Source organism: Schistocerca cancellata, chromosome 11 (genome assembly GCF_023864275.1).
Source record: "Schistocerca cancellata isolate TAMUIC-IGC-003103 chromosome 11, iqSchCanc2.1, whole genome shotgun sequence".
NCBI lineage: Eukaryota > Metazoa > Arthropoda > Insecta > Orthoptera > Acrididae > Schistocerca > Schistocerca cancellata.
The window spans coordinates 114,735,004-115,793,959 of NC_064636.1; the positions used below are offsets into that span (position 1 = coordinate 114,735,004).

At 40.2% G+C, this 1,058,956-nt stretch overlaps 3 protein-coding genes and 1 non-coding gene across 19 annotated transcripts; all 4 read left to right on the top strand.

Annotated features, from left to right (window-relative positions):
- Positions 1–69,046: 69,046 nt before the first annotated feature.
- On the top strand, positions 69,047–570,755 carry LOC126108500 (zinc finger protein 93-like). Of its 12 annotated transcripts, none has more exons than XM_049913762.1 (9): positions 70,155–70,277; positions 391,869–392,061; positions 392,700–392,789; positions 407,250–407,312; positions 440,356–440,448; positions 448,886–448,927; positions 477,744–477,803; positions 533,005–533,042; positions 569,077–570,755. In XM_049913762.1, exons 3-9 carry the CDS (start codon positions 392,718–392,720, stop codon positions 570,500–570,502), a joined length of 1,794 nt encoding a protein of 597 aa, XP_049769719.1. In that variant the 5' UTR covers positions 70,155–70,277; positions 391,869–392,061; positions 392,700–392,717; the 3' UTR covers positions 570,503–570,755. The 12 variants fall into 12 exon arrangements, with proteins under 12 accessions (XP_049769721.1, XP_049769722.1, XP_049769715.1 ...); XM_049913763.1 differs by lacking the exons at positions 70,155–70,277; positions 391,869–392,061 and adding exons at positions 390,616–390,797; positions 390,894–390,972; XM_049913764.1 differs by lacking the exons at positions 70,155–70,277; positions 391,869–392,061 and adding an exon at positions 69,047–69,396.
- Positions 69,404–570,886, top strand: LOC126108499 (zinc finger protein 436-like). Of its 4 annotated transcripts, XR_007523539.1 has the most exons (9): positions 69,713–69,844; positions 71,110–71,199; positions 84,831–84,893; positions 116,863–116,955; positions 133,001–133,042; positions 168,436–168,495; positions 217,972–218,009; positions 259,177–260,843; positions 570,748–570,886. XR_007523539.1 is itself a non-coding variant. In XM_049913755.1 (8 exons), exons 1-8 carry the CDS (start codon positions 69,588–69,590, stop codon positions 260,600–260,602), a joined length of 1,824 nt encoding a protein of 607 aa, XP_049769712.1. In that variant the 5' UTR covers positions 69,404–69,587; the 3' UTR covers positions 260,603–261,041. The 4 variants fall into 4 exon arrangements, 3 of the variants coding, with proteins under 3 accessions (XP_049769712.1, XP_049769711.1, XP_049769713.1); XM_049913755.1 differs by lacking the exons at positions 69,713–69,844; positions 570,748–570,886 and adding an exon at positions 69,404–69,599 and having other exon boundaries at positions 259,177–261,041; XM_049913754.1 differs by lacking the exon at positions 570,748–570,886 and having other exon boundaries at positions 259,177–261,041.
- On the top strand, positions 261,197–261,271 carry Trnal-caa (transfer RNA leucine (anticodon CAA)). The gene has a single exon. It is a non-coding gene; the product is annotated as a tRNA-Leu (tRNA).
- A 235,427-nt stretch (positions 570,887–806,313) lies between the features above and the next one.
- Positions 806,314–980,575, top strand: LOC126108691 (zinc finger protein ZFP2-like). Of its 2 annotated transcripts, XM_049914008.1 has the most exons (7): positions 806,314–806,404; positions 807,864–807,953; positions 859,424–859,465; positions 893,579–893,671; positions 905,382–905,444; positions 942,425–942,462; positions 978,392–980,537. In XM_049914008.1, the coding sequence occupies exons 2-7, from the start codon at positions 807,882–807,884 to the stop codon at positions 979,818–979,820; spliced, it is 1,737 nt and encodes a 578-aa protein (XP_049769965.1). In that variant the 5' UTR covers positions 806,314–806,404; positions 807,864–807,881; the 3' UTR covers positions 979,821–980,537. The 2 variants fall into 2 exon arrangements, with proteins under 2 accessions (XP_049769965.1, XP_049769966.1); XM_049914009.1 differs by lacking the exon at positions 893,579–893,671 and having other exon boundaries at positions 978,392–980,575.
- The last annotated feature ends 78,381 nt before the right edge of the window (positions 980,576–1,058,956 follow it).

Consider the following 1,058,956-nt stretch of genomic DNA (forward strand, 5'->3'; position numbering starts at 1 on the left):
CAGTTAGATTACAAGACGCTCAGAGGAGTGAGGTTCTTCACCTAAGGGTAAACTATTGCAATGCAGTCATGGTCCTGAGAGCATATAGCGTGTCTGGATGACAGCAGCTTCTTGTTTCAATGTAGTGGTCATTGGGCTTGGCCAATATTGAGTTTAGTGTAGTAAGTTTTAAAAGCCTTATTGCTAAAGCTGGTGACCTGTTAGCTTCATTTAGTAATCAAGCATTTAGCCACTATTAAGTTAAAGTTGTAAGAACCTTGTTGCTAAAGCCTGATTCCATTTTGCTTGCCATTTAGTGTTTGATAGTTAAAACCTTACCCTAGTATTGAAATGTTCTACTGCCCTTTTGGAGCTAAGTAGTTGATCTTTGGTCATGGGCTACCCCCATTAGAGCTTAAAAGGTTGATAAAAAACTTAACTATTAATTGGAAAGTTAAGTTGTTGAGCTCACTGCTAAGTTACTTCAAGGATGAAGGCAGTGATTGTGGTCCTAGTTTTAGGGATACTGCTGCAGTGTTTTGCACGTTTGGTGTGTTTTCAAGGCTCACGATGTAATCTTGTGGGAAGTTTTCCTGGCAGGAAGGGGGGGGGGGGGAGGCAGCCAACATCCTGAGCTCCATCAAGATTGAGAAAGTGTTCACTTCCTGTCATACAGTGAGTGATAGGTGTTGAACACCTGGGAGAGCTTGTTTTTCAATTGTTGAAACCCATTTAAAGAAATTAAAAAGACTGATTACATTCTAGACTCAATACTTAACAATCAAGCCCTCCCGTCCTACAATATCACACAAGGGAAGTCATTATTCATTAAGGCAGCTGCAGTTAAAAAAGGTAATTACACAAAAGACTTACAAGTATATTTATACAGATATTTTTTCCCTTGCCTGATGGGAGCGCATTAAACACCATTAATAATTGAGTGAAGGCCCTACTTTTTCTCTCAATGTCAAATCATGTTTCAACCTTGTGACATAGTCTTGAAAGATGCTATTGGCTTTGTACACAGGGAGGTTCTTAATTAAAAGGCACATTAAAGGATAGGCTGTATTGTGAGGTCATTGTAGTAGTGGGGCAACCTGTGTACCACCCCACTTTCTATTGTTGCCAAATTTATTCAAGATGGCGGCGCTAACGTCATCCGATATGGCGGGATGTAGACTTGGCAACAGTACATGACGTCCTCCAAGATGGCGGCTTTTGGCGCGAAAATAGGCCAATTGTGCTACGTCCACTAACCTTACCTCCAGAAATAATGGAGGGAATTTTGAATTTTGGCTGCAAAATAGACCGTTTGGTCTACGTCCACTAACCTAAGTCTCCAGAAAAAATAGGCGCGAAATTCAAATTCAAACAGGATAATGTATGCAAAAACCGTACTTGTCTTTATTATTATTCATTATTATTGATTATCATTTATTAACAGTCGTTATCATTTATTATTATTTAAATAGACAAATTGGGCTATGCACATTAAGCAAACCTCCAGAAAAAATGGCGGGAATTTTGAATTTTGGCGGCAATATAGACCAATTGGGCTACATCCACTAACCTAAGCCTCCAGAAAAAATATGCCCGAAATTCCAATTCCAACAAGATAACACATGCAAACCCATATTTGTCTTTATTATCATTTATTATTATTTATTATTATTGACCTGCCTCCACTAGAAAATTCCCTCCAAATTCAAATTCCCACATGATAATGGCTGCAAAACCTTACTTTAGTTTATTATTATTCATTATTATTCATTATCATTCATTAACATTCATTATCATTCATTGTCATGTTTTGTCATTCATTTATTATTATTATTATTATTTATTATTATAGGCCTACCTCCACTATAAAATTTCGCCAAATTCAATTTACAACACGATAATCTCTCGAAAACTGTACTTCTATTTATTATTATCATTTATTATTTATTCAAGATGAACGATTTTCTCGGTACGAAAGCCATTTTCCTTACATCCATAGCAAAAATCTATCACAAGTTCAAACCCCAACACCTTAATCGATCACACGTACAAACTTTCTCCGTCTCTTATCTTTTTTCACTGGTAACCTATCAAAACAGCGTCAAATAATAAGCTGCACTTATAGTAACCTAAGATACGTTCTTTGATTTTGCAGGGGGGAAGGGACTGAGGACCTTATTTCAAGCAGTATCGTCATCACTTGTTCTCCAAAACAGTCAGCACACATCTTTGATGTCGCAGTGCAGTCGCCATGACATCCGTGCTCCAAATTAGTTCAAAACCTCGCCACCCCCAGGCCAGCGCGTGAAGACAATGCCAACGCCTGTCACGTGAGGCGACCGCTCGCTCTGGACTACCGATATGCTGGGGGCAAGCCCACCGATCGCTCCCACGTCGTAAACATGTTTTCGCTGGACACGCTGGAACTTCCTGAGTTTGACGTCACAATGCTTCCTTGTCTGCTCACCACGTATATTCGTCGCCTCCGCACGTTTCCCGCCAAAATTGTTTGCCTCGGAACTGAATCACGCAACGGTCGGCCGTTCCCTGCTAAACTTTTGGCGCCAAAGTGGTTTTCCTGGGCACGTTCGAACCTGTCGATGCCAACCGCTCACCGTCCAACACGTGTCCTTGTGTGAGCGAGAACGCAGTGCCACACTTTTGGCGGCAAAGTTTGCTCGACAGTGGGATCCGCCATGACCGTATAACAGCGATGTGGGAGTTAGCATATTTACAGAAGACTATGTCTGTTGCGTGTATGGAGGGTGTGTGACATAAGCATGGCGGCGGCGCAGCGAATGTACAGTTATAACGAGCGTGCAAGAGAGTCAATTAGTGAGAGTTCTAGTGCTGACCAAACGTGCTGTTATACACGCAACACTACTCCTGGTCACGATCGTGTCACCTACCATCACCTTCATGAAGCTCCTGTCTCTTTCCTCTCCACTCTAGCCAGGCTCTAAAATGTAGTCCTGTCCACTGGTTACTACCCTGACCTGTGGAAAATCTCCCGTATCCTGATGTTCCTTAAACCTGGTAAACCGCCGTCCGCCGTCTCCTCCTACCATCCCATCAGCCTTACCTCAGTCTTCAGCAAGGTCCTGGAATCTATCCTCACCCGATGCATCCACCAGCATCTCCACCAGCACCGCCTCCTTCCGGTTACCCAGTGTGGCTTTCGGCCATCCTTCTCTTCTGACGACCTTCTCCGTCATCTCACCCATCTCCTTTCCAAACAGCTTAATTCCCGTCGCTCTGCAATCTTCCTCTCCCTGGACCTCAAACGTGCTTATGACCACGTATGGCATTCTGGTCTCCTCTTCAAGCTCCAAACCTTCGCCCTTCCCATTAACTATGTCCGTCTGATCAGCTCCTTTCTCTCCCACCGTCCTTACTAAGTCACCATCCATAACACAGATTCCTACACCTTTTTTCCCTCCGCCGGTGTGCCCCAAGGCTCCGTCCTCTCCCCCCTTCTGTACCTTTTGTATACGGCGGACATGCCGCCGCCGTCACTCCCCGTCCACCTTCTCCAGTTTGCCGATGACACCACCTTCCTTGCCCTTGCCCCAACCTGCGGCGCTCCCAACACCTTCTCAAGTCCCATCTTGACCGGTTCACTGCTTGGTGCAACCAGTGGTTGCTCAAGGTCAATCCCTTCAAAACCCAGGCGATCATTGTAGGCAAAACCACCCCTTCCTTCCGCCTCCTTGATTTATATCTCACCATCTATGGCCGTCCTATCGCCCTCACCCCCACCCTTAAGTACCTTGGCGTCACCCTCGACCGTCGACTCTCCTGGTACCCCCATCTCCGGACAATCCAAGCCAAGGCACGCTCCCGACTCCGTCTCCTCAAGCTCCTTTCCGGCCATACGTGGGGTCTGGATCCCTCCACCATCCTCCACACCTATCAATCAAAAAATGGTTCAAATGGCTCTGAGCACTATGGGACTTAACATCTGTGGTCATCAGTCCCCTAGAACTTAGAACTACTTAAACCTAACTAACCTAAGGACAGCACACACATCCATGCCCGAGGCAGGATTCGAACCTGCGACCGTAGCGGTCATGCGGTTCCAAACTGAAGCACCTAGAACCGCACGGCCACACCGGCCGGCACCTATCAATCCCTCATCTGCCCTATCCTTTGTTACGCCCATCTGGCCTGGATCTCTGCCCTCCCTATCTTTTATAAATTCCTTCAAATCCTTGAACACCATGCTCTGCGCCTCGCCTATCGCATCTGTCTCCCCTCCCCCACGCGGATCCTGTACGATCTCATTCCATTCCCCCACCTCCTCCTTTTCCTTGAAAGGATACGGATCCTGTACACCTCCCGCAAACTCGATCCTCCTCACCCACTTGTCTCGCCCATCCTCTCCCACCCCCACCCACTGCTGTGCCTTGTCTCAATCTCTCCACCCTCCTTACCCTCTCCCAAGGTGGCTTCCGCCAGCTCCCCCTCCCTGATGATATCCTCCTCCTCCTCCATCTACTCCTCCTATCAACTTTGATCCTCCCCCCCCCACTTCCTGTGTCCTTTCCTTTAGGCACCCTCCCTCCCATCCCCTCCCTTCTCTTTCCTTTTCCCCCATCCCTCTTCCCCCGGGATTGCGCTCCCCCTGCCTCCCTTCCCCCTCTCTCCCCTGCCCATGGCATCTATGCTCTCCCCTCTCCCTCTCCCACCCCCCCTCCTCCTCTCTTGGCAGGCCACGGTCTCGTACACGCTCAGTGGACTTTCGCGTGCCGGAGATCATCGCCATTAGTGTCTCGTGTGTGTGCCTTTCTTTTTGTGTTTAGTGTTCTTTCGCCATCACGCCTCCACTGTTCACGTGTGCCATCGCAGTCATCCGTGTTATTTGCACCGTGTCAACAAGTGTTAGCGTTTTTTCTCGTCCAGCGTGAACGGCTTCATGTTTCTTGTTCTTTGTATCTACGTTTTTTGCCCGCCGTTTTTACTGTATTGTCTGTGTCACCTAAGTGTCATACTATTGTACCACTTAAGGCTGAAGAGCAGCGTAATATGCTGCTGACAGCCCGCCTGTATGAGGTGATTAAAATTAAAATAAAGAAAAAAAATATGAATTCCACGGCATGGAGCTAAACATCATGTTCAAATATTTGTAATTTTTGTAGGGCCGACGTGCCCCATAACGCAAAGCGAGTCGAGTATCTATACTATGATTGAAAGTAATAGGGACTCCATACAGTCCTGCTTAGCGTGATGATTGCAAAGAAACTCTTGTAAAATTAAGGGCCGCGGTGAATTTGCGTTTCGTGCCTGTCAGACCATATGTTGCTTCGTGTGATATGTAGAAAACATACTGAATTCTTATTTAAACATGCGTTGATGTGTCTGTAGTCTCGATAAAATGGAATGTATGAAAACCACTCCGTCATGAAAGCAATGTTTCCATATTTGAATCGAGACGCCGCCGACATGGTGTTTACTTATGGAAACGCAAGGCAGCGGGCACTAACGTTGTACCAAGAGATCCCTGCCGACAGCAACCACTGCAATCAATGTTTGCAACAGTGTTTCGCCGTTTGGTGTGAGACAAGGTCGTTTCAAGAAGCAAGAAATCATGGAGCACGTACCCGAAATTTTCGGACACTAGACTTGGAGTAAAATATGATTAACACTATGGAAAGCGACCGCCGTGTCAGTGCCAGACAGTTGGCTTGCCAGTACAGCAATTGCTACTACCCTTATCACTTACATCATGTGCAGGGCTTACTACTGACAGACTTTCCACATCGGGAGCAGTTTTGTCACCGGTTTCTTCACCAGGAAAGCACGATTCCGGGATCTGTTTCATCTATACTATTCACAGATGAGACCACCTTTACACGGAGTGGTATCTTCAACTTTCATAACAGTCATCTGTGGGATAGTATGCACAACCCACAAGGTATGGTGACAGCGAATCATCAGCATCGGTGCAGCCGGGATAGTTAGCGACCGTATTTAGGGACCAGTCTTCCTTCCACGTCACCTAACAGGGCGGAGCTATCGGCATTTCTTGCAGATGACTTTGCCTCCCCTGCTGGAAGAAGTGCCAGTGATGATTTGGAGGGTTATGTGAGTGCTACATGATGTGCTCCAGCCTATTTCGCCATTAACGTCCAGACATATCTCAACCGTGTCTTCCCCGGTCGATGAATCGAATGAGGTGGTCCAGCTACATGGTCTGCTTTTCTCTGGATCTCAAACCGCGCAATTTTTGCTTATGGGGCCATCTCAAAAGTATCGTGTATGCAGAGCCCATTCCAGACATGGAGACACTGGAGCAGAGTATTCAAGCTGCCTGTGACAGTATTAGAATGCAGCTTGTCCGATGTGAATGTATGAGACAGGACATGATACAGCGCGTACACGCATGCGTTGAGGCACATGGAAACCATTTTCAACACATACTGTAACTGTGGATGTGTGGTACAGCACGAACTAGACCGCAGTCTCTGTAAGAATGTGTCATCGAGTAAATGGTCTTTAGCATGGTAAACATGCATTTCCGGACGTAAGTTCATTAGACCTTTCCTGTTCCCTATTCTCTCATCGATCAATCCCTAGAATCTGTACACAGTGGAACATATCACCATGTATATGCCGTCCACCAACGTGCAAAATATGGAGTAATGTGTGTTTCACAATACTACAGCGACTTGCACCGTTCTATGCAAGTGAAGATACGCGAGACTGTAAGTAAGGATACACTCTGTTTTCATAGTTTCAGTGCGTGTCACTTGACAATAGCTGAAAATCGAAATTGCAATGCGAGATTTTATGAATAAAAAATTTAACAGAAATGATTAAAGACAGTCTTTGATATAATAAATAACTAATTTTAACAGTCGAAGGCGAGAAAAAAATTTTAAAAAGTCCCGAGATACATAATATTATGTTGGTTCCTATTAGTACAGTTTCGAGAAGAAGAAAGAATTTTCAAAAAATTACACTTCATCCTAAATTTTCATACAACGTCACATTTTCCCCTACAGTACGTAATTTAAGCTGATGTTTTCATACGCCTTCTGACAATGATTTTCCCACACTCTTATAGATGCCCGTAAAATTTCTTCACTCTGGTGATGCGTCCCATTCTTTGCTTCCAAAATACACCTAAAAATTTTTGCATCACCCCGGTTTCCAGAACTCCTGAAGATAGACGTTGACTGTGGATATTGTATCACAGACACAGTCCCTTTGAGTGATCAGAGAAGCCACTAAACCCGCCCAAAGATGTAAAACAACCCTGCATGAGCAGCGCCTATTAGATGGAACGGGTCCGACTGCCGACCAGTTCCAGTCATTCCACCAGGAAGGAGATACATGGCTCGTGTTGTCTATAGTTCAACCATGCCTAGACAGTCAATAGCGCGGTTCGATCGCGTCCCCATTGTTACTTTGTGCCATGAAGGGCGCTCAACAATGGAAGCGTCCAGGCATCTCGGAGTGAACCAAAGCGATGTTGTTTGGACATGGAGGAGATACAGAGAGACAGGAACTGTCGATGAAATGCCTTTCTTAGGCCGCCCAACGGCTACTACTGCAGTGGATGACCACTACCTATGGATTATGGCTCGGAGGAATCCTGACAGCAACGCCACCATGCTTTTCGTGCAGCCACAGGACGTCATGTTACGAGTCAAACTGTGCACAATAGGCTGCATGATGCGCAACTTCACTCCCGACGTCCATGGCTAAGTCCATTTTTGCAACCACGACACCATGCAGCGCGGTACAGATGGGCCTAACAAACTGCCGAATGGACCTCTCAGGATTGGTATCATGTTCTCTTCAGCGATGAATGTAGCATGTGCCTTCAACCAGACAATCATCAGAGACGTGTTTGGAGGCAACTCGGTCAAGTTGAAAGCCTTAGACACATTGTCCAGCGAGTGATGTTTTGGGGGTGTCATTATGTGGGGCCGACGTACACTGCTCGTGACTATGGAAGGCGTTGTAACGGCAGTACAATACACGAATGCCATTCTCTGACCGATAGTGCAACCATATCGGCAGCATATTAGCGAGGCATTCGTCTTCATGGACGACAATTCGCGCCTCCATCGTGCACATCCTGTGAATGACGTCCATCAGGATAACTACCTCGCTCGACTAGAGTGGCCAACATGTTCTCCAGACATGAACCCTATCAAACATGCCTGGGATAGAGTAAAAAGGGCTTTTTATGGAAGATGTGGCCGCCAAACACTCTGAGGGATTTACGCCAAATCGCGATTGAGATGTGGGACAATCTGGACCAACAGCACCTTGCGGAACTTGTGGATAGTATGCCACTACGAATACAGACATGCATAAATGCAAGATGACGTGCTACTGGTTATTAGAGGTACCGGTGTGGAGATAAATCTGGACCACCACATCTGAAGGTCTCGCTTATCGTAGTACAACATGCAATGTGTGGTTTTCATGAGCAATAAAAAAGGCGAAAATGATGTTTATGTTGATTTCTACTCTAATTTTCTGTACAGGTTCCAGAACTCTCATAACCGAGGTGATGCAAACCTTAATTGGTATATTTAGTACATCAGTGTACGAAACAAATCCCTAAGTTTTGAATCAATCTTTAGGCTGTAACATTCTTTTGTGGGTATTTTGGCATGCAGCGTAGCGTTAATGAGGGAAAGAATAGGCGACAGATTGCTGTTATTGTCGGTCAGAGCAGGTACTGCCTTTTGCTGAAGGAATTACTCCATCAGCAGATAGAGTTCTGTGTGGCAATACAAAAAGCATTTCCATAAAAACAGGGAGGTCAATAGAGAAGGGAACACCATGTCCTGACAAGATAGAACTGACTGCATTCCTATGTTTTTTATGACATCATTAGCTCTGTAGTTATGTTCCACATCAGTTTGTACACTAAAGCGCCAAAGAAACTGGTATACGCATGTGTATTCAAATACAGAGATATATAAACAGGCAGAACACGACGCTGCAGTCGCCAACGCCTGCATAAGACAATAAGTGTCTGGAGCAGTTGTTAGATCGGTTACTGATGTTAAAATGGCAGGTTATCAAAATTGCAGAGAGTTTGAACGTGGTGTTATAGTCGTGGTCAAACTAACCTGTGGCCACTCCTGCTGCCCTTCTCTGTACACGCTCAGTAGCCCCAGCTAGTGCTATTTGGTAGGAGTCTCGCACAAATTCAAGCAATGTGCTAATATGGGTCACACGAGTGATTTGTAAGCATTTTCCTTTAAGATTGAATGCATTTCTCCGAGTATTGCAGCAGTGAAACGAGGTCTGCCAGCTGCTTCGTCTATGGCTGTGCCTGTGTGATCGTTCCGTTTCATCTCTCTACACATTTTTGCACTCAGTTATTTCTATGAGTTAACCAATTGTGTGATGCATTGATAGCGTAGGCCTAGTAAAAGTGTAGGCTATTGTTGGAGTCAACTAATTACTCATCGTGATACTTCAAGCCGAGGGAATACTTGTCATTCAGTCATGAGAGAAATTATTACACTTGTTTCCTTAACCATAACAACCATGATCTTAGCACCACAAACTTGAGGTACATGTACGAGGGTGAGTCAAATGTAAACCTTAAATTCGTAATAACAAATTGAAATTCCGCGGCGTTATCCTATAAGTTGGTAAGCGTGCTACAAACAGCGTGCAGAATGGCCTGTAGGTGGCAGCATAGTGCAGATGCACACATACCGTCGCAGTATCAGTATGAAGATAGCCACCCCACCTGCGACTTGAACCCGATTCCCGCTCACGCTGCGGTGAGTGACGCATAGCTGATTGTCGCTGTTGCTCTTGCTACTCGAGATGTCGGGACGCGGAAGGGGACGCAAAGCTGCTGCCTTGGCGGAGTTGCTGCTCACGATAGCAGGGACTTCCGGCAAGAAGAAGAGGAAGACTGCAGCGCAGTGCTTTCGCTGCCAAAAGCTTGGCCACGTCGCCAAGCACTGCAGCGGCGCAGTTGCGTGCTTGAAGTGTGCGCAAGCACACGACACACGCGACTGCAAAAAGCCGAAGGACACCCCCTGCACCTGCGCCAACTGCGGAGGCGCACATGCGGCCAACGCCCGTTCCTGCGCCTACAGAAGAAACTGGCGTGGGCCGAAGAAGAAAACGCTACGGTCGCAGGATCGAATCCTGCCTCGGGCATGGATGTGTGTGATGTCCTTAGGTTAGTTAGGTTTAAGTAGTTCTAAGTTCTAGGGGACTTATGACCACAGCAGTTGAGTCCCATAGTGCTCAGAGCCATTTTTTTGAAGAAGAAAACGCAGAAGCAAGTGACCGCCACACACGAAGAGGTGGTCACTCGTACAGAAGACGTCGTCACCAGGCGCCTCAACGACGCCGTACAAGAAGCCATGTCCGCCTTCAAATCTGCCATGGCGGAAGAGAGGGCGGCCATGCTGGCGGAACTGGGCGAGGCTCGGCGTCAGATTGCTGTGCTGACGCAGGAGCTTCGCTCAGCCAAAGAAGGACACCGCCACCCAGACGACTCCTCCATGTGAGAAGGAGTTCGCGACGGTGGCCATGCAGACAGACGAGCCTGCCGAAGGAGAGGCGACACAGCACAAGGAGGACACCGAAGCATCAGCACAAGAAGAGGAGTGTGAAGAAGTCCCGTTCCTCCCGCTTCCAGACATGTACAGCACAAGCGCTGTAACGAAGAAGATCGCTGACTCGCTTCGCGATGGCACCTACCCTCACCACGACAACCCCTATCCTTTCGTTCCACCTAACCATTCTAAACCTCCACACCCACATCAACCAATTGAGTATCCAGAAGGCCTTGTTGGTCTTTCTAGGGAGGATTACGATCTGATTAATTCCTTCCCTATCTTCACAGAGTGGCAAATGCGCAACATCATCTTCGCTCTGGTCAACGGAGAGTATGAAAAAGCAGGATACACTATGCCCGGTATCCCAACCGAGGGAGAGCCCTCAGCAGCAAGCAAGAAGAAGAAGAAAAATCGTCATATCGACAAACTCAAGAAATAGGACGTCGGCACTCCTTGCCAGTACAGATCCAACCAACAGTACAGACAGAAGACTCTGCAAGATTCCCAGGGGAGTAAAGGCCAACAGGCCACAAACTTCCACTCGAACCTCCTCACAGTGAGGAAGTCACAAAAGGAGCAGCCAGCCAGCGACTTGAACCAGGGAAGAATAGCGTCCTGTTATTCGGTTTTTGCGTAGTGAAAGAGTGAAACCTACTGAAATTCATCGACGAATGAAGGTTCAGTACGGTGTTGCATGTTTGTCACAGCAGCAAGTCTATGAATGAAGTAGGAAGTTCGCAAATGGTTTGGCTTCAGTGGAAGATGCTCCGCATCCAGGTCAGGCACGACGAGGTGTGATTTCACAGAACATTGCAGCAGTTGAAGCCACAGTGAAGGAAAACCGCCGAGTAACACTGAAATTGCAGCATGTTTACAGATTAGTCATGGGTCAGCACACCACATTGTGCATGATGTGCTCCAGTTTCACAAAGTGTCTGGAAGATAGGTACCATGGCAGCTGACTCCTGAAATGAGAGAACGACGTGTTGATGCTTGTGGAGAACCTCTTTGGCGCTTTGAACGAGAAGGTGATGGCTCCCTTGCAAGAACTGTTACTGGGGACGAAACCCGGGTTCACTTACACCAAGCAGAAACGAAGAGAGCGAGCAAGGAATGGCGCCATTCCTCATCACCAAAACCAAAGAAGTTTATAACAGAACCATCAGCAGGGAAGGTTATGCTGACTCTCTTTTGGGACGAAAAAGGCGTCATTTTGGAGCATTGCATGCCTAGAGGGACCACTGTCACCAGTGCATCATACAAAGATCTCCTAAAAAAATCATCTGCGGCCTGCAATTAAATCAAAACGACGTGGATTGCTGTCAGCAGGTGTCCTTTTGCAACATGACAATGCAAAGCCCCACACTGCCCGTACAACAGTTGCAACAATCACAGACCTGCATTTTGAGTGTCTTTCTCATCCACTGTATTCGCCAGGACCTTGCCCCAAGTGATTTCCGTATGTTTGGACCACTCAAAGACGCAATGGGAGGAAAGAAGTACTGTTCTGATGAAGAGGTACGCCACACGGTGCATGTGTGGTTGCTCGGACTACCAAAAGATTTTTTTTCTAAAGGAATTTATGCACTTTATAAGCTCTGGAGGACTTGCATTGAGCGTGGGGGAGATTATGTTGACAAGTGATACAGCTTTTTACCACTTCTGCACAATAAATAATATTTAAAATAATATATCAGATTTTCATTTGACTCACCCTCGTAGAATTTAAATAAGCTCTCGATAAATCTTAAATATTCATCAGAAAATGTAACTGAGAAATCTTAGAAACATAATATGTCTCATCTTATAGCACACAATGTCCAGTGCTACCTCAAACGACTTCCAAACTCAAAATTTTCAAAGTTCAAAGATTCTGATAATGAAAATCAAATAAGCTGCGACAACAGAAAAAAGTTCTTATTCCAATGTACTCAACATCCTCCAATCATATGAAACCGAATCAAGACTCAGTCTTCCTGCAAATTTAAGCAAAATGACTCCATTCCTTACATTAAACCCAACACCAATGAGCTTCCAAAATCATAGCCAGAATGACTAGGAAAAAAAGGACCTTGATACAAGAAAGTGTCGTGAACTCTTCACAGCACTTCAGATTACGAAAATTTCCCAAGATTAATACTGCACGAAATTAAAAGAAAAGAGTTATGTTCACTGTGTAGTAGCCTGAAACTGTTCTCCCTGTATGAGGAAACATCACACAAACATGTGATTTCACAAAAGGAAAAACAATTTTCACTGTGTCAGAAAAGTATCAACAAAATCTTAACCATGCCCATGTCTTAACCATTTCACTAGCCTATAAATAATGTAAAGCTTCTGCCAACGACATCCCATCATAATACAATCCAACATGCTTCACTGCACTTCCAAATAATACACCAGACGCAACGCTTCCTACAGTCTTCCTTTTATTTCCCTCCATGACACAAAATTCTTAGGTCCTTAGACTACTGCTTTGTGTGAGCGATGACTGTCTTCGGATCTCTAGCACAACTTAGGAAAAAACACATATATAGCTATTGGAATCTCTACATGTTAAAATAATAAAATAGACGAAAATAAAAAGTATTTGTGACATACACGCGGGAAACATGCCCTTTAAATATGACGAGGCATACCTGTTCTACAACATGTCCTACTATATTGCAGGGGGGGGGGGGGGGGGGGGGGGGGGGGGTGGAGGGGGGGGGGAGGCGTGCTGGCAGCAGCACAAAAGGCGTTGAACGCCTCATATAATATCTTGATTTTGTCTTTACCAAGTATAGAATGCATTACATCATATTTACTTGATTTTGTTTCGTGGAGTACATTACTCTGTTGTTTAATTGTCCCTTCTCTGTTTATATATTTATTTCGTTTACTATGTACTATTATTAAGTGATTGGTACAGTCTTCCACCACTCTTTTTTTGGAATGTCGTGTAGCAAGGTACGAGATGCCCTCTGTCGGTTTCCCTCTGACCACTTCTCGCCTATGCGGCATTCTGACGGCCACGCGAACAGAGGGCGACTACAGTCTGTTCCTTCGTCCATTAGGCTTCATTCTCCATTTATTTTATGATTTTCATATCATTCTGTCAGCTCTGTAAGCTTGTTCTTATGTATTCCAATTTCTGTTTATCTACAGTAGCCACAACAGCGTATCATAGTTATTGTCACTCAACCATTCCCTTTTCAACACTCCAAGTTCAACTTTAGCCGTGTTTTTGATCTGCATTGGTAAGCCCACTATAGATACACGACTCAACGCCACCCCCCCCCCCCCTATCAACTCCTCCAGGTACTGGTCCGCCTTCCATTGCCTTACTGGTTCCCATTCTGCACTCCATTACCCCCTTCTCCATAACGACCGCCCCCTTCTCGACAACATCAGTAAGCCAACCACTTCGCTTCTCACTTTCTGAGGTCTTCTCTGTCCCTGATGATCCCCACTTTGATTATTCTCTTTTCCCCACCACCATGGAATGCGCCGATACCTTGGTTGCTCCACTTGCTCCTAGTCTCCAGTACTTGGGGCAGTTGCCTCCCTCCAACAACAACACTCCAATCACACAAGACATTTAACTTACCCTCCGGTCAAAATGTAATGTGGCCTCTGGTGACGACTGTGTCACCTACCACCACCTTAGAGAAATCCCCTTCTCCCTCCTGACTGTCCTTGCCAATCTCTACAATTCATCCTCTCTACCAGCTTCTATCATGACCTGTGGAAGACTTCCTGCATCCTCTTATTCCTCAGACCCTAAAAACCCCCTTCTGTCGCCTCTTCCTATGGTCTCATCTGCCTCACCTCTGTCTTCAGTAAGGTCTTCAAATCCATCCTCTCCTGTCGTATCCATCAGTACCTTAATCACCATGACCTCCTCCGCCTTACCCACTGTGGCTTCTGACCCTCCTTCTCCAATGAAGATCAACTACTTAACCTCGTCCACCTTCTCTGCCTCCAGCTTAACTCCAATCGCTCTGACATTTTTGTTTCCCTCAGCCTCCAAAATGCCTATGACTGCATATGGCATCCCAGTCTCCTCTTTAAACTCCAAACCTACGCCCTGCCTATCAATTTTGTCCATCTTGTCACTTCCTTCCTCTCACGCCATCCTTCCTATGTCACCCTCCACAACACCAATTCCCTTATATTTTATCCCACTGCTGGCATCCCCCACAGCTCTGTCCTCTGCCCTCTCCTCTCTCTCCTGTACTGTGTCGATATGCCCAAGCCACCCTCTCCTGCCCACCTCCTCCAATATGCTGATGACAGTGCCTTCCTGACTCTATCCTACCTTTCAATGATCCCAGCACACCCTCCAAACCCACCTTAACCAGTTTACCACTTGGTGTCACCAGTGGTTCCTTATTATCAACCCCTCCAAAACTCGGGCAATCATCTTAGGCTGCACCACCCTCTCCTTCTGTCTCCACGATTCCAACCTCCCCATTTATGGTAGTCCCATCCAGCCCAACCCCAACCTGAGATACCTTGGCCTCACCCTCAATCGTCACCTCACCTAGGCCCTCATCTCCTGACCATCCAGCAGAAAGCCCATTCCCACCTCTGCCTCCTGAAACTCCTGTCTGGCCGGACATGGGGCTTGCATCCTTCCACCATCCTCCACATCTGCAAATCCCTCATCCATCCTATCCTCTGTCATGCCAGCATTGCCTAAATCTCCGCCCCCTCCCCCCCCCACTTTTACAAGGCCCTCCAAGTCCTCAAATGCCAAGGGCTCCACCTTGCCTTCTGTATCTGCCTTCACCCACATGACTGCTGTATGACCTCATCCTCTGCCCCCACCTCCTCCTTTTCCTCCAGCATCTCCACATTCTTTACACTGTCTGCAGGCTTAATCCCTCCCATCCTTCAGTTTCCTCCTTCCTCTCCACCCCCCACCCTTTGCCGCACCTCTATTGCTGTATCCCTCCCTCTCTCCACCTCCACACCCTCCATCTCCTTCATCAGGGCAATTTCCAGCACCTTCCCCTCCTGGGTGTTGAACTTTGCCATGACATCTGCCCCACCTTCCAACTGTCCTTCCTATTGTCCGCTGTGAGAACGCTTCGCTACCTGGACTAGAATCTTTCGCCGGCCAAGATGTCATCGCTTACAAGACATGGCATTGTGGAGTCGACCCAAAGACTCATAGTAGACCTAGTTTTGTGTATAGTAATATACCTTTTACTCTGTATACCTGCTCCTGTAGAAAAGTTAGTAATGATTTGAAAATACATGTATGAATTAAAGGACTTTGTGTACTTGCTGACCTTGTCCCCCCCCCTCCCCAGGGCCCTCTATTTCCTCTCCTCCTCCCAAGCAGGTTTTCCTCTTCCCTCCTTGAGTCCTAGGCTGTTTTCCTCTCCCATCCCTTCCCTCCCCAGACTTCCTTCAGCGTGCCCCCCACCTTCTCCCCCTTTCTCTCCCCTCCTTCTCACCTCCTTTTCTCTTCTCCCTTGTCCCCCCCCTCCCCAGCAGATCCTCAAAGGTTTTTATTTATTATCAAGTGTGCTGCATTAGTGTTGTGTTCGGTACCATTATATAGTGTCATGTAGGGATGTAGTTTTAATTGTGTGCTCAACCTGTATATAGTCCATTATCGTTTGTGCGCTTTTTATACAGTGGCCACCTCTTACATTGTTTTTGCTTGAAGTGTTTTTCAAGTGCACTTCAAATTGCCCCATGTTCTTTTAACTTGATGTCGACTTTTAATTGTACCCCAGTGCATGTCCCCATATTAAAGTGTATTTTAACTCCCCTCATCTCCATTTCCAATGTATTTTATGTCACCCTTTCTTATCCCCCTTTTTATTTAAGAATTCTCCTTTCTGTATTTTATAAAGCCGTTTGACTGAAGATCGGTGGACTGTCTCACTGCCTGCCCACATGGGCAGGGGAATGAAATTAAAATAAAGGAAAAAAAAACACTACAGACATTACCCCTTGTAATCTTCTTGTTATTTTATACCTCACAATTACATAATCAATGAAAACGTGTAGACCTACAGTAGCGATATCTAAAGAGCCTACACCACAAACTTTTTGTAGCTACTGCACAGCAGTTTGTTATGAACAATAGTGCTGTTAACAAAATGACTCCAACACCACTATAGCCTATTATACACCATATTTTTGGTTGGCTGATTGATTTGCGGGAGGGGACCAAACAGTGAGGTCTTTGGTCCCATCAGATTAGGGAAGGATGGGGAAGGAAATCGGCTATGTGCTTCCAAACCAACCATCCCAGCATTTTCATGAAGCGACTTAGGGAAATCACAGAAAACCTAAATCAGGACGGTTGGATGCAGTTTGGAACTGATGTCCTTAGGATGTGACTCCCAGTGTCCTAATCACTGTGCCACCTCACCCCGTAACACCACACTTTATACATATGTGTGGATACTAAGCTTATTTTGTGTTCATATTTTGATTATTGCACCATGGCTTCATTACAGTAAGACATGTTTTAAAACAGATGTGCCTCGTCATATATATCACACATGCTTCCCATATGTATGTCAAAAATGCTGTTCAGTTATTCCCCTGGCCATATGGTATCAATGTATTGGACCCTTTATCTATATACTTATGTCCCCAGCAAACATCACAGTTCCTGATGAATCCTCCAATGTTCTGAGTACATCATTTATGAAGGTAAAGATTAAGGTCGGACCAAATACAGAACCTTGAAGGAGAAAATATTTTAACATTTTCTCACTCGAAATTTAGTTTTCTTCCTGTGATATGATTATTAGAGTGCAAATCTGCTGTCATTGTCAAGATATCATTCCATCCTAGCATGGCGAATGTCAGAACTTCATACTCTTTTAGATTTCCAAGTACAATTTTAAGATATGTATCATCAGTACCCTCTGCACAAACCATGACTTTCTGCAGAAGAGTAGTGTGCATGCCTCAATAATACAGATAGCAGTGCCATAGCTGCAACCACCTCAGAATAGTATCTGTGGAACAACTGGGCTAACACATGTCTCCTAAACTGGAGTAACAGCCTTTTAAGTAGTTGCAAGTCCACAATGTGGATGGTTGATTTATTTGCACTTGTAACAGTAGCCAACATTACATTGAATGGATGAAAACAAGGATACACTACAGCTGTCTTATTTCCAAAGGACAAGGAGAGCTGCAACAAATGAGTCTTCTGACAGAAAAGAACCAGTAAAACAACAACAAAAACAACAACAAAGACCTTCGCAAGTTCATAGAAAATGCCAACAAGATAATTTTTTTGAAACTTCCTGGCAGATTAAAACTGTGTGCTGGACTGAGACTCGAACTCGGGACCTTTGCCTTTCGTGGGCACTTGCTCTACCAACTGAGCTACCCAAGCACGACTCATGCCCCGTGCTCACAGCTTTACTTCCATCAATACCTCATCTCCTATCTTCCACACTTCACAGAAGTTCTCTTCCTTACATTCAGGAACTAGCTCTTTTGAAAGAAAGGTTATTGCAGAGACATACCAGGAAATTTCAAATCAGCACCCAGTCCACTGCAGCAAGAAACTTCATTGGCTATACCAAGTCTCCTCAGATACCCTTTCTTCCAAGAGTGCTAGTCTCGCAAGGTATGCAGCAGAACTTCTGTGAAGTTCCAGGGGTAGGAGACGAGGAACTGGCGGAAGTAAAGCTGTGAGGGCACTTCATGAGTCAAGCTTGGATAGGTCAGTTGATAGAGCACTTCCTCATAAAATGCAGAGGTCCCAGGGTCGAGTACCAGCCTGGCATACTGTTTTGATCTGCAAGCAAGTTTCAAATCAGGAAACGCCATGCTGCAAGTGAAAATTCGTCCTGGAAATGCTATATGCTGCTAGTATAAATGCATTCAACTGTATGAAATATACACTCCTGGAAATGGAAAAAAGAACACATTGACACCGGTGTGTCAGACCCACCATACTTGCTCTGGACACTGCGAGAGGGCTGTACAAGCAATGATCACACGCACGGCACAGCGGTCACACCAGGAACCGCGGTGTTGGCCGTCGAATGGCGCTAGCTGCGCAGCATTTGTGCACCGCCGCCGTCAGTGTCAGCCAGTTTGCCGTGGCATACGGAGCTCCATCGCAGTCTTTAACACTGGTAGCATGCCGCGACAGCGTGGACGTGAACCGTATGTGCAGTTGACGGACTTTGAGCGAGGGCGTATAGTGGGCATGCGGGAGGCCGGGTGGACGTACCGCCGAATTGCTCAACACGTGGGGCGTGAGGTCTCCACAGTACATCGATGTTGTCGCCAGTGGTCGGCGGAAGGTGCACATGCCCGTCGACCTGGGACCGGACCGCAGCGACGCACGGATGCACGCCAAGACCGTAGGATCCTACGCAGTGCCGTAGGGGACCGCATCGCCACTTCCCAGCAAATTAGGGACACTGTTGCTCCTGGGGTATTGGCGAGGACCATTCGCAACCATCTCCATGAAGCTGGGCTACGGTCCCGCACACCGTTAGGCCGTCTTCCGCTCACGCCCCAACATCGTGCAGCCCGCCTCCAGTGGTGTCGCGACAGGCGTGAATGGAGGGACGAATGGAGATGTGTCGTCTTCAGCGATGAGAGTTGCTTCTGCCTTGGTGCCAATGATGGTCGTATGCGTGTTTGGCGCCGTGCAGGTGAGCGCCACAATCAGGACTGCATACGACCGAGGCACACAGGGCCAACACCCGGCATCATGGTGTGGGGAGCGATCTCCTACACTGGCCGTACACCACTGGTGATCGTCGAGGGGACACTGAATAGTGCACAGTACATCCAAACCGTCATCGAACCCATCGTTCTACCATTCCTAGACCGGCAAGGGAACTTGCTGTTCCAACAGGACAATGCACGTCCGCATGTATCCCGTGCCACCCAACGTGCTCTAGAAGGTGTAAGTCAACTACCCTGGCCAGCAAGATCTCCGGATCTGTCCTCCATTGAGCATGTTTGGGACTGGATGAAGTGTCGTCTCACGCGGTCTGCACGTCCAGCACGAACGCTGGTCCAACTGAGGCGCCAGGTGGAAATGGCATGGCAAGCCGTTCCACAGGAATACATCCAGCATCTCTACGATCGTCTCCATGGGAGAATAGCAGCCTGCATTGCTGCGAAAGGTGGATATACACTGTACTAGTGCCGACATTGTGCATGCTCTGTTGCCTGTGTCTATGTGACTGTGGTTCTGTCAGTGTGATCATGTGATGTATCTGACCCCAGGAATGTGTCAATAAAGTTTCCCCTTCCTGGGACAATGAATTCACGGTGTTCTTATTTCAATTTCCAGGAGTGTATTTCGTGTAGAGACATGGAGCCATTCCAGATATAATGAATCTCACTTGAGCCACTTCCATCCTGATTTTTCTTCATCCACACCTTCCTACATGTTTTCCTACTTTGTGGTAGGTGTTGTCTCACATGTACAGTTAGACGGCAATTTTAGGTTTGTTGCATTGCCAACAAAACCTGCAGCAACATAATCAGGCTTATCTGAAGAGCAGTGGACTGTATGACCTAGTAATCCTTGGCACATATACTTAGGCATTTTATTTCAGAATTCCTATTTTAATATTATGTGCATTTTACGCCTGGTGACACTACTAAACCAGCAGCACTTCTTGTTATTACTTAGTAGTATGATTCTGTCAAGTGTATTAGCAGGGGGACTGAAGCAAAAACTTACTCAATTCTATTCCATAGACAAGGCATGCCACTCACAGCTCACATAACAGACTTTGAAGAATTCAGGTAATCCTAAGAACAAGTTACAGAAAGTAAGAATGGTACTCACTGAACTTTCTGAGATGTTTGCCATGTAGTATGACTCAAGAGGTCCTGTGCAACTAATGAGATTTTTCTGATGAAAAGAGCATTACTTTAAACAAACACATTAAAAATTTATTAACTATACATAGTTGGTAACTCCATGCAACAAAGTTTTATCAAAAATGTGTAAATACTTATATCTAGTATTTCAGTGTTTCTACATTTTGGATAGAATCTGATGAAAAGTAGTTTTTAAAATAATTAGTTCCAGTGATGAGTTTTACACCACCAATATACATATCTGTTTAAGTAGCATAAATACTTCAGAAATGTTTAGCGCAGTGAATTTTGTTAATAATTGTGACTCCTTGAGGACACATTACAGTCACTGCTACATACAATACTACCTCAGTTATGTGCTGAACTGATATGACCAGAATGTTGAATAACATTTTTATTACATTGTTCCATTCTCATCATATGTAATGGTTTTATATATTTTGCCAGTAAAATTCTTTCTATTCTTTTTTGTAGATGAAACCTTTGTAGCATGTAAAATATGGACCTGAATTTCAATTTTCTTTGTGTTACTATTATCAATACAATGGATTCAATAAGAATTAGATGGTTCCATGCAATTTAAATTTCACTGTTGTACAGTGGAACTAGTGCTGGAAGACAATCACTGAAGTAGGGAGCCATCTGAATCAGCTTAATACAATACAGGGCATCCTAATTAGGTTACTTAATTATATTTCTGAGGGGGGAAATTATGTACACTTCTGTGTCTTAAGTGTGTTGCACTCATGTACCTGTTTATAATTTCATTTCAGAAAATCCCGCTGTTGGTCTGTGTCTCCACCTTCACTTTAAACACTTAATTGGTATTATGCTCTCTGGATTCATTTCAGGAACCATCAGGATAATACTTTTCTCATTCTGATAATACATTTGACACATTAATTCATTTATTCAGTTCTGTAGATCACATTATGAGTGAGAACCTTCCAATTTGTAGTAATAATAGTGTATATAAAAACAACAAGAAACTATTAGAAATAAAGCCTGTAAATGGTTACTAACAATGAAGTGTCACTGTAGAGTATTAGTCAGTTTATGCTCATATGCAATACACTTGATGTATTAAAATTGGTTGAAAAGCCACTGTTTGCTGCTACTTCAGTTATTATTTATAAAAGTTACTAAAAGAAAGGAAATTTAAGATTTAACAATCCATTAGCACTGAGGTCACCAGATGTGTAGTAGAAGCTCTGAATATTTCAAGCATCAGAATAGATACTGACCATGTGTATTCAGAGAAATGATCCCAGCATTTGTATGGAGTGATTTCAGAAAAACTGAATCTGGATGGTTGGGCACAGAATTGAACCAACATACTCCCACATGTGTGTCTATCATGCTAACCACTGTGCCACCTTGCTTGGTAAATACCTACTAGACTGTGCCTATATGACCAATTTGATATTCATCATAGAAAATAGTTACCTAAATTTGTAACAACAAATATCAGTTTATAATAATGATCATTCTTTGTCACTGAGCTAACTGTAAGACTGTAATCTCTAATTAATGGCTCTAGATAATCCAATAATTTGTATGAGTAGCCAATACACATTGTTGTTTCTCTTGTTGTTGTTGTTGTTGTTGTTGCCATTGTTGTTTATGGTGGTAGTGGCAAGGGTGGTGGTAGTGCAGTTATTTCCATTTTTTTTTTTTTTGTTAATGTCTGTTGGACATTTGTTGGAGACAACAACACCAAAATACAGAACCCAGCACTGACTCCCAAACAAGGGGGCATAGTTTTATTTATTTTGTTGTGTATATCTGTTCCTGTAAGGTCAAATTAAGGAGCAAATCTGCACTGTCATGGAACAAAACAGTACATTCATAAATGTCAGGAGAGTAATAGAAGGCTAAATAACATGTACTCGGTCCTGCGCAGATGAAAAGCTTTGGGTATATATTTTTGTAATCAACAATATAACATACGAATTAATTTTATTTTTACAGAAACCCCACCACAGCATCGAAGGAGTGAACCATGAGGAAATTATTCTGCTTAGACTTTAAAGTGCAAGGATTACTGCCAAGATTTTCTAACTCTTCTGGTAAGTTAGTGAAAATGGATGCAACAAAATATTTCATGCCTTTCAGCATAAGAGTCAAGGAGATGCTACATGAAATGTAGATTGGATTTCAGCCTAATAGTAAGTAAGTTTTAATCTGCCAGGAAGTTTCATATCAGCGCACACTCCGCTGTGGAGTGACAATTTCATTCTAGATACAGATAAGTACATTGTAAATACTGTTTGTTGGGATTTAAAACACCAAAACGGTCTTGCACAGGATCAAACACGCAATCTATTCTGTAGTTGTACATTTCAGCCCCCGCCCCCCCCCCCCCCAGCTGGTAATACAACCCTCTTTACCTAATGACACTTTATAAAAATCTATAAAGTTGTTTCCGATAACTTTGGGGACATACCTGGACTTCTAAGTGACGTATATAAATTTGTTACTCTACATTTGGAGGTCAGCGACATTAAACAGTCCATTCCAGCCATCTCATCTCTACCCATGAAAAATGACGGTTCCCCGTTATCACTGCTTCCATGTCGATTTTTTTCTTGTATCCCCCTTTCTGTCACAATGTACAATAATTTTTCTGCTCCAAGCAGAAGACATGCAAGTTACGAGATGCATAGAGACAGACCATATAGAGTTTTGTTTGCAGTCCTTAGCATATAGGTTCAATGACTGGCTAGCTCATTGCAAAATAGAGGGCTGAGTGCTAGAGCTTTGAATCTCTGACTTTATCCCACGAATGCGCGAAAATTTTGCGACTCCATCCACATGGGAAGAGATGGCAAATCGTAATAAAATCATGACGAATTTATAAAGTGTTTTGGCTAAGGACCATAGTTTTTGCACCTCCTCTCTGCTGATGACTATTTCCCACACTAAGAAACAATATTCGTGTCATGTGATGTGGGCTTTGTAACAGGTTTCACAGTTTGTGCATATGTATATGACTCTCACAAAGTAATGGAGAGGGTAGTTTAGCAATGATACAGAATTTGAGAACCATGCTGCAATGTTACTGGCTGATATCATCACGAGATCGAGGCGATAAGACATTTTGTGGGCATGGCAACTTGTCGAGAGTGGTGATTTGGACCTCGAGTAATTGAGTAAAATGCACTGAAATTACAGAAAACTGATATTTCTAGCGCCACGGCCGTCAGGAGGAGGTATTTTTGATACTTCACTCAATATCAAATGTCATCAGATTGTGGCTGGATTCGTAATATTTAAAATTAAGTACACTAATAAATATCTGACTCGTTTCCAAGGACGACACTGCCTGACTTGTGGGGCACATGGCAGAACGGATTGACATTTCTGACTTAAGGCTGTCGCGAATGGCAGGTACATAGAAAAGTTTTGGCCATCTAGCTAGCCAGTTCTTTCCCACAGCAGTGGCGACAAGTCCCAGTGGCTGCCCTCGTGGCACTTTCTGAATACCTCAGTAAGTGATGGGCTGCCTCTGCTATCATGTGTGTTGCATGTATTCTCTGTGAGCAATTCAGTATTCATCACTGCCAAGTGTTAGCAATAGACTGTTGATAACATCCGAATTCCTGTGATTCCAATCATCATGACACCCTCCACAGTTGGGCGGCCCTCTCTGGTGGGCCTAGTCCAGCTACTTACCTGGCGCGATACATGAGATGGATGTACATGGAGGCAGCTAGTGCTGCTCTACTCTCTGGCCTGTGGCACTACGTGTGGACGTCGAGACAAGAGCACACGGGATGGCTTCAAATGGCTCTGAGCACTATGGGACTTAACTTCTGAGGTCATCAGTCCCCTAGAACTTAGAACTACTTAAACCTAGCTAACCTAAGGACATTACACACATCCATGCCTGAGGCAGTATTCGAACCTGAGACTGTAGCAGTTGCGCGGTTCCAGACTGTAGCGCCTACAACTGCTCGGCCACACCGGCCGGCCACACGGGATGTTTGAGTGTTTTAGTGTACTCTGACATCTTATTGTGGCAACAACTACTACTATGGAATGGAACATAATTTAAGCTTACTCTATCTCAGTACAGTCCAGTGGACTTTGTCTTTCAGCAGAAAAATGGTAGTGGTGTTCATTGTTTAACTACCTTTCCGATGGTAGACCCTTCCTCCTCCTTCTTCATCCTGGTACAACTGAGAGAACCAACTTAGGGATTATACAGAGCTTTAAAAACCCAGTAGCAACATCAAATTACTGATTGATCAATTTATTGTTTCCAATAGTGTTACTGTGAGTACACACACCAGTCCAACCCCTTCGCAGATTAAGGGCATAGCACATAACTGAACTGAAATTCGAAATTGGCAGCTACCTACAATATAATAGACTTCCTACCAAATGACCTAACTGTGCCATTACCCGCCAACAGGAGACAAGGGGAAAAATCCATTAGGGTTTGGAAACTGGGCAGTTGTGGGATTGAATTCTGACAAATATACCAATCCTAGCATCCACCAATAGGATGCAAGGAAAAAGAGTATCGATTTAACAAAAGTATCAATTGTATTAATTAATCAAGCAAACTTATCAAGTGAGGGAATGCTTCCAAAACATCCACAGCCAGTGTTTACCGGGTATCTACTACTTTGTTCAGGGCAAAGATGGGTTTAGTGTGGCACGTGACAGATGCTATCTACTTCTTCTCGAATTTCTTTGTTCAATATGCTACAGGTTTTCATAGCAGTGGAAGTGTGAGAGCAAAGGTATGTGCTGAATACCAACGCCAGGTCTGTTGAGTGATGAGGGTCGCAGGGGAGGGGGATTGAAGAGAGGAGGGATGCGAAGGACATGTTGGTCTGTGTGTGTTTGCATACATTGGTTCACACAAACAAGAACCACTCACTTGAGTCAGAGAGAGGGAGAGAGAGGCAGGAAGTGAGGCTTGTATCAAATTTCAAAGGTATGCTGCTACCTGATGCTTTGTTTTCGGAGATTTAGGGTGGTGCCACAACGGTGGTAGTCCCTGACAAGTGTGCAATGCCGTACGATAGACTTGGTAGTCAGAATGTGATTGAGACTCATTTTTTCGCCAGATTTGTTTAGGGATGATCTGTGATGGTGTACCTACTTGTGGTGAGTTATCATGATGGTATTCCTTGCGTGATCAGAATAAGAAAGAGCTGCAATTGTTTAAATATTCCATATTAGCTTGTGACTGACAAATTACTTAAATAAACAGCATTCCATACACTGCAGTCAATTTCCTGCCTTTAAATAAATAAAAAACTGTATTCCAAACACTGCCTTGGATCTCATACATTGTTTAAATAAACAATATTCCACATATTGCCTTGCCTGCCAAAAATTGCATAAACAATACTCCACACACCTCAATCAATTTCCCACTAAATACTTTAAATAAATAAATATATTCCACACACCACCTTGTATCCCATAAATTGTTTAAATAAACAATATTCCACACATTGCTATGTCTACTAGAAATTGTTAAAACAGTATTCCATACACTGCAGTCCATTTCCCACCAAATAGCCAATCAATCAATATTTCCAGACGGGGGAAGGCAGTATCCACCAACAAAACCTTTGCACACAAAAGGTTCACAATTTAGGCAGTTAAACAAACTGAGAGATTGGAAGGGGGCTATTTGAATAACTCAGATCTGACCTGAAGCAGCTCGCGTTCAATGGCAGAATAGCAGGAGGGGAAAGGTGGCATAGAACTGAACAATAGGTTAACAGGAGGTGAGAGGGTGGCAATAAGTGCACTCGTAGCAGGAAAGGGGAGGGATGGAGAGGCAGTAGAAGGGAGTGGGGTGGTGATTAAACACACTGAGAGAGTGGAAGGGAGCTATTTGAATAACTCAGGTCTGAACTGAAGAAGCTCATGTTCAATGACAGAATATCGGGAGGGGAAAAGTGGTGTAGAACTGAACAGTAGGTTAAGGGGAGGCAAGAGGGCAGCAAAAAGTGCACTCATATCAGGAAAGAGGAGGGAGGGAGAGGCAGTAGGAGGGACTGGGGTGAGGTGGAGATTGTCCACAGGGAAAGGTGACACGTAATTGCTGGACAGGGTAATAGTTGCACTTTCCACACCAACAGCTCTGCACAGGCAGTGCTTTTCTGCCAGTTTTTTTTTTCTCAGTGGGGAGGGAGAATTGGGAGAGGGGAGGGCTGGAGATTTCCCAGAAGGAGATAATTAATTGATAATTTTAATTAATTAGCCAATTAATTTGATATCAAATGTTTGCTTGCATTGGTGATGGGGAGGGGGGAAGCGTTGGAGATTTCCTAGAGGCATGAGGGAGGAGAACGGTGATGGACGGTGATGGGAGGTGTTTCAAAATGGCTCTGAGCACTATGGGACTTAACATCTATGGTCATCAGTCCCCTAGAACTTAGAACTACTTAAACCTAACTAACCTAAGGACATCACACAACACCCAGTCATCACGATGGGAGGTGGTGGGGTGTCAAAGAAGCACATATTACCCCTCAGCAATAATAAGTTAACCTCCAGGGAGTCATAAATTAGTCAACTTTGACGATGAATGAAAGAATAAATGAATGAATAAATGCATACCCCTAAATGCATGGAAACTGCCCAAACAAAATGTGTAAGAACATAGTTTATCCCACTACTGAGAGGCTGTCTTCTGAAGTACTTATGTCTACCACACTTTCCTGGAATGTTCCTGATGATACTCTTGTCTCTGATGAACACAGACTGTCAAGGAAAGTTAATGGGTTCTATTACTTAAGAATTCTTAAACCACTCACGTATCTGAGAACCTATTCCATGTGCTTGTACCTTTGTTAACAGTCTGCAGTGGGGCACTGCATCAAATGCCATTCAGAAATTTAGGAATATGGAATCTGCCCATGGCCCTGGAACCTGGTTCGAGGCTATCACTTAAGAAAAGGGCTACCTGAGTTTCATGTTTCATGCTAGCAATGCTTTGTAAATCCACACTGATTTGTGGACAAGAGCTTTTTTATCTCAAGGAAAAATATTATATCTGAACTGAGAATATGTTGAAGAATTCTGCAGTAAATGAATGTTAAGGATATTGGACTGTTATTTTGTGGGCCCATTCTTTTACCTTTCTTATATAGACGAGACACCTGCACTTTTTTCAGTCACTTGGTACATTGGGCTGGACAAGACATTCTCAATAAATACAAGCTAAGCAAGGGGTCAGTACTGTAAAGTATGCTTTGTAAAACTGCATTGGGATTCTATCTGGACCTGGTGTCATATATGTTTTCAACTCTTTCAGTATGCCAGGGATGCCTATTACTGTGTTCTTCATATGGGAATCTGTGTAATAGTACAACTTCAGTGTGAAAGATTTTGTAAACCATTTTCTCTAGCTTCTGTTGCCACACCAGACTGGTCAACAAGTGAGTGGACAGAAGCCTTTGATCTGCTTAATGATTTTACATAGGACCGAATCTTCTTGGGTCCTCATCAAGATCTTTTACGAAGGTATGATAGTGATAGCTGTTGTATGCTTCACACACTGATGCTTTCACAGATGCACATATCTCAATTAACTAACTTTTGCCTATCATCATTTCTGTTTTCACTTTTGAAAGTAGAGTGCAACAGTCTTTTGCTTCCTCAGCATTTTATGAATTTTCTTATTAAACCATGGTGGAGCTTTTCCACCCTCAATGCACTTATTTAGCACATACTTCTCCAAGGTGTGATTTACAGTCCGTTTAAACTTTGCCCATAATTCCTCTACATCCATTCTATTAGAGCTAAATGACATCCATTCATTGCCTAATTGGGATGCTAACAGTTACCTGCTCTTTCTAGCAAAAATAGCCTTCCTGCATTCTTGATTCATTTATTATCTTTATTAATCATCATTTCTGTGATAATATCATGATTGCTAATCCCTGTCCCTATACTGACACCATCGAGAAGGTCAAGCCTGTTTGTAGCTATGGTCTAAAATATTTCCATTATCTAACTATCTGTTCACAAGAGTTATCAGAAAACATGTCCAACTGCCTCTCTGTATCCCTGCAATGAGTCTATAGACATCCTAGGTCATACTCAATAGGATGAATCCATATCCAACCAGCATTGCACAATCTGGTATTTCCACACTTGAATGACACTAATACTGCCGTGGTGGAATGGAGTTGCCAGTGAACCCTTCCAACCCTTAGGTTCATCTCAGCTAGACTTGTTATGTGCATACAGATGGGTTCACAGCCACACTCAAATTCAACCTCAGTTGGGGTAATATTTTTGTCAACTGCAATAAACACTTCTCTTCCCCCCCCTCTCCATGGCATCTAATCTGTCTCTTCAATATATCTTCCATCATCCACTAAATATATGAGAGCCTTCTACTTTGCATCTCAGCCAGTTCTCCATCATGAGAATAATTTGAGCACAATAAATTGCCTCAAGGGCACTAAATTCAGGAACCTCATTACGGGTAATTCAATTATTTACTGACAAAATTTTGACAGTCAAAGGGTCTTTACTCTGAACATGGTCTTATTTTGCTATCTGCGTGTCCACTAGATACTGTGCATCAGTGTGCTCTTTACATAATCACTGTGGTACATAAAATACAATTTCCAATATTCTCTCTGTAAGTTTGAGCTTGTTTTTGTTTACAAAACAAAGAGCACCCACTAATCAAAGATATCATTCATTTGCTACCAAAAAAATCTAAAATAGTGAAGAAAATTACATGTAGGCAATATAAAATTAAAAAGCTGTAGGAAGGGATGTGGTCAAGAAATTGATTTGTAGTTAACAAGAAACCCATGGGAATTTGGACAACAGAAACGCCGGCCGGTGTGGCCGAGCAGTTCTAGGTGCTTCAGTCTGGAACCGCACTATTGCTATGGTCGTAGGGTCGAATCCCACCTCAGCCGTGGATGTGTGTGTTCTAGGGGACTGATGACCTCAGATGTTAAGTCCCATAGCTCTCAGAGCCATTTGAACCATTTGAACAACAGAAACCAGACAACAGCCTCCCTTCACATTGGAACTAAAGAAGGAAATAAACCAAAAGTCCATTAAGCCCTAATTACATAAATCTTGAAAAAAAAATTGCTATCAACATCTTCAATTTACCTATGTAGGTGAATTATACTCCACAATACTGACAAATGAGAAAACAGCAACTTCAATGAAAAGCTACCACAACTGCTTTCAAAAAGGTTATTTGACTTGTATTTCTAAAATAAACTACCATGAATAAACAATATAAACTAACTAACCAAATTAAGTACCATAAATTCATGTACAATATTATTAACTTATATTACCCCACATGGTTAAAATAAAATCCGTGATGTTTACTAAAAGCAAGTCTAATCCTTCATTATACAAAATCATAAAATAAATCGATTTCAACAATGTACTTATCAACAAAAAACACTGTTGTCCAAAGAATTTAAACTAACAAAGAAAGAAAAGAAAAGAATAAAATTCAGAAATTTACTCAGTAAGCAAATATACCTGTAAAAAGAGACCAAATAAAATCCCTACTTTCCCACAAAAACCCACCCTCCTTACACCACATGCCACCCACCAACCAACATCTGTTCCCCAACACCAAATACAAACAAAGCAAGAATTAATTCAAATTATTCAGACACTCTTTTCACAATAAACAAACAGAACAAAAACATGAAAATTAGCTCTCATCTTCTCCCATCCAAAAGGGTCCCTTCAAACTCTCTCTGAACAGAAACACACAAAAACTGCACTTATGTCCAAATTGTAAGTAAAACTCACAAACTCAACATGTAGAAACCTCACATTTTCTCTCAACTAATAATCGAATGTGAACAACACAACAGTTTTGAAAACATTTAAATTTAGATATAGAGAGCACCAAAAATTATGTACACCATCCGGACATGATGTCACATGGTATACAACAGCACGTTGTTAGTCAGAGCTCATGCCTGGTATCAAACTCCTTCAGGTGACCTCAGCTTTGAATCTATCCACATCATGTATATGTAATATGGACCCAAATCTGCCAAAATATTATTCACACTATGTTTCATACAAATTCAGACACTCTTTTCACAATAAACAAACAGAACAAAAACATAAAAATTAGCTATCAACTTCTCCCATCCAAAAGGGTCCCTTCCAACCCTCTCTGAACAGAAACACACAAAAACTGCACTTATGTCCAAATTGTAAGTAAAACTCACAAACTCAACATGTAGGAACCCCACATTTTCTCTCAACTAATAATCGAATGTGAACAACACAACAGTTTTGAAAACATTTAAATTTAGATATAGAGAGCACCAAAAATTATGTACACCATCTGGACATGATGTCACATGGTATAACAACAGCATGTTGTTAGTCAGAGCTCATGCCTGGTATCAAACTCCTTCAGGTGACCTGAGCTTTGAATTTATCCACATCATGTATATGTAATATGCACCCAAATCTGCCAAAATATTATTCACACTATGTTTCATACAAATTCCAATGATAATTGTTCATATACTGATTGCAATAGTTTGCTTTTCTTCCAGAAACCATATTAATTAAAAGCAATGTCTAATTTCAAATCTTACCAAAGCATGCTAAAGAGCTTTTGACTGAGGCAATCAGTCATTATAGACACTTTGACACATGCAAAGGAAGATCAGAATCCAGACTTCATAATAACATATTTTCATTTTCCTGAAACTAATTAATTTGAAAATTAATTAGTATTAAAGTTTTCATCCACCAAAAATTACAGTTGCTTCAATGAACTTATACCCATTTAATTACCATGTTTGCCACTATACTTCTGTTTCCTTATGGTTTTTGCACCAAATGGCACTTCATTAATTAATTAAGCCATTAATTGTGACTCTACATTAACTATAGTAATTTGCTATGTTACTAATGTACTTGTAAATTAGTAATTCCCAGTATAGACAAATACAATAGTTCTGTAGCTAATCTTTTGTATTATATTAACTCACTAGATATACTGTAAACTAAATTCTTTTCTAAACATAAAGCTCATATACTCTAGTAAATTTCAGCTTAGTAGTTTTATAAACAAAGATGTAGTTTCTGATATCCAATAGGATCCATATAAAAAGTCCTTAATAATGCACCCCACCCGAAAGTGTACAGTACACAACCTACATTGCCATGAAAGTCTGCTATTGATCATCATCATGCAATAGCTTGTATTACCTTTTATGGCTTCTTTGATTCAAATTGGGAGTAAATTTCATTTTGGATGCCGCTTTGTCAACAACCTGGAATGTTATGCACTTGTGTATTATGTCAAGAAATTTAGAGTCTTCACTGACTCTAAATGGACTTTCTATTTAAAAGTGAAAAATGCACTGTGACTGTCTTGTCCCTGTCATACTTATTAGCAGGAGGTTGAAATTAACTGCATGTGAACAACATTTTATGTGAGGGCTGAAAGTGGTTATTGTGTTACTAAGAGTGGAAATAAAAGTGGAACAATTGAAATCATTTTCAAAAATATGTTGTTTACATCATTGCAGAAGTTAGCATAAAGATGATTTACAGCAATTAATGATCTTCTATTGATGAATCACCAAGTGTAAACTAGAAACCACAGTAAGCTTTCACTGTCTCTTCAAACATATTTTTGAAATTTTTTAAATTACCAACAAACATCATATGTTAATACAGAAACCACAATTTCTATTTCATAGCATATACATATTGTAACAATGCACTACTTGTATCTGCTTCCTTTTTCAAGTTTCATTAGATTCCTAATATTCATTAAAAGTTAGCCTTCATTCTTATACAGCACATTAAAGTTGTCATTGCAAGAAGCGTGACACATCAAAATAAGGCCACATCAATGACAATGGACCAATTTAAAGTGATATAACCCAGTGACAGTTGCCCTAGTATCACAGCTATTTGTGAAAATTTTGCGTAAAAAGGTATGTAATAAAAGAGGTTGACTTCAAAAGATTTTGTAGCTTTGTTTGGTGGCTCTAATTGATGTATATAAAAATGAAACCTCTAAAGCCTGCTCAGAATTGAAAAAGCATCTGGCTCTTTTGTCTCATACAAACATTCTCTTTGTCAACATTCCACATCACTATGATCTGCCCCGCTGGTCTTGTGTGAACAAAGAGTTTAGTGCTGCTAATGAGAGTTTTTCCAGTATATGCAGTCAATTCGAAAATGTTTGTGTTGTTGATATTAGTGGCATTGGTCGGAGATTCCACACTTCTCATGGCCTTCACTTGAATGGCCTAGGGAAGAAAATTGTAGCACAAAAAGTATTGGATGAAATAAAAAGGCACCAGCAAACACCTGCAGCGCCATCAATGACAGTAACAGTAACACCACAAAAATCAATAACAGCAGGTTCATCACAAGCAGCAACAACAACAGAAGCAACAGCAACAACAAAATCATCACCATTAGCAGCAGTAAAATTACCACAAATGGTCAAACCACAATCAGTAACTGCAACTAAACCTTCGGCGGAAACAACAGCAAATCCGACAGATACTACAACAACAGATCCACCATCAACAGAAATAGTGCCAATAAAAGAATCAAAGGCAGCAACAGCATGAAGAATCCTGTCAGCACCACCACCACAACCACTACCACTACCACCACCACCACCACCTCCGGCCACAGAAACAGCAGCAGCAACAACAGCAGCAGCAACTGAACCAACAACAACAGTAGCAGCAGCAACAAAACCATCAACAACAGTTGCAGCAACTCAACACTGTCTAAGGAGGAGTCAAAGACAGGGTACATCTACATCATTAAATAAGGATTTTTTATGGCTTCAGACAAAGAAAAGGAAAAGATTGTGACAAATCAGCAAGAAAATTTGCAGATAAGTCACAACTACTATGGAAAAAGCAGCACATTACCAGGTAATGACAAAAGAAAAAATACTTGCAAAACAGTCAGGATTATGTGTCAGAATATTCAATGCCTCAGAAACAAAGTACTAGATCTAGAAGTAGCTTTAAATAATCTTGCTGATGTCTCTTGTATTTGTTTATCTGAACACTGGTGCAAGGCTAGTGAATTAAGTCTCATAAATATAAGCAAGTTTAATTTAGCATCACATTATTGCCGAAGTGTTTATAAAAATGGTGGGGTATGCATTTACTCTAGAGTAGGACTGCAGTTCAAAGTGAAAACAGAATTGGACCATCTAAAAATAGAAAAACATTTTGAATCATGTGCCATAGAGTTAAAAACTGAGGAGAAGAGTGAAAAACTAGTTGTCATTACAATATATAGATCTCCACTGGGTGACAAAAACATATTCTTCAAAAAAAATAGAAGCAGCACTAAACACTTTTTATAGTAATGAAGTGAAATTATTTTTATGTGGAGATTTTAATATTAACCTGTTAATTGAAAGTGATGAAAAAAGACAGCTTTTGAGTATACTCAGCAGCTTCCACATAAAACCACTCTTTACAGATGCCACCAGAATAACAGAACTGTCATCTTCTCTTTTAGACAATATTTTCACAAATATGGAGAATGGTATCACTGAGCCACCAAACGTAAACTTAGGTCTTTCGGATCAGAATACACTATTAACATACATAAATTACACTATCGCCAAGGCAGTAAAATATGTGGGGATACAAAAGGCACTTCTATACAGAAAAAGTGAATACCTTCATCCAGTTGTTAGCTAATGAAACCTGGGAAGATGTCTTTGCACAAACAACAACCGAGGAATCTTTCAATGCTTTTTATAGTACATTCATGTCCCTATTTGAGATGTGTTTCCCAAAAAAGCTCACAAAGATCAATGTCATGCCTAGGAACATAAGCCAGTGGATAACACCTGCTATTAGAGTATCTAGTCAAACACTAAAACATATCAGTCAACTCAACAAAGATAACAAAGATGAACACTTCACAGATTACGTTAAGACATACAAGAAAATTTACAGGAAGGTGATCAAAAAAGCCAAGACAATGCACAATGACAGGGTAATTGCTGGGTCTGCAAACAAATCGAAAGCTATATGGAATACAGTAAAAAAAGAAATAGGCCCAAGCAAAAATGTTAGAAATCCAGATGACTTTGTTTTAAAAGATGATCAAGGTGTGCTAGTCAGAAATCTTACTTTAGCAAATTACATTAATGACTACTTCATAAATAGTCCAATCAATCTGAGTAAAAATTGTTCTAAGATTAGTAGAACATCAATCCCTGAAGAACAAAGTGTTAATTCATTATTGCTACCTCCCACAAACAAATTGGAAGTTAATCGAATAATAAAAACAATGAAGAATAAAATGTCCTCAGGGATTGATGACATACCTTGCTCAGTCATGTTGAGATGTACTAGTGTCATATCAGACCCACTCTCACACATCATAAACATATCATTTTCAGAAGGTGTCTTTCCACAACGATTAAAAATTGCAAAAGTAAAACCATTGTATAAAAAGGGCAATATACATGAAGTGGGAAACTATAGACCAATAGCTTTATTATTTTCAAAAGTAATAGAGACAGTCATGAAAAACAGAATTACAAATTACCTCGAGAAATTCAATCTATTGTCTGTAAACCAACTCGGTTTTCGCAAAGGAATGAGTACAGAGTCAGCCATCACCCAATTCATTGACAATATTGTAACAGGGCTAGATAAGAACAACAGTACAATAGGAATAAATTTGGACCTCTCCAAGGCATTTGATACTGTCCAACATGATATCCTGCTAGACAAATTAGAATATGTTGGTATACGAGGAGTAGCAAAAAAGTGGTTTCAGTCATATCTCCATAATAGGAAACTGATAGTAGAAATTGCAACAACAAACAGTAAAAACCAAAGTATTGTTTACAGATCGGATATTCAGACTGTGCCAATTGGGGTACCACAGGGGAGTGTTCTAGGACCTCCCCTATTTCTTCTTTACATAAATGATATCAAGATTCCAGTAAATGGTACTCATATAACCCTGTTTGCGGATGACACAAACATTGTAGTAACTGATATAAACCGGGTATTGCCAACATCTGCAACCAGAGTTATAGAATATTTGCAAAATTGGTTTGAAGTGAACAAATTAACCATAAATATCTCTAAAACTAATTATATCCATTACAGGAAAGCAAAGTCACACTCTGATTTAGATTTCAGAATACAAAATAAAGAAATTGTGAGAGTTGCTACCACAAAATTCTTAGGTGTACATATAGACGAAAATTTAGACTGGAAATCCCATATCCTGTATCTCTCACATAAGTTATGCTCTGCTTGCTTTTCTTTACGTGTTATTAGCTTTGTATGTAGTAGGGAATGTAGCAGAGCTGTTTACTTTGCTTATATACATTATGCTATTACCTATGGCCTCACCTTCTGGGGTCATAGTAAGAAAAATCTCAAAACCATCTTCACTCTATAAAAACGAGCTGTTAGAATAATTACCAACAGTTCAAGGCTAATTCCTTCAAAGCAATTATCTAAACAGCTGAATATTCTACCCCTACCATGCCTCTATACACAGAAAAGTGTAATTAATGTAAAAAGAAATATTAACAATTTCCAATTCAACTCGGTTCTACATACTTACAACACAAGAAAGTGCAATGACATTCATATAAAAAGAGTTAACAAGGCTTTGGCGCAGAAACAAACAAACATACAAGGAAGCAGACTGTATAACAAACTACCGGTAAAGATAAAAGAAATAGAGAAATTGTCTTAATTTAAAAAAGCAGTATTCAACTTTTTAATGACCAACTGCTATTATAGTGTAAGAGAATACCTGGAATAGCTCCATACCAAACAATTATATTTATGTACTCTGTGCCAATAGTAATTTTTATCTGACTGTTGCTATGATCTAAATAAATAATATGTACAAAAGTGCAAGAATTGTATTTGTTATATCTAAATATCAACTGTGTATTCCATGTAAAAAGTCTTTCTCATACATCAATGTAAATAATCAAAGTTGTACATGCTATTTCAATGTGGTCTGATGTTATGTAGTCTACTATGCACATCTGTATTTTGTATAGTATTGTTCACCCTATATGTGTGTATATATATACTATGTATTTTTTGATGAAATCCGTGCAATGTCCATTGTCTCCGGATGAATAAACTACTACTACTACTACTACTACTACTAATTTTTCCAGAATTTTTTGATCAGAGATACAGATAAAAAGCCATTTTGACACGTGGATCATTTTCAAAAATTGGCATCAAGAGACAAGGAGACTTGTGTGTTTCTAAGTACTACAGCTTTATTAGTTATGAATAAATTTTATTCAGTTTGGTGTCACTGTAAAATTGCAGAATAAAATATAACATAAAAGTATTAAAATGCTGGAATTAAGCATACAAATCTATAATAAAAGTCATTTGTAAAGACTTATTTTTGCAAATTTCAGGAATATTTTTCATCCATATAACTAGTTTCACCATCTTAATATTCAGTGGGGAGTTAATATACATAAATTTACTAAACATTAATTTTAAACACTTCCTTCCATCACATTTTATGCACAGCGCTGTGAAATGTTATGTATAATAAAAAATCCTCCCCCATGATCCTCACCATGAGTAGGGTGGCCTGCATGCTCCAGCAATAGACAGCCAGACTGTAGGCACAATCGCAATGGGGATGTTTGCTAAGACACCAGACAAACGTCTGGTTCCTGAAGAGGGGCAGCAGCCTTTTCAGTAGTTTCAGCAGCTACAGTCTGATCTGCCCTTGTAACATCTGGAACCGTGCGACCGCTACAGTTGCAGGTTCGAATCCTGCCTCGGGCATGGATGAGTGTGATGTCCTTAGGTTAGTCAGGTTTAAGTAGTTCTAAGTTTTAGGGGACTGATGACCTCAGATGTTAAGTCCCATAGTGCTCAGAGCCATTTGAACCTTGTAACATCAGCCTTGCTGAGCAGGTACTGCGAATAGCTGAAAGCAAGGAGAAACTACAGCTGTAATTTTTCCCAATAGCACACAGCCCTGTCATATGGTTAAATGATGACAGCATCCTCTGGGAAAATATTCCAGAGGTACAATAGTCCCCCATTAGGATCTCCCACTACTCATCGTCATAAGGAAAAAAACTGATATTCTATGGATAGCAGTGCGGAATGTTAGATCATTTAATTGGGCAGATAGGTTAGAAAATTAGAAAAGGGAAATAGATTGGTTGAAGGCAGTGGAAATTAGTGGAATTAGAGGAATTTGGTGGCAGGAGGAACAGGACTTCTGGTCAGGTAAATACAGGGTTGTAAATACAAAATTAAATATGGGTAATGCAGGTCTAGGTTTAATAATGAATAAGAAAATAGGAGTGCAGGTAAGCTAAGATGAACAGCAAAGTGAATGTATCATTGTAGCCAGGATAGACATGAAGCTCATACCCACCACAGTAGTACAAGTTTGTGTGTAGCTACTAGCTCTGTATATGATGAAGAGCTTGAAGAAATGTATGACGAGATAAAAGAAATTTATTCAGTCAGTTAAGGGAGACGAAAATTTAACAGTGATGGAGGACTGAAACTCGACAGTAAGAAAAGGAAGAGAATGAAAAACAGAAGATGAATATGGATTGGGACAAATGAATGAAAGAGGTAGCTGCATGGTAGACTTTTCCACAGAGCATAATTTAATCAACACTGCACTTCATTTAAGAATCATAAAACAAGGTTGTATATGTGGAATAGCTTTAGAAACAGACTGATTATTTAATGACAAAAACAAAAGTTTAGCAACCAGACTTTAAATTGTAAGACATTTTCAGGGGTAGACTCCAACCACACTTTATTAGTTCTGAATGGTAGCTTAAAATTGAAGAAATGGGGAAAGGGTAGGAATTGAGAAGACTGGAGCTGGATAAGATGAAAGAACCAGAGGTTGATGACACTTTCACAGCGTGTATCAGGTAACAGTTGACTAAAACAGGGGAAATGAATACAGTGGAAAACAAATGGGTAGTTTCAAGAGATGAAATAGTGAACGCTGCAAAGGTTCAAATAGGTAAAGAGACAAAGCCTAGTAAAAATCCTTGAATAACACAAGAGACAGAGAATTTAACTGATGAAAGGAGAAAATTTGAAATGCAGCAAATGAAGCAGGGAAAGGGAACACAAATGTTTAAAAAATCGAATTGACAGTTAGTGCTTGTGTCTAAGCAGTAATAGCTAGATTACAAATGTAAGTATGTAGAAGCATATTTCACTAGGGGAAATATAGCTACTACCTACAGGAAAATTAAGGAGGCCTTTGGGGAAAAGAGAAGCAGCTGTATGAATATCAAGAGCTTAAGTGGAAAACCAATCCTAAGTAAAGAAAGGAAAGCCAAAAGCTGGAAGGAGTATATGAAGGTTTATACAAAGGAGGTGTTCTTGAAGGCAATATTATAGAAAGGGAAGTGGACGTAGATGAAGAAGAGATTGGAGATATGGCACTGCAAGGAGAATTTGACAGAGCTCTGAAAGATCTAAGTCAAAACAAGGCCCTGCGAGCAGACAATATTCCATCAGAGCTACTGACAGCTTTGAGTGAGCCACCCATGAAAAAACTCTTCCATCTGGTGTGCAAGATACCCTCAGACTTAAAAAAAATTTAATAATTTCAATTACTAACACAAATTCTTCACAGAAGAATGGAAAAATTGGTAGAAGTCTACCTTGGGGAAGATCAGTTTGGAATCTAGAGAAATGTAGGAACATGCAAGGCAATAAAGACCCTATGACTTATAGAAGATAGGTTAAGACTTAGAGAAAGCTTTAACCATTTTAACTTGAATACTCACTCTTAAATTCTGAAGATAGCAGGGATACAGTACAGGGAGTGAGGGGCTTTGAACAACTAGTACAGAAACCAGATGGTAGTTATAAGAGTAGAGGGGCATGAAAGGGAAGCAGTGGTTGAGGAGGGAGTGCGCCAGGGTTGTAGCCTATCCCCGATGTTATTCAATCTGAACATTGAAAAACAGTAAAGAAAACAAAAGAAAAATTTGGAGTAGGGATTAAAGTTCATAGAAAACAAATAGAAACTTTGACGTTTGCTGATGACATCGTAAATCTGTCAGAAACAGCAAAGAACTTGGAGGAGCAGCTGAATGGAATGGACACTGCCTTGAAAGGAGGATATCAGATTAACATCAACAAAAGTAAACAACGCTGGTGGAATGTAGTAGAATTAATTCAAGTGATGTTAAGGGAATTATATTAGGAAACATAACACTTAAAGTAGCAAATGAACTTTGGTATTTGGGCAACAAAATAACTGAGCATGGCCGAAGTAGAGAGGATAGAAAATGTAGACCAGCAAAGGCAAGAAAAGAATTTCTGAAGAAAAGAAATTTATTAACATCAAATATACACTCCCGGAAATTGAAATAAGAACACCGTGAATTCATTGTCCCAGGAAGGGGAAACTTTATTGACACATTCCTGGGGTCAGATACATCACATGATCACACTGACAGAACCACAGTCACATAGACACAGGCAACAGAGCATGCACAATGTCGGCACTAGTACAGTGTATATCCACCTTTCGCAGCAATGCAGGCTGCTATTCTCCCATGGAGACGATCGTAGAGATGCTTGATGTAGTCCTGTGGAACGGCTTGCCATGCCATTTCCACCTGGCGCCTCAGTTGGACCAGCATTCGTGCTGGACGTGCAGAACGCGTGAGACGACGCTTCATCCAGTCCCAAACATGCTCAATGGGGGACAGATCCGGAGATCTTGCTGGCCAGGGTAGTTGACTTACACCTTCTAGAGCACGTTGGGTGGCACGGGATACATGCGGATGTGCATTGTCCTGTTGGAACAGCAAGTTCCCTTGCCGGTCTACGAATGGTAGAACGATGGGTTCGATGACGGTTTGGATGTACCGTGCACCATTCAGTGTCCCCTCGACGATCACCAGTGGTGTACGGCCAGTGTAGGAGATCGCTCCCCACTCCATGATGCCGGGTGTTGGCCCTGTGTGCCTCGGTCGTATGCAGTCCTGATTGTGGCGCTCACCTGCACGGCGCCAAACACGCATACGACCATCATTGGCACCAAGGCAGAAGCGACTCTCATCGCTGAAGACGGCACGTCTCCATTCGTCCCTCCATTCACGCCTGTCGCGACACCACTGGAGGCGGGCTGCACGATGTTGGGGCGTGAGCGGAAGACGGCCTAACAGTGTGCGGGACCGTAGCCCAGCTTCATGGAGACGGTTGCGAATGATCCTCGCCGATACCCCAGGAGCAACAGTGTCCCTAATTTGCTGGGAAGTGGCGGTGCGGTCCCCTACGGCACTGCGTAGGATCCTACGGTCTTGGCGTGCATCCGTGCGTCGCTGCGGTCCGGTCCCAGGTCGACGGGCACGTGCACCTTCCGCCGACCACTGGCGACAACATCGATGTGCTGTGGAGACCTCACGCCCCCGTGTTGAGCAATTCGGCGGTACGTCCACCCGGCCTCCCGCATGCCCACTATACGCCCTCGCTCAAAGTCCGTCAACTGCACATACGGTTCACGTCCACGCTGTCGCGGCATGCTACCAGTGTTAAAGACTGCGATGGAGATCCGTATGCCACGGCAAACTGGCTGACACTGACGGCGGCGGTGCACAAATGCTGCGCAGCTAGCGCCATTCGACGGCCAACACCGCAGTTCCTGGTGTGTCCGCTGTGCCGTGCGTGTGATCATTGCTTGTACAGCCCTCTCGCAGTGTCCGGAGCAAGTATGGTGGGTCTGACACACCGGTGTCAATGTGTTCTTTTTTCCATTTCCAGGAGTGTAGATTTATGTGTTAGAATCACTTTTCTGAGAGTATATATCTGGAGTGTAGCCAAGCATGGAAGCTGAATGTGGATGAACAGTTTGGACAAGAAGAGAACAGAAGTGTTTGAAATGTGGAGCCACAGAAGAATGTTGATGATTAGATGGGAAGATCACATAACTAATGAAGAGGTATTGAATAGAACAGTAGAGACAAGAATTTTGTGGCGCAACTTGACCAAAATAAGGGATCAGTTGATAGCAGACATTCTGAGATATAAAGGGACCACCAATTTAGTATTGCAGGGATGTGGAGGGAGGAGGATAAATATCTTACAGGAAGACCAAGGGATGAATACATAGAAGAGGTTCAGAAGATATAGGTTGCAGTAGTTATTTTGAGATGGAAAGGCTCACACAGGATAAAATAGCATAGTGAACTGCATCAAACCAGCCTTCAGACTGAAGATCACAACAACCAACAACAAAAATTATCTGGATTTTTATTATATTTCATTATACTTACTTTCAGCCACGTGACTGAACTATGTTTATTTGCTCAGAATACTGCAGACAGAAATTAATGAAACAATGGTAAGAAATACAAGGAAACCATGTACTGTTGAGCCAGACATGGTTGATATATAATTTTTTCCTCTGTTTTTATGCAAATAATGTTTCTGTAGCCCATCACTGTAGTTCTAGGCCTCTGGAAAACAGGGAATCAAATAAAAGCAGTCACTTGGGTTGTAGCATAATGGTGGACACTGTAATCATGAGTGCGTTAGCTCTTAAAATATAAAAGAATACAGTGAAATATATGTTTCGTGTACAGAAATCGCAGTATTTATGTAATCTTAAGTGATCATGCATCACAAAAATAGTGGAAGGAAGGAAAGCTGAAACAGTAAAACATAGTGGAACAAATCAAGATGCCAAGTGGCAACACTTAACATGAAAATGCAGTGGTTGTAGATAAAATTGTGAAAATAGGTGAGAAATATGTACTAATTTCAACAAATCAGTGTGTTAAAATGTGTACTTCTTTCCATTGTAATGACAGAAGAAACAGATACAGATACTAGTGTGACACTGGGAAATTACAATTAAGAGAGAGTGTGTAACGACTACATCGTATTTTGACCAGCCAAAAACATGATCAATAATAAATTTCAGCTGCTGATATTGCAGGAAACAAGTCACAAAAGGTATTATGTGTATAAAATGCGAAGTGGTATAACATTAAGGTTGTGGTGACACTAGCCCAAGCCAAAAGTTCTGGATTTGTAGGAATTGTTATGAAAGAGATTTTAGTCTTGAATCTGAAACAAGTGGACTTTTTTACAGTTACTTAATGAGGTAAAGAACTTAAAAGCAAATATGATATGGTGTGGAAGAATAAGAAATATTGAAATGCAGAATTCAAAAGGCTGAAAGAATCTATGTTCACACAGAAGACAAAAGAGGAAAAAAAAATCAGAGTTAAGCCATGTAAACTTGAAATCTACAGAGATGACAGTATTAAAATACTGACCATTCCCAGATTCCAAAACCAAAATGTACATCTCGATTAGAAGAAAAGAAGTAAAACAAAACTCCAAATGAAAGAATAAATTATTTCTACAAACTTATGGAGTTGTGAAACAAGTAATGTATAAAAAATAACAAGATGATCATAGGCCAAAACATCGAGAAATCATAAAAATTGCAAAAATGTCCTTCTAGGAAACAATACAATATAGTTGTGACACAAAAATATGTGCAGACGGCCACGACAGAAAACTTGCTAAAACTTTATTGTATCAGGAAGATGTAAAGATGAAGTACTAAAGAACTATCCCATGAATGATCTAGGTACACTGTCTATTCTATTAATAGCAGGATCAAATGGAAATGAGTGTATGGCATCATTGGCCAGGAGGCCTCATCTGGGGAAGTTTGGCCGCCAAGTGCAAGTCTTATTCCAGTCGATGCCACATTGGGCGAAAAATCTCCAACACAGCCAGGAATCGAACCCGGGCCCACTTGCATGGGAGGCGAGCATGTTACCACCCAGCTAAGCAGGTGGACAGCAGGATCAAATGACATCTACCACAACGAACTTGACAAAGCCACTCACTGTTTACATGAGACACTGTGTGGCTTAATAAACTTCAAGTAACTGTATGCGCATTCCTAAAACATGTGACACTGTGTGCCTTAATAAACATCAAATGACTGTATGCGCATTCCTAAAACATACAACCTTTATTTTTTGGTTATGAATGAAGAAATGAAGAAAGTAGTTAATTTATACAGAAAAATCTGCTAGAAATTCCCCAACACATAATTCCTCATGATGGATGATATGGACAGAGAACACTATACAAGATATGGCACACACTTAAATGGAAAGCGAAAGTCTTTCATAAGTAAAAAAACTGCATATTTAATAAACAGCTATCATTTTGCGTCCCAGCATACAGATACCAAGACATTACATCAAACTACCAAAAAGGCCTCAAAATGCCAGAAAATACCTACAGCCCTTTATTGACTGTCTCCCTACCTCACACAGAACAGCTAACACACTGTTGATAGATGGCAAATTAAACGCAGAAAATAGGGAATATTTGATTGACCATTGACGTCATTACCCCACCAAAAACTCTATTTTAGCATATCCAACATATCGATCAAACATCAATCATAGCTCCAGCAGAAATACAAATAGCACGCAAACCATTACACTGACCATGTCCAGTAAAATCAGTGGGACAACCATAGGAAAGAAAGCGTTTTGGGTGGGAGAAAACTAAAAATTGAATAATAAAATTAACACCATTCAAGACAAAGAACACTGCAAAAAAACATCAACATTGCTAAAAAATAAAATCCGAGAAAACTATACAAAACACATCATAAGATCACAGTATTTAAATAAAATCATATCTGTATGGTGTCAGTAAAGTCTCTCAAACTGTGTCGTTTCATTTGTATGAGTACCTGCACCTGGGTTTCAGGCTGCATCCCCCATTTATGTTAGATGCTTAGGTGCTATTCCAGAACATGGAGAGCCTTGGCAGTTCTGTTAGTGCGTAAGAGGAATTTAAAATAGACTGGGATGGCAGTGAGAGTCTGGATCGAGGAGGGAGGTATGCCAGGGAAATCCATGTAGTCATGTGAAACACTGTGCCAAGGTGGCTAAGTGACTAATGCACCTCCCCAATAAGAAAGAGACCCGGGTTCGATTCCCAGCCTTGGTAAAAAATTTTCATTCATTGCTTCAGTCTATATACACAAAATCATATCTGTATGAGACCTGTACAGGATGGCAGCCAGTCAAGGAGTCATTAGGGAATTGGTTGTAAAAATTTATTTCAAAGGCCCCAGTCAAATCTTTACAAATCTTCTCCCAGAGCAACTTCTGCTGTGCCTACATGACACAAGTTGCTTGCCTTTCAGAACTATGGCAGTTCTGTCTGGTTGAAGCTGGTGAAAAGAGACATCTTGGGCCCTCTGATGAAACTGCTAGCAAATTCACGTCATCGGTTTTAGTTAGTAACATGTTTGGGATACAGGTCATGTATGTGGACACTGGAAGGTCCTCCAGAGCAGAACACGGTTGCTTCCCCTCTTGTGATCTGGACCTCGACTAGAACAGATGCCTTTCTTGAGAGGCCGATCCACTGTCTCTGCACCACATGGCCAGCCACCAACATAACTTAATATGAACCTTACCATCCTAGGTGCACCCTTTGTATTCCATACACTGAAATATGTTTTCTTTATTTGATCTAATTTCCTGTTTTGCCATTTAACCCTGGATACTCACTCAGAAGTCCTGACCACTCAACCACCTGTTCATTATCGTCATAACACGTATGCAATAACCTTCTCCCTCTCCCTGCAGATGTCAGTATCGGGATTCGTTCTCACTGTTAAGTGCATGAGGCGAACATTTACTTTTGATTCATGTATGATATTGTGTGCTCTGTCAGTATTCACTGCTGTTATTTTGCTGTGAGCTGTGCCTACCAACCTGCCTGTTGCAGCTCGTTGTCTACAATGCTGCACCAAATGCTGCGTTTGCACATACTAGCGCCGGGAGAAATGGGACAAAGTCTATTGTGCCGCCTCACTGCCTCCCACAGCATGCCGCACTAATTAATGTGTACTGAGCGTGCTGAGCCACACACTTGGGTCCTGAATGTGGGATGACCCCATTTGACAGTCGCACACGGCCTAGCTTCTCATTCACTGCCCTTTAACCCTGAGCCTGGCATCGACCCATGGAAAAAAAATGCGAGACGCATTCATACCATTCACCTTGTTCATCAGGGTCACAGGCGCACTACCCAAGTCCAACGCCACTCCTCTGCCATTGTCGCCACCCAGAGGCACCATCCCACGTTCTTTGCCAGTAAGACTACTGCAGCCTTCTCCATTAGTGTCATGGAATCAATGGCCAGGCCACGTACTTCTGCTGACCATGATTCTGCCATGTGGTTTTCATGTGTGTATGGTCTTCAGCCGCCACTGGCATCGCCACCGCATTCTTTGTGTAATGACATGACGAGTGTACCGTAAGCATTGCAGCCATGTCTTCAGAGAAAAGAGTGAATAAGGACTCCCCGATCAGTAAATTATAGTGTAAATTTAGGATCTTATACAAAGCACTATGGGACTTAACCACTGAGGTCATCAGTCCCCTAGAACTTAGAACTACTCAAACCTAACCTAAGGACATCACACACATCCATGCCCGAGGCAGGATTCGAACCTCAGACCATAGCGGTCGCGCGGTTCCAGACTGTAGCGCCTAGAACCGCTCGGCCACTCCTGCCAGCGGATCTTATACAGTTATTGCCTTTTGTCTGGACATGTCTTTACTTACAAGAACGATCTGGACATTAAACTTTTGTGAGTATAGTTATTAGTAGTAGGACGACCTATGTTCTGGCATGTTTTGTTAGTGCAGGCTGCATGCATTCGGGTGCAAAATTGTTTTATTTTTGACCCCTTCCCCTCCCCTTAACCCATTGTTCTGTTAACTGATTTATGACTCCCTGCAGATAATCTGTCCTTCCAAGAACCCCCCCCCCCTCCCCCACACCTCTCCCTCCCCTCAATCTCCCCATTCCCCTCCCCTTGCTGATACAAGTACACTTTCAGACCTCAGTTATTCGAATTGCTCCTTCCACTCTGTCAGTTTGATTGATTAATTAATTAAACTAATTGATAAATTAATTAACCCCTCCCCTCACACCCCCACTCCCCTCTGCTCTCCACCCCCTAGAAATTGCCAGGAAAAACACTCATTTAACTGGCTATTTGATGGGAAATCGACTGCAGTGTATGGAATATTGTTTAAAAAATTTCTGGTAGACAAGCCAATGTGTGGTATATTGTCTATTGAAAGAATTTATGGGGTAGAAAGCAGTTTGTGGAACATAGTTTACATTTAAAGAAATTGTTGGGTAATTGACTGCAATGCATGGAATACATATTTAAATATTTTGAGGTCGATAAGGCAGTATGGGATATTTCAACAATTGCAGAGCATTTTTAGTCTGATTGCACTAGGAATACCATAATGAGATACTCATCATATGTAATTACACTGTTCAAAATCTTCCGATCATGAAGCATGCACTGTTCGCCTTCCACAAGAGAGCACCATGTGCCAGCTGCCTCACATATTCCTGCATGCACAGGCTGGGAGACAGACCTGCACACAGTCAATACTGAAAGTCATGCTAATCTCCAAACAAAGCATCAGGTATTTACATCCAGGTATTTACATCAAGGAATGAGTTGAACTTGACATCCATTCATGGGTTATTTCTCTTTGTGTGCCTACGGACACATTGGCAAAGGCCCCCACAGATTCCTCACTCAAAGAAAAAAGACATGTCAGGATTGGTCAATAATTTCATGCTGCACTTTGTTTTTTTGACCATTGCATCCCAAGACAACCCAGGTTCTGTAATGAAAGATGGGATCCGAGAATATGCGGTCATACACAGCCCAGAAATTTCTCAAAAACGTTTGCAAGCGAGTGCATGTCTATGTCCATGAAAAGCCACGCACACTCCTCTAAAGTGGAGATGTTGAATTCCCTCCAGACATTCACGCAATGCTAATAGTCTGCAACCAATTTGTCATCACCTGTAAGGTTGCTGGAGAATGCAGTTAATTCAGGAATTCTGGATTTGTTGAGTTTTGCCATACTATCCAGATACTCACATGGAAAAACCCTCCTAATAGTCAGAAGATGGGACCTTTTCCTTGTTGGGAAATGCAGCTCAAGTTTATGTACATATCCTCCCGAGGTACAGTTTCATCGAGTTTATGGAGTGGTGTCTGCATAAAATGTAACATGCCAAGGAAGTGGAGCATAACACTTGTTTTGTCATTTGGTAAAAGAAATATATTTTCTGACACTCTCAGGCAGGACACTGACCTGATCTTTCTTCATGCCGAAATCAGTCAAGAGCTCAACAAGAAAGTGAGCATCATACCCGCTTAAATTATGGAAGAAAACGGGTATATGCCTTGGTAACAGGTACTTTAAATTACACGTATTGTGAAATGAGCCATGGGACTTCCCTGTAAGATAACAGTGGTTCCTACGAGGAGTTTCTGCTTTTTTATCTAACAGTAATCCACAAATATGACAGTCAATGGTGTTATTGGTCAAATTTTAATCCTCCTTCAATTTGGTCGTGGGTACATTGTTGTTATAAAGCTTAACGAACTCCCATGAAATTTTTCGACCTCAGTGCTCAGCCAAACTGTAGGATTATCCCCAACATACAATTTGTAGCAGTTAAGACCTGAATCATAGGACGATGCAATTTAGCATGTTGCTGCATATGATATGTGTTTTTCTCTAAAGGCAGTATTTGAGGCTGTAAAGTCACCTTCACAGTTGATCACAGGAATGAGAAGGCATTCAAAGTCAGTGTACACCACAAACTGGCACTGCTGTCATCATACACAAAGACAAGGAACACACGAACATCAAGCTCCCTGCACTTGAGAGACTAGAAGCCACAGTTGTCAGGGTCAAGCTCAATGCAGGCAGCACCACACTGATAATGCTGTACAACCCTCCTAAAATCATAGTAACATACGATACCAGCAGAGTTCTCAACATCGAACATGGGTGGGGGGAGGAGGAGGGAGGGGGGGGGGGTTGGAGGAATCTCTGTTAGAGATCTAAACACAAAATACCCCAACTGGAATTGAGGGGGCGGGGGGGGGGGGGGTTGGAGGAATCTCTGTTAGAGATCTAAACACAAAATACCCCAACTGGAATTGACGGATATGTACCTACAATGGCAAGAAACTATACGAATATGCACTAGGCCAAACCTACATTATACTTGGGCTGGACATTCCCTTGTACATGCAAGCACAAGCCCAACTCAGGCCAGATGTGTTTGATATAGCCCTCATCAAAATTATCACATGCACGCTCAACATTATGGTTGAAAACTATCTGCACTCAGACCACATGCCAGTAATACTACACACAGAAGAAACACTACAGGATACAGAATCATGCAGAATACTGAACTACAAGTACACGAATTGGACCCTGTTCAAGGAAACACTTGATGGTCGTATTCCAGACACTCATGAAATTATCAACACACAACAAATTGATGAGGTGGTGGAGGCTCTTACTACTGCTGTCTAAGACACGATGACTGACGCCATTCCACACACAACACCAAAACAACACTCGACGGTCCTGCCCCAGGAAATCCTTATCTCAATGAGGAACTGCCACATGAGATATTGGCAGTGTACCAGGAGCCCGTTCTATAAACTGCACACCAACAGACTCCAGGGTATAATACAGGAGAAAATACAAACATTTCGAAATGAGCAATGGGGGCAGAAACTCGTAGGGCTACATACCACACATTATGGCTTGTGGAAGCTAGCCTGACACTTCACCAGGAATAAACATTACATTTCTACTCTACAAGGACAAGACAGCCTTCTCCACCAAGGAGAAGGCAGAGCTTATGACTGCTCTGTCAACGTCTTTCACGCCAAATCTAGCTCCTTCAGATCCAGTATTCACACTTGAAATGGACCAGGCAGTTACAAGACTTGTAGCCCAGCCTATGCGCCATGAAATCTGACATACTGGTACAAACGAAATTACTTGGGCTATCAAGCATACCAATGCTAGGAAAGCCCCTATGCCCAATGGGATTCTACACCATGTCCTCCAGGAGTTCATGGATTGAATTGTAGAACACCTTGCACACATAACAAATGCCATCTTAGAACACCAAAACTTCTCTGACTTTTGAAAGGCAGCCAAGGTCCTGATGTTCAGGAAGCCAGGGAAGGACCACTCCCTCCCACAAAATTACTGACACATCAGTCTGCTGTGCTCGCTCAGCACGATTGTTGAGAAGGTATTGCTAAAATGCATCACTAGGCACTGCATCGCCAATGAAATCCTAAGGCTGGAGCAATTCGGGTTTAAGAATCACCACTCAACAACACAACTTCTCTGCATAGTCGAACATATAACACATGGCTATAACACAAACAAAGCAACAGAGGCCATGTTCCTGGACATTGAAGAAGTTTTCGACCATCTCTGGCACAATGGCCTTATATGCAAATTAAGCGATGTTGGTTTCCCTGACGGACTCACACATCTCATACACTCATATCTCATGAACAGCTGTTTTAACACTGACGTACAGAGAAAACAATTGACACAATATGGTATCCAAGCAGGAGTACCCCAGGAAAGCATCCTGGGGTTCATCTTGTTCAATTTCTACATTAATGACCTTCCAGCACAATGTTAGTGATCTACGAAGATGACATGAGCATCCTTGCACAAGATTGGAAACCGTCAAACATAAATTCCTGAATATAGACAGCACTCAGAACTTCTGAGCCTTGGTTGGAATGATGGTGTATTAAAGTAAATGTTGACAAGTGTGAAGCAGTTCTGTTCACACACAAACTAAAGCTACTGCACGAACATCAACACTGTCGACGTGCATGCCCAATAAATTTCTGAGAAAAAGTCAGACATCTTGGTGTCTGGCTGGCCCTTACATGGGGGAACCACAATGAATTCATTAGCAACAGAGCCCACACAAGACTCAAACAACTCTATCCAGTGCTCAACAGGGAAAGTAAACTGAATAGGAGGGTGTTGAGGTCCATATACATGACACTGATTAGACCTCTGATGATGTGCGCAGCTCCCATCTGGGGATATGCAGCTTCTACACACCTACAGATCATACAGAAAAAAGTGCTACATGTCATAGCAATGCTACATACTACAAAGACACTGTGGAGCTTCACAATGAATACCACCTGGAAACCCTCAAGGAAGTATTCAAAAAACACACCACATGACTATACAGGAACTCGAGACACTCGATCAATCCTTTCATCCTTACTCTGGGGAACTATGATCACTACCATAGGTGAAAGCATAAGTGGCGAAAGACTCTACTAGCTAGGGCATAACCACCTATGGTTAGCTAACATACACCCACAAATGATAACATCAGTGAGCCCCTGCATGTCGACAACATTGACTGGATATGATAGCTGCTATTAAAGCCAACCGACAGGCTACAGTATGGAAACCAACAAGCTTGCACACTAATGCACAAACAAACTGCCAACACTACCCTACACTGTGAATCTGATATATGACCTATCAGACACAAAACTATGATGAACCTAACTGTTACAGGTATGCTGATGCTGACAGAGAAACCAACAATGGCACCCAGCAGCAGCCACCAAGTAACACCACAGCACAATGTCAAAGGTTTCTACCTGCATGATACCCACTACTAACAAAGCCTACCCTTGCATGACCTGTCATAGACAGCAAGAAAACCACTAGTGTCTGTACAACCTGACCCAACTATCACAGAGGTTTTTTTCCCTTGGCTCTTGCCCTGGCACATATTTCCCTCTGCCCTTCAAACCGCTACCCTTCATCCAACTATTGACCCAATCTATCTACAAATGAGTGTGACCTCACTTTAGTGAAAACTAACCCTTAAGCAAAGGTGGCACTAGACCTTTTGCATCCCCTGTATCCACAAAGGGCTGTAGTCTGGATTGCTGTAAACCAAGGCTTTTGAAGGGCAATGCAGTAACCATTGCTGAGAGTTGCCTTGCCTAGTCACTGCAAGCATGTACTCCTTGGCATGCGTGGGGAGTTTTCAGCTCAGGCAGCAACAGTGCAAACCTGTGTGGTAAGAAGGCTACTTTGCAGGTACTTGACAACCCACCCGACAATGGGCTGGCTACTGTGCTGGGTTTTGGGTGTATTACTGTATTAAATGCACAGTGCAAAGATGGAGCACACACTGCATTGGGTGACCTTCCCTGCGTGATCCGCACTTATGTAGAATTTTGAAAATTGGTGGCAGGTCAAACCCAACAGTTGGAACCATGTGTTTATTTGATGAAAAGTTGTAGAATATGCTGGAAGTGGAAACTCAAGGCCCAATCATAAACGATGTCCGGGCAGTGTCGGTAGCAAGATAATTGTCTGATAGAGAAGCAGAGGGAGAAAGGGATTGTGGAAATATAAGCATGCAGCATAGAAAGGAAGTAATGCTACAAAGGCCTGTGCCCTGTGGTAGCCACAATGTACTCAAAGAAGAGTTGTGACCCCACTGGGGGGAAGCTGCAAGGAGTAATTTGGCCTGTTGTTGACTAGAAGATAATTTTGTATTCACTATCATTACCCAATCTCCACATGTGTTTGCGTGGTTCAAGGAAGCTAAGGTTTTCGGCACGCCAGATTCGAATCAGCCATGCTACCAAATACCCCTATGAGAGTCGTCCAAGGCCTTAACTACATTTAGCACAGATTGGAACTTATATGAATTTCATTGATTTCCATTCGGCCTTTCAACAGATGCTGCAGTATTGTAACAACTCCTGAACCAAGTCTTCAACGGGATTAAAATTGAATTTCTGTCTCAATACCAAGATAAGATGGTAGAACATCTATGAAAGACCATTTCTGACATATTGAGATAGTTTCCGAGCAGTTACACAAGGCCAGCCTTACAGTCAATCCTGACAAGTTGAGGTTAGCTTGTCCCTCAATACAGTTCCTTGGGCACATGGTATGTGTAGAGGGTCCCACTATAGATAGTGCAAAAGTTAGGGCGATTACGAAATTTCTTATGTCCTGTATGCGAAGCAGGTGGCAAGATTTACAGGCATGGCTAGCTTTTTTACTAAATTCATTCCTAGGTTTGCCCAAAAGGTGGCCTCATTGAATGCTTTGAGGAGAAAAGAAGTGAAATTTCAGTGAGGTGAGGCTCAAGATGCTGATTTCCTTGCTGTCAAAGAGGCCTTGGTGGCATCACCAGTCTTAGCACTGTCAGATTTTGATAAAACATGTATCGTTCAGACTGATGCATCAAGACAGCTATAGTGGCTGTCCTCCTACATGAACATTGTGAAGGGTTTGTTCAGTTACCTTTGCTTCGTGTTCACTTAACCACTTGGAGCAACATTATTCTGCTTATGATCTTGGAGCATTAGCAGTCTTACGTTTGAACTCGAGACTAATAATCAGGACCTTACTGAATGCCAAGGCACCCTAGAAGAACTGAGTGGATAGCTCGATTGCTGACATGAATATCTGCTTTCCAGTTCAGGATAATACTCGTCAAGAGCATGGACAATATGGCCACAGATGCCTTAAGTCGAATGTTTGACAATCAGGACCAGAATGAACAAGTTCCGGAGGGAGATGGGAAGTTGCCTTATGAGATCAATGTAATACTAGCTGAGTATCCCATACTGGTTTACAGAATTGAGAATTATCAAAATCAGGATTCAGAGATAGAGCTGATGATTAACAAGGGCAAGGAGAGCTGCACCTACCTATCGAAGAAAGAACATTTTCATTGTCAAAAGTGGGGTTAAACTCAGGCAAGAGTTGTGGACCCAGCTGCTGCAGCAATTTCTCTTTTACACTACCTTCATGTGTCCCCAATAGGTGGCACCCTGGTCTGTTTAAAATTAGGAAGAAAGTTGAGGAACATTTTGTTTGGGCAGGTGTGGACAAGAACATAAGAAATTTTGTCAGGAAATGTAAAGAGTGTGCTTCTAGTCAGCCTGCACATAATATCTTGTCTAGACATATGGTCTCACATCCTATGGAACAAATATTTGTGCCAGCCAGAGTGGCCAAGTGGTTCTAGGTGCTACAGTCTGGAACCGCGCAACCGCTATGGTCGTAGGTTTGAATCCTGCCTCGGGCATGGATGTGTGTGATGTGCTTAGATTAGTTAGGTTTAAGTAGTTCTAAGTTCTAGGGGACTGATGACATCAGAAGTTAAGTCCCATAGTGCTCAGAGCCATTTGAACCATGTGAATAAAATATTTCTAAATTTTGTGGGTCCATTACCATGTTCTAAGAAAGGAAATTTATCTATATATTTGTCAATATGGACACTGTCTCCAGGTTTACCTGGTTAATAACTAACAGAATGGCTACTGCAATGATGGCAATAGAGGCTCTGAAAGCTATATTCGGGGTGTTTGGTCCTAGTTGAATCGTGGGGTATCTGATAATGCTACAACTTTCACCTCCAAGGAATTTAATAATTTTTTGTTTGCTATGGGGGGGGGGGGGGACATTACCAGACTATGCCATACTATCCCAATCCCTCTCTCTGTCGCTGAAAGGGTCAACAAAAATCTCCGAGCTGCCCATAACACTTACCATCAGGAGATTCAGTCAAAGTGAAATAAAACCTTGAGATGGTTAGCCTATGCCTTTAATACAGCGAGACATGAGAGCCATTTGAATATGCCAGTTTGACTAATATCCACTTATGTCCTGAATTCACCACTGGGCAACTTGTGAAGAACTGAATATTTGTTAGCTGAGACGTTCTCACCTTCCAACATTAAAGAGCAGTCTCATAAGGTCTGGAGAAGCATTCACCAGTCACACTAGAAATCGGTTCAAATGGCTCTGAGCACTATTGGACTTAACATCTGAGGTCATCAGTTCACCAGAACTTAGAACTACTTAAACCTAACTAACCTAAGGACATCACACACGTCCACACCAGAGGCAGGATTCGAATCTGCGACGTAGCAGTCGCGCGGTTCCAGACTGAAGCGCCTAGAACCATTTGGCCACAATGAGTGGCAGCAGAAATGGGAATTCCATTACAATCAGAAGAGACTACCTTGAAATACCATGCAGAGGACAGAGCTTTTTGGAAGAATTTTGCAGCCAACAGCAAGGACAAAAATTCTTCAGAACCTACAGCCCTGATTTAATGGTCCCTTCATCATTCAGAGGGTTTGTTACACTGCTCACAGCTGTTACACTGCTCACCAGAGGGGAGAGGTCCTTTACGCACCCATAAGACAGGTCAGACCATTTGCTTCGTAGGCTTCCTCCACTGGATATGGCTCACTCCCACAGGTAACATAGACTTTTGTGGGGGAAGGTTCCCCAGTTGGCTTCCTCGTCTGGCAAATGTGCATTTTTCAACATTGAGGTTCTACCGCAACTCCTGTGTATACCACGGTGTGTTGGTCCTGCCTAGATGTGTGAGTGATTGGGCAGTGATGTTTCAGTGTCAAAGATGACAGCCTAGGTATTACAAGTGAGGCTGGACACTCAGTTCTGAATGACCATTTACAGCTGCAGCATATGGGCACCACAGCAATGAAGCAGTTCTTGGCCAGGCTTGTGGCTGAAAATATCAAATGTGTCTATTGGAATTAAGCTCTTCAAAAGTGTCGAAATATGTCTTTGATGGTTTAGTCCTATGCTGCTATTCGTCATTTTCATTATTAGTTGGATTAAGTCAGGATACTTTTTGTGGGGTTTTAGGGTGCAAAACATCTAAGGTCATAAGTGTTCAGTATAGAACCATAGAATGCTGGGACTGCAAGGGCAAAAAACCGTTGCGAGATCCAATACAAAAAGGAACAAAAAATAAATCTAAAACATCAAGACTTTATGTAAGAGTATTTAAAAGACGTCGACAAGACACCGGAGCCACCAGGTAGAAATCAAATCTCTTTTGTTATATTACTGCTTTTTAAAAAACTTAAAACGCAAGCCACAGCTCGCACATCATTCGCTAAAATGTCCGGGAAAGTGGGCTGCAGCCTGGCATAAGTGGCTAAAATAGGGACAGAGGATCAGGAAATGTCTGACAGTTAATGTCTGGCTACAGAAAGGACTGCTAGGTGCAGGGTCGCCACTCAACAAGTGGCAGTGACTAAAGCGGCAGTGCCCTATTCGCAATCAAGCTAACATTACTTCCTCATGGCGAAATGGCCCAGACGAAGTCAACTGGGCTGTTGGGAGAGATTTGACTTCTCTGAGTTTGTTCTCATGAAGGGAGCATCAATGGTCATGCTAAAGTGACATGATACGCCGATAGAGAAAAGTAAAAATATCTTGCAAGGGAACAGAGTAAGAGGCGTGCCGACAGAGATGGACTGTGGCCTCGGCAGCAGCATCATTCCCTGGCACACCAACATGGCCAGGAACCCACATGAACATCACTTGGGCTCCCACATCCGGGATCAAATGGAGGCAGTCCTGGAACTGTGGAACAATAGGGTGGACTGGATTGGGATCATCCAGACTCTGAAGGGCACTGAGGGAGTCAGAGCAGATCACACAGTAAGTGAGCTGGTGCCTCCGGACGTAGTGAACAGCTTGATGGAAGGCAAAAAGCTCTCCTGTAAAAATTGTGCACTAGTCGAGAAGTTGATAGTGAAACATATCAGCCCAGACGACAAAAGGACAGTCAACACCATGGGCGGACTTGGGACTATCAGTGTACAAAAATATGCTATCGGCAAGTTGTGAGTGAAGTTTGAGAAATTTGCAGCGATAGGTCAGCTCGGGAGTCGAATCCTTCGGGAATGAGTTGAGGTCAAAACGAGCACAAACTTGTGTCTGAAGCCAATGTGGTGAGGGCTCTCTCCCATACGGAAAGTGGCACAAAGCATGAACTGCAGCTGCTGAAGCAGGCGACGAAAGTGGATGGCGGGAGGCCACAGAGAAGAAACGTACATCTTGTACTGGCAGTCAAGAATATCATCACAAAAAGGGTCAAAGGTTGGGTGGCCTGGCGTGGAAGAAAGCCGACAAGCATACCTACTGAGCAGGATGTTGTGCCGGTACGACAGTGGTAGTTCACCGGCATCTGCATAGAGACTCTCAACAGGGCTAGTACAGAAGGCACCAGTGGTGAGATGGATTCCCAAATGATGTATTGTATTTAGATGGTGTAAGATGGACGGCCATGCAGAGGAGCAGACAATCCATCCATAATCCAACTTGGAGCGGACGAGAGATCGATAGAGGCGGAGGAGGACAGTCAAGTCAGCTCCCCAAGAAGCATCTCTCAATACAGTCAGGATAGTGGAGAGAGTAATTTGTAGCCAAGATTTGTGGTTAAGCTTGGGCAATTGTTCCCATTGTCTTTCTTGGATGCTGCTGGCTGAGTTAGATTAAGCGGTGACACTTACTTTATACCTTAAGAAGACAATGCCAACAGACCACGCTGGTTGACTACGAGATCTAAGACAGCTAAGTTGATTCCTCAGCTTCTTGGTGGTGTTTTTTATCATATTAAAGTGCAGTTAATGACTGCAGATAGCTAACATTATTCTTCAACTGTGTGTGGTATGTTGATTTCCTTGTCTTGTTTAGTGGTGCAGCCATTGTGAGTTACTATAAGGACTGCCCCTGACAACAGCTGTGCTTCATAGCCTTGTTGCTAATAACTACAAAAGCATATCCACTGTAGTAAAACAATGGAAGCAGTGAAGTGCTGCATTATCTCAGTTGGTAAATTTTAAGAAAGAGTGCTGACCACAACTGACAAGCTGGGTATGGTCACATGGGTTTACTTGACATTGTTTTGCACAGCAGCTTAGTGTCCGCACAGTTACAGCCGGTTCGGCTTCACTTGCATAGCTATGCCCCATTAAGGTTAAACTATTGCAATGCAGTTGTGGCTCAGAGTATATAGTATCTCTGAGTGACTTATTTGAATGTAGTGGTCATTGAGCTTGGCCAGTATTAATTTAATGTAGTAAATTTTAAAAAGCCTTGTTGCTAAGTTGTGTTAGCCTATGCTGTTCAAATCAAGTAATCATGTCCTTCACCATTATAAAGTTACTTTAGCACAGTAAGTTGTAAAAGCCTCATTGCTAAAGATGGTGACCTGTTAGTTTCATTTAGTAATCATGTATTTGTCCACTGTTAAGTTTAAGTTGTAAGCACCTTGTTGCTAAAGCCTGATTCCATTTTGCTTGCCATTTATGTGTTTGATGGTTAAAACATTAGTATTGAATGGTCTACTGCCCTTTCTTGTTCTGTGATATTTATACTTACCATGGGGCTAAGTAGTTCACATTTGGTCATGGGCTATCCCCATTAGAGCTTAAAAGGTTGATAAAAAAACTTAACTATTCATTGGAAACTTAAGTTGTTTAGCTCACTGCTATGCTACTTCCAGAATGAAGGTACCATAGTGATTCTGTTCCTAGTTTCACAGCTACTGCTGCAGTAGTTTGCACATTTGGTGTGTGTTCAAGGCTCACCATCTGATCTTGCGAGAAGCTTTCCTGGGAGGAGGGTGGGGTTGTGGGTCAGCCAAGATCCCGAGCTCCATCAGGATTGAGACAGCTTTCATTTCCTGCCATACAGTGGGCGACGGGTGTTGAACATCTGAGAGAGCTTGATTTTTAACTGTTGATACCCATTTAAAGAAATTAGAAAGACCAATTACATTCTAGCTTCAATACTTAATAAACAAGCCCTCCAGTCCTACATTATCACAAACAGCAGTTTCATCAAAAAAGGAAAGTCATTATTCATTAAGGCAGCTGTAGTTAAAGCAGGTAATTACACTAAAGACTTACTACAGTATTTACAGAGCGCATTTGTTCACTGGAAGATACCATAAGTGATGTACATCCTAGAGAAATATCAGACACTGATGACATATACAACTGTAGCAGTAGAACTGAAAACAAAACATATGAAGAAAATACAATACTAAAAATCCCACATTTAAATCATACCATGAAGAAATCTGGGGAAGTATACTACAATCCTTAATACACATGCTGATTGCTGCGTTATAGGAAGGCATATTAGCAGAATCACTAAAAACAAGTAAAGTACAGCCAGTATTTAAGAAAATATAAAGAAGTTAATTTTGAGACTACAGGCCAATATTACTGATCCCCAATTTGGCTAAAATGTGTGAAATGATAATAAAGAATAAAATTTCAAGTAATGTACTCATCACAATATGGTTTCATAGAAGAGTAATCAACAATAACGGAATCAACAGATTTAGAAGACCATATTCGGAGTTCACTTGACAGTGAACTGGAGATCTGTGGAATCTTTGTGGACCTATATAAATTATTTGACTACATAAATAATTCTAGGATAATGGAGAAACTCTATCAGTGTGGGATTCAAGGGAAATGCTATGAGATAGTCAAATTGCATATTATGAATACAAAACAGTAAACAGAAATGAGACATATAAGTGGAGAGAATATAATTAATTACAGATCTGAATTACAAATTATGAGACCTCATATGGCACAAGGTTCAGCACTTGGGTCAATACTGTCTATTCTCAATGTCACAGGTTATCAAAATTTTCCTCTGATGGAACATATTGAAAATCCTGGTCCATTGATGGAACACCTTATTTATTTTGAAGGTCAATAATGGTCAATAATATTTCAAAAAATTAGAGAGATTTATTTTAGTCAGTGATAACTTCAATTTTAAATGATAACACAGAAATCATAATAAAATTTTTAACAAGTGATTAGTATCACCAAAATGTCAATAGAGGGAAGAGAAGGAGGGGGGATGTGGAAAAGGTAGGAGTGGGAAGAGGAAAGGGGAGGGGGGGGGGGAGAGAGAGAGAGAGAGAGAGAGAGAGAGAGAGAGAGAGAGAGAGAGAGAGAGAGAGAGACCATAACACTCCTAGCTTTTCATTGAGTAGTTATTAACATCCCATGGAACACAATTTGGTAAATCCTGCTCAACATAACTGACATCCCAGAATGTATAAAACAGTTACTTACAATGTATGCTGATGATACTACCATTATACGTGCAGATGAGACAAAGGGAGCTTAAAATGGAAGCACTCATACATACTGAAACCGCAAATAAATATCTAGTACAAAACAATATTCTTATAAATCAATCTAAAACATTGTGAAACTTCCTGGCAAATTAAAACTGTGTACTGGACCGAGACTCAAACTCCCGAGTTCAAATCTTGGTCTGGCACACAGCTGTAATCTGCCATGAAGCCTCATATCAGTGCACACATTGCTGCAGAGTGAAAATTTCATTCTTAAAGCAATGTATGTATAATGTAAATATTAAACAGTGAGGCAATTAAAAGGCAAGTGACAAAAAATTTTAGGAACTATAATAGGTGAGCATTTAACATGGGGAGAGCACATAGATGTACTGTGCAAAATGATAAACAAAGATTTTCTTCGTATGGGAAACTGCAAAAGTTGTGGATGATAAAGTTCTCAGAACAATGAACAATATAACTTGTTTCCATATTAATCCTACTCAATTTGTGAATGGGGAAGAGCACAAGATAGCTGCTTAAGAACAATATTTAAAATTCAGAAAAGAGCACTGAGATGAATAGCGAAAAAACCACCCAGACAAATTTGTAGACAAGCTTTTGTACACCAAAAACTTATGAACATGCACTCACTGTATATATATCACAATATGATGGCAATGAGAGTAAATGTTAAACACCTACCAAACATGGAGGTACATTACATTCTAGCTAGAGGGAAGGAAAATAATTACACAACACAGTGGAATCTCAAACTAATAATAACAGACAGATGGTTTTTTAAGAAGTTTCAAAAATCAATTAAGGAACTAAAGAAATTAAATGTATTTTACAATAATTTAAAAGTTTATCTTCCAAGGAAATGTGTATATGGTATGAGTGACGTTAAATATCAAATTAAATATTAACTGTTACATTCAAACAGAAAATATGTAATAACCTCATATGTGCCCATACAATGTCATCCTGCTTTCTTTGCTATACATTTACTGTATACTTAAAATTGCATGATACACCCTATACTCTCAGCTGAAAATTATCATCTAAAGTCCACAGGCAAAGAATAACCAAACGTTACATTTCTATTCTCACTGTGACATACACGGTAAAGGTGGCATTTTTCTGACCACTACACAAGAAATAAATTTCACAGTGGCTGGCGACCACAGAGCATCCATTGACAGGCACTAATTTACAGCTCTCTGTTTCTGAAGAGATACAAAAAACATAGTTCAAATGACAGAAAATAAGAATTATTGTGAGGTTATTGCTAATCTTTTATGCAGTTTAAACATCATAGTTTATGTACATCACAAGGAAGAGTATCGTACATTGAACACTATGGAAGACACACTTTGCTTATCCACATAAAGTATAACTCAAGTGTTATGTATACATTATTCCTCTCAATTTTGGCTTGAAGCAAAACAGTGGTTCAATGTCCCAAAAATAGAAAATAGTCTCTGTTGCAAGTGTTGTATTAATATTGACACATTTTCCATTCTTAGCATACCTTCAGATTACCTTAAACCATCGAGACCACATTAGACATATTTTATTTATCAATTTGTGTTCCATTGATCCAGTATACAAGAGAACTGCATGGATTTGGATCAAGTCATAATTATGTATGAGGACAGTACTTATAGATGCTGATAGATGCAAATTGTAATATGCATACAGGAACAAAATATGCAAATAATTACCAGCTTAGACATTTCCAATAGTGAACAGAGGTATACAACAATCAAATAACACACTAAAATTATTTTAAAAAAATGGTTCAAATGGCTCTGAGCACTATGGGACTTAACGTCTATGGTCATCAGTCCCCTAGAACTTAGAACTACTTAAACCTAACTAACCTAAGGACAGCACACAACACCCAGCCATCACGAGGCAGAGAAAATCCCTGACCCCGCCGGGAATCGAACCCGGGAACCTGGGCGTGGGAAGCGAGAATGCTACCGCACGACCACGAGATGCGGGCCACTAAAATTATTCAACAATACAAATTTGATAGAACTGAAGTTCATCAGCAGCCTGAGAGAAAATTTCTGCGCTAATGTAAGTAACTGTATTCCACTACAAATTGGTAATAGTAAATATTAGAATTACAATGTGTGTCTTATCTAAATTACAATGTAGAAATGTTTATATTAAAGAATTCATGAAGAGGGTAATGGGAGTTTAAACTGTGGCATTATACTGGTATTTTTTTACCCCTTACCTGATGGGACAGCATTAAACACCATTAATAATTGAGTAATGACTCCCTTTTGCTCTAGAAAGTTTTTTCTATCAACCTAAAGTCATGTTTTAACCTTTTGTCATAGTCATGAAACACGCTATTGGCTTTGCACATGGGGAGGTTCTTAATTAAAAGGCGCACAAAGGATAGGATGTATTGTGAGGTCATTGTTAATCTTTTATGCAGTTTACAATATTTCTCCATGAATGACTTCTGTTAACTGACCTTATAATTTGGCTTGCTCTTTTCTGAATGACAAATACTTTATTTTCCATTGGTTGGTCACCCCAAATATTATGCTATTGGACAACAATGGATGAAAATAGCAAAAATAACCAATCTTACCATTGTCAGTATTAGCAGTTGCTGCTATAATATGTAGAGCATAAGTTGCTCAAACAAGTCTTTTTCTGAAGTCCAGAACGTGGCAAGACCAATTTGGTTTATTAGGGATGAGGAGGCTTAAAATTTTTAAGAACAAACTTTCTGTGTATTATGCTCATTACAGCTTAGATTTACGCCCTCCTGAACTTTGAGACCCATCAAAATGAATGTACTTTTATTTACAGCTGGACCACTTATGAAGATCATGGAACACAAAGTTGGCACGTGTTGTAATGTCATCATCTGGTATTTTTTTCAACTAAAAGAGGTGTATCATCTGCAAACAGAGTAAATTTGCTGGTAGCTTTTGTTCAAAGAGAAATGTCATTAATAAAAATAAGAATTTAAAAGCTATCATATCAACGGCTTTTAAATATGACTAATGTGGTCTCTTACAGTAACTGCAAGAAAGAAATCATTACTAATAAAACACTTGCAACAGAGAGAGTTTTCTATTCTTCAAACAATTAAGTATTATGATAAATGAAAAAAATTATAATAATAAAATAAGAAATAAGGAAAGAAAAACAACAATAAATGTATAGTGACTTTGCTGAATAAAACCAGTTGCCTACTGTCAAGCAATTTTACAGATAAAGAAAAAAAAAACGTTGAAATTGAGCTTGAACCTCCTGCAGGCTCACTGCTTTATCTATTTTGGGGACATCTTAATTTATACTATTATCCAAGAGGTTTAAAATCCTGTTCTTATTAATGTAAATAAGAACATTACATGATTTGTACTACATCATTTACGCAGCAGTTGAAATACATTATCTCTAGGCTCATATGTCATTATGAAGATTGTTAACTATGTTATACTATTTAATTTAGTTGACCCACAGAAAATGAATACTAGCAGCTTGTGAAGTTCATTTTTAGTAGACAATTTTCTATTCTTTCTTAACACAGCCATTTTATGGTACTTTCCTTGTACACATTCAAAGTTATATAGCCCTACCCAATTTAGAAAAATCACTGTCGTATTCGAACATCTAACCATTCACTAGATTCAAGCACACATACAGCAATGTAAAACAACCTATTATTGATTAGCAAAAACATTTTATCTGGTTAATTTTCTCTTACTAAACTGATTACTGAAACAGCTTACTGCTGTATGGTCATGGTGAAAGTTCTGATGTCATGCAATGCTCTTTCTCAGTGAAAAATACATTTACCTCTTGGCTCTTCCTGAACCATTTGCATTTACACATTTGCATTTACACATATACATTTACACAGAACTATAGCATTATGCTTGTATTAAACTGCCCTGCAACTTGCACTGTTAACACATTCTTTGCAGACCTATAGCACAGAACGGAGTAATTAAATGAATGCCCAAAGCATTCTGATTGGCATCAATTAATACCTACTACAGCTCATTCTTTCTTTGCATTTCCATATAACTAATACTCGAAATATGACTATAAGCACTTCAATCCAAAATATTCATTATTACACAATAGCTAATGTTATAATCTAGAGAAGCTGCAATCAGATTGCTATTGTCCCTAGTCATCTCTTCACAAATATTATTGCCACACATGAGGGTATGCAACACAATATGAGCACAAAAATACTGTCAATGTGTATCTAATCCGTAACAAAGTATTTTAACAATTACTTTCACATTCACTGGAGATCGCAGCATAAACTACAACAGAAATTACACGCAATAAATCACAGTTAAGTCGTTAGTTTTGTGAAGTTACAGAATATACACGTGCAAATGTTATTGTATGTATCGAGAACAGTGTCTTGACTAGGCACTATACATACAGGACCTTGGGTTTTCCATAAATGTATAGCATACGTATATAATACATACCACAATATTACTGGGTAAATTATCATCCCTCTTTCGGAATTGGAAAACTTACATGCTGTTAGAAAATAAGTCTGATGGCTTTTTTGCATTAACCATAATCTAAAATAATTCCATACTATATTCACGCACTGTACCAAACTACTATCAATTCGCCGGGTCGACCGAAGCGTCCGGTCCCACCCATCGGCTTTGACCCATAACGTAAGGCTGTTGTGGTGTGTGACGTCACGACGGTGCAGAATTTAGTTTGTGAGAGTGGCGTGTTTGTAGGTGTCGTTTTGATGCGATCGGTGGTGCTCTCTGGTGGTGTGTTAGGTGATGTTTTTGGTTTAGTTTTCGAGTGTGGTGTCGTGTGTAAATTTTGGTAAATTGCATTTTTTATGTCTTTGGTAGGTATGGATATGACTGACAGGATCAACAGTTTTCGGTTGTCGGCTATGATGGGGGACAGTGCGTTGTCTCTAAAAAAAATTTCTTCAACTATTCGGATTTTTGGATGAAGTCGTGAAGTGTTCAGTATGTCGTGAAGAAATGAGGCTTACTTAAAGTTCTGGCATCTCGGACCAGGGACGGGTGTATGTGGAGATGTAAGGATAACAGGTCAAGGGAAGTGTTCGATCCCAATGTGTGGGTATTGGGAGATGTTTTTGAGCTATATAGGTCAAGGGAAGTGTTCGATCCCAATTTATGGGATCGGGAACTGCTGTTGAGTTGTATAGGTCAAGGGAAGTGTTCGATCCCTATTTATGAGATCGGGAGCTGCTGTTGAGCTATATAGGTCTAGGGAAGTGTTTGATTCCAGATGATATTGCGTTTAGTGGTATTTGGGGAGTTTTGTGATGCCGGTTTTTTTCGTCGTTTTGCGTGGTTTTGTATGGGTGTGGGTGTCTAAATCTGTTTATATTTAGTTTGTCCCCACCCAAAAACCCCCTATTTTCCGCGCTTGTCCCGTTAGTGTCATTAGGCTTTTTGTGGAACGTGTGTGTGTTTGTTTTTCGATGTATTTTCGTCCTCATAATGTGTAAGTAACGACTTTATATGCGCCATATTGGAATCGCGGATACTGGTCGTTTCCGCCATATTTGTGACGTCATGGGTCAAAGCAAGGTGGAGGATCGGACGCTTCCGTATTTCCCAACTAAAACAACACCAATAATAATAACAAGACTTTCACCAAAAGTTACTATGGCATCATAACATGACATTCTAAACTGCTTCACGAGACGCGAGCAAATGTAACTGTATCAGATTAGGAGTTTACTTTTATTTCAGAATAATTCGTTGTTTTTATTCATTAATATATGCAATATGTTGATTTTGTTTAATATCTGGGATTCTGAGAGACCTTACGTCAACATTTGTTTAAGCCTGGTCCACACGCAACGATCTGTCTGCGCAGACATCGGCGCAGATGTCTGTACATGCAAAAGATCGCTGCAAATGTGGTGTGTTCACACGACACAAACCCCAATCTACTACTTGCCCGCCATCTGCCGGTGTAGAAAAGAAATGTCAGTGGCAAGCGACTACGCTCCCCGTAAACGTCAAAAATTTAATTCAGTTATTTTGAAATATAGAAATGGAGGAAGTTCTGTTGTGGTCTGTGTTCGCAATTTGTGTTGCAAAAAAGATTCAGACCAACCGCAGGAAACAGAGAAAGCGGGCAAAATGGTGTAGACAGTGGCTGCTAAAGCGAAAGCAGTTTTCTCACGTAAATTTACTGCGAGAGTTGCAGGGCGAACCTAACGACTGGCGAAATTATTTGCGGAACGATGTCGAAACTTATAATTATCTCTTAATACTTGTAACCCTTCATATTATGAGAAAAAAATACTTGTATGAGAAGGGCAATTTCCCCTCATGAACGGCTGGCGGTAACATTGACACTCCAATTTCATCGTCAATTGTACTCCTGCTCGGTCTTGGCGTTTCTTGATCACTAAGAAAGCCAAGCAGATCAAACTACCATAACGTTGGCTGGTATACTTGATCTATTCCTACACCAGATCTAGATTTCTGAACTTTGGATAACTCTTTTCGGTAAACAGTTCGCAAGGATTTTTTTTTATTACTGCTTCTCTGTTTGCCGAGGCGTCAACTGCACGCAATTTTTACAATTAGAGCATTGTGTGCTGCTGTCTTTTTGTCTCGGTCACCGGTTACTATATTCTTTACTTTTAATCTTCCACAAACATGGGTGGTTTCTACATATTTCAATGAATTCACTTACAAACTCTCGAGAACACTGACGAGTATCAGCCATTTTAATGCCCTGTGCGCACAAATACAAACACTAGACTGAGAAAATAGCCGTTTCGCGCCAGACTTGCGGCGATCTCCTGTCCACACGCTCCAACTTGTCTGCGCAGATGTGGTTTGAACCCACAGATTTGAGAGGTTTCGCTCAAACCTCGCGGACATTTGCGCAGACAGATCGTTGCGTGTGGACAGAAGATTTGCACCAACCTGAGGTGTGTGCAAACCTGGAAATTGGAGTTGGAGGTTTGAGCGAAATCTCTCAAATCTGCGGGTTCAAACCACATCTGCACAGACAAGTTGGAGCGTGTGTACAGGAGATCGCCGCAAATCTGGCGCGAAACAGCTGTTTACTCAGTCTAGTGTTTGTATTTGTGCGTACAGGGCATTAAAATGGCTGATACTCGTCAGTGTTCTCGAGAGTTTGTAAGTGAATTCATTGAAATATATAGAAACCACCCATGTTTGTGGAAGATTAAAAGTAAAGAATATAGTGACCGAGACAAAAAGACAGCAGCATACAATGCTCTAATTGAAATATTGCAGGCAGTTGACACCTCGGCAAATAATTCGTTAATTCGTTAATTAAAAAAAAAAATCGTTGCGAACTGGCGAAATTATTTGCTGATGGATGTCGAAACTTATAATTATCTCTTAAAGCTTGTAACCCCTCATATTATGAGAAAAAATACACTCCTGGAAATGAAAAAAAGAACACATTGACACCGGTGTGTCAGACCCACCATACTTGCTCCGGACACTGCGAGAGGGCTGTACAAGCAATGATCACACGCACGGCACATCTGACACACCAGGAACCGCGGTGTTGGCCGTCGAATGGCGCTAGCTGTGCAGCATTTGTGCACTGCCGCCGTCAGTGTCAGACAGTTTGCCGTGGCATACGGAGCTCCATTGCAGTCTTTAACACTGGTAGCATGCCGCGACAGCGTGGACGTGAACCGTATGTGCAGTTGACAGACTTTGAGCGAGGGTGTATAGTGGGCATGCGGGAGGCCGGGTGGACGTACCGCCGAATTGCTCAACACGTGGGGCGTGAGGTCTCCACAGTACATCGATGTTGTCGCCAGTGGTCGGCGGAAGGTGCACGTGCCCGTCGAACTGGGACCGGACTGCAGCGACGCACGGATGCACGCCAAGACCGTAGGAGCATACGCAGTGCCGTAGGGGACCGCACCGCCACTTCCCAGCAAATTAGGGACACTGTTGCTCCTGGGGTATTGGCGAGGACCATTCGCAACCATCTCCATGAAGCTGGGCTACGGTCCCGCACACCGTTAGGCCGTCTTCCGCTCACGCCCCAACATCGTGCAGCCCGCCTCCAGTAGTGTCGCGACAGGCGTGAATGGAGGGACGAATGGAGACGTGTCGTCTTCAGCGATGAGAGTCGCTTCTGCCTTGGTGCCAATGATGGTCGTATGCGTGTTTGGCGCTGTGCAGGTGAGCGCCACAATCAGGACTGCATATGACCGAGGCACACAGGGCCAACACCCGGCATCATGGTGTGGGGAGCGATCTCCTACACTGGCCGTACACCACTGGTGATCGTCGAGGGGACACGGAATAGTGCACGGTACATCCAAACCGTCATCGAACCCATCGTTCTACCATTCCTAGACCGGCAAGGGAACTTGCTGTTCCAACAGGACAATGCACGTCCGCATGTATCCCGTGCCACCCAACGTGCTCTAGAAGGTGTAAGTCAACTACCCTGGCCAGCAAGATCTCCGGATCTGTCCCTCATTGAGCATGTTTGGGACTGGATGAAGCGTCGTCTCACGCGGTCTGCACGTCCAGCACGAACGCTGGTCCAGCTGAGGCGCCAGGTGGAAATGGCATGGCAAGCCGTTCCACAGGACTACATCCAGCATCTCTACGATCGTCTCCATGGGAGAATAGCAGCCTGCATTGCTGCGAAAGGTGGATATACACTGTACTAGTGCCGACATTGTGCATGCTCTGTTGCCTGTGTCTATGTGCCTGTGGTTCTGTCAGTGTGATCATGTGATGTATTTGACCCCAGGAATGTGTCAATAAAGTTTCCCCTTCCTGGGACAATGAATGCACGGTGTTCTTATTTCAATTTCCAGGAGTGTACTTGTATGAGAAGGGCAATTTCTCCTCATGAACGGCTGGCGGTAACATTAAGATTCCTAGCAACAGGAAGGAGCTACAAGGATTTGGAATTTTCAACTGCAATATCGAAACAAGCGTCGAGTAAAATAATACCCAACACATTTGAAACTATTTACGCTCTCCTGAAGGATGATTCATGAAGGCAAGTCAAGTAAATTAAGTCTGTCAGCGAACTGTTTACCGAAAAGAGTTATCCAAAGTTCAGAGATCTAGAAGATCTGGTGTAAGAGTAGATCAAGTATACCAGCCAATGTTATGGTATTTTGATCTGCTTGGCTTTCTTAGTGATCAAGAAACGCCAAGACCAAGCAGGAGTACAATTGAAGATGAAATTGGAGTGTCAATGTTCCAGGAAATGGAACACGAAGTAATGTAAAACAAAACAGGTTCGCCCTGCAACTCTCGCACTAAATGTACGTGAGAAAACTGCTTTCGCTTTAGCAGCCACTGTCTACACCATTTTGACCACTTTCTATGTTTCCTGCGGTTGGTCTGAATGTTTTTTGCAACACAAGCTGCGAACACAGACCACAATAGAACTTCCTACATTTCTATATTTCAAAATAACTGAATTACATTTTTGACGTTTACGGTGAGCGTAATCGTTTGCCACTGATATTTCTTTGCTACACCGATAGATGGCAAGCGAGTAGTAGATTGGGGTTTGTGTCGTGTGAACACACCACATTTGCAGCGATCTTTTGCATGTACAGACATCTGCGCCGATGTCTGCGCAGACAGATCGTTGCGTGTGGACCGGGCTTTAGACTCAAGACTCCTACCGATTTACCAACAAGGAAAACGTATTGCGTTCAAAGAAAACGAGATGTGGAAGAGGTGAAGGTGAACCTATCTTGTAGTACCATCCATTGACGTCTGACGATGAATACCTTTGGTTGTATAACAGACAGTTGTGTCATGAGCAAACACAAATTCTTGTTTGTTTAACTTTTAGACGTTTTCGAGTGAAGTTCTACGATCATCAGGGGTTCATTTATTTTATTAGTATTAAATACTGACGTTTATGTGGGTGTCTGACTTATGTAGTATGGCTGATATTTTCCTCTAGTTCGTCATTTTTTGTGATTCCGCTTTTTCATGCCTCTAGAGAGAATGTAAAATATGCTTTGCAATATCCACAGAATCACTGCTTGTCGAACTTGCATCAAAAATGAAAAAATACGAACTACAACCCCAAGATGAAAACATCTTTCCTGTTAGGTACTCATCATTAAGCAGCCATTCTTGATTCTAGCGAAGTGGTCGCGATGTTGTAGCCAGTAGAATAAATAAAAACTGCGTCCTCCGAGCAATAAAAAAGTGAGGAGGATTATATACATGAAAGAACGAAAATTTATTTTCGAACATAAACCCAACTACAATTTCCTTTCTATTATGACTGGGTAGGACCCATGAAGCAACTTGTGAGTATATTTTTACGAAACACTCGTATCTATTTATATCAATGTCGTAACAGTTTAATATGATTTAGCCGACAAACTTCACTGCGATTTTATCGACATCTGAATAACTGTGATTGGGTAACGCTTGGAAAATGTGGCGACGGAGTGTCGAGAGGGACAGCTTGTGCAGGTGTTTTAGGTTATGTTATCTCGATAAAACATTGCTGTTAACTTCCATGAAGTTGCAAGTTATGAAAATATTACATGTACGTAGGCCCATATCGTCTTGTAAAGTGCCCGGTAATTTGTCCACATGACATGAAATCTATGCATATGTTTTCCCGTAGTTTGTAAAAGGCAGTTTCTTTATCTTGCGATCTCAAGTGAAAATCGTCGTTAAATACTTTGTGATGGGCGAGAGACGACGTGTAATGAAATTCGTACAATCACTATACTAGTATGTTTATGTTAACTTGCTTGCCGCCGCTGATGATGTACCTAGTTGTGAAGAGACAAGAAGTGTGTTAGCTGTGTAGCTGCTCCGGATTATTGCGTGTGAAATTGGGTACTAATCTTAGTATTTCAGATTCAAATACCAGTAATTTATACATCTTATCAGATAATGTTTGTATTGGAATGAAAGAAAATGCTGTAGAAGGTATTAGGCCATGTCTGTTGTTTACTGTGGCTGTTCAGAAAGTTTTGAGCACTTCTCTAGTATGAAATTAAGTACGGGAATTATTAAAGATTCCGCCGTGGCAGTAGTTGTTCTACATTTGTATATACAGTTATGATGGGGATGAAATGCATATTAAATTGCCTGATAAAATTACCGTCTGAAGGCTGCTGAATTCAGAAGGGGCAGAATTTCATTTATGCCTGCAACTTAATAAGTGAGTAAACAGTGTATAGAATGACATCTGTGTTCAGAGAGTAAGCTTTTCAGTGTCTTATATGCGATTAAGAAATACAAATTCTCTTTCGTTCTTGGTTATATCAGTAAGAATCGGATTATAATTGTGTTGGATGACAGCATTCATTACCAAACGTCCATAATATATTTAAAAGCATTGAGCTCACAGAAGGCTGCAAGCTTCATTTCAAATTTTCTCATCATATGTTGAATCGAGGTTGGCTGTAGTAAATCGTTTTACTAGGAAAAATCACTTTGCTTGTATGAGTCGCTTTGTATGGCCATATTGCTGAAATTATAATTCATTTGGAATTTTGGAGTTTCATGTCTCATAATGCCTACATTATTATAGTGTACCATTGGCCCCTGTTTCAAAGAAACATCAATAATATTTTTTTCCATTGCATGTGATTTTGATCTGATATTTTCAGGTAATTTGTTTCAGCTCTTCTTAACCAGAGAGCTGTCGATCTGTTACAAATTACAATTTGTTTTCTTTAGGCAGTGTTAAATTTGTTTTGTGTGCACTGGCTCATATGTTGATGCTGTTCATGATTTATCTTATTGTGATAATGAATTTTGAATATGACTGTTTTTATCTGATTACTTGTTTTTCAGGGCCTTCACACTGCAACAATGGATTACAGAAACATTATTTGGATAAAAACAGAGCCAACAGATGAGATATCGGCTGTGCCAGACTCCACTGTAAGTAGTTTTCTTGTATATCTTACCATTGTTTTAATAATTTCTGTATGTAGTGTTCTGAATGAATAAACATAAATCAGTGATATGGTTGGGAGTAAGGAGAATGCAGTGTAATACAGAATCCAGATCTTTTTGTTAAACGTAATGATCCACAACACTGTGAATAAAATGTGTGTTGAACATCAGACAGAGGGAATAGTTTGGATTAAATATTTAGCAGAAGCTAGAGAACTTCTTAAATCACTACTCATTGACATTTATAATACATAAGCATAAACATGGAGCGTATTCTGATCTGCTTCTTTTAAATATCAACTTTAATTTGCAGCTAGAAAGTTAGGTAGACTTATAGTAATTTTTTATTAACATTCGATGTTTGCTGGCACAGAAAATATTTGTTTTGTAAGTAAGGTTGAAGAGATGTTTATTGTGATCACTGGTGTGATAATTAAGCTTCTATATTCTAATATATACATTAGCAGTTCTCTTTGAATATGTAAACAGCATGTCAGTAAATTTCATTTCAGATAAAATTCATTACTGCACCTCAATAAATAGTTGATAGCACTCTTCTTGCACTGTGATAGTTACAATTTCAGTGATATTGTGGGTTGAACCAATCGATACCAGGCCTCGGCTGTAACCCTTGGTGGAATGATTTGGCATATGATGTCATACGTGCACAGGGGTCAACAGAAGCAACCGATTCCACTTGTTGCTTTGACTCATGACATAATGGTGGTGTTGTGATGTTGAGTTGGTTTTACTTGTAGATGTTGAATTGTTTTTGGATGGTGTCCTGTGAGGGTGGAAGTGGACATGCTGAGTTTTAGGTGTGTACCGAGTTCATTTGAGTTTTGGCCTGTATTGTGCTAACGTGGTCTTCAGTTCAAGTAGTTGGTGGGGCAGTGTGGGTTGTGGAAGTGTTTACAGTAGTTATTAAGGTTTTTTGTTTATATGTTTGGCATTTTTGTTATGTCTGATTAGATTGGTGTTGGCTGTGCTTACAGGGGTCTATGATTTTCATTGATTTTTTTGTTGGGTGTGGATATGACAGTGAAATACATGAGTGCATCGTTACATTCTGCGAGGGTGGTGATATGGTGTCTGTCACACAAACGGTTTCTGCAGATGGGCGGTCTTACTGCTGAATGTGTTAGGTGTCACATTTGTGGTGACAATATGAGGTTGACAAGAGTTCCGGTGGCTCAGGCCAGTGACATGTATATGTGATGTCAGTGCCAACATACCTGGCGATCTATGAAATGGGGTACCTGGTTTGAGAATTCTAGATTAGCCCTGTGGGAGATTGTCTTGCTATCTTATTATTTTTGTTGTAAGTCCTTTATAAATATTTCTGCATATGAGACTGCTGTGAGAGAGAGAACTGTTTTGGATTGGATATCTGTTTGTCGAGAGGTTTGTGCGGAGTACATGAAATGTAGCAGGAAGTTGGTTGGGCCAGGTGTGGTTGTTGATGAAATTGATAAATCACAGTATGGTAAGAGGAAGTATGGGAGGGGCAGTTCTGTGGTTGGTTTGTGGGTGTTTGGGGGGGAGGGTGATTGTTACTTCAGGGGATGGGTACGCTGATTGTGTTTTTAGGGTTTTACTGAGCTGCAGTAAGAGGTAATTAGTGGGTCTGATTGAAGAATATATTGAGGGGTTAGCACTATTGTTTCTGATGCATTTTTGTCGTATAGGGTGTTTGGGGAAGAGGGGTTATAATCATTGAGTAGTTAACCACAGTACTGAGTTACAGGGTTGTGACAGTGAGGCTTGTAGTAACATGGTAAAGGGGCTTTGGGGGCAATTAAATCAGTTATAAGGAGGGGAAGCGGCACTCTTACAACCTGCAATCTCATTTGGATTACTATTGCTGACAGAAGATTTTTTATGGAGTATTTGAGTTGTTGGGGTTTTGGTTCCACCTTCGGAGTTGTAGGTGTTTTTTTTTTTTTTTCGACATGAGCTATATAGGGAAATGTCCAATTTCTGAGGTTTTGTTGGTGTAATGCAATGTTGTAATGTAAAGTTTTTTGGATATTATTTGTTTCGGCGTAGTGTAGTTATTGTTGCGTATTTGACTTATCCCCACCTTAAAACCCCAATTTTCTGTGGTTGTCCTGTTAGTTTCAGTTTATTATTTTTGGAGTGAAACATTGTATCATACTTATTTTTCTTTGCGTTTGTTTGCGTGTGTATTTAGTGACATCATTGTAACCATTTTGTATATGCTGGATGTAGCCGCTTCCATCTTATGGTTCAGAGCAAACAGGTTGAATTGAATCCTTCTGTAATGCCATGCAGAGAGATATAGTAGAATACTGATAATGTAACTCTGTTTGTATATTATGTTTTGAGTGGAATGATGACCTTCACCATAGCCCATGCTGCATATTATTTTGTAAGGTGACAGTTGGGTTTTGAGTAGGCATAACCAAGTCCTCTACCCTGAGAATAACTATAATTCTTGTTATTGCATTTATTTTACCCCTTTTCAATATTTGCAAGTGGTGTATGATTACTATTTTAATTGTGATGTCAGTTGAGGTGGTTGAGATTGGCAGGTTCAGATTTTCTAGTAAATACTGTGTTACAATTTGATAAGGGAGATAAACTTCAATTAAAATAAGTCTTATAAGATTAAAGTTGTATTTGATGAATACTAGTTTTGATGATTTGAACACTGCTTAACAATGGATGTCACATGGAAGCTTCTCTCACATATTGAGTGGATGGACTGAACCTCCTTGGACCCTTCAAAAACCATATTTAGTATATCATGTTAATTGAAAGCCACTTACATAGCAAAAATACATAGAACTTCCTACACAGTCTGTATTTTATGTCATAAATAGATGCATTTGACCACTCTTCCCACTTTTCCAGCAGTTGTTTTTATTTGTTTGGCCAGTATCACATTGTAAGTCATTGTACCAAATGCGTGTTTAACAGTTCTGTGTTCAAACTGAATATTGACGTATTTTATCCCTCTGTGAGGATTGTTCGTTGTAAATGTAGTAGCAGAATGTCACTGTGAATTCAGTGTAAATATACTTGATAGGAGAAAAAATGTTTCTCTGCTACAGTTCCTTAATGTTGATAGTGGCATGCTATACTACGGAAACTCATACTGTGACAGAATGTGCTATTACAAAGATGTCACAACCCAGTAAGAAATAACAAATAACATTTATTAAGAGTATTTTACAAAATGGTACTTAACTTTGCTAAACTTTGTTGTATGGCGGATGATGTCATGAACATGATGCAGTGGTATCTAACTAATTTTGCAGTCTCTTGACAGTCTGATATAGTCACTGATAGAAATCTTTGCAAAGACTCTGTAAGTGTTCATGGTTCTCTGTGAACAGCAACTGTAGTGTCAGAAGGTAATCTTCAGAGTATTGTGTGAGAGTTGCCAACACTGAAACTACTGTCTGGCTGCTGGTGCGGAACTGTTCGTTTGTCTGCTTCTGCATCCCATTGTATTTTGAGTCCTTCAGTGGGAATATCCCTGTCTGCCCAGTGGAGGCAAAAGCTGTGTAGTCTGCAGTTGACATTATTTCCTATTGGCTGTCTACACTATGGGTGGACATACATGATGTGCTGAAGGAGGTGGCGCAGAAGCAGGAAGAAGTGTGTGTTAGGGAGCACCATCTGGAGGCTGCTCACGTGGAACTGATAGATGTCAGGCAAGGGTTTGTGCCTGTATGTTGGTGGCGGCCTCATGTGGTATTTGGTGTGTACTTCTTGCCCAGTACACAAATTTCCCCAAAAAGTATGTTGTGAGGTAGCCCTAAGCAGGTGTACAAGGTGGAAGGCAAAAAGTATCTCCATCACTTCTCCTCTGTTTATGCCCATCCCAAAGAATGATATTGAGGCTGGGCTGTTATTACACAATAGGAGAATTAAAATTTTCATTGCCTTTTATCCAGCACGTATTTACATTCCCAATCTACATCTGGAGCAGTCATATTAATTATTTGTGTGTTAATACTCACACAGAACTTAATCATGTGATGTGCTGTTGGTTGTTGATAACAAGCATTATGTATTGTACTTAAATGTCACTGTCAACTTCTGGTGAATTACATGGCTTAAGGTGGGATGTAATGGGAAGTGTAAACATTTATTTAATAAGTCATTAAAGCCATATTTATTAATTTACAAATCCAAAATTTTACATGTGTAAAGCAGCTGAGTTGTGTTTTAATGGAAAAATATAATAAAATATGCAGGATTAATATTTTTCCAGAAATGGTAATTTTGAATTTTTTATTGTCCTTTTATAAAACGCCATAACTCATTCTAATCATGCAGTTAATCTGAAAATTTAATTGTAGGATCCTGATAAGGTTATAAAACCACTGAACTACAGTTATTAATTTATGGTACAAATTGTATCATTAACAGAGTTTTTAATTTTGCATATCCAAAATTAACTTTTTTTTTCTACATACAATCATCTAAAAATCAGAATGTAATTGCAGGATCTCGTAGTTCTAAGTTCTAGAGAGACAGCAACACGTTTGAACAGTTCCTGAAAATTTCATAGGATTAGCACATGTACTTCTTGAGAAAAGGCTTCTAATAATGTAAGCGATGTCAAACAGAGAAAATGAGGTTCAAAGATTTTCTTCTCATACTTATACATGTAATAAGCTTACCTTAATTTTAAAATCCGCCATGTTTCTCTTCCCTCCTTTTCGAATGTGCCCGGCCTGTATTTTCAGGTAAGATACTGATCTATTAGCTTTCTTGACCCTGCTATTGTCGATGGTGTAAAATACTTTTGTTGTAAACACACCAGGATCTATACCAACTCTCTTCAGCACTTCAAATCTGCCATTATATCTGTTATTGTAACATAAAACTGCATCATAGACACTTATTTTAAGTACTTCAAGTCCACAGAATGTTCTTTTTGAGTGTGTAATCCAAATTAAATTACTGAGGCTTTCAGGCTTTCATTTGCATGTTGTGTCTTTCTGTGAAGACACTTCCTTAATAAATCATGAATGTGGGCTTCAATACATTCATAACAGGTTCTGTGGTCCACAACTCTTTTTGTGGATACGTGCGTGGCGTGCACGGGGCCCTGAGCTATTGCAGTTCTTCTTCCTTTCCAGTCTGCCCTATCCCCCTTTCCCATCCCTCCTCGTCCCCAATCCTCCCCCCCCCCCAATACCTCCCCTTCACACTCCCTCTTCTTGGGAATAATGTATCGAGCCTTCGTCTGGAGACAGACATTTGAAAACTCCAGGATTCTGTTTCCTTTGTTTTTTCTCCATCCTCACGCTTTCTTCCTCTATTGGTCTTTCCCTACGTTCACTCTTCTTCGTGCTTTCATATCCTTACTTCTATCTCTGCCTCATTCTCCTTGCCCTATTCTCCTTGTCTTCTTTTCCGTGTCTTGTTCTTCACTTTGGCGTTTGAGATTCTTTCTTCTGTCCCCCTATCCCTTTCTCTCTTTCCTCCCTGTGCGTGTCTGAACGCCGACCCAGGCGTTCACACACGTAGCCGGTGACGTGGTAACACGTAATTCCTCGCCCTGGGTACACAAGTAAGGCACGTATGTACCCCCTGATAAAGGCCAGGCCTAGGAAGTGGTGATTGCCTGAGCTGTTACCTTCCGAGCATGCTGATTGGTCCCTCCGTTCGTTTCTCGGGAGATGTGTCCTGAGGTGTGAACAATCACCTAAGGCGGGAGTGCCCTCTGAGAGGCCCCCCACAAGGAAGGAGCGCACCATCGGAGACACTGGCAATCATGGGGGATTCATCCGTAATAAATTTCTCTTCTTCTTCTTCTTCTTCTTCTTCCATGTCTTCTGCCCAAAAACGAAAGCTAGATGAAACTCCTGTTTCGAAAATTCTACCACCAGCACCAAAGTTTCTTGTTGTCACAATATCTGATGGTCACGATTTCTCAACAGTCAACCCTTTTGTCATTCAGAAGGGTGTAGGTGCGATTGCCGGACCAGTGAAATCTTGTAGTTGGTTGCGCAACAGTACCTTGCTGTTGGAGACAGAGAGCACCTTCCAGGCCCAAAAATTACTTCGAGCCACACTCTTACACACATTTGCTGTACAGGTGGAGGCCCACCACACCTTGAATTCATCGCGTCATGTGGCATGGTGTGTACCAGGTCACTCTACAGACTAACTGATGAGGAGATTCTGTCTTTCCTTTCCGATCGGGTTGTGAAAAGGATCAACAAGGACCTCATACCGACCAGAACTATATTCCTGACATTCGACACTGTGCAGTTGCCTTCACGAATTAAAGCGGGTTATGAGATCATTCCTGTTCGGCCGTATGTACCCAACCCTACAAGGTGTTACCAATGTCAGCAGTTTAATCATACACGGCAGTCTTGTTCAGGTGGGGCTAAATGCATTACCTGTGGCAGGGACGCCCATGAGGGTGAATGTCCACCTCCGTACCCTCATTGCATCAACTGTATGGGCAACCATGCTGCCTCCTCTCGCGACTGCCCCATCTACAAAGATGAGAAAAGTATACAGGAAATTCAAGTGAAAGAGAAGGTGTCGACCTCGGCTGCTCGCAAGTTATTCAATAGCAGAAAGCCCACTGTGCTTCTGGCAGGTAAATACAGTACGGTTCTCGCCTCTCCTTGGCCTACCAGGGAGGTAGCTACACAGACATGTGATCTAACATTTAGTGATTTGGTCGTCAGATTGGCCAGTGCTAAAATCGCCCCATCAATGTCTCTTCTTACTCCCACCGACCCTAAGGCTCAAACATCATCATCTGGTACTGCTAGGACAAGGACCTCTAAATCAGATGTTTGGACCTTCGAAGAAAGAACCAACACGCGAGGATTTCTTGCCTACTCAAACTACATAGCCATCAACTCTTGTTTTGACATAACGTAATTCTTCAAAGAAGGCTCATATAAACAAGACTTCTCCTGCACCACCCAGCGGTTGACATCCCCGGCTATCTTCAGTTTCGCCAGGCCGCCCCGCTGGTAGCCGATCATCTGGCCTTTCACCGGCGGAGGAAGCTGCCCCTCCTGACCAGCTCAGGAAGATGGCAGACACAACTGTTGAGTTGATGGACCATGACTCACCACCTATCAACTGCAGCACCAGCGCTCCCTCGAAGCCAGACCCTCAGTGGCCATCGAGTTGACCTTTTCTTGTTTGTGCTTTTTCTTTTTGTTTTCATAATGGCACTTCTTCAATCGAATATTTGTGCCATTTGGTACAACCGAGAGGAGCTAAAATTGCCCCTTCGAATGCACTGCCCCCTTGTAGGTCTCCAAGAAATGAAGTTACGCCCATGCGATCATATTGACCTGGCACACTATACCTCCATGCGTTTCGACCTACCCCCTGTGGCAGGTATTCCGGCTCATGGAGGGGTCATGTTGCTGGTTCGGGATAATGTCTGCTATGATCCAATCACATTGCACACAGATTTGCAGTTACTTGCCATCCGAATTACTCTCTCCGCTTTCACATTTTCCATTTATACTGTTTACACTCCATCATTGTCTGCCTTTACTACGGCAGACATGATGCAATTGATTGCTCAGCTTCCTACACCATTTTTGTTTATTGGAGACCGTAATGCCCACCGTCTCCTTTGGGGCTCTCCAGCATCCTGCCCGAGAGGCTCCCTCTTGGCAGACCTTTTCAACCACCTCAATCTAGTCTGCCTAAATACCGGTGCACCTACCTTCCTTTCGGACGCAACACATACCTATTCTCACTTGGACCTCTCATTATACACTATCCAACTTGCACGTCGGTTCGAGTGGTATGTTCTGTCTGGCACTTAATCCAGCGACCATTTCCCCTGCGTAATCCATCTCTTGCATCACACCCCTTCTCCACGTTCCACTAGTTGGAACATATCTAAAGCTGACTAAGAGCTTTTCACCTCCCTGGCGACCTTCAATGATCAAAACTTCTCCAGCTGCGATAGTCAGGTTGCATACCTCACAAACGTTATTCTCACTGCTGCCGAATATCCAATCCCTTGTACTTCCTCTTCTCCACGGCGAGTCCCAGTCCCCTGGTGGGCTACAGCATGCAGTGATGCTATTCGTGCTCGGCGACGTGCTTTACACTCCTTCCAACGCCACCGTATGATGGCGAACTGTATCAGTTACAAACGACTCATTGCACAATGTTGTCGTGTTATCAAAGGAAGCAAAAAGGCTTGCTGGGTGGCTTTCACCAGCTCATTCAACAGTTTTACTCCTCGTTCGGTTGTCTGGGGTGGCCTGCACTGGCTATCTGGCACCAAGGTCCACTCCCCGATTTCTGGCGTGACTGTAGCGAATGAAGTCCTTGTGGGTCCTGATGATGTCTCCAATACCTTCGGCCACTTTTTCGCAGAGGTTTTGATCTCTGCCCATTACCACCCTTTCTTCCTCCCCTGAAAACAAGCAGAGGAGGCACGGCCAACTTCTTTCCAGTCTTTGAATTGTGAAAGTTACAATGCTACCTTCACCGTGTGGGAACTCGAAAGTGCACTCACCCGTCCTGATCCTCTGTTCTGGGGCCCGATGGTATCCGTATTCAGATGCTGAAGAACCTTTCTCCTGCAGGTAAAGGCTTTCTTCTTCACGCTTATAATCACATCTGGACTGAAGGTCATGTTCCCACACGCTGGTGTGAAGCAATTGTTGTTCTCATACCCAAACCAGAAAAGGACAAACACCTTCCTTCAAGTTATTGCCCCATCTCCCTTAGCAGCTGCATCTGCAACATGACGGAGAACATGGTAAATTCTCGATTGGTTTGGCTCCTTGAATCTCGACGCCTTCTTACCAATGCCCAATGTGGCTTTCGTAGGCGCCGCTCTGCTGTTGACCACCTTGTGAACTTTCATTATGAGCAACTTTTTGTGTAAGCACCAGACGGTGGCTGTGTTCTTCGATTTGGAGAAGGCTTAAGACACCAGGAGAATGGGGTGCCCCAGGGCTCCGTTTTGAGCGTGGCCCTTTTTGCCATAGCTATCAATCCAATAATGGATTGCCTTCCAGCTGACGTTTCAGGCTCCCTTTTCGTGGACGACTTTACGATTTACTGCAGCGCTCAGAGAACATGTCTCCTGGAGCGCTGTCTTCAGCATTGTCTAGACCGTCTATATTCCTGGAGTGTCGCTAACAGTTTCCATTTTTCTGGTGAGAAAACGGTCTGTATGAACTTCTGGAATTACAAACAGTTTCTTCCCCCAACCTTACATTTCGGTCCTGTTGCTCTCCCATTCGTGGAGACAACAAAAATTTTAGGTCTTACATTTGACAGGAAACTTTGTTGGTCTCCACATGTTTCTTACTTGGCTGCTCATTGTACCCGTTCCCTAAATGTCCTCCGTGTTCTCAGCGGGACGTCATGGGGAGCAGATCGAATGGTCCTGCTTCGCTTATATCGGTCCATTGCCCGATTAAAGCTGGATTATGGGAGCTTTGCCTACCCCTCTGCCCGGCCGTCCATCTTACGCCATCTAAACTCTATCCACCATCAGGGGTTACGTCTGGTGACTGGAGCATTCTACACCCACCCTGTTGAGAGTCTGTGTGCCGATGCTGCCAAATTACCGCTCGACTACTGGCACGATATGTTTCTTTGTCGGTACGCCTGGCGACTGATGTCAATGCCCCACCATCTGTCATATTTCTTCTTCTTTGATGACTCTTTCGCCTGCCAATACAGTCTGTATGTCTCTGTCCTGTTACCTCCTGGAGTTCGCTTTTCGTCGCGTGCTTCAGCAACTTGATTTTACCCTCCCTACGACTTTTCGAGTGGGTGAGAGCCCGACGCCACCTTGGCTCCAGGCTCAGGTTCGCGTTCACCTTGAAGGAGAGGACCCCGGATTCGATATACTGCTCGAGGTTTGTCAAACTTCGTTCGAGGCTTGCTAATAACATTTTTATTTACACAGATGGCTCCAAGACTACTGCTGGTGTCAGATGTGCCTTTGTCGTTGGGGATGATACCTTTCAATAGTGGCTCCTTGATCAGTGTTCAAGCTTTACAGCTGAGCTTTTTGCTCTCTATCAGGCTGTTCAGTATATCTGCCGCCATCGTCATTCTCCCTATGCATCTGCTCTGATTCTTTGAGCGCCATTCAGTGTCTCGGTGACCCATATTCAGACCACCCTCTCGTGCAATGAATTCAACGGTCCCTTCAGTCACTAGCTGATACTGGCACTTGTGTCCTTTTTTTGTGGATTCCTGGCCATGTTGGTGTGCTTTGTGTCTCATCAACTGATGTTAGTGGGGTTAGGGCCATAAAACCGATCCTGATGGCTTGGACGACCTCCTCACACCCTTCCCGGCGAGAGGAGGTCATTTTGGCCAGGTTGCGGATTGGGCATTGACGATTTAGCCACCGCTACCTGTTGTTCGGTGATCCCGCCCCACAGTGCCCCTTTGGTCATCCATTGATGGTGCACCATATTTTATTGTCCTGTCCCCATTTTATTCACTCTCGTGTTGTCCTGTGTCTGCTGTCTACCTTACAGGAACTTTTAGCTGATGACACTCGAGCAGCTGCTCGTATTCTTATTTTTATGACATTGACGGACTTGTTCAAGAAAATCTAACACTTTTATTTTGTTTATCTGCATCTTTGTAAGTACTTCCTGTTTTTGCCCCTTTGCGTTTTTCTATGCTATTAGTTCTCTAACATTTGTGACTAGGCGCTAATGACCTTAGTAGTTGAGTGCCCTAAAAAAAAAGTTCTGGTAATTAGTGTTTATGTGAATACATCCCATTTCTGCATTTCTGTTGTTGAATGTACACCAATTGCCTATCGGACACAGATTGTGCATTGGTGTTTTGTCGGTGGATAGTTTGTGGAAAAAAATTGCCCACGCAACATGCCTGATTACCTCTAAATTGTGTGGGTTTTTCCTGATAGCTCTCCCATAAAATAAATGAAGAGAACCAATTTCTTCCAGAGTAAACCTGCTTTTTCCTCCTAGTGGTTTTCCAGCTTCACGTACTTCACCTTTCTTCTCTTTCAGCAAGCGACGAAGCCTAACACCAAGCCTCTTTTGGATTTGGCAAACACATTCCTACTTTTCTATTGTTGTATTGTACAGATTTTTGTCTGTCACAGCTTTGAACAAAGAGGAGTCCCCATCATAAAGGTATTTAGTATCTCTGACACCATACTGGTCCTCAGATCTGGAAAACATCCTAACAACTGCAGCAGCCTCCATGTCCCCACTTGAGCCACTATAATTATTAGAGCATGCTACTGCATGCCTTTCTTTCCACAGTTTCTCACTGTCTTCATTGTTGGACATTTTCCTTGTTGCACACTGGTGGCAGTATTTAGACATAATTTCTACATCTAAAACTTTACCTGAGTCAGTTCCTATAACAGATGCAACTCCATACAGGGCTGTGTGACCCCTTTTCATCCAGGTCCCAACTGCAGACACACATGGGTCAGTAACATTTGTAGGATATTCACTGTCATGAATACCTACTCTAGGATCTATTTTTTTTCCTTGTTTTGTTTATTTCCACCAATTTCTCAACTGCTTTCTTCATAGAAACTTTGGCAGTATCACATACACATTCAGACATTTCTTTATTTATTTGTTCAAACCTTGCACAAGTTGGAGGCGTGTTCAAGGAACCACACAATAAATTAAATAAATTACCTCCTTCTCTGCTTTGTCCAAAGCATCTCACAGCATATGTTAACATAAATTACTTTCATATGTACCAGTGTCGATTTTTTTGGAGGAGAAAAATGAAAATTCATAGCCACATAAATTACAAATTAATTTAAAATCACAGGCTATTCCCACTCTTCTTTCTTCAACAACAATTGTGCATTCTGTATTTTTACAGCTAACACATGAACATGAAAACTTTATAGGCTGACAGACAAGCTCTAACCTGGCAGACAAGATCTAAATCAGTAAGTCTGAATCCAGTGGTATCCATATCATTATTCACACACCTGTACAATTCTCCTATTCCAAGTTTTGATGTGGAAGCTTAATTTCGAACTATGTCCTCTTTTTTTGTTGGTAAACCGATTTTCATGAAACCTCCATTTCCTAAACACAGTTTTTCTACTACCCATTATGCATAAATCTTGACTTCCATGTGAAGGTTTGCAAATTCAACCTTCCACCCATAATGTGTGTTGGTATTGTCAAAATGTAAATAAACCACATGCAACAATGTTTTCAGGCAAAGGTATAGATGTCAGCCGAAGTTATCAAAAGAAAATAGCCTTCACACTGACAAACTCCGCTGAAGCAAGCAGTTTCCCAAATGTTAGAAAAGGTGGGAGTGGCCGCAAGTGCAGAGCAGTTTAACAATTTAAAGGCATTTCTGAAGCTACTATCATCATAAAATTCACACACAACATAGATTAAACTGTGTAGATCAAGGAAATAATATTTTTGAAAAATATATTTTTTGGACCAAAATCCATTACATCCTCACTTAAAATTAATGCTAAAACGTAGTTCTTGTTCGTTTTCTTTAAAATGTCTCAATATCGTCCAGTTTTAAGGCTGAAATTTAATGGGGAAACTGAAACAAACTTTTCTGTCACTGTGAATTTTGTGTTCCTTCTTTCAGTTCTTTCACGTAGAAGAATTCAGGAGAAGCAACAAAAACACAAATGCAAGAACTCACACAAAATTAGCCCTTAGAATATAATGGAGCAAATTGACTACCTAATCAAGAAAGTCTTCATTGAAACGGGTCAGTCTGTGTAAGCTGAGCCTAGGAGAAAAAGGGTACGGATGAATATCCCCCAACTCTCAGCCCCTGAACTTTGAAAATCTCATTTCTCTACATTTTTGTGATTTCAGTGTAAGAATTGTCATGCCTGTATCCAGGACATTTTGTTACTGAGCGGGTTTGTGTATCATCCATAGGTATAAGAAAATCACCTGTTGAGAAAGTCATTTGTAACAATATTACGAAAAAATAGATGATCACTAACCATACAGAAGAAACATTGAGTAACACAGGGGCAACAGAAAAACTTATTTTGCATTTTAACTTCTGGCCAAAAGGCTTCCTTTCGATGTAGAAAACGCCCATACACATTTTCACAAAAACAATTTGCATACACATACATGTGACCACTGTCTCTGGCCACTGTAGCAGTCTTTTCACTTTGCGTGTCTGAGACTCAGCATCTTCGCTATATGGTGAGTAGTAATGTACCTTCATATTATTGTTTTTATTCAATCCTTGACTTTCCATTACTTGGCAAATGGTTTATGATATATATGACACATCTTTTCTATGTGAATATCGATAACATAAGGGAAAGATGAGACACTAAGTTGCAGGCAGACACAGTGAAAAGACACTTACTGATTACCTTAGTCAGAAAAGGACAAAACTAATGTGTAAGTTTCTTTTCATTGTATTTGTTTGCAGTTTAACATGTCATCTTTACAGTCAGCAGCATTCTATCTTTTGCTGATATTCCAACCTGGAGTTTCCATTGTTCGAGATAATTCCTCTCAGAGAAAAAGAACTAGTAATAAAATTATAATTATTGTTAAACTTAATAGTGTCCTACGTTTTACAGAAAACTATTAAAATTACAACTGCTTAAGCACACTAATTATGTGGTTTTATTATTACCACAGGTCCAGGTTTGCCCATCCACTGCGAACGTGAAAGAAGAATTGCAAGAGTGTGTGAATCAAGAGGTAATTCAAGAATTTATGTAACTATATGAAATTAAGCACATTTGAATTGTGCCACAGTTGTAATCATAATGGGAATGATAAGCAATGCAGCTCCCCATTGACGTTCAGGCTTTCACTGTAGTGCCTGTAATGATTACACTCATTGTAATATTATAGGCCCCTGGCAGAAAACTAGGGAAAGCAGGCAAAATAGAGCATTATAATTTACACTAAATGAACTGAAGTATCAGTAAAAGTTAAATTTGAACCTCCTCCCTTGTATTTTTCAGTATGGCATGGAGATAAAGATGGGGCTTCACTACTAGTCAGCTTATTACCACCACAAGATTTTTCTGCTTTTACATCCATTAGCTTTGCCAACTCTCAGCCAAATTGTCACCTTCAAACATAACCTAGATCTCAGACTTAGCTACAACTCAGACTGTCACCACACCAAAGACTTGGGGGGGGGGGGGGGGGCGTCCTCTCTTAACATTAGCCGAAGTAGTATCAGTGAGCTTGTGCAATAGTTTTAGTGTGTATATTTAAAGAATTAGTTCCTTGCATATGTCACTACAGATAGGAATTATGAGTTATTGTGATAATATACGTACGAATCAAAATATGAAAATTGCTGCCTTGACCGGGATTGGAGCCTAGATTCCACGCCTTAATGACTAGTTGTGTGAATAAGTCGGCCATCTAAGTATGCATTCTGGACCCTGCCAAATTCTCATTGTTGTAGCATGTGATCAAGGCAGGAAAACCGTGTTCAATTTTTCCTTTTGTCAAAAGCAAATTTCTACTTAATACATTCAGTAATTTTTACTTGAAATAAGTTCTTACTTCTCTGTATTGAATCCTTTTTGGAATGTCTGATGAACTGTAAACATCTGGTATTTGAAACAATTATTTGTCCATATAAATTTATACATTTTTCCTTAAATGTGGCAGATCACATAAACACATCTTCTGAATTCACAGTACATGTGTGTGGGGTGGTGAAGAGGAGGGAAGGAAAGCACGAAAATGTTGTAATTTCTGTAGTAAATATGTACATATGATGATGGTGGTAGTAAGTCCCTCAAAGGCTATTCAAAATTAATGTTGTAGTTAGATTTAGCAAATATTTGTATTGCAAATAGTTTAGTATTCTTTGTTGAGTGCTGATTATCACTATGAAAAACATTCATTTTCTTCTCATAAGTTTTTGTCAGTTTGCTTTAACTAGCCATGACTTTATGATTAGCAAAGATGCCATTTGTTATACAATCTTAAAATTGTTGGCATAGCTTGTGTAAATGACATTTTGTTGTAAAATAACCACACAAAGATGCTAAAAGTGTTTTTTCTATTACTCTGTACCTAGTTACAACCTAGTGGTGATTGTCTGCCAGAACTACAATGTAGATTCAAAGCCTCCAAAGTGCACATGATTTCCTGGCACAATAGCCACAGTCATCCTAGTACTTCCTCCAAATACTACATTTACAAATACGGAGAAGTGATATCTTCTCCACACATTAAGCCCTCCTAAAATCTGTTGTGTGTGCATAGCACGCCAGCATCCTCACTAGAGACTACCTACAAGCTCCTGTAAGCAGGATTGTGGTGATGGCGGCATACATAAAACCACCTTGCCCTTTTAGAGGCCTATTACTCAATACACACTGGACAGAAGGGAGGCAGACATTTCAAATGCTCAGGGCCAATTTTATAAAGCAGTTGATCATAGATTTTGGGAAAAAAATTGTCACATTGAACTCTGAAATCTGTATTGTACATACATTACCTGCAAATTAATATACCATGTACTAGCATCACCTTTGACTAGCAGATTCTCAGGGATCGAGTTAATTTCAATTGTAGTCAATAAATGATATAATAAAGACACTCCAAAACAATAGACTTCATATTGTGTGACTAAAAGTTGAAAAATTCTAATGCTGCTTGAAGAATTTTTATTTTTAATGATAGGCTAAGGAGAATATCTGTGATGTAAATAATAGCTGCAGATAATAACAGCCACCCTAAGAATTTCTTGAGAAGACTTCTAATAACATGAAAAATTTACAGGAATTTCATACACACACGTCATTGTAAAAAAGTGAATGTGAAACTATTTGCAATGAATAGCATGTGTATGAATTATTTGGCAGGGAATAATGATCATCCTTTACAGAAATCCACTCTGTGCTTTAATACTGCATGTCAGTAGCCACAGAAGGACAATAATTTAACTACAGAATGCCAATGTCCGTTATCAGTCATATTTATTGGCTAAGGTGAAAACTAAGTTGTTTCAGTGGCTCTGTAATTGTGTAAGAGTATGGATCTAAACAGTTTAGCATTCAACCCTTGTCAGTCCAGTTTCCATTTTCTTGTTTTCCATGCATTTTTCCTCTAATATTTGCAAGATGTGAAGTTGCACCATGGGTTGGAATCCACTTTAAACTGTAGCCACCCATACATCTGGAGAAGTAATTCTGATCAAAGGTCTGAGAAAGGCAAAGGTATACCACCTTTAAAAGGTCTATACCCAATGAATGTTTGTGCTGGCAAAATCAATCATTGGATGGGTGACTGATGGTTAATTAGTTAGTTAGTAAAGTTGGTTTGTAGGTTCTTGGTCTGTGGATCATTTGTACAAGTAATTGTAATGATGTGGAATGAGTTGTCATAACTACACATTTATATGTGAGTATGATTAATGCTGACTATTTACAAGGTTTTTTTTATTTTTAATGCAAATGTGAATTAGAAACTGTTACCCACGATCTTTTTTGTGTAAACAGAAATCTTCCTGTAGAACAGACTAGTAGTGAGACAGAATTTTTCAGTTTTCAGATTTAATTTTTCTGGCTGTCAGAAATTTTATATAATTGGGTAAATTATCAAAAATTTTGGTGGCAACATTATTCATCCCCATTTTGTGCTGAAGACAACCTCAGTGTGGAATAATGAATGTCATTATGTTACTGCACTTATGTTCATCAATGTTCCTTTTGAACTGGACTGGATTATTTACAACCAAGTTCATGAGAGAATAAATGTACTGTGAAGCAGTAGTCAAAATGCCTGACTCCTTCAACAGATGTCTGCAAATGGTGCTGGGTGAGCAGCACATAATATTCTTATAGCAAGTATTTGATCAGTGCAGACTTTGTTTCTTAATGATGAGTTGCCCCTGAACATTACTCCATATGACATTATTAAATGAAAATATGCAAAATGTTAACTTACTGATGTATCTCTTCCCAAGATTTGCCATGATACAAAGTGCAAATTTAGCTGAACTGAGTTGTTTTAGGATTTCAAAAGCGTGCTTTTTCCATTTAAACTCTCATCCATATGGACACACAAAACGTTGTAGTTCCCAGTGTAGTTATTATTTCCCTACTTTGTGTTTATTATTGTTGTGGTGCCTCCTAATGTGTGTGTCAGAACAATAGCAGAAAACCATCCAGTAACACTTGCAAGAACATTGTCTACTTCTCCTTCTGTTGCTGTATATAGATTTTGGATGATAACAACACTAATGTCACCTGGAAAATTACTAATTCTGCTTATTGTATATTGGGCATTTTGTTGTTCGCATGTATGGGGAAACAATAGTGGACCAACCAATGAGCCTTGTGGAACACCATAATTGATTTCTTTCAAATTGGAAGCATCTCCCGTGCTTATATTGGTTGGATTATTATGTACACATTCTGCATCTGTTGATTAGATTAGGCAATATCCATTTGTAGGCTGTCCCATTAATTCCATGAAACGTTAGTTAACTAAGTTGTGATTCACAGAATCAAGTGCACTAGATAGGTCACAGAGAAACTGGTGCTATTTTGTTGTTCAATTCTTGTAACATTTTATGAATGAATGCACAATGACTTTCTCAGTTGAAAGCCAAACTGTATTTTTGATATTAAAGTTGCACAGGAGTAATACTATTCTAGAGTGAATCACCATCTCAGAAACTTGGAAAAATGTCAGTGAAACATCTTGGTAGCTACTTACATCTCTGTTACACTTTGGTGACATAGTGGTTCAACAATGGTGTGTTTCAATATGTCTGGAAAAATACACTGTCTTTGTGATGCATTACATGTTTCAGAAAATACAACACATATCATAACAAGTCTTCACTTTGCTGAAAACACCATCAAGTACAGATGAAGTTTTATTTTTGAGAGAATATGTGATTTTCCTAATTTCAGAATGAGGAGTAGGTGAGACATCCATATGATGGAATATTATATGAGTTGACTTTTGAAAATACCATTTTGATTTTACTCTTGAACTGCTTATCCCTGTGTTACAAAGTTTTGAAACACCCATCCACACTGAATGTTGCATAAGTTCTTGTTTGCATCATGTTCAGCGAACTTCTTAAGCTCTGAGTGACACCACAGTTTGCAGTATGTTCAGTTAAATCAAAGCTCTGCCTAATAGCCAGTGCCAAATAACCATTAATTATCTGCTAAGAAACAATACATTCACTACCATATTGGTTATAAAGATTATTATCTACAATACCCACCAACTTAATATGTCATTTGCTGTTTCCTAGAATTATGAGTACTGCAATGGTGAAAATTCTGTGCTCAAGAGCTATAAATGCTGAGAGCTGTGTATTCATGTTTACTTCAAAGATATCCATATCAATACTCTTCCCCATGGAGAAGTGTCTTGCAGAATTTGAGAAGTTTCTTCCACCTCATGCCCTCCATCGTTGAAACACAAAACCTTAAACAATTTTGTAGTTTATCTGTGATGTACAATTAATGGCTTGTAATCTATCCCTCCCTTCTTTGTCATCACTACTGTCTACGATGATGATGTTTTTTCATGAGATTCAAGATAGATAAGATTTACAACCAACTTTTTTCCTATCTTTTCTTGCACAGTTGACTCCAATCCTTCATACCTCGGGGTCTGAATTTTGAAGCTGAAAATTTCACATTTTAAGTTTTCATTGTCTAATTGATCTAAATAAATTTGAAGAATGTCTGTGCAGAACTTTTGTTTTTTCGATGATTTATTGTCTATTTTACTATACACATGGTCTTTTGAATTTTCACATTAGCAAAGCCAAAATAACATTGTTCATCCCAACTAAAAAAAAGACCTCTGATCACGTCAGAAGCACACTTTTTTCCACTTTGCTCTGTGGTAAGAACATTATTCTAGAGGGTTTACAATTTTTCTTGACAAATGAATTTCTGTCAGTTTAGAATATTATTTTATGATTAATCCAGAAATAAACATAATAAACAGTACTAGTTGTGTAATTAATAATAAAAAATTGAAATGTGCCAAATGTTTCATAATTTCAAATGTTTAAAAAAAATAAAAGTGTACATTTAGAGCTAGTACATATCAAGTGTAATAACGAAAATAAAGTAATTTCTTTTCATAGGTTTTAACTTGAAATATAATGTATTGTGTATAAAGTATTGTGTATAAAGTTACATGAAATTTTTCAGAACGGTTGATATAATACTGACATGTTGAAAATTCAAAAAATATTTCTGGTATTGGCTACTACTGTTGACGAAAAGTAATGTTGCAGGAGGATGTCCCTTTACAAGGTGCAGTCTGATGAACAGTCAGGTCAAATGCTGATTTAGTGCTTTTTCCAACATACCTCACATAAACTAAATTAATACTAAACATTGTTCAGTTAGTGCAAGTTAAGTGTTAGACAACATAGCAAATTTGTGAGCTGGGTTCATTTTACAAGCTAAGATCAAAATTTACCCACATTCAGGGATGTTTAAAAAAATTGATCATTAATGCAATGATTACTGATTCCATTATATCCCTGTATAGATCTGGTAGAAAGAGAACTTGTATTTTTATCTTTTGGTTCTTGTCAGTGCACCTGAAGACAATCTAATAAATGTATTTTTCTCATTTGCACTATCCATATATTCCAAATTGTTTTTATATCAAGGCTAGGTTATTCTCTTCATGTGATTTTTAAGGAAGAGCTTGTATACATAATGGTTGACATTCATTAATTGCATGGATGTGTTATTTTCCACATACTAATATGGTTGGGAAGGGAGTGAGACAGGGTTGTAGCCTCTCCCCGATGTTATTCAATCTGTATATTGAGCAAGCAGTAAAGGAAACAAAAGAAAAATTCAGAGTAGGTATTAAAATCCATGGAGAAGAAACAAAAACTTTGAGGTTCGCCGATGACATTGTGATTCTGACATTGTAATAATGACATTGTAATTCTGTCAGACAGCAAAGGACTTGGAAGAGCAGTTCAACGGAATGGACAGTGTCTTGAAGGGAGAATATAAGAAGAACAACAACAAAACCAAAACGAGGATAATGGAATGTAGTTGAATTAAGTCAGGTGACGCTGAGGGAATTAGATTAGGAAATCAGACACTTAAAGTAGTAAAGGAGTTTTGCTATTTGGGGAGCAAAATAACTGATTGAGGGTCGGAGTAGAGAGGATATAAAATGTAGACTGTCAATGGCAAGGAAAGCGTTTCTGAAAAAGAGAAATTTGTTAACATAGAGTACAGATTTAAGTATCAGGAAGTCATTTCTGAAAGTATTTGTATGGAGTGTAGCCACATATAGTAGTGAAACATGGACGATAAACAGTTTGGACAAGGAGAGAATAGAAGCTTTCAAAATGTGGTGCTACAGAAGAATGCTGAAGATTAGATGGGTAGATGACATAACTAATGAGGAGGTATTGAATAGGATTGGAGAGAAGAGGAGTTTGTGGCACAACTTGACTAGAAGAAGGGATCGGTTGGTAGGGCACGTTCTGAGACATCAAGGGATCACCAATTCAGTATTGGAGGGCAGCGTGGAGGGTAAAAATCGTAGAGGGAGACCAAGAGATGAATACACTAAGCAGATTCAGAAGGATGTAGACTGCAGTAGGTACTGGGAGATGAAGAAGCTTGCACAGGATAGAGTAGCATGGAGAGCTGCATCAAACCAGTCTCAGGACTGAAGATAACAACAACAGTGTGTGTGTGTGTGTGTGTGCGTGTGTAGTATAGCAGTTGTGCCTGATTAGTCAGTTTTAGTTGTCATGTATTTTCTACATTCAGGGGAGAATACGTCAGGGTAACATGTAAACTAGTCACAATTGAAGTGAAAAAAAAGTTTCTAGGTTTAAAATGTAATTGCTGCAGCTCGTGGTCGTGCGGTAGCATTCTCGCTTCCCACGCCCGGGTTCCCGGGTTCGATTCCCGGCGGGGTCAGGGATTTTCTCTGCCTCGTGATGACTGGTTGTTGTGTGCTGTCTTTAGGTTAGTTAGGTTTAAGTAGTTCGAAGTTCTTGGGGACTGATGACCATAGATATTAAGTCCCATAGTGCTCAGAGCCATTTGAACCATTTTTTAAAAATGTAATTGCATTTGACATTACCTTCTGTTAGGTCATTGTCATCTGTCAGACATTCAACATTTTTCCAGTGACTGGGATCCATCCCTGAAGTGAGATGCAGGACAGTCGATACAGCACTAGTTTGTGTCTTCCATGATTCCTTTGTTGTATCCAAAAACATTTTCCAGCAACACACTCATCAGATGGAGGAAAAATTCAAGTTAGGGATGCAAAGTCAAGTGAATTTTCTGGATGTTCTTCAGACCTCTTAATTTCTACATTGCCAAATCACCTTCATGGGCAGAATTATTGTCTGTGCAAATGGCAATGTTTTTTCCCATCCAATTCATCTTAAAAAACTGATGTGTTGTTTGCCTGCTATCAGTTTTCCCATGTGAATCACTTCATTACAAGAATCTGTGTTGCATCTCAGAAAAAATTGTTCACAACTTTTCAAGCACATGAGACTGACTTACTTTTTTTTGGTGTGGGACTCTGTTTGACTGCTGTTGTTTTTTGACTTGAAGCATGAGATACACATCTCATCTCATGATCATCATCATCATCATCACAAATGTTTATTGAAGCTGCTATGGCAATATTTGTTCCAACTACCTACATAGATGTGTTCAGGTGTGATAGCACACAAATTATTGGCACCCATATAACTCTGAATAACAAATATTTACTTACAGATATGTGTTGGTGATAAGCAAGATCTTGAGATTTGTAAATTGCAGTAAATTAACACTAAGCAAGATGTCTACCTACTCAATAAAGGAGTTTCCACTGCCTGCCTAAGGAACCTTCCTGAACAAAACTGTTGATGCTAAATCAAGAGCACCTGTCTTGTGAACTAACTGACAGTTACGAAACACAACAGGTGATGGTCTCATTTGCTACATCAGTCCCTTAAGGATAAGTGGAACATCGTCCAAATATTGTGTCAGAAAATGAACGCAACACCTGGAGTGTATTTTGAATGATAGTACATGTTTTGAAGCTGAGGCTGGCTTTGAGGCACAAATGTATGTCACATTTTTTTTTTTTGGAAATAAGTACTCTGGTTTTACTGTGTTGAGATAGTAGCTGTTTTGTTGTTTTACTGTTTAGTAAAATACAGGGTATTTCAGAATGAATGTATTGGTTTTAGGGCTCTGAAGCATTTATTACCTTCAGCTTACGTTATACATAATCAGGGTGTATACGACCCGGGTAAACCGGGAGATCCGGGAAAGACCTGGGAATTTTTTTCATCCGGGAGAAAATGGGAAAAACCCAGGAATTGATTAGAATTATGGGAATTTTTTGTGTTTTAGTTTTCAGCTAATTTTTTGTGATTTTGATTGGTAAGAACCAATACTCTAACAAAGGATATTACTGTATCCCAATAATGCAGAATAATACTGCAGCAACAAAACATGAATGAGAAAAAACGAAAATAAAACTTTAAGTTGCGAAGGAAATGCGCCACACACAACAACAAAACACAGTGCTTATATAAGTGTCTGCCAACAGCAAAGTTTGTCAAAGGCTTTAGGAAGAATGTGCAATGCTTCATAACAACATATTTCCTCCCATGAGCCTGACGTGACAACTGTTTAAATTAGATTCGTTTGAGCAGTTGCGTCATGTATGAGTAGTACGTTCTCTTGCTTCTGGTTACAGAAGTGTGGCTGGGAGCCACTATCTAATATTGCCCCGGTTCGGAAATACAGTAAACCCGGGACTGATGCATAGAGCAGTCTGAGTTGTGGTGGGGAGGTGTGTCGTCTCGACGTGACCTGTGTATACGTTCAGTGATTTTATTGTTTCCTCTTTGTTTATGGTTCCCACGTTAAATGAAAACAAAACAGATTTTTGTGACTGGGAGCAATCAAATGAATTTAAAAAAAAAAAACTTTTGCATAATTACGGAAGGCTAAATATGTTGTTAGTTTCAGATTTTGTTTCCACCTTTCTGACAGTGAAGCATTAATCGCCTCGCAGAACAATGAAGTTATTTTTGAAGGTTTGCTAAAGAGATTTGGCTTTTATTAATCTTTTCTGCTGAGGCAGTCAATTTATTTGAAACAAAGTATGTAGTTTCACACTTTTGGCCAGTTTCAACTGTTCGCTGTATTTCAAGTACACTTATGGCATTATGCTATACTAAAGAACCGAACATTAGGTAATACTGTACTGGTGCTCCATAAAATTTACATCCGAATTTGGACAAATGAATGTGCACTTTAAGCCAAATTATGCATTTTAGTATGGTGCACGAAATTCCGATGCTTTTGAAGTATCCTCTGATGTCTTGTTTCTTTCATGACATAATGTAAGGTCTTTTAATGTTTTACACGTTAGGAACATCGGGTTTCCTGTGTCATCGTAGCTGCGCAAGTGCGGTGTCGCCTGTTATCTGGCACACTCTGCCAACTGCCGAAACGAACCTATTTCTAACAGGTCGCGGGAAAATATTGCGATTGGTGGTATGAAAAGTGTTAAATTCAGAGCAAATTTCCTTTTACGCAAGATGAGCTACGTGCGGGAATGTACGATGAATTTCTTAAATCACAAAGCATTTGACTCATTTAAAAATCAACTCTTTGAGGAGGACCGTTTAGAAAATTTTCAAGCCCAGAAAATCAGACATTTAGGTTGTTATTAAAAATTTTACTGGCACATTTGCGTGATGTGTCTTAAAGTGTAACACGCGCAAAGATGATCAACATCATATGTGCAAGCTTAGCTTGTCTTCCAGCTTATTAATCTTGGAGACCAATATTATATGTGAGTGCTCTGTATATTAATTTAAACCATTAACTTTTCTTATTTGTGTGTTCGCGCTACTTAAGTGTGATGTTGCTGTTGGCTGACTACATCAAGTGTCGTGTGCTGTCATCAGCTGGTGAGATCACATGACATGACCTATGACTGGCTTACAAAAGTGCAGCGCAATCTCGATTTCAATGCTTCGGAAAGTAAGATGTTTGGTGCAATCCGAATTTATACCTTCGTAACTCGAAACATATGCAGCATTCATGTTGCTGCACATCAAAGGTCTTTCAAAACTTTTTTTTTTTATATTTTCTTCAACCCCCTCCCCCAGTTTCATTTTCTAAAGTGCCAGGAGATTCTCTGTCGGTATATGAAACCATAAACAATCAAAGGACTGATGAGTTTTACAGTGGCAAGGAAGAGTATACTGTCACTTAACACGGAAAAGTGTTTTTTCAACCGGGAAATCCGGGAATTTTTTTTTCCTTGTCCATGTATACACCCTGGTAATAGTAAAATGAAAGAGCAAGTCAAACAGGTTTTTTTTTTTTTTGTGCAAATGTTCAATGTGAGCATCATTTGTCACACCTAAAGTTAATAGATGAGTTCTTCCCAAACCTTGTTCAATGTGCGTGGAGTAATTGTTGCAACAATGCTGTTCATGAAGTCAGGTTTATCAGCTGGTAGGGGAGGCACCGATACATGATCCTTTGTGAACCCCAAAGTTAAAAACTGCATGGCATCAAACTGTGTGTGAACATGGAGCTAATGCAAACCAAGCTCTTGTCACCCAGCTCCTTATGACCAATCCATTGGTCAGAGACAATGTGGTATAATCAATTGCATAATTGCATATTGAGTTAAACCAGTTAGGTGGCACATAATATTGCTGTCAAGTAACCTTCTGTGGTTCAGCTTTTTCCAGTTGAAGGAAGAGCTGCTGTTCTAATACAACAAGATGAGAAGCACGAATTACAGTTGCTTCAGTGAGAAAGCAAGGCCATAAACTTTCTGCTGGGGTATGGAGAAAAAAAATTCAATTGAATGGAGTCTCTTTGCAACTGTCCACATAGGTGTAATGTCGATTCATCACTGAGGACCACATGATTCAGAAAATACGCTCCATACAGAAACTTTTCATCTACAGAATTGGCAAGTAAACCATAGGATGTAGTCTTTAGAGCTTCTTACAACTGCAAACAAACAAACATCACTGGAACAGCTAGTTCACAAATAGCTTTCTTAACTGATTTCATGGGCTACGCGTGAAAGACTCACTAGTTCAGCACATTCATCAGTTACTATTGGTCATTCCATAGTATTCTCTTTGTGCACAGCTACACAGACAAAACTGAGTTGCTCTTTCATTCGCTGAATTATAATTGTAAGGTGCGTGTAATAAAAGCTACATTACTTTAGAAGCTGTATATTCTATTTCAAACACCCTGTATTTATGGTTCATGCTTCTCTTTTGATAACCCAATGTGGGCCCGTGTACAGAGTTTGTGGAGATAGTGACACCATATGTGTACAACATAATGTGTGCATGTGGGCAGGTTGTGATATGCAAAAAGGTAGGTGCCATTAAACATCTTGAGGCTTGATGTGAGCCAATGCATACAGCATGGTTCCTCAGGCAGCAAATGAAGTATGATGGTATAGACCTTGGATTGATGAATCCACTGAGCAGTTGAAATGTTTCACAATATTAGAGCTCTTCTGACAATGAATGTTTTGAAAGGCCAATAAGATCATAGATAACTCAATTCTCCAGCTGGCTGTGCCACACATTTATGCAGCCTTTATAGAATTAAGCCATTGTTTTACCATGATGTAGCTTGTTGGGTGGTAAATGTCCTCTAGTAATGGAGAGCAGGGCAGAATTTTCTTAGCTGGTTAAAGAACTCTGGCCTTACTTTTTGGCCTTGGTCTGTGCTAATATCCAGCAGACAGCTAAAGTGAGAAACCCAATTTGAAATGAAGGCAAAGGCCAGCATCTCCGCCTATATGCAAATTCCCCAGTGGGCACATACACATAACGGGCTATTGTACTGTGCTGACATTTTTGTATAAGCTGAATGGCATTATTACAGAAGTCTTCGGAATACCTGTTCACCACATGAATTTGCATAAAAGTCTTTGCACAGTCCAGTACACTGAACACAGTAGCATCACTGAGAACAATTGTAGTCACATAACCTTTTAACTGCTCCAGATGTGCTCTCCACATTCTCTGGTGAGTGTTGCTTTGTTGTGGCTGTACTGTTCGCATGATGCTATTACCTGTGTGCTGGGAGATGGTGCTCCAGCCACTACGAAATGCTCATCATATGATTTTAAGAAGACTATTAGGTGAAAAAATTTGATTTTGTTTTCAGATCTTACAGTCGGATGTCTTCACTCGATAAAGTGCTGAATTTATTTTTGGTATTCATCATACATCCTGTGTTGAATCAAATTAAGTAAAGCATTGTATGAAATTCTAGTGTTTGTAGAAACATAAACGCATTGTGTAAGCTTTGTGTGCAGTTGATTTTAGCCCATACAATGCTGTATTTGAAATGTAGATAAGTATCGAAATGTAATTTAAAATTTAGAGCATTTTGTTCTTGAGGTATTGGGTTTTATATCCAGCATTGGGAATTTTGGTATTTACAATTGGCATATTTCATAAATTGTTCAAAATTTTTGAAACTATGTGTTCACTGAAATATTGACATAGCTCATCTGTAGCAGTGAGAAGGTTGGTGATATGGGACATGTAAACACATCAATAATGCTTGAGGAAAATCCAGGGGCTGTGTTTAAACACATCTTCAGCACTTGTGGAGCAGTGGAGCATGACACGTCAACTCATCCATAGCAGTCAAAGGGTTGGTAAAGGTACTGGATATGAGTCTGGAATTGTTCTTGCATTCAGGGCACTGTAACTACACTGCAGGTGCCACGCCAAATTTTTTGGTTATAAGGGGATTAACGCTTTCCATGAGCTTTAGGCTAAACTTTGCCTTTGCCTCTGCCGTTGCCTTTGCCTTTGCAAAATGACCAGAATGACTCTCTAAGATGGCGTGAAACTGGCAGTCCATCATTAGTTTAGCCAGGGCATCCAATTTGTCTAAATGGTGATCATAATCTGCCTGTGTTATTGCTGATATTCAGACACCATTGCATGGCACTACAGTGCTGATTGATGGTGGTGCTACTGCATCCTGAGTTTCGTCAGCAAGATCTGCAACAGTGTCCAAGAATGGTTGTGCCTGAGATGCTACTATGGCTTTAACCTGAGCCAGAAAACCGCTGTTCCAAAGCATACAGAGTAATGAGTCGGGTACTATTCCCACGTCAACTTTACTATATATGTGCCTAAGGTATGGTGACAGCTTCCCAACTTCGATGTCTTCTTGCATTAACATTTGACACACATGCTATGTTTTTCTGCAGACACTTTGCAATCTAACCCTGTTGGCCATTTGCTACATGAATTTTGTGCAAGAGCTGATGTGATTACAACCTTAAATTTGGCAACATAGTGATGGTAGAGCTCACTAACCACTAGAGCAGACTTGGTAGAATCTGTGGATATTCCCGAATTATGAAACCCAGCTCCAACCTGCACAAACCATAGTGGCAGATTATCAGGCCAGAATGGTGGTAGTCGCAGGGCATGCCATGACACTGTCATACCTTGAGGACCTGTGGAGTCTTGTATTTTATTAATTTGAAAATTGTGTGGTCAATCCTCTTCTAATATTTGTCGGCTTATCAAGTCAGTGTCGTCAGTGTCAGTGGAGCTGCAACAATATCCTTTCAAACCATTTAAGTTTGTGCGTTTGGATAATCTATCATGATAGCATAGCTGTTGGAGCCACTTGTGTAACTCTGAATAACAAACATATTAAGGATAAGAAATGGGAGGAAGTTAACACCAGGCTAGATGTGTGTATTCAGCAAAGATCACCAAACATGACATCTATCTTGCACGAAGCTTTACAATAATTAACTAATTATTTATGGTACAGTATACTACATCCAATTCAGATTTTCCTACTCATTAAGTGATCCATAAATGTTTAATTGCAGGTCATCCAATACCATATTATCCACTGTCTAGTTGCTGTCTTACAAAATTATACATACGTATAATCTTCACAAGAAATGTGGACATACTTTAATTCAATTACTTCATAGCTCTGAAAATGAAAGAGGAGACTACTTGTGACCTTTCGTGAATTTTGAGTAACTTCACATTGACAATAAACCAACCAAAGCAGAGAATATTTTATGGGACAGCATTCCAATTTATTTATTTGAGTATTATTGTTGTACTTCTCAGTTCAAAGGCTGGTTTAATGCCACACTATTCTAAACTGTACAAGTTTTTTCACCTCAGAATGACTACTACAGCCTTTGTTGACTTTCACCTGTTATCACAAACAGGTATTTGGTTTCCTCTACATTTTCTTATCCCTCCCTCCCTCCCTCCCTTGCCTCTCTTGGCTCTCTTGCCTCATACTGTATCCCATCAATCTTTCCTTGTCCTTTGTCAAGTTTTGCTGTAAATTTCTTGTGTTCCTGATTACATTCAATTCCTCTTTATTATTTATGGAGTATTACCAACTATTCTTCAGCATTCTTCTGTAAATGCACATTTCAATAGATTCTTGTTCTCTATTTTCCTTGGGCTGCTTATCTACCACTTATCAGTTCTGTGCAAGTTTACACTCTAGACAAACGCCTTTAGAAGGGACTTCTTAACACATTAAAGTTATATTTAATGTTAAGAAAATTGTTTTTCAGAAAACTTTTTTGTGCTATAGCCAAATGCCATTTTATATTCTCTGTACTTTGGCCATCATCAGTTACTTCACTAACCAAATGGCAAAACTTATCTACCCCTTTTATTGTCCCATTTTCTAATCTAATTTCCTCACCCTCAGCTTACTTAATTTGACTATCCTTGTTTAACTTTCATGGATATTTTTCATATCACTTTTTTTGTGGCATACTGTTCAGCTGATCTTCCACATTCTTTTCCATCTCTGACAATTATGGTAACATCAGCAAACCTTTAAGGTCCTCCTTGTCTCTTAATTCCCTGTCAAAATTGTTCTTCAGTTTCATTTCTACTACTTCAATTTCCAGAGAGAATAGTATGGGGACAGGCTACAACAATATCTCACATTGTTAACCAACACAGTTTCCCTTTTGGTTCTTCTTCAGCTCTTAGAACTACAGTTAATTTCCGTATAGTTGTAGACACACTTTCACTCCCTTCAGTGTATCTTTGACAATTATAAATATCGAAGACCATGTGCCAGTTCACATTCTCAAAAGCTTTCCATTTATTTTCATGGGCTATAAATATTGGTTGGCTGTTCTTCAATGTGTTTCCTAAAACAAAACCTCAAAATAAATACTGCTTTCTGTATTCCCAATTTTCTGGAAAATCCACCGTGATCTCCCTGCAGACTGATTTCTGTCATTCCATCCTTCTGTAAATAATTTGAGTTTATGTTCCACAACCACAACTCAGTAAACTGATTGTTCAGAAATACTCACACCATTCCGTACCTGAATTCTTTGGAATTTGGATTATTATATTGGCCATGAGGTCTGAGGGTGTATAAGGTGTTATATTTATCCTGGATACCAGTTTCATCAGTTTTATCGTAGTCCTTTCTTGCAAAGAACTTAATACTTATTAAGAAATATCAACCGCTCTAGGTGTCTTGATACATTGATTTTTTGATATGTCCATTGTTATGTGTAGATACCATCAAGGAAGAGAACATTCTAGGAGGTGGAATGAGTTAAGATATGCATTAAAATCACACAGAGATGTCACATGAGCTTAATCTGCATTCTGTTTTGTTATAACCCAAGGAAATAGTACCTTATTGCTCGAACAGTACACACACATGGGAAGACAAGGTACTATAAAATTAGCAGTACACAAGTGGTTGGTGGAGCCTTGCACTACAGCCTATATAGTCATTAGTTCCAAGGGGGGCCGCAGCTGCGAGAATGTGCACACAGTTGCTGTTGTATTAGCATACCAAGTGGCCTCTAGTGGCCAAATCAAGTACAAACTTTATGCGCAAAGTATGAAGTGATGTACATATTAAACTGGTGGTTAAAGCACTCTTCTTCCATTGCATGGAGGAGAGCACTATGCTCATGTCCATTTCTTCTGTGGGCAATGTAGGTTGTTGAGCATGTGATCTATTGCCACCGTGCATAGGGTTGTAAGTGGCAAGAGTGCGGACAGGTGCAGTGCCTGCCCTCTTGTCTAAGGCCGTATGGTAGGACAGGCAGCACTGGCGCAGCATCCATTTCCATGTCTGATTTCAACAATAGGGAAGGAGGTTGTGTTAATAGTGATGGAACATGTGGCACTGGTTGTTATGGAGGTGGCAGCACTGGTGTTGGCTGCAACAGAGTGAGACATGGGCCCCCACCATTGTCCGTGGCAGTTGAAGGGGGCATGCACAGCAGAGGAGATAGTTGTGAAAACATTGGCAGTGGCGACAGAGAAGGTGAGGGTAATGGCCGCGATGTATTAGACGGCTGGGCAAACAGACGACACAGGAGACGGAGGCACAACTAATGTGCAGCCACACCTAGGAGGCCATAGCTGGTCAATGTGTCACATTGCCCTCCCCTCAGCCATGCGGATGTCGCAGAGGCATTGGCCACTGGTACTGCACTGTGCTGGTGGATGGCCCTGTGTCAGGCAGGGCAGATATAGTGAAGTTCAGGGCCGATGTCCATGGAACAAGTCTGCCGGACTCCTATTGCCAACAGGGGTGAACCTATAAGAACTGAAGAACCAGTCAAAAGCTACTTCCGGTTATACAAATGAAACACATTTCTCATCTGAGTCTTTAAATGTTCATGCCAGTCATTCGGCTTCCCTGTTCAACTGAATGTGGAAAGGAGGAGCCATGACATGGTGAACGCCGCTTTCTTTACGAGAATCTTCAAATTCCTAAGATATGAACTGGGAGCTGTTGTCTTTAACTAATGTATACAGAAGACCTTCCAGTGCAAAAAATTCTTCACAAAGCTGAAATAGTAGCCACCACAGAAGTATACAGAAACTTCCAATAAGCATGAATTACAAGAAGCCAAAAGAGATTCAAAACAGGTCCCACGAAATCTACATGAATTTGTTCCCAAGGCTGATGTATCTGACCATGGTGTCAGAGAATCACAGGGAATCACTTACTGGGTGGCTCACTGTTTGCAGTCAGCCAGAACTAGCACTATCAGTGCCTACCCAAAAAATGCATGTATGCTAACGCTTTTGTATGTGACACACCCCAGTGCCAAACATGTAACAAACACGTAACCTTACTCTGAAGGGCAGATAGGACTGCAACCTGGGGAGCAGTGTCCTTTGTAGCTAACATTCCAAGCAGAAAGACTTCATAATGTAAAATAATTTCTCAAAGGATCGGAAGCATGATCCAGATGTTTATCTAGCCAGCTGTGTTGCACAAAAGAAACAATTTTAATTAAAACAGGATCTGCAAATACCTCAACCACAGTTTCAGTGCTAGTGCTAGTAACAGGAAAAGCATCAACATTTTGAGCTTCCGCGTCTAAATGAAAACAGTTCTCCTTTCTCAAACTCTGGATCCTGGCCAGTTGGCAAGTGCGAAAAGACATTTGCATGTTGCATTATAAGCCGAAAATATATCTCATATCATGACAGGAAAAGAGTCCACTGCTGTAAGTGCTGTATGCCCTTGTTCGGCAAGGACACCAAAGTGTTAAAAAGAAAGACCAGTGGTTTGTGGTCTGTGATCAGGTGAAATGTAGACTTGTGTAGAAAAACATAATTTTTTTTATAAAACATATGCAATCACCAAAGCCTTTTACTCTTTCAGAGAATAACACTACTGACGCTACTGCATTGAACTGAAGGATTTAAGAGGTACATGCAATAGGGTGTTCAGATCCATTCCCACACGTATGAGCAAGGACGGCACGAAGACCAAACTCAGATGCGTACATTGCTAACACAGTGTGCTGGTCCAGCTGAAAAGTGACCATACAAAGGGCCAACTGCAGCTTACATTTAAACTACTTTAATGACCGGTTGCAAGCTGAGACCAGTGAAAAGGAACATCCATATGTAACAATGTGTTGAGCACTTGTGGCACAGTAATAGTGTCTGGTGTGAATTAGTGGTAATATGCAATTTTGCCTAAAAATGCTTGTAATTCTGTGATAGATGTGGGGTGCAGTAGTAGGTCAATAGCATCAATATGCTGGTGCAATGGTTTAATGTCAGCATGTGACACTTAAAAACCCAAATAAATAATGGATGGTTGAAAAGCTGTCTTTTCCAAATTGCCCTTTAACCATGCAGACTGTAAAACAGAAAATAGAGTGCAAAGCTTCTGCAAATGTTTCTCTGTGGAGATGCTGGACACTGCAGTGTCATCTAAATATTTGATGCAGCCTCAAACTGTTGCAATAAGTTGCACTAAGGTGTTGAAAAATAGGTGGCGTGCTTGCTACATCAAAAGGCAAATGCTGGTATTGATAAAGCTCAAATGGGTATTGATAACTATAAGGCATTTAGATGCCTCATTGAACAGCAGCAGTAAATATGCCACTCTGAAGCCAGTCTGTGAAAAATATGGCCCCCCAATAATATTGTTGAAAAATATGGCCCCCCAATAATATTGTTAACAGATCACTGGGATGCAGAATAGGATAGGTATTAATGATTGACTGTGGAGTAATAGATTTCCAAAATCACTGCAGAGGTTTTATTTACTGGTAGGTCTTTTGATTATCAACAGTAGTGCTGACCATTCACTAGAAGAAATAGGTCGAATAACATAAAGTGATTGAAGACACATTAATTCTGCTGTTTCTTGATCCTGTGAGTTTACTGGTACCAGGTGGACCCAGAAAAAATGCTGTCAGAGAGACTGTTTCATCAGAATATAAGCCTGACATTCTGTTGCACCACCCAGTCCTGGGAAAAATAGAGAGGAAAATTTGACACAGGGTATCTAACTGTTTATATGGAAGTTTATCATAAACCACATGCGCTTCATCATTGATGGCGAATCAAAACTGTTGAAAAGCACCCAAGCAGAATTTCAGTGTAAACATTCTCCACAACTAGGAATTTTAATGAAAAAACCACAGCCTTGGAAGTCACTGGTGCAGAAAATGTTCAACAATGGGAATGTGTTGTTTTGTATTACTCATCAACCTCTGTGACACTGGTGTCAGAGGGGGAGAATCCAAATCCACATAAGTCTGTGAATTCACCAGTGTTGCTACAGCCCACGCACGCACACACACGTCAGTGTATATCTTGCTTTGGAACACTGTCACTGCTGACATACTGTTCATATCAATGTTCATTTCATCCCCACTCAGATTTGGGAAGGAGTTAGGTACAGAAGCAATGTGTCCTTTGTTATGGCACGTGTTACATGTTTTCCAGCTCTTGGGACACGCAGTCCATTCGTGTTGAATGAAGCAGTGTGGGCATAAAGGCAGTAGAGCATTAGCCTGTCACTGTTGTGATTTGGTCTGTTGTCACAAATGACAATTACCTGTACAACATAAAGACATTTGCTGGACTGCTGCAGTAGAGTGATATGTTCCATTGTGGACTGACTGAAGGCTGGGAAGTGTGAGAGGGACAGATTCCCGATATTTCAGATCAGGGTTCCACCTGAGTGCCTGCAGCCCATGAAACGTCAAATGAATGAGTTGTCTTCATGACTTCCAAAACGGTACAATTTTCACACTGTAGAACTCACTCTTGAACTTTCCTATCAGGAGAAGAATGTATTGCATCATGAACCATTTGATCTCCATAGGATTCCCTATGAAAATTTGTCACAAAATTATGTTGTCTAAGTCAATGTATTTCTGCTGCCCATGCCCTGTATGACTCTTTTGGTTGCTTTTCGCAGTGGTAAAATTCCACATGAGCAGCCATAACGTATGTTTACAGTGGAAGTAGAAAATAACTCACAAGTGATTGAAAGAAAGGTTGGAAAATTCTTGTAATGGGTTGGGCTGACGCAACAACTGATACACGTGAGGTGAAATCCATGACAGAAAAGGGCCTTGCACAAGTATGTGCATGTTACCTTAAATGCTTGGAATGTTGCTACAGGCATTTTTTGTTTATGTCCTGGTTCTCTGCTGCATCATTGTATACAGTGAGTGGCAGCGGGTATGTTGTTGGCGGGGCTCCAGGTTGTGCCAGTGTAATCGTTAAACTGGAAATAGCAGCTGTCAATGCTGTTGCGTGCAAAGAGATTGAAGCACTGCCTCCATGAAAATTAAACTCAAAGGATCAATGACTGATGTGCAACATGTGGAGTCAGGTACTGTACTTGCCACCAAAAAAGTGTTCTAACCCCAGAACACAGTATGTTATTGCTCAAAACAGTACACACACACACACACACACACACACACACACACACACACACACACACACACACAAATGTAAGACAAGAGGTAGAATACAATTAGCAATACACAAATGGTTGGCAGAGCCTTGTGCTCCAGCCTACATTGTCATTAGCTCCATCAAGGGGTGGTTGCACAAGCAACTGCTGTCATATTAGCAAGCCAGGTGACCTCTAGTGGCTGAACCAAGCACAAACTAAATTACCATCTTTTGCTTTATACAGGTTTGTGCCACCAGTAAATTGGTAAGGAAGGTGATATTTTGAAAAAAGATTTGTGTTTCAGTGATCTGTCAAATTTTTCTTGCAATAGCACATTCCTGTTATTATTTAGTTTAAAACCAAAATTTTTACGTCTGAGACATGTTAGAGGCAGGCAGTCCTGAAAACAAGAACAAAATAAGAACAGAAAATATTCAGTAGTTTCCAGAAGGTAAGGTTAGTATACAGGGTGATTCACAAATATTTTAATATGTTATTCTACCAGTAAAACTAAAGGAAAAAGTCATATAAACATAGGTCTGCAAATCTTTGGTTACGGAGTTATGACTATTAAGATTTTGTCTGCAAGTTTATCTACTTCGTTAATACGAAGCTATCGCAGAACTGTACAAGGTTAAAGTAAAGTACAATTTCCATTTATTTAGTTGTTATTGGTCTGTTGAATCTGATAAAACATGTTCCAGATGAGTATCTGCAGTAGTTTTGCAGAATATCCAGAGAAGCAAAGGTTATTGTACAAGTAAATTTGTATACTTTCCATTAAGAATGTAGAAACATTTGTCAATGTTGGCAACCGTTAGTGAGTTGTTTGTCATTTCCTAACCATGAAATGAGTTACTTCTCTGTATTGTTCAGTGAAAGAACATAACAGCAGTGTGTTTAAGTGAAACCACATGGTAAGTGTTCTCGATTGTAGATTATTTATGACCAAGAAATGGTGTTTATTTATGGCAAATGTGATGGTAATGCTATGGCTGCAGTTAACAATTCCGAAAGTATGACCCATTAGTGGAAGATTTCAAAATTTACGGGAGACAAGTTCTCTACCTAGCGTTTATTATCAGTGCGAGCTCTCGATACATGAAGACGAACTGTTACACAAATACATTTTATTTACTGTTGAGTCACACTTTACTCAAGATGGTATAAACAATTTTCATAACAAACGTGTATGATCTGAAGGAAAACCATAAACTACAGAGCAATGCAATTTGCAGCAGCAATTAGCATAAATGTGTGGTAGGGTGTAATCAGCACACACTTTATTGGACCATTCATTTTCCCAGGACATCTAACAGGCGAGACATACTTAAAATTCTTTCAAGAAAAAATGCCCCGCTTCCTCAAAGATGTCCCAATTGCTACGCCATTGCAAGTGTGTTTTCAACATGGTGGTGCAGCTCCAAATTTCACCAATGCTGTTACTACACATTTAAATGAACATTTTCCCCCAGAAATGGATTGGTCTTGGTGCTACATGTATGTGGCCACCAAGATCATCCCATTTGACACCAATGGATTTTTGTGTTTGGGGATGGATGAAAGACAGTTCATGGCATTACTTGCTTGAATTATGAATGCATTAGACAAAATTAAGAACAACCCTGTGAAACTGAAACGAGCAACAAAATCTATTCATACATGTGCAGCTAAATGCATTGAACTTGGAGAAATTTTTGAACATTTATTGTGAAATTGTATGAACACTGTACAACTTCCTTATAATTGAGCTTTGTTTTTTCCGTTTTAACATGAATTCACATGTGCTATGGTATTAATAAAAGCATATTATCTGACACATTCATGCAGTTTCAGTTAACGTTATTACTGCCATTTTTCCAAACTTAAATTCTCTTTAACTTCTGTTGCAAACATTGTGTAATTGTGTGGAATTTAAAAAAAAAAAAAAAAAAAAAAAAGAGGCAAAGTAAATAATAAATTAAAAATTTTATGAAATTACTTCTTTGCTTTTCTGGATGTTTTTAACCTCGTACTGTTTTTCGATGGCTTCATATTAACAAAGTTGCTACATTTCAGGCAAAATCTTTTATTAGCCATAACTCTGTAACTAAACATTTGCAGACCTATGTTTGCATGAATTTGTTTCTTTAGTTTTACTTGTAGAATAACATATTAATATATTTGCATATTTTCATGAATCACCCTGTATTTCATCAGAATGAATGGAACTGAAAAAAAAAAAGATATATTCACAAATTCGATATGATGGAGCAGCTCATATATTAGAGCTATTTTCTGTGCCTATGTAAGCACCATGTAACCACAGGTACAGAAAAGTTAAACGTAAGTGGAAGTCGTATGTACTAAAGAGTTTTGCACTAGTGTTCGTGTGTTTACAGTGGTTCTGCACTTATATGTAATATACCCCATACCTGAGAAAGGTGTGTAAAGAGAGAGTGGTGACACAAAAAAAAAATCACATATTGCAGGATAATTCAAGAAAACCAAACCTTGCAATGTGACTGATATTGTTCTACATAGCAAGTTGAATAATCATGAATTAATAGTGATTTATTTCATCAAAACAGTGTGTCCTCACAAAAATCTGTGAGTCAGTTTATCTGTGGCCCTTGTCCATTTAATTTTACCCTTCCCTCCACAAGCAAAGACTCATCTGAAAGGACATATTTTTGTAAGAGTGATAAGCACATAAAGCTGTCATTTTCTTTACCTTTTGTTACATTTCATCCTGTGTTTGGAGTGGCATTTTCTGCCTTCAGCACATTTGCACAGTTCTTTCATCATGACTAATTCAACCGGTAACATAGGTTCCATCAGGAAGGATAACCTTCTGACATTTGGAATAAGTCAAAGTATTTAAACAAGTATCATAGCTACAAATACTTTCGACTGGGTCACATTTATAAATTTCTGTATCTTCATGCTTGCTAACATGGTCTCCATTTCCGCTGGTTGCAGCTGGATGATATCCTTTCATGGATTTGCAGATGTGTGATGGAATGTCCCCTGCCTCCCCCACTACTGCATGTTGGCTACTGGAAACCAGCCTGCTGAGGGATGTTCTGTATAGTGAGGTTCTATTTGAAGCCAATAGAGTTGGTTGTTCTCCAAGCCACAGTTTTGCAGCATGGGACTTCTTGCAAAATTTCTGAAAACTCGCGTATTTTCTTCTGGTGAAGGACAGTAGTAGAATGACGCCAGAATAAAATTTGCCATTTATTGAATGATTTTATAAAATTCATGACAAGAGCCCAACAAAACATTTATGACATGCCAAATTAGAACCATGTAACAAGTACTATATTAAACTTCTCATAACTGGGATTCACAGCCATGTGAAATTTTTGGAAAGACATCATGTTTACGCCAGTGACGGGTAAACTTTTTGTTTCCACTATTGCAATTTTGGCCTTGCGCCATTATCAAGTGCAGGAGTTTTGGCTTTAAACCAAGTCAACTTTATAGAGGCTGACACATTTATATGTCATTGTTATTTGCTGTTATATACATTCGTAATGCTGCTAAGTAGTGCGAGCACACATGTTGATATATTGTAAAACAGCACAGTCTGTACATACACATGTTCGTTCCCCCATCACTAGCAACTTTTGCACTAAACCACAGTAGTTCGCTGCTGTGGTGTAGTGCAAAAGTTACTAGTGATGGGGGAACGAACATGTGTATGTACAGACTTTGCTGTTTTACAATATATCAACATGTGTGCTCGCACTACTTAGCTGCGTTATAAAAGTATTTAACAGCAAATAAGGAGGCCATATAAATGTGTCAGACTGTATAAAGTTGACATGACTTAAAGCCAAACCATTTGCATTTGATAATGGCCTAAGGCTGACATTGCAATAGTGGAAATAAAAAGTTTAACAACCACTGGCATAAACATGATGTCTTTCCAAAAGACTTTATTAAACCTTCCTTCATCGCAACTCCCTGTAATTACCGTATTTTTCAAGAAATGTGCAACAGCCTTCATTGCATCTTCCTGTTATTATTGTATTTTTCAAGAAATATGTCACAGCACACTAAGGTGTGCTGAAAAGTGATGCCTCCAAATTTTTTATGTGAATACTCTTGAAGCTCTTTAAATAAAAGAAACATTCTACATCTTTGTTCTTAAAGTCTGTATATTTGCAGCTCTCTGCCACTACAGGCTACTGAATCACAGCATGCTGTAATTGAGTTTCAAATTTGAGGAGTTTGTCCACAGATGGAGCATTTTCTCCTTCAGCATTACAATGCCAGACCACACACGAGCACTGCAGCATCTGTAACAATCTAACACCTTGGGTACACTATCATTGATCATCCTCTATACAGTCCCAACTTGGCCCCATCTGATTTCCATCTGTCTCTAAAATGTGAAGGATACCTTTGAACACTTCACTTTGACAGTGATGTGGTACAAGCAGAGGTCAACAAGCAGAGTCAAACAGTGACCGTACCAACAAACTGGTCTCTCACAGGGAGAAATGTCTTCACCGCCAGGGTGACAGTGTTTAGAAATAAATATGTAGACATGGAGGATAAAACTATAGAATCTTAATAACATCTGTTTTATTTAAAAAGCTGTAAGAGTTTTCACATAAAAAATTCAGAGACTTTTTATCTTGCCCTTGTATATTAGGAAAGGCTGCAGTGGCGTGACTCGTTTGTGTATCTGTGTGTACCTGTACTGTTGGCACAAACATGTTGCATGGGTGAGGAAGGTTAACTGTCAAGAGAGCAGACTAAAATATGGTTCCTAAAGTGGGACAGCTGCCTCTCCAGAAGCTGCAGAGGGAACATGCTGAAAGATTCAGTTAGATGGCCTTATTAGTCAACAGGCCTGTGCTGTGTTATTGCTGTGAATGGTTTGAAGGAAAACTACAGCCATTCTATTTCCTGCAGATACACATATCTACTGTATGATTTAATTATGGTAGCATTATCGTTGGTGAACTATTCCATGACTAACTTTCAGATATCTAGAATGGTGATAGGAGGATAGTAAGGACAGTGATGTTGTGATCAGATAAATCAAACATGGCATCCGGCAAGTCAGAAGATGGTACGTCTGATCCCTCCATTGGGTAGTTTGGTAAGTGCACTTACAGGCGGAAGTACATATCTTAAAGTGTGGTAGCAGGAAGAACAAGTTTTATGTTCAGGTGAATAGAGCTTTATGAACAGAAACACAAATACGGTAGATGTAATACTGAATACAAAATATCACATTTGATCTACAGTAAACAGTGTACTGAATTCCATAATGTAATCCAGATAGTCACAAAGCCAAGTCTTACCACAGTAGTGCAAATATATGTGCCTCCTAGATCCACAGATGATAAAGCAATTGAAAAAAATGTATAATGAGATAAAAGAAATTATTCAGATTGTTGAGGGAGATAAAAATTTGAGATAGGGCTGGAATTTGATTTTAGGAACAGGAAAATAGTACAGTAATGGAAATCAGTATAAAGGCATGAATATTTGTTGGAAAAATTGACATTGTTGGCTGGAATAATTGTGTACAGTGTATATGCAATAGTCTGAGATCCAGTATGACAACAAACACAGTCAAATGGTAGTGCAGTTGATGTAATATGGTATATAACAAGACATCAATGTTTCAGGTGGTAGATGGTATAACTCAATATAGAGGAGCAGGCTCTGTCTGGTATTACTGTGTACATATTTACCTTTACAACAAATAAGAAACACACTATTAATGGCAGTGTGAGTTGTGTACATAAACCATGATTGTGACACTGTCATATGGGAAACAGCATGGGATGAAAAAGAAAAAGATCAATGTGTACAAGGTAACGGAATTCTCTGATCATCATATCACTAAGAGGTTGAACCATTCAATTACAGTGATTGATAATTTCGTTAGATTGGGTGCACGATATGGATGAAAGGAAAATATGAGAAAAGTAGAAAATTATCTGAGTCATGGAAAGGTTTCCTTTTGTGCAAAGCAAGGGCTACAAACTGTTATTCTTCTCAACTTGTTCCTGATTTACAGTTGTCAGTAACTGACAGACGTGTACAAGACATTTTGTCAAGTTCCAAACATCTTGCATTCAAGGAATGACTGCAGAAACCTGCTCTAACACTCAAACATAAATAAGCTAGACTGGAGTTGTTTACTGAAGAACATATGTGGACTTCAGATTGGGATACAGAGATTTTCAGTGATGAGAAGAAATTTAATTTAGATTTCCAGGTGGACTTCAGTATTATTGGCGTGATGTGAGGGCTGTGCAGCAAGTAAGATTGAACATAAATTTTGGTGGCAGAAGTGTTGCAGTTTGGGCAGTCTTCAGGACTAAACATAAATCACCCATTGCTTGGCTAAACACAAAAATGGGCTCTTGAGACTTACACTACACTGAGATGCTAGAGCCAGAATTGATTAGAATATATCAGAACCTAGGCAATGAACGTCAACAAGTTAATGCATCTATGCACGTTTCTGCTGCACGCAAAGAGTGGTTTGAAGATACAGATATGGATGTTTTGCTCTGGTATGCGCACAGCCAGGATATGAACCCCATGGAAAACATTTGGGGAATACTTGCAGAGTGTTTTTGCCACAGTTGAAGGCAATTTGAGGTTGTATATGAGCTGAAAAGTGCAATAAAGTTCACTGCAAGAACTACAAATTGCAACAAAATCAATGCTGAAGAGAATTTTGAACAAAGGAACCAACAATCCAATACCACAACAGGACAGTGAGTGCCTTTATACCATCTTCCATCAAGGAAATGCAAATGCCTTATTTTGCTACGTTAAGAAAGAAGCTATGTAATTCCATCATAATAGTGCGTGTATTATATATATTTACTACATTCATAATAAATTTAATACGGTATGCTACAGACATTGCAATATTACTTTCATTGCAACTGCTCCTTTATACTGATTTCCAATACCATAAAAGAAGTGAATGGAGATAGAATAAAAGGGGAAACTGTCTGACAGAATTTTGTATACAGTAGAATTTAATCGTTGCTAATCTTGGTTTAAGAATCCTAAAAGGATTCTTTACATGAAAGGGACCTGGAGACATGAGAATGTATCCGATTGTATAATGCTGAAAAAGAGAGAGAGAGAGAGAGAGAGAGAGAGAGAGAGAGAGAGAGAGTGATTGATTGATTGATTGATTGATTGATTGATTTCGAACCCAGATTTTAAACTACAGAATGTTTCCAAGAGCAGTTGTCTGATTATAATTTATTTTTATGAACTACTTAATAAAATGAAGAAATTTAGGAAATTTGGTACATGCAACTTGGATAAACTGAAAAAATCAAAGGTTGTTCAAATGGGGAATTAGGCAGCTATTGACTGAAATAAGGGAAAGGAATACTGTAGAAAACAAATAGGTAGCACTGAAATTTGCTAATGGCAATGTATTTCTGTCAAAAATGGCAAAATACTTGGGAGATCAACTGAACATAATTCTGTGTATCTTGGAAATGGGTTATGCAGTGAACATCACCAAATGTAAAACAATGTTGCTGGAATGTATTGCAATTTAATTCAAAGATTCCAATGTAATTAGATCTGAAAATAAGACAATATAGTAGTAATAGGAGTAGTAGTAATAGTAGTAGTAGTAGTATGTTTTACTATTTGGGCAGCAAAATAACTGATCGCTGATGTATAGAGGATATGAGACCAGCAATAGCAAGAAAAGCTTTTCATAAAGAGTGTATGTAAATTTCTAATAGAATTTCAAGTGTTATGAAATACCTTCTGAAAGTAACTTTTGTGCTGCAGCCTTGTACAGAAATGAAATGTGGATGTTAAACAGCACAGAAAAGAGGGGAAGACAAGCTTTTGAAATGTTGAGGATAAGGCGGGTAGATCAGGTATCCACTGAAGAGGTACAGAATTGAATTCGAAAGGAAAGAAATGTATGGCATAGCTTATCTACGAGGGCAGTTCAATAAGTAATGCAACACATTTTTTTTCTCGGCCAATTTTGGTTGAAAAAACCGGAAATTTCTTGTGGAATATTTTCAAACATTCCCGCTTAGTCTCGTATAGTTTCATTGACTTCCGACAGGTGGCAGCACTGTACGGAGCTGTTAAAATGGCGTCTGTAACGGATGTGCGTTGCAAACAACGGGCAGTGATCCAGTTTCTTTTGGCGGAAAACCAGGGCATCTCAGATATTCATAGGCGCTTGCAGAATGTCCACGGTGATCTGGCAGTGGACAAAAGCACGGTGAGTCGTTGGGCAAAGTGTGTGTCATCATCGCCGCAAGGTCAAGCAAGACTGTCTGATCTCCCACGTGCGTGCTGGCCGTGCACAGCTGTGACTCCTGCAATGACGGAGCGTGCGAACACACTTGTTCGAGATGATCACCATCAAACAACTCAGTGCTCAACTTGACATCTCTGTTGGTAGTGCTGTCACAATTGTTCACCAGTTGGGATATTCAAAGGTTTGTTCCCACTGGGTCCCTCGTTGTCTAACCGAACACCATAAAGAGCAAAGGAGAACCATCTGTGCGGAATTGCTTGCTCGTCATGTGGCTGAGGGTGACAATTTCTTGTCAAAGATTGTTACAGGCGATGAAACATGGGTTCATCACTTCGAACCTGAAACAAAACGGCAATCAATGGAGTGGCGCCACACCCACTCCCCTACCAAGAAAAAGTTTAAAGCCACACCCTCAGCTGGTAATGTCATGGTTACAGTCCTCTGGGACGCTGAAGTGGTTATTCTGTTCGATGTTCTTCCCCATGGTCAAACGATCAACTCTGAAGTGTATTGTGCTACTCTTCAGAAATTGAAGAAACGACTTCAGCGTGTTCGTAGGCACAAAAATCTGAATGAACTTCTTCTTCATGACAACGCAGGACCTCACACAAGTCTTCGCACCCGAGAGGAGCTCACAAAACTTCAGTGGACTGTTCTTCCTCATGCACCCTACAGCCCTGATCTCGCACTGTCGGATTTCCATATGTTTGGCCCAATGAAGGACGCAATCCGTGGGAGGCACTACGCGGATGATGAAGAAGTTATTGATGCAGTACGACGTTGGCTCCGACATCGACCAGTGGAATGGTACTGTGCAGGCATACAGGCCCTCATTTCAAGGTGGCATAAGGCCGTAGCATTGAATGGAGATTATGTTGAAAAATAGTGTTGTGTAGCTAAAAGATTGGGGAATAACCTGGTGTATTTCAATGCTGAATAAAACAACCCCTGTTTCAGAAAAAAAATGTGTTGCATTATTTATTGAACTGCCCTCGTAAAAGAAAAAGTATGTTGACAGGACACATCTTGTGCCATCAAGGAATAGTCAGTTTGGTAATGAATAGAGGTTTGAGAGTTAAAAATTGTAAATACACAGTAATGCATGATTACAGGAAGCAGTGTCAATTATGGGGGCTTTAATAGTTACAAAAGGATAGAGACTGTCACAGTATAGAGTAGGATGGAGAGCTGCCTCAAACCAGTCTTTGGACTGATGATGATATATAACACATACATAAGTCTAGAATTGTGCAGCATCAATTATTTGTTGTATGTAACCCAGTCTCCCTCTCTCCCTGCAGCTCCTTCTGGTACTGTGGAAATTATTTCGCGGTGTATTAACATGCCCTATCGTTGTGTCCCTTTTTCTTGTCAGTATTTTCCAAATGCTTCTTTCTTTGTCAATTCTGGTGACAGAAACAAAGAAAAAAATCCCTTCGCTCAAGAACTGCTAACAATTGTTGTTCAAGTGCTGTTTTATATGAGAGTGGTAAGCACATTGCACAAAGATGTTCAAATTCTGATAGATTGGAGGCACAGTAATATAACGGATACCAAATTGTTCAAAGTTTGTAGAGAGAGTTTCAAGAGATAATCCAGCAATGCAGTGTTTGAAATAGGTTTAAATATGTTATAAAGACCAAGCAAGAGACCAACAAGGCAAATAGGGAGTTGTGATATTGACAAGTAAACAAATTTTCAAGAAAATACGACACTCAAGAAGTGGTAAGTGATGTAGTTTTGGAACCAGAGTGAAATCACTGGACATTATATGCATTGTCGTTAGAGTGAGAGAAAAAGGGAAACTTCAAGGCAAATAGCATCTTCAGTTACAATGTACAATAAGTGTTACAGTATTTCCTTTATAAAGGGACATTGTTGCTGTGTTACTTCAGAAACTTCTTTTTTGATTATGTTGGCAAATTTGAAGCCATTCACTGACTCAACATCTCATTGTGAGCCCTTCGACTGTGATAGTAGTTGAAGCAGCAGTTTAGTGCAGCATTGCTCTGGTGTGATAGCAGTGTAGCTGTTTATTTGAAAACACTTGTTTCTCATTTTACTTAGAATACTGGGTCCATTTGATTTCAGCACAACTGCTGGTCTATCTCCATTCTTCATTACCTACTCTAAAGCCAACAGGTATGATCTCAGTGTACAATAAATGATTTTGCTGTCAGTTAAATGTCATCGCATTTTATAAAATTTAATTTTACTGACAGATAATGTTTCAGTATATATTCCATTGTTTCTGTCAATTCTATGTTTGCATACTTTGCTATGAGACTGCAGTATTGTGATAGATCACAGTAAATAGTGCAAATACAATAAGTAACTTAACCTAGTTCTCGAAGTGCCAGTCCATAAGCAGGAACATAATTGATGAAATGAGTGGTATTCAACATAGAAAGAGGCCTCACAATGCAAAATACGTGGTACCACACTGCATTTTGCATATAGCAGTGAGTAGATTCAGGATACAAAATAGTTAGATCAGTAAGTTACTTTGGGCGTACCCCAAGGGAGTATTAAAAAGTCCTTACTGTTCATTATATATGTAAATGATAGAGCAGAGGACACGGAAAACCCTGTGAGACTGTTTAGGGAAGCTACTGTTCCATATTGCTGCAACACCATGGATCTGTAGCAACATTTTTCAGGCGTTAGCCACTTTATCACATATAAGTGAACAGTAATAAGTGTAACCCAGCCATAAAAGAAACTGTTTCTGGAACACTTGTTTTGCCAATTTATGAGTATAGAATTGTTACTGGGAAGGTTAGTACAGGAGATACAGAAGATTTAATGAACAGTGATGCAGTTCATCATGAGTGAATTCAGTATGCCAAAGAGCCACGTATTACTTATCCTGTATACTATTATACAGTTAAGTATGCTGCTTGTGAGACAGAACTGTGATTGTCTACAAAGATTATTGAGCAAGGTAGCATAGATATGAAACCATATTGATGTAACTTAGAATAGCTGCTCAGAAAATTAGTTTCATTAAATTTCCTTGTGTGTGAGAGATGAGAATCATTGCAAATGGGATGATATTCATAATAAAATATTGAGAGGCATGTAATATATGCAGAAATGTTTAAGCACTCATAACTCAGATTTTCTTTTCCTTTTCTTTCAGTTTCCTGAACATCCGTTGGTAACACTTGAGTCCACTAATTGTTCCAAGGAGGAAACACAAAAAAAATTGGGACGAGAAGAAACTGAGAACATTGTAAGCATTAATGTCTGTGAGGTATTGCATGTGGAACAAAAAATTCCTTGGCTAATTGCAGAATGTAAAGGTTGTGTTACAAAGAAATAAGTTTTCTGGAACTAAGTGCTGTTTGTAATTTCCCACCATCCTTGTACAGTTCTCCCTGATTCAGGTTTTTTTCTGCCACTTGGTGGAAATTGAGAGGAAATTCTTATTAGTGCTTGGAACAATATGTATAACCATACCTACAGCAACTCTTCTTGAAACCGAACATTTTGTATAATGCATGTGTTGGATGTTTTAAATCCAAATTTAGAGGAGCAGTTAGAGAGAAATAGATAGTTGCAGAATAATAATTTAACATGTTTCTCTTTAAATAATGCCTGACTCTTTCATCTTTCCATGGCATTCGGCTACTTTGTTTTAACAAATCATTTACATTTCTTTTTTTTGTGCCGTGGAGGTTATCAAAGGTAATAAATATAACTATGTGATAGCTGACTCCTAGGTAGGTTGATACAGGATTCCAGTATATATGCAGTGTTGCTAAATTCCATGGTACATTCACAGAAAAACTTTTGAATTTGGCTTTAGCATGCAGTTCTCCACAGAGAACCATTTGTAACATTACAGATTGTCATGGCAGAGCTAAGCAAGAAGAATAATCTTGGTATATTTTGTGAGCTTGCTAAGGCCTTTTGTGGAGTACAAAACAATTCACTATGTGATCAAAAGTATCTGGACACCTGGCTGAAAATGACTTCCAAGTTCCTTGAAAAACACACACACTATAACACCACTGCCTCCGAAGTTTACTGTTGGCACTACACATGCTAGCAGATGACGTTCACCAGGTATTCGCCATACCCACACCCCGGTATCGGATCGCCACGTTGTGTACCACGATTCCTCACTCCACACAATGTATCTCCACAGTTCAGTCATCCAATGTTAGCGCTCCTGTCACCAAGTGAGGCACTGTTCGACATTTACAGTTGTGATGTGTGGCTTATGAGAAGCCTTGCGACCATGATATCCAAAGTTTCTCGCCTCCCGCCAAACTGCCATAGTACTTCCAGTGGATCCTGATGCAGTTAGAAATTCCTGTGTGATGGTCTGGATGCATGTCACCTATTACACATTATGACTCTCTTTAATTGTCTGTGGTCTCTGTCAGCCAACTGACAAGGTTGGCCTATACGCTTTTGTGCTGTACGTTTCCCTTCAAATTTCCACTTCACTATCACATTGGAAACAGTGGATATAGCGGTGTTATGGAGTGTGGAAATCTCGCATACAGACATTTGACACAAGTTAAACCCAATCACCTGACAACGTTCGGAGTGCCCCAGTCTGCTCTCTCACGATATCTAATAAGGACTGAGGTACTGAAATGGAGTACCTTGCAGTAGGTGGCAGCACAATGCACCTAATATGAAAATTTTATGTTTTTGGTGGTGTCCGGATACTTTTGATCACATAGTGTACTTCATAAAGTAGTATGATGTATAATTTGTCATTCGTCTTGTGTGATGGAATGCAGATGGTCACATCAACTGCTTACCTGCTGTGGACTAGTTAATTCATTATGCGCTGTCACTCCCAAGATGCTGAAGATATGTTTAAATTTGCTCCTGAGTTGTACTGATGCACTGTTGACATATTTACGTGTCCCATTCCATTGACCTCTCACAGCTGTGGACGAGTTACTTCCCTATCTTGGTCAAGGCCAAATTTTTGATTATTTATGATACAATACATGTGCCTTATAATACATGTGCCTCTTTCTGTGCTAACATTTGCAAGAAACCTCATTACGATATCTTGAACATTTATGAAATTTGATGACTGTTATGACAACATGACTCACAATGCGCAGGGACGGGAATGGGTGTATCATCAGACCATCTGTCTGATATAAAAATCAATAACTCTAGAACAAAATCAGATATTATTCTACTCTCAATTTTATTTAAATTGTGATATTTTAACTACATTTCATAAGCTGTGATGCATGAGCTAAAATCAACCATACACAAAGTTTGTGCAATTTGTTTTTTTCTCTCCAAACTTTTTAGAGTTCCGCACAATGATTTACTTAAATTGTTGTAGCACAGTAACTGTGATGTATAATGAAAACAAATTCTGTCAGTTATCGAATTAAGATATCAGATTGTTAGGTATGCACAGAACTGAATAACTGAATAACTGTACGAAACAGCATTATCACAACAAATGAGTGCAGGGAGCATGGATGCCAAAGAAGTGTTTATGGTGAAACATCTTCACACAGTGATATTTGCTGAAAGGAAATTATAAACAACATTGTGAGTGCAACACAGTTCAGATATGGAAGTATATAAAAATTTTCCCACTAATTTTTTGCCCATTGGATTATGTAAGGTAATTAGTTTGCGTGTATGTTGCTTAACTGGTTCAGATGGAAGTTTAGCCCAGTGATGATCTTCCAGCGCTTTGTACAAGTGAAAATATAAATTACCTGAAAAGAATGTAACCTGTATCAGTTCCAATGTACTGATAATCAATATCACAAAGAGAATTGCACCTTAGTTCTGGTTTTGAATGTCACCTAGAAAGAAAAAAATAAGACATTTATTGCCCATGTATGTGTAACTGTTATTATGTATGATGAGAGAGAAATAAGATAACTGAAATATTACTCAACGCCCAGGTCATACTAGTTCAATATCTTTATTCAGTTAGTTTTGTAATTTGTCCTTACATTTTTTCTAAAGTGATTCTCACATAAATCGTAAACAATTTTGTAAAGAAAATATATTTTGAATGTAATACCTGCAAGCACTTGAGGGAAAAGATTCAACGGTTGAGGGAATCAAAATCAAAGAGGATATCCTTGTTGGCCTATGAATTTGATAGCTCTTCAGTGTCGTGTTGACTAATTTTACAATGCCAAATAAATCAACCATGTGTATTGTAGCCCCTGCAACAACTGAAATAGATGCTGCCCCTTGTCAGCAACCATATGTTACTCTTCCTCGCCTTTTCAAAAAAACGTCATGTTCACATCTCGAACCTAGCGGTACTGCGCAGTGATAAGTGTAACATATGTTAAGGAAATGACACCTAGGATGGAAACTTCAAAAATTCTAGATCTCTGTGTAGAGAAGAGTTCAAACTAAACAAAAAAAAAAAAAAAAAATTGGAACTCATAGAATGACTTAGTTCATTCATATTTGCACTTCAAATCATTTCAGTTCTTGGGGAGAAACAAATCAGTAAATTAACGTGTCTTGCATTTCTTAATTCAATAATGTCTTGTGGAAAAATCTTCTGAGGTAACTCAGCTTTAAGAATGAAAGTCTTCATTGCACAAGAATATTATGTGGTGCTAACCCATGTTGTTCACAGTATATCTACTCCTTTGTGAAATTTCTTGTGAATAATCCACTACAGTCCAAAAGGAACAATGATGTAAGTACCTACAGTTCCAGAAGAAAAAATGACATAATTTCACGATAAGGGTGAGGCTATCCTTAACACACAGAAGAGTGCACAATGCTGCCACCAGAATCTGATCATCTATCCAGTGACAAAAACTGTCAGTCAGACAGCTAATTTCAATAAAAACTGAAAAATTTAGTTCTTGACAATTTCTTTAGTTTCATGAAAGAATTTATATTTATGTGTTGTGTAAAGAATGGTGGCAAGGACTTAATAATATACATACGCGTACACAATTATTTTTTTTAAAAAAAAGACCATTGTAAATGATCAGTATGTATCCATATTCACTTGTGAATGTGGAATAACTCATGGCACATTATTATTAATCTTAATGGTACAAAGGATCCATGGAACATTGAACAGACTGACTAGCCTCCACAGGTAACCTTCCCATGTGCCCCCCTGCGGGTTCGGGGGTAAGAATAGGCCCGCAGTATTCCTGCCTGTTGTAAGAGGCGACTAAAAGGAGTCTCAACTGTTTCGGCCTTTAATTTGAAGGTCCCCATTGGGGTTTGACCTCCATTTTTCCAAATTCAACAGAAGTACGAGCCTTTTGGGGAAGGACACCTTACGTGGTGCACCATTAGTCCTCTGTGCCCTAAGACCTTGGCACCCTTTATCTTCTTGGCGTCATAACTGCACTCTCCATCCCTCATTTTGGGCATGCACACCTGATGGATTGTGTAAGTTACACCCTTAGTGCGTCACCATCTGCACCTACGATCACTATGGACTACCCATGGCACCCAAAATCCAGCATGGTAGCCAGCCCATTGTGGTGGGGTCGTCATGTACCCTCTAGGTTGTAGCCCCCTGACAACACAGAGATCATACTGCCGATGCCTGAGCTGACACCTCCCCGCGCAAGCCAAGGAGTAGATGCCCGTCTCTCTGGGGCATCGGGACTCCCGGCAATGGCCATCCTGCCAGGTGGCCTTTGCTGTGGCTGGGTGGCGCCCATGGGGAGAGCCCCTGGTCATAGTGGGTGGCATCGGGGCGGATGCCCCACAATGAAGTGGGTGAAATCTCAATCTGGTGGTCGCCTGACCGCCAATATCTCTAAGCATGGTAAGGTGGAATTTAACGCTGTGACATATAACCCCAACTCGTTCCCTTCCCTCGCCACACCATGGGAGGAACGTAGGGCTGCAGACAGACATGAGCCATACTCACCGTGATACCTTGTATGCAGCAGAACTGATGGGGATTCATTTTTGGGGACTAAGCCTCTTTTCTTTGTGCACAATCTCGAAGATAAGTTTGGGGAAGTGGTGTCTCTTTCCAAAATGAGGAGCGGGGCCATTCTGATACAAGCAGCTTCATCTGCGCAGTCCCGGGCATTACTCGGCTGTGAGAAGCTCGGTGACATCCCCGTTACCGTCACTCCCCGTAAGTCCTTAAATTTGGTCCAGGGGATTATTTTTCATAAAATTCTTCTCCTACAGTCTGATGACGAGCTACGGGAGAACTTGGCACGACGAGGTGTCCACTTTGTCCGTCATGTCTTTAGGGGGCCCAAGGATAATTGGGTGCATTCATCCTGGCCTTTGAGGGCGACTGCTTGCCTGAGGTCAAGGTCATGATCTACTCGTCCGATGTCAAGCCCTGTGTCCCGCCCCCTATGCGACGCTTCCAGTGCTGGAAATTCGGACACGTCCTCCAGGTGCACTGCCAGCCCCACGTGTCGTGATTGTGGACGACCTTCGCATCCTAATGCTCCATGTGCTCCGCCTCCCACCTGCGTTAACTGTGGGGAGCATCATTCTCCCTGCTCACCAGACTGTGCAGTCTACCAACGAGAGCGGAAGATAAAAGAAATTAAGACCTTGGACCGTTTAACTTACCAAGAGGCAAAGAAGAAGCTGGAACGACTCAACCCCACACCTATGTTGAGGAGTTATGCTACCGTCACATTGACGCCACCAGTTCCTGCAAAGACTCCCTTCTCTGTTGGCCCACAGAGAAATCAAGTTACACCTACCCCACTGCTGGTACGGGCCACTCTCTCTTCCACTACTCCCAAAACGCCCTGTTTGAGAGCAGTGCGGCCTGAACAACTGGGGACGTCAGTCCCCACCTCTCAGCTGGAGAAGTGACAGCCCTCTCCGGCTACTCTGCCGGAGATGCAACAGCCTCCTCCGGCCTCCTTTCTTCAGAACGGGTCACTTGGGGGAGTCCCTTCCAAGGACTCTACCAATGTCTCACAAGACACTAGCCAGTGGCTGAAGAAGCAACCAGCTGCTGGTCAAAGGGCTTCACGCTCTTCCTCTGTTCCTGATAATGCGTCAGGAAAGCCCTCCCAGCATGCAAACCCTCCTCCCAAGGACAAGAGAGAGAAGAGGAAGCTCTCCAAGAAGCATAAGGACCCAGTGGTTCCCGCACCACCGCTTCCTGTCAGCTCAGCCTCTGAGGATGAGGTCGAGCTCTTGCATCCCCTGATGACCTCGATCTCGCTGTCTCCTCAAAAACGATGGACGTAGCGACGTCAGTCACTCAGTCAGTGGCAGCATGTGACCCTGCAACGTAATTTGACTTTTAAGTGCCTGCACGCCCCTACAGGACACGCTTTGTACAATCCTCCAGTGGAATTGTGGCGGTTATTTTAGCCATCTACCTGAGCTATGTCAGCTTCTAAGCATGACACCTGCTTTATGCATTGCCCTCCAGGAAACCTGGTTCCCGGCAATGCGGACCCCTGTCCTTCGTGGATACAGGGGTTATTACTGCAACCGTAGCACTTACAATAGTGTGTCAGGTAGAGCCTGCGTGTATGTCCGTACCTCTGTATATAGTGCTCCTGTGCCCCTTCAAACATCATTGGAAGCTGTGGCTGTCCGCGTAAGGACTACCCAGGACATACCGTCTGCAGTGTCTATCTCCCTCCAGGTGGTACAGTCTCCCTGACCGAATTGGCTGCACTTGTCACTCAACTTCCCACGTCTTTTCTTCTCCTGGGGGATTTTAACGCCCACAATCCCCTGTGGGGTGGAACGAAGATTACTGGCTGAGGCCGAGATGTCGAGAATCTCCTCTCCCAACACGACCTCTACCTGTTAAACACTGACGCAGCCACACATTTCAGTGTGGCGCATGGCACGTTCTCGGCCATAGATCTGTCGTTGTGCAGCCCAGGGCTTGTACCATCAGTCCACTGGAGAGTCCATGATGACTTGGGTAGTAGTGACCATTTTCCCATCTTCCTTTCACTACCCCAGCGTCGCTCCCATGAACGCTTGCCCCGATGGGCATTTAGCAAGGCAAACTGGGAAACGTTCTCATCTGCTGCCACTGTTGACTCTCTCCCCCACGGTACCATCGATGTGGCGGTTGAGACACTGACTGCAGCGATTGTTTCTGCTGTGGAACTTACCATTCCTCATTCGTTAGGGTGCCCCTGGCGAAAGTCAGTGCCTTGGTGGTCTCTAGAGGTCGCTGAAGCCATTAAACAACGTCGGCAGGCTCTTCAGCGACATAAGTGGCACTCGTCTTTGGAGAACCCCATTTTATTCAAACATCTCTGTGCTCAGGCACGGCGGCTCATCAAAAGGCAGAAACAGGAGTGCTGGGAGAGGTACGTTTCCACCATTGGTTCCCGAACTTCACCCTCCCAGGTGTGGATGAAGATTCAGCGCATCTTTGGATTGCAGCACTCTACAGGTGTCCCAGGGCTTACCATCAATGGGGCGCTATCCACCGATGCCGATGCAATTGCCGAGCATTTTGCACAGCACTATGTTCGGGCCTCTGCGTCGGGGAATTACCCACCCGCGTTTCGCGCGCTAAAACGCCGGGAGGAAGGCAAACGGCTTTCTTTTGCTTCTCGCCACCCTGAGGCGTATAACGCCCCATTTAGTTTGTGGGAACTCCAAAGCGCCCTGGCACAGTGCCCCGATACAGCCTCTGGGCCAGATGGCGTCCACAATCAGATGCTCAAACACCTGTCCCCGGACTGTCAGCGATGTGTTCTTGCCATCTTCAACCGCATATGGGGCGATGGTGTCTTTCCATTGCAGTGGCAAGAAAGTGCCATTATTCTGGTGCTGAAGCCTGGTAAGGACCCGCTTAATGTGGATAGCTATCGGCCCATCAGCTTGACAAATACTCTGTGCAAGCTACTGGAACGTATGGTGAGTCGACGGCTGTGTTGGCTGCTCGAGTCTCGGAGTCTTCTGGCTCCGTGCCAGAGCGGCTTCCGTCAGGGCCGTTCCACCGCCGATACTTTGGTCTTCCTTGAGTCTGCAATCCAGACTGCCTTTACCAGGTGCCAACACCTCGTCTCCGTCTTTTTCGACCTCTCCAGAGCATATGACACGATGTGGCGGCACCATATTCTCGCCATGTTGCACGGGTGGGGTCTCCGGGGCTCTCTCCCCAATTTTATTCAGAATTTTTTATCTATTCGGACATTCCGAATTTTAATTGGCACATCCCATAGTTCACTTCATATCCAGGAGAACGGCATTCCACAGGGCTTTGTATTGAGCGTGCCCCTTTTCCTTGTGGCCATTAATGGCCTTGCAGCAGCAGTAGGGTCGTCTGTCTCACCCACATTATATGCTGACGATTTCTGCATCTTTTTCAGCCCCTCCACCATTAGTGTTGCAGAACATAGGTTGCAGGGAGCCATACGCAAGGCTCAGGCGTGGGCCCTAGCCCATGGGTTTCAATTTTCTCCTGCAAAGACTTGTGTTATGCACTTTTGTCAGCGTCGAACTGCCCATCCCCACCCTGAGCTCTATCTTCAGGATGCCATGCTCAGGGTTGTTGACACTTACCGTTTTCTGGGATTGCTGTTCGATGCCCGGCTTACTTGGCTTCCACATATTCGTCAGCTCAAGCGTCAGTGCTGGCAGCATCTGAATGCCCTCCACTGCCTCAGCAACACAACTTGGGGTGCAGATCATAATACGCTGCTGCAGCTCTACAAAGCCCTCGTGCTGTCCCGACTGGATTATGGGAGTGTGGCGTATGGCACAGCGTCGCCCCCAGCGTTGCAGCTCCTGGACACCATTCACCACTGTGGGATTCGACAGGCGACAGGAGCATTCCACACCAGCCCTGTTAATAGCCTCCTTGCTGAGTCTCGGGTTCCTCCGCTTCGTATTCGGCGTCAACAACTGTTAGCCCATTATGCTGCCCGAGTCTGTTGTTTGCAGTGTCACCCTAACTACCGTCTCCTTTTCGCTAATGCGGCAGTCCATATCCCACACCGGCGGCCGTGATCAGGCCATACAATTGGGATCCGTGATTGGTCGCTCCTTAGTGAAGTCGTGTGTTTGCCTCTTCCATCTGCTTTCCAGGTCCGCCCACATACACCACCTTGGTGCATTCGTCGGCCGCAGCTTCGGCTGGAACTTTCCCAATGGCCAAAAGATTCAGTTCCTCCTGCAGTCTTGCGCCGCCAATTCCTTGTTCTCCTAGGTGCGTAGTATGCCTCAGAGGTTATCTACGCCGATGGCTCAATGGTTGATGGCCGTGTGGGGTACGCTTATGCTCATGCGGACTATGTCGACCAGTGCTCCTTGCTGGAAGGCTGCAGTGTTTCCACTGCAGAACTGGCAGCCATTTTTGCCCTTGAGCGTCTTCGTGCCAGCACTGGAGAGTCCTTTGTCATTTGCAGTGACTCGCTCAGTAGTCTGCAGTCTCTTGACCAGTGCTACCCATGCCATCCCATTGTTGCTGCCATCCAGGGGTGCATTCATACTCTTGAACAGCGTGGTCATTCGGTGGTGTTCATATGGACCCCGGGACACGTTGGGATCGCGGGAAATGAACTCGCCGACAAGTTAGCCAAAGAGGCTACCTGCAAACAGACGCTGGAGATCGGCCTACCTGCAAGTGATCTGCGAAAGGTTTTGCACCGTCGGGTCTTTGGGATGTGGGCAGACGAATGGCGCACTCTGTCTGCACCCAACAAGCTGTGGCAAATAAAGGAGACCACGACTGTGTGGGGTTCCTCTATGCGGGCCTCTCGCGGGGATTCTGTTGTTCTGTGTAGGCTCTGCATTGGTCACTCTTGGCTGACGCCTGGTCATCTGCTGCGTCGAGAGGACCCCCGTCATTGCCACTGTAGTGCAAACATGACGGTGGCCCATATATTGTTGGAATGTCCTCTTTTAACCGCCCTCAGGCGAACTTTTAATCTCCTGGGTGATTTATGATCTCTTTTAGGTGACAATGTCTCTGTGGCAGATCGTGTTTTAAGTTTTATTCGAGTAAGTGGCTTTTATAGGTCCCTCTAATTTTATTGCGTCACCCTCCTTTGTACTGTATATTTTACTTAGTTTTGTGTTGTACTTCGACTCCACCCTAATCTTTTAGGCTGGAGGTTTTAACGTGTTGCAGGGTGGCTGGCTCATCCTATTATTTTCGTGATCAGCCAGCCACAGTCCTCTGCTGTACAGTTTTAATTCCTTCTGCCTTTCTTCTCTGTGTTGTTTTTGTTGCTGTGCTCCGTTTTCCATGTTGTCTTACCATTGACCTTGAGGCTTTTTCTTCCCCCGGAATTTTTACTTCAGTGCTTCGCCTGACTGGCGGATAGTTTCAATGTGCTCTGTGTTTTTATGAAACAAGGGACTGATGACCTTTGCAGTTTGGTCCCTTTAATCCTTAACCCAACCAACCAACCTTCCCATGTGGTTGCATGTACGGTGCTGCTACCTGTATTGTTGAGCCATGGAAGCCACCCCACTGCATCAGTGTCTATGCTCTGTGTGAGGATATAAATTATCTAGATCTTTAAATTATACCAGGGAAACAAAAATGGAATGATGGTAAAGGCATTCCCTCTAGATTTATGAAGTGATGTTGATATTAATAAATAACACTACAGAAATGACATCATGTAGAATTTGATGCCCTAAGGTTTTAGTGTTTGGTCCACTTCTGGTATGATAGCAGTAAACAGATGAAGGGCCCAAACATGTATCACGTTGCCAGGAGGATAATAGGATGCCCTGATAACTGGTTCCCAACAGACAGCTTAACCTAAAGTAAGACGACTCACATTGTGCAGTTGCAAAAAAAGTGAGAATAACTTAAAAAGTTCCAGAAGTAAATATCAGTGGGCACTCATTACATGAAATCTTGGAAGAGCCTCTTCAAGGATCAAGAGTATGAAGTACTTAGTTGCTAATAAATGAACTCCATAATGGAATATGTGGTTAACAATTAATTAAAGTGTATTGTGGTATCACAACCACACTACTTGAAGAAAGAGCGATATCAATATAAAGCATTTATACCTGTGCAAATTTCAGAATAGAGTTCAATATATGCAGTCTGTAATAGGTTTCCAGTGGGCATTAGGCAGAAAATTGAACATCCTCAGCTATTACAAAACCTTTTTATGCAGTCCTTTAACCTATACAAATATTTGGACTGAGGGATACAATGTCTACGTGGTTTTGGCTTTGCCGGTATGTAGCTACCGAACAGTGTTACAGAAATGTTCAGTTGGAGCAATAAATAAAAACACGCTTTAGTAGTGTAAGAGAAGAGCCAGTGTATTTTTTTTTCACAGTAGTCACTGTCCCATTTTTAAAGTAATCCAAAGAAATGTTCATAATTGTTAGTGCGAAAGGATCAACACTAGTCTCAATTATTTATCATTAGTATACTTTACAGAAGATGTCTGCAGTGGCTTCTTTGGGGCTATTAATCTATATTTTGAGGTGTTCTTCATCCCTGAAAGTTTTTATTTCTTTCAGCTAATGTACAAATGAATGAATGCATGAATGACATTAATTAAAATGTGAAACTTCTACAATGAGGAAAGTATGTAATCTTGGAAGCCATGTTTTAACTTGGCATGTGACATTACTTCATTCTTCTCTGCCTGTGATAGGACACATTCTGCTGATACTAAATGTAAGAATTTTCTTGTGTACAGAATCAGTGCATGTAATTGTTTTGAATCATGTTCACACTTTTACTTATAAAATACTTTATTAAAATATACACATGTTAACTTTACAATAGACGCACGAAGACTGTCTATTGCGCCTCATCACTCACACATATATACACAAACATAGCTGTCACCACAATCGATACTTCTCGAACATACTCGATATAACTTATTCTAGAACGATGTTCTGGAACTTTCTCATATCTGATATAAATGTATTACATAATTCCAACACGCCTCCTTACATTTATATCGCGATGTTTAACGTATTCCTAATTTTAATGAATTTTTCTTTACATAACGACTTTGTGAATATATCTGCAACATTTTCATTTGAATCTACTTTAACAATATCTATGAGTCCCTGTAAATAATACTCATTCACAAAATGGTAATGCACTTCTATATATTTTGAATTCTTTGTAAAATTACCAAACTTCGCTATATTTAATGCTCCTGAATTATCTTCATATATGACAATAGGTTTTTCAAATTTAACATTAAAAATGTCTAAAATATCATGTACAAGTTTCACCTCGCTTACAGCTTCAGACAATGCTACATGTTCTGCGAAAGTTGAAGCCTTTGTGACACTCGCTTGTTTTCTTGACTTCCAAAATGCAACGTTACCAAATAATCTAATTACATAACCAGAAGTTGACTTTCTATCCACACTATCACCTGCCCAATCTGAATCCACAAAACAATCTAATATCTCAGCACTTTCATTCCTACAATAGTTTAATTTCAAATCTTTAGTTAAATACAAATATTTCAAAATTCTCAAAGCATATTTAAAATAAGTACTACTGTAACAACTTTGGAATCCGCTCAAGTAATTCACACTATAGCTAATATCTGGTCTAGTACCCGAACTTATGTACAAGAGTGCACCTATCAAATTTCTATATCTAACGTCATTACAATCTTCATACACTGGTTCTAACTTTAAATTTACTTCCATTGGAGTTTTGTACAAGATCGAATCTTCAATTTTATATTTCGCAGCTAACGAATCAATGTATTTTTCTTGACTCAAACTCATAACTCTTGTTTAATAATCATAATTAATATCGATGCCAAGATGTCTTTTTACCTCACCTAAATCTTTCATATTAAATCGCTTTGACAATAAGTTCTTAATCTTAACAATTTTTTCTTTTCTCACACAGCAAATGAGCAAATCGTCGACAAAAATAATCAAATAAATCAAGACATCTCCATCTCGCAATACATAAAGACAATAATCATATTTACTCCTTTTAAAACCTAAACTTCTTAAAAACTCGTTAAGACAATTGTACCAAGCTCGTGAGCTTTCTCACAAACCATACAATGCTTTATACAATTTACAGACTCTATCCATACCATCATCATATCCTCTTGGCTGCTTTACATAAACTTCAGATAAAACTTTACAATTTAGAAACACAGTCTCTACGTCCATTTGTTCTATAACCAAACCTTCTTGACAACAGTATGACAACAAAATCTTTAATGTTTGCATATTGGTTACTGGAGAATAAATATCCTCAACGATTTCTTTTTGTTGAAACCCCCTAACAACTAATCTTGCTTTGTAAACACTTTCTGATTTCTTTGTGAAAACCCACTTTACATCAATGGCTTCTTTATCAACTGGTTTATCTACTAATTCCCATGGTTTGTTTTTGTTCAAACAGTCAATTTCCTTATTCATCGCTTTTTCCCAATAATTTGATTTGGCGCTGTTAATCGCCTCCTCAAAGCTTTCCGGACTATTTGCACTGCAAAAGTTTACATAAATAAAATTGCTGTAAACATAATGATTTAATATTTTTGGTTTTCTTTCTCTAGATGATCACCTCAACTCAAGTACTTTCTCTGATTCATGATTATCAGAAAGCTTTTGATTTTTCTCAATTTCCTTCTGTTTTTCTATTAGTTCAGTTTCATTTTCTATACTTTTGTGTTCAGAATCACTAGAATATTCACTTACTGAATCATAATCTTTAAACCCAATACATTTAACACCACTTTCAACAATGTCCACATGTCGAGCAACAACTATCTTATTATTTATTAGCACTCTGTAGCCTACTTCACAATAACCCATTAAAACCCCCAAATCGGCTTTCCTATCCCATTTCGACTTTCTCAGTTGCTCAGGTACTCTTACAAAAACTCTACTCCCATACAACTTCAAATGATTAACATTAGGTCTGTTCCCCAGTAATATCTCATAAGGAGTTTTCTTTTCAATGGTATTAGCTAAAGTTCTGTTTTTGACGTACGCTGCTGCACAAACCACTTCAGGCCAAAATCTCATGTCTACTCGCGCTTCGGCTAGCAGACACCGTGACATGTCCATGATGGATCTGTTATACCTTTCAGCAGTACCATTAAGCTCATGCACATAAGGTGGACAAACGTTCAATACAATTCCTTTTTGTCTCACAAATTCATAGACATTTTCATTTAAATATTCCTTCCCATTGTCACATCTTATCTTTTTAACAGTTTTCCCAGTAAGATTCTCAACTTCATTAATATACTCTACAAAACATTTGTGTACTTGATCTTTAGATTTTATGGTGTAAACACGAGCTGCCTTACTGTAATCATCAATGAAAGAAAGAAAATATCTTTCCCCATGCATTCCAGTAGTTGAGTGAGGCCCATTTAGATCTGTGTGAACAATTTCTAAGATTTCTTTTGCTTTGGTTCTATTATTTTTAAAAGGAACATTATGCAGTTTGTTTTCGATACAGATTTTACATTTCATAAATTCTGATTCTAGTTCTGAAGGAACCCCATCTAACAATTGATGTTTACATAAAGTATTTAGATAATTGAAATTAACATGTCCCAAAATGCGGTGCCATTTTTCCTTTGCTGTCATATTATTGTCTTTACTCATAACATTAACATTAACTTCTCCTTTATTAATAGTACTACTCATTTTATACAACTGACCCTCTTTCCATGCAATCGCAATCAATCCATTAGCTTTATCAAAAATTTTAGCATTATTCCCTACCGATACAATTTTGTGATTATCTGTAATTTTAGCATAACTGATCAAGTTTTTGTCTATGTCTTTTACAAAGAAAACATTTCGCATATTAATTGGAACCATTTGATCATAGACAGGAAAATTACTAATTACATTACCAACTTTAGTAGCTTGCAAAATTTTTCCATCAGCAATTTTTACATTTATAGGTTGTTTTAAAGTTATACTCTTAGAAAAATATTTCTCATTATTAATAACATGATCAGTACAGCCACTGTCTAATAACCATTTGATTTGAATTTGATTGTTGTTACTTGACTCTACTGTTTTATTTTGACCTATTATAGAATTAACCTCTGTTATAAAACTACTCATACCATGATCACTCTGATGGTAACCTTGCTTGCTGTGATACCGACCGCTGCTAAAACCATGCTGCTCTCCTCGACCACGTTGCCTGCTGCCATAACCTCCACGCTGCATGTTGCCGTAATTTCCACGCTGTACATTGCTATAGCCTCCACGCTGCATATTTCCATTATCTCTGTCGCTGCTTTGAAAATGTACTCCACGATGCCATGTGCCTCTGTTACTTGTTCTTCCCTGGTTACAATCACGTTTGAAGTGACCTGCTTTGCCACATCGATAACATACTTGCTCCTGATTTCTTGAATTCAATTTTCTTTCTGTGTGAAATGCATTTGATTTTACCTCTTCATTTCCAGTTTTTGCATTCAATAATTGAATCTTACTTTTAACGTATTCAACTGTCTGGTCCTCTTCCTTCAAGATGTCCACTAAGTCCCCAATATAGCTCATTGACTCTGGTAACGTTCGAAGCATATAATTTAACTTCTCCTTTTCCGTTACTTTAGCGCCTGCAGATTTCAGCTCATTTACAGTTTTTTCAAATGCACTGAAAAATGTCCCCGTATCACTGTAATCACTTAACCTCAATTTGTCCAACTTGTTTCTGCATAATATTTGAAGGACTGTAGACTCTTTCGAATATAATTCATCAAATTTCTTCATGATCTCGAAAGCACTTTTTCTGTCACTCACGAATTCTAGTTGCTTATTTGTGATTGCACCATAAATATAGTTGATAGCCTTCAAGTCCTCTTCATCCCACGTTTCGTTGTCTGAACTCACTTTTGCCCTCGTAGTCACTGTATGGCATTTCTTCATTTTTAGGTACATGATTATCCACTGCTTCCAGTTCCCATAGTCCTCGCCATCAAATACAGGAATAGTTATATCAGCCATGTCGAACTTTCTGAATAACACGCGACGGCCACAATATAATATTTAACTTCTACTTTTCTTTTCAACAACCACGCTCTGCTACCATGTTTTGAATCATGTTCACACTTTTACTTATAAAATACTTTATTAAAATATACACATGTTAACTTTACAATAGACGCACGAAGACTGTCTATTGCGCCTCATCACTCACATATATATACACAAACATAGCTGTCACCACAATCGATACTTCTCGAACATACTCGATATAACTTATTCTAGAACGATGTTCTGGAACTTTCTCATTCCGATATAAATGTATTACATAATTCCAACAGTAATGCCTTTACAGTGATAGTAATGAAGCTAATCAACTTCATGTCTTCAGAAGTGGTCTTATTTTTCTCTGTTTCTTTTGGTTACAGTTATACATTCCTGGATTTGATCCTCAGGCAATTAAAGAGGAGGTGAGTTACTATCATGCATTAATGTCTAATACTTCTTTCTTTTCCTCATAACTCTCTCTCACTCTCTCTCTCTCTCTCTCTCTCTCTCTCTCTCTCTCTCTCTCTGGTTTAGTTTTTATCTATGTGCATGATTATTGCTTTGAATTTTAGAGGGCAAGGACTAGTACTCTTAGACAGAATTACATTTAACTGCATGTGAAGTTTTTTTATGGAACATAGTGAAGGCGGGATGGAATTCAAAATTGCTGCAGCATATACATTGTAAGAAATGAGATATTGAATATCAGAAATATCACAGATAAATTTCTGTAGTCTGGTTAAAATAAACTGGTAGTTGATTTTGGTCACTTGCTACTACAGCTTTGGTACATTGCTTGCTTAGCTAATGCTCGGTTATAGGTGACACACAAACTTCACCAGTAAAGTCTGTTAAGTGATGTTACGTGCGTGTAACATGGGGCAATGTTGGAAGCAGCTGCTGTGAGGTATGACAGGAATGTGAGATGCTCTGTCAACAACTGATTTTATGTGATCCATGACTGAACTGGGGCAGATAATCTGTTTTCTAGCACTGAATTTGCACTCTTGTCCTTTTCATCACACTTGCTTTGTTCACAGCGATTAAAGCTAACCTCTGTGAGCAAATTCACCACAGAAAAAATTGTTTCAGAACTAAAAGCAAACTACTTTCTCATTTTCACCTGAACCTATCCTCACACTGGTTACATGAGCTGACATGTTACCAACAAATGAACAGTACTGGTTAGTACTCAGTTGCAGGTAATAGGTGTCACAGAAAGCTTCAAAATGAAAAAAGAATCACGGAAAGGAAAAAGTCAAGGCAAATAAAGAAGTCAGTACAGTGATGAAAGTAACACAGCAAAGGATTATAAAGAAGAAATTAGATTTCAGCCAGCTAATTGAATAAAAGTAAAAAAGTTGTTTTCATAAAGATTCAAATATAAACAGTTTTAAAGCACTTGGCAAGATTCACACCCATAACCATCTATTTATGAGGCATGAAACATGAACACTATACAACATCACTGCTTATCAGTACAATGTTATATTTATGACTCTGAAGACCAATAGCAGTGATTTGTTGCCTTCAAGTACTTTGGCTTAATGTAATGTTGTACAAGCCTTATCTAATTCCAGCCGACATCTTTGGTGGTGATAATTGTATATGTGGTTCTGAATTGGATCTTGTGCAAAAGGATCCAGTAGTGCTTGGTTAGTATGAAATGTGCATATTTTGTTACTTCCCCCCCCCCCCCTCTCTCTCCCTCTCTCTCTCTCTCTCTCTCTCTCTCTCTCTCTCTCCCTCTCCCTCTCCGTGTGTGTGTGTGTGTGTGTGTGTGTGTGTGTGTGTGTGTGTGTGTGTGTGTGTGTGTGATAAAATGTAAAATAAAAGGGGCACACCCCAGATACAGGATTGAACCACATCAAGAAAGTAAGTTTCACAACGAGTTGGAATTCAACTGGCTGTTTGTTGTGGCAATTTGGCAGTAATGAACAGTTGAGATGTGACACTGAACACTCTGGTAGGAGGCAACCAGCTCCAGAGTGTGAAGTATCAACCAACAAGTAATTTTAGTCATACAATAGTCTTATTGTTAGTATGGGAATGCTATTCTGCAAAGTGCAGTAACCATGAGTTTAGTGACAGCTTACACATCTATTTCTTCAGAATTATATTTGAGATCCATTAATCCTTAGTTTTTAGAACAATTGAATCCTTATTCAGCACACACGTTTAAGGAAGGAAGATTAGGATTTGACATCCCATCGACAAAAAGGCCATTAGAGGCAGATCACAAGCTCAGATTCTTTAAGGAATGGGAAGGAAATCATCTGTGTCCTTTTGAATGAACCATCCCAACATCAGCCTGGATCAATTCAGGAAAATCACGAAAGATCTTGTCCAGGATGATCAGATGCATATTTGAACCATAGTCTTCATGAAAGTGAATTCTGTGTTCTAATCACTGCACTGCCTTGCTCAGTACTACACATTTTCTCCCCTGACAGTAGCCTTCTACTGTCAATCTGATAACTCCTGAAGGACTTAGAGATGGAAGAATATCTGAACTGCTGTACTCAACTAAGTATACTGGTGTGTGGTGAAGATGATAAATATTGGACCATAAATCCAAAGGTTTAAGGTAATAGCATCAGTGGCTCTGGCAAAGTGTGAGGAATGATGAGTTCCAGCTTTGTTTTGAATCCCCAATAAACACTGATTCCCAGATAACTGGTTGGGTAAGATATTTAAAATGTCAAAGGATGGCAAGGGCCACTTCCAGTAGGAATTTTAAAGGACTGGTGTTTAAAGTTACTTTGTGGTTAAGTTTAACATGGGGCTGCAAATTATAGCATGACCTTAGATGTTTCACATCTGCTGGGGAACTACCAGATGTGAGTTAGTTCCACGTTCCATTGATTGTTCACATGATTTCCATTAAAATAATACACAATATATGTCTGTTGTTGACATTAAAACAGTGTTAAAAACTGTAGGGCTCACTTAATACGCAGTACTGAGAGTGAGAGTATGCAGTACTGAGAGTGGGTGGAAGTAGAATATTGATAGTAGCAAGATGTTTAGAACAGGTTCTATTGTTTACTAAAATGACAGGGTAAATGTGGTGAAATATATTTGTAGCAGTAGGTAACAATCTTAAATCAATGGTATGCAAACAGGTATGAGTGTGATTAACATTCAGAACTGGGATAAAAGTTGTAACTGAATTCTTCTGTCAGTCATCAGTCGGCCACAAAAATAACTTATAGCGTCTAACAAAACCCCTGTTTACTAGAACAAATGTATCCAAGTCATGCCAAAAAAACAGGTAAGGAGCTGTTAATTGTCCCTCTGAGATTCTTGGTATATGGACATTGGGAAGATACTCAACAAACTGTGCGGTAGATACAAAACATAAAATAATTGTTGTTAATCTTGAAAGTCAATGGTTTAGTGAATTGTGGTTGATGAAATCTCAAGCTTTTTGCAGATAATGAAGGTTTCTATAAAAGGGTCTATCTGGTAAAAATTCACTAATAACTGGTCAAATCTTGCCAAAATATAAACCAGATGCAAAGACTGACAACTAGCTCTTCTTAACATAAATTACGCGAAGTTGTGCAATTTATGAAAAGTAAAACTGTGGTATGCTTTGACTACAGGCTCAGTCATACCACACAAATATCTTGGAAATAGGAAATGGAGCAACTACATAGGCTTAATTGTAGGTAAAGCAATTTTTGTTTTACGATACATGATAAGCTAGTGACAAACTGCAGTTTGTAGAAAAAACAAATATGCATGCAAATCACTTGGAAAAACCTCTACTTCTTGATATCAAGTGAGGTAATGCATTGGTTAATGCACTGCATGTAGGTTGTCAGTGATTTTCCTAAATTGCTTAAGTCAAATGTCGATATTATGAGAAGGAAAGTTGCTACTCACCATATAGCGGAGATGGTGAGTCACAGATAGGGACAACAAAGACTTTCACACTTAAAGCTTTCAGCAAATGGCCTTGATCACACACACACACACACACACACACACACACACACACACACACACACACACACACACTCTCTTATACACGAATGTAGTTTCATGCAGCTGGTGTGTGTTGTATCGGGGGGGGGGGGGGGGGGGAGGGTGTATGTGTGTGCATGGGTGTGCCCACATAATTGGGTCTATTGTTGACCGAAAGCTGTTGGTGTGGAAGTCTTCTTGTCATGCCCATCTGTGACGCAGCACCTCCGCTGTATGGTGAGTAGCAACTTTCCTTCTCATAATATTGTTACATTCCATCTTGGATATTCCTAAGTCAAATGTCAGCATGATTGCTTTGAAACAGAATGGCCAATTTCCATCCTTGTTCTTAATTAATTTGAGATGGTATTCCATCTCTAATAACATTGTTATCCAAAGGAAATAAAGCTCCGATCTGCCTTCCTGAATTACTTCCTTTCTTCCTTCCTTCATACTTGAATACTCCTTGAGTGTGTTGGACCCACATCTGGTCAGACTACATAGAGACACTGATCGTGTACAGAGAAGGTTAGTGACAATTGTCAAAGGCTTGTACAACTGACAAAAAGTCTAACATAAATTTTGGTAGATCTTAACTAGTAGACACACAAAGAAAAAATGCCATACAACTTGTGACCATCTAGAAAGAAAAGTTTCACCCATTAATTGAAAAGCTGGAGAGTACTCGGGATGGCTGGCTGCTGTGGCCGAGCTGTTCTAGGCATTTCAGTCTGGAACCGTGCTGCTACTGCGGTCGAAGCTTCGAATCCTGTCTCAGGCATGACTGTGTGTGATGTCCTTAGGTTGGTTAGGTTTAAGACAGGCTGTTCCAACCAAGCTCCAGGGAGCCGGAGCGCTCTGGAGCACTCACTGCGGCAGCTTGGAGCCCGCGTGGAGGGGGAAAGTGAACTCGCTGCCCCCTGGCCGCATGCAGCTGCAACAGAGGCAATAATCTGTGTTCAGTGACAGCTATGACTAGCCGCTGGAGCCCTGTACCCCTATTGGAGGATACCTTTCTATTCATTGAGAGGGATGGTCGTCCGCAGTGTCCTGTATGACATAAAGTATTTTATTCTGTGAAGAGGTACAATATACAACGACATTATACATGTCTTCATGCAGCGCACTACAATCAGGTAGAAGGTGTTGCACGCAGAGAACTGGTAGCCAGGCTTAAGAACGACATACGAGGAGACGTAACTTTAAAAATGGTTTCATAAATCGGATGGTATCAAAACATGCAACATAGTTCATGTTCTATAATGCGTTTATAATTTTCAGGTGAATGAGAGCGGAGAAAACACGAGAGCAGAGAAAACACTACTGAATTTGCAATTCGAGCAAGCTACAGGGTTGCTCACATCATTGCGACGAGTGGCAAGCCGTTTTTGCATGGTAGCAGTTGCAGGATGTTTGTTTCCAAGAGAGGTACAGGCAATTGAAGGGGTTTGCCTGTTGAAGCAAACAATGTCTCATCGAATCCTGGACATGGAAGCAGATTTAGAGACACAGCTCAGGAAAAAGGCGGAGAGCTTTGTTGCATTTTCGCTAGCGCTTGACAAAAGCACCAACATATCGGACTTTGCTCAGCTTGCAGTCTTTATGCATGGTGTCGACATGGAGCTGCAAGTAACTGAAGAACACTTGGATGTTGTACCACTTGATTACACCGCAACAGGACGTGACATTTTTGAAGCTGTTTGTGAATCAGTGGACAATATGAATTTGCCATAGGATAAGATCCATTCTGTAGCGACAGACGGTGCACCACAAATGATTGGGCGTCACCAAGGTTTTGCTTCTGATTTGAAAAATAAACTTGGGGATGAATTCGGGAAAGACATTTTGACTCTTCATTGTTTTATTCACCAAGAGGCACTGTGTGTTGGAACAGTAGAGCTAGGTGATGTAATGAAAGATGTCGTGAAGTGCGCGAATTTTGTGCCATGTCACAGTATGAATCATCGCCAATTCAAAGGATTCCTGAAAGATATGGAAGCGGAGTATGGGGATATACCTTACCACAGTACAGTTCGTTGGCTGAATTGGGGAAAAGTTCTTGATGTTTTCTTTGCCATTTGCGAGGAAATATCCCTTTTCCTCTAAATGAAAGGGGAAGAAATGCATTGTCTGAAAGATTTAAAATGGATATCAGACCTGGCATTCCTAGCTGACATAACTATGCATCTGAATAATTTAAATGTCATTTCAAGGCAAAGGGCACCTAATGGTTGACATGCACAACCAGATCAAAGCATTCATGGAAAAGTTATGTTTATTTGAGAGGCAGATGAGTAATGGACATCTAATGTTCTTCAGTCATCTTGCTTCTTTAAAACTACCTGAAGTACTACTTTCGGCGATTACCAAGCAAAGTTAAAGCAGCTTATCACGTCATTTGAAACACAATTCCGAGACCTCACTAGTTTGGAAATGGAACTTAAGGTGTTCAGCACTCCTTTTTCAGTTTTCCCCGATGACTTGTCATTGTCACTTCAATTGCAGATTATCGATTTGCAAAATTCAACTTTGTTGAAAGAGAGGTACTACAACATGTTGGATTTGTCGCAATGGTATTGTTCATTACAGCAAAAAACATTTCCCAAGCTTCACAACAATGCTGCTCAGATCATGTGCATGTTTGGGTCTATGTATTGTTGTTGGCAGCTTTTCTCAGCAATGAAAAGAGTGAAAAGTAAGGAACGATCGTTTCTTCAGGATGCAACAATGAAGGCCATCCTCCGCATTAACACTGCGAACCCTTTGACGCCTGATATTTCCGATCTTGTAATGAAAAGAAAATGTCAAGCTACAGAGGTCCAATAATTTTAGTATGCAATTTCTTGTAAAATAGTTGTTTCTTATTTATTTCCTGTACATCGTATTTCATGGTGTAGCATGTCACCATGTCGTAGCAGCTAAGAGTATGAGGTTGTTGATCTTGTAAGACGCAGCTGGCACATCAAAAAGGCTTGCCTTGCCACCTGCCTCAGTCAGCCGTGTCACGTGCCGGCGTGGTGGCCCACTTGAATGGTCACAGCGAGCGACAGGGCTCCCCAGAGCAGGGAGCGCTCCACGGCTCACAATGGAGCCAACAAGGTGGAACAGTCTGGTTTAAGTAGTTTTAAGCCTAAGGGACTGATGACCTCAGATGTTAAGTCCCATAGTGCTCAGAGCCATTTTTTAAGCACTCGGGATGTTAATATTTACAACAACTTCAAAACCTGAGAATACTCGTCTGTCGTTACGTTGAGTCATTTACAGATGTGGTCGCAACAGAGCACAAGGATGCTACTTTGATAATATTACAACATCTTGAAACCCCCCGTTGGCCAGCTGCAGTGAAAGTTAGAGCAGGAGAGATTCTAGTTGCCAATTCCTTTTGCTGTGTAGAGATGTTGTTATGTGTTTGGTTTTTCCCTTTGTTTTTTTCCCCCTATTATGGAAAGTGATGAAAAATTTGATATAGAATTTATTGGGTCAGAAAGTGGCTCTTCAGACACTGACAGTGTTAGTGAAGCGATGACAGATCAAGAAAGTGACTCAAGCGATGTTAGTTTTTCCAGCATCAGAAAAAATATGAAATAGAAACGGCTGCGGAATTGCCTCTTGCACATCCAAGATTTTTGTTTACTGGAACATCTTCAGACTTTGTACAGAATGACTCCAGATAAGGTGCAATATGTAAGTAAAATAATGGGCAATGTGTTAGTGAATATAGTAGTTACTGAGAGTAATAGATATACTCGAGATAAGAACATTACTGGCTGGAAGGACACAAACAGTGATGCAGTAAGGATCTTCTTTAGTATACTACTGTTACAAAGTATTACGATCAAACCAAACTACCAAATGTATTGATGTCAACCTTCACTATCTGCAGATCCAGTACGAGGTGCATTGAAGTTCTAAGGCCTCCGATTTTTTTTCTAATTAACTACTCACCCGAAATCGATGAAACTGGTGTTACTTCTCGAAGTAATCGCCCTGCAGACGTACACATTTTTCACAATGCTGACACCATGATTCCATGGCAGCAGCGAAGGCTTCTTTAGGAGTCTGTTTTGACCACTGGAAAATCGCTGAGGCAATAGAGCACTGCTGGTGAATGTGCGGCCACGGAGAGTGTCTTTCATTGTTGGAAAAAGCCAAAAGTCACTAGGAGCCAGGTCAGGTGAGTAGGGAGCATGAGAAATCACTTCAAAGTTGTTATCACGAAGAAACTGTTGCATAACGTTAGCTCGATGTGCGGGTGCATTGTCTTGATAAAACAGCACACGCGCAGCCCTTCCCGGACGTTTTTGTTGCAGTGCAGGAAGGAATTTGTTCTTCAAAACATTTTCGTAGGCTGCACCAATTACTGTAGTGCCCTTTGGAATCCAATGGGTAAGGATTACGCCCTCGCTGTCTCAGAACATGAACACAATCATTTTTTCAGCACTGGCGGGTACCCGAAATTTTTTTGGTGGTGGTGAATCTGTGTGCTTCCATTGAGCTGACTGGCGCTTTGTTTCTGGATTGAAAAATGGCATCCACGTCTCATCCATTGTCACAACCGACGAAAAGAAAGTCCCATTCATGCTGTCATTGCGCGTCAACATTGCTTGGCAACATGCCACACGGGCAGCCATGTGGTCGTCCGTCAGCATTCGTGGCACCCACCTGGATGACACTTTTCACATTTTCAGGTCGCCATGCAGGATTGTGTGCACAGAACCCACAGAAATGCCAACTCTGGAGGCGATCTGTTCAACAGTCATTCGGCGATCCCCCAAAACAATTCTCTCCACTTTCTTAATCATGTCGTCAGACCGGCTTGTGCGAGCCCGAGGTTGTTTCGGTTTGTTGTCACATGATGTTCTGCCTTCATTAAACTGTCGCACCCACGAACGCACTTTCGACACATCCATAACTCCATCACCACATGTCTCCTTCAACTGTCGATGAATTTCAATTGGTTTCACACCACACAAATTCAGAAAACGAATGATTGCACGCTGTTCAAGTAAGGAAAACATCGCCATTTTAAGTATTTAAAACAGTTCTCATTCTCGCTGCTGGCGGTAAAATTCCATCTGCCATACGGTGCTGCCATCTCTGGGACGTATTGACAATGAACGCGGCATCATTTTAAAACAATGCGCATGTTTCTATCTCTTTCCAGTCCGGAGAAAAAAAAATCGGATGCCTTAGAACTTGAATGCACCTCGTATTTATCTGGTTACTTAGCTGCAATTTTTGATACTAAAGAAATGCCTTCATTTTTCAGACAACTCAGGTTATGACCCTGCTAGCTGTACAAACCTAAAGCTAAACAAAATCTTGTCTCTTTTAGAACATATCAATCAGAAATTCAAAATTATTTGTACTCATGAGAGGGATGCCACCATATACGAGTCTTATGTTACATAAAGGGAGATTAGGTAGGTTTCAGTATCCAGCTACCACTAATGAGCGCAAGATATGGAATAGACCTAGATGTTGTGTGGTTTGAAGTCTGACAATGAGTAGTCTGTAATTATATATACAGATAAGAGTACAATATTTGATGGTGAATAGAAGGATGTGCCCAATCATGTCATAAAGTATTGACCCTAATGAAACCACTTCTCAGCAAGAGCTACTGCCTTACAGTTAATAATTTCTGCACCTCTCTGCGACTATAAGATCTCCTTATTGCTAAGAAAACTGATATGTGACCCTGTGCAACCTTCTATAAAACATATGCCACTGAACTTTTGTATTAATAAATGGAACAAGGGAGATATTGTTGCATTTCAGAGGGATAAATTTACAGCAATGAAATGGAAAGACAAGCATGATGTGCATTTTTTGAGCACTATCCGCAATACAAAAATTCAAAATGCAAATATAAGGTGCAAACAATTAATAAAACCAGCAGCAGTCATATCATATAACGAGCTAGTGGGAGGAGTGGGTAAAGTTGCCCAGCATATATCAGACAATCCAGTAACACAAAAAGAGGGAAAAATACCGCAAAAATATTTTTCCATCTACTTAAACTTGCTCTTTGGAATTCAGTCAGGTTGTGCAACAAATCTGGAGGAACAAGGAGTGCTCTTGGCAGTGACTGAGAAGATGACAGTTGAACATCACAGGAAGAAATTATCTTAGAAATAGCTGGTTGTTCATCCATGAGCAGCAGCCCTTTTTGTCCAGCTGACCCATCATTTACCATCGTTCATTCTACAAATGGCAAGGAAGCAGAATCCTACCAGATGATGTGGGATTTACAGCCGAGATCATGATGCAAATGGGAAGAAAAATGAGAGGGACTCGTGATATATGTGTGAAGATAGTGATGTACCTCTATGTATTGTACGATGCTTCAGAGCATTTCACACAGCCACAAACATATGAAGATGATTGTTGTGCAAAAGTGTATTATTGTAATTTTTGTTGTTTAGCAAAAACACTACAGAAAGTTTCGAAAGAGACTTGGCCAAAATACTCTGTCCTAAGACAGAGTTAGTTTTTAAAATAGCAAGTATAGTGGGGGTTTTAATATAGCTACTTTTTAACAGTTTCCAATTACCCTTTAAGTCAATAATTTGCCAAACTACTGTTTGAAATAATCTATAATCATAATAGAGTTGAACATAAGCAGTTAAAAAAAAAATTGCAATTTTTTTTGTCCACTTCTACAGAAAAATTGTTTAGTTAAGGTGTTAAGAGGTCTTTCTGTATAGAAACTATGAATATTCCTCAGTTCCATAAACAACTGTCGTGCAGAGATTGTACAGACAAAATTAATCAAATACCAGCTTGCACAGAGGTGTGTAAGCAGACATTCTTCCTAAAATCCATCTGTGAATGGAACAGGAAGAAAGCGTAATATATGATGTAGTAAAAAGTTTTTTCCTGTCATAAATGTGACAGTGATTTGCAAAGTGTAGGTGCAGGTATACCTGTAGTTATCAGCAGGCCATGAATTTTCTTCTTCTTCTTCTTCTTCTTCTTGGCTATTAAGTCCTCTTGTCCAGTGTCTCTATGGTCAGTGGTTAGTTTCTATTTGTCGCTCCATCTGTTTTTTTGGTCTACCTTTGATCTTTTCCAATTGGTCACAAGTTTATCACCTTGTTTCATTCAGTATTGTGACATGATCTTTCAATTTAGTTCTGTACTGTTCTATCTGTCCAGTTGTATTTTTAAATATTCATCCTTGTGTGATTGTTGTTCTCATCATACCAGGCACTCAAAGCTATCTACATTTCTTAAAAACCTGATTTCTACAGCTTATATGCTTTGTTCATTTTCGGCTATTGTTGTTAAAATCTCACACTATAAAATATTTATTATTAAATATCAAATATGCTAAATACATCCAATTAAATCTGTCATACAGTTATTCATGATTTTTAAAGGTTTCATGTGATTAAACTGCTAAGATTGTAAAAGTGCTAATGAAAAGGAAAGTTGCTTTTGCATTTTGAGTAGTTAGGTCTATATTTTAACTTGGAGATTGAACATAACCTCAACATATATTGTGGATACAATCAAAATTTGTTACAACTCCTTTTATGAGATATGTATAGTGTTTTTCTCACATGAATGATTTCAGTAATCCAGCTTCCAGTAAAGTGACAATTAGAAGTGGAATATTTTCCCATAGAAATCTGAAAGTTAGAACAAGAATGAAAATCCATGATATTATATGGAAATGGTGACAAAGAAAAAACTGCTTGTATTCCGTGTTATCAAGTAATCCAAAGAGAACATTGATAGTTACAAATACATTTTTATTCAACCATCATCATATGAGTCCATACACGTGAACCACTGTGAAGTGCATGGCAGAGGGTACCAAATATTCAGGTTAATTTTAATCCTTTCATGTATGGAACATACAAAAAATGGTTGCATCAATTCATCTGTGCTCACTGTAGTCTAATCTTGTCCTGGCAAACTCAATGGAAGAGATAAGTAGGGGTTGTGGTATATTTGTAGATGCATAATTTAAAGGTGATTCTTAAAACTGTGCAAATAGGCCTTGCTTCTGTCTTTAAGCATCTGACAGTTTGGTTCTTCCAGCATCTCTGTAAAACTCCCATGAAGTCAAACATACATGTAACTATCGGTGTTGTGCTCCTTTGTGTATGTGGCACTGAGGACCACAAGGGCCTAAAGCACATCATCATGGTGACCCATATGTGTGTGGATATCAGAGAAAATAGAGAGATTGCTTTTCGTGAATGTTCACAAAAATCTCAGAATTGAAGGTGGTATGATGTAGGCCCTTACAATTTTCTCTGTCCCAAATGTGTGATATACTCTGTTAGCCCTATTGGGTATAGGTCCGTTACATTTCAGCAATAGTCTACAATCCACACCTCAGATGAGAGCTCCTGCAAAATAATCACAATGCATAGTACTAGTGAGTGAGTGTGTGTGTGTGTGTGTGTGTGTGTGTGTGTGTGTGTGTGTGTGTTTTCTGCCCTTGGAGGACTGTTGTTTCCCTAACAGGTCTGTCACATATCTACCGTTGGGGTTCCCTGTAATGAACAAACCATTCTTCTGTAAAAGTATGAAACATCAGGAAGATTTTCCCCAGTTCCAGCGGATGAAGTGTATTTTACTGGTATGAACATTCTATCAAGATCTCATACCTGTTGTTAAGGTGTATAGGGATTGCATTACAACAGTGTTCAAAGTGACTGATGCTGGGGAGGCACACAGCTGCAAGTGTGTGCTCACACATTGAACAATGTCATGACAAACCCTGCCGGCTGGCCACTTGGAAGATCACAGCAGTGATGACCCAACAGGGCACAGTAAAACATAACAGGCTGTCATTGCTGCAATTGTGCAATGTAACTTCTTACTGTCTCCAATGTTGAGCGAGGTGTGTAACTCTTCTTCTCTGAATTTTCTCGACGTATAATTTCTGGGTGTTCCAATGTATGTGAGGCAATGTGTATGTTGTTAATCACTAAATGACGAAGCCAAAAGAGTGTAATTGCTATAAAAACTTATTCGTTGCTTCACAAACTCTCAAAGACTGATACAATACTGACTTCAAAGTCTGGGTAAATACTGGTTTTCTTATGACTACTGCCGCTGGTCCTCAAATATGTTTTAACAATATGATGTTAGATCATACTTTTAGAGTTCACAGTTAAGTTTTAATTCAGTTAATGAAATTGGTTATAAAATTTGGTTGTACTATGTTACAGTATTTATGAAACAGTTGTTGTTGTTGTTCTGGTCTTCAGTCCAGAGACTGGTTTGAAGCAGCTCTCCATGCTACTCTATCCTGTGCAAGGTTCATTATCTCCCAATACCTACTGCAACCTACATCCTTCTGAATCTCATTCATATCTTGAAATTTCTGTTGTTCAGAAATGCTTTCCTTTCCACTGCCAGGCTACATTTTATATGCTCTCTAATTCGACCCTCGTCAGTTATTTTGCTCCCCAAATAGCAAAACTCATTTACTACTTTAAGTGTCTCATTTCCTAATCTAATTCCCTCAGCATCACCCCACTTAATTCGACTACATTCCATTATCCTAGTTTTGCTTTTGTTGGTGTTCATCTCGTATCCTCCTTTCAAGACATTGTCCATTCCGTTCAACTGCTCTTCCACGTGCTGTGCAGTCTGTGACAGAATCAGTGAACCTCAGAGTTTTGATTTCTTCTCCATGGATTTTAATTCCTACTCCGAATTTTTATTTCGTTTCTTTTACTGCTTGCTCAGTATACAGACGGAATAACATCGGGAACAGGTTACAACCCTGTCTCATTCCCTTCCCAACCACTGCTTCCCTTTCATGCCCCTTGACACTTATAACTGCCGTCTGGTTTCTGTACAAATAGTAAATAGCCTTTCGCTCCCTGTATTTTACCCCTGCCCACTTCAGAATTTGGAAGAGAGTATTCCAGTCAGCATTGTTAAAAACTTCCTCTAAGTCCACAAATGCTAGAAACATAGGTTTGCCATTCCTTAATCTGTCTTCTAAGATAAGTTGTAGGGTCAGTATTCCCTCACATGTTCCAACATTTCTGTGAAATCCAAACTGATCTTCACTGAGGTCGGCTTCTACCAGTTTTTCTATTCGTCTATAAAGAATTCGTGTTAGTATTTTGCAGCCATGACTTATTTAACTGATAGTTAGGTAATTTTCACATCTGTCAACACCTGCATTCTTTGGGATTTGAATTATTATATTCTTCTTGTAGTTTGAAGATATTTTGCCTGTCTCATAAATCTTGCTCACCGGATGATAGAGCTTTGTGAGACCTGGCTCTCCCAAGGCTATCAGTAGTTGTAATGGGATGCTGTCTACTCTCAGGGCCTTGCTTTGACTTAGGTCTTGCAGTGTTCTGTCAAACTCTTCACGCAGTATCATATCTCAAATTTCATCTTCAGCGTCTTCCATTTCCATAATATTGTCCTCAAATACATCACCCTTGTATAGACCCTCTATATACTCCTTCCACCTTTCTGCTTTTCCTTCTTTGCTTAGAACTGGGTTTCCATGTGAGCTCTTGATATTTATACAAGTGGTTCTCTTTTCTCCCAAGGTCTCATTAATTTTCCTGTAGGCAGTATCTATCTTACCCCTAGTGAGATACGCCTATACATCCTTACATTTGCCCTCTAGCCATCCTTGCTTAGCCATTTTGCTCTTCCTGTCGATCTCATTCTTGAGATGTTTGTATTCCTTTTTGTCTGCTTCATTTACTGCATTTTTATATTTTCTCCTTTCATCAATTAAATTCAACATATCTTCTGTTACCCAATGATTTCTACCAGCCCTCGTCTTTTTACCTACTCGATCCTGTGCTGCATTCACTGTTTCATCTCTCAAAGCTATCCATTTTTCTTCTACTGTATTTCTTTCTCCCATTCTTGTCAATCGTTCACTAATGCTCTCCCTGAAAGTGTCTACAACCTCTGGTTCTGTCAGTTTTTCAGGGTCCAATATCTTTAAATTCCCATCCTTTTGCAGTTTCTTCAGTTCTGATCTACAATTCATAACCAATTGATTGTGGTCAGGGTCCACATCTGCCCCGGGAAATGTCTTACAATTTAAAACCTTGTTCCTAAATATCTGCCTTACAATTATCTAATATGTCTGAAACCTTCCAATATCTCCAGGCCTCTATCACGATTCTTGAACCAAGTGTTAGCTATGAATAAGTTGTGCTCTGTGCAAAATTCTGCCAGGGGGCTTCCTCTTTCATTCCTTACCCCCATTCCATATTCAACTACTACACTTCCTTCTCCTTTTCCTACTATTGAATTCCAGTCATCCATGACTTAAATTTTCATCTATGTTCACTATCTGAATAATTTCTTTCATCTCATCATACTTTTCACCAATTTCTTCACCACCTGAGGAACTATTTGGCATATAAACTTGTACTACTGGTGTAGGCATGGGCTTCATGTCTATCTTGACCGCAATAATGTGTTGATTATGCTGCTTGTTGTAGCTTATCCGCACTCCTATTTTTTAATTCGTTATTAAACCTGCTTCTGCATTAACCCAATTTGATTTTGTATTTATAAGACTCCCACTATATCGAACTTTAACCTCTCCATCTCCCTTTTTAAATTTTATAACCTACCTGCCTGATCAAGGGATCTGACATTCCACGCTCCGATCTGTAGAACGCCAGTTATCTTTCTCCTGATAACGATGTCCCCATGAGCAGTCCCTGCCAGGAGATCTGAATGGGGGAGTGTTTTACCTCTGGAATATTTTACTCAAGAGGATGCCATCATCATTTAACCATCTAGTAAAGCTGCATGCCCTCGGGAAAATTACAGCCGTAGTTTCCCTTTGCTTCCAACTGTTCACAGTACCCGCACCACAAGGCTGTTTTGGTTAGTGTTACAAGGCCAGATCAGTCAATCATCCAGACTATTGCCCCTGCAACTACTGAAAAGGCTGCTGCCCCTCTTCAGGAACTACACATTTGTCTGGCCTCTCAACAGATACCCCTCCATTGTGGTTGCACCTGTGGTACGGCTATCTGTATTGCCGAGGCACACAAGCCTCCCCACCAGTGGCAAAGTCCATGGTTCATGGGTGGGGGGGGGGGGGGAGTAGATGAAACCGTTAACATGCCAAAATATATCGTCAAGACCAAATTGCATCAACTATGCATAGACAATAATACTTGAATATATAATTTTGGAAATAGAGATATTTTTTTGTTACTAACATGAATCCTACAGTGATAAAATTGGTGGAATCATAAGTACTATTAGTTTTCTACACATGAATTTTGTAAATAATGACTGAATTTTCTTTGCATTGGTTTTCACATATTTCCCTTAGTGACCAGATATCATGTTAAATTAACTATATTTCATCTTATTTTTAGGCTGAGAATGTCATCAGAGGACTCGATGTAATCATCACAGTAAACCAATAATGTTACAACATATGCTCGTTCATCTATATAACTCTGTGTAAACTAGGTGGTATGGTATCATATTCATCAAAATCGTTGGTATTGCAGTTATCATTTAATGTCATCCAGTTCTGCTATCCGAATGGGTCCAACAGATTCATGTGATAGGCTAGTTGCTCTTGACAGACATACACAAAAAACAACTACCAACCTTCGTGGTGCATCATGACACACGGCAGTCATGCTTTTGGTGGTGATTCAGAAACCTGATGATGCTGTACACCATTGCAGTGGTTCTAAACAGTCAGTCAGTGTTCAATTTGTCACAGATTTATATCCAATTCTGTGGCTGGAGGAGTTGTTAGCAAAGTTGTTAGGGGACCAGTGTTTTTTTCACACATTGACTTGCACAACCCACACCTGCCTTTGCCGTTGAATGCAGCTTCTCAGACTTTCTGATACTTGACATCCCATTTGGGTTTTACCACTGTAGTTGCTGGCCTTTTGGGATCTTCCCTGTGTCAAGAATTTGTCAATAATTTTTGGAGCAGTTGTGTCATGACATTTCCTGATGGTAAACAACCTCAATTACACTGGCTTATGGGCTCTGCACAAGAAGCACGTAACAAAACCTACAGTCAGTTTTCCAATGCCTTCTGAAGAGTGGCCTTTGTTGCAAGCTAGAAAAGTGCAATTTTTTTCTCCCCTAAAGTTTCATTTTTTGGGATGTGTGTTAAGCAAAGATGCCTGCCTCACTACAGATGGACATATCAAAGCCGCCACCAACCTGCCAGGACCAAAGAACCAGAAGGAACTAGAGTATTTTTTGGGCAACATTTTGTATTAGACTAAGTTCATTCCCCAGGCTGTGCACATCTGCCATCCTTGTAACTGGCTTCTCCAGAATGATGGTAAATTTCTCTGGGCTGCAGATTGTGTGCAGGCTCTTCAGTTCCTCAGGCGGTGTTTGTACTCTGCTAGTTGTTTGGCTTCTTTTACATGGCCAGTGAGGTGTCCCAGTAAGACACTGGTGTTGTCCTCGTGCATTGTTAGTGCTCTGCTGCTTGTTTGGCTTCTTTTACGTGGCTAATGATGTGTCCCAGTGTGACATTGGTATGGAATGAGCTTTGTGGTCAGTAACAAAATTTTGTGACAGGCGAAGCAGTGTCAGCCATTTGGTGCGAGTGTCTAGTGTCTCGCCATGAAACTGAGATATGGAGACATTACACTGATCAGTGCTAATATTGTTCATTTTTACCTGTGCTGTTGGTAAAGAAGCCATGGCTCTTAGTGGAGACACATTTAAAGCTGTAGTAATGTACATGAAATCTTGTTATCTTATTGCAGATGGTAGGTAGAAAACCACATCATAATTTTTTAAAATTTGAACTAATGAAACGGCAAGGGCAGCATGTAGATAGCATCTTTTTTAGTGTATACTGAACTGTACCAGTTTCTAGCTAGGTGCAGTCCTCAGAACAACATAAACTGTCTATTATTTAATTTGTCACTAATTCTGTTGAGAAAATTGTATGATAATTCAACTTAATTGTAGTCAAAATTAAAGTTTCAAGGTAATATTGTGGGTCTTCAGTAAATCAAGTAAAATCTCTCTCTCTCTCCCTTTCTCTCTCTCTCTCTCTCTCTCTCTCTCTCTCTCTCTCTCTCTCTCTCTCTCTCTCTCTCTCTAAAACTACAGTGTAGCTGTTATTATCCATTTGATTTAGAAAGACTATGGTACAACTCATTCCAAGAACTGACTACATAAAGCAGTGATTCTCCTCTTTGAAAATTAAACTGTTTATTGATTACTTGCAACATATGAAGCACCAAGATTTTCTATTGAGCATTTGACTTGCTCATTGAAAATTAGTAACCTAGTGCTAGCTGCTCCATAATTACCTCCCCACCCCCCCAAAAAGAATAATAATGATAATAATAAACATCTTGTAGAATATTTTGACACTAATTACAAGTAATATTTTGTATTCTAAAAAAATACCAGTCCAACTAACATACATTCTAATATACAAACATTAATATCTGTGAGCTAAGCATAAATTGACATTTCTCTGGCTATTGTAAGGAGATGGCGTGCTGTCCTTATAAGAAATTATTTAAAGGAAATGACACACTAACAACCTCTGGTCAATTCAAATATAAACATACCTGTTTCTCAGTGCTCTAAATGGGAATCGGGGACAGACTGGATGTGATTGACAATACCATTACAACTAAAACGAAGTAAAGCATACAGAAATCTTTTGTCAGCGGTAATTTTCACTCTGAGTCATTCTGGTGTGTTGTGAGTACCCCTCAGTATTCTGTATACAGCTTAAATTTGCAGTTTCAGCTTGTGTGATCAACCATTGGTGCTGATGTGCACGGAAATTTCAACATTTAACACTGAAAATCTATTAACAGACCTCAGGGGTATACTTACCATGTAAGAATATAAAATGTGTCAAATTGCTGATGCTGCCCAAACATTACCATGCACTTGTTACTTGTATCAACTCCATCAGGATCAAATATTTGTTTGTTAATGGAGTTATCAAATTGTGCACTTAAAAACTGTATGATTCAAAACTGCTACAGCAGTTAATCATACCAAACTTCCATTGGTGCTGAGTAACACTCAGCTGCTGTTAGGGCATAGCGCATTGAGAATACTGTGGCATTCCACTACAGCCAAAGGGTTTGAGAATGATCTGTTGAATTAAGTAATTGTTTAATTTTTGCTAAGATGATCAGCTGAGAACATTGCAAGATACACACTACAGATGTGTTCCTGTATGATCTTTTAAAATTTCTTTTGCAGTTCATCTCGCGTATTTTACCAGAATGCTGTTTTCCACTTAGAATGTTTCTTTTTCTCTTAGTCTGATTTCTGTACATGCAAACATGCCTCACTTTTATACTATGTTCCACAACTGTCCCAACCAACCTCAGTGAGCCATTTTTTCTTGGAGTATTCTCTTTTCCCCAGAGACTGCTTTACATTTGTGAGTGTACATTTTTTTGTGCATGGTAAAACACATTTCATTTCAAGAATCAAATCTTTATAACGCCAGAATTGATGGTACTAATAACAGTTCATATGCTTTCATCAACTTGGCTTACTATATGTCTTTCCTGTGTTACTGTAATATCAAGTCAGTGTTCCCCTTTTACAGGAAATATGAGTGCTGTCATGTACTAATGTATTTTAAGCAACTGGGCTATTGATTTTGTGTCCAAAACTAGAGACGTGCACTGTGCTGGCTTCAGCCCATCTATCCCATGTATCGCTGCCGGCCCGTACGGGCTGTGGGCTTAGTCAGAGCAAAGAAGCTGACAGGTCAGTTCACCAGCCTATTGAGTTACCACCTTACTGCGCTGTGTGCTCATCGTACGGTGCTGCCAAGCCCTCTGCCTGTGTTGCGGTGCACCTTGCATCTCTTTGCAATGTCTGAAGATATACGAGGAGAGAATGACTGATTCACATTTTGTGCTGTGTGATTCCTGCTATGAGTCAAATCATTACTACAATAACTGTGATTATCAGGGACTCCTCCTAATGTGAATACAGTGCCTTTAATGTATGTTTGATTTGTGCTGTTTGAAAATTGAGACTCATAATTAAAAGAATGTATACACAGTAAATATATTCTGCAATTGCTGCTAGTGGCACAAACATTCTTATATATAGCTACTGCAACAGACTGAAATTACAAGGAAATATGCTGTTCCCCATGTTTTCACATTTCTTCAGTCTAGGTTGGCGTTGTAGTCAAAGCTCTTGTGTTCATGATTTTTGCTCATAAAGTGAATACATAAAATGCTATAATCTAAGTTGTCAGTTGATGAAATGGGTCACCAGTGAAAATATTATACTGGTATTCAGTACTGTAATGAGAACTGGAAATGTAGCATCATATTTTGATGTTCAGCTATTCGTATTATTTCTCCTGGTGAAAGGTTACGGTTTAGTGCAGATCTTTAGACAAATAAAACCACAACATTTTGAACTACAGATGTATTGAAACTGAATTGCAGAAAGTAATATGCTGATAAACCAATTTCTGAATAGCAGTTTACTGCACTGTAAAATAAATATCACTATTTGTTGAGTGGATCCACCTGGCTGTTAGAATCATTCTTCTGTCCCTAGAAACTAAGAAACAGAATAAAAGAGTAGGCACCACAGACTTTTGTGCATAAACAAGAACTGCAACATATAAAACAAAATAATCTTCGAAATTACCATTTCTGCAAAATAAACCTTAGCAAATAGAAGTTATGCAGAATCAGCAAGTGACTAACATTTTGTGGACTGATTAGTGATCTTTTCTCATTGATAATCAGCCCTACTCACCTAAAATTTCTTTCCTTAAATGCATTTGCTGCAGGGATTATTAGCATAGATTGAGCTAATCTGAAGTCTTGGAAACTTTTTTTCATGTACACTCCTTTATGCCAGCAGCTCTGCTGGATCTTCATTTTCAGAGTAACTTGCTAAGAAATGTGCAATTTCATGTTTTATATTGCTTGTCCTCTTGCAAGAATCATCTACATGTATGTTATCTACCCCATTGCCACCTCAACTTTTCTTTGGTTCCATAGGGCAAAGACCACCTTCCTTGACTGAAACTGAAACACACACACACACACACACACACACACACACACACACACACACACACACACTATTGTGTTACACTGACAGCACAACTGTGACTTACCACCCTTTAATGTCTTTCTTCTGGCTTTAGATTATTCAGATTTTGAATGTTAGGACAAAATATGCTGTGAAAAGATATTTGTTGCAAATCTTTATTTTCTCCTTAGAAGAGATCTTGTCCTTTGCTTAAGTGCTGTGATTTCTGTCTGCAGTATAATATAAGACCTTAACAGTAGTCTCCTTTGGTGGCAATAAATGCTTGTTAACAAGGAAGTAGAAGGAATCCATACCAGTAACTCTAGTTCCAAGGATGTTGTTGATGTAGTTTCTGGAACAGACAAGTGGAAAATCGTATTGTAGTACATTACCAAAACAAAAGGGAATGTTGGATGCTTATCTGTTTGAAGCTTATGAGTGATGCATTAAAGCTTCGAGAGGAAATGAATCAAAGCCGTAGTAAGCCTTTGTTCCAGCCTTCTAATTGATGCATTTGATTCCATACTGATAATGTGACTATGGACTCCTCCATGACATTTGCCACTGACTCTGTTATATCAACAATAGTATTCAAACTGATATCCATTATGGACTTTAATGTTTTGGTGACAAGTTTTCTTAAACTAGTTTTTTTAAGTAATTCATGATATTCCTTGAAGTTATTAGTGTGTGTGTTTGTGACACAAATTCTTTGATAAATTTCTCTTCAGCTAACATGTATTTTAGCATTGTTGCAATGCAGTGTGGTATACAGAAAAGCCGCTTAAACAGCGGAAGTGCTGACTTGATATTAGCTGTGTGGTCTATTACAAATATTTCGCCTTCTAAATAAGTGCCAGAAATTCCATAACTTTGTAATTCAGAGAAAATTTTTCTTTGAGTATTAACACCAAATTTAGCATGTTCAAAAAGAAATCCCAACCTGCATAAAATATGATTTAATCTGGATTTGAGGAGTTATATAGCGACCAGTAATGGTAACGTATTCAGTTTTAGTGTATTCGTCACCCCATTAATCCATTTCAGAGACACATGCATTGGTTGCCAAGCTACTTTTGGTTTCCTGCTTTGATTTTTTTTTAGTTTCCTCAGAAATATTGTTATGTTGTTGACAGATGAAGAAGGACATTAACATTTATGCAGAGAGATTTTGCATACTTTACACATATACCTGAAAAGTCCTGACATAAGTTCCTGAACCCTTCACCTTTGACAGTATTAGAGGAACATAGGTCCTGGGCATAGAGTCATACGTAGCTAATAATGATATTAGATTTTGTTCTTGAAGATGGCAATGAAGTGTTTCTGTGTCTCAAGAGTTTCTCAGTTTTAATGCATTTGCACTTTTGTGCAGCCTAATTCTTACTTAATAAACAGGTTAGGAAATGAACAACAGACCTTACTGATTCAATGATTCGGTATGATTCCTGACACAGCATCAGTGATGCCAAGGATGGTGAACAGTAACATGTTAAGAGACCATTCGTAATATATCTGGAATGTCTTCATGCTCAAACGCTATTAATCTGAGCTGTCTGATTGATTTGTGTGTCACTTGGCAAAACAATACATCCATAGTGTGGAACAATGTAGTAGTGAAGATGAGACCAACAGATTAAAGATTTTGGCTATGTCCCTTTTACAGAATAGGGACTGAATTGTCTTCCTGGTGATTTTTTACATGTGATTAGCAAGCATCTTACCCTTATAGTTAGTTGCAAAACTTTTTTTTTTAGAGGAAATGTTTATATTGCAACCACACCACTATTGTTAACAAGTAATTAGTAGATTATAATGTAAATAATAAAATTTTAGTAAAATACTACATAAACGGGAATTTGATAGTTTTGTGCCCACATAGTACTTGCACTTTGAAGGAAAAGTGGTCATGAAACAAGAGAAAATATTAGCATTGGAGGGTTCTGTAAAAACAAGTGGGACAGTCCCACTTTTCCCTGTTACAATGTCCCTAGACTGCATCATAGTGTCATGTAACTGAAAGCCAGAAAGTTCATTTCGGTGTTCAGGATTTGATTCTCTACTACTTGAAATAAGTCTTTTGAAGAACGTATGTTATATCTTCTCAAAATAGGCAAATCAAGAAACTCCTTCCAACTCCGTGTTCTGTTACAACAATAAATCTATTGTGCACCATTTAAGCATTTTTATTTGAATTTCAGGTGTAATCTTACATACAACATTCACGCTAACAGCCCATAGTTAATCAAACTAAGAATGTTGTGACACTAAATGTTGATAGTCAGTATATAAGAAGTTGTCCTTTGATTTGGTATTAAGTTTGTTCTTATGTTTGCCAAAATACTACAATGTCCATTACTTAGACTATAAGTAACTTCTGCATAATATCCTGTGTGGAGTTTCAACACATAAAGGCCTCTTTCACTTCATCAAACTACACTGAAGTGCCAAAGAAACTGGTATAGGCATGCATATTCAAATAAAGAGATTTGTAAACAGGCAGAATACAGAGCTGCAGTTGCCAGCACGTATATGAGACATAAAGTGTCTGGTGCAGTTGTGAGTTCAGTTACTGCTGCTACAATGGAAGGCTGTCAAGATATGAGTGAGTTTGAACATTACAGTCAGTGCATGAGCAATGAGACATGGCATCTCGGAGGTAGCAATGAACTTGGGATTTTCCTGTATGACCATTTCACAAGTGTGCTGTGAATATCAGGTATGTGGTAAAAGATCAAATCTCAAATGCCACTGAGGACAGAAAAAGATCCTTCAAGAATGGGACAAACGAAGACTGAAGAGAATCGTTCAGCATGACAGAAGTGCAACCCTTCTGCAAATTGCAGCAGATTTCAGTGCTGGGCCATGAACAAGTGCGAACCATTAAATGAAACATCATTGATATGGGATTTTGGAGCTGAGGGCCCATTTATGTACCCTTGATGACTACACGACATAAAGCTTTACAGCTCGCTTGGGCCTCTCGGCACCAAAATTGGACTGTTGATGAAACATGTTGTCTGGTCAGACGGATCTGTTTCAAATTGTATCCAGCATATGGATGTGTATGGGTATGGAGGCAACCTCATGGATCTATAGACTCTGCATGTCAGCAGGGGACTGTTAAAGCTGGTGGAGGCTCTATAATGGTGTGGGGTGTGTGCAGTTGTAGTGATATGGGATGCCTCGCAGAATGCTGTTCAGAAGAGATCTCCACCTCCTCGTACTCTTATGGATTTATGGATAGCGCTGTAGGATTCATGGTGTGAATTCCCTCCAGCACTACTTCAAACATTGGTCTAGTCCATGCAATGATGTGTTGCAGCATTTCTGCGAGTTCACAGGGGCCCCACACGGTATTTGGCATATGTACCAGTTTCTTTGGCTCTTCAGTGTATCTTAAATGAATTACTGTTAAAATCAGGTATTGTAAACGTATCCCTTGTTGACTGCACCATCTTTATTATCATCATATTGCATTTTAGCAGCATTTTCAGAAGTTCATGAGAGTCACAGTGTACACATTATTACAGATTGTTGATTCAATTGTGACACTCTGACTAGCATGCACAATATATCTCCTAGCTCATGGACGTGGTAGTAGGTGCCTTACTAAGTGGCAAATTGTAGTTACAGCCTGTAAGAGTTGTACGTGTTCTCATACACATTCCCTATAAAAAAAAGTGAAGTATACATTAGGGGAGGATTAAACAAAATGAAACTACTTGGCTTGTGAGGGTATGTGTTGTGTTTAGGTGCTTACAGAATTGAGTCAAATTTACAGACAGGGTGTATATGCTCTGTGGCAACTATGAAATATGGGAAAAACCTGGTAATTTTTTAGAATTCTTGGAATTTTTCATTGTTTTAGTACTCAGTTAAATGTTTGTAATTTTAACTGTGAGAACCAATAAACAGCAAAATGTGTCAAAGGTTTTACGATGAAGACTGTGGAATACTTCATAACAATAAACTGTTGCCATTGAGCGTGACATCACAATTGTTTACATTAATTTCGTTTGAGCAGTTGCCAGGAGGCTCACATGCATTCACAGTTACATTGCTTATGGGCAGTACCTTTTCTCACTTCTGGCTACTTGAAGGGTGGCAGTTCATGTATCATCAGTAGTAACAAGTGGCCAGATGCTACCTAGAAAAATTTTTCTGGCAAGCCCAAGCTGCCAGATTTGTGCATGCGTAGAGTAGTCTGGGTTGTAGTGGGGAGAGGGTTAGTCTCCACATGAGCCGTGTTTACATTTAGTGATTTTGCTGTTTTCTTCTCATTTACAGTTCTCATGTCAAATGAAAATACAATGGGTTTCTTTGATTGGTAACTGGCAAGTGAATTAAAATACATTCACATAATTATGGAAGGCTAAAATAATTTATTAGTTTCAGTTTTTCTGATTTTATTTCCATGGTTTTGGGCAGTCAAGCATTAATCACCTTCCAAGACAATGAAGTTATTTTTATCAGCTTGCTAAATAAATATGGCTTTTACTAATCTTTTCCACAGAGACAGTCAATTTAATGGAAACAAAGTGTTTCATTCCACGCAATTGGTTAGTTTCATCTGTTCACCGACTGATGGCCTTAGATGATAAGGTCCATAGTTCTTAGAGCCATTTGAACTGTTCACTGAATATCAAGTGTACATTTTTATCTTCTGTCATGTATGGCATTATGCCATAATAAAGAACCAAACATGAGATAATGCTGTACTGGTATTCAAAGAACATTTGCATCCTGAAAACCGCAGTGAAAAGCTGAATATCAGGCTAGGCGTCCTATTCCATTTTTAATCTGAATATATGAATGTGCACTTCAAGCAGAATTATGAATTAAGTACGCACACACACACACACACACACACACACACACACACACACACACACACACGAACATGTGAGCTTCCTATGTCATTGTAGTTGCCCATGCACTGTAACGCATGTTTTCTGGTTCTTTCTGGAAACTGCTGCAAAGAACCTATTTCTAATAGTTCACAGGAAAATATTGTGAATGGTACCTTGAAAAGTGTACTTTCAAAGTAAATTTCTTTTTATGCAAGATGAATTGTTACGTGTCAGGATGTGCAATGAATTTCTTAAATCACAGGGTGTTGACTCTCATTTAAAACTTGACGATTGAGGACTAGCCACTTAGAAGAATTTTCAGCTCAGAAGACCAGACATTAATGTCATAATGTAAAATTTTACTTTCACATTTGTTTTATGTATCTTAAAAATGTAACACATGCAAAAAGACCAATATTACATGTGGGAGCTTAGCTTTTCTTGTAGCTACATTACGTACATTAATTTAAACCATTAACTTTTCCTATTTGTGTGTTCATGCTACTTAACCGTGATACTGCTATTGGCTGACTACATCACATGTGGTATGCTCTGAATACCTGCTGTCATTCACTGGTGAGCTATGATTGGCTTAAAAAAAGCACAATTCAATCTTGATTTCAATGCTTCAGAAACTAACGTGCTGTGTTTGGTGAAATTAGAATTTACACTTGCATAATACAAATATGAAAATATGCAGCATAAAATTTGCTTCGCATCAGATATTTCCAAAACCTTTTTTGCGAGTTTTGTTGTTGTCTGAAATGCCACGAAGCTCTGCCTGCTGTATAAGACCTTTTTCATTCAAAGGATTGATATTTTACAGTTCTGAGTGAAAGTATACTGTCACTTATCATGGAAAAAGTGTATTTTTCACCTTGGAAGAAGTGTATTTGAACATAGGAAAAAGTGCTTCTTTAACAGGGAAATCCGGGAAAAATCCAAGAATTTTTTTTTGTTTTGTTTTTTTTTGTTTTTTGTTTTCTTGTCTGCTTATAAACCTTAAAGAACTTGAACATCATAAAGCTGTTGTCTCATCTCCTGAAGCAAGCTGGCCCAAAACAGTTGTAACCTAGTCCTTGGTATACAAGGCCTTGATAGAGTTGACATCTGAGCTGGTCCCCACACATTGTGTTTAGGACAGATCTGAGGATGTTGCTCGACACAGGAGTACTTCAATCTCATGAAGACAGTCCAGAGGCACATTCCATGTATAGACAAACTTTGTACTTTTGTAAAATTGCGCCATCAGACTGTAAGTTGGGTTTTAACACATGACACAGTATTTCTGTGACATACCGTTGTGCTGTCAGAGTTCCCTCAGTCATTACCAGCCATGACTTACATCATACCCATTGGCTCCTTGCTCCCTGACAGCAGGAGTAACACCATTGTGCCTTTCTAAAATATCAGAGGACTGAGACCTTTTCTCAGGTTGCCACCATACTCACCAATGAGAGCCATGCGGGGTAGTGCAGAAATGTAATTCATTGCTTCATACAATGTGACACTGTTCATCATCAGACCATGCTTCCTGGTCACAGCACTCCTCCAAATGCAGCTGTTTGTGTTACGGTGTTACTGGCAGTCTACACATAGAGCAGTAATTCCATAGTTGAATTGCTGCTAGTCTCTGACAAGTGGTGCTAGATGACACAGAATGATGTAGGGAGTCCATTATTTGTTCTTTGATGGCAGATGCTGATGTGAAGCAGCTATGAGTGCTGCTTGTGCAATACAGTGATTCTTCCTTGTGGTGGTTAGACTTTATCGACTGGAACCTTGCAAGTATACCTGCCTCTCATTACCATGCAGTCCAGCATCAGGTAATTATTGCATCTGAATGCAGCACAAATTTTGATATTGCACAGTTCAATAAGCTAACCAAATGGAGGCTCACAAAGGCACCTCATACTCATCACTCAGCATCTTGCAATGTTCTTGCCTGTTATATACCCTACCAGGCCAGTTAACAATCAACACTATTGTACTCCAATGGCTGTTCTTCTTGTCACAGAAAAATAAAAATTAATCATTTACATACCTGCTGGAAGCATGTACTTTTTTCACTTTTCTTCCATTGACTCAAAGTATATGACTCACTCCATTGTTGTGAAACATTACTTCACTAACTCAGACATTAACTGCTCACAAATTGAAGATTTGTTCTCCATGTACACTTTGAACGTATTCCACACATGTATTCAAAACTGTAAAAGCTGGTGACTTTAGATACGTGTGGTGAATTCGTACTGATACAGGGTTTAAACAATAATAGTTTACAATGTACCAGAGCAGTATAGGAGAAGTAATGATAAAACAATTTGAGCTAGGACATTTGTGCTCACTCAGACCTGGCAAAACCTCAATTTATCTCACAAAAACCTCCTAAGCCACAGGGCATGCACACAACATGTGTCTGGAGTATCCTCTGATTTTTGTCTATGTACAGGTCAGATGGCTATTCCATTAACATAGTTAATTTAAAATTCCTGTGAGCATAATGAAAGGAAAAAGGGTTTTGTAAACGTTATGCAAAAACATATTATATTTATAATTAGATGTAAGCTTAACTTGTACTAGCACAACTGTTTCATAGTAAAGCAACCAGAAAACAAAACAATTTTATCATTAATTGTGTGCCATTATTTCATAATATTTTGTGCTAAGAGTTATATGAACATCAGTTTTGCATCTTTAAAGTGCAAGAGCAATGGGTTTTAATATTAAAGGCCGGTTTTAGACAAAATCTCCTGTGGCAGCATATGCGCTGTAGCTGAGTGTGTGTAGGCCAATTTGAGGCTGTTTCTTGTCTTGATAGACCACAAGTGTCTTATTTCAGTGTGTTTGTCTGACTTCCCATACACTATTATGATACAATGTAAACAGTTACTCTTTACGTCCTGTATATTATTGCGTGTTACTTTTAGACCATGGAAATGACCAAAAGTATAATCACTATATGCCGTGTGATTTGTCTTTATGCTGCATCTGTACATGGTATATCATTCTACATCCATCCACATCCACATCCCTACTCTGCAAGCCACCTGATGGTGTGTGGCGGAGGGTACCTACAGTACCTCTATCGGTTCTCCCTTCTATTCCAGTCTCGTATTGATCGTGGAGTGGAGGATTGTTGGTATGCCTCTGTGTGGGCTCTAATCTCTCTGATTTTATCCTCATGGTCTCTTCACGAGATATATGTAGGAGATTCCAGATAATGCATTGCATAGGAGGGAACCAACCACCAGAGCTTCTCCAGCATATAGCATCTACAAAGGCCTAAAAGTGCAGTTAATGCTGAGGTACATGTTGTTGTGCCACATGTAGATAAATGTTACAACTGCTCCTACCAGTAGTTCTGATTTTGATAGACTGGAAGAATGTTAAAAATAAACCAAAGAGACAAATTGTGAATGTAGAAAGTGTGTGTTGTAGAGCAACCCATAACACAGTTTAATATGAAAAAGATAGTGACTTTGAATGCTATCTCCAAAAATCCTACAGCCTAGTCATATTATACAGTTACGGTTTAACTGGCAGTAAATTAAGACAAAAGCAAGAGTGTGCCAAAGGCAGCAAAAGAGAACTGTTACTTTGTCAGTGTAACATCTTGGTGAAGAGCGTTGGTCTTCTCCAAGATAAAGATTGATGTTCATGAAGGAAGAACCAAGGCCCAAAAATTGCAACAACTACCTATCTTTTCTCCAGAAATTGAAGACTAGGAGACTTCAGTGGTCACGTCATATAACTCGCATGCCTGACCATATTTTTAACTAACTGACAGATTTTCCAACTGATCGTTTAAGTAAGTTTTTAAAATGACTGGATAGAACACAGATAACACTGTTCCTGGAGGTCAGAACATAAATTTAAAGGTCTATAAATTCCATGACGTACAATACAAAAGTGAAAGAACTGTCTTAATTCTCAGCAAAGACCGATGTGTGTTGTAGCATTGGGATGACATCATGTCAGTACATGGTAGTAAATGATGCATCAGAAAATTGGCTTAATTACATTTTCCTTTGAACAGAAGATTTTAATCATTTAAAATTATGATGATATTCATAAGAACAAAGGTGTGTAAATGTCAACTGATTTTATCAAGGAGGACAAAAAACTAAATTTGGAACCAGAAGGTGCTGAGAATTCTGCATGCATTCATTTTATATACATACTGCATGTGGAGTAAAGGTATGTCATCTGCTAATTGAGGAAGGTGAATGATGCATTACAGTTAATTAAACATCGATTACCTGGTTGAAATTTTCCAGTAATGTTGTGTTATTGCACTTTTCTTGTCTTTAGTTATTTGCAGGCCGTCAGGAGTAGAATCTGAGCAGTTGTAGCTATATGTATAACAATACTTGCTGTGACTCTTGATATCAATTCTTTTGTGTACTACATGTTTGTCATGGGTGCCTAAAATTCACATTTATTACAAGTGTAAATTCTTTTAGTGTATATAAGTTGACATGGACCCTGCCCTAAAAAGAATACATCCTGCTCTCTTGTATTTCCAGACAGGGACTAGGCGTGCTGCCTTAGGGAAACATTGAATATACAGGATGTTACAAAAAGGTACGGACAAACTTTCATGAAACATTCCTCACACACAAATAAAGAAAAGATGTTATGTGGACATGTGTCCGGAAACGCTTTATTTCCATGTTAGAGCTCATTTTGGTTTCGTCAGTATGTACTGTACTTCCTCGATTCACTGCCAGTTGGCCCAATTGAAGGAAGGTAATGTTGACTTCAGTGCTTGTGTTGACATGCGACTCATTGATCTACAGTACTAGCATCAAAGCACATCAGTACGTAGCGTCAACAGGTTAGTGTTCATCACAAACGTGGTTTTGCAGTCAGTGCAATGTTTACAAATGCGGAGTTGGCAGACGCTCATTTGATGTATGGATTAGCATGGGGCAATAGCCGTGGCACGGTACGTTTGTAGCGAGACAGATTTCCTGAACGAAGGTGTCCCGACAGGAAGACGTTTGAAGCAATTGATTGGTGTCTTAAGGAGCACGTAACATTCCAGCCTATGACTCGCGTCTGGGTAAGACCTAGAACGACGGGACACCTGCAGTGGACGAGGCAATTCTTCGTGCAGTTGACGATACCCCACGTCACTGTATGGAGAGTGCTACGGGAGAACCAAATGTTTCTGTACCATGTACAGTGTGTGCAGGCACTATCAGCAGCTGATTGGCCTCCACAGGTACACTTCTGCGAATGGTTCATACAACAATGTGTAAATCCTCATTTCAGTGCAAATGTTCTCTTTACAGATGAGGCTTTATTCCGACTTGATCAAATTGTAAATTTTCACAATCAACATGTGTGGGCTGACAAGAATCCGCACGCAATTGTGCAATCACGTCATCAACACAGATTTTCTGTGAAAGTTTGGGCAGGCATTGTTGGTGATGTCTTGATTGGGCCCCATGTTCTTCCACCTATGCTCAATGGAGCACATTACCATGATTTCATACGGGATACTCTACCTGTGCTGCTAGAACATATGCCTTTACAAGTACGACACAACATGTGGTTCATGCATGATGGAGATCCTGCACATTTCAGTTGAACTGTTCGTACGCTTCTCAACAACAGATTCGGTGACTGATGGATTGGTAGAGGCGGACCAATTCCATGGCCTCCACGCTCTCCTGATCTCAACCGTCTTGATTTTTATTTATGGGGGCATTTGAAACCTCTTGTCTACGCAACCCCGGAACCAAATGTAGAGACTCTTCGTACTCGTATTGTGGACGGCTGTGATACAATACGCCACTCTCCAGGGCTGCAGCAGTGCATCAGGGATTCCATGCGACGGAGGGTTGGTTCATGTATCCTCACTAACGGAGGACATTTTGAACATTTCCTGTATCAAAGTGTTTGAAGTCATGCTGGTAGGTTCTGTTGCTGTGTGTTTCCATTCCATGATTAACGTGATTTGAAGAGAAGTAATAAAATGAGCTCTAACATGGAAAATAAGCGTTTCCGGGCACATGTCCACATAACATATTTTCTTTCTTTGTGTGTGAGGAATGTTTCCTGAAAGTTTGGCCATACCTTTTTGTAACACCCTGTATTTTGTTTTTAATTATGTAGTTCAGGATCAACTTACACAAATATTATAACCAGCATTGACTTACGATCAAGCAAGTTGACCATACTTTCCCCAGGCCTTGAATTGAATTGACTTAGTTGCTTAAACATAGTCCTACACTTTCATTTGTACTGCACATTTAGGTGCTTCTTGACATATTTCTTGTTATCTAATAATATCCAAATGTGAAAGATGCAATAAAGCCTAAGGACTGACTAGGAGTTTGTAGCACAGCATTTAGTCCCTTAGACAGAAGGGCACACAATACTGTCTTATTATATTAATTTTCACTTGTTATTCATCATGGTCTGCTAGTATGTTAACAATGAGTTTTTTCAGACTGAGCTGTGTCTACGAAAATCTTACGAATTTGGGTGCACACATATTGGAAAATTTAATATTTGAATCAATTTGTAACAGAAGAATTATGTTTCCAATTCATTATTTTCCCAGTTTAACATCACTATCAGAAGACATGATGAAGTCAGAAGAGCTGGCGTGGGTAGTGCTGCAGAGCAGTGCAGAAACGTGCCATGGAGGTCACATGTAGCATGTAGTATGGGTAGATCCACTGCCAGGGGTGTTTACCTGTGGGCATCTGTAAGCTGAATAGGCCAGTGCTTACACTGAGTTCAACTGTTGTTCACATTGCCTTGCACATCATGCTGAGTGTTGTTTAGTGATCAGCTGACAGCCTCCCATGCCAGCTGCATGCTGAGTTATCCTCATGCACATCTCTACGGTGTTTCAGACTTTCCATTTCCTGTAGACTGATTTATGGCAAGTTTTCATTTCCTCACACATGGTATATTCCCCAGTCATTGTTGAGCCCATTTGAGACTGTTAAATGTTCACACCTATAGTGTAATGTAGTAGTGTTGCCACTCCGGTGCAAATACTAAAATGGTGACGAGGAATGTTCTTATGTATTTGATGCCCCTATTTTTTGTTTCCCTTTTCCCCAGGGCTAATTTTGGGCCACCATGGACCCAGAATGTGTGCAATACTGGCAGGAATACAAAAGAAGCAGCAGAGAATGACGACATCACTAATGAACCAGACTGTAGAGTTGCTTCAAGAGCTTGCCCCACCAGCAGCAAACTACACCAATGGTACAGGTTTTTTTCTGTACCCACAAAGCCCATGGCACTGTTTGTTGGTTTTGGTCTTCACCACAAGTTCCCTGGGCAGTAATATGTGGCCTTTATTGCCGATTTTCAAGGTCTATTGTTTAAGTGTAGTTTTGTGTGTCCCAGATGTGCTGTCTCTTATACAGATTTGCTGATTCGAGTTGTGATTGTCTACTTAGTGCATGATTCTGAAATTCAGACTAGGGCATTAACTTTGCCCAAAGTTTCTTTAGACAACATTGTCCAGATAATGGACTCATTTTGGATGACGATGGTGGCGAGGATGTCATTTCTGATAATTGGTTGGAGTGCAGTTAGGTGAGTATGGTAAATGACCCCTGGTGCCCTGCAGGTGTCCTGGCCTGCAGTTAGTAGTGGCATCAAATGTCTCATGTGGACTTGTGGGGCTTGTGCACAGAACCAGGCTGCATCAGCTACTGTGCCACTTTCTTTCTTGTCCAAACCAGAGCACCCTTGGGACAGGGGGCACGTCACTTGTTTGTGTCTGGTTTTGGACAGTAATGTGATTGTTGATGATCATTGCATTGTCCAATTTCCTTCACATAGCCAAGCTGTCCTACACAATTTAGATTGCCACTCTTCAGGCATTATTGATTATTTTTGCCATTGAGAGTTTCCACAGGACCCTAGTATCCAATAATAGTAGGAAATTTGTGTTGCAGGAATTTGAGGTCTTTTGTGTCTGCAGTGGGATTCAGTATCTCACTACCACACCATTTCACCTGACATCTAACTCAGACATGGAGTGCTCTGTGCGTACATTTAAGTTCCACATGAAGCAGTCAGTGTATTTCTCTTTCCACAACAATGCATTGTCAAGCTTTCTGGCTACATACTGGGTGACATCAGTCAACAGACGCAATCTGGCAGAATGTTTGCATGGGCACACGCCATGGGGCTTCTGTAATTGTTGCACCCTGAGTATCATGCTGTGTTTTTTTCTTAGGGCTGCTGTTTGGCTCCAGTTCTTCAGCCAGTGGCAGGGGTGGCTGCTGGGTATTGTGTTGGGGCACAAAATTTGGCAGTTGTTTGTGATGGATGCCAGTTGGGACAGCAGACCTGTCATGCAGTCAGTTGTGCCTGCACCCTGTCGTGACTTCACCACCAGTCTTCTGGTCTTCTAGGTGACAAGATTGGTCATGAGATTGATTGATGTGTGGACTCCTACTGGCAGCAGTGTGCTTTCCCATTGTCCCCCCTCCACACCATCTGCTGTTCTCCCATTGCCTACAGCCTTGGGCCTAGTGAAGTATGCACCTGCATCTTCTAATGTGGAGCCCATGGATTTTGATCCAGTCCTACTCCTCCTCCTCCCCCCCTCCTCCTCCTTCCCCCCCCCCCACTCTGCTTTCACCTGTGCCTCCACTTCACTTATCTTTCCTCCACTGCTGCTGGTGGACCCCTGTTGGCTCCTCAACTCCATACCTTTCTGCTGTAATCAGTGTTGTTTGCATTGCCTGTTTTATGAGCTATGTCCAATGCTGGGTTCTCTCGTTCTGCACTAGACATAGTGGTCAAAGCCTGGCTATTGTCAATCTTACTTGCCTTTCTTGGGAGGAGGGTTTAGTATTCCCACTAGTGGATGTTGTGATAGAGGCAGATGCCCTTGCCTGGGTAACACTTCGTACTAGTGTGGAAGCCACCATGGAGGACACATGCAGTGGAGGGTGTGGGCGGATTCATAGATGGAGATATTAATTTGTGGACAGCTGTAAGCCAAGTGGGGCAGTACTTACACTGAGTTCATCTACCATGGACCTTGCCTTTCACATTATGTTGAATGTTGTTCCTTAGTGCTAAGCCGACAGCCGCCCATGCCAGATGCATGCTTGTCACTGTAATGATTTATTTCTGTTTTCTGTAGATTGACTTGCGTGATGATTTTTTTTTTACTCTCACGGGGTTCTTTTCCCCGGTAATTATGAAGCCATTGTTTGCCCATGTAGTGCCCACACCAATAGTGTATTGTAGCAGTGTTGTAACACCAGTGAAGCTACTAAGCACAATTTGAATGTTTGAAGAAACCTGCTTTGAAATTTTGTGATAGGTTGGTCAACAGTGAATTTAGATTCCTCATTAAGAATTGAAATATCCCAGTTGGGATCCATGGATTTTCAACATTTGTAAAGGAAATACTTTTACATGGGTTTGTGTTATAATCTGTACGAAAAATTGCTTGTTTCAATACTTCACCTCCTGTTTAGCAATACCTGTTTTCATAATGTATGAATAAAGAAATGATTCTAGCTCACAGCTAAGTACAATAAATTGTTATTGTGCCAATAGCATAACCAACTAAAATTTGTCTATGGAATATAATTGAAAAGAATGATGACATTAGCAGGACTTTTTGAGTGGCTGATATTAAGTTACATGATGTGTGTATCTTGTTTGTAGATGTTACTTACTGCTAAACACTTTGCAAAACTATCACAATATGTTCTTGTGGGACCATAATTATATGGGTAGCTTTGTCTCTACAATAATTTGAAATTTGTCTTCAATCATTCGTTAGTGTTAAAACATGTTGATTTCCCATGTATAATGATGACAATACACAACATTTTAAATGAAACCAACAGCGAGATTGCATGTTTTTTTCTTTGACTAAGGATATAGTACCAAAAACTAGGGTTCTAAACACAACAGTGTATTTTAATTTTTGTATTAATGCTCTTCAATTTGTGCAGGGTTTGGAATTTGATGACTGTCTTCATGAATGTGACCCATTGGATATAACAGATGAGGAGGTAAGCCATACTTCCTTAATGTAAAGATGTTATCTTACTTTTATTCTGACTTCAAGCTGCCATATAGTTATTTACTTAGTAAATAAAATTACATTTGAGTGGAAAAATGTGGATGATGTATTGGCTACTATCTAAGATGGTTTGAAAACATGGAAATTTGAAATAGTATTTTTGTTGCATCTGCAGACTCAGCTGATAGAGAACCAAAAAATCAAAGTGTGCTGTGAAATGACATTTATTTATGACTGTAAATAAATAACTATATAAACATTCTTTGAATATGAATCAGAATTTTAATTTATGTTTGCCTTTCCATTGAGTTTATCAAGGTAATTCGAGATGTTGGCTGAGAATGTATATTCATGTGACAGGATTCAGAAGTGGCTGTTTTTAAGCATGATAATGAGATCCAAAGTAATATGTTTACTGAATTGGGAGACTATTTGTGGGGCTGCCTCAGATGTACACATGCATCCACGTGTTTGATAATGTTTTAAAATGTGTGATAATGCTATAACTTCTAAGAACTCTGTTTTGATAAATGATGAGGTCAGCTTCTGTTTTTTTGTTGCCCTCCCCATACGTTACAGCTGAGGGGGACTTGTATATTTTTACAGCCCTGCTATATATTAATTAGAAGGAACATTAAAAGTATTGTGTTATGTATGACATGCTATGAAAATAAAGCTCTTGGACATGTACAGTGCAGAGTACTGACTTTGATCTAAAAACAAAGATCTTAATTCAAACTCTTAAGTAGTAGACAGATAAGAAAATAGGAGTAATTAATACATCAGGTAGTAATGTAATTGAAAGGGGGAAGAGAAATAGGGAGCAAAAAACCACTCTGAGTGCACTGTAGAAAAAAAAAAGTATTTAAAAATATAGGAAAATTGATCCTGCTTCCACAAGGGGAAACCTTGACTGAATGAAACATGCTTTTCAGATACATTTTTGTTGTTTCCTGTGCTGGTTATTTTTATTTCATTACAGAAAAATTGAAGAGACACTGCACTCAATGCAGTTACATTTTTGCTACTTTTTAAATGGGAGTAACAGTTCAACAGCAGAAAATTGTTATTGAAAGATGATACTGACATGCTGTTGTTCACGGAACTTCCACTTGATTTCAGACACTTTATACTCACAATAGTTCAGTTAGGTGTAATAATTGTTAATCCAAATATAAACTAAGGAGTTACTTCAGATATATTTGCCTCCTGGTACAATCATCAGTGATGATTGAGGCAAGGATGTCTCCAAACACAGTATCAGTACATCTCACTGATGGTGATGGAGTATTTGGTTTCATTACTGCAAGTTCCAGCCAGGAGAAAACTCCCTCTTCCACTGCATTGATGATCAGGAGCAGTAGTCATTGAGTGCCAACACTTTAAGGTAAAGCTCACTTGTTCTCTGTGTTGTGTGTGCTATGAGGGTGTAATTATGGGCTTGTCAAGTAAAGAAAACATCCTGTAATTCTGATCACACATTTTGTATGTGTTACAAATATTTTTTGATATTGGTAATGATAATTGCTGACAGTTTTGCTGATATTCTGTGTATTCTTAAATTTGCTAACAGCAGATATTTCTATACAGAAATCTCTATGTGGAACATCTTAGGTTTTGCAACGGACTTAAAAAAACTAAAGCATCTAGGAACCGGTTCTCAGCCTTGCAGTATCCTTAACTTCTTTGCATTTTATGTGATGTAGTGCCAGAAATATCCTATCACATATTTTTCATGGTGGAACCTGAAATTCTGTTATTAAATTTGACTTGTTTTGCCATAGATGTTAATGTTTTCCTTGATAAGCAGCCTATTAGTTCTTACAATCTCAATAATTTTAGTGAATTTTTGTTCTCAATTTAATTTCTTCAAGAACAACATCATGGCAGCTGCGAATGATTCCAAGGTAGCAGGATTTAGCAGAATGCACGTTATCACTTCAAATGAAATTTTGTGCACGTGCATCAGTACACTTAACCAGCATGAAAAATGTACAGAAAATTGAACTCCCATAGGGAACTAAAGTATTATTATTATTATTATTATTATTATTATTATTGGTGGTGTTAAGAGAGAGAGAGAGAGAGAGAGAGAGAGAGAGAGAGAGAGAGAGAGAGAGAGAGAGAGAGAGAGAGAGCATGCCAATTACAGCTATTACATAGTAAGTGACTGTTACTTATCTTAAAATTGCATCTTGGGTTTTTTGTGAAGATTAATGGTCACCATCTATTTTTCTCACAAAGTCAGTTCACACTTTTATAAACAGCCAAGAGCAGCAGCATGTTGACCCAATATGAAACATCAACTCTATGTCTTGCTGAACTGCAAATGCTGGATGGTGAATTCGCTGTTATGAGAGACTAATGTTCTTACCAAAATTTTCAAGGGTCGTAAGATGAAGGGGCGAGAAGTGGTAGTTGAATTTATGAATTGCTGGAGTGAAATTAATAGTGGATGCCCTTAACAAATGCCATAAGAACATTTCTACTCACTGTTGGGAACAGATAAAGGGTGTTGCACAAACTTTTCAAAACACCGTATTTGATTGCTGTAGAAGATATAACAGCAGCTCAGCAAGAGCAATAACATTAGAAGGCAGTCATATTGCTCTTCCGCTTTATCCTTGCATCTTGTTTTCAATTTAGTTATCTAATACCATAAAGACTTTTTTTTTATTCATGAGCAGAATATTTGACTGTTGAAGCAGCTTATGTAAAAACTTTTCTGAACAAATACACTACTGGCCATTAAAATTGCTACACCAAGAAGAAATGCAGATGATAAATGGGTATTCATTGGACAAATATATTATACTAGAACTGTCATGTGATTATATTTTCACGCAATTTCGGTGCATGGGTCCTGAGAAATCAGTACCCAGAACAACCACCTCTGGCCATAATAACGGCCTTGATATGCCTGGGAATTGAGTCAAACAGAGCTTGGATGGCATGTACAGGTACAGCTGCCCATGCAGCTTCAACATGATACCACAGTTCATCAAGAGTAGTGACTGGCATATTGTGATGAGCCAGTTGCTCAGCCACCATTGATCAAACGTTTTCAATTGGTGAGAGATTGGGAGAATGTGCTGGCCAGGGCAGCAGTCTAACATTCTTTGTATCCAGAAAGACCCATACAGGACCTGCAACATGCGGTCGTGCATTATCTTGCTGAAATATAGGGTTTCGCAGGGATCGAATGAAGGGTAGAGCCACGGGTCATACCACATCTGAAATGTAACATCCACTGTTCAAAGTGGCGTCAGTGCGAACAAGAGGTGACCGAGACATGTAACCAGTGGCACCCCATACCATCATGCTGGGTGATACACCAGTATGGCGATGATGAATACACTCTTCCAATGTGTGTTCACCGTGATGTTACCAAACACGAATGCGACTATCATGATGCTGTAAACCTGGATTCATTTGAAAAAATGATGTTTTGCCTTTCATGCACCCAGGTTCTTCGTTGAGTACACCGTCGCAGGCACTCCTGTCTGTGATGCAGCGTCAAGGGTAACCGCAGTCATGGTCCCTGAGCTGATAGTCCATGCTGCTGCAAACATCATCGAACTGTTCGTGCAGATGGTTTTTGTCTTGCAATTGTGCCCATCTGTTGACTCAGGGATCGAGACGTGGCTGCATGATCCATTACAGCCATGCGGATAAGATGCCTGTCATCTAGACTGCTAGTGATACGAGGCCATTGGGATCCACCACAGCATTCCGTATTACCCTCCTGAACCCACCGGTTCCATATTCTGCTAACAGTCTCTGGATCTCGACCAACGAGAGCAGCAATGTCACGATATGATAAATCGCATTCACGATAGGCTACAATCCAACCATTATCAAAGTTGGAAATGTGATGGTAGGCATTTCTCCTCCTTACACGAGGCATCACAACAATGTTTCACCAGGCAACGCCGGTTAACTGCTGTTTGTGTATGCGAAATCGGTTGGAAACTTTCCTCATGTCTGCATGTTGTAGGTGTCGCCACCCACGCCAGCCTTGTGTGAATGCTCTGAAAAGCTAATCATTTGCATATCACAACATTTTCTTCCTGTTGGTTTAATTTCGTGTCTGTAGCACATGATCTTCGTGCTGCAACAATTTTAATGGCCAGTAGTGTATTTATCATATTATTTATGCCAGTGCAGGGTGTTAGTTTGTCCCTATCCATGGTGTCCCTTCCAAACCTCCAAAATTTTAGAAGCTCAAGAAGAACTTCAGTAGATATGATAATGAAATGGTGTCATATGTTGGAGCAACTCAAAGAAGCTTTTTATAATCATCAATACACCTCTACATGTTAACAATTGTTAGCATGAAGAATATGAACTTTGTTTTCAATTTCTTGCCACGTTCTTCGTAACATGTCATGTGTCACTGTTACAATCACATCAGTATCACATCTTAACATACGAATATCATCCTTTTTGGTCACATACATGCGGTCCTTCTCTAATCTAAGCAGGATAATTTTAAGGGAATGTTGGTGGCCAGGCAATGGGTTATCTGCATTCAGTCCAGCAACTGGGGAATTTCATATCCCTGAACTTCCAAACAACTAATGACCAACGTTACAGAGCTCCATCTTGTTGAAAGCTGATTTTGGTTTGCAAGTTTTGTGTATAAACTGCTCAAACATATCCAGATATGCTGACCCATTCACTATGTTTTCTGCCAAGCAGAACAATTCAGAAAACATGTTGTCAGACATCATCAGATCCTCAGTGTAGGGCTGTTGCAAACATGTTCAATAGTAGTGTGCAGAAGTTGCAAGCCCCATATCTGAACATCATGTTGATTAACCATTCCTGCTACATGGAAGATTTCCTTATCTGAGAATAAACATATTTCTAGAAATCTGCCATTCATGTCAATATGCTTCAGCCTATCCATAGGAAATTATTGTCAGCATGGTTTGTGGCTTGGTTACAGAATTTGCACTTTATAGTAATACATATGGTGATGTATGTGTACTGCATGATGCAGTGTTGATCAGGGAACATCAAAATGCCTGTCGAATTTCTCTCTCCTGAGAAGTGCTTGTGTGATATCCTCTGTTGCCTCTTCCAAAACACTATAATGTGCACCACCAGAATTTCCAGAACAGTTCCAGTTGCTAGAAACTTATGATCCCAGTTCTTAACTGTTTCAACACCAGGTGAATCACATCCATACAACCTAGGATAATTTCTTTGTACAATAACTGGATATTTTACTTCTACAAACCACACTACAGCTTGTGCTTGCTACTGTGGAGGCATCATTTTCATTTCATGCAGCCGTGCTGGACTCCAAAGATAATAGTTGGCATATGATGTGGAAAATTCTTTGAGATGCTTTAGCATATAGAGCAGTTTCATCCTCATGTGTACTGTAGTTTATTTCCTTTCCCTTAGCCTTTAAAATCTGGAAGATTCACTCTTGCAGAAATCGTCAACTTCACATGCAACCTTCACAATGTGCCACAGACATTAAGCTATCAACAAAATAAAAATTAAAAAACACTAAAGCACAAAATCTACTACCATAAGAAGAGTATGTGTAGGGTAAGAGGAGGTTATCTAATTTAAGTGAACAGTATTACTGTACTTTCAATGGCAGATTTTGCCTACTTGACTTTGCCATGCTGTTCCATCAATGGGTGGGGTGAACAGAGGTGGCTCATAGTTGAAATTAGTGAGAGTGCTACTTCATAAAATCTTTAGCCTTTATTCTAAAATTGTGTAAAAAGAAACAATCGTTTATAAAAAGAAAATTTGTTCAGAAATTTGATGAAATCATAAAAGAATAAATTCATACAATTTTTACTTTTTAAATGTAAATTGCTACAGGTCAAGCTTGTTCTGTTGATTTAAAAGTGAAAGCCACTCTTCTTGTTTTAAATTGCCCAAACAGATAAGAAAATTTTGTGTTGTTTTCTGGGTGACAATGTATGAGTGGAACTCCCCATCACATCCCCCCTCAGATTTAATGGTAACAGGGCCTGTTAAAAACTGAACATGTATCAAGCATGATAACAGGAAGGGAAAAAAATCAAAATAGAAACAGTGAACAGTTCAAGCTCAAGAAGCAATAAAGAGCAGTGTAAAACAGCCAGGACATTCTGGTTCAGTGATCATGGTGATGGACTGCAATGTTGGCAAGCCATGTGTGTGTGTGTGTGTGTGTGTGTGTGTGTGTGTAGGTTTCCCTTGTGTGGAAACTTTTCTTCATTGAAAGCACTGCCAACACATTTACCCTTTCTGAATTCATAATGCATCTTAGAAACGTTTTTATCCTTTCCATTGTTAAAAGCAGCATTCTGCCTCTTATTTAATCATGGGAACTGCAACAGTCTAGGTAATTGCCTGATATAAGAGGCAGTCAAATGAAAATGAGATACATGGAAGAAAACTAAGTAAACCATTTATTATTTTAAAAGTAACTATTGTAACTACTAATACATTTATCCCACTGTGAGGCAAGACACTCAGTGCCTTCATGGTAAAATGTTCGCAGTTGCTTCTGGAACCATAATTGTACCCAGGTGTGCACCTCTTCATCCGAAGAAGATTGCTTGCCACAAGTGTCATTCTTCAGGGTTTCAAGAATAAGGAAATCACCTTGGGAGGGATTGCAAGTGTGGAGGATGTGTAAGTGAGACCTGTTGAAACTGCAGTGTGCTCAAAACAACAATATGTGGCCAGGCCCGCATGTTATTGAGGTTTTTTCAGCTACACTGCTGAAGTTTCACTGAAAATTCCATACAAATTCTTCATGGGGTCCTAATTTCTCCCCTTGCACTTTCCGTATTTATGAGTATAATCATTGTTCTGTACGCCACAAAAAAAGTTCTTTCTGTGAAGGCATTGACCATCTTGCTTCACAGTAGGAAAAATGTATTAACATTTATGGTAACAACATTTGAAATAATGAACAGCTTACTTCCTTTTTTCTGTCTGTCTCGTTTCTATTTTACTGCCCCTTACAGATTACATGAGCAATATCATAGATATCAGACATATAGCAGATTACTTTTAGTTCAGTTTCAGGCTTTTCTTTGTCAATCATGGTATGTGCTTCACTGGTCAGTACTATCTTCTCTGTAGGATGACCATTCTTAAAACTAGTGAAGCATTTTCTTCGAATAATTTAGTATTAGAATATCTACCAATTATATCAACACACATACAGACCCACACTCCCTTAGCTTCTCCAATGTCTTTGAAGGATTCTCACAGGATTTTGAGTTTTTTTTAATTCTAAAAAAACAGTCTTGAATTTTTTTATGCTCATTAACTTTAAATGTGCTAATATCTTTTGATTATGTTTATTTGTAAATTATGACAACATGAGACATAATATGATGACATTGTTATCATTTCGGTGTTTTAAAATTCATGTTGCTGCTGCAGTGGCTTGATCTGCATTTGATGTCGACTAATTTCAGTAAAGCAGCTTTTTAAGGGTTGTAAGTTTTCATGCATTCTGTTTATGTTTTAGTATAGAAAATTATGTCTTACGATTAGATTATATTAGTTTATATCAGTTTTTGTTCCATAGAACCAAAAAATGAAATGATTCTCATGGATGTGGAACATGACAGAAAGTTGTTGTTGCGGTCTTCAGTCCAGAGACTGGTTTGAAGCAGCTCTCCATGCTACTGTATCCTGTGCAAGCTTCTTCATCTCCCAGTACCTACTGCAACCTACATCCTTCTGAATCGGCTTAGTGTATTCATATCTTGGTCTCCCTCTACGATTTTTACCCTCCACAGTGCCCTCCAATACGAAATTAGTGATCCCGTGATGCCTCAGAACATGTCCTACCAACCAATCCCTTCTTCTAGTCAAGTTGTGCCACAAACTCCTCTTCTCCCCAATCCTATTCAATACCTCCTCATTAGTTATGTGATGTACCCATCTAATCTTCAGCATTCTTCTGTAGCACCACATTTTGAAAGCTTCTATTCTCTTCTTGTCCAAACTATTTATCATCCTTGTTTCACTTCCATACATGGCTACACTCCATACAAATACTTTCAGAAACGACTTCCTGAAACTTAAATCTGTACTTGATGTTAACAAATTTCTCTTCTGAAACGCTTTCCTTGCCATTGCCAGTCTACAGTTTATATCCTCTCTACTTCGTCCCTCATCAGTTATTTTGCTCCCCAAATAGAAAATCTCATTTACTACTTTAAGTGTCTCATTTCCTAATCTAATTCCCTCAGCATCACCCCACTTAATTCAACTACATTCCATTATCCTCGTGTTACTTTTCTTGATGTTCATCTCGTATCCTCCTTTCAAGACTTTGTCCATTCCATTCAACTGCTCTTCCAGGTCCTTTGCAGTCTGTGACAGAATCGGTGAACCTCAGAGTTTTTATTTCTTCTCCATGGATTTTAATTCCTACTCCGAATTTTTATTTTGTTTCTTTTACTGCTTGCTCAATATACAGATTGAATAACATCGGGGAGAGGGCACAACCCTGTCTCACTCCCTTCCCAGGCAATGCTTCTCTTTCATGCCCCTTGACACTTATAACTGCCATCTGAGTTCTGTACAAATAGTAAATAGCCTTTCACTCCCTATATTTTACCCCTGCCACCTTCAGAATTTGGAAGAGAGTATTCCCATCAACATTGTCAAAAGCTTTCTCTAAGTCCACAAATGCTAGAAACATACGTTTGCCTCTCCTTAATCTATCTTCTAAGATAAGTTGTAGGGTCAGTATTGCCTCACGTGTTCCAATATTTCTACGAAATCCAAACTGCTCTTCTCTGAGATCGGCTTCTACCAGCTTTTCCATTCGTCTGTAAAGAATTTGTGTTAGTATTTTGCAGCTGTGACGTATTTAACTGATAGTTCGGTAATTTTCACATCAGTCACCTTCTTTCTTTGGCATTGGAATTACTATATTCTTCTTGAAGTCTGAGGGGTATTTCACCAGTCTTGTGCATCTTGCTCACCAGATCGTAGAGTTTTGTCAGGGCTGGCTCTCCCAAGGCTATCAGTAGTTGTAATGGGATGTTGTCTACTCTTGAGGCCTTGCTTTGACTTAGGTCTTTCAGTGCTCTCTCAAACTCTTCACACAGTATCATATCTCCCATTTCATCTTCATCTACATCCTCTTCCATTTCCATAATATTGTCCTCAAGTACATTGCCCTTGTATAGACCCTCTATATACTCATTCCACCTTTGTTCTTTCCCTTCTTTGCTTACAACTGGGTTTCCATCTGTGCTCTTGATATTCATACAAATGGTTCTCTTTTCTCCCAAGGTCTCATTAATTTTCCTGTAGGCAGTATCTATGTTACCCCTATATGCCTCTACATCCTTACACTTGTCCTCTAGCCATCCCTGCTTAGCCATTTTGCACTTCCTGTAGATCTCATTTTTGAGACGTTTGTATTCCTTTTTGCCTGCTTCATTTACTGCATTTTTATATTTTCTCCTTTCATCAATTAAATTCAATACATCTTCTGTTATGCAAGGTGGTAAAGACAAGCAGTCGTGTGAATTACTCTTGAACACATTATCTGAAAACTGTCTTGAGCAGATAAATCAACAGCCAATGCGTAATGGAAATAGTTTAGATCTGGTAGCCACAAACAGACCAGACCTCATCGACTGTCATTGTTGAGACAGGAATTAGTGATCGTGATGTTGTCATTACGACTATGTTTGCGAAAGTTAAAAAGACTGTCAAGAAGGCTAGGAGAGTATTCTTACTAGAAAGAGCAGATAAGCAGTGGTTAGCATCCCACTTAGTAAATGAATCAACTTCATTTACTTCTGGTACAATGGTCGTGGAAGAATTATGGTCAAATTTTAAACACATTGTAAATTATGCATTGGACAAGTATGTGCCGAAAAAGTGGGTTACGGACAGAAAAGCCCCAGTGTGGCTTAACATCGCAATTTGGAGAATGCTCAGGAAGCAAAGACAGTTGCACTCGCAGTACAAGAAAGATCGGGAGAATGAGGAGAGGCAAAAGTTTTTAGAGATTCATACTGCTGTAAAAAGAGTGATGCATGAAGCATACACCCACTACCACTGTCATACCTTAGCAAAAAATCTTGCTGAAAACCCAAGGAAATTCTGGTCTTACGTAAAATCGGTAAGCGGGTCGAAGGCTTCCATCCAGTCACTCACTGATCAGTCTGGCCTGGCAATGGAAGACTGCAAAACGAAAGCTGAAATTTTAAATTTAGCATTTCAGAAATCTTTCACGCAGGAGGATCGTACAAACATACTGCCATTTGAGTCTTTTACAGATTACCGTATGGAGGACATAGTGATAGACATCACTGGGGTTGTGAAGCAGCTGAATGGGTTAAAAATAAGTAAATCACCAGGCCGTGATAGGATTCCAATTCGGTTTTACAGAAAGTACTCTACTGCATTGGCTCCTTACTTAGCTTGCATTTATCATGAATGTCTTGCCCAACGTAAAGTCCCGAGCAACTGGAAACAAGCGCAGGTGACACCTGTATATAAGAAGGGTAGAAGGATTGATCCTCAATATTACAGATGAATATCCTTAACATCGGTTTGTTGCAGAATTCTCGAACATATTCTCAGTTAGAATATAATGAATTTACTTGAGACAGAGAAGTTGCTGTCCATGCATCAGCACAGCTTTAGAAAGCATCGCTCCTGCAAAACGCAACTCGCCCTTTTTTCACATGATATCTTGCAAACCATGGATGAAGGGTATCAGAGGAATGCCAATTCCTTGACTTCCAGAAAGCGTTAGACTCGGTGCCCCACTGCAGACTCCTAAGTTAGGTATGAGCATAAGGGATTGGTTCCCAAATATGTGAGTGGCCCGAAGACTTCATAAGTAATAGAACCCAGTACGTTTTCCTCGATGGTGAGTGTTCATCAGAGGTGAGGGTACCATCTGGAGTGCCCCAGGGAAGTGTGGTAGGTCTGCTGTTGTTTGCTGTCTACATAAATGATCTTTTGCATAGAGTGGATAGCAATGTGCATCTGTTTGCTGATGATTCTGTGGTGTACGGGAAGGTGTCGTCGGTGCGTGACTGTAGGAGGATACAAGATGACTTGGGCAGGATTTGTGATAGGTGTAAAGAGTGGCAGCTAACTCTAAATATAGATAAATGTAAATTGATGCAGATGAATAGGGAAAAGAATCTCGTAATGTTTGAATACTCCATTAGTAGTATAGTGCTTGACACAGTCACGTCGATTAAATATTTGGGCATAACATTGCAGAGCGATATGAAGTGAAGTGGGGCAAGCATGTAAAGGCAGTTGTGGGGAAGGCAGATACTCGTCTTTGGTTCATTGGTAGAATTTTGGGAACATGTGGTTCATCTGTAAAGGAGACTACTTATAAAACACTAATATCACCTAAACTCGAGTATTGCTCAAGTGTTTGGGATCCCTATCAGGTTGGATTGAGGGCGGACATAGAAGCAATTCAGAGGCGGGCTGCTAGATTTGTTACTGGTAGGTTTGATCAGCACACGAGTGTTACGGAAATGCTTCAGGAACTCGGGTGGGAGTCTCTAGAGGAAAGGAGGCATTCTTTTCGTGAATCGCTACTGAGGAAATTTAGAGAACCAGCGTTTGAGGCTGACTGCAATACAATTTTACTGCCGCCAACTTATATTTTGTGGAAAGACCACAAAGATAAGAGAGATTAGGGCTCGTACAGAGGCATATAGGCGGTCATTTTTGCCTCGTTCTGTTTGGGAGTGGAACAGGGAGAGAAGATGATAGTTGTGGTACGAGGTACCCTCCGCCATGCACCATATGGTGGATTGCGGAGTATGTATGTAGATGTAGCTTTCTACTAGCCCTCGTCTTTTACCTACTTGATCCTCTGCTGCCTTCACTACTTCATCCCTCAAAGCTTCCCATTCTTCTACACTGTTTCTTTCCCCCATTTCTGTCAATCGTTCCCTTATGCTCTCCTTGAAACTCTGTAAACTTTCTGGTTTAGTCGGTTTATCCACGTCCCATCTCCTTAAATTCCCACCTTTTTGCAGTTTCTTCAGTTGTAATCTACAGTCATAACCTATAGATTGCGGTCAGAGTCCACATCTGCCCCTGGAAATATCTTACTATTTAAAACCTGGTTCCTAAATCTCTACCTTACAATTATATAATCTGTCTGAAACATTCCAGTATCTCCAGGCCTCTTCCATGTATTTAACCTTCTTTCATGATTCTTGAACCAAGTGTTAGCTATGAATAAGTTATGCTCCGTGCAAAATTCTACCAGGTGGCTTCATCTTTCATTTCTTACCCCCAATCCATGTTCACCTACTACATTTCCTTCTCTTCCTTTTCCTACTATCATATTCCAGTAACGCATGACTATTAAATTTTTGTCTCCCTTCACTATCCGAATAATTTCTTTTATCTCATCATACCTTTCATCAATCTCTTCGTCATCTGCAGAGCTAGTTGGCATTTAAACTTGTACTACTGTGGTAGGCATGGCCTTCATGTCTATCTTGGCCACAATAATGTGTTCACTATGCTGTTTGTAGTAGCTTGCCTGCACTCCAATTTTTTTATTCATTATTAAACCTACTCCTGCATTACCTCTATTTGATTTTGTATTTATAACCACATTTTCACCTGACCAGACATCTTGTTCCTCCTGCCACCAAACATCACTAATTCCCACTATATCTGACTTTAACCTATCCATTTCCAGTTTTAAATTTTCTAACCTACCTGCCCGGTAAGGGATTTGGCATTCCACACTCCGATCTGTAGAATGCCAGTTTTCTTTCACCTGATAATGACATCCCCTTGAGTAGTCCCCACCCGGAGATCTGAATGGGGCACTATTTTACCTCCGAAATATTTTACCCAATAGGATGTCATCATCATTTAGCCATACAGTAAAGGTGCATGCCCTCGGGAAAAATTACGGTTGTGGTTTCCCCTTACTTTCAGCCGTTCGAAGTACCAGCACAACAAAGTTGTTTTGGTTAGTGTCACAAGGCCAGATCAGTCAATCATCCAGACTGCTGCCCCTGCAACTAGTGAAAAGGCTGCTTGACTCTCATCAGGAACTACACATTTGTCTGGCCTCTCAACAGATACCCCTCCGTTGTGGTGGCACCTACACTGAGGCCTGCAAGCCTCCCCACCAACAGCAAGGTCCACGGTTCATGGGTGGGGGGGGGGGGTCAGAAAGTATAACATAAAAAACATAAATCATGTAAATATAATGCTTGCTACCTTGATCATTTGTCAGGAGATCGTCAAAATAGGCAAATACATTACAGTAAACTGCAACTGTTAATATTTACAGAATTATTACACTATAAGACTGAAAGATTGTTATGTAATCTCAATAAATTTATCATACACAAAATATCTAATCTTGACTTTTGTGACCAAGTGCTGTCAAAACTGAAATTCAACAGACATTTTTACTAAAGCTGGTCTAACAGTCTCTGTTAAGATATTCATCTATAGAATAGAAGGAGTTGCCTCCCAAAAAATCTTTCAAGCTCTGTTTAAACTGTGCTTCACCTGCAACCAAGTTCTAAATGGTTGCTGACAATTTATTGAAAATTTGTGTTCCTGAATATTAGACCCCTTTTTACCAAGGTAAGTGATTTTAGGTCTTTATGTAGCTTGTTCTTAGTTCTAGTGTTGGTACTATCTGTTGAGCTGTTGGTTGGAAATAGAGATGTATTACGTGCAACAAATTTCATTAAGGAATAAATATACTGAAAAGCAGTGGCTAGAATACAAAGTTTCTTGAACAGGTTTCTACATGATGATCTTGAACTTACATCGAAAATGATTCTTATTACATACTTTTGCATGCTAAAAACATTTGCTCGGTTTGATGAGTCACCCCAGAATATGATCTCGTATGACACAAGTATGCAATTTTTTTATATTTATATCTCCTATGTCTGACATCATTCTCATTGCAAATACAGACATTTTTAGGCACCCAAGCAATTCTATGGTATGCCCTTCCCAACAGAGTTTATTATAGAGTTGTAACCTCAGAAATTTAATACTGTCAACCTCTCCAATCTGCATATTTTCATATGTTAAAGACATGCTGCACGGAAATCTCGTACAGGTTCTGAACTGCATATAGTGTGTCTTATCAAAGTTTAAAGACAGTTAATTAGCTTTAAACCATTTATTAATGTCAGTGATAATTTGCTTAGCAACTATTTCTAAATCTGTACTTGACTTGCTACTTATTTCAATGTTTGTATCATCTGCAATCAAAACAAACTTGGCATGTGGCAGTGTACAGATGAGAGATCATTGATGTACACAAGAAAAAGCAATGGACCCAAGGTTGAATCCTAAGGAACACCACATGTGATTAATTAAGAGTCAGATGAAAACTGACTGCTTACTGCAGAGGTATTTTACAATGACACTCTTTTTTTCCTGTTAGTTTCACAGACTCAAACCATTTCGCAGCACTGGCAGTGACACTATATTAGTCTAATTTACTTAAGAGAATGCTGTAGTTCACATGGGCAAAGGTTTTTGAAAAGTCACAGAAAAGCCCAGGAGCCTCTAATTTATTGTCTAATGAATAAAGAACATTCTCACTGTAAGTGTACATAGCTTTCTCTGTATTGGAATTATTAAGAAACCCAAACTGTGACGTGGACAATATATTAGTTGCAGTCAGATGTCTAAGGAGACACTTGAACACAACCTTTTGAAATATTTTTGAGAAAGTTGTCAAAAGTGAAGTTTGGATGGTATCCTTTTATGCCCCTTCTTGTAAAGAGGCTTAACTTTGGCATATTTTAGCCAGTCTGGAATGTTCTGCTGAAAAGAGATTGATTTCACAGATAACTTAAAGATAGAACTCGACTCACATGAGCACTCTTTGATTAACTTTGCTGATATGTTTTCATATCCACTAGAGTACTTACGTTTTAAGTATTTTATGATGGATGCTACATCTTTGGGGGTTTTGAGTGTCATTTCCATTTTACTGAAGTTATTTTTAAAGACTGGTCTCAGATACTCCATTGCACTGCTCACCGAACCTGATAACTCCCAAGCTGTCAGTAACAGAAATGAAGTATCTTCACTATATTTTATACATTTTCATTTTGTTGCCCAATATAATTATGATTTTTTTATAATAAAACTGCTTCAATTTCTGAATTACTTGCTTCAATATTTTACAGTAACTACTAGTCATTTATTCCGTTCAGAAATTTCCATTACTGTTTATGATCCATATTTTGAAGTTCCACCTTGTAGAAGATGGGTGTGGAATGCTTACATTAACTTGCTTTTTGAGAAATATCACTCATTGTATTGGCATTGAGCAGAATGTTGGAACAGGGAAAACATAAAATAAAAATATTTTTATATTTTGTATAATACTTAATGCATTTCTCATTATTAAATTAAGTTGATGTACATAACAGTGAATGAAATGTTGGTTACTATTAACTGCTGTTTTTTTACTTTACCTCCTGCTTTTTTCCTTTCAAGAACTCGGTACTTCAGGATGTTTGAGTTGAGCTATCAGTTTGTCAATTTCGTTGAAGAATTATGCTTAGTTCTGAACTATATTGTGATATGTTTTTGGCATTTTGTTTTGTAAAAAGAATCCCCCCAAAAATCTCAAATTTTTGTGCATTCAATACATACCAAAGAACAAGGACCTTATGAGTGTGTTCCAAAACATTTATCATCATCCGTGACAGCTATGAAGGAGACTTTTCGAATTTCTGCCCATGTCTCCTAATGGGATATGGTATTTCTTGAGGCGATCAGGTTACTCATTCGAAATGGTGTTAAAACAATGTAGAAGACTGCACTGGTCTCTTAGTGTCTTCAAATTTGAATCTAATTTAGATGCAAAATTTACAAATCCTCCAAATACCCCATGTTTACTAAATCATCTTTATCTACATTGATATTCTGCAAGCCACCATGCGGTGCATAGCAGCAGGTACCCTGTACAACTACTAGTCATTCCCTTTCCTGTTCCAATTGCGAATGGAGTGAGGGACAAAGGACTCCCTATATATCTCCATGTGAGCCCCTATTTCTCATACCATATCTCCATGGTCCTTAGGTACAATGTATGTTGGCAGCAGTAGAATCATTCCGCACTCATGTACAAATGCCAGTTCTCTAAATTTTCTCAATAATGTTTCTCAAAAAGAACATCACCCTCCCTCTAGGGATTCCCGTTTGAGTTTCCAAAGCACATCTGTAACACTTTTGCGGTGTTCTAACCTATCAGTAACAAATCTAGAGGCCCACCTCTGAAATGCTTTGATGTCTTCCTTCAATCCGACCTTGCACATATCCCAAGCACTCAAACAGTACTCAAGAATAGGTCACACCAGCATCCTATCTGCAGTTTCCTTTACAGGTGAACCACTCTTTCCTAAAATCTCCTGATAAACAGAAGTTGACCATTCGCCACTTTGCAATGTTGTGCCCAGATATTTAAATGAATTAACTGTGTCAAGCAAGACAATAGTAATGCGGTATCTAAAAATTACAGGTTTTATGCTTCTACCCACCCACATTAACTTAGACTTGTCCACATTTAGGGCTAGCTGTGATTCATCACATGAACTGCAAATTTTTGTGTATATCTTCTTGCACCTCCCTACGGTCGCTCAGCATCTCCCTACGGCCGCTCAGCGTCTCCCTACGGCCGCTCAGCGTCTCCCTACGGCCGCTCAGCGTCTCCCTACGGCCACTCAGCGTCTCCCTACGGTCGCTCAGCTTTAACACTTTACTGTGAGCCATAGCATCATCAGCAAACAACTGTAGACTGCTGTCTACTCTGTCCACCAAATCAGTTATGTATATATCAAACAGCAGTAGTCTTGTCACACTTCCCTTGGACACTCCTGACAATATCCTTGTCTCTGATGAACACTTTCCATCAAGGGCAACATACTGGCTTCTGTTATTTCAGAAGTTTTTGAGTCATTCACATACATGTGAACTCACTCCATATGCCTGTACCTCCATTAACAGCCTGCAGTGGGCACTGCATTAATGCTTTCCAGAAATCTAGAAATATGGAATCTGCCTATTGTGCCTCATCCATTGTTTGCAATATATCATATGGGAAAAGGGCAAGCTGAGTTCCGCATGAGTGAAAACCATTCTGGTTTGTGGAAATAAGCATCTGAGTGTCAAGAAATCTTGTTATATTCGAACTTAGAATATGTTCAAGAATTGTGCAGCAAACCTAAATTAGGGATATTGGTCTGAAATTTTATGGGTCCATTCTTTTACCCTTTGTGTGTACTAGAGTCACATGTGCTTTTTTCCAGTCACTTGGGACTTTGTGCTGGATGACTGGTTCATGATAAGTGCATGCAAGGTAAGGGACCATTGCCATAGAGTAGACTTTGTAAAATCAAACTGGGCTTCCATCTGGACCTTGCGATTTATTTGCTTTTGAATCTTACAGTAGTCCCTCTATGCCATGGAAGTGTATTACTGTGTCATCCATACAGGAGTCTGTCTGATTGTCAAATGATGGTAAGTTTGTATAATTCTCCTGCGTGAACGATTTCTTGAAAGTGAAATTTAAAACTTTGCCTTTCGTTTTGCTATCTCCAACTGCCACATAAGAGTGATCAATAAGGGAATGAATGGAAGCCTTAGACCCACTTAGCAATTGTACACAAGACCAGAATTTTCACAGGTTCTCTGGCAAATATTTTGCTAACATGTGACAATGGTAGTAGTTATACTATGCTATAGATCTTTTCACAGATGCATGAATCTCTACTGACCTTTGCTTGTCATTATTTTTACATTCCCTTTTGAACTGAGAAAGCAGTGTCCTATACTTCCTTAGCATCATCCGAATTTTGTTATTAAACCATGTGGGTCTTTTCCATCCATTATCCAATTACTAGGCACAAAACTGTCCAGGCCATGATTTACAATCTGCGTAAACTTTGTCCATAATTCCTGGACGTCCATATTACAGGAACTAAGTGATGTCAATCACTGCCTAAGTGAGATGTTAACAAGTGCTTTATCTGCTCTATCCAGCAGAAACAGTCTCCTAGCCTCCTTGACTGCTCTATTAACTGTCATAATCATAGTTGCTATAACGACATCACGATCACTAATCACCATTTCTATACTGACTTTGTTGACAAGATCTGGCCTGTTTGTAGCCACATGGTCTAAGATATTTCGACTGCACGCAAGCTGCTGAGCCAGCTGCTCAAGCCATGTAGGGATGTTTCAAAGTTTCTAAAAAAGAACATGCAGTCTATTATTCTGGACAAAATTTCATGATTGTTTTTAACCTATTTGTTATGCTCATTGATTGAATGTCTGTATGCCACACTAATGCTTATGGTTCCTAAAAGTGATGGTGAAATTCCATTGTCTAACACTCTGATACCTCATGCTTTTCAGTTTATTCTTTCATATTGTTTGTTTCTGCCACCATTCTGTCTGCATTATATCACCTCCAAACAGAAGACATTTTAAGCAAAATAATGTATGTTTTACTCCATAGCCACAAAGTCAACTTTTCCGTTAGGACCACTCAGAATTAAAGCTATAAATATGTTTATTGCTGTTACTTGAGCCTGGCTGAATATCAGAACATTATGTGTTGAATGACCTCTTTTTGTAACTGTAGCTTTTTCATGCAGAGACAGCTGTGAACATTTAAAATATTGAAGTTCACTTAGTGTCACAGAATTCATTTCTTGTGAATGAAAGGCCAAGGTTGAAGGTTTCTGTAAAATAAAATAAAAAAAACAAAAACATGAATCAAATAGCTGGAAGAAGGATAACAATGTGTGAGGGTGTCAGATATAAACAGTAATTTTTTTATAGGTTTATGTAAGCTTCAGATAAATTCATATACACATACTAATAGTTCCAAATAATCTCCTGAACAGAAAACCCAATCTTCCCAGAAAGTAGGCACTTTATTGATACCATATTTTGAAATGAACGGCTATGATAGCAGCTAGTTGTGCACGAACACTTCTATGTGCCCATCATCATCAAATATGTCCTCCGACTGCTTCCTTTAAGGGCACAAACAAAGGAAAATTGGAGGGTGATACATCTGCACAGTAGGGAGGAAGTTCTAGTCTGGTCCAGAACAATTTTGGAATTTTTTGTGTACTTTGGGCAGTTGTGTGGGGTCGGTCATTGTTACGAAGCACAATTATGTTCCAGATCAGAACTGCATGCTTGTTGTGACAGTATACACATTTTGTCTGGTTGGAAGATGTCAGTAGTGTGCAGTGTTCGCAGTATGGCATTGATGGAGAAAATCAATGAGAAACACTCCTTTAAAATCGAAAAAGACTTTTAAGAACCTTACCTACAGAGAGACGGTCTTTGGTTTTTGTGGGTGCAGATTTGCCCTTTTTGTGCCATTTTATGTTGCTTTTTTTCTGTTCTGGGGTGTAATGGTACTTCCATGGTCCATAATCTGGTGCAAAAAATTTTCTTCAGTTTGGTCGCACTTCAGTAGCCATTTGCACACCTTGAGATGACGAAATTTGTGCCGTATTGTGAGAAAGTGAGACACCATTCTTGCAGACACTTTTCAAAACGTTGTCACTAATTATCACCTGAGCACTAGTGTAGCCCATGCCAACAACTGGAGCAGTTTCAGAAAGTATTAACAAGTGGTTGTTGTCAATAAGCTGTCTAACCATGGGAATATTCTCCTCAGTCATTCTGGTCCTTGGGTGATGGTGAGTTGCATTGTCAATTGTTTCTCATCCTCATAAAAACTATTTGTGCCATACATACACTTGAATGTGTTCAGGGTGTTGCCACTGAACTGTGAAACAAGTATCTTCAAAATTTTTGATAGTTTTATGTCTTCTGTTGGAAGTCTTGCTTATAATGCATTTCACAACAAGTGACAGTAACTCTTACACAGACATTGCAATTCTGATTAAAGACACAGTACAACAACATTATAGTTGTGAAGAACAGTCAAGGGAAATGAAAGCAACAATGAGCGGATATTGTGACACTCTGTTTTTACAAGAAAACAAGTAAAACAAAACTTCTGTTTTATTTGATGCACCCTCGTAATTCTACATTCGATGATGTGGTATTAGTTTTTAAACACAGCACACAGGGAGTAAAAATCTACCTTCCACCATCTCTCAGCCTTGCGTGCAGCTTCCAGCATGTGTGCATGTGCTCAGCAGCCAAACACCACACCACTGGAACTGTGAAACACACAGTACAGTGCAAAGATGTGTGTGTCTTTTCTGAAAACTGTGGGATGGCAACTGAATTCAAGCTTAATGGTGGTATATTATGCAAATATAAACAAAGAATTAGAGAGTAAAGAATCATCATGTTAGATGTTGTTGATAATATCAAGCTGAAATAGGTGGTGCTGAAGTTCTACATTGCCTCATGTGAGGCATCACTGAATCTGAAATATACTGTAGAATGTTTTAAAATGATGTAACCTCTATTGTGAATGTACTAAATGTGATTGCAATTACCCTAACATAGCACAAGCAAGACATTTACCAAGAATCTTAGAAAAATCTAGGCCTATGTAAAGTTACTAAGCAGGTCAAAGGTTTCTATTCAATCACTCGCAGATCAGTCTGGTGTGCAAATGGGCACAAAAAAAAGGGTGGCAGAAATTTTAAATTTTTTCAGTAAAATCATGCAGGAGGATTGCAAAGATGAGTTGTCATCTGACTGCCACACAAACTCCCATCTGTAGGACATAAGAGTAGGTATTCTTGATGTTGAAATGCAGCTGAATGAGTCAAAAACAAGTTAAGTCATCAGATCCATTTGGAAACGAATTTCAGAGAGTATACTTCAGCATTGGCCACAGGCTTAACTTGCTTGTATTGCAGATCTGTCACCCAGTAGAATGTGTCAAGTGACAGATCTGCAAGAGCACATGTGAGGCAAGTGATAAAAGAACATAGAGAGATTCCTGGAAAGAATTGGTAACTTCCAAAATTCAGTCCGCTTCCACTGCACAAGTTTGGGAATCAATAAGGTGGATCTTGTGCAAGGGCAGTACGTGTTGCCTTATGGTCTTGTTGAGAAATGGGATCTTGCTGGACGTGTGTAAAGACACTGCTCAGGTTTTAGCTGAACACATTTTTACAGTCACTTGGGTCATCCAGACAAGCTTCTGCATGTCAGGGGTTCTGTAGGACTGTGGAGATGAGGAAGCTCCATTTCTTCTTGCGTAATGTAGGAGTAGGAATCAGCTCTGTCCACTGCCAGAGGCATTGCCCCATGACCTAATGATGTTCATTATGGAATGCTCTGTCATCTGCACCAAGGACAGCTCCTCTCGTTTCTGTCGGATCATGTTTGATGAACAGTACCCCATGGCATGGAAAGAGGCAATATTAATTCCATTATGGATACCTAGCGAGGATCGTAGCACCCCTAATGGTTACCAGGGTGTAGCCCATTTCAGTTGTGTGTGTAAGACTCTTGATCATATGGTCAACTGCTGCCTCGTCTGGCTGCTTGAATCCCGAGGTCACCTGAACCACTCCCAGTGTGGTTTCAGGTGCTATTATTTCACCCATGACAACTTGATTCTACTGGACACGGCGATACAGGTGTCCTTACCATTTGGTTTGTGTGCTTTTTACCTCGAAAAAGCATATGACACTACTTTGAGGAACAAAATTCTTTGCCAACTTCATGAATGGGTACTATGTGGCTGTCTGCCACTTACTATCCAATCCCTTTCTCTAGGACTGGTGCTTTTGATATCACGTTGGTGATGCCTTGTCTGCCTGCTATGTTGAAGAGAAATGGATCCCCCAAGCCAGTATACTCAGTGGCACATTTACCATACCTGTCAACGGTATTTCCTCTCTCGTCAGGAGCCCTGTCAAATGCTCTGTGTTTAAGGATGACTTCACAATCTTCTACTTTTCCTCTGATCTTGCAATGATGATGAGGCAGCTACTGTTGATCATCAGGAGGCTGAAACCTGGGTGCAGGCAACTGGTTTTCGGTTTTCACCAGAGAAGACTACATATGTCAATTTCAACGGTGCTTGTCGAAGTTGTAACCGACCGGTGCTTACAGTGGGGGGGGGGGGGGAGGGGGAGGGGGGGGGGGTGCTGCAATATTGTACATTTTCAGGAAACTGTGCACTTTTTGGGTTTATTATTTGACTCGAAATTAACTTGGCTTCCAAACATGGAGGACCTACACACAAAGGACATCCAGTAATTGAATATTGTGAAATGGCTTAGCAGGAAAGCATGGGGAGCTGACAGGTCCCATCTCATGCAGATTTATAGGGCATTTGTTGTGACACGTTTAGATTATGGGAGCATGGTCTACAGGTCAGCCCATCTTTCTTACCTCATGTGTTAGATGCTGTCCACCATCTGGACATTTGTATATGGACTGGAGCCTTTTTGACCAGCCCAGTTCAGTGTGTCTGTCTGCAGAGGCTGGTGAACCACCGCCCTGCATTCAGCGATGTATCGTTTTGACAGGCTCTGAAAATCTCAGCATCACATCAGTCATTGGCATTTACTGCAGTGGTCCAAACCAACCTAAGATGGCTGTTAAGGAATCAGCCCCATGTAAACAAATCATTTGTAATACGTGCCACTAATTATCTTAAGGATCTGGATCTATCAGATCCCCAAGTACATGACGAGGGATGGGATGTATTACTGCCTTGGTGTCCGGTACAAGAAAATTTGTACTCCAGATTACATTTTTACAACTTTGTTTTCTCAATTTTAAGTATGTATCACACTTTTGTCATTGTTCATACAGAAGGATATTAACAAGAGACTATCCTCAGTTGTTTCACTGTTTTCCCCAATAGAGTTTTCAAAGTGCATCTTTCAGAACAATTTACAAATTATGATGCAGAGTTTTATGGCACTGGAGAGGATTCACAGATATCATCATACAAGGTTATTTGCCTGTTCCAACTCACTTACTGAATCTAGTAGACCAGTTGATTCAGCTCATCCATGACTCTTTACAGCAGCACCATGGAAAGACATTTTGGTGGGTATCTGGCCATATCAGGGTACAGGGAAACATGACCAACAAAGCAGCCAAGGGAGCATGTTGGGGTGGTGTTGTCTGTCAATGTCCTATCATGTTGCATGCTGTCACCTCATTTTCTGACAGGTTTACAATGCATCAGTGGGAGACTGAATGTTTGAAGGTTACAGAAGACAAATTGCGGCTACCAAAATTGACCACACAGGCATGGCGGTCTTCATGTTTGCCTCACTGCTGGAAGGAGGTTCTACTTACCAGGCTTTGCATTGGACATAGGCATTTAACATGTGGCTTTCTCCACCAGCTGGAGGATCCACCACCCTGTAAGGTTTGTGGTGTGCCACTTCCAGTTCAGCACATTTTGACAATGTGTATCTTATATACAGATATCAGGGTAGCCCCCAGCCTCGATGGACATCCGCCCACCATCCTCATCGATACTGATTTCAGTGTTACAAGAGTGGTGAAATTTTGTGAACTGTCAGGCCTTATGCATTATAAACTGCTCCACATGTGGGGACAGTCTTCACCCCCACCCATGCTGACTTCTTGTTTGGGTGCTGGTGACCAAAATGTTGAGCGTCCCTTACTTAGAATCATTATTTTTGTCATCATCTGGGAAAAACTACAGGTGACTCCCTTATAGTGTCCCACACGAAATGTTCAATATTCAGGGATATGACAGGAATGATCATTCAGAGCAAAAATGTCTAGTAAACATAGGCTCTGAAATAAATACCTTAAGGGCTGTGAGTACTTGTTCAATAGAAAAGCTGTGTTCCACACTAGTAAAGAAGAACAGGCACTTATAGCTCTACAGGTATGCACTTTAGTGCCCATGTTTACTAGACTTTTTTGTTTCAGATGAGCCGGGTTGCGTGGCCGAGTGGTTCTAGACGCTTCAGTCGGGAACTGCACTGCTGCTGTGGTTCCATGTTCGAATCCTGCCTGGGGCAATGAATATGTATGTGATGTCCTCAGGTTCAGAATTCAAATATGATAAGTATCCTTCAGAGGCAAAAGCTCCTGTCAACAAATCAATAGATTTATAAAGCATCGTATGTGCAAAACTCTGTTGGCCATTTTCTTACACAATATCTGCAAACCATGGAAGATGGGCAACAGGTAGGTTTCATGTTCCTAGATTTCTGGAAAGCGTTTGACACAGTGCCCCACTCGAGACTGTTAACAAGGATCTAGTATTCCAAATAAGTTGTCCAGTATGTGAGTGGCTCAAAAGATTTTTAATAAAACCATGCAAGTCATCCTGCATTGTGAGTGTTCATCGAAGACAAAGGTATCATCAGATTTACCCAAGGCAAGTGTTCTGGATATGCATATGCCATTTGGTGGATAGGATGAGCTGTTTGCTGATGTTGCTGTATGTATAGGGCATTGTGATCTTTAAGTGACTGTAGGAGGATCCAGCATGACTTGAACCGAATTTCTGTATGGTATGTTGAATGACAGCTTGCTCTAAATATAGAAAAATATAAATTAGTTCAGATTAATAGGAAAAACAATCATGTTCAAATATGCAAGTAATGGCACAGCAACATCAATTACATATCTACACTGAAGAGCCAAAGAAACTGATACAGGCATGTGTATTCAAATACAGATATAGGTAAACAGGCAGAATATGGCACTGCGTTTGGCAGTGCCCCTATAAGGCAAGTGTCTGGCACAGTTGTTAGATTAGCTACTGCTGCTACAATGGCAGCTTATCGAGATTTAAGTGAGTTTGAACATGGTGTTCGAGTTGGCGCATGAGCGATGGGACACAGCATCTCCGAGGTAGTGATGAAATGGTGATTTTCCCATATGACCATTTCACGAATATACTGTGAAAATCAGGAATCTGGTAAAACATCATATCTCTGACATCACTGCTGCTGGAAAAAGATCCTGCAAGAAAGGGACCGATGACTGAAGAGAATCACTCAACATGACAAAAGTGAAACCTTCCACAAATTTCTGCAGATCTCAATGCTGGGCCATCAACAAGTGTCAACGTGCGAACCATTGGACGAACCATCACCAATATGTGCTTTCAGGGCAGGAGGTTCTCACGTGTACCATTGATGACTGCATGACACACACTTTGTCTCACCTGGGCGCGTCAACACTGACATTGGACTGTTGACAACTAGACACATGTTGCCTGGTCAAACAAGTCTCGTTTTAAATTGTATTCAGCAGATGGATGTGTACAGTTATCGAGACAACCTCGTGAATCTGTGAACCCTTCATGTCAGGGGGAAAGTGTTAAAGCTGGTGGATGCTCTGTAATGGTGTGGGGCATGTGCAGTTTGAGTAATATGGTTCCCCTGTTATGTCTAGATATGACTCTTACAGGTGACACACATGTGAGCATTCTGTCTGATCACTTTCATCCATTCCTGTCCATTGTGCATTCCTACAGACTTGAGCAGTTCCAGCAGAACAATCTACATCTATGTGGATACTCTACAAATCACATTTAAGTGCCTGGCAGATGGTTCATTGAACCACATTCACAATTCCCTGTTGTTCCAATCTCGTATAGAATGCGGAAAGGACGAACACCTATACCTTTCCAAACGAGCTCTGATTTCCCTTATCTTTTTCGTGGTGATCGTTTCTTCCTGTGTAGGTCAGTATCAACAAAATATTTGCGCATTTGGAGGAGAAAGTTGGTGATTGGAACTTTGTGAGAAGATTCTGTCACAACAAAAAGCGCTTTTCTTTTAATGATGTCCAGCCCAAATTCTGTATCATTTCAGTGACACTCTCTCGCATATTTCGCGATAATACAAAATGTGCTGCCCTTCTTTGAATTTTTTCGATGTTCTCTGTCAATCCTATCTGGTAAGGATCCCACACCACACAGCAGTACTCTAAAAGAGGACAGACAAGTATAGTATAGACGGTCTCCTTAGTAGATCTGTTACATTTTCTAAGAGTCCTGCCAATAAAACGCAGTCTTTGGATAGCCTTCCCCACAACGTTTTCTATGTGTTCCTTCCAATTTAAGTTGTTCATAATTGTAATTTCTAGGTATTTAGTTGAATTTATGGCCTTTAGATTTGACTGATTTATCGTGTAACTGCAGTTCAACCGATTGCTTTTAGCACTCATTTGGACGACCTGACACTTCTCATTATTTATGGTCAAATGTCAATTTTTGCACCATACAGATATCTTTTCTAAATCGTTTTACAATTTGTTTTGATCTTCTGATGTCTTTATTAGTCGATAAATGACAGCGTCATCTGCAAACAACCTAACACAGCTGCTCAGATTGTATCGCAAATCGTTTATATAGATAAGGAACAGCAAAGGGCCTGTAACACCACTTTGGGGAACGCCAGAAATCACTTCTGTTTTACTCGATGACTTTCTGTTAATTACTATGAACTGCGACCTCTCTGACAAGAAATCACGAATCCAGTCACATAACTGAGACGATATTCCATAAGCATGCAATTTCACTATAAGCCACTTATGTGGTTTAGTGTCAAAAGCCTTCTGGAAATCCAGAAATACAGAATCAATCTGAAATCCCTTGTCAATAGCACTCAACACTTCATGCAAATAAAGAGCTAGTTGCTTTTCAGAAGAATGATGTTTTCTAAATCCATGTTGACTGTTTGTCAATAAACTGTTTTCTTTGAGGTAATTCATAATGTTCAAGCACAATGTATGTTCCAAAATCCTGCTCCATATTGATGCTCATGATATGGGCCTGCGATTTAGTGGATTACTCCTACTACTTGAATATTGGTGTGATCTGTGCAACTTTCCAGTCTTTGGGTACGGGTCTTTTGTGGAGCAAACAGTTTCAAGACCCCACATGTGCAGGAACATGTTTCTGAGCCTGAACACTTCTGCTGGCCACCAAACTCCCGTGACATAGTTTATTGAGCACATCGGGGATGCCTTGCAACGTGCTGCCCATAGACATTTCCACCCCCTTCATACTTATAGAGATTTATGGACAGCCCTGCAGGATTTGTGGTGTCAGTTCTCTCCACACTACTTCAGACATTAGTTGAGTCCATGCCACGTTGTGCTGCAGCACTTCTGCCTGTTTGCAAGGGCCCTAAATGATATTAGATAGGTTTACCAGTTTCTTTGGCTCTTCAGTGTAGCTTCATATTGCAATGTGATATGAAACGAAATGAGCCTGTGAGGTCAGTTGTAGGGAAGACAAATGGTCCACTTCAGCTGTTGGAGACTTCTAGGAAGGTGTAGCTCATCTTTAAACAAGAACACGCACAGGACGCTAAGGCAACCCATTTTTGAGCACTGTTTGAGTGTTTGAGATACCCATCAGATCAGATTAAAGGAACACAATGAAGCATTTCCGAGGTGTACTGCTATATTTGTTGTTTGTGAGCAGCAATCAACAAATGAGTAATTCGAAAATTTTACATGATCATAAATGGGAATCCCCAGAGGGAAGATGATATTTTTGTGAAATACTGTTGAGAAAGTTTTTGTCAGTAGGGTCAGCAGCATGAACTAGGTCAAAATATGACATTTTATAAGAAGTCAATTCCAGTAACAGCAACATAATCTTTATTTGCTTGTATTTACAGATTTCTGCACAACAAGCTTGCCTCTTTAAATTTACATTGCCATTTTGAATTGCACCTGTGGTTGTTGTGAATATTCAATTTTCTTTACGTCCCACATATTATCATTGACATTATTTTTATAAATTATATTTTTACTCACATCTAACTGGAGTTGATGATCGTATGGCATCCAGGGTCAACTGTAAGCTGCCCATTATGAAACGACATTTGATTGAAAGACTGTAGCAGAGCATGTGAAAGCAATCAGTCAACTTTCTACCTATATCTTAAACATGAAAACTACAAAGCCAAACACATTGAAAACACTGTACAAAGTTTACACAAAATATCTAATTGACATTCTATCAATATTTTGGAAGAACGAGAGATGTACACATATATGAGAAATTTCCCTAACAACTTGCGCCGGCCTGTGTGGCCGAGCAGTTCTAGGCGCTTCAGTCTGGAACCGCACGACCGCTACGGTTGCAGGTTAGAATCCTGCCTCAGGCATGGATGTGTGTGATGTCCTTAGGTTAGTTAGGTTTAAGTAGTTCTAAGTTCTTGGGGACTGATGACCTGAGATGTTAAGTCCCATAGTGCTCAGAGCAACTTCAGCCCTAACAACTTACTTAACGAATGATTTCACTTTTGTATGGAGCAACAGTCATAAAAAACTGTCTGAAAGATATAACCGCCATTTCACTGCACGAAAGGTTTTATTCCACAACCAAAACATGTTGTACAGACAAATGGCAGTTATATCTTTCAGGAAACCTACTCAGTGATCAAACTGACCTGAAACACAAGCCCTACTTAGATAATTGTATTTAAATTTTTAACAACAAGAAAGAATAATCATATCAAATCACAGACAAAAAATTTAACCAACTAATATCAATGCATTGGAAATACCATCCCTGACTACCAAAGAAGAGAAATATGTTAAGATACAGCATCTAAGGATCTCATCTGTCAAACAGTTGCCACATTAAGTTTCATATTGCAAAAGCTATGTGATTATAATAATATTATTTCATAACAGGCCACGCACAGTTGGCTCTCGGATGCCATACGATCAACAACCTGTCCGCAGCCCGTGGTCGTGTGGTAGCGTTCTTGCGTTCTCGTTTCCCACGCCCAGGTTCCCATGTTCGATTCCCGGCGGGGTCAGCGATTTTCTCTGCCTCGTGATGGCTGGGTGTTGTGTGATGTCCTTAGGTTAGTTAGGTTTAAGTAGTTCTAAGTTCTGGGGGACTGACGTCCATAGACATTAAGTCACATAGTTCTCAGAGCCATTTGAACCATTTGATCAACAACTACATACATACATACATACATTAATCCTTGTTCCATAGATAATGGATGTGACATTTCGTAATGATATGTAATGTGTAATTTTATTTAGTTTTCTGTACATAAAATAATAATTTTTTCTTTTTTCTTTTTATTTATTTTAATACAATTACTACTTTATATCTAAGAATTCATCCATTGAGTAGGAGTAGTTGTCATTCAGAAATTCTTTTAATTTGCTTTTAATTGGTGATTGGCTACCTGTCATACTTTTAATACTATTTGACAAATGACCAAAGATTTTTGTGGCATCATAATTTACCCTTTTCTGTGCCAAAGTGATATTTAATCCAGAGTAGTGAAGATCATCCTTTCTTCTAGTGCTGTAGCTATGCATTTTGCTGTTATTTTTTAACTCGACCTGGATGTAAGTAAAAATATAATTTATAAAAATGATAAATAAAATCATAAATAACATATGTATAAGACTCACTTTTCCAAACCACACAGGCACATTTGAAAATGGCATTGTTTGCTGAACCAAGCGAACTTGTTGAACAGAAATCTCTGTATATGAGGTCTGTTCAAAAAATTCCATAACTTTGTCCACTAGCAGACCTTTCACTTATTGTGCATAGTCTCCTTTGAAATACTCTCCTCCACAATTGATACACTACTTCCGATGCCATTTCCACTTTCAGGACCATGGTTGGTATGCATCTTGCTGGATCGCTTTAAGTTGCATCTGCTGCGAATTTTCTTCAATGTTTCCTATTGTTGCAAATCTTTATCCTCTGTGTGATTTACTATTTTGGAAATTAAAACAAAATCCACAGGAGGCAGGTCTGTAGAGTACAGAGGATGAGGCAGCACAGTGATTTTGCTTTTTTGTGCGATAGTCACAAAACAACAGGGATGAATGTGTGGGTGCGTTATTGTGACGCAAGAGTCATGAATTGTCTGACCACATTTCAGCCGCCCTGGGATTAGAATAGGCCAGAGATATTCCTGCCTGTCATAAGAGGTGACGAAAAGGAGTCTATCACCTTCCGGCCTGTATGCGGTGGTCCCCTGTATGGTTTGACCTCTGCTTTTCAAAATTTTCCTAAAGAGAGAGCCAACTGGGGTAGGGCACCTTACATGGTGCATCGTGTCTATCATGCATTGAGATCTTTAGCCCACTTTCTCGTCGTGGCATTGCAGTCCACTCATCCTCCATCTCTTGGGCAAGGACACCTTCCTGGGTGCATTTTCCTTCACCCACTATGCTGTGTCGTTTTCTTGCCGATGATGACTTTGGAATTCTTGGCACCTCATATACATCACAGTAGCCAGTCTATTTAGGTGGGACCGCCATGTACTCGTTTGGTTGTAGCCCCCTGACTACACAGGGATCCCTCTGCTGATGCCTGCACCTTTAACTGGCCACATATGCCAAGAAGTAGATGCCCATCACTCCCAGCAATGGTCATCCTGCCAGGTGGCTTTTGCTGTGGCTGGGTGGCGCCATGGGGAGGTCCCCTGGTCACAGTGGATGGCATCTGGGCAGATGACGCGCGGTGAAGTGCACCACGTCATCACTTGCTGGTGATCAAATGCCAGCAGTCTCTAAGTGTTCCAAGTCTCAGTACTATGCAAGGAAATATGATTCTAAGTCAGTCCTCTCCCTGGCCACACCAGGGAGGAATGCCAGTACCTCATATGTACAAGAGCTGATGCGGACTCCTTAGTCTTGATGAAGCCTCAGTTTTTTGTAGAGCATTTAGTGGACAAGTTTGGGGAGGTGGAGGGCTTGTCCATACTGTGGTCAGAGTCAGTCTTGATAAAAACAGCATCCTCTGCCCTGTCATGGGCATTACTTGCTTGTGACAAACTGAGGGATGTTTCCGTAACCATTAAGCACCATAAGAGCTGAAATATGGCACTTCTTTTGCTGTCTGACAGCGGGGTGTGCGCCAGCTTAAAGCAACGAGGAGTTCGTTTCATCCAGCGCATCCATTGAGGTCCGAGTGATAATCAGGTTGCCACCAATGCCTTCATCTTGGCCTTCGTGGATGACACCATAACCGAGAAGATCAAGGTGTTGGTCTACTTCTGTGATGTCAAGCCATATATCCCTCCCCCAGTGTGGTTCTTTAAGTGCTGAAAGTTCGGTCGTATGTCTTCCCGCTGTACTTCCAGCATCATCTGTTGAGATTGTGGATGTCCATCCCACCCCAGTACTCCATGTGTCCCGCCTCCCATCAGTGGCAACTGCAGAGAACATCATTCCCCTTGCTCACCAGACTGCAGGATTTTACAGTGAGAAAGGAAAATCAGGGAATAAAAGACCCTGGACTACACTGAGGCTAAGAGGAATTTTGAGCACGTACATCCTGTGGCTAAGGCTTCCTCTATGCCACCACTACGAGAACAGTTGTAGCCCCATCAGTTCTGAGAGTTCCAGTTGCCTCTCAGAGCTGGAAGACATCAGCTGCCCCTTTGATGGTGGGGGGCACTTCCCTCACTGTTGGTCCTGCACCACCTACCTCGGGAGCACTGTCCTCCAACCATCAGGGGCACAAGTCCCCACTTCTCAGCTGTAGAAGCGTAAGTCTCCTTCGGCTCCTCTCGCTACAAAGTTGTCCCTTGGGTCACTCCCTTCCCAGGTTTCTGCTAGTGGGAAAGATGACACCTACCACTGGCTGAAGTTCCCAAAAGTAGATGGTTGTAGGGCTTCATGATAATCCTCCATCCCAGAGACAGAATCAGTGAATCCGCCCCAGCCAGAGAAACCCAAGGACCGGCGAGAGAATTCCAGAAAGAAGACCGCCAAAACCAAGGGAATTGCGGTGGCACCCACACCAACTGCTGCCTACAAGCAATGCATCTGCATCTGAGGATGAGGTAAAGATTCTGGCATTCACTTAGGACCTAGATCTCGCCAGACCCTCAGACACAATGGATATAGCCTATTCAGGAAAAAGTCGGTGGCAGCAGGTGACCCTGAGGCATATACTGCCTCACTGAGTGTTTCATGACTTCCCAGTCTCACGAACACATCATCCTCCAGTGGAATTGCGGCAGTTTTTTCCACCATCTGGCTGAGCTACGGCAACTGTTAAGTTTTACACCTGCTTTGTGCATCGCCTTCCAGGAGACATGGTTCCTGTCAGTGTGGTCCCCTGCCCTTCGTGGCTACAGGGGATATTACAAGAACCGCAGTGAATATAATAGAGTGTCAGGTGGAGTTTGCGTTTATGTCCTGAACTCGGTATGTAGTGAACCTGTGCCCCTTCAAACTCCTCTTGAAGCTGTGGCTGTCAGGATACGGACAACACAGGAAGTAACTATGTGCAACGTCTATCTCCCTCCAGATGGTACAGTACCCCTGAATGTATTGGCTGCACTGATTGATCAACTCCCTAGATATTTCCTATTTATGGGAGATTTTAACGCCCTTAACTCCATGTAGGGTAGCCCCATGTTTACTGGGCGTGGCAGAGATGTCGAATTGTCCCAACTCGACGTCTGTCTCTTAAATACAAGTCGCCCCCACACATTTCAGTGTGGCACATGGCACCTATCCGGCCATTGATCTCTCAGTCTGCAGTCCTGGCCTTCTTCCATCTATCCACTGGAGAGCACATGTTGACCTGTGTGGCAGTGATCACTTCCCCATCTTCCTGTCACTCCCACGGTGTCATGCCCATAAACGCCTACCCAGATGGGCTTCAAACAAGGCAGACTGGGTGGCTTTCACCTCTGCTATCGCTGTTGAATCTCCCTCACATGGTGCCATCGACGTCACTACAACGATCGCTCCTGCGGCGGAAAGCGCGATCCTTCGTTCTCTAAGGTGCCCTGGCGAAAGACAGGCCCTTGGTGGTCGCCAGAAGTCGCTGAGGCAAGAGCGTTGGCAAGCTCTACAGCGACAGAAGTGGCACCTAATAGCCTTTAAGTGGCTCCGTACCTGCATTTGCTTGCTTATAAAACAACGAAAGCAGGAGTGTTGGGAGAGCTATGTGTTGATCATTGGGTGCCAAATGTCACCTTCCCAAGTCTGGATGAAGATCAGACGTCTTTTTGGGCTTTTTGGGTACCAGACCTTAACAGGTGTCCCTGGAATTAACATCAATGGTGTGCTCTCTACCAATGCAGACGTGATTGCCGAGGACTTTGCTCAAGCCTGTGTGTCAGAGAACTACCCCCCACCCTTTCACACCATCAATCAAAGGAAAGTCCTCTCGTTCACTACATGCCACAGTAAAGCCTATAACGCCCCCTATACAGAGTGGGAGCCCCTGAGCCCTTGCACATTGCCTCGACACAGCTGCTGGGATGGATTGGATCGGATCGACAGTCAGATGATTAAACATCTCTCGTCTGACTACAAGCAATATCTCCTCGTCATTTTCAGCCGGTTCTGGTTTGATGGCGTCTTTCCATCGCAATGGCAGGAGAGCACCATCATTCTGGTTCTAAAACCCAGTAAAAATCAGCTTGATGCGGATAGCTATTGGCCCATCAGCCTCACCAATGTTCTCTGTAAGATGCTGGAACGTATGATGTGTCGGCAGTTGGATTGGGTCCTGGAGTCACGTGGCCTACTGGCTCCATGTCAGGGCGGCTTGTGCCAGGCTCATTCTACCACTGATAATCTTGTGTCCCTCGACGCTGCCAACCGAACAGCCTTTTCCAGATGCCAACATGTGGTTGCCATCTTTTTTGACTTACGTAAAGCATGCGACACAACTTGGCAACATCATATCCTTGCCACATTGTGCGAGTGGTATGTCCTGGGCCCGCTTCAGATTTTTATCGAGACCTTCCTGCCATTATGTACTTTCCGTGCCCAAGTTGGTGCCTCCCATAGTCCCCCCTGTATTCAGGAGAATGGAGTTCTGCAGGGCTCCATATTGAGTGTATCTCAGTGGCCATTTACGGCCTAGCTGTAGGGCTGTTGGTGTCCCTTCTCTGTATTCCGATGACTTCTGCGTTTCATATTGTTCCTCCAGTACTGGTGTTGCTGAGCGGCGCCTACAGGGAGCCATTCACAAGATGCAGTCATGGGCTCTAGCCCATGGCTTTCAGTTTTCAGCCACAAAGTCTTGTGTCATGCACTTCTATCAGCGTCATACCATTCATCCAGAACCAGAACTTTACCTTAATGACGATCCACTCACTGTATTTGAGACATATCGGTTCTTAGGACTGGTTTTCTGATTCCCGATTGACTTGTCTACCTCACCTTCGTCAGCTTAAGTGGAAGTGCTGGCAGCACCTGAAGGCCCTCGTTGGCTTGAGCAACACCATCTAGGGTGTAGATCGCTCTATGCTGCTGCATCTACAGAGCCCTTGATCAATCTCGCCTTGACTATGGGAGTCTGATTTACAGTTTGGCAGCGCCCTCAGTGTTGTGTTTACTAGACCCAGTGCATGACTGTGGCATTCGCCTAGTGACAGGAGGTTTTAAAACGAGTCTGGTGATCAGTGTTCTGGTGGACGCCGGAGTCCCTCAATTGCAGCTCTGACGTTCACAACTGCTCGCTAGTTCTGTTGCCCACATTCGTAGTTCTCCTGAGCATCAGAATTACCATCTCCTTTTCCCACCCACGGCAGTTCATCTCCAATATTGGTGGCCCAGATCAGTGCTCACAATTGCGGTTCGCATGCAATCCCTTCTCTCCGAACTGAAGTTCTTCTCTTTAGCACTTCCACTTGAGGTACATTCACGTACACCTCCATGGTGTGCAGCTTGGCCACAGCTTCGTCTGTACCTTCTGCATGACCCAGGACTCTGTTAACCCCACCGCTCTCCTTGTCACTTCCTCTCAATTCTTGACATTTTACTGGAGCTCTGAAGTTATTTACACTGACTGCTCGATGGCTGATGGTAATGTTGGCTTCACCTATATCCACAGAGGCCATATTGAAAAGCATTCCTTGACCGCTGTCTGCCATGCATTCACTGCAGAGCTTGTGACCATATCTCGTGCACTTCAGTACATGTGTTCCTGTTCTGTTGAGTCATTTATTCTCTGTTCTGACTCTCTGAGCAGCTTAGAAGCTACCAACCAGTGCTACCCTCGCCATCTTTGGTTGCAAACGTCCAGGAGCCCATCTCTGTCCTGGAACGGTCCACTCGTTCAGTGGTGTTTGTGTGGACCCCAGGACATGTTGGAACCCCAGGGAACGAACTTGCTCACAGGCTGGCCAAGCAAGCTATGTGGAAACCACTCCTGGAGATGGGCATCTCTGAAACTAACCTGCATTCTGTTTTAAGCCACAAGGTTTTTTGGCTTGGGGAGATGGAGTGGCCTAACAGTATGCAAAACAAACTGTGTGTTATTAAGGGGCTGTGAATGAGTGGAAGCCTTCCCTGTGGGCTTCTCATAGGGAATCAGTTGTCATTTGGCTTCGCATTGGCTGTATGTGACTTGCACATGGTTACCTCCTCCACTGCAAGGACCCACCTCAGTGTTGCTGTGGTTCCCAAATGACAGTCATCCTCCTCTTGCTGGACTGCCCACTTTTAGCCACTCTGCGGCTGACTTTTAACATTCCCAGTACCCTACCTTCGGTGTTGGGCAACACTGCCTCAACAGCAGCTTTAGTCTTCCCTTATTCGTGATGGTGTGTTTTATCATTTGATCTGAGTTTTAGCGTATGTCCTTTGTCCCTCTGTGTCCTCCACCCTAGGACCTTTATGGAGGAGATATTAAGGTGTTGCAGAGTGGCTGGCTTCTCCTTTTTTATTCTCATGGTCCGCCAGCCATTGTAATTTGTTTTCTTGTTTTTAATATCTTCCCCCTGTCTCTTGCGTCTTTCTGGGGTTTTCTTGTCCTGTTTTGTCCTTTGTAGTGTTCGTTGTCCTTCTGTCATCCTTCTGTTTCTTCCTTTCCACTGTTATTGTGCCGTACCTCTTCTTTTTTTCTTCTTTCCTTTGGGTAATTGTTCTACTGGGAACAAGGGACCGATGACCTCTTATTTTGGTCTCTCTTCCCCCCTCCCCCTTTTAAACCAACCAACCACATTCAGGCCATATCCTTCTCACAATTCCCAGCAGGTGTCGCAACACATCCCTACAGTATCATCGATTAACAGTTTGTCCCTGTGCTATGAATTCATGACAATGTTCTTGACATTAGTGTCATCAGTAGTTGTCAAAGGGTGTCCTGAATGAGGGACATCTTTGATTTCCATCTGGCCATTTTTAAACAATGTGAATCATTTGTAAACTGAGTACGCCTTAAGTGCTTATACCGTAGGCTTCCTGCAATATTTAGTGTGTGTCTGTAGAAGTTTTCTCGAGTTTCACACAAAATTTAATGCACACATCTTGGTCCTCTGGCTCTGCCATATCAAAATTTGCAAACTGTGTGACACATTTTAATCAATACATCACTGAACAATAGCTAACAGCCATACAACAATGAAACTTCCGGCAGTTACTCATTAAACACAAACGTGTGCAGGGCTCAAAACTGCATTTCAGTCCAACACACCATTGGCACAAAATTACGAATAGTCTGCAATTTTTGAACAGATTTCGTACAAGTAAATAAGGATTAAATTGCAGCTACAGGATTTGAAAAATAAATAATTCAAGAACAGTCTTAATCGCATTTATTATTGTTATAATAGCACCATCCAGTGTCAACCCGACATAGGGTTCATCTTCTGGCCATTTACACCATTGGTCGACTGCTGGTGGTGTCACTCCTGTCTACATAATGGCAGGAAACTATAGTTCTTATAAAACTAGTAAGAAAGTTTAGAGAAGTGGTGTTTGTCATAGGCTGCAAAATTATCCTACAGCCACCCACGTATGTCTTGCATAAGAACAGTGAAGACAAGATACGAGAAATGAGGTTTCAGAAGGAAACACATAGAGAAACATTTTTTTCCTAGCAGCATTTGTAAGCCAGACAGAAAAGGGAATGACTAGCACTAGTAAAAGCAGTGCTTCCCCATGTACTGTTACAAGATTGGTGTCCAATAGTGTGAAGAGAATTGAAGAGAACCAGTAAATAAGGTCTCCACATCAGTTAAGGAAGTTCTTCTAAACAGTGATTTATGATTCGGAGTGTCAGAACATCGTTAAATTCCACCATAGTAACGATATGCCAGAACTGTCACATGCATTCATTGATTATGTAAATGACATTGACAGGATGATATAAATTAAGTTCTTTCGAAGGCCATCTTTGCTAAACGAGCTCTCCATATTGAAACAGAACCTATGTAAAGAAAGAGAAGAGAGCTTACAGAAAAGTAAAAACATTCTACCAACCTCTGTTAATAATGCTATTTATTATGTACAAATAGTGTCATAAACAGTTAAGAACTGACTGGTTAATCATCAGATTGGTATGCACATTCATAATTAAATTAATTAAAACCACACACACACACACACACACACACACACACACACACACACACACACACACACACACAAAACACACAACACAGAGCCAAAGAAATTGTCTGTTGGAGAAGTTACAACATGTACAGTAATGTTACAGTAGGAGGTTAACAATGCATAAAAGTTTCACTATAAGCAATAAATACTGCATGAAACTTATTTGTAACTAAAATGAATATAAAAAATCGTTATTTATCGTAATGGTATAACGAAATTTTACAACTGTGCATACATAAATATGATGAGAGTTAGACCCAAATTACCATTGTGACAGCTTACTGTCTGTGTGTATTAGGATTATGACAAATAGATTAAACCAATTAAATGTCTGTTTTATTTTAGTGTGGCATTTGATTTTTGGTTAGGCTCTGAATGTTTCAGTTGTAGGAAAGAAAGCAGGTGGATGAAATTTTGCCAGGAGGCAAAATTGACTCAATCAGTGTGTCCACTGACAAGTATGAAGTGGTGGTTTTTTAAAATGATTTTCTTATATGGGATATACACCTATCTGGTCAAGCAGATGTGTAAAGCTATCTTTTTCTGTAGGATGCAATAGTTGAATTGGTGTCCAATATGTTTTACTATGCTCAAACAACCCTGTCTCAACAAATAATCACAATAATAATTAAAGAATATAAATTCAAGTTTTCATGATGTTTGTTTCTGAAGGAATTTGTGCAGTTAGTCGTGGGCACATTGGTTGTAGATTTCTGTGCCTAAGTTGACTTTTGCAATGAAGAGTAGTTATAAAATTATACTCATTTTGAATTCTTGATGTTGTAAATAATGGCTCAGCTTGTTGTTTAATTAGTTTACAGTGTATGTTCTCTCAAGAGGCCAAGGTCTTGACATGTTTAATGAACAGAATTTTTTCTCTGATAGTCTTGATTCTTTGTAATGCATTCATGGAACAGCCGTGTCAATAATCAGATTCTGTTCTCTTGTGTATAATTCAGTTGGATGATATTTTAAATGAAACACTTTTTTAAGAATCAGTTTTATGTATTTCACCATAACAAAAATCAGAACAATCTTGAATATATAAACATGTGCCATTTATCACTGAAACTTTACAAGTTCCTGTTACATAAATACAGTTGAGGAAAGTTCCTGATTTGCTTCTCCCCTGCCTGTTCTCTGTGAATCCATCTCACTGATACTTCCATCCCAACTCTTTCCAGAACTAATAAAGTTTACAAAGATGTTATGGTTCATTAGTACAGAGAGTTTCACAAATGTCAGTGCAGGCAACTGAGATATATTTTCTGTAGATAATATTATTTGATATACAAACATTTTGTGTAAAGAATGAATGATTTCATAACCATAAATATAATTTTTACAGCAGATTTTTAATAATACATGTTTTGCAAGAAGTAGGTTTATTTGCCGATAACTAGTAAAAGTAACAAATCTGATTTCGTGGGATAGTGTTTTCAGGTATAAAGTGAAAATATAAAGAAACTGATTTTTAAAATGTGTTGGAAGAAATATAACATGATAAATGAAATTTAAATTGATGGTCAGCCATACATAACAGCCCTGAAGACTTCCTTTTAGAACACAAGATATGCAAATTTCAAAGAAACACTAGAAAAAGAATTATATTGAAAGATCCATTTATTGACACAACTGTTTTGTCATCTACTACTGAGCAGATGTCACAAAGGTATGGACTTGTTTCAATGCCTGTTACGGGTTGTATGCATTACAAATGTGGCTTCTGATATTTAACTGATGGCATTGGCACATTCCTTGCTTTCAGTCTCAAACCTTCTCCTGGTGTGACCAATGTAGTATATATTAACATTGTATTTTAAATTCTTTTTTATCAATGTTTGGCTGAATATCCTTTTGTTTTGAGTCGTTACAGTTTCTTCTGTTACATAGTCTTAATTGTTCGAATATGAACAATTTGTCATTAATGTAAAAAAGTGATGTGTAATGTATAATATGTAAAGTATAAAGAATTAGTTCATCATTTTCAATGCAACCTTCAGAAAGAGTGAAATATAATAATAAAAGTAAGTTGTTGAAAACACATTTTTCCTGTCTCTATGTATCTGTCTTCTTTTTCTAATGTTGAAAATAATCACTGTCCTCAGCAGTAACCATGTTGAACAAATATTAGCTACTTATAGGGCAAAGAAAAAATCTTAAGAAGTGGCTATAACACAGTTTTCCATTGTGTACAAAATTATGCAACAGAACAAAAAATATGAATTACACTTTGGTAGTCATAGATCTCCAAACAGCATTGAGTTCAGTGGCTACCAAATCTGAAGTACCAACCCTTACAAAACAAAACGCTGATTCAGCCTATGTAAGTGCACTGACGAGTGGTTGTGTCAGCCCTGCAGTTTACCTCACACTGATCATGATAGACAAAACTGGATATTAATAAAACTATTCTCAGTCCTCCCAGAAAAGTTTTTCACATTGCCAAATCGCCAAACAGAGAAAATAAGTACATTAAACCTGTAACTCAGGTGATAATCACGCAGTGTGGTCTCACAGAAGAAGGAATTGTCTTTTGTACACAGAAGTAATCAGTGAACTGATGTACAATGTGAGATTAGACCTGGTAAAGTAAGGTACCTATTTCTAATGTTTCATTTGGATCTGGACACTGGACCAGTATTGGTTAAGTTTTTCTGTTTTTCCATTTTTCAGTGTCAAATTACCTTTTTAAGAACTGTGGGTTAGTGACTATAATCTGTTGAAAATTACTTCAGGGTTAGGAACTTTTTGGAGGTAGTAAGGGGGAGCCCACAAGGAAGGCACAGACTGTATTCCACCAATTCTGCAATACCTGTAACAACAGGAAGCATGCAGAGTTGTCAGACCTTCACCCCAGGACCAAAAAAATTTTCCATTTCCATTGTTTGAATTTCAGGCAGTTTGCTGTTCTATGTGACCATTGCAAACTGTGATTTTGTTTGTTGTGATTTTTACTGTCGCCGGAGTTATTATTGCATTTATTGTTACTTTTATTTGTTGTGTGGTATTGAACAGCGTTTCACAAAGAAAATCATCAAAAGTTGAGTGGAAAAGTTCCACCTCAATCTCTCAGCTAGGGTATTGCCATACAAGGTTAGTCAAGATAAATGGTTTGTGTTCCTTGCCTATTTTGAGACTGAATAACTTAATGGTGGCCTCTGCTATCTGTGAGCAATGTAACTGATAGAAGTGCTGCAGCTCTGAAAATAAACAAGAATGGTAATGAGAAGGTTGGCAAGAAAATGTTAAAGAAAGAAAAGGAAAGTGGAGAAACATCGAAGGTTAAAATTCTTGAGTAAAAAACATGGTATGGATAAGTGGATTATGAATATATTTCCATTTGCTGAGAATGCAATTTGTCTTCAAGCTTATGATTAGTATTGTAGAAAGGAAAATTCAACACTTGGAAGTTATTGGTTACCCTTAAGGAATCAGGTCTTCTTCATGGCTGTCACACACAGTATTACACGACCTAGGATGTTACTATGTACATTTCTGTAGCTGTAAGCTGTTGATGAATAGGGAGGATGTAGCTGCATGGCAATGGCAATTTGTAAGGCAGATCCTTGGCATCAGTATCGATTAAGTGGTGTGGCTTGATGAGATGTGGGTCAGTTATGGTACCTTTATGAAGCAGGTCTGGCCAGTTGACATAAGTAACGGAACATTGGCAATTCCTTCTGACAGTGGGGACTGACTTACTCTTTGTTATTCAGGCACCTCAGAAGATTTTCTCTTGAATGATTATGTGCTTCTAAAGTCGAGCAGACAGGAGATGATCCTGACAAAATAACCTAATTATGTTAATAATGTTGTTCATAGAATCACTAATGCATAGTCTGGGAATACTGTGAACAATTGTTCTAGATAATGCTCCTTACCATTCAGCTGTAGTTTACAATACATCTACCATGACAAAGAGAAAGAAGAGAATGACTAATTGGCTTCATTTTCATAATGTTGATTTAAGTGGCAGACAACCCTACAAAGATGGTGCTTATGGAATGCATACGCCTACAAAAAACACAGTTCCCCATATAGGAGCTGGTGAATACAATCAGTAGCCTACCACTTTGTTGCTACCATTTCAACCCAACAGGGTAAATATGGGCCCAAATTAAGAGGTAAATAACCAGGAGTAATAATAAATTTGTGTCTTCTGCAGTCTGAAAGCTCACAGAAGAAGCAGTTTTAGAATGTCAAGTCTGAAGACTGGAAGAACACCAACATACATACTTACACCTTCAGTGAAGGGGAAGACTTTCATTAAATAACATCAGTACAATACAGTGTTACTTACATCTTTTGTGAGTGACAAGAGTGAATTGAGTGGAATTTTTACCTTATCACAAAAGAAATTAAATATATATAGCATATTCAGAGTGAAATGCACAATTTACAGCAGTAAGTAGCTACATACCAAAATAATTTTGGAGTGAGTTCCCCCCCCCCCCCATGAACCACGGACCTTGGCATTGGTGGGAAGGCTTGCGTGCCTCAACGATACAGATAGCCATACCGTACGTGCAACCACAACGGAGGGGTATCTGTTGAGAGGCCAGACAAACGTGTGGTTCCTGAAGAGGGGCAGCAGCCTTTTCAGTAGTTTCAGGGGCAACAATCTGGATGATTGACTGATCTGGCCATGTAACACTAACCAAAATAGCCTTGCTGTTCTGTTACTGCGAACGGCTGAAAGCAAGGGGAAACTACAGCCGTAATTTTTACCGAGGGCATGCAGCTTTACTGTATGATTAAATGATGATGGTGTCCTCTTGGGTAAAATATTCCAGAGGTAAAATAGTCCCCCATTCGTGTCTATGGGCGGGGACCACTCAGGAGGACATTGATATCAGGAGAAAGAAAACTGGCATTCTACAGATCGGAGCGTGGAATGTCAGATCCCTTAATCGGGCACGTAGGTTAGAAAAAAAGGGAAATGGATAGGTTAAAGTTACATATAGTGGGAATTAGTGAAGTTCGGTGGCAGGAGGAACAAGACTTTTGGTCAGGCGAATACAGGGTTATAAATACAAAATCAAGTAGGGGTAATGCAGGAGTAGGTTTAATAATGAATAAAAAAATAGGAGTATGGGTAAGCTACTACAAACAGCATAGTGAACACATTATTGTGGCCAAGATAGACACGAAGCCCACGCGTACTACAGTAGTACAAGTTTATATGCCAACTAGCTCTGCAGATGACGAAGAAATTGATGAAATGTATGAGAAGATAAAATAAATTATTCAAATAGTGAAGGGAGATGAAAATTTAATAGTCATGGGTGACTGGAATTCAAGCTTAGGAAAAGGGAGAGAAGGAAACATAGTAGGTGAATATGGATTGGGGCTAAGAAATAAAGGAGGAAGCCGTCTGGTAGAATTTTGCACAGAGCATAACTTAATCATAGCTAACAATTGGTTTAAGAATCATGAAAGATGGTTGTATACATGGAAGAACCCTGGAGATATTAAAAGGTATCAGATAGACTATATAGTGGTAAGACAGAGATTTAGGAACCAGGTTTTAAATTGTAAGACATTTCCAGGGGCAGATGTGGACTCTGACCACAATCTATTGGCTATGAACTGTAGATTAAAACTGAAGAAACTGCAAAAAGGTGGAAATTTAAGGAGATGGGACCTGGATAAACTGAAAGAACCAGAGGTTGTACAGAGTTTCAGGGAGAGCATAAGGGAACAACTGACAGGAATGGAGGAAGAAATACAGTAGAAGAAGAATGGGTAACTTTGAGGGATGAAATAGTGAAGGCAGCAGAGAATCAAATTGGTAAAAAGACGAGGGCTAGTAGACCCCCTTGGGTAACAGAAGAAATATTGCATTTAATTGATGAAAGGAGAAAATATAAAGATGCATTAAATGAAGCAGGCAAAAAGAAATACAAACGTCTGAAAAATGAGATCGACACGAAGTGCAAAATGGCTAAGCAGGGATGGCTAGAGGACAAATGTAAGGATGTAGAAGCTTATCTCACTGGGGGTAAGATAGATACTGGGTATTAGAAAATTATAGACACCTTTGGAGAAAGGAGAACCACTTGCATGAATATCAAGAGCTTTGATGAAAACGCAGTTCTAAGCAAAGAAGGGAAAGCAGAAAGGTGGAAGGAGTGTATAGAGGGTCTATACAAGGGCGATGTACATGAGGACAATATTATGGAAATGGAACTGGATATAGATGAAGATCAAATGGGAGATACGATACTGCGTGGAGAGTTTGACAGAGCAAGTTGTATGAGGCAGGCGAAATACCCTCAGACTTCAAGAAGAATGTAATAATTCCAATTCCAAAGAAAGCAGGTCTTGACAGATGTGAAAATTACCGAACCATCAGTTTAATAAGCCACGGCTGCAAAATACTAGCGCGAATTCTTTACACACGAATGGAAAAACTAGTAGAAGCCGACCACGGGAAAGATCAGTTTGGATTCCATAGAAATGTTGGAACATGTGAGGCAATACTGACCCTACGACTTATCTTAGAAGAAAGATTAAGGAAAGGCAAACCTACGTTTCTAGCATTTGTAGCCTTAGAGAAAGCTTTTGACAATGTTGATTGGAATACTCTCTTTCAGATTCTGAAGGTGGCAGGGGTAAAATACAGGGAGTGAAAGGCTATTTACGATTTGTACAGAAAGCAGATGGCAGTTACAGTGTCGAGGGGCATGAAAGGGAAGCAGCTGTTGGGAAGGGAGTGAGACAGGTGTGTACCCTCTCCCCAATGTTATTCAATCTGTATATTGAGCAAGCAGTAAAGGAAACAAAAGAAAAATTTGGAGTAGGTATTAAAATCCATGGAGAAGAAATATAAACTTTGAGGTTTGCCGATGACATTGTAATTCTGTCAGAGACAACAAAGGACTTGGAAGAGTAGTTGAAAGGAATGGACAGTGTCTTGAAAGGAGGATATAAGATGAACATCAACAAAAGCAAAAAGAGGATAATGTAATGTAGTCGAATTAAGTCGGTTGATGCTGTGGGAATTAGATGAGGAAATGAGACACTTAAAGTAGTAAAGGAGTTTCGCTATTAGGGGAACAAAGTAACTGATGATGGTCGAAGTAGATAGGATATAAAATGTAGACTGGCAATGGCAAGGAAAGCATTTCTGAAGAATAGAAATTTGTTAACATTGAGTATAGATTTAAGTGTCAGAAAGTCGATTCTAAAAGTATTTGTATGGAGTGTAGCCATGCATGGAAGTGAAACATAGACGATAAATAGTTTGGGCAAGAAGAGAATAGAAGCTTTCGAAATGTGGTGCTACAGAAGAATGCTGGAGATTAGATGGGTAGATCACATAATTAATGAGGAAGTATTGAATGGAGTTGGGGAGAAGAGGAGCTTGTTTCACAACTTGACCAGAAGAAGGGATTGGTGGGTAGGACATGTTCTGAGACATCGAGGGATCAACCATTTAGTATTGGAGGACAGCGTGGAGGGTAAAAATCGTAGAGGGAGGCCAAGAGATGAATACACTAAGCAGATTCAGAAGGATGTAGGCTGCAGTAGGTACTGGAGATGAAGAAGCTTGCACAGGATAGAGTAGCATGGAGAGCTGCATCAAACCAGTCTCAGGACTGAAGACCACAACAACAACAACAACAACAACAGTGAGTTTTGACGTTTTAATAAGAAGACCTTATCAGCAACAAACTCCAAATGAAGTTCATGTCAGTTATATAGTCTGTATCCCACAAAATAAATATTACCATTTACAGTATAATTGCTGCAATACTGAAGTAATGTTTTTTGTATCACTTTTTTTTTCTTTCTCCAAATACTTGTTGGCCTATTTAAAATATGTTTTCTCACCATGATAGACATGCATACGTATTATATTTTATTATGTTAGACATAAGTAGGTGGATCAGAAAAATTAATAACATATTCATTATAAATGTAGCATTCCGTATCTCATAATGAAACCATACGACTGACCACTTAGTACTTGATGCACAAGGGACCATTGTGCATCATATGTAACTGAAACTGTCTCATGTTAGAAAACTCTGACAGAGTTATGATTTGGAGTTGATGAAAATTTGACATATTTCTAAGATTTCATTCATTTCATCTGTTCACTTAACATCAATAACAAAAAAGTTCCCCACACGTAGAAATATCGATAACTTAATAATTTTCTGTCTCAAATAAAGTGAAAACGTAGCGCAGCCCTTTGAGAACATGTCGAGGTGGGATTCTTATTTATAAAGAGAGTAGTTTGAGAGATTGAGCAAGTTGAATGAAGTTGAAGATTATTTGAGAGTTCAGTGTGGGATGTGGCAACTCCGCTTTGCAACTCCACCATCTTCTGCTCAACTGTCAGTTCTAAAGTGATTTTGAACAGACCATAGTACTTTGTGTATATCTGTATAAATTACCACTTCAGAAACATTAAGAGAGATAATTAAGAGCGTTTGTAATTCTTCCTACAATAGAGTAAATGAGCCAACAGACCATAGTACTTTGTGTATATCTGTATAAATTACCACTTCAGAAACATTAAGAGAGATAATTAAGAGCGTTTGTAATTCTTCCTACAATAGAGTAAATGAGCCATTGCAGTTTCACACTTCTTGTAACAGAGTATTGTATTCCCAGTTTAGACTTATACCAATAAGGCATAAATTTTAATGTGAAAACTTTGCAAATGAGGGGTTTCGCAACAGTCAGTGAAGAGGTGAGTGGCTTTGATTCAGCAGTAGAAGTCAAATGGATGCTGGTGCTGCTGATGGTGGTAGTGAATGTTTATGACCTTCAAATTACTGTGTAGCTGCATCTGTACATAAAATGAGAAATTATTAAGCTGTGGGTCTCTGATATCACATGGAAACTACATAATTTCAGTTTTCCTGAACTTCTAGAGCTTCTGTCTCTACACTCACAATTTTCTGCATCGTTTGAACTACACTCCTGGAAATGGAAAAAAGAACACATTGACACCGGTGTGTCAGACCCACCATACTTGCTCCGGACACTGCGAGAGGGCTGTACAAGCAATGATTACACGCACGGCACAGCGGACACACCAGGAACCGCAGTGTTGGCCGTCGAATGGCGCTAGCTGCGCAGCATTTGTGCACCGCCACCGTCAGTGTCAGCCAGTTTACCGTGGCATACACAGCTCCATTGCAGTCTTTAACACTGGTAGCATGCCGCGACAGCATAGACGTGAACCGTATGTGCAGTTGACGGACTTTGAGCGAGGGCGTATAGTGGGCATGCGGGAGGCCGGGTGGAGGTACCGCCGAATTGCTCAACACGTGGGGCGTGAGGTCTCCACAGTACATCGATGTTGTCGCCAGTGGTCGGCGGAAGGTGCACGTGCCTGTCAACCTGGGACCGGACCGCAGCGACGCACGGATGCACGCCAAGACCGTAGGATCCTACGCAGTGCCGTAGGGGACTGCACCGCCACTTCCCAGCAAATTAGGGACACTGTTGCTCCTGGGGTATTGGCGACGACCATTCGCAACCGTCTCCATGAAGCTGGGCTACGGTCCCGCACACCATTAGGCCGTCTTCCGCTCATGCCCCAACATCGTGCAGCCCACCTCCAGTGGTGTCGTGACAGGCGTGAATGGAGGGACGAATGGAGACGTGTCATCTTCAGCGATGAGAGTCGCTTCTGCCTTGGTGCCAATGGTGGTCGTATGCGTGTTTGGCGCCGTGCAGGTGAGCGCCACAATCAGGACTGCATACGACCGAGGCACACAGGGCCAACACCTGGCATCATGGTGTGGGGAGCGATCTCCTACACTGGCCGTACACCACTGGTGATCGTCGAGGGGACACTGAACAGTGCACGGTACATCCAAACCGTCATCGAACCCATCGTTCTACCATTCCTAGACCGGCAAGGGAACTTGCTGTTCCAACAGGACAATGCACGTCCCCATGTATCCCGTGCCACCCAACGTGCTCTAGAAGGTGTAAGTCAACTACTCTGGCCAGCAAGATCTCCGGATCTGTCCCCCCATTGAGCATGTTTGGGACTGGATGAAGCGTCGTCTCACGCGTTCTGCACGTCCAGCACGAATGCTGGTCCAACTGAGGCGCCAGGTGGAAATGGCATGGCAAGCCGTTCCACAGGACTACATCCAGCATCTCTACGATCATCTCCATGGGAGAATAGCAGCCTGCATTGCTGCGAAAGGTGGATATACACTGTACTAGTGCCGACATTGTGCATGCTCTGTTGCCTGTGTCTATGTGCCTGTGGTTCTGTCAGTGTGATCATGTGATGTATCTGACCCCAGGAATGTGTCAATAAAGTTTCCCCTTCCTGGGACAATGAATTCACGGTGTTCTTATTTCAATTTCCAGGAGTGTATGTGTGTGTCCAGCATTTTATTATTTACTATTCTGACTCGTGCTTCTAAAGTAGCTCATTCACTTGATGAATACTCATTGTTTGTGATGTTTTTTGCATTCTCAGGATAATTATATATATTAAAGGACATGTTATTGATATGTCTACCACAGAAACAGGGACTGTAAGGATGCATCAAGCAACAAAATATGCTAGACTCTCGATGTTCTGGCCATTCCACGCATACATGAGTACTGGATTAGTAGAAGTGCCACATTATTGTGAGTGTCTGTAATTTAGTTTAAACACAAAGGAAGTGTACTTTATTAAGTCCTAAGATACATTAACTTTCATAGAAGACTTACTTTTTGACCGTGTACATATAAAGTAGTGTCACTTACTATGAAACATGTTCCAAATTTTTAGTTGTCACAATAATGATAAACCATGTCAGCACATTGCTGCCTTACAAGCATTACACCAGTACTGCATGTATCTGGTTGTTGCATAATGTTCTTCAGGAAGATGTCTGTAGCTTTGGCACCAGCAGCATGAGAAATCTTCTGCTCTTTCCTCATACGCTCTTTTCTTCTTATTTCATCAAACCTGTTGTACACACTTTTATTTCCTCACCTTGTAACATTTGGTGTATCTCACAGTTTTACTCATTCGGCAACTTAGCAAAATATTCATAAATGTCTCATCCTCTTGGAGCTTATAGAATGTTTAACATTGTACTTGACAAACAACATTGCTGCGTACATTACTTCTCCTTGACCAACTAGAGACCAGTGGTGGGCCATGTTACTGAGAGGCCTGAGTACTGATAGCCACATTAGTGAAAGTTTAGTTTAAGAGTAAAAACGAACACTTCAAATATTCTGCAGTCTGAAAAGCTGACAGCTTACAAATATATGTATGTTGTCTTTCACTGGTTTCACAGTTATACATATTTGAGTATTTGTATAGCATTAGAATGAGATGTACAGAGTAAGAAATTGTCATTCAAAGTTGAACATGTGTTAAGCTGTTCAAGACTACAGTCAGCAAAGTCAGTACCATTTGTTTAAAATTAAAAATTATTCTAATATTTTGGCCATAATTGGGAATGGCTGACACAATTGGGAATGGCTGAATTGTGTGGATTGTAACTTGAATGACAGTATACAGTATGTATAATGCTCATGGCATGGGATAATGTGTAAATCTCCAATTTAAATTAAACTTCATGCTTGCAGGCAATTCATTAGCCTTAAGGTTGAAACTTCCTGTGGGTGATTAAAATTACTTGTTGGACTAAAACTCAAAACTGGAATCTTGCACCTTGTGGCTGGCACCAACACCATGTCAGGAAGTTTCGAAACTGTTCATGCAGTATTTTATTGTGAAAGATTCATTCCAGGAACCATACGATTGTCTGATAGCCTCCACATTTATTTTTGTGATATGAATGTTGGAATTGTTCATTAAGTTAATGATGTGTGTTTCTTAAACTAATTGGTCTGTATTGCTAGCCCTCAGCTGAAATTCATCCCCATGCATATGTGAATGCATTTGCATCTGTCATTCAGCAAGGAAATACTTGTCTTTGTGGATGCACTGAGTCGTTTACTGCTTCTGACTAATTTTTTTGTATGTATCTGTAATGAAATAATTTCTATAAATATTTTGCATGTTTCCCACAGCCTCTTATTATACATTGTAAGTTACTTTTCTGTATATTACCAGTAGGGAGTAATCCAGAAGTAGCAGTTGTCAGAATAGTAGTAGTGTGTCTTAATTTTTTTACTTACTTACCTTTTTGAATTCATTACCTAATAGTGTTACAAAATGTTTCAGGGGATAGCCTCAAAAAGACTTGCACAACACAGTCCAAGGTAAGGTTTTCATTATTCATTGAACTATTCTCTTAGAAGTACAGTTAACAGAGTGTATTAGTGCCCCACTACTGGAATGTGGGGAGGCCAGCCTGACCCAGGTCAAATGTACTTTCCAAATTAAAAAAGAAGGCTGGTAAACAGGCCAGTTTTGATGTGGAGTTTAGGCACTTTTGAACATCCCACTGGGTGAATACCAGGCTGGTATCCATATCCAACTCCAAATACATGCCACATCACTATTTAGAAAGGGATCTTACACACACTCATAGGATTCGGGGGAGGAGGGTGAATAGGTGACTGAGGACTTCAATTGTTTAGTCTCCTAAAGCCCACAATCAACAATAACAGAAGTACTGATTCTCATTAGCTCATGGGGAAAATGTTAGTTGTATATTGAGGAATTTTTCTTTTATTGTTGTATTAATAAGCAGTCATATTACAGTATAAGGGAATATGATCAATAATGCATATGTATTTGGATTTAATGCTGTATGTATGCTAGGTGGGAATGCCATAGTTTTGTGCTATTAACTTTATACACAAGTTAGCAGTAAAATAAAAGTGACTAAGTGACAAAATCTGAAAGCTGTGTCCTTAACTGCATGCTATGAAAGGCTGATTTATGTAGATGGTTTGCTGACGAAATGAAGTGTGTGAAGTTTTCATTGCTCCATTTTTCTGCTTCCAAGTGCTGAGCAGTATTTTTATAGATGGTAGTTACTAAATCTTTTATTGTAACTGGTTTCTTAATCAACAAATCAGCATAATGAAAATAAACTGTAATAATTTTCATGGAAATTCCAGAGTAATTTTTAATTCCCTTCTGGCGTTCAAAGATGTTGAATTGGTAGTAGATGCCTATTTATTTGAAGTTGAATCCACTGTCAACAGATATCGACATCCTTCATATACAACACAAACAATGTGAAATGGAATGTTTTAGTGCAAAGTACCACACCCAAATGATATCCAACATGAAAATGTGTAGGATGGTGCATGAAAAATTGACCCTGAATACTAGAATCCTCATTGTTGCCCACCAATCATCATATATAGTTTCGAAGCTGCTGCAGTTCCATTTTGTGTTAAATACAAAAGTTGTGTCATGGTTAAGACTATAAAGAAATATCTCAGTGAGATACATCTTCTTCAAGAAAGAATTGCAATAGTGGAGGGGTATTTTTGCAAAGAAGTTTCTTGACATTTCCATACAGACAGAGAGCAGTCTAACAGGATTTGGTGACAAAATGGTGTACTACAGAGTCAGTTGTGAACAAGAAAAAGACGCAGGCCCCACGTGTTTGTGCACCTACTGTGATCATGGTGATCAGAGTGCAGTTGATCCAGAATCCAAAGAAATCGACACACAAATTGTCACAAGTGAATGTTTCAATATGTCACACTTCTTGTGAGCCAATCTCATGAATTCATGAGAGATTCAAGAAGAAAAGACTGTCAGTGAAAGATGTGGCTGCTGCTTTCACCTGACGTATCAATGTATGATGTTTAACGAGGGGTGTGGGGGGGGGGGGGGGTGGAGGGTCTAAAGGGAGAAGTGTACACACATAACCCAATAATGTTAGAAGACTTGAAGGACAATACTCCTGTTGAAATTTTGAGAATTGTTGCGACGGAGCTGTTAAAGTATATATTCATGTGTTAGCTTGCACAAAGAAGTGCATTGAATCATGAGGTCTTTTTAGCTTCTGATGTAATGTAGTGTAAAAGGCAAAATCAATTCAGTAAATATAGGCTTTTATATTAGCTTATTTATTATTTATTTATTATCTAATTACTACATGTTCATCTAATTTTTGTTGTATCTTTCATGGTGGACAACAGTTCATGTGTCGTTAGCAAGCAGTCTGCACTCGGGTCCAGTTTTTCAATCTCCATCCTACATAAGGCAATACAATATTGTTTTAAGCAAATTTGTTATGACACATAAGTATCTAATTTTCCTGTATTTGTTGTAAAAGCTTCATATCTATTATTTCATAATGTGACACATAACATGATATTTGTTACACACTACATCCACATTTATGTTTGTATTCTGTAATAGCATATGTTTCTTGTACACCACTGGAAATCAAAAGGTAAAGGTGATGCTTTCATTTATGATAACTTCACAAAACTGAGTACTTCCTGAATCTTCAATACAAAATCTCACAAGAATTTATTTCCATAAGAGTTTTTCTGTTGAATGAAAGTACTTCTTGCCTATTTTTTAGTCCTTTTATTGTGTTCTGATGCAGTATCATCACTTCAGATGATTTACATCATTTACATTCTGCACCATATTTAAATACCATTTGCTGTATACTTGCAACCATGCACAAGTTCTCTTTGTCTACCTGTTCAAAGAGCAGAGTCAAAACATGATATCAAGACACACATAGGAACTCCATCAAAAACCTTATATTACCATCAAAGTTACAAGGTGAGAGTCGTGAGTAACAATGAGATACACCTGTAACATTGACCTTATTAACAGTTTAATTTACAGTATTTGCAGATTCACTATAATTCAGACTGGTTGAAGTCGATTGTAGTTCAGGTCACCTGGTGTCTGATGGTATGTTAGTTACTCACACTCTTGATATTCTGAATTTCTGTAGGTAATTATTTGTGAATATCTTATAGAATTTCGTTGTGGATAAAAGTTTATGGTGCAGTGTTCTTGTGTTGTGGATAAGTTGTGCCGTTTTTTTGTAAATATGGGTTTTTGTTACCCTTCCAGTCTCAGCAAATTGTTATCTGTCGAAAGAATATGTCATAAATTATGCTAAAGAGGTAATGAATTTAGTGGACAATGATATAAGGATGTTGGAAGTGTGATGTATGGAAGTTTGTCTCAGTCTAAGGAGCATGCACCGATAGCCAAAGTGGTGAAGGAGACCACGTAAGATAAGCGGGAAATCCAGGTTTGAATCTCTGTGTCGCACTGTTGAGTTGTAGATTTATAGCAGATGTCAAGAAATGTGCAGTCAGTGAATTAAATTTTGAACTATTTCATACAGGTTTGGATCGTTAACAGTGTCTATGCTTTCAGATGTGTGTGAGAAATTGTACATTCACTTGTAAGTCTTCCCCCTGACTTTAACAGACAAGGCAGTATTGAAAATTTTCTCATCAGAATCAAGCCCTCAAATGAATGAACGCCATTCACTACATTGCCATAAGGTCCTTCCAATAAATTTTAAGCTGTTTACAGCAATTGTTCAGATACTTCTCCCACCAAACAAATTATAGTTGTCTACAGAATTCAGATAATTTTTACCAAACCAAATGTTTCCGTACAACTGATTTAGAATAACTTTTTACTCTCCATGTTGAAAACTTATTTGACACTAGCAGCCTAAATACCACATTTTCAATTTACGCAGACAAGAATTCATCTTACAGAACAAGAAAATAGTTTCTCATCAGTATCATTTGCTTCACTCAGATGAACTAATACATAGATATTCTGTGAATTAACTACATTCTTCTTTTTACTAATTACATCAATCACTTCAAGGTTTTCAACATAATTGATGGCATTAGTTATTCACAAAGCAAATTCCACTTCACGTTCCTTTATTTTTACTACATGTGTGGTTGTAGCAGGAACATGCTCACTGTGAACTTAATTTTTTATCTTTTACTGTCAGTGTTAACTTAATTTTTTTTAAATTCTAGACTGCAAAGTTTCATTTTAAAATTTTCACTCATCCCACTATCATTCACTGTTTTCAAGTTTCATGAATCAGTTTCAAAACTTGTGTCTGATTTTGTTCACTGGTCTTGCATTAATTTCAGGTAATTGTTCAGCTGGGCTTGTTAACTTTTTCATTGTTTTTGACAGTGTTGTTTTCCAACATCGAGTGTGTTTATTAGCTGTCATAGTTGATTCATTTATGGCTGTACTTGGTCAGAATTAGTTCAAACATCTTAAAGATTACTTTGATTGTCTTTTTGATAATTTTCAGCTGATGGAATGTAAGTGAAAATAAATGGAAGAATTGCACTAAGAAAAGTTTTTTAACTTTTAACTTCATGTGTCCCAGTTCATTGTTGCTGGTATTACTGTTAAGTTTCCAGTCTTTCGTAATTACGTATGTTGTTCAATAACAAATTTCATTGAACTCTTTTGCTGCTATTCCTGCTACATTTTCATTCATTCTACCTTGGCTGACTCCTACAAGATGCAATCATACTTTTCTCTTATCAACTCTGTTTTTAACGTTTATTTAAAACAACTAACATCACAAGATTCTTTTTTGTTTGCAATATGAAATGTCATAACTGAACAATAAGAGGAAATGAATAGTAATGTCCATAAATTTTAAACTCACATCATTTAAATGATTATGTTGTACTTAATTCACATTCATCATCCATTCCGTGTTGATATCATTGTTGGCACAATTTTAACCTAAAATCTATTGTATTTATGCATGCAAACTTGTTTGCCAGTTTTACAGCTGTTTATATAAGTCATTACATGTAACTCTGCAATCTTTGTCTTAAACTTCTCACATTTTATTAACATTTTCAATATAGTTGTTCTCACAGTGCAATCAAACATCATGTCGTCACCCTTACAACTTTCACAGGTGTATGCTTGACAATAATACCTTCTAGTGGCAAGAACATGACTTTATAGGTATTACATTATATAGTTACTACTGTGGTTTCAACATCAACATTGTAACAAAGGATTTTAACTTACAACTAATTTTAATTTACCATTTATAATTGATTCAGTAATCAGTATTATTGCTACAATTACTAATAACAATAATTGGTGTTATTGTTGTTACTGTTGCAACCACTTACACAGTCACTAAACATGTGTGGAAATTTTGAATTAACAGTATTTAAGTGTATTTTTCCACCTTTTGGTATTAGTATGTACATAAATCTCATGTAAATAATATCAAAGTTGAAAATATGGTTCGAAATATGTTATTACTTGACAAATTTCTTTTCCATTCAGTTATTGTATGTGTCGCCATGCCTCCTGTCACATGATTGGTTACCTAAAGAATTTAGAACATCATCTACTTCACTTTTCAACCTATATTTGTTCATTAAAGTTACCACATTCCTTTGTTTAGTGCCAATTAACATTTTTTTACCATAAAGAAATTCTCTCTAGATCATTATGTAATTGTAATTGATCGTCTAATGATTTTACTAGACAGTAAATTACAGTGTCATCGGCAAACAATCTGAGGGGGCTGCTCAGATTATCACCTAGATTACTTACATAAATCAGGAACAGCAGAGGGCCTATGACACTACCTTGTGGACGCTATATATCACTTCTGTTCTACTCAATGATTTACCAACTGTCACCTCGAACTGTGGCCTCTGTGAGAGGAAATCACGAATCCAGTCACTCAACTGAGAAGATATGCATGCAACTTGATTCATAGTCGCCTGTGAGGAACGGTGTCAAAAGCCTTCTGGAAATCTAGGAATATGGAATCGATCTGAGATCCCTTGTCAACAGCACTCATTACTTCATGTGTTGCACAAGAACAATATTTTCTGAATCCGTGTTGGTTATGTATCAATAAATCATTTTCTTCAAGACGGTTCATAATGTTTGAGTACAGTATATTCTCCAAAATCCTACTGCAAATTGAGCTCAGTGATATGGGTCTGTAACTCAATGGGTTACTCCCATTCCCTTTTTTGAATATTGGTGTGACCTGTGCTACTTTCCAGTCTTTAAGAACAGCCCTTTCGTCTAGTGAGTGGTTGTATATGATTGCTAAGAAAGGCACTATTGTATCTGCATAGTCTGAAAGGAACCTGACTGGTATGCCATCTGGACCAGAAGGCTTGCCTTTAAGTGATTTGAGTTGTTTCGCAACACCTAAGATACCTTCTTTTGTGTCACTCATGCTAACAGCTGTTCTGGTTACAAATTCCGGAATATTTACTTTGTCTTCTTTTGTGAAGAAATTACGAAAAACTGTATTTAGTAACTCTGCTTTAGTGGCAGCATCATTGGTAACATTTCCATTGCTATTGCACAGTGATGGTATTGACTGCTTTTTTTGCCGCTGGTGTACTTTATGTACAACCAGAATCTCGTTGGGTTTTCTACCATATTTTGAGACAATGTTTCATTGTGGAAACCATTAAAAGCATCTTGCATTGACGTCTGCACTAAATTTTGAGCTTCCGTGAAACTTGGCCAATCTTGGGGATTTTGCATTCTTCTGAATTTGGCATGCTTTTTTCTTTGCTTCTGTTTCAATGTTCTGACATGTTTTGTGTACCATAGTGGATCAGTCCCATCTCTTACTAACTTATGCTGTATGAATCAATCTATTGCTGTTGATACTGTATCTTTGAATTTGAGCCATATCTGGTCTGAACTTACATAATTAGCTTGGAAGGAATGGAGACACTCTCTTAGGAAGGCATCAAGCGAATTTTTATCTGCTGTTTTAAATAGATATATTTTCCATATATTTTTAGTGGTTTTGGTTGATATGGTTTCGAGCCTCCCTACAATGACCTCATGTTCACTGATTCCTGTATCTCTCCTTCCCCTCTCTTGGTGTTCTGATTTATATCGACCTGGCTATCCACCTGGTTTCCTATATTGGTTGCAATTTTGTTCCTTTTGCCTGTTCTTTCATCCTTTTTGGTGTTTCAATCATCACTTGAGGTTTGACCTCAACTTCAAAATTTCTTGTTTTTAGTGTGTGAGCCAGAAACTTCAGAAACGCATCTGAAGAAGAGAAATTTGTTAACATCGAGTATAGATTTACGTGTCAGGAAGTCATTTCTGAAAGTATTTGTATGGAATGTAGCCTTGTATGGAAGTGAAACATGGACGGTAAATAGTTTGGACAAGAAGAGAATAGAAGCTTTCGAAATGTGGTGCTACAGAAGAATGCTGAAGATTAGATGGGTAGATCACATAACTAATGAGGAAGAATTGAATAGGATTGGGGAGAAGAGAAGTTTGTGGCACAACTTGAGCAGAAGAAGGGATCGGTTGGTAGGACATGTTCTGAGGCATCAAGGGATCACCAATTTAGTATTGGAGGGCAGCGTGGAGGGTAAAAATCGTAGGGGGAGACCAAGAGATTAATACACTAAGCAGATTCAGAAGGATGTAGGTTGCAGTAGGTACTGGGAGATGAAGAAGCTTGCACAGGATAGAGTAGCATGGAGAGCTGCATCAAACCAGTCTCAGGACTGAAGACCACAACAACAACAACAGTGTGAGCCATTTGGGGAAGAACTCCCTCCTTAGCATCTACTGTATTGATTCCTCACCCCATTTCCTTCTCCTCTCCCTTTTCTGCTGTAGCCCCCTTCCGCCCTACTACATCACCAGCACATGTAGCCCGTCTGTGTGGTGGCCCTGTTATGTACCCATATGGCTGAGTCCCCTGACAACACAGGGATCACACTACTGATACCTGAGCTCTTTCCTCCCCATGTCTGCCAAGGAATGGTTGCTTATCTTCTTGGAGCATTGGAGCTCATGGCTATGGCTGCCATGTCAGACAGCCCTTGTTATGGCTGGGTAGTGCCCATGGGGAGAGCCACTGGTTGGAGTGGGTGATATCAGGGTGGGTGTTTTGCGCATGAACAATATCAAGCTGGAAAAATCTTCATGTTCTGAAATGGCTGTCTCTTTGAGTGTTGAAGGATCATTGAATGCTGCTTCGTATGACCCGGCTACCTTCCCTGGCTGCGCCATGAGAGGAGGGCTAGGCTCACCTGTGTGTGTCGACAGTGCTGACTGCCACTCCCCTCGTTTGATTGCCCAGCTTAAAAGAGAGTAAAGAAGATCAAAGAATACAAGTCCCTAGATCGCCTGTCGTATGCTGTAGACGCCAAAACTATGAGAGACTCCATCCATTGACACTATCTTCAACTTTTCCCTCTGTAACTTCATTTCCTCCTCCCACCTATTCTTCACACCCACTCCATTCTCCTCTTCCCTCCCCCTCCTGCAGTTCTCATGACCTCCCATCTGGAATCTGCTCCCTCTCCCTGGCCAAAAAAGTGCCCCTCTCCTTTGGCACCTGTTGATGATCAAACTCCCTCCTGGGATTCCTCTCCCCATTGTCTCTCAGTCTAGAAGACTCCTACCAGCACTCAGCCACGAGACTCACCATCTGTGCATCCCAAGGTCACCCACTCTCCTTCAATTCCAGATCTCGCAGATGCCTGTATCCCTCTGTGCCCTGCACTCCTCCACCTCTGAAAGAGAAGAAGAAATATAAATCCCAAGACAAGCCCCCCCCCCCCCCGATGCGCCTGGCAGTGCCCTCTCCCCCCTCGCAACCTGAGTCTGATACCTTATTTATGGATGTCACCATATCCTTGTCAGTGTCGACTACTGACGGAGTGACATAACCTTCTCTTGGCTTCTTTGTGTCTAACCTGGACTCTCGCCACATGATCATCCAGTGGAATTCAAATGGATACGATTGTCACCTACTGGAAAAGCAACATCTTGTCACTTCCTATTCTGCGTTCTGTCTTGTACTTCAAGAAATGCATTTTCATCACGACAATTCTCCAACATTTTTGGTTATCAGGCATTCTGTCAGAACCGTGCAGGCTCCAGTGTAGCTTCTAGTAGGGTCTGCACTTTGGTTCACTCCAATATCATACCCCCTAAATTGCAACATGGAAGCAGTAGTGGTTAGAGTGCAAACGACTCCGGCAATCGCCATTTGCAATGTGTACCTCCCTCCAGGTAGGCCACTTCTTTAAGGTGCACTGTCTACCTTAACCCAGCAACTTCCACCCCAGGTACTTCTCCTTGGGAACTTAAATGCCCACAACCCACTGTGTGGGAGTGTCACTTCAACAGGTAGGAGCTTCCTAATTGAACAACTTCTTATGTACCTTGATTTCTCTCTCCTCAGTAATGGTTCCCCTACCCACTTCAGTGCCACTCGTGAACGTTTTCTGCTATCGGTCTCATCATCTCCTCCCCTGCCCTCGTTGCTTTCCTACATTGGTCATCCCATAATGACCTTTGTGACAGTGACCATTTTCCAGTGATTCTATTGTTCCCCTGCTGCCATCAGGCATACAGGCCTCCATGTTGGGCATTCTACAGTGCCAGTTGGACTTCATATACATCTGCTGTGCACTTTGACACCTCCCTCTCGATTTCCATTGATGTAGTCATGCAAGGTGTGTCTGCCACTACTGATGTTCCCCTATCCACAGGTTCCCCTCATCATCTACCAGTACTGTGGTGAGCCAAGAATGTCACAGTCACTGTCCAGGACCACCAATGGTTGCTGCAGAGATTAAAGTGACTCCCTTCATAGACCAACTTCCTCACTTTTAGGAGTCTCCACACTAAGGCTCCTCACCTTGGGAGCACTATATTTCCTCCCTGGGGATGTATGCCTCTTCATTGCAGGTTTGGTCCAAGATCCCTTGCCTCCTGAGCCACCAGCGGTGGTCACCTGTTCAGAGGCTTAACCTTCAAAGTGCTCGTGCACTGACACATTGGTCCTTGCAGAACACCTCGCGACACATTCTGTGACGGCATCAGTGTCCTCTTCCTGTCATCCTACCTTTCTCCAACAGAAATACAGAGTTGAATAAACCCTCCACTGTTTCATCCCACACCACGCTGAGCCCTGTAATGAACCTTCCATGGTATGGGAATTCTTACAGGCTCTTACCTCTTCATGAGACACAGCCCCTGGCTTGGATTCCATCCACAACCAGATGATCCAACACTTTGACATTCCCCAGAGGCAACATCTCCTCATGGTCTTCACTCACATTTGGCTCATGGGTGCTTTTCCGTCACAATGGCAAGATGATATAGTTATCCCTGTCCTTACGGCCAGGAAGAACTCAACACCTCTAGACAGATACTGCCAAATTAGCCTGACAAATGTACTTTGTAAACTGCTCGAGAGGATGGCCAGCTTCAGATTATGTTGGGTACTCGAATCTCAGGGCCTTTTGTCCCCGATTCAGTGTAGCTTCTAGACAGGACAATATCCAACTGACCATTTACTCGATTGGAAACAGCCATCTGACAGGATTTACCCACCTCTGGCACCTTGTTGCAGTCTTCTTTGACCTACATAAGGCACATGATGTGGCTTGGCGCCATCACATTTTAGTTGCCTTCCATGACTGGGGCTTCTGTGGTTCTCTTCTTGTTTTTATCCATCAGTTTTTATGTCACCAGCCATTCCAGGTTGGAATTTGGCAGTTCACTCAGCACCACTTAGATTCAGGAGAACTGCCTCGTACAGGGTTCTGTGCTCAGCATCATGCTCTTCCTCATTGCCATCAATGGTGTTGTGACGTCTGTGAGGCCTCTGGTTACTCCGGTGTTGTACGTCAACAATTTTTGCATCTGGTGCAGCTCCCACTTGCTAGTATCTGCTGAGTGCTGGCTCCAAGGCACCATCCTATGGGCCTCTGCGTGGGCCATCTCTCATTGTTTCCAGTTTTCTCCTTCCAAAAATGTGGGTTATGTATTTTTGTTGTCAAGCTACAGTACACCCCTATCCAGAACTTTATTTAGGCGACCACCACCTCAGTGTTGTAGCACAACCCCACATTCACCACCCAAAGAATACATGTATGTGAAAGCTTAATTCTCTGTCTCATTGCCCTGACAGTTTGAGATGCAGTCTGTTGCATTCTTCTCCATCTTTACTATGCTCTGGTTCTTGTTCAGACTAGATTATGGCTGTCAGGTTTATGGCTCAGCAGATCCTTCCACTTTGAAACTGCTTGAGCCAGTCCTTCATTGTGGCGTGCATCTGGTTATTGGCGCCTTTCACGCTAGTCGCATTGATGGTCTCCTCACAGAAGTGGAGATTCCCCGTCTACACATAGAACACAGCCAACTCCTTGTTTCTTATGCAATCGCCATTCACCAATTCCTTGACCATCCTGTGTACCCTGTGCTCTTTGCCAGTGAGGGATTCTCCCTCCTAACAGCCACTCACAGATGGGATTGCCAGTTGGGAAGTGTCTCACTTCCCTCTGTTGAGATCTCCATCTCAACTCGTTGGACTGCACCCTGCATCTTTCCTTCCATAACATCCAGCCTCATTGGATGGCACCTAGACCATGGATTAGGACCACTCTATTCCAGAGTCCTAAGATCTCTGTTGATCCTATGGTTTTCCATTGTCTTGTATATGCCATCCTTGCAGTGTTCCAGTGTTCTTTTACATGGATGGTTCTAAGACAGTCGATAAGGTGGAATAAACTTTCACATCTTCTACTGGCTTTGAACACCATTTATTGTTAGGGTCATGTAGTATGTTCACAGCAGAACTTCTAGCCATTTACAAGGCCCTCCTTTTTGTTTTAATTTTTTTCAGATTCAATGAGCAACTTGCAGGCTATCGACTAATGCTGCTCTCATCACCCTTTGCTCTCTGCTATATAACCTTCTCTCTGCCTTTGGGCATGCCACCTGTTCAGTTGTCTCTCTGTGGGTCCCACATCATGTAGCATCCCAGGGAATGAACTGGCTCATCATATGGCTTATTCCCCATTTCCTTTCATGATTCCAGCTGTGGATATGCGGATCTACGTCAAATCTCTCTTTTCCCAAAAGTGAAATGCCATCTGGAGCACCACTGCTCATAGTAATAAACTCTGCACAATCAAGGAGTATACTACAGTTTTGGTGCTCTTCCTCACTCCTCTCGGAAGGAGTCCACTGTATTATTCCATTGACACATTGGCCATACCTGGCTCACCCCCTTTTTTCTCCTACATAACATCCCACTCCTACAACATTGTTGTTGAGCCAGACTGATGGTATCCCACATATTGATGGAATCCCCCTTCTTTCAGCCCTTTGTGCTAAGTATACTCTTCCTGATTCCTTAAACTGGTTGAACTGGTCCTCGTTTCCCTCCATGAAAGTGGTCTTTATTTCCAGATGTAAGGTTCTACTTTAGTCTTGGAGCAGGGTCAGGTTTTTGTGGTTGGGATTTCCTTTCCAGTCTTTCTTTTCTGTGGCCCCATAACCTCCCCCTTTTTTTCCAGTTTTTAGATTTGGTCTCACCTTTCATGCCTTTTTCTGTGTGTGTGTATAATGTTCATTATTTTATAGTTTGACTCCTCTGACTGGATCCCTCCACTTTTAGCAGACCCTGACTAACTTCAGATTCACAGAACTCATGACCTCACCATTTAGTCCCATAACCCTTCTCAGGTAATTAGTCAATTGATCAATCACTGTTTACCTTCAACTTGGTGCTGTGAGACTGCCCGTCACTGGGGTTTAGCACCCCTCAACCCTTTCACTCTATCCAATGCAGTGACAAGTCAACCAGTCAGCCCAGCCTGGCCGATTCCAGTCACACTGTGTGGAGGTTTGTTGAACTAGAATTGGATTTTCATCCCACAGTGGAGTGTGCACTAATATGAAACTTCCTGGCATGTTAAAACTGTGTGTATGACTGTGACTCGAACATGGAACCATGCCTTTTGTGGATAAGCTCTCTACCAACTGAGTTACCTAAGCATAACCTATCACCTGTTCTCACAGCTTCTATTGTGTCAGTACCTTATCTCCTATCTTTCAGTCTTTTCTTCCAAGAGTGCTGCTCTCGCAAGTTCAGCAGGAGACCTTCCATGAAGTTTGAGAGGTAGAAGATGAGGTACTGGCAGAATCAAAGCTGTGTGGATGGGTAATGAGTCAAGCTTGGGTAGCTCAGTCAGTAGAGCAATTGCCAGCAAAAGGCAAAGGTCCTGCGTTTGAGGCTTGGTTTAGCACACAATTTTAATCTGCCAGGAAGTTTCAGGTTTGTTGTTGGGATAGAATGGTTTGCATGCCTGTCACTGCAGCCTGACCATCCTACCCTGGTTTGTTGTTCTGTCGTGATTTTGTACGACAGTGTGGCCAACAAGGACCTGTGATGAGTATTTGGTGTGGTTTGCATTTACATCTGTTTAAATGTATCCCTTCTTTGTTAACACAATGGTATCACAAAGACATGCTTTTTAGGGGAGTTCATGGACTATTTGAATCCATTTATCTTCAACCAAGGATACTAGGGGTTGATGGATTTGTGTATGGTACATTGTTTTGGATATATACATGCAAACACCCATCTATCTGATTGCATTGTGTATGAGTAAGATTGATTGTAGATCATTAGTGTTAGCACAAAATAGTGTAATTTGGACACTAACAAGCAATCATTGGGTGTTGTTATGCAACTGTTGGTTTGGTTAACATAGAGCTAAAGCCTGCAAGGGGAACATTGCAATGCAAGTAGCTGAAGGGTTAGTGGAGACTGGGAGTAGGTGCCTTGGTCATGGGGCAAGGTGACTCTTTGTGTCATTCCTCTGCTCTCTGTCTATCTTTCTGCGGGTGCTGTGGGTTATAGTCAACATAAACTTTCAGTCATAAGCATATAAAGAAGATTTTATTGCCATACTTTGGACCTGCTCAAGTAGAGATCTAGGTCAGGGAGTGTGGTGGAAGTTGAACATAAGAAAGGAAAAGCTCAGATCATTAGTTTTGTTTTAGTGGTGTACTATCTGTGTGAACTGTTGGCCACATGTTACTAAGTTGTTCATGTGTGACCCCTGTGCTACCTTGTGGCTTACTCAAGGATTTGAAATGATGGATTCAGTTTTCATTGTACAGAGAATCAAGAATTTTAGTATGTTGCAGAAAAATTCACAGTTTGGTTCATGCTCTCTAAAACCAACTTTCCACTCAGCAGTATAGGCAAGTAGACCTTGTTCAGCCCTATAAGGGAAAGAAGCATGCTGGGCTGAAGGCTACTTGGAAGGTTATAGTGTCTACATCAAAGCTATTTGCCACAAATAGCCCTGGCTCCAATGCTACTGCATCGAACATAGCCTCAGCAGTACTGCCTACCACATCTGAGTGCACTCAGCTGATCATCAACTCCAACACTGGAAAAGACAATCCTGACAGTGCCTGTGATTCAGCAAGTGCACTGGAAAATAAAATGATCATGATGAAGAAAAATGGTATTTCTAATTAGCTTCCGTGTATTTGTAGTTTGCTACAGCACAGGCAGGGAGTGTGTCATGCTGTTGTGGTGTGTTCCAGTAACCAGGTGGTACCCCAAAGCAGTCGCATCAAGCACTTGCTGCAGGAACTCCTGGATATACCCAACAATACTACAATACTGGATTATATGCAGAGGAATGCCGTGATGAAAGCAGCAGTCTATTTGTATCTGTTGGCTGCTGACATACACCACTCACCTTGAGACTTTGGCAGCTTATTTATATCTTATTAGATGTGTTTCCAAATATAAAACTGCCAGCTTCAAAAGTAAACATTAAAGTAATGCATTGTGTACAGACTGGAGCCGTTTTCACTAAACTACTACAGGAGATTGTTGTGCCTGTGATGTCATAATGATTAAGTTCGATCCATTTGTATGTTTTTGGAATAGTGTGTTGGACCAGGTTTTCAGCAGGTTTCTAACTTCAGTCTTTGTGAGTAAATGTGCTGCAAAACATTTGGTTGGAGTATTTGAGGCAGGTGCATCCCAATGTAAGATAAATATGAAAAGGCAAGTTGTTCAAGTGTTCATGGATGACACTAATGTTAACAAAGTATTCGTAAAAGAGCTGAAAAGCAAGCTCAATGTCGAGGGTAGTCCAGAGGGGTAACTATGACTCTTACGAATTCCAATAGCAACCTTAGGTTTTGGTTTGACCTACTTTTGTTTCTTCATATACCCTTCCTATCTCCTTCACACATGTTTAGGGATCTGTTAAATATTTGCTGATCCCAGACTGACACCATTTTATTTTCCACCCACCAAACATCACGAAACTAATGGGAGAAAACAGTAGTGCTCCTCATATTGTTGTAACTAACAGTGTTGGAGGGGAAAATTTTTAAATAGATTACATGAAGCACTCAGAAACTAAACAAGACTCCAGTCAACCCTAGTGCAGTATGTCTTAAAAGTACCATGCACTGTATGTAAGCAACATGTCCCAAACCCCATGAGCATGGGATCCTCCGGATTACCTTCAACTTTGAGCTTGTTTTTCAGCTCTCCTAGGAATGCCTTGTTTACATTAGGGTCATCCCTGGACATTTGAACAACTTGAATTTTCAGATTCACCTGAAAATGGTATGCACATGCTTCAAATCCTTCAACTAAATCTTTTCCAGCATGTTTTCTCACAAGCACAGTCAAAAAGAGAGAGTAAATAAAATTATGATAATATTAATGACAAGTAAAGATGTGTTGTAGCGAATGTCTGTACCAAAATACACGACTGAACAATAAGCACATAAATAGGTTACCAACAAATAAGAAGGAAAAATATCAACCCATTTTCTTGTAGTTAATCCTATTAAATCAGTGGTATAAGTAAAAAGTACATAACATAGGATCACATCATAAGTAATAGTCATCTCAGGTGAGCAACCCTAGTATACAACATGAGATTTCAGATAGCTATTCATATTGCAGTAGTGTCAGTTGTGGCCTAGATTGATATACCAGGGTGTATGCAACCCAGGACAACCACAAGATCGGGGAAAAACCTGGGAATTTTGTAGAATTCTGGAAATTTTTGTTATTTTGTTATTTTAATCTCCAGTTAACTTTTTGTAATTTTTTCTGGTCACAACCGATACTCTGACAATGGATATTACTGTACGCCGCTACTGCAGAATAATATTGCAGTAATAAAACATGAACGAGACAAAATAAAACTGAAGTTGCAAAGGAAATGCGCCATATACAACAAAACACAGTGCTCATGCAAGCGTCTGCCAACAGCAAAATGTTTCAAAGGCTTTAGGAAGACTATGCAATGCTTCATAACATCAAATTGCCTCCAGTCAGCATGATGTCAGAACCGTTTTCATTAGATTCGTTTTAGCAGTTATGAGTGGGCTCATGTGCATGCACAGTTCAGTCATGTATGAGTAGTACCTTCTCCCGCTTCTGACTACATAAATGTGACTGTTGGCTTTGTAAGCAATCATAGCAAGCAGATACATGCTACAGGGAAAAATTTTTGTGGCATGCCCAAGCTGCCAGATTCACACAAGCGCAGAAGGCCCGGATGTTGTAGCTTGGGGGGGAGGGGGCAGACCGTGGTATCTGACCCAGACAGTGATTTCGGGGAGGTGGGGGTGGCAAATTCATATTCTTGAGGGGGGAAAAAAGCCTTGTTTCACAGAGCTCCTAGCATCCAGCACACATGGGCCTATCGATTATTCATATGATTTTGAAACGCATACCTGTTGATTTCTAACTGAATCATAAGTTTATTTTTGAATTTGTGCATTGTGATGTGTCTGTCAGGGGAATCCTCATCACATCTAGAAATAGACTTTCCTGCAGACAAAAGGGGACAGGGCTATACGAGCTGAGGGGAGTAAAGCTGAATGGATGAATGCCAATCGCTATATGATTATGTGGTTGATTGGGTTTCTGAATGATCATCATTATCATTACTAGCAAAGTCCACAGATTCAAACTACCAGAATGAAAATAAATGACTAACAGGAATAACAGGTAAGAAAGGTTGTGTATTATCTTCTCGCTGTATCCAAGAAAATTAAATTTCCACAGAAAATTTTTGACCAGCTCGGTACACTAGTAAGTCCCCGGTCAGCAGCCGCTTAAGTTCTGTTCTGTAAGTAGCATGGAAAACGTGTTGTATGAACATGTAACAACGCCTAATCAGAAAATAATCACAGGATGACTAAATTGGTGATCGTGGCAGGGTTAGTGAAGTTAACTGGCGAATAAATTTTGACAATGGCAGGCATATTTATATAATTAGTGAAGAAAAGATTGTCTATTAGAATGAGGAAGGAGAAGAAACAGGGATATCACATAATTTGTGGAAGAATATGGCAATTCGAAATTTATATAAAAATTTCATACGACTACTTTCTGATCTCGTGCTTGAGAAACTGTAGCATATGAATGAAATGTGAAACTATTTCCTAGCATAAAGCTTTATGCCTGTAGGCCCAATAGGCATTGATATTGGTACTTTGTGAATTATATTCTATCGTGTTATAAAAATGACAGCTGGTCTGAATGACCCTGTGGTTCTAGGCACTACAGTCTGGAACCGGCCGACTGCTACGGTCGCAGGTTCAAATCCTGCCTTGGGCATGGATGTGTGTCATTTCCTTAGGTTAGTTAGGTTTCATTAGTTCTAAGTTCTAGGCGACTGATTACCTCAGATGGTAAGTCGCATAGTGCTCAGAGCCATTTGAGCCATATAAAAATGACTACTTCGTTTATTTGGAGTGTGTGAAAATTGCTGCAATATTAAAAAAGCTTATTTTGTTTTATCTAGCAGACGGTGATAAATAGACGTAATCAGATTGAGGAACCACTCTAAACTTGTGTACTATTTGTATTAACAGCTTTTTCAGTATTAGACAGGGACATTTCGATTTTTTCATGTAGCAAAACTTTTGATGAACTTCGATGTGGTAACAGATCCTTTGGCAGGAAGGAAAGAAAGCCATGTAAAGCTGTAGCAAGATTAGAGAGAAAAAACGCTAGGAGCTATGGATTGTAGTAATGTGTACTGTCTTTCTTGCTTTACTGCTTTTATATATCCTATATTTAATTTTATGTCACACAAAACAGCAAGTTATTAGCTAATAGGCAATAAAGAGTGCAAATTTTCTGAAGAATTCTTGGTCTCGCGGTTATAAATAATCCCATCTGGTATTAATTGCGAGATATTTAAAAAAAAAAAGAAAAAGAAGAAAAAAGAGAGGCAGGATGTCAAACAGGCTGACTGGGAGCAGGAGAGGCACCACAGGACATTTTAATTTTCACTGTCCTGAACATAATTTGATGGCATCCATTACAAAATATACACGTTTCAATTCCACAGAGCGAAATACAGAGATGTGTGATTGAAGAATGCTGTGTGAAGAGGCATGGCACTGCATTTTGGCACACCTAAGACCAAATAACATGTCTTACAATTCCTCGAACACATATGTTTATGTATCAGACTGTTCAGTAAGATGTGTGCCACAAAATGAACATATTTTTGAAAATTTGAGTTTTTAAATTTTTGACATCTTCCTAAACGCTCAAGGAAAGGGTTGGGGAGAGGGTGCCACTGTCTACTATTGCCCCGGTTCGGAAATATCGTAGATCCGGGGCTGATGCACAGAGCAGTCTGAGTTGTAATGAGGAAGTGGGTAGTCTCCACGTGATCCGTGTATACATTTAGTGATTTTGCTGTTTCCTCGTCATTTACTGCTCTCATGTCAAATAAAAACAAAACAGATTTCTGTGGCAGGAAGCTATCAAGGAAATTAAACAGATTCACATAGTTACTTAATACTAAAATATGTTATTAGTTTCAGATTTTATTTCCACGTTTATCACAGGCAAGCGTAAATCACCTTGTAGAACAGTGAAGTGTTTAATTCTGTACTGTTGGGTAGAGTGCACTCTGTAATCTTCTATTGCGTATGGCATTACGCCATAATAATGAACCAAACATGAGATATTACAGTACTGGTACTCCAAGAAAATTTACATCCCGAAAACCACACCGGAAAGCTTAATATCAGGTTGAGGCCTACTTCATTGGGAATCTGAACATACGAATGTGCCCTTTAAGTATGCATTTTAAATGTGCACATTTTGTATGGTTCACGAAATTCCAATGCTCTTGAAGTATCCTCTGATGTCTTGTTTCTTTTAATATTTTAATCTTTTAATGTTTTACAACTACGAACATAGAGGCTTCCTACGTCATCGTATCTGTGTAAGCATTGTGGCGCATGTCATCTGGCGCTCTGTGGCAACTGCTGAAACGAAACTGCTTCACGGGAAAATATTGCGAGTGGTGGTTTGAAAAGCACTGCTTTCAAATCAAATTTCCTTTTGCGGAAGTTGAACTATGTGCGAGAAAGTAAAATGAATTTCTTAAATCACAGAGCATTTGACTCTCATTTAAAAATCAACTTTTTGATGACGAGCCATTTAGAAGAATTTCAAGTCCAGAAGATCAGACACTTGCGCCATTATTAAAAATTTTACGGGCACATGTGTGATGTATCTTAAAGTGTAACACGCGCAAAACATATTAACATTGTATGTGAAAGCTTAGCTTCTCTTCCAGCTTATTAACCTTAAAGAGCAATATTAAATGTGAAATCTTTGTTTACCATGTAGCAACACTATGTATCTTAGTTTAAACCATTAACTTGAGTTTGCGCTACTGAACAGTTATGTTAGTATTGGCTGACCATATCACGTCTCGTATACTTTGAATATCCGCTGTCATCAGCTGGCGAGATCGCGAGAAATTAGCTGTGACTGGCTTACAAAAGTGCATCGCAATCGCGATTTCAATGATTCGGAAGGTAACATGCGATGTTTGGTGGAATTTGAATTCATACTTTCGTAATACGAAAATATGCAGCATACATGTTGCTGCAAAATAAAGATCTTTACAAAACGTGTTTTTCTTTCCTTGAGTTTCGTTTTCTAATGTGCCGTGAAATTCTATGCTCGTGCAGAAAACCATAACTATTCAAAGGACTGATAAGTTCCAAGGGAAAACAAACTGCCACGTAACAGGGAAAAAGTGTTTTTTCACCTGGGAGAAAATGTATTTTTAACCGGGAAATGTGGGAAAATTCCGGGGATTTTTTTCCTTCTCTGTGTATACACCCTGTACACATAGTGGGCTATTAATGTTACAGTGTGCAATACTACAGTGTAGATAATTATGATATCTTTCTTCATTCTACACATAGACAGCACACTCACTCATAATTCATGCACTGTGCATGTAGATGTACTTTGCATATATTATCAATGAGTGTGCTGTTGTGTAGAATGGGGAAGGTGCACAATCTATAAGAGTTTGACTGAAGGCTGATTGTAATGACCTGGAGGTTTGGCATTAGCATTATGGAAACAGCGTGACATTTTGAGTGTTCAAGGAATGCTGTGGTGGATGTCTTAAGCACATGCCAAAACCAAGGTGAAACCACATCCAGTCGTCATGGGGTTGAGCAGCCACCTCTCATTACAGATGTCAGACTGGTAAAAAAGAACAGCAGTGAACTGTAGCAGAACTAACATCAGACTTTAATGCTGGGCAGAGTACGAGTGAGTCTGAAAACACAGTGCACCGAACACTCCTAACAGTGAGCCTCTGCAGCCAACAATTCGTGCATGTGCCAATGTAACATCACATCAGCAACTATGACTGAAATGGGCATGTGACCATGGGCACTGGACGTTGGTACATTGGCAGAGCATTACATGGTCTGACGAATTCTGATATCTTCATCATCATGCCTATGGGAGGTCACAGATCTGTCATCATCTAGGGAAACAGTCCTTGACACTTATACAGCGGGATGGAGGCAAGCTGGCTGCGAATCCATTGTGGTCTGGGGAACATTGATGTGGGCACACATGGGTCCAGTGGAGCTTGTGTAAGGCACCGTGACAGCCTAGGAGTATCATACACTCATTCCAGACCACGTATACCCCTTTATGCCGATCGTTTCCTGATGGCAGTGGCATTTTTCAACAAGATAGTGCACCATTTCACAATTCTCCGAGTGTGGTGGAGTGGTTAGAAGAACACAGATTCATGTTCCAACTGATGTGCTGACCTTCCATCTTGCCAGGTCTGAACCTGATCAAACATATCTGGGACGTGATAGGACATGGCGTCAGAGCTCAGCGCCCTGCCTTCGTGATTTTACAGGTAATTGTTTGTGCAGGTGTGGTGCCAGTTCTCTTCAGCCACCTACCAAGGCCTCATTACTTCCATGCCATGATGGTTTGCTACTGTTACCCATGTCGAATGAGTACATACCGACTATTAAGTAGGCTGAACAGTATATGTAGAAGGTGTTTTGGCTTATATTACAGATGTTATGCTGTATAGCTCTCGCCTCTTTAGTTTCTTACTTCTTTGTACATCGCTACATCAACTTTTGTTATATTTAGCACACCTCTGTTAGACTTTTATGGAACAAGTTGTGTTCTTTTCTTATATCTATAATGATGTTTGGGATTTTCTATAAGCCATAAAAGAAATGTTGTAGTCACATGATCTGTTTTACATTGTAAGTGTTCATGAGTAGATTATGTTTATGTACCTATTACGAATTTTATATCTTTTTGTGTACATTACTAGCCCCATTTTGTACTTTTATTCCATTTTGTACTTATTCACTCCTGTGAAGATGGTCCACAACCAAAACCAGTAGATATTTAGGTTAAAATAAAAACATCTGAGGGATTTTTTTTAAAGATGTTACACTGTATGTTTTGGGAAGTTTTCCAAACATTTCTTCCAAGTAATTTTCAGACGGATTTTAGAATGAAATTTTTAGGGTCTTGCATCTTATTTTTCACTTATTAAATTGCAGCATTTTGATGTATTGGAGATTGATCAAATTTCCTCACTGTTACTAAGGGGCATGTACACACGTGGGAATGAAGTGACACTTTTCTCTTTTTCTCAGTCATTTATGCAGATGAATCAGGTGATTGCTCAAAGCTTCTGATCTGCAACTTTTAGGCTGCTGTTAATAGTTTAACTTGCCATACCTGTTTCACATACTGGTGAGTTTCTGCCTCAGTCATTTACATTCTTTGTCTACTCTTTGCCACCTTCTAGCTACACTGGTCATTAGTTGACATTTTTAGAGCACCTACTTTTAGTTCTAAACATGCAGGTGTACATCCAAGAAGTCACTACCATAAATACTACAGCATTGTTAAAGTTCCTGATCCAGTTCTTATGGTTGGCATGAGACCAGAGATCTAGTGCCAGTGATACAGCTTCTTTGTTACAAGAAACTCTTTGCTGGCATCAGTAGGTTCCTAAGTTGCTCTGTGCAAGAACATAACGCCTTTCGGAGAACGACTGTACTAGTTCCACTCCCCATTTTGTGTGGTTGATAGGATCTCTCTGGAAAAGGATATACATCTACACCTACATCTACATCTACATCCATACTCCGCAAGCCACCTGACGGTGTGTGGCAGACGGTACCCTGAGTACCTCTATCGGTTCTCCCTTATATTCCAGTCTCGTATTGTTCGTGGAAAGAAGGATTGTCGGTATGCTTCTGTGTGGGCTCTAATCTCTCTGATTTTATCCTCATGGTCTCTTCGCGAGATATACGTAGGAGGGAGCAATATACTGCTTGGCTCTTTGGTGAAGGTATGTTCTCGAAACTTTAACAAAAGCCCGTACCGAGCTACTGAGCGTCTCTCCTGCAGAGTCTTCCACTGGAGTTTATCTATCATCTCCGTAATGCTTTCGCGATTACTAAATGATCCTGTAACGAAGCGTGCTGCTCTCCGTTGGATCTTCTCCATCTCTTCTATCAACCCTATCTGGTACAGATCCCACACTGCTGAGCAGTATTCAAGCAGTGGGCGAACAAGTGTACTGTAACCTACTTCCTTTGTTTTCGGATTGCATTTCCTTAGGATTCTTCCAACGAATCTCAGTCTGGCATCTGCTTTACCAACGATCAACTTTATATGATCATTCCATTTTAAATCACTCCTAATGCGTACTCCCACATAATTTATGAAATTAACTGCTTCCAGTTGCTGACCTGCTATTTTGTAGCTAAATGATAAGGGATCTATCTTTCTATGTATTCTTAGCACATTACACTTGTCTACATTGAGATTCAATTGCCATTCCCTGCACCATGCGTCAATTTGCTGCAGATCCTCCTGCATTTCAGTACAATTTTCCATTGTTACAACCTCTTGATACACCACAGCATCATCTGCAAAAAGCCTCAGTGAACTTCCGATCTCATCCACCAGGTCATTTATGTATATTGTGAATAGCAACGGTCCTATGACACTCCCCTGTGGCACACCTGAAATCACTCATACTTCAGAAGACTTCTCTCCATTGAGAATGACATGCTGCATTCTGTTATCTAGGAACTCCTCAATCCAATCACACAATTGTTCTAATAGTCCATATGCTCTTTGTTTATTAAACGACTGTGGGGAACTGTATCGAACGCCTTGTGGAAGTCAAGAAACACGGCATCTACCTGTGAACCCGTGTCTATGGCCCTCTGAGTCTCATGGATGGATAGCATGAGCTGGGTTTCACACGACCGTCTTTTTCGAAACCCATGCTGATTCCTACAGACTAGATCTCTAGTCTCCAGAAAAGTTATTATACTCGAACGTAATATGTGTTCCAAAATTCTACAACTGATCGACGTTAGAGATAGAGGTCTATTGTTCTGCACATCTGTTCGACGTCCCTTCTTGAAAACGGGGATGACCTGTGCCCTTTTCGAATCCTTTGGAGCGCTTTGCTCTTCTAGAGACCTACGGTACACCGCTGCAAGGAGGGGGGCAAGTTCCTTCACATACTCTGTGTAAAATCGAACTGGTATCCCATCAGGTCCAGCGGCCTTTCCTCTTTTGAGCGATTTTAGTTGTTTCTCTATCCCTCTGTCGTTTATTTCGCTATCTACCATTTTGTCATCTGTGCGACAATCTAGAGAAGAAACTACAGTGCAGTCTTCCTCTGTGAAACAGCTTTGGAAGAAGACATTTAGTATTTCGGCCTTTAGTCTGTCATCCTCTGTTTCAGTACCATTTTGGTCACAGAGTGTCTGGACATTTTGTTTTGATCCACCTACCGCTTTGACATAACACCAAAGTTTCTTAGGATTTTCTGCCAAGTCAGTACATAGAACTTTACTTTCGAATTCATTGAACGCCTCTCGCATAGCCCTCCTCACACTACATTTCGCTTCACGTAATTTTTGTTTGTCTGCAAGGCTTTGGCTATGTTTATGTTTGCTGTGAAGTTCCCTTTGCTTCCGCAGCAGTTTTCTAACTCCGTTGTTGTACCACGGTGGCTCTTTTCCATGCCTTATGATCTTGCTGGGCACATACTCATCTAACGCATATTTTACAATGGTTTTGAACTTTGTCCACTGATCCTCAACACTATCTGTACTTGAGACAAAACTTCTGTGTTGAGCCGCCAGCTACTCTGTAATTTGCTTTTTATCACATTTGCTAAACAAAAATCTTCCTACCTTTTTTAATATTTCTATTTACGGCTGAAATCATCGATGCAGTAACCGCTTTATGATCGCTGATTCCCTGTTCCGCATTAACTGTTTCAAATAGTTCGGGTCTGTTTGTCACCAGAAGGTGTAATATGTTATTGCCATGAGTCGGTTCTCTGTTTAACTGCTCCAGGTAGTTTTCAGATAAAGCATTTAAAAAAATTTCACTGGATTCTTTGTCTCTGCCACCTGTTATGAACGTTTGAGTCTCCCAGTCTATATCTGGCAAATGAAAATCTCCACCCAGAACTATAACATGGTGGGGAAATCTACTCGAAATATTTTCCAAATTATTCTGCAGGTGCTCAGCCACAACAGCTGGTGAGCCCAGGGGCCTATAGAGACATCCAATTACCATGTCTGAGCCTGCTTTAACCGTGACCTTCACCCAAATCATTTCACATTTCGGATCTCCGTCAATTTCCTTCGATACTATTGCACTTCTTATCGCTATAAACACGCCTCCCCCTTCACTGTCCAGCCTGTTTCTGCGGTATATATTCCAATCTGAGTTTAGAATTTCATTACTGTTTGCGTCTGGTTTCAGCCAACTTTCTGTCCCTAGTACTATATGAGCGTTGTGACCGTTTATTAATGAGAGCAGTTCTGGGACCTTTCTATAGACGCTCCTGCAGTTTGCTATTAGCACATTAATATTGTTATTCCCTGTTGCATTTTGCCTACTCCTACCTTGCCGCATCTCAGGAGGCGTCTTGTCGGGCCTAGGGAGGAAATTCTGTAACCTAAAAAACCCCCATGTGCGCTCCACACGTACTCTGCTAACCTTGTAGCCGCTTCCAGCGTGTAGTGCACGCCTGACCTATTCAGGGGGACCCTACATTTCTCCACCCGATAGCGGAGGTAGAGAAATTTGCACCCCAGCTCTCCGCAGAATCGTCTGAGCTCTGGTTTAAGCCTTCCACTCGGCTCCAAACCAGAGGACCGCGATCGGTTCTGGGAACGATACTACAAATAGTTAGCTCTGATTCCACCCCGCAAGCGAGGCTTTCTGCCTTCACCAATTCCGCCAACCGCCTGTACGAACTGAGGATGACCTTTGAACCCAGACAGCAGGAGTCATTGGTGCCGACATGAGCAACAATTTGCAGTCGGGTGCACCCAGTGCTCTCTATCGCCGCCGGTAGGGCCTCCTCCACATCTCGGATAAGACCCCCCAGCAAGCAGACAGAGTGAACACTGGCTTTCTTCCTCGACCTTTCCGCTATTTCCCTAAGGGGCTCCATCACCCGCCTAACGTTGGAGCTCCCAATAACTAATAAACCCCTCCCCCTGTGTGCCTGCTCGGGCCTTGCTGAAGGAGCAGCCACATGTCCACTCACAGGCAGAGCGGGCGCTGCCACACGGCCAGCCTCCACATTGACCCTCTGCCTTGTGTGCAGCAAACGCCACTGATCCCGCCACTCCCCTTGGTGACAGGGTGGCCCAACTGCGCCCGGTACCCACGAAGATGTCTCGACAGCAGGGACAGTGGGTGAAGCATGTAACACCTGGGGGTGTACCTTGCGACACACCGGACTCCCCACTGCCACTACACTCCGAGGCAGCAGCATGAAGACGGCTGACTGCGGCCATCAACACGCTCCGCTGTTCACGAACAGTGGCCAGCTCCTCCTGCGTCTGCACACAGCAGTCACACATCCTATCCATCCTAAGAAATCAATTTACTGAAGAGACTTAATCAACTTTTAACTAGACTGCTAATTCACTAAAGGCGGCTGATCGTTGACTAAACTGTGATTGCTAGCCACTTCTTGTAGAAAACAATGAAAATTGCACTACCTGTCTCTTACCTGTATTGAAAACAAACACTAGCACTACTGGCACTATGGTTGACTAAAGGGACTCTCTCTGACTGTATTCAAAACAAACACGAAATCTATGGAACACTATTAGTAGCACTCGACAATTAAAGCTTCCTAAAAGCAAAAACACATGGAAGAAGAAGTGACAAGTAATAAAAATACAATTAATACTTCAATTAAGGTAGCTCGCTGCACAGCAGACCTGAAGCAGACGGCGGTTAGCTCATTGAAGTGAGCTGCAAGTGGATTACAAGGATGAATATTGAGGCAAAATACTTGTTAAACAAGCATTATTGTTATTGAGCAATATCAGGCATTCTGAGCTCTGAGTGGACTGTTTTCCTTCTTCGACTTGTCGGAACAATGTCGTCCTCAATTCTCCATTTGAAAACACCCCCAGTGGAAGAGATATAAAACTAAAACTTACAATATTAATGAATATTAGCGTAATGTTTAATGTTTCTGACATTATCTGTTCGATAATAATGACTTGATCTTGTTGTTGTTGTTGTTGTTGTTGTTGTTGTTGTTGTTGTGGTTGTCATGGTCCTCAGTTTGAAGGCTAATTTGATACACCCCTCCATGTTAGTCTATTGTTTGTGTCATCATTACTGCACACCTATCACTACCTTCATCCATTTGAACCTGCTTATTGTATTCAAACCTTGGTCTCCTTCATCAATATTTAAGCTCCACACTTTCTTCCATTACCGAATTGACAATTCCTTGATGATGCATCAAATGTGTTCTTTCAACCAGATGTGTTGTGCCATAAATATCTATTTTTCCCAATTTCATTCAGTGCCTCTTTATTTTTGTTCGATCCTGACATCCAGTCATCAGCATTCTCTTGTAGCATCACATTCCAAAAGCTTCTGTTCCATTCTGTTCTGTGTGAATTACCTATCACCCACATTTCACTTTTATACAAGGCTACACTACAGACAAACAGCTTCAGAAAAGATATCCTTAGAGCTAAATTTAAGTTAAATGTTAACAAATTCCATTCCAGTATTTCAGATGTGTTTTCTTGCCATTGCCAGCCTGTGTTTCATCTCTTCCCTACTTTTATGCAAAGGTGTCTTTAATCTTGCTATAAGGAGTATCTATGCTTCTTGTGGTTATGCATGGTATCATCACATTAATGTGACCCCTGCCTATGTTTGTCCACAGCTCATGGACCAGTGGCTAGTGTTGCTGCCTCTGGATCACAGGATCCTGGGTTCTATTCCTGGCCGGGTGGGGATTTTCTGTGCCCAGGGACTATGTATTTGTTTTGTACTTCTCATTTCATCATCATCATCACCATCATTCATGGCAGTGGCTAAATTGGACTGTGTAAAAAATGGGGCTTTCTAGTCGTGCTGATGACTGCGCAGTTAAACATCTGACAAACCAAACATCATCATCACCACCTATGTCACAAAGACAGGTGGCAGAACTGGCAGTAGAGGGTATGTAAAGCACGTTCTGAGGATGCAGGAAACAGTGAAATCGTTTTTGTTATGTGGAAAGAGAGCAGCAGGTGCCTGGTTCATACACCCGTGCCGAGTGCAGTTTATTGGCGACAAAAGCTGGAATTAGCATGCCACCACCGCAACTGGACTTCCACTGGTAAGGAGAAACAGCAAGTGCCATCACCTGACTTCCCATGAACTTTGCTCAGCGAAAGAGGAGTCAAAATAAGCGAACACTTGTCTCAGCTTATCAGTAGATAGTTGATTGTTTCGGGAAAAAAGTCATGTTTTTTAACGTACTTCATGTACCTTTTACCACGGAATATCTTCAGAATATATAGTGGCTCAGTGGTTAAGGACATCGTTCATAATTTTGCACTCTGTATTTGAAAACTAATGATTGTTTTTATTTATTTTATTGTTTTTGTTTATTTTTGTGTTTTTATTTATTTTTATGTTTTTATTTATTTTATAGTTTTCATTTTATTTATCTACCCATGTCCGTAGTAGGTTACTGAAAGCATCTTTCTTATGAAATTAGGAGTATAAAGGCATATTAATTGTAAAATCGCAACTGGATATCACAATACGTCACACACATCTATTACATACCATGTGTGTGGTACGTTGAGGGGCTACAATCTTTTTCAATTTCTTATGTGTTATTCATATTGTTTTTCTTTGGGAGGATTTTGTGCATTTCCATGGATGAGACTAATCACAGAAACATCCAGAACACAGATTTTCTGAATGGCACAAGTGTCACGTGAAGGTTGGTTTACCAAAGTGGCATTTCTATGTATGAATCTCACTCAGGAAAGAAACATCAATAACACTAGTTAAGATTTCGCGTGTTGGCAATAATTTTGCAGCAAACCATGCATTATGGGTTATTTTTCTGAAAACTGGCACTTGCACTTACGAATCAAGATACACTACAGGAATTTCACAAAAATAATTTCAAACAATTTTCTTCTTTTTTAAAATTAATTCACTTGACATACAAATTAGTAGACAAGTAAGAACAATGTTACAGCAGCGTATAATGGAAAATATTCATAGAGTAATGTTCTACAGGCATGGGTATATAAATAAAACCGAAAATAAGTAATAATGGGGTTTCAAACACAGGGTGCAAAATTAAGAAGCCATGATGCTAACCATTGAGCCACCATATCTTCTCAAGATATCACGTGGTAAAAGGTGCATGAAGTACCTCGGAAATACCTTAGTTTGAACCCTCTTCCACTGAGCAAAGTTTCTGAGGAATCCCATATTCTCCCCATGAGTGGCAACATGTAGTCCTTTCAGATGAATTATGTTTTAAGCTCCATCAGATAGGTAGCCAGTGGCATGTATGGCACTGCAACAGTTGTGAGAAGGGTCCACCCAGGAGGAGGGAGGTCTGGAGAATGTTTTTGTGTCATTCCCTGGGTGATCTTGTCATCCTAAAAGACACAGTGGAGCAACACAAGTAGGAATCTATTCTCAGAGACCATGTCCACACCTACACTTATTTATTCCTTGGCATTATGGCACCTACCAACAGGATAGTGCACATGTCACACAGCTCATGTGGTTTGAAGAGCACCAGGATGAGTCTACCATGCTCTCCTGGCCACCAGACAAGCTGGATTTAAAATTGGTAGCAAATCCGTGGGACCACCTCAATTGGTTTATTTTTGCCATGGATCCTCAACTAAAACACCTACTTATCTGGCTGCTGTATTGGAGTTGGCATGGCTCCACATCCCTGTTGGTATCTTTCAGAATTTGAATGATTTTCTTCCTGCTTTTCCGCACTGCAAAAAATGGTCATTGAGGCTTTTTACAGATTTTCGCTTTATGTGACTGGACTGTACAGTTTTACATTTGCCTCCTAGCCATTCCTGCCTGTCATCTTTACACCTTTTGCCAGTCTCATTTTTTAGATGTCGTTATTCCCTTTTGCTTGCTTCATTTGTCACATTTTGATATTTTCTTCTTTTGTAAATTGAATTCAAGATGCCCTGTGTTGTGTTTTGTTTTATGCGTATTTGATCTTCTGCTTCCTGCACTATTTCATGTCTCAAAGCTACCCTTCTTCTTCAACTGTATTCTCTTCCCATGTTCCAGATGAACATTGCCTAATGCTCCTTCTGAAACTCCCAACAGTCTCTGATCCTTTTCAATTTATTCATGTCCCATGTCCATAATTTGCCACATACGTGTCATTCCTCAAGTTTTAATTTGAACTCATAAGCAATAAAATAGGGTCAAACCTCATATCTTGCCATGGAAATGTTTCACAATGTAAAATCAGGTGTCAAAATATCTATCGCACCCTTGCATAATCACTCTGAAACCTTGCCATGTCTCCAAGTCTCTTCCACGCGTAGAGTCATCATTCATGAATCTTATTAAACCAAGAGTTAGCGATGACAGAATTATGCTGTGTGTAAAATCCTACTGGTCTATGACCTCCTCCTATATTTTGTTCTCTTCCTTTCCCTACTACCAAATACATTCACTCAACACAATTAGTTTTTGGTCTCGTTTAAATATCTGTGCAACATTTACGATTCCATCACATTTTCTATCAATCTTACAAACCGCTAGTTGCCATACCCACTGTCGTACAGGGTAGCCGTGTGGCCTCAGGCACCTTGACACAGTGCGCATGGCTTCGCCCGTTGGAGGTTCAAGTCCTCCCTTGGGCGTGTGTGTGTGTGTGTGTGTGTGTGTGTGTGTGTGTGTGTGTGTGTGTGTGTGTTTGTGTGTGTGTGTGTGTTTTTTGTCCATAGCATAAGTTAGTTTAAGTCAGATTAATTAGTGTGCAAGCCTAGGGCTCGATGACCTCAGCAGTTTGGTCCCATGGGGACATACCACGAAGTTCCAAAATTTCCATACACACTTGTACTACCATAGTGGGCATTGCCTTAATGTCTGTAATGGCAACGATTATGTGATCACTAGGCTGATAGAGGCTTACACCCAATCCTGTTTTCTTATTCATTATTATACCTAGTTCTTCGTTACCTCCTATTTGGTTTTTTGTTGATAACTTTACTCGTGTAACAGGAAAGCCTATTGTTCTTGCCACCATGCTTCATTAATTCCCTATATGTGAAATGGGTACCTAACCATTTTCCTTTTCAGATTCTTTAACATGCCTATCTGATTAAGGGATATAACTTCACACACTCCAACCCCTAGAAAGCTCATGTTGTTTTTCTTGATGACAACATCCTGATAAGTAGTCCTGCCTGAAGACTGAAATGAGGGACTATTTTACCTCTGGAATATTTCACCCAAGAGAGTGCCATCACCATTTAGCTATGCAGAGGAGCTGTATGCTCCCCAGAGAAATAATAGCTGTAATTTGCCCATGCTTTCAACTGTTTGCAGTACCAGCGCAGCAAGGGTATGTCGTGTAACATTATGAGATCAGATTAAGCAATCATCCAGATGTTGCCTCCTGGAACTACTGGAAATGCTGCTGGCTGTCCTCAGGAACCACATTTTTATCTGGTTTCTACAGAGATACTTCTCCATTGCAGTTGCAGCTATGGTGTGACTATCTGTATCAATGAGACACTCAGGCCAACCCATTTGAGTTCATGAAGCATATCCATAAGACCTGCGTGTTGATTGACCGTACAGATAACAAATGTAGTGGTCCTGTAGTGAATTGCATCGATTTCTTCCTTTATTCTGACCTTGGGGGGATCCTAGACACTTGAGCAGTACTCATTAATTGTTCACACCAATGTTCTACGTGCAGTCGACCATTCACCTTCCCCACGACCATCCTTACGTGCTCATTCCCTTTACTATCCCTTTTCGATGTTACCCCTGAATATTTAATAAATGTGACTGTCTCAAGCAGTACATTACTAATACCATATTGTAACCTTTGGGATTGCATATCCTAGACATTTGCATTAACTTAAATTTATCCAAATTTGGAGCATTCTTTGCACCAACTAGAAATTTTTTCTAAGTTATCTTATATCCTCATACAGTTACTCAATGGTGACACCTTCCCATACATCTCAACATACATACATCTCAAGATTTCTCCTTGCGATGTCTGTTACATCATTTGCATATGTAGAGAATAAGTGTGGTCCTAACACACTTCCCTGGAGCACACCTGACGATACCCTTGTCTCTGATGAACACTCACCATCAAGGACAGTTACTGGTTTCTGTTACTTAAGAGACTTTGAGCTATTCATATATCCGGCAAGCTGTTGTGCCTACTGGTACCTTCGTTAACAGTCTGCAGTGGGGACTTTATTAAATGCTTTCCAGAAATCTAAGAATAATCTGCTTGTTGTTCTTCATACATGGCTTGCGGGAAATCAGGTGAGGAAAGGAGCATTTGAGTTTTGCATTAATTATTCTTTCATAATCCATGCTTAACTGTAGACAGAAACTCTTCAGCCTCAAAGAAATTTATCATATTTGACTTATGAATATGTGGCAAACAGATGTTAAGGATGTTGGTCTGTAATCTTGTGGGTATGTTCTTTTCCCTTCTTATACACGGGAATCATCTGCACTTTATTGTAGTCACTTGGGGTTTTGTGCTGGGTGAAATGTTGGTGATAAATACAAGCTATGTAAAAGATAGTACCACAGAGCACTCCCTGTATAATCGAATTTTCATTCCATCTGGACCAGGTGATTTACTTTTTTTCCTAACTCTTTTAGTTGCTTCTTTGCATTGAGATGACTATTATTATGTCCTTCATATGGGAATGTGTATGATGGCCAGCTGATGGTATGTTTGTACAATCCTCTGTGGTTCTTAAATCCATCTTTCACAGCAGCATGTGGGTGTGTTTTACTAGGGCATTGAAGGAAGGTGGGAATATATGCCAGCAGTAGGGAAGTGCTACACCTGTAAGGAAATTAAATTAACATATAACTTTGCCGTGAAAAGGGGGCATCATGTTGAATAAAGACATGCAGATAGCCCACCTGTATCAATGTTGGACTCCAATCACTTCTGCAGAGTGTGTCCCACATGTTTATGATGTGATAATTCCTACCTATTTATTTTCTAGTCTTATGGTATCAAATATCTGTGTTGTTCCACAGTATAACCCACACACAATGGTCATGAAAAGGTACACACGTTACCGCACCTCTCACTCAGTTGCAGATACTAACCAGTAACACAGACTCAGTGTCTTACCCTTGCAGCCTGTGCATATTGCGCTGTTGCACTGAACAGCAAGGCAATTAGATTACACTGTGCACATCTGGCACAGAGCCAGAAGTCACCGTCCATACAATCTCCTCACAGCACTCTACATTATTGTCAATTTGCCTCAAGCCACCTCTCCTTATAGTCATGTTTCTTTGTCTTTAGGCTCTGAGGCAGAACCCTCAGAATTATCAGTCAGCAAACCATCACAATATTCAGGGATCAGACCCAGTAAGAGATTTAATCTTATGACTCTACTTCCATTCTGTGAGTTGAAACAGAAAAGAGAAAAATGCTGTTCTGATAGGAAGCAAAATTTGTTTTGTTACCTATTTTTACACCACCTGCAATTTGTAACAAGTGCACAGCATGTGTAACAACTCCCATAGCAAGCAGAAGGCAACACTATGATTAAAAATGTGTAATGTAAGAAACCTGGACATTCATCTAGGAACAGGGAAACTTAATGCTGGCTGAGTGATCTGATTGGTTGCACTTAGCTGATGTCTACAGCATATAGTGCTCTATGGTGGCAAACAGTGAACCCTTAATTGGCCTTTATGGCAAGGAGCTGTTTGACTCAGTCCTCATGATATTCAAAATTGTCTGTTAATTACTGAAATTTTTAATCTCATGTGCATTATTACATCTTAAACTCACAATGTGTCATAGCACCTAGACTGCTTGTGCATTTTTTGGGGTCTTCAGTTGATGGTAATGAGTAACTTTACATAAATTCCCTGAAAACATGGCCAAAACTAAAATTGTAGGTAAGTTCTCCTCAAAGTATGAGTAAGTTTTCAGAGAGAAGTATTCCAATTCTTTTAACCAACTAATACTGTATGATCCTGATTGCCAGGGACTATGGAGATAGATTGGTGTTATGGCAGGACAAACATCGTGACACTGGTTCCCATTATTAGCCTGGAAGTTGATCTTTAAGTAACAACTTTATGTAATTCACTTGAGAATTACATACCCAAGAGCAACAGTTTATAAGTAGCTTTGTATTTTCACGTAACATTCATTTCAGTGGATTAACTCTGCTGATAACGCATAGACTGTTGTATTTATTTTTCTGAATCGATGACCTTTGCAGTCTGATCCCTTCAACCCCACAGACCAATGAACCAATTATTTTTCTCAATATAGAACACTTATTAGTGTACTGCACTGACGTGGAGAATCAGAAACAGCTGACAGGCTTCATGATATAAGCTAGTTTTCTTAATGAGTCTGTTATTAGAGCAAAATCTATACAGTAAGAATGTACGTAGTTTTTGTCAGTGTATGAAATATATCGAAAACTGGGCAAATACCGTTGTCAATAGTCTCAGTAGTTGTAATAGCAAATTTTCTTGCTAAAGATGTTTCAGATGAAAAAATGCAGAAAATTAGAATTCTTCTTTGTTAACACAACTTTAGCCATGTAAAACAGTGTGAGCTTGGAATAAAACTGTTTGTAATTAAAGTTTTTGCTGATAAATAAAAAGCAAATTAAAAGTGTCACTGCTGATGACACTGGTTTCAAAAAGTAAGGCAAATCGTCAAAGCACATTTTTTTATGGTGAGAACTGGAACAAAGTAATTGATGATACAATTCTCTGAAATGATTTCTAAGCTTATTTTTGTTTCAAGAATGAGATATTTAAATTGCACATATAGCAATCAGTTGAAATAAGCACATTTTTTATTTCATCAGTTTTGATTAATTTTGATATGAATTTCAGATATGAGAAGCCTTATATGAACCATGGATCCCTCCCTCCCCCCATGACCCATGGACCTTGCCGTTGGTGGGGAGGCTTGTGTGCCTCAGCGATACAGATGGCCGAACCATAGGTGCAACCACAATGGAAGGGGTATCTGATGAGAGGCCAGACAAACATGTGGTTCCTGAAGAGGGCAGCACCCTTTTCAGTAGTTGCTGGGGCAACAGTCTGGATGATTGACTGATCTGGCCTTGTAACGCTAACCAAAATGGCCTTGTTGTGCTGGTACTGTGAACGGCTGAAAGATAGGGGAAACTACAGCCATAATTCATCTCGAGGGCATGCAGCTTTACTGTATGGTTAAATGATGATGGCGTCCTCTTGGGTAAAATATTCCGAAGGTAAAATAGTCCCCCATTCGGATCTCCAGGCGGGGACTACTCAAGAGGACGTCGTTACCAGGAGAAAGAAAACTGGCGTTCCACAGATCGGAGCATGGATTGTCAGATCCCTTAATCAGGAAGGTAGGTTAGAAAATTTAAAAAGGGAAATGGATAGGTTAAAGTTAGATATAGTGGGAATTAGTGAAGTTCGGTGGCAGGAGGAACAAGACTTTTGGTCAGGTGAATACAGGGTTTTAAAGACAAAATCAAATAGGGGTAATGCAGGAGTAGGTTTAATAATGAATAAAAAATAGGATTGCGGGTAAGCTACTACAAACAGCATAATGAACACATTATAGTGGCTAAGATAGACATGAAGCCCATGCCTACTACAGTAGTACAAGTTCATATGCCAACTAGCTCTGCAGATGATGAAGAAACTGATGAAATCTATGATGAGATAAAAGACATTATTCAGGTAGGGAAGGGAGATGAAAATTCAAGTGTCATGGGTGACTGGAATTCGAGAGTAGGAAAATGGAGAGAATGAAACACAGTAGGTGAATATGGATTGGGGCTAAGAAATGAAAGAGGAAGCCGCCTGGTGGGATTTTGCACAGAGCACAAGTTAATCATAGCTAACACTTCGTTCAAGAATCGTAAAAGAAGGCTGTATACATGGAAGAAGCCTGGAGATACTAAAAGGTATCAGATAGATTATATAATGGTAAGACAGAGATTTAGGAACCAGGTTTTAAATTGTAAGACATTTTCAGGGGCAGATGTGGACTCTGACCACAATCTATTTGTTATGAACTGTAGATTAAAACTGAAGAAACTGCAAAAAGGTGGGAATTTAAGGAGATGGGACCGGGATAAACTGACTAAACCAGAGGCTGTACAGAGTTTCAGGGAGAGCATAAGGGAATAATTGTCGCGAATGGGGGAAAGAAATACAGTAGAAGAAGAATGGGTAACTTTGAGGGATGAAATAGTGAAGGCAGCAAAGGATCAAATACATAAAAAGACGAGGGCTAGTAGAAATCCTAGGGTATGAGAAGAAATACTGAATTTAATTGATGACAGGAAAAAATAAAAATGCGTTAAATGAAGCAGACAAAAAGGAATACAATCATCTCAAAAATGAGATCGACAGGAAGTGCAAAATGGCTAAGCAGAGATAGCTAGAGGACAAATGTAAGGAAGTAGAGGCTTATATCACTACGGGTAAGATAGATAGTGCCTACAGGAAAATTAAAGAGGCCTTTGGAGAAAAGAAAACCACTTTTATGAATATCAAGAGCTCAGATGGAAACCCAGTTCCAAGCAAAGGTGGAAGGAGTATATAGAGGGTCTATACAAGGGCGATGTACTTGAAGACAATATTATGGAAATGGAAGAGGATGTACATGAAAATGAAATGGGAGATACGATACTGCATGAAGAGTTTGACAGAGCACTGAAAGACCTGAGTCGAAACAAGGCCCGGCAGTAGACAACATTCCATTAGAACTACTGACAGCCTTGGAAGAACCAGTCCTGACAAAACTCTACCATCTGGTGAGCAAGATGTATGAGACAGGCGAAATACCCTCAGACTTCAAGAGGAATATAATAATTCCAATCCCAAAGAAAGCAGATGTTGACATGAGAAAATTACCAAACTATCAGTTTAATAAGTCACAGCTGCAAAATACTAACGCGAATTCTTTACAGACGAATGGAAAAACTGGTAGAAGCTGACCTCGGGGAAGATCAGTTTGGATTCTATAGAAATATCAGAACACGTGAGGCAATACTGACTCTACGACTTATCTTAGAAGAAAGATTAAGGAAAGACAAACCTATGTTTCTAGCATTTGTGGACTTGGAGAAAGCTTTTGACAATGTTGACTGGAATACTCTCTTTCAAATTCTAAAGTTGGGGAACAAAAGAAAAGTTTGGAGTAGGTATTAAAATCCATGGAGAAGAAATATAAATTTTGAGGTTCGCCCATGACATTGTAATTCTGTCAGAGACAGCAAAGGACGTGGAAGAGTAGTTGAAAGGAATGGACAGTGTCTTGAAAGGAGGATATAAGATGAACATCAACAAAAGCAAAACGAGGATAATGTAATGTAGTCGAATTAAGTCGGTTGATGCTGCAGGAATTAGATGAGGAAATGAGACACTTAAAGTAGTAAAGGAGTTTTGCTATTTGGGGAGCAAAGTAACTGATAATGGTCGAAGTAGAGAGGATATAAAATGTAGACTAGCAGTGGTATGGAAAGCGTTTCTGAAGATTAGAAATGTGTTAACATTGAGTATAGATTTAAGTGTCAGAAAGTCGTTTCTGAAAGTATTTGTGTGGAGTGTAGCCATGTATGGAAGTGAAGCATGGACGATAAATAGTTTAGGCAAGAAGAGAATAGAAGCTTTCGAAATGTGGTGGTGCAGAAGAATGCTGAAGATTAGATGGGTAGATCACATAACGAATGAGGAAGTATTGAATAAGATTGGGGAAAAGAGGAGTTTGTGGCACAACTTGACTAGAAGAAGGGATCGGTTGTTAGGGCATGTTCTGAGGCATCAAGGGATCACCAATTTAGTATTGGAGGACAGCGTGCAGGATAAAAATCGTAGAGGGAGACCAAGAGATGAATACACTAAGCAGATTCAGAAGGATGTAGGCTGCAGTAAGTACTGGGAGATGAAGAAGCTTGCACAGGATAAAGTAGCATGGTGAGGTGCATCAAACCAGCCTCAGGACTGAAGACCACAACAACAACAATATTTGTTACAATAGTACAAAAATGTTGTGTCAATATCGTCCTTTCCATAATTTTCTGTAAGAGCAAGGTTTGAAACAGTGAAGACTAAAAGTCCGGAAAAATGATGTTGAAATATAATGTGTAGTAAAGATTTGCAGGTTAAATATTAACCTGTTTTCTTAAACTTCTCAGCTGATTTTCAGTCTCCTATATAAAGGAGAAAAGTTATGACTGTCTGTATGTATTATTAATTTTTGCAGAAATTCTGATTATCAGCCTGGTATGTTGGATAATTTGGTGATATAAGCTGTTATAGCTACTACATGATGGCACAAATTGCTATTCCAGTTCTCAAATGAGAGATGCATTAAGCTAAACTAATGCACAGTAATTAGACTGCACAAACAGTACACGGAAGACTGCTGTAAGCATTCACTGTCTGTGATCAGAAGCCACCAGAACTTGTAGAGCCAACTCATGCTGAGTGCACCCAATAGACACCATTATTTGCTGTCCCTAGATATAAGTGAAACTCAGAAGGTGTAGGGCTACATAGAAGAGAAGTAGCGCTACTTTGTGAAGGTACTTTTGTAGTATCCTACCTGTATACATTCAGTATACAGGGGATAAATTGAATGATATGGAAATTCTGCAATTTCAGTACACCCTCAAGGTCACTGCAGCTAATAACAATGCTGCACTGGAGCTATGTGCAATCACTTGACGTGACCATGAAGAAGATTGAGGGCTATCAGACTGGATACCGAAGTAGGGCAGTTCTCCAGATGAAGACACAAGAACTAACAGCCCTCCTACAAGGGCTGCCATGGACATTTGATGATAAGACCGCATCAAGCACTGTTTGACCATGGATTCAATGTGTTACAGAAGCGTCACGATCGAACTGATAAGAAGAGACCTCCACTGTTCATCCTGGCAGTAGATATATCTGAGAACAGTACAGGCTTCAAGAACAGAGAGGATGTCATCTAAATGATCTTCATGTTGGATATGCTAATATGCTTTGACTTTTAAGTTGGAACCTCTCAGAGCTGCATTCAGCACTAAATGTCAATGAATACAGCACATGACACAATAGTGTTAAAATCAGGTGATATGTAATCAGTGTGTTGGCAGCCATGACAGTTGCAGTTGCACCCATAAGAAAGGTGGTCAGTGTCCTCTCTGTGTTGCAGCCTTACAGCATGCAGAAATTCTGGAAATGGGATCCAAGAGGCAATAAATTATGAAGCGAATGTGAAGAAATCAGCAAGAAGAGGCACGGGAAAAGTGGTGGAGAAGTGCGACACCCCCTTCGGTTCGGACCATGAACTCGGCAGTGGCCTCTGCTCCCTTTGCCCAGTTGGAACCAGTGATAGTGGTTGAAGAGCCAGCTCCACAGAGTTGAGCGAAGCCAGTCAGTGTGAGAACACAGACATGTGAAAATCATCAGAGTGGCAGTAGGTGGCAGAAGATAAGAAGACGAGATATAGGGAATTTCCATCTACTTTTGCATGTTATTTTCTTTGGATTATCAGGTTGCACCTGATTCAGTTACGTATACTTCCTGTTCTTTTTTTTCTTTTTTTTTTTTTTTTTTTTTTTTTTTTTTTTTTTTTTTTTTTTTTTTTTTTTTTTTGCCAGTGAATTCTTTAAAGACGCTGCAAAATTTCACGTGCTTTTCTGGATCATAGCATTTTAAAAGTGGACATTGCTTGGACCCCTCACCTGTATCGTTCGGAATAGTCATCTGGATCACTGTGATGAAGGATGGTGTACCATGATTCCAGTCTGACCACACAAAGTTGTCTTCTTTGCACTTGAATATGCATTGATATGGGTGTTAGGGTCAATGCCTACATTTTGCAAAACCAGTTGCTGGAAGTAAGTCATTCAGTCTACTTCACTCTTTAACATTTGGCATTAGTGAACACACCCTGTAACCAGTACCGTATGTGTCCACATACACTGACTTTCCTTGTCTGCTTACTTCTGGTCAGCACCTATATTGTCCGGTACATCTCTAGTTACTTCCTGCATTTTCTTCACATTTTCTCTTTGTAGGCAGTAAGTGGCTCGTCCAAAATTGCAATTGCAGGAAGTGTATTTACAGGATTATTAGCATTTATCCATATGCAACTATGATTTGTAGAAATACTCTCTTCTGCATCCACTGTAGTGTTGTGAATGGCTGTCCCTGTATAATTTTATATGCCGAGTCATTGGCCCCAGCTACAGCAGTCAGTCAGCAGCATATTACTGTCCTGTGTCAAGTGTTATTCTGTATTGATCTCTGGTGATATTTGCAATCTTGTAAATTAATTTTGTGGTTTGTTTGGGCATATTTTGTACATATCCTTTAAAAATGAGATCATTATCAAGATAAAGACCGAGTTAGCAATATGAGGGATGTCTATTAATTGAAGATTGTTTAGTCTGAAAAACAAATACCATGTTGCAGATGGTTTACCTTTTAGCACTATGTAAGTTGTTTAATTTACTACCACCTGCAGCTTATTCTGTAAGCACCAGCTCTGCATCAGGGCATTTCGTTCCCATCTGTGCTCTGCAATCACCTCAATGTGTGACCAGCTAGTCATCTGTATCTTTACCACAAATCCAGTAGCCTTGTGACTAGTAGCTCAAGAAGAGGCTTGCACTGTTCTCAAGTTTGGATTTGTTTTTTTTTAAATTCTGCTGCACTTCACTCAGTGCTTTGATTATGGCTTACTTTAATCTTTTTTTAGCTGATCTATCTTTCGAACTTCCAGGCATTATCTTAATAATCCTAACAGACATGTAATTTCATGCAGGAAGACTTTTGAAGGTCCTTCCATTCCACTGGACTGTCCTGCTGTCAGTGTTTGTGGCTGCTACATCGTATTCAACAGATTACATCTTAAAATGTTGACCTAATATTTAAGCTGTAAAATCATTATTACGAAATTCCCACAATTCACTGTTTCTCATTTAATGTAACCAAGAAAACTAAGGCACCTACAATCAATCGAATGACATCATAGCATCAGTTATTGACCCAGACAGAAACACACACACATGAGGCTGTAACATGACACTTCAGCACCATTGTAAGTCAATGAGTAATGACCAAAAAACAATACGAAAAGGGTAACCTCGCAACTCGCATGTAGTCTATACATGCATTTACTGCCACAGTGTTTTACATAAAGCAACAAATACAGGATGGATAGTGTGCACTCAGTGCAACTAATTACTGCACGACATATAAACATGACTTAACTATAGAATGTATGGAGAACATTAATGTGAACTCGAATACAAACTTTATTTTGGTGTCAATTTTTATAAATTGACTTTCCTATTTTGAGCCAAAAATGTAACTGCAGTTAGCTTAGAAAATATGCAATATATGAGTGGAAAAAATGAAATTTTCCCATATAATCATCTCTTCTGAAAAACAGGCTCCTCAGGCTGTTTAACTCAGTGTACTGCTGGTGTTATCATAAATGTTTGTTGTAATATTATTACCAATACCACTGTAAACTCAATTTGGAACCACACAAGGTTCAAGCTAGTTCTAGTTTATCTTGCTGCTTGTGAAACAGTTTCATCTCATAAGCAGTGAATAAGCAGGAATGTTCTTATGTGTATACTTGAAACTATTTCTCCGTTAGAAATAAGAATTTGTAGACTATTGAAGTAATGTTTGTGGATCTAGAGAATGAGATATTTACTGCCTTTCTGTTCATGCTTCAGGTTGACTAAAATCGCTAATGAGTCTATTAACACTGGATGTGAAGAAACACACCTGCAGGGAGCGACTTGTGAGAAGCTGGACATTGATGCAGAGAAATCGACACATGTTGTTGGTAGTGGATCTCTAAATCAACTGTGTTTCTCTAAGCATGATAATGCCCTATGTGCTAGAAGTAATAACAGCTTCAAGGAAAATGAATTCACATGTAGTTCATGCAAGCAAACCTTTTTGTCAAAGTACAGTCTAATAATGCATGTGTTTACACATATTGATCGTGTACAGCCACCTGTACATATCTGTACCACATGTGGTGAAGTATTTCATACCCATGATGGCTTGAGTAGGCATTCAGTGGTGGAAAAAAGGACTAGCCGAGAAATAAGTGAACAACATAGCACAGTCTCTAATATAAAATCAAACAGATGTGATATTTTTGGGGAATCCTATAGTCAGTCAAGTCCTTCAGTAACAACCAATGATGAGAGACCACTCGTATGTGACGTTTGTGGAAAATCGTTTGATGCGTTGCGCAGTCTTAAGAAACATTCTTTGATACATACTGACAATAGACCACATAAATGCAAAATTTGTGGGGTTGCTTTTACTCGCTATTGTCATCTCAAGCAGCATGCTCTGTCACATACTGGCGAGAGACCGCACAAATGTAACATTTGTGAGAAATCATTTATTCTGCCTAGTCATCTCAAGACGCATTCCATAACACATATCGGTGGGAGACCATACAACTGTGAGGTCTGTGGGAAATCCTTTACGGCATGTGGTAGCCTGAAGAAACACATGCTAATACATACTGGCGACAGACCCCACAAATGCCATGTTTGCGGGAAGGCATATACTCTAGCCGATACTCTGAAGCATCATTTAATAATACATACTGGGGTGAAACCTTACAAATGTGACTTTTGTGGCAAATTGTTTACAAGGTCACATAATCTTAAGGCCCATTTAATACAACATACTGGTGAGGTATCACACAAATGTAATGTTTGTGGTGAATCGTTCAGAAACTCTTGGAATCTACAGGTCCACACATTAATACACAATGGTGAGGAAAGACACAAATGCGATATCTGTGGGAAATTATTTACTAATCGTCGTGGTCTCAAGGCGCACAAATTAAGACATACTGGTGAGAAACCACACGTATGCAATGTATGTGGAAAATCATTTACGGAGCGTGGTGGACTGAGGAAGCATGTTTTGATACATACTGGCGAGAGACCACACAAATGTGTTGTTTGTGGCAAATCATTTACCGAGTCTCGCTGTCTGAAGAAACATTACTTAATACATACTGGCGAGAGACCGTACAAATGTGACATTTGTGGCAAAGCCTTTACTCAGTCTGGTAGTCTGAATGCGCATAGGTTAATACACATTCGCCAGGGTACAAAAATTTTATAACTGTGGAATATTTTAAAGAAATTTCGATAAGCTGGGGAGGTATGTTACTATAGAAGACAGATCTCACAAAAATATGTCACTGATCAGCTGCAAAAACTCCACTAGATTTTTTAAGCAGTATGTGCTGAAGACAGAAAACAGTAGTTGCACAGAGGGAATTGTTCTAGATATTATTATGATTCTATATCAGTGCATTGTGGAGAGCCCATTTTTAAAGTATCTGAGCTCTGATCATTGACAGGTGTGCATAGTCGAAAAATTTTTACAGATTTTTGTGAAAAATCTTACATGTGGAAATGCAGACCAACTTTTTAAAGGTTGTATTTTGAGAGATAATTGTTGCGTGTGTAAACTGGCTAAAAGTAGCCCCTTGTAACCAGCCATGTGTCTGTGTGTGTCTTGAAGGATGTAAATGAAAATTGAGAATTATGTTTAATGTATGTACATGTATGTAATGTATGTACATGTCTCCGCAATATCCTTTCTTTCAGGAGTGCTAGTTCTGCAAGGTTCGCAGGAGAGCTTCTGTAAAGTTTGGAAGGTAGGAGACGAGGTACTGGCAGAAGTAAAGCTGTGAGTACCGGACGTGAGTCGTGCTTCGGTAGCTCAGTTGGTAGAGCAGTTGCCCGCAAAAGGCAAAGGTCCCGAGTTCGAGTCTCGGTCGGGCACACAGTTTTAATCTGCCAGGATGTTTCATCAGTAGAACAGTCTAAACAGCGACTTTAGCGTTGTACATATCGTCGTAGTATAATAAATATATATTTTCTCCTGTTGTAATAACCAGTGCACTTTTGGACACATTATTGAATTACATGTTTATGCATATATCAATATATTATTTAAATTTGATATGCCACAGATAGTTTGAAGAAACTTTCTTTTGAGACTTCATTATTGATGTATGTTTGGGACATTTTAAACTTTTATTAGTTAATAGTTACATAATATTGTTCATTGTATCTACATTTGTGTCTGAAGGTTGCTTGTGTAAGTTTCTATATTTATACATGTATTATAAAGCTTGATTGTTAGTATTATCTGAAGAATCTGATTCCACCTCATATTAATCGATTGTGGTGCTTTTCTATGACACGCCTTTTCAACCAACTAGCTGTGGAATACGTTTCTGTTGAAATAATTGACAGTTCCATCAAAGATAGTTCTTTATTGTTTCTAAAAGAGTGGTATGTTTTGTAAATATAGGATGAAGTACTAAATCTGTCAGTTGCTAGCTGTAAAATGGTATCTTCTGCTGCCTACATATTGCAGCCCATTTTGATTCCTTATGTGGTAAAGGAAACAGAAATGAGTTTGTTCCTGGTTGTCAGCCATTTGTCCTTATTCATTGGTAATACTTAGCCATTTCCCTTCTGGAGACATACGTTGTCAACTAATGTGTGTATCTGCATTAAGTAATGTGCATCTGGGCTTCCTCGGCGAACGGATACTGAAGTATCATGGTGCAATGTGCTGAGTATTTCTGGAGTGCTACCTGTGAAGTCTGGTTACTTTATAAAATTTGTTACCACCAAGAGTACCATTATAGCAGGTGAACAGAAAATAGTTCTTGATTATCAGGATTTTTGGAAATTAAGTCATTACAGATGTAGTGATTTAAAGGTGACTTTTCCGTCAACAGCTTGTTATTTGATTTTAATAAACTATTCTGATAATTACATGTCCTATTCAATGCACATCATGAGTTCAGTGTTCCTACATAATTATTAGTTGATAATACCCTCTGTACTTCATGTGTCCTTCTCCTATTTAGTCTGTTGCATTCTGTTCATACGCCAATTATACTGTCTCATTTTGTGTGAGGCATGAAAGCCATCAACGACAGTTTTTGTTTATTGTGTTTTTGTTGTCAAAAGAATTGTGCTACTTCATATGGAAATGGAGTATGCTGATCATTTCTTTCTTGTTCTCAAATATTGAAGTTTGTTCTGAAACTCTTTAAAATCATGTTAATTATATTCATATGGTGTCAGAAATGGTGTAGCTTCAGGAATGATTTTCTACTAGAGTGAGAACTTAATTCCTGGCAGGTGAGAGGTTACCCATCTAATATTCAAGTAAGTATATAGTATGTAGTACATGTCTTGTAAATTTGATATTTAACACATACAATATGTGTAAAAAGTTAAGTAGAATGCCTACAGAACAGCTCTCATCCATTATTGAAAATTGGTGATGCATTTCTTAAATTTCCAATAACTTCTGCTGTGTTGAAAATGGATGACCTGCTTCGGTCGTATATTTAATCATACTCTGTCTTTACTGTAGCTTTCGAGATCAGACGTACATAATTAGAAACGTTCATACTGAACTGTTGATAGAAAGGAGCATTTCATCCATAGACAGCTACAAAGGCCCTAAACGGTTAATGGGAATGTATAGAAATGTCAATTTTGTGTGTAATTATGACATAAAAAGTTTAAGGGAAATGGAAATTACTTGTATATGTTTTTGGTTATAGATGCATACTTAAATATCATAATTAACTGAACATTAAATGTTTTGTCAATCTGATACGATTTTTGCCCTATTCTTTACTGTACATGTGGAATAAACATCAAGGCATTTCAAAAGCCTTTGTATTTGTCAGTGAAATATCTTGTGTCAAAAATAAAATAAATAGTGAGTCCTTTGTTGATATTTATGTCCCAAGAAACATCGTTAACTGTGTGCTAAAGTTGACTAAAATTGTTTTCTTTCCAATCAAATTTTTCAGTAAATTTGATTTCACTTTATGCTTTTTGCTGTCTCTTTCAGAAATTTCGGATTCAGAGATCCATCTGTTATATCATTTTGTTGAGATATTAGACACTATTCTTACACCTGCTGATGGAGACAACTTCAGATTGTTTCTTTCAGAGTAAGTGCAGGAGTTACTGCATGCAATGACATGGAATAATACACCCTTTGTGTCAGTCTTAGTATCTCAACGATGTGTCCCTTAGAAGAATAGTTGACAATAAAAAATGCTGTGAAGCTAATCCTGACAAGCAGTAAGACATAAAGCAAAGTCGAAATCAGCAAAATGAGATCACAGGAAGACATATCACTGAAACACAACATAGCAGCCAGATATGGGGTAGAAAATATAAATGACAAGGTGGTCCGAGTTAAGTAGTCGCTAGCACTCTAGGTATAAAGGGCGAAAAGTGCGCATTTGAGGGCATTGCTGCAGCATATATGGAACATAGCATGCTCCCAATGTGGGTATATAAACTATGTGGGTATATAAGTATACTAAGGGCGTGATTACGTGCTCTGATATAATGGAGATGGACCCCATGGAGTTGTGTGAAGAGTGGAAGAATGTGGGCATCACAGAGGTGCAGAATTATATGAGGAGAATCAATGGAAAACTGGAAAAATTGGCAACGTATATTCTAACTCTTAGTATTCCCTAATTACTGGAACATATCCTTGTCAGCTATATCTGCCTTAAGGTTTGCCCATTTGTTCCTAACACCATGCGATGCTATAAATGTCAAAGATTTGGCCATACCACTATGAGATGTAACGGGAAGAGTACATGTGGCAATTGTGGAGGCCTCGCTCACGAGTCAGGGACTTTTTGTACACTTCCTCCAAAATGTGTTAACTGCTCTGGGGATCACCCAGTGTGGATCATTAAGTGTGGGGTTTACAATGAGAAAAAGAAAATTCAAGAGTTCACCCTATGGTGAAGTTAAAAAGGCTTTCAAAGCCATGTAACCACCGGTTTTTGCAGTTTCTTTTGCATCAGCCCTTAAAACACTAATAGCTAAGTGTGATGCCTTCATACAAACCCAGACCACAGATTCAAGTACGAGCACATGCACTTGTTACTGTACCTGTGGGGGGGGGGGGGGAAATGCTCCACTTGCAACTGATGTAGCTCAGAAGCCATCAGCAGTAGACATACCTTCTAAGCCATATACCACTCCCCAACTTCAGGAGTCACCTAAGCCATCCAAGCAACCCAGGCAGTCTCCTCCCCCTGTCAGTAAAGAAAAACGTCCTTCTGAAAGTAGTTCTAAGGCAAATAAAGCGGTAGGTAAGCCTTTGGAACGATGAGTGCTCTTCCTATGTGACGGCAACTATGCTCTTGAAGATATTGACCTCCAATCAGAGGAACTAGAGAATGCAGAACCGGCTAACGTTCCCCCTGACCTCCCTGGTAAATCACTGCCTCCAAGGGAGAAAGGAAAGAACCACTATTGCTAACCAATGGCTTCCATAGGGACTTCTGTGTTGCAGTGGAATTTGAATGGATATTGCTTGCATTTGGAAGAATTGCAGCTGCTGGCCCAGGATAAACATTTCTGCATCTGTTTATAAGAAATGCATCTTAAACTCGCAGAGACACCAACATTATGGGGCTACCACATATGCAGACAGGGCTAAAGGTGGAGTGGCTATTTTTCTTGATGACAGATACCACTCCTCTCCTGTTCCTCTCTTACCACGACCATCCAAGCAATTGCTGTGAAAGTTCTCTCACCGTTTACTATCACAATGTGTTCTTTGTACCAGCCCCCCCCCCCCTTTGGGTGCGGACGCACTGACAGAAATCTTCCAGGCACTTCTGCGCCCATTCATTCTTGTGGGTGACTTCAATGCCCACAACGGGCGGTGGGGCTCGGCTACTACTTGTTCCAGGGGTCGGCTGATCGAGTGACTCGTCCATTCTGAGGATATCTGCCTTTTGAGCGTGGGTCAGATGATTCACTTTTCCACAGCTACAGGGTCTTTTTCAGCTATTGATCTTTGCTTTTGTTCCTCAGCTATTGCAGATTCAGTTCACTGGGAAGAGTCTCCAGATTTACATTCTAGTGACCACTTCCCAGTGTGAATTCGTCTGGCGCCTAGGACAGTCGCCAGCAGGAGACCATGCAGGTGGATGATACAAAGGGCAAATTGGTTACAGTACAGTCGACAGGCTATTTTTAAACTAAAGGTTTGTGCACAAGAGGCGGTGGCCCATATCACTCATGAGATCCAAAGGGCTGCTGCAGAGTCCATCCTCAGGTCTAGTAACCACCTCGGACGAAGGCCTGTACCTTGGTTGAATGTCGACTGTCAATTGGCAATCAGGGCCAGATGGACAGCTCTTTGGAACTTCAAATGGTGTCCAACTACAGACAATGTTCATGACCTCAGGTCTGCAAGAGCACATGCAAGGCGAGTGATCAAAGAATGGAAGAGGGCTTCCTGGAGGGAATTCACGACTTCCATTAATTGGTGCACTTCTGCTGCACACGTTTGGGAATCAATAAGACGGATTTCACGCAAGGGTAGTCCCCATCCCCTTACAGCCTTGTCAAATAATGCGGTCTTGTTGGACACACCAGAAGAGATGGCTCACGTTTTAGCTGAACACTTCTTTACTGTTACTAAGTCATCCAGACAAGCTCCTGCTGTTCAGGTATTCTGTCAGACTGCAGAGATGAGGAAGCTCAATTTTTTCTTGCGCAGTGAAGAAGTGTACAACCGTCCATTCTCCATGTGAGAACTGGAATCAGCTTCAGCTGCAACCAGAGACACTGCTCCAGGACCTGATGAGATCCATTATACCATGCTTCGTCATCTGTGCCCTGAAGCGAAAGGTCAGCTCCTCTCTTGTTTCAGTCAGTTTTGGTTTGATAGACAGTACCCCACGACTTGGAAGGAGGCAATCTTAATTCCACTCTGTAAACCAGATAACTACTGTAGCGCCCCTAACAGTTATCGGAGTGTCGCCCTTACTAGTTGTATGGGTAAGACTCCTGAACGTATGGTCAACCACCGACTCGTCTGGTTGCCCAAGTCTCGAGGCTACCTGAGCCACTCCCAGTGTGGTTTCAGGCGCTACCGTTCCATTCTTGACAACTTAATTCTGCTGGAGACGGCGATACAGGAGTCCTCCTTAAACTGAAACCATTTAGTTTGTGTGTTTTTTGATCTTGAAAAAGCATATGACACTACTTGGAGGTACAACATCCTTCGCCAACTTCATGAATGGGAACTATGTGGACGGCTGCCACTTCTGATCCAATCCTCCCTTGAGGACAGGCGTTTTCGTTATCGCATTGGCGATGCCATGTCAGATTGCTATGTTCAGGAGAATGGTGTGCCCCAGGGCAGTGTCACATTGTTTGTCATCGCTATCAATGGCATTTCCTCTGCAATCAGTTCTTTGTTTGTGGAAGACTTTCCAATCTTCTACTCTTCCTCTGATCTTACGACAACGACGAGGCAGCTACAACTGACCATTAGGAGGCTGGAAACCTGGGCCCAGACAACTGGTTTCCAGTTGTCACCTGAGAAGACTGTGTATGTCAATTTTAATTGTGCTCATCAGAGTTTTATCCAGCCAGAGCTTACTATAGGGGACCGTATTTACTTTTTCAAGACACAGTGCGCTTTTTGGGTTTATTATTTGACTCGAAATTAACATGGCTCCCACACCTGAAAGACCTAAGAACAAAGGACTTCCGGTTGTTAAACATTTTGAAATGCCTTGGCGGGAAAACATGGGGAGCTGTCACGTCCCGCCTCCTACAGTGTTATAGGGCATTTGTTCGATCACGCTTAGACTATGGCAGCGTGGTCTATGGATCGGCCCATCCTTCCTACCTCCGGATGTTAGATGCTGTCGACCATGTGGGCATTTGGATATCGACCGGAGCCTTTAAGACTAGCCCAGTTCAGAGTCTGTGTGCAGACGCTGGTGAACCACCACACTGGATTTGGTGACATATCCTTTTGGCTCGACAGGCACTGGAAATCTCGGCGTCACCTCAGTCATTGGCATTTACTTCAGTGGTACAACCCACTTTCAAACGACTGTTCAGGAATCGGGCCCAAGCGATCCAGCCATTTGATATACATGCTATGGCCTGCCTCAAGGATCTGGATCTCTCGGGCATGAAAATACACACCCAGGGATGGAACACACTGCCGCCTTGGTGTCTTCGGAGGCCCAAAGTGATTTTAAGCTAGACGCAGTACCAGAAAAATTGTACTACAGATATGGTTTTTACAACTATGTTTTCGTCTATTTTAAATATGTACCCTTAGTTTATTTATACAGATGGATCCCAGCAGGGAAATGCTCTTGGTTGTTCTGTGGTTTTCCCTGATAGGGGCTTTAAAGTACATCTTCCAGAACAATTTACAAATTATGATGCAGAGTTATATGGCATTCTAATGGCGCTGGAGAGGGTTCACAGACATCACTGTACGAGTTTTCTTGTCTGTTAAGACTCTCTTAGTGCACTGCAAACGCTTCACCAAATGCATCCAGTAGACCCACTCATTCAGCTCACCCATGACTGCTTACAGTGGCTCCAATGCCGTGGCAAGGTGGTTATCTTTTGCTGCGAACCTGGCCACATTGGGATGCAGGGTAACGACATGGCTGATAAAGCTGCCAAGGAAGCATGTTGGGATGGTGTTGTCCACCAATGTCCCATCCCATTGCACGCCATTATCTCATTTTCTTACAGATGCATCATGCGTTTCAGGTGTCGAACAACTAACTGTGGTCGCTCAAACTGACCACAAAAGCTTGGCGGATTTCTTGTCAGCCTCGCTGCTGGAAGGAGGTTTTGCTTACCAGACTGTGCATCAGGTCTAGCCATTTTACACATGGCTTCCTCCTCCAGGGGGAGGATCCACCTTTCTGTGAAGTTTGTGGTGTGCCGCTTTCAGTTCAGCACATTGTGGCTACGTGTGTCTTGGATACTGATATTAGGGCAGCCCTTGGTCTCGCTGGAGATCTGCCCACCTTCCTCAGATACTGATACCAGTGTTAACAGAGTGGTGAAATTTTGTGAACTAACAGGCCTCATTCCTAAAGTGATGGGGAAGAGCGGCAGAGTTTAGTACATTATAACCTGCTCTGCATGTGAGGACAGCCTTCGTTACCACCCATGAGGTTTCATGTTCACTTTTCGTCAGGGCACTGATGACCAAGATGTCGAGCGCCCCCACAACCTAACTCATCATCATCATCATCATCACCACCACCACCACCACCACCACCACCATCATCATCATCATCATCATCATCATCTGTTCCCCTATTACTAAATCCACTTCTGCCTCCTCCCAACCCCTGATCACCTTCCCTCCTCCATTGCTGCACACTTTTGCTCCTTCCACCATTTTCCCCAGCTCTTCCTCCACCACTATTCTGTTCAGCTCTTCCTCCTCTCACTATTCTACTCAGATCTTTCTCCCCCCACTATTCTGCTCAGATCTTCCTCCCCCACTATTCTGCTCAGATCTTCCTCCTCCCACTATACTGCTCAGATCTTCCTCCCCCCCACTATACTGCTCAGATCTACCTCCCCCCACTATTCTGCCCACCTCCCTCACTGTCATTCTACCCAGGTCTTCCTCCCTCCATTGTTTTGACCAGATATTCCTCCATCATACTGCCCAGCTCTTCTTCCCCCCATAGTTCCCCTCCTTCATTCTAGCCAGCTCTTCCTCTGTCATAGCGCTGCACAACTTTTCCTCCGCCATTCCTCTGTCCAGATCTTTCTGTTCTGGTTCAACCACAAGTGCTGACATGGTGATCAAGAATGGAAGATCAGAGAGGGCTGTGAGGCAACGTCAGCCAGTAGTATGCTGATGAACCCCTCTCTAGAGCGACACCAAGACAGGAGTAGCCTCTATACGAAGAGAATATACGCACTGGGCCACCTAGTCCCAGCCGGAGTGGAAGATGAGCTGTCATACAAACACTATAGGGGTGACTTATGACCTGTATTGTTTTGGTTCCGTTAGAATTGTATATATCGAAGGACATTGAGTATTTACATGCCGCCATTTGCTTGCGACGCACCTTTGTGAATATGCAAAGTTATATATTGCCAATTGAACTTACTGTAGAAACTCCATTAATACGATTTGCATAAATTGTTGTCTGGCGATCTGAGAAAACAGCTACAGCCTCCTAAGCACCCTATATTAGATGAGTGGGCAGACACAAAAATTGACAATGAGTATTGAAAAAAGAAAACCGTGCCTCATGGCCATGGAAATTTTTTTCTTTTGCTGATGCCATAATTCTGTCTTGTCTTTCCTTAGCAGGGGTGTTTACTTGCTTTAACAGTCGTGTTTTTGCTATGCAGTGCTTTCAGGTGGCCATTTCAGAAATTTTCTTTGCTTTTGTATTTACTTTTCTTGTTTGTCTTGTCTTTTGTTTTTAATTTGTCCCCTCCAACATGCCTAGCCCACCTATCCCACCTACTGCTCAGACGCAACAGCTGCCAGCATTAGATGCAATGCAGCTAATGCAGATGTTTCAGTTTCAGAGCCAGCAAATATTTTCTCTGCTAAACATGATACAGCAGATCATGGTGAGCCAAACTACTAACGCAGCACAAGCAACACCTACAGCAGTTCCAAGTGGTGTACTTCCTTTTCGCTAGTTTCATGAACAAGAAGAGGAGTGGTTCGAGTGGTTGCAACAATTTGAAGACCACGTAACTCGTCACAACGTACCAAGTTCTGTTAAACTTTCCTACCTATGGTCCACAGAAGGCAGTACAGTGTTTAGACTCATCCAAAAACTGTTCCCTAACGTCACTCAGAGTGAATTTTCGTATGATCAGATTTTAGATTCGCTAACTAACTATTATGTCCAATAAGTGAATATGGTAGCACTAGGTATCAATTCTTTAATTGTAAAAACAGATTTGTAGGTTATGCCGAGAAAATGCAAATTCAAATGTGTTTGTTGTGCTTTATATTGTGTGATGCAGTCATGTACAATGTAACTGACGTGAAACTCAGAGAACAGGTTTTGAAAGGGTCTGATCCAACATTTCAGCAAGCAGTGCAAATACTCGATCAGTGCGATTCAGGTGTCCTGTCAGCTGAACAATTTGTCAGGTTGAGTCCCTATTAGGGTGACCAACTTTTCTAAACAAAAATAAGAGAGATTCTTATATACTTGACAAAAAAATAAGGGAGATAAATAGCACGGCAAAATTTCGCAAAAAATCAAAGCAGTGTTTGTAAAAGTAGACTGTTTATTTACACATCACAATTACTTACACAGATTTTGCCTCAGTCACTAGTTTTACATCACTTTTTAGCAAATTCAAAGAATTCACTACACAAATAAGGAAAATTCATGGCAACTTGTAGTTCAGATTTGATTAAGTTTGTGCTACTTCTGTTCCTTACAACAGTCCACTTATTATTCCTAAGAGAAAGTACTCTCTCAGTGTGAGCATTACTCCCTGGTATACTCATAACAAAACAAACCAGCTTACACAAGTTTTCAAAAATTAACATTATTTGATTTCAAAGTTGTAAAAACCTGTATCCATTTCTGGCTAACATTACCATCTAAAGAGACAGCACATTTAATTGCATCACTAGAACTACCAAACTCTCCATGCTGCGTAAGGAGCTCGCAACATGGGCACTTACACAGACGAACAGAATTAAGCCATGCCCTCAGTGTTATTCACAGCACAAACACCAAGACTACCCTCTTGACAGGCACAGTGTTACGCTTATGGCAAGAAAGGACATGTTCAATCCATATGTTTGCAACGGAACAAACATAAGAATTCGGTCCACACTAAAAGATCTAGTCATAAGGTGCATGCAATTAATGCAGTATATTCAAAATCTGCAACAAGCATTAGCAAAAGTAGCAAGCGAGCAGTTTCTTCAGTGTGATACCAGTCCAACAAACTTTCTGTTCGTATCCTTCTTTATGGGAAATTTCAGTTGGATACAGGTACCTCTGTTACATTGTGGAATCGTCACACATATGAAATGTTAGGTTACCCATACTTGTCTAAAACGAGCACGCACCTGACGCCTTCCAATTGTTGGAAAATGTACTTTGCCTGCCATGTATCGCTCGTATACACGAACAGTGACATTTATGGTGCTACAATCCCGCAATTGTGAGAACATATTTGGTCTCGATTCGTTTGATTTGTTTGGCTTTAACAATGTATTATCTGTTTGCATTCCACGCGAAAGACAGTGTAACTAGCTTGCTGAGAGAATTCTCGGAACTCTCAATACCGCTCAATGAAGAATCTCTAAAAGTGTGTGTAGTGAATACTCATTTGGGCTTACTTAAATACTTGCGTTTGCCTTTTGGCAGCGCTTCTGCATCTGCCATTTGCCAATGGTATTTGGAAAAGCTGACTGCTCAAGCACCAAACTGTTCAAACTATTTGGACGATATTGTTGTAACAGGTCATACACAAGAAGTCATACTGCAAATTTGCGTGCTTCTTTTTGTGTGTTATGCAGGATTAAAGTGTAGACTGTACAAGTGTGACTTGTTCAAACCTGAGTTGCAGTATGTTGGTCATGTCATAAACAGTCAAGGTGGACATCCTCTTCAATCGAATTTGTTAGCCATACAAGATTTGCCAGTTCCTCGCAACGTCACGGAACTGCAGTCAGCCTTAGGGGAATTGAACTACTATATTCAGTTCATACCAAATGCTGCACAGATCGCAGCTCCATTGCATCGCTTGCGTCGTAAGAATGTCCCCTTTGTTAGGACAGAAGCGTGACAATTGGATTTGAAAATTTACAGATGCATTGCTCAGTGATCGATGCTTAGTTCACTTTGATCCTGACAAATCAGCTGTACTGCAAGCTGACGCTTTCTCTTACGGAACCGGTGCAGTGCTTTAGCACAGAAATGGTGATAAAGAAAGGCCTGTCGCTTTCACATGAAAAGTATTGTCCTAAGCTCAGTGTCACTATTCACAAATTGAGAAAGAGGCTTTAGCTAAAGCGTATGGTGTCACTAAATTCCACCACTATTTTTATTGCAGAAAATTCTACTTAGTAACAAATCACAAGCCATTGCAGCCCTTGTTTCATCCGACGAAACCGGTTCCTGTGCGGACTGCCCAAAAATTGCAAAGATGGGCTTTGTTGTTTTCTTAATACCAGTACGAGATTGTGTATCGTCCGACAGCTAAACATGGTAATGTGGACGCACTTTCGCCTCTTCTGATTGGCCCTGATAGAGATTTTAACGCTTCTGCTGTATCTGTCACATCGATGCTCAGGATTCTGAATTACTTAAATCTTTACAGCCAAAATATAGGAAAATTGCACAGGCCACGGCAGCTGATTCAGATTTGAACATTTTCCTTACATACATTCGCACATCTTGGTCTCATTCCTTGCATAGCATAAAGAACTCTTTGTGCACCGACACTTTGTAAATCGACATAGCCTCGCCTCGCTATAGAGAAAGGTGTGATTCTTGTTCAGAATGACGAGAAGAAGCGTTGCTGTTTCTTCACCAACGACACTGGGGGATTTTTTGTACGAAACAGTTTGCATGGCGATATTGTAATTAGCAGGGTATGGACTCCCAAACAGATGACATTACAGTGTCACGCATGTGCGGAAAATCAGTCTGCTGCGTCACAAAAATTCTCTTCTTGGCCTAAGCCGCAAGTAACATGGCAACGTGTGCACATGGACTTCACGGGACCTTTTTGCAACGCTCGTTGGTTGATTGTGGTTGACTTGTATAGCAAGTTTTCTTTTTATGTGCAAATGAACTCGATAACGTCACGTAGCACAGTTCAGGTGTTGTCCTCTATTTTTTGCCTCAAAGGTTTATGTGAAGTCATCATGTCAGACAACGGCCCTCAGTTCACGTAAAATGAATTTGAAACATTCTGTGAATGCAATTACATACAACATTCGACTAGTGTACTGTTCCATCCACAGTCAAACGTCGAAGTGGAACGTTTTGTCAGAACTTTCAAGCACCAGATGGCCAAAATTCGCTCCACACGCACGGGGATTTAGCATTCCAACTGTTTCTCGCCTCCCATCATTCACACTCTCAAGATGGACCATCGCCAGTGGAATTGCTTCACAGTCATCATCGGACAGTGTTCCACCTGTTCCACTATCCTCAGCACCGGCGCTGAAGGAAGGCTGCAAGTGTTGCTTCGTGATGCATGATATTGTGTTTCACAGGGTATTTAGTGGCAGCAGACGGTGGGCGCGAGGTGAAATCATCCGTCGACTTGGCGCTTGCATGTATCTCATTTCAGGTCCAGACGGAGTGCAGCGCCTACATCACAATCAACTTCGCCACTGTCATGTGCACAGTGATCCTTCTGTGCCTCTTCCCCCAGATTCACGGATCCTAAGGACACTGCAGCCACTGCATTCGCCAGAAGGTGTCATCACAACACTGCGGGACGGCCTCATGGAGATGGAGTCTTCACCTCCTCTGCCTCCTCTTGTCCTATCGATGGAGCTGGACTCGCCCACAAGGCATTAGCCGATGCCTTCTATATGTGGTTATTGGCCTCCAGAGGTGGACATGTATCCTTCTGGTCGTTTTCCAGGGGATGTTTCCTCCAGGGTGAAGGCTGGGTGGCGGGGTACGACCGGAAGTTTGTTTTCCCCTCAGCCACCGTTTCCAGTCTAGCGTAGCGTCCACACACCTGCCTCTCCCGCCGTTGTCGCGCTCCTTACACGACGATGGTCCGTCGTTTTGTGGGTGGTTGGGGGGGTGGGGATTTTCCGGCTTAACTCCAAGCGCTGGCACGACGATCAAGAATGGAAGAGCAGAGTGGGCTGTGAGACGATGTCAGCCAATAGTACCCTGACAAACCCCTCCCTAGGGCGACACCAAGACAGGAGCGGCCTCTGTACAAAGAGAATACAAGTGCCACCCCACCTAGCTGTAGCAGAGTGTAAGACAAGCCGCCAATTAAACGCTACAGCAGTGACATGTATTGTTTAGCTTGCACTGAAACTGTATATACCAAACGACATTGATTATTTGCATGTCGCTATTTGCTTGTCACAACCTTTGCGAATACGCAAAGCTAAGTACTGTCAATGTAACTTACTGTGATAAACTCAATTAATACGATTTGGTTGAATTGTTGTCTAACGATCTGAGAAAACAGCTCCCTAGGCACCCTATATTAGATGAGTGGGTAGAGACAAAATTTCCTCCCCCCACTATTCTGCCAGCTCTTCCTCCCCCAACTATTCTTCCAGCTCTTCCTCGCGCCCCATTATTCTGCTGTGTTCTCTCCCTCCCTCACTTTTCTGCTTCTGTCTTCATCCCCCAATCGTTCTACCCAGCTCTTCCACCCTCCTATTGTTCCACCCATGTCCTCCTCCCCCCATTTTTCTACCTAGCTTACCCTCTTTCATCGTAATGCCCAGGCTTTCATCGTGCCATCATTCTGCCCAGCTGTTTCTCCTGCCAACACTCTTCTTTCTCTCCAACCCCCTATCCTCCCCTGCCTGTCCATTGCATCCTCGTCCCTTCTGTCTGTCAACTGCCCCATCAACCCCTTCTTTCTCTCTGCTCCTCTGCTGTCTTCCATCCCCTCATCGCCCCTTTTCACAGTCTGCCCCTGCTCGCCCCTTCTCTCTATCCTTCAGTTCCTCCCAGCCCGTTCTCACTGTCCCATGCTCCTTCTCACTGTCTGCAGCCCCTTTGCTCCCCTTTTCTGTCCTCAACCACCTCCTCAACCCTTTTCTCTGTCCTCCACCCTCTCTTCGCTTCTTCTCTCTGTCCTCCACCCCCTCTGTCCTTCACTCCCTACTCGCTCCTTATCTTGATCCTCCACCCTGTCCTCCCTGCTTCTATCTGTCCTCTATCCCCACCTCGCCTTTTATCTCTGTCCTCCACCACTACCTCACTCCTCCTCTCTATCCTCCACGCCCTCCTCACTCCTTCTCTCTGCCCTCCACCCCCTTCTCATCTCTTCTGTCTGTCTGCTACATGCTCGCCTCGCCTCCCTGTCTGCCTCTGCTTGCTCCTTGCACCTGTCTTCCCCTGTTTGCCCCCTCTACCTATCTTCCCCCTGCTTGCTCCTCCACCTGTCTATCCCCTACTTGCCTCCTCTCTGGTCTCTTGTCACCTCGTCTGTCTACTCCCTCCTCGCTGTTTCTCTGTGTCCATCTGTACCTCCTCCACTCCTATCTCTGCCCATCTGGACATACTCCACTCCTCTCCCTGCGTGTCCACACCTACAACCTCCTGTGCTCCTCTCTCTCTCTCTCTCTCTCTCTCTCTCTCCCTCTCTCTCTCCCTCTCTCTCTCTCTCTCTCTCTCTCTCTCTCTCTCTCTCTCTCTTTCACTCCTTCCTTTCTCTCTTGTTCTGTCTCCTCTACTCCTCTCATTCTGTCTGTCTTCACACTTTCTCCATTCTATCTCATCTTCCCTCCTCTATTTTTTTGTCTCGTCCTTCATGCTCTTTCTCTTTCTGTCTCATCCTTCCCACTCTCATCCTTCCTGCTCTCTCTCGCTCTCTTTATGTCTCATCCTCTCCACTCTCATCTCTCATCCTTCCTGCTCTCTCTCGCTCTCTTTATGTCTCATCCTCTCCGCTCTTTCTTTACATATTATCCTCCCCATCTCTCTTTCGATCTCATCCACCCTGTCTCTATCTCAGCTTTCACCACTCCCTCTTCCCCTTGTTTCTCTTTCCATCATTTCTTCCCACTCCTTTCTCTGTCTGTCTTGGTCCTTCTTTCTCTGTACACCTCATCATCTCCCTCTCTCACTATCCATCTACTCCTCCTTTTCTCTTTCCAGCCATGTCCATGTACATCTATAGCACCTGAGCACCTTAAGACTTGCAATACACCACACAAACACATCACCTCCCCCCCTCTCTCTGTATCTCCTCCTACCACTCCCCTGTCCATCTTGTAATCTCCCTCTTTGAGCATCTCCTTCTTAACCCTTGCTCTGTCCATCTTACCTTCCTCCTCCTCCTCCTCCTCTCTCTCTCTCTCTCTCTCTCTCTCTCTCTCTCTCTCTCTCTCTCTCTCTCTCTCTCTCTCTGTCCCCCCTGTCTGTTCAGCCATGCCCATCTACACATGCAACCCCTGCAAAGCATGCTAATACCATTCACAAACCACATTATTTGTGCTGGGCAGCCTGGAAGAAATGGACTGAAAAGGCTTTTTGCCCATATCTCCGGTCCTTTGGGAGCTAGGAGGTTCTAACATCTGCATTGCTGTTTCCCAGGTAGCAGGTAGTACAGTTATATTTTAACGTCAAATGGCTTGTTGATGCAATCACTCTCTTCTGTCATTGGCTGTTTGTATAAGGTCCATGTAATTCTCACATCCTATCCACTTTTCTATGGTTCCAAATACTTCATCATATGTCATTTTCTTCCTTTCTTTCTCAGCACGTTTACTCCCCTTGGCCTTCTAGATCGTTTTTTCTTTCTGCCACAGCTTGTTCCTATAACTTTGCACCATAGCCACATATCACCAACTTCAAGTCGATTGCTTTCCAATTTACTTATGTCCAACTGTCACTTCCATAGAACAGTGTATTCCATACACAAGAATTTGCAAAGTATTTTCTGCCGTATACTCATATGTTTGCTGATTGAAATGTTTTTTATTCATAAATGCCTTCACTTCCATTAAGCATCTATTGTCCCCTTTGACTGTACTATCAAGATGACAAAATTGATTTACCTGCTCAATTATGATATCATCAATTGTTATTTGCTATTAATTGCTCCCATATTTTTCGATAGTACCATTACATCTTTTTTCAGTTTGTTCTCTTTCAGTTTCCATAGTTTATAAGTGTCTGAAAGGACTTGCAGCATTGTGTTCATTTCCTTTTCAGAGTCTGCGATTATCACAATGACACCTGTAAATCTGATAGTACTATACATTGTTTCACCATGGGCTTTTATTTCCTTCATTTTCTTTTTCATGACCTGAATTGCATTGTCAATCAACTTATTAGATAAAAATGGAGATAAGGGATATCTTTGCATAACTTCTTTTCTTGCTGCTTTGGGGTTCTGATAAAGTTTAGTAGTTAGTGTTGTATCCTTCTAGCCAAGACCCACTCTTTTATAGTTGTGACAAAAAGCTCCTTATTCACACTGTCAAAAGGTTTTTCTACCTAAATGAAGGTGAAATAAATTGTTACATTCATATACATTCTTCTCTCCTGCAGTATGTGCAAGGCAGAAATTGCTTCTCTTGTTCCTCTATCTTCTCTAGATTCAAACTGGTCTTGTGTACCATACTTACCCAACGGCCTTGCCGCAATGCCACCACCGATTCCTGTCAGATCACTGAAGTTAAGCGATGTCAGGCTGAGTTAGCATTTGGATGGATGACCATCCGGCCTGCCGAGCACTGTTGGCAAGTGGGGTGCACTCAGCCCTTCTGAGGTAAACTGAGGAGCTACTTGACTGAGAAGTCTAGTCAATTGACATACGACTGGGGAGCAGTGTGCTGACCATATGCCCCTCCAGTGACACCTGTAGGCTGAGAATGACACAGCGGCCAGTTGGTACTGTTGGGCCTTCTGAGGGCTGATCGGACTGAGTTTACTTTAGTTTTGGGTCCATACTTACACACTTACCTTTTTATCCTGCTTTTAACTGTATTCATGTGTAATTTTGGAGTGTGATAATATTGATAGTGTTCCATGATTGGTGCAGTTAAATGTCTGTTCTGTTTCTGGTGTGATAATGGTTCTGCATTTTGTCTGCTGGCATTATTTCTCTTTCATGGGAGTCATTTATTACTCTAAATAATTGATATTTCACGTTGTTGCGTAAAATTTTGAGCAAGTTAGCTGTGACTCCATCAACACCAGTTTTTTTTCCTTCTCTGAGTCTCTGAAGGTTAAGTTCATGTTCACGTTCTCATGACTAAAGGGCTTTACATTTCTCTTTCGCATTCATTGGTGCCTTCACTTCGGTTATTTTCATTCTTGAAGTCTTTACCACTGTACAGTTCTTCTATATCCTGTTTCAAACGAGTGAGTATTAAATCATTGTGTATCACTGATATTCCCTCTTTATTTCTAGCTGCTACAGATTTAGTTCTAGGTTCATACTGAAGGGCTTTGATTTTCTTACAAATTTGGTCCTGTTTTCCCTTTCTCTGATCTTCTTATACCTCTTGAGTAATGGTTTTAGTCCTTTTTTCTCTTTATTCTCTGCATTTAGTTCTGGTGTAATTTTAAATTCTTTTGTAGTTAACTACTTTATTTTCTTCTCTGAGCTTGTTCCTTTCATGAATTAAGTTTACTATTTCTCCTATCATCTAATATTTCATGGTTCCACTTTTCTTTTTCGTAAATTCTTGTTTGTTGCTTGTTATCCCCAGCTTGATATTATTCAACAGCACTGGCTCATCACTTCCATTAGCTATTTTACTAATTCGTTCTTCAAAGCCGTTGTAGTTAATTTTTCTCCAGTATGCAAATTGTGGGTCTGCCTTTATGCAAAACACCTTGTTATTTGTTTACTTATTTATTCGCTAAACAAGTTTTGGCGCCAAATAAACCATCAGTGGGTTCTTTAAATATATAACATGCAGAAAATAGCATAGTCATACAAACACAGTAACACATTACTACATTTTCACTGTTCGTTTCTTAGAATATAGTTTTCTGTGGATACTTTCATCCACACGTAGTTGCAGTTTCAGTTCAGATATTTAACTCATCCATTTGTGCATGAGGAATTGAAGTAGGTGTGATGCAGTACAATTGCTAGGTAACAATTCGAAAAGAAGAATAACAAACATCTATTTATCACTTAAGCCCATTTGTTTGTATTAAATATTTTGTTATTCTGAAAAAAGAACCAAGCCTGCTGTACACACTGAACATAATATTTAACTTACGTACTCACACCCCTCTACAAGTCCTAGAAGTTTGTAACAGAAATTTCCGATCACACTGTTTACACACCTGCCATTTCACTGTGGGTTCACCCACGTATGTATAAAGTACATATGTCAGCCTACCACACCATTCTGACTACCTTGTCTTCATATTATTTCTCTGAAGGTGAATTGTAATTGGTAATATCGCCACGTGTCCTGGGTTGTAGTGTCATATGGAGAAAACATCAGTTCAGTGGAATGTAGCAGTTAAACAAGTTTTACTTGTCGATCCGTATGGCAGAGGTCAGATCTTGGCCTTACAATGAACACACAGTGCATCCAGCTCTCCATTGGTAATAGATTCATGCAGTGATGTAAACTTTTGTTCATCCGGCTGTCATTCTTTACTTGAAGTCGCCCCTCACACTGTTACGCAGTCTCTGAGCTCTGGAGGCAGCTAGAGTTGCCTCATGCAGTGTAACCAGGGGTCACACTGTGCGACTGTCTTAGATGCTTTGCTTGTGGAAGCTGTGGTGCACAGCCTAGCTTGTTGTGTGGCTGTGTCCTGTGTACATTCCTGTGTATGGTTGAGCTTACATTTCTTGGCACTTGGGCCCATTTGGCAGCCAACTGCCAATTGATTCCTTTTTGGCTCTTTGCTAGTCACACATAGTGTAATGTCCAGAAGGATGTGTGTGGCAGTACCTTATGAGTATGTCTGCAGGGGCAACAACATGTTGAGATGCTGCACAGGAGTCGTGGCCATGCCTCCTGTATGTACATGATGGGATGTGCACTGTGCATATCCCAGAGGCTTAATACAACAGCATGGGAAGTATCACACTGCAGTGAAGACAAATAGTGTAAAACATATGTTGATTATTACCATATGTGTAGTCATGTTCTTGTGGAGGTGCAAGATGAGTGGAAGCTGATGGAGCTTGCAGTATGGTGCAACCTTTCATGTGAGACACTTAGTGTCAGCTGTGATGGAGTTATAGACATCTATGGAAATGCCTCAGTGCTGATGGGCCACAAAGCAGGCTACATTAAAAAACCATCATGCAGGGCAGTCTGCACTGCATGGGCTGGAAACACCACTCCCTCTCCTACCTTACAGTTCAGGGCAGAAGGGCATGTCTACACAACAGAGCATTACTATTCCTATTTAACATTCCTAATATGTAAGGTGTCCATCTGCAAGTGTAGTTGCTGTGAAGAAGGTTGGTATATCAGCTCACTAGTACCCCTCTACACCTTCCTGTTGCCTTCCACATCTGATCTGCCCCTACTCTCTTTCCATATTCTTCAGTCCTCTCTGAATTATCTCCTCCTTATATCCCTGTCCATATCCCTCTGGCCACCACCTCATTCCACCTCTTCTTCTCTCTGGCTCTCTTTCCTCCAAAACTGGTCCCTGACCCTTCTCCCATCCCTCCACCTATACAGTTTACCTTGTCCATTCTGGCATTCCCCTTACAACCGATGCCCCTCTCCTGCCCATCCATATCTCAGCTCAGCCATATCTATGAGCAAGTGTAGCCTCGACAAAGCATGCTGATACTACCTGCATAACATACTTGCCATTTGGAGATCCACACACGGTAGGTGCTGAGAAAACACATTTCTTACCTGGATCTTCGCTCATGTGGGAGCTAGGACATTCTAATGCTGGCAGTGCTGTTACTTTTTTTTAGCAGTATGTGCACCAAGTTTGGTTGCAATCCATCCAGTGGTTTAGAAGGAGATGTTGGTAATCAGGGTGTAGGGATTTTATTTCTTTTGTTATTCGCTCTGTCACAGTAATTGGGACCAAGCGGGCAACCTTAGTCCTAGTAGTCCCCCACAACTTTAAATTATTATTTTAACAGTGTAGAAATTGTCAAACACACACAAATCGTGCAGCATACATTAAGTATTCCCCAAAGCAGATTTGTTTATCCCCTCATTTAGGCCACCCACATTCTACAAACTGAATATAATACTACTAATTTCATTGTTTTACAAAATAATCATCATTGTGACAAAAACAAATGTACTTGAAATGTCAATTTAAAACAGGGATACATGATATTTACTAACAAAATTTACTTTCAATGTTTAGACCATGAGAAAATAATTTTACCCTGTATAAATGCTATTCGCTAGATCTTGTATCAATGTTGCGTTTTTATGCCCACACTAGTGCACTGATGGTAAGAAACAATAACACTAAAAAATAGTTAATATCGTGTAATAACATTTTGGGAATACGTTTGTACCGATAACATTAGTATGTAATTAACATTGCATGTTCACAGGTTTATAGCCATTGCAAATGTGAAATGTTGGTACACTAATAACCGGTATAACCACCAGAACATTGATTGGAAACACGAATGCATTTTCTTGTACAGGTGCTGGATGTCAGTTTGGGGGATGGAGTTCCATGCCTATTGCACTTAGTTGGTCAGTACAAGGACAGTTAAAGCTGGTTGCGGATGACACTGGAGTTGTTTGATGATGGCCCATGTGTACTCGACCAGAGAGAGATCTGGTGATCAAACAGGGCAAGGCAACATGTTGACACGCTCTAGAGTACGTTGGGTTACAACAGTGGCATGTGGTCGAGCTTTGTCCAGTTGAAAAACACTTCCAGATCGAATCACCAGACTTGCATGCAAATTTGCAGTGAGAGCGCGTGAAATAACCACGAGAGTGCTCCTGCTGTCATATGAAATGACAGATGATAGCTCCAGATGTAGATACAGTGTGTTAACAAGCAGACCCTCAACTGGCGTCATTATTAACAACACATAGCCATCACTGCCTTCCAGTGAGCTCTCGCTTGATACCAATGAAGCTGCAAAGCTGCAAATCATGGTAATTTGGGATTGATGGAATGCACACTACAGGGTGTCTGGCTCTGAGCTGTCCTTGAATTTGTAACAGTTCATTGTGTTTCTGTGGTGCCAACTGCTGCTGCAGATTAAGTACAATGTGACAGTGCCATATGCCATACATGATGGTCTTCTCTCTCAGTAATGTTACATGGCCATGCAAAGCCTAGTCTTCTTGTGGCTTTTCATCCTTATGACCCCCACAGCCAGCAGTTGCATACAGTGGCTACATTCCTGCCAAGTCTTTGTGCAGCGTCACAGAAGGAACATTCAGCTCCTTGTGGACCTATTACCTGACCTCATTCAAATCCAGTGAGGTACTGATAATGGGGTCTTAATCACCTTAAAGACATGCCTGACTAACATCAACTCACCACATCTAATCTCAAAGGTAACTAAAGCTCATGATCGTTACAGTGTGTATTTAAAGTAAACCTGATTTAGATCCTCATAGTGATGCTCCTAGCGCCTCTGTTATGGGACTGTGTGAAACCTGAATAGACATTATATTTTAGATATAGAATCATGCCTACCAACGTTTGTATATGTTGCATGACTCCTTGTCGGTGCTGAGATTTTTTGCTGTCATTGTGTGTAAGTTCAGCATCGAACAAATTATGATCAGTTAAAGGCGTTGGTACGTTAATCAGGTACGTTATGTTTACATAATTTCAAGTAAAATACAAAAATCTGTCCACAAATTGGAATTTTTTCACGTATCTTGTCTTTTCTTTACATTTATTTAGCCCCACCACATGATAATATCTTATTACATAAGCAAGTAAGAAATATGATATTTATCGAATTTTTTAAAAATGTACAGAGGCCCCATGGCCTCATCCAAGGGTGCAGGCACTGCCCCAAGGCCAGCTGGTGTGTCGCTTCCAGAAAACAGCTGACTCCACATAGAAACTGGCCTTATGATGGTAAGTACAGCGAAAGTATCCAACCTAAAATTTAACTCCCAAGCGGCCGCCATTGGGGGTTGGAGTGACCCCCACATAACTCTGCTGATCCGTACACAGCTGAAGTGCTTGGTGGCAACCTCTGCTGTTGTTCCCTCAGAGATTGGTGCCACTTCCCCATCGTAATGCCCCTGAACATACAGAAAAATTATTAGTCTACATGCAAGAAAGATATATTTACACAGAATATTCAAACAAGTCTTCCTCACACCCTAAATAAATTACAAAGTTTCTTTCCACAAATCTGAGGGCCCTCTCAGCTCTCTCTCTCGATATCGGAGACCCACTTTTGTTTTATTAATTCTTTCACAATTGAAAGTTTACATGATATTCCTATAATCTATTTTAAATGGATCATCAATTTCAGTTCTCAAGATGGTGAGGCCCCACTTACCACAGTAGATGGGTCACTGCAGGTTGTAGAAACCAACACAATCAGCCCACAAACATGCATTTTGTCATAACTCAAAGTCGCAAAAAGGACAGTAAAATTACCTATGGACTCTACCATCGCATTATGCTTGACATCCAAGGATAAAGAAGTGGAACATATTTTCCTTCTAATCTAGACGCACAGACAACACTACCAACTGCATGAGATGTGTGAGAAAACTAATGAGACTATCAACACTACGTGATTTGGCAACACTGTGTTGTGCTATGGAAACTGCTGTGTTCATCACTTCCAGATTGTCCTTGGGACTTTTTCCTTTTCCTAAAACTGAGAAATGTCTTAAAAGATCGTCATTTTGCGACTCTGCAGAACATTGAAAAGAAGGTGACTGACATGTTAAAGGACCTAACTCTCAGCGCTGCTTCCAAAACTAGGAACAACCACTCTACTGGTCAACAGCTGCCGAAGGACACTACTTTGAAAGGGGGTTTCAACTATGACAGGTTGTTTGAAAAAAAGTAAAACTTTGGTAGATAAAAAAACCACTCTCACTACTTTTCTCACACATCGCTTACATGGCCATTGCTTCTGTTCTTCATTTGTTACCCTCTACCAGTTGTACAACAACAACAACTACTACTACTACTACTACTACCACCACCAACACCACCACCACCACCACCACCACCGCCACCACCTCTACAGATACTATTATTATTATCAGACTTCCACAACTTTACACATAGCGACTCATAATCTGCGACTCATAATCTCGGATCTGTCAACACTCAGAACAAACTGCTTATATGGCCACACACAAAATAAAATCAAATTATGCAGCAAATTCCAAAAAATTGTCGAAGTTACAATATTAATTCCTTCTATTACCTAATGATTACTTTCTAGCCTAAGCTCATTGTCAGATCATCTACTAATCTAATGTTATTATATAGTTACGACAGCCACACCACAATTCTTTCCAGTTAAATATATCTTGTAAATTAGTGGTGCTTGAACTTTATTCACAGATCTGGTGAATGAAGCGAAGCACTGCACTAATTTATATGTTTAACTCAAATGAGTGATCATATGGCTCTCATATTGGACATTATTACGTAGTTTGGTGGATGATTTGATAATGACCTTTGACTTGAAACTAATCGTGAAGTAATAAAGAAAATTAATATCGCAACTTCCATGGTCCAGTTTGTTGTGTAATTTGGTAAATCATACATTTGCCATGATCATGCCTTCCAGTATCCTCGAAATCAGTAAACAAAATAGAACGACAAACTCAGTGAATGAAAGTACAAACTGAGATAACTATAATAACATATATCAAGCCATATATGGTTGAAATACTTTTCTTTTCTTTCTTGTAAAATCTGCTCTTTCTGTTGTATCCTCTTTCCCTTATTGATACCTTCTCGGCAGATGTGAGTGGGTTCGGCTTCAGAGTCCAACGGTCGCCTGGTACAACCTGCAAAGCAGCTAATTACATATTTAGCGTTAGTGTGTATTATTTGTAGTATCTTTCTTAAATTCCATGTATGTTTTTCTATTTAAGTGGTGTAATCTCATGTTTTGCAACTTTAAATGCAAATTCAGACAAACTGTAGCACTGCCATTTTTCATATGTTAGTTTTAAAGAGGCAGCAGCCATTCGTTTCCGCTTAAGCAGTCAGTCATTCAGTCAGTGAGAGTCGAATAGTCAGTCGTCTGTTAAACACCAGCAGAACAGCAAGCTATGTATTTAGTTCTTTTTCTGTTTTTTAGTAGTATATTTTGCAGAGTCCGTTCATGTTTTTGTATTTAAAACGTTTGATCTCTTTTTTTGTAACCACTGAGTCGGGCAGAAAGTAGCACAGTTGTCATTTCTTCTGAACAGTCGGCTACATGGCACATTAACACATTAGCCTCGACAGGTGACATTTCAGTAGGATAACAAGTTGATTATCTAGGTTTACGTCTACGCTTTTGCGGTGTACGTGTTCAGTTAGTCGTACTAGGATGGATAGCATGTATTCATGCTGTGTGCTGACACAAGAGGAGCTGGCCACAGTTCACAAACAGCTGAATTCACTTTTGGCTACAGTCAGGCATCTTCAGGGTGCTGCCTCACTGTCTACTGGTGGCAGAGAATCTGGCGCACTGCATGGAACACCTCAGGTATCCCTTGAGTAGTAAGTGGGCAGGTTGGTTGCACTAGGAGATAATTTACTGACCAACCAAAAAGAAAAAAGTAAATAAATTAAAACAATAAAAATTTATTCAAACAATGAATTTCAAATCATGAAATTCATTATCATTACTTTTAGTTCTCTTCATTCCTTTATACTGCAGCATAATATTTCAATCTTCAAGAAATTGAAAGTCTCAGTTAGTTATTATTATATTAAATGTGACTGGCGAAATAATTTTAAATTTAGTATCAAGCTCGACAACTTTTCTCTCCATATCTAGTCATTAAATATTCACATCCCGTAATGTAATACAATTCATTTACTTGTAGTGCACTAATCATTTTAAATGAATTAGTATTGCTTGTTTTATCAAGCTTTTTCAGTGGAGTATACATTTATTTGAAATAAACTTTTTATGGGACTATAAATTCTTAGTATTATAAATATAACTAATGTGTGGGATGAATTTAAATTTGGTATTTTTATTGACAAAAAAATGAACTGACAGAGAAGCAACTTCAGTATAATATTTCCAAAGAATATTTTAAATCATCTTTAATTATAGAGCATTTGAGAATTGAGGAACATACTGGAAGTTTTAATATATGAAAACAAATTTATGAAGAATACAAAATGAGATTTAATAGTTACGATGGAACTGATATAGAAATATGGGAAGAAATTGAAACATTAGAATAGAAGCATTAGTTTCTTTATCAAATGCATCTACTTTTGCACCAGCTATTTTTACTTTACCACCATTCAGAGCATGCAAAATATTATTATTGTTTAAACTGTTTAACCAAGCTGTGGATTCTTTATTATAATTATCCTTCTATTCTTTATCCAATTCAGCAATTGTATTTTCAGTTACATATTTAGATTTGTATGTAGCCATACAAAATCCAGCGATTGTCAAATGACAAAATGGATCAATATTAGCTTTCTCTAGAAATTGTTTTCTTAGTTCTAAACAACCTTTTCTTAAAATATCTACATCAGAATTACAGTATTCAACAGTTTCTTTTTTCATATTGAACATACAATTTTCTTTAAATCTGGATCTGTGCCATTTGAGACATGCTTCTCTATCTTTCAGCTTCATAGTGTCAACACAATAATATCTGGAATTGGTCCTAAGTAATTTTCATTTCCTTGTGTATTGAACAAATGTGGGAAGTATCCCTTCTTCCATTCTTTGAAGTCAAATGTTTTTGGAAAACTACTGAGACACCCTTGTACAAAATTACTACTACCTGTAATTTTCAGTTCTAAATGCCTTATCCTTTGTGTACATGTATGAATAAAAGTTATCAATTTACTTCTTTTCTTCGAATTTTTTACTCTTCTTCATTAGATTAATAAAAATCAGTCCTTAATAAATGAATTCTCTTTCCTGTCGTTGTGGCATAGATACTTGTATAGATAAAGCATTTACACTTTTAATTTTTTTACTGTCGCTAGCATTTTTACTGTGTATTTTTTCATTTTTGAATTTGCAATACAATACAAATTTCATGAAAAAGAAATTGTGATCTATAATGACACACTACTGAAACCTGGAATAAATATTTTTATGTAATATATTTTTATTCAATGTAAATGGCGTCAATTCTGAGCACATCTAATGCAGTTATCACTAGTTCAGAAACACATATGAAGAATGTATTCGAATGTATCAATCAAAAAAGTTATGAATTGAATTTAGGTATTTGGTTTAAGGATATTTGGGTTCCATTATTCTATGAGAAGCATGTGTAGATTACGAATTATATTTTAACTTTTCTATGTGGAATTCCAGACCTGAAATATTTCCCATCTAGATAATTGACACAATATAAAAGAGATTATGTTACATTTCTTAATGGTAACAAAACACCATACAAAGAAATACAACACAATAATCCACTTTATTTACACTAAGAATATATTCGAAATGAAATGAAACCTGAATAATCTTCTCCAAAAGAAATTTTAAAAATTCAATATTGACATTTGATACAAAACAACGTAAACAAGAAAGAAAATATTACATTGTTTTAGAAAAAGAACTACTCGATTATCTGAAGTATACAGAAATTGTTGAAAAAGATAAATCTCAAAAAAACTACTGAACAATATGTGACAGAAATACAAGGAAAAAAACAAGAATGTCTCCAACCAATAAATATATTTCTTACACCGTAGAAATGAAGAAACAATAAATTATTTACATAGCTACATCTAAGCAATATGCTATAAACAATTATTTTAAGGGTGGTGGTGTCTTGTCCATCAAATCATCTTTCAGAAGGATTATCTAATTATAATAGTGGAAGACCCAAACAACACAAAAAATTTTATGGCATAAAATATGAATGTACAGATGATAAATTAGTACAACATATGCAAATATTTATTTTGGTGTACACAGAGTAAATAATAGTAAAGAAATGTACAATATTCCTTTTAACAGACTATCTTATTTTGTTGATAAATTATGTGATCAGTCCAATGATACTGTTGACAAATTAAATGAGGAGAGAAAAAATATTTATGACGTAGTTTTGAATGCGCCTGCTATAGAACTTTATTTTATCTAATATATTTTTATTTATGTATAAATGGAGTCAGTCATAGAGCCTGTTAATAACAAGCTTGCATATAATGGTAAGCATGCATCTGTGGCTATTGATGAAAATAATAATCCATTGTTTAAAGCAAAAGATTTTGCTGAAATATTGGCATATAAAGACACTGACTATGCAATTAAAAAACATATTCATAAAGATGATAAAAAGTGTTTGGAAATTTTAACCCAGAGGGCACCTCAGGATTACGAGGTAATGAAAAATCATCGATATTTATCAAAGAACTTGGGTTATATTGTTTAACTTTTGGATCGTAAAAGCAATAAGCAAAAGCATCTATAATATGGGTTATACATGAAGTGTTATCAGCAATTCATGAATGGGGTGAATACAAGACTAGAAAAGAATTGATAAATTCCACAGAAATCAAATAGAATATAAAAATTATTGTATAAAATGAGTAGAGAATATAAATCAATTGGCTGCAAAAGAATAGAAAATTTGAGATAAACTGTTGATACGCCTTTTGATGTAGTAAACGGAAGAAATGAAGAAATAAATACATTATTACTTAATGTTGTTCCTCAACTAAATAATGAAAATTTAAGACCAACTTCTGTTATTCTAAACTATGGTTTTAATTATGAATATTTTCTTATTCAAGCATAGTTTAAACATGATGTCTAAATTGTGAAGAATTTTTAAGAATTAATTATCTACCATATCCGATAAATTTAAATCATCGAATGAAAGAAACATTAAGAATTATTTGTCATCAAAATTATTTCAGTACTTTCGATAATTATTCATGAGAAGTTTTAAATCTGGCTTTTTATCTTAATTCAACTTAAAGAAAGTCAGCTGTCAGAAAAAATGGCCACTAAGAAAAACCATAGAAAAATAAAAAATCATGTAAAAATTATTTGATATCAATGGCGACAGTCTCAAAAACATGTATGTCGAATTTATTGGAATCTGTTCAGAATAACAACATGATTGTTTATAATAATACAGAAGCTTTTGTGATAATTGGTAAAGAGAATAATCCATGGCTTAAAGGCAATTGTATTGCAGAACTTTTAGAATATCAATTATCGAGAGATGCTATCAGGATAAATGTTGATGAAGTTGACAAAATATGCATATTAGACTTAGCGAATTTAAATCACTATTTAAATTCATTATCTAGAAATATACATCCTAATACTACGTTTATTAATGGATCAGGACTTTATTCTCTTATTGTATCATCAAACCTCCCAGCTGCAAACGAATTTTAAAAATGGGTAACACAAGTTTTACACCGATTAGAAAACATGGTGAACATAAATTACAATCAATAATTGACAAATCACAAGAAACTGAAGATTTGAAAATTGATAAATAATGGCTATGTGTGTTCTGAAGAAAAGGAGAGAAGACATTCAGAACTTAAGAGAACGAATTAATGAGAAAGATGAAATAATTAGAGAAATACAACCACACGTAGTTACACCAACTCAAGATACTAATTTGAGACATATGTTTATTCTTAAGAGTTATTTCATGATGAATGTGAATATACTTATTATGTCATTAGAGCACAACAAAGAAATTTACTAAAACAGTTAGATGAAATTATAGATAGACATTCAAACTGTGAAGAAATGTTGAGACTGGAATACGATCATTAACTCAATAAATTTATACCAAGAAATGAAAGAAAATTTGCGGATTTTTTGTAGACAGAATTATTGTTATATCTTGGATGACTATTCACAACAAGAATTGATTTATGATATAATGAATCTTCATCAGACTGAATTAATATAAGTTTGTTTTTTAAAGTACTTGTGAAAAATAACACCTTTCGTCTCCTTTGAAACTGAACAAGTAATTCACATATTCATCAGTTTATTGATTTATGAATGTAGAGGTTTTCATTCAAATAACATACAGCTAGAAAGAATAGAAGTTCAATTTCTTTCATTCTTAGTGTAGCCATTTATATAGAATAACTTTTATAAACAATGTATAAAATTACTTTTGTTTTATTAACCAAATTATTATGTGAATTACCAAAACCTAACCATTTAACATAAACCTTATTACCTTTCTTATTTAAAAGTTTTGCAACAAGATATACATCAGAACATTTTGTTTTTGGTAATTCTTGTTCATAGAAATATCCTTTGATATCTTTCAATTTGTATGTGATTGGATTAGAATAAATAAGATCTTCAGTTTCAAAAAGTTCACTAATTTTAACTTTATCTCCTTTTTCAAATCTCGATTTTTCATTAGACACAACACTAGTGGACTTACAGCTTTTTAATTAGCTTCTGTTGGTTTCATTTTTATAGCTGAATGTTTTGTGTTATTATATTCGTCAAATAATTTCGAAACTAGTAAACCAATAATAATTTCCTTGAAGAGAAAATTTTTTCACATCATTTCTTTAAGAGTTTTTAAATCATTCAACAACAATTGCGTTAACTTCACTAAAAGCTGAAAGACGATTAATATTATATTTTTTCATTAATTCTTTAAAATCTGTATTATAAAAATCTTTTCTGTTAGCTGTTTGTAAATTTTTTATATTGTAGGTTTCCCTATATATTTTTTCAAAAGCGTCAACTACATTCTTACCAGTTTTATTTTAAACCTGAATATCTCAAGCAAATTTTGAAAAAAAAAAAACATACGGAGCAGTTAATAAATATTTAAATCCTTTATTGGTTTTCAGAATTTCTTTAAATTTTCTAGAGTCCATTTTGACTAAATCAGCTTGCCATAAATCATCTTTAGCAAGTGAAACAACATTTCTTCTTTTAAAATTTTTGCTCATAATTTATGTAGTTCATCACTAATTTCTTGACGAATATTTAGCCCTTTGCCTACAAAATTTTTTAAACACATTCACTCTATTTTCTTTTACATAATGTTCAAAGACCTTCATTTGTTTATCTTACATTTTCAGATTTTAATCTGTGGGGATTATGTGTTTCAGCAAATTTTTTACCCTTCAAACTGTAGTTATGATTATGATTATCCATTTCTGTAGAATAAAAATTTATTAAATTTTAAATTTTATTCTAAAGAGTCCTTACTTCTAGATATTTAGCAACTTTCTCATCTAAATTATTATATTTCAAATGTAATGACGTAAGTATTCTTTCTAGCATTTCTACGTTAGTTAATTTTTCACAAAGACTTGTTATTATGTCGATTAAATTTTTATTATGATGCTCCATGATACCATCACAAATACCATTACTCTGCCTTAAATCTGTGAGCATTTTGTTATATTCATTCTTTGTAACAAAGTTTTTTAATTCTTCTTTAATAAAATAATTATTCAACTGAGTTAAACTTCTTCTGTTTTTAGGATTTATAACAAGATTTGACAATTCATTCTGTAAGTAATGTTTGGTAACTACATGTTTTGCATCTATTGGATCATTTACATTCGCAATTCTTTTACCTTTAAAACCAATGTTACCTCTAGTTACTTTAAAAAGTCCTAAAATTCTTTTTGAAATTGTTTAATTATATTAATTATTTTTGAGTCTACTGATTATTGAATACTTTTGACTTTTGAAATTAATTCATTGTTAATTTTTGGATGTAATGATTGAAATCTAAATCGTTTGTGAGTTTATTTTCAAAAATTTCCATATATTAAAATCAAAATATTATTAAACTTTTAATTATCTGACAGCAATTTTAGCACAAATAGTCACAAATGACAATATATTACTTCATTAACCCTTATTTCATTAACCCTGCTTAGCTGGGTGGTAATGTGCTTGCCTCCTATACAAGCAGCCCTTGGTTCGATTCCTATCAGGTTGTAGATTTTCTCTGCTCATTGACTGGGTATTATGTTGTCCTCAGCATCATTTCATCCTCATTGATAGCACACAAGTCGCCCAATGTGGGATTGACTGAAATAAGAGTTGCACTTGCCAGCTGAACTTTCCCAGATGGGACCTCCCGGCCAGGAATGCCACATGCTCATTTCCATTTTTTACTTCATTAAAATATGAGTTCTCTCAGCAATGAAGTATACATCACTTCTTCCTACATAATTTACTAACTGTTTCGGTACATTGCTGCCAAATGAATCGAAAACAAATTTTACATCTTCAGTCTTATAATTACAAATCCAATGAGTATCAACATGATTAGATCTATCTAAATTAACTATTCCAGTGTCATATGTTCTAGGATGACTTGAATCAAGAAAACGCCACGAATATATTTAATATTTAATTGTTTAATTAATTTTTCTATACCAAAATTACTTAATGCATTAGGATAAAAATCCATAATTTTTTGAGGTTTTTTTCTATTGTTTGATTATGTTCTTCCAATTATGGATAACTTTTTTCCTTGTTTATTATTGCAGCTGTGATTGTTGCAGAACCACCAGCAATTGAACCAATAATTAGTAGATATGGTAATACAGCTAATAGTAATGAAAGAAGTCCTCATCCATGTTTATTTATATATTCAATAATATGCTTCACAGCAGGAACACCTAATATAATAAGTAAATTATCATTATTGTTTATATCTCTTTCTTTTTTGTGCATAAATTAAAAATGGTTCAATACTATGTAACTGTTCATTGTTTGCTTTAATTTTAATTGATTTTGGTTTAGTCTTGCCACTGGGTAGCAAAGTATCTTCAACTGAAAAGTTTTCATTTATACTAATTAAAAATTTGTAAGAATTAATAAGAATGATGCTGGAATTAAAATAAATGGTTCAAATGGCTCTGAACACCATGGGACTTAACTCCATAGGTCATCAGTCCCCTAGAACTTAGAACTACTTAAACCTAACTAACCTAAGGGCAGCACACACATCCATGCCTGAGGCAGGATTCGAACCTGCGACCGTGGCGGGAATTGAAATAAAAGATACACTTCCATAACAAGGTAAAATTCGTGTTCCTGTTGTAATATATGAACCAGAATATTCACTAGAGTTAGAAGAAGAAGAAAGGCTAAAACATCAAAAAATTCCAATTTCTTTCTTTGAATCAGAAACTGTTGAAATAGACAGATTAGAAGGAAATTGAAATTTTGCAGTAGATATTAGTGATTAGGAAGGCATCCACACGGTGGGTGGCGGAAAGGGAACGAATGTTATTGAACAAGTTACGGCGCTGTCGCGCCATGACAGGGATTTAGACGAGGGTGTCGATACGGGAGGAGGTAAAATGGGCCTGATTATAGGAGTAGGTGGCATAGGTGTTGAGGTGGAAGACGGATCAGTCGGCAAAGGATATCTACTGGAGGGTGTGGGGGCGCTGGAATGGGTGGACATTCTGGAGGATGATGCTTTTTTATTCCAGTCTCTGATCACAAATGAATTCTTTAGATGATGACCAGTTTCTGTCTGTAATGACCATCCTTTGATCTAAAATACATAAATATATGTATCTAGTAAGCAGTGTGTCTTTAAACATAAAACAGCAATGTTGTTGTTGTCGTCGTCTTCAGTCCTGAGACTGGTTTCATGCAGCTCTCCATGATATACAGTAAAGCTGCATGCCCTCGGCAAAAATTACGGCTGTAGTTTCCCCTCGCTTTCAGCCATTTGCAGTGCCAGCACAGCAAGGCCGTTTCGGTTAGTGTTGCAAGGCCAGATCAGGCAATCATCCAGATTGTTGCCCCTGCAACTACTGAAAAGGCTGCTGCCCCTCTTCAGGAACCACACGTTTGTCTCGCCTTTCATCAGATACCCCTCCATTGTAGTTGCACCTACGGTACGGTCATCTGTACGCTGAGGTACGCAAGCCTCCCCACCAACGGCAAGGTCCATGGAAAACAGCAATATGTATCACAATATACTCTCATAGGACCAGGGAAATGTACAGGTAAAATACGGTATAACGTACCTTTTTACACTATGTCCTAAAGTGATACGGCCATAATTGCATCGTCAAAATATATAAATATAATCAGCATAGCATCGTCACATAGATTTAAAATATAGTGTAGAATAGGCCACATCGTCCATATAGTGATTATTGCCAACTAGCTACTGAAGTACAGTAGCATCCAGAAACCTGTTTGCTACATCCTCCCAAGATGTCGCTACTGTGGGCTTGCTTATATGTAGTCATCATTTACGCAAAAACATGATCTGATGAAAGCACATTGTAGCAGACTTATTAAAATTTATGACTATCATAGAAACCAACTGTGATACATTCAAAGATGAATGCAGTTACCCGTGTAAAGTTATTAAAAGGAAATATATGAAGAGTATAGGTCCGACCCTTTTTGTGGTGAATTTACGGTCAACAATTAATATAGCGTAATACAGTGCCTGTGGCAACCTATAAATTGCTTATGAAAGATAAAATGTCTATATGATAGCTGAAAAAGAGACAGATCAGTGAACAGCACCCTCTGTTGGGTCGGCCGCTAGGATCTTATGTAAGCGCGCACCGATCGTAAGAACTTAACCAATAGATGGCTTTACATACATCGTGACATGTCTCCCACAGAAAACGTTTAAACAACATATAAGCATTCAATAATTAAAATTATATAGTTTGGCTATACATTCTATGAGTAGGTAGGAGATAATCAGTTACAGGATTAGAGCGACTACTATGTGGAAGTAAGGGAATGCCTTCTGTTCTCAACATAACTCATCAAGTAAGGCTAGGTATAAACACGTGAGGCATTCTTTGGTTATCGTAGAATGTTATCAAATGAAGCAAAGTAGGCGTTGGGCATCCTAGTGGGCTCATGCGTTTTGGCCTTGTAAATTTCCAACTCCTCCAACAAGTCGAGAGCGCGACCCTTCTCTGCCCTGTGTAAAATACGCAAACAACTCTCGATATTGTCTACAGTATGGCCGGTTTCTGCTAAATGCATTCCTAATGCAGTTTTGTTATGTGCTTGCAAATGCTCCATGAATCTAATTTAAAAGAGCGGCCAGTTTGACCGATGTAAAATTTGTCATAACTACTACAAATGATTTTGTAAACCCCAGAACCGTCAAATTTATCAGAGTCTTTACTCAAACTGTGTTTTAAACGGAGTTTCAGAGTTTTGTTAACATGAAAACGACATCTAACATTAGATTTATTCAAACACTTTTCTATTTGTTAGGACATTTTTTCCGTAAAATTTCGTTGGAATAGTTTTCAGGTTTTCTTTATTTTTTCTTTTTTCTAGATGATTGTGGATCGGCCTATTATTTACTTACTGTTTTTTATCCTATTGTATGGGCGCATAACATCTTTAGCTGAAAAACCATTGGCTACTGCAATTTGCTTTAATATACTAATTTCTTGGCGTATTTCACTGTCGGCCAATGGTAATCTAAAAAGTCGGTGGAACATAGAGGTGAAAAAGGCTCTTTTATATCGAGGCAGATGGCATGAACTGGCTCCAATAATAGTATCTGCACATGTAGGCTTTCTGAAAATCGAAAATTTATGTCTGTTATCAACCTTCTTAACGGTAAGGTATAAACAGTTAATTGAGCCCGCGTCTTTTATTTCTGTAGTACACGCTGTTTTTTGGTGCATGTTGCCTATGGCTTGAGCAAATGCGGTAACCTCATTCTCGTCCCCCTCTAACAGTAACAAGATGTCATCGACATAACGTTTATAATATATGGTCTTGTCTTTCAGTCGTGGAAACTTAGTAAAGAACTTACATTCTAAGTCGTTCACGAAAATGTCTGCTAACGTACCAGCCAGACTGTTACCCATCCCAAGGCCATCTTTTTGTTGATATATTTTGTCATTGACTGTAAAATAGTTATAAGTTAACGCAAATTCTAAAAGTTCCATTAATTCTGTGTATTCTGCAGTACTAATCTTGTTATGAGTTAGCAGATTACGTTTAATAATTTGAAGAGTTTCCTTTTGGGGACACTACTGTAGAGGTTTTTTGCATCTAGGGAAGCTAGTGTCGCATTATTTGGAATGTGTATATCCTTAATCGCATTTGCAAGGTCAGAATTGTTTTTCACCCCGAAATTGGTAGAGAAAGTGTACACCGCTTTAAGTTTGTTGCTAAGAAACTTATTTAGTTTACAACATGGCGATGACAAATTGTTAACAATTGGACAGACTGGGTTTCCTTTCTCATGTATCTTAATCTGCGATCTCAGTTGGGGGAGCTTAGGATTTATCATTTTTAGCGATTTCTTTTCGAAATCTTTAAGCAGAAATTGGGAGCTGTCTATCTTTTTCCGTAAATCTATTTGGAACTTCTGTGTTGGGTATTTGTGAACTTCTATTATCTCATTTTCAGAGAAGAATTCCTCCGTTTTCTTACTATAGTCCTCTTTATATATAAGGACCCTTATCTGCGCGAATGACCATTGCCTTCTTTTTTTTAAACTTTGTATTAAGATTTTTTAAAATGCGACTCTCATGAATGACGGCATTAGAAGATTTACACTGACTAGATAAAGCTTAATTAACTTTAACGGCTGTGTCCACAGCTTCTAGTTTCGTCATCTTAGCTGCTTCACACGCCATTTTAGTTTCAGCTATGACTCTTATAATGGTTCGATTATTAGGATTAGGAGTGATATTGTGTTGTAAACCTTTATTCAGCAGAATATTTTCATCCTCACTCAATTCGATATTTGTCAAGTTAGCCACTCTATCATAAAAGCGATGTTGTCCCACGCCATCCTTACTTTTTACAACATTAGTCTTCTGACGCTTTAGCAATACGCCAAACTTTTTGTTATGCCTCTTTTCTATTCTTTCAACATTAATCCTTACTCTGTTAGAGCTTTCTTGCCAAACAAACTGAAACTGCATATGAACCTGATGATGTCCTCAGAGGTGGGGGGGGGGGGGTCGAAGGAAATTGCCAGGAGGGGGGGGGCATCCAGAGGGCAGACAGGGACAGTGAGTTCAGGAGTGATGTGGGGTGGTCGGGCCTTGCATTTCTAGGATTAAGTGGGATGTGGGAGGTTGCAGGTGTTGCAGGAAGGAGGGGACTGTAGGTTGGGGCACTGCCGGAGGAAGTGCGCCTGTTTACAGTGTGGGTAGACAGGGGCCTTGCGGCACTCATATTAGGGTGTGCATTGTAGCATAGACACCTCTGGCAACGGAGGGATTGAGGAGGGGAACGGTAGGGGTCGACCTTGTACCGTTGATGGAAAAGGAGGGCACCCTCCTTCAGGAGATGGTCGATGGATGGGGCATGTTCTGAGAACACCAACATATGGGACCGACAGGGTTGAATGTCCGGTGTACTGCCCGTATTTCTAAGGATGGGTGTGTCTTAAGCTCCTCCAACACCTCCTCCTCCGTGATCGTCGGACTAAGCCAAGTGATCACATCAGTGAGGGTCGGTGGGTGATGTGGGGGTTGGGGTTGGCGGGAGGAGGACGGGGAAGGTGCAGGGGTGAGGGAGGCATTTGGGCCAAATCGGGTAATGGGGATTCGGAAGAGGATGTCTGTGTGAAGGGTGGGGCTGTGGGAGGTGATGAGAACGGCGTCTTGGTGGGGAGTGAGGAGGGAGATGTGGGCTCCGGGAAAGTGATGGTGGAGGAGTAATATGAGGTTCTGGGCCTCAAGGAGAGAGGGATCAAAACAGGAGACGAGGCATTTGTAGGAGGAGGGGGAGGAGCAGGAGGAGAAGGAGGAGGAGGAGGATCGGGACGAGGAGGAAGTAGCAGGGATAGGTGGGGTGACATCCATGGCATCCTGGGGGGGAAGGAGGATGGAGCTGGGACGTTTTGGGAGCAGAGGAGGCATGGGTGCCACTGGGGCACTTTACGGCGACTGAAGGGTGAGAGGAGGCATGTGGGACAGGAGCAACTGGGAGATGGCAGGAAGTGGCAGATCCCAGCGTGGATGCTGGAGCTGGCGCCGGAGACAGGGATGGTGACGGTGAAGGCGATGGCGATGGTGAAGACGATGATGAAGGTGAAGGCGATGGCGAGAGCGGGGCATGGGCCATGGCCCTCCGGGCCACCACCCTGGTGGGGGCTGCAGAGACGGAGGGAACAGAGTGAGGGAGAGGAGGGAAGGGATGAGAGGAGGAGTCGCAGGAGGAAGGAGCCGCAGCTGTGGCGACAAAGAGCAAAGGAGAAGTGAGGGTGAGAAGTGGGGGTGTCAGAGGTGTATACAACAGCGGTAGTGGAACCAGTGGTAGTGCTGGTGGGGGTTGTCATGATTACAAGGAGGAAAGGAACAGGACAGGACAAAAACTACAGAAGAAAACAAGGGACTCACGAAGACAGACGAAGACGGTTGAAACGCTGACTGGGGCCGAGTGCCCCACTTCGCTGCCGCTGGCGGGAGGCGACTGCAGAGGCTGGAACACTGGCGGGAACTGGGAACGCTGGCTGGCTGGCAGGAACACTGGCTGGCTGGCAGGAACGCTGGCTGGCTGGCAGGCAGGAATGCTGGCTGGCTGGCTGGCTGGCTGGCTGGACCACTGCTGCTGGCTGGACCGCTGCTGCTGGCTGGACCACTGCTGCTGGCTGGACCGCTGCTGCTGGCTGGACCACTGCTGCTGCTGGCTCGCTGGCTGGCTGGCTGGCTGGCTGGTTGGCTGGCCCTGGAAAACCTTTGCCCTTCGATTAGAGGCAATGCTGCTATCCGAGGGCGGTACTCTTGCGAGTTACCGCCGGAGATGCTGGAGGTGAGAGGGACGGTTTTTTTCCTATATTGTCATTTTGCACATCATACAAGGTGGGCTGGCAGCGGAAAATCTTACTCCACTCTTCAGCCACAACCAGTACAATACAAGAGAAAATCTATGAAGACAGAAAAGTAACATACAGTAATTAAAAACATGAAGCCATTCACACTCGACAGAAAACAAGAAAACTGGCGGCACTGCGTACAAACACTGATGATTTAGATGACACACGTGAACGAAGGAGCGTGGGCAGTTAAAAACACTGAATCACAAACACGACAGCACACACACTAAATCAATGGCGATGATCTACAGCACGGGAATGTCCACTTAATGTGTGCAAGTTTGGGGACTTGCTAAAAGGGGAAGAAGGTGGTGGGGGAGGGAGAGGGGAGAGCAGAGATGCCAATGGCAGAGGAGATGGGGGAGGAATGAAGGTATGGGGGGTAGGGGAAGCCTGGGGGAGGAGGGGAGAGGAAGGGAATAGGGAAGGAAGGGAGAGAGGGTGCCCTGAAAACGAAACTCAGGAAGTGGGAGGGGAGGATCAATGTTGATAGGAGGGGTAGATGGAGGGGAGGAGGGCGTCATCAGGGAGGGGGAGCTGGTGGAAGCCACCTTGGGAGAGGGTAAGGAAGGTGGAGAGATGGAGAGCGGCAGTGGATGGGGTGGGGGAGTATGTGAGAGATAAGGGGGTGAGGGGGATGTAGTTTATGGGAGGTGTAGAGGATCCATATCCATTCGAGGAAAAGGAGGAGGTTTGGGAACGGAATAAGGTCATACAGGAGCCGCTTGGGGAGGGGAGACAGATGCAATAGGCGAGGCAGAGAGCATGGCGTTCGAGGAGTTGAAGGGATTTGTAAAAGGTTGGAGGGGCAGAGATCCAGGCAAGGTGGGCGTAGCAGAGGATAGGGCGGATGAGGGACTTATAGGTGTAGAGGATGGTGGAGGGGTCCAGACCCCATGTACGGCCAGCAAGGAGCTTGAGGAGATGGAGTCAGGAGCATGCCTTGGCTTGGATTCGATTGTCCAGAGATGGGGGATCGAGGAGAGGCGATGGTCAAGGGTGCCGCCAAGATACGCAAGGGAGGGGGTGAGGGCGATAGGATGACCGTAGATGGTGACATAGAAGTCGAGGAGGCGGAAGGAAGGGGTGGTTTTGCCTACAATGATCTCCTGCGTTTTGGAGAGATTGACCTTGAGCAACCACTGGTTGCACCAAGCAGTGAACCGGTCAAGATGGGATTGGAGAAGGTGTTGGGAGCGCTGTAGGGTGGGGGCGAGGGCAAGGAAGGTGGTGTCATCGGCGTACTGGAGAAGGTGGATGGGGGGGTGAAGGTGGCGGCATGTCCGCTGTATACAAAAGGTACAGAAGAGGGGAGAGGACAGAACCTTGGGGCACACCGGCAGAGGGGAAAAAGGTGTAGGAATCCGCATTATGGATGGTAACATAGGAAGGACGTTGGGAAAGAAAGGAGCCGATCAGACGGACGTAGTTAATAGGAAGGGCGAAGGTTTGGAGCTTGAAGAGGAGACCAGAATGCCACACACGGTCATAGGCGCGTTCGAGGTCGAGGGAGAGGAAGATAGCAGAGCGATGGGAATTGAGCTGTTTGGAGACGAGATGAGTGAGGTGAAGGAGGTCATCGGTAGAGATGGAAGGCCGAAAGCCACACTGGGTAACGGGAAGGAGGCAGTGCTGGTGGAGATGCTGGTGGATGCGCCGGGTAAGGATGGATTCCAGGACCTTGCTGAAGACCGAGGTAAGGCTGATAGGACCTTAGGAGGAGACAGCGGATGGCAGTTTGTCGGTTTAAAGTAACATCAGGATGTGGGATGTTTTCCACAGGTCGGGGTAGTAGATAGTGGACAGGACTACATTATAGAATCTGGCCAGGGTGGAGCGGGAGGGGGCAGGAGCTTCACAATGGTGGCAATAGGTGACACGATCATGATCAGGAGCGGTATTGCGTTTCATGCGATGTGTAGCGATGATATCCTGAGTAGTGATGGGGCATTGAGTTCAGTGTGTGCAATATTGCCCAAGTACTGGAAACCAGGAACGAGGAGAGGGACTGAGGTGACAGTTCGATCGCGGACCTCCGGGAAGAGGGAATAATCGAACTGGGGATCGTCTGGGATGGTAAAGATATCGGAGAGGTAGGAAGCTAAGTGATTGGCCTTACTAAGGTTGTCAGGGAAGGGTTGATTATCATGAAGGAAAGGGTAGTAGGTGGGGGGGGGGGTTTAGATCCGGTAAGGCAGCGGAAGACTGACCATTACTTGGACGAGTTGATAGGATATTTAGCATTAAGACGGGTGCATGTCTGTCGCCAGTCCTGGTGTTTCTTAGCCGCGAGCAAGTTTCTGATGTGTCGTAGTTGCCGGTGGGGTTGTAGTGTGTCTGGGTCATGCGCGAAAAGGAAGGCAGTGTAGAGACAGCACGATTCACGAAGAAGGAGGACGGCCTGTGGAGGTAAAGTAGGACAGTGGGGGTGGATAGCGACAGAAGGGACATGGGCCTCCATGGCCTCAGACAAGGTCTGCTGGAGAAAGGAAGCGGCATGGGTAATATCATCAGGGTGGTGGTAGGTGAAGGGGTGGCTATCGACCTGGGTAGAGAGGATATCCCGGTAGGAATTCCAGTCGGCATGGGAATAATCATGGACGTATTTCGGGGGAGGGTAATTACGAGGGTCGGGATGGGGGGCGACGACCGTCTGAAATGGTCAGAGAGATGGTCACTTCCTATGGGGTCCAGGAAATCCACCGCTATGCAACCAAGGAGGTTAGGGGAGGAGAGGATGACATCGGGAGTGGAGCTGGATTCAGGGCGGGTATGCTGGGGAATGGGAACGAGATCGCCTTGGATGGAGCAGAGGAACCGATGCCACCACGAGGGGGACTGGTGCGTGAGGGAGTTTTATAAATGAGAATAATTATAGTAGGCAGAGATGTTTCTTCGATGCACATGCTTATCGAATGTGTTTCTTCTCAGATACTGCTATGTTTGCAGGCAAGGCAACGTTGACATTTGCATTGCCAGAATGTCAGACCACAGCTCCGTCTGTAAGTAGGAAAGAAACAGGCAACCATCCGCCCTGTCCTCAGAACTGCACTCCCGACCCGGCACTGTGGTCTGACGCCGAAATAACTCCCATTCCCGCCGCTGAGCGGCGCTACTGATAAGTCAGTATTGGAACTCGTCACTTTGGTGTGACACCAAAATAAATCCCTTTCCCAGCGCTGAGCCGTGCCACTGGTTGCTCAGTGTTACAACGCCGTATAGAATTTAAAAAAGGAGAAATTGCAAATAATTGCTGAATTAAAGACAGGAAACTGTAATTTATATATGTTTTGTTAATTGAATTTACTATTATGGATACATATACCGTGGCTGAAGAACCAGAAACATCTCTACCCATCTCTACCCATTCAAATCACAAACTCCTTGTTCTATATCAGTCTGTCTGTAGAAGAGCAGCGCATCTCCGGCGGTAATCCGAAAGGATACCGCCCTTCGATTGTGCCTTTCCACCTCTAATCGAAGCTACAGGTATTTGCAGGTGCCAGCCACCCTGCAGGGGTCCATCCAGCAGCCAGCAGCGAGCAGCAGTCCCAGCCAGCAGCCAGCAGCGGTTCCAGCCAGCATCAGTTCCAGCCAGCAGCCAGCAGCGGTCCCAGCCAGCCACCAGCAGCAGCAGCAGCAGCAGCGGCGTCCCCACCGCCCAGCCAGCTGGGTTGCCCCCCCGCCTCCCCCCCCCCATCAGCAGCAGCAGAGTGGGGCTTCGGCCCCAGACTCCTTCATCGTTCTCCATCCCTTTTACTCCGTGTTTCTCGTCACTTTGCCTGTCCCTCATTTGATTCTTTGTCCTGTCCTGTGTTTTTCCCCTTATCACCATGTCAACCCCCACCACCATTACTGCAGCCACTACCACTGCCATCATATACACATCTCCCTCCGCTGACGCCACCACTATCATGTGGTGTGCCCAATCATCCCCCCTCAGTCCATCCACCCACTCCTCACTCTCCCATCTCCCTCACTATTTGTTGCCCCATCCCCAGCTCCTCCCTGCCGCGCCTCCTCTGATCCCTCCCTCTGCTCCTTCCATTTCCGCGGCCCCTGCTAGGGTGGTGGCCCGGAGGGCCACGGCCCACGCTCAACTTTCCCCTTCGCCCTCTTCATCGTCTTCATCATCGCAGTCACCATCGCCTTCGCCCTCACCATCTCTGGCGCCGACTCCAGCACTGGGACCTGCCACTCCACGCCATCTTCCAGTTTCTCCCGTCCCCCACACCTCCTCTGCCGCCGTCAAACGCCCCAGTGCCACCCCTGCCTCCTCTGCATCTAAAAAGGTTCAGCCTCGTCCCCCTTCCCCTGCCCAGGATGCCATGGATGGCTCCCCACCTGTCCCTACCCCCTCCTCCTCCTCCTCCTCCTCCCCCACCTCCTACCACTACCACCTCTCCCGTCCTGATTCCTCCCTCCTTCAGGCCCAGAACCTCACCCTCTTCCTTCGCCAGCATTTTCCCGGTGCCCCCATCTCCCTCCTCACTCCTCGCCATAATTCTTTCCTCATCTCCTCCACCAGCCCTACCCTTCACACAGATCTTTCCCGCATCCCTGTCATTGGCTTTGGCCCTAATGCTTCCCTCACCCCTGTTCCTTCCCTGCCTTCCTCCCGCCATCCCCAAGCCCTGCATCACCCGCCGACCCTCACCGTCGTGATCACTTGGCTTAGTCCGACAATCATGGAGGAGGAGGTGTTGGTGGAGCTCAAGGCGCATCCCCATCTGGAGGTGCGTGCGGTTTACCACATCCACAACTCAGCCGGCCCCACCCGCCTTATGCGGGTCTTTTCCGAACACACCCCCTCCATAGACCATCTCCTTCTCTTTCACCAATGCTACCAAGTTGACCCATCCCGTTCCCCTCCTCAATCCCTCCACTGCCAGAGGTGCTTGCGGTATTATGCACACCCGACATCTGAGTGCCGCGAGGCCCCCACCTGCCCGCACTGTAAGCAAGCCCACTTCTTACAGCCGTGCCCCAATCTCCAGTCCCCCCCCCTCCTGTAATACCTGTAACCTCCTTCATCCTACTTACTCCCAGAAATGTAAGGCCCGACCCCCTCCTACCACTCCTGAACTCACCATTCCTGTCTGCCCTCTGGACGCCCCCACCCCTCCCAGCAATTTCCTTCGCCCACCACCTACCGCTGAGGACATCATCAGACTCCTCACCATCGTCCTCCAGAATGTTCACCCATTCCAGCGCCCCCACACCCTCCAACAGATATCCCTCGCTGCCCATTCCGTTTTCCACCTAAAAATGTATGCCACCTACTCCAACAACCAGGCCCATTTCATCTTCTCTCACCACCGCCAGATCACAGTTCGGCTCCAACCTCTTCTTCCCAACCTCTTCTTCCCAACCTCACCAAACACCTGATCCTTAGTCTCTTCTTCCCCGGCCTTACAGTCACCTGCGCCACCATCTATGTCCGCCCTAACACCCCTATTCCCTTCGACTTCCTCTCCCACATTGACCATACCTTCTCCTCCTATGTGATTGCCGCCGACTTCAACATCCATAGTCGTTCTGATGCCCCGTTACGGCGGTGGCATCAGTTCCTTTCCTCTCTTCAAGGTGACCTCATCCCCATTCCACAGCACACCCGTCCCAAATCCAACTCCACTCCCGATGTTATCCTTTCCTCCCCTAACCTCCTTGGCCACATAACGGTGGATGTCCTGGAGCCTATTGGTAGTGACCATCTCCCTGTCCTCCTCACCATTTCAGACAGTCGTCGCCCCCACGCCGACCCGCGTAATGACCCTCCCCCAAAGTACGTCCATCACTATTCCTGTGCCAACTGGAATGCCTACCAGGATACTCTCTCCACCCAGGTCGATAGCAAACCATTCACCTACCACCACCCTGACGATGTTACCAGTGCCGCCTCCTTTCTCCAGCAGACCTTGTCTGAGGCCGTGGAGGCCTATGTCCCTACTGTCGCCATCCACCCCCACCATCCTATCTTACCCCCACAGGCCGTTCTCCTCCTCTGTGAATCCCTCCGTCTCTACTGTGCCTTCCTCCACATGCGTGACCCGGACACACTACGACCCCACCGGCAACTCCAGCAACACATTCGAAATTTGCTCGCGGCTAAGAAACGCTAGGACTGGCGACAGACATGCACTCGTTTAAATGATACCCCACCTATAAACTCGTCCAAGTTCTGGTCAACCTTCCGACGCCTTACCGGAACTAAACCCTCCCCATACTATCCTCTTCTCCATGATGATCACCCCTTCCCTGATACCCTCAGTAAGGCCAATCACTTTGCCTCGTACCTCTCCAATACCTTTTCCATCCCCGATGATCCCCAGTTCGATTTCTCCCTCTTCCCGGATGTCCACGATTGAACTGACACCTCTGTCCCTCCCCTCGCATCTGGTTTCCAGTACTTGGACAATATTGCACACACAGAACTCAATGCCCCTATCACTACACAGGATCTCATTGCTACACTCCGCACAAAACGCAACACCTCTCCTGGTCACGATTGTGTCCCCTACCGCCACCTTTGTGAAGCTCCGGTCTCTTTCCTCTCCACCCTGGCAAGGCTCTACGATGTAGTCCTGTCCACCGGCTACTACCCTGACCTGTGGAAAACCTCCCATATCCTGATGTTCCTTAAACCTGGCAAACCGCCGTCCGCTGTCTCCTCCTACTGTCCCATCAGCCTTACCTCGGTCTTCAGCAAGGTCCTGGAATCTATTCCAACCTGATACATCCACCAGCATCTCCGCCAGCACCGCCTCCTTCCCATTACCAAGGGAGGCTTTCGGCTGTCCTTCTCTTCCAATGACCTTCTCCACCTCACTCATCTCCTTTCCGAGCAACTTAATCCCCATCGCTTCGCAATCTTCCTATCCCTGGACCTTGAACGTGTCTATGACCACGTATGGCATTCCGGTCTCCTCTACAAACTCCAAACCTTCGCCCTTCCCATTAACTACGTCCGTCTGATAGGCTCCTTTCCCTCCTACCGTCCTTCCTACGTCACCATCCATACCACGGATTCCTACACCTTTTTCCCCTCCGCTGGTGTGCCCCAAGGCTCCGTCCTCTCCCCCCTTCTGTACCTTTTGTATACGGTGGACATGCCACTGCCGTCACCCCCCGTCCACCTTCTCCAGTTTGCCAATGACACCGCCTTCCTCTCCCTTGCCCCCACCCTGCAGCGCTCCCAACACCTTCTCCAATCCCATCTTGACCGGTTCACTGCTTGGTGCTAGCAGTGGTTGCTCAAGATCAATCCCTCCAAAACCCAGGCAATCATTGTAGGCAAAACCACCCCTTCCTTCCGCCTCCTTGATTTCTATCTAACCATCTATGGCCGTCCTATTGCCCTCACCCCCACCCTTAAGTACCTTGGCGTCACCCTCGACTGTTGCCTCTCCTGGACCCACCATCTCCGGACAATCCAGGCCAAGGCACACTCCCGACTCCGTCTCCTCAAGCTCCTTTCTGGCCGTATGTGGGGTCTGGACCCCTCCACCATAGTCCACACCTATAAATCCCTCATCCGCCCTATCCTTTGTTATGCCCATCCTGCCTGGATCTCCGCCCCCCCTACCTTTTATAAATCCCTTCAGATCCTTGAACGCCATGCTCTCCGCCTCGCCTACCGCATCAGTCTCCCCTCCCCCATGCGGATCCTGTACGACCTCATACCTTTCCCTGACCCACTCCTTTTCCTTGAAAGGATACGGATCCTGTACACTTCCTGTAAACTCGATCCTCCTCACCCGCTTGTCTCACCCATCCTCTCTCCCTGATGATGTCCTCCTCCCCTCCATCTACCCCTCCTATAACTTTGATCCTCCCCTCCCACTTCCTGTGTCTTTTTCTTTGGGCATCCTTCTCTTTCCTTCCCCCCCTTCCTCCACCCCTCTTACCCTGGGCTTCCCCTCCCCTTCCTACCTCCCCCTATCACCCCTGCCCATGGCATCTCTGCTCTCCCCACTCCCTCTCCCACCCCTCTCCTCCTCTCTTGGCAGGTCCCCAGACTCGTACATGCTAGTGAACATTCGCGCGCCGGAGATCAACGCCTCATGTTTCTGTGTGTGCCGTCGTTTGTGCTCAAGTGGTTCAGTGTTATTCGTTTTGTGCTCCTACGTTCATGTGTGATAATGTTCGTCTCTGAGTGTGTCCAAGTGTCTGAACAATTTTTATCTTAGACTCTACGCCCGTGCACGGTGCCATGTTTTTTAAAAGTGTATGTCTCCGTTTCTATGTCCACCATATTTTTTCTTTAATTGTCTTCATATCTCTCTTTTGTGTTCTCTGTGGCCAAAGAACGGCGTATTATGCCGTTGATGGCCTGCCTGTCACAGGTTTAAAAATAAGAAAAAAAAAATCTGCGTAAAATTGCTGCTGCCAGCCCACCCGTATAAGGTGCAATATTACAATAAAGGAAAAAAAAATAATTGCCTAGGCAATTTATAGCTCTGCTTGGCGTGATGATTGCGAAGAATCTCTTAGTTTGTAGCGTGAGATTCATGCATAATCATATAATTTATCAACTTTGTTAGAAACTACGGGGATTTCGTTAGCGCTCGGAGATGATGTCAATTGTGATGCTTCAATATTAGGGAAATTACAGCAAACTGAGCAAAGAATTCTTAGTTTTTAGTGAAAAATAAGGGCCGCGGTGAATTTGCGTTTTGTGCATTTTTGATTATATGTTGCTTCGTATGATATGTAGAAAACAAACTGAATTATTCTTTGAACATGCGGTGATGTGTCTGTAGTCTCGATAAAATGGAATGTATGAAAACCACTCCATCCTGAAAGCACGTGCCAGCGAAAGAACCGGGAAGAAATAGTCATAAATCGCTCGTATCTCATAAACTGTTCACGCTGTCGGAACAAGATTTTTGACAAATGATAACACACAAAAAACAGAGTATTTTGCCATGATTATTATGTGGAACTGCGATAATCAAGGAACTACTGATTTTTTTCAATACAATAATGTAATTCTTAAGGACCATCCATATCCGGTGAAAATAGAACTGCTGTGTGTTTTGTGACAGTATATGTGAAGAAGTTAGGCGTCTATTTTATTCTGAGACTGGATTGTTTCATAAACTGTTGACCTGGTTTGCCCCCAGTTACTAGTTTAATAACACACTATATCATAATTCTGTCGCTATTTCAGCTGCATTAGAATGTTAGCGAGATCAATATTTGTAAACTGTGCTGTGTTTAGACAAAAGAAGCAGATTTTAACATGGCAACAAGACAAGTTACGTATTACTCAAATCTCGTCATAGTCCTTTGTGAATCCATCTCTCCTCAACTACCTACTTGGTATGGCTGACAACTCGAGACCTGTCCTGTGGTGTAACATTTCCAATGGCTTCTTCTTCCAGCATTTTCGCCTCATTGAGCGTATTCTCAGTCGCGCTTAAAGTAGCGTGATATGGGTGAAGGACGATTAAACCATGTCGTTTGGCGTCAGCCAGATTGTCGACCTGGTACTGCGAGGCTTTTAGCTCATACAGCATTTCAAGCTTCATTAACTTCACCTTATACATGCTATATTCAACTTTATCCAGTGGAACATTTCTTTGTGCGTGGAACCAAATATCCGGTTTCATCCACTACGTTGTTGTAGCTTTATCCTTGGCAACAGAGTGGTATGGCGCAATGTCCATTATTATTGTTGAATTTGGATACATATTTGGCAGCAGAACAGTATCTTCACAGCCAGTGAATGTGTTCCTGAATCTCCATTTTTATTGTGAATGTTGTCTTTTCAGAAGTACTGCACTGTTATCATTAACAAAGCACCAACACGAAACACTCTTTCATAATACCTGAGGCTAAAGAACACTTCAACGCAAGAATATATCAGTTTAGAACGAGAGCTAATGAACATTGGTGCCTCTGCGCGACGCCACGTCGTACTGTTTGCCCTCAGCGTGGCTTTACCAACCGAACTGCCGGTGGCGTCGTAGGGAAAGCCGGCTCGCCGTTGCTGTTACCCGGCCAACGCAGTCTCGTCCCCGCCGCTGAGCCAAACGTCAAAAGTCTCAACTAATTTCAAACGCACTGTAGTCTCACCTCTTATGATGATTACTTGCATCTTCTATTTACGTGGGCAGTAAAACGTTGCGCACACGTGAACGGCGCAGGTGCCCTATCGATTATTAAAGTAATCTCCACCCATCCAAACCATGCCCGAGCAAAGCCCAGTACTGTACCATTATTTGTAAAAGCATAGAAGTCAACAAACGTCACAGCAATTGCCCTATCATTCGTGTAACGAAACTCCACACGTCCAAACTAATGAGCAGTGGCTAGGGTTGCACGAGCGTTCATAAAATCACCGATGCTAACAAACATAGTTGATTTTACGAGTCCTACAGCCGCTTGTGAAATATCAGAAAAAGCACGCCGAAATGTTTTTATTTTTGAGTATCTCAGTAGAAGAGCGTAAGTTATGTGTGGTCAGAGATAAACACCAACAACCGGAAAAAGTTACCTATCTCTTCACAAATCTACCCAACTTTCTAACGTTAAGTTACTCTTGGCGCAGTGATACCTACCGATGTGATGATCAACTACCTTTACATACATCAGATAACGAAACTAAATAAAATGAATCTTATTGTCATCAAAGCTATTTCTTTGTATTTACCTATTGTAGTACAGAATTTAGAAAAAGAAGCTTGGATAATCTAATCCCTAGAAGTCTGTTTCTCCTCTAATCTCCGACAACAAACAGCACATCTGTGAAGGAGACCACGTATAAGATGCTGCGACCTATTCTTGAATCACGATCGAGTGTTCGGGATGTGCAACAGGTCGGATTAAAGGAAGACATCGACACAATTAAGAGCTGGGCTGTTAGGTTTGATACGGGTAAATTCGAGCAAAACGTAAGTATTACGGAGATGCTCCGGGAACTCAAATGGGAATACCTGGAGGGAAATACTATTGGAAAAATTTAGAGAACTTGGTTTTGGAGTTGGCTGCCGACATACATTCTAGGGATTCTAAGGGGAGGGGGGGGAGGGAGGGAGGCACGAAAATGGGACAGGAGAAATTAGCGCTCATACTGGGGCATGTAGCCAGTAGTTTTTCCCCTCTCTGTTTGCGATTGGAGCAGGAAAGGAAATGACTAGCAGTGGTATAGGGTACCCTTCGCTAATCGCCCTTAGTGGCTTGCAGAGAATCTATATCTACGTAATTACTCTGCTATTCACAATAAAGTGCTTGGCAGAGGGTTCAATGAACCACCTTCAAGTTGTGTCTCTACCGTTCCACTCTCCAACGGCGCGCAGGGAAAACGACCACTTAAATTTTCTCTGCCAGGATGGTTTCTCTCATTTTATCTTGATGATCACTTCTCCCTATGTACGTGGGTGCCACCAGAATGTTTCCACGATCGGAGTAGAAAACTGGTGACTGAAATTTCACAAGAAGATCCCGTCACAACGAAAACCGCCTTTGTTTTAATGTCACTCCAATTCACGTATAATGTCTGTGGCACTATCTCTCCTACTTCGCGATAATACAAAATGAGCTGCCCTTCTTCGAACTTTTTCGATGTCGTCCGTCTCTCCCACCTGATGCGGATCCCACACCGCATAGAAATACTCCAGAATAGGGCGGACAGGCGTGGTGTAAGCAGTCTCTTTATTAGGCCTGTTGCTCCTTCTAAGTACATTCGGGAGGACGACGGTTCAATCCCACGTCCAGCCATCCTGATTCCGGTTTTCTGTGATTACCCTAAATCGTTCCAGGCGAATGCCGGGATGGTTCCTTTGAAAGGGCACGGCCGACTTCCTTCCCCATCTTTCTATAATCCGATGAGACTGATAACCTCGCTGTTTGGTCTCTTCCCACAAACAATCCAAAAATCTTTCTAAGTGTTCTGCTAATGAATCGCCGTCTTCGGTTTGCTCTACACACAACATTATCTCTGAGATCGTTCCAATTTAGGTTATTTGTAATTTTAATCCCTAAGTGTTTAGTTGAATTATTCAGATTTTTCTGACTTATCGCCCAATAGAAATTTAGCCGATATCTTCTATTACTCATGTAAATAACATCACACTTTTCTTTATTCAGGGTCAACTGCCACTTTTCGCAGCACACAGGTATCTTATCTGAATCATTTTGCAATTCGTTTTAGTCCCCTGAAGACTTTACAAGACAGCGTCACCTGCAAGCAGTCTAAGAAGTCTGCTCATATTGTCTCCTATGTCGTTAAGATAGATCTGGAATAACAGAGAGCCTACAACACTTCCTTGGGGAACGCCAGGTAATTAGCTCTGTTTTACTCGATGACTTTCCGTCTGTTACTATGAACTTTGACCTTTCTGACAGGAAATCAAGAATCCAGTCGCACAACTGAGGCAGGCAGTTTGGTTAGAAGGCGCTTGTAAGGAACGGTGCATAAAGCCTTCTGGAAATCTACAAATATGGACTCAATTTGACGTCCCCCGTCGATAACACTCATTACTTCGTGAGTATAAGGAGCTATCTGTGTCTCACAAGAACGACATTTTCTGAATCCATGCTGACTATGTCTCAATAAATCGTTTTCTCCGAGGTAGCTGATTACGTTCGAAAACAGTATATGTTCCAAACCGCTACTGAAACTAGACTTTAGTGATATGGGCCTTTAGTTCTAAAGATTAATCCTATTTCCCTTTTTGGGCATTGGTGTGACTTGAGCAATTTTCCAGTCTTTAGGTACGAATCTTTCTATCAGCAAGCGGTTGTATATAAATGCTAAATATGGAGCTATTGTATCAGCATACTCTGAGAGGAACCAGACTGGAATACAACCTGGATCGGAGACTTTGGCTTTATTAAGTGATATAAGCTGCTTTGCTACGTGGAGGATATCTAATCGTATGTTTCTCATCTTGGCAGTTGTTCTTGATTGGAATTAAGGAATATTTACTTCGTCTTCTTTGGTGAAGGAGTTTCGGAAAACCGTGTTTAATAACTCTGCTTTAGTGGCGCTGTCATCAGTGACATCGCGCAGTTAAAGTATTGATTGCGTCTTGTCTCTGGTGTGCTTTATGTATGACCAGAATCTTCTTGGGTTTTCTGCAAGATTCCGAAACAGAATTTCGTTGTGGAAGTTATTAAAACCATCTCGCATTAAAGCACGCGCTATGTTTCTAACATTTCCAAAACTTTGCACAATCTTCGGGGATCTTGAGTTCTTTTAAATTTGGTGTGCTTTTTTCGTTGCTTTTGCAGCAGTGATACGACCCGTTTTGTGTACCATGGGGGATCAGTGCCAGTACTTATTACTTTATGTGGTATATATCTCTCAATTTCCGTCGATATTATTCCTTTGAAAGCATTCCACATATTTTCTACGCTTACATGATCAGATCGGAAGGAGTGGAGACTGTCTCTTAAAAAAAAAAAAAAAAAAAAAAAAAAAAAAAAAAAAAAAAACAGATGTAGGTTACCTGTTTTTCGCCATAAACGTCCTGAGGGAACTTCGTGATAGTGCTGTCAAACCTTCAATTGAAATATTCAACATCGATAAAATATGTCTGTCTTTCTTTATGTATGTTTTAAAAGTGTCACTCATTCTCTCATATTTACAATACTAGTTCCCATTGTTTCTCGACTTGGCAGTTTGCACAATGGGCACTGGGACAATGAGAATGACTTATATTTGACCCACTGATTGGAACATATAGTTCAGTGACGAACATTTGTAGTAAACGAATATTTTTCAAACTCCATATTCTCGCTTACTACTTCAAAAGAACAAAAATCACAGGTTCAGCAGTAAATGTAGCACTGTACAAGTTATGAGACTTGACGCGTCATGGCTGAGTATCCACGAACGGAATGAATGATCCACTGTTGAACGATATCGATGTTTTTGGCCTTTGTCATCGATGCGTTGCCATTCAAAACAGCGATGTTAACCTCGACATCTTTAGTCGAAATGTCGAGGTTTTAAAACGTCGTTGCATCGTTTTCGTCCCTAGCATTGGCACCAACCGATCACCGTGTCATCCACAGTTCATGGCCATCACTGGATACCGCCATACACATACTGAGGCCTTGTTGTCAGCACAGTGCTCCATCGGCAGTCGTCAGCTTTCCTGAACGGAACTTCACAAAGAGGTATCTTGATGAACAGTCGCAAATCTCATCCTCATATGCACTCAACGAGCTACATTTGCGCCAGCATGCGATACTTGGGTCCTGAAATAAGTTTTTCATTACTTTGTTGACACTGACTGAGAAACTACGAGACCATAGCTTCGTCCTTGTTTAACGAGGGCGCTTTCTTTCAGTGGGGTACTCGCCCAGTGTAAATGCATCCATGGTGACGGTGGCGTGTATTAATATATAGGGTGATTTTTTCCACCGTGTAGAAATTCTAGGGACTGATCGATGAGAGGATACGGAACAAAAAAGTCCTAATGAACTTATGCCCGGAAACACTTGGTTGGACCATATATTCAGTGATGCTTTATCATAGTGAGTGCGATCTAATATGTGCTGTACCATGCAGCCACAGTTACAGTATGCGTCATTTAGTCCTACAGCGTGATACTGTTCCTCCTACGTCATGCCCTATCGCCCTCTCCTGCCATAATAACTGGTAATGTTGTGTCCGATTCACTTCTCTTGCTGCCCCACCTCGTAGTGGACGTGGCACAGCGTTGTACACAATGGTTCCGTATTTGAACCGAGACCTCGCCGACATGGTGTTTACTTACGGAAAGGCAAGGCAGCAGGCAGTAACGTTGTATCAGGAGATCCCCGCCGACAGCAACCACAGCATTCAGTGTTTGCAACAGTGTTTTGCCGTTTGGTCTGAGACAAGGTCGTTTCAAGAAGCAAGAAATCATGGAGCATGTACCCGAAATTTTCGGATACCAGACTTGGAGAAAAATATGATTAACACTATGGAAAGCGACCGCCACGTCAGTGCCAGGCAGTTGGCCTGCCAGTACAGCAATTGCTACTACTCTTATCACCTACATCGTATGCAGGGCTAACTACCGACGGACTTTCCACATCGGGAGCAGTTTTGTCACTGGTTTCTTCAACAGGCAATCACGATTCCGGGATTTGTTTCATCCATCCTATTCACAGATGAGACCATCTTTATGCCGAGTGGTATCTTCAACTTTCATAACAGTCATCTGTGGGATAGTATGCAGAGGCCCCAAGGAATGGTGACAGCGAATCATCAGTATCGGTGCAGCTGGGATAGTTAGCGACCAGTCTTCCTTTCACGTCACCTAACAGGACGGAACTATCGGCGTTTCTTGCTTGTGACTTTGCCTTCCCTGCTGCAAGAAGTGCCATTGATGATTCGAAAGGTTATGTGGGTGCTACATGATGGTGCTCCAGCCTATTTCGCCATTAACGTCCGGATGTATCTCAACCGTGTCTTCCCTGGTCGATGAATCGGACGAGGAGGTCCAGCTACATGGCCTGCTTTTCTCTGGATCTCCAATAGCGCAATTTCTGGTTATGGGGCCATCTCAAAAGTATCGTGTATGCAGAGACCATGCCAGATGTGGAGACACTGGAGCAGAGTATTCATCACAGACAAAGTCCCTAGACTGTTCAGAGATGCCACTAAACCCCTGCCAAAGATGTAAACAACCATACATGAGCAGCGTATATTAGACGGAGAGGGTCCGACTACCGATCAATTTCAGTCATTCCTCCAGGATGGAGGTACATGGCTCGTTTTGCCTGTGGTTCAACCACGCCTAGACGGTCAATACCGCGGTTAGATCGCGTCCGCATTGTTGCTTTATGCCAGGAAGTGTCCAGGCATCTCGGAGTGAACCAAAGCGATGTTGTTCGGACATGGAGAAGATAGAGAGAGACAGGAACTGTCGATGAAATGCCTTTCTTAGGCCACCCAACGGCTGCTAATGCAGTGGATGACCGCTACCTATGGATCATGGCTCGGAGGAATCCTGACAGCAACGCCACCATGTTGATTAATGCTTTTCGTGCAGCCACAGGACGTCGTGTTACGAGCCAAACTGTGTGCAAGAGGCTGCATGATGCGCAACTTCACTCCCTACTTCCATGGGGAAGTCCATCTTTGCGACCACGACACCATGCAGCGCGGTACAGGTGGACCTAACAACCTGCTGAATGGATCGCTCAGGATTGTGTAAGGGGTCCGTAGGCCCTTACTATAAGTTTGCACTCGGCACAGGTCGATAGGGCAAATAATCGATTGTGTCGTGTGTGAGAGCGAGTGTGAGTTGAGTCAGTCCCATGTTGCAGGCCGAGCTGTGTGGAGGCCTGTTGCTATAATGCAAGGTTTTACCGACAAAGGGAGTGGCCATCGCCGCGGTTTAACCCCTTTGTGCTAGAATAATACGGTGAAAGTGAGGAAGTATAATTACGAGAGTGGTCAGTGATATTTCAGTGCCAATATTTTGGTTTCGCGTCTACCGCGCCGGCATAATTTTGGATTGCAGTGTTGGATTACAGTGATTGGATTAACGTGTGACGATAATGAAATAATGAAGAAGCCTGTGCTGAGATTAGCCGTAATTAGATGTGTATGACGAAGGCAGTGGCTGTCTCCTTGTTTTTGTGCCTTTGAGACGAATATAGATTCTTGATTAGTGAAACTGTGTTGGTGTTCTTCTTGTTACCAGACATTTCATTATTACAGCATTTGAGAAGGACAAACTGGAAAGTAACAACTCCATAGCAGTCAATTCCGATTGCCAGCCCCATTAGGTACACGGTCACATTAATTAATGATTATTGGGCTGCTATTCGGTCAGATCAGACCAGATCGGGTCGAAATAAAAAAAATTGGAGGTGTTACACCTTGGCTTACCGTGAAAGGACAAGTGCAATTTTCGGACGAATCGTAAAGAACAATAGGCAATTTTACCTTGCTTAACACGAGAAAATATTTTTCAATTTCGGATCGAGACAGAGCATAAACTTTAAAATCGCGACAAGGAACAGTGCATTATTGAACAATACGAAGTAATAGCATCTTACGATTGTGAATAAACTGTTTTTTCTTGCCATATTAGATAAGATTAGTAGTGTCGATAAACTGTGTTATAATGTGCAAATGCGTAAATCCGCGCGAAAAACTGTGAAAAGTGAACACCAAAGAGAGACACGTGTGAACATTACAACAGCAAAACGAACTAAGAATTCGTCACGAAAGCTTTTACAGAAGTGTTTAATAGTAATATTATGACTGAAATTGCTTTTTGAATAGTGAAAATCGGACAGCTTCATGTGGACCCAGAAACTGTTATGCAGGCGACAATTTATTGTGGCGACGCAATTGTTGAGTGGCGTCACACAGACCCGTGTAGCAGCTGCGCCAAAGAGCTTCGATCCGCGAGGTGATTTCACACGTCATCCCAACTGCCTGTCCAAGGAGGAGGTTAGACGTACACGTACTACACTGGGCAGCAGTCAGCGCGACTTCGAGACACCGAGCGCCAACCCGGCATCTAGCGGCCGAACTACAAACTACGCCCGCCTGCAGCGCCACGGAACGGCCGCCTGAGAACTACGACGACACGCCACGGAGCGGCCGCCTGAGAACTACGACGACTCGCCACGGAGCGGCTGGCTGAGAACTACGACGACTCGCCGCAGATCTTCAGCGCGACTTCACACGGCTCCAGCGGCAGTACACGCCCACTTCAAACGTCAAAACATCGCGACTCGTGGTAACGTCACTTGGTGAGTGAAGATGACTGGTTGGCATAACATTAAATTGCAGTGTGCAGTCTTCGCAGTAAATAAACAATTCTAAACCGATTTCACATTAGGAAAAGTGCCCAATTACAGTAATTTTCGAAAAGTTTGCGAAACATACTCTGAAATATAGCATACTTACTGATGCATACTGCGCAGTCTAAATGGTGATTATACAGATATGCTCATTGTTTTTGGGGATTTTACATTTATAGATTTAATGAATGGTGTGATTTATCTTATTTAAAACATTTTACATAAACTGTGTATGTGAAAGTTGCTATTTGAAATTACTGGGTTTTGAGAGTCGTTATGTTCAGTATTCATACGTGTTGTATCAATTTTGGGATTAACTGAAAATACTGCAGGTACTGTTTGATTAGTTTCGTGGTAATTAGGAGTGTTTTGGGTTACTAGAGGTTATTTTATATTACTTGCCTGTGTATTAAAAAATAAACCAAACATGTCTACTGAAGATAAACAGGTTTGTGAGGCAGTAGTTGAAAGGAAAGGGTTAGGACAGGAAGACCGAGATGATTCAGGGATCAGTGATTGTGGATTATCATTAGATAGCCCATTAGCACATTCAACTAGTTACCCCGAGACACCAGGACAAACGACGAGAAATAAGCCAGTGTCAGAGGACGCAGAGATACGTTCGATGTTAGCAGAGTTGTTAAAGGAGGTTAAGGCAACTAGAGAAAGGGGAGAAATATTCCACAAATCATTAAAGGAAGAGTTACAAGAAACTAGAGAAAGGGGAGAAATGTACCACGCATCATTAGAGAAAAGTTTCCGTGACTCGTTAGAGAAAGGTTTACAGGAAACTAGCAAATCATTAAAGGAAGATTTACAAGAGAGCAAAACATCGCAAATGAAGATGGAAGACGATATTGAAGAAACTAAAGCGGAATTGGGAGAAAGGATCAATGAAGTGGAAACAAATTGCAATCATCGAATCACCAAGGTGACGCAGATGCAGAAACAATGCAATGATGCGGTTAAGGGGATAGGAGATAGGCAAAACCAACTGGGTGTCAATCTGAGAAATGCTATAGCCGTGCAACGAGAAGAGGATGACCAGAGGGTTGCAATAGAAGGTGAGGCCTTCACTTGGGGAGTCAGGAAGAAGAAAGGGACTACTAGTTATGATCAGTTTGAAGGAGAATTCTTGAAAAAATACTGGTCCAAAAGTCATCAGCGTGCAGCACTTGATGACCTATTACACCGCAAGTCAATTAATACATGGAGAGGAAAGTTGAGAGAGTCTGCCGAACATTTGTGGGAATTGAACGAGACCTTGGAACAACCCCTGAGTGATGACATAAAGATATCTGCGATAAAAAGAAGACTGAGCCGGAAAATGCAAGAAACTGTATCCGGAAGCCTAATTAAAGATAGGGAGGCCTTAATGGAGATACTGGAACAGTTGGAATCTGTTCGATCACAGGAACACAAGCAAGCTAATGATCAAAACCGAGAGGGAAGTAATGACCAAAGGAATCATTTTAATAATTCGTCTGAGTATAGTGGAAGAGGTGGAGGGACCGGAAAACTGAATGACACTCCAGGTGAGGTCCGGTCAAGAGTGAGAGCTACCAGGACCCGAATAAACCTACTAAGACATGTTTAGAATATTTGGTTGTTAAATGGACATTTGAAAAAGGGCGGTGTTTATTTGCATTGTATTTTCTGATGTGTTGTAACTAGAACTTCATATTTCATATTGACGATTACCTGAGAATGGGTGTAAAAACCTGTAACAATTAATTTATAATACAATAATTCATATGTCATGTGTTCACGTTATAATTTTTGATTGTATGTTGTGTGTTACATTCAATATGGACCATAGAGGATTATTGCTGTTTGATAAAAAATTGTAGTTTGAACAATGCCATGTTTATGAGATGTAATAACCTTTTGTAGAATATTATTGTGGAGGCAGTCCACTACCGGAGTCGAGGGATTAATTGTTGAATTGTAATTTCATTAATTATTTACACTATGTGTTTTGTTCAGATGTAGTAATGTCAAATTCCCTTGCCGATTCTTTTACGCCGGAGGCTCCAAAGAAGTTTTCGAGGGCGGGGATGTAAGGGGTCTGTAGGCCCTTACTATAAGTTTGCACTCGGCACAGGTCGATAGGGCAAATAATCGATTGTGTCGTGTGTGAGAGCGAGTGTGAGTTGAGTCAGTCCCATGTTGCAGGCCGAGCTGTGTGGAGGCCTGTTGCTATAATGCAAGGTTTTACCGACAAAGGGAGTGGCCATCGCCGCGGTTTAACCCCTTTGTGCTACAATAATACGGTGAAAGTGAGGAAGTATAATTACGAGAGTGGTCAGTGATATTTCAGTGCCAATATTTTGGTTTCGCGTCTACCGCGCCGGCATAATTTTGGATTGCAGTGTTGGATTGCAGTGATTGGATTAACGTGTGACGATAATGAAATAATGAAGAAGCCTGTGCTGAGATTAGCCATAATTAGATGTGTATGACGAAGGCAGTGGCTGTCTCCTTGTTTTTGTGCCTTTGAGACGAATATAGATTCTTGATTAGTGAAACTGTGTTGGTGTTCTTCTTGTTACCAGATATTTCATTATTACAGCATTTGAGAAGGACAAACTGGAAAGTAACAACTCCGTAGCAGTCAATTCCGGTTGCCAGCCCCATTAGGTACACGGTCACATTAATTAATGATTATTAGGCTGCTATTCGGTCAGATCAGACCAGATCGGCTAAAAAATATAAATCGGAGGTGTTACAATTGGCATCACGTTCTCTTCAGCGATGCATGTAGCATGTGCTTTCAACCAGACAATCGTCGGAGACGTGTTTGGAGGCAACCCGGTCAGGCTGGATGCCTTAGACACACTGTCCAGAGAGTGAAGCAAGGTAGAGGTTTTCTGATGTTTTGAGGGGGGGCCTTATTTTGGGCCAACATACACTACTGGTGGCTACGGAAGGCGCCGTAACGGCAGTACGATACATGAATGCCATTCTCCGACCAATAGTGCAACCACATCGGCAGCCTATTGGCGAGGCATTCGTCTTCATGGACGACAATTTGAGCCTCAATCGTGCACATCTTTTGAATGACTTCCATCAGGATAACGACATCGATCGACTAGAGTGGCCAACATGTTCTCCAGACATGAACCCTATCGAACATGCCTGGGATAGATTGAAAAGGGATTTTTATGGAATTCATGACCACCAACCACTCTGAGGGATCTACACCAAATCGCCATTGAGAAGTGGGACAACCTAGACCAACAGCACCTTGCGGAACTTGTGCCTAGTATGCTACTATGAATACAGACATGTATCAATGCAAGAGGACGTGCTACTGGTTGTTAGAGGTACTGGTGTATAGAGAAATCTGGACCACAACCTCTGAAGGTCTCGCTTATGGTGGTACAACACGCAATGTGTGGTTTTCATGAGCAATAAAAAGGGTGGAAATTATGTTTATGTTAAACTTCCTGGCAGATTAAAACTGTGTGCTGGATGGAGAGTCGAACTCAGGACCTTTGAAAGGCAAAGGTCCCGAGTTTGAGTCTCGGTCCAGCACACAGTTTTAATCTGCCAGGAAGTTTCATATCAGCTCACACTCAGCTGCAGAGTGAAAATCTCATTCTGGATGTTTATGTTGATTTCTACTCTAATTTTCTGTACAGGTTCTGGAACTTTCATAACCGAGATGATGCAAATCTTGTTTTGATGTGTATAGTACATCAGTGTACGAAACAAATCCCTAAGTTTTGAATCAGTCTTTAGGCTGTAACATTCTTTTTTGGGTATTTTGGCATGCAGCGTAGCGTTAATGATGGAAAGAATAGGCGACAGATTGTTGTTATTGTCGGTCAGTACAGGTACTGCCCTTTGCTGAAGGAATCACTCCATCAGCAGATAGAGTTCTGTGTGGCAATACAAAAAGCATTTCCATAAAAACAGGGAGGTCAATAGAGAAGGAAACACCATGTCCTGACATGATAGAACTGACTGCATTCCTATGTTTTTTATGACATCATTAGCTCTGTAGTTATGTTCCACATCAGTTTGTACACGAAAGCGCCAAAGGAACTGGTATACGCATGTGTATTGAAATACAGAAATACGAGGGCCGTTCAGAAAGTAACCTCCGGTTGATTTAAAAAAATACACCAAGTTAAATAAAAATATTTTAATATATACATCTTACAACTACATCTTTGCACTATTTTTCTACATAGTCTCCATAGCGATTGAGGCACTTATCGTATCTCTTCACAAGCTTTGAAATTCCTTCTGCATAAAAATCACCCGCTTGTGCCTGGAGCCAGCCTGTGACCGCATCTTTGAGCTCTTCGTCGTCATTAAACCGCTGTGACCCGAGCCATTTCTTCAAATGCATGAAGAGGTGATAATCACTTGGCGCCAGGTCTGGGCTGTAAGGTGGATGGTTGATAACGTCCCACTTGAAGGACTCAAGAAGGGCCGTTGTTCTGCGAGCAGAGTGAGGACGGGCGTTATCGTGCAAAAAAACGATACCGGAAGTCAGCATACCACGGCGTTTGTTCTGTATAGCCCGTCGTAACTTTTTTATTGTTTCACAGTACACGTCTTGATTAATGGTCGTACCACGTTCCATGAATTCTACCAACAACACGCCTTTGGCATCCCAAAACACCGTTGCCATCAGTTTTCTGGCAGAAAAATCTTGCGAGGCTTTTCTTGGTTTGGTAGGCGAATTTGAATGTGCCCACATCTTTGATTGTTCTTTTGTCTCAGGGTTCACGTACTTAATCCAGGTTTCGTCACCGGTCATGATTCTGTTTAACAATGGTTCTCCTTCGTCCTCATAACGTGACAGAAAGTCTAATGCAGAGGCCATTCTTTGAGTATTGTGGTGGTCGGTAAGAATTTTGGGCACCCATCGTGCACAGAACTTACGGTAACCCAATCTTGCTGTCACTATCTCGTACAAGAGAGTCTTAGAAATCTGTGGAAAACCAGTAGACAACTCCGACATTGAGAAACGTCGATTTTCACGAACTTTTGCATCAACTGTCTGAACGAGTTCGTCAGTCACCAATGATGGTCTACCACTCCTCTCTTCATGATGAACGTTTTCTCGTCCACTTTTAAATAAACGTACCCATTCACGGACAACTCCTTCACTCATAACTCTTGGTCCGTACACGGCACAAAGCTCACGATGAATAGCTGCTGCAGAATATCCTTTGGCTATAAAAAACCTTATGACAGCACGCACTTCACATTTGTCGGGGTTTTCTATTGCAGCACACATTTCAAACTGCCACAAAAACTAAACTAGCGCAGGTACGACGTTCACTCGACCACAGCTTGATGCCGACTGACCTGTTGAGTGCGTGAACGCACAGATGGCGTCGCTACTCTCCCCACAACCCGCACTGTGACCGATCGGAGGTTACTTTCTGAACCGCCCTCGTATATAAACAGGCAGAACACGGCGCTGCCGTCGGTAACGCCTGCATAAGACAATTAGTGTCTGGAGTAGTTGTTAGATCGGTTACTGATGTTGAAATTGCAGGTTATCAAAATTTCAGAGAGTTTGAATGTGGTGTTATAGTCGGCGCACGAGCGATGGGACACAGCATTTCCGAGACATCGACGAGGTAGGGATTTTCCCATACGACCATTTCATGAGTGTACCATGAATATCAGGAATCCGGTAAAACATCAGATCTCCTATCGCTGCGACCGGAAAAATATCCTGCAAGAATGGGACCAACGACCACTGAAGAGAATCGTCATCGTGACAGAAGTTCAAACTACTGCAGATTGCAATGCCGTACCATTAATATGTGTCAGCATGCGTACCATTCAACGAAACATCGTCGATATGGGCTTTTGGAGCAGACACAAAGCTTTGCGCCTAACGTTGGCCCGTCAACACCGAAATTGGACTGTAGATGACTGGAAACATGTTGCCTGGTTGGACGCGTCTCGTGGTGGGTGGGTTGTGAGGGGGGAGGAGGGGCCCGGGGGGCAGGCGGGCTGCCAGCAGCACAAAAGGCATTGAACGCCTCATATAAGATCTTGGTTTTGTCTTTACCAAGTATAAAATGCATTGCATATTTACTTGATTTTGTTTTGTGGAGCGTATTACTCTGGTGTTTAATTGTCCCTTCTCTGTTTATATAATTTGTTTCATTTACTATGTACTATTATTAAGTGATTGGTACAGTCTTCCACCAGTCTTTTTTTGGAATGGCGTTTAGCAAGGTACATGAAGCCCTCTGTCAGTTTCCCTCTGACCACTTTCTCGCCTATGCGGCATTCTGAAGGCCACGCGAACACAGGGCGACTACAGTCTGTTCCTTTGTCCATTAGGCTTCGTTCTCCATTTATTTTATCATTTTATATTATTCTGTCAGCTCTGTAAGCTTGTTGTTATGTATTTCAATTTATGTTTATCTAAAGTAGCCACAACAGCGTATCAGAGTTATTGTCACTCAACCATTCCCATTTCGACACTCCAAGTTCAACTTTAGTCGTGTTTTTGATCCGCATTGGTAAGCCCACTAAAGATACACGACTCAAAGCCACCCTCCATATCAACTCCTCCGAGTACTGGTCCGCCTTCCATCGCCTTACTGGTTCCCATTCTGCACTCCATTACCCCCTTCTCCATAACGACCGCTCCTTCCCGACAACGTCAGTAAGCCAACCACTTCACTTCCCACCTTTCTGAGGTCTTCTCTGTCCCTGATGATTCCCACTTTCATTATTCTCTTTTCCCCACCTTCATGGAACACGCCGATACCTCTGTCCCTCCACTTGCTCCTAGTCTCCAGTACTTGGGGCAGTTGCCCCTCTCCAACAACAACACTCCAATCACACCAAAAGACATTAAACTTGCCCTCTGGTCAAATCGCAACATGGCCTCTGGTCATGACTGTGTGACTTACCACCACCTTAGAGAAATCCCCTTCTCCTTCCTCTGTCCTTGCCAATCTCTACAATGTCATCCTCTCTACCAGCTTCTATCACAACCTGTGGAAGACTTTCCACATCCTCTTATTCCTCAAACCCTAAAAACCCTCTTCTGTCAGTTCTTCCCGTGGTCCCATCTTCAGTAAGGTCTTCGAATCCATCCTCTCCCGTCATAACGATCAGCACCTTAATCAACACTACCTCCTCCCTCTTACCCAGTGTGGCTTCCGACCCTCCTTCTCTGCTGAAGACCAACTTCTTAACCTCGTCCACCTTCTCTCCCTCCAGGTTAACTCCCGTCGCTCCGACATTTTTGTTTCCCTCAACCTCCAAAATGCCTACAACTGCATATGGCATCCCAGTCTCCTCTTTAAACTCCAAACCTATACCCTACCTATCAATTTTGTCCATCTGGTCACCCCCTTCCTCCCACGCCGTCCATCCTATGTCACCCTCCACAACACCATTTCCTGTATCTTTTATCCCACTGCTGGCATCCCCCACAGTTCTGACCTCTCCCCTCTCCTCTATCTACTGAACTCTACCGATATGGCCAAGCCGCACTCTCCTGTCCACCTCCTCCAATATGCTGATGACAATGCCTTTCTGGCTCTCTATCCTACCTTTGAACAGTTCCAATGCACCCTCAACACCCACCTTGACTAGTTCACCACTTGGTGTAACCAGTGATTCCTTCGTATCAATCCCTCCAAAACCTAGGCAACCATCATAGGCTGCACCACTCTCTCCTTCCATCTCCACAATTTCTACCTACCCATTTATGGTCGTCCCATCCAGTTCACCCCCATCTTGAGATACCTTGGCCTCACCCTTGATTGTCACCTCACCTGGACCCCTCATCTTCTGATCATCCAGCAGAAAGCTCATTCCAGCCTCTGCCTCCTGAAACTCCTGTCTGGCCAGACATGGGGCTCGCATCCTTCCACCAACCTCCACACTTACAAATCCCTCATCCATCCTATCCTCTGTTATGCCAGCATTGCCTGGATCTCCACTCCCCCCTCCCACTTTTACAAGGCACTCCAAATCCTTGAATGCCACATGCTCCACCTTGCCTTCTGTATCTGCCTCCCTTCCCCCACATGACTCCTGTATGACTTCATCTGTTTCCCCCACCTCCTCCTTTTCCTCCAACATCTTTGCATCCTTTACACTGTCTGCAGGCTTCATCCGCCAATCCCCTGGTTTCCTCCTTCCTCTCCACCCCCAGCCCCCCACCTATCGCTGTATACCTCCCTCTCTCTCCACCTCCACACCCTCCATCTGCTTCATCAGGGCAATTTCCAGCACCTTCCCCTCCAAGATGTTGAACTTTGCCATGACATAAACCCTTCCTTCCTACTGTAACATGGCCTTGTTGCCCCCCACCCTCCTCAGGACCCCCTATTTCCTCTCCCCTCCTTCTGCCAGAGCAGATTTTCCTCCTACCCTCCCTGAGTCCCTGCACACCCTCCTCTGCTGTTTTTGTCTCTCATCCCTTCCCTTGCTGGCTGGTGTGGCCGTGCAGTTCTAGGCACTTCAGTCAGAAACCGCATGACCGCTACGGTTGCAGGTTCGAATCCTGCCTCGGGCAAGGATGTGTGTGATGTCCTTAGGTTAGTTAGGTTTAAGTAGTTCTATGTTGTGGGGGACTGATGACCACAGATGATAAATCCCATAGTCCTCAGAGCCATTTGAACCATCCCTTCCATTCCCACACCCCCCACCTCTTGCCCCTTTCTCTCCCCTCCTTCTCGCCTCCTTTTCTCTTCTCCCTTGCCCCCCTCCCCAGCAGATCCTCCTAGGTTTTTATTAATTATCAAGTGTGCTGCATTAGAGTTGTGTTCGGTGCCATTATACAGTGGCATCTAGTGATGTGGTTTTAATTGTGTGTTCAATTTGTATATAGTCCATGATTTTTCATGTGCATTTTATACTGTGGCCGCCTTTTACATTATTTTTGCCTCAAGTGTTCTTTATATGCACTTCAAATTGTCCCATATTCTTTTAAATTTATGTCGACTTTTACTGTCCCCCAGTGCATGCCCCCATATTAGTGTGTATTTTAACTCCCCTCATCTCCATTTCCAGTGTTTTTTATGTCATCCTTTTTTATCTCCCTTTTTATGGAAGAATGCCCCTTTCTGTATTTTATGAAGCTGTTTGGCTGAAGAGCTGTGGACTGTGCCACTGGCTGCCCACATGGGCAGGAAAACGAAATTAAAATAAGGGAAAAAAGACCCACTATAGACATTACCCCTTATAATCTTCTTGTTATTTTATACCTCACAATTACATAATCGATGAAAATGTGTAGACCTACAGTAGCGACATGTAATGAGCTTACAACACAAATGTTTTGTAGCTACTGCACAGCAGTCTATTATGAACAATAGTGCTGTTAACAAAATGACTCCGACAACACTATGGCCTAGTATACACCATATTTTAGGTTGGTTGTTTGATTTGTGGGAGGGGACCAAACAGTGAGATCGTTGGTCCCATCAGTTTAGGGATGGATGGGGAATGAAATCGGCTGTGTCCTTTCAAATCAACCAACCTGGCATTTGTATGAAGCGACTTAGGGAAATCACAGAAAACCTAAATCAGGATGGTCGGATGCAGTTTTGAACCAGCGTCCTTCAAATGTGATTCCAGTGTACTAATCACTGCGCCACCTTGCTCGGTCACACCATAGTTTAAATATATGTGTTGATGCTAAGCTTATTTTGTGTTCATCTTTTGATGATGCCACCATGGCTTCATTACAGTAAGACATGTTTTAAAACAGATGTGCCTCATCATGTATATAGCGTATGTTTCCTATATGTATGTCAGAAATGTTGTTCAATTATTCCCCTGGCCATGTGGTATCAATTTATTGGGTCTTCTATCAATATACTTATGTCCCCAGCTAACATCACAGTTCCTGATGAATCCTCCAATGTCCAGGGTAAATCATTTATGAAGGTAAAGATTAAGGTTGGACCATTACAGGACCTTGAAGGACAGAATATTTTAACATTTTATCACTCAAAATTTAGTTTTCTTCCCGTGATATGATTATTACAGTGCAAATCTGCTGTCTATTGTGAAGATATCATTCCATCCATGCATGGGGAATGTCTGAACATCATATTGCTTTAGATGTCCAAGTACAATTTTAAGGTATGTATCATCAATACCCTCTGCACAAACCATGAATTTCTGCAGAAGAGTATTGTGATTGCCTCAATAATACAGATAGCAGTGCCATAGCTGCAACCAACTCAGAATGGTATCTGTGGAGACACTGGGCTAACACATGGCTCCTAAACTGGAGCAACAGCCTTTCCAGTAGTTGCAAGGCCACAGTGTGAAAGGTTGATTTATTTGCACATGTAACAGAAACCAACGTCACTATGAATGGATGAAAGCAAGGATATACTACAGCTGTCTTATTTCCAAAGGACAAGGAGAGCTGCATCAAACCAGTCTTCTGACAGAAAACAACCAGTACAACAACAACAACAACAACAAAGACCTTCGCAAGTTCACAGAAAATGCCAACAAAATAATTTTTTTGTTTGGTTCTACCAGAACATACTTGTGTGCCTGTACATGGCTTTCTTTGTAAAGACATGTTTAAAGAAGCCAAACTGACATTTTATTGCAAGAATTTTTGTATATCCTGGATAGTTTTTGTCTTTTTTGTGGTACAGTTAAGTACTTTTAATAGCGATAATTTTAAACTGGAGCAACAGCAGCTTAAACAGCTATACATGATTGATTGACAATTCATACAGTACAACAAGTGCTTAAATACAGTTGTTAAAACTATTCAAATATAAAAATTAATGGAAAGCCCAACGGTCTGCTGTAGCTGCATTTATTTAAGTCGATTAGATACCCACACAACTTTTAAATTGCATTTTATCTGTCATAAGCGTGTAAGCTTCCATATTTAATACTTTTCTGGATAAAATCCATGAGGGGAACTATCTGTTGCTTCACATAGGCTGACAGGAACATATTTTAATCAATAACGTGATGACAGTGAGTGCTTTTAACACAGACATAACATTCGTCATTGATGATCGTTTTTATTAGTTAAAGAGAGCTGAGAACTTTGACTAGTGCTGCCAGCTGTTACTCTGCGGGGTTATGTAATTACTCCCTGTATCACACGACCCGAGCGAGGTGTCACAATGTTTAGCACACTGAACTCGCATTCGGGAGGACGACGATTCATTCCCACGTCCGGCCATCCTGATTTAGGTTTTCCGTGATTTCTCTAAATCGCTCCAGACAAATGCCAGGATTGTTCCGTTGAAACGACACAGCCAAATTCCTTCCCCATCCTTCCTTAATACAATGAGACTGATGACCTCGCTGTCTGGTCTCCTCCTCCAAACAACCACACAACACAGTACTAATATACACCAGAAGATGCAACTTAAAAGATGTAAAACCGGTTGTCTGGGTCTCTAATCGCCTTAGATAAATACAGCTACAGTGAACTACTGGACTTTGAATTCAGTTTTATATTTTAATCGTATTAACACCCATATTTAAACACCTGTAGTACTATATGGATTGACAATCAATCATGTACTTTTAATACTACATTTGATGAACCTTTATGTATTTGTGTAGAGCTATCCTCTGCTTTATACAAATTTCTCTCTTCCTGGTACAATACAGTTTAATCTCACATGTTAGCCATGATTTATCTCAACTCGCACAGTGAGAATAGAGTTGCAGTCACAGCAGCATACATTGTCAATGTTCTATCAGCACTTCTTTGTTCAGACATCTTGGATGTAGAAGCTTTGTGATCCAGCTGGATTATGACATCATACAGATGCACATTTAAGAGAAGTACAATAATCACATGATTCATATTCACCTTTGTAGCAACTGTGTTTTGTAGGGCAGTAAGAGGAGAGGTTATAAGTGGTTAGGATCAATTACCAAGACAACCACTTCTGTCATTGGCACTTGCTCAAAGACACTACAAAAGTTCCATCAGTACCTCATCCCCTATCTTCCATATTCAGGAACTAGCTCTTTTGAAAGAAGGGATATTGCAGAGACATACCAGGAAATTTCAAGTCATCACCCAGTCCACTGCAGCATGAAACTTCATTGTGGTATCTATCCCAAAGAATGTGGCTATACCAAGCCTCCTCAGATATCCTTCCTTCCAAGAGTGCCAGTTTCACAAGGTACGCAGCAGAACTTCTGTGAAGTTCCAGGGGGTAGGAGACGAGGTACTGGTGGAAGTAAAGCTGTGAGTGTGCTCCATGAGTCAAGCTTGGATAGATCAGTCGATAGAGCACTTCCTCATAAAATGCAGTGTTTCCAGGGTCGAGTGCCAGCCTGGCATACTGTTTTGATCTGCAAGCAAGTTTCAGATCAGCAAACGCCATGCTGCAGAGTGAAAATTCGTCATGGAAATGCTATATGCTGTTACTATAAATGCATTTAACTGTTTGAAATATATTTTATGTAGAAACATGGAGCCATTTTAGATATAATGAGTCTCACTAGAGCCACTTGGGTCCTGATGTTTCTTCATCCATACCTTCCTACAAATTCTCTTACTTTGTGGTAGATGTTGTCTCACATGTGCAGTTAGATGGCAATTTTAGGTTTGTTGCATAGCCCACAAAACCTGCAGCAACATAATCAGGGTTATCTAAAGAGCAGTGGACTGTATGACCTAGTAATACTAGGCACATATACTTAGGCATTTTTGCTTTTATTTCAGAATTCCTATTTTAATACTGTGTAGATTTTACACCTGGTGACACCTGGTTCATTCTTGTCTGACTACTGGACCAGCAACACTTCCTGTTATTATTTAGTAATATGATTCTGTCAAGTGTGTTACCAGGGGGACTGAAGCAAAAACTTACTCAATACTATTCCATAGACAATGCATGCCACTGGCAGCTGACATAAAAGACTTTGAAGGATTCAGGTAATTCTAAGAACAAGTTACAGAAAGTAAGAATGGTACTCACTGAACTTTCTGAGATGTTTGCCATGTAGTATGACTCAAGAGATCCTGTGCAACTAATGAGATTTTTCTGATGAAAAGAGCATTACTACAAACAAACACATTAAATATTTATTAACTATACATGCTGTTGGTAACTCTATGCAACGAAGTATTATCAAAAATGTGTAAATTACTTATATCTAGTATTTCAGTGCTTCTCCATTTTGGATATAATATGACAAAAGTAACTTTTAAAATAAATAATTATTTCCAGTGGTGTATTTTACACCACCAATATACATATCTGTTTAAGTAGCATAAATACTCCAGAAATGTTTAGCACAGTGAATTTTGTTAATGATTGTGACTCCTTGAGGACACATTACAGTCACTGCTACATACAATACTACCTCAGTTATGTGCTGAACTGATATGACCAGAATGTTGAATAACATGTTTATTATATTGTTCCATTTTCATCATATGCAATGGTTTTATGTATTTTGCCAGTAAAATTATTTCTATTCTTTTTTTGTAAATGAAACCTTTGTAGCATGTAAAACATGGATGTGAATTTCAATTCTCTTTGCGTTACTATTATCAGTACAATGGATTGAATAAGAATTAGATAGTTTCATGCAATTGAAATTTCACTGGTGTACAGTGTAACTAGTGCTGGAAGACAATCAGTGAAGTAGGGACCCATCTGAATCAGCTTAACACAATACAGAGCATCCTTATTAGGCTACTTAATCATATTTCTGAGGGGGGAAATTATGTACACTTCTGTGTCTGAAGTGTGTTGCGCTCATTTAGCTGTATATAATTTCATTTCAGAAAATTCCACTGTTGGTCTGTGTCTCCACCTTCACTTTAAACACTTAATTAGTATTATGCTCTCTGGATTCATTTCAGGAAACATCATGATAATACTTTTCTCATTCTGATAATACGTTTGACACATTAATTCATTTATTCAGTTCTGTAGATCACATTATGAGTGAGAACCTTCCAATTTGTAATAATAATAGTGTATATAAAAACAATAAGAAACTATTAGAAATAAAGTCTGTAAATGGTTACTAACAATGAACTGTCACTGTACAGTATTAGTCAGTTTACGCTCATATGCAATACACTTGATGTATTAAAATTGGTTGAAAAGCCACTGTTTGCTGCTACTTCAGGTATTATTTGTAAAAGCTACTAAAAGGAAGGAAGTTTAAGATTTAACAATCCATCAGCACTGAGGTCATCAGATGTGTAGTAGAAGCTCTGAATATTTCAAGCATCGGAATAGATACTGAACATGTATTTTCAGAGGAACGAACCCAGCATTTGTATGGAGTGATTTCAGAAAACCTGAATTTGGATGGTTGGGCACAGATTTGAACCAACATACTCCCAGACATGTGACTACCATGTTAACCACTGTGCCACCTTGCTTGGTAAATACCTACTAGCCTGTGCCTATATGACCAATTTGATATTCATCAAATTTGTAACAACAAATATCAGTTTATAAAAATGATCATTCTTTGTCACTGAGCTAACTGTAACACTTTAATCTCCAACTCATGGATCTAGATAATCCAATAATTTGTAGGAGTAGCCAATACACGTTGTTGTTTCTCTTCTTGTTGTTGTTCCCATTGTTGTTTATGATGGTGGTGGTGAGGGGGATGGTAGTGTAGTTATTTCCATTTTTTTGGTTAATGTCTGTTGGACATTTGTTGGAGACAACAACACCAGAATACAGAACCCATCACTAACTCCCAAACAACGGGGCAAAGATTTATTTATTTAGCTGTGTGTGTCTGTTTCTGTAAGGTCAAATTAAGGAGCAAATCTGCATGGCCATGGAACAAAACAGTACATCCATAAATGTCAGGAGAGTAATAGAAGGCTAAATAACATGTACTCAGTCCTGTGCAGATGACAAGCTTTGGGTATATATTTGTGTAATCAACAATATAACATACAAATTAATTTAATTTTTCCAGAAACCCCACCACAGCATCGAAGGAGAGAGCCATGAGGAAATTCTCCTGCTTAGACTTTAAAGTGCAAGGATTACTGCCAAGATTTTCTAATTCTTCTGGTAAGTTAGCGAAAATGGACGCAACAAAATACTTCATGCCTTTCAGCATAAGAATCAAGGAGATGCCACATGAAATGTAGATTGGATTTAAGCCCAATAGTGAGCAAGTGAAAACTGTTAATTCTTGAGAATAAACTTGTATTGTTAACAACAAATAACATTAAAGACAATAAGTATTGAGAGGCCATATTCAGAATTCTCAGACTCCTGAACAGAGGTCAACAACACGTTCATGAAGTTACACCACACATGCTGAAGTAGTCCAATTTTAATATCTGACTGTTACTTATTGCAGATACCATTCTAGCGATAAATATTGGAGCATTCAGTTTGTGAACAAGATCCTGAATGTGGACCTTCCATGACAGTTTACTATGTATCCCAATACCTAGAAATCCGAATCACTTCGACTCAGTAATAATACACCCCATCTGTGCAATCAAAATGTTAATTGTAGTTAATTTTTATGTTAAAAATTGTAAAAACTGAGTCCTATTGTGATTTATCATTAATTTTTTCTTCTACAAGCAACGAATTTAGGTCTTGAAATGCACTCTTTGTTGCTTACAGCATCCTTCACTATTAAGCTAGTGTTATCAGCAAACAGAAATATTTTTATCCCCTGGCATATATACTATGATCCCTGAGGCAACCTCTACTTAATCATACAGCAATGAGGTACCACTTAAAAGCCATTCATATTACTGTGGAGAATGACCTTTTTACTACTGTTCTTAAAAAATGAGACGAACCAACTGGAGCTACTACTCTTATTCCATAAAGGCGCAACTTCTGCAGTAGTATTTCGTGAGCAACACAATCACACACCTCAGTTAAATCAAAGAAGATGCATAGTGCTCACAGCCTCTTATCTGGTCCATCCAGTGCCTTACCAAGAAAAGAGAATGTAGCATTTTCAGTCCTTAAATATCTACTGAGACCAAACTTTAGATTGCACAGCAAATTATGTGAACTTAAATGATCAATTATCATTACATCCACAGCCTTTTCAATAACTTTTTCAGATATCAATGGCATAGAAATAATTCAGACATTGTCTGAATTATCCCTTTCTCCTTTATTTTAAATCAGTTTCGCTGCTGAGTACTTTAATATTTCAGGAAACTGACCATGTCTAAATGAAAAATCTCAAAGGCGGCTAAGAACTGGGCAAACATTTGCAGCATAGTGCTTAGGTATCCAGCTACTTACCCAATCATATCCATGAGAGTCCATACTCTTCATAAATTTAATTATTGATTCAGTATTACAGATGTGTACTTCAGGCAGCAGTCTTTAAAAGGCATTTTCTAAGAGAGTTACGTGATTCCCTGTAGAAAATACGTTTTACTTAATTTACCTACTATATTCATAAAGTAATTGTTAAATACTGTACAAATATCTAGCTTATGAGTAATTAAACCTTTTCATCACATGTTGTTGTTTTGGTCTTCAGTCTGAAGACTAGTTTGATGTTAGCCTCTTCATATCCGAGTAACTACTGCAGCCTAAATCCTTCTCAATCTCCTTACTGTATTGATTCCTTGGTCTCCCTCTACGATTTTTACCCTCCAAGCTTACCTCCGGTACAAAATTGGTGATCTCCTGATGTCTCAGAATGTGTCCTACCAGCCGATGCCTTCTTCTAGTCAGGTTGTGCATTAAATTTCTTTTCTCCCCAAATTCTATTCAGAACCTCCTAATTAGTCATGAGATCTACCCATCTAATCTTTAGCATTCTTCTGCCCACAACATTTCAAAATCTTCTATTCTCTTCTTGTCTTCAATGTTTATTGTCTATGTTTCCCTTTTATACATGGCTGCACTCCCAACAAATATATTCAGTAAAGACTTCCTGACACTTAAATCTATACTCAGCGTTAACAAATTTCTCTTATTCAGAAATGCTTTCCTTGCCAGTCTACATTTTATATCCTCTGTACTTCAGCCATCGTCAGTTACTTTGCTGCCCAAATGGCAAAACCCATCTACTGCTTTAAGTGTCTTGTTTCCTAATCTAATTCCCTTGGTCTCACCCAATTTAATTCAACTATATTCCATTATTCTCGTTCTGCCTTTGTTGATGTTCATCTTATATGGTCCTTTCAAGACACTCTCCATTTCGTTAAACTGCTCTTTCAAATCCTTTGCTGTCTCTGATAGAATTACAATGTAATCGACAAATCTCAAAGTTTTTATTTCTTCTCCCTGGACCTTATTTTGTACGCCAAATTTTTCTTTTGTTTCCTTTACTGGTTACTCAGTGTACAGATTGAATAACACTGGGGATAAGCTACAACCCAGTCTTACTACTTCTCGGTCACTGCTTCCAGTGTCTGTACTATTAAAATGCGGTCCAACAGATTGTCATCTCAGTCGTGTGACTGGATTCGTAATTTCCTACCAGAAAGGTCACAATTCAAAATAACTGATGGAAAGTCATCAAGTAAAACAGAAGTAATATCTCTTGTTCCCTGAGGAAGTGTTATAGGCATTCTGTCGTTCCTCATCTACATAAACTATTTAGGAGACAATCTAAGCAGTCCTCTTAGAATGTGTGCAGATGATGCTGTTATTTGGCATCAAATAGTATCACCAGATGATCAAAACGAATTGTAAAATGATTTAGAAAAGATATCTGTGTGATGCAAAAAGTGTCAGTTGACTCTAAATCGTGAAGAGTGTGACGTCAGCCACATGAGCACTAAAAACAATCCGCTGAATTCAGTTACAAAATAAATCACACAAATCTAAAGGCTGTAAACTCAGTTAAATACGTAGGGATTAAATTAATAAAGACTTATACTGAAATGCTCACATAGATAAAATTGAGGGGAAAGCAAACCAAAGACTGGGATTTATTGGCAGAGCAATTACAAAATTTAACAGATTGACTAAAGAGACTGCTGTCTGGACACCTGTCCGTCCTCTTCTTAAGTGCTGCTGTGCAGTGTAGGATCCGCATCAGACAAGACTGATGGAAGACATCAAAAAAGTTCAAAGAAAGGCAGCTAGTTTTGTATTATTGCAAAACAGGGGAGAGAGTGCCAAGGATAATCGAATTGGGGTGGCAAATTCAATCACCAACTTTCTCCTCAGAGACCGAAAATATTTTGTTGGCGCCCATCTACATAGGGAGAAAATGATTATCATAATAAAGTAAGAGAAATCAGAGCTCACACGGAAAGGCTTAAGTGTTCGTTTTTCCCGCGCAGTGTTCGAGTGTGAAACTGTAGAGAAGTTGGCTTAAAGGTGATTCAATGAACCCTCTGCCATGCACTTAATTGTGAATTGCGGAGTAATCATGAAGATGTAGATGTAGACTCTAGTATAACGTGTTCAGGCATAGAACTGTAAAATGGCAGTGGAAGCTGCTTTTTCATTCGCTCCTGCTTGGAGTATCGAATTACACAGTTCACTTCAGATCAAGAAAATGGCAACAACTGATTTCCTTACCAATCTTGTTATACAGATGGCTCAAGATCATATCCAACAGTTCAAAATAATCAAAACAGACCTGTAGGCAGACTGACAGAGGCATTTCCTGCAACATTTACCATCCACAAGCAAAAAATATGCCTCCCGTGTATGTCATATTTGTTCCTCAAAATCAAAGAAAGAAAGCGAGAAAGCATCTCGTACGCTGTCAGTGCGAACAGTCCTGTGTGGGGTTATGTATGGAACCCTGTTTTAAAATATTCCATACCAAAAAGCAATATGACTGCATGTAGAGAGTGCTATTGTATTTAAATACGGTATTCAGAGCTGATTATTATGCATTTGAACTCATTTACTCTCCTTATATAAATATATGACTTTTTTAATTTTACAAAAACAATGTCACGAATAATAATAAAATTTGTCCACATAATACCGGACTGGATTTTGTTCATAGTTGCATATTAATGAAGTCAAAATAGGCATAAAATCGTGTTAATTTTGCATTTTTATGTTCAGTATTTTCCAAGATATGAAGTTTGTACATAGATAAAATTGCCTGCATTCTGCAGGAATGGACGAGTATAGGACCGGTACTTAGAGTTTTAAGTAATGGGCTTTGGCACGAAGTCATTTAAGTGTAATAAGGACGACGGAGAACAGGTGTTGCATGAGCATTGCAAAGCTCAATGTCGATCATGGATGGTGATGGCAATGGATGTACTCCACCATGAGACTGGCTGGTATTGAAAGAGGTCCATCAATTCTAGGACAGCAATGCCGGCGGCGTGAGTAATAGTGTAGGACATGTCATGGACGACTTCATTAATACAATCTGACAAAGAGGGGGTAAACAAGACCTGAGAGGTACATAGAAGCCAATCAGCGTGATGGAAAGCCCAGAAAATAAGGAAGCAGGAAGGAGTGGCTTGTCAGAAGGGAGAAAGAGATTCCAAACGGTGACTACAGGGTCCAAGTGGGCCTGGAAAGTAACAGCTTCCAATGTAGCATGAAGGGGGACCATGCACTAACATCTGCATGGACCAGTGTGCAAACGCCACCAGAAGCCCTCTATGGTCCAACCGATTCTGACAGAAAGCACAGAACCCACAAATGATGAGTGAGCATCAGTAAAATGAGGTTCCTGGAGAACAATACAAGCTGTGTGGTAGATGGAAATAAGGACTTGCAACACCAGAAGGTGACAGTACTATGTGTTAAAAGTCCACTGAATAAGTACAGAATGGGGATCCAAATGGAGATTAACTGGCCATACCTGATCACACCACCAGGTCATCACACATCGCCAACAAGGATGAGATGACATCCATAAAGAAGAGGTCAGAATCAGGTTGCAAGAAGGGACTCGGCACCCCCATGTGCACCGAAAGGGCCTCGTCCTGGGACTTACGTTTTTTCTTCTTCTTCTCCTTCATAGGACAAGGAGAGCTGGGCCCAATGAGAGGGAGTGAGAGAGGGAGAGAGATTGAGAGAGAGAGAGAGAGAGAGAGAGAGAGAGAGAGAGAGAGAGAGAGAGAGAGAGAGAAAGAAACAGTAGGCTTCAGTAAGACCTGTATCTGAGAGAGAGTGGGAGATTTTGGGATGCATGGACTGCATGTGCTGTGGCCACCATGTGGCAGCAAGCCTACCATCTGGGAGGTGCCATGGGGAGAGGACCTGGTAGGAGGCCCTTTCACTGGCAGGCGCTGAAGAAGAGGGACACTTCTCTGGCCAGGTAGAGGGCACCCAGAGGGGTGGGTGACAGAATTGCAAGAGAAGCAGAGAGAAGGAGAGTGTGGGATTGGCATATGGAAGAGAGAAAGAGAGCGGGGGAGGACTTAAAAGGGGCAAAGTTAGAGGTCATAAATACAGGGTTAAGATGGTCATATTTCTGATGAGCCTCAGTGTAGACTAATCGATCAAGGGAATAGTACTCCTGTATCTGTTTTTCCTTCTAATAAACGAGAAATCCAGCAAGCACAGAGAATGATGGTCATGACTATTAATGTACATGGTCGGTAAAACACAGGGGCTTCCCTCACAGTGTGAGTATCCACATTAACCACATAGAGTGTCTGCTATACAGCTGGAAAGCATGTGCCTGAAATGCATACACCAAAACACATGGGTGTCAGAATGTAAGGCTTCATGTCATACTGATAAATCATAACCTCAACTTTCTGTGGGAGGGCATCCCCCTCCAATAACAAAGGAAAGGCACCAGTAGCGATGCACTGACCTTTCAGCCTTTCTGAACATGTCAAACAAAATGGATGTCTCACTATTCCAGACTGGTTGGGATACCTCATTGGTTTGAAAGATGAGGTCGTTATCAAAAATGACTTCCTGAACCATAGTCAAAGTCTGGTTAGGAATAATTCACACCATGATGCCGTCAAGATGGTCACAGGCATGAAGGGCTGCAGACTGGGTGGCAGAACAAATTTTGATCAACAGTGATCTCTACTGCATCTTTCTCAGAGAGTTCAATTTGCTAAACTAGTCTTCTGTAATTTCCATGAAAAATAATGTCTTAGTGGCAATGAAAGTGTCCCCATCAAGTGTCAGGACCGCCTGGTGCAGGTAGTGGGGTAAGGGTTTCACTCCAAGCTGGGAGCCTGGCCCTTCTATCAGGGGATAGCCAGGTAAAGGTAGGCTGCAGGGTCATAAGAAGTAGCATTAACAGATACATTCCCGACGAAAGAGATGGTCACATGAGAATAGCCAGTTTTTTGGAGCTTAATGGATTTTATGCACAAAGCTTCCACCATGATACTGACTACTCTGATTAGGGGCTCTCCATGAGTGCCACCTAGTCACAGCAAAGGCCATCTGGCATAATGCCATGCCGGGAATTCTGATACTTAAGGATGACAGGCAATCACTTATAACCATATATGGGGAGGTGGAGCTCAGGTATCAGAAGTGAAATCCCTGTGTTGGCAGGAGGCTTACCCAAAAAGGTATGCAACGACCTCATCATAATGACTGGCTACCATGATAATATACATGTTGAAGCACGTATAACTTGCACCATAAATATTGCAGAAATGGAAAGTGGTAGTCATTTGCAGTTTTCACAAAATGGACTGGTTGTCAGGTGCTTTTATTGTTACCCAATAAACAGATTATAGAAAGTATATTTTTGTGTGAAAATACTCTTTTATAAATGGAACAGTGCCTACTGACATTAACAAACTAAAATTAGGGTAAATTAGAATTTCAGGAGTGTCTGTTGCAGGATTCTAGTGCAAGTCATTTACGAAAGATTGTATTTTGAAAATTTTCCACGCTAATACTTGTTTGTGGCATTCAACCTGCATAGTTGCTTGGCACGATGTTATGTTTGTGTGCATTGTGTCTGTGTGTTCCTTGAGTGCACTGAGACCTGCTAGCCAGTTAGTGTGTGACAGGCTGAGCAAAAATGTTCAAATGTGTGTGAAACCTTATGGGACTTAACTGCTAAGGTCATCAGTCCTAAGCTTACACACTACTTAACCTAAATTATCCTAAGGACTAACACACACACCCATGCCCCAAGGAGGACTTGAACCTCCACTGGGACCAGCCGCACAGTCCATGACTGCAGCACCTTAGACCACTTGGCTAATCCCGTGTGGCACAGGCTAAGCAGTAGGTCGTGAGTGGATGAAGGGACTTTACCAATGCAGGAAAAAGCCAGCATGCTCATGATGTACATAGAGTGTATAAAGAATGCAGTTCATTCTTGTACGACGTATGTGGCAAAATATACTAATAGATGTCAACCATCTTGGCAATTATTTATCAACCTCTTCTACTTGTTACATGGACGTGATACTTTAGCAACTAGACAACCTAGCAGAAGGAAACATGTGATGACAGAAGTGTATAAAATTAGTGTTCTTGCTGCTGTTGCAGTTGCTCCAAATGTTATCTCCCACACAATCTCACAAGGAAGTGGCATGAGTCAGAAAGTGTCTTACACATTCTCCATCAACAAAGGTACCATCCCCATCACCCCTTTCTCCATCAAGAGCTGCATGGAAACGAGTATGCGAATTGTCTTAACTTCTGTACATGGGCATTAAGACAGGATAATCCAGATCTATCATGTTATTTGTTTAGTGATGAAGTCACTTTTACCGAACATGGCCTGGTAAACCGCTGAAACATGCACTGTTGGTCTGTTGAGAATCCCCATTGGCTTCATCAGGCAGAATATCAACATTCATGGAACTGTAAATGTGTGGTGTGGGATAGTGACCATACTAGGCCTGTTTCTCATAGATCAAACACTGAACTTGCCAAAGTATTGTAGCCTCCTAATAGACCATCTTCTATGGATATTAGAAGACTTTCCTCTGCAGAGTAGGAGGAACCTGTGGTACCAACATGGTGGGTATCCAGCCCATAGTGCATTAAGTGCTACAGCATGTCTTCACAAATTGCTTCCAAATAGTCGGATTAGACACAGAGGACCCCTATCTTGGCTGGCCTGTTCCCTGGATTTCGAGCCTGCAGTCGTTTTTCTGTGGGGAACTTTGAAGATAGTGTCTACAAGGACATCCTAACTACATCCAATGATATGCAGTAGTGTATTACTACAGTCTGCTCAGGTATCTCCACTGAGATGCTAGCATGTGTGCAGCAGTCATTCCACATCAGACTGGAAGCGTGTATTGCCGCTACCAGTGGTCATTTTTAACAACCACTGATGGTCAGCTGTCTCATCATCGGTCAAAATCCATGTAACTTGTGCATGCACTTGTGTTATTCTTCAGTGTGTGCTGTCACAGGTATTGCACAATTGTTGATGTGTGAGCTTTTCAAAACACGATATCTCATGAATGACTCACACTACAGTTCTGCAACAAACACCACTGACATTCTAATTTATCCCACTTTCAGTTTATTAATTTCAATAGGCACTGTTACATTTTATAAAGTACTCTTTCTAAGTATTATTAAAATCTGCTAATCAGTTAACAATATGGACCCCTGACTACCCATCCATTCTGTGGAAAACCGAACATCAATAGCACTTTCCATTTCCACAATATTTGTGGCGCAAGTTTTAGGTGATTCACCCTGTACTGAATATTAAAGGACAAAGGCTTGGAAGAAATGATGGAAGAGGCGGTAATTTCACAGGCTGAAGTTCCTAAGTAAGTTGTTCTTCCCACGTTGGCTCACACTATGGAGACAAAATTTAGGAAAAAAGAGGAACAAGATCCTAACAGAGAGCAGAAGCAAGGCAGATAGCCAGGCTAGTGTAAGCGTGGACACCAAGAGGGGAAAGAGGGGGTCAGAGGGGAAGAAAAGGAAAGAGGGGAAGGAGAGGCAGAGGGGAAGGAGGGAGGGGCAGAGAGTAAGGGAATGCAGCATGGCATGGAAAGAAAGGCTGCAACAGCTTGGGGCCCACACACAAACTCATGAAAGAGTGATGAGCCCCTTGGGTGGGGGGCGGCTGGTGGGGGCGGGGGAGATGAACAACTTCAGGTACACTGAAACATTGAATACAATGCTTCAAATTAGACCCATGACGTTTTCAGACTGGTGGGCACAAGCATCTCATCTACACACAACATACTGAGCGAGGTGGTGCAGTGGTTAGCACACTGGACTCGCATTCGGGAGGACGACGGTTCAATCCTGTCTCCAGCCATCCTGATTTAGGTTTTCCGTGGTTTCCCTAAATCGTTTCAGCCAAATGCTGGGCTGGTTCCTTTGAAAGGGCACGGCCAATTTCCTTCCCCATCCTTCCCTAACCCGAGTTTGCGCTCCGTCTCTAATGACCTCGTTTTTGACGGGACGTTAAACACTAACCACCACCACCACTACACACAACATAGCAATCATTTTGTGATTCGTTCAACTGTGGCAGATTTCTTAATAGAAAATGTATTCAAAACAATTTGAAAATTTTTGATTAATGCAACCTGCTACAAATACTTTTAAAATGCTATATTTCAGAGTCATAACTAGTTTCAGGCATTCATGCCCACCTTCAGACAGCTAACATTTCCAATTACTTTAATGTTTCCATCAACGTGTCATCTCCATCACTGCACAAGAATATTTCAGTAGATGTTACGATAGCAACAATTGCTAATGTGCCTGCATTTATTTAGATATATGGTGAAAAAGATGCATATGTTATTTTATCCATGTTTGATCTTGTAAACATCGTGGCCATTAATGATAGTTGATGAATGATGCAACCAGCCACATATATTTTTGAATGATTTATTTTTATTCACTTATATACATTCCAGTAGCTGGCAGTTCGTTTTGCTGTAGCCCATGTGGTTTCTTATCTCGATTTATATGTTCTTAAATTCCACCACAACACACATATTGTAAAAAAGCTACTGTGGCAAACTTCATAATGTTGTTCAAATGCGTGTTGAGCATCGCACATTGTTTCACAAAAAAGTGGTTCAAATGGCTCTAAGCACTATGGGACTTAACATCTATGGTCATCAATCCCCTAACTAACCTAAGGACATCAAACAACACCCAGTCATCACGAGGCAGAGAAAATCCCTGACCCCGCCGGGAATCGAACCTGGGAACCCAGGCGCGGGGAGCGAGAACGCTACCGCACGACCACGAGCTGCAAACTCATTGTTACACATTTGATGTTTTCCTTTACATTGCAAAGATTACAATTAAGCAAAGATACAAAGATGTCATTCATTAAATATCGACGAAGGATGTAAACACAGCAGAGATGATGCTGGATGTGCAAAATGTAACACGTTAATGAAGGAAAAATATTTGCACTTTAAGTGTAAACTTTTTATTGAATGAAACAACTAGTTTATTGTTACCATTCACTGTTTAATTATCTCCACGACGCGTTACAAACGCCTAAAGCTCCATCATCAGGTGGATTTACATTTGTTAGCATGACAATTCTGTGTTTTTGTGTTATGAGTTTTTGGAGGAACTTTTGGTACTGTCTCCAGTGGTCACAGGATCCTTTCACAGTCGTAACACATCAGATGTATATTCTCATCTTTTGTTTACAAGCCGGCCACGGTGGCCGAGCGGTTCTAGGCGATTCAGTCCGGAACCGCGCAACTGGTACGGTCGCAGGTTCGAATCCTGCATGTGTGTGGTGTCCTTAGGTTAGTTAGGTTTAAGTAGTTCTAAGTTCTAGGGGACTGATGACCTCAGATTTTAACTCCCATAGTTCTCAGAGCTATTATTATTTTGTTTACAAAATATTACAGACTACACATGATGTGTTACGACTGTGTGACAATGAGTGAAGTATCGAAAATACCTCTTCCTGACAGCTGTGGCTCTGAAAATATCAACTGCCATGTAAATCTATAACCTTTTTACAACTGGACATAACTTTCCACGTAGAATCTTTCATCCGCCTTACAGCCATAGATGCGCTGAAATCACAATTTTCCACATCAAACCCATACCTCCCTTACTGCTGGACATAGTCATTTTCTTTGCCAAATCAGAACACTGACCACAGTAACCTTACACCCCAATACATAGTTTATAAGCCTGCTGATCTCAGCCAATCTATCATACATCCCCTCCTAAGTATAATGATTGGCCAGTAACTGAATGCTGATGCCACCAAACAATATTGAGCGAAAATTTCCGTATGGCTGAACATGATCCATTGTTTCTCTTGAGTGTGGAACCAGTGTGACTTAGGAAGAGAGATGTAATCATCCTATAAGCGACCAGCTATTAAAAACACTATCGCAACGACTATGTTACTGGCACTGTGCATAAAAATCTAACTTGGTTCTATAGGCACACACAAGTATATCCACGTTAAAAACTGTACATGCTTTATAAATCAAGGCATGGTATTGCTTCTGAATCAAGTGGTCTTCCGCACAATTACCATGACACTGAATATAGATGGTGACCATTAGGGTGTGTATTGCCAGACCGAAAGTGAGGGTTCACGACGCCAGTGGTGTCAGCTCACAATAAAATCACCTTGCCGATCGAATTGGAAAGTGATTCGACTAAGGAACGTGGTATTCAAATGGTTCAAATGGCTCTGAGCACTACGGAACTTAACTTCTGAGGTCATCAGTCGCCTAGAGCTTAGAACTACTTAAACCTAACTAATCTAAGGACATCACACACATCCATGCCCCGAGGCAGGATTCGAACCTGTGACCGTAGACGTCGCGCAGTTCCAGACTGTAGCGCCTAGAACCGCTCGGCCACTCCGACAACTCTCTCATGCCGCTGCTGGATATTTCTCACGCCAAGAAACAAAATTTGTAACACATTCTCTCTCGATGCCATATAGAAAGTGTAACAGAGCTTATTCAGTGTATCTACAGGATTATAGGCGAGGGAGAATGATGGTTGATTGAAAATTATCATATACGGTACATGCTGTGTTATGTGAGGAATTACTTCAAAAAATGCAATGCTAGATTGATGTCACAAGACATGTGCAAACTCCTATGATGGCTTTTCAGATCTATAGTGTTACGCTTTCTGGCAGAAATTCTGTCTGCAGTTTTAAATCAAGTCTCTGCATTCAGCCAAACATGTGGTTTGGATATTATGGAGACGTCTTTTAATGACTACAGCCACTGGTGAATCATATTCGTGCCACTGTCATGCCTCAAAAAGAGTCACCTTTTTCGAACCTATCTGTCAAGGATCCCATCTAGTAAAACTCCAATGTGGTTTTAGGCAGTCCCTCTGCAACTTGTAACTGTTCCCCAATCTCTGCCCCACCCTCTTTGCAGCTTTGTTCATATGATCGTACCAATTTAAGTCAGAACTTAGCTGAGGTGAAGAGCACTATATCTACCATCCTTTGAAGAAATAGGGTGAGTTAATGCAGCAGGACCATGTTTTCACTGCTTGATGGAACTGGGAACATATCGCCCTGGCTCCACCAACAATGTACAATGTATAAGGTCAGCACCAAACGAAACTTTCTACGTCAATATGAGCTAGTATAAAAGACAGTATAAGCAGTTACGAGGGTGTTTCTTATTGAGAAAGTTAGGAAGACTTCACATAATATGGAAATTGGAAGAAGGACGAGGGCTTTACTGTTGCATTGCAGTGTGTTTCCAGACTACATACAGCTACTGTAGTCCAAAGGAGATATGCATCTCTCAGCGTGCATTCATGTCTGTCACACAAACATTCTCTCTCTCCTCGTTATTTTTTACCATTCAACAGAAGAAAAACTTCATTAATGGTACCTGTTAGAGAACTCAATAAAATGCTGCCATTCCCTCTCTTCTGATATACTGAAGACAAATACTGTGTGCACGCTGACATCGAGCATAAGTTGCAATCCCGTTAAATATACAGGTAATGGTCCACTGGACCAGATGACAAGTGATCGAAGTCGTTTACAAAGACCAGTGTAAAGGTTCGTCACCTGCACTGTAGGAGGACCCTATCTCACAGGTTGTCAATCACAAGAGAGGCTTCTCATTTTGTTCTTTTACAAGCAGTTTGATAAAATGTTTTCCTGCTATAATGCATGCAAGCACTGTATGACTACAGTTTTGTGCCCATCATACAGTTTGTTTTTCCACCACAACTTTGAAGTCTGTGACAAGTGCTAAACTGACAAATACAATTGCATAGGCTTCCGTGGCCAGGGTCAGCCCGAGTTTTCTGGGTATGGTACATCACCATAATGCAAAAAAATACTGCTGCTGGAGAAAAACCAACATTTCGGCCACAGTTGCAGCGGCCTTCTTCTGAGTCTAGCGGTGCGTTCTAGCTATGCAGTGTCAATTATATTCTGTTGTTACTGTTCATTGCATATGCCATTGCATCATAATTTTAAATAGATAGTTCGTTTCGTTGGTCACTTAATAAAGAAGGAGAGGGAACTTTATTTTAATACGTTATTGCGGTGGAGGGAGAATGTAACCTCTGTTGTCTATTGGCTCTTGTGTTATGTGCCATGATTGGTGATCAAAATCGAATGAGAAGTTGGCTGCTGTTTACCAAATGCTGGATGTCAACTGCACGGTGGCAGTTATAGAGTGTTTAAGTATTTCGATGGCCTTTCTGATTTTGTGTTCCTTCATAACTGGCTGCTTGGCCAACACACACGCTTCGCTGAATTTTATTTCTTTTCCGCAGACTTGCTGATGTTCTGCAACTGCAGATTTATTGTGTTGCCATAGACGAATATAGTGCTCGTTTCCCTGAATGCTCATTGCTATTGGCCTGTCAGTCTCGACAATGTATGCCTCTCCACATTTGCATTCCACTTTATACACGCCTGCAGTGTGTAATGCGTCCACCTTGTCCTTAGTGGTGCCTAGCACGTCCTGGATCCTGCGACCACAATAGAAGACAGGCTGTACCCCAACCTGGCGAAGCTGTTTCCCTATTTGGTCAGTAATATTTTTCACATAACGTAAGCGCACTGTTGGCTGCAGTTTGTCCATTTCTTGCTTATCTTTCTTACTTTGTTCATTGACGAGGCTGTGTGGATAGACTTATGGCTGTAGCCATTGGCTAGAAACGTTGTGCTTAGCCTTTTAAGCTCCAGTGTTACGTTTTGAGCATCACTTAGGCATTCTGCACAGATTGCCAAAGACCGGATAACCGAGTTCTTCAGCGCGTGAACTATATCTTCCCGTGCATGTTGTTCAAATATTCGTGAAACCTGTGTAGTTCCATTTCACCATGAGGTCATTAACGAACATGTCGTCCACGTGTCTGAACCAGTGACGTGCACATAAAGGTCCGTTGTTTCAAAGGCTCCCATGAATATGTCGGCTGCCAGCAGAGATAGCGGAGGCCCCATTGCTACCCCATCTGTCTGCTCGTAGTATTTACCTTGCCATTTGAAGTACACTGAAGTCAGGCACAATTCAACCACGTCGCATACGTCTGGCGGACATGCTCCTGAAGGATGCTGACAGTTTCATCTACTGGCACATTTGTAAATAGTGACTTCAAGTGAAAGCTCACCATGATGTCTGGAGTTGAAATTGTTTCTTCCTTAGGCGTTCTATAAAGTGCATCGAGTTCTCCACATAAGAGTCCGTCTTGGAAACTAGATGTCTTAATTTGCAGGTTAGATACTTTGCTAAACTGTAAGTAGACGAAGTGATTCCATTCACTATTGGCCTCAAAGGATAGCTTTTCTTATGTATCTTTGGAACACCGTAAATTTTAGGAAAGACTAATGCTCTGGGAATGCGACCCTTGGCTGTGTCAACGTCAATTTTTGAGTCCCTAATCGAGGCCTGCGTCTTCCGAATTATCTTCGCCGTAGGATCCGCCCTTAGTTCTTTGTACATGGGGTCATTTAATAATTCTTTCATCTTGTCTTCGTACTGCATGGTGTCTAAGATGACAGTAGCTTTGCCCTTGTCTGCTGTTAATATCACAATTTCGTCGTTGTTCTTCTGTTCCGTGATAACTGTCCTTTCCTCTCGGCTAAGGTTGTGTTTTGGTGGCCCGGCATGTAGTAGAACTCTAACGGCTTCCTGCCAAATTTTCTCAGCTTCTATCGCAGATGTGTGCCAGAGTGCTGTTTCCCCGGATTCGATAATTTCTTCTGTGGGAATCCGCTCAGGAGTGACGGCAAAGCTTAGTCCTTTATCTAGTGCTTCTGTGGCTGCGTTGCTGATGGGGTGAGATGAAAGGTTCACCACTGTTTGAGATGTATCCAGTCGAGACGAAGTGTTCTGTGTCGTCTTTGCTAGCTACTCAAATTTCTTCTTCTGGCGAATGGCGATGGTTTCACTAGTTGCATACGCTTGTAGGTGAGTGATTCTGTCGCCGTTATTCCAGTCGGTAGCCGATAACGTAGATGATGGCAGAAGATGTAGTTGCAACAATATTTGTTGTGGAAGTCAAGTTCTCTTCGCAGCTGATGAATATGCTTCTTTAGAAGAGATTTACTAGCTCGCCTGAAGATGCTTCTTGCTTTGTGAGTGTCGAAGTTAAATTTAAACTGAACCTCTTCAAGTAGATAAGGTATTACTGACCGAATAGGCAAACACCTTCGCCGCGTTGGGGCACAGCCTGTCTTCCATAGTGGTCGCAGGATCCAGGATGTGACAGGTTCCACTAAGGACATTACACGCTGCAAGCGTGTACGAGGTGGAATGCAAATGAGGAGAGGCATACATCGGCGAGATTGGCAGGCCAACAGCAACGTGCATCCAGGGACACGAGCGCTATATTCATCTAGGGCAACACAACAAATCTGCAGTGTCAGATGTAGATGAGGACATCAGCAAGACTGCGAAAAAGAAATAAAATTCAGCGAAGCCTGCATGTTGGCCAAGCAGCCGGTTATGACGAAACGCAAAATCATAGGGGTCATCGAAATACTTAAAACACCCTAATAACATGAATAGAGAGGATGGACTCAGGCGTGCCCCATCTTGGCAGCCAGCAATCAGAGCCCAACACACTGCACTGTCAACACGAAGCACGAGCACTACCGGCGAGTAACTGCCGCCACGTGGCCGACATCCAGCAGCCAACTTCTCATTCGACAGTGACCACCAATCATGGCACATAACACAAGAGCCAACAGACAACAGAGGTTACGTTCTCCCTCCACTGCAATAACCTATTAAAATAAAGTTCCCTCTCCTTTCTTAAGTGACCAATGAACTATCTTTTTATAATTATGACGTAATGGAATGCGCAGTGAACAGTAACAACAAGATATAATTCACACTGCAATAATGAATAAAACAATAGGAATGCGGGTAAGCTACTACAAACAGCACAGTGAACGCATTGTTGTGGCCAAGATGGACACGAAGCCCACGCCTACGACAGTAGTACAAGTCTATATGCCAACTAGCTCAGCAGATGACGAAGAAATTGAAGAAATGTATGATGAGATAAAAGAAATTATTCAGATAGTGAAGGGAGAGGAAAATTTAATAGTCATGGGTGACTGGAATTCGACTGTAAGAAAAGGAAGAGAAGGAAACGTAGTAGGTGAATATGGATTGGGGTTAAGAAATGAAAGAGGAAGCTGCCTGGTGGAATTTTGCACAGAGCACAATAATTCATAGCTAATAATTGGTTCAAGAATCATAAAAGAAGGTTGTATACATGTAAGAAACCTGGAGATACTAATAGGTTTCAGATAGATTATATAATGGTAAGACAGAGATTTAGGAACCAAGTTTTAAATTGTAAGACATTTCCAGGGGCAGATGTGCACTCTTACCACAATCTATTGGTTATGAACTGTAAATTAAAACTGAAGAAACTGCAAAAAGGTGGGAATTTCAGGAGATGGGACCTGGATAAACTGACTAAACCAGTGGTTGTACAGAGTTTCAGTGGTAGCATAAGGGAACAATTGACAAGAATGGGGGAAAGAAATACAGTACAAGAAGAATGGGTAGCTTTGAGGGATGAAGTAGTGAAGGCAGCAGAGGATCAAGTAGGTAAAAAGACGAGGGCTAGTAGAAATCCTTGGGTGACAGAAGAAATATTGAATTTAATTGACGAAAGGAGAAAATATAAAAATGCAGTAAATGAAGCAGGCAAAAAGGAATACAAACGTCTAAAAAATGAGATCGACAGGAAGTGCAAAATGGCTAAGCAGGCATGGCTAGGGGACAAATGTAAGAATGTAGAGACTTATCTCACTAGGGGTAACATAGATACTGCCTACAGGAAAATTAAAGAGACCTTTGGAGAAAAGAGAACCGCTTGTATGAATATCAAGAGCTCAGATGGAAACCCAGATCTAAGAAAAGAAGGGAAAGCAGAAAGGTGGAAGGAGTATATAGAGGGTCTATACAAGGGCGTTGTATTGAGGGCAATGTTATGGAAATGGAAGAGGATGTAGATGAAGATGAAATGGGAGATATGATACTACGTGAAGAGCTTGACAGAGCACTGAAAGACCTGAGTCAAAACAAGACCCCGGGAGTAGACAACATTCCATTAGAACTACTGACAGCCTTGAGAAAGCCAGTCCTGATAAAACTCTACCGTACCATCTGGTGAGCAAAATGTATGAGACAGGCGAAATACCCTCAGACTTCAAGAAGAATATGATAATTCCAATCCCAAAGAAAGCAGGCGTTGACAGATGTGAAAATTACTGAACTATCAGTTTAATAAGTCGTGGCTCCAAAATACTATCACGAATTCTTTACAGACGAATGGAAAAACTGATAGAAGCCAACCTCGGGGATTCCGTAGAAATGTTGGAACACTTGAGGCAATACTGACCCTATGACTTATTTTAGAAGCTAGATTAAGAAAAGGCAAACCTATGTTTCTAGCATTTGTAGACTTAGAGAAAGCTTTTGACAATGTTGACTGGAATACTCTCTTTCAAATTCTGAAGGTGGCAGGGGTAAAATACAGGAAGCGAAAGACTATTTACAATTTGTACAGAAACCAGATGGCAGTTATACGAGTCGAGGGACATGAAAGGGAAGCACTGGTTGGGAAGGGAGTGAGACGGGGTTGTAGTCTCTCCCTGATGTTCAATCTCTATATTGAGCAAGCAGTAAAGGAAACAAAAGAAAAATTCGGAGTAGGTATTAAAATCCATGGAGAAGAAATAAAAACTTTGAGGTTCGCCGATGACATTGTAATTCTGTCAGAGACAGCAAAGGACTTGGAAGAGCAGTTGAACGGAATGGACAGAGTCTTGAAAGGAGGATATAAGATGAACATCAACAAGAGCAAAACGAGGATAATGGAATGTAGTCGAATTAAGTTGGATGATGCTGAGGGAATTAGATTAGGAAATGAAACACCTAAAGGAGTAAAGGAGTTTTGCTACTTGGGGAGAAAAATAACTGATGATGGTCGAGGTAGAGAGGATATAAAATGTAGACTGGCAATGGCAAGGAAAGCGTTTCTGAATAAGGGAAATTTGTTAACATCGAATATAGATTTAAGTGTCAGGAAGTCATTTCTGAAAGTATTTGTATGGAGTGTAGCCATGTATGGAAGTGAAACATGGACGGTAAATAGTTTGGACAAGAAGAGAATAGAAGCTTTCGAAATGTGGTGCTACAGAAGAATGCTGAAGATTAGATGGGTAGATCACATAACTAATGAGGAGGTACTGAATAGGATTGGGGAGAAAAGGAGTTTGTGGCACAACTTGACTAGAAGAAGGGATGTGTTGGTAGGACACGTTCTGAGGCATCAAGGGATCACCAATTTAGTATTGGAGGGCAGCGTGTGGGGTAAAAATTGTAGAGGGAGACCAAGAGATGAATACACTAAGCAGATCCAGAAGGATGTAGGCTGCAGTAGGTACTGGGAGATGTAGAAGCTTGCACAGGATAGAGTAGCATGGAGAGCAGAATCAAACCAGTCTCAGGAGTGAAGATCACAACAACAACAACAGCTAGAATGCACCACTAGAATCAGAGGAAGGCCGCTGCAGCTGTGGCCGCAACGTTGGTTTTTCTCCAGCAGCAGTAGTTTTATACATTATGACGCGGTACCACACCCAAAAAACTTTTATGTCGACCGACATAAATACGTTTCAATGCAGTGGCTCTCACATAAAGCTGAACATTGCATGGTGTAAACTGTGCTGCTCCAAAAACACACAGGATGTTTGAAATGAAAGTCAGGGGCAGTGTTTCTTATTGTCACAAATGTGGAGAACATTGTAACATGAGGGAGGAGAAGGGCGATGGGAGGTGGTTCAAAATGGCTCTGAGCACTATGGGACTTAACATCTATGGTCATCAGTCCCCTAGAACTTAGAACTACTTAAACCTAACTAACCTAAGGACATCACACAACACCCAGTCATCACGATGGGAGGTGGTGGGGGTGTCAAAGAAGCACATATTACCTCTCAGCAATAATAAATTAACCCCCAGGGAGTCATAAATCAGTCAACTTTGCCAATGAATGAAAGAATGAATGAATGAATGAATGCATACCCCCAAATGCATGGAAACTGCCCAAACAAAATGTGTAAGAACATAGTTTATCCCACTACTGACAGGCTGTCTTCTGAAGTACTTATGTCTACCACACTTTCCTGGAATGTTCCTGGTGATACTCTTGTCTCTGCTGAACACAGACTGTCAAGGATAGTTAATGGGTTCTATTACTTAAGAAGTGTTTGAGCCACTCACGTATCTGAGAACCTATTCCATGTGCTTGTACCTTTGTTAACAGTCTGCAGTGGGGCACTGCATCAAATGCCATTCAGAAATTTAGGAATATGGAATCTGCCCATGGCCCTGGAACCTGGTTCGAGGCTATCACTTAAGAAACGAGTTACCTGTGTTTCATGTTTCATGCTAGCAATTCTCTGTAAATCCACACTGATTTGTGGACAAGAGCTTTTTTATCTCAAGGAAAAATATTATATTTGAACTGAGAATATGTTGAAGAATTCTGCAGTAAACGAATGTTAAGGATATTGGACTGTTATTTTGTGGGTCCATTCTTTTACCTTTCTTATATAGAGGAGACACCTGCACTTTTTTCAGTCACTTGGTGCATTGGGCTGGACAAGACAGTCTCAATAAATACAAGCTAAGCAAGGGGTCAGTTCTGTAAAGTATGCTTTGTAAAACTGCATTGGGATTCTATCTGGACCTGGTGTCATATATGTTTTCAACTCTTTCAGATGCCAGGGATGCCTATTACTGCGTTCTTCATATGGTAATCTGTGTAATAGTACAACTTCAGTGTGAAAGATCCATTTTTGCTAGCTTCTGTTGCCACACCAGACTGGTCAACAAGTGAGTGGACAGAAGCCTTTGATCTGCTTAATGATTTTACATAGGACCGAATCTTCTTGGGTCCTCATCAAGATCTTTTACGAAGGTATGATAGTGATATCTGTTGTATGCTTCACACACTGATGCTTTCACAGATGCACATATCTCAATTAACTAACTTTTGCCTATCATCATTTCTGTTTTCACTTTTGAAAGTAGAGTGCAACAGTCTTTTGCTTCCTCAGCATTTTATAAATTTTCTTATTAAACCATGGTGGAGCTTTTCCACCCTCAATGCACTTATTTAGCACATACTTCTCCAAAGTGTGATTTACAGTCCGTTTAAACTTTGCCCATAATTCCTCTACATCCATTCTATTAGAGCTAAATGACGTCCATTCATTGCCTAATTGGGATGCTAACAGTTACCTGCTCTTTCTAGCAAAAATAGTCTTCCTGTATTCTTGATTCATTTATTATCTTTATTAATCATCATTTCTGTGATAATATCATGATCACTAATCCCTGTCTCTATACTGACACCATCGAGAAGGTCAAGCCTGTTTGTAGCTAAGGTCTAAAATATTTCCATTATCTAACTATCTGTTCACAAGAGTTATCAGAAAACATGTCCAACTGCCTCTCTGTATCCCGGCAATGAGTCTATAGACATCCCAGGTCATACTCAATTTGATGAATCCATCTCCAACCAGCATTGCACAATATGGTATTTCCACACTTGAATGACACTAATACTGCCGTGGTGGAATGGAGTTGCCAGTGAACCCTTCCAACCATTAGGTTCATCTCAGCTAGACTTGTTATGTGCATACAGATGGGTTGACAGCCACACTCAAATTCGACCTCAGTTGGGGTAATATTTTTGTCAACTGCAATGAACACTTCTCTTCCCCCCTCTCCATGGCATCTAATCTATCTCTTCAATATATCTTCCATCATCCACTAAATATATGAGAGCCTTCTACTTTGTATCTCAGCCAGTTCTCCATCATGAGAATAATTTGAGCACAATAAATTGCCTCAAGGGCACTAAATTCAGGAACCTCATTACGGGTAATTCAATTATTTACTGACAAAATTTTGACAGTCAAAGGGTCTTTACTCTGAACATGGTCTTATTTTGCTATCTGCATGTCCACTAGATACTGTGCATCAGTGTTCTCTTTACATAATCACTATGGTACATAAAATACAATTTCCAATATTCTCTCTGTAAGTTTGAGCTCGTTTTCATTTACAAAACAAAGAGCACCCACTAATCAAAGATATCATTCATTTGCTACCAAAAAAATCTAAAATAGTGAAGAAAATTACATGTAGGCAATATAAAATTAAAAAGCTGTAGGAAGGGATGTGGTCAAGAAATTGATTTGTAGTTAACAGAAAACCCATGGGAATTTGGACAGAAATGCCGGCCAGTGTGGCCGAGCAGTTCTAGGCGCTTCAGTCTGGAACCGCACTATCGCTACGGTCGTAGGGTCGAATCCTGCCTCGGCCATGGATGTGTGTGATGTCCTTAGGTTAGTTATATTTAAGTAGTTCTAAGTTCTAGGGGACTGATGACCTCAGATGTTAAGTCCCATAGCGCTCAGAGCCATTTGAACCATTTGAACAACAGAAACCAAACAACAGCCTCCCTTCAAATTGGAACTAAAGAAGAAAATAAACCAAATGTCCATTAAGCCCTAATTACATAAATCTTGAAAAAAAAATTGCTATCAACATCTTCAATTTACCTATGTAGGTGAATTATACTCCACAATACTGACAAATGAGAAAACAGCAACTTCAATGAAAAGCTACCACAACTGCTTTCAAAAAGCTTATTTGACTTATATAGCTAAAATAAACTACCATGAATAAACAATATAAACTAACTAACCAAATTAAGTACCATAAATTCATGTACAATATTATTAACTTATATTACCCCACATGGTTAAAATAAAATCCATGATGTTTACTAAAAGCAAGTCTAATCTTTCATTATAAAAAATCATAAAATAAATCGATTTCAACAATGTACTTATCAACAAAAAACACTGTTGTCCAAAGAATTTAAACTAATAAAGAGAGAAAAGAAAAGAATAAAATTCAGAAATTTACTCAGTAAGCAAATATACCTGTAAAAAGAGACCAAATAAAATGCCTACTTTCCCACAAAAACCCACCCTCCTTACACCACATGCCACCCACCAACCAACATCTGTTCCCCAACACCAAATACAAACAAAGCAAGAATTAATTCAAATTATTCAGACACTCTTTTCACAATAAACAAACAGAACAAAAACATAAAAATTAGCTCTCATCTTCTCCCATCCAAAAGGGTCCCTTCCAACTCTCTCTGAACAGAAACACACAAAAACTGCATTTATGTCCAAATTGTAAGTAAAACTCACAAACTCAACATGTATAAACCTCACATTTTCTCTCAACTAATAATCGAATGTGAACAACACAACAGTTTTGAAAACATTTAAATTTAGATATAGAGCACCAAAAATTATGTACACCATCCGGACATGATGTCACATGGTATAACAACAGCATGTTGTTAGTCAGAGCTCATGCCTGGTATCAAACTCCTTCAGGTGACTTCAGCTTTGAATCTATCCACATCATGTATATGTAATATGCACCCAAATCTGCCAAAATATTATTCACACTATGTTTCATAAAAATTCCTATGATAATTTTTCATATACTGATTACAACAGTTCGCTTTTCTTCCAGAAACTATATTAATTAAAAGCAATGTCTAATTTAAAATCTTACCAAAGCACACTAAAGAGCTTTTGACTGAGGCAATCAGTCATTATAGACACTTTGACAAATGCAAAGAAAGATCAGAATCCAGACTTCATAATAACATATTTTCATTTTCCTGAAAATAATTAATTTGAAAGTTAATTAGTATTAAAGTTTTCATCCACCAAAAATTACAGTTGCCTTCAGTGAACTTATACCCATTTAATTACCAAGTTTGCCACTATACTTCTGTTTCCTTATGGTTTTTGCACCAAATGGCACTTCATTAATTAATTAAGCCATTAATTATGACTCTACATTAACTATAGTAATATGGTATGTTACAAATGTACTTGTAAATTAGTAATTCCCAGTATAGACAAATACAATAGTTCTGTAGGTAATCTTTTGTATCATATTAACTCACTATCTATACTGTAAACTAAATTCTTTTCTAAACATAAAGCTCATATACTATAGTAAATTTCAGCTTAGTAGTTTTATAAACAAATATGTAGTTTCTGATATCCAATAGGATCCATATAAAAAGTCCTTAATAATGCACCCCACCCGAAAGTGTACAGTACACAACCTACATTGCCATGAAAGTCTGCTATTGATCATCATCATGCAATAGCTTGTATTACCTTTTATGGCTTTGATTCAAACTGGGAGTAAATTTCATTTTGGATGCCGCTTTGTCAACAACCTGGAATTTTATGCACTTGTGTATTATGTCAAGAAATGTAGGGTGTTCACTGACTCTAAATGGACTTTCTATTTAAAAGTGCAAAATGCACTGTGACTGTCTTGCCCCTGTCATACTTATTAGCAGGAGGTTGAAATTAACTGCATGTGAACAACATTTTATGTGAGGGCTGAAAGTGGTTATTGTGTTACTAAGAGTGGAAATAAAAGTGGAACAATTGAAATCATTTTCAAAAATATGTTGTTTACATCATTGCAGAAGTTAGCATAAAGATGATTTACAGCAATTAATGATCTTCTATTGATGAATCACCAAGTGTAAACTAGAAACCACAGTAAGCTTTCACTGTCTCTTCAAACATATTTTTGAAATTTTTTAAATTACCAACAAACATCATATGTTAATACAGAAACCACAATTTCTATTTCATAGCATATACATATTGTAACAATGCACTACTTGCATCTGTTTCCTTTTTCAAGTTTCATTAGATTCCTAATATTCATTAAAAGTTAGCCTTCATTCTTATACAGCACATTAAAGTTGTCATTGAAAGAAGCATGACACATCAGAATAAAGCCACATCAATACCAATGGACCAATTTAAAGTGATATAACCCAGTGACAGTTGCCCTAATATCACAGCTATTTGTGAAAATTTTGCTTAAAAAAGTATGTAATAAAAAAGGTTAAAATAATTTTTCCAGAATTTTTTGATCAGAAATACAGATAAAAAGCCATTTTGCCACGTGGATCATTTTCAAAAATTGGCATCAAGAGACAAGGAGACTTGTGTGTTTCTAAGTACTACAGCTTTCTTAGTTATGAATAAATTTTATTCAGTTTGGTGTCACTGTAAAAATTGAAGAATAAAATATAACATAAAAGTATTAAAATGCTGGAATTATGCATACAAATCTATAATAAAAGTCGTTTGTAAAGACTTATTTTTGCAAATTTCAGGAATATTTTTCATCCATATAACTAGTTTCACCATCTTAATATTCAGTGGGGAGTTAATATACATAAATTTACTAAACATTAATTTTGAACACTTCCCTCCATCACATTTTATGCACAGCGCTGTGAAATGTTATGTATAACAAAAAATCCTCCCCCATGATCCTCACCATGAGTAGGGTGGCCTGCATGCTCCAGCAATAGACAGCCAGACTGTAGGCACAATCGCAATGGGGATGTTTGCTAAGACACCAGACAAACGTCTGGTTCCTGAAGAGGGGCAGCAGCCTTTTCAGTAGTTTCAGCAGCTACAGTCTGATCTGCCCTTGTAACATCTGGAACCGTGCGACCGCTACAGTCGCAGGTTCGAATCCTGCCTCAGGCATGGATGAGTGTGATGTCCTTAGGTTAGTCAGGTTTAAGTAGTTCTAAGTTTTAGGGGACTGATGACCTCAGATGTTAAGTCCCATAGTGCTCAGAGCCATTTGAACCTTGTAACATCAACCAAAACAGCCTTGCTGAGCAGGTACTGCAAATAGCTGAAAGCAAGGAGAAACTACAGCTGTAATTTTTCCCAATAGCACACAGCCCTGTCATATGGTTAAATAATGACAGCATCCTCTGGGAAAATATTCCAGAGGTACAATAGTCCCCCATTTGGATCTCTCACTACTCATCATCAAAAGGAAAAAAAAAAACTTATATTCTATGGATAGCAGTGCAGAATGTTACATCATTTAATTGGGCAGATAGGTTAGAAAATTAGAAAAGAGAAATAGATTGGTTGAAGGCAGTGGAAATTAGTGAAATTAGAGGAATTTGGTGGCAGGAGGAACAGGACTTCTGGTCAGGTAAATACAGGGTTGTAAATACAAAATTAAATATGGGTAATGCATGTCTAGGTTTAATAATGAATAAGAAAATAGGAGTGCAGGTAAGCTAAGATGAACAGCAAAGTGAATGTATTATTGTAGCCAGGATAGACATGAAGCTCATACCCACCACAGTAGTACAAGTTTGTGTGTAGCTACTAGCTCTGTATATGATGAAGAGCTTGGTGAAATGTATGACGAGATAAAAGAAATTTATTCAGACAGTTAAGGGAGACGAAAATTTAACAGTGATTGAGGACTGAAATTCGACAGTAAGAAAAGGAAGAGAATGAAAAACAGAAGATGAATATGGATTGGGACAATTGAATGAAAGAGGTAGCTGCCTGGTAGACTTTTCCACAGAGCATAATTTAATCAACACTGCACTTCATTTAAGAATCATAAAACAAGGTTGTATAGTAGTAGTAGTAGTAGTAGTAGTAGTTTATTCATCCAGAGACAATTTACATTGCATGGATTTCGTCAAAAAAATACATAGTATATATATACACACATATAGGGTGAACAATACTATACAAAATACAGATGAGCATAGTAGACTACGTAACATCAGACCACATTGAAATAGCATGTACAACTTTGATTATTTACATTGATGTATGAGAAAGACTTTTCACATGGAATACACAGTTGATATTTAGATATAACACATACAATTCTAGCACTTTTGTATATATTATTTATTTAGAACATAGCAACAGTCAGATAAAAATTACTATTGGCACAGAGTACATAAATATGATTGTTTAGTATGGAGCTATTCCAGTTATTCTTTTACACTATAATAGCAGTTGGTCATTAAAAATTTGAATACTGCTTCTTTAAATGAAGACAATTTTTTTATTTCTTTTATCTTTACCGGTAGTTTGTTATACAATCTACTTCCTTGTATGTTTGTTTGTTTCTGCGCCAAAGCCTTGTTAACTCTTTTTATATGAATGTCATTGCACTTTCTTGTGTTGTAAGTATGTAGATCCGAGTTGGATTGGAAATTGTTAATATTTTGTTTTATATTAATTACGCTTTTTTGTATATAGAGGCACGGTAGGGGTAGAATATTCAGCTGTTTAAATAATTGCTTTGAAGGAGTTAGCCTTGAACTGTTGGTAATTATTCTAACAGCTCGTTTTTGTAGAGTGAAGATGGTTGTGAGATTTTTCTTACTATGACCCCAGAAGATGAGGCCATAGGTAATAACAGAATGTATATAAGCAAAGTAAACAGCTCTGCTACATTCCCTACTACATACAAAGCTAATAACGTGTAAAGCAAAGCAAGCAGAACTTAACTTATGTGAGAGATACAGGATATGGGATTTCCAGTCTAAATTTTCATCTAAATGTACACCTAAGAATTTTGTGGTAGCAACTCTCACAATTTCTTTATTTTGTATTCTGAGATCTAGATCAGAGTGTGACTTTGCTTTCCTGTAATGGATATAATTAGTTTTAGAGATATTTATGGTTAATTTGTTCACTTCAAACCAATTTTGCAAATATTCTATAACTCTGGTTGCAGATGTTGGCAATACCTGGTTTATGTCAGTTACTACAATGTTTGTGTCATCCGCAAACAGGGTTATATGAGTACCATTTACTGGAATCTTGATATCATTTATGTAAAGAAGAAATAGGAGAGGTCCTAGAACACTCCCCTGTGGTACCCCTGTTGGCACAGTCTGAATATCCGATCTGTAAACAATACTTTGGTTTTTACTGTTTGTTGTTGCAATTTCTACTACCTGTTTCCTATTATGGAGATATGACTGAAACCACTTTTTAGCTACTCCTCGTATACCGACATATTCTAATTTGTCTAGCAGGATATCATGTTGGACAGTATCGAATGCCTTTGAGAGGTCCAAATTTATTCCTATTGTACTGTTGTTCTTATCTAGCCCCGTTACAATATTTTCAATGAATTGGGTGATAGCTGACTCTGTACTCATTCCTTTGCAGATGCCGTGTTGGTTTACAGACAATAGATTGAATTTCTCGAGGTAATTTGTATTTCTGTTTTTCATGACTGTCTCTATTACTTTTGAAAATACCGATAATAAAGCTATTGGTCTATAGTTTCCCACTTCATGTATATTGCCCTTTTTATACAATGGTTTTACTTTTGCAATTTTTAATCGTTGTGGAAAGACGCCTTCCGAAAATGATATGTTTATGATGTGTGAGAGTGGGTCTGATATGACACTAGCACATCTCATCATGACTGAGCAAGGTATCTCGTCAATCCCTGAGGACATTTTATTCTTCATTGTTTTTATTATTTGATTAACTTCCAATTTGTTTGTGGGAGGTAGCAACAATGAATTCACACTTTGTTCTTCTGGGATTGAGGTTCTACTAATCTTAGGACAATTTTTATGCAGATTGATTGGACTATTTATGAAGTAGTCATTAACATAATTTGCTAAAGTACGATTTCTGACTAGCACACCTTGATCATCTTTTAAAACAAAGTCATCTGGATTTCTAACATTTTTGCTTGGGCCTATTTCTTTTTTTACTACATTCCATATAGCTTTTGATTTGTTTGCTGACCCAGCAATTACACTGTCATTGTGCATTGTCTTGGCTTTTTTGATCACCTTCCTGGAATAGCCTTAGAAACAGACTGATTATTTAATGACAAAAACAAAAGTTTAGCAACCAGACTTCAAATTGTAAGACATTTTCAGGGGTAGGCACCAACCACACTTTATTAGTTCTGAATGGTAGCTTAAAATTGACGAATTGGGGATAGGGTAGGAATTGAGGAGACTGGAGCTGGATAAGATGAAAGAACCAGAGGTTGATGACACTTTCACAGCGTGTATCAGGTAACAGTTGACTAAAACAGGGGAAATGAATACAGTGGAAAACGAATGGGTAGTTTCAAGAGATGAAATAGTGAACACTGCAAAGGTAAAGAGACAAAGCCTAGTAAAAATACTTGAATAACACAAGAGACAGAGAATTTAACTGATGAAAGGAGGTAATTTGAAATGCAGCAAATGAAACAGGGAAAGGGAACACAAACATTTAAAAAATCGAATTGACAGTAAGTGCTTGTGACTAATCAGGAATAGCTAGATTACAAATGTAAGTATGTAGAAGCATGTTTCACTAGGGGAAATATAGATACTACCTACAGGAAAATTAAGGAGGCCTTTGAAGAAAAGAGAAGAAGCTGTATGAATATCAAGAGCTTAAGTGGAAAACCAATCCTAAGCAAAGAAAGGAAAGCCAAAAGGTGGAAGGAGTATATGAAGGTTTATACAAAGGAGGTGTTCTTGAAGGCAATATTATAGAAAGAGAAGTGGACGTAGATGAAGAAGAGATTGTAGATATGGCACTGCAAGGAGAATTTGACAGAGCTCTGAAAGATCTAAGTCAAAACAAGGCCCTGCGAGTAGACAATATTCCATCAGAGCTACTGACAGCTTTGAGTGAGCCACCCATGACAAAACTCTTCCATCTGGTGTGCAAGATAACCTCAGACTTCAAAAAGAATGTAATAATTCCAATTACTAACACAAATTCTTCACAGAAGAATGGAAAAATTGGTAGAAGCCTACCTTGGGGAAGATCAGTTTGGAATCCAGAGAAATGTAGGAACATGCAAGGCAATATAGACGCTATGACTTATAGAAGATAGGTTAAGACATAGAGAAAGCTTTAACCATTTAACTGGAACACTCACTCTTAAATTCTGAAGATAGCAGGGATACATTACAGGGAGTGAGGGGCTTTGAACAACTAGTACAGAAACCAGATGGTAGTTATAAGAGTAGAGGGGCATGAAAGGGAAGCAGTGGTTGAGGAGGGAGTGAGACAGGGTTGTAGCCTATCCCGGATGTTATTCAATCTGAACATTGAAAAACAGTAAAGGAAACAAAAGAAAAATTTGGTGTAGGGATTGAAGTTCATAGAAAACAAATAAAAACTTTGAGGTGTGCCGATGACATCGTAGCTCTATCAGAAACAGCAAAGAACTTGGAGGAGCAGCTGAACGGAATGGACACTGCCTTGAAAGGAGGATATCAGATTAACATCAACAAAAGCAAACAATGCTGATGGAATGTAGTAGAATTAAATCAAGTGATGTTAAGGGAATTAGATTAGGAAACATGACACTTAAAGTAGCAAATGAACTTTGGTATTTGGGCAACAAAATAACTGAGCATGGCCGAAGTAGAGAGGATAGAAAATGTAGACTAGCAAAGACAAGAAAAGCATTTCTGAAGAAGAGAAATTTATTAACATTGAATATAGATTTATGTGTTAGAATGACTTTTCTGAAAGTATATATCTGGAGTGTAGCCAAGCATGGAAGCTGAATGTGGATGAACAGTTTAGACAAGAAGAGAACATAAGTGTTTGAAATGTGGAGCTACAGAAGAATGTTGATGATTAGATGGGAAGATCACATAACTAATGAAGAGGTATTGAATAGAACAGCAGAGACTAGAATTTTGTGGCACAACTTCACCAAAATAAGGGATCAGTTGATAGCAGACGTTCTGAGATATAAAGGGACCACCAATTTAGTATTGCAGGGATGTAGAGGGAGGAGGATAAATATCTTACAGGAAGACCAAGGGATGAATACATAGGAGAGGTTCAGAAGATATAGGTTGCAGTAGTTATCTGGAGATGGAAAGGCTCACACAGGATAAAATAGCATAGAGAACTGCATCAAACCAGCCTTCAGACTGAAGATCACAACAACCAACAACAAAAATTATCTGGATTTTTATTATATTTCATTATATTTACTTTCAGCCATGTGACTGAACTATGTTTATTTGCTCAGAATACTGCAGACAGAAATTAATGAAACAATGGTAGGAAATACAAGGAAACCATGTACTGTTGAGCCAGACATGGTTGATATATAATTTTTTCCTCTGTTTTTATGCAAATAATGTTTCTGTAGCCCATCACTGTAGTTCTAGGCCTCTGGAAAACAGGGAATCAAATAAAAGCAGTCACTTGGGTTGTAGCATAATGGTGGACACTATAATCATCAGTGCGTTAGCTCTTAAAATATAAAAGAATACAGTGAAATATATGTGTTGTGTACAGAAATCGCAGTATTTATGTAATCTTAAGTGATCATGCATCACAAATATAGTGGAAGGAAGGAAAGCTGAAACAGTAAAACATAGTGGAACAAATCAAGATGCCAAGTGGCAACACTTAACATGAAAATGCAGTGAATGTAGATAAAATTGTGAAAATAGGTGAGAAATATGTACTAATTTCAACAAATCAGTGTGTTAAAAAGTGTACTTCTTTCCATTGTAATGACAGAAAAAACAGATACAGATACTAGTGTGACACTGGGAAATTACAATTAAGAGAGAGTGTGTAGCGACTACATTGTATTTTGACTGGCCAAAAACATGATCAATAATAAATTTCAGCTGCTGTTATTGCAGGAAACAAGTCACAAAAGGTATTATGTGTATAAAATGCGAAGTGGTATAACATTAAGGTTGTGGTGACACTAGCCCAAGCCAAAAGTTCTGGATTTGTAGGGATTGTTATGAAAGAGATTTTAGTCTTGAATCTGAAACAAGTGGACTTTTTTACAGTTACTTAATGAGGTAAAGAACTTAAAAGCAAATATGATATGGTGTGGAAGAATAAGAAATATTGAAATGCAGAATTCAAAAGGCTGAAAGAATCTATGTTCACACAGAAGAGAAAAGAGGAAAAAAATCAGAGTTAAGCCATGTAAACTTGAAATCTACAGAGATGACAGTATTAAAATACCGACCATTCCCAGACTCCAAAACCAAAATGTACATGTCGATTAGAAGAAAAGAAGTAAAACAAAACTCCAAATGAAAGAATAAATTATTTCTACAAACTTATGGGGGTGTGAAACAAGTAACGTATAAAAAAATAACAAGATGATCATAGACCAAAACATCGAGAAATCATAAAAATTGCAAAACTGTCCTTCTAGGAAACAATACAATATAGTTGTGACACAAAAATATGTGCCGATGGCCACGAAAGAAAACTTGCTAAAACTTTATTGTATCAGGAAGATGTAAAGATGAAGTAGTAAAGAACTATCCCATGAATGATCCAGGTACACTGTCTATTCTATTAATAGCAGGATCAAATGGAAATGAGCGTATGGCATCATTGGCCAGGAGGCCTCATCTGGGAAAGTTCGGCCGCCAAGTGCAAGTCTTATTTCAGTCGACGCCACATTGGGCGTCTTGCCGGTGATGAGGATGAAATGACGATGAGGACAACACAACACCCAGTCCCTGAGTGGAGAAAATCTCCAACACAGCCAGGAATCGAACCCGGGCCCACTTGCATGGGAGGCGAGCATGTTACCACCCAGCTAAGCAGGTGGACAGCAGGATCAAACGACATCTACCACAACGAACTTGACAAAGCCACTCACTGTTTACATGAGACACTGTGTGGCTTAATAAACATCAAGTAACTGTATGCGCATTCCTAAAACATACAACCTTTATTTTTTGGTTATGAATGAAGAAATGAAGAAAGTAGTTAATTTATACAGAAAAATTTGCTAGAAATTCCCCAACACACAATTCCTAATGATGGATGATATGGACAGAGAACACTATACAAGATATGGCACACACTTAAATGGAAAGTGAAAGTCTTTCATAAGTAAAAAAAAAACTGCATATTTAATAATCAGCTATCATTTTGCGTCCCAGCATACAGATACCAAGACATTACATCAAACTACCGAAAAGGCCTCAAAATGCCAGAAAATACCTACAGCCCTTTATTGACTGTCTCCCTACCTCACACGGAACAGCTAACACACTGTTCACAGATGGCAAATTAAATGCAGAAAATAGGGAATACTTGATTGACCATTGACGTCGTTACCCCACCAAAAACTCTATTTTAGCAAATCCAACATATTGACCAAACATCAGTCATAGCTCCAGCAGAAATACAAATAGCACGCAAACTATTACACTGACCATGTCCAATAAAATCAGTGGGACAACCATAGGAAAAGAAAAAGCGTTTTGGGTGGGAGCAAACTAAAAATTGAATAATAAAATTAACACCATTCAAGACAAAGAACACTGCAAAAAAAACATCGACATTGCTAAAAAATAAAATCCGAGAAAACCATACAAAACACATCATAAGATCACAGTATATAAATAAAATCATATCTGTATGGTGTCAGTAAAGTCTCTCAAACTGTGTCGTTTCATTTGTATGAGTACCTGCACCTGGGTTTCAGGCTGCATCCCCCATTTATGTTAGATGCTTAGGTGCTATTCCAGAACATGGAGAGCCTTGGCAGTTCTGTTAGTGCATAAGAGGAATTTAAAATAGACTGTGGTGGCAGTGAGAGTCTGGATCGAGGAGGGAGGTATGCCAGGGAAATCCAAGTAGTCATGTGAAACACTGTGCCAAGGTGGCTAAGTGACTAATGCACCTCCCCAATAAGAAAGAGACCCGGGTTCGATTCCCAGCCTTGGTAAAAAATTTTCACTTGTTGCTTCAGTCTATATACATAAAATCATATCTGCATGAGACCTATACAGGATGTCAGCCAGTCAAGGAGTGATTAGGAAATTGGTTGTAAAAATTTATTTCAAAGGCCCCAGTCAAATCTTTACAAATCTTCTCCCAGAGCAACTTCTGCTGTGCCTACATGGCACAAGTAGCTTGCCTTTCAGAACTATGGCAGTTCTGTCTGGTTGAAGCTGGTGAAAAGAGACATCTTGGGCCCTCTGATGAAACTGCTAGCGAATTCACGTCATCGGTTTTAGTTAGTAACATGTTTGGGATACAGGTCATGTATGTGGACACTGGAAGGTCCTCCAGAGCAGAACACGGTTGCTTCCCCTCTTGTGATCTGGACCTCGACTAGAACAGATGCCTTTCTTGAGAGGCCGTTCCACTGTCTCTGCGCCCCGTGGCCAGCCACCAACATAACTTAATATGAACCTTACCTTCCTATGTGCACCCTTTGTATTCCATACACTGAAATATATTTTCTTCATTTGATCTAATTTCCTGTTTTGCCATTTAACCCTGGATACTCACTCAGAAGTCCTGACCACTCAACCTCCTGTACATTATGGTCATAACCCGTATGCAACAACCTTCTCCCTCTCCCTGCAGATGTCAGTATCGTGATTCGTTCTCACTGTTCAGTCCATGGGGCAAACATTTACTTTTGATTCATGTATGATATTGTGTGCTCTGTCAGTATTCGCCGCTGTTATTCTGCTGCGAGCTGTGCCTACCAACCTGCCTGTTGCAGCTTGTTGTCTACAATGCTGCACCAAATGCTGCATTTGCACATACTAGCGCCGGGAGAAATGGGACAAAGTCTACTGTGCTGCCTCACTGCCTCCCACAGCATGCCGCACTAATTAATGCATACTGAGCACGCCGAGCCACACACTTGGGTGCTGCATGTGGGGTGACCCCATTTGACGGTCGCAGACGGCCTGGCTTCTCATTCACTGCCCTTTAACCCTGAGCCTGGCATCGACCCATGGAAAAAAAATGCGAGACGCATTCATACCATTCACCTTGTTCATCAGGCTCACAGGCGCACTACCCAAGTCCAACGCCACTCCTCTGCCGTTGTCGCCACCCAGAGGCACCATCCCACGTTCTTTGCCAGTAAGACTACTGCAGCCTTCTCCATTAGTGTCATGGAATCAATGGCCAGGCCACGTACTTCTGCTGACCATGATGCTGCCATGTGGTTGTCATGTGTGTATGGTCTTCAGCCGCCACTGGCATCGCCATCGCATTCTTTGTGTAATGACATGACGAGTGTACTGTAAGCATTGCAGCCATGTCTTCAGAGAAGAGAGTGAATAAGGACTCCCCGATCAGTAAATTATAGTGTAAATTTAGGATCTTATACAAAAAATGTCTCTGTGCACTATGGGACTTCACTTCTGAGGTCATCAGTCCCCTAGAACTTAGAACTACTTAAACCTAACCTAAGGACATCACACACATCCATGCCCGAGGCAGGATTCGAACCTGTGACCATAGTGGTTGCGCGGTTCCAGACTGTAGTGCCTAGAACCGCTCGGCCACTCCGGCCAGTGGATCTTATACAGTTATTGCCTTTTGTCTGGATATGTCTTTACTTACAAGAACGATCTGGACATTAAACTTTTGTGAGTATAGTTATTAGTAGTAGGACGACCTATGTTCTGGCATGTTTTGTTAGTGCAGGCTGCATGCATTCGGGTGCAAAATTGTTTGATTTATGACCCCTTCCCCTCCCCTTAACCCATTGTTCTGTTAACTGATTTATGACTCCCTGCGGATAATCTGTCCTTCCAAGAACCCCCCCCCCACACCTCTCCCTCCCCTCAATCACCCCATTCCCCTCCCCTTGCTGATACAAGTACACTTTCAGACCTCAGTTATTCGAATTGTTCCTTCCACTCTATCAGTTTGATTGACTAATTAATTAAACTAATTGATAAATTAATTAACCCTTCCCCTCACACCCCCACTCCCCTCTGCTCTCTGCCCCCTGGAAATTGCCAGGAAAAACACTCATTTAACTGGCTATTTGATGGGAAATCGACTGCAGTGTATGCAATATTGTTTAAAAAATTTCTGGTAGACAAGCCAATGTGTGGTATATTGTCTATTGAAAGAATTTATGGGATAGAAAGCAGTTTGTGGAACATAGTTTACATTTAAAGAAATTGTTGGGTAATTGACTGCAATGCATAGAATACATATTTAAATATTTTGAGGTCGATAAGGCAGTATGGAATATTTCAACAATTGCAGAGCATTTTTAGTCTGATTGCACAAGGAATACCATAATGAAATACTCATCATATGTAATTACACTGTTCAAAATCTTCTGATCATGAAGCATGCACTGTTCGCCTTCCACAAGAGAGCACCATGCGCCAGCTGCCTCACATATTCCTGCACGCACAGGCTGGGAGACAGACCTGCACACAGCCAATACTGAAAGTCATGCTAATCTTCAAACAAAGCATCAGGTATTTACATCCAGGTATTTACATCAAGGAATGAGTTGAACTTGAGATCCATTCATGGGTTATTTCTCTTTGTGTGTCTACGGACACATTGGCAAAGGCCCCCACAGATTCCTCACTCAAAGAAAAAAAGACATGTCAGGATTGGTCAATAATTTCATGCTGCACTTTGTTTTTTCGACCATTGCATCCCAAGACAACCCAGGTTCTGTAATGAAAGATGGGATCTGAGAATATGTGGTCATACACAGCCCAGAAATTTCTCAAAAACGTTTGCAAGCGAGTGCATGTCTATGTCCATGAAAAGCCACGCACACTCTTCTAAAGTGGAGATGTTGAATTCCCTCCAGACATTCATGCAATGCTAATAGTCTGCAACCAATTTGACATCACCTGTAAGGTTGCTGGAGAATACAGTTAACTCAGGAATTCTGGATTAATTGAGTTTTGCCATACTATCCAGATACTCACATGGAAAAACCCTCCTCCTAGTCAGAAGATGGGACCTTTTCCTCGTTGGGAAATGCAGCTCAAGTTATGTACATATCCTCCCGAGGTACAGTTTCATCAAGTTTATGGAGTGGTGTCTGCATAAAATGTAACATGCCAAGGAAGTGGAGCATAACACTTGTTTCGTCATTTGGAGAAAGAAATATATTTTCTGACACTCTCAGGCAGGACCTGACCTGATCTTTCTTCATGCCAAAATCAGTCAAGTGCTCAACGAGAAAGTGAGCATCATACCCGCTTAAATTATGGAAGAAAATGGGTATATGCCTTGGTAACAGGTACTTTAAATTACACGTATTGTGAAATGAGCCATGGGACTTCCCTGTAAGATAACAGTGGTTCCTACGAGGAGTTTCTGCTTTTTTATCTAACAGTAATCCACAAATATGATAGTCAATGGTGTTATTGGTCAAATTTTAATCCTCCTTCAATTTGGTCATGGGTACATTGTTGTTGTAAAGCTTAACGAACTCCCATGAAATTTTTCGACCTCAGTGCTCAGCCAAACTGTAGGATTATCCCGAACATACAATTTGTAGCAGTTAAGACTTGAATCATAGGACGATGCAATTTGGCATGTTGCTGCATATGATATGTGTTTTTCTCTAAAGGCAGTATTTGAGGCTGTAAAGTCACCTTCACAGTTGATCACAGGAATGAGAAGGCATTCAAAGTCAGTGTACACCACAAACTGGCACTGCCGTCATCATACACAAAGACAAGGAACACACGAACATCAAGCTCCCTGCACTTGAGAGACTAGAAGCCACAGTTGTCAGGGTCAAGTTCAATGCAGGCAGCACCACACTGATAATGCTGTACAACCCTCCTAAAATCATAGTAACATACGATACCAGCAGAGTTCTCAACATCGAACAGGGGGGGGGGGGGGGGGGAGGAGGAGGGAGTGGGGGGGGGGGGGGGTTGGAGGAATCTCTGTTAGAGATCTAAACACAAAATACCCCAACTGGAATTGACGAATATGTACCTCCAATGGCAAGAAACTATACGAATATGCACTAGGCCAAACCTACATTATACTTGGGCTGGACATTCCCTTGTACATGCAAGCACCAGCCCAACTCAGGCCAGATGTGTTTGATATAGCCCTCATCAATATTATCACATGCACGCTCAACATTATGGTTGAAAACTATCTGCACTCAGACCACATGACAGTAATACTACACACAGAAGAAACACTACAGGATACAGAATCATGCAGAATACTGAACTAAAAGTACATGAATTGGACCCTGTTCAAGGAAACACTTGATGGTCGTATTCCAGACTCATGAAATTATCAACACACAACAAATTGATGAGGTGGTGGAGGCTCTTACTACTGCTGTCCAAGACACGATGACTGACACCATTCCACACACGACACCAAAACAACACTCGACGGCCCTGCCCCAGGAAATCCTTATTTCAATGAAGAACTGCCTCACGAGATATTGGCAGTGTGCCAGCAGCCCGTTCTATAAACTGCACACCAACAGACTCCAGGGTATAATACAGGAGAAAATACAAACATTTCGAAATGAGCAATGGGGGCAGAAACTCTTAGGGCTACATACCTCACATTGTGGCATGTGGAAGCTAGCCAGACACTTCACCAGGGATAAACATTACATTTCTACTCTACAAGGACAAGACAGCCTTCTCCACCAAGGAGAAGGCAGAGCTTATGACTGCACTGGCAGTGTCTTTCATGCCAAATCTGGCTCCTTCAGATCCAGTATTCACACTTGAAATGGACCAGGAGGTTACAATACTTGTAGCCCAGCCTATGCACGATGAAATCTGACGTACTAGTACAAATGAAATTACTTGGGCTATCAAGCATACCAATGCTAGGAAAGCCCCTATGCCCAATGGGATTCTAAACCATGTCCTCCAGGAGTTCATGGATAGAGCTGTAGAACACCTTGCACACATAACAAATGCCATCTTAAAACACCAAAACTTCTCTGACTTTTGAAAGGCGGCCAAGGGCCTGATGTTCAGGAAGCCAGGGAAGGACCACTCCCTCCCACAAAATTACTGACCCATCAGTCTGCTGTGCTCACTCAGCACGATTGTTGAGAAGGTATTGCTAAAATGCATCACTAGGCACTACATCGGCAATGAAACCCTAAGGCTGGAGCAATTCGGGTTTAGGAATCACCACTCAACAACACAACTTCTCTGCATAGTCGAACATATAACACACAGCTACAACACAAACAAAGCAACAGAGGCCATGTTCCTGGACATTGAAGAAGTTTTTGACCATCTCTGGCACAACGGCCTTATACGCAAATTAAGCGATGTTGGTTTCCCTGATGGACTCACACATCTGATACACTCATATCTCATGAACAGCTGTTTTAACACTGATGTGCAGAGAAAACAATTGACACAATATGGTATCCAAGCAATTTCTACATTAATGACCTTCCAGCACAATGTTAGCGATCTACGAAGATGACAAGGGCATCCTTACACAATATTGGAAACCGTCAAACATAAATTCCCGAATATAGATGGCACTCAGAACTTCTGAGCCTTGGTTGGAATGATGGTGTATTAAAGTAAATGTTGACAAGTGTGAAGAAGTTCTGTTCACACACAAACTAAAGCTACTGCACGAACATCAACACTGTCGACAGATAACACTACATGCATGCCCAATAAATTTCTGAGAGAAAGTCAGACATCTTGGTGTCTGGCTGCGCATGAAACTTACATGGGGGAACCACAATGAATTCATTAGCAACAGAGCCCACACAAGACTCAAACAACTCTATCCAGTGCTCAACAGGGAAAGTAAACTGAATAGGAGGGTGTTGAGGTCCATATGCATGACACTGATTAGACCTCTGATGATGTGCGCAGCTCCCATCTGGGGATATGCAGCTTCTACACACCTACATATCATACAGAAAAAAGTGCTACATGTCATAACAATGCTACATACTACACATACACTTGGGAGCTTCACAATGAGTACCACCGTGAAACCCTCAAGGAAGTATTCAAAAAACACACCACATGACTATACAGGAACTCAAGACACTCGAACAATCCTTTCATCCTTACTCTGGGGAACTATGATCACAACCATAGGCGAAAGCATAAGTGGCGAAAGACCTACTAGCTAGGGCATAACCACCTATGATTAGCTAACATACACCCACAAATGATAACATCACTGAGCCCCTGCATGTCGGCAACATTGACTGGATATGATAGATGCTATTAAAGCCAACCGACAGGCTACAGTATGGAAACCAACAAGCTTGCACACTAATGCACAAACAAACTGCCAACACTACCCTACACTGTGAATCTGATATATGACCTATCACACACAAAACTATGATGAACCTAACTGTTACAGGTATGCTGATGCTGACCGAGAAACCAACAATGGCACCCAGCAGCAGCCGCCGAGTAACACCACAGCACAATGTCAAAGGTTTCTACCTGCATGATACCCACTACTAACAAAGCCTACCCTTGCATGACCTGTCATAGACAGCAAGAAAACCACTAGTGTCTGTACAACCTGACCCAACTATCACAGAGGTTTTTTTTCCCTTGGCTCTTGTCCTGGCACATATTTCCCTCTGCCCTTCAAACCGCTACTCTTCGCCCAACTATCGACCCAATCTATCTACAAATGAGTGTGACCACACTTTAGTGAAAACTAACCCTTAAGCAAAGGTGGCACTAGACCTTTTGCATCCCCTGTATCCACAAAGGACTGTAGTCTGGATTGCTGTAAACCAAGGCTCTTGAAGGGCAATGCAGTAACCATTGATCAGAGTCGCCTTGCCTAGTCACTGCAAGCACGTACTCCTTGGCATGCATGGGGAGTTTTCAGCTCAGGCAGCAACAGTGCAAACCTATGTGGTAAGAAGGCTACTTTGCAGGTACTTGACAACCCACCCCACAATGTTCTGGCTACTGTGCTCTACTGTGCTGGGTTTTGGGTGTATTACTGTATTAAAGGACACAGTGCAAAGATGGAGCACACACTGCATTGGGTGACCTTCCCTGCATGATCCGCACTTATGTAGAATTTTGAAAATTGGTGGCAGGTCAAACCCAACAGTTGGAACCATGTGTTTCTTTGATGAAAAGTTGTAGAATATGCTGGAAGTGGAAACTCAAGGCCCAATCATAAACGATGTCCAGGCAGTGTCGGTAGCAAGATAACTGTCTGATAGAGAAGCAGAGGGAGAAAGGGATTGTGGAAGTATAAGCATGCAGCATAGAAAGGAAGTAATGCTACAAAGGCCTGGGCCCTGTGGTAGCCACTATGTACTCAAAGAAGAGTTGTGACCCCACTGGGGGGGAAGCTGCACGGAGGAATTTCGCCTGTTGTTGACTAGAAGATAATTTTGTATTCACTATCATTACCCAATCTCCACATGTGTTTGCATGGTTCAAGGAAGCTAAGGTTTTCGGCACGCCAGATTTAAATCAGCCGTACTACCAAATACCCCTATGAGAGTTGTCCAAGGCCTTAACTACATTTAGCACAGATTGTAACTTATATGAATTTCATTGATTTCCATTTGGTCTTTCAACAGATGCTGCAGTATTGTAACAACTCCTGAACCAAGTCTTCAATGGGATTAAAATTGAATTTCTGTCTCATTACCAAGATAAGATGGTAGTACATCTATGAAAGACCATTTCTGACATCTTGAGACAGTTTCTGAGAGGTTACATAAGGCCAGCCTTACAGTCAATCCTGACAAGGTGAGGTTAGCTTGTCCCTCTTTACAGTTCCTTGGGCATGTGGTATGCGCAGAGGGTCCCACTATAGATAGTGCAAAAGTTAGGGTGATTACAAAATTTCTGATGTCCTGTATGCAAAGCAGGTGGCAAGATTTACAGGCATGACTAGCTTTTTTACTAAATTCATTCCTAGGTGGCCGGCCGCGGTGGTCTCGCGGTTCTAGGCGCGCAGTCCGGAACCGCGCGACTGCTATGGTCGCAGGTTCGAATCCTGCCTCGGGCATGGATGTGTGTGATGTCCTTAGGTTAGTTAGGTTTAAGTAGTTCTACGTTCTAGGGGACTGATGACCACAGCTGTTAAGTTCCATAGTGCTCAGAGCCATTTTTTTTCATTCCTTGGTTTGCCCAAAAGGTGGCCTCCTTGACTGCTTTGAGGAAAAAAGAAGTGAAATTTCAGTGAGGTGAGGCTCAAGATGCTGATTCCCTTGCTGTCAAAGAGGCCTTGGCGGCATCACCAGTCTTAGCATTGTCAGATTTTGATAAAACACGTATCGTTCAGACTGATGCATCAAGACAGCTATAGTGGCTGTCCTCCTACATGAACACTGTGAAGTGTTTGTTCAGTTACCTTTGCTTCGTGTTCACTTAACCACTTGGAGCAACATTATTCTGCTTATGATCTTGAAGCATTAGCAGTCTTATGTTTGAACTCGAGACTAATAATCTGGACCTTACTTGAATGCCGAGGCACCCTAGAAGAACTAGGCAGATAGCTCGATTGCTGACATGAATATCTGCTTTCCAGTTCAGGATAATACTCGTCAAGAGTGTGGACAATATGGCCACAGATGCCTTAAGTCGAATGTTTGACAATTGGGACCAGAATGAACAAGTTCCAGAGGGAGATGGGAAGTTGCCTTATGAGATCAATGCAATACTAGCTGAGTATCCCATACTGGTTTACAGAATTGAGAATTATCAGAATCGGGATTCAGAGATAGAGCTGGTGATTAACAAGGGCAAGGAGAGCTGCACCTACCTATTGAAGAAAGAACATTTTCATTGTCAAAAGTGGGGTGAAACTCATGCAAGAATTGTGGACCCAGCTGCTGCAGCAATTTCTCTTTTACACTACTTTCATGTGTCCCCAATAGGTGGCACCCTGGACTGTTTAAAACTAGGGAGAAAGTTGAGGAACATTTTGTTTGGGCAGGTGTGGACAAGAACATAAGAAATTTTGTCAGGAAATGTAAAGAGTGTGCTTCTAGTCAGCCTGCACAGAATACCTTGTCTAGATATATGGTCCCACATCCTATGGAACAAATATTTGTGCCAGCCAAAGTGGCCAAGTGGTTCTAGGTGCTACAGTCTGGAACCACGCAACTGCTATGGTTGCAGGTTCGAATCCTGCCTTGGGCATGGATGTGTGCGATGTCCTTAGGTTGGTTAGGTTTATGTAGTTCTAAGTTCTAGGGGACTGATGACATCAGAAGTTAAGTCCCATAGTGTTTGTGTGTGTATCGACGTGCCAGCGCTTTCGTTTGGTTAGTCAAACCATCTTTGTTTTTAGATAAAGGAAATTTATCTATATATTTGTCAATATGGACACCGTCTCCAGGTTTACCTGGTTAATAACTAACAGAATGGCTACTGCAATAGCGGCAATAGAGGCTCTGAAAGCTATATTCAAGGTGTTTGGTCCTAGTTGAATCATGGGGTATCTGATAATGCTACAACTTTCACCTCCAAGGAATTTAATAATTTTTTGTTTGCTAGAGGGGGGACATCACCAGACTATGCCATACTATCCCAATCCCTCTCTCTGTTGCTGAAAGGGCCAACCAAAATCTCCAAGCTGCCCATAACACTTACCATCAGGAGATTCAGTCAAAGTGAAATAAAACCTTGAGATGGTTAGCCTATGCCTTTAATACAGCGAGACATGAGAGCCATTTGAATATGCCAGTTTGACTAATATCCACTTATGTCCTGAATTCACCACTGGGCAACTTGTGAAGAACTGAGTATTTGTTAGCTGAGACGTTCCCACCTTCCAACATTAAAGAGCAGTCTCATAAGGCCTGGAGAAACATTCACCAGTCACACTAGAAATGGGTTCAAATGGCTCTGAGCACTATTGGACTTAACATCTGAGGTCATCAGTTCACCAGAACTTAGAACTACTTAAACCTAACTAACCTAAGGACATCACACACGTCCACACCAGAGGCAGGATTCGAATCTGCGACGTAGCAGTCGCGCGGTTCCAGACTGAAGCACCTAGAACCACTTGGCCACAGTGGGTGGCCACAGAAATGGGAATTCCATTATAATCAGAAGAGGCTACCTTGAAATACCATGCAGAGGACAGAGCTTTTTGGAAGAATTTTGCAGCCAACAGCAAGGAAAAAAATTCTTCAGAACCTACTGCCCTGATTTAAGGGTCCCTTCATCATTCAGGGGGTTTGTTACACTGCTCACAGCTGTTACACTACTCACCAGAGTGGTGAGGTCCTTTACGCACCCATAAGACAGGTCAGACCATTTGCTTCGTAAGCTTCATCCACTGGGTATGGCTCACTCCCACAGGTAACATAGAGTTTTGTGGGGGAAGGTTCCCCAGTTGGTTTCCTCCTCTGGAAATGTGCATTTTTCACCATTGAGGTTCTACCACAACTACTGTGTATACCACGGTGTGTTGGTTCTGCCTAGATGTGTGACTGATTGTGCAGTGATGTTTCAGTGTCAAAGGTGACAGCCTAGGTACTACAAGCGAGGCTGGACACTCAGTTCTGAATGACCATTTACAGCTGCAGCATATGGGCACCACAGCAACGAAGCAGTTCTTGGCCAGGTTTTGCAGCTGAAAATATCAAGTGTGTCTATTGGAATTAAGCTCTTCAAAAGTGTCAAAATATGCCTTTGATGGTTTAGTCCTGTGCTGCTATTCATCATTTTCATTATTAGTTGGATTCAGTCAGGCTACTTTTTTGTGGGGTTTTAGAGCACAAAACATCTAAGGAGGTAAGTGTCCAGTATAGAACCATAGAATGCTGGGACCTGGGACTGCAAGGGCAAAAAACCATTGCAAGATCCAATACAAAAAGGAACAAAAAACAAATCTAAAACATGAAGACTTTATGTGAGAGTATCTTCTAAAGGACATCGGCAAGACACCAGAGTCACCAGGTAGAAATCAAATCTCTTTTGTCATATTACTGCTTTTCAAAAAACTTAAAACGCAAGCCACAGCTCACTCGTCATCCGTTAAAATGTCCGGTAAAGTGGGCAGCAGCCTGACCCTGAGACATAAGTGGCTCAAATGGGGGCAGAGGATCAGGAAATGTCTGACGGTTAATGGCTGGCTACAGAAAGGACTGCCAGGTGCAGGGTCGCCATCCAACAAGTGGCAGTGACTAAAGCGGCAGTGCCCTATTCGCAATTGAGCTAACATTACTTCCTCATGGCGAAATGGCCAGGAGGAAGTTGACTGGGCTGTTTGGAGAGGTTTGACTTCTCTGAGTGTGTTCTCATGAAGGGAGCACCAATGGTCATGCCAAAGTGACATGATATGCCAAAAGAGAAGAGTACAAATATCTTGCAAGGGAACAGAGTAAGAGGCGGGCAGACCAAGATGGACTGTGGCCTTGGCTGCACCATCATTCCCTGGCACACCAACATGGCCAGGAACCCACATGAAAATCACTTGGGCTCCCCCATCCGCGATCAAATGGAGGCAGTCCTGGATCTGTGGAATGATGGGGTGGACTGGATCAGGATAATCCAGACTCTGAAGGGCACTGAGGGAGTGAGAACAGACCACACAGCAAGTGAGCTGGTGCCTCCGCACGTAGTGCACAGCTTGATGGAGGGCAAAAAGCTCTCCTGTAAAAATTGTGCACTGGTCAAGAAGTCGGTAGTGAAACTTATCAGCCCCGATGACAAAAGGTCAGTCAACACAGTGGGCGGACTTGGAACTATCATGTACAAAAATATGCTATCGGCAAGTTGTGAGTGAAGTTCGAGAAATTCGCAATGATAGGTCAGCTCGGGAGTCGAATCCTTTGGGAACGAGTTGAGGTCAAAACGAGAATAAACCTGTGTCTGAATCCAAGGTGGTGAAGGGCTCTCTCCCACTCAGAAAGTGGCAGGAATCGTGAACTGCAGCTGCTGAAGCAGGGGACGAAAGTGGACGCTGGGAGGCCGCAGAGAAGAAACATACATCTTGTACTGGCAGTCAAGAATATCATCATAAAAAGGGTCAAAGGTTGGGTGGCCTGGCATAGAAGAAAGCCGTCACGCATACCTACTGAGTAGGATGTCGTACTGGTCCGACAGTGGTAGTTCACCGGCATCTGCATAGAGACTCAACATAGCTAGTACGGAAGGCACCAGTGGTGAGACGGATCCCCAAAAGGATGTATTGTATTTAGGTGATGTAAGATAGATGGCCACCCAGAGGAGTAGATAATGCATCCATAATCCAACTTGGAGCAGACAAGAGATCGATAGAGGTGGAGGAGGACAGTCCGGTCAGCTCCCCAAGAAGTATCTCTCAATACAGTCAGGATAGTGGAGAGAGTAATTTGTAGCCAAGATTTGTGGTTAAGCTCAGGCAATTGTTCCCATTGTCATTCTTGAATGCTGCTGGCAGAGTTTGATTAAACGTTGAAACTTACTTTATACTTTAAGAAGACAATGCCAACAGACCACGCTGGTTGACTATGAGATCTAAGACAGCTAAGTTGATTCCTCAGCTCCTTGGTGGTGTTTATCATATTAAAGTGCAGTTAATGACTGCAGATTGCTAACATTATTGTTCAACTGTGTGTGACATGTTGATTTCCTTGTCTTGTTTAGTGGTGCAGCCATTGTGAGTTACTGTAAGGACTGCCCCTGAAACAGCTGTGCTTCATAGCCTTGTTGCTAAGGAGAACTACAAAAGCATGTCCGCTGTAGTAAAACGATGGAAGCAGTGAAGTGCTGCATCACCTGAGTTAATAAATTTTAAGGAAGAGTGCTGACCACAACCGACAAGCTGGGTATGATTACATGGGCTTATTTAACATCATTTTGCACAGCAACTTAGTGTCCACACGCCTACAGCCAGTTCGGCTTCACTTGCATAGCTATGCCCCATTAAGGTTAAACTACTGCAATGCAGTTGTGGCTCTGAGAATGTATAGTGTGTCTGCATGACTTTTTTGAATGTAGTGGCCATTGAGCTTGGCCAGTATTAATTTAGTGTAGTAAATTTTAAAAAGCCTTGTTGCTAAGTTGTGTTAGCCTATGCTGTTCAAATCGAGTAATCATGTCCTTCACCATTATAAAGTTCTTTTAGAATAATAATTTGTAAAAGCCTCATTGCTAAAGATGGCGACCTGTTAGTTTCATTTAGTAATCATGCATTTGGCCACTGTTAAGTTTAAGTTGTAAGAACCTTGTTGCTAAGGCCTGATTCCATTTTGCTTGCCATTTATATGTTTGATGGTTAAAACATTACCCTAGTATGGATGTGGAAAAGGTGGGAGTGGGAAGTGGAAAAGGGAGAGGGGGGAGGGGGAGGGAGGGAGGGAGGGAGGGAGGGAGAGAGAGAGAGAGAGAGAGAGAGAGAGAGAGAGAGAGAGAGAGAGAGAGAGAGAGAGACCATGACACTCCTAGCTTTTCATTGAGCAGTTATTAACGTCCCATGGAACACAATTTGGGAAATCCTGCTCAACATAACTGACATCCCAGAATGTATAAAACAATTACTTACAACGTATGCTGATGATACTACCATCATATGTGTAGATGAGACAAAGGGAGCTTAAAATGGAAGCACTCATACATACTGAAACCGCAAATAAATATCTAGTACAAAACAATATTCTTATAAATAAATCTAAAACATTGTGAAACTTTCTGGCAAATTAAAACTGTGTACTGGACCAAGACTCAAACTCCCGAGTTCAAATCTCGGTCCGGCACACAGCTGTAATCTGCCATGAAGTCTCATATCAGTGCACACAATGCTGCAGAGTGAAAATTTCATTCTTAAAGCAATGTGTGTATAATGTAAATATTAAACAGTGAGGCAATTAAAAGGCAAGTGACAAAAATTTTTAGGAACTATTATAGGTGAGCATTTAACATGGGAAGAGCACATAGATGTACTGTGCAAAATTATAAACAAAGATTTTCTTCATACGGGAAACTGCAAAAGTTGTGGATGATAAAGTTCTCAGAACAATGAACAATATAACTTGTTTCCATATTAATCCTACTCAATTTGTGAATGGGGAAGAGCACAAGATAGCTGCTTAAGAACAATATTTAAAATTCAGAAAAGAGCACTGAGATGAATAGCCAAAAAACCACCCAGACAAATTTGTAGACAAGCTTTTCTATACCAAAAACTTATGAACGTGCACTCACTGTATATATATCATAATATGATGGCAATGAGAGTAAATGCTAAACACCTACCAAACATGGAGGTACATTATATTCTAGCTAGAGGGAAGGAAAATAATTACACAAGACAGTGGAATCTCAAACTAATAATAACAGACAGATGGTTCTTTAAGAAGTTTCAAAAATCAATTAAGGAACTAAAGAAATTAAATGTATTTTACAATAATTTAAAAGTTTATCTTCCAGGGAAATGTGTATATGGTATGAGTGACATTAAATATCAAATTAAATATTAACTGTTACATTCAAACAGAAAATATGTAATAACCTCATATGTGCCCATACAATGCCATCCTGCTTACTTTGCTATACATTTACTGTATACATAAAATTGTATGATGCACCCTATACTCTCAGTTGAAAATTATCATCTAAAGTCCACAGGCAAGGAATAACGAAACGTTACATTTCTATTGTCACTGTGACATACACGTTAAAGGTGGCATTTTCCTGACCACTACACAAGAAATAAATTTCACAGTGGCTGGGGAACACAGAGCATCCATTGACAGGTACTAATTTACAGCTCTCTGTTTCTGAAGAGATACAAAAAACATAGTTCAAATGACAGAAAATAAGAATTATTGTGAGGTTATTGTTAATCTTTTATGCAGTTTAAACATCATAGTTTCTGTACATCACAAGGAAGAGTATCGTACATTGAACACTATGGAAGACACACTTTGCTTATCCACATAAAGTGTAACTCAAGTGTTATGTATACATTATTCCTCTCAATTTTGGCTTGAAGCAACAACATTGGTTCAATGTCCCAAAAATAAAAAATAGTCTCTGTTGCAAGTGTTGTATTAATATTGACACATTTTCCATTCTTAGCATACCTTCAGATTACCTTAAACCATCGAGACCACTTTAGACATATTTTATTTATCAATTTGTGTTCCGTTGATCCAGTATACAAGAGAACTGCATGGATTTGGAACAAGTCATAATTATATATGAGGACAGTACTTATAGAGGCTAATAGATGCTAATTGTAATATGCATACAGGAACAAAATATGCAAATAATAACCAGCTTAGACATTTCCAATAGTGAACAGAGGTATACAACAATCAAATAACACACTAAAATTATTCAACAATACAAATTTGATAGAACTGAAGTCCATCAGCAGCCTGAGTGAAAATTTCTGTGCTAACGTAAGTAACTGTATTTCACTACAAATTGGTAATAGTAAATATTAGAAGTACAATGTGTGTCTTATCTAAATTGCAACGTAGAAATGTTTATATTAAAGAATTCATGAAGAGGGTAATGGGAGCTTTCCAGAAGATAATCCTTTAATTTACTTTTAAACTGTGGTATTATATTGTTATTTCCCCCCTTGCCTGATGGGAGAGCATTAAACACCATTAATAATTGAGTAATGACTCCCTTTTGTACTAGACAAGTTTTTTCTATCAACCTCAAGTAATGTTTTAACCTTGTGTCATAGTCATGAAACACGCTATTGGCTTTGCACATGGGGAGGTTCTTAATTAAAAGGCGCATAAAGGATAGGATGTATTGTGAGGTCATTGTTAATCTTTTATGCAGTTTACAATATTTCTCCATGAATGACTTCTGTTAACTGACCTTATAATTTGGCTCACTCTTTTCTGAAAGACGAATACTTTATTTTCCATTGGTTGGTCACCCCAAATATTATGCTATTGGACAACAAAGAATGAAAATAGCAATTACCATCATCAGTATTAGCAGTTGCTGCTATAATATGTAGAGCATAAGTTGCTCAAATAAGTCTTTTTCTGAAGTCCAGAACATGGCAAGACCAATTAGGTTTATTAGGGATGAGGACACTTAAAATTTTTGAAGAATAAACTTTCTGTGTATTATGCTCATTACAGCTTAGATTTACACTCTCCTGAACTTTGAGACCCATCGAAATGAATGTACTTTTATTTCCAGCTGGACCACTTATGAAGATCATGGAACACAAAGTTGGCACGTGTTGTAATGTCATCATCTGGTATTTTTTTCAACTAAAAGAGGTGTATCATCCGCAAAGAGAGTAAATTTGCTGGTAGCTTTTGTACAAAGAGAAACGTCATTAATAAAAATAAGAATTTAAAAGCTGTCATATCAAAGGCTTTTAAATATGACTAATGTGGTCTCTTGCAGTAACTGTAAGAAAGAAGTAATTACTAATAAAACACTTGCAACAGAGACAGTTTTCTATTTTTCAAACATTTAAGTATTATGATAAATGAATAATAATAATAATAATAATAATAATAATAATAATAATAATAAAATAAGAAATAAGGAAAGAAAAACAACAATAAGTGTATAGTGACTTTGCTGAATAAAACCAGTTGCCTACTGTCAAGCAATTTTACAAATAAAGAAAAAAAAGTTGAAATTGAGCTTGAACCTCCTGCAGGCTCACTGCTTTATCTATTTTGGGAACATCTTAATTTATACTATTATCCAAGAGGTTTCAAATCCTGTTCTTATTAATGTAAATAAGAACATTACATGATTTGTACTACATAATTTATGCAGCACTTGAAATACATTATCTCTAGGCTCATATGTCATTATGAAGATTGTTAACTATGTTATACTATTTAATTTAGTTAAAAAAAAAAAGGTTCAAATGGTTTTGAGCACTATGCGACTTAACTTCTGAGGTCATCAGTCACCTAGAACTTTAAACCTAACTAACCTAAGGACATCACACACATCCATGCCCGAGGCAGGATTCGAACCTGCGACCGTAGCGGTCACACGATTCCAGACTGAAGCGTCGAAACCGCACGGCCACACCGGCTGGCTTAATTTAGTTGACCCACAGAAATGAATATTAGCAGCCTGTGAAGTTCATTTTTAGCAGACAACTTTCTATTCTTTCTTAACACAGCCATTTTCTGGTACTTTCCTTGTACACATTCAAAGTTTTATAGCCCTACCCAATTTAGAAAAATCACTGTCATATTAGAATTTCTAACCATTCACTAGTTTCAAGCACACATGCAGCAATGTAAAACAACCTATTATTAATTAGCAAAAACATTTTATCTGGTTAATTTTCTCTTACTAAACTGATTACTGAAACAGCTTACTGCTGTATGGTCATAGTGAAAGTTCTGATGTCATGCAATGCTCTTTCTCAGTGAAAAATACATTTACCTCTTCGCTCTCCCTGAACCATTTGCATTTACACATTTGTACAAAAGAACTATCGCATTACGCTTGTACTAAACTGCCCTGCAACTCGCACTGTTAACACATTCGTTGCGGACCTATAGCACAGAACGGAGTAATTAAATGAATGCCCAAAGGGTTCTGATTGGCATCAATTAATACCTACTACAGCTTATTCTTTCTTTGCATTTCCATATAACTAATACTCGAAATATGACTATAAGCACTTCAATCCAAAATATTCATTATTACACAATAGCTAACGTTATAATCTAGAGAAGCTGCAATCAGATTGATATTGTCACTAGTCATCTCTTCACAAATATTATTGCCACACATGAGGGTATGCAAGACAATATGAACACAAAAATACTGTCGATGTGCATCTAATCCGTAACGAAGTATTTTAACAATTACTTTCACATTCATTGGAGATCGCGGCATAAACTACAGCAGAAATTACATGCAATACATCACAGTTAAGTCGTTAGTTGTGTGAAGTTACAGAATATACACGCACAAATGTTATTGTATGTATCAAGAACAGCGACTTGACTAGGCGCTATACATGCTGTTAGAAAATAAGTCTGATGGCTTTTTTGCTTTAACCATAACCTAAAATAATTCCATACTATATTCACGCACTGTACCAAACTACTATCAATTCGCCGGGTCGACCGAAGCGTCCGATCCCACCCGTCGGCTTTGACCCGTGACGTAAGGCTGTTGTGGTGTGTGACGTCACGATGGCGCGGAATTTAGTTTGTGAGAGTGGCGTGTTTGTAGGTGTCGTTTTGATGCGATCGGTGGTGCTCTCTGGTGGTGTGTTAGGTGATGTTTTTGGTTTAGTTTGTGAGTGTGGCGTCGTGTGTTAATTTTGGTAAATTGCTTTTTTTATGTCTTTGGTATGTATGGATATGACTGACAGGATCAACAGTTTTCGGTTGTCGGCTATGATGGGGGACAGTGCGTTGTCTCTAAAAAAAATTTCTTCAACTATTTGGATTTTTCGATGAAGTCGTGAAGTGTTCAGTATGTCGTGAAGAAATGAGGCTTCTCGGACCAGGGACGGCTGTGTGTGGAGATGTAAGGATAACAGTACAAGGGAAGCGTTCGATCTCAATGTGTGGCTATTTGTATTGGTATCAGGAGATGTTTTTGAGCTGTATAGGTCAAGGGAAGTGTTCGATCCCAATTTATGAGATCGGGAGCTGCTGTTGAGCTATATAGGTCAAGGGAAGTGTTCGATTCCAGATGATATTGTGTTTAGTGGAATATGGGGAGTTTTGTGATGTCGGTTTTTTTCGTCGTTTTGCGTGGTTTTGTATGGGGGTGGGTGTCTAAATTTGTTTATATTTAGTTTGTCCCCACCCAAAAACCCCCTATTTCCCGCGCTTCACCCGTTAGTGTCATTAGGCTTTTTGTGGAACGTGTGTGTGTTTGTTTTTCGATGTATTTTCGTCCTCATAATGTGTAAGTAACGACTTTATATGTGCCAAATGGAATCGCGGTTTATGGTCGTTTCCGCCATATTTATGACGTCATGGGTCAAAGCAGACGGGCAGGATCGGACGCTTCCATATTTCCCAACTAAAACAACACAAATAATAATAATAACAACAAGACTTTCACCAAAAGTTACTATGGCATCATAACATGATATTCGAAACTGTTTCACGAGACGCGAGCAAATGTAATTGTATCAGATTAGGAGTTTAATGTTATTTCGGAATAATTAGTTGTTTTTATTCATTCATATATGCAATCTGTTGATTTTGTTTAATATCTGGGAGACATTACGTCAACATTTGTTAAAATTACTACACTCAAGACTCCTGCGGATCTACCAACAAGGAAAATGTATTGCGTTCAAAGAAAACGAGCTGCGGAAGAGGTGAACCTATCTTGTAATACCATCCATTGGCGATGAATACCTTTGGTTGTATAACAGACAGGCGTCTAAAGCTAGCGAAATGAGGGATGCTCAACTACCGGACCTACCGATAGATGGCTGGGAGGTCAACAAATTACCTTTCTTGCCGAAGCTTTTAACTACTGGTATAATTCGGAAAATCAAGTGTGGACAACAGTGAAGACGTCTCTTGGAAAAAAAGTTGACATCGTTTGCTTAGGGGTTTCTTTACTGACAACAGAAATTACAACTGAATTATTAAAGTATTACTTACGTATAAACGGGAAAAAATCGTTATTTTTTCTTTATCTGAAGTGCATTACCGATCTGCATATATTCTGACACTGTAATTGCAACATGCACTTACGAATTTGGCTCTCTGTTTGATCAGTAATTTAAATGCCATGATTTTATTAACGCCTGTACATGACACGGTGTATTTAAACTGAGTGATATGGTAGAAGCACCAGTTTTTAACAGTGCTTCAGTCTTTGATACGAGACAAGAAATACATTTAAATGAGACAAACACAATGCCCAACGTTAAGGCTCCTCTTAAATGCATGACTTGTATCATTTGGAAGTTAAGTCTAGTAATAATATTATATTGGACTGATTCATGATGATGTAGGAAGTGAAGAAACTTGTTGAAAATAACCTCGATCACAGCTGTTAATTTTAAGGTTGGGGTGTCTTAAAACTGTAATTTTCCAGTCTGACACCCAAACCATTTTAAAATTGAATTCAAAACATGTCAGTGAGCAAAATTAATTACACTTTGAATTACAACCATAGAATTCTATTTCTGTGAATCTTGGTTCCAGTCTTTGACATGGTGTCAATCACTGGAATGACTGGTTGTCAGTATACGGCCCAAGCAAAAAACAAACCTGAAAGTAAAAGCTGCAGAAGCTGGCCAGACAGGCACTCCAATGGCTGCTACAATCTGTGTGAGACAAGGGTGACATTATATTGCAAATTTAGTGTAAAAAGTTCCATATTGTCTGAATTTGTCCTATACTGACAGGACATTCTAGTCCAGTCGATTTTCTTATCTGCAAAAGTACACTAGCCAATACCAGTGGCACAAAGGTAGTGCCACATTACAAACTATCTGGTAACAACAGAAGTATTGGTGGACACTGTACAGTAAATAATATGTAATAACCTGAGAAATTCAAAATTGGTTTGAAGAAATGGAACAGTATTTGGATATAGAGTAACATTTTGAAAATAACAACTGACGCAAGTAGAGTTTTCAGTTTTTACGAAAGCTCGCTTAAATTTTTTCTCCCCTCTCCCTTTTCGATTATCAAGTGAAAAATGTGATAACATAAAAGTGCAAGAAAGTTGTGTACAATGTTGGAAATGATGAAAAAGAAAATCTCACTATGCTTCCTCCTCCATGTGAAGAGTATTCCTGTAATAATAGCTAATAGCATACCAAGAACATGAGGGTGTCACAGTGGAGATTTGTTTTCTGGTACAGACATCTGATACAACTATTCCACAGCAAAACGTACTTTCAATAGGTGTGGTACCAGTGCACTCCCATAGCATAACAGAATATTATGTCCTCCAGGAATCACATTGGGTACACCACATACAGCATAAACTGTACAGCAACTACAATGCTTTGTGAGCAAGTAATAACAGTCAGTATCTTTAATTTTAACATAACTCTTGACTCCCATAATTATCTGCTTATACGTGTGCTTGTACTACAGGTTATTGGTAAAGCAACTAATTGAATAGGTCTAATACTTAGCAGAAACTCTGAAAAAAAGTAAATTGTTTTATTACTGTATCACCTCTATGGTGAATTAAGAGGTACTGACTGGTTTATTTGAACATTTAATAGAAGCCTTCTTTTTTTACCTGCTATTGATACAGAGCCATTCCAAGTTCTGTACAGAACAATCTCTCGCATTTTTCATGAGGTTTGTTATTCTGTACACTAATATTTCTTCTTCTAAATGGTAAATAATGCATTCAGACAGTGCTGGTATTAAAGGTAATTCATGAAATAAACTATATTTAAACCAGAAAATTAAAGGTTCCACATGGCACATGAAAAGTACCTTGCTACACACATGTATGTACAGATTCCAAAATGTCTGTGAATTTGAGTTACAAACTTTTTTAAATAGAAATATGAAGATCACAATACTTTGGGTCTGCAATAACTCAAACGTAAAATACTTTAGTTCCCTATGGGAAACTTTGTTCTTTACATGACTCGTGCAACTGCTTTCACTCTTAATGGAAAACTAAATGGCTTATGTTAAAGTTAACTAACAAAAAGTGTAACCATTGTTACATAATTTCTGTGAAGTAAGATTCCTTAATGTTATTTTATTCCTTTGTCATCATAACTTGATAATTTCAGTTCCGTATGGGACATATGAACTAACAAAATGAAATGCTTTTATTACTATGACCAAACAAAATCTTTTTAACATGTAGCACACAGTTCAAATCAGCAAAAAGTGTATCCGTATAATTAAGGTAAATGTTGATGAAAATTAGGCATGTAACATGAATACTGAAATTTCCTAGATTTCCACGTGTACCTGTAATCACTGTATTCTGTACTTTGTAGTGCTAGAAAGATAATTCTATATGATTATTTGCATACTCTCCCCCCCCCCCCCCCCCTCAACACAGGAAAATATAATAGAAAGAATATCCTAGCAAAATAAAGACAAAATTCAAAAAATTAGGTTTTACCTGACTCAGGCCCCCTTATTCTAGAATGGTTATAAAGTAATAAGAATGCTTATGATCAACTGGAACATTGTGTTCATTATAGGAAGTATTAAAACAAGAATTAACAGAGTAACAATTTTATTGCTCTTATGTTGCAGAGTATCCACAAACATTACTGTTTGAAACATAGGGCCACTGCATACTCCATTAGATCACACCCATCCTGTGAGTAAACTGTTTTCTTAAAGTGAAAAATTCAAGTTAACATAATTATTGAGGGAAATATTTTCTCACACTGAAAGCCATCTGTCAAATAAGTCTCAGAACATTTTTTTCCTATTAATTTCACACAAATCACACATTTTTAATGCAAGTGCATATTTTGTAACACCAAACATCTTAAAATAAGCTTATATAATAAACAATTATAATTTTTTTACAATATCTACACAGGATGTAAAGACTTAATTTTACTTCAATGTGATTCATCTTTTGATGTTCATCATTACACAACAACAACTCTATGGACAAAATAGTTTTAAAAAATCTGTCAAAATGTCACACCCATCTGCATAGAATGTCCCGTTACATAATTTTTCCAATTTGAGCACTATACATGATTAAACAATATGAGTTTATTTAACTTCTGCCTTATACTTGATTTGTTGTTTAAAATTTTCTCAGGAGGCTTTTTTTCCACATGTTTTTAAGTGTATGCAGGAGTATAGGGATGCAATCTTACAAACAAGTTGAGTCTGATGTTAAGTCCTCAATCCTAATTTCATAATGGTAATCATGACCAAGAGTAGGAAATGGGTAATCTACAAATTTATTTTTAACACAATACAAAATCTTGGCCTGTATATATTTCTGTCCCATATCCCCAGCAATCACAAACATCTGAAACAGTTTCTGAGTATTCTGCAACAGAGTACATGCAGTCACTTGTTTTAACCAGTTTTACCCGGTTAACAAAATTTACAAATGCATTTTTATTGGCCATATTGGGAAAAGCATAGAGAGAATCACATTCTAATGCAGATTTAACTACTGGTGGCTTCAGTATGTGAAGACAGTCTTTGCATGTGATCTGCCTTGAAAGGCGCAAAGACACATACCCTGCAATATAATAGAGTATGTTTTACTTGTGAAATGAGAACTTAATCTTATCATCAAGAAGTGCACACCACTCCTCTACTTCATTTTCTGCAGCACTTTCATCACTTTCTACTACATGCTTTCTTGCATGAAAATCATAAACAGGTGGCAAACAACACACATTAAAATTTGAGCAATTCCCATTCATTGCAGTGACACTGTTACCCAAGAGCAACTTTCTCATGGCACATTTGAACTGGTATGCATTTGGATTGTTGTTCCAACCACATCTGGACCAAATGCAGGGGAAAAAAAGCTCTATGTGGTCTTGTGACAGTTTATATGTTAGCAAATACTTCAAAGGAGATTCAACACGAAGCATACTTGTCAGAGCTATGTGCCTTACTGATTGCATATTGAAAATTATCCCAAAAGCAAAAGTATTTCTTGCATGGAGCAGCAATGGAACACCAATGATTTTTAAGCTTTTGATATAATTTTCAGTGTGTCTGAAAATACCAACGTGTTGACTGGGTGTTGTGTGATGTCCGTAGGCTAGTTAGGTTTAAGTAGTTCTAGGGGACTGATGACCATAGATGTTAAGTCCCATAGTGCTCAGAGCCATTTGAACCATTTTTTTTTAATTTTATTTTAAATACCAAGCCAATAAGATTTGTTGTCAAGTCTCAGGGGGCTCTTATACCCTTTACCTAATGGATTTCTGGAGTTCAGAATATCAAAAATCCTATCAATATTATACAAAAATTCTACTGTTGCTTCACTTCCTTTAATATTTGGATCACCAGCCCTCCTCAAAAACACTATACTATCTGCCACACTAGAACTCAAAGTCTGTGCAGCTAATGAAACATTCATTTTTCTATTTACATAACTTATATGTTGTCCTGATAGTTTGTTGGCAAATGTCATACCTTCTTCTTGTTGTACCTTGTTCAACTGCTCAATGAAATGCCATCTAATAATGCCAGTTGGAGACTCACTAGCAGATTCTTCTGCTAGAGCATTTCTGGCAAACTTAATCATATGACATGTCCAAGATACAATAAACATTGTAGCTTTTAAAATCACCCTTGGAAAAAATTTAAAGTACAGCCAAGTGTATGTAAAGTGCTCATATTTACCTTGCAGCCATCACATGTAACACACCAAACCCTAATGCCAGAACTATGCAGCCTATCTAAAGCGGATTTTATCAGTGTGGCCTGATTATTTGCCTGTACACTGTTGATAAAGAAATATGCAATCGGGCATATAAATTTGCCTTTAATAGAGACAAGCATGAAAACCAGAGCCTCAGATGCCTCTATTACTTCTTTTGACTGAGGCACTTCCCCACCAAACTCTAAAAAACCTGTGTATTGCTTAGTTCCTTGGTTCCAAACTACTTGCTTCCTAATTGCCACACTGTCTACAATTAGACACGAATCGCTGAACTGGTCCCTTACAATTGGGTTCAAATCAACGTACTTAAAAACATCTTTTAAGAAGCCAGTTTCACAGTCGCCACCCATTTGGAAATCAATGATTTATGGGTCAGAGGCATTAATTTTTGCAGGTATTCATATGCTGCTGGTGAATAAAAGTATACAGTCATCGCAAACATTTTCACATTTGTTGTGTATCTATTACCCTTTGACGAGAGAGTTGTCCACTAAATTGCACACTAATTCCACTTGTGTTCCTTTCTAATGATTGAGGAAGTTATGTAACTTCTCAGGAAGATGCCCCTTCTCCTTCAATGAACTTATGATGTCATCCATGGAAAACACTTTCTTCTCTCTTCTTCGAAGTTTTTCTCGGGCACACTTCAGTTTACGTTTTAATTCGTGAACAATGTCTGAGAAAAAATTGCAAGTTTCGTTCGCCTTGTCTTCCATTTCTACTTTCGACTGTATACCACAATCAATTACCTGAGAAGCAACTGCACTCTGAAATAAAGAAATAATTTCGTTATATATGTTTGAAATAACTCAAGGCTTGATGAAAAAATATTATAAGAAAACTTTGGGGGTGTGAAAACATCCTTATACTAACGTTTTCGACACAATTCGCAGCTTCTGCATTGGATAAATGGGACATGCTTTCCACGGAAGAATTCTCATTGACAACATTCTCCATGCAATCACTAGCTTCTGCAGAGGGCAAATCAAGCACGGATTCCAGGACAGAACGCTAAAAACAAAAATATGGAACTGTATTACAACATTGCTTAGACCTATGTAGCCCATTTGTGTCCGTACGAAATAAATTCACAAAAGTCAAAAGCACACACATAGCAAGGAAATTAATTAGCTACCTCAAATGGAGAAGCATCGTTGTCACTTAAAATCCTATGTCGTCGTGGCTGTTTCTTTGGCGGCATCAAATGTGTCGGAAAGTCAAAAACTGATGGCACTGCTTCGGGTCTGAGACGTTTCTTCCACGTTCCAGGGCTCACTACGTAATCATCTTGTCGGAAAAGGTTTCCGCAAAGAAAACTGCAAGACGTAGGTTTAAAATCTTTCCGCGTCACGGAAGTAATCCACTTCTTTAGCAGCTCTGGGTGCTTTAGAGGAAACCTGTTCAAAAACATCGAATTAGCAAACGCACCAAGTCTGTATTGTTGTCGTATTGTATCGGTAGTCCTATTACCTGTGAAATGTTAAGTCACTTTCCTTACTCCATCGCTTCGTAAAATTGAAAGCAGAACAAGAAATCACCATTTCGATAATCCTTAATTCCTTATACACCGTACAGACCGAGAGAAACTTCTTGGCAAATTCAAATATGGCGGGCAAGACAGACGATAGTGATCAGCTGGTAGAGCCATCTATCGGTACGTACGGTAGTTGAGCATCCCTCATTTCGCTAGCTTTAGACGCCTGTGTATAACAGACAGTTCTGTCATGAGCAAACACAAATTCTTCATTGTTTAACTCTCAGACATTTTCGAGTGAAGTTCTACAATCATCAGGGGGTTCATTTATTTTATTAGTATTAAATACTGACGTTTATGTGGCTGTCTGACTTATGTAGTATGGCTGATATTTTCCTCTAGTTCGTCATTTTTTGTGATTACGCTTTTTCATGTGTCTAGAGAGAATGTAAAATATGCTTTGCAATATCCACAGAGTCACTGCTTGTCGAACTTTCATCAAAAATGGAAAAATACGAACTACAACCCCAAGATAAAAACATCTTTCCAGTTAGGTACTCATCATTAAGCAGCCATTCTTGATTCTAGCGAAGTGGTCGCGATCTTGTAGCCAGTAGAATAAATAAAAACTACGTCCTCCGAGCAATAAAAAAGTGAGGAGGATTATATACATGAAAGAACGAAAGACTAAAATTTATTTTCGAACATAAACCCAACTACAATTTCCTTTCTATTATGACTGGGTAGGGCCCATGAAGCAACTTGTGAGTATATTTTTATGAAACACTCGTATCTATTTCTATCAATATCGTAACAGTTTAATATGATTTAGCCGACAAACTTCACTGCGATTTTATCGACATCTGAATAACTGTGGTTGGGTAACGTTTGGAATATGTGGTGACGGAGTGTCGAGAGGGACAGCTTGTGCAGTTGTTTTAGGTTATGTTATCTCGATAAAACGTTGCTGTTAACTTCTATGAAGATGCAAGTTATGAAAAATATTACATGTTCGCAGGCCCATATCGTCTAGTAAAGTGCCCGGTAATTTGTCCACATGACATGAAATCTATGCATATGTTTTCCCGTAGTTTGTAAAAGACAGTTTCTTTATCTTGCGACCTCAAGTGAAAATGAAAATCGTCGTCAAATACTTCGTGATGGGCGAGAGAAGACGAGTAATGAAATTCGTACAATCACTATACTAGTATGTTTATGTTAACTTGCTTACCGCCGCTGATGATGTACCTAGTTGTGAAGAGACAAGAAGTGTGTTAGCTGTGTAGCTGCTCCGGATTATTGCGTGTGAAATTGGGTACTAATCTTAGTATTTCAGATTCAAATACCAGTAATTTATACATCTTATCAGATAATGTTTGTATTGGAATGAAAGAAAATGCTGTAGAAGGTATTAGGCCATGTCTGTTGTTTACTGTGGCTGTTCAGAAAGTTTTGAGCACTTCTCTAGTATGAAATTAAGTACGGGAATTATTAAAGATTCCGCCGTGGCAGTAGTTGTTCTACATTTGTATATACAGTTATGATGGGGATGAAATGCATATTAAATTGCCTGATAAAATTACCGTCTGAAGGCTGCTGAATTCAGAAGGGGCAGAATTTCATTTATGCCTGCAACTTAATAAGTGAGTAAACAGTGTATAGAATGACATCTGTGTTCAGAGATTAAGCGTTTCAGTGTCTTATATGCGATTAAGAAATACAAATTCTCTTTCGTTCTTGGTTATGTCAGTAAGAATCGGATTATAAATGTGTTGGATGACAGCATTCATTACCAAACGTCCATAATATATTTAAAAGCATTGAGCTCACAGAAGGCTGCAAGCTTCATTTCAAATTTTCTCATCATATGTTGAATCGAGGTTGGCTGTAGTAAACCGTTTTATTAGCAAAAATCACTTTGCTTGTATGAGTCGCTTTGTATGGCCATATTGCTGAAATTATAATTCATTTGGAATTTTGGAATTTCATGTCTCATAATGCCTACATTATTATAGTGTACCATTGGCCCCTGTTTCAAAGAAACATCAATAATATTCTTTTTCCATTGCATGTGATTTTGATCTGACATTTTGAGGTAATTTGTTTCAACTCTTCTTAACCAGAGAGCTGTCGATCTGTTGTCATTACAATTTGTTTTCTTTAGGCAGTGTTAAATTTGTTTTTTGTGCACTGGCTCATATGTTGATGCTGTTCATGAGTTATCTTATTGTGATAATGAATTTTGAATATGACTGTTTTTATCTGATTCCTTGTTTTTCAGGGCCTTCACACTGCAGCAATGGATTACAGAAACATTATTTGCATAAAAACAGAGCCAACAGATGAGATATCGACTGTGCCAGACTCCACTGTAAGTAGTTTTCTTGTATATCTTACCACTGTTTTAATAATTTCTGTATGTAGTGTTCTGAATGAATAAACATAAATCAGTGATATGGTTGGGAGTAAGGAGAATGCAGTGTAATACAGAATCCAGATCTTTTTGTTAAACGTAATGATCCACAACACTGTGAATAAAACGTGTGTGTTGAACATCAGACAGAGGGAATAGTTTGGATTAAATATTTAGCAGAAGCTAGAGAACTTCTTAAATCACTACTCATTGACATTTATAATACATAAGCATAAACATGGAGCTTATTCTGATCTGCTTCTTTTAAATATCAACTTTAATTTGCAGCTAGAAAGTTAGGTAGACTTACAGTAATTTTTTTATTAACATTCGATGTTTGCTGGCACAGAAAATATTTGTTTTGTAAGTAAGGTTGAAGAGATGTTTATTGTGATCACTGGTGTGATAATTAAGCTTCTGTATTCTAATATATACATTAGCAGTTCTCTTTGAATATGTAAACAACATGTCAGTAAATTTCATTTCAGATAAAATTCATTACTGCACCTCAATAAATAGTTGATAGCACTCTGCTTGCACTGTGATAGATTACAATTTCAGTGATATTGTGGGTTGAACCAATTGATACCAGGCTTTGGCTGTAACCCTCGGTGGAATGATGTGGCATATGGTGTCATACATGGACAGGGGTCAACAGAAGCAACCGATTCCACGTGTTGCTTTGACTCATGACATAATGGTGGTGTTGTGATGTTGAGTTGGTTTTACTTGTAGATGTTGAGTTGTTTTTGGATGGTGTCCTGTGAGGGTGGAAGTGGACATGCTGAGTTTTAGGTGTGTACCGAGTTCATTTGAGTTTTGGCTTGTATTGTGCTAACGTGGTCTTCAGTTCAAGTAGTTGGTGGGGCAGTGTGGGTTGTGGAAGTGTTTACAGTGAGTTATTAATGTTTTTTGTTTATATGTTTGGCATTTTTGTTATGTCTGATTAGATTGGTGTTGGTTGTGCATACAGGGGTCTATGATTTTCATTGATTTTTTTGTTGGGTGTGAATATGACAGTGAAATACATGAGTGCATCGTTACATTCTGCGAGGGTGGTGATATGGTGTCTGTCACACAAACGGTTTCTGCAGATGGGCGGTCTTACTGCTGAATGTGTTAGGTGTCACATTTGTGGTGACAATATGAGGTTGACAAGAGTTCCGGTGGCTCAGGCCAGGGACATATATATGTGATGTCAGTGCGAACATACCTGGTGATCGATGAGATGTGGTACCTGATTTGAGAAATCTAGATTAGCCCTGTGGGAGAGTGTCTTGCTATCTTATTATTTTTGTTGTAAGTCCTTTATAAATATTTCTGCAAATGAGACTGTTGTGAGAGAGAGAGAACTGTTTTGGATTGGATATCTGTTTGTCGAGAGGTTTGTTCGGAGTACGTAAAATGTAGCAGGAAGTAGGCTGGGCCAGGTGTGGTTGTTGATGAAATTGATAAATCACAGTATGGTAAGAGGAAGTATGGGAGGGGCAGTTCTGTGGTTGGTTTGTGGGTGTTTGGGGGGGGAGGGTGGTTGTATGGTTGTTACTTCAGAGGATGGGTATGCCGATTGTGTTTTTAGGGTTTTACTGAGCTGCAGTAAGAGGTAACTAGTGGGTCTGATTGAAGAGTATATTGATGGGGTAGCACTATTGTTTGTGATGCATTTTCGTTGTATAGGGGTTTGGGGAAGAGGGGCTATATTCATTGAGTAGTTAACCATAGTACTGAGTTACAGGGTTGTGACAGTGAGGCTTGTACTAACATGGTAAAGGGGCTTTGGGAGCAATTAAATCAGTTTTAAGGAGGGGAAGCGGCACTCTTACAACCTGCAATCTCATTTGGATTACTATTGCTGACAGAAGATTTTTTGAGGGGAGGATGTATAGGCTGAAGATGGTGAGTTAAGGTTTTAAGGTTTTTTCTCTTTGTGTGTGTGTGTGTGTGTGTGTGTGTGTGTGTGTGTGTGTGTGTGATGGTGAACCTAGGTGGTATTGCTTGAAGGTCTTGTTGGTAAGTAATTTTCGTTATTGTTTCATTCTATAGTGATTGCGATATTTTGTCTGTTCTGTATCTATAGTAGGTTGATTGTGTTTTAATTGATGTAGTGAATATGGAGTATTTGAGTTGTTGGGGTTTTGGTTCCACCTTCGGAGTTGTAGGTGTTTTTTTTTTTGTCATGAGCTGTATAGGGAAATGTCCAATTTCTGAGGTTTTGTTGGTGTAATGGAATGTTGTAATGTAAAGTTTTTTGGATATTATTTGTTTCGGCATAGTGTAGTTACTGTTGCGTATTTGACTTATCCCCACCTTAAAACCCCAATTTTCTGTGGTTGTCCTGTTAGTTTCACTTTATTATTTTTGGAGTGAAACATTGTATCATACTTATTTTTCTTCGCGTTTGTTTGCGTGTGTATTTAGTGACATCATTGTAACCATTTTGTATATGCTGGATGTAGCCGCTTCCATCTCATGGTTCAGAGCAAACAGGTTGAATTGAATCCTTCTGTAATGCCATGCAGAGAGATATAGTAGAATACTGATAATGTAACTCTGTTTATTATGTTTTGAGTGGAATGATGACCTTCACCATAGCCCATGCTGCATATTATTTTGTAAGGTGACAGTTGGGTTTTGAGTAGGCATAACCAAGTCCTCTACCCTGAGAATAACTATAATTCTTGTTATTGCATTTATTTTACCCCTTTTCAATATTTGCAAGTGGTGTATGTTAACTATTTTAATTGTGATGTCAGTTGAGGTGGTTGAGATTGGCAGGTTCAGATTTTCTAGTAAATACCTCTAAAGACTGTGTTACAATTTGATAAGGGAGATAAACTTCAATTAAAATAATAGTCTTATAAGATTAAAGTTGTATTTGATGAATACTAGTTTTGAAGATTTGAACACAGCTTAGCAATGGAGGTCACATGGAAGCTTCTCTCACATATTGAGTGGATGGACTGAACCTCCTTGGACCCCTCAAAAACCATATTTAGTATATCATGTTAATTGAAAGCCACTTAGATAGCAAAAATACATAGAACCTTCTACACAGTCTGTGTATTTTATGTCATAAATAGATGCATTTGACCACTCTTCCCACTTTTCCAGCAGTTGTTTTTATTTGTTTGCCCAGTATCACATTGTAAGTCATTGTACCAAATGCGTATTTAACAGCTCTGTGTTCAAACTGAATATTGACGTATTTTATCCCTCTGTGAGGATTGTTCATTGTAAATGTAGTAGCAGAATGTCACTGTGAATTCAGTGTAAATATTCATGTTAGGAGAAAAAATGTTTCTCTGCTACAGTTCCTTAATGTTGATAGTGGCATGTGCAGTGTTACATGGCTTTATGATTAATTACAGACTTACTATTTCATCAGTTGATTTGTTTTCACCACGTAATGCCCGCTGTGTACGTCATTAGTTGCTGAGCGATGTATCGCTTTTCGTTCTGATGCCGCAACTCTTCCTTTCCTATATCTGTACTACTTTTTATCTATATAAATGATGAACTATTGGTTTTGCCATTTAACAACTTTTCAATAACTGTGGAAGTATTACAGGCATCGGGTCCCACCTAATGTGTCACCCGCCTATACGTTTTACATGAACCTTTAAAGACTCGATCGACCTGTTTACAAAGAGAAAGCAGAATATCTTTTCCTTTGATGTTGTCCAACAACGACCTAGGAAGCTCGACGCCCTCGCGGCCCAGGCTCTTCCATGGCTCGCAGTAGTTTGCAGCATTCGTTTTATTCCTTGCTCACTTGCTGCTATGTCGAGCTTTTGTGGTGATCGTTGGGCAACGTCTTCCATGTTATCTGCAACATAAATAAATTTTCTTCCCACAGTGTTTCTGAAAACCCAAAAACAAACTTAAAGAACATAATTATAATAACTGTTCTTACAGTTATTCATATAAGTCTTGGTCGATTTAATGAGGGGTGGGACAGGCCTAAGCCTTGTGACACCACACATGCTATGCTACGTAAACTCTTACTGTGACAGGATGTGCTATTACAAAGATGTCACAACCCAGTAAGAAATAACAAATAACATTTATTAAGAGTATTTTACAAAATGGTACTTAACTTTGCTAAACTTTGTTGTATGGCGGATGATGTCCTGAACATGATGCAGTGGTATCTAACTAATTTTGCAGTCTCTTGACAGTCTGATAATGTCAGTGATAGAAATCTTTGCAAAGACTCTGTAATTGTTGATAGTTCTCTGTGAACAGCAACTGTAGTGTCAGAAGGTAATCTTCAGAGTATTGTGTGAGAATTGCCAGCACTGAAACTACTGTCTGGCTGCTGGTGCGGAACTGTTTGTTTGTCTGCTTCTGCATCCCATTGTATTTTGAGTCCGTCAGTGGGAAGATCCCTCTCTGCCCAGTGGAGGCAAAAGCTGTGTAGTCTGCAGTTGACATTATTTCCTATTGGCTGTCTACACTATGAATGGACATACACGATGTGCTGAAGGAGGTGGTGCAGAAGCAGGAAGAAGTGTGTGTTAGGGAGCACCATCTGGAGGCTGCTCACATGGAACTGATAGATGTCAGGCAAGGGTTTGTGCCTGTTTGTTGGTGGCGGCCTCATGTTGTATTTGGTGTGTACTTCTTGCCCAGTACACGAATTTCCTCAAAAAGTATGTTGTGAGGTAGCCCTAAGCAGGTGGCTAACCGCTACTGAGGTGTACAAGGTGGAAGGCAAAAAGTATCTCCATCACTTCTTTTCTGTTTATGCCCATCCCAAAGAATGGTATTGAGGCTGGGCTGTTATTACACAATAGGAGAGTTAAAATTTTCATTGCCTTTTATCCAGCACATATTTACATTCCCAATCTACATCTGGAGCAGTCATATTAATTATTTGTGTGTTAATACTCACACAAAACTTAATCATGTGATGTGCTGTTCATTGTTGATAACAAGCATTATGTATTGTACTTTAATGTCACTGTCAACTTCTGATGAATTACATTGCTTAAGGTGGGATGTAATGGGAAGTGTAAACATTTATTTAATAAGTCATTAAAGCCATATTTATTAATTTACAGATCCAAAATTTTACACATGTAAAGCAGCTGAGTTGTTTTAATGGAAAAATATAATAAAATATGCAGGATTAATATTTTTACAGATTTTGTAATTTTTTATTGTCTTTTTATAAAAAGCCATAACTCATTTTAATCATGCAATTAATCTGAAAATTTAATTGTAGGGTCCTGAGAAGGTTATAAAACCACTGAACTACAGTTATTAGTTTATGGTACAAATTGTATCATTAACAGAGTTTTTAATTTTGCATATCCAAAATTAACTTTTTTTTCTACATACAATCATCTAAAAATCAGAATGTAACTGCAGGATCTCATAGTTTTTAGTTCTAGAGAGACAGCACATTTCATAGGATTAGCACATGTACTTCTTGAGAAAAGGCTTCCAATAATGTAAGCGATGTAAAACAGAGAAAATGAGGTCCATAGATTTTTTTTTTCTTTCTTTTCTCCTCTCCTCTGGCCAGCCGCGATGGTCTCACGGTTCTTGGCGCTCAGTCCGGAATCGCGTGACTGCTACGGTCGCAGGTTCGAATCCTGCCTCGGGCATGGATGTGTGTGATGTCCTTAGGTTAGTTAGGTTTAAGTAGTTCTAAGTTCTAGGGGACTGATGACCACAGATGTTAAGTCCCATAGTGCTCAGAGCCATTTGAACCATTTTTTTTTTTTTTATTTTCTTCTCATACTTACACATGTAATAAGCTTACCTGGATTTTAAAATCCGCCATGTTTCTCTTCCCTCCTTTTGGAATCTGCCTGGCCTGTATTTTCAGGTAAGATACTGATTTATTAGCTTTCTTGACCCTGCTATTGTCGATGGTGTAAAATACTTTTGTTGTAAACACACCAGGATCTATACCAACTCTCTTCAGCACTTCAAATCTGCCATTATATCTGTTATTATAACATAAAACTGCATCATAGACACTTATTTTAAGTACTTCAAGTCCACAGAATGTTCTTTTTGAGTGTGTAATCCAAATTAAATTATTGAGGCTTTCAGGCTTTCATTTGCATGTTGTGTCTTTCTGTGAAGACACTTCCTCAATAAATCAGGGTTTGCAAGAAACCTGAATGTGGGCTTCAATGCATTCATAACAGGTTCTGTGGTCCACAACTCTTTTTGTGGATACGTGCGTGGCGTGCACGGGGCCCAGAGCTAGTGCAGTTCTTCCTTTCCGGGCTGTCTTGTTCTTCGCTTTGGCGTTTGAGATTCTTTCTTCTGTCCCCCAATCCCTTTCTCTCTTTCCTCTTTTCTTTCCTCCCTGTGCGTGTCTGAAGGCCGACCCAGGCATTCACACACATAGCCGGTGACGGGGTAACGCGTAATTCCCTGGCCTGGGTAGACAAGTAAAGCACGTATGTACCCCATGATAAAGACCAGGCCCAGGGAGTGGTGATTGCCTGAGCTGTTACCTTCTGAACATGCCAATTGGTCCCTCTGTCCGTTTCTTGGGAGATGTGTCCTGAGGTGTGAACAATCACCTAAGGCGGGAGTGCCCTCCGAGAGGGCCCCCACAAGGAAGGAGCGCACCATTGGAGACGCTGGCAATCATGGGGGATTCATCCGCAATAGATTTCTCTTCTTCTTCCATGTCTTCTGCCCAAAAATGAAAGCTAGATGAAACTCCTGTTCCGAAAATTCTACCACCAGCACCAAAGTTTCTTGTTGTCACAATATTTGATGGTCACGATTTCTCAACAGTCAACCCTTTTGTCATTCAGAAGGGTATAGGTGCGATTGCCGGACCAGTGAAATCTTGTACTCGGTTGCGCAACAGTACCTTGTTGTTGGAGACAGAGAGCACCTTCCAGGCCCAAAAATTACTTCGAGCCACACTCTTACACACATTTGCTGTACAGTTGGAGACCCACCACACCTTGAATTCGTCGCGTGATGTGGCATGGTGTGTACCAGGTCACTCGACGGACTAACTGATGAGGAGATTCTGTCTTTCCTCTCTGGTCAGGGAGTGATGGCCATCCATCGGGTTGTGAAAAGGACCTCATACCAACCCGAACTATATTCCTGACTTTCGACAATGTGCAATTGCCTTCACAAATTAAAGCGGGTTATGAGATCATTTCTGTTCGGCCGTATGTACCCAACCCTACAAGGTGTTACCAATGTCAGCAGTTTAATCATACACGGCAGTCTTGTTCAAGTGGGGCTAAATGCATTACCTGTGGCAGGGACGCCCATGAGGGTGACTGTCCACCTCCGTCCCCTCGTTGCATCAACTGTATGGGCGACCATGCTGCCTCCTCTCGTGACTGCCCAGTCTACAAAGATGAGAAAAGTATACAGGAAATTCAAGTGAAAGAGAAGGTGTCGACCTCTGCTGCTCGCAAGTTATTCAATAGCAGAAAGCCCACTGTGCTTCTGGCATGTAAATACAGTACCGTTCTCGCCTCTCCTTGGCCAACCAGGGAGGTAACTACACAGACATGTGATCTAACATTTAGTGATTTGGTCGTCAGATTGGCCTGTGCTAAGATCGCCCGATCAATGTCTCCTCTTACTCCCACCAACCCTAAGGCTCAAACATCATCATCTGGTACTGCTAAGACAAGGACCTGTAAATCAGATGCTTGGACCTTCGAAAAAAGAACCGACACGCGAAGATTTCTTGCATACTCAAACTTCATAGCCATCAACTGTTACTTTGACAAAATGTAATTCTTCAAAGAAGGCTCATAGAAACAAGACTTCTCCTGCGCCACCCAGCGGTTGCCATCCCTAGCTATCTTCAGTTTCGCCAGGCCACACCGCTGGTAGCTGATCATCTGGGCTTTCACCGGCGGAGGAAGCTGCCCCTCCTGACCAGCTCAGGAAGGTGGCAGACACAACTGTTGAGTTGATGGACCATGACTCACCACCTGCCAACTGCAACACCAGTGCTCCCTCGAAGCCAGACCCTCAGTGGCCATCGAGTGGACCCTTTCTTGTTTCTGCTTTTTCTTTTTGTTTTCATAATGGCACTTCTTCAATCGAATATTCATGCCATTTGGTCCAACCGAGAGGAGCTAAGATTGCTCCTTCGAATGCACTGCCCTCTTGTAGGTCCCCAAGAAATGAAGTTACGTCCATGTGATCGTATTGACCTGGCACACTATACTTCCATGCGTTTCGACCTACTCCCTGTGGCAGGTATTCCGGCTCATGGAGGGGTCATGTTGCTGGTTCGGGATAATGTCTGCTATGATCCAATCACATTGCACACAGATCTGCAGGCACTTGCCGTCCGAATTACTCTCTCCACTTTCACATTTTCCATTTGTACTGTTTACACTCCATCATTGTCTGCCTTTACTATGGCAGACATAATACAATTGATTGCTCAGCTTCCTACACCATTTTGGTTGATTGGAGACTTTAATGCCCACCATCCCCTTTGGGGCTCTCCAGCATCCTGCCCGAGAGGCTCCCTCTTGACAGACCTTTTCAACCACCTCAATCTAGTCTGCTTAAATACCGGTGCACCTACCTTCCTTTCGGATGCAACGCATACTGATTCTCACTTGGACCTCTCATTATCCACTATCCAACTTGCACGTCAGTTCGAGTGGTATGCTCTGTCTGACACATAATCCAGCGACCATTTCCCCTGCGTAATCCATCTCTTGCATCACACCCCTTCTCCACGTTCCACTAGTTGGAACATATCTAAAGCCGACTAAGGGCTTTTCACCTCCCTGGCGACCTTCAATGATCAAAACTTCTCCAGCTGCGATAGTCAGGTTGCATACCTCACAGACGTTATTCTCACTGCTGCTGAATATGCAACCCCTTGTACTTCCTCTTCTCCATGGCGAGTCCGAGTCCCCTGGTGGGCTACAGCATGCAGCGATGCTATTCGTGCTCGGCGACGTGCTTTACGCTCCTTCCAACACCACCGTACGATGGCGAACTGTATCAGCTACAAACGACTCGTTGCACAATGTTGTCGTGTTATCAAAGGAAGCAAAAAGGCTTGCTGGGGGCTTTCACCAGCTCATTCAACAATTTTACTCCTCCTTCGGTTGTCTGGGATGGTCTGTGCCGGCTATCTGGCACCAAGGTCCACTCCCCGATTTCTGGCCTGACTGTAGCGAATGAAGTCCTTGTGGGTCCTTATGATGTCTCAAATACCTTCAGCCGCTTTTTTGCGGAGGTTTTGATCTCTGCCCATTACCACCCTGCCTTCCTCCCCTGAAAACAAGCAGAGGAGGCACGGCCAACTTCTTTCCAGTCTTTGAATTGTGAAAGTTACAATGCTACCTTCACCGTGTGGGAACTCGAAAATGCACTCACCCGTCCTGATCCTCTGTTCCGGGGCCCGATGGTATCCATATTCAGATGCTGAAGAACCTTTCTCCTGCAGGTAAAGGCTTTCTTCTTCACGCCTATAATCACCTCTGGACTGAAGGTCCTGTTCCCACATGCTGACGTGAAGCAATTGTTGTTCCCATACCCAAACCAGGAAAGGACAAACACCTTCCTTCAAGTTATCACGCCATCTCCCTTACCAGCTGCATCTGCAATGTGACAGAGAACATGGTAAATTCTCGATTGGTTTGGCTCCTTGAATCTCAACACCTTCTTACCAATGTTCAATGTGGCTTTCGTAGGCGCCGCTCTACTGTTGACCACCTAGTACCTTGTCGACTCTCATTATGAGCAACTTTTTGTGTAAGCGCCAGACGGTGGCTGTGTTGTTCGATTTGGAGAAGGCTTACGACACCAGGAGAATGGGGTGCCCCAGGGCTCAGTTTTGAGTGTGGCCCTTTTTGCCATAACTATCAATCCAATAATGGATTGCCTTCCAGCTGACATTTGAGGCTCCCTTTTCGTGGACGACTTTACGATTTACTGCAGCGCTCAGAGAACATGTCTCCTGGAGCACTGTCTTCAGCATTGTTTAGACCGTCTATATTGCTGGAGTGTCGCTAACAGTTTCCATTTTTCTGGTGAGAAAACGGTCTGTATGAACTTCTGGCATTACAAACAGTTTCTTCCCCCAACCTTACATTTCGGTCCTGTTGCTCTCCCATTCGTGGAGACAACAAAAATTTTAGGTCTTACATTTGACAGGAAACTTTGTTGGTCTCCACATGTTTCTTACTTGGCTGCTCGTTGTACCCGTTCCCTAAATGTCCTCCGTGTTCTCAGCAGGACGTCATGGGGAGCAGATCGAATGGTCCTGCTTCGCTTATATCGGTCCATTGCCCGATTAAAGCTGGATTATGGGAGCTTTGTCTACTCCTCTGCCCGGCCGTCCATCTTACGCCGTCTAAACTCTATCCACCATCAGGGGTTACGTCTGGCGACTGGAGCATTCTACACCAGCTCTGTTGAGAGTCTGTGCGCCGACGTTGCCGAATTACCGCTTAACTACTGGCGCGATATGTTGCTTTGTCGGTACGCCTGCCGACTGATGTCAGTGCCCCACCACCTGTCATATTTCTTCTTCTTTGACTACTCTTTTTGACTGCCAATACAGTCTGTATGTCTCTGCCCTGTTACCTCCTTGATTTTACCCTCCCTATGACTTTTTGAGGTTTGCATTCACCTTGAAGGAGAGGACCCCGGATTCGATATACTGCTCGAGGTTTATTGAACTTTGTTCGAAGCTCGCTAATAACATCTTTATTTACACAGATGGCTCCAAGACTACTGCTGGCGTCAGATGTGCCTTCATCGTTGGGGATGATACCTTTCAATACCGGCTCCTTGACCAGTGTTCAAGCTTTAAAGCTGAGCTTTTTGCTCTCTATCAGGCTGTTCAGTATATCTGCCGCTATCGTCATTCTCTGATTTGAGCGCCATTCAGAGTCTCTGTGACCCATATCCAGACCACCCTCACGTGCAATGAATTCAACGGTCCCTTCAGTCACTAGCTGATACTGATGCTTGTGTCCTTTTTTTGTGGATTTCTGGCCACGTTGGTGTGCCTGGAAACGAAGCTGCTAATGCTGCGGCCAAGGCTGCTGTCTTCCTGCCTCGGTCAGCTTACTTTTGTGTCTCATCGACTGATGTTAGTGGGGTTACGGCCATCAAACCGATCCTGATGGCTTGGACGACCTCCTCACACCCTTCCCAGCGAGAGGAGGTCATTTTGGCCAGGTTGCGGATTGGGCATTGACGATTTAGCCACCGCTACCTGTTGTTCGGTGATCCCGCCCCACAGTGCCCCTTTGGTCATCCATTGATGGTGCGCCATATTTTATTGTCCTGTCCCCATTTTATTCACTCTCATGTTGTCCTGTGTCTGCTGTCTACCTTACAAGAACTTTTAGCTGATAACACTCGAGCAGCTGCTCGTATTCTTAGTTTTATGACATTGACGGACTTGTTCAAGAAAATCTAACTCTTTTATTTTGTTTATCTGCATCTTTGTGAGTACTTCCTGTTCTTGCCCCTTTGCGTTTTTCTATGCTATTAGTTCTCTAACATTTGTGACTAGGCGCTAATGACCTTAGTAGTTGAGTGCCCCAGAAAAAAAGTTCTGGTAATTAGTGTTTATGTGAATACATCCCATTTCTGTTGTTGAATGTACACCAATTGCCTATCGGACACAGGTTGTGCATTGGTGTTTTGTCAGTTGATAGTTTGTGGAAAAAAATTGCCTACACGACATGCCTCATTACCTCTAAATTGTGTGGGTTTTTCCTGATAGCTCTCCCTTAAAATAAATGAAGAGAACCAATTTCTTTCAGAGTAAACCCGCTTTTTCCTCCTAGTGGTTTTCCAGCTTCACGTACTTCACCTTTCTTCTCTTTCAGCAAGCAACGAAGTCTACCACCAAGCCTCTTTTTGATTTGGCAAACACATTTCAACTTTTCTATTGTTGTATTGTACAGATTTTTATCTGTCACAGCTTTGAACAAAGAGGAGTACCCATCATAAATGTATTTAGTATCTCTGACACCATACTGGTCCTCACATCTGGAAAACATCCTAACAACTGCAGCAGCCTCCATGCCCCCACTTGAGCCACTATAATTATTAGAGCATGCTACTGCATGCCTTTCTTTCCACAGTTTCTCACTGTCTTCATTGTTGGACATTTTCCTTGTTGCACACTGGTGGCAGTATTTAGACATAATTTCTACATCTAAAACTTTACCTGAGTCAATACCTATAACAGATGCAACTCCATATAAAGATATGTGACCCCTTTTCATCCAGGTCCCATCTGCAGGCACACATGGGTCAGTAACATTTGTAGGATATTCAGTCATGAATACCTACTCTAGGATCTATTTTTTGTTTTGTTTTGTTTTGTTTATTTCCACCAATTCCTCAACTGCTTTCTTCATAGAAACTTTGGCAGTATCGTATACACCTTCAGACATTTCTTTATTTATTTTTTCAAACCTTGCAAAAGTTGGAGGCATGTTCAAGGAACCACACAATAAATTACCTCCTTCTCTGCCTTGTCCAAAGCTTCTCATAGCATATGTTAACCTAAAATTGCTATCATGTGTACCAGTGTCGATTTTTTTGGAGGAGGAAAATGAAAATTCATAGCCACATAAATTACAAATTAATTTAAAATCACAGGCTATTCCCACTCTTCTTTCTTCAACAACAATTGTGTATTCTGTATTTTTACAGCTAACACATGAACATGGAAACTTTATAGCCTGACAGACAAGCTCTAACCTGGCAGACAAGATCTAAATCAGTAAGTCTGAATCCAGTGGTATCCATATCATTATTCACACACTTGTACAATTCTCCTATTCCAAGTTTTGATGTGGAAGCTTAATTTCGAACTACGTCCTCTTTTTTTGGTTGGTAAACTGATTTCCATGAAACTTCCACTACCCATTATGCGTAAGTCTTGACTTCCATGTGAAGGTTTGCAAATTCAACCTTCCACACATAATGTGTGTTGGTATTGTCAAAATGTAAATAAACCACATGCAACAATGTTTTCAGGCAAAGGTATAGATGTCAGCCAAAGTTATCAAAAGGAAACTAGCCTTCACACTGACAAACTCCGCTGAAGCAAGCAGTTTCCCAAATGTTAGAAAAGGTGGGAGTGGCCGCAAGTGCAGAGCAGTTTAACAATTTAAAGGCATTTCTGAAGCTACTATCATCATAAAATTCACACACAACATAGATTAAACTGTGTAGATCAAGGAAATAATATTTTTGAAAAATATATTTTTTGGACCAAAATCCATTACATCCTCACTTAAAATTAATGCTAAAACTTAGTTCTTGTTTGTTTTCTTTAAAATGTGGCAATATCATCCAGTTTTAAGGCTGAAATTTAATGGGGAAACTGAAACAAACTTTTCTGTCACTGTGAATTTTGTGTTCCTTCTTTCAGTTCTTTCACGTAGAAGAATTCAGGAGAAGCAACGAAAACACAAATGCAAGAACTCACACCAAATTGGCCCTTGCGATATAACTGGTAAATTGACTACCTAACAAAGAAAGTCTTCGTTGAAACGGGTCAGTGTGTGTAAGCTGAGCCTAGGAGAAACAGGGTACGGATGAATATCCCCCAACTCTCAGCCCCTGAACTCTGAAAATCTCATTTCTCTACATTTTTGTGACTTCATTGTAAGAATTGTCATGCCTGTATCCAGGACATTTTGTTACTGAGCGGGTTTGTGTATCATCCATAGGTATAAGAAAATCACCTGTTGAGAAAAAGTCATTTGTAACAATATTACGAAAAAATCGAGGAGCACTTACCATACAGAAGAAACATTGAGTAACACAGGGGCAATAGAAAAACTTAATTTGCATTTTAACTTCTGGCCAAAAGGCTTCCTTTCGATGTTGAAAACGCCCATACACATTTTCACAAGAACAATTTGCGTACACATATATGTGACCACTGTCTCTGGCCACTGTAGCAGTCTTTTCACTTTGCGTGTCTGAGACTCAGCATCTTCGCTATATGGTGAGTAGTTATCTACCTTCATATTATTGTTTTTGTTCAATCCTTGACTTTCCATTACTTGGCAAATGGTTTATGATATATATGACACATCTTTTCTATGTGAATATCGATAACATAAGGGAAAGATGAGACACTAAGTTGCAGGCAGACACAGTGAAAAGACACTTACTGATTACCTTAGTCAGAAAAGGACAAAACTAATGTGTAAGTTTCTTTTCATTGTATCTGTTTGCAGTTTAACATGTCATCTTTACAGTCAGCAGCATTCTATCTTTTGCTGATATTCCAACCTGGAGTTTCCATTGTTCGAGATAATTCCTGTCAGAAAAAAGAACTAGTAATAAAATTATTATTATTGTTAAACTTAATAGTGTCATAAGTTTTACAGAAAACTACTAAAATTACAACTGCTTAAGCACACTAATTATGTGGTTTTATTATTACCACAGGTCCAGGTTTGCCCATCCACTGTGAACGTGAAAGAAGAATTGCAAGAGTGTGTGAATCAAGAGGTAATTCAAGAATTTATGTAACTATATGAAATTAAGCACATTTGAATTGTGCCACAGTTGTGATCATAATGGGAATGATAAGCAATGCAGCTCCCCATTGGTGTTCAGGCTTTCACTGTAGTGCTTGTAATGATTACACTCATTGTAATATTATAGGCCCCTGGCAGAAAACTAGGGAAAGCAGGCAAAATAGAGCATTATAATTTACACTAAATGAACTGAAGTATCGGTAAAAGTTAAATTTGAACCTCCTCCCTTGTATTTTTGAGTATGGCATGGAGATAAAGATGGGGCTTCACTACTAGTCAGCTTATTACCACCACAAGATTTTTCTGCCTTTACATCCATTAGCTTTGCCAACTCTCAACCAAATTGTCACCTTCAAACATAACCTAGATCTCAGACTTAGCTACAAATCAGACTGTCACCACAACAAAGACTTTGGGGGGGGGGGGGGGGTCAGTCCTCTCTTAACATTAGCCGAAGTAGTATCAGTGAGCTTGTGCAATAGTTTTAGTGTGTATATTTTAAGAATTAGTTCCTTGCATATGTCACTACAGATAGGAATTATGAGTTATTGTGTTGATATACTTACGAATCAAAATATGAAAATTGCTGCCTTGACCGGGATTGGAGCCTAGATTCCCCACTTTAATGACTAATTGTGTGAATAATACGACCATTCAAGTATGCATTCTGGACCCTGCCAAATTCTCATTGTTGTAGCATGTGATCGAGGCAGGAAAACCGTGTTCAATTTTTCCTTTTGTCAAAAGCAAGTTTCTACATAATACATTCAGTAAATTTTACTTGGAATAATTTCTTACTTCTCTGTCTTGAATCCTTTTTGGAATGTCTGATGAACTGTAAACATCTGGTATTTGAAACAATTATTTGTCCATATAAATTTATACATTTTTTCCTTAAATGTGGCAGATCACATAAACACATCTTCTGAATTCACAGTACATGTGTGTGGGGTGGGGAAGAGGAGGGAAGGAAAGCACAAAAATGTTGTAATTTCTGTAGTAAATATGTACACATGATGATGGAGGTAGTAAGTCCCTCAAAGGCTATTCAAAATTAGTATTGTAGTTAGATTTAGCAAATATTTGTATTGAAAATAATTTAGTATTCTTTGTTGAGTGCTGATTATCACTATGAAAAACATTCATTTTCTTCTCATAAGTTTTTGTCAGTTTGCTTTAACTAGCCATCACTTTATAATTAGCAAAGATGCCATTTGTTATACAATCTTAAAATTGTTGGCATAGCTTGTGTAAATGACATTTTGTTGTAAAATAACCACACAAAGATGCTAAAAGTGTTTTTTCTATTACTCTGTACCTAGTTACAACCTAGTGGTGATTGTCTGCCAGAACTTCAATGTAGATTCAAAGCCTCCAAAGTGTACATGATTTCCTGGCACAATAGCCACAGTCACCTAGTACTTCCTCCAAATACTACATTTACAAATACGGAGAAGTGATATCTTCTCCACACATTAGGCCCTCCTAACGCCTGTTGTGTGTGTATAGCATGCCAGCATCCTCACTAGAGACTACCTGCAAGCTTGTGTAAGAAGGATTGTGGTGATGGCGGCATACATAAAACCACCTTGCCCTTTTAGAGGCCTATTACTCAATACACACTGGACAGAAGGGAGGCAGATATTTCAAATGCTCAGGGCCAATTTTATAAAGCAGTTGATCATAGATTTTGGGAAAAAAATTGTCACATTGAACTCTGAAATCTGTATTGTACACATATATTACCTGCAAATTAATATACCATGTACTAGCATCACCTTTGACTAGCAGATTCTCAGGGATCGAGTTAATTTCAATTGTAGTCAATAAATGATATAATAAAGACACTCCAAAACAATAGACTTCATATTGTGTGACTAAAAGTTGAAAAATTGTAATGCTGCTTGAAGAATTTTTATTTTTAATGATAGGCTAAGGAGAATATCTGTGATGTAAATAATAGCTGCAGATAATAACAGCCACCCTAAGAATTTCTAGAGAAGACTTCCAATAACGTGAAAAATTTACAGGAATTTCATACACACATGTCATTGTAAAAAAGGGAATGTGAAACTATTTGCAATGAATAGCATGTGTATGAAGTTATTTGGCAGGGAATAATGATCATCCTTTACAGAAATCCACTCTGTACTTTAATACTGCATGTCAGTAGCCACAGAAGGACAATAATTTAACTGCAGAATGCCAATGTCAGTTATCAGTCATATTTATTGGCTAAGGTGAACACTAAGTTGTTTCAGTGGCTCTGTAATTGTGTAAGAGAATGGATCTAAACAGTTTAGCATTCAACCCTTGTCAGTCCAGTTTCCATTTTCATGTTTTCCATGCATTTTTCCTCTAATATTTGCAAGATGTGAAGTTGCACCATGGGTTGGAATCCACTTTAAACTGTAGCCACCCATATATCTGGAGAAGTAATTCTGATCAAAGGTCTGAGAAAGGCAAAGGTATACCACCTTTAAAAGGTCTATACCCAATGAATGTTTGTGCTGGCAAAATCAATCTTTGGATGGGTGACTGATGGTTAATTAGTTAGTTAGTAAAGTTGGTATGTAGGTTCTTGGTCTGTGGATCATTTGTACAAGTAATTGTAATGATGTGGAATGAGTTGTCATAAGTACACATTTATATGTGAGTATGATTAATGCTGACTATTTACAAGGTTTTTTTTTATTTTTTAATGCAAATGTGAATTAGAAACTGTTACCCACAATCTTTTTTGTGTAAACAGAAATCTTCCTGTAGAACAGACTAGTAGTGAGACAGAATTTTTCAGTTTTCAGATTTAATTTTTCTGGCTGTCAGAAATTTTATATAATTGGGTAAATTATCAAAAATTTTGGTGGCAACATTGTTCATCCCCATTTTGTACTGAAGACAACCTCAGTGAGGAATAATGAATGTCATTATGTTACTGCACTTATGTTCATCAATGTTCCTGGATTATTTACAACCAAGTTCATGAGAGAATAAATGTACTGTGAAGCAGTAGTCAAAATGCCTGACTCCTTCAACAGATGTCTGCAAATGGTGCTGGGTGAGCAGCACATAATATTCTTATAGCAAGTATTTGATCAGTGCAGACTTTGTTTCTTAATGATGAGTTGCCCCTGAACATTACTCCGTATGTCATTATTAAATGAAAATATGCAAAATGTTAACTTACTGATTTGTCTCTTCCCAAGATTTGCCATGATACAAAGTGCAAATTTAGCTGAAGTGAGTTGTTTTAGGATTTCAGAAGTGTGCTTTTTCCATTTAAACTCTCATCCATATGGACACACAAAATGTTGTAGTTCCCAGTGTAGTTATTATTTCCCTACTTTGTGTTTATTATTGGTGTGGTGCCTCCTAATGTGTGTGTCAAAACAATAGCAGAAAACCATCCAGTAACACTTGCAAGAACATTGTCTACTTCTCCTTCTGTTGCTGTATATAAATTTTGGATGATAACAACACTAATGTCACCTGGAAAATTACTAATTCTGCTTATTGTATATTGGGCATTTTGTTGTTCGCATGTATGGGGAAACAATAGTGGACCAACCAATGAGCCTTGTGGAACACCATAATTGATTTCTTTCAAATTGGAAGCATCTCCTGTGCTTTGGTTGGATTATTATGTACACTTTCTGCATCTGTTGATTAGATTAGGCAATATCCATTTGTAGGCTGTCCCATTAATTCCATGAAACGTTAGTTAACTAAGTTGTGATTCACATAATCAAGTGCACTAGATAGGTCACAGAGAAACTGGTGCTATTTTATTGTTCAATTCTTGTAAAATTTTATGAATGAATGCACAATGACTTTCTCAGTTGAAAGCCAAACTGTAGTTTTGATATTAAAGTTGTACAGGAGAGATACTATTCTAGAGTGAATCACCATCTCAGAAACTTGGAAAAATGATGTCAGTGAAACATCTTGGTAGCTACTTACATCTCTGTTACACTTTGGTCACATAGTGGTTCAACAATGGTGTGTTTCAATATGTCTGGAAAAATACACTGTCTTTGTGATGCATTACATGTTTCAGAAAATACAACACATATCATAACAAGTCTTCACTTTGCTGAAAACATCATCAAGTACAGATGAAGTTTTATTTTTGAGAGAATATGTGATTTTCCTAATTTCAGAATGAGGAGTAGGTGAGACATCCATATGATGGAATATTATATGAGTTGACTTTTGAAAATACCATTTTGATTTTACTCTTGAACTGCTTATCCCTGTGTTACAAAGTTTTGAAACACCCATCCACACTGAATGTTGCATAACTTCTTGTTTGCATCATGTTCAGCGAACTTCTTAAGCTCTGAGTGACACCACAGTTTGCAGTATGTTCAGTTGAATCAAAGCTCTGCCTAAGAGCCAGTGCCAAATAACCATTAATTATCTGCTAAGAAACAATACCGTATTTACTCGAATCTAAGCCGCACTTTTTTTCCGGTTTTTGTAATCCAAAAAACCGCCTGCGGCTTAGAATAGAGTGCAAAGTAAGCGGAACTTCTGAAAAATGTTGGTAGGTGCCGCCACAACTAACTTTTGCCGTCGAAAATATGTAGCGCTACACAGGCTTGCTTTGCAGGCACAAAGATAAATACTGGCGCCAAGACCTCTGCGTCATTAAAAAAAAAAAAATGCCCTTTTTTTCTCCGCCCCGAGTTTCGACCACTGCAGTTTCATACATTATCCAACGAAACAATGAAGTAAATACAAATTCCGTATTGTTCATCTTCGAATGTAGCAGCATTTCAATGTACTACGAAAATCTGACTGGCAAGACTGTTTGGGGTTTTTGTCAACATGGCTAACTCTATGTTATGAATTTTTTCCTACCTGTGAGAAGAGATGGTTGCTAATAGGAACTTTTATGAATTGTGAATCACATGCAGTATTCTCTTCACCATAAGAATAATATGAAATAAACATTTTGTGATGTATTCTTTCATGTTTGCTGCTATCTCATTTAAATCTTATCTGCGTAATAAACTACGAAACTAGCATGAGACAACAGCAAACGCGGAAGAATATACGTATTGTGTCATGTTTATATTCGTATTATTCTTCGGCTAATAGTGATACAGTCAGAAATGAAGCACGGCAATTGACTAGATTTTTAAATCTAAGATGACTAATTTCTTTGCAGAATGTAATGTAATGTACTAAAGCGGCGTCTGCAAAGATTTTCAAACGGGGAAAAATTTTCGCTAAACTCTCGTTCAGAACATCTTCTATCATATGCAGTCTATTATTTGGTTCTTGTTGATTATTATCATTGAAAGCAGCAGTGTAGGTAACAACAAATAGCAGTCTCTTGCCATTGTTTCGCTAATGAGACAATTCCTCTTTTTTTTTTTAAATTGTAAGCTGCGGTAGCGCGCAGAAAAGCAAGCCATGCCGCGAGCGGCAACAGGCCATGAACACGCACTATCATAATGTGACAAACAATGCATGACACAGTACAGTAATGCAGTTTTAGCTTAGAGTGACGTTAACACCTATAACAAAGAAAATGGCACGTATCAGATCAAAGAAAAATAAGCAATCAATTCAAACCAGACGAAGCACGTGAGTAAGGAAGGGTACCCATATCAATACGGACGAGAGCGCCTGACGCATAGCAATGGCTGCCTTGTAAATTTTAATTGCTAAGCTTACGACTTGAACCAAACTACTGTAGTTGTATCGTCATTCATTCGACCTAAATTGTGTCTCATATTAAAATGGACTAACTTTGTATCGATTTGGAGGTGCGGCCTGAAACTTTTCTCTCCTCTTGAATTTCGAGTCTCAAATTTCAGGTGCGGCTGAGATTCGGGAAAATTTTTTTCCTTGATTTTGAGTCTCATTTTTCAGGTGTGGCTTAGATTCGAGGAAATACGGCACATTCACTACCATATTGGTTATAAAGATTATTATCTACAATACCCATTAACTTAATACATCATTTGCTGTTTTCTAGAATTATGAGTACTGCAATGGTCAAAATTCTGTGCTCAAGAGCTATAAATGCTGAGAGCTGTGTATTCATGTTTACTTCAAAGATATCCATATCAATACTCTTCCCCATGGAGAAGTGTCTTGCAGAATTTGAGAAGTTTCTTCCACCTCATGCCCTCCATCGTTGAAACACACAACCTCAAACAATTTTGTAGTTTATCTGTGATGTGCAATTAATGGCTTGTAATCTATCCCTCCCTTCTTTGTCATCACTATTGTCTACAATGATGATGATTTTTCATGAGATTCAAGATAGGTAAGATTTACAACCAACTTTTTTCCTATCCTTTCTTGCACAGTTAACTCCAATCCTTCATATCTAGGGGTCTGAATTTTGAAGCTGAAATTTTCACATTTTAAGTTTTCATCGTCTAATTGATCCAAATAAATTTGAAGAATGTCTGTGCAAAACTTTTGTTTTTTCGATGATTTATTGTGTCTATTTTACTATACACACGGTCTTTTGAATTTTCACATTAGCAAAGCCAAAATAACATTGTTCATCCCAACTAAAGAAAAGACCTCTAATCATGCCAGAAGCACACTTTTCTCCACTTTGCTCTGCGGTAATAACATTATTCCAGAGGGTTTACAATTTTTCTTGACAAATGAATTTCTGTCAGTTTAGAATATTATTTTATGATGAATCCATAAATAAACATAATAAACAGTACTAGATTGTGTAATTAATAATAAAAAATTGAAATGTGCCAAATGTTTCATAATTTCAAATGTTAAAAAAAAATACAAGTGCACATTTAGAGCTAGTACATATCAAGTGTAACAACGAAAATAAAGTAATTTCTTTTCATAGGTTTTAACTTGAAATATAACGTATTGTGTATAAAGTTATATGAAATTTTTCAGAAGAACGGCTGATATAATACTGACATGTTGAAAATTCAAAAAATATTTCTGGTATTGGCTACTACTATTGACGAAAAGTAATGTTGCAGGTGGATGTCCCTTTACAAGGTGCAGTCTGATGAAAAGTCAGGTCAAATACTGATTCAGTGCTTTTTCCAACCTACCTCACCTAAACTAAATTAATACTAAACGTTGTTCAGTTAGTGCAAGTTAAGTGTTAGACAAGATAGCAAATTTGTGAACTGGGTTCATTTTACAAGCTAAGATCAAAATTTACCCACATTCAGGGATGTTTAAAAAAATTGATCATTAATGCAATGATTACTGATTCCACTATATCCCTGTATAGATCTGGTAGAAAGAGAACTTGTATTTTTATCTTTTGGTTCTTTGGTCAGTGTACCTGAAGAGAATCTAATAAATGTAATTTTTCTCATTTGCACTATCCAAATATTCCAAATTGTTTTTATATCAAGGCTAGGCTATTCTCTTCATGTGATTTTTAAGGAAGAGCTTGTATTCATAATGGTTGACATTCATTAATTGCATGGATATGTTATTTTCCACATACTAATATGGTTGGGAAGGGAGTGAGACAGGGTTGTAGCCTCTCCCCGATGTTATTCAATCTGTATATTGAGCAAGCAGTAAAGGAAACAAAAGAAAAATTCAGAGTAGGTATTAAAATCCATGGAGAAGAAATAAAAACTTGAGGTTCGCCGATGACATTGTGATTCTGAAATTGTAATAATGACATTGTAATTCTGTCAGACAGCAAAGGACTTGGAAGAGCAGTTGAACGGAATGGACAGTGTCTTGAAGGGAGAATATAAGAAGAACAACAACAAAACCAAAATGAGGATAATGGAATGTAGTCGAATTAAGTCGGGTGATGCTGAGGGAATTAGATTAGGAAATCAGATACTTAAAGTAGTAAAGGAGTTTTGCTATTTGGGGAGCAAAATAACTGATGAGGGTCGGAGTAGAGAGGATATAAAATGTGGACTGGCAATGGCAAGGAAAGCGTTTCTGAAGAAGAGAAATTTGTTAACATCGAGTACAGATTTAAGTGTCAGGAAGTCGTTTCTGAAAGTATTTGTATGGAGTGTAGCCACGTATAGAAGTGAAACATGGACGATAAACAGTTTGGACAAGAAGAGAATAGAAGCTTTCGTAATGTGGTGCTACAGAAGAATGCTGAAGATTAGATGGGTAGATCACATAACTAATGAGGAGGTATTGAATAGGATTGGGGAGAAGAGGCGTTTGTGGTACAACTTGACTAGAAGAAGGGATCGGTTGATAGGGCACGTTCTGAGGCATCAAGGGATCACCAATTCAGTATTGGAGGACAGCATGGTGGGTAAAAACTGTAGAGGGAGACCAAGAGATGAATACACTAAGCAGATTCAGAAGGATGTAGGCTGCAGTAGGTACTGGGAGATGAAGCTTGCACAGGATAGAGTAGCATTGGAGAGCTGCATCAAACCAGTCTCAGGACTGAAGATCACAACAACAACAACAATGTGTGTGTGTGTGTGTGTGTGTGTGTGTGTGTGTGTGTGTGTGTGTGTGTAGCAGTTGTGCCTGATAAGTCAGTTTTAGTTGTCATGTATTTTCTACATTCAGGGGAGAATATGTCAGGGTAACATGTAAACTTGTCACAATCGAAGTGAAAAAAATGTTTCTAGGTTTAAAATGTAATTACATTTGATATTACCTTCTGTTAGGTCATTGTCTTCTGTCAGACATTCAACATTTTTCCAGTGACTGGGATCCATCCCTGAAGTGAGATGCAAGACAGTCGATACAGCACTAGTTAGTATCTTCCACGATTCCTTTGTTGTATCCAAAAACATTTTCCAGCAACACACTCATCAGATGGAGGAAAAATTCAAGTTAGGGATGCAAAGTCAAGTGAATATTCTGGATGTTCTCCAGACCTCTTAATTTCTACATTGCCAAATCACCTTCATGGGCAGAATTATTGCCTGTGCAAATGGCAATGTTTTTTCCCCATCCAATTCATCTTAAAAACTGATGTGTTGTTTGCCTGCTATCAGTTTTCCCATGTGAATCACTTCATTACAAGAATCTGTTTTGCATCTCAGAAAAAAATTGTTCACAACTTTTCAAGCACATGAGACTGACTTACTCTTTTGGTGTGGGACTCTGTTTGACTGCTGTTGTTTTTTGACTTGAAGCATGAGATACACATCTCATATTATCATCATCATCATCATCATCATCATCATCATCACTTAAGACTGATAATGCCTTTCAGCATTCAGTTATCTCATCTGTACTAACAAATCAGTACACACAATTTGTTTGTTTTTCAGTGCTTGAAACAAGCAAAACAAGACTTTGTATTCAAATTTCTTGTGCTCAGTATTCACCCAAGGTGAATAATAATTAATTATTCATGAGATAATCTATCTACAATTTCAATTAGACGATTCACAAATGTTTGTCGAAGCTGCTATGGCAATATTCGTTCCAACTACTTACATACATGTGTTCAGGTGTGATAGCACACAAATTATTAGCACTCATATAACTCTGAATAACAAATATTTACTTGCAGATATGTGTTGGTGATAAGCAAGATCTTGAGATTTGTAAACTGCAGTAAATTAACACTAGGCAAGATGTCTACCTACTCAATAAAGGAGTTTTCACTGCCAGCCTAAGGAACCTTCCTGAACAAAACTGTTGATGCTGAATCAAGAGCACCTGTCTTGTGAACTAACTGACAGTTACGAAACACAACAGGTGATGGTCTCATTTGCTACATCAGTCCCTTAAGGATAAGTGGAACATCATCCAAATATTGTGTCAGAGAATGAACGCAACACTTGGAGTGTATTTTGAATGATAGTACATGTTTTGAAGCTGAGGCTGGCTTTGAGGCACAAGTGTATGTCACATTTTTTTTTTGAAATAAGCACTCTGGTTTTACTGTGTTGAGATAGTAGCTGTTTTGTTGTTTTACCATTTAGTAAAATACAGGGTATTTCAGAATGAATGTATTGGTTTTAAGGCTCTGAAGTATTTATTACCTTCAGCTTAAGTTATACATAATCAGGGTGAATACGACCCGGGAGATTCGGGAAAGACCCGGGAATTTTTTCATCCGGGAGAAAATCGGGAAAAACCCAGGAATTGTTTAGAATTCTGGGAATTTTTTGTTGTTTTAGTTTTCAGCTAATTTTTTGTGATTTTGATTGGTAAGAACCAATACTCTAACAAAGGATATTACTGTATCCCGCTACTGCAGAATAATACTGCAGCAACAAAACATGAATGAGAAAAAGCGAAAATAAAACTTTAAGTTGCGAAGGAAATGCGCCACACACAACAACAAAACGCAGTGCTTATATAAGCGTCTGCCAACAGCAAAGTTTGTCAAAGACTTTAGGAAGAATGTGCAATGCTTCATAACAACATATTTCCTCCCATGAGCCTGACGTGACAACTGTTTAAATTAGATTCGTTTGAGCAGTTGCGTCGTGTATGAGTAGTACGTTCTCCTGCTTTTGGTTACAGAAGTGTGGCTGGGTGCCACTATCTAATATTGCCCCGGTTCGGAAACACAGTAAATCTGGGACTGATGCATAGAGCAGTCTGAGTTGTGGTGGGGAGGTGTGTCGTCTTGACGTGACCTGTGTATACGTTCAGTGATTTTATTGTTTCCTCTTTGTTTATGGCTCCCACGTTAAAAGAAAACAAAACAGATTTTTGTGACTGGGAGCTATCAAATGAATTAAAAAAAAAACGTTTGCATAATTACGGAAGGCTAAATATGTTGTTAGTTTCAGATTTTGTTTCCACCTTTCTGACTGTGAAGCATTAATCGCCTCGCAGAACAATGAAGTTATTTTTGAAGGTTTGCTAAAGAGATTTGGCTTTTATTAATCTTTTCTGCTGAGGCAGTCAATTTATTTGAAACAAAGTGTGTAGTTTCACACTATTGGCTAGTTTCAACTGTTCGCTGTATTTCAAGTATTTCAAGTACACTTATGGCATTATGCTATACTAAAGAACCGAACGTTAGGTAATACTGTACTGGTGCTCCATAAAATTTACATCCGAATTTGGACAAACGAATGTGCACTTTAAACCAAATTATGCATTTTAGTATGGTGCACGAAATTCCAATGCTTTTGAAGTATCCTCTGATGTCTTGTTTCTTTCATGACATAATGTAAGATCTTTTAATGTTTTACACGTTAGGAACATCAGGTTTCCTGTGTCATCGTAGCTGCGCAAGTGCGGTGTTGCCTGTTATCTGGCACACTCTGCCAACTGCCGAAACGAACCTATTTCTAACAGGTCGCGGGAAAATATTGCGAATGGTGGTATGAAAAGTGTTAAATTCAGAGCAAATTTCCTTTTACGCAAGATGAACTATGTGCGGGAATGTACGATGAATTTCTTAAATCACAAAGCGTTTGACTCATTTAAAAATCAACTCTTTGAGGAGGACCGTTTAGAAGATTTTCAAGCCCAGAAAATCAGACATTTATGTCGTTATTTAAAATTTTACTGGCGCATTTGCGTGATGTGTCTTAAAGTGTAACACTCGCAAAGATGATCAACATTATATGTGCAAGCTTAGCTTGTCTTCCAGCTTATTAATCTTGGAGACCAATATTATATGTGAGTGCTATGTATATTAATTTAAACCATTAACTTTTCTTATTTGTGTGTTCGCGCTACTTAAGTGTGATGTTGCTGTTGGCTGACTACATCAAGTGTCGTGTGCTGTCATCAGCTGGTGAGATCACATGACATGACCTATGACTGGCTTACAAAAGTGCAGCGCAATCTCGATTTCAATGCTTCGGAAAGTAAGATGTTTGGTGCAATCCGAATTTATACCTTCGTAACTCGAAACATATGCAGCATTCATGTTGCTGCACATCAAAGGTCTTTCAAAACTTTTTTTTTTATATATTTTCTTCAACCCCCTCCCCCAGTTTCATTTTCTAAAGTGCCAGGAGATTCTCTGTCGGTATATGAAACCATAAACAATCAAAGGACTGATGAGTTTTACAGTGGCAAGGAAGAGTATACTGTCACTTAACACGGAAAAAGTGTTTTTTCAACCGGGAAATCCGGGAAAAATCCGGGAATTTTTTTTCCTTGTCCATGTATACACCCTGGTAATAGTAAACTGAAAGAGCAAGTGAAACAGGTTTTTTTTGTGCAAATGTTCAATGTGAGCATCATTTGTCACACATAAAGTTAATAGATGAGTTCTTCCCAAACCTTGTTCAGTGTGCATGGAGTAATTGTTGCAACAATGCTGTTCATGAAGTCAGGTTTATCAGCTGGTAGGGGAGGCACCGATACATGATCCTTTGTGAACCCCAAAGTTAAAAACTGCATGGCATCAAACTGTGTGTGAACATGGAGCTAATGCAAACCAAGCTCTTGTCACCAAGATCCTTATGACCAATCCATTGGTCAGAGACAATGTGGTATAATCAATTGCATAATTGCATATTGAGTTATACCAGTTAGGCGGCACATAATATTGCTGTCAAATAACCTTCTGTGGTTCAGCTTTTTCCAGTTGAAGGAAGAGCTGCTGTTCTAGTACAACAAGATGAGAAGCACGAATTACAGTTGCTTCAGTGAGAAAGCAAGGCCATAAACTTTCTGCTGGGGTATGGAGCAAAAAAAATTCAATTGAATGGAGTCTCTTTGCAACTGTCCACATAGGTGTAATGTCGATTCATCACTGAGGACCACATGATTCAGAAAATACGCTCCATACAGAAACTTTTCATCTACAGAATTGGCAAGTAAACTATAGGATGTAGTCTTTAGAGCTTCTTACAACTGCAAACAAACAAACATCACTGGAACAGCTAGTTCACAAATAGCTTTCTTAACTGATTTCATGGGCTACGCGTGAAAGACTCACTTGTTCAGCACATTCATCAGTTACTATTGGTCATTCCATAGTATTCTCTTTGTGCACAGCTACACAGACAAAACTGAGTTGCTCTTTCATTTGCTGAATTATAATTGTAAGTTGCGTGTAATAAAAGCTACATTACTTTAGAAGCTGTATATTCTATTTCAAACACCCTCTATTTATGGTTCATGCTTCTCTTTTGATAACCCAATGTGGGCCCGTGTACAGAGTTTGTGGAGATAGACACCATATGTGTACAACATAATGTGTGCATGTGGGCAGGTTGTGATATGCAAAAAGGTAGGTGCCATTAAACATCTTGAGGCTTGATGTGAGCCAATGCATACAGCATGGTTCCTCAGGCAGCAAATGAAGTATGATGGTACAGACCTTGGATTGATGAATCCACTGAGCAGTTGAAATGTTTCACAATATTAGAGCTCTTCTGACAATGAATATTTTGAAGGCCAATAAGATCATTGATAACTCCATTCTCCAACTGGCTGTGCCACACATTTATGCAGACTTTATAGAATTAAGCCATTGTTTTACCGTGATGTAGCTTGTTGGGTGGTAAATGTCCTCTAGTAATGGAGAGCAGGGCAGAATTTTCTTAGCTGGTTAAAGAACTCTGGCCTGACTTTTTGGCCTTGGTCTGTGCTAATGTCCAGCAGACAGCTAAAGTGAGAAACCCAATTTGAAATGAAGGCAAAGGCCAGCATCTCCACCTATATGCAAATTCCCCAGTGGGCACATGCACATAACGGGCTATTGTACTGTGCTGACATTTTTGTATAAGCCAAATGGCATTATTACAGAAGTCTTCGGAATGTCTGTTCACCACATGAATTTGCATAAAAGTCTTTGCACAGTCCAGTACACTGAACACAGTAGCATCACTGAGAATGCAATTGTAGTCACATAATCCTTTAACTGGTCCACATGTGTTCTCCGCATTCTTCGGTGAGTGTTGCTTTGTCGCGGCTGTACTGTTCGCATGATGCTATTACCTGTGTGCTGGGAGATGGCGCTCCAGCCACTACGAAATGCTCATCATATGATTTTAAGAAAGCTATTAGGTGAAAAAATTTGATTTTGTTTTCAGATCTTACAGTCGGATGTCTTCACTCGATAAAGTGATGAATTTATTTTCGGTATTCATAATAGTTCCTGTGTTGCATCAAATTAAGTAAACCATTGCATGAAATTCTAGTGTTTGTAGAAACATAAACACATCGTGTAAGCTTTGTGTGCAGTTGATTTTAGCCCATACAATGCTGTGTATGAAATGTAGATAGTATCGAAATGTAATTTAAAATTTAGAGCATTTTGTTCTTGAGGTATTGGGTTTTATATCCAGCATTGTGAATTTTGGTATTTACAATTGACATATTTCATAAATTGTTCAAAATATGTCAAACTATGTGTTCACTGAAATATTGACATAGCTCATCTGTAGCAGTGAGAAGGTTGGTGATATGGGACATGTAAACACATCAATAATGCTTGAAGAAAATCCAGGGGCTGTGTTTAAACACATCTTCAGCACTTGCAGAGCATGACACGTCAACTCATCCATAGCAGTCAAAGGGTTGGTAAAGGAACTGGATGTGTGTCTGGAATTTTTCTTGCATTCAGGGCACTGTAACTACACTGCAGGTGCCACGCCAAATTTTTTGGTTATAAGGGGAGTAACGCTTTCCATGAGCTTTAGGCTAAACTTTGCCTTTGCCTTTGCAAAATGACCAGAAGATGACACTCTAAGATGGCGTGAAACTGGCAGTCCATCATTAGTTTAGCCAGAGCATCCAATTTGTCTAAAGGGTGACCATAATCTGCCTGTGTTATTGCTGATATTCAGACACACCATTGCATGGCACTACAGTGCTGATTGATGGTGGTGCTACTGCATCCTGAGTTTCGTCAGCAAGATCTGCAACAGTGTCCAAGAATGGTTGTGCCTGAGATGCTATTATGGCTTTAACCTGAGCCAGAAAACAGCTGTTCCAAAGCATACAGAGTAATGAGTCGGGTACTATTCCCATGTCAACTTTACTATATATGTGCCTAAGGTATGGTGACAGCTTCCCAACTTCGATGTCTTCTTGCATTAACATTTGACACACATGCTCTGTTTTTCTGCAGACACTTTGCAGTCCAACCCTGTTGGCGATTTGCTACATGAATTTTGTGCAAGAGGTGATGTGATTACAACCTTAAATTTGGCAGCATAGTGGTGGTAGAGCTCATTAGCCACTAGCAGACTTGGTAGAATCTGTGGATATTCCCGAATTATGAAACCCAGCTCCAACCTGCACAAACCATAGTGGCAGATTATCAGGCCAGAATGGTGGTAGTCGCAGGGCATGCCATGACACTGTCATACCTTTAGGACCTGTGGAGTCTTGTATTTTATTAGTTTGAAAATTGTGTGGTCAATCCTCTTCTAATATCTGTCGGCTTATCAAGTCAGTGTTGCCAGTGTCATTGGAGCTGTAACAATATCCTTTCAAACCATTTAAGTTTGTGCATTTGGATAATCTATCATGATAGCACAGCTATTGGAGGCACTTGTGTAACTCTGAATAACAAACATATTAAGGATAAGAAATGGGAGGAAGTTAACACCAGGCTAGATGTGTGTATTCAGCAAAGATCACCAAACATGACATCTATCTTGCACAAAGCTTTACAATAATTAACTAATTATTTATGGTACAGTATACTATATCCAATTCAGATTTTCCTACTCATTAAGTGATCCATAAATGTTCAATTGCAGGTCATCCAATACCATATTATCCACTGTCTAGTTGCTGTCTTACAAAATTATACATACGTATAATTTTCACAAGGAATGTGGACATACTTTAATTCAATTATTTCATAGCTCTGAAAATGAAAGAGGAGACTACTTGTGACCTTTCGTGAATTTTGAGTAACTTTACATTGACAATAAACCAACCAAAGCAGAGAATATTTTATGGGGCAGCATTCCAGTTTATTTATTTGATTATTATTGTTGTACTTCTCAGTTCAAAGGCTGGTTTAATGCCACACTATTCTAAACTGTAAAAGTTTTTTCACCTCAGAATGACTACTACAGCCTTTGTTGACTTTCACCTGTTATCAAAAACAGGTATTTGGTTTCCTCTACATTTTCTTATCCCTCCCACCCTCCCTCCCTCCCTCCCTTGCCTCTCTTGGCTCCCTTGCCTCATACTGTATCCCATCAATCTTTCCTTGTCCTTTGTCAAGTTTTGCTGTAAATTTCTTGTGTTCCTGATTACATTCAATTCTTCTTTATTATTTATGGAGTATTACCAACTATTCTTCAGCATTCTTCTGTAAACGCACATTTCAATAGATTCTTGTTCTCTATTTTCCGTGAGCTGCTTATCGACCACTTATCAGTTCTGTGCAAGTTTACACTCCAGACAAACGCCTTTAGAAGGGACTTCTTAACACATTAAAGTTATATTTAATGTTAACAAAATTGTTTTTCAGAAAACTTTTTTGTGCTATAGCCAAATGCCATTTTATATTCTCTGTACTTTGGCCATCATCAGTTACTTCACTAACCAAATGGCAAAACTTGTCTACTCCTTTTATTGTCCCATTTTCTAATCTAATTTCTTCACCCTCGGCTTACTTAATTTGACTATCCTTGTTTAACTTTCATGGATATTTTTCATATTACTTTTTTTGTGGCATACTGTTCAGCTGATCTTCCACATTCTTTTCCATCTCTGACAATTATGGTAACATCAGCAAACCTTTAAGGTCCTCCTTGTCTCTTAATTCCCTGTCAAAATTGTTCTTCAGTTTCATTTCTACTTGTTCAATTTCCAGAGAGAATAGTATGGGGACAAGTTACAACAATATCTCACATTGTTAACCAACACAGTTTCCCTTTTGGTTCTTCTTCAGCTCTTAGAACTACAGTTAATTTCCGTATAGTTGTAGACACACTTTCACTCCCTTCAGTGTATCTTGGATAATTTAAGAATATTGAAGAGCATGTGCCAGTTAATATTCTCAAAAGCTTTCCATTTATTTTCATGTACTATAAATATTGGTTGGCTGTTCTTCAATGTGTTTCCTAAAACAAAACCTCAAAATCAATACTGCTTCCTGTATTCCTAATTTTCTGTAAAATCCAATGTGATCTCCCCGCAGGCTGACTTTTAGAAGTCATTCCATCCTTCTGTAAATAATTTGAGTTGGTGTTCCACAACCACAACTCAGTAACCTGATTTTCAGAAATACTCTCACCCCAATTCTTTGGAATTTGGATTATTATATTGACCATGAGGTCTGAGGGTGTATAACTTTGTTATATTTATCCTGGATACCAGTTTCATCAGTTTTATCATAGTCCTTTCTTGCAAAGAACTTAATACTTCTTAAGAAATATCAACCGCTCTAGGTGTCTTGATACATTGATTTGTTGATATGTTCATTGTTATGTGTAGATACCACCAAGGAAGAGAACATTCTAGGAGGTGGAATGAGTTAAGATATACATTAAAATCACACAGAGATGTCACATAAGCTTAATCTGCATTCTGTTTTGTTATAACCCAAGGAAATTGTACTTTATTGCTCGAACAGTACACACACACATGGAAGACGAGGTACTATAAAATTAGCAGTACACAAGTGGTTGGCGGAGCCTTGCACTACAGCCTATATAGTCATTAGTTCCAAGGGGGGCCGCAGCTGCCTGAATGTGCACACAGTTGCTGATGTATTAGCATACCAAGTGGCCTCTGGTGGCCAAATCAAGCACAAACTTTATGCGCAAAATATGAAGTGATGTACATATTAAACTGGTGGTTACAGCACTCCTCTTCCATTGCATGGAGGTGAGCACTATGCTCATGTCCATTTCTTCTGTGGGCAATGTAGGTTGTTGAGTCATGTGATCTACTGCCACCATGCATAGGGTCGTAAGTGGCATGAGTGCGGACAGGTGCAGTGCATGCCCTCTTGTCTAAGGCCATATGGTAGGACAGGCAGCACTGGTGCAGCTTCCATTTCCATGTCTGATTTCAACAATAGGGAAGGAGGTTGTGTCAATAGTGATGGAACATGTGGCACTGGTTGTGATGAAGGTGGCAGCACTGGTGTCGGCTGCAACAGTGTGGGACATGGGCCCCCACCATGGTAGACTTGTGTAGAAAAACATAATTTTTTTTATAAAACATACGCAATCATCAAAGCCGTTTTCTCTTTCAGAGAATAACACTACTGACCCTACTGCATTGAACTGAAGGATTTAAGAGATACGTGCAATAGGGTGTTCACATCCATTCCCACACGTATGAGCAAGGACGGCACGAAGACCAAACTCAGATGCGTACATTGCTAACACAGTGTGCTGGTCCAGCTGAAAAGTGACCATACAAAGGGCCAACTGCAGCTTACATTTAAACTACTTTAATGTCCGGTTGCAAGCTGGGACCAGTGAAAAGGAACATCCATATGTAACAATGTGTTGAGCACTTGTGGCACAGTAATAGTGTCCGGTGTGAATTAGTGGTAATATGCAATTTTGCCTAAAAATGCTTGTAATTCTGTGATAGATGTGGGGTGTAGTAGTAGGTCAATAGCATCAATATGCTGGTGCAGTGGTTTAATGTCAGCATGTATGGGATTTATGGCAGAGCGCACATTTAGGGTGCGGGTGAACACTACTCTCTCCCGTACTTTCTCCCAAGAAAACGGGGTACCCCAGGGCTCTGTGCTGAGTGTTGTACTGTTTGCCATTGCCATCAATCCAATTATGGATTGTCTCCTTCCTGATGTCTCGGGCTCCCTCTTTGTGGATGATTTTGCGATCTACTACAGCTCTCAACGGACCAGCCTTCTTGAACGACGTCTTCAAGGATGTCTCGATCGCCTCCACTCTTGGAGCATCGAAACCGGCTTCCGTTTTTCTCCCAGTAAGACCGTTTGTGTTAATTTTTGGCGACGTAAGGAGTTTCTTCCACCCTCCTTACATCTAGGACCTGTCAACCTTCCGTTTTCAGACGTCGCTAAATTCTTGGGTCTTATGTTTGACAGAAAACTATGCTGGTCTTTCCACATTTCGTATCTTTCGGCTCGCTGTCTGCGATCCCTCAACACTCTCTGTGTCCTGAATGGTACCTCCTGGGGAGCGGACCGAGTGGTCCTTCTCCGCCTCTATCGCGCCTTAGTGCGCTCGAAATTGGACTATGGAAGCATAGTCTACTCCTCTGACCGGCCGTCTATTCTTTGGCGTCTCGACTCTATCCACCACCGTGGATTACGTTTAGTGTCTGGAGCTTTTTACACCAGCCCTGCGGAAAGCCTTTATGCTGAGACTGCTGAACCTCCGCTGTCCAATCGGCGAGCAGTCCTTCTGAGCCGTTATGCCAGCCATCTGTCTTCCATGCCTGCTAATCCAGCCCATGACATATTTTTTGACGCCTCCTTTGATGTAGGGTATGCAGGCCGCCCCTCCTCCCTACTACCACCGGGAGTCTGCTTCCGTCAACTGCTCCATTCTCTTCCCTTCCGCTTTTGTCGATTTCCCAAGGATGGTACCCCTTCACTTGTTTATCGTCGGGCATTTGCTGCTCTATGTGCACAAATGAAGGAAGCCACATTTATTTACACCGATGGCTCGAAAACATCGTTAGGTGTAGGGAGTGCCTATGTTGTTGGCGACACCCCAAATCACTTTCAGCTTCCCGACCAGTGTTCGGTCTATACTGCGGAGCTTTACGCTGTTCCCCGGCTGTCCACTACATCCGCCGCCATCAGCGGATACAGTACGTTATCTGCTCCGATTCTCTCAGCTCTCTCCTCAGTCTCCAAGCTCTTTATCTTGTGCACCCTCTGGTCCACCGGATTCAGGACTGTCTGCGCTTGCTCCACCTGGGGGGCGTCTCGGTGGCGTTCCTCTGGCTCCCGGGACACATTGGTATCTGCAGAAATGAGGCGGCCGATATTGCAGCCAAGGCTGCAGTCTCTCTTCTTCGGCCAGCTATTCCATCGCTTCCCGTCGCCGATCTACGGAGCGTTTTATGTCGTCGTGTTGTTCATTTATGGCACGCGCACTGGTCAACACTTCCCCAAAATAAATTGCGGGACGTGAAAACTCTTCCTTGTGCTTGGACCTCTTCCTCCCGAACGCGTCATCGGGAGGAGGTAATTTTAACTAGACTCCGGATAGGGCACTGTCTTTTTAGCCATAGACATCTTTTAAGCGACGATCCTCCCCCACTCTGTCCCCACTGCTCTCAGTTGTGGACGGTAAGACACCTTTTAATTGAGTGCCCCTATTTTACTCCGTTACGCGCCCGTCTACGGCTGTCGCCTGATATATCGTCAATTTTAGCAGATGACACGCGATCGGCCGATCGCGTTCTAGAGTTCATTCATGCCAGTGAAATGACGTCAGTCATTTGAAGTTTTTTTTTGGGACAACCAACCCCCTTCTGTAGTGAATTTTTAAGCCTTCCTTCTGCTTTTAGTTTCTCCAATTGTATGACTTTCGTTCCGATTGCTGCTAGTTTCCGTTTTCGTTTTTTTACTGTTTCCTAAGTCACAGACCGGGCGCTAATGACCTTAGCAGTTTTGCGCCCTAAAACCATAACAAAAAAAAAGTCATCATGTGACACTTCAAAACCCAAATAAATAATGGATGGTTGAAAAACTGTCTTTTCCAAATTGCACTTTAACCATGCAGACTGTAAAACAGAAAATAGAGCACAAAGCTTCTGCAAATGTTTCTCTGTGGAGGTGCTGGACACTGCAGTGTCATCTAAATAGTTGATGCAGCCTCAAACTGTTGCAATAAGTTGCTCTAAGGTGTTGAAAAATAGGTGGCGTGCTTGCTACGTCAAAAGGCAAATGCTGGTATTGATAAAGCTCAAATGGGTATTGATAACTATAAGGCATTTAGATTCCTCACTGAACGGCAGCAGCCGGTCGGTGTGGCCGTGCGGTTCTAAGCGCGTCAGTTTGGACCCGCGTGACCGCTCCGGTCGCAGGTTCGAATCCTGCCTCGGGCATGGATGTGTGTGATGTCCTTAGGTTAGTTAGGTTTAAGTAGTTCTAAGTTCTAGGGGACTGATGACCTCAGTAGTTAAGTCACATAGTGCTCAGAGCCATTCTTTGAACAGCAGCAGTAAATATGCCACTCCGAAGCCAGTCTGTGAAAAATATGGCCCCCCAATAATATTGTTAACAGATCATCAGGGTGCAGAATAGGAAAGGTATTAGTGATTGACTGTGGAGTAATAGATTTTCAAAATCACTGCAGAGGTGTTATTTACTGGTAGGTCTTTTGATTATCAACAGTAGTGCTGACTATTGACTGGAAGAAATAGGTCGAATAACATAACGTGATTGAAGACACACTAATTCTGCTGTTGCTTGATCCTGTGAGTTTACTGGTACCAGGTGGACCCAGAAAAAATGCTGTCAGAGAGACTGTTTCATCAGAATGTAAGACTGACATTCTGTTGCACCACCCAGTCCTGGGAAAAATAGAGAGGAAAATTTGACACAGGGTATCTAACTGTTTATATGGAAGTTTATCATAAACCACATGCACTTCATCATTGATGGCGAATCAAAACCGTTGAAAAGCACCCAAGCAGAGTTTCAGTGTAAACATTCTCCACAACTAGGAATTTTAATGAAAAAACCACAGCCTTGGAAGTCACTGGTGCAGAAAATGTTCAACAATGGGAATGTGTTGTTTTGTATTACTCATCTACCTCTGTGACACTGGTGTCAGAGGGGGAGAATCCAAATCCACATAAGTCTGTGAATTCACCAGTGTTGCTACAGCCCACGCACGCACACACACGTCAGTGTATATCTTGCTTTGTAACACTGTCACTGCTGACATACTGTTCATATCAATGTTCATTTCATCCCCACTCAGATTTGGGAAGGAGTTAGGTACAGAAGCAATGTGTCCTTTGTTATGGCACGTGTTACATGTTTTCCAGCTCTTGGGACACGCAGTCCATTCGTGTTGAATGAAGCAGTGTGGGCATAAAGGCAGTAGAGCATTAGCCTGTCACTGTTGTGATTTGGTCTGTTGTCACAAATGACAATTACCTGTACAACATAAAGACATTTGCTGGACTGCTGCAGTAGAGTGATATGTTCCATTGTGGACTGACTGAAGGCTGGGAAGTGTGAGAGGGACAGATTCCCGATATTTCAGATCAGACTTCCACCTGACTGCCTGCAGCCCATGAAACGTCAAATGACTGAGGTGTCTTCATGACTTCCAAAACGGTACGATTTTCACATTGTAGAACTCACTCTTGAACTTTCCTATCAGGAGAAGAATGTATTGCATCACGAACCATTTGATCTCCATAGGATTCCTTATGAAAATTTGTCACAAAATTATGTTGGCTAAGTCAATGTATTTCTGCTGCCCATGCCCTGTATGACTCTTTCGGTTGCTTTTCGCAGTGGTAAAATTCCACATGAGCAGCCATAACGTATGTTTACAGTGGAAGTAGAAAATAACTCACAAGTGATTGAAAGAAAGGCTGGAAAATTCTTGCAAGGGTTTGGGCTGATGCAACAACTGATACATGTGAGGTGAAATCCATGACAGAAAAGGGCCTTGCACAAGTATGTGCATGTTACCTTAAATGCTTGGAATGTTGCTACAGGCATTTTTTGTTTATGTCCTGGTTCTCTGCTGCATCATTGTATACAGTGAGTGGCAGCAGGTATGTTGTTGGCGGGGCTCCAGGTTGTGCCAGTGTAGTCGTTAAACTGGAAATAGCAGCTGTCAATGCTGTTGCGTGCAAAGAGATTGAAGCACTGCCTCCATGAAAATTAAACTCAAAGGATCAATGACTGATGCGCTTCATGTGGAGTCAGGTACTGTACTTGCTACCAAAAAAGTGTTCTAACCCCAGAACACAGTATGTTATTGCTCAAAACAGTACACACACACACACACACACACACACACACACACACACACACACACAAATGTAAGACAAGGTAGAATGCAATTAGCAATACACAAATGGTTGGCAGAGCCTTGTGCTCCAGCCTACATTGTCATTAGCTCCATCAAGGGGTGGTTGCACAAGCAACTGCTGTCATATTAGCAAGCCAGGCGACCTCTAGTGGCTGAACCAAGCAAAAACTTCACGTGCCAACTATGAAGCAGTGTACACACAAGATTGGTAGTTCAGCAGGTGTAAACAATAAATTATCATCTTTTGCTTTATACAGGTTTGTGCCACCAGTAAATTGGTAAGGAAGGTGATATTTTGAAAAAGGATTTGTGTTTCAGTGATCTGTCAAATTTTTCTTGCAATAGCACATTCCTGTTATTATTTAGTTTAAAACCAAAATTTTTAAGTCTGAGACATGTTGCAGGCAGGCAGTCCTGAAAACAAGAACAAAATAAGAACAGATAATATTCATTAGTTTCCAGAAGGTAAGGTTAGTATACAGGGTGATTCACTAATATTTTAATATGTTATTCTACCAGTAAAACTAAAGGAAAAAGTTCATATAAACATAGGTCTGCAAATGTTTGGTTATGGAGTTATGACTATTGAAAGATTTTGTCTGCAAGTTTATCCACTTTGTTAATACGAAGCTATCGCAGAACAGTACAAGGTTAAAGTAAAGTACAATTTCCATTTATTTAGTTGTTATTGGTCTGGTGAATCTGATAAAACATGTTCCAGGTGAGTATCTGCAGTAGTTTTGCAGAATATCCAGAGAAGCAAAGGTTATTGTACAAGTAAATTTGTATACTTTCCATTAAGAATGTAGAAACATTTGTCATTGTTGACAACCGTTAGTGAGTTGTTTGTCATTTCCTAACCATGAAATGCGTTAGTTCTCTGTATTGTTCAGTGAAAGAACATAACAAGTGTGTTTAAGTGAAACAACATGGTAAGTGTTCTCGATTGTAGATTGTTTAAGAAATAGGGATGCCTATCAAATTTATGACCAAGAAATGGTGTTTATTTATGGCAAGTGTGATGGTAATGCTATGGCTGCAGTTAACAATTCCGAAAGTGTGACCCATTAGTGGAAGATTTCAAAATTTACAGGAGACAAGTTCTCTACCTAGCGTTTATTATCAGTGCGAGCTCTCGATACATGAAGACGATGATGAGGATGTTATGGATGATGTTCAATATAGCCTGGGTACCAGTACCCGACACATCTCTCAGCGATTAGGCATTTCACAATCTAAAGTATGGCGTACACTGAAGTAAATAACCTGTATCCTTACCATAAACAAAAAGTGCATCATTTACCTCTGAAGATCCCGCTATTTGCTTGGACTTGTGCAACTGCTTAAATACTTGTCAACTGTTACACAAATACATTTTATTTACTGTTGAGGCACACTTTACTCGAGATGGTATAAACAATTTTTATAACAAACACGTATGATCTGAAGCAAAACCATAAACTACAGAGCAATGCAATTTGCAGCAGCAATTAGCATAAATGTATGGTAGGGTGTAATCAGCACACACTTTATTGGACCATTCATTTTCCCAGGACATCTAACAGGCGAGACATACTTAAAATTCTTTAAAGAAAAAATGCCCCGCTTCCTCAAAGATGTCCCAATTGCTACGCCATTGAAAGTGTGTTTTCAACATGGTGGTGCACCTCTAAATTTCACCAATGCTGTTACTACACATTTAAATGAACACATTTTCCCCAGAAATGGATTGGTTTTGGTGCTACAGGTATGTGGCCACCGAGATCATCCCATTTGACACCAATGGATTTTTGTGTATGGGGATCGATGAAAGACGGTTTATGAGGCATTACTTGCTTGAATTATGAATGCATTAGACAAAATTAAGAACAACTCTGTGAAACTGAAACGTGCAACAAAATCTATTCATACATGTGCAGCTAAATGCATTGAACTTGGAGAAATTTTTGAACATTTATTGTGAAATTGTATGAACACTGTACAACTTCCTTATAATTGAGCTTTGTTTTTTCCGTTTTAACATGAATTCACATGTGCTATGGTATTAATAAAAGCAGATTATCTGACACATTCATGCAGTTTCAGTTAACGTTATTACTGCCGTTTTTCCAAACTTAAATTCTCTTTAACTTCTGTTGCAAACATTGTGTAATTGTGTGGAATTAAAAAAAAAAAGAAAGAATGAGGCCAAGTAAATAATAAATTAAAAATTTTATGAAATTACTTCTTTGCTTTTCTGGATGTTTTTAACCTCGTACTGTTTTTCGATGGCTTCATATTAACAAAGTTGCTACATTTCAGGCAAAATCTTTTATTAGCCATAACTCTGTAACTAAACATTTGCAGACCTATGTTTGCATGAATTTGTTTCTTTAGTTTTACTTGTGGAATAACATATTAATATATTTGCATATTTTCATGAATCACCCTGTATTTCATCAGAATGAATGGAACTGAAAAAAAAGGTATATTCACAAATTCGATATGATGGAGCAGATCATATATTAGAGCTTTTTTCTGTGCCTATGTAAGCACCATGTAACCACAGGTACAGAAAAGTTAAACGTAAGTGGAAGTCGTATGTACTAAAGAGTTTTTCGCTAGTGTTCGTGTGTTTACAGTGGTTCTGCACTTATATGTAATATACCCCATACCTGAGAGAGATGTGTAAAGCGAGAGTGGTGACACAAAAAAAAAAAAACCACATATTACAGGATAATTCAAGAAAACCAAACCTTGCAGTGCGACTGATATTGTTCTACATACCAAGTTGAATAATCATGAATTAATAGTGATTTATCTCATCAAAACAGTGTGTCCTCACAAAAATCTGTGAGTCAGTTTATCTGTGGCCCTTGTCCATTTAATTTTACTCTTCCCTCCACAAGCAAAGACTCATCTGAAAGGACATATTTTTGTAAGAGTGATAAGCACATAAAGTTGTCATTTTCTTTACCTTTTGTTACATTTCATCCTGTGTTTGGAGTGGCATTTTCTGCCTTCAGCACATTTGCACAGTTCTTTCATCATGACTAATTCAACCGGTAACATAGGTCCCATCAGGAAGGATAACCTTCTGACATTTGGAATAAGTCAAAGTATTTAAACAAGTACCATAGCTACAAATACTTTCGACTGGGTCACATTTATAAATTTCTGTATCTTCATCCTTGCCAACATGGTCTCCATTTCTGCTGGTTGCAGCTGGATGATTTCCTTTCATGGATTTGCAGATGTGTGATGGAATGTCCCCTGCCTCCCCCACTACTGCATGTTGACTACTGGAAACCAGTGTGCTGAGGGATGTTCTGTATAGTGAGGTTCTATTTGAAGCCAATAGAGTTGGTTGTTCTCTAAGCCACAGTTTTGCAGCATGGAACTTTTTGCAAAATTTCTGAAAACTCACATGTTTTCTTCTGGTGAAGGACAGTAGTAGAATGACGCCAGAATAAAATTTGCCATTTATTGAATGATTTTATAAAATTCATGACAAGAGCCCAACAAAACATTTATGACATGCCAAATTAGAACCATGTAACAAGTACTGTATTAAACTTCTCATAACTGGGATTCACAGCCATGTGAAATTTTTGGAAAGACATCATGTTTACGCCAGTGACGGGTAAACTTTTTGTTTCCACTATTGCAATTTTGGCCTTGCACCATTATCAAGTGCAGGAGTTTTGGCTTTAAACCAAGTCAACTTTATACAGGCTGACACATTTATATGTCATTGTTATATGCTGTTATATACATTCGTAATGCTGCTAAGTAGTGCGAGCACACATGTTGATATATTGTAAAACAGCACAGTCTGTACATACACATGTTCATTCCCCCATCACTAGCAACTGTTGCACTAAGCCACAGTAGTTCGCTGCTGTGGTGTAGTGCAAAAGTTACTAGTGATGGGGGAACGAACATGTGTATGTACAGACTTTGCTGTTTTACAATATATCAACATGTGTGCTCGCACTACTTACCAGCATTACAAAAGTATTTAACAGCAAATAACGAGGCCATATAGATGTGTCAGACTGTATAAAGTCGACATGACTTAAAGCCAAACCATTTGCATTTGATAATGGCCTAAGGCTGACATAGCAATAGTGGAAATAAAAAGTTTAACAACCACTGGCATAAACATGATGTCTTTCAAAAAGACTTTATTAAACCTTCCTTCATTGCAACTCCCTGTAATTACCGTATTTTTCAAGAAATGTGTCACAGCTTTCATTGCAGCTTCCTGTAATTATTGTATTTTTCAAGAAATATGTCACAGCACACTAAGGTGTGCTGAAAAGTGATGCCTCCAAATTTTTTATGTGAATACTCTTAAAGCTCTTTAAATAAAAAGGAACATTCTACATCTTTGTTCTTAAAGTCTGTATATTTGCAGCTCTCTGCCACTACAGGCTACTGAATCACAGAATGCTGTAATTGAGTTTCAAATTTGAGGAGTTTGTTCACAGATGGAGCATTTTCTCCTTCAGCATTACAATGCCAGACCACACACGAGCATTGCAGCATCTGTAACAATCTATCACCTTGGGTACACTATCATTGATCATCCTCTATACAGTCCCAATTTGGCCCCATCTGATTTCCATCTGTCTCTAAAATGTGAAGGATACCTTTGAACACTTCACTTTCGCCAGGGTGACAGTGTTTAGAAATAAATATGTAGACATGGAGGATAAAACTGTAGAATCTTAATAACATCTGTTTTATTTAAAAAGCTGTAAGAGTTTTCACATAAAAAATTCAGAGACTTTTTATCTTGCCCTTGTATATTAGGAAAGGCTGCAGTGGCGTGACTCGTTTGTGTAACTGTGTGTACCTGTACTGTTGGCACAAACATGTTGCATGGGTGAGGAAGGTTAACTGTCAAGAGAGCAGACTAAAATATGGTTCCTAAAGTGGGACAGCTGCCTCTCCAGAAGCTGCAGAGGGAACATGCTGAAAGATTCAGTTAGATGGCCTTATTAGTCAACAGGCCTGTGCTGTGTTATTGCTGTGAATGGTTTGAAGGAAAACTACAGCCATTCTATTTCCTGCAGATACACATATCTACTGTATGATTTAATTATGGTAGCATTATCGTTGGTGAACTATTCCATGACTAACTTTCAGATATCTAGAATGGTGATAGGAGGATAGTAAGGACAGTGATGTTGTGATCAGATAAATCAAACATGGCATCCGGCAAGTCAGAAGATGGTACGTCTGATCCCTCCATTGGGTAGTTTGGTAAGTGCACTTACAGGCGGAAGTACATATCTTAAAGTGTGGTAGCAGGAAGAACAGGTTTTATGTTCAGGTGAATAGAGCTTTATGAACAGAAACACAAATGCAGTAGATGTAATACTGAATACAAAATATCACATTTGATATACTGTAAACAGTATACTGAATTCCATAATGTAATCCAGATAGTCACAAAGCCAAGACCTACCACAGTAGTGCAAAAATATGTGCCTACTAGATCCACAGATGATAAAGCAATTGAAAAAATGTATAATGAGATAAAAGAAATTATTCAGATTGTCCAGGGAGATAAGAATTTGAGATAGGGCTGGAATTTGATTTTAGGAACAGGAAAATAGTACAGTAATGGAAATCAGTATAAAGGCATGAATATTTGTTGGAAAAATTGACATTGTTGGCTGTAATAATTGTGTACAGTGTATATGCAATAGTCTGAGATCCAGTATGACAACAAACACAGTCAAATGGTAGTGCAGTTGATGTAATACGGTATATAACTAGACATCAATGTTTCAGGTGGTAGATGGTATAACTCAATATAGAGGAGCAGGCTCTGTCTGGTATTACTGTGTACATATTTACCTTTACAACAAATAAGAAACACACTATTAATGGCAGTGTGAGTTGTGTACATAAACCATGATTGTGACACTGTCATATGGGAAACAGCATGGGATGAAAAAGAAAAAGATCAATGTGTACAAGGTAACGGAATTCTCTGATCATCATATCACTAAGTGGTAGAACCATTCAATTACAGTGATTGATAATTTCGTTAGATTGGGTGCACGATATGGATGAAAGGAAAATATGAGAAAAGTAGAAAATTATCTGAGTCACGGAAAGGTTTCCTTTTGTGCAAAGCAAGGGCTACAAACTGTTGTTCTTCTCAACTTGTCCCTGATTTACAGTTGTCAGTAACTGACAGACATGTACAAGAAATTTTGTCAAGTTCCAAACATCTTGCATTCAAGGAATGACTGCAGAAACGTGCTCTAACACTGAAACATAAATAAGCTAGACTGGAGTTGTTCACTGAAGAACATATGTGGACTTCAGATTGGGATACAGAGATTTTTGTTGATGAGAGGAAATTTAATTTAGATTTCCAGTTGGACTTCAGTATTATTGGCGTGATGTGAGGGCTGTGCAGCAAGTAAGATTGAACATAAATTTTGGTGGCAGAAGTGTTGCAGTTTGGGCAGTCTTCAGGACTAAACATAAATTACCCATTGCTTGGCTAAACACAAGAATGGACTCTTGAGACATACACTACACTGAGATGCTAGAGCCAGAATTGATTAGAATGTATCAGAACCTAGGCAATGAACGTCAACAAGTTAATGCATCTATGCACGTTTCTGCTACATGCCTTGCGTGGTATGAAGATACAGATATGGATGTTTTGCTCTGGCATGCGCACAGCCACCTTTGGGGAATACTTGCAGAGTGTTTTTGCCACAGTTGAAGGCAATTTGAGGTTGTATGTGAGCTGAAAATTGCAATAAAGTTCACTGCAAGAACTACAAATTGCAACAAAATCAACGCTGAAGAGAATTTTGAACAAAGGAACTAACAATCCAATAACACAACACAACAGGACAGTGAGTGCCTTTATACCATCTTCCATCTAGGAAATGCAAATGCCTTATTTTGCTACGTTAAGAAAGAAGCTATGTAATTCCATCATAATAGTGCGTGTATTATATATATTTACTACATTCATAATAAATTTAATACAGTATGCTACAGACATTGGAATATTACTTTCATTGTAACTGCTCCTTTATACTGATTTCCAGTACCATAAAAGAACTGAATGGAGAAAGAATAAAAGGGGAAACTGTCTGATAGAATTTTGTATACAGTAGAATTTAATCATTGCTAATACTTGGTTTAAGAATCCTAAAAGGATTCTTTACATGAAAGGGACCTGGAGACATGAGAATGTATCCGATTGTATAATGCTGCAAGCGAGAGAGAGAGAGAGAGAGAGAGAGAGAGAGAGAGAGAGAGAGAGAGATTGATTTAGAACCCAGATGTTTCCAAGAGCAGTTGTGTATTCTGATTATAATTTCTTTTTATGAACTACTTATTGAAACTGAAGATATTTAAAAAAATTTGGTACACGCAACTTGCATAAAGTGAAAAAAATGAAAGGTTGTTCAAATGGGGAATTAGGCAGCTATTGACTGAAACAAGGGAAAGGAATACTGTAGAAAACAAATAGGTAGCACTGAAATTTGCTAATGGCAATGTATTTCTGTCAAAAATGGCAAAATACTTGGGAGATCAACTGAACATAATTCTGTGTATCTTGGAAATGGGTTATGCAGTGAACATCACCAAATGTAAAACAGTGTTGCTGGAATGTATTGCAATTACATTCAAAGATTCCAATGTAATTAGATCTGAAAATAAGACAATATAGTAGTAATAGGAGTAGTAGTAATAGTAGTAGTAGTAGTATGTTTTACTATTTGGGCAGCAAAATAACTGATCGCTGATGTATAGAGGATATGAGACCAGCAATAGCAAGAAAAGCTTTTCATAAAGAGTGTATGTAAATTTCTAACAGAATTTCAAGTGTTATGAAATACCTTCTGAAAGTAACTTTTGTGCTCCAGCCTTGTACAGAAATGAAATGTGGATGTTAAACAGCACAGAAAAGAGGGGAAGACAAGCTTTTGAAATGTTGCGGATAAGGCGGGTAGATCAGGTACCCACTGAAGAGGTACAGAATTGAATTCGAAAGGAAAGAAATGTATGGCATAGCTTATCTAAAAGAAAAAGTATGTTGACAGGACACATCTTGTGCCATCAAGGAATAGTCAGTTTGGTAATGAATAGATGTTTGGGAGTTAAAAATTGTAAATACACAGTAATGCATGATTACAGGAAGCAGTGTCAATTATGGGGGCTTTAATAGTTACAAAAGGATAGAGACTGTCGCAGTATAGATTAGGTTGGAGAGCTGCCTCAAACCAGTCTTTGGACTGATGATGATATATAACACATACATAAGTCTAGAATTGTGCAGCATCAATTATTTGTTGTATGTAACCCAGTCTCCCTCTCTCCCTGCAGCTCCTTCTAGTACTGTGGAAATTATTTCGCGGTGTATTAACATGCCCTATCGTTGTGTCCCTTTTTCTTGTCAGTATTTTCCAAATGCTTCTTTCTTTGTCAATTCTGGTGACTGAAACAAAGAAAAAAATCCCTTCGCTCAAGAACAGCTAACAATTGTTGTTCAAGTGCTGTTTTATATGAGAGTGGTAAGCACATTGCACAAAGATGTTCAAATTCTGATAGATTGGAGGCACAGTAATATAACGGATACCAAATTGTTCAAAGTTAGTAGAGAGAGTTTCAAGAGATAATCCAGCAGTGCAGTGTTTGAAATAGGTTTAAATATGTTATAAAGACCAAGCAAGAGACCAACAAGGCAAATAGGGAGTTGTGATATTGACAAGTAAACAAATTTTCAAGAAAATACAACACTCAAGAAGTGGTAAGTGATGTAGTTTTGGAACCAGAGTGAAAGCACTGGACATTATATGCATTGTCTTAGAGTGAGAGAAAAAGGGAAACTTCAAGGCAAATAGCATCTTCAGTTACAATGTACAATAAGTGTTACAGTATTTCATTTATAAAGGGACATTGTTGCTGTGTTACTTCAGAAACTTCTTTTTTGATTATGTTGGCAAAATTGAAGCCATTCACTGACTCAACATCTCATTGTGAGCCCTTCGACTGTGATAGTAGTTGAAGCACAGTTTAGTGCAGCATTGCTCTGGTGTGATAGCAGTGTAGCTGTTTATTTGAAAACACTTGTTTCTCATTTTACTTAGAATACTGGGTCCATTTGATTTCAGCACAACTGCTGGTCTATCCCCATTCTTCATTACCTACTCTAAAGCCAACAGGTATGATCTCAGTGTACAATAAATGATTTTGCTGTCAGTTAAATGTCATCGCATTTTATAAAATTTAATTTTACTGACAGATAATGTTTCAGTATATATTCCATTGTTTCTGTCAATTCTATGTTTGCATACTTTGCTATGAGACTGCAGTATTGTGATAGATCACAGTAAATAGTGTAAATACTGTAAATAACTTAACCTAGTTCTCGAAGTGCCAGTCCATAAGCAGGAACATAATTGATGAAATGAGTGGTATTCAACATAGAAAGAGGCCTCACAATGCAAAATACGTGGTACCACACTGCATTTTGCATATAGCAGTGGGTAGATTCAGGATACAAAATAGTTAGATCAGTAAGTTACTTTGGGCATACCCCAAGGGAGTATTAAAAAGTCCTTACTGTTCATTATATATGTAAATGAGAGAGCAGAGGACATTGAAAACCCTGTGAAGCTGTTTAAGGAAGCTACTGTTCCATATTGCTGCAACACCATGGATCTGTAGCAACATTTTTCAGGCGTTAGCTACTTTATCACATATAAGTGAACAGTAATACATGTAACCCAGCCATAAAAGAAACTGTTTCTGGAACACTTGTTTTGCCAGTTTATGAGTATAGAATTGTTACTGGGAAGGTTAGTACAGGAGATACAGAAGATTTAACGAACAGTGATGCAGTTCATCATGAGTGAATTCAGTATGCCAAAGAGCCACGTATTACTTATCCTGTATACTATTATACAGTTAAGTATGCTGCTTATGAGACAGAACTGTGATTGTCTACAAAGATTATTGAGCAAGGTAGCATAGATATGAAACCATATTGATGTAACTTTGAATAGCTGCTCAGAAAATTAGTTTCATTAAATTTCCTTGCATGTGGGAGACGAGAATCATTGCAAACGGGATGATATTCATCATAAAATATTGAGAGGCATGTAATATATGCAGAAATGTGTAAGCACTCATAACTGAGATTTTCTTTTCCTTTTCTTTCAGTTTCCTGAACATGCGTTGGTAACACTGGAGTCCACTAATTGTCCCAAGGAGGAAACACAAAAAAAATTGGGACGAGAAGAAACTGAGAACATTGTAAGCATTAATGTCTGTGAGGCATTGCATGTGGAACGAAAAATTCCTTGGCTAATTGCAGAATGTAAGGGATGTGTTACAAAGAAATAAGTTTTCTGGAACTAAATGCTGTTTGTAATTTCCCTCCATCCTTGTACAGTTCTCCCTGATTCAGGTTTTTTTTTCTGCCACTTGGTGGCAATTGAGAGGAAATTCTTATTAGTGCTTGGAACAATATGTATAACCATACCTACAGCAACTCTTCTTGAAACCGAACATTTTGTATAATGCATGTGTTGGATGTTTTAAATCCAAATTTAGAGGAGCAGTTAGAGAGAAATAGATAGTTGCAGAATAATAATTTGACATGTTTCTCTTTAAATAATGCCTGACTCTTTCATCTTTCCATGGCATTCGGCTACTTTGTTTTAACAAATCATTTACATTTCTTTTTTTTGTGCCGTGGAGGTTATCAAAGGTAATAAATATAACTATGTGATAGCTCACTCCTATGTAGGTTGATACAGGATTCCAATATATATGCAGTGTTGTTAAATTCCATGGTACATTCACAGAAAAACTTTTGAATTTGGCTTTAGCATGCAGTTCTCCACAGAGAACCATTTGTAACATTACAGATTGTCATGGCAGACCTAAGCAAGAAGAATAATCTTGGTATATTTTGTGAGCTTGCTAAGGCCTTTTGTGGAGTACAAAACAATTCATTATGTGATCAAAAGTATCTGGACACCTGGCTGAAAATGACTTCCAAGTTCGTGGCACACTCCATGGCAATGCAGGATTTCAGTATGGTGGTGGCCCACCCATAGCTTTGATGACAGCTTCCATTCTCGCAGGCATATTTGTCAGGTGCTGGAAGGTTTCTTGGGGAATGGCATTCTTCACGGAGTGCTGCACTAATGAGAGGTATTACTGTCAGTTGGTGAGGCCTGGTACAAATTCGGTGTTCCAAATCATCCCAAAGGTGTTCTATAGGATTCAGATCAGTACTCTGTGCAGGCCAGCCCATTACAGGTATGTTATTGTCATGTAACCACCCCACCACAGGCCATGCTTTATGAACAGGTGCTCGATCATGTAGAAATATGAAATCGCCATCCCCGCATTGCTCTTCAACAGTGGGAATCAAAAACGTGCTTAAAACACCAATGTAGGCATGTGCTGTTGTAGTGCCATGCAAAACAACAAGGGATGCAAGCCCCCTCCTTCAAAAACACACACACTATAACACCACTGCCTCCGAAGTTTACTGTTGGCATTACACATGCTAGCAGATGACGATCACCACACCCCGGTATCGGATCGCCACGTTGTGTACCACGATTCCTCACTCTACACAACGTTTCTCCACAGTTCAGTCATCCGATGTTAGCGCTCCTTTCACCAAGTGAGGCATTGTTCGACATTTACTGGTGTGATGTGTGGCTTATGAGAAGCCTTGCGACCATGATATCCAAAGTTTCTCGCCTCCTGCCAAACTGCCATAGTACTTCCAGTGGATCCTGATGCAGTTTGAAATTCCTGTGTGATGGTCTGGATGCATGTCACCTATTACACATTATGACCCTCTTTAATTGTCTGTGGTCTCTGTCAGCCAACTGACAAGGTCAGCCTATACGCTTTTGTGCTGTACGTGTCCCTACAAGTTTCCACTTCACTATCACGTTGGAAACAGTGGACCTAGCGGTGTTATGGAGAGTGGAAATCTCGCATACAGATGTATGACCCAAGTTAAACCCAATCACCTGACAACATTCGGTGTGCCCCAGTCTGCTCTCTCACGATATCTAATAAGGACTGAGGTACTGATATGGAGTACCTTTGCAGTAGGTGGCAGCACAATGCACCTAATATGAAAATTTTATGTTTTTGGTGGTATCCGGATACTTTTGATCACATAGTGTACTTCATAAAGTAATATGATGTGTAATTTGTCATTCGTCTTGTGTGATGGAATGCAGATGGCTACATCAACTGCCTACCTGCTGTGGACTAGTTAATTCATTATGCGCTGTCACCCCCAAGATACTGAAGATATGTTTAAATTTGGTCCTGAGTTTTACTGATGCAATGTTGACATATTTACGTGTCCCATTCCATTGACCTCTCACAGCTGTGGACGAGTTACTTCCCTGTTTTGGTCAAGGCCAATTTTTTGATTATTTATGATACAATACATGTGCCTTACAATACATGTGCCTCTTTCTGTGCTAACATTTGCAAGAAACCTCATTATGATATCTTGAACTTTTTATGAAATTTGATGACTGTTATGACAACATGACTGTCAATGCGCAGGTACGGGAATGGGTGTATCATCAGACCGTCTGTCTGATATAAAAATCAATAACTCTAGAACAAAATCAGATATTATTCTACTCTCAATTTTATTTAAATTGTGATATTTTAACTACATTTCATAAGTTGTGATGCATGAGCTAAAATCAACCATACACAAAGTTTGTGCAATTTGTTTCTTTCTCTCCAAACTTTTTAGAGTTCCGCACAATGATTTACTTATATTGTTGTAGCACAGTAACTGTGATGTATAATGAAAACAAATTCTGTCAGTTATCGAATTAAGATATCAGATTGTTAGGTATGCACAGAACTGAATAACTGAATAACTGTACGAAACAGCATTATCACAACAAATGAGCGCAGGGAGCATGGATGCCAAAGAAGTGTTTATGGTGCAACATCTTCACACTGTGATTTTTGCTGAAAGGAAATTATAAACAACATTGAACATTTGCTGAAATGAAATTATAAACAACATTGAACATTTGCTGAAAGGAAATTATAAACAACATTGTGAGTGCAACACAGTTCAGATATGGAAGTATATAAAAATTTTCCCACAAATTTGTTGCCCATTGGATTATGTAAGGTAATTAGTTTGCCTGTATGTTGCTCAACTGGTTCACATGGAAGTTTAGCCCAGTGATGATCTTCCAGCACCTTGTACAAGTGAAAATATAAATTACCTGAAAAGTATGTAACCTGCATCAGTCCCAATATACTGATAATCAATATCACAAAGAGAATTGCACCTTAGCTCTGGTTTTTGAATGTCACTTAGAAAGAAAAAAATAAGACATTTATTGCCTGTGTATGTGTAACTGTTAAGATGTATGACGAGAGAGAAATAAGATAATTGAAATATACTTGTTCAATATCTTGATTCACTTAATTTTGTAATTTGTCCTTGCATTTTTTCTAAAGTGAGTCTTACATAAATCCTGAAAATTTTGTAATGAAAATATATTTTGAATGTAAGACTTGCAAGCACTTGAGGGAAAAGATTCCATGGTTGAGGGAATCAAAATCGAAGAGGTTATCCTTGTTGGCCTATGAATTTGATAGCTCTTCAGAACAAGCAGTTTGATGGAATGTGCCATGGTGATGAGAAGGTTGTTCAGAAAGTTTCAAAATGTTCACTTCAATATCTTAACAACTGAGAGAATACAAAATTATAGACAAGAATTTTCCCCAGGATATTGCAGTTATGGAGAAAAGATATACTGGGAGGTGAGCTGTTACGTTGGCAGACTACTACTTGACTGTTGACATGGATGCTCAAGAAGCAACTTAGAAGCTGTAAGGCAAATGGAAATGCAAAGCCAATTTATAATTTGATTAAAAATCTTCAAAAGTCGGTTAAGAATTTTGACAATAACAAAAAAAGTATTTGTTGTACTGAATATGTATTCTAGCAGTACTTACCATTATTTTCTCATTCATAACAGATTTATGGTTTTCTGATAATTACTATGAGAAATTTTAAAGAGCATGGGAAATTATTCTTTTCTTTTTGGTTTTATTTAGTAATTTTTTGAGCTGGTGTTTTTTGAATTTTATCACTGCAAGTGTCTCATATTACTCAAATAGTTCATCATCTCAAGGATTCACAATTATGAAAAAAAATTCCTGTATTAAACTTTCAGAGCTACATTGTGAGCCAAATAAGTATGTATATTAATGGTATAAAACTAGTTATGTATTTCCGAAGCTGGTGCTTAGTATTTATTTTAATGTCTGTTTTTCATCATATTATATCTAAATAAGTGTAGCAATCCTAAATATAAATATTTTCAAATATTTGATAACTCTTCATTGCATAGTTTATCAGAGTGTGAATGTAGTTACTACATTTTTATTATTTTTGTTTGAAGTAGTGTTCATTTAATCTCAAACATCATAATAGTTGCTCAGGACCCACTGAGTTCTGCTAAATGGTGGACACCTCTGAAAGCTCCATGAGTAGTGGTCTTACTTTCTGTAGCATGTCCTTACAATTACCTGAATCCCTCAAATTCTTTTATGCATGTTGCCAGTAGCATGCTTTGACCTTGGCGTAGTACTGACTACAAATAACAAAGTAGTTTTTAGTGTAGTCCCCCTGATGAGAAAATCATATTACTAGATAATACCAGAAACTGCTGCTGCTCCAATAGTCAGACCAAAATGAATCATTTTTCACCAGCTGTACCATGTTGTCAACCAGTCTGGGCTGTGTGAAACAAAAAGAAAATTTCCTAAGTTAATTTATCCAGTGTTATCAGGTCATAGAACCCAGTTCTTTTCAGAAAGGCCTGATTACTTTGTAGATTTTGTAGACAACGCAACAAACTTAAAACTATCATCCAGCTGCATTCCGAGATCGCCTATGATTTGAGAAACTGGTGGAAGATGTAGGATGAAGGAAAAAAAAAAGGCAATCAACAGTAGTACTGTCCCATTAGTTATATGGAACACAAATTCACTCAGGATACAAGTGTAGAAAGTGAGACATGATACCGGAAAGAGCTCCCTGTTTCTGTTTGCATAAAGTATATTACAAATTGTCAAATTCATCTGTATTGTAAGTTCATATTGCCTTTGAAACAAGTGCCAATGTTAGAGGTTGTTGTTTTGGTAACTGATCCATGTCTCTCCTTACCTTTCTCCTCACTGCCATCTTTCAAGCAACTACTGCAACTGTGAATGTGGATCATATGATAACAGCCCTTTTTCATAAGTGCACTTCTAAAATGTCATACTCCAACTTCATCACGAAGCTCCCACTTCCAAGGTATCTGAATAAGCTAGTAGTGATAAAAAACTGGTAACAATATAGAAGCTGGTTTATCTGCAATGCATTTCTCACTGTTAATTGAGATAAATATGGCGAATGTCTGAGGTCAAACTGTATTGTGACTGGAAAACAGATTTATTTAATGCAGAGGATTAGCTTTAAAAAAAGACTTATTAAAAATACTTTGCCATGTCACGAAATACATGAAATCTGTACACTATATATAAAAAATGAAAATTTCAAGAACAAAGAAACGGAATTTTGGAATGAAATGAATAAACTCAATGAGACAAATAATGGTCAATGCTCTAATGACCATAGCAGTGAGACGAATGAAACTGATTTGAATTCATTGTCCATTAAGTTCAGTGCATTCTTCTTAACACTTGCTGATAACACAGGGATAGGAAACAGACCATCAAAAGTAGAAGCATTAGACTTACTTGACAGACATTGTATGCTCCTCTAGCTGACATGTTTTGTGTTACCACACATGAAAGATATAACAAAAATCAGTATCTCACATAAAATAATAACTCTTCTGATTATGGCTGTATTACAACCAAAGTACTAAAATTTTGAAATGACTTTGTAGCACTCCACTCACCCCCAGATCTTCTGCACACCATATTACTTACGAAATACTGGCATGTTCCGAAGTATCAGTCATTGGCAGAAGTGCAGTAAAGGAAGTGACCTCTAGTTGCAAGCCCCTCTACCTGCATAAAAATTTGTCTGATTGTAGTAAAATATAGACCAATGTTTGTGATGATCTTCTAACGAGAGCTCTGTTTGGCTTCCATAGAGGCTTGTGTACAAGGAAAGTCATATATGAACTTACAACTCAGCACTGGAAGAATTAGACAAAAAATTATCCCACATGCATTTTTTTTATGTTGGCAAAGCCTTTGAATTTTGTTGTTTTTGTCATTCTGAAGACTGATTTGGTGCAGCTCACCATGTCCTCAAGAAATGTAACAGCTATAGTTTATCCTTGCTTTCATTCATTCAGTGTCGTGTTGACTAATTTTACAATGCCAAATAAATCAACCATGTGTATTGTAGCCCCTGCAACAACTGAAATAGATGCTGCCCCCCGTCAGCAACTATGTTACTCTTCCTCGCCTTTTCAAAAAAACATCATGTTCACATCTCGAACCTAGCGGTACTGCGCAGTGATAAGTGTAACATATGTTAAGGAAATGATAACTAGGATGGAAACTTCAAAATTTTTAGATCTCTGTGTAGAGAAGATTTCAAACTAAACAAAAGAAAAAAAAAACATTTTGGAACTCATAGAATTACTTAGTTCATTCATATTTGCACTTAAAATCATTTCAGTTCTTGGGGAGAAACAAATCAGTAAATTCACGTGTCTTGCATTTCTTAATTCAATAATGCCTTGTGGAAAAATCTTCTGGGGTAACTCAGCTTTAAGAAAGAAAGTCTTCATTGCACAAGAATATTATATGGTGCTAACCCATGTTGTTCACAGTATATCTAATCCTTTGTGAAATTTCTTGTGAATAATCCACTACAGTCCAAAAGGAACAATGATGTAAGTACCTACACTTCCAGAAGAAAAAATGACATAATTTCACAATAAGGGTGAGGTTATCCTTAACACACAGAAGAGTGCACAATGCTGCCACCAGAATCTTTGTTCATCTATCCAGTGACAAAAACTTTCAGTCAGACAGCTAATTTCAATAAAAACTGAAAAAATTTCTTCTTGACAATTTCTTTAGTTTCATGGAAGAATTTATATTTATCTGTTGTGTAAAGAACGGTGGCTAGGACTTACTAATATACATACACATACACATACCCAATTTTTTTTAAGACCATTGTAAATGATAAGTATGTATCCATATTCACATGTGAATGTGGAATAACTCATGGCACATTATTATTAATCTTAATGGTACAAAGGATCCATGGAACATTGAACAGACTGACTAGCCTCCACAGGTAACCTTCCCGTGTGGTTGCATGTACGGTGCTGCTACCTGTATTGTTGAGCCATGGAAGCCACCCCACTGCATCAGTGTCTATGCTCTGTGTGAGGATATAAATTATCTAGATCTTTAAATTATACCAGGGAAACAAAAATGGAATGATGGTAAAGGCATTCCCTCTAGATTTATGATATGATGTTATCAAAACAGGCAGCAGAGTTTCATGTTAATAAATAATACTACAGAAATGACATCATGTAGAATTTGATGCCCTAAGGTTTTAGTGTTTGGTCCACTTCTGGTATGATAGCAGTAAACAGATGAAGGGCCCAAACATGTATCACGTTGCCAGGAGGATAATAGGATGCCCTGATAACTGGTTCCCAACAGACAGCTTAACCTAAAGTAAGACGACTCACATTGTGCAGTTGCAAAAAAAGTGAGAATAACTTAAAAAGTTCCAGAAGTAAATATCAGTGGGCACTCATTACATGAAATCTTGGAAGAGCCTCTTCAAGGATCAAGAGTATGAAGTACTTAGTTGCTAATAAATGAACTCCATAATGGAATATGTGGTTAACAATTAATTAAAGTGTATTGTGGTATCACAACCACACTACTTGAAGAAAGAGCGATATCAATATAAAGCATTTATACCTGTGCAAATTTCAGAATAGAGTTCAATATATGCAGTCTGTAATAGGTTTCCAGTGGGCATTAGGCAGAAAATCGAACATCCTCAGCTATTACAAAACCTTTTTAGGCAGTCCTTGAATCTGTACAAATATTTGGACTGAGGGATGCAATGTCTACGTGGTTTTGGCTTTGCCGGTATGTAGGTACCGAACAATGTTACAGAAATGTTTAGTTGGAGCAATAAATAAAAACACGCTTTAGTAGTGTAAGAGGAGAGCCAGTGTATTTTATTTCGAAGTAGTCACTGTCCCATTTTTAAAGTAATCCAAAGAAATGTTCATAATTGTTAGTGCGAAAGGATCGGCACTAGTCTCAATTATTTATCATTAGTATACTTTACAGAAGATGTATGCAGTGGCTTCTTTGGGGCTATTAATGTATATTTTGAGGTGTTCTTCATCCCTGAAAGTTTTTATTTCTTTCAGCTAATGTACAAATGAATGAATGCATGAATGACATTAATTAAAATGTGAGACTTCTGCAATGAGGAAAATATGTAATCTTGGAAGCCATGTTTTAACCTGTCATGTGATATTACCTCATCCTTCTCTGCCTGTGATAGGACACATTCTGCTGATACTAAATGTAAGAATTTTCTCATGTACAGAATCAGTGCATGTAATGCCTTTACAGTGATAGTAATCAAGCTAATCAACTTCATGTCTTCAAAAGTGGTTTTATTTTTCTCTGTTTCTTTTGGTTACAGTTATACATTCCTGAATTTGATCCTCAGGCAATTAAAGAGGAGGTGAGTTACTATCATACATTAATGTCTAATACTTCTTTCTTTTCCTCATAACTCTCTCTCTCTCTCTCTCTCTCTCTCTCTCTCTCTCTCTCTCTCTCTCTCTCTGGTTTAGTTTTTATCTATGTGCATGATTATTGCTTTGAATTTTGGAGGGCAAGGAGTAGTACTCTTAGACGGAATTAAATTTAACTGCATGTGAAGTTTTTTTATGGAACATAGTGAAGACGGGATGGAATTCAAAATTGCTGCAGCATATACATTGTAAGAAATGTGATATTGAATATCAGAAATATCACAGATAAATTTCAGTAGTCTGGTTAAAATAAACTGTTAGTTGATTTTGGTCACTTGCTACTACAGCTTTGGTACATTGCTTGCTAGCTAATGCTCGGTTATAGGTGACACACAAACTTGGCCAGTAAAGTCTGTTAAGTGCTGTTTCCTGCGTGTAACATGGGGCAATGTTGGAAGCAGCTGCTGTGATGTATGACAGGAATGTGAGATGCTCTGTCAACAACTGATTTTATGTGATCCATGACTGAACTGGGGCAGATAATCTGTTTTCTAGCACTGAATTTGCACTCTTGTCCTAACCTAACAACAATATTGGATGTGCAATATAACTGAGACAACAGCAGTCAACCTGTAGCAGAACTTTTCATCACACTTGCTTTGTTCACAGCGATTAAAGCTAACCTCTGTGAGCAAATTCACCACAGAAAAAATTGTTTCAGAACTAAAAGCAAACTTTACTTTCTCATTTTCACCTGAACCTATCCTCACACTGGTTACATGAGCTGACATGTTACCAACAAATGAACAGTACTGGTTAGTACTCAGTTGCAGGTAATAGGTATCATAGGAAGCTTCAAAATGAAAAAAGAATCATGGAAAGGAAAGTGTCGAGGCAAATAAAGAAGTCAGTACAATGATGAAAGTAACACAGCAAAGGATTATAAAGAAGAAATTAGATGTCAACCAGCTAATTGAATAAAAGTAAAAAAGTTGTTTTCATAAAGATTCAAATATAAACAGTTTTAAAGCACTTGGCAAGATTCACACCCATAACCATCTATTTATGAGGCATGAAACATGAACACTATACAACATCACCGCTTATCAGTACAATGTTATATTTATGACTCTGAAGACCAATAGCAGTGATTTGTTGCCTTCAAGTACTTTGGCTTAATGCAATGCTGTACAAGTCTTATCTAATTCCAGCCGACATCTTTGGTGGTGTTAATTGTATCTGTGGTTCTGAATTGGATCTTGTGCAAAAGGATCCAGTAGTGCTTGGTTAGTATGAAATGTGCATATTTTGTTACTCCCCCCCCCCTCCCTCCCTCTCTCTCTCTCTCTCTCTCTCTCTCTCTCTCTCTCTCTCTCTCTCTCTCCCCCTCCCCCTCCCCCTCCCCCTCCCCCTCCCCCCCCCCCTCTCCGCGTGCGCACGCGCGCGCGTGTGTGTGTGTGTGTGTGTGTGAGAGAGAGAGAGAGATAAAATGTAAAATAAAAGGGGCACACCCCAGATACAGGATTGAACCACATCAAGAAAGTACCGTATTTACTCGAATCTAAGCCGCACCTGAAAAATGAAACTCGAAATAAAGGAAAAAAAAAAATTCTCGAATCTAAGCCGCACCGGAAATTTGAGACTCGAAATTCAAGGGGAGAGTAAAGTTTTAGGCCGCACCTCCAAATCGAAACAAAGTTGGTCCATTGTAATATGAGACACAATTTAGGTCGAATGAATGACGATACAGCTACAGTAGTTTGGTTCGAGTCGTAAGCTTAGCAGTTAAGCTTTACCAGGTAGCCATTGCTACGCGTCAGGCGCTCCGTCCGTATTTATACGGGTACCCTTCCTTTTCCACATGCTTCGTCTGGTTTGAATCGATTGCTTATTTTGCTTTGATCTGATAAGTGCTGTTTTCTTTGTTATAGGTGTTTGCGTCACTCTAAGCTGAAAATGCATTACTGTACTGTGTCACGCATTGTTTGTCGCATTCTGATAGTGCGTGTTTACGGCCTGTCGCCGTTCGCGGCATGGCTTGCTTTTGTGCGCGCTACCGCCGCTTACAATTAAAAAAAGAAAGAGAGAGTAATCGTCTCATTAGCGAAACAATGGCAAGAGACTGCTATTTGTTGTTACTTACACTGTTGCTTTCTTTGATAATGATCAACAAGAACCAAATAATAGACTGCGTATGATAGAATATGTTCTGAACGAGAGTTAGGCGAAAATGTTTCTCCGTTTGAAAATCTTTGCGGCCGCTTCTTTAGTGCATCAAATTCTGCACAGAAATTTGTCATCTTAGAATTAAAAATCTAGTCAGTTGCCATGCTTCATTTCTGACAGTATCACTATTAGGCATAAGAATAATACGAATATAAACATGACACGATACGCATATTCTTCCGCGTTTGCTGTTGTCTCACTCTAGTTTCGTAGTTTATTAGGCAGGCAGGATTTAAATGAGATAGCAGCAAACATGAAAGAACACATGACAAAATGTTGATATTCGTATTATTCTTACGGTGAAGAGAATACTGCATGTGATTCACATTTCATCAGGTTCCTATTAGCAACCATATCTTCTCACAGGTAGGAAAAAATTCAGAAAGTAGAGTTGGCCATATTGACAAACATCCCAAACAGTCTTGCATGTCGGATTTTCGTAGTACATCGAAATTCTGCTACATTCGAAGATGAAGAATACGGAATTTGTATTTAATTGTTGGATAATGTATGAAAGTGCAGTGGTCGAAACTCGGGGCGGAGAAAAAGCAGCTCATCCTCCACCTTTTTTTCTTTCTTTTCTCTTTTTTTTTAAATTTATTTACTGACACGGAGGTTTTGGCGCCGTGCCTGTGTTGCGCTACATATATTCGACGGCAGAAGTTAGTTGTGGCGGCACCTACCAACATTTTTCAGAACTTCCACTTGCTTTGCACTCGATTCTAAGCCGCAGGCGGCTTTTTGGATTAGAAAAACCAGAAAAAAAGTGCGGCTTCGATTCGAGTAAATACGGTAAGTTTCACAAGGAGTTGGAATTCAACTGGCTGTTTGTTTTGGCAATTTGGCACTAATGAACAGTTGAGATGTGACACTGAACTTTCTGATAGGAGGCAACCAGCTCCAGAGTGTGAAGTATCAACCAACAAGTAATTTTAATCATACAATAGTCTTATTGTTAGTATGGGAATGCTATTCTGCAAAGTGCAGTAACCATGAGTTTAGTGACAGCTTACACATCTATTTCTTCAGAATTATATTTGAGATCCATTAATCCTTAGTTTTTAGAACAATTGAATCCTTATTCAGCACACACGTTTAAGGAAGGAAGATTAGGATTTGACATCCCATCGACAAAAAGGCCATTAGAGGCAGATCACAAGCTTAGATTGTTTAAGGAGTGGGAAGGAAATCATCTGTGTCCTTTCGAATGAACCATCCCAACATTAGCCCGGATCAATTCAGGAAAATCACGAAAGATCTTACCCAGGATGATTAAATGCATATTTGAACCATAGTCTTCATGAAAGTGAATTCAGTGTTCTAATCACTGCACTGCCTTGCTCAGTACTACACATTTTCTCCCCTGACAGTAGCCTTCTACTGTCAATCTGATAACTCCTGAAGGACTTCGAGAAGGAAGAATATCTGAACTGCTGTACTCAACTAAGTATACTGGTGTGTGGTGAAGATGATAAATATTGGACCATAAATCCAAAGGTTTAAGGTAATAGCATCAGTGGCTCTGGCAAAGTGTGAGGAATGATGAGTTCCAGCTTTGTTTTGAATCCCCACTAAACACTGATTCCCAAATAACTGGTTGGGTAAGATATTTAAAATGTCAAAGGATGGCAAGGGCCACTTCCAGTAGGACTTGTAAAGGACTGGTGTTCAAAGTAACTTTGTGGTTACGTTTAACATGGGGCTGCAAATTATAGTATGACCTCAGATGTTTCACATCTCCTGGGGAACTACCAGATGTGAGTTAGTTCCACGTTCCATTGATTGTTCACATGATTTCCATTAAAATAATACACAATATATGTCTGTTGTTGACATTAAAACAGTGTTAAAAACTGTAGGGCTCACTTAATACGCAGTACTGAGAGTGAGAGTATGCAGTACAGAGAGGCGGTGGAAGTAGAATATTGATAGTAGCAAGATGTTTAGAACAGGTTCTATTGTTTACTAAAATGACAGGGTAAATGTGGTAAAATATATTTGTAGCAGTAGATAACAATCTTAAATCAATGGTATGCAAACAGATATGAGTGTGATTAACATTCAGAACTGGGATAAAAGTTGTAACTGAATTCTTCTGTCAGCCATCAGTCGGCCAAAAAAATAACTTATAGCTTCTAACAAAACCCCTCTTTACTAGAACAAATGTATCCAAGTCATGCCAAAAAACAGGTAAGGAGCTGTTAATTGTCCCTCTGAGATTCTTGGTATATGGACATTGGGCAGATATTCAACAAACTGTATGGTGGATACAAAACATAAGATAATTGTTGTTAATCTTGAAAGTCAATGGTTTAGTGAATTATGGTTGATGAAATCTCAAGCTTTTTGCAGATAATGAAGGTTTCTATAAAAGGGTCTATCTGGTAAAAATTCACTAATAACTGGTCAAACCTTGCCAAAATATAAACCAGATGCAAAGACTGACAACTAGCTCCTCTTAACATAAATTACGCGAAGTTGTGCAATTTATGAAAAGTAAAACTGTGGTATGCTTTGACTACAGGCTCAGTCATACCACACAAATATCTTGGAAATAGGAAATGGAGCAACTACATAGGCTTAATTGTAGGTAAAGCAATTTTTGTTTTACAATACATGATAAGCTAGTGACAAACAGCAGTTTGTAGAAAAAACAAATATGCATGCAAATCGCTTGGAAAAATCTCTACTTCTTGATATCAAGTGAGGTAATGCATTGGTTAATGCACTGGATGTAGGCTGTCCATGATTTTCCTAAATTGCTTTTGTTTGTTTCGCGGCCGTTAGCCACTAGTCACTTGAATCAGCAGTTGTCTTGTGACAGCCAGAGCGAGAGCACCAGCAGCAGCGAGTACTGTTTGTATAAAGCGTTTATTTTGCATTTTGTTTACGACCTTCCACTAAGGAAGGGATTCTGTTTGTGTTTATCTGCTCTGCATAGTAACTAACAGTTCTTGATAAAACTTTACGTAGTTTTCGTGTTAGATTTCTTAGTGTTTTCTTGATCGTTTAGAACAGAAAGCGCCCTAAAACCGTCTTTGTTTGTTTCGCGGCTGTTAGCCACTAGTCACTTGAATCAGCAGTTGTCTTGTGACAGCCAGAGCGAGAGCACCAGCAGCAGCGAGTACTGTTTGTATAAAGCATTTTTGTACTTATTTGCTGCGCTTAGCTTTTAAATAGTTTTTCTGGGAAAACCTAGCGTAGTTTTCGCGTCTCGTATTTCAGTGAGTGTTTCTTGATTATCAGAGTAGCTCATCAGAAGATTATCTTGGGAATTTGTCACCGTATAGGGTAGGGTAAACATAGTCATGTGTAGGGACTGTGGTTGTTGTGAGCGGACGCAAGGAGAATTGGCCACTCTTCGGGGGCAGGTGGAGGCTTTGTCTGTTAGGCTCATCGAGCTCGAGGCGCAGGCGTCGGCTCGTAGTGGCGTTGGGGCAACTGTGGTGAGACCTATGCCTACTTCGGTGGCCTTGGAATCACATGGAACCCCTGATGTCGCTGCGTCTTCCGGCAGTGAGCATCTTACCGGTCAGCCATCACTCCAGGGTGAATGGCGGACAGTGGTGGGCTCGCGCGTGCCTGGCCGAAAGGCGAAGGTGGGATCTGGCCATGTGGCAGCTGCCTTACCCCTTTCCAACAGGTACGGGGTGCTTCCTAGTGGTGATGACATCGTTTCCGAGCCACCACAGGATGCCTCGCCTGTTGGGCCAGTGGCCGATTCTCTGGCAAGGTCCCGACAGTCACAGAGGGCGGGCCTATTAGTTATAGGGAGCTCCAACGTTAGGCGGGTTATGGAGCCCCTCAGGAAAATAGCGGGTAGGTCGGGGAAGAATGCCAGTGTGCACTCGGTGTGCTTGCCGGGGGGTCTCGTCCGTAATGTGGAGGAGGCCCTTCCGGCAGCTATTGAACGCACTGGGTGTGACCGGCTGCAGATAGTAGCACATGTCGGAACGAATGACGCCTGCCGCTTGGGTTCTGAGGCCATCCTTGGTTCCTTCCGGCGGCTGGCTGATTTGGTGAAGACAACCAGCATCGCACGCGGAGTGCAAGCTGAGCTTAATATCTGCAGCATAGTGCCCAGAGTCGATCGCGGTCCTCTGGTTTGGAGCCGTGTGGAGGGTCTAAACCAGAGGCTCAGACGACTCTGCGACTATAATGGTTGCAAAATTCTGCCAGGGGGCTTCCTCTTTCATTCCTTACCCCCATTCCATATTCAACTACTACACTTCCTTCTCCTTTTCCTACTATTGAATTCCAGTCATCCATGACTTAAATTTTCATCTATGTTCACTATCTGAATAATTTCTTTCATCTCATCATACTTTTCACCAATTTCTTCACCACCTGTGGAGCTAGTTGGCATATAAACTTCATGTCTATCTTGGCCACAATAATGTGTTCATTATGCTGCTTGTTGTAGCTTACCCGCACTCTTATTTTTTAATTCATTATTAAACCTGCTTCTGCATTACCCCAATTTGATTTTGTATTTATAAGACTCCCACTATATCTAACTTTAACCTATCCATTTCCCTTTTTAAATTTTCTAACCTACCTGCCTGATCAAGGGATCTGACATTCCACGCTCTGATCTGTAGAACACCAGTTTTCTTTCTCCTGATAATGACGTCCCCATGAGCAGTTCGCCCCCCCCCCCCCTCCCCTCGGAGATCTGAATGGGGGAGTGTTTTACCTCTGGAATATTTTACTCAAGAGAATGCCATCATCATTTAACCATCCAGTAAAGCTGCATGCCATCGGGAAAATTACAGCTGTAGTTTCCCCTTGCTTTCAGCTGTTCGCAGTACCAGCGCCATAAGGCTGTTTTGATTAGTGTTACAAGGCCAGATCAGTCAATCATCCAGACTTTTGCCCCTGCAACTACTGAAAAGGCTGCTGCCCCTCTTCAGGAACTACGCATTTGTCTGGCTTCTCAACAGATACCCCTACAGTGTGGTTGCACCTACAGTACGGATATCTGTATCGCCGAGGCACACAAGCCTCCCCACCAGTGGCAAAGTCCATGGTTCATGACGGGGGGGGCGGGGGGGGGGGGCGGTTAGTAGATGAAACAGTTAACATGCCAAAATATATCTTCATGACCAAATTGCATCAACTATGCATACACAATAATACTTGAATATATAATTTTGGAAATAGAGATTTTTTTTGTTACTAACATGAATCCTACATTGATAAAATTGGTGGAATGCTAAGTACTATTAGTTTTCTACACATGAATTTTGTAAATAATGACTGAATTTTCTTTGCATTGGTTTTCACATATTTCCCTTAGTGACCAGATATCATGTTAAATTAACTATATTTCATCTTATTTTTAGGCTGAGAATGTTGTCAGAGGACTCGATGTAATCAATACAGTAAACCAATAATTTACAACATATGCTCGTTCATCTATATAACTCTGTGTAAACTAAGTGGTATGGTATCATATTCATCAAAATGGTTGGTATTGCAGTTATCATTTAATGTCATCCAATTCTGCTATCCGAGTGGGTCCAACTGATTCATGTGATGGGCTAGTTGCTCTTGACAGACATACACAAAAAACAACTACCAACCTTCGTGGTGCGTCATGACACCCGGCAGTCATGCTTTTGGTGGTGATTCAGAAACCTGATGATGCTGTCCACCATTGCAGTGGTTTTAAACAGTCAGTCAGTATTCAATTTGTGACAGATTTATGTCCAATTCTGTGGCTGGAGGAGTTGTTAGCATAGTTGTAAGGGGACCAGTGTTTTTCACACATTGACTTGCACAACCCACACCAGCTTTTGCTGTTGAATGCAGCTTCTCAGACTTTCTGCTACTTGATATCCCATTTGGGTTTTACCACTGTAGTTGCTGGCCTTTTGGGATCTTCCCTGTGTCAAGAATTTGTCAATAATTTTTGGAGCAGTTGAGTCATGACATTTCCTGATGGTAAACAACCTCAGTTACACTGGCTTATGGGCTCTGCGCAAGAAGCACGTAACAAAACCTACAGTCAGTTTTCCAATGCCTTCTGAAGAGTGGCCTTTGTTGCAAGCTAGAAAAGTGCAATTTTTTTCTCCCCTAAAGTTTCATTTTTTGGGATGTGTGCTAAGCAAAGATGCCCGCCTCACTACAAATGGACATATCAAAGCCGCCACCAACCTGCCAGGACCAAAGAATCAGAAGGAACTAGATTATTTTTTGGGCAACATTTTGTATTAGACTAAGTTCATTCCCCAAGCTGTGCACATCTGCCATCTTCGTAACTGGCTTCTCCAGAAGGATGGTAAATTTCTCTGGGCTGCAGATTGTGTGCAGGCTCTTCAGTTCCTCAGGCGGTGTTTGTACTCTGCTACTTGTTTGGCTTCTTTTACATGGCCAATGAGGTGTCCCAGTATGACACTGGTGTTATCCTCATGCATTGTTTGTGCTCTGCTGCTTGTTTGGCTTCTTTTACGTGGCTAATGATGTGTCCCAGTGTGACATTGGTATGGAATGAGCTTTGTGGTCAGTAACCAAATTTTGACAGGCGAAGCAGTGTCAGCCATTTGGTGCCAGTGTCTAGTGTCTCGCCATGAAACTGAGATATGGAGACATTACACTGATCAGTGCTAATATTGTTCATTTTTACCTGTGCTGTTGATAAAGAAGCCATGGCTCTTAGTGGAGACACATTTAAAGCTGTAGTAATGTACATGAAACCTTGTTATCTTATTGCAGATGGTAGGTAGAAAACCACATCATAATTTTTTAAAATTTGAACTAATGAAACGGCAAGGGCAGCGTACAGATAGCATCTTTTTTAGTGTATACTGAACTGTACCAGTTTCTAGCTAGGTGCAGTCCTCAGAACAACATAAACTGTCTATTATTAAATTTGTCACTAATTCTGTTGAGATAATTATACAATAATTCAACTTAATTGTAGTCAAAAATAAAGTTTCAAGGTAATTTTGTGGGTCTTCATTAAATCAAGTAATAACTCTCTCTCTCTCTCTCTCTCTCTCTCTCTCTCTCTCTCTCTCTCTCTCTCTCTCTCTCTAAAACTACAGTGTAGCTGTTATTATCCATTTGATTTAGAAAGACTGTGGTAAAACTCATTCCAAGAACTGACTACATAAAGCAGTGATTCTCCTCTTTGAAAATTAAACTGTTTATTGATTGCTTGCAACATATGAAGCACCAAGATTTTCTATTGAGCATTTGACTTACTCATTGAAAATTACTAAACCTAGTGCTAGCTGCTCCATGATTACCTCCCCCCCCCCCCCCCAAAAAAAGAATAATAATGATAATAATAAACATCTTGTGGAATATTTTGACACTAATTTCAAGTAATATTTTGTATTCTAAAAAAAATATTAATAACTGTGAGCTAAGCACAAATTGGCATTTCTCTGGCTATTGTAAGGAGATGGCTTGCTGTCCTTACAAGAAATTATTTAAAGGAAATGACACACTAACAACCTCTGGTCAATTCAAATATAAACAAACCTGCTTCTCAGTGCTCTAAATGGGAATCGGGGACAGACTGGATGTGATTGACACTACCATTACAACTAAAACAAAGTAAAGCATACAGAAATCTTTTGTCAGCGGAAATTTTCACTCTGAGTCATGCTGGTGTGTTGTGAGTACCCCTCGGTTGTCTGTATACAGCTTAAATTTGCAGTTTAATATTGTGTGATCAACAATTGCTGCTGATGTGCACGGAAATTTCAACATTTAACACTGAAAATCTATAAACAGACCTCAGGGGTATACTTACCATGTAAGAATATAAAATGTGTCAAATTGTTGATGCTGCCCAAACATTACCATGCACTTGTTACTTGTATCAACTCCATCAGGATCAAATATTTGTTTGTTAATGGAGTTATCAAATTGTGCACTTAAAAACTGTATGATTCAAAACTGCTACAGCAGTTAATCACACCATAGTTCCATTGGTGCTGAGTAACACTCAGCTGCTGTTAGGGCATAGTGCATTTAGAATACTGTGGCATTCCACTACAGCCAAAGGGTTTGAGAATGATCTGTTGAATTAAGTAATTGCTTAATTTTTGCTAAGATGATCAACTGAAGAACATTGCAAGATACACATTACAGCTGTGTTCCTGTATGATCTTTTAAAATTTCTTTTGCAGTTCATCTCACGTATTTTACTAGAATGCTGTTTTCCACTTAGAATGTTTCTTTTTGTCTTAGTCTGATTTCTGTACATGTAAACGTGCCTTACTTTTATACTATGTTCCACAACTGTCCCAACCAACCTCAGTGAGCCATTTTTTCTTGGAGTATTCTCTTTTCCCCAGAGACTGCTTTACATTTGTGAGTGTACATTTTTTTGTGCATGGTCAAACACATTTCATTTCAAAAATCAAATCTTTATCACGCCAGAATTGATGGTACTAATAACAGTTCATATGCTTTCATCAACTCGGCTTACTATATGTTTTTCCTGTGTTACTGTAATATCAAGTCCGTGTTCCCCTTTTACAGGAAATATGAGTGCTGTCATGTACTAATGTATTTTAAGCAACTGGGCTATTGATTTTGTGTCCAAAAATAGAGACGTGCACTGTGCTGGCTTCAGCCCAGCTATCCCGTGTATCGCTGCCGGCCCGTATGGGCTGTGGGCCTAGTCAGAGCAAAGAAGCTGACAGGTCAGTTCACCAGCCTATCAACTTACCACCTAACTGCGCTGTGTGCTCATCGTACGGTGCTGCCAAGCCCTCTGCCTGTGTTGCGGTGCACCTTGCATCTCTTTGCAATGTCTTAAGATACACGAGCAGAGAATGACTGATTCACATTTTGTGCTGTGTGATTCCTGCTATTAGTCAAATCATTACTACAATAACTGTGATTATCAGGGACTCCTCCTAACGTGAATACAGTGCCTTTAACGTATGTTCGATTTGTGCTGTTTGAAAATTGAGACTCATAATTAAAAGAATGTATACACAGTAAATATATTCTGCAATTGCTGCTAGTGGCACAAACATTCTTATATATAGCTACTGCAACAAACTGAAATTACAAGGAAATATGCTGTTCCCCATGTTTTCACATTTCTTCAGTCTCGGTTGGCATTGTAGTCAAAGCTCTTGTTTTCATGATTTTTGCTCATAAAGTGAATACATAAAATGCTATAATCTAAGATGTCAGTTGATGAAATGGGTCACCAGTGAAAATCTTATACTGGTATTCAGTACTGTAATGAGAACTGGAAATGTAGCATCATATTTTGATGTTATGCTATTTGTATTATTTCTCCTGGTGAAAGGTTACGGTTTAGTGCAGATCTTTAGACAAATAAAACCACAACATTTTGAACTACAGATGTATTGAAATTGAATTGCAGAAAGTAATATGCTGATAAACCAATTTCTGAATAGCAGTTTACTGCACTGTAAAATAAATATCACTATTTGTTGAGTGGATCCACCTGGCTGTTAGAATCATTCTTCTGTCCCTAGAAACTAAGAAACAGAATAAAAGAGTAGGCACCACAGACTTTTGTGCGTAAACAAGAAATGCAACATATAAACAAAATAATCTTCGAAATTACCATTTCTGCAAAATAAACCTTAGCAAATAGAAGTGATGCAGAATCAGCAAGTTACTAACATTTTGTGTACTGATTAGTGCTCTTTTATCATTGATAATCAGCCCTACTCACCTAAAATTTCTTTCCTTAAATGCATTTGCTGCAGGGATCATTAGGATAGATTGAGCTAATCTGAAGAGTCTTGGAAACTTTTTTTCATGTACACTCCTTTATGCCAGCAGCTCTGCTGGATCTTCATTTTCAGAGTAACTTGCTAAGAAATGTGCAATTTCATCTTTTATATTGCTTGTCCTCTTACAAGAATCATCTACATGTATGTTACCTACCCCATTGCCACCTCAACTTTTCTTTGGTTCCATAGGGCAAAGACCACCTTCCTTTACTGAAACTGAAACAAACACACACACACACACACACACACACACACACACACACACACACACACAATTGTGTTACACTGACATCACAACTGTGACTTACCACCCTTTAATGCACCATACGTTCTGCACACTGTACTATGCACTTCCTGTCTTTCTTCTGGCTTTAGATTATTCACATTTCGAATGTTAGGACAAAATATGCTGTGAAAAGATATTTGTTGCAAATCTTTATTTTCTCTTTAGAAGAGATCCTGTCCTTTGCTTAAGTGCTGTGATTGCTGTCTGCAGTATAAAATAAGACCTTAACAGTAGTCTCCTTTGGTGGCAATAAATGCTTGTTAACAAGGAAGTAGAAGGAATCCATACCAGTAACTCTAGTTCCAAGGATGTTGTTGATGTAGTTTCTGGAACAGACAAGTGGGAAACCGTATTGTAGTACATTATCAAAACAAAAGGGAGTGTTGGATGGTTGTTTGTTTGAAGCTTATAAGTGATGCATTAAAGCTTCGAGAGGAAATGAATCAAAGCCGTAGTAAGCCTTTGTTCCAGCCTTCTAATTGATGCATTTGATTCGATACTGATAATGTCACTATGGACTCATCCATGGCATTTGCCACTGACTCTGTTATATCAACAATAGTATTCAAACTGATATCCATTTTGGACTTTACTGCTCTGGTGACAAGTTTTCTTAAACTAGTTTTTTTAAGTAATTCGTGATATTCCTTGAAGTTATTAGTGTGAGTGTTTGTGACACAAATTCTTTGATAAATTTCTCTTCAGCTAACATGTATCTTAGCATTGTTGCAATGCAGTGTGGTATACAGAAAAGCCGCTTAAACAGCAGAAGTGCTGACTTGATATTAGCTGTGTGGCCTATTACAAATATTTCACCTTCTAAATAAGTGCCAGAAATCCATAACTTTGTAATTCAGAGAAATTTTTTCTTTGAGTATTAACACCAAATTTAGCATGTTCAAAAAGAAATCCCAACCTGCATAAAATATGATTTAATCTGGATTTCAGGAGTCATATAGTGACCAGTAATGGTAACGTATTCAGTTTTAGTGTATTCGTCACCCCATTAATCCATTTCAGAGGCACATGCATTGGTTGCCAAGCTACTTTTGGTTTCCTGCTTTGATTTTTTTTAGTTTCCTCAGAAATATTGTTATATTGTTGACAGATGAAGAAGGACATTAACATTTATGCAGAGAGATTTTGCATACTTTACACATATACCTGAAAAGTCCTGACATAAGTTCCTGAACCCTCCACCTTTGACAGTATTAGAGGAACATAGGTCCTGGGCATAGAGTCATACGCAGCTAATAATGATATTAGATTTTGTTCTTGAAGATGGCAATGAAGTGTTTCTGTGCTCAAGAGTTTCTCAGTTTTAATGCATTTGCACTTTTGAGCAGCCTAATTCTTACTTAATAAACAGGTAGGAAATGAACAACAGACCTTACTGATTCAATGATTCGGTAAAATTCCTGACACAGTGTCAGTGGTGTCAAGGATGGTGAACAGTAACATGTTAAGAGACCATTCGTAATATATCTGGAATGTCTTCATGCTCAAACTCTATTAATCTGAGCTGTCTGATTGATTTGTGTGTCACTTGGCAAAACAATACATCCATGGTGTGGAACAATGTAGTAGTGGAGATGAGCCCAACAGATTATAGATTTTGGCTATGTCCCTTTTATAGAATAGGGACCGAATTGTCTTCCTGGTGATTTTTTACATGTGATTAGCATGCATCTTACCCGTATAGTTAGTTGCAAAACTTTTTTTTTTTTTTTTTTTTTTTTTTTTTTTTAGAGGAAATGTTTATATTGCAACCACACCACTATTGTTAACAAGTAATCAGTAGATTATAATGTAAATAATAAAATTTTAGTAAAATACTACATAAACGGGAATTTGAGAGTTTTGTGCCCACATAGTACTTGCACTTTGAAGGAAAAGTGGTCATTAAAAAAGAGAAAATATTAGCATTGGAGGGTTCTGTAAAAACAAGTGGGACAGTCCCACTTTTCTCTATTACAATGTCCATAGACTGCATCATAGTTCCATGTAACTGAAAGCCAGAAAGTTCATTTCTGTGTTTAGGATTTGATTTTCTACTACTTGAAATAAGTCTTTTGGAGAATGTATGTAGTATCTTCTCAAAATAGGCAAATCAAGAAACTCCTTCCAACTCTGTGTTCTGTTAGAACAATAAATATATTGTGCACCATTTAAGCATTTTTATTTGAATTTCAGGTGTAATCTTACATACAAAATTCACGCTAACAGCCCATAGTTAATCAAACTAAGAATTTTGTGATACTAAATGTTGATAGTCAGTATATAAGAAGTTGTCATTTGATTTGGTATTAAGTTTGTTCTTATGTTTGCCAAAATACTACAATGTCCATTACTTAGATTATAAGTGACTTCTGTATAATATCCTGTGTGGAGTTTCAACATGTAAAGGCCTCTTTCACTTCATCAAACTACACTGAAGTGCCAAAGAAACTGGTATAGGCATGCATATTCAAATCAAGAGATTTGTAAACAGGCAGAATACAGAGCTGCAGTTGCCAGCACGTATATGAGACATCAAGTGTCTGGTGCAGTTGTTAGTTCAGTTACTGCTGCTACAATGGAAGGCTGTCAAGATTTGAGTGAGTTTGAACATTACAGTCAGCGCATGAGCAATGAGACATGGCATCTTGGAGGTAGCAATGAACTGGGGATTTTCCTGTATGACCATTTCACAAGTGTACTGTGAATATCAGGTATATGGTAAAAGATCAAATCTCAAATGCCACTGAGGCCAGAAAAAGATCGTTCAAGAATGGGACAAACGAAGACTGAAGAGAACCGTTCAGCATGACAGAAGTGCAACCCTATTGCAAATTGCAGCAGATTTCAGTGCTGGGCCATCAACAAGTGTGAACCATTAAATGAAACATCATTGATACTGGATTTTGGAGCTGAGGACCCATTTATGTACCCTTGATGACTGCACGACATAAAGCTTTACACCTCGCCTGGGCCTCTCGGCACCGAAATTGGACTGTTGATGAAACATGTCTGGTCAGACGGATCTTGTTTCAAATTGTATCGAGCATATGGATGTGTATGGGTATGGAGACAACCTCATGAATCTATGGACTCTGCATGTCAGCAGGGGACTGTTCAAGCTGGTGGAGGCTCTGTAATGGTGTGGGGTGTGTGCAGTTGTAGTGATATGGGATGCCTCGCAGAGTGCTGTTCGGAAGAGATCTCAACCTCCTTGTACTCTTATTTATTTATGGACAGTGCTGTAGGATTCATGGTGTGAATTCCCTCCAGCACTACTTCAAACATTGGTCTAGTCCATGCAATGATGTGTTGCAGCATTTCTGCGAGTTCACAGGGGCCGTACACGATATTAGGCATATGTACCAGTTTCTTTGGCTCTTCAGTGTATCTTAAATGAACTACTGTTAAAATGAGGTATTGTAAACATATCCCTTGTTGACTGCACTGTCTTTATTACTATTATATTGCATTTTAGCAGCATTTTCGGAAGTTCATGAGAGTCACAGTGTACACATTATTACAGATTGTTGATTCAATTGTGACACTCTGACTTTGTTGTTGTTGTTGTGGTCTTCAGTCCTGAGACTGCTTTGATGCAGCTCTCCATGCTACTCTATCCTGTGCAAGCTTCTTCATCTCCCAGTACCTACTGCAACCTACATCTTTCTGAATCTGCTTAGTGTATTCATCTCTTGGTCTCCCCCTACGATTTTTACCCTCCATGCTGCCCTCCAATACTAAATTGGTGATCCCTTGATGCCTCAGAACATGTCCTACCAACCGATCCCTTCTTCTGGTCAAGTTGTGCCACAAACTTCTCTTCTCCCCAATCCTATTCAATACTTCCTCATTAGTTATGTGATCTACCCATCTAATCTTCAGCATTCTTCTGTAGCACCACATTTCGAAAGCTTCTATTCTCTTCTTGTCCAAACTATTTACCGTCCATGTTTCGCTTCCATACATGGCTACACTCCATACAAATACTTTCAGAAATGACTTCCTGACACTTAAATCTATACTCGATGTTAACAAATTTCTGTTCTTTAGAAACGCTTTCCTTGCCATTTCCAGTCTACATTTTATATCCTATCTACTTCGACCATCATCAGTTATTTTGCTCCCCAAATAGCAAAACTCCTTTACTACTTTAAGTGTCTCATTTCCTAATCTAATACCCTCAACATCACCCGACTTAATTCGACTACATTCCATTATCCTCGTTTTGCTTTTGTTGATGTTCATCTTATATCCTCCCTTCAAGACACTATCCATTCTGTTCAACTGCTCTTCCAAGTCCTTTGCTGTCTCTGACAGAATTACAATGTCATCAGCGAACCTCAACGTTTTTCTTTCTTCTCCATGGATTTTGATACCTACTCCGAATTTTTCTTTTGTTTCCTTTACTGCTTGCTCAATATACAGATTGAATAGCATCGGGGAGAGGCTACAACCCTGTCTTACTCCCTTCCCAACCACTACTTTTCTTTCATGCCCCTCGACTCTTATAACTGCCATCTGGTTTCTATACAAATTGTAAATAGCCTTTCGCTCCCTGTATTTTACCCCTGCCACCTTAAGAATTTGAAAGAGAGTATTCCAGTCAACATTGTCAAAAGCTTTCTCTAAGTCTACAAATGCTAGGAACGTAGGTTTGCCTTTCCTTAATCTTTCTTCTAAGATAAGTCGTAAGGTCAGTATTGCCTCACGTGTTCCAGTATTTCTACGGAATCCAAACTGATCTTCCCCGAGGTCGGCTTCTACTAGTTTTTCCATTCGTCTGTAAAGAATTCGTGTTAGTATTTTGCAGCTGTGGCTTATTAAACTGATTGTTCGGTAATTTTCACATCTGTCCACACCTGTTTTCTTTGGGATTGGAATTATTATATTCTTCTTGAAGTCTGAGGGTATTTCGCCTGTTTCATACATCTTGCTCACCAGATGGTAGAGTTTTGTCAGGACTGGCTCTCCCAAGGCCGTCAGTGTATAGACCCTCTATATACTCCTTCCACCTTTCTGCTTTCCCTTCTTTGCTTAGAACTGGGTTTCCATCTGAGCTCTTGATGTTCATACAAGTGGTTCTCTTATCTCCAAAGGTCTCTTTAATTTTCCTGTAGGCAGTATCTATCTTACCCCTAGTGAGATAAGCCTCTACATCCTTACCTTTGTCCTCTAGCCATGCCTGCTTAGCCATTATGCACTTCCTGTCGATCTCATTTTTGAGACGTTTGTATTCCTTTTTGCCTGCTTCACTTACTTCATTACTCTGACTAGCATGCACAATATATCTCCTAGCTCATGGACTTGTTAGTAGGTGCCTTTCTAAGTGGCAAATTGTAGTTACAGCCTGTAAGAGTTGTACGTGTTCTCATACACATCCCCTATAAAAAAAAGTTAAGTATACATTAGGGGAGGATTAAACAAAATGAAACTACATGGCTTGTGAGGGTATGTGTTGTGTTTAGGTGCTTACAGAATTGAGTCAAATTTACAGACAGGGTGTATATGCTCTGTGGCAACTATGAAATCTGGGAAAAACCTGGTAATTTTTTAGAATTCTTGGAATTTCTCATTGTTTTAGTACTCAGTTAAATGTTTGTAATTTTAACTGGCGAGAACCAATAAACTGCTGCCAATGAGCGTGACATCACAATTGTTTACAATAATTTCATTTGAGCAGTTGCCAGGAGGCTCACATGCATTCACAGTTACATTGCTTATGGGCAGTGCCTTTTCCCACTTCTGGCTACTTGAAGAGTGGCAGTTCATGTATCATCAGTAGTAAGAAGTGGCCAGATGCTACCTAGAAAAATTTTTCTGGCACGCCCAAGCTGCCAGATTGGTGCATGCGTAGAGCAGTCTGGGTTGTAGTGGGGAGAGGTTTAGTCTCCACATGAGCCGTGTTTACATTTAGTGATTTTGCTGTTTTCTTCTCATTTACAGTTCTCATGTCAAATGAAAATACAATGGGTTTCTTTGATTGGTAACTGACAAGTGAATTAAAATACATTCACATAATTATGGAAGGCTAAAATATGTTATTAGTTTCAGTTTTTCTGATTTTATTTCCATGGTTTTGGGCAGTCAAGCATTAATCACCTTCCAGGACAATGAAGTTATTTTTGTCAGCTTGCTAAATAAATATGGCTTTTACTAATCTTTTCCACAGAGACAGTCAATTTAATGGAAACAAAGTGTTTCATTACACACAATTGGCTAGTTTCATCTGTTCACTGACTGATGACCTTAGATGATAAGGTCCATAGTTCTTAGAGCCATTTGAACTGTTCACTGAATTTCAAGTGTACATTTTTATCTTCTGTCATGTGTAGCATTATGCCATAATAAAGAACCAAACATGAGATAATGCTGTACTGGTATTCAAAGAAAATTTGCATCCTGAAAACCACAGTGAAAAGCTTAATATCAGGCTAGGCGTCCTATTCCATTTTTAATCTGACATATGAATGTGCACTTTAAGCAGAATTATGCATTTTAGCATGGTTTACAAAATTCTGATGTTCCAGTATCAACGAACACACACACACACACACACACACACACACACACACACGAACATGCGAGCTTCCTATGTCATTGTAGTTGCCCATGCACTGTAACACATGTTTTCTGGTTCTTTCTGGAAACTGCTGCAAAGAACCTATTTCTAATAGTTCACAGGAAAATATTGTGAATGGTACCTTGAAAAGTGTACTTTCAAAGTAAATTTCTTTTTATGCAAGATGAATTGTTACGTGTGAGGATGTGCAATGAATTTCTTAAATCACAGGGTGTTGACTCTCATTTAAAACTTGACAATTGAGGACTAGCCACTTAGAAGAATTTTGAGCCCAGAAGACCAGACATTAATGTCATTATGTAAAATTTTACTTTCACATTATTGTTATGTATCTTAAAATGTAACACATGCAGAAAGACCAATATTATATGTGGGAGCTTAGCTTTTCTTGTACCTACATTACGTACATTAATTTAAACCATTAACTTTTCCTATTTGTGTGTTCATGCTACTTAACATTGATACTGCTATTGGCTGACTACATCACATGTGGTATGCTCTGAATATCTGCTGTCATTCACTGGTGAGATCACATGATATAAGCTATGATTGGCTGAAAAAAAGCACAATTCAATCTTGATTTCAATGCTTCAGAAACTAACGTGTTGTGTTTGGTGAAATTCGAATTTACACTCGCATAATACAAATATGAAAATATGCAGCATAAAATTAGCTGCACATCAGATATTTCCAAAACCTTTTTTGCAAATTTTTTTGTTCTCTGAAATGCCACAAAGTTCTGCCTGGTGTATAAAACCTTTACCATTCAAAGGATTGATATTTTTACAGTTCTGAGTGAAAGTATACTGTCACTTATCATGGAAAAAGTGTATTTTTCACCTTGGAAGAAGTGTATTTGTACATAGGAGAAAGTGCTTCTTTAACAGGGAAATCCGGGAAAAATCCAAGAATTTTTGTTTTGTTTTCTTTTCTGCTTATAAACCCTGAAAGAATTTGAACATCATAAAGCTGTTGTACCATTCCTGAAGCAAGCTGGCCCACAACAGTTGTAACCTAGTCCTTGGTATACAAGGCCTCGATAGAGTTGACATCTGAGCTGGTCCCCACACATTGTGTTTAGGACAGATCAGAGGATGTTGCTCGCCACAGGAGTACTTCAATCTCATGAAGACAGTCCAGAGGCACATTCCATGTATAGACAAACTTTGTACTTTTGTAAAATTGCGCCATCAGACTGTAAGTTGGGTTTTAACACATGACACAGTATTTCTGTGACATACCGTTGTGCTGTCAGAGTTCCCTCAGTCATTACCAGCCATGACTTACATCATACCCATTGGCTCCTTGCTCCCTGACAGCAGGAGTAACACCATTGTGCCTTTCTAAAATATCAGAGGACTGAGACCTTTTCTCAGGTTGCCACCATACTCACCAATGAGAGCCATGCGGGGTAGTGCAGAAATGTAATTCATTGCTTCATACAATGTGACACTGTTCATCATCAGACCATGCTTCCTGGTCACAGCACTCCTCCAAATGCAGCTGTTTGTGTTACGGTGTTACTGGCAGTCTACACATAGAGCAGTAATTCCATAGTCGAGCTGCTGCTAGTCTCTGACAAGTGGTGCTAGATGACACAGAATGATGTAGGGAGTCCATTACTTGTTCTTTGATGGCAGATGCTGATGTGAAACAGCTATGAGTGCTGCTTGTGCAATACAGTGATTCTTCCTTGTGGTGGTTAGACTTTATCGACTGGAACCTTGCAAGTATACCTGCCTCTCATTACCATGCAGTCCAGCATCAGGTAATTATTGCATCTGAATGCAGCACAAATTTTGATATTGCACAGTTTGATAAGCTAACCAAATGGAGGCCCACAAAGGCACCTCATAGTCATCACTCAGCATCTTGCAATGTTCTTGCCACTTATATACCCTACCAGGGCAGTTAACAATAGTAAACCTGATCAACGCTATTGTACTCCGATGGCTGTTCTACTTGTCACAGAAAAATAAAAATTAATCGTTTACATACCTGCTGGAAACGTGTACTTTTTTCACTTTTCTTCCATTGACTCAAAGTATATGGCTCACTCCATTGTTGTGAAACATTACTTCATTCACTCAGACATTAACTGCTCACAAATTGAAGATTTGTTCTCCATGTACGCATTGAACGTATTCCACATATGTATTCAAAACTGTAAAAGCTGGTGAATTTTGATACATATGGTGAATTCGTACTGATACAGGGTGTAAGTAATAATAGTTTACAATGTACCAGGGCAGTATAGGAGGAGTAATGATAAAACAATTTGAGCTAGGACATTTGTGCTCACTCAGACCCAGCAAAACCTCAATTTGTCTCACAAGAACCTCCTAAGCCACAGAGCATACACACAACATGTGACTTGAATATCCTCTGATTTTCGTCTATGTCCAGGTTAGATGGCTATTCCATTAACATAGTTAATTTAAAATTCCTGTCAGCATAATGAAAGGAAAAATGGTTTTGTAAACGTTATGCAAAAACATATTATATTTATAATTACATGTAAACTTAACTCTTACTAGCACAACTGTTTCATAGTAAAGCAACCAGAAAACAAAACAATTTTATCATTAATTGTGTGCCATTATTTCATAATATTTTGTGCTAAGAATTATATGAACATCAGTTTTGCATCTTTAAAGTGCAAGAGCAATGGGTTTTGATATTAAAGGCCGATTTTAGACAAAATCTCGTGTGGCAGCATACGCGCTGTAGCTTAGTGTGTTTGTAGGCCAATTTGAGGCTGCTTCTTGTCTTGATAGACCACAAGTGTCTTATTTCAGTGTCTTTGTCTGACTTCCCATACACTATTATGATACATTGTTAACAGTTACTCTTTACGTCCTGTATATTATTGTGTGTTACAAAGGTAGTTAATTTTAGACCATGGAAATGACCAAAAGTATAATCACTATGTGCTGTGTGATTTGTCTTTATGCTGCATCTGTACATGCTATATCATTCCACATCCATCCACATCCACATCCCTACTCCGCAAGCCACCTGACAGTGTGTGGTGGAGGGTACCTACAGTACCTCTATCGGTTCTCCCTTCTATTCCAGTCTCGTATTGTTCGTGGAGAGGAGGATTGTTGGTATGCCTCTGTGTGGGCTCTAATCTCTCTGATTTTATCCTCATGGTCTCTTCACGAGATATATGTAGGAGATTCCAGATAATGCATTGCATAGGAGAGAACCAACCACCTGAGCTGCTCCAACATATAGCATCTGTAAAGGCCTAAAACTGCAGTTAATGTTGCAGTGCCACATGTAGATAAATGGTACAACTGTTCCTACCAGTAGTTATGATTTTGATAGACTGGAAGAATGTTAAAAATAAACCAAAGAGACAAATTGTGAATGTAAAAAGTGTGTGTTGTTGAGCAACCCATAACACAGTTTAATATGAAAAAGATAGTGACTTTGAATGCTATCTCCAAAAATCCTACAGCCTAGTCATATTATACAGTTACGGTTTAACTGGCAGTAAATTAAGACAAAAGCAAGAGTGTGCCAAAGGCAGCAAAAGAGAACTGTTACTTTGTCAGCGTAACATCTTGGTGAAGAGCATTGGTCTTCTCCAAGATAAAGATTGATGTTCATGAAGGAAGAACCGAGGCCCAAAAATTGCCACAACTACCTATCTTTTCTCCAGAAATTGAAGACTAGGAGACTTCAGTGGTCACGTCATATAACTTGCATGCCTGACCATATTTTTAACTAACTGACAGATTTTCCAACTACTCGTTGAAGTAAGTTTTTAAAATGACTGGATAGAACACAGATAACACTGTTGCTGGAGGTCAGAACATAAACTTAAAGGTCTATAAATTCCATGACGTACAATACAAAAGTGAAAGAACTGTCTAATTCTCAGCAAAGACCGATGTGTGTTGTAGCATTGGGATGACAGCATGTCAGTATATGGTAGTAAATGATGCATCAGCAAATTGGCTTAATTGCATTTTCCTTTGAACAGAAGATTGGAATAATTTAAAATTATGATGATATTCATAAGAACAAAGGTGTGTAAATGTCAACTGATTTTATCAAGGAGGATAAAGAACTAAATTTGGAACCAGAAGGTGCTGAGAATTCTGCATGCATTCATTTTATATACATACTGCATGTGGAGTAAAAGTATGTCTTCTGCTAATTGAGGAAGGTGAATGACGCATTGCAGTTAATTAAACATTGATTACCTGGTTGAAATTTTCCAGTAATGTTGTGTTGTTGCACTTTTCTTATCTTTAATTATTTGCAGGCCGTCAGGTGTAGAATCTGAGCAGTTGTAGCTATATGTATAACAATACTTGCTGTGACTCTTCTTGATATCAATTCTTTTGTGTACTACATGTTTGTCATGGGTGCCTAAAATTCACATTTATTACAAGTGTAAATTCTTTTAGTGTACATAAGTTGACATAGACCCTGCCCTAAAAAGAATACATCCTGCTGTCTTGTATTTTCAGACAGGGACTAGGCGTGCTGCCTTAGGGAAACATTGAATATACAGGATGTTACAAAAAGGTACGGCCAAACTTTCAGGAAACATTCCTCACACACAAATAAAGAAAAGATGTTATGTGGACATGTGTCCAGAAACGCTTAATTTCCATGTTAGAGCTCATTTAGGTTTCGTCAGTATGTACTGTACTTCCTCGATTCACCGCCAGTTGGCTCAATCGAAGGAAGGTAATGTTGACTTTGGTACTTGTGTTCACATGCGACTCATTGCTCTACAGTACTAGCATCAAGCACATCAGTACGTAGCATCAACAGGTTAGTGTTCATCACGAACGTGGTTTTGCAATGTTTACAAATGTGGAGTTGGCAGATGCTCATTTGATGTATGGATTAGCACGGAGCAATAGCCATGGCATGGTATGTTTGTAGTGAGACAGATTTCCTGAATGAAGGTGTCCCAACAGGAAGTCGTTCGAAGCAATTGATCGGCGTCTTAGGGAGCACGTAACATTCCAGCCTATGACTCGCGTCTGGGGAAGACCTAGAACGACGAGGACACCTGCAGTGGATGAGGCAATTCTTCATGCAGTTGATGATAACCCATGTCACTGTATGGAGAGTGCTATGGGAGAACAAATTGTTTCTGTACCATGTACAGCGTGTGCAGGCACTATCAGCAGCTGATTGGCCTCCACGGGTACACTTCTGCGAATGGTTCATCCAACAATGTGTAATTCGTCATTTCAGTGCAAATGTTCTCTTTACAGATGAGGCTTCATTCCAACATGATCAAATTGTAAATTTTCACAATCAACATGTGTGGGCTGACGAGAATCAGCACGCAATTCTGCAATCACGTTGTCAACAGGGATTTTCTGTGAACGTTTGGGCAGGCATTGTTGGTGATGTCTCGATTGGGCCCCATGTTCTTCCACCTACGCTCAATGGAGCACGATATCATGATTTCATACGGGATACTCTCTACCTGTGCTGCTAAAACGTGCCTTTACAAGTACGGCACAACATGTGGTTCATGCACAATGGAGCTCCTGCACATTTCAGTTGAAGTGTTCATACGCTTCTCAACAACAGATTCGGTGACCGATGGATTGGTAGAGGCGGACCAATTCCATGGCCTCCACGCTCTCCTGACCTCAACCCTCAACCTTTCATTTATGGGGGCATTTGAAAGCTCTTGTCTACGCAACCACGGAACCAAATGTAGAGACTCTTCGTGCTCGTATTGTGGACGGCTGTGATACAATACGCCATTCTCCAGGGCTGCATCAGTGCATCAGGGATTCCATGCGACGGATGGTTGGTGCATATATCCTCACTAACATTTTGATCATTTCCTGTAACAAAGTGTTTGAAGTCATGCTGGTACATTCTGTTGCTGTGTGTTTCCATTCCATGATTAATGTTATTTGAAGAGAAGTAATAAAATGAATTCTAACATGGAAAGTAAGCATTTCTGGACACATGTCCATGTAACATATTTTCTTTCTTTGTGTGTGAGGAATGTTTCCTGAAAGTTTGGCCATACCTTTTTGTAACACCCTGTATTTTGTTTTTAATTATGTAGTTCAGGATCAACTTACACAAATATTATAACCAGCATTGACTTACAATCAAGCAAGTGTGACCATACTTTCCCCAGGCCTTGAATTGAATTGACTTAGTTGCTTAAACATAGTCCTACACTTTCATTTGTACTGCACATTTAGGTGCTTCTTTACATATTTCTTGTTATCTAATAATATCCAAATGTGAAAGATGCAATAAATCCCAAGGACTGACTAGGAGTTTGTAGCACAGCATTTAGTCCCTTACACAGAAGGGCACACAATACTGTCTTATTATATTAATTTTCACTTGTTATTCATCATGGTCTGCTAGTATGTTAACAATGAGTTTTTTCAGACTGAGCTGTGTCAACGAACATCTTACGAATTTGGGTGCACACACATTGGAAAATTTACTATTTGAATCAATTTGTAACAGTAGAATTATGTTTCCAATTCATTATTTTCCCAGTTTAACATCGCTATCAGCAGACATGATGAAGTCAGAAGAGCTGGCCTGGGTAGTGCTGCAGAGCAGTGCAGAAACCTGCCATGGAAGTCACATGTAGCATATGGTATGGGTCGATCCACTGCCACTGTTTACCTGTGGGCAGCTGTAAGCCGAATAGGCCAGTGCTTACACTGAGTTCAACTGTTGTTCACATTGCCTTGCACATCATGCTGAGTGTTGTTTAGTGATCAGCTGACAGCCTCCCATGCCAGTTGCATGCTGAGTTATCCTCATGCACATCTTCAGACTTTCCATTTCCTGTAGACTGATTTATGGCAAGTTTTCATTTCCTCACACATGGTATATTCCCCAGTCATTGTTGAGCCCATTTGAGCCTGTTAAATGTTCACACCTACAGTGTAATGTAGAAGTGTAGCCACGCCAGTGCAAATACTAAAATGGTGAGGAGGAACGTTCTTATGTATTTGATGCCCCTATTTTTTGTTTCCCTTTTCCCCAGGGTTAATTTTGGGCCACCATGGACCCAGGATGTGTGCAATACTGGCAGGAATACAAAAGAAGCAGCAGAGAATGACGACATCACTAATGAACCAGGATGTAGAGTTTCTTCAAGAGCTTGCCCCACCAGTAGCAAACTACACCAATGGTACAGGTTTTTTTTCTGTACCCACAAAGCCCATGGCGCTGTTTGTTGGTTTTGGTCTTCACCACAAGTGCCCTGGGCAGTAATATGTGGCCTTTACTGCCGATTTTCGAGGTCTATTGTTTAAGTGTAGTTTTGTGTGTCCCAGATGTGCTGTCTCTTATACAGATTGCTGATTCGGGTTGTGATTGTCTACTTAGTGCATGATTCAGAAATTCAGACTAGGGCATTAACTTTCCCCAATGTTTCTTTAGACAACATTGCCCAGATAATGGACTCATTTTGGATGACGATGGTGGCAAGGATGTCATTTCTGATAATTGGTTGGAGTGCAGTTAGGTGAGTATGGTAAATGACCCCTGGTGCCCTGCAGATGTCCTGGCGTGCAGTTAGTAGTGACAATGACCCCTGGTGCCCTGCAGATGTCCTGGCCTGCAGTTAGTAGTGACATCAAATGTCTCATGTGGACTTGTGGGGCTTGTGCACAGAACCAGGCTGCATCAGCTACTGTGCCACTTTCTTTCTTGTCCAAACCAGAGCACCCTTGGGACAGGGGGCACGTCACTTGTTTGTGTCTGGTTTTGGACAGTAATGTGATTGTTGATGATCATTGCATTGTCCAATTTCTTGCACATAGCCGAGCTGTCCTACACAATTTAGATTGCCACTCTTCAGGCATTATTGATTATTTTTGCCATTGAGAGTTTCCACAGGACCCTGGTATCCAATAATAGTAGGAAATTTGTGTTGCAGGAGTTTGAGGTCTTTTGTGTCTGCAGTGGGATTCAGTATCTCACTACCACACCATTTCACCTGACATCTAACTCAGACATGGAGTGCTCTGTGCGTACATTTAAGTTCCACATGAAGCAGTCAGTGTATTTCTCTTTCCACAACAATGCATTGTCAAGCTTTCTGGCTACATACTGGGTGACAGCAGTCAACAGACACAATCTGGCAGAATGTTTGCATGGGCACACGCCATGGGGCTTCTGTAATTGTTGCACCCAGAGTATCATGCTGTGTTTTTTTCTTAGGGCTGCTGTTTGGCTCCAGTTCTTCAGCCAGTGGCAGGGGTGGCTGCTGGGTATTGTGTTGGGGCACAAAATTTGGCAGTTGTTTGTGATGGATGCCAGTTGGGACAGCAGACCTGTCATGCAATCAGTTGTGCCTGCACCCTGTCGTGACTTCACCACCAGTCTTCTGGTCTTCTAGGTGACAAGATTGGTCATGACAGTGTTTGATGTGTGGACTCCTACTGGCAGCAGTGTGCTTTCCCATTGTCCCCCCTCCACACCATCTGCTGTTCTCCCATTGCCTACAGCCTTGGGCCTAGTGAAGTATGCACCTGCATCTTCTAATGTGGAGCCCATGGATTTTGATCCACTCCTCCTCCTCCTTACCCCCCTCCTTCCCCCCCCCCCCCCTTCTGCTTTCACCTGTGCCTCCACCTCACTTATCTTTCCTCCGCTGCTGCTGGTGGACCCCTGTTGGCTCCTCAACTCCATGCCTTTCTGCTGTAATCAGTGTTGTTTGCATTGCCTGTTTTATGAGCTATGTCCAATGCTGGGTTCTCTCGTTCTGCACTAGACATAGTGGTCAAAGCCTGGCTATTGTCAGTCCTACTTGCCTTTCTTGGGAGGAGGGTTTAGTATTCCCACTAGTGGATGGTGTGATAGAGGCAGATGCCTTTGCCTGGATAACACTTCATACTAGTGTGGAAGCCACCATGGGGGACACATGCAGTGGAGGGTATGGGCGGATCCATAGATGGAGATGTTAATTTGTGGACAGCTGTAAGCCAAGTGGGGCAGTACTTACACTGAGTTCATCTACCATGGACCTTGCCTTTCACATTATGTTGAATGTTGTTCCTTAGTGGTAAGCCAACGGCCGCCCATGCCAGATGCATGCTGAGTTATCCCCATGCTTGTCTCTGTAATGATTTATTTATGTTTTCTGTAGATTGACTCGCATGATGATTTTTTGTTTCCTCTCATGGGGTTCTTCTCCCCAGTAATTATCAAGGTGTTGTTTGCCCATGTAGTGCCCACACCAATAGTGTATTGTAGCAGTGTTGTAACACCAGTGAAGCTACTAAGCACAATTTGAATGTTTGAAGAAACCTGCTTTGAAATTTTGTGATAGGTTGCCCAACAGTGAATTTAGATTCCTCATGATGAATTGAAGTATCCCAGTTGGGATCCATGGATTTTCAACATTTATAAACGAAATACTTTTGAGTAGCATCCAAGAAATACATGGGTTTGTGTTATAATCTGTACCAAAAATTGGTTGTTTCAATACTTCACCTCCTATTTAGCAATACCTGTTTTCATAATGTATGAATAAAGAAATGATTCTAGCTCACAGCTAAGTACAATAAATTGTTATTGTGCCAATAGCATAACCAACTAAAATTTGTCTATGGAATATAATTGAAAAGAATGATGACATTAGCAGGACTTTTTGAGTGGCTGATATTAAGTTACATAATGTGTGTATCTTGTTTGTAGATGTTACTTACTGCTAAACACTTTGCAAGACTATCACAATATGTTCTTGTGGGACCATAATTATACGGGTAGCTTTGTCTCTACAGTAATTTGAAATTTGTCTTCAATCATTCGTTAGTGTTAAAAAATGTTGATTTCCCATGTATAATGATGACGATACACAACATTTTAAATGAAACCAACAGCGAGATTGCATGTTTTTTTCTTTGACTAAGGATATAGTACCAAAAACTAGGGTTCTAAACACAACAGTGTATTTTAATTTTTGTATTAATGCTCTTCAATTTGTGCAGGGTTCGGAATTTGATGACTGTCTTCATGAATGTGACCCATTGGATATAACAGATGAGGAGGTAAGCCATACTTCCTTAATGTAAAGATGTTATCTTACTTTTATTCTGACTTCAAGTTAGTAAATAAAATTACATTTGAGTGGAAAAATGTGGATGATGAATTGGCTACTATCTAAGATGGTTTGAAAACATGGAAATTTGAAATAGTATTTTTGTTGCATCTGCAGACTCAGCTGATAGAGAACCAAAAAATCAAAGTGTGCTGTGAAATGACATTTATTTATGACTGTAAATAAATAACTATATAAACATTCTTTGAATATGAATCAGAATTTTAATTTATGTTTGCCTTCCCATTGAGTTTATCAAGGTAATTCGAGATGTTGACTGAGAATGTATATTCATGTGACAGGATTCAGAAGTGGCTGTTTTTAAGCAATATAATGAGATCCAAAGTAATATGTTTACTGAATTGGGAGACTATTTGTGGGGCTGCCTCAGATGTACACATGCATCCACGTGTTTGATAATGTTTTAAAATGTGTGAAAATGCTATAACTTCTAAGATCTCTGTTTTGATAAATGATGAGGTCAGCTTCTGTTCTTTGTTGCCCTCCCCATATGTTACAGCTGAGGGGGACTTGTATATTTTTACAGTCTTGCTATATATTAATTAGAAGGAACATTAAAAGTATTGTGTTATGTATGACATGCTATGAAAATAAAGCTCTTGGACATGTACAGTGCAGAGTACTGACTTTGATCTAAAAACAAAGATCTTAATTCAAACTCTTAAGTAGTAGACAGATAAGAAAATAGGAGTAATTAATACATCAGGTAGTAATGTAATTGAAAGGGGGGAGAGAAATAGGGAGCAAAAAACCACTCTGAGTGCACTGTAGAAAAAAAAAGTATTTAAAAATATAGGAAAATTGATCCTGCTTCCACAAGGGGAAACCTTGACTGAATGAAACATGCTTTTCAGATACATTTTTGTTGTTTCCTGTGCTGGTTATTTTTATTTCATTACAGAAAAATTGAAGAGACACTGCACCCAATGCAGTTACATTTTTGCTACTTTTTAAATGGAAGTAACAGTTCAACAGCAGAAAATTGTTATTGAAAGATGATACTGACATGCTGTTGTTCAAGGAACTTCCACTTGATTTCAGACGCTTTGTACTCACAATAGTTCAGTTAGTTGTAATTATTGTTAATCCAAATATAAACTAAGGAGTTACTTCAGCTATATTTGCCTCCTAGTACAACTATCAGTGATGATTGAGGCAAGGATGTCTCCAATCACAATATCAGTACATCTCACTGATGGTGATGGAGTATTTTGTTTGCATTACTGCAAGTTCCAGCCAGGAGAAAACTCCCTCTTCCACTGCATTGATGATCAGGAGCAGTAGTCACTGAGTGCCAACTCTTTAAGGTAAAGCTCACTTGTTCTCTGCGTTGTGTGCGCTATGAGGGTGTAATTATGGGCTTGTCAGGTAAAGAAAACATCCTGTAATTCTGATCACACATTTTGTATGTGTTACAAATATTTTTTGATCTTTCTAATGATAATTGCCGACAGTTTTGCTGACATTCTGTGTATTCTTAACTTTGCTAACAGCAGATATTTCTACACAGAAATCTCTGTGGAACATCTTAGGTTTTTCAAAGGACTTAAAAAAATTAAAGCCTCTAGGAACCGGTTCTCAGCCTTGCAGTATCCTTAACTTCTTTGCATTTTATGTGATGTAGTGCCAGAAATATCTTATCACATATTTTTCATGGTGGAACCTGAAATTCTGTTATTAAATTTGACTTGTTTTGCCATAGATGTTAATGTTTTCCTTGATAAGCACCCTATTATTTCTTACAATCTCAATAATTTTAGTGAATTTTTGTTCTCAATTTAATTTGTTCAAGAACAACATGGCAGCTGCGAATGATTCCAAGGTAGCAGGATTTAGTAGAATGCATGTTATCACTTCAAATGAAATTTTGTGCACGTGCATCGGTACACTTAACCAGCATGAAAAATGTACAGAAAATTGAACTCCCATAGGGAACTAAAGTATTATTATTACTGGTGTTGTTGAGAGAGAGAGAGAGAGAGAGAGAGAGAGAGAGAGAGAGAGAGAGATAGTGCATGCCAATTACAGCTATTACATAGTAAGTGACTGTTACTTATCTTAAAATTGCATCTTGGATTTTTCGTGAAGATTAATGGTCACCATCTATTGTTCTCACAAAGTCAGTTCACACTTTTATGAACAGACAAGAGCAGCAGCATATTGACTCAATATGAAACATCAACTCTATGTCTTACTGAACTGCAAATGCTGGATGGTGAATTTGCTGTTATGAGAGATTAATGTTCTTACCAAAATTTTCAAGGGTCGTAAGATGAAGGGGCGAGTAGTGGTAGTTGAATTTATGAATTTCTGGAGTGAAATTAATAGTGGATGCCCTTAACAAATATCATAAGAACATTTCTACTCACTGTTGGGAACAGATAAAGGGTGTAGCACAAACTTTTCAAAACACCGTATTTGATTGCTCCAGAAGATATAACAGCAGCTCAGCAAGAGCAATAACATTAGAAGGCAGTCATATTGCTGTTCTTCTTCATCCTTGCATCTTGTTTTCAATTTAGTTATCTAGTACCATCAAGACTTTTGTTGTTTATTCATGAGCAGAATATTTGACTGTTGAAGCAGCTTACGTAAAAATATTTCTGAACAAATACACTACTGGCCATTAAAATTGCTACACCAAGAAGAAATGCAGATGATAAATGGGTATTCATTGGACAAATATATTATACTAGAACTGTCATGTGATTATATTTTAATGCAATTTGGGTGCATGGATCCTGAGAAATCAGTACCCAGAACAACCACCTCTGGCCATAATAACGGCCTTGATATGCCTGGGAATTTAGTCAAACAGAGCTTGGATGGCGTGTACAGGTACAGCTGCCCATGTAGCTTCAACATGATACCACAGTTCATCAAGAGTAGTGACTGGCGTATTGTGATGAGCCAGTTGTTCGGCCACCATTGACCAAACGTTTTCAATTGGTGAGAGATTGGGAGAACGTGCTGGCCAGGGCAGCAGTCTAACATTCTTTGTATCCAGAAAGGCCCATACAGGACCTGCAACATGCGGTCGTGCATTATCCTGCTGAAATATAGGGTTTTGCAGGGATCGAATGAAGGGTGGAGCCACGGGTCATACCATATCTGAAATGTAACATCCACTGATCAAAGTGGCATCAGTGTGAACAAGAGGTTACCGAGACATGTAACCAATTGCACCCCATACTATCGTGCTGGGCGATACACCAGTATGGCGATGACGAATACACGCTTCCAATGTGTGTTCACCGTGATGTTGCCAAACACGAATGCGACTGTCATGATGCTGTAAACCTGGATTCATTCAAAAAAATGACGTTTTGCCATTCATGCACCCAGGTTCGTTGTTGAGTACACCATCGCAGGCACTCCTGTCTGTGATGCAGCGTCAAGGGTAACCGCAGTCATAGTCCCTGAGCTGATAGTCCGTGCTGCTGCAAACGTCATCGAACTGTTCGTGCAGATGGTTTTTGTCTTGCAATTGTGCACATCTGTTGACTCAGGGATCGAGACGTGGCTGCATGATCCATTACAGCCATGCAGATAAGATGCCTGTCATCTAGACTGCTAGTGATACTAGGCCATTGGGATCCACCACAGTGTTCCGTATTACCCTCCTGAACCCACCGGTTCCATATTCTGCTAACAGTCTCTGGATCTCGACCAACGAGAGCAGCAATGTCACGATATGATAAATCACATTCGCGATAGGCTACAATCCAACCATTATCAAAGTTGGAAATGTGATGGTAGGCATTTCTTCTCCTTACACAAGTCATCACAACAATGTTTCACCAGGCAACGCCGGTTAACTGCTGTTTGTGTATGTGAAATCGGTTGGAAACTTTCCTCATGTCTGCATGTTGTAGGAGTCGCCACCCACGCCAGCCTTGTGTGAATACTCTGAAAAGCTAATCATTTGCATATCACAACATCTTCTTCCTGTTGGTTTAATTTCGTGTCTGTAGCACATCATCTTCGTGCTGCAGCAATTTTAATGGCCAGTAGTGTATTTATCATATTATTTATGCAGGGTGTTAGTTTGTCCCTATCCATGGTGTCCCTTCCAAACCTCCAAAATTTTGGAAGCTCAAGAAGAACTTCAGTAGATATGATAATGAAATGGTGTCATATGTTGGAGCATCTCAAAGAAGCTTTTTAATAATCATCAATACACCTCTACATGTTAACAATTGTTAGCATGAAGAATATGAACTTTGTTTTCAATTTCTTGCCATGTTCTTCGTAACATGTCATGTGTCACTGATATAATCACATCAGTATCACATCTTAACATACGAATATCATCCTTTTTGGTCACATACATGCGGTTCTTCTCTAATATAAGCAGGATAAATTTAAGGGAATGTTGGTGGCCAGGCAAAGGGTTACCTGCATTCAGTCCAGCAACTGGGGAATTTCATATCCCCGAACTTCCAAACAACTAATGACCAATGTTACTGAGCTCCCACCGAGTGAGGTGGCGCAGTGGTTAGCACACTGGACTCGCATTCGGGAGGACGATGGTTCAATCCTGTCTCCAGCCATCCTGATTTAGGTTTTCCGTGATTTCCCTAAATCGCTTCAGGCAAATGCTGGGATGGTTCCTTTGAAGGGGCACAGCCGATTTCCTTCCCCATCCTTCCCCCACCTGAGCTTGCGCTCAGTCTCTAATGACCTCGTTGTCGACGGGATGTTAAACTTTAATCTCCTCCTCCTCCTACAGAGCATATCCATAGAAAATTATTGTCAGCATGGTTTGTCACTTGGTTACAGAATTTGCACTTTATAGTAATACATATGGTGATGTATGTGTACTGCATGATGCAGTGTTGATCAGGGAACATCAAAATGCCTGTCGAATTTCTCTCTCCTGAGAAATGCTTGTCTGATGTCCTCTGTTGCCTCTTCCAAAACACTATGATGTGCACCACCAGAATTTCCAGAACAGTTCCAGTTGCTAGAAACTTATGATCCCAGTTCTTAACTGTTTCAACACCAGGTGAATCACATCCATACAACCTAGGATAATTTCTTTGTACAATAACTGGATATTTTACTTCTACAAACCACACTACAGCTTGTGCTTGCTACTGTGGAGGCATCATTTTCATTTTATGCAGTCGTGCTGGACTCCAAAGATAATAGTTGGCATGTGATGTGGAAAATTCTTTGAGATGCTTTAGCATATAGAGCAGTTTCATCCTCGTATGTACTGTCGTTTTTTTCCTTTCCCTTAGCCTTTAAAATCTGGAAGATTCACTCTTGCAGAAATCATCAACTTCACATGCAACCTTCACAATGTGCCACAGACATGTTAACAACAAAATAAAAATTTAAAAACACCAAAGCACAAAATCTACTACCATAAGAAGAGTATGTGTAGGGTAAGAGGAGGTTATCTAATTTAAGTGAACGGTATTACTGTACTTTCAATGGCAGATTTTGCCTACTTGACTTCGCCATTCTGTTCCATCAATGGGTGGGGTGAACAGAGGTGGCTCATAGTTGAAATTAGTGTGAGTGCTACTTCATAAAATCTTTAGCCTTTATTCTAAAATTGTGTAAAAGGAAACAATCATGTATAAAAAGAAAATTTGTTCAGAAACTTGATAAAATCGTAAAAGAATAAATTCATACAATTTTTACTTCTTAAATGTAAATTGCTACAGTTCAAGCTTGTTCTGTTGATTTAAAAGTGAAAACCACTCTTCTTGTTTTAAATTGCCCAAACAGATAAGAAAATTTTTTGTTATTTTCTGGGTGACAATGTATCAGTGGAACTCCCCATCACATCCCCCCTCAGATTTAATGGTAACAGAGCCTGTTAATAACTGAACATGTATCAAGCATGAAAACAGGAAGGGAAAAAAAGCAAAATAGAAGCAATAAGGAGCAGTGTAAAACAGCCAGAGCATTGTGGTTCAGTGATCATGGTGTTGGACTGCAAAGTTGGCAAGCCATGTTCAAAGCTCTGTGCGCCAATTTCTTTCTCTCTCTCTCTCTCTCTCTCTCTCTCTCTCTCTCTCTCTCTCTGTGTGTGTGTGTGTGTGTGTGTGTGTGTGTGTGTGTGTGTGTGTGTGTGTGTGTGTGTGAAAAGCAGCATTCTGCCTCTTATTTAATCATGGGAACTGCAACAGTCTAGGTAATTGCATGATGTAAGAGGCAGTCAAATGAAAATGAGACACATGGATGAAAACTAAGTAAACCATTTATTATTTTAAAAGTAACTATCGTAACTACTAATACATTTATCCCACTGTGAGGCAAGACACTCAGTGCCTTCATGGTAAAATGTTCGCAGTTGCTTCTGGAACCATAATTGTACCCAGGCGTGCACCTCTTCATCCGAAGAAGATTGCTTGCCACAGGTGTCATTCTTCAGGGTTTCAAGAATAAGGAAATCACCTTGGGAGGGATTGCAAGTGTGAAGGATGTGTAAGTGAGACCTGTTGAAACTTCAGCAGTGTGCTCAAAACAACAATATGTGGCCACGCCCGCATGTTATTGAGGTTTTTTCAGCTACACTGCTGAAGTTTCACTGGAAAGTCCATACAAATTCTTCATAGAGTCCTAATTTCTCCCACCGCACTTTCCGTATTTATGAGTACAATCATTGTTCTGTAGGCCACAAAAAAAGTTCTTTCTGTGAAGGCATTGACCATCTTGCTTCACAGTAGGAAAAATGTATTAAAATTTATGGTAACAACATTTGAAATAATGAACAGCTTACTTCCTTTTTTCTGTCTGTCTCATTTCTATTTGACTGCCCCTTACAGATTACATGAGCAATATCATAGATATCAGACATGTAGTAGATTAATTTTAGTTCAGTTTCAGGCTTTTCCTTGTAAATCATGGTATGTGCTTAACTGGTCAGTACTATCTTCTCTTTAGGATGTCCATTCTTAAAACTAGTGAAGCATTTTCTTTGAATAATTTAGTATTAGAATATCGACAATTATATCAACACACATACAGTCCCACACTCCCTTAGCTTCTCCAGTGAGTGTCTTTGAAGGATTCTCACAGGATTTTGAGTTTTTTTTAATTCAAAAAAAAACAGTCTTGAATTTTTTTATGCTCATTAACTTTAAATGTGCTAATATCTCGTGATTATGTTTATTTGTAAATTATGTCAACATGAGACATGGTATGATGACATTGTTATCATTTAGGTGTTCTAAAATTCATGTTGCTGCTGCAGTGGCTTGATCTGCATTTGATGTTGGCTAATTTCAGTAAAGGAGCTTTTTAAGGGTTGTAAATTTTCATGCATTCTGTTTACGTTTTAGTATAGAAAATTATGTCTTACGATTAGATTAGTTTAGATCAGTTTTTGTTCCATAGAACCAAAAAATGAGATGATTCTCATGGATGTGGAACATGACAGAAAGTTGTTGTTGCGGTCTTCAGTCCAGAGACTGGTTTGAAGCAGCTCTCTATGCTACTGTATCCTGTGCAAGCTTCTTCATCTCCCAGTACCTACTGCAACCTACATCCTTCTTAATCTGCTTAGTGTATTCATATCTTGGTCCCCCTGTACGATTTTTACCCTCCACAGTGCCCTCCAGTACGAAATTAGTGATCCCGTGATGCCTCAGAACATGTCCTACCAACCAATCCCTTCTTCTAGTGAAGTTGTGCCACAAACTCCTCTGCTCCCCAATCCTATTCAATACCTCCTCATTAGTTATGTGATCTACCCATCTAATCTTCAGCATTCTTCTGTAGCACCACATTTCGAAAGCTTCTATTCTCTTCTTGTCCAAACTATTTATCATCCATGTTTCAATTCCATACATGGCTACACTCCATACATTCACTTTCCGAAACGACTTCCTGACAATTAAATCTACACTCAATGTTAACAAATTTCTCTCCTTCAGAAACGCTTTCCTTGCCATTGCCAGTCTACATTTTACATCCTCTCTACTTCGACCATCATCAGTTACTTTGCTCCCCAAATAGCAAAACTCTTTTACTCTTTAAGTGTCTCATTTCCTCATCTAATTCCCGCAGCATCACCCGACTTAATTCGACTACATTACATTATCCCCGTTTTGCTTTTGTTGATGTTCATTTTATATCCTCCTTTCAAGACATTGTCCATTCCTTTCAGCTACTCTTCCAAGTCATTTGCTGCCACTGACAGAATTACAATGTCATCGGCGAACCTCAAAGTTTTTATTTCTTCTCCATGGATTTTAATTCCTACTCCGAATTTATATTTTGTTTCTTTTACTGCTTGCTCAATATACAGATTGAATAACATCGGGGAGAGGCCACAACCCTGTCTCACTCCCTTCCCAGGCCACGCTTCTCTTTCATCCCCCTTGACACTTATAACTGCCATCTGGTTTCTGTACAAATAGTAAATAGCCTTTCAGTCCCTGTATTTTACCCCTGCCACCTTCAGAATTTGGAAGAGAGTATTCCAGTCAACATTGTCGAAAGCTTTCTCTAAGTCCACAAATGCTAGAAACATAGGTTTGCCTTTCCTTAATCTATCTTCTAAGATAAGTTGTAGGGTCAGTATTGCCTCACGTGTTCCAATATTTCTACAAAATCCAAACTGATCTTCCCTGAGGTCGGGTTCTACCAGCTTTTCCATTCGTCTGTAAAGAATTCGCGTTAGTATTTTGCAGCTGTGACGTATTTAACTGATAGATCGGAGATTTTCACATCTGTCAACTCCTGCTTTCTTTGGCATTGGAATTACTATATTCTTCTTGAAATCTGAGGGTATTTCGCCAGTCTCGTACATCTTGCTCACCAGATGGTAGAGTTTTGTGTTGGCTGGCTCTCCCAAGGCTATCAGTAGTTGTAATGGGATGTTGTCTACTCTTGAGGCCTTGCTTTGACTTAGGTCTTTCAGTGCTCTCTCAAACTCTTCACACAGAATCATATCTCCCATTTCACCTTCATCTACATCTTCTTCCATTTCCATAATATTGTCCTCAAGTACATTGCCCTTGTATAGACCCTCTATATGCTTGTTCCACCTTTGTGCTTTCCCTTCTTTGCTTACAACTGGGTTTCCATCTGTGCTCTTGATATTCATCCAAATGGTGCTCTTTTCTCCCAAGGTCTCATTAATTTTCCTGTAGGCAGTATCTATGTTACCCCTATATGCCTCTACATCCTTACACTTGTCCTCTAGCCATCCCTGCTTAGCCATTTTGCACTTCCTGTCGATCTCATTTTTTAGACGTTTGTATTCCTTTTTGCCTGCTTCATTTACTGCATTTTTATATTTTCTCCTTTCATCAATTAAATTCAATACATCTTCTGTTATGCAAGGTGGTACAGACAAGCAGTTGTGTGAATTACTCTTGAACACATTATCTGAAAACTGTCTTGAGCAGCTAAATCAACAGCCAATGCGTAATGGAAATAGTTTAGATCTGGTAGCCACAAACAGACCAGATCTCATCGACTGTCAGTGTTGAGACAGGAATTAGTGATCGTGATGTCGTCATTACGACTATGGTTGCGAAAGTTAAAAAGACTGTCAAGAAGGCTAGGAGAGTATTCTTACTAGAAACAGCAGATAAGCAGTGGTTAGCATCCCACTTAGTAAATGAATCGACTTCATTTACTTCTGGTACAATGGTCGTGGAAGAATTATGGTCAAATTTTAAACACATTGTAAATCATGCATTGGACAAGTATGTGCCGAAAAAGTGGGTTACGGACAGAAAAGACCCAGCGTGGCTTAACAGCACAATTCGGAGAATGCTCAGGAAGCAAAGACAGTTGCACTCACTGTACAAGAAAGATCGGGAGAATAAGGATAGGCAAAAATTTGTAGAGATTCGTACTGTTGTAAAAAGAGCAATGCGTGAAGCATACACCCACTACCACCGTCATACCTTAGCAAAAGATATTGCTGAAAACCCAAGGAAATTCTGGTCTTACGTAAAATCAGTAAGCGGGTCGAAGGCTTCCATCCAGTCACTCACTGATCAGTCTGGCCTGGCAATGGAAGACTGCAAAACGAAAGCTGAAATTTTAAATTTAGCATTTGAGAAATCTTTCACGCAGGAGGATCGTACAAACATACTGCCGTTTGAGTCTCGTACGGATTCCCATATGGAGGACATAGTGATAGACATCCCTGGGGTTGTGAAGCAGCTGAATGGGTTAAAAATAAGTAAATTGCCAGGCCGTGATAGGATTCCAATTCGGTTTTACAGAAAGTACTCTACTGCATTGGCTCCTTACTTAGCTTGCATTTATCATGAATGTCTTGCCCAACGTAAAGTCCCGAGTGACTGGAAACAAGCGCAGGTGACACCTGTATATAAGAAGGGTAGAAGGACTGATCATCAAAATTACAGACGAATATCCTTAACATCGCTTTGTTGCAGGATTCTCGAACATATTCTCAGTTCGAATATAATGAATTTCCTTGAGATAGAGAAGTTGCTGTCCATGCATCAGCACAGCTTTAGAAAGCATTGCTCCTGCAAAACGCAACTCGCCCTTTTTTCACATGATATCTTGCAAACCATGGATGAAGGGTATCAGAGGGATGCCATATTCCTTGACTTCCAGAAAGCGTTGCCCCACTGCAGACTCCTAAGTTAGGTATAAGCATATGGGATTGGTTCCCAAAGATGTGAGTGGCCCGAAGACTTCGTACGTAATAGAACTCAGTACATTTTCCCCGACGGTGAGTGTTCATCAGAGGTGAGGGTACCATCTGGAGTGCCCCAGGGAAGTGTGGTAGGTCTGCTGTTGTTTTCTATCTACATAAATGATCTTTTGCGTAGGGTGGATAACAATGTGCATCTGTTTGCTGATGATGCTGTGGTGTACGGGAAGGTGTCGTCGTTGAGTGACTGTAGGAGGATACAAGATGACTTGGGCAGGATTTGTGATAGGTGTAAAGAGTGGCAGCTAACTCTAAATATAGATAAATGTAAATTGATGCAGATGAATAGGAAAAAGAATCCCGTAATGTTTGAATACTCCATTAGTAGTGTAGCACTTGACACAGTCACATCGATTAAATATTTTGGCGTAACATTGCAGAGCGATATGAAGTGGGGCAAGCATGTAAAGGCAGTTGTGGGGAAGGCAGATAGTCATCTTCGGTTCATTGGTAGAATTTTGGGAAGATGTGGTTCATCTGTAAAGGAGACTGCTTATAAAACACTAATACGACCTACTCTCGAGTATTGTTCGAGTGTTTGGGATCCCTGTCAGGTCGGATTGAGGGAGGACATAGAAGCAATTCAGAGGCGGGCTGCTAGATTTGTTACTGGTAGGTTTGATCATCACGCCAGTGTTATGGAGGTGCTTCAGGAGCTCGAGTGGGAGTCTCTAGAGGAAAGGAGGCATTCTTTCCGTGAGTCGCTACTGAGGAAATTTAGAGAACCAGCATTTGAGGCTGACTACAGTACAATTTTACTGCCGCCAACTTATATTTTGTGGAAAGACCACAAAGATAAGAGAGATTAGGGCTCGTACAGAGGCATATAGGCAGTCATTTTTGCCTCGTTGTTTGGGAGTGGAACAGGGAGAGAAGACGATAGTTTTAGTACGAGGTACCCTCCGCCACGCACCATGTGGTGGACTGCGGAGTATGTATGTAGATGTAGATTTCTACTAGCCCTCATCTTTTTACCTACTTGATCCTCTGCTGCCTTCACTACTTCATCCCCCAAAGCTACCCATTCTTCTACACTGTTTCTTTCCCCCATTCCTGTCAATCGTTCCCTTATGCTCTCCTTGAAACTCTGTAAACTTTCTAGTTTAGTCAGTTTATCCAGGTCCTATCTCCTTAAATTCCCACCTTTTTGCAGTTTCTTCAGTTGTAATCTACAGTCATAACCTATAGATTGCGGTCAGAGTTCACATCTGCCCCTGGAAATATCTTACTATTTAAAACCTGGTTCCTAAATCTCTACCTTACAATTATATAATCTGTCTGAAACATTCCAGTATCTCCAGGCCAATTCCGTGTATTTAACCTTCTTTCATGATTCTTGAACCAAGTGTTAGCTATGAATAAGTTATGCTCCGTGCAAAATTCTACCAGGTGGCTTCATCTTTCATTTCTTACCCCCAATCCATGTTCACCTACTACATTTCCTTCTCTTCCTTTTCCTACTATCATATTCCAGTCACCCATGACTATTAAATTTTTGTCTCCCTTCACTATCCGAATAATTTCTTTTATCTCATCATACCTTTCATCAATCTCTTCGTCATCTGCAGAGCTAGTTGGCATTTAAACTTGTACTACTGTGGTAGGCATGGCCTTCATGTCTATCTTGGCCACAATAATGTGTTCACTATGCTGTTTGTAGTAGCTTACCCGCACTCCAATTTTTTTATTCATTATTAAACCTGCTCCAGCATTACCCCTATTTGATTTTGTATTTATAACCATGTTTTCACCTGACCAGACATCTTGTTCCTCCTGCCACCGAACTTCACTAATTCCCACTATATCAGACTTTAACCTATCCATTTCCATTTTTAAATTTTCTAACCTACCTGCCCATGTAAGGGATTTGGCATTCCACACTCCGATCTGTAGAATGCCAGTTTTCTTTCTCCTGATAATGACATCCTCTTGAGTAGTCCCCACCCGGAGATCTGAATGGGGCACTATTTTACCTCCGAAATATTTTACTCAAGAGGATGCCATCATCATTTAGCTATACAGTAAAGGTGCATGCCCTCGGGAAAAATTATGGCTGTAGTTTCCCCTTACTTTCAGCCGTTCGCAGTACCAGCACAACAAAGTTGTTTTGGTTAGTGTTACACGGCCAGATCAGTCAATCATCCAGACTGCTGCCCCTGCAACTACTGAAAAGGCTGCTTGACCCTCATCAGGAACCACCTACAGTACAGCTATCGGTATCACTTTGGCCTGCAAGCCTCCCCACCAACAGCAAGGTCCATGGTTCATGGGGGGGGGGGGGGGGGGGTCAGAAAGTATAACATAAAAAACATAAATCATTTAAATATAATGCTTGCTACCTTGATCATTTGTCAGGAGATTGTCAAAATAGGCAAATACATTACAGTAAACTGGAACTGTTAACATTTACAGAATTATTACACTGTAAAACTGAAAGATCGTTATGTACTTTCAATAAATTTATCATACACAAAATATCTAATCTTGACTTTTGTGACCAAGTGCTGTCAAAACTGAAATTCAACAGACATTTTTACTAAAGCTGGTCTAACAGTCTCTGTTAAGATATTCATCTATAGAGTAGAAAGAGTTGCCTCTCAAAAAATCTTTCAAGCTCTGTTTAAACTGTGCTTCACCTGCAACCAAGTTCTGAATGGTTGCTGACAATTTATTGAAAATGTGTGTTCCTGAATATTAGACCCCTTTTTACCAAGGTAAGTGATTTTAGGTCTTTATGTAGCTTGTTCTTAGTTCTAGTGTTGGTACTATCTGTTGAGCTGTTGGTTGGAAATAGAGATGTATTACGTGCAACAAATTTCATTAAGGAATAAATATACTGAAAAGCAGTGGTTAGAATACAAAGTTTCTTGAACAGGTTTCTACATGATGATCTTGAATTTACATCGAAAATGATTCTTATTACATACTTTTGCATGCTAAAAACATTTGCTCGGTTTGATGAGTCACCCCAGAATATGATCTCGTATGACACAGTTATGCAATTTTTTGTAATATTTATATCTCCTATGTCTGACATCATTCTCATTACAAATACAGACATTTTTAGGCACCTAAGCAATTCTGTGGTATGCCCTTCCCTACAGAGTTTATTATAGAGTTGTAACCTCAGAAATTTAATACTGTCAACCTCTCAATCTGCATATTTTCATATGTTAAAGACGTGCTGCACGGAAATCTCGCACAGGTTCTGAACTGCATATAGTGGGTCTTATCAAAGTTTAAAGACAGTTAATTAGCTTTAAACCATTTATTAATGTCAGTGATAATTTGCTTAGCAACTATTTCTAAATCTGTACTTGACTTGCTACTTATTTCAATGTTTGTATCATCTGCAAACAAAACAAACTTGGCATTTGGCAATGTAACAGATGAGAGATCGTTAATGTACACAAGGAAAAGCAATGGACCCAAGGTTGAACCCTAAGGAACACCACATGTTATTAATTAAGAGTCAGATGAAAACTGACTGCTTACTGCAGAGGTATTTTACAATGACATTCTTTTTTTCCTGTTAGTTTCATAGGGCTCAAACCATTTCACAACACTGGCAGTGACACTATATTAGTCTAATTTACTTAAGAGAATGCTGTAGTTCACATGGGCAAAGGTTTTTGAAAAGTCACAGAAAAGCCCAGGAGCGTCTAATTTATTGTCTAATGAATAAAGAACATTCTCACTGTAAGTGTAAATAGCTTTCTCTGTATTGGAATTATTAAGAAACGCAAACTGTGATGTGGACAATATATTAGTTATAGTCAGATGCCTAAGGAGACACTTGAACACAACCTTTCAAAATATTTTTGAGAAAGTTGTCAAAAGTGAAGTTTGGATGGTATCCTTTTATGCCCCTTCTTGTAAAGAGGCTTAACTTTGGCATATTTTAGCCAGTCTGGAGTGTTCTGCTGAAAAGAGATTGATTTCACAGATAACTTAAAGATAGAACTCAACTCACATGAGCACTCTTTGATTAACTTTGCTGATATGTTATCATATCCACTAGAGTACTTACGTTTTAAGTATTTTATGATGGATGCTACATCTTTGGGGGTTTTGAGTGTCATTTCCATTTTACTTTAGTTATTTTTAAAGTCTGGTCTCAGATACTCCATTGCACTGCTCACCGAACCTGATAACTCCCAAGCTGTCAGTAACAGAAATGAAGTATCTTCAATATATTTTATACAGTTTTCATTTTGTTGCCCAATATAATTATGATTTTTTATAATAAAACTGCTTCAATTTCTGAATTACTTGCTTCAATATTTTACAGTAATTAATAGTCATTTATTCCATTCAGAAATTTCCATTACTGTTTATGATCCATATTTTGAAGTTCCACCTTGTAGAAGATGGGTGTGGAATGCTTACATTCACTTGCTATTTGAGAAATATCACTCATTGTAGTTGGAACAGGGAGAACATAAAATAAAAAATATTTTTGTAATTTGTGTAATACTTAATGCATTTCTCATTATTAAATTAAGTTGATGTACATAACAGTGAATGAAATGTTGGTTACTATTAACTGCTGTTATTTTTACTTTAACTCCTGCTTTTTTCCTTTCAAGAAATCGGCACTTCAGGATGTCTGAGCTGAGCTATCATTTTGTCAATTCGTTGAAGAATTATGCTTAGTTCTGAACTATATTGTGATATGTTTTTGGCATTTTGTTTTGTAAAAAGAATCCTCCCAAAAATCTCAAATGTTTGTGCATTCAATACGTACCACAGAACAAGGACCTTATGAGTGCGTTCCAAAACATTTATCATCATCCGTGACAGCTATGAAGGAGACTTTTCGAATTTCTGCCCTTGTCTCCTCATGGGATATGGTATTTCTTGAGGTGATTACGTTACTCATTCGAAATGGTGTTAAAACAATGTAGAAGACTGCACTGGTCTCTTAGTGTCTTCAAATTTGAATCTTAATTTAGATGCAAAATTTACAAATCCTCCAAATAGCCCATGTTTACTAAATCATCTACATCTACATTGCAAGCCACCATACGGTGCATGGCAGCAGGTACCCTGTACAACTACTAGTCATTCCCTTTCATGTTCCACTTGCGAATGGAGTGAGGGAAAAAGGACACTCCATATATCTCTGTGTGAGCCCTAATTTCTCATACCATATCTCCATGGTCCTTAGGCACAATTTATGTTGGCAGCAGTAGAATCATTCAGCAGTCAGGTACAAATGCCAGTTCTCTAAATTTTCTCAATAATGTTTCTCAAAAAGAACATCACCCTCCCTCTAGGGATTCCCTTTTGAGTTTCTAAAGCACATCTGTAGCACTTTTGCGGTGTTCTAACCTATCAGTAACAAATCTAGAGGCCCACCTCTGAAATGCTTTGATGTCTTCCTTCAATCCGACCTTCTACATACCCCAAGCACTCAAACAGTACTCAAGAATAGGTCACACCAGCATCCTATCTGCAGTTTCCTTTACAGGTGAACCACTCTTTTCTAGAATCTCCTAATAAACAGAAGTTGACCATTCACCACTTTGCAATGTTGTGCCCAGATATTTAAATGAATTAACTGTGTCAAGCAAGACACTAGTAATGTGGTATCTAAAAATTACAGGTTTTATGTTTCTACCCACCCACATTAACTTAGATTTGTCAACATTTAGGGCTAGCTGTGATTCATCTCTTGAACTGCAAATTTTTGTGTATGTCTTCTTGCACCTCCCTACGGTCGCTCAGCATCTCCCTACGGCCGCTCAGCGTCTCCCTACGGCCGCTCAGCGTCTCCCTACGGCCGCTCAGCGTCTCCCTACGGCCACTCAGCGTCTCCCTACGGTCGCTCAGCTTTAACACTTTACTGTGAGCCATGGCATCATCAGCAAACAACTGTAGACTGCTGTCTACTCTGTCCACCAAATCAGTTATGTATATATCAAACAGTAGTAGTCTTGTCACACTTCCCTTGGACACTCCTGACAATATCCTTGTCTCTGATGAACACTTTCCATCAAGGGCAACATACTGGCTTCTATTATTTCAGAAGTTTTTGAGTCATTCACATACATGTGAACTCACTCCATATGCTTGTACCTCCATTAACAGCCTGCAGTGGGCACTGCATTAAATGCTTTCCAGAAATCTAGAAATATGGAATTTGCCTATTGTGCCTCATCCATTGTTTGCAATATATCATATGGGAAAAGGGCAAGCTGAGTTCTGCATGAGTGAAAGCCATTCTGGTTTGTGGAAATAAGCATCTGAGTCTCAAGAAATCTTGTTATATTCGAACTTAGAATATGTTCAAGGATTGTGCAGCAAACCTAAATTAGGGATATTGGTCTGAAATTTTATGGGTCCATTCTTTCACCCTTCGTATGTACTAGAGTCACATATGCTTTTTTCCAATCACTTGGGACTTTGTGCTGGGTGACAGGTTCATGATAAGTGCATGCAAGGTAAGGGACCATTGCCCTAGAGTACTCTTTGTAAAATCAAACTGGGCTTCCATCTGCACCTTGTGATTTATTTGCTTTCAAATCTTTCAGTAGTCTCTCTATGCCATGGAAGTGTATTACTGTGTCATCCATACAGGAGTCTGTCTGATTGTCAAATGATGGTAAGTTTGTATAATTCTCCTGCGTGAACGATTTCTTGAAAGTGAAATTTAAAACTTTGCCTTTCGTTTTGCTATCTCCAACTGCCACATAAGAGTGATCAATAAGGGAATGAATGGAAGCCTTAGACCCACTTAGCAATTGTACACAAGACTAGAATTTTTACAGGTTCTCTGGCAAATATTTTGCTAACATGTGACAATGGTAGTAGTTATACTATGCTATAGATCTTTTCACAGAGGCATGAATCTCTACTGACCTTTGCTTGTCATTATTTTTACGTTCCCTTTTGAACTGAGAAATCAATGTGCTATACTTCCTTAGCGTCGTCCGAATTTTGTTATTAAACCATGTGGGTCTTTTCCATCCATTATCCAATTACTAGGCACAAAACTGTCCAGACCATGATTTACAATCTGCATAAACTTTGTCCATAATTCCTGGACATCCATATTACAGGAACTAAGTGATGTCAATCACTGCCTAAGTGAGATGTTAACAAGTGCTTATCTGCTCTATCCAGCAGAAACAGTCTCCTAGCCTTCTTGACTGCTTTATTAACTGACATAATCATAGTTGCTATAACGACATCACGATCACTAATCACCATTTCTATACTGACTTTGTTGACAAGATCTGGCCTGTTTGTAGCCACATGGTCTAAGATATTTCCACTGCACGCAAGCTGCTGAGCCAGCTGCTCAAGCCATGTAGGGATGTTTCAAAGTTTCTAAAAAAGAACATGCAGTCTATTATTCTGGACAAAATTTCATGATTGTTTTTAACCTATTTGTTATGCTCATTGATTGAATGTCTGTATGCCACACTAATGCTTATGGTTCCTAAAAGTGATGGTGAAATTCCATTGTCTAACACTCTGATACCTCATGCTTTTCAGTTTATTCTTTCATATTGTTTGTTTCTGCCACCATTCTGTCTGCATTATATCACCTCCAAACAGAAGACATTTTAAGCAAAATAATGTACGTTTTACTCCATAGCCACAAAGTCAACTTTTCCGTTAGGACCACTCAGAATTAAAGCTATGAATATGTTTATTGCTGTTACTTGAGCCTGGCTGAATATCAGAACATTGTGTGTTGAATGACCTCTTTTTGTAACTGTAGCTTTTTCATGCAGAGACAGCTGTGAACATTTAAAATATTGAAGTTCACTTACAGTCACAGAATTCATTTCTTGTGAATGAAAGGCCAAGGTTGAAGGTTTATGTAAAATAAAATAAAAAAACAAAAACATGAATTAAATAGCTGGAAGAAGGATAACAATGTGTGAGGGTGAGTCAGATATAAACAGTAATTTTTTATAGGTTTATGTAAGCTTCAGATAAATTCATATACACATACTGATTGTTCCAAATAATCTCCTGAACAGAAAACCCAATCTTCCCAGAAAGCAGGCACTTTATTGATACCATTTTTTTAAAATGAATGTCTATGATAGCAGCTAGTTGTGCACGAACACTTCTATATGCCCATCATCATCAAATATGTCCTCTGACTGCTTCCTTTAAGGGCACAAACAAAGGAAAATTGGAGGGTGATACATCTGGACAGTAGGGAGGAAGTTCTAGTCTGGTCCAGAACAATTTTGGTATTTTTTGTGTAGTTTGGGCAGTTGTGTGGGGTTGGTCATTGTTACGAAGCACAATTATGTTCCAGATCAGAATTGCATGCTTGTTGTGACAGTATACACATTTTGTCTGGTTGGAAGATGTCAGTAGTGTGCAGTGTTCGCAGTGTGGCATTGATGGAGAAAATCAATGAGAAACACTCCTTTAAAATCGAAAAAGACTTTTAAGAACCTTACCTACAGAGAGACGGTCTTTGGTTTTTGTGGGTGCAGATTTGCCCTTTATGTGCCATTTTATGTTGCTTTTTTCTGTTCTGGGGTGTAATGGTACTTCCATGGTCCATAATCTGGTGCAAAAAATTTTCTTCAGTTTGGTCGCACTTCAGTAGCCATTTGCACACCTTGAGATGACGAAATTTGTGCCATATTGTGAGAAAGTGAGACACCATTCTTGCAGACACTTTTCAAAACGTTGTCACTAATTATCACCTGAGCACTAGTGTAGCCCATGCCAACAACTGGAGCAGTTTCAGAAAGTGTTATCAAGTGGTTGTTGTCAATAAGCTGTCTAACCATGGGAATATTCTCCTCAGTCATTCTGATCCTTGGGTGATGTTGGTGAGTTGCATTGTCAATTGTTTCTCATCCTCATAGAAACTATTTGTGCCATACATACACTTGAATGTGTTCAGGGTGTTGCCACTGAACTGTGAAACAAGTATCTTCAAAATTTTTGATAGTTTTATGTCCTCTGTTGGAAGTCTTGATTATAATGCATTTCACAAGTGACAGTAACTCTTACACAGACATTGCAATTCTCATTAAAGACACAGTACAACAACATTACAGTTGTGAAGAACAGTCAAGGGAAATGAAAGAAACAATGAGCGGATATTGTGACACTCTCTTTTTACAAGAAAACAAGTAAAACAAAACTTCTGTTTTATTTGATGCACCCTTGTAATTCTACATTCGATGATGTGGTATTAGTTTTTAAACACAGCACACAGGGAGTAAAAATCTACCTTCCACCATCTCTCAGCCTTGCATGCAGCTTCCAGCGTGTGTGCATGTGCTCAGCAGCCAAACACCACACCACTGGAACTGTGAAACACACAGTACAGTGCAAAGATGTGTGTGTCTTTTCTGAAAACTGTGGGATGGCAACTGAATTTAAGCTTAATGGTGGTATATTATGCAAATATAAACAAAGAATTAGAGAGTAAAGAATCATCATGTTAGATGTTGTTGATAATATCAAGCTGAAATAGGTGGTGCTGAAGTTCTACATTGCCTCATGTGAGGCATCACTGAATCTGAAATATACTGTAGAATGTTTTAAAATGATGTAACCTCTATTGTGAATGTACTAAATGTGATTGCAATTACCCTAACATAGTGCAAGCTAGACATTTACCAAGAATCTTAGAAAAATCTAGGCCTATGTAAAGTTACTAAGCAGGTCAAAGGTTTCTATTCAATCACTTGCAGATCAGTCTGGTGTGCAAATGGGCACAAAAAAAGGATAGCAGAAATTTTAAATTTTTTCAGTAAAATCATGCAGGAGGATTACAAAGATGTGCTGTCATCTGACTGCCACACAAACTCCCATCTGTAGGACATAAGAGTAGGTATTCTTGGTGTTGAAATGCAGCTGAATGAGTCAAAAACAAAATAAGTCATCAGATCCATTTGGAAACCAATTTCAGAGAGTATACTTCAGCATTGGCCACAGGCTTAACTTGCTTGTATTGCAGATCTGTCACCCAGAAGAATGTGTCAAGTGACAGATCTGCAAGAGCACATGTGAGGCAAGTGATAAAAGAACAGAAGAGAGATTCCTGGAAAGAATTGGTAACTTCCAAAATTCAGTCCATTTCCACTGCACAAGTTTGGGAATCAATAAGGTGGATCTTGTGCAAGGGCAGTACGTGTTGCCTTATGGTCTTGTTGAGAAATGGGATCTTGCTGGACGTGTGTAAAGACACTGCTCAGGTTTTAGCTGAACACATTTTTACAGTCACTGAGTCATCCAGACAAGCTTCTGCATTTCAGGGGTTCCGTAGGACTGTGGAGATGAGGAAGCTCCATTTCTTCTTGCATAATGTAGGAGTAGGAATCAGCTCTGTCCACTGCCAGAGACATTGCCCCATGACCTAATGATGTTCATTATGGAATGCTCTGTCATCTGTACCAAGGACAGCTCCTCTCGTTTCTGTCGGATCATGTTTGATGAACAGGATCCCATGGCATGGAAAGAGGCAATATTAATTCCATTATGGATACCTGGCGAGGATCGTAGCACCCCTAATGGTTACCAGGGTGTAGCCCATTTCAGTTGTGTGTGTAAGACTCTTGATCATATGGTCAACTGCTGCCTCGTCTGGCTGCTTGAATCCCGAGGTCACCTGAACCATTCCCAGTGTGGTTTCAGGTGCTATTATTTCACCCATGGCAACTTGATTGTACTGGATACGGCGATACAGGTGTCCTTACCATTTGGTTTGTGTGCTTTTTACCTCGAAAAAGCATATGACACTACTTCGAGGAACAAAATTCTTTGCCAACTTCATGAATGGGTACTATGTGGCTGTCTGCCACTTACTATCCAATCCCTTTCTCTAGGACTGGTGCTTTTGATATCGCATTGGTGATGCCTTGTCTGCCTGCTATGTTGAAGAGAAATGGATCCCCCAAGCCAGTATACTCAGTGGCACATTTACCATACCTGTCAATGGCATTTCCTCTCTCGTCAGGAGCCCTGTCAAATGCTCTGTGTTTGAGGATGACTTCACAATCTTCTACTTTTCCTCTGATCTTGCAATGATGATGAGGCAGCTACTGTTGGTCATCAGGAGGCTGAAACCTGGGTGCAGACAACTGGTTTTCGGTTTTCACCAGAGAAGACTACATATGTCAATTTCAACTGTGCTTGTCGATGTTGTAACCGACCAGTGCTCACAGTGGGGGGGGGGGGGGGTGGGTGGGTTTGCTGAAATATTGTACATTTTCAGGAAACTGTGCACTTTTTGGGTTTATTATTTGACTAGAAATTAACTTGGCTTCCAAACATGAAGGACTTACACACAGAGGACATTCAGTAATTGAATATTGTGAAATGGCTTAAGAGGAAAGCATGGGGAGTTGACAGGTCCCATCTCATGCAGATTTATAGGGCATTTGTTGTGTCACGTTTAGATTATGGGAGCATGGTCTACAGGTCAGCCCATCTTTCCTACTTAATAAAGTGCTTACCTTATTTGAACACTGCTTTCCCCCAAAACTTACCAAGGTTAGAGCAAAGTCTACAAAGATGCCATGGATTACTCGAGGAATAGGGGTATCTTGTAAAACAAAAAGAAAACTGTATCTGTCAATCTGCAACATTTCCAATGTTGATTCTATAGCACATTATAAGAAATACTGCAAAATATTAAAGACTGTAATATGGATGTCAAAGCAAATATATTACAAGGAAAAGATAGTCATATCACATAACAAAATAAAGACAATATGGGATATAGTAAAGGAGGAGACCGGTAGAACCAGACATGAAGAGGAACAAATAGCATTAAGAGTAAATGATACATTGGTGACAGATGTGTATAGTGTTGCAGACCTTTTTAACAAACATTTTATAACTGTTACTGAGAAGATGGGGTTGTCAGGTTCGGTAGATGCTGCTATGGATTACCTTAGACCAGACATTTCAAGTAATGTCCATAATATGAATTTGACCCTCACTACCCCAACAGAAATAATGTCCATCATAAAATCTTTAAAATCAAAAACATCTAGTGGGTATGATGAAATATCAACAAAGTTAATTAAGGAATGTGATTCTGAGCTAAGTAACATATTAAGCTATCTGTGTAACCAGTCGTTTATCAGTGGAATATTTCCTGAATGGCTGAAATATGCTGAAGTTAAGCCACTGTTTAAGAAGGGAGATAAAGAAATAGCATCAAATTTCCATCCAATTTCACTGTTGCCAGCATTCTCAAAAATTTTCGAAAAAGTAATGTACAGTCGTCTTTATAACCATCTTATCTCAAATAACATACTGTCAAAGTCACAGTTTGGATTTCTAAAAGGTTCTGATATTGAGAAGGCTATCTACACTTACAGTGAAAATGTGCTTAATTCATTAGACAAAAAATTGCAGGCAACTGGTATATTTTTTGATCTGTCAAAGGCATTTGACTGTGTAAATCACAATATCCTTTTAAGTAAACTAGAATGTTATAGTGTAACAGGAAATGCTGCAAAATGGTTCAAATCTTATATCTCTGGCAGGAAACAAAGGGTGTTATTAGAAAAGAGACATGTATCAAGCTATCAGGCATCATCCAACTGGGAACTAATTACATGTGGGGTCCCACAAGGTTCCATTTTGGGGCCTTTACTTTTTCTTGTGTATATCAATGACCTTTCATCAGTAACATTACCAGATGCCAAGTTTGTTTTGTTTGCCGATGATACAAACATTGCAATAAATAGCAAATCAAGTGTAGTCTTATAAAGATCAGCCAATAAAATATATGTGGACATTAATCACTGGTTCCTAGCCAATTCTTTGTCACTAAACTTTGAAAAAACACACTACATGCAGTTCAGAACTTGTTAGGGGAGACCCAAGAGTGTATGTCTAACATATGATGACAAGAAGATCGAAGAAGTGGAGAGTGTTGAATTCTTGGGATTACAGCTTGATAATAAATTCAACTGGGAGGAGCACACCACAGAACTGCTGAAGCGTCTTAACAAATCTCTGTTTGCAATGCGAATTTTGTCAGACATAGGGGATATGAAAATGAAAAAGCTGGCATACTATGCTTACTTTCATTCCATAATGTCATATGGGATTATTGTTTGGGGTAATTCATCAAGCCAAGCTAAAGTTTTCCGGGCACAAAAACGTGCAGTAAGATTTATATGTGGCGTGAACTCACGAACATCCTGCAGTAGCCTGTTTAGGGAACTAGGGATACTAAGTACTGCTTCCCAATATATTTTGTTCTTAATGAAATTTGTTGTTAAAAATATATCACTTTTTCAAACCAACAGCTCAATTCATGGAATCAATACTAGAAATAAGAATAATCTTCACAAGGATTTAAAGTCACTTAGTCTTGTACAAAAAGGTGTGCATTATTCAGGAACACACATTTTCAATAACTTGCCAGCAGCCATAAAAAGCTTAACAGCCTATGAAATTCAGTTTAAGAGAAGCCTAAAGGATTTATTGGTGGCCAACTCCGTCTACTCCATTGATGAATTTCTTACTAAAACCAACTGATTTGTATATAAGTACAACATAACTTCTGCACAATTTCAGTGCAGTAATGTGTTCATTGAAAATTTGTGTGTGTGTGTGTGTGTGTGTGTGTGTGTGTGTAAGTATAATCTCACTTCTGCACCATTTCAGTGCAGTAATGTGTTCATTGTAAATAAGTATTACAGTAGTTGTATTACATGTTTATTACCTTATAAATAAATAAAAAAACTTACTTATTTTAAATTCAGTGCATTAGTATTTTTAAAATGACTCTTAGTGTTCATTAAAAAATGACGATCATTCCACTTGGGACCTATGGAATGATACAGTAGCTTATTTGTTTTAGTTGTAAATATTTGTCATGTATTGTTGTTTTTCTGACATGTTCCACATCCTGGAGGACCTCCTCACTACGGATCAATTGGAATGAAAGTAAATCTAATCTAATCTAATCTCATGTGTTAGATGCTGTTCACCATCTGGACATTTGTATATGGACTGGAGCCTTTTTGACCAGCCCAGTTCAGTGTGTCTGTCTGCAGAGGCTGGTGAACCACCGCCCTGCATTCAACGATGTGTCCTTTTGACAGGCTCTGAAAATCTCAGCATTACGTCAGTCATTGGCATTTACTGCAGTGGTCCAAACCAACTTACGATGGCTGTTCAGGAATCAGCCCCATGTAAACAAATCATTTGTAATACGTGCCACTAATTGTCTTAAGGATCTGGATCTATCAGATCCCCAAGTACACGACCAGGGATGGGATGCATTAGTGCCTTGGTGTCCGGTACAAGAAAATTTGTACTCCAGATTACATTTTTACAACTTTGTTTTCTTCAATTTTAAGTATGTACCACACTTGTGTCATTGTTCATACAGAAGGATATTAACAAGAGAATATCCTCAGTTGTTTCACTGTTTTCCCCAATAGGGTGGTCGTGCGGTTCTAGGCGCTGCAGTCTGGAACTGCGAGACCGCTACGCTCGCAGGTTCGAATCCTGTCTCGGGCATGGATGTGTGTGATGTCCTTAGGTTAGTTAGGTTTAACTAGTTCTAAGTTCTAGGGGACTAATGACCTTAGAAGTTGAGTCCCATAGTGCTCAGAGCCATTTGAACCATTTGAACCCAATAGGGTTTTCAAAGTGCGTCTTCCGGAACAATTTACAAATTATGATGCGGAGTTTTATGGCACTGGAGAGGATTCACAGATATCATCATACAAGGTTTTTTGCCTGTTCCAACTCGCTTACTGAATCTAGTAGACCAGTTGATTCAGCTCATCCATGACTCTTTACAGCAGCTCCAACACCATGGCAAGAAAGTGACATTTTGGTGGGTATCTGGCCGTATCAGGATACAGGAAAACAATGTGACCAACAAGGGAGCATGTTGGGGTGGTGTTGTCTCACAATGTCCTATCGTGTTGCATGCTGTCACCTCATTTTCTGACGGGTGTGCAATGCATCAGTGGGAGACTGAATGTTTGAAGGTTACAGAAGACAAATTGCGGCTACCAAAATTGACCACACAGACATGGCGGTCTTCTTGTTTGCCTCACTGCTGGAAGGAGGTTCTACTTACCAGGCTGTGCATTGGACATAGCCATTTAACATGTGGCTTTCTCCACCAGCTGGAGGATCCACCACCCTGTGAGGTTGTGGTGTGCCACTTCCAGTTCAGCACATTTTAGCAATGTGTATCTTATATACAGATATCAGGGCAGCCCCCCAGCCTCGATGGACATCCACCCACCATCCTCATCGATACTGATTTCAGTGTTACAAGAGTGGTGAAATTTTGTGAACTGTCAGGCCTTGTGCATTATAAACTGCTCCGCATGTGGGGACAGTCTTCACACCCATGCATGAGATTGGCATGCTGACTTCTTGTTTGGGTGCTGGTGACCATGATGTTGAGTGTCCCTTACTTAGAATCATTATTTTTGTCATCATCTGGGAAAAACTACAGGTGACTCCCTTATAGAGAGTGTCCCACACTAAATGTTCAATATTCAGGGATATGACAGGAACGATCATTCAGAGCAAAAATGTCTAGTAAACATGGGCTCTGAAATAAATACCTTAAGGGCTGTGAGTACTTGTTCAATAGAAAAGCTGTGTTCCACACTAGTAAAGAAGAACAGGCACTTATAGCTCTACAGGTATGCACTTTAGTGCCCATGTTTACTAGACTTTTTTGTTTCAGATGAGCCGGCCACTGTGGCCGAGTGGTTCTAGACGCTTCAGTCGGGAACTGCACTGCTGCTGTGGTCGCATGTTCGAATCCTGCCTGGGGCAATTAATGTATATGATGTCCTCAGGTTCAGAATTCAAATATGATAAGTATCCTTCAGAGGCAAAAGCTCCTGTCACCAAATCAATAGATTTATAAAGCATCGTATGTGCAAAACTCTGTTGGCCCTTTTCTTACACAATATCTGCAAACCATGGAAGATGGGCAACAGGTACGTTTCATGTTCCTAGATTCCTGGAAAGTGTTTGACACAGTGCCCCACCCGAGACTGTTAACAAGGATCTAGCATTCCAAATAAGTTGTCCAGTATGTGAGTGGCTCAAAAGAATTTTAATAAAACCATGTAGGTCGTCCTGCATTGTGAGTGTTCATCCAAGGCAAGTGTTCTGGATATGCATAAGCTATTTGGTGGATAGGATGAGCTGTTTGCTGATGTTGCTGTATGTATAGGGCATTGTAATCTTTAAGTGACTGTAGAAGGATCCAGCATGACTCGAACCGAATTTCTGTATGGTATGTTGAATGACAGCTTGCTCTAAATATAGAAAAATGTAAATTAGTTCAGATTAATAGGAAAAACAATCATGTTCAAATATGCAAGTAATGGCACAGCAACATCAATTACATATCTACACTGAAGCGCTAAAGAAACTGATACAGGTGTGTGTATTCAAATACAGATATAGGTAAACAGGCAGAATATGGCACTGCAGTCGGCAGTGCCTCTATAAGGCAAGTGTCTGGCACAGTTGTTAGATTAGCTACTGCTGCTACAATGGCAGCTTATCGAGATTTAAGTGAGTTTGAACATGGTGTTAGAGTTGGCGCATGAGCGATGAGACACAGCATCTCCGAGGTAGTGATGAAATGGTGATTTTCCCGTATGACCATTTCACGAATATACTGTGAAAATCAGGAATCTGGTAAAACATCATATCTCTGACATCACTGCTGCTGGAAAAAGATCCTGCAAGAAAGGGACCGACGACTAAAGAGAATCACTCAACATGACCTTCCACAAATTTCTGCAGATTTCAATGCTGGGCCATCAACAAGTGTCAGCGTGCGAACCATTGGATGAACCATGTGCTTTCAGGGCAGGAGGTTCTCACGTGTACTCTTGATGACTGCATGACACACACTTTGTCTCACCTGGGCGCGTCAACACTGACATTGGACTGTTGACAACTACACACATGTTGCCTGGTCAAACAAGTCTCGTTTTAAAATGTATTGAGCAGATGGATGTGTACAGTTATGGAGACAACCTTGTGAATCTGTGAACCCTTCATGTCAGGGGGAAAGTGTTAAAGCTGGTGGATGCTCTGTAATGGTGTGGGGCATGTGCAGTTGGAGTAATATGGTTCCCTTGTTATGTCTAGATATGACTCTGACAGGTGACACACATGTGAGCATTCTGTCTGATCACTTTCATCCATTTCTGTCCATTGTGCATTCCTACAGACTTGAGCAGTTCCAGCAGAACAATCTACATCTATGTGGATACTCTACAAATCACATTTAAGTGCCTGGCAGAGGGTTCATTGAACCACATTCACAATTCTCTGTTGTTCCAATCTCGTATAGCATCCGGAAAGGACGAACTCCTATACCTTTCCAAACAAGCTCTGATTTCCCTTATCTTTTTCGTGGTGATCGTTTCTTCCTATGTAGGTCAGTATCAACAAAATATTTGTGCATTCGGAGGAGAAAGTTGGTAATTGGAACTTTGGGAGAAGATTCTGTCACAGCGTCATCTGCAAACAACCTAACACAGCTGCTCAGATTGTATCCCAAATCGTTTACATAGATAAGGAACAGCAAAGAGCCTGTAACACCACTTTGGGGAACACCGTAAATAAATTCTGTTTTACTCGATGACTTTCTGTTAATTACTACGAACTGCGACCTCTCTGACAAGAAATCACGAATCCAGTCACATAACTGAGACGATATTCTATAAGCACGCAATTTCACTATAAGCCACTTGTGTGGTTTAGTGTCAAAAGCCTTCTGGAAATCCAGAAATACGGAATCAATCTGAAATCCCTTGTCAATAGCACTCAACACTTCATACAAATAAAGAGCTAGTTGCTTTTCAGAAGAACGATGTTTTCTAAATCCATGTTGACTGTTGGTCAATAAACTGTTTTCTTTGAGGTAATTCATAATGTTCAAGCACAATGTATGTTCCAAAATCCTGCTCCATATTGATACTCATGCTATGGGCCTGAGATTTAGTGGATTATTCCTACTACCATTCTTGAATATTGGTGTGACCTGTGCAACTTTCCAGTCTTTGGGTACGGATCTTTTGTGGAGTGAACAGTTTCAAGACCCCACATGTGCAGGAACATGTTTCTGAGCCTGAACACTTCTGCTGGCCACCAAACTCCCGCGACATAGTTTATTGAGCACATCGGGGATGCCTTGCAACGTGCTGCCCATAGACATCTCCACCCCCTTCATACTTATAGAAATTTATGGACAGCCCTGCAGGATTGATGGTGTCAGTTCTCTCCACACTACTTCAGACATTAGTTGAGTCCGTGCCACGTTGTGCTGCAGCACTTCTGCCTGTTCGCAAGGGCCCTAAATGATATTAGATAGGTGTACCAGTTTCTTTGGCTCTTCAATGTAGGTTCATATTGCAATGTGATACGAAACGAAATGAGCCTGTGAGGTCAGTTGTAGGGAAGACAAATGGTCCACTTCAGCTGTTGGAGACTTCTAGGAAGGTGTAGCTCATCTTTAAACAAGACCACGCACAGGACACTTAAGGCAACCCATTTTTGAGAACTGTTTGAGTGTTTGAGATACCCATCAGATCAGATTAAAGGAACACAATGAAGCATTTCCGAGGTGTACTGCTATATTTGTTGTTTGTGAGCAGCAATCAACAAATGAGTAATTCGGAAATTTTACATGACCACAAATGGGAATCCCCAGAGGGAAGATGATCTTTTTGTGAAATACTGTTGAGAAAGTTTTTGTCAGTAGGGTCAGCAGCATGAACTAAGTCAAAATATGACATTTTATAAGAAGTCAATTCCAGTAACAGCAACATAATCTTTATTTGCTTGTATTTACAGATTTCTGCACAACAAGCTTGCCTCTTTAAATTTACATTGCCATTTTGAGTTGCACCTGTGGTTGTTTTGAATACTCAATTTTCTTTACGTCACACATATTATCATTGACATTATTTTTATAAATTATATTTTTACTCACATCTAACTGGAGTTGATGATCGTATGCCATCCAGGGTCAACTGTAAGCTGCCCATTATGAAACGACATTTGATTGAATGGCTGTAGCAGAGCATGTGAAAGCAATCAGTCAACTTTCTACCTATATATTAAACATGAAAACTACAAAGCCAAACACATTGAAAACACTGTACAAAGTTTACACAAAATATCTAATTGACATTCTATGAATATATTGGAAGAACGAGAGATGTACACATATATGAGAAATTTCCCTAACAACTTGCGCCGGCCCGTGTGGCCGAGCGGTTCTAGGTGCTTCAGTCTGGAACCGCATGACCGCTACGGTTGCAGGTTAGAATCCTGCCTCAGGCGTGGATGTGTGTGATGTTAGTTAGGTTTAAGTAGTTCTAAGTTCTAGGGGACTGATGACCTCAGATGTTAAGTCCCATAGTGCACAGAGCAACTTCAGCCCTAACAACTTACTTAACGAATGATTTCACTTTTGTATGGAGCAACAGTCATAAAAAACTGTCTGAAAGATATAACCGCCATTTGACTGCACAAAAGGTTTTATTCCACAACCAAAACCTGTTGTACAGACAAATGGCAGTTATATCTTTCAGGAAACTTACTCACTGATCAAACTGACCTGAAACACAAGCCCTACTTAGATAATTGTATTTAAATTTTTAACCACAAGAAAGAATAATCATATCAAATCACAGACAAAAAATTTAACCAACTAATATTAATGCATTGGAAATACCATCCCTGACTACCAAAGAAGAGAAATATGTTAAGATACAGCATCTAAGGATCTCATCTGTCAAACAGTTGTCACATTAAGTTTCATATTGCAACAGCTATGTGATTATAATAATATTATTTCATAACAGGCCACTCACAGTTGGCTCTCGGATGCCATATGATCAACAACCTGTCCGCAGCCCGTGGTCGTGCGGTAGCATTCTCGCTTCCCATGCCCGGGTTCCCATGTTCGATTCCCGGCGGGGTCAGCGATTTTCTCTGCCTCGTGATGGCTGGGTGTTGTGTGATGTCCTTAGGTTAGTTAGGTTTAAGTAGTTCTAAGTTCTGGGGGACTTACGACAATAGACGTTAAGTCACATAGTTCTCAGAGCCATTTGAACCATTTGATCAACAACTACGTACATACATACATTAAGCCTTGTTCCATAGATAATGGATATGACATTTCGTAATGATGTGTAATGTGTAATTTTATATAGTTTTCTGTACATAAAATAATAATTTTTTCTTTTTTCTTTTTATTTATTTTAATACAGTTACTCCTTCATATCTAAGAATTCATCCATTGAGTAGGAGGAGTTGTCATTCAGAAATTCTTTTAATTTGCTTTTCATTGGTGATTGGCTTCCTGTCATACTTTTAATACTATTTGACAAATGACAAAAGATTTTTGTGGTATCATAATTTACCCTTTTCCATGCCAAAGTGAGATTTAGTCCAGAGTAGTGAAGATCATCCTTTCTTCTAGTGCTGTAGCTATGCATTTTGCTGTTATTTTTTAACTCAACCTGGATGTAAGTAAAAATATAATTTATAAAAATGATAAATAAAATCATAAATAACATGTGTATAAGACTCACTTTTCCAAACCACACAGGCACATTTGAAAATGGCATTGTTTGCTGAACCAAGCGAACTTGTTGAACAGAAATCTCTGTATATGAGGTCTGTTCAAAAAATTCCATAACTTTGTCCACTAGCAGACCTTTCACTTATTGTGCATAGTCTCCTTTGAAATACTCTCCTCCACAATTGATACACTACTTGCGATGCCATTTCCACTTTCAGGACCATGGTGGGTATGCATCTTGCTGGATCGCTTTAAGTTGCATCTGCTGCAAATTTTCTTCAATGTTTCCTATTGTTGCAAATCTTTATCCTCTGTGTGATTTACTATTTTGGAAATTAAAACAAAATCCACAGGAGGCAGGTCTGGAGAGTACAGAGGATGAGGCAGCACAGTGATTTTGCTTTTTTGTGTGATAGTCACAAAACAACAGGGATGAATGTGTGGGTGCGTTATTGTGACGCAAGAGTCATGAATTGTCTGACCGCATTTCAGCCGCCCTGGGATTAGAATAGGCCAGAGATATTCCTGCCTGTCATAAGAGGTGACGAAAAGGAGTCTATCACCTTCTGGCCTGTATGCGATGGTCCCCTGTATGGTTTGACCTCTGCTTTTCAAAATTTTCCCAAAGAGCGAGCCAACTGGGGTAGGGCACCCTACATGGTGCATCGTGTCTATCATGCATTGAGATCTTTAGCCCACTTTCTCGTCGTGGCATTGTAGTCCGCTCATCCTCCATCTCTTGGGCAAGGACACCTTCCTGAGTGCATTTTCCTTCACCCACTATGCTGTGTCGTTTTCTTGCCGATGATGACTTTGGAATTCTTGGCACCTCATATACATCACAGTAGCCAGTCTATTTAGGTGGGACCACCATGTACTCGGTTGGTTGTAGCCCCCTGACTACACAGGGATCCCTCTGCTGATGCCGGCACCTTTAACTGGCCACATATGCCAAGAAGTAGATGCCCTTCACCCTAGAGCGTCAGGACTCCCAGCAATGGTCATCCTGCCAGGTGGCTTTTGCTGTGGCTGGGTGGCGCCCATGGGGAGGTCCCCTGGTCACAGTGGAAGGCATCTGGGCAGATGACGCGCGGTGAAGTGCACCACGTCATCACTTGCTGGTGATCAAATGCCAGCAGTCTCTAAGTGTTCCAAGTCTCAGTACTATGCAAGGAAATATGATTCTAAGTCAGTCCTCTCCCTGGCCACACCAGGGAGGAATGCCAGTACCTCATATGTACAAGAGCTGATGCGGACTCCTTAGTCTTGATGAAGCCTCAGTTTTTGTAGAGCATTTAGTGGACACGTTTGGGGAGGTGGAGGGCTTGTCCATACTGTGGTCAGAGTCAGTCTTGATAAAAACAGCATCCTCTGCCCTGTCACGGGCATTACTTGCTTGTGACAAACTGAGGGATGTTTCCGTAACCATTAAGCACCATAAGAGCTCAAATATGGCACTTCTTTTGCTGTTTGACAGCGGGGTGTGCACCAGCTTAAAGCAACGAGGAGTTAGTTTCATCCGGCGAATCCATTGAGGTCCGAGGGATAATCAGGTTGCCATCAGTGCCTTCATCTTGGCCTTCGTGGATGATACCATAACCGAGAAGATAAAGATGTTGGTCTACTTCTGTGATGTCAAGCCATATATCCCTCCCCCAGTGCGGTTCTTTAAGTGCTGAAAGTTCGGCCGTATGTCTTCCTGCTGTACTTCCAGCATCATCTGTTGAGATTGTGGATGTCCATCCCACCCCAGTACTCCATGTGTCCCGCCTCCCATCAGTGGCAACTGAAGAGAACATCATTCCCCTTGCTCACCAGACTGCAGGATTTTACAGTGAGAAAGGAAAATCATGGAATAAAAGACCTTGGACTACACTGAGGTTAAGAGGAATTTTGAGCACGTACATCCTGTGGCTAAGGCTTTCTCTATGCCACCACTACGAGAACAGTTGTAGCCCCATCAGTTCTGAGAGTTACAGTTGCCTCTCAGAGCTGGAAGACATCAGCTGCCCCTTTGATGGTGGGGGGCACTTCCCTCACAGTTGGTCCTGCACCACCTACCTCGGGAGCACTGTCCTCCAACCATCAGGGGCACAAGTCCCCACTTCTCAGCTGTAGAAGCGTAAGTCTCCTTCGGCTCCTCTCGCTACAAAGTTCTCTCTTGGGTCACTCCCTTCCCAGGTTTCTGCTAGTGGGAAAGATGGTACCTACCACTGGCTGAAGTTCCCAAAAGTAGATGGTTGTAGGGCTTCATGATAATCCTCCATCCCAGAGACAGAATCAGTGAATCCGTCCCAGCCAGAGAAACCCAAGGACCGGCGAGAGGATTCCAGAAAGAAGACCTCCAAAACCAAGGAAATTGCGGTGACACCCACACCAACTGCTGCCTACAAGCACTGCATCTGCATCTGAGGATGAGGTAAAGATTCTGGCATCCACTTAGGACCTAGATCTCGCCAGCCCCTCAGACACAATGGATATAGCCTATTCAGGAAAAAGTCGGTGGCAGCAGGTGACCCTGAGGCATATACTGCCTCACTGAGTGTTTCATGCCTTCCCAGTCTCACGAACACATCATCCTCCAGTGGAATTGCGGCGGTTTTTTCCACCACCTGGCTGAGCTACGACAACTGTTAAGCTTTACACCTGCTTTGTGCATCGCCTTCTAGGAGACATGGTTCCTGTCAGTGTGGTCCCCTGCCCTTCGTGGCTACAGGGGATATTACAAGAACCGCAGTGAATATAATAGTGTGTCAGGTGGAGTTTGCGTTTATGTCCTGAACTCGGTATGTAGTGAACCTGTGCTCCTTCAAACTCCTCTTGAAGCTGTGGCTGTCAGGATACGGACAACACAGGAAGTAACTATGTGCAACGTCTATCTCCCTCCAGATGGTACAGTACCCCTGAATGTATTGGCTGCACTGATTGATCAACTCCCTAGATATTTCCTATTTATGGGAGATTTTAACGCCCATAACTCCATGTAGGGTAGCCCCATGTTTACTGGACGTGGCAGAGATGTCGAATTGTCCCAACTCGACGTCTGTCTCTTAAATACAAGTCGTCCCCACACATTTCAGTGTGGCACATGGCACCTATTCGGCCATTGATCTCTCAGTCTGCAGTCCTGGCCTTCTTCCATCTATCCACTGGAGAGCACATGTTGACCTGTGTGGTAGTGATCACTTCCCCATCTTCCTGTCACTCCCACGGTGTCATGCTCATAAACGCCTACCCAGATGGGCTTCAAACAAGGCAGACTGGGTAGCTTTCACCTCTGCTATCACTGTTGAATCTCCCTCACATGGTGCCATCGATGTTGTGATTGAGCAGGTCACTACAACGATCGCTCCTGCGGCGGAAAGCGCGATCCCTCGTTCTCTAAGGTGCCCTGGCGACAGACAGGCTCTTGGTGGTCGCCAGAAGTCACTGAGGCAAGAGCGTTGGCAAGCTCTACAGCGACAGAAGTGGCACCCTTCTCTATAGCACCTAATAGCCTTTAAGTGGGTCCGTGCCTGCATTTGCTTGCTTATAAAACAACGAAAGCAGGAGTGTTGGGAGAGCTATATGTTGATCATTGGGTGCCAAATGTCACCTTCCCAAGTCTGGATGAAGATCAGATTTCTTTTTGGGTACCAGACCCTAACAGGTGTCCCTGGAATTAACATCAATGGTGTGCTCTCTACCAATGCAGACGTGATTGCCGAGCGCTTTGCTCAAGCCTGTGTGTCAGAGAACTACCCCCCAGCCTTTCACACCATCAATCAAAGGAAAGTCCTCTCGTTCACTACATGCCACAGTAAACCCTATAACGCCCCCTATACAGAGTGGGAGCCCCTCAGCCCTTGCACATTGCCTCGACACAGCTGCTGGGTTGGATTGGATCAGATTGACAGTCAGATGATTAAACATCTCTCGTCTGACTACAAGCAATATCTCCTCGTCATTTTCAGCCGGTTCTGGTTTGATGGCGTCTTTCCATCGCAATGGCGGGAGAGCGCCATCATTCTGGTTCTAAAACCCAGTAAAAATCAGCTTGATCCGGATAGCTATTGGCCCATCAGCCTCACCAATATTCTCTGTAAGATGCTGGAACGTATGGCGTGTCGGCAGTTGGATTGGGTCCTGGAGTCACGTGGCCTACTGGCTCCATGTCAGGGCGGCTTGTGCCAGGCTCGTCTTACCACTGATAATCTTGTGTCCCTCGACTCTGCCATCCGAACAGCCTTTTCCAGATGCCAACATGTGGTTGCCATCTTTTTTGACTTACGTAAAGCATACGACACAACTTGGCAACATCATATCCTTGCCACATTGTACGAGTGGTATGTCCTGGGCCCGTTCAGATTTTTATCCAGACCTTCCTGCCACGATGTACTTTCCGTGCCCAAGTTGGTGCCTCCCATAGTCCCCCCCTGTATTCAGGAGAATGGAGTTCTGCAGGGCTCCATATTGAGTGTATCTCAGTGGCCATTTACAGCCTAGCTGTAGGGCTGTTGGTGTCCCTTCTCTGTATTCCGATGACTTCTGCGTTTCATATTGTTCCTCCAGTACTGGTGTTGCTGAGCGGCGCCTACAGGGAGCCATTCACAAGATGCAGTCATGGGCTCTAGCCCATGGCTTTCAGTTTTCAGCAACGAAGTCTTGTGTCATGCACTTCTGTCAGCGTCATACCGTTCATCCAGAACCAGAACTTTACCTTAATGACGATCCACTCACTGTAATTGAGACATATCGGTTCTTAGGACTGGTTTTCTGATTCCCGATTGACTTGTCTACCTCACCTTCGTCAGCTTAAGTGGAAGTGCTGGCAGCACCTGAAGGCCCTCGTTGGCTTGAGCAGATCGCTCTATGCTGCTGCATCTACAGAGCCCTTGATCAATCTCGCTTTGACTATGGGAGTCTGATTTACGGTTTGGCAGCGCCCTCAGTGTTGTGTTTACTAGACCCAGTGCATGACTGTGGCATTCGCCTAGCGACAGGAGGTTTTAGAACGAGTCTGGTGATCAGTGTTCTGGTGGACGCCGGAGTCCCTCAATTGCAGCTCTGACGTTCACAACTGCTCGCCAGTTCTGTTGCCCACATTTGTAGTTCTCCTGAGCATCAGAATTACCATCTCCTTTTCCCACCCATGGCAGTTTATCTCCCATATTGGCGGCCCAGGTCAGTGCTCACGATTGCGGTTCACATGCAATCCCTTCTCTCCGAACTGAAGTTCTTCTCTTTAGCACTACCACTTGAGGTACATTCACGTACACCTCCATGGTGTGCAGCTTGGCCAAAGCTTCGTCTGTACCTTTTGCATGACCCAAGGACTCTGTTAACCCCACCGCTCTCCTTGTCACTTCCTCTCAATTCTTGACATTTTACTGGAGCTCTGAAGTTATTTACACTGACAGCTCGATGGCTGATGGTAATGTTGGCTTCGCCTATATCCACAGAGGCCATATTGAACAGCATTCCTTGACCGCTGGCTGCCATGCATTCACTGCAGAGCTTGTGACCATATCTCGTGCACTTCAGTACATGTGTTCCTGTTCTGGTGAGTCGTTTATTCTCTGTTCTGACACTCTGAGCAGCTTAGAAGCTACCAACCAGTGCTACCCTCGCCATCTTTGGTTGCAAACGTCCAGGAGCCCATCTCTGCCCTGGAACAGTCCACTCGTTCAGTGGTGTTTGTGTGGACCCCAGGACATGTCGGCACCCCAGGGAACGAACTTGCTGACAGGCTGGCCAAGCAAGCTATGTGGAAACCACTCCTGGAAATGGGCATCTCTGAAACTAACCTGCATTCTGTTTTAAGCCGCAAGGTTTTTTAGCTTTGGGAGATGGAGTGGCCTAACAGTATGCAAAACAAACTGTGTGTTATTAAGGGGCTGTGAATGAGTGGAAGCCTTCCCTGTGGGCTTCTCACAGGGAATCAGTTGTCCTTTGTTGGCTTCGCATTGGCTGTATGTGACTCACACATGGTTACCTCCTCCACTGCAGGGACCCACCTCAGTGTTGCTGTGGTTCCCAAATGACAGTCATCCTCCTCTTGCTGGACTGCCCACTTTTAGCCACTCTGCGGCTGACTTTTAACTTTCCCAGTACCCTACCTTCGGTGTTGGGCAACACTGCCTCAACAGCAGCTTTAGTCTTCCCTTATTCGTGAGGGTATGTTTTATCATTTGATCTGAGTTTTAGCACATGTCCTTTGTCCCTCTGTGTCCTCCACCCTAGGACCTTTATGGAGGAGATATTAAGGTGTTGCAGAGTGGCTGGCTTCTCCTTTTTTATTCTCATGGTCCGCCGGCCATTGTAATTTGTTTTCTTGTTTTTAATATCTTCCCCCTGCCTCTTGCGTCTTTCTGGGGTTTTCTTGTCCTGTTTTGTCCTTTGTAGTGTTCGTTGTCCTTCTGTCATTCTTCTGTTTCTTCCTTTCCACTGTTATTTTGCCCTACCTCTTCTTTTTTTCTTGTTTCCTTTGGGTAATTGTTCTACTGGGAACAAGGGACCGATGACCTCTTATTTTGGTCATCTCTCTTCCCCCCTCCCCCTTTTAAACCAACCAACCACATTCAGGCCATATCCTTCTCACAATTCCCAGCAGGTGTCGCAACACATCCCTACAGTATCATCAATTAACAGTTTGTCCCTCTGCTATGAATTCATGACAATGTTCTTGACATTAGTGTCATCAGTAGATGTCGAAGGGTGTCCTGAATGAGGGACATCTTTGATTTCCATCTGGCAATTTTTAAACAATGTGAATCATTTGTAAACTGAGTACGCCTTAAGCGCTTATACCGTAGGCTTCCTGCAATATTTAGTGTGTCTCTGTAAATGTTTTCTCGAGTTTCACACAAAATTTAATGCAGACATCTTGGTCCTCTGGCTCTGCCATATCAAAATTTGCTAACTGTGTGACACATTTTAATCAATACATCACTGAACAATAGCTAACAGCCATACAACAATGAAACGTCCGGCAGTTACTCATTAAACACAAACGTGTGCAGGGCTCAAAACTGCATTTCAGTCCAACACACCATTGGCACAAAATTACGAATGGTCTGCAATTTTTGAACAGATTTTGTACACGTAAATAAGGATTAAATTGCAGCTACAAGATTTGAAAAATCAATAATTCAAGAACAGTCTTAATCGCATTTATTATTGTTATAATAGTGCCAGCCGGTGTCAACCCGATGTAGGGGTCATCTTCTGGGCATTTACACCATTGGTCGACAGCTGGTGGTGTCACTCCTGTCTACATAACGGCAGGAAACTATAGTTCTTATAAAACTAGTAAGAAAGTTTAGAGAAGTGATGTTTGTCATAGGCTGCAAAATGATCCTACAGCCACCCACGTATGTCTTGCATAAGAACAGTGAAGACAAGATACGAGAAATGAGGTTTCAGAAGGAAACACATAGAGAAACATTTTTTTCCTAACAGCATTTGTAAGCCAGACAGAAAAGGGAATGACTAGCACTAGTAAAAGCAGTGCTTCCCCATGTACTGTTACAAGATTGGTGTCCAATAGTGTGAAGAGAATTGAAGAAAACCAGTAAATAAGGTCTCCACATCAGTTAAGGAATTTCTTCTAAACAGTGATTTACGATTCGGAGTGTCAGAACATCGTTAAATTCCACCATAGTAACGATATGCCAGAACTGTCACATGCATTCATTGATTATGTAAATGACATTGACAGGATGATGTAAATTAAGTTCTTTCGAAGGCCATCTTTGCTAAACGAGCTCTCCATATTGAAACAGAACCTATGTAAAGAAAGAGAAGAGAGCTTACAGAAAAGTAAAAACATTCTACCAACCTCTGTTAATAATGCTATTTATTATGTATAAATAGTGTCATAAACAGTTAAGAACTGACTGGTTAATCATCAGATTGGTATGCACATTCATAATTAAATTAATTAAAACCACACACACACACACACACACACACACACACACACACACAACACAGAGCCAAAGAAATTGCCTGTTGGAGAAGTTACAACATGTACAGTAATGTTACAGTAGGAGGTTAACAATGCATAAAAGTTTCACTATAAGCAATAAATACTGCATGAAACTTATTTGTAACTAAAATGAATATAAAAAATCGTTATTTATCGTAATGGTATAACGAAATTTTACAACTGTGCATACATAAATATGATGAGAGTTAGACCCAAATTACCATTGTGACAGCTTACTGCCTGTGTGTATTAGGATTATGACAAATAGATTAAACCAATTAAATGTCTGTTTTATTTTAGTGTGGCATTTGATTTTTGGTTAGGCTCTTAATGTTTCAGTTGTAGGAAATAAAGCAGGTGGATGAAATTTTGTCAGGAGGCAAAATTGACTCAATCAATGTGTCCACTGACAAGTATGAAGTGGTGGTTTTTTAAAATGATCTTCTTATATGGGATATACACCTATCTCATCAAGCAGATATATAAAGCTATCTTTTTCTGTAGGATGCAATAGTTGAATTGGTGTCCAATATGTTTTACTATGATTAAACAACCCTGTCTCAACAAATAATCACAATAATAATTAAAGAATATAAATTCAAGTTTTCATGATATTTCTGTCTGAAGGAATTTGTGCAGTTAGTCGTGGGCACATTGGTTGTAGATTTCTGTGCCTAAGTTGACTTTTGCAATAAAGAGTAGTTATAAAATTATACTCATCTTGAATGCTTGATGTTGTAGATAATGGCTCAGCTTGTTGTTTAGTAAGTTTACAGGGTATGTTCTCTCAAGAGGCCAATGTCTTGACATGTTTAATGAACAAAATTTTTTCTCTGATAGTCTTGATTCTTTGTAATGCATTCATGGAATGATTCTTTGTAATGCATTCATGGAACAGTCGTGTCAATAATCAGGTTCTGTGCTCTTGTGTATAATTCAATTGGATGATCTTTTAAATGAAACACTTTTTTAAGAATCAGTTTTATGTATTTCACCATAACAAAAATCAAAACAATCTTGAATATATAAACATGTGCCATATGTCATTGAAACTTTACAAGTTCCTGTTACATAAATACAGTTGAGGAAAGTTCCTGATTTTCTTCTCCCATGCCTGTTCTCTGTGAATCCATCTCACTGATACTTCCTCCCCAACTCTTCCCAGAACAAATAAAGTTTACAAAGATGTTATGGTTCATTAGTACAGAGTGTTTCACAAATGTCAATGCAGGCAACTGAGATATATTTTCTGTAGATAATATTATTTGATATACAAACATTTTGTGTAAAGAATGAATGATTTCATAACCATAAATATAATTTTTACAGCAGATTTTTAATAATACATGTTTTGCAAGAAGTAGGTTTATTTGCCGATAACTAGTAAAAGTAACAAATCTGATTTCGTGGGATAGTGTTTTCAGGTATAAAGTAAAAATATAAAGAAACTGATTTTTAAAATGTGATGGAAGAAATATAACATGATAAATGAAATTTAAATTGATGGTCAGCCATATATAACAGCTCTGAAGACTTCCTTTTAGAACACAAGGTATGCAAATTTCAAAGAAACACTAGAAAAAGAATTACATTGAAAGATCCATTTGTTGACACAACTGTTTCGTCATCTACTACTGAGCAGATGTCACAAAGGTATGGACTCGTTTCAATGCCTGTTACGGGTTGTATGCATTACAAATGTGGCTTTTGATATTTAACTGATGGCATTGACACATTCCTTGCTTTCAGCCTCAAACCTTCTCCTGGTTTGACCGGTGTAGTATATATTAACATTGCATTTGAAATTTTTTTTTAATCAATGTTTGGCTGAATATCTGTTTGTTTTGAGTCGTTACAGTTTCTTGTGTTACATAGTCTTAATGGTTCGAATGTGAACAATTTGTCATTAATGTAAAAAATTGATGTGTAATGTATAATATGTAAATTATAAAGAATTAGTTCATCATTTTCAATGCAACCTTCAGAAAGAGTGAAATATAATAATAAAAGTAAGTTGTTGAAAACACATTTTTCCTGTCTCTATGTATCTGTCTTCTTTTTCTAATGTTGAAAATAATCACTGTTCTCCGCAGTAACCATGTTGAACAAACATTAGCTACTGATAGGGCAAAGAAAAAATCTTAAGAAGTGGCTATAACACAGTTTTCCATCGTGTACAAAATTATGGAACAGAACAAAAAATATGAATTACACTTTGGTAGTCATAGATTTCCAAACAGAATTGAGTTCAGTGGCTACCAAATCTGAAGTACCAGCCCTTGCAAAACAAAACACTGATTCAGCCTATGTAAGTGCACTGAAGAGTGGTTGTGTCAGCCCCACAGTTTCCCTCACACTGATTATGGTAGACAGAACTAAAGAGTCAGACAAAACTGGATATTAATAAAACTATTCTCAGTCCTCCCAGAAAAGTTTTTCACATTGCCAAATCGCCAAACAGAGAAAATAAGTACATTAAACCAGTAACTCGGGTGATAATCACACAGTGTGGTCTCACAGAAGAAGGAATTGTCTTTTGTATACAGAAGTAATCAGGGAACTGATGTACAATGTGAGATTAGACCTGGTAAAGTAAGGTACCTATTTCCAATGTTTCATTTGGATCTGGACACTGGACCAGTATTGGTTACGTTTTTCTGTTTTTCCATTTTTCAGTGTCAAATTACCTTTTTAAGAACTGTGGGTTAGTGACTATAATCTGTTGAAAATTACTTCAGGGTTAGGAACTTTTTGGAGGTAGTAAGGGGGAGACCACAAGGAAGGCACAGACTGTATTCCACCAATTCTGCAATACCTGTAACAACAGGAAGCATGGAGAGTTGTCAGACATTCACCCCAGAACCAAAAAAATTTTCCATTTCCATTGTTTGAATTTCAGGCAGTTTGCTGTTCTATGTGGCCATTGCAAACTGTGATTTTGTTTGTTGTGATTTTTACTGTTGCCGGAGTTATTATTGCATTTGTTGTTACTTTTATTTGTTGTGTGGTATTGAACAGTGTTTCACAAAGAAAATCATCAAAAGTTGAGTGGAAAAGTTCCACCTCAATCTCTCAGCTAGGGTATTGCCATATAAGGTTAGTCAAGATAAATGGTTTGTGTTACTTGCCTATTTTGAGACTGAATAACTTAATGGTGGCCTCTGCTATCTGTGAGCAATGTAATTGATAGAAGTGCTGCAGCTCTGAAAATAAACAAGAATGGTAATGAGAAGGTTGGCAAGAAAATGTTAAAGAAAGAAAAGGAAAGTGGAAAAACACCGAAGGTTAAAATTCTTGAGTAAAAAACATGGTATGGATAAGTGGATTATGAATATACTTCCATTTGCTGAGAATGCAATTTGTCTTCAACCTTATGATTAGTATTGTAGAAAGGAAAATTCAACACTTGGAAGTTATTGGTCACCCTTAAGGAATCAGGTCTTCTTCATGGCTGTCACATACAGTATTACACGACCTAGGATGTTACTATGTACATTTCTGTAGCTGTAAGCTGTTGATGAATAGGGAGGATGTAGCTGCATGGCAATGGCAATTTGTAAGGCAGATCCTTGGCATCAGTATCGATTAAGTGGTGTGGCTTGATGAGATGTGGGTCAGTTATGGTAACTTTATGAAGCAGGGCTGGCCAGTTGACATAAGTAAGGGAACATTGGCAATTCCTTCTGACAGTGGGGACAGACTTACTCTTTGTCATTCAGGCACCTCAGAAGATTTTCTCTTGAATGGTTATGTGCTTCTAAAGTCAAGCAGACAGGAGATTATCCTGACGAAATAACCTAATTATGTTAATAAAGTTGTTCATAGAATCACTAATGCATAATCTGGGAATACTGTGAACAATTGTTCTAGATAATGCTCCTTACCATTCTGTTGTAGTTTACAATACATCTACCGTGACAGAGAGAAAGAAGGGAATGACTAATTGGCTTCAATTTCATAATGTTGATTTAAGTGGCAGATAACCCTACAAAGGTGGTGCTTATGGAATGAATACCCCTACAAAAAACACACTTCCCCATATAGGAGCTGGTGAAGACGTATGAGTATACAATCAGTAGGCTACCACTTTGTTGCTACCATTTCAACCCAACAGAGTTAATATGGGCCCAAATTAAGAGGTAAATAACCAGGAGTAATAATAAATTTGTGTCTTCTGCAGTCTGAAAGCTCACAGAAGAAGCAGTTTTAGAATGTTATATCTGAAGACGGGAAGAACACCAACATACATACTTACACCTTCAGTGAAGGGGAAGACTATTTCATTTAATAACATCAGTACAGTACAGTATTACTTACATCATCTGTGAGTGACAAGAATGACCTGAGTGGAATTTTTACCTTATCACAAAAGAAATTAAATATATATAGCATATTCAGAGTGAAATGCACAATTTACAGCAATAAGTAGCTACATAACAAAATTATTTTTTAGTGAGTTTTGCCTCCCCATGCACCATAGACCTTGGCGTTGGTGGGGAGGCTTGTGTGCCTCAACGATACAGATAGCCATACTATAGGTGCAACCACAACAGAGGGGTATCTGTTGAAAGGCCAGACAAACGTGTGGTTCCTGAAGAGGGGCAGCAGCCTTTTCAGTAGTTGCAGGGGCAACAGTCTGGATGATTGACATGATCTGGCCTTGTAACACTAACCAAAAGAGCGTTGCTGTTCTGGTACTGCGAACGGCTGAAAGCAAGGGGAAACTACAGCTGTAATTTTTCCCAAGGGCATGCAGCTTTACTGTGTGATTAAATGATGATGGCGTCCTCTTGGGTAAAATATTCCAGAGGTAAAATACTCCCCCATTCGGGTCTACAGGCGGGGACTACTCAGGAGGACGTTGATATCAGGAGAAAGAAAACTGGCATTCTACGGATTGGAGTGTGGAATGTCAGATCCCTTAATTGGGCATGTAGGTTAGAAAAAAAGGGAAATGGATAGGTTAAAGTTAGATATAGTGGGAATTAGTGAAGTTCGGTGGCAGGAGGAACAAGACTTTTGGTCAGGTGAATACAGGGTTATAAATACAAAATCAAATAGAGGTAATGCAGGAGTAGGTTTAATAATGAATAAAAAAACAGCATAGTGAATGCATTATTGTAGCCAAGATAGACACGAAGCCCACGCCTACATCATTAGTACAAGTTTAAATGCCAACTAGCTCTGCAGATGACGAAGAAATTGATGAAATGTATGAGGAGATAAAAGAAATTATTCAAATAGTGAAGGGAGATGAAAATTTAATAGTCATGGGTGACGAATTCAAGCGTAGGAAAAGGGAGTGAAGGAAATATAGTAGGTAAATATGGATTGGGGCTAAGAAATGAAAGAGGAAGCTGCCTGCTAGAATTTTGCGCAGAGCATAACTTAATCATAGCTAACACTTGGTTTAAGAATCGTGAAAGAAGGTTGTGTACATGGAAGAACCCTGGAGATACTAAAAGGTATCAGATAGACTATAGAATGGTAAGACAGAGATTTAGGAACCAGGTTTTAAATTGTAAGACATTTCCAGGGCAGATGCGGACTCTGACCACAATCTATTGGTTATGAACTGTAGATTAAAACTGAAGAATCTGCAAAAAGGTGGAAATTTAAGGAGATGGGACCTGGATAAACTGAAAGAACCAGAGGTTGTACTGAGTTTCAGGGAGAGCATAAGGGAACAACTGACAGGAATGGGGGAAAGAAATACAGTAGAAGAAGAGTGGGTAACTTGGAGGGATAAAATAGTGAAGGCAGCAGAGGATCAAATTGGTAAAAAGACGAGGGCTAGTAGACTCCCTTGGGTAACAGAAGAAATATTGCATTTAATTGATGAAAGGAGAAAATATAAAAATGCACTAAATGAAGCAGGCAAAAAGGAATACAAACGTCTGAAAAATGAGATCGACAGGAAGTGCAAAATGGGTAAGCAGGTATGGCTAGAGGACAAATGTAAGGATGTAGTGGCTTAACTCACTAGGGATAAGATAGATACTGGGTATAGGAAAATTATAGAGACTTTTGGAGAAAGGAGAAGTACTTGCATGAATATCAAGAGCTTTGATGGCAACCCAGTTCTAAGCAAAGAAGGGAAAGCAGAAAGGTGGAAGGAGTGTATGAGGGTCTATACAAGGGAGATGTACTTGAGGACAATGTTATGGAAATGGAAGAGGATGTAGATGAAGATGAAATGGGAGATATGATACTGCGTGTAGAGTTTGACAGAGCACTGAAAGCCCTGATTCGAAACAAGGCCCCCGGAGTAGACAACATTCCATTAGAACTACTGAAATCCTTGGGAGAACCAGTCCTGACAAAACTCTACCATCTGGTGAGCAAGTTGTATGAGACAGGCGAAATACCCTCAGACTTCAAGAAGAATATAATAATTCCAATTCCAAAGAAAGCAGGTCATGACAGATGTGAAAATTACTGAACTATCAGTTTAATATGCCACGGCTGCAAAATACTAGCGCAAATTCTTTACAGACGAATGGAAAAACTAGTAGAAGCTGACCTCAGGGAAGATCAGTTTGGATTTCGTAGAAATATTGGAACACGTGAGGTAATACTGACCCTACAACTTATCTTAGAAGAAAGATTAAGGAAAGTCAAACCTATGATTCTAGCATTTGTGGACTTAGAGAAAGCTTTTGTCAATGTTGACTGGAATATTGTCTTTCAAATTCTAAAGGTGGCAGTGGTAAAATACAGGGAGCGAAAGGCTATTTACAATTTGTACAGAAACCAGATGGCAGTTACAGTGTCGAGGGGCATGAAAGGGAAGCAGCTGTTGGGAAGGGAGTGAGACAGGTGTGTACCCTCTCCCCAATGTTATTTAATCTTTATATTGAGCAAGCACTAAAGGAAACAAAAGAAAAGTTTGGAGTAGGTATTAAAATCCATGGAGAAGAAATAAAAACTTTGAGGTTCGCCGATGACATTGTGATTCTGACATTGTAATAATGACATTGTAATTCTGTCAGACAGCAAAGGATTTGGAAGAGCAGTTGAACGGAATGGACAGTGTCTTGAAGGGAGAATACAAGAAGAACAACAGCAAAAGCAAAATGAGGATAATGTAATGTAGTCGAATTAAGTCGGTTGATGTTGCGGGAATTAGATGAGGAAATGAGACACTTAAAGTAGTAAAGGAGTTTTGCTATTTGGGGTGCAAAGTAACTGATGATGTTCGATGTAGAGAGGATATAAAATGTAGACTGGCAATGGCAAGGAAAGTGTTTCTGAAGAATAGAAATTTGTTAACATTGAGTATAGATTTACGTGTCAGAAAGTCGATTCTGAAAGTATTTGTATGGAGTGTAGCCATGTATGGAAGTGAAACATGGACGATAAATAGTCTGGGCAAGAAGAGAATAGAAGCTTTAGAAATTTGGTGCTACAGAAGAATGCTGAAGATTAGACGGGTAGATCACATAATTAATGAGGAAGTACTGAATAGGATTGGGGAGAAGAGGAGCTTGTTTCACAACTTGACTAGAAGAAGGGATCGGTGGGTAGGACATGTTCTGAGACATCGAGGGATCAACAATTTAGTATTGGAGGACAGCGTGGAGGGTAAAAATCGTAGAGGGAGACCAAGAGATGAATACACTAAGCAGATTCAGAAGGATGTAGGCTGCAGTAGGTATTGGAGATGAAGAAGCTTGCACAGGATAGAGTGGCATGGAGAGCTGCATCAAACCAGTCTCAGGACTGCAGATCACAAAAACAACAACAACAACAGTGAGTTTTGACGTTTTAATAAGAAGACCTTATGAGCAACAAACTCCAAATGAAGTTCATGTCAGTTATATAGTCTGTATCCCACAAAATAAATATTTCCATTTACAGTATAACTGCTGCAATACTGAAGTAATGTTTTTGTATCACTTTTTTTTCTTTCTCCAAATACTTGTTGGCCCATATAAATTATGTTTTCTCGCCATGATAGACATGCATACATATTATATTTTATTATATTAGACATAAGGAGGTGGATCAGAAAAATTTATAACATATTCATTATAAATGTAGCATTCCGTATCTCATAATGAAACCATACGACTGACCACTTAGTACTTGATGCACAAGGGACCATTGTGCATCATATGTAACTGAAACTGTCTCATGTTAGAAAACTCTGACAGAGTTATGATTTGGAGTTGATGAAAATTTGACATATTTCTAAGATTTCATTCATTTCATGTGTTCACTTAACATCAATAACAAAAAAGTTCCCCACACCTAGAAATATCGATAACATCAGATAGTACATTATTGTGAACTGTCCATATTATAACTTAATAATTTTCTGCCTCAAATAAAGTGAAAACGTAGCGCAGCCCTTTGAGAACATGTCGAGGTGGGATTTTTATTTATAAAGAGAGTAGTTTGAGAGATTGAGCAAGTTGAATGAAGCGGAAGATTATTTGAGAGTTCAGTGTGGGATGTTGCAACTCCGCATGTTGATCAATATCAATTCAAGATGGCGCCGAATGAAATTCGCGAGTGTGTTAGTTCCAGTAATAAATATAAATTTAATGAAGAAAAGTGTGCATTTTGCAGAAATGTCGGTTGGTATTGTGACCAGTTATGTATTACGTGTTATATTGTGTTAAAAGTATCTGAAAAAAACATTGATGCATCTATAAACTGTGAAAAAGAAACCATGTTGACGATCGGTAAACAGAACAGCATGAGTTCCGCAAATAAAAGCAAACAATCCGAAGTCTGTGTGAAGTGTAAGAAGTTCGACGTACTTAGTGATGGGAAGTGCATCTCTTGTTATTTAATTATGAAGGTGGTAGTAAAAAATGAGAAACTCAGTGTTTGCTTAGCATCAACTTCATCATACAGCCACGAAATTGCGCTTCAAGAAATAACAAACAGCAAACTATGCTCATGCAGAAAGAAAGTCGTTACAGGTATTATGTGCTTTAAGTGTAAAATTGATTATCAATATAACTGTGCAAAGGTGGACTCAAAACAAGAGATATGGAAATGTGATAATTGCGTAAAAGTGGGCACTATAGACAGCAAGGAAGAAATAATTTCCGTGTTGTTAGAAGAACTGCAAAGACTGAAAGCTGAAAATGTCACATTGTCTGCCAGAAGTCAACAGAACAAAAGTGAATCCCAAGACGAGAGCACAAATTGTCACCAGCCCAAGAAGATACCAAAACATCTCGTTTCTCAGCAGTTATATCATCTGAATACAAGCAACCGTTTTAGTGCCTTAAGTGATAAAATTGATGAAACAGAGAAATCTACTCAGGTGGTAGGACGAGACAATGTTCCTAAAAATTCGACAAAAAGACCAATTGAGAGTCAGCCAACGAATAAGATTTTATTACTATCGGACAGTCATGGGCGAAACTGTGCATCATTGCTAAATGAATTTTTGAAACCCAAGTACTACACATCATCTGTTGTTAAACCAAATGCATGCCTCAGTGGTGTAGTTGAAGGGGCATCAGATCTTACTAGTGATTTCAATTTGGACGATGCAGTTATTATCCTTGCAGGAATAAATGACATTCGTAAGAAAAACAACTTTATTCCAGACTTAGAAAAGTTGACTGCAGCACTTGATCATACAAAGCTATTGTTATGTACCGTTCCCTACTGTTATGACAAGCCAGAAGTCAACGAAACAGTGTACAGATTTAATGAATATATAATGAATTTGTCATCTAATTTTGCTAATGTGAAAGTAATTGATGTCAATTTATTCTTGCAAAGGCCTGATTACACTAATCATGGACTACACCTGAACAAAACAGGAAAGCTCAGACTGTGCAGGAACATTGCTTCATCAGTATCAAACCCATGGAAACGGTGTGATGTAGTAAAAACACTTACAACCAGCTCTGCAAGAAAGGTCAGATTTTGTACCGGTACTGTAGAAACCAATTCATGCCAAGATAGACAGGGAACCAATGTGAATACAAGAAACAGATGTATAGCTGTGTCTCACCCTGTCACTGCCAATGACATATTAATACCATATGATGAAGTTCCACCCAAAGAACCTCAAGGACTGGAAAATAATTCCGATGCAGTACCTCCAAGGATAAAAGGTAATCCCCGATTTTCTACGAGAGAAAGAAGAATTCCAAAAAGAAACAGTGATTTTTTATGGCCAGCACCCACCCGACCTCGCCAACGACATCTAGTGAACAAATCTCCAGCTGCGACATAGGTCTTAATGTATCCAACACAGTTTTGAGTGCAACGGGGACTAACGGTGTTAATGGACAAGCAGACCAGCAGCAGGACAGTAGAGGTAGCTATAAGAATCTTATTATTCTTCATCAAAATATCAGAAGTCTCAAAAGTAAATTAGAGTTTTTATCTGTAAATTTAGGGGACATGGACACTGTTGACCGTCCTCATGTTTTATGCCTTACTGAGCATCATGTAACAGTTGGAATTGATGGGCTGCAGCTTGATGGGTATGATCTAGCTACTCATTACTGCAGAACAAGTAAGGAGAAAGGTGGTGCTGTAATTTATATAGACAGTAAAATCATTTATAAATCTTTAGATCTAAGTAAGTATTGTGTAGATCAACATTTTGAAGTTTGCGGGACTGAAATTTCTGCAAAGGACATGTTACTTACTGTGCTTGCAATTTACAGAGCTCCAGCAGGGAAGTTTTGCATCTTTATGAATAAGTTAGAATCTCTTTTGACCAAATTGTTCTCTAAAACTAGAAATTTAATAATTGTAGGTGACTTTAATGTCAACTTCTTAACTGATAACAACCTCAAAACTGACCTGGACCACTTAATGAATTCTTACAACTTGGCTGCGATGGTTACCTGGCCCACTAGAGTTACAGAAAATTGCAAGAGCCTTCTAGATAATATTTTCATTGACAAGAATAGAGTCAACAGTGCTAGTGTGAGCAAAGTAATTTATGGCCTGTCTGACCATGATGGACAACTTCTGAAAGTAAATAACATCAGTTTGTGCAATAAAATCTCCCACACCTATAGGTCCTATAGATGTATAAACACTGAAACTGTGTCTGCCTTTAACGACTATTTGTCACAGATAGATTGGGAGCCAGTGTACAGCACATCAGATGTTAATGATAAATTTAACCTTTTTTTAAATGAATTTATATCTGTATTTGAAATGGCTTTCCCAAAAAAAAACTGTCAGAAAGAACAATGAGGTTTCTTCCAGTAAACCATGGATTACTGGAGGTATAAAAATTTCTTGCAGGAATAAGAGGGAGTTACATGCCTCACTAAGAGTATCAAATGATCCCCTTGAAAGGTCTCATTTTAAGTTATATTGTAAAATTTTAAAAAGGGTGATAAACAAATCCAAGAGCCTGTATTTTAAGTCTGAAATTGATATATCTGAGAACAAAATAAAAGCAGTTTGGAATGTTATAAAGAGAGAGTGTGGCAAGAGTAACAAGAATGTTAATACCACAGAGATAAGCTATAAGGATGAGGTTATTCATAATCCTGTAACAGTTTCCAACATATTCAACAATCACTTCATAACTGCAGCAGAACAAGTAGGTTGTAAAGGTTCCTTAAATGCTGCTACGCATTTATTACACAGAGCTAACCCTAACACGTATGACCCAATTTGTATTGCCCCAGTTACTATTACTGAAGTTAAAAATACCATCAAGGCCTTAAAAAATAAAAATTCCACTGGTATTGACAACATTTCACCAAAAATACTGAAGCATTGTAGTGACCACATATGTCAAGTCCTGTGTCACATTTTTAATGAGTCTATCCAGCAAGGTGTTGTCCCAGAGAGATTAAAGCTTGCCGTTGTGAAACCACTTTTCAAGAAGGGTGACAAAACTAATTTATCTAACTACCGTCCAATATCACTACTAAGTAGTTTCTCAAAAGTATTAGAGAAACTAATGTATACAAGAATTGTAGAACATCTTAACAGCCACAACATACTCAACAGAAACCAGTTTGGTTTCCAAAAAGGTAGATCAACTGAGCAGGCTATTTTTTTCTCTCACAAATGAAATTTTAGAGTCAATAAATAATAAAATGTCACCTATTGGAATTTTTTGTGACTTGTCTAAGGCCTTTGACTGTGTGGACCACAACATTCTCTTACATAAGGCTAATTTTTATGGCTTGCGAGGTAGCATTGGTAGATGGATAGAATCATATCTGCAAAACAGAAAACAGAAGGTGATAATTAATGGTGCCAATGATAGTCCCATTTCTTCTGATTGGGGCACATTAAAGTGTGGTGTGCCTCAGGGGTCCATCCTAGGACCTTTGCTTTTCCTTATCTTCATCAATGATCTCCCACTTTGCACAGACACCGAGTGTAAATTTACTCTTTGCCGATGACACCACTATTCTGCTTGAAAGTCGAACTAACAGTGACCTAGAAAATAAATGTAATGCTGTACTCGTTGACATCCTACACTGGTTTAAGTGCAACGGACTAACTCTAAACATTCAGAAAACTCAGTATATGCAATTTCACACATCTCAACAAGAAAATGAAGTATGCCACTTAAACTGTGGTAACCAAAATATACTACACTGTGAATCATCTAAGTTCTTGGGCATTCTAATTGATGGCAAGCTGAACTGGTCTGAGCATATCTTAGACCTACATAGAAGGCTCAGTGTGGCAACTTATGTTCTGCGTGTAATCACCCCCATTGGTGATGAGGACGCTACTAAAGCTGCCTACTTTGGTTATTTTCATTCTATCATGTCGTATGGCATAATATTTTGGGGCAACAAGCCTTTAGCCAAAAAAATATTTACTGCACAGAAGAGAGCTGTTAGAATCATGAGTGGTGTTCATCCAAGATATTCTTGCAGAAGTCTGTTTCATAAGTTACAAATATTAACACTTACCTCTCAATTCATATTTTCTTTGATGATTTTTGTTTCTAACAACCTATCTCTTTTTAAAACTAATAGTGAATGTCATGATCATAATACTAGGTCTAAAAATGATCTACACAGGGATCTGAAACATTTAAGTCTTGTTCAGAAAGGTGTTCATTATTCAGCCACAAAAATTTTCAACTCCCTTCCATCAGGTATTAAAGATCACATTAATGTCTTACCTACTTTTAAATGTAAATTGAGAGAATACCTAATGGTAAATTCCTTCTATTCTCTTGATGAGTATCTACAGATAAAGCAATGATTTTTTATACTGATAAAAATTTGTTTGCTATAGATCACATTAACTGTTTAATTTGGAAAATGTACTATATTTCCTTTTTAGGTATTGTTTTATATTACTTGAGCTATACCTTTGATTTGATTTTAACCTACAAACTTACTCATAATCTTATGGTACATTTTTGTCATTTTATATATGTGTATTATTTGTTTAATTTGGAAAATGTACTATATTTCCTTTTTAGGTATTGTTTTATATTACTTGAGCTATACCTTTGATTTGATTTTAACCTACAAACTTATTCATAATCTTATGGTACATTTTTGTCATTTTATATATGTGTATTATATCTGTTGTATGTAATCATGACTCATTCCACATCCTTGTGATTTATCACAATACGGATTAATGGAATACGAAATAAATAAATAAATTTGCCTCTGTCATTAGATATTCTGCTCAACTGTCAGTTCTAAAGTGATTTTGAACAGACCATAGTACTTTGTGTATATCTGTATAAGTTACCACTTCAGAAACATTAAGAGAGATAATTAAAAGTGTTTGTAATTCTTCCTACAATAGAGTAAATGAGCCATTGCAGTTTCACACTTCTTGTAAATGGTCAATAACAGAGTATTGTATTCCCAGTTTAGACTTATACCAATAAGGCATAAATTTTAATGTGGAAACTTTGCAAATGAGGGGTTTCGCAACAGTCGGTGAAGAGGTGAGTGGCTTTGATTCAGCAGTAGAAGTCAAATGGATGCTGGTGCTGCCGATGGTGGTAGTGAATGTTTATGACCTTCAAATTACTGTGTAGCTGCATCTGTACATAAAATGAGAAAGTATTAAGCTGTGGGTCTCTGATGTCACATGGAAACCACATAATTTCAGTTTTCCTGAACTTCTAGAGCTTCTGTCTCTTCACTCACAATTTTCTGCATCGTTTGAACTGTGTGTGTGTCCAGCATTTTATTATTTACTATTCTGACTCGTGCTTCTAAAGTAGCTCATTCACTTGATGAATACTTATTGTTTGTACTGTTTTCTGCATTCTGAGGATAATTATATATATATTAAAAGACATGTTATTGATATGTCTACCACAGAAACAGGGACTGTAAGGATGCATCAAGCAACAAAATACGCTAGACTCTCAATGTTCTGGCCATTCCACCCATATATGAGTGCTGGGTTAGTAGAAGTGCCACATTATTGTGAGTGTCTGTAATTTAGTTTAAACACAAAGGAAGTGTACTTTATTAAGTCCTAAGATACATTAACTTTCATAGAAGACTTACTTTTTGACTGTGTACATATACAGTAGTGTCACTTACTATGAAACACGTCCCAAATTTTTAGTTGTCACAATAATGATAAACCATGTCAGCACATTGCTGCCTTACAAGCATTACACCAGTACTTCATGTATCTGGTTGTTGCATAATGTTCTTCAGGAAGATGTCTGTAGCTTTGGCATCAGCAGCATGAGAAATCTTCTGCTCTTTCCTCATACGCTCTTTTCTTCTTATTTCATCAAACCTGTTGTACACACTTTTATTTCCTCACCTTGTAACATTTGGTGTATCTCACAGTTTTACTCATTCGGCAACTTAGCAAAATATTCATAAATGTCTCATCCTCTTGGAGCTTATAGAATGTTTAACATTGTACTTGCCAAACAACATTGCTGCGTACATTACTTCTCCTTGACCAACTAGAGACCAGTGGTGGGCCATGTTACTGAGAGGCCTGAGTACTGATAGCCACATTAGTGAAAGTTTAGTTTAAGAGTAAAAACGAACACTTCAAATATTCTGCAGTCTGAAAAGCTGACAGCTTACAAATATGTGTATGTTGTCTTTCACTGGTTTCACAGTTATACATATTTGAGTATTTGTATAGCATTAGAATCAGATGTATGGAGTAAGAAAGTGTCATTCAAAGTTGAACATGTGTTAAGCTGGTCAAGACTACAGTCGGCAAAGTCAGTACCATTTGTTTAAAATGAAAAATTATTCTAATATTATGGCCATAATTGAGAATGGCTGACACAATTGGGAATGGCTGAATTGTGTGGATTGTAACTTGAATGACAGTATACAGTATGTATAATGCTCGTGGCATGGGATAATGTGTAAATCTCCAATTTAAATTATACTTCATGCTTGCAGGCAATTCAGTAGCCTTAAGGTTGAAACTTCCTGTGGGTGATTAAAATTATTTGTTGGACTAAAACTCAAAACTGAAATCTTGCACATTGTGGCCTGGCACCAACACCATGTCAGGAAGTTACAAAACTGTGCATGCAGTATTTTAGTGTGAAAGATTCATTCCAGGAACCATATGATTGTCTTGATAGCCTCCACATTTATTTTTGTGATATGAATGTTGGAATTGTTCAGTACGTTAATGATGTGTGTTTCTTAAACTAATTGGTCTGTATTGCTAGCCCTCAGCTGAAATTCATCCCCATGCATGTGTGAATGCATTTGCATCTGTCATTCAGCAAGGAAATACTTGTCTCTGTGGATGCAATGAGTCGTTTACTGCTTCTGACTAATTTTTTTGTATGTATCTGTAATGAAATAGTTTTTATAAATATTTTGCATGTTTCTCACAGCCTCTTATTATACATTGTAAGTTACTTTTCTGTATACTACCAGCAGGGAGTAATCCAGAAGTAGCAGTTGTCAGAATAGTGTTAGTGTGTCTTAATTTTTTTACTTACTTACCTTTTTGAATTCATTCCCTAATAGTGTTATAAAATGTTTCAGGGGATAGCCTCAAAAAGACTTGCACCACACAGTCCAAGGTAAGGTTTTCATTATTCGTTGAACTATTTTCTTAGAAGTACAGTTAACGGAGTGTATTAGTGCCCCACTATTGGAATGTGGGGAGGCCAGCCTGACCCAGATCAAATGTACTTTCCAGATTAAAAAAATGAAGGCTGGTAAAGAGGCCAGTTTTGATGTGGAGTTTAGGCACTTTTGAACATCCCACTGGGTGAATACCAGGCTGGTATCCATATCCAACTCAAAATGCATGCCACACTACTATTTAGAAAATGATCTTACACACACACACACACACACACACACACACACACACACACACAGGATTTGGTGGAGGAGGGTGAATAGGTGACTGAGGACTTCAGATGATTAGTCTACTAAAGCCCACAATCAACAATAACAGAAGTACTGATTCTCATTAGCTCATGGGGAAAATGTTAGTTGTATAGTGAGGACTTTTTCTTTTATTGTTGTATTAATAGGCAGTCATATTACAGTATAAGGGAATATGATCAATATTGCATATGTATTTGGATTTGATGCTGTATGTGTGCTACGTGAGAATGCCATAGTTTTGTGCTATTAACTTTATACACAAGTTAGCAGTAAAATAAAAGTGACAAAGTGATGAAATCTGAAAGCTGTGTCCTTAACTGCGTGCTATGAAAGGCCGATTTATGTAGATGGTTTGCTGATGAAAAGAAGTGTGTGAAGTTTTCATTGCATCATTTTTCTGCTTCCAAGTGCTGAGCAGTATTTTTATAGAAGGTAGTGACTAAATCTTTTATTGTAACTAGTTTCTTAATCAACAAATCAGCATAATGAAAATAAACTGTAATAACATTCATGGAAATTTCAGAGTAATTTTTAATTCCCTTCTGGCGTTCAAAGAAATTGAATTGGTAGTAGATGCCTATTTATTTGAAGTTGAATCCACTGTCAACAGATATCGACATCCTTCATATACAACACAAACAATGCGGAATGGAATGTTTTAGTGCAAAGTACCACACCCAAATGATATCCAACATGAAAATATGTAGGGTGATGCATGAAAAATTGACCCTGAATACTAGAATTCTCATTGGTGCCCACCAATCATCATATATAGTTTCGAAGCTGCTACATTTCCATTTTGTGTTAAATACAAAAGTTGTGTCATGGTTAAGGTTATAAAGAAATACCTCAGTGAGATACATCTTCTTCAAGAAGGAATTGCAATAGTGGAGGGGTATTTTTGCAAAGAAGTTTCTTGACCTTTCCATACAGACAGAGAGGAGTGTAACAGGATTTGTTGACAAAACGGTGTACTACAGAGTGAGTTGTGAACAAGAAAAAGATGCAGGCCCCACCTGTTTGTGCACCTACTGTGATCATGGCGATCAGAGTACAGTTGATCCAGAATCCAAAGAAATCAACACACAAATTGTCACAAGTGAATGTTTGTGCTGGTCTTTTCAACATGTTTTACACCATATAGTGATGAAACCCTACAATATGTCACACTTCTTGTGAGCCAATCTCATGAATTCATGAGAGATTCAAGAAGAAAAGACTGTCAGTAAAAGATGTATCTGCTGCTTTCACCTGACGCAACCATGTATGATGTTTAACGGGCTGTGGGGGGGGGGGGGGGTGGAGGGTCTAAAGGGAGAAGTGTACACACATAACCCAGTAATGTCAGAAGACTTGAAGGACAATACTCCTGATGAAATTTTGAGAATTGTTGCGGCGGAGCTGTTAAAGTATATATTTACGTGTTAGCTTGCACAAAAAAGTGCATTGAATCATGAGGTCATTTTTAGCTTCTTATGTAGTGTAAAAGGCAAAATCAATTCAGTAAATATAGGCTTTTATATTAGCTTGTTTATTGTTTATTTATTATCTAATTACTACATCTTCATCTAACTTTTGTTGTATCTCTCATGGTGGACAACAGTTCATGTGTTGTTAGCAAGCAGTCTGTACTTGGGTCCAGTTTTTCAATCGTCATCTTACATAAGGCAATACAATATTGTTTTAAGCAAATTTGTTATGACACATAAGTATCTAATTTTCTTGTATTTGTTGTAAAAGCTTCATATCTATTATTTCATAATGTGACACATAACATGATATTTGTTACAAACTACATCCACATTTATGTTTGTATTCTGTAATAGCATATGTTTGTTGTACACCACTGAAAATGAAAAGGTATAGGTGATGCTTTTCATTTATGATAACTTCACAAAACTGAGTATTCCAGAATCTTCAATACAAAATCTCACAAGAATTTATTTCCATAAGAGATTTTTCTGTTGAATTGAAGTACTTCTTGCCTGTTTTTTAGTCCTTTTATTGTGTTCTGATTCAGTATCATCACTTCAGATGATTTATATCATTTACATTCTGCACCATATTTAAATACCATTTGCTGTATACTTGCAACCATGCACAAGTTCTCTTTGTCTACCTGCTCAAAGAGCAGAGTCAAAACATGACATCAAGACACACATAGGAACTCCATCCAAAACCTTATATTACCATCAAAGTTACAATGTGAGAGTCATGAGTCATAATGAGATACACCTGTAACATTGACCTTATTAATAGTATAATTTCCAGTATTTGCAGGTTCACTATAATTCAGACTGGTTGAAGTCAATTGTAGTTCAGGTCACCTGGTGTCTGATGGTATGTTAGTTCTTACTCACACTCTTGATATTCTGAATTTCTGCACAGATATTCTCTGTAGGTAATTATTTGTGAATATCTTCTAGAATTTCGTTGTGGATAAAAGTTTATGGTGCAGGGTTCTTGTGTTGTGGATAAGTTGTGCCGTTTTTTTTTGTAAATATGGGTTTTTGTTACCCTTCCAGTCTCAGCAAATTGTTATCTGTCGAAAGAATATGTCATAAATTGTGCTAAAGAGGTAATGAATTTAGTGGACAATGATATAAGGATGTTGGAAGTGTGATGTATGGAAGTTTGTCTCAGTCTAAGGAGCATGCACCGATAGCCAAAGCGGTGAAGGAGACCACTTAAGATAAGCGGGAAATCCAGGTTTGAATCTCTGTGTGGCACTGTTGAGTTGTAGATTTATAGCAGATGTCAAGAAATGTGCAGTCAGTGAATTAAATTTTGAACTATTTCATACAGGTTTGGATCGTTAACAGTGTCTATTCTTTCAGATGTGTGTGAGAAATTGTACATTCACTTGTAAGTCTTCCCCCTGACTTTAACTGACAAGGCAGTATTGAAAATTTTCTCATCAGAATCAAGCCCTCAAATGAATGAACGTCATTCACTACATTGCCATAAGGTCCTTCCAATAAATTTTAAGCTGTTTACAGCAATTGTTCAGATACTTCTCCCACCAAACAAATTACAGTTGTCTACAGAATTCAGATAATTTTTACCAAACCAAATGTTTCCATACAACTGATTTAGAATAACTTTTTACTCTCCATGTTGAAAACTTATTTGACACTAACAGCCTAAATACCACATTTTCAATTTACGCAGACAATAATTCATCTTACAGAACAAGAAAATAGTTTCTCATCAGTATCATTTGCTTCACTCAGATGAACTAATACATAGATATTCTGTGAATTAACTACATTCTTCTTTTTACTAATTACATCAATCACTTCAAGGTTTTCAACATAATTGATGGCATTAGTTATTCACAAAGCAAATTCCACATCACGTTCCTTTATTTTTACTATATGTGTGGTTGTAGCAGGAACATGCTCACTGTGAACTTAATTTTTTATCTTTTACTGTCAGTGTTAACTTAATTTTTTTTAAATTCTAGACTGCAAAGTTTCATTTTAAAATTTTCACTCATCTCACTATCATTCACTGTTTTCAAGTTTCATGAATCAGTTTCAAAACTTGTCTGATTTTGTTCACTGGTCTTGCATTAATTTCAGGTAATTGTTCAGCTGGGCTTGTTAACTTTTTCATTGTTTTTGACAGTGTTGTTTTCCAACATCGAGAGTGTTTATTAGCTGTCATAGTTGATTCATGTATGGCTTTACTTGGTCAGAATTAGTTCAAACATCTTAAAGACTACTTTGATTGTCTTTTTGATAATTTTCAGCTGATGGAATGTAAGTGAAAATAAATGGAAGAATTGCACTAAGAAAAGTTTTTTAACTTTTAACTTCATGTGCCCCAGTTCATTGTTGCTGGTATTACTGTTAAGTTTCCAGTCTTTTGTAATTATATATGTTGTTCAATAACAAATTTCATTGAATTATTTTGCTGCTATTCCTGCAACATTTTCATTCATTCTACCCTGGCTGACTCCTACAAGATGCAATCATACTTTTCTATTATCAACTCTGTTTTTACGATTTATCCGTGTTATTTAAAACAACTAACCTCACAAGATTCTTTTTTGTTTGCAATATGATATGTCATAACTGAACAATAAGAGGAAATGAATAGTAATGTCCATAAATTTTAAACTCACATCATTTAAATGATTATGTTGTACTTAATTCACATTCATCATCCATTCCATGTTGATATCATTGTTGGCACAATTTTAACCTAAAATCTATTGTATTTATGCATGCAAACTTGTTTGCCAGTTTTACAGCTGTTTATATAAGTCATTACATGTAACTCTGCAATCTTTGTCTTAAACTTCTCACATTTTATTAACATTTTCAATATAGTTGTTCTCACAGTGCAGTCAAGCATCATGTCGTCACCCTTACAACTTTCACAGGTGTATGCTTGACGCAATAATACCTTCTAGTGCCAAGAACATGACTTTATAGGTATTACATTATATAGTTACTCCAGTGGTTTCAACATCAACATTGTAACAAAGGATTTTAACTTACAACTAATTTTAATTTACCATTTATAATTGTTTCAGTAATCAGTATTAATGCTACAATTACGAATAATAATAATTGGTGTTATTGTTGTTACTGTTGCAACCACTTACACAGTCACTAAACATGTGTGGCAATTTTGAATTAACAGTATTTAAGTGTATTTTTCCACCTTTTGGTATTAGTATGTACATAAATCTCATGTAAATAATATCAAAGTTAAAAATAAGGTTGGAAATATGTTATTACTTGACAAATTTCTTTTCCATTCAGTTATTGTATGTGTCGCCATGCCATGTCATATGATTGGTTACCTAAAGAATTTAGAACATCATCTACTTCACTTTTCAACCTATATTTGTTCATTAAAGTTACCACTTTTCTTTGTTTAGTGCCAATTAACATTTTTTACCATAAAGAAATTCTCTCTATATCATTATGTAATTGTAATTGATCATCTAATGATTTTACTAGACAGTATATTACAGTGTCATCGGCAAACAATCTAAAGGGGCTGCTCAGATTATCACCTAGATCACTTACATAAATCAGGAACAGCAGAGGGCCTATGACACTACCTTGCGGAACACTAGATATCACTTCTGTTCTACTCAATGATTTACCAACTGTCACTTCGAACTGTGGCCTCTGTGAGAGGAAATTACGAATCCAGTCACTCAACTAAGAAGATATGCATGCAACTTGATTAATAGTCACCTGTGAGGAACGGTATCAAAAGCCTTCTGGAAATCTAGGAATATGGAATCAATCAGAGATCCCTTGTCAACAGCACTCATTATGTAATGTGTTGCACAAGAACGATATTTTCTGAATCCGTGTTGGTTATGTAAAAATAAATCATTTTCTTCAAGACGATTCATAATGTTTGAGTACAGTATATTCCCCAGAATCCTACTGCAAATTGGGCTCAGTGATATGGGTCTGTAACTCAATGGGTTACTCCTATTCCGTTTTTTGAATATTGGTGTGACCTGTGCTACTTTCCAGTCTTTAAGAACAGCCCTTTCGTCTAGTGAGTGGTTGTATATGATTGCTAAGAAAGGCACTATTGTGTCTGCATAGTCTGAAAGGAACCTGACTGGTATACCATCTGGACCGGAAGGCTTGCCTTTAAGCAATTTGTTTCGCAACACGTGAGATACTTTCTTTTATCTCACTCATGCTAACTGCTGTTCTGGTTTCAAATTCTGGAATATTTACTTTGTCTTCTTTTGTGAAGAAATTATGAAAAACTGTATTTAGTAACTCTGCTTTAGTGGCAGCATCATTGGTAACATTTCCATCGCTATTGCGCAGTGATGGTATTGACTGCTTTTTTTGCCGCTGGTGTGCTTTACGTACAACCAGAATCTTGTTGGGTTTTCTACCATATTTTGAGACAATGTTTAATTGTGGAAACCATTAAAAGCATCTCGCATTGATGTCCGCACTAAATTTCGAGCTTCCGTGAAACTTGGCCAGTCTTGGGGATTTTGCATTCTTCTGAATTTGGCATGCTTTTTTCTTTGCTTCTGTTTCAATGTTCTGATATGTTTTGTGTACCATAGTGGATCAGTCCCATCTCTTACTAACTTATGCTGTATGAATCAATCTATTGCTGTTGATACTGTATCTTTGAATTTGAGCCATATCTGGTCTGAACTTACATAATTAGCTTGGAAGGAATGGAGACACTCTCTTAGGAAGGCATCAAGCAGAATTTTTATCTGCTGTTTTAAATAGGTATATTTTCCATATAATTTTAGTGGTTTTGGTTGATATGGTTTCGAGCCTCGCTACAATGACCTCATGTTCACTGATTCCTGCATCTCTCCTTCCCCTCTCTCGGTGTTCTGATTTATATCGACCTGGCTATCCACCTTGTTTTCTATATTGGTTGCAATTTTGTTCCTTTTGCCTGTTCTTTCATCCTTTTTGGTGTTTCGATCATCACTTGAGGTTTGACCTCAACTTAAAAATTTCCTGTATTTAGTGTGAGCCATTTGGGGAAGAACTCCCTCCTTAGCATCTACTGTATTGATTCCTCACCCCCTTTCCTTCTCCTCTCCCTTTTCTGCTGTAGCCCCCTTCCACCCTACTACGTCACCAGCACATGTAGCCCGTCTGTGTGGTGGCCCTGTTATGTACCCATATGGCTGAGTCCCCTGACAACACAGGGATCACACTACTGATACCTGAGCTGTTTCCTCCCCATGTATGCCAAGGAATGGTTGCTTATCTTCTTGGAGCATTGGAACTCATGGCTATGGCTGCCATGTCAGACAGCCCTTGCTATGGCTGGGTAGTGCCCATGGGGAGAGCCACTGGTTGGAGTGGGTGATATCAGGGTGGATGTTTCACGCATGAACCATATCAAGCTGCAAAAATCTTTCTGTTCTGAAATGGCTGTCTCTTTGAGTGTTGAAATATCATTGAATGCTGCTTCATATGACCCGGCTACCTTCCCTGGCTACACCATGGGAGGAGGGCTAGGCTCACCTGTGTGTGACGACAGTGCTGACTGCCACTCCCCTCGTTTGATTGCCCAGCTCAAAAGAGAGTAAAGAAGATCAAAGAATACAAGTCCCTAGATCGCCTGTCGTATGCTGAATGTCGCCAAAACTATGAGAGACACCATCCATTGACACTATCTTCAACTTTTGCCTCTGTAACTTCATTTCCTCCTCCCACCTATTCTTCACACCCACTCCATTCTCCTCTTCCCTCCCCCTCCTGCAGTTCTCATGACTTCCCATCTGGGATCTGCTCCCCCTCCCTGGCTAAAAAAGTGCCCCTCTCCTTTGGCACCTGTTGATGATCGCACTCCCTCCTGGGATTCCTCTCCCCAGTGTCTCTCAGGCAAGAAGACTCCTACCAGCGCCGGCCGCGGTGGTCTCGCGGTTCTAGGCGCTGCAGTCCGGAACCGCGCGACTGCTACGGTCGCAGGTTCGAATCCTGCCTCGGCATGGATGTGTGTGATGTCCTTAGGTTAGTTAGGTTTAAGTAGTTCTGAGTTCTAGGGGACTGATGACCACAGATGTTAAGTCCCATAGTGCTCAGAGCCATTTGAACCAACTCCTACCAGCACTCAGCCACGAGACTCACCATCTGTTCATGCCAAGGTCACCCACGCTCCTTCAATTCCAGATCTCGCAAATGCCTGTGTCCCTCTGTGCCCTGCACTCCTCCACCTCTGAAAGAGAAGAAGAAATATAAATCCCAAGACAAGACCCCCCCCCCCCCAATGACCCTGGCAGTTCCCTCTCCCCCCTCGCAACCTGAGTCTGATATCTGATTTATGGATGTCACCATATCCTTGTCAGTGTCGACTACTGACTGAGTGACATAACCCTCTCTTGGCTTCTTTGTGTCTAACCTGGACTCTTGCCACTTGATCATCCAATGGAATTCAAACGGATACTATCGTCACCAACTGTAAAAGCAACATCTTGTCACTTCCTATTCTGCATTCTGTCTTGTACTTCAAGAAATGCGTTTTCGTGATGACAATTCTCCAACATTTTTGGTTATCAGGCATTCTGTTAGAACCGTGCTGGCTCCGTGTAGCTTCTAGTAGGGTCTGCACATTGGTTCACTCCAATATCATACCCCCTAAATTGCAACATGGAAGTAGTAGTGGTTAGAGTGAAAACGACTCCGGCAATCACCATTTGCAATGTGTATCTCCCTCCAGATAGGCCACTTCCTTAAGTTGCACTGTCCACCTTAACCCAGCAACTCCCACCCCAGGTACTCCTCCTTGGGAACCTAAATGCCCACCACCCACTGTGTGGGAGTGTCACTTCAACAGGTAGGAGCTTCTTAATTGAACAACTTATTACGTACCTTGATTTGTCTCTCCTCAGTAATGGTTCCCCTACCCACTTCAGTGCCACTCGTGAACGTTTTCTGCTATCGGTCTCACCATCTCCTCCCCTGCCCTCGTTGCGTTCCTACATTGGTCATCCCATAATGACCTTTGTGACAGTGACCATTTTCCAGTGATTCTATTGTTCCCCTGCTGCCATCAAGCACACAGGCCTCCATGTTGGGCATTCTGCAGTGCCAGTTGGACTTTATATACATCTGCTGTGCACTTTGACACCTCCCTCTCGAATTCCATTGATGAAGTCATGCAAGGTGTGTCTGCCACTACTGGTGTTCCCCTATCCACAGGTTCCCCTCATCATCTACCAGTACTGTGGTGAGCCAAGAATGTCACAGTCACTGTCCAGGACCACCAATGGTTGCTGCAGAGATTAAAGTGACTCCCTTCATAGACCAACTTCCTCACTTTTAGGAGTCTCCACACTAAGGCTCCTTACCTTGGGAGCACTATATTTCCTCCCTGGGGATGTATACCTCTTCATTGCAGGTTTGGTCCAAGATCCCTTGCCTTCTGAGCCACCAGCGGTGGTCACCTGTCCAGAGGCTTAACCTTCAAGGTGCTCGTGCACTGACACATTGGTCCTTGCAGAACACATCGCGACACACTTTGTGACGGCATCAGTGTCCTCTTCCTGTCATCCTACCTTTCTCCAACAGAAATACAGAGTTGAATAAACCCCCCACTGTTTCATCCCACACCACGCTGAGCCCTGTAAGGAACCCTCCATAGTATGGGAATTCTTACAGGCTCTTACCTCTTCACGAGACACAGCCCCCGGCTCGGATTCCATCCACAACCAGATGATCCAACACTTTGACATTCCCCAGAGGCAACATCTCCTCATGGCTCCTCACATTTTGCTCATGGGTGCTTTTCTGTCACAATGGCAAGATGATATCGTTATCCCTGTCCTTACGACCAGGAAGAACTCAACACCTCTAGACAGATACCGCCAAATTAGCCTGACGAATGTACTTTGTAAACTGCTCGAGAGGATGGCCAGCTTCAGATTATTTTGGGTACTCGAATTTCAGGGCCTTTTGTCCCCGATTCAGTGTAGCTTCCAGACAGGACAATATCCAACTGACCATTTACTCGATTGGAAACAGCCATCTGACAGGATTTGCTCACCTGTGGCACCTTGTTGCAGTCTTCCTTGACCTACATAAGGCATATGATGTGGCTTGGCGCCATCACATTTTAGTTGCCTTCCATGACTGGGGCTTCTGTGGTTCTCTTCCAGTTTTTATCCATCAGTTTTTATCTCACCAGCCATTCCAGGTTGGAATTTGGCAGTTCACTCAGCACCATTTAGATTCAGGAGAACTGTCTCATACAGGGTTCTGTGCTCAGCATCATGCTCTTCCTCATTGCCATCAATGGTGTAGTGACCTCTGTGAGGCCTCTGGTTACTCCGGTGTTGTACGTCAACGATTTTTGCATCTGGTGCAGCTCCCACTTGCTAGTATCTGCTGAGTGCTGGCTCCAAGGCACCATCCTATGGGCCTCTGCCTGGGTCATCTCTCATTGTTTCCAGTTTTCTCCCTCCAAAACGTGGGTTATGTATTTTTGTCATCAAGCTACAGTACATCCCTATCGAGAACTTTATTTAGGCGACCACCTCCTCAGTGTTGTAGCACAGCCCCACATTCACCACCCAAAGAATACATGTATGTGGAAGCTTAATTCTCTGTCTCCTTGCCCTGACAGTTTGAGATGCAGTCTGTTGCATTCTTCTCCATCTTTACTGTGCTCTGGTCTTGTCCAGACTAGATTATGGTTGTCAGGTTTATGGCTCAGCAGATCCTTCCACTTTGAAACTGCTTGAGCCAGTCCTTCATTGTGGCGTGCATCTGGTTATTGGCGCCTTTCACGCTAGTCGCATTGATGGTCTCCTCACAGAAGTGGAGATTCCTCCTCTACACATAGAACACAGCCAACTTCTTGTTTCTTATGCAATCGCCATTCACCAATTCCTTGACCATCCCATGTACCCTGTGCTCTTTGCCAGTGAGGGATTCTCCCTCCTAACAGCTACTCACAGATGGGATTGCCAGTTGGGAAGCGTCTCACTTCCCTCTGTTGAGATCTCCATCTCCACTCGTTGGACTGCACCCTGCATCTTTCCTTCCATAACATCCACCCCCCTTGGATGGTGCCTAGACCATAGATTAGGACCACTCTATTCCAGGGTCCTAAGATCTCTGTTGATCCTATGGTTTTCCATTGTCTTGTATATGCCATCCTTGCAGTGTTCCAGGGTGCCACCATCTTTTACATCGATGGTTCTAAGACAGTCGATAAGGTGGAATAAACTTTCACATCTACTACTGGGTTTGAACACCATTTATTGTTGGGGTCATGTAGTGTGTTCACAGCAGAACTTCTAGCCATTCACAAGGCCCTTTTTTTTGTTTTAATTTTTTTCAGATTCAATGAGAAACTTGCAAGCTATCGTCTAATGCTACTCTCATCACCCTTTGGTCTCTGCTATATAACCTTCTCTCTGCCTTTGGGCATGCCACCTGTTCGGTTGTCTTTCTTTGGGTCCCACATCATGTAGCATCCCAGGGAATGAACTGGCTCATCACTTGGCTTATTCCCCATTTCCTTTCATGATTCCAGCTGCGGATATGCGGATCTACGTCAAATCTCTCTTTTCCCAAAAGGGAAATGCCATCTGGAGCGCCACTGCTCATAGTAATAAACTCTGCACAATCAAGGAGTATACTACAGTTTTGGTGCTCTTCCTCACTCCTCTTGGAAGGAGTCCACTGTATTATTCCATTGACACATTGGTCATACCTGGCTCACCCCCTTTTTTCTCCTACATAACATCCCACTCCTACAACATTGTTGTTGAGCCAGACTGATGGTATCCCACATATTGGTGGAATCCCCCTTCTTTCAGCCCTTTGTGCTAAGTATACTCTTCCTGATTCCTTAAACTGGTTGAACTGGTCCTCGTTTCCCTCCATGAAAGTGGTCTTTATTTCCAGATGTAAGGTTCTACTTTAGTCTTGGAGCAGGGTCAGGTTGTTGTGGTTGGGTGTTCCTTTCCAGTCTTCCTTGTCTGTGGCCCATAACCTCCCCCTTTTTTTCCAGTTTTTAGATTTGGTCTCACCTTTCATGCCTTTCTCTGTGTGTGTGTGTTTAATGTTCATTATTTTACAGTTTGACTCCTCTGACTGGATCCCTCCACTTTTAGCAGGCCCTGACTAACTTCAGATTCGCAGAACTCATGACCTTGCTATTTAGTCCTATAACCTGTCTCTGGTAATCAGTCAATTGATCAATCACTGTTCACCTTCGACTTGGTGCTGTGAGACTGCCCGCCACTAGGGTTTAACACCCCTCAGCACTTTCACTCTATCCAATGCAGTGACTAGTCAACCAGCCAGCCTAGCCTGGCCGATTCCAGTCACACTGTGTGGAGGTTTGTTGAACTAGAATTGGATTTTCATCCCACAGTGGAGTGTGCACCAATATGAAACTTGCTGGCATGTTAAAACTGTGTGTATGACTGTGACTCAAACATGGAACCATGCCTTTTGTGGATAAGCTCTCTACCAACTGAGTTACCTAAGCATAACCTATCACCTGTTCTCACAGCTGCTATTGTGTCAGTACCTTATCTCCTATCTTTCAGTCTTTTCTTCCAAGAGTGCTGCTCTCACAAGTTCAGCAGGAGACCTTCCATGAAGTTTGAGAGGTAGAAGATGAGGTACTGGGAGAATCAAAGCTGTGTGGATGGTTGATGAGTCAAGCTAGGGTAGCTCAGTCAGTAGAGCAATTGCCAGCAAAAGGCAAAGGTCCTGTGTTTGAGGCTTGGTTTAGCACACAATTTTAATCTGCCAGGAAGTTTCAGGTTTGTTGTTGGGATAGAATGGTTTGCATGCCTGTCACTGCAGCCTGACCATCCTACCCTGGTTTGTTGTTGTGTCGTGATTTTTGTACATATACAACATTGTGGCCAACAAGGACCTGTGATGAGTATTTGGTGTGGTTTACATTTACATCTGTTGAAATGTATGCCTTCTTTGTTAACACGATGGTATCACAAAGATGTGCTTTTTAGGGGAGTTTGTGGACTATTTGAATCCATTTATCTTCAACCAAGGTTACTAGGGGTTGATAGATTTGTGTGTGGTACATTGTTTTGGATATATATATGCAAACACCCATCTATCTGATTGCATTGTGTATGAGTAAGATTGATTGTAGATCATTAGTGTTAGCACAAAATAGTGTAATTTGGACACTAACAAGCAATCGTTGGGTGTTGTTATGCAACTGTTGGTTTGGTTAACATAGAGCTAAAGCCTGCAAGGGGAACATTGCAATGCAAGTAGCTGAAGGGTTAGTGGAGACTGGGAGTAGGTGCTTTGGTCATGGGGCAAGGTGACTCTTTGTGTCATTCCTCTGCTCTCTGTCTAACTTTTCTGTGGGTGCTGTGGGTTATAGTCAACATAAACTTTCAGTCATAAGCATATAAAGAAGATTTTATTGCCATACTTTGGACCTGCTCAAGTAGAGATCTAGGTCAGGGAGTGTGGTGGAAGTTGAACATAAGAAAGGAAAAGCTCAGATCATTAGTTTTGTTTTAGTGGTGTACTATCTGTGTGAACTCTTGGCCACATGTTACTAAGTTGTTCATGTGTGACCCCTGTGCTACCTTGTGGCTTACTCAAGGATTTGAAATTATGGATTCAGTTCTCATTGTACAGAGAATCCAGAATTTTGGTAGGTTGCAGAGGGGGCATATCTGAAAAATTCACAGTTTGGTTCATGCTATCTAAAACCAACTTTCCACTCAGCAGTATAGGCAAGTAGACCTTGTTCAGCCCTATAATGGAAAGAAGCATGCTGGGCTGAAGGCTACTTGGAAGGTTATAGTGTTACATCAAAGCTATTTGCCACAAATAGCCCTGTCTCCAATGCTACTGCATCGAACATAGCCTCAGCAGTACTGCCTACCACATCTGAGTGCACTTAGCTGATAATCAACTTCATCACTGGAAAAGACAATCCTGACAGTGCCTGTGATTCAGCAAGTGCACTGGAAAATAAAATTATCAGTTTTAATGAAGAAAAATGGTATTCCAAATATAAAACTGGCAGCTTCAAAAGTCAAAATTAAAGTAATGCATTGTGTACAGACTGGAGCCGTTTTCACTAAACTACTACAGGAGATTGTTGTGCCTGTGATATCATAATGATTAAGTTTGTTCAATTTGTATGTTTTTGGAATAGTGCATTGGACCACGTTTTGAACAGGTATCTAACTTCAGTCTCTGTGAAAAGATTTGGTTGGAGGATTTGAGGCAGGTGCATCCGAATGTAAGATAAATGTGAAAAGGCAAGTTGTTAAAGTGTTAACAAAGTATTTGTAAAAGAGCTGAAAAGCAAGCTCAATGTCGAGGGTAGTCCAGAGGGGTATCTACGACTCCTAGGAATTCCAATAGCAACATTAGGTTTTGGTTTGACCTACGTTTGTTCCTTCATATACCCTTCCTACCTCCTTCACACATGTTTAGGCATCTGTTAAATATTTGCTGATCCCAGACTGACACCATTTTATTTTCCACCCACCAAACATCACGAAACTAATGGGGCAAAACAGTAGTGCTGGTAATATTGTTGTAACTAACAGTGTTGGAGGGGAAAATTTTTAAATAGATTACATGAAGCTCTCAGAAACTAAACAAGACTCCAGTCAACCCTAGTACAATATGTCTTAAAAGTACCATGCTCTGTATGTAAGCAACATGTCCCAAAGTCCAGAAGCATGGGATCCTCTGAATTACCTTCAACTTTGAGCTTGTTTTTCAGCGCTCCTAGGAATGCCTTGTTTACATTAGAGTCATCCCTGGACACTTGGACAACTTGAATTTTCAGATTCATCTGAAAATGGTATGCACATGCTTCAAATCCTTCAGCTAAATCTTTTGCAGCATGTTTTCTCACAAGCACAGTCAAAAAGAGAGAGTAAATAAAATTATGATAATATTAATGACAAGTAAAGATGTGTTGTAGCGAATGTCTGTACCAAAATACAAGACTGAACAATAAGCACATAAATAGGTTACCAACAAATAAGAAGGAAAAATATCAACCCATTTTCTTGTAGTTAACCCTATTCAATCAATGGTATAAGTAAGAAGTACATAACATAGGCTCACACCATAAGTAATAGTCATCTCAGGTGAGCAACCCTAGTATACAACATGAGATTTCAGATAGCTATTCATATTGCAGTAGTGTCAGTTGTGGCCTAGATTGATATACCAGGGTGTATGCAACCCAGGACAACCACAAGATCTGGGTAAAACCCGGGAATTTTGTAGAATTCTGGAAATTTTTGTTATTTTGTTATTTTAGTCTCCAGTTAATTTTTTGTAATTTTTTCTGGTCACAACCAATACTCTGACAATAGATATTACTGTACGCCGCTACTGCAGAATAATATTGCAGTAATAAAACATGAACGAGAGAAAATAAAACTGAAGTTGCAAAGGAAATGCGCCATATACAACAACAAAACACAGTGCTCATACAAGCGTCTGCCAACAGCAAAATGTTCCAAAGGCTTTAGGAAGACTATGCAATGCTTCATAACATCAAATTGCCTCCAGTCAGCATGACGTCGCAACTGTTTTCATTAGATTCGTTTTAGCAGTTATGAGTGGGCTCATGTGCATGCACAGTTCAGTCATGTATGAGTAGTACCTTCTCCCGCTTCTGACTACATAAATGTGGCTGTTGGCTTTGTTAGCAATCATAGCAAGCAGGTACATGCTACTGGGAAAAATTTTTGTGGCATGCCCAAGCTACCAGATTCACACATGCGCAGAAGGCCCGGATGTTGTAGCTTGGACGGGGGGGGGGGGGGGGGGCAGACCATGGTATCTGACCCAGACAGTGATTTTGGGGAGGTGGGGGTGGCAAATTCATATTCTTCAGGGGGGAAAAAAACCTTGTTTCACAGAGCTCCTAGCATCCAGCACACATGAGCCTATCGATTGTTCATATGATTTTGAAATGCATACCTGTTGATTTCTAACTGAATCGTAAGTTTATTTTTGAATTTGTGCATTGTGTGAATTTGTGTGTCAGGGGAATTCTCATCACATCTAGAAATAGACTTTCCTGCAGACAAAAGGGGACAGGGCTATACGAGCTGAGGGGAGTAAAGCTGAATGGATGAATGCCATTCGCTATCTGATTATGTGGTTGATTGGGTTTGCGAATGATCATCATTATCATTACTAGGAAAGTCCACAGATTCAAACTACCAGAGTGAAAATAAATGACTAACAGGAATAACAGGTAAGAAAGATTGTGTATTATCTTCTCGCTGTATCCAAGAAAATGAAATTTTCACAGAAAATTTTTGACCAGCTCGCTACACTACTAAGTCCCCAGTCAGCAGCTGCTTAAGTTCTGTTCTGTAAGTAGCATGGAAAACGTGTTGTATGAACATGTAACAATGCCTAATCAGAAAATAATCGCAGGATGACTAAATCGGTGATCGTGGCAGGGTTAGTGAAGTTAACTGGCGAATAAATTTCGACAATGGCAGGCATAGTTACATAATTAGTGATGAAAAGATTGTCTGTTAGAATGAGGAAGGAGAAGAAACAGGGACATCACATAATTTGTGGAAGAATATGGCGATTCGAAATTTATATAAAAATTTCATACGACTACTTTCTGATCTCGTGCTTGAGAAACTGTAGCATATGAATGAAATGTTAAACTATTTCCTAGCTTAAAGATTTTTGCATGTAGGCCCAATAGGCATTGATATTGGTACTTTGTGAATTATATTCTATCGTGTTATAAAAATGACAGCCGGCCGGAGTGACCGTGTGGTTCTAGGCACTACAGTCTGGAACTGGGCGACCGCTACGGTCGCTGGTTCAAATCCTGCCTCGGGCATGGATGTGTGTCATGTCCTTAGGTTAGTTAGGTTTAATTAGTTCTAAGTTCTAGGGGACTGATTACCTCAGAAGTTAAGTCGCATAGTGCTCAGAGCCATTTGAGCCATATAAAAATGACCACTTCGTTTATTTGGAGTGTGTGAAAATTGCTGCAATATTAGAAAAGCTTATTTTGTTTTATCTAGCAGACAGTGGAAAATAGACGTAATCAGATTGAGGAACCACACTAATCTTGTGTACTATTTGTATTAACAGCTTTTTCAGTATTAGACAGCGACATTTCGATTTTTTCATGTAGCAAAACTTTTGATGAACTTTGATGAGGTAACAGATCCTTTGGCAGGAAGGAAAGAAAGCCATGTAAAGCTGTAGCAAGATTAGAGAGAAAAAACGCTTGGAGCTATGGATTGAAGTAATGTGTACTGTCTTGCTTGTCTCTTGTCTTTACTGCTTTTATATATCCTATATTTAATTTTATGTCACACAAAACAGCAAGTTATTAGCTAATAGGCAATAAAGAGTGCAAATTTCCTGAAGGGTTCGTGGTCTGCCGGTTATAAATAATCCCATCTGGTATTAATTGCGAGATGTTTAAAAAAAAAGAAAAAAAAAAAAAGGAAGAGAGGCAGGATGTCAAACAGGAGAGGCACCACAGGACATTTTAATTTCCACTGTCCTGAACATAGTTTGATGGCATCCATTACAAAATATACACGTTTCAATTCCACAGAGCGAAATACAGAGATGTGTGATTGAAGAATGCTGTGTGAAGAGGCATGGCACTGCATTTTGGCACACCTAAGACCAAATAACGTCTTACAATTCCTCGAACACATATGTTTATGTATCAGACTGTTCAGTAAGATGTGCGCCACAAAATGAACGTATTTTTGAAAATTTGAGTTTTTAAATTTTTGACATCTTCCTAAACGCTCGAGGGAAGGGTTGGGGAGAGGATGCCACTATGTACTATTGCCCCGGTTCGGAAACATCGTAGATCCGGGGCTGATGCACAGAGCAGTCTGAGTTATAATGAGGAAGTGGGTAGTCTCCACGTGATCCGTGTATACATTTAGTGATTTTGCTGTTTCCTCGTCATTTACTGCTCTCATGTCCAATAAAAACAAAACAGATTTCTGTGGCAGGAAGCTACCAAGGAAATTAAACAGATTCACATAGTTACGGAAGACTAAAATATGTTATTAGTTTCAGATTTTATTTCCACGTTTCTCACAGACAAGCATAAATCGCCTTGCAGAACAGTGAAGTTATTTTTGTCGATTTGCTAAAGAAATCCAGCTTTTATTAATCTTTTTCACTGAGGCAGTCAATGTATTTGAAACAAAGTGTTTAATTCCATACTATTGCCTAGAGTGCACTCTGTAATCTTCTATCGCGTATGGCATCACACCATAATAATGAACCAAACCTGAGGTATTACAGTATTGGTACTCCAAGAAAATTTACATCCCGAAAACCACACTGGAAAGCTTAATATCAGGTTGAGGCCTACTTCATTGGGAATCGAACATATGAATGTGCCCTTTAAGTATGCATTTTAAATGTGCACATTTTGTATGGTTCACGAAATTCCAATGCTCTTGAAGTATCCTCTGATGTCTTGTTTCTTTTAATATTTTAATCTTCTAATGTTTTACAAGTATGAACATAGAGGCTTCCTACGTGATCGTATCTGTGTAAGCATTGTGGCGCATGTCATCTGGCGCTCTGTGGCAACTGCTGAAACGAAACTGCTTCACGGGAAAATATTGCGAGTGGTGGTTTGAAAAGCATTGCTTTCAAATCAAATTTCCTTTTGTGGAAGTTGAACTATGTGCGAGAAAGTAAAATTAATTTCTTAAATCACAGAGCATTTGACTCTCATTTAAAAATCAACTTTTTGGTGACGAACCATTTAGAAGAATTTCAAGTCCAGAAGATCAGACACTTGCGCCATTATTAAAAATTTTACGGGCACATGTGTGATGTATCTTAAAGTGTAACACGCGAAACATATTAACATTATATGCGAAAGCTTAGCTTCTCTTGCAGCTTATTAACCTTAGAGAGAAATATTAAATGTGAAATCTTTGTTCACCATGTAGCAACACTATGTATTTTAGTTTAAACCATTAACTTGAGTTCACGCTGCTGAACAGTTATATTAGTATTGGCTGACCATATCACGTCTCGTATACTGTGAATATCCGCTGTCATCAGCTGGCGAGATCGCGTGAAATGAGCTGTGACTTGCTTACAAAAGCGCATCGCAATCGCGATTTCAATGATTCGGAAGGTAACATGCGATGTTTGGTGGAATTTGAATTCATACTTTCGTAATACGAAAATATGTAGCATACGTGTTGCTGCAAATGAAAGATCTTTACAAAACATGTTTTTCTTTCCTTGAGTTTCGTTTTCTAATGTGCCGAGAAATTCTATGCTCGTGTATAGAACCATAACTATTCAAAGGATTGATAAATTCCAAGGGAAAATAAACTGCCACGTAACACAGAAAAAGTGTTTTTTCACCTGGGAGAAAATGTATTTTTAACCGGGAAATGTGGGAAGATTCCGGGGATTTTTTTCCTTCTCTGTGTATACACCCTGTACACATAGTGGGCTATTAATGTTACAGTGTGCAATACTACAGTGTAGATAATTATGATCTCTTTCTCCATTCTACACCTAGACAGCACACTCACTCATAATTCATGCACTGTGCATGTAGATGTACTTTGCATATATTATCAATGAGTGTGCTATTGTGTAGAATGGGGAAGGTGCACGATCTATAAGAGTTTGACTGAAGGCTGATTGTGATGACCTGGAGGTTTGGCATTCGCATTATGGAAACAGCATGACATTTTGAGTGTTCAAGGAATGCTGTGGTGGATGTCTTAAGCACATGCCAAAACCAAAGTGAAACCACATCCAGTCGTTATGGGGTTGAGCAGATACCTCTCATTACAGATGTCAGACTGGTATAAAAGAACAGCAGTGAACTCTAGCAGAACTAACATCAGCCTTTAATGCTGGGCAGAGTACGAGTGAGTCTGAACACACAGTGCACCGAATACTCCTAACAATGAGCCTCTGCAGCCAACAATTCGTGCATGTGCCAATGTAACATCACATCAGCAACTATGACTGAAATGGGCATGTGACCATGGGCACTGGACGTTGGTACATTGGCAGAGCATTACATGGTCTGACGAATTCTGATATCTTCATCATCATGCCTATGGGAGGTCACAGATCTGTCATCATCTAGGGAAACAGTCCTTGACACTTATACAGCGGGATGGAGGCAAGCTGGCTGCGAATCCATTGTGGTCTGGGGAACATTGATGTGGGCACACATGGGTCCAGTGGAGCTTGTGTAAGGCACCGTGACAGCCTAGGAGTATCATACACTCATTCCAGACCACGTATACCCCTTTATGCCAATCGTTTCCTGATGGCAGTGGCATTTTTCAACAAGATAGTGCACCATTTCACATTTCTCTGAGTGTGATGGAGTGGTTCGAAGAACACAGATTCATGTTCCAACTGATGTGCTGACCATCCATCTTGCCAGGTCTGAACCTGATCAAACATATCTGGGACGTGATAGGACATGGCGTCAGAGCTCAGCACCCTGCCTTCCTGATTTTACGGGTAATTGTGTGTGCAGGTGTGGTGCCAGTTCTCTCCAGCCACCTACCAAGGCCTCATTACTTCCATGCCATGATGGTTCGCTACTGGTACCCATGCCGAATGAGGACATACTAACTATTAAGTAGGCTGAACAGTATATGTAGAAGGGGTTTTGATATGGTCCTTGGCTTATATTACAGAGGTTATGCTGTATAGCTCTCGCCTCTTTAGTTTCTTATTTCTTTGTACATCGCTACATCAACTTTTGTTATATTTAGCACATGTCTATTAGATTTTTATGGAACAGGTTTGTTCTTTTCTTATATCTATTATGACGTTTTGTATAAAAGGAAATGATGTAGTCACATGATCTGTTTTACATTGTAAGTACTCATGCGTAGATTATGTTTATGTACCTATTACGAATTTTATATTTTATTTCTTTTCATGTACGTTACTAGTCCCATTTTGTACTTTTATTCCATTTTGTACTTATTTACTCCTGTGAAGATGGTCCACAACCAAAACCAGTAGATATTTAGGTTAAAATAAAAACATCTGAGGGATTTTTTTTAAAGATGTTACACTGTATGTTTTGGAAAGTTTTCCAAACATTTCTTCCAAGTAATTTTCAGACGGATTTTAGAATGAGATTTTTAGGGTCTTGCATCTTATTTTTCACTTATGAAATTGCAGCATTTTGATGTATTGTAAATTGATCAAATTTTCTCACTGTTACTAAGGGGCATGTACACACGTGGGAATGAAGTGACACTTTTCTCTTTTTCTCAGTCATTTATGCAGATGAATCAGGTGATTGCTCAAAGCTTCTGAACTGCAACTTTTAGGCTGCTGTTAATAGTTTAACTTGTTGTACCTGTTTCACATACTGGTGAGTTTCTGCCTCAGTCATTTACATTCTTTTTCTACTCTTTCCCACCTTCTAGCTACACTGGTCATTAGTTGACATTTTTAGAGCACCTACTTTTAGTTCTAAACATGCAGGTGTACATCCAAAAAGTCACTACCATAAATACTACAGCATTGTTATAGTTCCTGATCCAGTTCTAATGGTTGGCATGAGACCAGAGATCTAGTGCCAGTGATACAGCTTCTTTGTTACAAGAAACTCTTTGCTAGCATCAGTAGGTTGCTAAGTTGCTCTGTGCAAGAACATAACGCCTTTCGGAGAACAAATGTACTAGTTCCACTCCCCATTTCGTGTGGTTGATAGGATCTCTCTGGAAAAGGATCATTGAACTGAGCTGCAAGTGGATTACAAGGATGAATATTGAGGCAAAATATTTGTTAAACAAGCATTATTGTTATTGAGCAATATCAGGGATGCCAGTCTCAGCTCAATTTAGCTAGATTTGCTCAGGCATTCTGAGCTCTGAGTGGACTGGTTTTCGTCTTCGACTTGTGGGAACAATGTTGTCCTCAATTCTGCATTTGAAAACACCCCCAGTGGAAGAGAGATAAAACTAAAAGTTATGATATTAATTAATATTAGCTTAATGTTTAATGTTTCTGACAATATCTGTTCGATAATAATGACTTGTTGTTGTTGTTGTTGTTGTTGTTGTTGTTGTCATGGTTCTCAGTTTGGAGGCGAATTTGACACACCACTCCATGTTAGTCTATTGTGTGTGTCCTGCTGGAATTAGCATGCCACCACCGCAACTGGACTTCCACTGGTAAGGAGAAACAGCAAGTGTCATCACCTGACTTCCCATGAACTTTTCTCAGCGAAAGAGGAGTCAAAATAAGCGAACACTTGTCTCGGCTTATCAGTAGATAGTTGATTGTTTCGAAAAAAAGTCATGTTTTTTAACGTACTTCATGCACCTTTTAACACGGAATATCTTCAGAATAGATAGTGGCTCAGTGGTTAAGGTCATCGTTCGTAATTTTGCACTCTGTATTTGAAAATTAATGATTGTTTTTATTTATTTTATTGTTTTTATTTATTTTATGTTTTTATTTATTTTATAGTTTTTATTTTATTTATCTACCCCTGTCCGTAGTAGGTTACTGAAAGCATCTTTCTTATGAAATTAGGAGTGTAAAGGCATATTAATTGTAAAATCACAACTGGATATCACAATACGTCACACACATGTATTATGTAACATGGGTGGTACGTTCAGGGGCTACAATCTTTTTCAATTTCTTATGTGTTATTCATATTGTTTTTCTTCAGGAGGATTTTGTGCATTTCGATGGATGAGACTAATCACAGAAACATTCAAAACACAGATTTTCTGAATGGCACAAGTGTCACGGGAAGGTAGGTTTACCAAAGTGGCAATTCTATGTATGAATCTCACTCAGGAAAGAAACATCAATAACACTAGTTAAGATTTCGTGTGTTGGCAATAATTTTGCAGCAAACCATGCATTATGGGTTATTTTTCTGAAAACTGGCACTTGCACCTACGAATCAAGATACAATACAGGAATTTCACCAAAATAATTTCAAACAATTTTGTTCTTTTTTAAAATTAATTCACTTGACATACAAATTAGTAGACAAATAAGAACAATGTTACAGCAGCGTATAATGGAAAACATTCATAGAGTAATGTTCTATAGGCATGGGTATATAAATAAAACCGAAAATAAGTAATAATGGGGTTTCAAACACAGAGAGTTAAGAAGCCATGATGCTAACCATTGAGCCACCATGTCTTCTCAAGATATCACGTGGTAAAAGGTGCATGAAGTACCTCGGAAATACCTTACTTTGACCCCTCTTCCACTGAGCAAAGTTTCTGAGGAATTCCATGTTCTCCTCATGAGTGGCAACATGTAGTCCTTTCAGATGAATTATGTTTTAAGCTCCATCAGATAGATATCCAGTGGCATGTATGGCACTGCAACAGTTGTGAGAAGGGTCCACCCTGGAGGAGGGGGGTCTGGAGAATGTTTTTGTGTCATTCCCTGGGTGATCTTGTCATCCTAAAAGACACAGTGGAGCAACACAAGTAGGAATCTATTCTCAGAGACCATGTCCACACCTACAATTATTTATTCCTTGGCATTATGGCACCTACCAACAGGATAGTGCACATGTAACACAGCTCATGTGGTTTGAAGAGCACCAGGATGAGTCTACCATGCTCTCCTGGCCACCAGACAAGCTGGATTTGAAATTGATAGCAAATCCATGGGACCACCTCAATCGGTTTATTTGTGCCATGGATCCTCAACTAAAACACCTACTTATCTGGCTGCTGTATTGCAGTTGGCATGACTCCACATCCCTGTTGGTATCTTTCAGAATTTGAATGATTTTCTTCCTGCTTTTCCGCACTGCAAAAAATGGTCATTCAGGCTTTTTACAGATTGTCACTTTAATGTGACTGGACTGTACAGTTTTACATTTGCCCCCTAGCCGTTCCTGCCTGTCATCTTTACACCTTTTGCCAGTCTCATTTTTTAGATGTCGTTATTCCCTTTTGCCTGCTTCATTTGTCACATTTTGATATTTTCTTCCTTTGTAAATTGAAGTCAAGATGCCCTGTGGTTTCCAGTGTTTTGTTTTATGCGTATTTGATCTTCTGCTTCCTGCACTATTTCATGTCTCAAAGCTACCCTTCTTCTTCAACTGTATTCTCTTCCCATGTTCCAGATGAACATTGCCTAATGCTCCTTCTGAAACTCCCAACAGTCTCTGATCCTTTTCAATTTATTCATGTCCCATGTCCATAAGTTGCCGCATACGTGTCATTCCTCAAGTTTTAATTTGAACTCATAAGCAATAAAATAGGGTCAAACCTCATATCTTGCCATGGAAATGTTTCACAATGTAAAATCAGGTGTCAAAATATCTATCGCACCCTTGCATAATCACTCTGAAACCTTGCCATGTCTCCAAGTCTCTTCCACGTGTAGAGTCATCATTCATGAATTTTATTAAACCAAGAGTTAGCGATGACAGAATTATGCTGTGTGTAAAATCCTACTGGTCTATGACCTCCTCCTATATTTTGTTCTCTTCCTTTCCCTACTACCAAATACATTCACTCATCACAATTAGTTTTTGGTCTCGCTTAAATATCTGTGCAACATTTCCGATTCTATCAATCTTACAAACCGCTAGTTGCCATACACACTGTCGTACAGGGTAGCCTTGTGGCCTGAGGCACCTTGACACAGTTTGCATGGCTTCGCCCGTTGGAGGTTCAAGTCCTCCCTTGGGCATAGGTGTGTGTGTGTGTGTGTGTGTGTGTGTGTGTGTGTGTGTGTGTGTGTTTTGTCCATGGCATAAGTTAGTTTAAGTTAGATTAATTAGTGTGTAAGCCTAGGGCCCGATGACCTCAGCAGTTTGGTCCCATGGGGACTTACCACAAAGTTCCAAAATTTCCGTACACACTTGTACTATCATAGTTGGCATTGCCTTAATGTCTGTAATGGCAACGATTATGTGATCACTAGGCTGATAGAGGCTTACATCCAATCCTGTTTTCTTATTCATTATTATACCTAGTTCTTCATTACCTCCTATTTGGTGTTTTGTTGATAACTGTACTCGTGTAACAGGAAAGCCTATTATTCCTGCCACCATTAATTCCCTATATGTGAAATGGGTAACTAACCATTTCCCTTTTCAGATTCTTTAACATGCCTATCTGATTAAGGGATATAACTTCACATACTCCAACCCCTAGAAAACTCATGTTGTTTTTCTTGATGACAACATCCTGCTAAGTAGTCCTGCCTGAAGACTGAAATGAGGGACTATTTTACCTCTGGAATATTTCACCCAAGAGAGTGCCATCACCATTTAACTATGCAGAGGAGCTGTATGCTCCCCAGAGAAATAATAGCTGTAATTTGCCAATCCTTTCAACTGTTTGCAGTACCAGCACAGCAAGGGCACGTTGTGTAACATTATGAGATCAGATAAGCAATCATTCAGATGTTGCCTCCTGGAACTACTGGAAATGCTGCTGGCTGTCCTCAGGAACCACATTTTTGTCTGGTTTCTACAGAGATACTTCTCCATTGCAGTTGCAGCTATGGTGTGACTATCTGTATCAATGAGACACTCAGGCCAACCCATTTGAGTTCATGAAGCATATCCATAACACCTGCGTGTTGATTGACCGTACAGATAACAAATGTAGGTGCCCTGTAGTGAATTGCATCGATTTCTTCCTTTATTCTGACCTTGGGGGGATCCTAGACACTTGAACAGTACTCATTAATTGGTCACACCAATGTTCTACGTGCAGTCGACCATTCACCTTCCCCACTACCATCCTTACATGCTCATTCCCTTTACTATCACTTCTCGATGTTACCCCTGAATATTTAATCAGTGTGACTGTCTCAAGTAGTACACTACTAGTACCATATTGTAACCTTTGGGATTGCATATCCTGGACTTTGCATTAACTTAAATTTATCCAAATTTGGAGCAAGTTGTCATTCTTTGCACCAACTAGAAATTTTGTCTAAGTTATCTTATATCCTCATACAGTTACTCAATGGTGACACCTTCCCATACATCTCAACATCATCAGCAAAGAGCTGCAGATATCTGCTTGCGATGTCTGTTACATCATTTGCATATGTAGAGAATAAGTGTGGTCCTAACACACTTCCCTGGAGCACACCTGACGATACCCTTGTCTCTGATGAACACTCACCACCAAGGACAGTTACTGGTTTCTGTTACTTAAGAAACTTTGAGCTATTCACATATCTGGCAAGTTATTGTGCCTACTGGTACCTTCGTTAACAGTCTGCAGTGGGGACTGTATAAAATGCTTTCCAGAAATCTAAGAATATGGAATCTGCTTGCTGTTCTTCATACATGACTTGCAGGATATCATATGAGGAAAGGAGCATTTGAGTTTTGCATTAATTATTCTTTCATAATCCATGCTTAACTGTAGACAGAAACTCTTCAGCCTCAAAGAAATTTATCATATTTGACTTATGAGTATGTGCCAAACTGATGTTAAGGATGTTGGTCTGTAATCTTGTGGGTCTGTTCTTTTCCCTTATTATACACAGGAATCATCTGCACTTTATTGTAGTCACTTGGAGTTTTGTGCTGGGTGAAAAGTTGGTGATAAATACAAGCTATGTAAAAGATAGTACCACAGAGCACTCCCTGTATAATCGAATTTTCATTCCATCTGGACCAGGTGATTTACTTTTTTTCCTAACTCTTTTCGTTGCTTCTCTGCATTGAGATGACTATTATTATGTCCTTCATATGGGAATGTGTATGATGGCCAGCTGATGGTATGTTTGTACAATCCTCTGTGGTGCTTAAATCCATCTTTCACAGCAGCATGTGGGTGTGTTTCACTAGGGCATTGAAGGAAGGTGGGAATATATGACAGCAGTAGGGAAGTGCTACACCTGTAAGGAAATTAAATTAACATATAACTTTGCTGTGAAAAGGGGGCATCATGTTGAATAAAGACATGCAGTTAGCCCACCTGTATCAATGTTGGACTTCAAACTTCTGGGGTCAGGGATTTTCACCTGCCTCGAGATGACTGGGTGTTTGTGTTGTCCTCATCGTTTCATCATCATCCAGGAAAGTGGCGAAATTGGACTGAGCAAAGATTGGGTAATTGTACGGGCGCTGATAACCACGCAGTTGAGCGCCCCACAAACCAAACATCATCATCATCATCATCAAACTTCTGCAGAGTGTGTCTCATATGTTAATGATGTGATAATTGCTACACATTTATTTCCTAGTCTTATGGTATCAAATATCTGTGTTGTTCCACCGTATAACCCACACACAATGGTCACAAAAAGGTACACACGTTACTGCACCTCTCACTCAGTTTCAGATACTAACCAGTAACACAGACTCAGTGTCTTACCCTTGCAGCCTGTGCATATTGCACTGTTGTACTGAACAGCAAGGCAATTAGATTACACTGTGCACATCTGGCACAGAGCCAGAAGTCACCGTCCATACAATCTCCTCACAGCACTCTACATTATTGTCAATTTGCCTCTACCCACCTCTCCTTATGGCCATGTTTCTTTGTCTTTAGGCTCTGAGGCAGAACCTTCAGAATTATCAGTCAGCAAACCATCACAATATTCAGGGATCAGACCCAGAAAGAGATTTAATCTTATGACTCTACTTCAGTTCTGTGAGTTGAAGCATCATCATCATCATCATCATTTAAGACTGATTATGCCTTTCAGCGTTCAGTCTGGAGCATAGCCCCCCTTATACAGTTCCTCCATGATCCCCTATTCAGGGCTAACATTGGTGCCTTTTCTGATGTTAAACCTATTACTTCAAAGCAGAAAAGAGAAAAATGCTGTTCCGATAGGAAGCAAAATTTGTTTTGTTACCTATTTTTACACCACCTGCAATTTGTAACAAGTGCACAGCATGTGTAAGAACTCCCATAGCAAGCAGAAGGCAACACTATGATTAAAAATGTGTAAGAAACTTGGACATTCGTCTAGGGACAGGAAAACTTAATGCTGGCCGAGTGATCTGATCGTTGCACTTAGCTGATGTCTACAGCATATAGTGCTCAATGTTGGCGGACAGTAAACCCTTAATTCGCCTTTATGGCAAGGAGCTGTTTTGACTCAGCCCTCATGAAATTCAAAATTGTCTGTTAATTACTGAAATTTTTAATCTCATGTGCATTATTGCATCTTCAACTCGCACTGTGTCATAGCAACTGCTTGTGCAGTTTTTGGGGTCTTCAGTTGATGGTAATGAATAACTTTACATAAATTCCCTGAAAACATGGCCAAAACTAAAATTGTAGGTAAGTTCTCCTCAAAGTATGAGTAAGTTTTCAGAGAGAAGTGTTCCAATTCTTACTATCGTAACCAACTAATTCTGTATGATCCTGATTGCCAGGGACTATGGAGGGAGATTGGTGTGATGGTAGGACAAACATCGTGACACTGGTTTCCGTTATTAGCCTGGAAGTTGATCTTTAAGTAACAACTTTATGTAATTCGCTTGAGATTTACGTACCCAAGAGCAACGGTTTATAAGTAGCTTTGTATTTTCATGTGACATTCATTTCAGTGGAATAATTCTGCCAATAATGCATAGACTGTTGCATTTATTTTTCTGAATCGATGACCTTTGCAGTCTGCTCTCTTCAACCCCACAAACCAATGAACCAATTATTTTTCTCAATACAGAAAACTTATTAGTGTACTGCACTGACGTGGAGAATCAGAAACAGCTGACAGGCTTCATGATATAAGCTAGTTTTCTTAATGAGTCTGTTATTAGAGCAAAATCTATACAGTAAGAATGTACGTAGTTTTTGTCAGTGTATGAAATATATCGAAAACTGGGCAAATACCATTGTCGATAGTCTCAGTAGTTGTAATAGCAAATTTTCTTGCTAAAGATGTTTCAGATGAAAAAATGCAGGAAATTAGAATTCTTGTTTGTTAACACAACGTTAGCCATGTAAAGCAATGTGTGCTTGGAATAAAACTGTTTGTAATTAATGTTTTTGCTGATAAATAAAAAGCAAATGAAAAGTGTCACTGCTGATGACACTGGTCTCAAAAAGTAAGGCAAATTGTCAAAGCACATTTTTTTATGGTGAGAACTGGAACTAAGTAGTTGATGATACGATTCTCTGAAATGATTTCTAAGCTTATTTTTGTTTCAAGAATGAGATATTTAAATTGCACATATAGCAATCAGTTCAAAAAAGTACATTTTTTATTTCATCAGTTTTGATTTTGATTAATTTTGATATGAATTTCAGATTTGAGAAGCCTTATATGAACCATTGGTCCCCTCCCCCCTCCCCCCATGATCGATGGACCTTGCCGTTGGTGGGGAGGCTTGCGTGCCTCAGCGATACAGATGGCCGTACCATAGGTGCAACCACAACAGAAGGGGTATCTGTTGAGAGGCCAGACAAACATGTGGTTCCTGAAGAGGGCAGCAGCCTTTTCAGTAGTTGCTGGGGCAACAGTCTGGATGATTGACTGCTCTGACCTTGTAACACTAACCAAAACGGCCTTGTTGTGCTGGTATTGTGAACGGCTGGAAGCAAGGGGAAACTACGGCCATAATTTATCCCGAGGGCATGCAGCATAAAAAAATAGGATTGCGGGTAATGATGATGGTGTCCTCTTGGGTAAAATATTCCAAAGGTAAAATAGTCCCCCATTCGGATCTCCAGGCGGGGACTACTCAAGAGGACGTCGTTATCAGGAGAAAGAAAACTGGCGTTCTACAGATCGGAGCATGGACTGTCAGATCCCTTAATCAGGAAGATAGGTTAGAAAATTTAAAAAGGGAAATGGATAGGTTAAAGTTAGATATAGTGGGAATTAGTTAAGTTTGGTGGCAGGAGGAACAAGACTTTTGGTCAGGTGAATACAGGGTTTTAAAGACAAAATCAAATAGGGGTAATGCAGGAGTAGGTTTAATAATGAATAAAAAAATAGGATTGCGGGTAAGGTACTACAAACAGCATAATGAACACATTATTGTGGCTAAGATGGACGCGAAGCCCATGCCTACTACAGTAGTAAAAGTTTATATGCCAACTAGATCTGCAGATGATGAAGAAATTGATGAAATCTATGATGAGATAAAAGTCATTATTCAGGTAGGGAAGGGAGATGAAAATTCAATAGTCATGGGTGACTGGAATTCGAGAGTAGGAAAATGGAGAGAATGAAACATAGTAGGTGAATATGGATTGGGGCTAAGAAATGAAAGAGGAAGCCGCCTGGTGGAATTTTGCACAGAGCACAATTTAATCATAGCTGACACTGGGTTCGAGAATCGTAAAAGAAGGCTGTATACATGTAAGAAGCCTGGAGATACTAAAAGGTATCAGATAGACTATATAATGGTAAGACAGAGATTTAGGAACCAGGTTTTAAATTGTAAGACATTTCCAGGGGCAGATGTGGACTCTGACCACAATCTATTGGTTATGACCTGTAGATTAAAACTGAAGAAACTGAAAAAAGGTGGCAATTTAAGGAGATGGGACCTGGATAAACTGACTAAACCAGAGGCTGTACAGAGTTTCAGGGAGAGCATAAGGGAATAATTGTCACAAATGGGGGAAAGAAATACAGTAGAACAAGAATGGGTAGCTCTGAGGGATGAAGTAGTGAAGGCAGCAGAGGATCAAATAGGTAAAAAGATGAGGGCTAGCAGAAATCCTAGGGTATCAGAAGAAATACTGAATTTAATTGATCAAAGGAAAAAATATAAAAATGCAGTAAATGAAGCAGACAAAAAGGAATACAAATGTCTCAAAAATGAGATCTACAGGAAGTGCAAAATGGCTAAGCAGAGATAGCTAGAGGACAAATGTAAGGAAGTAGCGGCTTATATCACTACGGGAAAAGTAGATAGTGCCTACAGGAAAATTAAAGAGACCTTTGCAGAAAAGAAAACCACTTTTACGAATATCAAGAGCTCAGATGGAAACCCAGTTCTAAGCAAAGAAGGGAAAGCAGAAAGGTGGAAGAAGTATATAGAGGGTCTATACAAGGGCGATGTACTTGAAGACAATATTTTGGAAATGGAAGAGGATGTACATGAAAATGAAATGGGAGATACAATACTGCATGAAGAGTTTGACAGAGCACTGAAAGACCTGAGTTGAAACAAGGCCCCGGGAGTAGACAACATTCCATTAGAACTACTGATGGACTTGGGAGAACCAGTCCTGACAAAACTCTACCATCTGGTGAACAAGTTGTATGAGACAGGCGAAATACCCTCAGACTTCAAGAAGAATATAATAATTCCAATTCCAAAGAAAGCAGATGTTGACAGATGTGAAAATTACCGAACTATCAGTTTAATAAGTCACAGCTGTAAAATACTATCGCGAATTTTTTACAGACGATTGGAAAAACTGGGGGAAGCTGACCTCGGGGAAGATCAGTTTAGATTCTGTAGAAATATCGGAACACGTGAGGCAATACTGACTCTATGACTTATCTTAGAAAATAGATTAAGGAAAGACAAACCTACGTTTCTAGCATTTGTGGACTTAGAGAAAGCTTTTGACAAAGTTGACTGGAATACTGTCTTTCAAATTCTAAAGGTGGCAGGGGTAAAATACAGGGAGCGAAAGACAATTTACAATTTGTACAGAAACTACATGGCAGTTACAGTGTCGAGGGGCATGAAAGGTAAGCAGCTGTTGGGAAGGAAGTGAGACAGGTGTGTACCCTCTCCCCAATGTTATTCAATCTGTATATTGAGCAAGCAGTAAAGGAAACAAAAGAAAAGTTTGGAGTAGCTATTAAAATCCATGGAGAAGAAATATAAACTTTGAGGTTCGCCGATGACATTGTAATTCTGTCAGAGACAACAAAGGACTTGGAAGAGTAGTTGAAAGGAATGGACAGTTTCTTGAAAGGAGGATATAAGATGAACATCAACAAAAGCAAAACGAGGATAATGTAATGTAGTCGAATTAAGTCGGTTGATGCTGCGGGAATTAGATGAGGAAATGAGACACTTAAAGTAGTAAAGGAGTTTTGCTATTTGGGGAGCAAAGTTACTGATGATAGTCGATGCAGAGAGGATATAAAATGTAGACTGGCAATGGCAAGGAAAGCATTTCTGAAGAAGAGAAATTTGTTAACATCGAGTGTAGATTTACGTGTCAGAAAGTCGTTTGTGAAAGCATTTGTATGGAGTGTAGCCATGTATGGAAGTGAAGCATGGACGATAAATAGTTTGGGCAAGAAGAGAATAGAAGCTTTCGAAATGTGGTGCTACAGAAGAATGCTGAAGATTTGATGGGTAGATCACATAACGAATGAGGGAGTATTGTATAGAATTAGGGAGAAGAGGAGTTTGTGGCACAACTTGACTAGAAGGAGGGATCGGTTGTTAGGGCACATTCTGAGGCATCAAGGGATCACCAATTTAGTATTTAGGGACAGCGTGGAGGATAAAAATCGTCGAGGGAGATCAAGAGATGAATACACTAAGCAGATTCATAAGGATGTAGGCTGAAGTAGGTACTGGGAGATGATGAAGCTTGCACAGGATAGAGTAGCATGGAGAGCTGCATCAAAGCAGCCTCAGGACTGAAGACCACAACAACAACAATATTTGTTACAATAGTACAAAAATGTTGTGTCAATATCGTCCTTTCCATAATTTTCTGTAAGAGCAAGGTTTGAAACAGTGAAGACTAAAAAGTCCGGAAAAATGATGTTGAAGTATAATGTGTAGTAAAGATTTGCAGGTTAAATATTAACCTGTTTTCTCAAACTTCTCAGCTGATTTTCAGTCTCCTACATAAAGGAGAAAAGTTATGACTGTCTGTTTGTATTGTTAATTTTTGCAGGAATTCTGATGATCAGCCTGGCATGTTGGACAATTCGGTGATATAAACTGTTATAGCTACTACATGATAGCACAAATTGCTTTTCCAGTTCTCAAATGAGAGATGCATTAAGCTAAACTAATGCACAGTAATTAGACTGCACAAACAGTACACAGAAGACTGCTGTAAGCATTCACTGTCTGTGATCAGAAGCCAGTAGAACTTGTAGAGCCAACTCATGCCGAGTGCACCCAATAGACACCATTATTTGCTGTCCCTAGATATAAGTGAAACTCAGAAGGTGTAGGGCTACATAGAAGAAAAGTAGCGCTACTTTGTGAAGGTACTTTTGTAATATCCTACCTGTATACATTCAGTATACAGGGGATAAATTGAATGATATGGAAATTCTGCAATTTCAGTACACCCTCAAGGTCACTGCAGCTAATAACAATACCGCATTGGAGCCATGTGCAATTACTTGACATGATCATGAAGAAGATTGAGGGATATCAGACAGTTCTCCAGATGAAGACACAAGAACTAACAGCCCTCCTACAAGGGCTGCCATGGACATTTGATGATAAGACCGCATCAAGCACTGTTTGACCATGGATTCAATGAGCTACAGAAGTGTCACGATTGAACTAATAAGAAGAGACCTCCACTGTTTATCCTGGCAGTAGATATATCTGAGAACAGTACAGGTTTCAAGAACAGAGAGGATGTCATCTAAATGATCTTCATGCTATGCTAATATGCTTTGACTTATAAGTTGGAACCTCTCAGAGCTGCATTCAGCACTAAATGTCAATAAATACAGCACATGACACAATAGTGTTAAAATCAGGTGATATGTAATTAGTGTGTTGGCAGCCATGACAGTTGCAGCTGCACCCATAAGAAAGGTGGCCAGTGTCCTCTCTGTGTTGCAGCGTTACAGCATGCAGAAATTCTGGAAATGGGATGTAAGAGGCAATAAATTATGAAGCAAATGTGAAATAATCAGCAAGAAGAAGAGGCACGGGAAAAGTGGTGGAGAAGTGCGGCACCCCTTCGGTTCGGACCATGAACTCGGCAGTGGCCTCTGCTCCCTGTGCCCAGTTGGAACCAGTGATAGTGGTTGAAGAGCCAGCTCCACAGAGTTGAGCGAAGCCAGTCAGTGTCCGAACACAGACATGTGAAAATCATCAGAGTGGCAGTAGGTGGCAGAAGAGTATAAGACAAGATACAGGGAATTTCCACCTACTTTTGCATGTTATTTTTTTTGGATTATCAGTTTGCACATGATTCAGTTATGTATACTTCCTGTTCTTTTTTTTTTTTTTTTGCCAGTGAATTCTTTAAAGACGTTGCAAAACTTCACGTGCTTTTCTGGATCATAGCATTTTAAAAGTGGACATTGCTTGGACCCCTCACCTGTATCGTTTGGAATAGTCATCTGGATCACTGTGATGAAGGATGGTGTACCATGATTCCAGTCTGACCACACAAAGTTGTCTTCTTTACACTTGAATATGCATCGATATGAGGGTTAGGGTCAATGCCTACGTTTCGCAAAACCAGTTGCTGGAAGTAAGTCATTCAGTCTATTTCACTCTTTAACATTTGGCATTAGTGAACACACCCTCTAACCAGTGCCATATGTGTCCACATACATTGACTTTCCTTGTCTGCCTACTTCTGTTCAGCACCTATATTGTCCAGTACATCTCTAGTTACCGCCTGCATTTTCTTCACATTTTCTCTTTGTAGGCAGTAAGTGGCTCCTCCAAAATTGCAATTCGAGGAAGTGTATTTACAGGATTATTAGTATTTATCCATATGCAACTATGATTTGTAGAAATACTCTCTTCTGCATCCACTGTAGTGTTGTGAATGGCAGTCCCTGTGTAATTTTATATGCTGAGTCATTGGCCCCAGCTACAGCAGTCAGTCAGCAGCATATTACTGTCCTGTGTCAAGTGTTATTCTGTATTGATCTCTGGTGATATTTGCAATCTTGTAAATTAATTTTGTGGTTTGTTTGGGCATATTTTGTACATAGCCTTTAAAAATGAGATCATTATCAAGATAAAGACCGAGTTAGCAATATGAGGGATGTCTATTAATTGAAGATTGTTTAGTCTGAAAAACAAATACCATGTTGCAGATGGTTTACCTTCTAGCACTATGTAAGTTGTTGAATGTACTACCACTTGCAGCTTGTTCTGTAAGATCCGCTCTGCATCAGGGCTAAAGCTTCATTACATTTCGTTCCCATCTGTGCTCTGCAATCACCTCAATGTGTGACCAGCTAGTCATCTGTATTTTTACCACAAATCCAGTAGCCTTGTGACTAGCTCCGAGTAGCTCAAGAAGAGGCATGCACTGTTCTCAAGTTTCGATTTGGTTTTTTAAATTCTGCTGCAATTCACTCAGTGCTTTGATTATGGCTTACTTTAATCTTTTTTTAGCTGATCTATCTTTCCAACTTCCAGGCATTATCTTCATAATCCTTACAGGCATGTAATTTCATGCAGGAAGACTTTTGAAGGTCCTTCCATTCCACTGGACTGGCCTGCTGTCAGTGTTTGTGGCTGCTACATCGTATTCAACAGATTACATCTTAAAATGTTTACCTAATATTGAAGCTGTAAAATCATTATTACGAAATTCCCACAATTCACTGTTTCTCATTTAATGTAACAAAGAAAACCAAGACACCTACAGTCAATCAAATGACATCATAGCATCAGTTATTGACCCAGACAGAAACACACACACATGAGGCTGTAACATAACAGTTCAGCACCATTGTAAATCAATGAGTAATGACCAAAGAACAGTATGAAAAGGGTAACCTTGCAACTCGCATGTACTCTATGCATGCATTTACTGCCACAGTGTTTTATATAAAGCAACAAGTACAGGATGAATAGTGTGCACTCAGTGCAACTAATTACTGCACGACATATAAACATAACTTAACTATAGAATGTATGGAGAAAATTAATGTGAACTCGAATACAAGCTTTACTTTGGTGTCAATTTTTATAAATTGACTTTACTATTTTGAGCCAAAAATGTAACTGCATTTAGCTTAGAAAATATGAGTGGAAAAAATGAAATTTTCCCATATAATCATATCTTCTGAAAAACAGGCTCCTCAGGCTGTTTAACTCAGTGTACTGCTGGTGTTATCATAAATGTTTGTTGTAATATTATTACCAATACCACTGTAAACTCAATTTGGAACAACACAAGGTTCAAGCTAGTTCTAGTTTATCTTGCCCTTGTGAAACAGTTTCATCTCATAAAGAGTGAATGAGCAGGAATGTTCTTATGTGTATACTTGAAACTATTTCTCCATTAGAAATAAGAATTTGTAGACTATTGAAGTAATGTTTGTGTATCTAGAGAATGAGATATTTACTACCTTTCTGTTCATGCTTCAGGTTGACTAAAATCGCTAATGAGTCTATTAACACTGGATGTGAAGAAACACACCTGCAGGGAGCGACTTGTGAGAAGCTGGACATTGATGGAGAGAAAGCGACACATGTTGTTGGTAGTGGATCTCTAAATCAACTGTGTTTCTCTAAACAGGATAATGCCCTATGTGCTAGAAGTAATAACAGCTTCAAGGAAAATGAATTCACTTGTAGTTCATGCAAGCAAACCTTTTTGTCAAAGTACAGTCTAATAATCCATGTGTTTACACATATTGATGGTGTACAGCCACCTGTTCATATCTGTACCACATGTGGTGAAGTATTTCATACCCATGATGGCTTGAGTAGGCATTCAGTGGTGGAAAAAAGGACTAACCAAGAAGAAAGTGAACAACATAGCATAGTCTCTAATATCAAACCAAACAGATCTGATATTTTTGGTGAATCCTATAGTCAGTCAAGTCCTTCAGTAACAAACAATGATGAGAGACCACACATATGTGACATTTGTGGAAAATCGTTTGATGCGTTGCGCAGTCTTAAGAAACATTCTTTGATACATACTGACAATAGACCACATAAATGCCAAATTTGTGGGGTTGCTTTTACTCACTATTGTCATCTCAAGCAGCATGCTCTGTCACATACTGGCGAGAGACCGCACAAATGTAACTTTTGTGAGAAATCATTTATTCTGCCTAGTCATCTCAAGACGCATTCCCAAATACATATCGGTGGGAGATCATACAAGTGTGAGATCTGTGGGAAATCCTTTACGGCATGTGGTAACCTGAAGAAGCATGTATTAATACATACTGGCGACAGACCACACAAATGCCATGTTTGCGGGAAATCATATACTGTAGCCGATACTTTGAAGCATCATATATTAATACATACTGGGGAGAAACCTTACAAGTGTGACTTTTGTGGCAAATCGTTTACAAGGTTAAATATTCTTAAGGCCCATTTAATACAACATACTGGTGAGGCATCACACAAGTGTAATGTTTGTGGTGAATCGTTCACAAATTCTTGGAATCTAAACGTCCATACATTAATACACAATGGCGAGGAAAGACACAAATGCGATATCTGTGGGAAATTATTTACTAATCGTCGTGGTCTCAAGGCGCACAAATTACGGCATACTGGTGAGAAACCACACGTATGTAAAGTATGTGGAAAATCATTTACGGAGCGTGGTGGACTGAGGAAGCACGTTTTGATACATACTGGTGAGAGACCACACAAATGTGTTGTTTGTGGCAAATCATTTACCGAGTCTCGCTGTCTGAAGAAACACAACCTAATACATACTGGCGAGAGACCGTACAAATGTGACATTTGTGGCAAAGCCTTTACTCAGTCTGGTAGTCTGAATGCGCATAGGTTAATACACATTCGCCAGGGTACAAAAATTTTATAACTGTGGAATATTTTAAAGAAATTTCGATAAGTTGAAGAGGTATATTAATACAGAAGACAGATCTCACAAAAATATGTCACTGATCAGCTGCAATAAATAACTCCACTAGATTTTCGAAGCAGTATGTGCTGAAGACAGAAAACAGTAATTGCACAGAGGGAATTGTTTTAGATATTATTATGATTTTATATCAATGCGTTGTGGAGAGCCCATTTTTAAAGTATCAGAGCTCTGATCATTGTCAGGTGTGCGTAGTCGAAAAATTTTTACAGATTTTTGTGAAAAATCTTACATGTGGAAATGCAGACCAACTTTTTAAAGGTTGTATTTTGAGAGATAATTGTTGCGTGTGTAAACTGGCTAAAAGTAGCTCCTTGTAACCAGCCGTGTGTGTGTGTGTGTGTGTGTGTGTGTGTGTGTGTGTGTGTGTGTGTGTGTGTGAAGTGTTTGTTCTACTTGTGTTTATTTATCTTTTGGAAGATTTAAATGAAAATTGAGAATTATGTTTAATGTATGTATTTAACCAGTGTAGTTTTGCTGATATTGGTAATTATAATTTATTCTCATTTAAGGTAGTTTTGTAAAATATCAGTAGAACAGTCTAAACAGCGACTTTAGCGTTGTACATATGGTTGTAGTACAATAAATATATATTTTCTCCTGTTGTAATAATCAGTGCACTTTTGGACACATTATTGAATTACATGTTTATGCATATATCAAAACATTATTTAAATTTCATATGCCACAGATAGTTTGAAGAAACTTTCTTTTGAGACTTCATTATTGATTTATGTTTGGAACATTTTAAACTTTTATTAGTTAATAGTTATATAATATTGTTCATCGTATCAACATTTGTGTCTGAAGGTTGCTTGTGTAAGTTTCTATATTTATACATGTATAATAAGGCTTGATTGTTAGTGTTTTCTGAAGAATCTGATTCCACCTCATATTAATCAATTGTGGTGCTTTTCTATGACACGCCTTTGCAATCAACTAGCTGTGGAATACGTTTCTGTTGAAATAATTGACAGTTCCATAAAAGATAGTTCTTTATTGTTTCTAAAACAGTGGTATTTTTTTGTAAATATAGGATAAAGTACTGAATCTGTCAATTTCTGGCTGTAAAATGATATCTTCTGCTGCCTACATATTGCAACCCGTTTTGATTTCTTATGTGGTAAAGGAAACAGAAGTGAATTTTTTCCTGCTTGTCAGCCATTTGTCCTTATTGATTGGTAATACTTAGCCATTTCCCTTCTGGAGACCTACGTTGTCAACTAATGTGTGTATCTGCATTAAGTAATGTGCATCTGGGCTTCCTCGGCGAACAGATACTGAAGTATCATGGTGCAATGTGCTGAGTATATCTGGATTGCTGCCTGTGAAGCCTGGTTACTTTATAAAATTTGTTACCACCAAGAGTACCATTATAGCAGGTGAAAAGAAAATAGTTCTTGATTATCAGGATTTCTGGAAATTAAGTCATTACAGATGTAGTGATTTAAAGGTGACATTTCTGTCAACAGCTTGTTATTTGATTTTAATAAACTATTCTGATAATTACATGTCATATTCAATGCACATCATGAGTTCAGTGTTCCTACATAATTATTAGTTGATAATACCCTCTGTACTTCATGTGTCCTTCTCCTATGTAGTCTGTTGCATTCTGTTCATACGCCAATTATACTGTCTCATTTTGTGTGAGGCATGAAAGCCATCAATGACAGTTTTTGTTTATTGTGTTTTTGTTGCCAAAAGAATTGTGCTACTTCATAGGGAGAATGGAGTATGGTGATAATTTCTTTCTTGTTCTCATATATTGAAGTTTGTTCTGAACCTCTTTAAAATCATTTCAATTATATTCATATGGTGTCAGAAGTGGTGTAGCTTCAGGAATGATTTTCTACTAGAGTGAGAACTTAATTCCTGGCAGGTGAGAGTTTAGCCATCTAATATTCAAGTAAGTATATAGTATGTAATACATGTCTTGTAAATTTGATATTTAACACATATAATATGTGTAAAAAGTTAAGTAGAATGGCTACAGAACAGCTCTCATCCATTATTGAAAATTGGTGATGCATTTCTTAAATTTCCAATAACTTCTGCTGTGTTGAAAATGGATGACCTGCTTCGGTCATGTATTTAATCATTCTCTGTCTTTACTGTAGCTTTCGAGATCAGACATACATAATTAGAAACGTTCATACTGAACTGTTGGTAGGAAGGAGCATTTCATCCATACAAAGCTATAAAGGGCCTAAACAGTTAATGGGAATGTATAGAAATGTCAATTTTGTGTGTAATTATGACATAAAAAGTTTAAGGGAAATGGAAATTACTTGTATATGTTTTTGGTTATAGATGCATACTTAAATATCATAATTAACTGAACATTAAATGTTTTGTCAATCTGATACGATTTTTGCCCTATTCTTTACTGTACATGTGGAATAAACATGAAGGCATTTCAAAAGCCTTTGTATTTGTCAGTGAAATATCTTGTGTCAAAAATAAAATAAATAGTGAGTCCCAAGAAACATCGTTAACTGTGTGCTAAAGTTGACAAAAATTGTTTTCTTTCCAATCAAATTTTTCAGTAAATTTGATTTCACTTTATGCTTTTCGCTGTCTCTTTCAGAAATTTCGGATTCAGAGATCCATCTGTTATATCATTTTGTTGAGATATTAGACACTATTCTTACACCTGCTGATGGAGACAACTTCAGATTGTTTCTTTCAGAGTAAGTGCAAGAGTTACTGCATGCAATGACATGGAATAATACACCCTGTGTGTCAGTCTTAGTATTTCAACGATCTGTCCCTTAGAAGAATAGTTGACAATAAAAAATGCTGTGAAGCTAATCCTGATAAGCAGTAAGACATAAAGCAAAGTCGAAATCAGCAAAATGAGATCACAGGAAGACATATCACTGAAACACATCATAGCAGCCAGATATGGGGTAGAAAATATAAATGACAAGATGGTCCAAGTTAACTAGTCGGCAGCACTCTAGGTATAAAGGGCGAAAAGTGCGCATTTGAGGGCATTGCTGCAGCACATATGGAACATAGCATGCTCCCAATGTGGGTATATAAACTATGTGGGTATATAAACTATGTGGGTATATAAGTATACTAAGGGCGTGGTTACCTGCTCTGATATAATGGAGATGGACCCCATGGAGTTGTGTGAAGAGTGGAAGAATGTGGGCATCACAGAGGTGCAGAATTATATGAGGAGAGTCAATGGAAAACTGGAAAAATTGGCAACGTATATTCTAACTCTTAGTATTCCCTAATTACTGGAACATATCCTTGTCAGCTATATCTGCCTTAAGGTTCGCCCATTTGTTCCTAACACCATGCGATGCTATAAATGTCAAAGATTTGGCCATACCACTATGGGATGTATCGGGAAGGCTACATGTGGCAATTGTGGAGGCCTCGCTCACGAGTCAGAGACTTCTTGTACACTTCCTTCTAAATGTGTTAACTGCTCTGGGGATCACCCAGTGTGGATCATTAAGTGTGGGGTTTACAATGAGGAAAAGAAAATTCAAGAGTTAAAAGTACAGAGACGCATACCCTATGGTGAAGCTAAAAAGGCTTTCAAAGCCATGTAACCACTGGTTTTTGCAGTTTCTTTTGCATCAGCCCTTAAAACACCAATAGCTAAGTGTGATGCCTTCATACAAACCCAGACCACAGATTCAAGTATGAGCACATGCACTTGTTACTGTACCTGTGGGGGGAAATGCTCCACTTGCAACTGATGTAGCTCAGAAGCCGTCAGCAGTAGACATACCATCTAAGCCATATACCACTCCCAAACTTCAGAAGTCACCTAAGCCATCCAAGCAACCCAGGCAGTCTCCTCCCCCTGTCAGTAAAGAAAAACGTCCTTCTGAAAGTAGTTCTAAGTCCAATAAAGCGGTAGGTAAGCCTTTGGATCGATGAGTGCTCTTCCTATCTGACAGCGACTATGCTCTTGAAGATATTGACCTCCAGTCGGAGGAACTAGAGAATACAGAACTGGCTAACTTTCCCCCTGACCTCCCTGGTAAATCACTGCCTCCAAGGCAGAAAGGAAAGAACCACTATTGCTAACCAATGGCTTCCATAGGGACTTCTGTGTTGCAGTGGAATTTGAATGGATATCGCTTGCATTTGGAAGAATTGCAGCTGCTGGCCCAGGATAAACATTTCTGCATCTGTTTATAAGAAATGCATCTTAAACTCGCAGAGACACCAACATTATGGGGCTACCACATATGCAGACAGGGCTAAAGGTGGAGTGGCTATTTTTCTTGATGACAGATACCACTCCTCTCCTGTTCCTCTCTTACTACGACCATCCAAGCAATTGCTGTGAAAGTTCTCTCATCGTTTACTATCACAATGTGTTCTTTGTACCAGCCCCCCCCCCCCCACCTTTGGGTGCGGCTGCAGTGACAGAACTCTTCGAGGCACTTCTGCGCCCATTCCTTCTTGTGGGTGACTTCAATGCCCACAACGGGCTGTGGGGCTCGGCTACTACTTGTTCCAGGGTTCGGCTGATCGAGTGACTCGTCCATTCTGAGGATATCTGCCTTTTGAGCGTGGGTCAGATGACTCACTTTTCCACAGCTACAGGGTCTTTTTCAGCTATTGATCTTTGCTTTTGTTCCTCAGCTGTTGCAGATTCAGTTCCCTGGGAAGAGTCTCCAGATTTACATTCTAGTGACCAATTCCCAGTGTGAATTCGTCTGGCGCCTAGGACAGTCGCCAGCAGGAGACCACGCAGGTGGATGATACAAAGCGCAAATTGGTTACAGTACAGTCGACAGGCTATTTATGAACGAAAGGTTTGTGCACAAGAGGCGGTGACCCATATCACTCATGAGATCCAAAGGGCTGCTGCAGAGTCCATCCCCAGGTCTAGTAACCACCTTGGACAAAGGCCTGTACCTTGGTGGAATGTCGACTGTCGATTGGCAATCAGGGCCAGATGGACAGCTCTTTGGAACTTCAAATGGTGTCCAACTACAGACAATGTTCATGTCCTCAGGTCTGCAAGAGCACATGCAAGGCGAGTGATCAAAGAATGGAAGAGGGCTTCCTGGAGGGAATTCACGACTTCCATTAATTGGTCCACTTCTGCTGCACACGTTTGGGAATCAATAAGATGGATTTCACGCAAGGGTAGTCCCCATCCCCTTACAGCCTTGTCAAATAAATTGGTCTTGTTGGACACACCAGAAGAGATGGCTCACGTTTTAGCTGAACACTTCCTTACTGTTACTAAGTCATCCAGACAAGCTCCTGCTGTTCAGGTATTCCGTCAGACTGCAGAGATGAGGAAGCTCAATTTTTTCTCGTGCAGTGAAGAAGTGTACAACCGACCATTCTCCATGCGGTAACTGGAATCAGCTTTAGCTGCAACCAGAGACATCACTCCAGGACCTGATGAGATCCATTATACCATGCTTCGTCATCTGTGCCCTGAAGTGAAAGGTCAGCTCCCCTCTCGTTTCAGTCAGGTTTGGTTTGATGGACAGTACCCCACGAATTGGAAGGAGGCAATCTTAATTCCATTCTGTAAAACAGGTAAGGACTGTATCGCCCCTAACAGTTACTGGAGTGTCGCCCTTACTAGTTGTATGGGTAAGACTCCTGAATGTATGGTCAACCACCGACTCGTCTGGCTGCCCGAGTCTCGAGGCTACCTGAGCCACTCCCAGTGTGGTTTGAGGCACTGCCGTTCCATTCTTGACAACTTAATTCTGCTGGAGACGTCGATACAGGAGTCCTCCTTACGCCGAAACCGTTTAGTTTGTGTGGTTTTTGACCTTGAAAAAGCATATGACACTACTTGGAGGTACAACATCCTTCGCCAACTTCATGAATGGGAGCCACATGGACGCCTGCCACTTCTGATCCAATCCTCCCTTGAGTACAGGCGTTTTCGTTATCGCATTGGCGATGCCATGTCAGATTGCTATGTTCAGGAGAATGGTGTGTCCCAGGGCAGTGTCACATTGTTTGCCATCGCTATCAGTGGCATTTCCTCTGCAGTCAGTTCTTTGTTTGTGGATGACTTTCCAATCTTCTACTCTTCCTCTGATCTTACGACAACGACGAGGCAGCTACAACTGACCATTAGGAGGCTGGAAACCTGGGCCCAGACAACTGGTTTCCAGTTGTCACCTGAGAAGACTGTGTATGTCAATTTTAATTGTGATTGTCAGAGTTTTATCCAACCAGAGCTTACTATAGGGGACCGTATTTACTTTTTCAAGACACAGTGCGCTTTTTGGGTTTATTATTTGACTCGAAATTAACATGGCTCCCACATCTGAAAGACCTAAGAACAAAGCACTTCCGGTTGTTAAACATTTTGAAATGCCTTGGCGGAAAAACATGGGGAGCTGTCACGTCCCGCCTCCTACAGTTTTATAGGGCATTTGTTCGATCACGTTTAGACTATGGCAGCGTGGTCTATCGATCGGCCCGTCCTTCCTACCTCCGGATGTTAGATGCTGTCCACCATGTGGGCATTTGGATATCGATCGGAGCCTTTAAGACTAGCCCAGTTCAGAGTCTGTGTGCAGACGCTGGTGGACCACCACTCTGGATTTGGCGACATATCCTTTTGGCTCGACAGGCACTGGAAATCTCGGCGTCACCTCAGTCATTGACATTTAGTTCATTGGTACAACCCACTTTCGAACGACTGTTCAGGAATCGGGCCCAAGCGACCCAGCCATTTGATATACATGCTACAGACTGCCTCAAGGATCTGGATCTCTCGGGCATGAAAATTCACACCCAGGGATGGAACACACTGCCGCCTTGGTGTCTTTGGAGGCCCAAAGTGATTTTAAGCTAGACGCAGTACCCGAAAAATTTTACTCCAGATATGGTTTTTACAACTATGTTTTCGTCTATTTTAAATATGTACCCTTAGTTTATTTATACAGATGGATCCCAGCAGGGAAATGCTCTTGGTTGTTCTGGGGTTTTCCCTGATAGGGGCTTTAAAGTACATCTTCCAGAACAATTTACAAATTATGATGCAGAGTTATATGGCATTCTAATGGCGCTGGAGAGGGTTCACAGACATCACTGTACGAGTTTTCTTGCCTGTTCAGACTCTTAGTGCACTGCAAATGCTTCACCAAATGTATCCAGTAGACCCACTCATTCAGCTCACCCATGACTGCTTACAGTGGCTCCAATGTCGTGGCAAGGAGGCGATCTTTTGCTGCGAACCTGGCCACATTGGGATGCAGGGTAACGACATGGCTGATAAAGCTGCCAAGGAAGCATGTTGGGATGGTGTTGTCCATCAATGTCCCATTCCATTGCACGCCATTATTTCATTTTCTTACAGATGCATCATGTGTTGCAGGTGTCGAACAACTAACTGTGATCGCTCAAACTGACCACAAAAGCTTGGCGGATTTCTTGTCAGCCTCGCTGCTGGAAGGAGGTTTTGCTTACCAGACTGCACATCGAGTGTAGCCATTTCACACATGGCTTCCTCCTCCAGGGGGAGGATCCACCTTTCTGTGAAGTTTGTGGTGTGCCGCTTTCAGTTCAGCACATTGTGGCTATGTGTGTCTTGGATACTGATATTAGGGCAGCCCTTGGTCTCGCTGGAGATCTGCCCACCGTCCTCACAGATACCGATACCGATACCAGTGTTAACAGAGTGGTGAAATTTTGTGAACTAATAGGCCTCATTCCTTAAGTGGTGGGGAAGAACGGCAGACTTTAGTACGTTATAAACTGCTCTGCATGTGAGGACAGCCTTCGTTACCACCCATGAGGTTTCATGTTCACTTTTCGTCAGGGCACTGATGACCAAGACGTCGAGCGTCCCCTCAACCTAACTCATCATCATCATCATCATCATCTGTTCCCCCATTACTAAATCCACTTCCGCCTCCTCCCAACCCCTGATCACCTTCCCTCCTCCATGGCTGCACACTTTTGCTCGTCCTCCCACCATTTTCCCCAGCTCTTCCTCCACCACTATTCTGTTCAGCTCTTCCTCCTCCCACTATTCTGCTCAGATCTTCCTCCACCCACTATTCTGCTCAGATCTTCCTGCCCCCACTATACGGCTCAGATCTTCCTTCCCCCACTATTCTGCTCACCTCCCTCCCTGTCATTCTACCCAGGTCTTCCTCCCACCGTTGTTATGACCAGGTATTCCTCCCTCCATCATACTGCCCAGCTCTTCTTCCCCCCATAGTTCCCCTCCTTCATTCTAGCCAGCTCTTCCTCTGTCATAGCGCTGCACAACTTTTCCTCCGCCATTCCTCTGTCCAGATCTTTCTGTTCTGGTTTAACCACAAGTGTTGACATGATGATCAAGAATGGAGGATCAGAGAGGGCTGTGAGGCGACGTCAGCCAGTAGTATGCTAATGAACCCCTCTCTAGAGCGACACCAAGACAGGAGTAGCCTCTATACGAAGAGAATATACGCACTGGGCCACCTAGTCCCAGCCGGAGTGGAAGATGAGCTGTCATAAAAACACTATAGGGGTGACTTATGAACTGTATTGCTTTGGTTGCGTTGGAATTGTATATGCCAAAGAACATTGAGTATTTGCATGCCGCCATTTGCTTGCGACATACATTTGTGAATATGGAAAGTTATGTATTGCCAATTAAAGTTACTGTAGAAACTCCATTAATACGATTTGCTTAAATTGTTGTCTGGCGATCTGAGAAAACAGCTACAGCTTCCTAAGCACCCTATATTAGATGACTGGGCAGACAAAAAAATTGACAATGAACATATAAAAAAGAAAACCGTGCCTCATGGCCATGGAAATTTCTTTTCTTTTGCTGATGCCATAATTCTCTCTTGTCTTTCCTTTGCAGGGGTGTTTACTTGCTTTAACAGTCGTGTTTTTGCTAAGCAGTGCTTTCAGGTGGCCATTGCAGAAATTTTCTTTGCTTTTGTATTTACTTTTCTTGTTTGTCTTGTCTTTTTTTTTTAATTTGTCCCTTCCAACATGCCTAGCCCACCTATCTCACCTACTGCTCAGACGCAACAGCTGCCAGCATTAGATGCAATGCAGCTAATGCAGATGTTTCAGTTTCAGAGCCAGCAAATATTTTCTCTGCTAAACATGATACAGCAGATCATGATGAGCCAAACTACTAATGCAGCACAAGCAACACCTACAGCAGTTCCAAGTGCTATACCTCATTTTCGCTAGTTTCATGAACAAGAAGAGGAATGTCTCGAGTGGTTGCAACAATTTGAAGACCACGTAACTGGTCACAACGTATCAAGTTCTGTTAAACTTTCCTATCTATTGTCCACAGAAGGCAGTGCAGTGTTTAGACTCATCCAAAAACTGTTCCCTAACGTCACTCAGAGTGAATTTTCGTATGATCAGGTTGTAGATTCGCTAACTAACTATTATGTCCAATAAGTGAATATGGTAGCACTAGTTATCAATTCATTAATTGTAAAAACAGATTTGTAGGATATGCCGAGAAAATGCTAATTTAAATGTGTTTATTGTGCTTTATATTGTGTGGTGCAGTCGTGTACAATGTAACTGACGTGAAACTCAGAGAACAGGTTTTGAAAGGGTCTGATCCAACATTTCAGCAAGTAGTGCAAATACTCGATCAATGCGATTCAGGTGTCCTGTCGGCTGAACAATTTGAGCAGCCAGCAATATGTCACATTGAGTCCCTAGTAGGATGACCAACTTTTCTAAACGAAAATAAGGGAGATTCTTATATCCTTGACAAAAAAATAAGGGAGATTAATAGCATGGCAAAATTTCGCAAAAAATCAAAGCAGTATTTGTAAAAGTAGACTATTTATTTACACATCACAATTACTTACACATATTTTGCAACAGATTTTGCCTCAGTCACTAGTTTTACATAATTTTTAGCAAATTCAAGGAATTCACTACACAAATAAGGAAAATTCATGGCAACTTGTAGTTCAGATTTGATTAAGTTTGTGCTACTTCTGTTCCTTACATCAGTACTTATTATTCATAAGAGAAAGTACTCTCTCAGTGTGAGCATTACTCCCTGGTATACTTATAACAAAACAAACCAGCTTACACAAGTTTTCAAAAATTAACATTATTTGATTTCAAAGTTGTAAAAACCTGTATCCATTTCTGGCTAACATTACCATATAAAGAGACAGCACATTTAATTGCATCACTAGATCTACAAAACTCTCCATGCTGCGTAAGGAGCTCGCAACACGGGCACTTGCACAGGCGAACAGAATTAAGCCATGCCCTCAGTGTTATTCACGGTACAAACACCAAGGCTGCCCTCTTGACAGGCACAGTGTACGCTTATGGCAAGAAAGGGCATGTCCAATCCGTATGCTTGCAACGGAACAAAAACATAAGAATTCGGCTCACACTAAAAAATCTAGTCATAAGGCGCATGTCATTAATGCGGTATATTCATAATCTGCAACAAGCATTAGCAAAAGTAGCAAGCGAGCAGCTTCTTCAGTCTGATACCAGTCCAACAAACTTTCTGTTCATATCCTTCTTTATGGGAAATTTCAGTTGGATACAGGTACCTCTGTTACATTGTGGAATCGTCACACATATGAAATGTTAGGTTACCCATACTTGTCTAAAACGAGCACGCACCTGACGCCTTCCAATTGTTGGAAAATATACTTTGCCTGCCATGTATCGCTAGCATACACGAATAGTGACATTTATGGTGCTACAATCCCGTAATTGTGAGAACATATTTGGTCTCGATTCGTTTGATTTGTTTGGCTTTAACATTCAGGGCAATGTATTACCTGTTTCTGCATTCCACGCGAAAGACAGTGTAACTAGCTTGCTGAGAGAATTCTCGGAACTCTCAATACCGCTCAATGAAGAATCTCAAAAAGCGTGTGTAGTGAATACTCATTTGGGCTTACTTAAATATTTGCGTTTGCCTTTTGGCAGTGCTTCTGCATCTGCCATTTACCAATGGTATTTGGAACAGCTGACTGCTCAAGCACCAAACTGTTCAAACTATTTGGACGATATTGTTGTAGCAGGTCATACACAAGAAGTCATATTGCAAATTTGCGTGCTTCTTTTTGTGTGTTATGCAGGATTAAGTGTAAACTGTACAAGTGTGACTTGTTCAAACCTGAGTTGCAGTATGTTGGTCATGTCATAAACAGTCAAGGTGGACATCCTCTTCAATCGAATTTGTTAGTCAAAGAAGCTTTGCCAGTTCCTCGCAACGTCACGGAACTGCAGTCAGTCTTAGGGGAAATGAACTACTATATTCAGTTCATACCAAATGCTGCACAGATCGCAGCTCCACTGCATCGCTTGCGTCGTAAGAATGTCCCCTTTGTTAGGACGGAAGAGTGACAATTGGCTTTTCAAAAACTTACAGATGCATTGCTCAGTGATCGATGCTTAGTTCACTTTGATCCTGACAAATCAGCTGTATTGCAAGCTGACGCTTCCTCTTACGGAACCGGTGCAGTGCTTTAGCACAGAATTGGTGATAAAGAAAGGCCTGTCGCTTTCACGTGAAAAGTATTGTCCTAAGCTCAGTGTCACTATTCACAAATTGAGAAAGAGGCTTTAGCTAAAGCGTATGGTGTCACCAAATTCCACCACTATTTTTATTGCAGAAATTTCTACTTAGTAACGAATCATAAGCCATTGCAGCCCTTGTTTCATCCGACGAAACCGGTTCCTGTGCGGACTGCCCAAAAATTGCAAAGATGGGCTTTGTTGTTTTCCCAATACCTGTACGAGATTGTGCATCGTCCGACAGTTAAACGTGGTAATGTGGACGCACTTTCACCTCTTCTGATTGGTCCTGATAGAGATTTTGACGCTTCTGCTGTATCTGTCACACCGATGCTCAGGATTCTGAATTACTTAAATCTTTACAGTCGAACTATAGGAAAATTGCACAGGCCACGGGACCTGATTCAGATTTGAACATTTTCCTTACATACATTCGCACATCTTGGCCTCATTCCTTGCATAGCATAAAGGAATCTGTAGTGCACCGACACTTTGTAAATCGACATAGCGTCGCCTCGCTATAGAGAAAGGTGTGATTGTTGTTCAAAATGACGAGAAGAAGCGTTGCTGTTTCTTCACCAACGACACTGGGGGATTTTTTGTACGAAACAGTTAGCATGGCGATATTGTAATTGGCAGGGTATGGACACCCAAATAGATGACATCACAGTGTCACGCATGTGCGGAAAATCAGTCTGCTGCGTCACAAAAATTCTCTTCTTGGCCTAAGCCGCAAGTAACATGGCAACGTGTGCACATAGAAATCACGGGACCTTTTTGCAACGCTCGTTGGTTCATTGTAGTTGACTTGTATAGCAAGTTTTCTTATTCTATGCAAATGAACTCGATAACGTCACGTAGCACAGTTCAGGTGTTGTCCTCTATTTTTTGCCTCAAAGGTTTATGTGAAGTCATCATGTCAGACAACCGCCCTCAATTCACGTAAAATGAATTTGAAACATTCTGTGAATGCGATTACATACAACATTCGACTAGTGGACTGTTCCATCCACAGTCAAACGTCGAAGTGGAACGTTTTGTCAGAACTTTCAAGCACCAGATGGCCAAAATTCGCTCCACACGCATGGGGATTAAGCATTCCAACTGTTTCTCGCTTCCCATCGTTCACACTCTCAAGATGGACCATCGCCAGTGGAATTGCTTCACAGTCATCATCGGACAGTGTTCCACTATCCTCAGCACCAGCGCTGAAGGAAGGCTGCAAGTGTTGCTTCGTGATGCATGATATTGTGTTTTACAGGGTATTTAGTGGCAGCAGACGGTGGGCGCGAGGTGAGATCATCCGTCGACTTGGCGCTTGCATGTATCTCATTTCAGGTCCAGACGGAGTGCAGCGCCTACATCACAAGCAACTCCGACACTGTCATGTGCACAGTGATTCTTCTATGCCTCTTCCCCCCGATTCACGGATCCCAAGGACACTGCAGCCACAGCAGTCGCCAGAAGGTGTCATCACAACACTGCGGGACGACCTCATGGAGATGGAGCCTTCGCCTCCTCTGCCTCCTCTTGTCCTATCGATGGAGCTGGACTCGCCCACACGGCATTAGCCGATGCCTTTTACATGTGGTTATGTATCCTTCCGGTTGTTTTCCAGGGGATGTTTCCTCCAGGGTGAGGGCTGGATGGCGGGGTACGATCGGAAGCTTGACATCCCCTCAGCCACCGTTTCCAGTCTAGCATAGCGTCCACACGCCTGCCTCTCCCGCCGTTGTCGCGCTCCTTACACGACGACGGTCCGTCCCTTTGTGGGTGGTTGGGGGGGGGGGGTGAATTTTCCGGCTTAACACCAAGCGCTGGCACGACGATCAAGAATGGAAGAGCAGAGAGCTGTGAGACGATGTCAGCCAATAGTACCCTGACAAACCCCTCCCTAGGGCGACACCAAGACAGGAGCGGCCTCTGTACAAAGAGAATACAAGTGCCACTCCACCTAGCTGTGGCAGAGTGTAAGACAAGCCGCCAATTAAACGCTACAGCAGTGACATGTATTGTTTAACTTGCCTGAAATTGTATATACCGAACGAAATTGATTATTTGCATGTCGCTATTTACTTGTCACAACCTTTGCGAATATGCAAAGTTAAGTACTGTCAATGTAACTTACTGTGATAGGCCCACTTAATACAATTTGCTTGAATTGTTGTCTAACGATCCGAGAAAACAGCTTCCTAGGCACCCTATATTAGATGAGTGGGTAGACACAAAATTTCCTCCCCCCACTATTCTGCCAGCTCTTCCTCCCCCCACTATTCTTCCAGGTCTTCCTCGCGCCCCCTTATTCTGCTGTGCTCTCTCCCCCCCCTCACTTTTCTTCCTCTTTCTTCATCCCCTGATCGTTCTACCCAGCTCTTCCACCCTCCTATTGTCCCACCCATGTCCTCCTCCCCCCATTTTTCTGCTTAGCTTTTCCTCTTTCATCGTAATGCCCAGACGTTCATCCTGCCATCATTCTGCCCAGCTGTTTCTCCTGCCAACACTCTTCTTTCTCTCCAACCCCCTCTCCTCCTCTGCCTGTCCATTGCATCCTCATCCCTTCTGTCTGTCAACCACCGCATCAACTCCTTCTTTCTCTCTGCTCCTCTGCTGTCCTCCATCCCCTCATCGCCCCTTTTCACAGTCTGCTCCTGCTCGCTCCTTCTCTCTATCCTTCAGTTCCTCCCAGCCCGTTCTCACTGTTCCCTGCCCCTTCTCACTGTCCGCAGCCCCTTCACTCCCCTTTTCTGTCCTCAACCACCTCCTCAACCCTTTTCTCTGTCATCCACCCTCTCTTTGCTTCTTCTCTCTGTCCTCCACCCCCTCTGTCCTTCACTCCCTACTCGCTCCTTATCTTGATACTCCACCCTGTCCTCCCTCCTTCTATCTGTCCTCTATCCCCACCTCGCCCCTTCTCTCTGTCCTCCACCACTACCTCACTCCTCTATCCTCCACGCCCTCCTCACTCCTCCTCTCTATCCTCCACGCCCTCCTCACTCCTTCTCTCTGCCTTCCACCCCCTTCTCATCTCTTCTGTCTGTCTGCTACATGCTCGCCTCGCCTCCCTGTCTGCCTCTGCTTGCTCCTTGCACCTGTCTTCCCCTGTTTGCCCCCTCTACCTATCTTCCCCCTGCTTGCTCCTCCACCTGTCTATCCCCTACTTGCCTCCTCTCTGGTCTCTTGTCACCTCGTCTGTCTACTCCCTCCTCGCTGTTTCTCTGTGTCCATCTGTACCTCCTCCACTCCTATCTCTGCCCATCTGGACATACTCCACTCCTCTCCCTGTGTGACCGCACCTACAACCTCCTGTGCTTCTCTCTCTCTCTCTCTCTCTCTCTCTCTCTCTCTCCCTCTCTTTCTCTTTCACTCCTTCCTTTCTCTCTTGTTCTGTCTCCTCTACTCCTCTCATTCTGTCTGTCTTCACACTTTCTCCTTTTATCTCATCTTCCCTCCTCTATTTTTTGTCTCGTCCTTCATGCTCTTTCTCTTTCTGTCTCATCCTTCCCACTCTCATCCTTCCTGCTCTCTCTCGCTCTCTTTATGTCTCATCCTCTCCACTCTCATCCTTCCTGCTCTTTCTCGCTCTCTTTATGTCTCATCCTCTCCACTCTCATCCTTCCTGCTCTCTCTCGCTCTCTTTATGTCTCATCCTCTCCGCTCTTTCTTTACATATTATCCTCCCCATCTCTCTTTCGATCTCACCCACCCTGTCTCTATCTCAGCCTTCACCACTCCCTCTTCCCCTTGTTTCTCTTTCCATCATTTCTTCCCACTCCTTTCTCTGTCTGTCTTGGTCCTTCTTTCTCTGTACACCTCATCATCTCCCTCTCTCACTATCCATCTACTCCTCCTTTTCTCTTTCCAGCAATGTCCATGTACATCTATAGCACCTGAGCACCTTAAGACTTGCAATACACCACACAAACACATCACCCCCCATCCTCTCTCTGTATCTCCTCCTACCACTCCACTGTCCACCTTGTAATCTCCCTCTTTGAGCATCTCCTTCTTAACCCTTGCTCTGTCCATCTTACCTTCCTCCTCCTCCTCCTCCTCCTCCTCTCTCTCTCTCTCTCTCTCTCTCTCTCTCTCTCTCTCTCTCTCTCTCTCTCTCTCTCTCTCTCTCTGTCCCCCCTGTCTGCTCAGCCATGCCCATCTGCACATGCAACCCCTGCAAAGCATGCTAATACCATTCACAAACCACATTATTTGTGCTAGGCAGCCTGGAAGAAATGGACTGAAAAGGCTTTTTGCCCATATCTCCGGTCCTTTGGGAGCTAGGAGGTTCTAATATCTGCATTGCTGTTTTCCAGGTAGCAGGTAGTACAGTTATATTTTAACGTCCAGTGGCTTGTTGATGCAACCACTCTCTTCTGTCATTGGCTGTTTGTATAACTTCCATGTAATTCTCACATCCTATCCACTTTTCTATGGTTCCAAATACTTCATCATATGTCATTTTCTTCCTTTCTTTCTCAGCACCTTTACTCCCCTTGGCCTTCCAGATCGTTTTTTCTTTCTGCCACAGCTTGTTCCTATAACTTTGCACCATAGCCACATATCACCAACTTCAAGGCGATTGCTTTCCAATTTACTTATGTCCAACTGTCACTTCCATAGAACAGTGTATTCCATACACAAGAATTTGCAAAGGATTTTCTGACATATACTCGTATGTTTGCTGATTGAAATGTTTTTTATTCATAAATGCCTTCACTTCCATTAAGCATCTATTGTCCCCTTTGACTGTACTATCAAGATGACAAAATTGATTTACCTGCTCAATTGTTATTTGCCATTAATTGCTCCCATATTTTTCCATACTACCATTACATCTTTTTTCAGTTTGTTGTCTTTCAGTTTCCATAGTTTATAAGTGTCTGAAAGGACTTGCAGCATTGTGTTCATTTCCTTTTCAGAGTCTGCGATTATCACAATGACACCTGTAAATCTGATAGTACTATACATTGTTTCACCATGGGCTTTTATTTCCTTCATTTTCTTTTTCATGACCTGAATTGCATTGTCAATCAACTTATTAAATAAAAATGGAGATAGGGGAAATCTTTGCATAACTTCTTTTCTGATCCTGTTGTCTTGCTGCTTTGGGGTTCTGATAAAGTTTAATAATTAGTCTTGTATCCTTCTAGCCAAGACCCATTCTTTTATAGTTGTGACAAAAAGCTCCTTATTCACATTGTCAAAAGGTTTTTATACCTAAATGAAGGTGAAATAAATTGTTACATTCATATACATTCTTCTTTCCTGCAGTATGTGCAAAGCAGAAATTGCCTCTCTTGTTCCTCTATCTTCTCTAGATTCGAACTGGTCTTGTTTACCATTCTTACCCAACGGCCTTGCCGCAGTGGTACCACCGGTTCCTGTCAGATCACTGAAGTTAAGCGACGTCAGGCTGAGTTAGCACTTGGATGGATGACCATCCGGTCTGCCGAGCACTGTTGGCAAGTGGGGTGCACTCAGCCCTTCGGAGGTAAACTGAGGAGCTACTTGACTGAGACGTCTAGTCAATTGACATACGGCTGGGGAGCAGTGTGCTGACCTCATGCCCCTCCATATCTGCATCCAGTGACACCTGTAGGCTGAGGATGACACAGCGGCCAGTTGGTACTGTTGGGCCTTCTGAGGGCTGATCGGACTGAGTTTACTTTAGTTTTGGGTCCATACTTACACACTTACCTTTTTATCCTGCTTTTAACTGTATTCATGTGTAGTTTTGAAGTGTGATAATATTGATAGTGTTCCATGATTGGTGCAGTTAAATGTCTGTTCTGTTTCTGGTGTGATAATGGTTCTGCATTGTGTCTGCTCGCGTTATTTCTCTTTCATGGGAGTCATTTATTACTCTGAATAATTGATATTTCAAGTTGTTGCGTAAAATTTTCAGCAAGTTTTCTGTGACTCCATCAACATCAGTTTTTTTTTCCTTCTCTGAGTCTCTGAAGGTTAAGTTCAGATTCATGTTCTCATGACTAGAGGGCTTTACATTTCTCTTTCGCGTTCATTGGTGCCTTCACTTCGGTTATCTTCATTCTTGAAGTCTTTACCACTGTACAGTTCTTCTATATCCTGTTTCAAACGAGTGAGTATTAAATCATTGTGTATCACTGATATTCACTCTTTATTTCTAGCTGCTACAGATTTAGTTCTAGGTTCGTACTGAAGGGCTTTGATTTTCTTACAAATTCGGTCCTGTTTTCCCTTTCTCTGATCTTCTTATACCTCTTGAGTAATGGTTTTAGTCCTTTTTTCCCTTTATTCTCTGCATTTAGTTCTGGTGTGATTTTAAATTCTTTTGTAGTTAACTACTTTATTTTCTTCTCTGAGCTTGTTCCTTTCATGAATTAAGTTTACTATTTCTCCTATCATCTAATATTTCATGGTTCCACTTTTTCGTAAATTCTTGTTTGTTGCTTGGTATCCCCAGCTTGATATTATTCAACAGCACTGGCTCATCAGTTACATTAGCTATTTTACTGATTCTTTCTTCAAAGCCATTGTAGTTAATTTTTCTCCAATATGCGAATTGTGAGTCTGCCTTTATGCAAAACACCTTGTTATTTGTTTACTTATTTATTCGCTAAACAAGTTTTGGCGCCAAATAAACCATCAGTGCGTTCTTTAAATATATAACATGCAGAAAATAGCATAGTCATACAAACACAGTAACACATTACTACATTTTCACTGTTCGTTTTTTAGAATATAGTTTTCTGTGGATACTTTCATCCACAGGTAGTTGCAGTTTCAGTTCAGATATTTAACTCATCCATTTGTGCATGAGGAATAGAAGTAGGAGTGATGCAGTACAATTGCTAGGTAACAATTCGAAAAGAAGAATAACAAACATCTATTTATCACTTAAGCCCATTTGTTTGTATTAAATATTTTGTTATTCTGAAAAAAGAACCAAGCATGCTGTACACATGGAACATAGTATTTAACTTACATACTCACACCCCTCTACAAGTCCTAGAAGTTTGTAACAGAAATTTCCGATCACACTGTTTACACACCTGCCATTTGACTGTGGCTTCACCCACGTATGTATAAAGTACATATGTCAGCCTACCACACCATTCTGACTACCTTGTCTTCATAATATTTCTCTGAAGGTGAATTGTAATTGGTAATAACGCCATGTGACCTGGGTTGTAGTGTCATATGGAGAAAACATCAGTTCAGTGGAATGTAGCAGTTAAACAAGTTTTACTTGTCGATCCTTATGGCAGAGGTCAGGAGATCTTGGCCTTACAATGAACACACAGTGCATCCAGTTCACCATTGGTAATAGATTCATGCAGTGATGTAAACTTTTGTTCATCTGGCTGTCATTCTTCACTTGAAGTCGCCCCTCACACTGTTACGCAGTCTCTGACCTCTGGAGGCAGCTAGAGTTGTCTCATGCAGTGTAACCAGGTGTCACACTGTGGGACTGTCATAGATGCTTTGCTGGAAGCTGTGGTGCACAGCCTAGCTTGTTGTGTGGCTGTCTCCTGTGTACATTCCTGTGTATGGTCGAGCTTACATTTCTTGGCACTTGGGCCCATTTGGCAGCCAACTGCCATTTGATTCCATTTTGGCTCTTTGCTAGTCACACATAGTGTAATGTTACAGAAGGATGTTTGTGGCAGTACCTTGTGAGTATGTCTGCAGGAGCAACAAGATGTTGAGATGCTACACAGGAGTCGTGGCCATGCCTCCTGTATGTACATGATGTGATGTGCACTGTGCATATCCCAGAGGCTTAATACAACAGCATGGGAAGTATCGCACTGCAGTGAAGACAAAAAGGGTAAAACATCTGTTGATTATTACCATACGTGTAGTCATGTTCTTGTGGAGGTGCAAGATGAGTGGAAAGTGATGGAGCTTGCAGTATGGTGCAAACTTTCATGTGAGACACTTAGTGTTAGCTGTGATGGAGTTGTAGACATCTATGGAAATGCCTCAGTGCTGATGGGTCACAAAGCTGGATACATTACCAAACCATCATGCAGAGCAGTCTGCACTGCATGGGCTGGAAACACCACTCCCTCTCCCACCTTACAGTTCAGGGCAGATGGGCATGTCAACACAACAGAGTATTGCTATTCCTATTTAACATTCCTAATATGTAAGGTGTCCATCTGCAAGTGTAGTTGCTGTGAAGAAAGTTGGTATATCAGCTCACTAATACCCCTGTACACCTTCCTGTTGCCTCCCACATATGATCTGCCTCTACTCTCTTTCCATGTTCTCCAGACCTCTCTGAATTATCTCCTCCTTATATCCCTGTACATATCCCTCTGGCCACCACCTCATTCCCACCCTCCCTGTTTCCCTCTTCTTCTCTCTGGCCCTCTTTCCTCCAAAACTGGTCCCTGCCCCTTCTCCCATCCCTCCACCTGTACAGCTTACCTTGTCCATTCTGGCATTCCCCTTACAACCGATGCCCCTCTCCTGCCCATCCATACCTCAGCTCAGCCATATCTATGAGCAAGTGTAGCCTCGACAAAGCATGATGATACTACCTGCACAACATACTTGCCATTTGGAGATCCATACACGCTAGGTGCTGAGAAAGCACATTTCTTACCTGGATCTTCGCTCATGTGGGAGCTAGGACATTCTAATGCTGGCAGTGCTGTTACTTTTTTTTAGCAGTATGTGCACCAAGTTTGGTTGCAACCCATCCAGTGGTTTAGAAGGAGATGCTGGTTATCAGGGTGTAGGGATTTTATTTCTTTTGTTATTCGGTCTGTCACAGTACTTGGGACCAAGCAGGCAACCTTAATCCTAGTGGTCCCCCACAACTTTAAATTATTATTTTAATAGCGTAGAAATTGTCAAACACACACAAATCGTGCAGCATACATTAAATATTCCCCAAAGCACATTTGTTTATCCCCTCATTTAGGCCACCGACATTCTACAAACTGAACATAATACTACTAATTTCATTGTTTTACAAAATAATCATCATTGTGACAAAAACAAATGTACTTGAAATGGCAATTTAAAACAGGGGTACATGATATTTACTAACAAAATTTACTTTGACTTTTAAGACCATGAGCAAATAATTTTACCCTGTATAAATGCTATTCGCTAGATCTTGTATCAGTGTTGAGTTTTTATGCCCACACTAGTGCACTGATGGTAAGAAACAATAACACTAAAAATTAGTTAATATCGTGTAATAACATTTTGGGAATACGTTTGTACCGATAACATTAGTATGTAATTAACATTGCATGTTCACAGGTTTATAGGCATTGCAAATGTGAAATGTTGCTACACTAATAACCGGTATAACCACCAGAACATTGATTGGAAACACGCATGCATGTTCTTGTACAGGTGCTGGATGTCAGTTTGGGGGATTGAGTTCCATGCCTGTTGCACTTAGTTGGTCAGTACAAGGACAGTTAAAGCTGGTTGCGGATGACACTGGAGTTGTTTGATGATGGCCCATGTGTACTCGACCAGCGATAGATCTGGTGATCAAACAGGGCAAGGCAACATGTTGACACACTCTAGAGTACGTTGGGTTACAACAGTGGCATGTGGTCGAGCTTTGTCCAGTTGAAAAACACTTCCAGATCGAATCACCAGACTTGCATGCAAATTTGCAGTGAGGGTGCGTGGAATAACCATGCGAGTGCTCCTGCTGTCATATGAAATGACAGATGATAACTCCAGATGTACAGGGTGTTTCAAAAATGACCGGTATATTTCAAACGGCAATAAAAACTAAACGAGCAGCGATAGAAATACACCGTTTGTTGCAATATGCTTGGGACAACAGTACATTTTCAGGCGGACAAACTTTCGAAATTACAGTAGTTACCATTTTCAACAACAGATGGCGCTGCAAGTGATGTGAAAGATATAGAAGACAACGCAGTCTGTGGGTGCGCCATTCTGTACGTCGTATTTCTGCTGTAAGCGTGTGCTGTTCACAACGTGCAAGTGTGCTGTAGACAACATGGTTTATTCCTTAGAACAGAGGATTTTTCTGGTGTTGGAATTCCACCGCCTAGAACACAGTGTTGTTGCAACAAGACAAAGTTTTCAACGGAGGTTTAATGTAACCAAAGGACCGAAAAGCGATACAATAAAGGATCTGTTTAAAAAATTGCAATGGACTGGGAACGTGATGGATGAACATGCTGGAAAGGTAGGGCGACCGCGTACGGCAACCACAGAGGGCAACGCGCAGCTAGTGCAGCAGGTGATCCAACAGCGGCCTCGGGTTTCCGTTCGCCGTGTTGCAGCTGCGGTCCAAATGACGCCAACATCCACGTATCGTCTCATGCGCCAGTGTTTACACCTCTATCCATACAAAATTCAAACGCGGCAACCCCTCAGCGCCGCTACCATTGCTGCACGAGAGACATTCGCTAACGATATAGTGCACAGGATTGATGACGGCGATATGCATGTGGGCAGCATTTGGTTTACTGACGAAGCTTATTTTTACCTGGACGGCTTTGTCAATAAACAGAACTGGCGCATATGGGGAACCGAAAAGCCCCATGTTGCAGTCCCATCGTCCTTGCATCCTCAAAAAGTACTGGTCTGGGCCGCCATTTCTTCCAAAGGAATCATTGGCCCATTTTTCAGATCCGAAACGATTACTGCATCACGCTGTCTGGACATTCTTCGTGAATTTGTGGCGGTACAAACTGCCTTAGACGACACTGCGAACACCTCGTGGTTTATGCAAGATGGTGCCCGGCCACATCGCACGGCCGACGTCTTTAATTTCCTGAATGAATATTTCGATGATCGTGTGATTGCTTTGGGCTATCCGAAACATACAGGAGGCGGCGTGGATTGGCCTCCCTATTCGCCAGACATGAACCCCTGTGACTTCTTTCTGTGGGGACACTTGAAAGACCAGGTGTACTGCCAGAATCCAGAAACAATTGAACAGCTGAAGCAGTACATCTCATCTACATGTGAAGCCATTCCGCCAGACACGTTGTCAAAGGTTTCGGGTAATTTCATTCAGAGACTACGCCATATTATTGCTACGCATGGTGGATATGTGGAAAATATCGTACTATAGAGTTTCCCAGACCGCAGCGCCATCTGTTGTTGAAAATTGTAACTACTGTAATTTCGAAAGTTTGTCTGCCTGAAAATGTACTGTTGTCCCAAGCATATTGCAACAAACGGTGTATTTCTATCGCTGCTCGTTTAGTTTTTATTGCCGTTTCAAATATACTGGTCATTTTTGAAACACCCTGTAGATACAGTGTGTTAACAAGCAGACCCTCAACTGGCGTCATTATTAACAACACATAGCCATCACTGCATTCCAGTGAGCTCTCGCTTGATACCAATAAAGCTGCAAATCATGGTAATTTGGGATTGATGGAATGTACACTACAGGGTGTCTGGCTCTGAGCTGTCCTTGAATTTGTAACAGTTCATTGTGTTTCTGTGGTGCCAACTGCTGCTGCAGATTAAGTACAATGTGACAGTGCCATATGCCATACATGATGGTCTTCTCTCTCAGTAATGTTACATGGCCATGCAAAGCCTAGTCTTCTTGTGGCTTTTCATCCTTATGACCCCCACAGCCAGCAGTCGCATAGAGTGGCTACATTCCTACCAAGTATTTGTGCAGCATCACAGAAGGAACATTCAGCTCCTTGTGGACCTATTACCTGACCTCATTCAAACCCAGTGAGGTACTGATAATGGGGTCTTAATCACCTTAAAGATATGCCTGACTAACATCAACTCACCACATCTAATCTCAAAGGTAACTAACGCTCAAGATAGTTACAGTGTGTATTTAAAGGAAACCTGATTTAGATCCTCATAGTGATGCTCCTAGCGCCTCTGTTATGGGACTGTGTGAAACGTGAATAGACATTATATTTTAGATATAGAATCATGTCTACCAATTTTTGTATGTGTTGCATGACTCCTTGTCGGTGCTTAGATTTTTTTCTGTCATTGTGTGTAAGTTCAGCATCGAACAAATTATGATCAGTTGAAGGCGTTGGGACGTTAATCAGGTACGTTATGCTTACATAATTTCAAGTAAAATACAAAAATCTGTCCACAAATTGGAATTTCTTCACGTATCTTGTCTTTTCTTTACCTTTATTTAGCCCCAGCACATGGTAATATCTTATTACATAAGCAAGTAAGAAATATGATATTTATCGAATTTTTTAAAAATGTACAGAGACCCCATGGCCTCATCCAAGGGTGCAGACACTGCCCCTAGGTCAGCTGGTATGTCGCTTCCAGAAAACAGCTGACTCCACATAGAAGCTGGTCTTATGACGGTAAGTGCAACGAAAGTATCCAACCTAAAATTAAACTCCCAAGTGGCCGCCAGTGGGGGTTGGAGTGGCCCCCACATAACTCTGCTGATCCGTACACAGCTGAAGTGCTTGGTGGCAACCTCTGCTGTTGCTCCCTCAGAGATTGGTGCCACTTCCCCATCGTAATGCAAAATGCCCCTGAACATACAGAAAAATTAATAGTCTACATGCAAGAAATGTATATTTACACATAATATTCAAACAAGTCTTCCTCACACCCTAAATAAATTACAATGTTTCTTTCCACAAATCTGAGGGCCCTCTCACCTCTCTCTCGATATCGGAGACCCACTTTTGTTTTATTAATTCTTTCACAATTGAAAGTTTACATGATATTCCTATAATCTATTTTAAATGGATCATCAATTTCAGTTCTCAAGATGGTGAGGCCCCACTTACCACAGTAGATGGGTCACTGCAGGTTGTAGAAACCAACACAATCAGCCCACAAACATGCATCTTGTCATAACTCAAAGTCGCAAAAAGGACAGTAAAATTACCTATGGACTCTACCATCGCATTATGCTTGACATCCAAGGATAAAGAAGTGGAACATATTTTCCTTCTAATCTAGACGCACAGACAACACTACCAACTGCATGAGATGTGTGAGAAAACTAATGAGACTATCAACACTACGTGATTTGGCAACACTGTGTTGTGCTACTTATGGAAACTGCTGTGTTCATCACTTCCAGATTGCCCTTGCGACTTTTTCCTTTTCCTGAAACTGAGAAATGTCTTAAAAGATCGTCATTTTGCGACTCTGGAGAACATAGAAAAGAAGGTGACAGACATGTTAAAGGACCTAACTCTCAGCGCTGCTTCCAAAACTAGGAATAACCACTCTACTGGTCAACAGCTGCCGAAGGGCACTACTTTGAAAGGGGGTTTCAACTTTGAAAGGTTGTTTGAAAAAAAGTAAAACTTTGGTAGATAAAAAAACCACTCTCACTACTTTTCCCACAGATCGCTTACATGGCCATTGCTTCTGTTCTTCATTTGTTAACCTCTACCAGTTGTACAACAACAACAACAACAACAACAACTACTACTACTACTACTACTACTACTATTACTACTACCACTACCACCTCTACCACCACCACCACCACCACCACCACCACCACCTCTACAAATACTATTATTATTATCAGACTTCCACAACTATACACATAGCGACTCATAATCTGCAAATCTGCCATAAACAAATTACCAATATTATTATTGAAGAGCAATAAAAATTACATAACAAATATCTTGTTCAATAATAATCTCGGATCTGTCAACACTCAGAACAAACTGCTTATATGGCCACACACAAAATAAAATCAAATTATGCAGCAAATTCCAAAAAATTGTCGAAGTTGCAATATTAATTCCTTCTATTACCTAATGATTACTTTCTAGCCTAAGCTCATTGTCAGATCATCCACTAAGCTAATGTTATTATATGGTTACGACAGCCACACCACCATTCTTTCCAGTTAAATATATCTTGTACATTAGTGCTGCTTGAACTTTATTCACAGATCTGGTGAATGAAGCTAAGCACTGCACTAATTTATATGTTTAACTCGAATGAGTGATCATATGGCTCTCATATTGGACATTATTACGTAGTTTGGTGGATGATTTGATAATGACCTTCGACTTGAAACTAATCGTGAAGTAATAAAGAAAATTAATATCGCAACTTCCACGGTCCAGTTTGTTGCGTAATTTGGTAAATCATACATTTGCCATGGTCATGCCTTCCAGTATCCTCGAAATCAGTAAACAAAATAGAACGACAAACTCAGTGAATGAAAGTACAAACTGAGATAACTATAATAACATACATCAAGCCATATATGGTTGAAATACTTTTCTTTTCTTTCTTGTAAAATCTGCTCTTTCTGTTGTATCCTCTTTCCCTTATTGGATACCTTCTCAGCAGATGCGGGTAGGTTTAGCTTCAGAGTCCAACGGTCGCCTGGTACAACCTGCAAAGCAGCGAATTACACATTTAGCGTTAGTGTGTTTTATTTGTAGTATCTTTCTTAAATTCCATGTATGTTTTTCTATTTAAGTGGTGTAATCTCATGATTTGTAACTTTAAATGCAAATTCAGACAAACTGTAGCACTGACATTTTTCATATGTTAGTTTTGAAGAGGCAGCAGCCGTTCGTTTCAGCTTAAGCAGTCAGTCATTCAGTCAGTGAGAGTCGAATAGTCAGTCCTCTGTTACACACCAGCAGAACAGCAAGCTATGTATTTAGTTCTTTTTCTGTTTTTTAGTAGTATGTTTTGCAGAGTCCGTTCATGGTTTTATTTTTAAAACGTTTAATCTCTTTTTAAGTAACCACTGAGTCAGACAGAAAGTACCACAGTTGTCATTTCTTCTGAACAGTCAGCTACACGGCTCATTATCACATAAGCCCGGACAGGTGATATTTCAGTAGGATAACAAGTTGATTATGTAGGTTTACGTCTATGCTTTTGCGGTGTACTTCTTCAGTTAGTCGTACTAGGATGGATAGCATGTGTGCATGCTGTGTCATGCTGTGTGCTGACACAAGAGGAGATGGAGACAGTTCACAAACAGCTGAATTCACTTTTGGCTACAGTCAGCCATCTTCAGGGTGCTGCCTCACTGTCTACTGGTGGCAGAGAATATGGTGCACTGCATGGAACACCTCAGGTATCCCTTGAGTAGTAAGTCGGCAGGTTGGGTGCACTAGGAGATAATTTACTGACCAACCGAAAAGAAAAAGTAAATAAATTAAATCAATAAAATTTATTCAAACAATGAATTTCAAATCATGAAGTTCATTATCATTACTTTTAGTTCTCTTCATTCCTTTATACTTCAGCATAATATTTCAGTCTTCAAGAAACTGAAAGTCCCAATTAGTTATCATTACATTAAACGTGACTGGCAAAATAATTTTAAATTTAGTATGAAGCTCGACACAACTTTTCTCTCCATATCTAGTCGTTAAATATTCACATCCCATAATGTAATACAATTAGTATTGCTTGTTTTATCAAGCTTTTTCAGTGGAGTATACATTTATTTAAAATAAACTTTTTATAAGACTATAAATTCTTAGTATTATAAATATAACTAATGTGTGGGATGAATTTAAGTTTGGTATTTTTATTGACAAAAAAATAAACCGACAGAGAAGCAACTTCAATATAATATTTCCAAAGAATATTGTAAATCATCTTTAATTATAGAGCATTTGAGAATTGAGGAACATACTGGAAGTTTTAATACATTAAAACAAATTTATGAAGAATACAAAATCAGATTTAATAGTTACGATGGAACTGATATAGAAATATGTGAAGAAATTGAAAACTGAGGTTCTCTCTTTTTTATGAATGTAATATATGTAGCGAATTATAATTTACCAAAAATATTTCAAAAATATAGTAAATCACATTAATTTTTTTAACAGTTTCTCTCTCAATAATTAGAGATTTACAAAAAAAGAGAATACAATAAAAATCAACTAATAAATGTGTGTCATTTGTACAACACATGTGGAATGAATTTTGTTCTTACATTAGAAGATATAGAAATTTATTTCAAACTTATTAAATAATAAATAATTTTTAATATCCATAAGAAACTGTATCATAATTATGTAGAGGTACTCTTCTATCAGACTGAAATGACAATTCTTTCTTAGCCAGTTTATCAACTACAGTTTTAGTATCAACATATATAGTGATCTGACTTAATTGTATCTTTTTCTTCACTTCACTCTCAATCTTACTATAGATTCGCTATTCAGTTTTTCAGTATTCTTATAATTTAATGTGAATCCCTTTACTTACATCTCTGTCTTTTTATCATTTTTCTCATAACAGTAACTTTCAGGCTAGTTGATGCCCAATCTGTCATTCTGTTATTTCCTTATTCATCAATCTATTCGTTTAACATAGAACCATTATTGATACATACTATACTATCTGTATAAAAATATATAACAGATTCTCCTGATTTATCTAAAATATCATACAATCTAATCCTTGCATTTGAGGTAGTGAATGCAGCTATAAAACATTTGTGGCTGTGTCACTTTCCACATAATAATCCTTGAAACTAAACTTCATCTGAACCATATTACCATTAAGAAAATTTATATCTATATTATATAATTGATCATCTGAAGTACATCATAAAATTGCTGTAAATTTATTACATATTCTGTGTGACTTACATTTTACCTTTGCTCAGTGTCCCCCATAATGAATTGATATATGTTAGCAATAGTTCGTTTTCCTGCATTTTCTGTTATTCTATCAGAATCTAAGCCAATATCTAATTTCTCTTTAACTGAGTTGATATACTCTTTATCATTTTTAAAATTATGTGGACTGGTTTCTAATTTCAATTTCAGAAAATCTTTCACATAATTTTTAAACAGCATGTTGCTTGTATTCCTAAAATCCCACACTTCATAGACATTTAAATTTTGTATCCTTTTTCTACAGCTTTCTTCACTTCATTACGAATCAACGTACCAGTAAAACGTTTTTCATCATCATTGTGATTACATTTATCTTTCCTTTCCTTGAGCACATTTGACACACAAAGGAAACAATATATCTCCACTTACTCTTACTGGTAAAACGGGATGATACAATGCTTTAGGTGGCACATCTACATTTTTAAACCATACCAATTTTTTGAATAATATCTTGGTCTACATATTTTTCTCGAATGTTGTTCAGGATAAAAGTTGTAAATTGCACAGTAGAATACAGACTATGTAAGTCAATATATTTCATTTTTGTAATAACACCATCTGCTTTAGCTGTTAATTTCATTGCATTTTTATGACCACCATAAAATGCGTAACTTAGATTCAGTGGTTCAACAATTCCAAGTAACTGTTTTAATTTTTTAAGACTTTTATGCTCTGGGGAGTTAAACCAATCACATTCCCTCATCTCCACTAAATTATATCCAACATGTTGTATTTCTACATTTCTTCTTAAAGTATTTTGATATACTTCATGTGTTGTTTCCTGATTTTTATTGTTAATTGTCTCACTTTTAAAACATTTTTACAATCACGCCAAAAACAACCATGCTATTGGTAAACAGCATTAGTTTCTTTATCAAATGCATCTACTTTTGCACCAGCTATTTTTAGTTTACCACCATTCAGAGCATGCAAAATATTATTATTCTTTAAACTGTTTAACCAAGCTGTGGATTCTTTTGTGTAATTATCCTTCTGTTCTTTATCCAATACAGCAATTGTATTTTCAGTTACATATTTAGATTTGTATATAGCCATACAAAATCTAGCGATTGTCAAATAACAGAATGGATCAATATTAGCTTTCTCTAGAAATTGTTTTCTTAGTTCTAAACAACCTTTTCTTAAAATATCTACATCAGAATTACAGTATTCAACAATTTCTTTTTTCATATTGAACATACAATTTTCTTTAAATCTGGATCTGTGCCATTTGAGACATGCTTCTCTATCTTTTGGCTTCATAGTGTCAACACAATAATATCTGGAATTGGTCCTAAGTAATTTTCATTTCCTTGTGTATTGAACAAATGTGGGAAGTATCCTTTCTTCCATTCTTTGAAGTCAAATGTTTTTGTAAACCGACTGAGACACCCTTGTACAAAATAACTACTACCTGTAATTTTTAGTTCTAAATGCTTTACCCTTTGTGTACATGTATGAATAAAAGTTATCAATTTACTTCTTTTCTTCTATTTTTTTACTCTTCTTGAACACCTCCATTTTCATTAGGTTAATAAAAATCAGTCCTTAATAAATGAATCCTCTTTCCTGTGGTTGTGGCATAGATACTTGTATAGATAAAGCATTTACACTTTTAATTTTTTTACTGTCACTAGCATTTTTACTGTGTATTTTTTCGTTTTTGAATTTGCAGTACAATACAAATTTCATGAAAAAGAAATTGTGATCTATAATGACACTACTGAAACCGGGAATAAATATTTTTATGTAATATATTTTTATTCTATATAAATGGCAGCAACTCTGAGCACATCTAATGCGGTTATCACTAGTTCAGAAATACATATGATGAATGTATTCGAATTTATGTATCAAAAAAGTTGTCAACTGAATTTAGGTACTTGGTTTAAAGATGTTCAGGTTCCATTATTCTATGAAAAGAATGTGTAGATTACAAATTATATTTTAACTTTTCTATGTGGAATTCCAGACTGGAAAAATTTCCCACCTACAAAATTGACACAATATAAAAGAGATTATGTTAAATTTCTTAATGGTAACAAAACACCATACAAAGAAATACAACACAATAATCCACTTTATTTACACTAAGAATATATTCGAAATGAAATGAAACCTGAATAATCTTCTTCAAAAGAAATTTTAAAAATTCAGTAATGACATTCGATACAAAACAATGTAAAGAAGAAAGAAAATATTACATTGTTTTAGAAAAAGTGCTACTCGACTATCTGAAGTATACAGAAATTGTTGAAAAAGATAAATCTCAAAAAATCTACAGAACAATAACTGACAGAAATACAAGCAAAAAATCAAGAGTGTCTACAACCAGTAAATATACTTCTTATACAGTAGAAATGAAGAAAGAACAAATTATTTACGTAGCTGCATCTAAGCAATATGCTATACACAATTATTTTAAAGGTAGTGGTGTATTGTCTATCAAATCATCTTTCAGAAGGATTATCTAGTTATAATAATATACAGGGAGAGTCACCTAACGTTACCGCTGGATATATTTCGTAAACCACATCCAATACTGACGAACCGATTCCACAGACCGAACGTGAGGAGATGGGCTAGTGTAATTGTTTAATACAAACCATAAAAAATGCACCTAAGTATGTTTTTTAACACAAACCTACGTTTTTTTAAATGGAACCACGTTAGTTTTGTTAGCACATCTGACCATATAAACAAATACGTAATCAGTGCCGTTTGTTGCTTTGTAAAATGTTAATTACATCCGGAGATATTGTAACCTAAAGTTGACGCTTGAGTACCACTCCTACGCTGTTCGATCGTGTGTATTGGAGAGCACCGAATTACGTAGGGATCCAAAGGTCACCGCTTTCACCCATTTCATGTGTCGCTGCATCAGCAATTACATGGTGACGACTTTAATCATCGAGTGAAATTCTGTCAATGGGCATTAACAGAGAATGCGTTGCAGTTCTACCGGTTTACCGATGAAGCGGGTTTCACAAACCACAGGGCAGTGAATCTATGGAACATGCATTACTGGTCCGTGGACAATCCTTGCTGGCTCAGACAGGTAGAGTGACAGCGACCGTGGACTGTAAATGTATGGTGCGGAATCATTGGCGACCACCTCATTGGTCCTCACTTCAATGCAGGGGCCCAAACAGCTGCAACATACATCGCGTTTCTACAGAATGAAATGCCAACGTTGCTCGAAACTGTCCCACTGGAAACGCGTCGACGTATGTGGTATCAGCATGATGGTGCACCCGCACATTCCACAATTAACACTAGACTGACCCTTGACAGGATGTTCGACGGGCGTTTCATAGGACGTGGAGGACGCATAAATTGGCCAGCCTGTTCTCCTGATCTTACACCTCTGGACTTCTTTCTGTGGGGTAAGTTAAAGGAGAATGTGTACCGTGATGTGCCTACAACCCCAGAGGATATGAAACTACGTATTGTGGCAGCCTGCGCCGACATTACACCAGATGTACTGCGGCGTGTACGACATTCATTACGCCAGAGATTGCAATTGTGTGCAGCAAATGATGGCCACCACATTGAACATCTATTGGCCTGACATGTCACGACACACTCTATGCCACTCCGTAATTGAAAACGGAAACCACGTGTGTACGTGTACCTCACCCCTCATGGTAATGTACATGTGCGTCAGTGAAAAAGACCAATAAAAAGGTGTTAGCATGTGGACGTAATGTGCTGTTCCAGTCTCTTCTGTACCTAAGGTCCATCACCGTTCCCTTTGGATCCCTACGTAATTCGGTGCTCTCCGATACACACGATCGAACAGCGGAGCAGTGGTGCTCAAGCGTCAACGTTAGGTTACAATATCTCCGGATGTAATTAACATTTTACAATGCAACAAACGGCACTGATTACATATTTGTTTATATGTTCAGATGTGCTAGCAAAGCTAACGTGGTTCCATTTAAAAAAACGTAGGTTTGTGTTAAGAAACATATTTCCATGCATTTTTTTATGGTTTGTATTAACCAATTACACTAGCCCCTCTCCTCACGTTCGGTCTGTGGAATCGATTCGTCAGTATTGGATGTGGTTTACGAAATATATCCAGCGGTAATGTTAGGTGACTCACCCTGTATAATTATCTAGTTATAATAATATAAACATAAAAATTTTTATGGCATAAAATATGAATGTACAGATTATAAATTAGTACAACAAATGCACAATATTTATTTCGGTGTACACAGAGTAAATAATAGTAAAGAAATGTACAATATTCATTTTAACAGCCTATCTTATTTTGTTGATAATTTATGTGATCAGTCCAATGATACTGTTGACGAAATAAATAAGGAGAGCAAAAATATTTATGACGTAGTTTTGAATGTGCCTGCTATAGAACTTTAATTTGTCTAATATATTTTTATTTATGTATAAATGGAGTCAGTTATAGAGCCTGTTAATAACAAGCTTGCATATAATGGTAAGCCTGCATTTGCGACTTTTAATGAAAATAATAATCCATTGTTTAAAGCAAAAGTTTTGCTGAAATATTGGCATATACAGACACTGACTATGCAATTAGAAAACATATTCATAAAGATGATAAGAAGTATTTGGAAATTTTAACTCAGGGGGCACCTCGTTATTATGAGGTAATGAAAAATCATCAATATTTATCAAAGAACTTGGGTTATATGGTTCAACTTTTGGATCGTAAAAGCAATAAGCAAAAGCATTCAGAATATGGGCTATATATAAAGTATTACCAGCAATTCATGAATGGGATGAATATAAGACTAGAAAAGAAATGATAAATTCTACAGAAATCAAATAGAATACAAAAATTATTGTATAGAAGGAGTGGAGAATATTAATCAATTGGCTGCAAAAGAATAGAAAATTTGAGAGAAACTGTCGATATGCCTTTTGATGTAGTAAACGGAAGAAATGAAGAAATAAATACATTATTACTTAATGTTGTTCCTCGACTAAATGATGAAAATTTAAGACCAACTTCTGTTATTTTAAAATATGGTTTTAATTATGAATGTTTTCTTATTCAAGCACAGTTTAAACATGAACAAAAGCAAATAAATATTATCAGAAACAAATGTCTAAATTGTGAAGAATTTTTAAGAATTAATTATCTACCAAATTCAATAAATTTAAATCATCGAACGAAAGAAACATTAAGAATTATTTGTCATCAAAATTATTTCAGTACTTTGGATAATTATTCATGAGAAGTTTTAAATCTGGCTTTTTATCTTAATTCAACTTAAAGAAAGTCAGCTGTCAGAAAAAATGCCACTAAGAAAAACCATAGAAAATAAAAAATCTTGTAAAAATTATTTGAAATAAATGGCGACAGTCTCAAAAACATGTATGTTGAATTTATTTGTATCTGTTCAGAATAACAACAGGATTGTTTGTAATAATACAGAAGTTTTTGTGATAATTGGTAAAGAGAATAATCCATGGCTTAAAGGCAATTGTATTGCAGAACTTTTAGAATATCAATTATCGAGAGATGCTATCAGGATAAATGTTGATGAAGTTGACAGAATATGCAACGAATTTAAATAGTGATTTAAATTCGCTATCTAGAAATATACATCCTAATACTACGTTCATTAATGGATCAGGACTTTATTCTCTTATTGTATCATCAAAACTCCCAGCTGCAAACGAATTTTAAAAATGGTTAACACAAGTTTTACACCGATTAGAAAATATGGTGAACATAAACTACTATCAATAATTGACAAATCACAAGAAGAAACTGAAGAGTTGAAAATTGATAAATAAATGGCTATGTGTGTTCTGAAGAAAAGGAGAGAAGTCATTCAGAACTTAAGAGAACGAATTAATGAGAAAGATGAAATAATTAGAGAAATACAACCACACATAGTTACACCAACTCAAGATACTAATTTGAGACATATTTTTATTCTTAAGAGTTATTTTATGATGAATGTGAATATACTTATTATGTCATTAGAGCACAACGAAGAAATTTACTAAAACAGTTAGATGAAATTATAGATAGAAATTCAAACTGTGAAGAAATGTTGATACTGGAATACGGTCTTTAACTCAATAAATTTATACCAAGGAATGAAAGAAAATTTGTGGATTGTTTGTAGACAGAATTATTGTTATATCTTGGATGACTATACACAACAAGAATTGTTTAATGTTATAATGAATCTGCATCAGACTGAATTAATATAAGTTTGTTTCTTAAAGTATTTGTGAAAAATAACACCTTTCGTCTCCTTTGAAATTGAACAAGTAATTCACATTTTCATCAGTTTATTGAATTATGAATGTAGAGGTTTTCATTCAAATAACATACAGCTAGAAAGAATGGAAGTTCAATTTCTTTCATTCTTAGTGTAGCCATTTACATAGAATAAATTTTATAAACAATGTATCAAATTACTTTTGTTTTATTTACCAAATTATTACGTGAATTACCAAAACCTAACTATTTAACATAAACCTTATTACCTTTCTTATTGAAAAGTTTCGCAACAAGATATACATCAGTATATTTTTTTTTGCTAATTCTTGTTCATAGAAATATCCTTTGATATCTTTCAATTTGTATGTGATTGGATTAGAATAAATAACATCTTCAGTTTCAAAAATTTCTGATGACCAACTGGCAATATATCCTTTTCTAAACGTCCTGTAAGTTCACTAATTTTAACTTTATCTCCTTTTTTAAATCTCGTTTTTTCATTAGACGCAGCACTAGTGGACTTACAGCTTTTTAATTAGCTTCTGTTGGTTTCATTTTTATAGTTGAATGTTTTGTGTTATTATATTCGTCAAATAATTTCGAAACTAGTAAACCTATATAAAATTTCCTTGAAGAGAAAATTTTTTCACATCATTTCTTTAGGTGTTTTTTAAATCATTGAACAACAGATGCGTTTACTTCACTAAAAGCTGAAAGACGATTAATATTATATTTTTTCATTAATTCTTTAAAATCTGTATTATAAAATTCTTTTCCGTTAGCTGTTTGTAAATTATTTATACTGTGGGGTACTCTATATATTTTTTCAAAAGCGTCAACTACATTTTTACAAGTTTTATTTTAAACCTGAATATCTCAAGCAAATTTTGAAAAAAAAAAACATCCAGAGCAGTTAATAACTATTTAAATCTTTTAATGGTTTTCAGAATTTCTTTAAATTTTCCAGAGTCCATTTCGACTAAATCAGCTTGCCATAAATCATCTTTACCAAGTGAAACAACATTTCTTCTTTTAAAATTTTTGCTGATGCTTTATGTAGTTCATCACTAATTTCTTGACGAATATTTAGCCCTTTGCCTACAAAATGTTTTAAACACATTCACTCTATTTTCTTTTATATAATGTTCAAAGACCTTCATTTGTTTTTCTTACATTTTCAGTTTTTAATCTGTGAGGATTATGTGTTTCAGCAAATTTTTTACCCTTCAAACTGTAGATATGATTATGATTATCCATTTATGTAGAATAAAAATTTATTAAATTTTAAATTTTATTCTAAAGACTTCAGTACTTCTAGATATTTAGCAACTTTCTCATCTAAATTATTATATTTCAAATGTAATGACGTAAGTATTCTTTCTAGCATTTCTACATTAGTTAATTTTTCACAAAGACTTATTATCAGGTCGATTAAACCTTTATTATGATGCTCCATGATACCATCACAAATGCCATTACTTTGCCTTAAATCTGTGAGCATTTTATTATATTCATTCTTTGTCACAAAGTTTTTTAATTCTTCTTTAATAAAATAATTATTCAACTGAGTTAAACTTCTTCTATTTTTAGGATCTATAACAAGATTTGACAATTCATTCTGTAAGCAAAGTTCGGTAACTACATGTTTTGCATCTATTGGATCATTTACATTCGCAATTCTTTTACCTTTAAAACCAATGTTACCTCTAGTTACTTTAAAAATGTCCTGAAATTCTTTCTGAAATTCTTTAATTATATTAATTATTTTTGAGTCTACTGATTATTGAAAATTTTTGATTTTTTAAATTAATTCATTTTTAATTTTTGGATGTAATGATTGAAATCTAAATCGTTTATGAGTTTATTTTCAAAAATATCCATATATTAAAGTCAAAATATTATTACACTTTTAATTATCTGACAGCAATTTTAGCATAAATAGTCACAAATGACAATATATTACTTCATTAACGCTTATTTCATTAACCCTGCTTAGCTGGGTGGTAATGTGCTTGCCTCCTATACAAGCAGCCCTTGGTTCGATTTCTATCAGCTTGTAGATTTTCTCTGCTCATTGACTGGGTATTATGTTGTCCTCACCATCATTTCATCCTCATTGATAGCACACAAGTCGCCCAATGTGGGATCGACTGAAATAAGACTTGCACTTGCCAGCTGAACTTTCCAGATGGGACCTCCCGGCCAGGAATGCCACATGCTCGTTTCCATGTTTTACTTCATTAAAATATGAGTTCTCTCAGCAATGAAGTATAGATCACTTCTTCCTACATAACTTACTAACTGTTTCGGTATATTGCTGCCAAATGAATCGAAAACAAATTTTACATCTTCAGTCTTATAATAACAAATCCAATGTTTAACAACATGATTAGATCTATCTAAATTAACTATTCCAGTTTCATATGTTCTAGGACGACTTGAATCAAGAAACCGCCACGAATATATTTAATTTTTGATTGTTTAAGTAATTTTTCTATACCAAAATTATTTAATCCATTAGGGAAGAAATCCATAATTTTTTGAGGTTTTTTCTATTGTTTGATTATGTTATTCCTATTATGGATCACTTTTTTTCTTGTTTATTACTGCAGCTGTGATTTCTGCAGAACCACCAGCAATTGAACCAATAATTAGTAGATATGGTAATGCAGCTAATAGTAATGAAAGAAGTCCTCATTCGTGATTTTTTATATATTCAATAATATTTTTCACAGCAGGAACACCTAATGTAATAAGTAAATTATCATTATTGTTTATATCTCTTTCTTTTTTGTGCGTAAATTAAAAATGGTTTAATACTATGTAACTGTTCATTGTGTGCTTTAATTTTAGTTGATTTTGGTTTAGTCTTGCCACTGGGTAGCAAAGTATCTTCAACTCAAAAGTTTACATTTATACTAATTAAAAATTTATAAGAATTAATATTATTTACACTCCCCTACCGTTTTCATCCACACCTAATACCATACCTAATTTTCTCTTTCGATACATCATTCCTCTGACTGCAGTTGCTGTTAATTTTTCTCCTAATGACGCATCACTTGTATGCATTCTTTCTTTTGCAGCTAATTGAAGTTCATTATTTGCTTTGTATTTTTTAAAAGTTTTATTGCGTTTTTTAAAATTCTTTATCTAATTTATTTATTCCTGGATCACCACGTGCAACTCTTTCTTCAAGATTAGTTAATGGCCCACAGTAATTAAATCATGGTAGATGCATCTCTGCCACTGATAAATCATTTAAAACCCAATTGACTAAGTTTTTCACTTTTCCAAAGTATGTGGGGAAGTTTATTCAAAGTATATGGGGACATTTATTCAAAATTCTGATCAAACACATAATTCCTTTTGGATTGTTGATGATGAAGTCACTAAATTTGTCAACATCTGCATTATTTCCACTTTATCATTGTGATAATTTTTATTTCCAGCAAATTCTTCTTCATGGATTACTGCTAATCTACAATTAATTGACAGACATCATTTCTCCAAACATATGTGATTGGTTTTTCTGAATATTTTTTACTGTACCAAGTTTTTCTTCATCGCTTAGCAGTGAATGATCTAATTTTTCGTCTCAATGCTGGAAAAAAGTCATGGACAATTTCTTTTATCAAATATTGTATTTATTTCTCTACTCTATTTTATTTTGTTTGGATTATTATCAGATTATAGTGGTTCAAAATAGTATAATATAGCTGCATAATTTGATAAATAAGAACCTGTAAATAGTGTATTCATGTGTTATACAGCTATCTGTTCTTAGTTAAAGGATCCATTAATCCACCTGTACCTTCATACGTCCTATCACCAATAGTTAATTTATCTCCATCAAATTTTACAGGTAATTTACCAACAAATTTAAATGAGCCAACAGGTCTTAATACGAAAACCTTACCTTCAGTGAGTTTAATATATTCTAATACTCTTTCACATAGATTTATTTATTTAACATTTTTTCTGTTTTTTCTCTTCTCCATAGTTACTCAATAAATCTTTTATTTTTGATTCACTTTAAGTAAGATCACACTGTGGACTTTCATAATGTTTAATTGGTGCTATATCATTAAATTCTTCTAACTGATAATGAGAATAAGGAACCATTTCTTTCTCAACTCTCAATTTTCTTCAATTGTGTTTAACACATTATCACCTAATCCTTCAATTCCTTGTTTAACTTGTCCAATTTCATCGATAACTGGCTGATCTTTTTTAAATTTTTTGTATTCTGTTTGTGGTTGTTTTTTTCATTTTTAAACTTCTTCTTTTAATCTTTTTATTTCTCCTAGCTCTTTAAGAAATTCAGCATCATATTTTGCGAAAAAGTTTTAAAGATAAAAACAAAACTAAACATTGTAACGTTATGATATTCTGTATTTTATTCCTGCACTTACCTTCATTCAGTGTTTAGTCATGTCTGCTGTAAAAAACCCAAATTGATAATTCCAACACTTCCTACACATTTCTTTAAAATCATGAATATTTAAATCATCACCAATGGATTCATGATAAATATGACTTAAATATGCATCGTCTTGTCTAAGAATATTTAAAAAATTTAGATTATCTCTGACTAATTGTTTGAACTTAGTAAAAACAATCAGTTCCTTTATGACTTCAACTAGTAAAATATTCTCTAACTATATGCTGATTTTGAAGAATGAAGACATCAAATACTGGTACTGAATTATCTAGACATCGCTCTAATGGTATAATTTTCAATGAAGGTAGTATTTTTTTGTTACACTTATCTTCAATTTTTCACATCTTTTTATAAATTCTCTATATTTCAGTTGATCTAAACTTTTAGAATAAATTTACAAATGGTTACTTTTATGCCAGTTCAACCATACAGGTGCTAGAATATAATTACCGATCATTAACGTCGTTTCTCCACAGCCACTTGGTCCTATGATTGCATGTCAAATAGAATATGGTAAAATTTTACTGTGTTTATTTTTTGCTTTCTTTTATAGAACTCTTATTTTTGGTTCCCAAACTGTGCAGCAGATAAAGCAGTCTTGATTAAGTTTCATTAATTTAGTAAAATTCTTAATAGTCAATGATAAGATTATTTTAATTAGGTGATTATCCATCTGTTCTCAAAAAGAGATTGATCTATATTTGATGGCTTTAGTCATGTTGCACTGATTGGTTTTTAACTCCATATACTACAACAAAAACTAATAAACTACATTGCAGTGGAGAAACGATAGAAGTTCCTGTAGATCAACATAGACTAAAAAATTTAGAAAAATTTGTTCATTAAAAAAAAACCCAAATATTCATATTAAAGGAGATCAAATTTTAAAAACAATTGTTATGTAAAGTGGTATGAAATGAATATAAAAGATAGTATAAAAGTATGGATATATGCATAGAAAGACAGTATAAAAGTATGGATATAAAAAATAGTATAGGTAATATATTAAGACCGAATAATGAAATTATTGAAGATAATAAAGAGGCTATTACTAAAGATGTTCCTAATATCATTCTATTTGAATTAATTAATATAAATTTCAATTTCTCTGAAGGAATATTTGTTAAACATAATAATCATTTTCATCAAGGAACTTCATTCAAGCCTAATGCAGAATTATGTGGACCAATAATTCATGAACCACATTATCCTGTATATATTCCAATTTTTGAACATATTCAAGATTTAGAAGTTACTATAACTGCTGAAAATGATAATTTGATTGCCTTTAACAGTGGGGTCACAGTAATTATAGAAATGTCTTAATAAATTTATTCTTATTAAATCATGAACCAAATTGAGAGTTATTAGTTTTACTCATTCCCTGTGAATAAGAAGACTAAAAATTATCTAATAATAAGAAAACAGAGATTAATATAAATATTGGATGTGGATGGGTTCATCTGAATCATGCACAATTATAACAGGTGATCAAAAAGGCAGTATAAATTTGAAAACTGAATAAATTACGGAATAATGTAGATAGAGAGGTACAAATTCACACACATGCTTGGAATGACATGGGCTTTTATTAGAACCAAAAATACAAAAGTTCAAAAAAAGTCTGACAGATGGCGCTTCATCTGATCAGAATAGCAATAATTAGCATAACAAAGTAAGACAAAGCAAAGATGATGTTCTTTACAGGAAATGCTCCATATGTCCACCATCATTCCTCAACAACAGCTGTAGTCGAGGAATAATGTTATGAACAGAACTGTAAAGCATGTCTGGAGTTATGGTGAGTCATTGGCATCGGATGTTGTCTTTCAGCATCCCTAGAGATGTCGGTCGATCATGATACACTTGCGACTTCAGGTAACCCCAAAGCCAATAATCGCACGGACTGAGGTCTGGGGACCTGAGAGGCCAAGCATAACGAAAGTGGTGGCTGAGCACACGATCATCACCAAACGATGCACGCAAGAGATCTTTCATGCATCTAGCAATACTTTTTTTTGTTCTAATAAAACTCCATGTCATTCCAAGCGTGTGTGTCAATTTTTACCTCTCTATCTACATTATTCCATGGTTTATTAAGTTTTAAAATTTATACTGACTTTTTGATCACCCGATACATGTGTCTTAGTATTATTGGAGCTGATGGTACTACAGATTATCCATCATATGATGGGAAATACAATAAAAAATTGATTGATAACTATGTGGCAAAGTTGTTTGAGATCAACACTATAAAGAAAGGAAACAATATTTTGTCTAGAATGGGACATCCGTTCATTCCTTCATCTGCCCTTATGAGATATAGCTTGTGAGTTAACCATGGAAGATCATAAAAGTAAAAAAATGAAGTACTTTTTCCACTAGATTTGTTTGGTGGATTTTTCAAAGATTATATAGAAGTGATGTGGGAAGGAGATTAACAGATATTTTTACTTGGAGTTCAACTGCTGGAGATGCTATTCCTAAATGGGCTGATAAGAATGATGCTGGAATTGAAATAAATGGTTCAAATGGCTCTGAACACCATGGGACTTACTTCGTAGGTCATCAGTCCCCTAGAACTTAGAACAACTTAAAGCTTACTAACCTAAGGACAGCACACACATCCATGCCTGAGGCAGAATTCGAACCTGCGACCATGGCGGGAATTGAAATAAAAGATACACTTCCATAACAAGGTAAAATTCGTGTTCCTGTTGCAATATATGAACCAGAATATTCACTAGAGTTAGAAGAAGAAAGACTAAAACATCCAAAAATTCCAATATCTTTCTTTGAATCAGAAACTGTTGAAATAGACAGATTAGAAGGAAATTGAAATTTTGAAGTAGATATTAGTAATTAGGAAGGCATCCACATGGTGGGTGGCGAGGGTGTGCAGGAGGAGGTTCTTGTTGGCGGGAAGGGAACGAATGTTATTGAACAAGATACGGTGCTGCCGCGCCATGACAGGGATTTAGATGAGGGTGTCGATACGGGAGGATGTAAAATGGGCCTGATTGTGGGAGCAGGTGGCATAGGTGTTGAGGTGGAAGACGGATCAGGATATCTCCTGGAGGGTGTGGGGGCGCTGGAATGGGTGGACATTCTGGAGGACGATGCTTTTTTATTCCAGTCTCTGATCACAAATGAATTCTTTAGATGATGACCGGTTTCTGTCTGTAATGACCATCCCCAGATCTAAAATACATAAATATATGTATCTAGTAAGCAGTGTGTCTTTTAACATAAAACAGCAATGTTGTTGTTGTTGTCGTCCTCAGTCCTGAGACTGGTTTCATGCAGCTCTCCATGATATACAGTAAAGCTGCATGCCCTCGGCAAAAATTACGGCTGTAGTTTCCCCTTGCTTTCAGCCGTTTGCAGTACCAGCACAGCAAGGCCGTTTCGATTAGTGTTGCAAGGCCAGATCAGTCAATCATCCAGACTGTTGCCCCTGCAACTACTGAAAAGGCTGCTGCCCTTCTTCAGGAACCACACGTTTGTCTGGCCTTTCATCAGATACCCCTCCATTGTAGTTGCACCTACGGTACGGTCATCTGTACGCTGAGGTACGCAAGCCTCCCTACCAACGGCAAGGTCCATGGAAAACAGCAATATGTATCACAATATATTCTCGTACAACCAGGGAAATGTACAGGTAAGACATGGTATAACGTACCTTTTTACACCATGTCCTAAAGTGATACGGCCATAATGGCATCGTCAAAATATATAAATATAATCAGCATAGCATCATCACATAGATTTAAAATATAGTGTACAATAGGCCACATCGTCCACATCGTGATTATTGCCAACTAGCTACTGAAGTACAGTAGCATCCAGAAACCTGTTTGCCTACATCCGCCCTAGATGTCGCTACTGTGGGCTTGCTTATATGTAGTCATCATTTACGCAAAAACATAATCTGATGAAAGCACATTGTAGCAGACGTATTAAAATTGATGACTATCATAGAAACCAACTGTGATACATTCAAAGATGATTACAGTTACCCATGTAAAATTATTAAAAGGAAATATATGAAGAGTATAGGTCCGACCGCTTTTTGTGGTGAATTTATGGTCAACAATTAATATAGCGTAATACAGTGCCTGTAACAACCTATAAATTGCTTATGAAAGATAAAATGTCTATATGACAGCTGAAAAAGAGACAGATCAGTGAACAGCACCCTCTGTTGGGTCGGCCACTAGGATCTTATGTAAGCGCACACCGATCGTAAGAACTTAACCAACAGATGGCTTTACATACATCGTGACTTGTCACAGAAAACGTTTAAACAACATATAAACATTCAATAATTAAAATTATATAGTTTGGCTATACATTCCATGAGTAGGTAGGAGATAATCAGTTACAGGATTAGAGCGACTACTATGTGGAAGTAAGGGAATGCCTTCTGTTCTCAACATAACTCATCAAGTAAGGCTAGGTATAAATACGCGAGGCATTCTTTGGTTATCGTAGTATGTTATCAAATGAAGCAAAGTAGGCGTTGGGCATCCTAGTGGGCTCATGCGTTTTGGCCTTGTAAATTTCCAACTCCTCCAACAAGTCGAGAGCGCGACACTTCTCTGCCCTGTGTAAAATACGCAAACAACTCTCGATATTGTCTACAGTATGGCCGGTTTCTGCTAAATGCATTCCTAATGCAGTTTTGTTATGTGCTTGCAAATGCTCCATGAATCTAATTTTAAAAGAGCGGCCAGTTTGACCGATGTAAAATTTGTCACAACTACTACAAATGATTTTGTAAACCCCAGAACCGTCAAATTTATCAGAGTCTTTACTCAAACTGTGTTTTAAACGGAGTTTCAGGGTTTTGTTAACATGAAAACCACATCTAACCTTAGATTTATTCAAACACTTTTCTATTTGCTGGGACATTTTTCCGTAAAATTTCATTGGAATAGTTTTCAGGTATTCTTCATTCTTTCTTTTTTCTAGATGATTATGGGTCGGCCTATTATTTACATTCTGTTTTTTTTTAATCCTATTGTATGGGCGCATAACATCTTTAGCTGAAAAACCGTTGGCTACTACAATTTGCTTTAATATACTAAGTTCTTGGCGTATTTCACTGTCGGCCAATGGTAATCTAAAAAGTCGGTCGATCATAGAGGTGAAAAAAGCTCTTTTATATCGAAACGGATGGCATGAACTGGCTCCAATAATAGTATCTGTACATGTAGGCTTTCTGAAAATTGAAAATTTATGTCTGTTATCAACCTTCTTAATGGTAAGGTCTAAATAGTTAACTGAGCCCGCGTCTTTTATTTCTGTAGTAAACGCTGTTTTTTGGTGCATGTTGCCTATGGCTTCAGCAGATACGGTAACCTCATTATAGTCCCCCTCTAACAGTAACAAGATGTCATCGACAGAACGTTTATAATATATGGTCTTGTCTTTCAGTCGTGGAAACTTAGTAAAGAACTTACATTCTAAGTCGTTCATGAAAATGTTTGCTAACGTACCTGCCAAACTGTTACCATCCCAAGGCCATCTTTTTGTTGATATATTTTGTCATTGAATGTAAAAAAGTTATAAGTTAACGCAAATTCTAAAAGTTCCATTAATTCAGTGTATTCTGCAGTACTAATCTTGTTATGAGTTAGCAGATTACGTTTAATAATTTGAAGAGTTTCCTTTTGGGGACACTACTGTAGAGGCTTTTTGCGTCTAGGGAAGCTAGTGTCGCATTATTTGGAATACGTATATCCTTAATCACATTAGCAAGGTCAGAATTGTTTTTCACCCCGAAATTGGTAGAGAAAGTGTACACCGCTTTAAGTTTGTTGTTAAGAAACTTATTTAGTTTACAACATGGCGATGACAAATTGTTAACAATTGGACAGACTGGGTTTCCTTTCTTATGTATCTTAATCTGCGATCTCAGTTGGGGGAGCTTAGGATCTATCATTTTTAGCGATTTCTTTTCGAAATCTTTAAGCAGAAATTGGGAGCTGTTTATCTTTTTCCGTAAATCTATTTGGAAATTCTGTGTTGGGTCTTTGCGAACTTCTATTTTCTCATTTTCAGAGAAGAATTCCTCCGTTTTCTTAATATAATCCTCTTTATATATCAGTACTGCTGTATTACCCTTATCTGCGCGAATGACCATTGCCTTCTTTTTTTTAAACTTTGTATTAAAATTTCTTAAGGTGCGACTCTCATGAATGACGGTATTAGAAGATTTACACTGACTAGATATAGCTTTATTAATTTTAGCGGCTGTGTCCGCAGCTTCTAGTTTCGTCATCTTAGCTGCTTCACACACCATTTTAGTTTCAGCTATGGCTCTTGTAATGGTTCGATTATTAGGATTAGGAGTGATATTGTGTTGTAAACCTTTATTCAGCAGAATGTTTTCACCCTCACTCAATTCGATATTTGTCAAGTTAGCCACTCTATCATAAAAGCGATGTTGTCCCTCGCCATCCTTACCTTTTACAACATTAGTCTTCTGACGCTTTAGCGATACGCCAAACTTTTTGTTATGCCTCTTTTCTATTCATTCAACATTAATCCTTACTCTTTCTTGCCAAACAAACTGAAACTACTTATGAACCTGATGATGTCGTCAGCGGTGGGGGGGACAACAGGAATTGCCAGGAGGGGTGGGGGCGTCCAGAGGGCGGACAGGGACAGTGAGTTCAGGAGTGGTGTGGGGTGGTCGGGTCTTGCATTTCTGGGAGTAAGTGGGATGTGGGAGGTTGCAGGTGTTGCAGGAAGGAGGGGACTGTAGGTTGGGGCACTGCCGGAGGAAGTGCGCCTGTTTACAGTGTGGGTAGACAGGGGCCTCGCGGCACTCATATTAGGGTGTGCATTATAGCACAGACGCCTCTGGCAGCAGAGGGATTGAGGAGGGGAACGGGAGGGGTCGACCTTGTACCATTGATGGAAGAGGAGGGCACCCTCCTTCAGGAGATGGTCGATGGATGGGGCATGTTCTGAGAACATCCACATAAGGTGAGTGTGACCGGCAGGTTTGAAGATCCGGTGTACTGAAACTTCCTGGCAGATTAAAACTGTGTGCCTGACCGAGACTCGAACTCGGGACCTTTGCCTTTCACGGGCAAGCGCTCTACCATCTGAGCTACCGAAGCACGACTCACGCCCGGTCCCACAGCTTCACTTCTGCCAGTATCTCGTCTCCTACCTTCCAAACTTTACAGAAGCTCTCCTGCGAACCTTGCAGGACTAGCACTCCTGAAAGAAAGGATATTGCGGAGACATGGCTTAGCCACAGCCTGGGGGATGTTTCCAGAATGAGATTTTCACTCTGCAGCGGAGTGTGCGCTGATATGAAACTTCCTGGCAGATTAAAACTGTGTGCCCGACCGAGACTCGAACTCGGGACCTTTGCCTTTTGCGGGCAAGCGCTCTACCATCTGAGCTACCGAAGCACGACTCACGCCCGGTCCGGTGTACTGCCCGTATTTCTAAGGATGGACACGTCTTAAGCTCCTCCAACACCTCGTCTTCCGTGATCGTCGGACTAAGCCAAGTGATCACATCAGCGAGGGTCGGCGGGCAATGCTGGGGTTGGGGTTGGCGGGAGGGGGACGGGGAAGGTGCAGGGTTGAGGGAGGCATTTGGGCCAAATCGGGTAATGGGGATTCGGAAGAGGATGTCTGTGTGAAGGGTGGGGCTGTGGGAGGTGATGAGAACGGAGTCTCAGCGGGGAGTGAGGAGGGAGATGTGGGCTCCGGGAAAGTGATGGTGAAGGAGTAGCATGAGGTTCTGGGCTTTGAGGAGAGAGGGATCAGGACAGGAGACGAGGCATTTGTAGGAGGAGGGGGAGCAGCAGCAGCAGGAGGAGGAGGAGGAGGAGGAGGAGGAGGAGGACGAGGAGGAAATAGCAGGGATACGTGGGGAGACATCCATGGCATCATGTGGGGGGGGGGGGGAAGGAGGACGGGGCTGGAATGTTTTGGGAGCAGAGGAGGCATGGGTGCCACTGGGGCACTTTAAGGTGACTGAAGGGTGAGAGGAGGCATGTGGGACAGGAGCAACTGGGAGATAGCAGGAAGTGGCAGATCCCAGTGGGGATGCTGGAGCTGGCGCCAGAGACAGGGATGGTGACGGTGAAGGCAATGGCGATGGTGAAGACGATGATGAAGGTGAAGGCGATGGCGAGAGCAGGGCGTGGGCCCCTGGTGGGGGCTGCAGAGACAGAGGGAACAGAGTGAGGGAGAGGAGGGAAGGGATGAGAGGAGGAGTCGCAGGAGGAAGGAGCTGGGGCCGTGGCAACATAGAGCAAAGGAGAAGTGAGGGTGAGAAGTGGGGGTGGGAGAGGTGTATACAATGGCGGTAGTGGAAGCAGTGGTAGTGGTGGTGGGGGTTGTCATGATTACAAGGAGGAAAGAAACAGGACAGGACAAAAACTACAGAAGAAAACAAGGGAGTCACGAAGACAGATGAAGACGGATGAAACGCTGACTGGGGCCGAGTGCCCCACTTCGCTGCCACTGGTGGGAGGCGACCGCAGAGGCTGGAATGCTGGCAGGAACCTGGAACGCTGGCTGGCTGGCAGGAACACTGGCTGGCTGGCAGGAACGCTGGCTGGCTGGCAGGAATGTTGGCTGGCTGGCAGGCAGGAACGCTGGCTGGCTGGCTGGACCGCTGCTGCTGGCTGGACCACTGCTGCTGCTGACTCGCTGGCTGGCTGGCTGGCTGACTGGCTGACCGGCCCTGGAAAACCCTAGCACTTCAATTAGAGGCAATGCCGCTATTGAAGGGTAGTACTCTTGTGAGGTACCGCCGGAGATGCCGGAGATGAGGGGGACGGTTTTTTTTTCTATATTGTAATTTTGCACCTCATACAAGGTGGACTGGCAGCGGAAAATTTTACTCCACTCTTCAGCCACAAGCAGTACAATACAAGAGAAAATCTATCAAGACAGAAAAGTAACATAATGGTGGTTAAAAAACAGTAGATACAGTAATTAAAAAACATGAAGCCATTCACACTCGACGGAAAACAAGAAAACTGGCGGCACTGTGCACAAACACTGACGATTTAGATGACACACGTGAACGAAGGAGCGTGAGCAGGGAAAAACACTGAATCACAAACATGACAGCACACACACTAAATCGATGGCGATGATCTCCAGCACGGGAATGTCCACTTAATGTGTGCGAGTCTGGGGACCTGCCAAGAGGGGAAGAAGATGGTGGGGGAAGGAGAGGGGAGAGCAGAGATGCCAATGGCAGAGGAGATGGGGGAGGAATGAAGGTATGGGGGGGTAGGGGAAGCCCAGGGGAGGAGGGGGGAGGAAGGGAGGAGGGAGGGAAGGGAGAGAGAAGGGAGAGAGGGTGCCCTGAAAACAAAACACAGGAAGTGGGAGGGGAGGATCAAAGTTGATAGGAGGGGTAGATGGAGGGGAGGAGGGCGTCATCACAGAGGGGTAGCTGGTGGAAGCCACCTTGGGAGAGGGTAAGGAAGGTGGAGAGATGGAGAGCGGCAGTGGATGAGGGTGAGGGAGTATGTGAGAGATAAGGGGGTGAGGGGAATGTAGTTTTCGGGAGGTGTAGAGGATCTGTATCCATTCGATGAAAAGGAGGAGGTTTGGGAACGGAATAAGGTCATACAGGATCCGCATGGGGAGGGGATGCAATAGGCGAGGCGGAGAGCATGGCGTTCGAGGATTTGAAGGGATTTGTAAAAGGTAGGAGGGGCAGAGATCCAGGCAAGGTGGGTGTAGCAGAGGATAGGGCAGATGAGGGACTTATAGGTGTAGAGGATGGTGGAGGGGTCCAGACCCCATGTACGGCCAGAAAGGAGCTTGAGGAGTCGGAGTCGGAGTCGGGAGCATGCCTTGGCTTGGATTGGATTGTCCAGAGATGGGGGGTTTAGGAGAGGCGATGGTCAAGGATGACGCCAAGGTACGTAAGGGTGGGGTGAGGGCGATAGGACGGCCATAGATGGTGACATAGAAGTCGAGGAGGCGGAAGGAAGGGGTGGTTTTGCCTACAATGATCACCTGGGTTTTGGAGGGATTGACCTTGAGCAACCACTGGTTGTACCAAGTGGTGAACCGGTCAAGATCGGATTGGAGAAGGTGTGGGGAGCGCTGTAGGGTGGGGGCGAGGGCAAGGAAGGTGGTGTCATCGGCGTACTGGAGAAGGTGGATGGGGGGGTGAAGGCGGTGGCATGTCCGCCGTATACAAAATGTACCGAAGAGGGGAGAGGACAGAACCTTGGGGCACACCGGCGGAGGGGATAAAGGTGTAGGAATCCGCATTATGGATGGTGACATAGGAAGGACGTTGGGAAAGAAAGGACCCGATCAGACGGAAGTAGTTAATAGGACGGGCGAAGGTTTGGAACATGAAGAGGAGACCAGAATGCGACACACGGTCATAGGCGCGTTCGAGGTCAAGGGAGAGGAAGATAGCGGAGCGATGGGAATTGAGCTGTTTGGAGATGAGATGAGTGAGGTGAAGGAGAAGGTCATTGGTAGAGACGGAAGGCCCAAAGCCACACTGGGTAACGGGAAGGAGGCGGTGCTGGTGGAGATGCTGATGGATGCGTCGGGTAAGGATGGATTCCAGGATCTTGCTGAAGACCAAGGTAAGGCTGATGGGTCCTTAGGAGGAGACAGCGGATGGCGGTTTGTCGGGTTTAAGGAACATCAGGATGTGGAAGGTTTTCCACAGGTCGGGGTAGTAGCCAGTGGACAGGACTACATTATAGAATCTGGCCAGGGTGGAGAGGAAGGGGGCAGGAGCTTCACGATGGTGGCGATAGGTGACACGATCATGACCACGAGCAGTATTGCGTTTCATGCGATGTGTAGCGATGATATCCTGAGTAGTGATGGGGGCATCGAGTTCAGTATGTGCAATGTTGTCCAAGTACTGGGAACCAGGAATGAGGGGAGGGACTGAGGTGTCAGTTATATTGCGGACATCTGGGAAGAGGGAGTAATCGAACTGGGGATCGTCTGTGATGGTAAAGATATCGGAGAGGTAGGAGGCAAAGTGATTGGCCTTACTAAGGTTGCAAGGAAGGGTTGATTATCATGATGGAGAGGGTAGTAGGGGGGGGGGGGTTAGATCCAGTAAGGCAGCGGAAGGCTGACCATTACTTGGACGAGTTGATAGGACATGTAGCATTAAGACGTGTGCATGTCTGTCGCCAGTCCTGGCGTTTCTTAGCCGCGAACAAGTTTCTGATGTGTCGTAGTTGCCGGTGGCGTTGTAGTGTGACGGGTCATGCGCGAGAAGGAAGTCACTGTAGAGACAGCAGGATTCACGAAGAAGGAGGATGGCCTGTGGAGGTAAAGTAGGACAGTGGGGGTGAAGCGACAGAAGGGACATGGGCCTCCACAGCCTGAGACAAGGTCTGCTGGAGAAAGGAGGCGGCATGGGTAACATCATCAGGGTGGTGGTAGGTGAAGGGGTGGCTATCGACCTGGGTAGAGAGGATATCCTGGTAGGCATTCCAGTCGGCATGGGATTAATCATGGACGTATTTCGGGGGAGGGTCATTACGAGGGTCGGGATGGGGGCGACGACCGTCTGAAACGGTGAGGAGGACAGAGAGATGGTCACTACCTATGGGGTCCAGGAAATCCACCGCTATGCGGCCAAGGAGGTTAGGTGAGGAGAGGATGACATTGGGAGTGGAGTTGGATTGAGGGCGGGTATGCCGGGGAATGGGAACGAGGTCGCCTTGGATGGAGGAGAGGAACCGATGCCACCACGAGGGGGACGGGTGCATGAGAGAGTTTTAGAAATGAGAATAATTATAGTAGGCAGAGATGTTTCTTCGATGCACATGCTTAACGAACGTGTTTCTTCTCAGATACTGCTATGTTTGCAGGCAAGGCAACGTTGACATTCGCATTGCCAGAATGTCAGACCACAGCTCCATCTGTAAGTAGGAAAGAAACAGGCAACCATCCGCCCTGTCCTCAGAACTGCACTCCCGTCTCGGCGCTGTGGTCTGACGCCGAAATAACTCCCATTCCCGCCGCTAAGCGGCGCTACTGGTAGCTCAGTAATGGAACTCGTCGCTTTGGTTTGACGCCAAAACAAATCCCTTTCCCAGCGCTGAGCGGTGCCACAGATTGCTCAGTGATACAACGCCATATAGAATTTAAAAAAGGAAAATGTGCAAATAATTGCTGAATGTAAGACAGTAAATTATAATTTATATATGTTTTGTTAATTGAATTTACTATTACGGAAACATATACCATGGCTGAAGAACCAGAAAAACATCTCTACCCATTCAAATCACAAAATCCTTGTTCTCTATCAGTCTGTCTGTAGAAGAGCAGTCCATCTCTGGCAGTAATCCGAAAGGATACCTCCTTCGATTGTGCCTTTCCGGCTCTAATAGAAGCTATAGGTATTTGTAGGTGCCAGCCACCCTGCAGGGGTCCAGCCAGCAGCCTGCAGCGGTCCCAGCCAGCAGCCAGCAGCCAGCAGCGGTTCCTGCCAGCAGCCAGCAGTGGTCCCAGCCAGCAGCGGTCCCAGCCAGCCACCAGTAGCAGCAGCAGCAGCAGCAGCAGCGGTGTCCCCACCAGCCAGCCAGCTGGGTCGCCCCCCCCCCTCCCATCAGCAGCAGCAGAGTGGGGCTTCGCCCCCAGTCTCCTTCATCGTTCCCTGTCCCTTTTACTCTGTGTTTCTCGTCACTTTGCCCATCCCTCGTTTGCTTCTTGGTCCTGTCCTGTGTTTTCCCCTTATCATCATGTCAACCCCCACCACCACTACAACAGCTGCCACCACCACTGCCATCATATACACATCTCCCTCCGCCGCCGCCACCACTATCATGTGGTGTGCCCAATCACCACCCTTCAGTCCATCCCCCCACTCCTCACTCTCCGATCTCCCTCACTTTTTGTTGCCCCATCCCCAGCTCCTCCCTGCCGCGCCTCCTCTGATCCCTCCCTGTGCTCCTTCCATTTCCGCAGCCCCTGCTACGGTGGTGGCCCGGAGGGCCACAGCCCATGCTCAACTTTCCCCTTCGCCCTCTTCATCGTCTTCATCATCGCCATCGCCATCGCCTTCGCCCTCACCATCTCTGACGCCAACTCCAGCACCGGGAGCTGCCACTCCACGCCATCTTCCAGTTTCTCCCGTCCCCCACACCTCCTCTGCCGCCGTCAAACACCCCAGTGCCACCCCTGACTCATCTGCATCTAAAAAGGTTCCGCCTCATACCCCTTCCCCTGCCCAGGATGCCATGGATGTCTCCCCACATGTCCCTGCCCCCCCTCCTCCTCCTCCTCCATCTCCTCCTACCGCTACCTCCTCTCCCGTCCTGATTCCTCCCTTCTTCAGGCCCGGAACCTCACCCTCTTCCTTTGCCAGCATTTTCCCGGTGCCCCCATCTCCCTCCTCACTCCTCACCATGATTCGGTCCAGCCCTACCCTTCACACAGATCTTTCCCACATCCCTGTCATCGGCTTTGGCCCTAATGCCTCCCTCACCCCTGCTCCTTCCCTGCCTTCCTCCCGCCAACCCCAACCCCTGCGTCACCCACCGACCCTCACCGCCGTGATCACTCGGCTTAGTCCGACAATCCTGGAGGAGGAGGTGTTGGCGGAGCTCAAGGCGCATCCCCATCTGGAGGTGCGTGCGGTTCGCTGCATCCACAACTCAGCCGGCCCCACCCGCCATATGCAGGGCTTTTCCGAACACGCCCCCTCCATAGACCGTCTCCTGAAGGAGGGTGCCCTTCTCTTTCACCAATGCTACCAAGTTGACCCTTCCAGTTCCCCTCCTCAATCCCTCCACTGCCAGAGGTGCTTGCGGTATTATGCACACCCGACATCTGAGTGCTGTGAGGCCCCCACCTGCCCGCACTGTAAGCAAGCCCCAATGTCCAGTACCCCCCCTCCTGTAATACCTGTAGCCTCCCTCATCCTACTTACTCCCAGAAATGTAAGGCCCAACCCCCTCCTACAACTCCTGAACTCACCATTCCTGTCTGCCCTCTGGACGCCCCCACCCCTCCCGGCAATTCCCTTCACCCACCCCCTACCGCTGAGGACATCATCAGATTCCTCACCATCGTCCTCCAAAATGTTCACCCATTCCAGCGCCCCACACACTCCAAAAGATATCCCTCACCGCCCGTTCCGTTTTCTACCTAAAAATGTATGCCACCTACTCCAACAACCAGGCCCATTTCACCTTCTCCCGTCGTGACACCCTTGTCTAAATCCCTGTCATGGTGCGACAGCACCGTATCGTTTTCAACAACATCCGCTCCCTTCCGGGCAACAAGAACCTCTTCCTGCACACTCTTTCCACCCACTGCGTGGATGCCTTCCTCCTCAATGAAACCTTCCTCCAACCCCACCACACCATCCACACTTTGCCCTGCCTCCTTCACCGCTCCAATAATCCTCTCCTGATTGCGCGTGGCGGAGTTGCCATTGGTCACAACCGCCAGATCCCAGTTCGGCTCCAACCTCTCCTTCCCGACCCCACTGAACACGTGATCCTTAGTCTCTTCTTCCCCGGCCTTACTGTCACCTGCGCCACCATCTGTGTCCCCCCTAACGCCCCTATTCCCTTCGACTTCCTCTCCCACATCAATCGAACCTTCTCCTCCTACGTGATCGCCGCCGACTTCAACATCCATAGTCGTTCCGCCGCCTAGTTATGGCGGTGGCATCGGTTCCTCTCCTCTCTTCAAGGTGACCTCATCCCCATTCCACAGCACACCCGTCCTGAATCCAACTCCACTCCCGATGTTATCCTTTCCTCCCCTAACCTCCTTGGCCACATAATGGTGGATGTCCTGGAGCCTATTGGTTGCGATCATCTCCGTGTCCTCCTCACCGTTTCAGACGGTTGTCGCCCCCGCCCCACCCCTCGTAGTTACCCTCCCCCAAAGTATGTCCATGACTATTCCTGTGCCAACTGGAATGCCTACCAGGATACTCTCTCCACCCAGGTCGATAGCCACCCATTCACCTACCACCACCCTGACGATGCTACCCATGCTGCCTCCTTTCTCCAGCAGACCTTGTCTGAGGCCGTGGAGGCCCATGTCTCTACTGTCGCCATACACCCCCACCATCCTACCTTACCCCCACAGGCCATTCTCCTCCTCCGTGAATCCCGCCATCTCTACCGTGCCTTCCTCCACACGCGTGACTCGGACACACTACGATGCCACCGGCAACTCCAGCAACACATTCGAAATTTGCTCGCTGCTAAGAAATGCCGGGACTGGCGACAGACATGCACCCGTTTAAATGATACCCAACCTATAAACTCGTCCAAGTTCTGGTCAGCCTTCCATCATCTTACCGGAACTAAACCCTCCCCCTACAATACTCTTCTCCATGATGATCACCCCTTTCCTGACACCCTCAGTAAGGCCAATCACTTTGTCTCCTACCTCTCCAATATCTTTTCCATCCCCGATGATCCCCAGTTCGATTACTCCCTCTTCCCAGATGTCCGCGATCGAACTGACACCTCTGTCCCTCCCTTCGCATCTGGTTTCCAGTACTTGGACAACATTGCACACACGGAACTCAATGCCCCTATCACTACACAGGATCTCATTGCTACACTCTGCACAAAATGCAACACCGCTCCTGGTCACGATTGTGTCACCTACCGCCACCTTCGTGAAGCTCCTGTCTCTTTCCTCTCCACCCTAGCAAGGCTCTACGATGTAGTCCTGTCCACCGGCTACTACCCCGACCTGTGGAAAACCCCCCTTATCCTAATGTTCTTTAAACCTGGCAAACCGCCGTCCGCCGTCTCCTCCTACTGTCCTATCAGCCTTACCTCAGTCTTCAGCAAGGTCCTGGAATCCATCCCAACCCGACGCATCCACCAGCATCTCCACCAGCACCGATTCCTTCCCATTACCCAGTGTGGCTTTCGGCTGTCCTTCTCTTCCGATGACCTTCTCCACCTTACTCATCTCCTTTCCGAGCAGCTTAATTCCCGTCGCTCTGCAATCTTCCTATCCCTGGACCTCGAATGTGCCTATGACCGTGTATGGCATTCCGGTCTCCCGTTCAAGCTCCAAACCTTCGCCCTTCCCATTAACTACTTCCATCTGATTGGCTCTTTTCCCTCCTACCGTCCTTCCTACGTCACCATCCATACCACGGATTCCTACACCTTTTTGCCCTCCACTGGTGTGCCCCAAGGCTCCGTCCTCTCCCCCCTTCTGTACCTTTTGTATACGGTGGACATGCCGCCGCTGTCACCCCTCCTGTCCACCTTTTCCAGTTTGCCAATGACACCGCCTTCCTTGCCCTTGCCTCCACCCTGCAGCGCTCCCAACACCTTCTCCAATCCCATCTTGACCAGTTCACCGCTTGGTGCAACCAGTGGTTGCTCAAGGTCAATCCCTCCAAAACCCAGGCGATCATTGTAGGCAAAACCACCCCTTCCTTCCGCTTCCTCGATTTCTATCTAACCATCTATGGCTATCCTATTGCCCTTACCCCCACCCTTAAGTACCTTGCCGTCACCCTCGACTGTCGCCTCTCCTGGACCCCCCCATCTCCGGCCAGTCCAAGCCAAGGCACGCTCCTGACTCCGTCTCCTCGAGCTCCTTTCCGGCCGTACGTGTTGTCTGGACCCCTCCACCACACTCCACTCCTATAAATCCCTGATCCACCCTATCCTTTGTTACACCAATCCGGCCTGGATTTCCGCCCACCCCCGCCCCCTACCTTTTATAAATCCCTTCAGATCCTTGAACGCCATGCTCTCTGCCTCGCCTACCGCATCTGTCTCCCCTCCCCCATGCGGATCCTGTACGACCTCATTCCGTTCCCTCACCTCCTCCTTTTCCTTGAAAGGATATGGATCCTGTACACCTCCCGTAAACTTGATCCTCCTCACCCGCTTGTCTCACCCATCCTCTCCCACCCCCGCCAGCTGCCGCACCTGTATTCCCACGTCCCACCCGGTCTCCATCTCTCCACCCTCCTTACCCTCTCCCAAGGTGGCTTCCGCCAGCTCCCCCTCCCTGATGATGTCCTCCTCCCCTCCATCTACCCCTCCTATAACTTTGATCCTCCCCTCCCACTTCCTGTGTCTTTTTCCTTGGGCATCCTTCTCTTTCCTTCCCCCCCTTCCTCCGCCCCTCTTCCCCCAGGCTTCCCTTCCCCCTTCCTCCCTCCCCCTATCTCCCCTGCCCGTGGCATCTCTGCTCTCCCCACTCCCTCTCCCACCCCCCCCTCCTCCTCTCTTCGCAGGTCCCCGGACTCGTACATGTTAGTGAACATTTGCGCGCCGGAGATCAACGCCTTGCGTTTCTGTGTGTGCTGTCTTTTGTGCTCAAGTGGTTCAGTGTTATTCGTTTTGTGCTCCTACGTTCACGTGTGACAATTTTCGTCTCTGAGTGTGTCCAAGTGTCTGAAGAACTTTTGTCTTGGACTCTACGCCCGTGCACGGCTCCATGTTTTTTAAAAGTGTATGTCTCCGTTTCTATGTCCACCATTTTTTTTCTCTAATTGTCTTCATATGTCTCTTTTGTGTTCTCTGTGGCCAAAGAGCGGCGTATTATGCCGCTGATGGCCTGCCTGTCACAGGTTTAAAAATTAAAAAAAATTAAAAATCTGCGTAAAATTGCTGCTGCCAGCCGACCCGTATAAGGTGCAATATTACAATAAAGAAAAAAAAAATAATTGCCCAGGCTATTTATAGCTCTCCTTGGCGTGATGATTGCGAAGAATCTCTTACTTTATATCGTGAGATTCATGCATAATCATATAATTTATCAACTTTGTAAGAAACTATGGAGATTTCATTAGCGCTCGGAGATATAGTCAATTGTGATGCTTTGATATTAAGGAAATTACAGCAAACTGAGAAAAGAATTCTTAGTTTTTAGTGAAAAATAAGGGTCGCGGTGAATTTGCGTTTTGTGCATTTTTTATTATATGTTGCTTAGTATGATATGTGGAAAACAAACTGAATAATTCTTTAAACATACGGTGATGTGTCTGTAGTCTCGTGGAAATGGAATGTATGAAAACCACTCCGCCTTGAAAGCACGTGCCAGCGAAAGAACCGGGAAGAAATAATCATAAATCGCACGTATCTCATAAACTGTTCACGCTGTCAGAACAAGAATTTTGACAAATGATAACACACAAAAAACAGAGTATTTTGCCATGATTATTATGTGGAACGGCGATAATCAAGGAACTACTGATTTTTTCAATGCAATAATGTAATTCTTAAGGACCATCCATATCCGGTGAAATGACAACTGCTGTGTTTTTTGTGACAATATATGTGAAGAAGTTAGGCGTCTATTTTATTCTGAGACTGGATTGTTTCTTAAACTGTTGACCTGCCTTGCCCTCAGTTACTAGTTTAATAACACACTATTTCATAATTCTGTCGCTATTTCAGCTGCATTAGAATGTTAGTGAGATGAATATTTGTAAACTGTCTGTGTTTAGACAAAAGAAGCAGATTTTAACATGGCAACAAGAGAAGTTACATATTACTCAAAACTCGTCATAGTCCTTTGTGAATCCATCTCTCCTCAACTACCTACTTGGTATGGCTGACAACTCGAGACCTGTCCTGTGGTGTAACATTTCCAATGGCTTCTTCTTCCAGCATTTTAGCCTCATTGAGCGTATTCTCAGTCGCAGTTAAAGTAGCGTGATATGGATGAAGGACGATTAAGCTATGTCCTTTGGCGTCAGCCAGATTGTCGACCTGGTACTGTGGGGCTTTTTGCTCATACAGCATTTCAAGCTTCATTAACTTCACCTTATACATGCTATATTCAACTTTATCCAGTGGAACATTCCTTTGTACGTGGAACCAAATATCCGGTTTCATCCACTGCGTTGTGACAACAGAGTGGTATGGCGCAATGTCCATTATTATTGTTGAATTTGGATACATATTTGGCGGCAGAACAGTATCTTCACTTCCAGTGAATGTGTTCCTGAATCTCCATTTTAATTGTGAAAGTTGTGTTTTCAGAAGTACTGCACTGTTATCATTAACAGAGCGCCAACACGAAACACTCATTCACAATACCTGAGGCTAAAGAACACTTCAACGCCGGAATATAGCAGTTTAGAACGAGAGCTAATGAACATTGGTGCCTCTGCGCGACGCCACGTCGTACTGTTTGCCCTCAGCGTGGCTTTACCAACCGAACTGCCGGTGGCGTCATAGGGAAAGCCGGCTCGCCGTTGCTGTTACCCGGGCAACGCAGTCTCGTCCCCGCCGCTGAGCCAAACGTCAAAAGTCGCAACTAATTTCAAACGCACTGTAGTCTCACCTCTTATGATGATTACTTGCATCTTCCATTCACGTGGGCAGTAAAACGTTGCGCACACGTGAACGGCGCAGGTGCCCCATCGATTATTAAAGTAATCTCCACCCATCCAAACCATGCCCGAGCAAAGCCCAGTACTGTACCATAATTTGTAAAAACATAGAAGTCAACAAACGTCACTGTAATTGCCCCATCAATCGTGTAACGAAACTTCACACGTCCAAACTAATGAGCAACGGCTAGGGTTGCACGAGCGTTCATAAAACCACCGATGCTAACAAACATAGTTGATTTTACGAGTCCTACAGCCGCTTCTGAAATATCAGAAAAAGCACGCCGAAATGTTTTTATTTTTAAGTATCTCAGTAGAAGAGCGTAAGTTATGTGTGGTCAGAGATAAACACCAACAACCGGAAAAAGTTACCTATCTCTTCACAAATCTACCCAACTTTCTAACGTTCAGTTACTCTTGGCGCAGTGATACCTACCGATGTGATGATCAACTACCTCTACATAAATCAGATAACGAAACTAAATAAAATGAATCTTCCAGAGAAAATTAATTTATTGTCATCAAAGCTATTTCTTTGTATTTAACTATTTTAGTACAGAATTTAGAAAAAGAAGCTTGGATAATCGAATCCCTAGAAGTCTGTTTCTCCTCTAATCTCCGACAACAAACAGCACATCTGTGAAGGAGACCACATATAAGACGCTGCGACCTATTCTTGAGTCACGATCGAGTGTTCGGGATGCGCAACAGATCGGATTAAAGGAAGACATCGACACAATTTAGAGCTGGGCTGTTGGGTTTGATACGGGTAAATTCGAGCAAAACGTAAGTATTACGAAGATGCTTCGGGAACTCAAATGGGAATACCTGGAGGGAAATACTATTGGAAAAATTTAGAGAACTGGGTTTTTGAGTTGGCTGCCGACCGGTTTTACAGCTGCCAACATACATTCTAGGGAGAGGGGGGTAGGGGGGGGAGGGGGGGGAGGGAGGGAGGCACGAAGATGAGACAGGAGAAATTAGCGCTCATACTGGGGCATGCAGACAGTAGTTTTTCCCCTCTCTGTTTGCGAGCGGAGCAGGAAAGGAAATGACTAGCAGTGGTAGTGGGTACCCTTCGCTAATCGCCCTTAGTGGCTTGCAGAGGATCTATATCTACGTAATTACTCTGCTATTCACAATGAAGTGCTTGGCAGAGGGTTCAATGAACCACCTTCAAGTTGTGTCTCTACCGTTCCACTCTCCAACGGCGCGCAGGGAAAACGAGCACTTAAATTTTCTCTGCCAGGATGGTTTCTCTCATTTTATCATGATGATCACTTCTCCCTATGTACGTGGGTGCCAACAGAATGTTTTCGCGATCGGAGTAGAAAACTGGTGACTGAAGTTTCACAACAAGATCCCGTCGCAACGAAAAACGCCTTTGTTTTAATGATTGTCACTCCAATTCACGTACAATGTCTGTGGCACTATCTCTCCTACTTCGCGATAATACAAAATGAGCTGCCCTTCTTCGAACTTTTTCGATGTCGTCCGTCTCTCCCACCTGATGCGGATCCCACACCGCATAGCAATACTCCAGAATAGGGCGGACAGGCGTGGTGTAAGCAGTCTCTTTATTAGGCCTGTTGCTCCTTCTAAGTACATTCGGGAGGACGACGGTTCAATCCCGCGTCCAGCCATCCTGATTTAGGTTTTCCGTGATTTCCCTAAATCGGTCCAGGCGAATGCCGGGATGGTTCCTTTGAAAGGGCACGGCCGACTTCCTTCCCCATCTTTCCATAATCCGATGAGACTGATAACCTCGCTGTTTGGTCTCTTCCCACAAACAATCCAAAAATCCTTCTAAGTGTTCTGCCAATGAATCGCAGTCTTCGGTTTGCTCTACACACAACATTATCTCTGTGATTGTTCCAATTTAGGTTATTTGTAATTTTAATCCCTAAGTGTTTAGTTGAATTATTCAGATTTTTCTGACTTATCGCCCAATCAAAATTTAGCCGATATCTTCTAGTACTCATGTAAAAACATCACACTTTTCTTTATTCAGGGTCAACTGCCACTTTTCGCAGCACCCAGGTATCTTATCTGAATCATTTTGCTATTCCTTTTATCCTCTGAAGACTTTACAAGACAGCATCACCTGCAAGCAGTCTAAGAAGTCTGCTCATATTGTCTCCTATGTCGTTAAGATAGATCTGGAACAATAGAGAACCTACAACACTTCCTTGGGGAACGCCGGATAATTAGTTCTGTTTTACTCGATGACTTTCCGTCTGTTACTATGAACTGTGACCTTTCTGACAGGAAATCAAGAATCCAGTCGCACAACTGAGGCAGGCAGTTTGGTTAGAAGGCGCTTGTAAGGAACGGTGCATAAAGGCTTCTGGAAAACTACAAATATAGAATCAATTTGACATCCCCCGTCGATAACACTCATTAGTTCGTGAGAAGGGGCTAGCTGTGTCTCACAAGAACGACATTTTCTTAATCCATGCTGACTATGTCTCAATAAATCGTTTTCTCCGAGGTAGCTGATTACGTTCGAAAACAGTATATATTCCAAACCCCTACTGAAACTGGACGTTAGTGATATGGGCCTGTAGTTCTGCAGATTACTCCTATTTCCCTTTTTGGGCATTGGTGTGACTTGAGCAATTTTCCAGTCTTTAGGTACGGATCTTTCTATCAGCGAGCGGTTGTATATAATTGCTAAATATGGAGCTATTGTATCAGCATACTCTGAGAGGAACCAGACTGGTATACAAACTGGATCGGAGGCTTTGGCTTTATTAAGTGATATAAGCTGCTTTGCTACGCGGAGGATATCTACTCCTATGTTTCTCATCTTGGCAGTTGTTCTTGATTGGAATTAAGGAATATTTACTTCGTCTTCTTTGGTGAAGGAGTTTCGGAAAACCGTGTTTAATAACTCTGCTTTAGTGGCACTGTCATCAGTGACATAGCGCAGTTAAAGTATTGATTGCGTCTTGTCTCTGGTGTGCTTTATGTATGACCAGAATCTTCTTGGGTTTTCTGCCAGATTCCGAAACAGAGTTTCGTTGTGGAAGTTATTAAAACTATCTCGCATTAAAGCACGCGCTATATTTCTAACATTTCCAAAACTTTGCACAATCTTCGGGGATTTTGAGTTCTTTTAAATTTGGTGTGCTTTTTTCGTTGCTTCTGCAACAGCAATACGACCCGTTTTGTGTACCATGGGGGATCAGTGCCAGTACTTATTACTTTATGTGGTATATATCTCTCAATTTCCGTCGATACTATCCCTTTGAAAGCATTCCACATCTTTTCTACGCTTACATGATCAGATCGGTAGGAGTGGAGACTGTCTCTTAAAAAAGAACAGATGCAGGTTATCTGTTTTTCGCCATAAACGTCCTGAGGGAGCTACGTGACAGAGCTGTCAAACCTTCAATTGAAATATTCAACATCGAGAAAATATGCCTGTTTTTCTTTATGTATGTTTTAAAAGTGTCACTCATTCTCTCATATTTACAATACTAGTACCCATTGTTTCTCGACTTGGCAGTTTGCACAGTGGGCACTGGGACAATGAGAATGACTTATATTTGACCCACTGATTGGAACATATAGTTCAGTGAAGAACATTTGGCCGGCCGGAGTGGCCGAGCAGTTAAAGGCGCTACAGTCTGGAACCGCACGACCGCTACGGCCGCCGGTTCGAATCCTGCCTCGGGCATGGATGTGTGTGATGTCCTTAGGTTAGTTAGGTTTAAGTAGTTCTAAGTTCTAGGGGACTTATGACCACAGCAGTTGAGTCCCATAGTGCTCAGAGACATTTGAACCATTTATGAAGAACATTTGTAGTAAACGAATATTTTTCAAACTACATATTCTTGCTTACTACTTCAAAAGTACAAAAATCACAGGTTCAGCAGTAAATGTAGCACTGTACAAGTTATGAGACTTGACGCGTCATGGCTGAGTATCCACGAACGGAATGAATGATCCACTGTTGAACGCTATCGATGTTTTTGGCCTTTGTCATCGATGCGTTACCATTCAAAACAGCGATGTTAACCTCGACATCTTTGGTCGAAATGTCGAAGTTTTAAAACGTCGTTGCATCGTTTTCGTCCCTAGCATTGGCACCAACCGATCACCGTGTCATCCACAGTTCATGGCCATCACTGGATACCGCCATACACATACTGTCAGCACAGCGCTCCATTGGCAGTCGTCAGCTTTCCTGAACGGAACTTCACAAAGAGTTATCTTGATGAACAGTCGCAAATCTCATCCTGATATGCACTCTACGAGCTACATTTGCGCCAGCATGCGATACTTGGGTCCTGAAATAAATTTTTCATTATTTCGTTGACACTGACTCAGAAACTACGAGACCATAGCTTCGTCCTTGTTTAACGAGGGCGCTTTCTTTCAGTCGGGTACTCGCCCAGTGTAAATGCATCCATGGTGACGGTGGCGTGTAATAATATACAGGGCGATTTTTTCCACCGTGTACAAATTCTAGGGACTGATCGATGAGAGGATACGGAACAAAAAGGTCCTAATGAACTTATGCCCGGAAACACATAGTTGGACCATATATTCAATGATACTTTATCATAGAGAGTGCGATCTAATATGTGCTGTACCATGCAGCCACAGTTACAGTATGCGTGATTTAGTCCTACAGCGTGATACTGTTCCTCCTACGTCATGCCCTAGCGCCCTCTCCTGTCATAATAACTGGTAATGTTGCGTCCGATTCACTTCTCTTGCTGACCCACCTCGTAGTGGACGTGACATAGCGTTGTACAAAATGGTTCTGTATTTGAATCGAGACCTTGGCGACATGATGTTTACTTACGGAAAGGCAAGGCAGCAGGCAGTAACGTTGTATCAGGAGATCCCCGCCGACAGCAACCACAGCATTCAATGTTTGCAACAGTGTTTCGCCGTTTGGTCTGAGACAAGGTCGTTTCAAGAAGCAAGAAATCATGGAGCATGTACCCGAAATTTTCGGATACCAGACTTGGAGAAAAATATGATTAACACTATGGAAAGCGACCGCCATGTCAGTGCCAGGCAGTTGGCCTGCCAGTACAGCAATTGCTACTACTCTTATCACCTACATCGTATGCAGGGCTAACTACCGACGGACTTTCCACATCGGGAGCAGTTTTGTCACTGGTTTCTTCAACAGGCAATCACGATTCCGGGATTTGTTTCATCCATCCTATTCACAGATGAGACCATCTTTATGCCGAGTGGTATCTTCAACTTTCATAACAGTCATCTGTGGGATAGTATGCAAAGGCCCCAAGGAATGGTGACTGCGAATCATCAGTATCGGTGCAGCCGGGATAGTTAGCGACCAGTCTTCCTTTCACGTCACCTAACAGGACGGAACTATCGGCGTTTCTTGCTTGTGACTTTGCCTTCCCTGCTGCAAGAAGTGCCATTGATGATTCGAAAGGTTATGTGGGTGCTACATGATGGTGCTCCAGCCTATTTCGCCATTAACGTCCGGATGTATCTCAACCGTGTCTTCCCTGGTTGTTGAATCGGACGAGGAGGTCCAGCTACATGGCCTGCTTTTCTCTGGATCTCCAACAGCGCAATTTCTGGTTATGGGGCCATCTCAAAAGTATCGTGTATGCAGAGACCATTCCAGATGTGGAGACACTGGAGCAGAGTATTGATGCTGCCTTTGACACTTTTCGGATGCAGCTTGTCTGATGTGAACGTGTGAGCAGGACATGCTACGGCACGTACATGGAAACAATTTTAAAGACATACTGTAACTGTGGATGTGTGATAGAGCACGTACTAGACCACAGTCTCTGTAAGAATGTGTGATCGAATAAATGGTCCCTAGCATGGAAAGCATGCATTCCCGGACATGAGTTCATTAGACCTTTTTTGTTCCCTATCCTCTTATTGATCAATCCCTAGAATTTTTACACGGTGGAATATACCACTATATACACGACATCCACCAACGTGCAAAATATGGAGTAATGTGTCATTTCACAGTACTACGGCGACTTGTACCGTTCTATGCAAGTGAAGTTATGCAAGGATACACTCTGTATTTATATTGGATATAATAAATAACTAATTTTAATAGTCGAAGGCGAGAATGCCGTATTTTGAAAATGCTTTCGTTTTCGCTAAGAATGACAGATGCAGTTGGTGTAACGCTTTCTTACCTGCGGCATCTCTCCCTTATAAGTTTAGCTGAAAACCTTAAACCTAGTATTACACATTACATCTAACGAAAAATATTTTAAAAAGTCCCGAGATACATGATATTATGTTGGTTCCTGTTAGTACAGTTTCGAGAAGAAGAAAAAATTTTCAAAAAATTATACTTCAACTTAAATTTTCATACAACGTCACATTTTCCCCTACAGTACGTCATTTAAATTAATGTTTTCATATGCCTTCTGACAATGATTTTCGCATACTTTTATAGATACCTGTAAAATTTCTACACTCAGGTGATGCATCCCATTCTTTGCTTCCAAAATACACACATCAAAAAAAGTTTTGCATCACCCTGGTTTCCAGAACTCCTGAAGATAGACCTCGACTGTGGATATTGTGTCACAGACAAAGTCCCTTTGACTGTTCAGAAACGCCACTAAACCCGCTCAAAGATGTAAACAACCATACATGAGCAGCGTATATTAGACGGAGAGGGTTCGACTACCGATCAATTCCAGTCATTCCTCCAGGATGGAGGTACATGGCTCGTGTTGTCTGTGGTTCAACCATGCCTAGACGGTCAATACCGCGGTTAGATCGCGTCCGCATTGTTACTTTATGCCAGGAAGGGCGCTCAACAATGGAAGTGTCTCGGAGTGAACCAAAGCGATGTTGTTTGGACATGGAGAAGATACAGAGAGAGACAGGAACTGTCGATGAAATGCCTTTCTTAGGCCGCCCAACGGCTGCTACTGCAGTGGATGACCGCTACCTATGGATCATGGCTCGGAGGAATCCTGACAGCAACGCCACCATGTTGATTAATGCTTTTCGTGCAGCAACAGGACGTCGTGTTACGAGTAAAACTGTGCGCAAGAGGCTGCATGATGCGCAACTTCACTCCCGACGTCCATGGGGAAGTCCATCTCTGCGACCACGACACCATGCAGCGTGGTACAGGTAGACCTAACAATCTGCTGAATGGATCGCTCAGGATTGGCATCACGTTCTCTTCAGCGATGCATGTAGCATGTGCTTTCAACCAGACAATCGTCTGAGACGTGTTTGGAGGCAACCCAGTCAGGCTGGACGCCTTAGACACACTGTCCAGAGAGTGAAGCAAGGTAGAGGTTTTCTGATGTTTTGGGGGTGTCATTATGTGGGGCCAACGTACACTGCTAGTGGCTACGGAAGGCGCCGTAACGGCAGTACGATACATGAATGCCATTCTCCAACCAATAGTGCAACCACATCGGCAGCCTATTGGCGAGGCATTCGTCTTCATGGACGAGAATTTGCGCCCCAATCGTGCACATCTTGTGAATGGCTTCCATCAGGATAACGACATCGCTCGACTAGAGTGGTCAGCATGTTCTCCAGACATGAAACCTATCGAATATGCCTGGGATAGATTGAAAAGGGCTTTTTATGGAAGACGTGACCACCAACCACTCTGAGGGATCTACGCCAAATCGCCATTGAGAAGTGGGACAATCTAGACCAACAGCACCTTGCGGAACTTGTGCCTAGTATGACACTATGAATACAGACATGTATCAATGCAAGAGGACGTGCTACTGGTTGTTAGAGGTACTGGTGTATAGAGAAATCTGGACCACAACCTCTGAAGGTCTCGCTTATGGTGGTACAACACGCAATGTGTGGTTTTCCTGAGCAATAAAAAGGGCGGAAATTATGTTTATGTTAAACTTCCTGGCAGATTAAAACTGTGTGCTGGATGGAGACTCGGGCGGGCGGGCTGCCAGCAGCACAAAAGGCGTTGAACGCCTCATATAAGACCTTGGTTTTGTCTTTACCAAGTATAAAATGCATTACATATATACTTGATTTTGTTTCGTGGAGCACATTACTCTGGTGTTTAATTGTCCCTTCTCTGTTTATATAATTTATTTCATTTACTATGTACTATTATTAAGTGTTTGGTACTGTCTTCCACCAGTCTTTTTTTGGAATGGCGTTTAGCAAGGTACATGAGGCCCTCTGTCAGCTTCGCTCTGACCAATTCCTCGCCTATGCGGCATTCTGAAGGCCACGCGAACACAGGGCGACTACAGTCTGTTCCTTCGTCCATTAGGCTTCGTTCTCCATTTATTTTATCATTTTATATTATTCTGTCAGCTCTGTAAGCTTGTCATTATGTATTTCAATTTATGTTTATCTAAAGTAGCTACAACAGCGTAACAGAGTTATTGTCACTCAACCATTCCCATTTCGACACTCCAAGTTCAACTTTAGTCGTGTTTTTGATCCGCATTGGTAAGCCCACTAAAGATACACGACTCAAAGCCACCCTCCCTATCAACTCCTCCGAGTACTGGTCCGCCTTCCACCGCCTTACTGGTTCCCATTCTGCACTCCATTACCCCCTTCTCCATAACGACCGCCCCTTCCCGACAACGTCAGTAAGCCAACCACTTCACTTCCCACCTTTCTGAGGTCTTCTCTGTCCCTGATGATTCCCACTTCATTATTCTCTTTTCCCCACCTTCATGGAACACGCCGATACCTCTGTCCCTCCACTTGCTCCTAGTCTCCAGTACTTGGGGCAGTTGCCCCCCTCCAACAACAACACTCCAATCACACCAAAAGACATTAAACTTGCCCTCTGGTCAAAACACAACATGTCCTCTGGTCACGACTGTGTGACTTACCACCACCTTAGAGAAATCCCCTTTTCCTTCCTCTGTCCTTGCCAATCTCTACAATGTCATCCTCTCTACCAGCTTCTATCACAACCTGTGGAAGACTTCCCACATCCTCTTATTCCTCAAACCCTAAAAACCCTCTTCTGTCGGTTCTTCCATTGGTCCCATCTTCAGTAAGGTCTTCGAATCCATCCTCTCTCATCATATCCATCAGCACCTTAATCAACACCACCTCCTCCCCCTTACCCAGTGTGGCTTCCGACCCTCCTTCTCTGCTGAAGACCAACTCCTTAACCTCGTCCACCTTCTCTCCCTCCAGGTTAACTCCCATCGCTCTAACATTTTTGTTTCCCTCAACCTCCAAAATGCCTACAACCGCATATGGCATCCCAGCCTCCTCTTTAAACTCCAAACCTATACCCTACCTATCAGTTTTGTCCATCTGGTCACCTCCTTCCTCTCATGCCGTCCATCCTATGTCACCCTCCACAACACCTATTCCCGTATCTTTTATCCCACTGCTGGCATCCCCCACAGTTCTGTCCTCCCCCTCTCCTCTATCTACTGAACTCTACCAATATGCCAATGCCACACATTCCTGTCCACCTCCAATATGCTGATGACAATGCTTTCCTGGCTCTCTATCCTAACTTTGAACAGTTCCAATGCACCCTCCAAACCCACCTTGATTAGTGCACCACTTGGTGTAACCAGGGATTCCTTTGTATCAACCCCTCCAAAACCTAGGCAACCATCATAGGCTGCACCACTCTCTCCTTCCATCTCCACAATTTCTACCTCCCCATTTATGGTCGTCCCATCCAGTTCACCCCATCCTGAGATACCTTGGCCTCACCCTCGATTGTCACCTCACCTGGACCCCTCATCATCTGATTATCCAGCAGAAAGCTCATTCCTGCCTCTGCCTCCTGAAACTCCTGTCTGGCCAGACATGGCGCTTGCATCCTTCCACCAACCTCCACACTTACAAATCCCTCATCCATCCTATCCTCTGTTATGCCAGCATTGCCTGGATCTCCACTCCCCCCCCCCCCTCACCCACTTTTACAAGGCACTCCAAATCCTTGAATGACACATGCTCCACATTGCCATCCGTATCTGCCTCCCTTCCCCCACATGACTCCTGTATGACCTCATCTGTTTCCCCCACCTCCTCCTTTTCCTCCAACATCTCTGCATCCTTTACACTGTCTGCAGGCTTGATCTGCCAATCCCCTGGTTTCCTCCTTCCTCTCCACCCCCAGCCCCCCTCCCATTGCTGCACCTCTATCGCTGTATTCCTCCCTCTCTCTCCACCTCCACACCCTCCATCTGCTTCATCAGGGCAATTTCCAGCACCTTCCCCTCCCAGATGTTGAGCTTTGCCATGACATAAACCCTTCCTTCCTACTGTAACCTGGCCTTGTTGCCCCCCCCCCCTCCCCAGGATCCCCTATTTCCTCTCCCCTCCTTCTCCCAGAGCAGATTTTCCTCCTTCTCTCCCTGAGTCCCTGCACACCCTCCTCAGCTGTTTTCGTCTCTCATCCCTTCCCTTGCTGGTTGGTGTGGCCGTGCGGTTCTAGGCACTTCAGTCTGGAACTGCATGACCGCTACGGTTGCAGGTTCGAATCCTGCCTCGGGCATGGATGTGTGTGATGTCCTTAGGTTAGTTAGGTTTAAGTAGTTCTACGTTCTGGGGGACTGATGACCATAGATGTTAAGTCCCATAGTGCTCAGAGCCATTTGAACCATCCCTTCTGTTCCCACGCCCCCCACCTCTTGCCCCTTTCTCTCCCCTCCTTCTCGCCTCCTTTTCTCTTCTCCCTTGCTCCCCTCCCCAGCAGATCCTCCCAGGTTTTTATTCATTATCAAGTGTGCTGCATTAGAGTTGTGCTTGGTGCCATTATACAGTGTCATCTAGTGATGTGGTTTTAATTGTGTGCTCAATCTGTATATAGTCCATGATTGTTCATGTGCATTTTATACTGTGGCCTCCTTTTACATTAGTTTTGCCTCAAGTGTTCTTTATATGCACTTCAATTTGTCCCATATTCTTGTAACTTTATGTCAACTTTTACTGTCCCCCAGTGCATGCGCCCATATTAGTGTGTATTTTAACTCCCCTCATCTCCATTTCCAGTGTTTTTTATGTCACCCTTTTTTATATCCCTTTTTATGGAAGAATGCCCCTTTCTGTATTTTATAAAGCCGTTTGGCTGAAGAGCAGTGGACTGTGCCACTGGCTGCCCACATGGGCAGGAAAATGAAATTAAAATAAGGGAAAAAAGACCCACTATAGACATTACCCCTTATAATCTCCTTGTTATTTTATACCTCACAATTACATAAACGATGAAAATGTGTAGACCTACAGTACCGACATCTAATGTGCTTACAACACAAATGTTTTGTAGCTATTGCACACCAGTCTGTTATGAACAACAGTGCTGTTAACAAAATGACTCTGACAACACTATGGCCTAGTATACACCATATTTTAGGTTGGTTGTTTGATTTGTGGCAGGGTACCAAACAGTGGGATCGTTGGTCCCATCAGTTTAGGGATGGATGGGAAACGAAATCGGCTGTGTCATTTCAAATCAACCATCCTGGCATTTGTATGAAGCAACTTAGGGAAATCATAGCAAACCTAAATCAGGATGGTCGGATGCAGTTTGGAACCAGCGTCCTTCAAACGTGAGTCCAGTGTACTAATCACTGTGCCATCTTGCTCGGTAACACCAAAGTTTAAATATATGTGTTGATGCTAAGCTTGTTTGGGTTCATCTTTTGATGTTGCCACCATGGCTTCATTACAGAAAGACATGTTTTAAAACAGATGTGCCTCATCTTGTATATAGCGTATGTTTCCCATATGTATGTCAGAAATTTTGTTCAATTATTCCCCTGGCCATGTGGTATCAATGTATTGGGTCCTTTATCAATATATTTATGTCCCCAGCAAACATCACAGTTCCTGATGAATCCTTCAATGTCCAGGGTAAATCATTAAGGTTGGACCATTACAGGACCTTGAAGGACAGAATATTTTAATATTTTCTCACTCAAAATTGAGTTTTCTTCCCGTGATATGATTATTACAGTGCAAATCTGCTGTCTATTGTGAAGATATCATTCCATCCATGATGGGGAATGTCTGAACATCATATTGCCTTAGATGTCCAAGTACAATTTTAAGGTATGTATCATCAATACCCTCTGCACAAACCATGAATTTCTGCAGAAGAGTATTGTGCATGCCTCAACAATACAGATAGCAGTGCCATAGCTGCAACCACCTCAGAATGGTATCTGTGGAAACACGGGGCTGACACATGGCTCCTAAACTGGACCAACAGCCTTACCAATAGTTGCAAGGCCACAGTGTGAAAGGTTGATTTATTTGCACTTGTAACAGAAGCCAACGTCACTTTGAATGGATGAAAGCAAGAATATACTACAGCTGTCTTATTTCCAAAGGACAAGGAGAGCTGCATCAAACCAGTCTTCTGACAGAAAACAACCAGTACAACCACAACAACAACAACAAAGAACTTCGCAAGTTCACAGAAAATGCCAACAAAACAATTTTTTTGTTTAGTTCTACCAGAACATACTTGTGTGCCTGTATATGGCTTTCTTTGTAAAGAGATGTTTACAAAAGCCAAACTGACATTTTCTTGCAAGAATTTTTGTACATCCTGCATAGTTTTTGTCTTTTTTGTGGTACAGTTAAGTACTTTTAATAGCGATAATTTTAAACTGGAGCAACAGCAGCTAAAACAGCTATACATGATTGATTGACAATTCATACAGTACAACAAGTGCTTAAATACAGTTGTTAACATTATTCAAATATAAAAATTGATGGAAAGTCCAACAGTCTGCTGTAGCTGCTTTTATTTAAGTCGATTAGAGACCCACACAACTTTTAAGTTGCATTTTATCTGTCATAAGCGTGTAAGCTTCCATATCTAATACTTTTCTGGATAACGTCCATGAGGGGAACTATCTGTTGCTTCACATAGGCTGACAGAAACATATTTTAATCGATAACGTGATGACAGTGAGTGCTTTTAACACAGACATAACATTCGTCATTGATGATCGTTTTTATTACTTAAAGAGAGCTGAGAACTTTGACTGGTGCTGCCAGCTGTTACTCTGCAGGGTTCTATAATTACTCCCTGTATCACACGACCTGAGCGAGATGTCGCAATGGTTAGCACACTAGACTCGCATTCGGGAGAATGACGGTTCATTCGCACGTCCGGCCATCCTGATTTAGGTTTTCCGTGATTTCTCTAAATTGCTCCAGGCAAATGCCAGGATTGTTCCGTTGAAAGGACACAGCCGAACTCCTTCCCCATCCTTCCCTAATACAATGAGACCGATGACCTCTCTGTCTGGTCTCCTCTTCCAAACAACCACACAACACAGTACTAATATACACCAGAAGATGCAACTTAAAAGACATAAAACCGATTGTCTGGGTCTCTAATCGCCTTAGATAAATACAGCTACAGTGAACTACTGGACTTTTCATTCAGTTTTATATTTTAATAGTATTAACACCCATATTTAAACACCTGTAGTATCATATGAATTGATGATCAATCATGTACTTTTAATACTACATTTGATGAACCTTTATGTATTAACACCCATATTTAAACACCTGTAGTACTATATGAATTGACAATCAATCATGTACTTTTAATACTACATTTGATGAACCTTTATGTATTTGTGTAGAGCTATCCTCTGCTTTTTACAAATTTCTCTCTTCCTGGTACAATACAGTTTAATCTCACATGTTAGCCATGATTTATCTCAACTCGAACAGTGAGAATAGAGTTGCAGTTACAGCAGCATACATTGTCAATGTTGTATCAGCACTTCTTTGTTCAGACATCTTGGATGTAGAAGCTTTGTGGTCCAGCTGGATTATGACATCATACAGATGCACATTTAAGAGAAGTACAATAATCACATGATTCATATTCACCTTTGCAGCAACTGTGTGTTGTAGGGCAGTAAGAGGAGAGGTTATAAGTGGTTAGGATGAATTACCAAGACAACCACTTCTGTCATTGGCACTTGCTCAAAAGACACTACAAAAGTTCCATCAGTACCTCATCCCCTATCTTCCATATTCAGGAACTAGCTCTTTTGAAAGAAAGGATATTGCAGAGACATACCAGGAAATTTCAAGTCAGCACCCAGTCCACTGCAGCATGAAACTTCATTGTGGTATCTATCCCAAAGAATGTGGCTATACCAAGCCTCCTCAGATATCCTTCCTTCCAAGAGTGCCAGTCTCACAAGGTATGCAGCAGAACTTCTGTGAACTTCCAGGGGTAGGAGATGAGGTACTGGTGGAAGTAAAGCTGTGAGTGTGCTTCATGAGTCAAGCTTGGATAGCTCAGTCGATAGAGCACTTCCTCATAAAATGCAGTGTTTCCAGGGTCGAGTGCCAGCCTGGCATACTGTTTTGATCTGCAAGCAACTTTCAGATCAGCAAACTCCATGCTGCAGAGTGAAAATTCGTCGTGGAAATGCTATATGCTGTTACTATAAATGCATTTAACTGTTTGAAATATATTTTATGTAGAAACATGGAGCCATTTCAGATATAATGAGTCTCACTAGAGCCACTTGGGTCCTGATGTTTCTTCATCCATACCTTCCTACAAATTCTCTTACTTTGTGGTAGATGTTGTCTCACATGTGCAGTTAGATGGCAATTTCAGGTTTGTTGCATAGCCTACAAAACCTGCAGCAACATAATCAGACTTATCTAAAGAGCAGTGGACTGTATGACCTAGTAATACTAGGCACATATACTTAGGCATTTTTGCTTTTATTTCAGAATTCCTATTTTAATACTGTGTACATTTTACACCTGGTGACACCTGGTTCGTTCTTGTCTGACTACTGGACCAGCAGCACTTCCTGTTATTATTTAGTAATATGATTCTGTCAAGTGTATTACCAGGGGGACTGAAGGAAAAACTTACTCAATACTATTCCATAGACAAGGCATGCCACTGGCAGCTGACATAAAAGACTTTGAAGGATTCAGGTAATTCTAAGAGCAAGTTACAGAAAGTAAGAATGGTACTCTGGTACTCACTGAACTTTCTGAGATGTTTGCCATGTAGTATGACTCAAGAGGTCCAGTGCAACTAATGAGATTTTTCTGATGAAAAGACCATAACTAAAAACAAACACATTAAAAATTTATTAACTATACATGCTGTTGGTAACTCTATGCAACGAAGTATTATCAAAAATATGTAAATTACTTATATCTAGTATTTCAGTGCTTCTACATTTTGGATATAATATGACAAAAAGTAGCTTTTAAAATAAATAATTATTTCCAGTGATGTGTTTTACACCACCAATATACATATCTGTTTAAGTAGCATAAATACTCCAGAAATGTTTAGCACAGTGAATTTTGTTAATAATTGTGACTGCTTGAGGACACATTACAGTCACTGCTACATACAATACTACCTCAGTCATGTGCCAAACTGATATGACCAGAATGTTGAACAACATGTTTATTATATTGTTCCATTTTCATCATATGAAATGGTTTTATGTATTTTGTCAGTAAAATTCTTTCTATTCTTTTTTTGTAGATGAAACCTTTGTAGCATGAAAAACATTGACATGAATCTCAATCCTCTTTGTGTTACTATTATCAGTACAATGGATTCAATAAGAATTAGATGGTTTCATGCAATTTAAATTGCATAAACTGGTGTACAGTGTAACTAATGCTGGAAGAGGATCTGCAGCGAATTGACGCATGGTGCAGGGAATGGCAACTGAATCTCAATGTAGACAAGTGTAATGTGCTGCGAATACACAGAAAGATAGATCCTTTATCATTTAGCTACAAAATAGCAGGTCAGCAACTGGAAGCAGTTAATACCATAAATTATCTGGGAGTACGCATTAGGAGTGATTTAAAGTGGAATGATCATATAATGTTGATTGTCGGTAAAGCAGATGCCAGACTGAGATTCATTGGAAGAATCCTAAGGAAATGCACTCCGAAAACAAAGGAAGTAGGTTACAGTACGCTTGTTCGCCCACTGCTTGAATACTGCTCAGCAGTGTGGGATCCGTACCAGATAGGGTTGATACAAGACATAGAGAAGATCCAACGGAGAGCAGCGCGCTTCGTTACAGGATCATTTAGTAATCGCGAAAGCGTTACGGAGATGATAGATAAACTCCAGTGGAAGACTCTGCAGGAGAGACGCTCAGTAGCTCGGTACGGGCTTTTGTCAAAGTTTCGAGAACATACCTTCACCGAAGAGTCAAGCAGTATATTGCTCCCTCCTACGTATATCTCGCGAAGAGACCATGAGGATAAAATCAGAGAGATTAGAGCCCACACAGAGGCATACCGACAATCCTTCTTTCCACGAACAATACGAGACTGGAATAGAAGGGAGAACCGATAGAGGTACTGAAGGTACCCTCCGCCACACACCGTCAGGTGGCTTGCGGAGTATGGATGTAGTAGAAAGACAATCAGTGAAGTAGGGACCCATCTGAATCAGCTTAACACAATACAGAGCATCATAATTAGGCTACTTAATCATATTTCTGAGGGGGGGGGGGGGGGGGAATTATGTACACTTCTGTGTCTGAAGTGTGTTGCACTCATGTAGTTGTATATAATTTCATTTCAGAAAATCCCACTGTTGGTCTGTGTCTCCACCTTCACTTTAAACACTTTATTGGTATTATGCTCTCTGGATTCATTTCAGGAAACATCATGATAATACTTTTCTCATTCTGATAATACGTTTGACACATTAATTCATTTATTCAGTTCTGTAGATCACATTATGAGTGAGAACCTTCCAATTTGTAATAATAATAGTGTATATAAAAACAATAAGAAACTATTAGAAATAAAGTCTGTAAATGGTTACTAACAATGAACTGTCACTGTACAGTATTAATCAGTTTATGCTCATATGCAATATACTTGATGTATTAAAATTGGTTGAAAAGCCACTGTTTGCTGCTACTTCTGTTATTATTTATAAAAGTTACTAAAAGAAAGGAAGTTTAAGATTTAACAATCCATTAGCACTGAGGTCACCAGATGTGTAGTAGAAGCTCTGAATATTTCAAGCATCGGAATAGATACTGACCATGTATTTTCAGAGGAACGAACCCAGCATTTGTATGGAGTGATTTCAGAAAACCTGAATTTGGATGGTTGGGCAGAGATTTGAACCAACATACTCCCAGACATGTGTCTACCACGTTAACCACTGTGCCACCTTGCTTGGCAAATACCTACTAGCCTGTGCCTATATGACCAATTTGATATGCATCAAATTTGTAACAACAAATATCAGTTTATAAACATGATCATTCTTTGTCACTAAGCTAACTGTCTTTAATCTCCAACTCATGGATCTAGATAATCCAATAATTTGTAGGAGTAGCCAATACACATTTTTGTTTCTCTTCTTGTTGTTGGTTCCATCGTTGTTTATGATGGCGGTGGTGAGGGGGATGGTAGTGTAGTTATTTCCATTTTTTTGGTTAATGTCTGTTGGACATTTGTTGGAGACAACAACACCAGAATACAGAACACAGCACTGACTCCCAAACAAGGGGGCAAAGATTTATTTATTTTGTTGTGTATGTCTGTTTCTGTAAGGTCAAATTAAGGAGCAAATCTGCATGGTCATGGAACAAAACAGTACATCCATAAATGTCAGGAGAGTAATAGAAGGCTAAATAACATATACTCAGCCCTATGCAGATGACAAGCTTTGGGTATATATTTGTGTAAACAACAATATAACATACAAATTAATTTAATTTTTCCAGAAACCCCACCACAGCATCGAAGGAGTGAGCCATGAGGAAATTCTCCTGCTTAGACTTTAAAGTGCAAGGATTACTGCCAAGATTTTCTAATTATTCTGGTAAGTCAGCGAAAATGGATGCAACAAAATACTTCATGCCTTTCAGCATATGAGTGGAGGAGATGCCACATGAAATGTAGATTGGATTTAAGCCCAATAGTAAGTAAGTAAAAACTGTTAATTCTTGGGAATAAACTTGTATTGTTAACAACAAACAACATTAAAGAAAATAAGTATTGAGAGGCCATATTCAGAATTCTCAGACTCCTGAACAGAGGTCAACAACACGTTCATGAACTTACACCACAGATGCTCAAACTGCCCATGTCTGAGCCAAAATTAGCCTTTGAAAATGGGAATAGTTCACCTAGAATATAATGCCACAAATCATAAGCAAATGAAAATATGTGAAGTAGTCCAATTTTCATATCTGACTGTTACTTATTGCAGATACCGTTCTAATGGTAAATATTGCAGCATTCAGTTTTTGAACAAGATCATGAATGTGGACCTTCCATGACAGTTTACTATGTATCCCAATACCTAGAAATCCGAATCACTTAGACTCAGTAATAATACACCCCTTCTGAGCAATCAAAATGTTAATTGTAGTTAATTTTTATGTTAAAAATTGTAAAAACTGAGTCCTATTATGATTTGTCATTAATTTTTCCTTCTACAAGCAACGAATTTGGGTCTTGAAATGCACTATTTGTTGCTTAAAGCATCCTTCACTATTAAGCTAGTGTTATCAGCAAACAGAAATATTTTGATCCCCTGTCATATATACTATGATCCCTGAGGCAACCTCTACTTAATCATACAGCAATGAGGTACCACCTGAAAGCCATACATATTACTGTGGAGAATGACCTTTTTACTACTGTTCTTAAAATATAAGACGAACCAACTGGAGCTACTACTCTTATTCCATAAAGGCGCAACTTCTGCAGTAGTATTTCGTGAGCAACACAATCACGCACCTCAGTTAAATCAAAGAAGATGCACAGTGCTCACAGCCTCTTATCTGGTCCATCCAGTGCCTTACCAAGAAAAGAGAATGTAGCATTTTCAGTCCTTAAATATCTACTGAGACCAAACTTTAGATTGCACAACAAATTATGTGAACTGAAATTATCAATTATCATTATATACACAGCCTTTTCAATAACTTTTTCAGATATAAATGGCATAGAAATAATTCATAAATTGTCTGAATTATCCCTTTCTCCTTTATTTTAAATCAGTTTCGCTGCTGAGTACTTTAATATTTCAGGAAACTGACCATGTCTAAATGAAAAATCTCAAAGGTGGCTAAGAACTGGGCAAACAGTTGCAGCATAATGCTTAGGTATCCTGCAACTTACCCAATCATATCCATGAGAGTCCATACTCTTCATAAATTTAATTATTGACTCAGTATTACAGATGTGTACTTCAGGCAGCAGTCTTTAAAAGGCATTTTCTAAGAGAGTTACGCGATTCCCTGTAGAAAATACTTTTTACTTAATTTACCTACTATATTCATAAAGTAATTGTTAAATACTGTACAAATATCTAGCTTATGAGTAATTAAACCTTTTCATCACATGTTGTTGTTATGGTCTTCCGTCTGAAGACTAGTTTGATGTTAGCCTCTTCATATCCGAGTAACTACTGCAGCCTAAATCCTTCTCAATCTCCTTACTGTATTGATTCCTTGGTCTCCTTCTACGATTTTTACCCTCCAAGCGTACCTCCAGTACAAAATTGGTGGTCTCCTGATGTCTCAGAATGTGTCCTACCAACCGATGCCTTCTTCTAGTCAGATTGTGCATTAAATTTCTTTTCTCCCCAAATTCTATTCAGTACCTCCTAATTAGTCTTGTGATCTACCCATCTAATCTTCAGCATTCTTCTGCCCACCACATTTCAAAATCTTCTATTCTCTTCTTGTCTTCAGTGTTTATTGTCTACGTTTCCCTTTTATACATGGCTACACTCCATACAAATATATTCAGTAAAGACTTCCTGACACTTAAATCTATACTCAGCGTTAACAAATTTCTCTTATTCAGAAATGCTTTCCTTGCCAGTCTACATTTTATATCGTCTGTACTTCAGTTACTTTGCTGCCCAAATGGCAAAACCCATCTACTGCTTTAAGTGTCTTGTTTCCTAATCTAATTCCCTTGGTATCACCCAATTTAATTCAACTACATTCCATTATTCTCGTTCTGCCTTTGTTGATGTTCATCTTATATGGTCCTTTCAAGACACTGTCCACTTCGTTAAACTGCTCTTTCAAATCCTTTGCTTTCTTTGATAGAATTACAATGTAATCAACAAATCTCAAAGTTTTTATTTCTTCTCCCTGGACCTTATTTCGTACGCCAAATTTTTCTTTTGTTTCCTTTACTGGTTACTCAGTGTACAGATTGAATAACACTGGGGATAAGCTACAACCCAGTCTTACTGCTTCTCGGCCACTGCTTCCAGTTTCTGTACTATTAAACTGTGGTCTAACAGATTGCCATCTCAGTCGTGTGACTGGATTCGTAATTTCCTATCAGAAAGGTCACAGTTCAAAATAACTGATGGAAAGTCATCGAGTAAAACAGAAGTAATATCTGTTGTTCCCTGAGGAAGTGTTATAGGCATTCTGTCGTTCCTCATCTACATAAACAATTTAGGAGACAATCTAAGGAGTCCTCTTAGAATGTTTGCAGATGATGCTATTATTTGGCATCAAATAATATCACCAGCTGATCAAATCGAATTGTAAAATGATTTAGAAAAGATATCTGTGTGATGCAAAAAGTGTCAATTGACTCTAAATCATGAAGAGTGTGACGTCAGCCACATGAGCACTAAAAACAATCCGCTGAAATCAGTTACAAAATAAATCACACAAATCTAAAGGCTGTAAACTCAATTAAATATGTAGGGATTAAATTAATAAAGACTTATACTGAAATGCTCACATAGATAAAATTGTGGGGAAAGCAAACCAAAGACTGGGATTTATTGGCAGAGCAGTTAGAAAATTTAACAGATTGACTAAAGAGACTGCTTACACTACGCCTGTCCATCCTCTTCTGGAGTGCTGCTGTGCAGTGTAGGGATCCGCATCAGACAAGACTGATGGAAGACATCAAAAAAGTTCAAAGAAAGGCAGCTAGTTTTGTATTATCGAAAAACAGGGGAGAGAGTGCCAAGGATAATCGAATTGAGGTGGCAAATTCAATCACCAACTTTCTCCTAGAGACCGAAAATATTTTTTTGGCTTCCATCTACATAGGGAGAAAATGATTATCGTAATAAAGTAAGAGAAATCAGAGCTCACACGGCAAGGCTTAAGTGTTCGTTTTTCCCGTGCAGTGTTCGAGTGTGAAACTGTAGAGAAGTTGGCTTAAAGGTGATTCAATGAACCCTCTGCCATACACTTAATTGTGAATTGTGGAGTAATCATGAAGATGTAGATGTAGACTGCAGTATAACGTGTTTAGGAATAGAACTGTAAAATAGCAGTGGAAGCTGCTTTTTCATTCACTCCTGCTTGGAGTATCGAATTATACAGTTCACTTCAGATCAAGAAAATGGCAACAACTGATTTCCTTCCCAATCTTGTTATACAGATGGCTCAAGATGATAGTCAACAGTTAAAAATAATCAAAACAGACCTGTAGGCAGACTGACAGAGGCATTTCCTGCAACATTTACCATCCACAAGCAAAAAATATGCCTCCCGTGTATGTCATGTTTGTTCCTCAAAATCAAAGAAAGAAAGCGAGAAAGCATCTCGCATGTTGTGAGTGCGAACAGTCCTGTGTGGGGTTATGTATGGAACCCTGTTTTAAAATATTCCATACCAAAAAGCAATATGACTCCATGTAGAGAGTGCTATTGTATTTAAATACGGTAATCAGAGCTGATTATTATGCATTTCAACTCATTTACTCTCCTTATATAAATATACGACTTTTTTAAATTTACGAAAACAATGTCACGAATAATAATAAAATTTGTCCACATAATACTAGACTGGATTTTGTTCATAGTTGCATATTAATTAAGACAAAACGGGCATAAAATCGTGTTAATTTTGCATTTGTATGTTCAGTATTTTCCAACATATGAAGTCAGTACATAGATAAAACTGCTTGCATTCTTCAGGAATGGACGAGTATAGGACTGGTACTTAGAGTTTTAAGTAATGGGCTTTGGCACAAAGTAATTTGAAGGTAGTAAGATCGTCGGAGAACAGGTCTTGCATGAGCATTGCAAAGCTCAATGTCGATCACGGATGGTGATGGCAATGGATGTACTCCACCATGGGACTGGCTGGTATTGAAAGAGGTCCGTCAATTCTAGGACAGCAATGCTGGCGGCGTGAATAATAGTGTAGGACATGTCATGGACGACTTCATTAATACAATCTGACAAAGAGGGGTAAACAAGACCTGAGAGGTACATAGAAGCCAATCAGCGTGATGGAAAGCCCGGCAAGTAAGGAAGCAGGAAGGAGTGGCTTGTCAGAAGGGAGAAAGAGATTACAAACAGTGACTACAGGGTCCAAGTGGACCTGGAAAGCAACAGCTTCCAATGTAGCATGAAGGGGGACCATGCACTAACATCTGCATGGACCAGTGTGCAAACGCCACCAGAAGCCTTCTATGGTCCAACCGATTCTGACAGAAAGCACAGAACCCACAAATGATGAGTGAGCATCAGTAAAATGAGGTTCCTGGAGAACAATACAAGCTGTGTGGTAGATGGAAATAAGGGCTTGCAACACCAGAAGGCGACAGTACTATGTGTTAAAAGTCCACTGAATAAGTACAGAATGGGGATCCAAATGGAGATTAACTGGCCATACCTGATCACACCACCAGGTCATCACACATCGCCAACAAGGATGAGATGACATCCATAAAGAAGAGGTCAGAATCAGGTTGCAAGAAGGGACTCGGCACTCCCATGTGCACCGAAAGGGCCTCGTCCTGGGACTTACCCGTTTTTTCTTCGTCTTGTCATAGGACAAGGAGAGCTGGGCCCAAAGAGAGGGAGTGAGAGAGGGAGAGAGATTGAGAGAGAGAGAGAGAGAGAGAGAGAGAGAGAGAGAGAGAGAGAGAGAGAGAAACAGTAGGCTTCAGTAAGACCTGTATCTGAGAGAGAGTGGGAGATTTTGGGATGCACGGACTGCACGTGCTGTGGCCACCATGTGGCAGCAAGCCTACCATCTGGGAGGTGCCATGGGGAGAGGACCTGGTAGGAGGCCCTTTCACTGGCAGGCACTGAAGAAGCGGGACACTTCTCTGGCCAGGTAGAGGGCACCCAGAAGGGTGGGTGACAGAATTTCAAGAGAGGCAGAAAGAGGGAGAGTGTGGGACTGGCATATGGAAGAGAGAAAGAGAGGGGGGGAGGGGACTTAAAAGAGGCAAAGTTAGAGGTCATAAATACAGGGTGAAGATGGTAATATTTCTGATGAGCCTCAGTGTAGACTAATCGATCAAGGGAATAATACTCCTGTATCTGTTTTTACTTGGCTATTAAGTCCTCTTGTTCAGTGCCTCTATGGTCAGTGGTTAGTTTCTGTTTGTCGCTCCATCTGTTTTTTTGGTCTACCTTTCATCTTTTCCAATTGGTCACAAATTTATCACCTAGTTTCATTCAGTATTGTGACATGATCTTTCAATTTAGTTCTGTACTGTTCTATCTGTCCAGTTGTGTTTTTAAGTACTCATGCTTGTGTGATTGTTGTACTCATCACACCAGGCTCTCAAAGCTGGCTACACTTCTTAAAAACCTGATTTCTACAGCTTATATGCTTTGTTCATTTTCAGCTATTGTGGTTAGTCTCACCACCATAAAAAATTTATTATTAAATATTAGATATGCTAAATACATTCAATTAAATCTGTCATACAGTTATTCATGATTTTTAAAGGTTTAATGTGATTAAACTGCTAAGATTACAAAAGTGCTAATGAAAAGGAAAGCTGCTTTTGCATTTTGAGTAATTAGGTCTATATTTTAACTTGGGAATTAAACATAACCACAACCTCACATACGAGGTGTGATTAGAAAATCTTAAGAATGGACTTGTAATTGTACAACATTGGTACTTCCATGCTACTGTGATGCATCTCCTTCAAAATAGTCCCCTTCTGACTGAACACACTGACTCCAACAGTGTTTCTACTTTTGGAAACTTTCCTGGAAATTGTTTCGTGAAGTGTGTTAATTATGCTCCCTGCATTTGCCTTGATATCTTCAGTTGAGTCAAATTGCTTCCCTTTCAGTGAAAATTTCGATTTAGGATACAGGTAAAGTCCGCAGGGCTAAATCAGGGTAATATGGAACTTGTGGAAGCACAGGAATTTTGAATTTGGTCCAAAATTCAACAATGCAGAAGGCACGATGAGGTAGAGCATTGTCATGGTGTAGCACCCAACTCCTGTCCTTCCACAATGCAGGCCTTTTCTTCTGCACCTTTTCATGCAAACACTCAAGGAGACATTTGTAGAATTTGTGGTTAATTGTCTGTCCTCCAGGGTAAATTCATGATGCACAATACTGGTAGAATCGAAAAAAATCGCCAACACCTTTGCCACTCTTTTTTCGATCGTGGTGAACCTGGAGTTTCCCACTGCAAAGACTGCACTTTGGTTTCAGAATCATATCCATATACCCACGATTCGTCTCTTGTAATTACCCTATTTAACAAATCAGGGTCATTTTTAGTCCAATTAATCAGTTCTTGGCACACTTCAAGTCAGTATTATCTCTGGTCACTTAAAAACACTATTGGAGTGATATTTGTGGACACTCGATGCATGTTCCAATCTTCAGTCAAAATTGACTGAACTGCATAGAAACTTAAATTAAGTTCATCAGCCATTTTCATAATATTAAGTCTACAGAGGGCACTAAGTTGCAAACTTTCACAACATTTTCATTTGTTTTTTAGGTGGAAGGATGGCCGGACCATGGTTCATCTTCAAATGATTTACACCCATTTTTAAATCTTTTGAACCAGAAAAAGACATTTGACTTGGTCATACAATTATCTCCAAAAACTGTTTTTAATAGTTCGTAAGTATTGGAAGCTGATTTACCAGTTTTAAAACAAAATTTCACACAAACTCTTTGCTCCATTTTTATGTCCGTTTTCACAAAGACTGTCTGGAAACAAGCCCTAACAGACCCACACTCAACCAGCTGCCACAACGAACTGAATAAAGGAAATGCAGTTTCCCTTTCAGAGAGCATCAAAAACAAGGCTATTATTCACTTCCCACCCTCCGTGTACCTGCCTGCCAAACCAGTAAGCAGTGGTGGATCCATTCTTAAAACGTTCCAATCACACCTCTTATATTGTGGGTACAATAAACATTTGTTACGTCTCCTTTTATGAGATACGCATTGTGTGTTTCTTGCTGAATGATTTCAGTAATCTAGCTTCCAATAAAGTGGCAGTTAAAAGTGGAATATTTCCCTATAGAAATCTGAAAGTTAAAACAAGAATGAGAATCCATGATATTATTTGGAAATGGTGACAAAGAAATAACTGCTTTTATTCTATTTCATCAAGTAATCTGAAGAGAACATTGATAGTTACAAACACACTTTTATTCAGCCATCATCTGCCTCCATACTCAGCAAAACACTGTGAAGTACATGGCAGAGGGTACCAAGTATTCAGGTTAATTTTAATCCTTTCATGTATGGAACATGTAAAAAATGGTTGCATAAATTCATCTGTGCTCATTGTAGCCTAATCTTGTCCTGACAATCTCAATGGAAGAGATAGGTAGGGGCTGTGGTATATTTGTAGATGTGTAATTTAAGGTTGATTCTTAAAACTGTGCAAATAGGCCTTGTGTCTGCCTCTAAGCATCTCTGAAAAACTCCCAGAAGTCAAACATAAATGTAACTATCTGTGTTGTACTACTTTGCATATGTGGCACTGAGGACCACAAGGGCCTAAAGCACACCATCATGGTGAACCATATGTGTGTGCATATCAGAGAAATCAGTGAGATTACTTTTCATGATTGTCCACAAAAATCTCATAATTGAAGGTGGTATGCTGTAGGCCCTTAAAGTTTTCTGTGTTCCATATGTGTGATGTCCCGTGTTAGTCCTATTGGGTATAGGTCCCATACATTTCAGCAACAGTCAACGATCCACACCTCAGATGAGAGCTCCTGCAAAATGGATAGTACTAGTGTGTGTGTGTGTGTGTGTGTGTGTGTGTGTGTGTGTGTTTGTGTTTGTGTGTGTGTGTGTGTGTGTGTGTGTGTGTGGTGTATAGGGATTGCATTGCAACAAGGTTCAAAGTGAGTGACAATGGGGAAACACACAGCTGCAATTGTGTGCCCACACCTTGAACAATGTCACAACAATCTTGAGCGAGATGTGTAAATCTTCTTCACTGCATTTCCTCTACATGTAATATCTGGGTTCTTCAATGTATGTTAGGCACTGTGTGTCTAGTTAATCACTAAATGATGAAGCCAAAAGAGTGTAATTGCTTTAAAAACTTGTTCATTACTTCACAAACTCATAAAGACTGACACAAAACTGACTTCAAAGTCTGGATAAATGCTGGTTTAAGAAAACTGCCATTGGTCTTCACATTAATTTAAACAATCACAATGTCAGATCATACATTGTTTCAATCAAACTTATTAAAGTTATATTGTTAAGTTTGCATCCTATTTATGAAATTGATTATAAAATTTGGTTGTGCTATGTTACAGTATTTATGAAACAGTTAACATGCCAAAATATATCTTCATGACCAAATTGCATCAACTATGCATTCACAATAATACTTGAATTTATAATTTTGTAAATACAGATATTTTTTTGTTACTAACATGAATCCTACATTGATAAAATTGGTGGAGTGCTAAGTACTATTAGTTTTCTACACATGAATTTTGTAAACAATGACTGAATTTTCTTTACATTGGTTTTCACATATTTCCCTTAGTGAGCAGATATCATGTTAAATTAACTATATTTCAGCTTATTTAGTCTGAGAATGTCATCAGAGGACTTTATGTAATCAATACAGTGAACCAATAACGTTACAACATATGCTCATTCATCTATATAACTCTGTGTAAACTAGGTGATATGGTATCATATTCATCAAAATGGTTGGTATTGCAGTTATCATTAAATGTTACCAGTTCTGCTACTTTGGAATGGTCCAACTGATTCGTGTGATGGGCTAGCTGCTCTCGACTGACATACACAAAAAACAACTACCAATCTTCGTGGTGCGTCATGACACCCGGGAGCCACCCTTTTGGTGGTGATTCAGAAACCTGATGATGCTGTCCACCTTTGCAGTGGTTTTAAACAGTCAGTCAGTGTTCAATTTGTCACAGATTTATATCCAATTCTGTGGCTGGAGGAGTTGTTAGCAAAGTTGTAAGGGGACCAGTGTTTTTCACACATTGACTTGCACAACCCACACCTGCTTTTGCTATTGAATGCAGCTTCTCAGACTTTCTGATACTTGACATCCCATTTGGGTTTTACCACTGTAGTTGCTGGCCTTTTGGGATCTTGCCTGTGTCAAGAATTTGTCAATAATTTTTGGAGCAGTTGAGTCATGACATTTCCTGATGGTAAACAATCTCAATGACACTGGCTTATGTGCTCTGCACAAGAGTCAGTTAACAAAATGTACAGACAGTTTTCCAATGCCTTCTGAAGAGTGGCCTTTGTTGCAAGCTAGAAAAGTGCAATTTTTTTGTCCCCAAAGTTTGATTTTTTGGGACGTGTCCTAAGCAAAGATGGCTGCCTCACTACAGATGGACATATCAAAGCCGCCACCAACCTGCCAGCACCAAAGAACCAGAAGGAACTAGAGTATTTTTTGGGCAACATTTTGTATTATACTAAGTTCATTTCCCAGGCTGTGCACATCTGCCATCCTCTTAACTAGCTTCCCCAAAAGGATGGTGAATTTGTCTGGGCTGCAGATTGTGTGCAGGTTCTTCAGTTCCTCAGGCGGTGTTTGTACTCTGCTACTTGTATGGTTTCTTTTAAATGGCCAATGATGTGTCCCAGTATGACACTGCTATTGCCCTCATGCAGTGTTTGTGATCTGCTGCTTGTTTGGCTTCTTTTACATGGCCAATGATGTGTCCCAGTGTGACATTGGTATGGAAAGAGCTTTGTGGTCACTAACAAAATTTTGTGACAAGTGAAGCAGTGTCACCCATTTGGTGAGAGTGTCTAGTGTCTCACCATGAAACTGAGATATGGAGACATTACACTGATCAGTGCTGATATTGCTCATTTTTACCTGTGCTGTTGGTAAAGAAGCCATGGCTCTTAGTGAAGACACATTTAAAGCTGTAGTAATGTACATGAAACCTTGTTATCTTATTGCAGATGGTAGGTAGCAAACCACATCATATTTTTTTTTAAATTTGAACTAATGAAACGTCAAGGGCAGCATGCAGATAGCATCTTTCTTAGTGTATACTGAACTGTACCAGTTTCTAGCTAGGTGCAGTGCTTGGAACAACATAAAATGATTATTATTTAATTCATATCACTAATTCTGTTGACATAATTATATATAATTCAGCTTAATTGTAGTCAGAACTATAGCTTCAAGGTAATATTCTGGTTGTCATTAAATCAAGTAAAATCTCTCTCTCTCTCTCTCTCTCTCTCTCTCTTTCTCTCTCCCTCTAACACTCTCGTCTAACTGTTATTGTCTATTTAATTCAGGAAGACTGTGTTGTAAATAGGTCCATAAATTACAGTTTTGATTTATTTGTGACATTTTAATTTAATTATTATCTGTAAATAACCTGAGTAACTTAATTATTCAGGCTTAATTTTTAAATACTACAAGAAACTAACTCACTCCAATAACTGAATACATAAAGCTGTTATTCTCCTCTTTGATAATTAAACTATTTATTGATTGCCTGCAATACATGAAGCACCAAGATTTTCTATTGAGCATTTGATTACTCATTGACAATTACTAAACCTAGTGCTACTAGCTGCTCCATGGTTAACTCCCTCCCCCTCCCCCTCGACCCAAAATGATGGTGGTAAACGTCTTGTGGACTATTTTTGCACTAATTTCAAGTAATATTTTGTATTCTTAAAAAATGCCAGTCTAACTAACATACTTTCTAGTATACAAACATTAATAACTGTGAGCTAAGTATAAATTGGCATTTCTCTGGCTATTGTAAGGAGATGGCTTGCTGTCCTTATAAGAAATTATGTAAAGGAAATGACACACTGATAACCTCTGGTCAATTCAAATATAAACATACCTGCTTTTCAGTGCTCTAAATGGGAATATGGGATATACTGGAAGTTCTTGACACTACCTTTACAATTACATTGAAATAAAGCACATGGAAATCTTTTGTCAGTGGAAATGTTTGCTCTGAGTCATGCTGGTGTCTTCTGAGTCCCCTTCAGTATTGTGTATACAGCTTAAATTTACAGTTTCAGTTTCTGTGATCTGCCATTGCTGATGATGTGCACTGAAATTTTTACATTTAACACTGAAAATATATGAACAGACATCAGGGGTATACTTACCATGTAAGAGAATAAGATGGATCAAATTGTTGATGCTGCCAAAACATTACCATGCTCTTGTTAACTTGTAACAACTCCATCAGGATCAAATAATTGTTTGTTAATGGAGTTATCAAATTGTGCACTTAAAAACTGTATGTTTCAAAACTGCTACAGCAGTTAATCACACCATACTTCCATTGGTGCTGAATAACACTCAACTGCTGTTAGGGCATAGTGCATTTAGACTACTGTGGGATTCCACTACAGCCAAAGATTTGAGAATGTTCTGATTAGTTAAGTAATTGCTTCAGTTTAGCTTAGATGATCAACTGAAGGACATTGCAGGATACACACAACAGCTATGTTCCTGTATGATCCTTAAAATTTCTTTTGCATTTCATCTCACGTATTTTACCAGAATTCTGTTTTCCACTTGGAATGTGTTTCTTTTTCTCTTAGTCTGATTTATATATGTGTAAACATGCCTCACTTTTATATGTTCCACAACTGTCCCATACACCTCAGTGAGCCATTTGTTCTTGGAATATTGTCTTTTCCCCAGAGACTGAATTACATTTGTGAGTGTACATTTTTTTGTGCACAGTAAAACACATTTCATTTTAACAATCAAATCATTGTAACACCAGAATTGATAGTACTAATAACAGTTCATATGCTTTCATCAACTCAGCTTACAATATGTCTTTTCTTTATTACTGTAATAGCAAGTTAGTGTTCCCCTTTTACAGGAAATATGAGTGCAATCATGTACTAATGCATTTTTTGCAAATGGGCTATTGATTTTGTGTCCACAACTAGAGTCATGCACTGTGCTAGCTTCAGCCCATCTAGCCCGTGTATTGCTGCTGTCTCGTATGGGTTGTGGGCCCAGTCAGAGCAAAGAAGCTGACGGGTCAGTTTTCCAGCCTAGCGACTTACCACCTCACTGCGCTGTGTGCTCTGTTCATGGTACTGCTGAGCCCTCTGCCTTTGTTGTAGGGCTCCTTGCATCTGTTTGCAATGTCTTAAGATATATGAGGAGAGAATGACTGATTCAAATTGTGTGCTGTGTGATTCCTAGTGTGAGTCAAATCATTATTACAATAACTGTGATAATCAGGGACTCCTCTCAATGAGAATACAATGCCTTTAACGTATGTTTGATTTGTGCTGTTTGAAAATTGAGACGTAATTACAAGAATGTCTATACAGTAAATATATTCTGCAATTGCTACTAGTGTTGCAAATATTCTTATAATACATATAGCTATTGCAACAGACTGAAATTAAATAAAAACTGGAATTACAAGGAAATATGCTGTTTCCAATGTTTTCACATTTCTTCATTGCAAGTAGGCAAGTAGACTACAAAGTCAAAGCTCTTTTTTTCATGATTTTTGCTCATAAAGTGAATACATAAAATGCTGTAATCTAAGACATCAGTTGATGAAATGGATGACCAGTGAAAATACAATACTGGTATTCAGTACTGTAATGGCAACTAGAAATGTAGCAGCATATTTTATTTCAGCTATTTGGATTATATCTCCTGATTTAAGGTTACAGTTTAGTGCAGATCTTTGGACAAAACTACAACATTTTGAACTGCAGATGCATCGAAATTGAATTACACAAAATAATATGCTCACAAACCAATTTCTGAAAAGCAGTTTGCTACACTGTAAAGAAGAACTGCACCATCTGAACAAAAATACTCTTCAAAATTACAGTTTCTGCAAAATAAACCTTACTGAATAGAAGTTATGCAGTTTTTAACATTTTGTGGACTGATCAGTGATCTTTTCTCATTGACAATCAGCCTACTCACCTGAGATTTCTTTCTGCATTTGCATTTGTTGTGGGGTTTATTAGCATAGATTGAGCTAATGATAAGAGTCTTGGGAACCTTTTTCCATGTATGCTGCACTATGTCAGCAGCTCAGCTGGCTCTTCATTTTCAGAGTAACTTGCTAAGTAATGTGCAATTTCACCTTCTATATTGCTTCTCCTCTTGCAAGAATCGTCTACGCATATGTCATCTACTCGATTGCCAAATACACTTTTCTTTGGTTCCATAGGGCAAAAACCACCTTTCGCAACTGAAACTGACACACACACACACACACACACACACACACACACACACACACAGACAATGCTTTTGTGTTACACCGACAGCACAACTGTGAATTACCATCCTTTAATGCACCAGATGTTCTGCACAGTGTACTATCCACTTCCTGTCTTTCTTCTGGCTTTATATTCTTCAGATTTCAAATGTTGGGACAAAATATGCTGTGAAAAGATATTCATTACAGATCTTTATTTTCTGTTTCAGAAGAGATTCTGTCCTTTGCTTAATTGCTGTGATTTCTGTCTGCATGATAAAATAAGACCTTAACAGTAGTCTCCTTCGGTGGCAATAAATGCTTGTTAACAAGAAAGTATAAGGGATACATACCAACAACTCTAGTTCCAAGGATGTTGATGATGTAGTTTCTGGAATAGAGCAGTGGGAAAGCATAATGTAGTACCTTACCAAAACAAAAGGAAATGTTGGATGCTTCTCTGCTTGAAGTTCATGAGTGATGTGCTGAAGCTTCAAGAGGAAATGAATCAAAGCTGTAGTAAGCTCTCTGTTCCAGCCTTCTAATTCATGCATTTGATTTCATACTGATAATGTGACTATGATCTCAGTGACATTTGCCACAGACTCTGTTATATCAACAACAGTATTCAAACTGATATCCATTATGGACTTTACTGTTTTGGTGACAAGTTTTCTTAAACTATTTTTTTAAAGTAATTTATGATATTCCTTGTTGTTATTAGTGTAAGTGTTTGTGACACAAATTCTTGGCTAAATTTCTCTTCATTAATTATGTATTTTAGCATTGTTGTAATGCAGTGTGGTATACAGAAAAGCCACTTAAATGGCAGAAGTGCTGACTTTATACTAGCTGCGTGGTCTATTAAAAATATTCCACCTTCTAAATAGGTGAAAGAAATATCATAACTTTCTAATTCAGGTAAAATTTTTCTTTGAGTATTAACAGCAGATTTATCATCTTCAATAAGCAATTCCAACATGCATAAAATGTGATTCAACCTGCATTTCAGGAGTCATATACTGACCAGCAATGGTAACGTATTCAGTTTTAATGTATTCATCAGACCATTAATCCACTTCAGAGACACATGCATTGGTTGCTAAGCATCTTTTGGCTTCCTGCTTTATTTTTTTTAGTTGCCTCAGAAATATTGTGTTACATTGATTAAATGATGATGGCTTCCTCTTGGGTAAAATATTCTGGAGGTAAAATAGTCCCCCATTTGAATCTCCGGGTGGGGATTACTCAAGAGGATGTTGTTATCATGAGAAAGGAAACTGGCATTCTATGGATCAGAGCGTGGAATGTCAGATCCCTTAATCGGGCAGGTAGATTAGAAAATTTGAAAAGGGAAATGGATAGGTTAAAGTTCGATATAGTGGGAATTAGTGAAGTTCAGTGACAGGAGGACCAAGACTTTTGGTCAGGTGAATACAGGGTTATAAATACAAAGTCAAATAGGGGTAATGCAGGAGTAGGTTTAATAATGAATAAAAAAATAGGAGTGCGGATAAGCTACTACAAACAGCATAGTGAACGCATTATTGTGGCCAAGATAGACACAAAGCCCATGCCTACTACAGTACTACAAATTTATATGCCAACTAGCTCAGCAGATCATGAAGAAATTGATGAAATGTAGGATGAGATAGAAGAAATTATTCAGGTAGTGAAGGGAAACGAAAATTTAATAGTCATGGGTGACTGGAATTCAATAGCAGAAAAGGAAGAGAAGGAAATGTAGTAGGTGAATATGGATTGGGGGTAAGAAATGAAAGAGGAAGCTACCTGGTAGAATTTTGCACACAGCATAACTTAATCATAGCTAACACTTGGTTCAAGGATCATAAAAGAGGGTTGTATACATGGAAGAAGCATGTAGATATCAGAAGGTATAAGATAGATTATACAATGGTAAGACAGACATTTAGGAACCAGATTTTAAATTGTAAGACATTTCCAGGGGCAGATGTGGACACCTACCACAATCTATTGGTTATGAACTGTAGATTAAAACTGAAGAAACTGCAAAAAGGTGGGAATTTACGGAGATGGGACCTGGATAAACTGACTAAACCAGAGGTTGTAGAGAGTTTCAGGGAGTGCATTAGGGAATGATTGACAAGAATGGGGGAAAGAAATACAGTAGAAGAAGAATGGGTAGGTTTGAGGGATGAAGTCTTGAAGGCAGCAGAGGATCAAGTAGGTAAAAAGACAAGGGCTAGTAGAAATCCTCGGGTAACAGAAGAAAGATAGAATTTAACTGATGAAAGGAGAAAATATAAAAATGCAGTAAATAAAGCAGGCAAAAAGGAATACAAACATCTGAAAAATGAGATCGACAGGAAGTGCAAAATGGCTAAGTAGGGATGGCTAGAGGACAATTGTAAGGATGTAGTGGCTTAACTCACTAGGGCTAACATAGATACTGCCTACAGGAAAATTAGAGAGACCTTTGGAGAAAAGAGAATCACATGTTTGAATATCAAGATCTCAGATGGAAACCTAGTTCTAAGCAAAGAAGGGAAAACAGAAAGGTGGAAGGAGTATATAGACAGTCTATACAAGGGCAATGTACTTGAGGACAATATAATAGAAATGGAAGAGGATGTAGATGAAGATGAAATGGGAGATATGATACTGCGTGAAGAGTTTGACAGAGCACTGAAAAACCTAAGGTGAAACAAGCCCCAGGAGTAGATGACATTCCATTAGAGCTACTGACAACCTTGGAAGAGCCAGTCCTGACACCATCTGGTGAGCAAGATGTATGAGACAGGCAAAATACCCTTAGACTTAAAGAAGAATATAATAATTCCAATCCCAAAGAAAGCAGGTGTTGACAGATGTGAAAATTACTGAACTATCAGTTTAATAAGCCACGGCTGCAAAATACTAGCGCGAATTCTTTACAGATGAATGGAAAAACTAGTAGAAGCCGACCTCAGGGAAGATCAGTTTGGATTTCGTAGAAATATTGGAACACGTGAGGCAATACTGACCCTACAACTTATCTTAGAAGAAAGATTAAGGAAAGTCAAACCTATGTTTCTAGCATTTGTGGATTTAGAGAAAGCTTTTGTCAATGTTGCCTGGAATACTGTCCTTCAAATTCTAAAGGTGGCAGTGGTAAAATACAGGGAGCGAAAGGCTATCTACAATTTGTACAGAAACCAAGTGGCAGTTATAAGAGTTGAGGGGCATGTAAGGGTAGCAGTAGTTGGGAAGGGAGTGAGTCATGTTCGTAGCCTCTCCCCAAAGTTATTCAATCTGTATATTGAGGAGGGTATTGAAAGGAGGGTATAAGATGAACATCAACAAAAGCAAAACAAGGATAATGGAATGTATTCGAATTAAGTCAGGTGATGCTAAGGAAATTAGATTAGGAAATGGGACACATAAAGTAGTAAAGGAGTTTTGCTTTTTGGGGAGCAAAATAACTTATGATGGTCAAAGTAGAGAGGATATAAAATGTAGACTGGCAATGTCAAGGAAAGCGTTTCTGAAGGAGAGAAATTTGTTAACATCGAGTATAGATTTAAGTTTCAGGAAGTCGTTTCTGAAACTATTTGTATGGAGTGTAGCCATGTATGGAAGTGAATCGTGGATGATAAACAGTTACGACAAGAAGAGAATAGAAGCTTTCAAAATGTGGTGCTACAGAAGAATGCTGAAGATTAGATGGATAGATCACAAAACTAATGAGGAAGTATTGAGTAGAATTGGGGAGAAGAGGAGTTTGTGCCACAACTTGACTAGAAGAAGGGATCGGTTGGTAGGGCATGTTCTGAGGCATCAAGGGATCACCAACTTAGTATTGGAGGGCAGCGTGGAGAGTAAAAATCATAGAGGGAGACAAAGAGATAAATACAGTAAGCAGATTCAGAAGGATGTCGGTTGCAGTAGGTACTGGGAGATGAAGAAGCTTGCACAGCCTAGAGTAGAATGGAGAGCTGCATCAAACCAGTCTCAGGACTGAAGACCATCACAACAACAACATTGTTTGCAGATGGAGGAGGACATTGATAACATTTATGCAGGCAGATTTTGCATACTTTGCACATATATCTAAAAAGTTCTGTCATAAGTTCCTGAACCCTTCACCTGTAACAATATTATAGGAACATATGTCCTGGTGTAGAGTCTTACACAACTACTGATAATAGTAGATTTTGTTCTTGAAGATAGTGATGCAGTGTTTGCGTGTCTCAAGTTTCTCACTTTTAACACATTTGTACCTGGTTAACGTTGAAGTAAATGGCCCTCTTTTTTTGATGCTGTATTGACAACTCATTCACCCTTGAATGAAGACCAAATCATTTTGTAAGTAACGTTCCCTTTACTGCTTACTTCGGATGGAAGAAACACATTTTAATTGTGCAAGGCCTACTGGACTGACATGCCATAATAGTTTTCATGTGGCATGCCAGATGATAGCAGTGTGCTTCACTTTCTGCATGTGCCACATCTGTGCTAATGACAATTTATAAAAGTCCATGCTTTTATTTTGCAATTCTCTCTGTATCCAGAAAAATGACAAATGATCCAGAATTCAATATTCATTTTTAAGTCCTGTGAAGAAATATCCATGTTACTTGATCTGATGTTTTCCTGGTATCTAACGTGTAGAATTCTCCGATGTCTGGCTGGGTCATGTATTATCCACACCACATTTCGATAAACAAGCTCATTGCCATCTATAGGTGGTCCCTGCAGCATTCATCAGGGGTCACCAGCAGATGGCAATAAGTCTATTTGTCAAACTATTGTGGAGAAATTACTGTTTTACCTAGGCAGATACCTGAGAATTCTACAAGTTAGATCTCCATATATTTATGATCATAGCAGTGCTGAATACAATAATTGGAATGCTCAAGATAGGAGAGTAGGTGGATTGCTAGTAGAATATCACAGACAGGTTTACAAAATTAATTTAATGAATTTGTGGAAATAGAATAAATGTAGAACTAAACAGAAATACATAATGTGGTTTTCTATAAATTATGTCTGAAATATTTTCACTGATGAGTCTGATGTAATTATAGATCCTTTAAGTATGTGGCTACTTGCATACTTTCTTCTGCAAAGGTAATGCTCCATCCAGGTTAATAAAGAAACTACAGACCTAATTTCTCAACTCGATGGCATTGTTTGTATGTCGCAACTGTTTTCTTGGGTGTATATATGAGCTCTCAATAGGGTGGTTTGTATAATTTTGGAAATGTGGTAGTGCCTACACCATAACCAAATTATTGTTGTTTAACATGCAAATACACTAACGGACATATGAATATTTGACAGTCACACAGCATGTGTAAGACAAACTATAGCAAGATGTGAGCTGCTCTGTCAGAGAGCCATATAAACGTCATCATGAACCCAGTGATGATGGTGAAACTACACCAAAAAATCTTATGGTATTAAACAATAAGGATTTGTGTTGTTCATAATTATATATTAGCCAGTAAATATGGATATTGGTAAATACTACCTATACCTACTTTACATAGGTAGAAAATGTGAACAGGCTTGTGGCACAGCTATTATTTGCACATACATAGGTGATAGTGTAGTTTCTGCACAGAAATATATAACTGAATAAGTGATTAATAGGTAGATTCAAACAAATTTTAGTTGATGTACATTGTCTCACATTTTCAGTTAACTGGATTGACTAAAATTTTTCGTAAAAGTTCCCCTAATGGGACTGATGTGTTAATTGCATCTGGAACAACTTAATACAGAGTGATAGTCTAGTTAACTGAGAGTGATGAAAAGACAAACTAGTCTGTTTAGTACATAATTGAATGAATATGTCTTATACTTATTTTAACTTCAGTGTACCCCCTGAGATGTCCTCATGTACTCCTATGGGATAGGGCTACCTTCTGGTGGTATGTGTACTGTGGTTGCAAACATTTGCCTTAGTTCATCTTAAAGATTGAAGACTCAGTCGGTATACAAGTCCATGATCATGGTGGGCAGCTTGAAAAGAAGGAGTGACTAATTGGGTCAATATTATAAACTATAACGAACAGTGCCAATGGTTTCATTGAATTGCTCTGACAGGTAATTTTCAGTAAAAAGAATAAATGATTTAAGTCAACCTTTGACCGTAGAACAGCAAGGTGCCCATCATTTTCCAACTGACAAAATTGCTTTTAATTCGATTATTTCCATTACTACAAGCATTACGTTGCTAGTCGCTCCATGTTGGTGAGCACACAGTCTAAGAGGGTAACACAGCAGAGTTATTAAGGAACAGGCTGCACTGCAAGTAACCACAATGCGGAGCCTCTTGGGTTGGGGAAGCAGCAGGCTACCAGGTTGTGTAAGCGTGTTGGCTCTGTGTGGCGGTCTGTGCTCAGCTCGCCAGCCTGGTGGACTGGCCCACAGCTTGTGTGGGCTGAAACTAGCACCATGCGTGAATTTGTCCAAAACACAATCTTAAATGCAGAAGAGTATAGATTTGAAACCAGTATTAACTATTTGTAGCCAGATAAAATGTGGTAGTTAGTCCACACATAATTTTTAAGTAAGTGTTAATAATTTTAAATTTTTGGAATTCATTAGATAGAATGGAACTTCTAGCATTGCTCTCACAAATATATCACCATCAGCTTGTATACATTTCTATATAATTAGATATTAACAGACTAATGAACCTCTCCCTCACATTTGCTAAATGAACTGTGCTGCTTTGAAACAATATTTCTCTTCTGACACCTGTTCAAGCAATGAACAAAGTGTGTCTTCTTGAAACAATAATGTGTGGAAACACTTGCTTTTGTTTTTTTATCTTTTTTTAAGGAAGTTGTGAAAATGTGCACTTACAGATCATGAGTTTTGTAACTGCTACAGCAGTCAAAGTTGCACCACAGGTTCATTGTTGCTGAACAGCTGTAGCACTCATCACAATAAGAGCATGGTGGGCTTTGACTGCTGTGTCCTTGTGTTGTTTGGAACAATCTTTGAAGCTGAAATGCATTACACAAAATTCATTCTTTGGATCAATGACTTATTTAAGAATCACATCAACACGAGTCCATTATTGTGCTTTTTATTCTCCTCACAAGAAAATTTTCTCATTAGATTAAGTGAAGTCTTTCATAAGCTTTAATAGTGATTTCACTCATATTTTAGCACTTAGCAGGTATTATTATTAACAGAACCAACAATCTTTTTATATGTAGATTCAAAGTTACTGATACTCAGATAACATTGGGGATTAGGAATAAGATACTGCCAATAGTTACATGACTAAGACCAATAACTGCCTTGCAACACACAAAGATTAAATTCCTCCAATGTGTTAGTTGAAAGTAAAGAAGATACTGAGTCACGTACTTTTACAAATGTAATGAAACAGTATGTTGCTTGGTTGCAATGATGTGTTGGCAGTGACGACATTAATCATTATTGCACAAGCATCATTCAGCATACAAATTTCTCCAGCATAATTCTTCCTTCCCCCTACAAGTGCCATAGAGCACTGCATAAACATTCCATACTGCAGTAAGGTTCTTATATGTGCATCTGAGGGTGATATCTTGTAAAATTGTACATAAATTAGGCTACCAACTGACTAACACAGCTGTTCCTTGTTTGATGCACTCAATACTCATGCTCTTACTTCATGCACTGACCATCTTCTGTACACAGAACAACTTTCCTCTAGCTTTCCTTATGTAACAGTACACTTTTACCTATCAGTATTTATGCATGAACCTGTGATAGAACCACGTTTTTTCCATACATAAGCCATGCACAAAAATATGATGTTGCAGTGGCTGTGTTGCTCAGAAGAGAAGTACGGTGCAAAGTTCCTTCAGACATGTAGGAACAGTCACTGCAGCAACCAATGCTGTTATGAAATACGTGAAATGTATTCACAGTGTGAGTATGGATATTTGTCAACTGCATAATGAATGATGACAATGAAAATTTGTGCTGGAATGAGACTCAAATGCAGATTTCCTGCTTATTGCAAGTGGTCATCATTCTATCATACAGCTGATGGTTGTCCGTATTTGGAACTGGAAAGACAGTTCATGTATTTCATAGTGGCTGTAGTTGCCACAATGTCTGTTCCTTTGCACATGCATGAAGGAACTTCGGGCAAGTGACTTTCAATTAAAATATCTCCCTGATACGGGATTATATGTAATGAATGTATGAGTATAGTTTATAGGGAGTTGGTTTATGACATGTGAAAGTCCAGTCTTGCTGTGAGTTCTGCTTGGATAGCATAAGGGTAAGGCAACTATTCAAAATAAGCAGGAAACCTAGATTTGAGTCTTGGTGCAGCTTATATTTTCATTGTCATCATTCTGTTACACAGCTGATGGTTGTACAAATTTGCAACTGCAAATACATTTCCTCTAAGGGTAAAAATCGTAGAGGAAGACCAAGAGACGAATACACTAAGCAGATTCAGTAGGATGTAGGTTGCAGTAGGTACTGGGAAATGAAGCATCTTGCACAGGATAGAGTAGCATGGAGATCTGCATCAAACCAGTCTCAGGACTGAAGACCACAACAACAACATGCTTTAAAATATTAGTCATGTATACAAATTGTGAAAAATAAATACGTTAATGATGAGGTGATAATAATACAGCAGTAGCAGTATTAATGGCACACGGTATTAATGTTACACATAGTCCATGCTTCTTGTGCCAAGAATTTCATCACTGAAATGTGCAACAGTGTCATGAATAGTGTTTTACAGTACAAATACAATATTTACAATTTTTTAAAACATTTAATGTTTTACATTAGTTTTTGTCAGAAAACATCATAATTCATCAAAATAAGTATACTGTATTCAACAATGGCTAATTTTGTAAAAATTATTTAAATTTACTTAAAGTGTTTTTGTATCCCAATATACATTATATAATATACATCAATGATAAAATAACAATCATCATTAAGCATACTTTTCTTGTACTATAAAAATTTGCTGCTAATCTTAACTTTCAGCTGGCCATAACAAATTACTTTTGTAAGCGGATTTTTATCACTCACCTTAACCTCAGTCTGCAACTTTATTTTCTTGTTCAACCACGTTTTTGTAGTGATTGAAAATATATAGTCTTTTTCTCATTTAGTGCTGATGAATTTTAAAACATCCTTATGCATTAGTGTCCAGTTTTCCATTTCAACACAGCTATTATTTGCAAAACTTAGAACTTCAAAGGAAAATTATAATATTCATGTAATGACAGACTGACATAATTTTACTAATACAAAAAAATCAGAGTTCTTGAAAATCTCACAGTATTTTAGGGAAATACGCTACGTGTTCAATCTGTTCAGAAGAAATTTTAGGTAGATAATTTTACTCTACTCTAGTCAGAAAGTTTTTAGGTCAACAGTATTTTTAATGCCTAAAGGTTGTCCAGACTTGGAATAAATCAGGTTGTGTTATTGTGAGGAGTTCCTTGAATTTTAAAAGATCCATAGTACAAATATATAAACTTTGAAATGCTTGATTTCATTCAATTTTGCACGCATTTTCACAAAGTCTCCTGTTTTAAATTTTCCAGATCTACAATTTTTGTCCTGCCATTTGAGCCAGGCTTCCACTCATTTACTCATTTCTTCTCTTAGCAGCTTCTTTTTCCAGTTGAACCTCTTTAGTAGATGGAAATGTCAGAATTTGATCTACTAAACTTTTGGACTTTATTCCCAACAAAGCCAGCCATTGTGGCTGAGCGGTTCTAGGCACTTCATTCTGGAACCGCACTGCTTCTGTGGTCACAGGTTCGAATCCTGCCTTGGGTGTGGATGTGTGTCATGTCCTTAGGTTAGTTAGGTTTAAGTAGTTCTAAGTCTAGGGGACTGATGACCTCAGATGCTAAGTCCCATAGTGCTTAGAGCCATTTGAACCATTTCCAACAAAATTTCTTGAAGTGTAATTCTGGTAGATTCATGCATTAATGCAAGTTGAAAAATAAATTGGTTTTATTAACAAATAAAAATCACTTTTTGTCCCAACAAAAAATAAAAGGATTACTCTGTTTAGTTCAAAGCTCACTGATATTGATTCAGTAACTTAAAGTGGACCCGCACAGATCGCAATGAAGTTTCCTGGTTGTAGGATTTTATATTACCAGTTAGGTGAAGGATGGCTGGTGAGTGAGCTCCCAGTCGAGTGTCAGAGGGTAGTGTCAGAACTGGCCAGGCACAGAGTATGTTGGGTGAACAGAGTCAGTGGCAGTCAGCACGATCTCTGTGGTGTGTCAATGCCTCAATCTGTTTACTTACTTGCAACAGACTCCTGAGTTCATGGTCAGCTGGCTGGTCAATATAATTTGCTGGAACATGGTGCACTTGTGACTGGACTGATGGCTGCTTAAGTTAACCATTGCAGAATCTTCTAGTGAGCAATTGGTGTGACTGTTGACCCTCTGACTACTTTACTGTTGTCTGTCATGAAATGTGGAAATAATCACATCCGCAGGTTAATTCCCACAGATACCAGAAATACTAAACTCCTCCCCCATCTCCTTTGCAATGTAGAGACCATGCTAACTAGTCTTCTAGAGACTGGTTTATGACATCTGTCACTGCTGTCATTGTTATGCCCTCCACTTGCCTAGGGAGTGGAGGGTTGACCATTTCACTTGTCACATCTTGGAGTAGCTTGCTGGCACTCAGGTCTGGCACTGACAATAAAACTACTGATGGTTCATATACATTGCTGGTAGTATCTGTGGTTCTGCAGATTCAGAGAATTGCTGGAGACACATCTGTTTCATGTGCTGCCACTGTATTTTGATGTAGGTATTAATAATTGCTGTAAATATTCTTTTATGCTGATGATGGTTCCAGGGACCCAGAGAGGTTTGATACTCAGATGAGGACTGGGTCCCCTGCATGGGGTTTCATGAGTTCCTAATATTGATATTTAGTTGTTGTGTTTTAGGATGTGGAGCACTGTCCATGGCTGTCACCCATGTGGTAGTTCGGCTAGGCTCTTTCCATTGGTGTGACTTTTGGTATGTACTTACAAGTGCTGAGATTGTCTCCTAAGTTTGCATCCTTCAGTATGCAGTCCATATGTGTGTTGAAAGTGTGGACCAGACATTCTGCATGCCTGTTAGATGTTGGGCAGAATGCTACTGCTGGTGTGTTAGATGCCATTAATTCCTGGAACTTGGCTGACCGGTGGCTAATTGTCTGAAAGAGCGTACGTAACCTTTGAATAACAAAAATTTTTTCCCAAGACCCTGACTGAACCCTGTGCTAATGTGTATGACATCTGGATGACGTATAGAGCCCATTATGACCATCCACATCTGGTAAGCCACTGACTATGACGTGGCACACACCTCGCAAGGCTTAATATGTTGGTGATGATGTTACGTATGCTGGGCAAGTACATATAAACAGCATGCTAGTTACTTCATTGTGATTATCCCAATGGGCATCTTGTAATGTAGGCTGGACATCAGTTAAGAGAATCCAAGACACAACCATGATCTGATGATGACAAGCTCTGATTACTCATAGTTTGTGGCACATGGAAAGGAGGATCTTTTCTACTGGTCCATTGAACTGAAAGCTTGGAGGTCCCTTGTGAGTATACTGGAGGATCTGTTGGAGAAAGATTGCTCTTAGAATGAAAACCAGTCTTCTGTAGGTAAGGAGTGAAATGAGACCTTACAGTTTGGGCTGTGAGTGTGCATAAGCTATGGCTTTACAATTCTCTGTAGTCTTTAAATCACCACATATTTGATGAGACTCACCATTTTTGTAAACAATATCCATTAGGAAAATCAAACATGATGAAATGCTTCATACCACACCTCAGGCTTTTGGATAGTTGAGTTTCTGCCTTCATTTTTCCATAATAGCATGTGGGATTTCTCATGCCCATGATAATCAAGGTCTGGCATCAGCTATAAGTGCAATGTGAACCAAAAATACTTTTATGCACCCTAATTCTTACTTAATAAACAGGTTAGGAAATGAACAACAAACCTTACTGATTTAATGATTCGGTATGAATCCAGAGGCTGTGTCAGTTGTGTCAGTAATGGTGAACAGGAACATGTTAAGAAACCATTTTTAATATATCTGGAATGTCTTCATGCTCAACCTCTATTAATCTGAACTCTCTGATTGATTTGTGTGTCACTTGGCAAAACAATACATCTTTGGCAGGAACTGCAATTCATACATGGTGTGGAACAAAGCAGTAGTGGAGAAGAGCCCAATGGAGTATAGATTTTGGCTATGTCCCTTTTATAGAATTGGGTGTGAATTGTCTTCCTGGTGATTTTTACATGTGATTAGCATGCATCTTACCAGTATAGTTAATTGCAAAACTTTTTCTTAGATGAAATGTTTTCATTGCAACCACACACTCTATTGTTAACAAGCAATCAGTAGATTATAGTGTAAATAATAAATTTTAGTAAAATATTGCATAAATAGGAACTTGATAGTCTTATGCCCACATATTATGTCCACTTTGAAGGAAAAGTGCTCATTAAACAAGAGAGAATATTAGCATTAAAGTTGTGTAAAAACAAGTACAACAGCCCTACTTTTCTCTATTACAATGTCCATAGACTGCATCATAGTTTCATGTAACTGAAAGCCAGAAAGTTCATTTCAGTGTTTAGGATTTGATTTTCTACTACTTGAAATAAGTCTTTTGGAGAATGTATGTTGTATCTTCTCAAAATAGGCAAATCAAGAAACTCCTTCCAACTCCGTGCTCTGTTTAAACAATAAATCTATAGTGCACCATTAAAGCATTTTTATTTAAGGTTCAGGTGTAATCTTACATACAACATTCACACTAACAGCCCATAGTTAATCAAACTAAGAATGTTGTGACACTAAATGGTGATAGTCAGTATATAAGAAGTTATCCTTTGATTTGGTATTAAGTTTGTTCTTATGTTTGCCAAAATACTACAATGTCCATTACTTAGATTATAAGTGACTTCTGCATAATATCCTGTGTGGAGTTACAGCATGTAAAGACCTCTTTTACTTCATCAAACTACACTGAAGTGCCAAAGAAACTGATATAGGCGTGCATATTCAAATATAGAGAGATGTAAACAGGCAGAATACAGAGCTGCAGTTGTCAGTGCCTATATAAGACAACAAGTGCCTGGCGCAGTCAATTGTTAGTTCAGATACTGCTGCTAAGTGGCAGGTTATCATGATTTGAGTGAGTTTGATCATGGTGTTATAGTCGGCAAATGGGCAGTGAGACATAGCATCTCTGAGGTAGTGATGAACTGGGGATTTTCATGTACGACCATTTCATGAGTGTACCGTGAATATTGGAAATCTGGTAAAACATCAAATCTCCAACATCGGTGAGGCCAGAAAGAGATCCTGCAAGAATGGGACCAACGAAGCTCTGTAATGGTATGGGGAATGTGCAGTTGGAGTGATATGGGACCCCTGATTTGTCTAGATGTGACTCTGACAGGTGATACATATGTAAGCATCCTGTCTGATTACATGCATTCATTCATGTCCATTGTGCATTCCTATGGATTTGGGCAATTCCAGCAGGACCAAGTGACACACCACACATTGAGAATAGCTACAGAGTGGCTCCAGGAACACTCTCCTGAGTTTAAACACTTCTGCTGGCCACCAAATTTCCCAGACATGAGCATGTATGGGATGCTTCACAGAGTGCTGTTCAGAAGAGATCACCTCTTCCTACTATTATGGATTTATGGACATCCCTGTAGGATTCCTGGTGTGAATTCCCTCCAGCACTACTTCAAACATTGGTCTAGTGTATGCAATGATGTGTTGCAGAATTTCTGCGAGTTCGTGGGGGCACTACAAAATATTAGGCAGGTGTACAGTTTCTTTGGCTCTTCAGTGTATCTTTAATGAATTACCATTAAAATCAGGTGTTATAAACATACCCCTTTTCGACTGCACCATCTTTATTATCATCAAATTCCATTATAGCAGCATTTTCAGAATTTCAAATGAACCACAGTGTACACATTATTACAGATGAGTGATTCAATTGTGATTCTCTGACTAACATGCACAATATATCTCCTAGCTTGTGGACGTGGTAGTAGGTGCTTTTCTAAATGGCAAATTGTTGTAACAGCCAGTAAGAGTTGTACTTGTTCTCATGCACATTCCCTAGCAAAAAAAAAGTGAAGTATACGTAATGGGACGATTAAACAAAATGGAACTTAATGACTTGTGAGGGTGTGTGTTGTTGTTTTGGTAGTTACAGAATTTAGTCAAATTTACAGACAGGGTTTATACGCTCCAGGGCAACTATGAAACGTGGGAAAAATCTGGTAATTTTTAAGAATTTTGGGAATTTTTCATTGTTTTCGTCTTCAGTAATTTTTTTAAAAATTTTAACTGGTAAGAACCAATGATCAGCAAAATGTGTCAAAGGTTTTAGGATGAAGACTATGGAATACTTCATAACAATAAACTGTTGCTAATGAGCGTGACATCACAACAATTTACATTAATTTCGTTTGAGCAGTTGCCAGCAGGCTCACATACAGGTGCAGTTGCGTTGCTTATGAGCAGTACCTTTTCCCGCTTCCAGCTACTTGAAGTGAGGCAGTTGGCTGTCTCAGCAGTAATAACAAGCAGCCAGTTGCTACCCAGAAAATTTTTTCTGGTGTGCCCAAGTTGCCAAATTCATGCATGTGTAGAGCAGTTTGGGTTCTACTGGGGAAAGGGTTAGTCTCCACATGAGATGTGTTTATGTTTAGTGATTTTGCTGTTTTCTCCTCATTCACAGTTCTCATGTCAAATGAAAATAAAACAGGTTTCTGTGGCTGGAAAGTGGTAAGTGAATTAAAATACATTCATGTGATTATGGAAGGCTAAAATATGTTATTAGTTTCAATTTTTCTGATTTTATTTCCATGGTTTTGGCAGTCAAGCATTAATTGCCCAGCAGTGCAACAAAGTTTTTTTTGTCAGCTTACTAAATAAATTTGGCTTTTACTGATCTTTCCCACAGAGACAGACAATTTAATGGAAACTAAGTGTTTCAGTCCACGTAATTGGCTAGTTTCAACTGTTCACTGAATTTCAAGTGTACATTTTTATCTTCTTTCACATATGGCATTATGCCATAATAAAGAACCAAACGTGATAATGCAGTACTGGTTCTCCAAGAAAATTTGCATCCCAAAAACCACACTGAAAAGCTTTATATCAGGCTGGGCCTCCTAATTCATTGTTAATCTGGACATATAATTATGTACTTTATGAATGTGCACTCTAAGCTGGATTATGCATTTTAGTATGATTTACAAAATTCCAATGCTCCAGTATCATCTGATATTTTATTTCTTGCCAGCCACTGTGGCCAAGCAGTTCTAGGCGCTTCAGTCCAGAACTATGCAGCCGCTACGGTCGCAGGTTCGAATCCTGCCTTGGGCATGGATGTGTGTGATGTCCTTAGGTTAGTTAGGTTTAATTAGTTCTAAGTCTAGGGGACTGATGACCTCAGATGTTAAGTCTCATAGTACTCAGAGCCATTTGAACCATTATTCTATTTCTTTTATGATGTCATGGATGATTGCTTTATATATATGCACACGAACATAAGAGCTTCCTACGTCATTGTAGTTGCCTATGCATAGTAACATGTTTTCTGGCAACTGCTGAAATGAACCTATTTCTAACAGGTCACAGAAAAATATTGTGAATTGTGCTTAGAGAAACGTTACTTTCAAAGTAAATTTCTTTTTACATAAGATGAATTATGTTACATGTGAGGATGTGCAATGAATTTCTTAAATCACAAAGTGTTTATTCTCATTTAAAAGTTAACAATTGAGGCCTAGCCACTTAGAAGAATTTCGAGCCCAGAAGACCAGACATTAATGTCATTATTTAAAGTTTTACTGGCATATTTGCGTTATGTATATTAAAATGTAACACACGCAAAAAGATCAATGTTATATGTGGGACCTTAGCTTTTCTTGTAGCTACGTTATGTACATTAATTTAAACCATTAACATTTCATATTTGTGTGTTCACTCTATTTGCTATTGGCTGACTACATCACGTGCTCTGAAGATATGCTGTGATTGGCTGGTGAGATCATGTGATATAAGATATGACTGCAGAATGAGATTTTCACTCTGCAGATACGAAACGTCCTGGCAGGTTAAAACTGTGTGGCAGACTGAGACTCGAACTCGGGACCTTAGCCTTTCGTGGCAAGTGCTCTACCATCTGAGCTACCCAAGCACAACTCACGACCTGTCATCACAGCTTCAGTTCTGGTAGAGAACTTGCCCATTAAAGGAAAAGGTTGGGTTTGAGTCTTGGTCCGGCACACAGTTTTAATCAGCCAGGAAGTTCCAAGATATGATTGGCTTACAAAAGTGGAATTCAGTCTCATTTTCAGTGCTGTGTTTGGTGGAATTCTAATTTATACTTTCGTAATACAAATAAGAAAATATGCAGCATAAAATTTGCTCCACATCAAAAATTTTCCAAAACTTTTTATGTGAGTTTTTTTGCTCTCGGAACTGCTGGGAAGTTCTACCTGGTGTATAAATCCTTTACCATCAAAAGGATTGTTATTTTTACATTTCTCAATGAAAGTATACTGTCACTTATCATGGAAAAAGTGTATTTTTCACCTCGGAAGAAGTGTATTTGAACAAAGGAAAAAGTACTTCTTTAACAGGGAAATCGGGGAAAAATCTGGGATTTTTTTTTTCTCTTCCACATATAGACCTTGAAAGAACTTGGCAGTATGGATACACTTACCAGTATGACACTTCACCCCATCAGGCCTGGATCCAGCCACCTGTTTGTTTGGGAAGAATGTCATAATGCTGTTGTATCATCTCCTGAGGCAAGCTGGCCCTCAATATTTGTAACAAGTTCTTGATACACAAGGCCTGGATGGAGTTGACATCTGAGCTAGTCCCACATATGTTCTGTTGAGGTCAGATCTGAGGATGTTGCTCGCCACAGGAGTACTTTAATCTCACAAAGACAGTCCAGAGACACATTCCATGTATAGACAAACTTTGTCCTGTTGTAAAATGGTGCCAGAAGATTGTAGCTTCAGTGTTAACACATGAGGACACAGTATTTCTGTGACATACCGTTGTGATGTCAGAGTTCCCTCAGTCACTACCAGCCATTAGTTATGTCATATACAGTGGCTCTTCGTTCCCTGACACCAGTAGTAACACCATTGTGCCTCTCTAAAACATCAGAAGACTGACACCTCTTCCCAGGTAGCCACCATACTCACTAAGGACAGCCATGCGGGGTAGTGCAGAAATGTCATTCATTGCTCTACACAGTGTGACACTGTTCATCAGCAGACCATGCTCCCTGGTCACAGCACTTTCCAAATGCAGCTGTTTGTGTTATGGTGTTACTGACAGCCTACACATAGAGCAGTAATTCCATAGTTGAGCTGCTGCTAGTCTCTGACAAGTGGTGCTAGATGACACAGAATGTTGTAAGGAGTCCATTATTTGTTCTTGGATGGCAGGTGCAGATGTGAAGCAGTTGTGTGTGCTGCTTGTGCAATACAGTGATTCTTCCTTATGGTGGTTAGACTTCATTGGCTGGAACTTTAACAAGTATACCTGCCTCTCATTACCATGCAGTCCAGCATCAGGTAATTATCATCTCTGAATTCTCCATAAATCTGGATATTGCTCAATTTGATAAGCTAGCCAAATGGAGACCCACAAAGGCACCTCAAAGTCATCACTCAGCATTTTGCACTGTTCGTGTCTGTTATATACCCTACTAGACCTGGTAACAATAGTAAACCTGATCAACACTACTGCACTCTGATGGCTGTTCTACTTGTTACAGAAAATTAAAACTTAATCATTTACATACCTGCTGGTAGCATGCACTTTTTTTCACTTTTCACCCATTACTAAAAGTATATGACTCACTCCATGTTGGGAAACATTATTTCACTCGCTCAAACATTAACGGCTCACAAATTGAAGATTTTTTCCCCATATACACTTGGAACTTATTCCACAAATGTCTTCAAAACTGTAAAAGCTGTTGACTTCAGATACATGTGGTGAATTTGTACTGATACAGGGTGTAAGCAATAATTGTTTAAAGTGTACCAGAGAGTATAGAGGAAATCATGATAAAGAATTTCATCTAGGACATTTGTGCTCACCCACACCAGTAAAAAACCTTAATTTCTCTTACAATAACGTCCTAACTCACAGAACATGCACTCCACATGTGACTTGAATATCCTCTGTTTTTCACCTATGTCCACGTTAGATGGCTATTCCATTAATAAAGTTAATTTAAAATTCCTGTGAACATAATGAAAGGAAAAAGAGTTTTGTAAACGTTATGCAAAAACATATTGTGTTTATAATTAGATGTAAACTTAACTTTTACTGTCACAACAGTTTCATAGTAAAGCAACCAGAAAACAAAACGATTTCATCATTATTTGTGTGCCATTATTTCATAATAGTTTGTGCTAAGAATTATATGAACATCAGTTTTGCATCTTTTAAGTGCAAGAGCAATGAGTTTTAATATTAAAAGATGATTTTAGGCAAAGTCTCATGTGGCGGCATACGCACTGTAGCCTAGACTTTTTGTAGGCCAATTTGAGGCTTTTTCTTGACTTGATAGAACACAAGTGCCCTATTTTAGTGTGCCTGTCTGACTTCCCCTACACTATTAGGATACATTGTAAATAGTTACTTCTTACATCCCCTATATTATTGTGTTACAAAGTTAGTTAATTGTATTCCATGGAAAAGACAAAAAGTGGAATCACTATGTGGTGTGTGATTTGGCTTTAGGCTGCATGTGTACATGCTGTATCATTCCAGATGATGCAATGCATAGAAGGAAACCAGCCACCTGAGTTCCTCCACCATATAGTATCTGCAAAGCTTCAAAAGTGCAGTTAATGCTGAAGTACATATTGCTGTGCTACATGTAGATAGATGGTGCAACTGCTCCTACCGGTAGTTCTGATTTTGGTAGACTGGAAGAATGTTAAAAAGAAACCAGAAAGACAAATTGTGAATGTAAAAAGTGTGTGTTGTTGACCAAACCATAACGCAATTTAATATGAAAAAGATAGTGACTTTGAACACTGTGTCCAAAAATCCTTCAGCCTAGTCATATAATACAGTTATGATTTAACTGGCAGTAAATTAAGACAAGAGCAAGAGTGTGCCAAAGGCAGCAAAAGAGAGCTATTACTTTCATAAAATCTTGGTGAAGAGCATTGGTCTTCTCCAAGATAAAGACTGATGGTCAGGAAGGAAGAACAGAGGCCCAAAAATTGCCACAACCAACTATCTTTTCTCCAGAACTTGAAGACTAGGAGACTTCAGTGAGCACGACATTTGACTTGCATGCCTGAGCGTATTTTTACCAAACTACTGGTTGAAGTAAGTTTTTAAAATGACTGGATAGAACACAGATAACACTGTTGCTGGAGGCAGGATGTCAGATTAGAACATAAATTTAAGTCTATGATGTACAATGCAAAAGTGAAAGAACTGTCTAATACTCAGCAAAGACCCATGTGTGTTGTAGTACTGGGATGACATCATGTCAGTATATGGTAGTAAATGATGCATCAGCAAATTGGCTCAAATACATTTTCTTTTGAACAGAAGATTGGAATCCTTTAAAACTATGATGATAGCCATAAGAACATACTGAATGTTATGCTGCATGAACAAAGGTGTGTAAATCACAACTTATTTTATCGAGGAGGAGGAAGAACTAAATTTGGAACCAGAAGATGCTGAGAGTTCTGCAAGCATTCATTTTACATACATACTGCATCTGGAGTAAAAGTATGTCATTTGCTACTTGTGTAAGGTGAATGATGCATTATGGCTAATTAAGCATGGATTAGCTAGTTCCAATTTTCCAGTAATGTTGCATTATTGCACTTTTGTTACCTTTAGTATTTTGCAGGCTGTCAGGAGTAGAATCTGAGCAGTTGTAGCTATATGTATAACCATACTTCCTGTGATCCTTCTCGATATCAATTTTTTGTGTACAACATGTTTGTGACGGATGCCTCAAATTCACATTTATTACAAGTGTAAATTCTTTTAGTGTACATAAGTTGCCATAGACCCTGCCCTAACAAGGAATACATTGTGCTGTCTTGTATTTTCAAACACAGACTAGGCACATGCCTTAGGGAAAGAATGAGTATATTTTGTTTTTAATTATATAGTTCAAGCTCAACTTACACAAATGTTATAACCAGTTTCGACTTATGATGAAGCAAGTGTGCCCATGCCTTCCTTCAGCCATTGAATTGACCTAGTTGCTTAAACATAGTCCTGCACTTTCACGTGGATCCCACATTTAGGTACATCTTGACATATGTCATGTTACCTAATAATATCCAGATGTAAAAGAAGCAATAAATCCTAAGGACTGACTAGGAGTTTGTAGCAGAGCATTTAGTCCCTTAGACAGAAGGGCACATGATACAGTCATACTATATTAATTTTCACTTGTTATTGATCATGGTCTGCTAGTATTTTAACAATGAGATTTTTTTCAGACTGAGCTGTGTCTATGAAAATCTTATGAATTTGGGTGCACACACATTGGAAAATTTACTGCTTGAATCAATTTGTAACAGTAGAATTATATTTCCAACTCATTATTTTCCCTGTTTAACACCTGCATCAGCAAACATCATGATGAAGTCAGACAAGCTGGCCTGGATAGTGCTGCAGAACAGTGCAGAAACTGGAGGTAACATGAAACATATAGTATGGGCATATCTACTGACAGAGATGTTTACCTGTGGGCAGCTGTAAGCTGAGTAGGCCAGTGCTTATGCTGAGTTCAACTGTCATTGACATTGTGTTGCACATCATGCTGACTGTTGTTGTTTAATGCTCAGTTGACAGCCTCCTGTGACAGCTGCATGCTGGGTTATCCCCGTGCACATCCCTACGATGGTTCAGACTTTCTACTTCCTGTAGACTGATTTATGCTGAGTTTTCATTTCCTCACACAGGGTCTATTCCCCAGTCATTCTTAAGCCCCTTTCAGCCTGTTAAATGTTCACACCTACAGTGTAACATAGAAGTGTTGCCACACCAGTGCAAATACTAAAATGGTGACAAAGAACATTCTTTTGTATTTGATTCCCCTATTTTTTGTTTCCCTTTTCCCCAGTGTTAATTTTAGGCCACCATGGACCCAGCAAGTGTGCAGTACTGGCAGGAATACAAAAGAAGCAGCAGAAAATGATGACTGCACTAATGAACCTGAATATAGAGTTGCTTCAAGAGCTTGCTCCACCAGCAGCAGACTACACCAGTAGTACAGATTTTTCTCACCCACGAAGCCGAAGATGCTGTTTGTCAGTTTTGATCATCACCACAAGTATCCTGGGCAGTGATATGTGGCCTTTATTGCCGATTTTCAAGGTCTCTCATTTAAGTGTAGTTTTGTGTGTCCCAGATGTGCTGTCTCTTATACATATTTGCTGATTCGGATCGTGATTGTCTACTTAGTGCCTGATCCTGAAATTCAGACTAGGGTGTTAACTTTGTCCAACGTTTCTTTAGACAACATTGCCCAGATTATGGATTTATTTTGGATGATAATGGTGGCAAGGGATGTCCTTTCTGATACTGGTGGGAGTGCAATTAGGTGAGTATGGTAAATGGCCCATGGTGCCCTGCAGATGTCCTCGCCTCTCTCCAAGTTGCCGTGTGTTGATGTCATTAATGATTCCATTGCAGTGGCATCATGGCACTGCCAGTCTTCACTCGTACCAAGCACAGTGGGTTTGCACTGATCACAGAGTCATAATTCACCCATGGAAGTTTTTGGGCCCTTGGCATCTTCCACGTATTCAGAGCACCAGTCGTCCTGTCCCAATTGTCATTTGGTGCATGTTCATCAAGACTGTTTGCATGTGGATACCATGTGTGGGTACACCATAGGATAGGCCATTTGGCAGGTGTTTGTGACAATTGATGAGCTGTGAATCAGTCATTGGATGCCCATGTTTTTGCTGGACTGTCATTCCACATGGGCCAGCCAACAAATTTGCTGTGGGCCGGCCAGTCGAATTTAAAGTCGTCACAGGAGTAATGGCCAGACTCATTAATTTGGATATATGCAGGAACTTGGGATGCCTGGAATTGCAACGACCACTGCATCAAGTTGTGTGTGCATTCCTTTGTGGCGACAATTCACTGTCTGCACATTATAAAAGTGTGAAATGGCAACTTACATTATTAGTGGTCAATTCACCATTGGTGCAAAATATTTTTGGGCTAGATGCCTTTTCTGTTGTCACTTTCCAGATTATTGGTGACTCCTTGCTACAGTCATATGGCCCATTGTTTGAGAATATTTTGGGCTGTGCTGAAAATTTTGATGCATGTTTCTCTTAAGGCATTGGCAGCACCTAAATTTTGACACCCCCATACCATTCCTTTTACCACGGGTGACAAGGTAAAGGCAGAGTTTCAGCATTGGCAGGATCAAGTCGTTGTTTCTCCTACTCTGTTGAGTCAGTGGGCCACCCTTTTACTGGTGCTTCAAAAGCCTGACAGTGCTGTGCAACTTTGCACTGATGTTAAACACATGATCAATGCATATGCTGGGAATTCATATCCAGTTCTGTGGCTGGCGGCATAATTGATGTTGTCAGGAGGCCAGTATTTTTTATGAATGGACTTGTCAGGGGTCTCAAGTAGTGTTCGTGCTCTGTTCATTATCTGGCTTGTTTTATGCCTGCTAAACCTTTAACCCTGGCCAGTGATGCATCCCAGTATGGTGTTGGTACAGTCCTGTCTTATTGGAAACCGGATGGCACCAAGCAGCCCATTGCCTATGCCTTAAAGACATTTTGTGCCACACAGTATAATTTTTCACAAGTGGAAAGGAGGTGATAGCTATTGTTTTCGGAGTTACAGAGTTGTGTGTTTTGTTTTTATGTGGTAAGGTTCCTCCTCACTGAACACTGGATGTGGTCTCACAGACATTTTTGGTCCCTGACACCCTAATTGGGCTTTACTGGTATAATCACTTAACTTTCAGAATATCAGCTGAGCCAGGAATTTATTCAATGGTAGGTGGAGCAGTTGAATCAGAACATTCTTTGTCATGTCAATTATCTTCATGATATCTGGGTAATGAGCCTTACCAGAGAGCATTTATGGCACCTTCAGGCAGTTTTTCCAGTGCCACCTAGAGAACAGCCTTCACTGCAAGCTGAAAAAGTGCAGTTTCTTTCCCCAAAGATGCATTCTCTGGGACATCTGCTTAGCAAAGATGGCCATATCAGAGCTTGCTGGTGTCCAAGAACCTGAAGGAGCTCCAGTCTTTTTTGGTTAAGATTTCATATTATGCTCAGTTTATCATCTATGCAATACACATCTGCCGTAGTCTTAACCAGCTTCACCAGAAGGGTCTCAAGTTTGTCTGATCTATAGATTGTCAGTCGTCTTTTCAGTTCCTCAAGCATTGTTTGTGTTCTGTTTACTGTGTGGCTTCTTTCATGCTGTGTAAACCTTGAACCCTGCCCTATGGTGCATCCCAGTATTATATTGGTGCAGTCCAGTCTCATTGGAAACTTGATGGTACCAAACATCCCACTGCATACACCTTGAGACACTTTCTACCACACACCATAATTATTCACAAATGGAATAGGAAGTTATAGCTATTGTTTTCGAAGTTACAGTGTTGTATGTTTTGTTGTATGGAATGAGGTTTCTCCTCATGAACCACAACCCACTGATTTCCTTATTACTTGACCTTCATTCCAATCTGCCTGATACAACTAACCACTGATTGCAGAGATGGGCCATCTTTCTCAGTAACTATGGCTAAGACATTCATAACCACTCCAGCATCCAGCACGTCAATGCTGCTGCACTCTCGGGGATTCTGCTGTGGTCCAATCCAGAGTTTGATCAGCAGGAGGCTCATGTGTTTGTATTGGCTGTCACCCTGCAGCAAACCATGTTGGATGTTTTGATGAGAGGTAGTGACCTCCACAGAATCTGGCTCGCTTCTCTGGAAGATCATTTCATTGATCCAGATGGATTGTCCAGAGTGTACATATCTCTTCAGATGCAGATCCAATGTGGTGTACAACTTTTCTTCTATATGTTTGCCTTATTGGTTGTCAGCAGGTCCTTCTGCTTACCACAGAGGAGCAATGCTGTTGGATGGTCATCCACCTAGTGTTGAGTCCTGGCATCCACCAGTTGCTGCATGCGTTGCTCTGAGGTATGTGTCATATCAAGGCATTGGTGTAATGTGACGTGTACTGGCCTGCAGTTGGTAGTGACACCAAATGTCTGATGTGGATTTGGGGGGGCTTGTGCACAGAACCAGGCTGCATCAGCTACTGTGCCTTTTTCTTTCTTGTCCAAACCAGAGCACCCCCAGTATAGGAGACATGTCTCTTTTATGGGTCTGGTTTTGGGCAGTTTGTGATTGTTGATGATCAATGCTTTGTCCAATTTCCTGTACATAGCCAAGCTGTCCTCCACAATTTCAGTTCACACTGTTCAGGCATTGTTGATTATTTTTGCCATTGAGTGTTCCCACAGGACCCTGGTGTCCAGTAATAGTAGGAAATTTGTGTTGCAGGAGTTTGAGGTCTTTTGCATCTGCACTGTTATTCAACGTCTGAGTACCACACCAATTCACCCTACTTCTAACTCTGAGGTGGCATGCTCTGTGCGGACATTTAAGACCCACATGAAGCAATCAGTGTCGCTCTCTTTCCACAACAATGCATTGTTCAATTTTCTGGCTACATACCAGGTGACACCACTCAAAGGGCAATCTGGCAGAATGTTTGTATGGGCTCACGCCATGAGGCTTCTGGAATTGTTGCACCCAGAGTAACATGCTGTGTTTTCTTCTTAGGGCTGCTATTTGGCTCCAGTTCTTCAGCCACTGGCAGGGATGGCTGCTGGGTGCCGTGCTGTGGCACAATAGTCGGCAGTTGTATGTGATGGATGCCGGTAGGGACAGCAGACCTGTCATGCAAATCAGTTGTGCCTGCAGCCTGTAGTGACTTCACCACCAATCTTCTGGTCTTCCAGGTGACAAGATTGGTCATGCCATTGCTTGATGTGTGGACTCCCACTTGTAGCAGTGTGCTTTCCCATTGTTTCCCCTCCACAACATCTGCTGTTCTCCTATTCATACAGCCTTGGGCCTAGTGAAGTTTGCACCTGCATCTGCTAATGTGGAACCCATGGATTTCGATCCATTCCTCCCCCTCCCCCTCCCCCTCCCCCTCCATAAATTGGCAACAGTTATAAAGGAAATACTATGAGTAGCATCCAAGAAATACATGGGTTGGTGCTCTAATGTGTACCAAAAATTGCTTGTTTCAATACTTCACCTTATATTTACCATCTACACATTTAACAATACCTGTTTTCATAATGTATGAATACAGAAATGATTCTAGATCACAGCTAAGTGCAGCAAATTCTTATTGTGTCAATAACATAACTAACTAAAAGTTGTCTATGAAATGTAATTGAAAAGAATGATGATATTAGAGGAATTTCTGAGTGGCTGATGTTAGGTTATATAATTTATGTATCTTGTTTGTAGATGTTACTTACTGCTAAACATTTTTCTAGACTATCACAATATGTACTTGCAGAACCATAATTATATGTGTAGCTTTGTCTCTGCAATAATTTGAAATTTGTCTTCAATCCTTCGTTTGTGTTAAAAATTTTGATTTCCCTTGTATAATGATGACAGTACACAACATTTGAAATGAAACCAATAGCAAGATTGAATGTTTTTTCTTTATTGTGTTTAGAACCCATGTTTTTGATACTTTATCCTTAGTCAGTGTATTTTAATTTTTGTATTAATGCTCTTCAACATGTGCAGGCTTTGGAATTTGATGACCGTCTTCATGAATGTGACCCATTGTATATAACAGATTGTGAGGTAAGCCATACATTCTGACTTCAAGCTGCCATATAGTTCTTTACATAGTAAATAAAGTTGCATTTAAGTGGAAAAATTGGCTACTATCTGGGATGGTTTGAAACCATGGAAATTTGAAATAGTCTTTTTGTTACATCTGCAAACCTAGCTGATAAAGAACCAAAAAATCAATGTGCACTGTGAAACGATGTTTGTTTATGACTGTAAATAAATAACTATGTAAACGTTCTTGGAATATCAATCAGAATTGTAATTTATGTTTGCCTTCCGATTGAGTGTATCAAGGTAAATCAAAATGTTGACTGAGAATGTTGTATTCAAGTGGCAGCATTCAGAAGTGGCTGGTTTTAAGCTCGGTACTGAGATCCAAAGTAATGTTTACTGAATATTCCATAGTAAAGAGATTAAATACAGAGTACTAAGGCACACATTGGGAGACTATTTGTGAGGCTGCCTCAGATGTACACATACATCCACGTGTTTGATAATGTTTTAAAATGTGTGAAAATACTATAACTTCTAAGGACTCTATTTTGATAAATGATTAAGTTAGCTTCTGTTCTTTGTTGTTCTCCCCATATGTTCCAGCTGAGTGGAACTTGTATATTTTTACAGCCCTGCTACACATTAATTAGAAGGAACATTAAAAGTACTGTATTATGTATTACATGATACAAAAATAGAAAGCTCTTGGATATGTGCAGTGCAGAGTACTGACCTTGATTTAAAAGCAAAGATCTTAACTCAATCTCTTAATAAGTAGACAGATGAGAAAAAAAGGAGTAAATAATACAAGTAGTAATGTAATTGAAAGTGGGAAGAGAAATAGGGAGCAAAAAAACCACTCTGCTTGCACTGTAGAAACTAAGAGTATTTAAAAATATAGGAAAATTGATCCTGCTCCCATAAGGTGAAACTTTGACTCAATGAAGCAATGCTTTTCAGAAACATTTATGTTGTTTCCTGTGTTGGTTAGTATTTTTCATCATGGAAAAATTGGAGAGACACTACATCCAATGCAGTTACATTTTTGCTACTTTCTAAATTGAAGTAACAGTTCAACAGCAGAAAATTGTTTATTGAAAGATGATGCTGACATGCTGTTGTTCAAGGAACTTCCAGTTGATTTCAGACACTTTATACTCACAATAGTTCAGCTAATTGTAATAATTGTTAATCCAAATATAAAAAGAATTACTTCAGCTACATTTGCCTTGTGGTACAATGATGCACTGATAATTGAGGCAAGGATATCTCCAAACACAATGTCAGTACATCTCACTGATGGAGATGGAGTATTTTGTTTGCATTACTGCAAGTTCCAGCCAGGATGAAATTTCCACTTCCACTGCATTGATGATGAGGAGCAGTAGTCACTGGAGTGCCAACACTTTAATGTAAATCCTCATATTTTCTCTGCATTGTGAGTGCTAGGCGAGTGTAATTATGCCTCACTTAATAAAGAGAGCATCCTGTAATTCTGATCACACATTTTGTATGTGCTACATATGTTTTTTGACCTTTCTAATGATAATTGATAACAATTTTGTATTACATTGGAGGGAATAAAAACTAAAAAGATAGAAGGATAAAACCAAAAAGGAAGCATTTCAGTGATGTAGTTCTCTTTTGCTTCTCTGGGCAAACCAAAGAAGAGCATGCTAGCCATTGGTCTTCATTATTAAGAAAAATTTTCAATTGCTTACAGATGCAACTGAAAATATTGAAGTCTATTTCTGATATTCTGTGTATTCTTAAGTTTGCTAACAGCAGGTATTTCTACACAGAAAGTTCTATGCGGAACATCTTTAGTTTTGCAGAGGACTTAAATAAATTAAAGCTTCTAGGAACAGCTTCTCAAACTTACAGTATCCTTAACTTCATTGCATTTTATGTGATGTAGTGCCTGAAATATCCTATCACATATTTTTCATGGTGGAACCTGAAATTCTGTTAATAAATTTGACTTATTTTGCCATAGATGTTAATGTTTCCCATGGTAAGCAGCCTATTACTTCTTACAATCTGAATAATTTTAGTACATTTTTGTTCTCAATTCAATTTCTTCAAGAACAAGATGGCAGCTGCGAATGATTCCAAGGTAGCAGGATATAGCAGAAAGCATGTTATCACTTCAAATGAAATTGTGGGTGCATGCATCAATACACTTAACTAGCATGAAAAAATGTACGGAAAACTGAACTCCCATTGGGAACTAAAGGATTATTATTATTATTATTATTATTGGTGGTGGTGTTAGAGAGACAGAGAGAGAGATAGAGAGAGAGAGAGAGAGAGAGAAGAGAGAGAGCCAAGCACAGCTATTACTTGGTAACTGACTGTTACGTACCTTAAAATTGCATCTTGGATTTTTTATGAAAAAGTTTTTATGAGAAAGTATGGTCACTATCTATTTTGCTCAAAAAGTCAGTTCACACTTTTATAAACAGCCAAGAGCAGCAGCGTGCTGACCCAATATGAAACATCAACTCTATGTCTTGTTGCACTGCAAATGCTGAATGGTGAATTCTCTGTTATGAAAGACCAGTGTTCTTACCAAAATTTGAAAAGATCATAACATGAAGGGACAAGTCATGGTAGCTGATTTTATCAATTGCTCGAGTGAAATTCATAGTGGATGTCCTTAACAAAGGTTATAAGAGCATATCTACTCACTGCTGGAAACAGGTAAAATGTGTTGCACAAACTTTTCAAAACACTGTATTTGATTTGCTCCAGAAGATAAACAGCAGCTGAGTGAGGCAATAACACTTAGAAGGCAATTCATATTGCTCTTCCACTTTATCATTGCATCTTGTTTTCATGTAAGTTATCTAGTACCATCAAGATTTTTTTATTCATGAGCAGAATATTTGGCTGTCAAAGCAGCTTACGTAAAAACATTTCTGAACTAATGTTTATCATCATATTTATGCCCTGTACAGGGTGCTATTTTGTCCAGATCCATGGTGTCCTTTTCAAACCTCCCAAATTTTGGAAGCCCAAGAAGAAGAACTACAGTAGATATGATAATGAAATGGTATCATATGTTGGAGCATGTCAAAGAATTTATATAATAATCATCACTACATCTCTACATGTGAACAATGGTTAGCATGAAGAATATGAACTTTTTATTCCATATTCTTGCCACATTCTTCATAACATGTCTTGTGTCACTGTTATAATCACATCAGTGTGACAACATACGAATATCATCCACTTTGGTCACATACATGTGGTCCTTCCGTAATTTTTTTTGAGGGAACGTGGTAGCCAGGCAATGGATTCTCTGCATCTAGTCCAGCAACTGGGAAAATTCATGTCCCTGAACTTGCAAACAACTAATGACCAACATTACAGAGCTCCATCTTGTTGAAAGTCAATGGTTAGAAATTTTTGTATATGTGGATTTATAAACTGCTCCAACTTGTCCAGATATATTGACCCACTCACTAATAAGACAAAATTTTCCATACTGGAACATAAATAGAGTGAATGAAAATTTACAACCCTTAAAAGCTGCTTCACAATTCAGTCAACATCAAATGCAGATCAAGCCACTACAGCAGCAACAGGAATTTTAAAAGACCTAAATGATGACACTTCCAAGTTTTGGTTAGAGCTTTTTCATCATATTAGGTCTCATGTTGATATAATTTACAAATAAACATAAGCACGAGATATTAGCACATTTAAAGTTAATGAGTATACAAAAAATTTCAAGACTGCTATTTTTGAATTAAAAAAAAAACTCAAAATACTGCAAGAATCCTCCAAAGACACCCATGGGAGAAGCTAAGGGAGTGTGGGACTGTATGTGTGTTGATATAATGGGTAGAAATTCTAATACTAAATTATTCAAAGAAAATGCTTCACTTGTTTTAAGAATGAACATTGTACAGAAGGGATAGTAGTGACCAGTGAAGCACATACCATGATTGACAAAGGAAAACTTGAAACTGAACTAAAAGTATTTTACTACATGTCTGATAACCATGAATATTGCTCATGAAATCTACAAGGGGCAGTTAGATAGAAATGAGACAAACAGAAAAATATGAGGTAAGCTGTTTATTATTTCAAAAGTTGTTACCATAAATGTTGATACATTTATCGTACTGTGAAAGAAGATGGTCAATGCCTTCATGAAAAGAAGGTTTCTTGTGGTCTACAGAACCATGATAATACTCAGAAAAATGGAAAGTCCAAGAGGATGAATTAGGATGTGTGGCCAGCTGCCATGGTCAAGCAGTTTTAGGTGCTTCAGTCGAGAACAGTGCAGCTGCTATGGTCGCAGCTTCGAATCCTGCTTCGGGCATGGATGTGTGTGACGTGCTTAGGCTAGTTAGATTTAAGTAGTTCTAAGTCTAGGGGACTGATGACCTCAGATGTTAAGTCCCATAGTGTTTAGAGCCATTTGAACCTGTTTGAAGAATGTGTATGGGCTTTCCAGTGAAACGTCAGCAGTGTAGTCGAAACAACCTCAACAACATGTGGACCTGGCCACATCATATTGTTTTGAGCACACTGTAGAAGTTTCAACAGGTCGCACTTACACATCTTCCACAGTTGCAATCCCTCCCCAGGTGATTTCTTTATTCTTGAAACCCTGAAGAATGACACTTGTGGCAAGCAATTTTCTTCGGATAGAGAGGTGCATGCCTGGGTCCAATTATGGTTCCAGAAGCAACTGAAAACATTTTACTATGAAGGCACTGACTGTCTTGCCTCACTGTAGGATAAACATATTAGGAGTTTGGTAGTTACTTTTCAAATAATAAACAGTTTACTTACTTTTCTTCCACGTATCTCATTTTCAATTGACTGACCCTTAGTTCTTGCAATTACCTAGATTGTGTTCATAGTGAAATTACTAAATTGATAAAAAATTTCTTGACAGTTCCCATGACTACATAAGAGGCAGAAGGCAGCATTTAACAATGAAAATGATAAAAACTTTTCTAAGGCGCATTATGAATTCAGAAAGATTAAATGTGTTGGCAGTGCTTTCAATGAAGAAAAGTTTCCTCACAAAGGAAACTCCCCATCACACACACACACACACACACACACACACACACACACACACACACACACACACACACACACACACATTTAGCGGTAAGATGGCCCTGTAGATAGCCTGTCAAAAACTGAACACAGATCAAGCATCAAAACAAGAAGAAGACTTTTCAAAGCACATCTGTAACACTTTTGTGGTGCTCAAACCTATTGATAACAAATCTAGCAGTCCACCTCTGAATTGCTTCGTTGTCTTCCTTCAATCCGACCTTGTACAAATCCCAAGCACTGAAGCAGTACTTGAGAATAGGTCGCACCAGCATCATATCTGCAATGTCCTTCACAGGTGAACCATTCTTTCCTAAAATATCCTAATAAAGAGAAGTTGACCATTTATCTCCTGTACCACATTTCTCACATGCTTGTTCCATTTTATATCACTTTGCAACCTTGTGCCCAAATATTTAAGCGACTTGACTGTATCAAGCAGGACACTAGTAATATTGTATCCAAACATGTACATGTTTTTACTCATCCACATTAACTTAAATTTTTCGACATTTAGGACTAGCTGAGATTCGTCACACCAACTGAAAATTTTTGCCTGTCCTCTTGCATCTTCTTACAGTTACTCGGTGTCTTCCTGCAGTCACTTGGCATCTACCTACAGTCACTCAGCTTTAACACCTTACTGTGCACCATGGCATCATCAGCAGACAACCACAGATTGCTGCCTACTTTGTCTGCCAAATCATTTATGTACATAGAGAACAGCAGTAATCCTGTCATACTTCCCTGGGACACTCCTGACAATATCCTTGTCTGTGATGAACCTTTTCCATCAAGGGTGACATACTGGGTTCTATTACTTCAGAAGTCTTTGAGTCATTCAAATACAAGTGAACTTATTCCATATACTCGTACCTTAATTAACAGCCTGCAATGGGGCACCGCATTAAATGCTTTCCAGAAATCTAAAAATATGGAATCTGCGTATTGCCCTCATCCATTGTTTGCAATATATCATGAGAAAAGGGCAAGCTGAGTTTTGCATGAGTGATGCTTTTTAAAACCATTCTGATTTGTGGAAATAAACATCCAAGCATCAAGAAATTTTGATATATTCATACTGAGAATATGTTCAAAGAATGTGCAGTCAACCAAAGTTAGGGATATTGGTCTGTAATTTTGTGGGTCCAGTCTTTTACCCTTACTGTATACTATAGTCACTTGCACTTTTTCCAGTCACTTGGGACTTTGGGGTGGGTGGCACGTTCATGATAAGTGCATGCAAGGTAAGGGACCAATGCCATAGAGTACTCTTTGTAAAACTGAACTACACTTCCACTTGAACCTTGCAATTTTATTTGCTTTCAAATCTTTCAGTAGTCTCTCTCTGCCATGGAAGCTTATTACTGTGTCATCCATACGGGAGTCTGTCTGATTGTAAAATCATGGTACATTTGTACAATTCTCCTGCGTGAACAATTTCTTGAATGTGAAATTTAAAACTTTGGCTTCTGTTTTGCAATCTCCAATTGCCACATCAGACTGGTCAATAAGGGAATAAATGGAAATCTTAGACCTGCTTAGTGATTTTACACAAGACCAGAGTTTTCTGGGGTTCTCTGGCAAATCTTTTGCTAACATGTGACAATGGTAGTAGTTACATTATGCTATGGATGTTTTCACAGACACATGAATCAATGCTAACCTTTGCTTGTCATCATTTTTACATTCCCTTTTGAACTGAGAAAGCAATTTCCTCTACTTCCTTAGCATCCTCTGAATTTAGTTATTAAACCATGTGGGTCTTTGCCATCCATTATCCAATTACCAGGCACATAACTCTCCAGACCACGATTTACAATCTGCTTAAACTTTGCCCATAATTCCTGAACATCCATATTACTGGAACTAAGTGACATCAATTCACTGCCTAAGAGAGATGTTAACAAGTGCTTATCTGCTTGATCTAGCAGAAACACTCTCCCATCCTTCTTTACTGCTTTATTAACTTTCATAATCATAGTTGCTATAATGACATCATGATCACTAATCACCATTTCTATACTGACTTTGTTGATAAGATCTGGTCTGTTTGTAGCCACAAGGTCTAAGATATCTCCATTGCAAGCAAGCTGCCGAGCCAGGTGCTCAAGCCATGTAGGTGTGTTTCAAAGTTTCTAAAAAAGAACATGCAGGCTATTATTCTGGACAAAATTTCATGATTGTTTTTAACCTATTTGTTATGCTCATTGATTGAATGTCTGTATGCCACACTAATGCTTATGGTTCCTAAAAGTGATAGTGAAATTCCATTGTCTAACACTCTGAGACCTCATGCTTTTCAGTTTATTCTTTCATATTGTTTATGTTTCTGCCGCAACTCTGTCTGCATTGTATCACCTCCAAACAAAAGACATATTAAGCAAAACAATGTATGTTTTACTCCACAGCCACAAAGTCAACTTTTCCATTAGATCCACTCAGAATTAAAGCTATGAACATGTTTATTGCTGTTACTTATGCCTGTCTGACATCAAAAAAGCATATGACACTACTTTGAGGTGCAACATTTTTCGCCAACTTCATGAATGGGTGCTATGTGGCTGTCTGCCACTTACTATTCTATGTTGAAGAGAAACAGATCCCCCAAGCCAGTATACTTAGTGGCACGTTGTTTACCATTGCTGTCAATGCCATTTCCTCCATAGTCTGGAGCCCTGTCAAATGCTCTGTGTTGGGGGATGACTTTGCAATCTTCTACTCTTCCTCGGATCTTGAAATGACGACAAGGAAGCTACAGTTGACCATCAGAAGGCTGAAACCTGTGCCCAGGCAACTGGTTTTAGGTTTCCACCAAAGAAGACTACATATGTCAATTTTAACTCTGCTCATTGAAGTTTTAACCAACCAGTGCTCACAATGGGGGACAATATTTTACATTTTCAGGAAACTGTGCACTTTTGGGTTTATTTTGTGATTCAAAACTAACTTGGCTTCCAGAGCTGAAAGACCTACACGAAGGACTTCCAGTCATTGAATATTGTGAAATGCCTTAGCAGGAAAGCATGTGGAGCAGACAGGTCCCATCTTATGCAGATTTATAGGGCATTTGTTCTATCACGTTTAGATTATGGGAGCACGGTCTATGGGTCAGCCCATATTTCCTGCCTCATGTGTTAGATGCTGTGCATCTGGGCAGTATATTGACTGGAGCCTTTCCAACCAGCCCTGTTCAGTGTCTGTCTGCAGAAACTAGTGAACCACCACCCTGCAATCGATGATGTATTCTTTTGATTAATTTTAATTTTAATAACCAACAGCCTCAGTTGCAATGCTGTTCCAGTGCAGCACTCGTGGCTGCTGGATCCTGGTCGTGAAGTGGGGCTGAGGCAGTTTCAGATAAGATTTTACAGCCTGATGATAATTTATGTCCACTATGAACAAATGGTAGTTACTTTTATTCTGAAGAAGGTTGGTTCAGCCTTACTGAATCCTAGGTAAATCTAGGTAAACGTTGCAACTGAGGCTGTTGGTTATTGAAATTAAAATTAATATTTACACAGTTGCTGACAGGACCGCGAAATGCTGAAAATATTTTGTTTTCTTTTGACTTGACAGGCACTGAAAATCTCAGCATCACATCAGTCATTGCCATTTAGTGCAGTGGTCTACCCCAACTTTGAACAACTGTTCAGGAATCAGCCCCATGTAAGCAAGCCATTCACAGTATGTGCCACTGACTGTCTCAAGGATCTGTCTCTATCAAACACAACCAGGGATAGAATTCCTACTGCATGGTGTCCGGTACAAGAAAATTTGTACTCTGGATTACATTTTTACAACTGTGTTTTCTTCCATTTTAAGTATGTACCACACTTTTATCATTGTTCATACAGAAGGAAACTAGCAAGAGAATATCCTCAGTTGTTTCGCTGTTTTCCTCAATAGGGTTTTCAAAGTGCATCTTCTGGAACAATTTACAAATTATGATGCAGAGTTTTATGGCACTGGAGAGGATTCACACATATCACCATACAAGGTTTCTTCCCTGTTCCAACTCGCTTATTGCATTACTAGCATTTCACTGAATGTATCTGGTAGACCAGTTGATTCAGCTCATCCATGACTCTTTACAGCAGCTCCAACACCAGATTTTGCTGGCCATATCAGGATACAGGTAAACAACATGACTGACAAAGCAGCCAAGGTAGCATGTTGGGATGCTGTTGTCTGTCAATGTCCTATCCCATTGCATGCTGTCACCTCATTTTCTGACAGATGTGTAATGCATCATTGGGAGACTGAATGTTTGAAGGTGACAGAAGATAAATTGCAGTTACCAAAATTGACCACACAGGCATGGTGGTCTTCATGTCTGCCTCACTGCTGGAACGAGGTTCTACTTACAAGGCTGTGAGGTTTGTGGTATGCCACTTCCAGTTCAGCACATTTTGGCAATGTTTGTCTTATATACAGATATCAGGGCAGCCCCCAGTGTCGATGGACGTCTGCCCACCATCCTCATCAATACTGATTTCAGTGTTACAAGAGTGGTGAAATTTTGTGAACTGTCAGGCCTTATCCCTAATTTGGTGGGGAAAGTAGGAAAACTTAAATGCATTATAAACTGCTCCATATGTGGGGACAGTCTTCATCCCCACCCATGAGATTGGCATGCTGACTTCTTTTTTGGGTGCTGGTGACCACGATGTTGAGTGTCCCTTACATAGAATTATTATTTCTGTCATCATCTGTGAAAAACTACAGGTGACTCTCTTGTAGAGAGTGTCCCACGAAAAATGTTCAAAATTCAGGGATATGGCAGGAACGATCATTCAGAGCAAAAATGTACAGTAAACATGGGCTCTGAAATAAATACCTTAAGGGCTGTGAGTACTTGTTCAGTAGAAAAGCTGTGTTCCACACTAGTAAAGAAGAACAGGCACTTATAGCTCTACAGGTATGCACTTTAGTGCCCATGTTTACTAAACGTTTTTGTTTCAGATGTCCGTTTCTTTCATATCCCTCAATATTGATCATTCATCCTGGGCTACTGTATGCAAGAGGATGAAAGAATAGCCCTGCAAAATTGGAGAGCACTATCCTTAATATTATTTTGGTGCAGAATTCAAATATGATAAATATTCTTGAGAGGCAAAAGCTTTTGTCAACAAATCAGATTTAGAAAGCATTGCATGTGTGAATCTCACTATGCCTTTTTCTCACACAATATCCTGCAAACAGTGAAAGATGGGCAACACACAGGTTTTGTGTTCCCAGATTTCTGGAAAGTGTTTGACACAGTGCTGCACTCAAGACTGTTAACAAAGGTCTAGCATGCCGAATAAGTTGTTCAGTATGTGAATGGCTCAAAAGATATTTAATAAAACCCTGTAAGTTGTCCTGTACAGTGAGTGTTCATCAAAGGCAAAGGTATCATCAAATGTGCCCAAGGCAAGTGTTCTGTATATGCATAAATAATTTGGTGGAGAGGATGAGCAGCAATCTGCAGCTGTTTGTGGATGTTCTTGTATGTAGATGACTGTGTAGTCTTTAAGTGATTAGAAGGATCCAGCATGGCTGGAACAGAATTTCTGTATGGTATGATGAATGACAGCATGCTCTAAATACAGAAAAATGTAAATTAGTGCAGATGAATAGGAAAAACAATCATGTTCAAATACATAAGTAGTGGCACAGTCACATCAGTTACATAGATACATTGAAGTGCCAAAGAAACTGGTTTAGGCATGCTTATTCAAACACAGAGATGGCACTGCGGTTGACATTGACACAGTTGTTAGATTGGTTAATGGCAGGTTATCAAGATTTAAGCGAGTTTGAACATGGTGTTAGAGTTGGCATATGAGTGATGGGACAGAGCATCTCCAAGGTAGTGATGAAGTGGTGTTTTTCCTGTACAACCATTTCACGAGTGTACCGTGAATATCAGGAATCCAGTAAAACATAAAATTTCTGATGTTGCTGCTGCTGGAAAAAGATCCTGCAAGAACGCAACCAACGATTACTGAAGAGAATCACTCAACATGACAAAAGTGCAACCCTTCCACAAATGTCTGCAGATTTCAATGCTGGGCTATCAACAAGTGTCAGCATGCGAATCATCACCAATATGGGATTTCAGAGCATAAGGTACAGTGTACCCTTGATGACTGCACAACACACAGCTTTATGCCTCACCTGGGGCCATCAACACTGACATTGGACTGTTGATGACGAGAAACTTGTTGCGTGGTCGAACAAGTCTCATTTTAAACTGTATTGTGCAAATGGACGTGTATGGGTATTGAGACAACCCCATGAATCCGTGGATCCTGCATGTCAGGGGGAGACTATTCAAGCTGGTGGATGTTCTGTTATGGTGTGGAGTGTGTGCAGTTGAAGTGATATGGTTCCCCTGACATGTCTAGATATGACTGACAGGAGACACATATGTGAGCATTCTGTCTGATCACTTTCATCCATTCCTGTGATTGTGCATTCCTGCAGACTTGAGCAATTCCAGCAGAACAATATACATCTACATCTATGTGGATAATCTGGAAATCACATTTAAGTGCCTGGCAGAGGGTTCATCGAACCACCTTCACAATTATCTTTTTTCCAATCTCGTATAGCGCGCAGAAAGAACGAGCACCTATATCTTTCCGTACAAGCTATGATTTCCCTTATTTTTTTCATGGTGATCGTTTCTCCCTATGTAGGTCAGTGTTAACAAAATATTTTCACATTCTGAGGATAAAGTTGGTGATTGGAATTTCGTTAGAAGATTCCGTCGCAACAATAAATGCCTTTCTTTTACTGATGTCCAGCTCAAATCCTGTATCATTTCAGTGACACTCTATCCCATATTTCGCAATAATACAAAACATGCTGCCCCCTCTTTGAACTTTTTCAATGTACTCTGCCAATCCTATCTGATAAGGATCCCACACTGCGCAGCAGTAGTCTAAAAGAGGATGGACAAGTGTAGTGTAGGCAGTCTCCTTAGTAGATCTGTTACATTTTCTAAGTGTCCTTCCAATAAAATGCAGTCTTTGGATAGCCTTCCCCACAACGTTTTCTATGTGTTCCTTCCAATTTAAGTTGTTCATAATTGTAATTTCTAGGTATTTAGTTGAATTTATGGCCTTTAGATTTGACTGATTTATCGTGTAACTGAAGTTCAACTGATTGCTTTTAGCACTCATATGGACGACCTGACACTTCTCATTATTTATGGTCAACTGTCAATTTTTGCACCATACAGATATCTTTTCTAAATCGTTTTACAATTTGTTTTGATCTTCTGATGTCTTTATTAGTCAATAAACGTCAGCATCGTCTGCAAACAACCTAAGACGACTGCTCAGATTGTCTCCCAAATCGTTTGTATAGATAAGGAACAGCAAACAGTCTATAACACCACCTTGGGGAATGTCAGAAATCATGTCTGTTTTATTCTATTACTTCCCGTCAGTTACTATTAACTGTGATGATCTCTCTGACAACAAATCACAAATCCAGTCACATAACGGAGATGATATACTATAAGTACGCAATTTCACTAGAAGCTGCTTGTGTGGTTCAGTGTCAAAAGCCTTCCGGAAATCCAGAAATCTGGAATCGATCTGAAATACCTTGTCAGTAGCACTCAACACTTCATGCAAATAAAGAGCTAGTTGTCACAATAATGATGTTTTCTAAATCCATGCTGATTATGTGTCAATAGACCATTTTCTTTGAGGTAATTCATAATGTTCGAACACAATATATGTTTCAAAATCCTGCTACATATCAACGTTAATGAAATGGGTCTGTAATTTAGAGGATTACTCCTACTACCTTTCTTGAATATTGGTGTGACCTGTGCAACTTTCCAGTCTTTTAGTACGGACCTTTTGTGGAGCGAATGGTTGCGAGACCTCACACATGCAGAAACACTCTTCTGAGCTTAAACACTTCTGCTGGCCACCAAACTCCCCAGACCTGTACATTATTGAGCATATCTGGGATTCCTTGCAAGGTGCTGTTCAGAAGAGGTCTCCACTCCCTTCGCACTTGTAGGGATTTATGGACAGCCCTGCAGGATTAATGGTGTCAGTTCTCTCCACACTACTTCAGACATTAGTTGAGTCTGTGCCATGTTGTGTTGTGGCACTTCTGCCTGTTCACAGGCGCCCTACATGATATTAGGCAGCTGAACCAGTTTCTTTGGCTCTTCAGAAAAGGTTAACATTGCAGTGTGGTATGAAACAAAATGAGCCTGTGAGGTCAGTTGTAGGGAAGACAAATGGTCCACTTTGGCTGTTGGGAGACTTCTAGGAAAGTGTAGCTCATCTTTAAACGAGACCGCACAAAGGACACTTATGCAACCCATTTTTGAGCACTGCTTGGGTGTTTGAGATACCCATCAGATCAGATTAAATGAACACAATGAAGCATTTCCGAGGCATACTGCTATATTTGTTATTTGTGAGCAGCAATCAACAAACAAGTAATCGGGAAATGTTACATGACTACAAATGGGAATCTCCAGAGGGAAGATGAGCTTTTTGTGAAACGCTGTTGAGAAAGTTTTTGTCAGTAGGGTCAGCAGCACGAACTAAGTCAAAATATGACATTTTATAAGAAGTCAATTCCAGTAACATCAACATAATCTTTATTTGCTTGTATTTACAGATTTCTGCACAATGAGCTTGCCTCTTTAAATTTACGTTGCCATTTTGAATTGCACCTGTAGTTGCTGTGAATACTCAATTTTCTTTACTTCACACATATTATCATTAACATTATTTTTATAAATTATATTTTACTTACATCTAACTGGAGTTGTTGATCATCTGGCATCCAGGGGCAAGTATAAGCTGTCCATTATGAAACATCATCATTTGATTCAAAGACTGTAGCAGAGCATGTGAAAGCAATCAGTCAACTTTCTACCTATATCTTAAACATGAAAACTACCAAGCCAAACACATTGAAAACACTGTACAAATTTTACACAAAACATCTAACTAACATTCTGTGAATATTTTGGAAGAATGAGAGATGTACACATACATGAGAAATTTCCCTAACAACTTACTTAATGAATGATTTCACTTTTGTATGGAGCTACATCGATCCAAGTAACTGGTCCACAATAGCAGAAGATAAAAGTAGCTGGTTCTCACTTACCTCAAACGCTCTTCAAAACTTTGAGCTGTAACGTCGAAGAATGGAGAATGACAAACACCGGAAACGTAAACTCCTCCAGGCTCAGCCACGTCCTCCACCTTCCATCAGCTGTAATGTCTGTGGCCGCTTGTTCCACACTAGGATTGGACTCCTAAGCCATCAACGACACTTCCATACCTGAACCGTGACAAAGGAAATCTCAGGAGAGAAATGAAAACTTGGATACGAGTATCAGCCAACGACGACGGAGCTACAGTGATATAATGCTGTCCAAAGGATGTAACTGCCATTTGACTGCACAACAGGTTTTATTCCACAACCAAAACCTGTTGTACAGACAGATGGAGGTTATATCTTTTAGAAAACTTAGTCAATGATCAAACTGACCTGAAACACATGCCCTACTTAGAAAATTTTATTTAAATTTTCAACCACTACTAACCAAAGAATAAACATATGAAACCACAGATTACAAATACTCAAAAAATGTTAACCAACTAATGTCTATGCATTGGACTAACAAAGCTTCATATTGTAAAAGCTATGTGATTATAATGATATTGTTTCATAACAGACCACTCACAGTTTGCTCTTGGATGCCATATGATCAACAACTACATACATACATAGATACGTATGTATATTAATCCTTGTTCCATAGATCATGAATACGACATTTCGTAATGATGTGGAATGTGTCACTTTAACATAAGTTTTCTTTACATAAAATAATTAATTAATTTTTCTTTTTTCTTTTTCTTTTTCTTTTTTATTTTACTGTTACTACTTCATATCTATGAATTCATCTATTGAGTAGAAGGAGTTGTCCTTCAGAAATTCTTTTAATTTGCTTTTAAATGTTGGTTGGCTATCTGTCAGACTTTTAATACTACTTGGCAAATGACCAAAGATTTGTGTGCCAGCATAATTCATTCCTTTCTGCACCAAAGTGAGGTTTAATCCAGAATAGTGAAGATCATCCATTCTTCTAGTGTTGTAGATATGCACTATGCTGTTACTTTTTAACTCAATCTAGATGTAAGTAAAAATATAATTTACAAAAATGATAAATAAAATCATAAATAACATGTGTATAATACTCATTTTTACAAACCCCACAGATGCATTTGTAAATGGCAATGTATGCTGAAAAAGCAATTTTATTGTACAGAAATCTCTGTATATGAGGTCTGTTAAAAAATTCCAGAACTTTGTCCACTAGCAAACCTTCCACTTATTTTGCATAGTCTCCTTTGAAATACTCTCCTCCGCAATTCATACTTACTTACGACGCCATTTGCACTTCCAGATGAAGTCTTGGTTTGCATCTTACTGGATCACTTTAAGTTCCATCTGCTGCGAATTTTCTTTAATATTGTCTATTGTTGCAAATTTTCGTCCTCTCAGTGGGGTTTTCTATTTTGGAAATAAAAAAAAACCACAGGAGGCAAGTGTAGAGAGTATGGAGGATGAGGCAGCACAGTGATTTTGCTTTTTTGTGCGATAGTCACACAACAACAGGGATGAATGTATGGGTGTGTTATTGTGATGCAAGTGCCATGAATTGTCTCACCACATTTCTGGCTATATCTTTCTCCCATTTCACTCTAGGTGTCGCAACATCTTAATAGTATCATTGATTAACAGTTGGTCCCAGCGACATGAATTCATGATGACGTTCCTGACATTAGTGTCATCGGTAGATGTCAAAGGGCGTCTTGAACAAGGGACATCTTTAATTTCCGTCTGGCCATTTTTGAACCATGTTAACCATTTGTAACACTGAGTACTGCTCAAGTGCTTATACTGTGTGTTCCTACATCATTTAGTGTGGCTCTGTAAATGTTTTCTCGAGTTTCACACAACATTTAATGCAGACATCTTGGTTCTCTGACAATGCCATATCAAAATTTGCAAACTGTGTGACACATTGTAATCAATACATCACTAAACAATAGCTAACAGCCATATAACAATGAAACTTGTGGCAGTTAACATTAAACTCAGACATGTGCAGGGATCCAAAGCACATTTCAGTCCAACACACTATTGGCACAAAATTACAAATGGTCTGCAATTATTTGAACAGACCTCATACAGGTAAATAAGGATTAAATTGTAGCTACAAGATTTGACTTCTTATAAAACTAGTAAGGAAATTTAGAGAAGTGGTAGTTGTGATATGCTACAAAATGATCCTACAGCCACCCACGTATGTCTTGCATAAGAACTGTAGAAGATGAGATATAAGAAATGAGGTTTCAGAAGGAAACACATAGAGAACCATTTTTCCCTAACAGCATTTGTAAGTGGAACATAAAAGGGTATGACAAGCAGTAGTAAAAGCAGTGCTTCACCATGTGCTGTTACTAGATTGGTGTCCAATAATGTGAAGAGAATTGAAGAGAACCAGTAAATAAGGTCTCCACATCAGTCAAGGAAGTTCTTCTAAACAGTGATTTACAAGTGGGAATGGCCACATAAATGGCAGAATATCATTAACTTCGTCCACAGTAGTGATATGCCAGAGCTGTCATATGCAGTAATTGATTATGTAAATGACATTCATAGGATGATACAAATTAAGTTCTTTTGAAGGCCATCTTTGCTAAACGAACTCTCCATATTGAAACAGAACCTATGTAAAGAAAGAGAAGAGAGCTTACATTAAACACACACACACACTCACACACACACACACACACACACACACACACACACACACACACACACACACACACACACACACACACACACACACATATGAAACAGAGCCAAAGAATTTGCCTGGTGGAGAAGTTCCAACGCGTACAGTAATGTTACATCAGGATGTTAACAATGCATAAATATTTCACTATAAGCAGTACATATTGCATGAAACTTATAAATAACTAAAATAAAAATAATAAAATATTATTTATTATAACAGTATAATGAAATTTGACAACTGTGCACACATAAATATTATGAGAGTTAGAGCCAAATTTCCATGGTGACAGCTTACTGCCAGTGTAAATTAGTATGATAAATAGACTAAACCAATTAAATGTCTGTTCTATTTTAGTGTGGTATTTGATTTTCAGTTAGTCTCTGAATGTTTTAGTTGTAAGGCAGAAAGCAGGTGAATAAAATTGTCAGAAGGCTAAACTGACTGAATTAGTCTGGCCACTGACAAGTATAAAGTGGTGGTCTTTTAAAATGATCTTCTTATATGGGATATACATCTATCTCATCAAGCAGATGTATGAGGGGTGACACAAATGAAACTGGTTTGTTGTCATAAAAAATTTATTGATGAACCTTTTTACAAAATTACTTCAGTCATCTTCAAAATACTCTCCATTACATGCAAGAGGGGCAGCAGCCTTTCCAGTAGTTGCAGGGGCAACAGTCTGGATGATTGACTGATCTGGCCTTGTAACATTAACCAAAACGGCCTTGCTGTGCTGGTACTGTGAGCGGCTGAAAGCAAGGGGAAACTACAGCTGTAATTTTTCCTGAGGACATGCAGCTCTACTGTATGGCATGGAGAGCTGCATCAAACCAGTCTCTGGACTGAAGACCACAACAACAACAACAACATGCAATGCACTTGTCAAGTCTCTCTTCCCACTGTTGGAAGCATGTTTGGAACTCTTCAAGTTTGATATGGTCCAATGCCCTTTGCGAAGCTGTTTTTACCGCCTCCACATTGTCATAATGCTTCCCTTTTAGCGTTTTTTTCATTCATGGAAATAGGAAAAAGTCGCACGGGGTTAGGTCCAGTGAATATGGGAATATGGAGCGTGGGGAATGACAGACCACCTCTGAGATGCCAAATAGTGGGTCACTAGTAAGGCAGTGTGTGCTGGAGCATCGTCGTGATGCAGAAACCAGTCACTTGATCGCCAAAGTTCCGGGCGTTTCCTCCTCACATTCTCTTGCAGATGCCTTAAAACAGAAACATCCAAGTAAAATTGCTGCTGGTTAACAGTCTGGCCAGGGGGTATGAATTCCCGATGCACTATTCCACGAACATCAAAAAAGACAATGATCATCGTCTTCACATTTGACCTCACTTGCTTTGCTTTTTTTGGTCTGGGAAAGTTGGGTGTCCTGTCCTCCACTGGCTTGATGCTTTCTTGGTTTCTGGGTCATACCCATAACACCAACTCTCATCCCCTGTAATGACTTTAAGAAGTTTGGATCACGTGCAATCTCTGTTTTCAAGTCCTGACACACATTCACGCAGATGGTTTTTTGCTTCTGTGTGAGAAGTTGTGGAACAAATTTAGCAGCAACACGTCTCATGTGCAAATCCTCACTCAAAATCCGCTGGCATGAGCTCCAACTGATTCCTGTCTCTGCTAAAATTTGGTCGATCATTTGGCGATGATCCTCGTTGATCTTTTGGCGGACCTTTTCAATGTTCTCCTCATTTTGTGATGTTGAAGGGCGTCCAGAATGAGCTTGGTCTTCAACGCACATCTCACCACGTTTAAAGTGCCCAAACCACTCAAAAACCTGCGTGCAGCTCATAGCGCCCTCCTGGAAAGCTTCCTGAAGCATTTGGTGTGTCTCTGTTGCAGTTTTTTTTTTTTTTTTAAGCAGGAAACAAAATTTCACACACTCTCTTTGTTCTTTGAAAGCTGCCATAACGATTTCGCAGAGGTAACCCTCCAACAGTCAGAGAAACACATTACCACACTTGCACGTTCAGCTCTACACTGACGCCGTCTGCACAGCTGTTTCATGAAGGTCTCTACTAACACCATGTAGCGTGAGAACTCAGCACTACGTCTACGAGTGGCAGCACCCTCAGAGTCTGGTTTCTTTTGGGTCCTCCCTCATATAAAGCTATCTTTTTCAGTAGGGTGCAATAACTGAATTGGTTTTCAATATATATTACTATGCTCTAACAACCCTGTCTCAACAGGTAATCATGATAATAATTAAAGAATATAAATTCTAGTGTTTATGATGTTTCTGTCTGAAGTAATGTATGCAGTTAGTGGTGGGAACATTGGTTGTAGATAGGCAGTGCCTAAGTTGACTTTTGCAATAAAGAGTAGTTATAAAATAGTTCTTGTCTTGAATTCTTGATGTTGTAGATAATGGCTCAGCTTTTTCTTTCCCAAGTTAAGAGAGTATGTTTCTGACATGTTTAATGAACATAATTTTTTCTCTACAGTCTTGATTCTTTGTGATGCATTCATTGAACAGTTATGTCAATAATCAGGTTGTGTTCTCTTGTGTATAATTCAACTGAATTAACTTTCAAATGAAACATTTTTTAAGAACCAGTTTGATGTATTTCACCATAACAAGAATCAAAACTCTTGAATATACAAACATCAAAAAAAGTTTTGCATCACATCAGTTCTGGGAGTTCCAGAACCTGTACAGAAAATTAGAATAGAGATAAAGATAAACATCATTTCCACTCTTTTTATTGTTCATGATAACCACACATTGCATGTTGTACCACCATACAGCAAGACCTTCTGAGGTGGTGGTCCAGATTGCTCTACACACAAGTACTTCTAATATCCAGTAGAATGTCCTATTGCATTGATCCATTACTGTATTCATGGTGGCATATTGTCCACAAATTCATCAAGGCTCTTTTGGTCCAGATTGTCCCACTCCTTAATGATGATTCAGCATAGATCTCTCTGAGCGGTTTGTGGGTCATGTCGTCCATAAGCAGCCCTTTTCAATCCATCCCAGGCATGTTTGATAGGGTTCATGTCTGGAGAACATACTGGCCACTCTAGTCAAGCGATGTCATTATACCGATAGAAGTCATTCACAAGATGTGCACGATGGGGGTGCGAATTGTCATCCATGAAGATGAAAGCCTCGCCAATATGCTGCCAATACGGTTGCACTATCGGTCAGAGGATTGCATTCACGTATCATACAGCCATTACGGTACCTTCCATGACCACCAGCGGCATGTGTAGGCCCCACATAATGCCACCCCAAAACAGCAGGGAACCTCCATCTTGCTGCACTCACTGGACAGAGTGTCTAAGGCATTCAGACTGACCGGGTTGCCACCAAACATGTCTCTGGCAATTGTCTGATTGAAGGCATATGTAACACTCATTGGTGAAGAGAATGTGTTGCCAATCCTGAGTGATCCATTAGGCATGTTGTTGGGCCCATCTGTACTATGCTGTATGGTGTCATGATTGCAAAGACGGACCTTGCCATGGATGTTGGGAGTGAAGGTCCGCATCATGCAGCCTATTGCGCATAGTTTGAGTCATAACACAATGTCCAGTGGCTGCACGAAAAGCATCACTCAACATTGTGACATTGCTGTCAGGATTCCTCTGAGCCATAATCCATAGATAGTGGTCATTCAATGCAGTAGTAACCCTTTGGCGGCCTGAGCAAGGGATGTCATCAACAATTCCTGTCTCTCTGTATCTCCTCCAAGTTCGAACAACATCACTTTGGTTCACTCTTAGAAGCCTGGACACTTCCCTTGTTGAGATCCCTTCCTGGAACAAAGTAACAATGCAGATGGGAGCGAACCATGGTATTGACTGTCTAGGTGTGGTTGAACTGCAGACAAAACGAGTTGTCTACCTCCTTCCTGGTGGAATGACTGGAACTGATCAACTGTTGGACCCCCTCTGTCTAATAGACACTGCTCATGCGTGGTTGTTTACATCTTTGGGTGGGTTTAGTGACATCTCTGAATAGTCAAAGGGACTGGGTGTGTGATACAATATCCACCGTCAACGTCTATCTTTAGGATTTGTGGGAACTGGGGTGATACAAAACTATTTTTGATGTGCGTATAAACATGTGCCATATATCATCGAAACTTTACTAATCCCTGTTACATAATTACAGCTGAGAAAAGTTCCTGATTTTCTTCTCCCATGCCTGTTCTCTGTGAATCCATCTCATTGATACTTCCTCCCCAACTCTTTCCAGAACAAATAAAGTTAACAAAGATGTTATGGTTCAGTAGTACAGAGAGTTTCACAAATGTCAGTGCAGGCAACTGTGATAACTTTTCTGCAGATAATATTATTTTCTATTTTGTGGGATAATTAGTGTTTTCAGGTATGAAGCAAAAATATAAAGAAACTGATTTTTAAAATGTAGCAGAAGAAATGTAATATGCTAAACCAAATGTCAGTTGATGGCCAGACACATACAGTATAACAGCCCTGAAGACTTCCTCTTAGATCATAAGGTATGCAAATTTCAAAGAAAGACTAGAAAAAGAATTATATTCAAAGGTCCATTTATTGACACAACTGTTTCATCAACTGCTACTGAGCAGATGTCACAAAGGTATAGATTCGTTTCAATGTCTGTTCAGAGTTGTATGCATTATGCTTAATTTTTAGGTTAAGCTTTGAAGAAAAGTAAACACAATATATTTGCACTGCTATCTATTATCTGTGGTGCTAACTGAGTGTGAGCCTGGTTTGAAGCTGTGCTGCCTGATATATTGGCTTTTTTTGTGATAATTAACTATCACAGAAGGCCTCTCTCTGATGTTTTAACCTACAGATTTTTTTACATATGTGATTCCATATGAACCTAAAAATTGCCATCTTAAGCTGGTTTTTGCAGCAGGATATGCTTTTGATTTACACAAAAGTGATTGTTGGTTTTCTATAAATTTCAATATGATATCTTTGTTGCAGTTTTTTAAGTATAAGATATTAAGGATCTTACTAGTCTGATGTTCCAGGATGGACTAATGATTTTATGTATGTTGCTCTAGTTTGTTGCTAACATGTCACCTTCTATTGTTGTTTACGGTTTTTCATATTAACCACAACAAAACATCTCAGCTAAGGAGCTATCCATTGCAAGCTATGACAGCAGCAATGTGAATAACTTGCATAAGTTCACAGAGCTCTGACAGGCTCAGTTTGTTCCTCGTAATCAGATTATGCCCAGTTTCTTTTGAGAGAACCAGGAAATATTGACATCATCGTAATCTGCAAGCTGCGAAACTTGATAATCTAGAATACACTCACTGAGGGAGTATGGCTTCCACATTGAAATAGAGTTCGTGGTTTTTCCCCCACTGTAATGATGTATTGATGGCCAGTGGTATAATTTCTTGAAGAGAATGGGGAAGGATGACACTGTTGCATTTGAAATTATTTTTGCAATGTTTGGCTGAATAACTGTGTTATGAGTTGTTACATTTTCTTCAGTTACATAGTTTTAATTGGTATAATATGAAAAATTTGTCATTAAAGTGATGTGTAATGTTTAATATGTAAATTATTAATAATTAGATCATCATTTTCAATGCAACTTTGAGAAACAGTGATATATAATAATAATAGTAAGCTGTTACAAACCAACAATTTTCCTGTCCCTGTGTGTCTATCTTCTTTTTCTAATGTAGAAAATAATCACTATCCTCAGCAGTAACCATTATGAACAAACATTAGCTACTGATTGGGCAAAGAAAAAATCTTAATGTGTGGATACGACACAATTTTCCATCGTGAACAAAATTGCAGAACAGAACAAAAGAGTCATAGATTTCCAAGTAGCATTGAGTTCAGTGTCTACAAAATCTGAACTACCAGCCCTTGCGAAACAAAGCATTGATTCAGTCTATGTAAGTGTACTGAAGAGTGGTTGTGTCAGCCCCACATTTTCCCTAACACTTATCATGATAGAGAGAACTAAAGAGTTGGACAAAACTGGATATTAATAAAACTTATCTCAGCTCTCCCAGAAAAAGTTTTTCACATCCTAAAATCGTCAAACAAAGAAAATAAGTGTGGTAAACCTGTAACTCAGGTGATAATCACACAGTGTGGCCTCACAGAAGAAGGAATTGTCTTTTGCACACAGAAGTAATCACTTAACTGATGTACAATGTGAGATTAGACCTGATAAAATAAGGTACCTATTTTCAATGTTTCATTTGGATCTGGACATTGGACCAGCATTGGCTAAGTTTTTCTGTTTTTCCATTTTTCAGTGTCAAGCTACCTTTTTATGAACTGTGCATTATTGACTATAATCTGTTCAAAATTACTTTAGGATTAGGAACTGTTTGGATGTAGTAAGGGGGAGCCCACATGGAAGGCAGACACTGCGTTCCACCAATCCCACAATATCTGTAGCAATAGGAAGCATGCAACATAGTTAAACCTTCACCCCCAGGACCAAAAAAAACTTCCCATTTCCACTGTTTGAATTTCAGGCAGTTTGCTGTTTTGTGTGATCATTGCATACTGTAATTTTGTTTCTTGTGATTTTTACTGTTGCAGGAGTTTTTATTGCACTTGTTGTTACTTTTATTTGTTCTGTGGTATTTGAACAGTGTCAGAAAGAAAATCAAGAATTGAGTGGAAAAGTTCCATGTCAATCTCTCAGCCAGGGTATTGCTATACAATGTCAGTCAAGATAATTGGTTTGTGTTACTTGCCTATTTTGAGACTGAATAACTTAATGGTGACCTCTGCTATCTGTGAGCAATATAACTGATAGAAGTGCTGCAGCTCTGAACAAAAACAAGCACAGTATTGTGAAGGTTGGCAATAAAATGTTCAAGGAAGAAAAGGAAAGTGGAAAACATCAAAGCTTGAAATTCTCAGGCAAAAAACATTGTATGGATAAGTGTATTATGAATATAAATTCATTTGCTGAGAATGCAATTTCTCTTCAAGCTTTTGATTAGTACTGCAGAAAGAAAAATTCAACACTTAGAAGTTATTGGTCACCCTTAAGAAATCAGGTCTTCTTCATGGCAGTCACATACAGTATTACATGACCTAGGATGTTACTACATACTTTTCTGTAGCTGTAAGTTGTTGATGAAAAGAGAGGATGTAGCCGCATGGCAATGGCAATGGCAATTTGTAAGGCAGATCCTTGTCATCAATATCAATGAAGTGGTGTGGCTTGATGTGACATGGGTCATTTATGGTCACTTTATGAATCAGAGTAAGTAAAGGAACATTGAAAATACCTTCTGACAAGGGAGACCAACTTACTGTTTGTCATGCGGGCACCTCAGAAGATCTCTTGAATGGTTATGTGCTTTTAAAGTCGAGCAGACAGGAGATGGTCCTGAGGAAATAACCTCATTATGCTAATAATGTTGTTCATAGAATCACTAATGAAAAATCTTGGAAAACTGTGAACAGTTGTTCTAGATAATGCTCCATACCACACATCTACCATGACAAAGAGAAAGAAGGGAATGATTGACTGGCTTCAATTTCATGATGTTGGTTTAAGTGACAGATAACCCTACAAAGACGGTGATTACAGAATTTATACCCCTACAGAAAACACAGTTCCCCATATATGAGCTGATGAACACACATGAATATACAATAAGTAGGCTACCACCTTGTCGCTACCATTTCAACCCAGGAGAGTTAATATGGGCTCAAATTAAGAAGTACATAACCAGGAATAATAATAAATTTGCGCTTTCTGGAGTCTAAAAGCTCACAGAAGAAGCAGTTTTAGAATGTCATATCTGAAGACTGGAAGAACACCAACAAACATACTTACACCTTCAGTGAAGGAGAAGACTATTTCATTTAATAACATCAGTACAGTACATAGTTACTTACATCATCAGTGAGTGACAAGAGTGAATTGACTGGAATTTTTACTTTATCACAAAAGAAATTAAATATAGGCATATTCAGCTTGAAATGCACTATTTACAGCAGTAAGTAGCTACATAACAAGATTATTTTTAGTAAGTTTTGACGTTTTAATAAGAAGGCCTTATCAGCAACCAACTCCAAATGAAGTTCATGTCAGTTATATAGTCTATATCCCACAAAATAAATATTACCATTTACAGCATAATTGCTGCAATACTGAAGTAATGTTTTTTGTATCACTTTTTTTTCTTTCTCCAAATACTTGTTGGCCTATTTAAAGTATGTTTTCTCACCATGATAGACATGCATACGTATTATATTTTATTATGTTAGACATAAGTAGGTGGATCAGAAAAATTAATAACATATTAATTATAAATGTAGCATTCCATATCTCATAATGAATCCATATGACTGACCACTTAGTTCTTGATGCACAAGGGACCATTGTGCATCATATTTAACTGAAACTGTCTCATGTTAGAAAACTCTGACAGAGTTATGGTTTGGAATTGATGAAAATTTGACATATTTCTAATATTTCATTCATTTCATCTGTTCACTTCATTTCAATAACGAAAAAGATCCCCAGATGTAGAAAAATTGATAACATCAGATAATGCATTATTGTGAACTGTATGTATAATAACTTAATAACTTTCTGCCTCAAATAAAGTGAAAACATAGCGCAGCTCTTTGAGAACAAGTCGAGGCAGCATCCATATTTATAAAGTGAGTAGTTTGAGAGATTCAGCAAGTTAAATGAACTGTAAGATTATTTGTGAGTTCAATGTGATATGTGGCAACTCTGCTCTGCATATCCACAATCTTCTGCTCAACTATCAGTTCTAAAGTGTTTTGAACAGGCCATAGTACTTTGTGTATATCTGTATAACCTAACACTTCAGAAATATTAAGGGAGATAATCGTGAGGGATTGTAATTCTTCCTACAAAAGAGTAAGTGTTATAAAATGTTTCAGGGGATAGCCTCAGAAAGACTTGCACTGCACAGTCCAAGGTAAGGTTTTCATTATTCATTAATCTATTTTCTTAGAAGTATAGTTAACAGCGTGTATTAGTGCCCCACTACTGGAATGTGGGGAGGCCAGCCTGACCCAGATCAAATGTACTTTGCAGATTTAAAAAAAGTCTGGTGAACAGGCAAGCTTTGATGTGGAGTTTAGGCACTTTCGAACATTCCATTGGGTGAATACCAGGCTGGTATGCACATCCAACCCCAAATGACACACTACTATTTAGGAAATGATCTTACACTCACTCATAGGATTTACTCTAGACACAGAAAAATTGTGTACACTAATTCTGTCCTGGGGGAGGAGGGTGAATATGTGACTGATGACTTTAGATATTTAGTCTCCTAAAGCTCATAACGCACAATAACGGAAGTACTGATTCTCGTTAGCTAATGGGGAAACGGTTAGTTGTATACTGAGGACTTTTTTCTTTATTGTTGTATCAATAGGCTGTCATATTACAGTATAAGGGTATATGATCAATAATACATTTGGATTTGGATTTGATCCTCTATGTGTGCTAGTTGAGAATGTCATAAGTTTGTGCCATTAACTTTTATACAAGTTAACAGTAAAACAAAAGTGGCAAAATGACAAAATCTGAAAGCTGTGTCCTTAACTACATGCTATGAAAGGCGGATTTATGTAGATTGCATGCCGATGAAATCGAATGTGTGAAGTTTTTGTTGCTCCACTTTTGTGCTTTCAAGCGCTGATCAGTATTTTTGTAGAAGGTAATGACTAAATCTTTCATTGAAACTTGTTTGTGAAATTCTTAATCAAGAAATAAGTATAATGAAAATAAACTGTAACAACTTTCATGGAAATTCCAGAGTAAGATTTCATTGACTTCTTTCATTCAAAGAAACTGAATTGGTAGTAGAGGCCTAATTATTTGAAGTTGAATCCAGTGTCAACAGATATCCACATCCTTAATATACAGCACAAAAGATGCAAAATGGTATATTTTAGTACAAAATACCACTCCCAAATTATATCCTACATGAAAAGATATAGGGTGGTGCATGAAAAACTGGCCCTGAGTACTGGAATGCTCATTGTTGCCCACCAATCGACATCTATTGTTTTGAAGCTGTTGCAGTTTCATTTTATGTTCAGTACAAAAGCTGTTGTGTCATGGGTAAGACTTAAAGTAAATACCTCAGTGAGATTTTTGTCAAGAAAGAATTGCAGTAGTGAAGGTGTATTTGTCTATTGGTTCATTTAAGGAAATGCGAGACATTTTGGCAAAGAAGTTTCTTGAGATTTCCATACTGACAAAGAGCCGTCTAACAAGATTTGGTGACAAAATGGTGTACTACAGAGTCAGTTGTGAACAAGAAAAAGACTGAGGCCCCTCCTGATTATGCACCTACTGTGATCACAGTAATTAGAGTACAGTTGATCCATGATCCAAAGAAATCAACACATAAATTGTCACAACAAGTGAATGTTTGTGCAGGTCTTGTCAATGTGTTTTAGGGATGAAGCCCTACAAAATCACAAGTTGGGGAAGATGGTAAAAAATGTGAATTATCGTATGTGGCTATGTCAGACTGTTGAGAGTTGAATGTTGGATCTGTTGCTTTATTCATGAATGATGGAGCCTGGTCTTATCTGACAGGACATGCGACTCCCAGAACACCAGATAATAGTCAGCAAACAATTTCATTGTGATAAATGAGAAACCTCTTCATGATGAAAAAATCAGAATGTGGTGTGCCCTGTCAGCAAGTTGGGTTGTCGATGCCATATTTTTGAAACAACCTTTGAGGAATTTTATACACAGGCAACCCCCCTCCTCTCTGTGAATGTACATTTGCTACCTTCAACAGAATGGGGAAACATGTCACACTACTCGTAAGTCAACCTCATGAATTCATAAGAGATTCAAGAAGAAAAGACTGTTAGTAGAAGATTGTGGCTGCTGCATTCAATGGGTCTAACCACTTACGACCTTTAACTATGGGGTGGGGGGGAGAGAGTAATTGGTGGTCTAAAGGGAGAAATGTGCACAAATAACCCAACAATGTTAGAAGACTGGAAGGACAATATTCCTGATAAAATTTGAGAATCAATGTGACAGAGTTGTGTAAAGTATATATTAACATGTAAGTGTGCACAAAAAAGTGCATTAAAGCACAAGGAGGTCATTTTCAGCAACTGGTGTAATGTAGTGTAAAAAACAAAATCAATTCAGTAAATATACGCAGTTACATTAGCGTATTTGTTATTTATTTATTATCTAATTATTACATGTTTATCTAATTTTTATTGTATCTCTCATGGTGGGCAAAAGTTCATACGTATTTGGCAAGAAGACTGTACTCAGGGGCAGTTTTTCAATTGCCATTCTACATACGGTGATACAGTATTGTTGTTAGCAAATTTATCATGACACGTAAGTATCTAATTTTCCTGTATTTGTCATAATAGCTTAATATCTATTATTTCATGATGTGACACACACTATATTTGTTAGAAATTAACTGAATATTTACCAAACTATATCCACATTTATGTTTGTCTCCTGTAATAGTATATGTTTCTTGTATGCCACTGAAAATGAAAGGATTAAGATGATGCTTTTCATTTATGATAATGTCACAAAACTGAGTACTTCCTGAATCTTCAATACAAAACCTCACATGAAGTTATTTCCATAAGAGTTTTTATGTTGAATGAAAGTACTTCTTGTCCACCTTTTTATTCCTGATTCAGTATCTTCACTTCAGATAATTTACGTCATTTACATTCTGCACCATATTTAAATACCAGTTTCCGTATACTTGCAACCATCCACAAGTTCTCTTGCTCAAAGAGATGAGTCAAAACATAATATCAAGACACACGTAGGAACTCAATCCAAAACCTTATATTATCATCTATGTTACAATGTGAGAGTCATGAATCATAATGAGATACACATGAAACTTTGATCTTATTAGCAGTATAACTTTCCAGTATTTGCATATTCATTACAATTCAGACTGAATTGAAGTAGATTGTAGTTAAGCTCACCTGGTGCTGATGGTATGTTTGTTCTTACTCATACTCTTGATATTCTGAATTTCTGCACAGGTCCTCTCTGTAGGTAATTATTTGTGAATATATTCTAGAATTTTGTTGTGGATAAAAGTTTTTGTAGCAGGTTCCTTGTGTTTTACATACGTTATGCTGTTTTTTTTTGTAAATATGAGTTTTTGTCACTCTCTGTCAGTCTCTGTAAATTGTTATCTGTTGAAGGGATCTGTCATAAATTATGCTAAAGAGGTGATGAATTCAGTGGACAATGATATAAGGATGTAGACCATGTGATGTATGGACATTTGTGTAAGTCTAAGGAGCATGCACAGATAGCAGAAGTGGTTACGGAGACCACTTGTGATAAGTGGGAAATCCAGGTTTGAGTCCCTGTCTGGACTGTTGAATAGTAGATTTATAGCAGATACAGCTGATGTCAAGGAATGTGCAGTTAGTGAGTTAAAATTTGAATTATTTAAAACAGGTTTGGATTGGTAACAATGTCTATTTTTTCAGATGTGTGCGACCTTAACTGATAAGACACTATTGAAAATTTTCTCATCAGTATCAAGTCCTCAAATGAATGAACATCATTCACTACATTGCCATAATGTCTTTTCAATAAATTTTAAGCTGTTTACAGAATTTGTTCAGATACTTCTCCCACCAGACATATTGTACTTGTATAAGAAGTCAGATAATTTTTGCCAAACCAAATGTTTCCAAACAACTAATTTAGAATAAAGTTTTGCTCTCCATTTTGAAAACTTATCTGATACTAGCATCCTAAATACCAGATTTTCAATTTACTCAGACAAGAATTCCTCTTACAGAAAAACAGAATAGTTTCTCATCAATATCATTTGCTTCACTCACATGAACTAATACATAATTTTCCTGTGAATTAACTACATTCTCGTTTTTACTAATTACATCAATCACTTGAAAGTTTTCAACATAATCGATGGCATTAGTTATTCACAAACCATATTCCACTTCAGGTTCCTTTCTTTTTACTACATTTGTGGTTGTAGCAGGAACATGCTCAGTGTTAACTTAATTTTTTTTATCCTTTACTGCCAGTGTAAACTTCATTTTTTTATTCTATACTGTTAAGTTTTCTTTCAAAATTTTTGCTCATGCCACAACACTATCATTCAATGTTTTCAAGTTTAATGAATCAGTTTCAAAACTTATATCTGAGTTAGTAAGTTTTTGCTGGTCTTGCATTAATTTTAGGTAATTGTTCAGAAGGGCTTGTTAAGTTTTTCATTATTTTTGACAATGTTGTTTCCCAACATCGAGAGTGTTTAGTAGCTGTCACAGTTGATTCATTTATGACACTACTTTCTTCATAATTAGTTCAAACATCTTAAAAATTACTTTGATTGTCTTTTTGATAATTTTCCTCACATGCAAAATAAATGGAAGCATCGCACTAGGAAATTTTTTTAAACTTTTATCTTCATGTGCCCCAGTTCATTGTTGCTGGTGTCACTGTTAAGTTTCTAGTCTTTTTGTTAATTACATATGTTTTTCAATAAAAAGAATTATTGAGATATTTTGCTGTTATTCCTGCAGCATTTTCATTTAATTATCACATAAACTCATGCATTCTACCCTAGCTGACTCCTACATGATGCAACCATACTCTTCTTTTATCAACTCAGTGTTTGCAATTCTTTTACCAACTCTGTATTTATGATTTATCAGTGTTATTTAAAACAACAAACCTCATAAGTACTCTTTTTTGTTTGCAGTATGATCTCTCATACCTGAACAATAAGAGGATGTGAATATTAGTGTCCATAAATTTTAAACTCACATCATTAAAATTATTATGTTGTACTTAATTCTTGTCGATCATCCATTTCATGTTGATGTCATTGTTGACACAATTTTAATCTACTCTATTGTATTTATGCATACAAAATTGTTTGCAGGTTTAACTGTTTATGTATGTCATTACATATAACTCTGCAATCTTTATCTTAAACTTCTCACATTTTATTCACATTTTCAAAATAGTTCTTCTTACAGTGCAACTAAGCATCATGTGGTTAATCTTACAACTTTTACGAGTGTGTGTCTGACACAATAATACCGTTTAGTGCCAAGAACATGAGTTCATCTGTATTACCTTATATTTATGTAATAAAATTGCAGCCAAATAGTCAGATACAGTTACTTTGCTGAACATTTTACATTTACATTTTACAGTTTTGCATATTCATTTATCGATTTCACTCTTTTACTGCACAGTTCTATGTGATATCGTTCACAGGCTTCATTACACAGTTCACATACACATGTTGTGGTTGGGTCATGTTAAGTTTTGTTTTTGCAGATTAGATGATGAAAGCCATGAATACAAAGTCTAGTTACGACATGTCACTGTTTAAAATTTGGTGCTGTCCATGAGCGGTTCGTCATTGCTTCGGTGCCATAGAACTCTGGCCATATTTTTTCTCGTTTGTCCTCCATGATCTTAAGTTGCTTTCTGGAAGCCCTGGTGTGTGGCATCATATACTGAAGTCTGATGTCTTCAATTAGGAATGTCTCTCTCTCGCTAGCAGGTACACTAGTCTAGATCTTATTGTCTTAGAGACCTAGTGTTCTTTTTAGATAGGTCGACTTTACCTTTTATAGTGTTTCTAGATTTTTTTCTGTCAGGTGGTCCCATATAACCTCCATTCCATAGGCCAGGATTGGCAAGATTTTTGTGTTGAATAATTTCATGGCTGTTTCTAGACTGAGTAGGCAGATGTTTTTGATGTCCTGTATTGCTATTATTGTTTGGCTGCACGTTCTGTAGTATATTTTGTGAAGCATTTGGCTGTTGGTTGCAATGTCACTCCTAGGTATTTAAAGTCTGATGATATTTTTATTTTTTGTCCTCTGATGCTTATTTCCACGTTCTTGGGTGTTTTGCCTCCTTTTCTGAAAATTACCATTTCTGTCTTTGTTATGTTTATTTGTAGTTTGTGTTCACTGCACCATTTGTCTATTTTCTCAATGATTCTCTAGTCTTGTGTGATATGATCAATCTGTGTTTTATGATCATATATTTCTGGGAACAATAAAAAAGTGATTTTTAGCAGTACCCCCTTTTGAGTGGAAGTTAGTAATTTTTAGGCACATATGGATCCTGAACGTTTTGCTCATAGTGTGTTCTATAAATTCCTTGTATAAGGTGATTTGTAGTATCTACATGCTCTTCTGTTTCAGTCACATGCCCTATAGCATCCTTAATTTTTTTTGTTTCACCAGCTTATTTTTTTACTATAATTATGATTCTCTTTCTTTGTTCCTTATTTTGATTTCTTCACTCTAAAAACTCTTTAGGTTGCTCACTTATTTACTTTGTGTCCAACTTCTATTTGATTTTGGTTTTGAAACCTAGTCTCAAAACCTGCAACATTTTATCTTGTCTGGCCACTAGCTCAACTTGGCTATCCTTTGTGAACTTTGTCAGATTTTAAATTGGATTGTACCAATTCTATATCATATTTTATGTCATTCATGAAATTATTTCAAGAAAAAAAAGAAAACCAAACAACTTTGCAGTCATTTCAAACAAACCGCTAAACTTTCTAGTTTAATGTTTGGGAATACTAACAATATTTGTTTTCCTGTCATTTTGCTTTTCAGGCTCTCCTTTCTACCTTTTTCTTTAGATCATGAACATTATTCCTGCTCAAGTTTTCAGGGAGCTGTGCACTGAAACCGATTCCACACTCTTTAAATCTTCTGATCCCCAGTCTTAGATTCCATATTAATCTCAACCTCTAGCTTTATGTTCTGAATACCTTCTAGATCCCCACACTGCTATTGTTAGCAATAATGTCTAGAAAATTAATAACAGCTTGCTCTACCAATACACAGAATTTTGTCAGAACCAAGGTAATACATTTTCTGGCTACTGCAGCAGTTCTAAGTATGCAAATGGCAATTTTGGACATTTATGTTTACCATTGTGCCCCATTGCTTGCAGTGTGCTGATGTAGTTCATCTGTAGACCAGAGAGTGCTCAATGCAACCATCTGTCTTGTTTTGTAGTGTCTTTGCATTGTTATAATTACCTGAATGTTCTTATTGCTGATTTTGGTGGTACAACTGTGTCAGATCATGGTAAATTAGATGTGACACAGTTTTGTTTTTATTTTTTATATATATTTTGAAGTGAAGTTGCTTAGATCACCCATGGCTATCCAACAATAATAATGAATGTTACCAAGGGGAAATCACTCATACCAACATTTCTTCTGGCTGTGTGAATGATAGTGAAAAACAGACCCTTTACTATGCTTAAGATCCATTTGCTCCAATTTTAAGCAAAATCAATGACTTGAGTACCCAGAAATGACACAGGGTGTGTTAATATATTGTGCCAAAAATGGGTTCCCTATCACCTAGGTGACCCACTCAACAATAATAATTTGAAGATAGCCATTGCTTTACTATCTGTTCAACTTTATTTGTGTTAGAAAATAATATTGCCTTTAAGAATTTGTTATCTGTTATACAGAGGTTGGATTTCTTAATCTTTTTTATCTCACTGTTCTGTGAACATCTCCCACTCTTCTCTCTGTGGTAACTTTGGCCTGCAAAAAAAAAAAAAAAAAAAAAAAAAAAAACTGTTTGTCTGCACACACACTTCCTGGTGCAACAAATGCTTTGAAATTAGTTTGACTATGTGAGTGTGATCCCATAAATACAGTCTTCCATTTCTTAACAGAAAAAAATTTAGTTTCATTAATATGTTCACCATTTGAAAGTTAAACATCTATTTTTCCAGATAGCTGTCATTGCAATAGGTGCATTTTTATAGGTACTGGGGTACTTTGTGTGACAATATTATCTGAACTTGCTATTGTCAGTGTCCAACATCATCGAAAAAAGGGAAAACTGAGAGATTTCTTGTTCAGGAGAACGTGGGAGTTTTTGTTCTGGAAAACTCAAGGGAAACTCAGGGAATTTTTGCATTTTACCTATAAAATTTAGAAAATTTAAAAAGGGAAATGGATAGGTTAAAGTTAGATATAGTGGGAATTAGTGAAGTTTGTTGGCAGGAGGAACAAGACTTTTGGTCAGGTGAACACAGGGTTATAAACACAAAATCAAATAGGGGTAAGGCAGGAGTAGGTTTAATAATGAATAAAAAAAATAGGAGTATGGGTAAGCTACTACAAACAGCATTATTGTCACCAAGATAGACACAAAGCCCACTCCTACTACAGTAGTACAAGTTTATATGCCAACTAGCTCTGCAGATGATGAAGACGTTGATGAAATGTATGATGAGATAAAAGAAATTATTCAGGTAGTGAAGGGAGATGAAAATTTAATAGTTATGGGTGACTGGAATTCGACAGTAGGAAAAGGAAGAGAAGGAAACGTAGTAGGTGAATATGGATTGGGGTTAAGAAATGAAAGAAGAAGCCGCCTGGTAGAATTTTGCACAGAGCATAACTTAATCATAGCTAACACTTGGTTCAACAATCATGAAAGAAGGTTGTATACATGGAAGAACCCTGGAGATAGTAAAATGTTTCAGATAGATTACATAAAGGTAAGACAGAGATTTAGGAACCAGATTTTAAGTGGTAAGACACATCCAGGGGCAGATGTGGACTCTGACCACAGTCTATTGGTTATGAACTGTAGATTAAAACTGAAGAAACTGCAAAAAGGTGTGAATTTAAGGAGATGGGACCTGGATAAACTGAAGGAACCAGAGGTTGTACAGAGTTTCAGGGAGAGCATAAGAGAACAATTGACAGGAATGGGGGAAAGAAATACAGTAGAAGAAGAATGCGTAGCTTTTAGGAATGAAATAGTGAAGGCAGCAGAGGACCAAGTAGGTGAAAATATGAGGGCTAGTAGAAATCCATGGGTAACAGAAGACATACTGAATTTAATTGATGAAATGAGAAAATATAAAAATGCAGTAAATGAAGCAGGCAAAGGGAATACAAACGTATCAAAAATGAGATTGACAGAAGTGCAAAATGGCTAAGCAGGCATGGCTAGAGGACAAATGTAGGGATGTAGAGGCTTATCTCACTAGGGGTAAGATAGATACAGCCTATAGGAAAATTAAAGAGACATTTGGAGAAAGAGAACCACTTGTTTGAATATCAAGAGCTCAGATGGAAACCCAGTTCTAAGCAAAGAAGGGAAAGCAGAAAGGTGGAAGGAGAATGTAGGGGGTCTATACATGGGCGATGATCCTGAGGACAATATTATAGAAATGGAAGAGAATGTAGATGAAGATGACATAGGAGATATGATACGGCGGACGAGTTTGACAGAGCACTGAAAGACCTAAGTTAAAACAAGGCCCCGGGAATAGACATCATTCCATTGGAACTACTGACAGCCTTGGGAGAGCCAGGCCTAACAAAACTCTACCATCTAGTGAGCAAGATGTATAGGACAGGTAAAATATCCTCAGACTTCAAGACGAATATAATAATTCCAATCCCAAAGAAAGCAGGTGTTGACAGATGTGAAAATTACCGAACTACCAGTTTAATAAGTCACAGCTGCAAAATACTATTGCGAATTCTTTACAGACGAATGGAAAAACTGATAGAAGCCAACCTCGGGGTAGATCAGTTTGGATTCCGTAGAAATGTTGGACCACTTGAGGCAATACTGACCCTACGATTTATTTTAGAAGCTAGATTAAGGAAAGGCAAACCTACTTTTCTAGCATTTGTAGACTTAGAGAAAGCTTTTGACAATGTTGACTGGAATACTCTCTTTCAAATTCTGAAGGTGATAGGGGTAAAATACAGGGAGCGAAAGGCTATTTACAATATGTACAGAAAGCAGATGGCAGTTATAAGAGTTGAGGGACATAAAAGGGAAGCAGTTGTTGGGAAGGGAGTGAGACAGGGTTGTAGCCTCTCGCCAATGCTATTCAATCTGTATATTGAGCAATCAGTTAAGGAAACAAAAGAAAAGTTTGGAGTAGGTATTAAAATCCATGTAATTCTGTCAGAGACAGGAAAGGACTTGGAAGAGCCATTGAACAGAATGGACAGTGTCTTGAAAGGAGGGTATAAGATGAACATCAACAAAAGCAAAATGAGGATAATGGAATGTAGTCGAATTAAGTTGGGTGATGCTGAGGGAATTAGATTAGGAAATGAGACACTTAAAGTAGTAAAAGAGTTTTGCTATTTGGGGAGCAAAATAACTAATGATGGTCGAAGTAGAGAGGATATAAAATGTAGACTGGCAATGGCAAGGAAAGTGTTTCTGAAGGAGAGAAATTTTTTAACATCGAGTATTGCTTTAAGTGTCAGGAACTCGTTTCTGAAAGTATTTGTGTGGAGTGTAGCTATGTATGGAAGTGAAACATGGACAATAAATAGTTTAGACAAGAAGAGAATATCACAAATTTAGCATTGGAGGACAGTGTGGAGGATAAAAATCGTAGAGGGAGAACAAGAGATGAATACACTAAGCAGATTCAGAAGGATGTAGGCTGCATTAGGTACTTGGAGATGAAGAGGTTTGCACAGGATAGAGTAGCATGGAGAGCTGCGTCAAATCAGGACTGAAGACCACAACAACAACAATCTAAAAACCCTGGAAAAGGCATGGTGCCTCATTTGATTTTCGGCTTAGGCATTTGCCTGCCCTCTGTATAGCTTGTTGATGCAATGCTGTGTGCACTGTTCACCCCCCCTCCCCCCCACCCTGTCTGGGGCTCACGATTCTTCATTCTTCTGTTGCAGCCAATTTTTGATTTCCTGGCTGCATTTCCTTCACATGCCCTCCCTCCCTATCCTGACTCCCTCGCTGTAGCCCCCTCCCTCCCCTCTTTCGGTTTTCTGGTTTATATCAACCTGGCTATCCACCTAGTTTCCTATTTTGGTTGCAATTTTGTTCCTTTTGCATTTTCTTTCATCCATTTTGGTGATTCGACCATCACTTGAGGTTTGACCTCCCTCCCTAGAATCTATTGTGTGGATTACTCCCCCCTCCGGCCCCTGCAATTCCCACAACCTCCCACCAGGGAGCTGCTCCCCTTCTCTGGCTGAAGAAGTGCCCCCCTTTTTGGCACTTGCTGGTGATCGGGCTCCCTCCTGGGACTTCTCTCCACAGTGTCTCTCAGGCTGGAAGAGTCCTACCACCACTCAGCCATGAAACACACCCTCTGTGTGCCCCATGGTCGCTCACTCTCTTTTGGTTCCAGATTTTGCAGATGCCTGCATCCCTCTGTGCTGTGCCCTCCTCCACCTCTGAAAGAGAAGAAGAAGAAACATAAATCCCAAGAGAAGCACCCCCCCCCCCCATTGCCCCCGGGTATGCCATCTACCCCCCTCACAACCTGAGTCTGATATGTATGGACGTCACCTCATCCTTGTCAGTGATGACTACTGGCAAAGTGACATAACCCACTCTCGGCTTCTTTATGTCTAACAAGGACTCTTGCCACATGATCATCCAGTGGAATTGCAATGGATGCTATCAACACCTACCAGAAATGCAACGTCTTGTCTCCTCTTATTCTGCGTTTTGGTTTGTACTTCAGAAAATGCATTTCTGTGATGACGATTCTCCCACATTTCATGGTTATCAGGCATTCTGTCATAACCGTGCTGGCTCCAGGGTAGCATCTAGTGGGGTCTACATTTTGGTTCGCTGCAATGTCATCCCCATTAAATACCAACGTGGAAGCAGTAGTGGTTGTAGTGCAAACGACTCTGGCAATTACCATTTGCAATGTCTACCTCCCTCCAGGTAGGCCACTTCCTTACATTGCACAGTCTACCTTAACCCAGCAGCTCCCATCCCCATTACTCCTCCTTGGGGACTTCAGTGACCACCACCCACTGTGTGGGAGTGTCGCTTCAACAGGTAGGAGCTACCTAATTGCTCAACTTATTACAGACCTCGATTTGTGTCTCCTCAGTGATGGTTACCCTACCCACTTCAGTGCCACTCATGCCACCTTTTCTGCTGTCAATCTCATGATCTCCTCCCCTTGCCCTTGTGGCTTTCCTGTGTTGGTCATACCATAATGACCTTTGTGACAGTGACCACTTTCCGGTGATTCTATAGTTCCCCTGTTGCTGCCAGGCATACAGGCCCCCATGTTGGCCATTCCACAGTGCCAATTGGACTTTATATACATCTGGTGGGCACTTTGACACCTCCCACTCGAATTCCATTGATGTAGTCATGCAGGATGTGTGTGCCACTATTCTTCAAGCTGCTGGCACTGCTGTTCTCCTATTCACAGGTCCCTCTCGTTGTCTACAAGTACCATGGTGAACCAAGAATGTCGCAGTTGCTGTCCAGGACCACCAATGGTTACTGCAGAGATTTAGGTGCCACCCTTCACAGACCAACCTCCTCACTTTTAGGAGTCTCCAAAATAAGGTTCATTACCTTGGGAGCACCATATTTCCTCCCTGTGGATGTATGCCTCTTCACTGCAGGTTTGGTCCAAGCTCCATAGCCTTCAGGGCCACCAGCAATGGTGATCTGTCAAGGGGCTGGACCTCCAAGGTGCTCTGTGCACTGATCCATTGGTCCTTGCAGAACACCTCATGACATACTTTGCAATGGCATCAGTGTCGTCTTTCTATCCTACTACCTTTCGCTGGCAGAAATGCAGAGTTGAAGAGACCCCCAGCTGTTTCATTTCACACCATGCTGAGCCTTGTTATGCACTCTTCATGGGATGGGAATTCTTACAGGCTCTTACCTCTTCATGAGATATGACCCCAGGCCCAGATTTCATCCACTAGATGATCCAACACTTGGATGTTCCCCAGAGGCAACATATCCTCATGGTCTTCACCCACATTTGGCTCATGGGTGCTTTTCTATCACAATGGCGAGACAGTATAATTATCCCTGTCCTTACGACAAGGAAGAACTCAATGCCTCTCAACAGATACCGCCAAATTAGCCTGATGAATGTACTTTGTAAACTGCTCGAGAGGATGGTCAGCTTCAGATTATGTTGGCTACTCGAATCTCGGGGCCTTTTGTCCCCGATTCAGTGTGGCTTCCAGACAGGACAATCTCCAACTGACCATTTACCTGATTGGAAACAGCCATCTGACAGGATTTACCCACCGCCAGCACCTTGTTGCGGTCTTCTTTGACCTACATAAGGCATATGACGTGGCTTGGCGCCATCAAATTTTAGTTGCCATCAATGATTGGGGCTTCTGTGGTTCTCTTCCAGTTTTTATCTACGATTTTTTTATCTCACCTTCCATTCCAGGTTCGAGTTTGGCACTTCACTCAGCACCCCTTAGATTCAGGAGAACTGTATCGTACAGGGCTCTGTGCTCAGTATCACGCTCTTCCTCATTGCCATCAATGGTGTTGTGACCTCTGTGAGGCCTCTGGTTACCCTGATGTTGTACGTCAACGATTTTTGCATCTGGTGCAGCTCCCACTCGCTAGTATCTGCTGAGCACTGGCTCCAAGGCGCCATCCTATGGTCCTCTTTGTGGGCCATCTCTCATGGTTTCCAGTTTTCTCCCTCCAAAACGTGGGTTATGTATTTTTGTCGTCAACCTACAGTACACCCCTATCCAGAACTTTATTTAGGCGACCACCACCTCAATGTTGTAGCACAGCCCTACATTCACCACCCAAAGACTACATGTATGTGGAAGCTTAATGCTCTGTCTCCTTGCCCAGACATTTTGGGATGCAGCCCATTGCATTCTTCTCCATCTTTACTGTGCTCTGGTCTTGTCCAGACTAGATTATTGTAGTCAGGCTTATGGCTCAGCAGCTCCTTCCACTTTGAAACTGCTTGAGCCAGTCCTTCATTGTGGGGTGCATCTGGCTATTGGTGCCTTTCGCACTAGTCTCATTGATAGTGTCCTCACAGAAGTGGGGATTCTCGCTCTACACACATAACAGAGTAAACTCCTTGGGACTACACCCTATGTCTCTCCTCCCTTACACCCCCTCCCCATCGCTTGGATGATGCCTAGACCACGGATTAGGACTGATCTATTCCACGGTCATCAGATCTTTGTTGCTCCTATGGTTTTCCAGCGTCTTGCATGTGCCATCCTTGCAGAGTTCCAGGGTGCCACCATCTTTTACATTAATGGTTCTAAGACAGTCGATAAACTGGAATACATTTTCACATCTCCTACTGGCTTTGAACACCGTTTATTGCCATGTGTTGTGTTCACAGCAGAACTTCTAGCCATTCACAAGGCCCTCCTTTTTGTTTTAATTTTTTTCAGATTCAATGAGCAACTTGCAGGCTATCGACTAATGCTACTCTCATCACCCTTTGGTCTCTGCTAATCATAACCTCATCTCTGCCTTTGGGCATGCCACCTGTTCAGTTCTCTCTCTCTGGGTCCCAAGTCATGTGGGCATCCCAGGAAATGAACTGGCTGACCGTTTGGGTAGAGAAGCAGATATTTATTCCCCATTTCCTTTCATGATTCCAGCTGGAGATATGCGGATTGATGTCAAATCTCTCTTTGCCCAAAGTGGAATGCCATCTGGAGCACCACTGCCCATAGTAATAAACTCTGCACAATCACGGTATATACTGCAGTTTTGCCTCTCTTCCTCACACATCTCAGAAGCAGTCCACTGTTTTATTTCATTTATGCATTGGTCATACCCGGCTCACCCACTGTTTCCTCCTACATAATGACCCACCCCTACAACATGGTTGTGGAGCCAGACTGATGGTATCCCACATATTGGTGGAAATTCCCCTTCTTTCGGCTCTTTCTGCTAAGTATAATCTTCCTGCTTCCTTAAACTGATTGAACTGGTCCTCAGTTTCCTCCATGAAAGTGATTTTTATTTCCAGATATAAGGTCGTACTTTAGTCTTGGAGCAGGGACAGGTTGGTTGTGGTTGGGATTTCCTTTCCAGTCTTCTCGGTCTGTGGCCCCATGACCACCCCCCTTTCTCCTGTTTTTATATTTGGTCTCACCTTTCATGCCTTTTACTGTGTGTTTTGAATGTTCATTATTTTATAGTTTGGCTCCCCTGACTGGATCGATCCACTTTAGCTGGCCTTCTTTCTTCTGTGATTAACTTCAGATTCATTGGATGCATGGCCTTACCGTATGGTCCCATAACCCATCTCACTCAAATCAATCAATCGACCACTCTTCACCCTCAATTTGGTGCTATGAGACTGCCTGCCATGGGGGTTTGGCACACAATTCTTTTTCTCTCTGTTCAATGCAGTGACTAGTCAACCAGCCAGCCCAACCTGGTGAGTCCAGACACACTGTGTGGAGGTTTGTTGGTGTAGAATTGGATTTTCATCCTGCAGTGGAGTGTGCACTAATATGAAATTTTCTGGCAGATTAAAATTGTGTGTATGAACGAGGCTCAAACTTGGAACCATGCCTTTTGTGGATAACCGCTCTACCAACTGAGTTACCCAAGCATGACTCTCGACCTGTCCTCACAGCATCTATTGTGTCAGTACCTTATCTCCTACCTTTCAGTGTTTTCTTCCAAGAGTGCTGCTCTTGCAAGTTCCACAGGAGACCTTCTGTGACATTTGAGAGGTATAAGATGAGGTACTGGTGGAATTAAAGCTGTGTGGATGGGTCATGAGTCAAGTTAGGGTAGCTCAGTCAGTAGAGCAATTTCCAGCAAAAGGCAAAGGTCCTTTGTTTGAGTCTTGGTTTAGTACACAATTTTAATCTGCCAGGAGTTTCACGTTTGTTGTTGGCATGGAATGGCTTGCATGCCTGTCACTGCAGCCTGACCATCCTGTCCTGGTTTGTTGTTGTGTCGTGATTTTGTTTTGTATATGACAATGTGGCCAACAAGGATCTGCGATAAGAATTTGGTGTGGTTTACATTTACATCTGTTCAAATGTACTGCCTTCTTTGTTAACACAATGGTATCACAAAGGCGTGCTTTTAGAGGAGTTTGTGGACTATTTGAATCCATTTATCTTCAACCAAGGATACTAGGTTGATAGATTTGCATATGGTACATTGTTTTGGATATATACATGCCAACACCCTTCTATCTAATTGCATTGCGTATGAGTAAGATTGATTGTAGATCTTTAGTAGTAGCACAAAATAGTGCAATTTGAAAACTAACAAGCAATCATTGGGCTTTGTCATGCAACTGTTAGTTTGGTTAACATTGAGCTAAAGCCTGTAAGGGGAACATTGCAACGCAAGGAGCCAGAGGGTTAGTGGAGACTGTGGGAGTAGGTGCCTTCGTCATGGGGTGAGGTGACTCTTTGTGTCATTCCTCTGTCTAACATTTCTGATGCTGCTGTGGGTTATAGTCAACATAAACTACTTTCAGTTTTAAGCATGTAAAGAAGATTCTATTGCCGTACTTTGGACCTGCTCAAGTAGAGATGTAAGTTAGGGGGTATGGTGAAAGTTGCACATAAGAAAGGAAGAGCTCAGATCAGTTTTGTTTTAGTGGTGTACTACCTGTGTGAACTCTTGGCCGCATGTCACTAAGGTGTTCAGGTGTGACCCCTGTGCTACCTCGTGGCTTACTCAAGGAACTGAAATTATGCATTCAGTTCTCACTGTACTGAGATTCCAGAATTTTGGTGGGATGCACAGGGGGCATATCTGAAAAATTCCCACTCAGCAGTATAGGCAAGGAGATCTTGTTCATTCCTATAAGGGAAAGAAGCATGCTGGGCTGAAGGCTACTTTGAAGGTTATAGTGTCTACATCAAAGCTATTTGCCGCAAATAGCCCTGGCTCCAATGCCACTGCATCAGATATAGCCTCAGCAGTGTTGCCTGCCACCTCTGAGTGCAGTCAGCTGATCATCAACTCCAACATTGTAAACGACAATCCTGATAGTACCCGTGATTCAGCAAGTGTACTAGAAAATAAAATTATCAATTTTGATGAAGAAAAATGGTGTTTCTAATTAGCTTCCATGTATTTGTAGTTTGCTTCAGCACAGGCAGGGAGTGCATCATGCTGTTGTGGTGTGTTCCAGTAACTGGTACTGCAAAGCAGTCGCATCAAGCACTTTGCAGCAGGAAGTCCTGGATGACACCCAATGATACTGGATTATATGCAGAGGAATACCATGATGAAAGCAGAAGTCTATTTGCGTCTGTTGACTGCTGACATATACCACTCATCTTGAGACTTTGGCAGCTTATTAATCTCTTATTTGATGTGTTCCCAGACATAACACTGCCTCAAAAAGCCAGCTTCAAAAGTCAAAATTCAATTAATGCATTGTGTACAGACTGGAGCCATTTTTACTAAACAACTACAGGAGACTGTTGTGCCTGTAATGTCATAATGATTAAGTTCGATCCATTTGTATGCTTTTGGAATAGTGTGTTGGACCAGGTTTTCAGCAGGTTTCTAACTTCAGTCTTTGTGAGTAAATGTGCTGCAAAAGATTTGGTTGGATGATTTGAGGCAGGTGCATCCCAATGTGAGTTAAATCTGAAAAGGCAAGTTGTTGAAGTGTTCATGGCTGACCCTAATGTTAATGAAGTATTCCTAAAAGAACTGAAAAGCAAGCTCAAAGTTGAGGGTAATCCAGAGGGTAGCTACGACTCTTAGGAATTCCAGTAGCCACCTTACGTTTTGGTTTGACCTACTTCTGTTCCTTCATATACTCTTCCTACCGCCTTCACATGTGTTTAGGCACCTGTTAAACATTAGCTGATCCCAGGCTGACACCATTTTATTTTCCACCCACCAAACATCATGAAACTAATGTGGGAAAACAGAAGTGCTTGTAATATTGTTGTAACTAACAGTGTAGGAGGGGAAAATTTTTAAATAGATTACATGAAGCTCTAGTACAATATGTCTTAAAAGTACCATGCACTGTATGTGAGCAACATGTTTCATAGTCCAGAGGCATGGGATCCTCTGGATTACCTTCGACTTTGAGCTTGCCTTTCAGCTCTCTTAGGAATGCCTTGTTAACATAAGGGTCATTCCTGGACGCTTGAACAACTTGCATTTTCATATTCACCCCAAAATGGGATGCACATGCCTCAAATTATTCAACTAAATCTTTTGTAGCACTTTTTCTCACAAGCACAGTCAAAAAAAGAGAGTAAATAAAATTATGGTAATATTAATGACAAGTAAAGATGTGTTCTAGCGAATGTCTGTACCAAAATACAAGCCTGAACAATAAGCACATAAATAGGTTAACAACAAATAAGAAGTAAAAATATACACCCATTTCCATGTAGTTAACCCTCTTAAATCAATGGAATAAGTAAAAAGTACCGTGGGATCAAAAAGTCAGTACAAATTTGAAAACTGTATAAATCACGAAATAATGTAGATAGAGAGGTACAAATTGACACAACAAAAAATACAAAAGTTCAAAAAATATCTGACAGATGGCGCTTCATCTGATCAGAATAGCAATAATTAGCATAACAAAGTAAGACAAAGTAAAGATGACGTTCTTTACAGGAAATGCTCAATATGTCCACCATCATTCCTCAACAATAGCTGTAGTCGAGGAATAATGTTGTGAACAGCACTGTAAAGCATGTCCAGAGTTATGGTGAGGCATTGGCGTCGGGTGTTGTCTTTCAGCATCCCTAGAGATGTCGGTCAATCATGATACACTTGCGACTTCAGGTAACCCCGAAGCCAACAATTGCACAGACTGAGGTCTGGGGACCTGGGAGGCCAAGCATGACAAAAGTGGCGGCTGAGCACACGATCATCACCAAACGATGCCTGCAAGAGATCTTTCATGCATCTAGCTATACTTTTTTTTTAATAAAAGCCCATGTCATTCCAAGCATGTGTGTCAATTTGTACCTCTCTATCAACATTATTCCATGGTTTATTAAGTTTTCAAATTTATACTGACTTTTTGATTACCTGGAACATAACACAGAATCACACCATACGTGATCTCAGGTGAGCAACCCTAGTATACAACATAAAATTTCAGATAGCTATTCATATTGCAATAGTGTCAATTGTAACCTAGATCGATATACAACCCGAGACAACTGGGAGATCTGGAAAAAATCCGGGAATTTGGTCATCTGGCAGAAAACTGGGAAAAACTTGGGAATTTTTTAGAATTCTGGGAATTTTTTATTGTTTTAGTTTTCAGTCAATTTTTTGTAATTTTCTCTGGTCAGAACTGATACTCTAACAAATGATATTACTGTGTCCTGCTACTGCTGAATAATATTGCAGTAATAAAACATGAATGAGAGAAAAAAACTAAAATAAAACTGAAGTTGCTGTAATTTTTCCTCCTATCTACGTAATTCTGTAGCTGTCAATTCGTTCGAGCAATCAATCATTCATGATAGGAAACACAGTCATAGCTCAGTCACTCAAAATGATTCTGAAATTTTACTTGTTAGAATGAAATCAGGCGATGATTCTTCTTCTCTGCAGGCTCGTGCTTTGCGGCAGTCCAGAATCTGTACAAATAAAATGCCTCGTAATGTTTGGGAGCGTTGTATAATCAGTCGGGAAACCTCAGATCAAGCGGATATTTGGCTTTGATGAAGTTTAACCTTCCGAAGAAGTAATGGAGCTCTTGGATTATTAAATGCAGGTTCATATCCAGTCTTTCGGAAGTCCCTTCTGATTAACAACTATGCAATATATCGATAAATATCATTAATTTTCAAATTTCAAATACACACCTTTTATTTGAAGGAGCCATCTACATATATTTCCTTTCAATCGTACAGTTCGTATCATTTATCTTCTGTGATAAATCTCAATAATCAGATTACAGTTCTTCCAAACCAAGCTCAGGCTAATCGGCACGAAGACAATCTCGGAAGCCCCCTTTCTTTCTTTTTTTTTTCTAACAACCACCAGAGAGAGTACTACAAAGAAGTTGTACAGCCCCTGATTAGCAGCCACTTAAGTTTAATTCTACTTATGCGCTCATGGCATAGCTATTGTATGAAACTATTTTGCGCAAGGATTCTGCGACTATGAAGATAGAAAATTTGTAAACGTCATTCAAGGGTAGAATTGTATCAGAATAATTCATCGAATATAAAGAGATATTACAATTGCCCCTCGCAGCGAGCAAAGTTAATGATAATACACTTTGCGAGCTAACAGGAAAAATTTGTTGGGTTCTTTATTCAAAAGAGGAGTATTTTGAATTAATAGAATTTTACTATAGAGGGTATGAGTATCATGTTAAGACAGTAAGTTACGAGAATACCTAAACTGTAGCTTTTACATGTACCGGGGTATACACGCATCCCGAGTACATAACCAGGGAAGATGTAGATTGGTGTAATTATGAAAAAAGGTCTACCCATTTGGGAACTGGCCTTCACAGGGAAACCCTGGAAAACCCGGAAGAATAGACCCCAGCTCAGGTATTAAAGAAGATAGGAAAGCCTAAATCCAGTAATTTTGAAATGTATAGAAGCTCCATAGATTAGATTGAAGGAAAAGTGCCTCATAGCCAAAAAAAATTTTACAATATTGCTCAAAAAAAATTTTCAAAATTCTTCTTTCGACGATGTAGCCGGCGATCTCGTTGTGAAGTCGATGGAACAGGAACACTGGGTACGGACACCAGGTAGGCGACGTACAGCGTCTGGTGGAGGTGGCACGGAGGACAGGCGATGGCTTATGGTACAGGACAGAAGCTGGTAATGTGCCGTAGAAACAGGAAGATGATCTCAGGAACAGATGGTCAGGGACGTGAACATGAAACACGTTTAAAGTGGAATAAGAAAAGGTTCTGACTGAATAAATCCCTGGAAGAGAGTGGATTAAGGCAACAAAGTCCATATTTCATCGTTGAACTCAAAATCGGAGTGGATTCTTATATTCTTCCATCTGTACTAGACTGGAACATCCATCAGTCCTGACAATCGCAAATTTTTTTTGTAGTCCTCAATACCAAAGTTGTTTGCATTACAACTGCTGATTGTCCAAAACATTGCCAAATAGACTGTGGGCATTTAAATTTTGTTGTAGCTCATATCGAATGTATTCCTCTCAAAAAAAATTTAAATCTAATCTTCGTTTTGCTATAGTGCAGGTGGAAGTAGAGCATTGAATCTGTCCGAGGTTTGCTTTCAATTACGAAATTATGGATAAAATTTAAGTTTACACCTGATGAAAAATTTTAAACATAGGCATATGACACTGACTCCACAAAAGGAATAATTTGAAAAATTTTCATTATTCTTATAATTAATTGATTTATAGATCCACTTGCAAATAAATATCATTAATGATGACATATGTCCATTTAACAAATCATCCACTCGCAGAATCTTCTTCATCCTCTCATGAACATTTATGGAAATATATTTCAACAATTATGTCCATAATATGAAACACACAAACTGCTATTCTTAAAATGTTAATTAAAATTCTTAAATTAATTCTTCTGGTTGTTGTTGTTGTGGTCTTCAGTCCTGAGATTGGTTTGATGCAGCTCTCCATGCTACTCTATCCTGTGCAAGCTTCTTCATCTCCCAGTACCTACTGCAACCTACATCTTTCTGAATCTGCTTAGTGTATTCCTCTCTTGGTCTCCCCCTACGATTTTTACCCTCCACGCTGCCCTCCAATACTAAATTGGTGATCTCTTGATGCCTCAGAACATGTCCTACCAACCGATCCCTTCTTCTGGTCAAGTTGTGCCACAAACTTCTCTTCTCCCCAATCCTATTCAATACTTCCTCATTAGTTACGTGATCTACCCATCTAATCTTCAGCATTCTTCTGTAGCACCACATTTCGAAAGCTTCTATTCCCTTCTTGTCCAAACTATTTACCGTCCATGTTTCGCTTCCATACATGGCTACACTCCATACAAATACTTTCAGAAATGACTTCCTGACACTTAAATCTATACTCGATGTTAACAAATTTCTCTTCTTCAGAAATGCTTTCCTTGCCATTGCCAGTCTACATTTTATATCCTCTCTACTTCAACCATCATCAGTTATTTTGCTCCCCAAATAGCAAAACTCCTTTACTACTTTAAGTGTCTCATTTCCTAATCTAATACCCTCAACATCACCCGACTTAATTCGACTACATTCCATTATCCTCGTTTTGCTTTTGTTGATGTTCATCTTATATCCTCCCTTCAAGACACTATCCATTCCGTTCAACTGCTCTTCCAAGTCCTTTGCTGTCTCTGACAGAATTACAATGTCATCGGCGAACCTCAACGTTTTTATTTCTTCTCCATGGATTTTAATACCTACTCCGAATTTTTCTTTTGTTTCCTTTACTGCTTGCTCAATATACAGATTGAATAGCATCGGGGAGAGGCTACAACCCTGTCTTACTCCCTTCCCAACCACTGCTTCTCTTTCATGCCCCTCGACTCTTATAACTGTCATCTGGTTTCCATACAAATTGTAAATAGCCTTTTGCTCCCTGTATTTTACCCTTGCCACCTTTACAATTTGAAAGAGAGTATTCCAGTCAACATTGTCAAAAGCTTTCTCTAAGTCTACAAATGCTAGGAACGTAGGTTTGCCTTTCCTTAATCTTTCTTTTAAGATAAGTCGTAAGGTCAGTATTGCCTCACGTGTTCCAGTATTTCTACGGAATCCAAACTGATCTTCTCCGAGGTTGGCTTCTACTAGTTTCTCCATTCGTCTGTAAAGAATTCGTGTTAGTATTTTGCAGCTGTGGCTTATTAAACTGATTGTTCGGTAATTTTCACATCTGTCCACACCTGCTTTCTTTTGGATTGGAATTATTATATTCTTCTTGAAGTCTGAGGGTATTTCGCCTGTTTCATACATCTTGCTCACCAGATGGTAGAGTTTTGTCAGGACTGGCTCTCCCAAGGCTGTCAGTAGTTCCAATGGAATGTTGTCTACTCCGGGGGCCTTGTTTCGACTCAGGTCTTTCAGTGCTCTGTCAAACTCTTCACGGAGTATCGTATCTCCCATTTCATCTTCATCTACATCCTCTTCCATTTCCATAATATTGTCCTCAAGTGCATCAGCCTTGTATAGACCCTCTATATACTCCTTCCAACTTTCTGCTCTCCCTTCTTTGCTTAGAACTGGGTTTCCATCTGAGCCCTTGATGTTCATACAAGTGGTTCTCTTATCTCCAAAGGTCTCTTTAATTTTCCTGTAGGCAGTATCTATCTTACCCCTAGTGAGATAAGCCTCCACATCCTTACATTTGTCCTCTAGCCATGCCTGCTTAGCCATTTTGCACTTCGTGTCGATCTCATTTTTGAGACGTTTGTATTCCTTTTTCCCTGCTTCACTTACTGCATTTTTATGTTTTCTCCTTTCATCAATTAAATTCAATATTTCTTCTGTTACCCAAGGATTTCTACTAGCCCTCTTCTTTTTACCTACTTGATCCTCTGCTGCCTTCACTACTTCATCCCTCAAAGCTACCCATTCTTCTTCTACTGTATCTCTTTCCCCCATTCCTGTCAATTGTTCCCTTATGCTCTCCCTGAAACTCTCTACAAGTCTGGTTCTTTCAGTTTATCCAGGTCCCATCTCCTTAAATTCCAACCTTTTTGCAGTTTCATCAGTTTTAATCTACAGGTCATAACCAATAAATTGTGGTCAGAGTCCACATCTGCCCCTGGAAATGTCTTACAATTTAAAACCTGGTTCCTAAATCTCTGTCTTACCATTATATAATCTATCTTATACCTTTTAGTATCTCCAGGGTTCTTCCATGTATACAACCTTCTATCATGATTCTTAAACCAAGTGTTAGCTATGATTAAGTTATGCTCTGTGCAAAATTCAACCAGGCGGCTTCCTCTTTCATTTCTTAGCCCCAATCCATATTCACCTACTACGTTTCCTTCTCTCCCTTTTCCTACACTCGAATTCCAGTCACCCATGACTATTAAATTTTCGTCTCCCTTCACTATCTGAATAATTTCTTTTATTTCATCATACATTTCTTCAATTTCTTCGTCATCTGCAGAGTTAGTTGGCATATAAACTTGTACTACTGTAGTAGGTGTGGGCTTCATATCTATCTTGGCCACAATAATGCGTTCACTATGCTGTTTGTAGTAGCTTACCCGCATTCCTATTTTCCTACTCATTATTAAACCTACTCCTGCATTACCCCTATTTGACTTTGTGTTTATAACCCTGTAGTCACCTGACCAGAAGTCTTGTTCCTCCTGCCACCGAACTTCACTAATTCCCACTATATCTAACTTTAACCTATCCATTTCCCTTTTTAAATTTTCTAACCTACCTGCCCGATTAAGGGATCTGACATTCCACGCTCCGATCCGTAGAACGCCAGTTTTCTTTCTTCTGATAACGACATCCTCTTGAGTAGTCCCTGCCCGGAGATCCGAATGGGGGACTATTTTACCTCCAGAATATTTTACCCAAGAGGACGCCATCATCATTTAATCATACAGTAAAGCTGCATGCCCTCGGGGAAAAATTACGGCCTTAGTTTCCCCTTGCTTTCAGCCGTTCGCAGTACCAGCACAGCAAGGCCGTTTTGGTTATTGTTACAAGGCCAGATCAGTCAATCATCCAGACTGTTGCCCTTGCAACTACTGAAAAGGCTGCTGCCCCTCTTCAGGAACCACACGTTTGTCTGGCCTCTCAACAGATACCCCTCCGTTGTGGTTGTACCTACGGTACGGCTATCTGTATCGCTGAGGCACACAAGCCACCCCACCAATGGCAAAGTCCATGGTTCATGGGGGGGAATTCTTCTGGTAGAGAAGGCATAATGAAAAATCTAAAAATTATAATAATTTTCTCTCGCGCAACCAGAGAGTTTCTTCAATTGTTTGCAGCAGTGACATTATCGACTGTTGCTCCATTTCACAGTTCATTTGTTTTCTTACGCGAACAGCGCACATCATACACACAGCGTATTTACCTACATATCCCACACTGTTCAAGTTTCACACGCAATTCTCACATAAGTGCTGTGTCTTGAGGAAATGTAGATGCACTTTCATTGTATATCACTGTGGCTTCTGCTCATAGTCCACACTTACAAACACTAGTAATTAACAAATTCTTCTACCTATCTTAAAAATTTTGTGCTAAACTATCACAGGAGTAATCTCACTGTCTCTTAACCTATCACAGGAGTAATCTCACTGTCTCTTCACCTATCACAGGAGCAATCTCACTGTCTCTTAACCTATCACAGGAGTAATCTCACTGTCTCTTAACCTATCACAGGAGCAATCTCACTGTCTCTTAACCAATCACAGGAGCAATCTCACTGTCTCTTAACCTATCACAGGAGCAATCTCACTGTCTCTTAACCTATCACAGGAGTAATCTCACTGTCTCTTAACCTATCACAGGAGCAATCTCACTGTCTCTTAACCTACCACAAGAGCAATCTCACTGTCTCTTAACCTATCACAGGAGTAATCTCACTGTCTCTTAACCTCCAGACAACATAAACTTCTTGATATTTATATACACATTCCACTCATAGTCAAATTCCACTCTAAATTCTTCTCCATATTTCGTATCACAGATCTACGATCCTTCAAAAAATTTCTTAATATCATTATGCGGGAATAATCCCTTTATTCTTTTCAATTCGGGATATGCCAACAAGTATGATCCAGGATTTGGTATATTTACAATCACATATGGTCCGGTATAAATAAGATTCCATTTCTTTATGTTCTTCATCAGTTTTGAGGAATGGATGTGTCGCCTCAATAAAACCTTTTCTCCAAGATGAAATGTCTGAATCCGGTGAATCCGTTTATCATATGTCAATTTCCGTTGTATTGTCTTTTTAGTTAAATTGACAAGTGCGAGTCAAATCTTTTCTTCCCATTTTAAATTCTGGTCTTCATACTTTGGCAGATGGTTTATCCAGAAGTTCTTTTCAATCTGACTAAACATAAGCTCTGTTGGAGTAAAGTTAGTTGAGATATGTGTCAGATTATTTAATATTTCTTCAAATTTTGACAAATAATCAGCCCATGATGTTTGTTTACTCTGACAGTATGTACGCATAAATCGGTTTAATTCTTGGAAAACTCGTTCTATTGGACTACCTTGTGGATGGTAACATGATGTCAAAATTTGTCGAATACCAAGTTGTGTTAATATTTGCTTCCATTTAAATCCAGTAAAAATTCTGGCATTATGTGTAATTATAGATTTCGGTAAACCTACATGCAGAAGATAGTCATGCACCAATCTCACTACAACAGCTCTGGCAGTAGCGCACTTTAATGGATATAGTTTTACATATTTTGTAAACACACCAAAGAATCCAAGAATGAATTTGACTCCTCCTCTTGATCATGGGAGAGGGCCGCAGATATCACACGAAATTAACGCCCTTGGCTCTTGTGGAATAATTGAATGCAGAACATGCTTACTACCTCTATTATCTGGTTGTGCCTTTTGACAGAGTAAACAGTTTTGTATTGTTTGGTGCACTTTTCTCTGAATATTCGGAAAATAACAGTATGCTCCTATTATATTGGCACATTTAATTACACCAAAATGTCCCCATGATAAGTGGGTAAACCAAATTAATTTTTCCTCATATTCCTTCGGGATACATACACACCACCGTGGATTGTTGTCCTTCCCACATCTGAAGAATAATACTCCATTTACTAATTTATAATGATCTAAACTAGCCCTTGAATTTTGTTGTTCCGTTAGCTGAATTATCTTCTTCCATCGAGGGTCTTTTCGTTGTAAATTTCCCATATCTCTACAAAGATGTACATAATAAGTCTTGTAGATATTGTCCTGCAACAGTAATACTGGAAAATCTGAAGTATTTACTGATTCTATTTCCGGCGTTAAACCTTCTGGGGATCATGACAGTGCATCCGCAATGATATTTTCTTTGCCAGACACATGAATAATTTTAAATTGGTACTGTTGTTGTGTCATTGTCCAACGTTACAGTCTAGGATGTAACAATTTACATGTTTGCAAAAAGGTTAGTGATTGATGGTCACAATACACAATCGTTTTCGAACCATATAAATAATAGTTAAACTTCTTGAATGCCCAGATAACCGCAAGTGCTTCAAGTTCTGTGGTCGTATAGGCTCTTTCACAGGGCGATAACACTTGACTAGCAAATGCTATCGGACAGAATGTTGGTACCCCTTTTATTTTCCTTATTTGGAAGAGACAAGCATCTAATCCAACATCCAATGAATCCGTGGACAGACAGAACTCGCAATTCATATCAGGATGATATAATAAGGATGCGTTTGTAAGTTTGTAAGTTTACTGTAGTTCCGGTTTTCTTGAAAACAGCAAAAATCCTTTCCAAAATATGCAAATGCTCTTCTCATGTTTTCGTGGCTATTAATAAGTCGTCAACAAACACAGTTATACGACTACGCAATTCTGGTCCAAGAACATAATCCAACGCTGAAATAAATATTCCGGCACTAATATTAAGTACGAACGGGACAACTCTAAATTGGTAACTTCTCCCAGCATAGATAAATGCGGTATATTTCCTAGATTCTTCATCCATTTGGACCTGCCAGTACGAACTTCTCAAATCAACACTATTTAAGTATGAAACATCCTGGAAATTTTGAATCAATTCATCTATATTTTCCGGTTGAGTTCTTACAGGTACTATTATTTTATTAATCTCTCTCGCATCCAGAACTAATCTAACATTACCTCCAGGTTTTGGGACGACTAAGAGCGTGTAACAATAAGTCTGATGTGGCTTCACTTGTAGGTGACAAATATACCCTTTAATAATTCCTGGTTTCTCATCAAAAATCTCTTCATATGCCTCTAACAAACAATCAAGCTGCTGCCTTTGTTCTCCGGTAAGCTGATTTGATTCGCCAGCTTTTATCATTGTTGTTTGATTAAAGTCCTCCTGTTGTATCAAATCCTTTGAAAGCTCCTTCCAACGACCGTTTGTAGTGTTAATTAATTGAATTATGGCACCGCGACAATATTTCTGATGCACCGTTTCCTTTCTATTTAAATCCAGTGCTATCTCTTCTCCATTTAATCTAAATTTAACTATTGCTTCCAAAAAATCAATCTGACAATCGTACTCCTGCATACTCCCAATACCAAGAATACAGTCCACTAATAACTTCGCCACTACAAGGAACGTGCATTTTATTGCTACATTTCCCATTTTCATCTCTAATTGTGTTTGTATTTTGACATTGGGAGAGTGTGCTCCAACAGCTCCGATGATTTTGCAGTTCTGTACTGGCAAAATTGGTACCTTCTTCTTCCTAATAATTCTCCTAAAAAGAGCGCCTGAGATGACATTGGTGGAAGCGGCGGCGTCTAATATCACGTTCGTTGGAATTTCCTCTATTTCAACAAATGCTTCCGATACCGGAACACTCGATTTGTCATTATGACACGTTATTAAATCCTTTGTTAACTCTTCAGTCAACAGCTCACCATCATTATATCTTAACAATTGTAATTTTACTGTTTCGCCCCTAACAGATCCCCTGACCGCTCCTCCGGGGCACGATGCGGTCATGTTTAGTTTGACTGATTGTTGGTCCGATTGGTATTTGTCTCTTCAGCTACTTCAGTGATTATCGGTTGTTGTGGTGAATTCGGTCTATATTGTCTTGCTTGATTCGTGTAATTATTGTTGTTGTTCTGCTGATGTTGGTAGAACTGTCCTGTGTTGCCATACATCGGATTATATCGATTATAATTCCTATTGTTCCTAAAATAGCCCCTCGCTGCACCATTACTAAAGTTTCCATTATGGTAATAATTATTTTTTGCATTTTGTCCATTGCTAAGTCTCCTCAGAGAGTGTAGTCGGTTATGATTATTGTTACTGCTACCATTACTGCCATTCCCATTCGAGTTGCAGCTCGGATTCGCTTCTATTACTCTTCTTTGATATGACATTTCTCTTGCCCTTTTATTGTCCTCCTCAATTATATCAATACGATCAAGCATAGTCATAAATGAGTCTATATCCTTATCATTTATATATAACAGCTGATTCCTTATACTGGTGGGTAGTCTGGACTTGAGTATTCTAAGTATATCCAGAAAAGGAATCGGTACATCCCAATACAAAGATTTATTAATGTATTTCTCAAAATATCTCTTTAGAGATCCTCTAGAAAATGAAAAAGGCTCAGGATATAATACTTCCTGCCTAAGTCTTTCTTGTATTCCAGCAGACCAATATTTTGCTAGAAAAGCCTGCTCAAATTCTTTGTAACATTTACAAGAAGATGTTTGTTCGGATGCCCACAATGCTCCTGATCCTTGTATATATCCAGATACAAAACTAATCTTTTGCCATTCTGTCCAAGATCGTAGAAATAGACCTCTGAAACTTCGAATAAAGACTCCAGGATGAACATTCTTTTTGTCAGGGTTAAAGATTTGAAATTGTCTCTGTTTAATCATCTTTTCCTCAATGGTACTACGATACCAAAAATCATCCTGTTCGTACTCTTCCCTGTGGCTATCCGTTATATCGAATCTAACTTGTGACGTTCCAGTTCTGTCTACATCGGATCTTGACGTGGATGGAATTTCACGCGCAGATTGAGAATGTTGTTTCCTACTTCTTGCTGTTTCTAAATCCTCCTGCGAGAGATTTAGTGATCTATCTATATTTTCTTTCCAACGCGAGAATTCTTCGCCGAGTTGTCCACGACTTCCTTTAATCCTTTGTTGAAAAAATTCTCCTCGGAACTCTCTGAAATTGACTGTAAAGCTACTTTCACAGTTTCTTCTATCGTTTCCGAAGGAAAATTTTGCCGCTCTAATGTCATTTCTGAAAACTTTCCCGCAAGTACATTCATTCTATGTTCAACTGTTGTCTGTTTTTCCTTCACTTCGTCAAATTGCTTCTTTAGATTATCTTGAGATTCTATAATTTCTCGTATCATAGCTACGGAACACACTATGTCCTCTTGAGCTTGTATTACTTGAGGAAATAGTTCTACTTGTTTTTGTATCGTGTCAATTTTGACGGATACATATTCGGTTAGTTCCGCTTTTAATTTACCATTGTTTTCTTGGCATTGTTGGCGGACCTGATCAATTTGAGCAATAAGATTCTGTTCGGTCCTTACTGCCTGTTCTTTTATTTCCTGTGTCTGGGTATTTAATCTCTGATCTAATTCAGCAAAGGTTGCTCTTAATTGATTTTGTAATTCTGTTTGATTTACGGCTAATTGATTTTGGAGTTCATTTTGTATAACGGATAAGTCTCGTTTTACCTCCGCTTGGCCTTCGGCTAATAGAGACAACTGTTGCATAATAACAACTCGTGTCAACAACACTCTGATCAGCTGTTGTATGAATGTTTTCTGAACCAGCGGGATTATTTATATTGCTACCGCTAGCCACAACAGTCTCAGAATTGCTATATGTGGCCTCTGCTTCTGCGCAAACAGCTGAAGACTGTTGCACGTCTCGTTGCTGATTCAATAGCATTTTAAATGCCGCTCTAGTTAATATCATTAAATAACTGTCAATATCAGGTTCTAATCATTAAATACAGTTTCAAATTTACTGTCATAGACACACTTAACTTTCAAATTACTTCACAGATGGTATAAAGTTCAATGTCCAGATACGAAAATCACACAATATACAGTTCTACAATCTAACTACTATCCGGAAAAAAGATCTTTCTAAATTGATTTCAAACTATTTTAACTACATGATAAAAAAATTAGATTTCTCTGGCCTTGTTCTGTAGTCTCAGTGTTGTCCAATAGCTGAAATCGTTTCTTGGTACCAGCAATCTTTTACTATGGGCACCGAATCTCTCTTCAGATTAGTCACCTCTCGTTCTCGTTGGCTTTCATGAAGCAAAAAATACATATATTATATAACAATCCAAGAGAGTCCTGTCACGGTCGCCACTGTAATTTTTCCTCCTATCTACATAATTCTGTAGCTGTCAATTCATTTGAGCAATCAATCATTCATGATAGGAAACACAGTCATAGCTCAGTCACTCAAAATGATTCTGAAATTTTACTTGTTAGAATGAAATCAGGCGATGATTCTTCTTCTCTGCAGGCTCGTGCTTTGCGGCAGTCTGCTAATCTGTACAAATAAAATGCCTCGTAATTTTGGGAGCGTTGTATAATCAGTCGGGAAACCTCAGATCAAGCGGATATTTAGCTTTGATGAAGTTTAACCTTCCGAAGAAGTAATGGAGCTCTTGGATTATTAAATGCAGGTTCATATCCAGTCTTTCGGAAGTCCCTTCTGATTAACAACTACGCAATATATCGATAAATATCCTTAAATCTCAAATTTCAAATACACACCTTTTATTTGAAGGAGCCATCTATATACATTTCCTTTCAATCGTACAGTTCGTATCATTTATCTTCTGTGATAAATCTCAATAATCAGATTACAGTTCTTCCAAATCAAGCTCAGGCTAATCGGCACAAAGACAATTTCGGAAGCCCCCTTTCTTTTTTTTTTTCTAACAACCACCAGAGAGTGTACTACAAAGAATACTTATGCGCTCATGGCATAGCTATTGTATGAAACTATTTTGCGCATGGATTCTGCAAGTATGAAGATAGAAAATTTGTAAACGTCATTCAAGGGTAGAATTGTATCAGAATAATTCATCGAATATAAAGAGATATTACATTGCAAAGGAAATGCACCACATGCAACAACAGAACACAGTGCTCATACAAGCGTCTGCCAACAGCAAAATGTGTCAAAGTCTTTAGGAAGACTGTGCAATGCTTCATAACAACAAATTGCCTCCAGTGAGCATGACGTCACAACTGTTTTCATTAGATTAATTTGAGCAGCTACTAGCAGGCTCATGCACATCCGCAGTTGAGTTGCGTTTTAGTAGTACCTTCTCCTGCTTCTGACTACGGAAATGTGGCTGTTGGCTGTGTAAGCAGTCACAACCAGCAGGTAGATGCTACCAGAAAAAATTATGCTGGTGCGCCCAAGCTGTCAGATTCACGCATGTGCAGCAGGCCTGGATGTTGTAGCTTGGGGGGTGGGGGGTGGGGGGGGAACCAACATATCTGACCCGGGTGGCAATTTTGGGATGGTGGAGGGTATCAAATTCATATTCTTGAGGAAAAAAATCTTGTTTCACAGAACTCCTAGCATCCAGCGTGCAAGGGTTCATATGATTTTGAAACGCATCCCTGTTGATTTCTAAATGACTCATAAGTTGATTTTTGAATGCGTGCATAGTGTAGGGCCTATGTGATGTGTCTGTCAGGGGATTCCTCGTTGCATCTAGAAATAGAATTTCCTGCAGATAAAAGGGGACAGGACTATACAAGCTGAGGGGAATAAAGCCAAATGGATGAACGCCAATCGCTGTCTGATTACGTGGTTGACTGGGTTTGCGTATGATCAGCATTGTTATAATTATTAGCGGAGTCCACAGACTCAGACTAACATAGTGGAAATAAACGACTAACAGGAATAACAGGTAATAAAGATTGTGTATTATCTTCTCGGTGTATCCAAGAAAATGAAATTCAAATGGTTCAAATGGCTCTGAGCACTATGGGACTTAACATCTGAGGTCATCAGTCCCCTAGAACTTAGAACTAGTTAAGCCTAACTAACCTAAGGACATCACACACATCCATGCCCGAGGCAGGATTCGAACCTGTGGCCGTAGTGGCCACGTGGTTCCAGTCTGAAACGCCTTGAACCACTCAGCCACCACGGCCGGCAAAATGGAATTTTCACAGAAAATTTTTGACCAGCTCACTACGCTAGTAAGGGCCAGTTGTACAGCCCCTGATTAGCAGCCACTTAAGTTTAATTCTAGAAGTAATATGGAAAACATGTTGTATGAACATGTAACAACGCCTAATCAGAGAATAGTCTGGGATAACTAAACCAGTGATTCTGGCAGGGTTAGTGAAGTTAACCAGCGAATAAATTGTGACAGTGGCAGGCATAGTTACAGAATTAGTGATGACAACATTGTTTGTTAGAAAAAGGAAGGAGAAGAAATGGGGACATCACACAATTTGTGGAAGAATATGACGATTCCAAATTTTTATAAAAATGTTGTACAACTACTTTCTGATCTCGTTCTTGAGAAAATGAAGTATATGAATGAAATGTAAAACTATTTCCTAGCGTAAAGCTTTCTGACTTTAATAGGCTCAATTGGCATCTGATATTGGTACATTTTTCCCGAGGGCACGCAGCTTCACTGTATGGTTAAATGATGATGGCGTCCTCTTGGGTAAAATAGTCCCCAATTCGGATCTCCGGGCGGGGACTACTAAAGAGGCCGTTGTTATCAGGAGAAAGAAAACTGGAATGTCCGATCCCTTAATCGGGCAGGTTGCTTAGAAAATTTAAAAAGATAAAGGGGTAGGTTAAGGTTAGATATAGTGGGAAGTTCGGTGGCAGGAAAAACAAGACTTTTGGTCAGGCAAATACAGGGCTATAAATACAAAATCAAATAGGGGTAATGCAGGAATAGGTTCAATAATGAATAAAAAAAAAAGGAGTTCGGGTAAGTTACTATAAACAACATAGTGAACGCATTATTGTGGCCAAGATAGACATGAAGCCCACGCCTACTACACAAGTGCAAGAATATATGCCTACTAGCTGGACATGTGGCGAAGAGATCGATGAAATGTATGATGAGATGAAAGAAATTATTCAGATGGTGAACGTAGATGAAAATTTAATAGTCATGGGTGACTAGAATTCGTTAGTAGGAAAAGGGAGAGAAGGAAATGTAGTAGGTGATTATGGATTGGGGGTAAGAAATGAAAGAGGAAGCCGCATGGTAGAATGTTGTACACATCACACCTTAATGACGGCTAACACTTGGTTCAAGAATCATAAAAGAAGGCTGTGTACATGGAAGAAGCCTGGAGATACTGACAGGCTTCAGATAGATTATATAATGGTAAGAGAGAGATTTAAGAACCAGGTTTTAAATTGTATGACATTTCCAGGATCAGATGTAGACTCTGACAACAATCTATTGGTTATGAACTGTAGATTAAAACTGAAGAAACTGCTAAAAGGTAGGAATTTAAGGAGATGGGACCTGGATAAACTGACTAAACCAGAGGTTGTACAGAGTTTCAGGGAGAGCATAAGGGAACAATTGACAGGAATGGGGGGAAGAAATACAGTAGAAGAATAATGGGTAGCTTCGAGGGATGCAGTAGTAAAGGCAGCAGAGGATCAAGTAGGTAAAAAGACGAGGGCTACTAGAAATCCTTGTGTAACAGAAGAAATATTGAATATAACTGATGAAAGGAGAAAATATAAAATTGCAGTAAATGAAGCACACAAAAAGGAATACAAACGTCTCAAAAATGACGAGGATGAAGGTGAAATGGGAGATATGATAATGCATGAAGAGTTTGACAGAGCACTGAAAGACCTGAGTCGAAACAAGACTCCGGGAGTAGACAACATTCCATTAGAACTACTGACAACCTTGGGAGAGCCAGTCCTGACAGGAGAAATTCCCCTCAGACTTCAAGAACAATACAATAATTCCAATCCCAAAGAAGGCAGGTGTTGACAGATGTGAAAATTACCGAACAATCACCTGCAAAATACTAACGCGAATTCTTTACAGACGAATGGAAAAACTGGTAGAAGCCGACCTCGGAGAAGATAAGTTTGGATTCTGTAGAAATATTGGAACACATGAGGCAATACTGACCCTACGACTTATCTTAGAAGATAGATTAAGGGAAGGCTAACCTACGTTTCTAGCATTTGTAGACTTTGACAATGTTGACTGGAGTACTCTCTTTCGAATTCTGAAGGTGGCAGGGGTAAAATACAGGGAGTGAAAGGCTATTTACAATTTGTACAGAAACCAGATGGCTATTATAACAGTCGAGGGACATGAAAGGGAAGCAGTTGTTGGGAAGGGAGTGAGACAGGGTTGTAACCTTTCCCTGATGTTATTCAATCTGTATATTGAGCAAGCAGTGAAGGAAACAAAAGAAAAATTTGGAGTAAGTATTAAAATCCATGGAGAAGAAACAAAAATTTTGAGGTTTGCCGATGACATTGTAATTCTGTCAGAGACAGCAAAGGACTTGGAAGAGCAGTTGAACGGAATGGACAGTGTCTTGCAAGGAGGGTATAAGATGACCATCAACAAAAGCAAACGAGGATAATGGAATGTAGTCAAATTAAATTGGATGATGCTGCAGGAATTAGATTAGTAAATGGGATGCTTAAAGTAGTGAATGAGTTTTGCTGTTTGGGGAGCAAAATAACTGATAATGGTCGAAGTAGAGAGGATATAAAATGTAGACTGGCAACGGCAAGGAAAACGTTTCTGAAGGAGAGAAATTTGTTAACATCGAGTATAGATTTAAGTGTCAGGAAGTCATTTCTGAAAGTATTTGTGTGGAGTGTAGCCATGTATGGAAGTGAAACATGGACGATAAATAGTTTGGACAAAAAGAGAATAGAAGCTTTCGAAATGTGGTGTTACAGTAGAATGCTGAAGATTAGATGGTTAGATCACATAACTAATGAGGAGGTATTGAATAGAATTGGCGAGAAGAGAAGTTTGTGGCACAACTTGACTAGAAGAAGGGCTCGGTTGGTAGGGCACGTTCTGAGGCATCAAGGGATCACCAATTTAGTACTGAAGGGCAGCGTGGAGGGTAAAAATCGTAGAGGGAGACCAAGGGATGAATACACTAAGCAGATTCAGAAGGATGTAGGTTGGCGTAGGTACTGGGAGTTGAAGCTTGCACAGGATAGAGTAGCATGGAGAGCTGCATCAAACCAGTCTCAGGACTGAAGACCACAACAACAATAACAACAACAACAACATTGGTATATCATGAATTATATTCTGTCGTGTTATAAAAATGACCATTTGTGCCAAAATGGTCTTGTGTATTTGGTGTGTGGTACAACTGCTGCAGTATTAGAAAAGCCTATTTTGTTTCATCTAGCAGACAGTGAAAAATAGAGACTATCAGATCGAGAAACCACTCGTCTTGTATACTATTTGTATTAACAGCTTTTTCAGCATTAGACAACGACATTTCAATTTTTCATGTAGCAAAGTGTTTGATGAACTTTGATGAGGTAATAATTCTTTCGCAGAAAGGAAAGCGGGCCATATAAAGCTGTAGCAATATTAGAGAAAAAAAACACTAGGAGCTATGGATTGAAGTAATGCATACTGTCTTGCTTGTCTCTTGTCTTTACTGCTTTTATATATCCTATATTTAATTTTATGTCACACAAGATAGCAAGTTATTAGTTAATAGGCAATAAAGAGTGCAAATTTTCTGAAGAATTCTTTTCTCCTACTTACAAATAATCCCTTCCTGTATTAATTGCGAGGTGCTTTTTTAAAAACCAGGGGCAGTGTGTCAAACAAGCCGACTGGGAGCAGGAGAGGCACCACAGGACATTTTAATTTCCACAGTCCTGAATATACGTAGTTTGATGGCATCCATTACAAAATATACACATTTCAATTCCACAGAGCGAAATACAGTAATGTGTGGTTGAAGAATGCTGTGTGAAGAGGCATGGCGCTGCATTTTGGCACACTTAAGACCAAATAACGTGTCTTACAATTCCTCGAACACATATGTTTTATGTATCAGACTTCAGAAAGATGTGCGCCACAAAATCAACATATTTTTGAAAATTCGCTTTTTTAAATTTTTTGTGTCCTAAACGATCGAGGAAGGGGTTGGCGCCACTCCCTACTATTGCCCCGGTTCGGAAATCTCGTAGATCTGGGACTGATGCGCAGAGCAGTCTGAGTTATAATGGGGAAGTGGGTAGTCTCCATGTGATCTGTGTTTACGTTTAGTGATTTTGCTGTTTCCTCTTCGTTTACTGCTCTCACGTCAAATAAAAGCAAAACAGATTTCTGTGACCGTGAGCTATCAAGGAAGTTAAAATAGATTCACATAATTATGGATGGCGAAAATATGTTATTAGTTTCAGATTTTATTTCCACGTTTCTGACAGCTAAGCATAAGTCGCCGTGCAGAACAATGAAGTTATTTGTGTCAGTTTTCTGAAGAAATCCGGCTGTTATTAATCTTTTCTACTGAGGCAGTCTATGTATTTGAAACAAAGTGTTTAATTCCATGCTATTCATTGGAAGAATCCGAAGGAAATGCAATCCGAAAACAAAGGAAGTAGGTTACAGTACACTTGTGGGCCCACTGCTTGAATACTGCTTACCAGTGTGGGATCTGTACCAGATAGGGTTGATAGAAGAGATGGAGAAGATCCAACGGAGAGCAGCGCACTTCGTTACAGGATCATTTAGTAATCACGAAAGCATTACAGAGATGATAGATAAACTCCAATGGAAGACTCAGCAGGAGAGATGCTCAGTAGCTCAGTACGGGCTTTTGTTGAAGTTTCGAGAACATACCTTCACCGAGGAGTCAAGCAGTGTATTGCTCCCTCCTACGTATATCTCGCGAAGAGACCATGAGGATAAAATCAGAGAGATTAGAGCCCACACAGAGGCATACCAGCTATCCTGCTTTCCACGAACAGTACGAGACTGGAATAGAAGGGAGAACCGATAGAGGTACTCAAGGTACCCCCCACCACACACCGTCAAGTGGCTTGCGGAGTATAGATGTAGACTATTGGCTAGAGTGGACATTTTCATCTTCTAGCACTTATGGTATTATGCCGTAATAAAGAACCAAACATGAGATATTACAGTACTGCTACTCCAAAAATTCTGATGCTCTTGAAGTATCCTATGATGTCTTGTGTCTTTTATGACATAATGTAAGATCTTTTAATGTTTTGGGAAAGTACGAACATACGGGCTTCCTACGTCATCGTATCTGGTGGCGCATGTCATCTGGCGCTCTGTGGCAACTGCTGAAACGAACCTATTTCTAACCGGCCACGGGAAAACGTTGCGAATGGTGGTTTGAAAAGCGTTGCTTTCAAAGCAAATTTCCTTTTGCGAAAGTTGAACTATGTACGAGAATGTACGATGAATTTCTTAAGTAATAGAACATTTGACTCTCATTTAAAAATCAACTCTTTGATGGCGAGCCATTTAGAAGAATTTCGAGCCCAGATGATCAGACACTTATGTGGTTATTAAAAGTTTTACTGGCACAACTATGTGATATGTCTTAAAGTGTAACACGCGCAAAAAAGATCAACGTTATATCTGAAAGGTTAGCTTCTCTTGCAACTTATTAACCTTAGAAATCAATATTAAATGTGAAAGTTTTGTGTTTCATGCAGCAACACTACGTATATTAATTTAAACCATTAACATTTCCTGTTTGTGAGTTCACACTACCGAACAGTGATGTTGCTACTGGTTGACCACATCACGTGTCCTGTGCTTTGAATATCCGCTGTCACTGGCTTGCGAGGTAACGTGAAATGAGCTATGACTGGCCTACAAAAGTGTATCGCAATCTCGTTTCAGTGATTCGGAAAGTAATATGCAGTTTTGGGTGGAATTCCGATTGATACTTTCTTAATACGAAAATATGCAGCATACATGTTGCTGCAAATAGAAGATCTTTCCAGAACGTGTTTTTTCCCCTGTGTTTGATTTTCTAATGTGCCGGGAAAATCTATGCTCATGTATAAAACCATAACTATTCAAAGGATTGATAAGTTTTATAGTTCCATACTGCCACTTAAAACGGAAAAAGTGTTTTTTCACCCAGGAAAAAAGTATTTTTAACCGGGAAATCTGGGAAAAATCTGAGAAAATTTTTTTATTGTCTGTGTGTACACCCTGTACACATAGCGGACTATTAACATTACAAGTGCAATACTGCAGTGTAGATAATTATGATCTGCTTCTCCATTCTACACTTAGACAGCACACTTATTGATAATTTATGCACTGTGCATGTAGATGCATGATGCATATATTATCAGTGAGTGTGCTGTCCATGTGTAGAATAGGGAAGGTGCATGATCAATAAGAGTTTGACTGAGAGCTGATTGTGATGACCTGGAGGTTTGGTACAAGCATTATTGAAACAGCATGACTTTTTGAGTGTTCAAGGGTTGCTGTGGTGGGTGTCTTAAGCACATGACGAAACAAATGTGAAACAAAATCCAACTGACATGGGGTTGAGCAGCCACCTCTCATTACAGATGACAGACTGGTAAAACAGAACAGCAATGAGCTGTAGCAGAACTAACATCAGACTTTAATGCTAGGCAGAGTACAAGTGAGTCTGGACACACAGTGCACCGACCACTCCTAACAATGAGCCTCTGCAGCAACCTTCTCATGCATGTGCCAATGTAACATCACAACATCAGCAACTATGACTGAAATGGGCACACAACCATGGGCACTGGACATTGGTGCATTGGCAGAGCGTTGTATGGTCCGACGAATCCTGATATCATCGTCATCATCTTGCCAATGGGAGGTCGCAAATCTGTCATCTTGCAGGAGAACAACTCCTTGACACTTAACACAGCAGGATGGAGGCAAGCTGGCTGAGACTCAATTGTGCTCTGGGAAACGTTCATGTGGGGACACATGGGTCCAGTGGAGCTCGTGTAAGGCACCATGATCGCCAAGGGGTATCATACACTCATTGCAGACCATGTACACCCCTTTATGGAGATCTTGGTTCCCGATGGCAGTGGTATTTTTCAACAAGATAGTGCGCCATTTCACAACACCATGAGTGTGATGGAGTGGTTCGAAGAACAGAGTGTCATGTTACAATTGATGTGCTGACTACCCATCTCGCCAGATCTGAACCCGATCAAACACATCTGGGACATGATAGCATGTGGCATCAGAGCTCATCGCCCTGCCTCCCAGATTTTACAGGTAATTGTGTGTGCGCAGGTGTGGTGCCAGTTCTCTCCAGCCACCTACCAAGGCCTCATTGCTTCCATGCCATGATGGGTTGCTACTGTTATCCATGCCGAAGGTGGGCTTACTGACTATTAAGTAGGCTGATCAGTATATGTAGAAGGTGTTTTGATATGGTCCTTGGCTTATATTACTGAGGTTATGCTGTATAGCTCTCGCCTCTTTGGCTCTGAGATATGTAGCAAGTCGTGGAACGCACATCAGAAAGACAGATTAGAGACCATAGGAGGGCGAGTGTTTATTGCTGTTGACAATAATATTGTCTCTACTGAGGACGAATTTAAGTGTGACAGTGAAGTCACCTGGACGCATATAACAGGTCTACATGAAATCAAGTCGATTGTTGAATATTTTTGCTGACCAATGTGACAGTTTTAGAGCGCTTTAAAGAAAGTCTACAGTCAGTAGTGTGGAAATATCCAGATCATGTAACATTAGTTGGGGGCGACTTTAAGGTACCAAAGCCCATGGATTCACTGCAGGTGGTATAGACAGGCAGTCTTCTAAATTACTTTTGAACACGTTTTCCGAAAACTGTCTTGAGCCGAAAGCAATGAAAATATTATAAGAGATAAGTGGTTGTTAGGATCCAGCTCATACAATGAATGGACACCATTTAGATCCAGTACAATGAAGGTAAAAAAATTATGGGCAAACTTTAAATGTATTTTAAAACATACTCTGGAAAAGTATGTGCTGAGGAAGCAAAAACTGTTGCTGTCTAAGTTCGAAAGAGAGTGCACAATTGGCGACAAGTAAACTTAGCGCGGATTTGGGCATCTGTAAAAAGAACAATGTGTGAACCATACAACTACTACTGTCATATGTTAGCAGAAAATATTGGCAAGAATCTGAGAAAACTCTTGTTCTATGTAAAATCGCAATGCAAGTCGAAGTCTCCTATTCAGTCACTTGTTGACCAAGCTGGTGTGGCAGTATAAAATACCAAAAGTAAAGCCAAAGTTTATGATTTCACGTTCAAAAAGCCGTTCATGCAGGAGAACCATACAAACATACTGTCATTTAACCATCGCACTGGCTCCTGTATGGCAGACTTAGTAATATGCAGCCCTAGTGTAGAGAAACAACTGAAAGAGTTAAATACAAATAAGTCTCCAAGTCTGAATGGAATTACAATTCAATTTCACAAAGAGTGCTCTAAAGCATTTACCTCTTACTTATCTTGCATTCATCGCAAATCTATAGCTCAGCACAAACTCCCAAGCGACTGGAAAAAAGCGCAGAGGACTGCTGTATATAGGAAGGGAAAAGAAAGAACCCACAAAATTACAATATCCTTAACATCTGTGCACTGCAGAATTCTCGAACATATCCTTAATTCGAATTCGAGATCCAAAAAGATCTGTCCACAAATCAACACTGTTTTAGAGAGCATTGCCATTATTCTCTACATACATAAATGACCTAGTGGAGAGGTGAGCAGCAGTCTGTGACTGTATGCTGGTGATGCTGTGGTGAATGGGAAAGTGTCATCATTGAGTGGCTATAGGTGGATATAAGATGACAGACAAAATTTGTAATTGGTGTGATGAATGGCAGCTAGCTCTGAATGTAGAAAAATGTAAGTTAATACAGATGAGGAGGTAAAACAATCCTGTTAGAAGTGTGTTGGCTGACACAGTGATGTTTTTTTAATTATCTAGGCATAACATTGCAAAGCGATATGAAATTGAACAAATGTGTAAGTATTGTAACAGGGAAGGGAAATGGTTGATTTTAGTTTATTGGGAGAATTTTAGAAAATATGTTTCATATGGAAAGAAGACAAGGTATAGGACACCAGTGCTACCCCTTTCGCTCAGCTGGCTGCCTGCACAGCCAATGATGCTGACACAGCTATGCCACCGACAGCTGGTGGCCTTGATATGTAATCTGGTCACCTGATCCCCATGCCAGCATCAGGTACTCAAAAATGCTACATGGGCCCAGGTGACACCTGTCTGTGTCACGGTGGTGAATGCCCAACATCATGAGAGACCTGTCTGGTGATGCAAGATTGTGTCTAATGTGCAAGGGGCGTGATCAGCTACCACGTGGACAGGAGTTGGTCATGCTGCTGGAGATGACCTGACATGGTCACCTGTATTGTGGCACTAAGTCCAGGAGGGACATAGTGTACAGAGCTGTTTCCCTGCTGTCCTCTCGAACCAGTGACTTCTACTGGCAAGACCATGTGGCTCCCTCATTAGGCACAGCCCCATCATCCTGGTCAGGCTGCATGACTAAGGATAATTTCATTGCAGAAATTACCAGTACTTACAGTGGGCAGCGGAGTACTTGTGTGTATGCCCTTACTGCACTGATCTGTGCTGTACCGCTGAATTCGCTGTTTCAGCAAGTGAACTCCCTCGCAATATTGTGTTGGCCTCGTTCATTTGTTACAGTGACAACAATCTATGCTCTCCTACTGTCAGAGCTTCTGCAATACAATACTACCCAGGGTCACACTAATATGCCCATTCGTGGTTGGTACACTACAACAACCGAGCCAGATGACACAGTGATTAACACAATGAACTCACATTCGGGAGGACAATAGTTCAAATATGCCTCCAGCCATCCTTATTTAGGTTTTCCATGATGTTCCTAAAATCGCTTTAGGCAAATGCCAGAATGGTTCCTTTGAAAGGCATGGCCAACTTCCTTCTCCATCCTTCCATAATCTGATGGGGCCAGTGACCTCGATGTTTGCTCCTCTCCTGTGAAACAATCAAGCAACCAGCCTACGCTACAACAGATGAATGAAAGTTTTGCTTAACAAAGACATATTTGTAACATTACTGTCGTCACTTTTTGTTGCTTGTTTCACATTTCCGCGCAACCGCTTGTCATTTCACGTTATTTCAAACTGGTATCGACTTTTTACCGTAAGAATTTGATTTTTTAATGTTCTTCACGGCTTTTGACCCCTCTTTTTCGGCCATTGCCAAAGAGTTTACTGCACAGTTTACTTTTGTGGTTGAAAATATGTTATTCATAGGTTATGAAATTTGATTATAAAACGCAAACATTCACAGTGTTATGTTGTCTTTTCATAAAACGACAACATCCACAGTGTTATGTTGTCTTTCCATTTATGTTATTATGTATTAGAGGTGGGCACAATGAAAGCACTCATAAGGAAAACCGTTTTCTGATATACAATTCTAAAAATCAATGTTATTTACTCACAATGCTAATAGAGTTTGGTGATGCTAAGAAAGGAAATCGACTCCGGTGAATGGGCTCGTCCGTTAGCAGTTTGGTTAACACAGAAAAAGAAAAACACCAATAACCACTGAAGAGGCGAACAGCACAAATCATTTTCGCTGCTCTTTATTTATGATGTTTGAGCTGCAGTTGGTGCGCTGGGATATTATTCGTAACTAAGCTTTAGATCCAAATCATGGCTGCCAGATATGCAAATAAATCTCATAGGCCCATACTAGGTATTTCTGCTCCCAGTCAATGCAGCGGCAGCTGGTGATACCACGACTTCGAAGGGCGAGGATCCACATTGCCAGCCAGACCTAGATTCACAGTGGCTGACAAACGTAGTCTGACTGTCGCTAGTCTGATGGAAAATTCCGAACATTGTAGAATAAGTTTGACAACTATGTGACAATCAATTTACTTCTTTGATTGAATCAGAATTATCCTTGTAAATTCACTCAACATTTTATTAACGTTTCGATTAAATATTCTGAAATTATTCTCACTTGAAGGACGGCATAGAGATAGCAGATTTATGGTTTTGACCCTAGGAAGATCGTTCCAGCAGAAACTGTTGCGTAGTTCGCCATTTGCGTCGCAGATTCCCTGACTTCCCTGACATCATTCGGATAAAAAGGGAGTCCTGTGTGACGCAGCTGTGTGCTAATTTACTGTTAAAGTGTTCGCCCATCAAGTGGAAGAGTGCGTTAGTTTTCGATTTTAATCCCGATGGAGGCAAGATTTTTACCTTGTGTATGAAAGCGCCACCAACAGGCAGATCGACAATCAATAAAACAATCCTAAGGCAATTTCTTTCTCATAAGCTTTGTCGCTCTCTTGATTCTGCACCCTGTATTTCTAAATGTGGAAAACTTGTTAAACTGCTTTTGTTAATTGTGTTAACTTAAATATGGCTTTGAATGGTGCGTTGTTTGGATTTCGTTATATATATACTCGTACTGCTACATGTGCATACTTTCGCGGTAGTCCTGTCTGAAGCTCAAAGTGCATATTATCCTGCTAATTCGTGACAACTGAGGAACTTTGTTTCATTAAAAACATTATCATGGTAAGTTGTAATTCAGTTGTAGTGATACACAGCATACCAAATATTATATCATTAATTTGTTGAAAACAGCAGATAAATATCAGAGATAAATTAATCAGCCAAATCATATTCTCCCACATTATCTCAATCATTCTCACACCTGTAGAAAATATGCTGGTAGCACTTCGTCTCCTGGCATGTTATGCTGTGTTAACAGACAGTAGAGCTTGCAGTTCAGCGTGATAATGAGGCGAGGGGTCTCACGAATTTTGCCACCACTTGTACATATATGTGAATCGAAAATCTAGGAGATACGGTAGTCAGTCTGCTATGTTCCCGTCCCTCAATTTGGCAGTCTTCAAAACTGCAGGGCTTTATGGTCACAGTACACCTTTATCTCCTGACTGGATAGGAAGAATTAAAATCTCATAAAGTGTCACATTCTCAAGAGGGTTTTAAACTTTATAATGGAATAGTCTCGTTTGGACTTCGACAAGACTTTTATCACAGTCACCTGAACCACCATTACACTATCATGCTGTATCTCCTGGATCAGATAAACCCCTGCATCTACACTTACATCTACAGTTACACCAACATCTATATCAGTACTCCACAAGCCACCATACGATGTGTGGAGGAGAGTATCCTGTACCACTGTTAGTCATTTATCTTCCTATTCCACTCGCAGATGGAGCGAGGGAAAAAAATACTGTCTACATGCCTCCTTGAGAGTCCTAATTTCTCGTATCTTATGTTCGTGGTCGACGCGCATGACGTATGTTAGTGGCAGCAGAATCGTTTGGCATTAAGCTTCAAATGCCTATTATCTACATCTTCTCAATGGTGTTTCCCGAAAGGAACTTTGCCTTCCCTCCAGGGATTCCCATTTGAGTTCCACAGCACCTCTGTAACACTTACTTGATGTTTCAACATACCGGTAACAAATCTAGCAGCCTGCTTCTGAGTTGCTTCAATATCTTCCTTCAGTCTGACCTTATACGGATCCCAAACGCTCGAGCAGTACTCAAGAATATTTCGCACCAGAGTCCTACATGCGGTCTTCTTTACAGATCAACCACTCTTTCCTAAAATTCTCCCAATAAATCGAAGTCGACGACTGGCCTTCACTACCACAGTTCTCATATGCTAGTTCCATTTCATACCGCTTTGCAACATTATGCCCAGATATTTTAACGACTTAACTGTACCAAGTAGAACACAAGTAATACTGTATCCAAACATTACAGGTTAGTTCCTCCTACTCGTCCTCATTAACTCATATTTTTCCACATTTAAAGCTACCTGCCATTCATCACACCAACTAGAAAGTTCGTCTAAATCGTCTTCTATCTTCCTACTGTCATTCAGTTTTGACACTTTACCGTGCACCACAGCATCATCAGCAAGCAACTACAGATTGCTGCCCACCCTATCCACCAAATCATTTGCATATATAGAGAACAACAGTGGTCCTATCATACTTCCCTGGTGCACTCCTGACCACAACCTTGTCTCAGGTTATCACTCGCCGTTGAGGACAACCTACTGGGTTCTATTACTTAAGAATTCTTTGACACATTCACGTATCTGTGAAGTTAACAGCCTGCACTGGAGCATCGTGCCAAACATCTTCTGAGAATCTAGAAATATGAAATCTGCCTGTTGCCCTTCATCCATAGGGCGCAGTATATCATGAGAGAAAAGGGCAAGCTGAATTTAACATGAGCGCTGCTTTTTAAAACCATACTGATTCGCGAAATAAGCTTCTAAGTCTCAAGAAAGTTTGTTATATTAGAACTGAGAATATGCTAAAGAATTGTGCAGCAAGCCGAAGTTAAGGATATTAGTCTGTAAATTTCCAGGTCAGTTCTTTTACCCTTCTTATAAACTGGATTCACCTGCGCTTTTTCCAGTTACTTGGGACTTTGTGCTAGGCGACAGATTCATTATAAATACTGGACAGGTAAGGGGCTAAAACCATAGACTACTCTTTGTGAAACTGAATTGGGGCTCCATTTATTTGCTCTTAAATCTTACAGTTGTTTCTCTACACCAGGAATGTTTAATACCACGTCGTCCATACAGGCGTCGTTTGTCTGATGGTCAAATAACGATGTGTTTGCACGATTCTCCTTTGTGAACGATTTCTTGAATGCGAAATTTAAAACTTTAGCTTTCGTTTTGCTATCTTCCATACAAGACTGGTCAACAAGGGACTGAATGGTAGCCTTAGACCCACTTAGCGATTTTTAATAGGACCAGAATTTTCTCGGGTTCTCTGCCAGATCTTTTGCTAAGGCATAGTTGTTATATGCTTTGCGCATAATTCTTTTCTATTGCATGATCTGAGTATTTACACGCTACTGAACACTGACCTTCTTTGAACGGTTCTAGAACTTTCACAGCAGAATCAGTCGGCAGGTGAAAACATGCAATAATTAACTTGGTTTCACCTACACCTGAGATACATGACCAGACAACATCACTGTGACACTCAACTTCGACCTCAATAGCGGCAATATTTTCGTCAACTGCAATTAACACTTCCCCTTCTTATGGTCTCTAATCTGTCTTTGCGATGTACAGGGTTATTATAATCAAAGTTAAACTTTCAAAACGCAGTGGAAGTAACACTACTGGACAGAATGACGTCAAGTAGCAACGGAATATTGTCGGAGAAGGGGGAAAATGTATGGCAGGAGGAAACAAATAGTGCGAAAATTGATCAATAGATGGCGCCGTATGTGTCAGAATACGTAAATGGAAACACTTGTCATGCACACGACCCACTGAAGACGACGCCGAGAACACATCTTTTCCTCCTTTCGCGTCTGCGATGTTCGCCATGACTGCCTCAATGCAGGATCGCACTCTTCTTGTAAAGCTGTATTACAAGAATGATGACTGTGCACACGTCGTTCTGCAAAAATTCCGGACACTGAAGGGTTTGAAAAAAGGCGTTGGTCAGATGACTGCCGTGGGTCTGGAGAAAATGATTCCGAAATTCGAAAAGACGGGTTCTTTTGGTGTGCAACCTGTTGGAGGGAGGAAACGAATTGATTCGACGTCAGTGGAAGCAGTGGCAGCAGCAGTGCAGGAAGAGACAAGTGGTGGTGTGCAAACGTGTAGTGCGCGGAGAATTGGCCGAACATTCGACATATCCTTGAGCACGGTGCGTAAAATCCTTCAGAGCGCTTCCTGTTGATCTGCCAGCAAGAGAGACCTTTGCTTTAGAATTTCTTGTTCGCATGGAAGTGGACAATGATTGGCCGTGAAAGATGTTGTGAACATACGAAGCCCACTTCCATCTGACAGGACATGTCAATACACAGAATTGTCGAATATGGGCAACGGAAAATCCACACGCAATCACCTTATCCTGAAAAGAGCACTGTTTCCAGTCCTGTTACCTGTACCTTCACTGGTAAGCGCTATGAGTGGCTTTTGCGCAACCAGCTATCCACCAGCGTGGAAGTGTGGATGGGATCATTTTTATGCAAGACGGCGCACCTCCACACATTGCAAATCAAGTTAAGCAGCTGCTGAAGCGTCATTTCAGAAATGCTAGAATTATCAGCCGCCATTTATTTCCCTGCAGCCTGGCCGTCCTAATCACCTGATCTTAATCCGTGTGACTTCTGGCTGTGCGGCTAACTGAAAGATGTTGTGTTGAGTGTTCCGATTGCAAAATTAGCTGCATTGAAAGCACGCATTGCGCAACACATTCTGAATGTGACCCCGGAAACACTTCTATCAGTTAACGAACATGCTGTTTCTCGATTACAACTTGTTGCAGAAAACGGTGGACAGCATATTGAACATGTTTTGCACCAGTCATACGGAAATTAATAACCCGATCTGATTTTGATTGACGCTTTTTATGCCGTTTTTGGCCTCAGGACATGTAAAAACTGATTTTTGCCATCCGATGTGATATGACCTTGCCTTGGTGGATGGGCTTACGTAACTAACAGTATCACCCCTGAACACCTGTGCACACTGAATAGTACAGTTGGATTAACGTCAGACGTACACCTTAGTCATTGTTGTATGATTCATTTGTCATTTGTAGTCGACCACTATTACATTATGATGCTTACAGTGTCATCTACTGCTACATTTTGTAACTATTTATTTTTCTTCTGCAATACGTTAACCCCTCTTCTATGATAATATTATGTTGTAATTTGACGTCATTCTGACCAGTGGTGTTATTTCTACAGCGGTTTGAAAGTTTAACTTTAATTATAACCCTGTAAATTCCATGACTCGTTAAATATCTCAGAGCTCTCCATTTCTGGTTTCAGCCAGCTCTCTGTCCCAAGAACTATTTGAGCGCAAGAACTTTCCTGAAGGGCAGTAAATTTATCACGATTACTTCAACAGTTTACTGATAAAATTTTGACAGCCGAAGTGTCTTTACTCCGAACGTTGCCTGACCTCCACTGCTGTGTACTGACTGGCGAGTGTTCATCAGAGTGCCGCAAACTACCGTCAAGCTTAAAAAATCCTCAAGTGCACTCTGCAAGTACTCTGCTGCACTAGTAGCTGCTCGCTTAGTGTATTGCATCCCTGACCTAGCAAGGGAAGTTCTACCAAACCCCACACAATAATGACGATCTACAAATCTGCTGTCAAGACTATCACAGAGTCGACAAAGCCATTGGTTGAGACTCTCCACTCGGCTCCAAACCAAAGGACCCCGACCAACACTGCGAATAATTCTGCAAATTATGAACTGTGCTTGAACCCCACACACAAGGCCAGCAGTCTTCACAGCCTCCTCGAGGTGCCTGTATGGCAGCCTTAGAACCCACGCAAGGGACGTTGTTGACGCCGACGTGAGCCAAAACTTGCAGATGACTGCACTCTGAACGCTTGAAAGCTGCAGGAAAGGCCGCCTCCACATCTTGGATGATGCCCCTGGGAGACATACAGAGTGCACATTGGCTTTCTTCCCAGCCCTGAATCCTATGTGCATAAGGGGCTCCATAACACACCTAATGTTGAAGCTCCTGATAACTAGTCAAGACCCCTATGTGCCTGCTGAAGGAGCAGCCACCTGTCCACTCACAGGGTGAATGGACAAGGTCAGCCAGCCAGTCTCCACATTGGCCCTCTGCTTGTTGTGACACAAACATGTTACCACCTGCCACTTACCCTACTGTGAGTACAGATCCACCACTTTGGATACACTAGGAGGTGCCTTGGAAGCAGAGCCTGTGGGTAAAACAAGTGTCACCTGAGGTGTCCCATGTGACGTGCCTGATTCTCTGCCGCCACTACACCCTCAGGCACAGGTTGAAGGTAACTAACCCTAGCCAAAAGACGTTCAGCTATTCACAAACTGTGACCAGCTTCCTCTGCATCTGCACACAGCATGCACAAATCTATCAATACTAACTGAAGAAGTAAGCTATAAAAGCAGACAGAATCATAGATATGCAACTTGCTACCCTCCTGATGTGTCACCAAAGGACGCTGATGCGATAATGAGCTGTGTAGATGGCTGTTCAGTGAGGAACTATTGCTACAGGCTGTATGAATTCAGCCTTATAAAAACGCGAGACTGAACCTCTTAAACAGATAAACACGCACAAGATTTAATGAATATACTGCGAGGAAAACAAAAGAAACAGATAAACAGTTAATTCGCCGCTCTGTAGATGTATATCAGCCGAGAGCTGAGGTTTGACTAAATGCCTTACTAAGTGACTGGACGGTTGCCTTCAAACCAAAAAAATTTGCGGCTACTGTGCTACAGACTGAATGAATTTACGCTTAAAAAAAGACGAGAGTGACTCTCTTAAACAGAAAAACATGCACGAAATGTAATAAATATACTACGAGGAAAACACAGGAAAAGATGAGCGTTAACTTCCCATTCCCGCTCTGTAGATGTATGTCACCCCAGTTCAGGAGCTATCTGTCACAAGGCAGGGCTCTCTCTTGTAAGTCAGGATGTCCTGCTACGTGAGCGTTGTTTAATGCTTCCTTTAATGCAATGAATCCTCATTGTGCATCTTCATCCCAATTCCAAATGGTTTTCTTTTCTGGTAGGCGACAGAGCCGCACCCTAGATACAGTCATTTCGCTGAATCTTTTGTAAACATTATTGAGCCCTGAAAAGGTATGCAAATGCCACTTATTTCTTGGTACTGCTTAATTTCTGTTGACCTGGAACTTCTCCAGATCAGGATGGATTCTTTCATGCCTAAGGAAACTGATTTCCTTACACCCAAATACTGATTTAACAAGGTTCATGGCTACCCTATACTCCTTGAAAGCTTGCAGCAAACGGTTTAAAGTCTCATTGTGCTCTCGCTATGATCTTTCCATGATTAGAACATCGCCCGCATACAATGCCATATTCTTCCTTAGTTCTTCTGCTGTCACTGTGTTTAAATCTGTAATGAACCCAGCTAATCATAGATTCAGTCCATAAGACAACTTTTTTAAAATGGTAGCAACGCCAAAGCGCAGAAATGTAATATGTTGGTGACACTTAAGATGCAGTTCCACTTGCCAATAACTTGGACACAAATACTTTGAGGTGAGTACCTACACACCAAAGGAGCGTTGTAACAGTTCTTCTGTTTTGGAGAGCCTGTTTCTGGTTCTGTAATTATATTAATTTGACATGAATCAAATACCAAGGGAATTGACCGATGTTTCTTCAGTACACATAATAACAGATCATTTAAGGAACTGGTCACAGTTTCAATAATGCCTTGTGCAGCCATAGCCCGAACCTCTTCTCCGATCAGCTCCTTATATTTTAAGGCAGTTGAGTATGGATCCATTAAGAACATTTGCTGTGGTTTCTTTTTAAAATGTCCCTGATAGTATCTTGCATTTCTGAGAACACATCATGATATGATACCAAAATATTGTGAAGCTGCTGTTACTCTTAAATCAACTCAGGGTATCCTAATTTATCATATACTACCCTACTGAAATTTAAGTCATTATTATCCCCATTGTACCACATATATCCCCACCATGACACAAAAATAAAGCCCATTAAACAGCTGTTTTCAAGAATGCCCTTTTCTACACCATCATGGACATGCAGTGTGAATAACATATGAGCAGCACCTGCCATGACTAATCTCGTATCAAAATTTATTATAATTTATAGTGATTATAAAGTCCAGCGTCAATATCATAACTACTGTAAGGGACAGAATCATAAAGAAGTTCACCACATTGCTTCTAATGGGCACACGAAATCGATCCTAGTCTGTCTCTTTACTTTCATTCCTTGTCACGTTACTGGTCCTCCAGCATTCATGTACTGCCATAGCAATTCAGCCCTCTACTACGTTTTACTCTGAGTATATGATAACCAGGAGTCACACTCCTGTTACTTTTCCAAAAATAATATCGTTACCCAATAACATGTGTAGCTGCTCATTATTTACATTATTACCCAGACTACATTACTGCAGTGAATTCTTGGCATTAGTGGTTTCATTTATGTTTGATCCATTAATTCTCACATTGACCAACCACAATTCTATGACTTCAGGTTGCACATCACATCTCTCTTCTGTCTCATACCTCCTAGATTCACGCTTATCGTTGTAACAACGTCTAAGAGACAAGTGGCATCTCCTGATATCACAGTTCCACTTGTTATCAGTTTTATTCGATTGATAGCGGGGATGTCTGCGTCTCTGTCCATCTCTGATCCAAAGTCGAAATATGTCCAGCTAGCTGCACTGGCACTGGTACCTCATTGCTGTGGTCACACCCCAGCTCTCTTGTAGGAAACATATAAATGCCCGTAGATCGCTTATGCACCTGCCAGGCTTAACTGTTTCATGTTGTAGACTATGAGGCAACTTGGTCAAGCATTCTCCACAATTCTCACTGGATCATGTGTTGAATCCAGATATTGGTTTCACTTCACCATTTCTTTCAAATACTGGGTCACACTCTCATAACATGACTCATTATATGCCTCCATCATCAGTATGCTCATTTTTACTTGGTCTTGGGTACTCTCAGACAAGAACTGATATAAATGAGTGCCTGAAATCTTGGTACATATTACACTCTCACATGATAAATGTCATTTCCTCAGCCACTCTTTACCTAAATACCGATAGACGAAGTTCATCTTCAACAGAAGAGACCAAGACATGGACAATGGTTCATTAAACTGATCAAGCCACTTACGTGGATGCCGCTCTATTGGGAGGTGAGAGAATGAAGCCTATGTCTCGACTGAGACGAAATGATATTAGGCCTCATCCTTATCTAAATCAATCATCTCGTCCAGTTCGTTTGGCCTAATCTGTGTGTACAACCCACAAAGTTGACATAACCTTTCCCATAATTCATTCATCTCTTCTGTTTCACTATGCGCTCTCTTGTTTCCTGTACTGAACCAAGAATTTGTACTATCACTTTCCATATTTAGGTTATGCTCATCAATTCGTTGAAGCTGATGCAACGCTTCCATACTTCATCTGTTTATGTCAGACTGATTCTGATTAGATTGCAACAGCGACTGTATGCACAGTAGCCTTCAGTTACAGGACAAGTGCGAACAAAGTCGTCATCTATACAGAGAAAAGCTGCTCAACTGCAGTAGTTAGCAGCTCCCGGTTGTCTGAAATTTTTAATACTTCTTCTCCTCACTGCTTTAATAATTCATCTTCCTGCAGAGCTTGCTGAAACAATTCCATCCGCTCTGTGGTAATTCCACTTAAGAATTCACATATTTGCATTCAGTGAACCGGTACAGCGCCGTTTGATAAAGTTAACTTTCGTTCCGAAATTATAGTACGATTCTGTATCCCTTCAGCCGCTTTGACCTGATTTCCTGCCACTTTATTGCTCACTCATTTACGCCTCTGACTCACTGTTTTTACCTCCTAAGTGGCTTCGCTTATCTTCTTCCTATTTTATTCAGTGGTGCCTTTGATTTCAGCAATATACACGTCTAATTAGGTATTTTTCGACTCAGTGCTTTTTCCCTCAACCTTTTCTCTAATTCAGTACTCGGTGATTCTCGTTCACGACATTCTGCACCTAGAATTGTTGCATAATTACATTGTGAAGAGCACCAGAATCGAATAAATTCGTAGCAGATGAGCCTGCTCTCGATATTGTACCTGGCATTGCAGTTTCAAGCAACTGACCCTGTAACTGTCCTACAACACCACCAACCGGTGCTCTGTTGAGTGCTGGCCATCTCTCAGTGCAGACATTCCGTAAAGTATCAGCCTTGGCGTACCTCATGCCTGAAGCTTCCAGTCATGCTCCATGTAACTGCATCATGTTCCCTGATAAAGCTATGTCCTTCTAAGAAAGGGATTCAACGTCACTCTTGCTGTCATCCCTAACCGTGTTTTCTCCTCAGGTATGGTTCATCTCAGAAAAATCCTTCATCTGTGATCGAATGCGTCTATGTATACCCAAACACGAAGTAAGACTATGACAAAACTCAGATTCAATGCTTAAATAAACTCTTTCACCTTAATTAACTGCAATGATACTTATAAAAACTATGCTTAGTTCTTTTCCCCACGTTCATTCGCTGAGATTCAAACCACATATAAATTTACATACACATAAAATAAAACCTCAAAAGTGCATAAGAAAAATACAACAATCAACGCTGTAGTACAACACCATGTCTCGACGCTGTTTTACATACGATAGAAATTTCAGGCTTTTTGCAAGAGAAATTTTACATATTTGGCACTTCACTAAATTTGACAACTTATCAAAAGTTCCATGATATCAAGAAAACCTCGATAGGCATCAGCATGGAGAAGATGCCTGTTACTTTTTTTGTTTAATACTTACTTTACACATTGATGCTATCTGTCATCTGATTACTGACTGATTATAAAATTGGATTTTAATAAAATATGGGTCCATCTTTTTGCCATATGCTATGAACTTGTTGAAGACACTATGCTTCTTATCCTGAGTAGGCAGTGGTTCTGTATTTATAAGATGCATTGAGTGCAGTGTCATATGTGGAAAATAAGTGACTTTAAATGAATTTGGCGCAATGATTAATCTGTAATGCATAACGGAATCTGAATATAATGACTTCAGTACAAGTTATCAGATAATGAATTTCATTTAAAGAAATATTCAATCAGGACAGCTATTGAAAGTAATCACAAGAAGTGGAAAGGAATGGTAGGTTGCACATGGGTGACATCATCTTAATATTTTAATTCCTTTTGTTATACTGAACTGTTGATCACAACCTGCCATAGCAAGTGGGTAAAATCCAACTAAGACTATTATTCACTGAGCCTTCAGAGATGTTTACCATGTAGCATGCATCAGGGAGCAATATGCAGATGTTTCAGATGAAATGAGCATTACTTCAGACAAACACAGCGTAAATGTATTAACTACATATGCAATCGATAAAACTATTCAACAGATTTTTATTGAAGATTTACATATTATTTATATTTAGTGCTGACATTTGCACATTTATTTAGACCCAGTATGATGGAAAATAGCATTAAAGAAATACATGACTTCAACTTTGGAAATATGTGTTCTAGTTTATCCCATAAATATTTATATTTATTTAACATAGAAATATTTAGTAAGGAAAATTTTGTTAATAATTGTGATGTGAAGAATCAGTCAGATAATATGAAATACTTGGTTGATAAAATTCAGTAAACATCAGCTCATTAAATCACTAAAACAAGCAATAGAAACTGATGAATGCTCAATGTTTTTGACAGTTTCTTATACAAATTATCAAATACACAAACAGTCTGTCAATTTACAATGAATAAAAATAATGACAGGCACCACTAGAACACATTTTATGCAGTACAATACATACGTTTTTATACTAATATTCATTTTGTACCTGACTAGACCGGAATTTTTGATCAAACTACAAAACCAGCTTCGTGTTCTCACTTGTCATTGATAAGTTACATCTGGAGCACCCATAGCAACTTTGGAACAGTAGTCTTCCGAAATAGTAGGATGTTACCTCCCTGCAACCTTATCTCCATGATTGCAATGCCCTGATGAAAACACCAATCATGCTCATCAGAAACATCTCTGCAACTTTTTTGGAAGAAGCTGAGGTGGACATGAAGAGAGTGTATTTCAGAGCTATCTTACTGCCAAGCTTTATCGTAACATAACAACAGTTGACCCACAGGCTTCTTATAATTTTATGCTCCCTTATTTGATAAGAACCTCAGAGAGAGTTTCAAAAGAGTTTTCACTGGAGGAACAGATGTAAGGCACTACAATTTTGATAGAAAGCTAATTGTTAAATTGGCTTGTCTGGTGCCACAGCAAAGTCAAAAGTTATGAGCAGGCCTGACAGACCACAGTGTAAGGAGAACATGTTGTGATTGGCAGAGCTCAATTATATGTCAGATGGCAGTCCACCTGATTTGTATCATAAACTTTGGATTTATGCATTTCATGTTAAATAAATTTAAATCCATACACTTACAAAGGTTGTGATTCTAATTGGTGCTGGTGACAATATCTACAGACTGAGACGGAAATAGTTTAACTGAACAAACCTTACTGTGCATTTTTACATTTTCACTCAACCATATGCCGGTAAGTGAAAAGAGGTTAATTATTCAGTTACGTACTGACACAGTGCTTCTATAGATTGATGATGATGACTGTGTTGTCCAGACTGGGGGCTTAGCGTAATTTGTGTCTTAAAAACTCGTGTGTCTCATTGTCAGTAGATTTATAAACTATCCTGTGGTTTGTGTCTAAATCTCAAGTGTCATAGTAGCAAAGTGATGGAAATGTTATGTGGAAGTAGGTAATTGAGTAAGGCAAAATTGCTTTGCCAGTCTGAATTAGTTTCAGTCTAGCAAGCGTCCTGAATTCTGATGGGTGGTATTGTTAATTTTGCATAAATGCTGTAAATATGTACATCGTCTTAATTGCAGGACAAAGGGCCTCGATAATGCGTTTACTTTTACCAGGTTAGTTTGTTCTTTCTTTAATGGTGTATCGAATCCTGTTTGAGTATTACTGCACTCATGCAAGGTTCAGTCAGGTGCACAAATGGGAGTGCATCATAACCACAACGGCAACATCAGTGAAGACAGGTTGAGATTGTATGGCTGGCCTTCAAGTATGCAGTATCTGAAGGTAGGTCTGTGTTGAAGTCCCAGATGTTAGATCACAGCTTAAAGCCACATGCAGGCTGTTCGAGTTTATGTTGCAGAACTGGGTTTATGGCGGTTTCTTCTCCTTGGTGTAAAATGAGGGACTTAAAATGCTAGAGGAAATTACCCAGGAACATACTATTTTAATTAACCGGAAATTACTAAACCACACTAATTTTACTATCGAGAGTAGGTCAATCATGTTTCACACTGATCAACAGAAACCAACAATTTAACTAGATAAGCACACAAGTGTGCAATCAAAACCCATATCACGAACACAAAAATATTAAAAAGTTCATAAAATACCGACAGATCCTTAGAACAATCCAAACAGGAACACACCAAACTGAGTGACAGTTTAAACACCAGAGGTTCAACCTGCCTTAATTATGATAACCACATTCAGCTACAGTTACTTAACATTGTAAACAGAACAATCAGCGAGGCTGACTGATTGCTCCTTCACGAATAATGTGCAAAATTCATTCTCCATCGATAAACTGTCTGAGCGAATTGTGCAGTCACTGATATAAGGAATCAGTACAAGATTTCAATATCAGGTTTCACGAACTAAAAGATCTCAATATGCAGTTGACAGAACGAACATCAGACAGATAAACAGTTAGTAACTGATTCTCCGTACAGTTCATATGAAAGAAAAAAATGTTCCAAATAAACAACCACAGTTCGTTGCAAAAATCTCGCAAGCAAGCCAAATCCAGTTTTTCCAGAGTGATACTAAATTCTCTAGGAACACACATGTGCACTGGTTCACCACAACCTCATGTGGAAGTCAGTTTGTCGGTCTATGCAACGGGAAACAAACTGAACTACAGAAGGTAGAATATGATTAACTCTGTCCACTGCTTCCGCAATTCAAAGGCTGAGAAAATGACTCAAAACACTGCCGCTTCTAGAAGTATACTTGATAGTGTGTAACTCCACTCTCCTGCACATGACTGCATGATGGGAAACTGTCACATCAACATCTACACACATTACTTCTCCATCTGCTCTACTCGTCTTCAGTGATTCGGAAGGCGACAGTTACGCAAACAGCCGCGAGTCAGTGCCATTTCGACAGAGAGAGTGAAAGAAAAAGAGATCGAGAGCACATGAATTAGGTGCCAGAATTTTAGTCTTCGAAAGCCTGGACCATTTGCCTTGAACTCCGTCCACCGCTTCCGCCAAATTTGGCATACCTCTAAACCTAAGAAGTGTAGCCCAAAATTGAGATGGAAATTTGCTCTACTTGCAAAAGGGCTTTAGCAGGGAGAGATGAGCTAGCAGTGTCATGTTACTTCAATTTTCCTTTCTTGGGAAAGTGACCAGGGTAATGAAACGCTTTATTATAAAATTACTCTTATAAATGGGTGGGAGAATTGCAGAAATTTCCTCACTAGCCTTACTAATTGCGGAGAAATTCTTCTGCAACACCTTGTTTCACCCCTGATAAGCATTAGCCTGCCTGTTTTTATTATATCTGATCTTTTGCCTATCATGTGTGCACACGCATTATTATTAGGCTTTTTCCCACTGCTCTCTAACACTGCTCAGAAAAACCATTTGAGCCAATCAATAATCAATACCACATAGAGTATTTAGAGTTGAATTCAGAGTGAAAGAAACATCAAACTTGTTGAATTAGTCTGGCAGTTTCATTCTTTGCTATATTAAACGCATATACAAACCAACTTCATGTATCATTCCATTTCGTATGATTATCGTCATGGTATGCTTTTAGCGCCGAGCAAAAATTACAGATCATTTTTCCACAAATGACAGACTGGAGTAGTATGGCATTTTGTGATAGTGACTCACTCCTATCCCGAACCAAAACTGCTTAAACAGTTTGGAAGTAAATGCTGTGGCAAATCTGAAACCATTACCCAATGTGCACCAATTGTATTGAATAAAATGTTTAACGAATTTACAGCTGTGACTGCTCTTTTTGGGAAAAGACACATGAATCTAGAGAGGGCATCCACTGTAATGAATACATACTGGTGTCCAGCCTTTGATCATGACAAGGGATGTACAAAATCACTATACAGCTTACCCATGGATTTCTCGTCTCATTTAGAGGCCAAATATACCACCTCAGTATTCTGAGCTAGTTTATGCATTACAAAAGTTTCACAACTTCTTATGAAGCTCTTAACATCAATTTAGATCCCAGGCCAAAGTGCTCTCTGACTTACTGGTGACAAGTGAAATTACTGTAACACGTAAGACCCTGTCCTAGTTAGAACAACCAACTTGGATGTACCATCATATGTAGCCTGATGATAAAATCTCATTATCCTAGAACACTGTTCTTGACACTTTTCTGTTCCATCAAAATCCATGGGGAATTCTGACAACAGAGCTCGGACCTTATTTATCTGTATATACCTACCTATGGCTAATGACTCTTGTTTGTGCTGACCTTGAGGTTCGAACATCTGACTAAGTGTATTGGCTATGGTACCATGGAAATCCTTGATGTCTCTTACTTGGAATTTGAAGGCTAATTTATGGTTTGCCAATTTAGTTATACTATTCATTTGTTGCCATCACCCTGATACCTAATCAAGGGCCTAGCTATCAGTGCCCAGTTGAAAAAGCATCTGTTTAACATATTACTTAAATTTCTCAAGCATAAATAACATGGCTAACGCCTCCTATTCAGAAATGAAATACTTTTGTTCTAAGTGATTTAAAGATTAAGGAGGAGCGGAAACTGGCTGTCACACATACTCAAGTTTTCGAAGCAATACCTCACGTACTCCAGGTTGTGACACGTAGATTTGATCAATAAAGGTTGTTTGAAATTCTGATAATGCCAGCTCAGAAACTGAGGTCAATGTTTCATCCAGACGCCCGCATCTCGTGGTCGTGCGGTAGCGTTCTCGCTTCCCACGCCCGGGTTCCTGGGTTCGATTCCCGGTGGGGTCAGGGATTTTCTCTGCCTCGTGATGGCTGGGTGTTGTGTGCTGTCCTTAGGTTAGTTAGGTTTAAGTAGTTCTAAGTTCTAGGGGACTTATGACCACAGCAGTTGAGTCCCATAGTGCTCAGAGCCAGAGAGATAGCCTTTCATTCAGACCTACAAAAGCCACTTCCTTCTTATCCATTCACTCGAACTTTCCATCCTTCCTCCTCAGTAGATTAAGAGGGGCCCCCTTTTGAATGAACTGAGGGATAAATTTCCAGAAAAAGTTTTATTCTGTAAATGAATTATTGTTAATGATGAAAATCTTAAATTGTTCATCAATTGCATGTTTTATTTTGTGTGCTTTAAATGTAAATGTTGCCAATCTTTTGTGTTGTTGGTCAGAGTGAAATGGAAGTAATAATTTTTAATGGGCCACATTAGTAATTAATATCCCTTTTACAGAACAATCTGACTTGTACGTTTTGTTAGTCTCCCATACTCAGAAATTCCAAGGTCTGCACTGTTGCTGTTTTTTGACTCTGGAGTGGATGAGGTGGATCAATTTCTGATATCTGGTGCAGAGTGCACTCTGTAGATATTGTATGGTTGAATTTCTTATCAGACTCCAAAGACAGAAACATTAGTTGCTTGTGAGATTAGAAATTTAAGAATTGAATAAAAATGATTGTTTAAGCTCAACCAACTCTGTCACACAAATCGAGTGCTCTAGCCATCAGTTGTATTGTGTGGCGCTACCAGAGGTAGTAGAGTGTGGTTGGTAGTATTTGGAGACTGCGGTGGGTTGGACACAGAGATTGTTTAGATACTGTTTCTAAGATCAGTCTTTCTGTTACAGCGTTTGTGCTCGACCTGTATGTTCCCCCCCCCCCCCACCCACCCACCCCCCAACCGTTGGTGAGGAGACATGGGCTGTCCTATGAGCTACATGTTAGAGCAGGCAGAAGTGATGCTGCCATGGTTGAATGACTCCCATTATTAAAACAACTGATGGACATACCAATCATAGTTCCAAAGGAGTTGACGAAAGGCATGAGTGAAGCGCTGCTGACCTTGCAGGTTGCAGTTAAAGAGATCCAAGTCTGTAAAGAGTTATTTGACAGAGTATACCCATCACCAGCACAACAGCTTAAGCTCAAAGCTAAAGTAAAACATTATCAATATATATTACAGGGTTTAATCGAAGCTAGTAGAGGACAAAAACTAGTAACCCACAGTAAATAACTGTAGCGGCAATTTGACTAATTAACTGAGTCAGTAAATGGATATATGAGGGCAGGAACAAGTGAATTGAAAGATGTATACAACATTTAAGTGTTTATCACCCATTGTAGATTAATCATAAAGTAAAGATCTTTCCTAAAGTCACCGACGCCCTCCAGGATTTTCTTAAAAATGCAGACTCTTTTTGTGACAATTCAATCATGAGTATTTTTAAACTTTTATATGTGTTGATGGATATTTAGGATAAAGGTGAGGTTCTGGGACTTCAGTATCAGAAACTGTTATCTTTAATTGATATGGCTTACTTCAATTTACTACAGATATGATTCCAGGCTGGGTCTTTCAAGCATTAGTACATTCTCATTATGGTAAAGAACGAAGTCTGACCGAAATGGTTGGAGACTCTCTTCGCCACGTTAAACGAAATGTCGTAGTCAACAGCAAGTGGTTAAGCATATTACTGAAGGTTTAAGTCCAAATGATAGACGAAGGATAATTTTGTCTCCAGTGCCAATCGTCTTTGTAGAGCTAGACGGATTGGTCTGACACATCCGAGGTGTTGTGTTTTTGACCAAAAACAAGATGTTAATTGTCGTGCAACTCCCAGGGAAAAGGAAGGACTTCAACTGGATACACCATTAAAATCAGGTCTTAAATCTATGAGAGTGGGAAGATGGGCCACATTAACCACATCTGCCCAGAATAATTCATGATAAGTGACAATCAACCAAGGGATAAGTCGAGTAACTTGATTCCACGAAGGTTAGGAGTCACATACATGTGTGTAGGTAAATTACCTCTTGTCTGCTGTCATATTAATAATAAGCTGGTATATGCGCTTTCAGATTTGGGCAGCCCATTTTCGCTATTAGCTTTCAATGGTTACTTTTGCATCGGTGACACTGCACATATCCACCACAGCAGACCGGTCAGAACCAACACTTTGCAGCAAATAACTCGCTGGTCAACGTGTTAAGCACAGTGGTTGTTGTACTGAGAATTACTGATTTTATGTGGAAGATTTGGTTTAGCATAATCGAGAATCTTGTGACAGAGGTTGTTATCAGATCAGATAATACTGCTAAGATAGGATTACTTCGAAATTGGTCTGATAGTTATTTTGAATTCAGTTTCGTCTGCAGCAGTCAACGTCAGGTAGAAAAGTCAAAGTGAGTAAAAATCAAGTTTTAGTGCCAAATCAGCACAGTAATTCAGATATGAGTCAAAATTAGCAAACTTTTTCAACTAAAGACCGAGTGAAGCTTCAGATGCTTTGTGATGAGTTTCTTAATGAGAGAGCCAAGGAATTAGGCCTTATACATCTGATTAATTATAGGAATGAAGTAACGAATTCTATATCAGCAGTTTCTCTGCACCACGCATAAAGCAGTCAAATCACGTGGTAGAAAAGACGACTGAACAAGGTGCGATTCATCCATCATTGTCACCATATTAAGCCCTGATCTTTACTGTCGATAGGCCAAAACGCGAAGTTCAACAGGTTGTTGGTTACTGCAAACTCAATAAAACGATTATTTTGCAATCAGTTCTTGTTTCTTTATCTTCACTTAAGTTTTTCTTGGTTCAAATGTGTCACTGTTTTTTCAACTCCAAACTTGAAGCAAGATATCTTTACATCTCGTATCTAAATCGTTAACTACCTTCAGAATATGCTGGAATGTCTTTGAATTTAATAGAATTCTCTTTCTCTTGTCCACCAGCGGTGCTGCACTGTCTCCCTACTGGATAAGATCATTGATGGTGTTAAGTTTGATTTTGTGTTGTAGTGTGCTATAGTAAATCTATCTAAGAACAGAATGCGATTTTCACTCTGCAGCAGAGTGTGCGCTGATATGAAACCTACTTTACAGAAGCTCTCCTGCGAAACCCTGTAGAACTAGCACTCCTGAAAGAAAGGAGAACTTCTGTAAAGTTTGGAAGGTAGGAGACGAGGTACTGGCAGAAGTAAAGCTGTGAGGACAGGGCGTGAGTCGTGCTTGGGTAGCTCAGTTAGTAGAGCACTTGCCCGCGAAAGGCAAAGGTCCCGAGTTCGAGTCTCGGTCCGGCACACAGTTTTAATCTGCCAGGAAGTTTCATATCAGCGCACACTCCGCTGCAGAGTGAAAATCTCATTCTGGAAACATCACCCAGGCTGTCGCTAAGCCATGTCTCCGCAATATCCTTTCTTTCAGGAGTGCTAGTTCTGCAGGGTTCGCAGGCGAGCTTCTGTAAGGTTTGGAAGGTAGGAGACGAGGTACTGGCAGAAGTAAAGCTGTGAGGACAGGGCGTGAGTCGTGCTTGGGTAGCTCAGTTGGTAGAGCACGTGCCTGTGAAAGGCAAAGGTTCCGAGTTCGAGTCTCGGTCCGGCACACAGTTTTGATCTATCTAAGAACTTTTGAAACATGTAGATGAAGTTTTTGAAAGACTCCAGGAAGGTGGGTTACTGAATACTCCCAAGAATGCTATATTTACCTGTGTTGGCCCCGATAGCTGAATGGTCAGCATGATGGACTGCCGTCCTAAGGGGCCCTGGTTCGATTCCCTGCTGGGTCGGGGATTTTCTCCACCCAGGGACTGGGTGTTGTGTTGTCCTCATCATCATTTCATCCCCATTCGGCTCCCAGGTCGCCCAATGTGGCGTCGAACGTAATATGACCTGCACCAAGGCGGCCAGACCACCCGTAAGGGGCCTCCCGGCCAATGACGCCCAACGCTCCTATCGATTTATGTTTACATGTCTATCAATGCAGTTTCTGGTGCACACTGTTTCCTTGGAAGGGCGGACACTAGCTACGGAGATAATATACTCAATAATGGATTCTCCTACACCATCAGATCTGAAACAAAGTAAGAAAGTAAAATTCTGCCATGTTGCAGCAGACATGCAGTTCAAGTCATTATCATACAGCTGGTAATTATTACACACGTAAGCAGTATATGCTGTCTCACAGAACAACAAACACCTAGTGGTACTGTATAATGCACAGGTTAAATGGTCACCACAGGTTACAGTTAACAAGCAACATCAATAGCACAGTTAGTTACATAACTTAACACAGGTATTACCATTACCAGTCAGCAGCAGTGGTTACTATAAATTAGTGGACATACCAGACATCGTTGAATAATCTACACCAGAGCTGACTCTTAACTTAGAGTGGTCACTTGACATTTATTAGCGTTAATGAAGACACCATCATTTACAATTAAGGCAGTAGCTGTTTTTCATTTGACATCATTAAGAACTACTGGTCAAAACCATCCGATCCTAAGATGGTAGTAGCTGTAACTTATCCACATTTCCAGAATACTCCAGGGAAATGATCCCTTTGTAACCACATGTGTTTTAGTCTAGTCAGTAATGACAATAGAATACAAGTGTATGAGGGTGGCCTTGCTAATAGTCAGCACACTGGCACTGTTTTACTGCTGGTATAATCAGAACAGCTCTAGCTGTTGGATTTTATGGTCAATATCACAAGATGCCCACTGAGCAAAGCGGATGAATTGTGATAACTAGCATACATTGTTCCTTACAACCAATATTCAACACTTCACAGTAATCGGCCTGTAATGCCAAACGACATGATGGCAGTACTCAAATGAGCCACAGATCAACGCAAACCAACAAGTTCAATTAGACAGTCACGCATGAATGAAATCAAAACCAATATAAGAAACACAAGTAACAAGATGAAAGAAGTTCATAAAATGAAGTCAGTAAAATTTCAATGCTTGCTCAAATTTTGTACTCCACGTGTCATACAATCCAAACAGGAACACTCCTGACTGAGTGGCTACTTAAACAAGTGGCGAAGCTGGTCGTAATCACTACAACCACATTTAACTACAGTTTCTTAACATTCTAATCAGTGTGACAAGCGATTCTGACTGCTCCATATCAAATGGCTTCAAGAATTCATTCTCCATCAATAAACTCACTGAGCGACTTAAACAGTCACTGATATAGGGAATCAGTACAAGATTTTAATCATATTCCATAAACTCGAAGTTCTCAATAACCAATTGATAGTACAAAGCATCAAAAATGTAGCCAACTGATACTCCACACATTTCACATATGAGAAAGAAAGAAAAACGTAAATGGATCAAATAATCTACCACACATCACTGATGTAACCGCAGAAGTATGACAGAACCAATTTCTAAGATGTGATGCACGCATTCTAACCGTAAGCTGATTTTCATCATAACGGTTTTGCTTTTACCCTCATTACCTTTTTCATTCTAGTTGGCAAAATTTCTTCACATTCCTCAATAAACCATTCTTAAGTAGTGCATTTTCCTGAAAATTATTTTACATATCAATATCACAGCTGTCATTTTGACTTGTTCATCTCTTCTGTGAGCTTTGTAAGATATTCAAACCACTATTTGGTACAGCACAGCTAGATTACCTGTTAATATCTTCTCTATCTAAATCAAACAACTTAATGTCAGTTATACTGTTGTGCTTCAAATTACCAGAATACGGAGGTGTCTTGTGGAATGTGTTCGAATCTTACATATAAAACAGCACTTGAGCCATATCTATTAGTTCATGAACCAAGGGAATTTTATGTGCCTGTATTAGAGTATTTAAATCTTGAATTTACTTTATAGAACTACCTTTGAACAGTATTTGTCGTTGGTCCATGTATGCAGAGATTTTTTTTTACAAATTCAACTACAAAAATTTAATAAACATGTTATGTCTTATAATAGAACTGTCTCAGTCCTTACAGTCTTTTGAGAGACTAGTGAGGAAATGGCCTACACTGAAACACTAAGTCATATTTCGCAACAGAACTTGCTAACGTCTCAATTTGCCTTATGTAACAAAATTCTGCAGGCAGGAAGGTGAACACTACCTCAAAAATGAAATTCTAGCAGATCTGAAAAACATATAAACTATCCAGATGATGGTATGGCCCTTAAAATTCTATTGGAAACAAAAATGTTATGGTATTATTGGCCACTGTCTTGTGCCAGAGTAGGGAAAAATAAAATGTGCAGTCATCCAACTGCTAGTATTGTGTGTACTCATATTCTTACCACACATGAGCGACCTTCAATGACTTTACATTGCTGTTCAATTTCAGTAAGGTTTACTGTTGATTCTAGCTAATGACCTTGCCACAGTAGTGACACTGATTCCCATCAGATCACCAAAGTAAAGCACTGTCAGGCTGGGCTAGCATTTGGATGTATGACCATCCAGTCTGCTGAGTGCCGTTGGCAAGCAGGGTGCACTTAGTTCTTTGTGAGGCAAAGTGAGAAGCTACTCTTTTGAGAAGTAGTGGCTTCAGTCTTGGAGGCTGACATACGCCCAGGAGAGTAGTGTGCTGACCACATGCCCATTGATATCCACATTCTGTGATGCCTGTGGGCTGAGGATGACACATTGGCCAGTCGGTACTGTTGGGCCTTTGTGGCCTGTTTGGGCGGAGTATAGTTTTGTTTTAGTTTACTGTTGATTCTAGTATACCTGTCAAAGGTAAAAATTTGATCATATCAGATGGCGCAGGAGAGCTTGTAGCTCAGGTGATCACCAACCGATTCACAGCAAACACAAAGATTTATGTCACATAGTTTCACATAGTAAAAATGATCTGAATTCCAAAATGTATACTGTTGTTCATAAATTAATTCAAACACCACATTACGATTATTTTGGGATCCATCAGAACATATGCCCAAAATGTAGTTACGTCATAGCTGGTTAATAATGGTGTTTAGTTTAGCATTTTTGCTCTCAGAACTATCTATTGTTATGCTGAGGTGAAACCAAGAGTGTTGGGTTATTTTGCATACTGTCATTTCTTGTTGTCTCATTCAAATCAAATAATCTTTATTGTTTTGAGGTCCACAGCTAATTCATACTAATACTAATAAGAACCATGACAGCTGTTCGGATATGCATTTTTGTGTCATGACTGATTTTGTTCATTAGGAAATCATCCAGTCGCCTAACTGTACCAGCGTCATGGTTTAACAGGTATACGTGTCTTACATAACGTCAAAAAGTTAAATCTGGAAATGATGAACATATAAACATTCTGTCAATTGCTTAATAGATGCACTCCAAGCAGTAAGTTCACAAAATGTAGCATAGTGAGTGCACAGCATACCAAGTTGTCTTCCTGTTCTGTTCTTGCTTTCAACATCGCTTCCATGTGACCTTCCCACAACCTAAAAATTTCAGCCTTTTAAGTCCAATAGTCAGAGGAATGTAAAATTGTAAGAAGAATATCACAGCGCTCACAATCACCGAAACCTATTGCAAGAAGAATCTGACAGTGCACTCAAACACCGAAAACTCTTTCAGAGCAGTAGCATTATTACTAATTTCCTCAAATAAACTTAGGTAGCGTAAATCTGAATAGCTTTATGGACTATAGTGATAGCTTATTGTTAATTTATTAGAAACATTAAGTTCCTACGATGTCTCTGTTTCATGTTGATGTACACCACCACTCCTTCACATCCATGATGGTTTTCCATCTTGATGAGATCTGCAGAAAAATAAACGAATTAATGCAGTATATCACCTGGATTACTTGACATTTCCTCAGAATTTTTAAGTTCTTTGGGAGAAAATTATATGACAGAATTATTCCACCTAATATGAAAGATATATTAGAGAGGTGAAATACTCCTACATTTCAGGAGCAGTGTAATAATGCCAGTTCCAAAGAAGTTAGGTACCGACAGATGCGTATGTTTATGAACCATCAGCGTAACGAATTGTGGTTGTCAAATACTAATTTGACTTATTTACAGAGAGATGGACTTATTTATTAAAGTTAGTTTGTAGCAAGATCAGTTTCGGTTTTGAAGGAATATACGAATACCAGAAGCTTAAGGCTTATCTTAGAAAACATGTTGAAGAACAGATGTATGTTTAAGAACAGTCAACCCACATTTACAGAATTTGTAAATACAGAGAAATTTTTGGACACTTAAGTGTCACATCTTCTTTGGAGTTCTTATCAGGGATACATTGAAGGGAGTGAATGTTTGTCTATAATTTGTACACACATTAGACTGCAGTTCTGAGAGTCAAAAGACTAGGAATGTAGTAAAAAAAAAGAAGTAAGAACTGTTGCAGCCTCCCCCCATGTTTCCCAGTATAGATATTGCACAAGCAGCATAGGAAAGCAAAGAAAAATTTGGACAGGGAATTAAGGAAAAAGAAGATAAATTGATGAACTGAAGGTTTGCTGATGTGAATGTATATCTGTCAGGGGCGGCAAAAGGCTTAAAAAGATTAGTTGGAGCGAAAGTCTATTGCATTGAAAAGAGGTTATAACATTACTACCCAAAAAAATTTAACAAGGATATTTAAATGGAATCAGGAAATGCTGAGGGAATTAGATTAGGAAATAGGACACTAAATGTGGTAGATGAGGTTTGCTGTTTGGGCAGCAACATAGTTAATGTTCAGCGAAGTAGAAAGGATATAACATACAGACTGGCAATTGCAAGGGAAGCGTTTCAGAAACAGAGAAAACTGTTAATAAGTAATATAAATTTAGATGTTAAGAAATGCTTTCTGAAGGTATTCGTCAGAATTGAAACCTTGTATGAAAGTCAAAAGTGGACAATGATCAGTTCTGACAAAAAGAGAAGAGAAGCTTTTGAAATGTGATGCCAGAGGAGAATGGTGAAGATAAGATGGGTGTCACATGACTAATGAAGAGGAACAGTATTTAAGATGGGTAAACAGCATAACTAATCAAGAGGAGCTGTACTGAAATAGGAGAAAGAAAATTATCTACATATATATATATGGTGCATGGCGAAGGGTGCCTTGTACCACTACTAGTCATTTTCTTTCCAGTTCCACACGAAAATGGAGCAACGGACAAATGACTTTTTATATGCGTCCATATGAGCTCTAATATGACTGTCAAACAGCAAACTGCTAATGCTGTATCCGAAAATTATGAGAATCCTTTTCCTACTCGTCTGCATTAACTTACAGATCTCTACATTTAGATTAAGTTGCCTTTTGTCCCAACAACTAGAAATATTGTCCAAGTCGTCCTGTATCCTCCTATGGTCACTTATCACCGACATCTTCCCATACACCATAGAGTCATCGGCAAATTGCTTCTCATCCAGTCTGATACATCTCATATATATATATATATATATAGGGTGTTACAAAAAGGTACGGCCAAATTTTCAGGAAACATTCCTCACACACAAATAAAGAAAAGATGTTATGTGGACATGTGTGAGGAAACGCTTAGTTTCCATTTTAGAGCTCATTTTAGTTTCGTCAGTATGTTCTTCCACCTACGCTCAAAAGAACACGTTATCATGATTTCATATGGGATACTCTACCTGTGCTGCTAGAACATGTCCCTTTACAAGTACGACACAACATGTGGTTCATGCACGATGGAGCTCCTGCACATTTCAGTCGAAGTGTTCATACGCTTCTCAACAACAGATTCGGTGACCGATGGATTGGTAGAGGCGGACCAATTCCGTGGCCTCCACTTTTTCCTGACCTCAGCCCTCTTGACTTTCATTTATGGGGGCATTTGAAAGCTCTTGTCTACACAACCCCGGTATCAAATGTAGAGACTTTTCTTGCTCATATTGTGGACAGCTGTGATACAATACGCCATTCTCCAGGGCTGCATCAGCGCATCAGGGATTCCATGCGACGGAGGCTAGATGCATGTATCCTCGCTAACGGAGGACATTTTGAACATTTCCTGTAACAAAGTGTTTGAAGTCACGCTGGTACGTTCTGTTGCTGTGTGTTTCTATTCCATGATTAATGTGATTTGAAGAGAAGTAATAAAATGAGCTCTAACATGGAAAGTAAGCGTTTCCAGACACATGTCCACATAACTTATTTTCTTTCTTTGTGTGTGAGGAATGTTTCCTGAAAGTTTGGCCGCACCTTTTTGTAACATCCTATATAAATATATATATATATATATGGCGAGTGTTCATCAGAAGTGTGATAGGACAGCTACTGTATATATATATATATATATATATATATATATATATATATATATATATATATATATACATCAGAAGTGTGATATATATATATATATATATATATATACAGTAGCTGTCTTATCACACTTCTGATGAACACTCGCCATCGACGACAACATACTGGATTATATTACTTAAGACGTCTTCAAGCCACTGTTCACTTAATCCATTAGTTTGAACCTTCGTTAATAGTTTGCAGTGGGGCACCCTGTCAAATGGTTTCCAGAAATATAGACATATGGAGTCTACCTGTTGCCATTCATCCATGGTTTTTAGGATATCGCGTGAGTAAAGGATAAGCTGAGTTTCGCAGGAGCGGTGCGTTCTAAATGTGTGTTGATCTGTGGACAGAAACTTTCTCTCTAAAGGAAATTTATTATATTCTAACTCAAAGTAAGTTCGTGAATTTTTCAGCAAAACAATGTTAAGGACTGTGTTTGTAATCATGTGGGCCGGTTCTTTTACTCTTTTATATATATGTGAGTCACCTGTGCTTTTTACAGCTGCTTTTGTGAGAGGTTCGCGATAAATGTGAGCTGAGTAAGGGGCCAATGCTGAAGCATACTCTCTCTAAATCTGAACTGGTATTCCATACTGACCTGGTGACTTACTTATTTTCAGTCCTTTCAGTTGGTTCTCTACGCCAGGGATCTCTATTATTGTCTTCGGTATGGGAGTCATTGCGACGGTCAAATGGTCTTATGTTTGTACGATCCTCCTATGTGAATGATTTCTTAAAAACGAAATTTTAAACTTTAGCTCTCTTTTGCTGTCTTCTATTGACCCACCCAACAAGTCGACCAGTGACTGAACAGAAGTCTATGGTTAGCTTAGCAATTTTATACAGGACCAAAGTTGTCTCGCATTCCCAGCACAACATTTCGCTGAGGTATGGAAGAAGTTGTTGTATGGTTCACACATTGGTCTTCTGACAGATGCACGAATTTCTACTAACTTTTCATTGTTGACATTTGCGCGTTCTTTTCTGATCTGACAAGCAACAATCTCTGCTGCCTCAACATTTTCAGAATTTTATTAATAGACCACAGTGGGTCTTTTTCATCCTTACTCTATTTGCTTCTCACATACTTATCCATTGTGTGATTAGCAGTCAGTTTAAACGTTGCCCATAATTCCTCTATGCTGATCACACTGGAATTAAATAATGTCCATTCATTGTACAAGTGATGTTGAAAAGTAAACCCTCCGAATTTTTCTCACAACAAGAGGTAAGTTTGTTGATACCATCACTGTACAAGATTTGACTTAGTTGATGAAGTCACAACCTCACCTCCGCTTGCACCACTTCATCACCATCAAAGCTGTTCTTTAAGCTTCTTGAAGAAGTTCTTTAAGTTTTGGAAACATGGAAACCGGATGGGACCAAGGCAGGACTGTACTGAGGATGATTGATGATAGTGAACCCAAGGCGTTGTTTTGCTGCAGACGTCGCTTCGCTAGTGTACGGTCTGGAACTCTCATGCTGAAAGATAGAGTGCTCTGTGTGTGAACGAACTTCTCGAATTCGTGCTTTCATTTTACTGAGGGTCTCTCAGTACCATGTACAGTTTTTGGTGGTGCCATTAGGTATGAATTCCAAATGCACCACACCTTGAACATTCCAGAACACTGTGATCATCACTTTGCCTGCTGCTAGCATGATCTTGAATTTTTATTATTTTTTTATGTTTTTACTTTTTTGGGGGGGGGGGGGGGAGGTCGGCGATTGTCAGAATGTTAAACCCAGCTTTCATCACCTATAACATTGTTGCTATGGAACCCAGCAGCCTCACGTTCGAATCCAAAAGAAATTTTTGACAGATAACCAATCTTCTCTGTCTCATGTCAGGAGTGAGCGTTTGGGACTGTTTCTCACTCACTGCAAAGTTACACTACACACCTCCAGCAGCAGATGATTGCCACTTGCTTCAGTGAAGTGGGAAAATCGACCAAGTAATATGCACGACAGATAATACCTTAACTGATATTGAGAACAAAATAAAAAATTCAGAGGCATTACTTTTTAGCACACCCTCATGTAAGTTGGATGCTAACAACTTCTTATCTGCTCTTTCTAGCAGTCTTCCAGCTTTCCTGGTGGATTTATTAACTTAGTAACCATCGTCACTTTGATGGCATCATGATCATTAATCCCTGTCTTCATACTATTGATAAGATCAAGCCTGTTTCTAGTTGCAGTGTCTCAAATATTTTCGCTGTGTGTGGATTGCCTAAGGTAGCTGTTCAAGACAGTTTTCAGGAAGCATATTCGAAAGTGCTCCACAAAGCTGTCGTCAGTACCATGGGCAAAGAATCTGTAAATGTCCCAGTCTACATTTCGTAGTTTAAAGTCACCTCCAACAAATACTGCATGATCTGTGTACTTCCCAACTGCTGAGTGTAAACTTCCTTTGAATGAATCAACAACCGTTACAGTGGAATCGTGTGGCCAATAAAAATATCCGATGATTAACTTTAGTTCACATAGGCTTGCTACCCACACACATGTAACGTCACAGTCGGACTCAGTTTCGGCCTCGATAGACGCATTTTTTTTTTTTTTTTTTTTTTTTTTTTTTTGTCGACAGCAAGGAACACTCGCCCTCCTATGACACTCAGTCTGTCCTTTCGATATATGTTCCATGCCTCTCTAAATATTTCTCAACTTTCTACTGATGTTTCAGCAGGCTCACGGATCCGAGAATAATCTGAGCGCTACAGCTTTCCAGGAGAACGAATTTTGTTATGAAAACTTTGGCAATTTGCTGTAAAAGTTTTGAAACTTGAAGGGTCTTTACCTCTTCCATGGTATAATTACGCTCCCTGTGTACTGACTGGCGAGTGCTCATTAGAGGAGCTCGAGCTACTGCCTAGTCTAAGAAACCCCCAGCTGCACTGCACAAGCACTCTGTCTCCTGAGCAGCTGCTTCCTTTGCATAGTGCAACCGTGATCTGGCAAGGGGAGTCCTACAGTTCTCCACCCCATAACGCAGGATCAGAAACTGCAGCCAAGAGTGTCACATAATAAATGAAGCCTACAGTTGAGATCCTCCAGTCAGCTCCAGACCAAAGATCCCAATCAACCCTCGGTAGAATGCTGAATTGCGAGCTCTGCTTGACCCTGCACGTGAGGCTAGCAGCCTTCATCACTTCTGCCAGCTGCCCGTATTAACTGAGGGTGGCTTCAGCGCTACATGATTCATTGGTGCCAACATGAGCCACAACTTGCAGATGACTGCATCTTGCATACTCAATAGCTGCGGACAAGGCCTCCTCCACATCTTGGATGATCATGGCTCTGGTAGACATACGAAGTGCACATTAGATTTATTTCCAGGTCTCAATTTCTTTCCAGCCCAATTCCCCTTAGGAGCTCCATAGCTAACACTAGAGCTCCCAGTAACTAGTCAATCCATCCCCCTGTGTGCCTCCTGAATCCTGATGAAGGAAAGGCCATTTATCCACCTACAGGGTGAATGAGAGAGCAGACAGACAGCCTCCACACTGACTCTCCACCTCAAGGGCACTCATCCTGTGGTGAGCATAGATCCCATGCAGAAGGTACATTGCAAGGTGTCGTCTTGACAGACCTCATTGGCGAAACAGCTGACACTTGAGGTGTTCCATGTGTTACGCCAGACGTTCTGCCATACCTATAACCTGAAGCAGCAACCCCAGAGCGTTGACTGTGGCTATAAGCGTCTTCAGTTGCTCATGATCGGTGGCCAGCTCCTCTTGAATCTGCACACAGCATGCACACACCTTATCCATCTTGCCACTACTAATTTAGGAATTAAACTATGAAGACAAACAGGAAAAGCTAAATATGTCTTGCTCTTCTTCTGTTGCGTCGCCAATGGAGACTGGTGGTAGACAGCTGCGATCAGTGGTCACCGTTCTTCAAATAATAATAATGATAATAACTGCATGAATATAGACTATACAGTTCCTAAAACTAGGCTACCCTGTTAAGTATAAAATGAGCAACGAATTTAAGAATTGAACCGTCCAAGCTTACAAAAACATGTGAGGAATTTAAAGCAGAGTGTGAACGAATGACATGTAAAAAATAGAATCATTCACAAAATCCACAATTTTTAGGAACAGAACTGAAATTTTGTACATAGGTTAACAATAGTTCAATACATATGCTGACTATTTTATAGATTTTTTACCGAAAAATTTGATTTCTTTTAGAATTTATTAATTTTATGACCCCATATTCACAAAGATGTATTTTTCTCAGAAATGTTCCAACAGATTGTCCTGTAAATTTCACAGCATAACGTCAATAAGAATAGAACCAAATCCACAAAAGCATTTTAATGCATCGACATTTAATGAATTTTTATGTTTAATTATTTTCTGTGGAAAATACGCATAAAAATTCTATAGTCTAGATTTTAACTTATATGAATGACATTAAATTGTAATTCTGAGAAAATGTTCGTTAAAGATGGACTTACATTTTCCTTGCCATTACCTGTATCAGGAGGATCCAGAACTGTACTGAGTGTCCTCCTTTTTTTCTAAAGTTCTTTTCTGGTTTCTTCTTTCCTGTTTTGTGTTCTTTGCAAGATCATCAACGGATTTCTTCGTTGCAGTTACACATTGTTTGTCAAATATCTTTAAGGGGTCTTGGCAGAATGGTCCAGTCTTGAAGTCATTATCTGCCAGATCTTTATCCTGTCTGAGTTGTCGCCATTAAAAACAATAATTGCAACACAAACTGCAATTTTAACTATTGTGTCTGAGCAAAACGTTTTTTTGAGGCAACATTTCCGTGTAAGAGTGTTCAGAGTCTCATTAGGGTTCTGTGCTTTGTCATGAACACACTTCTTGAGAAGTTTGGTTTGGACAGAAACCTGAATGTTGCCATCAAGAAGTTCAGAATTGAGTCAGGAAGACTTTCCTTGTGAGTATAAGAAATCTGACCCTTCTATATATTATGTTAATGATATTATCATTAATATTTACACTTGCAGTCTTTCGTCTTGAGATGCTGGGTGATGAGTTCACATGTTCAAAACATGTGGTCTCATCAGACATAATTTCGTTTCCATTACCAGCATTATTAACGTGCCTTCCAATTTAATGAAGCATACACATACTTCTTGCACATCTTTGTAAAAGCTTTTCGTTGTAATGGCATGATTAGAGAACAGAACAAAATGCAATGATAAAGTTATTCAAATGATCCAAGCAAATACAAGTAGCCACACTTTGTAAACAAAGATTACGATCGCCTCTTGTTTCCAAGGAAACTATCTGACACTTGCTTGTTTGTTTGAACGAAGTACTCAGAAACTACGATTATAAAATGAGTCACTAACTGTTGCCACCTAGTATAACTCCGAAAGTATGATAGTAGCTGAATGGTTTGTCAGACAAAAGTTGCATGGGACAACAGGGCCATAATATGACATTGGTGTTTTGGTGTTTTGTTGCTAGGTGGGCCCGCGTCAGAGATATGAAGGACAACTTTGTGTGTGTGTGTGTGTTTTTTTTTAATGGGATGCTGTAGTTTGGTACTTATTTTCTGATAGCGGCTATCGAGACGAGTCCAATGATGTGTAAGAATAAGGTATTTGAAGGTCAATGAAGGTCACAAGGGTGGCATTAAAGTCCATTTACAGATGGTGTTCGAAGTGATGAGCCTTGGTATCAATGCAGTGCTGCAATCTTCTTATTATGGATTGAGTGGTATTCCTTATCACTTTGGCACTTGCCTAATCACATGCTCTGATAATTCTCTCTCGAATACCGTGCAAATAGTAAATATTCGCCGAATATGGCGTATCCATCTAACGTGCCATTGACATGTAAGCATCATTCGACAGTTTCGCAATACAACACTAATAGGAACGGTAAGACTAGTATCACTGAATCAAGCAAATGTGAATGACGTGTTCCTTCGAAGAACAAGTTGATATGCTTCTCTTTTATGGAGAATGCCAACAAAATTCAGTGAGAGCTAGAGACTTATACGCTGAAACATATCCTCAATGTACTCACCCTACACGTACATTTAAATAAGTGTATGATAAATTGAGAGTAACTGGATCTTTAACGCATCGGAAACATATCCAACAAAGGAAAGTTACTAACGAGGAAATTTTGTGTTAGTTCGCTTCAAATCGCATCTTTACCATATCAGTCTGCCGATGGGCTCAACTCCAGATTCAGAGGGATGACGCATTTATTAATTTTGCTGACAAGATTACATTCACAAACCACGGAAATGTTAATTTTCATAACATGAATTATTTGGCAACTGAAAATCCATGCTGGCTGTGGCAAGTTGCACTTAAAAACCTGTGGATGGTGAATGTGTGGTGTGGGATTCTGGAGGACAGAATTATAGGCCCCTATTTCATCGAAGGAAATCTTAGTGGTAGGAAGTACACCAGATTCCTGCAAGAAACATTAGGTCTGTTATTGGAAGAAATACCTTTAGGAACAAGGAATACAATGTGGTATCAACATGATTGGTGTCCTATAAATATTTCGCTGATGGCTAGAAATGAGTTGCAGAGACAATTCCCAAATCGTTGGATTGGATGCGGAGGAAATGTGTCGCGGCCGGATCGTTCGCCAGACTGGGTTCTTTCTTGTGGGAATTCGTAAAAGACATTGTTTATAAAGATGTTCCAACTACACCTGAAGATATGCGAGAGAGAATTTTCAGAGCATATGCTTTGATAAGTGCCGATCGGATAAGGAATGCCACTCAGTCCATGATAAGAAGATTGCAGCACTGAATTGATACCAATCGTCATCACTTCCAACACCTTCTGTAAATGGACGTTCATGCCACCTTTGTGACCTTCGTTGGCCTTCAAAAACCTTACTGTTACACATCATTGGATTCGTCTCAATAGTCGCTATCAGAAAATAAGTACCAAACTATAGAATCCCACTAAAAAAAGTGTTCACCTTCATATCTCTGAAGCGACCCCACCTAGCAACAAAAAACCAACGTCATATTATGGCCCCCATTGTCCCATGCAACTTTTGTCCCACAAACTTTTCAGTTACTATAGTACTTTCGGAGTTATTCTTGATTGCGGTAGTTAGTGAGTCACCCTGTATAAGAAATACGAAAATTAATAACGAAGAGTCTCCTCAAGCAGAGGATGTGGCAGGATATATGGGTATTTAGTTTCTTATGCCACTTAAGAAGCGATTTCGAGTATGAAACTTCAAGAAGGTATTGTCACTAATGAATGAAAAATAAATCGAAAAATGACCTTTTTTATTTTCATGACTGATTAAACTGTGAAAACAAACAGAAAAAGCTAAATATGTGACATAATACTCTGTTGGTGCATCACTAATTGAGACTGGTGGCTCACTTCTCTTGTGCTATCAGTTTGGCACAACTTTACCAAAGAAAGGGACAGACTGAGAGGATATTGCATGAGGCATGACGCAATAGTTAGTTCAGTAACTGATGAAAGAGTAATGGAAACAGTTTTAGAGGGAGACAGACATCTGACTATCGTAAATGGGTTCACATGGGCATAGAATCTGCCAGTTCTTCAGAGGTGAAGAGACATGCGGAGGATAGACTAAACTGGAGAGCTGCCTCGAAGCAGTCTTTGAAACAACAAATACAAAAACAGCAGCATTTTAATAGATTAATTATAACATTGTGCCATAGAAAAAGTTCCCTGTTTTGGGTGGCTTATTATCAATGGAAAGTCAATAAAAATTCGTAGAAGGTTGTAAGCAGTCTCTTCTCTTATTCCCTAAAATAATGAAAGGATTATCCAAATTAAAATATTGCTACATATTTCGTGAAGAGCTGACATATGAAGAATGTTCTGAAACTGCAACCTCCCTGTGTTTGATGATTTGCAGTTGATCATGTGTTGAAACATATCCTGGGATGAAATCACACCAAGAGATAACACGTTCTGAAAAGATATAGTGCCTTCTTTACTACACAAATAACCGCAATACAAGAGCATGTCCATACAAGAGAATGCCATTGAACAAACTAAAGCACACTCACACATACACAGATCCAAATATCAGCTGCATGAGACCACAGTCAACAGTCAGGGAAGTTGTCATATATCATGACGTCACCACAGAGCCCCACCCCCAGCTCCCAGTGTGTAGCACTGGGGCGAGGGAGGTGACCGCAGTGATCCAATGGCACTGAAATAGTATGACACCCATGCAGCAGGAGAGGTTACGGTGAGGTCCGAGTCATTGCAGATGTCGGTCAAAGCAGTGTTTGTGCCAACTGGAATGTCTGTACGTGGGAGCAGTTCCTGTGTCATTGCATAGAGGTGATAGTCCCGAAAATGTGCTGGAAGTCCCCAAGTCTAGCCTTAGCGGGATAGGTTGTAGGCGTCGATCGTCAGAGCAGAGCACACAGTATCAACATACAGGATGTAAGTGTCAGGTTCCTCGGAATAGGCGTTGAGTGATTGCGATTTCTGGGAGCAGTGCTAGCGAAGAAGCTATCTGGTGATAGCAACAGCGTAATAGCAACCAAGTCCACATAATTGGGAGGTTACAGATCAGTGTGAAGTGATGGGTTGTGAAGCCATCTTCAGTGTGCCATTCTGGGTGTTGTCCCTAGGTGACGAGAAAGTTGTTAATAATTAGTCACTCATGTAGTCGGGCAGGAAGTTTTTGACAATAAGGCATACCTTGACATCATCAGTGTGTGCTGCCAGGTCTCCCAGCATAGTGGGCTGGCTGGCATGAGGGAAACGGTGCTTCATCAGTGGATGAGTTGTCATACAGGGTCCAATGAAAGCTCTGGCTGCTGAATCTCCCATGTTTCTGAGAAGTATAGCCTCCGCCCACTATCGTTACGACTGAAGGAGTATTTCGATAGCAATCGAACTTGGGATGAGGTGTACCATCTTCAATGTACTCCTTGACATGGCATACATGTGTGTATCCACTCTCTGCAATCTTCCATAAAGTTCGGCCACATGAAATGATCTGTGACAGGGCATGTGACTTGGCAGATGATAAGATGCGACAGGCTGTGCAGCTGGTTGAAAATGATATTCCAAATTTGCCAAGAGGTAAGGGGCCAATTTGGCTTTGTGGCGCATTGTGCATGATCTGTCTAGTCATTCCTGGTATTGGGCAAAGTTCAAGTTTAAAGTTAGTATTTGGGTCATTGGGAAGGTCTTATAGTTGATGATCTGGAGCTGAGTCTCCACAAACTTATCATTGTCGATTTGTGTAGGGATAGCGCAGATGAATGAGAGATAGTCTGCAACAACATTGTCCACACCCTACACGTGGTGGACATTGGTCATAAACTTTAGAATATAGTCCAGGTCGCTGAATCACCTGGAGCATATGAGTAGAGGGACTTTGATAATTGGGTTGGTCGCCAAGGACACATCCTAATTACTCTGATTCAGTTTCACTTTTAGGTAATTTTCCATTGTCGATACGTTTTATGCAGTTTAATAGCACAAGTGGGCTAAGAGTGTCCAAGTGAAAATGACATCATCATGAACTATTTCACAATAATACCTACGCTCTAAAGCGTGAAGCTTCAGGGTTCAACCTCCAGCATGTGGAAATATTTTAATTTTAATGTAGTTTAATCGACAGTTAGAACGTGAGTTCAGTTTCTTTATTGCTCCACCTCATATAGTTGATAATCAAGAAGCATTGGCGTTTTATTTCTGAGCATATAATACATGCATTGGCACATTAACTAGATATAGTTATTATTCTTTGATTGTACATATAGCTGCCAGTCCAAATGGAGAAAATCTTGAAGTCATATGGAAATGTCTGATATACTTCTAATAACAGTAGGTTTCTATCTTGTCCAATTCCAGCGCTAAATTAGATCCATATAGTGCAAAATATGTGATAACAGCTGTATGAGACTACATTCATCACAATATGGAGTTGGTCATAATTTTGAACAGCTTTTCACCTTATCATAACGTTTAGGCTTTCACGGCTGTGGTAGTCATTGACTCACCTCGGAAGATTTTGCCCATAGTTGGCAACGAAATCTCAGGAAGAAGAAGTTTTACAGATCGACCACGGCCTCTCAGCCCAGAAGTTTTAACTAATGGAGCTTTTCTCCTGTTGGAACACCTCATTGTGCTGAAATAACCCTAGGATTGCTGATGTTCATCCAAATATGTCTCCAATTCCTGCCTACATATTCCTGTTTAACGGGGTTGAGCGGCAGGTATTTTGTAAGTTCGCTATAGACTGCCATTGTGTTCAATTCTTATGGGTGTTCATGTTGTCTGCCAGATGTACCAGCGTGTAAGAGCTAAAATTTTATTCTCTATGTGGGAAGGGATGGGTAAAACAGCAGAAATATGGTAGATCTTTCTGTGAACGTAGCTATTTATAGAGAGTGCTCTCTAGATGAGTGTGCTCCCTGCCGCTGTTGGATAAGCAGCTGCAGCAGCAAGTCGTATACTCCTAGCTCACTCATTTGTTACATAGTTTAATTCTTAATTTCTTTGCGTGTTTTTGGTACTTGCATTGTTTAATTCATAAATTTCGGGCGTATTATAGTATTTGAGAGTTGTAGCATCACGTTTTAGTACTCGAATAGTGTTAAATCGCGTAGTCTCCTTCCGCCGCCGAGCAGTGTGTCAGCAGTGCACAAGTGGCAGCATTACTGCATTTACTAGGCAATCTTAATAACCGCTTCAATTTTGTGTCGTTTTGTTTGCGCTCTCTGTAGATTAGTTCAGACGTTCTTTGCACAAGTTTTTAGCATGGATAGGGACTGCAACTGCTGTGTTCGGATGCAGGCTGAGTTGGCATCCCTTCGCTCCCAGCTTCAGGCAGTGTTGGCTTCGGTCACACAGCTTGAGGCTGTTGCCAATGGGCATCACTGTGGGGGTCCGGATGGGGGTTTGTCGGGGACGGCCAGCTCGTCCCACGCATCCCCCGATCGGACTACGACTGTGGTTGCCCGGGATACTGCCCGCATTGAGGCTGCTCCCTCACCTGTGGTAGAGTGGGAGGTCGTCTCAAGGTGTGGCAGGCGGCGAAAGACATTCCGGAGGGCTGAACGGAAGGCCTCTCCAGTTTGTCTGACGAACCGGTTTCGGGCTCTGTCTCAGGCTGATACTGATCTTCAGCCTGACATGGCTGCTTGTCCTGTTCCAGAGGTTGCCCCTCAGTCTGCAAGATCCGGGCAGTCGCAGAGGGTGGGCTTACTGGTAGTTGGGAGCTCCAACGTCAGGCGCGTAATGGGGCCCCTTAGGGATATGGCAGCAAGGGAGGGGAAGAAAACCAAAGTGCACTCCGTGTGCATACCGGGGGGAGTCATTCCAGATGTGGAAAGGGTCCTTCCGGATGCCATGAAGGGTACAGGGTGCACCCATCTGCAGGTGGTCTCTCATGTCGGCACCAATGATGTGTGTCGCTATGGATCGGAGGAAATCCTCTCTGGCTTCCGGCGGCTATCTGATTTGGTGAAGACTGCCAGTCTCGCTAGCGGGATGAAAGCAGAGCTCACCATCTGCAGCATCGTCAACAGGACTGACTGCAGACCTTTGGTACAGAGCCGAGTGGAGGGTCTGAATCAGAGGTTGAGACGGTTCTGCGACCATGTGGGCTGCAGATTCCTCGACTTGCGCCATAGGGTGGTGGGGTTTCGGGTTCCGCTGGATAGGTCAGGAGTCCACTACACGCAACAAGCGGCTACACGGGTAGCAGGGGTTGTGTGGCGTGGGCTGGGCGGTTTTTTAGGTTAGATGGCCTCGGGCAAGTGCAGAAAGGGCAACAGCCTCAACAGGTGCGGGGCAAAGTCAGGACATGCGGGGACCAAGCAGCAATCGGTATTGTAATTGTAAACTGTCGAAGCTGCGTTGGTAAAGTACCGGAACTTCAAGCGCTGATAGAAAGCACCGAAGCTGAAATCGTTATAGGTACAGAAAGCTGGCTGAAGCCAGAGATAAATTCTGCCGAAATTTTTACAAAGGCACAGACGGTGTTTAGAAAGGATAGATTGCATGCAACCGGTGGTGGAGTGTTCGTCGCTGTTAGTAGTAGTTTATCCTGTAGTGAAGTAGAAGTGGATAGTTCCTGTGAATTATTATGGGTGGAGGTTACACTCAACAACCGAGCTAGGTTAATAATTGGCTCCTTTTACCGACCCCCCGACTCAGCAGCATTAGTGGCAGAACAACTGAGAGAAAATTTGGAATACATTTCACATAAATTTTCTCAGCATGTTATGGTCTTAGGTGGAGATTTCAATTTACCAGATATAGACTGGGACACTCAGATGTTTAGGATGGGTGGTAGGGACAGAGCATCGAGTGACATTATACTGAGTGCACTATCCGAAAATTACCTCGAGCAATTAAACAGAGAACCGACTCGTGGAGATAACATCTTGGACCTACTGATAACAAACAGACCCGAACTTTTCGACTCTGTAAGTGCAGAACAGGGAATCAGTGATCATAAGGCCGTTGCAGCATCCCTGAATATGGAAGTTAATAGGAATATAAAAAAAGGGAGGAAGGTTTATCTGTTTAGCAAGAGTAATAGAAGGCAGATTTCAGACTACCTAACAGATCAAAACGAAAATTTCTGTTCCGACACTGACAATGTTGAGTGTTTATGGAAAAAGTTCAAGGCAATCGTAAAATGCGTTTTAGACAGGTACGTGCCGAGCAAAACTGTGAGGGACGGGAAAAACCCACCGTGGTACAACAACAAAGTTAGGAAACTACTGCGAAAGCAAAGAGAGCTTCACTCCAAGTTTAAACGCAGCCAAAACCTCTCAGACAAACAGAAGCTAAACGATGTCAAAGTTAGCGTAAGGAGGGCTATGCGTGAAGCGTTCAATGAATTCGAAAGTAAAATTCTATGTACCGACTTGACAGAAAATCCTAGGAAGTTCTGGTCTTACGTTAAATCAGTAAGTGGCTCGAAACATCATGTCCAGACACTCCGGGATGATGATTGCATTGAAACAGAGGATGACAAGCGTAAAACTGAAATACTAAACACCTTTTTCCAAAGCTGTTTCACAGAGGAAGACCGCACTGCAGTTCCTTCTCTAAATCCTCGCACCAACGAAAAAATGGCTGACATTGAAATAAGTGTCCAAGGAATAGAAAAGCAACTGGAATCACTCAACAGAGGAAAGTCCACTGGACCTGACGGGATACCAATTCGATTCTACACAGAGTACGCGAAAGAACTTGCCCCCCTTCTAACAGCCGTGTACCGCAAGTCTCTAGAGGAACAAAAGGTTCCAAATGATTGGAAAAGAGCACAGGTAGTCCCAGTCTTCAAGAAGGGTCGTCGAGCAGATGCGCAAAACTATAGACCTATCTCTCTGACGTCGATCTGTTGTAGAATTTTAGAACATGTCTTTTGCTCGAGTATCATGTCGTTTTTGGAAACTCAGAATCTACTATGTAGGAATCAACATGGATTCCGGAAACAGCGATCGTGTGAAACCCAACTCGCTTTATTTGTTCATGAGACCCAGAAAATATTAGATACAGGCTCCCAGGTAGATGCCATTTTCCTTGACTTCCGGAAGGCGTTCGATACAGTTCCGCACTGTCGCCTGATAAACAAAGTAAGAGCCTACGGAATATCAGACCAGCTGTGTGGCTGGATTGAAGAGTTTTTAGCAAACAGAACACAGCATGTTGTTCTCAATGGAGAGACATCTACAGACGTTAAAGTAACCTCTGGCGTGCCACAGGGGAGTGTTATGGGACCATTGCTTTTCACAATATATATAAATGACCTAGTAGATAGTGTCGGAAGTTCCATGCGGCTTTTCGCGGATGATGCTGTAGTATACAGAGAAGTTGCAGCATTAGAAAATTGTAGCGAAATGCAGGAAGATCTGCAGCGGATAGGCACTTGGTGCAGGGAGTGGCAACTGACCCTTAACATAGACAAATGTAATGTATTGCGAATACATAGAAAGAAGGATCCTTTATTGTATGATTATATGATAGCGGAACAAACACTGGTAGCAGTTACTTCTGTAAAATATCTGGGAGTATGCGTGCGGAACGATTTGAAGTGGAATGATCATATAAAATTAATTGTTGGTAAGGCGGGTACCAGGTTGAGATTCATTGGGAGAGTCCTTAGAAAATGTAGTCTATCAACAAAGGAGGTGGCTTACAAAACACTCGTTCGACCTATACTTGAGTATTGCTCATCAGTGTGGGATCCGTACCAGATCGGGTTGACGGAGGAGATAGAGAAGATCCAAAGAAGAGCGGCGCGTTTCGTCACAGGGTTATTTGGTAACCGTGATAGCGTTACGGAGATGTTTAACAAACTCAAGTGGCAGACCCTGCAAGAGAGGCGCTCTGCATCGCGGTGTAGCTTGCTCGCCAGGTTTCGAGAGGGTGCGTTTCTGGATGAGGTATCGAATATATTGCTTCCCCCTACTTATACCTCCCGAGGAGATCACGAATGTAAAATTAGAGAGATTAGAGCGCGCACAGAGGCTTTCAGACAGTCGTTCTTCCCGCGAACCATACGCGACTGGAACAGGAAAGGGAGATAATGACAGTGGCACGTAAAGTGCCCTCCGCCACACACCGTTGGGTGGCTTGCGGAGTATAAATGTAGATGTAGATGTAGATGTAGATTCGGTCCAAGGACCACATGTTGTGGTCCCTTATTAAAGCACATAGGACACTGAGCTGTAGTTCCCAGTTCTCTTTGATCATTTCTTGGGGATTCGGTGTAATAATCAACCGAAGGTGCTTCAACACAATGGTTACCCCAAACCAAGCAGTAGTTAAGCCATCTGGTGTGGCCGAGCGGTTCTAGACGGTTCTGGAACCGCGTGACCGCTACGGTCGCAGGTTCGAATCCTGCCTCGGGCATGGATGTGTGTGATGTCCTTAGGTTAGTTAGGTTTAAGTAGTTCTAAGTTCTAGGGGACTGATAACCTCTGATGTAAAGTTCCATAATGCTCAGAGCCATTTGAACCATATGTCTATGTAGTTAACATGCGAACCTAAGAGCATGACTTTAGAATTGCACTCACTATGTCTTGCACTGCAAGCACTGGTGTACTGTCGCATGAGCCTTCTCACTATCACTAATTCTTCATTATTGCTGATAATCATGCTGACATCATCAGCATAAGTGTGGCAAGCGGTTTTGGTGTTCAGTGTTTGTAGACCATTTAAGGCAGGGGCGGGCAAACGTTGCACGCGGCTCATGAGCGCACAGCGCTACACGTGTGCTGCTCGCGTGCAGTCGTCCACTGGGGCAGTGGCGACAGCCGGCAGGTTGCGGCAGTGTGGTACCAGGCTAAGCTGCGGACGTTGATACGAAGCGACCACTACGTAGTGAACGTTGTATTTCAAGAACCGGAAAATGCAGAGTGAAACAAGGAAACGGAGAAGTGGAGATTTGCTATCTTTTAAAAAGGAATGGGAGAATCATTTTTTATTTGTGCAAAAACGTGAAAATTCGAAATGTTTAATATGTGGCAGTATTCTCGCTGGTCAGTGGAAGTTTAGTATTGAAGGCCATTATAACAAATTTCACAAGGACGATTACAGTTTATTGTCAGATTCTGAGCGGATGGGGTAATTGACTGAGCTTAAGAAGAGCGATCTGACGATACTAAATGAATCTGTCTTAGTTGCTGTGGTCACGAGAGATCTGCAACTTTCTTTCGTCATGTCTCTCATCTAACTGATTTAACATTTTATGGAGAATTGTTTTTTTCAGGATGACAACAATAATAGCCCAGCAGTACGTGCAAGTTACAAGATTGCACTTAATATAGCGAGAGCTGGAAAACCATTTGCTGAATTAGTAAGTCTCGGTTAAGAGCAGATATCAGTGATGAAAATTTAAGTAACTGTTTGCGTTTGTCTGTATGTAGAAATTTTGTTCCACTCCACCTACGATAATTAAATAAAACGTATCGTAGGTAATAGGCACTCTTTCAAACCACGATATCTTTCAAGCACTCCTACTAACCTTATTCCTTCATTCAGTACAGCAAGCTAGGAAACAAAACGCATTGCAGAGGAAGGAGCGGACAGAAGTTATGGTGGGGAGAGGAGATAAGCGGGTGGTCAGCTTGCCCCTGTATGCACGCAGAACACCTGTTAACTGCACGCGTGCAAGTGCACCGCACACGTGCAGGATTCCTGCTCGCCCCTGATTTAAGGTGATGTGGAACTTCTTGAGTAGTGACTTAATTGCGATGGTGAAGTGAGTCATTGAGAATGGGCACACTTGTAACATGGCTTGTTGGATTAGCGCAGGGGCAGTCAGCTGGCCATTAATCTTAAGGTGAGAGGATGTTCTACAGTCCACGGGTATACTGCCGGTTCATAGTGTCCAACGGGCACAATATTTCGGTGATCAGACATGTCGCCATCGTCAGGTGCGCTTACGAACTGAGCTCCTGAGGGCGGGCGGCCGATTTAAATCCCCTCCCCCCGCGGGCCACACTCTTCGCCATCCGCGCCCGCGCGCCGGCGGTCGCGAAGGCTTGGGCGTCGGAATCTGTCGTAGCGTCGATGTGCTTCCTACGTCCGCCCTGGTCGCCAGTTTGTACTTCTTGCTGAGAGTCTTCTTAATTACATTCAATGCCGGGTCCCAAGCCTTGCTGTGATTGTAGCCGCAATCTTGGTTGATAAGATCTTCCCTGGTGCGAATTTCGATAGCCTCCCTTATAACGCTGTCCAAATATTTAGGGGTCTGGGCCAGGGTCTTGGTAGGCTCATAATCCATCTCGTGTGTCTCGGGCAAACAGTGCTCTGCTACCGCCGACGGGTACTCGGAATGGCAGATTAGACGCGCTCTCCGTCCCACCACCACAGCACAACCTGTGGAGACGAATGAAGTCACGGAAGAAGAGGTAGCCACTGCCTTTATTCCGTACAATGGCGCACTATCGGGGGAAATCGGCCGTATATTAAAGAGACACCGAGTTAAGACCGTCTTTTGCCCGCCCAATAAAACACGGCGATTACTGGGAGGCGTGAAACATGACCTCAGTTTGTGGAAGGCCGGCGTATATCAAATTCCCTGTGAGTGTGGAAAGACTTATATCGGACAAACAGTACGCACCATCGAAGTTGCCGAGAACATCAAAGGCACACTCGACTGAAATATCCAAATAAGTCGGCGGTAGCAGAGCACTGTTTGTCCGAGAAACACGAGATAGATAATGAGCGTACCAAGATCCTGGCTCAGACCTCTAAATATTGGGACAGCGTTATAAGGGAGGCTATCGAAATTCGCACCAGGGAAGGTCTTATCAACCGAGATTGCGGCTACAATCTCAGCAAGGCTTGGGACCCGGCATCGAATGTAATTAAGAAGACTCTCAGCAAGAAGTACAAACTGGCGACCAGGGCGGACGTAGGAAGCACATCGACGCTACGACAGACTCCGACACCCACGTCTTCGCGACCGCCGGCGCGCGGACGCGGATGGCGAAGAGTGTGGCCCGCGGGGGGAGGGGATTTAAATTGGCCGCCCGTCTGAGGAGCTCAGATCGTCAGCGCACCTGACGATGGCGACATGTCTGATCGCCGAAATATTGTGCCCGTTGGACACTATGAACCGGCAGTATACCCATGGACTGTTTGAGCAACAAATACGCCGGGGGAAATTGAAGAATCACTTCCTCATAAGTTGTTTATAACGCCCGTTAAACCCCACTTTGACCATTCTCCTTAATAAAAGTCCCTGATTAATTCTGTCAAAGGCCTTATGAAAATCGAAGAATAAGAAAGCCAATTTGGTTTTACAACTTCAAATAAAACATTTTAAATGACATTATTCACACAGGACATTCAGTATCTATCAAGCAGTGAGTGCACTTGTGTGGTAAGGTCCAAATATTTTACGAAAAACTGCTTTAAGTCTAGCATTAATAATTCTGCTCATGATCTTAAAATTCGCGTTGAGCAGGTTAATAGGCTGGAAGCCATTTAATGTATTTCTTTGTGACGTTTAAGTAGCTGTGGTGCCTTCTGTGAAAGGTGACGGGAAAAAAATCTTTTGATAACAATTCTTTATACACTTTGGTGAGTTATTCTCCGGTCGTATCACAGTATTACGTGTAAAATTCAGCTGGTAAGCTGCCTAGCCCTGCAGCTTTCTTCGTCACAGCACATATGATGACTGACCTCACTTATGAGTTGGTTATTTGTGCCAAGAGAGCCACGTTATCATCCTCGTACAGCGTTGCTGTAATATGGTATAAAAAATCATCTCTAGCCAGTAAGTCTACTTCTGTCACAGAGTAAAGTCGTCTAAAATGATTTAAGAAATATCTTGGTTGTAGCTTGCTCATTACACACATTTCCTCCATCATCCTTAATTTGATAAGTAATTTTTAATTTGCCAAATGTATCCTCGTATGTCATGAAACAACAACGTGGATTCTTGGGAGATATCATCCAAGGTGCTTACCTATACTATTGTACCAACAAGTGGTTCATAGACCAAAAGCTGTAATTTTTGCTTTGGTGCATTTGATGTGGATCAGATTGTATGCCAATGCAGAAAGATTGCTATACAGTTGGTGTAGACTGGTGAAACAAAACTCTAAAGTTTGTTTTCTCCAGTAAGCTTTGGCTCTGGCAAACTGACAAATACATTTCTTAATTTGGGATTTCACAAGCTTGGTATACCAAACAACACAGTCCCTGTATCTTGTTTGCTGTTGGAGGCATTGTTGCCACGTCTGCTTTAGTGTGGCACCATCCAGCAGTGACATATTCAGCTGTGTTACACTGTACCCCAAGAATGTTTTATGGTGCATATGCCTAATAGATTTATGATATGTCGTATGGTCACTAAAACTAAGTGACCATATTTCACAATTACGAAGACTGCTTACAGTATCTTTAGATGTGTAAACTCTATCCAGGTGGCTTGCAGAAATGGCACTAATGTACATATATCCTAGTACGTCTAGGTAAAGGTAAAACCATCTATCTTTTAGGTCCAAACCATCAGTTAAATTTTGTAGCTCTTGACAAAATTTAAGATAGGGCCTCTGGTCTCCTATGCGTAGCACTCAATTAAAATCTCCACTCATTATCATCTTTAAATACATGTTTGTTAATAAATGGACTATTTCATTCCTAAGAAAATCCCTTCTGTCTCTTCTTCCAGTGGACCCTGTTGGGGCGTAGATGCTCAGCAGAACGTAATCCTGTAATTGCATGGCAAGGCTCTGTTCCATTTCCAGAATCACTGTAGGTTTACAATTGACGACTGCTTTGAACAAAACTGCAGGCCAACCTCATTACCAACATTCATTATGGCAGCATACCCTGTTGTTTGCCTATCTTCGATGACATAGCTCACTGAAGTAATAATACATCGACGTCAGCAGCATACAAATAGTCTATCAAGCATTTTGTTTTGATACCAATTCAGTTCTATTTAAATTAACAGTTGTTATTTTACAAACTTGCATGGTGGGGATAGAAAGGGTCCATTTCACTCAGTGTGCTCTGCCCAAATATCATCATGTGTCATGTATGCTGGTGGCTGGTATCCTTTGGTTCAGGTCCCTGACGATTGACAGTCATTCCCGTATCAGCCTCCCCTGCATGCCGTGAGATCTGGTTCACTTTATCGGTGTTGGTTTTATCACTTTCATGTTTTATGATCTGCTTTATTGGCGCTGGAGTTTCTTTTACAGAGTGCAGATTTTCTCCTCGCTCTGCTTACATGTTGTTTACTTCAATTTCTCTGTTCTTTGCAGAATGCATCTCCGTCAGGGTAGATTTTATTATCCATGATGAGGATGGCTGTGGATCCCTTCTCGGATTGCTCTTCACCAGAAGGTATGTATACATGAGATGGTATTTCAGATGGGCAAGAAGCTCACGACTTGTCACCATCATCCAATAGTTCTTGAATTTGCATGGAGGTTTCCTGTTGAACGACAGATGTTCGTCACAGTGGCTAACGCTCATGGAAACCTGTATGCTTGTGGTGAGGTTGAGGGTATCGCTGTCTCCACAACTAACAGAGCATAATTGGGTTGCAACAGTCTTGTTTACATTAGCCGTGATAACTTCTGGGGCCACACTTGTCGCAGGTCATTCCATTAGCATCTGTGCATTTGTAAGTCTGTTTACATCCTGAATCAATTTGAAACGAGGACATTCAGATTTTAAGTGTTCAGTAGAGTTAGACAGAGTGCAAGTTTGTGGTTGCCCTTTGTACATTACGAGAGCTCTAAATCCTTACCCCTGGGGTGTTGGACGGTATATGCTTTTGTAGGTCAATTTTTGCATTCCTGACCTCGTTAACCACATTGAAATGGTTCTTGCCAGTCCACTTCTCAGCGTGAATCTTTCCATATTGTGACAGAGCTTGTAGGATTCGTTCTAGGAGTAAGATAATTTCAAAAGAAAAATTGAAGACACTGACCATGTGCAGTCCTAGACCAGCATGACTGACAGCTACTTTACAAATTTAGCTTCTAGAATACACAAAATCTGCCATACCTTTTGGTCATAGCACATATGCAAGGTTAATCACTAAACAGTTTTACATAGATGGCATATGCAAGAAAATCTTATAAAAGTCCAAGAACTTTTTCATTCTACAGTCCCAATTTGTTGTATACTCAGTCTATTGATCCATTAACATATGGTAGATGAAACCCATATGGGAAACCAAAATGCAATGTATAACGCCATAATTCATTTTCCATGTCGCTAATCATCTTGTATTTACAGTCCAAACAGCTGCAAGCTCCGCCAAACACATGCAAAATGATTGCTCCATCATGACTGAATATGGCCATGGCAGTATTATGCTTACTAGGCAAATGCACTACTCACTACATCACTGTAGCGTTGTGACTACCGCAGCTGCATGGACCACCTAACTCCAGTGCCCTCCCTAACACAAACATCAATTCAGATCTTTAGCCCATTTACCCCTTCTTACATTGTCACTATTGTTGAGGCTCTCTGACACTGGAATAGCACCCCAGCTTGGGGAAATCTTGCCTGTACCAGAGGCCTAGGTGATCTATTTGTCCAATGAAATAACATATTTCTGGACACATATGAGTCTCAACTTTGCCTTTGTTAAGAATGGAAGCTGAAGCAATGAACTAAAATTTGTGCCCTGGGCAGGACTTGAACGTATGGGCTAACATGTCGATGTAGTAAGCAGGAGGCCCAGGTTCAAGTCCCATCTGTGACTCAAATTATTATTCATTCCTTCAGTTTCCATCCTTACAGAAAATAAAGTTGAGACTCATATGTTTCCAGAAAAATGTTATTCCAACAGATCATTAGATCACCTATGTTTGGGGTACACGTAGGATTTCCCCAATATATACAAAACTTGGGGTGATGTTCCAAGGTAGGAGAGCCTCAAAAATAGTGATGATGGGAGAAGGGGTGAAAATTTGAACTGAAGTTTGTGTTGCAGAGGGTATTGGACATAGGCAGTCTGTGCAGCTCTGCTAGCCATAAGGCTACAATAGTGTAACAGTTAGCATAACTACCTAGCAGACAGGAGGCCTGGATTCAAGTCCCAGCAGTGGCATAAATTTCAATTCATTGTCTCAGCTGCCATTCTTATCGAATGTAATAGCATTGTGTTAATGGCTGTAGGTAATGTTAACTGTGAATCTGTGTGGTGTGACGTAGGAACAAATGCAGAGTTTCTGATGGAGTTCTACAGAACGCAAAGTTTTGTGGACTACTTGTTAATAATACTTCAAATATTCCACAACCTCAACGAATTGCAAATTCACACGAAATTCTGGCGTATGTTTTTATTGGTGGTGGCAATCTTTCAATTTGCAAACATTTAATAATGCAATATTGTTACGAAAAATCTTTAATTACTGCCTGTCAAGAGCACACCACATTGTTGAAAATAAATTTGGAATATTGGGGTCAAGTTTACATGTTTTCCATAAAACAATCAGTTTCAAGTAGGAGAGTATTGGAACTGTTGTATTAACTTACAGTGTTTTGCACTACTTTTTGTGTGGAAGAAACTCTCAATTTCACACAGTCTATTGATTGCGAAAATGTCAACGAATGTTCCGTTGAACTGGGTGAAAGGTGTGACGAAGAAATTATGCATGCCCTTCAGCGTGGAAAGGGGCGACAAATTTTTGGCAGGGCAGGAACTGTTCCAAATAAAGGTAAACAGTTTTTTAGTGTTGTTGGAGCTGGCAGGAAAGACCTGTGTCCTATTAATTTTGTTTTCTAAATCTGTTTGTAAAATATGAACAGCTATTATTATGTTCTTTTTATCACAGCACTTAATTTCATACAACCTGTTTTAACTTATTAAATCGTATATGCACACACATATAAGACTCTGCATAGAGTTCTGCTGATGTATGTGAAATATATTCTTTTACATTGCCTCATGTTCCATTTCCTGTGGCACAGTCTCTCCAATCTCATCCTCAAATGGGTTCCTGTTGGGTTTCAGTACCTCTTGATCGTTCAGAAAATGTAGATGGTCAAAGTACTACAAACTTGGCCCATTCTTCGTCACACTCGCAACCAGATTTAATAGATCTTGTGAATTTACTCAGTTCTTTATGGTAAATAGTTCGCAACGAATTTATTTCTTAAATTAATAATTTCTGTGTTCGCTGTAGTGTCAACAGCACATAACTTCCATATCAGCAAAATGTGAGCCGCTGCCTTTGTATCACTGTCGCTGTATTCCCTGCGTTTAACTTTCCATAAACACGTATGGCCCCTACACAATTCGATAACCTCAGTAATGAATCCTCTAGAGCACTGGCACTTATCTACCATTTTAATTCACTAAGCACAGACGACAGAATAGAAATACAGAGTATTGATATTTCTATTCTGTAGCACGCACAGACGATAAACTTCGTTAATCATTAGAATAAACGGGATGTAAACAAACACAAACGCAACGATTGGTCAGCAGCCGTAGCTCTAGTACACTGGTGTTGTACCGCTCTAGGAAGTAAGTCCAACTTCTGTATTAGACATTTTATTACCATGTCACTGTAAATGAAACTTTAAGACATTCTGATGTATTAACAGCCATCAACGTTTTTCTTAATCATACTTTAGCTACGTAATTTTTATTTCAATAATCGTGTACAGTTAGTGTCTCCGTAAGCGCTATTTGTGCTCTGATAGTCTCACTGTTCAGATATACCACGAAACTGGATGACCCTGCTTCCTGTTTCGTAGTAAAACACGCGCGCGGTACACCGTTAATGGGTAGAAAAAAGTTATTCTTAATGTTTCTCACAACGTTACAGAGAAAAATGAGCTTTTACGTTTGTTGAGAAGCATGATGTACTAACTACAAAATATGTAATTTTGATTGTAATCGTGGCGTAGTAAGTAGCCTAGTTTCTTAATAATTGTGCGGGCTGGTTGGCCGTGGTTCGAAACCCATATTAATCACTAAGTTTTTTGTTCTGTTTCAATATCATAAGCATTTAAATACAAAATTTATCAACATATGGTAGTTAACTAATACTTAATAATCATTTTTTCAAGAAAAAATCATGTCTTCTGGTTTCTAATTACATACCACACACAGAATTCTGGTTTTCATTGCAAATACACATTCTTGATTATCGATATATTATAAAAGATTGTTACAGATTTTGAAATTAAGAAAACATTACACAATTAAATTTTTTGGAGAGAAATGAAAAATAAAATACTCTTTGTTTGAACATGGCCACTGTTTTATAGAACAGATGTGCTCTAACACGATCCAGAGCGATAAGCGTCGTAGAAACACGGAAAACAATTTTCACGGCTTTGAGCCGTGCTGCATTTTTACAGGTGTCATCATACAACTGCTATCTGAAGCCAATAGAATTGATCTGGAGCCCAGTTAAGGGATTTGTCTCGAGAAATAACAAAACATTTAAGCTGCCAAACTTACTGGAACTAATGCACGAAGCTTTGTGCCACATCACTGCCGAACGATGGCGAATTGCAGGACAGCACGTCATAAAAGAGGAGGAGGAGGAGGAAAGGTGGGCTCTTTGGTAGCTTGGGATTCTGTTGTTGATCGCCTCGTTATCTGCTCAGCAGTACTGTAATGTACCGCTTTCTTCGGAGTCCGATATATGCGATGTGGAAGACGTTCAGAGATTACCAGACGACTACCTGTTCAAAAATGGCTCTGAGCACTATGGGACTTAACATCTGAGGTCATCAGTCCCCTAGAACTTAGAACTACTCAAACCTAACTAACCTAAGGACATCGCACACATCCATGCCCGAGGCACGATTCGAACCTGAGACCGTAGCGGTCGCTCGGCTCCAGACTGTAGCGCCTAGAACCGCACGGCCACTCCGGCCGGCCAATTTTCGTCACTCTCGCTTTTAATCACAGTACTATGTTAGCTAAGATTGATAGCATGTTTTCCTTCAGACCACCTAAGAATCGTATCTTCGGAGTTTTTCCATTACTTCCTTTTGTTCAATAATTAAATGACATTTACGTCATTACTACAATTGTTCACATCACTGCTGGTTACTTGGACCAGGTCGCTGGCCAGTGCTTTTCAGGTTAAATGCGCCAGTACAGCTGCTGCTCTTTATTATATCTGAGTTGGTGTACGCGTAACGCAAAGCATAAAAGGTGTCCTCGTACTTCACTGTACTCGAGACAGATTGGCAGTTGGCTTCTGCCCTACGTGAAACGAAATCCAATGAGATTCCTTCAAACACGGAAGAATACATAGTGTAATGTTTACATGAGTTTCATTCTTATGATGTATCTTTACGCTTCGTAGCATATTTGATTATTTGCAGCGATCACCTGCCCACATGCTCCAACTTGTCTGCCCAGATGTGCTTTGTAGGAACATATTTGAGCAGTTTCGCTCTAACCTCCAAGTTCGAAGTTTCCGTACGCATTTCTGCGCAAATCTTCTGTTGCCACGCAACGGACTGTTTGCTCAAATGTGATTTGCGCAGACAGATCGTTTTCTGGACGAGCGTTCAGGTCAAAATATCTTTGAAGTGAGGTGCTTAGTAGCAGCCATCTTGTGTAATGTGTATTGCAGAAATTTGTAAACTGCGTCCTTCAGGTAATAAATAAATAAAAAGAAATTACTGACATGAGGGAAGAAGATACGAAAATTTATTTTGGAACACGAGTGTTACAGCATTTTTGTTATTATTATTATGGTAAATGGATAGGACTTTTGAAACAAGGTGCGAATATGCTCCGAGGAACTGGTGAACTGTCAATATTGTTTTAATTTAATGTGATACAACCTGAATATCGGAAAGCAACTTTATTCCGTATTGAATTGCTGTTATTGGATAACCATTTGCGACTTTGATGATGGTTATGGACAGCGTGTGAATTTCGTATGTAATTTCTTAGGTTATGTTTATTTTGACATAACCTCTGTGTTACTTTCCGTGAAATATATGTTTTGTAATTTCAGCGGAGAAGGTAGTGTTTCTATTCTTATTCTGGTGTACATCAAGAATATATTTTCTACATCAGTTACGGGAAATATTTGGTTGATGTGCCTGCTAGATCTCTACATTTATCCTACTTGAATTCGTAAAGGAAAGTATTTCTGCAACTTTTGGAACAGTTTCCTTGAGTTGTTGTTTCCAGTGAAAGTGGGAAACACTGTTAAATACTTTGTGTTGGGTGAAAGAAGGCAGACAGTGAATTTCGCACATTTACTATATTAGTATGTTAATATCAACTTGCATATCACCTGTGATACAGTGATGTTGGTTAAGGGATAGAAAGAGCGGTGCTGTGATATGGAGTATTGCTCACACAGATAGTAGCGTTTGAAATTGTATGCTTGAATACTTACAATATAAATGCCCGCAGTTACTGTCTATGTAGAAGTATTGTTTATATGGGGGTGAAAGAGGATCCAATAGAAGACATTCTAGCTCTTATTTGCGTGGCTGTTCAGAGTGAGTTGCTATCAAGTTCTTCTGTATAAGGACATTACAACAATTGGTCCAGGAAGAGCTACACTGTGGACAAAAATTACAGTGATAAAAGATGGTTGTACAACATGAGAACAATCTGTGTGTCTGCCTGCAAGCTTCATTTTAAACGTTCTCGTTATTGTACAATATATTTTTAGTGCAGTAAACTGTCTTATTTACAAATTTCACGTTACATGTGTTAGTTTGCATGGTCATATTGCTGAAGTTACAATTCAGATGGAGAGCTACAAAATTCATCTCCCATACTGCATATAGTACTGCAGCTGTAGTATACAATGAATCACTGGCACAAAGAAACAGTAACAATCAATAAATCTTTGTTTGCATGTGATTTTTCTGTTGACATTTTGAGATAGCATGTTCTGACCCTTCATAACATAAGAGATGCATTCTTAATGCTATTTCTGTGTTTTTTTTTGTTCTTTTTTTTTCCAATTTATTTCCTCTGCAATGACTCATGTGCTGTGGTAGGAGTAAAAAATGCTGTTTCTGAGATTTATCTCATAGTGACAATGGATATTGAATACCATTGTTTTTATCTGGCTCCTTGGTTTTCAGGGCCTTCGAACTGCAGCAATGGATCAGAAAAACATTATCTGGATAAAAACAGAGATTACAGATGAGATGTCAACCTCGCCAGACTCCACAGTAAGTGGTATCCTTGTTTGTCTTAGCAGTGTTTCTTTAAGTTGTCTGTGTGTTATTTGGAGCAAATAAACATAATTGTCATATGTCTGGAAGTATGTATAATGTGGTGTATTCGAGATAATATTTTTGTCATACATAACAATTCACAAGATTGCATAAACTATGATTTGCGTTGAATTTCACTGGATTAAAAGGAATAGAGTAGATCAAATGTTTACTAGAATTTAGAGAACTTTGAAATGCACTGTTCAGTGACATTGATAATACATACACATAAACTTGGAGTGTGCTCTTATTCTGTATGCTTACTTCAAATAATTGAGAATTTAAGTTGAAATGTTTTTGTGATTTCTTTATCGACATTACATGATTACTGCTCACATAAAACATTTTTGTAAGTAAGTTTGAAGAGCTGTTCACTGTGGTCACTGTTCTGATAAGTAAGTTTCATATTAATCTGTAAATTTGCATTGGTGTGGCCGAGCGGTTCTAGGCGCTTCAGTCTGGAACCGCGCGAGCGCTATGGTTGTGGGTTCGAATCCTGCCTCAGGCATGGATGTGTGTGATGTCTTTAGGTTAGTTAGGTTTAAGTAGTTCTAAGTTCTAGGGGACTGATGACCTCAGATGTTAAGCCCCATACTGCTCAGAGCCATTTGAGCCATTTTTTAGCATTTCTCTTTGAATATGTAAACTGGATGTCAGTAAATTTACATTTCAGACAAATTTCTTACTGGAGCTTAATGAATGGTTGACAGCACTGTTTGCGTGCACACTGATAGATTACAATTTCAGTAATAGTGTGGGTTGAACCTACTGGTAACAGGTTCTTGACTCTAATCCTTGGTGGAATGATATGGCATATGACATATGTGTACAGAGATATAATGCAACACTGGCAATATTTATTTTGCTTATATATTATGTTTTGGAATAGATGATGTGGCAACAAACTGGTCTGTATTATAGTATGGTACGTGTTTGGGATTATGCTGTGACAGTTTGGTTTTGAGAGCCAAAACCAACAAATATTATGTCCCCAGAATAGCTGAATACTTGTTACAGTATTTATTTTACGCCTGTTGCATTTTTGTGAGTGGTTTGTTTTTACAATTTTGGTAATGATGTGGGTCCGTTCAGGTTGATGAGACTTTCAGGTTCACATTTTCTACTAAATATATATTAAAACTAACCTTATTACAATTTGGTAGGTGAAACAAACCCTAGCTTAAAATAATAGTCTTATAAGATTAATTGAAAGCTGTAGAATTTATGAATACCAATTATGCCAATTTGAACACTGGTTAACTGTGGATTGGAACCTCAGAAATTATTGAAATACCACACTGAAGTTTCTCTCATAACTTGTGATGCTTCAGTGGGTGGACTGAACATTTTCTGTGGCCCTTGAGAACACATTTAGCACATTGTATTAACTAAAAGACACCTAAATTTCAAAAGCACATAAAACTTAATTTTTAGTCTATGTATGTTTTGTATCATAAACAGATGCATTTGACTAACCTCCTCACTATGAAGCAGTGATTCCTATTCCTCGGACCAATATCTTATTGTAAATCGTCACACCAAATGCATATGTGGCAGTTCTCATTCCTGAAACATACTATCAATGTATTTTCTATCCGATACATTGTTTCCCAGAAATGTATGTTTGACTCAAAATTGTCGTGGTTGCCATACTTGAGAGACCAGAAAGTCAGAACCCTCAAGGCAGTGAGTCTCTTAAAGTGCCTTAGCCACCAATCTTGGGGAGTGGACAGGGCATGTGCACTCCAGTTTACAGGGCTTTCGTGCATTTGCAGCTGGACTATGGGTGCACGGTGTATGGCTCAGCTTATGTGAAGAACATTGTCACTGTCATTAGGATGGCCACGGGTGCTTTTAGGACCAGATTCATACCTCTGTGCTGAGGCCAGAAAACTGCCACTTACCACCCGGCAGCAGCTTCTCATGGTGCATCAGGTCTGTAAGTTCCTCATAGCTCCAACTTCACCCGCACACCATACTGTTGCTTGTTCATCTCAGGAATGCCTTTTATCCAACCATCCATGAACCACAATGCTGTTTCACGTCTTCATGTAGCACGTGTTGGAGTCACTCGGTGTGGAGCAAGCACAACCCTGAATCCAAGGTTTTACTCATCTGCCATCCTGGTTACTGGAAAAAGTGCAGAGTGATTTTAAATTTGGTGCAGTACAGGAGAGATTGCACTCGTGCTTGCATTTTAATGTGATATTTTCTGACGTTTTAGCTGAGCAACACAACTATGTAGCTGTTTATGGGTGGGTAAAAACGGGGATTCTGCTGGTTGCTGTGTTGCTTTCCCAGATTGTGTCCTCAAGATCTGACAGCCTCCACTGCCTTTGATGTAGAATTATATGTGATCTTTCAGGCACTGGAGCAGATGAAACGTTTTTCCAGTGCTAACTTTCTAGTATGTTCAGATGCTGTAAGTGCCCTTTCCTTGCTGACATGTTTGTACCCAGTGGATAAAGTAGCCCAGACTATCCCTGATGCCACCCTCCAACTAGGACAACTAGTGAAGGAGGTGTCTTTCTGCTGGGTACCAGGGCACATGGGAATTGCAGGAAATGAAAGGGCAGATCAAGCAGCTAAGGGGCGTGTCTTGATCCTGAGGTATTTCAGTGTGCCATCGCCCTGCATACTATGACCTCCCTGTTGAGCCCCAGAGTTCTGTGTTGGTGTGAGGATGAGTGATTGAAAATGACCAACAGTAAGCCCCATGTGGTCAAGCCCACAACTCAGCCATGGCGTACCTCCTTCCAGCCATATATCAATGGGATGAGGTCCTCTTCACGTAGGCCACAGTCCTATGATGCATGCCTTCTTTCTCTGGTGAGAGGATCCTCCATGTGTGGCACTTCTGGTGTACAGATCACTTTAAGCCACATGTTATTAGACTATATTTTGTTTTCCAACAAGCAGGCTGTGGCTGATTTGTTGAAAGAAATGCAATCTATTTTATATAAATACCAAATGAATGTGGTTTGAATTTTAAAGTTTTGTGAATTGTTTACCTTTTTTACCAAGATTTTAGGGAACAGGTTTTCATTTGTTCACAAGGTGACAGGGTCTCCCATATTTTACGTAAGTGGCCAGCCAGTGACATTTTCCTCTGCTTTCCTTTAAACTTCTTTCTCAGTTTGCTTGTGTTTTAGCCTCCTCTATAGCATCTTTAATTCTTACTCATTGTCTTAGTGTGTTTGATACATTTTACTAATTTTTCCACATTCTTTTCTTTTAATTTGTGTAAGAGTGCTGATAACCTCATTGTTGAGTGGCCGTAAGCACTCCCATCACATTGGCGTCTGGTAGCATGCTCGACTGACAGTTGGCTGGAGCTATCTGTGGATAGCAGTAAGGATTGTAAACTACCCATGAAGTTTTTTGTATTGCTAGTGCATTCGTGCCTAGGCAATATTTGGCATCTTGTGACCACCTTAACTCAAATATTGCTGCCAATGTTTGGCATTATGCAGAGAGATCATGCTAAATTCTTGTAGTGTTATCTTTCCATAATGATGAAATAATCTGAAGTCCTTATGTTTATATGAGATTGAGATGATAAATTTAATTTTTCAATCCTAGGAAGGTAATTTCACACTTAAGTTTCAACTGGTTTTGTATTTCAGGTTGTGAACTGTCTTCATTGACTACCACAAGAGCAGTAGCAGAGAGCTAAGTGAATCAGTGTCATGTTTGCTTTGTGGCACTAAGTTTGTCTCATTGTCTAAGGCAAGGGTAGTTGCTGCCTCAGATCTCTCTGGACTGCTGATGTGTGTCACTTAAGTTTTTCTTTTTTTCTTTGGGAATAGCCAGAGCAAAGTCTGGTAACAAAGTGCCAAACAAATCTTTGTATTGTGCCACCTAAAAAGCAGCATACTTGTATTTATTTTTATTTTTGTCAACATTCTTCTGTAATGCAGTAAACATCATTCGTTATTAGTTTGTTATTTGTTCACTGGCAAGACCTTTCCTATCCCCATGTGGCACCTGTGCACATGACCAATGAATCAGGAAGAATGAAATGTTGGATGGTTTTCCATGCAGAATACACATTTTAGAAAGTATCAGAAGATAACAATGCTTAAAAACCAAACATGCTTTGAGGGCCTGTTATAAAAAGAGTACAACAAATATTTCACCACATAAATATACTTAGCACAGCTAAGAATTGGCAACATGGCTGCAACTATTAGGCAACCCTGTGATAGTGCACTTACTTTTACATGTGGTTCTAAATTGTTTCAGTAAATTCGCTTGGAATTCCCTCTGGATTTCATTGACTTTCACTATATAATCCTCATGTAAGATGTGACAGAAAATTTAATTTGAAACAAATACTAATAGAGAGATAGAGGGGCTGGCCAGTACTTACCTCAGCTCAGTACAACCGATAGATACACAAAAGACAGAACCGAAAATTTATGTTCCTAGCTTTCGGAACAAATGTTCCTTCATCAGGGTGGCGAGAGGGGAAAGAAAGGGAAGCCAACTTCCCTCTGACAACCATGCCTCCATCCTTGCTACCCTCCCTGTTTTCCTTTCCCTGTCACTTCATAACCAGTGTTGTGAGTAACTGAATCCACTTTCCCTTCTTCCCTTTCTCTCCCCTCTTTCCTCCCTGATGAAGGAACATTTGTTCTGAAAGCTAGGAATGTAAATTTTCGGTTCTGTTCTTTTGTGTATCTGTTGGCTGTACTGAGCTAAGTACTGGCCAGCCCCTCTATCTCTTTGTTAGTATTTGTTTCACATCTTTATATGAGATTTTCCATTAGTCATTTAGAAAATTAAATTTTTAATTTTGAGCTACTGAAAAGCCAAGCTTCACATAAGGAACAACAGGTCTTACCTTTAACATTGTCATGAGGCTCAGCGGCCAATATTGTGTTGAGGGAGATCTGCTTCCAGCAGTGCATTGTTAGCTTAGTTGTTCCCAACCTCTGTTGTAATCCAATGGTGGTGCAAGTCCTCAGTTCTAATCAAGTGCAGACCTGTGCGGTCTAGGTTATAATTTTCTGTTTCACTTAATTCAACTGGAAATTGCTAGAAAAAGTTCTTTAACAAAATCTGAAGAAAACCTTTACGCATTACATCTCAATAGCTTGACTCGCTAAGCTGTGTTAATGGTCATAGATGGCTGCTTTGTGAAGCCAAGCTGCTTCATTACACAAATGTCTCTAAAGAACTTTGACTTGACCATTGACTATACAAATTTGATCTCTGTTGGTCCATCATGACCAGGGGAGTTGACTGGTATGTAATTGTCAATATCAGTAGAATTCACCAACAGCTGTATTCTTTTAAGGTATTATTTTGTTTTATTGTGAAAGAAACCAGCTTTGGCATTTCATTATACCATCTTCAGGCCCCTGCATAATAAGAGAATACATGTAGCATTTAAGGCTGTGCGAAGAAAGCTTACAGAAAGTGACGGATAATCAATCATAATACTGCTTAAGCTTAAAAATGAAAGTAGTGGCATTAAATCAAATCTTTGTGTACATCCAGCACAGTAGACCAAAACATGTGCATATTTGTTGGTCATAAAACAATTTCACACCACATATTTACAAGGGAACATGTAAATACATTAAAAAGATCAGCATTAGACAGTACACAATCAAGGGTGCTGTTGAAACAAAGCTCATTTTTTAATTCTTCTTTTCCTTTTGTTATAGATGAGGAAGTGCCTAGTACATATGAGAACCAATCTACATTTAAAGTAAAATATTATACAGTAAACTATGAAGTACAATAGTATGCATATCACCATCCTAAGCACTATCACAGAGAGTGTTACAACTAGTTGTCACAGCAGAAACAATGCAAAACCCAACGGCAGTCGACTTATCAAGAGAAAATAGCATGCAGTGTGAACGCTAAGAATATTCACAATTACCTTGTGGCCTAGGTCATACAGCAAATTGAATATATATGATTTGGTTTCCTTTATATCCCTTAACAGGTTGGCACTACCACGGTGAAACAAACCAACAAGGATCTCAAATCATACTTAAGTAAGGTGACTGCTCTAAGTTCTCATCCAACAACATCGCACAGTTTCACTGGGAGTATGAGGCACTACCTTAACGACCTATCTATAGAAGAAAAACCATCTAAATAAAAATTCATAGCAAGTCACTATAGGGAACATGAGTATGGAAAAAGTAAAAGGTAAATGAATGTGCGAAAACCACCATATCATAAAAGTTGAAGCACATAACACGAGTAACATCATCTAACACCATTAACACCAAAACTTGGCTATAGTAATGGCATCACAACATAGATTGGACAAGAAGAGAATAGAAGCTTTCGAAATGTGGTGCTACAGAAGAATGCTGAAGATTAGATGGGTAGATCATATAACTAATGAGGAGATTTTGAATAGGGTTGGGGAGAAGAGAATTTTGTGGCACAACTTGACTAGAAGAAGGGATCACCAATTTAGTATTGGAGGGCAGCTTGGAGGGTAAAAATCGTAGAGGGAGACCAAGAGATGAATACACCAAGTAGATTCAGAAGGATGTAGGTTGCAATAGGTACTGGGAAATGAAAAAGGTTGCACAGTATAGAGTAGGATGGAGAGCTGCATCAAACCAGTTTCAGGACTGGGGACCACAACAACAACATTTTCCCTAAGTTGCATGGGGAAGTAAGGACAACGCTGACATGCTGATAAACTAACCAGGTCCTAATCATACTCGTAAGGTGTAGTCAAAACATACTGAATTCCCACAAGTGAACTAGGGAATGTGTCAGTTTGGGTCTAAACATGCAACTGGCTGAAAGGTGGTAGCTGACAACAGATAACACTATATTTCATTATAAGGAAGCAGTGAAACGCTTCATTGTCGTAAGTATAAATGTAGCATATAAGATACCAAGAAACTGAAAACATGGTCACTAATAAAAATTTGCTGCCTGCCAAGGGAGTAAACTGCTATGAAGTGGATACAAAGAGTTGTAGAAGACAGGATGTACGAGCTCATATGAAGGTGACATATTGTACGCCTCAGCTAAACATTCAGTGCGTTATAGTGAGGTTGAAAAATTACATTCATACTAACACTGTTAGACAACAAAATATCGGAGAAGAAATGTATAGTGTTGGAAACCACAGGTCAAACATATAAGGGCTTCAATAATGTAGAGGTGCATAAATAGTACTGAACAAAAGTAACACCTATTGTCCAAAGATAAACCCCCAAAAATAACAATATGAAATTTACAAAAATATGTCCCTTGAATGACATATGACTAAGACACTGACATGCCATAACTATCATGGGTTATTCTAGCTCTGGATTATATATATACAGGGTGTTACAAAAAGGTATGCCCAAACTTTCAGGAAACATTCCTCACACACAAAGAAAGAAAATATGTTATGTGGACATGTGTCCGGAAACGCTTACTTTCCATGTTAGAGCTCATTTTATTACTTATCTTCAAATCACATTAATCATGTGATGGAAATGCACATCAACAGAATGTACCGGCATGACTTCAAACACTTTGTTGCAGGAAATGTTCAAAATGCCCTCCGTTAGCAAGGATACATGCATCCACCCTCCGTCGCATGGAATCCCTGATGCGCTGATGCAGCCCTGGAGAAGGGCGTATTGTATCACAGCCATCCACAATACGAGCACGAAGAGTCTCTACATTTGGTACCGGGGTTGCGTAGACAAGTGCTTTCTAATGCCCCCATAAATGAAAGTCAAGAGGGTTGAGGTCAGGAGAGCATGGAGGCCATGGAATTGGTCCGCCTCTACCAATCCATCGGTCACCGAATCTGTTGTTGAGAAGCGTACGAACACTTCGACTGAAATGTGCAGGAGCTCCATCGTGCATGAACCACATGTTGTGTCGTACTTGTAAAGGCACATGTTCTAGCAGCACAGATAGAGTATCCCGTATGAAATCATGATAACGTGCTCCATTGAGCATAGGTGGAAGAACATAGGGCCCAATCAAGACATCACCAACAATGTCTGCCCAAATGTTCACAGAAAATCTGTGTTGATGACATGCGGATTCTCGTCAGCCCACACATGTTGATTGTGAAAATTTACAATTTGATCACGTTGGAATGAAGCCTCATCCGTAAAGAGAACATTTGCACTGAAATGAGGATTGACCTATTGTTGGATGAACCATTCGCAGAAGTGTACCCATGGAGACCAATCAGCAGCTGATAGTGCCTGCACATGCTGTACATGGTACGGAAACAACTGGTTCTCCCGTAGCACTCTCCATACAGTGACGTGGTCAACGTTACCTTGTACAGCAGCAACTTCGCTGATGCTGACATTAGTGTTATCGTCAACTGCACGAAGAACTGCCTCATCCATTGCAGGTGTCCTCATCGTTCTAGGTCTTCCCCAGTCGCGAGTCATAAGCTGGAATGTTCCGTGCTCCCTAAGACGCCAATCAATTGCTTCGAACGTCTTCCTGTTGGGACACCTTCATTCTGGAAATTTGTCTCGATACAAACGTACCGCACCACGACTATTGCCCGGTGATAATCCATACATCAAATGGGCATCTGCCAGCTCCGCATTTGTAAACATTGCACTGACTGGAAAACCACGTTCGTGATGAACACTAACCTGTTGATGCTACGTACTGATGTGCTTCATGCTAGTACTGTAGAGCAATGAGTCGTATGTCAACACAAGCACCGAAGTCAACATTACCTTCCTTCAATTGGGCCAACTGGCGGTGAATCGAGGAAGTACAGTACATACTGACGAAACTAAAATGAGCTCTAACATGGAAATTAAGCGTTTCCGGACACATATCCACATAACATCTTCATTTGTGTGTGAGGAATGTTTCCTGAAAGTTTGGCTGTACCTTTTTGTAACACCCTGCATAAAACAAAAGGCGAAAAGATTTGTTTCCATGGCACCCTTGATTTTATACTGTCTAGCGCTGATCTTTTTAATGTATTTACATTTTCCATTCTAAATATGTGGTGTGAAATAGTTTTATGGCTAATAAATATGTACACATGTTGTAGTCTATTGTGCTGGATGTACACAAAGATTTGGTTTAACCCCACTAATTTTATTTTTAAGCTTTGTTCACCTTTATATAATAAAATAAAATAATACCTTAAAGTATACTGCTGTTGGTGTATTTTGTTGATGCTGACAAATACAAATTTGAGTTCCGTTCATCACGTAGGAAGCATATGTCAGGGGAGTAGTTGTGAAGTGAATATAGTTCCTCTGTGTTAAATCTGTTAAATAGGATTTAGGCATCCCTGTAGATGTTTACTCACTCTAACATTAGCAATTTCCTTCCACTCTGTGGAGCTCCAAAAAATAGATATCTTTGTTGGTTTGAATCTTAACTGAATGCCTTAAATATCACTTTTGATCAGCTTTAAGTTCTCCATGAATCTGTATGTGCACAGACAATGTGTAGGGAGCCTGTATTGCTATAGCTACAAGGTGTCCACATAGTTTATCACATACATTTACCATAAGAAATAAAACCATGGCAGCAATAATCATTATAGCATGGAGAATCACTTCTAATGGGAAAGAAACTGGATATAAAGCATTAAAGAGTAACATTAAACAACATAGTACTGTAGTCTGATTGGATCACAAACTATAAATTAATTTTGAGTCATACCCATGTCTTGCATATTAGTGTAATACAATACTCATCATATAAAAGCAGGCCATCTTCCTCCGTTGCTACTGAGTGGCAGCAGAACACACACATAGAAGGAGGTTATGTGTGTGTTCTGCCACTGCTTGATGAGTAGACTTTGTCTATCCACTTATATTACTTTGTCAAAAATTGTTTTTGCTGTATTAGTCCATTGCTATTGAGTTTGAAATGCAAATTGTAGACTTTTAGGTGGGGCATTTCTGAACAACAGTATAGCATTTTATGCTTTCCAGAGCAGTGAGTGGTATCTAATACTTTCAACAAAGTGTGATGGAACCCTGCGACAGTCGCTACCAGATGCCGCAAGTGGACCCTGGAGATCTGTGATGAATGCAATGTTCAGAGGCAGGCAGTCTGCCAAGAAATCTTTCGCAAAAATGTTATTGCTTGGAACTATTATCAGCAGTGTGTCAGAAAGGAGAAAATATATTGCAGCTGTGTTACCATTATCCTAAAGACTTTTAACATTCAGATGAAAAGCGATGAAAAAATTTGTATAAGGAGCAGTTTCAAATGTGAGATGTCACATTTAGATGACATATTGTTTACTGCTACACCATGGGTCTACATGTATCATACCATGTTGAACAGGAAGTAAGACTTGCTACAGGAACTGCCAAACTGCCAAATCTAGTGTTGCCAGATTGTGCAGGTAACTGGACATAGGGCATGGCCAGGTTAATTGTTGCATATCATAATCATTGCAGATTTATATTCAGCAGTGGCTAGACAGAGGCTCAGTTTTATGCTGGAGAGTGTATGTGTGTGCAGCTGCATTGGCTGAATTCAGAATTCCAGAAGTGCAATTCTGGAAGTTGACTGGGCTGAGGGGTTGTGCCAGGTAAAGTGGGTGCTGAGAGAAAAAGAGCCAGAGGGTGGGTTAGGGAAGAGCGGCTGACGGCTTGGAGGGAAGCGGAAGATATAAAAGATAGGAATGCTTGAGGGAGAGGCAGCAGGTGCAACTACCCCCCCCTCCCAGTTGTCAGAAGCTCTTCTCCCAGCCACCCTTCCTGCCACTCCCATCTCCCCCCAGCCTGTGTGTGTGTGTGTGTGTGTGTGTGTGTGTGTGTGTGTGTGTGGGCGCATGGGGAGGGGATGTGGGGTCCATAGGTGTGATGTGCGTAATGAGTGCTGATAACAGCACTTTCCTTGGGAAATGTTTTTGCACAACTTACAGTTACTGTGAGTAAGTCTTAAGGCATTTCAGAAACACTCAATCTTAGATTTAAAAAAAGGGAATTTTGAACTATTTGATGTGAATAGTGAGTTTATTGAGTTCTGCAGCAGACAATAATTGAACATACTTTGCAGAAACACACTCTAGTGTTAAATGACATAAGTCATTGGTTGCAGGAAGGCGATAATTTGACTACTGATTGTGCACATGTGCTTAAGCACGTTTTGGAGAACGGGGGTCATGCCTTCACCACCTGGAGCACAAGGAAGGTACGCACCAATCAAAAAAAAAAAAAAAAAAAAAAAAAAAACACCTCAACCTCAAGGTGTGCTACATGCTGCTGAGGTGAATGGCTGTTGAGGTAAAACAGTCTCTAGTGGGCAATCTTTGGGGCACCTGCTGCCACCAATTGTATAAGGCTTGCTCAGGCATGCAGGGCTGTGCCTGGGTTGACGGTAGTTTCTCTAGCATCCCTATGGAATGGTCTCGTCAAGCTGCTACTACTACTGATGGGATGGGTGTACTGTCAGGTAGAACCTACACCCACTCATCAGAAAGAGCTTGGTTGGTCAGCCCTCCGAAAAGAAGTCTCGGAATCATGGTAACAGGGTATTAGGTTGCCATAACACTTTCATTGTAATCAGATGAACAGGGGGAACCTTTGAGAAGATATCCTCTTTATATATTCGCAAGTTATTGAGAGGCATTGCTGGGTCTCTAAAAAGTGTCAAACTACTTTGTAATGGAACACTTGTAGTTGAAAATGCTAATTCAACTCAAATATCTAAGCTCTTGGGATGTATGGCCTTAGGTGACTACCCGGTAGAGTCTGAGTTGCATAGCACCATTAACTTTAGTAAGGGGGTGGTTACCTGCTCCAGTGTAATGGAGGTGGACCCAGCAGAGTTATGTGAAGAATGGAAAAATATGTGTATCACGGAATTGCAGAACTATATGAGGAGAGTCAATGGCAAATTGGAAAAATCGGCAGCATTTATTCTAACTTTTAGTACTCTGGAATTACCAGAACATATCCTTGTACGCTATATCTGTTTCAAGGTTTGCCCGTTTGTTCCTAACCCAGTGTGCTGCTATAAATGCCAAAGATTTGACCATACAACTATGAGGTGTAATGGGAGGGGTGTGTGTGGAAATTGAGGAGACTCAGCTCATGAATAAGTCAATTCTTGTACACTTCCTCCAAAATGTGTAAACTGCTCTGGGGATCACCCAGAGTGGAGCAGAAAGTGTGAAGTTAACAAGGGAAGGAAAATTCAGGAGTTGAAAGTCAAGAGATGCATACCCTGTGGCAAAGCTAAAAAACCTCTCAAAGCTGTGCAACTGCCAGTTTTGGCTACTTCTTTCTTGTCTGCCCTTAAGACACCTATCGCCAAGTGTGATGCCTCCACACACTCGGACCACAGATTCAAGTACAAGCACATGCACTTGTCAGTGTACCTGCAGGGGAATGCTCCACTTGAAACTGAAGTCATTCAGAAGCCATCAGCAATGGTCTTACCACCTAAGCCACATACCACTACAAAATATCAGAAGCCAACTAAGCTATCCCTGCAACTCAGGTGACCAGCTCCTCCCATCAGTAAAGAAAAACATCCTTTGAAAAGTAGTTCCAAGTCCAAGAAATCTGTAGTTAAACCTCTGAATTGGCAAGCTCTCTCCCTGTCTGATAGGGACTATGCTCTTGAGAATATGGACTTCCAGTCAGAGGAACTGGAGAGCAGGGAACTGGCTAACATTCCCCCTGACCTCCCAAATAAATCAGTGCTTCCGAGAAAGAAAAGGACAACCATCACCAAACCATGGCTTCCACAGAGTCTTCTGTGTTGCAGTGGAATTTGAATGGATATCACTTACATTTGGAAGGACTACAGCTCCTGGACCAGGAGAGACAGTTCTGCATCTGCTTACAAGAAGCACATCTTAGTCACCAACACACCTGTATTATGAGGTTACCACCTTTACAGGAAGGACAATACTGGTCGAGACAGGGTTAAAGGTAGAGTAGCTGTTTCCATGATGACAGATACTTTCTCCTTGTGTGTGTGTGGGGGGGGGGGGACTTCAAGGCACACAATATGCTGTGGGGTTGAGCTACCACTTGCTCCAGGGCTTGGATGATTGAGCAACTTGTCCATTCTGAGAATATCTGCCTTATGAATGCGGGTCAGATGACCCACTTCTTCGCAGCTACGGAGTCTTTTTCAGCCATTGGCCTTTGTTTTTGTTCCCCAGCTATTGCCAACTCAGTTCAGCGGGAAGTAACCACAGATTTACATTTTAGTGACCACTTACCAGTGTGGATCTGTCTGCTGACTAGGACGGTGGTGGCTGACAGGAGGCCACAAAGATGGATGATACAAACGGCAAATTGGTTGCAGTATAGTTGACACGCTATTTCTGAACAAAAGGATTGCGCGCAGGAGACAGTGCACACATCATTTGTGAGATCCAATGGGCAGCCACATAGCCCATCCCCTGGGCTGGTAACCACCTCAGACGACGGCATGTGCCTTGGTGGAATGACACTGTCGATTGGCAATTGAGGCCAGACAAACAGCTTAGCGGAATTTCATACACTGTTCAGCTACAGAAAATCTTCATGCCCTCAGATCTTAGAGAGCATGTGCAAGGGGAGTTATAAAAGAATGGAAGAGGGCTTCCTGGAGGGAATTCATGACTTCTGTTAATCGGTCCACCTCCACTGTGCAAGTTTGGGTATCAGTAAGAGTTCAGGAAAGGATAGTACATGCACTCTTACAGCCTTGTCAAGTAATGGGCTGTTACTATGTTATCCAGTCCTGCTTTTCAGGTGTTCTGTGGGACTGCGGAAATGCGGAAGCTCAATTTTTTTCTCGCATAGTGAGGAATTCTACCACCTCAATTCTCCACGTAGGAGCAGGAATCAGTGTTGTCTGCAGCCAGAGACACTGCTCCAGGACCTGATGAGATCCATTATGCCATGCTTCATCATCTGTGCTCTGAAGCGAAAGGAAAGTTCCTCTCTTGTTTAAATCAGATTTGATTTGGTGGACAGTACCCCACGACTTGGAAGGAGGCAAATTAATTCCATTTTGGAAACCAGGCACAGACTGTAGCACCCATAACAGTTATTGTAGTGTAACCCTTTTGAAGTTGTATGGGTAAGACCCTTGAACGCATGGTCAACCATCGCCTCGTCTGGCTGCTTGAATCCCGAAGTCACCTGAGCAGATGCTGCACACCATGAGGGCATTCGAAAAGCATCTGGAGCCTTTTGGACCAGACCAGTTCAGAGACTGTGTGCAGAGGCTGGTGAACCACCACTCTGGATTTGGCGGTGTATCCTTTTGGTTTGGCAGGTGCTGGAAATCTGTCACCTGAATCATCGATATTTAGTTCAGTGGTCCAACCCAGCTTTGAACGACTCTTCAGGAATCGGCCCCATGCAACCAAGCCATTTGAGTTGTGTGCTACAGACTGTTTCAAGGATCTGGATCTATCGGGTATCAAAATCAGTGATGGAACGTATTGACACTTTGGCATCTTCAGAGGCCCAAAGTGCTTTTATGCTTGATAGAAAACTTGTACTCCAGATTTTATTTTTATAACTTTGATTTTGTCCATTTTAAATTCGTATCTGTTTTATCATGACTTATGCAGTTGGATCCCAGCAAGAGAATGTCCTCAGTTATTCTGCTGCGTTCCCTGCTAGGGTTTCTAAAGTGTGTCTGCCAAAATACTTTACAAATTATGATGCGGAATTATTGGCATTCTGATGGCAGTGGAGAGGGTTTCTTGTCTGTTCTGACACGCTTAATGCACTGCGGCCATTACACCAAATGTATCCAGTAGACCAGCTGATTCAGCTCATCCATGACTCCTTACAGCGGCTCCAACATTGTGACAAGGAGGTGATCTTTTGCTGGGTACCTGGCCACATTGGGACACAGGGCAACAACATGGCTGGCAAAGCTATCAAGCAAGCATGTTGGGATGGTGCTGTCCCTCAGTATCCCATTCCATTGCATGCTATCATCTCATTTTCTGACAGGTGCATCATGCGTCAGTGGGAGACTGAATGGTTGCAGGTGACAGGCAACAAACTATGGTCACCCAAATCGACCACAAAGGCATGTTGCACTTCATGTCAGTGTAACTGCCAGAAGGAGGTTATGCTTACTAGACTGTGCATAGAGCATAGCCCTTTAACACATGGCTTCCTCCTACAGGAGGAGGGTCCACCACCCTGTGAAGTTTGTGGCTTGCACTTTCAGTTCAGCATATTTTGGTTATGTGTGTCCTGTACACTGATATTGGGGCAGCCATGAGTCTCAATGGAGATTTTCCCACCATCCTCACAGATAGTGATTCCAGTGTTACAAGGATGGTGAAATTTTGTGAAATGATAGGCCTCATCCCTAAATTTGTGGAGAAAGGAGGCAGACTTAATACATTATAAACTGCTCTGCGTGTGGGAGCAGCCTTCGTCCCCACACATGAGATTAGCATGCTGACTTTTCGTCAGGGCGCTGATGACCATGATGTCAAGTGTTCCTCATCTCGAATAATTATCATCATCATTGTCGTCATCACAAAAAGAAGATGCATGTGTTCAGATCCGAAGGATATGGTGGCCAATTGAGGCCCATGCCAGTGGCCTCTGGGTACCCCAGAGCCAGAATACGCTCCCCAAAGTGCTTCTCCAGGACATCAAACACACTCCTGCTTTGATGGGGTCGAGGCCAGTCTTGCACAAAATCAGGGTTACTTTGGATAATGTGGATGAAACCATCTTCCAAAACATTCAAGTACCATTTGGTAGTCACTGTGTTATCAAGGAATATCACACCAATTATTCCACAACAGGAAAGTGCACACTGCAGTCACCCATTGAGACTGAAGGGACTTCTCAATCGTGAAATGCAGATTCTCAGTGCCTGAAATGCGCCAATTTTGCTTACTGACAAACCTATCCAAATGAAAGTGAGCTTCATCACTAAACCAAACCATACAGTGCATACTAATTCCCATCATGCTCTGCAGCCAGCCATGCTGTTTGAACATCCTAACACAAACTGTTGAGAAGTTATGACTATTTTATTTCATATAGTTCAAGAATTGTCGCCCTGTATCTGGATACCAATTCTGTTTGAACAACTGAGGAAAGCAAGGGTATAAAACCTCAAAGAAGACCATGCCTGGTGAGTAACTGTGGTGTTGATACCAATTACTGGATGGCTAACAGTTAGTTAACAATTAGTTAACAATGTAGGAAAAAGACCAATTGTTACTTACCATAAAGAAGACACGTCAAGTTGCAGACAGATACAGTTATAGGTTACTTACATAGCTTTAAGCCACAGCCTTAATCAGTAGCGCATGCACGCGTGTGCGCACACACAACACACAAAAGTAAGTACATATCATGCATATGCCAATTCCAGCATCTGAGGCCAGATTGCAACTATCACGTGGAATGCAAGCAGCAATCTGGAGGGGATGGGGAAGGGGAAGGAATAGTAGGGTACGGATGGGGGGAGAGACAAATGCTGTGTGGTGGTGTATGCAAAGACTACATTGCCAATAGGCACAATGTCAGGAGGTTGTGGGGCAGGGAAGTGGGCAAAAAGGAACAAAAAAATGTAAATAAATGTCTTTTGGTTCTGCCTGTCTGCAACTTGATGTCTCCTTTATGGTAAGTAACAATTTGCCTTTAAATACATCATTGATATTCCTACCTGGAGTTTTCACTGTTGGTGTTAGTTCGTTTCATGTTCCATGGATCATTTATACAGTTAATAATAATGTAACAATAGAATGAAGAGGATAGTTGCTACTCACCATATAGTGGAGATACTGAGTAGCAGAAAGGCACAACAAAAAGTCTGTGGGAAAGTTAGCTTTCAGCCAACAAGTGCTTTGCAAGGTCTTTGTTGGCTGAAAGCTAAGCTTCTGACAGTCTTTTTGTTGTGCCTTTCTGTGACTTGGCATCTCTGCTTTATGGTGAGTAGCAACTCTCATTTTCATCATGATGTTACATTCCATCCTGTATTTTCCAGTGTTTGGTTAATCATAAAGGTGTGAAATGAGTATGAGTTCAGATAAACCACTTTACTAGCTAGTGGACAAAACCATATGGCCTTAAATTTTACCTAAAGATCATTATATTCACCATATATCCATCTGTCTGCAGGCTAATCTCTGGAACTGCTGTTGGGATTTTTATCTGGTTTTCCCAAATAGATACACTTATAAGGTTTTTGTACATAATTTATAAATATTTAGTAAAAATTATCTGAATTATGATGAATTAAATTGTGAAAACAATGCCACTGACACCTATCCACCAAAACTCGAGAGGGTGGTAGTGCATTAGCAGAAAGCATGACCAAAATCACTATGTGATGGTCTAGTGACAAGAGCGTTTGGCTATAAACTGAAAGATTGCAGAATCGGATCCTGACCATGTCACTTTCTTCACTGTGCCCTTTAACCTAGCATTCACCTCTCAGTGAGGTGGTGAGTTGGCAGAAACGAAATGTGGTTTGATTCCAACATACTCCAGCTCCCCTTTCCCAATTTGTTGACTGGTTAGACACAGGAAAGTTACCCAAGTGAGTTTATTTCAACTGTTTCAGAACAACTGCGTGATGAAAAATGTGCAAGTCCAAAACCTGCGGTTTTCAATTATTTATGCACAGAGTAAAACACAGTATTGGATGCAGCTTTACCTCATTTATGTAAAGAAAGTTTTGCAGTAGTGTAACAAATGACTCAACTTTAAGCTTCCTACTTTCTTTGAGTAAAATACAATTGCAAATACAATTCTCTGTGGAATGGGATGAAAGATATTATTAATTTGGACACTTTCAAATTACACAGAAGATTGGTAAATGAATTAGAAAGAGATTTAGGCCTTTTAAAGATCATAAAGATGGGCATGATGTTCTTGAGTGGAATACAGAAATTTTTTACTGATAAATGCACAAGATTTCAAATACTTTTACTGATGGTTGAGGGATGCATTTTGAAATAGATGATAGATTTAGACCGCCAATTTCTGCTTTCCTCCAATTACCAATCGCCATTCACACTCTTAATTCACAGCAAATTCTTTGAACAATGGGCAGTGAATTACTTGACTTTGAAGTATTATAATAAATATGACCAATAACAAAAAGATAACCACATCCGCAGGCTGTGATGTGAGACTTAAAATTTGAAATAATGAAACATTTTAACTATAGTTCCCTTGCAGTTGTTTTAGATCAATTGCCTACCAAAAAACATGTGAATTAAAAATAATGTGGTTTTTATTTTTTACACTTCAATACATATGGAATGTTCTTTGAGCAGTACAGCTGCTTTCCTTGAATCAGACTTACATGTGGGCATTATTCTTTGTGTGGCATGGTGAAGAAGTCTGCCATAAACAGATTGCAGCAGAGTGTCTCCACAGTGCATAATAAGTTCCACAAGAGGAGTGCAGTAATATGAGTTAAACCTCTTTTCTGTATTTATTTTTTTTTTTTTTTTTTTTTTTTAATTTGTCCCTCCTCAGCCAGTTGCCTATACATGTTGAAGCATTTATATATGCACTTTAACCCATTGGTTGTAAACATTTTACTTGCATCACAATGTACTCCCATCATTACCTTGAGATGTTACTTCAAATGACAACTTGATACAGAACATAATACATTCACGCCTCCAGACAACTTTACTGGCATGTCCTGCTTCCATCACATAAGTTATATGAAAGTTGTGACTTCACTTACGTAATATTTATTCTATTCATAGCTCCCAAATACACTACACCATTCAGGTCACTTGTCTGCAAATACTTATGCTCTCCTTGTGAAGCTGGGCCAGGTTGCTAGTTCATTATAAAGGTCATTCTGACAACACTAAATCTTTAAAATAATCCTCTGCTTCTTGTTTTCCTAGTGTCCTTGGTCACTGGTGGACAGCCTAGTGTATTCAGTAGCCTTAAATATCTTCATTTTGTTAACTTTGCAAAGAGCAGATTAATTCAGTTGCTTTTTTTCCCCTGTAGAAAAGTATTTTGAAGAATTTGAAAAGTTTCTCCCCTTGTTATCATTCATCTTCACAATGTGAGACCTTCAATAATAAATACAGTTTAATATCTGCTCCTGAAGTAGAATAATTACATCAAATGTTGTTTCTGTTGTGTTGCCAAGCTGATCTTAAACCTTGTTCAGTTGATGGAATTTAAGTGTTAAAAAACATTGCAAAGTTGTGAACTCCAGTCAGTGATGTTTAAACAAATGGCCTTCAGTCTTTGTTAAGCAAAACATGGTTCTCTGTATGTAGTGATTCCATTATATCGCTGTGCAGACCTGGCAAAGAGAGAACTTGCATATCTAATTTTTGGTTAATTGTACAAAGCTGCTCCTGGCACTTTTAACAAATTCAGTTTTTCTCATTTGAGCCATCTGTTGCTTCCAAACCATTTTTCATACTAAGTGAATTATTATCCTCTTATGATTTCTTAGCCATGAAATACATGCGTGCATAATATTTGACATTCATTAGTTGCCTAGATATGTGTTACTGCAATCCTTTGGTACTTTCCACATGCTAATGTGTCTGCAACCTAGTATCAGTGCCTGATTAGCCAGTTTTATTTGTCACTATGGTTCTACATTCAGGATGAAATATATAAGTAAAAGGTGTAACCCTCTCAAGCTCAAAGTGAAAATAGGGTTTCTTGGTCAAATATGTACACTCCTGGAAATGGAAATAAGAACACCGTGAATTCATTGTCCCAGGAAGGGGAAACTTTATTGACACATTCCTGGGGTCAGATACATCACATGATCACACTGACAGAACCACAGGCACATAGACACAGGCAACAGAGCATGCACAATGTCGGCACTAGTACAGTGTATATCCACCTTTCGCAGCAATGCAGGCTGCTATTCTCCCATGGAGACAATCGTGGAGATGCTGGATGTAGTCCTGTGGAACGGCTTGCCATGCCATTTCCACCTGGCGCCTCAGTTGGACCAGCGTTCGTGCTGGACGTGCAGACCGCGTGAGACGACGCTTCATCCAGTCCCAAACATGCTCAATGCGGGACAGATCCGGAGATCTTGCTGACCAGGGTAGTTGACTTACACCTTCTAGAGCACGTTGGGTGGCACGGGATACATGCGGACGTGCATTGTCCTGTTGGAACAGCAAGTTCCTTTGCCGGTCTAGGAATGGTAGAACGATGGGTTCGATGACGGTTTGGATGTACCGTGCACTATTCAGTGTCCCCTCGACGATCACCAGTGGTGTACGGCCAGTGTAGGAGATCGCTCCCCACACCATGATGCCGGGTGTTGGCCCTGTGTGCCTCGGTCGTATGCAGTCCTGATTGTGGCGCTCACCTGCACGGCGCCAAACACGCATACGACCATCATTGGCACCAAGGCAGAAGCGACTCTCATCGCTGATGACGACACGTCTCCATTCGTCCCTCCATTCACGCCTGTCGCAACACCACTGGAGGCGGGCTGCACGATGTTGGGGCGTGAGCGGAAGACGGCCTAACGGTGTGCGGGACCGTAGCCCAGCTTCATGGAGACGGTTGCGAATGGTCCTCGCCGATACCCCAGGAGCAACAGTGTCCCTAATTTGCTGGGAAGTGGCGGTGCGGTCCCCTACGGCACTGCGTAGGATCCTACGGTCTTGGCGTGCATCCGTGCGTCGCTGCAGTCCGGTCGCAGGTCGACGGGCACGTGCACCTTCCGCCGACCACTGGCGACAACATCGATGTACTGTGGAGACCTCACGCCCCACGTGTTGAACAATTCGGCGGTACATCCACCCGGCCTCCCGCATGCCCACTATACGCCCTCGCTCAAAGTCCATCAGCTGCACATACGGTTCACGTCCACGCTGTCGCGGCATGCTACCAGTGTTAAAGACTGCGATGGAGCTCCGTATGCCACGGCAAACTGGCTGACACTGACAGTGGCGGTGCACAAATGCTGCGCAGCTAGCGCCATTCGACGGCCAACACCGCGGTTCCTGGTGTGTCCGCTGTGCCGTGCGTGTGATCATTGCTTGTACAGCCCTCTCGCAGTGTCCGGAGCAAGTATGGTGGGTCTGACACACCGGTGTCAATGTGTTCTTTTTTCCATTTCCAGGAGTGTATTTGTGTGTAGCTAGTGCCCTATTAAATCATTGCTATTTGCTGAACATTCAAAATTTTTCCTGTGACTAGCATCAATCTACAAAGCAACATGCGAGGTTAGCAAAGCTCTAATGGCTGCCATGATGTCTTCATTGTACTCAACATATTTTCCAGCAACAAATGTCTTCAAATGTGGGGGAAGATGAAAGTAAGTGGTTGCCAAATCATGTGAATTGGATGTATGTAGTTCAGACCTCTTAGTTTTCCCATTTCCAAAGCACCTTCATGGAGAGAATTATCTCAATGGTAAGAAAATTTTTTTTTTCATCCCATTTATCCAGGAAGCTAGTATATATTTTACCTACTATGATTTACCAACGTGAGTTCATTATGAGAGTCCAATTTTTGCCTCAGTAAACATTATCTCCAACTTTCCAAGCTGATGAGATCTACTTTTTTCTTTTTTGATGCATGTCTCATTGTTTGACTGTTGTGCTCTGGTTTGAAGCATGATATGCACATATATTCAGTAACAAATCAGTGCAAACACTAAGCTTGTTTGTTTTTAAAAATGATTGAAGCAATGCAAATAACTTATCTCTCACATTTTCGTATGCTCAACTTTCATCAAACATGTCACCCATTCTGCAGGAGGTTTTATAACAATTAATTATTCATGTGTAACATACTATATCCAGTTCTGATTTTTCTTTCCCATCAGGTATTTAATACATGTTTAATTGATAATCATCCAGCACCATTTTATTTTCTATTTATAATTGCAGTCTTACAAAATTCTTCAAGTGTATGAACTTTACAAGAAAATTGGCCACATTCATACAGTTGTTTCATAACTGCAGGGAATGGAAGAACAGACTGCCTACAATCTTTCATGGATTTTTAGTGACATGAAATGTATTTGCAGTTGTGAATACAGGCAACCATCAGTTGTGTAACAGAATAATGACAGTGAAAATTTGTGCCAGACCAGGACTTGAACTTGGATTTTCTACTTTACATGAGCAATCACCTTAACCTCTTCGGCTACCCATGCATGTCTCAAGACCAGAACTTGACTTCCATTTGTCATTGTTCATACATCATAACCAGCACTTGTACACATTACGTAACTCCCATGCTGGAGAAGGATATTTTTAATTGAAAGTCGCTGCCTGGTCTCGGTGAATAAATACAGGGTGTTTCGAAAAGGACTTTACAGCTGTGAAAATTCATATAAATTAATTCGTAGTGCTTGTAGTGTCAATTTGTAGGGAAATACCTCAAGTTTTGTTTCATGTAGTTCGCTAGTGCCAAATCGCACCATAACGAGTGCTAGTGGCAGTTGCATTAAAGGTGACTGCCTTCAACCGAGCATGCTAGCTGTGTGTTTTGGTTTGAAGAATCAAAGTCAGCAACAACAGTTCAGTGTAATTTCTGTGGCAAGTATGCTAAAGATCCTCTCAGTAGGCAGACAATTTATGAGTGGCATAAATGTTTTGTAGCAACAGGGTGCTCGGTAAGACATGGGGAATCATCAGGTCATCCAAGCACATTTGATGACATCGTTGAGTGAGTGAGACAATGTTTTGTTAACAGCCCTACAAAATTGACCCGGTGTGCATCTCGTGAACTGCAAATACCACATGTGACTGTTTGAGGTGTGTTGGGAAACTATTTGCATTTGAAATCGTACAGATTGATGATCATACAAGTAATAAAAGACAATGACAAAATTGGCCGCTAGAACTTCTGTGTGTATGTGTTAAATCGACTACATGAGGATGAAGATTTCCTTGACAAAATCATCTCTTCTGATGAGTCAACTTTTCATTTAAGTGGCAAGGTTGACACGCATAACTATAGTATTAGGGGCAGTGAAATTCCACAACAAACATTGCAGCATGTTTATGATAACCCTGAACTGAATGTTTCTTGTGCATCAAGCAAGAACAAAGTGTGCTGCCCTTCTTTTTTTGTGAGAGAACCATCAACAGGATAGTGTACCTGGATATGTTACAACAAATTTTGATACCACAGGTCAATGAGGATGACCAAGAACAAAATGTTTACTTCATGCAAGATTGTGCACCACCCAACTACCTGGCTGATGTCTGGGATTTTCTCAGTGTCTGCTTTCCAGGCCAATGGATTGGCCATGATGCACCAACTGCATGGCCCGCATGTTCCCCACATCTGACACCACTTAATTTTTTTAAAATGGGTATTCATCAAGGATATTGTGTTTGTACCTCCCGTGCCGACTTCTCTGCCTGAACTTACAGCAAGAATTTATGCTGCTACTGAGCAAGTTACACCTGCAGTGCTACAGCAAGTTTGGGAATAAATTGACTTCCGATGGGATGTGTGTACGATAACCAACAGGAGCCACATACAACATCTTTAGTTTAAGGTAAAAAAAGACTTGATGTGTTTCTCTACAAAATAACACTAAACCCAGTTCTATATCTTCTTTCAATAAATTTATATGAAAGTTGCGAAGTCCTTTTTGAAATGCCCTGTACAATACCGCAGTGCACATGATTGGAAATACAAGGCTGCATTCCTTCGGACATGCATGCATGTCCAAAGGAATAATGCATCACACATCATAATAGCACAGGTACTGCAGTTGCGAATTTTGAGTTAGTTTCCACTGGTAATAAACCACCCAAAACAGAGAATTATTATGGTACAATATTCCAGTTTTTGTATTTGAATGATGTTATTATAGACATCAGTTGAAACACTGGTTTGATGCAGCTGTCCACACTAGTCTATCCTGTGCAATACTCTTTTCCTCTGAATAACTGCTGCAACTTACAACCACTTTAACCTCTTTACCGCAGTCAGGCCGTTGTTTCCCCCGACAGTGTTTACCCAACTCACTTCTGTCAATCACCAGAATAATTATTCCTTATCCAGATTGTGACTTAAGTCTCTCTTCTTCCTGATCCAGTTTAACTTTCAATTAAATTCTGTAGATGTTGGTTGTACACCCTTCAGTCAAAGCACTAATCATTCACTTCAACTACTCTTCCAAGTCATTTGCCAGCTATGACAGAATTACAGTGTAATCAGTAAACCTTCAAATTCTTATTTTATTTCCTTGAACCTCAGTTTCCTGTCCAGATTTTTCTTTACTCTGTTCTTCTTAACTACTTGTTTGATGTCCAAATTCAACAGTATGGGGATAGGCTACAAGAGCTTATAACTTCTTTTATGAATATTTCCTACTTTTCCATGTCATTATACTCTTTATACTGCAGTCTAGTTTCTGTACAAGCTGAGGATTAATCGTCTCTTTAGTCTATCCCTGATAACGTAAGAATTCCAAGAAGTATGTTTTAGTTAACATGGTCAAAAGCTTTTTTCTGTATGTACAAACATTATAAATTTACTTTGGTGTTTATTCAACATATTTCCTAAAGTATTGCTTTTCATGTTCCTACATTTCTTCAAAATCCAAAGTGCCCCCAGATTGGCATTTAGAAGTCATTCTACCCTTCTCTAGATAATTTGAGCTAGTATTTTACAACCATCAAACTGATGGTTGAGAAATACTTGTGCCTGTTAAAGCCCCTGTCACCAATGACAGCACTTCTGCGCATAGAGGCGGAGCAGAAAGGAAGCGTGGGAGGATGAGAACTGCGCATGTGCGGCAGCAGAGAGCGGGCCAGCAAATTCCACATTGCCAAACTGCGTTGCTGCGGACATCAGTCAGGCTCGTTTGCATATGGTATATTGTATTATACATTCAAATCTATGAGGGGAATAATAAATATTAAAACCAATTTTGATCACTCGTCATGAGAGAAATATTAATTCACATCTAGATGTCATTGCATCCACTGCTCCACAGACTTACTCTACGTGAGAATACAGCATTGTATGTAAAAAAGAATTAGTGGTAGAAAAGACTAATGTAAAAGACTATTGTAAAAATGGTCTGTAAGTTGCCATATTTTTCGCTGTTAACGGGCATTATGAGTGTAAAGTATCACTTTCAATATTACAGTGAGAGACCACATTTATAACATTCAACAAGCAAACAATTAACCATCATCTGCTGATAATTCCAGGGAATATTGACTGGTAACAACGAAAACTGTCGATATCTCAACAAGTAACAGTTACTGTCTTTTTAGGGCCTTATCCAGGTTGTGCCTTGAAAATAAGAGGTTTACATGTGGAATTATTGGACTTCTGATGAATTTACCCAGCTCCATTCTCGCGAGTTATTAGAGCATACAACATGGGAGAAGCTTAACTTCTCCTTGAGCACTATGTTGAACATTATAGTCTGCTTAATTAAAAGGATACAAAGTCCTAATCAAAAAGGCTAGGAAGTTTTCATTATTACGTATGCAACTGATATGCTGGCAAACACATTTTCTATACCAAGAGTCTTTAAAATGAAGAAATATTATTACTTTGTTCCAAAGTCTACATTGTAGTACCATCAACACGTCTATATGAATCTGTTTCCAAACCATCTGATTATAAATTTATGATGATATGTACAAGGCTTATACACATTATCACTTCCCTATCAAATTCTTCTTTCGGAAGCTTTTCAGCATGTCGCACACTGTGCCCATGCTACAGGTGGGATATTGTCTAATGCTCCATTGTCTATTGCCTCGCACGCAAGCGATTGACTGTATGTTATCTTAAATGTTTTTTTTTCTCCCACATAGCCTTAAAACCCTTTGCCCAAATTAATTCCATGGGGCTACACTGACAGTGGCACATGGGTAAATGCGAAACAGTGTGGCTCCAGTCACGTGCATGGAAGACAACTTTGTACATTCTGTCACATGACTTGTATAAATTAATGAGCTGCAGGAGGTCAGCACAAGTCTGGTTTATACAGTGCTTAATATTTTTATTTTTAAGCTGGGGAAAAATGTCCACTTTTCTCACGTTTGTTTTTGGCATTTTCTCTATAAGACCTGAATTATAACTGACAATGACTGACTTCAAAGCGAGGTATGACAAGAATTGTGAATCACGTCACAAAACTGACAGTGCTCATTTCCGAATGGTAATCACTACTGTTTTTCTTACATGTAAATGCAAGTTTATTCTCAGAAACAAAGCCAGAAGAAGAGTCAGCATGCAGAATAATTATTCAAGAACCTGTTCCTATGAGAACTTTAAAACTGCCCGTACAATCACTTATTTTCAGGCAGATCTTCTTGGAATGATTGTATTTGACCCATATTTCATCAAGGTTATACACTGTTGAACTACCTCCTTCTCTTGTATTGCACTGCACCTATGTCACATCTTTGAAGTAAAAAATCTATTCAAATGTATCTGGAACCAACATCTTTTAAAATTCTTTACATTGACGAAGTGCTTAACGTTTGAAGCCTTCATAACTGTAAATATATAAAGACAATATGGGCTAATGAATCCTGATAAATAAGATGGGCTTCTAGCAGTATGTGGAAGGGTAAGCTGACTGAGCAGGCTAAATTCTGTGATTATTGAGCTTCGAAAGGCAAAATTTTTAGCTTGGGAACAGATTACAATCAGTCTTGAAAACAAGAACGAAACCAGAAGACAAAATATTCTACAGTTCTCAAAAATTTAAAGTTAGTATGTTTTATCAGAATGCAATGGAGGTGAGAAAAGTTAGACAGTTTAATCCTACTTTTTCCTCAGATTAACATTTTCCCACCTTTACAACATGTTTTTATCACTCCCATCAAATTTCCACATTTCACAGTGTTAATTCCCACCTGATTTTGCATTAACGTATTTATAATTTTGCCACAATTTACATTTTAGAAGAAAATGTTCACGGAGGAAAAAATGGACATCATAATGATGGAATCCTCGTAGGTAAAATATGCCACATGTAAGGTATCCCTTACACTGTCAGAGACAGCAAAGGACTTGGAAGAGCAGTTGAATGGAATGGACAGTGTCTTGAAAGGAGGGTATAAGATGAACATAAACAAAATTAAAACATGAACATAAACAAAATTAAAACAACGATAATGGAATGTAGTCGAATTAAGTTGGGTGATGGTGAGGGAATTAGATTAGGAAATGAGACACTTAAAGTAGTAAAGGAGTTTTGCTATTTGGGGAGCAAAATAACTGATGATGGTCGAAGTAGAGAGGATATAAATTGTAGACTGGCAATGGCAAGGAAAGCATTTCCGAAGAAGAAAAATTTGTTAACATCAAGTTTTGAATTAAGTGTCAGGAAGCCATTTCTGAAAGTATTCGTATGGAGTGTAGCCATGTATGGAAGTGAAACATGGACGATAAATAGTTTGGACAAGAAGAGAATAGAAGCTTTCGAAATGTGGTGCTACAGAAGAATGCTGAAGATTTGAAGATTAGATGGATAGATCACTTAACTAATGAGGAGGTATTGAATAGAATTGGGGAGAAGGCAGGTTTGTGGCACAACTTGACTAGAAGAAGGGATCGGTTGGTAGGACATGTTCTGAGGCATCAAGGGATCACCAATTTAGTACTGGAGGCCGGCGTGAAGGGTAAAAATCGTAGAGGGAGACAAGAGATGAGTACACTAAGCAGATTCAGAAGGATGTAGGCTGCAGTAGGTACTGGGAGATGAAGAAGCTTGCACAGGATAGAGTAGCATGGAGAGCTGCATCAAACCAGTCTCAGGACTGAAGACAACAACAACAACAATGACAACAACAAGGTATCCCTCATTCAGATCTCTGACATTCTGCAGGTCAGAGGATGCACTGCTCAATTCCCTCATTGGGTAGACTCAAGAGAATTTGAAAAGGAAAATGGATATGTTTTAAGTTATAGTGGGAATTAGTAACATGTGGTGGTAGGAAAAAAAAAAAAAAAAAAAAAAACAACATGGTTTCTGATCAGGTGTATAGAGCATTATGAACACAAATGGACATAATGCAGGAGTAGATCAAGAAATAATAGTGAACATATTAATGTATCCAAGATAGACCCAAAGCCAAGACCTACCACAGTGGCAGAAATATGCCTACTGGCACACACATGATGAAGACGGAGAGAATGTATGATGAGATAAAAGAAATTTTTCAGATTGTTTAGGGAGATGAAAATTTGAGATGAGGGTTGGAATTTGATAAAATAATAAAAGAGCAGAACAAGGGGGAAGGAAAAAAAAGGGAAACTGTCTGGTAGAATTATGTAAAAAGCAGGAATGTATCTGTTTATATACTGATAAGAGAGACATTTGAACTCAGATTTCAAACTACACAATGTTTCCAGGAAAAGATGTGGATTCTGATTATAATTTATTTTTATGAAATACATATTGAAACTGAAAAAACTGCAGAAATTTAGGAAATTTGGTAGGTGCAACTTCTATAAATTGCAAGAATTGGAGGTGGTTGTGTGTGTCAGTGGAGCATTCGGCAGCTATTGACTAAAACAGGAGAAAGGGATACCTTAGGAGGCAAATTTATAGCTTTGAGATTTGCTGAAAACAGGTTATGAAGTGAATATCGCCAAAAATAAAACAGAATTAGTGAAATGTAGTGGAATTAAATCCAAAGATGTCAGGTATTTAGACAGTAAAATAGTAATATTGTGGTTTGCTATTTGATCAGTGAAATAGCTGCTATTGCCAAAGTAGGAAGGATATAAAATCAGACACAACAGCGAAAAAATCTTTTCTGAACAAGAGAATATTTAAACATTTAATATATATTTAAGTGTTACAAAGTTTCAACCAAGACACTTTTGTAGGCTTTATCCCTGTCTGTAAATTCAATGTGGGTCGTAAACAATACAGCCAAGACAAGCTCACAAGCTTCTTGAAATGCTGGAGACAAAATGGGATAGATCAAGTACCTAAACAGGACAAACAGAATTGTTTTTGGCTATAAAGAGATGTGTGCCACAAATTGGCTGCAAGAAGATACTGGTTGATTGGACATACCGCGAGACATGGAAGGGTAGTCAGTTTGGTAATGGCTGGAAGTTTGGTGGGTTAAAAATTATAGAGGGAGACAAAGGTATGAGTACAGTAAGCAGGCTCAACTGGATGAGGTTTTCAATAGTTATGCTGAAGTAAACAGAATTGCACTGTATAGAATAGGGAGAAGAGCTTCTTCAAACCAATGTTCGAACCTTTTTGTATATCTCCATCCTTCTGATTTATGGATTGTGGGACACTGGCTTTTCACTTACATAATTAGGTAAACAACTGCTGCTATCATTTTAATGTTATTTTGTTATACTGCAACCAATTTTGGTGACTCAATACACCATCTCCAGGCCTCTGTGTTGTGTAACTGCAATTGAGCCACATGGAGCCACTGAGGAAACCCTGTGGGAGCCCCACAGAGTATTCCCAGAGCACCCCAGAGAGCTAAAACACTAATAAGAAATTGCTTCTTGCTTTTGGCAAGTTACACACACACACACACACACACACACACACACACACACACACACACTCTAGGCCATACAGACAACATGCAAGACATTAGTGTATGAATCAGTAGAAGACATACAAGTGGCAACAGCCACTGGAGACAAAAAGAAAACAACACTGAGAACTGTTGTTGCCTAAGCATTACTGAATAGATCTGCATTATTTATAGGACTAATGCTTAATTTCAGCCTGGAAAATAACGATACCTTTCAGCATGATAACGGCTAGATAATTGTTGCAGTTATACAAGGTTGAAGTAATGTTGGTAGTGTTGCTGACCTGGAGAGTTTTAGCAATCGTGATATTATTTCATACCATACTTCATATTTGTGAACAAGCTGATAGAGACTTAGGAAATTCGTATTATACCTCACTCTCTCCCTTCATATTGTATGCACGAAATAAACATAAGATTAATGTAGATGAAAGTGTACATATATGGATTAAAAGTAAATGTAGAGCAGAATATGTGAAATTTAATGGTGATTGTACAATTTACCATCTTACATAAAGAAAAGACACTACAGTGAGGGGTGAACTCCAATCATGTACACAATCCCATTAGTGGCCAAATTCTATGAACTGGCTTCCGTAGAATTTTGTAACAGTGGTGTTGTGTCTGCAACCGTTCTACAGAAGCCAGTTCACAGATGTTGGCCACTGATGGGATTGTATATACAATAGAAGTTTATCCTCCCAGCGTCCGTTACAGCCTGAAGATGGTGTATTGAGTCACTGAAACTGGCTGTAATATAATAAAATAACATCAAAACGGAGGCAGCAGGTGTTTTATTTTATTACATAATTTTTGGACTGGTGGTGACCATGACAACTATGTTAATCTTTCATGAGTTATTTGTCCCTGCTTGAGGTAAATTTAACATAATAAAATGTACAGGAATGAAACTACATTGAGAAAAGCTGTTACTTCTTCAGTTACATTCAATAGCCATTGTTGATGTCATTGATGTTTATCATAGGACAACAGTTGCCTGTATGCCATAATAATATAGGACCAACTGCTATAATTCATTCATCATATGAATAAAACTGATGTAAACATTGCACTATGTAGTCTTTTGCATTTGCTGGAACCTCATTAGATTTCTGTTTCATGTAGGACTGCAGCCAAGCTGTCTCAAATACTGTCAAGTACGATAATAAGGGTACATTTTGTGCTGTGCATTAGGCACACATCGACTTAGTGATAATAAGGGACAACAGCTTTACCGGTGCATTTAACTTGGACAGTATTGGCCGGTTAGCTGGTATAGCTAGCCATCAGTGACTTGGCCAGCTGCAGTTCACACATAAAGAGAGACGAGCAGAAGAGAAATACAGCTTCAAATGCCATTCAATTTTTAAGCAGAATGAAATAACACACTACTAGTCTCCCACAATATGCTCCTTAGATGACTAGACGAAAACCGCAACACATTATCGTTTTTAGGTAATGTACTATTGTAATTAAAAACAAGAATGATGAAAATTCCTGATTTAACCACAGGGCAATTTTTCTGCATAAGCAGTGTGTAGTGGAAGAGAGTATTGAAGGATTTCACCATATAGTTAATTATTGAAGCCACTGAAGATATTACATACAGTCAGTCATCTGGTAGTCTCTTAGCTCCTTCCTTATCTGAATCCAAGAAATAAATTTCAGTTCTGCAAGTGTCGCCTGCTGTGTTGATAATGAGACTGTCAACAACATAATCCACAGAGCCAACCAGGCACAGCATTTTTTCTTCTTCTTTTATGATGAGCCACTCTATATCCCGCCAGCGATCTGCAGTGGCTTGTGAAAAAGCTGTGTGCTTTAGTTCTACTACGTCTGGCAGCTTGACAGTCTTGTTACATCTCAGGTCTAATCCCATAGCTTGGCTGCAGATCAGTTCTGTTGGGTTCATATTGTAATGGTACAGTAGCAAATCTAAAAATACATTTGTATGATGTGCTCGATGCTGTGAAAATGATTGATTGTTTTTCATGTTTCTATGATACTTATCTATGTCTGTGGTATAAAATGATGGAAATAATTCAAAGAAAGAGGTTTTCATTTTTGCCTTAAAAATTAAATTTTTAGGTATTCTTAATTTAAACAACTTTATTAATAGTCTTTCATAAAACATTGATAATTAAGAATTTGTATTTGAAATGGAAACAGGAATTTCATGTACAATATGTAATTAGTAGCAGGAAGACGTGCATTATTCATAAAAATGATGAGCTTTATAATTATGAGATGTAGGTATTTCAAATTGAACGAGAAAAAATGAAAATGGGGAGATTTGAACCAACACATGAAATAACTGCATTTGGTTCACATTCCATTACCGACTGTGCTACATGTTCAGTGCGTGTTCGTCTATCAACTGCAGTACATACAACACTGGAAAATCGTCATAGCGGTATATACAACACTGGGAAAACTTCAAAGCTGATTATCTCCATAAAATTATAAAAAACATTAAGAACAGCCTATTCCTCGGTACTTTTTTAACTGTGTTCCATTGCGGGACAGAAAGCAGCATCAGCCACTTTTGTACTGTGCAGTAACATCGCGACAGTCAGAGCACAATCAGATAATTTGCAGTACTGATCAATAAGATGTTTATAATTTATTTTTTTAACAAAATATATTTGTTTGTATGGTCATGTTTCTGTTTTACCACTTGAACATGACAAAAAAAAACAGCTAATTGTGTAAGATGTTAGAACTTTCTCTGCTGTTTACCGTTACCAAATGAACAAACACTTTCCGTAATAACATTTTAAAAGTCTTGCACACAATATGTGGTTATATGCTGTGAATAGTATTTTTAGTACTTGCTTCCAACAGATGAATAACTTCATTGTTTTGGTTGCATTTGCCAGAAATGAGGTGAATAAAACAACAAGGAGTGAGTATGCAAAAATAACTGGTCCTGTCAGTTCACCTAAAGATAAGGTGCAGTACTTCTGAGAGTAAAATGTGCCACATTGAATTTCTTCATTAAATCCATTTTAGGTACGTGTACTGGTGGATCTTCATTAATTGGCTGTGTTAATACCATTTTAGGTACGTGTACTAGTGGACTCCAAAACAATTGTACATGTGCTGTTTGTATTAATGTACCAACAACACTATATATTTTGAAATCGTGCAGTAGTATGAAAATGTATGATATGAGTCGTCGTGTCTGTTAAACTGTTTACAATGAATTACTTGCATATCAGTTCAGCTATAATCTTGGCATTAGAAAACTCATTTTAACCATCTACTGTTCTATGTAACCTATATATCATCTACCCATTTTGGTCATAGACTATCATCGCCGGATGCCTGTAAACATCAAAAATGGAAAAAAAAAAAAAATTGAAAAAAATATAATGTACGCAAAAATGACATGATCGACAAAAATATGTTGCAGAATTACATATATACACTTACAAGACAAAACAGATCACTTAAAAACATATCCTGTTTTCCTTTTAGGCTGATACAGCTCAAGGTTGTCAGAGTGAAACCATCCAAACAACTCTCATAACCTGTCCTTGAGATATTACAACCATAGATCACAATGCTTCAAGTCAGACAGACAATGTACCAAAGAAGAAAAAGATGAACATTACATTGACAAAGCCCTACATTTGCAGAGTAACATCAAACACTCCATTTATAATAGGTTGCCAACATAACAAGGAACTTTTACATCTTTAGCAAAGCGAAGGACATAATATCTTTACCAAAGTTGTTAGAGAATAGTAAACAAGGAAAACAGTGACAGTGAATATTACATTGTTCACTGTAACAAAATAAAACTGATGCCCACATCACAGTGAAGCCAGATATGTTAAAAATAACAAATACATAAACCATATCCATGATGCAAGATTAAGTAATAACAATAGTAGTGCCATCCTTAAAGTGAAACATCTTATGTCAGATGGCTACTAACCCATGACAACAACCTTTAAGCAATTGATATATTCGTGGGTCAGACAGGGTGTAAATATATAGATACATGGTTTGTTATATAACACACTGATATGTTACAAAATTGAAATATCTAAAAATATTGGAAAGGCAAGCAGACTGTACAGTTCCAAGGCACTGTAATTACAAATGATCTTCAGCATGTAATTTTTAGTGAAAATATAAAAATCACATATAGCTCATGTACAGGTTATGATTAATATATTGGCACACTGTGATGTGTATACCTATCATCACACTCGTGTTCATTATGTATGATGACAGGTACAGCCATCACTGTTCAGTTGCCTTGTGCAGTGCTCACGCTTGTACTCCACTACCATTGTTGCTATTTTTAGTTCAGGCAGCATGTTAATAAATGGCAGCATGTTAAGAAATGGCAGCAGCTGTGACCATTGACCAGAAATGCTCAACTGCAGCTAAATATTATCATGCAAAGTTGGCATATTTTTATAGATTTAGTAGCACAGCATGGCTGGTCTGTATGAAATCTGAGCCAAAATAATACACACATTCCTTGAAAAACGTGATTTCAGTAATACTGATGGTGAAATATATTCTGAAATCAGGGAAGCACAGAATCAGAGTCAAGTGATGACAGTGGTTGTGTTCACAAAGAAGATTTTTTCCCTTAACAATTGAGATGCCATAGTGGAGACAGTAACAGGTACATCAACAATTACTGGTGAGTGGAACTGAACTAATATTCAAAGTAATCCTTACGTTACCAGAAGCAGCATTGAAGGGGAGATAGATATTACTATTCGCAGATCCCTAGGCCATTCCCATGAGAGTTTCATGTAACTGACCAGTTTTTGACACCACAGTTCCTGACGTTGGTGGTCAAGGAAACAAATTTACATATTTCCAGCTAAAGTACACGCAGAAACAACTATATGTGCGGAACAGGCAAGAATGGTTGACAAAGCACACTGGTTTTTCTTATGACAGTAAACGAGATGGTCCATTCTGCACTCTGCATACTTATATCCCAAAGAAAGAAGCCTTCTGTACAAGATAATTGGTCAAAGAGAAAAATAATACAGGCTCCTATTTTTGGTAAAACCATGACTTTTAGGAGATTCAAAGCCACCTCAAAGTATCTTTATTTTGCTATTGATTCTGCAGACACACATCATGACAAACTGAGAAAGGTCAGACCAGTTATTACTCTTCTACTTGACAGATTTCAGATGCTGTACAATCCTGGAAAAATCTTTTGTGTCAGTGAGAGTCTGAAGAAGTTGAGGTGCAGATTGTCATATGTGCAATACAACCCTTCAAAGGGGCCAAGGTTTGGCTTGAAAATGTCTGCTCATCTGACAATGGATATTGTTACACTTTTAAAATTGATACAGGTCTTGAGGCAGAAAAAGTATTCAGCACCCTAGCAAGTGAGAAAGTTGTTTTGGATTTGTATGAGACTGTACTGGGTAAATGGAGAACAGTAGACGTGGGTAATTGGTACAATTCTCCCACTTTGTTTCTAAAGACATTGGAGAGGAAAACCTACATTGTTGGAACTTCAAGACCAAACAGGGCAAAACATACCACCATAGATCAACAACTAAGTGCTGAAGAAAGGTGAGCTGACATTTACATCAGCAACTAAAGTTCTTACTGTGAAATGGATTGACAGAAAACCAGTGCACATCCTGTCAACCGTTCATAATCGACCTGACTATGAAGAACAGCAAACAAATCAGAAGACTAAACTGATTATAATAAAGGAATGGGTGGAGTTGATGTGCACAACCAACACTTTGCAGCAATCCTTTTATGAGAAGATATGTGATGGGATGTAAAAAACATGTTTTCACATGTAAGACTTGGTGATTTTCAATGTGAGTGTAGTACACTATATGATGAAATCCAGTAAAAGAAGACTGAGGTTCACAGATGTTCATGTCGACTTAGCAGAACAAGTTCTGAAAGGCATTAGACTTTCTGATTATGGGATTTGTGGATGACCAGACTAGGCAAAAAGTCGATTAAGACTCCAAGGAAGATAATGGGGGACATATTCCCACAAAAATACCTCCAACTGACAAAAAAGCAGTATTGTCTAGATAATGTAAGGTTTGTTTTGACAGAAAACAGCATGCAGAATCCTGCTTTGAGTGTGAAGAGTGCAAGATTTGCCTACACATGGATGAGTGTTGTAAGCTTTATCACACTCTGACAAACTACATATGGTCTGGTATTTCATATTGTAATAGAGAAATACAGTAAATAGACCGCTTTAATATAGTTTATAGTATGTCATTGTAAAAATGAGGAAAATCACTGAAAAGTAAGTGTACAGTTTTGTCATAATGTCAATAAAGAAATTGTATGCCAGGGTCTAAGAACCATGTTGTTGTTGTGGTCTTCAGTCCAGAGACTGGTTTGATGCAGCTCTCCATGCTACTCTGTCCTGTGCAAGCTTCATCATCTCCCAGTACCTACTGCAACCTACACCCTTCTGAATCTGTTTAGTGTATTCATCTCTTGGTCTCCTCCTACGATTTTTACCCTCGACGCTGCCCTCCAGTACTAATTTGATGATTCGTTGATGCCTCAGAATATGCCCTACCAACCGATCACTACTTCTAGTCAAGTTGTGCCACAAATTTCTCTCCTCTCCAATTATATTCAATACCTCCTCATTAGTTATGTGATCTACCCATCTAATCTACAGCATTCTTTTGTAGCACCACATTTCGAAAGGTTCTGTTCTCTTCTTGTCCAAACTATTTATCGTTGACATTTCACTTCCATATATGGCTACACTCCATATGAATACTTTCAGAAACGATTTCCTGACACTTAAATGTATACCTGATGTTAACAAATTTCTCTTCTTCAGAAACGCTTTCCTTGCAATTGCCAGTCTAAATTTTGTATCCTCTCTACTTCGACCATCATCAGTTATTTCGCTCCCCAAATAGCAAAACTCATTTACTACTTTAAGCATCTCATTTCCTAATCTAATTCCTGCAGCATCACCTGATTTAATTCAACTACATTCCATTATCGTCATTTTGCTTTTGTTGATGTTCATCTTATATCATCCTTTCAAGACACTGTCCATTCCATTCAGCTGCTCTTCCAGGTCCTTTGCTGTCTCTGACAGAATTACAATGTCATCAGTGAACCTCAAAGTTTTTATTTCTTGTCCATGGATTTTAATACCTACTCCAAACTTTTCTTTTGTTTCCTTTACTGCTTGCTCAATATACAGATTGAATAACATTGGGGAGAGGGTACACACCTGTCTCACTCCCTTCCCAACAGCTGCTTCCCTTTCATGCCCCTCGACACTGTAACTGCCATCTCGTTTCTGTACAAATTGTAAATAGCCTTTCGCTTCCTGTATTTTACCCCTGCCACATTTGGAATTTGAAAGAGAGTATTCCAGTCAACATTGTGAAAAGCTTTCTCTAAGTCTACAAATGCTAGAAATGTAGGTTTGTCTTTCCTTAATCTATTTTCTAAGATAAGTCGTAGTGTCAGTATTGCCTCACATGTTCCGATATTTCTACAGAATCCAAACTGATCTTCCCCGAGGTCAGCTTCTATCAGTTTTTCCATTCGTCTGTAAAGAATTCGCGTTAGTATTTTGCAGCTGTGGCTTATTAAACTGATAGTTCGGTAATTTTCACATCTGTCAACACCTGCTTTCTTTGGGATTGGAATTATTATATTCGTCTTGAAGTCTGAGGGTATTTTACCTGTCCCATACTTCTTGCTCACTAGATGGTAGAGTTTTGTTAGGCCTGGCTCTCCCAAGGCTGTCAGAAGATCCAATGGAATGATGTCTATTCCCGGGGCCTTGTTTCGGCTTAGGTCTTTCAGTGCTCTGTCAAACTCGTCATGCAGTATCATATCTCCTATGTCATCGTCGTCTACATTCTCTTCCATTTCTATAATACTGTCCTCAAGATCATCGCCCTTGTATAGACCCTCTACATACTCCTTCCACCACCTTTCTGCTTTCCCTTCTTTGCTTAGAACTGGGTTTCCATCTGAGCTTTTGATATTCATGCAAGTGGTTCTCTTTTCTCCAAAGATCTCTTTAATGTTCCTGTAGGAAGTATCTATCTTACCCCTGGTGATATTCGCCTCTATATCTTTTCATTTGTCCTCTAGCCATCCCTGCTTAGCCATTTTGCACTTCCTGTCGATCTCATGTTTGAGATATTTGTATTCCTTTTTGCCTGCTTCATGTACTGCATTTTTATATTTTTTCCTTTCATGAGTTAAATTCAATCTCGCTTCTGTTACCCAAGAATTTCTATTTGCCCTCGTCTTTTTACCTACTTGATCCTATGCTACCTTCACTATATTGTCTCTCAAAGCTACCCATTCTTCTTCTACTGTATTTCTTTCCCCCCATTCTTGTCAGTTGTTCCCTAATTGTCTCCCTGAAGTTCTCTACAACCTCTGATTCTTTCAGTTTATCCAGGTCCCATCTCCTTAAATTCCCACCTTCTTGCAGTTTCTTCAGTTTTAATCTACAGTGCACAACCAATAGATTGTGGTCAGAGTCCACATCTGCCCCTGGAAATGTCTTACAATTTAAAACCTGGTTCCTAAATCTCTCTCTTACCATTATATAATCAATCTGATACCTTCTAGTATCTCCAGGCTTCTTCCATGTATACAACCTTGTTTTATGATTCTTGAACCAAGTGTTACCTATGATTAAGTTGTGCTCTGTGCAAAATTCTACCAGGAGGCTTCCTCTTTCATTTCTTCCCCCTAATCCATATTCACCTACTACTTTTCCTTCTCCCCCTTTTCCTACTACCGAATTCCAGTCACCCATGGCTACTAAATTTTCGTCTCCCTTCACTATCTGAATAATTTCTTTTATCTCATCATACATTTCATCAATCTCTTTGTCATCTGCAGAGGTGGTTGGCGTATAAACTTGTACTACTCTAGTAGGCATGGGCTTCGTGTATATCTTGGCCACATTAACGCATTCGCTATGCTGTTTGTTGTAGCTTACCCACACTCCTATTTTTTTATTCTTTATTAAACCTGCTCTTGCATTTTGTATTTATAACTCTGTAGTCACCTGACCAGAAGTCTTGTTCTTCCTGCCACCAAACATCACTAATTCACACCATATCTAACTTTAACCTATCCATTTCCCTTTTTAAATTTTCTAACCTACCTGCCCGATTAAGGGATCTGACATTCCACGCTCCAGTTTGTAGAACGCCAGTTTTGTTTCTTCTGATAACAACGTCCTCCTGAGTAGACCCCGCCTGGAGAGCTGAACAGGGGACTATTTTACCTCCAGAATATTTTACCCAAGAAGACGCCATCATCATTTAACCATACAGTAAAGCTGCATGCCCTCAGGAAAAATGATGGCTGTAGTTTCCCCTTGCTTTCAGCTGTACGCAGTACCAGCACAGCAAGGCCGTTTTGGTTAGTGTTACAAGGCCAGATCAGTCAATCATCCAGACTGTTGCTCCTGCAACTACTGGAAAGGCTGCTGCCCCTCTTCAGGAACCACACGTTTGTCTGTCCTCTCAACAGCCACCCCTCCATTGTGGTTGCACCTACGGTACGGCTATCTGTATCGCTGAGGCACACAAGCCTCCCCACCAATGGCAAGGTCCATGAGGCAGTAAAATACAGAATACAAAGTGGAATGTGTACAGTTAACAGCAATAAGTTCTTGGAAGATAATAAAGAATATACAAAAACTAGTTGCCACATCAACACAGGCCAGTAAATCAAAGAAACCTGTGGCTTGATGTGGTAAGAATACAGAACCAAACACCACATAGACACCAGGTTACTCATCATCCTCATTAAATGTGAAGGATATAAAATAGTGGTGCTTTTGACATGCTGTCCGTAACCATTCATAAACTGCTAATATAGAAACATATCATGTCACTGGAAGTTGTGGAAAATAAAATATAAATTACATCTATACTGAACAACATGGTAAAATCTAATTATTTAAAAAGATAAGCTAAGTAAAATGAACTCTGTCAGGTTATATATAAACAGAACAGACATGGGTATCATTGTTGTATAAATACATTAGCAGCATAATACTGCCGGCCATGGTGGCCGAGTGGTTCTAGGCACTTTAGTCTGGAACTGCATGACTGCTACAGTCACAGGTTCAAATCGTGCCTTGGGCATGGATGTGTGTGATGTCCTTAGGTTGGTTAGGTTTAATTAGTTCTAGGGGGCTGATGACCTCACATGTTAAGTGCCATAGTGCTCAGAGCCATTTGAGCCAGCCTAATACACCTAAGAAGTTATATGTAACCTTGGGAATATGAGGCACTGAGAGTACAAGTGGACTAAACCTGGGGAAGTCGCAGGCCTAATTATAAAGGCTCACAAAGAACGTTTTTCTGTGATGCAGTGCAGCCTTTTAACATGCTTATGATGTAACTGGTTTTACTGAACAATATTCTGACATAGATACATTATAAACATTAATTATGTAGCAGAATATTAGCAGTTTTGCTGTGACTTAGTCCATTTTCACTCTGAGTAGTTGAACATTCTCAATGACAGGTCCATTAGTGCACTGATTATTAATGCTGTTCATTGCACAAAGTGCATAATAGGTTGCATATGACAATAGTATACATTATTATTATACATTGTACAGATTACATGTAACATTTTACATTGGTTTCTATAATTTTAAGCACTATGTTGTGTTTCAAAGTCATCCACCGGCAATGTTTCTACAGCATTTGAAGACATTTTTAAATTTTTGTAGAAATCATGATGAAGTGGGGGTACATACAGAACAAACTGAGCAGATCCTTCATTTTTGCCTCTTTAATTACATGTCCATTAGGATAAAGCAGTTGAAGATTGTTGATGCATGTGGATGTTTGTTAGGCTACATCAATTTCCTGAAATGGCTTTTTGCTTTGGTTTGAGTATTTATACCATATTTTGAATCCGTTGATTGCTTCAAACTGCAGCCACTGTATGTTCAACCATTGTAGACATTTTTTGATTCAGGATGTTTCTTTTGAGCTGTTTTGTTGAAGAGAAACATTCCTCATTCATATTGATAACCTTGAACGAATTCCTTCTTTTTTTTTTTTTTTTTTTTTTTTGGTACTCTCTACCGCATCATTCTAGTGTTCAGGAGGTAAACATTAGGAAAATACTTCTTTTGTTTCTGAACCAAGCCAAAATCCTGATCACAGGGCAGGTATGGGTGTCCGCTAACTAGAAATTGATGGTCTATTTCCGTCACAGAAAACTCTGAGCTGCTTACAATGTATTGGCACAGTACAGTGACTTTTATGTTTCTATTCTGGCCTCCATATTGATCAGAGTACATAATTAGTTTTCCAGTCCTGACCAAATTGCATATGAAGTACAGCAAACAAGAACCAATTTCTTGTGACCCTCTTGATGCAATAAATTTACTTAACAGAAACATATATGTATCATCACTCTGCATATTGTGGATGGCAGAGCAATATGTCCACAACTGACTTTTGTAATAGAAAACTCCAGTTGAGATGAATGGTGTAGACAAATTTTTCATCAAATCAAATGTTATCACTGTAAAGCTACCATCTGATTTGCTAAGCAAAGTATCACTCTGTAAATGTGCCCAAGCATACTCAGCTTTTTGCTAATGGAATTCACATTCTGCAGTTAACTCTGTTCTCTCATTATCATTATCAGCAGCTGTTATTTTTACTTGCAAAGCATCGCATGTTTGACAAGAATTGGACACTGGTGGATGAAATGACAAATTGCAATTTTCGAAAAATAAATATGTGCAAAATAAAATGAGAAACTGGCATTTGCTCCTCTGTACAGTACAGTGAATACATGATTTATAAATTTAAATCTGGTCCTAAATAATTTCTACCATTATTTTTATGATACACATAATGGCTTTCATAAGGTGGAAATTTTTCCATGAAACATTTTATTTCATCAACTTTGTGGGGAAGTGTTTTATTACCGGGTTTACCTTTACCTTTAACATCACGAGGAGGAGTTGCTTTTCCCTCTTTATTCTTGACTACATTATCAATTCTTCCAGCAGATATGGCTAAAGTATTCTGGAAGAATCTTTTGCACACCCTAATTTCAGACCCATTTCAATTGAGCAAGTAATACAATTTTGTCTTCTCCTTGTGTGAATGTTGCTGACGTAAGAAAGACTGTGCTTTATCAACAACTTTAATCATGATAAACAGGAAAGCTGACTGCAGGTCATGGCTGCCTAAATTATAAAACTCATTGAATACTTGTTCCTTCCATTCTTCGGTGATGTTTTTGTGGAACTCATACTGGTACGAACACTCTTTGATTTGTATGCAGTTCCTTTCGAAGTACAAGGTTGCACTTATGGTTGACATACTCTTGACCTAGAGCTCTCTGTTCTTTCCTAACATTACGAAGCTATTTATCTTCATTTCTAAGGTGCTCCTTTCCTTGGCTCCATATCATGACATGGTTGTTTGTCTCTGGCATGTTCTCAGGAAAAGTTGTTTGCTGCAGCCATGCTCACTCACACTTCTCCTCATGCTTCCCCATCAGACGCAAATATCTCTGTGATAAAAATATCCATTCTTCAATGTAATATTAACTACATGACAGAAATGGTGAACGTGGGCATTGGTACACACAAGCGAAGCAATTGTACAACATTACTTGGTGGGTGGGAAAACGTTGTACACATAACATTATAAGTGATCATTACTCGATTACACAATATAGCAATAAATAAAGTATTGTGTGTATTTCATTGTGTTTTCGTATGGAAAACAACTTGCATTTTGTGAACAAAGTCACCATTCGAGTTCCTTTGGACATCTTTCAATATGAACACATTAGTGTACATTCAACAATATTATCCGCAGACAAAAGAAAGGAACACACAACTAAACTTGTAATTGCTCCTTCATGCTTTTTGGTAGGGCTTCCATGCTGCACAACTGACATTCACTGCCACGTGATCTCTGGTCCAATACATTGTTCCACGTTGAATACAAAAGTCCTTCGTTCGCTGACATCACATGCAGTGGCAGTGGATGGACAACACAGAGCACAAATGGACTATGACACATAGTCCATTTCTGCTCTAAATGGTATCTATCAGCTGTTGAGTGCAACAGCAATGTGTACGTTACTATATAAGAGAAACCGTGAGATACATGAACAGATCAAAAGGCATTGCATAATAATCATATACTCTTATCATATCATGTCAATACCTCAAATGCACAAAACGTATGGGTTAGTCCGCTATATCAGGGCCATGTTAGAGCACATCATCATGTACACTTAAAAGTAGTGGACATTCTAAGCCCAAAACACAGATGAGAGGCATACAGTAATGAACTACATGAGGTAACAGGCTTGCAGTATTCAGTGATAAACCACATCATGTCAAAAAATCATCTTAAAGATGAGAGCCATATAATAATGAAATACATGAAGCAACAAGTGTGATGTGTTTAGTAATAAAGCTCATTATGTACAAATACATGAATAACATGCAAGTACTACTTCCATAGAAAGGTATCACAGTGACTCATGCTCACAGCTGAAAATTAGATGTAATGGGCAGAATATTTCATACAGTCAAAAGAACCTTTAATCTGTATTAATTATTGTAATTATAAGGACCAGAACACATGGCATTAATATGAACAAATAGACATTTGTTAACTGTGTAAAACCAAAGTTGTGAAATAAAATTAAGAAATAACAAACTTCAAAGCTTTAAAAAATACAACTAACAGGAATGTTCGTCAGTCATAATCAATTAAAAAAGAGACTAGTCAACTAACCACTAATCTGTACTGGATCCATAACTGGAATAAAAGCTGTAATATAAAGTAATTATATCCATTAATTATTACATACATACAGAATGCTTGAGCAGCACACACCAAATTGATGAGAAATGGAAAAGAACCACAACTGAAGATTCATAAAGAGAATCATCTAATTCAATGAGCAAAGAATTTTTTAGACACTGAAAGGTTTGGTGATTATTCAAGTGTACTGATCGAGAGCTCAAATTATCATACTAAAGACAGCTCAAATTATAGTTGAATAAGAGTGAAGCTGGTTCACAGCTGAGCAGTTACATCTTAATCTCTCAAGACTAATATTATGCCATTGTGAACAAGCAAAAATGACATTTTCGTACCAGAAACAGTTACTGATCTTTATATGGTAATTGCAACAGTATATGTAAAGTGGTCTGGGGTTCAGGTCAATTTTAAGCTAAAATATAGTCATGGCACAGGATAATTAATCAAGTTAAATCTGTTTTACATTTTGAAGCCTCCTTCATTGTATTGACTTAAAATGTGTAGTATCTTATGCAGCACGCTTTCATTGCCTGTTTTGTAGAATCACCTTATAGGACACTATGGATGAAGTAATGAAAATATTTATTTAGTGAAAGCAAGCAGCAAGAGAATTATGCAAGAAGATAACCACAAATACAGTAGACACCACATGGAAATTTGTAGACGTTTACTCCTTTAATTTATATTTAGTAGGCATAAAAGACCAGTTAAATTGTTGTGGGTGATCATAGGTGAGACTGGGAGAGAGTGACTGTGACTTAATCATTTCATTTATTGAATTTTCTATGTAACATTCATTTCTTCATATGGGCACTGATAATGTTGATACTGATTGTCCCTAAACCACAAACACACACTCATTTAAATTGTGCCCTGTAAAGCACGTATGGCAAGATGATGCCTGCTTGTTTTAGTTTCAGTGTTTGTTTCTGTATTCTGGTGCTGCCGTCTTCAAGAAACTACTGAAAGACATTAACAAAAAAAGAAAAAAAAAAGGAATAACCACAACTTGAGCAACAACAAAAATGCCAATTGACTACTACAAATTATTGGGTTATCTAGATCCAGTGATTAGGAAATACAGTTAGCTCCAATACAAAGAACAGTGGTTATGATAAACAGATATTGGTTGTAGCAAATGTATGTAACTATTCTCTGTGTTAAATTTGAATTTGGTCATATAAATGTAGGCTGATAGTTATGTAAGATAAGGAATGAGGTGGCATCTCTTCACAAAAGAGTGGCCTTAAATCTGATTTTAATATATAAAGTGTTATGCATGTGAGCACAATTGGAAAATTCTGTGCAGTGGTGGTTCATGTTTGTTAACCATTTACAGACTTTATTTATACTAGTTGCTTATCTTTTGTTAATCTGTCTCATTATCGTTACATATGGAAATGCTTTTCCTCCATGTGGGGTTCACAGAACAGAATAAATTAATTAATGTATGAAACAGGATTTTGATAACACTCTTGAGAGAAGTGCGTAGAGCAGGGATGTCAAAGAAGTGTTCATAGGGAAATGTGGGGAGAGGGACCATGCACTGTGCTGGAGCTGCCAACTATAACCTCACATAACTACCCCTGCTTCTAGCAGACACAACCTAGCCCCGATAAGAGGAGAAATTGTGATTTTTTTTTTTTAATTGTCTTAAGAATTATGATTTACAATGTGAAGGAATGCAGCTGTAATACTCTCACTACACAGGAGCTCAGGTTCTGAGAAAGTGCAAGTGAGCACACAAATGGAATCTGTTTGTGTAGATTGTTATTGACATAGTTTTTTTTAAATACCTTTCTGTTGTGTGTTATTATTATGTTAAGGTCAATAGCAGTGATCTTTAATTGATGTCAACACACTAACGGAAAAACGCAATTGCATATGGTGCTCTGTCCAGTAATACCAAAGATTAAGTGCTGTAAATTTATTAAAGTTAGTCTGAAATTATTTTGTCTAAACACATATGTAACACATTCAGAGCTCTTCCTATAACAGAAATAATTTGATTTTCTTACTCCTAACCTTTTAGTGTAGCCAAGAATCACTACTAGCAATACTCACATCAGACCACTCTTTCATGTAAGTCACAGACGTTAAGTACACTCACTTCTGTATTGAGCTTTTAGCCAAATCACAGTAAAGGTTGATATATTTTGCTACCTGCTTACTTAAGCATACTACCTCCAGCAAAAATCCAAAAGTTTGCAAATGGATGAATTTTGAGAGATACAGTCAGCAATCTGTCTTGTAGTTATGGCAATGACTGCACTTATAAACTTTCAACTTTAGAACAAAAATAAACTAGTCCTTTGTATTTTCTGTGCTTTTAAATATATCACTCACACTTATAGCCTTTTAAACACAATTTATAACCCTAATTATTTGACTGTGATTTTATCAATTAAATGATCTTCAAGTGAAAATTGTTTAACTTATAAGTTCTTTGGGTTACCTGTCTTGCAGTGGTTAAGTCATTGGATTTGCATTCAGGAGGATGGCATTTCGAGTCCGTGTCTGGCCATTCCAATTTAGATTTTCGGTGATTTCCCTAAATCACTTCAGACAAATACCAGGATTGTTCCTTTGAAAGGGCATGGCCGACTTCTTTCCCCATTCTTTCCTAATCTGATGGGACTGATGGCCTTGCTGTTTAATCCCCTCCCCAAAATCAACCAACCAACCAACCAACCAACCATCCTACGTTGCGTTATTTTGAGTGTCATGACCCGCTGCCTTTTGCAGCCCTCCTTTACGTATTACTATTCCACAGTTTCAGATACTGCTTGATTCTGTCATAATGAATGTTTTCTCTCAAATAGCAATTATTTAGTCACTTTGGGCCAAACGAGATTTGGGGACTAGGTTTTGACTTTTAAACAAAATAACTGTTTATTTCCTTATGTTAACAGAGACTAGATACAGAAACAAACATCCATGAATGATTGGGTGACAAACAAAACTGAATCACCACTCTAAATGAAAAGAAGTAATAAAGAAATCAAACAAAAATCCTTGGAGCTGCCACCACTTTTTAATTCAATTTAAAACACAAATTACAAAATTATCCTCCACTTCAGGTGTTAGTAATCTGCAGTCCCTCTAGCAAAACCTCAATGAAAATGTCAGTTGTCACTATAATCTACATGAATAACAGTCGCAGTGGAATTCCATGTAAGTGCAGTTCAGCAATGGCCTGGATCAACATGAACTGCTACTATCGCAACTCTGAGTGGAATAAACTTTATAAATTAAAAAACACTCTGGTCTGCGTGTTCCAGTAACTATCTTTAGAGCTCTTCAAAAAAGAGAAGTCTGTTTGACAATAAAATAATTCAATATCCACAAAATTCTACTCACTTATTACCTCAAATACCATATACATCCAATATATTCACGGCCATTATTCTGTGCCTCAGGAAACGCTTTTGGCAACTTTTACTATGAATCACAGCACCCACTTTATAGGCATGCTACAAATACACCATAAGCCGAACTCTGACTCAAACAGGTTCAGTTTGATCACTGAAATCAAACAATACTTCTTTGATTCACAATTATTAATTAATATTGATAGCTAATGGCATTAAAGTTTTGGCAGTATGCAAGAAAACCACTGTATTTGTCATACTGAATATTATCGGCTCTAGCAGTATGTACCATTATTTTTTTTATTCATTGTATCAATTGTTTGAGGATATTTGGTAATTTCTAAAAGAAACTGTAAAAACATGGAAAGATTCTTCAGTAATGTTTGGTTTAATAATTTTGTGTGTTGATGTATACTATATTGCAAGTGTTTCATACTATTTGACAAATTCTTCATGTCAAGGATATATGATTATTAACAAAATTTCCTACCTGAAACACATCTAGGGTATGTTATTACTTAAATATGTATATTGATGGTTTAATATGGGACACATATTTCTGAAGCTAAAGCTAAATATTTTTTTAATGGCTGTTTTTAATCATATTATATCTAAATGAATGTACAAATGCCAGTAATTTCAAATTTTTGGTACAAATTTGTTGCTCAGTGTATCAATGTAGATAATAAAGTTAATAAATTTTTATTGTTTTTTAATAATTCCCATTTCTTCTAAAACATTCCATTATCTGCAAAGGACCCCCTGATTCAGGCTACCATAATAAACATCTTTGAAATCCACTGATTACTGGTCACACTTGGGTTTGGTCCCACTGTTGAGGGCAGAGTATGGTGAACAGTCCTCCACTATCACAAACTCTGTATTTTTTACAACTGAATACTATCATTAGGTGTGACAGTGGAACATAACCATTTCAGACAGCATTTCAACAACAGGTTGCCTCCCCAGGCATGCAGGACTCTTCACGAGGCAGTATCTATTTCTATAGCTTGTTCTAAGAAGTCACCAAATACTGCAAATTCTTCTCCACATCAGTGGCATGTCTTGCCTGCAGAGTAATGCTGACTAAAGCAGCAAATAAGGTTTTAGTGCAGACCTGTTGATACACCCGAGAAAATCATGTTTCACTAGTTGTAAAATGTCCACTACTACTACAACGGGTAGTTTAAAACAAAAATATCTAAGTAAGTGTGCCCATTGTTACCAGATCATAGAAACCAGTTCTTTTCAGATAAGCCTGATGACCTTGCTGCAGATTTTGCAAGCTATATAGCAAACATGAAACTGTCATCAAGCTGCACATTGAAGGCAGCACGAAGTACCAAAATTTGTACAAAGATAGGAAATAAATAAAAAATATTTCACCATTGAAACAACCCCAGTAGTCCAATAGAACATACATTCATTTAGGTTACAAGTCGAGAGAGTGATGACTCCCGATACCTGATAGAGCTTCACCCCGTTTCCATAAAATATACAGAGGTGTCAGAACTTGAAAAGCTTGTAAGGGTGTTGTAGGGTAGTTTGTGCTGAGAAATAATTGTTAAGATAAAAATTCAATGTATTGTGCCATTTCCAAATTAATTAGCACGGAAGTTAAGTAATCAGGCCATTGCGTGCACAAATTCAGGTAACCCACCAGGTATAGCGTCACCAAAGGTGTTCCTAAAACTGAACAGAAAGCAATACAAAAATAGGACATGGGATGGTAGCAAGATATGAATTCGAGGCAAAGGCTGAGTGGTCTTATGTACTACCACCTATGCTATGAGAACAACTGACACTAATTGTATCTGGCAAGCTGCTTGAATTTGCCTATGCAGTGGCCTCATCGGCTAACGTCAGTGCTAATTAATCTGAAATGGTGCAGACTCTTCAACATCCGTACAAACTTTTCAGACTCTTTCCTACCACCCTGTTTTTCAAACACTTTAATGCTTTTATGCTAACAGTTCATAGCATCTTTGAAGAAAGTGCCAGTGTTAGAAGTGGTTGTCTTGGTAACTGGCCCTTGCCATTCCTTACATCTTCCCTCACTGCCATCTTACAAGCAACTGCTGTAACTGTGTATGTGAATGGTATTAACACTTGCCTTTTGTATACATGCATGTGGATCTCATCACAAAGTTCCCACACACAAGATAACAGAGCAGTCAAGTACTGACAGAATCATGACATCCATATACCGGTATATGCTGCTGTAGTTGCAACATGTTTCTCATTGCGGGAGTTGAGATTAATCTGAATTGTGCCAGGAAGAGAGATGCAGAGAATTATTTCTAAACAAAGATTGAAAGGTGCTCAACAAGCAGTGTTAAAAATACTTCAAATTGTCATGAAAAAGACAAAAATCATGCATTATACAAAAGAATTCAAAACCCTGCCAGTTTTGATGGTATGCCAGCCAAATTAGTAAAATGTTGAACTGGTAGCACCCACCCCGTTGTCCCCAAATCTGAAATACTCAGAAGTAACAGCTATTGATTAAAATGCAAATAGGCAAATGACCTCTAATTACAGGCTTTTCTGGTTTGATGCTGCAGTCAGGAAACATAACACTTATAGTTTAACATATCTTTCATTTGTTAAATGTCATCTTGGCTAATGTTGCAATGCGTGAGACATCAGTCATCCAGACTGGCCCCTCTAACTACTGAAAAATCACCAGCCCTTCTTCAGTAACCATTTGGTATTGTTGTAAATAGTGAACTGTAATTTGAAAGGAACAATGGTGTACAAAATTACAATACCAGAAAGGAAAACTGACATTAATATCGTCTTAAGCATAGAAAGTGATTTACAGTGCTGACACCAAATTTTTTTATCATCTACCAAAGATATAAATGTCCGACAGTTGAAAACAGACTGACAAAGTTTCTCCTTGACAACTGCCTTTATTTCATAGAATAATTTCTATTTTTGTGTTGTGTAAAAAGGGGTGGGTAGGAATTACTAACACATATATGTATTAAAAGAAGAAAGTCTTGTAGATGGTCAGTATGTACCCTATTTACACATGAATGTAAAATGTTTCACTTCACAGCATTACTATTAATTGTACAAATGACCCATGGAATGTGAAACTGCCTACCTAACTAGCCTCTCCACAGATACCTTTTGAATGTGCTTGCATCTATGGTACTGCTGTTGAAGCATGCAAGATACTCCAATGCAACATAGTCCACAGTTTGTGAGGATGGTGTCAATTGTTTGGATCTGAAAATTATACTCTGGAAACAAAAATGATATGCTGTCGAGGAATTTGTTCTGGATGGATGGAGTGTTATGTTGGCAGTGGAGAGAAGAGCTTAACACAAATAAATGATACAACAAGAATAATACTAAATGTAGATTGACAAAATGTTAAAATATTGTGTCATTCAAGATTTGGTGCTTGGTTCCCTCTTAGTCTTTATCTCTCTAAGTGATTGAGCCAGGATTATTGGAGCACTCTTCAGAAAGTTGGATGTTTACTAATGACATTAGTATACTAACAAAGGGCCCAAACACATATATACCACAAAGCTAGGAGGATAAATAAGAACAACCCTACAACTGGTTCATAAGAAACATCTTAACCTATAGTCTCTCAGTTTAAAACAAATAAAAATAACTTAAAAATGCAAGAAATAAAGATCAGTGGACACACACTAGACGAGGCTATATGCGTGATGATCCTAGGCACCCATGTGGGTAATAAGTTGAAATGTCACCAGGATATGGATAAGTTGACAAAAAGAAAATGTTTGGTTCTGCCTGCTTTGCAATTATAAATCTCTCATTGTGTCAACCAGCATAAAGGATTGTTAGCATACCTAGTACTTTCATCCTGTAGTGTCCTATGGCATAATCTTCAGAGCCAGTCTGAGTAAGGTCAGAAAATATTTATTCTACTAGAGGTTAAGTTAAAATATTATGTAATGTTAATAACTGAACATCTTGGTTTTAATAATTAGTGTTCGGCATATTACCACAACCACAGTAGTTGAAGTAAAATAATATCAATTCAAACTATTCATCCTTATGCAGGATTCAGAGTAGAGTTCGGTATTCTGGTGCAAAAGTCTACAACAGGTTGCAAATGGACACGAGGCAGGAATAGAACACCTACAGCTATGACAAAACCTTTTTAGTCATTTCTTTAATTTTAACAAGTGATTGCATGAGTGATTTAAATTCTGCTTGACACATAATTTTCTTATTAAACAGGTTTTGGCTTTGCTAGTAGCATTACATAAATTTGTAGTTTGAGGTGATGAATACAGACAGCAGCTTAGTTGTATAAGAAGAGCAGTGTATTTTATTTAAATGTAGCTTCTCTCCCAGTTTACATTTAAAGTAATCCAAAAGTAGTGCCCATAATTATCAATGGCAACAGATTAGCACTAGTAATAATTTGTTGTTGGCATACATTACAGAAGTTTCCTGAAGCAAATTCTTTGAGCTGTTAATGTAGATCTTCATGTGTTACTCATCCCTGAAAGCTTTCCTTCCTGTCACCTTATATAGGAATGAAGAAGTGCATAAATGACAATAAAAAAAAACAATGGAACTTTTACTTTGAGGAAAATGTGTTGTCTTGAGTCCTGTTTTAATGTGGTGCATGACATTAGTTCATTCTGCTCTGTCTGTAGTAGATAATTACTGTCCATTGATACTTCATTTAAGTATTTTCTCATTTACTGTATCAGTGTATATACTGTCTGTACAGTAATATTAATGAAATTAGTGAACTTCATTTCTTCAAATGTTATTTTATTTGCTGGTGTTTATTTTTTGTTGCAGTTATGTCCTCCTGAATTTGAACATCATGTAATTAAGGAGGAGGTGAGTTACTAATCCACTTTGATGATGATTAATATTTTCTCTTCCTCCACTGTTACTGTGGGAATCCTATTCTGCAGAGTACACTTGGTGTAAGTTTGGTAATAGATTACACTGCTTTATTTCTACATTATTATGTACAAAATCTTCAGGACAACAAAGAATCCTTGGTATTTGAAATAGTTGTACCCAAGTAAAACACTACAGGTTGATGTTCACTGAATGTAGTCTTGTAGTTTGTATCAAATTACACCCAAGTTCGTCAAGTAGAAAGAGGTTCTGAACTGACCTATTCAGTCAATGTAGGGCATGTTGTGTAGTGGATGAGTGTCAGATTACAAATCCAAAGGTTCAAGGTAGTATCTCCAATGCCTCTCCCAAGATGTGACAGATGACAAGTTCTAGTATTGTGTTGAGTCTGCACTCCACTCTGATTCCCTTATAACTGGCTGAGTAAGAAAATTCAAAGGCCAGAGGATGACAAGGGTCACTCCAGCAGGACCATTACTTGTAAAAGAGTAGTGTTCAAACCAACCTTCAAGTTGAGTTTAACATGGAGTGTGGATTCTGGTACAGTTTTGGATGTTTCACATCCAATTGGGAAGTGCCAGATGTGCGGTAGTTCCATGTTCCGTATATCATTCACAAGACTGATGTACAATATATGCCTTGTATATCTGTTGTCAATTTTGAAGCGGTGTTAAAAATTGCAGAGAGCGCCACTGTTAGTGGGCTGAAGGCATAAATTGACAGTAGCAACTCCCGTGGGGCAGGGCTAAGCGTTTACTAGAATGACATTTTATGGAATGTAGTGTATTTGTAACAGTAGGCAAGGATCTTACATCAACTGCATGCAGAATGGATTGGGCATGAATGGAAATCACAAATATGGTAAAGGCTATAGTTGAACCATTCTGTCAGCCACCAGACTCAGCTGCTGAAGTAAATGACAACCTCAGCCAAAATTTGTTGTCTCCAGTACATGTGTATATGTGTATCCAAGTCATGCAACCACAGTTGTACGAGATTTCAACTGTGTCACAGTTGGTTGGGGAAAATAACAACTTTAAAAGTATTACAACTGAAGCTGAAAGTGAGATTCTTGAAACACACACACACACACACACACACAAATTGGAGAGATTCTGAGGAAGCAACACCTAATTCACAGTAAGTACAGAACAAAGCAAATAATCCAGTTAGGCAGATATTAACTGAAAAATATTTGGCTGCCAGAAGGACAATGAATTGTTACATACCATTCCAGTAGTGCTCCTTGAAAACACAGTGAACACACCTCTGGAACCTGCATACATGCCATGGAGTTGATGAACATCATCTTGGGGAATCAGGCTTCTTGGCAACATACATTGTGGCAGATGATATTCACTATGGCTGAATGGTGTCTGCAGCAAGAGCCCATTATCGGAGTAGATGGCATCAGGATGCATGTTTTACACATGAACCACATTCAGTTAAAGCAACACAGTGGCCATACTGATCTTGCTGCCTCAAGAGAGAGGTATAGATATTTCAGTGTGGACAGTTACAATCCAATTGTTTTCCGTATACAGCCTGTTCCATGAGAAGAGAGACAGGCCAGAAGACTGGGAACAAAACAGTTTATTCGAGGCCTGATGTGTACTAGAACAGATAGAAATACATTTACAGTAAAAAGCCATTGTTTTTCATGGAACATATAGAAGATAAATTTTGAGTAGTAGCACATTTGAAAAAATGTGAAATGGGTTACTATTGATTGAAGCCTCATCTGATTTACCATCTCAGGCACTTCGAACATTGAAAAGCTGGCTGCATACCTCTGACTCTTATTCCATATAAAACTCTGAATAGGGTTCTTTTTCAAAGAGACCTTCTACTCCAGGCAGTATAGGAGGTATGAACTAATTTAGAGCATTGCTGTGGACATTTTGTCCAACAGGTCAAAAAGATAACCAAATAGATAAATGTATTTCCATCTTAGATTTTGAAGGAAATATCCTCCCAGAAAAAATTAAATTTATGGTGTAATGTGTGACATCAAACTTTACCTTCCACTGCCCATGATCTGTTTTTGGTGCTTACATTGTGAACGTGTCATCCCACTGCACAGCAGACCATAATTGCTGAATTTGTGGAAGATCACTTCACTAAGCTTGTCCTTACAAACAACTGCCTTTTATGCATAAATGTTATGGAACACTGTCCACCACATTAATCGGTTGGCCTGTTATTAAAAATGAAAAAAGCACAAGAATATAAAATAATGGACTGCCTGTCATATACTGAGCCAAGCAAAAAATAAGAACGCATGCCTCCAGTCAATATGCAAATTATTCAGAAGACGCAACTGTCACCCTGCCTACTTCAAATTTTTTAAAACCAAATTTACCACCTGCTATAAGCCAAAAACATGTGACCAAAACGAAAAATTAAATGCAAGAGGGGGATAGCCCCGTTTGACTTTCAGTCTTTCAGATCCAGCAGGAGCCTCCTGGTGGATATGACAGCAGATCCCTTCAACTTAACAAAAGAGGAAGGACCTCTCCATGGTTCCTTCCTGCCAAAATATTGCTGGTGTACAGCCAAGTAGTAATCAGTTACTAAGAGAGATCAAGACATTGGGCCAAGGAAATGTATGGTTGGCGTCTTATACAGATCTACACCCTGAAAAATTACCTGAAGGAAAACACCAAAATGAGAAGAAGAAGGTAAAGCAAAAGAAAAGAACTAATTCGTAGGTCTAATGGAACTGAAAGTTGACAGCAGACTCTATGGACACTACGCCAAATGCACATAGGAAAAGTCAATAGATCAGCATATGTCACATTTATAAATGCTGATCACACTGGCACCTTTTCAGTGATTTTATAATAGAATTGCCATGGCTATTGTTGCCACTTGGAGGAATTCAACAATTAATTACAAACTATCACACAGTATGTACTGCAGTACGGGAATCAAGATTTTCAGATCTTCCTACTACTAAATGATATAACACATGGTACAAATAGAGTAAATGCAGAATGAGCATATGGTGGTGTTTGCACACTAATCAAATCAAACATCTGTATAGTGAGCAAGTGTCTATGAAGATCATATTTGAAGCAGTAATCATTAGAATACAATTACACACTGAGCTGACAAAGCTGTATATGATGTATACACATGGCAATAGTATCACATACACAAGATATAAAAAGTCAGTGTATTTGTTGAGCTGTCATTTGTATGCAGATGATTCATGTGAAAAGCTTTCAGATGTGACTATTGTCACACAATGAAGATTAATAAACTTTGGATGTGGAATGTATGGGACATTCCATTTCAGAAATTGTTAGGGAAATCAATGTTCCAAGATCCACAGTGTCAAGTGAATACCAAATTTCAGGCATTACTTCTAAGCATGGACAATGCAGTGGCTTACAGCCTTCACATAATGACTAGGAGCAGCAGCGTTTGCATTGAGTTGTCAGTGGTAACAGCCAAGCAACACTGTGTGAAATAACCATAGAAAGCCATGTGGGACATATGACGAATGTGCCCATTAGGACAGTGTGGTGAAATTTGCTGTACATGGGTCACACAGCAGGTATCAAACATGAGTGCTTTTGCTAAACAGCACATCACTTGCAGTGCCTCTCCTGCATTTGTGACAGTATGAGTTGGTCCATAGATGACTGCTAAACCATGTCCTGATCAGAAGAGGCTTGATTTCATTTGGTAAGTGCTGATGGTAGGGTTTGAGTGTGGCACAGACCCCACTAATTCATGGATGCAAGTTGTCAACAAGGTGCTGTATAAGCTGGTGATGTTTCCTTAATGTTTATGTGGAATGAACTCTGTCCTCCGGTCCAACTGAACCAATCATTGACTGGAAATGGTTATGTTTGGCTATTTGGAGACAATTTGCAGTCATTCATGGACTGATATTGATACACCTGCCTAATATAGTGTAGGACCCCCACGGCCACACAGAAGTGCCGCAGCCTGAAGCGTCATGGACTTGACTAATGTCTAAAGTAATGCTGGAGGGAATTGACACCATGAATCCTGCAGGGCTGTCCATAAATCCTTAGAGTATGAGGGGATGGTGATCTGTTCTGAACAGCACGTTGCAAGGCATCCCAGATATGCTCAGTAATGTTCATGTCTGGGAAGTTTGGTGGCTAGTGGAATTGTTTAAACACAGAATAGTGTTCCTGGAGCTACTCTGTAGCAATTCTTGACGTGTGGTGTGTCACATTGTCCTGCTGGAATTTCCCAAGTCCGTCAAATGCACAATGGACATGAGTGGATAAAGGTGATCAGGCAGGATGCTTACAAATGTGTCACCTGTCAGAGTCATATCTACAGGGTGGAGAAAAATTGTATGACAAAAATTTAACCCTGGATAGTTGATGCCAGTAGGAACCAAAATTACTAATGTTGTGTAGGTCAACAATGCACTTATTAAAATCTACAAAAACTTATCTTCACCTCAAACTCTCCGATTGCCCATGGGATTGCCCTTTTGCGGTTCGTTGGTTTACAGGCAGGCTATGGTTTTTGGTTCACACATACAAATGTCCCGTGCCTCATCGCTGCCCTGATGTGATACACACACATGTCCAATAGGTCTTGCTGTTTGTCTCCACCTCATGTCGGAGGCATTCACACATAAGCTTCGCTTTGGAGCACACACACATCACCTGTGATTTACTCATACCGTAGGCATGACGACACAATATTAATTTGAAGAAAAACTAGGTATGGTTTTTGTTTATGGACTAGGTGACGGTAATGCTCAGGAAGCTCGATGGTTGTATGAGGAATGGTACCCAGCAAGATGCTACCCATACCCGAAATGTTTACAGCAATTCACCAGAAACTTTGTGAAACAGGCTCGTTAGTGGGATATCATGGTGATGTTGGAAGAACTTGAACACAATGGGATGCTGCATTTGAAGAGCCTGTTGTCAAGTACTTCGACGAGGCACCTATGACAAGTACTCGAGCTGTTGGACATGACATGGGGTCACTCATCTGTTAGTCTGGGAGGTTTTGAGGGATGACGGCCAGCATCCATTATGTTTCCACCCTGTTCAGGACCTAAATCCTGTGGTGGACTATGAACACATGCTAGGGTTTTGCCAGTGGTTTCTCCAATGTGTTCCATGAGATCCCATCTTCCCTGCCATTGTGTTGTTTACTGAAGAGTGCACCTTCCATCGGGATGGCCTTTACAACATTCAAGACATTCAGTACTGGGCAAGGGGAAATCCTCACATAACGTACGTTCATGGACACGAGGAACAATTTTTGGTCAACATTTGGGCAGGCATTGTGGGTGACCAATGGGATGGGCCGGTCTGTCTACCTCTTCGACTTACTGGGTCAAATAACCTCCACAGTTTGCAAGAAACTTTACCCGGTCTGCTGGAAGGTGCTCCACTGGACATACAGCTATGCATGTGTTTGCAGCATAATGGGACGCCCACACGTAAGTTGTGCTATGCACGGATACTTAAATGAACTCTTCAGTGGCCAGGTAATTTGTGGAGGTACTTGTAGGACATAGCCCCATGATCAACAGACATCACATCACCAGACTTTTTCCTATGGGGATTCTTCAAGGTTCTAGTTCACCCACCTGGACACAAACCACCCATAAATGAAGAGAAATTAACGGATGGCATTCAGCATGCCACCAATCACATCAGGGCAATGCCAGAATGTTTGAAAGAGTTCGGCAAAACACTGTCTGATGCTACTAAACTTGTGCTGCGTCAGAGGGTTGCCAGTTTGAGCACCTGCTTTGAGTAAACAATGTTCTAGCTACAAAAAAGGCCCTTTTCAGGGCTGACACAATTTGTAAACTACTTTCTGCTTGCGAACTAACAGCAGGTGATGGGTTTCTTCCCAGTATGTCTTATCATGAAACTACAATGAATGTTCATGACCCTGGTGGATTCACCCCCCACAGTGGAGAGGTGTTGCGCTACCACTGACCATGCAGGCCCTCTTGTATACATTGTCATCTTCAGCAGGCAAAGCATTTGTGGTCATGTGTTGTCCAGAGAATCCAGCAACAGGGCAATTCTGTGGCCAATTGGAGTGCATCGTGTCAAGTTTCTGGAATTTAAAAATTGTGTGTTGTCGACTTACACAACATTAATAATTTTGGTTCCTACTCGCATCAGCTGTCCAGGGATAAAATTTCCTGACACAAGTTTTCTCCACCCTGTAGATGTATCAGGGGTCCCATATCACTCCCACTGCACACACCCCGCACCATTACAGAGTCTCCACCGGCTTGAATGGTCCCCCCCCCCCCTTTACATGCAGGGTCCATGGATTCAAGAGGTTGTCTCCATATCCCTATACGTCATTCCACTCAATACAATTTGAAATGAAACTGTTCTGACTATGCAACATGTTTCCAGTCATCAACAGTCGAATGTTGCTGTTGACAGGCCCAGGCAAGGCATAGCACTTTGTGTTGTGCAGTCATCAAGGGTACACGAGTTGGTCTTCGTCTCCAAAAGCCCATATCATGATGTTTCATTGAATGGTTCTCACACTGACACTTGTTGATGGTCCAGCATTGAAATCTGCAGTAATTTGCGGAAGGGTTTCACTTCTGTTATGTTGAATGATTATCTTCAGCCATCATCGGTCCTGTTCTTCCAGGATCTTTTTCCGACCATAATGATGTCAGAGATTTAATGTTTTACCAGACTCCTTATATTCATGGCACACTCATGAAATGGTTGTACAGGAACATCGCCACTTCATCACCATATCCCATGGTCCATGCACCGACTATAACACCATGTTCAAACTCACTTAAACCTGCATTGTAACAACAGTAACCAATCTAACAACTGCATCAGACACTTATAGGTGTTGCAGACTGCAGCACCATATCCTGCTTGTTTACATATCTCTTTATTTCTCTTTATTTGAATATGTATGCCTATATCAGTTTCTTTGGTGCTTCAGAGTAGATGATAGTGTGCAAGTCACTGGGCCAAAATCGTTTGCAAATTGTTTGGAGAATGTTCTGGATAAGGTGAGCAAATTATTTGGCTACCAAGATCACCTGACATGAACCCCGTCAAACAATTACGGACATAAGTGAGAGGTCAGTTCATGCACAGAATCCTGCAGCAGCAACATTTTTGCAGTTGAGGATGGCTCATTATTTCTTCTTCCAGTGACTTGTTGAGCCTATGACACACTGAGCTGCTGCACTATGCCAGGCAAAAGGATGTCTAACAGATTGGGGGTATCATGTGAGTTTTGTCACCTCAGTGAAAGAATTTGATGAGAGTTCTGTGAAAGAACATATGAAAGTCAGGACAACAGGAGGCCAAATTGAATAGGTTGCACAGGATAGATATTTGGGGGATATTGACAACTGGACAGTTGGGGAAAAAAAGAAAAACATAAAATCAATAACTTCAAAGGCAAATCAAGTTTTCTAGAAAAAGAAATGTGATTGGAGTTAAGAAAAATATTAGTTAAATGCTTTGTGGTGTTTATCTATATGGCTGTGAAGGTGTGACATTGAAGAAGAGAAAAAAAACATAATTTAAGTATTCAAGACGTTGGTTTGGAAGAGAATAGAGAGATTAAAATGGGTCAGTAAAGAGAGGAAAATTTAAGTACTGGACACAGTAAAGAACAAAGAGCTATCATAATCCTGATTAAGAAAAAGAAAGCAGACTGGTTGGAATCTATACCGTGTGCAAAAGGAATTCTAACAGCAGCTATTGGAGGTACAGTGAAAGTATGTAAGAAAATAGAGATACTGAAAACCAGTTGGCCTGAAACAGATTCAGATAAAGATAACAATGGTGTCAGAAACCTGCCAATTGGTGGAAAACCTAATGACGATGATGACGACGACGACGACGACAACGATGAAGATATGGGAGTACTGATGACTGTATACAGCCATGTTTTCGTACCATTGAAATCAAAATTGTTGTCATGATGAGTAGAATGACAAAACATGCCAAGAATTTAGGCATACTAGCGTAATTACATTTATGTTCTATTGAGAGAAACATATAACAATTATAATTACATTTATGTTCTATTGAGAGAAACACATAACAATAACAACAAAGGAAACCTGTGCAGATATTTGATGGAAAAATTGTATGTGATGTGTGAGACATAATAGCAAAGTTGGCAGTTCTCAGTTGTTATGTAACTTCGGAATGAATAAAATAACACTTCTCAGATAATTTTCGAGAACATTTCTTGTGGAGAAGTATTGATGTGGCTAAAAGAATTTTAAAAACAGTTTCGACTGCAAAACATTTATTTTAGTGGTAACTGGTTTTGGCCGATATTTAACCATGCTCAGAGCATCAAACTGAAACTGGTAACTGGTTTTGGCCGATATTTAACCATGCTCAGAGCATCAGACTGAAATATGACATAGAAGGGATTTAGAGGGATGTTTGGTAATAACAGTAATATATAAGATACATCATATACAACAAATATTAAAAGAAGAAATTATACACATGATAGCAGGTGGTGGCAGTGAATGGAGCAGGTGTAATAAATCCATGAATGGCTAAGGAGAGCAATGATGTTGCTTACATATGGGATGCTCCACCAACTGCATACTGAATTACATCAATGATAGGCAATGAAGCGTACAGGACGTAAAAGTACACATTAAAGTATACACAGAATAGTTACATGAAAGCTAATAACAAATGAGGAAATAGGTACATATTATAATTTAAAGTAACTACTGTAAACAGTATTTTGCCAATATGTGGTAAAACGAACTAGATTGTATGCCAGCAAAGTTAGGTGTTAAGCAACACCAGTGATTCTCACAGAGACCACTTTGTTGTATTGATATGCGCCATCCAGCAGCAGGCTAAGGGTAGGCTAAGCCAGTGACAGGACTGGAGGAAGTGCTGGGTGGGTGTATTGGGTAAGTCTTGCATTTGGGAGTTCCACGAGGATATGATCCCTGTGACAAGGGTGGTTTTGGAAGTGGCATGGGGATGGAATAGGGTATTGTACAGGTTGGCTGATGGAACATCGCATTAGGAGAGGTGGGAAGAATATTGTGTAGGATGTCTGTAATTTCATGACCTGATAGTAGATAATCAAAGCCCTGACTAAGGATGTGGTTCACTTGTTCCAGTCTGGGCTGGTATTGCATGATGAAAGGGGCACTCCTTTTTAGCTGGCTCTTGGGGTTGGAGAGAGGATTGGTGGGAAAATTTCAGGGGAGATCTGTCTGTGAACTAGGTGTGGGGGATAGCAATGGTGAAGGCCAGGGCAAAAGCTTTAGCATAGTGGAAAGGGATTTCTTGTCAGTGCAGACATGGGCCCTGGGTGGTTAGGCTGTATGGGTGTCACATGGGGCGATGTATCTGCAGTGACAAGAGCTCCCTTCCCAGCATACTGAAGGTCTCACTAAGGTCATCACATACAGGCACTATCCCCCATACCTAGTCCACAAATAGATCTCCCTTGCCATTTCCCCACACACTCCTAGTCCTCATTCAGTCCACAAGAACCAGCTTCAAAGGAGTGCCCCCTTCGTCATACAGTGTCACTCTGGACTGGAACAACTGAACCACCTCTCTCACTCCCTCCCTCCCTCCCTCCCTCCCTCCCTCCCTCCCTCCCTCCCTCCCTCCCACCCTCCAGATGTGATGATACTTTGAGCTGCAGTGGTGATGGCATTGACTAGTATTGCAAAAGTTTAATTCATTATAAAAGTTTCACTAATATAATTTCTCTTACCACATCCAAACATCATAGAACACAAATAATTCACCCTGCGATAAGCTGGTTATGCATCTATCTAAGTCTTATTTCCAGTGAAGCTGCAGGTAATTTAGGCATTTTACCATCATTTACATGGAAAATTTTAGTAGTCATGTAAAGACAAATTGATGTATATTTACAAACAGTGAGAAATACAGAAACGAGAAGTCATATTTCTTGTAAGTCTCTGTATATTTTAGGCAGCACTCTTTGGCGTTTAATGAGAGCCATACAAATTTAACTAGACATTTTTATTCTACATTTGGCAGGGAGATTTCTGGGTCAACAGTATTTCTAATACCTAGGTTTTCCAGACTTTGAATGAATCAGGTAGTTAATGTTAATATGTGGAGTTCCTTGAATTTTAAAAGGTCCACTGCACACATATTTGAACTTTGAAATTTCACAGTAGATTTCACTAGATTCTTTATGTTTTTTCTATAAGACAAGGCCTCCTATTTTAAATTTGGCCTCCTATTTTAAATTTTGCAGTTATAAGATTTTTATCGTTTCATTTGATCCTGTATTCCATTTATTTACTCATTTGCACTCTTAACAACTCCTCTTTTTTGTCTAGTTCAACCACTTTATTAGGTGGAAAACCTAGAATGTCTTCACCTAAACTTCTGGATTTTATTCCCAAAAAATTTTTGTCAGGTGTAAAATCGAGTGATTCATGCATTTGAGAATTCATATGGTCTCAGAATCAGCTCTAAATTTACTCCATGTATCGTGATTATGGTGACTATGTTCCTTACAGTCCACCTGACTCATGCACATGGTGTTCAGAAGGATTGATCACCAGGTGCTATGCAGAAATGTTAATAATTTTTGTGCCATTCTTTTCCATCCCTTCTTTCCACAATTTTGTTATGAATTGGTGTCCAGTGTATCATAAAATTTGGTTTCCCCATTTTTAAAATAATAAATCAATTCACCAAATGTTGCTTTCAGTTTCCCTTTTCTTAGAAGATACTGTTCAACAAATTGAGAAACACTTCGAAAGCCATCAGTATAGATGTAAAAATTGACTACTGCTTTAGGTATGGCTACTTAAAGGCTACCAATCTGAAGATGTTGTTTGGTTGTATGCTTTCAAGAACCTCTCGAAACAAATCTTAATTCACAGATAAATCATCCTAGGAATTTTTTTTCTGTCTCAGTTTGATTTTGTCTGAAAGTTTGTTTGGTTTTTCCTATCACAATATCATCTCTGGCCTATATTTAGTATTGTGTTAAGTGCAGTTTTGCCCATGGTTTCTTTCCCTTTGGATCGGTTACAGTTTCATTATTTTGAACTGACAGCAACTTTGGTGGATTAAAACTTATAATTTCTTATTATATCAGTTCCTTGAGGAGTGTTTTCATCAATCTTCACTTAGGATGTCAACTTTGAAATCATACTTTTTATGGGGTGACAATTACTGAACTATGTGAAATAAAGTCATCATAACTTCTGTACAGCTTGTGTTAGCTTGTTCAGACTGCGTGGTTGAGCATGGGGTGTGATGGGAATTAGTATGTGTATTGTTATCTTGGTTTAGCAATGAAGCCCCCTTTCGTTTGGATTGGTTGGTCGATAAGCAAAATTGGAGCATTTTGGGGACTGAGAATCCACATTTCATGATAAAGAAGTCTCTTGACCCTAATGGGTTACTGTGTGGTGTGCAGTATCCAGTCATGGAATAATCAGTGAGATATTCCTTGATAGCGCAGTGACTACTGAATGCTACACAAAGGCTTTGGAAGGTGATTTCTTCCCCATTATACAAAGTGACCCTGATTTCGACTAGATGTGGCTCATGGAAGATGGAGCTCGACCCCATCGAAGCAGGAGTGTCTTTGATGTCCTGGAGGAGCACTTTGGAGACCGTATTCATGCTCTGGAATACCCAGAGGCCGCTGGCATGGGCCTTGATTGGCCATCATATTCTCCGGATCTAAATACATGCAACTTCTTTGGTGCTATATTAAAGACAAGGTCTACAGCAATAACCCCAAAACAATTTCTGAGCTGAAAAAAGCCATTCAGGTGGTCATCGACAGCATTGATGCTGCAATACTTCAGTGGGTCATGCAGAATTTTGCTGTTTGTCTGTGCCACATAATCGCCAATGATGGCAAGCATATCAAACACATTATAACTTAAATGCTAATATCTGTAGTGATATGTACACTTTGAATAAAGTGTGTGCACACTGTAGTTTGTAATTAATTTATGTTTCTTTCATACAGTTCAGTAATTGTCACCCTGTATGATGCTCATTAGTCTCTATTATGTGTATCCAGTTTTTTTCAGCCACATATTCCAGCCTTTCTGTTCTTTGTTCCTTTAAACTTGCTTCAGTATTTAGGAATACCTCATTTGCAATTCTAATACCATCATTAACAGTTTGCTTATATTTTGTGATGTGTCATTAATAAGTTTTATTTTCACCAGCTGCTCATGGACTTTGTGCAGCACTTTTTGTTGCTCTATATAACTCCTCTTTTGTATTGCTTTATGTTGCTTTATGTTGCTTTATGTTGCTTTATGTTATAAACACCTTTCCCTTTCTTGTTGCATCTCTTAATTTCCCCATCACTTCCTTCTTCATATCCTCCTTGTCACACTACCTTAAACCCCTGTGTAGGTTATTAATTTGTTCTAACCTATCCTGATTCCTGACATATCATTGTAATTAGTGTCCTTTATTCTTAAGTAAGATAGACCATTGTTATAGCACATTATCACTTTAATTACTTTGTATATTTGTTCACATCTGGTTTCTGTAAAGCAAACCCATTGTTGCTATAGCTGCTTTGATCTCACATACAGTTGGTCACTGTCCACCACTCATTCCACTGTTCAGGGGCACAGCTATTGTAGTGACATGTTTCTGATAATTTGCTGGCACCAGCTTGATATCTATATCTGGCTTAATGACAACAACCTTGCAATGTTTCATTGTTCTGATTTTTAACACAGTATTTTCTGTCTGTCATAACTATGTCTCTTATTTGTGGTCCGAGAAAGTCTTTCGATGTTTTTCTGACTGATATTGTATGTGGTCTTTAGTGTTCCTCATTATCTTCACTGCAATTACATGGCCTTATCCTCTCCCATACGTTGTAAAATTATATCTGCCATTTCCACTACCTCTATATATAATATTGACCCAGAATCTATCATTTTTATTCTGTTTATTATTCTGATGGAAATTATGATTTTTTATGCTAGTTATCTTTTCAGTTCGCATGTTCCAAAATGACACAAACCTTTTGTGGTTACTGCCTCTGTGTTTCTTGGGATAATGTGGGAATTTTTCTGAAGTTCCCAGACAATTTCAGATTCTGAGAGCCTACTTCCAAGATGTGCTAGTTTTTGGTACAAATTTTCACAAAACTTTCATAGTCTGTCTTCCCTGGACATCATAAGTGCTGGTCATAATAGGCTTCAGACCAGTATTCATTAAAAACCACTGTTTGAAATTATTGAAAGTTTTCCTGTCTATAATCAAATTCAGAGCCCAATGTTTTGCATCTCCCACAAGAATACTCACTTATTGCAATGTTAATCTTTTCTTTGTTAGCCATATTTCCATGAACTACTTTGGCAGTGTAGTTATGTAGCTGCATTTCTGTCTGGTATCACCTAGTAGGGTTCCTCACCCTCATTTACGATTCTGTAATTCCCCAGTCCACGCATCACATACTGCTACTGTTCTTGGGTCCATTTCAGCACAGTTATTTTGTCACAAATTACAATTTATGTTTTCCAGTGTGTGTTCTCTACCCTCCCTTTTAATTTATTCTCCTCTTATTATAATATGAATATAAATTAATGCTGCTAGACCCTGAATAAATATAGTGTCTGGTCAGGGAGGTTCCATATAATGCCCCTATACTGTATTATTGTAATACAAATTAGTGCTACTGTTTACAGAATTTATGATTGTGATCATGTAACTAATGAATTATAAGCTATTTTACTGCTGGTTTTGGCTTCAAAACAGAACATTATTTTATACAGGAGAGTAATCTTTTCTGTACCTCCCAACAGTCTTAACTGTAAGTCTTCACTAAGACACTGTCTGTCAGGTATTATTTTTTGTTCATTCACAGCATAATTGTATTATCTCTGGATTAGTGCCCTCAGAGAAACTGCTATATGCATTTTTATTGATGCCATCTGGATTCTTTATACACTCCTGGAAATTGAAATAAGAACACCGTGAATTCATTGTCCCAGGAAGGGGAAACTTTATTGACACATTCCTGGGGTCAGATACATCACATGATCACACTGACAGAACCACAGGCACATAGACACAGGCAACAGAGCATGCACAATGTCGGCACTAGTACAGTGTATATCCACCTTTCGCAGCAATGCAGGCTGCTATTCTCCCATGGAGATGATCGTAGAGATGCTGGATGTAGTCCTGTGGAACGGCTTGCCATGCCATTTCCACCTGGCGCCTCAGTTGGACCAGCGTTCGTGCTGGACGTGCAGACCGCGTGAGACGACGCTTCATCCAGTCCCAAACATGCTCAATGGGGGACAGATCCGGAGATCTTGCTGGCCAGGGTAGTTGACTTACACCTTCTAGAGCACGTTGGGTGGCACGGGATACATGCGGACGTGCATTGTCCTGTTGGAACAGCAAGTTCCCTTGCCGGTCTAGGAATGGTAGAACGATGGGTTCGATGACGGTTTGGATGTACCGTGCACTATTCAGTGTCCCCTCGACGATCACCAGTGGTGTACGGCCAGTGTAGGAGATCGCTCCCCACACCATGATGCCGGGTGTTGGCCCTGTGTGCCTCGGTCGTATGCAGTCCTGATTGTGGCGCTCACCTGCACGGCGCCAAACACGCATACGACCATCATTGGCACCAAGGCAGAAGCGACTCTCATCGCTGAAGACGACACGTCTCCATTCGTCCCTCCATTCACGCCTGTCGCGACACCACTGGAGGCGGGCTGCACGATGTTGGGGCGTGAGCGGAAGACGGCCTAACGGTGTGCGGGACCGTAGCCCAGCTTCATGGAGACGGTTGCGAATTGTCCTCGCCGATACCCCAGGAGCAACAGTGTCCCTAATTTGCTGGGAAGTGGCGGTGCGCTCCCCTACGGCACTGCGTAGGATCCTACGGTCTTGGCGTGCATCCGTGCGTCGCTGCGGTCCGGTCCCAGGTCGACGGGCACGTGCACCTTCCGCCGACCACTGGCGACAACATCGATGTACTGTGGAGACCTCACGCCCCACGTGTTGAGCAATTCGGCGGTACGTCCACCCGGTCTCCCGCATGCCCACTATACGCCCTCGCCCAAAGTCCGTCAACGGCACATACGTTTCACGTCCACGCTGTCGCGGCATGCTTCCAGTGTTAAAGACTGCGATGGAGCTCCGTATGCGACGGCAAACTGGCTGACACTGACGGCGGCGGTGCACAAATGCTGCGCAGCTAGCGCCATTCGACGGCCAACACCGCGGTTCCTGGTGTGTCCGCTGTGCCGTGCGTGTGATCATTGCTTGTACAGCCCTCTCGCAGTGTCCGGAGCAAGTATGGTGGGTCTGACACACCGGTGTCAATGTGTTCTTTTTTCCATTTCCAGGAGTGTATTTGAGTGTAGCTGCTCACTCATTAACATAGAGTAAAAATCATAAAAAGAGACTTGCAAATTGTTGCACATTTAACAGTGGTGAAATATGAGGTCCACTTGACTTTTTGAGGTCCAACATAAAAACTTCATAGTTTGCTGTAAGTGCAACATATATTGTTTCAATGTACATCTTGTTGATTCATGGCCGACTGCAGTGGCCGAGCAGTTCTAGGCGCTACAGTCTGGAATTGCGCGACTGCTATGGTCGCAGATTCGAATCCTGCCTTGGGCATGGATGTGTGTGATGTCCTTAGCTTAGTTAGGTTTAAGTAGTTCTAAGATCTAAGGGACTGATGACCTCAGATGTTAAGTCCCATAGTGCTCAGAGCAATTCTTTTTCTTGATTTGGAATTTTGTCATATCCTGTGAGACTACTGTTCGATAGTTTGCCGTAAATAGTATGTCTCATATAAAATACTCCTCATTGTACCAATTCTAGTCCAAATCATGGAATAAAAATTACTGTATCTGCAGCAACAAATAACATAAGATAAATATTAAATACTTCTGCTAACAAAACTCACTTTTCAACCTAATGTAACAAGAAAAGAGTATTACTTTGCATAGTTAAAACTTAACAGAAATTTAATCAATGACTTATAGTGGAACTGAACAGACTACTAGGTAATTTCTTAGTCACAGGATTCTAAATTACCTGGAATTTGAAGATTGGCTGCTGAGTGTAGTTTATAAGAAGAGGCAGAGACCAGTGTCAGAACAGGTGAGCTGTGGAGCATGTTGGCCTCACAGAGTCAGCAGCAGACACAGTCAGAACTACATAATGTGTCAGTGTCTTGGGCTGTTTACTTGCAGCAGAGACTGCTGGGTCCATGGTGAACTGACTGGTCTGTGTAATTCGCAGTAATGTATTGAATTTAGGGAGCATTGTGTATTTCCAGTGACTGGGTCAATAGCTGCTTGTATCGATTTTTGTTGATTCTCCTTGTGGGTGAGTAGCACGACTGTTTACCTACTGCAAAATTTACTACCACCTGTGATGAGGTAGTGAATATTACCCTATCTATAATGTCAACATCTATAGATGGAAAGGATACAAAATTCCTCCTTCTCATAGATGTCAAGTATGCCTGTAAGTTCACTGGCTCCTGTACAGCATTTAAAATAGTGCTGGCTTGTCTTCTGGAGACTGGTCTTCTACTTGTGGCACTGCTATCATTGTTTTGCGCTCCAGTGGTGTAGGGGTTGCTGTATGGTGCACAAGATTGACTCTGCATTCTTAAATCTTCTTCTGCTTGAAGTAGGGTTTTGGTGTTGAGGTCTGGCACTAGCTGCAGAGCTACTGATGGTTCATATGTTGCTGCTGACAGTACCTGTGGTGCTAGAACTTCAGAGGATCATTGGAAGCACACCTGTTTCATGCGATCCGATACAGTTTTAGCCTGGGTATTGATAATTGCCATGGGTACTTGTTAGGTTGATAGTAGTTTCTAGGGACTCTACATGACTGGTGCCCAAATCCCCTGCATGGAATGCTTAACAAGTTCTCAATCTTGATTGTTAGCTGCCTTGCTCCAGGATGTGGATCAGTATCCATGGCTGTAATCTGTGCAGTAGTTCTGCAGCGCTCTTTCTATTGATGGGACTTGGGTGGTATGTGATTGAAAAATAGTGAGGCGCCTGCTGGGTTTTCTTCTTGCAGTATGTAGTTCATGTATGGGCCAGACATTATACATGCCCAGCGGAAGTTGGATGGAGTGCTGCCACTGGTATGTGTTGGATGCCATTAATTCTATTGATTTTCTGGAACCCAGATGATGAAATATGAAAATATTTATCCCAAACAATTATCTTTGGTAAGCTTTGAATAACAGTAAGTTTCTTAGGGCTCAGGCAGAAAGTCTGTGCTGATTTGGATGATGTGTGGATGACATAATGGGATTAGGACATTGAGTCTATTACAACCATCCACATACGTCTCTGGAATGTCCTGTGAAGTCCATATGCACCTACCCATGTGCTGTAACTCATTGCAAGGGTGCTAGTTGTGATTTTGTGCACACTGCACTGTACTGGTTGGTGTTGATTGTGTTATTTGATGCTGAGTCAATACTTATAATCACATGCTAGCTGCTTCATTCTGGTTATACTACATTGACCTATTTGTAATAAAGGTAGGACATCCAGTCAGAGAACCTGATCCATAACCATACCGTCACCATCATTTACTGATGGCAAGAATAGGAGTACTTGTTTTATCCATAGTTGGTGACAGATGGAGATGTGGTTTCTTTCTTGTAGTCAAATGAATTGAAATCTGGGAGGCCAGCCATTGAGAGTGCACCAGAGGATCTGCCACCTGTGTCACTGTCAGTGGGAGTTCGAGAGCTACTGAAGGCTGATCTTAAGATTGACAGCATACTTGCACCAGTCTGCTGAATCCCTCCTGTCGACCTCCTGGAGGCCACGAGAGTGCATTTGCATCAACATTGTGGCACTCACAATGAAGAAAAAGAACCTCATAGTGGTAAATGCTTAGTAATAGAGCACATTGCTTCAGATGCTGTACTGTTTGTTGAGTGTTAAGTCATTCAGGCAAACAATTGGCAGAGGTGGTTTGTGGTTGGTGACAAGTTTAAAAGTAGTTCCCAGCAGGAACTCATTAAATCTCTGGACATTTACTGACGTACCCCATTTCCTTCCCTATTTGTGAATAACTCTTTTGAACACAGATTGGGTGGTCTGTTGATGACTGTGATCTCCAGTGAGTGATGATCTAGAGGCTTATACACTTTTGACAAATCTCTGTTGGAATAGCTGTCACCTCTTGCTAGAAGTGAAAATTGATAATGCAGTTTCGGAAATGGTTATATGTCAGCTGTGGCTTCATCACCTATAGTAGTTTGATATCATCACAGATTCAGTGTGAGCTATCTTGTTAGTGAGCTATAACCATCAGCAAAGCCCAGTGATTTGATGAAATGAGCTGTAATGCAACCTCAGGCTGTTTGGCAGTTTAGTTCTTGCCACTAGAGGTGTGGAACAATGTAGTAGTGGAGGAGGGCCTAATGGAGTGTAGAATTTTGCTGATAGAAAGGTTTCTGTGAACCCAATGTGGATTTGGAATGAACTGTCTTTCTGGTGATCTGCAAACACTCTTGCCTGACACTGTTTTTGGTAGTGTCAACAGTATCTATTTGCATAGTCTGCTGCAAATACAAGGTAGCTCAACTGCAGCAAGTCATTAAGGGAGCTTGGCGATGGACATGTACGCACAGTGTATGCACACATACTGTGGGAATGATGGCGGAATTGTTTGGGCAAAGGGGAAGCTATTGGTGACGTGGGTTAGCCTATGTTATTGGGGAGTTGTTGTTAGCATTGCAGTGTCTGTTGTATGGATCTCTAGCCTTAGAGTCTAGTGCTGGTTGAAGGTATGTGCTATAGCTAGTACAATTTTTAACTGCGATCAGATAGCTATAGTGTTCTACCCATAAGTTGTTGTTCATGTTGCATCTTGTACTAGTCTGTCTTGAATGAGCACATCAACATATGATTCTCAGCAGTGATCTGCTGTATACTGAAATTTAAAATGCCAACTGATTCTTTGGAGTCATATGGCCCACTGCAAGTAAGACTGGCTTGGTCAGTATGCATAGTAGAAAAAGAGCAGTCTTTCAGATGCCACATACTCTTATAATATTTCAGATACCACATGCTCTCGTTGGTTGTAGCAACTGCTCATTTTCATCTGCTTCTACATCTGCATGATTCCTCTGTACTTAAAAATTAAGTGCATGGCAGAGGGTTCATTGAACCACCTTTAGGCTACTTCTCTACCGTTCCACTCTTGAACAGGGCATGGAAAAAATTGACACTCAGATCTTTCTGTGCGTACTCTGATTTCTCGTATTTTATTATGATGATAATTTATGCCAACAAAATATTTTCGTTCTGTGAGGAGAAAATTGGTTCTACCACAGCAAGAAATGCCTTGTTTTACTGAAGCCCACACCCAGTTTGGGTATCATACTGTGGCACACTCTCTCCTATTTCCTGATGATACAAAACGAGCTGCCCTTCTTTGAACAGTTTCAGTGTCCTTTGTCAATCCTATCTGATGTGCATCCCACACCTCAGAGTGATACTCTAGAAGAGGGCAGACAATCAGAAGTGTAAGCAGTCTGTTTAGTAAACCTGCTATATTTTTAAGCATTGTGTCAAATAAATCACAGTCTAGTTTGGTTTCCCTACAACATTATCTATGTGATCATTCAATGTAAGTTACTGCTAATTATAATTCCTAAATATTTAGTTGAGTTTTCAGCCTTTAGATATGTGTGATTTATTTTGCAACAGATATTTAACAGATCCTTTTTAGTGCTCATGTGGGTAAAGTTGCACTTTCCATGATTTAGAGCCTATTTTCACTTTTTGAACCATGCAGATACCTTGTCTAAATCATTTTGCATTTCGTTTTGGTCATATGATGACATTACATAACAGTAAATGTCAGCATCATCTGTAAACAATCTAAGAAAACTGCTCAGATTGTCTCCTCAATCATGTATATAGATCACGAATAACAGAGGGCCTATAATACTTCTTTGGGGAACACTACATACTACTTCTGTTTCACTCAATGACTTTACATTATTAGTACAAACTTTGACCTTTACCTTTCTGAGAGGAATCCAGTCACACAGTTACGATGACTCTCCATAAGCATACAATTTAATTAGAAGTCACTTGTGGGGAATGGTGTCAAAAGCCTTCCGCAAATCTAAAAATACGTAATCAATTTGACAACCCCTTGTCAACAGCACTTATTACTCTGGGAGAATAAATAGCTAGCTGTGTTTCACAAAAATTATGTTTTCTGACTTATAATATTCAAGTACAGTATATGTTCCAAAACACTACTGCAAATTGACGTTAGTGATTTTTTTTGAGTCATTAGTCTTCTTATTGGTATGATGTGGCCTGCCATGAATTCCTTCCTGTGGCAACCCATTCATCTCAGAGTAGCATTTGAGACCTACATCCTCAATTATTTGCTAGATGGGTTCCAATCTCTGTCTCCCTCTACAATTTTTGCCCTCTGCAGCTCCCTCCAGTACCATGGAAGTCATTCCCTGATGTCTCAACAGATGTCCTATCGAACTGTCCCCTCTCCCCGTCAGTGTTTTTGCTTTACGATTCTGCACAGAATCTCCTCATTCCTTACCCTATCACTCCACCAAATTTTCAGCATTCGTCTGTAGCACCACATTTCAGATTCTTCAATTCTCTTTTGTTCCAGTTTTCTCACAGTCCGTGTTTCACTACCGTACAATGCTATGCTCCAAACATGCATACTCAGAAATTTCTTCCACAAATTAAGGCCCATATTTCATACTAGTAGACTTTTGTTGGCCAGGAATGTCCTGTTTGCTAGTGCTAGTCTGCTTTTGATGACCTCCTTGCGCCATTTGTCGTTGGTTATATTGATGCCTCAGTAGTAGAATTCCTTAACTTCATCTACTTCGTGACCATCAAGCCTGATGTTAAGTTTCTCACTTCTACTACTTCTCATTGCTTTCGTCTTTCCTCAATTTACTCTCAATCCATATTCTGTTCTCATTAGACTGTTCATTCCATTCAGCAGATCATGTAACTCTTCCTTGCTTTCACTGAGTATAGCAATGCCATCAGCAAATTGTATCATTGATATCCTTTCACTCCTGAACCTTTCTTTTATTTCCATCATTGTTTTTTTGATATATTGATTGAACAGTAGGGGCGAAAGACTACCTCCCTGTCTTACGCCCTTTTTAATCTGAAAGATTTCGAATATCTTGCAACATTTTACATTGTTGAATGCTTTTTCCAGGTCGACAAATCCTATGAACATGTCTTGAATTTTTTTTTAGTCTTGCATCCATTATCAGCCACAACATCTGAATTGCCTCTCTGGTGGTACAGGTCTGTAATTCAGTGGATTACTTTTTTTCTTGGGTACTGGTGCAACTTGTGCACCTTTCCAGTCTCTGGGTATGGTTGTTCCTATGAGCAGGCATTTGTGTATGACTGCTATGTCTGAAGCTATGAGTATACTGTGAAAGCAATCTGACTGGAACACAATCTGGATTGGAAGTCTTTCCTTTCTTTAAGCGTTTGAAGCTGCTTCTCTACACCAAGGATATCTACTTCTATGTGAGTTATGTTGAGAGTCATTCTTGATTCGAATTCTGGAGTGTTTACTTCATTGTCTTTTGGGAAGGAATTTCAGAAAACCACGTTTAGTAACTCTGCTGTAGTGGCACTAGCATCAATAACATCACATTCGTAATTGCACTGTCAAGAGACTGACTGTCTTGCCACTGGTGTACTTTACATATGACCAGAATCTCTTTGGGTTTTCTGCCAGATTTGAGACAGGGTTTCGTTGTGGAAACTGTTAAAGGTATCTTCTGTTGCAGTTCTCACTAAATTTTGAGCCTCTGTAAAATTGTCAATCTTGAGGATTTTGTGTTGTTTTAAATTTTACATGTTTTTTTGTTCCTTCTGCAATAGTGTTCCGATCTGTTTTGTGTGCCATGTCGGACCAGTACCATTTCTTTTTAATTCATTTGATATATATCTATCAGTTGCTGTCGATTCTGTTTCTTCGAATTTAAACCACATGTGGTCTGTCTTTTGTAGTCAGATTGGAAGGAGTGAATACTGGCTTGTAGGAAGGTGTCAAGCAAATGTATATCCGATTTTTAAGTAGGTGTGGGTTTGATGGTTACAGTATTCAGTCTAGGTACAAAACCTTGTGGTCACTGATTCCTGTACCTGTCATTGTTCTCCTTATGTAGTCAGGATTATTTGTTGCTAAGAGGTCAAGTATGTTTTTGCAACCACTTTCACTTAAAGTCGACTCCTGAGCTATTGTGGCCAGTAGCTCTTTGAAGCAGGAACTTCTTCATTGGAAAAGGTTTCTTAGGACAACTCCATTCCAGGAAATACTTGCAGCAATGGCCTGTGTCACTTTTTCTCAGTGAAAGGTAATTATATGGGGGATTTGTACATACTATGGTCCATGTGGTTTCTGTCCAACATTGAGAATTGTGTTGATGTTTGGGCTGCATTTAGCAATGGTTGTTGCTCTCTCAGAAGGAGTAGTATCTGTTGGTCTTGCTGTGCCTGTTGTTTCAGCTGCTGATCTTGTAGCCTTTGCTACTGCTGCCCTGGTTGCTTCTACTGCAGTTATAAACTTTGGGAACAATTTACTTCATGACTTAACTACTGATATGGGCATTCTGACTTGTGCATAAACTTTGTGACACCTCATTCCTAAGATTTCTGTAGCCACAGTATGCAACACAAGCTAAAATTAAGTTACATTTCTTAGAAAAATATCACTTTTACAACACAACAAAATAAGTAAAATAAGCCAAAATAACTAAAAGTGAATCAGGCACTATTACAAGACCTTTGGAAGTGATTAGGAGATTTCATGACCTCACGATTTTTACAACATGTAGAATCAGGTGTGGAGCATGTCAGCATAGCAGAGACAGTGGCATGTGCAGTAAGATCTCAAAGGGGGTGTGAGCAGATCAGGTTGTTTACTTTTGTGTTCATTGACAAGTAACATTTCTGTTGACCCACTGCAAAATCTACTGCCATGTATGCAGCAGCACGATACATTCAAAACACTGTCTTTCATGGTTGTAATACTGTGAGAGTGATTTCACTCACCTCTGTAGCGTTCACACATTCCACTCCCTGACACAGGTTGGCACACGATGTTACTTAACTAAGAAAAGCTGTAAAAAATCTGGCAACATTGCACATGTCCCTAGACTGCATCATAATTTTAAATAGTTTAAAGGCTGAAAGTTCATTTTATGGTTTGATTTTCTGCTACATAAAATAAGTGTTTTTAACAATATATTTCGTCTATTCTCAGAATAGCAGAATCAGAAAACTACTTCAAAGTCCCCAACTGCCAACTATAAATTTCTGTTTTATAGGATTCCACAGTTCATCTGACAGTGGAAACTGCAGGATGGAAGAATGACAATGTTATGAAAAGCATAATTGCTACTCACCAAATAGTGCAGAGAGGCTCCACAGAAAGACTGTCAAACAAAGCTTTTGTCCAAACAGGCCTTCATCAGAATCAGACAAAAAAAAATCACACACACACACACACACACACACACACACACACACACACACACGCAACGGCACACGCACACACCACTTACACACATGACCAGACTGCCCTTGGGAGCCATAGACTGTGGTCGTGTGTGTGTGTGTGTGTGTAATTCTGATGAAGGCCTGTTTGGTCGAAAACTATGTTTGACAGTCCTTTTGTTGTACCTATCTGCCACTCAGCATTTCCACTATGTAGTGAGTGGTATCTGTCCTTTTCCTAATATTATCAGTTCCTTGTGATGTATTTGCCCGAAAGTCCATGGGTGTAATGCTGCTACATTCTGGCTGCTAGGGTGGGTTGAGTAAGTGCACCAATGCTACAGCAACCAGGGTATCATGCTGGGTGCCACCAGTAACAAACAGCAACACAATTGGTTGTGCAGCTGCACCAATGTATGTCCACTGGCATGAACAGTGCAGAGCATGGCTCGTGGGGAAGGGTGGATATGTCAGCCGTACACTTCCAGAAGGTCAGTATGTCATTCACGTGATGATGCTGACATGTCTGATCACTCAAATATTGTGCCTGTTGGGCACAATGAACCAGCAGTACAGCCATGGACTAGTCTGTCTACAAATTTCTAGTCCATAGTGAAAACATTTCTACTTATAGTTCAACTCTGATCTCACATATGATTTCAGACTATCAGTCTATAGTTGCATAAAACATTGTCACTGAATCCTGATATAATCAGTACTTGAACTGTTTTAATATGATTCAGTGTTCAATATGTTGTTACGCTCACTATTAATCCGTATGTATAGTTTCTTAGACTATAAGCAACTTCTGTGTAATACAACGCAGTAACTTGAAACATGTAGTAAATGAAGTTTCACTTCACTGGTATATAAAAATTAATGAACTGCCATTAAAAAAGGATATCGTAACCCTGTTGCTTCAAGTGTCTGTGATCTTATTTACTTATCAGAATGCACTTCAGCAACATTTTCACAAAACTATCGGAGCCTTGCCATACACAACACTACACACGGGTGAGTCAATTATGACTCCCTTCATGCAGCCTGCACAATACACCTTCTTGGGGCAGAACCAGTCTTTTTTTTTCTTTTCTTGGAGGCACACCAAAGTACATTTCAAACTTTCATGACAACCCTATATGTGATTATGTTTCATAGGTGGAAAAAGCAAATGCACACACAATGCATACTTTTTTTGTTATGGAATGACTATGAGATACAAGTTTTACAAATTCCTTGCTTAAGACTCTTGAATAAGAACAGAACAATATAAAATAAACTTACGACTCTTAAGCAGGAACATAAAACTAAACATACGTAAAACGTAAATCTGGTGAGGTACTTGCCCTGGCGATTTTGGCAGAGTAGATTTACTGAAAGAGGAATAATCCAGAATTCCCAGAAATCTCCTTTGAATATCCACCAACATTTTTTACTGGCGAAACCAACAAAGAGTCGAAGGTAAGGCGGCCACACTGACAAAGGACCAAAGGATACCACCTGCCACAAGAAATTGGGCTTTTGGCAAAGATTATTCATGTAATGTGGGCTAGTTCATTTTAGAGTTCAATGTGTATAATATGGTACATATGTAATGATAGGCGATTTCTTGTAAATTGGTCTGCTTCAAGAAGTGGTATGGTGGTCTATTTTATTAACAGAATCTTCCATCGGTTCTTGGTAGAACAACATTATAATAATAAATGAAAAGCACCAGTTTGCTTTTGTTCTACAATATTATTTTTATTGCTAACCAGTTTTCGGATGTAAATGTCTGAAGCTGGCCTTGTAAGCCGAAAACTGGTTAGCAATAAAAATAATATTGTAGAACAAAAGCAAACTGGTGGTCTGTTTTCTATATTTAGGATATATCTGTGGATGATTATAAGATAGTGAAAATCTCGTGACATAACTGAAATGTATGCATGACATAGCAGTTGTGTTGTGACACGATTATTGAGAAATGCTGCTCCAGAACATGGGAGCTTGTGCTGCTCTGACTGATTCTGTTGATGGCCACTGAGAGCTGTATTATTCTCATATATGCTGATGGGAAAAAATTGCAACATCAAAAAATAACTAATGTAGATTAATGACACTTTGGGAATACATTAGTCTAGGTAACATATTTAACTCATTAACAATAGAAGATAACATCTTAATGTAAGTGTGAGATGAGCCATTGTAAATGTGAAATGCTTGATACATTATTATCCAGTGTAACTGCCACAGGTTCAATAAAAGGATGAAAACGTGGAACCACTGTATTGTACATGTGCTGGATGGCAGTTTGTGGGGTGGTGTTCCATGCCTGTTGCACTTGGTCAGTCAGTAAAGGGATGTATAATGCTGTTTGTGGATGATGCTGGTGTTGTCTATAACATTTCGTATGTGCTTGATTGGAAACAGATCTGATGATCGAGAAGACCCAAGCCACATGTTGACATTTTGTAGAACATGTTGGGCTACAATAGCGATATTTGGGCCAGTGTTATTGTGTTGGTAAACACCCACTGGAATGCTTTTGACGAATGGGAGCACAACAGATGAAATCACCAGACTGACATACAGATTTGCAATCAGGGTGCATGGGACAACGACGAGAGTGCTTCTGCTGTCAAACGAAATTACATTTCAGACTATAACTCCAGGTGTAAGTGCAGTGTGTCTAGCATACAGACATCATGGTTTCAGTCCCTCGACTGTTCTCCTAACCAACACCCGGCCATCACTGGCACTGAGGCAGAACTATGTTTCATCAGAAAAAACAACAGAACTCCACACTGTCCTCAAATGAGCTCTCGATTCACATCACTGAAGTCACAAATGGTGGTAGTTCAGGGTCAGTGGACTGCATGCTACATTGTTTCTGGCTCAGAGCTGTCCTTGAAGTAACCAATTTGTAACAGTTCATTGTATCACTATGGTGCTAACTGCTGTTAAAATTGCTGCTGCAGAAGCAGTATAATGTGCCAGATCCATATGCCAAACACGATGGCCTCATCTCTCAGTAATGCCATGTGAGCATCCAGAGACTGGTCTTCTTTAAACTGTACGTTCCTCTGACCACCACTGCCAGCAATCATTTACAATGTCAAGTCTTTCTACAGTATTGCAGAAGGAACATCCAGCTTCTCATAGCACTATTACATAACCTCATTCAAACTCTGTGTCATGTTGATAATGCCGTCCCTGTTGCCTTAAAGGTATCCTTTACTGCCATCAACTCATCACATCCAGTCTGAAAGGTAACTGACGCTCATGACCATTACAATGTGTATTTAAAGCAAACGTGATTTGTATCCCTATTGTGGTACCACTTGCACCACTCATCTGTGACTGTAGCGAAATTGGAATAGACATCATCTTTCAGATATAGAAACATCCCTACCAACTTTCATTTGTATCACACATCTCCTTCTTGGCATTGTTCTTTTTCTGTCAGTGAATTTAAGAAATCTCGCTAATAGATAAATCATATCTAGCAAATGGAATTTATGTCAAATTGACAAAATGTTTCCAGATGAACTTCTAATAATTATACCATTCTTTGTTTTTTGGACCAGTATAATGGCATTCCTTCTCCAATGTAATTACCAGGTGTTTACACACCTTTTCATTAATTTCCTGTTACATTACGTCCTCCATTATTGCATGACATTATTTCACACTCTCAGGCATTCTTGATCGTTCCTAAATTTAAGATTCATACTTCCTGGACACTTTCAACCGACTCCACTCATATTTTCAAAGCTGTTTACTTTAATTTTGTATGGTGAATTCACAACTAAACGAAAAAAAGTGGAATCACAGTCTGATGTGTGGTTCAGCTTCATGCTATATTTGTGCATGCTTCATTATGCCAGATGATGCATTGCTTTGTGCAACAACCAGCCACCTGGGCATCTGCAGAGGCTGAACTACTGTTCATGCAAAACTGTGTGTTGCTATGCCACATTTGTCGTAGTGATAAAACAGCTACTGTTAATAATCATGACATTCACAGACAGCAAGTAACTAATTGTGAAATCATTGGCAGGATTCAGCAGTCATCCTACGGCTAGACAAGTGATATTAAAGCATCCAAGGGGTAGCTGTTAAGTCTTGCGTGTAGCAGTCAAGGTATTAAGGGGGAGAAATTACGTATTAGATGTAAAAGTAGCACGCCTGAAAACCCCAGCTTCGACATGAATATAAAAGAGAACATTTTTGATCAACCACTAGTATAATTTGTTATAAAAAGATAGGAATTTTGCACACTATCTCTAAAAACCTTAAAATCTAGATAATGATCCAGTTATGATTTGAGTGGTGATACATGCAGCTGAAAGTTTCTGTATGGCCAAGGCAGGTGATGACGACTGTTACCTCGCCAACATAGAATCTTGATGATGATCTTTGTAAGATAAATATTGATCAATGTGAAAGAAGAACCAATTACCACAAATTGCGAGAAATGCCATGAAAACATATTGTTCTACAGTAATTAAGTATAAGACACTTAAGTGGGCTGGGCAACTGATATGCATGTCTGAACAAAGTCAAACCAAAACTCCTAAGAATGAGAATGCCCAAGGAAATGCACCTAGTAGAGGACCTCTAGAAGTAACGCTTGAATGAAGTCTTTACAGAAAAATGACCAGATGGAACATCGATAACACTGTTACTGAAGGCAGGATATGCACCAGAATATAAAGCGAAGGACATAAAAATGCCATGAAGTAAGTTATGTAAGTAAAACAACTGGTTCTCAGCAAAGACCCATGTGTAATATGTGGGTCACGTCATGTAGATATATGATAGTAAATAATTGGGGAACAAATTGACTTAATTAAGTTTCCTTGTGAATTGTAGATGAAAATCTCTGAAAAGACATTATATATATATATATATATATATATATATATATATATATATATATATATATATATATATAATAGAGGGAAACATTCCACGTGGGAAAAATATATCTAAAAAGAAAGATGATGAGACTTACCAAACAAAAGCGCTGGCAGGTCGATAGACACACAAACAAACACAAACATACACACAAAATTCTAGCTTTCGCAACCAACGGTTGCCTCGTCAGGAAAGAGGGAAGGAGAGGGAAAGACAAAAGGATTTGGGTTTTAAGGGAGAGGGTAAGGAGTCATTCCAATCCCGGGAGCGGAAAGACTTACCTTAGGGGGAAAAAAGGACAGGTATACACTCGCACACACACACACACATATCCATCCGCATATACACAGACACAAGCAGACATTTGTAAAGGCAAAGAGTTTGGGCAGAGATGTCAGTCGGGGCGGAAGTGTAGAGGCAAAGATGATGATGAAAGACAGGTGAGGTATGAGCGGCAGCAAATTGAAATTAGAAATTAGCGAGATTGAGGCCTGGCGGATAGCGAGAAGAGAGGATATGCTGAAGGGCAAGTTCCCATCTCTGGAGTTCTGACAGGTTGGTGTTAGTGGGCAGTATCCAGATAGCCCGGACGGTGTAACACTGTGCCAAGATGTGCTGGCCGTGCACCAAGGCATGTTTAGCCACAGGGTGATCCTCATTACCAACAAACACTGTCTGCCTGTGTCCATTCATGCGAATGGACAGTTTGTTGCTGGTCATCCCCACGTAGAACGCTTCACAGTGTAGGCAGGTCAGTTGGTAAATCACGTGGGTGCTTTCACATGTGGCTCTGCCTTTGATCGTGTACACCTTCCAGGTTACAGGACTTGAGTAGGTGGTGGTGGGAGGGTGCATGGGACAGGTTTTACACCGGGGGTGGTTACAGGGGTAGGAGCCAGAGGGTAGGGAAGGTGGTTTGGGGATTTCATAGGGATGAACTAAGAGGTTACGAAGGTTAGGTGGACAGCGGAAAGACACTCTTGGTGGAGTGGAGAGGATTTCATGAAGGATGGATCTCATTTCAGGGCAGGATTTGAGGAAGTCGTATCCCTGCTGGAGATCCACATTCAGAATCTGATCCAGTCCCGGAAAGTATCCTGTCACAAGTGGGGCACTTTTGGGGTTCTTCTGTGGGAGGTTCCAGGTTTGAGGAGATGAGGAAGTGGCTCTGGTTATTTGCTTCTGTACCAGGTCGGGAGGGTAGTTACGGGATACAAAAGTTGTTTTCAGGTTGTTGGTGTAATGGTTCAAGGATTTCGGAATGGAGCAGATTCGTTTGCCACGAAGACCTAGGTTGTAGGGAAGGGACCGTTTGATGTGGAATGGGTGGCAGCTGTCATAATGGAGGTACTGTTGCTTGTTGGTGGGTTTGATGTGGACGGACGTGTGAAGCTGGCCATTAGACAGGTGGAGGTCAACGTCAAGGAAAGTGGCATGGGATTTAGAGTATGACCAGGTGAACCTGATGGAACCAAAGGAGTTGAGGTTGGAGAGGAAATTCTGGAGTTCTTCTTCACTGTGAGTCCAGATCATGAAAATGTCATCAATAAATCTGTACCAAACTTTGGGTTGGCAGGCCTGGGTAACCAAGAAGGCTTCCTCTAAGCGACCCATGAATAGGTTGGCGTACGAGGGGGCCATCCTGGTACCCATGGCTGTTCCCTTTAATTGTTGGTATGTCTGGCTTTCGAAAGTGAAGAAGTTGTGGGTCAGGATGAAGCTGGCTAAGGTAATGAGGAAAGAGGTTTTAGGTAGGGCGGCAGGTGATCGGCGTGAAAGGAAATGCTCCATCGCAGCGAGGCCCTGGACATGCGGAATATTTGTGTATAAGGAAGTGGCATCAATGGTTACAAGGATGGTTCCCGGGGGTAACAGACTGGGTAAGGATTCCAGGCGTTCGAGAAAGTGGTTGGTGTCTTTGATGAAGGATGGGAGACTGCATGTAATGGGTTGATGGTGTTGATCTACGTAGGCAGAGATGCGTTCTGTGGGGGCTTGGTAACCAGCTACAATGGGACGGCCAGGATGATTGGGTTTGTGAATTTTGGGAAGAAGGTAGAAGGTAGGGGTGCGGGGTGTTGGTGGGGTCAGGAGGTTGATGGAGTCAGGTGAAAGGTTTTGTAGGGGGCCTAAGGTTCTGAGGATTCCTTGAAGCTCCGCCTGGACATCAGGAATGGGATTACCTTGGCAAACTTTGTAAGTAGTGTTGTCTGAAAGCTGACGCAGTCCCTCAGCCACATACTCCCGACGATCAAGTACCACAGTCGTGGAACCCTTGTCCGCCGGAAGAATGACGATGGATTGGTCAGCCTTCAGATCACGGATAGCCTGAGCTTCAGCAGTGGTGATGTTGGGAGTAGGATTAAGGTTTTTTAAAAAGGATTGAAAGGCAAGGCTGGAGGTCAGAAATTCCTGGAAGGTTAGGAGAGGGTGATTTTGAGGAAGAGGAGGTGGGTCCCGCTGTGACGGAGGACGGAACTGTTCCAGGCATGGTTCAATTTGGATAGAGTCTTGGGGAGTTGGATCATTAGGAGTAGGATTAGGATCATTTTTCTTCGTGGCAAAGTGATATTCCCAGCAGAGAGTACGGGTGTAGGACAGTAAATCTTTGACGAGGGCTGTTTGGTTAAATCTGGGAGTGTGGCTGAAGGTGAGGCCTTTGGGTAGGACAGAGGTTTCAGATTGGGAGAGAGGTTTGGAGGAAAGGTTAACTACTGAATTGGGGTGTTGTGGTTCCAGATTGTGTGGATTGGAATTTTGAGGTTTTGGAGGGAGTGGAGCTGGAAGTGGGAGATTGAGTAGATGGGAGAGACTGGGTTTGTGTGCAATGAGAGGAGGTTGAGGTTTGCTGGAAAGGTTGTGAAGGGTGAGTGAGTTGCATTTCCGGAGGTGGGAAACCAGAGATTGGATAGTTTTTTAAGGTAGAGGGTAGCATGCTGTTCTAATTTGCGGTTGGCCTGTAGGAGGATGTTCTGGACAACCGGTGTGGATGTGGGAGAGGAAAGATTGAGGACTTTTATTAAGGATAGGAGATGATGGGTGTGTTGATTGGCTGAGTGGATGTGTAGGTGAAGGATTAGGTGGGTGAGGGCAATGGATTGTTCGGTTTGGAACTGGTATAGGGACTGATGGAAAGAAGGGTTGCAGCCAGAGATGGGAACTTTAAGTGTGAGGCCTTTGGGGGTGATGCCAAATGTGAGACAAGCCTGAGAAAATAAAATATGGGAGTGTAATCTGGCTAGGGCGAAGGCATGTTTGCGGAGGGAATGTAAATAAAACTTAATGGGGTCGTTGTGGAGGTGTTGTGAGGGTGACATGGTGCTAGAAGGTGGAAAGTGGAACACGAGGCTGAAATGAAAATGAAAATAAATATATGGGGAGAGATAAAGGTAAAACTAGAAAGCAAATAGAGATCTGGTGTGAAAAAAGGCGAAAAAGGGTTGGTGAGCTGTGCTATGTTGATCCTGTGGTGAACATGTGTAGGTAGATAATGATGTGCATAAAGGTTAGGTGGTTGTGTTGCCGCCAAAACACGTTAAAGGGTGGAGAAATACGGGAAAATTTCGAAAAAAGTACGTGAGGATGTATTAAAAGGAGTGGTTTGGTGGTGGCAGATTATGGAAATGAAGCTAACAATTGTCTGATGAAGAAATAATGACGTTAAAACCAGTGGGAAGCGGCTAAAAATGATCGGTGATGTGAGAAAAACGGAAATGGAAATAAAGCAAAAGTTATTAAAACTAGACGAAAAGGTTGTTTTATAGCTGAAAGGAACTGTTTGTGAACTGGAAACGGTGGATTTTATAGCAGCGGTAGTGTTGAAAGCGGAAACAAATTTTTGGTTATGGTTTGGAAGTGGGTTACGTATTATTACGTATTATTGAGTATAAATCGGCGGGATAAAATTGTATACTGGATAACGGTAAAAAAGGAGAAGGTGAATAGAAAGTGAAACTGCTGGCAAAAACAGAAGGAGGAAATAAGACGACAGAAAAGACTACGAAATGTAACAGTGACAAAAACAGTAACAATAACAAACGTGATTGTTGGGTTCAAATTAATGATATGAATATAATAGAGGGAAACATTCCACGTGGGAAAAATATATCTAAAAAGAAAGATGATGAGACTTACCAAACAAAAGCGCTGGCAGGTCGAAAGACACACAAACATACACACAAAATTCTAGCTTTCGCAACCAACGGTTGCCTCGTCAGGAAAGAGGGAAGGAGAGGGAAAGACAAAAGGATTTGGGTTTTAAGGGAGAGGGTAAAGAGTCATTCCAATCCCGGGAGCGGAAAGACTTACCTTAGGGGGAAAAAAGGACAGGTATACACTCGCACACGCACACACACACACACACACACACACACACACACACACACATATATCCATCCGCATATACACAGACACAAGCAGACATTTGTAAAGGCAAAGAGTTTGGGCAGAGACGTCAGTCGGGGCGAAAGTGTAGAGGCAAAAATGATGATGAAAGACAGGTGAGGTATGAGCGGCGGCAAATTGAAATTAGAAATTAGCGGAGATTGAGGCCTGGCGGATAGCGAGTAGAGAGGATATGCTGAAGGGCAAGTTCCCATCTCCGGAGTTCTGACAGGTTGGTGTTAGTGGGAAGTATCCAGAAAGACCGCACGGTGTAACACTGTGCCAAACCACCTTCCCTACCCTCTGGCTCCTACCCCTGTAACCGCCCCCATTGTAAAACCTGTCCCATGCACCCTCCCACCACCACCTATTCCAGTCCTGTAACCCGGAAGGTGTACACGATCAAAGGCAGAGCCACGTGTGAAAGCACCCACGTGATTTACCAACTGACCTGCCTACACTGTGAAGCGTTCTATGTGGGAATGACCAGCAACAAACTGTCCATTCGCATGAATGGACACAGGCAGACAGTGTTTGTTGGTAATGAGGATCACCCTGTGGCTAAACATGCCTTGGTGCACAGCCAGCACATCTTGGCACAGTGTTACACCGTCCGGGCTATCTGGATACTTCCCACTAACACCAACCTGTCAGAACTCCGGAGATGGGAACTTGCCCTTCAGCATATCCTCTCTTCTCGCTATCCGCCAGGCCTCAATCTCCGCTAATTTCTAATTTCAATTTACCGCCGCTCATACCTCACCTGTCTTTCATCATCATCTTTGCCTCTACACTTCCGCCCCGACTGACATCTCTGCCCAAACTCTTTGCCTTTACAAATGTCTGCTTGTGTCTGTGTATATGCGGATGGATATGTGTGTGTGTGTGCGCGAGTGTATACCTGTCCTTTTTTCCCCCTAAGGTAAGTCTTTCCGCTCCCGGGATTGGAATGACTCCTTACCCTCTCCCTTAAAAGCCAAATCCTTTTGTCTTTCCCTCTCCTTCCCTCTTTCCTGACGAGGCAACCGTTGGTTGCAAAAGCTAGAATTTTGTGTGTATGTTTGTGTTTGTTTGTGTGTCTTTCGACCTGCCAGCGCTTTTGTTTGGTAAGTCTCATCATCTTCCTTTTTATATATATATATATATATATATATATATATATATATATATATATATATAAAGTACTTGTTGAACACCACGTTATATGTACATGTAAGTGTATAAACAGTTTTCATTTCGATTTTGTTTTCTTTTTTCAGTATCTTGAAGATCCATTGGTAAGGTCAGGGTCCACTGATTCTGTTGGGGAGTATCTGGAACTAAATTTGGAAGCAGAAGAAACTGAGGACTTTGTAAGCATTCACTTTATAGGTGCATTGCATGTGGAGTAAAAATATGTCATTAGCCAATTATGGAACGTAAATGATGCCTCACAGTGAGTTAAGCATAGATTAGCTGTTAACAATTTTCCAGCATTCTTGTATTATTGCACTTTGGTTAACTTATTTGCAAACTGTCAGTGCTGGAATTAATACAGAGCTATATATATATATATATATATATATATATATATATATATATATATATATATATATATATAGAGAGAGAGAGAGAGAGAGAGAGAGAGAGAGAGAGAGAGAGAAACATTCCACATGGGAAAAATATATCTAAAAAGAAAGATGATGAGACTTACCAAACAAAAGCGCTGGCAGTTCGATAGACACACCAACATACACACAAAATTCAAGCTTTCGCAACAAACGGTTGCTTCGTCACGAAAGAGGGAAGGAGAGGGAAAGACGAAAGGATGTGGGTTTTAAGGGAGAGGGTAAGGAGTTATTCCAATCCCGGGAACGGAAAGACTTACCCTTGGGGGAAAGAAGGACAGGTATACACTCGCGCACACACACACATATCCATCCGCATATACACAGACACAAGCAGACATTTGTAAAGGCAAAGAGTTTGGGCAGAGATGTCAGTCGAGGCGGAAGTACAGAGGCAAAGATGTTGTTGAAAGACAGGTGAGGTATGAGTGGCGGCAAATTGAAATTAGAAATTAGCAGAGATTGAGGCCTGGCTGATAGCGAGAAGAGAGGATATGCTGAAGGCCAAGTTCCCATCTCCGGAGTTCTGACAGGTTGGTGTTAGTGGGAAGTATCCAGATAACCCGGACGGTGTAACACTGTGCCAAGATGTGCTGGCCGTGCACCAAGGCATGTTTAGCCACAGGGTGATCCTCATTACCAACAAACACTGTCTGCCTGTGTCCATTCATGCGAATGGACAGTTTGTTGCTGGTCATTCCCACATAGAACGCTTCACAGTGTAGGCAGGTCAGTTGGTAAATCACGTCGGTGCTTTCACACGTGGCTCTCCCTTTGATCGTGTACACCTTCCGGGTTACAGGACTGGAGTAGGTGGTGGTGGGAGGGTGCATGGGACAGGTTTTACACCGGGGGCGGTTACAAGGGTAGGAGCCAGAGGGTAGGGGAGGTGGTTTGGGGATTTCATAGGGATGAACTAAGAGGTTACGAAGGTTAGGTGGACAGTGGAAAGACACTCTAGGTGGAGTGGGGAGGATTTCATGAAGGATGGATCTCATTTCAGGACAGGATTTGAGGAAGTCGTATCCCTGCTGGAGATCCACATTCAGAATCTGATCCAGTCCTGGAAAGTATCCTGTCACAAGTGGGGCACTTTTGGGTTTCTTCTGTGGGAGGTTCCAGGTTTGAGGAGATGAGGAAGTGGCTCTGGTTATTTGCTTCTGTACCAGGTCAGAAGGGTAGTTACGGGATGCAAAAGCTGTTTTCAGGTTGTTGGTGTAATGGTTCAAGGATTCCGGACTGGAGCAGATTTGTTTGCCACGAAGACCTAGGCTGTAGGGAAGGGACCGTTTGATGTGGAACAGGTGGCAGCTGTCATAATGGAGGTACTGTTGCTTGTTGGTGGGTTTGATGTGGATGGACGTGTGAAGCTGGCCATTGGACAGGTGGAGGTCAACGTCAAGGGAATGGCATGGGATTTAGAGTAGGACTAGGTGAATCTGTTGGAACCAAAGGAGTTGAAGTTGGAGAGGAAATTCTGGAGTTCTTCTTCACTGTGAGTCCAGATCATGAAAATGTCATCAATAAATCTGTACCAAACTTTGGGTTGGCAGGCCTGGGTAACCAAGAAGGCTTCCTCTAAGCGACCCATGAATAGGTTGGCGTACGAGGGGGCCATCCTGGTACCCATGGCTGTTCCCTTTAATTGTTGGTATGTCTGGCTTTCGAAAGTGAAGAAGTTGTGGGTCAGGATGAAGCTGGCTAAGGTAATGAGGAAAGAGGTTTTAGGTAGGGTGGCAGGTGATCGGCGTGAAAGGAAGAGCTCCATCGCAGTGAGGCCCTGGACATGCAGAATATTTGTGTATAAGGAAGTGGCATCAATGGTTACAAGGATGGTGTCCGGGGGTAACAGACTGGGTAGGGATTCCAGGCGTTCGAGAAAGTAGTTGGTGTCTTTGATGAAGGATGGGAGACTGCATGTAATGGGTTGAAGGTGTTGATCTACGTAGACAGAGATGCGTTCTGTGGGGGCTTGGTAACCAGCTACAATGGGACTGCCGGGATGATTGCGTTTGTGAATTTTGGGAAGTAGGGAGAAGGTAGGGGTGCGGGGTGTTGGTGGGGTCAGGAGGTTGGTGGAGTCAGGTGATAGGTTTTGTAGGGGGCGTAAGGTTCTGAGGATTCCTTGAAGTTCCGCCTGGACATCAGGAATGGGATTACCTTGGCAAACTTTGTAAGTAGTGTTGTCTGAAAGCTGACACAGTCCCTCAGCCACATACTCCCGACGATCAAGTACCACAGTCTTGGAACCCTTGTCCGCCGGAAGAATGACGATGGATTGGTCAGCCTTCAGATCACGGATAGCCTGGGCTTCAGCAGTGGTGATGTTGGGAGTAGGATTAAGGTTTTTTAAGAAGGATTGAAAGGCAAGGCTGGAAGTCAGAAATTCCTGGAAGGTTAGGAGAGGGTTATTTTGAGGAAGAGGAGGTGGGTCCCGCTGTGACAGAACTGTTCCAGGCAGGGTTCAATTTTGATAGTGTCTTGGGGAGTTGGATCATTAGGAGTAGTATTAGGATCATTTTTCTTCGTGGCAAAGTGATATTTCCAGCAGAGAGTACGGGTGTAGGACAGTAAATCTTTGACGAGGGCTGTTTGGTTAAATCTGGGAGTGGGGCTGAAGGTGAGGCCTTTGGATAGGAAAGAGGTTTCAGATTGGGAGAGAGGTTTGGAGGAAAGGTTAATTACTGAATTGGGGTGTTGTGGTTCCAAATTGTGTTGATTGGAATTTTGAGGTTTGGAGGGAGTGGAGCTGGAAGTGGGAGATTGAGTAGGTGGGAGAGACTGGGTTTGTGTGCAATGAGAGGAGGTTGAGGTTTGCTGGAAAGGTTGTGAGGGGTGAGTGAATTGCCTTTCCGGAGGTGGGAAACCAGGAGATTGGATAGTTTTTTAAGGTGGAGGGTGGCATGCTGTTCTAATTTGCGGTTGGCCTGTAGGAGGATGCTCTGAACAGCTGGTATGGATGTGGGAGAGGAAAGATTGAGGACTTTTATTAAGGATAGGAGTTGACGGGTGTGTTGATTGGCTGAGTGGATGGGTAGGTGAAGGATTAGGTGGGTGAGGGCAATGGATTGTTCAGTCTGGAACTGGTATAGGGACTGATGGAAAGAAGGGTTGCAGCCAGAGATAGGAACTTTAAGTGTGAGGCCTTTGGGGGTGATGCCAAATATCAGACAAGCCTGAGAAAATAAAATATGGGAGTGTAATCTGGCTAGGGCGAAGGCATGTTTGCGGAGGGAATGTAAATAAAACTTAATGGGGTCGTTGTGGAGGTGTTGTGAGGGTGACATGGTACTAGAAGGTGGAAAGTGTAACATGAGGGTTTTTTGAAATGCAAATGAAAATAAATATAAAAATATATGGGTAGAGATGAAGGTGAACTAGAAAACAAATGGAGATCTGGTTTGAAAAAAGGCGAAAAAGGGTTGGTTAGAGATGGGCTATGTTGATCCTGCTAACACCAACCTGTCAGAACTGCGGAGATGGGAACTTGCCCTTCAGCATATCCTCTCTTCTCGCTATCAGCCAGGCCTCAATCTCCGCTAATTTCAATTTGCCGCCACTCATACCTCACCTGTCTTTCAACAACATCTTTGCCTCTGTACTTCCGCCTCAACTGACATCTCTGCCCAAACTCTTTGCCTTTACAAATGTCTGCTTGTGTCTGTGTATATGCGGATGGATATGTGTGTGTGTGTGTGTGTGTGTGTGTGTGTGTGTGTGCGAGTGTATACCTGTCCTTTTTTCCCCCTAAGGTAAGTCTTTCCGTCCCTGGGATTGGAATGACTCCTTACCCTCTCCCTTAAAACCCACATGCTTTCGTCTTTTCCTCTCCTTCCCTCTTTCCTGACGAAGCAACCGTTTGTTGCGATAGCTTGAATTTTGTGTGTATGTTTGTGTGTCTATCGACCTTCCAGCGCTTTTGTTTGGTAAGTCTCATCATCTTTCTTTATATGTGTGGTTGTGTCGTATTTTCCAGAGTGGAAAAGTTATTAAATGTGATCATACACTGATCAGCCAGAACATTATTAATAGCTTCATTCTGTCAATGGCCTTGTCAAAGAGGGTGGAGGAGCAGACAGAGGTTCAAAGCACTCTCTTGTCCTTGGGGTGGGCAACTGTCCTCAAAGACAGAAGAATGAGCAATGAGTAACAGCATGAGGATGCAGAAGGCAATGAAAACTATGGCATTAAATACAAATTCGTGTATCGCCAGGATATGAAGCCTGTAATTGAAAAAAGTGTCATGTTTATCTGTCCACTGGCAAAAGATTGCAGAATGGTCCCCGAGTTGGATCTCCAGGAGGTGACTGCCAAAGTGGAGTTGACAGTGAGGAAGAGATTGCATAACCAACAAAAGGATAAAGTTCTATGAGTCGAGGTGTGGAATGTCAGAAGCCTTTTAAACTAGAAAATCTCAGAAAGGGAAATGCAAAGACTCAATCTATACATAGTAGGGGTCAGTGAAGTGAAATGAAAAGAATACAAAGTTCTCTAGTCAGATGAATAAAGGCTAATATTAACAGCAGCAAAAAATGGTATAATGGGAGCAGGACTCATTATGAATAGGAAGGTAGTGCAGAGAGTGTCTTACTGTGATATGGTTGTTCTTACCAGAATCAATAGGAAACCTACACCGACAATGATAGTTCAGTTATACATGTTGATGTCGTAAGCTGAAGGTGAAGAGATACAAAAAGTGTACGAGGTTATTGAAAGGGCAATACGGTACATAAATGGAGATCAAAATCTAATAGTCATGGGGGACTGGAATGCAGTTCTAGGGGAGAAGTACAAGAAACGGTTACTGGAGAATATGGGCTTGGGCAAAGAATGAGGGAGGAGAAAGACTAATTGAGTTCTGTAATAGACTTCATCTAGTAATAGCGAATAATTTTTTCAAGAATCACAAGAGGAGGAGGTATACTTGGTAAAGGCTGGGTGATATGGGAAGATTTCAGTTTACATCATGCTCAGACAGAGATTCTGAAATCAGATACTGGATTATAAGGCCTACACACAAGCAGGTAGAGACTCAGATCACAATCCAGTAGTGATGAAGAGTAGGCTGAAGTTTAAGAAATTGGGGAAGAAACAGTAAGCAAAGAAGTGGGACACGGAAGTGATAAGGAAAGACGAGGTACACTTGAAGTTCCCTAAGGCTATAGATACAGCAATAAGTAATAGAACAGTAGGCAGTACAGGTGAAGAGGAATGTACATCTCTAAAGAGGGCAGTCACAGGAGTTGGAATGAAAACACAGGTATAAAAAAGGTAACTGCAAAGAAACCATGGGTAACAGAATACTACATCAGATGGTCGGTGAAAGAAGGAAGTACAAAAATGAACAGGGAAATTCAGGAATACAGAAATAAAAGTAGCTGAGAAATGAGAAAAATGGGAAGTTCAGGGAAGCTAACATGAAATGACCGAATGAGAGATCTGAAGAAATCGAAAAAGAAGTGATTATCAGAAGGACTGGCTCAGCATATAGGAATTGATGCACAAGTCGCTGAAGTGGCGTCAAATCGATAGACATGCACCTGGCAAACGGTCTACCCGATGGGAGGCCCTAGTCACACGACATTTACATTTAGAATATAGGAAAGTCAAACTAACATTCGGTGAAATTAAAAGCAAGGGTGGTAACAGTAAGAGTGGAATGGGAATTCGACTGGTAAATGCAGGGGAGAGAGTGAGTAGGTGGAAAGGGTACATTGAAGACCTCTGTGGGGCAAGTACTACTGACAAAGATTTGTCTGATGTGATAGAAGAAGAGAGAGAGGACTCAATTTAGAAGAGAGAGGGCATCCAGTGTTAGAATCAGAATTTAAGAGAGATTTGGTGGTCTTGAGACCAGATAAGGCAGAAGGGATAGTTAACATTCCATCAGGATTTCTAAAATAATTGGGTGAAGTGGCAACAAAGGGACTAATTCACATTGGTGTGTAGAATGTACGTGTCTGGTGACACACCACCTGATGTTGGAAAAATATCACCCACACAATTCCGAAGACTGCAAGAATTATCGTACAATCAGCTTGACAGCTCATGCATCCAAGTTGCTGACGTGTAATATATAGAAGAATGGAAAAGAAAATTGAGGATGTGTTGGATGATGATCAGTTTGGCGTTAGGAAAGGTGATGGCACCAAGAAGCAATTCTGACATTGCCATTGATAATGAAAGCAAGACTAAAGAAAAATCAAGACATGTTCATAGGATTTGTTGACCCAGAAAAAATGATGCAAGATATTCTAAATTCTATATAGATGGGTGATATACAGTATGCACAAGAGCCAAGAGAGAATAATAAGAGTGGATGGCCAAGAATGAAGTGCTTCAATTAAAAAGGGTGGAAGACAGGGATTTAGATTTTCGCCCTTACTGCTCAATCTGTACATTGAAGAAGCAGTGATTGAAATAAAAGAATGGTTCGAGAGTGGAATTAACACCCAAGGTGAAAGGGTATCAATGACATGATTCACTGATGACATTGGTATCCTAAGTGAAAGTGAGGAAGAATTAAATGATCTGCTGAATGGAATGAACAGTCTAATAAGTACGAATATGAATTGAGAGTAAATTGAAGAAAGACGTAATGAGAAGCAGCAGAAATGAGAACAGCGAGAAACTTAACCTCAGGCTTGACGGTCACAAAGTAGATGAAGGTAAGGAATTCTACTACCTAGGCAGCAAAACAACCAATGATGGATGGAGTAACGAGGACATCAAAAGCAGATTAGCACTGGCTAAAAGGGCTTTCCTGGCCAAGAGAAATCTACTAGTATCAAATTTGTGGAAGAAATTTCTGAGAACATATGTTTGGAGCATAGCATTGTATGGTAATGAAACATTGACTGTGGGAAAACCAGAACAGAAGACATTTGAAGCATTTGAGATGTGGTACTACTGACGAAAGTTGAAAATTTGGTGGACTGATAAGGTAAGGAAGTAGAAGGTTCTGCATAGAATTGAAGAGAAAAGGAATATGTGGAAAACATGAACGAGAAGAGGGGCAAGATGATAGGACATCTGTTAAGACATCAAAAAATGACTTCCATGTTACTACAACTGTAGATGGCAATAACTATAGAAGACAGAGACTGGAGTACATCCAGCAAGTAATTGAGATTGTAGGTTGGAGTTGCTACTCTGAGAGGCGCAGGACAGGAATTTGTCGTGGGTTGCATCAAACATGTCAGAAGACTGATGACTCAGAAATAACTAATAGCCAGTATGTCCACCTTTGCCATGTATAACAGCAGGTATGTGTCACGGCATGGAAGCATTGAGGCCTTGGTAGGTTGCCGGAGGGAGCTGGCATCACATCTGAACACACAAGTTACCTAATTCGCGTAAATTCCGGGCAGGGGGATGATGACCTTTGATGTCATGTTCAATCACGTCCTAGATATTTTCAGTTGGGTTCAGACCTGACGAGTTTGGGGACCAGCACAGCAATATGAACTCATCACTGTGTACCTTGTACAACTCCATCACACTCCTGGCCTTGTGACATGGCACATAATTTTGTTGGGAAACACAACTGCCAGTTGGAATCACAATTGTCATGAAGGGGTTTACGTCTGCAACCAGTGTACTATATTCCTAGACCATGTTGGTGCCTTGCAAGAGCTCCCACAGATTCCCACATGAATGTTCCGCAAAGCATAATGAAGCCATCACCAGCTTGTCTCCATTCCACAGTACAGGTGTCAAGGAGCTTTTCTGCTGGAATATGAAGTATTTGTGCCCTCCCATCAGCATGATGAAGAAGATATCAGGGTTCATCAGACCTAGCAATGCTCTGCCACTGTGCCTACATCCATTGCCGATGGTCATGTGCCTATTTTAGTCATGGTTGCCAATGTTGTGGTGTTAATATTGGCATATGCATGGGTTGTCAGCTGCAGAGGCACATTTTTAGGAGTGTTCAGTGCACTGTGTGTTTACAGATACTTCTAACTGTCCAGCATGATAGGTTGGTGGTAGTTCTGTCACAGTTCACCACATGTCCCATTCTACCAGTATGCCCAGCCTGCAACATCCAACATCTGCAATGATGGATGGCTGCAAAACCTCATTACTTCTGGACATGTTTCAGCTTGGTTTCACCACACGTTGGAACATCCAACAAGTTGTGCATTTCGAAAATGGTGGTGGTGAGCTTCCGAGCCATCACAATCTGCCCTCGGTCAAACTCAGATAGATGGCACTTGTTCCTCATACTACACATGGACAGCATGCCCACTGATACAACTTGTACCGTTTGTGTGTGACCAGTGATTTTTCCTCACCAGATGACACTGTTGTTGCTAGAACAGGTTTATATTGATAGTAGATCAGTGGTCATAATGTTCTGGCTTATCAGTCTGCTTAAACAGACCGGGTGTTCTGCATTAAAGAAATTCAGTGATCATACATTTTTTAAAAATTTCTGTATTTCAGCCTCGAGTCTCAAAAATGTTATCATAACGAGTTTTGACTAACCAAGAGAGTACTCTCACGCCCTTGTGCAACATCTGAATGACTTACCCAGTCACTTAAAGGTCACTCTATACTTTAATATGGATTCTAAAGCTAGCTGCTTGGCATTTTTCATGTTACCTAATAATAAAAATGGGGGTAGGTCTGATGCCGACTTCTGCTACCCAATATCACTTCTAAAAGTTTCATCCTAAATTCTAGAAAAAGTAATGTATTCAAGAGTAGTTTCACACATTTATAACAAACTGTCAGTTTGGTTTTCAGAAAGGATTTCGAACAGAAAAGGGTTATACGAGTATGTCTTCACTGAACACACATTAAATGCTGTGAATAACCAAATGTCACTCATAGGGATTTTTTGTGATCTCTCAAAGGCTTTTGACTGTGTAAATGGTGGAATTCTTCTAGATCAGCTGATGTATTAAGGTATGAGTGGGACAGTGCAGATATAATTTAATTCTTATTTAACTGGAAGGATGCAGATGGTTGAAATTACCAATTCACATAATGCACAAAAATCAGCTGATTATTCAGACTTGGGAGGTATCAAGAATGGGATCCTACAAGGTTCAATATTAGGTCCATTATTATTCTAAAAAATACATGTTAATTACTTGCCATTTTATATTGACTAATATGCAAAGCTACATAGTTCTTTTTTTGCTGATGATACAGGTATGGTAATTGCACCCAACAAACAAGAATTACGTGAGGAAATTGTAAAAATAATGTTTTTCAGAATATTATTAAGTGGTTCTCTGCAGATTGGATTCTCGTTAAGTTTTGATAAAACAAAGTATATACACTATTGTACAGTAAAGGGCATAACACCAGTAATAAATACCAACTTTGAATAGAAATATGTAGCTGAGGCAGAACACTGAAAACTTGTGGGTGCATGCATTAACTAGATATTAAATTGGAAGAAATACATTGATGATTGGCTGAAACTTTCAAGTTTGGGTACTTATGCTATCAAGGTTATTGCAAATTTAGGTGATAAACATATCAGTAAATTAGCTTACTATGTCTGTTTTCATTCATTGCTTTAATGTGAAGTCATATTTTGGGGTAATTCATCATTAAGGTAAAAGTGTTTATTGCACAAAACCATGTGATCAGGATAATTGCTGAAGTCCACCCAAAATCATCTTGGTGACATTTATTTAAGGAACTAGATATACCCACAATAGCTTTAGTACATGTTTGGTCATTGAGCAAATAGCATCAAAAGTCTGACAGATAACCAACCTGCATTTAAAATAAAAAGATTTCTGAATGACAGTCTCTTCTGCTCAGTAGATGAATTATTAGATATAAATTAGTAATTTACCAATTATTTAAAAAAATTGAATTATGTTATGTAAAGAATACTTTTGTTAAACGGACATCTTCCACACTATTGAAATGTGCTGCATTTATAATCTATGGAATGAGTATTAGTCTAATCTAATCTAAACTTTCCAGTAATGATAGAAGTTGTAAGTGACAGAAGAAGTCCCATGCTTCTTGACAGAGCATAGGGGAATGATGCAGGAGACCTGCACCTCTGTACTATGCAAGGTCTTAATGGAGGTGGTTTGCCGTTGCCATCCTCCAACCATAATGGGGATGAATGATGATGATGAGGGCGACACAAGAACACCCAGTCATCTTGGGGCAGGGAAAAATCCCTGACCCCATCAGGAATCGAACCCAGGACCCCATGCTCTGGCAGCGAGAACACTACCGCAAGACTATAAAAGTGGGCAAGTGACAGAATAAAAATCTTAATTACTGATTGAGGGTTTGTAGTCTGCCATTTAGTCACTTGGACAGTGGGTCACACATTTTTGCTTTGTATCAATCATGGTCTCTGTATAGATCATCAACAGTGAGGCAAATTTTAAGTTTTTTTCAGCTGAGCTCTGTCTGTGAAAATTACATCTATTGTATTGGATCAGATCTTGCTGCATATACTTTGGAAAATGCATACTTCCGTCATATTGTAAGAGTAGAATAATGTTTCAAGCTCATTATTTTCCCAGTTTGAATTTTCTAAGAAATCAGCATTAAACTTTCCACAAAATTTTGACTAAGTTTTCTGTCATGACAGCTCACCTGTGAAACTAAGCAAGGTTTTGCAGTGGTTAGCATACTGGACCCACATTCAGGAGGATGACGGTTCAAATGTGCCTCTGGCCATTCAGATTTAGGTTTTCCATGATTTCTCTGAATTGCTCCAGGCAAAATGCTGGGACGGTTCCTTTCAAAGTGCACAGCTGATTTCCTTCCCCGTCCTTGACAAAATCAGAGTTTGTGCTCCATCTCTAATGACCTCAGTGTAGATGGGACATTAAACCCAATCTTCCTTCCTTAAATTGTGAATCTAGACTGTTACAGTCAGAAGAGAAGGATTTTTCAGTAACAACCACCAAATACATATTTCTAGATTCTGATATGTGTCAAAAATTGCATGTTTCAATTTTTTCACTTTGTATTTACCTTACACATGTATGGCAATGCATTTTCACATAATGAACGTATGTGGAAAAGGTTGCAGCCTACAACTATGTAAAGTCTGACTGCGCCGAAAACATGACTGATTAAAAGTTTCCTATGACCTAATTCAGGAGCACGGTGTCATTAATAAGTATCTTATGTCAGATTATTTAAACTGTGTAGCTGATTTATGGGACTAATGTCACTTACTGTCATGTATTTGGCTAGACTACGTCAATACATGATTGTGGCAATATAATTATGTCAGTAACTTTGTGTCTACAGTAGGATGAGATGCATCATAAAGCAACTGTTTGTATTTTATCTTTGACTTCCCATGCATAATAACTACAAAATAAGACATTTAAAAGCAAATAATAGTGAGATTAGTTTAATATACAACATAAAAGGAAAGAGACAGCTTTGATACTATGTTGTCAATTAAATACATTTTTATTTTTGTATTGATTTTCTTCAATTTCTACAGGTCTTGGCATCAGAGAATGATCGTCTTGATGAGTGTGATCCATTGAGTGTAACAGATGGTGAGGTAAGCCATACATTTTTCTTATTACTTTTTGCTGCCACATGCTTTTTTACATAGCAAATAAAATTATATTTAAGAGGAGAAAGATGAATCATGTATTGAGAGTTTTATATGACATTATTTAAAATCATGACAATTTCAAATATTCTGGTGCTGTGTATACTGACACAGTTGATAAAGAGCCAAAATCCTTATGAGCTGTTGAATGACTGATTCTGTATGATTGTGTGAGTAAATAACCTTGGAAATATTCTTGTAACATGAATTAAAGTTCTACTTGGAAAGATGATGTCATTTTTGATGTGATGATAGCATATACTGCATGGGGGATAGTAGATACATTGAAAATGTTTTCATCATGTGGGACACTTGTGTTTACCCGTTAATATGGTATGCTCACAGAATGCTCAGTGTGGTGCAGGTGAGTGAAGAAAGCAGGCAACCATGCCACAGAGATGCATTCATGCTTCCTACAGTCGACTCTGTTATCCTGAGAGGGATCAGTTTGGGGCCTTCCCATTGGAGGGGTGGTCCTGTCAGAGAACTGCCACACATATTGGATGTGCTGCATCAGTTGAGCAACAGTGCTGGTATCAGAAGTCGCATGACAGTCTCACACCCTTAGACAACATTCTGGACATCAACATGGCACAGGCACCTGCCAGTATCATTTTGTTGTAAGGGAAACAATGGCAGATTGTTCAGCTATGGCAATACGGATAAGACAGCTTGCAAGCCCAGACATACTGTTGTGAACTGGTTATTAGCAGTTGTGCTATGGACACACACGTCACTCACACAACAGCATCAATGTGCGTGGATTGACTGGTGCCATTGGAGGATCACTTGGCAGATTGAATGGCATGCCATGGTCTTCAGCAGTGAAGGCAATTTCTGCCTCCACACAAGTGTACGACGTAGACCTTGTGATCGCTGTGCTGTAGAGTGCATTCATCCCAGACACACTATCCCCACCCCAAGCCTCATGGCCTGGGAAGGGACAAGCTACAACTCTTGTTCGCTTTTTATGTTTCCGGAGGGAAAGCTAATCAGTGCTCATTACATGCAGAATGTTGTTAGACCTGTTCTTTTGCCATTCTTTCAATGGGGATGTGATGTGTTTTTGCAAAAGGGTAATGCTCACCAATATACTCCCTGTGAAAGTCAACATGCTCTGCAAGACATGTTGCAACTTCCCTGGCCAGTGTAATCTCTGGGCTTGTCTCCAGATTGGCACATGTGGGATACAGTGGAACAAGAAATGAGACTTGTGACTCATCAACCAGCAACTCATACAGAATTATGTGAACAGGCCACGTGGATATGGCATAATATATTGCAGGAGAGTATTCACCATCTGTATGACTGACTAGATGTCAGATTCAACACCTGTATTGTTGCCTGTGGAGGCAACACCACATTACATGGGTGTTTTAGCATGGGTCTATACATGATACCTCAGAACCATTTGTGCTATTGATTTGTAAATGCAACAATTTCATGTAATCCATATGCACTGTTGCAACAATAAGTCATGAGTGAACTGGAAACCTCTAAAAGGGTGTACTACTTTTTCCCAGCAGTGTATTCATTTTTCTGAGGGTATATCAAAGTGATGGAAAATTATGACTGATGAGGTTGTATATTCGCGTAACAGAATTTAGAAGTTGCTACATTTTTAGCATGTTAATGAGCTCTAAAGTAATATGTGTCTTGGATGTTCTATGATGAATAGATGGAATATAGAGTAGCAAGGCATACCTCAGGAAACTGTTGCTGTCTCAGATGTACATGCATATCCAGGTGTTGTATAACATTTTAAAATCTTGCAAATGCTATAGTTTAAGAAAGCCATATTGTGCTTGATGGTATGTTTAGATTTTTTCTCTCACATCACCTCCCTATATTCCAAGCATAGAGGATCTCGTATGTTTGTGCATACTTGCTACATGCTGGAGGAGAGGGCTGTAAAGACTGGTTTTATGTTTTCTGCAGAGAAGTTATTTGTGTTCATTTCAATTGTTCTCATCATAATTTTAATTTACTTGAATTGCATATGTCGAACACCATCCTCCCTTTTAAAAACTTTAGTTTTTGAGTGTCGTTTTTGCCTCCATGCTTTCATGGTTACCACACTTGAAGTATGTGAAGGGAAAGGATCCTGACAGGACAGGGCATGTGTGCTCCAGTTTTATAAGGCTTTCATTCAATTGCAGCTGGACTACAGGTGCACAGTGTAAAATGTCAGAAGGTAGGGGACGAGGTACTGGCAGAAGTGAAGCTGTGAAGGTGGGTCATGAGTCATGCTTGGGTAGCTCAGATAGTAGAGCACTTGCCCGTGAAAGGCAAAGGTCCCGATTTCGAGTCTCAGTCTGGCACAGAGTTTTAATCTGCCAGGAAGTTTCATATCAGTGCACACTCCGCTACAGAGTGAAAATTTCATTCTGGAAACTTCCCCCACGCTGTGGCAAAGCCATGTCTCCGCAATATCCTTCCTTCCAGGAGTGCTAGTTCTGCAAGTTTCGCAGGAGAGCTTCTGTGAAGTTTGGAAGGTAGGATACCAGGTACTGGCAGAAGTAAAGCTGTAAGGACAGGTTGTGAATCATGCTTAGGTAGCTCAGTTGGTAGAGCACTTGCCCACAGAAGGCAGTCCCGAGTTCGAGTCTTGGTCCATCACACAGGTTTAATCTGCCAGGAAGTTTCGTATCAGCACACACTCTGCTGCAGAGTGAAAATTTAATTCAGAATACTTACTCTTGATTGTGATGGAGCAGATGAGATGTGTCATGTCTGCTAAATTCCTTGCCTGTACTGACACTCTGAGTGCTCTTCAGTCTCTTGTTGTCAATGGTATAATCTTATGGGTATCAAGTGAAATTTGTGACTGTATTGAGTACTTTCTAGTAGGGAGGACACAGGAATGTTATCTTGGCTGGAGAGTCATCGTCAGATGTAGAAGTAACTTCAGCTGAGACTGAGGGGAGCGGGTTGGGACCCTTGCTATTCATGTTGTATATTAACAACCTTGCAGATAATATTTCTAGCTAAATCAGTTTTTTGTAGATGGTGCAGTTATTTATAATGAAGTACTATTTGGAGAGAAGCTGCATAAATATTCAGTCAGATCTAGATAAGATTTTGACATGGTGCAGAGATTGGCAACTTGCTCCAAATGCTCCAAAATGTAAAATTGTGCACATCACAAAATGAAAAAGTAGTACCCTATAACTATATCAGAGAGTCACTGTTGGAATCGGCCAACTCACACAAATACCTGGTTGTAACACTTTCTAGGGATATGAAATTGAATGATCACATAGGTTCAGTCATCAGTAAAGCAAATTATAGACTGGTTTATTGCTAGAAAACTGGGGAAGTGCAATCAGTCTACAAAAGAGATTGTTTACAAATCGTGTGCGATCCATCCTAGAATATTGCTTAAGTGTGTGGGACCCTTACCAATTAGGACTAACCTGGGCTATTGAATGTGTACAGAGCAGGGCAGCATGAATGGTCACAGGTTTGTTTAATCCATGGAAGAGTCTTACAGAGATACTGAAGGAACCTAAATGGCAGCCTCTTGAAGACAGACATAAATTGCTTTGAGAAAGTCTTATCAACAAAGTTCCAAGAATCAGCTTGGATATACTACAACCTCCTGTGTATCAGTCAAACAGGTATCATGAGGATAATATTAGAATAATTACTGCATGCACAGATGCATTCAAACACTCATTCTACCAATGCTCCATACATGAAGAGAACAGAAGAAATTGTAATAACTGGTACAATGGGACATATCCTCTGCCATGCACTACCATGTGGTTTGCAGAGTATCAGATGTAGATTACATGGGGATATCCAGGACAAAAAATAAAAAAAAATTGTGTTGGAAGATGATACTGAATGCTATTTTGTAAGGGATGTTCTGTTGATTTAAAAAGCTTTATACTCATAAATAGTTCAGTTAAATGTAATGATTATTAACATAAATGATACAGAGCAAATTTAAACTGCAGAATTAATGCAGCTTCAATGGCCTGCTGGCATAACCACACAGTGACAATTTAGGCAAGTTTTTGATGTTGCTAAGCGACAGTCATACAATACTTTTTAATGGAACACACTGCCATTTGACTGTTTTGTTGTTTATTTTAAGTACAACCCAGGTTACACACTTTTATGCCATTTTCAAGCATCTGATTTTATGTCTATAACATATATTGGAGAACACTTAACATGTCAACCTCAAAGCTTAAATTATGGCCAACTTAAGTCTGACATGTTAAGTGTCCTGAAAAAAGAAAAAGACATACTTGTAAAATCAAACACTTGAAGATGGCATAAAAGGCCAAAATCTGGGCTGTACATTAATAAACAATAAAACAGTCAAATGGCAGTGTGTTTGAAAAGGATTTCTCCAACCAACATGCCAGTACATCTCTCGAAAGTAATGAAGTATTTTAATCACATTGCTGCCAGCCACACCGCAACTGCATTGATGAGATGTAGTATTTTATGAGATTTACCAAAAACCATCATAACATTTATTTTGAAAATACAATGTAATTGTATAGATAAAAAATCTACTCACCAAGTGCCAGTGGGATTGCACATGCATAAAGGTATTAAAGCTTGCAAGCTTTCGGAGCCAGTGACTCCTTGTGGCAAGAGGGTTGAAGGGGAAGGAAGACGGGTGGAGGAAAAGGACTGGTGAGGTTTAGGAAAAGGGGTAGAGCTGAAAATAGTTGCTCAGAAGTCGTCCCCCCTCCACTCCTCCTCCACACTCCTCTCCCAGTCAGGGGAGACAGGGATTGGATGAGAAGGAAATACTGATTGTTAGGGACTGCACCAGAGAAAATTTGACAACCTGAGAGCTTAAAGGTGGAAAATGGTGTCATATGCAAGATGGAAATTACTGCCAACACATTGTGCATGAACTAATGAGAGCAGAAAGGTAAGTGCATTGTATGTGACGGAGATGGAGGGGGTTGGCAAAATACAGACAAGTCAGAAAATGAAAGATAAAGAAAATTAAAAATGATTCAAGAAAGGAATAGTTACTGTGAAGAAATGCTGAGACCAAAGAAATTAATGTAAATTAAGGTCAGGTGGGTAGCGAAAACCAAGGACATGTTATATTGTCAGTTTCTACTTACAGAGTTCTTAGAATTGGTCTCCAGGGGAAGAATCCAGATGGCATGTATGGTGAAACAGGAACTAAGGTCATGACTGCCATGTTGTAGAGCATGCTCTGCAACAGAATGTTGTATGTTGCCGGTATACGCTCTCCACTTATGCCTATTTATCTTAATTGATAACTTTGTGGTAGTCATATCAATGTAAAAGGCCAAACAGTGTTTACATAACAGCTGGAGTACAACATGTGTCATTTGACAGGGGCTGTCAGCAGCTGGTATACAACATGTGACATTTCACAAGGGGCTATCTTTTTGATAGTTTGTTTTGCCAGACACAAAGCTGGTATAGGTGGTGGCAGGAAGTTGCATAGGGCAAGTCTTACAGTGGGAACAGTTGAGGGGGTGGGAGCTGTAGGGTAGAGATATGGGTGCAGATGGAGCATAGGGTCTGTCAACGATACTGAGGAGACTGGGAGGGTAATGAAAATCTATTCTAGCTAGAAGGGGAAAATGTTGGATCTTATTTCAGGGCATGATTTAAGGCAGTCATAGCCGTGTTGACAAGGTTGTATTCCAGCTGCTATATAAACACTGTTCGGCCTTTTACATTGGCATGACTACCATGAAGTTTCAGTTGGGATGAATAGGCATATACAGAGTGTGTATACTGACACCACACAATATACTGTTGCAGAACATGCTCTGCAACGTGATAGTTATGACCTTGGTTTCTGTTTCACAACATATGCCATCTAGATTCTTCCCCCATACACCAGTTTCTCAGAATTCTGCATGTGGGAACTGGTGCCACAACATGTCCTTGGTTATCACCACCCATTGACCCTTAATTTATGTTAATTTCTTTGGTCTCAGCATTTCTTCACAGTAACTGTTCCTTTCTTCATCCTCTTTTAGTTTTCTATATGTTTCATTTCTGACCTGGCTATTTTATGCCATCTCCTCCCACCTTTATCGCACATAATGCTCATAGCTTTCCACTCTCATTAACTCATGCCCGATGTTTTGCTGGTAATCTACTCTTCTCCCACAACCTTGCATTTTGCTTTGTCTCAGGTTGGTTTTTCTGGCAATGTCAGTGTACTTTAATCATGAAGTAGATAGATGGTTAGTTTCATGTTCCATTGATCATTTTGCGCAGTACATTGTGATGATGTGAAATGAGTCATTTTATTTTCACATTACAAATTAATTTGTAAATATGGCTGCGTGCTCAACATCAAAAAGATTTTTTAAATATTCAGATGTGAGTTGGTGATTGCTACCCTTCCCCTTTTACACATAACAGTAACAAAAGTGCTTCTAGGGAATAGGAGTTGTCAAGGATAAACTTTTTCAGTTTTCCAGTTTAAATTCTCATTAATATGACGACTTAAGAATTTTGAAGTTTCCACCCTATTTATTATTTCCTCACAATGTGTTACACATGTCAATGCTGTAGTAGCCCTAGAACTGAATATTTTTTTTGTTTTGTTTTTTTTTGTTCTGAGACCATTTGCAGAAATTTAATCAGTGATACTTTGAGGAACATTGTTCAGCATGTCCTGTTTACAGATGTATGCATGGACTGATTATTAGTGTCACCTGCAAAAAGAATTAATTCTGCTTGTTTTATATTAGATGCAAGATAGTGGATATAATATTGAGCCTTGGGGCTCCCCATACATGATTTCTGCCAAGTTAGAATTATTTTCCTCAGAGTCTATTGATTTAAGTACTAAGTAAAACTTCCTGCTTGCAACCTTTTGGTTAGATATGACATCCATTCATTGGCTAGACCATCAATCCCGTAAAACTTCAATTTATCTAGAAGAATACTGTGGTTCACACAGTCAAATGCTTTAGATAGGTACAGAAAATACTAACCAGTGCTATTTTTTTGTTTGATGCTTGTTAAATTTTTGGAGTGAACATGTAAATGGCATTCTCAGTAGAGCAACTGTTTCTAAATCCAAATGTGGCTTTTTGAGGATATTATTGCTGCTCAGGTAACGTATTATTGTAGAATACACCAACTCTGAGATTTTGAAAAATGATGTCAGCTGTGAAACAGGTCGGTAGTTATTGACATCTCTTGTCACCTTTCTTAAATAGGTGTTTGACTAAGACGTATGCCATGCATTAGTGATGCATTACATACAGGGTGTTTATTAACTATGAGAATGAAGGCTTCCAGACTTCTTACGACATCAGTTCTAGGTTAAACCTCAAGCTTTTGATGATTGCCTCCATTGTCTTTGTTACAGACTGACTGTCAAAACTGCTGCTACAATGGCCTTATCAAGTCCATAGACGATGTCTGTTTGGTTGGTAATTACATAATGCTATTGCAGATGCTGTCAGTGTCTGCTCTGGGGGTATCACTGCTCCCATAGTAGCATCAATATTGCGACAAATATATCTACTACTGCTTTGCATTGTGGACTTGCTTCCATGCACTGCTAAGATTATCTGTGCTGTCATGATTGAAGTTCTTCTCTCACATTCTTATTTCTACAGCCTTTTTAATTACAGAATCCCAATGTGTATGTGCTGCAGTCAAAACTTTTATTTTGTCAAACACTTCTTCGTGTTGGCTTGTGGAGTTGTGCTCAGCAACTGCAGATTTCTCCAGTTCTCAATTTTTAATATGCTGTTGATGTTCTCCACAGGAGTCAGAAAAGTTTTGAGATGGACTGACCGATGTTATTGCTCCTGCACTCAGGAGGGGTGTTATAAATGTCAGAGATCCTGAGACTGTATTTAACAGGGCATAGCATCTCCTGTATCTTCTTAGGAGATTGGAAAACAGTAATAGGTCTTATATCTCATCTTCCCAAGTTTCTGTCTTTTCGCTGGATGTAACACCACAGAAAGGAAGGAATATGACTGCTGGTTTACCATGTGAATGTTCAACATTTTCACATCCCATTTCTTGGAGAGCACTGCCTTCATATCACATGAACCACAGCCATTGTTTCAGAACACATACTTCAAATGATTAATTTTCGAATCCAAGTGGTCTTCGTGAGAAACAGTTCTTGTTCTGTGTACCAAATTTTTTAAAATTGCTGTCTTCTTGACTGCATACTGAAAACTTTGGACCCTAAGATATAAAGCAGTATGTGTTGTCTTTCAGTACACTCAGTGGCCAAGGTGGCCCTCTTACTTTTACTGTATGAAAACATCTAGAAATATCAGCCTTACTTCTTTCACTGTCTTGACAGTGAACTGGATGTTGGGGTGCATACTGTTTACATGTTCAATGAAGTGCTCAAGAGTTTCTATGCTATGTGGCAAGACCATAAATGCATCATCAGCATAATGATAAAATGAAGATGCATTAAGGGGAGAAAAATTTAATACCTGTTCCTCAAAATGGCCAATAAAAAATTGGTCATTGCATGAGACAACAGAGAACCCATAGCTGTTATGTCCATCATTTCATAAAATTTACCATCATATAGGAAGTAGGTGGTTATCATAACATGTCAAAACAATTTACCTTTTCAGTAGGAAAATGCTCTGCCAACAATTTTATTATGTCCTCCAGAGAAAGTTTTTTAAATAGTGAGACAACAGTCAGGCTGACTGTTGTGCAAATTCTAATCTGTTTAATTTTCTCAGTGAGAGTTTTGATGTGAAATTCACAGTGGCCAACTATTTGAGTCGTCAGCTAATTAAATATTTGGTCAGTCTGTAAGTAGAAGAACCAGTTGTGCCAACAATTGGCCTCAAAGAAATATTTCCCTTATGGAGCTCGGGTAATCGGTACAACCAGGGAAATCGAGGAGCTCATGCTCTAAGATTTTTTATGACATCATCTGGCAGACAAGAATTCTTCAGGAGCGCCTTTGCTTTTCAAATGTATGAAAGAGTAGGGTCCCATTTCAGGCATTTGTGTACTATCTTTCAACAGTGATCCGCTTTGCTGTGATATTCAGTGGTATTAAGAACAGGCATGGCATTTCCCTTGTCAGGCAGAAGTACCAGAAGACTTCATCTTTCTGCAATGCAGGATGTTACCTTGTTGGCCTCATCTTGTGAGAAATGCCACACTGCCTATACCACTCCACATGATAGGTGAATTATGTGGTGTGGGAATGAACTCAGTCCTTTATTAAGGGCTGAATTGACTCCTTCATCAATATTCTGGTCCAATATATTGATGACAGTGCATGCTGTTCCATGAGATGACATTAATCTTTGCCTTTTTGCAAGTCACTCAGATTTCTTTGTTTGTTTAGCTGTTGTATTGCTATGGTGAGCTCTTTGATGAGCTGCCATTGACATATTGATCCACTTCAGTCGAGAGATGAGAAAACTGTAGATGGAAAGAGATGACAGTTTTATGATAAAAGGTTGCGTTAGTATCCAATTCATACCTTCTGTGTTGTATCCTTTCTTTGATGATTGCCAGTCTGGTCTTTGTAAAATATTATTCACCCGTGCCAACCTTATGTGACCTTTAACATGATCTTCATCTTTGTGAAACATTATTCACTCCTGCCGGCCTTATGTGATGTTTAACGTGATCTCCTTATCCTGATAAATTCACAGCTGTGCATATTTCATACATGGCTTTTCAAGTTCAAAAAATCTGTCATGCAATGTCCCCCACAGAGAGGAAAGCTGTGTGAAAATAAGTCTTTTGTGACACTGCTGTTGTATGAAACATTCTCAGACTTTTGCCATGAGGATGAAACCTCGACCTTTTGACAGAAAAAAATGTTGACCTTTTGACATTGTCTTCATCACAAGCAAGTGATTGTTAAAATTGCTGCTGTGGTGGCCTTACATAGCACATAGATGGTTTCTGGTTGGCCAGTGATTGTTAAAAGCTTTGTCCCAGGCTCCTACATCCTGGGATTCCGTAATTAAAGAGGCTGTAGAAATAAGAATGTGTAAGAAGAACTTGAATCGTGGTAGCTTATATAATGTTGGCATTCCATTAATGCAAGCTTTGGATGCAGAGAAGATGTATATATTGTCACGTAGAAGAAGGTCTTATTAGCTGAATGATGAACACTAGCTTCACTTAATGAAGGTTTATTCAGCACTTGCACATACAAGAGCACAGAACAAACGGCTCTCTCATCATATAGACGAAGTACAGGGTCAGTTGTAAGAGCTTTTCACAGCAGCATTGTTGAGCACCACCCCAAATAAATTTAGCATCACTTTTAACAACTCTTGGGGTGGCCTGGATTTGATACAAAAGTCTTTAATAAAATGATCGTAATAAGAACATAATCTGAGGAAGCTTCTCACTTCTCTAATACTTTTAGGAATAGGAAATTCCGTTATAACTCTCACCTTTTGTGGGTCTGACCACACAGCTTCATTTGACACAAGGTGTCCAAGTATTTTGATTTCTTTTGCTCCAAAGAGACACTTTCTTGGATTAAGTTTCAGTTCACCTTGTTGGAGACAATTAAGCACAGCCCTCACTCTTTTTATATGTTCATCAAATATCTCTATAATGTCATCTAAATAACAAAGACACATCGTCCACTTCAGGTGACGTAGAAAATTATCCATCATCCATTCATAAGTTGCTGGTGCATTACACAAACCAAATGGCATTACCTTAAACTCACACAGCCCTTCAGGGGTGATGAATGCAGTTTTCTTGTGATCAGCCTCATCTACTTCGATTTGCCAGTATCCTGAGTACATGTCCATGGTTGAAAAAAACTTAGCCTCCTTCAGACAATCTAGTGTATTGTCAATTCATGGAAGAGGGTAAACTTCCTTTTTAGTTATCTTATTAAGCTTCCTGTGATCAACACAAAAGCACCAACTGCCATCCTTCTTCCTTACGAGGACCACTGGTGATGACCATGGATGCTGCGAAGACTGAATGATGTTATTCTTCATCATTTCTCGTCATGACTTATTCGATGTTCCATTCCTGACACACGGTATGCTCTCTGGTTTATTGGTTGATAGTCTCCAGTGTTAATCCAGTGCTTCACCAGCAGTTTGTCTAATTTGCTCTTCACCTGTGGATTGAAGCATTCAGAGAACTCTTGGAGAATGGCAAGTAGCTTGTTCTGTTGTTCCTTGGTGAGGTTTGGTGATAGTCAAGCTAGAAGATCTTGTCTCATAGTGGTAGCGCTAATTTCACCCACAGACTCAGCATGGGAGGTTTTTATGACGCTCAGCTGTTCTGAAATTAACGGCTCAGCGTTTGCTATGCACATGCGTCGTGGAAGGAGCTGCAGTTCTTGGTGACAGTACACTATCCACAATTCAATGAATCCGGTCTTAAACTAGACAACAGAGGCTGGGATGATGTAGTTATTCTCCAGTGGTATGCTTCACTTACATTCCACTACAATTCCATGGGTTGATGCATGGCACGACACATGACAGTTACCTCTCTAGTGCTGACCAGAGGAATAGTCAATTCATCCACCACACACAGTGTCCACACATTTGGATGCGCATCTTCCTGTCCACAGTATCTCATCTCGTCTAGCATATTCTTCAATCAACTACAATCTATAATTGTCTGAGAAGCTTTCAAAAAGTCCCATCCGAGATTGACATCAAGACTACATTCTTGTAAGATGACAAATTCTAAGCGCTGTGTTGTTGTTGTTGTTGTGGTCTTCAGTCCTGAGACTGGTTTGATGCAGCTCTCCATGCTACTCTATCCTGTGCAAGCTTCTTCATTTCCCAGTACCTACTGCAGCCTTCATCCTTCTGAATCTGCTTAGTGTATTCATCTCTTGGTCTCCCTCTACGATTTTTACCATCCACACTGCCCTCCAGTAATAAATTGGTGATCTCTTGATGCCTCAGAACATGTCCTACCAACCGATCCCTTTTTCTAGTCAAGCTGTGCCACAAACTCCTCCCCAGTTCTATTCAGTACCTCCTCATTAGTTATGTGATCTACCCATCTAATCGTCAGCATTCTTCTGTAGCACCAAATTTCGAAAGCTTCTATTCTCTTCTTGTCCAAACTGTTTATTGTCCATGTTTCACTTCCATACATGCCTACACTCCATACAAATACTTTCAGAAACGAGTTCCAGAAACTTAAATTTGTAAACGATATTAACAAATTTCTCTTCTTCAGAACCGCTTTCCTTGCCATTGCCAGTCTACATTTTATATCCTTTCTACTTCGACCATCATCAGTTATTTTGCTCCCCAAATAGCAAAACCCCTTTACTACTTTATGTGTCTCATTTCCTAATCTAATTCCCTCAGCATCACCCAACTTAATTCGACTACATTCCATTATCCTTGTTTTTGATGTTGTTGATGTTCATCTTATACCCACCTTTCAAGACACTGTCCATTCCGTTCAACTCCTCTTCCAAGTCCTTTGCTGTCTCTGACAGAATTACAATGTCATCGGCAAACCTCAAAGTTTTTATTTCTTTTCCATGGATTTTAATACCTACTCCGAATTTTTTCTTTGTTTCCTTACTGCTTGCTCAATATACAGATTGAATAACATCAAGGAGAGGCTACAAACCTGTCTCACCTGCCCAACCACAGCTTCCCTTTCATGTCCCTTGACTCTTATAACTGCCATGTGCTTTCCGTACAAGTTGTAAATAGCCTTTTGCTCCTTGTATTTTACCACTGCCACCTTTAGAATTTGAAAGAGAGTATTCCAGTCAACATTGTCAAAAGCTTGCTCTAAGTCTCCAAATGCTAGGAACATAGGTTTGACTTTCCTAAATCTTTCTTCTAAGATAAGTCGTAGAGTCAGTATTGCCTCACATGTTCCATTATTTCTATGGAATCCAAACTGATCTCCCCCGAGGTCAGCTTCTACCAGTTTTTCTATTTGTCTGTAAAGAATTCGCGTTAGTATTTTGCAGCTGTGACTTATTAATCTGACAGTTTGGTAATTTGCACATCTGTCAACACCTGCTTTCTTTGGGAGTGGAATTATTATATTCTTCTTGAAGTCTGAGGGAATTGTGCCTGTCTCATATATTTTGCTCACAAGATGGTAGAGTTTTGTCAGGACTGGCTCTCCCAAGGCTGTCAGTAGTTCTAATGGAATGTTGTCTACGCGCGGGGCCTTGTTTCGACGTGGGTCTTTCAGTGCTCTGTCAAACTCTTCACGCAGTATTATATCTCCCATTTCATCTTCATCTACATCCTCTTCCATTTCCATAATATTGTCCTCAAGAACATCGCCCCTGTATAGACCCTCTATATACTCCTTCAACCTTTCTGCTGTCCCTTCTTTGCTTAGAATTGGGTTTCCATATGAACTCTTGATATTCATGGAAGTGGTTCTCTTTTCTCCAAAGGGCTCTTTAATTTTCCTGTAGGCAGTATCTATCTTACCCCTAGTGAAATAGGTCTCTACATCCTTACAGTTGTCCTCTAGCCATCCCTGCTTAGCCATTTTGCACTTCCTGTTGATCTTATTTTTGAGATATTTGTATTCCTTTTTGCCTGCTTCACTTACTGCATTTTTGTATTTTCTCCTTTCATCAATAAAATTCAGTATCTCTTCTGTTACCCAAGGATTTATACTAGCCCTCATCTTTTTACCTACTTGATTCTCTGCTGCCTCCACTATTTCATTCCTCAAAGCTACCCATTCCTCTTCTACTGTATTTCTTTCCCCCTTTCCTGTCAATTGTTCCCTTATGCTCTCCCTGAAACTCTGTACAAACTCTGGTTTACTCAGTTTCTCCAGGTCCCTTCTCCTTAAATTCCCACCTTTTTGGAGTTTCTTCAGTTTTAATCTACAGTCCATAACCAATAGATTGTGGTCAGAGTCCACATCTGCCCCTGGAAATGTCTTACAATTTAAAACCTGGTTCCTAAATCTCTGTCTTACCATTATAAAATCTATCTGAAACCTGTCAGTATCTCCAGGATCCTTCCATGTATACAACCTTCTTTTGTGGTTCTTGAACCAGGTGTTAGCTATGATTAAGTTATGATCTGTGCAAAATTCTACCAGACGGCTTCCTCTTTCATTTCTTTCCCCCAATCCATAATCATCTACTACGTTTCCTTCTCTTCCTTTTCCAACTACTGAATTCGAGCCACCCATGACTATTAAATTTTCATCTCCCTTCAGTATTTGAATAATTTCTCTTATCTCGTCATACATGTCTTCAATTTCTTCGTCATCTGCAGAGCTAGTTGGCATATAAACTTTTAGTACTGTAGTAGGCGAGGGCTTCGTGTCTATCTCGGCCACATTAATCCGTTCACTATGCTGTTTGTAGTAGCTTACCTGCACTCCTATTTTTTTATTCATTATTAAACCTACTCCTGCATTACCCCTACTTGATTTTGTATTTATAACCCTGTATTCACCTGACCAAAAGTCTTGTTACTCCTGCCACCGAACTTCACTAATTCCCACTATATCTAACTTTAACCTATCCATTTCCCTTTTTAAATTTTCTAACCTACCTGCCCGATTAAGGGATCTGACATTCCACGCTCCGATCCATAGAACGCCAGTTTTCTTTCTGCTGATAACGACATCCTCCTGAGTAGTCCCCACCTGGAGATCCGAATGGGGGGCTATTTTACCTCCGGAATATTTTTCCCAAGAGGACGTCATCATCATTTATTCATACAGTAAAGCTGCATGCCCTTGGGAAAAATTACAGCTGTAGTTTCCCCTTGCTTTCAGCCGTTCGCAGTACCAGCACAGCAAGGCCATTTTCGGTAGTGCTACAGGGCCAGATCAGTCAACCATCCAGACTGTTGCCCCTGCAACTACTGAAAAGGCTGCTGCCTCTCTTCAGGAATCACACGTTTGTCTGACCTCTCAACAGATACCCCTCCGTTGTGGATGCATGTACGGTATGGCTATATGTGTTGTTGAAGCATGCAAGCCTCCCCACCAACGGCAAGGTCCATGGTTCATGGGGAGGAAGGCTGTGTATGGTCACTTATAACACAAATGGTACATATTCCTATAGGTTTTACATTTTTCCCATTAGCCACCTTCAGCACAGATGTTTTGTTGTCAACGGATATGGTTTTCTGCAACTGGCAATGGTACTTCTCCGAAATGACGTAATATGATGCTCCAGAGTCCACAAGAGCTTGGGTTGGTTGGCCATATGTGAGGATATCGATGTAGTTTCTTATCATTTTTGTAGTGATCAACTGCATAGAATTTTTCTCTTCAGCGGCCTCACCTCCAAGATAGGTCGCACCTTTTATTTTCCAGATTGCGGTGGCTAGGTGATTGGCTGGAGCTTCTAAACGGCGATGGAGACCTTGATCAGTGTGTTGGGGAGTGTCCTCTCCAGTGGCTACCTTGCAGTGATGGTGACCTACGTCATCCTGCACCCGCATCTTCTTGTTAATCTTCGTTATCCCGTAGTTTGCATTGGCTAAGATCGGCCTGCTATCTTCTGGTGTGGACATCATCAAATATATGCAGCCTTCTCAACAATAGTGCACCACATGTCCTGGTCATCCGCAGTGGAAACGTTTTGATTGGTTATCCTGGGTCCTCCAGACATCAGTCTTCCTTGGTGTCCAAACAGGTTGCTTGTGCGACAATGTAGGAGTGTAACTCTGCTTGGGTCTCGACTCTTTCACCATTTTAAAGGGAAGTGAAGGACTAGAGATTGGGTTCAATGTGTGTTCCACTTCCTCCCTTATGACCTCTTGAAGTTTCTGGGTTTTTTGCTCACCGTGCAGACCAAGTGCCTTCTGAACTTACTCCCTCACTATCTGACGAAGAACACTTGTGAAATCAGTCACTTCCTTCACCATAGACATTGATATGACATTTGGAAACCGTTCAAACTTCTTACTGCAATTCTTTTTTGATTAATTGTTTCTATATACTGGCACCATTTTATGAAGTCGTGTGCTGTCAAAACGTCCTTCAGGACTAGGGCTTGATACATGTTTTCAGCAACACCCTTCCTGAGATGTGCAACCTTATCTTCCTCCTTCATTCTAGGATCCACCGTTTTACACAGCTCCAAGATGTCATGAATGTAGGATACTGTAGTTTCTCGTGGACGCTGTGCCCTGCACTTTATTTTATCTTCAGACTTTCGCTTCTGTCATTGTGTGTCGCCAAAATACTTGAGCAGTTCCGCCTGGAATACTTCCCAGCTTCTCAACTTATCCTCGTTGTTCTCGTACCATTGCTTGGCGGTGCCTTCCAAGTAGAAAAATATGTTAGCCAAACATACAGTGTCATCCCATTTGTTAAATTTGGCTATATGCTCATATACCTTCATCCACTTGTTTGGATCTTGGCCATTGTCACCAGGGAACTTGGAAGGGTGTCTCATGTGGTGGCACACAGTTGCTGTCATTGTAATGTCCTCTTCTTCTTCTGTCTCTGGTAGATTGCGATCTGTTGAATATGGCTCGAACTTGGGTTTCTCGCCTCATAAATGGTGGCTCTGTCATGGACTGATGGGAGCCACTGTGTTGCTGATAATGTGTGCTATCATAAGTTCCAATACCTGGCGCCTCCACGAGAATAATGTCACATAGAAGAAGGTGTAATTGGCTGAATGACAAACACTAACTTCACTTAACGAAGGTTTACTCAGCACTTGCACATACAAGAGTATGGAGCAAACTGTCTCCCGCCAGAACACAGACAGTATATATACAGCTGCAGAACATTCCAGTACAGTGATTCTTGACATTTATGGACAATTCTAGAAAGTACTCAAACTGAATGTAGAAATTAAAATTGTACAGTCCAGGTGAGTTTTGAACTCACAACCCTCCATGCTACAGTTTAGTATCATAACCACTACTCCACGACGCTACTCAGATTCTTCTGTGACAATATATTTGTTACATTGTTTACACTAATACAGGAGCACTGACATTGACACCATCTGCAACAGCATTATGTAATTATTGACTAATCAGTAGCCATCAGTGTTCTATTACGGCCATGGCAGCAGCTTTTTTACTGACACTTGCTCACAGCGAAGGTGATGGAGATAATCATTGAAAGCTCAAGGTTTTACGATGAACTGACACAGCAACAACTCCAAGAATGTTTATACGTTAGTTACACAAAAGCAACCTCTAATTGTGCAAAATGTACATAATTTACCGAAATGTTTAGTACAGCAGTGAAAGCAGTAAATCTTCAAGCTTTATTTACAGATTTTCAGTGTAGCTACATTTCGTAACAAAACAAATTTTCCATCTTTAATCAGTTTTCTGCCAAATCCTTTGAAGCCGGTCTTGATATATTATGGCAATTGCTTGTGTTATATGTTGTTGAAGTTCATCATCATTTCCAAGAAGCAGAGAAAGAAACGTATTATCTTTGGTTGGTTGGTTGGTTGGTTGGTTGGTTGGTTGGGGGAGTGTATCAAATGTGAGGTCACTGGTCTCATCGAATTATGAAAGGATGGGGAAGGAAGTCAGCTGTGCCCTTTCAAAGGATCCATCTCAGCATTTTTCTGAAGCGATGTAGGGAAATGACAGAAAACCTAAATCAGTGTGGCCAGACGTGGGTTTGAACTGTCGTCCTGACAAATGTGAGTCCAGAGTGCTAACCACTGCCACATCTCACTCGATCACTCTGTCTTTAATGTTACCCCATGTACAGAAGTTCATTGGGTTAAATAAGGAGATTGTGGTGGCCAGGATATGGTTCCACTATGTCCAATCCAGGGACATTCCTTCAGAGGTACAAGGCAAGTAATTGATGATGATGTGGCATGCCATCTGGCTGGAAAATAAATTTTGTGCCCTTGCAATTGAGGCATTAGATAATCTTCAGGCATTTCTAGGTGTGATAGATGGGTTTCAGTTCACTCTGCAAAAAAGAAAGCACTGTAAATCTTCTTACAGCTTACCATGGAAAATATGTTTACCATAGGTGAGTCCCATACACATTTGATTTCATGATATGGCTTCTGTTACCCCATATTTGAACGTTATGCCAATTCACTGTACTGCAGGTTTGGAAGGATGGACTCATAACTGAACACAATTTTATTAAGAAAGTTATCTTCAATCTGCATTTTCTTGAACATTTGTACACAAAACTCAGCTCATTTTTCTTTGCCACTTTCTCTTAAAGCTTGCAACAGTTCTGCTTGGTAAGATCTGAATGGATGAAAATCACTTCTATTATACTTTCCACACTGTAACACTGGGTGTATTTAATTCTAAGCATGCTCATCTCAGATTTATGTGGACTATAAATGTAAGACTTGTTCAGTTGCTGCTTCAGAGGCTGCTGGCCAACCCTGAGTCAGCGCTGTATGTGACACACAGCCAGTTTGGTGAGACAGTTGCATGAATTAATAGCAGTTGGTCTTTCAGGAGACTTGCTGCTCTTGTTCCTGAATTGTCTCTGAACTGTAGTAGCTGATTTGGGATTCATGAAACCCTAAACAGCACTGCACACACTCAGGTCCATTGTATGATTCCATGATGACTCCTTGAAATAATTCATTCCATGAGTTTCACCTAATGAGAATGTTGGCAACTAACTGTGTTAGGTGGGAATAAAATTCGAAGATATACTGCATTCAGTGCTGAAACAAACATTTCTGTAAGATACTTACCTGTGTCACAATTAAAAGTTACTTTTGTTCAACTAATTTTTAAATACACCGTATTTCAAATAATACTGGGATTATTATATGGGCACAAATCTGTGGTATTCTGTTGGAAATCCCATCAGAACCAGATGAGCTTATATTATATAGAGGATGTTAAATTTTCTTAATTTCAGAAGGAGAAGTTGGAGATATGTTCACATGATTGAATTTTATGAGAGTTGCTTTTTCAACATACAGCTGGAATTGAAGTGTTTGCCCCTATATTTTCTACTGTTTTTGAAAAAAAATTATTATTAGAGATATTTGCTACTGTGACTCATCATTTGCCTGCTGGAGTGGCTGAGCAGTTCTAGGCACTACAGTCTGGAACCACGCGACCACTGTGGTCGCAGGTTCGAATCCTGCCTCGGGCATGGATGTGTGTGATGTCCTTAGGTTGGTTAGGTTTAAGTAGTTCTAAGTTCTAGGGGACTGATGACCTCAGAAGTTAAGTCCCATAGTGCTCAGAGCCATTTGAACCAATTGACTCATCATTTAGAGATCTTCAAGTCAGTTCACTAGCGACATCCTCTTCTTGGGCTGGCTGTCCTGTCTCCTGTTTCACTACATTCCATATAGCCCTAAGTTTGTTGTCAGAATTATTGATTCTGACATGTTTGTCGATTTTTAACAACTTTTCTTAGTAATTTGGAGTATTTTTTGTTGTGTGAAAGTACTGCAGGATCTCGACTTGTTCTTGTCAATCGATAACTTTTCCTTTTCCAGTCACAAGATGCTCTAAAACAGCCAGTGATCCATGTTTTTTTCTTTTTTTTTTTTGTACACAACTGTTTAATGTAGTTTCTGATTATCTGTTTTGAAGAGGTATTTTCAAATAGTAATATGAATTTATCATAGATTACATTAAATTTTATGTTAACATTTGGTTCATTATAAATTTCATCCCATGTCATCTTTAGTACACTATTCTTAGAGACATTTATCCTGGAGACATTAATTATTCTGCCTACTGTAGGGCACTATGTTATTTATCCTGACTAACTGTGCATAATGATCAGAGATAGAATTTGTTGCTGGGTAAACCATTATTTTCCCTGTCAGAATCCATTATAAAATTGTCATTTAAGTCACCACAGTCAAATAACTTCTTGCTGCTGCCTGAAAGATACCATAGTAAGAAATCCATATTCCTCATAACAGTTCAAAATTTCCCAGTGGGGGTCTAGATACAGTTACAATTGAAAGTGAACTATTTTTCATTATTAATTCACAGCACACACTTCTACATGCTGCTCACTACAAAATCTACTTGTTTCAACTTTTTCGAATGTGTATCCTGTCGTAATATCTGTAACAACTCCTAATTACCCATATCAATTCTGCATGAGTAAGCTGCTAGAGTATAATCATTTATATGTAACTTACCCCAGCCTGTGGTTATTTGGTGCTCAAGTAGGCACAGGAATTCTATCTTTTCTCAGCTCTCTAAATTTTCCTAACAGGTAAGAAGCTATTCTATGTTATTACTCAGTCCTGTAACATTTTGATGAAATAAGCTGACTTTACTTGACTGACCATTAGTATCATTTTGTGGGGCTCTTCTGGTATTTTGACTTCTTTCAAAACAGGGTGCATGAATCCCAATTCTAACCCAAAAAAGCATCTCTCTGATGGCAGCAACCACAGGGATCTTGCTTTTTGTGATGGTGCTCCCCCTCCTCCATATATTTTGTGCAAGAAACTCAGCAAACATATCTTTCCTTCTCCTATTGTGGAGTAGGCCATGTCTAGTACATCTACATCTCCCAACTGTAGCAACAGCATTGCATTCATGTGAGATTTTGTTTCAGTTAGCAGCAGCCTTCTCGGCTCGTTGTTCACATAGCTAACACCAGTGTTGATCCAGGGCTTGGTATGGTGCTGTAGGACCTCCTCAAACATTTGTGCCTGTAGTTACTACTCCTGTTTCATCCAGATCACCCCTAATGCTGTGCTTAAACTGTCCTTAGAAGGCTGTTCCCTGCTCCACCTGCTACAACAACCTGATTCTCTTTGCCAAAATATTTACATAAATTCCCTGTGTCTTTCGTCACCTGGTCAAGACTAGCAGTTGGAATGACAATACTTGCAACCTGGTGCTTTGTTCCTAATTTTTCCTGTAACATCTGGCCTATACCTCTCTCATAGCTACTACCTAGCTGCAAGTTTCCTTTCTTTTACTCTCTTTTAGTGCTGACTACATTGAGTTTCTTTGGTGGCAGTTTACTGCGCCCTCTGTCACCTAAAGCTGGATCAGGCTCTTCCCTCATACTTCAGATAGCAAGTCAAATTAATTTGATACTGTAAGCTCAGATGCAAATTAAGTTGAAGAGCTAACTTTAATGAGTTACCATGATCTTATGACCCTTTGGACCTATTGAGTTCAAATTCTTCAAGTTCTAATTCATCCTGAAGGGCACAAATCTTTGCCATCAGTTCCGCAATTCTCTTGTCATTTGTGCTGAGCCTACAACTCAGAGGGAGAGCCTCATTCAATTGTCCATTCAGTTCCCAACTACAGTCACCCAAATGAAATTCCAACCCACATTCTATACATACCACTCACTCTTTCACTGCCCTACAGCAACATCAATGCTTGTTGTTCACGACAACAGAACATTATGGATAGGCTACTAATGAAGGGTTGGCTGATATTCAACTCATATGTAGTTCACTGGTGCACCATGGCATGGTGTCAACTGTTCCAACAGCAGTGTCCACCACATCACAGTACTTTCAAATCTGTACATAGGCATTTTGCGTTTTACATTTTGGTGATTGCATATGAGCTGCTGCTTCATGGTTGTGATGGTATTTGCATAGAAAAAAAATTGGGGATATTCTGTTACAAACCACTGAAGAACACAAGTCTTTTATACCAATCTTGTCAGGAAATCTCCCTGAACAACCTCCTAAGTTTTGTCAGTGAGCCTCAATTTAAAGAACACTCTGATACCATATGTCTCAATAATATATGAAATAGACGTTGGGTGAAAACATTGAACACCAACTCCAAATATCACACAATGAAAAAAAAATTCTCATAATTTTGTTGAGAAATTGAAATACACATTACAAATTAATATCACCATATCATCTTGTCAGTGAACAGATGATGTTAGTCATTTCAGGCTTTCAACAGAACTGTACCTACCTTCTTTCTACATTAAAATATAAAAATACAGTATTCACCTTAACAAGCTACACATTCGAGCACCAGTCTACCATTAAGTACCACACTAAAAAAGAATAGCCAGTTAATTGCAGTAACCTATTTCTTGTAATCTTGCAGTTATCTTATTCTGTCAACAATGCTAATTTAGTACTCATCATCATAACATGAGGCTGATTCAAATGAAGACCTGTAAAGTGCTATAAAATTTTTAATTGAAGCAATGAAAGAAACTTGCAAGTCTTTTTCGACTTAGTCTCCCTGACATTGAATGCACTTATTTCGATGCTTCAGAAGTGCATAGATACCATGATGAAAGAATTCTTGTTGTGTGTGTAGCCAGTCATGCACCACAGTTTTCACTTCTTCATCACTTCTGAAATATCTGTCTTCGATTGCTTCTTTGAGTGCATTCAACAGATAAAAGTCACTAGGAGTGAGGTCTGGTTAATAAGAAGTGTGCATAAGACATTCATATTTAATTTCCAGAATAGTCTCAACTGCATTATAGGCTGTATGTGATTGGGCATTGTCATGATATAATAATACTCCTAAAGTCAAACATTCTCAGCCGTGCAGGATTAGCCGAGTAGTCTAAGGCGCTGCAGTCATGGACTGTGCAGCTGGTCCCGGTGGAGTTTAGAGTCCTCCCTTGGGCATTGGTGTGTGTGTTTGTCCTTAGGGTAATTTAGGTTAAGTAGTGTGTAAGCTTAGGGACTGATGATCTTAGCAGTTAAGTCCCGTAAGATTTCATACTTTTTTTTTTCTTTCAAACGTTCTCATCATTTACTGCCGACCGGAGGGCAAAGTAGATTTTTTGGCGTGTCTGAATAAGTTACACTCGTTACCATTGCTCCCCTACCCATTTAATGATCCACAATTACTTTGTTTGCGTTCCAGAAGAGAGTGAGCATGACTTTTCTGGCAGATGGTTGAGTGTGAAAGTTTTTTGGTGTTGGCAGTGAACTATAGCACTTGCTAGACATTTTCGTTTGTGGTTGATGGAATTGGATCCAAGTCCCATCGCCGGTAACAATTTTTCCCAGGAATACATCACCTTTGACATGGAACGTGCAATGGTCTTTCAGCTTGGCAGTCAACTTATAACACTCCTGTTTGCTACTGTTATACCATAACCTCAAAACCGAAGGCAATTAGTAAAACAGAATTATTTTTGTTGGAGTAATAATGGTATAAAGTAACAGAACAGTGTTACCCTCTGAGAGGAATTTTGCTAGGTTGACCGTGTTGTTCCTAACAGAGGTGGCTTATCGGAAATGAATGTCAGAATTACGTAAATATTTGAATAGTAACAAACAAAATTTTGCCTAGCTATACTGTTTATAGAATAAGGGAAACGGTCGCCAGCCTAATTAGGCAAGAGAAAGATTAACGTTCTCGTTTAAGAAAGTAGATATAAGTAACTATAGTGGACAAACACAACCTAGACTTAGCCACACGCGAGTGCAATGAACTCTGACACACGCATATGTTTTAAGATTGAAGCTAACAGTTAGAGCAGCACAAACTATTTGCAAAATTATAACATATACCGAAACATACTATTACTTTCAGGGCTTACACAAAGTGAATGGTCTTTATAACATTACTATTAATATGCACTTCTAATACACAAGAGAGACAAACACTTAGCAATCATGAACATATAGTTTTCTACTATTGCAGTTTCCCACTTTTACTACAGCGAAACACAATGTTGACAAAATTGCAAGGAACTGACTCACCTTTTAGAATTTACTACAGACAACCATGTGATCATTTACTTTATAAGCCTCAGTCTTAAGAACTTTTAATATTGAAGTTGGCAACAGCACTTTAATAAGCAGTTTTAATAGGAATATTTTCAGCAAACAACATTTACTTTAACTCACTCTCTTGCCACATTAACTTTAACTTTCTTTTTACTATGTTGAAGAGGCATTAATGATCAAAATACTGGGCTTTAATGTTCTTTTAGTAAGGACACTCGGATATCACTTTAGCTCAAACGGAGAGGAACCTGAGAGGTGTTATGATGAGGAGAAAAATCAGGGTAGGTACATAAATTCAGATATAGATTACCTTCTATTTGAGCACACTAACACATCCATTAAGCTGATCCTTCGCTATACATCATTGTAGTATTCCGATGTAATGATTGCGCAATGTGGTGGCAACTGCATGTTGTTAGGTGGAATTGCAGGTAGAATTGCTGGACTCTGTCATTTCTTGTTGGCGATGATTGATACCAATGCCAGAATATTTCCAGCTATTTATCCATTCTTCCGAGGCATTGGAAAGCGGCAGGAAAAGCCTGTCTCGGAACCAGCACAATATGCATCTGTTACATGGCAGTGCACGGACTCGTAGCTCGTCTCCGTCTCGTAGCTCGTCTCCGACTCGTAGCTCGTCTCCGACTCGTAGCTCATCTCTGACTCGTAGCTCGTCTCCAACTCATAGCTTGTCCCCGACTGACTATCAGTTCCACCTTTTCTACCTAGGCCAACCACAATTTGCGCACGCTACACAGTTCCGTTCCCGAGGGGAACCACTACACCTTTTACATACAAATTAACTAAGAACTCTAAGTGAAGGTCAGCAATTTACATAACAGCAAACAAACACGTTAAATAAAACAGAACATTTCCACATATTGACATTTCTGCAAAAAATTATTCACACAGAAATTACAATTATATATAGTAAGTTTTTGTTCCTTCCAAATGGGACAAAGATTTTAAATTACAGATACACTACTTTGCATAGAGTCAGACCATGACTCAAAGTTTGTACAAAGAAAGGAGTATACAATTTTGTGTTATCGATTCAATCAAACAATATTTACAGAAGCTTAACGATATAATATTAAATGAAACAAAAGGAAAATAAATCAGTAGAGCATTAGAGCTGTAGTGTTACAAACTGACAGTGCACCTATCTTGCAGACATATTACCGATGTGCAGTACATTGTGAACAATATTTTGCGCTGAACCAATACTGATCTTCAAACTTGTGGCCATTTCATTCAGAATTACGCGTCTGTTCTCTTTTACAATCTCTTCCACTAACACAATGGTCTCGTCCGCCACAATGGAGTGAGCCTGGCCTCATCTTGAGACATCCTCCACAGAAGTTACATCACTTGTAAACTTCCTACACCACTCGACACTTGCTGCAGTGATAAACTCAATCACTGATCTGTGCTGTCATTCTATGATGAATTTTGGTGGTAAGGGTTTTTTTAAATTACTGCTACCAGTCACGAACTTTGTCAACTATTGTATTACTTATTTATTTAGTGTCATGTTTAGAGGGAATACTTCATTTTCAGGCTAAATGGCATTACAGAAACAACTTTGCAATAAGGTCATACTGATGTTACATAGTCTTTTTGTAAATGCTGTGGTCATCTTTGTTCTTCTGGCATGGCAGGCTCATTGTGATGCATTGAGGTGTTTCCATTTCTGTGGCTTTCTTGGTCACTGTTCACAAATTGTCACTAACATAGCAGTAACTTGGAAACACAATCACAAACAGTTTTGTAGTGATTACAGAACTGTTTGTGATCATGTTTCCAAGTTACTGCAATTTTAGTGACAATTTGTGAAAAGTGACCAAGAGAGCCATGGAAATGGAAACACCTCAGCACATCACAACAAGACTGCCATGCCAGTAGAACAAAGATGACCTCAGCATTTATGAAAAGACTATGTAACATCAGTCTGACGTTATTCTAAAGTTGTTTTTGTAATGCCATTTAGCCTGAAGATGAGGTACTCTCTCGAAACATGTTGCTAAATAAATAAGTAATACAATAGTTGACAAAGTTTGTGACTGGTAGCAGTAATTTTTTTTTAAAAAAAAAGCTTTACATAATTCTTGAGACAGTCATGGTAAAAAAATAGTCAAAATTGCTTTGAATTTTGGTTGGTTTTGACACCTCCACTAAACGCTGCTACCTGTCAGTCACCATCAGAACCTCAATGAGTACTACTGCTCACTACCAACTCCATCACACAACTTTTCAAAATTTTATAGTACTTTTATGGTCTGCATTCGAATCACCCTTGTATTTATGTGTGTGTAGTTGTATGTCATTATTGTATATTATACAGTACACAATAATTACAGAAATGCTACCAGCAAGTTGTTATAGCCATAATATTTGTGTGTGTGTGTGTGTGTGTGGAGGGGGGTGGGAGGGTGGGGGCGAGTTGCAGGCTGTAGACACTCTGTATCTCACAAGTTCCCAAAAATGTTGAATCTTACTTATAATTTTGTAAAATACGAACTTCTTAACGAAAAGCCAACAATGGCACAGGATTAAGTATGTAAGGGGCACAAAACTAACTCAGTGTTGTCTCAGAAAGTTGTTTACATTGTTTTAGTTCATTGTTAAGTCTTGTTAAAGTATAGCAGTCCTTTTTTGACATTTTTTGCTGTTCGGCACCACCACCTCAAGGATCTTCCCCTCCAACAAAAACCAGCCAGTGTCTCTTGCTTAGCACAAGCTAAATAAAATTCTAAATTTGAACAACTATCTAATTATGAACCTAGTAATTCAAAACTAATAATGGCTCTGATTGTTCTTAATAAATGACATTATTAAAATTACTAGCTCCTGCTTTTCTTTTTTGTAAGAAATCACAAGTACTTTGAAGATGGATTTACTCTTATGGCTGAAGAAAATTTTGGCAATGAAACAGCCAAGGGTAAAAGTGAACTTTCAGGTTAGTCTGACAGCACTTATAGTAACAGATCCAAAAGGTTTGTGTGCAGTCCCAGTTAGTGATGAATTAACTCTTGATTCTACCAGTAATTAGTGACATTGGAGAATTTTTAGGTGACAGATTGATAAACTCAAATATTCTCTTATGGCACTGATGGCAGTACAGCTTTCTGGTTGAAGCAGAGTGAGTGGCCTATTCTACCACTATAGTGAGATGTTCATGGCTCTGTTGCATAATCTTTCAATGATAATGTGTAAAGGAAAACAGTGTTTGTATTAGAGAAACTTTTAACAGCATTTGAATGAATAAATGTGTACTTTCTGTTCAGTTACCTAGTCTTAATAGATCTAATATGAATGATATTTTCAATAATGTAAAAAAGCCTAATGCATTATGTGTAACACATAAAATAATTAGCATATTATTTCAAATGTGACATCAAGAAACTGCAAAATAAGCCAAAGTATGACAATAAGCTGCTTCAACTAACATTTTAATCAGCAAAAGATAACATCTAAAAATGGCCATTGTATAAAATAAATTTCTCCTGCCAGTAAAATTAGGAGCAGCCATATTGAATAATCTTTAGATTTTGATCAGGTAAACTGTTGTGACTTGGCAAGACAGCCAAGCCGCTGTGACTGGTAGCCGAAAGGCACGCATTTAAGCCCGCGCAGGCTAGCGTGAGATCTGGAACAGGACAATGTAATTAATATAGCCAATAAGGTACGTTGCTGCTGGAATACTTAACTTTAATTCATAATTGGTGAACATTGGTCTGGCGGTACATGCATCACAAGATAAATAGCAATTGATAATGGCGCCTTGCTAGGTCGTAGCAAATGACGTAGCTGAAGGCTATGCTAACTATCGTCTCGGCAAATGAGAGCATAATTTGTCAGTGAACCATCTCTAGTAAAGTCGGCTGTACAACTGGGGCGAGTGCTAGGAAGACTCTCTAGACCTGCCGTGTGGTGGCGCTCGGTCTGCAATCACTGACAGTGGCGACACGCGGCTCCATCGTATACTAGCGGACCGCGGCTGATTTAAAGGCTACCACCTAGCAAGTGTGGTGTCTGGCGGTGACACCACATAAACCATGGTCTAGCAGTAGGATCTTTGACTACTAATGTCTTTAGTCCACGTTCAAACCTCGTCACTTCTTAAATTTTGAATGAAAATGATCAACAATGGAGCCAGAGACTTCTGGTATAAGAACTCACCCTTGACCTGCCAGTGGCCTTGTCAAAGAGGGGTATAAATGCTGATGTCACAAGCAGAAGATGGAGAAATAGACAAAGCATATGAGGCTATTGAACAGGTAATTCAGTATGTTAAGGGAGATGAAAATCTAATAATCAAGGAGGACTGGAATGCAGGTGTAGGGAAAGAAGTAGAAGAAAGGGTTACAGGCTTGGTAGTAGGAATAATATAGGAGAAAAACTAATTTAATTCTGCTATAAATTTCAACTCGTAATAGCAAATAAATTGTTCAGGGTTCACAAGAAGAGGAGGTATACTTGGAAAAGGCCAAGAAATATGGGAAGATTTCCAAAAGTTTACATCATGGTCAGACAGAGATCCCAAGTTCAGATATTGTATTGTAAGGCATACCCATGTGTGGACTCAGATCAAAATTTAGTAGTTACAAAGGTTATGTGTAAGTTTAAGAGACTAGTCAGGAAGAATCAATGTGCAAAGAAGTGGGATATGGAAGTATTGAGGAATACACACAGAGTTTTGTGTGGCTATAGGCATTGTGATGATAATTGCTCAGTAGGTAGTTCAGCTGAATAATAATGGACATCTCTAAAAAGGCAATCACAAGAGGTGTAAAGAAAACTGTAGGTATCAGGAATGTAACTGCGAAAAATGTGAAGACATCAGGGGGGAAAATAGGTTCTCCCAAGGACTCACTTAGCACATAGAAAAACCATAGTAGGCTTTAGTGATCTTAAAAGCAACGTTAAGAGTGGAATGGTAATTCCACATGTAAATGCAGGGGGGAGAGCAGATAGGCGACAAGAGTACATTGAAGGCTTCTTTGAGGGGAGGATTTGTCTTATGATGCAATAGAAGAATAAACAGGAGTTGACAGGGAAGAGATAGGGGAACCAGTATTAGAATCATAATTTAAAAGAGCTGTGGGAGACTTAGGCTCATGTAAGGCAGAATGGATCAATACCATTCCATTGGAATTTCCAAAGTTGTTGGGAGAAGTGTCAACAGAATGACTTCATGTTATTGTGTAGAATGTATGAGACCATCAGATTTTTGGGAAAACATCATCCATAAAATTACGAAGACAGCAAGAGCTGACAAGTGTGAGAAATATCACACAATCAGCTTCACACTTAATGCATCCATGTTTCTGACAAGAATAATATACAGAAGAATGGAAAATAAAATTGAGGATCTGTTACATGAAGATCAGTTTGGCTTTAGGAAAGCCAAAAGCACCAATGGAGCTGTTCTAACAGTGCAGTTGATAATGAAAACAAGACCAGAAGAAAAAGCAAGATACCATCATAGGATTTGTTGACATAGAAAAAGTGTTCAACAATGGAAATGTAAAGTGGTGCAACATGTTCCACATTCTGAAGAAGATAGGGATAAGCCATAGGGAAAGTCACATAGTATACAGTATGTACAAGAACCAAGAGGATAGAAAGCCTGGAAGTTAAAGAACGAAGTGCTCAGATTAGAAAGAGTGTAAGTCAGGGATGTAGTCTATTACCCCTACCGTTCAATCTGTGCATTGAAGAAGCAGTCAGGGAAATAAATGGAAGGATCAAGAGTGAGATTAAAATTTGTGATGTAATGATATCAGCGATAAGATTTTCTGATGACATTGGTATCCTCAGTGAAAGTGAAAAAGAGGTGTTGAATGCAATGAACAGCATGATGTGTGCAGAATGTGAATTGAGAGTAAATAGACGAAGCACGAAAGTAATGATAAGTAGCAGAAATTAGCGAGAAACTTAGCATTGGAATTGGGGATCACAAAGTAGACGAAATTAAGCAATTTCGTTTGCTCTCTGGGTATCAAAATAACAATGATGGGCAGGGCAAGGAGGACATAAAATGAAGGCTAGCAGTGGCAAAATGGGCATTCCTTGCAAAAAGAAGTCTACTAAATCAAACATAGACCATAATTTTACAAAGAAATTTCTGAGAATGCACGTCTAGAGCACAGCATTGTATGGTAGTGAAATGTTGACTGTGGGAAGATCAGAACAGAAGATAACTCAAATATTTGAGCTGTAATGCTACAGAAGAATATTGAAAATTTGTGGACTGATGTGGAAGGAATGACTAGGTTCTCCTCGAGTTGGCAAGGAAAAGAATGTATGAAAAACACCAATGAGGAGAAGGAGTAGAACCATAGAATATTAGTTAAGACATCAGGGAATAACTTTCCATGGTACTAGAGGAAGATTTAGTGGCTAAAAAATTTAGAGGAAGACAGAGATTGGAGTACATCCAACAAAAAATTGAGGATGTAAGTTGCAATTGCTACTCTGAGATAAGAAGGCTGGCACAGGAGAGGAATTCATGGTGAGCCACATCAAACCAATCGGAAGATCCAAGACTCAAAAAAAAAAAAAAAAAAAAAAGAGAGAAACTTTAGCTGTGGATGTACACAGTATCCCATGTTTAGATCACAAACAAAATTACATAACAGTAAGTATGAATGAACACATTGGTAATCATACACTTCCAAACAGCACTGGATTCCATGTCAGCTAAATCTGTACTAACAGCTCTTGCGAAAAAAGCCATTGATTCAACCTATGTTAGTTTATTGTGGAAGAGGTGTGCAGTCCCATACGTACATTACACTTTATCATAGTCATGAGAGAATGCTATTGCAAGAGCAGTCAGACAATGAGATTAGATATTACCAACACTGTTCTCAGATATCTGGGAAAAAGTTTTTGCATCCCCAAATTGGTTAAAAAATTGAATGCTTTCACTCACATGGAGTGATCTCATATGGTAAGGACTCATCCTATGTACACAGAAATGGTTTGCCAACAAACAAATGCACAATGTGAGGCAAGACCTAATAAAGTAAAATAGGTATTTCCAATCTTTCTTTTGGATCTGTCTGTTGGACCAGCACTAAGTTAGAATAAAATATTTCTGTTCTTCCAAGAGTTAGTTCAAAATTATCGTATTCTGAACAGCGGGTTTACTTATTAGTATTTTATGTACTTCCTTTGTTGTTGTTCTGGTCTTCAGTCCCAAGACTGGTTTGATGCAGCTCTCCATGCTACTCTATCATGTGCAAGTTTCTTCATCTCCCAGTACCTACTGCAGCCTACATCCTTCTGGATCTGCTTAGTGTATTCATCTCTTGGTCTCCCTCTACGATTTTTACCTTGCATACTGCCCTGCAATACTAATTTGGTGATCCATTGATGCCTCAGAACATGTCCTACAAACCGATCCCTTCTTCTAGTCAAGTTGTGCCACAAACTCCTCTTCTCCCCAATCCTATTCAATACCCCCTCATTAGTTGTGTGATCTACCCACGTAATCTTCAGCATTCTTCTGTAGCACCACATTTTGAAAGCTTCTATTCTCTTCTTGTCAAAACTGTTTATCGTCCATGTTTCACTTCCATACATGGCTACACTCCATACAAATACACTCCTGGAAATGGAAAAAAGAACACATTGACACCGGTGTGTCAGACCCACCATACTTGCTCCAAACACTGCGAGAGGGCTGTACAAGCAATGATCACATGTACGGCACAGCGGACACACCAGGAACCGCGATGTTGGCCGTCGAATGGCGCTAGCTGCGCAGCATTTGTGCACTGCCGCCGTCAGTGTCAGCCAGTTTGCCGTACAGCGTGGACGTGAACCGTATGTGCAGTTGACGGACTTTGAGCGAGGGCGTATAGTGGGCATGCGGGAGGCCGGGTGGACGTACCGCCGAATTGCTCAACACGTGGGGCGTGAGGTCTCCACAGTACATCGATGTTGTCGCCAGTGGTCGGCGGAAGGTGCACGTGCCCATCGACCTGGGACCGGACCGCAGCGACGCATGGATGCACGCCAAGACCGTAGGATCCTACGCAGTGCCGTAGGGGACCGCACCGCCACTTCCCAGCAAATTAGGGACACTGTTGCTCCTGGGGTATCGGCGAGGACCATTCGCAACCGTCTCCATGAAGCTGGGCTACGGTCCCGCACACCGTTAGGCCGTCTTCCACTCACGCCCCAACATTGTGCAGCCCGCCTCCAGTGGTGTCGCGACAGGCGTGAATGGAGGGACGAATGGAGACGTGTCGTCATCAGCGATGAGAGTCGCTTCTGCCTTGGTGCCAATGATGGTCGTATGCGTGTTTGGCGCCGTGCGGGTGAGTGCCACAATCAGGACTGCATACGACCGAGGCACACAGGGCCAACACCCGGCATCATGGTGTGAGGTGCGATCTCCTACACTGGCCATACACCACTGGTGATCGTCGAGGGGACACTGAATAGTGCACGGTACATCCAAACCATCATTGAACCCATCGTTCTACCATTCCTAGACCGGTAAGGGAACTTGCTGTTCCAACAGGACAATGCACGTCCGCATGTATCCCGTGCCACCCAACGTGCTCTAGAAGGTGTAAGTCAACTACCCTGGCCAGCAAGATCTCCGGATCTGTCCCCCATTGAGCATGTTTGGGACTGGATGAAGCGTCGTCTCACGCGGTCTGCACGTCCAGCACGAACGCTGGTCCAACTGAGGTGCCAGGTGGAAATGGCATGGCAAGCCGTTCCACAGGACTACATCCAGCATCTCTACGATCGTCTCCATGGGAGAATAGCAGCCTGCATTGCTGCGAAAGGTGGATATACACTGTACTAGTGCCAACATTGTGCATGCTCTGTTGCCTGTGTCTATGTGCCTGTGGTTCTGTCAGTGTGATCATGTGATGTATCTGACCCCAGGAATGTGTCAATAAAGTTTCCCCTCCCTGGGACAATGAATTCACGGTGTTCTTATTTCAATTTCCAGGAGTGTACTTTCAGAAACGACTTCCTGAAACTTAAATCTGTACTCAATGTTAACAAACTCCTCTTCTTCAGAAACACTTTCCTTGCCATTGCCAGTCTACATTTTATATCCTCTCTACTTCGACCATCATCATTTATTTTGCTCCCCAAATAGCAAAACTCCTTTACTACATTATTTGTCTCATTTCCTAATCTAATTCCCTCAGCATCACCAGACTTAATTCGACTACATTCCATTATCCTCGTTTTGCTTTTGTTGATGTTCATCTTATATCCTTCTTTCAAGACACTGTCCATTCCGTTCAACTACTCTTCCAAGTTCTTTTTCTGTCTCTGACAGAATTACAATGTCATCGGCGAACCTCAAAGTTTTATTTCTTCCCCATGGTTTTTAATACCTAGTTCGAATTTTTCTTTTGTTTCCTTTACTGCTTGCTCAATATACAGATTGAATAACATCGGGGAGAGGCTACAACCCTGTCTCACTCCCTTCCCAACCACTGCTTCCCTTTCATGCCTCTCGACTCTTATAACTGGCATCTCATTACTGTAGTAATTGTAAATAGCCTTTCGCTCCCTGTTTTTTACCCCTGCCACCTTTAGAATTTGAAAGAGAGTATTCCAGTCGACATTGTCAAAAGATTTCTCTAAGTCTACAAATGCTAGGAACGTAGGTTTGCCTTTCCTTAATCTTTCTTCTAAGGTGAGTCGTAAGGTCAGTATTGCCTCACGTGTTCCTATATTTCTGCGGAATCCAAACTGTTCTTCCCCGAGGTCGGCTTCTACCAGTTTTTCCATTTGTCTGTAAAGAATTCGCGTTAGTATTTTGCAGATGTGACTTATTAAACTGATAGTTCGGTAATTTTTGCATCTGTCATCACCTGCTTTCTTTGGGATTGGAATTATATTCTTCTTGAAGTCTGATGGTATTTCGCCAGTCTCATACATCTTGCTCACCAGATGGTAAAGTTTTCTCAGGACTGGCTCTCCCAAGGCTGTCAGTAGTTCTAATGGAATGTTGTCTATGCCCAGGGCCTTGTTTTGACTCAGGTCTTTCAGTGCTCTGTCAAACTCTTCACGCAGTATCATATTTCCCATTTCATCTTCATCTACATCCACTTCCCTTTCCATAATACTGTCCTCAGGTACATCATCCTTGTATAGACCCTCTATATACTCCTTCCACCTTTCTGCTTTCCCTTCTTTGCTTAGAACTGTGTTTCCATCTGAACTCTTGATATTCATGCAGGTGGTTCTCTTTTTTCCATAGGTCTCTTTAATTTTCCTGTAGGCAGTATCTATCTTAACCCTCGTGAGATAAGCCTCTACATCCTTACAGTTGTCCTCTAGCCATCCCTGCTTAGCCATTTTGCACTTCCTGTCGACCTCATTTTTGAGACGTTTGTATTCATTTTTGCCTGATTCATTTATTTCATTTTTATATTTTCTCCTTTCATCAATAAAATTCAATATTTCTTCTGTTACCCAAGGATTTCTACTAGCCCTCATCTCTTTACCTACTTGATCCTCTGCTGCCTTCACTACTTCATCCCTCAAAGCTACCCATTCTTCTTCTACTGTATTTCTTTCCCCCATTCCTATCAATTTTTCCATTATCCTCTCCCTGAAACTCTGTACAACCTCTGGTTCTTGCAGTTTATTCAGGTCCCATCTCCTGAAATTCCCACCTTTTTGGAGTTTCTTCAGTTTTAATCTACAGTTCATAATGTCTTACAATTTAAAACCTGGTTCCTAAATCTCTGCCTTACCATTATATAATCTATCTGAAACCAGTCAGTATCTCCAAGCTTCTTCCATATATACAACCTTCGTTTGTGATTCTTGAACCAGGTGTTAGCTATGATTAAGTTATGATCTGTGCAAAATTCTACCAGACAGCTTCCTCTTTCATTTCTTTCCCCCAATCCATAATCACCTACTACATTTCCTTCTCTTCCTTTTCCTACTACTGAATTCAAGTCACCCGTGACTATTAAATTTTCATCTCCCTTCAGTATTTGAATAATTTCTCTTATCTCGTCATACATGTCTTCAATTTCTTCGTCATCTGCAGAGCTAGTTGGCATATAAACTTGTACTACTGTAGTAGGCATGGGCTTTGTGTCTATCTTGGCCACAATAATGCGTTCATTATGCTGTTTGTAGTAGCTAACCCGCACTCCTATTTTATTCAATATTAAACCTACTCCTGCATTACCCCTATTTGACTTTGTATTTATAACCCTGTATTCATGTGATCAAAAGTCTTGGTCCTCCTGCCACCGAATTTCACTAATTCCCACTATATCTAACTTTAACGTATCTATTTCCCTTTTTAAATTTTCTAACCTACTTCCTTATAATGTAATATTTCAGAAATATTAAGGCATGTATGTGTGTACGCGGGTGGGGGTGGGAGGAATATTCCTACAATAGAATAAAAGGTCTATTACCTTTCCTAGAATTCTACTCTACAGGGTTCGTAGCCAGTTTTGGTTTATTCGATGTAATTCTGTGATAAGTCTTGACTTCCTGCCCCTTGGACTGTCCAGCAGCAATGTAGGCATGAACTGCCATCTCCCGAATTCCCCATTTATTTTTATTTAGGCCCCCAGGTCCTAGTCTGGCAGGCAAACTTCACCTTCTCCACAGTGCAAACCTTTTCTGAATTGCATAATTGCAGAATATACTATGAGCTTCCTTTAATTATTTCTTATCATTTCAAAGTGGCTTCCCATCTGATGCTCAAAACCCATCCCTCCCCCATCCTTGACACAGGCCACCCCCACACCAGGTGCAGTCTTTACAGCACTCTTGTGCCAAACCTCTTGTAAATGATGAAAAATGAGAGAGTGTAACCTACAATTTATTGTCAATTTAGACTTGTCAGTGAAGCATTACTTTTAATATGAAAACTGTTCAAACACAGGGTTTCTCAACAGGCGAAAAAGTGATGAATACTGAGAACAACTTGAGTCAGTAAAATGTAGAAATGAATTTGAAAATAGACTAGTGGCGAAGAGACAGTTATTACTCTAATGAAAATTAGAAGGAAGGGGGAGTGTATGTGTATACTTGAAGAATGTAACTCATGAAAATGTCTCGTTAAAGTTTTGGTTCGGCAGGACAAGTCAAATGGCTGTGGCTGCTGCTGCTACTACTGCTGCTGCGGCTGGTGATGTTCATGAATTACCTCATAGCTACATCTACACACACACTAACCAATTATTAAGCTATGGATGGTCAGAGGTCAACTGGAAAGCACAGAGTTTCAGTTTTTCTGAACTTCTAGGATTTCTTGTTCAATGCTCATATTATCTGCATCATTTGAATTGTATATTTGCACAAACTTTTATGACTTCCTATTCTATACTGTGCCTTTGAAATGCCTCATTCATGGATTATTGCTTGTTGTGTATAATGGTTGTATTTAGTTTAATATAACCTTTAAAGTACATTTTGGCTGTGGGTCTAACACAGAAGTAATGATTATAATGATGTAGCAATCAAAACACTAGTATTAAAAATGAACACGTCAAATTTGCTTCAATTGCAAAAAATGTCAGTTTATGATTAACTGTATGCCATCCTTCAGTGGTTTCACATTGACGCATATAATTTTTATTAATTATGTAGCATTTGCACCAGATACACAAAGTAAGAAAGTAGCTTTCAAAATGGAACATATGAATGTGTTGAATCATATCAATATTTTTTTGGCTGTAATTGAACATTATCCTAATATTTTGGATACAGTTGTGGCTGCAGAATCATGTGTATGTCTTTATCGATAGTGCTTCTGGCAAGTGAATGGATATAAATCAAATTTTAAATATTTTTTTTTACTTCCAGGCAGCTAAGCAACAATAAGGTTGAAAGTTAGTTCCTGGGAGATTAAAACTGTGTACTGGACTTGGACTGTAATTTTGAAACATACATCAAGGAGTTTCAGAACAGTGGATACACTGCTGCAGAGTGAAAGATTCTTTCTGGAAACCATGTGGTTGTCTGGTACTCTTGTACTCCTTGCTAAATTGCCATACGTGATGCTTGAACTCATTTGAAGTATTGCTAACCATCAGATGAAATTTATCCCCAGGCATATGTGAATGCACATCTCACATCCAACTACATTTTCTCTGGATCCATTCAAACAGTTTTCTGTTTCTCACTTAACTGCTTTTCTGGTGTGTACCTGGATGTTATGTGTGTGCGGCAGCCTTTTCAGTATACATTGTAAGTTATTTTTCCTGTGTATTACCAGTATGGAATATCAGTTGTATCTGAATAGTAGTGCTTTGTTTGTATTTCTTTTACTTCTTTAATTATTTCAATTTGTCTAATATTTCAGGAGCCAGCCTCAAAAAGACGTGCACCACACAGCCAATGGTAAGGTTTCCATTATTCATTGAATTATTTTTAAAAAGTACTGATTCTTATTAGCTCATTGGAAAACTGCATGCAACATATTGCTGATTAATTTCCTGTGTTTTTGCATCAATAGGCAGTAATTATGTAAGATAATGTGATCCAAAATACATTTCTATGTGAATTTGGTTATTTCTTTGCACCAGGGAAGAATGTCATAGTTTTATACTTTTACCTATTCTGCAAATCAGCAGTAAAACAAAACTGATAAAATAACAAAGTGACAAGGTGCATCCTTAGTATGAAATAGGAACATTTTTAGTATGGAACACCAATAAATTCAAACTTATAAAGTTTTCATTGCTGCAGTTATTCTTCCTTTCAAGTTGTGAGCAGCATTTTATAGAATTCAGTGGCCAAAGTTTTTATTGTAACAGATTTATGAAACTCTCAATCAATGAATAAGCACAATGAAAAAAAAACTTTAACAATTTGTACAGATATTTCAGAGTAAGGCTTAATTCACTACTTTCAGTTACAGAAAGTAAATAAAGTGGAATGTTAATTTGAAACTGAATGCAGTGTCAACAGACATCAATATCTTCCATTTATAATTTGTCATATGAAATTAAACATTTTTGAAAACAATTGAATTTTAGTGCAAAATATCATGTCCAAATTAAATCCTACATGAAGAGATGTATGGTAATATGTACCATTCCAGATGGATTTGAGAAAGATTTCTTTATAAGAAACTCACACTCTTCTTTTTCTCGTCATTCATATGTGTCTAATCTTTCTGTGTTTCATATAAAAGGCTCATATCTATTATTTCGTAACTTCATACTGATGGGTATAATGATATGTGTTGGAAATCAATTGAATCTTTACATCTAAATTTACATTTGCCAGAGTACTTGTATACTTTGTCATGATGCCTGTAATTTTGTTTTTTGTAGTCAAGTGAAAATGAAGGGAAAATATGATGGTTCTTAGCTACAAGTGTGATAACATTTCAGAACTTTCTGCTACCTGAAACACTAATATAAATTCTTTCACAAGAATTACGTCTTCATGAGAGTGTTTATGTAGAACAGAAGTACTTCTTGTAGAAATTTTGGGTCATGTTGTGCTCAGATTTTGTATCTCCACTTTCAATAATAATAGCAGTATTAATCTCTACATTCTGCAATGTATTTAAGCCCCAGTTGCTATATGCTTGCTACCTAGCACAAGTTTCTCTTGTCTGCTTTTTCAGTCAAAGAGCAGATTCCAGACATATTATCAACCACTGGAAAACAGGTTCTGTTGGAGCACAAAAAAAGGCAAATGTGTTCCTCTTTAAAAGACTCTGAGAGAGAAGTGGGGAACCAGCTGCCAACACCTTACTCGCAAAACATTTTTGTATGTGAGCATATTTGTGCTCTTTTAACACAGAATGTGCTAAATTCTTTTACCCAGCCTCTCATTGTAGTTAAGCCATCACACACAGCATCTCCCCACTCACTCTCAATATCTATAAATGTCTCTCTCCCGATATCTCCTTTATCTCCCATTGATTTGCAGTATATCCCTGTGCTACTATCTCCTCTCTCACTCTCTCTCATGTTGTCTTTCTTTCCTAGTGTTTTGATTTAAATTCGATTTCAAAATTAATGTACATGTTAAATTCATCTGCAGTAAAACCCTTCTTGTCTGCCTTTGGATGGTCTGCCAGTCTGGTTGATCCACCATCAACTTGCGCAACTCATGATGGTGACTCACTACACATCACACCATTGTTGTTTACTGTATTGTTGTTTGCGGGTAACTATTGTTCTCACTTGTCTGTGTTAGTGCTTCGTCACCTCTTGTAGTGTTTGTGTTGTTGTCCATGTTTCTTTGCACAGTACTACACTGTGAAGTTTTTAATGTTCTGTTCATTGCAATATTGTATGTACCTGTTTTACATTGTGTATATGTGTATGTACTAACTTCCTTTCCTATCTGTCTTTTCCTCTACTTTTGTGGTCATACATCTGACTCTTCTACATGTTTAAATTCCATGTTTAATCTCTTTCCCTAATTGAGCCATTCTGCCTTCTATTTGAGATTTGAAATCAGACACATCGTATCACATTTTTGAAAATGTTATTCATTTGCTCTTCTAAATTTGTGAATTCGTTATTTATTTGTGAATATTGCTCAAATACTGCTTGTTGAATCCCTCTAATATCATAATTTCGTTTATGAAAGGCATTTTTGCTGAGTAATTTGGCATCACTTATTGTATTTATACTAACTTGTAGCCAGTATATGTTATGATTTGTGCGTGCTTTCATAATCAAATTTCTACTAAAGATGTAGCTTGTCAAATAACACAAAGCATTGTATTACACATTGCTATACACAATGCAATGTAATTAACCCATCAAATAGCCTTATGCAAATTATTCTGGTTGCTACATCTGCTGAGGTCACTGTCTCACCATGCAGCGTTGGGTGCTGCCACGCAGCATTGTGGTGTGTAGTCATAGAACTTGGGAACATTGCCAGCTGTAGGTGAGGTACTTGCTGGCAGTGGTGGCAGACAGATGTACCCAAAGTTACTAAATCATCTTAATCAAAATAAATTTTGATGTCATAATGAAAAACTGCTTTGTTGGAATTAAATGTCCATTTTTAGCAATCATCGAATGAAATTTAGGCATTCAATATCAAATAATTACCCTGATATATTGTAATTACCATGTAATATTGTGAGGGCTTGCCTACTTTTCTTGACATACCAGGTAACCACTTATTTATAGACATTATCAAGCTCAAATCACTCATATTTTGTGGTAATTAAATTGCATTCAGTGAAAATACACTCGAAATTCTTTCTAAATAACAACACTATTTACTATTTGATGTGATGATGATGGCACAAAATAATAATTTAGTGCTATACAGATGTCATTACTGCTGTCTGGTAATGCCTTACCCTTAGCACAGTTGTTCCTAATTAATTTTGCTCATTCTTAGTTCAAGTCTTTGTAGAATACAGGTCTGATTACGAAGTGCAAGGTCAAATGCTGAACATTTCTTATCTGCAGAGTAACTCATTAACAGTATTTTATTGGGCTGTACAGTATGGTCGCTTTGTACAGTCTGTCTATGCAGACTGTCTCATATCTTGGGCTGTAAATCAAAGCCATATTGATTATTGTTGGGAAGTCCAAATGATGGCACTTCAGTAGAAGGGACTCCACGGTATGATTCATGGCACTGCAGGAAATACTGATAATGATGGATGCATATAGACTTCCTAAACAATGGCACAGAAGTTCCTCAAACATAAAAAATGTGACAAACTGAAACCAGAATCATTCTACTATTTTGACTAATAAACTCGAACTTCCTTTTTGATGAATCCTAACTATAATTGGTCATGCTTGCTCAATTATAAAAGCATTTGGTAGTACTAATGCCTACCAACTCTAATTTATTTCATAAAGTGCCCTTTTATCCTCACAACTATATATTTGTGATGATTCCACCTGGTTTAGTAGAATTATATTATCAACAGCCATAGGCAGCTCTACAAAGATGCCTGTGATGCACATAGGAATTCAGTAAAACATCAAATCTATGATATCACTGCAGCTGGAAAAAGATCATGCAACAATTGGACCAACAACAACTGAAGAGAATTGCTCAACATGACCAAAATGCGGCCCTTCTGTAAATTGCTGCAGATTTCAATGCTGGGCTATCAATAAGTGTCAGTGTGTGAACCATTCAACGAATCATCATCAATATGGGCTTTTGGAGCTGAAGGCCCACTTGTGAACCCTTGATTACTGCACGACACAAAGCATTACACGTCATCTGGGTGCATCGACACTGACATTGGACTGTTGATGAATGGAAAGTCTTGTTTCAAATTGTATCGATAAGATAGATGTGTACAGGTATGGAGACAACCTAATGAAACCACAGACCCTGCATCTCAGCAGGGCATTGTTCAAGCTGGTGGAGGCTCTGTAATGGTGTGGGGAGTGATCAGTTGGATTGACATGGGACCTCTAACATGTCTAGATATGGCTCTGGCAGATGACACATACACTCCTGGAAATGGAAAAAAGAACACATTGACACCGGTGTGTCAGACCCACCATACTTGCTCCGGACACTGCGAGAGGGCTGTACAAGCAATGATCACACGCACGGCACAGCGGACACACCAGGAACCGCGGTGTTGGCCGTCGAATGGCGCTAGCTGCGCAGCATTTGTGCATCGGCGCCGTCAGTGTCAGCCAGTTTGCCATGGCATACGGAGCTCCATCGCAGTCTTTAACACTGGTAGCATGCCGCGACAGCGTGGACGTGAACCGTATGTGCAGTTGACGGACTTTGAGCGAGGGCATATAGTGGGCATGCGGGAGGCCGGGTGGACGTACCGCCGAATTGCTCAACACGTGGGGTGTGAGGTCTCCACAGTACATTGATGGTGTCGCCAGTGGTCGGCGGAAGGTGCACGTGCCCGTCGACCTGGGACCGGACCGCAGCGACGCACGGATGCACGCCAAGACCGTAGGATCCTACGCAGTGCCATAGGGGACCGCACCGCCACTTCCCAGCAAATTAGGGACACTGTTGCTCCTGGGGTATTGGCGAGGACCATTCGCAACCGTCTCCATGAAGCTGGGCTACGGTCCCGCACACCGTTAGGCCGTCTTCCGCTCACGCCCCAACATCGTGCAGCCCGCCTCCAGTGGTGTCGCGACAGGCGTGAATGGAGGGACGAATGGAGACGTGTCGTCATCAGCGATGAGAGTCGCTTCTGCCTTGGTGCCAATGATGGTCGTATGCGTGTTTGGCGCCGTGCAGGTGAGCGCCACAATCAGGACTGCATACGACCGAGGCACACAGGGCCAACACCCGGCATCATGGTGTGGGGAGCGATCTCCTACACTGGCCGTACACCACTGGTGATCGTCGAGGGGACAGTGAATAGTGCACGGTACATCCAAACCGTCATCGAACCCATCGTTCTACCATTCCTACACCGGCAAGGGAACTTGCTGTTCCAACAGGACAATGCACGTCCGCATGTATCCCGTGCAACCCAACGTGCTCTAGAAGGTGTAAGTCAACTACCCTGGCCAGCAAGATCTCCGGATCTGTCCCCCATTGAGCATGTTTGGGACTGGATGAAGCGTCGTCTCACGCGGTCTGCACGTCCAGCACGAACGCTGGTCCAACTGAGGTGCCAGGTGGAAATGGCATGGCAAGCCGTTCCACAGGACTACATCCAGCATCTCTACGATCGTCTCCATGGGAGAATAGCAGCCTGCATTGCTGCGAAAGGTGGATATACACTGTACTAGTGCCGACATTGTGCATGCTCTGTTGCCTGTGTCTATGTGCCTGTGGTTCTGTCAGTGTGATCATGTGATGTATCTGACCCCAGGAATGTGTCAATAAAATTTCCCCTTCCTGGGACAATGAATTCACGGTGTTCTTATTTCAATTTCCAGGAGTGTATGTAAGGATCCTGTCTGATCACTTGCATCCATTCACATCCATTGTGCATTCTGACGCACTTGGACAATTCCAGCAGGACGTTGCAACACCCCACATGTCCAGAATTGCTACAGAGTGGCTGCAGGAACAGTCCTCTTGAGTTTAAACATTTCTGCTGGCCACCAAACTCCCCAGACATGAACATTATTGATCATATGTGGGATCCCTTGCAACATGCTGTTCAGAAGAGATCTCCACCCCCTCTCGTACTCTTACAGATTTGTGGACAGCCCTGCAGGATTCATGGTGTCGGTTCCCTCCAGCACTCCTTCAGACATTAGTCGAGTTCATGCCTTATGTTGCAGCACTTGTGTGTGCTTGCAGTGGTCCAGGATGGTATTTGGCACTACAGTTTATTTCATCTGCAGTACCTCTCCTTGGGAGTGGCACCAGTCTTGCATATTTTAATTATTGGCAAAAGTTTCCAGATGCAACTCAGTCATTTAATATCTTTGTAAAGAATTCTAGTATGCTCTCTGCACTTTGTTTTAGTCCACAGGTTTGTACTTCATCTAGGCCTGCTGACTTTTTATTTTTTAGTTTTTGTACAGTTTTGTATGCAGTTAATGATCTCATGCTGTATGTCTGCTAATGGCATTGTAATTAGTACTTAATTATTTATAGATACTACTAATGTTTTTTGGTACTTTCCAAACAACTTCACTTGTCACTGTCTAAACTCTTGCTGTTACACAAAGGTGCCTAGCCAAGTGTAACAATGCTAAAATCTTCTTCAGTTTAACTTCAGTCACTGGTATGATCACTACTTTAGCCTTCATTATTTCATTTCTCTTTTTTAGTTCTCCTTGTTGTTTGTTTACATTCTCTGTCTAAATCAAATGTACATATTTTGGTTTTTTTATTTTCCATCACCCTACAAGATTCATCCCAGCATGGACCCCTTATGGATCTAGTGGGTGTTTTCTAGTTTCTTGTTGTTTGGCTGATCATTTTGTGCTCTTGACCATCACTTCTCATATCTTTAATTGTTTGAATCGGTCTCACGCTCTGTCCTGCCTGCACGTCATATTTCTGCATTGATTCCCATGTCCATCACCTCTGGGCTGGTGTCCATTACATTGATTATTTTCTGTTTGTGGCAGTAAATCTTGTATTTGTCATCATCGTTCTCCTTCATGATTATCCTTCCTCGCATTCTATCATTGTGAATCCTAGACACATTTTTCCACCCACTGAATTATGATTTCTGTTAAGTGGCCATACAGTTCATGTGATAGGCACAGTAAATCTTGGCATACTGTCTTTTTTGCATCATGTGGTACTGCTGAGCAGTAGTTCATTTTGAGTTCCTTTTTCTATATCTTATTGTATGATTTGTCATACCCTTAGCATTTGGTCCATTAGGATAGAATTTAGGCTGTTATCCACTTTACTTTTCAACATACACTCCTGGAAATTGAAATAAGAACATCGTGAATTCATTGTCCCAGGAAGGGGAAACTTTATTGACACATTCCTGGGGTCAGATACATCACATGATCACACTGACAGAACCACAGGCACATAGACACAGGCAACAGAGCATGCACAATGTCGGCACTTGTACAGTGTATATCCACCTTTCGCAGCAATGCAGGCTGCTATTCTCCCATGGAGACGATCGTAGAGACGCTGGATGTAGTCCTGTGGAACGGCTTGCCATGCCATTTCCACCTGGCGCCTCAGTTGGACCAGCGTTCGTGCTGGACGTGCAGACCGCGTGAGACGACGCTTCATCCAGTCCCAAACATGCTCAATGGGGGACAGATCCGGATATCTTACTGGTCTGGGTAGTTGACTTACACCTTCTAGAGCACGTTGGGTTGCACGGGATACATGCGGACGTGCATTGTCCTGTTGGAACAGCAAGTTCCCTTGCCAGTCTAGGAATGGTAGAACGATGGGTTTGATAACGGTTTGGATGTACCGTGCACTGTTCAAAGTCCCCTCGACGATCACCAGTGGTGTACGGCCAGTGTAGGAGATCTCTCCCCACACCATGATGCCGGGTGTTGGCCCTGTGTGCCTCGGTCGTATGCAGTCCTGATTGTGGCGCTCACCTGCACGGCGCCAAAAATGCATACGACCATCATTGGCACCAAGGCAGAAGCGACTCTCATTGCTGATGACGACACGTCTCCATTCGTCCCTCCATTCACGCCTGTCGCGACACAACTGGAGGCGGGCTGCACGATGTTGGGGTGTGAGCGGAACACAGCCTAACGGTGTGCGGGACCGTAGCCCAGCTTCATGGAGACGGTTGCGAATGGTCCTCGCCAATACCCCAGGAGCAACAGTGTCCCTAATTTGCTGGGAAGTGGCGGTGTGGTCCCCTACGGCACTGCGTAGGATCCTACGGTCTTGGCGTGCATCCGTGCGTCGCTGCGGTCCGGTCCCAGGTCGACGGGCACGTGCACCTTCCGCCGACCACTGGCGACAACATCGATGTACTGTGGAGACCTCACGCCCCACGTGTTGAGCAATTCGGCGGTACGTCCACCCGGCCTCCCGCATGCCCACTATACGCCCTCGCTCAAAGTCCGTCAACTGCACATACGGTTCACGTCCACGCTGTCGCGGCATGCTACCAGTGTTAAAGACTGCGATGGAGCTCCGTATGCCATGGCAAACTGGCTGACACTGACGGCGGCAGTGCACAAATGCTGCGCAGCTAGCGCCATTCGACGGCCAACACCGCGGTTCCTGGTGTGTCCGCTGTGCCGTGCGTGTGATCATTGCTTGTACAGCCCTCTCGCAGTGTCCGGAGCAAGTATGGTGGGTCTGACACACCGGTGTCGATGTGTTCTTTTTTCCATTTCCAGGAGTGTATATTTGTTCAAGATTATAATTTCGAACTATGTGAATTTCAAAGATTCCTTTTCCAACTGGGTTCTCCATTTGTAGAATTCTTCATCAATCAGTGACATAATCAATGTTTGTGTTTTCATTCCTTGTTGATGGAAGCAATCCATTATCATTCCTTACAGGAGAAATGAGGAGCAGTTTCTGTCCTGTGCAGAATTTATTGAATTTTCAGCAGTGTATGGATCCTAACAATTTTCTCAGAATTTTTTTCTACACATTCCTTGATATTCTGTTATATGCATTGTGTGTTCTGATTTGTGGTGTCCACTCTCTCTTCTGCTCCAATCAAGTGCTGCACTCCAATATCTTTTTACATATTCAGTTTTGCTTGTGATCATAATATACCAGCCTAATTTTTAACATAATTGTGTGGTTCTTTCCTTGTTCCTCTTGAATTTGGTTTCTTGATTTCTTAAAAGGCTTTAGTTCTTTCATTTTTTCCTTATTTCTGGCATGTAGTTTATTTTGGTATTGAACTGTATCTCAAGACATCCAACATTTTATCTTGAATGGCTTTTAGTTGCATATGGCTAACTTTTCCTGAAATGTTTGGAACCTAAACTGTATTTTGAACATTGTATGTTCTATTTTGTCCTTCATGAATTTATGTAGGGTTTCTACAGAAACCTTTGCAATCATCTCAAGCACGCTTAGTATAATTTCTTGTTTGATATTTTTGCAACCTTATAATCTTTGTTTTTCAGTCAGTTTGCTTTTACAATGCTCCTTTCTGCCTCTCTGATTAAGACATGAATATTGTCACTGTGCTAATTCCCGTGGAGCTATACTGTAAAACTAATTCTGTACTAGATTAGAGATACTAAATGTCTTTGCCAGGATCACTGATAATAATCTTTATTTTTGATAATCACTTTTGGTAATGATTTAATTGCTATATAATATAATTGCTTCATACCTGGATAGTAAAAGTACTCTTTCTCATGAATTGACTGGTACATAAAAGACCAGAAGACTGATGCATCAGCATGTCGGATTTAAATCTACTGTATACAGAGTTATGCACCACATACATCTGTGTTACACCATTCACAACAGAGCACATGATTGCAGTTAGGGTACTGCTAGACTGGCAGGCATAACCAGTAAAGAATAGATGTTGACAAATGGACCGACAGGTTTTGCTGGTGTAACTTGTATATTCTTTCTTAAAATAATTTATGTGATTACATTACAGTGTGGTAGCCAAAATGTGGTTGAAAATAAATCTAAAAATGTTTACAAAATTATTGGCAATATTTAATTAAGACTGCCTCAAAAAAATTATTCTTATATCATTAAGATGCAATGTACTTATGTAAAAACTGAATGGATATTTGGTACAGTTGCTACAAACTTATATAAAATAGATTACTTAACACAGGATAATAGTTTGCAAGAACCACAAATACATGTACAAAGCCATTAAAATATTTTTAAAAAATATTAAAAATTATACAGATCTTAAAAAAGTGGGAGTACAAATTACAATCTGGCCTTTTACAATATCGTTACAGTAGTAGTGTAAATTGTGGTTACATGCAAATTAACGACAGTGTACCAAATGAAACACAGACAATTTTTTTGTAAAATTCAGAAATGTAGTTATTAGCAGGACTTACACAAAGTTATTTGGCTTATCTGTGCTTCTACCATGTCATTTAAGTAGCAGTGCAAGCTATGATTATGTCCAAAGTAACAACATTAGTGTAGTACCATAGTAAAATGGGGATAAAAACAAAATTTTAAAAATCATTTAATTTTAAAGATGCAGAGGTATATTACAAGCATGGCTTACATATGTTTTTTTGGTAACCACCCATGCTGCAGAAATACTGGAGTGAAAGCCATGTGAGCAAAAACAGAAATAATTACAGCAATACTGGTGACACACTTAGTTCATCATGGCAGCAGTAGATTGACAATGTGCTCACCTACTTCACACACACATTTTATCCATACAGTGTAATTACATTACAGTGTGAATGCTAATGTTGTGGAAGAACTGTAAAGGCATATTTCAAGAAAATTATTGACATGTAATTATTGTTAGCAGAAGGTAAAAATCTTGTCTTTTAATGCTCATTACATAATGTACCTATATAGCAGCTGGAGTCATATTTAATACAATTACTAGAGCTGATATACAATTGATTACTTAAGAGATGTTACACACACACACACACACACACACACATACACACACACACACACACACACACACACACACACACACACACACACACATATTTTCACCATCAGTAACCTATTACAAAATTTAAACATTTCTTTTACACTCTGAAAATTGCAGAGGGTATGTTACATACTGAACAGCCAAAAAGTCATTTGAGCAGCAAGCTACAGTGCGGTTACAGTCTGAGACAATCCTATGTAATCACATAGTAAAATGAATAATAAAAAAATGTTAAACTGTGTATTTTAAAAGTACAACCCGGGCTTAATCCAAGTCATTTAGGTAGCAATCTTTGCTGTGGACACCACATAAATAGAAACTACAATCGCAATGGTAGCATAATTAATTCAATATGGTAGCAGTAGTTAGGTAATGTGATGGCCCATATCAGATTCATGGTCTATGCTTACAAAGTATTTCTGTAGATATACTACGAAAAAATAAAATTAACATGATGATTAAATCATGAGATTAATCAGTGAATGACAACACTCTGACATATACAGCACATCTCTAGGTAGTAGAAAATAGTCATTTATTAAGTGATGAGACCTCACGTAATGCTTGATTACTATGTTGCATTAAGAATATGATATACAGGATTATTGTTCACTGCACAGAATGTATATTTTTATTCAACAGTACAGAAGAGAAATCAGGAATATTGTGTGTAGGGTACTATGTAGTTTGAGGTCTATGTGTATGTGGTATTATGCTAGCTTATTAGAACATTCTGCTTTCAGTATTACCAGTAATTTTGTAAACATGTGTTTAGATGTATTTCCATCCAAATTTTGGCTAGCATACTGTAATGAATCACATAAATTGTCATAAGAGAAAATATGCATTGCCTTCGCTGCAACTATGTGCTCTGTTGTGAGTGGTATAAGGCAGATGTATGTGGTGAATAAGTGTGTATGTAGTTGTTTCAATTATGACATGCTAGTGCATCAGTCTTCTAGTCTATTACATACCTGCCAATTCATGAGAAAGAGTACTTTTACTGCTATTTTCAAAAATATGCAATAAGCTGTTTGTTGAGGTATGTTGATTCCTGGTTTTTCTTTTATATTGTAGCTAATTCTGTATATTACAATAGCTTGGTATACAGGATGGTCCATTGATAGCGACCGGGCCAAATATCTCACAAAATAAGCATCAAACAAAAGAACTGCAAAGAATGAAACTTGTCTAGGTTGAAGGGGGAAGCCAGATGGCGCTATGGTTGGCCTCTTACATGGTGCTGGCATAGGTCAAATGGATATAAATGGCGTTTTTTAAATAGGAACACCCATTTTTTATTACATATTCGTGTAGTATATAAAGAAATATGAATGTTTTAATTGGACCACATTTTTCACTTTGTGATAGATGGTGCTGTAATAGTCACAAATGTATAAGTACATGGTATCACTTAACATTCTGCCAGTGCGGACGGTATTTGCTTCGTGATACATTACGTGTTAAAATGGACCATTTACCAATTTCAGAAAAGGTTGATATCGTGTTGATGTATGGCTATTGTGATCAAAATGCCCAACTGGCGTGTGCTATGTATGCTGCACGGTATCTTGGATGACATCATCGAGTTGTCCAGACCATTCGCTGGATAGTACGTTATTTAAGGAAACAGGAAGTGTTCAGCCACATGTGAAACATCAACCATGACCTGCAACAAGCGATGATGCCCAAGTAGGTGTTTTAGCTGCTGTCATGACTAATCCGCACACCAGTAGCAGACAAATTGTGTGAGAATCGGGAATCTCAAAAATGTCGATGTTGAGAATGCTGCAGAAACATCAATTGCTCCTGTACCATATTTATATGCACCAGGAATTGGATGGTGACGACTTTGAACATCGTGTACAGTTCTGCCACTGGGCACAGGAGAAATTACGTGATGATGACAGATTTTTTGTATGCATTCTATTTAGCAATGAATTGTCATTCACCAACAGTGGTAACGGAAACTGGCATAATATGCACTACTGGGCAATGGAAAATCCACGATGGCTGTGACAAGTGGAACATCAGCGACCTTGGCGTGTTAATGTATGGTGCGCCATTATGGGAGGAAGGATAATTGGCCCCCATTTTATTGATGACAATCTAAATCGTGCCATGTATGCTGATTTCCTATGTAATGTTCTACCAATGTACTACAAGATGTTTTACTGCATGACAGAATGGTGATGTACTTCCAACATGATGGGTGTCCTGCACATAGCTCTTGTGCAGTTGAAGCAGTATTGAATAGCATATTTCATGACAGGTGGTTTGGTCATTGAAGCACCATACCGTGGCTCACACGTTCACTGGAGATGACGTCTCCAAATTTCTTTCTGTGGGGAAAGTTGAAGGATATTTGCTATTGTGATCCACCGGCAATGTCTGACAACATGCGTCAGCACACTGTCAATGCATGTGTGAGCATTATGGAAGGCGAACTACTCGCTGTTGAGAGGAATGTCATTACACGTATTGCCAAATGCATTGAGGTTGACGGACATCATTTTGATCATTTATTGCGTTAATATGGTATTTACAGGTAATCATGCTGTAACAGCATGCATTCTCAGAAATGATAAGTTCACAAAGGTACATTTATCACATTGGAACAACCAAAATAAAATGTTCAAATGTACCTACGTTCTGTATTTTAGTTTAAAAAACCTAACTGTTTTTCTAAAATTGTGAGCCATATGTTTGTGACTGTTACAGCGCCATCTATCACAAAGCGAAATAAGTGGTCCAACTAAAACATTCATATTTATTTACGTACTACACGAATATGTAATAAAAAAATGGGGGTTCCTATTAAAAGAAAAAGAAAAAAAACCGGTTGATATTCATTTGACCTATGGCAGCGCCATGTAGTGGGCCAACCATAGCGCCATCTGGTTTCCCCTTTCAAGCTAGACAAGTTTTGTTCTTTGTAGTTTTTTTACTTGATGCTTATTTCATGAGAAATAATCAATGGACTACCCTGTATAATTACACTACATATATATATGTATGCTTTTCAGATCTGAAGATGGTAACATTTATTAACAAACTGGTTATCATATGTAAAGGTTGTTATTAGTGACTTGCAAGGAAGTTCATCTTCTAAGAGCTTTTGCCACAGATTGCACCTTTTGGCTCAAAATGAGTATTTCCACATTACTTTAATGTTCAAATCATGAAGCTCTGAATTCCAAATAAATCTCTGCCTCTGTTGCAACGTCCTGAATGCCCTCAAGATTATGTAGTTGTATATGGTCTTTCATACTACTATGTTAATACTGTATGTATAACAACAGATTCCTCTCTGATTTATCAGCAGATGAAATTCTCTCACAAGTAAGATAACACGTTTTTCACATGTTGTAGCTGTTCTAACTACACAGGTGGTAACTTGGGACATTTACAGATGTCATTGTGCTCATGCTCCCCTGCTGGCTGTGTTGTGGTACCTCAACTTCACGTCCAGAGGGTGGCCACTGCAACCTTCTTTCTTGATTTATGGTATCACTTCATGACTTAAGCTTACTGAATGTTCCTGTCTCTGCAGATTAAATGTTTTGTTGGTACAGCAGATGTCACATCACAGTAAGCCAGTTGCAACATGAGCTTATATAAAACTTGTTTACGTCAACCTTGGAATGTCAACAATTATAATTTCTTCTGAGCATGTGTGTGATAGTGAAACATAGTCCATGCACTACACTTAATCTTTTTGCTCCAATTTTCAGCAAAGTTAATGAATTGTAGTTCTGAAACAACATGGTAATAATCTTCATTGTTCCAAAAATAGATTCCCGGCCACCTAGTCCACTCTCGCAACAACAGTGATTTGAATTTAGCCATTGCTTTACTAGTTGCTTGACTTGAATTGCATTGCAAACCTTTTTAGCTTTAATTAATTGTTGCAAATGTTGATACCAACATTTCTTGCTGCCAACACCATACTCTGATGGCTGTTTTCACATTCCTGTGCTAGTAAATATAGCTTTTCCATGCAGCCATGCAGGATTAGCCGAGTGGTCTAACACGCTGCAGTCATGGACTGTGCAGCTAGTCCCGGCGGAGGTTTGAGTCCTCCCTCAGGTGTGTGTGTGTGTGTGTGTGTGTGTGTGTGTGTGTGTGTGTGTGTGTGTCTGTGTCCTTGGGATAATTTAGGTTAAGTAGTGTGTAAGCTTAGGGACTGATGACCTTAGCAGTTAAGTCCCATAAGATTTCACACCCATTTGAACAGTTTTTGCCATGCAAAAAATACATCAAAAACTGTTACTATTGTTGTGTTCTGCACACACATCTTGCTGCCACAAGTAAGTCAAGATCAGTAAGCAGATACTTCAGTAATAGTTTGTTATGATCAGTATTCGTAAATTTGTAACAGTTTCATAAATGTTTTATCTACTTAGCTCTGGATATCAATATTTTTGTAGCTGGCCTCCTTAACATGTGACTATAATTTAACCCTTAACTACTATGGTCATTCACAGGAACACAATTACTATGGAGGAGTCTCACAGATCACATTTTTCTATTTTGTATATCAAACCGGAATTTTGCTGAATATATATAGTTTCTTGACTTCCAGTCATTCATTACACTTCTTAGTGGTGTCTTTTGTAGAAATCGGATTTTTTTAAACACTATGGTATTTTAAACACTTCTACAATTAAAACAAAGCGAAATCTGGAGTATATTTTTATTTTATGAGCTACGAAAATAACAGCAAATAGTTAGCTCTCTACTCACACACAGATTTTCATCAGAGGGATTATATTACAAATTGGCAATATAACTAGCTGGAAAAAACCGACATGACTTATGATAAATTGTGTGCGAAGTCAGCTTCCAGTTTACGATTCACTTTGCAATGTAGAGCGAATATTTCAGTCCATAAGTCTATGAATGGAGAAACTTTACCACCATTTTACTTCTAAAATTACATGTAAAAACTAAATACTTGTTCTCATGTGCCACTGAATCATACTTTAGTCAATTTCCACCTGCAAACACTAAACGCAGACCTTCCTGGAACTCTCCAAACAAATCAGAACACCATGCTGTTGACATGGATACCTTGTTTTCCTCTTCAGACGAGGAGGGCAACAGGTGCACGTTTTTTGATTTTGGTGTCTGAGGCTCATCTTGCAAGTGAAGACATGTCTTACATAACACACGTTGCACAAAAGGCCCAGCTTTCCCCGCCATGGAGAAACAGTAGCAAGCAATAAAAATGCGGCACGCAAACACTATGGTATGTCTGTGAGACCTCTCAGGGCTAATAATTACGAAACAAAGAGCAGCAACAATGCAAGAATGCTGGCACGTGTAGCTTCACAGCCAATAGAAAGGTATATGGAAGAGACCACTTGGCTTTGCAGGGGTGTGAGAAATATCTCGACACAAAAATTAGTAGCAGTCTGAGAGACAGTCGATAGTAGTTAAGGGTTAATAGCATCTTGAAAGTAGTTCTGTGATTAAATTTTTCTATACTTTCCTCATATTTCATTTATATTCTGGTATGGAACACATGTTTTTATGATGATTTGATTCTATGAGGTGAACTTGAATGTACTTTTCCAATTCCTAATGGAAAGAAACATTTAATTTGATTATTTAATTCATCATGTTATAGTTTGAATATTTATCTGTTTCTACAAATTATCTTCATTTCAGCCAGTGCAGTTTTGTAGTTGGTGGAAGTAATTCTGGGTACCCAAATTACCCAAATGTGCCGATTTGTCATTCAGGAAATGTTGGACCTGAATCTCATCTGTCGTATCAATTTCAGCACTGTAATTTCTTCCAGAGAAATTGTCAGAAATTATAAATTGAGTGAATGGCATTCAGTGGTCTCCAATCCATGATGCAGACTGTGTGGATCATTATGTCTCATTGAAATTATTGCAGGATAGTGATAGTTTGACAGGAGAGCAGGCAAGTTATACCAGGGAGAAGGCCTGAACTCTGTATTTCTTGTCTCCAGTCCTGAATAACCCAACTAAATAGGACCATGAAACTTAACAAAAATACCCCCTTCTCTCTTGAAAACAGAGTTACCCTGACTGCACTGTGAGATGGTGTTTCAGTGCTTGTAAGTTGGGCAGAAAGGAATGCTGTCAGTGCTGTGACTGGTGTTTGATTTCAGGGTTGAACTGAAATACCAAGATCTTGTTCCTTGTGACAGTTAAGTCCTGAAACTTGTTCTTTTTGTTTGCCTAATGCCAAAACTTTCAGTTAAAATGTTACAAACCGTGCTTGGAGGAATTAGACCATCGGGTGGTCATCTGACCATGATGTAGAATCCTTCATCCCCTGAGACTGTCTCATCAGTAATTAACACTCTTTCATTTCTGTCTGTCATTAATTCAAATCACTACTGTGACTGACAGTAAAACTTCCATATCAGTTGCAATTGCTTTTGTCATCCAAGTATGAATCTGCATAGTTTAGGAATTGGTTCAGAATTAACTTTGATAGATTAAATATCTTTCATGTACAAGATCCAAACAACTATCCAAACACTTGTTGGTAGCAGCAAGTTGGAATTCCTTTAGAAAAAGCTGATGATCACAGATTCATCATCCCAGTAGGCATAGTGATAGCTTATATATGAGTAGAGTTGAGGCAGGTGAGAGAATGTTGCAAATGCAATAGTGTGACCAGCAATTGCTCTAATTCAGGAGACCTCACTTTTGGTATTATCCCTGTATATTGTTTTAGTGTTCTTTATATTTTATACAGTGTATACTGTGACTTAAGAAACCCTGTGATACCATCTTTACATCAAAAGAGACGAAATTGTCTCCATGTTTGACTACTCAGATAGTTACACATTATCACTAGTTTAGTTTTGGGAAACTACACGATTGCTTATATATCCATTTTATTGAATGTATAAATCCTTCTAGGTCTTGTAGGTTGATGATATCAGTTGTCAAATAAATATGATGTTTGTTGATCCAAGAGTCTATGTCTTCGTCCTGAAAGGCATCAGGTCTGTATGTCACCAGCAAATGTAACACGGATCTATTATGGGTGATTTTCCAAGCTGTGTCTTCCAAGAAATTTTGAGACAGAGCTTTTAAAATGTGTTTGTTTTTCATGCTTCTTGTCTTCCACTGATGAAGCTGCAATATTTGATTTATTGCAGGTTGTTCAGATTTCCTAACTATTACTGAGGCAATACATAGCTGATAAAATGGGGCTTTTGTCAGGTTTTCATCCTTTTCTTTTTTTTTTGCAGACAAGTCAGGTGGTACCCTCACTTGTTTAATATGTCAAACATGTTTCACATTCTGATCAGATTCTTTTTCAGTGGACTTAATTCATTGCCTGCTCTTTCCCACTTCCCAGCTACAGAGTTATTTAGCATTTAAACTTGTACTGTTGTAGTGGATGCTGAATTTGTGTCTTATTGTGTTTATGATGCTGCTTTCACTATGGTGATCATAGGAGCTTATCTGCATTGCTGTCATTACCATTCATTATTAGATCTACTTTTGCACTATCGTACTTGATTCTGCATTTGTAAGCATGTGCTTACTTGACCCACAGTTCTGCTCTTCTTACCACAGCAGTTCACTAATCCCCACAGTATCTAACATCAACCTGTATATTTCTCTTTTTAAGTTCTCTAACCTACACTATGTGATCAAAAGTATCCGGACACCTGCCTGAAAAAGACTTAAAAGTTTGTGGCGCCCTCCATCAGTAATGCTGGAATTCAATATGGTGTTGGCCCACCCTTACCCTTGTGACAGCTTCCACTCTCACAGGCATACATTCAGTCAGGTGCTGGAAGGTTTCTTTGGGAATGGCAGCCCATTCTTCATGGAGTGCTGCACTGAGCAGAGGTATCAATGTTGGTCAGTGAGGCCTGCCATAAAGTCGGTGTTCCAAAGCATCCCAAAAACATTCTATAGGATTCAGTTGAGGACTATGTGCTGGCCAGTCCATAACAGGGATGTTATTATCATGTAACCACTCTGCCACAGACTGTGCATTATGAACAACTGCTCGGTCATGTTGAAAGATGCAATCGCCATCCCCGAATTGCTCTTCAACAGTGGGAAGCAAGAAGGTGCTTAAAACACCAATGTAGGCCTGTGCAGTGATAGTGCCATCCAAAACAAGGGGCACAAGCCCCCTCCATGAGAAGAAACGACCACACCATAACACCACCGCCTCTGAATTTTGCTGTTGGCGCTACACATGGTGGCAGATTATGTTCACTGGGCATCCACCATATGCACATCCTGCCATTGGATCGCCGCGTTGTGTACCGTGATTTGTCACTCCACACAATGTTTTCCCACTGTTCAATCGTCCAATGTTTACACTCCTTACACCAAGTGAGGTGTCATTTGGCATTTACTGGCGTTATGTGTGGCTTATGAGCAGCCACTTGACCATGAAATCCAAGTTTTCTCAACTCCCACCTAACTGTTATTGTACTTGCAGTGGATCCTGATGCAGTTTGTAATTCCTGTGTGATGGTGTGTATATTACACATTACGACCCTTTTCAACTTTCAGCGGTATTTGTCAGTCAACAGATGAGGTCAGCATGTGTGCTTTTGTGCTGTACATGTCTCTTCACATTTCCGCTTCACTATCACATTGGAAACTGTGGACCTAGGGATGTTTAGGAGTGTGGAAATCTCGTGTACAGGCGTTTGACACAGGTGACACACAATCAGCTGACCACGTTCAAATTCCATGAATTCCATGTGCTCTCTCATGATGTCTGATGACCACTGAGGTCGCTGATATTGAGTACCTGGCAGTAGGTGGCAGCACAATGCACCTCATATGAAAAACGTATGATACTTTTGATCATATAGTGTATCTACCTAATTAAGGGATCTAAGAGATCATGTTGTGACCTCTTACAATGGCAGCCTTGTTTATCTTGTTGACGGTATCCTTATGAGTATTTGCCACCCTGGGATCTGAATGTGGGGCTATTCTACTTCCAGAATACTTTACCCAACAGTATGCCATCATCATTTAAAGACACTCAAGAGCAGCAAGTCTTCAAGAAAAATAATAGCTGTAGTTTCTACTAGCTTTCAGCCATTTCCAGTACCAACACAGCAGGGTTGTGTTGGCTAATGTTATGACAGCAGATTGGTCAACCATCTGTTCGTTGTCCCTGTAACTACAGAAAGTTTGCTGCCTGCCTTAAAAAAAATTATATTTGCCTGATCTCTCCACAGATAATCCTTCATTGTGTTTGCACCAACATTACAGCTGTCCATATCATTGAGGCATTCAACCAACTCCACTTCACAAGATCCATGGTTTAGGGGAAGGTTTGACAGTTACTCAGTAGAAGTTGTCAGTTTAATGGTAAAGTGTTCTGTCTTGCAAATCACAATCATTTTATCATCAGCCAGTTTATACCCTTTTGTCATTAGTTCCTTTGCATTTTTTTACAGATTTTTAAGTGGAAGAGTATGTAAGAAGTCTTCATGTTGCATCACAGTTAACAGTCACCTTTATTGTAGCAATTTTTACTATGTACACCCAATAAACATTTCGTTGTTATTCATGTATTGTTTTGCAAAATTGCGATGTAGCTTCCAAATATTTCTTGACCACTTAGCTTCATTCCCCCATATTTTATGCTCTCAGGGTGAAGTACTGGCAGTCACTTAAACTATGAATAAAAACTTATATTTCACTGGAATATAATGTTGGGTAAAATAATCCAGAGGTAAAGTAGTCCCCCACTTGGATCTCTGGGTGAGGACAACTCAGGAATATGTTGTCATCAGGAGAAACAAGAGTGGTGGTCTGCAGGTTGGAGAGTGCAATGTTAGATCCCTTAATCAGGCAGGTAGGTTAGGAAATATAGAAAAGGGAGAAATGGGTAGTCTGAAGTTACATATTGTGGGGATTAGTGGACGATAGTGGCATGGAGAACAGGACTTCTGGTCAGGTAAGCACGCAGTGATAAATGCTGAATCAAATAGGGGTAATGCAGGAGTAGATCTAATAATGAATTAAAAGATAGAAATGCAGATAAGCTACTATTATCACCATAAGGATTGCAGTGTCAGGGACATGATAGACACAAAGTCAACGCCCACCACAGTAGTGCAAATTTATATTTCAACTGGCTCCACATATGATGAAGAGATATAAGAAATATATGAAGAGATGAAACACATTAAGATACTTGATGGAGACGAAATTTAATTGTGATGGGGGATTGGAATTCGATAGTAGGAAGATGATGAGATGAAAAATAGTAATGAATATAGACTGGGAGCAGCAAATGTAAGAGGAAGATATCTGGTATAATATTGCCTAGAGAGTATTTTAATCATCGCTAACAGTTGGTTTATGAATCATAGAAGAAGGCTGCACGTGTGGAAGAGATCTGGAGACATCGCACAGATTCAGATTGATCATATAATTGTAATACAGAGACTTCAGAAACAGATTTAAAACTTTAATATGGTTCTTTAGGCCAGATGTGGACTGCGGCTATAATTTATTGGTTATGAACTGTAGACTAAAACTGAAGAAATAGCAAAGAGCTAGGAAATTAAGAATTTGAAACGTGTATAAGCTGTAATAACTAGAGTTTCATGAGAGTTCTGAGGGAGCTTAGGCAAGGGCTGATTGCATGAGAGGAAAGGAATACAGCAGAAGACAAATGAGTAGCTTTGAGAGATGAAGTAGTGAATGGAACAGAGTATTACAAAGATAAAAAGACAAGGCCTACTAGAAATCCTTGTATGTCAGAGGAGATGCTGAATTTAGTTATTGAAAGTAATTAATGAAAGGAGAAAATATAAAAAAACGCAGCAAAGAAATTAGTTGAGAGGGAATTGAAACGTCTAAAAATGAGGTTGGCAGAAAGTGAAAAATGGCTGATGAGGCAAGACCAAATAAGAATATAGCCTTCCGAAATGCCTTCACAAAAGAAGACGAAGTAAATATTCCAGAATTCGATTCGAGAACAGGTGCCAACATGAGTAACGTAGAAGTAAATATCCTTGGAGTAGTGAAGCAACTGAAATCGCTTAATAAAAGCAAGTCTTCTGGTCCAGACTGTATACCAGTTAGGGTCCTTTCCGAGTATGCTGATGCATTAGCTCCATACTTAACAAGCATATACAATCCTTCGCTCGACGAAAGATCCGTACCCAAAGACTGGAAAGTTGCACAAATCACACCAATGTTGAAGAAAGGTAGTAGGAGTAATCCACTAAATTACGGGCCCATATCGTTAACGTCGATATGGAGCAGGATTTTAGAACATAAAGTTTGTTCGAACTTCATGAATTACCTCGAAGGAAATGATCTATTGACACGCAGTCAACACGCATTTAGGAAACATCGTTCCTGTGAAATACAACTTGCTCTATATTCACATGAAGTGCTGAGTGCTATTGACAAGGGATTTCAGTACGGTTCCGTATTCCTGGATTTCCGGAAGGCTTTTGAGACTGTACCCCACAAGCGGCTCGTAGTGAAATTGCGTGCTTGTGGAATATCGTCTCAGTTGTGTGATTGGATTTGCGATATCATGTCAGAAAGGTCACAGTTCGTAGTAATTGACGGAAAATCATCGAGTAAAACAGAAGTGATTTAAGGCGTTTCCCAAGGTAGTGTTATAGGCCCTTTGCTGTTCCTTATCTATATAAACGATTTGGGAGACAATGTGAGCAGCCGTCTTCAGTTGTTTGCAGATGACGCTGTAAAACGATTTAGAAAAAAATATCAGAATGGTGCGAAAAGTGGCAGTTGACCCTAAATAACGAAAAGTGTGAGGTCATCCACATGAGTGCTAAAAGGAACTCGACAAACTTCGGGTACACGATAAATCAGTCTAATCTAAAAGCCGTAAATTCAACTAAATACCTAGGTATTACAATTACAAACAACTTAAATTATTGGAAAGAACACACAGAAAATGTTGTGGGGGAGGCAAACGAAAGGCTACGTTTTATTTGCAGGACACTTAGAAAATGTAACAGACCTACTAAGGAGACTGCCTACACTACACTTGTCCGTCCTCTTTTACAATACTGCTGTGCAGTGTGGGATCCTTACCAGAGAGGACTGACGGAGTACATCGAAAAAGTTCAAAGAAAGGCGGCACGTTTTGTATTGTCACGAAATATGGGAGACGGTGTCACAAATTATACAGGATATGGGCTGGAAATCATTAAAAGAAAGGCATTTTTCGTTGCGACGGAATCTTCTCACGAAATTCCAATCACCAACTTTTTGCTCTGAATGCGAAAATATTTTGTTGACACCCACCTACGTAGGGAGGAACGATCATCACGATAAAATAAGGGAAATCAGAGCTCGTACGGAAAGATATACGTGTTCCTTCTTTTCACAAGCTATACGAGATTGGACTAATAGAGATTTGTGAAGGTGGTTCGATGAAACCTCTGCCAGGCACTTAAATGTAATTTGCAGAGTATCCATGTAGATATAAATGAAGCATATATCACTAGGGCAAAGGTGGATATGGTATATAGAAAAATTAAAGAGATTTTTGAAGAAAAGAAAAGCAGCTGCATGGATATCAAGAGCTCAGATGGAAAATCAGTACTAAGCGAAGAAGTAAAAACTAAAGGTGAAATGTGTTGAGTGCATGTAGGGGCTATATAAAGGAAATGAACCTGATGGCAGTGTTATAGGGGGAGAGGAAGTAGATCAAGATGAGGCAGGTGGTACTACAGCGTAAGAAAAATTTGACAGACCACTGAAAGATCGTAAGTCAAAGCAGCCTTTGGAGTAGGTGACACACTGTGAGAACTACTAACATCCTTAGGAGAGCCAGCCATGACAAAACTACTGCAATTGGTGTGCAAGATGTAAGATACAGGCGAAATATCCTCAAACTTGTAAAATAATGTAATAATTCCAATTTTAAATAACGTAGGTGCTGACAGGTGTGAACATTACCGAACTGTCCGTTTAATACGTCTTGGTTTTAAAATACTGCCCCTAAATCTTTATGGAACAATGGAAAAACTGGTGGGAGCTGGGGAAGATCAGTTTGCTTTCTGGAGAAATACAGCAACGTGTGAGAATATACTGATCCCACGACTTCTCGTAGAAGATTGGTCAAGGAATGGCAAACCTACGTTTAACTAACGATTATCCTGGAATACTGTCTTGGGAATTCTGAGGGTAACATGGGTAGAATACATGGAGCAAAAGGCTATTTACAACTTCTACAGAAACCAGATGGCAGTTCCCAAGACTCAAGGGACATGAAAGGGGAGGAGTGGTTGAAAAGGGATTGAGACAAGGTTGAAGCCCGTCCTTGATGCTAGTCGGTCTGTAAATGGACCAAACAGTAAAGGAAACCTAAGAAAATTTGGAGGGGGGGGGGGGGGGAAGGAATCAATGTTCAAAGCATGCACATCCAAGAATTGCACCCAGCGGGCGCGGCCGCTCTCCGCGGGCGCAAGGCAGTGTAGTTTAGCACCCCATACGTGACCGTATGTCACTAGTGTTGACTTAGGAGCTAGAGAGATTGCTCTGGAGCGAGAAAGACTGTACAGCACTGCTCTGTGCTGGACCACCCCGCGGTCCACAAACGTAAACAAAATAACAGAGGAAGCGCAGCTCTGTAAAAGTGGTCAACGAGCGCTAAAACAAGCGAACCATCTACTGTTTAGGTAACAAGTAGTTTTCTTGTGTCAGAATAACTACGCAGAGCTTTAGAAAACAATATCCAAAACAAGAATCGATGACTAACTTAGTAGTTTTCTGACCTACAGACTGATTTTATTAGTATTGCACATGCACACGTGTCACAGGTACAGTAGGCGTCTTCTGAAAGATTTATCAATTTCTAAAATGAACTAGTGTCATAAATATTCTATTTCAGTGATAATTTTACGTAAGGGATGTAGGGTCTCATTCTTATTGTTAGTAGTTACAAGTAAATATTTTTTGTTGTACTTCGTGTAACAGCTTTTTGTATTTTAATTGGCCAAGATTGATGACTTATTAAAAAAATTAAGGTTATAAGGAGCTTTAATCCTTAAAGTCAACATTGTTAAAGAAAACAACATTTTACACGTTTTTCTTTTTCGAGGAAGTGATTTTGTCTACACTTGGTACAGTATTCCGGGAGACTGCTAACCTCAAAGAATTAGTCAAATTTTTATTGCTAAAAGAACCGTTCTTAGTTGTAGCAAGCTTTAAAAGGGAGAGAAAGCGCTCACAAATATACGTGGAAGCAAACATTGTGATAACTTTGTCCGCATGCTTGTGCAGAAGAGGATACTTCTGTCGTGGAAAACAGGTGTAAAAGTCAACCAAAGTTTTACACATAAGAAAGTGGTCCTTCAGGCAGATACCGCACTGCAGTTCAATCAGCTCTAGTTGAAACAATTATGTGACGACCTCTGCCCAACGGGAAAATGGGCGAACAAATATATCTAAGGCTGGTTGAAACTCACTTATCTCCAAAAATCTGTTTTAAAACTCTTCTTGTAATTCGCAAATGTCGTGAACATAATCTAAAAAATCCACATCTTCTTTAATGCTGTCTAATGTAGGTAAGTCTCCAAAATTCTCTTCGTGCAATTGCTTTTCCCACAAATCAGTTTTTTTTAAATGCTTCAATCGTCTGCACTAAATCAACAACAGAGTGAGTTTCGCCTTGGAGTGAAATGTTTAAAGTATTTAAATGACCAGTTAGATCACTGAAAAAAGCCTAACTCGCCACCCAATTAGTATCATAAGTAATCCTTCTGGACATCCTGTTATTTCCAAAAAGGTATTGATTTCGTCCCTCAAGGCGGAAAACCGATGAAGCACCTTCCCTCTTACTTAGGAGCGGTAGGGGATGCCCAGATATTCTGCTTCGATATTAGCCAGAAATTCTTTAAATTGGCGATGTGTGAGCCCATGCGAGCGAAGATAATTAACTGTTCGAACAACTGTGTCCATAACTTCTTTTTTATTGACAGTCTTCTCACAAAGTGCCTCCTGGTGTATCAGACAATGGACTGCTGCGAATAAGGAACAGCCGACTTCAGACATTTTTGACCTGACATAACTCAGGAACCCAGCGTGTATCCCTTGTACCGCAGGGACTCCATCCATTGTTACACTGGTCAGACGTTCTCAATTTAAACCCATTGACTCGAACACGTTTTCCATGGCTAGAAAAATATCCAAACCTTTGGTTGTGTCTTTTAATGGTTTAAGGTCGAGAAATTCTTCGGTGACATGCAGACTGTCGTCGACATCCTGAATGAATATGACGAGCTGAGATACGTCCGCAGTGTCTGTTGACTCAAGAGGGATAGGAAATGAAACGAAGTTTGCCGCTCGTTCCATTAATTGCTGCTCCATATCTGAGGCCATATCTTCGACTCGGCGAGCAACAGTCTGAGGCGAAAGAGCTATTTTTCAAAGTTTTCCGTGGGTCTGCTGGACAAATACAAGCCGCCGAGTCGACCAGGCATTCCTTGATGAGATTCGCAGCAGCAAAGGGTTTCCCCATGTTCGCAATTCTCAGCGAGCATTTGTAAACTGCTCACAAACTTTGTCCACCTGTTTCCTGCTCCTACCATTGCAAAAAAACCTTACAATTACTTGTGTACAATCCTGTTTTTAAAACATTTTTATCATTTTAACAATTAATTGTTTCATTCATTGCAATCTACATAAAGGATTAACAAAAAAAAAGATTGGTTTTAGGTGCATTTTCCCCAAGTTCGTCTGAAAAGCGGTCATAGACGCCAGCAAGTACAGCGAAATCTGGTCGCAAAATAAATTTTTATCTATTGGAATATTTGCGTTTTAATTAATTGAAAACATAGATCAAACAACAACATATGTTTTCGCATGCATCAGAACAAATACACTAAAACAAAGAATGACTATTAATGACACTTTGATGTCCGAGAGAGCGTTCGTGACGGCTTTTCAGAAAGTGGCAAAAAATAACGCGCGTGAAACTTTTTCTTATGTCTGTGCGACGCGATTTAATGCAACCCAAATATAAAAATTAAGCGAAAAGAAATGTTCCGTGTTGCTGACAATCTGACAGTTGATAAATGGCACGTTGCTAACTGACATATCAGATTATAAAATATAGTTTTACTTATCATCTTCATAAATAATAAAGAGTCATACGATAGGAAACGCATGCTTCACTGTAGTGCTGCTTGAAATTTTCTTTCAGTTCTTCAAGCTTTTGACTGGCATTCCTCTTGCTACAAGTTTTCGAACAGATCTTTGTGACAGGTATGAAAGTGCCGTTCAATTTAGTACTCTTTTTTAAATACGTGAGGTTCCGATGACATATTAAACATTTGGCATGATTTTCGACAACAGTACAAAAGAAATTAATTACCCATTTGGGTTTAAATACTGCGGACGCGCCGCTCTTTTTTTGTCTGGTGCTGTTGATCATCTATCTAGGTCCACTGTAGCCTTACGTCGTTGACTAATGGTTTTGTGTCATATCAATGCTTTTGACAGCTGCTGGCACAGTGGACTGTCTTCCGTACGAAGAGCGCGTGCAGTGGCATGGCGAGGCGCAGCGGATGAACCACATGATCAGCTAAGTGACACGGCTTGGCCGCTGCAACAACATACGAATCCACCTGGGTGCTCGTCTCTGGCGATTGCGGGCGCTAGCACCCCAGGGGCACAGTTTGAAAGAACGTGGTTTAGAGAGAAGAATTAAAAACTTTGATGTTTGATGATGACATTGTAACTGTTAGAGACAGCAGAAGGCTTGGGACAACATCTGAACGGAATGGACAGTTCCTTGAAAGGAGGCATAAGATGAACATTAACGAAAGAAAACAAGGATAACGGAATGTAGACGAAATTAATAAGGTGATGCTGAGGGATTTAGACTAGAAAACACGACACTTAAAGTAGTAGATGAATTTTGCTATTTGAGCAGCAAAATAACTAATAACTGACGATGGCCGAAGTAGAGAGGATATTGAATGTAAACTGGCAATAGGAAGCAAAATATTTCTGAAGAAGAGAAATGTGTTAACATAGAATATAGATTTAACTGTTAGGAAGTCTTTTTGAAGGTATTTGTTTGGTGTGTTGCCATGATATGCAACAGTAGAATGTTGAAGATTCGATGAATAGATCACCTAAGTAATGAGTTAGTGCTGAATAGAATTAGGGAGAAAAGGAATTTATGACACAGTGGGAGTAAAAGAGAGGATTAGTTGGTAGCACAAATTATGAGACAGCAAGGTATCATCAATTTAATATTGGAGGCAAGTGTCTGGGGTAAAAATAGTAGAGGGAGACCAAGAGATGAATACAGGCAACACATTTAAATTAATGTAGGTGGCAGTAGTTAGTCGAAGATGAAGAAGTTTGCACAAGATAGAGTAGTATGGAGAAATGCATCAAAGCAATATTCGGACTGGAGATGACAGTATCAGAATAAAGTTAAAGTGTAGTTCCATAACGAAATATATTCTAAAACCCAACAAGTACTTAAAATTGGGCTACCTTTAGTTATGTTTCTTAATCTATTTTCTGAACGTTGTACATGGTGAGTCAAAAAGGACTTTACGACTTTGAAATGATATAGAAATGTGCTGAGATAAATTACAGAATTAGTAGATATGTCATTTTGTAGCAAACAACTTCAAGTTTCACATAAAAGTGTCAAGTGTCATTTTGATTCGATGTGACTACCATTTGTGATGCAGCAAACATCCCACCAATAATCAATTTATTTCCACTTTCATTGCAGTAAGTTGCGAGTAACTTTTGCAGAATCAGCGTAGATTCGATTTTTCAGGTTGGCTAATTTGCTTAATAGGAGGGGAACATACACAAGGTCCTTAATGAAACCCCAGAGAAAGATATCCAGTGGTCTCAAGTCTGGAAAGCGAAGTGGCTATGGGATTGGCCCTTCACAGCCAATCCAACGACCTGTGAATCGATTATCGAGAAAACCTTGAATTTCTTTGAGGTGATGCACCATACACTTTCTGTTCGGTAAGGGCACAAAACACATTAACTATAGGGGTATCAGGGATGTGCTCTGGGGTTGCATGTGGAGTTTCATTGACCCATATTCTGCAGTTGTACGTTTGCACAATACCACTGATCTGAAATGTTGACTAATCGCTGAAGATTATTGTATTCAGGAATTTATTATCGCCCTCTCTCCATTGCGTTTTCAACACAGAACTCCTGACGAGAAACCTTATCTATATCACTAATGTGCTGTGCCATTGTGAATCTCTATGGTTTCAAGTGTGTGAAGGCAGTACTCGCCAAACAGTCTTTTGTGGAATGACAGTCTCGCAAGATGCATGTCGCATTCATTTTTGTGGACTGGAGGCAAAAAAAAAAAAATGTTCAAATGTGTGTGAAATCTTATGGGACTTAACTGCGAAGGCCATCAGTCCCTAAGCTTACACACTGCTTAACCTAAATTATCCTAAGGTCAAACACACACACCCATGCCCGAGGGAGGACTCGAACCTCCGCCGAGACCAGCCGCACAGTCCATGACTGCAGCGCCTTAGACCGCTCGGCTAATCCCTCGCGACGATTGGAGGCAAAGCTCTCCCTAAACTGTTCGACATAATCATCAACATTATTTATCATACCACAATAAACAACCTGTTTCAACATAGTTTTGTGGAAAGAGTAAATTTTAAGCCTACTTGGAAGCTCTTTGGCGTATTTGGTGCGAAATTTACGCCGGCAAGTTGTTGCAGAGTTACTTTCATGAAACCAAAACCTGCAGTGAGCACACTCCACACTAGCGAAAGTAGTCGACACAACTATGCACTACGCTGACGCACCTGGTGGCGCAGTAGGGTACTGATGGACTTTGTGAATCAGACTTGAGGTTGTTTGCTACTAAGTGGCACATCTACAGATTCTGTGTTATCTCAGTTAATTTCTATATCGTTCCAATATTGTAAAGTCATACTTATTGATTGGCGACTCCATGTTGTCCTGTGCACTACGACTAGATAACAGGTATACTTGAAAAAAGAGACAGCATTGGTCGTATATTTTTTACTATCGCAAAATCGATTTTCTGTCACTGAGTGACCATTTTCAGTGCTATATTGTATAACTTAAATTAGGATGCACTGTTGTCACTAAGCTTATGGCAATCACATAGACAGTAAGCTCCATAATAGTGAAGCGACGATTCTGCAGGATGCCCTGCTGAATTAGCTCAACCAGGTAATAATTAATGAGGGACATTAGCCCACTCTGCTTTTCATCTTGGACACTTTGACGACCTTTGGCATAAAGCCAACAACATCAAGACTCCATATGTTTGCTCATGATGTCCTTCCCATAGACCTGACGATGAGTTTCGATTGGTGCTATGTTTTGTGCATTAAGGAACCTTATCACTGACTGAACCTCACAGGCCGTGGGAGAACGAATAAAAAACGCAATTTCTGGGCACTGCTGGCGCTGCACTGGCACCAGGTGGGACATGTACAGACAGCATTTGCTTGTCACGTCATAGATCTGTTGATCATGAGCATTTGTGAGGCTAATACATCTATTCTAAAGGAAACAACATCGGGAAACTTACTTTCTGGATGTGTCTCATACATTGGCTGTCACAGGTATTTATTACATTTATGGATGGTTTGAAAATGGGCTGAGGTGTCCGAAACAAATAACCATCAAGACATAAAGAAGATACTTTTCAATGCAACTTATGGTGGAACTATAACCATTTATTTTAAATCTACTTAGATATGTGAATTTCGCATTTTAGCTTTTTCTGTTTACATCAGATGATTTGTTGTCACTGTATGGTTCATGTTCTATCTCTTAAAACGGCCAGTGCCAATATCTTTACTGCTTAAATCACTCTCTCACAATAGTATAGACTAGTTTCACTATGGAACTGAAAAAAAGAGAATTTGTACAACTGTAAGGAAGTGCTGCACCCTGAAAGTAAAAAAGAACTTAAAGCCTATTTAACTTCACCTCTGGAAAGAGGGTGTTATTTTGAATACAGACATCCAATTACACTGAATGTGTCAATGTTGGCTGTGTACCACTCCAACTCTACATGTGTCATATGTTAACTGATAATTAATTATTAACCATTTATTTTCTAGTGTTGTGTCAAATGTCTGTGGTTGACTAGATGTTGTGTACATGAGGGTTGTGAAAAGATATGCCGTTGTTAATATACTTCTCGGTTTCAGCCACTGACCTGATGACATGCAGTTTCTAGCCACTGGAGTTAATTTGTGTTGTACAGTTGTATTGCACTGTCAGGCAATCAGATGACAATACATACATCTGGCACAGAACAAAGAAACTCCACCCACACTCAGCGCAAATTATCTCCACTTGGGGCCATGTCTCTGTGTCTCAGGCATTGATGCAGAACTTTCAAAATTATCCCTTAACAGACCACCACAGTTGTCAGTGGTTGGTACCTGAGAGGGGCAGAAAGACCATCTTTTGCTTTTCTCTTAATGATCTACGTACACAGGATTGCCACAAGTTCTAGAAATCAGGGAATTTCAAATGTGTCAGGGAAGTATGAGGAAAATTTGAAAATATACTGCGAAAATCCAATTTTTGTGTCAGTAGACGAAATCATTTGTTTACTGAGATGTCATGCATCATCACAGGCTGGGTGCAGCTGAGTATGTGTGCTGCTTCCCTACTCCCTCATTCTTTGTGCTTATTCTCTTTATACCACTCCCCTCAGCTTGCAGTCAGTGCTGCCACCACTTTGTGCCACTAGCTTAGCAGCTGTTGATGAGAGGCAGGGGGGTGTGAGAAGTCGGTTGTTTGGATATGATTCTGTTGATGCAAAAGTTATGGATACAGGTCATGTGTGCATGAGTTGTGTCTGAGTGACTGTGTGAATGTGTGTGTGCTCTTACTTGCCGACAAAGGCTATGGCCATAAATTTAGTTGTGAGAGTGTGATCATCTTTTCTATGTGCCTGTTTAAGGCTCTGCAATCATCTTCACAGTGAGTTGCTACCTATTCTCATTAATATTGATTCTCAGAATATTTTAACAAGTTATCTGTTGCTGATTACCACAGGCTCATTTCATGAACATGGTGTCTGTGAAATGTGAATATCTGGGCACTTGTGTGAAGTTCCATGATGGGCCAAAACGTTAGCCATTTCTGTGGGTATGTCTAATGGATTGGCCCTGCCAATCTGAAGCCCTTCATTTGTGCATCTCTCATCTACCAACCACTGTCTGTCAAATACGGTCTCACTGATCTGCCCGCAGGCTAGATCTGTTTGTGTGTGGCATAATGCTGCGGATTTTTGTGGTTTATCCTTGGACCCAGGACTCCAGTGTTCCTCAGCAGGAAATCATGGATTTCAGGAATTGTGACTGTCTCACCACATGTACGTTGTACAGTGTGGCGTTTTATAGACATTTTATTTATTTTTGGCACTTCAAAAGCAGTTTATATATTAGAAAGTGTGGACGATAAGAAGAAAAAAATGTGTTAGTCGCTGGCAGTTTGTATGCTATGTACTTGTGTGTTTCTTGAAAGAAAAACCACACAATGCCTGTAAAATAATAGACATAACACAATGGGTAATAACTGACAATAATGAACATAGTGGAACCAACATTTTATTGACAGTCACCTATAGTGGTGTTTTACACAACTCTTCCTGGCCTTATACACTTCTTTCAAGGGGCCTACTTTTTTCTGAGGTTATTTTTGAAATCAGTGAAGGCATTTCAAATCTGTATTACAGTTCCAACGAAATGCATATGTCTGTCACCAAATGTGTTTCGTTTTATTGAAATAAAATAACATCAGTGGTCTTAATCATACATGTATACCATTTGGCGTTACACCTCCATCTAAAAACAGCCCTTTACAAAAGATGTCCTTGTTAGTACTTAAGATTGTTGCTCACACGTTTAAAAATATAGAAATCCTTACATTTTTGACAACTTATGTCTTTACTTACCCTTGAGATCTCAAAATTTGCCAGGGAAAAATGCTAAAACTTGTCTGGACATCAGGGATATATCAGGGAATTTCACTTGGGGAAACTTGTGGCAACTCTGATATGAGAGAGCTGTATTATAGCTGCTCTCACAAGATTTGTTTAGTCCTTGCTGTGGCAAGCATTCGAACTCCCTGTGCTGTTGCATGTTGTTGTTCTTGGATTGTTGGGTTGTGACCAATTGAGTGGTATATACATGTAGTTCGTTTTAAGAGTGAATTCTGTAAAAATACTGGTAAATGTCATATTCCTCCCTGGATTGCGGAATTTTATTCAAATCTGTGTCATTCAGAGTAGTGATCTGAGCTCCCACAAGGAAGAATGATGAAACACTGCTACAGTCTAACAACACACAGTTTTAAATTTCTTTGCACTTGAACCTGTATAGATAAAGGGCTATGGGAAAACGGACAGAACCATTTAAAGGAAGTAAGTGATTCAGTCTATGTCACTCTTTAATATTTGGCAGAAATCAACAAAACCTATAACATTTGTCCATATACACTGATGCACCAAAGAAACTGGTATACGCATGCTTATTCAAATACAGAGAGATGTAAACAGGCAGAATATGACACTGCAGTCAGCAATGCCTGTATAAGAAAACAAGGGTCTGGTGGAGTTGATAGATTGCTGACTGCTGCTACAGTGGCAGGTTATAAAGATTTAATTGAGTTTGAAAGTGGTGTTATAGTCAGTGCATGAGCAATGGGGCACAGCATATCCGAGGTAGCAATGAAGTGGGGATTTTCCCATGTTACCATTTCAGAAATGTACTGTGGATATCAGGAATCCAGTAATACATCAAATCTTTGACATCACTGCAGCCATTGAAATATCCTGAAAGAACGGGACCAACATCGACTGAAGAGAATCATTCAGCATGACAGAAGTGCAACCCTTCTGCAAACTGCTGCAGATTTCAATGCTGGGCCACCAACAAGTGTCAGCATGTAAATCATTCAACGAAACGTCAATATGGGCTTTCGTAGCCATAGGCCCAATGGTGTACCCTTGATGACTACATGATACAAAAGTTTTTCGCCTCGCCTCACCTGGGCCTGTCAATACCGACATTGGACTGTTGATGACTGGATGTTGCCTAGTGAGACGAGTCTCGTTTCAAATTGTATCAAGCGAATGGTCATTTACAGATATGGAGACAGCCTCATGAACCAATGGACCCTGCGTGTCAGCAGGGGAATGTTGAAGCTGCTGGAGGCTCTGTGATAGTGTGGGGTGTGTGCAGTTGGAGTGATATGGATCCCCTGATATGATTAGCTGTGACTATTACAGGTGACACATACGGAAGCATTATGTCTGATCACCTGAATCCATTCATGTCCATTGTGCATTCGGGCAGATGTGGGCAATTGCAACAGGACAATGCAACACACCAAACATCCAGAATATCCACAGAGTGGCTCCTAGAACACTCTTCTGAGTTTAAACACTTCCACTGGCCACCAAACTCCGCAGACATGAACATTACTGAGCATACCTGGAATGCCTTGGAATGTGTTGTACAGAAGAGATCTCCATCGCCTCATAGTGTGGTTTTGTAGACAGTCATGCAGAATTCATGGTGTTAGTTCCCTCCAGCGCTACTTCGGACGTTAGTCAAGTCCATGCCACATTGTATTGCACCACTTCTGCTAGCTTGAGGGAGCGTTTACATGATATTAGGCAGGTGTACCAGTTTCTTTGGCCCTTCAGTGTAACTGATAATCCTTGTTTACAAATATCTGTACTGCACATTTACTGGCTCGAATATCTTTAGTTATTCACTCCATGTTTTCAGTATTTCCTCTTTGCAGCCAGTAAATGGGTCCTCCTTAGAATCTGCAGATCTATGAGGCATATTCATAGAATTAGCAGTAGAGACTCCATTGGCGTTTTTCTGTATACGCCTCTGAGTCAGAGGGGTATTCCCCTCTGTATTCTTCCTAAGATTGTTACTGGCTCTCTTTGTCTGAGTTTATGTGCCCAGACACTGGCTACAAGTGAGACTAAAGTCGTCAGGATATCAACATGTTACTGTCTCACTGTGTTAGGTTGTGTTATTTACTAAACTGTGGCAATGCCAGCAATCTTGCACATCATTCCTGGTTTTTTATTACATGTGGTTTAGTGTGATAGTCATTGTGTATATATTATACAGTTTTCCTTTCAGGTGTATGCAAGTTTTCGATTGACTCCCACATGCAGTTTGTCGCAAAAGCACCGGCACTGCACCATATTGTTTCCTATCTGTGCTCTGGAAACTGCTCTAACAAAAACCAGCTCATTGTCTGTGTATACCACAATGCTTGTTAGCAGTTGACAAGTTTCCAGTATTTAGGAAGGAATTTTATAAATATGTCCCAAAAAATAGGGCACACATGAATCTGTGTGAGTACTGCTTGGTTATGCTTCATTTCCACTTTTCTCGAATTTGGACTTGCTTCTTAAATTCTGCTACAGTTCATTCAAAGCTTTGATTATGGGTTCCTCCAGTCTTTCTTGTTTTGAACTGATCTGTGCTGTCCAACTTCCGAGGCATTATCTCCAGATACCTTGAAATCATGTAAGCGCATCTGGGAAGGCTTGAAGGCTATTCCCCTCATCCATTACCTTGCACTGTCATTGTTTTGTACTTATATATTGAATTGCATTCAGCAGCACATGGTTAAACATCCCAATTATAATGTCTCAAATAATTTTTACAAAATTACCACAACTCACTATTTCTCAGTTACCATGAGCAACAAAACTAAGATGTGACCAAAGTATCAATGAAGCAACATACCATCATTTAATGACACAAACCATACATGTTAGGCTGTAGCACAGTAATTGAGTGCAGTGGAATATTAATGAGTAACACTCAAAGAACACCATAAGACTAGTACTGAATAGTAGAACAATTGTACTTTGAATTAGTACATACTCTACCCATGGGCATATTGCTGCCAATTTGAACATAAAACACTAAATACATGACTTTATAGCATGGACTCGCTGCCACTAATTCGTACACAACATAGAAACGCAATTCATGTACAGAATGTTATAACACATATTACAGTTAGCTTGACTACATGCCTTACTTTCATTGAGAATTTCATAAAGCAGCTTTTGTATATTGAGCCGAAATGCAATGCAGTTCTAAACAGCACAAGCTTTGAAATAACTGTGGAGGATCTCGCTACAAACGAAATATACTGAGCCTATAAACAATAAGAGAATGTGAATGTTTCTATACATATTTTTGAAACATTTTCCCATTGTAATTAAGAATTTGTTGGGTGATGGAATTATATTTCTCTGAGTCTAGCAAATTTTATATTTACTACCCTTCTCATCATGTTTCAGGATGATTAAAACGTCTAGTGAGACTGGTAGCATTGCATTTGAAGAAACACATCTGCAGGGAGTGACTGGTGATAACCTGGACTTTGCTGCAGAGAAATCATCAAATTTGGAGAACAGTGCACTATCCAATAGAAGTAGTAAATGCTTAAAGGAAAAAGAAATTCAAGACTTCACATGCAGTTCATGCAGCGAAACTTTTTCATCAAAATACAATCTCATAATGCATGTGTTCATTCACATTGATGGTGTTCAGCCACCTGCACATATCTGTATGAGGTGTGGTGATGTATTTCTCACCCATGAGAGCCTTAGCGAGCATTCAATGGTGCAGAGAGAAATTAGTCAAGGAGAATATAATCAGTGTACTACACTTTCTAATGAATGTGCTAGTTTCCACCCCTGCAAAGTAATGTGTTCTGGCAAGAGGGCTCTTGAGTGTGATAATTCTAACAGATCCTTTATTACTGCTGATAGTCTCAGACCAGACAGATCTGGTGTTTGTGGGAAATCCTTTAGTCATTCTGGTGGTCTGAAGAGTCACTCAAAAGTATGTGCTAGCGAAAGGCGACACAAGTGTGAGGTATGTGGGAAAGCCTTCTCCCAGGCCGGCGATCTAAGAAGACATGCATTTCTACATACTGGTGAGAGACCCCACGAATGTGGTGTGTGCGGAAAATCGTTCACTGTGGCGTATCATCTCAAGCTGCACTCATTTCTGCATACTGGCGAGAGACCACATAGATGTGACGTGTGTGGGAAATCGTATACAGACTCAGGTCATCTTAGGAGGCACGTTTTAACACATACTGGAGAAAAACCACACAAATGTCTAGTCTGCGGAAAATCATTCACAGAGTCTGGTACACTGAAGAAACATATCTTAATACACACTGGAGAAAGACCACACAAATGTGACGTATGTGGTGAATCCTTCAGTCAGTCTGGTCATCTTAAAACTCATTCTATAATACATACTGGCGAGAGGACACATAAATGTTCCACATGTGGAAAATCTTTTACTCTGTCACGGCATCTCAAAAGACACACATTAACACATACTGGCGAGAGACCGCATAAATGTAACGTTTGTGGGAAATGCTTTGCGGATTCTGGTAGTTTGAAGGCACACACATTAATACATAGTGGCCGTATATTACACAAATGTGACGTTTGCGGGAAAGCGTTTACCCGCTCAAATAATCTTAAGATGCACGCACTAATACATACTGGTAAGAGACCCCACAAATGTGTTGTCTGTGGGAAATCTTTTACTCAGGCTGGTAACCTAAAGGCACATTCACTTATACACTCTGATGAGAGACCCTACAAATGTGATGTCTGCGGGAAATCATATACTCAGTCTAGTGGTCTTAAGACTCATGCCGCAACACATATTGGTCAACCTACACGAATCCAGTCAGAGAGATGATAATCGATTAGCTGAACACAAACACTTTCGTTCATTCAGGAGAAAAATCTCATAATTTATATTACTGGCCACCAAGAACTATCTTACTAGATGTTCAGTAATGTGTGCTGGACGCAGAAGACAGAAATATGGTTATTAGCTCTAGTGATAGAGTTCTCACAGATGTTACTAGGCTTCTATATGAGTATATATCTGAGAAAATTAAACAGTTAAATTATGAGAGCAAATCCTTTGGTGAGACTAGTAAATCGTTTGGCAATGTATCTCTGATTTGTGTTGGTGGATCATACAACTTGTTGTTACAAAATACATTTTAGGGTCTGCAAGTTTTGGATCACAGTGTATGGAAGAAGTTGTAATAGATGTGCAAGTATAATCTCAAGTGTGGAAATATATACCACTAGTTGAAAAAGAAAATTTGTAACTAGAGTTATCAAAATGTGCCGTGTGTTAAATTTGATGGAAAGTAGCCCCATACAAGAAAGCATTTATGCAATAAATAATTTTTACATATGTTAATTTCTCTATTGCAAAATTCTTAATATCCCCTGTGAGTTACATTTGAGCAAAGTACACCTTGAATATTGCTAGTGTGCCATATTTTGCTTCCAAATAGAACAGTTTCACTTCTATTGGCAACTATCATATGTTATGATTTGAGGTATTTTTCTAAAAATCTCATATTGGCATTCATTATGAACCACATCAAAAACTTTTCAACATCATTGTTTGGATGTCATGAGATTTATTTGATAGCTCCACGAAAATAATTTTTGAGACTGAGTGCTTAATCGATGGCTTAGTGCACATTACCCACATGTTACAAGTATATTATTTATGTAATACATATGCATGTGCATATATTGTATCACTATCTAGTTTTAGTATAACAACAATGAAGAAGTCAACATGGAGTATTGTAGTAGTAGCAGCTGCTGTGTGGTAAAAACAATGTGGTGACACATGGGTCAGACTAACATTTACACAGAAGGATTGCAAGACAGGCTAGCCATATTCAGCAGAAAACTTCACTGCACAGCAGTAAGAACTGAGCGGATCGGCCAATGTCATCACCAGGGCAAGACTCTTGTTGCCTGCTGTATGACTGTGTGTGGTGTTTTAGTGCAGCAAATGTGCTGCCGAAAGATATTAATAGGGCTTTGACATGGAATGCTTCAGAGTCCAGCAACACCACCATGATGCTAGACGATGAGACAACTGGTCACTGATAGCTACAGCCAGTGATTTGAGACTGGATCAAACCTGCACTGCATTTCCTTCCATGTCTTGATGCCACAATCCTGCTGACCTGCTGTCTGATGTGTGCCAGAGTGCAGTGGGTTGCATCCAGTGCACGATAATCTTCCCTTAACCCTGTGGTGGATGCAAACCTCACCTGAGTTCAGGTGTTCACAACTGCAAAATGCAGCTGCAGTAAAACATGGAGTGTGCCACAGATGCCAAGACCATGGCCCATTGTAGGCTGTCCATCACTCAGCTTCACAACAACATCTCAGGGTACAAGAAGCCACATGCAAGCCTTCACCAGACTGGGGCATGTCTGTGTACAGAGTGCTGCAAATTGCACTTCAGAACTGCAAATATGGACTACCATCATCTGTATAATGGAATGATGACAATTAAAATTTGTGCCAGACCACAACTTGAAACTGAATTTACCATTTATCATAAGCAGTTACCATTCAGCTATTTGAGCACAATTCACATCCAGACATGAACTACCACATTTTATCAACCATGCATCTAAATCCTGTGCTTATACTGTCATTATGTATATTCTCATAAATGGGATATATTTTACTTGAAAGTCTGCCTATGAATACAATATTGTAGTGCTTGTGAAATTCTGAATTATGAAGGGAAGTTCTTTTGGACATGCATGGACTCTACAGAGCAGTGCCAGGACAGCTGTTATCACCATCAGTGAATAGTGGAGGGTGTACCATCCACTGCAGCATGACATTCAAACCACAGACTGTGATATCTTCATTATATTGAGTGAGACTGTTCATTATGTTCTGGTGATAATCAAGGGGCAAGAGTTAAGGGTCATGATAACTGTAGAGTTTCTTTTGCGAGGCTGGAAAAATTGGTAGATATCCGTTAGCATAAGAGTTATTTATAGATCAATGCTTAGAGATGGTGTGTTGCATGCAGTGCAATTTACTTGGATCTGTGGCAGCTGTTTGTTTCAGGTGTCGCCAATGTGGACATATAGCTAGGCTGTGTAGGGAGTCCAGGTGGCTCATAATTATAGATGGGAAGATGAGTTTGTAATACTGCCAGCAGCTCAGCAGCTTCATTCTATTGCCTTGCAAGCATAGGTAGTCATCAGATGATGAACTCCACTGGAGCAAGTAGCATGAGCCCATTGCCACTCTGCAACCATTATTTGCACTTGTTCGAAAGGTACCAGTGAGTGCCTTATGTGCAACTGGTACTGTTGTTTCGTCATTTCTGTAAATATTTTACTTCACAGTTCATTTCGTTTCGTTGTTTTTAGTGTGTGTTTGCTTCTGTTTCGTTTTAAACATCAAGTTCAGGGGGTAGCGACAGCCTAACATGAAAATGGAAACAGAGGAAGAGTTCTATTGTGGATTTCTGTGTTCAGTGAGGAATACTTAAGAAAAGGGCAGGAAATGGTGAGTCCCTATTTCCTGTTGGTCAGGTTGTTAAGAGGACTACAACAGCATTGAAAATAAACAAGAACTCTGTTGTAATAATAGAGAACTGTACAGTATAGATTGTGATGAGAGAGTCACAAGCGCGCACACTACAAAAGAAGCACCCAAGAAAGAAACAAATGGAAGCTTTGGACAATTTTGAGAAAGGTGATTTCGTCAATTATAAGAGAACAGAATATCCCACTCTATCTAAATTAATCATGTCACTTCAGAAAAACTATCTTTTTAAAGGAAGTAAATTTTCATTGTGTACAGTGCTGAAAAATACAGGATTCAATCATTCTGTCTCTTATGGACACAAAATATTAATGGAAAGGACATAGATTGTTGCTTGGTAGTGCATATTTCTGTAGGGGATAGTGGGTGTGTTACTCGAAAATATAGTGGGATAGATAAAACTTGGATTAATGCCAGCCACTCATTACATGGAGGCTGGTGTGATGGATTGCCTGAAGGCCTATGAGAGTTACTCTTCAAAAACGATAGGAAATTATTATTATTATTGGAAAATTTTGTGCTAGACTACCTATTAATGTTTCGTTCAAAAAAAAAGACGTGATTACAATGACGATATTAACGGTGTAATTATTCAAAAATAATTGAAGAAATTGCTTATAACAAATCTTAGAAGTCCACATTGATTGTTATGGGTAATGCCCATATCATTCCATGGCTTATGGTAAGACACCAACTTTGACAGCAAAAAACACTATTATACTGTGGCTGATACGTCGAATATTGGATTTCAGAGGAGATTAAAGGAAGTATGAAGTGCTCGAAATTGTGACACAAAGGAAACCACAATTTCAAACATACGTAACTGATGAGATTGTTAAATGGGATGACGTATGAAGTTCTTCAGCTTCCTCCTCAGTATTCTCATTCAATGCCTTTCACGGGATATGGGTGCAAATGAGAAATTGTGTTGTCGCCAACAATAAAAAAATTCAACATCTTTGAGTTGGAAAATCTCCTTGTAGCAACTGTCAGTCAAGTGACAAGGGAAAGATCGACGAAAATTGTGAACATCACTGTCATCAGAGTGGAACCCAAAACTGAAGGTGTGGAAGAATGCACCGAAAATGTACTTACACATCTTGAAGAGAGCAGTGACGGTCCAGGCAGTGCTGAAGAAGACTAAATCAGATTCTGACAGTCATATGAATGATATTTTCCCTTTAGAGTAAGTACAACACTCTCAAGAATGTAGTGAGGGGGCATGGCATCTATCTGTCATCATATTGTGAGTTCTTTCTTCGGATTATAACAGTTAATATCCAGCTTTTGTCAGCTTTCATGACCACAGCCACTACTACTCAATCAAATAGCTCCTCAGTTGGCCTCACAAGGGCTGAGTGCACCCCACTTGCCAACGATACTTGTTGGACTTGGAGGGTCAACCATCCAAGTGCTAACCAAGTCTGACGTGACAGTGCTCAACTTCGTTGATCTGACAGGAATGGGTGTTACCACTGTGGCAAGGCTCTTTGTTAACTGTTAACATAATGAAAAATTGTTCTGTCACTCACAGTAGAACTAATTAATAAGGCTAATATTTAACAATGGAAACAAAAGATGGGAATGTTCGATGATTTGTGAAACATGTTTTCATTTGTATTGTGAAGCTACTACAAGTAACTTATAGTTTAGTATACTGATTACTAATTAGCTCTCTACAATTTTTCGAGCTCATACATGGCAGATAGCAACTGTAAATAAATCAATACATACAAATATGACCAACACATTGTCAGCACTTTTGTTCAGCTGCGAGAGAACATGAATAGTAGTGACTGGACATGGAGTGCCATAAGCCACGTTTGGCAACATCACCATCTGCCTGCCTGCACTGTAGATACCAATCACTCATCTTGCGCAAGGATGATGCAATGGCGAAATCGGAAACACAACATTCACTGGTGAGGAATCTATACAATCGTTAGTTAATCAGCTGGTGCAATTAAGGACAGAGAAAACATTCACGAGTTATAAGCTAGCAGAGGGGGATAAAGAGTGCGGGTTGTTGAAATCATGGAGTAAAACAGAAGTGCTGAACGTGGTATCTGGCGTTTGCAAGGAAGTGTTACAGGCGCTCCTCTCTGTCTGATCTAATAAACGATTTAGGAGACAATCTGAGAAGCCATCTTACATCGTCTTATAAAGTCATCAGAGATTTAAAAAAATTATAAAACGACTTAGCCAAGATATCTGTGTGGTGAAAAAAGTAGCAATAGACACTAAATAATGAAAAGTCTGAAATCATCCACGAGTATGAAAGAAATCCACTAAATTCGGTTTACACAATAAAAAACACTATCCTAAGGGTTGTACATTTACATGGATACTCTGAAAATCACATTTAAGTGCGTACCAGATGGTTCATTGAACCACCTTAACAATTCTCTTTTATTCCAATCTTGTATAGTGTGCAGAAAGAACAAACACCTATATCTTTCCGTATGTGGTCTGATTCTCTTTATTTTATCATGGTGATCGTTTCTCCCTATGAAGTTCAGCGTCAACAAAATATTTTCGCATTCGGAGGAGAAGTGATTGGAATTTCGTGAAAAAGAGTCCTCCCCAACAAAAAACACCTTTGTTTTAATGATGTCCATTCCAAATCCTACATAATTTCAGTGACACTGTCTCGCTTATTTCGCGATAATACAAAACGTATTGCCCTTCTTTTTTCGATGTACTCCATCAGTCCTATCTGGTAAGGACCCGACACTGTGCAGCAGTATTCTAAAAGAGGACGGACAGTTATAGTGTAGGCACTCTCCTTAGTAGATCTGTTACATTTTCTAAGTGTCCTGCCAATAAAACGCAGTCTTTGGTTAGTTTTCGCCACTACATTTTCTGTGTGTTCCTTCCAATTTAAGTTACAGGTTAACTGTAATTCCTAGGTATTTAATTCAATTTACGGCCTGTAAATTTGACTGATGTATCATGTAACTAAAGTTTAACAGATCCCTTTTAACACTCATGTGGATGACCTCACATTTTTCGTTGTTAGGGTCGATTGCCAATTTTCGCACCATACAGATATCTTTTCTAAATAGTTTTGCAACTTGTTTTGATCTTCTGATGACTTTACTAGTCGATAAACGACAGCATCATCTGCAAACAACCTAACACGGCTGCACAGATTGTACCCAAATCATTTACATCGGTAGGGACACCAAAGGGCCTATAACACTATCTTGGGGAGCGTCAGAAGTCACTTCTATCTCGATGACTTTTGTCAGTTACTACAAACTGTAACCTCTCTGGCAGGAAATCACGAATGCAGTCACATAACTGAGATGATATTCCATAAGCACGCAATCTCAGTACAAGCCGGTTGTGTGGTACAGTGTAAAAAGCTTTCCAGAAATACGGAATCAATTTGAAATCCCTTGTGAATAGCACTCAGCAGTTAGTGCAAGTAAAGATCCAGTTGTGTTTCACAAGAATGATGTTGAGTGTGTAAGTAGACCGTTTTCTTGGAGGTATTTCATAATGTTCTAACAAAATATATGTTCAAAAATCCTGCTGCATGTCGACGTTAATTATATGGGCCTGTAATGTAGTGGATTACTTCTACTACCTTTCTTGAATATTTGTATGACCTGTGCAACTTTCCAGGCTTTGTGTATGGCTCTTTCGTCGAGTGAATTGTTGTATGTGATTGTTAGGTATGGAGCTTTTAAATCAGCATAATCTGAAAGGAAACTAATTGGTATAGATTCTGGACCAGAAGACTTGTTTTAATTAAGTAATTTAAGTTACTCCTCCAAGGATATCTACTTCTACGTTACTCACGTTGACAGCTGTTCTTGATTCAAATTCTGGAATATTTACTTCGTCTTCTTTTGTGAAGGCATTTCGGAAGGCTGTGTTTAGTAACTCTGTTTTAGCAGCATTGTCTTCGATAGTATCTCCATTGCTATCGTGCAGAGAAGGCATTGATTGTGTCTTTCCGCCAGCATACGTCACATATGACCACAATCTCTTTGGATTTTCCCCCAGGTTTCTGGAAAACTTATAAGCATCTCGCATTGATGTCCGCGCTAACTTTCGAGCTTCCGTAAAAGATCGCCAATCTTGAAGATTTTGCGTTTGTTTAAATTTGGCATGTTTTTTTCATTGTATCTTCAACAGTGTTCAGACCCATTTTGTGTTCCAAGGAGGATCACCACCGTCATTGTTAATTTATTTGGTATAAATCTCTCAATTGCTGCCAATACTATTTCTTTGAATTCAACGGATGTCTGGTCTACACTTATAATGTTAATTTGGGAGGAGTGGAGATGGTCTCTCAGTAAGGCGTCAAGTGAATTGGGATCTGCTTCTTTGAATAGATATATTTTTCGTTTATATTTGTAGGATTTGGGGGTTGCAATATTCAGTCTCGCTACGTCAACCCTGTGTTCACTAATCGCTGTATTCATTTTGATGCTCGTTACTAACTCAGGAGTATGTGTTGCTAAGAGATCAAGTGTGTTTTCACAACCGTTTACTATTTGCATCGGTTCATGAATTAAATTCTCGAAATAATTTTCAGAGAACGCGTTTAGCACAATTTCGGATGATGTTTTATGCATGCTTGCGGAATTAAATATGTATTTTCGCCAACATATCAAGGGTAAATTAAAGTCAACACCTACTATAACTGTATGACTTGTGTACATATTTAAAATAAAACTCACGTTTTCTTTGAACCTCTCAGCAATTGTATCATCTGAGTTGGGAGGTTGGTAAAAGAACCCAATTATTATTTTATTCCAGTTGCCAACAATGATCTGCCTATACTAACTCACAGGTACTATATACTTCAATTTTGCGACAAGATAAATTATTTCTAACAACAACAAACATGCTACCTTCAACTGCGTTTAGCATATCCTTTCGGAACACAGTTAAGTTCTTCGCAAAAATTTCGGCTGAACTTATCTCTGGCTTCTGGCTTCAGTGCCTATGACGATTTGAGCATCAGTGCTTTCTACTGGCGCTTGGAGCTCTGGTACTTTCCCAACACAGCTACGACAGTTTTCAACTGTTATACCAATGGCTCCTGTATCTACATTCTTCCTGTGCTTGGTCTGCACTCTTTGTGACTGAAGACCTTTTTGTGTTTTCCCGAGACCTTCTAACCCTCTAACCGCCCAGTCCAGGTCACACAGCCTCTGCTACCCGTGTAGCCACTTCTTGTGTGTAATGAACTTCTGACCTATGCAGCGGAACCTGAGACCCAACCACCCTGTGGCGCAAGTCGAGGAATCTGCAGCCTACATGATCGCAGAACTGTCTGAGCCTCTGATTCAGACCCTCCACTTGGCTCTGTACCAAAGGTCAACAATCAATCCTGTTGACTATGTTGCAAGTGGTCAGCTCTGCTTTTATCTTGCAAGGAAGACTGTCAGCATTTCCCACTTTTGTTAGATGCTCGAAACCAAAGAGAATCTCTTCCGATACAAAGTGACACACATCTTGATACCAACGTGAGCCACCACCTGTAGTTGGCTGCACCCTGTGCGCTTCATGGCGTCTGGGAGGACGCATTCCATGTCTGGAGTGACTCCACCCAGTACGCACACCGAGTGCAAGTTGGCTGTAAATTCAACGAAATACTTAGGGATTTCAATTACGAATAACTTAAAATACAACTATCACACCGATAAAGTTGTGTGGGAAGCAAACCAAACACCGCGGTTTAATAGTAGAACACTTAGAAAATGCAACAGGTCTACTAAAGAGACTACTTACACTATGTTTTTCCGCCCTCTTCTGGAGTATTTCTGTCAGTTCTGGGATCCACGGCAGGTAGAATTGATCGAAAATAGTTTTGTATTTTCGCGAAATAGGGGAGAGGCTGCCACAGATATAATACGCAAATTTGGGCGGCAGTCATAAGAAAAAAGGAATTTTTCAATATGTCAGGATTTTCTCATGAAATTTCAGTCGCCAACTTTCTCCTCAGAGTGTAAAAACACTTTGTTTGTGCCCACCTACATAGGGAGGAATATTCACCATAATAAAATTAGAAAAATTAGAGCTCGCAAGCAAAGTTAAAAGCGCTCGTGTTTCCTGCACCCTGTTCGAGAGGAACACAGTAGACAAATAGCTTGAAGGTGGTTCTATGAACGTTCTGCCAGGCATTTAATTGTGAATTACAGAGTAATTATATAGATGTAGATGATTCACAGGTAGTCGAGGTGGTATACGTCCGTCATTTATACCTTCTTCAAATGTGAATCTAAAAGAGATACATCGATTTTTTACATTTTGAAGACTCAAGAATGAGCTGCAGAAGCACTGGTCGGCGAGGGAACTGAACACAGAATAGTAAACAGAAGTGTCAAAGTTTTCGTGACACCTGAAAATGATTGAAATCGCAAGAAACCTGTAACACAGATGGATGGTTTTGACAAAGATGTTTTATTGTGCTCCGTGCTTGAAATGTATATAAAAAGGGAATACCCAACAGAAGAAAAACGTGTTACAATTATACCTGAGTAAATTGGCTTCAAAGGCAGCGCTTCATTCATGTAAAAAAATTAAAATACGTTGGTTTTAAACATATTAAGAACAGGGTTTTTAATTGAAAGAAGTGGCATAGAAGCAGCACGAAGCATATCCGTTATAACGATGCATGAAACTAGTGGAGAAGGTAGTTCTGCAGTGTATTGTCTTGATGAAACGTGGGTGAATCAGAATCATTCCATGAATACCTGCTGCAAAATGATTGATGGTACTGGCGGTTTTAAAGTTTCGGAAATCAACGCTGTAACTTTCAAGTCGTGATTCACTGAACAATTCTTGCCATACTGGCTTCAAAGACGGTCATTGTGATTACTGTGCCAATTATCATTCAACTGTTACAGAGAAATGACCATGTACGAGCACCAGGAAAGGGGTACTGTGCTCTGGCTGAAAAATAATATTCTGGACGATATCAGCCAGCCTTGTGCTGAACTCGTGCAGCTCGTTAATTTATGAAAGTCACCTGACAGAATGTACAAAATTGACTTTCTTGCATGTGAATGTGGTCACACAGTTTTACGTTTATCCATACATTAGTGTCAGTATAATCCGACAGAATTAATTTGTGCACCGATTACAAGCTATGTGGAGAAAAAAAAAATTCAAGATAACAGACACTGAAAGACTTGTGTATGAAGCAATAGACAGCATCCCCCATCAGTGCAGGTACACTGTGTGTGTCATTCTGAAAAGTTTCCAAAATATGACCTTCACAGGGAGGTGAAGCTGGATTAAACCTGTAAACGTAACATCCTAAATTTACAATCAGATGGTTCAGACATGGACTCAGATAGCAGATGCTATTATGATGTAGACTTTGAAACAAAGTAATGATCTTTCTTGGTTTTAATGACACATGGTTCAAAAACGTTTTTGTCAACATGTCAAGTGCATACACTGTACATGAGAACTTCCTAGCTTTTGTTGATTAGGAATATGTAGCCTGTGAAGTATTCAGACTATAATGTTCAACACATTTCCCAAGGGGAAGTTAAGCTTTTCCCAGCCTGTTGTATTACTTGCGAGAATGTGGCTGCATAAATTCATCAAAAACCTCAGTATTTTGATACGTCAACCCCTGTCATTTTCATGGCACGAATTGGAAAATGTGTTAAAAGGAAAGGGAGGGTTACCTGTCGAGATATCGGTGGTTTTCAACGTTATCGGTCAGCATTCTGTTGACTTATTCACAAAAGATGGTTAATTGTTAGCGTGTCCAATTGATTATAAATGCGTTTTCCCTCTCCAATGTCGAAAGAGTTAGTTTAAACTCATAACACCTGTTGATACCGAAAAATATGATAACATACTGGTGATTTACATTGAACAGCAGTGAAACAAAACCACATAGGCGCATTACACACGTTTAAAAAGTTATAAGGAGTAGAAACAGCTGTCAAACAACTATAATGATTTTGGTTTGAGTTTGAAGTTTATTTTGTTGTTTATTAAATTTTTACTTATAATACAGTCCAAATCGCAATAAATGGCAATTATTGCAAATAATTTCGATGATCTTATCGTTAGACAATCGTCCTTTTGAGAAAAGTTGTTCTTGGCGTCTTCACAAAGCTGTATCAGCTGTTCTCGCATTCTGACATCACACAGACAAGTGCTGTGGAGCAGTGGAAACAGCCTTAAGACTCACAAGTAATATTTGTCTCATCTAGACGAATGATCTAAATCGTTTTAAAATGTATTATTCCCTCATAGATTTGAATATATAATACGATGTACCAAATCAAATGAACATGACTGTTGTCCGCATCAACGTAGTTTGTCAACATGGACTTCGTTTTCCCACTCCCTGCCACCATGCATGGGCAGACCTCATCCCTTCGACGCCTCCCTAATGATTCACCTCTACATGCAGAGGCGCCATCCTATGTGAAGCAGAGGCAACTGACTTCAGCAATGTGTAGGAGTGTCTCATGTAAATGAGGGATATAGCTTGATCCGAGTGCTAGATTTTTGTATCAGTATCATGCTACAATTAATCTTTGATGATGTATCGTGGAGTTTAGTGAGAGAACGTTACAACTATGGAAGATATCAAGTTTGATGTGTTGCGAGAAGCTTCTGTTGTATAAGATAATCCATTTAAACTGTACACAAGAACATAAAGGCTTAATTCACATGGCTGTTTGTCTGGTGCCATCGGAAAATTGATGTGGGTTAATGTGGAGCTTGACTTACCAGTTGGTATGTTGCGTTTAGGGGAGTGAGTGGAGGATAGGGAGGTTTTGGATGCAGCATGTAGTTTAGTAAGACAAAGTATTGTACATGTAGAGGAAAGGGATGGTGGCAAGACAATAACCATCAATGGATATAATTTTTGAGCTGAGGAAGTTAAGCTGCTAAAGGAAACAGTGGTGACAGTGTTAGAAATTCCAGAGCAGGAAGATGCTGCACATGAGATCTAAGCTATGGAATGACAAAGGATACCACTAAGACTGCATTTCTTGAAAGGTGAAACATTTGAGGGCAAGATAGGGGACATAGAGATGGAGGAACTGGTGTTAGAATTTGAGGACTTGTTCTTTTCACAACGATCATTGCCTACAGCTGTGATTCAACACATGATTCCAATAGAGAATGAAGTGCCAATGTATCAGAGCCCATACAGAATACCATGGTCTCTGCAGCCTATTTTGGAAGAGTTTATCAGTCAACAGTTGGTCAGTGGCATAATGCAGGAGAGTAGTAGCCCTGTGTGTGTGTGTGTGTGTGTGTGTGTGTGTATGTGTGTGTGTGTGTGTGTGTGTGTGTGGAGGAGGGTGGTGGTGGTGGGGGGGGGGGAGCAGGAAGAGGAGTTCGAATTGTAATTGTACCAAAGAAGTCTACAGATGTTTTGAGGTAGTATTGATTCTCTTGCCACTACCATCATTTGAACTGAAGACATAAACAGATGCTTACCCAATTCCAGACATGACAGAGTTGGTTAATAACGTTGGGCAGGTTCAGTACTTTGTAACAATGAATTTGTAAAGAGTGGGCACCATGAGTTAGATGTGACTCCAAAGTATAGAGTTAAGACTGCGTTTTCAGCGCCTTGAGAACTTTGTCAGTGTAGAAAAATGCCTTTTGGTTTAAACAATGCACCAGCAACATTACAGCATTTGTTTCACTGAGTATTGAAAGAACTGAAGTCTTATGAGTGATTAGTATGTCTGGATGATGTAATTGTTTTCTAAAGGGATATGCAGGAGCATAGGCAGAGTTTAAGGGATGTCTTCAAGAGATAATATGCGGCTCATTTAATTCTAAATACTGAAAAACATCATTTTGCATTTGAAACCATAAATTTCTTGGGCCATGTAATTATTAAGGAAGGCATGACTACTAATCCAAGATTTATAAGAGTGGTGCAAGATTTTACAGTATAAGGAACAAGGAAAGAGTCTTTTCTGGGCCTGACAAATTATTATGGAGAATTTGTGAAAGGCTTTACAAATTTAGGATGTCCACTTATACAGTTATTAAAGAAAGGGTCAAGTTTACATAGTTGAGGAGTGTCTGAAAGTATTTGCCAATTTAAGAGAAATATTATTGTTGAGCCCAATGATAGTGTTCCCAGCTTTTTCTTGAGCCATGAGGACAATAGAGAGGACATCCTATTTCTTCTGTGGCAAGACATCTGAATGTAGCTGATAGGAATTATTCTACAGTGGAGAGAGAGATGCTTAGCCAGCTATTCAGAGTAAAATACTTCCAGTGTTATCTGTGTGGAAGAAAGTTGAAAACAGTAATTGACCATGCTGCTTTGAATTGGTTGCTATGTTTGAAGGATCTCTCCAGTAGACTGATGAGATGGGCATTAAAACTAAGTGAATTTGTGTATGAAGTAATCTATAAACAAGGGAGTTAATACAGATGCTATAAGCAGATATGTAGCATCATTACAGGTCAAGACTTGGTGAAGTGCCGAACAGCATAGAGCACTGACAGAGAGTGTAAGCAGTATGGTAAGCAGCAGCAGTAGCTCAGCAAACGTGATGGGCTATTGTATAGGGATATGAAATAAGGACCATGAGTGGTTGTACCAGTGAAGTTAGGGAAGAGGTACTGAGAGAGATGCATGATCACATTACATCTGGCCATGGATGATGCAGAGTGACAAATCAGAGGGTGGAAGAGAAGTACTGATGGAGAGGAAGGAAAAATGTCAATACTACATGAGGCATTGTGTGTAGTGTCTACAATGTTCGGATTTGGGTCAGAAACAAATCTTATTGCAGAGGTTGTTGGAAGCTGTGGAACCATTTAGTTTTATTTGGTGTGAATGTGTTAGGACCATTCGGTCAGACTTCAGCAGGAAATTGTTTTGTGCTAACCATCTTAGATAATTTTTCTCATTATACTGAGATGATGCCAATGCCAAACCAACAGGCAGTCACAGTCATGCAGACGTAGGTTAATATATGGGTACCAAAGTTTGAAGTGCCAGAGACAATAGTAATGGACCAGAGAACTACATTCCTGTCAGGCCAAATGTAGTAATTGTGTTGGTTATTAAAAGTTAAATAGTTAAGTAATTATTCACTCCATCCTCAATAGAATGAGGAGTCAATTCCAGATGATTAGGAGAATCCTTAACTATTGCATGGACTCCCACCACATGAATTCGGCATGTATTCATCTTTTGTGGTGACTGCATATAACTGAAAAGTACACGCCCCTACTAGAGTGTCGCCTTTGAAGGTGGCCTATATACATATAGCAATATGTTTTACAGGCACAGAAAAAACAATCGTCCAGAGGCCAAATTTCTCCAGTGCTTCTAGGTGCTATTAACTACAATGTTAAACACTTTTTAGGAGGTATATTTTGCTGTAAAGGATAATGGTTTTTATATGCAGACCAAGAATCAAGCAAAGGAAAGTTATTTTGACCAGCTGTTAACCAAAGGCAGTGCTTATACCATAGTTGTGGTTTTCACATGCTAATTGTTCCCTGCCACCTTTTCAAGATCACACAAACAAGAAAGAATTGTAGGGGGCAGAGCATATCCAATTTCTCATATCGATATAAATAACCTTCCAGCCAATTTACCATCCACATTAATGATTGGCATAATTGTATATGAATACATTAAGCTATAGATGTTAGTTGATGTTGATACAACTCTCTTGGTACCTGTGATTTCCAGGACTACTTTCACCTGCATTTCGTCTTCAAATCCGTTTTGGTCAGAGTTAAAAATAAATTCCTTACTGAATGATGGAATAAGTCTGTTTATCTCACCTACAAATTTCCAGACCATTTCTGCTGTTTGCTGTAAATAACCAAGCTGATACCTTGTTTGAAATTCCGTTACCTTACGTCATCCAATTCTGTAGCACTGTTTGAAGTTATGCAACCATCTATTACCTGCCTTGAAATCATTGATGTCATGCAGAATTTAATGTGTGTGACATATATCCTGTAAATTGTACTGAGCATCCCTGAAATGCACAGAAACCAGTTCTTGTAACGAGTGCACCTTGTCCTCCCTTGAATGACCATAATTTTTCTTATGCGCTATATGGTCACATTGCTGAGAACATACTCGAAATCTGTTCATAATTATTAATTATTTTTCCTATGCTGCAGATGATCTTCCATGATCGTTATTATGTTTAGTATATGTCTCTTGAACGATTATTGTCCTTTGCTACCTTTCACTGGAGACAGGATTTGTGGCTCTCTGTCTCATAAGAATGATGAACTGCATGGTTTGACACCTGTTTCAATATCACTTTCACTTGTTAAGCGCATATTATCGTCAATGTACTCCTCATGCACATTGTCTGCACTGTCTAGAGTATACGACTTCACACTTTCCACTGGCTCATTCTGCAGATATGCTAAATTTCACCAGCCATTTCTTTCGCACTCTGTGAAATTCCTTGGGTTCCTCTATGATGAAATGTCAACTTCAGCAACTGTAGTAGATAATAATGCAGTGTTTGGTTTATTTATGGTTACCATTGTTGTACTTTGTATCAACATCACTATCACTGTAGCACTGTTGTAAGTTAGTCATCAACTAAGTAGTTCAACTACACTCTGCGGACACATGCTGTGCTTACCATTGGATGCCTCCAGTTCCACCCCCTGTTGCCATTAGCGGCCAATATTGTAGTAGCATGGCAGAAAATGTATGGGGCGTCAAATGTAAATATTATTGGCCATTTGTTGCCTTGTTCCTTGTAAGTTGGTTCATAGCTGCACAGGAGGGGTGGGTGACTGAGGAAAAATTAATGCAGTACGTTGAACAATATCAATATGGTAGACAATGAGTAACTGTGAAACTGAGTGTCACACTTTTAGAGCCATAGTTATTTTGATTTTGCTCTGCACACATTTTATTTATTTGTGATGATAACCTGTTCCAAAATCTGGTTTGTGGACTGGATTTGCTGAGCAAGAGATGGAGACTGAATTTGGAAAGTTGAAGAAGATAGGAAGCAGTTGTATAATTTTAATATAGTAAATGCATAGTGTCTGAAGTTGAAATCCTAGTATAAAATGGACATATTCACAGTGGAGAACTGGCCTTAAGCAAGGCCCCGGGGGCCAGGTCTTATCTGTGGCACTACCTAGTTTCAGTAGCACTTGGAGTAATCCGGAAGAAGCCACTGTGGATTATTGCAGTAGCAACTGCTGGCTGGTAAGTGCAGTGTGGCAATGTATGGTCAGAACAAAATGTATGCAAGAAGTTTGCAAGATGGGCTAGCCACACTGAGTGGGAAACTGCACTGCACCGTGAACATAGCCATAGTGGCCAGGACAGTGTCATCACACCAGGGCAGGGATCTTGTTATGAATTGTGACTGGGTGTAGGGTTCTAGTGCAAAAAATGTGGTACACAGCCTCAGAAATACATGGCATATTGAAACTGATTTATTCAGAGGCCACCTGATCCCAGGTCTGGGACAGATCATAAGATGACTGGGCACTGACAGCTGCTACCAGTACTGAGTCTCCTTGCTGGATGAGGTGCCACAGTGCCATTTATCTGCCATCTGCCCTGCCCCAGTCCCTCTCCTGTCAGAGATCAGCTGTTATGTCCCATGCATGGCAGTCTTCCCATGGTCTTACGGTGAATGCAAGCCAAGCCTGAGTCACCTTAGTCACTGCAGTGCAGGCATCCACCACTGCAGAATACAGCCAACACAGAGTGTGTATACCACTGATGCCAAGGCTATTGTTCACTGTTGGTCCGGTTGTCACACAGACTGACATCAGTGTTTCAGGGTGCCTTTTGCAAGCAGCTCCTCTAAAGGGCAGAAACAGGTGCCTGTGAGCCTTCACCAGCGAGGATCACCAGAGGGGGCCTTTCTGTCACACATTGCTAATGAAGTGACATGTATCTGTAGTTAATATTTCTCTGTCATCTTTATGTCACTGAGACCTACCAGCCTGTCACCACCACCACCAGTCACTGAACTGAATGCTGCCAACAACTCTTCAGAGTGGTTTTAGAATAGACATGGCCATCTACACTCTGCAGTCTGTAAGTAGGTTTAAGCATGTAACTAGTACATTTGCAGAATAGCTTTAATCCTGTTAGGGTATTTGGAAATGTGTTTGTAAAATGTCTGATATCTTTTTGGCTATTGGAAATGGACGATATTATTCTGTGTACCACACTTCATAATATTTCTTTTACTTTATGTAACTTTAGAAATCAGATGTAAAATTACGAAATATTTGTCCTTCCAGTGCGTTTCATACACAGACAGCCACAAAAGACAAATTGTTTATGGGCCTAAATAGTTTATAACAATGTGTGAAAACTACAGTTTGTGTGCAGTTGTACAGTCAAATATTCAAGGCAATGTAAATCAAGGTGTATGATGATATATGTGTACTTCAATATCTTAAACAGATAAACATTTATTATTTTTGTGTACCAGTTATGTTTGCTGTTTTCTGTTTTCACATGTGAAATAGATATCAAAGCACTTCAAACCTCCAGTCTGTTTATTTGTTAGAACAGTACATTCTGTCGATAATAACATGAAGGATGACATTCCTTGGTTGACACTTGCATCCTAAAGAAGAATCATCAAATGCATGATGAAGCCAACTATAATCAAATTTCTCTCTACATGCAGTTTCATTCCAAGCATTCAACTGTCCCTTCTAGTGGAATGAACTACCTATTATATTTCCTAGTTAAGCTATAAGACTGTAATGTTACACTTACTGACAAAAAGTGCTTAATAGTGTTCTTTTCAGAATTTGTGGACTAATTATTACTTGTGTTGACATTCTCACTGTCACCCTTCATATCTTTACAATCTCTTTCCCAGTAGAATAGCTGATGATAAACGCATTGTTATGCCAATCCTGATGAATGGTAAGATATGAAACAAAGTGAAAGACAGTAAAACTAGATCACAAAAAATAAAGCAACTGAAAACTATATAGCTGCCAGAACTATGATAAGCTACTGAGGTGTGGGGCAGAAAAGCTGCTGTATGTTTAAATTGGTCAACATCACACAGATGTCTGGGAGGTGGTGTGACTACTCGTCACCCAGGTGGCCGGGAACTGCTTAATCTCATCAGAAGCACCTGAGGAGCCACAAAGCATGACAACTCGTAAGCAGAAGTAAACTGTTTAACACCTCACCAACTTGATCTTCATTTCTTTCCCTGCTGTATAATCCTGTAAATGTTTCTTACCTGTCTGGTTATCTTTTGTATTTCTGACAGTGCATTTATATGAAAGCATGTAACATACTTCAGGTAGACAGAAAAATACTTTTCTGTATAACTTCTTTTCAGACATAACAGTAGGAAGTAAAGTAATAGCCCTGACAGCAATAACTGTGTTGTGTATTTTGTGAGTACTGATGACTTCTCAATTTTTATATAGCCACATCGTGTTGTCTGCCTCCATACATTTGTTTTCATTATGGTATGCACTCCACAGCTATGAGTATCGTGCATCACTAAAACTAGCTTCACAAGAGGGCTGACTGTAGTTAATTAACTGAAAGCTAAAATCTTGGTGGTTGCATCCCTGATCCTGTTTCAATCAACAAAAAAGATCATGTAAAATATCTGCTCAACCAGACAATAGCTAAGTGAGCCGTGAAACCTTGAAGTTTAAAACTAGAATATGCATCAATTACTCCCATTGAGAAAAGGCATTCTCTCCCCATTTACACAGTTTCGTTTTTACTCTAAAAGGAAGTTATGTAGAGAGATCAAGTTCACTGCAGCACTTATTATAAAACGTTCTGAATAAATTATTTCGAAAAGTGGTTTCCCAAATTACGTGAAAAATATATGAAATACATAAATCTTTATTCAAAACACGAACGCAATATCACTGGTTATTTAATGTAAATGCGTTAAGTCAAACAGCATCATGTCCAAACTTTTGCCCTCATCCCTATTTCTCACCAGTTACAAAGAATTTTGACATGCAATTCAATTTTCAGCTGAAAGTGACGATGATCCAGATGTTCTGGATGACTCACAAGACGACAAAGGTGCAGCGGTCAGTGCAGTTGATGGAGTGGTGAGAGGCGGACATGGTCACAGAACAATGGGTACCTGACATGGTGAGGCAGTTCATCATGGAAGAGGAAGAGGAAGCAGTGTGTGGCATCCACTCCCTGGGAGGAAGTGAAGAGTTCCAGTGGCACCAAGTGGACAAAACAGGTAGGCTCAGCACTCAGAATGTGGCGGAAGATACTGGGCAGACGAGACATGCCATCTACATCTACATCTACATTTATACTCCGCAAGCCACCCAACGGTGTGTGGCGGAGGGCACTTTACGTGCCACTGTCATTACCTCCCTTTCCTGTTCCTGTCGCGTATGGTTCGCGGGAAGAACAACTGTCTGAAAGCCTCCATGCGCGCTCTAATCTCTCTAATTATACATTCGTGATCTCCTCGGGAGGTATAAGTAGGGGGAAGCAATATATCCGATACCTCATCCAGAAACGCACCCTCTCGAAACCTGGCGAGCAAACTACACCGCGATGCAGAGCGCCTCTCTTGCAGAGCCTGCCACTTGAGTTTGTTAAACAGCTCCGTAACGCTATCACGGTTACCAAATAACCCTGTGACGAAACGCGCCGCTCTTCTTTGGATCTTCTCTATCTCCTCCGTCAACCCGATCTGGTACGGATCCCACACTGATGAGCAATACTCAAGTATAGGTCGAACGAGTGTTTTGTAAGCCAACTCCTTTGTTGATGGACTACATTTTCTAAGGACTCTCCCAATGAATCTCAACCTGGTATCCGCCTTACCAACAATTAATTTTATATGATCATTCCACTTCAAATCATTCCGCACGCATACTCCCAGATATTTTACAGAAGTAACTGCTACCAGTATTTGTTCCGCTATCATATAATCATACAATAAAGGATCCTTCTTTCTATGCATTTGCAATACATTACATTTGTCTATGTTAAGGGTCAGTTGCCACTCCCTGCACCAAGTGCCTATCCGCTGCAGATCTTCCTGCATTTCGCTACAATTTTCTAATGCTGCAACTTCTCTGTATACTACAGCATAATCCGTGAAAAGCCGCATGAAACTTCCAACACTATCTACTAGGTCATTTATATATATTGTGAAAAGCAATGGTCCCATAACACTCCCTGTGGCACGCCAGAGGTTACTTTAACGTCTGTAGACGTCTCTCCATTGATAACAACATGCTGTGTTCTGTTTGCTAAAAACTCTTCAATCCAGCCACACAGCTGGTCTGATATTCCGTAGGCTATTACTTTGTTTATCAGGCGACAGTGCGGAACTGTATCGAACGCCTTCCGGAAGTCAAGAAAAATAGCATCTACTTGGGAGCCTGTATCTAATATTTTCTGGGTCTCATGAACAAATAAAGCGAGTTGGGTCTCACACGATCGCTGTTTCCGGAATCCATGTTGATTCCTACATAGTAGATTCTGGGTTTCCAAAAACGACATGATACTCGAGCAAAAAACACGTTCTAAAATTCTACAACAGATCGACGTCAGAGATATAGGTCTATAGGTTTGCGCATCTGCTCGACGACCCTTCTTGAAGACTGGGACTACCTGTGCTCTCTTCCAATCATTTGGAACCTTCCGTTCCTCTAGAGACTTGTGGTACACGGCTGTTAGAAGGGGGGCAAGTTCTTTCGCGTACTCTGTGTAGAATCGAATTGGTATCCCGTCAGATCCAGTGGACTTTCCTCTGTTGAGTGATTCCAGTTGCTTTTCTATTCCTTGGACACTTATTTCGATGTCAGCCATTTTTTCGTTTGTGCGAGAATTTAGAGAAGGAACTGCAGTCCGGTCTTCCTCTGTGAAACAGCTTTGGAAAAAGGTGTTTAGTATTGCAGCTTTACGCGTGTCATCCTCTGTTTCAATGCCTCCATCATCCCGGAGTGTCTGGATATGCTGTTTCGAGCCACTTACTGATTTAACGTAAGACCAGAACTTCCTAGGATTTTCTGTCAAGTCGATACATAGAATTTTACTTTCGAATTCACTGAACGCTTCACGCATAGCCCTACTTAGGCTAACTTTGACATCGATTAGCTTCTGTTTGTCTGAGAGGTTTTGGCTGCGTTTAAACTTGGAGTGAAGCTCTCTTTGCTTTCGCAGTAGTTTCCTAACTTTGTTGTTGTACCACGGTGGGTTTTTCCCGTCCCTCACAGTTTTACTTGGCACATACCTGTCTAAAACGCATTTTACTATTGCCTTGAACTTTTTCCATAAACACTCAACATTGTCAGTGTCGGAACAGAAATTTTCGTTTTGATCTGTTAGGTAGTCTGAAATCTGCCTTCTATTACTCTTGCTAAACAGATAAACCTTCCTCCCTTTTTTTATATTCCTATTAACTTCCATATTCAGGGATGCTGCAACGGCCTTATGATCACTGATTCCCTGTTCTGCACATAAAGAGTCGAAAATTTCGGGTCTGTTTGTTATCAGTAGGTCCAAGATGTTATCTCCACGAGTCGGTTCTTTGTTTAATTGCTCGAGGTAATTTTCGGATAGTGCACTCAGTATAATGTCACTCGATGCTCTGTCCCTACCACCCGTCCTAAACATCTGAGTGTCCCAGTGTATATCTGGTAAATTGAAATCTCCACCTAAGACTATAACATGCTGAGAAAATTTATGTGAAATGTATTCCAAATTTTCTCTCAGCTGTTCTGCCACTAATGCTGCTGAGTCGGGGGGTCGGTAAAAGGAGCCAATTATTAACCTAGCTCGGTTGTTGAGTGTAATCTCCACCCATAATAATTCACAGGAACTATCCACTTCTACTTCACTACAGGATAAACTACTACTAACAGCGACAAACACTCCACCACTGGTTGCATGCAATCTATCCTTTCTAAACATCGTCTGTACCTTTGTAAAAATTTCGGCAGAATTTATCTCTGGCTTCAGCCAGCTTTCTGTACCTATAACGATTTCAGCTTCGGTGCTTTCTATCAGCGCTTGAAGTTCCGGTACTTTACCAACGCAGCTTCGACAGTTTACAGTTACAGTACCGATTGCTGCTTGGTCCCCACATGTCCTGACTTTGTCCCGCACCCGTTGAGGCTGTTGCCCTTTCTGTACTTGCCCAAGGCCATCTAACCTAAAAAACCGCCCAGCCCACGCCACACAACCCCTGATACCCGTGTAGCCGCTTGTTGCATGTAGTGGACTCCTGACCTATCCAGCGGAATCCGAAACCCCACCACCCTATGGCGCAAGTCGAGGAATCTGCAGCCCACACGGTCGCAGAACTGTCTCAGCCTCTGATTCAGACTCTCCACTCGGCTCTGTACCAAAGGTCCGCAGTCAGTCCTGTCGACGATGCTGCAGATGGTGAGCTCTGCTTTCATCCCGCTAGCGAGACTGGCAGTCTTCACCAAATCAGATAGCCGCCGGAAGCCAGAGAGGATTTCCTCCAATCCATAGCGACACACATCATTGGTGCCGACATGAGCGACCACCTGCAGATGGGTGCACCCTGTACCCTTCATGGCATCCGGAAGGACCCTTTCCACATCTGGAATGACTCTCCCCGGTATGCACACGGAGTGCACATTGGTTTTCTTCCCCTCTCTTGCTGCCATATGCCTAAGAGGCCCCATTACGCCCCTGACGTTGGAGCTCCCAACTACCAGTAAGCCCACCCTCTGCGACTGCCCAGATCTTGCAGACTGAGGGGCAACCTCTGGAACAGGACAAGCAGCCATGTCAGGCCGAAGATCAGTATCAGCCTGAGACAGAGACTGAAACTGGTTCGTCAGACAAACTGGAGAGGCCTTCCATTCAGCCCTCCGGAATGTCTTTCACCCCCTGCCACACCTTGAGACGACCTCCCACTCTACCACAGGTGAGGGATCAGCCTCAATACGAGCAGTATCCCGGGCAACCACAGTCGTAGTTCGATTGGGGGATGCGTGGGACGAGCTGGCTGTCCCCGACAAACCCCCATCCGTACCCCCACAGTGATGCCCATTGGCAACAGCCTCAAGCTGTGTGACCGAAGCCAACACTGCCTGAAGCTGGGAGCGAAGGGATGCCAACTCAGCCTGCATCCGAACACAGCAGTTGCAGTCCCTATCCATGCTAAAAAATGTTGTGCAAAGAACGTCTGAACTAATCTACAGAGAGCGCAAACAAATCGAAACAAAATTTAAACGGTTATTAAAATACAAGTTTGCCCAGTAAATGCAGTAATGCTGCTACTTGCGTACTGCTAACACACTGCTCGGCGGCGAAAGGAGACTACGCGATTTTACACTATTCAGGTACTAAAACGCGATGCTACAACTATCAAATACTATAATACGCTCGAAATGCAAGTACTAAAAACACGCAAAGAAATTAAGAATTAAACTATGTAACAAATGCGTGAGCTAGGAGTATACGACTTGCTGCTGCAGCTGCTTATCCAACAGCGGCAGGGAGCACACTGACTGTGACCAACCGACACTGGCCGTTCAAAACAAAAACAGAAGACAGACGACTACGCGAATTTACACTATTCAGGTACTAAAACGCGATGCTACAACCCTCAAATACTATAATACGCCCGAAATTTATGAATTAAACAATGCAAGTACCAAAAACACGCAAAGAAAATAAGAATTAAACTACGTAACAAATGAGTGAGCTAGGAGTATACGACTTGCTGCTGCAGCTGCTTATCCAACGGCAGCAGGGAGCAAACAATATGTCTGCTATATGCCAGCCACCCGATCCTGAAAGTGATAAAGTACACTGAAGAAAAGGCTCACAGAACAGTTAGCAGTAATAAGCGTGGAAGAACTGGATTCTTTCACTGGATTACTCTGTGGTCGTGGAGCATATTGTACTTGTCCTATTTCTTACAAAGACTTATGCAGCAGAAAGTGGGGACCTCCATTCTTTCAAAATACCGTGCCAAGGAACAGATTTGCAGAAATATGCAGTCATCTTTGGTTTGATTCTATGTGATCATGAAGACAACATAAGGAAACTGATATGATAAACTTTGCCCTGCTTTGAAAATATGGAATCTATTCATTGCCAATTGCATTGCCTACTACAAGCCAGATGAGAACATAACTGTCAAAGAGCAACTGCATCGTTGCAGGAGCAGGTGCTCATTCATACAGTACATTCCCAGTAAATCTGATGTGTATGGGATAAAATACTGGGTTTTGTGTGATGATGACAAGCACAACATCAGGAATGGATTCCCTTACCACGCCAAACGTGAAATTCATTATCCAAGCAATGGCCTTAGTGACCATGTCACTGTGAAGCTTACACAGCTATTCCTTATCTGCGGTCATATCACGACTGACAACTTACTCACCTCTGTGAACTGGCGGATAAGCTGAAACAAAAAGGAACAAGTTTGCAGTAAGAAGTGGAGATGGTATGCAGCACATTACTACAAGTCTGGCGACAATCCCCTCTCGATATACCAAGGAGAGAGGAAGAAAAAAGTCGTTATTGTGAGTAACGTGCATGCCAGATATCAGGTGAATGAGAATACTGACCATAAAGTTTTATAGTGAAACTAATGGTCGAGTCGATATAGTTGACCAAATGGCTAGACACTAGAGTGTCTGAGCTTGCAACAACCAATGGCCTGTGTAAGTCATACAATGTTCTTGACCTTGCCGTGATCAACATTCACACATCTTTTAAGTTACTTAACTGTAAGAAGATTTCATGCTGAGACTTTATCCTCAGAGTAGCAGATGAGTTTACTGCCTTCTACATTTTGCAGAGAGGAGCCAATCTCCACATACAGGCACTCGATATTGGCACTGGCCGATATGTAAACTGAAGGCATTGTCACATTCAGATTTCACCGAGCGAGGTGGCGCAGTGGTTAGCACACTGGACTCGCATTCGGGAGGACGACGGTTCAATCCCGTCTCCGGCCATCCTGATTTAGGTTTTCCGTGATTTCCCTAAATCGTTTCAGGCAAATGCTGGGATGGTTCCTTTGAAAGGGCACGGCCGATTTCCTTCCCAATCCTTCCCTAACCCGAGCTTGCGCTCCGTCTCTAATGACCTCGTTGTCGACGGGACGTTAAACACTAACCACCACCACCACATTCATATTTCCTGCAAATAACAAAAGGGGAATAAAATATAAAACTTGTGCTTCAAATGCAAGTATGTGTGCAAAATCTGCCAAGTGAAAAAAAAAACTCTTGTCGACTGTCTGAACTGTGGGCCCAGCCCAGGTGTGACAATTATGTCAAATCTTTATTCCTAAATATTTGCAAATACTTATAATTATAGGCTGAAGTTCTTTGTTCTTATGTTTTACTTTCTTGATTGCAATAAGCAAGAAAACTTGCATAACATTTTAGTCGCCTGCTGTGTTTTGGAATGTTTCACAAATACTCGGTACTTACCTTATTCATCTGTAAAAGTGAAAAGGCTATCATTACTTATGTAAACAGTTTATTTTGGCCCTGTTTGAATCTTTTTATGAAGAAAAATATTGTTACACATGATTGGTGAAGGACTGCGGATTTTCGTGTTCAAAATTTAAAATAAAAAATTTAATGCAGAAAGTTTATGCTTGACAGACACCAAATTATCCCTTCATTATACTTTAGAGTTTTCATGAACATATTGTCATCATGGCCAACACTGAAAACGCCACCCAGATACAAATAAAAGTGTTTCCAACTGTGGGTCAAGAATGACCCACATGGTACTATTAGATGTATGGCAAAGTCCAGTAATTCTAGTGTTAAGAGCGCCAATACAACAAACATGCAAACAGGAGCCATTTTATTTTACATAAGTAAAATAATTAAATTTGCTTTTTTAAAACATATATAGACGTATACACTGAAACGCCAAAGAAACTGGTATAGGCAAATACAGAGCTATGTAATCAGGTAGAATACAGCGCTGTGGTCGGCAATGCTTATACAAGACAAAAGTGTCTGGTGCAATTGTTAGATTGGTTACTGCCACGATAAGGAGAGGTGATCAAGATTTAAGTTTGAACATGGTGCTATAGTCGGTACACGAGTAATGGACACAGCATCTCTGAGGTAACAATGAAGTGGGGATTGTCCTATATGACCATTTCACTAGTGTGACATGAGTATCAATAATCCAGTAAAACATCAAATCTCTGAGATCTCTGCAGCCAGAAAAAGATCCTGCATGAACGGGAATAACTACACATGTATCCTTGATGACTGCACATCTCACCTGGATCCCTCAATGCCAACATTGGACTGTTGATGACTTGAAACATGTTGCCTGGTTGGACGAGTATCACTTCAAATTGTATCGAGCAGACGGACCTGTATGGCTATAGAGACAATCTCATAGATCCTTGCATGTCAGCAGGGGACTGTTAAAGCTGGTGGAGGCTCAGTAATGGTGTGGAGCGCATGCAGTTGGAGTGATATGGGACCCATGATAGGTCTAGATATGACTCTGACAGGAGACACATGCGTAAGCATCCTGTGTGATCACTTGCATCCATTCGTGTCGATTGCACATTCCGACGGACTTGGGCAATTCCAGCAGGACAATGCAACACCCCACACATCCAGAATTGCTATAGAGTGGCTCCAGGAACACTCATCTGCGTTTAAACACTTCTGATGGCCACCAAACTCCCCAGACATGAACATTATTGAGCATATTTGGAGAGCGTTGCATCATGCTGTTCAGAAGAGAACTCCAACCCCTCATACTCTTACGGATTTATGGACAGCCCTCCAGGGTTCTTGGTGTCAATTCCGTCCAGCACTACTTCAGACATTAATTGAGTCCATGCCACATCGTGTTGTGGCACTTCTGTGTGCTCTGCACAGTATTAGGCAGGTGTACTAGTTTCGTTGGCTCTTCAGTGTACAAAGGTAATAATTTGCATGCGACTTTATAACAAGAAATGGCATGAAATAAATCAAACCACAGTTTAATATTTACACCTCTTATTTTTATGCCTTAATATGTGCACAGTGCATAGATTGACAGATATGATATATTAAAATCTGTAGAATAAAAGTGTACATTTTACAATCAAAAGATTGTGTACATAAGATATCCATAACTAGTAAATTTTAAAATAGAAGAAAAAGATGAAATGAAGTTGGCTAGATAGGGGCCATGGTGTATCAAACATTACGTAGCCAATATGTTGTTAAAAATAGCAAAAAACCATAGGTGATTGCAGTGTAACTGTTCGTTTAGTATTGCAAATGGGATCTGTGACTGGTGCATATAAATCTCTATCTCTTCCAAAACGTCCAGTTCACACTCTAGGTGAAACATGAGTGATATTCATTGCTTTGTCAGTCAGAGTCATGGAATGACCTTCTTGTAACAATTGTCAGCCAAAGGCTGTGTTATTTTGTATGTGTGTTCCCTGGATCTGGCAACAATATCCCTTCTGGTCTGCTGATTAAATACAATCACAAGATCCACATCCACTCTTATACACTTCAGACATTGCTACTTGCCTATTGCCCCCATCCATGGAATTACGCAAAAGCAACCAGAGGATTATTGGAAGCAGAAGCCTATTTGCATCTAAGGTGTGTGCAATTTTTTCACAATATGAGCCCAAAAAAGAAATGGAGGCAATTTAGCCCTTTCGTTTTCTAGTGCAGGTTCAGGTTTTCTTATCTGCTAAAAACTGTCTCTGATAAGTCACACACAAATTTTCCAGAGTATAGCTAATCAAATTTGCACGATTGTATCTATTTCTCTGTTCATATTCTCACAACTTCGGTGGAACTTAGCTAGTCTGTTAAACATTGACAGAAAATAGATACATGAAATTATAAAGAAATCTAGACCTTTATCTGCTTACAGTCGTTGATAAATATCAATGGGGACAGATGAATATCTCTGATAGTGCGACTGCAGGGACAAATGTAGTGTGTGGACAGAAAGTTGGAAAGTGTGGGTCTCACGGAGAACGTGTCAGAGATAAGTCCCTGGAGCTGTACTATCGTTTGTGTCCTCGATGGCTCAGCCAGATAGAGCGTCTGCCATGTAAGCAGGAGGTCTTGGGTTCTAGTCCTCGCCAGGGTACACATTTTTAACTGTCCCTGTTGATATTTATCAACGCCTGTAAGCAGCTAAAGGTGTAGATTTCATTACAATTTCATTCTTCTAGAGCTGCAAGACCACCAATGATATCTGTACAGATACCAGCTTTATGTGAAAATAGATAGATCCATGAACAAGTGAGTGAGATAAGTTTTCTCTAATTATAATGTCAGAAGTTGTAGGTTCGTGAAAAATGTGTGAGATAAGCCTTTACCCTTCCCTTATAATTTTTAAATCGAGAAAATTAAGGAAATCTTTTGCTATCTCAACTGTAATCTGAATTTTTCTGTGTACTTGGATAAGAGTATGCACAACATATTTTATATCCTGATCACTTGTATGATAGAGAATGAAAATGTCATCTATGTATCTGTGTTGGATGGCAATGAAATTATTAATTGATTCATTATTTGCAAAGAAACTATTCTCAAGGTCATTTATGAAAGGATACTCAAAAGACTACATCATATGGAACGCTAATATTTTTGGTGATAGATCATATTATTGAAAATGAAAGAATTAAAGGCCAAGGTATGGCATATGACCTCAACTAGCTCGTAAATTTCACCAATATTTAGTTTTCTGTACTGTGGAAGGTTTTTCTAGGAAATTTCATCTCTTTAACAAACTTGGGCATTTCATCTGATGAGAAAAATATATAGAGAAAATGTTTAGGTCTCCACTCTATATCATGGAAGTGACCAGGATATGAAAAATGTGCATGCTTTGAAACAAGCACACAGCAAAATTCAGTTTAGAGAAAGACAGTTACCTCACGTTTGTTGATTTAAAAATTACAAGGGGAGGGTTAAAACTTATCCATATTTTTTGCAGACCTGTAACTTCTGACATTATGATTAGTGATGAATCATGTCACCCACTTGCACATAAACATGCCTATTTCCTGTCAGTGTTCACCAGACTAGCTAACCTGGACCTAAGTTGTGAGAATACTAACAGAGAAATAGATACAATCGTGCACCTTGGATTAGCTAATGGTTACTCTGAAAAAATTATGTGATTTATGGAATAAAGTTTATAGCAAACAAAACTGTCAGCCTACAGTAGCAAATGAAAAGGCTAATTACGCTTCCATTTGATTTTTGGGCACTCAGAACATTTATTTGTACATAAAAATCTCGGTTTTCTTTGGCATAATTTCATGGAGGGAGAGATAAGACAGGTACCAAAGTCTCGGGATTATAGGACTAGATGTGAATTTTTTGGCTGTATTTATAGGAGACAGACAAGTAGAAATGTGGATGCCAGATTCAGGGAACATACATACAAAAATAATACTGCCCTAGGCTGTCACCTGTTACAAGAAGGGCATTCCATGCTTCTGATTGACAGAGGAATAGAGGAATGAATAGCCTATGTGTTGAATCTAAAGAGCATGAATTGGATGTTCTGGAAGAGATAGAGATTTGTATGCATCAGTCACATAACCCTCTTTCAGTACTAATGAACAGTTGCACTATAGTCATGAACGGTTCTTTAACATTTTAACAACATATTGGGAACGTAATTTTTGGTACATCACAACCCTATCTTGCCACTTCGCTTTCTTCTTATTTGTGTACTTGAAAATTGACTAATTCTGCGTACCTTAAAATTCATGCCATTTTAGTAGATTATGTCTGTTAGTTCTTCGCCATACATGTATTAGGGCACCAAACTAAGAAGTGTAAATATTAAAATGTGGTTTTATTTTTTATGACCCTTCTTTTTATAATGTGACATGTAAATGATAAGTTTGTATACTGTGGAGTGTCAGCTATCATTGCAGCATACCCCTATGATGCACAGTACCAAACCCTGGTGACCATCAGAGGGAGGAATCACACCTAATGATAATGCAAAATAATTTAAAAAGTGTTGTACAATGGATATGTCTTACTTAAATGAAAATTAGTAGTGATGGCCCAAAGGAGCATGAAACAAATTGGTTCTACACCACCCACATAGGTATATTAATGGGAAGAGGGATCTTATAGCTGTGAATGGAAACAAATGATCACTATAACAATTAGATTTATTCCGTTTAGACATGAAAATTACTCACTGAAGAAGAATCAGTGACAGCTAGGCAAGGGAGTACAACTATGAAGCATAACCTTGAAACAGTAGATGAAGTACAGCTACATTAATAATTTGCAGTCGTGGACAGTGACTTTGTAAGTTGGTAAATGTAGAAAGCACACAGAGAGATAGGAGTGAACACCATAAGACTGGCAAAATGCACACTGGGAACAATCAGTTGACTGCATGACTTTAAAACTGCATACTTGGCTTTTGAAGTGATTGAATAAACTTTGCGTCTGAGTGGCATTGGTGGGTGTGACAATGGCCCAATTTGACCAAACACGTGGGGAGTAAATAAAGAAGATGGTGGCATCAACGGCTGGAGTATATTACTTCAGTCCACTCTTTCTGTTTAGTGCTCCTTCTACTGGCAGCAAGACTCGTCCCATCAGTCTTCTCTTTAGAACTCTCTACCTCTTCCTAAATTCTGCAAAAGCTTAACGTGAAGTCCTTACTCTGCAAAAGCCTAAAGTGAAGTGTTTGCTCTGCCAAAGCCTAACATGAAGTAACGAACTAAGTGAACACTGTGTAACTTTGCTATCTTTCCGCCAGAGTGGAAACTTGTTGCTTATTCAGTGCAGAGATTGAAAGTTCTGATAAATGAAAAATATGCAACTGAATCAAACAGTCTCCTACTCTTCCCTATATCATTATTTTTAAGCCAATCGCTCATAAGCGTGCAAAGGAGCTAAGAGACTTGTCCCATTCCATGCCATGATGCTGAAACTGACTAATGAAAAACTCAGCACATAGACCCCATGTCAAAAGCGAGTGAAATCTTGAGAAGGAAATAGTAAACCAACAGAAGTTCTGTATTCTGAAAATTTTAGAGAAGACATTAGCTGGTGTGGCTGTGGACTCAGTGGCATTTCCCATGCAGAGTAGTAGAAGCAACATCTGTGTAGAAACTTTCTGTCTGTCCATAAAGGACCTCCTTCCAGAATGCTGTGTTTTTTGGAGGAAGTGACTTAGGTATTACCCATCATGCAGAGGTTAGGGGCACCCTATGAATGTCATTCTGGCTGACTCCTGAACCCCACTATACTTTTGAACAAGTTTACATCTCTGCAATGTTCTCTTAAGTGAGACTTCATCTTTCGCTAACTGGTTTTGCTCTCAGCTTCTGGAAGCCTCCACCATACTACAGAGAGAACGGAAGGGAAGAAAAAAGGTGAAATGAAAACAGCCCCTGCCGATACTGATAAACATCTGGCATTACAAAGCAGTGTATTTGAATGACTACTTGAAGAAGGGAATTTGTATATCATCCTCTGAAAAATGTTAGCAGACAGTTTCAGAGAAAAAAATAGGAATATAAAATCACACCTTCGTCACTAAATAAAAAGGTTGCAGATGAAATTGTCCTAGGATTCGCCTGTTGCAAAATTTCATTAGAGACATGTTTGGGTGCTAGTTTTGTTTTTGTTTTGCACACTCATGATCTGACAAGGGATTTGCCATGGTTGATAATTCAACATGGTGCCAAGTGAGCCGTCCAAACGTTCCTCAAGTATACTCATCTGCAGACCATCTCACCTAGTCATACATATGGGTGTAATGGGAACTTTATTTCAGGGAACACATTGTAAGAAAGGAACACCAGCTACTACTATATTGCACATTCATAACCCATTGTTTCTATAATGTCCTTGTTTGATGGCAGAGCCATTAGAGTTTCACACACCCACACACACACACACACACACACACACACACACACACACACACACACACACACACACACACACATTCACAGAGATGGCCTGTTATTAGTGTTTATGCATACCCAATTCAATTTTCAATAAATGACCTCTATCTCAATCACTAAATCTAAACCATTGTCTATTACAGAATATATGTAAATTCTGAATTGTCTGGAAAACATGCACCATGTTATATCAAATCAGAAGTACATAGTGTCATACAGCTAAACAGAAATATAACAGATTGGAATCAGATGAATAGTAAACCATAGATAAAGATAATAATAAACAATTTCAGAACACATTTTCAAAACAATTAAAATATAAGTAAAATTATTCTTATGATGCTTGTATTGCTGTGGTTGTATATAAGTACAAATCAGAAAATACACGTCAATCAAACATGGCACAAATAAAAATTGCATTGATGGGTATTAATACTAATACCTGGAAGTGCTCTCAATAATTGTTCATCAGCAACACTTAGGCTGCTGTGTGAATAATTTGACATAGATATCAGTAAATGAGTATTTATGATAAGACTCAAAAGCAGTATCAAGAAAAATTGGCATAAATGATTATAGCTACTCAAAAATTATGATTTAAAACTAAGAAATTATGACACTGCTAATGAGGTATAACAAAATATTACCTGAATAGTGCAGTAAACATGATAATAGAACATTCGCTGTAAGTAATATATTGCATTGATGATGGGATGCTTTAAAACTGAGATAGTAATGTATGTTGGTGCACAAGCTAGTTCTTTACAATGATTATAAAGCCAGTCTGTGATACGAATTGGCTCTGAAATGTACATGACAGAAAGACAGAAAATGCAAAGCAAAAGTCACATCACTGTTCTGCACTACAACACTGTTCATCATATGAATATTTTCTGTACAACATCTGATACTTATGACGAGTATACAATTATAAAGTGTTCATAGTTCCAGCCAAATCTTCTTATGGATGTGCAGTGTGAATCATTTTCCAAAGTTTGTTACTTGTGCACATAACGAGCATTGATTAGAGTCAATGTGCTCACTAGCATAGAACTAGCATCCATAGTCTGTTCTTTATGGTAATAAATCTATCTCCACCTCTCTCACAGTGTGTAGCAACTAGCTTGAAGGTCTGACCAGTGTTCAGTAGCTTACATGAAAAATCTCAAGTCTTCATGACTTACAAGTGGTGGGGTGTGTGTCACATAAGAATGATCATTCTCTCAGAAACATACAGTAAAATGATTTTGATGTTAACAGCAGTGTTCTGCTTGTATCTGTCTGGCATGACTCATGATGCCAGTACATAAAGAGAGTTCGTTGTTCTTTGAAAGTGTTGTGATAACCACATTTGTTGCATGACATTGTGATGCGTAAATGTTCATAGAAATTTCTTGGGATTGACTTCCACTCACATTCGTTCATGCGTCATGTCAACTTAAAGTCTATGTGTTAGTTCATTATGTTGACACAGGTTAAATGACCTTTGTCGTCTCGTCTCACTATCTGCAGGATAATGAAGCCAACATTAGCAATAAGTGGGTCAGCATGATGTAAAATATTTTTGTCATACTCAAGGTCTTGTTGAGTGTCTTTTCCTTGGAACAGAGAAAAACAGATTGTTTTTGTTGCCCTTGTACCTGAAGACTTGCTTGGCGATGACAGAAAATTGGTTTCGCCTGTTGGAAGCCACAGCTTCTGACAGCAGTTGTGTGCTCACCCACAGCCGTGTAGGGGCGGGCGCCCCTTCCTGTCCTCGGTCAAGGCCAGATGTCATCATATGGTTAGCTACAGCGGGTGACATCCTCAAATCAGTTTTTAGTTGTCACAACTCTTACACTGTAATTGTCATTGAATGGTTGTAGCACTGAACATTAGATTACGGTACAGAAATGTTACTGGAAACCATTGCACAGGGCGATCATGCCTACACCATAAAAGGTAATCCTAACGAGAAATTATGCAACAGTGGTGCTGACAGCTCTGTGGCCTACAATGAACTTTACATTTGAATAAGTATATGAGAAAAGACAATATTATATTCGACATTATAGCCCAACAGTACTTATTATGACTTGGTGACCTTAAAACTACTAAAATCTAATAATGAAGACGTACCTCGGTGATAAAACTCTCAAGTTACTGCCGCTATATGCCCTATCAACTGTCTACCAGTTTGCAAAATATTTACAGCATGGTTCTGGATTATGTGGCCTCACAAAACTTTTAATTCTGAATAATTTTTTAGTAACACAGTTCAAATGACGGCTCTGTGGCCTAAAAAATTCACAGTATAATCAGAACTGAGGCTCTTAGGCCTTCAAATAAAACTCAAGTACTGGGGACCCTCTGCCTATTAAACGTTTTATGAATTTATGTATATTTATATATATATATATATATATATATATATATAGTTATAATAGAAGGAAACATTCCACGAAGGAAAAATATATACCTAAAAACAAAGATGATGTGACTTACCAAATGAAAGTGCTGGCAGGTCGACAGACACACAAACTAACACAAACTTACACACAAAATTCAAGCTTTCGCAACAAACTGTTGCCTCATCAGGAAAGAGGGAAGGAGAGGGAAAGACGAAAGGATGTGGGTTTTAAGGGAGAGGGTAAGGAGTCATTCCAGTCCCGGGAGCGGAAAGACTTACCTTATGGGGAAAAAAGGACGGGTATACACTCGCGCACACACACACATATCCATCCACACATATACAGACACAAGCAGACATCGTGGGGGTGCTGTGAGGGTGACATGGTATTAGAAGGTGGAAAGTTTAACATGAGGTTGAAATGAAAAAGAAAGATAGAAATATACGGGGAGGGATAAAGGTGAAGTAGAAAGCAATTGGAGATCTGGTATGAAAAAAGGCGAAAAAGTGTTGGTTAAGTTGATCCTGTGGTGAACTGGGGTTGGTAGACAGCGATGTGCAAAAGGGTTAGGTGGTTGTGTTGCCGCTAAATCACGTTTAAGGACGGAGAAATTCGGGAAAATTTCGAGAAAATTTCGAAAAAATGTATTAATTTCGAAAAAAACGTATTAAAGGAGTGGTGTTGTGGCGGAAGATTACGAAAATGGGGCTAACAATTGTAGAAATAATGACGTTAAAACCTGTGGGGAGCGGCTAAAATGATCAGTGATGTGCGAAAAACGGAAGTGGAAATAAAGTTAAAGTTAAAGTTAAAGTTATTAGAACTAGCCGAAATGGTTGTTAAATACGTGTCTTGTGTCTTGTGTCTTGTGTCTGTATATGTGTGGATGGATATGTGTGTGTGTGCGCGAGTGTATACCCGTCCTTTTTTCCCCATAAGGTAAGTCTTTCCGCTCCCGGGACTGGAATGACTCCTTACCCTCTCCCTTAAAACCCACATCCTTTCGTCTTTCCCTCTCCTTCCCTCTTTCCTGATGAGGCAACAGTTTGTTGCGAAAGCTTGAATTTTGTGTGTAAGTTTGTGTTAGTTTGTGTGTCTGTCGACCTGCCAGCACTTTCATTTGGTAAGTCACATCATCTTTGTTTTTAGGTATATATATATATATATATATATATATATATATATATATATATATAACTAGGGTTCCATGCCTGAAAAAAATTTATTACATATTCAGTCCCGTCGACCAGATGATAAAATCAAATAAAATTTAAAAGCAAAATCAATATTTATGATGTCCACTGGAAAAGAACTCGTTCATTAGCAGGCATAGTCACTGTTAGTAAACATGCAATTGGTGGTGAATGGCGTGTAGTTGTATTGTTAAAGACACTATCCCACAGTTATTATCAAGTCCTACAATCAACTACTGTGATCGTAATGTAAGTGATTATACTCCCTGAGTTTCATGGTAGGTCTTCACCTCTCTTTTCCTCTCCTTTTTAATCAAAAAATGTTTTCATAAGGCAGTTTCGGATCATTCAGTAACGAAGAACAAAACATACATTTAATAATTTCACAAAGCATAAATTTTAGTAAATCCACTCATTAAAATTACAAAAACTTTTTACACTTACTTCCTGGCCATATCTGCATTGGTTTCCACATTAACTCTATTCTTACTCTTACCAATGCTTAACCTTCGTTGGCGGTATTATTGCTATAAAATGGTTTAATAAATGGTGTCATACCAGACAGTCTTCACATTCCCTGCAAACAGCACTCTATCACCTTTGGCAACAAACCTTCAGTCGTATCTCTCTGCCAGTAATAATCGCCCTGTGCATCATCCAACAGGTTTTACATATCAATAACAACAAGCAAGGCCCCCTTATGGAGTAAATACACCCGACTTCTCGCCCAGTGCCGTAATTACTAAAATTCTTTCAATACTGTCTCATCGGCTTAAGCCTCACCAGAAAGTCGTCCACACCATTATTGCTCTCTTCTTCTCACACTCGCCCACAGCTATCAACGTGTTCATTTACTGAAGGAATTTCTTGAGGTGGGAAACGTATTGTCTACCTTTAGATTTTCGTGTCCTTGAAGTCTCAATTTCCATAGCATGCTTATCAATAAACATCTTGACTCAGTATGACCCACAGTATATATAGAAAAAAGGCTGATAAGTAGTTTTTTTCCGTTACATCCTCCTTGTTTTCTGTAACCCTTCATTGTTCAGAAACTGTTTCCATCACATTGCGCTCTTCAGTTATTTTCTGGGATCTCAAATCAAATAGTTATTTATTTTCTGCATACACCTGCCTGTCCAAATACCAATGATCCACATCTCGTGATCTCTCTTACTGCATTCCCAGTGCACAAAATACTTTCTGGCTTCTTATGTTGTCTCATCACATCAAAGCAGCTATTCACTTTCTGCACATAAACACAAGTCCACATCCCTATTTTTCAATGTTCACAAATTCTCCTATCGCACTTCCAGTGCACAAAATACCTTCCCCTACTTAATTAATTACTCGTAGCCTAACTTAACCTTTATGTACATCGAATACCTAATGATTATTCCCATCGTCAATGTTGAACCACGTGCCCCATGGGTCGTCCTTGTCATCGCTACTTATCACTTATATTGTATTTTGCGCTGTTTTCACTAACAGAAGCGCCAGACCTCTTGGTTCCATGACACGATCCTTTCTTTGTTTAATTTAGGCTCTCTGTTTGTGCATTGATTCTCATCTCTACTGGAGTGTTGTTATCTTCTGTAAGTCGGAATCCCACACCATACCTTTCTTGTGAGGAGAAACAATGTAAACGTTTTTTCCAGGCGCAGCTAGTGTCTTGCAACCTAAGTACTTATAATTGATATCGTCGTCCCCTGACTCGCTAGACACAAGCAGACATCTTCCCATTCGTCAAAATTCTTATCGGACCCTTCATCCACTAATTCATTGTTTTCTGTGACCACTTTCGTGGTCGCTTCCCTTTTTTTGTACTTCAGTTGACACAGGTGGTTCACTCTCTTCTTCTTACACTCTTAAATTTTCATCCTGTGTTCCCACTAATTTAGTGCCTTTGCTTTGGGGTGATTAACAGCCTGCATAATTAGTCTCCCTGTCTTCTGTCTCTATTTCATTTTCGCCTATTTCCTTTATCCGAATTCCTGCATTTTGTAGTAATGTGTTCCCTCATTAGTTAAAATGATACCTAGCATTTCAAAATTTTCCTTTCGCAAATCATTCTAATTCTTCTCAAAATTTAATCTAAATTATTTCCTGTCAGATTACATTAGTGCATACCTCTGTTTCAAGGACAAGATTACCTTGTAGAACCTGAGAAAGTCTGTTCCATGAATCACGTTTAGAGACAGGTTTATTATAATTAAGATATGCGACAGGCATATGAAGTCGGTTCCGGGTTGCTTCTTTACTTCTGTTCATGTTCCCTGTATTGCACCCCACAATCTCCTCCCTTGCATTCTAAACATAGGCCATTTCTTATTCTTGTCGCACATGTCATATGTGTCCTTATCAAATACCGAGACTTGACTTCCTGTATCTCAATGGCACGATACAGTTACTTCCCCTAATGTCTAATCAAATATTGGATATGCAAAATCCTCCATTTTGCTGTCGAACTTAGTGACATCCTGTAACCGAACCCACCAACTGCAATGTGAACAATTAATTTTTAAATGAAGTCTAAGAGTCGCATGCAATGTAACTTTCTAATGCTTCAGTAGTGAGGAAAGTATTTCTTTTAGTTAAGAAACTAACGATTTTTAGCTACTGTTTTGATATTTAATATGGTACAGAATAATGTTATTACATGCTTTGACATCTCCGGAGCTACAAGAAAACGAGCTGCTGTATCGTTTTACAGCCAGGCAGCACATAACCCAACTGCTGCCTCGCGTATCATCACAAAAAATAGTCTTACTTGCCACTCTTCTCTCTCTCTTTCTCTCTCTCTCTCTCTCTCTCTCTCTCTATTCCCAAAAGACGAGGACCTTATTTTCGCTCAGTAGAGCATTGGCATTTAATCTACACTATATACTTGTTGCTATTGTGGTGGTTCTAACAATATTCAGTTGCAGAATCGACCGTGTGTAACCCAACAAAATATTGTTAATTTTGGGCAACTATTTTAATCTTAGGTCACTCTCCGAAGCACGACGAAGGTAACAGTACTCAATCTGCAAAAATTTCGACATGCAATAAAGGATATCACACTGAATAAACATTTCACTGCCTACCTTATAGTTTTATTCTCACCGCAGTAGCGAACGGATCGTAGACTGGTATAATCATACCACATGACAAACACTCTAAAAATATACTAATTCTGCAAAGATTAATGGCAGCCAGCTTAGACGTTGGTTAACTGTTTCTGAAATGAATTTATGTTAAGAAAATTTTAAATGTTCTCTTTGGAATTTAGATGGATGCAAGCTGCGAGATTCTGACATAGCTCAGTGGCTACCATCTTGAAAGTTAACACTTACATAGTTTGAAAATTGGGTAACAGAAGATCAAGTGAAAATAATCTCGAAATTTGAAGCATTAAGTGGATTCACAATGCGAACGGATAATGTTATGTCCACACCAACAAATATAAAGCTGTATTTTCCAGCTAAAAACAGTTATGACGGTTTTCATTGTCATGCTTCTTACAAAATTTCATACGATATTTTGACTGCTTAGATTACTCAAAATTATTTAAATGGATAGTGATAAGGAATTTAGGATTTAGTTTGTAACTTTAGGATAATGACTTTAATAAACACTTTTAACTAACTGAAACTGTTCAGTAATGAGATATAAGATTGATGACTGTAGCATTCGTTACACTTCTAACTACTTAGATTTAATAAAAAGTCTTGCCTTGTTTATCTGGTGCTGTAGCTGAAGACTCCAGGTTGATAACTGGCTAGGCTCTTCACGTCTCCAGTAAGATAGAATGAATTTATTACTACCACGCTCTTTGTGGTAGTCATTTTCCTAGAAGCTGCATCAGCTCAAAATTCCGTCTTACATTAACGTTGGATATTCTTGCTTTCCAAAAACCGCATTTTCTGGAGACGACCTTATGTCAAAAATACCACCTCCGTACCAACTTTCACTTGATCGTGTACAGTTTTCGCACTCACAAAATTTTGACGTGGCCGTATGTGACACAGCTCCATACACATATCAGGTTCCCTTGCCTGTGACTTCTGTCTTTTGGTTTCGTTCCATCTTTTCCACGCCACTTGGCGCCAAGGTCATCTGTAGAACTATGGCTTGAAAACCATGAGTAAATTCCCAACTTTCTTATTTGCTTTATCAAAAGTATTATATATATATATATATTCAAATAAACCATGAGTATCACAGTCATTATAATTTTAAAAACCATTCGTTAGTATGCTTTTGCTTCCCTTAAACAATATCAGTTACTCCACCTACTTTTAACAGATTGTGAAAGGAATTTAATATCACTATAAAACATTGACATGTTTAACAATATTTGAAAAATTGGTAGTGACACTTTAACTGAAAAATTTTCATAGATTTTTCATGCAAATTTAAGCTGGTACGTTACAACATTCTCACAATTTCCTCTTTAACACTTCAAAATCGACAAGTATGACTCCCGACAGCTGAAGTCCATTTTTGAGGTGAAATCTCGGTCCTTAATCAGTTTTCCTCGTGTTCCTTCCTTTTTCATTTATTTATAGGTTCCTTCGCGGATCTGGACCTCAATCTTCAACAATTTCTGTACCCTCTCCTCGTTCATTATCACGTCGTCTGTGATTTCGTCTATCGTCTATTTGATATGCTTGCGCCCACGAATTGCACTAAAGATTTCTGTTCCGCTTGTTACTGTTTTTGCGGAGTAGGTTCCTTTTCACGCCAGTTCCCTTTCGGTACCCCATGATGTGATGGACCATAGTGCATTTGTACAAACTGCACTGCTTACCCGACCTTTGTTTCCCAATCGTAACCAAGTTCACTAAACAACAACAACAAGACTGCGTTTGTATTGTCCATACCACAACGTGCTAACTGCATTGGCAGTTTCGTTTGGCAGATCCCTATCAGTTCCTTGGCCTCAAAAGATTGTCCAAAAATCGATTACTAATAACCATTTCACTGAACGGATTTCGAAATTGTGAGTCTAATTTGACTCGTTCCTGTTTTCCTTCGCCCAGAATTCGTGCATAAATGTCTCTTTATGTTCCTCACGAGTTTTACACTTCGGCACAACGATGACTTAGTTGGGCTGCTTCTTAGCGCAAGTGTGTGCAAATAAAGTTAATTTTTCCAATCTGCGCATCAGGATCTGTGCAACCCTTCACGGAACTGCTCAATCCAAATTTTGTGATGGAGACTATGTCATCTGTCCGGGAACAGTATACATGTTTGAACTGAGATGAAATGATTTTGTATTTCATCCTCCTGCATGAACGTGATAATTTAGTCCTACTGTTACCACTGAGTCCACATTCACTGAAGGTGATACTGGCTCACCGTGATTGCGGCAGTGAATGTCAGTTAATTCCTGAAATTGTTGTTATCCGTTGTGCATGTTTTCTTTGCTCATTAATGTTTCTTAAAATCGAGTACTGTTCATTGAACCACTGTGTCGTGGCATTCACTCCAACAATGCACCAACGCTTCCCATTGCGATGTTTAATATCTTTCTGAATTTCCTTAAACTGAAAGACTGCTTTCATCTCCTCCTCATCTTTTAAATCAACAGAAACGGTTCTGTTCGAACTTGTGTCACTGTGTGGCGTCAAATCTTGTACTTACAAAATTCTTTGGCGTTCATGGCTGGGTTCCGTCTTGGGTTCTTCGGCCGACGTTTTTTTGATGACTTTTCTAACATTTTGCCAGTACGAGTGTCTGGCATTGTCAAAGCTTCACCCTTAATTGCTGGAAACATCCCCCAGACTGTGGCTAAGCCATGTCTCCGAAATATCCTTTCTTTCAGGAGTGCTAGTTCTGCAAGGTTCGCAGGAGAGCTTCTGTAAAGTTTGGAAGGTAGGAGGCGAGGTACTGGCAGAAGTAAAGCTGTGAGTAAGGGCGTGAGTCGTGCTTGGGTAGCTCAGTTGGTAGAGCACTTGCCTGCGAAAGGCAAAGGTCCCGAGTTCGAGTCTCGGTCCGGCACACAGTTTTAATCTACCAGGAAGTTTCATATCAGCGCACACACTCCGCTGCAGAGTGAAAAAAATCTCGTTCAAGATTATATGTACGTGGCATGCCAACATCCAAGGGCTCTTCTGTGATCATTTCCATTGCGGATCTCCCCTTGCTGCCTGCAACGGTCGTTCGCTGCAGCTTGGGAATCCATGATCCTTTCGCCTTGAGGCATTCTTCTTTCTTGTTGAAGCTATTCTCATGTTAGTGCATTTCTGTAGCTTTTAAAAAAAGCTGATATGATAGCTCTTCTCTGCAGCCAGAACTTCCGTCTCGGTGAATTTTACTATGTCGCTGGCCTCACACAGCGTGTGCTTCGCCACGGCCGATTTCTCCACCTGCCCCAACATGCAGTGCCGCTTATGTTCCGTGATCCTGGTGTTGATTGATCGTCCAATCTTTCCAACATAAGTTCCGCATGTGCGTGGTATGCAGTATATTTCCGACATTGCAAGTGGGTCCCTTTCCTCCTTTGCCAGTGTGGGACATATTTTGATATTTTTTTTTGGCTTACAAATAGTTTTTATGCCATGTTTGCGCATTATAGGCCGATTCTGTCAATCACTCTGGGAATGTATGGCAGAAAGTCCATTCCCAAAATTTCTCGCTTTGGCGAGTGTTTGCCTCTGTTACACTCCTTTTATAACAGATAGAGTACCCATTGCTCCTCAGACCACTTTCCAGGTGTTGCATCTCGCGTCTGCGGTGCTGTGTCTCACATATTCGTCTTGCTCACCTTACGAGCGTGTTAGTCATGCCTCCTATCTAGCTCAGGTGATGATTTGACAGTTTGTGCAGGTGTCGTTCCGTGTGTGTCGGTTTTCGATACAAGCTGTGTTCCAGATTTTCACCATCCCTTGTGACCAGCATATCTAGAAAGTGTAGCTGTTTGTCCTTTTCTACTTCCATGCTAAATTCTATGTTGACGTGGAGGCTGTTCTGGTGTCTCAGGAATTCACCAACCAAGTTGTTCCTCACTGCGGTTCCACACAGCGAACGTATCATCGACGTATCTGTACCACACCTTATGTTTACAGAGTGCAAAGTCCAGTGCCTGCGTTCCAAATGTTCCATAAAGGGGTTAACCACTGCTGAAGTAAGAGGGACTCTCTGGAGCACATTGGTTCCGTTTACCCACAAGACATCACCAAGCTCTTTCATACATGTCTCGCCCTGACCTATTTAGTGTGGGATGGCAACTTCTGTGTACAGAGGGAAGGCGTCACCATGTGTAGTCCTCTTAGTCCATTGGTGGCCAACGGCCTCATGGAACATTTCGAAGAACAGGCACTGGACGTGGTGTCTTGTAAGCCTAAAGTGTGGTACAGATACGTCGATTATACCTTCGTTGCCTGGAGCCATGGTGACGGACAGCTCAGTGACTTCGTAATACATTTGAACAGTCTCTATTAAAACATAAAATTTAGCATGGAAGTAGGAAAGGACAAACAGTTACGCTATCTAGATGTACTGATCATCAAGGATAGTGGAAATCCGGGACAGAGGATGTATTGAAAACCGACACACACAGACCAATACCTGCAAAAAATTACCAACTGAGCTAGAAAAGAAGTATGATTAATATGCTCATAACGTGAGTAAGACGAATATTTGAGCCGCAGCACCTCAGATGCCAATGCAACACGTGGAAACCGTTAGAGAACTGATGGGCAATCCACCAGTTATATGAGAAATTTAACAGAGTAAAACATTGCCGAAGTGACAAATGGTAGAAAGAAATATCGGGTACGGCCTTCCTGCCATAAATTCCCAGAGTGACGGACAGAATCGACCTGTATTGCTCAAACACGCCGTAAAGAATATTTATAAACCGGCAAAGAAGATGAAAGAGTGTGTCAGATCGGCAAAGGGGAAAAGCAACCCACTTGCAATGTCGGGAATATGCTACACAGCATCACATGCGAAAAAGTTTATGTTGGAATGATTGGATGATCAATCAGCACCAGGATCACAGAACATAAAGCGCATTGCTGGTTGGGGCAGGTTGAGAAATCGGTCATGGCAGATCACGCACTGTGTGAGGCCGGCCATGTAGTAAAATTTGCCAACACGGAAGTTCTGGCTGTAGAGAAGAACTATCACATCTGCTTGTTCAGAGAAGCTATAGATATACACAAACGTGAGAACAGCAACAAGAAAGAAGAATGCCTCAAGGTGAATTGATCCTGGATTCCCGTGCTCCAACAAACGACTGTTGCAGGTAGCAAGATAAGAGCTGCACCTGAAATGACCACAGAAAAGCCCTTGGACATCGGCGTGCTATGTACATATAATCTGCGGCCGCGTGTTCGACTCCAGTCCACCACCAGCAATGGAGGGTAAAGCTTTGACAATGACAGATATTCGTGCTGGCAGTACATCATAAAAATAGTCAAACTAACTTCAGACGAAGAACTCGAGACAGGAGCCAACACGCAGCTATCAACAAGTGGCCATGGAAGCCCTAACAATTTTTACTACACTGCTATGGGAGGAGATTTGCAGATTGTACTGACGACTTCACCAACTGTGAAAGAAGACAGTTTGATTGATGACCTCTCTCGTCTTTCTGCCATGGTGCTAGGTAACTTTTTAATTTCACTGAAGATTGTTTTCACTTTTCTATATGCTGAGTCAGTCCTTCCGACAGCCTTTTCTTTTTCGATTGCTTCACATTTTCCATGCAGCCATTTCGTCTTAGCTTCCCTACACTACCTATTTATTTCATTCCTAAACCACTGTATTCCTGACTTTCCCTGAATATTTTCGTACTCCTTTCTTTCATCAGCCGGCTGTGGTGGCAGAGCGGTTCTAGGCCCTTCATTCCGGAACCGCGCTGCTGCTACAGTCGCAGATTCGAATCCTGCCTCGGGTATGGATGTGTGTGATGTCCTTAGGTTAGTTAGGTTTAAGTAGTTCTATGTCTAGGGAACTGATGAGCTCAGATGTTAAGTCCCATAGTGCTTAGAGCCATCTGAACCATTTTTCTTTCATCGATCAACTGAAATATTTGTTCTGTTACTCATAGTTTCTTTGCAGTTACCTTCTTTGTACCTATGTTTCTCTTTCCAGGTTCTGTGGTTGCCATTTTAGACATGTCCATTCCTCTTCAACTGTGCTGCCTACTGGACTATTCTTCATTGCTGTATCTACAGCCTTCTCCTCCTTGGTACACTTTACAATCCAGAACCTGATTTCGTAATAACTGTCAGACCATGATGTAATCTAACTGAAATCTTCCCATATCATCTGGCCTGTTCCAGGTATACCTATTCCTCTTGTGAGTCTTAAACAGAGTATTCGCTATTACTAGCTGAAATGTACCCCCCCCCCCCCCCCCCGGGACTGGAGGTTAGAATAGGCCCAAGGTATTCCTGCCTGTTGTAAGAGATGACTAAAAGAAGTCTCATACCTTTAAGTGATGATCCCCTGTAGGGTTTGACCTCCATTTTTCTAAACTTTCCTGAAGAGTGAGCCAATTGCAGAAGGGCGCCTTATATGGTGTATTATGTCCATCGTGCCATGAGATCTTTAGCCCGCTTTCTCGCTGTGGCATTTCAGTCCCGCTCATACTCTATCTCTAGGGCGAGGACACCTTCCGGGGTGCGTTTTCCTCCACCCACTATGCAGTGTCATTTTCGGCGCCGACGATGACCATGGAATTCCTTGCACCTCATATCCAGCACAATAGCCAATCTGTTGTTGTGGGACCGCCATGTACCCTGTTGTTGTAGTCCCCTGACTACACAGGGATCGCTCTGATGAGACCTGCACTGTTAACTCCCCATGTATGCCAAGGAGTGGATGTCCATCACCCTTGGATATCGGGGCTCCTGGCAGTGGCCATCTTCCCAAGTGGCCTTTCCTGCTGCTGGTTGGCGCCTGTGGGGAGGGCCCCTGATCTGAGTGGGTGACATCAGGGCAGATGACATGCGATGAAGCATACTACAGTACTACTTGGTGGTGATCAAACACCAGCAGTCTCTAAGCATTCCATGTCTCAGTACAATTCAAGGGAGTAAGATCCCAAATCGTACCCCTCTCTGGCTACACCGTGGGAGGAACACCAGGCTAAGGATGGCAGCAAACCTTATTTGCCCCAGTACCTCATATGTGTGGGAGCTGATAGAGATTCCCTTGTCTCGATGAAGCCTCAGTTTTTGTAGAGCATTTAGAGGATAAGTTTGGGGAGGTGGAGGGTTTGTTCAAAATGCAGGCAGGGTCAGTATTGATAAAAACGGGATCCTCTGCCCAGTCACGGGCATTACTCACTTGTGACAAGCTGGGGAATGTTTCCATTACCATCACGCCTCATAAGAGCTTAAATATGGTCCAGGATATTATATTTCCACAGGGACCTTCTTTTGCAGTCTGACAACGAGTTGCACGCCAATTTAAGAGTGACGAGGAGTTCATTTCGTACAGCGTGTCCATCGGGGTCCAAGGGATAATCATGTTGCTACTGGTGCCTTCATCTTGGCCTTTGAGGGTGACACGTTGCCTGAGAAGGTCAAGGTGATGGTCTACTGCTGTGATGTCAAACCATATATCCCTCCCACAATGTGCTGCTTTAAGTGCTGGAAGTTTGGCCATATGTCTTCCCACTGTACTTCCAAGATCACATGTCGAGATTGTGGACTTCCATCCCATCCCAATACTCCATGTGCCACACCTCCCATCTATGTCAGCTGTGGAGAGCATCATTCCCCTTGTTCAACAGAGTGCAGGATTTTACAGTGAGAAAGAAAAATCATGGAATACAAAACCCTGGACCGACTGACCTAAACTGAGGCCAAGTGGAAATTTGAGTGCCTACATCCTGTGGCTATGACCTCCTCTTACGCTGCCGCTATGAGAACAGTGTGGACACCAGTCTCCACTTCTCAGCCAGAGATGCATAAGTCTTCTTCGGCTCCTCTCGCTATGAAGGGGTACCTTGGGTCACTCTCTTCCCTGGTTTCTGATAGGGGAAAGATGGCACCCAGCAGTGGCTGAAGTGTCTAAAAGCAGCTGGTTGTAGGGCTTCATGATCATCCTCAGTCCTGCAGGCTGAATCAGTGAAGCCCTCCCAGCCAGAGAAATCCAAGGATCAGCAAGAGAAATCCAGACAGAAGAGCTCCAAGACCAAGGGAATTGTGGTAGCACCGTCGCCACCATTGCCTAAAAGCTCTGCATCTGAGGATGAGGTGAAGATTCTAGTGTCTGCTGAGGACCTAGATCCCACCAGACCCTCAGACACAATGGATATAGCCTGTTTAGGAAATAAGCCAGTGGCAGCAACTGACCTTGAGGCATAGACTGACTCATTGTTTCATGCCTTCCCAGTCTCATGATTACGTCATCCTACAGTGGAATTGCGGCGGTTTCTTCCACTACCTCGCTGAGCTACGGCAGCTGTTAAGCTTTACACCTGCTTTCTGCATTGCCCTCCAGGAAACCGGCTTCCGGCGTTGTGGACCCCTGTCCTTCACAGCTATAGGGGATATTACAAGAACTGTAGCGAATATAACAGAGTGTCAGGTGGAGTTTGTGTTTATGACCTGAACTCAGTATGTAGTAAACCTGTGCCCCTTCAAACTCCTCTTGAAGCTGGGGCTGTCAGGATATGGACGAGGCAGGAAATAACTATCTGCAACATATATCTCCCTCCAGAAGGTGCGGTACCCATGAATGTATTGGCTGCACTGATTGATCAGTTCCCTAAACCTTTCCTACTTTTGGGAGATTTTAACACCCATAACCGCTTGTGGGTTTGCTTACTGGCCATGGCAGTGATGTCGAAAATTTACTGTCCCAACTCGACCTCTGCCTCTTAAATCCTGGCGCCAACACACATTTCAGTGTGGCTCATGGTAGTTACTCGGCCATTGATTTATGAATTTGCAGCCCAAGACTTCTCCCATCTATCCATTGGAGAGCACATGTCGACCTGTGTAGTAGTGACCACTTCCACATCTTCCTGTCACTCCCCCAGCGTCATGCCCATGGACGCCTATCCCAATGGGCTTTAAACAAGGCAGACTGGGTAGCCTTCACCTCTGCTGTCACTGTTGAATCTCCCCCATGTGCTGCCATCGATGTTGCGATTGAGCAGGCAGGTCACTACGACGATAATTTCTGCAGCTGAACACTCGTTCTCTAGGGTGCCCCCTGCGAAAGACAGTTCCTTGGTGGTCGCTGGAAGTCACTGACACAATTAAGAGGCGTCGGTGGGCTGTACAGCGACATAAGCGGCACCATTCTGTAGAGCACCCAACAGCCTTTAAGCGGCTCTGTGCCCACGATTGCCTGCTTATAAAACGACGGAAACAGGAGTGTTGGAAGAGATACGTGTCGACCATTGGGTGCCATACATCACATTCCCAAGTCTGGACGGAGATCCGACGTCTTTTTGGGTACCAGACCCCAACAGGTGTCCCTGGCGTTAACATCAGTGGCGTGCTCGCTACCGACGCAAACGTGATTACCGAGCACTTTGCTGAGAACTATGCTAGAGCCTCTGTGTTGGAGAACTACCCCACAACCTTTCGCACCCTCAAACGGTGGATGGACAGGAAAGTCCTCTCGTTCACTACACACCACAGTGAACCCTATAACGCCACATTTACAGAGTGGGAGTTCCTCAGTACCCTTGCACATTGCCCCACATGGATGTTGATCCAGATCAGATCCACAGTCATATGGTTAAACATCTCTCATCTGACTACAAGCGATATCTGCTCGTCATCTTCAACTGGATCTGGTGCGATGGCGTCTTTCCATCGCAATAGTGGGAGAGCACTATCATTCCGGTGCTAAAACCTGGTAAAAAGCCGCTTGATGTGGATAGCTATCGGCCCAACAGCCTCACCAACATTCTCTCTAAGCTCCTGGAGCGCATGGTGTGTCAGCAGTTGGGTTGGGTCCTGGAGTCTCGTGGCCTACTGGCTCCATCTCAGGGTGGCTTACGCCAGGGTCGCTCTACCACTGATAATCTTGAGTCCCTCGAGTCTGGCATCTAAACAGCCTTTTCCAGACGCCAAAACTTGGTTGTCGTCTTTTTTGACTTACGTAAATCATACGACACGACCTGGCGGCATCATATCCATGCCACATTGTATGAGTGGAGTCTCTGGGGCCCCCTCTCAATTTTGATACGGAACTTCCTGTTGCTCTGTACTTTCCAGGTCCAAGTTGCTGCCTCCCAAAGTTCCCCCAGTATTCAGGAGAATGGCATTCCACAGGGCTCTGTATTGAGTGTATATTTTTAGTGGCCATTAACGGCCTAGCAGCAGCTGTAGGGCCGTCAGTCTCCCCTCCTCTGTATGCAGGTGATATCTGCATTTTGTACTGCTCCGCCAGTACTGGTGTTGCTGAGCAGCGCCTACAGGGAGCCATTCACAAGGCGCAGTCATGGGCTCTAGCCCACAGCTTCCAATTTTCAGCCACGAAGTCATGTGTAATGCATTTCTGTCAGTGTTGTACTGTTCATCTGGAACCTGAACTTTATCTTAGTGATGATCCAGACAGTGTAGTGGAGACGTATCGATTCTTAGGACGCGTTTTCGACGCCCAATTGACTTGGCTACCTCACCTTCGTCAGCTTAAGAGGGAGTGCTGACAGCACCTCAATGCTCTCCCCTGCCTGAGCAACACCAACTGGGGAGCAGATCGCCCTACGCTGCTGCAGCTCTACAGAGTCCTTGTTCAATCCTACCTTGACTATGGGAGTCTGGTTTACAGTTATGTGGCGCCCTCAGCATTGTATTTACTTGACCCAGTGCACCACTGTGGCGTTCGCCTAGTGATGGGAGCTTTTAGAACAAGTCTGGTGACCAGTGTCCTGGAGGAGGCCGAAGTCCCTCTATTGCAGATACGACGTGCTCAACTGCTCACCAGCTATGTTGCACACATTTGTAGTTCTCCTGAGCATCCGAATTACCATCTCCTTTTCCCAACTGTGGCAGTTCATCCCCTGCATTGGTGGCCCAGGTCAGGGCTGACAATTGTGGTTTGCATGCGATCCCTCCTCTCGGAACTGGAGTCCTTCCCTTTACCACCTCTACATGAGGTCCATTCACGTACACCTCCATGGTGTGCTCCTTGGTCGAAGCTGTATCTGGACCTTTCACGTGGCCCTATGGACTCTATTAACCCCTCCATCTTCATTGTCACTTCCTCTCGATTCTTGACGTGTTCCAAGGCTCTGAAGTTGTTTATGGCGATGGCTCAATGGCTGATGTTAATGTTGGCTTCGCCTATGTCCACAGAAGCCATATTTAACAGCATTCCTCGCCCGCTGGCTGCAGTGTAGTCGCTGCAGAGCTTGTGGTCATATCTTGTGCACTTCAGTACATCCCTTCCTGTTCTGGTGAGACGATTCGTCTCTGTTCTGACTCGCTGAGCAGTTTACAAGCTATCGACTAGTGCTACCCTCGCCATCCTTTGGTAGGGAACACCCAGGGTTCCATCTCTACCCTCTAATGGTCCAGTCTTTCAGTGATGTTTGTGTGGACCCCAGGACATGTCGAAATCCTAGGCAACGAACTTGCCGACAGGCTGGCCAATCAGGCTACACGGAAACCACTACTGGAGAAAGGCATCTCTGAAAGTGACCTGCGTTCTGTCTTATGCCGCTAGGGTTTTCGGCTTTGGGAGGTGGAGTGCCATAACAGTATGCCCAACAAGATGCATTTCATTAAGGAGACTGTGAATGTGTGGAAGGCTTCCCTGCAGGCTTCTCACAGGGAATCAGTTGTCCTTTGTCGGCTCAGCATTGGCCATATTTGGCCCACACATGGTTACCTCCTCCGTCGCAAGAACCCACCTCACTGTTACTGTGGCTCCCAAATGACAATCGTTCATTTCTTTCTGGACTGCCCACTTTTAGCCGCTCTGTGGCGGGCTCTTAACTTTCCCAGCCCCTTACCTTCGGTGTTGGGCGACAATGACTCAACAGCAGCTTTAGTTTTACGTTTTATTTGTGAGGGTGTGTTTTATCATTTGATCTGAGTTTTAGTGCATGTCATTTGTCCCTCTATGTCGTCCAACCTAGGGCTTTTAGGGTGGAGGTTTTAATGTACTACAGAGTAGCTACATTCTCCTTTTTTATTCTCATGGTCAGCCAACCATGGTAATCTGCTTTCTTGTTTTTAGTTTCTTCTCCCTGTTACTTTCATCTATCTGTAGTTTTCTTGTCCTGTTTTGTCCATTGTAGTGTTTATTGTGCTTCTGTCGTTCTTCTGGTTCTTCCTTACTCCTGTTATTGTGCCTTACACCTTCTTTGTTTCCTTCTTTCCCTTGGGTAATTATTCTGCTGGGAACAAGGGACCGATGACCTCACATTTTGGTCCCTTTCCCCCTTTTAAACCAACTAACCAAGCAATCTGAAATCTATTGCAGAACTCAATTAGTCTTTCTCCTCTCTCATTTCTTACCCAAGTCCGTATTCTCCTGTAACTTTTCCATCTACTCCTTCCCCTACAACTGCATTCCAACCCTCCACCTCCTTTGCGTGTTGTATTACCCTCTGAATATCCTCATATACTTTCTCTATCTCTTCATCTTCAGCTTTCGACATTGGCGTGTATATCTGAACTATCGCTGTCTGTGTTTGTTTACTGTCGATTCTGATAAGAGTAACACTGTCACTGAACTCTTCACAATAACACTCTCTGCCCTACCTTCCCATTATACTATTTTCTGCTGCTGTTGATATTACCCTATACTCATCTGACCAAAACTCCTTGTCTTCTTTCCGTTTCACTTCGCTGACCGCTACTATATCTAGATTGAGTCTTTGCATTACCCTTTTCAGATTTTCTAGCTTCCCTACCAAATTCAAGCTTCTGACATTCCATGCCTGGACTCATAGAACGTTATCCTGTTGTTAGCTATTCAATCTTTTTCTCATGGTCACCTCACCCTTGGCAGTCCCCTCCTGGAGACCCGAATGGGGGACTATTCCTAAATTGAAATTATTATTAAATTGAAAACCTGTTGCCATAGGGGTTCATATAACTTGGTACCTAGATCCAGCAGCTGTGCAGTGTGGTATCTTTGTTTATGCTTTCAGGTTGCTGGACAAGTGGAGACTAACGTTAGTGGGGGAAATGAGTGGATGAGTGTGAGAATTACTAGCAGTTATGGATGAAAGTAGTCACAAGTAGTCATCAAGGCTCTTCGAAGAGGTAAGTTGTCTTAATCTACTTCGAAATGGCTACATTTATTAGAATTAGAGTTTATCTCCATAATTTATTGACTAAAGTCTGTGTTAAACATATTGTTTTCTTATTCAGTCTCAAACTATCATGTTAACTAAATGAGATATTTTATTAAAATGGTTCAAATGGCTCTGAGCACTATGGGACTTAACATCTATGGTCATCAGTCCCCTAGAACTTAGAACTACTTAAACCTAACTAATCTAAGGACATCACACAACACCCAGTCATCACGAGGCAGAGAAAATCCCTGACCCCCCCGGGAATCGAACCCGGGATCCCGGGCGTGGGAAGCGAGAACGCTACCGCACGACCACGAGCTGTGGACAGATATTTTATTCATGCAGATTTCTCATTAATTATGCAATGGTCTTTTTCTTGCATCACAGTCTTTAAAATTGGATTCACCTTGAAAATTAGCACATGCTTTCTTTTTTTAAATTGTTTATAGTTTTCTCTTTTTTTGACAAACTTCTCAATGGTGTAGATACATAGATATCTAGTCTCTTTTCCAGCTAATCAACTCAATTTCTTTTATCCTACTGAAAGGAGCACAATCCTATAGAAGTATGAGTCACTTTACCTATATCACGAACTGTTCAGTGTATTAACCAATTTTTCAAAATTTTATTTTATTTTGTATCGAATTACTGTTCAGTAATACAGTTTTCTGTTTACACTGTGCTGTGATGTCATAATTCGTTCTGCAACTAACATGCTTTATCTTGGAATCAACTGTGAGGGTGTGCCCCTCCCTTCTTGTCTGAAAACTAATAGAAGATTGGAATTATGTGTTAAGTGTTAGTGGAAGATAGTGCTGCCAAATGTAACTGACAGCACAACTTTTTGTCTGTTATGTCCTATCTGACATGAAGATTTTATAAGTGAGTTTTGTGACATAGTGTGTACAAAGCCAGAAAGAATCTGTCTCCAGAGAAGAATTTAGAAATGTAGAGTTTGAAAATTTATTTAATGAGAGTTATGAATTTTGCATTACATTAAGCAACAAGTTCAGTGTAACAGAAGATGAGGGTTACATGGACTGATGAAAGGGGCAATTATTCAACGCTGGTACTTATTCAGACAGTAATAGATATACATGGAAGAGGATGGTAACAGTAATAGGACTATCACAGAAAATGACAAATTAAATCAAAATATTTGTACATGCCTTCAAGAGGATACTACATCCCCATGTGAAAGACTCTTAGTCATCTCAGTGAAATCAAGCAACGAAGCATAAGCTTGATAAATGCCCATGCTCCCACTAACACTGCTTGCAAGATAAATCCTAAGGGTATAAAAGATATTCAGAAAATACTAGAGTAATCTATAACGAACATTCCAAGCTGAAAGGAAACTGCATGATACTGGAAAAACTGCATTTTTCAAAACCTGTAGGGCCCTATCGATCCCAGGCTCTCACACCGATTTTACGAAAAATATGAGACATATAATCCAACCGCTCAAAAGTGAGGCACCTGGAGAGTATGGCACAACTGCAGAAATGTTAAAGATAGGATGAGATAACCCCGCAAGAGTTTACGCGCTCTTAACAGGAATATGGAGAACTGAAACCATTCCAATGGACTATACATGCGTTGTATAAAAAAACGCTGTAGAGCAGACCCCAGCAACTACAGAGGAATATGTCATCTCCCAGCCCCGGGCTCAGGCAGTCAGGTGGCAGTTACTGCTTCACAGTCTGGGGATGGCACACATAGTTCCATCATAAATAAAGCGAGGACTAGGATGGACTATACGTCAGAGTGTGGCCAATGTATGCCGATAACAATGGACTGGACCTCAGGGTTTAACTAGCGCGCCCATTTCTGAGGCTGTGGAAGGGTTCAAAAGAGATAATGACATTTCTGTCACCATTTCCATGCAGTTTTCCCCTTTGCTTGTCCTTCTCCCCTTTTCATACTACGACAAAAACACTCCCACACTTGTGATGCTCAGGCTTTGTGTTTCTAGGACCACCTTTTTATCTCCTTTTCACGGTTTGAGTCACGGTGGCTGAGTCACTTCTTCAGTGGTATCAACATGATACTATGGACTCACAGGTTCAACGAAAGTAAGGGTGAGATTTGGGTGACTATATCTGAGGTGAATGGACACAACACTGATTGCTATCCGAATTAGTTAGGTAGCTGATGTGCTAGTTCCGATGGTGACGAGTCAGTGGTAGTGTCCACTCTGAGATTTTTTCACATGACCAAGCAGGTGTTCCATTGTCACATGACCATTTTGTGCTGCTACCATCCGGTGCAGGGAAGAGAGAAGGGTCGAATATAGCATACTATTTAAGTAGATTTTTTCCTTGGATAAGATGTCAAAGAGTATGTCTGGAAAGTATATTAACGAGTAATTGCTGTTGAGTGTGGTACTGGGTATGGTGGCAGGTAACCAGAAAGTAGCTGCTGAGATGTCACATTGTGTCTCATTTATCAGCAGTCCTATACCTCCAGCTCTTTTGGTTCAAATGGTTCAAATGACTCTGAGCACAATGGGACTTAACAGCTATGGTCATCAGTCCCCTAGAACTTAGAACTACTTAAACCTAACTAACCTAAGGACATCACACACATGTTTTCGTTATTCCTTATGACACGTAAGGGTTAGATAACACTACCCACTGCCCAACGTGATACATACATCATTTCACCCTTTTGTTTTGGGTGCCTTCCTGTCTTTCTAGAGTCTTTGTATTCATCTTTGTAGCCTGCTCTCAGATAGTTTTACGTTTAGACTACGTCTCCTGATCGGATAGGTTAACATAATTCGAAAGGAGAATTCTTTTTGTTTTTTTGTTTTTTGCTGGAAATGAGGTCGAAAGAGTCTTCATGGATTTTCGAGCTATACATGGGCTCGATGAATGGTAGGAAGGATTCACAATTATCATGGCTAGTATTTACATAGTAAATTAACATTTTGCCCACTGCCCCTTGAAGTCTTTCAATTCTGCTGTTCAGCTGCAGGTGTGATGCATTAGTTCGTAACTTTTTTATGCATAATAGTTACCATAAAATTAGTGCTTTGGTCAGTCATTGATGTTCCAAATTTCAACAAGCATCGATTAACCATAGCATGCATCACTGTGTCCGACTGTTGATTTGGTATGGTGATCATGGCCAGGTAATATGAGAAAGATTATAGTTAATACATATCGATTCCCTGTTGGGATTTGTGTGATGGGGTCTAGGATACTCAGTCCAATCATTCGGAATGGTCTATTCACCTCCAGTAACCTTTGTAATGGGATTTAATGACTACTCATCTCAGCTCTTTGAGTGCAAAGAGTGCAGTTCTTTACATAACGCTCCAAATCTTGTTTACTTTTGGCCACCAGAAATTTTCCACAATGCTGCGCCCAGTTGCGCTTCATCTACAATGTCTGCTAATATGGACTCGTCAGTCTGTATCAACACTTCGTTTAGAAAGCTTTCAGGCATGACTATGCGTCAGATTCAACATGCTGGCTTGTACAGGTCTTCATTATCAAAGCTGCATTGTATATATGCCTCATCAACTGCTGAGAAATCGGGACAGCGGCCTGGCGCCTGTGCCAGTCTTCCACGTTGGCTCTAATACATTATACGGCATATGCTTTGCAATTCAATACATCTGCATCCCTGTGAGATTTCTCTGGATGATATACAACCTAAAAATCAAATTGGCTTGGCTGTAAAGCCCATGGGTCAAACGATCGGTCGGATCGTTTAATCTCAGAGGTCATTTTGACGCTGTCTAGTCTGTTAACAACTTAAAATGTCGTCCACAAAGATAGGGGCGGAAATAAATGATGCCAAAAATTAATGCAAGCATTTCTTTTCTAGCAGTTGAATAGCTTTCCTTGAGATTATACAGCTGTCTAGAGGCGCATGCTGTTGGTTGTTTTTATCATCTATAGCTCGGCTTAAAACACAGCCTAGGGCACTGTTGCTCGAGTCATAACACTGTGTAAACTGTTTCTGATAGAAAAAGTAAGGGTGGGACCGCTGGCAAATTATTCTTTCAACTGCGCAAATACCACCCAGAAATCCGGAGTCAAATGAAAGTATATTTCTTTATTTAGCAAATACACTATGTGATCAAAAGTATCCGGACACCTGGCCGAAAATGACTTACAAGTTCGTGGCGCCCTCCATCGGTAATGCTGGAATTCAGTACGGTGTTGACCCAGCCTTAGACTTGATGACAGCTTACACTCTCACAGGCATACGTTCAATCATGCGCTGGAAGGTTTCTTGGGGAATGACAGCCCATTCTTCAAGGAGTGTTGCACTAAGGAGAGATATCGATGTCGGTCGGTGAAGCCTGGCACGAAGTTGCCGTTCCAAAACATCCCAAAGGTGTTCAGTATGATTTAGGTCAGGACTGTATGCAGGCCAGTCCATTACAGGGATGTTATTGTCGTGTAACCACTCCGCCATAGGCCGTGCATTATGAACAAGTGCTCAAACGTGTTGAAAGATGCAATCGCCATCCCTGAATTGCTCTTCAACAGTGGGAAGCAAGAAGATGCTTAAAACATCAATGTAGACCTGTGCTGTGATAGTGCCACCTAAAACAAAAAGGGGTGCAAGCCCCCTCAAAATGGCTCTAAGCACTATGGGACTTAACTTCTGAGGCCATCAGTCCCCTAGAACTTAGAACTACTTTAACCTTACAAACTTAAGGACATCACACACATCCATGCCCAAGGCAGGATTCGAACCTGCGACCGTAGCAGTCGTGTGGTTCTGGACTGAAGCGCCTAGAACCGCTCGGCCTCTCCGGCCGGCCGCAAGCCCCCTCCATGAAAAACATGACTACACCATAACACCACCGCCTCCAAGTTTTACTATTGGCACTACACATGCAGGAAGATGATGTCCACCGGGCATTCGCTATACCCACATCCTGCCATTGGATCGCTACATTGTGTATCATGATTTGTCACTCCACAAAACGTTTTTCCACTGTTCATTCATTCAATGTTTATGCTCGTTACACCAAGCGAGGCGTCGTTTGGCCTTTACCGGCATGCCGTGTGGCTTATGAGCAAAATGGTACAAATGGCTCTGAGTGCTATTGGACTTAACATCTGAGGTCATCGGTCCCCTAGACTTAGAACTACTTAAACCTAACTAACGTAAGGACATCACACACATCCATGCCCAAGACAGGATTCGAACGTCCGACCGTAGCAGCAGCACTGTTCCGGACTGCTCGGCCACAGCGGCCGGCCGCTTATGAGCAGCCGCTCGACCATGAAATCCAAGTTTTCTCACCTTCCACCTAACTGTCGTGGTGCTTGCAGTGGATCCTGATGTAGATTGGAATTCCTGTGTGATGGTCTGGGTCGATGTCTGCCTATTACACATTACAACCCTCTTCAACCGTCGGCAGTCTCTGTCAGCCAACAGACAAGGTCGGCCTGTATACATTTTTGCTGTACATGCCCCTCCACGTTTCCACTTCACTATCACATTGGAAACTGTGGACCTAGGGATGTTAAGGAGTGTGGAATGTCACGTGCAGACGTATGACAGTAGACACACCCTATCAGCTAACCACGTTCGAAGTCCGTGGGTTCCACGGAGCACCCCATTCTGCTCTCTCACAATGTCTAATGACTACTGAGGTCGCTGATATGGAGTACCTGGTCGTATACCGCTCAGCCCTGTTCCTGAGCATCGACTAAGACGACAGCACCATCTCATAGCAGTCCATCTGTCTGTATTGTATTAGGCACGACTCTACTTGAAAGTTATTGTTAAATGTAGTCTGAATGAGAGACTTGTATCTTGTCTGTATCAAGTGATACATTATTGTTCAGAGACAGCTGAAAATACTTATGTCATTCCTATGTAAACTGATTGTACATAGTTAAGTAATTCTTCTTATCTTTGCTACAATAAAGTGAACTAATATTTTGTGTATATAGTATCCACTTGGTCTCTTCCTGGAGCGAAGCAAAGAACCCACCATTGTACTGATGAGTATATTTTCGTCTAGTAGAACGTGAAGTGGCGATCTTCTAAATTCAGGCTCAGGTGAGCTAAACATAACAATTCAAACACCTCTTGTAGAAGTGCTCTTGGATATCCTTGGAGGAAACAATGATATCATTCAGATAGATCATGTATTGTTTTCGTTCCAGACCTCATAATACCATCTCTAACAAGCTTTGGAAAGTGACTGGTGCGTGTTTAAACTGATAGGCATGTGTCTCATCCAGTTCGCCAATCTCTGGTGGGAATTCTACAACACACAAGTATTAAATGGCAGAACAACTTCTATATTCCTGCCTTCCTGTAACTTTAAGTATTGAGTCTCATGAGTCGAATGTAAGAGACTTTACACACCGTTTGATTTCCTTATGCAGTATCTTGGGTGTTTGTTGCGATGTTCAGTTCTTTCAGTAGTAAAACCAAGATGAAACAATATGCCATCCAGCTACTCTATGCACTTTTGTAGGCTTTTTCACGGTGTTTAACTAGCAAGTCCAGCTCAAGACTGGTGTTGTACCTTATGCCTACGCTAGGCAGAAGTTCCACACACACCCGGGAATATTTTCTTACCACTCAGAAACCAAACAACGCTGAACCAAGCAAGTGACAACTTTTACCACCTATACAACTTAGTCTACAGTGCTGTAGGTTCAGATTAGTGGCATCAAGTACGTTCTGTACAGCCTTGGATATCCTGTATCCAACAAAACTGTACACAAGCTTACTTTTACATAGCTAAATAGACAAATATTTGCCACTGATTTCGCACAGCCAGCGTGTTCCATGGTCACACATACTGGGAGTGTTGTAAAGAGGTCACATTGCCCCCTGTCACATGTAATGGAGATGACGAACACCCTGATTTCATCTTCCATATATGCATGCAGACATTTAAGAATGGGGTGTCCCACCTGTCTGCAACTTTGACAGTTAAGTTTCCTACAAAATTAGTGAATGTGGCCTGTGGAGCCCCATTTATAACATTTGACCTCTATATTAAGAATAACTTGCTTTTGCCTCAGCCTAGTTATTGAGCCTGTTTCTCAACAAAGCTGTTGCAGTTGATACTGCACTGTCCAATGTTTTCAGAAGTTCTATGCACACTTTTCGCTACATCTCAGTCGGTAGCCCCATACAAAAGTATCAAGCACCCATTGTTCTGCTTTCTGCAGGGTGGTCTAATCAGTACGATTATAATCTGTTAATCCATACGTATTAATATTGAGTTTTTGATGTGGTCAACAAAACCTGCAACCAGTTCTCCTTGTTTTGTGGTATGCCATTAAATTGCTCACAATAATATCTAGAAGCATTCTTCTGTAACGATCTACTAACCACTCTTGAAATCATGCAAAGGACTGAGCATCTCCAAAATTTTCATTGCACTCTACATGTTCTAGCATCCCCTGTTAATTTTAAGCGAGCCAAGCTTAAAAACTGCTCGTTCCTGTAGTATCCCTAACGTTGCAGCTGTAAGTAAACTATCAAAAATGACAAAAACATCTTCCCACACTTGCCCAAAAATGGGACTACCAATGAGGCAGTACCTGCCTTATTATTGGCAGAGACACGCTAGAAGTTATCAGTTCCCTCTTTTGTCCTTTGTGAGAATTCTTTCTGTCAGCAAAGCTTCATTATCGTTTTGAAACTTCACTATTTTCTTACATAACCCAATTATCTTGACTTTAGTTGATCAACATTATGAAGCAAGAGACAGATGGCCTCCTGCACTGTCACTTTCTCACTGGTGGACATTGTTGCTTACCACTACCACAGGCGTACAAATAACAGACAGAAAAAAGGAAAGGAAAAAACACAACATGGCAACTCCCCCCCCCCCCCAACAACCCTAAAATAGCTTGGCACTTACTTGAAATCTTGTGCTGAGTGGTAATGCTGCTGCATCGTCTTCGTTTTTGCTGTTCTTTACTCCACCATTAAGTGTGTAACAGTTGTTTCTGGCAGTAAGTGTAATGGAGTGTTGTTTCCGGAAGGTGTGGGCAAGTGGTTCTCTGCTGGAGGTGGATGGAGGTGCAATTCAATATGTGTTGAAATGACAAACAGGAATTTTAAGACAAATATAAAAGAATGTATTAGATGTTGCAAGGTTGATGTTAATCACTGTACATTTGCAGAACATGTTAAACAATATATCCAGGTACATGTATAGAGTAAGACATTAATAAATAATAAAAACAAACGTATCATCTTAATACAAGGAAACTATCACATTCAGAAAGGTATATCTGAGGTCAAGCAACTCATAAATGGCCGAATTCATATAAACAACTACACAATAAATCTGGTCAAAGAGCTGACACACACACACACACACACACACACACACACACACACACACACACACACACACACACACACACACACACACACACACACACACACACACACTATAATCTCTGACTATAGACATCATAAAGTATATTGAATGCATGATATGCTTATTTACATAAACAAAACATGGTGGAAGAGTGTGCATGCAATTTGTGCCTTGTGCTGAAAATGGTGTTTAGTGCTACACACAAAAGTACAAATTCACCACCAATTCAGCAACTTCATCTGTAGATAAATATTAACTCAAAGTAAATAATAAAATGTATATTGAACAAAATGAGCCTAGGTCAGGACTCTGCAACTTACTTGTACAGTAACAAAATATTTAAGTTGGAAGTGTAGCATAGAAATGTAAATGTGAGTGTCTTTCAAGTAAGTCACTGATGATGGCTTAATGAACTGAAGTGAAACAAGTCTGGCACAAGAAATATAGCTTTTATTCAGTTGTAACAGTTGGTGCTAACTGAATTCATTCATACAATATTAATAGCAGCTGAGGATTCGCAAAGCAACAATATTAAACCTATGACTATTCAAACAGGTCCACTGTACAATGTCTTACATTGATCCTATTTTATGTGGATACACTAAACTTAAGAACAATTTAAGATACTAAACTTTTATAACAACTCTTCATTGTAAACTGACTGCATTTGTATTTGTCCTGTCAGTGAGTGGATATCTGCCATGTGCTTTACCTATAACTGAGCCTTTGTAATCAGTTCATTTCATATTCCTATAAATTTGTTGCACTCAGGTATTACTGTTAGTTGACCAATTCCTAGGAAAACTTATTCCTATTGTATCATAGGACACTGCTTTTTGAAGTTTACAGATTTAAATTTTTGTACATTTAAACAAGTTGCCATTCTCTGCACAACTTTGATATGTTATCCCGTTCTGACTGGATATTTGTTAATATTTTTAAAATAGTACGACTTTATAGAGGACTACATAATCTGCAAGGAGTGTGAGCTTATCATTAATACTGTCCATCACATCATTACACTGTCGTATGCCAGCAAAGGTTTAAAATCAGTATTAATTCTTATTCCTTAAAATGACAGGTGTGCATGGAGTGTGGCAATAGAGATGTGATTAGGGTTCATTTCATACCAGAATATACAGAGAATGTAGTGTTTCAAACTGTGAGCCTTTTCAGTAAACACATAACTTTCTTCAACAACATTAACTGTCAAAATGTTTATATATATGCCTCCAACTAGACTGTCGATATTATCCACATTGACAACTTCCTAACATAATTTCAGCAATCCCAAAATCAAGCTGACTTTTTAATTACAATTTTATATAATATTGACAATCACTGAATGCTTAAACTGACCAATTAGACACACACTCTACAGGCGGACACAAAATACTGCCACACTTGGCATCCATTTCTAGGGAACAACATCCAATCGACCGTGAATGATTAAAGTGATAGGACGTATTTGGATAGTGAAAATTATGCGTGAAATTTGGAAACCGTAAATAAACTGAATTAGTGTAACAGGAAACATTTTGGACAGTGGATTTTATGAGTGCATTTCTAAATTAGCCATTGAACAATATGTAATTAATATTGCAAGAAGTATTTCAGCAGTGAATATTGTGTTTGAATTTGAATATAGCCTGTGAACAGTAAATTATTAGTATGGCAGGAAACATTTTGTATAATAAATACTACATGTAAGCTTTGTAAATTGCCATTGAAGAATTAGTAGTTGCTATAGTAGGAATTGTTTTGAATGACTAATAAAACAAGAGGCAGAGTTTCCAGAATGAGATTTTCACTCTGCAGCGGAGTGTGCGCTGATATGAAACTTCCTGGCAGATTAAAACTGTGTGCCCGACCGAGACTCAAACTTGGGACCTTTGCCTTTTGCGGGCAAGTGCTCTACCAACTGAGCTACCGAAGCACGACTCACGCCCGGTACTCACAGCTTTACTTCTGCCAGTACCTCGTCTCCTACCTTCCAAACTTGCTGCTACAGAGTGAAAATCTCATTCTGGAAACATCCCCCAGGCTGTGGCTAAGCCATGTCTCCGCAATATCCTTTCTTTCAGGAGTGCTAGTTCTGCAAGGTTCGCAGGAGAGCTTCTGTAAAGTTTGGAAGTTAGGAGACGAGGTACTGGCAGAAGTAAAGTTGTGAGTACCGGGCATGAGTCGTGCTTCGGTAGCTCAGTTGGTAGCGCGAAAGGCAAAGTTCCCGAGTTCGAGTCTCGGTCGGGCACACAGTTTTAATCTGCCAGGAAGTTTCAAGAGGCAGAGTTGATTATGTTGAACATTGAACATTAGGAGAAATTTTGAACTTGGACTGGTACTAAGGGTTATGTTGTTATGAACACTGACAGTGAATATCTTTGAATGGGACATATGTCGATGTCAGTAATAGACAGCAAACATTAATGGAGGATATTTATTGTGGACTGATGTGGAATATTCACTATTACTACACTACTGGCCATTAAAATTGCTGCACCAAGAAGAAACGAAGATGATAAATGGGTATTCATTGGACAAATATATTATACTAGAACTGACATGTGATTACATTTACACGCAATTTGGGTGCATAGATCCTGAGAAATCAGTACCCAGAACAACCACCTCTGGCCTTAATAACAGCCTTGATATGCCTGGGCATTGAGTCAAACAGAGCTTGGATGGCATGTACAGGTACAGCTGCCCATGCAGCTTCAACACAATACCACAGTTCATCAAGGGTAGTGACTGTTGTATTGTGACGAGACAGTTGCTTGGCCACCAATGACCAGACATTTTCAGTTGGTAAGAGATCTGGAGAATGTACTGGCCAGGGCAGCAGTCGAACATATTCTTTATCCAGAAAGGCCTGTACAGGACCTGCGACATGTGCTCGTGCATTATCCTGCTGAAATGTAGGCTTTCGCAGGGATCGAGCCAGGGTAGAGGCGCAGGTCGTAACGTCCACTGCTGAAAGTGCCATCAATGTAAACAAGAGGTGACCGAAACGTGTGACCAATGGCACCCCATGCCATCACGCCGGGTGATACGTCAGTATGGTGATGACAAATATACACTTCCAATGTGCGTTCACCGTGGTGTCGCCAAACATGGATGCGACCTTCATGATGCTATAAACTGAACCTGGATTCATCCGAAAAAATGACATTTTGCCATTGGTGCACTCAGGCTCGTCGGTGAGTATACCATCGCAGGCGCTCTTGTCTGTGATGCAGCGTCAAGGGTAATATGGTCTCCGAGCTGATAGCCCCCCTATGCTGCTGCAAACGTCATAGAACTGTTCGTGCAGATGGTTGTTGTCTTGCAAACGTCCCCATCTGTTGACACAGGGATCGAGACGTGGCTGCACGATCTGTTACAGCCATGCGGATAAGATGCCTGTCATCTCGACTGCTAGTGATACGAGGCCGTTGGGATCGAGCATGGTGTTCCGTATTACCCTGCTGACCCCACCAATTCCATATTCTGCCAACAGTCATTGGATCTCGACCAACGTGAGCAGCAATGTCGCGATATGATAAACCGCAATCGCGTTATGCTACAATCCGACCTTTATCAAAGCCGGAAATGTGATGGTACGCATTTCTCCTCCTTACACGAGGCATCACAACAACGTTTCACCAGGCAACGCCGATCAACTGCTGTTTGTGTATGAGAAATCGGTTGGAAAGTTACTTAAAGTTCGATTAAGTAGTGTGTAAACCTAGGGACTGATGACCTCGTCAGTTTGGTCCCATTCGTGGTTGCCACAAATTTCCAATTTTGAGAAGATGGTGGTACTGCAGGTAGCTAGGAAGAGGAAGGGTTTGAGACTTTATTTGTTGTGGAACAGATGTGGTAAGTTATAGCTGAAAGGGCTGTGTATATCTCTGCAATTACTGGTCAGTCACGGGAAGGGAGGAAGTTAAAATTGTTCTGAGAAAGGCTAATGAATGTTTGGAGTAGTAAAGTGAATATGGTGACACCAGTGCTGTAATAAGCAAGAGTTATAAAATAAGGTGGACCTATGCGGTACTAAGACTTAAGTTGTGACAGATGTGACGCAAATGTATGTGTTGTAAGTGACTGAGATGGTAAGGAAGTATTATAAATTTATGTACTTATTTAGTATATGGCGGTACATAAGTGTATTTTATAAGCACTTAAAATGAAACTGATACATTGTACGATAAAAGACATGAACCAGTACAAGCAGAATTGTGTATACAGGGTGAATAATGTAAAATTTGGGCTGAAAATTTTGTGGAAGTGGAAAGTGCTATTTGCATAGTTTTCACAGTTGCAAGGGGCTCGTGTTGTTACACAACCAACAGACTGTAATAATACTCAGAAAATGTACTTTTTGTGCAAACATACACTTTCTTAAATGGAACAATGCCTATTTACATTAACAAACTAAAATTAGGGTAAATTAGACTGTCAGCTGCGTTCATTGCAAAATTCTAGTGCGAGTCGTTTCCGAGATATAATATTTTGAAAAAGTTCACACACCGACTCTTGTGCAATACCTGTGGTAGCACACACTAAAGAACAACAAAAGTACATACACTAGTTATGTTGAATGTCATATTTTGAAACGTTTCCACAGTGACACTTATACAATACCTGCGATAGCACACACTAAAGAACAAGGTTGCGTTCAAAATGATCACTGGCCGCGGCAATAAGCGGTTCTTGTATGGCATGGAACTACTGCTGCACACTTGCTAGCATTTCAGCAATGTCTGAACCGACTGGAGTAATACATTGTTGCATATCATAAGGTGTAGTTGGAATGTCCTTATATACAACATCGTTCAGCTTTCCCTACAGAAAAAAAGCCTACAAGCTTAAAATCTGCGGAATGGACCAGCCAAGGTACAGATCCTTTGCGTCCAATCCAACGATTTGGAAACAATTTGTGTAGACATACTGTAGTACTTCGAACAGTACAGGCTGCACAGCCATCATATTGGCACCACAGGTGCCTCTTAGTCTGCTGAGGAATGTCTTCTAGCATGCATAGAAGATGGTCTGTTAGGAGACTGCAATGCTTGTGCATGTTCTGTTTTCTGTCTACGAGCTGATCGTTCACTATGTCACACCATATGTTTACACTACATGGATGCTGATGTTCCACCCATCAAAACCAACAGGGATTGCCGATAGACCAATAGTGCATGTTTCAGCGGTTTTCCTGGCATTGGTAGGTAAGACAGGGTATTCCATATGTATCACAAACCTTGTGTCGTGATGAAGCCACGCTTAATGTCCATGCACAGAAGGTCACACGATTTTCATAATCGTTTCCATGTAGCTCTTGATGAAAAGGGATGTGACAGGGATGAAACCTGTGCAGCTGGAGAATTCATAGGACGCTTGGCTGATTTATGCCACTTGTCTACTGGCTGCTGGCTGGGAGGCCCTGTCTGGGATGTTCAGCCAATTGGTGCATATCTTTTGATTTAACATTACTTTGGCTACTTGTGCATCAGTCATGAAGAGATGATGACAAGGACACAAATCCAGTCTCAAGCAAACAAAATCCTCAGCCCAGCCAGAAACTGAACTCACAGCCTCATGATCAGAAGTCAGCAACACTAACTACAAGACCATAAGCTGGTGACTGCAGTTATGTAATCAGAAGCAACCATATCTTTATTAATTATGCATATCACTGCAGGCATAACTAATTAGTTATCTTGTGGAATTGTCCCAGTGGGATGGTGATCATAATGTTTTCTAATAATGACTCTTGTTCCTTTTAGTTTTGGCAAACAGCGAGCTCCTCTAACATTTCAGACTCATAGTGATTAGCACTAGTTTTCACCAACATTGCAAGTAGGAAACGAAACTGCCCTTTTCGGCTGTGGATGAACTGTCCTTCATCACACAGCTATATTTAGGTATCGACTGCATTGCTTCCAAATGGTTAGGCTTGTAATTGCATAGGCATTATAATTTAACGTTTTGGGATGACTTAGTGTTATAATAAAATGAGTGAGCAAACACTGTTACATTTCTGTGAATATCATTTCTCAGATGTTCAAATCACTTACTGTTCACATAATATTCTACTTATACTGTAAGATGTAGTTATTTATGTAACACATCCAGCAATTACAGTTTTCACAAATGTTAACATGCTTTCAAGATATTAACATGGCTGTATTTTTATTGCAAAAAAAAAAAATCACACCCTTCACATGATTGGCTGTTCATTTATTTGAAAATTTATACCATAAGGTGTAGAATATTGAATTTCTCTTTTTAGGAAAAATTCAAGATATTCTTTCATTCTTTCACTGCATCTTAGTCATGATACAGAAATTTTTGCAGCCTAATAGCACATTTTGAACTTTTATACTGAAGGATTCAACATCATTTTCAACCACTATCAACTGAGCTGTGAGAGATGATTGATATCACTGTCAAACCAATATCTTCATACTTAACAGGTACATGTGAATGGCTCACTGCCTATTTCAAAACTTCCACTGTCACTGCACACAGAACTGCTGGGATTAGATTGTATTTTGGTCCAATTCTTTACAATATATATAAGCTTCTATTGTGTGCTGGTGCCTCTTCTTTACATTCACAATACTTTCCTTTATTTATCCAACATTTTGGCACAGAATGTTACTCTTGAGCCTATCCAAATAAATCTGTTGAATACAAGGTTGTCAGGTCTGCCACCTCATAAGACTATGTAAATTGCATAGTATACCTTCGAGACAATTACACTGATGGAAAACTGATCGCAACACCAGAACGGAGTTGTGCAACATAAACCTAAGTTGATAGATGAGCGTCCATCTGATGATTCGATTTACTATGATGCCATTCATGAACAGCACTTCAGGGGATGTTTTCCAACATGAAAACGCTCGCCCATATACACCTGTTGTAACCAAACATGCTCTACAGAGTGTCAACGTGTTGTGTCGGCCTGCTTGATCACCATATGTCTCCAATCGAGCACATATGGGTCACCATCGGACGATAACTCTAGTGTCATCTACAAACAGCTTTAACTATCCAAATATTGACCAATCATATGTAACAGGCATGGAACTCCATCCCAAAAACCGACATCTGGCACTTGTACAACACAATGCATGCACTTCTGTATCCTTGCATTCAACGTTCTGGCAAGGACACTGGCTATTAGCGTGTAGTGTTTTACGTCTGCAGTAACTTATCTGACGCTTACTTTAACCTGTGATCTTGCAGTGTCAATCAGTTGAATGTGTTACCTAGACGAATGTATTCCCGAGATTTCACCACTCTACATTACTTATTGTTTGGTGTTGCAAATTTTTCCCTGTCAGTGCGTTTTTCTTTCTCAGGTCGTTGCTACTGGTTTCTAATGGAAAGTTGGAGTTGTTACTTGCTAGCAGTAAACAGCAGCAACTACCAGATGATGTCTAGTAATTGCCTCCGAGGTATGAGTTGAAATTTTCACAATGTGATCCAGTGGCAGACAGGAAGACTTATCTGTTCACTACCGTTTATTAGAAGGAAGTTATGACCACCATCTCTTGCTTGCCACAGCATTATTTCTGTTTAATGGACAGAGGCACAAATACATCTAGAACGAGAAAAGTTACATGATTATATGAATGATGAGACATTGTACTTTTCGATTGTAATAAACCAGTGTGATCTCTCACTGCTAAGCCTAAATTTTCATGTAGTGGTTTGGGTACCGTCATTATATAGTCTTATTGTCAGGTTTATTATGATTTTCGCATATATTATTAGTTGTCATATTGTCATTCCACTATTATGTACCTATGCAGGCGAATACATGTGCAGACAACACTTAATTAATTTTGTATAGTAATTTAAAATAACTTTAATAACCTGAGTAGTAGGTGATTCGAAGAAATGCTAGCACACTTTTTTTTTCCTTTCATGTGAAACGACGGTCTTCAGTTACCTGAGAAAAGGTATCTGCTATACCAAATTGAAAGCACAATACTAGAGACAAGTAGAAGCCACATGTCTGCCTCATCCTCAATCCAAGAGCTGTCAGTACCCATGTATGCCATCGCCATGAAGAGATAAACTTATGTCTCAGAATAATCTTATTAAATGGAACATGAATGTCTTTACACTCAAGTCAATCCATGGTGAAGACCACCATTACCGCAACTACTGTAATTACATGCCTTCAATCATATTAATCGGTTACTGATCTTTTTTCATTGACATGTTTCGTCTTGAGACTGATGGATAATGTTCCTTTCCAAAGTTTGTTCCAATGAGGTAGCCTACATCACACATTTGTCAAGATTTCATGATTAATTATTTAAAGTGTCAACCAACCGATTATTTATATAATTTCACTTTGTATGGGAAGTGCACTCAAAGCGTTTAGAACAGTCCATAATATTTGTACACAAATGTAAATGTGGCATTGGTATCTACCTTTGTGATAACAAGGAAAGGACACAGAAACATGGGTTTTCCCCATTGTTTGACTAAAATAAATAAATTTTTACGGTATTTAAATTTTTCTTGTTGAAAATAATTCAGAGATTAGTTAATATTATCTTATATGCATGTAAGATGAAGTTTTGAAATTGAGTCTGCTGCAAATGCTTCTATAAGAGACTGTAATTAATAAGCATGACCAAAATATTACTGGAACATTGTATACTAGTGGAACATTTCATTAACTATTCTGTACAGAATATTCAGTTATTAATATGATTTAGGTTGTCTAGTAAGATAAGACTGATGACAGATTTTTGCCAACTAGTAATTTGGCAAGGTTAAAATATTTTTAAGAGTGTTGATTGCAACTTTTAGGTTTCCCAGTCAACATTCAGAGGTTACAAATAGCTATTTGCACCAAGCATTGGAGCATATTATCACAAAATATACATTATTTGTACTTGAAATTAATTTTAAGCTAAATGTTAATGAGTAGCATTTCAACATATAATTATACTATTTTAAAGATAATCTGAAGCCAAAGCTTATGACTGATAATATCAATTTTGACTTGGGAACACTAATTGTACACCATGGTACTTAGGTATTTATTTTCTGAATTTATGTAGTGGTGAGAGGTTTCTCTGACAGTGCTTTGAGCTGAGGTACATTTCTGTAAAATGGAATCTGATCTTGGCTATAAGCCAGATGGTTGTGTTACTTTGCACCTAGCAGAACCATGACATTTTTGCCAAAGAAGTATTCCATTCGTATTTCACAAATCGTTAACTACAGCATTAGAAAGATGAGAAGAAGCTGGAAATATTTCTTGAGTTGTTTGTTTGATCGCAAGTCAGTGAAGTGTGTTGAGTGTGTCACTATAAAAGTGATGGGCCAATTGCACTCTGGAGAGCTATGATATGTTAGTCGACTTAAGTGTTGCTGACAGGCAATGATTACTATCTTTAGATGTCTTTAAAGTGATGTCTAAGTTAGCAATGGAACAAAGTTACTTTTCCATCTCTCATAATTATTGATTTCATGAAATCAATGTGCAAGAGATAGTCAATGTATTACCCTCACTTCTACTGTATGTTACTAAACACAACAGTCTACACATCTAAAACACTTAAATACTTTGACGATCCTCTCATCTCCACACAATGAATTAATGATTCTGTATGAAAATTACATGTTACTCAGTTACTAACTGAATATAATTTATCAGTAACATAAAATTACTCCAATATTAGTAACTGAGTTATACTGTTACGTAGTGAAATAGACAGCAGACTTTAATTATTTCATACAACCTTGTATAGCAATACAGTTCTGCAGTGCCTGTGTTTTTAGAAGTACGATGCAGAGTTCCTTTGGACATGCAAGCATGTCCAGAGGAACAGGCAATGCAGTGAACATCTTTCCTGTAGACGAATATGCATAATTAATGTACAAGTGCATGTTGTTGATGCATGGTCGACGACATATGGAAGTTTGGATCTAGCCATGAGTCATGCTTGGATTGCGTGATGGTAGGGCGACTGCTCGCAATAGGTGGGAAATCCGGGCTCTAGTCCCAGCCTAGTACAAATTTTCATTGGTTTCATTCTATTATATAGCTGATGGTTGTCCATATTCGAAAATGCGAATACATGTCATGTATTTTGTAGCAATATTCCCTTCTGTGTTATTTTAACGCTAGGTTTTGATATAAATATACATTTTAATTTTAACAGTTCGCAAACTCGCTATTAAAAATGAAAAGTTTACACCGTAGTATGTAATCTTCACTGCTGTTAGGAAAATGAGTTCTGTTTTTGTCTGTGGTATGTGCCTTTCAGGAAGGGATACACGCCATGCATGCATACAGCTGTTATTGTGATGCTGTCAGTACTCTTGGACAACATATACCACTCCATTATAGTGTATTTTATCTGTTGACGCTGATGTAGCAGTATCTTCTTAAGAAATATATCAAACAACGGAAGTAGGCACATTATTATATTTTTATTGGTTCAAATGGCTCTGAGCACTATGGGACTTAACATCTGTGGTCATCAGTCCCCTAGAACTTAGAACTACTTAAACCTAACTAACCTAATGACATCACACACATCCATGCCCGAGGCAGGATTCGAACCTGCGACCGTAGCAGTCGCAAGGTTCCAGACTGCGCGCCTAGAACCACTAGACCACTGTGGCCGGCATATTTTTGTTGCTTATATTTATGTTTTATACTGATCATTTTTAGAGGTTCTTGTACAATAATTCTGGTGATTTAGGCCTGACCTCCTAAACCCATAAATTGTAGTCTCTCTTACATTGTAGATAGGTGGCTGAACCGACGAATTAATGTAAAACACAAACTTATCATTTATTGTTTTTCTGCAGTGGATTGAGAGGTAATAAATAGTACCCCAGATTAATTTTGAAAATATTTAAGAAATATGAACTTACAATGGAAGAAAGTAGCACAGAGAAACATTGTAAATGGAAATATAAAAGTTTTCACTTTCAGCCACAGTGCCCTTTTTTATTACAGAGAATTTCCCCATTGGAACTCTTTGCTACAAGGTGTGAGCAGTTTACTGTTAAGCATTACTTCACCACATTTTCTCAAAAATTCCATTGGATAGTACTGACAATACAGCTCTAGGAAGTCAGTGTCATTACTGGTCTATGCTGACTGGAAAGCATTCCACAGTCTGTATCTAGATACGTACTCTGCAAGCTACCATGTGATGCATGGTGGAGACTACCTTGTACCACTACTATACTGTGTTCATCATAACAATAAACCTATTGTGAAGATTACGTAATATATTCTTCTGTATTTAGATGAATGTGATTGGATTTACTTTCACGTTGAGCGGAAGCCAATCTGTCTTGACTACAATCAAGCATGATTAGAAAGACACATTTTATGCTGTGTGTAGCCATCTCTTATAGGGACTCTCATTTGAGTTGATGAAGCACCTCTGTAAAAGTCGCATATTGATTGAACCTCCCAACAAACGGTCTAGCACACACTTCTGAATTGTTTGGATGTCTTCCATTAATCTGACCTGGTGGATATCCCAAACAGACTCACAATAATTAAGAATGGGTTGCATTAGTGAAAAGTGGTCTCCTTTGCCGATAAACTACACTTTCCTAAAATTCTTCCAATAAACTGAAGTCAATCATTCGCCCCCTCTACTATTGTTCATAAGTGCATGTTCCATTTCCTATCGCTTTGCAATGCTACACGCACATATTTAATTGACATGACTGTGTCAAGCAGTACAACGCTGTATTTGAACACTGCAGGACTCTTTTCGAGCCAAGTGAATTAACTTACATATTTGTACGTCAATGGGTATATTGTTTCTATCGAAATGTAGATATCAAGCTGTAGAGAAACCGGGACAATTCTCAGTGCTGGTGGCAGTCAAATAAGAGATACGGAAGTTGAATAATTTGACAGTGAAATATTCAGTAGTTAAAATAGTCCCCCATTTGGATCTCCAGGCAGGGACAACTCAGGAGGATGTCATCAGCAGGAAAAACCACAATGGAATGTCAAATGTTAGATCCCTTAATGAGGGAAAACTGGTAGGTTGTAGTTACATACATGAGAATTAGTGAAGTAGTGACAGGAAGAATATGATTTCTGGCCAGGTCACTACTGGGTAATAAACATAACATCAAATATGGGTAATGAAGGGGTAAGGCCAATAATGAATGAGAGAATATGAATGTGTGTAACCTACTATCAACAGCATAGTAAACGCATTATCACAGCCAAGAGAGACCCACAGCTAACAGTCAATACAGTAGTATAAGTTTATATGCTAACTAGCAAAAGTTTAATTGCAATAGGTTACTGGAATTCGATAGTAGGAAAATGAAGAGAACGAAAAATAGGAGGAAATGGGTTGGGAGAAAGTATTGCACGATGAAACCGCTTGGTAGAATTTTGCTTACAGAACAATTTAATCACTACTAACACTTTGATTAAGAATCATGCAGAAGTGATTGTGTAAGTGGATGGGATGTGGAGACGCTGGAAGGATTCAGACTGATTATATAACGATATGGCAGAGACTTTGAAACCTGGCTTTAAACTGCAAGGCTTTGCCAGGGCAAGGTATGGACTCTGGTCAGTGTTTACTGGTTATGATCCGCAGACTGAAACTAACGAAATTGTAAAAATGTAGGAATTAAAGGTGAGATGACTTAGACGAAACGAAGCAACCTCATGTTATTGAGAATTTCGGAGGAAGGCGACATTGGATTGGAATAGAGGAAAGGAATACAATAAAAGACGAAAGAATAGCTATGAGAGATGAAATAGTGAAGGCAACAGAAATCAAGTAAGTAAAATGGCATAGAAAAAGTCCTTGGATAACTCAAGACATTTTGCTGATGATGCTGACTATGGGTTTAAATCCTAGGTCGGAGCCTTGGTACACCATCTGCTTAATATCTAGAGTAAATACACTCCTGGAAATGGAAAAAAGAACACATTGGCACCGGTGTGTCAGACCCACCATACTTGCTCCGGACACTGCGAGAGGGCTGTACAAGCAATGATCACACGCACGGCACAGCGGACACACCAGGAACCGCGGTGTTGGCCGTCGAATGGCGCTAGCTGCGCAGCATTTGTGCACCGCCGCCGTCAGTGTCAGCCAGTTTGCCGTGGCATACGGAGCTCCATCACAGTCTTTAACACTGGTAGCATGCGGCGACAGCATGGACGTGAACCGTATGTGCAGTTGACGGACTTTGAGCGACGGCGTATAGTGGGCATGCGGGAGGCCGGGTGGACGTACCGCCGAATTGCTTGACACGTAGGGCGTGAGGTCTCCACAGTACATCGATGTTGTCGCCAGTGGTCGGCGGAAGGTGCACGTGCCCGTCGACCTGGGACCGGACCGCAGCGACGCACGGATGCACGCCAAGACCATAGGATCCTACGCAGTGCCGTAGGGGACCGCACCGCCACTTCCCAGCAAATTAGGGACACTGTTGCTCCTGGGGTATCGGCGAGGACCATTCACAACCGTCTCCATGAAGCTGGGCTACGGTCCCACACACCGTTAGGCCGTCTTCCGCTCATGCCCCAACATCGTGCAGCCCGCCTCCAGTGGTGTCGCGACAGGCGTGAATGGAGGGACGAATGGAGACGTGTCGTCTTCAGCGATGAGAGTCGCTTCTGCCTTGGTGCCAATGATGGTCGTATGCATGTTTGGCGCCGTGCAGGTGAGCGCCACAATCAGGACTGCATACGACTGAGGCACACAGGGCCAACACCTGGCATCATGGTGTGGAGAGCGATCTCCTACACCGGCCGTACACCACTGGTGATCGTCGAGGGGACACTGAATAGTGCACGGTACATCCAAACCGTCATCAAGCCCATCGTTCTACCATTCCTAGACCGGCAAGGGAACTTGCTGTTCCAACAGGACAATGCACGTCCGCATGTATCCCGTGCCACCCAACGTGCTCTAGAAGGTGTAAGTCAACTACCCTGGCCAGCAAGATCTCCGGATCTGTCCCCCATTGAGCATGTTTGGGACCGGATGAAGTGTCGTCTCACGCGGTCTGCACGTCCAGCACGAACGCTGGTCCAACTGAGGCGCCAGGTGGAAATGGCATGGCAAGCCGTTCCACAGGACTACATCCAGCATCTCTACGATCGTCTCCATGGGAGAATAGCAGCCTGCATTGCTGCGAAAGGTGGATATACACTGTACTAGTGCCGACATTGTGCATGCTCTGTTGCCTGTGTCTTTGTGCCTGTGGTTCTGTCAGTGTGATCATGTGATGTATCTGACCCCAGGAATGTGTCAATAAAGTTTCCCCTTCCTGGGACAATGAATTCACGGTGTTCTTATTTCAATTTCCAGGAGTGTACTATGTGCAACTGTGAGAACATTTGCTACATGTTTGTGCATTATATATCTACGGTGGTACATAAGTAACAGCTTGTCATTCGCCTTTTGGGATGTAGAAAATCACTTAAATCCACATCCATGGAGGATGGTTCACCAGTCCTCATCCTTAATCTGTAAAGGTGATTCAACCCCAGTTGTGCTTGTTTCCCCACGTCCAGGACATGGCACATTAATGCACTCAGCTGACTAGGAGGTTCACAAGAGATACTGAACTGATGAAAGGAGAAAATGTAGCAATGCAGAAAATGAAGCAGGTGGAAGCGAGTACAGATGCCTGAAAAACGAGAGTAACGGGAAATGCAAAATGGCTCAGCAGGATGGCTAGTAGGCAAATACAGAAATGTAGAAATAAGCGCAGCTAGGGAAAAGTGGATGATGCTTATAGGAAAATTACAGAGAACTTTCGAGAAGTGAGAAGCAACTCTATAAATTTCAAGAGTTCAGAAGGCAAGCCAATGAAAGGAAAGAAGGCAGAGATGAAAGGTGGAAGGGAGTACAGACAATATTGACAGAAAATGCAAAATGGCTCATCAGGGTGGCTTGTAGAGAAATATAGGAATGTAGAAAGATGCTCAGCTATGGAAAAGTGGATGGTGCTCACAGAAAATTTAAAGAGAACTTTGGAGAAATGAGAAGCAACTCTGTGAATTTCAAGAGTTCAGAAGGAAACCCAGTGAAAGCTAAGAAGGCAAATATGAAAGGTGTATGGGCCATATAGAAAGGCTACATAAAGGAGACAAAGTTGTAGGTAATGTTATAGAAAGGAAAGATGAAATAGATAAAGATGAGATGTAAGATATGACACTCTGAGAAGAATTTGTCAGAGCATTGAAAGATCTAAGTCTAAACAAGTCCCCTGTAGTAGATGACATTGCCTCAGAATTATTGAAAAGCTTCAAAGAGTCAATTGCGAAAAAACTGTTCCACCTGGTATACAAGATATAATTATGAGACATTCATAATGAATCTAATAATTCAGATTCCAAAGAAGACTGGTGCTGACAGGTATGAATATTACTGAAGTCTTTTTAATAAGGTATGCTACAAGCCACTTACATGAATTATTTTCAAAAGAAAGGGAAAAACTGCTGGAAACTGATATAGGGGAAGTTCAGTTTAGTTCCTGGCGAAATGTAGGAACTTACCTCGGAAGACAGGGTAAAGAAAGGTAAACCAACATGATTAACAGTTGTAGATTTACATAATGCGTTTGACAGTGTTGGCTGGAATACATCCATTGAAATTATGAAGAGATAAAATGCACATACAGAAAACGAAATGCTCTTTTGTGAAAGTACAAAATTTGGCTAAATTCAACTTGGCAAACTTCCCACATGAATTAGGAATGTCAACTATTCTTACTCTTGTCGTCCACAAATGAGCAACAACTAATTTTACAAAAATATCTGTGGTATTTGATTGATGGGGACACGTAATTTTTTGTGTAAGATTCTCGTATTCTGTAATAGTTCAAATATTTTTTGTAGTTTAATGTGTGTTTGAGGTACTCCGTGATTAGTGGCATGTGGCAGTTGCGAGTTCATTAAATTGTGAACCAAGTCAAAGAACGTGTGCATGGTGATACCACCTCCACATGGAGTGCTACTGAAGACCTCAGAGACTACTGCACCCATACCCAGTGGAGAAGGGGGGACTGCACGCCCCCTCCCTCCTAGCTACCAGGGAAAGGAAAAGCAGTGTACTCAGCTGTTTTTCTTTCTAAGAGCTCAGATGGAAAACCAGTTCTAAGCACAGAAGGGAAGGCGAAATATGGAAGAGTATATAGGGGATCTATAAAGGGGTCATGAACTGTAAACCAGTATTGTATAACTGGAGAAGGACATAGATAAAGATGAGATGGGCGATATGATACTGCAAGAAGGATATGACAGAGCACTGAGGCACCTATGTCGAAACATTGCCCCTGGAGTAGATGACATTCCATCAGAACTCCTGATAGCCTTGGGTGAGCCAGCCACAACTAATATCTTCCATCTGGTGCTCACGATACACGAGACGGACGAAATACCCATAGAATTCAAGAAGAATATAATAACTGGTACATGTTGACCTCTGGGAAGATCAGTCTGAATTCAGGACAAATGTAGGAATTCACAAGGCAATACTGACCCTATGACTTATCTTAGAAGACAGGTTAAGTAAAGACAAACTTACGTTTATAGCATATGTAGGCTTAGCGAAGGGTTTTGACAATGTTGACTAGAACACTCTCTCTCAAATTCTGAAGGTGGCAGGAGTAAAATACAGGGAGGAAAAGGTTATTTACGACTTGTACAGAAACCAGAGGGAAAATATAAGAGTTGGGGGGGGGGGGGCATGAAGGGGAAGCAGTGTTTGAGAAGGGAGTGAGAGAGGATTGTAGTCCGTCCCCAATGTTATTCAATCGGTACATTGAGCAAACAGTAAAGGAAACAAAAGAAAAATTTGGAGTGGGAATTAAAGGCCAGGGAAAAAGCAATAAAAACTTTGAGGTTTCCCAGTGATATTGTTTTTCTGTCAGAGTCAGCAAAGGCCTGGATAGAGCAATTGGACGAAATGGACAGTGTCTTGAAACGAGAGTATGGGATGCATGTCAACAAAAGCAAAACAAGGAAAATGGAATGTAGTCAAATTAAATCAGGTGACGCTGAAGGAACTAGAGTAGGAAACGAAACACTTAAATTATTAGACGAGTTTTGCTACTTGGCTGCGAAATAACTGATTCTGGCAGAAGTAGAGAGGATATAATGTATAGAACGGCAATTGCAAGAAAAGCGTTTCTGAAAACGAGAAATTTGTTAACATCAAATTTAGGTTTAAGTTTTAGGAAGGCTTTGTGAAAATACTTGCACATATTGTAGCCATGTATTGAAGTGAAACATGGAAAATAAGCAGTTCAGAGAAGAAGAGAATAGAAGCTTTTGAAGTGTAGTTCTACAGACATATGCTGAAGATTAGAAGGGTAGATCACGTAACTAATGAGGAAGTACTGAATAGAACTGGGGAGAAAAGAAATTTCTGGCACACACTGACAACCAGAGAGGATAAAAAGAATGGTTCTAATGGCTCTGAGCACTATGCGACTTAAATTCTGAGGTCATCAGTCGCCTAGAACTAAGGGCAGCACACACATCCATGCCCAAGGCAGGATTCGAACCTATGACCGTAGCGTCCGCTCAGCTCCAGACTGTAGCACTTAGACCCACATGGCCACTCTGGCTGGCCCAGAGAGGATCGATTGATAGAACACATTCTGAAACATCAAGGGATTACAAATTTAGTACTGGAGAGAAATGTGAGGATTAAAAATTGTAGAGAGAGACTAAGAAATGAATCAGTAAGTAGATCCAGAGGGATGAAAGTTACAGCAGTTATTCAGAGACAAAAAGAGTTGCACAGACAGAGCAGCTTGAAAAGATGCATCAAATGAGTCTTTGAACTAAATACTATGACAACACCAATAACAACAACAAAAACAACAACTTACAAGTTGCCATTCATTTTCCAAAATATTGAACACACACCGTACCTCCACGACTAGCCCCCCCCCCACCCCCACCCCTCTCAAGCTGTCATAAGGGCGCTCTTCTTCAGAGCTCTTCACCACCGGAATGAAGAAGAAGACAATTGTAACTGATATAAAAGTTTTAGATGAAGCTTTTCGAAATCTGTTCACAGAATAACAAGAATATAAATTAATCACCTATAACAAGTAGTAGTTTCACCACCAAACCCTTACACACTACAGCTTGTACAGAAATCCAAATTAATGCAGATTAGAAACAGAAGGCTCCTCATTATGGAGCAAGAAAAACATATTCAACATAAGCCAGCAAAACAATGGATACTGATACAGTAGTAAAACCTCGTCTGTCATCATACACCAAAGATCAGTAACAGCAATAGCCACAGCTGCAGCAAGAACAATAGTTTCATTAATTAAAAATACTTGGCACTGCTTACACTAATGGTCTCTCTAAAGTTGTTAATAGAAACAAGGACAGGGGCAGAAACACCATTTGTACGTTGATAGTTGCTGCAGAAGTTTTTGGAAGTGATAGTGACAACCTGGTGGTCAGCGGTACTTCTTTTCAAAAAAAAAAAAAAAAAAAAAAAAAAAGAAAAAAGAAAAAAAGTAGAATAACGAGACACACACACGACGAAGATACAATTTAACCTTAACAACTGTCTACGGTTAGTGCTGCATTGGGGTGTAAGATGGTTCCCAGCAATCACAGGCGTTGACAGTTACTGAGAGTCCTTAAGATCTCAAAATTAAAGACAGCCATGGCTGTTTACCTAACAGTGGGGAAGTGTGGTAATGCTAATAAAATTCATGAATTTTGTGAAGATACAACAAGCAACGAAAGACGACTATGGGCTGCTTCTATAAATTAAAAAACAGTTTTATCACATATACATACATATTTCGTAAGCGGTCACGTGGTACATAGCGGAGAGCACCTTGCACAAGTACCAGTGTTTTCCTTTCCCATTCTATTTGAAAAAAGAACAAGGCAAAAACGACTGTCTACAAACCTACATGTGGGACTAATATCTCTTATCTACATGGTCCTTACATGAAATGACCATGTGGAGTAGAATCGTTCTGCAGACAACTTCATATACCGGTTTAGAGTTTTTCTCAGTAGTGTTTCACATATGTACATCGTTTTCCCGCTAGGTATTCTAATTTTAGTTCATGAATCATCTCTGTAATACTCACCTGTTGATCGAACCTACCACTAACAAATATACCAGCATGCTTTTAAATTGCTGTGATGTTTTTCTTTAATCTGACCTGGTGGGTTTCCCTGTGACACAAGCAGTACTCAAAAATGTGGTCACCATGGAGTGCCCTTCATAGATGAGCTACACTTTCCTAAAATTTGTCTTCCCTGCTGCCATCGTTACGTGCTCACTCCGTTTCATATTGATTTGCAGCGTTACACCTAGATGCATTTTTCTCCATTCAGAGCAAGCTGCCATTCAAAACTAACTAAAAGTTTTGTGCAGGTCACCTTGTAGCCTCATAC

Coding starts and splice junctions, on each gene's coding strand:
- LOC126108691 (XM_049914008.1), top strand. CDS start 807,882: ATGGATCAGAAAAACATTATCTGGATAAAAACAGAGATTACAGATGAG. Junction 807,954..859,423: donor CAACCTCGCCAGACTCCACA/GTAAGTGGTATC, acceptor TTTTTGTTGCAG/TTATGTCCTCCTGAATTTGA. Junction 893,672..905,381: donor CAGAAGAAACTGAGGACTTT/GTAAGCATTCAC, acceptor CAATTTCTACAG/GTCTTGGCATCAGAGAATGA.
- LOC126108500 (XM_049913758.1), top strand. CDS start 69,843: ATGTACGTAGGCCCATATCGTCTTGTAAAGTGCCCG. Junction 392,790..407,249: donor CGACTGTGCCAGACTCCACT/GTAAGTAGTTTT, acceptor TTATTACCACAG/GTCCAGGTTTGCCCATCCAC. Junction 440,449..448,885: donor GAGAAGAAACTGAGAACATT/GTAAGCATTAAT, acceptor TTTTGGTTACAG/TTATACATTCCTGAATTTGA.
- LOC126108499 (XM_049913754.1), top strand. CDS start 69,731: ATGTGGCGACGGAGTGTCGAGAGGGACAGCTTGTGCAGGTGTTTTAGG. Junction 69,845..71,109: donor AAGTTATGAAAATATTACAT/GTACGTAGGCCC, acceptor CTTGTTTTTCAG/GGCCTTCACACTGCAACAAT. Junction 133,043..168,435: donor CTCAGGCAATTAAAGAGGAG/GTGAGTTACTAT, acceptor CAATTTGTGCAG/GGTTTGGAATTTGATGACTG.